This window comes from Sarcophilus harrisii, chromosome 1 (assembly GCF_902635505.1).
Source record: "Sarcophilus harrisii chromosome 1, mSarHar1.11, whole genome shotgun sequence".
Lineage (NCBI taxonomy): Eukaryota > Metazoa > Chordata > Mammalia > Dasyuromorphia > Dasyuridae > Sarcophilus > Sarcophilus harrisii.
This window is the reverse complement of record NC_045426.1, coordinates 289,718,874-290,653,873: the sequence shown is the minus strand read 5'-3', so window position 1 is coordinate 290,653,873 and position 935,000 is coordinate 289,718,874. Positions and strand designations below refer to the sequence as shown.

General features: G+C 34.5%; 1 protein-coding gene, 1 long non-coding RNA gene and 1 other non-coding gene across 8 annotated transcripts; 2 read left to right on the top strand and 1 right to left on the bottom strand.

Moving 5' to 3' along the window:
• The first annotated feature begins 240,301 nt into the window (after window positions 1-240,301).
• Window positions 240,302-857,366, top strand: TRPM3 (transient receptor potential cation channel subfamily M member 3). 5 transcript variants are annotated; one of them, XM_031943675.1, is made up of 27 exons: window positions 240,302-240,405; window positions 502,707-502,786; window positions 504,001-504,205; window positions 529,269-529,482; window positions 533,480-533,604; window positions 551,197-551,368; window positions 599,142-599,316; window positions 621,947-622,070; window positions 704,664-704,736; window positions 734,879-734,979; window positions 736,900-737,034; window positions 738,659-738,709; window positions 748,281-748,316; window positions 748,490-748,630; window positions 751,746-751,775; window positions 754,431-754,720; window positions 761,132-761,360; window positions 762,796-762,963; window positions 769,928-770,068; window positions 778,032-778,160; window positions 782,546-782,797; window positions 790,335-790,509; window positions 841,648-841,798; window positions 842,199-842,398; window positions 846,780-846,912; window positions 852,700-852,983; window positions 854,681-857,366. In XM_031943675.1, exons 1-27 carry the CDS (start codon window positions 240,316-240,318, stop codon window positions 854,701-854,703), a joined length of 3,927 nt encoding a protein of 1,308 aa, XP_031799535.1. In that variant the 5' UTR covers window positions 240,302-240,315; the 3' UTR covers window positions 854,704-857,366. The 5 variants fall into 5 exon arrangements, with proteins under 5 accessions (XP_031799535.1, XP_031799534.1, XP_031799527.1 ...); XM_031943674.1 differs by having other exon boundaries at window positions 852,700-854,066; XM_031943667.1 differs by having other exon boundaries at window positions 852,700-857,366.
• On the top strand, window positions 566,021-566,170 carry MIR204 (microRNA mir-204). The gene has a single exon (NR_105697.1). It is a non-coding gene; the product is annotated as a microRNA mir-204 (primary transcript).
• Window positions 857,367-863,686: 6,320 nt separating the features above from the next.
• LOC116420098 lies at window positions 863,687-899,833 on the bottom strand. 2 transcript variants are annotated; one of them, XR_004230374.1, is made up of 3 exons: window positions 899,502-899,833; window positions 877,508-877,634; window positions 863,687-863,805 (listed from the first exon to the last, which is right to left on the bottom strand). It is a non-coding gene; the product is annotated as an uncharacterized LOC116420098 (long non-coding RNA). The 2 variants fall into 2 exon arrangements; XR_004230373.1 differs by having other exon boundaries at window positions 877,519-877,634; window positions 899,502-899,829.
• Between the last annotated feature and the right edge of the window lie 35,167 nt (window positions 899,834-935,000).

Sequence of the window (935,000 nt, the reverse complement as noted above, 5' to 3'; positions counted from 1 at the left end):
TTGTCTGTTCATATCCTTTGACCATTTGTCAATTGGAGAATGGCTTGGTTTCTTATAAATTAGAGTCAGTTCTCTATATATTTTGGAAATGAGACCTTTATCAGAACGTTTAACTGTGAAGATGTTTTCCCAGTTTCCCAGTTTGCTTCCCTTCTAATCTTGTTTGTATTAGTTTTGTTTGTACAGAAGCTTTTTAATTTGATGTAATCAAAATTTTCTATTTTGTGATCAATAATGGTCTCTAGTTCATCTTTGGTCACAAATTTCTTCCTCCTCCACAAGTCTGAGAGATACACTATCTTATGTTTCTCCAATTTATTTATAATCTCGTTCTTTATGTCTAAATCATTGACCCATTTTGATCTTATCTTGGTATATGGTGTTAAGTGTGGGTCCATGCAAATGCTTTCTTTAAAGATCATGGTGCAATAAAAACTACATTCAACAAAAAGTTAGGTGTAAATAGACCAGAAAGTAATTGGAAACTAAATAATCCCTTCTTAAAGGATGATTGGATGAAATAGCAAATTATAGACACAATCAATAATTTCACTCAAGATAATGACGATGAGACATCATACCAAAATTTGTGGGATACAGCCAAAGCAGTAATAAGGGGAAATTTTATATCTTTAGAGGCTTACTTGAATAAAATAAAGAGAATATCAATGAACTGTGCTTGCAACTTAAAAAGCCAGAAAAAGACCAAATTAAAAATTCCCAATCAAATATTAAGCTTGAAATTCTAAAATTAAAAGGAGAAATTAATAATATTGAAAGTAAAAAAAAAACTAATTAAGAAATAAAACTAAGGGTTGGTTTTATGAAAAAAAATAAAATTGATAAACCTTTGGTAAATCTGATTAGAAAAAGGAAAGAGGAAAATCAAATTGTTAGTCTTAAAAATGAAAAGGCAGAATATTCTACCAATGAAGATGAAATTAGAGCAATAATAAGGAGTTACTTTGCCCAACTTTATGCCAATAAATTTGATAACCTAAGTTATCAAAGAATCAAAGTAATCAAAGAAATGGATGACTACCTCCAAAAATATAGGCTTCCCAGATTAACAGAGGAGGAAGTAAATTGCTTAAATAATCCCATTTCAGAAAAAGAAATAGAACAAGCTATTAATCAATATAGTATAGTTTATCTCTCAGACTTGTGGAAGAGGAAGAAATTTATGACCAAAGATGAACTAGAGATCATTATTGATCACAAAGTAGAAAATTTTGATTATATCTAATTAAAAAGACTATGTACAAACAAAACTAACGCAAACAAGATTGGAAGGGAAGCAACAAATTGGGAAAACATTTTCACAGTTAAAGGTTCTGATAAGGTCTCATTTCCAAAATATATAGAGAATTGACTCTAATTTATAAGAAATCAAGCCATTCTCCAATTGATAAATGGTCAAAGGATATGAACAGACAACTTTCAAATGGTGAAATTGAAACTATTTCCACTCATATGAAAGTGTTCCAAATCACTATTGATCAGAGAAATGCAAATTAAGACAACTCTGAGATACCACTACACACCTGTTAGATTGGCTAAGATGACAGGAAAAAATAATGAATGTTGGAGGGGATGCGGGAAAACTGGGACACTGATGCATTGTTGGTGGAGCTGTGAACGAATCCAACCATTCTGGAGAGCAATCTGAAATTATACCCAAAAAGTTATCAAACTGTGCATATCCTTTGATCCAGCAGTGCTACTACTGGGCTTATACCCCAAAGAAGGGAAAGGGCCCTGTATGTGCCAAAATGTTTGTGGCAACCCTGTTTGTAGTGGCTAGAAACTGGAAAATGAATGGATGCCCATCAATTGGAGAATGGTTGGACAAATTGTGGTGTATGAATGTTATGGAATATTATTTTCTGTAAGAAATGACCAGCAGGATGAATACAGAGAGGATTGGAGAGACTTACATAAACTGATGCTAAATGAAATGAGCAGAACCAGGAGATCATTATATACTTCAACAACAATACGGTATGAGGATCTGTTCTGATGGAAGTAGATTTCTTCGACAAAGAGAAGATCTAACTCAGTTTTAATTGATCAGTAATGGACAGAAGCAGCTGCATCTGAAGAAAGAACACTGGGAAATGAATGTAAACTGTTTGCGTTTTTGTTTTTCTTCCTAGGTTATTTTTACCTTCTGAATCCATTTCTTCCTGTCTAACAAGAGAACTGTTTGGTTCTGCACACATATATTGCATCTAGGATATGCTGTGACATATTTAACATGTATAGGATAGCTTGTCATCTGGGGGATAGGAGGGAGGGAAGGAGGAGAAAAGTCCAAATAGAAGTGAGTGCAAGGGATAATGTTGTAAAGAAAATTTTTTCAAAATAAAAAAAATGCAAATCAAAAAATAAAAGAAATAAAAAGAGAATCTTCTCTAGACACATCTAATTTTTTTTCCATCAATAGTATTTTATTTTTCCAAATACATATAAAGATAGTTCCCCCCAAAAAATAAAATAAAATCACAAGCAAATTTTCAAATAACTAATTCCCAAATTTCTTAATCATTGTTCTTAAAACTTAGCAGAGCTCTTAAATTAACAGAACAGATAGACAAATCACACAGAAAACATACAACTAGAAGAGTGCCCCATAAAGGCCCTCAGAATCAGATCAGACCAGATGTTTCCAGATTTAGATACCCATGGCCATCACACAGTGTCCTGTGGAGGTCAGCAAGGGGACTTAGCGCTGTGTCTAGCTTACCCCATTTGCTATAGATAAAGAAGTATTCACTAGAACAGGCAGGTGGCTGCAGGACAGTTAGGCAGCTGCAGGGGGCCCTCAAAATCTTATTAACCAGAACTGGCTTTTAGGATGCTCTGTGCCAATTTTGAACCAAATTCAAAAATTTGGGTCTCGCTCTCGTGGTCTGCAGAAAGAGATTTCTGGAAACTGGTACCGAGGAATATCTCTCCATGGCCACCATCTAGGATCCATAACCTCTTTCGCCCTCCAGGGAAAGGGACTGGCCATCAGACTGAGCCAAAGGCTTATCTCAGTGGGAACCTCCAAATGAAATGGACAGACATGAGATAGACAGCTCAAACCAGATTATTTAATTTAAAGCATCCAGCCAGTGACTGACCCCCAATAGGACAGGCTAGTAGAGATCAGCCCTGAACCTTTAGCGAGGTACACTTTTAAGCACGTTTGCCACATCCTGGTACAGACTTAGCAGTTACAAATTTTGGAAAGCACTGACACAGTTTCTTGTTTACAATGGGGATATGTCTGGATGTGAGTGAGCACACAACAGAACCTGTCGAAGTGTTTTGCAATATTGTCCTGACTCTTAAAGAGTCAGGCACACACTTCTCAGAAAGTCTGGGACTTCACTGCTTCTCAGAAAATCTAGGGTCTCATGAACTGGGGGGATGGGGCCCAGTCTGAACATAACACTTCCCTTACTTTAGTTTAAGCAACATTTTCCTATAAGCTGGCGGCCAGTCTTTTGTCCATTTCACTGCCAATTATTTGTACTTCTCTATACTGCAGAAGCATGCCAGTGAAAAGACTACCCTTCTCAAAGTTCCCACCCCCCATACTTATTATTGGCTTTTAACTTCATATTTCTTCCCCAATAAATTTTTTTGGATGTACTCTTTTGAAGGAAAATTCTAGTTGGAAATTGCTTTTATGTCTTATCCTGAGCTTCTAGCTACACATTTTTCTTTCCCCCTCTTTCTTAGCATTGTTAATATTTAATGTTTCTTTTATGTTTTGTATTAGCATTCAATTTGTGCCTAGAACAAGTAAGAATTAAATCAATAATAATATTTAAGAACATTAGATATTATTAGACTTTTAATAAACTATAGAAATCTTGAATAGCTAATATGCTATGGAATTATTTTTGTTCATTCACCTATCTCCTACTAGATATACATATTAAGAACAATAGAAATCTATGAGCAATTGTGCATATTTAGCCTAGATCCAGACTTAACATACTGCTCTCCAGCCATTTTTCTTTCATGCTATTTTTTGTATGCTTTTTTTTTGCACCATCTCAGATATAATCCTCCCTTTCATATCTAACTCTATAAACAATAATTAAATGAAGACTGAAGACTAATATTGCTTGAAATAAAAAGTGAGATTATCAGTGAACACCCTTCCCTGATCATATTTCCTTTTATTAAAATGTGGTTCCTTGAAGTCAGGTATGTTTTTGTTTGCTTTGGATTTATATTTCCAGACTTATGTATAATGCCTGAAATATCATAAATGCTTTGAAATAAATTTATTCTGGATTTGGACAGAGCTGTTGATTTGGAGTTCAAATCAAACTGAGTTCAAATCCTGGCTCTGTTATTTGAACAACCTTGGATGAATAATTTCTCCTCTCTTGACCTCAGCTTCTTTAACTATAAAATGAGGGGAGTCTAGATGAACTCCCCATTCTTTTTATATCTAAATCTATGCTTTTAATTCTGTCATGAACAAAGAGAAGAAGGTCTTTAATACCAAATAAAGAATTATGAATTTCATTCAATAGACAATAGAGATGTACTGAAGTTTTCTGAGCAGCAAATTGATCTTCTCAATATGGAAGATTAGTGTGACAGGTATATAAAGGATGGTTTATAGATGGTACAAAGAGCTAAGAAGATTCTCAAGGACACCGTTGAAATAGTTTGGCTGGGTATCAATGAGGTTCTGTAGCAAGATTTGTGGGAGGGGGTCCAACCTCAATACTGATCAATACTGAAGCTTTAACCTTTTCCATTTTTCTGATTTGGTCCACTTTGCTCCTTCTCAGACATCTTCGTTTCCCTTTGTTCCTGGAGGCTCACCATATCAATGCCAGATGTAGTGAAAATACATTATCAACTTTAGTTCTGTTACATCTCAGACCTTAACTCGGCCTACTAGCTTTAGCCTCCCTGGCAGCAGGGATTAGAAACATTCATTCCCTTGCCCAATGAACTTATATTCTGATGGGGAAAAAAATTGCTATAAAGAGAGGGATAGTGAAATCTTTTGGGGCCAAAGCTGTTGAGGAAGAAGTATAAAAATTGGGAGAATGTTGAGTGAAACTAGAAACAAAAAAAAAGGGATAGTCCAGAAATCCTATGAAATATTAGCTAATAGCAGAGTCATGATTTATATCTGGATTCTTTAGTTCCAAATCCAGTGCCCTTTCCATTTTGTCCTAATGTACTCCAAGGGAAAACTGAGAAAGCCCTAAGTTATTGTACTTTTGTGACTCTATGAGAGAAGATGATTTTTAATTTTTTACATGTTGAGTTGAGTTCCTTCTGGGACATACCAGTAGGGTTCTCAAGCATACATTTGAAAATGTAGGATTAGAGTCATGGGGAGGAGCTGCAGTTAAAAATATAGGTTTGGGAAGTAGATTTCTGAGAGTCAAGATGATGGAATAAGCAGTAAATCAATGTAATTTTTTATATTCATCCCCAAGCAACCATAAAAAGTACGCAAAGACAAATCCTGGAACAACAGAATCAGTAAAAGATGGGGTGAAATAATATTTTAGCCTAAGAAACTTGGAAAATTAGCAAGAAAAGTCAAAGATACTTGAGTCAAAAGGGGAATGCAGTCCAGGATAGGAAGCATCCTAGCAAGTCAGTTGCACATCTGACCAGTAGAAGATCTTGAGCCCCAAAGTGGTAAAGCAAGCAAACATCAGCACCAAGACCTCCCATGTGCCTCAGCATAACCAGGGAAATGGGCAGATTCCAGCTCTGAGAACTACTACATGTAGTAGTGCCAAGCAAACACAGAACATCCAATGATTAGTCAGCCATGTGCTTCAGTGTAACCGTAGGCAAACAGGCAACTTCCAGCAGCCAGAATATCTCTTGCTTCATGACATTATTTTACCCAGAAGATTGAAGTCATACAAAAAATGTGAACTTATTTGATTCCTTTGAATGATTCATTCTTTCCAGTATCTGATAAAGTTCACTTCCTTGCCAAACATTTTTGCATGACTTCAATCTTCTTGGTAAAACACTGTCATACTTAGGGTACTCCTTTTTGTACATTGACTCTTCTGTTTTCTTGTGTTTAATAGATTTCCCTCTCTCCCCTCTCATAACAAAACCTGTGAATATTTTGCATAAAGTGGATACATATTTGGAGATGTCACTGCCACTCTTATCAGGTTTATCATATGAGAGAAAGCAGCTAAAGTGCCTTGATAGGAATTCATTTAGCCATTTGGATAAATTTGAACCAATAATTATGAATCTTCTCTAAACCCACCACTTTCTAAGTTTTTTCTGAGAAACCAGAATTTGCTACCTGCCTTAATTGAACTCTTGTATTTGTTATTTTTTTGGTTCAGTATATTAAAACTTTATTTCTCCTTTATAATCAAAGTTATATTTTCATTGTGTTGTCCCTGTTTGGTCATATGGAAGAAATTATCCACTCTGTTCTCCTTTTGGAATTTGTATTGCCCCAGATGTCTTTCCTCCTCAGATATTGTTGTAATCTTTTAAAGTTGATTGACATTTGTCCTGCTTTGAATCCTTGTATTTCTTTGTATTCTAACTTTTATCTCCAGTAGCTGATTAAAGGGATCTAAAGTATAAAACTAAAGTATCTACACTTTTGTTTTCTGAATTCATGTCTATATATTTTTTTTATTGCTTTCAGTTGAGCAATTTGATAATCAAGTTTTCTACTGTATGCCATATAGATATATTGATGCACAAGACAACTAAGTGGCAATGTGCATAGAACACTGGGCCTGGAATCAGGAAGATATGAATTCAAATCCAGCCTCAGATAATTTCTAGCTTTGTGACCCTGAATAAGTCACACAACCTTGTTTTTCTCATTTGCCATATGTAAAATTAACGGGAGAAGGAAATGGCAAACCACTCCAGTATCTTTACCAAGAAAACACCAAATAGTGTCATGAAGAATTGAACATGATTGGAATGACTGAATCACAATACTACTGGGTTTGTTGTGGCCATCTTTTAAGAGCTCAAAGCATATGAGCTGTTTGATTTCAGAGGCAAAATGAATGAGGTGGAAGTCTCATAGACTGTGAAAAGAGGTCCAGTTTATTATGCAAGTATGATCAGCTCATGAACAGTAGGTAATCCCCAATCACCATTCAGGGAAGCAGTTTGTGGGCTTTATGTATGCATAGTATCTGCCAGTGGGAGGAGAGCCAATCCAGCAATTTAGCACCTCACTCACAGGTGAGAGGCCCTGTCAAGACATCTCTGCTCATGAGCAACTAGCTGTGACCCTCTGAACCAATAATCATTCCCATGATCACAAATCATTGCTTCTTGCTCAACAAGGACAGTTCTTCAATGTGGCAGAAAACTTATTGTGCATCAAAGGTTGAGGTGGCCTCAGTATTCCTTCTTGGCAGGGTCCTATAACTCAGAAAATATTATTTTAGTCAAATGAACTAGAAAATCATCATGTATCTTCCCCCAAAGGACTACTGAAATTTCATGCATGTTCCCTTGTTCTGGGATGCTATTATATTCAACTGAAACAAAGAAAGAGAGAAAGAATAGATTAAATATAATATCTCTGTCTAAAAGAGACAAGAATATATCTTCCCTCAACTGACTTCTCAGGTCTCTGAAGCAGGGATTTGTAAAAAAGATTTCAGAAGGCTATGAATTTGAATGGGGGGGCACTTTTATTTCAATATAATTGGTTTACGTTGTCATCCTCTGTATTTTAAAAGCATTGTTCTGAGAGAAGGTCCACTTCCAGACTGCCAACGGGGTTTGATGAGAAAAACATATTAAAAAGTCCTATCCCAGAGAAGTTTCCATGGAATCAATAATTTCACCCAAATCAATCAAGGGAAATGATGACTAATTGAAAGATTGTTTCCCTACTTTTTTTCTTCCCACAAACCCTTTTTATACTCTACTATTATTGAGCTGTTTCCTAAGATTAACTGATGTCCTTATTATAGGAGAAAAAATTACACTGATATAGGAATGTGAATTGTAAAATCAACACATTTTTGCAAAGTGAGATTAATTTGCAACACAGTATATTTGTGTGTTTATGTCATAAAACCAAACCAAAAGAACTTTGGAATCATTCATTTTCCTTGATAAAATCTTGATAGAAGTTCTAGAAAATAATTGTTTTACAGAATATTTTAATGTAATGATAAAATGAAGATGCATTTCTTTTGAGGGAACAGTGTTGAGTACTAGTTAGTCAGTTAATTGAAGACTGAGGGCATAGGTTGCATCCCAGGGAAGGTCCACAAACTGCACTCCTAAACTCAGCTAGCTAACATGTAAATGTGTTTGGTTGACAATAAGGAGATCAGAGCAAGAGTGCAATGGATCACTGCAAATTCATCCTCACTGCAGCATGATTTCTTGGAAAGAGTAATAGTTCTGGAGTTAGAGCCGTGAGTTCAAGTTCTGCTTCTGCCTACATGACCTCAGCTAGTCCTTTGAGGTCCTTTTCAACTTAATTTGTGATTCATGTTTTATTCATGATATATCATTATGGTTGTGTTTGGTACATTATTAACATGTTCATCTATAAATATTCAATCAGCAATTTTATTAATTTAATTAACAATTTCCCAATTACATGTAAATTTTTTTTTTTAACATGGATTTTTTAAAAGTTGAGTTCTTAATTTTCTCTCTCTCTCCATCCCTTCTTCACCTCTTGAGGTCAGCAATATATCATTTATAAATGTCAAGTCATGCAAAACTTATTTCTATATTAGCCATGTTACAAAGCAAATGAAAGGATCTCTATATGTATATGTTGTTTTTTCTCTTTTTAAGTGGCTCCTTTCAGTCATTGTTTCTTAGGGTTAGCACTGTGCCTTAGCATGTTGATGGGCAGCTAGGTAGCCCAATGGTTAGTGTGCTAGGCATGAAGTCAGGAAAATTCACCTTCCTGAGTTCAAATCTGATCTCATGTACTTACTAACTGTTTGTTCCTAGGGAAGTCACTTAATCCTGTTTGCTTCAGTTTCCTCTTGTGTAAAATAAGCTGAAAAAGAAAATGTCAAACCATTCTAATACCTTTGCCAAAAAAGCCAAAAAACAAAAATCTCTTGATGAGGTCATGAAGAATTGGACTTGATTAAAATAATAGACTAAAACCAACAGAATATGGACTTGACATGAATACACTATCCTTTTGTCTTCTAGTTCACTGAAACATTTATCTATCAGTGTTATGTCTTGCCAAAAGTTGCTCTGGAACAGATTTCCCTTTTTTATTATTTAAATCCATCATCTTGTTTATGATGCTGTTTCAACAAACTCTCTTCATTGTTTAGGGATGTGATAAGAAAATAATAAGGGGAAAAATGACACTGGATATGCAAAGTAAATAAAAGAGTCTGCAAATGAATATGTATAAACATATGTATGTATCTATGCATATAGATACAAACACTTCCATAAACATACATATAACTTTTGAACAAGCATTACATCTTTCTAAAGGGAAGACATGCTTATTGCTACTCCTTTTCCCCAGTTTTTCAGTGACTATTTACCTAATTACTCAGAGATTTTTACTTTTCAAAGTTATTTTTCAGGGACTTTTTTTTCTTTCAAATTGTCAAAGATTAGTAGTAACTAATTTTTATCTAGGTATCCCAAAATTATATCCCAAGTTAAATTATATACAGTACAAACACACATATGTACATATTTTACACACACACACACACACACACATACTCACTCTCTCTCTCTCTCTCTCTCTGTGTATATATATATATATATATATATATATATATATATATATATATATATATCTGAGTCTAAAGGTATGGGTTGCATCCCAAGTGGGTTTACTGTATTTGTGTGTATTTGTGTATGTGTGTATACATATTTTAATGATGGGGTGAGGGACAGGGGGACGATTGTGCTTTAAGTCCTAGGGCAGTGAAATCAAGTTAGTAATACAGCACTAGGAAGGAATGATAAAAATAAAAGCAAAATAGAAAGAAAGATAATCCCTGCCCTCAAGAATCTTATTTTCTAATGGAAAAACAATATATATAAAAGAGACTGAAAAAGGAGAAGAAAGTTATCCTTGTGGGAGCATGGTGATGAAATTTGGAAATTCAGAAGCAGTATCAGAAGGGAGATGAAGAATGGCCAGCTTGGCTACTTCTTCAAAATGGAGATCTGAGAATAATGAGAAAAGGGGACCAAAGAAAATGAGAAGGCAGCTAAGGCAAGATGACAAAGTCCAGTGAGAGACCCAGCAAGGAACGAGAGCAGGTCTGTTAGGACTGATGTAGGTTACAGTGAATTGTTTCTCTCTTTCCACTTGAGGACTAAATTAAATTGAAATAATTTTAAATTTTGGGACTCCTTTTTGAAGGAATGTTTTATCTTGTTACTACTTTCAGATAAAAATTATAATGTTGAATTGTGTACATGACCATTCTTTGTTTTATTCTTATAATTTGCACAAGGGTAGTCCAGTCTCTGAAGCTTGATGTGAGATCTGAGTGTGGCTTCATGTCACCTACATATCAAATGCTGTGAGAACTTGTTGAATTTCATGGTCTTATTTTTCATTTTCAGTAATGAGATATCTTAAAGCTTATGTTTCAGAGTTCTCTAAGTGGCATTTCATTGTATTTCTCTCTGAGAAAGATGAAATAAATTTACTCATTAATATCAGAAATGTTTTTTTGGTTTTAATAATTTTTTATTGACAGAACCCATGCCAGGGTAATTTTTTTTTTTACAACATTATCCCTTGCACTCACTTCTGAGAGGATTTTTCCCCTCCTTCCCTCCACCCCCTCCCCCAGATGGCAAGCAGTTCTATACATGTTAAATAGGTTACAGTATATCTTGGATACAATATATGTGTGCGGAACCAGACAGTTCTCTTGTTGCTCAGGGAGAATTGGATTTAGAAGGTATAAATAACCCGGGAAGAACAACAAAAATGCAAGCAGTTTACATTCATTTCCTAGTGTTCTTTCTTTGGGTGTAGCTGCTTCTGCCCATCCTTGATCAATTGAAACTAAGTTAGATCTTCTCTTTGTCGAAGAAATCCACTTCCATCAGAATACATCCTCATACAGTATTGTTGTTGAGGTATATAATGATCTCCTGGTTCTGCTCATTTCATTCAGCATCAGTTCATGTAAGTCTCTCCAAGCCTCTCTGTATTCATCCTGCTGGTTGTTTCTTACAGAACAATAATATTCCATAACATTCATATACCACAATTTACTCAACCATTCTCCAATTGATGGGCATTCATTCATTTTCCAGCTTCTAGCCACTATAAACAGGGCTGCCACAAACATTTTGGCACATACAGGGCTCTTTCCCTTCTTTAGTATCTCTTTGGGGTATAAGCCCAGTAGAAACACTGCTGTATCAAAGGGTATGCACAGTTTGATAACTTTTTGAGCATAGTTCCAAATTGCTCTTCAGAATGGCTGGATGTGTTCACAATTCCACCAACAATGTATCAGTGAGATCAGAAATATGTTATGTGATCTTTCAATGATTCTTTGAGATTTCATGGAAGATTTTTATATAAAAGTATTACTTATTTTTAACATAAAGTGCATTGTTACCCTGTTAGAATCCTAGTGATAACTCAATGGAGTTGACAGAAACAATGCTTATTGGTTCACACATTAGAGCAAAATCCTTACAAGGTGATAAGTCACTCGAATTGATAGAAACAATGCTTACACCTTTGAGAGTTCACACATTAGCTCACACATTAGTTCACACGTTTGGGAGATTTCAGGGTTTAGTATGAGATATCCAAATTCACACCTCCCATAATCCCACTCTCAGAGGAGGAGTCAACCTTTGAGTTGACACCTCTAAAAGAGCATAAAAACAGCTGAGCTCAGTCAGGAGAGTTCAGTTGAAAAGATTGAGAGGGGAGCATCAGTTGGAGGTTGAGAAGCCACAAGTCAGAGTTGAGCTAGAGGCAGAATCTGGAAGAGCTAAAAGACAAGCTGCAAGAGTTCTTGGAACCAAGGAGGGAGAGAGGCCTCTAAGAAAGCTAACCGGGCCCAAGAAAAAAGACTAGACTTGGAAGGAGAAAATAAACATTTGGATTTTATCAGCTGGCTGCATTTGAGGTGATTATTGATCTGAACTGATACTAAGGCTGCCTCCAGAAAACCTCCCCAAGAAACCTACTCCCAGAGAGAATCATCATAGATTATAAAAAAGAAGAGAACACCACATTACCCTTTTTCCTTTCTCTCCCCCTCATTTCTCCTGCTTTTGTGGCAGCTAAATACTCTGCTTCTATTTCAGTGAGAAAATTAGGGAAGAAAGTGAGAGAAAGTATAATAACAAGTAACTTGATTGTGTGAATCTAATTTAAGTTGGGCTGTATTGTTTACCTAGATGTAATACTTGAAATAATGGTGTTTTTCCAGGGGAAGAAAAACTGATTAACATTGTTTTTAATAAAGCCAAAGAATTGGTCATATTCCTGACAATTGAACCTTTCTCTCCCCCACCCCCAACACACACAGTCAGTCTATTAAAAGGCCTATTTTATCTGCAGGAAAATTTTCACATCTGCCTGCTCAGGACATCTAGGCAACTTCACCTTTGAAAGAATTACTTCATAAGAAAAGGTCACCTCATCGGCTCCTGCCATGCTAATAAGTTTTTAGCTTTTAGTTTGCTAATCAACAACCTGCCTTGTTTCTCTTTTTTTGTTGTTGTTCCTAGGAAATTTTAGAAATACTTTCAAAATGCAGTTGAGGCATCAGCATTTGGGTAGGTAAAATCAGTGACTACACACAGAATCATTGGAGTATAGCTTCACAGAAGATGCTGTGAGAATGGACCTCAAAGGTATTCTCATCTAAGCCTCGTCCATCATTTGACAGATGAGAAAACAGAATTAGTTTGATTAAATGACTTAGTCCAGCTCACATCATCAGTAAGTGAAAGAAATGGGATTTGAACTGGGATTCTTTATCTGTACACTGAGTGATATTTCTAGTGTATTTTGAAATATGATAGATGCATCTGGGAATTTATGATGTCATCATTGCCACCATTGTTATTGTCATTTTTATTCTAATTTTTGAATTTGTATAGCTCTATTTATATAACTACCAAAACATTTGATGTTGTCATGTTAGATGACTCTTTCTGACATTTATCTCAGTTATTTGTTTCTTAGGCCCTATTAGTACCAGTTACCTGCCCAGGTTTCTCTATGGAACATATTATTAAATATAGTAAGGTTCTGAATACTGAGGGCTCTATATGCTTCTTAGACTTTGGGAACACTTTGTACTTTGAATTGAAATAATCCCTGATGATTTCTCTCATTAGATACCTGATATCAGACTGAGATATTAATGAAAATTACTTTTATTCTTTCTCTGAAAAATGAACTTCTCTGAAATAATTTTTAATTTTTCTCTGCTTCATTTTGTTGAAGAAATGCATATTTTCAATGTACTTTGTTTTCCACATAGTCTTTGTCATATTTTGCTTTTTTATTTGGGGGAGGATGCTTGATTATTATGTTAGGTGTGAACTGGATAGCAAAGGATGTTGGTGACTTAAACAACATTTTACTGAAATAAAAGCCCCGATTTTCACACTTTTTCCAAAACCAGCTCATCCTAAGTTGTACTTATTAGCAGTATTATTAGGACCATGTCTAAGGCTAACAATTCCTACAATTACTACTAATGCCGGGATAACACAAAGCTTGTTTTGTGCCACACTGTGTTATTAAGATTGCTTTTCTGGTGATATTTATGGAAGTAAAAGGAGTGTTAGGGGTGTTGATATGTTTGAATAATGTTATGGTGAAAAAACAAATTGGATTTGGGGAGTAAAGCTTCTTAATATTTGTGTGACCTCAGGAAAATAATTTTAACTTTTTGGGGGCTTCAGTTTTATAATTTGTGAATTAAGGAAGATAAGTTATAGGATCACAAAGGTTCTTTACAGCATTAATTCCTATGATTGTATTATTTTGGTGCCTCTTGGTAGTTAGCAGAGTAAGAATAAGGTTTTTATTATCTAGGTATCCCAAGAAGTTTTCTCTTTGTGACCGGAACCAGTCCCTAATTTGTGGTGGGCCACAGCCAAACAGAGCAGACTTGAGACAGGAGAGTCAGGAATTAAATAAAAGTTTACTGTCAAAGTGAGAGAAATGACTTGCAAGCAAGGAACATGTGCTGGAGCTCTGTTTCTAGAGGGAGGGGATCCATTTTAGCATGGTGAGATCTCAATACTTAAACCAATGTTTATGCAATGAGCTGTAGCCTTGACAATGAGGGGTAACAGCAACAATATGTCATTTATAGCAATTTATAGCAATTCTGGTCATGAAGCCTAGAAATAATCCTGGAATTCTGCTGTGTCTGAAATCATTCAGAGGGTGAGTACAAAGGGTTGTTATCATGCCAAACTTAGGATACAGCTTGCTATAACTGGGAAATACAAGATGTCTTCTAATATTTTGACAGTACCAACTTGCAAAAAAGCAGACTGAGTAAGAATATGAAATGTAAACTTTCCTCACAAGAAATGTGATTGAGGTAGTTCTTGAGTCAGATTTCATATGACAAGAGCTTACTATTTTGCTTAGAGTCTATAATGAGAAAGCTCTTTAGAGACTATTTCATCCACATTTCTGATCCCATGCTTGTTCAGAAAATGCTTCATAATCATTAGGATATATTTCCAAACCCATATGTAACATTGCATTTTTTAGTTAATTTTTAAAAAGTTTTCTTTTTAATTATGAATTTAATAATTATAACTGTAAAGATGTACATGTATGTATGTATATACACATACACAAATGCACACAAGCATTGTTATCAATTATCATTATCATTAAAGTTGTCCATTTTGCCTTTCATAATGATCTCTAAGTTCTTTGGTCATGAATTCCTTCCTTCTCCAAAGATCTGATAGGTATATTATCCCTTCTTCTCTTAATTTGTTTATGGTATCATCCTTTATGCCTAAATCATATGTCCATTTTGACCTTATTTGGTATGGGGTGTGACATGTAGGTCTATGTTGAGTTTCTGACATATTATTTTCCAGTTTTCCCAGCAATTTTTGTCAAATACTGAATTCTTATTCCAGAAGCTGGAGTTTGGAGAATTATCAAATATTAGATTGCTATAGGCTTCATTTATTGTGTCATATGTATCTAATCTATTCCACTGATCCACCACTCTATTTCTCAGGCAGTATCAAATGATTTTGATGACTGCTGCTTTATAATATAGTTTTAGCTTTGATACTGCTAAGCCACCATCCTTTGTATTAATTCCCTTCTTCCGGATGAATTTTGTTATTATTTTTTTCTAGTTCTAGAAAATATTGTTTTAGCAGTGATTGATATGGCACTGAACAAGTTGACCAATTTAGGCAAATTTGTTGTTTTTATTAGCTCCGTCTAACTAAGAACAATTGATATTTTTTCAATTGTTTTTGATCTAACTTTATTTGTATAAGAAGTATTTTGTAATTTTATTCATATAGTTCTTGGGTTTGTCTTGGCAAGTAGACCCCCAAGTATTTTATTTTGTCTACAATAATTTTAAATGGAATTTCCCTTTCAATTTCTTACTACTGGGCTTTGTCAGTAATATATAGAAATGCTACTGATTTGTGTGTGTTTATTTTATGTTCTGCAACTTTGCTAAAGCTGTGAATTGTTTCTGATAGATTTTTGTATGATTTTCTAGGATTCTCTAAATATATCATCATATCATCTTCAAAGAGTGATATTGTTATTTCCTCATTATCCACTGTAAATCCTTTAATTTTTTTTTCTTTCTTATTGCTAATACAAACATTTCTATTACATGTTGAATAATAGTGGTGATAATGCACATCCTTGTTTCACCCCTGATTTTATTGGGAATGCATTCAGCTTCTCTCCATTACAAATAATGCTTGCTGTAGATAGATACTGCTTATTATTTTAAGGAAAGCTCTCTTTATCCCTATTACCTTTAATTTTTTTAAAATAAGAATGAGTGCTGTATTTTGTCAAAAGCATTTTTTTTGCATCTATTAAGATTATCATATGATTTTTGTTGGTTTCATTATTGATATGGTCGATTATAATAATAGTTTTCCTGATACTGAAACAACCCTGCATCCCTGATATAAATACCACTTGGTTATAGTGTATTATCCTGCTAATAAGTTGCTGTAATCTCTTTGGTAATATTATATTGAAAATTTTTACATCAATATTCATTAAGATTGGTCTGTGATTTTCTTTCTCTGTTTTGGTTCTTCCTAGTTTAGGTATCAGTGCCATTTTTATGTCATAGAAGGAATCTGACAGTACTCCCGTTCTCCTTCTTTACCTATTTTTCCAAATAATTTGCATAGTATTGGAATTAATTGTTCTTTAAATGTTTGATAGAATTCACTTATGAATGCATCTGGCCTTGGAAATTTTTTCTTAGGGAGTTCATTGATGACTTGTTCAACTTCTTTTTTCTAAAATGGGACTATTTAAGTATTTTATTTCCTCTTCTATTAACCTGGGCAATTTATATTTTTGTAATTGTTCATCTATTTTGGTTAGATTGTCAGACTTGCTGCCATAGAGTTAGGTAAAATTGCTCCTAATTATTACTTTAATTTCTTTTTCATTGGTGGTGCGTTCACCCCTTTTATTTTTGATGCTGGTGATTTGGTTTTTTCTTTCCTTTTCCTAATAAAAGCTAAACCAAAAGTTTATCTATTTTAATTTTTTCCCTTGAAATCAACTCTAGTTTTGTTTATTAGTTCAATAGTTTTCTTCATCTCTATTTTATTAATCTCTCCTTTGAGTTTCAAAATTTCTAATTTGGTATTTAATTGGGGGTTTATAACTTTTTCTTTTCCTAGCTTTTTTAGTTGCATATCTAATTCATTGATCTCTTTCTCTATTTTATTCTTAAAGGTATTTAGAAATTTAAAATTTCCTTAAGAACTGCTTTGATTGTATCCATAGATTTTGGTATTGTGTGGGATGTAGAAGATCCTTACCCAAAATGACAACTCAGAGATCACTCTGTAGACAGCAGAAAGGTTATTTATTAAAACCTCTGGAGGATGAGCCATCCCATCACGACATAAGAAAGAGAAAGCTCATGGTAGGAGGGCTAAAGAAGTAGTAAAGATACACACCTTTTATACAAGAGATTACATCACAAGTAAGAGAGCATTGAGGAGGAGAGAAAGAGGGAGCAGCAACCAATAGGTTGTTGCTATTTGGAGAGACTGGAATGGACATGATTTTGTTTTGTTTTACAAGTACATGTAATCTTATTTTATAAAACTAAAAGCAGTCTATATGTCATAAATAATAAATGGTCCCATAACTATGTAAAATTACCTCTAAGTTTTCTTCTTGTTTTTGTTCTAACTAAATTTGTTTATATTCTAATAAGAATAATGAGTCTAATCAAGGGAAGGAAGATCCTTTGTTATAAAAGCCTTGCATACAGAATCAATATAGAAAAAAAAACTGTGAGATGCCAAAAACCCATATGAATCTCCAGTGGCTTTAGTAATGATTTAAAATTGATGATTAAAAAAAAGAGAAAATAAATTATAAAGAATTTATTTAAAATTTGTTCATCCTGATTAACAGTCATGGAAACAAAAATTAAAATAGATTTTTAATACACCTAAAACAAAAAGTAACTCAAGTCAGTATCTTTGATATTGCAAGATAAATAAGTACACTGTTTCCTTTCTCATGGAATTGCAGATTAACTCAATATTTTAGAATCAATTTTTGTAACACATGATGAGTCATATTAGTGAAAAGATCCTTTGATTCCTTAAAGCCATTATAGTTATTCAATCTTGAGAAGATTATTGAATAGAAAAACTAAGTCTGCAGAGATATTTATAGTGATGTTATTTGTAATTTTAAAAAATGCACTTTGAAATGACTGAACACATGTATATTTTGGTAATAGTATAACATTAATTAAGTGGACTATGAAGAAATATGAAAAGGTATGAAATAATACAAAATGAAAAAATAGGATTGTGAAAACTGTGTCCATACTGTGTCATATTTAAAATTATAATTGCTTGCAAAAATTAATGCAATCTCATTTTACAGGTATCATAATTGTGCCTCAGAGAGATGCAATTAATTATTTAAGATCACAAAGGTAGCAAGTGCTACCTAATTAGAGTGAACTTTTATCTATTTGATATTGGAATAAGCATATTAATATTTATACTATGGTTTGTAGATTAGATAGTTATTTCTGTTATGTACAGATTCATCTGTTTCAAAGCTATTTGATCCTAGGTCTCTGTAACCAAATTGCTATTTTTTTGGATATGCTTCTTTAAAGTAACAGTCAGGATGTGGTTCTATATCCTATGTCCTCATTGATATTATTCTATTTAATTTGGTACTTTTCTTTTCTTTTCTTCCATATACATGACTTTTTTATATCATAGAAAAATCATAAAAATCCATCTGTCTTCAAGAGATGGAAGGAATATGTGATTTATTTAGGACAAGCAGTAATTTTGATAGTTTCTTTTTGTAAAAGCAGTGGATATGCATATGTGCTTCTTTGACACAAGATTTGATGCAGACTGAACAGGTAAAAGAAGAAGCTGATTTTTGCACATGTTGTTGTTAGTTACCTGTTAACATACATGCATACACACACTCATATCCACACACATACCTTATCCCACCCCTACAAATTTCTTATCTTTGCTGCCTCTTTAACTAAATTCTGCTCCATAACTTGTTTGTTTGTTTGTTTGTTTACTTAACCTCCCCTTACCCAAAGATCCCTCCCTTTTCTTTTTCCCTCATTCTTGCTTCCCCATTTGCCCATCCTTGCCCCCTTATTTCTTTATAGATTTTGGAAGGTATATGTGTAGTGTTGCCTATTGAACCCATTCCTGATGTGAGTAGGTTTTCAGAATTATAAGTCCTCCTCCCCCCTCTAATGCCTTGGTGTATTACTCCTCTGCACCTAATATATATATAACCTGATTACTATTTTTACATCGACTCTGCCAATCTTTATTTTGAGCTACCTATTGTTGATGCGATCTTAAACATATAGTATACATTTTCCTACGTAAAAAAAAACAAACAAACCAAAAAACACAAACAATTTTTCCATGTTTAAACAATTTGTCTATGTTAAGTTCCTTAAATTTTGATCATTTAAATTGACTCTTACTTATTAAATTTTGTTAAGTTTGGGTTTGGCTGATAGAAAGATCTGAAAATCTGCAAGTTCCTTGAATAAACACATTTTTTCTTATTCAAAATTATAATTTTGCTAGATATGATATTTTTGGCCAAACTTGGTTCTTTTGATTGTTGGTAGATATGATTGATTCCAGGATCTGAGGCCTTTTATTGTAGCTCTTGATAAATCTTGTACAATTCTAATTGTAGCTCCAGTGTATGTGAATTTTTTTCCTTATTCTTGCAAAAATTTCTCTTTGATCAAGGGGTTTCAAAATTTGACAATAATATACCTGTATGTTTTTCTGTAAAAGATCTCTTTGAGGTGGTGATTGGTGAATTTTTTCTACTTCTACTTTCCACTCATATTCTATTATGCCAGGACAATTTTCTAGGTTTATTTCCTGCATTATTGTATCAAAGTTCTCTTTTTGGTCACAACTTTCTGTCAGTCCAATTATTCTCATGTTTTTCTCTTCTTGATCTGTTTTCCAGATCTCTTGTTTTTCTTATAAGATCTTTCATATTCTGTTCTATTTATTCATTGTTTTGTTTTGTTATTTCTTGCTCTCTCCTAGCTTCACTGACTTTCTCTTGCCCCATTCTAATTTTAAAAGAATTATTTTCATCTTTGAGCGTCTGTACCTCCTTTTCTAATTGGTTAACTTTTTGAAAAATAAGCTTCTTGTTTTTATGGATTGTTTTTTTTATTTTTTAAATTTTAAATTTAAATTTTAAAAATTAGTTTGAATTATTTTTTGAGTTCTTCTATAAATTCCCCCTTGGGAAGAGAACCATTTCACTCTTTGGTGTAGAATTTTTTTTTTACTTAAGTGTCTTCTTCTGAAGATGAATCCTGGTCTTTGTTCCTATAATATGTTTCAATGGTGGGATTCTTTCTTCTTTGCCAATTCATTTTTTCTAATAAGAGATATTAGTATAGCACCTCCAATTGTGAGGTAGAAGGATGGTGCCTCAAGCTTTCCTTCAGCTCTCCACTCTGATGAGGAGCCCCAAACCAAGAGCTCACCCTTCTGTACATGCCCACAGCCAGCAGTCTCCCTACCCCATTGCCGCTATACTCACTGGGTGCTAGTTCTTATTAGCTTCAAGGCTCCCCTCTCCCCTCACCCTTCCCCCCTCCCCCATTTCAGCAGCACAGCTGGGCCTGATGTGCCCAATTAGCCAACGTTCACTCAGATTCTGATGAACAAACACTCTGGGAGGTACAAGTTTCTGTGGTTTCTGCCAGGTTCCAGCCATATCTAGCTAGCCTGAGGGATCTCCACTTGATGTTTCTATAGAGCTAGCTAGGAGATGTCGCAATTTAGATAGGTTAATTCCCAGCCCAGGATCTTTCTTCAGATTTTCTCTGGTTGTATTAGGAGGAGCCCTATTCTGCCTGAAGTTTTCTTGATTTTTTACCAGTCTAAGTTCACCTTGAGTTGCAAAATTGTTCCATTTGTGGGGGAAATCTGGAGACCTTGAAATTTACCAACTTAATCTGCTGTCTTCTCAGAATCTTCCCCCCAAGATGTTTTTTTAAAAGGATGTGTGTGTGTTGGGAGCTAACCATGGCTGGGAAGAAAAAAGTTCCTGTCCTAAATAAGATAATAATAATAATAATAACAAAAATTGGAAAGGGGTAATTTTTACTAATGGAACTTTGTTTTTTCATTAAAGCTATTTAAAAAAACTATTTTCAGAAGAAGTGTAGGTCAATCTATAGGATGTGGTAATCTTTATATAGTGTAAAATATCAAAAATATTTTGTAGGAACATATCTTTCAGGTCATCTGGAAGTCTTGTTTTCATCTAAGGAATTATGGATAATGGTAAATGCATTGTTATTCTGAAAAGTAAAACTGTTTTGGAATTAGCCAAATAGAAGTAGAAAAATGCAGTAGAAAAATGGTAGGAAATAGACTGTTAGAATTATGATTAATATCTATATGGTTTCATGATGAAGATTTAAGGAATACACATCATGATCTTATTAATTCAATGTTAAATTATATAAAACAAGGAATTGCAGCAAAAGGTAGACATTTACTTATCAAAATAATTTTAAAGGCAAAGTTTTACAATTTGTTGCACAAATTAATGAATTTAAGTATTTTATTTTATTATAATTGATTTAAATACAACTACATATCTTTGTGCTTTTGTTGTAGGATATTTGTATATCCTATATCTTCTCAAAATATATATTTAAAAATTGTTTTAGACAGATCCTTAAGATGGGAGAGTTGGGTAGAGTAATAAAGTGTTATGTAATCTGCATTTGTGGAGGTAATGTGCCAAAATATCACAGTTTACTCTAAACATTACTAAGATCATATCTATGCATAAATTTGCATTTATAAAACACTTTCTTCATAACAGACATATATAGTATGAGTGTAAGCATGACTTTATGGATAAAAAATAGGCTGCAAAGAATTAAAGTGAATTGCCCATGGTTACATAGCTGATAAGAAGCAAGGATTTATACCTAGGTTTCTTTGTTCATAGGTTCAGTGGGATCATTTTAAAAATTATTATTATTCTTTGCTACATCTGATATTTATGATAATATCTGTGTTGGTCTTAATTTAGCTGAGAGTAGGTTAGATTGAAATTTGATTAAGCCAAGGCTTTATTTATAAGCCAAATGATTAATGTAATAATGATTCAAGAATCTCTATTTAAATACTTGAGAACAGACTTTTAGGTACCCTAGAGTATTTTAGAAACAGCTGCTTGCACATAAATAATTGATAATTTAATTTTAAAATATTGTCTCTACTCACTTTTATAATTCTCATAGGAAGCTCTGTCCACTGTGCCACCTTACTTCTTTGAATTATTATATGTTCTTGGAAATAATTAAACTATATTTCATTACAATTACTCTCTAATTCAGATTTGTTTAGTAATTCAGACTAGGTTTCACTATCCCTTCACATTTGTCAAATTGGTGAGGTATTACAGCTTGGTGTGAGTACAATAATCACAAGGAATTCCCATTTCCTGCGAGTCCCAGCACTACAAGTGAGATATGAATGGTTAGGCTCTTTCTACTGTACTGTTCTATCATTTGTGAAAGAAGTGTGATGATCATAAGATCCTTTCCATTCTGGTGGTATATCACAATGATGAGTTTATATAACAAGTGGACATTGAGAACTTGGATGTTAGATATTAATGATTCTAGGAAAATCTATTTTTGCATTTGCTTGATTGGAGATCAGTATTGCTACCCCTGCTAGATTCTGGGGTATTCTGATTGTGGCTTCTCAATATTTGAATTGTTTCCTTCTGGTTGCTTGCAATATTTTCTCCTTGATTTGATAATTCTGAAATTTAGCTACAATGTTCCTTGGAGTTGTCATTTTGGAGTCTCTTTCAGGAGGTGATTAATCAATTTTTTCAATGATTATTTTACCCTCTGATTTTAGGATATCAGGGCAGTTTTCCTTGATGATTTCCTGAAAGATGATGTCTAAGCTTTTTCTTTCATCATGATTTTCAGGAAGTCCAATGATTCTTTTTTTTTTTTTTTTGTCTATTTAGTTTAGTTGTCTGGGTTTCAGTGACCCAATCTGTCAAATGAGTAGGAGAAGACAGAAATATAGACATAGATTGTTAGAGCTGGAAGGACTCTTAGTGATCTAGTAAAACATCGCCTCATCTTATGGAAGAGTAACTTGAGGCTCAGCAAGAAAAAGCAGTTTGCTTAAGGTCATTCCCCCTAAGTGGTGGAAGAGTGAAAATTAGAACTCAAATTTCTTGATGTCCAGTTCTATGCCTTTTCCACTACTATTAGTAGTAGATTCTTTCTAGCCCTAACTTTCTTTTTTAAAAAAATCTTTTTAGAGCTTTTTATTTTCAAAACATAAGCATGAAAAATTTGACAACATAGCCTTGTGTTTCAGATTTTCTCCTCCTTTCCCCCACCCCGTCCCCTAGATGTCAAGCAATCCAATATATGTTAAACATGTTAATATATCTATATATTAAATCTAAAATATCTAAACATATTTATACATTTCTCTTGCTGCAGAACAAAAATCAGATTAAAAAAAAAGTAAATGAGTAAGAAAATAAAATGCAAGCAAACAACAACAAAAAGAGTGAGAATGTTATGTTGTGATCCACATTTAGTTCTCACAGTCCTCTCTCCAGGTATAAATGGCTCTTTTCATCACAAGATCATTGGAACTGGCATCAATCATCTCTTTGTTGGAAAGAATCACATTCATCAGAATTGATCATTGTATAATATTGAAGTTGTCGTGTGCAATGTTTTCCTGGTTCTGCTCATTTCACTTAGCATAAATTCAGGTGAGTCTCTCTAAACCTCTCTAAAATCACCTCCTGATATTTCTTATAGAATAATAATATTTCATAACATTCATATAGCATAACTTATTCAGCCATTCTCTAACTGATGGGCATCCACTCAGTTTCTAGTTTCTTGCCATTATGAAAAGGGTTACCATAAACATTTTTGCACACGTGGGTCCCTTTCCTTTCTTTAAGATCTCTCTGGGATATAGGCCTAATAGAAACACTGCTGGATCAAAGGGTATACACAGTTTGATAACTTTTTGATCATAGCTCCAAATTGCTCTCCAGAATGGCTGGATCAGTTCACAGTTCCACCAATAATGTATTAGTGTGGTGTTCTTCTTCTTTAAAATAATAAAGGTTCTCTCTGGGAGCAGATTTCTTGGGGAGATTTTCTGGAGGCAGCCTTGGTTTCAGTTAAAAGTAATAATCACCCCAAAATGCAGCCAGCTGATTAAAATCCCAACGTTTATTTTCTCCTTCCAAAATACCCCAGTTAGTTTTCTTGGTGGCCTATCTTTCTGCTTGGTTCCAAGAGCTCTTGAAGTTGTCCTTTGCTTCTGACTCTGCTTTCTTCAGCCTCCAGCCAGCACCAAGGTGAATAATGGAATGAATCTCTCTTGCCTCCGAGAGAGGGCTTCTGGCTGAACTTACTTGACGCTCCCCTCTCAATCTTTTTAGCTGAACTCACCATTGAGTCTCTGTCCACTTCTTATATATGATCTCCCAAAAGTTGACTCCTCCCCTCTGAGGGAGGGATTAAGGGAGGTGTGAATTCACAAAGTTACAAAGTTAACTTTGTGAATCTCCCATACTTGTGAACTCCCAATGAGTACTTAAATACTTCTTGCTTATATGTGCTCTCTAAAGGTATGAACACAAACATTATTGTCTATCAGTTCTACTTAGTACCTTGTTTCTTCTGGCCCATAACATCTCCTTGTAAGATCAGATCAATCATACTGAACCATTAAATTAGATAATTATTATCTCTATTAACTCTAATGACTTAACAGTTTGTAAGGATTCCAATATCTCCTGCTTTCTTTTGTTTTAGAATATAAGGTGGTCATGACCTCCCTGACTTCTCAAGGCAGTGAGAACCCCAAAAAGATGGTGATCATGCCTTCCCTGACTGCTCAAAAAAGGAGTGAAAATACCATGAAAAGAAGGTGGTCACATCCTCCCTGACATCTCAGGAAGGGAGATGAAAACACCAAAGGAATTGGGAAATCAAATCAAATTAGCAGTTTTTTTTTTTTATTAACAGGTTTTCTAAAGGGGTTCACTTGAAACAGGTACACATAAATCCATCAATATGGGAGGCATTACACATAATTACATAAAATACATAAGCACATAGCAATATAACACAGTAGTAGTAATGTATCAAATAACATGAATCAACATAAGTCCTAGAAATAGTCCAAAAGGAATCTATTGTCCATTACTTTATGTGCCAGGAATCCAATGATTCCTACTGGTTTTGAAGTTCTGTATCAGTGTTATCATGTCTTAGGGAATCCAATGATTCCTGCTGCTTTTGAAGATCTGCAACAATCTTATCCAAATTTTTCATCTCAGTGAATCCAATGATTCCTGTGGGTTTTGAAGTTCTGCAACAGTCTTATCAACAATTTTTCATCTAAGGGAATCCAATGATTCCTGAGAGTTTTGAAGTTCTGTAACAGTCTAATTATCAGTCATGCTCTTTCAGTGTCAGACGTTTCTTTGGTCTTCTCCTTTGTTTTTAGGTTTTTCTATTTTTTTGTCTCTCTCCAGGTGCTCGTTGGCATCCATCTGATTCCTTCTCCATCTGTAGAGATACAAGCAAACCCTTTCTCCCAAGCAGTTAACCTATCTAGTCCCTTCTATTTACCACTTTCTAGATCTCTCCACATCACCTCATGATTATCTAAAGATAGTAGAGCTGCTTGCACTGGACACTGCCCTTCTGGTGTGTTATAAAGCCTATATTCTCCCCAATTGTAATTCCTTTCTCCCATCTTACTGCTTTTTGCCTAATTGATCATATCCTGAACTTCTAAAGACGTTCTGGGTGTAAAGTTGGCTGCCATCATGCCCCACCTGTTTTTTGTTTGAGGTTTTGGACCTGGGCACTGCTTCTCATTTCCTGGGGTCAATCTACATTCTGAGACCCAGTGGAAACCTCAGTTGCATTTTGGACATAGGGTTTTGGGTCTTATTCTCTCACCTTGTCCTCTCACTCTATCTCTATATGTACATTGGGCTTTCAGATGCCCAATTTTTCCACATTGAAAGCATTGGCAAGTCTCTCTAGAAGTTCCTTGCCAAGAGGGACCCTGTCTTCCCATGTCTGAGCACTTATGCCCACTGTGGCACAGTGTCTTATGATCTCCTCTAAAGGAACATCTTTGTGTAGTCCCCATATAATTATTCTGTAAACCTCATTAGCATTTTCCTTAGCCAGTTGTCTTATCATAATTCTTGTAGCTGCATTTTCTCCAATGGTTCTTGTGACAGCTGTTTGCAGACAACCTACAAAATCAGCAAAAGGTTTTTTGGAACCTTGCTCTATTTTTGTGAAGGCTTCCCCTCAATCTTTTTGTCCTGGGAGGGAGCCCCATGATTTGATTGCAGCAGCAGCAAATTGCTCATACACTGCTATGGGGTAATTAATCTGTGCTGAATTATCTGCATACTGACTTTCACCTGCTAGTTGGTCAAAGGTGATTTGTATATTAACTCCAGTTTGCCTATTTTGTTGGGCTTGTATTTTACAGAGTTCACTATACTCTGAAAGCCACAACAAGTTTTGTCCAGGTTCCAACATGTCCTTGCTATAGATTTCCAATCACTAGGAGTTAAGATTTCATAAGCCAAATCCTCTAGTAACATCTTAACATAACGATGTAGCCCCATAAAGAGTGCAATCCTTTTTCAAATCCTTAATTTTTCCAGATCAAAAAGAATGTATCTTCTCCTGTGTTGACCTGAAGAGTCAAGCTCTTTAATCACAGGGTATGCATTTATTAAATCAGATATATCCCGTCCTTCTTTTTTAACCTTAACCAGTGCCTTTTGTAAACTTGTCATAGGCTGCTTCATAGGTGTTGCTGATTGTGTTACTGCCTCTCCCCCTCTTCCTTCTCCCTCTACCCATGAAGGGTTAATTGAGGGGGGAGGGTCATGAGATGGCGAATGCTCTAATGGCTTCTGCTGTGAAGCACCACACTCAGAATTGTACTTAACTCCATTCTTATATGATTCTTCATCCTTTTCACCTAGTTTGTCTGGATCTTCCCTCTCCTGATCTTTCTTCTTTTTCCTTCTTCTATAACTTATATAATTTCCCAAATCCAATTGTATTAAATTATATGTATAAAGTGTTTCTTTGGAAATTGAGGCAGGTCCATTATCATTGTAGTATTCACATAGTTGCTCTCCTACTAATTGCCACTCATCTGGATCTAATTCTTTTTCCTTAGAGAAACAAGGAGATGTGTATTGTAATTTTTCTAAAAGTTCAATGATCTGCTCCCAAGTTACAATCAAACCTTGCCTTTTAAAGAGTTTAACCAAGCTTTCAACAAATGTTCCTTGCAGTGGAGAAATCTCCTTTCTAAACGTTTATCCCATTTTAACTGTAATACTACTTTAGCTCTTTATGAAGTCTCCTTGTTGTACTTACCCTAATTTCTGAATCAGGGAGACTTTTCCACTGAAATCAGGATTGGAGATTTTTTCACTGAAATCAGGATCAGAGACTTTTCCACTGAACTCAGGATCCTGTCAGCCCCGCATTTGCATGCCAAAATGTAATGTTCTCTTGTTTTGGTTTTCTTGGGGCCTGATTACCTTTATTAGAGGCCTATCTCTCTCCTTGGTTCTTAGAGCTTCAGCTCCTGCCAGCAGTCCTTTGTCTTCTCTGCCTCTGCCAGCTTCTCTTCTGTGGCTCTCAGTCCCTTCTTATATGCTCCACACTGAGTATAAACCAATCATTATATCACTAGAAAACCATTATTTGTTGTAGGATTAAATCAATGCTAAACTAGATTTAACCATTGTCTTCTCAATTCCACTTATTACCTTGTTTCAAGTTCTGGCCTATAACAGGAAGCTGTCCTTTTCCCCTTTTATTTTAGCAATAAAGTAAAATGATGATGAAGGTGATTTCAATTATGCCCCTGATTAGGATGCAAAAAATGAATGAATTGATAACATCAACTAGATTCTCTCCCCCACCTATTTATTGTGACATAAATTTGCATGGATAAAAAGTAGAAATGGGGAATAAAATAAAGGAATCCTCAATAAACAGAATTATATACAGCACTAGAGACCTTATGGATAAGCAACTATCAGCAATTTTCAAGTTGGCATTCAAAAGAGAAAAAAGAAAACTCATAATAGGAAAAAAGGGAGCAGGTTGTTATTGCTTTTTAGTTATCTATAACTATATTTTACATTTAAAGAAGCCTCTTGGAGCTAATTAATTGCTTTAAATGAACTAATTACCTTAAAAAGATCTTCCTGTCATCTCTTTCTCAGTCTGGATACCAGATGCAATGTCACAGTTTTGAAATGTGAAGTTCTGCAGAAAATCCATTTTAAAAAAAAGTAATTGACAAGTTAAAAAAGAATTATAAAAGGTTGTTGTTTTGAAACACTGAACATCTCATCATCTGTATTTCAGAAAAGTAGGGAACTAATGACAATATTTTTAAAGTGGGAAGCAGCCAAAAATGAGGAGCACAACTGTATTTTGAAGTGAAACAGTTCTATTCATTCTAAATGTAGATCATTTAGTAGTAATGTAAAAAAAAAAAAAAAAAAAAGAAAGAAAACAGTGCCTGTTTTCATATATTTTATTAAAGTAGTAATATGTAAAAACAAGAATTGGATAACAACTAGAGCAAAAATGATAGAAGAAAACAGGTGAAATAATTATGGGTTTGAGACAATTTGATAGCTATCAATAATTTATGTAGGATTTTGATGTTTGAAGAGCAATTTGCATATGCTATTGAATTTATTCTGCCATCAAATCAATAGGTAATTTGATGAAACACAAAGCTATCATTATTTATACTTCCTCTGTAATTTGTATTGTTTTGGGAAATATATTACCAGGAATTTACTATAGAGTTTCAATCTAGCATGTTAAAGGATTCAAGTAGTTTGTGAATACTAGAACAGCCCTTGGAATGTCCTTCTTATCCTTCACTGTTTCTGTACAGGCTCATCAAAAGTTGTGGATTTGTAACTAATAGGGATGTTAAAAGCAATCTAATAAATTATTTTCATTTTACAGATTAAGACACTAAGTTTAGAAATATGTAGCAAATTCCCCAAAGGTAGAAAGAATCAAAGGCAAGATTTGAATTGTTGATGTGACTCCAGGACAAGTGCTTTAACTACTGGACTCTCCCATATTTGCCCATTTTCTTTACAATCTTTTTAAAGTCAGTAACATTTTTTGTCAATTCTCACATGTCAGTTTTTACCTACCTTCTAAGTAGGTAAGCTGCATTCATTGTTTTCAGTATTTCCCCAGGATATTTACACTTGTAGACTAATGCAGTAGGTTGCTTATTCAAACTACATATGTGCTACATGGATTGTTTACCCATTTATGGTTCTTCTGGGTTGACTACAAGGACCATCTTTTTTATCTGACTTTGGATCTTATTGAGAAAGTCATGTTATTGTTGGTGGAGTTGTGAACGAATCCAACCATTCTGGAGAGTAGTTTGGAACTATGCTCAAAAAGTTATCAAACTGTGCATACCCTTTGATCCAGCAGTGTTACTACTGGGCTTATATCCCAAAGGGATTATAAAGAAGGGAAAGGGACCTGTATGTGCACGAATGTTTGTGGCAGCACTTTTTGTAGTGGCTAGAAACTGGAAACTGAATGGATGCCCATCAATTGGAGAATGGCTGAATAAATTGTGGTATATGAATATTATGGAATATTATTGTTCTGTAAGAAATGACCAACAGGATGATTTCAGAAAGGCCTGGAGAGACTTACACGAACTGATGCTGAGTGAAATGAGCAGGACCAGGAGATCATTATATACTTCAACAACAATACTATATAATGACCAGTTGTGATGGACCTGGCCATCCTCAGCAAGGAGATCAACCAAATCATTTCCAATGGAGCAGTAATGAACTGAACCAGCTACGCCCAGAGAAAGAACTCTGGGAGATGACTAAAAACCATTACATTGAATTCCCAATCCCTATATTTATGCCCACCTGCATTTTTGATTTCCCTCACAAGCTAATTGTACAATATTTCAGAGTCTGATTCTTTTTGTACAGCAAAATAATGGTTTGGTCATGTATACTTATTGTGTATCTAATTTATATTTTAATATATTTTAACATCTACTGGTCATCCTGCCATCTGGGGGAGGGGGTGGTGGGTAAGAGGCGAAAAATTGGAACAAGAGGTTTGGCAATTGTTAATGCTGTAAAGCTACCCATGCATATAAATATGTAAATAAAAGGCTATTAAATAATAAAAAAAAAGACTGTAAAAAAAAGAGAGTTATGTTATTGTTATAATAGTTTTACTTTTGTTTGCTTTCCATTTTTCAGATCCAATTACCCATTAAGGTTAAGATAGGTTGGTTTGGACTTGTGATGTACAGTCTTCCCATGTAATTGGTATCAATTTAAATTTTTGTTGTAACTACTCAATTATTTGATTGCACATAGACCAGTGATTATGACAAAATCTCCCCACTATTTTTTTCACACACATACACATCAAGTTACTTTCTGATGTCATTTAAAATCTAATTCTTATTGAATAAGTGAAAATTTATTAATCATTTATTATGTTATGTGCTGTGCTAGGTACTACAAAGACAGTTACAAAATAGATATTAATCTCAAGGAGTATATCTTTTTTTTTTTTTTAGGGAGACACAATATACTTTTGTAATTACAAATATAAATAAAAGGTAATTCAATGAAACAAGACATTAACATTTGAAGGGATCAGGGAAGGCTTTATTTAGTGAATCAAATGTGAGCTAATTTATTTTCCCTTTATTATAGCTTTTTATTTGCAAGATATATGCATGGGTAATTTTTCAGCACTGACAATTGCAAAACCTTTTGTTCCAATTTTTCCCCTCCTTTCCCCAGATGGCAGGCAGACCAGTACATGTTAAATATGTTAAAGTACATGTTAAATACAGTATATGTATACATATCCATACAGTTAATGTGAGCTGGTTTTTTAAGATTATAAAGATTACATGAGGCAGTGGTTAGGAGAAAAAACATTCTAAGCACGAAAGATATGAGCTTCCAAGAAAAGGAGACACAAAGTGGAGTGCCATGAGTAGAAGCCAGGAGGCCATTCGTCTCGACCAAAACTAATTGAACCCCCACATGGGGGTTATAACTGAATTTAGGGGTCATGAAATTATTATTTATTATCAGTAATGTTTGATTTGGCTAGCTATTTTATATACCCATGTATCTGGGGTTATGTAAAAATTTCTGAGACAAAAGGACATCAAAATAGAAAAAGTTTAATAAATCCTAGGCTAGACCATAGTGTTTGAGGGGTGAGTACTATATGAAAGAAGATATTTATGATATTTATATATGCATCTTTCATTTCTTGAGTTTTTCCTTGATATTTTTGACATTTTTAATACATTAATTATTTATATAGTTTGACATTCATTAATTTTTTTTGAGTTACAAATTTTCTTTTCTACCCATTTTTTGCCCACCCATTGAGGAGGTAAACATTGCATGAAATCACACAAAAACATATTTCCATATTAGTTATGCTACAAAAAGGAAAGTTAAGAAAAAAGAAAGTAAAAAGAAATATGCTTTAATCTGCACTCAGGCTTCATTAGTTCTTTCTCTGAAGGTGGATAGCATTTTTTTAAAGAAGACCTTCAGAATTGTTTTGGATCATTTTTTAAATCAGAATAGCTATGTGTTTCACAGTTAGTCATCCTTATAATATAGCTATTGTTATGTAGAATCTCCTAGTTCTGCTCACTTCACAGTCATATACAGTCATTTATCAGTAACATATACATCTTTCCAGGTTTTGCTGAATTTATCCCCTTATCATTTCTTGTCATACAATAGTATTCCATCACAATATTATATCATAATTTGTTGAACAATTCCCCAATTGATGGGCATCACTTCAATTTACATTCTTTGACACCAATATGTTTTTTGCACATAGGTCCTTTTCCTTTCCTTTTCATCTCTTTGGAGTAATGTCGAGTAGTGGTATTGTATTTGAGCATTGTTCCAAATTATCCTCTGGAATGACCAAGACAGTTTATAACTCCACCAACAGTGCATCAGTGTCCTATGTCCTAATTTTTTCACAATCACTCCAACATTTGTGATTTTTCTTTTCTGTCATGTTAACCAATGTGATATGATACCTCAGAATTGTTTTAATGTGCATTTCTTTAATCAATAGTGATTTAGAGTATTTTTATATGATTGGAAATAGCTTTTATTTCTTTTTGAAAAGAAAAACTTCTGGTTCTCTCCTCCTTTCTTTCTCCCCCCTCCCCTTCTTCTCCCTTTCTCTCCTCCTCTCTCCCTTTCCCTCTCCATCTCCACTTCTGTCTCTCTCTATTTGACTCAGCTGCCTATATATTTGAAAACTGAGGACTTTATCAGAGAAGTTTGCTTTTCCCCAACCCTATCTCTTATATTCCTTCTAATCTTGACTGTACTGTTTTTGTTTGTGCAAAACCTTTTTTAATATAATGTATTCAAAATTATCTACTTTGTATCCCATGATTCTCTCTATTTGCTCATAAATTATTTCTTTATCTATAGATTTGATGGGTAAAGTTTTTCATGCTCTCCTAACTTGCTTATGATATCACCCTTTATGTATAAATCATGTACCTATTTTGATCTTATCTTGTTATGTGGTGTTAGATGTTGGTTAATATCTAGTTTCTGTTAAACTGAAGAGTAGTTATTCTTTAAAAAAACATTTTATTGTTTCCCCAATTACATGTAAAAACAATTTTAACATCTTTTTGGCATAAGTTTTGGTTATCAAATTCTATCCCTCTGTGCCTCCCCTCCCCACTCCATGAGATGCTAAACAGTATGAAATAGGTTATACATGCATAGTCATGTAAAATACTTCCATATTTGCCATTTTGTGGAAGAAAACTCAAAGAAAGAAAGTTTGTTTTTTCTAGATACTTGTTGAAATAAACTTTATGAATCTCATTTGTCACTTATCTAAGAAAAAACAAGTATGAGCTATCTAATTTTACTAATTTTTTTGCCTATCATGTCAGTATGAATTTGATGCAGTTATTTCAATATTATGTTGATTTGGTTGTTGAGCAATGATTACATCATGAATACCAACTGATGTCGTCAAGTAACTCTGTTTTTTTTTTTTTTTTTAGCACCTTCTGTTCCATTTTTAGCCCTTAGTTAGCTTTTTTAAATGTGAAGATTCATTTTATGAATTCATAAATCTAATGGTTAATTTTCTGGAAATTGGTCTATTTTTTTCTCAGGTGGACCATCTTTAAGAAGTGAATAATTAGTTTTGGTACGGATTATTAAAAAAAAATCCAGGTTTCTAAAACCTATCAGAATTAGTGCTCCACTGGCATAGATTTTAAAAAGCCACATTAAAATAAAGCACTGAAGGACAACTTTCATCAATACAAATATATAATACTGAGGACTTCTTCCTAAACAAACAGGAAACCTTCTTCTTTGATAGTAAGGTGACTGAATGACAAAAATGTCCCAAGACTTGACCAAATTAATAAATCCTGAATACATATACACACAATTTTATTGACAGTTCCTCTCACTTTATATTACTGTAGTCACAATTATTATAGCTTAATACACTATATCTCAAGTAATTTCCTTATTATCATCATCACTATTATTATATGCCCTCTAATATTTAAGGTCTACTTGCTAAGTGTTGTTATATCAAACACCCTATCAGTTTTTGGAGAAATAGGATATGTGACTTGATAAAAGTCACAAAAATTAAAACTCTGCTAAGATGTTATCAGTTAAATAGTATTCTAAACAAAATATCCTTTTACTTATGGTAGCATTAAAAATAGATAGACAAAAAGGCATATTAAAGGGAAAATTAAGTTCAATTTCTCAAAAAAAATGATGTTTTAATTATCAAAGACTTTGGATGAAAAAACTCTAGTATCATGTAGCTCTGTTTTGTTAACGAAATGCTTTTCTTTTCTAACAGCATCTATTTCATCTTTGTTTTTCAATTATTTAGATTGAGTTTTAATTGAGTTGGGTGAAATAAATACAGTAGAACTAATGAAGATAAAATTGTAAATGTAACTGCCTTTAATGAACCTAATCAGTAATTGCACTTATGTGAACTTCTGTAACAAGTTGGTTGATGAAAATAACTGAGATAAGTATTGATGGATTTTGTGGAGAAAGTATATATATTAGCAAAGGCATTGCATTTTTTTGAATGTTCTAATACATTTTCTTATGGATTCCATAGAAGATGCACATGTTCTCAAAACCAACAAGAAAAATTTGAAATTCAGTAGTATTTCATTCATAGATCTGAATTATTTAATATGCATGTATAAACTGGAGAATATTTATTTTAGTAATTCTACCCTACTTCTCTTTTTTGTTATTGCTAAAGTGAGCTAGGAGTAAGGCTATGTGGGTAAATTGTTCTATATGAGTATTAATCAGAAGGTAAATACAGGAACTTCTGTGACTGGTAAACTACATACAAATTTTACATACATATTAATTATATAAATTGTAATATATATATACACATACACACAATTATAAATAATACAAATATGTACTCTAGTAATAATTATAACTAATATATAGATTATATAAGTTAGACTTTTTAATTATAAATTTAAAAAATAAGATGTAAATATTTGGCCTAGAATTAATCACAAGACTTACCTGTGCTTTATGGAATTTGCTTTGGCAGCTAAGTAGAAAATAAATTAGAAATGAGAGAAACTTGAAGTAGGGAGACTAACGATTATTTCAACAGTCTGAGAGATGATTATGGCCTGTATTAGAGTAGGAGTTGTTTGAGTAGAGATAAAGGTAATGGGTTCTGTTTTGGACATGATACATTTAGAATGCCTATAAAATATCAAGTTCAAATTTTCCAAAAGGCAGCTAATGATTTGGAACTCGAGGTTTGGAGAGAGAGAGATTAGTTATATATATATATATATATATATATATATATATATATATATATATATATATATATATATATATATATATATGGAAGTTCTGCAAAGAGATGATAATTCACAGGAGCTGATGTAATCAACAAGTGAAAGAAAGTGCAGAGGGAAGAGAAAATGGTGTAGGGCTGAGCTTTGGAGTATAGTATTTAGAAAATATGATATAGGTGATAATTTAGCAAAGGAAAGCAAGAAAGAATAAATTGAGATAGAAGGAAATCCAAGAGAGAATAATATCATGAAGAACCAAAGGGGAAAGAATAATATATGTGTATATAAAAGAGCCTCATCAACAGTGAAGTGCTGCAAAGTCAGGAAGGGCAAGGAAGGAAAAAAGGCCATCACATTTAAGTTAAGAAAATTGATAACTTTGAAGAGAACTGTTTCATTTGACTTAGTAGTTAAACATATTGAGAAAATCAAGGACTTCTTAGACTAGAGAAGATTAGTGGTTCAATCATTGCAAATGGAGAAATAAAGGTAGAGGAAAATAATGTAATTATAATTATCTCTGCTCAGTCATCTTGTACTCAGTTTCCCACTAATAAAAATACTATACATTTGTCCAAACATGTTTGTGAGGCTGGGAATGAGAGCATCTTAGTAACTAAATAAATTATTATAGAGTTAGATTTAGTGCCATAGGCAGCCACAAGATGGTAGGGATAGGAATAGCGGTAATAGAGTTATGTAGTGTGGGGAAGCTATGGATTGAGGAGGGAGGCAGGACATTTTTGTCACTGCACCCGTTTCAGATGCCTAGGTTAAGTTAGGATGTAATTTTCCTGAGAAACTATACTGTAAGCAGTTTTGGAAAGCTGATGGTAGGAGGGGACAGAATAAGTGTATGTTAAAGTGATTGGCATGTTTTATTTTAAAAATAAGTCCAGAATTGATTATGGAATGGTTTATTTGATAGACTCATGCCCTCTGATTGGGTGCTTCCCCCTGGAGAACATCCACTGGAGACATTTTGTGTCTCCCTACCTCCACCAGAGGACCATGGACCCTAGTTTAGAGTTCACTAGACCAGGACATAATTTGTAAGTCTTTTCTAGTTCTTACCTTTTATATAAAACAATTTGAATGAGTGAATAATGTCTGTTTTGATTATTTTACTTCCTACAGAGAAAATGGAATCTGGGATGATAGTAATATCATCAGCAGCACCATTTTATACATTTTAAATTCTTTCAAATATTTTATCTAAAATGTTCCTTAGAAGCGCTGTGGAACAATGCAAAATAACCATAGTTTAGATTTCTCTGATACTTGAATGTTTGAAAACCACTTTGATATTCACTTAATATCCCCACTAAATGTTAGAAGGAGGCATTATGTTTTATCCTTATTTTACAGGTGAGTAAACTCATATCCAGAGTTAAAGGAATTTATAGAGCTAAGAAGTAAGAAACCATAACTTCATCATTCTACTAAAACTGCTCTCCCCAAAGTAACCTATGATCTCTTAATTGCTAAATTCAAAGGTCTGTTGTTCTTGATGCTCTCTTCTCTCTAAGTTTTTGGATTACCACTCTCTCTTAGTTCTTCTACTTATCTGATCTCTCTTTTTTCTCCTTTGCTAGATCTTCATCCAGGTCATACCCATTAACCCTGGATATGCCACAGTTTTCTCTTCCTGGACTCTCTTTTCTTCCTCTATTCTATTTAATTTCAAGATCTTTTCAGCTGCTCTGGATTCAATTACCATCTCTGTGTTGATGATCCTCAAAAGTATTTGTCCAACCCTAATCTGCTGTCCTCCAGTTTCACATCTACAAATGCCTACTAGACAGAAATGTGCAATAAACCTCTTAAACTCATATGTTCAAAACTGCACTTATTTTTTCCCTAAAATTTCCCCTTTTATAAACTTCATTATTACTGCCTAAGATATTACCATCCTTGCAGTGTCTCAGACTCTCAATTTCAAGATTGAAACATTAAAATACTGTTAACACCCTCAACTCTATAGTGTCTCTCTCTTCCTCCATATCTAATCTATTGCCAAGGTTTGCTAATTTTGCCTTTGTAATATTTTCCAGTACATTCTCTTCTCCCTATGATATTGCTACCACCTTGATGATAGCACCTAGATCCTGATCTAATCTCTTTCCTCCTGGACTATTGCAATAGACTGCTGATTGATTTGCATTCCACAAGTCTTCCCATATGGTAGTCCGTACTTCATACAGTCACTAAGATGATTTTCCTAAAGTACAGGTTTTACCATGTTATCTCCACCCATTATTCAATAAACTTAAGATGATAGATAAACTTTCACCTCCAGTATCAAATATAATATCTATTTAGTATTCAAACTTGCCCCTTTCTGACTTTCCCCATCTTTCCAGTTTTCTTATGCCTTATATTCTTCCATACACAACTTGATCCAATGACACTGGCCTCCTTTCTATAACATTTCCAAATCCTGGGCATTTTCTCTGACTGTCCTTGATTCTTGCAATATCCTCCTTCTTAACCTCTGCTTTCTGGTTTCTGTATTTTCCATTAAGTCTCAGCTGAAGTTCCACCTTCTACAATCCCAAACCCAATTCTTATTAGATCCATACCTTGCTACTGTGGATTTTCCCCACTATTTATCCTGTGTACAGCTTTTTTTGTTTTTTGTTTTTGGTACATAATTGTTGGCATAGTGTTTACCCAATTAAATTGTGAGCAACTTGAGGATGGGAATTGTCTTATACTTTTTTTTTGGTAGCCCAACAGCTTAGCACAGCATGTAGAAATACACTTAAATATTGATTGATTGATTGACTAGACCTTGTATTCATTTAATGACAGTGTTTATGTGACAAGACTGGCATAAAAGGGCAGGAGAATTTAGTATGAAATAGACCAAAATATGGAAAAGATGTCATTTAGAAGCTGAGGTTTTTAAAAGAAAGAGCCTTAGTATTTTCCTTGATCTAAAAGAGATGCATTTTCCATCAATCTTGAGATTTAAAAAATACTGAAAATCATTATTTCATTTTATCTCTTTTGATTTAGTGGACAAGGGCTCTTGTGATAGTGGGGGTCTAGAAGTTGACAGTTTAGTCCTCAAATTTTCAGGTAACAAAACTTGATTTTTTTCAATATTCAGGAAAAGAAACATTAGAACTTTAACCATTCTGAACTTTTTTTTTTTGCTATACAACTTCTTTAGACAACATTACACCTGACATTATACCTGAGATCATCGTGATAGATGACTTTGATGCAAAGAGAAATAAACACTAAGGAACTGAAAGACAATAAAAACTCACATTTCATACAAGTTGCCCCAGCATTTATATATATGTTCATTAAAAAAAATACAGTTCTGGGAAAGGTTTCATTTTAAAAATTCATAAGAGACTGATTAATAAACCAAGAAGTCAATTAGTACTTTACCATGGAGAATATAGCTGCTCCCCAAGAACTGCACTTGATTATTCTCACAGGTGGCTTGCTCAAGATAGGTAGATAACTATACTTGATTATTCTCACAGGGATAAGAAGTGATAGGAAGATCTACTCAGGAGATGAAATTATGTAGTGGAAGATGTAGTGAATATGAAATTAGAGTTAGTTATTAAGGGTGGCAATTTATATCATACCATGCCTTTCTTTACTGTAAAATTATTTCAGCCTAAAGATTAAGGATATATAAAAATCAGGTCAATCATAAGGTCTTTGCTCTGGAAAAAGTGTAACTGACTCTTGTTATACATCTCTGTTGGAATCCTAGTGTCAACTCAACTTTCATGCCATAGTAGGAGAACCGTTCACAGAACTCATTCAACCACGATGAAGAATTCTATCAGATGTTGGAATCCTAGTGTCAACTCATCTCCCCTTTCACAATAATCCTTAGCTTTCTTTCCCCTTCTCCACTATTACTAGTTTAATCTTCTAATCTACTAAATTTGTGCTTTTATATGCAGATGACTGCCAAATCTGATCTCCATTTCCAATTTCTTTCCAATGCTCCAGGCTCATAACTCCAACTATAAAATAACTATCTCCACCTGGATTTCCCCATGGTGTCTTAAAATCAATGTGATAAACTGAACCCATTATTTCCTACTCCTAAGCCTGTGAAGCCTCTTCTCTTCTCCCCTTTGTCCTCCTAGTCACTTAGGTTTAAAACTTGGTTGTCATCTTTTATCCTTACTTCTTTCTCCCTCACAATTGGCATTCAACTCGTTGCTAAGTCATATTGATTACAGATTATTCCTAATTTATACACACTATTTTCACTATCTTCTCTAGGTCCTCATCTCTTTTTGCCTAGAGCACTATATTTTCTTGTAATTAATCTTTCAACTTCCAGTCTGTCTTTTCATTGATATGAGGGTCACCTTCCTAATGAACCACTTGGACCACACCAGTTTTTTGGGTGTATATAATTTTTACACACACAGACACTCTCATCCTCATACACACATATACACACACATGAGCTGGGTGGTATGATAAATAGAGCATCGGTCTGAGAATCAGGAAGCCTTATTTTCATCAGCTCAAATCTGGCCTCAGATAGCGTTGTGACCTTGGGAAAGTCACCTAACCCTGGTTTAGTTCAATTTCTTCATCTATAAAAGGCAATGGCAAACTCGGTATCTTTACTAAGAAAATCCTAAATAGGATCACAAGTGGACATGATTGAAAAATGACTGAATAACAAATATGTGCATGTGTGTATATGTGTGTATTTTTTTCTGCCTACACTGTACCTTTGCTATTATAAGCTTCATGAGGTTAAGGTCTTTTTTTTTTTTTTTTTTTTTTGGTGCCTATGTACTTATTTATTTATTTGTTTTTATCTCTGGCTCTTAACATAGAATATTTATTTGAATTTAACAGTCAACCAGAGTGGAACCAGCCTCTAACCTCTGGGTGACCAGAGTCAGAACAAATTAGAGACTGCAGAATCAGAACACAAACAAGTTTAATTAATTTCAGAATGAGGAAAATGACATCTGCAGGTAGAAGCACCCCTTCATAAGAAGAATGCTGGGGGGGGGCATTCACATACATGAAAGGAGTTGGTTTATAATACAATCATTCTTAGGTATTGAGATAGTTTTCAAGGTTGGGATTTCTTGGGATGATATAGGTGTTCTTGGATCCTGTGGGAACAATCATTTTACATCTTGGAAGTGGTAATTACTCTATGGGGTTCAGGGTTCTGTGATGGGAAGAAGAGTACAAAACAAGGAATAGGGATTATGATAGATGGCACTGGAAAACTGGGGAAGCTAAATGCCTTAGTGAACATCTAATGCTAGTCCAAACAATATACTTTGCCAGAAGGGGATAATCATCTAAAGGCAAAGCATTATTGTTATGCCAAATTCAGGATATAACCTGCTTGCTGGATCTTAGATCTGGGGAAATCTTCAAAAGTATCTTCAAAGTACTTTGCCATTTCTTCCTTTTGACCAAAGGGAATGGGTCTGAAAAAACCCCTATCTTCCTGATCAGTAAATGAAAGGCAGATATATGCCACAGGATATTGCCTAAAGTCTTAGTTCCAGTAGGGGACTTATTGAGGACGTGTGTCCTAGATGTAATTATTAGCTATTGTTTGGGGGGCAGGGCCAAGAATGCCAGAGTGAGAAAATACCAGCACATGTTTGAATCAGGGCCTTGGTGTTTGTGTACACAATCAAGGTGGGGGGTGGGCGTAGAAAAAAATAACAAAAAATAAAATGGGGTAGTAAACTTAGTCCTCATACAGAATCTCAGGATAGCTGATTTATGTGAATGTCAACTCTATCTTCGTCTGTCCACTCAAGAGCAGTGATTTATTCAGATGATCTAGTTTTCCAGTCACAAATGACTAGGTATAAACAATGCAATAAAGTTTTTCTCACAATTCCCACAATTGCATCAGGCTCACAGTGGACTAGTTCTGAAAAGGGAGGTTTACATGTAGCAATATGTTATATATATGTAATATATATTATATAAAAGTATATAATATACATATTTATGTATATGTATATAATTCTAAAGGAGGCTCTACTTCTTATAGCTTGTTCTTTTGCCTCTTAAAATTATCAGATAGATACTTAAAATGGGAAATAATTTCATTTTCTTTACTATTATCAATGCAATTTATCTGGAAAATCCAATTAATCCTTAATTAATAAAACCTTAGAGCTTATTACCAATACATACTCAAAGACTAAATTTCTATGATAGGTAAATTTTGGGAACCAATTATACATATCTTTATATAGTTCTTAGAGAAAACAATCTAATCTTATTGCTTTATCAAAATTTACTATTCTGTTTACATAAAAAAATTTACATTACATTTTGTCATTAATTTATCTATTATTTTTCATCTTTGGAGAATGCCATTCTCCACAAATACAACTTAAAATTTTAAGATATTCATACTTGCATCCTATTATAGCTCAGAAATGTTCCAATATCAATCTACTATTTAATAGATTTAGTATTATATTTATAACTTCTTGATTATAGAATTTTGATATGAAAGGAAGAAGGGCATAATTATATCACAATAAGGGGAAATTCCCTCAGCACTATTTTATTCCAGACATGAATCACATCTGACAGCCAGACATGTAGTCACAGATTGTAAAAGGCAAGATTTAAGATTAACCAGATAAGGAATTTTCCTTTTCATCGAGGAAATAGCACAATGAGGAAATTGAGTCAGGTGGGGACAACTTTCTTTACCAGGCAGAGGGAAGCAATCTCCAGATTGTTGCATGTGCCATTTTCTTCAATTGGCTCTATTTTTCTCCAAAATGTATTTTATTGAAAGAAACAGGATAAAGAAAAACAGAAAAGCAATACAAAACAAAATGAAGTGAAACAAAAGAGAACATTATATATATATATATATACACACACACACACACACACACATACACATACACACACACACATACACACACACACATACACCTATGCACACCACATACACACACTTTCCTGTCCCTGCTGACTCTTTCATTAAATTCTGCTCCATAGCTTGACTTACTATTACTTAACCTCCCCCTACCCATGGATCACTCCCTTATCTTCTTCCCTCATCTTTGCTTTCCCATCCATCTATCCCTCCTTCTTTATTTCTTTATAGATTTTGGAGAGTGCTATATCCTTTATGGTATATATGTAGTGTTGTCTATCGAACTCATTCCTGATGTGAGTAGGTTTTCAGAATTATGAGCCCTCCTTCCCCCTCTAATGCTTCTGTGTTTCTTCCTCTGCACCCCATTTGTATAACTTGATTATTATTTTTACATTTACTCTGCCAATCTTTTTTTTTTTTGCGCTTACCCTATCGTTCATGTAAATCTTAAACATAAAGTATACCTTTTTCCATATTAAAAAATATATAATTTGTCCATGTTTAAACAGTGTATTCATGTTGAGTTTCTTAAAATTACTATTTGATATTAGCTCTTTTCTGTTAAATTCAGGTTTGGTTGATAGACCTGAAAATCTGCAAATTCGTTGAATATCCAATTTTCTGATGAAATCTTATAGATCATTTTGCTGGATGACATTTTTTGGCTGTCGGTCTAGTTTTTTGTTTGTCTGTAGATATGATTCCAAGACTAGAAATAGAATGAGCATTTTATTGTAGCTGCTAATAAGTCTTGTACAATTCTAATTGTAGTTCCAGTGTATTTGAATTTTTTTTGTTCTTGGAAAATTTGATCTAGAGGTTTCAAAAGATAATAATAATATTCCTGTGTGTTTTCCCATAAAGGTTCCCTCTGAGGTGGTGATTGGTAATTTTTTTTTTTTATTTCTACTTTCCCCTCATGTTCTATCATGCCAAGACAATTTTCTAAGTTTATTTACTTCATTGTTTTATCAAGGGTCTTTTTTTGGTCACAACTTTCTAACAGTCCAATTATTATTATGTTTTCTCTTCTTGATCTGTTCTCTAGATCTGTTGGTTTTTTATAATATTTTACATTCTGTTTTATTTTTTCATTCTTTATAATGTTTTGTTATTTCTTGGTCTCTCATAGCTTCACTGCCTTCCCCTTGCCCGATTCTAATTTTTAAAGAATTATTTCCATCTTTGGAACTCTGCACCTCCTTTTCTAACTAGTTCACTTTTTTTCATACTCTTCTTGTTTTTCTTGGATGATTTTGGTTTTTTTCTTTAGTATTTTCTTGATGTCTCTCATTTAATTTTTTAATTTTTTTTGAGCTCTTCTATAAATTCTCTTTTCAGAGAGTCATTTCAGGTTATTCTTGGGGTAGAAGCATTTTTTTTTTTTTTAAAGTAACGTGTCCTTCTCTGAAGATGAATCCCAGTTTTCTCTGTTGCCATATGTTTCAATGATGGGATTCTTTCTTCTTTGCTGATTCTTTTTTTAAGAGGTATTAGTGTAAACACCTCTAATTGTGAAGTGGGGGGATGATGCCTTAAGCTTTCCTTTAAGTCTCCACTCTGATCAAGAAACCTAAAGCAAGAGCCCCACCTTACTGCGAGTGCCCACAGCCAGCAATGCCCTTGCCTTGCTGCTTCTGTACTCACTGGGGGCTGGTTCCTTTTCACCCAGGACTTGATGATCCCAATCAGCTGAGTTTCACTGTCTTCCCTGACTCAAATCCCCACCCCACAAACTGGGAGGTGAAAGTGTTTGTGGTTCCTACTGAGGATCTAGCCACACTCAGCTAGTCTGAGGAATCCCACTTGATGTTTTAGTGAAGCTAGCTCTGAGGTGTTTATATTTCAGAGAGATTAATCCCCAGCTCAGGGTCTTTCTTCAGATCTTGTCAAGTTATATCAGAAGGACCCTGGTTCTTCCCTTAGTCATATTGTTTGCCTTTAGGTACAAATTTGTTCCATTTGTGGGGGAAATTGGGAGAGCTTGATATTTACCAACTTCCTCTGCCTTCTTTCCAAAATTCTCCTATAATAACTTTTATTTATAACAATTTATAACAATTCAAATAACTATCCTAATTATCAAAGCTTAAAACAAATTACATTCTAAAGAATTTTTACCTTAAATAGCAAAATTTTATTGATCACAACTTAGGCCTTAAATATCTTTTCTGATATTTCCCTAATAGTTAACATTGCATTACTCTTTTACTTTTAAATTAAAACTGAAGTTATATCTTTAAACAATCTTATACACTTTCATAATAGCCATGATTTTCAAATAAATATATTCTATTATAGTAAATCTTATTAATAGTACAGTAGTATTAATATTCTTAATTGTTTTATAACTAAATATCTCATTAGTTTTATTTAATAGTTTTCAGATCTCTTTTTTATCACATACTTTTAAAAGCCCAATTCATGTGTAATAGTATTCAAATTAAAAGGGAAGTTTTATTAGCATTTCTCCTTTACATTGGTCTCACAAATTTCACAATATAAATTTAGAAATATAACACAATTTAGAAATATAATAATAGCACAAACAATAAATTTTAGATGACATCAATTACATTTCCAAATGATTTTATATGTAAAAGAATAATAATATGTTAAGAATAGAAGATAATTTAAGTTTTCCTACAATTATGCAGCATTCTTTTTTTTAATCTAATTTGAGATGAGAAGGGTTAACAGAGGGCCATAGGCTGCAATGATCTTGTTAGCAATCCCCACAAGTGAGATATACTTATTTCTCTAGGTAAGAAGAGTAGGGCATGTTTAGGGTTGTAGGGAGGATACTTCAATATTTTTTGGGCTACTTCTACCCTAGACTTTATTTAAAGGGAATATCTTTTCCTTTTCTAATGGTGCAGAAGGGATTCAGGAACAAATAGAATGGAACTTGAAAAGTTAAGGAAGGATTAATAGGAGGTTGCTATGCCATTTACCTATTCATTTTTTCTTCATTTTTTTTTTCAATCTAGGCTTTCTGCCAAAATTAACTTTCCTTCTATATGCCCTAGAACAATGACACTATTAACCTTGCCAATTGTTTTTAAAACTTTAAAAAACTTTTATAACATTTAATCTTTATTTTTTCTTAAAATAAATTCTACAGAGTGGCATTTCATAACTAAGATATTTTAGAAGAGGGGGTGAGTTCCTGGAATTTTCCAAGAGACTCAGGTATTCTCTTCTGCAATCTTAAAATGATTTATTTTCTAAACTCTTTAATGATTAATTTGAAAATCTCCAGAATTTGCTAAAAAAATTTTTTTAGCAGTTCTGTAACTTTAATTATCTAACTTTATTTCTATAGTTACAATTTGGTCAATCTTGTAACAGCAGAAAAAAAAATGCCTTACAGTCTTTTCTTCTCTTTTCTTATAATCTGATTTCCTGTGCAAAGCCTAAGGTGAGAATGTTGCTTACCAGGACAATTATTTCAGCTATGACAAAATAATAAAATTCATCAATCTTCCTAATGTTTTCAATCTCAGCCCTTAAAAGTTTTTTTCCCTTAGCTGAATTTTAATCTTTTAAGGTAAAAGAATCTAGCTCACAGCACAATGATGACACAAATGATTAGACAAATACAAAGATACAAAAATTACAACAAAGCATGCAGTATATACCCAGACATGCATTTACCAATTTAAAGCACATAGATCAAAGGCATAAGTAATTAAACAGACCAGATGCTTAGACAATATACACATCTAGCTGTGGCATGCAGTAAATAAAAAATTTAGACAAAACCAGAAAAATCCCCAGACACATTCAAGAAACACCAATTACCAGAGGAGTTCCAGGGAAAAAAATGCCTTACCTGAGTCATCCAAGATGAACCAAGTCAAGAAAGGGGGCCTGAAATTTTCCTCACAAAGATAGCTGAACCGAATTAAGGCTGAGCCAGGTTTGAAGTAAGAACAAAAGACTGAACTAGCAGATGAGGGAAGTCAGACTCAGAAGAAATAAATCTCCAGTGGCACCTACTCTATTCTTACTGGTATAGAAAAGACCATTTGATCTGTCCAATCCCAGTTTTCAAACCAATTAATATCAACTAGCCTGGAAGTGGCTTATGATCTGTGGGTGGCCAGAGCTGAAATAGAGCAGGTCAGAGACAGAGAAGAGTTAAACACAACCATAAGTTTAATTTAGGGGGAAGAAAATGAAAGCTCTATCCCCACTCCTTACTCCCTCTCCTCCCATCACTCCCATCTCCTTCACACATGAAGGAGAGTTTAATGCTGCTGATTCTGGGGCCATTTATATATGAAAGGGGTTGGTCCACAACACAATCATTCCTAGGTCTTGAGACAATTCTCATGATTGGCATTTCTTGAGACAATACAGGCATTCTTAGATCCTGTGGGAATAGTCATTGCCTCAAGTCTTGGAGGTCATAATTACTTGGTGTACACAGGACTGGAGTTCAGTGATGGTAATAGAAGTACAATACAATGGATGGGGATTGTAAACCTATGAGAGAAGGCCCTGGGAAACAGGGGGAACTAAATACCTTAGTGAACACCTAGTGCTGGACCAAACAATACACTTTGCCAGAGGATGATATTATCCAGAAGACAAAGGATTATTGTTATACCTAGTTCAACAGACTGCCTGTTTTCTGACTCTTAGGTCTGGGGAAACAGGATATCTCCAGAATATTTTGACACAGCATATCCTTACTAAATATTTATTGAATTGAATTAGCATGAGCATTTCTGTTATTAGAATATCACTTCACATTATTACCAGATACTAGTGTCTTTTTTCATTCATTTCATTTTAGTTAAAGTGTTTCTTCTTGAATTTTTAGGACAGAACCTTGTTTTTTTTTTTTTCCAGCAACATTGTGATGAAGTATATTCTCAAGTGGTTTATTTCTGAGAATTCTTCTTTAGATGAGAAGGGTTAACAACATGGATTCCTCTTCACTCCTGAATGTCTGAACTAGATTTAAATATAATTGGAAAATATTAATAAAAATACTTAAACATAGATTATGTTAATAGGTGAATTTCTTTTTTTTTTTTAAATCAGTGGAAATGACATTGCAGAAGAAGCATTATTGTCTCCTTTGCTGCTGAATTTTTTTAATAGCTTTTTATTTATAAGTTATATGCATGGGTAATTTTACAGCATTGACAATTGCCAAACCTTTTGTTCCAATTTTTCCCCTCCTTCCCCCCATCCCCTTCCCTAGATGGAAGGTTGACCAATATATGTTAAAGTATAAATTAAATACAATATAAGTATCCATGTCCAAACAGTTATTTTGCTGTACAAAAAGAATCAGACTTTGAAATAGTGTACTCTTACCCTGTGAAGCAAATCAAAAATGCAGGTGGGCAAAAATATGGGGATTGGGAATTCTATGTAATGGTTCATAGTCATTTCCCAGAGTTCTTTCGCTAGGTATAGCTGGTTCAATTCATTACTGCTCTATTGGAACTGATTTGGTTCATCTCATTGCTGGAGATAACCATGTCCATCAGAATTAATCATCATATTGTTGTTGAAGCATATAATGATCTTCTGGTCCTGCTTATTTCACTCATCATCAGTTTATGTAAGTCTCTCCAGGCCTTTTTGAAATCATCCTGCTGGTCATTTCTGACTGAACAATAATATTCCATAATATTCATATAATAGGTGAATTTCTAAGAGAATGTGTCTATAGGGTTCCTTATATATAGTTGAATGGTCCCCATTTGTATCTACAGTTTTAGATGATTAATATCACCTGATCTAGATGGGTGATTTCTGAACTGTACTCAGACAGTGATTGCCAGGCATTGTCTATTTTAAAAAATTTTCCTTAGCTCACATGCAAAGTATAATAATATGCTCATAATTTTGTTACATTGTGTGAAAGAGATATGAAAGAGAAATGTGCTTTTTGATCTGATCTTGTTTTCAGTTGGAAATGTATCTTTGTTCTAAAATGTTTATAGCAACTTTTTTTGTTGTGGCAAAGAATTGGAAATTGCAGGAATGTCCATCAGTTGGGGAATGGGTGAACAAGTTGTGGTATATGATTATCATGGAATACTACTATCCTATAAGAAATGATGAACTCAATTGTGAAGATCGTGTATTTTTAAATCAGCAGGAGTCAGGAATTCAGGTTAGGGGAAAACCGTCAGTCTTTATTCTCAGTGAAGAAGGATCGGAGGTGGAAGAGAATCAGTGATAGCAATGTGTGCAGCTGAGTCAAGAAGCTAGCTCGACCAGCAGCCACACAACCAGCAGCTCGGAGTCTCGAACCCAGCCCAATCTCTCCCAGCTTCTCTTCCTGTCTCTCTCTCTGCCTCCACCCACCAGAATCGTCATTTCCTATACAACACATCAGGACTTGCACGGAGAGTGGGCAGGGACCATTGTTTATCCAATCATGTATATTAATAGAGTATAGCCCAATTACTTTTAGCCTCACGTACTTGGGACCTCAGTGCATCAACTCAAACCTCAGCCCATTACACTCAATGATTTAAGAAAAACATGAAAAGAATTCCATGAAATAGTGAATAATGAAATGAGCATAACCAAGAGAACATTGTATACAGTAATAGCAATGTTCTATCATTAAACTATCATTAAACCGTATTCCAAATTGATTTATCCTGTCAGAGATATTAATTGGGAATTCATCAAATAATGTTTACATAAGGGTCAAGAAGATTCTTTCTTACTAAATGTTTAGTATGAAACTTTGAATTTGTATGTATCATTTGTATGAAATTTGACTTCTTATAAGTAAAATCTTATAATGCCTTACCTGATTATAGCTTTCTTCCTTTCCTTATGATACCTCTTCTCACTTTTTTATTATTTCATCAAAACTTTTGTTGTAGAAAAACAGTGTGTCAAGTAAAGCACAAGACAATGAATAACTGTTTAGGCTTTCAGTTCCCTTTCACATATTGCCTTCATCCATTAAAATTTAAACTCTTTGTGAGCCGGGATTGTACTTTTTTTGTTTATATTTTTGTAGTTAGCACTGATTATAATGTATAGCAAATAGCAAACTCTGGTAAATGCTTCTTGACCTGACTTTTTATTCAAGCCTTGCTCCCATTTTCTCTTCCTTGAGGAGCATCTGTAAGGATGCAAGATATCTCTGATTCACTTTACATGTTACACTAGCCTCCTACTACAGATTTGGGAATATTCTGAGCAACAGTCTTTGTGAGCATGAGAAGGCCTTCCTCTGCTGTTTTAAGCAGTTTGCTTTTGGGTTTTAGCCAAAAAAAAAAAAAAAATCAGTCTAACAGTAATGAAGCATTCATTTGAATTTAGGCTATGTATTATTCATGAGAAAATAGAACTAAATAACAGTAACTTATCATACTTGGGTTTTAAAGAAGTATAGTGGAAAGAACACCTGTGTTTAAGTCCAGCCTTACCATTTTTGGGAGACAAAATTGTGTAATGGAAAGAATGTTGCATATGGAGTTGAAGGACCTGAAGGACAACTCTTTTCCACTTATTCACTTTTGGGACTTGAACAAGTCATCTATCCTTTCTCTCTCTCTAGGCCTTCATTTCTATATTCTAAAAGCATTTTAAGATTTTTTTTCAGTGCTAGATTTATGATCCTATATTTTTTGATTTGAGCCTTAATTTCCTCATTAGTAAAATAAGTAAATAGGGCTGGATAATTTCTAACATCTCTTGGAGTTTGTTTTCCCCCCAACTGCCATGCAATTTATTATTACTATACGGGAAGTAGGTTCAGTTCTTTTTTAGTCATATCTCATTCTTCATGACCACATTTGTAGTTTTCTTGGAAAATATACTGGAATGTTTCCTATTTCCTTCTCCTCATGTTACAGATGAGAAAGCCAAAGCAAACAGGGCTAAGTGACTTGACCAGGGTTACATGCATCTGAGAGCAGATTTGAACTCAGGAAGATGAGTCTTTCTGACCCCAGACTTGATACTACTGTGTTACCCATTCACCCCCAAAGAAGGTATGTCTTATATTATCTGAAAAGTAAACATTTTTATAAGTATTGATATTCTTAACAGTATAGCGATTTATATAAAATGTGCTTTTGAGCTTTATAAAAAGTCTTTATAATAAAACCCTTAAGCTTTCCAAAAGATAGTGATATTAGGAAAAGTTGAAGTGAACATTACACAGTAATAAACATTACTAAAATTACTATGTTTTAGAGTCATAGGTTTTAGTAGTGAATTTATGCATGGTAATTTGTGTGTGTGTGTGTGTGTGTGTGGTTACATGCATATAGATACATATATACACATACACACACATATACCATCACACACTTTCATACACTTAAATTTTACTATAATTATATGACAGAAAATTTCACTAAACTAAGGTGAAGGAACCATTATTTACATCCCAGGTAGTCAGTATGAAAGATCTCTAGTAGGATTTGAATTTATTATTTTATTTTATTTTTTTTAATTATAACTTTTTATTGACAGAACATATGCATGGGTAATTTTTTACAACATTATCCCTTACACTCACTTCTGTTCTGACTTTTCCCTTCCCTCCCTCCATTCCCTCCCCTAGATGGCAGGCAGTCTTATACATGTTAAATATGGTATAGTTTTTCCTAGATACAATATATGTGTACCGAGCCGTACAGTTCTCATTACACAAAAAGAATTGGATTCAGAAGATAAAAATAACCTGGAAAGAAAAACAAAAATGTAAACAGTTCACACTCACTTCCCAGTGTTCTTTCTTTGGGTGTAGCTGATTCTGTCCATCATTAATCAGTTAGAACTGAATTAGATCTTCTCTTTGTCGAAGCTATTCACTTCCATCAGAATACATCCTCACACAGTATTGTTCTTGAAGTATATAATGATCTCCTGATTCTGCTCATTTCACTCAGCATCAGTTCATGTAAGTCTTTCCAAGCCTCTCTGTATTCATCCTGTTGGTCATTTCTTACAGAACAATAATATCCCATAACATTCATATACCACAATTTGCCCAAACATTCTCCAATTGATGGGTATCCATTCATTTTCTAGTTTCTGGCCACTACAAAAGGGGCTGCCACAAACATTTTGGCACATACAGGTCCCATTCCCTTCTTTAGAATCTCTTTGGGATATAAGTCCAGTAGCAACACTGCTGGATCAAAGGGTATGCACAGTTTGATAACTTTTTGGGTATAATTCCAGATTGCTCTCCAAAATGGTTAGATTCGTTCACAGCTCCACCAGCAATGAATCAGTGTCCTGGTTTTCCTGCATCCCCTCCAACATTCATCATTATTTTTTCCTTTCATCTTAGTCAATCTGACAGGTGTGTAGTGATATCTCAGAGTTGTGTTAATTTGCATTTCTCTGATCAATAGTGATTTGGAACACTCTTTCATATGAGTAGAAATAGTTTCAATTTCATCATCTGAAAATTGTCTGTTCGGATCTTTATCATTTGGAGAATGGCTTGATTTCTTTCTTTCTTTTTTTTTTTTTTGAAAGTACTGAAGTTTGGATTTTTATTTTTATTTTTTTAAATAACTTTTTATTGACAGAACCCATGCTAGGGTAATTTTTTACAACATTATCCCTTATACTCATTTCTGTTCCGATTTTTCCCCTCCCTCCCTCCACCCCCTGCCCCAGATGGCAAGCAGTCCTATACATGTTAAATAGGTTACAGTATATCCTAGATATACTATATGAGTGCAGAACCAAACAGCTCTCTTGTTGCACAGGGAGAATTGGATTCAGAAGGTATAAATAACCCGGGAAGAAAAACAAAAATGAAAGCTGTTTACATTCATTTCCCATTGTTCTTTCTTTGGGTGTAGCTGCTTCTGTCCATCCTTGATCAATTGAAACTTACTTAGATCTCTTTGTTGAAGAAATTCACTTCCAACAGAATACTATCGTGGTTGAGGTATCTAATGATCTCCTGGTTCTTCTCATTTCACTTAGCATCAGTTCATGTAAGTCTCACCAATCCTCTATGTATTCATCCTGCTGGTCATTTCTTATAGAACAATAATATTCCATAACATTCATATACCACAATTTACTCAACCATTCTCCAATTGATGGGCATCCATTCATTTTCCAGCTTCTAGCCACTACAAACAGGGCTGCCACAAACATTTTGGCACATGCAGGTCCCTTTCCCTTCTTTAGTATCTCTTGGGGTATAAGCCCAGTAGCAACACTGCTGGATCAAAGGGTATACACAGTTTGATTACTTTTTGGGTATAGTTCCAAATTGCTTTCCAGAATGGTTGGATGTGTTCACAATTCCACCAACAATGTATCAGTGTCCCTGTTTTCCCACATCCCCTCCAACATTCTGCATTATCTTTCCCTGTTATTCTAGACAATCTGACAGGTGTGTAATGGTATCTCAGAGTTGCGTTAATTTGCATTTCTCTGATTAATAATGATTTGGAGCATATTTTCATATGGCTAGAAATAGTTTTAATTTCTTCATCTGAGAATTGTCTGTTCATATTTTTTGACCATTTATCAATTGGAGAATGCCTTGATTTTTTTATAAATTAGAGTCAATTCTCTATGTATTTTGGAAATGAGGCCTTTATCAGAACCTTTAACTGTAAAAATGTTTTCCTAGTTTATTGATTTCCTTCTAATCTTGTTTGCATTAGTTTTGTTTGTACAAAGTTTTGTTTGTATTAATTCGATATAATCAAAATTTTCTATTTTTGTGATCCATAATGATCTCTAGTTAGTTCTTCTTTGGTCACAAATTCCTTCCTCTTCCACAAGTCTGAGAGGTAAACTATCCTATGTTCCTCTAATTTATTTATAATGTTGTCTTTATGTCTAAATCATGGATCCATTCTGATCTTATCTTGGTGTATGGTGTTAAGTGTGGTTCCATGCCTAATTGCTGCCATACTAATTTCCAGTTTTCCCATCAGTTTTTGTCAAATAATGAATTCTTATGCCAAAAGTTGGGATCTTTGGGCTTGTCAAATACTAGATTGCTAGTTATTGATTATTTTGTCCGGTGAGCCTAACCTACTCCACTGATCAACTAATCTATTTCTTAGCCAATACCAAATGGTTTTGGTGACTGCTGCTTTATAATATAGTTTTATATCAGGTACAGCTAGGCCACCTTCATTTGATTTTTATTTTCATTAATTCCCTTGAAATTCTTGACCTTTTGTTCTTCCATATGAATTTTGTTGTTATTTTTTCTAGGTCATTAAGATAGTTTCTTGGGAGTCTGATTGGTATAGCACTAAATAAATAGTTTAGTTTAGGGAATAATAAAGTATCTTTATTATATTCACTCAGACTATCCAAGAGCACTTAGTATTTTTCCAATTATTTAAATGTGACTTTAATTGTGTGGAAAGTGTTTTGTAATTTTGCTCATATAATTCCTGACTTTCCTTTGGTAGATAGATTCCCAAATAATTTATGCTATCAATAGTTATTTTCAATGGAATTTCTCTTTGTATCTCTTGCTGTTGGATTTTATTAGTGATGTACAAAAATGCTGAGAATTTATGTGGATTTATTTTGTATCCTGCAACTTTGCTAAAGTTGTGAATTATTTCTAGTAGCTTTGTAGTATCTCTGGAGTTCTCTAAGTATACCATATCATCAGCAAAGAGTGATAATTTGGTTTCCTCATTATGTTCTCTAAATCCTTTAATCTCTTTCTCAGCTCTTATTGTTGAGGCTAGCATTTCTAATACAATATTGAATAATAATGGTGATAGTGGGCATGGTTCCAGTTTATCCCTATTACATATGATGCTTATTGATGGTTTTAAAATATGTTTCTGACTATTTAAGGAAAAGTCCATTTATTCCTACACTCTCAAGTGTTTGTTTTTTTTTTTTAATTAGGAATAGATGTTGAATTATATCAAATGCTTTTTCTGCATCTATTGAGATGATCATAGGGTTTTTGTTAATTTGGTTATTGATAGAGTCAATTATGCTATTTAATATGCTAAACTATTAAGTTTTCCTAATATTGAACCAGCCCTGCATTCCTAGTATAAATCCTACTTGGTCATAGTGTATTACCCTGGGGATGATTTTCTGTAATCTTTTTGCTAATATGTTATTTAAGATTTTAGCATCAATATTCCTTAGAGAGATTGGCCTATAATTTTTTTTTTCTTTTCTTCTTTTCTTCTTTTCTTTTATTTTTTTTTCCTTTTTTTCGACCTATAATTTTCTTTGTCTGTTTTCAACCCACCTGGTTTAGGTATCAGTACCATGTCTGTGTCATAAAAGGAATTTGGTAGGACTCCTTCATTCCCTATTTTTTCCAAATAGTTTTTATAGCTTTGGAGTTGATTGTTCTTTAAACATTTGGTAGAATTCACATGTAAGTCCATCTGGTCCTGGGGATTTTTTCTTAGGGAGTTGATTAATAGCTTGTTCTATTTCTTTTTCTAAAATGGGACTGTTTAACCAATTTGCTTCTTCCTCTGTTAATCTGGGCAAGCTATAATTTTGAAGGTATTCTTCCATTTCATTTAAGTTATCAAATTTATTGGCATAAAGCTGGGCAAGGTAATTGCTAATTATTGCTCTGATATCCTCTTCATTAGTGGCGAGTTCTCCTTTTTCATTTTTAAGACTAACAATTTGATTTTCCTCTTTCCTTTTTTTAATCAGATTTACTAAGGGTTTATCTATTTTGTTGGGTTTTTTCATAGAACTAACTCTTAGTTTTATTAATTAACTCAATAGTTTTTTACTTTCAATTTTATTAATCTCTCTCTCTCTCTCTGTTTTTTTTTTTGAATTTCAAGTTTAGTGTTTGACTGGGGGTTATAATTTGTTCCTTTTCTGGCATTTTTAGTTGCAAGCCCAGTTGATTGACCTCTTTCTCTATTTTATGCAAGTAGATCTGTAGAGATATGAAATTTCCCCTTATTACCGCTCTGACTGCATCCCACACATTTTGGTATGATGTCTCATTATTGTCGTTTTCTTGGGTGAAGTTATTAATTATGTCTATAATTTGCTGTTTCACCCAATCATTATTTAGTATGAGATTATTTAGTTTCCAATTATTTTTTGGTCTGTTTTCCCCTGGCTTTTTATTCAATGTAATGTTCATTGCATCATGGTCTGAAAAGAACACATTTACAATTTCTGCCTTACTGCATTTGAATTTGAGGTTTTTATGCCCTAATATATGGTCAATTTTTGTATAGGTTCCATAAGCTGCTGAAAAGAAAGTGTACTCCTTTCTGTCTCCATTTAGTTTTCTCGAAAGATCTATCATACCTAACTTTTCTAGTATTCTGTTTAGCTTTTTGACTTCTTTCTTATTTATTTTGTAGTTTGATTTATCTAATTCTGAGAGTGCAAGGTGGAGATCTCCCACTATTATAGTTTTGCTGTCCATTTCTTCTTGCAGCTCTCTTAATTTCTCTTTTAAGAATTTAGATGGTACTGCACTTGGTGCATATATGTTTAATATTGATATTGATTCATTATCTGCTACCCTTTAGCAAGATATAGTTTCCTTCCTTATTTCTTTTGATTAGATCAATTTTTGCTTTTGCTTGATCTGAGATCAGGATGGCTACCCCTGCTTTTTTGACTTCACCTGAAGCATAGTAGATTCTGCTCCAACCTTTTACCTTTACTCTGTATGTATTGCCCTGCTTCAAGTGTGTTTCCTATAAACAACACATTGTAGGATTCTGGTTTTTAATCCAGTCTGCTAGCCACTTCTTCTTTATGAGGGAGTTTACCACATTCACATTTATGGTTAAAATTACTAATTCTGTATTACTTGCCATCTTGTTAACCCTCTGCTTATGCTTTTCTCTTTTCCTTCCCCCTTACTCCCCTCCCCAGTATTAAACTTGTGAGCACCCCTTGCTTCTTGCAGCCCTCCCTTTTCAGTATCCCTCCCCACATCTTAGAGTTCATACGCCTTTCTTACTCCTTTTCCTCACAATTTCTGTATTCCCTTTTGCTTAGCTTGCTCCTTCCCTTTTCACTTTTCCCCTCCCACTTTTCAATGAAGTGGGAGAAGTTTCACCATAAATAGAATATGTCTAATATTTTTCTCTTTAAGCCAATTATGATGAGAATTAGATACACACTATGTTCATCCTCGCCATTCTTTCTCTCAGACATAATAGCTTTCCTTTGCCTCTTCATGAGATATAGTACCCCCACTTTACCCTTTTTCTGGTACAATTTCCTTTCCACCTCTAGTTTCTAGAACAAATTATACATATGTTCTTTATATGTCTTTATAACAGAAATATATAATTCCCAAGTTTCTTTTTACCCTTTTAGTTTTCTCTTGAGTCCTATATTTGGAGAGCAAACTTTTTGTTTAGTTTTTATTTAGATGAAATTCACATATTTTGTTGAATGTCCATCTTCTTCCCTGGGAAAAAAATGCTCATTTTGGCTAGGTAAGGTATTTTTGCCTGCATACCCAGTTCCTTAGCCTTTCAGAATATCAGATTCCAGGCCCTTCGATCCTTTAATGTGGACCCTGCTAGATCCTGAGTAATCCTTATTGTGGCTCCTCTATATTTGAAAAAATAATTTTCTAATAGCTTGTAATATTTTTTTCTTTTGTGTGATAGTTCTGGAATTTGGCCACTATAATTCTTGGAGTTTTAATTTCAGGGTCCCTTTCAGTAGGTGATCTATGAATTCTTTCAATGTCTATTTTACCCTCTGTTTCTATAACATCTGGGAAGTTCTCTTTGATAATTTCCTGGAAAATAGTATCCAGGCTCTTTTTTTTTTTAAATCATATTTTTCAGGAAATCCAATAATTCTCATATTATCTCTCCTAGATCTATTTTCCAGGTCTGTTGTTTTCCCAAGAAGGTATTTGACTTTTTTTCCCCATTATTTCATTTTTTTTTAGTTTTGCTTGACTGATTCTTGGTGTCTCCTCAAGTCATTCAATTCCATTTGTTCAATTCTGATTTTTAATGAATTATTTTCTTCACTCACTTTTAAAATATCTTTTTCTAATTGTCCGATTGAGTTTTTAAGTGAGTTGTTTTGTTTTTTTAGAATTTTTTTCCATTTCGCCAATTTTATTTTTTAGAGAGCTATTTTCTTTTTCCATTTCACTAACTCTGTTTTTCAAGGATTTGATTTCTTTATCCATTTTATCTTTAAATGAGTGGATAACTTATCCAGACTGTCTTGCCAAACTTCACTTTCCTTTTCCCATTTTTCTTCTAGCTCTCTTGTGAGAGCCTTTTTAATTTCTTTTATGAGAGTCTTTTGTGTTGAGGACTAGATCATATCTCCTTTTGGGGATTCATCTAGAGACAATCTGTTTTTAGTCTCCTCAGGGTTTAAAGTCTGCTCTCTATCAGTATAGAAGCTATCAATAGAGTCCATTTTAAGTTTTTGCTCATTTTGTCAAAGAAGAATCAAAGAAAACAAACAAAAAATCAAATGTAGTGTGCTTTTTTGTTATGTTTTGTTTTTTGGGAGTCTGGATAGTATTACAGAGCTTCCTCTACAGACTGCAGGGGGCAGCAATGAGGCATTAGTAGGACAGCAATAGTTGTGCTGCATCTGTGCTCTTAAACTTTGACAGCGTGCTGATTTACTCTGGGTGCTGGGTGGGTGTGGCCAGGTCCCAAGAGACTTTAGCTTTTTTGGGTTATAGTCTTTGCCCTTTGTGGTTTATAGCTTCTCTGCTTGTCTACTGGCTTGCTGCCAGGGCAAAGTATGCACACTGTGGTAAAGTTCTTCCTGCAGAAATGGCTGAGATCACACCCCATCCCCCTCAGGTCTGCTCAGTGTAAGCTGCCTTCTGTACTTTCACTATCTACTGTTCTGCCTGCCTTCAGTCTGCACCCAATCTAACTATCTCCACCCCTGAGCAAAAACAGATCTTTTCTAGTGAATTTTGGGGATATCTTCTGTTGGTAATTATTTGTGTTGTTGTTTTTTTTTTTTTCTGTCAAGTCATGAATTAAAGTATTCTGAGGGCAAAGACAGAGCTTGAATAGGTGTATGTGTCCTCTCTGCCATCTTGCCCAGAAGTCGGATTTGAATTTTGTAAAAATGAAATTTACTAGCTTAATATATAGAAACTTAGTATATAACATATAGATTAATCTCATGATGAAATCAAATAAATGTTCATACTATCTCATGGAGTTTTAAATCCTGTTTAAACCATGAGCCTAAGATATTCTGTGACCCTATGCTTCTTATCACCAATACCTGTCTAGACATGACTTGCTAGTATTGTTTCATAGTTTTGTTTGCCATCCTCTAACTACTGCAACTTTGTCTGCTGGCAAGTTCTGTTTAATACACTAGAGAGGATAAAGACCTTTCCTTCCTCTCTTGTTCTTTTTCTGGAAAATCAATTGGAGAGAATGAGAGGGGGGGAGGAAGGAGGGAGGGAGGGATGGAAGGAAGAAGAAAGAGAGGAAAGGAAAGAGAGGAGGAGAGAGAGGTAGGGACAAAGAGAAAATGTGTTGGTGTGGCAGTGGCAACATTATCTATACTTTAGATATATAGAAGACATATAGAAGAATACTTCAATAAGTAAAAACAAAATTAGAATACTGTTTCCACAGCAATAAATGTAGGGTCATGACACTATCCCCTATTAATATGTATGCTTGTACTTGTAGCTTACTTCTCATTTATTATAGAGCAGCTTGTGTAACTTAAGTTGCTTAAACAATTTAAGTAACACTCTTTTTGCTCCTTGATTTCTCTAACAGTAAAGTCAAGTCTAAGGGGTTAGATTGTAATCAGGGATTCTTAACCTGAAATCTGTGAGCTTTTAAAAAATTAGGTAACAATTTCAATATACTTGGGTTTTTTTGGGGGGTAAGAGTATTTTGTTTTCATGTATTTAATGTTATTCTGAGGAAAGGTTCTTGGATTTTACCATTCTTCCAAAGGATTCTGTGACCCCAAAAAAGGAGAAGGGTGTCTGGGGTAGATAATCTGAAGCTCTCTTAGAGTTTCAAAAATCTGATTGAAAAAGGTAATAATTAAGAGCAGCTCACATTTAATGGATATAAATTCTTCTCTCTCTTCATAGAATTGTAACAGCAAAGTGATTACAAAGGAAAGTGTGATCATAGTTTTGTCCAAGAGTCCCAGATTTATGGGGTGGTAAATTTAGAAGGCTCTCATAGCACTTTCTACCTTTCAATAATGTAAAAAAGGAGAACCTAGTTGATTAAAACATGTGAACTTCTTCCAATTGTATGACTCTCCAAAGATGATTTCATACTGGTTACACAAAATCTCTCTCATTTCCCTATGGCACTGCATTGGTCTTGGGTTGGGTATGTTGTATTTGCCTGAGAAACTAAAAAATCCTGACTATGGCTCTGAGTATTTTTCTGGCTTTAATCACTAAATTTGGAATCATATTACCAAAGCTCATTGTGACTAGAGTCCTTTAATTATGGAAAGAGAGAGTGAGAGAGAGAGAGAGAGAGAGAGAGAGAGAAAGAAAGCAATTGAATTATATGTAGTCTTATTAGATGGCTAGCTAATTGGCTCATTAGATCAGGTCTGTCATTTCATGATAGTCTCTTCCTTTTGTGTTTCTGCCTTGACTTACTATCACTGGAAATCTGCAGAAAGACTTTATTATAATCATTAAGTACCAAACTTGGGGAGGTTTTACTGGAAAGGAATGGATGACAGTAAAGAGAGGTCATATGTTGCTCTGAATTAAAACTCAGGTACTAAACCACACCGACAAAGAGAAATATGAAATTCTCTGCATACTCTTGTTACTAAATATATTATTTTAGTGTCCTACATTGCTGGAGTAGGACTACTCTTAATATTATTATTATTATTATATACTGGGATGAATGGAGATTATTTCTGGAGGGGAAGGTATCAAGTGCACAGAATTTAAAAAGTACACCATTAATACTTTAAAAAATTATAGTATTTATGATATATATATGCATGCATATGTGTATGCTGTATAAAATCATATAAAAAGGAAAATAAAAGAAATAAAAACAAAATATTAAAAGAGAAGTATGTATACCAGAGAACAAACTCAGCCCTAGAAAGTAATTTCTTTTTTTTTTAATTAAGTATTTATTTGATTCTGAACTTATGGAATAAAACAAGCATTTGCATAGCATAGCAAAACAGGAAAAATAATTGAACATGAAAAGCTTATCTATTACATACAAAAGTTTGGGAGTTGGTGTTTCATTCTATTTTAGATCAGTGTTGTTTTTTTTAAATATTGTAGTAAAAAGAATACTTTGTCTGAAGTTAGAAAAGCTGGGTTCTGTTCCCAATTGTTCTTATTCTTCCTGTCATCTTGGACAAGTCATATAATTGCTTTGGATCTCAGTTTCCTCTTTTATAAAATTATGGGTTAAATTCATCTCTGTTTTCTTTTAGCTCCTGATTTTATAATCCTACTTTGTGAAACTAAACTAATCTATAGTATGATTGAGAAGATTATTCGCCAGATTATAATTAGAGAAAGCACTGGGCACAATTTTTAAGCTTCAGAAAGGTAATAAAATGAAACGAAGATTTAGGAAATTAAGTGTTGCTGTGGACAGAGCACTAGACCTAGAATCAGGAAAACTTAAATTCAAACCCAACCCAAGTTGAATATAAACTATGTAACTTTAAGCAACCCTATGTAATCTTCTCACTTAATTTCTTTTCCTCATCTATAAAATGTAAATAATAATAGCATATGCTTTTTGGGCAGCTAGATAGTACAGTAGATAAAAAGCTGGATCTGGAGTCAAGAAGACTCATATTCATGGATTCAAATTCAGCTTCAGATACTTGCTAGCTATGCAACCTTCTGCATATCATTTAATCCTGTTTTCCTCAGTTACTCATCTGTAAAAACAACTAGAGTAGGAAATGGTAAACTACTCTAGTATCTTTGCCAAGAGACTACAACAATTCACCAATAACAAAATACTTGTCAGGCTTGTTGTAAAGACAAACTGAAATAATGTTGGTAAAGTGTTTTATAAATTTCACAATGCTAAGATAAGGGCTAGCTTATATTGTTATTGTTAATCCTCCATAAATTATAAACCATTATTAATCATCTCTGAGAGTGCTTCTTCCCAAGGTTAATATGCCAATTTGAATTTTTTTCTCTTGAAACACTATTTTTTTGATCATTTAATATTCATAGCCCTTTTTTTATTCTCCCCCAGAAAAACATGGTAACTGTCATACATAATGTAGGAAGAGTCTGACCCTTAACTGGAGGGAATCAGGAAGATTTTATATAGAAGTACTACTTGGTGTTAGATTTGTCTATTTTCATTTCTTTGTAAATTGGTCCCCTACTCATTATCAACTTATTACTCATTAAATTTTGTTTTAAATCTCTTGTTGGCCTTCAGATAATGTGATAATTCATCCTCTTTTCTCTGTTGACGTCATTTAATGAGACTGTCTTACCATACAAGTTATTGCTGCACACAATTTTATTAGAGAACATTTTTCTGGGAGTAACAATAGTAACCACAAAATTATATTATATACTATATAATTATAATCTCCAAATCATGTATAATTACAAAATTAGTTATTTTTACAATTCCATAATAATCTAAATTAATTATAAAATATTAATATCAAATTAATTCTCAAATTGTCAATATAAAACATCATTAAATTATTAAATATTTATTAATCATCATTATTAGATATGATTATTTATTAATTAATATTAAATATCAAAGAATATAAAAGGAATAATAGCAGGATAGTGACCTGTCCCAAAATTATTTCTATCAAAGTTTCTTTAGGGATGAAAAAAAGAACAATGGGAATAATAAATAACAACAAAAATGACATGCATACTTTAAAATGTGGTAAATATTTTATATACATTACCTTGGTTTTAGTCATTTTCCAGTCCTGTCTGATTCTTTGTGACTCCATTTGGAATTTTCTTATCAAAGATAGTGAAGTGGTTTGCCATTTCCAGCTCATTTTACAAATGAGGAGTCTGTGCCTAGGGACATAGCTAATTAAGTGTCTGAGACTGGATTTAAATTAAAGAAGATGAGTCTTCCTGACTCTAAACTGACATTCTATCCATTGTGACATATTATCTTTAATTCTTGTTGCACTACACATATTATTCTCATTTATGAAGTTGAAGTTCTGGGACATTCAAGGTCTTGCAATAGTCACTCCTAGCAAGTGTCAAAGGTTGAATCTGAACTCAGTTCTCTCTGATGCCATCTCCAACACTACATCACAGTGCTTGATGTGAAAAGTAGAGAATTTACAAAACACAGCCTCTACACTTGCCCTTGAATCTTACAAAAACCCAACCGTCTAGGTATTTGTTGAAATTGTATTCTGTTATGACCTCTCTTCCTTTATCCCTCACCAGTAAGCTTAATAAGTATAAAAGTAGCTAATGTAAGCTAACAATAAATAGGGATTAAGAATGTAAAATGAAACATAGAAGGCACTTTAAAAAAATGCCTTATACTAATTCAGACCACTTCTAAAGATTACTTAGAAAAATCCACCTGTGCCTTTGGTCTGTAAGCTATAGAAAAGCACAGTAAAATAGGAGAATAATCATGCTAATTAAGGATCAAGATAATAATAACAGCATGTATTTGATAAAGTTGTGAGAGCCAATGAAATATAACATAACTAAAATGTCTTGCAAATCCAAAAGACCAATGGCAGTTATTTTAGCTAAATGTGAAAGATAGGACATTCCTTAATCTAATTCCAACACTACCTACTATAATTACTCAATACCGTGATATATTAAAATAACATTTTTTTGGCATCTGTTCATAAAATAAGACCATCTATTCTTCACATCATGTTCCTTAAATGAGTGTGTTTTCAAAGACTTTATCCTAGACCCTTTACTCTTTCCTTCATGCACATTCTTTCTCAGGGATTTTGTCAGTCAGTAAACTTTCATTTATTAAATATCTATGTTACAGGCAGCACAGCTAGATAGCACAATGGATAAAAGAACACTGGACTTGGAGTCAGGAAAACTCATCTTCCTGAGTTCAAATCTGACCTCAGATACTAACTAACTGTGTAACCTTGCATACCTGTTTGCACCAGTTCTACATCTATACAATGAGCTGGAGAAAGAAATAGCAAACCACTCTAATTTCTCTGCCAATAAAATCCCAAAATGGTGTTATTGAGAGTCAGACATGAACAATAACAATAACAAAATTGTGGTTTAATTATTATCTTTATGTCAGTCATACACAAGTCTGTCTGCCCTATTCTTTATCCTGAGTTCCAATCCTATATCATTAATTGCATACTAGTCATGTCAAACTAGAAAAGTTATTCCACAGTGGTTGTAGGAATTTTCTCTCCTCTTAACAGAATTACTTCTAGCTAATTAGCATCTTTTGAACTCTGGGACCCATATGGGGACTTAGCATTTAATTGTTTGCCTATACTTTTTCGGTTTGTTTTTTAAATCTGAAGTGAAAGGCAGAGAGAAAACTTATGTAGATCTTTCAAGTTATACTTCATTATAATGCAACTAGGGCCCTCTAGTGGCTTGATCTTCATGTTTCTTTTGTTACATCCAGATTTAAAAATAATTCTCACCCTTTCAAAATGAGAAAGACAGTTTCATTATGCGATTTGAGAATTCACACATCATTCCCAAAGTTCATCAGAAACTACTACATGACATGAATTTATGTTTAGAAAATAAAGAGACCTTAATAAATATCCTTTGGTATAACCAGGGACACAGCAAAAACCAGCTTGGCAATTTCTGTCCTTCATCTATGAAACCTACTATTAGAAGGAAATCCAACTGAACATGGTCATAAAAAAATTAGAATTCACATACAATAATTGGGGGTTTGTAAGAATTGTCTGATACTTTTTTTTTTTCATTTCTTGGTTTGAATATTATTCTTTGTCCTGTAGATTTCAATTATTTTCTAAGTAACATATAACATATTCATTATTTATTTGAAATAAATGATTTAACTGAGGTATCATAAAGTTCAAGATAATAAGGAGAGTATCTGTTAATAAAAGATCTTTGAACTCACTAATACTGAAATGTATTTAATATTATGTCAGAAATCATAGGATTTAATAATGGATGATAACCTAGAGACAATTTAATTTAAGGCCTATAATTTTACAAATGAAGAAATTGAGGTCAAGCAGAGATAAATGATTTGAGTGAGGTCATACAGGTTGTAAACAATATAATACTTTATAATTTCTTATTATAGGAAAACCATCCATTTACACAGATTTTAGTTTTCAAAATTCTTTGTTGAGTTAAAAGGGAGATTTTTATTGTTTTTTTTTTTATGTTCAATTATAATGTTAAATACTAAAAAAAATTTGCTAACTCCTGTTGCATCCCTCTCCCAGAATCACTCTCCCCTCCAATTTTGCTGCAGTTATTCCAGGCCCACTTTTTTCTTAGGAGCAAATTCTTTTACAAAAAAAGCAGTTTTCAGCTTATCAAGATCATTATCTAAATATGAGTCTTAAGACTAAGCTTCTCTTAAAACAGACTATACAGATAAAGAGTGACTATCACTTGTTTATATCCAGTCTTTCTTTGGCCTGAAAGAAATTCAAAGCTTCCTCTCTTCTTTCCTTCTTCATTTCACTCTCTGTCTTTCCTTTTCCTTCTAATACTAGAAATTTTGATTTTTAATCCAACTTCAATACAACTTCTAGGATCAAAAGTTCTTATCAATCCTTTGTTAAAACAGATAGTTATCAAATTATTAAAACAAAGTCATACACAGTATTTGGGCAGCTTTTAACTGCCAGTCTTTTTCTGAACAGTCTCATTTTAAATCTTAAAGTCATTTGTCCTAATTTTACAGATGAAAAAAATGAGGCCCAGAAGAAAAAAAGAAATTATTTCTCTAAATTCCCACAGGGCATAAGTAATAGATGAAGGATTTGAAATGATCCCTGGTTGTAAAAAAGAATTAAAATAAGGAATTTTAAATTTTACAAATCAAAAGAATCACAACCCAGTGTACTTAGTAAATTCATTTATATTAAGTAAGGTGTTATTATAGTATTTTCTCTATTTTTTAAAGAAGTCAATCACATGTATAATAACTGTGTATGTAGAAGATTAGAAACAGAATTTAAAACTCAAAATTTAAGAAGATATAAAATTAAAAATTATAAACTTAACAAGATATTTGTTATAATTTACTTTTAAATTACAAAACAAGTAACCAGTGAAAATTCCAGGAGTTGGCAAGAGAATATGACAAGTGAGGAAAAGTAAAAGGTCAGTGTCAGTGTATCATAAAGTATTAGGATTAAAATATGTTAACATTTTTGGAAAGAAAGGAACAGAGCAAAACCATTTCCCTTCTCAAAGAGTTTACAGTTTAATGGGGAAGAAAGCATGAAAACTACTATATGCAAAAAACCTGCATAAATTAGCAATTATCAACAGAGGGAAGACACTAGCTCATTTCAATAATTTCTCTGGGCTTTGAAAATTTTTACTTTGCTATAAAATATCAACTATGTGATCATATTTATATTTATATTTCCTTCCTTTCTTGTCATGAATTTTCTGCTGATATGTTCTTTTTTCCCTATCTAGTCCTATCATTTTCAGTCTTAGTGGTAGTTTCATTCAATGTTTCATGAGCTATTCAGTTTGTCCAATAGCTGACATTTATATAGTGTTTGACTGGTAGTGCTATAATAAATATATATTGTTTGTAAATTTAAAGATTAGCAGAGTGCTTTTTTCATTTTATCTCTTTTGATTCTTGAAATTATACTATGATTTGGTTTTACAATCCAGAACAGTAAACAGAGATTGAAATAAGTTAAATGACTTCCCCAGAGTTAAACAGCTAGCAATCACATAATTTTACCTTGGATCTTTTTGACTCCCAGTTAAGCATTCTATTCACTGTATCATATAACTGATGAGTTAAGAGTCTGTCCAATGTTCTACTTTTAGAAAAATTACTTGTAAGAACAATCTATCCTTTCTCATTTTGTTCTCAACCCTCACAGTTCAGCTTATGTTCCTACAACTCTTTACAAAGGTCACAAATGATTTTAGTTGTTAAATCCAGAGTCCTTTTTGATATTTATGTAGCATTTGATATTTGCTCATCCCCCTTTGTGTCCATCTGTGTCCAACTCATACCTGTGGTTTCAAGAATCTATAGCATGTGCAGCTGCTACACCCCACAAAACTATTTTGGCAGATGGACTAACCAGTTTGAAAATAATCAACAGATCTCAGACCTAATGAGTTAGAATGATGCAGTCTAATCATGTGTAGACTTCCTCTATGGACTGGGAAGATGAAAATAAATTCTTTCAATGACCATAAAGGCAGCTGAAGCAGGCACTGCATAATTCTTAGAGCTTGGTCAGACAAAACAGATAATATGGTTGTCCAGTGCATTCCAGGCCATTTTTTTTATATTTCATTTTTTTTTAAACTAAAGCTTTTTATTTACAAAACATATGCATGGATAATTTTTCAACATTACCCTTGCAAAACCTTTTGTTCCAAGTTTTCCCTTCCTTTCCCCCATCCCTTTCCCTAGCTGGCAGGTAGTCCAATACATGTTAAATATGTTAAAATATATGTTAAATCCAATATATGTATATATATTTATATAGTTATCATGCTGTACAAGAAGAATCAGATCAAGAAAGAAAAAAAACTAAAAAAGAAAACAAAATGCAAGCAAACAACAACAGAGAGAGTGAGAATGCTATGTTGTGGTGCACATTCAGTTCCCATAGTCTTCTCTCTGGACCTAGAGGGATCTCTTCATGACAGAACAAGTGGCACTGGTTTGAATCATCTCATTTATGAAGAAAGCCACATCCATCAGAATTAATCATTATATAGTCTTGTTGTTGTGTATAATGATTTCCAGGTTATGCTCATTTCATTTAGCATCAGTTCATGTAAGTGTCTCCAGGCCTCTCTGAAATCATCCTGCTGGTCGTTTCTTACAGAACAATAATATTCCGTAATATTCATATACCATAATTTATTCAGCTATTCTCCAATTGATGGGCACCCATTCAGTTTCCAATTTCTAGCCATTACAAAAAGGGCTGCCATAAATATTTTTGCACATGTGGATCCCTGTCCTTCCTTTAAGACCTCTTTGGGATATAATCCCAGTAAAAACACTGTTGGGTCAAAGGATATGCATAGTTTGATAACTTTTTGAGCATAGTTCCAAATTGCTCTCCAGAAAGGTTGAATTTGTTCACAATTCTACTAACAATTTATCAGTGTCCTAGTTTTCTAACATTGGTCATAATCATTTCCTGTCATCTTAGCCAATCTGGCAGGTGTGTAGGGATATCTCAGAGTTGTCTTAATTTGCATTTCTCTGATCAGTAGTGATTTGGAGCACCTCTTCATATGACTACAAATAGTTTCAATTTCTTCATCTGAAACTTGTCTGTTCATATCCTTTGACCATTTATCAATTGGAGAATGGCTTAATTTCTTATAAATTTGAGTCAATTCTCTATATATTTTGGAACTGAGGCCTTTATCAGAACCTTGGAATGTAAAAATGTTTTCCCAGTTTATTGCTTCCCTTCTAATCTTGTCTGTATTAGTTTTATTTGTACATAAACTTTTTAACTTATGATCAATAATTATCTCTAGTTCTTTAGTTGCAAATTCCTTCCTTCTTCACAGTTCTGAGAGGTAAACTATTCTATGTTCTTCTAATTGATTTCATTCTTTATGTCTAGATCATGAACCCATTTTGACCTTATCTTGGTATATGGTGTTAGGTGTGGGTCAATGCTTAGTTTCTTCTGTACTAGTTTCCGATTTCCCCAGAAGAATTGTTAAATAGTGAATTATTATCTCAAAAACTGGAGTCTTTGACTTTGTCAAACACTAGATTGCCATAGTCATTGGCTATTTTGTTCTGTGAACCTAACCTATTCTACTGATCAACTGCTCCATTTCTTAGCCTATACCAAATGGTTTTGATGACCACTGTTTTATAATATAGTTTTAGATCTGGTACAGCCAGGCCACCTTCATTTGCTTTTCTTTTCATTAATTCCCTTGAAATTCTTGACCTTTTGTTCTTCCAGATGAATTTTGTTGTTATTGTTTCAAGATGAGTAAAATAGTTTCATGGGAGTTTAATTAGTATAGCACTAAATGAATAGATTAGTTTAGGTAGTTATTGTCATAGTTAGGTAGTCATTGTTATTAGTTTAGGTAGTATAGGTAGGTAGGTATTATATTCCATCTGACCTATCCAAGAACACTTGATATTTTTCCAATTGTTTAGATCTGATTTTATTTGTATGGAAAGCTTTTTTTTTTAATTTTTTTTCTTTTAGTTTTTTTAGTTTTTTTTTTAGTTTTGCTCATATAGCTCCTTGCTTTCTCTTGGCAGATTTTTTTTATGCTATCACCAGTTATTTTAAATGGAGTTTCTCTTTGTATCTATTGTTATTGGATTTTGTTGGTGATGCGTAAAAATGTTTTATGATTTATGTGGATTTTTTTTGTATCCTGCAACTTTGCTAAAGTTGTGGATTACTTCTAATAGCTTTTTAGTTGATTCTCTAGAGTTCTCTAAGTTTACTGTCGTATCATCTGCAACAAGTGATAATTTGGTTTCGTCATTCCCTACTCTAATTTCTTTGATCTCTTTTTCTTTTCTTATTGCCAAAGCTAGCATTTCTAATACAATATTGAATAGTAATGGTGATAGTGGGCAATCTTGTTTCACCCCTGAGCTTATTGGGAATTGTTCCAGTTTATCCTCATTACATATGATGCTTGCTGATGTTTTTAAATAGATGCTATTGAGTGTTTTAAGGAAAAGTCTATTTACTCCATCTAAATTCCTAAAGGAGAAGTTGAGAGTTACAAGAAGAAATAGACAGCAAAGCTATAATAGTGGGAGATCAACCTTGCTTTCTCAGAACTAGATAAATCAAACCACAAAATAAATAAGAAAGAAGTTAAAGATGTAAATATAATACTAGAAAAGTTAGGGATGACAGATCTTTGGAGAAAATTGAATGGAGACAGAAAGAAGTGCACTTTCTTCTCTGCAGTTCATGGATACTATATCAAAATTGACTTTACATTAGGACATTAAAAACCTCAAAATCAAATGCAGAAAGGCAGAAATAGTAAAATTTTTTTCAGATCACAATACAATAAAAATTACATTCAATAAAAGGCTAGGGGAAAATAAACCAAAAAGTAATTGGAAACTAAATAATCTCATCCTAAAGAATGAATGGGTGAAACAGCAAATCATCGACACAATCAATAATTTCATCCAAGAGAATGATAATAATGAGACAACATAACAAAATTTGTGGGATGCACCAAAGCACTAATAAGGGGAAATTTTATATCTCTAGATGCATACTTGCATAAAATAGAGAAAGAGAAGATCAATGAATTGAGCTTGCAACTGGAAAAGCTAGAAAAAAAAAACCCAATCAAATACCAAACTTGAAATTCTAAAAATACAAGAGATTAATAAAATTGAAAGCAAAAATGATTGAATTAAGAAATAAAACTAAGAGTTGGTTTTATGAAAAAACCAACAAAATAGATAAATCTTTAGTTAATTTGATTAGAAAAAGGAAAGAGGAAAATCAAGTTGTTAGTCTCAAAAATGAAAAGGGAGAACTTTCTACAAATGAAGAGGAAATTAGGGCAATAATTTGGAGTTATTTGGCCCAACTTTATGCCAATAAATTCGTCAACCTAAGTAAAATGGAGGAATATCTCCAAAAATATAGATTGCCCAGATTAAAAGAAGAGGAAATAAATTACTTAAGTAGTTTTATTTTAGAAAAAGAAATAGAACAAGATATTAATCAACTCCCCAAGAAATAGAACAAGATATCAATTCCCCAAGAAAAATCCTTAGCAACAGATGGATTTACATGTCAATTATATCAAACATTTAAAGAAAAATTAACTGCATATGAAAAAATACTCTAAATCACTATTGAGTAAGAAAATGCAAATTAAAACAACTCTGGGGTACTAACTTACACCTCTTAGATTGGCTAAGATGGCAGGAAAAATAATAATAAATGTTGGAAGGGATGTGGGAAAGCTAGGACACTAACATATTGTTGGTGGTTATGAAATGATTCAACAGTTCTGGTTTAGACCTATATCCAAAGTGCTATAAAACTGTGTATTCCTGAGACATGAAGAGTCAGTCAAACAAAACCAAAAAGAAATGAAAAAAATACAGGAAAAAAGTAAAATACCTACTTGGGAAAAGAACTGACCTGGAAAATAGATCTAAGAGAAACAGTCTGAGGATTATTGGACTCCCCTGAAAACCATGATTGAAAAAAAGAACCTAGACACTATTTTCAGGAAATCATCAAAGAGAATTGCGCTGTTGTCATAGAATCAGAAGATAAAATAGTCATTGAAATAATTCACTGAATACCACATGAAAAAGACCTCAAAATTAAAATTCCACAGAATAGCATGGCTATTTCAGAACTATTGGACCAAGGAAAAAACATTACAAACAGTCAAAAAAAACAGGACGCCACAATGAGGATTACTCAGGATCTAACAGCTTCTATCTTAAAGGAAAGAAGGACCTGGAATGTGATATTCCAAAAGGCAAAGGAACTTGGAATGCAGCCAGGAATAAACCACCCAGCTAAACTGAGCATTTTCTTCCAGGGAAGAAGATGGGCATTCAATGAAACAGGTGAATTCGATTTATTTCTGATGGAAAGACCAGAGCTAAACAAAAAATTTCCTCCAAATATAGGACTCAAGAGCAGCATAAAAAGGTAAAAAGAACTCTTGAGAACTGTATTTCTGTTATGGATATACATAGAAAGTGCATATATAATTTGATTTTACTGTTATAAAAAAGGAACAAGAGGTGGAAAGGGGGATTGTACTGGAAAAAGGGGAAAGTGGAGGTAAAATGAGAGAAATTACATTTCAGCAAGAGGCAGAGGAAACCTATTCTAATTGAGGGAAAGAAGAGTGAAAGATGAACATTGTGTGAATCTTACTCTCATCAGATTTGGCTCAAAGAGAAAATATTAGACAAATTTGATTTACAGAGAAATTTCTCTTACCTTATAAAAAAGTGGAAGGGGAAAGGTGAAAAGAGAAAGGGTAAGCTAAAGAGAAGGGAATTCAGAAATAGTCAGGGAAAGGTATAAGAAAGGAGGAGGAACTCTAAAAGGGGAAGGATTCTACAGAGGAAGGGCTGCTTGAGGCAAGAGGTGCTCATGAATTAATACTTGGGAGGAGGGGAAGGGGAAAAGAAAAGAGAAAATCTGGGGATAATAAGGTGGCAGGAAATACAAAATTAGTTTTAACTGTAAATGTGAATGGGGTGAAGTCTCCCATAAAGCAGAAGTGGATAGCAGACTGGATTAAAACCAGAATCCTACAATATGTTGTTTACAAGAAACACATTTAAAGCAGAGTAATACAGAGTAAAGGTAAAAGGTTAGAATTTATTGTGCTTCAGGTAAAGTCAAAATATCAGGGGTAGCCATCCTGATCTTAGATCAAGCAAAAGCAAAACTTGATCTAATTAAAAGAGATAAAGAAGGAAACTACATCTTGCTAAAGGGTAACATAAATAATGAAACAATATCAATACCAAATATATATGCACCAAGTGGTATAACATAAAAATTTCTAAAGAAGAAGTTAAGAGAGAAGAGAATAAACAAGAAGAAATAGGCAAGAAGAAATAGATAGCAAAACTATAATAGTGGGAGATCTCAACCTTGCTCTCTTAGAACTAGATAAATCAAAACCACAAAATAAATAAGAAAGAAGGTAAAGAGGTAAATAGAATACTAGAAATACTGTATCATAGATCTTTGGAGCAAATTGAATAGAGACAGAAAGGAGTACACTTTCTTCTCGCCAGTCCATGGAACCTACACAAAAATTGACCATATATTAGGACATAAAGACCTCAAAATCAAATGCAGAAAGGCAGAAATATTAATGCATTTTTCCAGATTATGATGCAATAAAAATTACATTCAATAAAATACCAGGAGAAAATAGACCAAAAAGTAATTGGAAACTAAATAATCTCATCCTAAAGAATGAATGGGTTAAACAGCAATCATAGACACTATAAATAATTTCATCTAAGAGAATGACAATAAGGAGACAATATACCAAAATTTGTGGGATGCAGCCAAAGTGGTAATAAGAGGAAATTTTATATCTCTAGATGCCTATTTGCATAAAATAGAGAAAGAAAAGATCAATGAGTTGGGCCTGCAACTAAAAAAGCTAGAAAAAGAACAAATTTAAAACCCCCAATCAAATATCAAACTTGAAATACTAAAAATAAAAGGAGAAATTAATAAAATTGAAAGTAAAAAAAAACTATTGAATTAATAAATAAAACTAAGAATTGGTTTGATGGGAAAAAAAACAACAAAATATGTAAATCTTTAGTTTAATTAGAAAGAGGAAAGAGGAAAATCAAATTGTTAGTTTCAAAAATGAGAAGGGAGAAATTTCTACCAATAAAAAGGAAATTAGTGCAATAATTTGGAGTTATTTTGCCCAAATTTATGCCAATAAATTTGATAAACTAAGTGAATTGGAGGAATACCTACAAAAATATAGGTTGTCCAAATTAACAGAGGAGGAAGTAAATTGCTTAAATAGTCCCATTTTAGTAAAAGAAATAGAACAAGAATCAACTCCCTAAGAAAAAAAAATCCCCAGGACTACATGCATTTACATGTGAATTCTACCAAACATTTAAAGAGCAATTAACTGCAATACCAAATAAACCAGGGGTCCTCAAACTATGGCCTTAGGGCCAGATTCTGCAGCTGAGGACGTTTATTCCCCCTCACCCAGGGCAATAAAGTTTCTTTATTTAAAGGCCCACAAAACAAAGTTTTTGATTTTACTATAGTCTGGGCCTCCAACAGCCTGAGGGATAGTGAACTGGCCCCCTATTTAAAAAGTCTGAGGACCCCTGAAACTATTTGAAAAAAATAAAGAATGAAAGACTCCTACTAAATTTGTTTTATGACACAGACATGGTACTGTTACCTAAACCAGGTAGGATGAAAACAGAGAAATAAAATTATAGACCAATCTCCCCAATGAATATTAATGCAAAAATCTTAAAAAAAATTAGCAAAAAGATGACAGAAAATCATCTCTTGGATAATACACCATGACCGAGCAGAATTTATACCAGGAATGCAGGACTGGTTCAATATTAGGAAAACTATTAGCATAATTGACTATATTAATAATCAAATTAACAAAAACCATATGATCATCTCAATAGATGCAGAAAAAGCATTTGATAAAATCCAACAGCCATTCCTATTAAAAACACAAGAGAGTTTAGGAATAAATGGACTTTTCCTTAAAATAGCCAGTAGCATCTATTCAAAACCATCAGTAAGCATTATATATAATGGGGATAAACTGGAACTATTCCCAATAACATCAGGAGTGGAACAAGGTTGCCCACTATCACTATTACTATTTAATATTTTATTTGAAATGCTAGCTTTGGCAATAAGGAATGAAAAAGAGATTAAAGGAATTAGAGTAGGTAGATAGAGTAGAGTAGGTAGAGGAAACCAAATTATCACTCTTTGCAGATGATATGATGGTAGACTTAGAGAACCCCAGAGGATCTACTAAAAAGCTATTAGAAATAATCCACAATTTTAGGAGATTTGCAGAATATAAAATAAATCCACAGAAATCATCAGCATTTTTGTGCACAATGAACAAAATTCAACAGCAAGAGATACAAAGAGAAATTCCATTTAAAATAACTGTCAATAGTATAAAATATTTGGGAATCTATCTACCAAGAAACTATATGAGCAAACTTACAAAACACTTTCCACATAAATAAAGTCAAATCTAAACAATTGGAAAAAATACTAAGTGCTCTTGGATAGGTCGAGTAAATATAATAAAGATGACAATGCTACCTAAACTAATCTATTTATTTAGTGCTATACCAAATCATTCTCCCAAGAAAGTATTTTACTGACCTAGAAAAAAATAACAAAATTCACCTGGAGAACAAAAGGTCAAGAATTTCAAGGGGATTAATTAATGAAAAAAAAATCAAATGAAAGTGGCCCAGGTATACCAGATATAAAACTATATTATAAAACAGCAGTCATCAAAACTATTTGGTACTGTCTAAGAAATAGAGTAGTTGATCAGTGGAACAGGTTAGGTTCACAGGATAAAATAGTCAATAATTATAGCAATCTAGTGTTTGACAAAGCCAAAGGCCTCAGCTTTTGAAGTAAGAATTCACTGTTTGACAAAAACTGCTGAGAAAAATGGAAACTAGTATTGAAGAAACTAAGCATTGACCTGCACTTAAGACCATATACCAAGATAAGGTCAAATGGGTTCATGATCCAGACATAAAGAATAATATTATAAGTAAATTAGAAGAACATAGGATAGTTTACCTCTCAGACCTGTGGAGGAAGAAGGAATTTGTGACTAAAGAAGACCTAGAGATCATTATTGATCACAAAATAGATAAGTTTGATTATATTAAGTTAAAAAGTTTTTCTACAAATAAAACTAATGCAGACAAGATTAGAAGAGAACCAATAAACTGCAAAAACATTTTTACATTCCAAAGTTTTGATAAAGGCCTCATTTCCAAAATTGGAATTTTGAATTCACTCAATTGACTCAAACTTATAAGAAATCAAGCCATTCTCCAATTGATAAATGACCAAAGGATATGAACAGACAAGTTTCAGATAAAGAAACTGAAACTATTTGTAGTCATATGAAGAGGTGCTCCAAATCACTATTGATCAGAGAAGTGCAAATTAAGACAACTCTGAGATATCCCTACACACCTGCCAGATTGGCTAAGATGACAAGAAATGATTATGACCAATGTTAGAAAACTAAGACACTGATACATTGTTAGTAGAATTGTGAACAGATCCAACCTTTCTGGAGAGCAATTTGGAACTATGCTCAAAAAGTTATCAAACTGTGCATACCATTTGATTCAGCAGTGTTTCTACAGGGATTGTATTCCAAAGAAGTCTTAAAGGAAAGAAGGGATCCACATGTGCAAAAAATGTTTGTGGCATCCCTTTTTGTAGTGGCTAGAAACTTGAAACTGAATGGGTGCCCATCATTTGGAGAATGGCTGAATAAATTATGGTATATGAATGTTATGGATTTTTATTGTTATGTGAGAAACGACCAGGAGCATGATTTCAGAGAGGCCTGGAGAGACTTACATGAACTGATGCTAAGTGAAATAAGCAGAACCAGGAGATCATTATACATGGCAACCACAAGACTATATGATGATCAATTCTGATAGATATGGCTCTTTTCAACAATGATATGATTCAAACCTGTTCTAATTATTCAGTAATGGGGAGAGTTATCTACCCCCAGAGAGAGGACTATGGGAAATGAGTGCGGGCCACAACATAGCATTTTTACTCATTCTGTTGTTGTTTGCTTGCATTTTTTGTTTTACTTCTCAGGTTTTTTTCTTTCTTTCTAGATCCAATTTTTTCTTGTGTAGCAAGATAACCGTATAAATATGTATATATATATATATATATATATATATATATATATATATATATATATTAAATTTAACATATATTTTAACATATTTAATATGTATTGGACTAGCTGCCATTTAGGGGAGAGGGTCGGGGGGGAGGAGGGGAAGATTTGGAACAGAAGGTTTTGCAAGGGTCAATGTTGAAAAATTACCCATGCATATGTTTTATAAATAACAAGCTATAATAATAATAATAATAACAATAATAAACTTGTGTATTCCTTTTGATCCAGCAGTGCCATTGTTGAGTCTGTATCCCAAGGAGATCATAAAGGAATGAAAAGGACTCACATGTGAAAAAATGTTTGTAGCAGTTCTTTTCATGGTAGCAAAGAATTGGAAAATAAATAGATAGATGCCCATCAGTTGGTGAATAGCTAAATAAATTGTGATATATGAAAGTGAGGGAATATTATTTTTTCTATAAAAATTTTCTATAAAAATGGCAAACTGATTTTAGAAACAAGCTAGATTTAGAAGCTGAAAAGCAGACCCAAGAATGCATTGTACACAATAACGGCAAGAATGTGTGATTATCAACCATGAATGACTTGGTTCTTCTCAGTGGTTTGTGATCCAAAGCAATTCCAATAGACTTTGGACAGAAAATACTGTCTGCATCCAGGAAAAGAATTAAGGAGATTGAATGTAAATCTGAAGACATGCTATGTTCATTTGTTTTCTGCTTTTTTTCTCTCCAATGATTTTTCCCTTTTGTTCTGATTTTTCTCTCCCAACTTGATTCATAAAGCAATGTATATCAAAAATAAATTAATTTAAACATTTTTAAAAATGTATTTATCATTCTTTAAAACTTGCATATTTTTAAACCATTCTGTGATTTCACTGGTTCAGGAAACTTCCAGTGAGGAAAGCATTCAAACATTGGACATTGGTAAATGAAGCTTCCCTTTTCCTAGCTTCACTCACTATTGTGCACCAAAAGGTTTAAAGACTTGCTGAGCATCCCACAGCCAATATGTATCAGAGATGGGAATTAAATCCTTTTCTTGACTTGGAGGCCAATTGGAATTCTTTGACCGAGGCAACACGGTGTAATGAGAACAAGAGCAGACCTTATAACTCCTGCTTTTTACACACTATTTGTGTGTCCCTTCATTTTTTAGACAATTCTTTAAGACAGTACATTGCAGAGAAATTGTTGTTCTGCATTGGTAGGAGGAATTTCCTCCTATTATTGAAATCATAGGTCCTGTTCCTATCCCTATCCAGGTAAAAAGATTATCATTTATCTGATGTTTTTTGCCATGTATTTCTTATTCACTAAAAAGAGGCAAATGGCAAAATGAGAAATACCTGTATGAAATTTAATTAATAAAACAATCTCAAGGAAACCTGTATTAAGAAAATATTCAAATCAGGATCTTCTTTTCACCTTCAACTCTTGACATTTAGAATGGTGATGCCAACGTATTATCAATTAAACTGAATGATATGAGTGTTATTATCTCCATTTTATACTTGAAGAAACTGAAATAGACATCAGTTAAGTGACTTTTTCAATTACATTGCTAATAAATGTGAGAGAACTGAACTGAACTCAGGTTTTCCTGATTCTAGGTCCAGTATTGAATATAATCATTTGAACTTTGATACTAGAAGTATTAATGGAATGAAAAGAGCAAATGCTAGAAGCAGTGTAAAGGGAAATCCCATAGGAATTAATGACTGTATGTGGGAATGAAGTTGAGAGAGGTGTCAAAGCTTACTTAATGAGATAGAGGTTGGGTAAGTACAAGATCAGCAACATCTAAAAGAGAAATAGGGAAGATAAGAGAGAGAACTGACCTTTGGGGGAAATAGCTTCTGTTTTGGATGTGTTACATTTGAGGAGTTGATGAGAAATCCAGATGGAAATAGGCACTAGGAGACCTGGTGTTCATCTAAACAGCTGTATGAATAATTAAAGTGTTGGAGGTAGAAAGAAGAAGATAGAAGGAGTGGTAGGGAGAGAAGGAATTTATAAATGATTAGAAACAGAAGAAAGATAGATACACTCATCTTAAGGAGACAATAAGAAGAGGAAGAAAATAGAAAAGGAAAAAGAGAAGATACAGTAACCAAAAGAGTATGAGAAAAAAGCAGAACCATAGAGTCTGAGGGAAAAGAAAATTTTAGGAAGGGCATAGATACTCAGGTGCACAGCTAGCTACACTGTTCTTGTGAACAGAAGATTAGATGTTAAAAACTGAAATGATTTGGATAAATTAGATCCTATGAAAATATTACTACATGATTTTAAACAATGAGCTACTAAAACAAGAGGGCTGGATTAGATTTTCTCTAAGGTCTTTCCCAGATCTGATATTTTGTGACTGTCTGACTTAAATTTCTTTGTGTGCCTTAAGTAACAAATTGATGGTTTTAAGTTCATATGTAAGCCACAGATAAGAAGATGCATGTTGTTATTTTTTATTTTGTATTCCTGCATAGATGGTGATAACAGATGTATCCTGCCAACAGATCATGAAAATCACAATTTCTCTCTAAAGTTTAGAACATAAATATGTGCAGACTTTGTAGTTATGTGGTCCTGATTTATAAAAATAGGACCACAACCTCAATGCATTCATGCATTCCCCTGAGTAGGACTGGATTTTGTATTATGATATAGTTTACAAATTATTGGCAATATGGACTGATTCTGTCACTAATGGTTTTTGTTCTGTTTGCTGTGCTTTAGCAGTAAGTTGCATGAGATCTTAGGAGACAGCAAAATCTAAAATAATATGATATTTTATGTAGAAAGAGAGAATTCCCTCTCTTCCCTCCATCCTTCCTTCCTATCTCCCTTCCTCTCTTCCTCCCTCTCTCCCTCTCTCTCTCCTTCCCTCTCTTCTTCCCTCTCTCTCTCCCTTTCTCCCTTCATCCTTCCCTTCCTTCCCTTCCTTCCTTCCCTTCCTTCCTCCCTTCCTCCCTCCCTCTCTTCTTCCTCCCTTCTTCTTCCCTCCTTCCCTTCTTCCTTCCTTCCTTTCTTCAATTTTTCCCTTTATTTTTCTTTCTCTTTGTCCTTTCCTTCTTTTTTCTCATTCTTTTTTTGCTTTCTCTTTTTTCCTTCTCCCTCCCCCTTTCCTTCCTCTTTTATTTTCCTGTCCCTTCCTCCTTCCCTCCTTTTTTCTTTCCTTTCATCTCATTTCCTTCCTCTTATCATTTCTTTTTTTTCAGATTTGAAGTTTTGACTTAAATTCAAATTTAGTTCTTTACTTGTTTAAATATTTTACTTTCTCAAAGTTATCTTAACAGCTTATTAGACAAATATTTAGCTACATAGTGTACTGACTTTGACAACATCATTTATCCAACAGATCATTTAAAATCTGGTGTATAAATGTACATATTTTGAAGATGCTTTCTCTTTTTTTTTTAAAGTTTAATTTTGATCTAGAAGAAATCGCTCCAGCTTTTTACTGCTTTCACAATAAGGGGTTTCTTTCTTATTGATGTATGCCCATCTCCTACTTAAATAACAACCCAAAGAAAATATTTATAGGAGAAGCCAATCTGTTGAAGAAACATCATTATTTCCTACTTCTACACTGAAGTAATGGTTGGTAACTTTAAAGAAAGGAAATGTTTCCATAGTAGTAGGGGACTAGGTAGGCTAAATCAAGACTAGACTTGGGGTATGAGAAGGAATCTAGAAATTTTTATTAATTTTGTTCTTCTTCTTGTTGTTGCTATTCGTACACACACACACACACACACACACACACACACACACACAAACTTTTACTACCAGAAATGCCCACATATATATTTTTTGTCTTATTTGCCACAGTGGTCAATCCACATTTCAGAAACTTTTGGTTTAGGTCTGGACACATTTTAGTAATTAATGAATAAAGCATTTATGAGGCACTTACTTTATACTGGATATTCTTAGTATAGGGAAGGGTATAAATAACATACTATGATTGGGATAGAACTGAAGGAACTTCAGGGTAATCAGTCTGTTGTTGTTCAATTGTTTTTCAGTTGTGACAATTTCAATTTTCTTGTCTAAGATATTGGAGTAGTGCACCATTTCCTTCTTCAACTTATTTTATAGATGAAGAAATGGATGTAAATAGGATTAAGTGACTTGCCCAGAGTCACATAATTAGTAAGTGCCTGAGGCCAGATTTGAACTCTGGAAGTCTTCTTTATTCTAGGTCCAGTGTTCTGTACATTGTACCACTTAGCTCCCCAGATTATGAGTAGCATAGAGAAGATTTAAGAAAGCTATGATAGCAGTTTTTCAACTGCTTTTGAAAGTTTCCAGGTGGAAGCATTCTTGTTCTTAACTCCTAAGGTTAGAACATAAAAGTAGTGAGAGCTGGATTTTAGATTGATTTAATACCCTAACCCCCAATTTTAAAAATTAGGACTATTCTAAAGTGGAGTAAACTGTTGTAGGAAGTAATAGGACCCCTCTTCCCTAAAGGTCTTTAAACAAATTCAAATCAATAACTTTAACAACTCTCTTCCTTTCTGACCGCACTAAAGTACTAATTGTCTGTACATGAATGTTGGCTCTTGCTTATAATTAATCTAGCACTTTATCATCAAAATCATCCAATCAGTACATATTTATTAAGCATCAAACTTTGTGCAAAGCACTATGCTAAGTGGTAAGGATACAAAGAAAGGAAAAGAACATCAGTTTCTTCTTTCAAGGAACTCATATATCTTCCTTGTTTGCTCTATAGGAATGCATTCCAGTTTCACAAGTTAGACTGTAAGACTCATAAGGACATGGTTTCCATATGTAATTATGCAATTGTTTTCCCACAAAGAAAACTTATCTAACATTTTGATTTTCCAATTCATCAACGTCTTCAACTTCTCTGACTTTATTATCTTCTTTCTACCTCAGCTATACATTGTCATCAAGAAAATTTATTCTACTTCTAAGACATTATGTCCACAATATATAATCCTTTCCAATCTTCTACTTTACCACTTACATCCCATGTTTACTCAGCAACATTTTTGTTCTTATATCTTTTCTTCCTAAACATGATTTTTAAGAATAGACCTGAGATGTCATCAGTATAAAGAACTCCTGGTGAGAAATTTCATCTTTTATTATGGATGAACTCCTTTGCAAATCATAGTCACATACATACACATAGTCACATACACACACATAGTACAGGGGCTAAGGTTCCTATGGCAATACCTCTTATAGTCTTTCTGGATACAAGTGGGGCTGAGAACAAGTCTGGGGATATCAATAACTTCCTGTTTTTCTTTTCTCCTCAAAATTTAGAACATGACCACTCCTTTGTTCCCAAAATTTTGCAAGAACCAGTGTCAGCCTTCCCAGGGTCCATTTCAAAACTCCTCTTAAAGTATTTTAAGATTGTTATGCTAAGACCAGACTTTCTTTTATTACAGCTTTTTATTGACAGAACATATGCGTGGGTTATTTTTCAACATTAATCCCTTGCACTCACTTTTGTTCCAACTTTGCCTTTCCCTCCCTCCATCCCCTCCCCTAGATGACAGGCAGTCTCATACATGTTAAACATGTTAAAGTATATCTTAAATACAATATATGTGTACAGATCCATACAATTCTCTTGTTGCACAAGAAAAATCAGATTCAGAAGGTAAAAATAACCTGGGAAGAAAAACAAAAATGCAAGTAATCCACATTCATTTCCCAGTGTTCTTTCTCTGGATATAGCTGATTCTGACCATCATTGATCAATTGGAACTGAATTGGATCTTCTCCTTATTGAAGATATCCTCTTCCATCAGAATATATCCTCATATCATATTGTTGTTGAAGTGTATAATGATCTCCTGGTTCTGCTCACTTTACTTAGCATCAGTTCATGTAAGTCTCTCCAATTGTCTCTGTTTTCATCCTGCTCAAAACCAAACTTTCAAAACCAAGCTAATTTTATGACTCATTATATCTAACTACATTGGAATGTAAACTCTTTAAAACCAGTGCCAAATTGTTTTTGAATAATCTGTATTTTCCTTCCCTAGTTCTTAGTATTTTATGAAGAATGCAGTGCATGTCATAATTAATATGCATTTTCTTTGTGCCTTCCATTCAAGAAATTTTCAGATTTGTATTTGATACTTTTCTGTAGTTTTAATGATTAGTATTTTTTTTAATGTTCTCAATTGATATTCTTTTATTATCATGTGAGACATATTTTTAATTTTGGTAAGATGTCATAAGTCTGAATTCCCAAATGGCTTTGCCCTTTATTCATTTCATTTCCCAAGCTTCCTTCCTCTACCAGGGAATTATAAGTATTTTAACAACAACTCACAGGAAAGAGTATTGGATAATTTGTTTCCAAATGTCATGTTCTGTTGGCAGATTTACTGTTTTTATTCTGTGCTCCCCAAAGAGTTAAATTAACTTTGATCTATATTTTTCTTTTACATAGTAAAATTTTCAAGTTTTATTTGTAATTCACAAAGAAATGTACCTTTTACTTTAACAGTTAACCAACAAACTTTTATTGAGGAACAATATAATAGGGTTATAAGTTATATATGATAGAAAATAGAGTGAAATACTTTAAAAAACCTATTTCCTTTAGTTATTCTTAAAATTGGTACTTTCCTTTTGTAGAAGGTGTTAGTAATTGCAGAATTTCTTTACTGCAAGTCATTTGGGGACAAGGGCAAATGAAGAATAATGTGTTCTGAGAAATTGAAGATTAATTACATATTCTAATCTTGTTATTTCTATTGTCTGAAAGGGGAAATATAACAAATACAGCTACTTTGTGATTCCTCAATCTTTTCATTTATTTTTCAGAATATACAGAAAAGCTTTAACTTCTTCAATGGTCAAGTTATTGCCATTTTTAAATGTAAATGTACTCCTTTTCTTATTGTTTTAAAAATTATTTAAATGTGTAAAAAAGCAATTTGACTGTGGCAAGGACACTAAATTTGATGTGGATTGAATCTTTGTTCTATTGCAACTATGTGACCCTGGAAAAGTCATTTAATTCTGTAGATCATAGTCTATTTTAAGACAAGACACTAATGTTTAATGTATTGTCAAGCTGCTTGTTGGAGTGTTCAGTGAAATACACAATGAGGTGTTATAGTCAAAGGACCATATGTTTAAACTTAGGGAAACTTTTAAAATTATATATCATTTAATTTTCTCATTTTCAAGATGAAGAAACACAGAAATGAAACAAATTATTTAGAATCATGGAGATAATAATTATAAAAGCTGGAAGTTCTATCCAGTTCTGATTATTCTAAATCTAGTATTCTTTCCACTATATCACATTGCCTCATGAATTGCTACCTGATGGTTAAACAGGAAAGGTAGTAATTATTTAAAAACCAACTTCAAACTCTAAGATCCCTGATTTTTTTTAAAGGCCCCATATATTAAAAAATTATAGTAGCGTGTCTGTGTGTGTGTGTGTGTGTGTGTGTAATCAAGGAATAGACACAAAGTAGATGACCATCAATTGGGAGAATGGCTAAATAAATGGAGTTAGTACATATATTAATGGCTTACTGTTCTGAAAGAAACAGTGAATATAATGAATATAGAGATGCTTGGCAAGACTTTGATGAACTGATGCAGAACCAAGATAACACCATGCCTAAAATAATGTAAATGGAAATAATGATAATAAATGAATATTGCAAAATTTAAAAGAATCAGCCTGGCCCCAAAAAAGCATTATTAAAAGATACTTCCTCATACTTCTTTGCGAAGTGGAGGGTCTCTGGTTGTAAAAATTGTATATATTGTCTGATTGTGCTTTTTACATATGTATCATTTTCTGATTCTCCTTTCCTTTTTTATCATTTTCTTTCTTTTAAAAATATCCTTTGCTATATGAGATGTCACTGAAGGAGGAGGAAGAATGTAGGAATAATTTTAGGACAATCAAACACAAAAGATATAATATATATAATTTAAAGATAAATATCAAAAAGGTAAAGTATTTTTTCAATTTGATTTCTTTTCCAAATATTCCCTACCACAAGATTATATATTAAAAATATATAATCACTTGTAAAAAAAAAAAAAAAGAAAGAGGAAAAAAAAGTAGTTCAAAATAAAACAGCAGATTAACTGAGCTAAAAAATATTTGTGAATTTAGGAACCCTGAGTCTTCTACTTCTGCAAAGAAGGAAGGAAATTATATTCAAAAAAGCTTTACAAAAGTGCTTATGATATTCTAGACTTTGTACTAGTTTATTTCTTTAGAATAAAATCAGAAAGAGACAGAAGTTTGCTTAGAACTTGGACAGAACGTTTATTATTTTAAGATGACAGGACTTATTGATTGTAAGTTTCTGATGATGGTATTTTTTTGACAGACATTTTTTAAACACTTGTTTTCAAGGTACTATTCTAGGTACATAAGTGTGCCTTCTAGAAAGATTCTGTTTTCCTTAAAATCCACACAAAATCTATTTAATTGAACTACTTTAGAATTGATGACAACAATGATAATAATACATAAACTTTATGTAGTATTCATTATATGCCAAGCACAGTAATAAGCACTTCATAATTATTGTGTAAATTTATTCTCACAATAGTCTTGGAAGGTAGATGCCATTATGTAATTCCAGAGAAACTGAGACAAGACAGAAATTGTTTTTAATATTTTAATCTAACCAATTGAACAGAACTCATATTCAAAAATCATTCGGCACTGAGGAACTGAGGCAGGGAACTTTTATAGGGGTTGGGTTTTTTTTAAAGCTAATTAGGGTTTGCAACAGTATCTAGAGCTGAAAAGGCAATTAGTCTAACATTTTACAGCTGTTGTCTACTACAGAGAGAGACCCTGGAGAGAGGAGTTAACCTAATATTTACAGTCTTGGATTGTGGCTCAGTTCCTGTCAGAGAAGGAAGCAGGACCATTCTTGGATAGATAAGGACTTCTTTTTATTAAATAGCTTTTTATTTACAAGTTATATGCATGGGTAATTTTAAAGCATTGATAATTGCCAAACCTTTTGTTCCAATTTTTCCCCTCCTTCCCCTCACCCTCTCCCCTAGGTGGCAGGATGACCAGTAGATGTTAAATATATTAAAATATAAATTAAATACAAAATAAGTATACATGACCAAACCTTTATTTTGCTGTACAAAAAGAATCAGATTCTGAAATATTGTACAATTAGCCTGTGTAGGAAATCCAAAATGCCGGCAGGCAAAAATATAGGGATTGGGAATTCAATGTAATGGTTCTTAGTCATCTCTTAGAGTTCTTTCGCTGGGTGTAGCTGGTTCAGTTCATTACTGCTCTGTTGGAACTGATTTGGTTCATCTCATTGCTGAAGATGGCCAGGTCCATCAGAATTGATCATCATATAGTATTGTTGTTGAAGTATATAATGATCTCCTAGCCTGCTCATTTCACTCAGCATCAGTTTGTGTAAGTCTCTCCAGGCTTTTTCTTAAATCATCCTGTTGGTCATTTCTTACCAAACAATACTATTCCATAATATCCATATACCACAATTTATTCAGCCATTCTCCAATTCATGGGCATCTACTCAGTTTCCAGTTTCTGGCCACTATGAAGAGGGCTGCCACAAACATTTGTGCACATACAGGTCCCTTTCCCTTCTTTATGATCTGTTTGGGATATAAGCCCAGTAGTAACACTGCTGGATCAAAGATTATGCACAGTTTGATAAACTTTTGAGCATAGTTCCAAATTGCTCTCCAGAATGGTTGGATGTATTCACAATTCCACCAACAATGTATTAGTGTCCCTGTTTTCTCACATGCCCTCCAACATTCTGCGTTATCTTTCCCTGTCATTCTAGCTAGTCTGACAGGTGTGTAGTGGTATCTCAGAGTTGTCTTAATTAGCATTTCTCTGATTAATAATGACTTGGAGCATCTTTTCATATGGCTAGAAATAGTTCAATTTTTTTGTCTGAGAATTGTCTGTTCATATCCTTTGACCATTTATCAATTGGAGAATGGCTTAATTTCTTATAAATTAGAATCAATTCTCTATATATTTTGGAAATGAGTCCTTTATCAGAACCTTTGACTATAAAAATATTTTCCCAGTTTATTGCTTCCCTTCTAATCTTGTCTGCATTAGTTTTGTTTGAACAAAAACTTTTCAATTTGATGTAATCAAAATTTTCTATTTTGTGATCAGTAATGATCTCTAGTTCTTCTTTGGTCATAAATTCCTTCCTCTTCCACAGGTCTGAGAGGTAAACTATCCTGTGTTCCTCTAATTTATTTATAATCTCATTCTTTATGCCTAGGTCATGAACCCATTTTGACCTGATCTTGGTATATGGTGTTAAGTATGGGTCAATATCTGGTTTCTGCCATACTAGATTCCAATTTTCCCAACAATTTTTGTCAAACAGTAAGTTTTTATCCCAAAAGCTGGGTTCTCTGGATTTGTCAAACACTAGATTGCTATAGTTATTGACTGTTTTGTCCTTTGAACCTAACCTGTTCCACAGATCAACTAATCTATTTCTTAGCTAATACCAAATGGTTTTGGTAACTGCTGTTTTATAATATAATTTTAGATCTGGTACAGCTAGGCCATCTTCATTTGATTTTTTTTTTCATTAATTCCCTTGAAATTCTTGACCTTTTGTTTTTCCATATGAACTTCGTTGTTTTTTTTTCTAGGTCATTAAAATAGTTTTTTGGGAGTCTGATTGGTATAGAGCTAAACAAATAGATTAGTTTAGGTAGTCTTGTCATCTTTATTATATTTGTTTGCCCTTAGACAGGGACTTCTAACAAGGATATAGGCAGGGAATAAGAAAACATAATTCTACTCCAGATAAGTTTTTGACAAAGATGGAGTCAGAGTGGTGGCCACCTGGATATTGTTTTTCTTTTCTATTCTTCATTATGTCACAATGGTATGTGAAGGGTAGCTGGATCCTCAAGATTTTTCCTGGCTTAATTCTCCCAATCTTAATAGCAAGGAGTGGGGCTGGCCATAATGATTTTATTCAGGGCATAACAATTATTGTCCTCAATTTACATATCGGGAAAATAAGGCCCACAATTTAAATGACTTGTGTAGAGTCACACAGCTTACTTAATAAGCTTCTGAAATCAGATTTGAACTTGTGTTTTCATGACTTCAGACTCTGCACTCCATCTGCCACCTAGCTGCCTAAGATTATAGTGGAGTTTTCAACGCTTGAGTTTTTCAAGTTGGGTTGAAAGTCCACTTGCTGGAAATGTTATAGAAGCAGTAACTGTCCAAGTAAGGTTTGGATTGATGACTTTATATAATTCTATCTCACCAAAGGTAGAAAAACATAGTTAAGAGAATAGTCTCCTGATTCAGTTTCAATTGATCAATGATGGACAGAAGCAGCTACACCCAACGAAAAAACACTGGGAAATGAATGTAAACTGTTTGCATTTTTGTTTTTCTTCCCGGGTTATTTCTACCTTCTGAATCCAATTCTCCCTGTGCAACAAGAAAACTGTTTGGATCTGCACACATACATTGTATCTAGGATATACTAGGACATATTCAACATATATAGGACTGGTTGCCATCTAGGGGAGGGGGTGTAGGGTGGGAGGGAAAAATCGGAATAGAAGTGAGTGCAAAGGATAATGTTGTAAAAAAATTGCCCTGGCATGGATTCTGTCATTAAAAAGTTACTAGCATTATAAAAAGAAATTGTATGCTTTTCCACAAATGTCTTATTTGGTAACTAGGGAGAAACCCACTTTGATGGGAATAAATAAGACAACAGTACCATATAAATACAAAGAGATGCCTCATTTTAAAAGAAAAGCCTAAAAATCACCAAACATGGGAGAAAGCAAAACAAAACAGTAATGGAAAATAAGATTGTATTCAATCATCATTGCTCTTCATCACTGCCAAATTATTTGCCTTTCCCAATTCATATTTTAGGAAATCAAGCCACAAACATGATAAAATTCAGAGACACATTTAACTTCCCATAAACATAATAGCTGTGATGTTCTCCACTGCCACAGGGACATGAACCTGAGAGATGGACTGCAGAAAGGAGCTGAATTATTTAAAAAAGAGAAATGATTTATTCAAAGCTGTGTAGGAGGAGTAGATGAATTCTCCTTAAGTATATCATTTAGAAATTGGTAGGATATGAGAAAAAATGCTAAATAGAGAAATTTTACCCCTTAAAATGGCTAGAGTAGGAGGCCAAGTTTTTCTTTGATATTATCATGGAAAGTTTTGACAGATATAGAATGAATTAGAAGGAGAGTAGGGAATAATATAAAACATGGCTGGAAAATTGTCACAAAAATTGAGGAATTAGAATGTATTCGATTTCAATACACTGGTTGTACTAAAGATATTAATTAACATCCAAGGGTAAAGTAGAAGCAATTGGAAAGATTTGTTTAAAGGGAGCCTGAAAAAGATGAAATTTTGGTTTTGTATTGAATTCATTTCCCAGTATATTTGTATTTAGATTCATTTCCCAGTATATCAACAGTCAGATTGTAAATTTCTTAGTAACTTATAATCTTATTGACAGAGCTTTCTCTTTCGTCTATTTTTTTCCCTCTATAGTCCCCAGTTTGGTGCTAAAGCAGCAATAGATGCTAAATAAATATTTGACTATAATTAGTAATAACTAATAATTCCTTTCCCTGTTTTTTGATTGAATGTCCCTCTTTCTCGAGTTTAAAAAGTTGGGCTTTAGATTAACTTACCAGTTGGAGGAGAAGCTATTAAGATGAGGCCTTGCCATTGTGAGAAAGTTGTTGGGGCATCTGTGGAAAAGTTTTCTAGGGATTCATGGGCTGGGCTGACTTTGTAGTAAGAGATCTCTCTGGTAATACTTGCAAATAAATTTAAATTCTTAAAACTGAGTTAAGTAAATTAGTTGTAAACCCACTTGAAGATAAGAAAAGTAGTTCTGCTAATTATTCATTACTCTTCAGTTTCCTGTTATAAAGGAAATTTTGTACTTCCTCTTCAAATAATTTACTTAGTTTCTTTAATTTCCCTTTAGAACTTCAAAATTTTACCATCTTTTGATTCTTTCCCATTTTCATAATTTATGATTTTCCTATAACTCTTTAATTATTTTATTCTTCATTTTCCTTTTAGTATCAACAGTCTGTGATGAGAGCCTATTGATAATCTTTTCTTTACAAGATATATGCATGGGTAATTTTTCAGAGGTTTATGCAAAACCTCTTATTCCAACTTTTCCCCTCCTTCCTCCCACCCCCTCCTCCAGATGGCAGGTAGACCAATACATGTTAAAAATGTTAGAGTACATATTAAATACAATATATGTATATATATATATATATATATATATATCCATACAGTTACTTTGCTACACAAGAAGAATCAGACTTTGAAATAATGTACAATTAACCTGTGAAGGAAATCAAAAATGCAGGCAGACAAAAATAGAGGGATTGTGAATTCTATGTAGTAGTTCATAGTCATCTCCCAGAGTTATTTCGCTGGGTGTAGCTGGTTTAATTCATTACTGCTCTATTGGAAATGACTTGATTTATCTCATTGTTGAAGAGGGCCATGTCCATCAGAATTGATCATCATATAGTATTGTTGTTGAAGTATATAATGATCTCCTGGCCCTGCTCATTTCACTCAGCATCAGTTCATGTAAGTCACTCCAGGCCTTTCTGAAATCATCCTGATGATCATTTCTTACCAAACAATAATATTCCATAATATTCATATATCACAATTTATTCAGCCATTCTTCAATTGATGGGCATCCACTCAATTTCCAGTTTCTGGCCACTACAAAGAGGGTTGCCACAAACATTCTTGCACATACAGGTCCCTTTCCCTTCTTTAAGATCTCTTTGAGATATAAGCCCAGTAGTAACACTGTTGGATAAAAGGGTATGCACAGTTTGATAACTTTTTGAGCATAGTTCCAAATCGCTCTCCAGAATGGCTGGATGTATTCACAATTCCATCAACAATGTTTCAGTGTCCCAGTTTTCCCACATTCCCTCCAGCATTCTGCATTATCTTTCCCTGTCATTCTTGCCAATCTGACAGGTGTGTAGTGGTATCTCAGAGTTGTCTTAATTTGCATTTCTCTGATTAATAATGACTTGGAGCATCTTTTCATATGGCTAGAAATAGTTTCAATTTCTTCGTCTGAGAATTGTCTATTCATATCTTTTGACCATTTATCAATTGGAGAATGGCTTGATTTCTTATAAATTAGAGTCAATTCTCTATATATTTTGGAAATGAATCCTTTATCAGAACCTTTGACTGTAAAAATGTTTTCCCAGTTTACTGCTTCCCTTCTAATCTTGTCTGCATTAGTTTTGTTTGTACAAAAACTTTTCAATTTGATTTAATCAAAATTTTCTATTTTGTGATCAATAATGATCTCTAGTTCTTCTTTGGTCATAAATTCCTTCCTCTTCCACAGGTCTGAGAGGTAAATTATCCTATGTTCTTCTAATTAATTTATAATCTCATTCTTTTCTCTTTCCTTTTCCCCTTATCCCCCTCCCTAGTGGGTACCACTTATAGGTACCACTTGCCTCAAGCAGCCCTCCCCCTTTGGAATCCTTAGAGTCCCTCCCTCTTTCTTATACTTTTCTCCTACTATTTCTGTATTCCTTTCTATTTAGCCTACCCCTTCCCTTTTCAGTTTTCCCCTCTCACTTTTCAATTAGGTGAGAGAAGTTTCTCTGTAAATCAAATATGTCTAATATTTTCTCATTGAGCCAAATCTGATGAGAGAAAGATTCGCAGTATGTTCATCTCCCTCCCTTCTTTCCCTCAAATACAATAGGTTTCTTTGCCTCTTTATGAGATGTAATTTCCCTCTTAGTTGTGTCTTTCTTAACACAGCCTAAAATTACATTGATATGTATTGTACTACAGAGCCAGTTTTCTGTATCCTAAAATCCCTAACTTTTTTCCAGAGGAACTTTAACCTAGACAGATCTCACATGTCTTGTTTTTGTAGTGTTAATATTTTCAATTTATATATAAGACTTGATTTTATCCTCATTAAATTTCTTATTAGTTGCAGTGCAGTTTTTTTTTTTCAATTTGTGGAAATCTTTTTGTTTCCTGATTTTGTCTTTCTGTATTTAGATTCGTCTCTCACCTTGATGTCATCTGCAAAATTGTTGAGAATGTCTTCTGTGGCTTCAACTGATTCATTGATAACAAAAAGTAGTACAAAATATAACTAAACTGAGATCTCCAAAGCATTTCATTAGAATTCCTTACTAGTTGATATTAAGGACTACATTAGAGCCTGTGTTTTATAATAGAGCTGTGTTATTTTCATCCTGGTCTGAATTCATCTCATTGTATTATCCTTTTACTTCAATACCTCTCCCTCTTTTCCCCCACCAAAAATAAATAATTGAATTTCCTTATCATTGTTGTATCTTTTCTCCATGCCAAGTTTTTTATTTATTTACTGAACTCAACAGTTTATTCTTTCTATCCCCAAGTTCCATTTCTTTTGCTTCCCAGGATCTATACCCAAATGTTCTTCACTATTGCTTCCCTCTCATCCACTGGGTTCTTGAATTTTTTCACAAATGCATATCTTGTTTATATGCCCAGTTAATCACCTCCCCTCTTATCCATCCTGTTTTTTTTTTTATTAAGATATATGCTATTTTAACATATTTAACATTTATTGGACTACTTGCCATCTAGGAGAGGGGGTGGGCAAAGAAGGGGATAATTTGGAGCAGAAGACTTTGCAAAAATCAATGTCAAAAATTATCTATGCATATGTTTTGTAAATAAAAAGCTTTAATAAATTAAAAAAGGTATATGCAACCAGCTTCTCAGGAAGACAATGCATTCTAATTTATTTTTTTCTAGTAGGACTTGAAATTTTTTTGGTAAATTTCTAGTTGTCTCATGTTATTTTTCATTTCACATTGTAGCTATTCTACATAACATTTTTGTTATATATCCGTAATAATTTTATTCTCTTCATCATCCTTTTCAGTTTACAAATTTTTTTGATTAGATTTTCAAAAAGCAAATAAGCTCTTATTGAATATACTCCATATTTGTCCTTTGTGGATATTATGGTATCTTCTAGAAATTAGAATAATAGCATTGTGAAGAATGCAGTGAACATTGGATTGGGCTATAATGCCAAAACAACGACAATAGTAATAAAACCAAGGCATACTAAAATGAAAAATAAATTTCACTTCCTTGAAGGGTTTTGGTTAAAAAAAAAAAAAGGTATCTCTATATTGAGGTATTATATACATATAAGTTTATTTGTTGTAATATAATGACAGTAAGGATAAGGAAAATACCATTTCTAAAGAGGAAGTATGAAATAGTGAGAAGTGTGTCAGACTTAGAATCAGAAGTTCTTTGAATCTAATCTCCTATACTTCCTCATTATGTGACCATGCAGAAATAATCAAACTGAATCTCAGTTTCCTCATGTATAAAATGGAAGGACTGTGTCACAAAACAGTGCTATTGTCAGAATCAGGTAAAAATATATAAGTAAAACCCTGTGCAAACTTCAAAGTACTATACAAATGTTATTGTGTCCTTATTTCATATGTTGCATTTCTTGGATATGACAGAAACCTTAGTTCCAGGGGAATACTAGCCAGAATTACAACCTTGTACCTAAAAAGGTAGTTTCTTCTCAGTTTGTCTAAGCAGCTCAGCAAGTGCTCTGGCAAAGGTGAAGGAAGAAACCATGAATGCTAGATATTTGAAGGAATAGTGGTGAATCAAGGGAGGGGAAATCTGACATCTGTTTAACATATTTCTATTTCCTTTTACATCAAGAGTAAAACAACAACCAAAAAATCACCTCCAAACTTTTGTCTTTCAAGCATCATTATCAACGTTTAATGTCATGTTGACTGCAGAAATATTATCCTAAGGGATTAATAAAAATCCAACCAAGGGCTACAGATTCTCCAATCTAATTCTGTGATGTTATTAGACGAAATTAGCCAGAAAGTAGCAGAGGTTGATAGTTGAAAAACAGTGTTTGATAGGACATTCTTCAGGTAGCACCTGGATTATCCCATCTATTACTTGTTCTAGTTGGAGTCTGACAGGCTTTACTGGATCAGAGTTTATTTGTAAAATGTGAAAGACAGCTTGTTTGATTCTCTCACAGTAGGACATTAGTGAGGTATACAGAATGCCTGAATTCTCAGTAAAATAGAATAGATCATAAGTTTTCAGCAACAGGAAAAATTTTGGAAGTCAAGAGCCTAAATTGTGTGCAAAAAAGAAAAGAATAAAGAAACATGTGAAACAATGGCAGAGTAGTTATAGACATTGGAGTTGACAATCTGGCCTCAAGGTCAGGAATATAGCACTGTAATTAAGAAGACAAGTCATAAAGTATTTCATAAGATATTAGAACAGAAACGTGTTTATTAGAAAAGTACTGACTGGAGTTAGAGCCTCTGGATTCAAATTATATCTTCTTTGTGTAATTTTAGAGAAGTCAGTTAAACTCCTTGAATTTCTTCATTAGTAAAATGACTAGGAGATCTCTGAGATTCCTTCTAACTCTAAATTTATGATCCCATAATCTAACCCCTTTATTTTCTATATATAAAATTTTCAGTAGTATTTCCAAATACATGTAAAGATACACTTCAACATTTGACTCTGTAAGACCTTGTGTTCCAAAGCTTTCCCTTCTTCTCTCATCTCTCCACTCCCTGAGAAAGGAAACAATTCCATATAGGTCAAAAGTGTACAACTCTTCCAAATACATTTCCATATTTGTCATGCTATGCAAGAAAAATCAGACCAAAATTGTGAGAAAGAAAAGAAGAAACAAATAAGCAAGCAAAAGGTGAAAATCATTTTCTTCAATCCACATTGTTTCTGTAGTCCTCTGTGTGAATGGCATTTTCTATCCTAAGTAAACTGGAATTGTCCCATATCATCACATTGCCAAGAAGAATCAAGTTCATCATAGTCTATCATTACATAATCTTATTCTCTTGGTTCTGCTAATTTCACTCAGCATCAGTTCATCTAAGTCTTTCCAGGCTTTTTTTTAAATTAGTCTGCTCATCATTTCTTATAAAATGATAATATTCCATTATTGTTCTGTAAGAAATGACCAAAAGGATGATTTCAGAAAGGCCTGGAGAGACTTACACGAACTGATGCTGAGTGAAATGAGCAGGACCAGGAGATCATTATATACTTCAACAACAATACTATATGATGACCAGTTCTGATGGACCTGGCCATCCTCAGCAGTGAGATCAACCAAATCATTTCCAGTGGAGCAGTAATGAACTGAACCAGCTACGCCCAGAGAAAGAACTCTGGGTGATGACTAAAAACCATTACATTGAATTCCCAATCCCTATATTTATGCCCACCTGCATTTTTGATTTCCTTCACAAGCCAATTGTACAATATTTCAGAGTCTAATTCTTTTTGTACAGCAAAATAACGGTTTGGTCATGTATACTTATTGTGTATCTAATTTATATTTTAATATATTTAACATCTACTGGATATCCTGCCATCTGGGGGAGGGGGTGAGGGTAAGAGGTGAAAAATTGGAACAAGAGGTTTGGCAATTGTTAAAGCTGTAAAGCTACCCATACATATAACCTGTAAATAAAAGGCTATTAAAAAAATAAAATAAAATAAAATTGAAAAAAAAAAGATAATATTCCATTACCTTCATATATCATAATTTATTCAGTCATTCCCTAACTGATGATATCCACTCAATTTTCATTTCCTTGATACTACAAAAATAGTTGCTACAAAGATTTTTGTTCGTGTAATCCCTTTATATTGTGAAAATAAATATGTGTCAGATCTATACAAAAATGTCGTCCAACGTCTGGAGCTCCATAGAATAAATTTGTTTATGGAAAATTTGAAGATTGTTAAAATATGGATTTTAAAACGATTGAGGGGAAAGACCTTAAGAAGAAAGTCAGTAGCATCAAAGAATTGAAAATTTTCATGTACTTTCACCCAGAACTTTCATTTTACAGATGGCAAGATTAAGACTCAGAAAGTTAAATGATTTATCAAAATCATTTTGGGGACACACAGACTTGATAAGCAGCAATGTGGAAATGTAAATCTAACCCAAAATGCTTTAAAGAATCTGTGTTTGTGTGTTGAACTTATATTGGATTGCTTACTATCTTAGGGAGATGGGAGTGGGCAGAAGGGAGGAGAGGGAAAAAATTTGGAACTAAAGGTTTTGCAAGAGTGAATATTGAAAATTCTCTTTGCATATATTTGGGGAAATATAACACCATTAAAATAAAAAAAAGAATCTGTACTTATTTAGCTTACATATAATCAAAAATATATTCAGTGTAACAGTAAAGTAATGACTTGAAAAAATTAACAACCATAGGAATTCATATGTCCTAATGAGAGTTATTCACTTTAAAATAGTTGATTTGGGGTCAAGTTGTTTCCATCATTGTATTGTATTTTATACATTTGTAATCCCATCAAACTGGATACTCCTGCCAATAATGCGGATCACAAATCAAGTAAACTTCCTGTCTTATACAACTTTTATCCATTACTTCTTATAAATCTACCAAAGGGTATTTACCTAAGATGTTATGCTCTATTAACAAAGCAGAATTGAATTACCTCAGAAGAAATGTGAGATGAGCAAAGTTAGAAAAGCCACCCAAATGCTCATATTTTGTCCCACTTGTGGGAGCACATTCTGAGCTCATATTGGTCTGAGGAGCTACAGTTGGATATACTATATTTCAGTTCTAACATAGTGACACCATTTTGTTCCTCTTTGAGAACTAAAGACAACAACCAACTGCAAGTTTTTTCTCTCATTCTCTTTACTTTTCAGGAATGCCAATGGAGTATGTAAACCCATCATGCCAACTCATGCTGCTATTCCAGCTGATAAGAATAATGATGATTAGACATTCATTATTCTTTGGGATTTGCCTTAAAAGATGATATTATATTCTTACGAATATAGTTGATTTCTGGCAAAAAAGTCAAAAGACTTAAAAGTTTTTTGTATGCTAAGTATGGTATTGTATAATGGATTGAATACTGGTTCTAGAGTCAAAAACCTATGTTCAAATTCTACCTATGATTTTAAATACCTTTGTGATACTGGGAAAGGCACTTAACTTATCTAGCCTCCATTTTCCTTATTTATAAAATAAAAGGATTGGAATTGATGGTCTTTGACATCCCTTCCAGGGGAACTTCTATGTTATAGTTTGTTCATCCTTTGTTCCTACAAACAACAACAGAAAACATTTGTTTTGTAAAAAACAAGATAAAATAAGGTTAAAAGCTGGAGTGCAATAGTTTTGTAGTCATTAAAATAATAAAAAGATTAATTTCTTTTAGAGTTTCATTTATTTTTTCAATAAATACTTATTAATTTCCTAATATCATATGCCAGTTATGGTATTAGACAATGTATCGGAAGGGAGGCATGTATCTAGAAAATTAAAGACTATATCTACATATATATATATGTATGTATGTATATATACATATGTATGTATATAATATAAATAAATATATCTATATATTTGCACGTGTCTTTTTTATATATTGTCATTCATTTTGTAGTTACATCCCCTATCCTCCTTCTCGTACAGTGTATACTCCTGAAAGAGAGAGACAGATAGACAGACAGAGGTCAATAGTAATTTTAGAGGGGGAAGTAAAAGGAAGTTGGCATAAAATAAGCTTCCTATACAAGGTGGTACTTGAGCTGAGAGCTATGAAAGAAGCTAGAAATTCTTAAAGTAAAGATGAAAAGATTCAAGATGAAAAGAAAGAATATTTCAGACATGGTAATATTTGTGTTATTTGTGTAAGGCATAGAAATAGGAGATAAAATTTTGGGTGCAGGATACAGCAATTCTTATATTTTGTCTGGTACATATGTGTACGTTGGTGGGGGGACAAAGCATACATTTACCTTGGAAAAGTAGGCTAGGCTAAAAATACACATGACTGTCAAAGACAAACTGAGGATGTTTATTCTAGAGGGAAGAGGGAAGCATTTTGGAGGTTTTTGAGCTGGGAGGTAATATGCCAGACTGTCCTTCAGAAATATCGATTTCAGAATCATATGGAGGTTGGTTTATAGACTTGAGATTGGAATACTGCTTAGGAAGTTGTTACAATAGTTCAGGTTAAGAAATGATGGCTCACGTAGAGTGATGACTGTGTGAATGAAAAAGAAAGGAATGATTTTGACATATATTATCAATGTAGAATGAACTACCCTTGGTTAATTGAGCTAAGGAGTGATGGAGAGGGAAGAGACAAGGATGTGTATGAGATTTTGAACTTGGGCAACCAGAAGAATGATGGTACCTTCAACAGAAACAGAAAAGGGAGGAGTTGAGAGTTTTGTAAGTATTTCAAATCAGTATAAGAGGGCAAGTTTACTCACATGAGCATTCTACTTTCCTGCTTCAGGAGATTTTTAATTCATGCATTCTTTAATTCTTGTCAAAAAAGGTATCTGATACTTGAATTTCAAAGAAATCAGTGGTTTATCTTTTGCTCAAACATGAGTATAGTTTTTTCAATTTTTCTTCAATATGAGTGCTATTGTAATTGTATTTTTTTCAGTTGTAGTGGAAAAAAATGCAATTGTGATAGCATTCATATTTAACACAAAATTTGAAAAAAAGAGAAAAAACTTTGCATTTTTTTGCATTTGAAGTAAAGATGAAAAGATGAAAGATGAAAAGAAAGCATATTTCAGATATGGAAACATTTGTGTAATTTGTATAAGGCATAAAAATGGGAGATGAAATTTTGGGTGCAGAGTACAGCAATTCTGCTATTTTGTCTGGTACATATGTGTATCTTGGAAACAAAACTGTTTTAATTTTCATATCTCTAATCAATAATTATTTAAATCACTACTGCCCACTCATGCTCACTATGTCCTTCATTGTCCTCCACTCTCTCTCCTTCATTGTTCTTTCAGTGACTTATGATTTTAATTCTTTGAAGAGTGGCTATCCATATTTTACAAACATAAATATCCCAGAAAGATTGCCAAAAGGCTGAATCTATAAGAAAGAAATGCATTACATTAATGAAATCTTAGAAAGATAATGTAAGCTTCCTGAGGATAGGATCTGTCATTTTTATTTTTGTATTCATGTCATGCTATAGTAACTAGCAAGCAGTCAACAGGAACTTAATAAATCCTTGTAGATTGATTGATTACTAATAAATACTTTGGAATTTTAGGTAGAAAACCTGCTTAAAGCAACACAATTGTCAATAGCAGATAAAGTCAGAAAAGATATAAATGGATTTGAGAAGCACCAAAAAGAATGAATGGGCTTGGAACTGGGAAAATCTGGTTGTGGTGATGCTCAAATGAATGATAGTACTGTGTACAAAGCATTTTGTAAAATTGAGATTAGGTTAAATTGTTATCTTTCATCTTGATGAGAGCAAAATGATATAACTAGATACAACTAGAGTTGTGTTACAGTGTGTCTGATTCTGGCTAATCAGACCAATATTGGTGGGGTGGGAGATGGGGTGTGAGCATTGAGGGTTGAAACAAGATTATACGATGTTCAGTTCTGACAGATCTGTCAAACCAGTTCCATTTGATCAGTGATGAAGAAAGCTATCTACACCCAGAGAGAGAACCATGGGAACAGAGTGTGGAACACAAACATAGCATTCTCTCCCTCTCTGTTATTTGCTTGCATTTTGTTTTCTTTCTCTGTTTTTCTTTTTCTTCCTTCTTGATCTGATTTTTCTTGTGCAGCAAGGTAACTGTATAAATATGTATACATATTTTGGATTTAACATGTATTTCAACATATTTAACATGTCTTGTACTATCTGCCAGTTAGGGGAGGGGCTGGTGGGAAGGAGGGGAAAATTTGGAACAAAAGATTTTGCAAGGGTCAATGTTGGAAAAATTACCTATGCATATGCTTTATAAATAAATAAATTTTTTAAAAAGAGAATTGAGGGTTGAAAGATGCCCTGACAGCAATGGGATCCCCTTTGACCAGTCATAGGCTGTTATGGGCCAGAACTCTGTATTTAAAACAAGAATTCTTACAAGGTGCTAACTCAGTGGAATTGATAAAGACAATGGTTATTTTAGTTTAACATCGTGATTAATAGTTCTCTAGTTCAGTACGTGTGCTTAGTACTTAATATAGTTCCACAAGATTCACACCTATGATAATATAATTAGAATAGAGCATATAAACTGGAACAAACTCAGCCAGGGTCAGAGCCAGAGAAAACAAGAGGACTGGAAGTGGGAGCTCAAGCTCTTAGAGCTAAGGGGAGACATTCATTTCATCTCACACTACTGTGGTGGCTGGCCTCCTGCACTTCCCCCACAGAGACCAAGGCAGGTCTGAAAGGCTCTCCAGAAAGCTGCCCAGCCCCAGGTAAGGAGACAATAAAGAATTTGGACTTTATCCCTGGCTATTCTTGTGGTGATTACTCTACTGAAAAGAAGGATGCTCCAGAGACCTCCAGAAAACCAACAAGAACATTACAACAGGCTTTGCAAAAGAATGCACAGACTGAAATGAATACAGGCTCGAGGTTTGTGGCAAGAATGAGTTTATTTATGCTAAGAAAATAGCATTCTTAGTGAGCAAAATCCTGTTAGGATTTCTGCAAAGATTTTAGAAAAGATGGGTTTATTCTGAGAAGAAGCAACTTCCCAGTGAGCTTTCCTGATTAGGAATTAGCAGAGATGGATTAACAGGCTTGAGGTTTTATCAGGCTTATTCTGGCCCTGAGCTGGTAAACAGTTTGAGAGATTAATCTTCATTCCAATAGAGGATGGTGATTATGCCCCAAGCCAAGATCTCCACTGGAATGAGATTACTTATCTGGGAGTTTCCCTTATGAACAGAAGGGTGTGTTCCTCCCAGAGACCAGAAGGGTTTGGGGCCCCCAGATTACCCTTCCCCCAAAGATTCCTTTCCTACCCTTTCCCCCAAAGATTAAAAGGGACACAATTTACATCAATATGAGCTCAGAATGCTCTACCACAGGTCAAACCAAAATAATCCCTATAAACATTTAGTATGACTTTTCTAACTGAGCATTTTGTATTTATGCATTATATGTCAACTAATCTTATTAATTTTAAAAAGTCTCTCCAATTTGAATGAGAATTTGTAAATATGAGATTTTAATTTTTGTCATATCGATTTTTTGTGTTTATGGCACCATAACATGGTAAGTCATTGTAATATTTTTTGCCAAGAAAACCAAATGGGGTCACAGAATGTTGAGCAAATCTGAACAACAATTAAAAAAAAATACTACTAAGCAAAAGGGGAAAAAATTGCAGAATATTTTCAATAGAGGATGAAATCTTTATTGAAAATGTCACAGAATAACTTTTGGGAAAAGCTCAAAAGTGAATGAATGAATGAATAGAACTTCATTTTGATTTAACTGCTTATACTTCTTGGGCTATAGATAATTTATTTTAGAAAACAAAGCAATTGTAACATAAGGGGCTTACTTCACAATGTGTTTTGTCCTAGGAGTGAAATATCCAAGTGAGAGAAAATACAGGACAGCCAAAATAATGTAAATTAAAGAGCATTTATTGCTAGCTGGTGACTGAACCCCACCAGAACAGGAGAGTCAGCAGGGAGCAGTTTCAGAGATACATATTTAAAGGAAAAAAACACAAAAAAATGCTCAGAAACATTTATCACACTAAAAATTCCATTCCCAGACAGGTGGCAAGGGTTAACAAGGAGATAATATTTCTTTAAGTTTTATATTTGTCAAGTTGTCAAGGGCTTAAGGTGGCACATCTAGGGGCTGTGTGTGCCTGCAATTGGAAACAGAAAATATCACCTGCATTAGGGAGCTGGCGACATAGTTCTGACTGTAGACAGAGCTGAAACTGAAATAATGTTCTCACAATCTCAGGAGTGCATAAGAAGGTTAGGACAGTGTCCATTTCACTCCCCCCTTTTACTAGTGACTCTTTAGGAACTGGTCTCATCAAAGGCCAAGGGGGGATAAGTGGTTGTGGCAAGAAACAATTTAATGGCCTGAATTTTTTTCCTGATATATGAAGTTAAACTGTTAATCAGACAAGGGGCCATTAGTAGAGCTAGCAGAAATAGAGTAAGGGGGCCTATCAAGGAGATTATAAGGGAGGGCATCCAGGAGGATCAATTACAAAGTGACTGGTACCAGGACATCAATTGTTGTCAGGCTATCTCCCGCTCCTCAATGCATCTTCTGACTGTAGATAGAGACTCCCTTACCATCCCTGAGTTGTTAGTATAAAAACAGCAAGCTTCCCTGAGGACCATACATAGCCCTCCTTGTTTAAGAGAGAGCAAATCCAAGCCCTGAAAATTTTGTAGGACTACCTCTGCCAAGGAGTTTAAGGAGTTCTTCAGGAAGGATACTTGATTTTCTAGGTTCTTTAAATCTTGGTCCACCTGGAAACCCAGAGCTAACAACTGGCTGTCACCATGGATCAGGGCAACTGTTCCAACAGCCATGGAGCCTGTTATTCTTAGTCCTATTAGCAGGGGAACGAGAATAGGAGGAGCTCTCCTTGCCCAACCCAAAATGTTCTTCAGCCCCTTCCTCACAGTACAGATACACTTGAGGGAGCACATACACAAGTAAGCAAAGCTCGGGGGATTCTTCCAAAGCTAAAATGTATTCACTGATATAAGGAGTTAGTCTCATGGTACACGCAAAATAGGACCCTGTTGGGGGCTGCATTAGGGAGTTGGTGGTGTTTTTGTATGGAGGAACCTCGGTAACCACTATACAGTGCTTCTTACATGGAGAATGCTCCAGATTGTAACCTTCTGATTTGATGCACCAAGCCTCACCCTCCACCCCTTCCAAAGGTAATCTGGGAATGTAGGTGGTGTACTCAGGGGACAGGTTCTTGGCTGAGAGTGAAAGATTCTTAATGCAGTGGATCTCTGTCCCCCAGGTGGCATTTACACCTATGCCTATACAGTAAGGAAGGGCCAGTCCAGGCAGAGCCAACAGCTTGTGGCAAGGGTGGGGCTGGTTAGGTTTATCAGCCAGTATATTCCATAAAGTGTTGACATAAAAGTCTTATAGGGAGACAGCAATCCTCTGGGGAGTGGAGGCTGAGGGAGTGTTGTTGTGGTTTCCCCCCTCCAGACAAGACGTGGTCACGGCTGGTCTCAGGAGTAAACAAGGGGGATTAATAACTGCATTAGGGCCTAGGGATACTTTCTCTCCAGAGGATCCTTCTTTGGATTGTGAACAGGGCTCTCAAATCTCTTCCTGCCACATAAAATCTGATACCCCAGGTCGTTCCCAGTTCCCAGAGAATTATACCCTTTTTTTCACTGTGACTGCAATGGGATTGCATTTGCTTTCCTTCTGACATTGTTGTGGTTGTGTTAATCTATGTATCTTAATGTAAGAGTCCTTACCTCCCTCAGAGAGCCAAACTGCTATGATCTCCCAACCTTATGATCCACAGTGGAACTGGGCCATCCCTTGACATTTAGATGGTCCATCTGCTAGGCACATATAGCACTGGGTTTTCCCCAATCCTTTCTCTATGTTCAAGGACCCACATCTGTAAGAGGGGAGGACCATGTTCCCACACTATGTAAAAGGGGATAATATATGAAAACATCATCTTTCAGAGTCGGGTCCTGCAGACATGTGGGGGAAAGGACAAGGCTTCACATGCAAACGATGGATCCCTGCATGCCTTATAGTTGGCCATCTTCACTGCTGAGGCATTGGAAAGGATGACCTGGTGAGGGCCAGTTCAGTGGGGTTCTGATGCAGAGGAATGAGGAAATTTTCTGGTCAGGATCCAATCACCTGGTTGGAGGTCTGGTTTAGCAGGCTGGGGTGGGGGAGACTGGGCAGAGGCACAATATAGAGCTCAGATCACTGCCTGGATATCCTGAATAGCCTGTAGGGAATTGAAAAGGGAATCATTAGTAACATCATAAGAGCTGTCCTGCCCCATGTGGGGAAGGATAAGGGGTGGAGCAGCAAATAGGATTTCAAAGGGTGAAAAAGAGAGAGAACAGAAGGGTTTGGCATATATCTAGCCCTAAAAATGGTGAAGGGAAAGAGTCCTACCTAGATCTTGCCAGTTTCCAAAGCTTAGAAATGTGCTCCTTAACTGTCCTATTCATTCTTTCTACCTGACCCAAACTCCATGGTCTATAGGCACAATGAAGGCCCCACTTGAACTTGAGGGCTTTTGCCAGGGATTAAACAATATTGGAGACCAAGGTCGGGCCATTGTCAGACCCAGGGGAGAAAGGGAGTCTGAACCAGGGGATAATTTTAGTCACAAGTTTCTTGGCTACAACCAAAGTGGATTCAGATTTCACAGGAAAAGTTTCAGGCCAACCTGAGAAGGTATCAATAAAAACTAGAAGAAAATGATGTTCTTGAACCCAGATTTCCATGTCTGTGAAACTGACTTCCCAGTGTTTGCCAGGTGTGAGTCCTTTGGGTTGCAGAGCAGGCATAGTGGAAGGATGGGCAGGGTTTGCTTTGGCACAAGTCAAGCATTGGCAGGCAGCAGTCTCAGTGAGGAATTTCAGTCCAGGCAAAGAAAAGAAACGGGAAAGCAGATCATATAAACGAGTCCCCCCCCCAAATGAGTTAGAGAGTGCATTTTTGAAATAAAAGGATAGCGCAAAGCTTTTGGAAGAATCACACATCCTTCTGAAATGTGCCACCAGCCCTGGCCATCAGCTGGGCCAGGAAGATCTTGAAGTCTTAGGAAAGTTGGTTGCCCATAGATTTCGTTGAACACCCCTTATCTTGAGTTTACACATTTACAATTTATAACCTTAGAACAACTAGGTCTAAGTTATATCAGTCCTAATGAACAGGAGAGGGGGGTTGCAAACAAGGGAACTGAGGCAGAACAATTCAGGGAAACTGAGGCAGGACCATTTAGGGAAACTGAAGCAGAATAATTAAAGGGAACTGTGGCACAACATTCCACACTCTCTCTTCTAAATATTCAAGTAATTGACTACCTCTAGATACCTGGAAGGTCTCAGCATCATAATTTTGACCACCCCTATTTGAGGCAAATAAACCAAAAAAGAAGTAGGAAAATGCAAGGATTTATGACAAGGATAAGTTTCCCCCTGATAACCCTGGAGATAACAGCACTACAAAGGCTCCCTGTTGCAGCATGTCAAGTTCTCTGCAGTTGGAGCACCATCTCAGCGAGAGAATCCAGTTTGAGATGGACAGTTCACTGTATTAGGTGGTGTGCAGTCATTTGTGCATTACACTTAGCCTCTGCTTATACAGGGAATAGCAGGGATCAAGACAGTCCTGCTGCCTTGAGGGCAACCCACTCCAGGGGACAAGGGTGAGGCTTGGACTAGCTCCACCTGTCCTCACCCAGAGGAACAGACAGGGCTGCTCCTAGAATACAGGAAGGATCCAGATTTCTGAGCAGAGTTATCAGAATATGCACAGATCGACCATCAAAGCAGACAAACTCCAAACTTTTAGAGGCCTTATATCAAAATTGCAATGTCCTTTGAAAATGGTGAAATGCTAATTAAGAAAGTGGGGCTATACAGTACTAGAGACTGCCAAGTCCAAAGGTGCCTGATTTCTGGTTGTTTCTAAAAAAAAAGTTCCCCAAACTGAGTCTGCTGGGGCAATTCCAACAGAATAAGGGGTTTCAAAGTTAAAGCATAACCAGCAGTCACATCCCAGTAGGTTTAAACAAGGAGTAAAAATGCAAAAGGACTGCTTAAAAGACTTCCAATTCAATCTGAACTAGTGAGATGGGGGCAGGGCAGAAGTGCCCAAGGCAAAGTGAGTAGGAAAGTAGGGGTTCCCATTTTTTTAAGTATTTTTGAGAAAATACACCAGTTTCCCCAATTCCCTATCTCTTCCTTCCTCTTTTTTCTTTCAGGCAAATGGAATCATCCAAAAAAACAAATAAATTGTCAAATAACCATTCCACATATAAATCTCCAAAGTGAGTTCCTATACATATCACAGTAAGGTTTCCTAAACATCTCTCAAACATAACAGCAATAGTTATACAATTTTAATAATTTCCACCCCAATCTTAAACACACAGTAATAAATGACCCAGTTCAGGGTTTAACAGCCATTCATCAACCATTTTCCAATTCCCCATATCAATCTATCAAGGGTAGGGGGTGAAGCTTCTCATTCAAAAACTGCTTCATGCTGATAAGGGACAAAGACAGTCTAAGAAAGACTTGTCCACAAGGTGTACTACAAGATATGAGGAGACCAAAATAGATTGGCCAGCAGCTTCCCATGTAAGGAAACATACTTGTCTCACAGGACAGGTAAACAGCTGTCTGCTGGAGTCCCAATAAAAACAGCAGTTAGATTTTTAATTGTCCTCTCATCATTTAGAAATCTTTAAAAACCTGAATATCCAGTAATAGATAGATGACCAAGCTAAATACTCATTTGTCTAAGTATTTAGGATATAATGATTACATATAACCAGATTAGAAACAGCAAGGTATGACATAATTGAATTGCATTAACAGTTTCTTTTGACTATCCCTCTGATCATAGAAATCAGTCACAGGAGGAAAATTGCAGGGACATGACTTTAACATAATATAAAAATTGATTTTTTAAAATCTCTATACAATAGAGGCTATTTACAATCCTCTTCTCTCTGACTTCCCTTTCACAGATATAGAAACACAGAGAGGAGCAGTTAGGATCCATCTTTTCTAGCTGTCTGTGGTACTAAATAAGCCAAGAAGGAAATAACTTTACAGAACAGAAAGACTTTAGATTCAACATCATCTTATAAAGTGTGGAAAGGAAAAGAACCACTTTGCCTTCAGCATGAATGCTTAGAGCAAAGATTATTGGTCAGACATGTCTCATAATCAGGCATCTCCTCTCTGCCTTAATATTTAAAGGTATTCAATATTCAGAAGTATTCAGACCATAGTAGAGCCCAATCTTACTCAGTACCAGCCTCTTGTGGTCATTCCATTTTACTTTGATTCTCCAACAATCATTTTCCCCCTTCATTGTTTTTATTTCCACTTAATTTCCCCTGTAAGATTTCAATCAATCCATTTCTCTTCTATTTTCAAGGACACTAGAAAATAAACTCATGTTACCTATCTATGCAATTTAAACTTTCACTTCAAACTTGCTCGCCCAATCTTTTTCTAACTTGGTGTGTTTGTGCTCATATATTCTCTAGTCACATCCTTATACTCTCTCCAAGGTCAGGATGCATTCTTACTGAGATCTTAGGAGTTCCCAGAAACTCATGAACTTTCTTTGTTCACAGAGGAACCACTCTCTCAAAACCTTGCTACATTCAGATTTATCTTCTTATAAAATGAGAATTCTGATAGCCCTAGGAATACCAATTTCCTCAAAGATCTTTATTCCATTATTTGCCTCTGTGAAAGGTGGATTCAGTGAGGTTTTAGAACATCAAAATGTAAAACCTTGGGTGATGCATCTTTAGATTTTTAAAAAATCTTTTTAATACATCAATTTAGCACTAGTTATCACTGGATCTTATATTCCACAAGTCTATTTTTATATCAGTATGAAAGTATAAACAATTTTTTAACAATTTCAAATTTATTATTTCTATTTTTTTATTTAGAAATGCTACTTTTTAGCATATTTTCTTTCTTTTTTTTACTTTTAACTACTGTATTTTATTTTTTTTTCTATTCATTTTTTTTTTATTTAATAGCCTTTTATTTACAGGATATATGCATGGGTAACTTTACAGCATTAACAATTGCCAAACCTCTTGTTCCAATTTTTCACCTCTTACCCCCCACCCCCTCCCCCAGATGGCAGGATGACCAGTAGATGTTAAGTACATTAAAATATAAATTAGATATACAATAAGTATACATGACCAAAACGTTATTTTGCTGTACAAAAAGAATCAGACTCTGAAATATTGTACAATTAGCTTGTGAAGGAAATCAAAAATGCAGGTGGGCATAAATATAGGGATTGGGAATTCAATGTAATGGTTTTTAGTCATCTCCCAGAGTTCTTTCTCTGAGCATAGCTGATTCAGTTCATTACTGCTCCATTGGAAATGATTTGGTTGATCTCGTTGCTGAGGATGGCCTGGTCCATCAGAACTGGTCATCATATAGTATTGTTGTTGAAGTATATAATGATCTCCTGGTCCTGCTCATTTCACTCAGCATCAGTTCGTGTAAGTCTCTCCAGGCCTTTCTGAAATCATCCTGTTGGTCATTTCTTACAGAACAGTAATATTCCATAATATTCATATACCACAATTTATTCAGCCATTCTCCAATTGATGGACATCCATTCAGTTTCCAGTTTCTAGCCACTACAAAAAGGGCTGCCACAAACATTCGTGCACATACAGGTCCCTTTCCCTTCTTTATAATCTCTTTGGGATATAATCCCAGTAGTAACACTGCTGGATCAAAGGGTATGCACAGTTTGATAACTTTTTGAGCATAGTTCCAAACTACTCTCCAAAATGGTTGGATTCGTTCACAACTCCACCAACAATGAATCAATGTCCCAGTTTTCCCACATCCCCTCCAACAATCATCATTATTTTTTCCTGTCATCTTAGCCAATCTGACAGGTGTGTAGTGGTATCTTAGAGTTGTCTTAATTTGCATTTCTCTGATTAATAATGACTTGGAGCATCTTTTCATATGACTAGAAATAGTTTCAATTTCTTCATCTGAGAATTGTCTTGAACAGACAATATCCTTTGACCATTTTTCAATTGGAGAATGGCTTGATTTTTTATAAATTAGAGTTAATTCTCTATATATTTTGGAAATGAGGCCTTTATCAGAACCTTTGACTGTAAAAATATTTTCCCAGTTTATTGCTTCCCTTTTTTTAGCATATTTTCAAAGGTACAAGCTGCAAGCTATGTGAACAATCTTTAGCCAAATCACCATTGCAACAAAGGCCTATTATAATTCACATTCATGCAGGACAAAAAATACATTTTATCATTCAAAACAACTTAAATTGTCCAAAAAATTTGTTTGTAAATACATAAGATCCAATGGCCTGCTCAGATTCACTACTTTGTACATGAGGCTAGAAAATTCAGGGGTCCTCAAACTTTTTAAATAGGGGGCCAGTTCACTGTCCCTCAGAATGTTGGAGGGCTGGACTATAGTAAAAAGAAAAACTTTGTTTTGTGGGCCTTTAAATAAAGAAACTTCATAGCCCTGGGTGAGGGGGATGATCATCTTTAGCTGCCCCATCTGCCCCACCGGCCATTAGTTTGAGGACTAGATGATTAAATTAGTTTGGGGCTCTAAGTTTTCTTTAGGAAATTACTTATAATAAAAATGAAATGTGATCCAATTTCTTATGATCATACTGCAAAATTCTGAGGTAAAATTCAGTATATGATGATTTTTGATGTCCCTTTTTTTTTTTTTTAATTTAAGCTTTACAATTTTCAAAACATATGCGTGGATAATTCTTCAACATTAGCCCATGCAAAACCTTTTGCTCCAATTTTCTCTCCCTTTTTTCATGCTTTCCCCTAGATGGCAAGTAATCTAATACATATTAAACATGGTAGAACTATATGTTAAATCCAATATATGCATATGTATTTATACAATTATCATAACGCAAAGAAAAATCAAATCAAACTTGCAAAAAAAAAAAAGAGAGAGATGCAAAATAAAATGTAAGCAAACAAAAAAGAATGAAAATGTTATATTGTGAACTACACTCAGTTCCCACAGACCTTTCTTTGGGTGTAGATGATTCTCTTCATGTCTGAACAATTGGAATTGGTTGGAATTATCTCATTGTTGAAGAGAGCCATGTCCATCAGCATTGATCATTGCATAATTGTTCTTGTTGTATATAATGATCTCCTGGTTCTGCTTATTTCACTTAGCATCAGTTCAAGTAACTCCCTCCACTCCTCTCTGAAATCATGCTGCTGGTTGTTTCTTACAGAACAGAAATATTTCATAACATTCATATACCATAATTTATCTGGCTATTCTCCAGTTGACGGACATCCATTCAGTTTCCAGTTTCTTGCCATTACAAAAATAGCTGCCACAAACATTTTTGTACATGTGGATCCCTTTTCCTCCTTTAAGGTCTCTTTCGGATATAATCCCAGTGCTGGATAAAAGGGTATGCACAGTTTGATAACTGTTTGAGCATAGTTCCAAATTGCTCTCCAAAATGGTTAGATTTGTTCACAGTTCCACCAAAAATGTATTAGAGTCCCAGATCCACTCCAATATTCATCATTATCTTTTCCTGTCATTTTAGCCAGTCTGAGAGATATGTAGTGGTATCTCAGAGTTGTCTTAATTTGCATTTCTCTTATCAATAATGATTTGGTGTACCTTTTCATATGATTAGAAATGGTTTCAATTTTTTCATATGAAAATTGTCTGTTCATATCCTTTCACCATTTCTCAATTGGAGAATGCCCTGAGTTCCTATAAATTTGAGTCAATTCTCTATATATTTTAGAAATGAGGTCTTTATCAGAGCCTTTGAATGTAAAAATGTTTTCCCAGTTTATTGCTTCCCTTCTAATCTTCTCTGCATTAGTTTTGTTTGTACAAAAACTTTTTAACTTAATATAATCAAAATTATGTATTTTGTGATCAGTAATCAGCTCCAGTTCTTCTTTGATCTCAAATCCTTCCTCCTCCACAGATCAGAGAGGTAGAGTATCCTATGTTCTTCTAATTTGTTTATACTATCATTTTTTATATCTAGATTGTGAACTCATTTGACGTTATCTTGGTATATGGTGTTAGATTTGGGTCAATGCCTACTTTCTGCCATATCAGTTTCCAATTTTCCCAGAAGATTTTGTCAAATAGTGAATTCTTACCCCAAATGCTGGTTCCTTTGGGTTTGGCAGACACTAGATTATTATAGTAATTGACTATTTTGTCCTATGAATCTACCCTTTTTCACTGAATGAGTACTCTCTTCCTTAGGCAGTACTAAATGCTTTTGATGACTGCTGCTTTATAATATAGTTTTAGATCTGGTACAGCTAGGCCACCTTCATTTTAATTTTTTTCATTATTTCTTGAATAATTCTTGGCCTTTTGTTCTTCCAGGTGAATTTTGTTGTTATTTTTCCTAGGTCAGTAAAGTAGTTTCTCAGGAGTTTGATTGGTATAGCATTAAATAAATAGATTAGTTTAGGTAGTATTGTCATCTTTATTATATTCCCTCAACCTATCCAAGAGCACTTGTTTAGATCTGACTTTAATTGTGTCGAAAGTGTTTTGTAGTTTTACTCATATAGTTCCTTGCTTTCCTTTAGCAGATAAATTCCCAAATATTTTATACTATTAGCAGTTATTTTAAATGGAATTCCTCTTTGTAACTCTTGCTGTTGGATTTTCTTAGTGATATATAAAAATATTGATGATTTATGTGCATTTATTTTGTATCCTGCAACTTTGCTAAAGTTGTGGATAACTTCTAATAGATTTTTAAGTGATTCTCTGGGGTTCTCTAAATACCATCATATCATCTTCAAAGAGTGATAATTTGGTTTCCTCATTAACTACTCTAATTCCTTTAATCTCTTTTTTTTTCTCTTATTGCCAAAGTCAGCATTTCTAATACAATATTGAATGCTAATAGTGATAATGGACAACCTTAGTTTCACTTGTGATCTTATTGGGAATGGTTCCAGTTAATCCACATTACATATAATGCTTACTGATGATTTTGAATAGATGCTATTGGCTATTTTAAGGAAAAGTCCATTTATTCCTAAACTCTCTTATGTTTTTAATAGGAATGAATGTTGGGTTTTTTCAAATACTTTTTCTGCTTCTATTGAGATAATCATATGGCTTTTCTTAGTTTGGTTATTGATATATTCAATTACGCTAAGATTTGTCCTATTATTGAGCCAGCTCTGCATTTCTGTATAAAGCCTAGTTTGGGATGACTTTCTGTAATCTCTTTACTAATATTTTATTTAAGATTTTTGCATCAATGTTCATTAGGGAAATTGGTCTATAATTTTCTTTCTCTGTTTTTATCCCATCTGGTTTAAGTATTACTACCATGTCTGTGACATAAAAGGAATTTGGTAGGAGTCCTTCTTTCCCTATTTTTTCAACTCATTTGTATAGTATTACAGTTAAATCATTCTTTAAATGTTTGGTAGAATTCACATGTAAATCCACCTGGCCCTGAAGATATTTTTTTAGAGTGTTGATTAATAGCTTGTTCTATTTCTTTTTCTAAAATGGGACTATTTCTTAAGGGGGTGGAGCCAAGATGGTGGAGAAGGCATACACGACTGTCTAAGCTCCTCTCATTGCCCTCATAACCAACTATATTTTATCCAGCCTCAGAAATAGCTCTTCACTGCTTAAATTCATGAAGATCAAAAGCATACAACTTACCTGCTGAAGTCAATGTGGAAGATTGCCAGGGAAGGTTTGTCCTGAGGGGCCAGAAACAGACCAGCACAGGCAGGGAGAAGCTAGCATCCTGAGCAGACTAGGGGCGGGGGTGATCTCTGTGGCTAGAGAAGTTATAGAGACCACTCTGCTATAGGATAACTGCTCTCCCTTGATTACAAAGCAGTAAACTGGCAGAGAAATTAAAGCCTAAAACAGAGGATACTCTAAAAAATGCCAGAACCTAACACTGGCTGTAGCTACTCAAACCCGGAAGTGACTCAGGAGACTGAAACACAGCCCTGCAGCTACATCCTGCAGTTTGAGGCTTTTGCGGGGGCAGTTACAAACCCACACGGCAGGGGGGCACAGCCTGGGCAGCCTCTAATCAGCACAGTGCGGGGCTCAGCCTGGGGCAATAGAACTTCCCCAATGGTAATTCAGGCCTGCAGGGCAGAGCTGGACAAGTGCCCTGCAAAGTACCCTTGCTGTGTGAGATAATGACTGACCTGGGGCTAGACACTGAACAGTGAGAGTTTCATTATCCCAAGCCAAATCCTGCCCTGGGGCTGTGGGTATTAGCAGTTGAGCAGTGAATGGATTTTCAGGGACTGGAACCCTAACCCAGCAGATCGTGCTTCCTGGGGCAGAGACACTTCCAATCCCTGCAGGGCCATTCACTGCTCAGCTGCTAATACTCACAGCCCCAGGACGGGCTTTGGCTTGGAATAGTGAAACTCTCACTGCTCAGTGTCTAGCCCCAGGGCAGTCATTATCCCACACAGTGGGGTTCTTTGCAGGGCACTTTCCCAACTGCAGGCCTGAGTTACTTCCAGGTGGGGAACTCTTTCCAGAGCACTCCAGTACCTCACTGCTTTTTGCAGCTGGCTAGCAGGACAGCTACCCGTCCATACATCTATCACTGCTCTGCAGAGGAAGCTGGTAACCTCCTGGCCCTGAAGGCAGACCCTACAGGCTCTAACAAAATGAATAAGAAAATCAAAAGCAATTGAATTTCTACCGAAAGGAGTTTTTCCCCTGAAAGAGACAAAGAAGCCCAGGGAAATTTGGCCCAATAAAAGGCTCTCCTAGAAGAATTAAAAACCTTAAAAGGAACAAAGAAAAAATGGGGAAAAAAAAAGCTAAAAGAGTACAAAAAGCAATAACTCACTAAAAGAAAAATTTGACAAAGTGAAAAACCTCCCCAAATTGAACTGAAAAGGTAAAAAACACCCAAAGCGGGAAACAGAAAGGAATTGGGAAAGAAAATTCAGTTAAAAAAAAAAAAATTGTGTGGAAAATTCCTGGCAAAATGGATTTAAAAACCAATCGGGCTTGAAGTAAAAAAGCAATGAAGAAAATCGCTAAAAAACAGAACTGCTGAAAGCACTCATTAACGGAAGAATCAATTCAAAACCAAAAAAAGAAAGTTGGAAAAATGTCCTTGAAAACCGACCTGGAAAATAGAGTAAGGGAAAAACCTAAGGTCATGGACTCCCGAAAATATGTGAAAAAGACCCCAATACTATTTTACGGGAAATTTTAAAAACTGCCCAAGAAAGAACAAGGTAAAAAATGGAAAGAATCCATTGAACACCTTCGAAAAGACCCTAAAATAAACCCAGAAATTTATTAAACTTCAAAATTTTCAGAAAAAGAAAAACTAAAGACCAGGAAAAAAAGAAAACAATGCCAAATAAAAAAGACTTTTTTCAACTAAAGGAAATTTGGAATTTGAAAAAGGAAAAACTTGGAATGCAGCCAAAATAAACACCAAAAGCGGCATTTTTTTATGGAAGAAGATGAATTTAATGAAAAAAAATTCCATCTGTTTTAAAAAAAACAGACTTAAAAAAAAAAATTTGAAAAAAAGGCCCAAACAAATGAAAAAGGAAAGGAACTCTTGAACGATTTCTTTTGGGAAACAAAAAAATAATTAAAAAATTTGATTTCTGAAAAAAAAGGGAAGAAAATGGAAAGGGAAGGAGAAAAAAGGAAAGGGGAATAAAAAGGGAAACTTTGGCGTGGAAAAGGAAACCTAATATCTAGGGAACAGAGGGGGAAATTGAATTCATCTATGGGGCTAAAAAGAAAATAAATTGACATTTTTTTGAGAATTTCCATCATTTAAGGAAAAAGGGAAAAAAAAATAAAAGGGTAAAGAAAGGGGAAGGGATTCAAAAGGGAGGAGGAAGAAATGAGGGAGGCTGGGTGGAATTTGGGCCAATAAAGTTTAATAAAGGAAGTGGGAAGGAAGGGGAAAAAAAGAAACTGGGGTTAATGGGGAAATACAGAATTTTCAACAAAAATGTGTGGGCTCCCCGGGAGGAGGATGGACTGGATCAAAAGAACCCTAAATATTTGTTTACAAAACACATTTAAAAAGGAGATAAACCGAGAAAAGAAAGGCAAGAATCTATTATGGTAAAAAAGGGTAGTCATCCTTTCTCAGATCAAGTAAAGCAAAATTGATCTAATTAAAAGAAAAGAAAGGAAAACTATATTTGTTTTATAGAAGAACAATATCATATTAAAATATATGCAACAAGTGGTATGCATCTAACCCTAAAGGAAAGGTTAGAGTTACGAGAAAAATAGACACAAAACTTAAAAAGCGAAACTTAATCTGCACTTCAGATTTAGATAAACAAATCACAAAAAAATAAGAAAGAAAAAAGGGTAAATAGAATATTAGAAAGACTAGGTTGTAGATCTTGGAGAAAACTGAATGGTGATGAAAAGGGTATACTTTCTTCTCAGCAACTCATGGAACCTAAAAAATTGACCATATATTGGGACATAAAGACCTCAAAATTAAATGCGGAAGCGAAATATTCTTTTTTTCAGATACTCAATAAAACTAATTCAAAAATTGGGTTAAATAAATCAAAAGTAATTGGAAACTAAATAATCCATCTTAAAGAAGTTGGGTGAAACAGCAAATTATAGACACAATTAATAACACCAAGATAATGGATGGTGAGACATCATACCAAAATTTGTGGGATGCACCAAAGGTTTAAAGGGCTTCTTCCTTAGAGGCTTTTGAACAAAGTAAAAAGAAAGATCAATGAATTGGGCGCAACTTAAAACTAAAAAAGTCAAATTAAAACCCCAATCAATTACTAAACTTGAAATTCTAAAATTAAAGGAGAAATTAATAATATTGAAACTAAAAACTATTGAACTAATAAAAAAACTAAGAGTTGGTTTTATGAAAAAACCAATAAAATTGATAAACCTTTGGTAAATCTTTAAAAGGAGGGGAGGAAAATGAAATTAGTAGTCTTAAAAATGAAAGGAGAACTTTCCAAATGAAGAAAATTAGAAAATAATAAAGTTTTTTGCTCAACTTTATGCCAATAAATTTGTAACCAAGGAAATGGATGACACCTCCAAAAATATAGACTTCCCAGACTAACAGGGGAGGAAGTAAATTGTTGAATAGTATTCAGAAAAAAAATAGAACAACTTTAATCCCCCTAAAAAAAAATCCCAGGACCAGGTGAATTTACATGTGAATTCACCAAACATTTAAAGAACAATTGGCCCCATGCTATATAAATTTTTGATAAAATAGGGAATGAAGGTCACCAAATTCCTTCTATGACACAGAATGGCTGATACCAAACCAGGTGGTTGAAACAGAGAAAACTATAGACCAATCTCCCTAATGAATATTGTGCTAAAATCTTAAATAAAACATTAGAAAAGATAAGAAAATCATCCCAGGATAATTCACCATGATCAATAGGATTTATACCAGGGTGGGGCTGGTTAATATTAGGAAAACTATCAATAATTGGATATTAATCCAAACAAAAAAAACCATAAATTAATAGATGCAGAAAAGCATTTGATAAAATCGAACATCCATTCCTATTAAAAAACACTTGGAGTATAGGAAAAATGGACTTTTCCTTAAAATAATCATGCATCTTTTTAAAACCAGCAGTAAGCATCATATGTAATGGGGACAAACTGTCACCATTCCCTTTAAGATCAGGAGTGAAACAAGGTTGCCCACTATTACGGTTACTATTTAATATTGTATTAGAAATGCTCACTATGGCAATAAGAGCTGAGAAAGATATTAAAGGAATAAGAATCGGCAATGAGAAAACCAAATTATCACTCTTTGCTGATGATATGATGGTATTGAGAACCCCAGAATTCTACTAAAAAGTTATTAAAACAATCCACAAAGCAAAGTTGCTGGTTTAAAAATAAACCCCATAAGTCATCAATTCTTATATATCACTAACAAAATCCAACAGTCAGGTTACAAGAAATCATTTAAAGAACTACGATAGTATAAAATATTTGGAATCATCTGCCAAGGAAAATCAGAAACTTTTTGACAAAACCACAAAACACCCACAAATTAAGTCTGATCAATAATGAAAAAATAAAATGCTCTTGGTTGGGCGAGCAAATATAATAAAGATGACAATCTCCAAAAATCTAATCTAAACAATCATTTTTGGCATACCAATCAGACTTCCCAAAAAACTATTTTGATGACCTAGAAAAATAACAAAGTTATATGGAAAACAAAGATCAAAAATTTCAAGGGAATTAATGAAAAAAAAATCAAATGGGTGGCCTAGCACCAGATCTAAAATTATATTATAAAAGGCAGCGGACTAAACTATCTGGATTGCTAAAAAGACTAGTTGATAATGGAATAGGTTAGGTTCAAAGGACAAAACAAATAAATTTAATTATCTAGTGTTTGAAAACCCAAAGACCCATTTTGGATAAGAATGCATTACTTGACAAAAATTTGGGGAAAATTGGAAATTAGTATGGGAAACTAGGCTTAACACTTTAAAATACACCAAGATGGTCAAAAATGGGTTCATGATCTAGGCATAAATAATGAATCATAAGTAAATTGGAAGGAATAGGATAGTTTACCTCGACCTTGCAAAAGGAATTTTAAAAAGAAGAACTGGAAACTATTGACTACAAAATTGAAAATTTTGTTACAAATTAAAAGTTTTTTCAAACACAAAATAATGCAGGCAAGATTAGAGGAAACAATAAACTGGGCTTTTACGGTAAGTTCGATAAAGGACTCATTTTAAAATTAAGAATTGACTTAATTTATAAAAATCAAGCCATTCTCCAATTGTAAATGGTCAAAGGATATGAACGACAGTTTTGAAGTGAAATTAAAACTAATACTCCTATGAAAGATTTCCAAATCACTATTGATCAGAAATGCAAATTAGCAACTTGGGATACCACTAACACCTTCAGTTGGCCAGAATGATAGGGAAAGATAATGGAATGTTGGAAGGGATGTGGGAAAACGGGGACCTTAATTTTGGTGGTTGTGAATATTCCAGCCATTCTGGAACAATTTGGAACTATCCCAAAAGTTATCAAACGGCATACCCTTTGATGAGTGTCTCTACTGGGCTTATCCGAAAAGTACTAAAAAGGGAAAAGGACCTGTATTCCAAAATGTTTTGCAGCCCTGTTTTAGTGACCAAAGTGGAAAATTAATGGTGCCCATCAATTGGAGAATGGTTGATAAATTGTGGTATACGAATGTTATGGAATTTATTGTTTGTGAAATGACCAGCAGAAAAAAAAAAAAGAAATGACCACAGGATAATAAGATAGGATTTGGACCCGAACTGATGCGAAGGGTGACAGAACCAAAATTTTATATACCTAACAACGTACTTTGAGGTTATTCTGATGGAAGTGGTTCTTCCAAAGACAAGATCTAATTGTTTAATTGATAGGATGGACAAAGCCTCACCCAAAAGAAAGGATACTAGGAAATGAATTAAACTGCTTGCATTTTTGTTCTTCTTCCCAGGTTATTTATACCTTCCTAAATCCAATTTCCTGGGGAAAACTTTGGTTTCTGTATCCAAGATCTACTGTAATCCATTTAAATTATGGACTGCTTGCCATCTTGGGGAGAGGGTGGAGGAGGAGGGAAAAATCAAAGGTGAGGTGAGGATAAAATTTCCCCATGGGTTCTGTCAATAAAAGTTATTTAAAAAAAAAAAAAAAAAAAAAAAAAAAACTAAAATGGGATATTTATAATTTTTTTGGGTTTACAATCATTTTTTGTAGGTATTCCCTTTCACTGAGTTTAAATTTATTGGAAAAGTTAAAAAATTCTAATTTTGCCCTAATTTCCTCTTCATTGGTAGAAAGTTCTCCCTTCTCATTTTTGAGACTAACAATTTGATTTTCCTCTTTCCCTTTTCTAATAAAATTAACTAGAGGTTTGTCTATTTTGTTTTTTTTTCCCATAAAACCAACTCTTAGATTTATTAATTCAATAGTTTTTTTAACTCTTAATTTTATTAATCTCTCCTTTTAAGTATTTCAAGTTTGGTATTTGATTACTTTTTGGTCTATTTTCCCCTGGCCTTTTATTGAATAAGATTTTTACTGCAAATATGATCTAAAAAACAAAACAAAACACATTTACTATTTCTGCCTTTTTGCATTTGATTTTGAGATCTTTATGTCCTAATATAAGGTCAATTTTTGTATAGGTTCCATGGACTACTGAGAAGAAATTATACTTCTTTCCGTCTCCATTCAATTTTCTCCAAAGATCTATCATATCTAACTATTCTAATATTATATTTACCCTCTTAATTTCTTTCTTATTTATTTTGTGGTTTCATTTATCTAGTTCTGAGAGAGCAAAGTTGAGATCTCCCACTGTCATAGTTTTGCTATCTTTTTCTTCTTGAAGCTCTCTTAACTTCTCCTTTAGGAATTTAGATGCTTTATCACTTGGAGCATACATGTTTCGTATTACTATCACTTCATTATCTATAGTACTTTTCAGCAAGATATAGTTTCATTTCTTATATTCTAAAATTAGATCAATTTTAGCTTTTGCTTGATCTGAGATCAGGATGAGTACTATTGCTTTTTTTACTTCAACTGAAGCATAATAAATTCTGCTCCAGCCTCTTAACTTTACTCTGTATGTATCACTGCTTTAAATGTATTTCTTGTAAACAATATATTGTAGGGTTCTGGCTTTTTAGGTTCAATCTGCTATCCACCTCCATTTTAGAGGAGAGTACCCCCCATTTACATTTTCAGTTAAAACTACTAATTCAGTATTTCCCTCCATCTTATTAACCCCAAATTATACTTTTCTCTTTTCTTTTCCCCTTTCCCTCCTCCCAGTATTTTATTTATAAGCAACACTTGTCTCAAACAACTTTCCTCCTTTAGAGTCCTCCCCCTTTCTTATACCGTTCTCCTATTATTTCTGTTTTCCCTTCTATTAGCCTACTCCTTCCCTTTTCCCCCTTTCCCTCCCACTTTCCTATAAGTGAGAGAAGTTTCTCTGTGAAACTAAATATGTCTATTATTCTCTCTATGAGCCAAATCTGAGGAGAGTAATATTCACATAAATGTTCACCCCCTCCCTTCTTTCCCTCATTTATAATAGGTTTTCTTTACCTCTTCATGAGATGTCCTTTCCCTCATTTTATCTGCACTTTCTCTGTTTTCTAGTACAATCCCCTTTTCACCTTCAGTTTCTTTTTTATATTATAACAGTAAAATCAAATTATACATGCACTTTCTATGTATACCCTTAACAGAGATACTATTCTCAAGAGTTCCTTTCTTTTTACCTTTTTATGCTTCTCTTGAATTCTGTATTTGTAGGTCATTTTTTTTTGTTGTTGTTGTTCAGTTCTGGTCTTTTCATCAGAAATAAATGGAATTTAATTGTTTTGTTGAATGTCCATCTTCTTCCCGGAATGAAAATGCTCAGTTTAGTGAGGTAGTTTATTCTTATCTGCATTCCAAGTTCCTCTGCCTTTCAGAATATCATATTCCAGGCCCTTTAGTCCTTTAAGGTGGAAGCTGCTAAATCCTGAGTAATCCTTATTGTGGCTCCTCAGTATCTGAATTGTTTTTTTTTTTTTTTTTTCTGGCTGCTTGTAATATTTTTTTTCCTTCGTCCATTAGTTCTGAAATTTAGCCATGATATTCCTTGGAGTTTTAATTTTTAGGGTCTCTTTCAGATGGTGTTTGATGAATTCTTTCAGTGGCTATTTTAATCTTCTGATTCTATGATATCATGGCAGTTCCCTTTGATGATTTCCTGAAAAATAATGGCTAGGCTCTTTTTTTATTCATGGTTTTCAGGAAGTCTAATAATCCTTAGATTGTCTCTCCTAGATCCTTTTTTCCAGGTCAGTTGTTTTTCCACTTAGGTATTTTATATTTACTTCTTTTTTTTTTTTTTTTTGGTTTTGTTTGACTGATTCTTGATGTCTTATTGAGTTATTCATCTCCATTTGTTCAGTTCTGATTTTTAGTGAATTATTTTCTTCAATTACTATTTTAGGTCTTTTTGTACTTGTCCAGTTGAATTTTTAAATGAGTTGTTTGTTCTATGGATTATTTTTCCCATTTCACAAATTCTCTTTTTCAAAGAGTTTTTTTTTCCTTTTTCCATTTTGTCAAATCTGTTTTTAAGGAATTATATGCCTTTTACATTTCACTAAGTCTATTTTGTAATGAATTTTCTTCAGATAATTTCAGTGTTTCATTTTTCAACCCTCTTGCAAAGTTCTCATTTTGTTTTCCCATTTTTCTTCTAGCTCTCTTTTAAGATTCTTTTTCATTTCTTCTAGGAGAGCCTTGTGTGATGGAGATCAATTTATAGCCCCCTTTGGGGCTTCATCTGGAGATGATCTACTTTTAGTCTCCTCAGGGTTAAAATCTGTTCTTCTCTTTCACCATAAAAACTATCTATGGTCAGAGTTCTTTTTGCTTTTTTACTCATTTAAAAAAAAAATTGAGATCTCCTTTTAGGGCAAGGGAGATTGTTCAAGCTTCCTCTTGAAGTGACAGTGGCTGCATTGAGTCAGTGCTGACTGACTGCCAGTGCTGAGTAAATGTGGCCAGGCCCCATGAAATTCTGGCATTTTGAGGTTCACTGTTTACCTTTTGTGTTTGTGTTGTATGTTTTATAACTTCTCTGCTGATCTACTGGCTTGCAACCAGGGCAGACTAGCCAACACTGCTGTAGATTCCTTCCCAAAGACTCTCTGGCACGGAGTCCACATGGCCTTAGGACTGTATGCTGCCTGCACTGTGTGCTCAGCCTGCTTACGCTTGATCCATCTCCCTTTGTGTCTGATTGAAACAGAGCTTTTCTGGAGATCTTCAAAATTGTCTTCTGCTGCCAAATTGTTACACTCCCAATATTTGTGGGTTCTGCCAGTTCAGACCTAATTCAGAGGCTGTATTTGCTATTTAGTCTGACGGTTGTGGGAAGAGATCAGAAAGAAATATGTCCTCTCCACCATCTTGGCTGTACCATCCCTTCCTTTCTAGATTGAAATCTAGAACTAGATGATTTCTATGATTCCTTCTAATTGTTAATAACAAAAACAAAATAAACAAAACCTTTTTATCAGTAGGAGGGGTTAATGAAAACTTGTTAATTTTGTTTATTTAGAATAGGTATTTGATTGATATGGAATTCCTTAATAAAGGTAATCTCTTTACCAATATTGGTTGACATTTTCTTTTCAGCTCCCAGTCTTTGAGATTTCCCAGAGAATTAAGAAGTTAAATGATGTCCCAGAGTCATAAAAGTAATATATATCAGAGATGGAATTTGAATCAATGTCTTCCCTGCCTCCCCTGCCAGCTTTCTATTCAACACCCCACATAATATCTGTTATTTTTGTGGAAAATATTAAATGTTCTTAGATTTTAAGGTTTTATAAATGCAAATATAAAACTGTACAAAAGTGATAGTTGATTATAAAATTTTAAATATCCTGATAAATAGACTTGAATTAATTTCTTGCCTGTATTTTTTATCATGCTTTGAAGTATCATGTTTGAAGTATACATGATGCTCTCAAACTTGACCATACTTTCATATTCTATTCTGGTTTTCAGTTGCATTAGTTACAAGTTGTTTATAATGTTAATAAGGTGTTAAATGTAGTAATGGTTAAATCAATCGACAGGAGTAAAGTTACCATCTACTGGTCATCCTGCCATCTGGGGGAGGGGGGGAGGGGAAGGAGGGGAAAAATTAGAACAAGAGGTTTGGCAATTGTCAATGCTGTAAAGTTACCCATACATATAACCTGTAAATAAAAGGCTATTAAATAATAATTAAAAAAAAAACATGTAATTGGAGTAGAAACAAATATTATACTTAAAAACTTTTAAATTAATGTCATCTATAAAATTTTCTTTAAAAAAAAAAAAGAGTAGATTTATCAAGGACACAAACCTGAAAGTGAAGACGAAACACAGAGTTGATGGATAGTTTTTCCCTTTTCAGAATCTGAAATAATATCTGACTTTTAGCCCTACATGGTAGTCTCTTTGAACCATGTCTTCTTTGAGGTCACTTTCATAGTGCACACTTTCTTTAGCCACTTGATGGCATCTTTCTGTTGTTTTTCAGCCATTTTTTTTTTGACTTGCACAAAATAGATTCCTTAGTATTTCTCTGCCCATAGGGCATTTCAGAGAAAAGGAATTCTTTTCTTCTTTGTGAAGGCTGATATTGGTTGTATTTAAGTTTTTTTTTTTTCAGATAGTAGAAATTCCTCTGAAGTTCACTTATCTTTAATGTCTAAAGCAGAGAGGTATTTTAATGCTCTACTCTGCAATGGGAATGATACAAGATTGGGAATTGTTATTATTATTGTTATTTGTTTGTTTTTGCTGAGGCAATTGGGGTTAAGTGACTTACCCAAGGTCATACAGCTAGAAAGTATTAAGTGTTTGAGACCAAATTTAAATTCAGGTCCTTTTGAATTCAGGGCTAGTGGTCTATCCACTGTGTCACCTAGCTGCCCCTAAGATTAGGAATTATTAATCTTCCATAAATATAAATATATATATATATATATGTGTGTGTGTGTGTGTGTGTGTGTGTCTTCTATGAATAACACATACATTATATATTTGCTATGCTTCAGTGAAAATATTTACATGTGTAGAATAGTGTGTGTATTGTAGAGATATATGGTTAGAGCAGAATAATAATTCATAAATGCAATACACTGGTTCTTTCTTGTGGCTGAAAATCTGTAACATTACCTTCTTTATAGTAATTGACTTTATATTTGTCTTCATCTGCCACTACTGCTCCAATTGAAAATTAGGGTAAAATTCTCCAGTGACAATGCATCTGTATACAAAACATATAAAAATATAACATTTACATGTAACTCTCACAAATAATTTAAAAAATATTCTAGAAAATCATTGCCAATGTTACTTATAATAAAGGCTTAAAAAAAATTTAGTAGCATATTATACCACCAGGTAGACTTTTGCTTACATTTATGAAGAGGTGAATGAAATCTCCATAAATGTCATTGGGTTCAGTGCCAGGAGTAGAGCTACACACAAACCACAAACCTCTATCCCCCTTATTTTTATCCTTGGGTACTTCACACATCTTCCTTCTCCTTTCCTCCTTCCCTTCTCCCCTCCTTCCTCCTTCCTCCTTCCTCCTTCCTCCATTCTCCTTCCTCCTTCCTCTTTCCTCTTCTTCTTCTCCTTCTCCTTCTTCTCTCTTTCCCTCTCTCTCTAACTCTCTTTCTGTCTTCCTTCCTTCTTTTCTTTATCTCTCCCTTCCTTCCCTTCCTTTCTTCCCTCCCTCCCTCCCTCCCTCCTCCCTCCCTTCCTCCCTCCCTCCCTTCCTCCCTTCCTCCCTTCCTCCCTTCTTCCCTTCCTCCCTTCCTCCCTTCCTCCCTTCCTTCCTTCCTTCCTTCCTTCCTCCTTCCTCCCTTCCTCCCTTCCTTCCCTCCCTTCCTCCCTTCCTCCCTTCCTCCCTTCCTCCTTTCCTCCCTCCCTCTCTCCTTCCCTCCCTTCCTTCCTTCTTCCTTCCTTCCTTCCTTCCTTCCTTCCTTCCTTCCTTCCTTCCTTCCTCCCTTCCTCCCTTCCTCCCTTCCTCCCTTCCTCCCTTCCTTCTTCTTAAAAAATTGACACAGTTCTTTATATATTTTAGAAATGAGAACTTTATCAGAAACCCTGATTGTAAAGATGTTTTTCCAGCTTTATATTTCCAGTTTAAACTTGTTTCTGTTGGTTTTGTTTGTGCAAAACCTTTTAAATTTAATATGATCAAAGTGATCCATTTTGCCTTTTATAATGTTCTCTAGTTCTTTGGTCACAAATTCCTCCTTTCTCCAAAGATCTGATAGTCGAATTAACCTTTGTTCTCCTAACTTGTTTATGGTATCATCCTTTATGCCCAAATCAGGTGTGACATGTAGGTAGCTAAGTTTCTAAAATATTATTTTCCAGTTTTTCTAGCAAGTTTTGTCCAGTGGGGAGTTCTTATTCCAAAAGCTGGAGTTTGAGGGTTTATCAAATGCTAGATTACTATAGGTCTTGATTATTGTATTGTATATAACGTATCTATTCCACTGATCACCATTCTATTTTTTAGCCAGGCCCAAATAGTTTTGATTACTGCTGCTTTCAAATATAATGTCAAAGACTTAAAGTCATGTGTTTACTTAAGGTCATAAAGTGAGTTATTTATCCATAAGCTTAAAAAAAAAACACTTCCAATCCTCACCCCCAAGGTCCAGAAAAAAAAACAACAACAAAATATCATCATATAAGATAATATACACTTAAATATCTTGTTTTTCTACATCTGTCAGCTTTTGTAGAAACTGTTTAAATCTGTTGAGAGGCAATGATTTCCCAAGTGGACACATATGCAAATGTAAGTGATGCTTTTGTCTTAAAATCTCATTCTAAAATAATAAATTATATGAGACATTCAGCTCCTAGGTGCCCTGTTGGTTTAATGAACATACTCACTAGCTACCTTATGGAATTAATACACTGAATGTAGTATACATGGAAATGATTTTTCTGTGGTGAATCTTTTTAATCAATACCAATTTGTGCAAAATCTAAAATGCATCTCTTAATTAAATTTTTACATTTCAAAACTTTAATTCTAAGTGTAGCTGCAGAGAAAATGCATATCTGTGTGATCTCTTAATTCATGCTCCTTAATTGATAAACTCATTTAAAATCCACCATCAAATCATTTGAGTGGTATATGAAATATAACCACATTTATTCCTAGAAAGCATTGCTTTTAATAAAAAAGAGAAAGGCAAGAAATAGGAATAGGGAGGGACAGAATCCAAGAAGGTTATAGTTGGAGAGACTTGGTAGCTCAGCTAGTCCAACCTCTACTATTTACAAATAAGAAAAGTAACTCAAATTTAATAGCAGCACAAGAGCTAGAATTCTTTTCTTGGAAGCCAAGAAAAACAGAATATTTATTCCAAGTTTTTATTTTTGTAGATCCTGGTTTAAAGAATACAATATAACCCATAATATAGAAAACTTTTTCTATGTTTAGAAGCCAAAAATGTTCAATTAAGCATCTCCTCCTCCCCCTCCATCCCCCTCATGACCTAGATTTCATTAGAATTTTTTTTAGGCAGGTATAATTCCACAATGTATAGCTTTAAATCTTTTCTTTCTCAGGTGGCAATATTTTTCCATGTCATCTATTCCAAACTGATTTTATCATGATAGTAAGAGTGGCTATATAAATATTTCTAAAAGCATGAATAAAAATTGTAGTATATGTATATGTGTATTCCTCTACCCTATCCAAAAAAATTTCTCTGTTTTGCTTCCAAATCAGAATGCTAGACTAATTTTCAACATTACCCCTGGGAAAAAAATTTCCTAGGCTTTATTTATATCTTCACAGTGTAGTTACAGTAAATCAGAGTGAGAAGCAATAGTCTTGAATGAAAGATACTAAATCAATATATATGGTAAAATAATATAGCAATAATAGGTTCCATCATTTGGTAGTCTTGGTTAGTTTTGCAATATTCTGTATTCCTTTATCTGCTCTCTCTTCCTTGGATTGTTACCCTGAGAAAGCATTTATTAGAAAAATTTCAATACCCCACTCCAAATATGAAATAATTCCTCATTATTAATTATCAACTTTTTCCTTGCTTGACTCATAATCCACTACCCCTACCCCAAAGGAAAAAAAAACAAGATATAATGTTATTTCTAAAATTTGACAAAAAGTTATTTAAGTATAAATCCTAGTGCAGGTGTAACAGGAGTTATATAAATGTCTCATTCAAGTAGAGGGCAGGGGAAAGGAGAGAAACACATTCATATAATGAATTTCACAATTCACTAAATTATTTCTCCATGCTATATTTAGGTGCCACAAAGGCTTTTTAATAACTCCTTGACAAAGGAATGAAGCCTTTCAAGTGAATAATACTCTTATGTAGAAAATGTTATGAATAAATCTACAGAGTGCCCCAATTAATGTCATTTCTAAATCCTGCTTTTTATAGAGATTTAATAAGCAAAGACATTTTGAAAACTCAGATTCATTTAACTCCATTATGGTGCTATGAAGTAGTTCTAAGCATAAATTTAATTGTTTGGAAGAATTAAAGATCTGAATTTTGTAAAATATACAGTACATTGAAGGTCAGTGAAAGGTCAGCAAACCAACCAGTTATTAATTCCCAGAAGAATTTTAAAAAATAGAAGAAAATTTTCTATTTCCTGTTGAACTGTAATTTTCTTTCAAGAGAATATTTCTTCAATATCTAAAAAAAATTCCTACATAGTTATATGTATCTTATTCTAAGTTGAAAATATTCTAAAATTTTAGTAAATCTTCAGTCATTTACATTTGCAACACATTTGCAGATGAATCTTTTTGAATTACAAGTCTAGTGCTAGAATTTCTTTATTGTAGAATGGGAAATACATTAATTTTGCTGTTGTAAATAGCATGCATGATTTAAGTATGTAACTACTTTGACTAGTGCTGAAAAAAAACTACAAATCCATTGACATTTTAAAAATGGCTTGAAATTCTGTTTCCTGAGAACCTACCTAGTTAAACAATTTAACTAGATATATTCAAATTAGCTCTAATTTGACAATGTCATTCTATATGGTGATACTAATATTAATTTTTTGAGATAGCTAATAAGTGGGTAATGAGTGAATAATCATGGGAGCCATCAGTGCTCCAATACGACTCTCCTAGTTTGATTGATTTAGAAAAACAGTTTGTGTTTGCAGGTTTTTGATATTGATCGTTAAGTTGCTTGGTACTGTCTCCCTATCAGATAATTGAGTTAGTTTATTGCATTTTTAAGTATGTTTAATTTACATGACTTCTGAAGGCCTGAACTTGAAACTAATAGGAAAAACTGCCAACAACAACCCAAAAAAACTCTCTCTGGGATTTTCCATGCTTCTCTCTCTTGGAGAGATTTGGGGAATCTGTCCTAATGAGACTAGCTTCCCTCCATACCCTGAATTGTTCTGGGGTTTGCTCTAATGCCCCAACATCTTCAACATGGCCCTCCTTACTGGGCCACAGACTTGCAGCCAGACACTTGCGTCCAAATTTCTCTAACTCTCCCCCCCAGAGTCCTAAAGTCCACCAATTTCTTAAAACTCTATAGAAAAACTTGAAAGACAGTTTTCTGCCACCTTAAAATCTTGGGCTGTGTGTGTTTAAATTGGAATTCTGATTCTGAAATTGTAAGAGATAATTATTATTAACTAGTACATACTAAAATTGTGAACTTGTTCATAGTGGTATAAGATTTGAATATTGAAGTATTGCTACTTGATGTGTGAAAACTAATGATAATAAACAGGTAGTGAAGGAAATTGTCAAAGATATCAGAAAATTGGTCCATTTTCCATTTCAGACCTGGTCCTCACCATTTAATATTTCTTTGTGGTCTTGGTCTGGAGGCAGCTGGTATAAACAGTTTCTTTGGTTTCTGCTGATAGCTTTAAGTGGAGTCATATTACTCCCTGTTTGCCTCCCCTGTATGACTTAGCTTATCACAAGGGTAATACAGATATCAATGGACAGTATGGTAAAGGCTGAACAATATGGAGGGAGATGTCCAGTTAGACTTAAGAGTATTAAAAGGGTGAGAATGGACCCCAATAGAGAAAAAGGATAAACTGGGCCCTGAGGGAATGGAGACAAGATACTTCAGGAAACAGACACTCCACCTCCTGTCTCCATTATGCCTTTGCACTGGTTATTCCTCTTGTCTAGAATGCTTTAATCCTCCTTTAACACTTATTAAAATGCCCTTGGCTTTGTTTATTCAGCAATCATCTCTCAATTCTATTGCCTGCAGGATATCTTATCTAGTCATTCCAGATGGGAAAGCCTTCTCTAATATTGCCTTCCATTTAAGCTCTGTATGGTGTGGTGCATGCGCGCACACACACACACACACACACACACACCACACATAGGAATCAGAAGACATGGAATCAAATTCTACCTTTAATGTATACTATACATATGCTTCTAAGCAATTTCCTTAGCTTCCTTTGGCTTCATTTTCTTTATTTGCAAAATTCATTTTCAAAAGACTCTGAGATCTTGTGCAGCTGTAGATCTAAAATCCTATGAAATGTTTTCCAAAGTAGCTTTTACTGCATAATAGCATGGCCATAGAATTATTAATTAAAAGCTAGAAGACACTTTAGAAAGTATCGATTCCTTTTTAGAAAAGAGGACTGAGGGTAAGTCCCTTGCTCAATATCATAGTACTAGTAAGAATCATTGAAACTCAACCCTTCTTCACTTGAAGTCCAGTGTTTTTTCCTATACTATTCTACCTCTTTTCCTGGCTGCCATGCTACTTTTTGGAAGAAGATTGTATTTACTGGGTAAGGCATTATCTAGTGCATTCTTGCTTCATGTTCTGGTAATTGTTTTCTTTTGGATAAAATTCTCTAAGAATAGTTAATGGTTATTATATTTACTCTTTCAAAATCTTCAGTTGATAACTGATTTAAATAGACACCATTTGATATATTATAGTCATAAGACTTGTCTTCTTTTTATCCATTTTTTTTAATGGCATTTACTTATATACCCTAATAACATGGTAAACTGACTATATTCAAAGTTCCAAATTTGAAATTGTGAAATCACACTTTGGACGTATTCACCAAAAGGAGATTGCCAGAATGAACTGGAAATTGAGGAATACTCATCACTTCAGGAATGGCTGAATAAGTTATGATATAGAAATATGATGGAATATTATTGTTCTATAAGAAATGATGAGCAGGCTGATTTCAGAAAAGCCTGGAAAGATTTACATGAACTGATACTAAATAAAGTGAGTAGAACCAAGAGAACACTATACACAGAAACAAGATAATGAGATGATTAACTATGAAAAAAATTGGCTCTTTTCAACAATGAGAAGATTCAGGGCAAGTCCACAGACTTGGGATGCAAAGAACCATCTTCATCGAGAGAGGATGGAGACTGAATATGATTCAAAGCACAGTATTTTCGCCTTTTAGTTATTGTTATTTCCTGATATTTTTTTCTTTCACCTTTTGATCTGTTCTTTTCTTGTGCAACCTGAAAAATATGGAAATATGTTTAGAAGAATTGCACGTGTTTAACCTATATTGGACTACTTGCTGTCTATGGGATGTAGTGGGAAGTAGGAAGAGAAAAAAATTTGAAATCAAGGTTTTGCAAAAGTGAATGTTGAAAACTATCTTTGCATATATTTGAAAAACTAAAAAGCTCTTAAGAAAAAAAAAAGAAAAGCTTGCCAGGCACAGTTCCAGGACTAATCTTCAAAGTTGGGGTGACTATAGGGAGTGTATGTTGGTATAGACTTACTTTTTAAAAAAAAATTTAAAAAGGAGTTATAAAAACATCATGGAACTGCATTACTCAATTTGGAGCTTTAAAATTGTACAATTTTTTTTTCCCTCAGTTTTTCTTTTTCTTCCTTCTTGATCTGATTTTTTTCTGTATATATATATTGGATCTAATATGTATTTTAACATATTTGACATGTATTGGACTACTTGCCAGAGGGGGAAGTAATGAGGGGGAAAGGGGAAAATTTGCAATAAAAGGTTATGCAAGAGTCAATGTTGGGAAAATCACCCATACATATACTTTGTAAAGAAAAAGCTTTATAAAAAAAAAAAAAAAAAAAGAAAAAAACTAGTACAATAGAGATTAAGAAGTGCAACATGATTGATTGATGTTGGATAATATTTCCAAGATACTATGATTCATTGCAAGAAGATATTCATAAAATATGCTGTATAATTTTTATTGTATTTTTTTCAATAAATGAGTATTTATTTTCTGTCAATCTCACTTTTATACCTCCAAGTAAAAAAAAAAAATTATAATTTTTATTAAATACAAATCATTAATTAAAACAAGTTTTCACATTGACCATGTCTATCAGTTCTCTGTTAAAAAGTGAGAATCATGTTTTATCATGGATCATTTAATCATGGTTGAGCCAGTGATTGGTCATTATATTTATCAGAGAGTTCTTAAGTCTTCTATAATTGTGTGTCTTTACAATGTTGTTATTTAACAAATTAGTCTTTCTCTCATGCTTACTTCACTCTGTATATGTTCATAGAAATCTTTACTTTCTCTGAAAATATCCTATTTATTATTTTTTGGGATACTATAATACTATCTTACTTTCAAATACTGTCATTTCTTTAGTCATTCCCCAATTGATGAGTACCCACCTACTTTCTAGTTTTTCACTTCAAAATGATCTCCTATAAATATTCTTTCTATGTATGGGTCCTTCCTTTCATCTTTCTTTGATTTCTTTGGAATATATATTTAATAGGCCAAAGAGTATGTACAGTTTAGAGACTTTTTAGTTACTACAAGACATTCTGAATCTTTTGTAAGATTGTAGAATTAAAAAAATCTGATTTTTTTAAAAAAAGTAATCTAAGCCATTCTCCAATTGATAAATGGTCAGAGGATGTGAACAGACAATTCTCAGACGAAGAAATTGAAATTATTTCTAGCCATATGAAAAGATGCTCCAAGTCATTATTAATCAGAGAAATGCAAATTAAGACAACTCTGAGATACCACTACACACCTGTCAGATTGGCTAGAATGACAGGGAAAGATAATGTGGAATGTGGGAGGGGATGTGGGAAAACAGGGACACTAATACGTTGTTGGTGGAATTGTGAACATATCCAACCATTCTGGAGAGCAATTTGGAACTATGCTCAAAAATTTATCAAACTGTGCATGCCCTTTGATCCAGCAGTGTGTCTACTGGGCTTATATGCCAAAAAAAAATCTTAAAGAAGGGAAAGGAACCTGTATGTGTAAGAATGTTTGTGGCAGGTCTCTTCGTAGTGGCCAGAAACTGGAAACTGAGTGGATGCCTATCAATTGGAGAATGGCTAAATACATTTTGGTATATGAATATTATGGAATATTATTGTTTGGTAAGAAATGACCAGCAGAATGATTTCAGAAAGGCCTGGAGAGACTTACATGAACTGATATTGAGTGAGATGAGCAGGACCAGAAGATCATTATATACTTCAACAACAGTACTATATGATGATCAATTCTGATGGACATGGCTGTCTTCAGTAATGAGATGACCCAAATTAGTTCCAATAGAGCAGTAATGAACTGAACCAGCCACACCCAGCAAAAAAAACTCTGGGAGATGACTATGAACCATTACATGGAATTCCTAATCCCTCTATTTTTGTTTGCCATTCATTTTTGATTTCCTTCACAGGCTAATAGTACACTATTTCAAACTCCGATTCTTTTTGTACCACAAAATAACTGTTAGGACATATATGCTTTAACATACTTAACATGTATTGGTCAACCTGCCATGGGTGGGGGGGGAGGAAATGGCGGGGAAGGAGGGGGAAAACTGGAACAAAAGGTTTGGCAATTGTCGATGCTATAAAATTACCCAAGCATATAACTTGTAAATAAAAAGCTATTTAAAAAAAAAAGCAATCTACTTTCCCCCTCTAATTCCATTCCTTATAAAAACCAAATGCTTTGTTGCATTTCACTCCCACTCTGCTATTTTGTTTCAGCCTCTCCCTTCCTGGAAAAGTCAGGTAACTTTTTTTTTTCTTCTTCTTCATGGCATATTCCACAGGAAACCAGCATCTATTACAACATCAAATTGTTTCTATCTTTTGGTGGCATAATATTGGTATAAAACATGATAAAATACTGGAATGTTTAAATTTAGGTTCTGAAACCCATTTTTCAAAAGTGGGTTGTTTTACTGCTTACTTATTTTAGTTGTGTCTGAGTCTTCATGATCCCATTTTCTTGGGATTTTCTTGGCAGAGATACTGGAATGGTTTTCTATTTACTGTTCCAGCTCATTTTACAAATGAGGAAAGTGAGGCAAACAGGATAAAGTGTCAAGAGTCAATGTCTGAGGCTGAATTTGACCTCATCTATCTGACTCTAGACCTACTGCTCTAAACGTTGCTTCATCTAGATCCCTGCCTGCCTAATGAGGATTCAATGGTAATTTGAAATAATTAATAGCTATTTTCTATTTATTTGCTGCAACTGATTTCCTGGCAGGTAAGCACTTTTCAGTTTGTATCTTTTTTATTATTATTATTACAGAAGACTATACCAGTGTGCTCAGAACACTTGTGTCAAAGTTGATCTGGTATATAAATTTTCATCATTAACCATCCGTATTTGTTTTTAATTGCTAGAAATATTCATCTCAATTTAGTATTCCACATAATAGCTGTATGACCCTGGCCAACTCAATTTGACCTTGTTTGTTTCAGTTTCTTTATCAGTAAACTCCTCTGGAAAAGGGAATAACAAATCAGTGTAGTATCTTTGCCAAGAAAAACTCAAATGGTGTCACTTTTAGTTTGGCACAATCAAAATGATGGAATGACAACAATAACCATATGAGATAAATGTTACAAACCACTTACAGATATGGAAATTGAGAATGAGAAAACTTACATTTTCTTACATCAAGTATAGCACTTTGTGCACTGAAGTACCAAACAGGAAAAAGTAGGACAGAACACAAGCTTCACTTCAGTTTTGCCTAGAGTTGGCACATTTGAAATAAAAAGAGCATTGAATTCATAGCTAAAAAACCTGGATTTTGGATGTAATATTCTTATTCTTCATCATATATTATTTTAGAAATAGAAAATTCATAAAACTCAATTTCTTCATTTTTCCAAATGAGAAAAATCCAGAAAGACTGAATCCACCACTTTCCTGATATTTGCCCAGTGTTATTTATCTGATAAGAGGTGGATTCACATTTAGATCCTTGATCTTCCTTGTTGGTAAGATGTTGGTCCTTTGCTCTTTCTAGGAAACCATGATACTTTTATGTAAAGGGATGAAATTCTGAAAAAGGTGTGCTTGAATCAGACAAGTGAGCACTTAAGGTTAATTACCTATTAGATGTGACTCTATTAGCATATGTTTGGATAAATGGCTCTTCTCACTGTTTGGTGCTTACTGAATGTTTGATGTTAAGATAATCCTAGACAAGGATTGGAGGACTGGATGAGAGTCACTTTACAGCAAGATGGGGAGGAGAAAAGTTGGTGACTGGACTCAAGAGTACAGGATAAACCATTGGCAAGCCTCGTGGCAGTTTGTCTCGTTCACTTCTCCCCCAAAAGACCAAGAACTTTAATTTGTCCCTACTTTGGCTGACACCGAGGCCCTCCAAGGAACTAGCCTGTACTTTACATTTTTACCCATGACTATAGTAGAATATTTAAAAAGACATTCACAAAAGACTCAATTGTTAACTTTGAATAGGTGGTGGAATTTGGTGTCAGCCCTGAGGGTACTTTTCAAAATGTTCTATGGAGAAAGATGTTCAAATGAAAAGATCATTGAACCAACTACAATGAGATCCATTTTTCTAATTTTTTGTCCACTGATAAAAAGTTATGAAAGTCTCTCATGTCACTGTGAAATAGTTTAGAAAGTCTAGCCCCTCTAACTGTGAGAACTTGTGTCATCTACCATTGGTATTACCTGTTAGCCAGGCCTTAAATACCGAGTGGCCCTGGGCAAGTCACTTAATCCTTTCACCTTATCTGGAAAATGAGCTGAAAAAGGAAATTGCAAACCACTTTAGTATCTTTGCCAAGAAAACCTCACATAAGGTCACAAAATGTTGGACATGATTTAAATGACTAAACAATAACATTCAAGTATATAATTAGAATAAGAGTTCCATGTCAAATGGGAGGGGCGGGAAGGTAGGAATATCATTCCCTATTTTCATTTAGTTAACTCATGTATCTATTATTTCTAACTTAATGAGTTAAATAATATATTTTACAATATTTACAATATATAAATAATATATATTACAATATTATGATAAAAATTGAAATACCTAAGTACAATTAGATTTTAATTTATCCTTTTATTTAAAATGTTTTCTCAAGTAAAAGACTTACATTTGCTGGTATCTAATTTTTTTTTTTTATTTTTAAGACATAGTTTTGATCAATTTTTGCTTCTTGTGAGATCATTGAAAAATCTTAGATAATTTTAATTATTATTTTATGATCTATTATTTCTTTATTTTTTCTGGAACTTTACAAATATTTTATTCTTTGTGTTTGGAAGACATGGGAATTAAATATCTGTATACTCTAATTTTAATAATTATTTTCCTTTTGGTCAAATGACATCTGCTATTCTCTCTGAAACCTCTTTCTCAAGTAGTTCCTTTAATAGGCATTTTCCCCCCTTCCTGTTTCCCTTCTATGCCACTTTAGTTCTAAATTAATCTGTTTAAACTACTCAAATTTTATTGCATATCTATTAGTTTGTTCTGCAATGAATTTTTTTTTCTATTCTATCAAAGTCTGGGCTTATTCCTCAATTTCATTCTCATTGCCTACCAATCTTTGCTTAATTATAATTATTATTGTAACTTTTTCTATTGGTGTTTTACTCTTTTTCTACTGGTGTTTTGCTTTTTTATTATTTCAAATTTTGGTAATTTAAAATTTTTTTTTCCTTTTGTTCTTCAGAATTAGACTCCTTCAAGACTATGTATGTGTTTATTAACACATTTATGCTTCTTTTATCTGTTCTACTGGTTTATGATATCAGTTTTGCCACTTTTTAATATTATAACTTTTAAAAAATCCAGTTGGAGTCATTTGTTAAATCCTACATTTTCTTGCCAATGTATTTCTTTTCTATCTCAAGGATACAAATTTATCTTTGGTTTAAAATTAAATCACTTCCTTAACTCAGCAGAGATGATAATAATTTATAAATAATTTAATTAAATTGCATTTTTTATCCCATTCTTTTTGTGCTTTTAAAATATTATCCTTGGAGAAATGGGATTTAGATATTTGTATGATCTTGTCTTACCTATTATTATTACTAGTCATACACATCTCTGTGTCAATCTGTTTCCTGGATCCTCTGTGACAGTTAGATAAAAGATGAGCCCTATAGAAATGGGAGTATTAGTGCACAGGAGATGACTTGATAAGATGAAAGGGTTAAGTGACTTGCCCAGGGCCACTCAGTGTTTAAGGCCAGATTTGAACTCAGGAAGATGAGTCTTTCTGATTTTAAACCTTGCACTCTTTCTACTATGCAACCTAGTAGCCTATACTTGACTGTAGAGAAGTTCAAACTAATTGAATAGAAGTAATGGATCCTACATTTTTAAAAAGCTGCAACAAGAATGAATAACAAAAGTAAAAGATAAAAGAATACATTGAAACAATATCTTCTAAACCACTCTTGGATTAGAGAAGAAATAAGAAAAATGACAAAAAATTTAAAATTAGTAATTATAGTACTAATACCATGTATAAAAATGTATGAATGTAGCTAAAACAGTTACTAGGAGTCAAGTTACAGCATAATAATAAAAAAAATTAAAATAGCCCAAGACTATTAAAACATTCAGCAAAAATCTCAGAAGGTAGCAGAATAATGTGTTCTAAAAAGTAAAGGAGTCAAAGATGAAATTCAAGGTGATATGCTCTGTAAATCTAAGCTTAACTTTTAATAGGAGGGAAAAAAGGGATAGCTAGATGGTGCAGTGGATAGAGCATGGCCCTGAAGTCAGGATGATCTAAGGTCAAATGTGGCTCAAACACTTAACATCTCCTAACTGTGTGACCCTGGATAAGTCACTTAGCCCCAGTTGCTTCAAAGAGACACATAACAAAGAGGTTTTTGAAACATTCATATAAATAAAACCAAACCTAAACAAATTGTTTGCTTTGCAAATAGCCCTGGCAACAGAAACACAAGAAAGACAAATAGATACAAATAAAGAAGGCACAAATGACTAGTCTCTCTTCAATGATTCCTGCAATGATTTTTTTCTAAACTTTAGAAAGCTATAATAGTCTGAAGTTACTGTCATTAGAGACTATTTCTGGAGATTGGGTTCCTGGGCATTTCTTAAATGATGTCATGAAGATGGGCACCTGTTTATTAGGCCACCTGGTAAAGATAGGCCATACAATCAGAGATATATTTAATGACAATATTTAGAAAAGACCTCAACTGAGGCCCAATCAAGTTAAATGAGAAATGCAAGATATGGAATTAGTAAGTGAGAAAACTAATACTTGAACTCCTAAAGTCTGAGCCCATGTGCATTTGCAATAAAAAAATAGATCATAGACCTAAAAATGAATTTGCTTATTTAGAAGAAAGCTTTTGTTACTTATACTATAGGTATACTTTAGACTTGTATTTGATAAAGTAAATTAATAAGGTTCCAGGTTCATAATAAATCTGTTCTTAGAAGTACAATTATGAAACATATAAATGACTTAAGATTTGCTCCTAGTTAGAGGAAATCTAGTAGCAGTCTAGATTTGGGTCCCAGCCCTGTACTAAGAGAAATCACTGTTCCCTATGTCTGTCCCCAGAACTCTTCTAATAAGCATCTCTCATTTGAACAAAGGGATACAAGGAAATGAAAGGATAAGGTTAATGACACAAATTAAAAATTTGTGAAATGATATTTGAGAAATGAGGATTTGATCTGTCAGATGTAGTCTTTAATAAAGTAAAAGAATACTAATAGAAACTGCTACACATCTAGAAATGAGTGTCAGCTGCACCTATCTTAACTAAGGTCACAGAAGAGGAAAAGAATAGCTAGTTTCTACATATCTTTCATCTAGCTTTCAGCTCTCTATCCTTGAGTGCGAGCCCCTGAGATTTACAAACAAAAATCATTTTGACACTTTAGATGTGACGAACACACTAGCACCCAGAATACTTCAGAATCAGCCAGAATCAGGATTAGCAGAAGTCCTCAGTCTTTATTCTTGGTCTTAGATGCAGGATTGAACAGGATAAAAGCAGAATCTCCAGAACCACCTTCTCCCTCGTCTATCGCCAAGAGTGTCTCTGGCTAATCTTATTCCACCCCCTAGTCCCTCCTATAATCCTTTGTATACACCAATCATTGAGCCAGCATGGAAAGTGGAAAGGACCATTGTCCAAACATATGCCCATAAAGTATTGTCTAATCAGAAGCCTCAAGTGCTCAGAAGTCCTGACCTCAGTGCATCCACTCAATAGTTTCAGCCCTCTACATTTAGGTTTTGCCTTTCTGCTTTCCCAGGTGGAGGCATATCCTCAGGCTACTGTCTTAATCTTTCTTCTGTTTCATGTGTTGGAGAAGCCACAAAAGCTTTACACTCTTCCTATATTCTCTTGCCTCTTTCTCTCAAGAGATTCTTTAAAACTCCTACTGTAGGGGGAAAACTCTTCCTGCAAGGCCTGATATCCCTTAGTTTCCCCTTTTCCCATTCTGGAGTCTTCAGTAATTTAAGCCCCTTTTCAGGCAAATCATTCTAAGCTTTGCTTAAAGAACCTTTATATTAATCTCACAGATAATTAAAATGAATGAAATAGATTTTTTTTTTTTAAATTTGAAAATGGTATGCTTTGATCTGCATTCATACTCACAGTACTTTCTCTGGATATGGATGGTGTTCTCCATCTCAAGTCTTTTAAATAATCTAAAATAAAATTAATTAATATGACTGACATATGATATAGTTTCCTTATCTTTCCTTGACTTTTCAAGATATTCCTTATTTCAAGAAAAGAAGGTGTTCTTTAAGGAGTTTAATAAAAGGAACATATTGCCTACCTGTAACTGTTTTTGTTTTCTTTTAAGGGGAGAAGTAAGAAAGATAGTCTGGAAAAAATCTTGAAGATCATCTCATTTAAACTAGTCACTTTGTAGATGAGAAAATTAGATGATTAGATGTAGATGAGGTCATTGAGCCTAACCTACTCAGGTTTTAAGGATTTTTAAGGATAATATGACTGGAGGTCAATGAAGTTAAATTACTTTCTCATGGTCACAAAACCAGTACGTGTTTGTCATAGGATATGGACCCAGGTCCTTCTAACTTCCAATCTAAAGCTTTATTCATTTTGCCACATATATAGTAAACGACTACTAAAATTTGAACCTAGATGTCATGACTGACTAGTCCAAAGCTCTTTCCACTACATAAGTAGAATTCATTGCTTGATTCAATTGACTCTATCATAGCATAATCACAGGTCCTACATGCAGTTGAAGAAATAATTTTATTTTTGTGTTCATTTTCACTTTAAGTAAATCACTTTCTCATCTTCTGAGGTTTTCTGTCTCCTCTCCAACTATTTGTGGCCCATTGGGACCTAATCTACAACTTGACTAAAAAAAATGCAATTTATTTTAAAAAGATAAAACATACGTTTTCATTATTATATTTGTAAATCTGAGTTCAGCCTAAAACTTAAATATATATGTATTGAATACATTAAAAATAAGTCACTTTTTGTTTCACCAAGCATGTCTTCAAATTCAATCATCAATTATATTACTAAGTAGATTTTGTATATAGTTAATATATGGATTGCAAATTATTATAATATGTGCTTAATAAAGCTTCTGATTGCTGTTATAGAAAATACATGAAACTGTTATGCCTGATCTATATGTTTGATTGCATTGTATGATTATAATTGAGACAGTATCCTATAAATTTATAAAATGATTGAAAATCATCATGTAAAGCTCTGATATATATACACATACTTTATCTGCAATTACATAGGATGATGACTCTAGAATCAGAAAGACTCACCATCTTGAATTCACATCTGGCTTCAGACATTTACTAGTTGTATGACCCAGGACAAATCATTTAATCTTGTTTGCTTCAATTCCTCATGTGTAAAATGAACTGGAGAAGTAAATGGCAAACCACTCTGGCATTTTTTGCCAAGAATACCCTAAAAAGCATCATAAAGAGTTGAACAGTACAGAAAAACAACTAAATAATATGATCTTGGGCCATGTGAATAGAGGCAATAAATATAGAAGGATAATACAAGCGCAGAAGTATAATACCACATGTGAAATATTGTGTTTTCATTTTAGGACCTGATTTTAAGAATTTTTATTAATTACAATCCATTCAGAGGCATGTTACCAAGATGGTAAGAGAATTGGAAATAATGCAAGAAGACTGATAGAAGGAAATGGAAATATTTAGCTTGAAAAAGAGCATTTTTTTTTTCAGTGATCAAGCATTTATTTTTCTTTTTTTCTACATAGTCACAATTTAAGAGGCTCATTTGCCCCAGTGTCTGAAGCTCTTCTCCAGGTTTAGTTGCAAAGAAGAAATAATTTTGTTCTGTTTGCCACTAGATGGCATAACTCACATTAGAGAGTAGAAGCTATAGAAAGTTACATTTAGCTTTAATTTATTGAAAATTTTCCTGCAATTAACAGTCTATAAAAGTGGAATGGATTGCCTCAAGAGGTAATGTATTCCCATGTGCTGGTGTTGAGCAAGACACCTGATGTCAGGAATCATAAAAGATAAGTTTTCTGTCTAGACTTTAAATGAACATGTCTTCAAATGTCTGTTCAGCTATTAGATTCTGTGATTGTGTGAAGGATAGATACAATGAATCGGTTTCTTTCCTTAAAAAGTACTCTCTGGGAATAAGATTAATATATGAGGAAGAACATTAATGGAGCCCTGTTAAAATGTGTTTAACCTCTCTAATTATTTGAACTAGGGTGTCTTGTCTTCAATATGATCATAGTTGTTAGAGAATGACAAAATATTTTATTTTCCACAATCCTATTAGCTAAGAACCAAATCAAATAGAGCTTTCATGTTGTAGTTATTAAAATCAAATCATGAGTTTTACAAAAACCATCAAATGATAAATTGGGGGGGCGGAGTCAAAATGATGGAGAGGACACACATTTCTTTCTGACCTTTTCCCACGAACCTTAGACTAACTAGCAAATCCAGCCTCTGAATTAGTTCTGGACTGGCCACAAATATTGAGAATATAACAAATTACCAGCAGAAGACAATTTTGAAGATCTCAAGAAAAGGTCTGTTCCATTTGGGTATGGAGGGAGATGGGCTAAACGCAAGCAGGCCAAGCATAGAGTGCAGGCAGCACATAGCCCCAGAGCAGTGTGGGCTCCATGCACCAAAGAATCTAGAGAAAGGAATCTATAGCAGTATTGGCTACTCTATCCTGGTTACAAGCCAGTAGATCAGCAGAGAAATTATAAAACATCCGACACAAACACAAAAGGGAGACAATGAACCTCAAAATGCCAGAATCTCATAGGACCTGACCATACCCATTCAGCACTGGAAGTCAGTCAGCATTAACTCATTGCAGCTACTGCTACTTGTAAAGGAAGCTTGGACAATCTTCCTTACCCTAAAAGCAGATCTCATTTTTTTAAAAGGAGTAAAAAAGCAAAAAGAACTCTGACTATAGATAATTTTTATGGTGAAAGAGAATAGATTTCAAACACTGAGGAGATTAAAAGTAGATCATTTCCAGATGAAGCCCCAAAAGGGGATATAAATTGTTCCCCATCACACAATAAAAAAGTAAAAAGAATTCTTGAGAACTGTATTTCTGTTATGGGTACACATAGAGAATATGATTTGATTTTACTGTTATAAAACAGAGACTAGAGGTGGAAAGGGGATTTTCCCAGAAAATGAGGAAAATGGAGGTAAAATAAGGAAAATTACATCTCACAAACAGGCAAAGAAAACCTATTATAATTGAGGAAAAGAAGGGAGTGGGAAACATTGCATGAATCTTACTCTCATCAGATTTGACTCAAAGAGAGAATACTAGACATATTTGGTTTCACAGAAAAACTTCTCACCTTATAGGAAAATGGGAGGGAAAAGAGGAAAAGGGAAGAAGTAGGCTAATAGAAGGGAAAACAGAAATAGTAGGGTAAAGGTATAAGAAAGGTGGGGGGACTCTTAAGAGGAAGGGTTGCTTGAGGCAAGTGGTACTCACAAGTAAAATACTAAGTAGGAGAGAAAGGGAAAAAGGAAAGAGAAAAGTATAATTTGGGGAAAATAAGATGGAAGGAAATAGAGAATTAGTAGTTTTAACTGAAAATGTGAATGGGGTAAACTCTCCTATAAAGCAGAAGTAGATAGCAGCCTTGATTAAAAGCTAGAACCTTACAATATGTTGTTTACAAGAAATATATTTAAAGCAGAATGATACATACAGAGTAAAGGTAAAAGGCTGGAACAGACTCTATTATGCTTCAGGTAAAGTAAAAATAAACAAATACTGGTAGCCATCCTGATCTCAGATCAAGCAAAAGCAAAATTTGATATCTAATTAAAAGAGATAAGGGAAGAAACTATATCTTGCTAAAAGGTACCATAGATAATGAAGCAATATCAATACTACACATGTATGTATCAAATGGTATAGGATCTAAATTCCTAAAGGAGATGTTAAGAGAGCTGCAAGAAGAAATAGATAGCAAAACTATAATAGTGGGAGATCTCAACTTGTTCTCTCAGAACTAGATAAATTGTACTGAAAAATAAGTAAGAAAGAACTTAAGGAGGTAAATAGAATATTAGAAAAGTTAGGTATGAGAAATCTTTGGAGAAAATTGAATGGAGACAGAAAAGAGTACACTTTCTTCTCACCAATTCATGGAACCTATACAGAAATTGACCTTATATTAGGATATAAAGACCTCAAAATCAAATGCAGAAAGGCAGAATTAGTAAATGCATTTTTTTCAGATCATGATTTCAATAAAAATCACATTCAATAAAAGGCCAGGGGAAAATAGACCAAAAAGTAATTGGAAACTAAATAATCTCATCCTAAAGAATGAATGAGTAAAGCAGTAAATTATAGACACAATAATTTCATCCAAGAGAATGACAATAATGACACAACATACCAAAATTTGTGGGATGCAAGCAAAGCAGTAATAAGGGGAAACAGCAGGTATGTGTCAAAAGCAGAAGTTGAACCCAAGTATTTTTGTTAAATGTGTTGAAAATATGTTTGATAACTTTAATTTTTGATTATTCCATACAATTAGCAATCCAACCCAAGTGGTCCTTAATTCATACTGTAATTTAATATAGCAGAGCAAATGATTTTCCAAAAAACATTTTGTGAACAAAATTTTTATTATCTCTATCCACAATTACATTGTTCTAATTCTTTCCTCTTTCTATATGATATATTCCTCCCTCCCTTCCTTCCTTCCTCCCTCTCTTCCTCCCTCCCTCCCTTTCTCCCTCCCTTCTTCCCTCCCTTCCTCCCTCCTTCCTTCCTCTCTCCCTCCTTTCCTCCCTTCCTCCTTTCTTCTTTCCTCTCTCCCTCCTTTCCTCCCTTCCTCCTTTCTTCCCTTCCTCCCTTCCTCCCTCCCTCCCTCCCTTCTTTCCTTCCTTCCTTCCCTCCCTTCCCTCCTTCCTTCCTTCCTTTCTTGCACTTAATCGTGTTTTATTTTTTCCAATCACATGTAAAAGATAGTTTCAACATTTATTCTTCTAAGATTTTGAGTTCCAAATTTTTCTCCGTCCTTTCCTTCCCTCCCTTCTCCCTGAGAGAGCAAGCAATCTGATATGTCATACATGTACAGTCATGTTATACAGATTTCCACATTATCATGTTATGAAAGAAGAATCAAAACAAAAGGTAAAAACCACAAGAAAAAAGAGAAAACAAAACTAGTAAAAGTACTATGCAGCAGTATGCATAGTTCTTTCTCTGGATGTGGATAAGTATTTTCCATCATGAATCTTTTGGAATTGTAAACCTACTTTCTTTTAACTATTTCTTGTATCACTGTTAACACCTACCTTAAAATATCTAGTTTTCCATGAAAAGAAAAGTAAAAGAATAAGAACATTTTAAAATGGTTGGGATACACTGTCAATTTTATAGGTAGCTAGATGACTTGGTGATAGAGAGATGGATGAAAATTCAGAAAGGCACAAATTTTAATCTAGCTTCAGATTTTTAATGGCTGTGTGATCCTAGGCAAATCAATTAATCTTGGTCTGTCTCAGTTTCCTTAGTGGTAAAGTAGGGATAATAACACCACTTCTTAGGGTCATTATGATAAATAAATGAGTAAAGCACTTTATAACTTTTAAAGTGCTACATGAATACCTCCTATTGTTATATCATCATCATCATCAATATTGTCATCATGGCCTAGAGCAGTATAGCACTTATTCTCTAGGAAGTGATTGTTCCTTTTGCTCTCCACAGTCTGATTCCTGAAATTTCATATACTCATAACAATAATTTTCATTTTTATGTATTATATTTTGTAAAGAGCTTTCTTTGCTACAGTCTCTGAGTTCTTAGTGCAAGTAGTATGAGCACCATAAACTAAAGTTTGGGTATGTTGTATAAACCAACAGATTGCAGAGCAAAGATTCAAGTGTAGGACACCTGGTCCTTTCATTAGTTATTGCTTTTCCCAATGTAGTATTTAAGATGTTTGAAACAATTTATATACATTGTATCACTTAAGCTTTCTCAAAATCCTTTGAGATAGATATTACTGTATTACCCTCAGTTTTATAAATAAGCAAAGTGAAACTCACATAACTTGAATTATTTGTTGATAGTCACACAACTACCAATTATTCCAATATTAGAGACATGATTTGAATCTAGGTATTTGACAAACCAGCACAAGTATATTATCAGTTCTATTACCCTTTCTTATCATACTCCTGAAATTGTTACAATTACTATTGAGTTTAGTGTATGTCTGGAAGATGATAATAAAATTGATTTCTAGCATTGGCCTCATTATGAATGCTGAATGGCTAGAACATTTCTTGAACATTTTTTTTGCGTCTCAAATGGTGCTTAACCTGACTTTCAGTATTGTTGTTTAGTCATTTTCAGTCATGTCATCTTCCTTGCTTCAGGTCCAGCATTCTATCATGTCACCTAGCTACCCATCATCTGCTATAGTGGGGGCAATTCAAAATCTGTGGTAGGTGTGAATCAGTGTTGAAGGCAGGTTTGTATTGCCACAAGGTCTATAAATACCTTTCCTCCACATCAGAATAAATTCAACCCTAGTCTGTGTTTGAATTCAAGAAATGAACCTTCTTGACTCCAGGTCCAGCACTCTTTCCATTGCATTAATTATTAAAGCAAAATTCAGTAATTTGGGTCTGACAAAATCTGTAGAGGGCTGAAACTGAAAAAGTATGCTTGAATCAGATAGCAGAACACCTAAGGCTAATTACCTATTCTATGTGAGATAATGGCTCTATATACATATATTTAAATTATATGGTAGTATGATGGCTCTCCTTATGATTGGCCCTTGCTGAATGTTTGGTGATAAGGTAACTGTAGCCAAGGATTGGAGGGGTGGAGAGAGAGTGGTCAGTCTCACTTGGCTGCAGGACAAGGAGGAGAGAAGCTGGAGACTCCGGACTCCAGAATCCAGGATACAGCTTTGGAAAGCCACATGACAGCTTGCCTGCCTCCTTCATTTCTTCCCCTAAAGACCAAGAACTTTTAGTAATCCTGACTGACTGATCCTGAGGCCCTCCAGGAAGATAGTCCAGACAATTCAAAAATCCATACAAAATGTACAGTACAGTTTCCCTAAGAATCTAATGCCATTTGTGTGTGATATCTGTCAAGAAACATGCCATTGATTAAGAATCTCTGACTTGGACAGGATTTTAGAAGTTATTGAAACCTTTATCTGATGCATGAATCCATTCTTCTTGCAATATTTCTTACAAGTAGTAATCCAATTTCTATTTGAATACCTCTACTGACAAGGAATACCCTGCCTCCTGAAGTTTTAGATATTTCTCTTTTAAAGTTCTATCTTATATTGAGCTGAGATCTGTCTCTTGAAGTGAATCACTGATGCTAGTTTTGTCATCTGGAGCTAAAGGGAAAAAGTTAATTTCTTTTCTGCATCATGGTCTTTCAAATATTTGAACACAACTAGAATGTTTCTCTCAAGTCCTTTCTCTGGTCTCAGTATATGTAATGCTCTTGTTTAAAGCCTTGTAAGTAATTATAGTAGGAAAATATTGCTGATGTTATGTCAAATCTCGACTAATTTCCATGAAATGTGACTTGCTCTGCATTATCCTTGGTATTCAGGTGTTTCATTCAAAAGCTAAGGCACACAAAGACATCTTTAATATAATAAATAAGTCTTTTAGTCAAGAGTGGTATCTTCTCAAGGGAATTATTGGTGCTCTTATCATACAATAGTGCTAAAGGAAACCTATGATCCTATTATTACTTAGGCCTTCAGAACCAAACCCTGGAAACTTTCTCTGTAACTCTGATCATTGGATCCAAGAAGGTAAACAACTTAGAAATGAGACTGTCTAATTTAATTCAGCAAACATTAAGTGCCTACTATGAACACAAATCTGTGCTGGATAGCTACAAAGACAAAAAAAAAAAAATGGGAGTTTCTATTCTCATGGAACTTACTTTCTAATAATAAGGCCCTTTGAGTATTTCATGATGACTATAATCCCTTGAAAGAGATCCAATATAGGTCCAGTTATATTGACTTTTTCCATATCAAAGAGTTTTATCATTAGGTCGTTTCCACATGTATAAATGGTGTTTTTAGTGGGGCTTTTTGTTTGTTTTTAATAACTTAGCTCTCTTTTGGTTAAACTAGCAATCTAATACTTATTTGAAAATTCAGCATGTTATCAAAGTAATGTCTTTATAATATCTCCCCAGATGTTTTTAAATCCTTTGATCTATAGAGGTCTTCAAAAACATCCTTGTAAATGAGGAAATAGGCCCCAGTAACAAAAGATGAAGCAGTTAAGTAATATGGACAGAATTTGAACTGAGGACTTCTGACTAAAAAAATGAAATATTTCTTGTACCATGACACATTTTTTAGTCACCTCAAGTGGAAGATTAGAATGTGACTATTGGAGTTTTTGAAACAGTTGTCTTGTTGGAAAATCACATGCAACATGTATAAAAGAGAAGTCATTATGCCCTCAAATCTATATTTCTCCCAAACTTCCCTGTTCTTGTCAAGAACACCACCATCCTTCCAGTCTCTCAGGAAAGAAACATTTGTATCATCTTCAATACCTCATTGTAAATTACTCCCTTTTGTCTCCTTTGTTGCATAATCTTATATTTCTAGCTCTGCTCATGGCCTCTTATCCATGCTCACATATTTCTCTCCTAGTTCAAATCCTTGTCACCTCTCTGATATACCATTGTAATAACTTCCTGTGATTTGACCTATGTGCCTTAAATTTCTTTGGAAGGAGTCATCCAATCACAAAGGGGGACCTCAGGAATAAAGAGTTCCTCTTTGATCTGAATTACAGGACTGAGGTGGCATTCCAAGATTATGAGATTTCTAATGTATGATGGAGAATTCTGGAATACATCCTGGTGAGAACTTAAACAACAGATTTTAATAAATGTTAGCACATGAGTTGAAGGCAGCTAGATGGCAAAGTGGATAGAATGCTAGGCCTGGAGTCAGGACTCATCTTCTTGAGTTCAAATATGTGAAGGAGTGATAGTATTAACCACCCCTATTTTAGGAGACAAGGATAATAGGAACATACATTTAGAACTGGAAGGAACCTCAAACACTCTCATTTAACAGATGAGGAAGTCAATTCTCATAGAATTAAAGTGACCTGTTCTTGGACATTCAGTTAAGTTAATGTCAGAGGCAGGATTTGCATCTGTCTTTACTCCAATCTCAATGAATCTGAATTTGTAATAAAGCTGACTTTCCACTGACATAGCTTTGAGATCTAAGGATTAGTATTATCCCCCCCCCCCCCCCCCCCCCCCGCCCCGTCAGTATTATGCCATTATAAATGCAACACATTAGGTCTTTCATACAGATTCTTTTGCAATCTTATATGAGTTTTACTCTATGTTAGGTGTTTCAGTGGATAAAATACTGGGTCTAGAATCAGGAAAACCTGAGTTCAAATTCAGCCTCAGACATTTACTAGCTACATGGTTATGGCAAGTGATTTAAGCATTGTCTGCCTCAGTTTCCTCAACTATAACGTAAGGGTAATACCTGTCTTTTATGGTTATTATGAAAAGTAAGTGGAATAATATGTAAGTCACTTAGCACAATGTCCAACATATTGTAGGTACTAAATAAATCCTACCTGCTTGCTCAAGTGTTGAAGATTATGATGTGTGAGGTACAAATTTTAAAGCTGGAAAGGCAAATCAAAAATAATAAGTCTTCTAGAGTGTGAAAAAGCTGTGTGAGAGGCATTTCCATTTAAGGGACTAAAATTAGCAGTTGTTCCCAACAATCAAGGTCAAGGAGAAGGAATGACTCTTCTCTTCATAGATATTTACATAACATGCAGTGCAACAAAGACTTCCAGTGCCTGAAAATCACACTCTATATTTCTCATCTATGATGACATGAGCTTGGAAAGTCTCTGATCATGTACTTCATGTGAAAATGAATACAAACAGATTAAAGTCTCCTTTTTTCTCCTTATTTTTTTTTCCTTCTTATTCAAAAAGTGAGACTGATTTTTTACATTTCGAAAGAATTGTCCAAAGTTGTTAAGATAGCAGCAAATTAACATTCCATACACACACACACACTTTTTTTTTTAATGTCTTGGCACCATGTTCCAGTGGTGCAGAGTCAAATCAAAAATGAATCCTTTTCTTATAGCAATGGTTCAATAGACACAAATATGTGAGTTACTCTTATGGCCTTTGTAGCTACAAAGAAATATAACATATGGTTCTTGCCCATAATGTAGTTACATGCATGATGAGAAGATAAAATATACATGCAGGAAATTTAGGTAAAAATAAGCCTTTAGAAGATAGCATATAGAGGTTTTCTTGATCCTCTTAGTTATTAGTGTTTCTCTCTATTTTCCATACTGAAAATTTTCTTTTTTAGTTTGATGATATTTTGCATTTACATATTTATGTTCATGTTGCCCCTTTCTCATTTCTCTTCTTTCCCCATAGAATATAAGATTCTTGTGAGCAGCAATCCTACAGGATACAGTTTTATTGTATCCTTGGTTCCCAGGACAGTGTTTAATACAAGGTGCTTAATGGGATGACCTGGATTTTAAACCTAGGATTTAAGAATTCCTGAATTAAAATTCAATCTCATTTACTTATTAGCTGGATGATCTTTGGGGAGTCTCTTACTTTCTATTTTCATTAGTTTCATCATTGGTAAAATGAGAATAATAATAGTACTTACCTTCCAGATTTGTGGTAAGGAACAAATGACATAATTGTAAAGAGTTTAGCATGGTACTTGGAACATAGCTCAATATGTAATTGTTAACTTTTCCCCATTAGTTTGTAATCTCCTTGAAAGCAGGGACTAAATTTTGTCTATATTTACATCCTGATAGTTTTTAGTACAGCTTAGTACACACAATAGGTACTTAGTAAATGTTTATTATTTGATTTAAAAAAAAAGCAGTAATTATTAGGGGTGTTCTGAGGCTTTAGTGAGTCAAAGTATCATTGCCCTTCCTAATACATAAAACATTATTTAATATCAGCTAGAATTATTACCTCTGACTAAGAATCTGTGATGATCAAATTATATATTTCAATTGTTTTGTAGCCTTCATGTAAAAGCAATCATAATTATTTATTGAGAAAGAAGAAGGAACACTTGAATAGAGCCTTGAAGGATGGTTTAGCTTTGGATAGACTGGGAGGAATAGGTACAATGTGTCAGCCTAGGGACAAAATAAGCAAAGACAAAAGGCAGGAAAATATATTACAGAATATATTTTAAAAAACATAGGAATTTTGATTTAGGTGAGGCATGTGGTTCACATAGCAAGCAGGATGAAATAAGGATAGAAAAATATAGTAGAATCTGAATATTGAAAGGCTGTTAGTACCAGTCTAAGAATGTAGAATTTTATTCTTTAAGCAAATAGAGTTAGTGACCCAGTTTAAGCTGGGTCAGTGACAGGATCAAAGTCATGTTAATGGTGGCTAGAGCAGAAGATGACTTGACTTTTAGTTAATAACTAAACAAGATATGTGACTAAAAACTAGATAAATTATGTTGTTATAATAATCCAGAAAAGGGCCACCTATCAGAAGAAAATAAACTTTGGTAGAGCCTTATTTTGATGATGCTTCTCGATAACACAATTTTTAAATGAATGAAATCTTGTTTAGATATTCTCCTCAGGGTTTCAGGATACAATGTTGGTAAGAAGAAGGAAGTTTTATAAAGGAAGAAAAAGGAATTAGATAGCCTGATGTCAATTCTACTTTATGTATCATAACTAGTTTTTGTTGTAGTCTTTTAAAAATAATCACTATTAATAGCAAACTCCACTTTCAAGAATCAAAATATCTCCAAAGTACTATCTTTGTTTTTGGTAGCAATGCAAATAATAATAATAAAGTTATTACTATAGCAAATAATAATACCAAATTATATAATAAACAACATATCAAATAACAATAATATCATTATTATAGCAAACAAAATATATTCCTCTTAATGTGATTTATGATAACTATTCTGCTTATACAGGTTATTGTACAATTATATTTTTATGATGAATAATACTAGAATCACACAAGAGCTTAGGTCAGTACTTACTTAGCTTATAATAATAAGTAAAAAGAAAACATTCAAACAATATAGAAAAAAGGGGTGAGGGAGACAAATAATTTAAAGAGTGTTAGAGTTTTAATTTTATGAACTCACTTCAAATCTGACTCCATTAGTGAATAGTTAAAAACGGAATTGGGGAATTAGGGAAGGAAAAGTTATCTGGAGAGGAAGAAATTGGGATCACAGGCTTTTAGTATTTGCTGAAAAAAAGAAGAGATCAATAGATCCATAGTATGTTAGAGATGGAAAGATAATTGAAATCATCTGGATTAATGTTATTTAATTTAGAATAATCTGCAAATGATAAAATGAAGATCAAAAGAGGTGAAAGAATTTGCTCCTAGATAGTATGTAGCACATCTAGAACTAGAATCTAAGTTTCCAAAGTCCAAACTTACTTTACAATATTCTGCACTGTTTTCCTGAGGTGAAGAGGTAAGGTTTAGATAAGTTTAATTTATAGCAATTTAATTTAAGACATCAAAATGGAAATATCTAGCAGGCAAGCGTAACTTCATTTGTGCTCCAAGAAATTCCAGGTAGTGGCAATGCAAGTAAAGGACAAGATAATTGATTGATACTTGTACTTTTATCTTTTATCTGTGGGCACTCTGCCAACATTCACTAGTGGTTCTTTACTGGACATATTTGATGAAGATAATACCTGGCTACACTACTGAAGTTCTACATCACTGTCAAAGGGACCACAGGAACCTATAGTGTTGGAATACAATGAAGTTTATTCCAAGTGAACTGGAAAAAAAATCTTTTGGAATTTTAGGCTAGTCCAATTTAGCAGGGAAAAGAGGATATCAATGTGACTCTTCAAAGTAGCTGCTTTTGACCGTTCTAATTAAATTTCTCATTTAAAATGTTTCTAATATTTCTAATTAAAATGATGGTATCAGTTATTCCTTTAAATTCTTGAATTCTGTAATATTCTTGACTTGCACATTTAGATGGGTTAAAGAATTTTTTGAGAAATGAGTTGCCCTAGTATAAGAATTATGGTATATATTGCTTATAAGTCTATCATTAAGGGGTGAATATATAGGAATAGAGCGATTGAATTAGGTCAGCAGAAAAATACAAATTTTTTTGAAGTAGTGTAGTGTTCTGGTTAACTTTCTGGAGGTTTTGGGACCAGCCTTGGTCTCAACAGAATAATCACCATAAGAATAGTCAGGGATAAAGTCCAAAGTTTTTATTACCTCCTTCACACCCTGTCTCCTTTGCCTGGGCCCTGGCTAGTTTTCTGAAGGTTCTCTGGGATGGGTCTTGGTTTCAATGGAGGAATGCAAGAGGCAGGAAAGCCACTAGAGGCTCGTCAAGTCTTCTCTCTCAAAGTGCAGGAGACAAAAGAGCTACCACGAAGCTGATCAAAGATGGAATCCTCCTTGGCTGACTTTGTCCTCAGTTTAAATACTACAATTACATCATTGCAGTATACTGAGTATAAACCAATCATTATATCACTAGGGAACCATTATTTATTGTAAGATTAAATCAATCATACTGAACTAGAGAATAAGATAGAGTCTTATCAATCCCATTAAGTTAACACCTTGTTGTAGGATTAAATCAATCATACTGAGCCTTAAGTATATTTCTCCAGAGTTCCTGCCCTTTACAAAGTAGAGTTAAGTGACTTTCCCAGTCATACAGCTAGTAACCACCTGAGATTAGCAGGTCCTGCTAATTGCAAGGTTGGTGTTTTTTCCACTGTACCACTTATGTGCCCTAATACAATGAATTTTTCCCTCAATAATATTTTATTTTTTCCAAAAACATGTAAAGATACAATTAGGGAACAAACTGTGAGAAACAAAACAAACAGAAAAAAAAAAAAAAAAAAAAAAAAAAAAAAAAAAAAAAAAAAAAAAAAAAAAAAAAAAAAAAAAAAAAAAAAAAAAAAAAAAAAAGATGAAATTATGCTTACATGAGCCACATTCACTCTCCATATTTCTCTTTTTGGATGTGGATGGCATTTTTCATTCTGAATCTACAATAATTTTTTTTTAAAAAGGATTAATAAAACTGCCTTTTAACTTTTCTATTTCATCATAACTTGCTATGCTATTAAACTTTCACTTTTCCATCATTTTATTACCAGGACCAAAATCAAAGGATCACAGGACAAAACAGTCAATATCTATGGCAATCTTGTTTTTGACAAACCCAAAGACCCCAGCTTTTGGAATAAGAACTCACTATTTGACAAAAACTGCTGGGAAAACTGGAAACTAGTATGGAAGAAACTAGGCACTGACCCACACTTACATACCAAATAAGGTCAAAATGGGTTCATGATTTAGACATAAAGAGTGTTTTTATAAGCAAATTAGAAGAACATAGAATAGTTTACCTCTCAGATCTAGGCTAAGAAAGGAATTTGTGTCCAAAGATGAACTGGAACTCTTAATTGAACACCAAATAGATAAGTTTGATTATATTAAGTTAAAAAGATTTTGTACAGACAAAAGTAATGCAGACAAAATCAGAAGGAAAGCAATAAATTGGGAAAATGTTTTTACATTTAAGGGTTCTGATAAAGACCTTATTTCTAAAATACATAGAACTGACTCAAATCTATGAGAATCTAAGGTATTCTCTAATTGATAAATGCTCAAATGATATGAATAGACAATTTTCAGATGAAGAAATTGAAACTATTTCTAGCTATAGGAAAAGATGTTCTAAATCACTATTGATCAGAGAAATTATAGCATAATTATCCATCCATTCTCCAACTGATAAGGATCCGCTCAGCTTCTAGCTTCTTGCCAATATGAAAAGGGCTGCCATAAATATGTTTGCACATGTGGGTCTCTTCCCTTCCTTCAAGGTCTCTTTGGGATATAGCCCCCTCAAAAAAACACTACTGGATCAAAGGGTATGCACAGTTTGATAACTTTGTCATTATAGTTCCAAATTGCTCTCCAGAATGGCTGGATCTGTTCATAGTTCCACCAATAATGCATTAGTGTCCCAGTTTTCCCACATTCCCTCCACATTCATCATTATCTTTTCCTGACATCTTAGCCAGTTTGAAGGGTGTGTAGTGGTATCTCAGAGTTGTCTTAATTTGCATCCTTGTTTTACCCCTGATTTTATTGGGAATGTGTCTTACTTCTCTTCATTACAAATAATGCTTGCTGTTGGTTTGAGATAGAAACTGCTTATTATTTTAAGGAAAGTTCCCTTTATCCCTATACTTTCTAGTGTTTCTAATAGAAATGGGTACTCTAGTTTGTCAAAAGGCTTTTTCTGCATCTATTGAAATTATCATATGATTTCTGTTGGTTTTGTTATTAATATAGTCAATTATGATAATAGTTTTCCTGATAATGAACCAGTCCTACATTTGTGATATAAATCCCACATGGTCATAGTGTATTATCCTGCTGATAAACTGTTTATTAATAACAAATATTTTATTTAAATTTTGCATTAATATTTATTAGGAAGATTGGTCTGTAATTTTCTTTTTTTGTTTTGGCTCTTTCTGGTTTAGGTATCAGTACCATATTTGTGTCACAGAAGGAATTTGGCAGTACTCTTTCTTTATCTATTTTTCCAAATAATCTGCATAGTATTGGAATTAATTGGAATTAATTGCTCTTTAAATGTTTGGTAGAATTCACTTGTGAATCCATCTGGCCCTGAAGATTTTTTTCTTAGAATGTTCATTAGTGGTTTGTTCAATTACTTTTTCTAAAATGGAATCATTTAAGTAGTTAATTTCTTCTTCTATTAATCTGGGCAATTTATACTTTTGTAAATATTCATCCATTGTGATTAGACTATCAGACTTGCTGCCGTACAGCTGGGCAAAATAACTCCTAAATATTGCTTTAATTTCTTTGTCAGTGGTAAGTTCACCCTTTTTATTTTTGATGCTGGTCATTTTTTTTCCTTTACTTTTTCTAATCAAATTAACCAGAAGTTTATTTTGTTGTTGTTGTTGTTTTTCATAAAGCCAACTCTTAGTTTTATTTATTAGTTCAATAGTTTTCTTAGTTTCAATTTTATTGATCTCTCATTTTAGGTTCTGAATTTCTAATGTGGTTTTTAATGTGTTCTCTTTTCAACCTTTTTAATTGTATGCTCAATTCATTGATATCCTCTTTCTCTATTTTATTCATGTAGCTATTTTAGAGATATAAAACTTTCCCTAAGAACTAGTTTGGCTGCATCCCAGAGAGTTTGTTATGTTGTTTCATCATTGTTATTCGCTTGCATGCAGTTGTGGATTATTTGTATGTTTTCTTGTTTGTCCCACTCATTTGAGACTTTCAGGTGTGGAACAAGATGGCAGAGTAAAGCCAGGAAACTGTTTGAGCTCTCCCAGTTTTCTTTGAAAACCACATGAAACCAAGGCTTTGAACAGAGTCTGATGGAATGAAACCACTCTTGAGCTTAAGATATACTGGGAACAACTTCAAGAAAGGTCAGTCTCTCTGGAATGAAGAGGTTGTTCAGCCCAGCTCAGATGGACCCTGGGAAACACAGTGAGAGGGTCTTAATCATAGCAAATCAGCAAGTAATACTATCAATCCTAGCTCAGGAGAAAAGTTAGTCAGTAGGGCAACTTCCATGTCCAGCTCAAAAGATAAACTGGGAAACCAGGCTGTTTCCCAAAAAGCGTGGGCAAAACTACCCCATGAAAACACAAGGGGCTCCTGTGTTCATAGCCAAGTCTCAGAACTGCTCATGAAGCTTGACATACAACCTACTTTACCCCAGTAGCAGAGATCAACCATATAAAGTAAAAAAAAAAAAAAAAAAAAAGAAGAAATACCAAAAGAAAAGGAAAGAAAATTATCAAAGAACAGAAAAGAACGCTGATCATAGAAAGTGACTATGGTGACAAGGAAGATCAAAATAACAAGTCAGATGAGGACAAAATGTCCACAGAAGAAATCTGAAAGAGTCATATGAATTGGTCTCAAGCCCAGAAAGGCTTTTTGGAAGTTCTCATAAAAGACTTTAAAAAGCAAATAAAAGGTAGAAGAAAAAATGAGAAAGAATGAGAAATATGCATGACAGAGTCAACAGCTTGGAAAAGGAAGGGAAAAAATTGCCTGAAGAAAACAACTCCCTAAAAAGTAGAATTAACTGAATGGACAAAGAGATATAAAAGCTAATTGAAAACTATCATACATTAAAACTAGAACAGGCCAAATGGAAGCTAATAACTCAGTGAGAGAGAGAGAATCAGTCAAAAAAACAAAAAACCTAAAACTAGAAGGAATGAAAAAAATGGAAGAAAATGTGAAATACCTCATTGGAAAAACAGCCAACCTGCAAAATAGATCCAGAAGAAACAATTTTTAAAAATTCTTGGCCTATTGGAGAGACTTACATGAACTGATTCTAAGTGAAATGAGCAGAACCAGGAGATCATTATACACTTCAACAATGATACTGTATGAGGATGTATTCTGATGGAAGTGGATTTGTTTGATAAAGAGAAGATCTAACTCAGTTTCAATTGATTAATGATGGACAGAAGCAGCTACACTCAAAGAAAGAACAGTGGGAAATGAATGTAAACTGTTGGCTTTTTGGTTTTTTTCCTGGGTTATTTTTACCTTCTGAATCCAATTCTTCCTGTGCAACAAGAGAACTGTTCGGTTCTGCACACATATATTGTATCTAGGATATAATGTGACCTATTTAACATGTATAGGACTGCTTGCCATCTGGGGGAGGGGGTGGAGGGAGGGAGGGGAAAAGTCAGAACAGAAGTCAGTACAAGGGATAATGTTGTAAAAAATTACCCAGGCATGGGTTCTATCAATAAAAAGTTATTTAAAAAAAAATTATTGGTCTACCTGAATGCCATGACCAAAAAAGGAGCCTGGACAGCATTCTTCAAAAGATCAAATGAAATTGCCGCAATATTCTATAACAGAGGGGGAAATACTCATTGAAAGAATCCATGGATCTCCACAAGGAAAACTCAAGGGACATTGTTGCAAAATTTCAGAGCTACAATCTCAAAAAAATAATAATAATAATAATAATAACATATATATATATATATACTGCAAATTGCCAGACTAAAACAATTCAAATCTCAAGGAAGGACAGTCAGGATTATCCAGGATCTGGCAGCTTCTACAATAAAGGATAGGAGGGCCTGGAATATTATATTCTGGAAGGCATAAGACCTAAGGTTTCAATTAAGAATTAATTACCTAGACAGATTCAGTATCATCTTTCAGGGTGAGGTAATGGAGCTTCAATAAATGAAGAGACTTTAAATAATTTCTACTGAAAAAAAAAAGTACTAAAAATTTGGAGTATTTTAAAATTAAATCTAGAGAAATGTCTTTCCCTCCTTCCCTGCTCTCTCATTATATCTTGTAATATTCTTGTTGGTTTTCTGGAGGTCTTTGGACCAGCCTTTATTTCAGTTTAGTAATCACCACAAGAATAGCCAGGTGTCCAAACCCTTTATTATCTCCTTCACAATCTAGTTTCCTTGCTGGGCTAGCTTTCTTGAGGCCTTCCGAGGTCTTGGTTTCAGTGGAGAAGTGAAGGAGGAGAGTCTGCCACCACTGTGGTGTGAAATGGAGTGAATGAATCTGGCTCTGAGTCCCTGGACTTGTGTTTCAGCCCCCAGCCACCACAAAGGTGGACTATGGAATGAATCTGTCTCTGAGTCCCTGCTGGCTATTGTATACTCTATTATAATTACATCATTGTAGGTGTGAATCTTGTAGAACTATATTAAGTACTAAGTATGTGTACTGAACTAAAGAACCTATTAATCACCATGCTAAACTAAATAACCATTGTCTTATCAATTCCACTTAGCACCTGTAAGAATCCTTATTTCAAGTTCAGAGTTCTGGCCCATAACAATATCTGACTTCAAGTCAATGTGTTTAAAACTCCAAAAATAAGTGGTTTTTTTTTGCCTTTTAAGACACTTTGATTAGAGCTTTTATGTTATAACCTTAAATTCAATCTTTTAGGATTTCTATAATTTGTTTTAAATGTATATTAACATTTTTTTAAAAAAGTAATGTTGGTGAAAATTATGAGAGAAATATAGCTTTCTTGATTTTTAAATTATTAAATAGTAACTCTCTCCAGGTTCTGACAATGAATAGCAGCAAGAAAAAAAGAAGGGTGAGTATAATTTGAAATTTACAAAACGGTATACAGTCACGTTTTTTGTAAGTCAGTGTTAGTTGTGGGGAGTTAAGAGGAATCAAAATGGAGGATACCATATGTTCCAACTGTTCTTGAAATATACTGTCAATTTAAAAATCTTTTGCAGTAGTGAAATGCTTAGAATAAATGGGCTTTGTATAAAATATAATACTCATATATTGAGTATTATAAATACTCATAAATGAAATGTTTAGAATAAATAGGCTTTGTGTAAAATATAATACTAAGCAATTATAATTATAAATTGAATTGCTGCATGATAGCATTTGGAAAATTGATCCATATTTGATGGAATTTATTCTGGTCACATTTTAAGTGAAACTCATTACTTATTATTAATATACTTTATCATGGAAGTTGTTAGCTTTGGTTCTAAATCAAGTTACTTCTGTTTTGTGATTTGTGAATTGTTTAAAAGTATGTAACTTCAATTTAATAATTTACTGTACTATAAATATTGTTAGAAAAGTGAATTCATTTGGGTTATGGATTTAATTGTTAAAAGACTAATGTAAATAAAGTAACTGAGTTAGGGTGCCACTGTTTTAACATCTCAGAATCTAGCCCCAAGCTTAGGTACTTAAAATGCAATGACTTGACTTCAATTAAGAATTAGATATTGCAAAGGAAAAAAAAATAGGAAATAATTCTGTATCTATGGTCTGAGAATAAGGTTAGATCCTCTGGTTAAATTTCAGGATAAATCTATAGGAAGTCATTTGATTATTATCTATAAACATTAGTGTCCTTGTACTATTTATTATAATTCACCTGTTAAGTAACTCTGAAAGCTTTTATGTTTCTGCCTTAGGAAACTGGCCCCACCCTGACAACAGTAAATTAAATTCCTTAGAGCTTTTCTTTGCCTAGGTAAAGAACTTTAAACTTAGAATCTAATTAATAATAGTCTAGTTCAGCACACTTTCAACCAATATGATGATAACAGAATTTAAACTGTAAAATTTTATACGTATTCACTAGTATAAGAAGCTTGAAATTCCTAGAAGGTTAAGAATTGGAAACTGGAATGCTAAAGGCAGAATCTTATCTGATACCTCTCAAAGAAAAATAAAGGAGCAAAGTTCTTTTGCTCTTTGATATATAATATTCTAAGATCTGTGTTCTTTTAATGTGGCCAGTGTTAGGTCTTAGGTGATTCTGACTGTGCCTCCATCATATCTGCATTATTTTCTTCCTGTTACTTGTAGTAATTTCTATTTGACTTGGAGGTTTTGAAATTTGGCTTTCATACCTGAAGGTTTCCTCCTAGGATCTCTTTCAGATGGAGATTGGTGATTTTTTTTTTTCTGTTTCTATTTTCCCTTCTTGTTCTAACACTTAAGGACAAATTTCTTTAATTATTTCTTGTACTATTGAATCAAGATTCTTTTTTTTTTTTTAATTGTAGTCTCCAAGTAAACTGGTTGTTCTTAAATTTTCTTTTAATCTGTTCTCCAGATCAATTTTGATCTTATGAACTGTCTCACATTTTCTTTTATTTTTTCATACTTTATATTTTGTTTTATTCTTTCATAGTATCTTATAACTTCATTGGCTTCTCTGTGCCCCATTCTAGTTTTCAATGAGTCATTTTCTTCCTTAAGATTCTACATCTACATTTCTAGTTGATTGACTTTCTTTTCAAAATCTCTCTTGTTTTTCTTGGATTGTTCTATTTTTTAAAAATGTCCTCGATATCTCTCATTTGATTTTTTAAGTCTTTTTTTGAGTTTTATGAATTCTTTTGGTCAGATGACCATTTGACATTATCCTTTGGGGTAGGAGTGACTTTTATGTTTTACTATACTCTCTAAAGATGAATCCTGTCTTTCTCTATTCCTATAGTAACTTGTTCTTAGATACTTATTCTTCTGCCTGCTCATTCAAAAAAAAAAAAAAAAACAATTAAAGCAGATTGTTAATGTAATCACTTCTAATACTGGAGTGTAGGGTGTGGTGCCTTTGGTCTTTTGTTTGTTCTCCTTTTTGAATCAAGAAAGGATTCTTCCTTTCTCCCTTTTCCTCTCTGGCATAGAACTGAAACTAAAAATTCCACTTTACTGTCAATGCCTGCAGCCAGCAGCATCCTTCCCTACTGCTTCAGGTCTTAGTGGGTATGTGTTGTTTATTTCACACCCAGGGCTCATTCTTGGCAGCACAGCAGAACTCGGTGTCCCTTATCAGCAGAGGTTCTTTTAATCTTTCTTGGCTCAGACACTGGATTCTCCATATTGTCTGGGAGGTGAAAATTCCTTTGGTTAGGAGTGAGGCTACTTCTAAAGCCAAAAGACCTATTTGCACAAAAAATATTTATAGCAACTCTTGAAAAGTGAAATAAGAAACCAGGAGAACATTGTGTACAGTAATAACAATATTAACAGGATGATCACCAGTGAAGGAACCTTAACTATTCTGCTTAAAATAATTTCAAAAGATCCATGATGAAAAATGCTATCCACTTCCAGGGCAAGAACTGATGAACTCTGCCATAATTTCCTATATATTTTTTTCCATCATGGCTAATAATAAAATATGTTTGTATGATTTCACACTTATAATTTAAATAAAATTTCCTGCCTTCTCAAGGAGAAGGAAGGAAGGAGTAGGGAAATATTGATAAATTTTTTTTATCTGTAATTTAGAAATATATATTTTTAAAAATTGAAGTATATACTGGGCTTATATCCCAAAGAGATTATAAAGAAGAGAAAGGGACCTGTATGTGCACGAATGTTTGTGGCAGCCCTTTCTGTAGTGGCTAGAAACTGGAAACTGAATGGATGCCCATCAATTGGAGAATGGCTGAATAAATTGTGGTATATGAATATTATGGAATATTATTGTTCTGTAAGAAATGACCAACAGGATGATTTCAGAAAGGCCTGGAGAGACTTACACGAACTGATGCTGAGTGAAATGAGCAGGACCAGGAGATCATTATATACTTCAACAACAATACTATATGATGACCAGTTCTGATGGACCTGGCCATCCTCAGCAATGAATCAACCAAATCATTTCCAATGGAGCAGTAATGAACTGAACCAGCTACGCCCAGAGAAAGAACTCTGGGAGATGACTAAAAACCATTACATTGAATTCCCAATCCCTATATTTATGCCCACCTGCATTTTTGATTTCCTTCACAAACTAATTGTACAATATTTCAGAGTCTGATTCTTTTTGTACAGCAAAATAACGGTTTGGTCATGTATACTTATTGTGTATCTAATTTATATTTTAATATATTTAACATCTACTGGTCATCCTGCCATCTGGGGGGAGGGGGTGGGGGGTAAGAGGTGAAAAATTGGAACAAGAGGTTTGGCAATTGTTAATGCTGTAAAGTTACCCATGCATATAACCTGTAAATAAAAGGCTATTAAATTAAAAAAAAAATTGAAGTATGAGTGGGTAATTGTGAATCATGATTTAATAAAAGTTTACAGAATGAATATGGAAGTTTAGTGAATGGCCACACTGAAACAAAGAAAAAATGAGGAATGATATACAGCATAAGATACATATAAAGTTTATTCAGAAAATATATTTATCCAAGAATCTTTTGATTAGTCTATGCTATACTTTGTGTTTACATACACATTACCATATAGACAATGTTTTTGTGTGGGTTATATAGATTAAGAGAGATTGATTGTTGTCCTGTTGTTTTGTGGTTTGTAGTATCTGGGAAACATATTGGGATTTTGGAGGCTTATGCCATCCTTGAAGAATCATTTTCAGTGAAAAGGAGAAATAGATCTGTTAAGTAGAAATGTAAGCTCTGGAGCTGAAGGACTATCCTTTTTTCAGTATTTGTATATCTTAGTATTTTTCACATAGTAAGAATTTAATAAATTTTTGCTTATTGAGTTTGAATCTGTCCTTAAGCACTTACTACCTGTATGATCCTGGATAAATCACTTAATCACTTTTTTTTTATCAGTTCCCTCATGGGGATAATAATTGCACCTCACTTCCAAGGTTGTTGTGTAAGTCAAAGGAGATAACTGTAAGATGATTACCACAAGTCCTGGCACATAGGAAATACTACACACATACACACACACACACACACACACACGGATGTTAGCTCTTAATATTATTGTCATTACTATCTAATTGAATTGGACCAAGCTCTGTAGAGATCAGAATTTGGGGCATCATTAAGGATGCAACAATAATTAGGAATTTGTGATCATTTAACTGGAACCAGGCTACAGTTTACTTTTCCTCACTTTATGAAGAGAGAGTTTGTTAAATAAGTGTTATTAAGATGCCAATGGCATATCGAACATGTATAAGAGAATTGCTTTTAAATAATCTAATATATTAATTGTAGATATGCAAACATTGCTACTAATTACAAGTGAGTCTTAATAGATAATAGTTAATACTAAAAAGGCTTTAGAGGAAACCTACATTTGCAAATGCTATTGGCAGTTTCAGTTGCCATAAGTAATAGAAAATAATATTTTTTCTTTAAAATATTCTATGCCATATATTTTCTTCCATTACTTCACAATAGTTCCAATACTTTATTTGTCCAATTTAATGAGGTTTCACTATAATAGAAATTTGCATTGTATTTTCCATGTAATTGACATTTTGTTTTTATCAATCACATAATTCCTTGTAATTACTGAAATTACAATTACTAGTTTTGTACATTAAAGAAATTAATGTAAATGAGAATAGATTGCTTAATATCTCCTCCAACTTACAATACTGTCAGAGGCATTAACTTGTTCTTGAAGTTATTTTTGAGATGATTAACATTTTAAGATCATTTCATACACATAATCTGTAATGTAAAACAATTCTAGTAGTTCAATTTGAGGAAATAAGTTTTTCACTGAAAACCATGTGTGTGTTCATACATGTGAACACATACACATACATACATACAGGCCTACCTCCCCACATATATATGTATGTATGTATGTGTGTTTATATATATGCATATAATTTTAAATTCAGAGATTTCAAAGTGTCCTTTTATACAATCCAAGTCAGGATTTTTCTTTTAGAGAAGATGAAAACCCTACATTATACAAAATTACTACAAAGTCCCATGTCTTTCTCTATCTGATATTTAAAGTTATGATTAGGACAGGTTGTCCATATTCAAGTGAATAGAATTATTCTCTATGGCAGTTTTCTATCAGCCTAAATCTATGGTTTCTTACTCAGTCCCTTGGCTGACACTGCTAGAGTTTCTTTCTCATATCAAGGACCCACCTTTCCCTCAAAGATAAAAAATAAAAACAAAAAAGCCGGCCAATCAAGCTGGAAATGGTAGTACAGGTGACCCAGAGAACAATTCTGAAAGCACAGTCATTTCTCTATTGAGGCTTGAATTTTATCCCTTAGTGGATTCTCTAGCCCTATCACTGTAGTTGGTCCTTCTCCTTTTTGGTCAGATTCTCCTCTGTACTCCTTCCTCTCTGTCCAACCAAATCCCTCACCCCCTGATCATCAGGATGCCTTTGGTACTGTTACTCTTACAAGCACAATCTTTCCCCCATCTCAAATGTTTTGGGGCAAAAAATCCCAACTCTGATAATGTTGTTAAACTCAACAATTGGTCTGGCATTGTCATAACTTATGGTTTTTGTTGTTACTATGTTGATAAAATAATTTTAATTCTTCATTTCACTTAAGCCCTTATGCAACCTTGTGAATGAGATGGAGATTAAAAGGATCATTACCTGAATTTTGTTATGGGCCAGAACTTGAAACAAGGTACTAGGTCACTGGAATTAATAAAGACAATGCTTATGTACTTAGTTCACACCTTTAAGAGAGTTCACACATTAGTTTACACCTTTAAGAGAGTTCAAGCCAACTAGGGACTCTGGGAGATTCACAAGTCAGGATTCAGTTGGGAGATTCACAAGTCCAGGAGATTCACAAGTCAGAAGGACAAGCCCACTAGACGAGGAGCCAGTAGGGAACCCACAATTCCACTCTCAGAGGAGGAGTCAGATTCATTCCAACTTCTACTTTTGTGCTGGCTGGAGACATTTGGGAGAGGAGAGGTTGAAACTGGAAGAGACAAAGGACTAGCCACAGGAGCTCTTGGAATGAAAGAGAGAGATAGACCTCAAAGAAAGCTAACCGGCCCCAGGAAGGAGATTCAGAAGCCTGAGACAATAAAGGATCTGGACTTCAACAGCTGGCTGCATTTGAGGTGATTATTACTCTGAGGTTAAACTAAGGCTGCTCTCAGAAGCCCCCCAAGAAACCTGCTCCCAGAAAATGAATATATTTTAGAGAAGAGAACATTACAGAATTTCACAGATGAGGATTGTTGAAATATCATATTCACACAACTGGAAGTTATAAAAGGTGTACTTTAAACTTAATTTTTTACCATATACCAAGATAAAGTTGAAATGGGTTCTTGATATTATAAATAATGATATTATAGATAAATTAGAAGAACATAGGATAATTAACCTTTCAGATTTGTGGAAGAGGAACGAATTTGTGAACAAAGAAGAATTAGAGATTGTTATTGATCACAAAATAGATATTTTTGCTTTTATTAAGTTAATAAGTTTTTGTACACACAAAACTAATATAGACAAGATCAGAAGGGAAACAATAAACTGGGAAAACATTTTTACATTCAAAGGTTCTGATAAAGGCCTCATTTCCAAAATATGTAGGGAATTGACTCAAATTTATAAGAATTCAAACCATTCTCTAATTGACAAATGTTCAAAAAATGTGAACAGACAATTTTCAGATGAACAAATTGAAACTATTTGTAGTCATATGAAAAGGTGCTGCAAATCATTATTGATAGAGAAATGCAAATTAAGACAACTCTGAGATACCACTACACACCTGTCAGATTGGCTAAAATGACAGGAAAAGATAATAACGAATGTTGGAGGGGATATGGGAAAACTGGGACATTGATACATTATTGGTAGAACTGTGAACGAATCCAACCATTCTGGAGAGCAATTTGAAACTATGCTCAAAAAGTTACCAAACTGTGCATACCCTTTGATCTAGCAGTGTTTCTACTGGGATTATATCCCAAAGAGATCTTAAAGGAGGGAAATGGACCCACATGTGCACAAATGTTTGTGGCAGCCTTTTTTATAGTGGCAAGAAACTGGAAACTGAATGGATGCCCATCAATTGGAGAATGGTTGAATAAATTATGGTATATGAATATTATGGAATATTATTGTCCTGTAAGAAATGACCAGCAGGATGATTTCAGAGAGGCCGGGAGAAATTTATATAAACTGATGCTAAGTGAAATGAACAAAACCAGGAGATGGCAACAACAAGATTATATGATGATCAGTTCTGATGGATGTGGCTCTCTTCAATGATGAGATGATTCAAATCAGTTCCAATTGTTCAGTGGTAAAGAGAGCCATCTACATCCAGAGAGAGGACTGTGGGAACTGAATGTGGTTCACAACATAGCATTTTCATTCTTTTCGTTGTTGCTTGCTTGCATTTTATTCTGCTTTTTTTTTTTTAAACTGGTAATCAATTTTTTTTCTTGTACAGCACAATAATTATATAAATATATATGCATATATTGGATTTAACATATTTCTACCACTTTTGACATATATTGGATTACTTGCCATCTAGGGCAGGGTTTGGGGGAAGGGAAGAAAAAATGGAACACAAGGTTTTGCAAGGGCTAATGTTAAATTGCATATGTTTTGAAAAATAAAAAGCTTTAATAAAAAAACAACAACTAAGTTTTCTTGAGTCAATTCTTAAGTTCTGTTCATTCTATTCTAGGTCACAGGCATTTAAAAAAATATGATAATGCATATTTTGAATAATGTTTCTATATTTTCCTTACTTATAATTGGAGTCCCAAATGAGGATACTCTCTCTGCCAATGGACATATGCCTTTTGCAATTTATGTTTTCAGATTTTCCCAGAACATGAAGAAACTAAATAACTTGGCCAGTAACACATCCAGTATGAGTCAAAATGGGAACCTAGATCTTTCTGGCCCACAGACCAGCCCTTTATCAATATATCACATTTACTCTTATATCTTGAAAGTGTTTTAAATTTATTGTGGGAAAACTCTCAAAACATTTTTTTTATAAATTGTGAGAAAGATTGAATCCCATGTATCTCTCCCCCCTTACAGAAATATGTAGTCTTCTGCTTGTGAAAAATTTGTAATATATATGCCTTTATATTCTTATTACAGTTTGCTGAAGTAGTCAAGACAGATAATTTTATTTTATTTTACAAATGAGGGAATTAAAATTAGTACAGGAGGACTTTATGCAAGGTCATAGAACTAATAAATAGCAAAAATTTGCCTACTACTCAGGTCTTCTCATACCAAGACTATAATATTTCCCACTGGGTTCTCAGGACTAAAGAGAGCTTATCTTTGAAACATACATTTATCATTGTTGCTCTGTGTGATAGCATAGATTATCTTGTGGAATTTCCAAAGGTTAAAGTTTTTAGAGTGAATAAAAAAATGCTCTTGTGGAGGTTAGGTAGCTAGAACAAAAGAGTGATGGTTTTTCTGAGTATTGTTTCCCACATTATCTTTGAATTGATCTTTTTCATAATGTTATCATTCTCTCCTTTCTCATCTATCAGCTACTCTTTGGGTTTTTATTGCTCTATACTGTGTTGCTTCCCTATTCAATGCCTAAACTCTTATCACTGCAGATGGTAGTTTAAGAAATCTTTTCACTTGAATTATTGAGGGAATCTAAACCTCTCTCATTCATGCACTGTATTTTCCCCTATCCCTCCAATTTCATACATAAGGGAACAAAAAAGTGCAGATGCATGGATGCAAGTTATTTACTTCTGTACATCTACTATCCATTACATGTGTGTTTCTCTAAAGTGCTAGAAAGTCAAAGAATGAAGATTATAGTGATAAAATATATTGTGGAACAGAATTTTTACTCCAAATGGGGAGGCATCAGTTAATCCTCCACCACCTATATTTTCACAGTACTAGCCAGGACTATTGGCAGCAAAGAAGCTATGATACATATCTCAAGTAGTCCAGGTTAAAATTTCCTCACAGTGAAATTAACTGGGTGCCATCTGAGAGCTATTTGGAAAAGGATATAAAAGTCATTTTTAAGATTTTGTCAAGGACCTTTTTAGATCACCCAGAAACTTCCTCACTTTTAACTTATGTGTCTGTGGCTATTGTCTTCCTGAATGGTTTTGTAAACACCTTGCTAACTGTTTAAAGGACATTTGAATATATATATTTTATTAAGAAAAATGTTTTTATGAGTCCTTGGGCTCAAAGGGATCCATTATAGCAGATAGAACTGCCACCACATCATCACAGAATCTTAACTCTAAAGATATCACATTGTAATGGACCTCAGATGCCATCTAGTCTTCTAGAACTTCTTTTTTTCAAATTTTTAATCTGAGGGAAGGTAAATTATTTATATAAGGTCATAAAGGTAGTTTGAGGAAAGATTTAAATTCAGTTTTTTCTTACGTCAGAGCTAATGTTCTTTCTACTATAACAAACAGCCAGTTTTGCCCATTCATGAATGGAACATCATCAGGGAATCATAGACAAGGCATATTTTCTTCATGAATGCATGAGTTCAGCCTTACCCATCTCTGGGTTATCCATGCCAAAATGGCATGATGGTCTTTCCATCTCTAAGAATGCCTTACTTGCTTACTTCTTGGAATCTACAATTTATTTTGTCAGTGATAGGGTGGTGAAGAGGGAAAGAAGCCTTCATGTTACAATTAAACTTTAATTGTACTTTATCATCATATTTTAAAAAATTTTTCCACCAAGAGACATACATGAATATAAATTTATATTAAAATATCAATGAGTTATGTCCCCTATTTAAAAGCAGATTTGGGTATTTGAATAAAGAAGGAGGAATCAGAAGAACAAAAAGCATCTTTTTTTTTTTTTTTTTAATGTTATCACCTAGAGAAAGAAGTGGGCATGTAATACAGAGAATTGAGGCTACTAAAAAATAACCTTGATCACCATCAAAATTTTGCGCTGGGAAACCTTTAGATATAATGTGGCAAATAGGTAGAGCAATGGATAGAACTCTGGTCAGGATTACTGTAGTTCAAATCTGGTTGTAGCACTTACCCCGATCTTGTGACCATGGGCAAATAATTAAATCTCTGGCCCTGGCACAGCAATTCCTGACCTGTGAAATGAGGATCACAATAGCATCTATCTCCTCAGGTTGTTGTAAGAATGAAAATAGTTCTTTACAAACCTTAAAGCACTATATTATTACCATTATTTTTATTTTATCATTGTTATGTAGTAACATATTTTTGATGTGTGGTCACTGAAAGATGAGTATTCTTTGGTAGACTTTGGTAGACTAGTCTATTACAATCAGAAGGTTTTCCAAATGGAAATATTTAAAAGTGTAAGCTCTGAAGTATGTAATATTAAGGGTTAGTAAAGTCATATGGAGTACAAGTTTTGACTATGTGTTGAGTTGTCTTCATTTTTTCCATTTCAGACAAATAGATTTTTTTAATAGTAGATTTCCTTTAATGAAAATTTCACCTTAGTTCATCTCTTATATTCAGCATAGAAAAACATCACCAGGAATTTATAGAGATTTTTTTAAAAAAGAGATCACGCCTACCTCACCAGGAAAGTGTTCTAATTTTGTGTGTCTAAAATTAAAATAACATTTAAGAACTGATATTTGCTAACTCTTGCTGTTGTAGATAATAGGTTGGTAGTAAAATTTTAGGATCTTAAATATATTCCACCAAATCATTTATAATGTGTTCAGTGATCTGTATACTGATTAATTTAGAAAGTTTTGAGCTTATAGTCACTTATAATTCTAATACTTTCTGTTATGATAGTTCAGTTATTTTAGTAATGTCTGGCTGTCATACTATCTTTACCTTTAGTTTAAAAAAAACCTTAGTGACCTTTTTCAGATGTCTCTATAGTTGAATAAAATACTAGTTAAAAGAACAGTTTGCTGAATAAGAAGTCATATTAATACACATGAGTTAGATTTCTTAGATATAAATATTAATTAAAATATATGCTATAGTACTGAAAAAATACTGATTTTTCTTGTGATTCACTAGACTAGAGTCCATACAAATCTCCAAAATTTAGTGAATAAATTCTAAGCCCCCTTTTTGGCAGTATGTTAGCATGTCAACTTGTATTTCTGTATAAGAGATGGTGAAACACTTTAAACCTTTAGTTGAAGTTAAAGTTTAATTAATAATAGAGATGATTGGTTATTGAACATTACAGAATTTCCATAGGTATCTATTATTCTAATATCCAAAAGAAACTCAAAGATATGAGTACTCCATCCACTGCTGTGAATTCATTTATATGTGTCCATTCTGTATTATTATTGTCTATGTCCTAAAAGTTCTAGAGTGTACACCCAGTATGGAGAATGCTTTCCTGTCTTGCTCTTAGTTCCACAGGAATATCACTGGATTTAATATCAATTTGATACTTTTTTTTTCCCTAAAGAAGTTCTATAACATAATCAATCTATCATGCCAACAAATAGAATTCCAATTTAATGAAACTAGCCTAATCTTCATAGAGATTCTGTTACACTTCTTTGGAAGATCTGACCCCTATATGTATAATTGTAATATAAAATTATATATGGAAAGATTCAAGAATAATGACTTTTGTGGTGATAGGACTGGCTATATCAGAAATCCTTTAGATTGCTTATATTCAATAACCTCAACAGGACAGGGCAAAGAAGATATAAAACATCATTACAGGTGAACAGTTAACATTAAGAAAGTCTAACAACAAGGAAATATCACTATTTGATGGGAACATAGTTCAGCATGAGGAAAGATAGCTTCTGAAGTCACGTCTAACTCTAAGGTAAGAGCAAAGTCTGTTATAAGAATGAAAAGTGATTCAGAAAGCCAGTTGTCTGCCATTTAAATAGATCTAGTCATGGTGACCAGAGTTTAGGATCCTTCAGGGTCTTGAAAAGGAACAAGATTAGATTCCAGCCCTAGAAAAACTGAGTGCTGTATTTACACACAAAGGGGATAAAACAGGAATATGTTATTATTAAAATTGGATATATAAGAACAGTAATAAAAATACTTTGTCAGAACAAGAAGGTCTAGTTATTAAAATCAAGACTTATCAAACTGCCAAAATATTATTTTATGAACTAGAAAAGTAATTGTAGAGAGCTGAAACTCTGAAAAAGGTGTGCTTGAATCAGACAAGAGAGCACTTAAGGATAATTACCTATTAGATGTGAGATAATGGCTCTGTATACATACTTAGATAAGATGGTGATGTGATGGCCTCTCCTCACTATTGGTGCTTGCTGAATGTTTTGGTAGTGAGATAATTGTAGGCAAGGATTGGAGGGCTGGGGGAGAGAAGTCAGTCACTTGGCAGCAGGACGAGGAGAAGAGAGGATGGAGACTCCAGACTCCAGACTCCAGAATCCAGGATACATCTTTGGCAAACCATGTCACAGTTTGCCTGTCTCCTTCACTTCTCCCCCTAAAGACCAAAGACTTTGATTTATCCTGACTCTGGCTGATTCTGAGGCCCTCCAGGGAGCTAGACATTATAAATAATAACAAAATTCATCTGGAAGAACAAAAGGTCAAGAATATCAAGGAAATTAATGAAAAAAAAATCAAAGGATTTGACAAACCCCAAACTCCAACTTCTGGAATAAGAATTCACTATCTGACAAAAATTGCTGAAAAAAAATGGAAAATAATATGTTAAAAAATAGGCATAAACCTATGTCTCACACTCCATACCAAAACAAGGTCAGAATGGATATATAATTTGGGCATAAAGGATGATACCACAAACAAATTGGAAGAACAAGGGATAGTTTACCTATCATATCTTTGGAGAAGGAAGCAATTTATAACTAAAGAATAACTAGAGAATATTATGAAAGGCAAAATGGACAACTTTCATTACATTAAATTAAAACATTTTTTTGCACACACAAAACCAACACCAAAAAGATTAAAAGGGAAGTAAAAAGCTGAGAAAAAAATTTTATATCTAGTATTTCTGATAAAGGTCTCATTTCTAAAATATATAAAGAACAACGTCAAATTCATAATCCCCAAAGAATAAATGGTCAAAGGATATAAACAATTTTCAGATGACTAAATTAAAGCCATTTATAGTTATATGAAAAAATGTTCTAAATCACTATTGATTAGAGAAATGTAAATTTAAAAGACTCTGAGGTGCTACCTCACACTTCTCAGACTGGCTAAGATGACAGGAAAGAATAATGTTAAATGTTGGAGGGCATCTAAAAAACTAATGCATTGCTGGTGGAGTTGTGAAATGAACCAAACATTCTAGAGAGCAATCTGGAATTATGCTCAAAAAACTATAAAATTGTGCATGCTCTTTGACTCAGTAGTGTCATTAGTGGGTCTGTATCCCAAGGAAATCATTAAGGAGGGAAAAGGACCCCCATGTGCAAAAATGTTTGTAGCTGCCTTTTTTGTGATAACAAAGAATTGGAAAAAGAGTGGATAACCATCAATTGAGGAATGGTTGAATAACTTGTAGTACATGCATATAATGGAATATTATTGTTCTATAAAAAATGATGAACAAGCTTATTATAGAAAGGCCTGGAAAGATTCACATGAATTGATGTTGAGGGAAACAAGCAGAACCAGCAACACATTGTACACAATAGCAGCAAGAATGTGCATTGATCAACTATGCAAGCCTTTGTTCTCAGTAGTTCCGTGATCCAAAGCAACCCCAATAGACTTTGGATAGAAAATGTCATCTGCAATAAGAAAAAAGAACTAAGATGACAATGTAAATCAATACATGCTATGTTCACTTGTTTTTTCTGTTTTTATTTTTAAATCTCGCCCATGGATTTTCCCTTTTGCTCTTATTTTTCTCTCTCAACATGTTTCATAAAGCAGTGTGTATTAAAAAGAAAAAAAAGAGCTACAAAGACAAAAAAAAGTTTATTTTTATTTTTTTTACATGACCAAAACGACAAAAAAGTTTAATGTGAGCTATTTTTTTCCTCATAAAAATTGTTTTTATTAAAAAAAAATCAAAACCTATTTCAAACATAGAGATGATGGTAATAGAACTTATGGTGCTGAACTACATTAGGGTTAGAATTAAAGAACTGGTTGACCTTGTCTCATAGAATGGATTTAGGCTCATAAATATGAGTTACTCTTCTGAGTAAATAGCAAAATACAAGGTCAAGGAAGTTAGCTAAATCATTACATTATTAAATATAATTGGGATTCACAAAAATGAGTGGGACTATGAATTGTATTTTTTCCTCTCTTAATTTTCTTAAATCTTTAGAGAATGTCACTTTGAAATTTTTATTTTAGCATATCATATAGTCTTTGTTGGTTTTTATTAAATGTAGTCTTTCAGTTATAGTCTATTCTATTTTTTTTAAGTTTTAAAAATCAAGCACCATATACATAATGTAGTCTAACTAATGTTTCATTTTCTAAGTGTGACTATGAATACACATTCTTGAATGAACAGAATACATTTTTCTTCTCTTTGCAGCTGTGTATAGGCTAAGTCTTTCCAGGCTTTTCTGAAATTAGCTTATCATTTTTTATACAACAATAATATTTCATTACCTTCATATACCAAAATTTGTTCAGCCATTCCCCAAGTGATGAACATCTACTTATTTTCCAATTTTTTGCTACCACAAAAAGAACTATTATAAACAGTTTTGCACATGTGGGTCCTTTTCCCTCCTTTATGATTTCCTTGGGATACAGACCGACTAAGGACACTGCTAGTTTAAAGGATATGCACAGTTTTATAGCTCTTTAGGCATAGTTTCAGATTGCTCTCCAGAATGGTTGGATCATTTCACAACTCCAACAACAATAGATTAGTGTCCCAGTTTTCCCACATCCCCTCCAACATTTAGCATTATCCTTTCCTGTCATCTTAGCCAATCTGAGAGGTGTGAGGTATTACCTGAGTTGTTTTAATTTGCATTTCTCTAATCAATAGTTACTTAGAGCATTTTTTCTTATGACTATAGATGGCTTTAATTTAGTCATCTGAAAATTGTCTGTTCATATCCTTTGACCATTTATTCTTTGGGGGAATGACTTGTATTCTTATAAATTTGACACAGTTCTTTATATATTTCAGAAATAAGACCTTTATCAGAAATGCTGACTGTAAAGATTTTTTTTCCAGCTTTGTACTTCCCTTTTAATCTTGTTTCTGTTAGTTTTGTTTATGCAAAACCTTTTTAATTTAATGTAGTCAGAGTTGTCCATTTTGCCTTTTATAATGTTCTCTAGTTCTTTTTTGGTCATAAACTATTCCCTTCTCCAAAGACCTGATGGGTAAATTATCCACTGTTCTCCTAATTTGTTTATGATATCATTCTTTATGCCCAAATCATGTACCAATTTTGACCTTATTTTGGTATGGGGTGTGAAATGTAGGTGTATGCCAAGTTTCTAATATATTCTTTTCCCATTTTCTCAACAATTTTTGTTATCCCAGAAGCTAGTTACAGGGTTTATCAAATGCTAGATTACTATAAGTCTTGATTATTGTTTTATGTTTATCTAATCTATTCTACTCCTCCCCCACTTTATTTCTTAGTGAATATTAAGTGATTTTGATGACTGCTGCTTTATTTTAGAGTTTTTAAGTCTGGTACTGCTAAGCCTCAAACCTTTGCATTTTTTTCTCATTAGTTCCCTTGATATTCTTGACTTTTTATTCTTTCAGATGAATTTTTTTATTATTATTTTTTGTAGCTCTACAAAATATTTTTTAGCTGTTTCATTGGTATAGTACTGAAAAAGTAGATGAACTAAATTGGCATAATTGTCATTTTGATTATATTAGCTCAACCTACACATGAACAATCAATATTTTTCTACTTGTTCATATCTGACCTTATTTATGTGAAAATTGTTTTGTACTTGTTTTCATATTCTTTCTGGATTTGTCTTGGCAAGTAGATTTTATTTTGTCTACAGTAATTATTTTATTTTATTTTTTAATGAGGTAATTAGGGTTTAGTGACTTGCCCAGGGTCACATAGTTAGAAAGTGTGAAGTGTCTGAGACCAGATTTGAACTCAGCATTTCCTGACTTCAGGGCTGTGGCTCTATCCACTGCGCCTCCTAGCTGCCCCTTGTCTACAGTAATTTTAAATAGAATTTTTCTTTCTTTCTCTTGCCACTGGGCTTTGTCAGTAATATACAGAAATGCTGATGATTTTTTTGGGTTTACTTTATATCTTGCAACTGTACTAAAGCTGTTAATTGTTCAAGTAGGTTTTGGCAAGATTTTCTAGAATTCTCCAAGTACATCATAATATCATCTTAAAGTGATAGTTTCATTTCCTCATTACCTATTCTAATTCATTTAAATGTCTTTTTCGTATTGCTAAAGTCAACATTTCTAGTTTAATGTTAAATAATAGTGGCATCCTTATTTCACTCCTGATATTATTGGGAATGTCATGATTTTTTTTCCTAGTTTTTTAGTTGTATGCCCAATTTATTGATTTCCTCTTTTTCTGTTTTTTTCATGGAGCTATCTGAAAAATATAAAATTTCACCTAAGAACTGCTTTGTCTGCATCCCATAGGTTTTGGTATAGTGCCTCATTTTTGCCATTCTCTTGAATGAAATTATGGGACAATTTCTATGATTTGTTGTTTAACCCATTCATTTCTTTTAGAATTAAATTATTTAATTTCCAACTACTTTTTAGTCTATCTTTCCCTGGCTTTCTAATTGAATATAATTTTTATTGCATTGTGGTCTGAAAAGGAAGCATTTACTTTTTCTGCCTTTCTACATTTGGTTGTGAGATTTTTATGCCCTATATATGGTCAGTTTTTGTGAGGTTGTCATGTCCTGCTGGTGAAAAGATATATTCCTTTCTGACCCTATTCAGTTTCTCCAGAGGTCTATTATATCAAGGTTTTTTTGGATCCTACTAACCTCCCTAGTTTCTTTCTTGTTTATTTTGTGGTTGGATTTGTCTGATTCTGAGAGGGGAAGGTTGAAATTTCTCACTAGAATAGTCTTACTGTCTATTTCTTCCTGTAACTGACTTAAATCTTCTCTAGGAATTTGGCTACTCTACCACTTGATACATATACAGTATTATTAATACTTCATGTTTATGGTACCCTTTCTCAAGAAATACTTACCTTATTTCTTTTAATAAGATCTATTTTTACTTTTAATATATTTGAGATCAGAATTTCTAGCCATGTCCTTTTTTTTTTTTTTTTTTTTTGCTTCAGTTGAAGCATTATAAATTCTGTCCCAGCCTTTTACTTTTACTCTGTACGTGTCTCTCTGTGTCAGATGTGTTTCTTGTAAGCAACATATTGTAGGATTCTGTTTTTTTAAATACACTTTGTTATTTTCTTCCATTCTATGAACGTGTTCATCCCATTTTTTATGATTACCACCTCTGTATTTCCCTCCATCCTATTTTCCTCTCCTCTATATGCTTTTTTTCTTTCTTTCCACTGTCCTAGTTTTTTTTTTTCCCTACTCCACCAACTACCTTATCTGCTGTAGTTTCATCCAGAAATTACCATTATCAGTCATGCCTAATTCCCAGACCTTCAGACTATCTCTGGCAGTCTCACACAGTGGTTCTTTATCAATTGTACGTCAATCAGAGGTCTTCAGAGACATCTGGCCACCACTTCACCAAGCGGTGGTTCTCACATTTAACAGAGCACCCAAGGATAGCTGCATGCAAGTTCAAGATATTTATTCCACGTGTTCACACACTGCCCTAGCTGACCTGCTCACTTCTAGTGAACTCCTGATGAACTCCTAGTAAATTCCTAGTAAAATTCCACCTACTTCCTGGTTCCCACAGTTTATATAGGGTCTATGAGGTCACACACATAGCCAATTAGAGAAGGAGACATCTCCCGTTGAAGACGTGATCTCAATGTTACCAGAGCTTCCGCTCACAAAGCAGTCCCTGCTGGCCACAGAAAATCACATCTGAGGATCTCAGGCTTCAAGGCCTGTGTACTTCCTGATTGTGCTGTGTGTGGCTCTTCCCCTGACCCTTATAATTCCCTTCTCTTATAAAGCTGGGACTGCTCATCAGCAAAACTTTAGCATCAACAATAGCTCACTTGATCAATGAGATTACAGAGTGTATATAACAGAACAAAGGCAAACAAAAGTAAAACAGTAAGAACTAGGCCCAACAGGTGCCAAAACTAAGCAAGGATAACGTGGTGTTCAACCCACTCAAGAAAGTTATGTTCAATGAGGTAGGATGTCATAAGTCTGTGGTTTCTACTGCATACAACTTTTGTTATCTAATAAAGAAAGGCACAAAGGAGAGGTGTATACAAGAAAAGTCATTTCCTGTAGCACTGCCTCACTAACTTTGGCAAGTAGGTGTGTTGGGTTTTCACTCACTAATTTAGAGGCATTGTTTATAAGTGGAAAACAGGGCAAAGCCTCTTCCCAGGTCACCATATAAATAGTGGATAGCCATGGGAGAAGTGCACAAGCCCATTGTTCAGTTCTATCAGCTTCTAGGTATTGCATATCACCCAGGATAGTCCAATTAAGCTGCTAAACTGGTGCTGTGTCTGCCATTTCTGGTGTCACAGTCAGTAGAGACATGGCTGCCATTAGTGTCTGAAGGGCTGCTGACATCTGGCCAGTCTTTCTGGAGCATCGTCACTGACGACGCCTTCGCTGTCTGGTCCTTTTCTTTCTGATTCCCCAGGTCAAGGATTGTGGTGTTCTCTTCTTTTTCTAAAATATATGATGGTTCTCTGTGAGCAGGTTTCTTGGGGAGGTTCTCTGGAGGCAGCCTTAGTTTCAGTTCCAAGTAATAATCACCTCAAATACAGCCAGGGATTAAAGTACAGTCTTTTATTGTCTCTTCCAAAATAGCCTGGTTAGTTTTCTTAGAAGTCTATCTCCCTCCTTGGTTCTAAGAGCTCTTGCAGCTTGTCTTTTAGCTTTTCTAGCTTCTGCCTCTAGCTCAACTCCGACTTGTGGCTTCTCAATCTCTAACTGACGCTCCCCTCTCAATCTTTTCAACTGAACTCTCCTGACTGAACTTAGCTGTTTTTATGCTCTTTTAGAAGTGTAAACTCAAAGGTTTACTCCTCCTCTGAGAGTGGGATTATGGAAGATGTGAATTTGGATATCTCATACTGAATCCTGAAATCTCTCAAACGTGTGAACTACTGTGTGAGCTAATGTGTGAACTCTCAAAGGTGTTAACTTAAGCATTGTTTCTATCAATTCCATTGAATTATCACCTTGTTTCAAGTACTGGCTCCTAACAAAGGATGTTTCTGTTTGGGATCCACTCCTGTGCTATTGGGTTTGCATCTGGAATGATAAGAACATACCCAGGACCTCAAACCTTGACCCTTCCAGATGCCATCTAAGCCCTTCCACATCACTGTGAAGAAAAGGCTAACAGTTGGTTTTGTGAAAAAAAAACAACAACAAAATATATCAACTTTTAGTTAATTTGATTAGAAAAAGGAAAGAAGGTAATCAGATTGTTAGCTCAAAAATAAAAAGGGAGAACTTTCCACTAATGAAGAGGAAATTAGAACAATAATTAAGAATTACTTCACCCAACTTTATGCCGATAAATTTGACAACCTAAGTGAAATGGAACAATACCTACAAAAATATAGATTGCCCATATTAACAGAAAAGGAAATAAATTATTTAAATAGTCCCATTTTAGAAAACAAAATAGAATAAGATATTAATCAACTCTTTTTTATTATTATAGCTTTTTATTTACAAGATATATGCACAGGCAATTTTTTAGCATTGACAGTTGCAAACCCTTTTGTTCCAACTTTTTCCCTTCTTTCCCCCACCTCTTCCCCCAGATGGCAGGTTGACCAATACATAGGGGAATGTATAAGTCAAATACAATATATATATATACAGTTATTTTGCTATATAAAAAGAGTCGGATTTTGAAATAGTGGACAATTAGCCTGTGAAGGAAATCAAAAATGTAGGCAGACAAAAATAGAAGGATTGGGAATTCTATGTAGTGGTTCATAGCCATCTCCCAGAGTTCTTTCCCTGGGTGTAGATGGTTCAGTTCATTACTGCTCCATTGCAACTGATTTGGTTCATCTCATTGTTGAAGAGGGCCATGTCCATCAGAACTGATCATCATATAGTATTGTTGTTGAAGTATATAATGGTCTTCTGGTCCTGCTTATTTCACTCAGCATCAGTTCATGTAAATCTCTCCAGGCCTTTCTGAAATCATCCTGCTGGTCATTTCTTACAGAGCAATAATATTCCATAATATTTATATACCACAATTTATTCAGCTATTCTCCAATTGATGGGCATCCATTCAGTTTCCAGTTTCTGGCCAGCACAAAGATGGCTGCCACAAACATTCTTGCCCATAGAGGCCCCTTTCCCTTCTTTAAAATCTCTTTGGGATATAAGCCTAGTAGTAACACTGCTGGGTCAAAGAGTTTGCACAGTTTGATAGCTTTTTGAGCATAGTTACAAATTGCTCTCCAGAATGGCTGGATGTATTCACAACTCCACCAACAATGTATCAGTGTCCCAGTTTTCTCACATCCCCTCCAACATTCCACATTATTTTTCCCTGTCATTCTAGCCAATCTGACAGGTGTGTAGTGGTATCTCAAAATTGTCTTAATTTACATTTCTCTGTTTTAATCAGGTCTTTAAGAAAAAATCCCCAGGACGAAAAGGATTTACATGTGAATTCTACCAAACATTTAAAGAACAATTAACTCCAATGCTACATAAACTATTTGAAAAATTCCTTTTATGACACAGACATGATACTGATACCTAAACCAGGTAGGATGAAAACAGAGAAAGAAAATTATAGACCAATCTCTGTAATGAATATTAATGCAAAAATCTTAAATAAAATATTTGGAAAGATATTACAGAAAATCATTCCCAGGATAATACACCATGACCAAGTAGGATTTATACCAGGAATACATGGCTGGTTCAATATTAAAAAAAACTATTAGCATAATTGACTATATCAATAACCAAATTAACAAAAACCATATGATCATCTCAATAGATGCAGAAAAAGCATTTGATAAACTCCAACAGCAATTCCTATTTAGAAACACTAGCGAGTATAGGAATAAATGGACTTTTTCTTAAAATAGTCAGTAGCATCTATTTAAAAACATCAGCAAGCATCATATGTAATGAGGATAAACTGGAACCATTCCCAATAAGCTCAGGGGTGAAACAAGATTGCCCACTATCACCATTACTATTCAATATTGTATTAGAAATGCTAGCTTTGGCAATAAAAGAAGAAAAAGAAATTAAAGGGATTAGAGTAGGTAATGAGGAAACCAAATTATCACTTTTTGCAGATAATATATACCTAGAGAATCCTAGAGAATCAACTAAAAAGCTATTAGAAGTAATCCACAACTTTAGGAAAGTTACAGGATGCAAAAAAATCCACATAGATCATAAAGCATTTTTATACATCATTAACAAAATCCAATATCAAGAGATTAAAAAAAGAAATTCCATTTAAAATAACTGTCAATATAGGATAAAATATTTGGGAATCTATCTGCCAAGGGAAACTCAGGAAGTATATGAACAAAACTACAAAACACTTTCCACACAAATGAAGTCAGATCTAAAAATTAGAAAAGTATCAAGTGCTCTTGGATAGATTGAGTGAATATAATAAAGATGACAATACTGCCTAAACTAATCTATTTATTTAGTGCTATACCAATCATACACCCACAAAACTATTTTACTGACCTAGAAAAAATACTAAAAAAATTCATCTGGAAGAACAAAATGTCAAGAATTTCAAGGGAATTAATGAAAAAAAAAAGGAAATAAAGGTTGCCTAATTGTCCCAAATCTAAAACTATATTACAAAGTTACAATCTTCAAAAGTATTTGGCTAAGAAATAGAGTATTTGACCAGTGGAATAGGTTAGGTTCACAGAATAAAATAGTCTATAACTATAACAATCTAGTATTTGACAAACCTAAAGACCCCAACTTTTGGAATAAGAACTCACTATTTGAGAAAAATTGCTGGGAAAATTGGAAACTAGCATAAACTAGGCATTGCCCACATATAACACTGTATATATCAAGGTAAGATTGAAATGTGTTCATGATCTAGATATAAAGAACATTTTAAATGTTTAAGGTGCTGTTTTCCTTAACTTTTGTACTTTCTTTTCGATCTGGCCAATTATGCTCTTTAAGGAGTTGTTTTCTTCTTTTTTTAATTAAAGCTTTTTATTTTCAAAACTTATGCCTAGATAATTTTTTAACATTTATCGCTGCAAAACCTTGTGTTCCAAATTTTCCTGTCCTTCCCTCCACCCCCTTCCCTACATGGCAAGTAATTTGATATTTGTTAAACATGTTAAAATGTATGTTAAATCATATATATATACATATTTATACAATTATCTTGCTGCACAAAAATATCAGTTCAAAAAGGAAAAAAAATGAGAACAAAAACAAAATGCAAGCAAACAACAAGAAAAAGAATGAAAATACTATATTGTGATCCACAATCATTTCTCAATGATCATCATATAATTTTCTTGTTGCCGTGTATAAAGGTCTCCTTGTTCTGTTCATTTCTCTTAGCATCTGTTCATATAAGTCTCTCCAGGCTTCTCTAAAATCATCCTGCTGGTCATTTCTTATAGAACAATAATATTCTATAACATTCATATACCATAACTTATTCAGCCATTCTCCAACTGATGGGCATCCACTCAGTTTCCAGTTTCTTGCCACTAAAAAAGGGCCGCCATAAACATTTTTGCACATATGGATCTCTTTCCTTAAGGAGCTGTTTTCTTTGATGGATTTTTCTATCTCCTTTTCCGTTTGGACAATTCTTTTTTTAAAAGTAGTTTTCTAAGCTATTCACTCTTTTCTCATTATTCTCTTGCATCATTCTCATTTCTTTTCATTTTTTTTCTATCTCTCTTCTATGATTTTGTGCTCTTTCATGAGTTCTTTCTGGGCTTGAGAACACTTCTGATTTTTCTTTAGGGTTTTGCTTATACATGTTTTGACATAGGTCCTTTTCTTTGTGTCTTGATCTTGCCTGGCACTATAATAAGTTTCTATTTTCAGATTCTTTTGTTTGATACATACTTCCCCAGTCCCCTTGTTTTTTCTTTTAAATTTGAGCTTTGTTCCCAATATGTAAGAACTATATCAGACATCTTGTGCCAATAGATGTAGGCCCTAGCTCTTTCTTTTACTCTTTTACCTGACTCTTTACCTGACCTGAGGCAATCCTGATGTTGCCCTCAGGTCCATGGAGAATGTTCTTGTCTGATGCTGTACTGAGGAAGTGTGTTGCAGGAAGGCAGGCATTGCTGGATACTGTTGGGCTACTTACCTGGTGCTGATCTGGGATCTTGTAGTAGTGTCTGGCATGTGCTAAGGCCCACTGTGATATTTCTCTATTTGCCTAAAGTTATACTGAAGGACAGGACAGTCTGGCTTCTGAAGGCTGACTTTGCCTGGAACAATGCCAAAGCATGTAAAAGTCTGGTCTCTGAAGGATGCCTGCTTATCCAGGATTGTGATGAAACCCTTAGAAATCTGGCTAGTAGGGGTTGCCTGTTTCCCTGAGGTTCATATACATAGTGGTTCCTGGAACTAGAGTCTGCCAGCTCCCCTAGCTAGGCTAAGGCATGAAGAGAATTTTAGTGTTAGTGTTCCATTATATTGGGACTCAGGATATTTTGGTTTGCTATTGGAGACTTGCTGGGGAACTTTGTGTCCTAGACTGTTTCTCTTTTTCCCAACTGAGATGGATCCCCTTACAGATCTTTCTAGTTTCTTGGACTAAAAGATTTTTTCTTTTACCCCAACTTCTTTTATTTATTTATTTATTTTTATTTAATAGCCTTTTATTTACAGTTTATATGTATTGGTAACTTTACAGCATTGACAATTGCCAAACCTCTTGTTCTAATTTTTCCCCTCTTTCCCCTCACCCACTCCCCCAGATGGCAGGATGACCAGTAGATGTTAAATATGTTAAAATATAAATTAGATACACAATAAGTATACATGACCAAACCGTTATTTTGCTGTACAAAAAGAATCAGACTCTGAAATATTGTACAATTAGCCTGTGAAGGAAATCAAAAATGCAGGTGTGCATAAATATAGAGATTGGGAATTCAATGTAAGGTTTTTAGTCATCTCCCAGAGTTCTTTCTCTGGGCGTAGCTGGTTCAGTTCATTACTGCTCCATTGAAAATGATTTGGTTGATCTCATTGCTGAGGATGGCCAAGTCCATCAGAATTGGTCATCATATAGTATTGTTGTTGAAGTATATAATGATCTCTTGGCCCTGCTTGTTTCACTCAGCATCAATTTGTGTAAGTCTCTCCAGGTCTTTCTGAAACCATCCTGTTGGTCATTTCTAACAGAACAATAATATTCCATAATATTCACATACCACAATTTATTCAGCCATTCTCCAACTGATGGGCATCCACTCAGTTTCCAGTTTCTAGCCACTACAAAAAGGGCTGCCACAAACATTCGTGCACATAGGTCCCTTTCCCTTCTTTATGATCTCTTTGGGATATAAGCCCAGTAGTAACACTGCTGGATCAAAGGGTATGCACAGTTTGATAATTTTTTGAGCATAGTTCCAAACTGCTCTCCAGAATGGTTGGATGTATTCACAGCTCCACCAACAATATATTAGTGTCCCTGTTTTCCCACATCCCTTCCAACATTCTGCATTATCTTTCCCTGTCATTCTAGCCAATCTGACAGGTGTGTAGTGGTATCTCATACTTGTCTTAATTTGCATTTCTCTGATTAATAATGACTTGGAACATCTTTTCATATGGCTAGAAATAGTTTCAATTTCTTCATCTGAGAATTGTCTGTTCATATCCTTTGACCATCTATCAATTGGAGAATGGCTTGATTTTTTATAAATTAGAGTCAATTCTCTATATATTTTGGAAATGAGGCCTTTATCAGAACCTTTGACTGTAAAAATATTTTCCTACTTTATTGCTTCCCTTCTAATCTTGTCTGCATTAGTTTTGTTTCTACAAAAACTTTTCAGTTTTTACCCCAACTTCTTTAGTGATTTTGATGTTACAGGATTTGTCTTAAGGCACTGTTTTATGCTTGCACACAGGTAAACATGGAAGAGTTATAGCAATTCACTGCTTAATCTGCTATTTGGCTCCTGGAAATGAATAAAGTTGAATGGATTTTTTGATCACAATATGTAAGTTTTAAAAGAGAAAGAGAAGTTTGGAGGCAAGAGGAATAAAGTTTCTTCCTGGTTTCATAGGACTTCCGTCCCAATTCTGTTTTTGTTTTTTTTTTTAAATCCAACCTTGAATTTCATAATCCAGTCTTCTTCACATTTTCTATTTTCTCATCTCCTCATGGTCTATCATGTTTTATAATGAATAGAAAATTATTCAAATTAAGAAAATGAATTTGTTATGGTCTGATTCCAATTTTTTGTTTTTCACTCTTGCTCACTACCCCTTTTGTTTGTATATTGTTTATAACCATACTTCCTTCTCTCATTTTATCCTAACTCCTTCCTTATCCACACTGTCAGTGTGTGTGATCTACCATATTTATTTTTTAAAGACTGAGCTTTATTGTCACCTATCTTCTTGATCATCACTTCTGACTGTATCTTTCCTTTATTAATGTCACTCTCAGAGGAAGATATAATCTTTTTCCTGAAAATAAGACCAAAAGTTATTCTCTGATTTCATTATGATTTCATTATCTTTTTTTTTCCCGATGGAAAAAGTCAGTGTCAATAAATATTTATTAAGCATTTACTCTCTGCCTGGCTTTGTGCTAATTGCCTGGAGAACAAAAGAAGCAAAAGACATCCCGTGAGTTCTCTTAATATTTGACTATAATACTTAAAATAGGTCAAAAATGATTCTATTCTTTTAAGATGGGTGGCTTCCTAATCCCACAGTAAGGAAAACTTGGAAAAGAGGAAAAGATAGTGGGTAACATAACAAATATAATTGATATTCTTGTGGGACCTTCAGGAGGAAATGTGCGATAGCCCACCGACAGTGCAAAATCAGAGTTCAAGACAGAGATTAAAAGGAGATATCTAGATTTGAGAAACATCTGAATATTGGTTATACTTGCTCTCTTGAGAGCTAGTGAGATTTCCAAGAAAGTACATGTAAATACAAAAGAGAAGAAAGCCCAGGTCCTACTATTAGGAACATAGTAATGGAACAGGAGGAAGATGGTGATCCATTAAAAGACTCTGAGATCCAGAAAAAGGCAATATCATAGAAATGGTTTCATTATCTTTTATTATTTCATCTTGATCAACTTTGTCCTGACACTTGGATCTTTACTGCCTCTAGTGCCTTCATTTTCTCCCTCAAAATTGTTTATTTTGCTTTGGCCTTAAAATTCATGATCACCTTCCAGTTTTAAAAACCACAAAAAAAGAATGCCTTTCATGGAACTGATTAGCATTTTAGGTTCCTTCCTATTTCTCCACTTAATTTCATTACAACTCTTCTTGGACAAATGTTTTATATGTCTGCCTTTTCTATTTCTTTACTAAATTCTTCCTATGTATCTTTATTTTAATTCCTAGTAGCATTTTATTGAAACTTCAATTGTTTGGCATAGTACATTAATAATTCTTCTATATCATTGGGTAATAATTATTTCTTCTTTATTGTCAATAGTATTTTTGTGTTTTGAGATATGTGCAAAGTTTTCAACACTTTTTTTTACATTTTCTTTATTTTTCTTCTTGTCTTTGTTATTTTTCTTTTTTCTCATTAATAATAACTTTTTATTTTCAAAATACATGCAAAGATACTTTTCAACATTTACTCCTAGAAAACTCTCTGTTAAGGCCTGGAGAGACTTACACGAACTGATGCTGAGTGAAATGAGCAGGACTAGGAGATCATTATATACTTCAACAACAATACTATATGATGACCAGTTCTGATGGACCAGGCCATCCTCAGCAACGAGATCAACCAAATCATTTCCAATGGAGCAGTAATGAACTGAACCAGCTATGCCCAGAAAAAGAACTCTGGGAGATGACTAAAAACCATTACACTGAATTCCCAATCCCTATATTTATGCACACCTGCATTTTTGATTTCCTTCACAAGCTAATTGTACAATATTTCAGAGTCTGATTCTTTTTGTACAGCAAAATAACGTTTTGGTCATGTATACCTATTGTGTATCTAATTTATATTTTAATATATTTAACATCTACTGGTCATCCTGCCATCTAGGGGAGGGGGTGGGGGGGTAAGAGGTGAAAAATTGGAACAAGAGGTTTGGCAATTGTTAATGCTGTAAAGTTACCCATGCATATATCCTGTAAATAAAAGGCTATTAAATAAAAAAAAAAAAAAAAGAAAACTCTCTGTTCCAAATTTTTCTCCCTCCCTTCTCCCCACTTTCTTTTCTTTGATAGCAAGTAATCCAATATATGCTAAACATTTGCAATTTTTCTATACATTTTCCACATTTATAATGTTGCACAAGAAAAATCAGATCAAAAGGAAAAAAAGTGAGTGAAAAAAGCAAAAAAAAAAAAAGATATAAAAATGTGAAAATAATGTTATTATCCATATTCAATCCCCATAATCTTTTTTCTGTATGCAGATGTCTCTCTCCATCACAAATCTATTGGAATTGGCCTGAATCACCTCATTGTTGAAGAGCCACGTCCATCAGAAATGATCATCAAATAATCTTGTTATTACTATGTACAATGTTCTCTTGATTCTACTCATTTCACTTAGCCTCAGTTCATATAAGTCTCTTCAGGCTTTTGTGAAATCATTCCTCAGCATTTATTTTTGTAAGGCTTTGTGTTCTAAATTTTTATCCCTCCCTTCCTTAGCTCCCCCTTCCCATGACAGCACACAATCTGATAAAGACTAAATATTTGCAATCCTTTTAAGCATATTTTCATGAATTGTCCACCCCCCCATAATACTCCCAACAACTCCTGACTCCTCCACTAGAACCTTATATCATTTCCTTTTTTTTCTTCTTTAAGACAAGGAAAACATATAAGTAATATATTGTATGGTTATGGTTTATTTGTCAAATAATCATATGTACATTGTCAGCATATTTTGAAATATTATTCTTTATAAAGAGTAGCTTGCATGAGAGGTGATTATTATAACTTGATCTATTATGGAACAGAGACTGTAGAATATAGAATGAATTTGTTTTTAGCTATTTATGCTGCAAAGCAAAATCCAGCTTATATCAATTATTAGATAATCAAATTCATTGTCCTTTTGGAAGCAGCAGCTCAGAAGTGATTGAAATAGTGTTGTTGAAAAAACTACTCATTGAAAGAAATAATTTCACGAAACAAATTGATTATCCAAAGCAATAAGTTAAAAATAAATTAAAACTTGATTTCTATTCTGTTGTCCAGTAGTAGTCTCAAAATTGTAATCTACCCTATCATTTTTGATGGTTTCTGGTGTACCCATCTATCTTACTTAAAAGAAAGAAATATTTTTCATTTCACTCTCCTTTCACTTTTCCCTTCCCATTCCTCTTTCCCTCTCTCTCAGAAGCTCTCTTTCAGAAAATAATTGTTTATTAATGTCCCATGGATCACATAGAATTTATCCAGGAGTTGAAATGTTTCTTTAAGTAAAGTACTTGAAATATTTTTTCTTGTTTATTTCTAGAAAAATTAAGATTTAAAAAGAATCTTTCAATATTTTTCATATATACTCATAGCGACCATTTTGTTCTCTCTCTCTGTCTTCTCTCTTCTTCACATGCACATTTCAAGGACCCATGATTTTAATGGGAGTAGTACAGCTTCAAAGAACACCAATCACAAGCTCTCTTTGACCTGGCAAGGCTAATAGAAATATCCCAATCTGTATTTAGAGAGGCCATCATGGTGAGATGACACTAAAGGAACATTCAACTGCAAAGCAGATAGAATGAGTTTCCACATACCGACAGTTTCCATACCGACACGGTCATCTTTTACCTTGATTCTTACCTAGCCTTCAACTACCAAATGGGTATCGCCTCAGACAAACTGGGATCTGGAAAAGAATTTAGCTTAAAATGCTAAGGTATCCCATATATGCTGAGGCCATTACCAGGCCAACTGGACTCCAATAGTTCCAGAGGAGAGAATAAAGCTGTTTAGTTTGCACAGTTCTGCGTCACTTAAATCCTATTCACTTGCAAGTCAAGACATCACTTTCCTGATGTCATAGGTCCGATTCCAGAAAGGAGGAAGAATAACAAGATAGAATGGTTCCTCAGACGTTGAGGTTCAGAAAAGTGGTAGATAACATGATCTATTAATCCTTATTGCAAAGTGTCAGTAAAATGACAGGTCTGGGGGTGCATATTAAAGTCTGATAGTAAGGTCCTATTGACCATAGGGAATAATGGCAAGGCAGATGGCAACCATATAGCATTCTACTCTGTTATTAGAAGGATTAAAGTTGGTGATACTTTACTCATCCATGCAGTGTATGATGTCATCTCCCCTTCCTATAACTGTTAGGAAGTAGATAGTGGTCCCAAGACTTTGTATCATATTATCTTTAAGTTTACCTCTCAGGGATATGGTAATGGAGATCAATATCTCTACTTAGTGGATGATATTAGAAAGTGGGTGAAATTAGAAAGCAGAAAAATTCAGCAACCTGAAGTGAAGTCTCCCCAAACTTAGGTTGGTCTACTTAAAAACATATAGTAAAGATGATGACACACATTAAGTATTTCTAAAAACTATGTGAAAAAAAACTTATTGGGCTTCTATGAAATGCAAGATTCAAGGTTATATGCTGAAAATATAGAAATATGAACATTGTCTTTACTTTCAAGAACTTTATGGGATAGGACATTAACAGAAAAAGATAAAGGAAGGGCAATTAAAGGTAAAATGTGATATATGACACCTTAATTGTCATTTTATTTTTTAAGAATTTAGAGGAGAAAACGTCAAGTAAACCAGCATTGTTTAAGAACTAATTATATGCCAAACTAAATTATATTAGGAACTGAACATAAAAACATAAACCAAAAGAAGGACAGTATTTACCTTCAAGGAACTTATATTCTAATGGAAGAAGTTGGAAAGGAAATGTTTGTGGGTAGCAAAATTCAAAAAGTCACAACAGGATCTGGTGCAGGAATAAAAGAGGACAGGGTTTGGCTCTTAATTAAAATGAAAGTTCTGGGGAGTTAGGGACTTGCAATGTAGAAAGATATTCCAGGATAGTTGTAAAGGAAGAGGTACATTCTAATGTGAGGTGGCGACAGTCACTGAGGGAACTTCTAGAGTAAGAATTGTGGTGAAGTCTGAATAGTGGGCTAGAATGATAGGTGTTCAGTTGTTTCAGTGATTCCTCCCTCTTATTAAATCACTTGGAATTTTCTTGGCAAAAATAATTGAATAGTTTGCCATTTCTTCCTTCAGATTATTTTACAGATAAAGAACCTGGGTTAAGTGACTTGGCAAGAGGCACAGAGCTAGTACAATTCAGAAACCATTGAACTTATAAAGACAAAGATGAATCTTCCTGACTCTAGACCCAGCATTCTTGATAAGGTTTAGATTTGGGGTACCCAAATAAATTTAGGGTTACTGGTGGTCAGGGAATTAAATGAGGTCCAGTGGTGGTGCTAGAGTAAGGAGTTCTGAGGATTCCCTTTCTGGCGGCACAGAGATCCTCTGTAAAGGAATTTACAGACCTGAAAACCTAGATTGATAAAAGAGGTTTATTATGGGGATTGGAAGTAAGGTTAAAGTCTAGTTAAGGAAATAGGTAAGGGTAAAGAGAAGAAGGCATTGGAAATAGTATTCCAGTGGGCAGAGGGTCCTTCGGGTGCCAAGCATAGGGCTGGCATGTTTGGAACCTCTGAAAAGAGAGGATTTTAGTTTGGTTCTTTTTATAATGAGAGATTTAGCTAAAGGGGGCCCGTGGGTGGAGTCCCAAGGTGGCTCAGATCCAATGGGGGCTATGGGAGCTCAAATTGGCTCAGATCTGGTGGGGGCTGGGACAAACCCTGATCTCCTATTGGAATTAAAAGGGATTTGTGTCCAGGATTTGTGAAACAAAGGTGTAGGCTTCCTGAATTGATAATGAATCAGCCAGGAGGGTCTGGGAGTAATCTGAATCACAAATCAATCTGAAAGAATCTTAAAGGGACCACTACCTGCTTCATTCTTATTCATTGTGTCACTTAGCTGAAGTGTAATCTGGCCTCTACCTTATCATAATTTTAGTTTATCCCTTTTCTATATCAGTTAAATTTTATAAATTTTCACAATGAGCTCTATCCTAACTGGTGTATAGGATGATGGTGTCTTGTCAATTCTTGTGTCAGAAGCATCAATATCTCTCTATCTGCTGCTTAGGATTTTTTGGAAAAAATATTTTTGAGGGACTATGTATCTTTTTTGCCCAAATCTATCATTTGAGGACCTCAGGCCAACAGAGGGAATTAAAAATGATTTGAGGCTAGGGATAAATTTTGTGGTATTTCAAGTTAACACTAAAATAAATATTATTAAAAGTATTCAAACTGAAACTTTGGAACATTTCCAATAAATTTGAGGGAAAAAAGGAATTTTTAATATTTAATTAACATGAGCTAAGTGGATAATTGAAGAGTTTAGTCTTATGATTTCCTTCTTGACTCCAAGAATTGTTTGAAATGCCCATATATTTTTGTCTACAAGTATGAATCTAAACATAGGGGGTCCCAAATGCCCTTTTAATGAGGCCTGCCTAGGATTTTTATAATATTCCATAAAATCCATGGATTTTAACAATTTGGAAATCTTGGCCACATGAGGAAAATAAAAATGTCCACTTTTTTTTTCTTTAATTATTTTTCCTTTTCACTTGAAAAAGTAACCTGATGTTCCTTTTTTTGTGAAAATGAATCTTATTTGAATTTGAATCCCATCTGCTATTTACCTTAACTTTTCTGAAACAAGATGATAAAAATTGAAAAGGAATTTTTGTTGCCTAAACTATTTTCATTGTGAGTATTTTAGTAAAAGTATTTTCAACTTGTGATACAAAATTTCAATGCTTTTATTTAAGACTTTGTAAACTGGGCAGGTAGATGATACAGAGGATAGAGTACAGGGCCTGGAGTGAGGAAGGTTTATCTTTTTAAGTTCAAATCCAGACTCACTTACTAGCAAGTGAGCCCTAGATAAGTCACTTAATCCTGTTACCTTAGTTTCCTCACTTGTAAAAGATCTGGGGAATCACAAACATCCCTAGCATTTTTGCCAAGAAAGCTCCAAATGGGGTCACAAAGAATCGGATATAACTAAAATGATTCAACAACAGCAACAATGACAACAATTTTGAATCTGCATTATTTGAAATTTTGCTTTGTTAATGCTGTAGTCGATTTTTATGCATTTGTGTAATTAGATACATTGTTAATTGGAGTTCTCTATTATAAAAGAATCAGTTTGTTAATAGGTTTCACTTTGTTGAATCTGAATTAGTATTCCATTACCTCTATTTAAGCTTCTCATTTTTAGTTTGGGGGGGAACCCTGCTAATCCTAACTTTAAAAAAAAGGCATCTTCTCTAGAGGCTATTGTAAAACTAAAGTATTATTTAAAAATAGAACCGTTGAACTCTATGCTATTTCTTGCTAATTATTGCAGACATTTATAGAGTGTTTTGATGTTTGCAAAACACTTGACATATTATCTCATTTGCACCTCATAACTTCTGCGAATATTAAGGGCATTAATTCCTTTGCTGAGGAATCAATAATAACAGCTGACATAACACCTTATAATACTTCAAAGTCTGAATATTTTTTTGCACAAATTACCATATTCAAGCCTAAAAGTAAGATAGTGAGGTAGGTGTAATCTGAAGTACTCTCTCTCTTTTACAGATATTGAAACTGAGGCATAGAGGTGAGATAACTTTTTCATAGCTAATAAGTTTCAGAATCAAGATCTGAATCCAGTTTTGCCTAATGTAGCATTCAATCCGCAATTGTCAGTGTAATGTTCAGTCCACAATTATGTGATAATCAAAAGCAAAATAATTTTATTTCACAAGTCTTGAATATGACAAAGTAGACATTCAATTCCTGTTCAATGAGTGACAAAATAACATGAATATTGTTACATTATTACTTCAATATGAGTGTGTACAAACACATATGTATGTGGAGCCACTATAAACACATACATATACAACAAAAACATCACACATGTATATGTTCACCAATATATGCATATAAACATGAATACAATTAGAAATACATACATCTAGCTCCCAGAAAGCCTGAAATAATTATCTAACTTATTTTGAAATAATTCTTGATAGCTCTGTTTTCATTTTTCCCCCTTCAACTATCACTCAAGTCCAGAAACTTGTCGTATCATACATAGACTTTTTCTATCAATATAATTCCTCTTCCTTTTTGTCCCTCATTAAGTGTATTGATTTTATATATCATTGTTACAGTACTCTTCCCAAAACACACTTTTGCACAGGACTTCTGTTAAACAATCGTTATTGCATTTTCATTTCCTACAAATGGCATGTAAAATCTTTGAGAATAGAAATTGTTTCATTCTTTGTATTTATATCACTTACACCTAGACCAAAGTCTGGTACAACACAGGTTTTCAACAAATGCTTGGTAACTGATTGTTGTTTACCTAAAGAAGTCCAACTCAGTCATCATGGTCATAAGTCAAAGCTTTAGAACTTGAAGAGATTTGAATAAAAAGTTTATCCAACATCTTCATTTTGTAAATGAGAAAACTGAGAAGAAGAAATGGTAATTTTCTGAGAACTTAATCAACAGGACTTGGATTAACAATTTTGACTACTGGAATTTTCAAGCTCTTCTTGTCTCAACAAATTTCCCAGCTCCCATTATGTCCTTTTACAGAACTAAACAGTTTACTTATTATCCCTGAAATACAGTCTTTTGAATTTCTGAATGAGGTCATTTCACTTTCCAAGAATGTTTTCCTCTTTTTTATTTATCCACAACTTCTTCACCTTTAAGGTCCAGCTTGATGTTTTTCATAAAAATTTCTTAACCACTTTAGAATGATTTCCTTTCCTTTTAAATAATCAACTTCCTCTCTGATTATTGGTCCTTTTAGATAGAGTGAATTAGATATGAAATTTATACTGTCTTCTTATCTGAATTGTAAATTCTTTTTTTTTTATTATAGCTTTTTATTTACAAGTTATATGCATAGGTAATTTTACAGTATTGACAATTGCCAAACCTTTTGTTCCAATTTTTCCCCTCCTTCCCCTTATCCCCTCCCCACAATGGCAGGTTGACCAATACATGTATGTTAAATATATATGTCCTAACAGTTTTTTTTTGCTGTACAAAAAGAATCAGAGTTTGAAATAGAGTACTATTAGCCTGTGAAGGAAATCAAAAATGCAGATGAATAAAAATAGCGGGATTGGGAATTCTTTGTAATGGTTCATAGTCATCTCCCAAAGTTCTTTTGCTGGGTATAGCTGGTTCATGAATTGTAAATTTTTTTAGCATAAATATATGTTTTATGTAATTGTATTTTTATTCTTAGTGGTCTGTACATAGCAAACTTTCAAATATATGGTGGTTTGATGCAAAGTGATCACCTTCCTTTTCTTACAAATACAGCAAGCTTTTTGTCATTAGTGTTGAGAACAATGGAGCATTTTGGTCAATTAAATATGATTATTTATAAATTTATAAATAATCTTATCCCCACTGCCAACCCCAAGTATGTCTCTATTAATGAATACCCATTTATAGCATATATAACAGATTTTTCTGCTTCTATCCAAAACATTCTTAATACAATGGCCAGATACTTAGATGTTATTCTATCACTCTTCTTTTGAAAACCCTGTCCCATTTCCCGATTAGCTACCAAGTAAACTTATAATCTTTACCCTGTAATTAAATGTATTACAAAATGGGCACTTCTCTCCCTTTATCTGAAACTATGGTCAAACTATTTTCCTCTCTACACTCTCTTTTCCATCCAAATTAGACCCCTCACTTGCCCTTATAAAGCCAGCATTAGCCATTCAATTATATTATTTAGCTAGGCCTCAGAATTCTTTTTCCATAGAACATTTCATGGTAAATTCTAACCAACTTTTAAAGATCAAATTAAATGTTACATCTTCCAGGAATATTCCTTTATTTAACAATGATATTTAAAAGGTTTTTATTTTAATTATGCAAAAAAGTATTTACTTTTTCTTTCTTGGCCCCCTTTCCACTGAATGCAAAAAGGAAAAGAATAAATATGCATAACCAAGTAAACAAATTCCCTCAAAATGTGAAAATATGTATATCTCATGTTGTTTTCTGAGTCTATCACTTTTTTTCTGAGTCTATCCATTTCAGGAAATGGATAAAATGCTTCATCTTATATACTCTGGAATAATGTTTTGTTACTGCCTTGATCAGAATTCCTAAGATTTTCAGTGCTGTTGCTTATGATATTTCATTTTTTTCCCTAGTTCTACTTATTTCACTCTGTATCAGTTTACATTATCTTCCCACTTTCCTTATTCATTTTAATCATTTCTCATACACCAACAATATCCTATCATATTTCTATACCATAATTAGTTTAACCATTCCTTAAATGATGAATCTCCTCTTAATATATATATATATATATATATATATATATATATGTATACATATATTGCTTTAATAAAACATTGTTATAATACATTTATGTATGTACATATGCATGTACATGCATATATCATATTATCTCAAGCCATTTCTTCCTTCATAGATTTATTTAGGGCATAGAACTTTCATAACTACAATGGCATTTCAAAAGACTTGGGTTAAAATTTTGGTTCTGCTTAATATATGTATGACTACAGACCAGTTTCTTAATTATTTATTAACTGTTCTTTTCTTGCTTTAAAATATGAGGGAGTTTGACTAGATGAGCAGAATTTTTGATTTTACTATTCTAGCTTATTAAATGTCTTTTTAATTTATTTTGCTCTAGATATTGAATGCAACAAGATAAAATTAAAATTGTGGTTTGTATATTTAATTTTCTTTATTAGAACTGTGACAGGATTCATTGGGAACATAATTGCGAACACTAATTATTATTAGTGGTGATGTGCAAAGTTGCAGATTATTAAAGAGTTTAGGTTGATTGAATGATGAAAATATTTTGGTTTCATAATTCATCCCCTTTTCACTGATATTTACATATCTGCATAATGATATTGTTTCAAAATATACTCACCTCTTTGCATTCTGGCTTTTGTCTCCATCTCTTTCAGATCTTCAGTCATCCTTTGATCTTTTGAGGGTGTGATAAGCATAGAGTGACTGAGGAATTTACATCTTAACTCTGAACTATTTATATAAATCAGAATAAATCATTTATTTTATATGTATCTCAGCCAGTACCACAGACTTATAGATTTTGTCAAAGAAGGATAATAAATTGTTTTGTAAGACAGTTCCCACACATGGAAGTGTTCCAATTGAGAAAATCACAAATCCATATTGTACATAGATGACTGAAATACACAGAGAGAATAAAAGGAATTTTATTTAGATGTCGACACATCTAAATGATTTTTTCACAGTCTTCTTATGCTCTGAGTCCTCTGAAATGCTGGACACAGTTGATATCCCTCCTTCTAGATATTTTCCCCCTGCTGAGCTTTCATGACATTGACTCTATTGTATTTTATCTCCTACTAGTGTTACTGATCCTCAGGATCTTTATCCATGGCTTGTCTTCTGTGGCTTTGTGTCCCAAACTGTTTTGATTGTTCTTATGTTCTCTCTGTGTACTATCTCTTAGTGATCTTATTAGCTTTTGTAGGCTCATAATCTTTACGCATATGACTCTAATATCTACATATCCAACCCTTATCTCTTTTCTGAATTCCAGTTCTACATTTCTAGCTGCCTCTCATATATTTATTAGATGTTTCACACATATCTCAAAAAATTTTTTATTTGTCTATATAAACCTATCCCTTGTTTTTATTTTCTTGTTTCTGCAGAACCACCCTTCTTCCAGTAGCCCCGTTTCTCAGTGTCACAGTATACTTAACTTATTCATCTACTTCCTATAACATATTTAAATATACCTCAAATCTTGATGATTCTTTCTATATTATATCTCTTTCATCTTTTCATTGCTCTTTATTTATATGGCACTGTTTTAATCCAGATCCTCATGCCTCCCTTCCTTACTCATTTCAATAATATTCTGTGTAAGTTCTCTGAATCCATCGCATCTCTCCAATTCATCTGCATTATAGCTATTAAATTGAAATTCTCGAAGTTTGTAGCACTGTCATTCTGCTGTTAAAGAACTTGTAGTGCTTCTATATCAAGTACATATTCCTTTGGTGTTTAAAATCCTTCATGAGGGCAGTTAAATAGAGCACCATCCCTGAAGTTAGGAGGACCTGAATTTAAATCCTGCCTCAGACACTTAATATTTCCTAGCTGTGTGACCCTAGGCAAGGTCACTTAACCCCAATTGGCTCAGCAAAATAAATAAATAAAAAAATAAAATAAAATCCTTCATGATCTGGTTCTAACTGATATTTTCAGACATATTTCACTTATTCACCTTTATCAGGTCTTTTTTCGTAAGCACTTTGTGATCCCTCTATATGATATTCTATTTGTTGTTTTGATGTCTTAACATAAATTATCACTCATGTCTGGAATGCTTTGTGTTCTCACCACTGCTTAGGTGCCTTTAAATAATCTACCTTCTGTCAGAGGTCTTTCTTACTTCTCTCAATTTGCATTGGCGCCTACCTCTAAAATAATATCACATTTACTTCTCTTTGTGCTTACTACCTTACTTATCCTAGAGAAAACTTGTTGATTGACTTATTTAAATGAGGCAACCATGATTCATAACCCACCAGAGCTTGAGTTAGAATTCCATTGTTGACCCACATCTAAAATTCCTTTTATTCTCTCTGTGTATTTCAATCATCTATGTACAATATGGATTTGTGATTTTCTCAGTTGGAACACTTCCATGTGTGGGAACTGTCTTACCAAAACAATTTATTATCCTTCTTTGACAAAGTCTATAAGTCTGTGGTACTGGCTGAGATACATATAAAATAGATGATTTATTCTGATTTATATAAATAGTAAACTTCAGAGCTAAGATGTAAATTCCTCAGTCACTCTATGCTTATCACACCCTCAAATATGTTATATTACTTAAATATATACAAATATATTTGTAAATATTCTATATATCATTAAAAATACTGTAACTCCTCAGATTTTCAGACTATAAAATAATATATGACCAAATTAGAGATAAAAATCACAGAACATAATAGAGATAATTTTGAGTATCTAAAATCAAAAAGTATTTTCCTAAACAAAACAAATGTGGATAAAAATAGAAGAGAAACAAATGCCTTGGAAAAATGTTTGTCATACATTTCTGAATAAAGGTATACTATTTAAGAAATATTGTGACAAATTCAAATTCATAAGAATAAAAGTCAATTGTCTATTGATAAATGTTTCTAATAACTTTTTAGTAGAATCTCTGGGGTTCTCTAAGTATACCATCATATTAACAGCAAAGAGTAATAATTTGGTTTCCTCATTGCCTATTCTTATTCCTGTCTGTTGATAAATGGATAAAGGATATGAGCAGGCTATTTTCTTTTTTTTTTAAATTAATTTTAATAGTCTTTTATTTACAGGTTATATGTATGGGTAACTTTACAGCACTGACAATTGCCAAACCTCTTGTTCCAATTTTTACGCTTCTTCCCCCCCACCACTCCCCCAGATGGCAGGATGACCAGTAGATATTAAATATATTAAAATATAAATTAGATACACAATAAGTATACATGACTAAACCGTTATTTTGCTGTACAAAAAGAATTGGACTCTGAAATATTGTACAATTAGCCTGTGAAGGAAATCCAAAATGCAGGTGAGCAAAAATATAGGGATTGGGAATTCAATGTAAAGATTTTTAGTCATCTCCCAGAGTTCTTTCGCTGGGCATAGCTGGTTCAGTTCATTACTGCTCCATTGCAACTGATTTGGTTCATCTCATTGCTGAGGATGGCCAGGTCCATCAGAATTGGTCATCATATAGTATTGTTGTTGAAGTATATAATGATCTCCTGGCCCTGCTTGTTTCACTCAGCATCAGTTCGTGTAAGTCTCTCCAGGCTTTTCTGAAATCATCTTGTTGGTCATTTCTTACCAAACAATAATATTCCATAATATTCATATACCACAATTTATTTAGCCATTCTCCAATTGATGGGCATCCACTCAGTTTCCAGTTTCTGGCCACTACAAAGAGGGCTGCCACAAACATTCGTGTACATACAGGTCCCTTTCCCTTCTTTATGATCTCTTTGGGATATAAGCCCAATAGTAACACTGCTGGATCAAAGGGTATGCACAGTTTGATAACTTTTTGAGCATAGTTCCAAACTGCTCTCCAGAATGGTTGGATGTATTCATAATTCCACCAACAATGTCCCTCTTTTCCCACATCCCCTCCAACATTCTGCATTATCTTTTCCTATCATTCTAGCCAGTCTGACAGGTGTGTTGTGGTATCTCAGAGTTCTCTTAATTTGCATTTCTCTAATTAATAATGACTTGGAGCATCTTTTCATATGGCTAGAAATAGTTTCAATTTCTTCATCTGAGAATTGTCTGTTCATATCCTTTGACCATTTATCAATTGGAAAATGGCTTGATTTCTTATAAATTAGAATCAATTCTCTATATATTTTGGAAATGAGTCCTTTATCAGAACCTTTGACTATAAAAATATTTTCCCAGTTTATTGCTTCCCTTCTAATCTTGTCTGCATTAGTTTTGTTTGTACAAAAACTTTTCAGTTTGGTATAATCAAAATTTTCTATTTTGTGATAAGTAATGATCTCTAGTTCTTCTTTGATCACAAATTCCTTCCTCCTCCATAGGTCTGCGAGGTAAACTATCTTATGTTCTTCTAATTTATTTATAATCTCATTCTTTATACCTAGATAATGAACCTATTTTGACCTTATCTTTGTGTATGGTGTTAAATGTGGGTCAATGTTTAGTTTCTGCCATACTAATTTCCAATTTTTCTAGCAGTTTTTGGCAAATAGTGAAATCTTATCCACAAAGCTGAGGGTCTTTGGTTTTGTCAAACACTAGATTGCTATAGTTATTGATTATTTTGTCCTGTGAACCTACCTATTCCACTGATGAACTAGTCTATTTCTTAACCAATACCAAATGATCTATGTGAGTCTTGCTTTATAATATAGTCTTAGATCTGGTACAGTAGGCCACCTTCATTTGATTTTTTTTTTTCATTAATTCCCAGGAAATTCTTGACTTTTTATTCTTTCAGATGAATTTTGTTGTAGGTCATTAAAATAGTCTCTTGGGAGTCTGATTGGTATAGTACTAAACAAACAGATTAGTTTAAGTAGTATTGTCATCTTTATTATATTTGCTCAGCCTATCCAAGAGCACTTAATATTTTTTCGATTATTTAAATCTGACTTTATTTGTGTGGAAAGTTGTTAGAATCCTTACAAAGTGATGTCAGTTGCCTAATTTAGCATGGTACTTAACAAATTCTCTAGCTCACTAATGTATTTAAGTACTCATTGGAGTTCACACTTTTGGGAGATTCACAAATCACTGTTCAGTATGAGATTCACAAGTCAGAAACCCACAATCCCACTCTCTCAGAGGAGGAGTCAACCTTTGAGTTCACACCTCTAAAAGAGCATAAAAAGGAGCTGAGTTAGTGAAGTGAGTCAGTTCAGAAGAAGCTCACTCTTGGAGACAGAAGCAGATTCATTCATCCCATCTCATACCACCATGGTGGCAGGTTCTCCTCCTTTGCTTCTCCACTGAAAGATATGCCTTTAAGAAAGCTTCCCAGGCCCAAGGAAAGAGACAAGACTTGGAAGGAGAAAATAAACGTTTGGATTTTATCAGCTGGCTGCATTTGAAGTGATTATTACTTTGAACTGAAATTAAGGCTGCCTGCAGAAAGCCTCCCGAAGAAACCTGCCCACAGAGAACGATTACATATTATAGAAAACGAAGAAAAACATCACAGAAAGTGTTTTGTAGTTTTATTTATATAGTTCCCGACTTTACCCTTGGCAGATAGATTCCCAAGTATTTTATAATATCAGCAGTTATTTTAAATGGAATTTCTCTTTGTATCTCTTTTGTTCGTTTTGTTAGTGATTTATAAAAATGCTGATGATTTATATGAATTTATTTTGTATCCTGCAACCTTTGCTAAAGTTGCGAATTATTCCTAATAGCTTTTTAGTAGAATCTGTGGGGTTCTCTAAGTATACCATCATATCATCTGCAAAGAATGATAATTTGGTTTCTTCATTACCTACTCTAATTCCTTTCATCTCATTACCAAAGCTGGCTTTTCTAATACAATACTCAATAATAAATGCTTACTGATGTTTTTAAATATATGCTGCTGACTATTTTAAAGAAAAAGTCCATTTATTCCTATATTTTCTATTGTTTTTAATAGAAATTGGTGTTGGATTTTATTAAATGCTTTTTCTGCATCTATTGAGATGATCATATGATTTTTGTTAATTTGGTTATTGATACAGTCAGTTATGCTAATCATTTTCCTAATATTGAACCAGTCATGCATTATAAATCTTACTTGGTCATGGTATATTATCCTGGGAATGATTTTCTGTAATCTTTTTGGAAATATTTTATTTAAGATTTTTGCATAAATATTCATTAGACAGATTGGTCTAGAATTTTCCTTCTATGTTTTCATCCTACCTGATTTATGTATCAGTACCAGTCTGTGTCATAAAAGGAATTTGTTAGGACTCCTTCATTTCCTGTTTTTTCAAATAATTTATATAGTATTGGGGTTAATTGTTCTTTAAATCTTTGGTAGAATTCACATGTAAATCCTTTAGGTCCTGGGGATTTTTTCTTAGGGAGTTGATTAATAGCTTGTTCTATTTCTTTTTCTAAAATGAGATTGTTCACGAACTGATGCTGAGTGAAATGAGCAGGACCAGGAGATCATTATATACTTCAACAACAATACTAGATGATGACCAGTTCTGATGGATCAGGCCATCCTCAGCAACGAGATCAACCAAATCATTTCTAATGGAGCAGTAATGAACTGAACTAGCTATACCCAGAAAAAGAACTCTGGGAGATGACTAAAAACCATTACATTGAATTCCCAATCCCTATATTTATGCACACCTGCATTTTTGATTTCCTTCACAAGCTAATTGTACAATAATTCAGAGTCTGATTCTTTTTGTACAGCAAAATAATGTTTTGGTCATGTATACTTATTGTGTATCTAAGTTATATTTTAATATATTTAACATCTACTGGTCATCCTGCCATTTAGGGGAGGGGGGGGGTAAGAGGTGAAAAATTGGAACAAGAGGTTTGGCAATTGTTAATGCTGTAAAGTTACCCATATATATATCCTGTAAATAAAAGGCTATTAAAAAAAATAAAAAATAAAAATAAAATAAAATGAGATTGTTTAGGCAATTTACTTCTTCTGTTAATCTGAGAAACCTATATTTTTGAAGGTATTCATCCATTTCATTTAGGTTATCAAATTTATTGGCATAAAATTGGGCCAAGTAATTCCTAATTATTGGTCTAATTTCCTCTTCATTGGTGGAAAGTTCTCCTTTTTCATTTTTAAGACTAACAATTTGATTTTCCTCTGCTTTTTCTAATCAAATTTATGAATGGTTTATCTATTTTGTTGTGTTTTTTTCATAAAACCAATTCTTAATTTTATTTATTAATTCAATAGTTTTTTTTTTTACTTTCAATTTAATTAATCTCTCCTTTTATTTTTAGAATTTCAAATTTGGTATTTTATTATGGGGTTTTAAGTTGCTCTTTCTTTAGCTTTTTTAGTTGCAAGTCTAATTCATTGATCTTCTCTTTCTCTATTTCATGCAAGTAAGCATCTAGAGATATACAATTTCCCCTTATCATCACTTTGGCTGCATCCAACAAATTTTGGTATGTCATCTTATTATCATTGTCTCTAGTGAAATTATTAATTGTGTCTATGATTTTCTGTTTCACCGATTCATTTTTTAGGATGAGATTATTTAATTTCCATTTACTTTTTGATCTATTTTCCCCTGGCTTTTTATCGAATGTATTTTTTATTCCATCATGATCCAAAAAGGATGCATTTAATATTTCTCCCTTTCTGCATTTGAATTTGAGATTTTTATATCCTTATATATGGTCAGTTTTTGTATAGGTTCCATGAACTGCTGAGAAGAAAGTGTACTCCTTTCTGTTCCATTCAGATTTCTCCAAAGATTTATCATGCCTAACTTATTTATTTACCTCTTTAACTTCTTCCTTATTTATTTTGTGCTTTGATTTATCTAATTCTGAGAGTTTAAGGTTGAGATTTCCCACTATTATAGTTCTGTTGTCTATTTCTTCTTGCAGCTCTCTTACTTCTCCTTTAGGAATTTAGATGCTATACCACTTAGTGCATATATGTTTAGTACTGATATTATTTCATTATCTATGCTACCTTTTAAGAAGATATAGTTTCATTCCTTATCTCTTTTAATCAGATCAATTTTTGCTTTTCTTGATCTGAGATCAGGATGGCTACCAATGCTTTTTTTTACTTCACCTGAAGCATAATAGATTCTGCCCCAGCCTTTTACCTTTATTCTGTATGTATCACCCTGCTTCAAATGTGTTTCCTGTGAACAACATATTGTAGGATTCTGGCTTTTATTCTAGTCTGCTATCCGCTTCTGCTTTATGGGAAAGTTTATCCCATTCACATTTACAGTTAAAACTACTAATACGGTTTACTGTATTTACTGTATTCCCCATAATTATGCTTTTCTTTTTCCTTTTCCCCTTCCTTCCCTCCCCAGTATTAAACTTATAAGCACCACTTTCCTTATGCAGCCCTTCTGCTTTAGAATCCCTTCCTCTCCCTTTCTTAAACCTTTTCCCCACTATTTCTGTATTCCCTTTTTTTTTTAGCCTATTCCTTCCCTTTTCACTTTTGACATCCCTCTTTTCAATGAGATGGGAAACGTTTCTCTGTTAACCAAATATGTCTGACATTTTCTTTTGGGTCAATCTGATGAGAGTAAGATTTACACAGTGTTCATCTCCCTCCCTTCTTTCCTTCAGATATAATAGTTTTTTTTTTTTTTTTTTTTGTCTCTTCATGAGATGTAGTTTCCCTCTTTTTTCCTTCACTTTTCCCCTTTTTCTGGTACAATTTCTTTTCCACTTCTAGTTCCTTTTAAACATTATAACAGTAAAATCAAATTATACATGTACTCTTTATGTCTACCCATACCAGAAATACAATTTCTGATTTTTTTAAACTTTTCATTCTTCTCTTGAATCCTATATTTCAAGGTCAAATGTTTAGTTTAGTTTTTTCATCAGAAATAAATGGAATTCACCTATTTCTTTCTTTTTTTTTTATTTAATAGCCTTTTATTTACAGGTTATATGCATGGGTAACTTTACAGCATTAACAATTGCCAAACCTCTTGTTCCAATTTTTCACCTCTTACCCCCTACCCTCTCCCCCAGATGGCAGGATGACCAGTAGATGTTAAATATATTAAAATATAAATTAGATACACAATAAGTATACATGACCAAACCGTTATTTTGCTGTACAAAAAGAATCAGACTCTGAAATATTGTACAATTAGCTTGTGAAGGAAATCAAAAATGCAGGTGGGCATAAATATAGTCATTGGGAATTCAATGTAATGTTTTTAGTCATCTCCCAGAGTTCTTTCTCTGGGTGTAGCTGGTTCAGTTCATTACTGCTCCATTGGAAATGATTTGGTTGATCTCATTGCTGAGGATGGCCAGGTCCATCAGAACTGGTCATCATATAGTATTGTTGTTGAAGTATATAATGATCTTCTGGTCCTGCTCATTTCACTTAGCATCAGTTCGTGTAAGTCTCTCCAGGCCTTTCTGAAATCATCCTGTTGGTCAATTCTTAAAGAACAATAATGGAATTCACCTATTTCACTGAATGTCCATCTTCTTCCCTGCAAGAAAATGCTTAATTTAGCTGGGTAATTTATTCTTGACGGCATTCTTAAGTTTCTTTGCTTTTTGGAATATCAGATTCCAGACTCTTCAGTCTTTCAATGTGGATACTGCTAGAGCTTGAGTAATCCTTATTGTGGCTCCTTGGTATTTGAATTGTTTTTGTTTTTTCTGGCTGCTTGTAGTATTTTTTCCCTTGATCTGATAGTTCTGTAATTAATATTCCTTGGAGTTTTACTTTTGGGGTCTCTTTCAGTAGGTGATCAATGAATTCTTTCAATGTCTATTTTACCTTCTGATTCTATTATATCTGGACAGTTCTCTTTGATGATTTCCTAAGAAATAGTATCTAGGCTCTTTTTTTTCATCATGATTTTCAGGGATACTCCTTAGATTATCTCTCCTTGATCTATTTTCCAGGTCTGTTGTTTTTCCAAGTAGATATTTAACATTTTTTTTCTATTTTTCCATTTTTTTTTTTTTTTGGTTTTGCTTGACGGATTCTTGATGTCTCGTCAAGTCATTCATTTCCATTTATTCAGTTCTGAATTTTAATGAATTATTTTCTTCATTTACTTTTTTATTTCTTTTTGCATTTATCCAATTGAGTTTTTAAATGAGTTGTTTTATTCTATGGATTTTTTTTTCCATTTCACCAATTTTTTTAAAGGAGATATTTTCTTTTTCCAATTCACAAATTCTGTTTTCCTGGGAGTTGTTTACCTTTTCCAATTCACAAATTCTGTTTTTCAGGGAGTTATTTTCTTTTTCCATTCTATCTTTTAATGTGTTATATGCCTTATCCAGACCCTCTTGGAAAGTTTTCTTTTCCTTTCCTCATTTTTCTTCTAGCTCTTTATTAAGATCCTTTTTAATTTCTTCTATGAGAGCCTTGTGTGGTGGGGACCAGATCATATCCCCCTTTGGGGTTTCATCTAGAGACAATTTTAGTCTCCTAAAGGTTTGAAATCTTCTCTCTTTCATTATAGAAGCATCTATGGTTAGAGCCTGTTTTGCATTTTTACTTATTGTAACAAAATTAAGAAAGAAAAAAAAATCAGCAAGTAATTATGAAAATCTCCATAATTGTTTTTTTATTTTTCTATAGTTTATAAGAAATGTTAAGGGTCAAACTAAATTTTTTAAAATTCTTATTTGTAAAGAATATAAATTTAGTTATGCTGAACATATGCATTTGTCTTTATTTATAGTCTATGTATTAGTACTTATTCCATAAAATAATTTTCTGAAAAATATAACATTTCAAAATAATAAAGAATAATAATTCTTATGATTTTTTTCTAAGACAAGATAAAGCCATTATAGTTAGCCTTTTACGAGTTTATTTAATTGAGTCAGATGAATAGCACAAAATTAAAAGCCCAACATTGATAATTACTAAAACTACAAAATTCATAATGATAAATGCATTAATATGCATTTTGAGGTAATTGAATATAGAGTTGAATGGACATTTTTGAAAAGTTCAATGTACTAGAATGCTTTTTGTCATTTAATTAATATTCAAATTTTATCTTTGAAAAAGCACATAATGTGAGTATACATTTGCAAAGAGAAAAAAAGAGGAAAATCATGGTCTTTCAATACTTGTAATCATTCATTTATTCAACAAGTATTTGTTGAGGACCTATAATGTATATCACAATATACTAGGTACCTGAAAAGCAGCAGATTTGAGTTCAAATCCCAACTTTGTCTCTTAAATACTTGGAGGTCCTTGGGATAATGACTTAACCTCTTGGTACTTGTGTTTTCTTATCTTTAAACTGATGCTATTAGTGCAGTGCATAGAGCACCATCCCTGAAGTCAGGAGGACCTGAGTTCAAATCTGGCCTCAGACACTTAATACTTCCTAGCTGTGTGACCCTGAGCAAGTCACTTAACCCCAATTGACTCAGCAAAAAAAAAAAAATGCTATTGAAGTCCATTCCAGGCATAGATGAATAGTTCTTAATTTTGCCAAACCCAGGTATTCTGCCCATACACTAAAGGTTCCACAATCTATTTAGTCTAGTGATAATTGATTTTTTGTTTGTCTTTAAATTGGAAATTGAGTTAGTCTGTCAAGATAATTTATTCTTACTGAACTAGTGCTGACTTATAGTGATCACCATATATTCACTAATCATCCATTTATAAATGGAAAGTGATGTGAAACTCACAAGCCTGCACAATCTTTCCTTTTAAAAAGAAGGGCAGTATTTGCCTAACTATGTGGCACTTATCCTACTCTCCCCAATTTCTTAGTTTAGATTCGCAGTATCTAAATCTCATATAGAAGTTGATCCAATGCACTAGGATGTAATTGATCTAAGACTATTGTTAAAACAATTAGATCCTTTTAAAAAAACTACCTCCTTTCCTTGATTTTCCTTAAAATCCCACTTAGTCATTTTCATTCTGCCCTTTCCATTTTGAAAATTATTTTTTCTTAGAGAAAAATATAACCAGAATTAGAGATGAATAGTATGGGATGGGATGATGATTCATCCCATCCATTCTAAGATATAGGACTCTGCTATCCTTGCTGTTAATTACTTGTAACATACCAGTAAAAGATCTTCATATGTGTTGGAATCTTTACAAAGTGTTAAGCCATTGGAGTTGATTTAATCTTAGAAAGAGTTATTTTGGGCCAGAACTTGAACTAGGTACTAAGTACAATTGATGGAAACAATGCTTGTGTTCACACCTTTAGAGAGCTCATAAGTATCTAAGAACTCAATGGCGTTCACATGTTTGGGAGATTTCAGAGACCATGCTGGGAGATATCCCATAATCCCACTCTCAGAGAAATAGCATAAATACAGTTCCAGTGAGCGACTCAAGGGAGATCTGGGAAACTTTGAATGGGGTTGGAGACAGAGCACTCTGGGAGATACAGAAGCCGACTTGCCTCAGTTGGAGATTGAGAAGCCACGAGTCGGAGCTGGCTGGAGGCTGAAGAAAACAGAGGCAGAAGCCAAGGACAAAGCTGCAAGAGCTCTTGGAGCCAGGCAGAGAGATAGGCCTCAACCAACCGGGCTAATTTGTAAGGAGAAATAAACGTTTGCATTTTTACCAGCTGGCTGCGATTTTGGAGTAATTATTTATTTCAATAAGGCTGCCTCCAGGAAAACCTTCACACATATGATCTCATAAGCAATCTTCACACACTTCTGCTGCTGCTGGGCTTTAATCTTTCTTCCTTTGTTCTTCTAGTTACAGTTTTGTACTTGTCCTCAAATATATGATCTTCTATCCTTTTTATATAACCTTTAAAAAATTGTGATCTGTGGAAACTTTTGGATACTTTCTCTTTTCTTTTTCCTCAGAGTAATTAGCTATTGTATTATAAAGACTTTACTACTGAGAGCTTTTATTCTTTTAGTAAACTGTAATTAATTAGTTCAGTAATTATAAAATGATATGGCAGTGACTATGTATTTGAGGACATAAAGTCACAAGAATATCTATCTAGTTTTATTTTAAGTGACAAGATCCTCTATGTTTTGCCTTTCATTTTGTCCACCTGCACTGTGATTTATCCTAGGATAATTTCCACTTATCCCAGCTTATACCTCCATCCTCAAGATATCCTTATACAGCTCAGGTGTGACAGACGAGGAATAGGTGATATTGACTTGATTGAGGTTATATACTATTAAGTTCTCAATTTCCAAAGGAAAACCTAAAAATATATCCTCCATGCCATTTCTCTTGTACAATTTCCAAAGTGTATGGATTTACCCACAAACTGATTGAGATAGAGTTAACCAGGAGAAAACAAAATCTTGTTTCTCTAAGGTGACAGGAAATTTGAATTCAGAAATGGTTTTCCTCCATATCCCTTATTCTTTTTTTCTTCTTTGGGGAAGTCAACAAGTCAACTATGTTTTTCACCTGAATCTTTGTTCATGTGTAGCTTGACAGTAGTATATTAATTTTGTCCAGAAACTGGATGAGTGGCAGGAATGGCAGCTAAATGCAGCTAGATGTCCTAAACTTAGCTTAAACTTTTACTGCCATATTATACTTCATTGTTCTGTTTGTGGATTAAGTGGTTTATCCACTTTCTGTCAGGGACTCTGAAGTGCCTTAGACATCCTGGCACAATAGAAAATTAAACAGAACTGCTCAATCATATTTGTAGTGGTTTTGAAAATATGTTAATTGCCATATATAGGCAGCCTCAGAATTTCTATGAGAATCAAACTTAGATGTTACGAGCCAAGAGATTGATGAAACTTAGGGGAAATGAGTTAACTCCAATTTCATTCCTTCCACCTCCAAATATCCCCACACATCCCCATTATCCCAATCATATTGCAATCAAAGAAATCATAGAACAGACCTAAGACAGATGAAATCAACTATCCCAATTTGGACTAATCTGTAACCCTGTTATAGGTATTTTAGGCAGGAAAATACAAAATCAATTTTCAAATTTTGGCATTTTGGCAAATAGATCCAGAGATCCCAGGGAATCTTTTTGCCAACTACTTTTAACTTTCCTGCTAATGGTTTTTATTTGTTTTAGTTTTCCTTAACTTTTTCTGTCTTCAGAACTGTTTCTATCTTGGAGTTATTAGAATAGGTTTTTATTTTAAAAGTTCTTTATTTAAGTCATTGGATTTTGAAGAATCCATCATACTAGATGCAGAATAATGTCTCAACATCATGTGAACACAAAGAAACTCATTTGGGACAGGATATCATAGAGAGGCATTTATGGTGATCACCAACATAAGTAAATATTGTATACACTACTCTAAGTATTGCACACTTTTTGATACATCTTGCTTTCTCTTTTCAAATGGAGAAACTGGATTTATTCTCCCTGAGAGATTTAATGAAGGTTTTAAATGGGAAAGTTAGACTATTCCATAATTACTAATTCTGCTTATATAACCTCAGTGGTGTTTTTTTTTTCCTTTTCCTAGACCTTCAGAATGTTTCACCACTAAACAATACAGTTCAACTTAGTAAGAAGAATTAATTCTAACTTGACTTAATAGGGCTTCATTTTTTTACCTCTCACCTTTTTCTTTGTAAATATGTAAACACTATTGAAAAAGCTTAATCTGATATTTCCGATTTGTAAAGTATAAGAAATATAACTTCATTTCATATGCTTTTACTATTAAATACAATTCACTTCTTATACTCTTACATTTAGATATTACCATTAAATACAGTATATTTTGTATATAATAATATGGAGTTATTTTGAACAATATTCTTCCCATGGACTAACTTGTTATGTCTTTATTCTTCATTATGCCTAACTCCTTGAGAAAAATGTCTAAAATTAATACCTCCATCTCTTCTCCTTCTCTCTCCTTAATTCTTAGCAATAACTTCTAGCATAATCAGTCAACTAAGCCTTCACTTTCCAAAGTTATCAATGATATTTTAATTGTCAAATCCGATGGTCTTTTCTCAAACTTCACCTTTCTTAATCTCTCTGCAACCTTTGTCAATATTGCTTAGCTTTTCTTTCTGGATAATCTCTTATCTATAGGTTTTTGTGATATTATTCTTTCATTTCTACTTTTATCCTTAGCTTCTTTTGCTGGTTTTTTATTTATATATAAGCATTACTGTTCCTCAAGGTTCTGTAAGCAACTTTCTGTTTTTATTCTACACTCTTCTGCTTATCAATCTCATCAGTCTTCTCACTATTCTCACAGTGCTCTGTACAAGGAGCTCCAATGATTAACTATTATTTCACAAATTAAAAATAAAACTTTATCATTTGCCATTTAAAACTCTATAACCTGTTGTCTCATATCTTTTCCATCTTTTACACCTTACTCCTTTCTCTATATTCCATAACCTTTAATTAATCATCCTTAACATTCCATATCCTTCATCCTTGACCTAGAAAGTTCTTGTTCCTTATTTTTGCCATAGCTTCCTTCAAATTCTGACTCAAATTCTATCTGTTCTAGTTTTTCCTGTCCCCTTATCTGCTAATTACTTTTCTCTGAGATTACCCCTCATTTGTTTTCTCTATGTTTTGTAATCATGAAGTAATTTACAAGTTATCTTTATTAAGCAGTGGTCTCTTTGAAGACACACATTAGTTTTTTTGTTTTGTTTTGTTTTGTTTGCATTTCTTTGTATCCCCAGAGTTTAGCACTTACTATATTCTTAATAAATTGTTGACTGCCTGAACATATTTCTACTTTAGAACTGATCCATTTATTCCTGTAATGTTACTTTTATAGTAAAAGTTTTCTTGTTGGCCTTCTTCAAATGCCCATTAATTTCTTCCTTTTTATGTAACAAATGAATGATTTCATATTTTGTGGGTTTAGAGGTCCTAAATTTATTTTTTCCCCTCTCTTTGGTAACATTCCAGATTGATAGCTTTAGAAATGGAAGTCCCTTTTCCTGCTTAACTGTTTAGGGAGTTCAATTCAAGGTGTTGGCTCAAATCTCTGAAATCCCAAATGGTTTAGTTTTTATTTCAAAAATATGTGGTAAGCTGTAGTATTCTTTTCTCAAATATGATCATTCTCTGGGAGCAGGTTTCTTGGGGAGCTTCTGGAGGCAGCCTTAGTTTCAGTTCAAAGTAATTACCTCAAATACAGTCAAGTGTTAAAGTCCAGTCCTTTTGTCTCTTCCAAAATACCTCAATTAGTTTTCTTTGAAGCCTATCTCCCTCCTTGGTTCCAAGAGCTCTTGGTTTCAGTTCCAAGTAATAATCACCTCAAATGCAGCCAGCTGTTAAAAGTCCAGGTCCTTTATTGTCTTTTTCAAAATAGTTCAATAAGCTTTCCTTGGTTCTGAGAGCTCTTATTGCTTGCCCTTTGCCTCTGCCAGCTTCAGCTTCCAGCTCTCTCTGAATCTCCAGTTCTACTGACTCCTGAGGCTCATCCTTTTATATGCTCTTTTGGAGGTGTGAACTCGAAGGTTGACTCCTACTCTGAGAGAGTGGGATTGTGGGTTCCTGACTTGTGAATCTCTTCCACTGAATTTGTGAATCTCATACTGAATCCTGACTTGTGAATCTCCCAAAAGTGTGAACTCCAAGGAGTACTTAAATACATTAGTGAGCTACAGAACTTGCTAAGTACCATGCTAAATTAGATAAGTGACTTAACAATTTGTAAGGATTCTAACAGTAAGCTTTCTACCCAAGAACAATGCCTATGGGACCCTAATTAATTAGTGTCTTCTCCTTATGGGCTTTCATTCAGTCAGGAATTATTAGTACCCATAGGATGACATAATCATAAAATTTCAAGATGCAAAGAACTTCATTTTTCAGAGTAGAAACCTCTAGCACAGAAAGGTTAAGTGATTTCTTAAACTCTGCTTAATGATAAAGGAATAAACTTGGTTAGAGCTCATAATATAGACTTCATGTAACTTAGATTATTCTATATTACCAGTACTTAAGAACTGATTGCAAATCTCAAGAAAGTAGATTAATAATTGTTATTCTGATTATTATAGCTACATATGAGACTAAATTAGTAGAAACAGTTGCTTGCCCTTAAATTACTTTTAGCAACTTCTACTCTTATAAGTAAATGAGTGAATAAATGAAACATTTATTAAGCACTTAATATGTGCAAAGTACTGGTAAAAATGCTAATGACAAAATTAAATATTAATATGGTTCCTGTTGTCACAAAAATCATTCTAATGGAAAGACAACATAACTGTGAAGATTGTACCTGATAGACGGAAATTCACACAAACTTTAATTTACAGCAGGAGAGCAAATGTTAAAGTCTCTTCTTTAATTTCATTTCCACTAATAAAATCATATCAATTTCTGATATTGATGTTGATAGATATTGCCAAGGATTTTGGTAGCACAAACTTTCTTTTCTGAGTCTTCAGTAGATTGCAGCACATGCAGGAGTAGTTGTCAGGCTGCCTCTGGTGCTTGTGAGCATTAATGATGCACTATGATGATGAAAAGTGGTATGCTGGAATTTCTAGTCAGTCCTGCACACTCTGAGAGGAATTGTGGCCTAGTGGACAGAGAACTAGCTAAGAAGTGCAGAAAATCTGAGTTCAGATTTCTTACTTCTGTTACATATTGGCTATGTGACCCTGAAAAATTCATGTAACTTCTTACTGGCCCAGGCAGCTCTTTAAAATCTTAGTTGCAGGAGATAGAGCCAAGAAGGCACAGAGTAGAGAGGTCTTTATCTGAGTTCTCCATGACATCCCTCAGATCAACACCATATTAAGCCTCTGAACTGGATTTGGAGTGACAAAACCCAGAAATATTTGGAATGTACAAATTTCTAACAGAAAATATTTTGGAAGAATTTCAGAAAATGTCTGTTTCAATTGGGCAGAGGAGCTGGAGGGAGGGAGGTGGCCAAACATAGGTGATGTGCAGGGAGCCAGGGTGATCTAGCGCCTAGTGAATCTACTGGGAAGTTCTTTGCCAAAATACAGTAGTGGTAGGTATTTTGTCCTGGTTACAAGCCAATGGATTGTGAGACATCCAACACAAATACAAAAGGCAAATAGTGAGCCTCTGAACCTCAGAATAACGTGGGACCAGGCCACACCCACCCAGCATTGGAAGGGCCTTCAGCACCAGCACCAGCCCAGCCTAATGCTGCTGTTGCCTATAGAGGAAACTTGAAACAATCTCCCCTTTGCCCTAAAAGCAGATCTTGACCTTTAAAAGAATAAGCAAAAAAGCTAAAATAAATCTGGCCATAGATAGCTTTTATAGACAAAGAGAAGAACAGATCTCAAATGCTGAGGATTTTAAAAGCAAATCACCTCCAGAAGAAGCCACAAAGGGTGATATGATTTGGTCTCCATCTCACAAGGCTCTCTTGCAAGAAATCAAAAAAGAATCTTAAAAGAGAGTTGGAAGAATAAATGGGGAAAGGAAACAAGAACTTTGAAAGAGAGTTTGGAGAACAAAACACAGGGATCTTCCAAAGAAAACCCCTTAAAGTAGATTTAGTGAAATGGAAAAATCATATAACTCCTTTAAAATAGATTTGACAAAATGGAATGAGCAAATATCTCCTTACAAAATAGATTTGTAAAAGAAAATAATTTGTTGAAAACCAGAATTTGTGAAATTGGAAAAATGTCAATGAACAAAATACCTCATTTAAAAGTTCAATTGGCCAAATGTTAAAAAAAAATAAATTTAAAAAGATAGCTGAAGAAAACAATTCACTAAAAATTAGAATTGAACAAATGAAAGTGAAAGACTTAATAGGACTTCAGACAAAACTAAAAAAAAATTGAAAAAATAGAAGAAAGTGCAAAAAACATTGGAAAAGCAACTGGCCTAGAAAATAAATCTAGGAGAAACAATCTAACAATTCTTGGATTTCCTGAAAACCATGATAAAAGAGCCTAGACATCATTTTTCAGGAAAACTGCCCTGATGTCCTAAAACCAAAGAATAAAATAGCCTTTGAAAGAATTCACCAATCACCCTCTGAAAGAGACCCCAAGATGAAAACTCCAAGGAACATCATAGCTAAACTTCAGAATAATCAGGTCAAGAAGAAAATACTGCAAGCAGCCAGAAAGAAACAATTCAAATATTAAGGAACCACAATCTGGATTACCTAGGACCTAGGAGCTTCCACTTTAAATGATTAAAGGGCCTGGAATATGATATTCCAGAGGGCAAAGGAATATGGATTGCAGCCTAGAATTAAATACCCAGCAAAATTAACCATTATCTTTCAGGGGAAAAGATGGACATTTAATGAAATGGGTGATTTAATTCATTTCTGATGAAAAAACCAGAGTTGAACAGAAAATTTGATCTTCAAATACATAACTCAAGGGATGCATAAAAAAGTAAAAAGGAAAGGAAAAATACAAGTTTCCTTAAAAATTATAAAGCTTATATTCCTATATGGGAAGATGACATATTTGACTCTTAAGACCTGTATTTTTTCTTATGTATACTTAGAAATATATATATATATATTTGATTATACTTTGATATTTTGATTTTATTGTGATGATATAAAAAAGAAACTAGAGGAGAAAAGAGGAATTCTACTGGAAGAAGAAGAAAATGGAATCACAATGGAGTAAGTTACATCTCATGAAGAGGCAAAAATGACTGATTACAATTGAAGGAAATGAGGCAGGAGCATAAGTATGATGAGAATTTCTCATCAGATTTGGCTTAACGAGAGAATATCAGACATATTTAACTTCATAGACAAACTTGTCTCACTCTCTAGAGAAGTAGAAGAGGAAAGGGGAAAGGAATGGGGCAGATAAATAGAAGAGAGAACAGAAGTAGAAGGGGAAAAGCACAAGCAAGGGAGAAGGGCTATAAAAAGAGGACTGTTTTTGGGAGGTAGTAATCAGAAGCAAATTATAGGAGAAGAGGGAAAAAGGGAAAGGAAAGAGAAAAGTATAACTTGAGAAAAACAAGATGGCAGAAAATATAGAGTTAGTAATTTTAACTGTGAATGGAAATGGGATAAACTCTCCCATAAAATGGAAGCTGATAGCAGACTATATTATAAGACAAAATCCTACAATATGTCGTTTATAAGAAACAATGTAAAGCAGAGTGATACATTGAGAGCAAAGGTAAAAGGTTGTAGCAGGATCTATAAGGCTTCAGATGAAGCTAAAAAAAGCAGGGGTCACAATCCTGTTCTCAGATCAAGCAAAAGCAAAAATAGATCTAATTAAAAGAGAAAAGGAAAGAAACTGTATCTTGCTAAAGGATACCATAGATAAGGAAGTAATCAATACTAAACACATATGCACCAAATGCACATAGAATCCAAATGCCTGAGGAGAAGTTGAGAGCTACAAGAAGAATTATACAGCAAAACTATACTAGAAGGAGAACTCAACCTTGCTCTCAGAACTAGATAAATTGAACCACAAAATAAATAGGAAAAAAATCAAAGAGGAAAATAGAATACTAAAAAAGTTAGGTATGATAGAAAGAAAGAAAATTTGAAGAAAATTGAATGGAGACAGAAAGGAATACATTTTTTTTCCTCAGCATCAAAAATTGACCATGCATTAGGGCACGAAAACCTCAAAATCAAATGCAAAAAGACAGAAATAGTAAAGGCGTTTTTTTTCAGATCATGATGCAATAAAAATTACATGCAATAAAAAGCTAAAGGAAAATAAACCAAAAAATTCATTGGAAACTAAATAATCTAATTCTAAAGAATAAGTGGGTAAAGCAACAGATCATAGACACAATCAATAATTTCATCCAAGAAATTGGCAATAATGAGAAAGCATACCAAAATATATGGGATACAGTCAAAGCAGTTCTTAGGGGAAGTTTTATATCTCTAGATGCTTACTAGCATAAAGTAGAGAAACAGAAGATTAATGAACTGGGTATGCAACTAAAAAAGCTAGAAAAAAGAACAGATGATAACTCCCCAATTAAATATCAAATTTGAAGTTCTGAAAATAAAAGCAGAGATTAATAAAATTGAAAGTAAGAAAACTATTGAATTTATAAACAAAATAGGAGTTGGTTATATGAAAAAACCAACAAAATAGAAAAATCTTTTGCTAATTTGATTAAAAAATGAAAGAAGAAAATCAAATTGTTAGTATCAAAAATGAACAGTGGAAACTTTCCATCAATGAAAAGGAAGTCAGAGCAGTAATTATAGATTATTTTGCCCAACTATACATCAATAAGTTTGATAATCTAAGTGAAAATGGAGGAATACTTACAAAAATGTAGATACCCAAATTAACAGAAGAGGAAATAAATTACTTAAATAGTGCCATTTTATTTTTATTTTTTGCCTTTTAGAACTTTTTTGTTATTAAACCTTTTTATTTACAAAACATATTCATGGGTAATTTTTCAACATTGAGCAATAGTCCCCTTTTAGAAAAAAAACATGAATAAGCTATTAATCAACTTCTTAAGAAAATATCTCCAGGGCCAGATGGTTTTATATGTGAAATCTGCCAAACATTTATTTTTTTATTAAAGCTTTTTTATTTTCAAAACAAATGCATGGATAATTTTTCAACATTTAATCCTTGAAAAACTTTGTGTTCCAATTTTTTCCCTTTTCTCCCAACCCCCTCCCTTAGGTGACAAGTAATCCAATATATGTTAAACATGTTCAATTCTTCTAGACATATTTCTACAATTATCATGCTGCTCAAGAAAAATCAGATCAAAAAAGGAAAAAAAATGAGAAAGAAAAAAATGCAAACAAATAACAACAGAGTGAAAATGCTATGTTGTCATCCACTCTACCAAACACTTAAAGAAAAATTAATTTCAATACTATGCAAATATTTTTTAAAAATGTCTACCAAATTATTTTTATGATATAGATCTGGTGCTGATACCTAAACCGGGTAGGGTCAAAACAAAGAAAGAAAATTATAGATCAATTTCCCTAATGAATATTTATACAAAAACTTTAAATAGAATATTAGCAAAGAGATTTTAGCAAGTTATCTCCAGCATAATGCACCATGACCAAGTAGGATTTATTTCTGGCATGAATGGCTGGTTCAGTATTAGGAAAACTATTACCAAAATTGACTATATCAATAACCAAACTATCAAAAATCATGATTATCTCAATAGATGCAAAAAAAGGCATTTGAGAAAATCCAACACCCATTCCTATTAAAGACACTAGAAAGTATAGGAATAAATGGAGTTATCCTTAAAATGATCAGTAGTGTGTATTTAAAAACATCAGCAAGAATCCTATGTAATGGAGATAAACTGGAATCATTCCAAATAAGATCAGGGGTGAAACAACTTTGCCCATTATCACTATTATTATCCAATATTGTTTTATAAATATTAGCTTTGGCAATAAGAGAAGAAAAAGAGATTAAAAGAATTAGCATAGATAATGAGGAAACCAAATTGTCTCTGTTTGCAAATGATATGATGGTACAAGTAGAGAATTTGAGAGAATCAACTAAAATTTACTGGAAACAATTCACAACTTTAGCAAACTAGTAGGACACAAAATAAATCCACATAAACCATCAGCATTTATATTACCAACAAAGTCCAAAATAACAAGAGATATAAATATAAAGAGATATAAAGATGCAGCAGCTGAGGATGTTTATCCCCTTCACCCAGAGCTGTGAAGTTTGTTTGTTTGTTTCTTTCTTTCTTTCATTTTAATATAACTTTTTATTGGCAGAGCCCATGGCTGGGTAATTTTTTTTTTTTACATTAGCCCTTGCACTCACTTCTGTTTTGACTTTTCCCCTCCCTCCCTTCACTCCCTCCCCCAGATAGCAAGCAGTCCTATACAAGTTAAATATGTCACAGTGTATCCTAGATACAATATGTGTGTACAGAATTGAACAGTTTTCTTGTTGTACAGGAAGAATTGGATTCAGAAGGTAAAAATAACCTGGGAAGAAAGACAAAAATGCAAGCAGTGTACATTCATTTCCCAGTATTCTTTCTTTGGGTATAGTTGCTTCTGTCCATCCTTGATCAATTGATCAATTAGATCTCTTTGTTGAAGAAATTCACTTCCAACAGAATACTATCGTGGTTGAGGTATATAATGATCTCCTGGTTCTACTCATTTCACTTAGCATCAGTTCATGTAAATCTCGCCAATCCTCTCTGTATTCATCCTGCTGGTCATTTCTTATACAACAATAATATTCCATAACATTCATATACCACAATTTACTCAACCATTCTCCAATTGATGGGTATCCATTCATTTTCCAGCTTCTAGCCACTACAAACAGGGCTGCCACAAACATTTTGGCACATACAGGTCCCTTTCCCTTCTTTAGTATCTCTTTGGGATATAAGCCCAGTAGAAAAACTGCTGGAACAAAGGGTATGCACAGTTTGATAACTTTTTCAGCATAGTTCCAAATTGCTCTCCAGAATAGTTGGATGTATTCACAATTCCACCAATAATGTATCAGTGTCCCTGATTTCCCACATCCCCTCCAACATTCTTCATTATCTTTCCCTTTCAGTCTAGCCAATCTGACAGGTGTGTAATGGTATATCAGAGTTGTCTTAATTTGCATTTCTCTGATTAATAATGACTTGGAGTATCTTTTCATATGGCTAGAAATAGTTTCAATTTCTTCATCTGAGAATTGGCTTTTCTTATCCTTTGACCATTTATCAATTGGAGAATGGCTTGATTTCTTATAAATTAGAGTCAATTCTCTATATATTTTGGAAATGAGGCCTTTTTCAGAACCTTTGACTGTAAAAATGTTTTCCCAGTTTATTGTTTCTCTTCTAATCTTCTCTGCATTAGTTTTCTTTTGTACAAAAACTTTTCAATTTGATATAATCAAAATTTTCTATTTTGTAGTCAATAGTGATCTCTAGTTCTTCTTTGGTCATAAATTCCTTCCTTTTTCCACAGGTCTGAGAGGTAAACTATTCAAATGCTCTTCCAATTTATTTATAATCTCATTCTTTATGCCTAGGTCATGAACCCATTTTGACCTTACCTTGGTTTACGGTGTTAAGTGTGGGTCAATGTCTAGTTTCTGCCATACTAATTTCTAATTTTCCCAGCAATTTTTGTCAAATAATGCATTCTTATCCCAAAAGCTGGGGTTTTTGGGTTTGTCAAAAACTAGATTATTAAAGTTTTTGGCTGTTTTGTCCTTTGAACCTAACCTATTCCATTGATCAACTAGTCTCTTTCTTAGCCAATACCAGATGGTTTTGGTAACCATTGCTTTATAATATAATTTTAGATCTGGTATAGCTAGGGCACCTTCATTCGTTTTTTTTTTTTTTTTCATTAATTCCTTTGAAATTCTTGGCCTTTTGTTTTTCCATATGAATTTTGTTGTTATTTTTTCAAGGTCATTAAAATAGTTTTTTGGGAGTCTGATTGGTATAGCGCTAAATAAATAGATTAGTTTAGGTAGTATTGTCATCTTTATTATATTTGCTTGCCCATCCAAGAGCATTAAATAATTAAATATTTTTCCAGTTGGTTAGATCAGACTTAATTTGTGTGGAAAGTGTTTTATAGTTTTTCTCATAAAGTTTCTGATTTTCCCTTGGCAGATAGATTCCTCAATATTTTATACAATCATTAGTTACTTTAAATGAAATTTCTCTTTGTAACTCTAACTATTGGGTTTTTTAGTGATATATAAGAATACTGATGACTTATGTGGGTTTATTTTGTATCCTGCAATGTTGCTAAAGGTATGGATTGTTTCTAATAACTTTTTAGTAGAATCTTTGGGGTTCTCTAAGTATACCATCATATCATCAGCAGAGTGATAATTTGGTTTCCTCATTGCCTTATTCTTATTCTTTTAATCTCTTTCTCAACTCTTATTGCCAAAGCTAACATTTCTAATACAATATTAAATAGTAATGGTGATAGTGGGCAACCTTGTTTCACTCCTGATCTTAAAGGGAATGGTGACAGTTTGTCCCCATTACATATGATGCTTACTGATGATTTTAAGTAGATGCTACTGATTATTTTAAGGAAAAGTCCATTTATTCCTATACTCTCAAGTGTTTTTTAATAGGAATGGATGTTGGATTTTATCAAATGCTTTTTCTGCATCTATTAAGATGATCATATGGTTTTTGTTAATTTGGTTATTAATATGGTCAATTATACTGATAGTTTTCCTAATATTGAATCAGCCCTGCATTCCTGGTATAAATCCTACTTGATTGTGGTGTATTATCCTGGGGATGATTTTCTGTAGTCTTTTTGCTAATGTTTTATTTAAGATTTTAGCATCAATATTCATTAGGGAGATTGGTCTATAATTTTCTTTCTTTGTTTTCAACCTACCTAGTTTAGGTATCAGTACCATGTCTGTGTCATAAAAGGAATTTGGTAGGACTCCTTCATTCCCTATTTTTTCAAATAGTTTATAAAGCATTGGGACTAATTGTTCTTTGAATGTTTGGTAGAATTCACATGTAAATTCACCTGGTCCTGGGGATTTTTTTTTTAGGGAGTTGATTAATAGCTTGTTCTATTTCTTTTCCTGAAATGAGACTATTTAAGCAATTTACTTTCTCCTCTGTTTATCTGGGAAGCCTATATTTTTGGAGGTAGTCATCCATTTCGCTTAGGTTATCAAATTTATTGGCATAAAGTTGGGCAAAGTAACCCCTTATTAGTTCTTTACTTTCCTCGTCATTGGTGGAAAGTTATCCCTTTTCATTTTTAAGACTACTAATTTGATTTTCCTCTCTCCTTTTTCTAATCAGATTTACCAAATGTTTATCAGTTTTATTGTTTTTTTCATAAAACCAACTCTTTGTTTTATTTATTAATTCAATAGTTTTTTTACTTTCAATATTATTAATTTCTCCTTTTAATTTTAGAATTTCAAGTTTACTAATTGATTGGGGGTTTTTAATTTGGTCTTTTTCTAGCTTTCTAAGTTGCAAGCGCAATTTATTTATCTTCTCTTTCTCTATTTTATTCAAGGAAGCCTCTAAGGATATAAAATTTCCCCTTATTACAACTTTGGCTTCATCCCACAAATTTGGTATGATGTCTCATCGTTGTCATTATCTTGAGTGAAATTATTAATTGTGTCTATAATTTGCTGTTTCACCCAATCATTCTTTAAGATGAGATTATTTAGTTTTCAATTACTTTTTGGTGTATTTACACCTAACTTTTTGTTGAATGTAGTTTTTATTGCATTGTGATCTGAAAAGAAAGCATTTAGTATTTCTGCCTTCCTGCATTTAATTTTGAGGTCTTTATGTCCTAATATATAGTGAATTTTTGTGTAGGTTCCATGAACTGCTGAGAAGAAAGTATACTCCTTTCTGTCACCATTCAGTTTTCTCCAGAGATCTAGCACACCTAAGTTTCTAACATTTTATTTATCTCTTTAATTTCTTTCTTATTTGTTTTGTGATTTGATTTCTAATTCTGAGAGTGCAAGATTGAGATCTCCTGCTATTACAGTTTTGCTGTCTATTTCTTCTTGCAACTCTCTTAACTTCTCCTTTAGGAAGTTAGATGCTATACCACTTGGTGTATATATGTTTAATACTGATATTGCTTCATTGTCTATAGTACCCTTTAACAAGATATAGTTTCCTTCCTTATTTCTTTTAAGTAGATCAATTTTTACTTTTGCTTGATCTGAGATAAGGATGGCTACCCCTGCTTTTTTGACTTCACCTGAAGCATAATAGATTCTGCTCCAGCCTTTTACCTTTACTCTGTACGTATCTCCCTGTTTTAAATGTGTTTCCTGTAAACAACATATTGTAGGGTTCTGACTTTTGATCCAGTCTGCTATCTGCCTCCTTTTTATGGGAGAGTTCATCCCATTCACATTTATGGTTTAAATTACTAATTCTGTATTTCCTGCCATCCTAATATCCCCAGATTATGCTTTTCTTTTTCTTACCTCCTTCCCTAGTATTAAACTTATTGGTCCTGCTTGCATCACACAGCTCTACCTCTTTAGGATCCCTCCCTCTTCCCTTTGAATCCATTCCCCTTTCTTGTACCCTTTGCTTATTACTCTTTTTTCTTTTCCCTTTTCCTCTCCTACTTTTTAATGAGATGAGAGAAGATTCTCTGTAAAACTAATATGTCAATTATTTCCTCTTTGCGCCAACTCTAATGAGAGTAGGATTCACACAATGTTCCTCCCACTCTCTTAAGTTCCCTCAGATATGATAGGTTTCCTCTGCCTCATCATTGCATGTAGTTTCCCTTTTTTTATCTCCCCTTTTCCCTTTTTCTGACACTATCCCCTTTCCATTTCTACGTCCCTTTATGTTATTTCAGTAAAATCTAATTATACAAATGGTTTTTATGTACATCCACAACATAAATATAGTTGTTAAGAGTTCCTTTTATCTTTTTCCACTTCTCTTGAGTCCTGTTGTTGGAGATCAAATTTTTTGTTTAAGTATGGTTTTTTCCTTAGAAACAAATGGAATTCCTCTGTTTCGTTAAATGTCCATTTTTTTCCATGGGAAAAAATGCTCAGCTTAGCTGGGTAGTTTATTCTTGGCTGCATTCCAAGTTCTTTTATCTTTCGGAATATCAGATTCCAGGCCCTTCGACCCTTTAATGTTGAGGCAGCCAGATCTTGAGTGAACCTTATTGTGGCACCTCAGTATTTGAATTGGTTTTTCCTGGCTGCTTGTAATATTTTTTTCTTTAGTCTGAAAATTCTGAAATTTGTCCACAATATTCCTCGGAGTCTTTATTTTAGGGTCTTTTCCAGAAGGTGTTTGATGAATTCTTTCAATGCCTATTTTACCTTCCGGTTCTATTACTTCTGGGTAGTTCTCTTTGATGATTTCCTGTAAAATAGTATCTAGGTTCTTTTTTTCATCATAATTTTCGGGTAGTCCAATGCTCCTCAGGTTATTTCTCCTAGCTCTATTTTCTAGGTCTGTTGTTTTTCCAAGTAAATATTTGACATTTTTTCCCTATCTTTCATTATTTATGGTTTTGCTTGACTGATTCTTGATGTCTTAATGAATCAGTTATTTCTATTTGTTCAGTTCTGATTTTTAGTCAGTTATTTTCTTCATTAGCTTTTTTTACTTCTTTTTGTATATGTCTGATTGACTTTTTAAATGAGTTGTTTTGCTCTATGGAATTTTTTTCCATTCACTATTTTTTTTAGTGAGTTATTTTCTTTTTCCAATTCACAAATCCTACTTTCTTGGGAATTCTTAACATTTTTCAATTCGTAAATTCTGTTTTTCTGCACTTCTTGGGAGTTTCTTACTTTTTCCAATTCACATTTCAGGTAGTTGTTGCTCTCTTGCATAGCTTCTCTTTCCTTTCCCCATTTTTCTTCTAGTTCTCTTTTTGAGGTTTTTAATAGTCTCTTCTAGGAGAGCCTGTTGTATTGGGGACCAACAATTGTCTGGAGATTTTTCTGCTATTAGTCTCTTCAGTGTTGAAAAGCTGCTCTCTTTCTGTATAGAAACTATCAATCGTCCTTTTGATTGTTTTACTCATTTTGTTAGATCCTGTAGGGTCTGCCTTCAGAGCCAGGAGGTTGCCAGCTTCCTCTGCAGAGCAGTGACAGGTGTATGGATGGGTAGCTGTCCTGCCAGCCGCCTACAAAAAGCAGTGAGGTACTGGAGTGCTCTGGGAAAGAGTTCCCCACCGGGAAGTAACTCAGGCCTGCAGTTGGGAAAGTGCCCTGCAAAGAACCCCACTGTGTGGGATAATGACTGCCCTGGGGCTAGACACTGAGCAGTGAGAGTTTCACTATTCCAAGCCAAAGCCCGTCCTGGGGCTGTGGGTATTAGCAGCTGAGCAGTGAATGGCCCTGCAGGGACTGGAAGTGTCTCTGCCCCAGGAAGCACAATCTATTGGGGAAGTTCTATTGGCCCAGGCCGAGCCCCCCACTGTGCAGATTAGAGGCTGCCCAGGCTGTGACTCCATGCCTTGCAGATTTGTAACTGCACCCCTCCCCACAAAGGCCCTGAACTGCAGGATGTGGCTACAGAGCTGTGTTATAGGTCTGCCTAAGTCACTTCCAGGTTTGAGTGGTTATAGCCAGATTTTGTTAGGTTCTGGCATTTTTTAGAGTACCCTCTCTTTTAGGCTTTAATTTCTCTGCCAGTTTATTGCTTTGTAATCAAGGCAGAGCACTTAGCCTATAGCAGAGTCATCTCTATAACTTCTCTAGCCACAGAGATCACCCCAGCCCCTGGTCTGTTCAGGACGCTAGTCTCTTGCTGCCTGCACTAGTCTGTTCCTGGCCCCTCAGGATAAACCTTTCCTGGAGATCTGCCAGATTATCTTTGGCTGGTAAATTGTAGTGCTTCTAATATTCATGAATTTAAGCAGTGAAGAGCTATTTTTGAGGCTGAATTTAATAGTTGGTTGTGAGGGGAATGAAAAGAGCTTAGCAAGTCACGTCTGCCTTCTCTGCCATCTTGGCTCCCAAAGTTTCTTTATTTAAAGGTCCACAAAACAAAGTCTTTGTTTTTATTATAATGGCCTAAAACAGTCTGAGGGATATTGAACTGGCCTCCTATTTAAAAAGTTTGAGGACACCTCCTGTAGATAATATAAAAAATTTGGGAATCTACCTGTCACAGCACAGTCAAGAACTATATGAACATAACTACTGAATACTTTCCACAGAAATAAAGTTGGATCTAGTCAACTGAAAGAATATCAAGTGCTCATTGACAGGCTGAACTATGACAGTACTACATAAATTAATCTACTTATTTAGTGGCATACCAATCAAACTCCCAAGAATCACGAAGTTCTTTTGACTTGATAGGATTAATAAATCTCATGATCTTGTTAATATATAAACAGTGTATTTGCAAATGATGAATCCCCAAGTCAGATAAACTAAGTCAAAGTTGTAAAGTTATTTGATATTAAAACTCCATGTTAGTTCAAGCAAGCAATATCTTCCACACTTTAACATCATCAAAGCAATATATGGTATATATTGGTATATTAGCATTGCTGTAATTGTTATCATCATTTTGATTGTTTTTATCCCTCTTTTTGGAACAGACTTTCTGGTAAAAATTGGAGGCTCTGTTGAGTCAACTGGCTTTTCTTTGCCAATGCCCATAGTATTTGGGCTCCTGTGGATGTTTCTGGCAATGTTCAGAATTAAAGACATCAAAATCTAATTTATTAAATTTTGGGCAAATTATTGCTAATCAAACTCTGAATTTTTTTCCTACTGACTGGCTATATATTTTTTCTTTAATTCAAATAAAAGTTTTATTTATGAACTTAGCAGTCATCAACAAATATGAACATGTAAAGAAAATGGGAGGGGGATCCATATGAATCCATGAATCTGCCATGAACATGTTCTTTAATTTAACATATATGAACTTTAACAGTTAGTATTGACATAATTCTTGTCTATGTTTCCTTCTGAACTTCCTCTATTTTCCTTTGTGTATTTTTAGACATGTTTTAATCTTCTGAAATCTTTCTACACACATGAAATACCTTTAGTTGTAAATATGTTTTCCAGGTACTGGAGAATTATTTTTAAAGGAGTCTCTCCCAATAGAAGCTTATATTTTATTCTATGTATATTTGCATGCGTGAATATGTGTAAATTTAATACAGGACTCTTCAAAGGAATGCTAGTTGTCTGAATGATATCTCTATCACTGGAAAATCTGTCCCATTGGGGAAGTATAAAATTGATCATAGCACTAATTATAGCTAGTTTCATTTAGCAACTTAACACTTTGATTAATCACTGTTGTCAGGTTTCACTAATAATAAAAATATTAAGCTTTCTTTGTCATTAGATAGGATTTATTTTGATAATAGCAACATGGATGCTATTAAGTGAAAACAATTGATTTTAAATTAAGAAAGGAAAACCTCCTTGCAATTAACAAAATGCAACTTGTAAAAACCATCTATAAGTTAAATAGGCAAATCTCAACATCTTTAAGATCATCTAAGCTTCAATAATTGTAGTACACTTAATTTTGTCAAGATAGGTGCTCCCTGCGAGTGCAAATTTCAACTCTTCCTGTCTTTATTCTTCATAAGTTTCCATGATTTGACAACTCTTAGTCATCGTCATCATCATTATTGTTATCATTGTTGTCGTCATCATCATATAGCTAGATTCCCTGACCTGAGTTGTTCCTTGTGTAAGTACTTGCCAGTCCTTACACTCTTATTGTTTTTTCTCACTTTTTGCAGTCAGTCTTCCATTTCTGGAATCTACTCACTCTTATATCTCCATATCTTATTATTTATCTTCCTTCATGATTCAGATCAAACACCACTTTCTACAGGTTGCTTTCATAATCACCTCCCCTTACCCCACAGCTTTTACACTTTAGTCCTCTCATCCTTCCCAGTTGCCCCTCTCATTACTTCTCAAAGATATGCTGAAATTTCTATAAAATTCCTTTTCCAGAAAATTTGATATGTTTTACAAGTTCCATAGAGTATTGTAAAAGTTCTTAGCCTTTGGAATAAATTTGTTATTTAGTATATTTTACTTCATAAAATAATTTTCAGAAACTTTTTGCATGTCCTATTAAGATCTTTGATTATGTGTTCTCATTCGTGGCTAAAATAAAATAAGATGATTTCTACCCCAACCTTATACACTGACATTTATACATGCTCTCTGACCTTATAGATTGTAAAATTTGATGACAATAACTGTTTATTTTGTGAATTCTCAGCACCCAACACAGTCCATGGCATGTTATGGGTACTTTATGATCTCTAGTTCATTGAATTAGTCAATTTTCTAACTAGTAGGAAAGCAAACAACAAAAACTCTCTAGGCAATTCTCACCCACCAGAACTATACCAATTTCTTGTCATAAAATATCATGATAGTTATTAAATGAAATGGAAGCCAGTTTATGGTGTGAAATTTGACCCAATAATTAAATAATCAATGGGCAGTAATATGGAAGATAAATGTGGTCTAGGTGCAGCTTTAATTAGCTATCTTCATTAAAATTTTCTTTTGGGCAATATAATCCCACTCTGAGGGAGTTTCAGATAGCAGCATGACTGTTATATGACAAGAGCTTATGGTCTAAGTCGGTCAAGAGCAGTGTATCATGGGCAACTTAATGTCAAAAACAGGCATGAAACTGGGGGTGGGGAGATTATCTTTTTTCAATTTTGGCAGCCAATTGGGACTGGAGAAGGTTATTAATGGAGTCTAGCTTACATTTGTGACCATTGTATTACTGAAACATTTATTATCCCATAAATGTAACTTACGCAGGATTACTAGCTATACAGTGGTCATAATTCTTTTCAATTTGTGCAGTTTATTCAAGCAGTAATAAGAGATACATTTTCTAAATCCAAAAAATGCCATTATTCATGATTTCTACACCAAGTCCATTATGTTATAGTATTTTATAATGAACATTTCTCAAAAATATCTGTATGCCTTATATATGTCTTCACAGATACCTAAGACTATATTGCAAACTGACTTTGTGAATTAAGAATGATATTACAGATACTAGAAGACTGAGAATATTAAGTAGTTAGTAATGCTAATTTTAAGTTCATATATTTTTACATGCCTCCATGACTTCTTTAAAATTTCAGAATAGCAAGAAAAAACATTCATTTTCTGAATGAAATTTTAATTTCAAGGCCAAGTTGAGAATGCTTTTTTTTTCTTTCATTACATGTATTTGTTTATATCCTTCAGGTTTATGATTCTGTGTGTTTCGCATTTTTTGGCAAAGTAATGATGTTTACAAGCTAAAATGTTTTTAAAAATACAATATTTTATGTGTTCAAATATAATATTTTATGTGCTCATGCAAATTAACTTTGATACAAATTGTATTATCTACTCATAGCTGTGAAATATTTTATGATCAATGTTAAGGAGTTGATAAAAGAGGCATCAAAATTGAACTTTATGTCATGAAGATATACACCACTGTATAAGAGTATTTGAGAGTATAAAAACTAATGGAAATGTAAGTGATAGCCTTGTTGTAACATAATATAGATGGCCAATTTATGTTTAATATATTTATTTATATCTTTACTGAACTGTTATCCTGTATTACCAGTTAAGCTGTGGACTTTTAAAATAAGGACATCCCACAGGCATCTCAAAGTAATTTTCAAAATAGAGTCCATTTTCATTTCTCCAGAATACCCATCCTTTTCCCCAAATTCTCTATTAACTTAGAGAGTTGACTCATAAATCAAAATGCCATATTTTATCCAAATCTTATAATTTATAATAGTGCTTACTTTTATCCCCTCTTCTCTACTTTTTCACCACCATGGTTCAGGAATTTGACATCTCTCACCAGAACTTCTACAACAGCCTCCAATTTGGTCTTCCTGCTTCAAGCCTTTCCTTCATTTCAACCCATTTTCCAAACAACTACCAATGAGATTTTCCTAAACCCTACTGATGATATTATATCCCACTGATACATCATACTTCATACCAAAAAAAAAAAAAAAAAAAAAAAAAAAGAAAGAAAAAAGTTCAGTGGACCTCTTTTGCCTCAAGAATCAATGATAAGCTTCCTAGTTTGATATTTTAAGTTATTTACAACTTAGCCCCTCCCTATCTTTCCAGTTTTGTTTTACTTTTCTCTCCTTGTCTTACAGACTCAAAGTTCCTTTCATAAGATGTCCCCCTTCTATGAAATGACCTTCTTTCTTATTTTTTCCCTCTTGAAACCAGAATTTTCCTTCAAATTCAGTTCTGGTGCTATCTTTTTTTTTTTTTTTTTTTTATAAAATCTTTCTGTCCTTCCCAGTCCCCCTTTTACCATGTATTAATTTTGTATATTGTCACTACATATTATTTCCAAATAGAATATAAACTTCTTAAGATCACAGCATTTGGTATAGTGTAGCCTAAGATGAGTACTTAATAACTGCTTATTACTTGATTGATTATCAAACTAGAAAGAAGAGATGAATGATGAGTTCTTATAATAATCTTGCTGAGTCAAACTATGTAGGCACAGGAGATCTAAAATTCCGAAAAATCTGTTGGAAGTCTTATTTTCCTAAATGTCTAGAGGAGTGAAATGAAAAGAATATCTTCAAAGTTCTCTATCAGGTCAAATCATTCAGAGGAGTTATATCCCAGGTTAGTAACAGAAATTATTATAGATTTAATTATTTAGTCAATGTTAGTGCAATGTAAAAGGCAGGAAGATACTGCCTTTCAAAAAAGAAATAAAGGCAGATTACAGAAATTATAGGTTGACGATACTTAGATTGTTCTTCAGAAAAATATGTAAAATAGATTATTAAGTAGATTACTTTTGGGAAAACAAATTTTATGTGCTCATGCAAATTAAATTTGATACAAATTTTATCAGCCTAAGCGCAATAGAATACGGCAATGAGAGAACATCTTCATTGCTGTTATGACAGATTTACTATACTGGCTAATTAGGGGGAAAGTATTTTGATCATTTAATCTAAGTTTCAATAAGGGGCATTTGACAGTTTTTAGTGCTATTCATTTCATTCAACAAGCATTTATTAAGGGGTATAAGATGTGGGTGTCAGTGTAATTTGGCAGATTACTTAACTGATTTAATGATCATATAAAACAATTAGGTGGGACAGTGGATAGAGAACTGGGCCTGAAGTTAGATAGACTTGAGTTCAAATCCAACCTCAGAAACTTACTAGCTTTGTGACCCTGGGTAAATTAGTTAATCTCTAATTTCCTCTACAAAATGGGGGCTATAATAGTATCTACTTCCCAGGGGTTATTGTGAGGATCAAATAAGAAGATAATTGTAAAGCATTGCTACATTGTAACTACTATATAAACATTTATTCCCTTCCCATATCAAAAAAAAAAAAAAATTTTGATGTGAGATTTGTGTCATGTCACAGATTTAATTAATTTCCTTATCACAGAATTTCACAGGTAATTTCACTCTAATCCTAATTTTATGAATGAAAAAATTGGGATCTGTAGAGCCTTAGTTAAGAAGTATATTCTTCAAATCCTGGCTCTCCCACTTACTTAAAGTGTATAATTCTAAGCCTCAGTTTTTTCATTGCTCTAATAAAGTTAGACTAAAGTCTTAAGATTCCTTCTAATTTGTCTTTTTTATTTTAGATCCTCATACAGTATTTTTTTATTATAGCTTTTTATTGACAAAATATATGCATGGTAATTTTTCAACATAGACCTTTCCAAAAACTTCTGTTTCAACTTTTCCCCTCCTTCCCTCCACCCCCAACCCTATATGGCAGGTAGTCTCATACATGTTAAATATGTTAAAGTATATGTTAAATGCATTATATGTATACATGTTTATACAGTTATCTTTTGCATAAGAAAAATTGGATTTTAGAACAAAAATACAAGCAAACAATAATAGAAAGAGAGTAATGCTGTTTTGTGGTTCATACTCATTTCCCAGTGTTCTTTTGCTGGGTGTAGCTGGTGCTGTTCATTACTGAGCAATTGGAACTGATTTGGATCCTCTCATTGTAGAAGATAGCCACTTCCATCAGAATTAATCCTCATATAGTATTGTTGTTGAAGTATATAATGATCTCCTGGTTCTGTGCATTTCACTTAGTATCAGTTTGTGTAAATCTCTCCAGGCTTCTCTGAAATCATGCTGTTGGTCATTTCTTACAGAACAATAATATTCCATAACATTCATATGCTACAATTTTTTCAGCCATTCTCCAATTGATGGACATCCATTCATTTTCCAATTTCTAATCACTACAAAAAGGGCTGCCACAAACACTTTGGCACATACAGGTCCCTTTCCCTTCTTTAATATCTCTTTGGGATATAAGCACAGTAGTAACACTGCTGGATCAAAGGGTATGCACAATTTGATAACTTTTTGAGTATAGTTCCAAATTGCTTTCCAGAAATGTTGGATCTGTTCACAACTCCAACAGTGCATCAGTGTCCCAGTTTTCCCACATCCCCTCCAACATTCATCATTATCTTTTCCTGTCATCTTAGCCAATCTGACAGAGTTGTCTTAATTTGTATTTCTCTGATCAATAATGATTCAGAGCACCTTTTCATATGACTAGAAATAGTTTTAATTTCTTCATTTGAAAATTATTTTTTCATATCCTTTGATCATTTATCAATTGGGCAATGGCTTGATTTTTTATAAGTTACCGTCAGTTCTCTATAAATTTTGGAAATGAGACTTTTATCAGAACTTTTGATTGTAAAAATATTTTCCCAGTTTATTGCCTCCCTTCTTTCTAATCTTGTCTGCATCAGTTTTGTTTGTACAAAAAAAATTTAAATTGATAGAATCAAAATTTTCTATTTTGTGATAAATAATGATCTCTAGTTCTTCTTTGATCACAAATTCCTTCCTGCTCTACAGGTCAGAGAGGTAAACTATCCTTTGTTCTTCTAATTTATTTCTAATCTCATTCTTTATGCCTAAATCATAGCCCATAACCAATTATCTTGGTGTATAGTGTTAAGTGTGGGTCAGTGCCTAGTTTCTGACATACTAATTTCCAATTTTCCCAGCAGTTTTTGTCAAATACTGAATTCTTATCCCAAAAGTTGGGGTCCTTGGGTTTGTCAAACAATAGATTGCTATAGTCATTGACTATTTTGTTCTGTGAACCTAACCTAGTCCACTGATCAACTAGTTTTATTTTTTAGCCAATACCAAATGGTTTTGGTTACCACTTATTTTATAATATAGTTTTAGATCAAGTACAGCTAGGTCACCTTCAATTGATTATGTTTTTCATTAGATCTGTTGAAATTCTTGACCTTTTGTTCTTCCAGATGAATTTTGTTGTAATTTTTTCTAGGTCATTAAAATAGTTTTTTGGGAGTCTGATTGGTATAGCACTAAATAAATAGATTAGTTTAGTTAGTATTGTCATCTTTTTTATATTCTCTTGGCCTATCCAAGATCACATAATATTATTCCAATTGTTTAGATCTGACTTTATTTGTGTGGAAAGTGTTTTGGAGTTTTGCTCATATAGTTCCTAACTTTCCTTTGGCAGATAGATTCACAAATATTTTATACTATCAGCAGTTATTTTAAATGGAATTTCTCTTTATATCTCTTGCCTCTGGATTTTATTAGTGATATATAAAAATGCTAAGGATTTATGTGTATTTATTTTGAATCCTGCAACTTTGCTAAAGTTGTAGATTATTTCCAATAACTTTTTAGTAGAATCTCTGGGGTTCTCTAGGTATAGCTTAATTGTTTTTTAGAAGTTTCTTTCTATGGCATAGTTGGGAGATGTTGTGGATTCAGTTCTAAGATCACCACAATAAAGTTAATATTACAATTATTGAGTCATATGGATTTTTTTGTTTCCCAGTGCATTTGAAAGTTTTGGATATACTTTATGGTAGTCTGTTAAATATACAGTAATATTATGTGTAAAGAGACAATGTATATACCCAAATTAACGTATTTTATTATTAAAAATGCTATTATCTGAGCTTTCAATCTCTTTGTCTCAGTCATAATCTCTTTGTTGGTGGGCGTTTTGCCTCAATGTTATTTTTTTTAATAACTTTTTATTGACAGAACCCATGCCAGGGTAATTTTTTTTTTACAACATTATCCCTTGCACTCACTTCTGTTCCGATTTTTCCCCTCTCCCTCCATCCCCTCTCCCAGATGGCAAGCAGTCCTATACATGTTAAATATGTCAAGTATATCAGATAAAATTTGTGTGGGACGAAAAGTTCTTTTGTTCACGGAAGAATTGGATTCAGAAATAGAAGTAACCTGGGAAGAAAACAAAAACAAACATTTTTAATTCATTTCCCAGTGTTCTTTATTTGGGGATGCTTCTGTCCATCCTTGATCAATTGAAGCTGAATTAGATCTTCTTTTGTCAAAGAAACCATTTCCATCAGAATACATCCTCATACAGTATATTGTTGAAGTATATAATGATTCAAGTTCTTCATTTCCATACATCAGTTCATGTAAATCTTTCCAACCTCTTATTCATCCCTGTCATTTCTTACCGTACAATAATATTCCATAACATTTATATGCCACAATTTACCCAAACATTCTCCAATTGATGGGCATCCATTCATTTTCCAGTTTCTAGCCACTACAAACATTTTGGCACATAAAGGTCCCTTTCCCCTTCTTTAATATCTCTTTGGGATATAAGCCAGTAAACCTGCTGGATCAAAGGGTATAAGTTTGACAATTTTTTGGGCATAACTCCAGATTGCTCTCAGAATGATTGGATTATTCACAACCCACCAACAATGCATATGTCCCGTTTTTTCCGTCATCTTAGCCAATCTGACAGGTGTGGTGGGTATCTCAGAGTTGTCTTAATTTGCATTTCTTGATCAATAGTGATTTGGAAATCTTTATAGGAGAAATGGTTTCAATTTCATCATATGAAAATTGTCTTTCATTCCACCATTTATCAATTGGAGAATATTTGATTTCTTATAAATTGAGCAATTTTTATTTTAATGAGGCCTTTACGGAGCCTTTAACTGTGAAATGTTTTCCCAGTTTGTTTTCCTTCTAATTTGTTTGCATTATTTTGTTTGTAAAAAACTTTTAATTTGATGTAATCAAATTTTTATTTTTGATCAACAGTGGTCTCTAGTTCATCTTTGGTCACAAATTTCTTCCTCCTCCTCCACAGGTCTGAGGAAAATATCCTATGTTCCTCTAATTTATTTATAACTGTTTTTATGCCAAACATAGCCCATTTTCATCTTATTTGGTATGTTATTAAGTGGGGTCCATGCCTAATTTCCCATACTAATTTCCAGTTATCCCAGGTTTTTTAAAAAAGAATTTTATGCCCAAAGTTAGGGATTTTAATTTTGTCAAACACTAGTTGTAATAGTTGACTATTCTGTCTTGTGAAACTAGCCTATTTACTAATCAAATAATCTTTTCAGTTTACCAAATGGTTTGGTGCTCTTTATAATAAGTTTTAGATCAGAAAGGTAGGCCACCTTCTTTTTTTTTCATTAATTCCCTTAGATTCTCGACCTTTTGTTCTTCCATATGCATTTTTTGTTATGCTTTTTAATCCTAAAATATTTTCTTGGAAGTCTGATTTTATATTAAAAGATTGTTTAGGAATTGTCATCTTTATTATATTTGTCCCTTCCAAGGCACTTAATTTTTCAATTATTTAAGTCGATTTATTTGTGTGGAAAGTTTTTCGTAATTTTGCCTATAATTCCTGACTTTCCTTTGTAATAGATTCCCAAATATTTTATGTGTTGACAGTTATTCAATGGAATTTCTTTTGTATCTTTGCTGTTGGATTTTGTTGGGATGTATAAAATGCTGAGGATTTATGGGGTTTATTTTGATCCTGCAAATTTTCAAAGTTATAAAATATTTAATGCTTTTTAGTAGAATTTTTTTAATATACCATCATATCATCTGAAGGGAATAGTTTTTTTTCCCATTGCCTACCCTAATTCCTTTAACTTTTTCAACTTTATTGGTTGAGGCTAGCGTTTTTAAACAATATTGAATACTTATGGTGATAGTGGGACTTGTTACCCAGATCTTGGGGTCGTTTTCCATTATTATGATGAGACGGTTTTAAATATATGTTCTTGACTATTTTAAGGAAAAGTTCATTTATTTCTATCCTCTCAAATGTTTTTTAGAATGGATGTTGGATTTTTACTGCTTTTTTCTGATCTATTGAGATGATATATGATTTTTTGTTTTTGGTTATTGAATAGTCAATTATGCTATATTTTAATATTGAACCAGCCCCATTCCTGGTTAAACTTACTGGGTCATGTGTTTATCCTGGGATGATTTTCTGTAATCTTTTTGCAAATATTTTTTAAGATTTTAGCATCAATATTCATTAGGGAGATTGATCTATAATTTTCTTTCTCATCTGATTTAGGTATCAGTACCATGTCTGTGTTGTAAAAGGAGTTTGGTAGGACTCCTTCAATGCCTATTTTCTCAAATAGTTTATATAGCATTGGAGTTAATAGTTCTTTAAATGTTTGGTAGAATTCTATTAAATTTCCTGGGATTTTTCTTGGGTTGGTTATTTTTCTATTTCTTTTCTAAAATGGGACGTTTGGATATTTACTTTTCTCTGTTAACTGGGCAAGCTTATTTTTGAAGGTATTCTTCCATTTCATTTGTTGTCGAATTTATTCATAAAAGTTGGGCAAAGCAACTCCCAATTATTTCAATTTCCTCTTCATTAGTGGTAGTTTCCTTTCATTTTAAGCAAATTTGATTTTCCTCTTTCCTTTTTTTAAATCAGATTTACTAAGGGTTTGCTATTTTGTTGGTTTTTTCATAAAACCAACTCTTCGTTTTATTAATTAATTCAACAGTTTTTTTCCTTTCAATTTTATTGATCTCTCCTTTTATTTTTAGAATTTCAAGTTTAGTGTTTAACTGGGGGTTTTTAATTTGTTCATTTTCTAGCATTTTTTTAAGCCCAATTATTACCTTCTTCTATTTTATGCAAGTAGGCCTCTAGAGATATGAAATTTCCCCTTATTATCTTTGGCTCTCACACATTTTGGTATGATGTCTCATTATTGTTTTTTTTTTTTTTTTTTAATATTTTATTTAAAGGTTATATGTAGGGTAATTTACAGCATTAAAATTGCCAAACCTCTTGTTCCAATTTTTCACCCTTTTCCCCCCCCCCCCCCAGATGGCAGGATGACCAGTAGATTTAAATATATTAAAAAAATTAGTATTAATAAATGACAAACCATTTTTTGACAAAAAGAATCAGACTCTGAAATATTGTACAATTAGCTTGTGAAGGAAATCAAAAATGGGTGGGATAAATATAGTGGATTGGAATTAAGTAATGTTTTTTAGTCATCTCCCAGAGTTCTTTTCTGGGGTAGCTGGTTCAGTTCTTCGCTCCTGGAATGATTTGGTTGATCTATTGTGAGGTGGCCGGTCCATGAACTGGTCATCAATAGTATTTTGTTGAAGTATAAGATTCCCTGGTCCTCTCATTTACCATCATCAGTTGTGTAAGTCTCTCCAGGCCTTCTGAAATCATCCTGTTGGTCATTTCTTAAGAACAGTAATATTCCATAATATCATATACACAATTTATTCAATTTCAACTGATGGACATCCATTCAGTTTCCAGTTTCTAAGCCACTACAAAAAGAGCTGTATGGTCAACTTTTGTATAGGTTCCATGAACTGCTGAAAAGAAAGTGTACTCCTTTTCTGTCTCCATTTTGTTTTGTCCAGAGATCTATCATATCTAACTATTCCAGTATTTTATTTACCTCTTTGACTTCTTTCATATTTATTTTGTAGTTTGATTTATCTAATTCTGAGAGTGCAAGATTGAGATCTCCCACTATTATAGTTTTGCTCTCTATTTCTTCTTGCAGCTCTCTTAATTTCCCTTTTAAGAGTTTAGATGCTACAGCACTTGGTGCATATATATTTAATATTGATATTGCTTCATTATCTATGCTACTCTTTAGCAAGATATAGTGCCCTTCCTTATCTTTTTTAATTAGATCAATTTTTGCTTTTGGTTGATCTGAAATCAGGATGGCTACCCCTGCTTTTTTTACTTCACCTGAAGCATAGTAGATTCTGCTCCAACCTTTTACCTTTACTCTGTATGTGTCTCCCTGCTTCAGGTGTGTTTCCTGTAAGTTTTGCCTCAATGTTGATGGCTGTTGACTGATCAAGGTGATGAGACAGATGTGGAAATTTCTTCAAATAACCAACAATAAAGTTTGTAGCATAAATTGCCTTTTCCTTTCACTTGAACACTTATGGGCTTTATTACCAGATCTGATTTCAATATTGTTGTATCTCAGGACTTCAGGAAGCCTATGAAGAAGAAGAAACATTGGGGAAGGGCCTGTATGTGGTGCTGTCAGAACACACCAAATATTTATCAAATAAGTTCAATGTCTCATATAAAGCATGGTTTGTGTCACCTCAAAACAATTGCAACAGTAATATGAAATATTATTGATCACAGATCACCTGAAAGATAATGAAAGATTAATGAAGGTCTTTGAAATAAGAATTAACAAAATGTGACACAGAGACAAATTGTTAGCTCATACTGTTGGGAAAATGGTGCTGATAGACATGCTTTATGCAGGGTTTCCACAAGTCTACAATTTGTAAAAAATATATTGTTTTTGAAACACAATAAAGCAAAGCACAATAAAATGCAGCATATCTTTATACCACACTATCTCTATTCAACATATTTAGCAGTGATTCAAATAATATTACAGATGCTATTCTTATAAAATTCATGACTGAATAGGTAGGCATGTAGATGGTATAATACTACTGCCCTGGCTTTGGAGACAGAAAGTTCTGAGTTCAAATCCTTCTTTTAAAAGGTACAAGCTGTGTGCCCCTGGGTAAGACAATAATCTCCCTCAGCTTCTAGGAGAGTATATACCATCTATCTCCCAGAGTAGTTTTGAGAACCACATGAGGTAATAAATATAAAAACACAGTGCTGGGCACAAAATAAGCATTACAGAAAGTTTATATAATCACCATCATCAATTATTAATATTAATTGCAATTATTACCATTTAACTTCTTTCAGCTTCCATTTCCTCACCTATAAAATAGTGCCAATAATAGCATAGACATTAGAGTTGTTGAAATCAAATGAAAAAAATATATAAAAATACAAAAAAATTATATAAAGTGATTTGCAAACCTTTAAAGGCTATATACATGTTACATACTATTAGTAGTAATACAGGAAAGATGGGTCTTTCATTTATTGGATATATTCAAGAAAAGACTGTATGAGCACATTTGAGGAATACTGGGAGTGTGATTGGATGACTCTACAATCCCTTCAGCTTCTAAAATGTAATGGTTATATAATACTTGGTTAGAACAGTAAGGCTAGTAACTATGACTTGAACTGCTTTCTGTGGTATTGGAATTGGGTTGCAATTGTGGAAGGAGAGTGAAAAGTGAATATGTATATATGTGTGTATATGAATATATATATACACACATATATACATATTCACTTTTCACTCTCCTTCCACAATTGCATATATATATATATATATATATATATATATATATATATGTATATGTATATGTATTTCAATTGATGTCCATATAAACTTCAAAACAACCTGGTCCCTTCATCTGCCCTAAGTATCCATGAATGTGAATGAAATAAAAAAATCAATGGGTTCACAGTGGTGACATAAAATATTTAATATCTTGATATAGTTGAGAGTGCATTAAGAATGTATCATGTTCATGAAAGTTTTACAATTTTTTCACAATCCATAGTTATAAAGGGGTGGTTAAGTAAGACCAATAATTTCTGTCTGTATAGTAATGTAGTTATTGACCCCTATCTAAGAACTTAGGAGAAATGGCCTGTCTCTGACTTTTGATTATGTTACTTGGCTAATGCTAGAAGTGGGACAAACTGTGAGTTAAGGTTTAGAATAATAGCAAAAGAAGTGAAGAAAGGCTATTTAAATTATGGGGTGGCAGTAGGAAATTATTTTTGAAGACTATATGGACTATATTCCTTAAATAAATTTGTACAAGTGTCAAATACGTCATTAAATACTGAACTGACTAAATTTCTAACTTATATTATTTGCTTTGGACTGGACAAGGAAGGAAAGCATGAGGTATGAAAGAAAGCAGGCCAAAACTATGCTCAAAAAGTTATCAAACTGTGTATACCCTTTGATCCAGCAGTGTTACTACTGGGTTTATATCCCAAAGAGATCATAAAGAAGGGAAAGGGACCTGTATGTAAGAATGTTTGTGGCAGCCCCTTTGTAGTGGTTAGAAACTGAAACTGGGGATGCCCATCAGTTGGAGAATGGCTGAATAAATTGTGGTATATGAATATTATGGAATATTATTGTTCTATAAGAAATGACTAACAGGATGATTTCAGTAAGGCCTGGAGAGACTTACATGAGCTGATGCTGAGTGAAATGAGCAGGACCAGGAGATCATTATATACTTCAACAACAATACTATATGATGACCAGTTCTGATGGACCTGGCCATCCTCAGCAACGAGATCAACCAAATCATCTCCAATGGGAGCAGTAATGAACTGAACTAGCTACACCCAGAAAAAGAACTCTGGGAGATGACTAAAAACCATTACATTGAATTCTAACCCTTAATCCCCATGATTTTTTGATTTCCTTCACAAGCTAATTGTACAATATTTCAGAGTCTGATTCTTTTTGTACAGCAAAATAACGGTTTGGTCATGATATTTATTTTATTAATTTATATTTTAATATATTTAAATCTATTCATCCACATCTAGGAGGGGGGGGGAAGAAGGAAAATTGGAACAAGAGGTTTGGCAATTGTTAATGCTGTAAAGTTACCCATACATATAACCTGTAAATAAAAGGCTATTAAATAAAAAATAAAATAAAATAAAATAAAAAAAATAAAAAAAAGAAAGCAGGCCAAAGTGTTCTGAGAAAAGTGAAACAGGACAACCCATAAACCAGAGGAGAAGTAAATATGGAAGAATTGCTCCTTATGGGGAGTGGGTATACATCATAAATAAATATATTTTTATTCATATAAATATGCATATGCACACACAATATGAAGAAAAATTAAGAATCTTTGCTTTACAGGTTTCAAGTTTCCATCACTTATTCTTAGTGAATAAGGTTCCTGAACTTGCATATTCTAGGGAAAGCACCCATAAATGGAGAAATTAAAGGAACTTCAGAGAACACACAGATACAGATTTGGGTTGTCCTAATTTTAAATTATAAGCTAAATCTATTTCCAATCTTACATATCAATTCTGAAATATTAATGTAGAAAATCACATCCTGAGGTAAAAACAAATCAAATCAATAAACATTAAGTATTTTCTATATGCCAGAATTAGATTCTGAAGAGGTTTAAAAAACAAAACAATTCATTTTGATTGAAGCAATACATCAAGCATGATTTTAAATAGCAATCAGATAAAACAGAGAATGAATATAAAGTACACACCAAAAGGCATAGTTGCTGCAACCATCCTGCTTACACTGGACAGTCTAAAGAATTGACTGAATAGTATTATTGAGATTATGGTTTATTAAGAGGGACATGAAATCATTCATAAACTGTGCCACTGGGTAAATTCCTAGTATTTCACTCAAATTCTTATCATCTTCTTCCTCACTTTATGCTTTGTATACATATAGAAAGTGAGGAATAATCTGTTTAATGAATGTCCAGATATCTCTGAATTTAAAATTCACATTCTCATAAATTGGGAAGATTTATATAGGAATTCATGCATGCAGCAAACACATTTATTTCTTTAAGAGGCTTTTTGCATGTTCGCTGCCACCTGACCTCAATGTAATTTCCTTGCTAATTCCTGTGGTTTCCCTGCTTTAACTCTTTATACTTAAAGGATATCCTGTGGTACTTCCAAAGCAGAGCAATAATCCATTTGAAATTGTTGACCTAATGGGCCTGCAATTATTCAATGAAAGAACATTTTCAAAAGAAATGTGTCAACATGGAAGCCAAACTTGAATCTTTAAGTATTCTTAAAAAGTAACCCTCTCTAAGAATATTATTGCACAATGATTCTTCCAGGTCTTAGCATAACGCTTAGCCTATGATAGGTGCTTAAGAAATGCTTATTGATTAATTTTTTATAGTCATTGCACCCTACATATAAATCTTTCTTTTTCTTCATCCCTAATTATTTCTATGTGTTTTATTTGAATAAAAATAATCAGTTTAAAAAAGATGTGTGGGACAGGGTAGGATTTATAATATTTTTAGGGGAAAATAGGATCATAGTCAGTTCTAAGAATCTTATTTCAGAGTCTGATATATGGAGAATAGATAGGACATCTGCTTCATTCTCAAGATTAGAAGGTTAAAGAAAAGCAAGTATAGGATTTATGTAAGTAGGAACTTTCTAACAATTACAGATTGCCTGGAGGTTCAGGTTTGCTCTTTTTCATCCATTCAGTTCTCTGCTCCCAGACATGTAAACTAATTCAGCTCCACCCATGGTATCTTAGTTTCTGGGACTACTGTTCTTCAAAGCCCTGCTTCTTGTGGCTCTGTTCTCAGCTCCCCAGAAGCTCAACATTTGTTGGCTCCCATCCTTTGCTGGTGTGTACAGTTCTGCCATTGACCAAAGAATGTTGCCTCTCTTACCCATGCGATCAATGTTCTTGCCATTGTACTATATGGAAAGACCATTGGAGCTACCTTCCATCTTACACAATTGTGTTAAACACACCTCAAGCTCAATCATGCCTTCTTTGGGATTGCTGGGCCAATGAATTTCCCACTCACACTAGCATTCTTCTTAGCGTTAAGATCAAGTAATATCCTTGTTTTCTTCTCAGTTTTCCCTCTTTTCCTTATTCTTCCTCTGGAACATTTGGAATGGATAATTCAAATTATCTCCCAGTGCTTCATGGAAGACACGAAAATGGGGAGCCAACTGCTCCTGTTGAAGGCACCTTTTCAAGGAATGATATTTCTAGTCCTGGCTACACTAGAGTTGAAAAATACTGATGCATTCTATACATCATGGGAAAATCACAATTGTTCTTATGAAACCCTGGTGATTTTTTTTATGAACTTTATTCAGTTAATTATCACTCTTGGGAGGTTTTCAGGTTTCAGGTTACACTTAATTTCATTGCCATCTTAATAATGTGTGATAGTTGTTATGTATATTGCAGAAATTTGGAAATATAAAATAGCCTGATGTAAAGTAGTGGTCCAAAGTGTGATCCAGCAAATCCTGGAGGGAGGAGGTGGCTCTGAAATCCTTTCAGAGGGTCTACAAATTCAAAATTATTTTTTATTTCTAACATGATAATATTTATAACTATAACCTACATAAACAAAAACATAAAGATTTTTAATAATATACAGATCCTGAAAACAAAAGTTTGAGAACCACTGATCTAGACTGTTAGTGATCTTCTACTAAAATCTGGATTTCTGGATTCTGAACATAGACCTCAAGCATATGTCAGTTCTTGTATCTAGTGGGTACTTAAATGTTGGCTGAGTATATTAAAATACATCAAATAAAACTCACAAGTAGAAGCTCATAAGATCTATGGTGGTATGGTGGTAAATTCTCTCCATTCTGCTGACCTTAAGTCCATGTCACAGGACTTTAGTTTATGTGAAATGTTACTATAATAAGGACTCTAGCACTTCTGGAAATAAAGCTCAGATGGAAACTGAGATGAATATACTTTATAACCTATGCCTGATAGCACAGCTTTAGTATGATTTAATATTTGCTGATCCCCTTCCCAAAAGCATGGACAATAATGGAATAATCAATTAAGGTTTACTTCAAGTTAATTAGGAATAAAGGAGGATTTGGGGAGAGACATCATATTGGAAAAGCAAAAATGTTCTCAGGGTGTTAAATTCTCCTGATTTCTCCCTTTGAAACAGTCCCCCTAAATAAAAAGGAAACATGATCAGTATGGAGATCTTGGAAAACCATGAGCACAAACTTAAAATTCTTCTTACAACTATCAGCCTAAATAGTCATATGTAACTCCCTTATCATTGAAAGAAACTTTCTGGCTTTTAGACCAAACACTTTTATATTCTCCAGAAAACTGGAGGCTTGATGATTGCTTTAACTTCTCAAGCAATGAAACCTTCATTAGAAAATGAGGATGAGGTAGAAAGGGATGGGAGCAAAGCTTAAATGGAGCTCCATTCTTTATTGCCCATCTCTCACAAGAAATTCTAAGGTTTAAGTTTTGAAAAAGAACTGTGGTTTCTAATAGCATTCTAGAGGGCAGATTAGGAGCTCTAGGATAAATACCATTCTTTTTTTCCTTACTAAGAGAAATATAAATATGCCGTTATAGTTATTGTGAAAAGAGTAACTCGTTCATGTTTGAGTTTATCTACCAAAAATAATAAATAAAAATACATCATTATCAGGACAAAGAATGCTGATGGGTTTCAACGGACAATTCTGAGACAATTAAGGGGCAGTAGACAATTTTATTTTAGCTTGGTTTTCAATTTATGGTGTTAGCTAAATTCCAGGGAGAGAATTTATCGTCTTATCAGTGAGATCCATCCCTTCTGGATGGGTGTGTTAGCCCCTCCCCCTGTGCGGGGTTTATAGCTCCTCACTGATGCATTGTGAAAGAAAGTCGAAGTCACCCCCTGCTCTAGCTTTTATTTATGCTCTCTTTCTGAGGCTCCTGCATCCCTGACAAACCAAGAGAGCCAAGCAAATGGCTCATCTTTCTCCAGCATGTCTGACCTGCCTTTCTTTTGAAGAGACTGGAGGAGAGACAGTACAAACGCTAGCCGGTGAGCTGCCTTTACTGCAGGCTTTTCTTTGCTGGCTGTTCCTCTCCTTTAAAACCCTGCATCCCTCCCCTCCGTGGCAGCAGGAGCAGCAGGAGCAGCAGCAGCAGCAGCAGCAGCAGCAGCAGCAGCAGCAGCAGCAGCAGCAGCAGCAAGCTGGTTGCTTCCATTCAGCCCCATTTGGTATGCATGAGCACCACTGCTCCGAGCCAGGAGGTTGCTTCCTTAAGGAGAATCGGGAGCTAAGGCAGAAAGAACCCCTTCACTAGTCTTCCAAGTTCCGGAAACCCTCTGCCCTGACCGGACTTCAGGTGTACCGAAATGACCCTGGCATATCAGAATTGTAGGGCACTCGGGGTTTTCTAGGTATTTGCAGGTGGACAGCTCCTTTTTTTTTTTTTTTCCTGGTGAAATTGGGAGTCATGAATCAAACTGATGCTCATCGCCCACTAAACTGGACCATTAGGAAGCTGTGCCATGCCGCTTTTCTCCCTTCTGTCAGGCTTCTCAAGGTATTGTAATGTACTGACTTTACCTAGTCTTTTCTTCCTTTTCGAGTTGTTTCACTTTGGGCCATCGTGGTTCTTGGAAATATTCAACTTTCCTCAGGCACAGTCACACCTTTAGGAGAACATGAATGCATGCCAATCTGCTTTTACAACTCCTTGCTTTGGAGGGATCCCTCAGTACTACCTTTGGAGCTTTGAGGGACCCTTGATAATGACAATGTGGTCACTGAGAGTAGACTGTCTTGGTTCTTTCTTTCTGCCTCCCTCCCCCCAAGCTCTTTACTATAAAATGGAATTTAGAAGAACTTCTTTAGGAAGGGGAAAGAATTGATGTGGGAGTGAAATTTTTTTACTATGTTGTAAAAGGTGTAAGGTCTGTCCCAGTTATTTTCTCCCTTGTTTTAATCCCAGTTCCTTTTAAATTGGACCTAGATGAGAGAACAAAGGAGTATACAGATCTCTTTAATACTGTTGATAGTTCTTGATAAATCTCATTTAGGGCTAAAATAGAACAACTCTTATTAGATATTGATGTTGCTGGTATCCTCATTTTGAGCCAAGTGTTAACAATTTTCATCTCCAAAGTCAAAACAAGTTACTTCCCAAAATAACAAAGTAGAGTGAAAGTACCATAAAACAGATATGGTGAATGGTCCATGAACATGATTGGATCTCCTTATTTGCATTACATAAAAGAATATTGCAGTATCTGAACTAGTGTTGCTATACAACATTCCAAAATTTAGCTCATTTTGAGGATGGACAGCATCTCACAGAAAATCTCCCACTACTTCAAAATAGCCTATTTCAAATCATCTTGATTCAAAAGGGAGAAGAGAGAATTAAAATGAGAGATGTGTAAAATTAAAATAACCCACAAGAATAAGATTAACTGTGTGTAGTTGTTTCACTATTTCTTATACATTGTAAAACTAAATATATCACAATTCAGTATCGATTAATTCATGTTACATTTGTATTATTAGGTATAACATTTTAATTTACTTAACCCTGGCCACATAATCATAGGTGTAACATGAATATTCATGCTTTGTAAAATTAATCCAAAATCAATTTTCTTCCCAAAATATTTTTTTTTGCCCTGAGTATATAATCAAATTGAGTAAAATTTAATCTTGGCTATTGGTAGCAATATGAAATAATATTCATTCTTCAATCCATTATCTTGATATCTCACATTCTTATAGAGCAGTAACAGAGCACTGGAATTGCATGCCATTTTTCTCAGGACCAGCATACAACTGTCATGGAAGGTGCTCCCTGCCAAAAGCTTTATTTGGCAGAATGAGAGGATCCTTGGAGACAACTGCTTTTACTGCCCAGGAGTGTGTGTGGTAGGGAATGACAATGAGGCTAGGAAGAAGGGAGAAGGTAGAGAGTGTCCATTTCTCACCAGAGTAATGAGCATGTGTTTTAACCCAAGACAAATTAAAGGATTCTGATTTGGAGGGAAAAAATAGAAAATGAAGTTAATAGCAAATATACTTGCAATTGGCTAAATTCATGTTATTAATGTCCTTTTTTTCCTAGAAAAGGGTCTTTGTATAGGACCGTTTTTAAGCTTTACCAATAATAAACTTAATGATAATGTTTTTGAGGGCTAAGCTCTCTGTATATTTGCATTTATTTTTATCTACTTTTAAAAATTCTTATCTACATTTACTAGTTAAATATATAAACTGATCATTTGTGATTTCTGTTTTGTGATTCAAAAATCAATTAAGGTCATTTTGGTGCAACTCAATTTATTTGAGACAGATACATTGTTTCAAAATGATTTAATAGTATGAAGATTGAGATTCAAGTCTTGCTGTTGACTGACTAGGTGAATATCAATATACCCTTTACCTTTTCTGTATCTCATTTTCTGCATCTATAAAAGGAACATGATAATACAAATACAACTTGTCCCATAGTTTTGTTTTTGTTTTGTTTTGTTTTCATAAAAAAAGTATCTTAAAATGTAGAGGACTGAGTGATATGAGTGGTTAACAATGTTCGGGTAGTCAAGTGGATCTGTGACATCATTACTTATGGATATTCCCTCTAAATACACATATTATGTCTCACCTTTGGAAACTTATGTCTATGTTTTCCCAAAAAGTTCACCACCAAAATTCAATTAACAGCCTGGGTATCTACTATATAGTGATATACTTGGACTATCTTTCATTTTCCCCTTGTGTCTAATGTATCTTTTTTTAAAATAATTTTTTCTGATAGTATCTATTATTATAGTCCTATTACAGTTCAATTTTTTTTGTTGCTATAGCCCTTCATATTATAGGTGGAAAACATATTTTTGATCTAATGGGCTCTAATTTCTTAAATAATCTTGTTAAACAAGATTAGTTAGAGGTCAGTGTTTCTAGGCTTCATGTGCTTATATGATTTCAAAACCTTTAAGTTGTGTAGCATAAGCCAGTTAAATTTTAAACTATTCATTTGAGTATAGAAAGAAGCACTGAAATAACAAAATGAAAATGATGCATAATATTATAAATGGCAAACTTTTTACCATTTGCCAATAAGTCAAAAATAGAATTCATATACTAATGTTTTAAAATAGTCAAGCATTTATTAAGTATTTTCTATATGCTAGCTATAGGAGATACAACGGAATTATCTCTATTCTAATCTAGATATAGATACATACACACATACATACTTTTATATATATGAGTGTGTGTATATATTATATAACTTTATAAAACAAGTTATATATAAATAGATATATAATTTGAGAATATAAAGAAAATATATATATATACAATATATCTACATATTTATATGCATATATATGTATATGCTTTAATATATACATACATGTAGATAAACATAAAGACATTAAATACAACATTGTTTGAGAAGGGTATTAGAATTTGAGGGGATAAGGAAAGGTTTCATGAAAACTAATAATGACATTTATCATCTCATTTTATCTTTTTAGCAATGCTGTGAAATAGAGACTAATAATTATTCCTATCTTATTCATAAGGAAACTGAGAATTAAAGAAGTAAAATGACTTATTCAGGATCAAACAACTAGTAATGCTTGAGGTAGGATTCTAACCCGGATCTTTCACTTTCCAGGCAAAATGCTGTATTCATTATGCCATGCTGCTTCTCAAAATAAATTGATTTTTCATTTCCTTTCACACTTCCAATCTTTCTCCTTTCTCTTCATCTGAGATTTTGTCAAAATTTACATGGTGTGGGGATGGGGGAAAGGAGGAGAATGATGACATAGTAGACTATGTGATTTGATGACATAGTACAGAGCAAGCCTTGATGATGATATGATGACATGTACAGAATAAGCCTTGAAACCAGGACTTTTGAGTTCAAGTTCTACTCTTGGCAGACATTGACTGTATGCCTTTGGGCAAGACGCCTGACCTTTTATTTTTCTAGGCAACTCTCTAACATTATAAGTAGCATAGGTATTTGTCTAACCTGTTAAAGGAATTTTGCTCAATAAAATTGCAGTGTGTTTGCTTGAACTATTGCAGCTTTAAGATGTTATTCATTGCTGAATGAGCAAAAGAAAGAATGGAACAAAAATCTTCACTAGAATCTTATTGAAATGTGTCATCGTGATGTAGTAGTGATCCTGGTCCCCTTCAATGTTGCCAGTGGAGCATAAAAAGGTCTGGCATCTCATACTAAGTTGGAAATGCTTTGAAAAGGGTCCCAGCAACAGGCTGTCATCTGAGGATCAGTCTAGTAAAGTACAGAGTGGCTCAGCCCCACAGTCAAGCATTTGCTAAGCACTGCCAGAGCTTTCCTTTCTCTGTACTCCTAGAGAACCTTAGATTCACATTCACACCATGATGGAGAATCAAAAAAGGACTTTGGATCTGCTCATCCCCTATTCTATCCATTGGATCTATTAACTATCTGGACATCTAAAACTTTGTGGGAAATGGCTAAATGAACTTGAATGATTCCATGATTCAACAGGTAATATTTGTTTATTTTCCTTGTACTGCTTTTTACTTTTCAAGTATCTGGTTTGCTAGTAGGTACAAAACAGGACATGATCACTCACAGATACAAAAAGGTTATGCTTCATCTAACTTTATTTCTGATGTTTTTCTTCTAGACATGCCTGGTTTTTTCTGACTTTAACAATACTTTCATATTAAAAAATAGTTTTATAATTGTATGATAGAGAAAAGTGGTGCAATTGAAAAGTGGGAAGAATTTAATTTGAAGAACATTTTAAGCCTATTTACTTTAGGGCTATACTAAAATTTCTTGAATTTTGTATTTTGTACTTTGGAAGTATGGCACTCCTGGAAATACACATGCTCCTGGCAAAAGGTTAAAGCTGTTTTGTAATGAATGATTTTTAAGATAGAACCCTGTTGATATTTTTTTGTTCTTTTCTCTCTGCCTCTTACATATGTCTCATGAATTGCAGAGTTTATTTTGTTATTTATGTCAAACAATAGTGTTTATTTTTAATAAGAGACTATTCTTAGCATTTATCATATTAATGTCATTCACCTTTTATTCTAGAGTTGTTAACATATGCAAGATTATTGTTATTGTTTTTCAACCATGGACATTTAATATAGCTATTATTAAGAAAGAATAAATCCTTGCCCCCACAGAGCTTATATTCTATTGGGAATGACAATATGTGCATGAATATTATATATAAAATAAGTATTTGAAATCAATATACCCTCTTTTTTGGCAGGAATTAATCAACAAGTAATTATTAAGCATCATATATGTCAGTTACTGTGCTAAGTACTGGAGATATAAAAAAAAGCAAAAGATAATTTCTACTCTCAAGAAGTTTATAGTCTAATGGGGAAACATGAAAACAACTATGTCCAAACAAGTTTCATGAAGAATAAATTAGAAGTGATCAATAGAGGGAGAGATTAAAACTGAGGTGAGTCAGGAAGGGGTTTTGTAGTAGGTATGATTTTAACTAGGTCTTGAAGAAAATCAGAGAATCTAAGAACAGATATGAGGAGGGATAACATTTTGAGCATAGGGAAAAGTTAATTAAAATTCCCATAGTCAGAAAATAGAAAGGAACATGAAGGAGACCAGTGCAAAGGATTTCAAAGTATATGGAAGGAAGAAGAAAGAGGAATGTGTTGTAAGAAGTTTGGAAATATAGGAAAGGGCCAAGTTGTGAAAGATGTTGAATGTGAAATAAAAAATTTTCTAACCTAGCTGTCATAGGGATTCAATAAAATTTATTGGTTTGGAGGGGAGAGTAGGAGGAGTAATGTAGTTAATCCATATTTCAGAAAGATTTGACAGCTGAGCAAAGGATGGACTTGAGTGGGGAGAATTTTGATGAAGGGAAACCAACTGGAAGAATAGTATAGATATGAATTAATAAGAACCTGGACCTCAGTAGTGACAGTAACTAAGAAAAGAAGGACATATACCAGTGATGTAATGAAGGCCAAATTGAAAGGACTTGTGCCACCCTGAATGAAGGCAGAAATTAAAAATGAAGAGTTGAGGATGATATATAAGTGGTAGGCTTTGGTGAATGGGAGATAGAAGTGCCTGTGATAACAGTAGAAAAATTTCAAAAAGGATAGGGTTTGTGAAAAAAAAAGATAAGGCACTAGCAGTTGAGGGGATCAGAAATGCCTCATTTAAGGGGTGGCATTTGGACTTAGTTTTGAAGACAGTTAAATGGGGCAGCTGGATGACACAGTAGAGAACTGACTCTAAAGTCAGGAAGTCTTGAGTTCAAATTCAGGTCAATAGACACTTAACACTTCCTAGCTCTGCAATCCTGGACAAGTAACAGCGCCAGTTCCTCAAAAAATAAATAAATAAAATGTCTAGAGAATCTAAAAGGTGAAAGCAAGGAAGAAATGCTTTCCAACCATGGCATAAAGTCTAGAAAGGCATAGAGATGGGAGATACAATGAGGGATATACAAAATCTTGCACAAAGAATACTTTGGACAGACCACAAGATATATGAAATGGAATGTGTATAGTTCTAGTACAAGGTCTGTTGGTGATTTAACTCTGTAAGTTCTCTTAAGTAGGTTTTAGCTCAGCTTCTTCATTTACAAACATTGTAATAGTATGATACAACAGAAAGATTATTTCTGCTTCTGGAAGTCAGAAGATTTGATTTCAAATTTTACTCAGACATTTAAGATGTGACTGGTTTGGAGCAGGTTTATTCTTCTTCTTGAGACTCAGTTAAAGCTTAATTTTAAAAATTAAACCAGCAAATTATTTTAATTGCAAATTTCCTATGACATTGTTTTCTATTGTGAGAGAGACAAATGACAAGGAAATTATCTGAATATAGGGTTTTCAAAGAAAAAGAAAGTAATGTTTGCAACATATCACAGTAAAATAATTTACTGCAGTGTTTGGTAACTTCTACATCAAAAGTATAAAATGGTTATATGTTTTCTTCATAGTAACTTAGAATGGTATGATATAATATTAACTAGATTTCAGAAGACTTGTAGGTTCAGCAATACTGTGGCACTTTAAATTATCTGAGCTTCAGTTTCCTCTTCTGTAAAATGAAAAATTTAAGGTTTATTTTGTAGATAAAATAAGATGAAACATGGGAAAGCATATTTGAAATTATAAAGTGTAATTTTCATATGTAATAAACAATTGTTTTTATTATCATAATTATTATCTTGTTATATGATGATATATTCACATGATGTATGATCCTGAAGAATCATCTGAATCATGAAAGTTTGAATTGTGTTCAGAATATATTGTATTACATATATTTCTATTATATTCCAATTATTTGAAAACTGCTTATCTATTTGGGAACAAGAGTCACTTTAAGCTTTAAAAATAATCTAGAATTCTTTATCTAATAACCTTATTGGATTAGTAGTTTACAGTTTCATGAAGGTACTTATTAAAAATCTTGGTTCTTTGATGGCATGATAATATAGTTTGCCCCAGACCAATATCACTAATCACCTTAAAGTCAAACTATCTTGTGATTTTTTGCCTTTTAAACAGATTTAAAACGTTTTCATACCATTTTAACTTCCTACTGTATCCATACCAGAGAGTTATTAATAAAGAGTTTTTAATAAAAAAAAAGAAAAGGAGAAAAAAACTCAGCAAAACCACAATCCATCAGAAAATCTAACATATATCATTCTATAAGCCTATACCCATTTGCCCAACCTTATTTTCCCCAAAATACAACAAAGGAATTGAGGGAATTCTCTTTTCATATCTTTTCTTTGCAACCAAGCTTATTCTCTGTAATCAGGCAACACTGATTTCTTTATTATTTTGTGGTGGATTTTGTATGTTGCTATTTTATATGTTGCTTTTCTGGCTTTGCTTACTTGAATTTGTATCACTTCATCATTCTTTCCATGTTTCTCTGTATATCGTCACATTCAACATTTCTTACAGCAATTACATTTGATTACATTCATTTTATTTAGTCATTCCTAAACTGATAGACATATACTTTGTTTTCAAGTATTTGCTACCCAAGTGTGTCTATAAGTAATTTTGTGTATCAGCAATCCCCCCCTTTTTTTGCCTCATAACTTTTATGGTGTGTATCTTTAGCAGTATAATTGTGTGTGTTTGTTTGTTTGTTTGTGTGTGTGTGTGTGTGTGTGTGTGTGTGTGTGTGTGAAGATAAATAACATAGCCAGAGTAGGAAGAAGAAGATTAGGGAGGAGATATTCAGAAATGCCCTAAAGAACAATAAAATAAAACTCAGACAACACTAACTTCACAACCTCAAAGATCCATTGGCAAAAATATAGGAAAACAACATAGTAATAAATGTAAAAAACAAGGGTAAGAAGGGTAACAAGTGAGGTGAACTTGAGATCCTAATGAAGCCAGGTAAATTTGTCTTCATAGTATCACTGAGGTTTGACCAACTTTAAAGAGATACATAAATGCTAGTTATTAAATATTATCTGGTTTGAACCTGGAAAGTTGTAAGGGGGAGGACTGCTAAATGGAGTATTTCAAATATACAACTCAATTGTCTGACAGGTAGCTATTTGAGAAAGTGATATAAATAGCTTTATTGAAATTATGTGTCAACCTGAGTATCTCTGAAGTTTTTGTTTTGGTAATTGCAGTTGTGCAATGAATGAAAGCTTGTGGCTCTGTTGTGTCCTGCTTTCTAGAGCCCCCATGCTGGAGTGGTTAAAATATACCATCTTAGTGGAGGAGTGATGAGGTGAGACTCCTGAGGATGGCTAAAATATGGAGTTTCTTTATTCCAGATTCTTTCCCCCTTTTATACCCTTATATAACCAAAGCAATATTGCGTGGGATCACATAAGCAATTTGCTATTGTATGTAGATTGACACCTGGTATCACTCTTTGTCCCCTGATATCACTCTGCTTCAATAACAACACAGGTTATCACTGCCTCCTTACTTCTCAGGAAGCTGAGAGTCCTTAGGGGATATGGGGAGCTGAACCAAACATTGTTAGCAGGTTCCCTCTGGGCTGAAGGGAATTACATCTCGCCCAGAGTTCCCCCACTATCCGTGGTCCTCTACATGGCTCATCTAGGGCAGGGGGTAGAGGGGAAAGAGAAAAATCTGAAACACAAGGCTCTGTAAGGGTCAATGTTGTCAAATTATCCTTGCATACATTTTGAAAATAAAAAGCTTTATTTAAAAAAAGAAAGAAAGCTTGTGGCTCTTTGGGGATTAAATCTCTAAATCTTGGTTTTATTGGATTCTCAGAATACATCCTTCAGAGGAAAAGATCACTCTTATGGTTAAAGGATTTAGTTTTCTTTGCTAAATCCTCAAATTCATTTACCCTTTCCCTATCTGTTGGCATCAACTCACAATTCTTCAGATAGTTGTTAAACTGGTTGATTCCATCCTTTTTCTCCCTTATACATTTTTTTAATGGAAAAGATGTCTAAATACAACAGTAACCCTTGGGTTTTGTTTTATTTTCTTTTCAGATGGAGAAATATTATACTAACTATTTACTCCTATTTTGGTTGATTGACAAGAAGAATTTTTGGTTTAGTATCATTAAGCTTAAGGGGCAAATAAAGTGTTAATTGATATTTCAATGTTAATTCTATTAAGCACTTAGAAAAATTTGGAATACCATGCATATGTGAGTTATTGTTATCAAGTGAATAATATTCATACAAGATTAAGCTATATCCATATTGAAATAAGGAATTATTTTTATATAAGTTGTGATACATCTTATTCTGGAGAGTTAAAATAAAAATTCTTTTATCTGCTCATTTTCCTTTTTTCTCTTCATTTATATGAATTCCCAACCATATGTTAAACAGATTGTTATATATTTTTCCTTCTTTAAGTTTTATTTTTTATTCTAAAGCTAAACACAAAAGACCATTTTTAATATACTTAGCAGAATACACAAAAAAGGATTGCCCAATGGAACCATGAATCTCCATTTCATGCTGCTTGCTTATTTTTAAGGTTTGTAAAAATTCTGTTTCTTTCCAAGCTTTCCAGCTTGACTGTTCTTCTTTCCTTCAGAACATTTTTGATGACTCTTTTTTTTTTCTTGTATCATTCTTCTAACCATTTCTTTCCTATCCCTTTCATTCCCCAATTAAAAACAAGGTGGGTGGAAAGAAGGAAAGAAAACAAGATGTACTGAGTACTTACTATATGCCAGGAACTGTGCTTACCACTTTGCAAATATTATCTCATTTGATCCTCACAACAACTAATAGGTAGATGCTTTTATTATCCTCATTTGTCAATTATGGAAACTGAGACGAAATCATTGCTCAATGTCTCACCGCTAGTGAGTGTCACATTGGATGATGACAATTGTGTTTTACAAAATCTCGTAGAAACCTAGGATGTGATTTGTCCATGCCAAGAGACTCAAACTGATTTAGAGCAATTAGGTATGTTCACAATCTTTTTGCCTACCTTGAGATTCAGTTCTATTCTAGCCATTTTAGTTTCACTTTTCTAACCTGAAAAACACTCTTTGAGAATATATGTAAAGTAAGAGATAAATAGTTCTGATTTCTGTCTATAATCTGTAATCATTACACCATAAACTGAAAAAACAAGACTTTCCCCCCTCCTGAATATAATTAAAAGCCTTCTTGGAAATTTACAAAGAACTTTAATTTTACATAATTATGGTCTTTAAAACACTTCACTTTTTTCATCTTCCTCGAACCTCAAAGTGGTTTTTTTAAATTAAAATTTTAAAAATGCTTTCAAACTTAAAAAAAAAATTCACCCTTTTTTTTTTTGAAACTCTGGAATTTTTTACCCCAAAACTTCAACTTACTCTGGACTTCAGCTTTCCCAATGGTTTTTTGCCATTCTATTCCATTCTTTTGTACTCATTCTTGCTTACATTATTTCTCTTTTTGTCTTGTATGTAGCCCTTTAGAATACTTATTCATCTTGGGTGTTTTGAGGTGCTTTTGTCTTTTATGCCTCCTCTTTTTCTTCTTTTGCATCTATCCCTTTTCTCTAGTTACATGGCTACCATTCTAGTTTAGACTCTATACTCCTCTTGGGCAATTAGCTTCCTAATTGGAATCATAAATACATGGAATACATGGACTTGGAATCAGGAGTATTTGAGTTTAAATTCTGCTTTGCCTATTTACCAGTTTTATGACTCCAGACAAGTCAGTTAACCTCTGAGCTTCATTTTCTTCATCTGTAAAACACCACAAGATTGTTTTAAGAAACAAATGAGATAATATATATAAAGTGCTTTATAAATCTTAAAGAGCTATCAGAATTCTAACTAGTAATTTAATATCCCCACTTCAAGTTTCTCCACTCTCCAGTGCTTTCTCCACACAGATACCAAATTGATTTTCTGACACATATCAATTAGAAATTTTTTAACTAAAGTGACTCCCTATTACTTCTAGAAGCAAATATAAACTCAGATGTGTGGTGCTTAAGGCCTTTCCTAACCTGTGGTCTACTTTTCTGGGTGCTTTTCTCATGCCACTGGCTGCTATTGCTTCCTATGTCAATTATTCTATGGATATCGTGTATATTGTGTGTGTGTGTGTGTGTGTGTGAGAGAGAGAGAGAGAGAGAGAGAGCGAGCGCACAAGAAAAACAGAGAGAAATATTTGTCTCCGTAGGATAGACTTATAGGTTTTTTTGGGGTAAGCTTGTTTTATCTTTCTTTTTTATATCCTCAGTGTTATTTATGCATATTCTAGGTGATTAATAAAATCATGATTGAATGACTTCTTTCCAGATGATTTTTCTCCTCTGTATTACTTGACATTTCTTCCACTATTGTTAGGAAAATTTGTATGTTGTGTTTTAAGTAAATTTCATAAAAGTAGAGATTGTTTCGCTTAGTTTTTCATCTCTGGTATTTATTATAGTGCCTAAAACTTAATAAAATTAATAGACATTTATTGAATTGAATAAAAAATGATATGCAAATATCAAATGCTATTGAGTCAAGGTGATAAGATCACTATGAAACATTTAAAATCTCCTCTTTCATTTTTCTAAAAAAATATTAAGATATAACTCTTTTCCCTGAAGATTTTTTCAAGCTTCTAAGAAAAACTTACTAGAAGGGCAGCTAATAGATAATGATAAAATGGTAGAAAAGATCTTTCAACAGGTAAATGTTTTGAGAGTTGTAACTAAAAAAATTATCTCTAATAATCTAATCTTACCTAAAATAAGATTGCTTTCCCACCCAACATATAAATTCTCTTCTTTTAAAAAGGAAGCACCTGTTCAGCCAGCTTTATTTAAATGCTCAGTATACATCTATGATCAGTTAGACAATGTATGGCACTTGTATAAAGTGCTGGGTATATAAAGGCAAAAGACAGTCTTCAAGGAGAGCACAATATAAAGCAGATCACAATCTCCTGGGAGAGTTGTTTAAATCTATGGAAGGATTGATTCCTTTAATAGAAAGATCAAGGAGGAATGAGTTAAAATATTATCCAAGACTCAATATTTTTCTTGATCTTGAGTTCTATAAATGTTACCTATAAATAAATGTTGCTGTAAATGAAATCTTTGTGGAACAATGTGTCAATCATGTCAGAGAACTAGAGCAGAGGTTGGAGTGGGGGTTGTGAGGCCTTAATTTGCACATCAGCTTACACATCTTTTTTGCTATTGAAATTCTTAATATACATCAATAACAATTATATAAAAATGTTTCCAGCAGATTTGAGCCTAAATTTCAGATTATAGTATTAGTATTAATATTTTAGATCACTAATAAGATTTAAATAATATCTGGGACTATTTGGTTCATTTGGTTGATTAAGGAATCTTGAATTTGAGATAATTTTCCATGAGACATTTCAAGTAATTTAGTAAATTATTTTGTATCTGGATAAAGTAAGGCATAATCAATTGGTTTAAGCAATGATTTTATAGTGCCAGATATCTGCTTCCAAAATATTTACTCAAACAGAAAATGAGGAATAAAAATTGTACCTCATTCTTTAATTATATTAGAGAACTGATGCTTCCTAATTTAGTGGAAGCTCCTTGACAGATTTATTTTTACTCATTTAGTGGATTTATTTATATAATGAAATGTAGAAAACACTATTTAGCAACAATCTAAAAAATGTCCCAACACTGTTTCCCTGTCCTTTGAAAGAGGAACACTAGCTTTTAGCAAATGTCTAGTTATATGGGCAGACAAGTATGATGAGAATTTTTAAACTTATAACCTGGTAATCTTGGCAATAACTTGGTAATCTGGAATTTCTATTTTAAGGGGCAAAGGTGTCTTTGGACTTCTGTTTCACTATTTGATCATTTTACAGTAATATACTATAAATAACTTAGAGAAGTCAAATGTGAATTTCAATTTATTACATTCTTCCTGAAAAATAGTCTTCAATTTGAATAAATCTCATGTAAACAGATCACAATCATGGATTTTCATCTGTTTTATCCTGTACTGGGGAGGACCAGTTAATGTATGTGACTAGAAAGAAAGTTGGTAATTTCTTGTCTGGGTAAACTATATGATTGTTTAGCTGTTCACAATAAAAAAAATGATACTGAGAATGAGTCTGTCAGCCAGGCTTCTATCCAAAAGTTTGTGTTCTCTCATTATATCAAGGCAGCGGGAAAATACGACAGTTTCAACATTATTGCTTGACAATTTAATCTATAAAGGTATAAAAAGCTTTCTGCAAGCCTAATGATGGAAGACTTTAAAAACTTTCCCCTTGACACCAGCCAGTCATTGGATTGATATAGATAATGCTTTCACTAAAAAACAGAGAGGCAAGCTTACAAATGCAGGTGAGAGTGCTTTCATGTTAGTATTCTTTTCTATATTGGAAATTCTGCTCATTTTTGAAAAGCCAAATGATCAACCTCCACTGGACAATCAGAAAGTGAAATTGTTTTCTCATCATATTGTCATCTCTAAAACATTTGAATTGTATCCAATTAGACTGAAAATGTTTGAATGATACTGATTGCTTTGTGAACAAAATAGCAGCACGTATTTACTTTTTGACTGATAGTATTGGATGAAATATTTATTATTTGATTTATTGGGCTTTTCTCTAGGAACTATGTGTTTAAAAATAATGCAATGTGAAATTTACATGAATTAATAAACTAAAGAGAAAATATTACCTTAATGAATTCAATTCAATATATATTAAATGCCTATAAAGAAAATGGTATATTATTTCAAGATTATTTAGCTAATGTCGATAAGTATGTTATACTAAAAGGAGATTTGATAAATAACTTTTCTATTCCACCTCTCAGAGTGTTGAATCTCGTTGGACAATGGCAGTCATGCTGACTAGGTGCATTATGAATTTATGCTATCAAAGCTCACTCGGACTCTTATTACAAAGAAATCCTTTAATTTTTTACTAGCTTAATTTTGTTTTTATCACTTTCTATTTCACATAGAGACTGTTTATTCCATGCCTTTCTATCTCTCTTAGGTCTCCTAAATTACCTGCCCCCTTACCATCTGAGCAGTGAACTTTATTTCCTAATATGCTAAGAAAATAAAGTCCATCTAAACAATGTTTCTCTTTTCTCCTATTCTGTACCTCAAAAACCATTTAACACCATCTCTTATTCTCTCCTCTCTTGCTCTGATTTCTTTTTTCCCAAAATTTATTTAATTTAAAGAAACAGAATAAGAAAAAAAAACAGAAAAGGAATACAAAACAAAATGAAGCAAAATAAAAGAGAAAACTGTCATGTGCCAAGCAGCATCAGGGAGGATTCAAAATATATATAACAATGAATACCAATTCAAGAAACTATCTACATATACATATATTAGTAAAAGAAATTATATTTATGAGTGTTCATCCTTTATTTACTTCCTTATAAATTATTCTTTTGTTCTCTGTTGTGCACTTTATTTACTTTATTCTTTTTTCCCCTTTGATCTCCCTTCCACTCCTAAGCAGGCTATAGTTAAGAAAGGAAATATTTATATGTACATATGTAGATATATAAACATACATATACATATATACACATACCCTCACACATAGACATACACACATATCTTTCCTATCATTACTGACCCTTTGCTTTAATTCTGCTCCCAATTTGCCTTGCTATTAACCTCCATCTACCCATGGATCCCTTCCGTGTCTTCTTCCCTCATTCTTTGCTTTTCTGTCCATCTATCTATCCCTTCCCCCTTATTTTTTATAGGTTTTGAAGGGTGCTTTACCCTTTATAGTATATATGTAATGTTGCCTATTTAACTCATTCCCAATGTGAGTAGGTTTTCAGAACTATGAGCCCTCCTCCCCCACTAATGTCTCTGTGTCTGTTCTTCCTCTGCACCTCATTTGTATGACATAATTACTATTTTTTACCTTAACTCTGCCCCAATCTTTCTTTTGAGCTGTTATGTTGTTAATGTCAATTTTAAACATATGCTGTAAATTTCCCATGTAAAAAAGTAAACAATTTATTCATGTTAAATTCTTTGAAATTAATCGTTAAATTTTCTATTAAGTTTGAGTTTTGTTGATAGAAAGTCCTGAAAATCTATCTGCAAGTTCGTTGAGTGACCATTTTTTTCTCATTCAATATTATAGATAATTTTACTGGATATTGGATTAGCAAATGTCTAGTTATATGGGTAGACAAGTATGATAAGAATTTTTAAACTCATAACTTGGTAATATTGGCATATAACTTGGCAATCTGGAATTTCTATTTTAAGGGGCAAAGGTGTCTTTGGACTTCTGTTTTACTATTTGATCATTTTACAGTAATATACTATAAATAACTTAGAGAAGTCAAATGTGACCTACTTTTTTGGTTGTCAGTAGATATGATTCCAGGAATTTTTATTGTGGCTGCTGATAAGATTTGTAAAATTCTAATTGTACCTCCAGCATGTTTGAATTGTGTTTTTTTTTTTTCCTTGTTTCTTGCAAACTATATTCTCTGATCTTGGGCTTTCAAAATTTGGCAATAATATTCCTATGTGTTTCCCATAAAGCATTTCGGTGAAGTGGTCATCATGGATTTTTTTTTATTTCTACTTTCCCCTCATGTTCTATCACTCCAGGACAATTTTCTTGGATTATTTTATCCATTATTGTGTGAAGGTCCTTTTTTTGGTCACAACATTCAGGCAATCCAATTATTCCTATATTTTCTCTTCTTGATCTGTTCTCCAAATCTGTCACTTTTCTTATAAAATGTTTCACATTCTGTTCTTTTTTCTCATTCTTTATAATTGTCTGTTATTTCTTGGTCTCTCATTGCTTCACTGTCTTTCACCTTGCCCAATTCTAATTTTCAGAGTTATTTTCATTTTTGAGACTCTGCATCTCCTTGTCTAGTTGGTTAACTTTTTTTTTTCATAATCTTGTTTTTCTTGGAAGGTTTTTAGTTTTTAATTTTAGTTTTTCCTCAATGTCTCTCATTTGAATTTTAATTTTTTAAAAAATTCTTCTATACATTCTCTTTAGGCAGGAAGCCATTTCATGGTACTCTGTAGAGGGAGTGTTAGCCAGAACACTACAGTACTCTTTGGAGCAGAAGAATCTCTTTTCACTTGTGTCTTTCCCCTTCCCTGTTCCCATAGAATGCTTCTATGGTGGGATTCTTTCTTTTTTGCTAGCTCATTTTTTTTTTGGATGAAAGATATTACTATAAGCACCTCTAATCCTTGGTAGGGAGATAGTGTCTATGGCTTCACTTCAGCTCTCCCTTCTGACCAGGAACTCCAAAGCAAGAGCTCCATCCTCCAACAAGTGCCTGTATTCAGCAGTCATTCCTGCTCTACTGTCTCTGCACTCATACTGGTTCCTCCTCACCCAGGACTGTGTCTTATCAGTGCTGCTGTGCCTCATTAAGTACGGGCTAGCTCCCTGGAGAGGCTCAGGGTCAGCCAGAGTCAGTATAAATTAATGTCTTGATCTTTAGGGGGAGAAGTGAAGGAGGCAGGCAAACTGCCACGAGGCTTGCCAAAGATGTATCCTGGATCCTTGAGTCCAGAATCACCAGCCTCTCTCCTCCTTATCCTGCCACCAAATGACTCTGACCTCTCCCCCTCCACTCTCCAATCCTTGCCTATGATTATCTTAACACCAAACATTCAGCAAGCACCAACTGTGAGAAGAGCCATTTATCCAAATACATGCTAATAGTCATTATCTCACACTGAAGATGTAATTAGCCTTAAGTGCTCATTGTCTGATTCAAGCATACCTTTTTGGAGTTTCAACCCTCTGCAGCACCTGGCATTCCTAATCAGCCTCAGTTCCCTCAATCTTCTTGTTCTCTGGGACTCCACAAACAGTTCAGAAGGTGAAAGTTTCTGTAGTTTCTATTGAGGCTCCAGCTACATTCAGCTAGTCCCAGGGCACCCCACTTATTGTTTCTAAGGAGATAACCCAGAGATGTTTGCACTTCACATGAGTTAATTTCAGCTTGGGTTCTTTCTTTGGATCTTCTCCAGTCTTTCTTTAGATCGTCTCAGGTTATATCAGGAAGACTCTTATTCTACCCCAAGTCTGCTTAATTTTTCATGAATCTATGTTCACCCTCAGGCACAATTTTGTTCCATATATGGGGGAAATCTATAGATATTTAACAATCCACCTTCCCAGAATTCTCCCATCTCTGATTTCTTATTATGAGATTACTTTTCTGATTGCCAAAGGGAGAGGGGCCTCAATATTTTTCTTTGATCCTATATGATCTAACTTTTCTTGGTGCTTGCCTTTTTAAATTACATCTTTCTCTTATAAATAAATTGGAAGAGCATAGGATAGTTTACCTCTCAGACCTATGGAAGAGGAAGGAATTTATGACCAAAGAAGAACTAGAGATCACTATTGACTACAAAATAGAAAATTTTGATTATATCAATTGAAAATAACAAAACTAATGCAGGCAAGATTAGAAGGGAAACAATAAACTGGGAAAACATTTTTACAGTCAAGGGTTCTGATAAAGAACTCATTTCCAAAATATATAGAGAATTGACTCTAATTTATAAGAAATCAAGCCATTCTCCAATTGATAAATGGTCAAAGGATATGAACAGACAATTTTCATATGATGAAATTGAAACTATTTCCACTCATATGAAAGAGTGTTCCAAATCACTATTGATCAGAGAAATGCAAATTAAGACAACTTTGAGATACCACTACACACCTGTCAGATTGGCTAAGATGACAGGAAAAAATAATGACGAATGTTGGAGGGGATGTGGGAACACTGGGACACTGATGAATTGCTGGTGGAGTTGTGAACGAATCCAATCATTCTGGAGAGCAATCTGGAATTATGCTCAAAAAGTTATCAAACTGTGCATACCCTTTGATCCAGCAGTGTTTCTACTGGGCTTATACCCCAAAGAGATACTAAAGAAGGGAAAGGGACTTGTATGTGCCAAAATGTTTGTGGCAGCCCTGTTTATAATGGCTAGAAGCTGGAAAATGAATGGATGCCCATGCCCATCAATTGGAGAATGTTTTTTTTTTTTTTTTAATAGCCTTTTATTTACAGGATATATGCATGGGTAACTTTACAGCATTAACAATTGCCAAACCTCTTGTTAATTGGAGAATGGTTGAGTAAATTGTGGTATATGAATATTATGGAATATTATTGTTCTGTAAGAAACGACTAGCAGGATGAATACAGAGAGGATTGGCAAGACTTACATGAACTGATGCTGAGAGAAATGAGCAAAACCAGAAGATCATTATATACCTCAACAACGATACTGTATGAGGATGTATTCTGATGGAAGTGGTTTTCTTCAACAAAGAGAAGATCTAACTTAGTTTCAATTGATCAAGGATGGACAGAAGCAACTACAACCAAAGAAAGAACACCAGGAAATGAATGCAAACTGCTTGCATTTTTGTTCTTCTTCACGGGTTCTTTATACCTTTTAAATCCAATTCTCCCTGAGCAACAAGAGAACTGTTCAGTTCTGCACACATATATTGTATCCAAGATCTACTGTAACCTATTTAACATGTATAGGACTGCTTGCCATCTCGGGGAGGGGGTGGAGGGAGGGAGGGGAAAATCGGAACAGAAGTGAATGCAAGGGATAATGTTGTAAAAAATTACCCTGGCATGGGTTCTGTCAATAAAAAGTTATTTAAAAAAATAAAAAGAAAAAAATAAATTACATCTTTCTCTCATGCATATATATATATACATATATATATCCATAATTCATTGTTTTTTGCCTAGATTTTTATAATTCTATTCTCTAGTTTTTTCCTAATTATTTGTTATGTAGCTGTCAAAATAATTTTTCTAAATTACACGTATGTGATTTGTTGGTGAAGAATCTTCAGTGAATCTCTTTTGCTTTTAGGACAAAACAGAAACTCTTATTTGTCCTTTAAAGTTTTTCAGTTTCATTCCTGTCAACTTTTATCCATTTATTTCCCATTATTTCTCATTCAGAGGATTTTTCAATTCTCTGGTCTATGTTCTGAATCCTCTTATCCTTACAGAGGATACATTACATGTCTGTAATGTATTTTCTACTCACTTCCACTTCTAATAATCTTTAATTCATTCTTCATCTCCTTAGTAATCTCTTCTTTGATTTCTAGTTTTTTCCTCTCTTCTCGAATTCTTGTGTCTTAATGTATATCTTAACTTGGATTATCCCTACAATAGAATAAATGCTCCTTGATGGCAAGAATGTTAGGCATTTATCTTTGTGTCACTAGTTGCTTGCACAGTAGCTTGGACATAGTATGAATAAATGACTTATCTTTTATTATGCTTTTAATATGTGCAAAGCATTGGAGATACAAAAATAAAAGACATCCTCTGCTCTCAAAGGGCTCACATTTTAATGGGAATAGACAACATGTGTGGGAGGTTTCAGATGCAAATTTAATGGAAAGATTTCCTGGTCTATATGTGAAGCAGCTGATGATGTTTCTTTAGTGACATTTCTACTAACAACATCTTATCAAATTCTATTATTTAATCCTTTGATAGTACTCAAGACCAAGAGTTTTCTTTTCTGGACCTTTACTATAAAGATTTGTTTTTAGGCAATATTTCTATAAAAGTTTTTTCAATAAATTTTGGCTACATACATTGGGCTAGAAACAGGGTTTGTGTTCCAGGAGGGTCCTGGGGTTCTACTTTTCCTATTATTTTTGAAGTGCCACTTGGACAGAAGAGAGTATTGATTTATAGTGATGAAAGTGGATCCCTATTCTATGGTAATTTATCCATTATGGATAGCTGTGTTGACTGGGCGTAGGATCAGCAGCGTTGGGAGCAAGATCCAAGATTCAACTACTTCCAAGCATCTCTACATTCATGTCTTAGGGAAAGTTTCATTATTAGGGTTCAAGCAGATAATCTTTAGTGTTTTTCTTAAAAGAATTCAAGACTCAGGCTCTATCCAAATCAAGTAAAGGTATTTATTAAGATTGAGAATCCTGCACTCAAACTGGACTAATCTTTCTTTTTGGAGTTTAGCAGGAGTTAGTAGACCAACAATGCAAGATAAGTATATTTATGGAACCTTTTTACATCACAAGGTATTTATATTTTGAGGTTATAAGAAGTGTTTGATAACTTGGGAAGGTCCTAAAGCCTTGGTGGAACTGTGAATGTAATGAGCCAGGATACATATACAAAAGTCAGCTTAATATATGGCAGATATTATAATTAGCCTGACTTCATAAGTTCAAAAAAAAAGTTCATAAGTTCAAAAGTCAGCAAAGAAGAATAGTGTGCAGGTGCCATGTCAGGGGAAAGATCTATTAACTGTGGTCCAGTGTCCTCCTCCATATCTTGTTGATACTACTTTTTTTATTGGCTAACTTCTATGATGTATCTAGACTTCACAAATAGTGGAATTATAGACAATGCATTTCTGTACTTTTCAGCTAGTGATTGAGGATTTCTGTGGCATTTGGGCTGGTAGCAATAATCAGAATCCCATCAGCAAGGCTCGCCTGTCAAATCATCTCGCCTTCAGCTTCCCTTGCTATTATATCTGCGATGATTTGCCTGCTTGCACCTGAGAGTTGGTTGGCAGTCAACGGGAATGACTTGCTCACTTCTCCAAAGAAGTTACTTCCTCATATGCTAGGTGCAGATATTGGTTGGGGGGCGGGGGAGGACAATGATTGGGTAGTGATTGAACTTTCTTCTAGCTCCAGTTCTCTGATTCCTAAGAAAGAAAGACTTACTATTTGCTGTTTTTAAATACAAGGAACATCTCTCTAGAACCCAGTCAAGGTTTTCTTCTAAATGAACTTAGGAAATACTTGTGTTGTCATCAGTCTTGTTAAGTGAGCGACTGTCATTCACATATCTGTCGCTAACTACCCTGTGTTATTTTAAATAAGTGATTTTAATTATCTGATTCTCCCCACACACACCTTATATACAAAACAGGAGTGATTAGATTTCTGAGATAATTTTTGTCTCTAGGATTTTGTGATCTAAGCAGTAACAGTAGATAAATAAAAAATGTTTATTTTTTGTTGAATATATTTTGAGTCAACAGGAATCTGAGAGTTAGGAACAATTTCATCATAGTAGAATTTGAAAGAAATTAATTTAGATGCTATAGTCTCTGTTTAGAGGCTGATTTTATATATCGAGGAGTCTTGCAATGGAATAAGAATAATAGGTATTAGTAAGATAATAAAGTAGGGAATATTTCTAAAGTTTTTTTCCTTCTCTCATTCAAATATTAATACATTTACAAAATATGTTCTTGCAATGCTTATATTCACAAGCAATACGACAATTTATAATTAGACTTGAGCATGCTAAAAATGCTATTGTAATATTTCAACCACCATCTTAAAGGATCTGAATCCTTGTATGCAATGGAGAGAGCATATTGCACAAACTGAAATTTCAATAAATACCTTATGTCCCACCCAGGTCCTACTTTCAGTAACTGTGAAATCAATGTTTGGTGTCAAGTTGAAGATGAAATCCTCTGTGTTACTCACATCATCCCGTTACTACCTGGAACTTCTATTGACCATAGAGTTTTTAGGATAGTTTTCCAGCATCCAGAAGTGCTCTATTATGTTATACAAAACTAATGTTCCCTTAAGAAATGCAACTATACAACCCAAGAATAAAGAGGTGACAGTATTAATTTAAAGTCTGCTCTGCTCAGACCAGAGAAGTATTGTGTTTAGCTCTGAATGCCATATTTAACATAGAACATGGTTAAACTAGAGAGCATTCAGAAGAGAGTAATCAGGATGGTGAGAATCAGTTGAAGACTGCAGGAACTTTTCTTTGCTTTATTCATTATAATGCCATACTGAGGCCCATTAAAAACGGATCAGAAAGTACTAGAAATCAAATGCTAGCTTTACATTTATAGGAATTCCATGATTTGATAAATGAAAATAATGTTTAAGGGATATTTAAGAAAATGGAAGGGAACTTATTTATGAATGAAAGAAGGAACAAATGAATGAGTGAATGAATAACAGAAAAAATATTTATTAAACTCTTAGGATATGCCAAGTACTATGCTGACCATAGATGATAGAAATGCAAAAGCTAAGGCCATTTGTGCTGCAGGAGTTTTACTTCTAATACATCTAGAGGCATGATATCCATCTTGATGTGGACATTTCAATCCCCACCATAAGTCACAAAGATAGTGAATATAAGACTGTTGGCAACCTTGTGGCCTTTGAGTAGTATCAACTTACCAATTCAATTCAATAAACATGTATAAAGAAACTACTATGTGTTCAGCACTGTGCTAAGCACTGGGGACACTAAGAGAGTAAAGTTCACTATATGAATATTACCTTCTGGCCATCTCCATACTTGTTGCTCAGGCTCATGTCATCATCTTCATCACTCCCCCTTGGTTTCCCACTCCAGCCCCAACCCTGGATTCTAACAACCTCAGCTCTGAGAGATAAGTTTTTGCCATGTCTTGCCAAGAACTAGAGTTACCTTCAGACTACTCTTGGCTTTCTTTCATGTGTTATCTTCCTCATTAGAATATAAGTCCCTTGAAGAAAAGGTTATTTGTGCTCACTTGTGTTTGTATCCCCACATTTAACACAATACTGGAAAATTTTAAAATGACTATAGAGTTATAAGATCATTGGCCTAAACCTAGAAGGGAACTTAAAATCAAAATTCTTCATTTCATAAGTGAGGAAACTGATGTTCAGGAGGTTGAATGATGTGCCAGCATGGCAGTTGTCATAATAGTTGACTGGCTTGGAGGTATGTATTGTATTTTTATGAATGACTGAAAATCGTTAATTAATCACTATATGACAAACATTATGCTAGAAATGCAAATCCAAAAATATGAAAAAAATTAGCCTTCAAGAAGTTTAGAAAATGTGGAATGGTGAGCACAGCCCTGGTAACTTTGGGGAATAGATTGACACTGCCTTCCATTCAGTTGATTTGATCATGAACTTCCAGAATTTGGTGATTAGGATTGGGGCAGAGTTGAAGGCCAGTATTAGGATAGGGAAGGATGGAACTTTCTCATCCAGGTTTCTGATAAGTTTTCAAATTGATCAAAGATTAGGGAATGGAATGAAATATGGCTATGGATCATGTGAAACACACTAGTCAGGATACTGAGCCCTAGAGAATTTCTAGAGATGAATAGTAAATGATCTCTTATTCTAGTGGCAAGTTCATTGGGAAGACCATTGAAAAGGCAGCCAAGTAATAAATAAGAAGAGATATTGTTAAAAGATAATGTTAGGGTTCTACAGAAATCTGGAAAACAGATTTGGGGGGAAAAAACATGATTCTTATCTTATAATTCTAGATTTTTTTCCCATTATATAGGTTTCTACCAATATCTTTGGCAATATAAATAGAGTCCCATATAGTGGAACTGCATGATGGATTTTTTTAGGGGGAGGAAAAATCCTAGAACATTAAAATTGTAATTCTAAAATTTTCTGGCAATGAAAAAATGGAGTCAATGGAGATACTGCTTGAAACAAGTGGGACATTAGAATGAATATGTCAAAAAAATCTTACTACAGTAAATTTTGTTCTTTAAAAAAGTCTTTTGACCAAAATATTTCCATTTTGGAAAAAAATATCTTAAATGGGAAATACACACACACACACACACACACACACACACACATATATATATAGCATTCTTGAATTCAAGCCAATAAATACTAAAATTCTACAATTAATGCATATTCTTTAAAGTGTCAGCTATATGCTTAGTATCCTGAGTGAGTTTTAGGAGGAAGACTATACATATATATGTGTGCACATATATGTAATGGAGGGTGGAATTGAGAGTTTGATGTAGAAAGTAGCTTTTGATCTTTGAAGCAAATTGATAATTCTAAAAGGCAATGACGAAGGGAGAGGATACTTCAGTAATGGGGAACATCCAACAAAAAGGAACAGAGATAGGAGATGAAAAGACATATATAAAAATTAACAAAAAAGGCAATTTGCTTAATGCTGTAAAATGCAAAAAAAAAAAAAAAAAAAAAGAGTTACCTACAATCCTGGAAAGATGTGTTAGGGTCAAGTTTTGACAGCTTTTAAATCTCAAAAAGAGAAATTTTATTTGATCTAGGAATGATAGCAAAGCATGGGAATTTATTGATCAGGAGGATAATGTGATTAATTATGTACTTTAGGTAAATAACTTGTCATTGTATGGAGATTGAAAGATCAAGCGAAGATATTTGAGATGGATAGACAAATTAAGGGCAAGTAAAAGGTAATGAAGACTTGTACCAGGGCAGTAGGTATGAGAGCAGAATCTCTCAGAGAGGGAAGTAACTGTATTTGTGGGGTCAAAAAGAGAGTAAAGATGATGTTGAGGTTTCTTATCTGGTAGAGTGATGCTACTCTCAACAGAAATGGGGGACTTGGGAGAGAGAACAGATGTGTTTTGAGGAAATCAATGAGTTCGCTAGCTTGATTTTGTTGAGTTGTAGTTGCTTGCAAGATATCAAGTTTGAAAAGTCCAAGTGGTAGTTATTACTATGTATAGAGCCCCATATTAGATATTGTAGGAGACAAACTTTATATAACATACAACAACTCTTGCCTTTATTGACACCCTATTCTAACATGTGCTACAGTGTGCTAAATTAATACAAAGATAAAACTGCACTCCCTAATGTTAAAGAATTTACATTCCTTAGAACATCTATATAATAGTGGTATAGATATAAGGTAAAGAATGAAAATAAAAGTAAATAATGTTTTACAGCAGGGAGAAAGGAAGGAAAAGAGAAGGAAAGGAGGAGGGAAGAAGGTAGACAAGGAAAGAGAATGGTGGTATGTGAGGTAAATCCTGTAGGAAAAGAAGAAATATAAAGGGCACAGATGAAACAAAATAGTGCTTATCAGAATCAAAGTGGTGTGTTAAATTTGAGCTCCTTACAGGCCCTCTCCAAATGAGAGAATCAAGGAAAGCTTCTTGAAAGAGAAAGCATTTGAATTGAACTTTAAATGATAAATACAGATTCAAAATATAGGAGTAGGAAAAGGGTATTCCAATAATAGGAAATTCTGTGAGAGTAATTTCTGAGTCAGGGAATTGTAGGGCAGGTAGAAGGGGCTATATGTAATCCCATTTTGCTAGAATGTAGAATAATAGAAAAGGGAATAATATTGGTTAAACTAAGAGAGTTAAGATAGTACCACATTATAAAGTAGTTAGGATGCTAATCCAATGAATTTTAATTTCATTCCCTAGTAAGTTGGGATCCTAAGAACAACATGACCAAATCATTATAAGTATGATGAGTTTTGCTTATATTGGAAATTGCTTTCTGTCTTATATAAAGGAGAAGAAAACAGGGAGGGAATGAGGGAGGGAGGGAGGGAGGGAAGTGGGAAAGAGGGAAGGAGGGAGGGAGGGAAGGAGAGAGAGAGAGAGAGTGGTTTTATTATTCAAAAAAAATTTTAAGGTACTTTAAGGTGTTGCTGAAATATACATTTAAGCACAGCAATGATACATGAATTCAAATTATTTTATTACAAAGGAATTGAAAAATTAGCCTTTTCCCTTTAAAGTGGTAGGCAATAAACAAGTTTTAGTAGTTGTAGGGAACCCTATATTTACATGCTCTCATACACAGTAAATACTAATAAAGCAATCTACTTGGTTCCCCCAAGCTAAAGTTTAAGTTCAGAATTGCCATCTCCTTACCTTCTGCCATAAAACAGTTCTGTAAATACAACTATGGCCAATAGCTGTATAAGTGCAGAGGCAAAACAATTCCTAAGTCATTAAATTTAGGAATTGTTGAATGAATAGCCCTAATAAGGTCTATTAAGAGTGACATAGTGTAGGAGATTCCTTCACTTTTTATTCCCCAAGCAACTATAGTTTTGATTTGCAAACATCAGTCTCTGGAAACTGCTTCATCATGGAGTTACATTGTCCTTTCTGAAAATTGTGTTATGGGTACTTCTGGGGATGTAGCCAAGATGATGGAGAGGACACATGTTCCTTTCTGATTTTCTTCTACAACCCTCAGACTAAATAGCAAATTGAACCTCTGAATTAACTCTGGACTGGCAAAATCCACGAATATTGGGAGTGAAGAAGATAATTTTGAAGATTACCAAAAAAGATCTGTTTCAATCAGAAACAGAGGGAGGTGGGCCAAGTGCTGAGCACAGATGCCAGCACAAACAGTGCAGAGCAGGGCCACTGTGGACCTCCAGAGGTGGTGAGGACTCCACAGGGCAGTGCTTGGAAGCTAGTAGATCATCAGAGAAGTTACAAAACATCTGACACAAAACTACAAAAGGTAAATAGTGAATCTCACAGGACCTGACCACATCCACCCAGCACAGGTAGTCAGTAAACACTGACTCAGCATAGTAACAATTCACCCAGAACAGTCACAGCCTCTTGTAGAGGAAGTTTAAAAAACTTGCCCTGCCCTAAAAGCAGATCTTAATTTTTTTTAATGTAAAAAGAACTCTGTCTATAGACAGGTTTTATGGTGAAAGAGAAGAACAGATTTCAAACCCTGAGGAAACTAAAAGCAGATCATTTGCAGATGAAGCCCCCAAAGGTAATATAACCTGATCCCTATCACACAAGGATCTCTTAGAAGAAATTAAAAAGAATCTTAAAAGAGAGCTAATAGAAAAATGGGGAAAGGAAATGAAAATTTTGCAAGAGGATTTGGAAAAAGCATATAACTCATTAAAATATAGATTTGATAAAATGGGAAAAGAACACAACTCCCAGAAAAACAGAAGTTGTGAAACAGAAAAAAGAAAATTACTCCTTAAAAAACAGAATTTGTGAAATGAAAAAAAAATTCCCTAAAACAAAACAACTCATTTAAAATTCAATTGGACAAAAACAAAAAGAAATAAAAAAGTAAATGAAGAAAATAGTTCATTAAAATTCAGAATTGAAAAAATGGAAATTAATGACTCAATAAGACAATAAGAATCACTCAAGCAGAACCCCCCAAAAAATGAAAAAAAATACAAATACCTAATGGAGAAAACAACTGACTGGAAAATATATCTGGGAGAGACTCCCTGAAAACCATGATGAAAAAAGAGCCTAAACACTATTTTTCAGGAAACCATCAAAGAGAACTTCTCAGATTGTAATGTCCTCTAGATTGTAATGTTCTCTGGGAGCAGGTTCCTTGGGAGCGGGGAGCTTCTAGAGGCAGCCTTAGTTTCAGCTAATGCAGCCAGGAATTAAAGTCCAAATCCTTTATTTTCTCTTGCAAATATTGTCTCCTTCCTTGGGCCTGGTTAGCTTTTTTAGTGGCCTATTTCTCACCTTGGTTCTGAGAGCTCTTGCTGCTAGTCCTTTGCCTCTGCCAGCTTCAGCCTCTAGCTCCTCCAAATGTCTCCAACCAGCACAAAGGTGGAAAATGGAATGAATCTGTCTCCTCCTCCAAGAGTGGGCTTGTCCTTTCCGACTTCTGAAAGTCCCAGATTTAATCCTGGTTGAGGCTCCTAGCTTCAACAACTTCTTAAAAGTGTGAATCTTGTAGAACTCTAATAAGTACTAAGTACATTAGTGAACTAGAAAACTATTAAGCACCATGCTAAATTAGATAACTGACTTAGCATCTTGTAAGAATCCTAACATCTCCTGCTTTCTTTTGATTTTTGAACATAGGTGGTCATGACCTCCTTGATTTCTCAAGAAGATGAGAATCCAAAAAAAAAAGGATGATCATGCCTTCCCTGACTGCTCAAAAAAGGAGTGAAAACACCATAAAAAGAAGGTGATCACTCCCTCCCTGGGCGTCTCAGGAAGGGAGATGAAAACACCAAAGGAAAAGGGAAGTCAAATCAGATTAGTGGGTTTCTGAAGGGGCTCACTCTTAAAACAGGTATACATAAATCCATCAATATGGGAGATATTACACATAATTACATAAATTTCATAAGCACATAGTAACATAACACAAGCTAGTAGTGATGTAATAAATAACATGAATCAACAAGAGGATTTATACATGTCCATAAATCCTAGAAACAGTCCAAAAGGAATCTATTGTCCATTAGTTCCTGTGCCAGGAATCCAATAATTCCTGCAAGTTTTGAAGTCCTGCAATAGTCTCATCAACAATTTTTCAGCTCAAGGAATCCAGTGATCCCTGCTGGTTTTCAAGTCCTGCAACAGTCTTATCTTGTGTTAGAGAATCCAATGCTTCCTACAGATTTTGTTCTTAGGTCTTCTCCTTTGTTTCCAGATTTTTCTCTTTTTTGCCTCTCTCTGATGGACAAGGTGAATATAGCTTGTTGGCACCCATTTGATTCCTTCTCCATCTGTAGAAATACAAGCAAACTCTCTCTCCCAGGCAGTTAACCTATCTAGTCCCTTCCATTTACCACTTTGGGGATTTCTTCTCATCACCTGGCAATTATATTGAAGCTGTTTGCACTGGACACTGCCCTGTTGGTTTAAAAAGCCTGTATTCTCCCCAATTGCAATCCCTTTCTGCTATTTGATTGCTTTTCTGTTGGTTGATCATGTAAGCCCTTTCTGCCATGTGATTACTTTTTGATCACATCAGAGTTTTGAACTTCTAAACACTCTCTGGGTGTAAACTCAGCTGCCATCATCCCCCACCTGTCTTTTGTATGATGTCTTGGGGCTGGGCCCTGCCTCTCATTTCCCTGGGTCAATCTACATTCTGAGGCCCAATGGAAACCCTTGTGGCATTTTGGACATGGGGTTTTGAGTTTTATTCTCTCACCCTGTCCTCTCACTCTATCTCTATATCTACACTGAGCTCTCAGATGTCCAATTTTTCCACACTGAAAACATAAATGATTTTCTCTAGAAATCCCTTGCCAAGAGGGACCCTGTCTTTCCATGTTCATCATAGTCTGGGTATAATAAGCATTTGTGCCCACTGTGACACAGCATCTTATGATCTCCTCTAAAGGAGCATCTTTGTGTAGTCCCCATATAATTCTTTTGCAAATCTCATTAGTATTTTTCTTAGTCAGATATCTGGTCATTATTTCTTTAGCTGCATTGTCTCCAATGGTTCTTGTGACAGCTGTCTGCGAACACCCACAAAATCCACAAAGGGTTTATTAGGACCTTGCTCTATTTTTGTGAAGGCTTTACCTCCATCTTTCTCTGGGAAAGAATCCCAAGCTTTTGTTGCAGCAGCAGCAATCTGTTCATAAGTTGTTGTGGGATAATTAATCTGTGCTGAATTCCCTGCATATTGACCTTTACCTGCTAGTTGGTCAAAAGTGATTTGCATATTAACTCCTGTTTGCCTATTTCGTTGGACTTGAATCCTACATAATTCATGATCTTCCAAAAGTCACAAGTTTTATCCAGGTTCTAAATATGTCATTGTTATGGATTTCCAGTCACTAGGGGTTAGGATTTCATAAGATAAATTATCTAGTAACATCTTAACATAAGACTATGTAGCCCCATAAAGAGTGCAACACTTTTTTAAATCCTTAATTTTTTTCCAAATTAAAAGGAATATATCTTATCCTTTTTTGACTTGAAGAGTCTAGCTCTTCAATCACAGGGTATGCATGTATTAAATCAGATATATCCTGTCCTTTATTTTTTGCTTTAACCAGTGATTTTTGTAATCTTGTCATAGGCTGCTTCATAGGTGGTTATGTTACTGCCTCTCCCCCTCCTCCTTCTCCCTCCACCCATGAAGGGTTAATTGGGGGAGATAGGTCAGGGGATGTGGAATGACCTAATTTCTCCTTCTGTGAAATATCACACTCAAAATTGTATTTAAGTCCATTCTTATCTGATTCTTCATCTTTTTCACCTAGTTTAATTGACCACCTCCCCCTCCTGCTCTTTCTTCTTTTTCCTTATTCCAACACTTATATAATTTCTTAGACAGTTGTATTAAATTATATGTATTAAGTGTATCTTTGGAAATTGAGTCAGGCCCATTCTCATTGTAGAACTGACATAGTTGCTCTCCTACTAATTTCCACTCATTTGGATCCAATTCTTTTTCCTTGGAGTGTTGTGTTCTTTTTCCAAAACACAGCCAGGTGATAAAAGAGTTCAGATCTTTTATTGTGTCCTTCAATATAGCCCGGTTAGCCCAGAGGCCTACCTCTCTGCTTGGTTCTAAGAGCTCCGTCGCAATGTCTCCAAATCTAAAGGTTTGTCCTTTTGACTCCAGCCAGCACCAAGGTAGAAGATACGGTGAATCTCTCTTGCCTCAAAGATAGGGCATGTAGGCTTTCTTCCAGAGTGCTCCTCTACGATTCCTGGGAATGTTCTCAAGTAACTCTCTCCAGCTCTAAGAGCTTCCTGTATATATATATATGATCTCCCAAAGAGAAACTCCTCCTTCTGGAGAGTGGACGGAAAAGGAGTTCTGACTACTCTCTTTATAGTTGTCATGAGAGTATACAGCTCAAATGCTATGTTTGGATGCATCTGTAAAGATAGTTGGTCCTTTAAGAGGTACTTTAGAAACCTTTTCTTCAAGCGTCCATTGCCAATTATGTAATAGTCTGGTTATCTTTAAAGGAGGCCCGTGTGTAAAATTTGGAGCCATGGCCAATAAAATTTGCCACTCTGGGATGGTTTCACAGCATACATTAATTGTTTTTCATTCCCTGTGGCAAAACTGTGCATCCATATCTTTTATAAGGCTCAGTTAAGTTAAAGCTGGGTACTGAAAAGGCAAATCTTTTCATATCCTCCTTTTTTAGAAGGATAGAATAGAAACAATCCTTAATGTCTATAACCCAAAGAGGCCATTCTCTAGGCAATTGAGTAGGAGATGGAAGCCCAGGCTGAAGAGTTCCCATAGTTTCCATCTGTTCATATATCTTTCTTAAATCAGTCAACATCAGGGGTCCTCAAACTTTTTAAATAGGGGACCAGTTCACTGTCCCTCAGACTGCTGGAGGGCTGGACTATACTAAAAACAAAAACTTTGTTTTGTGGGCCTTTAAATAAAGAAACTTTATAGCCCTGGGTGAGGGGGAATAAACATCCTCAGCTGCTGCATCTGGCCCACAGGCCGTAGTTTGAGGACCCCTAGAACATGCCTCCACTTTCCAAATTTCTTTCTTATAACAAATACTGAGGAATTCCAAGAACTTAGAGAAGGTTGTAAGTGTCCTTGGTCAAGTTGCTCCTGTACTATATCTAATAAGGCCTGAATTTTATTGCTACCTAAGGGCCACTCTGTTCTATTCACACTGGTGTATCAGTTTTCCATTGGATAGGAACAGGTGAAAGTGCTGGCAGACATTCAACAGCAGCCCTGCCTAAAAAACCTAGGTACTCATTTTTAATCCTAATTGTTGTAAAATGTCTCTTCCCTACAGACTGATGGGGATATTTTCAAATATAAAAGGAGTAAAAACTCTTGTTTCATCTTCAAAAGTCCATCTCAATCTTTGGCCTTAATCTTTGGCCAGTGACTGGTCCAGTTGGCACCTCTAATGACTGTACAATCTGCACCTGTCTCTACCAGTCCTTCTAATAGTATGCCATTTATATAGATAGTGAGCATAGGTCGGTCAGCTGTCACAGCTGCTGTCCAATATATTCCTGGATTTTGTTGCTTGGCATCAGAATCTGGGTGACTATCACCAGATTGCTTATTAGGAGTCTGTATCAGTAAACCTGTTGCTACTACTTCTCCTGGGTGATAAGTCACACATTGTCTACCTGTATTAGTGACTTGGATATTATCTACACATTCCCCAGTTTTCCACATCAGTGTATAGATGGACACTTTTGTAAGTACTCACAGGAGGTGAAATACTGTCCCTAGAGGCAAGGGATCCATAGACTGGAGAGGAACAGATTTCACCTCTCTAGGGAGTATCTCAGTTGTCCCAGCTATATACAACTAACTCTATTGTAATCCCTTTCTCCCATCAGGTTGCTTCCTGGCTGGTTGATTGTGTAATCCCTTTCTCCCATCAGATGGCTTTCTGGCTGATTGGTCATGTCTGGGTACTGGACTTCTAGGCACTCTCTGGGTGTAGCATTGGCTGCCATTGTGCCCCAAGTATTTTTTTGTCTTGGGCCCTGGGGCTGAGCCCCTCATCCTGTTTCCTTTTATCAGTCTATATTCTGATGCCCAATGGAAGACTTTGTTGCATTTTGGACATGAGGTATTGGGTCTTGTTCTCCCACCCTGTTTTCTCACTCTGTCTCTATGCCAACATTGAGCTTTCAGATGCCCTACTTTACCATATTGAAAGCATCGACAAGTCTCTCTGGAAGTCCCTTGCCAAAAGGGACCCTGTCTTCCCATGTTCAGATCTTGGGGAGTCTGCATCATAGACTGGCTATAAAAAGTATTTGTACTTACTGTGGCACAGCATCTTATGATCTCCTCTAAAGGAGCATCCTTGCGTAGTCCTAGTATAATTCTTCTACAAATCTCATTAGCATTTTCTTTTAGCAAGTTGCCTTATCTGTTAACGGCATTTTCACCATTAGTTCATATGATAGCTGTCTACAAATATCCCACAAAATCAGCAAAGGGTTCATTTGGCCCTTGTGTTATTTTTGGGAAGGCTTCACCCTTGTCATTTTTATTGGGGAGAGAAGCCCATGCTTTGATGGCAGCAGCAGCAATTTGCTCATATGCTGCTGTAAGTGGTAATTGATCTGCACTGAAATTTCTGCATAAGAACCTACACTTGTTAGTTGGTCACAAGTGATTGGAGGATTAACTCCACTATGACTGTTTTGTTGGGCTTGTATCCTATAGAGCTCACTATATTCAGAAAGCCACAACAAGTTTTGTCCAGGTTCTAAGCATGTCCTTATTATAGATTTCCAGTCCCTAGGGGTTAAGACTTCATAAGCCAAATTCTGTAATAACATCTTAACATAAGCTGATGTAGCCCTATAAAGAGTGCAAGCCTTTTTCAGGTCTTTGAGAATTTCTATATCAAAAGGAGTGTATCTTCTACTTTCTTGACCAGAAGAGTTAAACTGTTGAATCACAGGATATATTTCCAGTTTCAAATCACCTAAGTAATTTAAGTGGCTTCTTCTTCTGTGGCTTTAAGTACTGCCTTTTGCAATTTTTGCAATAGGAGGGGGTGATTTCTGGGTGGGGAGGTGCTGATGGTGTCACTGCGCCTCCCACTACTCCTCTTCCCTCCATCCTGGAAGGTGAAGTTTATGTGGGCATGTTAAGAACCAGTTCTGGTTTAGGCGGGGTTGAACCTGCTTTATGAGAGTGAGAATCATCACACCCTTCACCATGCCCTTCACCATGCCCTTCATCCTCTTTTAACTCCCCATACCCTCTGGACATATCGCTTTTAATCCCTCCTTTGTGCTCCTCATTTTCCTCAGACTTCCTCATCTGACTGTTCTTAGAATTTTTTCTTTTTTCTATAACTTGCAGGATTCTTTAAGGCCAACCATATTAATGTTGTATGTATAGAATGTTCCCCTGGAAATTGAATGAGGACCTTTATCATTGTAGTATTCACATAGCTCTTGTCCTACTAGCTTCCAATTATCTAGCTCTATCTCCTTTTCCTTTAAGAACCTTTAAGAACCAACCAACCTTTAAGAACCTTCAAGAACCATCTAGTAAGATGAGCCACCCCTTTCCCCCCCTCCCTACAATTCTCTGCATACACCAATTATAGAGCCAGCACAGGATAATGGGAAGGGCCATTCCCCAAGCACATGCCCATACAGTATTGTCCAATAGGTAATTATCCTTAAGTGCTCAAACTGACCTCAGTGCATCGACTCAGGAGTTTCAGCCCTCTACAAAAAACAAATTACCCTGCTAAACTGAACATTTCCTTTCAGGGAAGAAGATGCACCTTCAGTGAAACAGGTGAAATCCATTTATTTCTGATGAAAAGACCAGAGCTAAACAAAAAATTTGACCTCCAAAAATAAAACTCAAAAGAAGCATAAAAAGTAAAAAGAAAAAAAGTCTTGAGAACTGTATACCTATTATGGGTATACACAGAGAGTACATGTATAATCTGATTTTACTGTTATAATATAAAAAAGAAAGTAGAGGTGGAAAAGAGATTGTGCAAGAAAAAGGGGGAAATGGAGGTAAAATGAGGGAAATTATCTCAGGAAGAGGCAAATAAAATCTATTATAATTGAGGAAAAGAAGGGAGGGTGATGAATATTGTGTAAATCTTACTATCATCAGTTTTGGTTCAAAGAAAGAATATTAGACATATTTGCTTTCACCGAGAAACTTCTCTCACCATATAGAAAATTGGGAGGGGAAAGGAGAAGGAGTAGGTTAAATAGAAGGAAAAATAGAAATGGTAAGGGAAAGGTATAAGAAAGGGGGAGGGTATCTCTAAAAGGGGAGGATTACTTGAGGCAAGTAGTGCTCATAAGTAAAATACTGGGGAGAAGGGAAAGGAGAAAAGGAAAGAGGAAAAATATGATTTGGGGTTAATGAGATGGCAGGAAATACAGAATTAGTAATTTTAACTGTAAATGTGAATGGAGGGAACTCTCCCAAAGAGCGTAAGTGGATAGCAGACTGGATTAAATAACAGAATGCTACAATATGTTGTTTACAAGAAAGAAATTTAAAGCAGAGCAATACATATAGAGTAAAGCTAAAAGGCAGGAGCAGAATCTATTATGCTTCAGGTGAAGTAAAAAAAAAAAAAAAAGCAGGCATAGTCATCCTGATCTCAGATCAAACAAAAGCAAAAATTGATCTAATTAAAAGAAATAAGGAAGGAAACTATATCTTGAGAAGGGTATCATAGATAATGAAGCAATATCAATATTAAACATATATGCACCAAGTGGTATAGCATCTAAATTCCTAAAGGAGAAGTTTAGAGTTGCAAAAAGAAATAGACTATAATGGTGGGAGATCCCAACTTTGCTCTCTCAGAACTAGATAAATCAAACCACAAAATAAATAAGAAAGAAGTTAAAGAGGTAAATAGAATACAAGAAACATTAAGTGTGATAAATCTTTGGAGAAAATTGAATGGAGACAGAAAGGAGTGCACTTTCTTCTCAACAGTTCATTGAACCTATACAAAAATTAACCATATAGGATATAAAGATCTCAAAATCAAATGCAGAAAGGCAGGAATAGTAAATATAATTTTTTTTTCAGATCACGATGCAATAAAAATTACATTCCATAAAAGGTCAGGGAAAAATAGACCACACATAATTGGAAACTAAATAATCTCATCCTAAAGAAAGAATGGGTGAAAATGTAAACCATAGATACATTCAATAATTTCATCCAAGAGAATGACAATAATGAGATAACATACCAAAATTTGTGGGATGCAGCCAAAGCAGTAATAAGGGGAAATTTTCTATCTCTAAATGCTTATTTGCATAAAATAGAGAGAGAAGATCAATGAATTGGGTTTGCATCTAGAAAAGCTAGAAAGAGAACAAATTAAAACTCCCAAATCCAAATATCAAAATTGACATTCTAAAAATAAAAGGAGATCAATAAAATTGAAAGTTAAAAAATGATTGAATTAATAAATAAAAGTAAGAGTTTTATGGAAAAAAATCAATACAATAGATAAACCTTTAGTTAATTTAATTAGAAAAAAGAAAGAGAGAAATCAAATTGTTAGTCTCAAAAATGAAAAGGGAGATCTTTCCAACAATGAAGAGGAAATTAGAACAATAATTAGGAGTTATTTTGCCCAACTTTATGCCAATAAATTTGATAACCTAAGTGAAATGGAGGAATGGCTACAAAAATATAGATTGCCCTGATTAACAGAAGCAGAAATAATTTACTTAAATAAATAAATAAAATACTTAAAAAGAAAAAGAAATAGAGCAAGCTATTAATCAACTCCAGAACATAAAATCCCTAGGACCAGATGGATTTACATGTAAATTCTATCAAACATTTAAAGAACAATTAACTCCAATACTATTCAAACTATTTGAAAAAATAGAGAATGAAGGACTACTAACAAATTCCTTTTATCACACAGACATGGTACTGATGCCTAAACCAGATAGGATAAAAACCAATTTTGTATAGTATAGACCAATCTCTCTAATGAATATTGATGCAAAAATCTTAAATAAAATATTAGCAAAGAAAATTCAGAAAATCATCCCCAGGATAATACACTATGACCAAGTAGGATTTATACCAGGAATGCAGAGTTGGTTCAATATTGGGAAAACTACAAGTATAATTGACTATATCAATAACCAAATTAACAGTAACTATATGATTATCTCAATAGATACAAAAAAAACCAATTTGATAAAATTCACCAGCCATTCCTATTACAACACTAGAGAGAATAGGAATAAATGGACTTTTCCTTAAAACAGTCAATTGCATCTATTTAAAACCATAAGCAAGCATCATATGTAATGGGAATAAACTGGAACCATTCCCAATAAGATCAGGAATGAAACATGGTTGCCCATTATCACCATTACTATTTAATATTGTAATAGAAATGCTAGTTTTGACAATAATTGAAGAAAAAAGATTAAAGAAATTAGAATAGGTACTGAGGAAACCAAGTTATCACTCTTTGCACATAATATGATGGTATACTTAAAGAAGCCCAGAGAATCAACTAAAATACCATTGGAAGTAGTCCACAACTTTAGCAAAGCTGCAGTTTACAAAATAAATCCACATAAATCATCAGCATTTTTATCCATCACTAACAAAATCCAACAGCATAAGAAACAAAGAGAAATTCCCTTTAAAATAATTGGCAATAGGATGAAATATTTGGGAATCTATTTGCCAAGGGAAAGTCAGGAGCTATATGAGCAAAACTGCAAAATACTTTCCATACAATGAAAGTCAGATCTAAGCAACTGGAAAAATATCAAACATTCTTGGATAGGGTGAGCAAATATAATAAAAATGGCAATACTACCCAAACTAATCCATTTATTTAATGCTATACCAATCAAACTCCCAAGAAACTATTTTACTGACCTAGAAAAAATAACAACAAAATTCATCTGGAAGAACAAATGGTCAAGATTTTCAAGGGAATTAATGAAAGGAAAACCAAATGAAGGTGATCTAGCTGTACCAGATCTAAAACTATATTATAAAGCAGCAGTCATCAAAACCATTTAGTTCTGGCTAAGAAATAGAGCAGTTGATCAGTGGAATAGCTTAGGTTTACAAAACAAAACAGTCTATAGCAGTCTAGTGTTTGACAAGCACAAAGATCCTAGCTTTTGGGAAAAGAATTCACTATTTGATAAAAAACTGCTGGGAAAATTGGAAACTATTATGCCATAAACTAGGCACTGACCCACACCTAACACCATATACCAAAATAATGTTGAAATGGGTTCATGATCTAGACATAAATAATTATATTATAAACAAATTAGAAGAGCAAAGATATAGTTTATCTCTCAGATCTATGGAGGAGGAAGGAATGTGCAAACAAAGAAGAAGTAGAGATCATTATTGATTACAAAATAAATAACTTTGATTATCTAAATTTAAAAAGTTTTTGTACAAACAAAACTAATGCAGACAAGATTAGAAGGGAAGCACCAAACTGGGAAAATATTTTTGCATTCAAAGAATCTGATAAAGGCCTCATTTCCAAAACATATAGAGAATTAATTCAAATTTATAATAGTTCAAACCGTCCTCCAATTGATAAATGGACAAAGGATATGAACAGACAATTTTCAGATGAAATTGAAACTATTTGTAGTCATATGAAGAGGTGCTCCAAATCACTATTGATCAGAGAAATGCAAATTAAGACAATTCTGAGATACCACTACACACCTGTCAGATTGGCTAAGATGACAGGAAATGATAATGATGAATATAGGAGGGGATGTGGGAAAACTGGGATCCTGATGCATTGTTGGTGGAACAATGAACAGATCCAACCATTCTGGAAAGCAATTTGGAACTATGCTCAGAAAATTATCAAAGTGTTCATACTCTTTGATCCAGCAGTGTTTCTACTGCATATATATCCCAAAGAAATCTTAAAGGAGAGAAAGGGACCCATGCCTGCAAAAATGTTTGTCGCAGCCTTTTTTTTGTAGTGGCAAGAAACTGGAAACTGAGTGGATGGCCCTCAGTTGGAGAATGGCTGAATAAATTATGGTTTGTGAATTTTATGGAATATTATTGTTCTATAAATAACGACCATCAGGATGACTTCAGAGAGGTCCGGAGAGACTTATAACTGACTCTAAGTGAAATGAGCAGAACCAGGAGATCCTTATACACAGCAACAAAATTATATGATGATCAATTCTGATGGATGTGACTCTCTTCAACAGTGAGATGATTCAAACCAGTGCCACTTGTTCAGTGATGAATAGAGCCATCTACACCCAGAGAGAGGACTGTGGGAACTGAGTGTGAACCATAGCATAGCATTCTCACTCTCTCTGTTGTTGTTTGCTTGCATTTTTTTTCTTTCCCAGTTTTTTTCTTCCTTTTTGATCTGATTTTTCTTGTGCAGCAAGACAACTGTGTGTGTGTGTGTGTGTGTGTGTGTGTGTGTGTGATTTTTTATGGACCAAAGGGACATTCTTAAAAGTCACCATGGGGCAGCTAGGTGGTGCAGTGGATCAGCCCTGAAGTCAGTATGAACTGAATTCAAATCTGGTCTCAGACACATAACACTTCTTAGTCACGCTGGGTAAGTCACTTAACTCCAGTTGCCTCAGGGAAAAAAAGTCACTACAACTTCTTATTCTAATGAAAACCATAAAGATTAGAGTTTTTGATTATATAGTTGAATGGGCTTCTATTAAGTATGTCTTTTGCTAAGTACTCAGCATAAAAAAAAAAAAAAAAAGGAAGCAGTACCTTTCCACCTTACATTTTCAGTTAGGAATGAATAGGAATGTGACTGAGGAACAACAGGAACCCAGATAAATTAACAGAAAATATATACAAATAAATACATTTTAAGTTATTGGAGAGGAAGTGTTGAGGCTTGGCAGAGAGGAAAGAAGAATTTGTTATTTTCAAAAATGAAGGAAACTTTTCAATTTAAAAATTATATTTGTTGGAGAAAAAGGACATAATTTTCAGAAATTTTTGTTACTACTACAACTAATAATGGCTAAATATGTAACAATTGGCATGCATAGGCACTGTACTAAGCAGTTTACAATTATTATCTCATTTGATCCTCACCTTGGGAATTGGGTGTTATGATGTGAAGGAATGAATATTAACTAGCCACAAAGATTTAGACAAGATTTTGAGCTCAGAATTAGAAGCACAAAAAGTAAATCTCATTGAGTTTTTCTCAAGGAAAGTATCTACAATAAATACTTATTAATTGACTAATTTTATTTTGGGCTTTTAAGATTTTTCAAAGTACTTTACATATGTTATGTCATTTGATCAATGCAACAACCTTATAAAATAGATGCTGTTTTATCTGCACTTTTCAGATGAGCAAATTGAGGTTCAGAAAAGCTAAATGGTTTGTCTAGGGTCACACAGCTAGTAAATATTTATTAAGGATTTGAACTCAGATTTTTTTTTTTCACTTTACACTATGCCCTGTACCACTTAATCTCCAAAAGAGGCTTATTTTCTGTTGTATGTAAAGCAATTCTCATTCAGAATTTATAAGGATTAAGGGATGAAACAAAGATTATATGAACAGGCAAATGAATGAATAAACAAATGAGTAAATCATAGGAAGAACACTTGAGATTTCCATTTTTGTTCCACTTAGTTTTAGAGAGAGAAAAATGAGGAAATATTTTTTAAAAGGGAAACCACTGAATGCTGAAAATCTGATTTCCTTGGAGTTATTCTTCAAAACACAGAACTCAGAAAGAATCTTTCTAAAAGTAGAGCAGTCTAAATCAACAATAGAGCTGATTTAATTGGTGCTCTTGACCTATCTTGGCAGCTAGAGAGGGGGGAGGGGTTGGATTCAATATGGTTATAGGCCAACTTTCAGCTTTATACTTTTTTATAAATTAAATGATTAATTTTTAAATACACATTGCTTTCAGAATCATGTTGGGACAAAAAAAAAAAACAGAACAAAAGGGTTAAACCATGGAAGAGGAAAAAAAAAAAAAAACAGAAAAAAGAAGTGAACATAACATGTAGATTCACATTCAATTTCTATATTTCTTTTACTGGATGCAGATGGCATTTTCTGTTTCAAGTCTATTGGGATTACCTTAGATCACTGAAAAGAGCCAAAACTTTCATAATTGATCTTTGCACATTCTTATTGTAATTGTGTGCAATTGATTCCTGATTCTGTTTTTTTCCTTCAGCATCAGTTAGTGTAAATCTTTACAGGCCTTTATAAAATCAACTTGTTCATTATTTTAATAGAAGAGTAATATTTCATTACCTATGTATACCACAACTTGTTCAATCATTCTCCAACTGATGGGCATCTACTAATTTTCCAATTCTTTGCTACCCCTAAAAGAGCTCCTACAAACATTTTTGCATATGTGGATCCTTTTCCCTCCTTTATGATTTTCTTAGGATACAGACTTATAGTGGCTTTTCTGGGTCAAATGGTATGCACAGTATTATAGCCCTTTGGGCATAGCTCCAAATTGATCTCCAGAATGGTTGGATCATTTCACAACTCTACTAAATAATGCAATAATGTCCCTGTTTTTCCACATGTCCTCCAACATTTATCATTATCTTTCCTACCATGTTAGCCAAACTGAGAAATATGAGGTGCTACCTCAGAGTTGTTTTAATTTGCATTTCTCTAATCAATAGTGATTTAGAGCATTTTTTTTATATGACTGAAGATGGCTTTAATTTCATTATCGAAAAATTATGTTTGTGTCCCTTGATAATTTATCAATTGGGGAATGGCTTGTATTCTTGGAAATTTGACACAGTTCTTTATATCTTTATCAGAAACAATGGATGTGAAAAAAAATTCTCAACTTTTTACTTCCATTTTAATCTTGTGTTGGTTTTATTTGTGCAAAAACTTTTTGATTTAATATAATCAAAGTTGTTCATTTTGCTTTTCATAATGTTCCTTAATTCTTCTTTGGTCACAAATTCCTCTCTTTTCCAAAGATCTTATAGGTAAATTATCCCTTGATCTCCTAATTTGTTTATGGTATCATTCTTTATGCCGAAAACATGTACCTATTTTGAAGGTGTGAGTTTCTGACATATTATTTTCTAGTTTTCCCAATAATTTTTGACAAATGGTGAGTTCTTTTCCTATAAGCTAGAGTTGGGGGTTTATCAAATACTACATTATGATTGGTATTGATTATTGTGTTGTGTGTATCTAACCTGTTCCATTGTATTCTATTTCTTAGTCAGTACCAGATGGTTTTGATGACTGCTGCTTTATAATATAGTTTTAGCTTTACTACTGCTAAGCTACCATCCTTTGTATTAATTCCCTTGATATTCTTGAATTTTTATTCTTCCAGATGAATTTTGTTATTATTTTTTCTAGTTGTATAAAATAATGTTTTAGTAGTTTCATTGGTATGGCACTGAACAAGTAGACCAATTTAGGCAGAATTGCCATTTTTATTACATTAGCTCACCCTACCCATGAACAATTGATATTTTTCCAATTGTTTAGATCTGACTTTGTTTTGTAATTGTGTTCATATAGTTCCTGGGTTTGAATTAGCAGGTAAACCTCCAAGTATTCTATTTTGTCTACAGTAATTTTAATAGAATTTCTCTTTTTATCAATTGCTGCTGGGCTTTGTCAGTAATATACAGAAATGCTATTGATTTGTGTCCTGCAACTTTGTCAATGGTGTGAATTGTTTCCAATAAGTTTGGGGATAATTTTCTAGGATTATCTACCTATATATATATCATCATATCATCACCAAAAAGTGATAGTTTTATTTCGCCATTGCCTATTCTAATTCCTCTAATTCGTTTTTCTTTTTCTTATTGCTAAAGTCAACATTTCTAGTGAAGTTTTGAATAATAGTGATGATAATGAGCATACTTGTTTCATCTATTGTTTCACATATTGGGAATATGTGTAGCTTCCGTCCATTACAAATAGTACTTGCCACTGGATTTAGATAAATAATGCTTATTATTTTAATGAAAACTTTATTATCTTTATGCTTTCTAGTGTTTTTAATAGGAATGGGTGCTGCATTTTGTCAAAAGATTTTTCTGCATCTGTTGAGAATATCATGTGATTTCTTTTGGTTTTGCTATTGATATGGTCGATTATGATAATAATTTTTCTGATACTGAACCATCCCTACATTCCTTCTATAAATCCCACTTGGTCATAGCCTATCATCCTGCTGATAAATTGCTGCAATCTCTTTACTAATATTTTATTTAAAATTTTTGCATCAATATTCATTAGGAAGATTGGTATGTGATTTACTTCCTCTGTTTTGGCTCTTCTTGGTTTAGGTATCTATAGCAAAGTTGAGTCATAGAAGGAATTTCACAGGACTTCTTCTTTGCCTGTGTTTCAAAATAGTTTATATAATGTTGGAATTAATTGTTCTCTAAATGTTTGGTAGAATTCACTTGTGAATCCATCTGGCCCTGAAGATTTTTTCTTAGGAAGTTCATTAGTGGTTTGTTCAATTACTTTTTCTAAAATGGGACCATCTAAGTAATTTGCTTTTTCTTTAGTTAATCTGGGCAATTTATATTTTTATAAATATTCATCCATTTTGGTTAGATTATCAGATTTGCTGCCATGCAGTTGGGCAAAATAGCTCCTAAATATTGCTTTAATTTCTTTATCATCAGTGGTATCATCACCCTTTTCATTTTTGATGCTGGTGATCTGGGTTTTTGCTTTCTTTTTTCTAATCAAAGTTTCATCTCTTTTGCTGGTTTTTTCATAAAACCAATTGTTAGTTCTATTTATTAGTTCAATAGTGTTCTTAGTTTCAATTTTACTAATCTCTCTGTTAGATTTTAGAATTTCTAATTTGGTATTTAGTTGACTTTTAAAAATTTGTTCTTTCTCTAGTTTTTTTTTTAATTGCATGCCCAATTCATTGATTTTCTCTTCTTTTTTATTTTATTCGTGCAGTTATTTAGAGATATAAAATTTCCCCTAAGAACTGCTTTGGCTGCATCTCATATATTTTGGTATGTTGTCTTGTTATTATTCTCTTGGATGAAATTATGAATTGTCTCTGTGATTTTTGTTTGACTCACTAATTTTTTAGAATTAGATTATTGAATTTCCTATTGATTTTTAGCTTATCTTTCCCTACTCCTTTATGGATATAATTTTTATTGCATTGTGGTTTGAAATGGAAGCATTTACTATTATGCCTTTCTGCATTTGATTGTGAGCTTTTTATGTCCTAATACATGGTCAATTTTTGTGAAGGTGCCATGTACTTCTGAGAAAAAAGTGTGTCCTTATTCAGTTTTCTGTAGAAGTCTATCATATATAGGTTTTCCAGGACTCTATCAACCTCTGCAGTTTTTTTCTTATTTATTTTGTGCTTAGATTTGTCTGATTCTGAGAGGAGAAAATTGAAGTCTCTCACTCGTGTAGTTTTGTTATCTTTTTCTTCCTGTAACTAGCTTAAAATCTTCTCTAAGAATTTTGCTGCTCCACTTACACATTTAATATTAATAATTAATATTAATAAATACATAGACATTTAGTATTGTTACTACTTCATTGTTTATGGTACACTTTATCAAGATGTATTCTCTTTTGCTTTATCTAAGATCAAAATTGCTACCTCTGCTTTTTTTTTTTTTACTTTAGCTAAAGCATAATAAATGGTGTTCCGACATATCTTTATTCTGTATGTGAATCTCTGTGACAAATGTGTTTCTTGTAAACAACATATTGTAGGATTCTGTTTTTTAATCCACTATGCTATTTGCTTCTGTTTTAAGGGAGAGTTCAACCCATTCTCATTCAGTTTTGATAACTTGTTCAGTATTTCCCTCTATCCTTTTTTCTTCCCCTTATATACTTTTGTTCTCTCTTTCCACCTCATTCTCTGTCTACTGATTCAGGATCAAGGCTCTCAATTGCTGATCTACGGTGATTAAGACACTCTCATTGAATTTCCCAAACTCTGTCTGAGCTAAGCTGAACACCCATTTCATCCCAGTGAGACTGACTTTTCTTGAAGTTCTGTCTTGAGTTGAATAGTGATTTCATTCCATCAGACTCTCTTTAGAGGCGTGGTTTCATGTGGTTTTCTAGAGATACTGGAAAAGTTCAAGTAGTTTTCTCACTTCACTCGGCAGTTTTGGCTCCATCCCCAGAAGTCTTTATTCTCAATAAGAAAAGAGCTTCACATTTAAATGGAATTTTTTCACAGAAGAAAAGTTGTCAAAAAAACTGGTGCCTTAATTTTATTCAAACATAAAATTTTTGAAAGACAATGAAATGCATTTGACTTTTGAATAATAAATTAGATCAGCGGGATTAGAAGGTGTACAAATATGCAGAGGGTCTTTTTCCTCCAAGGAAGTGATTTTAAAAAATGTGTACCACCTAAACATAATCAGCTGCTCACTTCTGTGAGAAATTGTATTATATGATCTTGACATTTTAATATATGTTCCCATATTAAATTTAGTATTGTTTGAATTAATTCTATAAGCTCACTAAGATGACTACATGCCTCCACTATACCCTATCCCAGTTTCACTTTTCCTTTGACTCCCTTTCTGTATGCATGATTTTACATACATACACACACACACACACACACACACACACACACACACTCTTACTATTAATGTACAAAAACAGACTGCAAAGCAGCCAATGTATTAGAGAGAAACTTTAATTCTATTTATAGGTCCACCATCTTCTATGTGTGTAGGATAAATTTTTTTCCTGAGAATTACAGGATTATTCATTTAGAGCCAGAAGGAATCTTAGAGACCATCTAGCCCAATGTACAATTTAGATAGAGCAACAAGTCTGAAATCAGGAAGAATCATCATGTTGAGTTAAAATCTGACCTCCAACAATTACTGGCTGTGTTACCCTAGACAAATCACTTAATCCTGTTTTTCTCAGATTCTTTTTTTACATTAATTTTTATTAAGTTCTCTTTTATTATTATAGCATTTATTTACTAGACATATGAATGGGTAATTTTTCATTATTGACCCTTGCAAAACCTTCTGTTCCAACTTTTCCCCTCCTTCCCCCTCCCCTCTCCCCTAGATGGCAGGTAGACTGATACATGATAAATATGTTAAAATATATGTTAAATGAAATATATATACACATATTTATACATATACACATACATTTATCTTGTTGAACAACAAAAATCAGATTTAGAAATAAGGTAAAAATAATCTGAGAAGGAAAACAAAAATGCAAGCAGACAAAAACAGAAGGAGTGGAAATGCTATGTTGTGGTCCACACTCATTTCCCATAGTTTTTTCACTGGATGTATCTGGTTCTCTTCATTATTGAACAATCGTAACTGATTTGGTTCATCTCATTGTTGAGGAGAGCCATGTCCATCAGAATTGATCCTTATATAGTACTGTTGTTGAAGTGTATACTGATCTACTGGTTCTGCTCATTTCACTCAGCATCAGTTCATATAAGTCTCTCCAGGCATTTCTGAAAACATCCTGCTGGTCATTTCATTCAGAACAATAATATTCCATACCATTCATATACCACAACTTATTCAGCTATTTTCTAACTGATGGGCATCTATTCAATTTCCATTTTCTAGTTGCTACAAAAAAGGCTGCCACAAACATTTTTGCACATACAAGTCCCTTTCCTTTCTTTAATATATCCTTGGGATATAATCCCAGTAGTAACACTGCTGAATCAAAGGGTATGCACAGTTTTTTTTTTCTTTTTTTTATTATAGCTTTTTATTAACAAGATATATGAATAGGCAATTTTTCAGCATGGACAGTTGCAAAATCTTTTGTTCCAATTTTCCCCCTCCTTCCTCCCACCCCCTTCCCCAGATGGCAGGTAGTCCAATGCATGTTAAATATGTTGAAGTATATACAATACAATATATGTATATAAATACAATATATTTGTACATGTCCATACAGTTATTTTGCTGCACATGAAGAATCAGACTTTAAAATAGTATACAATTAACCTGTGAAGGAAATCAAAAATGCAGATGGACAAAAATAGAGGACTTGGGAATTATATGTAGTGGTTCACACTCATTTCCTTGAATTCTTTTGCTGGGTGTAGCTGGTTCAATTCATTACTGTTCTATTGGAACTGATTTGTTTCATCTCATTGTTGAAGAGGACCATGTCCATCAGAATTGATCATCATATAGTATTGTTATTGAAGTGTATACTGATCTACTGGTTCTGCTCATTTCACTCAGCATCAGTTCATGTAAGTCTCTCCAGGCCTTTCTGAAATCATCCTACTGGTCATTTCTTACAGAATATATTATATATATAATATATAATATTACAGAATATTTTATAATATTCATATGCCACAATTTATTCAGCCATTCTCCAATTGAGGGGCATCCACTCAGTTTCCAGTTTCTGGCCACTACAAAGAGGACTGTGACAGATATTCTTGCACATACAGGTCTCTTTCCCTTCTTTAATATCTCTTTGGGATATAAGACCAGTAGTAACATTGCTGGATCAAAGGGTATGCACAGTTTGATAACTTTTTGAGCATAGTTCCAAATCATTCTCCAGAATGGCTGGATGTATTCACAATTCCACCAACAATGTATCAGTGTCCCAGTTTTCCCACATCCCCTCTAACATTCCACATTATCTTTCTCTGTCATTTTAGCCAATCTGACAGGTATACAGTAGTATCTCAGAGTTGTCTTAATTTGAATTTCTCTGATTAATAATGACTTGGAGAATCTTTTCATATGACTAGAAATAGTTTCAATTTCTTTGTCTGAGAATTTCTGTTCATATCCTTTGACCATTTATCACTTGGAGAATGGCTTGATTTCTTATAAATTAAAGTCAGTTCTCTATATATTTTGTAAATGAGGCCTTTATCAGAAACTTTGACTGTAAAAATGTTTTCCCAGTTTATTGCTTCCCTTCTTATCATGTCTGCATTAATTTTCTTTGTACAAAAACTTTTCAATTTGATGTAATCAAAATTTTCCATTTTGTGATCAATAATGATCTCGAGTTCTTCTTTGGTCATAAATTCCTTCCTCCTCCACAAATCTGAGAGGTAAACTGTCCTATGTTCTTCTAAATTATTTATAATCTCATTCTTTATGCCTAGGTCATGAACTCATTTTGACCTTATCTTGGTATACAGTGTTAAGTGTGGGTCAAGGCCTAGTTTCTGTCATACTAATTTCCAATTTTCCCAGAAGTTTTTGTCAACCAATGAGTTTTTATCCCAAAAGCTGGGGTCTTTGGGTTTGTCAAACACTAGATTTAGGGTTATTGACTGTTTTGTCCTTTGACCCTAACCTATTCCACGGATCAACTAGGCTATTTCTTAGGCAATACTAAATGATTTTGGTAACCGTTGCTTTATAATATAATTTTAGATCTGGTACAGTTAGGCCACCTTCATTTGATTTTTTTTCATTAGTTCCCTTGAAATTCTTGAGCTTTTGTTTTTCCATATTAACTTTGTTGTTATTTTTCTAACTCATTAAAATAGTTTTTTGGGGTCTAATTGGTATAGTGCTATATAAATAGATTAGTTTAGGTAGTATTGTCATCTTTATTATATTTGCTTGCCCTATCCAAGAGCATTTAATATTTTTCCAATTGGTGAGATCTGTCTTTATTTGTGCGGAAAGTGTTTTGTAGTTTTGCTCATATAATTCTTGATTTTCCCTTGGCAAATAGAGTCCCAAATATTTTATACTCTTGGTACTTGCTTTAAATGGAATTTCTCTTTGTAACTCTATCTGTTGGATTTTGTTAGTGATATTTAAGAATGCTGATGACTTATGTGGGTTTATTTTATATCCTTCAACTTTGCTAAAGGTGTGGATTATTTCTAATAGCTTTTTAGTTGAATCTCTGGGGTTCTCTAAGTATACCATCATATCATCAGCAAAGAGTGATAATTTTAGTTTCCTCACTACCTACTCTAATTCCTTTCATCTCTTTCTTGACTCTTATTTCCGAAGCTAGCATTTCTAACACAATATTGAATAGTAATGGTGATAGTGGGAAACCTTGTTTGACTCCTGATCTTATTGGGAATGGTTCCAGTTTATCCCCAATACATATGATGCTTACTCATGTTTTTTAAATAGATACTATTGATTATTTTAAGGAAAAGTCCATTTATTCCTAAACTCTCAAGTGTTTTTTTTAATAAGAATTGATGTTGGATTTTATCAAGTGCTTTATCTGCATCGATTGAGATGATCATATGGTTTTTGTTAATTTGGTTATTGATATAGTCAATTATACTAATAGTTTTCCTAATATTGAACCAGCCCTGCATTCCTGGTATAAATCCTCCTTGATCATAGTGTATTGTCCTGGAGATGTTTTTCATAGTCTTTTTGCTAACATCTTATTTAAGATTTTAGCATCAATATTCATTAGGGAGATTGGTCTATAATTTTCTTTCTCTGTTTTCCACCTACCTGGTTTTAGGTATCAGTACCATGTCTGTATCATAAAAGGAATTTTGGTAGGACTCCTTCATTCTCTATTTTTTTCAAATAGTTTATATAGCATTGGGGCTAATTGTTCTTTAAATATTTGGTAGAATTCACATGTAAATCCATCTGGCCCTGGAGATTTTTTTTTTAGGGAATTGATTAATAGCTTGTTCTATTTCTTTTTCTGAAATGGGACTATTTAAGCAATTTACTTCCTCCCCTGGTAATCTGGGAAGCCTATATTTTTGAAAGTAGTCATCCATTTCACTTAGGTTATCAAAGTTATTGGCATAAAGTTGAGCAAAGTAACCCTTATTATTTCTTTAATTTCCTCTTCATTGGTGGAAAGCTCTCCCTTTTCATTATTAAGACTAACAATTTGATTTTCCTCTCTCCTTTTTCTAATCAGATTTACCAAACAATTATCTATTTTATTGGTTTTTTTCATAAAACCATTTCTTAGTTTTATTTATTAATTCAATAGTTTTTTTTACTTTCAATATTATTTATTTCTCCTTTTAATTTTAGAATTTCAAATTTAGTATTTGAGTGAGCATTTTTAATTTGATCTTTTTCCAGCTTTTAAAGTTGCAAGCCCAATTTATTGATCTTCTCATTCTCTATTTTATTCCAATAAGCCTCTAAAGATATAAAACTTCCCCTTATTAAAGCTTTGGCTGCATCCCACAAATTTTGGGATTTTCTTGGGTGAAATTATTAATTGTGTCTTTAAATTGCTGTTTCACCCAATCACTATTTAAGATGAGATTATTTAGATTCCAATTACTTTTTGGTCGATTTACCCCTAGCTTTTTGTTGAATGAAGATTTTATTGCATTGTGATCTGAAAAGAATGCATTTCCTATTTCTGCCTTCCTGCATTTAATTTTGAGGTCTTTATGTCCTAATATATGGTCAGTTTTTGTATAGGTTCCATTAACTGCTGAGAAGAAAGTGCACTTCTTTCTGTCTCCATTCTCTCCAGAGGTCTATCATACCTAACTTTTCTAATATTTGATTTACTTCTTTAATTTCTTTCTTATTTGTTTTGTTATTTGATTTATCTAAATCTGAGAGTGCAAGATTGAAATCTCCAACTATTATAGCTTTGCTCTATGTTTCTTCTCACAACTCTCTTAATTTGTCCTTTAGGAAGTTGGATACTATACCACTTGGTGCATATATGTTTAGTATTGATATTGCTTCATTGTTCCACTTGGTGCATATATGTTTAGTATTGATATTGCTTCATTGTTCATGTTATCCTTTAGCAAGATATAGTTTCCTTCCTTATCTCATTTAATTAGATCAATTTTTGCTTTTGCTTGATCTGAGGTAAGGATGGCTATACCTGCTTTTTTGACTTCACCTGAAGCATAATAGTTTCTGCTTTAGCCTTTTATCTTTACTCTGTATATATCTCCCTGCTTTAAATGTGTTTCCTGTAAACAACATATTGTAAGGTTCTGACTTTTGATCCATTCTGCTATCTGCCTCTGCTTTATGGGAGAGTTCATCCCATTCACATTTATGGTTAAATTACTAATTCCTGTATTTCCTGCCATCATAATATCCCTAGATTATGCTTTTCTTTTTCTTGCCCCTCCTTACTGCCTTTCCCAGTATTAAACTTATAGACCCCACTCATGTCACACAGCTCTTTAGGATCCCTCTCTCCTCCCTTTGAATCCTTTCCCTTTTCTTGTACCCTTCCCTTATTACTCTTTTCCTTTTCCCTTTTTCTCTCCCATTTTAATGAGGTGAGAGAAGATTCTTTGTAAAACAAATATGTCAATTATTTTCTCTTTGAGCCAAATCTGATGAGAGTAAGATTCACACAATGTTCCTCCCCCTCTCTAAATTCCCTCAAATATGATAGATTTCCTTTTTCTCTTCATGGGATGTAGTTTCTTTTTATCTCCCCTTTTCCCTTTTTCTGATACTATCCCCTTTCCATGTCTATTTCCCTTTTTTATGTTATATCAGTAAAATCAAAGTGTACATGTACTCTTTATGTATGTCCATAAGAGAAATACAGTTCTCAAGAGTTCTTTTTACCTTTTTCTGGTTCTCTTGAGTCCTATAGTTGGAGGTCAAATTTTTTGTTTAGTTCTGGTTTTTTTCCTTAGATATATATGGAATTTCTCTATTTCATTGAATGTTCATCTTCCTCCCTGGAGGAAAATGCTCAGCTTAGCTAGGTAGTGTATTCTTGGCTTTATTCCCAGTTGTTTTGCCTTTTGGAATATCAGATTCCAGGCCCTTTGATCTTTTAATGTGGAAACAGCTAGATCTTGAGTGATCCTTATTGTGGCTCCTCGGTATTTGAATTTTTTTTTCTGGCTGCTTGTAATATTTTTTCCTTAGTCTGATAATTACAAAATTTAACCACAATATTCCTTGGAATTTTTATTTTAGGGTCTTTTTCAGAAGGTGTTTGGTGAATTTTTTCAATGTCTATTTTACCTTATGATTCTATTACATCCGTGCAGTTCTTTTTACGATTTCCTGTAAAATGGTAACTAGACTCTTTTTTTCATCATAATTTTCAGGACATCCAATAATCCTCAGATTATTAGTAGATCCTAGATCTATTTTCTAGGTCTGTTGTTTTTCCAAGTAGATATGTTACATTTTTTTCTACTTTTTAGTTTTTTTTTTTTTTTTCATTTTGCTTGACTGATTCTTGATGTCTCACCAAATCATTCATTTAGAATTGTTCAGTTCTGATTTTTAGTGAGTCATTTTCTTCATTAGCTTTTTTTAAACTTTTTTTTTTTTTTGGTATATGTCCAATTGAGTTTTTAAATGAGTTGTTTTGCTCTATGGAATTTTTTTCCATTTCACTATTTTTTTTCCTGAGTTATTTTCTTTTTCCAGTTCACAAATCCTATTTTCTTAAGAGTTCTTTATCTTTTCCAGTTCACAAATCCTACTTTCCTGGGAATTCTTTACCTTTTCCAATTCACATTTCAGGAAGTTGTTTTCTTTTTCCATTTTATCAAATTTTTCTTTAAGTGAGTTATAAGCCTTTGCTCTACTTTCTTGCATAGCTTCTCTTTCCTCTCTCCAATTTTCTTCTAGCTCTCTTTTAAGATTTAAAAAAAATAATTTCTTCTAGGAAAGCCTTGTGTGATGGGGACTAGATTACATCCCCCTTTAAGGTTTTATCTGAAGACTGTCTGCTATTAGTTCAACTCCTAGGAGTTGAAAACCTGCTCTCTTTCTGTATACAAGCTATCAATTGTCTGTTTGGCTTTTTTACTCATTTTTTTTGAAGCCCTAATGGTCAGCCTTCAGGGCAAGGAGGTTACCAACTTCCTCTACAGAGCAAGAACAGATATATGGATAGTAGCTATCCTGCATATGGGCTGCAAAGAGCAGCCGAACTGCAGAAGTGCTCTGGGAAAAACTCCTCACTAGAAATATCTCTGCCCTGCGTAGCATGGGCTGAGCTGGTGAGGTGTTTTGCTAATAGCCCCACAGTGCAGATTAGGAAGTGCCCTTGGGCTAGAGGGTGAGCAGCCAAAAGTCTCTGCCCCAGGCAGAACCCCTCCATTGGGATTAGCAGTTGCCCTGGGAAGATTCCCCAAACTGACCGAAACTGTCTCTGCCCTGTGGAGCTCAGTTGCACTGAAGAAGTTTTATTGTCCCATTTCAACTCTCCAATCCCTCCCCCTCATACAGATTAGAAGCTGCCCTGGGCTGAGTCCTTCTGCCGTGCAGATTTGTGACTGCCCAGGGCAAAAGCTCCATGCTACAGAATGTGGCTGCACAGCTGTGCTGTGCTCTGTTCTGAGTCACTCACATCCGGTGCTGTGTGGGTATAGCCAAATCCTGTTAGATTCTGGCATTTTTTGGAGTACATTCTACTTTTGGCTTTAATTTCTCTGCTGGCTTACTGCTTTGCAACCTAAGCAGAGTGTCCAACCTGTAGCAGAGTTCTCGCTGTAAATTTTCTAGCCATGGAGACCACCCCTGCCCTGTTCTACTCAGTATGCTAGCCTCTACTATCTCCCTGTTTGTGCTGGTCTGCTTCCATTGCTCAGGACAAACCTTTTCTGGTGATCTTCCAGATTATCTTCAGCTGGTAAGTTGTTGTACTTTCAATCTTCGTGAATTTTACTAGTCAAGCACTATTTTTGACACTGAATTTGGTAATTAGTAGTGAGGGTATGAGAGGAGTTTAGAATGTTGAGTGTGTTTTCTCTGCCATCTTGGCTGTACCTCTGGATATGCAAAGTTTGATAACCAAATTGCTTACCAGAATGTTTGTATGCATTCACAATTCTACTAACAATGCGTCAGTGTCCCAGTTTTCCCACATCCCTTCCAACGTTTATCATTATCTTTAACTGTCATCTTAGCCAATCTGACAGGTGTGCAGTGGAATCTCAGAGTTGTCTTAATTTGCATTTTTCTGATTAATAATAACTTGGAGCGTCTTTTCATATGGCTAGAAATAGTTTCAATTTCTTTGTCTGAGAATTGTCTGTTCATATCCTTTGACCATTTATCAATTGGAGAATGGCTTGATTTCTTATAAATTAGAGTCATTCTCTATATAATTTGGAAATGAGGCCTTTATCAAAAACTTTGACTGTAAAAATGTTTTCACAGTTTGGTGCTTCCCTTCTAATCTTGTCTGCATTAGTTTTGTTTCTACAATTTTTTTTCAATTTGATATAATCAAAATTTTCTGTTTTGTGATCAATAATGATCTCTAGGTCTTCTTTGGTCACAAATTACTTCCTCCTTCACAGATCTGAGAGGTAAACTATCCTATGTTCTTCTAATTTATTTATAATCTCATTCTTATGCCTAAATCATGAACCCATTTTGACCTTATCTTGATGTATGGTGTCAAATGTGGGTCAATGCCTAATTTTTGCCATATTAATTTCCAATTTTCCCAGCAATTTTTGTCAAACAGTGAATTCTTAACCCAAAAGCTGGGGTCTGCGTTTGTCAAACACTAGATTATTATAATTATTGACTATTTTGTCCTGTGAACCTAACCTATTGCACTGATCAACTACTCTATTTCTTAGCCAATAACAAATGATTTTGGTGACTACTGCTTTATAATATAATTTAAATCTGGTACAGCTAGGCTACCTTCATTTGATTTTTAAAAAAAAATTTTTTCATTAGTTCCCTTGAAAATCTTGACCTTTTGTTCTTCCAGATGAATTTTGTTGTTATTTTTTCTAGGTCATTAAAATAGTTTTTTGGGAGTCTGATTGGTATAGCATTAAATAAATAGATTAGTATAGATAGTATTGTCATCTTTATTGTATTCGCTCAACCTATCCAAGAGCATATAATATTTTTCCATTTAGTTAGATCTAACTTTATTTGTATGGAAAGTGCTTTGTAGTTTTGCTTATATAGTTCCTGACTTTCCCTTGGCAGATAGATTCTCAAATATTTTATATTATCTGCAATTATTTTAAATGGAATTTCTCTTTGTATCTCTAGCTGTTGGATTTTGTACTAACAAAATATATATAAGGATGCTGATGATTTATGTGGATTTGTTTTGTAGCCTGCAACTTTGCTAAAGTTTTGGATTATTTCTAATAGTTTTTTTGTAGAATCTCTGGGGCTCTCTTAGCATACCATGCTATCTTCTGCAAAATTCTGATAATTTGGTTTCCTCATTACATACTCTTTTAATTCCTTCCTCAACTCTTATTGCTGAAGCTAGCATTTCTAATACAATATTGAATAGTAATGGTGATAGTGGGCAATGTTATTTTACTCCTGGTCTTATTGGGAATGGTTCCAGTTTCTCCCCAGTACATATTATACTTACTGACAGCTTTAAATGGATGTTACTGACTGTTTTAAGGAAAAGTCCTTTATTTCTATACTCTCAAGTGTTGTTAATAGGAATGGATGTGGGATTTTATCAAATGCTTTTTCTGCATCTATTGAGATGATTATATGGTTTTTGTTAATTTGGTTATTGATATAATCAATTATGCTAATAGATTGAACCAGTTCTGTATTCCTAGTCTAAATCCTACTTGGTCATAGTATATTGTCCTGGGGATAATTTTCTGTAATCTTTTTGCTAATATTTTATTTAAGATTTTTGCATCAATATTCATTAGGGGGATTGGTCTATAATTTTCTTTCTCTTTTTTTCAGCCTACCTGGTTTAGGTGTTAGTACCATATCTGTGTCATAAAAGGAATTTGGTAGTAGTTCTTCATTCCCTATTTTTTCAGATATTTCATATAGTATTTAAGTTAATTGTTCTTTAAATGTTTGGTAGAATTCACATTTAAGTATATCTGGTCCTGAGGATTTTTGTTAGGGAGTTGGTTAATAGCTTATTCTATTTCTTTTTCTAAAATGGTACTATATAAACAATTTACTTCCTCCTCTGTTAATCTGAGCAGGCTATATTTTTGAAGGTAGTCTTCTATTTTACTTAGGTTATCAAATTTATTGGCATAAAATTGGGCAAAGTAATTCCTAATTATTGCTCTAATTTCCTCTTCATTAGTGGAGAGTTCTCCCTTTTCATTTTTAAGACTAACAAGTTGATTTTCCTCTTTTTTTCTAATCAAATTTACCAAATGTTATCTATTTTGTTGGTTTTTTCATAAAACCAATTTTTAGTTTTATTTATTAATTCAAGTTTTTTTTACTTTCAATTTTAATAATTTCTCCTTTTAATTTTAGAATTTCAAGTTTAATACTTGATTGGGGGGGGCTGTTTAATTTGCTCTTTTTTTAGCTTTTTAAGTTGCAAGCCCAATTCATTGATCTTCTTTTTCTCTATTTCATTCAAGTAAGCCTCTAGAGATATAAAATTTCCTCTTATTCCTGCTTTGGCTTGCGTCCCACAAATTTTGGTATGATGTCTCATCATTATCATTCTCTTGGGTGAAATTATTATCTGTGTCTATGATTTGCTGTTTCACCCATTCATTCTTTAGGATGAGATTATTTAGTTTCCAATTATTTTCGGTCTATTTTCCCCTGGCTTTTTGTTGAATGTTGTTTTTATTGCATCATGATCTGAAAAGAATGTATTTACTATTCCTGCCTTTCTGCATTTAATTTTGAGGTCTTTATGTCCTAACATATTGTCAATTTTTGTATAGGTTCCATGAACTACTGAGAAGAAAATGTACTCCTTTCTATCTCCATTCAGTTTTCTCTAAAGATCTATCCTACCTAACTTTTTTAATATTCTATTTACCTCTTTAAATTTCTTTTTTATTTGTTTTGTGGTTTGATTTATCTAATTCTGGGAGTGCAAGGTTGAAATCTCCCACTATTATAGTTTTGTTGTCTATTATTTCTTGCAACTCTCTTAACTTCTCCTTTAGGTCCTTAACTACCACTTGGTGCATATATGTTTAGTATTGATGTTGCTTCATTGTCTGTGCTACCCTTTAGCAAGATATAGTTTCTTTCCTTATCTCTTTTAATTAGATCAATTTTTGCTTTTACTTGATCTGAGATCATAATGGTTAGCCCTGATTTTTTATTTACTTCACCTGAAGCATAATAGTTTCTGCTTTAGCTTTTTATCTTTACTCTGTATATAACACCCTGTTTTAAATGTGTTTTCTGTAAATAATATATCGAAGATTCTGCCTTTTGATCTAGTCTGCTATCTGTCTCTGCTTTATGGAAGAGTTCATCCCACTCACAATTACGATTAAAACTATTAATTCTGTATTTCCTGCCATCTTATTATCCCCAGATTACACTTTTCTCTTTCTTTTCCCCCTTTACCCCTTCCCCAGTGTTCATCTTATGGGCACCACTTGCCTCATGCACCTCTCCCTCTTTAAAATCCCTCCTACCCACTTTGAGTCTCTCTGCCTTTCTTATACCTTTCACTTATTATTTCTGTAATCCCTTCTATTTAGTTTACTCTTTTCCTTTTCCCTTTTCCTCTCCCACTTTTTAATAAGGTGAGAGAAGTTTCTCAATAAATCAAATATGTCTAATATTTTCTCTTTGAGACAAATCTGATGAGATTAAGATTCACATAATGTTCCTCCCCTTCTCTTAATTCCCTCAGATATGATAGGTTTCCTTTGCCACTTTGTGAGATGTAATTTCCCTCTTTTTTACCTCCACTTTTCCTTTTTTTCTGATACATTTCCCTTTCCACTTCTAATTCCCTTTTTTATATTATAACAGTAAAATCAAATTTTTTTTATTATAATAACTTTTTATTGACATAACCCATGCCAGGGTAATTTTTTTTTACAACGTTATCCCTTGCACTCACTTCTGTTCCGATTTTTCCCTCCCACCCACCACTCCCTCCCCTAAATGGCAAGCAGTCCTATATGTGCTGAATATGTGGTAGTATATCCTAGATACAATATATGTGTGCAAAACCAAACAGTTTTCTTGTTGCACAGGAAGAATTGGATTCAGAAGGTAAAAATAATTTGGGAAGAAAAACAAAAATGCAAACAGTAGTAAAATCAAATTATACATTTACTCTTTCTGTATGACCTTAACAGAAATACAGTTCTCAAGAGTTCTTTTTATCTTTTTATGCTTCTCTTGATTTTTATATTTGGAGGTCAAATTTTTTCTTTAGCTCTGTTTTTTTTTATTTAGAATAAATGAAATTCACCTGTTTTGTTGAATGTCCATCATCTTCCCTGGGAGAAAATACTCAGCTTAGCTGGGTAGTTTATTCTTGGCTACATTCCAAGTTATTTTGCTTTTGAAATATTAGATTTCAGCCCCTCTGATCCTTTAATGTAGAAGCTGGTAGATCCTGAGCGATCTTTATTGTGGCTCCTTATTTGAATTTTTTTCTGACTGCTTGTTAGGGTTAATAGGGTTAATCTGATAGTTCTGAAATTTAGTCAGAATATTCCTTGGAGTTTTTATTTTTGGGTCTCTTTCAGAAGTTGTTCAATGAATTCCTTCAATGCCTATTTTACCTTCTGATTCTATTACATCTGGGCAATTCTCTTTGATTTCTTGAAAAATAGTGTCTAGGCTCTTTTTTTCATCATGGTTTTCAGGGAGCCCAATAATCCTTAGATTATCTCTCCTAGATCTATTTTCCAGGTCTGTTGTTTTTCCAAGTAGATATTTAACATTTTTACTATTTTTTTCATTTTTTTGGCTTTGTGTCACTGATTCTTGATGTCTCAATGAATCATTCACTTCCATTTGTTCAGTTCTGATTTTTAATAAGTTATTTTCTTCATTTTTTTACTTCTTTTTGTATATGTCCAATTGAGTTTTTAAATGAGTTGTTTTGTTCTATGGAATTTTTTTCCATTTCACAATTTTTTTAAATGAGTTATTTTCTTTTTCCAATTTACAAATCTTACTTTCTTGAGAGTTCTTTATCTTTTCCAATTCACGACTTCTGTTTCCCTGGGAGTTCTTTACCTTTTTCATTTTACATTTCAGGGATTGTTTTCTTTTTCCACTTTATCAAATCTTTCTTTTAATGAGTTATATACCTTTTCCATACTATCTTGCAGAACTTCCCTTTCCCCGCCCCCCCCCATTTTTCTTCTAGCTCTCTTTTAAGATTTATTAAAAATTTCTTCTAGGAGAGCCTAGTGTGGTGGGGACCAGGTTATATCCTCTTTTGGGTTTTTGTCTGGAGAGTGTCTGCTATTAATCTCCTCAGAGTTGGGAATCTGTTCTCATTCAGTATTAAAGCTATCTATAGTTCGATCTAACTTTGCTTTTTTACTCATTAAAAAAAAACCCTGGGGTCTGTCTTTACAGCAAGGAGGTTCCCAGCTTCCTGTGAAGAACAGGGATAAAAAGACAGTGGCTATCCGGCAAACAGGCTGCAAAGAGCAGGTGTGCTGCAGCAGTGCAACTGCCCTGGGAAGAGCTGTGCTGTGATCATGCTGAGTCAATCCCAGTGCTGAATGGGTATGGCCAGGTCCTGTGATACTCTGACATTTTGGGGTACACTCTATTTTATGTGTAACTTCTCTGTGAACTACTGCTTTGCTTCCAAAGCAGAGCAGCCAACCTGTGGTAGAGTCCTCCCTGCAAATTCTCCACCCAAGGAGATTGTACCCCACCCCTGGTCTATTCAGTGTGTACTGGCCTCTGTGTTTTTCCTCTCTGCCTGTGGTGGCCTCCTCCCGCCCGATTGAGACAGACCTTTTCTGGCAATTTTCCAGATTATCTTCTGCTGGTAATTTGTTATACTCCCAATATTCATGGATTCTACCAGTCAAGCACTATTTCAGAGGCTGAATTTTGTATTCAGTATTGAGGGTAGAAGGGGATCTCAGAATGAAGTGTGTGTCCTCTCTACCATCTTGGCTCCTCCCCTTTTCTCAGAGTCTTATTCATAAAATGAGTTGTAGAAGGAAATAGCAAACCATTCCAGTGTCTTTGCCTAGAAAATCCCAAATGGGGTCATGAAAACTTAGAACAGAACTGAAAAATGACTTAACAACAAGAGCTGAATGTTGTCATTTTACAAAAAAGTAAACTCAGACCCAGAGAAATTAAGTGCCCTACTCAAGTTCATACAGTTCACAAGTGATAGTGCAGCTATATGGGACTTAGAGCAGGAAGACTTAATTCTAATCTAGTCTCAAATATTTGCTAATTATATGATCCCAGGAACATAGATTCACTTCTAATTTGCCTCAGTTTCCTTTTCTATTAAATGGGTGTGATAATAGTACCTACCTTCCAAGGTTGTTGTTAAAATAAAAAGGGCTCTTGTTTGTAGAATGTTTTGCAAACCTTAAAGTTTTATATAAATGTTGTCATTATTGCGATATATTTCTTGTCTGAGAAGGAAATATTTGAACCCAGATTTCCATAGGACTTAACATCTATATTTTTTGAAGGAGGATGTTATATATTATCTGGTTTCTACAATTCTTTCCAGTTATAACTGAGATGATTTTATCAATAATTCTTTCTCCCTCCAGACTGTTGCTAGGGGAACCCCTTCCTATTTCAATTGAAAAGGAATCATTTTCCCCTCTCTGATGAAAAAAAAGCTATAGTAACAAACCTTTGTTTTCTCTCTTAAACATGCTACTTGATATATATATTTTTTTTTCAAAAATGAATTCCAAATGCCTTTCTTGTGATAATTAGCTAAAGTTAGAAAATAAATTGGAGATGGTTACCTCAGAGAAGAATGAAAGGTTGGACAGAGGGGCAAAGATTGACAGGTATAGATGCCTGTCTTCAAATATTTAAATAGTTGTCCTGTAGAATATTTAAAGGTTTTGTTTTGTTTTTATGATCCAAAGTGAGAAGTAGCAGGTGAAAATTATAGGGAAAAAAGATATTAGTTAATATCACTAACATCCCAAATGTAAACATATACAAATTAAGAATTGTCTCTGGTAGCTATACTTCAGGAAACTATGTCTCAGGGAATTATCTTTCCCTCTACTTCAAATATCAGGCCTTTGGAGGAAAAAGTTATCCATCAGATGGGTGAAAGAGCATTATAAAAAGACTCCTAAAACTATTTTAGAAACAAAACAGAAAAATGGTTGAATTTTGGCTCCTAAATTGTTTTTGTTAAAGAAATAAAACATAAGATGAAAAAGAGGGCAGTTGCAAAGTAAATCATGCAATCAAGGCTTCCTTCTAGATATGAGAATCCTACTTAACCCACAGAAAATCAGAAATGAGGTAGTTGAGAAGATATTGTCAAGTGGATTTCATCAAAGAACCTTTTATATAAAGAAATATAGTATTGCATTTCAAAGTTTCCAAAAGCTATATTGCCTCCCTGAGTCTCTTTTGCCAATTTTCTGTGTTTTGGGTTTTTTTTTTTTTACTTTTTTGATAGAACAAAAGTTTTAGTTGTAATGGCCCCTTCAGTGCCAGAGTTCTACAGAAGTTATCTCCAAAGCAGTAACCTAGCTGTAGAATAATTTTAAGGGAGGATGGCCTTCCCACAGGATATATGATTTGATTAACCACTTGGGGTGGGAGGAATGGTTACATCCCACTTTCCCCATAATACCCTATCATAGGATTTATCTTCATTATAACCATAGAAAGTTTATCCTCCAATATTCTTCTTCTTTAACCCCTTCCCCTCTACTGTGCAAGCTCTCTGTCTTTCTACTTCTGCCCTTATAGTCTCACTATAGAGTGCTTATAACCTAACTGAGACATGGGAACTTAAAGCAGCTACATTGATGCCCTTGGTTAAACACACACACACACACACACACACACACACACACACACACACACACACACACATCTTTCCTGTTCCTGATGACTCTTTACTTTAATTCTACTCTTAACTTGTCTTGCTATTATTTAACCTCTCTCCACTCAAAGATCCCTCTCTTGTCTTCTTCCTCCACCCTTTGCTTCCCCATCCACCCAAAACTACTCCCTTATTTCTTTATAGATTTTGAAGGATGCTTTTTTCTTCATGGTATATATGTATAATTGAACGCTTTCTTGATGTGAGTATAAACCCTCCTATGAACTATATCCTCCCCAATGTTTCTGTGTCTGTTGTTTCTCTGCATCTCATTTGTATAATATTATTATTATTATTACCTTAACTCTGTCAATTTTATTTTTAAGCTATTCTATTGTTGATGTGAATCTTAAACATACAGTATACATTTCCAACCTAGAAAAACAAAAACAAAACCAGTTTGTCCATGTTTAAAAAGTTTGTCCACATTGAGTCTCTTAAATTTGATCTTTGATATTGGCTCTTATATGTTAAATTTTTTTTGTTAAATTTGTGTTTACTTGATAGAAAGTCCTGAAAATCAGCAAGTTCATTGAAGGTCTATTTTTTCTCATTTGAAATTATAGATTGTTTTTTGTTGGATATGATATTTTTGGCCACAGGGCTAGTTCCTTTGATTGTCAGTAGATATGAAACAGCACATTTCTAAAGGAAAAATCTGACTTGGTCCTGTTGCTTTCTTGGAGAAATAAATATTATGTTATTGTAAGATTTCAAGAATAGTCTGAAAGCTTTCAATGCTTACAAAGGGAGTTTGATCTTGGGCAAAGTGTAATTGTAGCCCTCCCTAATCTTAATGCTACAACTTCCTGACTTTGGTTCTTTGCAAGAATAAACTGTTGATAACATCTAGCCAGAAAGGTCTTGATTCAAAGTGACAAAATTATAAACTTCCCTTTGCTTTTGATTTTTAAAGTACAGAGGTTTTATTAGATTGTTTTTAGTTCTCTTCTTCCATGTACTGAGAAATCTAGAAAAACAAAATGTAGCATATATGCCTACAGTTTAGTAATACAAAATTCCACATTAGCAGTGTTTTTTTTAAAGAGAAAAAAGAAAAAAAATGTGCTTCAGTCTCTAATTCTCTAGAGGTGTGTTGCATCTTTCATTATCAGAAATATGGAATTGAATTGAATCATTATATTGATCAGAGTTCAAAAGACTTCAAAAGTTGATTATCTTTACACTATTGACATAATTGTGTACATTATTCTCCTGGTTCAGTTTGCTTCACTTTACATCAGTTCATACAATTATTCCCAAGATTTTCCTGAACTTTTATAACCATTCGCCAATTGTTGGACATCTTTTTAGTTTCCAATCTTTGCCACCACAAAAAAAAGAAATTCTATAAACGTTTTGTGCAATAAGGTCTTTTTTTTTCGTTGATTGCTTTGGGCTAAAGTGGATTGACCTTTAATAGATTTTTTGAAAAAGTGGGGATGAAGGGCATAATTATAAATTGTTTTCCAGATTGGTTGGACTAGTTTTTAGTTCTACCAACAATGAATTACTGTACTTGTTTTACCATACCACCTTCAGCATTTGTCATTTTCTTTTTTCGTCATCTCAGACATTCCCAACATTGTTTTAACTTTAATTTATCTAGCTATTAGATTTAAGAGCATTTTCTACATATTGATACATGATGATCTATTGATGGTCTTCTCTGAAGACCACCCATTCAGATTCTATTACTATCACGGAGAATATGGAGAGAAGTTCTAATTGATATAAACTTGGCTCAGTTCTCTATATGTTTTAGAATTAAGACCCTTCTCAAAGAAATATGATACTTAGATTTTTCTAGTTTTCTGCTTTCCTTCTAATTTTTGGCTGTATTGGTTTTGTTAGTGTAAAACCTTTTTAATTTTCTACAAAAAAAAATTTCCTATTTTCCTTCCTGTTTACCTTTCTACCTCTTATTTGGTGACGAAGCCTTTCACCATTTATAGATATAATGGTTAATTTCTTGCCTGTTGCACTAGTTTGTTTAAGACATCACCCTTTAACATAAGTCAATTAAGAGAGCAAAGAATAATTTAGCTATCAGATTTTTGGAGAAGTGAGGAATTTATGACCAAAGAAGAACTGGAGAACATTATGAAATGCATAATGGACACCTTTGAATACCTTAAATTAAAAAGGTTTTACACAAACAAAACCAGAACAAACAAGATTAAAAAGGAAGTACAAAGCTGGTAAAAAAAAATTATAGCCAATGTTTCTGATCAAGGTCTCTTCTCTAAAATATATAAAGAACTGTGTAAAATTTATAAGAATTATAAATGTTATAATAATGACACAAAGAATATAAACAGTTTTTAGATGATGAAATTAAAGCCATCTACAGTCAGATAAAAATTCTCCAAACCATTTTTGATTAAAGAAATGCAAATTAAAACAATTCTGAGATACCGTCTCATGCCTCTCAGATTGGCTAAGATGGCAGGAAAAGATAATACTAAATATTCCAAACATTTGAAGAACAATTTGGACCTATGTCCAAACAGATATAAAACTGGGCATACCCTTTGACCCAGCACTGCCACTAGTGGGTTTGTATCACAAGGAAATCATAAAGGACAAAAAAAGTCTCACATGTGCAAAAATATTGGTAACAGCTCTTTTTGTGGTGACAAAGAATTGGAAAAGGAGTAGATGCCCATCAATTAGGGAATGACTGAATAAGTTGTGGTATATGAATTAATGAAATATTATTGTTCTATTAAAAATGATAAACAAGCTGATTTTAGAAAGGCCTGAAAAGATTTACATGAACTGTTGCTGAGTGAAATAAGCAGAACTAGGATTACATTGTGCAGAGTAACAGCGGGATTGTGCAATGATCATTTGTGAAAGACTTGGTTGTTCTAGGTAGTTCAGTAATCAAAGGCAATCCCAATAAACTTTGCATAAATGTTACCATCTCCATCCAGAAAAAGAACTATGGAGATTGCATGTAAATCAACACATGCTATGTTCACTTCTTTTTTTCTCTCTCATGCTTTTTCCTTTTTGTTTTGATTTTTCTCTCTCAGCATGATTTTGTAAAGAAATGTGTGGTTGAAAAGTGAACACATTTATAACAAGAAAAAAAAACAATTTTTAAAAAAAGTTATCACCCTTTATGCCTAAATTTGTAGACTCTCATTTTTTTCCCCTCCCTGTTAGTACTTCTATAGACAGGACTAAACATTAGAAGTAAGATTCTGTTTTTCACACAAGTTCTGAGATACATTCTTGTTGTTATTGTTACTGTTGCTGCTAGCTTCTGAACTGTCTTTTTTCCCCCTCCATATCCTATATAACCCCTTCCCCCAACTTCATACATCACATACTCTCTCTGCTATGTATCAGTGACACAAGACTGAGTCACAAAGTTATCATTGATATTCCATTTCATTAGCAGTGGCCCAGTGTTGTTCTAGGAGTAGTCTAATATCTCTCCCTCCCCCTTAGAGTTCCTCCTACTATTTCCCCTACTATTTCTCTATTTCCTTCTATTTAGCCTACCCCTTCCCTTTTCATTTTTCCCCTCACACTTTTCAATGAGGTGGGAAAAGTTTCTTTGTTAACCAAAAGTGTCTAATTATTTTCTCTTGGAGCCAAATGTGATAAAAATAAGATTCATACAATGTTCATCCCCCTCCCTTCTTTCCCTCAGATATATAGATTTCCTTTGCCTCTTTGTGAGGAGTAGTTTTCCTCTTTTTACCTCCACTTTTCCCTTTTTCTGGTACTATCTCCTTTCTACCTCTAGTTCTTTTTTTATATTATGACAGTAAAATCCAATAATTCATATACTTTTTATGTATCTCCATACCAGAAATACAATTCTCAGAAGTTCTTTTTACCTTTCTATGCTTCTCTTGAGTCCTATATTTGGAGGTCAATTTTTTATTTATTTATTTTTTTGTTTAGCTCTGGTTTTTTCATCAGAAATAAATAAATTACCTATTTCATTGAATGTCCATCTTCTTCCCTGGAAGAAAATGGTCACTTTAGCTGGGTAATTTACTCTTGGCTACATTCCAAGTTCCTTCACCTTTCAGAATATTAGATTCAAGGCCCTTCAGTCCTTTAATGTGGATACTGCTAGATCCTGAGTAATTTTTATTGTGGCTCCTTGGTATTTGAATTGATTTTTTTCTGGCTGTTTGCAGTATTTTTTTTTCCTTGATCTGATAGTTCTAGAATTTAGCCACAATATTGCTTGGAGTTTTAATTTTGGGATATCTTTCAGTAGGTGATCGATGAATTCTTTCAATGACTATTTTACCTTCTGATTCTATGACATCTGAGCAGTTCTCTTTGATGATTTCCTACAAAATAGTATCTAGGCTCTTTTTTTCATCATGATTTTCAGGGAGTCCAATAATCCTTAGATTATCTCTCCTCAATCTATTTTCCAGGTCTGTTGTTTTCCCAAGTAGGTATTTAACATTTTTTTCTATTTTTTTCATTTTTTTGGTTTTGCTTGATTGATTCTTGATATCTTCTTGAGTCATTCATTTCAATTTGTTCAGTTCTAATTTTTAATGAATTATTTTCTTCATTTACTTTTTTATTTCTTTTTATATTTGTCCAATTGAGTTTTTAAATGAGTTGTCTTGTTCTGTATAATTTTTTTTTTTCATTTCACCAATTTTATTTTTTAAGGAGTTATTTTCTTTTTCCTTTTCACAAATTATGTTTTCCTGGGAGTTTAGTTTTTCAATTCACAAATTCTGTTTTTCAGGGAGTTGTTTTCTTTTTCCAACCTATCTTTTAATGAGTTATATGCTTTATCCAGACCCTCTTATGAGGTTTTCCTTTTCTTTCCCCATTCTTCTTCTAGCTCTCTTTTAAGATCCCTTTCAATTTCTTCTATGAGAGCTTTGAGGTTTAATCTAGAGAGAATCTGTTTTTAGTATCCTCAGGGTTTGAAACCTGCTCTCTTTGACTATAGAAGCTATCTATAGTTAGAGCCCATTTTGCCTTTTTACTCATTTTAACAAAAACAAAAACAAAAAAACAAAAAAAAAAACACTGCTTTTAGGCAATGCTTCCAAGCTTCCTCAACAGACAACTGGAAGTGGCAGCAAAGCAGCAGCAGAAAGGCAGCAGCTGTACTGGGATCAGTGACTGTGCTGGGATCACGCTGAGTCACTCCCAGTATTGGGTGGGTGTGGTCAGGTCCTCTGAGAAATCTCACTATTTTACAAACTAAAGATAATAATCTAATTTTCTTTATCAGTGATTTTAAACCTGCCTCTGATGGAATATCTTATGACCTAAATCTCACTATTTCACAAGCTTTAGGTATTCTAATTTTCTTCATCCATAGAACATATACTTAAATATGTCTCTTAAATATTGAAAGAAAGAAGAGATCATAAAAAGAAATCCAATTTCATCTTCATTATAGCAAATAGCACAGGCTTTTGAAGTTGGAAAAGAATGTCAGTGGTCATCACTTATCTTAATACCCTACTGTCTGTAACATATTCAATATTAGCTACTTAGACTCTGCTCAAACCTTTTCAATGATGTGAGAATCTAATTTTACATACCTCTAATTGTTATCTTTATTGAGTTCAAATCTGCATATTTCTAACTTCTAGCTCTGTGCTCTAAAGTAAAATAGAATGAGTTTAATGCCTTTTTATTTATCTTTAAACTCATCTTGTTATTGGACTTCACTGACTCTGGAAGAAAATGAGGCTCACTGCTTTATGCAATTCTACCTCAGTTGAATCCAATTCATGTGCAAATCAAGATATTCCCCATGATATCACTGGTCTTCAAAAGTGATATATGAAAAACAGCAACATAGTTGAATACAAGTAGCATGTGCTTCTTGCTGGGAATATAAGGAGAAGCAAAAGACAGGATTGCTCTCAAGAAGTTTGCAATCAAGTGGGATAAAAAAATACAAATATGTATAAACAAGCTATAAATAGGATAAATAGGAAATAATTAAGAGATTTGAAGGCACTAAAAGTAAGAGGAGTTAGGAAAGGCTTCACATGAAATGTGGGATTTTTCTTGGAGCTTAAAGGAATCTGGGATATATTGTCAATATCTTGATTGCAACTATATATTTTTATTATCTATAGTGTACAATGTCTCTTTACTCCGTGACCAAGCATTAATCTCTCATTAACTTAATTTCTTTTTAAAAATATCTTTTGATAACAATATCACAACTGGAAATTCTTAGAGAATTATTTATGTCTAAAGACAATAATAAATTCACATCCTGTGACTGAAGAAAAATTACTATCATTATAATGTTTTCCTTTTTTAAAAATTTGAACTTCATTGATTTGATTTCTTGTGCCTCTTCTGTTAATTTAATAGAAAATGTCCAAACAAGATCCCGTGAATAAGCTCCTATAATACAGTTCTTCCATATGTATTATGTATATTTACATATTACATATGCATGTGTCACATATATGCTGCTTATATGTGCGTCACACACAATGTACATTGTGTCATGCACAAATAATATTTAGATAATATTGTAGTGGTTAGAGTATGAAGTTTAGAATTAGGAAGATCTGGAGTCAAATCCTGACTCTTATGCATACGTGCTATGTGACCCTAAACAAGTTATCTAAGCTCATTGTGCTAATATGCTTTAGTCAAAATTTTAAAAGGGTGATAATAGTAGCTACAACAAAAATATATAAAAAATCTGCCCTCAGACACTTAATACTTCCTAGTATGTGATCCTGATTACCTCAGAAAAGAAAAAGGAAGGAAGGAAGGAAGGAAGGAAGGAAGGAAGGAAGGAAGGAAGGAAGGAAGGAAGGAAGGAAGGAAGGAAGGAAGGAAGGAAAGAAAAAACAAATACCAAGTCATAGATGGTTTAGAGTCTGCATTGTTAGTTAGTGCCATACTATCAGTCTCTTTAATTGTTAATGAAATTACAATCTCTTCACTTATTTACCTAAAGTGAATTATTTTAGTAGGAACTATTTTAATGAAATGATAATACTAAGTTCACAGTGTTATCTTTAAGAATCAAAAGGACTAATCAAAAGGAGAAAGCATAAAGTCATTGTTCAAATCTCATTTCTTCCATGAAATCTTTATTAACTGCCCCCTTGTAATCTATCTGTCCTTCAAAATCCTTACTTCAAATTTCCCTGAAAAGATCTTTGATTTCATCAGTTCACCTTCATGAATTAGTATAGCAAATAAAATGCATCACTTGGTGATCATCTTTCTTGCTATAAGCCCTTCTGAAGTTGGTTGAAACATTGCATGACATCTATGGTTCTTCACAAGACCCAAATAAGAAAGCTTTTCTGTTGTATGACCTGCTACAATTTATGATTTATTGTCATGCCTTTGAAGAAAAAAAAAAAGGTTACTGCTCTGCTACAAATGAGGCAAAGAGACCCTCTTCTCATCACTTTTACTTGTCTCATCATTTATTATTTGAATACTACTTCAAATTATTAAATACTTATTTACATCAATGTTTACTAACAATTCTACTCATGAGAGGAAGAGACTGTGTCTTATACTACATTGTTTCCCCAACCCCAATTCATATAGTAGTAAGCATTTGTTAAATATTTGTTACCTAATATTTCTAAGACAATATGGTATAGTGAAACTGACATTGGCTCTGGATCTGCATTCAAATTTCATCTTTCATGTTTTCTGCCTTTTTGACTTTGGGCAAATCACTGAACCACTCACCAGCCTCAGTTTATTCAACTATAAATTGAAGAGTTTTCACTGAATAACTTATGAAATTCTTTTCAGTTCTTTAATCTATGTTATTATGTGTACTTATTAGATATAACTATGTATATGTTATATAATTATATATGTATGTATACATACATATACATATGCACATGCATATGTGGTATAGTCATACCTATGTTTTCTTTATATATACATATATATATAATATACATATAGAAATAAATACTTATCTATATAACTGGTCTACCATTTGACCTAAAAATTTGGCCTATGGTCAGGTTCTGCCATTAGCACAACAGGATTAATTAAACAAAAAAAATCTCCATTCCACCCAAGCAAAAAATTTTTGACACTGCCTGATCTTTGGTTTACCTAACTTTTCCACAATTCAGTAATATATATGTGGTATTTTATAGTCAAAAAAAGTGTTTGCGTGAAAATTCTTACTGTTTGGCAGTTTTAGACATGTCCAATACTTTGCCTCCCCATTTGGAATTTTCTTGGCAGAAATACTGAAGTCATGTGCTATTTTCTTCTCCATCTCATTTTACAGATGAGGAAACTGATATAAACTGGGTTAAGTGGTTTGCTCAAAGTCTAATGTACGTTTGGCTGAATTTTACCTCAGGAAACTGAATCTTCCTGGCTACAATTTCAGCCTTCTAATCTGTATCCCACTTAGCTGTCCACACAATAATGATGCAAGAAAGTAAGTCAGAGGAAACAACTTCAAATTTTACCTTTGAAATTCACTCTTTTTAAGAGCTTGAAAGGAATTGATCACTTAACCTCTCATTTGCCTCATCTGTTAAAAAGAAATATTTTGAACTAGATGGCTTCTTATGTCCCTTCTGGCTTTATATCTATGATCCTTCTATTATTTCTGCTCTCAACAACCCTTTCCAGTAGATAATAGTACAGTTATTTATGCCTCCATTTTGTAGGTGAATAGACAGGCTATATGAGGGAGTATTAAGCATGTGGAAAGGTCACTGAAGTTGGTTAAGCAATTTGTCCCAGATCAAATAAACAGTAAATCATGTAACAATAGCTTAAACACATAAGTCTTCTGTCTCTGCATCAGTTACTCTTTAGTGTAGGATGTTACTTCCTTCTACACATATATTTGGATTGTTTTTATTTTATGTTGTTGTTTTTCTGCTTAGATGATGATGTCCTTGAGAGTTAGAATTGCCTTCTATTTACTTTCTACTTTTCCCTAAAATGTACTTTAAAAATTTTGTGGTTGTTGTTAAACTATGTCACTATCAGTAAAAATGAGCCAAGTATAGGTGAAACCAGAAAGTCCACTTAAGAATTGGCAGTTCTTGTCACACTGAGAACACAAAATTCTGTCCTTTGTACAGAGTGGGCATTCAATAAATTGTGTTGACTTGCTGACAAATGTTGTTGACTACTAATCAAGCTGGAAAGAGCAGAAGGATGCATTTTGCATAGCTGAGTGATGCCTTCCATAGGGAAGGTGCATATTCATCATTATTGAGAAACTCATCTATATTCTAGCTTATTGAATTGCAATCCTTATGCATATTATAACATGTAGAATTTTACTCACGTGATAACTTTTTGTATTATTTGTTCATTTGTTGGATTGGGTCTCCCTTGCCATCCAATCTGGATATTTTTGGATCTGATGCCACCAAATGATTAGCTTTGCTAAGCTTTAACCTGCTCCATTTACAATCTAGGCCAATTCAACCCTATCAAACAACCTTGTACCCCATTTCTAATTCCAGGGGCTCACTCTATTTATGATGAACTTACTCCAAATAGCTTCTTGGCATAGACATAATAGCTCAGAACTCCCCAGATTAGGAAATCTACCTAAAGTCAAGTGTGAGATATAATACACAGAATTGCACTATTTTTTTTTTTAAGAATATAGCAGGGCAGCTAGGTGATGCAGTAGATCGAGCAGCAGCCCTGAAGTCAGGAGGACCTGAATTCAAATTTGGCTTCAGACACAACACTTCCTATTTGTGTGACCCCGGACAAGTCACTTAACCCCAATTGCCTCACCAAAAAAAATGAAGCAACATTTTTAAAAATAGGAAATTATTTTGCTTAATTTGACTGCATCATGATCCTATAGAATCAACTAGCATATATAAACACTATAAGGTTTTCAAATCTCTTTTCATGTATTCTTTTATGAAATTACCTAGAAATAAGTTTTTCTATTCTCTGGGCAGAAATTCAGTTTATGCAAGTCACTCCACATTTTTCTGAATTCATTATAGACCCTTTTATAGTCTTTGAACAGGTGATTTTCTTGTACTAGTTCTACATCTTCCACATGCTTACTGACATTTCACTCCTAACTTGAGTATTGGGTGCATTTTTCATCTTTCTTTTGAGGTTTCCCTACTTGGTTAAGCTAACCTTGCCCTTTATCTTGTAGAGTCAACTACTAGATCCCTGGCTTCAATTCTCAGACCTTGGAGCAGTGAGACTTAGAGAGTCTCCTAGGGTACCACTCTTACATAGTTTGCAGTCATAGTCATCTACCTCTATATACCTTCAGGCCCTGAACTCTGAAGAAGCCACCTCCATCCCCACCCCTTTCATGTACATTCAAGGTTTAGACTGAGCTCTTGGATTATCCCCAGATTCCATGTAGACTGTTTTGGGTCTTTTTTTTTTTTTTTTTATTACTCGGAAAACCTCAAACTCTGAAGTAACTGTTTCAGATTCTATCTTTTTATAGAAAGTGTTTTCTTTGGTTATATTCATTTAAGAGATGATTCTCATAGAATCCATGTCTGTCTACAACCTTTCATATTATCATTCTAACTACTCTCTGTCATGGCGTATTTATGTGTCAAAATATATACAAAATGAACTGAAGCATACTAAGAATACCAAAGTATGTGATTATACACATGATAAACTTTTCTTTTCAAAGTTTAATGTTTTTGACATTTCATATAAAGCATAGCATCTCTCAAGGACACAGACAGTTCATATAATTATTGTTCTGACTGCTTTAAACTTTTTATTACTCACTAATAGATCATGACCTCCAACTTAAAGGAAGTCACTTGATCTAAACATCTTAAAATATTTTATGTCCATGAATGACATAAAGTTATATGATTCTACTGAACAATAACAGTAAGCAGTCTTTGCATATTATATATTTTTCCACAGATATGAAAATGTGTTGTACCCATGAAGTGTAAAAGTCTTAATATATTCAAAGGAAAGATAGAATCTGAAGGCTTCATTCTCACATCTAGGCATCAAAATGAACTAGTGTACAAAAGCAATTCTTATAAATACTTGAATCTAAAATAACTAAATCTACAGTTGAAAGATCAACTATTTTATTTGATTATTTTACAAATGAGGAAATTGAGTTCCAGTGAGGATAAGTGATTTAACGAAGCTCATGACACACATAGGAATTAACTACAAATGCAATGTTCATTACACTGTTGCCCCCATACAAGATACATTAAATATGATACTATTGAGAAGAAAGCTGTATCTGAATAAATTAAAAAGTCAAAGTCAGAGAGAAGAGCACATTTAAATCAATTAACATCGATCTAGTTGTCTTATATACCTATGGAATTGTAAAATTAACCATCAAAGAGGATCTTAACAAAATCATGCAAAAGTTACAGAATATAGTATCAATTTTTCTAAGGCAGTTATAGAAAAATTGGCATTTCCTTATGAAAAAGTAATAAGAGAATTTACAAATATTCTTAGAACACATTAATGGATCAAAAACCTGCTCCAAATTTTTGGAGTAAGTAGATATGACTTTACCAACTCATATTAAAAATTTGACAAGACTTAATTGTCATTTGTTTTGGCAAATGTAACCAAAAGTGGTTTATTTTCTAATTCAGTCTGTAAAATGTCTAAGATTAAAAAATAGAATCAAAAAAGTTTTCTATAGGCCACATTCTCATCAACTGAGCCAACAATGTGTTTATCAATATCAAACAAGTGTCTTTCATGCAAATTTGTTTCTATAAGTGGCGTGTTTTCTGATTGCAATTCAGACCCATGTCACTGACACTAGAAAATATGGAAGGAATATCTTTTCAGAGTCTCAGTTTAGTGATTATTACAGATCAATGCTAAAAAATGATTTTATATCATTGTAAAAGACAAAAAATTATTACCTGTCAAATAAATATACAATAATAATTCTGGCAGCTAGAATTATACATAAGAACCTCACTATCTTTCATGGGCTCACAGATAGCAAATAGTCAAATACAAAGCACAAAATATCCTTAAATACTGAAATAAACTGGAACCTAGGAGATTATCACAGATTAAACTATTGTCTACAAATGTCTAATATCATAAATATTTAGAATGAAAAGCTTTCAAAATAGAGATGTAGCAGAGGAAATTAAAATCACATTAGATCAGGATGAAGCATATCCCTATCATTCTGACTGTTCTTAGTTCTCTCCAAGTCTGTGAGGAAGATACTATTATCATCCCCATACTGCAAATGTAGGAAATGAGGAAAAGGGAAGTTTATCCAGTGAGTGTCTGAAGCATTATTAAAAGTGATAGCTTCCTAATTTCAAATCACTTATATTGTACTGTTCAGAATAGCTCTCTGGAGGATCTCAGGACCAGCCTTAGTCTTAGTGGAAGAGTGAAGGAGGCAGGAGAGCCACTATGATGGATGGTCTAAGATGGAGTGTCTGTTTCCAATCTTCTCAGCCTTTAAATACCTCAGTATGATTATATTGTTACAGCACACTAAGTATGTGCCAACTAGAAAACCATTATCTCATCAATCACACTGAGTAAGTGCTAACTATAAGCACCCTGCTGTAAGTATCTCTTGCTTCAAGTAGAACACAGGTGGCCATGCCCTTCTTGATTTCTCAGGAAGGGAGGTGGACACCAGTGGGAATTGGGGAGCCAAACTAGATACTGTTAGCAGGTTTCCTCTGGCTGAAGGGTCTTATACCTTACCCAGAGTTCTCCCACTATCTGTGCCCCTCTCCATCTCCCATTTTCTTTTGTTTTACTTGAAACAGGTATACCTAAATCCATCAGCATGGGAAATATTACATAAGCACGTAGTAATATAACACAGGCTAGTGATGATGTAACAAACAGCATGAATCAACATGAGGAATTATATATGTCCATAAGTCCTAGAAGGGAGGTATATAAATAACAATCACAGATATACCTCCTCCTTCAGCAGCCATGAGATGGTCCAAAACCAATTTATTGTCCATTACTTCATGTGTCAGGGAATCCAATGATTCCTGCAAATTTTGAAGTGCTGCAATAGTCTCATTAACAATTTTTGATGTTCACTGTTATATTTTTTCAGTGGCATACATAGTCAAAGATGGAACCACCAGATATTTCTTGGGTCTTCTCCTTTGTTTTAAGGGTCTTCTCTTTTTCTGTCTTTCTTTGATGGACAAGGTGAATATGGCTCATTGGCACCCATCTGATTCCTTCTCCATCTGTAGAGATACAAGCAAACCCTCTCCTCCAAGCAGTTAACCTATCTGGCCCCTTCCATTCATCACTTTCTGGATCTTTCCACATCACCAGGCGATTATCTACAGATAGTGGAGCTGCTCACACTGAACAGTACCCTTCTGTTGGGTTAAAAAACCTGTCTGCTGGCACCAGTGCATCTTTATCAAAAATTAAAAAATCAATGGTATAAAGAGCTAAATTTAGAAGTTCTCTAAGGTTATCCGTGGCTCCTCTTACTTTTGTTTTTGGAGGAGTATCTTGATGTTTCTGTTTCTCCTCTCTACTATTGCCTGTCCTTGGGGATTAAAAGGTACGTCAGTACCTATGTAAAATCTGATGCTATGCACAAAAGTGTGCAAAATGTTTAAAAGTATATGCAGGTCCAGTAACTGTTTTTATTGCTTTTATTGCTGTATTTTACTGCTTTGTATTGCAAAAACTTGTATAAGGAATTTAGTGACTACTCGGGTTTTCTCTTTTGCTGCTGTTATGCAAAAGTAAATCCTGAAAAGGTGTCTACTACAACATGGATAAAAGACATATGACCAAAAGATTTATAATGGATCACATCAATTCACCAAATTTCATGGGGTCTCAAACCACGAGGGTTCTTCCTTGGAAGGAACATAGGAGAGTGAAAAGGAAAGCAAGCTGTACAACCTTTTACTATGCTCCTAGCTTCCTCTTTTGTTATTTCAAACTACAAACACAAAGCTCCAGCTTTATAGAATGAGATTCTTCAACTGCCTGAAATAAAGGAGTATTGGATAACATGGTTAGAAGATGACCTGCCTTTGAATTTCCATAAAAAATAAGACCTGGAAGTCCACTATGAGAGTACACATGCAAGATATAAATCTCACCTGGATGCTTTCTCACTTGCTCTTTAAGTTCCTTAAAGAGTTGATATATATCAGAAGCTACAAATTTTATTTGAGCTGTGGCAATTCTTTTTCCACTCCTACTGAGTAAGCTGAATCAGATATTATATTTACATTTCCTGGATAATAAGTAAGAGCTAGCATGATTGCATACAATTCATTCTGCTGAGTGGACTGAAAGGAAGTTCTGACTACTCTCTTTATAGTTAAGTCATGAGAGTATACAGGACAAATGTTATGTTTGGATGCATCTGTAAAGATAGTTGGTCCTTTAAGAGAAACCTTAGAAACCTTTTCTTTTAAAATCCATTGCCAATTATGTAATAGTCAGATTATCTTTAATGGAGACCTGTATGTAAAATTTGGAGCTGTGACAAATAAAATTTGCCATTCTGGGACGTTTTCACAGTATACATTAATTTGTGCATTAGTATAAAGGGTGTATATCTTGTCAGGTCTTATTGCAGATCATTATACTACTTGTTTAATGGCCTTTAATAAAATTCTAGCCACAAGCATTGGGTAAGGAGTAAGACTTTGATCTGTTGTGCTGGGAGGATCACCCACTCGATCATACTATCTCCTTGATGAAGGACTGCTGTGTGTGCCTTTTTTGTGGCAAAACTGATATTTCCAAGGGTTTCTGAGTAACTCTTTCAATTACACTGGATAAATACAGTTAAACTTCTCTCAAAGCCTCTTGAGCTTCTTTTGTAAGCTGGTGTGGTGAGTCTAAAGCATTGTCTCCCCTTAAAATATCATATAATGGTTGTAATTGATAGGTAGGTAAGCCTAACACTGGACACATCCATTGGATATCTCCTATCAATTTCTGAAAGTCATTTAAGGTGTTCAACTTCTCTGTTCTTAAAGAAAGTTTTTGTACTGTAAGTACCTTAGGCTATACTTCATATCCTAAATATTGAAAAGGAGCATGTCTTTGAATATTTTCTGGGCCTATATACAATTGGTAGTTCCTTAGTGTTTCTTTTGTAGACATGGTCTTTTGTAGACATGCTTCTAACATTTGCTCCTCAGGTGCACACCCCAAGATATTATCCATGTAATGTAATAATATAACTATCTAACTATGCACCATCTTTTTCTTTATTTTTAGCTCCATCCTAATAATTGGACAATCTTTTTTGTTGGAACTTCATTAGATTATATAATCTCTCTGGGTTTCTTTTCCTTATCTGCAAAATGATAGAATTGGACTAAGGACTTCTAAGATCCCTTTGCTTTGATTCTTTTATTCCTTCAAACTAGAAGATGTGAAAATCATGGGACTGGAAAGTTTTCAGACTAGCTCTCTGGAGGATCTCAGGATTAGCCTGAGTCCTTGATCTTAGTGGAGGAGTGAAGGAGGCAGGAGAGTTACCACATGGCAGGTCAAAAATGAAGTCTGGAATCTGAGATCTGGCATCTTCTCTTGTGTCTGTGGCTGAGAGGTGTTGCTAAGAGAGAGAGTTTTCTGAGTCTGAGACTCCCTTAAATACCTCAGTACAATTACATCACTATAGCACACTGAGCATTTGGCAACCATTATATCACCATTCTAAGTACTAAGTATATGCTTAACTATAAGTATCTTGTTGACCTAGATTTAAATATACCTTTTCAGAGTTCAGGCCCTCTACATTTAAAGAAATGGGATTTGATTCTTTAAGGATCATTGTTAACTCAATCTAACATTCTCCTCCCTTAATAGAGATTTCAAACTCTCTATGACCTAGCAAATGATTTTTAAGAGTTGTTACAGCCAAAAAAAATCGTCATTATTTTGACAACAAATGAACTGTCTTCTGCTAGTCATAATCAGTTGGATCCTGTTTGAATCAACCTAGCAAAGATATCAAAAATACAGAAAAAGTTATGCTTGAGATTTGCTTAAGGGTTCTGATGAAGGGAAAATTCCAAACACATAGTCTATTTCAATAAAATATATTCCCTTTCTATAATTCTTTTGTTTATTTTTAATACTTTAACAATCCTGCTGTTTTTGTTCAGTTGTTTTTTCAATTGTGTCTGACTCTCTATGACCTGTTTTGTGATTTTCTTGGCAAGGATAGTAAAGTGGTTTCCCACTTCCTTCTCCAGAACATTTTATAGATGAGAAAATTGAGGCACAGCGTTACTCAGGGTCACATAAGTTGTAAATGTCTGAGGCCGTATTTGAACTCAGGAAAATGAGCCTTCTGAATTCCAAGCCTAACAGATGTCAGTTAGCTAATTAAATATTCCTGGCTTGCTCTCAAAAATTGAAAACACTCAGGACTTCAGAATGAAACCACAGGAAATAAAATAATACCTTTCCTTCTCTTAAGAAAAAAAAATAAGAAAATGAGCATTAGAGAGACAAATATTGACTCCCATGCCAAGCAAAGGAAAATATTTCCCACATTGATGTTACAGTTGAATAGGTTGAATAGATTGACTTCCCACTGTTTCTTCATTGGTTTTCTTGCGCTGACAAAACCTGGAAATATTTAGGCAGTACCTCATCCACCTAAAAATGGATAAACAGACACACATTTAAATACTACTTATTCTGACTTTTACTGAAGTGTATTTTAATTGAAATGTTGAATAGTGAATCTTAATACTGATAATCATCATGAAGTCCCTTGTTAATCTATAGATTATGATTGTTTCAATTGTTTATTATGATTATCAATAAATTTTAGCAAATCAAAAGAGATTTACTCTTTATATGGAAAGAAAAAAGAAAAGATCCAATGCAGAGAATTTAAATTAGTATAATTTTTGTACAGTAGAAACATATTTTTCCTCTTAGAGTCCTGCTATGCCAGCTTTATAAAAGCTATCTAGGGAAATAAAATCAAGATAATCATAAATAGCCTTTAGACCACTTAATAAAATCAGCTAATAATGTACTTTGAGTTTTTTTCAATTACATTTCTTTTAAACTTTCCATCAAATAATATTTAATTCATATATCACTCATTCCTTAATTTATGCTGGTTATCAGATTTTTAGATCAAGACGGCTATATTTCAGAAATGTTGCTTAAATCTTGTTCTGCCTGAAAAGACAAGAAGAAACATTGGATCACTGAATGTTAAAGGCAGAAGTAACTCTTTAAGATCATCTGGTCTGCCCCTATTAATATAGATTTATATCTGATATAAATATAACTGATAACTGATGCCTTGGGAGGCAAAGTGACTTGCCTAGAGTATTAAAATTAATAAGAACAAGAAAGACTTCAACACACCAGTTAAGTAATTACTATGAACAAAGCATTCTGCCAGATATAAGAGACAAACAAATGTCTCTGCAATCAAGGAGCTTATGTTCTATCATATCCTACTGTCAGTCTTCTGATTTCCAGTTCAGGGTACTTTCCACCATGTCTCAACTGATTCTTTTTATTGATTCATTTATTGTACATTCATCAGTTTCCTGGAAGAACATTAGTGACTCCTCAAAAATGCATTTGAAAAATTATCAGATTTGGGCATTATTTGAAGTTACTGTCAGAGCCTGCTTTGGAAAAGCAGTTAAAGCCACATTAGGCCAATTTTTAAAAAATCTTTTTTTGGAATATAGCATCTGAGCATATAAAAATACAATGATGACTAAAAAAAAATATTGCTCAAATAATTGAGAGTGAGAAGTTTGATTTATCCAGGCTCACAAAGAACACAGAGGCAGATTGTGGGTAGCTAGAATGCTTGCTTTCAACCAAGGTTTACCTAGATTCAAGTTCTGGCTTCTGACATATATTGACTAGACACATAACCCTAAAATTATGACAGATTTTATAAACTCCAATATTTTCCTGATTACCCAGATAGCAAATTCTTTCCTAATTAGAGGAATTTTAATTAATGCCTCCTAAGTCCCTTTCAAAGGTAACCTTAAGCATAATAGTAAACCAATCTGAGTGCCAAATGAAATCTCACCAGAATTAAAAGAATTCTGGAATTTTAGATCAATAAATACTTTTGAAATTCCAGATTAAATGAATAAAGGTTTAGGTTTGTCTTTTAAAAAGGACCAGGTTATGTACATTTAGCTTCAATTTGATTAATAGAGTACTACATATGTATTTTAACAGATTTTATCTAGTAATCCCAATTCAAACTTCTCAATTTAAAGAATTTTCAAAATTTAGAGTTCTCTAATTGTTCAAATGTATCATATATAAATAGATTAAATGAAAACTCATTAATTACAAAACCCCAATTATGAATTTGTATCATAAATACTTGGATAGGTGGACATTTACCACTACATATTTATAAAGAAACATTTTATCAAATAATGTATTTAAGATTTCTTAATGCAGTATTAAGACAATGAATGAAATAATTCCAAATTTTTAAGAGGCATTTTTAAAATATATAAAACCAAATCTTGTGAATTATTTATTTAGAACATCTTATGATTGTGTTCCTCTCAAACATTTCCAGTACTAGAGCCTGAGTTTCACAACTATTGTCCACAAAAAAAAAAAAAGAAAACAAAACAAAACAAAATCCTTTTTATTATTCCCTTATCCCTCTTCTTTCCTCCCTTTGATATTTTAATCTAATCTTTCTTAAAATTTAAATGCTTTGGGTCAGAGCATGCATAGGAAAAGTTTTGATACTCTGTGTAGATAGAGGAAGGGAAGGGAAAAAAGAAGAGAAGAGATAAGACATGGAGCTGTGTGACTCAACTGGCATGTTCAACTTGAGTCTCCAGTGGGGTAGTTCTTACTCCTAGTCACAGAGGTTATTGTTTGTCCTTCAGTCTTCTTTGAGTCATTGAGTCATCAGGGAGATGATGACATGACATGAAAGTAAATTGGATTTAAGTGAGGGAGAACTATGTAAAATCACCATTCTCACTTTCTCCTCCAGAGCCATCTGGCTCCAGTGGAAAGATAGAGATCAGGAAGATTAGAGATAGCCCTGGATATCTAGAACCATGTGTTAAACCTGAATCCCTCTGATTCTCATTGATTGACCAATAATAGATCGCAGGGCAAGCTCCACTTTGTCATTGTTTTGGGTATGCATGTGTGGTTGTGTACATATACATTTATATGTATGTGTATATTAGTATAATATAATTAGTATATGTTAATACAATATAATATGATTAGTATACAATATACAATATAATTAGTATATATTAGTATTTACATTGTTTGGGTCTTGATTGACTCAGAGTGAATGTAAATAGCAGTTGTTTGTGTTTTGGCCAGAAAAACCATTAGGATCTTTCCCTTCCAGATTGATACACATACACACACACACACACACACACACACACAGAAGATGCCTTCTCTGCCTTATTTCTTACCTGACCTTAAACACTGGTTGGACATTGCCTCAGTCAAACTGAGATATAATAAAAATCTTAATTAGAAAGTCAATGTCTCCTACTGCATCCAGGGCCCAATGTAATCATACTGATCTATATCTTCCTACTGGATCCAGATGGCTTTGGAGTTGAAAATGACACTAATGACTTTGCATAACTCTCCCACACTTAAAATCAATCCACTTGCATGTTATCGCATCACCTTCCTAAGATCATGGTCCTTTTTGAGAATGAAGGACCAACAATAACAACAATGTAGTTTTCGTAAAACACTGCTTCCATGGTGTAATTTCCCTACATAAATCCCTGTATTCTCCACTGCATAACTAACAAGTCTAAATTTCCCAGGCAAACATACAGGATGGTCTAAAGATCACTAAATATGTTTGCCCACACAAGCATAGCATTTTCTTATCTCCATCAATCAGTTTTCATATATGTTAATGAGAACAAATTTTCTGTAAGGCTATGCTTTGACCTTCTTCAGTGTACATATGCTTCTAATATCACTAATATTGATAAAAATCACTAATAAAAATCACATAATAAAGTGTTTCATTTAGTCAGACAGATTTCTCTACCTCATTGAGTTTGGTTAAGTGAAATTTGCAAATTCTGATTTCATTGAAGCAGAGTTAATTAGCCATCTCTTTTATATAACTAGATTACAGAGAAACTATATTTTATCTAAATTTTAACAAAAAAACAGAGAGAATTTTCATTCATATTTTGAGATATAAATATGTATATATGTATATATGTGTGTGTGTGTGTGTATCTTTTAGATATCTGTATGGCTTTGTATATCTATATCTATATCTATCTATATCTATATATATATATATATATAGAAAGGAATAGAGAGAGAAGGAGAAAAGTAGAGGACGAGTGAGACAGAAAGACAGAGATACATACAGAGAAGAAGACAGAGAGACCAAGAGACAGGCAGAAAGACACAGAATGAGAGTGGGAGGGGAAACAGTGACAAAGTAGGAAAGAGATGCATTCATATAGGAAGCAAGGAAAGAGTTTTTACAATCATTCCTTTTAGTTACATACAGAAATTTGATTTGCCCTATAACTTATTCTTATCACAAAAATACTGACATAATTCTGAATATATGTGTACACAAATGTTATATAAGTATGTGTATATGGGTGCCCTACATACCCCTCATTTCTAGTCTTTCAGCTCAGTGCAGATACAGGACCTGGAGTCAAGAAGACTTTAATTCAAATCTTACCCCAGACGCCACTTAGCTGTATGCAAATCCCAGGTAAATCATTTAACCTCTACTTGTAATATTCTGGTTAGCTTTCTGGAGGTCTTGGGACCAGTCTTCATTTCAGCAGAGTAATCACTAAGAGAATAGCCAGGGATAAAGTTCAAAAGTCTTTATTGTCTTTTTCACAGTCTGTCTTCTTTCCTGGAGCCCAGGCTAGCTTTCTGGAGGCCTTTCAGATGGGCCTTGGTCTCAGTGGGGGAAGCAGGAGAGCTACCATGAGGCTGATGAAGATGAAATATCTCTCTCCTAGTCTTGAGAGCTTGAGCTCCAGTCTCCAGTCTTCTGTCTTCCCCAACTATTGCCCGAGTTTATATGCTCTATTACAATTATATCATTACAGCATACTGAGTATAAACCGATCATTATTACTAGGAAACCATTATTTGTTGTAAGATTAAATTAATCATACTGAATTAGAGAACTCACATGCTAAACTAGATAATCATTGTATTTTCAATTCCACTGAATTAACAACTTGTTGTAGGACTAGATCAACCATACTGAGCTTTAAGTATACTTCTCCAAGAGTTCTGCCCTTTACATCCACCTGCCTTGGCTTTATTAGCTATAAAATGGGGATAATAATAGCATTTTTCTCCTAAGAATGTTTTGAGGATCAAATGAAATAGTAATTGTAGATTGCTTATCACAGTAGGTGATACATAGCAATCCCTACATAAATGTCAGCTGTATAAATCCTACCAATGTATCCAACCAACCATCATTACCAGCCACACTTTATGATCTACTGACACCAACTTCTTCACTGTTTCTCAAACAAAACTTTCACTATCCTAATTCGGGGCATTTTCCCTCATATCTGGAATGTTCTTCTTCCTCATTTCCAAATTATGCCTTCCTTGGCTTCCTTCAAGTCTTAGCTAAACTCACCCTTTCTATAAGAAGTGTTTCCAATAATATTTAATGCTCATACTTCCCCTCTATAATTAACTCCATTCATCCTATAATATTTGTATATTCTTGTCTGAACATTATCTGCCCCAATAGATTGAGTGGTAGTTTTCTTTTATCCCTCATTATGGGGATGCAATCTCCAACTTTTAGCTGTTTGAAAAACACAGTAGACAATTAATATTAATTACCTTACTGGTTAAGTCTGAAGTTCAATAGCAATTGAATAACTGCCCTATTCAATTAGGCAGTGAATAGATTAAAAAGGTAGTGAAACTTCTATTGTCTTAATTTTCCATAAGAATAAAATATTCATTACTCTCATTTTCAAAGACAAAAAGTATCAATTTTGTTTCTTGAGAAGAGTGCTTGTTCCAATCTGTGAATGGATTTCCTTTCTACAAGGCAGTTTCTTTGAAGTTTTGTTTTTCTTTTCTATGAATTTTATAATATTTTGAATGGGACATGACTAATATTCCTCCCTGTATTTTATGTTTTGTGAGGAGTGGGGTGCATACATATACATACACAGATATGTATATTTTATATAAATATTTATATAATTATATAGATACTTGCATTGTACAATTTATGTAAATTAAACTCATCTTCCTGCATTCAAATTTAGCCTCAAACACTTAATAGCTATATGACCTTGGGCATTATGTAAATCATAAATTCTATAAATGTTATATAATTATATTTTATATATTTATATACATTTGATAGTAAGAGACTGAGATAATATTTGAACTCAGGTCCTCCTAACTCTTAAGAATTTATCTAACAAAACAACAAAGTCACCTTTAATTATATTTTTACCTTTATTTTGCTAGTTCTTTTGTTTTTAGAAATCTCTAAGCTAACAGTGAAGCAGTGCCATGCTTGTGAAGCTCTATTTTTCAATTCAATTCATTTCAACATTTACATTAAAAACCTATTTGTTTGACAATGAGAGATACATATACCATAAAAAAGTAATCCTTCTTTTACCTCAAGAATTTAATATTCTAATAGAATATAAAATAGAGGTAGAATTCTAAAAATAGAATCAAGAATAGTTTAAAAAGTCATCATCATTAACTCTGGATATAGCTCACTAGATTGTTGACTGGTCAGTTCAGTAAGTTAGAGTCAGTTCACTCATACAATCAAGTCACTGGTATAAATTTGAATTAAATACCTCCAACTATTTTTTTAAACTTTCACATCCTGTTAACAAATCAGGTGATTTTAAAAATAATTAACCTATTTTTTCATACCTTAGAACTAGGTGATTTGTTTTTGATTAAGTAGTTTTCAGTACCTCAGGGATGAATAATATCATTAAAATAGATGAGAATATCATTCATATGGAGAAAACTGCAAAAGTATACACAGAAATTTACCCATGCTGTATAGCTGACTCTTTTATGTTTACCCATGAATCTTCAATAAGGAATATGCCTCAATGTTCTGGGCATCTTCTTTTAGATTTCTTGATATTGTTTGAATGATAGAGCATATGATTTGTCCATTATTTCTGTTTTTATTCATCGTGTAGGGATAGCTAGGTGGCTTAGTAGAGCAATGGGCTTAAAATCAGGAGGACTCATCTTCCTGTGTTCAAATCTAACCTCAGACACTTAAGAGCTGTGTGACCCTGGGGTATATCACTTAACCCTATTTAGCTCAGTTTTCTCATCTGCAAAATCTGTAAAAATGAGCTAGAGAAAGAAATAGCAAACCCACTTTAATTCCATTGCTAAGAAAATCCCAAATGACATCATGAAGTGCCAGATACACAGTTATTTTGTAATAATGAGGGATAAGCCAACAGGGAGTAATGGATACTTGTATTGTAAGTTGAAAGAACTGAATTCTAGTCCTAAAACCACTAAGTATGCTAGAGACAGATCTTTTCAGTGTAATCATTTATATCTTGGGGACAGTTGATGGAGAATCAACAAAAAAGGCTTGTTTAGTTGATTATTAAGAACTGAAAATGTGATGAAGAAAATGTTAATAATGCAGATTAAACTTAAAAATGTATATGAGCATATTTGGGGTGGGGAAGAAGAGAACCTGTTCTTAAGCATTCTCTAGCTCATCTCTAATTGGAACTATTACTAATGAACTTTGTGATCATGGGATTCTCTAAGCCTCAATTATCCCAATGTTCAAGGAGGGAATTAGACCATATTTCTGTCCCCCTGTGATTTGACTCAAAGTATTTACAAAACTTTCAATAGCAGTTTCATAAGAGAAACAAGAACATTTTCTAGGAACAAAAGTTTTTTAAAAAGATCTGTGTTCTATAACATCAACAGTTAGGATTGAAAAATCTGCAACAACACAAAAGTATGGAGAATGTTTGAATTGTATAAGGTGATTGGAAATAAGGCAGAATGTTAGTTTCATTTCAAGTAGTTAAAGAGAAGAGGCAAAATGTCTCCTACAAATACATATGTTTTTTAGGTAACTGGATTTTTTCCTCTTGCCTAGTTGGCCCAATTTGAAGCAAGTTGCAGTGTTCTTCCCACCCACTTTTTAGTTCACTGTAACATACTTAGCACAATCAAGAACAGATAATCTGGTTTCTGTAGTTGTTAGCACCTCTTCTCTTTCATCTTCCTTACTGAAGGTTACGTATAAATGATTCAATAGGAATGTATATGCAATAAGCTGTTGATAGAATATTTTGAATATAGTTGTGCAGGTGTGTTCTTTTTTGAAACAATCTGCTGTATTCTAAAATTCATAGGGAAATTTTACCTATTAAGAACTGTATTCTCAAGAGAATTCTGAGGTATAATATGATATATCTATTCAGGAAGGTAGTGAAAAGTGAAAAAAACAAGCAAACAGTTGCATCTTTCTCCTTTAGATAATAGACCTAGCTATTTCAGGCAATAGTCCATAGCTCAATAGGTAACCTTATTATAGTACTATACTCAATAGGTAACCTTATTATGGTACCATGACCCAATAGAGTAGGCAAAGTACAGAACAATCAATGATAAAATCATGCTACATGACTAAGTTAGTAAGTAGGTTATAGTATTTCACTTTCTATTTATCTTGGACATATTCACTCTCACTATACAAACATTACTGATAAAGTCAAGAATCTTTGGGAGAAGAGTGACTAGGATTCTCTCATGTAACTAGTATGATTGAATATCAATTTTCATAAGCATTGCTAAAAGGGAAAGCCAAATTGATCAGTGTTGGAGTCCAGCTCCTGTAGTGATGAAAGATGTGACATATCAGGACCAGGTGGAGAAGTCCTGGTTATAGACTTTTCAAAGTTTATTCATCAGAGATACAAATATATACCTCAAACGCTCATAGGTTTGATACACAGTATACTCTTTTAAAATTCCTATAGCCTAACAAAATTCTACTATGATGTAAATGATTAAGCCCCAGATCTTGGTTACTTAGACAGATGTAAATAGTTGAGATATGCCTCAGAGTAAAGTTTATTATACCATTATCTCATGTATCTTTCTCCCAAATACCTTTAGTCTCCTTATGGACATTCTTTCCTGCCCTAAATTCAAAGGTTTAATTTTTAATCCAAAGAGTAGTGTTTGCATTTTGCTTCAGTCACTAGATTATTAATTTATTATTTTGACAAGCAGTCTCTGCTATTTCGATAAGGGAGTTTTGGTGAGCCAAGTTATAGTAAGACTCAAAACCTGTAATGGAGTCATATCTTGGCCCTCTACAGATCAGAATAATGTCTTCTTATAGTATTAAATTATAAATCTAGATGATTAATTTGGTTACCCCTTCACTGGAGTAATATTGTTATTATTCATCAGAGGTCTAGCTTCTGAATGAAGAAGCAACTATGTGATAGAAGTAACAGTACAATTCCTTAATAACTGGATTTTTAAAACTCACTACTACGCCCTCCTTACTATCCTGGGAACTCTTTTTTCAGCTCCATCTCTGTATCTGATCTTCCTTCCTATCTATAAATAGTCACTATTTGCTGAGTCCCTTGATAATTCTGTGTTGTATATAGTGCTTATCAACCCTTCTGTCATCATTATTTAGTCAAGTGTCAGGCCCTTCATTTACTTTTTGGGGTTTTTATATATTTAAAAAAGAAAGAAATTGTTACTATACTTCTTTTGATACCATCCACCTATTTAATAAAAGACTAAGTCTCCTTTGGGAGTGACCAGACAAGAGAGTAAAACCCTTTTTTTTTCCCTTTCAGGAGTGAGATTTGGGAAAGTACCTAGTAGCAAATTAGCATATAAGCAATTGTTATTGGATCACCACTAAAGCTGAATGCACCAGCAATTGAAAAGATGTCCGTGATTCACTAATAAGTCACTAATAAGAAGAATATGGTGAAATAAATCCTCAGCTAACTAATAGAAAGATGCCCAATCAACCAAAAAGAATTGTCCTTTGTAATATTCTCTCTAAAATGTAATATTCTCTGTTGAGGTTTTCTTGGGGTCTCTGTTGGCAGCCTTCATTTCAGTTCAGTAATCACCCCAAATGCAGCCAGGTGTTAAAGTCCAAATCCTTTATTGTCGCCTTCAAAATCTTGTCTCCTTCACTTGAGGCTTAGATAGTTTTTCTGAAGGCCTTCCAGATCTTGGTTTCTGTGGAGAAGCGAAGGAGGACACCCTGCCACCACTTTTCTGGTCTTCACTCATTCTCCTTCTGGCTGAATTTGTTCAAGCTTATATGGTCTCTTATCAAAGGCGTGAATCTTGTAGAACTATAGCAAGTACTAAGTACATGTACTGAACTAGAGAACTGTTAAGCACCATGCTAAATAACCATTGTCTCTATCAATTCCACTGACTTAACACCTTGTTTTAAGTTCTGACCCATAACAGTCCTTGCCCTCCCCAATGCTTTGAAAGATATGTGTCTTCCTTTTCCAACATTTTGCTCCTTTGAGGGGATAGTTTTCTTTCATAAGGAGGAGAGACATCTGAAAATCAAAACTTTAATGTACTAAATGGATTTACTGAGCCATGGAATATAAAAATTGGATGATTTCCAAGTTGCACTTCAATTCTTACATTTTTTGCATTTTGGAAGGGATCTTAAAAGACAGTCTAATCTAATTTTCTGTATGAGGAGATAGGGAAACAGAAAAGGGATGTGAATTGCCTATATTCACACAGCTGTCTCCTAACTCTCTTGTCCTCTTAAAAGTGATAATTAGAATATCAAAGTACTTTGAACATTGCTACAAAGAAGGTGAACTGACATTAGCCATTACTTTAATGAATAACAATATGATTAAAAGAACTATGAAGGAACCAAACTATATTACCTCCTCCTGGACAGATTAGTGATGAAGCACATATTTCCATATTTGGACATTGTGAAGGTCTGATTTGCCTCCCTTTCTTTACTGGTTAAAGGAAGCTCCTTGAGCAACAAGATGGCTCTGAAACTAGCATGTTAAGTTTTTTTATGGGCTTAAACAAAAGGAACACAAGATACTGACATTTTTAGTATGTTGAGAATATGATATTCCTTCAGTGTGAGTCTATACTGTGGGTCTGCATACACGCACGCACACACACACACACACACATACACACACAGATGTATCTGTATGCAAATGTATTACCCAATGGCTAATTACTCCAAACCTAGTAAGTGGATCTTTGGCCAGCAAATCTGGCAGGACTGACCAGAGTTTGTATGCCAATTGTATCATTTTGAATATCCAGGAATAAACTACACACTCTGATAAAGCATAGCATTTGAGTGGAGGATATAGCCAACAAATGAACAAACTAGAGCACATCACAGGTCTGGTGATCCTGCTTTTGTTACTTTTATGACTTTGGGCAAGAAAGTCATTTTATCATCTCTGGTCCTTAGTTTCATCATCAATGAAGTGGGAAAGGATATATTGGATTAGGTGACTTCTAATGTCTTATTACTTATTCTTCTCTATCATCTCCATTCTACAGATTAAGAAACTGAAACCCAGACAGATAAAGTGACTATTACACCTTCTGCAGCAAGTTGGCTCTGTGGCCCTGGGCAAGTCATTCTACTTCATAATGCCCAAGACATCTCTAAAAAAGGGAATTGCTAAACAGTTAAAGTTTTTGTTGATTAAACATTCATGAAATATTTCTTATACTGATGAAATGAGAGGTGGATCAAAAATGGTGTCACATTCAGAAGTCAAACTCAGATCCTCAAGGCATTGCATTTTTCTGAATCACATGCCTTGAAATTACATAGGCTTATTTTGTGTGCATTATAAAATAATTGGATTTAAAACTATGTGACTTGAAACCAAAACTTCTGAAAACAACCTCAGAATTTCTTCCAGTTAATGTTTTAACCTAAAAGACTGAAATAATTTTATTTATTAATAAAATGTTATCAGCAATAAAGAGACTGCTTTGGAATCAGTAAGACCAGGATTCCAGGTTTACCTATGTCATCTATGCCATCTAAATGAAAGGGGACAAATTCTTTAACTCTTCTGCAACTCTTTAAGATTCTATGTTTCAGTCAAGTTCTAAGAGTTTCTATACTGCGAAAGTTAAGAAATCAGGTCTAGATAAAATCAACAGTGTAATCTGGCAAACCATTCTATTCTTTTTCTAAAAATATTCCTGGTCAATTCTAAAACTTCCAGCAATGTTTAGAACCTCTATAAAATATTTGTCTATATTTGGAGTGTTTTTGTACATGTGAAAATAAAAAAAAATTCTTCAAAGTACTAGAATGGCCCTGGTTTTAATGGACAGATGTAACATATCTTATCCTAAAACCAGTAGTTTTAGGCTATATTTTCTTTGTAAAATAGTAATGCATAATTTGACATCATTGGAATTATTTTCTTTGTTTCTTAGGCCTATTCCTCTCCAGAAATATTTTTAAATTTTAATTTTGATTATTATATCTGAGAATTTATGCTCCCTAAAGTTTGATGATTCTGAATGTTTCCCTTCAGCAAGTCAGTTTTGAATTATAATTAATAGTTTTCTCAAATAATAGATAATAATCCCTCAATAAAATAAACCATCCTTCTAGAGCTCAAGGCAAAATCCAGCTAATTTGCAAAAGAAAACTATGATTAGTTTTTGTCATATTTTTGGAGAATCATCTTAAATTCATTCAATCTTTTGACCATTTCCTTTAAGGAGTTTCCTTTTCAAATAGTCAAGGGCAAACTCAAGGGGTACTTTCTTTAATTGAATAATCAAAGACTTCCCTCTTCTCTTAGATTGATCATTACCCTCATCCAGTTGAGGCTCAGTGAAATAGCTTGCTTTTAGGCAAATAAATCAAGGACCCCAATCCTTCATCCAATAATTAATTGCCCTAATTACTTCAGGGAGAAGTCCTTCTAGAGCAGAATTGGAGAGAGTAATGGTACTTTCTGAAAGACTGACAAGGTTTTTCTTTCAAATTAACTCAAAGGTTATAAACTAGGATAATTATTTTAATGTTCACTTAATTATTCCAAAAAGGATTACAGGGGAAAGGATGCATTAGCTATGTTTGACATGTCAAAGCACCTTGAGAATCTGATCCCCATACCTCCCTTTGTAACTTCATCTCCCATTACTTCCATCCACAAAATTTTTTCACTCTGGAAAAATGGCCTAAAATTATGAATCCTCAAATTAAATCTTGAACATTCTTGTCCTGAACAGAGTCCTATTATTTTTTCTGCCAAAGCTGACCTCCCCATTTTATTCTGATTATCCAAATCACATTTATCTGATGAAGCCTATTTAAAATCTCCCATCTTTGGAATGGAAGTTGAAATAGTACAATCTTAGTCTTGGATCTTTTACTGATTATTTGTGTAAACACAGGCCTCTCTTAAGCTCATATTCCCCATCTGGTAGTCCAAAGCTTTTAAATACCAATTAAGTCTGGTGTGTTCTCTTTTCCCCTTAAATTCATAATATTCACTGCATGAACCATTCATTTTGCAATTAATCATATACTGTCTTGTAACATTATATGTATTATTATAGATAATATTTAACATTTAATGTATTTATATCATATGTATCTGAACTTAAAGGACAGATCCAAGTTTAGCTTTTAACACTGACTAGTTGGAAGAGTAGGAGAAAGTCACTTAAATCTTCTGATTCTCATTTAGCTCATATGTAAATGGAGAGTGTAAAATCTCAGAGATCATGTAGTTCAATACACAATTTTATAGCAATCTTCTTTGGCAGGTTGTCATCCAACTTCTACTTGAAGATCTTCACTACCCATTCCACTCTTTGAAACCTCTAATCATGGCATAGAATTCTTTTATTTTTCCATTGAATGAAAAAATCAATTTTTCTAACAAATAAATAAATGAAAGAAAACACATTTATTAAGTATTTACAATGTACTCTTCTTTTAATTTAACTAGTTCCAGATGCTTTGCTAAGTGCTATTGTACAAAGACATAGATAATAAGGTTGATAAGGGACCATGAGGATTTATTGGTGTATAATAAGAATGTTAAACTTGGATAACCAAAAGACTTAGCAGGATATGATAGCTGTTTTCATGTTTTTGAAGAGCTGTAATTGGGTAAAAGCTATGTTAGCCCCTGGGGACAGAATTAGAAGCAATAGTATGAAGTTATTCCTTTGTGATTTCTGGATTTCTCATGGACAAATTTCCCTTTATTCCAAACATATTCCTCTTTCATCTTTCCATGTTCTGATATGAGATATCAGATCCAGTTCTACTTTCCTCCCCAGCTCTAACGATAAATAACATTGTTGGCTATCTTTTCAAGTAGGTTGTATCTTACCTCATGCTCCCTCTTCTCCCAACCAATAAACTAAACAAGGAAGGGGAGTAGACATACATATTTCTCCCCAGTGCCACTTCTAAACCCTTCTCTGACCCATTATGTAGTAACTTTCTTTTTTATGGTTCAGTTTGTCCAGATATATTACTTTTTGTGGAATTTTTTTTCTCAAGGAGTTCAGAATTTGGAGCATAATTTTCCTCTTTTCCCCTCACCCTTGTCATATTTGTTCTATCTTATCAATATTTATCAGTGTCCTTACTATACAATATCCCCAATTGAATTTAGAATACTCTAATAACTGAATTTATAATAAACTGAATTTAGTGTACTCTAATAAGATTGAATGCAACAGTACAATTATATCTCTTATTCTGAAGACTGGCCACTCTCAATACAGGCTAGTATCCAGAATGAGACTTGTGCTAAGAATCCTTCTCCTACCTATTTCTCAAGGCTGTTGTGAGGACAAATCTTTCTAAACTTTAAGGCTCTTTGTGAATATGAGTTATTTTATGGTGTTGGTTGTCTCCTAATCTATGTTGTGACCTTCTCCAGAATAGCAATCTTCCTACTTTTTTGTATTTATTTTATACCATAGTAAACATAAAAGTGGTCAACAAATATTGGAAATTTTGATTTAAATAAGGAATTTCACATGGTGAATCAAAGTTTTTTCTTTTCTTTTCTTTTCTTTTTTTTTTTTTGATCTGTATAAAAGTAACCCAATGAACAACTTGCTGAACCCTGTAGAGATACCAATTGAATTTACTTTGCACCCTTTTTGGAGGGCTTTGGAATCTTGCCAAGTAGCAGAGCTTCATGGAGTGAAGACAGTGACAACATTTTAGCTCCAACCTCTATTCAGTGACAGGAAACGCTAGATTCTAGAGACAAGATGTAGCATTGTGGTTTGTTCCATAACACTTTGTTACTTCTTAGAATAAAAAACTTCATCTATGCCAGATTCTACCTCATTAATATTTTATTGCTACCTTTCTCTTAGGGATAGCAGAGCAAACATATTGCATTTACTCCAATAAATGAGACTATTAAGGGGACAGAATCAACAATTTTAGGGCTGTTGTCTTGGCTGTGGTGGATTTGGCACAGATGATTTTTTGAAGAATTTGCTTTTGTGTGGTTTTCTAATGTGCTTGCATCAATAATACTTAAAAGTAGTAGGAAAAGTCAATAAGAATGACTAAGTTCTTTTGTCCTGCATACAGAATTAGAATACAAAATTGGTTAATCTATTAAAAAGGCTTAAACCTGAAGTCATTAGCTTTACATAACTTTCTTTATAGTCTACTGTGCAGCCTATAATTTAATTCAGGAAAACTTAAAATATACCTTTGTATTAAATACTCTTTTCTAAAGTGTTGAAGACAATTTAGGTTATGTTTGGGATTGAAGGTAGATGTGGTAGGAATTGCAGGTGGTTGTTTAATATTCATTGTGGATCTTGATCAAATGTTAGTGTGACTTTAAATTTTCATTGCACAGCTGCATGTCACTGCAAATAATTTCATTCTGTATAAATATATAGGGACTTCAGGGGCGAAATAGAATTGACTCCTCTTCCATCACTTAGGGGAGAATTCCTTCATCCTTTCTTCATACATATAAATGGGAGTAGGAGTGCAGAGGAAAGGGAAGTCTGTCTTTCCATGCATCCATATTCTAGAAGGGTTAAGAAAGGAGAGCTGGATTCTACCCCTTTCAAAACAGCAATCCAGCACTGCATGATTGAGGGACTCCTAGCCACAAGAGGTCCCTTAGCCAATGATTGAAAATGAAGGCCTTAGTATCATCAAATAACGGAGCAGTAGAGTTGGAAGTTAATGTTGTCTAAGCTACTCATTTTACAAAGTAAAACAGAAGCTTACACTGAAGTAATTTGCCTAAGGCCACAAAATTATTAAGTATGAGTGACAGAGCTATCAGTCAGATCTGCTTAGTCTAAGAATGTTGCTCTATCCACCAGATCATGTTGTCCTAGAGGTAAGGAATCCCCCATGCATAACATGGGAAATTAGAAATTTTGCTTCAGACCTTTTTGTAGATATTGAGCATAACACTTAGAAATAGTGTATACTTAAATAATTTGTAATTATGCTACTAATTTCTCTGGAGAGGAGAATATAAGTCTGAGTGATTTTAACTGTGGAAATTGCCAGTGTAGAAATTCTCAACACTAAAGAAGACCAACAAGTCTAGGACACTTTAGAAAGCTTCCTGGAGCGGCACTGTCAAGTTAGGTGACTTGTCTATGACCTCTTAACTAGGATCAGAGGCATCACTTCATCCTTTGTCTTCCTGACTTCAAAATCAGCATGCTATTCACTCTGCTGTTCTGGGTGTAACTATCCATGCCTCAAAAACAAACAACCAACACACACAAAAAAACATAAAAACTCTTCACTTTTTTTAGTAGACTATTGCATCAGTGTAGGTAATTTTCTATCCTAGTGCATAGGGACATTCTTTTCCACTTACAATCTTTGAGGTTACATTATTCACATAACCAGAAGAGGAACTTGAATCCAAGTCTTCCTGATCCTGCAGCATGTTCTCTAGCTATTATACCAGGCTGCCTCTTTCTCTTGTGAATTCATGTTTTTTACAACATTTCTTGACTTCCAAATAGTTTTCCTCATAATTACTATAACATAAAGGTACAAGTATTATTAACTTGACTTTAAAAAGAAGAAATTGCCTCTTAGATGAATGAAATGTAATATGGCATATGTGCATGTATAAATAATTTAAGTGGACCAGATAGTCTTTGTTTGACTTGTCATCTGTGTCATTACTTGGTGCCGGATGTTGATCTGTCCTATCTCTCTACTTCTCCATCTCCTTATTTTTTCCAAACCTCTTAAATCTAGTCTTCCCTTTCCCACCCTAACTTAGCTTTTGCCAAATTCACATAAAACTTTGTTCTTTCTGTAAATCAGCTAGTGTTCTTTGAGGAGTTAGATGTTAGCAATTTAAGGTATTATGCCTTCAGGTTATATTTTCTTCTTGAAAAGAAAATTTTGAAGGATGGGAACTTAAAAGCTAAAAAAACATGCCAAATACTATTATAGGAAAAAAATTACCATTATGGTTAGTAATAGGAACATATTTCTGGACAGGAAACCCAGCCTCGTGACCTGAAAATACCTTATGTGAACTTTCTCTATTCTGTCTATAAATAATATCATCCACCGTTTTATGTCTTTTCTCTTTCTACTTCCTTCTCTGTGATTTCCTCTTCTTAATTTTCCTCACTCTTTTCTTTCTCTTTTACTTTTGCCTTCCTTGTTCTTTTTTTTATCCTTTTTCTGTTTATTCTTCATGTTTCTTCCCCATCATCACAGTTTCATCCTTTTTCTCTATCCTGTCTTTTCTTTGTTTAGCAAGGGAAATATTTGTTTTGTGCACCACGGTCATTTTGTTTACCAAGTAGTGCCTCCACTTACCCAAATATAATTTTATTGTTCATTTCACCAGCCTATTTTACCTAATTTCCCCTTCATCAAGCTCTCAATATAGCCCTCCCCTTCCATCTATTTTCTTATGCAGGAATCCCCTGTCTTAAAAACAACCCAAGAATACCTGGTTCTTCATATTCACTCCTTCCAGTGCAAGATTCATTATATGTTTACCCATTGTTCTGCCTTGGTTTTACTATAACTGACCAATTTAAAATAGTTAATTTTTTCAAGAAGGGTATCCAGAGGTCTAGACTTTTTTACACCTGTACAGCTGTGCTGTTTCAGCCTCTCCTTCCATCTGTTATTTATTCTGCTAGTAACAGCAGACACTGAGCAGCTGAAAAATCAGCAGGAGAAAGAAACAAAGCTGACAATTTACTTTAGAAATAGCACAAGACCACAGTAACGATCAGAGCAATGCTGAATACAACTTGGAATCACTGTCAGGCGACTGCAAAATTTATCCATCATATGTAAACAAGCTGTTGCTTATCTTCTTAAGAGCTACATTAATTATCTGGGAAAAATTAACTGGACTTTCATTAGATTATATTCCACAGTGCTACTGCAGGAAGAAAATGGCATTCAGTTAAAAGATAGTAGAACAAAGAATATAGGACAACCTGGTAGGCAGTAAGGGAAAAAAACAGGAAATCTTCACTATTTAAAACCTGAAGATGTATATTAATACAAATAAATAGAATTTTCTGACCTAGTTTATAATATTTTAGTGGTTCACCATTTTAAAGCAGATAACAGGATTAGGAGAGAAAAATGACCCAGTTTCAAAAAGAAATATAAAAAGAAACTGAATCAATAGGATATAGAAATACTGTGAAATTATATCAGTGGAAAAGGGTTATGAAGAAAGCAACTTCTACTTACAGCAATTGTGTAAAAAGAACATTTGTTAAATGAGCTGAGGAGGCAAAGAAGGAGAGATAACTTAGTTGCTTTGACACTTTCATTCAATATTTTCAGTTAGTAGTATTTACTGTACTATCACTGTCCATCACTCCATACTTTTTCAAACATTCTCACATCTTTTCATTCTAGTAAATTTTTGTTCATATCATTCCATAAATCTTCCATAATCAATCCATGTTTTGTTTTTGTTTTTATTTTTGTTTTCTGAGTAACAGTCTAGCACTTTGGGTGTCCATCTATTTTCTCTTTCTAGAGTTATAACTAACAGGAATCTAAAAATTTTTTCATTATCAGGGGAACTAAAAAGAAAAAAAATAACCTTATAGAGTGGTTCTTTTCTGACTTTTTGTTTTGTTTTACATAATCATTTCTCCCTTTTTAGAAACATTTGCTCTTAATCTCTCAATCATCAAATCTAATAGCCTTCTTTTCTATTCTCTTCCTTTTTGACATCTCTACAACATGTAAAGCTAGTGATCACATCTTCTTGAATAGTTTTTCTTCTCTAGATTTTTGTGTCACTACTCTTTCATGGATTCTTCTACCTATCTGACTACTCCCTTTTGCTCTCCTTTGCTGGTTCTTCATTTCACATCTACTAACTATCAATATTTCCCAAGTCTTTGTGCTCAGCCCTCTTTTTTTTTCCTTCTCTACTGTCTTAAATTGATAATATCATTACCTTTCATAAATTCAATTATATCAAAGTAGTTGATTCACACACACACACACACACACACACACACACACACACACACACATCTAGCACCAAGCTCTAATTTGTCTTCTATGGAGCATAGGAGCATAGGAAAACTATCATGGAAGAACTTGAACTGGATTTCTAGAAGGCATCTCAAGTTCAATATGTCCAATAAAGATAACATCTTTTACTTCTTCCCAATCATTGAAATTGTTTTCTACTCCTCACTTTCACTGCCTCCATGTGTCTGATCCATTGCCAAATCTTGCCAGTCTCCCAACCATTCATTATGTATATCCTCTTCCCTTTACTCAACTACCAATGAATAAATCTAAGCTCTTATCATTTCTCATTTCAGCTACTTCAATAATCTCAAATCTCTTCCCATAAATTACTAAAATTTTAATCTATCCTCACTAAGCTGATAAGGAAAATTTACTGAAACATGGTTATACCCAAGTCACCATTTTAATAAATTTCATTAGCTCCCTATTACATCCAAGAACAAAATAAAGCTTTCTGTTTGGCACATAACACTCTCTACTATGACTGCTTTCTAACTCTCTGGTCCTCTTAAACTTGGCTCCTCCTTTATGACATAGTTACACTGGCCTACTTAGAGATCCTGAAACATAATTCTCCCACTTCCAAAATTTTACACTGGCTGTCTCCCCCCACAATCCTGGAATACTACCTTTCTTCCTCACCTTTTACTCATCTCTTACTTTTCCTAATTTTTTTCAAGACTCTCATCAAATCCTACTCTTTTTTCAGTCTCTCAAGTGGCCAATATATCTGAGATTACTTTCTATTGGCTCTGGATATTTTTTGTTACATATAGGTAATTTTACTTTTTTTATCTCTTTTGGTATTCATAGTGATGTGGTTAGGTCAAAGAAAATGCATGAATTCAAAGCTCTTTGGACACAGATCATATCATCTGATCATTTATCAACTGCATAATGGCTCATTTTTAAATATAAATTTAACTCAGTTTCCTCTATATTTAAGAAATGAGGCCTTATTAGAGAAACTTGCTTTGAAATTCTTTTTGCAATTATTATTGCTAATTGTATTTTCCCCTCATTTATTTTCTCTCTCCTTTCAGCTTGTCCCTCCTCAAAAATGTTTTAGTACTGATCACTTCCTCCCCCAGTATGCCCACTTTTTTATCACTCTCCCCACCTTTCCATATCTCATTCCCCCCTATTTTCCTGGAGGGTAAGATAGATTTCTATATCTCTATTGAATATGTATGTTATTTCCTCTTTGAGCCAGTTTTGATGAGAGTAAGGTTCATTCTCTTACCCTCTCTTACCTTTTCCCTCCACTGTAAAAACTTTTTCTTGGTTCTTTTGTTTTGGCAGATCATTTGCACCATTCTATTTCTCCCTTTTCCTTTCTTCCAGTCTATTCCTCTCTCATCCCTTAATTCTATCATTTTTTTAAAAAAAGATATTATCCCTTCATATTCATCAGAAATGAATAAAATTCACCTGTTTCACTGAATGTCCATCTTTTCCCCTGAAAGATAATGCTTAATTTTGTTGGGTAGTTGATTCTTGGCTACAATCCAAGTTCTTTTGCTGTAAGGTTTTAAAAGCCTCTAGGAGTAAGGAATGCAGTTCAAGGCATGCGGGAGGACCTGAGGGTTGAGATATACTGAGGTGCAGGCGAGTTCTATGTGGAGGTGGGGCATAGCTCCAAGATGCAGTGTCTGACCCCAGGTACCATGCCTCCCTCCTTAGTTTTCTCAAAGCCTAGCATGCCTCCCTCCTTCTTCTCAGGTCAATCCCTTATGACCTCCCCTTCCCCCAGATGCTCAGGGGTTATACCATACTTATACCATATGTGCTACCTAAGAATAAAGTTCTCTTTCACTTTACCCCTACCTCCTGGTTGGTCTTTCTCTGTGAAATCCTGGTTGGTGCCCAAAGTGGGTAAATGTGGCCTAGCTATGCCACTGATGGGTGGGCAGTTAGAGTAGTTCTAAGGAAATCTACAAAGTTAGAGTAGCATTAGGGAACACTACACTTTGCCTTTTAGAATATCAAATTCTAGGCCCTTAAATCCTTTAAAGAGGAAGCTGCTAAATCCTGGGTAATCCTGATTGTGGCTCCTCAATATTTGAATTATTTCTTTCTGGCTGCTTTGCAATATTTTTTCCTTGATCTGATAATTCTGAAATTTTGGTATGATGTTCCTTGGAGTTTTCTTTTTGGGGTCTCTTTCAGGAAGTGATTGGTGAATTCTTTAAATGGCTATTTTACTCTCTGATCCTAGGATATCAAGGCAGTTTTCTTTGATGACTTTCTCAAAGATGATGTCTAGGCTCTTTCTTTCATCATAGTTTTCAGGAAGTCTAATAATCCTTAGATTGTCTTTCCTAGATCTATTTTCCAGATCAGCTCTTTTTCCAATGAGATATTTTATATTTTCTTCTATTTTTTTTCATTTTGGGGGGTTTTGTTTGACTGATTCTTGAAGTCTCATTGAGTCATTCACTTCCATTTGTTTAATTCTAATTTTCCAGGAGGCAACAGCTTTAGGTTGCCCTGAACTGGTGCTAACTGACTTCCAGTGCTGGGTGGGAATGACCAGGTCCTTTGTTATTCTGGGGTTCAGAAACTCATTATTTGCCTTTTGTATTTGCATTGGATGTCTCACAGATAATCTGCTGATTCACTGGCTTGTAACCAGGATAGAGTAGTCTGCAGTGCTGTATTAGGCAAAATACCAATAGATCCACTGTATGTGGACACCACACCACCCTAGCTTTCTGCATTTCACCTATACTCAGCTATCTCCCTTCCTCCCTCTCCCCCCACCCAATTGAAACAGACCTTTTCTGAAGTTCTTCTGAAACATCTTCTGCTGGAAATTTGTTACACTCCAAATATTTGTGGGTTCTGCTACTCCAAAACCAGTTCAGAGTCTTTATCTGTTGTTGATCTGAGGGACTCCAGAAGAAGTTCAAATAAAAATCTGTCCACTCTCCAGCATCTTGGCTCTGCCACCTATTCCTTGATATTCAACTCATACCTCTGCTCTCTGTCTATATATACTCCTTCTAACTGCCATAGTAATGATGAAGTTCTAATAAGAAACAAGTATCATCCTCTCATGTAGGAATGCAAACAGATAAACTTTATTAAGTCCTTTATGATATCACTTTCCTGCTGATTACCTCCTTATGCTTCTGCAGAGTCCTATATTTGAAAATCAAATTTTCCAATCAGCTCTAGTCTTTTCATCACAAATGATTGAACATCTTGTATTGATTAATTGACCACCTTTTCCTCTGAAAGATTATTTTCAGTTTTGCTGGGTAGATGATTCTTGGTTGTAATTCTAGCTCTATTACTCTCCAGGATATCATATTCCAAGCCCTTTGATTCTTTTTTTATATAGTTTTTTTAATTGACAGAACATATGCTTAGGTAATTTTTACAACATTGTCCCTTGCACTCACTTCTGTTCCAACTTTTCCCTTCCCTCCCTCATATTATTAGAAATGGTTTCAGTTTTTTCATCTGAAAATGGTTTGTTCATATCCTTTGACCATTTATCACTTGGAGAATGGCTAGAATTCTTATACATTTGAATAAATTTTCTATATGTTTTAGAAATGAGGCCTTTATCAAAACTCTTGAATATAAAACTGTTTTTTCCCAGTTTATTGCTTCCCTTCTAATCTTGTCTGCATTAGCCTTGTTTGTACAAAAACTTTTTAACTTAATATAATCAAAATTATTTATTTTGTGATCGATAATGATCTCCAATTCATTCTTGGTCACAAATTCCATCCTCTTCCACAGATCTAAGAGTTAACTATGCTGTGCTTTTCTAATTTGCTTATAATCACTCTTTATGTCTAGATCATGAACCCATTTCAATCTTATCTTGGTATAGGGTATTAAATGTGGGCCAGTGCCTAGATACTACCATACTAGTTTCCAAATCCCCTAGCAGTTTTTGTCAGATAGTGAGTTTTTATCACAAAAGCTGGAGTCTTTGGATTTGTCAAACACTAGATTACTATAGTCATTGACTATTTTGTCTTGTGAGCTTAACCTATTCCACTCATCGACTACTCTATTTCTTAGTCAGTACCAAATGGTTTTGATGACCCCTGCTTTATAATATAGTTTTAAATCTAGCACGGGTAAATCATCTTCATTTGCATTTTTTTCATTAATTCCTTTGAAATTCTTGTTCTTCCAGATGGACATTGTTATTACTTTTTCTAGCTCTGTAAAATAATTTATTGGGAGGTTGATTGGTATAATACTATTAGTTCAATAGTTTTCTTACTTTTAATTTATTAATTTCTCCTTTGAGTTTCAGAATATCTAATTTGGTATTTAATTGGGGTTTTTTAATTTGTACTTTTTCTAGCTTTTAAAATTGTATATCTAATTCTTTGTTGTCTTCTTTCTCTATTTTATTCATGTAGCTCTGTAGAGATATATAATTTCCTCTAACAATTGCTTTGACTACATCCCATAGGTTTTGCTACATTGTCTCATTATTTTCATTCTCTTTAATGAAATTAAGGTTTTTTTCCTGTGATTTGCTGTTTGATCCAGTCATTGGTTTTCAGTCTATCTTTCTCTGGCCCTTTATTGAACATAATTTTTATTGCATTATACTCTGAAAAGGAAGCATTTACTATTTCTGCCTTTCTGCATTTAATTATAAAGTTTTTATGCCCTAATACATGGTCAGTTTTTGTGTAGGTGTCATGTACTGTCGAGAAAAAGTATCCTTTCTGTCCCAATCCAATTTTCTCCAGAAGTCTATTATATCTAGGTTTTTAGGATGCTATTAATCTCCCTATTTTCTTTCTTGTTTATTTTGTGGTTAGATTTGTCTGATTCTGAGAGGGAAATATTGAGGTCCTTCAATAGAATAGTTTTGTTGTCTATTTCTTCCTGTGTTGTCTTAAAATCTTTTGTAGGAATTTGCCTGCTCTTTCACTTGGTACATATACATTTAGTATTGTTACTGCTTCATTATTTACAGTACCTTTTTCTTTTCTTTTTTAAATAATTATAACTTTTTATTGACAGAGCCCATGCCTGGGTAATTTTTTACATTATCCCTTGCACTCACTTCTGTTCCAACTTTTCCCCTTCCTCCCTCCACCCTCTCTCCCAGATGGCAAGCAGTCCTATACATGTTAAATATATCACAGTATATCCTAGATACAATATATGTGTGCAGAACTGAACAGTTCTCTTATTGAACAGTAAGAATTGGATTCAGAAGGTAAAAAATAATCCAGGAAGAAAAACCAAAATGCAAACAGTTTACATTTATTTCTCAGTGTTCTTTCTTTGGGTGTAGCTTCTTCTGTCTATTGTTGATCAATTGAAATTGAGTTAGATCTTCTCTTTGCCAAAGAAATCCACTTCCATCAGAATACATCCTCATACAGTACCATTGTTGAAGTATATAATGATCTCCTAGTTCTGCTCATTTCACTTAGCATCAGATCATGTAAGTCTCTCCAAGCCTCTCTGTATTCATCCTGCTGGTCATTTCTTAACAGAACAATAATATTCCATAACATTCATTCATATACCACAATTTACCCAATCATTCTCCAATTAATGGGCATCCATTCATTTTCCAGTTTCTAGCCACTACAAACAGGGCTGCCACAAACATTTTGGCACATACAGGTCCCTTACCCTTCTTTAGTATCTCTTTGGGGTATAATCCCAGAAGTAACACTGCTGGATCAAAGGGTATGCATAGTTTGATAACTTTTGGGGCATAATTCCAGATTGCTCTCCAGAATGGTTGGATTCATTCACAACTCCACCAACAATTGATCAGTGTCCCAGTTTTCCCACATCCCCTCCAACATTCGTCATTATTTTTTCCTGTCATCTTAGCCAATCTGACAGGTGTGTAGTGGTATCTCAGAGTTGTCTTAATTTGCATTTCTCTAATCAATAGTGATTTGGAACACTCTTTCATATGAGTGGTAATAGTTTCAATTTCATCATCTGAAAATTGTCTGTTCATATCCTTTGTCCATTTATCAACTGGAGAATGACTTGATTTCTTATAAATTAGAGTCAATTCTCTATATATTTTGGAAATGAGGACTTTATCAAAACATTTAACTGTGAAAATGTTTTCCCAGTTTGTTGCTTCCCTTCTAATCTTGTTTGCATCAGTTTTGTTTTTACAAAGGCTTTTTAATTTGATGTAATCAAAATTTTCTATTTTGTCATCAATAATGATCTAGAGTTCATCTTTGGTCACAAATTTCTTCTTTCTCCACAAGTTTGAGAGATAAACTATCCTATGTTCCTCTAATTTATTTATAATCTCGTTCTTTATGCCTAAATCATTAACCCATTTTGATCTTATTTTGATATATGGTGTTGTGTTGGGACCATGCTGTACTCTTTTGCAAGACATAGTTTTCTTCCTTACTTCTTTTAGTAAGATTTTTTTTTCTTCACCTGAAGCATAATTTCAGTTCCAGCCTTTACTCAGTGTCAAATATGTTTATTATAAACAACATATTTTAAGATTCCATTTTTTGATTCACTTTGTTATTTGCTTCCAGTTTATGGGAGAGTTCATCCCATTCACATTCACAATTATGATTACTAGCTGAGTATTTCCCTCCATCCTATTTTTACCCCTATATATACACTTTTGTTCTCTCTATCTTTTTCTTAGTGGTGTGTGTGTGTGTGTGTGTGTGTGTGTGTGTGTGTGTGTGTGTGTTTATTCATTCCAACCACTACCTTATCTCCTATCACCCTCCCCTTGTTTTAGTAGTGTTTTTTTTTTGTTTTTTTTTTTACTTATCCCCCTCATTACCTTATCTCCTACCACACTTTTCCCCTTCTCTTAGTAGTGTGTGATGAGTGCGTATTTTAAAATCAGCCAGAGTCAGGAATTCAGGTTAGGGGAAAATATTCAATCTTTATTCTTAGTGGAGATGAAGAAAGATCGGAGGTAGAAGGGAATTGACAATAGCAATGTGTGCAGCTGAGTCAAGAAGCTAGCTAGACCAGAAGCCACAAGACCAGCAGCCACCAGAACAGAACCCAACTAGCCGTCCCTCTCTCCTTCCCTTCCTGCCTCTCTGCCTCCACCCACAAAAATTGTCATTTCCTGTACAATACATCAGGACTTGCACAGAGAATGGCGGGGGCCATTCTTTCTCCAAGCATATATATTAATATAGTCCAATTACTATTTAGCCTCACATGCTTGGGACCTCAGTGCATCAACTCAAGCCTCAACCCATTACAGTAGTGTTTTTTTTAACTCACTCCATTCACTACCTTGTCTTCTAGCAACACTTCCCCCATTCTTTCCTTTCTGCCTAGTGTTTCTTCCCTCTCTTTTATCCTGTCTCTCCCTCTTCTTTTCCTGTTTCTCCTCCTACTTCTTTATAGTGTTAGATTAATTTCTATACACATCCAAATGATTATTATTCCTGATCAGAGCCAAAACTGATGAGATTAAAGCTCAAGACAATGCTCATTCCACTCTATTCTTTCCATTGTAATAGGCCTTTTGCAGCTGTTCATGTGAATTAATCAGTCCCATTATACCTTCCCTTTATATATATATGTTTTCCTGCTGTTTACCTTTCTTTGCTTCTCTTGAGTCCTATGTTTGTAAATTAAATTTTCTATTTGGTTCTGTTTTTTTTTTCAATAGAAATGATTGAAAATTTCTTACTTCATTAAAGCTCCATCTCCTCCCCTTAATGATAATGCTGAGTCTTGCCGGATAGTTAATTCTTGGACCAGTAATTCTGGTCCTTTGTCCTCTTGAATATGTTATTCCAGGCCCTCTGATCCTTTGTTGTAGAAATTGCCAGATCCCAGATAATTCTAACGTGGCTTCTTGATATTTTAGTTATTGGTTTTTTTTTTTTTTTGGCAGTTTGCAGTAATTTTTCATTCCAATTGTAGTTTTGAAGTTTCACAACAATTTTTCTTGGGGTTTTCCTTGTGATATCTCTTTCCAAAGATTACCGATGGGGTCTTTCAATCAGTATTTCCTGCTCTTTTTCTAGAATATTGGGGCAATTTTTTTTTAATGATTTCTTATAGAATGCTGCCCAGGGTCTCTTTGTAATGGCCAGAAACTGGAAACTGAGTGGATGCCCTCAATTGGAGAATGGCTGAATAAATTGTGGTATATGAATATTTTGGAATATTATTGTTTGATAAGAAATGACCAACAGGATGATTTCAGAAAGGCCTGGAGAGACTTACATGAACTGATGTTGAGTGAAATGAGGAGGTCCAGGAGATCATTATACACTTCAAAAACAATACTATATGATGATCAATTTTGATGGACCTGGCTATCTTGAGTGAGATGAACTAAATCAGTTCCAATGGAGCAAGAATGAATTGAACCAGCTACACCCAGTGAAAGAACCCTGGGAGATGACTAAGAATCATTACATAAAATTCCCAATCCCTATATTTTTGTCTGCCTGCATTTTTGATTTCCTTCACAGGCTAATTATACATTATTTCAGTCTGATTCTTTTTGTACAGTAAAATAGCTGTTTGGACATGTATACTTATTTTGTATTTAATTTATACTTTAACATATTTAACATGTATTGGTCAACCTGCCACCTGGGGGAGGAGGTGAGAGGAAGGAGGGGAAAAATTGGAACCAAAGGTTTGGCAATTGTCAATGCTATAACATCACCCATGCATATAACTTCTAAATAAAAAGCTATTTAAAAAAGTTTTTACTAAACTAATAAAAGTCTATACAATGAAGGAAAAAAAAAAAGAATGCTGCCCAGACTCATTTTTTGGCCTTCAGATAGGCCAATAATTTTTAAATTGTCTCTTTTGGATCTATTTTCCAGGTTAACTGTTTTACCAGTGATGTATTTTACATTTTTCCCCATTTTTTCATTCTTTTTTTATTTTGTTTGACTGATTCTGTCTCACTATGTTATTAGCTTCCATTTGCTCTGCTCTAATTTTTAATGTGTGATTTTCTTCAGTTAGCTTTTGCATCTCTTTTTCCATTTGGTTAATTCTACTATTTAAAAAGATTTATTCAGACTTTTTTTGTTCTTTCCTTTTCTAAGCTGTTGACTCTCATGCATACCTCTCATTTCCTTTCTCATTTTTTTTCTTCTACCTTTCATCTTTGCCTTTTAAAGTCTACTGTGACCACTTCCAAGAAGTCTCTTTGAGCTTGAGACCAATTTATTTCATTCTTTGAGATTTTTTCTGTGGACTTTCTGTCCTCATATGAGTTTGTATTTTGGTCTGCCTTTTCACCATAGTAGCTTTCCATGGTCAAGATTCTTTTCTGTTTCTTGCTCCTTTTCTTTCCTTTTCTTTTGGTATTTCCTCTTTTTTTATTTTTAAGGTGGAACTCTGCTCCTGGGTTAAAGGTAGTGTTGTCCTAAGCTTCCTGTACAGCTCTTAAGCCTTGGCTTTGATCACTGGGGCCCTTTGTGTTTTCTTGTTCTTTTCAGGACAAATTCTGATTACCCAGAGTTTGCCTTCTGAGCTAGACTTAGAACTACCTCACTGATTTACTCCTCTACTGAGCCAGGACTGAAGGTCTTAATTGCTGCTTTGTTGTGATTAAGACACTCTCATTGACATTCTCAGACTATCTGAGCTGGACTGAACATCCTTTTCACCCCAGTGAGACTGACCTTTCTTGAAATTTTTCCAGTCTATCTTGAACTGGAGAATGGTTTCATTCCATCAGACTCTGTTCAGAGGCTTGGTCTTATGTGGTTTTTCAAGGGAAACTGGGAGAACTGGAGGAGCTTCCTAACTTTACTCTACCATCTTGCTTCCACTCCCAGAAATGTCTTTAGATAAATTTCTATGTTCCTAATGTAACTTTTTCAGGATGAATTCCATTTGCACAAGATCACACAAGTAGCAAGTCACAAGGCTCAATTTAAAATCCAGTTCCTGACTCCAAATTCCTGACTCTAAATCCAGCTACATATCATGACTGTCAATGAATAAGTGCTTTCAACCTTTTGAGTCTAAGTTTCCTTAGTGCAAAATCCAATCCAATCTTTTTTTGTTTGTTTGTTTGCTCAGTACAAGGCATGGTTTTAGGCCCTGTAATACAAAGATAAAATGAAACTGCTCCTCTCCTGTCTTGTATCTGAGGGTACAAGATGCTGTAGTGGCTAGAGAACCAGCCTCAATACCACATGATTATTCAAATTGTGCCTTTGATTTATACTGATTATGTGATCTTAAGTCTCTTATTTCTATTCTTCAATTACTAGATATTTGAAGTTGCACTCTAAGACTATAATTTGAGACAAGGCCCCAGCCTGCATTGAAAGAGAAAACTTCCTTTCTCAGAAGTTTCCTATACTAATGAAATCCAAGATCTCATATCTAGTTCTATCCATACCTTATCTTCCTTACATCAAGAAATTTTTATTAGATTGATCACAGATTTAAAGATTGAAGGGACTTTAGAGGTCATTTAGTTTCATTCTCTCATTTTACAGATTCTGTAATAGTCATAGTGTTTCTGTCATTTTCAAATGCCATATAGCTCATCTTTTAATAGAGGTTTAAGATTCACACAACACTTCACAAACATTATCTCATTTTATCTTCACAGCAACTGTCAGAAGTAGGTGATATTATTAACCTTATTTTATAGGTGAAAAAACTGAAACATAGCATGTCTCATAAGTCATGTTGGTGTCATTTATGTTAGTGTTAAATTTATGTCCATGATATTAGTGTGATTATTGATTCCACCAAGAAGGAGATAACAGCTAAGAAAATGAAAGTAAATTTGATTTTAAATAGAATAAAGTATTCCACATTATTTTATATAAAGAAGCAATTGGAATAATAATAGCTGTACTTCTCTTAATAAAGGATTGTAGAGTTTGCTATTTGCTTTCACTACAAATTTCTTGAAAAAGTACAAGTATTATCTACATTTTGCCACTAAGAAAGCTGAAATATTAGGAAGTAACATGCTTTGAGGACTAATTTACTTAGGTTTTTGACCCAAGTTTTCTGATTCTAAAACTATTATTCTGTTTGTACTTGGAAGAGATTTCTAACTCAACCATGTGTCAGAATCAACTGTCTCTTTGACATGAGGAATAAAGTTTTCTAGGCCATTTGATTACTGAAATAATCCACTTAAACCATTTGGACATTTTCATTTGAATATCAAAATAATTTTTTCCACTCTCTTTGGGATACTCGAAACCTGAGCAATCCTTTGTCACCTGCAGTTTCCAAGCATGACTAGAAATTTGCAATATTTCACTCCCTTTTAGTACAATCCTCAAATTCAACCTTTTTTTTTTCATTAAAATAGTAGATGAGAGCAGGATTTTTAAGGAAAGAGCTGTGCTCTGCCACTGGTTAAAGCAATAAATTAAGTGACTAAGGAGGGAGCATAAAGGAATGGAATTTTCTTGATTTATGCTTAGCACTCTGGTAAATTGGAGTTTCAGGAATGTTGCTGTAGTTATATACTGCTCCAGCATGCCTGTTTGGTGAAGGAAGATTTGTCATCCCAAGAATAGCCAGTAAATAAATTGGTTTCATGAATAGCCAGTTAATAAAAGAGTGTGGCTGGCCATTCAGTAAATAATATAGTGGCAAGAGTACTGTGTTTAAAATCCTGGTGCTGATTATTCTTATGTAACTTTGGATTAATAATACTATCATAGATTTAAACTTGGTAGGGATCTTAAAGTTCTATTTGGTCCCACCCTCTCATTTTGAAGATGAGGAAATGAACTTTAAAGAAGTTACACTATTTACCCATGATTATTATTGCTGGTCAGTTGTTTTCAGTTATGTCTGACTCTTAGTGAGCCTGCCTTGAGGATTTTCTTGGCAAAGCTACTAGAATGGCTTAGTATTTCTTTCTTCAGCTCATTTTATAGTTGAGAAATTTAGATAGACAGATTTAAGTGACTCTTTCAAGGTCACACAGCTAATAAGTATTTGAATCTAGATTTGAACTCAGGAAGATGAGTTTTCCTGATTTCAGGTCCCCACTCTATTTTACTACCTAGCTATTCATGGTTTCATAGCTAATAAATATTAGAGGGAGATTTTGAACCCAGGTTTCTTTGAGTCCAGTTCTAGTCCAGAACTCCATTCATCATTCCATTCAAATTCTCAGTACCTGTTTCCTTTTCTCTAAAATTATGGGTTTCAATTAGATAACCCCAAAGGTCTCTTCCAACTCTATATTCAATGATCCTAATCACCTTGGGTATATAAAAAAATCTTTAGTTTTGTGTGATTTGTGGTTATACTAATTATCTTACTATATTGAAATAAAGTGAGAATATAAGGGACTTAATTAAAGGAAACTCCTTCTACTAATACAGATCAGCATATGCTTTGAAATATATTGATCAATAATCATTTAAGTACTTTACTATATGCTCACTTTACTATATGCACAGTGGATAGACAGTAGAGACTTTAGCAGGAAGATTCATCTTTCTAAGTTCAAATCTTAGTTGTGTGATCCTGGGCAAGTCATTTAACCCTATTTGCTTCAGTTTCCTCATCACTAAAATGAGGTGGAGAAGGAAAGGGCAAATCACTCCAATATATTTGCCAAGAAAACCCCAAATAGGGTCACAAAGAGTGAGATACAAATGAAACAATGGAATGATAAGAATTTGGATATGCATACATATATATGCATACTTGGGATCACAGTAAGTCAGACATAACTGAAAATGTCTGACTAAATAAGTACTTCATATTCCTATATCTCAGAAAGCAGCAGAATGCAATTCAAACAATTTTTTTATAAGAATGCTTGAGGAAATAGTCAATGACTATAGCAATCTAGTATTTGACAAATCCAAAGGCCCCAGCTTTTGGGATAAGAATTTATTATTTGACAAAAACTGCTGGGAAAATTGGAAACTAGTGTGGCAGAAAGTAGGGATAGACCCATACTTAACACTATATACCAAGATAAGGTCAAAATGGGTTCATGATCTAGACATAAAGAGTGATATTATAAGTAAATTAGAAGAACATAGGATAGTTTATCTCTCAGATTTGTGGAGGAGAAAGGAATTTGTGACCAAAGAAGAACTAGAAATCATTCTTGATCACAAAATGGATAATTTTGATTATATTAAATTAAAAAGGTTTTATACAAACAAAATTAATGCAAACAAGATTAAAAGGGAAGCAATAAACTGGGCATCAAGCCATTCTCCAACTGATAAATGTTCAAAGGATATGAACAGACAATTTTCAGGTGAAGAAATTGAAACTGTTTATAGATCAGAGAAATGCAAATTAAGACAACTGAGATACCATTACACACCTGTCAGATTGACTAAGATAACAGGAAAAGGTAATGAAGAATGTTGGAGGGGACACTGGGAAAACTGGGACACTGATACATTGTTGGTGGAACTGTGAACGAATCCAACCATTCTGGAGAGCAGGTTGGAACTATGCTCAAAAAGTTATCAAACTGTGCATAACCTTTGATCCAGCAGTGTTTCTACTGGGATTATATCCCAAAGAGATCCTAAAGGAGGGAAAGGGACCCACATGTGCAAAAATGTTTGTGACAGCCCTCTTTGTAGTGACAAGAAACTGGAAACTGAGTGGATACCCATCAACTGGAGAATGGCTGAATAAATTATGGTATATGAATGCTATGGAATACTATTGTTCTGTAAGAAAAGACCAGCAGGATGATTTTAGAGAGGCTTGAAGAAATCTACATGAACTGATGCTAAGTGAAATGAATAAAACCAGGATATCACTATACGTGGCAATAAGAATACTATATCACTGTATATGATGAATTCTGATAGAAGTGGCTCTTTTCAATATTGAGATGATTCAAACCACTTCCACTTGTGCAGTGATGAAGAGAGCCATCTACACTCAGAGAGAGAACTCTGGGAACAGAGTGTGGAACACAACATAGCATTCTCACTCTCTCTGTTGTTATTTGCTTGCATTGTGTTTTCTTTTTCACTTTTTTCTTTTTCTTCCTTCTTGATCTGATTTTTCTTGTGCAACAAGATAACTATATAAATATGCATACATATATTGAATTTAATATGTATTTCAACATATTTAATATGCATTGAACTACCTGCCAGCTAGGGGAGGGAGTGGGGGGAAGTAGGGGAAAATTTGGAACAAAAGGTTTTCCAAGGATCAATGTTAGAAAAATTATCCATGCATAAACTTTGTAAATAAAAAGCTTTAATAAAAGGTTTTTTAAAAAGAATATTTGTGGGTTAGAATAAAAAATGAATTTTTAAAAGTGTCCTCAATTTTAAATTTGTCAACAAAGGTACTGAAATTATCAGCTCCTCGTGAATCAAGGTCATATTTATAACTCCATTCCCATTGAGGAATTTTTGAAAATCCTTTTTTAAAACTTTGTCATCTCTGTGCTGAGTAGTCCTGAAAATTTCAGTTTTGAAAAAAAAAATGGAGTTCTGTTCAGGTATTATTTTCCTTTGAATTAGTTTGGAAAATGATTCTAAGAACTACATGAAATTCTGTGTTTCTCTATGTGATTGAATACTTCTCTTGGGCAGACTGCTGAGAACTGTCTTAACTTTAAGTTAAGAGGACATGAATGATTGACCTTACTCAAGCAAAGTTAGTTAAAAAGAATAGATATGCCTAACTTGTAAAGGTACAATTATGAAACACAAAGCAGAAATGCATGTTAAGTTATGGTTCTGCCTTCCCTCACCACCTACCTCTATGGAGGTGACACAAAGGAGTTGGCTAATCAGTCCACATGGAATGAAGAATCTCTTAGTTCTTCTAGCCTTCTCTAAGGATAGAAGTTGCTTTGAGGAGAGATTTAAAACCTGGTTCCTCTTTTCTGATGTAATTAGACTCAATCATAGCTTAACATAGAGATATTTGGGATTTTAAGGGCTTATTGTGGGGAGACTAGGGAAAGAGTGAAGAGTAAAGAATTTGAGGAGGAAATGTCACAAATTCAAAATATCAAATATAAAAAAAATCTACTCTGATTTTTTTTTCAGCAGGAAAACATTCTATTTTTTATACTTGTGGATTTTGTTCTCAACTCATTTGAGTGCTATTTTCCTCAAGGAACACTTTAGGTTTCTTAAGGATAGGCTAGTTCTAAAAGGTCAAGAATTTCAAGGGAATTAATGAAAAAAAAAAAAAAAACAAATGAAAGTGGCCTAGCTGTACCAGATCTAAAATTATATTATAAAGCAACAGTTACCAAAACCATTTGGTATTGGCTAAGAAATATATTAGTTGATCAGTGAAATAGGTTAGGTTCAAAGGACAAAAGAGTCAATAACTAGAGCAATCTGGTGTTTGACAAACCCAGAGACCCCAGCTTTTGGGATAAGAACTTACTGTTTGACAAAGAGTACTGGGAAAATTGGAAACTAGTATGGCAGAAACTAGGCATCGACCCACACTTAACACCGTATACCAAGATAAGGTTAAAATGGGTTCATGACCTAGGCATAAAGAATGAGATTATAAATAAATTAGAGGAACACAGGATAGTTTACCTCTCAGACCTGTGGAAGAGGAAGGAATTTATGACTAGAAGATTATTACTGATCACAAAATAGAAATTTTTCATTACATCAAATTGAAAAGTTTTTATACAAATAAAACTAATACAAACAAGATTAGAAGGGAAGCAATAAACTGGGAAAATATTTTTACAGTCAAAGGTTCTGATAAAGGACTCATTTCCAAAACATATAGAGAATTGACTCTAATTTATAAAAAATCAAGCCATTCTCCAATTGATAAATGGTCAAAGGATATGAACAGACAATTCTCAGACAAAGAAATTGAAACTGTTTCTAGCCATATGAAAAGATACTCCAAGTCATTATTAATCAGAGAAATGCAAATTAAGAGAACTCTGAGGTACCACTACACACTGTCAGAGTGGCTAGAAAGACAGGGAAAGATAATGCTGAATGTTGGAAGGGATGTGGGAAAACAGGGACACTAATACATTGTTGGTAGAATTGTGGGTCATCCAACATTCTGGAGAAGTTTGGAACTATGCTCAAAAGTTATCAACTTGCATACCCTTTGATCCATCAGTGTTACTACTGGGCTTATATCCCAAAGAAATATTAAAGAAGGGAAAAGGACCTGTATGTGCCAAAATGTTTGTGGCAGCCCTCTTTGTAGTGGCCAGAAACTGGAAACTGAGTGGATGCCCATCAATTGGAGAATGGCTGAACAAATTGTGGTATATGAATATAATGGAATATTATTGTTCTGTAAGAAATGACCAACACGATGATTTCAGAAAGACCTGGAGAGACTTACACAAACTAATGCTGAGTAACAACCAGGGCCAGGAGATCATTATATACTTCAACAACAATATTATATAATGATCAATTCTGGTGGACCTGGCCATCTTCAGCAATGAGATGAACCAAATCAGTTCCAATGGAACAGTAATGAACTGAACCAGCTACACCCAGCAAAAGAACTCTGGGAGATGACTAAGAACCATTACATTGAATTCCCAATCCCCATATTTTTGCCTACTGGCATTTTGGATTTCCTACACAGGCTAATTGTACAATATTTCAGAGTCTGATTCTTTTTATACAGCAAAATAATGGTTTGGTCATGTATACTTATTTTGTATTTAATTTATGCTTTAATATATTTAACATCTACTGGTCATCCTGCCATCTATAGGAGGGGGTGGGGGGAAGGTGGAGAAAATCTGGAACAAAAGGTTTGGCAATTGTCAATGCTGTAAAATTATCTATGCATATAACTTGTAAATAAAAAGCTATTAAAAAAAAGGATAGGCTAGTTCTTTGTTGTGTACCTTGTATTATCAGCATATATTAAAAATAGCATTAGATTAAAGCCCTGACCTTGACACGTGTGATCTTATCCTCTTTGTCTCATTTTCCTAATCTGTGAAATAGAAATTATATAAAGATTATGATTCTTATTTTATAAATTTAGAAACTAAGAATCATATAGTTTAAGTGATTTCCATGTTAACTGAGTTAACTCATTTATTGCGTGGCTCAGGGATTTTGTGGAGGCAGGAGAAGTCATTTGACTTTTCTACCCATTTTCTTCACCATTTACTAACAAATGCTTTCTAACTCCACTGTTGAATGCACCAGAAAAATTAAAAAACACCCATACCCAAAACTAATTATCTAAAATCAAACTTATTGAAATTAGGGTTTAGAGTGAATCCATTGTATTCATAGCAAGATAAAACATAGCTGTTGATTGAAACCCTGGGTACTTACAACTGATGTAAGCATGTATTCCACTTTGGCAGCTTTGTCTTTGGATCTTTTGCTAATCTCAACTATGTTAGTATTAGCAACAGGGATTTGTGCTTACAAAGAAAACATCTCACACCACTCCTACTACTCTTAATATGAGAGAAACTTCATCCAATGCTAATATAAGTATATTTTTTGGTTAGGAAGTTCTCTTTAAGGGAAACTACATGTGACAATGATGTAAAGGAAACCTATCCTATCTGAGAGAACTTAGAGAGGGGGAGGAACATTGTGCGAATCTTACTCTCATCAGAGTTGGCTCAAAGAGGAAATAATTGACACATTTGTTTTACAGAGAATCTTCTCTCACCTCATTAAAAAGTGGGAGAGGAAAAGGGAAAAGGAAAAAGAGTAATAAGGGAAGAGTACAAGAAAGGGGAAGGGATACTAAAGAGAGAGAGCTGGGTGATGCAAGTGGGACCAATAAGTTTAATACTAAGGAAGGGGGGGAAGGAGGGCAAGAAAAAGAAAAGCATAATCTGGGGGTGTTAGGATGGCAGGAAATACAGAATTAGTGATTTTAACCATAAATGTGAATGGTATGAACCCCCCATAAAGAGGAGGCAGATAGCAGACTGGATCAAAAGTAAGAACCCTACAATATGTAGTTTACAGGAAACACATTTAAAACAAGGAGATACATACAGAGTAAAGGTAAAAGGCTGGAGCAGAATCTATTATGCTTCAGGTGAAGTCAAAAAAGCAGGGATAGCCATCCTTATCTCAGATCAAGCAAAAGCAAAAATTGATCTAATTAAAAGAGATAAGGAAGGAAACTATATCTTGCTAAAAGATACTATAGACAATGAAGCAATATCAATATTAACCATATATGCACCAAGGGATATAGCATCTAACTTCCTAAAGAAGAAGTTAAGAGAGTTGCAAGAAGAAATAGACAGCAAAACTATAATAGCAGGAGACTTCAATCTTGTACTCTCAGATTTAGAGAAATCAAATCACAAAAAAATAAGAAAGAAAATAAACAGGTAAATAGAATATTAGAAAAATTAGGTATGACAGATCTCTGGAGAAAACTGAATGGTGACAGAAACGAGTATACTTTCTTCTCAGCAGTTCATGGAACCGACACAAAAATTGACCATATATCAGGACATCAAGACCTCGAAATTAAATGCAGGAAGGTAGAAATGGTAAATGGTTTCTTTTCAGATCACAATGCAATAAAAACTACACTCAACAAAACGTTAGGTGTAAATAAATGAAAAAGTAATTGGAAACTAAATAATCTCATCTTAAAGAATGATTGGGTGAAACAGCAAATTATAGACACAATTAATAACTTCACTCAAGATAATGACAATGGTGAAACATCATACCAAAATTTGTGGGATGCATCCAAAGTAGTAATAAGGGGAAACTTTATATCCTTAGAGGCTTACTTGAACAAAATAGAGAAAGAGAAGGTCAATGAATTGGGCTTGCAACTTAAAAAGCTAGAAAAGACCAAATTAAAACCCCAATCAATTACTAAACTTGAAATTTAAAATTAAAAGGAGAAATTAATGATATTGAAAGTAAAAACTATTGAACTAATAAATAAAACTAAGAGATGGTTTTATGAAAAACCAATAAAATTAAAACCTTTGGTAAATGTGATTAGAAAAGGAGAGGGAAAACAAATTAGTAGTCTTAAAAATGAAAAGGGAGAACTTTCCACCAATGAAGAGGAAGTTAAAGAAATAATAAGGGGTTACTTTGCCCAACTTTACGCCAATAAATTTGATAACCTAAGCGAAATGGATGACTACCTCCAAAAATTTAGGCTTCCCAGATTAACATAGGAGGAAGTAAATTTTAAAGTCCCATTTCAGAAAAAGAAACAGAACGCTATTAATCAACCTAAAAAACCCCAGGACCAAATGGATTTCATGTGAATTTACTAAATATTCAAAGAACAATTAGTCCCAATGTTTATAAACATTTGAAAAAATATGGAATGAAGGAGGGGCTACCAAATTCCTTTATGACACAGGCATGGTACTGGTACCAAACCAGGTTTGAAAAACAGAGAAAGAAAATTAAGAAACTCCCTAATGAATATTGATGCTAAAATCTTAAATAAAATAAGAAAAAGACTACAGAAAATCATCCCCAGGATAATACACCACGATCAAGTAGGATTTATACCAGGAATACCAGTTCAATATTAGGAAAACTACGATAATTGGCCATATTAATAACCAAATTAATAAAAACCATATGATTTCCAATAGATGCAGAAAAAGATTTGATAAAATTAAATTCATTCTATTAAAACACTTGAGAGTATAGGAATAAATGGACTTTTCCTTAAAATAATCCAAGCACTATTTAAACCACCAGTAAGCATCATATGGGGGACAAAACCGCAAACCAAAAGATCCGGAGGAAACAAGGTTGCCCATATCACCGTTACTATTTAATATTGTATTAGAAATGCTATAAACAATAAGACCTGAGAAAGAGATTAAAGGAAAAGAATAGGCAATGGGAAACCAAATTATCACTCTTTGCCGATGACATGATGGTATACTTAAAACCCCAGAGATTCTACTAAAAAGTTATTAGAAATAATCCTAACTTTAGCAAAGTTGATGGTTATAAAAAACCCAATAAAGTCATCAACATTTTAAATCATAACAAAATCCGAGTCAGAGTTACAAAGAGAAATTCCATTTAAAGTAATTACTGATAGTATAAAATATTTAGGAATCTATCTGCCAAGGGAAAATCAGAAACTTTATGAGCCAAACTACCAAACACTTTCCACACAAATTAAGTCTGATCTAACCAACTGGAAAAATATTAAATGCTCTTGCATTGGGCGAGCAAATATAATAAAGATGACAATAGTCCCTAAACTAATCTATTTATTTAGCGCTATACCAATCAGACTTCCCAAAAACTATTTTGATGACCTAAATAAAATAACAACAAAATTCATATGGAAAAACAAAAGGTCAAGAATTTCAAGGGAATTAATGAAAAAAAAAAATCAAATGAAGGTGGCCTCGCTGTACCAGATCTAAAATTATATTATAAAGCAGCGGTTACTGAAACCATCTGGTATTGGCTAAGAAATAGACTAGTTGATCATTGGAATAGGTTAGGTTCAAAGGACAAAATAGCCAATAACTTTAATTATCTAATGTTTGACAAACCCAAAGACCCCAGTTTTGGGGATAAGAATGCATTATTTGACAAAAATTGCTGGGAAAATTGGAAATTAGTATGGCAGAAACTAGGCCTTGACCCATACTTAACACCGTACACCAAGATAAAGTCAAAATGGGTTCATGATCTAGGCATAAAGAATGAGATAATAAATATTAGAAGAACATAGGATAGTTTACCTCTCAGACCTGTGGAAAAGGAAGGAATTCATGAGCAAAGAATAACTAGAGATCACTATTGACTACAAAATAGAAAATTTTGATTATATCAAATTGAAAAGTTTTTGTACAAACAAAACTAATGCAGGCAAGATTAGAAGGGAAACAATAAACTGGCAAGATTAGAAGGGAAACAATAAACTGGGAAAACATTTTTACAGTCAATATATAGAGAATTGACTCTAATTTATAAGAAATCAAGCCATTCTCCAATTGATAAATGGTCAAAGGATATGAACAGATAATTTTCAGATGATGAAATTGAGACTATTACCACTCATATGAGTGTTCCAAATCCCTATTGATCAGAGAAATGCAAATTAAGACAACTCTGAGATACCACTACACACCTGTCAGATTGGCTAGAATGACAGGGAAGGATAACGCGGAATGTTGGAGGGGATGTGGGAAAACAGGGACACTGATACATTGTTGGTGGAATTGTGAACACATCCAACCATTCTGGAGAGCAATTTGGAACTATGCTCAAAAAGTTATCAAACTGTGCATACCCTTTGATCCAGCAGTGTTTCTACTGGGCTTATACCCCAAAGAGATACTAAAGAAGGGAAAGGGATCTGTATGTGCCAAAATGTTTGTGGCAGTCCTGTTTGTAGTGGCCAGAAACTGGAAAATGAATGGATCTCCATTAATTGGAGAATGGTTGAGTAAATTGTGGTATATGAATGTTATGGAATATTATTGTTCTGTAATAAATGAACAGCAGGATGAATACAGAGAGGATTGGAGAGACTTACATGAACTGATGCTGAGTGAAATGAGCAGAACCAGGAGATCATTATATACCTCAACAACGATACTGTATGAGCATGTATTCTGATGGAAGTAGATTTCTTCGACAAAGAGAAGATCTAACTTAGTTTCAATTGATCAAGGATGGACAGAAGCAGCTACACCCAAAGAAAAAACACTAGGAAATGAATGTAAACTGCTTGCATTTTTGTTCTTCCTGGCTTATTTATACCTTCTAAATCCAATTCTCCCTGAGCAACAAGAGAACAGTTCAGTTCTGCACACATATATTGTATCCAACATCTGCTGTAACCTATTTAACATATATAGGACTGCTTGCCATCTGGGGGAGGGGGTAGAGGGAGGGAGGGGAAATATCGGAACAAAAGTAAGTGCAAGAAATAATGTTGAAAAAAATTCCTGGCATGGGTTCTGTCAATAAAAAGTTATTTTTTTTAAAAAGGAAGTTCTCTTTATTCCAAATTGAAATTTGTTTTTTCTTTAAACAATGTTATTTATGAATACTCTGAACCTAGTAGGTATGCTGTCAACTAGTTATCCTAGTAATAATAATTGTTTCATTAGAAATCTGAGTGGAGGAAATCACAAAGAAAATCAGACATAGGTCAATTCAGAGAACTGTTATTTCCTAGTCTATAAGGCAGAAAGCAAAAATAAGAAAAAATCTAAAATCATTAGCTAGAAGCTATTTTATATTTTCCATGTATTTTATATTTTTATTAATCCGTTATTATCATGTTTTTGAAGCTGACAGGGGCAAGGTGGTTTAGGTTTGGAGGTTATTGTTGTTGTTCTTGATTCCCATGGATAAGTTTGTTTTGGCACAGCTGAATGGCACAGTGGATATAATGCTGTGCCTGGACTCACAAAGATTCATTTTCCTAAGTTCAAATATAGCTTCAAGCACTTACTAGTTGTGTGACCCTGAGCAAGTCACTTAACCTGGTTTGTCTCAGTTTCCTCATCTATAAAATCTACTGAAGAAGATAATAGCAAGCCATTTCGGTCTCTTTCCAAGAAAACCCCAAATGTGATCATAAAGAGTTGAATATGACTGAAAATGACTAATCAACAACAACTGAAAGTTTGTTTCAAAAAGAAATCCAGAAAAGAAGTCTAAAATAGATTGAACATTTTCTGTGACTTTTAAAAAATGAATTGCATTTTGGTGTTATCAGATCTATATGGAAACAAGAAAGTGGATAGAATGTAGGACTAGACACACATAGTTATATATAATTTGAAAATTAAAGTTGATTTTCCTAAGTGCTGTTTAGTTGTGAGTTCTGTGAAGGATGTTGATTTTTTGATAAAATACCATTAGAATCAATGTGTTCCCAGAAATATATTTGTAATCAAAAATAGAAATCAATCTCATTAATGTAAATTAAAATATCTCCTAGGAGTTACTACAAGGGAAAGAAATATAAGGTAAGGTGGTACCTTCCTATCAGGAAGAACATCAATGAAGTATGGTTAGAGCGAATTAATTAAATAAATAAATGATTAAATATGGTCATAGGAGAAAGAGAAACACACACACACACACACAGAGAGAGAGAGAGAGAGAGAGAGAGAGAGAGAGAGAGAGAGAGAGAGAGAGAGAGACATAAACAGAGAAAGACAAGGACAGAGACAGAGAGAGGTACAAAGAAAAAAGGAGAGGGGAAGACAGAAGCGAGGTGGACTAGGTAACAGTGAGGCTCAGGATAAGACAGAAACTTGTGAACTATTATTTTATTTTAAGGAAAAATGTTTTTCTTAGAAATTCCAACTTTAGACCTCTTGTGTGTGCCAGGAGCTTAAAAATGGGGAGAATAATATGTGCCCATGAACTCTTTAGCCAGAAAGCATCATAATCAAAATCAGATCTTCAAATAATCTCTGGCAATTACACTGTGGCCTTAGCAATGTCTTTCATTCTTATCAATTTTACACATTTACCTTATAAAATGTATTTGTAAAGCAAAATAATTTCATTTTACTCATCTTCATTTCTGTTCTCACCATGCAATCAGATTATCTCCCATTAAAATGTTAAATGTAAGTAGAACATACCCATGTCATGTTCCTTTAGCATTTGAGTTCTGTCATCAAGTAATTTTTAGTAGGTCACTCCATCTCTTAGCTCTGTACATTTTCACTGAATGTCCACCATGCTTAAACTTTTCTCCCTCTTCATTTCTGTCTTCTAACCTATTTGTTAGAAGTATTTCCTGGTTATCGTTTAATGCTTGTATTTTCCCTGTGTTGATAATTTCCAATTTGTCTTGTATCTATCTTGTTTGTACATATTTTTGAGTGTTCTCTTTCTGGTTTGTGATCTCCTTGAAACCAGGGACCTCTTTTTCCCCTTTCTTTTTATTTCTCCTAGGTTAGCATAGTGTCTGGAACAAAGTACCCACTTAATAAATGGCTCTTGATTTGATTTAAAGACACTCAATGTATTGTCAGACAAGCATTTCAAAACTCAAAGGAAACGACAGCTTGACTACACTTTATATATAGTGGAACTAATCTTTGAACATTTTAAAAAACTTTCTTCAATGTGTTGAAAGTTTGGTACAACTTTTAAAAGCAATTTATATGTTTGCTGCTTTCTTGTTTTTAGTAAGTACTGGGTAATCTTGACTCCCATCTCAACTTTCTGTCTGCCCTTCACAAAGAACAGGTGAAAAAAAAAAGTCTGAAGAAATAAAATCAGTAATTTTGCATGTAAAAATAATTGTCAAACTAAAGAATTGATGGTATGAGATATCTATTCCTTTATTAGACCTTTTCCCAATAGTTCCAATCCTAGGCAAGTTTTTATCTGCTAACGAATAGAAGAAGAATAGACAAGTATATTTAAGAAGAAACAGAAGGACCAGCTTCTGTTATGCAATACAGTTGTCCTTTAGTGACTAGAGGCTGCCTGATGTATTCCTTGGGAGAAGTTTCTGTGTAAACCTAGAGCCTTTCATTAAATGTATTCCTCGATGGCCCAACTTCCCTAAAGAAAAATGAGTGAAATGAAAGAAACATGCTACAAAAATAAATATTCAGTAAACAGAAACTATAGCTATTCACAGCCCATAGCATAGGTCTCTGGTATATAAAAAGTGCTTAATAAACTTTTTTCAATATATGCAGTCATAAAGAGAGTCTTGTCCTCTTGACTCAAAAATCTAATACTTTTCATTTCATTGAATGTAGTTGTATCCTCAGGGCCTAACAGGCCTTGGTTCATAGTAGATGCCTCCTAATAATTGTTGATTAGTTGGTTGATTGAATGAAGCATGTAATACTTGCTCTCTTTCCTCCCTTTTATCTATAATGTCTGGTACCCTGAATAGTTCCTAATTCATTTTGTGTAAAGGGACAGAATTCTGGAGAAGTATACTTGAAACAAGGTGTTAACTCAGTGAAACTGATGAGATAATGGTTCTCTAGTTCACATATATCTAATATGATATAATGATATAATCACTTTAGTTTGATATAATGATATAATCACTCTAGACTGGCTTATACTCAGTATACTGTAATGATGTAATTGTAATAGGGTAGTTAAATGGTGACAAAGACAGACTCAGATTGAGACTGGTTGAGACTGGCAAACTGAAAGACTGCTGACTCAGACTGAGGCTGTGTCAGACTATGACAGACATAGAATGTGAAGGAGACAATAAAGACTTTGGACTCTATTCTTGTCCGTTCTCATGGTGTCTATCCTGCTGAGACCAAGACCCTTCCAGAGGACCTCCAGAAAGCTAGCACAGACATTACAATGTTGGACATACAATATTTATTAGTGATACTGTTTAAGATGAATACTAATGTGTTAGATAATTATTTAATATCAATTTGTATCAGACTTGCATTACATATTTTGATTAGAGTTCTTATTTCAGAATGTATATATTTGATATTCTCAGAATTAATCCTAAGTAGTATGTTTTAGTAGCCTACAGCTACTAAAGCATTTTAAGCAAACCTCAAATCAAGTAATACCCTGATCAACTGCTTTCTCTGACATATATAAATGGCCTTACTTGGGCAAGTCACTTAACACTACACTCATTTCTCTGAAAAAAAAATGTCTATGACTAAAAGATGCAGAGAAGATGTAAACTTATAAATGATACCTGTAGTCTCCTCACCTGGGAGTGGTCTATGCCAATAAAATCATAGGTCCCATTCCCAATTCTGTCCATATAATTAAAGCAATTGGGAAATCCACAAAGAACTAGAAAGTTGAGCAGAAGTTAGAGAAAGGATTGTTGAAATAAAATTGACAATTCATCTTATAAAATTCAAATGAAGGTTGTGCTTTAAAATATTGGGAGTTAACAATTATTTTAATGTGTATTGAGGGCCCACCTATGTGTTAATAGCTGAATATTACAGAATATGACATATAAAAGTCAATGGGGAAGTTTCATTAAAGTCAGTTTAAAATGTAGATGAATCCCTGTCCTTCATAGTTCAGTTATTGGTTTATATAATAAAATTCAATCTCTTGTGTATTTAGTCAAAAACAAATCAAAGATTGTAGCCTTGTATTGTGTAAGAAAAATACGAAAAGCTAATAATAAGAATCACAAAAAGGTTTTTCTTTTCTTCTTCCCTCTCTTTCTGTTTCCATTCCTTCCTTTTTTTCTTCCCTCCCTCTATTTCTTCTTGATTTCCTTCCTTCATTCTTTTCTTCCTTCTAGTGACAGATGATGGGAGTACTGGTAATTACAGGCTCAGGGATTTTTGTCCACTGGAACGCATCTTGTCAACCTGCAAGGCATACATCTTTATCATATGTTTAAATAAATGAAAAATGTTTTCATCATTTCATTGATATGTTTCTTAATATGCCAATAGCTTATTTTTCATACTATCTCTGTAGACTTAGAAGTCATTTTCTTCACTTCAGCATTACTTTTTCTTTTTCTCTTTCTAACCATATTGCTTGACTCTTCTTAGATTTTTCCTATTAATTACAGTAATATTTCAGTAGCTACTGAATGGACAATACATTTTTAGAAAGTTTTCTCTAAAATTTTTCTCCCAGGAAAATGATTGTGAAGTAACATGGTCATTGTTATCTCACAAACCAGGAATTTTCTCAGAACCCCAGATAAAGGGAAAAGAGCATGAGTCAGAGAAGCATACTTATCTATATCTTACCATTGGACTTAGGTATCTCCAAAGGAGAGAGTAAAGCTGGTAACTTTGCTTTACTTAAATTCAATTCATTTACAAGTCATGATGTCATCTTCCTGATATTCTCGTGTCCTAAAATGAAGAAAAAAAATGATTCTGGGTTCTAGTATTAGTTCTGTTACTTATTAGTTGTGTGACCCTAAATAAATTAAAAAGCCTTATTGAGGATCATTTTCTTCCCTTATAAAACTGCATAATAATATTTATATTAACATATAGAATTATTATGAAGATATTAGATTACAAGTCTTAAAATATAATATAAATGTTTCTTATATTTCACTAACTAGATCTCTTAACTATAAGATGTAATATTAAATATTATCTACTAATATCCATAATAAGTTTATGTACTTGATTCTGAAAATACTAAGAAAGGTGAAATACAATTCCTGTTCTCAAAGAACTCAGTCTATTGTCAAATATCTTGACCTCTCAGATTCCTCATCTGTGTGTGTGTGTGTATGTGTGTAAAGTAGATGGAGAGTTTAGAAGGAGCATTAAAAGTTCTGATTAGCCAAACTTCTGATATTTAGTTAATATTTTTATGTTCTTTATGTAAAGTGTGCCTGTGCCAATCATTTTCAAGCACCCCTTCTAGGGCATTAGAAGTGGTATGACAGGGTGTGGAGAAAAATATAACCCTGTTTCCTTATGTCTGACAGTTTATACATAATTCATTTTCAGAATGCTCCTTGGCTTAGAAAATAGGAAACATTGGTGAACTTGAAAGGGAGCCTCGTGATGAACTAATCCAAAGTTCTCATTTTTGGAAAATTTGTAAAATTCTTTGTAAAGAAAGTGAGGCCATTAAGTGACTTACCCAAATTCATACAATAATTGGCATCTGTGATTTCAGTCCACATCTCTGAATTTATATCCAGTACCTCAAATTGCAATTAAAAGTCAGATTATTATTATTTACTTCTATTATATCACTCTGATTATGATACTAAATCAATATTGCTGCTTTTTTTTTTACTTTTTATGAAAGAGGAAATGAAATAAACAATAGTAAAGACTTTAAAGGGCAAAGAACATACATTCAAACTTTTTTATGAGTTACTCAGCATTTGACAGGATTCCTTTTTTTTTGACAGTTTACTCAAACATTTGGTAATTAACCAGAATTATAATACAAAAATATTGGTTTCAGTGAGGAAATAATATTGAGTATCTTTGTGGATTCCTTTCAGATTTCTCATATGAATAAGAACTTAAAGAACTATCAAAAATGATTAGTCAAGTTAAAGCCTCAAAGACAAATAGCATTTTGAATGCATATGATTTTTCTACATGAATAAAAAATTCTGCCAGATTAAATTATTTATTACCAATAAACATGTTTATTCTAATATACATAATAATTGCTGTGACTTTAAATTTTGATATGTAAAATCTTCTTTAGCCAAAAAAAGAATGGTTTTTTTTTTATATTCTTAAAATGTCATTTACCATCACAAATATAATAATGTTACAAATGTAAGGTGGCATATTAACCATGAATGCATTGATAGCCTCCCTCCCATTTCTACAGCAATATCTGGTCTTATTGATAGTAGTATTAGTAATTGACAATGAATTCTGACTTCTATACCCCGACTTCAAAGAAAGGGAGATGTTGAATGGATAATCTGCTGAACCAGGAATTAGGAAGATTTAAGTTCAAACCTGGCCTCAAAAACTTACTAATTCTGTGTTCTCTACATGTCACTTAACTTCTATCTGCTTCATCTGTTAAATGGAGATAATAATAGTACCTATCTCCTAAGATTGTTGTGAACTTTATGAGGTAAGTGAGATATCATTTATAAAGCATTTTGAAAACCTTAGAGTGTTACATAAATATGAGCTGTTTCTATCATTTTTTCTTTTGGTTTAGGTACTACTTGATTCCTTTATTTAAATGCAGTGAACACATTAAATAATGTAATTTTCTTCATCTTTTAGTATTCCATTGGATTCATGTTCTCATTAATATGGATATTCTCTCTAGGAATGTGAATCACAGTTCATTCAATGTCTACTCATCTTCTGGGAATCTTATCCATGTCCATTCATAAATTCCCCATAGATCAATGATTTTTCACGTTTTTCTGTGTCGTGGACCTGTCTGACAATATACTGAATTCTGTAATAGAAGAAAGTCATAAAGAATCTTGATGACATGCTAATAAGACAAACCAGGAACATAAGTATATTCCTAATATTCAGAAGTTCACTTATGTAGTGTAATGGTCCCCTTTCATTTAAAATCATTGTAAGAGGAGAATATATACTAAGATAGTAATTTTATTATTATATTTTAAAGTTTTTACTATATTATAAAACCCTGCTTTTCAACAAATATTATCATTAAAATGACCTTAAGTCATTTATAGTTAAGTCTCAAAGATTTTGCTTGGAACTCATTCTCTTAGTCACTGTTTTTTTTTTAGTATTACTTTAAATCCTCCTTTTTTCCTCTGGTTTCTTCTTCTCCTTCATTTCCTTCATATATCTTGTAAATTCATCTCTCAAAGCCTTCACAAATATGTCAATTCCATCATGGATTTTCTAAGAACATTTGGTTTTATATCTCATTGATATTTCGCATCTTTGCTATCTTTTGTAACATTTTTAACCTCCCCATAATCACATCTGGAAATTGTTAAAGTTCATGTATGGTGATTCTACTATCTTTAATAGAGAAAACTTTATTATTTTTTTTAATTTAATAGCCTTTTATTTACAGGATATATGCATGGGTAACTTTACAGCATTAACAATTGCCAAACCTCTTGTTCCAATTTTTTATCTCTTACCCTCCCACCCCCTCCCCCAGATGACAGGATGACCAGTAGATGTTAAATACATTAAAATATAAATTAGATACACAATAAGTATACATGACCAAAACGTTATTTTGCTGTACAAAAAGAATCAGACTCTGAAATATTGTACAATTAGCTTGTGAAGGAAATCAAAAATGCAGGTGGGCATAAATATAGGGATTGGGAATTCAATGTAATGGTTTTTAGTCATCTCCCAGAGTTCTTTTTCTGGGCATAGCTGGTTCAGTTCATTACTGTTCCATTGGAAATGATTTGGTTGATCTCGTTGCTGAGGATGGCCTGGTCCATCAGAAGTGGTCATCATATAGTATTGTTGTTGAAGTATATAATGATCTCCTGGTCCTGCTCATTTCACTCATCATCAGTTCGTGTAAGTCTCTCCAGGCCTTTCTGAAATCATCCTGTTGGTCATTTCTTACAGAACAGTAATATTCCATAATATTCATATACCACAATTTATTCAGCCATTCTCCAACCGATGGACATCCATTCACTTTCCAGTGAGAAAACTTTATTATTAAAAATTTAACTAAGATCATTTCCATTTTTCTTCAGTTTGTTAAACTTCCATTTTCTTCCTTGAATGCCCTCATTGTGACTTTGTGACTTTGCATATCCACTCATTATTGTTTATTCTTTTCAACTTCTATTAAAATTGGATTTATGGTTTACTCTTTATCATGTTTATGAAATGAGATTGCTCATCATCATTTTTTCTATGATTTAAAAAAGTTCCTTTATATTTTAAATAGATATTTCCTTTTGCCACTATCTCTCTCTCCCTGGAAAGGAATTCAAACTAAATAAGGTACTTCAGATCATAATTCATCCAAATTCTAGTTAGGAAGCTAAATTCTAATTATGAAGCATGCATTTCAGCTATGAATTTAATAAGGAGATTTTTCTTTATGAATTGTTCCTTTGTTTGTGAATTGTTCATCCAAACTAGATGAACTAATTGTTCATCAAAACTAATCCCATATGGGACATATATCTTCAGTACTTTGGGAGGCAGCCAGGGAGCACAGCAGGTAGAGCACTTGCCCTGGAATCAAATAAGTTAAAATTTGACCTCAGGCACTAACCATGTGAATGTGGTCAAGTCACTCAATTTAGTCAAGGATAAGTGAGGATAAAAATAAGATATTTGTAAATCATCTAGTAGAGTGCCTAAAACATAGTAGGAGTTTAATAAATGCCTGTTTTATCCTATCCCATTCTTGACATTCTCTTGTTGGTTTCAGGATTGCATTCCATGGCTTCATCTCTCCTTTAATTGCAAATTCTAAATCACATCAACAAGTTGAATGGATTTATCTATTAGGAAAGAGCTAGTATTCTTTAATAAGTGAGGTTTTCAAAGAGAAAAGAAAAATTAATCAACTGAACTGGAAAATTTTTAATTTCTGTTTGGGGAATAAATGTTGAATTTCCTATGATGTGCTGTACTTTGAGAATAAATGGATTGGTTCTTACATAGAGGATGGAGGGATCATAAAATTGTCCAATGCTTTCATTGAATCTATATAACTGAAAAACTCTTTGGAAATCAAAGCAAGGAAATGAAACCAGTTTAAATTAATAAAGTGTTCTTCTCTGCACTATATTGCATTCCAGAATATTTTTCTAGTCTAATTGCAAATGACATTTAAAATAAAAGATGTGGCTCTGTCAGGTCTGTGCAGACTAAAGAAAATCTCAGGAAGACCTGTATTTTAATCCTTTCTTAGACACTCAATAGTTGTATGACCCTGGAAGGGTATCTTATCCTTTCTTAACCTCAGTTCCAGCATCTATAAAATAATAGCACCTACTTCTCAGAATTATTGCAAGAATTAAATAAAATGATGTACATAAAACACTTTTATGATCTTAAAGTGTTAATCACATCATTATTATTGTTTTGAGTATTAATATTATCAGTTAGACTTAGATATTTACTAGCTGTATGATCTGAGACAAATCACTTAAGCTCTATCTGCTTCAATTTCCTCAACTATTATGGAATAATAAAAGCCCTTACCTCTCAGAGTTCTTGTGAGGATTAAAAGAGATAATATTCATAAAGTATTTAGCACAACACTTAGTATACAATAAGTATATAATAAATGTGTCTTTGTTTACTTCCTTCTTTCCTTGTGGTATTATCAGTATTATTCTTCTGTCATCTTTTCTTTTCCTTTGCTATTCTCCATGCTCAAGTACTTATAATCTCATGTATAGATTATTAAAATACTTTAAAACTACATACTCTGCCCCCAAGTTTTCCATCAAACTCATTTTACTTCTCTGTGTCTTCTAAAGTGGCATAGATTCACTCAAGAAACTTAAAATGGTGTAGTCAAGGAGAACTATGGCTGAACTTTTTATATAATTTTTTTTGTGTCCAATATCTTAAGCACCTTGGCAGCACAACACAAAATGCAAAACTTCTCTAGGGATATATTTAACACAGGGAAGTATATAGGTTGACAGAACTATGTGGATTCTCAAATTTCTGGACATGCCCAGCTTTAGGGTGAAGTTTCCTATCTTTCTATTTTTTCTTCCTTTTAAGATGACTAAGTCCTAAATAGGCCAGCCTCATGACCTCTATCCCAGGATTTTTGGGGTATTTTCCCCTGATTTTATCTGCTATCCTCAGGCAGCCTCAACCTGAGCAGGGGGAGTGGAGGAAGGGCTAGTTTAAGCCTTAGGACAATTGCCTGAAGTTGTTGCTTAGCTCCCCAATCTTAGCTACTTTGGCTTCCTTGGTGTAATAAGAAACACATTAAATATTGCCTAATGTTAATCTATGTCAAAATAATATTTTAATTATGTTACTCATTATATTATATTCCATGATACATTATATTCCATGATACATTATATCCATAATACATGGATATTAAATAAATAGCCTATTCACGTTTGCCCATCTTTTGGAGATATTAGCCATAAATTTACCATAGATTTTAGGTTTTTCATAATTTGTTGTGTCATGGACCCCTTTGACAATTTATTGAAATCTGTGGACACATCTCAGAAAAATGATTTTATATAAAAGAAGAAAATCTTTTTTTTTAATTATAGCTTTTTATTGACAGAATATATGCATGGTTAATTTTTACAATATTGTCCCTTGCACTCACTTTTGTTCCAACTTTTCCCTTCCCTTTATCCATCCCCTCCCCTAGATGGCAGGCAGTCATATATGTTAAACATGTTAAAGCATATGCTAGATACAATATATGTGTGCCGATCCATATAGTTCTCTTCTTGCACAAGAAAAATTGGATTCAGAAGGTAAAAAATAACCTGGGGACAAAAACAAAAATGCAAGTAGTCCACATTCATTTCCCAGTATTGCTTCTCTGGATGTAACTGTTTCTGTCCATCATTGATCAATTTGAAGTAAAGATATCCACTTCCATCAGAATACATCGTCATACACTATTGTTGTTGACGTGTATAATGATCTCTTGATTTTGCACATTTCACTCAGCATCAGTTCATGTAAGTCTCTCCAAGCCTCTCTGTATTCATCCTGCTGGTCATTTCTTACAGAACAATAACATTCCATAACATTCATATATCAAAATTTAGCCAACAATTCTCCAATTGATGGGCATCCATTCATTTTCCAGTTTCTAGCCACTATAAAAAGGGCTGCCACAAACATTTTGGCACATACAGGTCCTTTTCCCTTCTTTGATATTTCTTTGGGATATAAGCCCAGTAGTAACACTGATGGATCAAAGGGTATGCACAGTTTGTTAACTTTTGGGGTATAATTCCAAATTGCTCTCCAGAACAGCTGGATCTATTCACAACTCCACCAACAATGCATCAGTGTCCCAGTTTACCCACATTCCCTCCAACATTCGGCACTATATTTTCCTGTCATCTTACCCAATCTGACAGGTGTGTAGTGGTATCACAGAGTTGTAATAATTTGTATTTCTCTGATCAGTAATGATTTGGAACTCCTTTTATTTGAGTAGAAATAGTTTCAATTTCATCATCTGAAAATCATCTGTTCATATCCTTTGACCATTTATCAATTGGAGAATGACTTTATTTCTTATAAATTAGTCAATTCTCTATATATTTTGGAAATGAGGCCTTTATGAGAACCTTTAACTATAAAAATGTTTTTACCAGTTTGTTGCTTTCCTTCTAACCTTGTTTGCATTAGTTTTGTTTGTACAAAGGCTTTTTAATTTGATATAATCAAAATTTTCTATTTTATGATCAATAATGATCTCTAGTTCTTATTTGATCACCAATTCCTTCCTCTTCCACAAGTCTGAGAGGTAAACTATCCTATGTTCCTCTAATTTATTTATAATTTTGTTCTTTATTCCTACATCATAAACCCATTTTGATCTTATCTTGGTGTACGGTGTTAAGTATAGGTCTGTGCCTACATTGTGCTATACTAATTTCCAGTTTTCCCAGCAGTTTTTATCAAATAGTTAATTCTTATCCCAAAAGTTGGGATCTTTGGGATTGTCAAACACTAGATTGCTATAGTTATTGACTATTTTGTCCTGTGAACCTAACCCATTCCACTAATCAACTAGTCTATTTTTTAGCCAATACCAAATGGTGTTGGTGACTGCTGTTTAATAATATAGTATTAGATCAGGTACACTTAGGCCACCTTCATTTGATTTTTTTTCATTAGTTCCCTTGAAATTCTTGATGTTTTGTTGTTCCATATAAATTTTGTTATTTTTTCTAGGTCACTAAAATAGTTTCTTGGGCGTCTGATTGGTATAGCACTTGGTATAGTATTTATATATAAATAAATAGATTAGTTTAGGTAGTATTGTCATCTTTATTATGTTTGCTTGGCCTATCCAAAAGCACTTAATATTTTTCAAATTATTTAAATGTAACTTTATTTATGTGGGAAATGTTTTGTAATTTTGCTCATATAATTCTTGATTTTCCTTTGGTAGATAGATTCCCAGATATGTTATGCTAGCAACAGGTATTTTGAAAGGAATTTCTCTTTGTTATCTCTTGCTGGATTTTGTTGGTGATGTATAAAAATGCTGAGGATTTATGTGGATTTATTTTGTATCCTGAAACTTTGCTAAAATTGTGAATTATTTCTAATAGCTTTTTAGTAGAATCTCTGGGGTTCTCTAAGTATACCATCATATCATCTGCAAAGAGTGATAATTTGGTTTCTTCATAACCAACTCTAATTCCTTTAATCTCTTTCTCGACTCTTATTGCTGAAGCTAGCATTTCTAATACAATATTGAATACTGATAGTGATAGTGGGCAACCTTGTTTCACTCCTGATCTTACTGGGAATGGTTCTAGTTTATCCCCATTACATATGATGCTTACTGACAGTTTTAAATATATGCTCCTGACTATTTTAAGGAAAAGTCCATTTATTCTTATACTCGTAAATGTTTTTATTAGGAATGGATGTTGGATTTATCAAATGCTTTTTCTGCATCTATTGAGATGATCATATGGTTTTTGTTAATTTGGTTATTGCTAATACTTTTTCCTAATATTGAACCAGCTCAACATTCCTGGTATAAATCCTACTTGGTCATGGTGTATTATCCTGGGGAGGATTTTCTATAATCTTTTTGCTAAGATTTTATTTAAGATTTTTGCATCAATATTCATTAGGGAGACTGGTCTAGTTTTCTTTCTCTATTTTCAACCTACTGATTTAGGTATCAGTACTATATCTGTGTCATAAAAGGAATTTGGTAGGACTCCTTCAATCCCTATTTTGTCAAATAGTTTATATAGCATTGGAGTTAATTGTTCTTTAAATGTTTGGTAGAATTCACATGTAAATCCATTTGGTCCTGGGGATGTTTTCTTAGGGAGTTGATTAATAGCTTGTTCTATTTCTTTTTTTTTAAATGGAACTGTTTGACCAATTTACTTCTTCCTCTGTTTATCTGGGCAAGCTATAATTTTGAATATATTCTTCCATTTCATTTAAGATATCAAATGTATTGGCATAAAGCTGGGCAAAGTAACTCCTAATTATTGCTCTAATTTAGTCTTCATTAGTGGCGAATTCTCCCTTTTCATTTTTTAAGACTAACAATTTGATTTTCCTCTTTCCTTTTTTTAATCAAATTTACTAAGGGTTGACTTACCCACTTTGTTAATTTTTTCATAAAACCAACTCTTAGTTTTATTTATTAATTTCATTTTTTTTACTTTCAATTTTATTAATCTCTCCTTTTATTTTTAGAATTTCAAGTTTAGTATTTGACTGGGATTTTTAATTTGAAACTACAAGAAACTTCCCAATAGATATTTTACATTTTTTCTATTTTTTCATTTTCTTGGTTTTGCTTACTGATTCTTGTTATCTCATGGAGTCATTCATTTCCATTTGTTCAGTTCTGAATTTTATGAAATCATTTTCTTCATTTACTTTTTTAAAATTCTTTTTATATTTGTCCAATTGAATTTTTAAATGAGTTGTTTTGTTCTATGGAATTTTTTTCCATTTCGTAAATTCTGTTTTTTAATGTATTTTCTTTTCCACTTCACAAATTCTGGTTTCCTGGGAATTATTTCCATTTTCCAATTCACAAATTCTGTTTTTTAATGAGTCATTTTCTTTTTCTGTTTCACAAATTCTGTTTTTCTGGGAGTTGCCTTCTTTTTTCCATTTTATCAAATCTATCCTTTAATGAGTTATATGTCTTTTCTAAACCCTCTTCCAAAATTTTCATTTCTTTTCCCCATTTTCCTTCTAGTTCTCTTTTAAAGTCTTTTTTAATTTTTTTTCTAGGAGACCCTTGTGTGATGGAGAACTTTTGGGGCTTTATCTGGAGACAATCTGCCTTTAGTCTCCTCAGGTTTTGAAATCTGTTCTTCTCTTTCACCATTGAAGCTGTCTATCAATAGAGTCCTCTTTACATTTTTACTCATTTTTTTTAAAAAAGATAAGTCTGCATTTAGGGTGGAAGGATGTTTTTCAAGTGGCTAAGGATGTGCTGGGTCAGTACTGATTCACTCCCAGTGCTGGGTGGGCATGGCCAGATCCCGTGAGATTCTGGTGTTTCATGGTTCAGTATTGGTGTTTTGTTTTTGTGTTGGACGTTTTATAATTTCTCTGCTGATCTAGGATTGCAACCAAGGCAGAGTGGCCAACACTGCTATAGATTCCAACAAATTCCTCCCCATAGATTCTCCATCATGTGGAGTCTGCACCACCGGAGATTGCACTGCCCTGGGACTCTGCATGTTTGTACTCAGCAGCTTATGCTTAGCTGCCTCCTTCCCTTTTCTGATTGAAATTGAACTTTTCTGCTCTGTTTCCTCCCTGTAGATTCTCTGCCACTGGGAGACTGTACCACCCTGGGACTCTGTGCTGTCTGTGCTGGTGTTTGTGCTCAATCTTGTACTTGGCTGCCTGCCTCCCATTTCCAATTGAAACAAACCTTTTCAAACAATCTTTGAAATTACCTTCTACTGATATTTGTTGCCCTCCCTATTGATTTTATTGTGGGTTCTGTCAGTACAGAGCTAATTCAAAGGCTGGATTTGTTAATTAGTCTGAAGGTTGTAGAGAAGGTCAGAGAGAAATGTGTGTCATCTCTGCCATCTTGGCTCCCTCAAAAGCCATCATCTCATTTTATTTTCACAACAACCCTGCAAGGTAGATAGATGCTGTTGTTTTCCCCTCTTCATAGGTGAGGAAACTGGTGAGATCAAGTGACTTCTTAGGATCATATAGTTGCTACTTAGCAACTGAGGCCATAATGAATTCATCTCCCTGACCCTACAGTAAATAATATGGTTCTTGTGCTTTGTGTTACTGAATATCCCTGATGGAATTTGTGGATCCATATTGTACTGATATTCTGGATCACATTTGTAAAAATAACAAAGAAAAAACAGGCACTAAGAAGAAATATTGGTAATCTGAAAAAGAGTTTGCCACTCCACTTTGGAATTCATAATTTGAGTTAAAAGGAAAAGTGAGTATAAGCTGTCATACATCCTAGGGTTTGGGAAAATGGATTGAAAGATCTTGAGAGAAAGAATTCATAGATTTTCCATAACAAAAATTTCTCTTCCCACTTAGGACTATTTTTTTCCATTTCAGTAGTATTTTATTTTTCCAATAGCTAGTCTTAATATCTTTTTCAAAGATAGTTTTCAACATTCACCTTTGAAAATCTTGTGTTCCAAATTTTTCTCCCTGTCTCACTCTTTCCCCCATCCTCAAGACAGCAAGCAATCCAATATAGGTTCTAAACATATTTTTATATTCATCATGATGGGCAAGAAAAATCACATCGAAAGGATACCTAAAATTCTAATCAAGCCAAGTCAGCAAACTTTTAAGTACTTACTCTGTACTAAGCACTGAACTAAATGCTGAGGATACAAAGATAAAAACAGTCCTTGCCTCCAAAAAAATTCATGTCTTAGATAGAAAGGCAATATGCAAGCAACTATGTACAAATATGTACAGGACAAGTTGGAGATAATCAAAAAGGGATTGATCAAATTAATGATTAAGTTATGCCTTGATTTTAGTAAAGTTTTTAACCAAGTTTCCTTGTGGACAAGATAAAATGATATATACTTTAGGCAATAGTACAGTTAGATGAATTCAGAACTGATTGAATTATGGAATCAAAGGAGTTGTCTTTAATGAGTGGAGACCAGTGGAAGATGCCTTTAGCATAGAACCCCAGAACTGTATCTTTTACTCTTTATTGTTTAGCATTATTAGTAATGACTTGAAACAAAGATACAAATGGGATATTTCAGCTGAACAAAGTCTGGATGGGATAGCTAAAATATTAGCTGACACTCAGTATGAAAAAAACATTTTCATAGGATAAAACAAGAGGTTGTTTTTCATAAAATTATAAGGTAAATGTAAAATTCTACTTGGGTTTTAAATTTTAATTTCACTTGTATAAGAAAGAAAAGTCATGACTTAAAAACAGTTTTTATGGAAAGTTCTATGAATTTTTTAAGTTACAAGTTCCATATGAATCAACTATGTGATATAATGAAAGGGAGGAAAGGATGTGATTTTAGACAGCAGTAAGTTATGACTTCTATACAGAATTGTATCCAGGAAGCACATTTTCAAAAGGTTATTGATGATATAGAAAGAATAAAGAAAAAATACCTAGGATGGTCAAGAGACTGAAGGTCATGTTTTAGGAGAAGATGAAAGAACTATGTATATTTGACCTGGCAAATACTTAATGATTTGATAGCAGTTTTCACATTTTTGAAGGATTATCATGTGGGAAACAATTGGAGTTATTCTGCTTTCTTCTAGAGGGCAATGGATTCAATCTACAGAAATTAGAATTGGGCTCAGTAAAAGGAGCAATTTCTTCTACAATCTCTTATAAATGAGATTCTGTTTAGGTATAGGTTGAACTACTTATCATCTAAAGTCCCTTCCAAATCTGAGACTTCTTGATTTCTCTCTGCTATATAATCACTGTAATGTGACATAGTAACAAACTGGGGAATTTTAGCAATCAAATAGCTAATTTAATAAATAGTGACCATCTATATAAAGGTTTACCAATTTTCAAAGAATTAGACTATATTCAGCATAGTTTATATTTGGAAAACATGATAGAATCTTGTAGTTTATCCAATCATTATTATTACTTTCAATTATATTTGTAGATGAATCCTGAACTCAAAATTAATAAGGTATTTCAATTGATACAATAGCAAACACATTTGTAGAAATATGTAGAATGCTCACAATAATGATGTAATCACTGATTAGATCAGAATTCAAAATGTTCTTTGGCTTTTTTCTAAACTAATTTTACTACTCATAAATATAACCCATAATATAGTTATTGTATTTTACACCCAAATATAATTGCAATGGTGTGAACATATATTCTGACTCATTTGTAACAGTTATTATATCACATTACTATACTAGTCTTAGTTTCTATCCTTCAAGTTAAAAAAAAATACTACTACTCATTTAAACACAAATTCTATGGCAATAAAATTACTATCTCACATCCACAAATATATTTACTAATGGAAAATATGGGGAAAACACCAGAATTCAGGAAATCTCAAATGATAAGAATTGAGAAAGTCAAACACTGGGGTGAAATTCCCCAGTTTTCAAGTATCATCTAAATAAAACTGAAATAAGTTTTTTTCAGGAACCTCTTCTGTGTGTGTGTGTGTGTGTGTGTGTGCATGCACATGCACATATAAACACACATATATATACATATATGTGGGGGTATAGGTGTATATACCTACTTTAAACTATGCAAAAAAAACTAGAATGGGACTTTTGGGGCATATCATATTTTGAAATACCACAGATCATTGGAAAGCAAAGATAGATGGATGGAAAGATAGATATAGATAATATAAAGTCTATGTGTATAAATATGTATATACACACATATATGGGGTGTAGGTGTATCAACCTACTTTAAGCTATGCAAAAACTACAGTAGGACTTTTGGGAAATGTAATATTTTGAAATACCAAAGATCATTGGCAAGCAAAGGTAGATGAATGAATAAATAGATAGGTAGATAGATATGATATGATATGATATAAAGTGTGTGTGAATGTGGATGTGGGTGTGCCTCTATGTGTGTGTGTGTGAAAAGAAAAGTTCTCTCCTCCTTTTCCTTTAAAAGAGAAAAAAAGAGAATGTGTCAAATGAAATATATATTTTTAAGTACTCTGTGATAGTCATGTTGATTTAGTGAATGACCAATAAGCTAGTTCAATAATAACTATAATAAGTCAGTATTGACTTTATATGAGACTTTATGGAGGATTTTAAGGTTAAAAAGAAGTGCTTCCTTTAATTTTAATAACAGTTTTGTGAGGTAAGTTTTGCACATGAATCTCAAGGAGGTTGTAATTTGCTTATACTCATACAGTTAATGCCAGAGGAAGACCCTGTTTGGACCTCTTTTCATCCTATCGTCTGTTGGTATTATTCACCAGTCAAATGACATGACTGGTGGTCATGCTCCATTAGAAGTAAGAACCATCAGATTCTATCTAAGGCAAGAGAGGTACATGCAAATAATGAAAGAAATTAGTAGGTTAGATAGGACCTGCAAAGGGATGAGAGACTCAACAACAACATTGCACTCCTTTGTAAGGGAGATTAGTTTTATTCTAATAATCTTGGTGAACAATGGAAAGTTTGAAGTCAGGAAGATCTGAGTTCAAATGTAACCTCAAGCATTTAGTGTTGTTTGGCCCTAACAAATCAGTTGACTTCTGTTTACCTCAATTTCCACAACTGTAAAATAGGTATCATAATAGCATCTACTTCTCAAAGTTGTTGTCAATATCAAATAAGATAATGTTTTGAATAATTAACATAATTCTTGGGATGTGACAGGTGCTTAATAGATACATGGTTTCTTCTGCTGAAGTTATAGCCAGCCAGACCTAGCTTGTTCCTTTGCTTTATGAAAACTACAAAAAAGCAGATTGTCACTAAATAATTAACTAACCAGATAGAGAGTGTGGTATCAATTTTGTCCAATTTTGGCAGAACACAGAGAGTATTCCAAGAAAATACATGAATTATCCTAATGGCCACATATCTTCACTGCTCAGTGGAGAAGACACCTTCAAATTCTTTGTCTAATACCTACTCTTAATGTAATTCCAGAGAAACTGAGGCAAGATAGAAATTAGAGAGTTTTTAATATTTTATTTGAGATTGTATCCAGCTAGAGACAATTTAGGGAAACTGAGGCAGGATAATTAGGGAAACTGAGGCAAGATAATAAAAGGGAACTGTGGCAAAACATTAAGACCTGAGATTTCTTAAATTAAAGGGAAGGCATAACTAAACCTAGATTACATATAGATCTATCATTATGACCAGGAAAATTCTGGAAAAATTACTAAAATAAAAAAAATTTTCTTGGATGAAGTTATTAATTATGTCTATGATTTGCTGGTTCACCCAATCATTCCTTAGTATGAGATTATTTAGTTTCCAATTATTTTTGGTCTATTTTCCCCTGGCTTTTTATTGAATGTAATTTTCATTGCATTGTGGTCTGAAAAGGATGCATTTACTATTTCTGCCTTACTTCATTTGAATTTGAGATTTTTATGTCCTAATGTATGGCCAATTTTTGTACAGATTCCATGAACTGCTGAGAAGAAAATGTACTCCTTTCTATCTCCATTTAGTGTTCTCCAAAGATCTATCATATCTAACTTTTCTAGTATTCTATTTACCTCTTTGACTTCTTTCTTATTTATTTTGTGGTTTGATTTATCTAATTCTGAGAGTTCAAGGTTGAGATCTCCCACTATTATAGTTTTGTTGTCTATTTCTTCTTGTAGCTCTCTTAATTTCTCTTTAAAGAATTTAGATGCTACACCACTTGGTGCACATATTTTAATATTGATATTGCTTCATTATCTATGCTACCCTTTAGCGAGATATAGTGCCCTTCCTTATCTCTTTTAATTAAATCAACTTTTGCTTTTGCTTGATCTGAGATCAGGATGACTACCCCTGATTTTTTGACTGCACCTGAAGCATAGTAGATTCTACTACAACCTTTTACCTTCACTCTGGCTCAAGTGTGTTTCCTGTAAACAACATATTATAGGATTCTGGCTTTTAATCCAGTCTGCTAACTGTTTCCTCTTTATGAGGGAGTTTACCCCATTAATATTTATGATTAAAATTACCAAATGTGTATTACTTGCCATCTTATTAACCCCTGCTGATGCTTTTGTCCTTTCCTTCCTCCTTACCTCCCTCCCCAGTATTAAACTTGTGAGCACCACTTGTTTCTCACAGCCCTACCTTTTTAGTATCCCTACCTGTACCTTAGAGTTCCTCCCCCTATCTTACTCCTTTTCCTCACAATTTCTGTGATGAGGAAAATGAACAGATAATAAATAGCTGAGCTGGCCCTCGATTTGAATTCAATTATTTGATATGGACTGCTTTGTATAGTCTCCTCCAATCCCCTTGTTTTTGTACTAGACAGCTGTTCCTATGCTCCCATAATTGTAGTGGGTATCTTACAGTAGATGGAGTACTTGGGATTGGAGTCAGGAAAACTTGATTCTATTTCTATCTACCTCTTACACTAGTTATGTGTATTTAATCTCTCTGACTCACAGACTCTTCATCTACAAAATGCAAATAAAAATATATTTAGTGTCCACATCATATATTTAATTAAGAACAGATGAAAAAATGGATTTAAAATACATTGCAAATTGTAAGATGTCATATAAATGCCCTTTGTTATTACAAAGTAGCAAAATTTACAGGAATGTCCAAGCATGCTAAACATGTGCTATAAACAAGTGAATATTTATGTAGTAGAATTTTCATAACTCTTTAAGATTTGCTAAGTCCTTTATAAATAATATTTAATCTGATTCTTAGAACAGTTCAGTAAATTGAATGCTTTTATGATCCCCATTTTGCACATGAGAAAACTAAGGCAAATGAGTTGTTAGGTGATTTGCCCATAGTTACACAGCTAGTAAGCATCTGATACTGCATTTGAATTCAACACTTCTTCATTTTAGATCTAGTGGTCTAATCACTGCCCCAATTAGCTGATCATATATAACTACATAAAAAGTAAAGTACATTCAGGTTTACAAATATGAGTACATCTAAGAGTACTAGGAACAGCAGCACTTCCCCCACTGTATATGTATAAAATTTATATACAAAATTGTAGACATACATATAAACATACATATATTCACACATGAAAAATATTTGCCTGACTATTAAATATATTTCTTGCATCTCCTGCAATTTTATCAATGTGCTTACTTCCTTCCTCCCCTGATACAAATAACAAAACTTTTAGTTGTTGACAAATTGCATTTTCTTATCATTAGCCTTCTTAATTTGGTCCTCAAATTGCCTCATAGCCATCTCTAAGCCATTATTGGAAGATTTACTACTTTGAGAGAAATTATCAGTTGGTTACTTACTGGCATAACCTTTTAGAATTTAAGATCACCTCAATGAGAACATTAAAAATAAGACTTCAATGGCAGAACATTCATCAACATGTCTAGTAATAATGCCTTATAAAGAATTATGTAGATTAGTATGAAAAATGAATCCCATGAGACGGTTGCATTTCTTCTCATTTGCACTATTCAAAATTATAATTATATAAAATATGGTTGTTTTCAGCCCAATGGAAATATATAGTGTTCCTATATTACCCTCAGATTACCCTCCTAATGACCTTCAGAAATAGATGGGAATCAGTATTTTTTGTCTCTTTGTTAAAAAAAAAAAAAATAGACAATTAGCTCAGTGAAACTGACCTAGGCTAAAGTCATCCAGTCCTTTGCATGACTCTTCTGATTTATTAGGATAGTACTCTACAAGAGTTCCATGCATGCCTTGGCCACGTTCTTCTAGATCTTTTGATCCTGCATGGGGATCAGTAAAGCATGTATGATATTTACCATTTAATATCTACTCTTACTGGTATGCTTCCATTCTGATTGTACATTTCTGATAATATTTTTTTTCTACTTTCATGCATAAATTTTAGTTGACAATATTTTGCATTGTGCTTATGCTTACTGTGTGCTCTATTGATATTGCTCTATAACTAATTCTAGAATTCACACTGACATATATATATATATACACACACTCACATATATGTATGTATGTATGTATGTATATCTCTTTTTTGTAGTCTTATATCATTACTAGAGGGATGTTGCTATTGAAAAGGTAAACTTTTTTAAAGGGAGGAATTTGAGGTCACCAAAGAAAATCCAGTTTGCTATTGAATTCTGTATCCAGTTTATGATCCTTCCAAAGTATCTGCCCTTCCAAAGTCTAGTAATATAAGCTTTTTTAGTGAGATATTCAATAAAATCTATATTCTGATCTGGATAATATGCATCTTTTGAATAAAAGTTTTCTTTCTGTTTGCTTTGTTTTTTGCTATGTTGATAAAGGGGATAACCCCTCTAGTACTAGTAATCAGTTGGGTGATCAATAGAAGATTATGGAACAAAGTTATCTCTCACTGAAATTTTTCAGAGATTTTATAAGAATATAATATATGCATAGGAGACAACCTTGGTGAAGGAAGAACTTTCAAGGGTGTTTATCTCTACAAAACCATTTGTAAAGAGTCAACAAAAAATTAGCAGAGGGGGAATTTTTATTCTAATCATTTTAATCAGTGGTGTCACTCTTATATTGATAAGAAAGTTGTTTTCAAAAAATAATTTTAGCAAGAATGCCCATACTATGCATATAGACTATTCTCATAGAGATATTGCAGATACATAGGTCAGTAGTTATTAATGTTTGAGGGATCTATGTGGTTCAGTGTGTGCAGTACACCTGCAATGAGGAAGAGGAGTTCAAATCTAGTCTCAGACACTTACTGTGTGATCTTGGGCATGATATTTAAGTTTTGCTTGTCTCAGTTTATTCATTTATAAAATGGAGTAATAACAGCTCCTGGGGGTGTTTTGAGGTTCAAATGATTTAATGTTTACAAAGCAGTTAGCATCATGCCTAACTCATAATAAGCACCATAGAAATGTTAGTTATTGGTGGTTATTGTTGTTGTTTTCCTGAATTGACTTGTTTTGGTAGTAATAATAGTTGTGATATTTTTCCCCTATTCATTTTCAATCATCCTCTCTTTTAGATATATTGTTATATCCTTCAGTATCCTAGAAATTGTATCATCTCCACAAATGGACCTCCAGCATTTTTGTACATCTTTTGTTTTCTTTGGTTCTATTCCTACTTCTTCATTCCATTCACTGGAGACTGTGATGTTAGAGTACAAATGTAGTGGCTTCACTATGCTTGATTTGAATAATAGTTTGTTAGAGTAATAGTGACAGATTTTGGTTTTGTCCTCCAGCTACATATTTAAGTAATTTTATGATAATATTAAATATTAATAAAACATAAAATATTAAATATTTATATGATACGGTTTAATCAAATCACTTGCCAGGATTTCTTTAACCTTATTCCCCTTACTACTTTTCCCTATTTTTCTTTATTTTTTTTAATGTGTTTGTTAAATTAATATATCTATTCATATAAATATAAAATATATTTATAGAAATTATTATTTTATACTACCTATGTTTTCCAAGGTCTCTATCCCAGTCCTATACCCTTTCATAAAGCCATCCTTCTAACAAAACTCCATCCTTTTTCAATAGTGTTTAAAAAGTTTAAAAAGCTCAGCAAAATTAAACAAAGCATCAAAAGAGTCTGGCATATGTAATGTTCCATATCTATAATCTCTCACTACTGCAAAGAAGCAGGTGTTCTCATATCTCTTTGGAATGATTGATTCTAATTTCACAGCACTTGGTTTTGCTTATTTTGTTGCTGTATTTTACATATATGTTGTTGTAATCACATATAAGTTTTTCCTGGTTTTGCTTACTTTATTTTGTATCAATTCAAGTAATTCTTCTCATGTTTTTCTGTATTCATGTTTATTATTTCTAATACTCACTCTTTCATAGTCTACCATCCTATAACATTTCAGAAATATATTTGCTAAGCAAGGATTTCCATTGGCAAACATATCTATCTACTTGGCAAAGCTATCACATATTTTCTGGCTAAGATGATTTCTAGGCCCCTTTGGTCTCCTTATTTAAGTTTCCTTATAAAACAATGATAGTTTTTGCCATCTAAGGGAGGGAATGGGAGGAAGAAAAAGAAAAAAATTGGAACACAGTCTTTTGCAAGGATACATTGCTGAAAATTATCCATGCATACATTTTGAAAATAAAAAGCTTTAATAACAAAAAAAGAAACAATGATAGTTTATGTCGATAATTGTTCTTTCATCCATTTACCTTTTTTGAATAATTTGTTTAAATTGGACAGGTTGAAGTGCATAGCATATCTTTTCATTTTTATTCTTTTAATTTAGTGTTGATTTTTATTTTTGTGCCTACTATATAATTAGAGATGAAAGGATTCAGCTTAGGCTTGTAGGCAGACTCAGAAGAAATGAATTCTAAGCTGATGCATGTGTTTTAGAAAACCTGGTATTCATAAAACTAAGCTGATTCTTATTCTAAGTTCAGATCCGTCATCTGTTATCTATTAGTTAGTTGTTTGCCATGAGCTATGTGAATGAGTGCAAATCACTTAGACACAGTACTGTTTTATAAACTGAAGATAAAAATAACTGACCTACTTACCCTGTAGCATGGATAATATCTAGTATCACACTTGGGGACTTACTTTGAAAAGTATAAAGCATAGGATATTGACACACAAGGTAGAGAATTTTTTTTCTAATTATATAAGCCCATAACCATCCCCCCAATAATTTAGAATCTTAAAGACTTGACTCAGACATTAAGAGGTTAAGTAATTTTCTCAGCGTTAAACTATTAAGACATGTTAGAGGAAAGTCTTAAACTCAGATTTTCTAAACTCTGAAACTAGCTACTTATCTCTCATTCTGTTTTGTCTTTCCTTATGCCTCTCCTATCACATATCTGGACATATATAAAGCTTTACATATATACATATACCATCCCCTCCCCTACACACACACACACACACACACACACACACACATACACATATGTGCATGCACACACATACTTTAATATGAATTAAGCTGTCAGATTACTAACTGTCTAAAAGCATTTTTCTAAAGAATGAACCATTAAATGGAAATGTTTTGTTCCCAGAAAGAGAAAAATGAAATTTGAAATCAAGACACTACTAAGGAAGACAGACCTTGGTAGTTGCTGCATAGGTGAGCTTAGATGGTAGTAAAACCAGACAGAATTATTTGAAACTATAGTACCTCCTCCCCTTACAATAGCAAGGATCTGTCCATGAGGGTAGTAAGTTCACAGCTATGAAGAGCAGAGAGACTAGTCATCTAAAGTCAGCTGTCTTAACATATAAAAGGCCAAGCCAGATTTCCAACAGTTATGTTTATTGTTCAGCGAAACCAATTGTTTCAGAAGAGCTAAGCATGGTACAATGTCAGTAGTGTTAATTTCCTGAACTACAATTGGAAAGAGTCAGTGAATCGGGGTAACTGACATCCATGATGTAATATCTCGGTGTGTTCTTTCTTTTTTCTCATAATTGAGTCTGGAGCTGGTTATATCTAAATTAGTACCTTGAAGAGAGGAAAATTCAAGAGAAGAAAGCAAGGAATTCTTATTGGGGTCAGCTAGATCAGAGAGATTCACTAATACAGCCTAAATTAGATTAATGTGTAATTGGCAAATACCTAACAAAACAAAAATATAATATAACAAGATAAAATTACATTTTATCTTTTGTGTGGTTTAGTGCCCTTGTTTCTGTGTGTTTGACACCACTTAGGTAGGTCATGATGTGATTTGCCTGCCAAAATAATTGACCAAAGAGGATTCTGTTGTGAGAAATAATTCCACTGGACTTGGGAGGGATGAAGTTAAAAGTTACACAACTGCAGAGGTGGGTATACTATAGAATAGAAACACTTGGAATCAACACTTGTCTTTTTTTATACCTGAAATGCAAATCTCTCCCTTGATGTGTCACTGACCTATCAGAAGTGTGTAATGCCCAATCCACACAAATGACTGTGAATCTCCATCCCTGATTACATCATTACTTCCCCCTTGGCTTTCAATTTATTTGGACATAATTCAGTACTACCCTCTGATTTCTTATTGGTTGAATATTCTCCTATCTGAATATTTTCCTATCTGAGTTGAGTCTAAGTCTCTTCCTCTAATCACATCACCTTTCCTTCCTTCCAAATCCCCACCTCTAATTATATTTTACAATGGGATTCTAATTCTTCAATACTCTGAATCCCCCATCCCTGATTACATTTTCCTTTTTTTTTAGTTTTGTTTCCTTATTCAGCTTCCTAGTTAAGTTTCTATTTTTTTTTCTAATTTAAGTTTTACTTCTTTGCATTTCTCTAATCTATTTTTTTTAACTATTGGAAACTAAATACCTATTCATTTCTTACACTGTGAAATATTCTGGTTAGTCTAAAGTAGTCTAAATATTAATAGTCTAAATATTCTGGTTAGTCTAAAGCTCTACCCCAGGAGTTTTTAAGTATATATTTTTTTCATAGGCTAGTTTTATATTAAGAGAAAGTTACACAAATCCAACCATTCTGGAGAGTAGTTTGGAACTATGCTCAAAAAGTTATCAAACTGTGCATACCCTTTGATCCAGCAGTGTTACTACTGGGATTATATCCCAAAGAGATTATAAAGAAGGAAAAGGGACCTGTATGTGCACCAATGTTTGTGGCAGCCCTTTTTGTAGTGGCTAGAAACTGGAAACTGAATGGATGTCCATCAGTTGGAGAATGGCTGAATAAATTGTGGTATATGAATATTATGGAATATTATTGTTCTGTAAGAAATGACCAACAGGATGATTTCAGAAAGGCCTGGAGAGACTTACACGAACTGATGATGAGTGAAATGAGCAGGACCAGGAGATCATTATATACTTCAATAACAATACTATATGATGACCAGTTCTGATGGACCTGGCCATCCTCAACAACGAGATCAACCAAATCATTTCCAATGGAGCAGTAATGAACTGAACCAGCCTATACCCAGAAAAAGAACTCTGGGAGATGACTAAAAACCATTACATTGAATTCCCAATCCCTATATTTATGCACACCTGCATTTTTGATTTCCTTCACAAGCTAATTGTACAATATTTCAGAGTCTGATTCTTTTTGTACAGCAAAATAACGTTTTGGTCATGTATACTTATTGTGTATCTAATTTATATTTTAATATATTTAACATCTACTGGTCATCCTGCCATCTAGGGGAGGGGGTGGGGTGGTAAGAGGTGAAAAATTGGAACAAGAGGTTTGGCAATTGTTAATGCTGTAAAGTTACCCATGCATATATCCTGTAAATAAAAGGCTATTAAATTAAAAAAAGAGAGAGAGAAAGTTACAGCCAAAACTATTTGTCTATCAGTAGCCATTTCAAATCAGGATACTTCCCCAGACATATAGAAAGAGTTGGGGAGTAAAGGAAGAGCAGGAAGAGTCAATAGGAATGTTTCCACAAGCTGTGTCCATACACTTGTATATGCACTATCTATATTAACAACTAGACTTTTTTTGTCCACAGCCATAACCTGGCGTATATTGCCCCAGATTTGTTGATACAAAAATCCCTTCACCTAAATATTATCCCCCTTAAGATTGAATTATTAGAAACTTTCACCTTCTGGTAGCCTTTCCCCCAAACTCACATTTGTGGGTCTCTCTCTTCCCAGTTCTTTTATGGAGAAGTATTGTGTGATATGGCAAACCCAATTCAAAAATACTCAAGGATATCTCATGGGAAGAATAGAAGTGTTTATTAGAATCTCATGAGAAGCAGATGGTTCACTAAGTATAATCACAAGAGAGAGGAGGTCAATTTTCATAGAAGTTGAAGGGGATTATATAGTCACAAACACAAAAATCCATGATACACTTCCCCTCATCGATCAATTCTCACTTTCTTGGTTAGGGGCATGAATTTACCAATTTCCAGTCAGGCCCATATGGTCAGTTTTACTATTTACAGGTGTGTTTTCCTAACCTTATGGATTTATGGTGATTAGTTTCACAAGGTTTACAACTGTTTACTTGAGCCAGTATGAGCATCCTATTTCATTTTCCCAAACCCCTCAGATAAACTGAATTCAAGTTATAGGTTCAATTTACCTTGGTTAATAATTTTATAAGAAACCATTTAATCCCCCCCAATGAGGAGATTTGTTTAAAGGTAAGTAATCCATTAAACTAGAATAACCAAGGAGACTTACTTTATGTCAGGCTTCCTCAATTCACAAATAGAGATTAGATTTATAGACCTCTCAGAATATCTCCAGGCCATTAAATAGTTAGATTCTTCTCTAAGCAATTAAGCAAAGGTCCAGGAGATCACCCCAGATATTTCTACTAGAAGAACAAGTCTTTTGTTCTTCTTCTCAGAGCCTTAATGATTAACAAACTTTTGAATTTAGGTCTGGAATTATCAAGTGACGTTGTGAGAAATCCTCAATTTCCCATTACACTCAGCATTAATAGCCATACTAAGAAAGATCTCATTCCCTAACATGGGACAATTGGAATATCTCATTAGGGCTGAAGATGTGTTTGGGAGAGAGACTAAAAGAAGGGGAAGACCCTAAATGAGACATTCCTAGCCTCTTTTGTGTCATATAACCCTTGGCTGTCTGATAAAGTCTATGTATTCCTTCTCAGAATTATGTTGTTATGTATTCCTTCTCAGAATTGTGTTGTTAATTGTATAAAAAGTTGGGGGTTTTTTTTAATATAAAAGGAATTCAAAGGAAACAAATTATGCTGAAATTGAGTTATCAAAATATATCTTTTAAAAAGCTCATGAAGCGTTTATAAATCTCTGCTCTAAAAGAATGAAAGGGACATCTAAGAAAAATGTTTACTGGTTCCAAATTTTAAAAAGGGTCAATCAGCCTTGCCCCAACTGGAATCAAATAGGGATAGGAAGGAGCTAATCATTTAAGGAACTTAGTTAAGAGCTTGTATTGTGGAAGGTACTAGCCAAAGCACCAAGCATACAAAGGCAAAAACCAAATAGTCTCTGCTTTCAAGTAGCTGGCATTAGGCTGGGGAAAAAAATAATAAATGCAAAGTATTTCAAAGAGGGAGAAAACACCAACAAATAAAGAGGTCAAGGAAGGTTTTATAGGCAAAAAAGGCATTTTTGCTAACCCTGCTGATATACCTTCTAAGAGGTACAGCCAGGAAGAACATGCATTCCAGCCGTAGAATGCAGTTTGAATAAAGTTAGGTAGCTATCAAGGCAATATAACGGGGAATAACATGAGAGAACAATGAAAGACAGGTTGAGGAACTATAACTGTTAGGATGAGAAAGTGTATATTCTGTATATATTCTTTTGAACAACTAATATGTACTGGGCATTATGCTAAGCATTGGGGATACAAAAGAAGACAAAACACAACCCCTGTCCTCCAAGAGTTTACTATCTAATGAGGGAGCCAACAAATCTTTTTTGTGAATATTTCAATAATAGTTTGTATCATTTTAAGAAATCCTATAGTTAGATTATAGGAGGGTCAGATTTGCTATGATATGCAGTTTGGGGCAATTGCACCTACTCAAACGGACTACTTAGGAGTCGCTCCAAATGATATACAGAAAGAATTTATTAGAATCTTGGGAAGTGGACCATCCTGACCTGTAGGCCCGAAAGGACAGCAAGGATACCCACAGGAAGAGAGTCATTCACTTGAAGATGCTTACAACTTTTATACATTTCAGACAAAGAACCCCCAAAATCCCACCCTCTATAGGTTGTGATTGGTTACATAAACCTTTATCCCCCTATTTAGTGAGTGGAATACAGTGAAAAAGGTGATATACAGCTTTGGCCACTTAATTCCTTCTTGGGACAATGGAATGAAGTCCAGGTCTCATCTAAAATCATGTGTCTGGGGCCTATAGGTCTGATGTACTTTAGTTAACAGTCTCTGATCAATATGTGCTTAATCAGTAAATTCTTCACCTTTCTACACAAGGTGTGGAATCCTGCTGCTTCCCTTCCAGTCATGTATTTTATTATCTGCAACTACTTTTCCTGGCTGGAGTGTCCCAGAGCACCATTCAGTTCCCAAATAAGAAGTAATGTTCTGAAATTAGGGAGCACTATAATGTTGCTAAAACAATAAGAAAATATCCTCTCCCCTTTTTTAAAGTAACTTTTAAACAATCTTCTCCTTTGGGTGCATCATCATGATACTAACTCTTTTAGATATAAAAATAATTAGGGAAGATCGGAATGCATTCTTTTTCCTGCTCTAGGTTTGTATTCTAAGATCTGCAAAATAATTCCAATCTAAATGAAGTAGAATAATCCCAACAAAACAAAAACATACAGCATGGAATTATGACTTGTAATACTTAAGCTTTTTAAAATACACCCTATTCACTTGTCTTATCCCACAATGACATGCTGATTTTTCAACTTCATATTCTGAGTTGATTTGAAATATTTTAAGTGATCCTAAGTTGAAATCCTACATAGCACACATTTGCATTATTGATTTGTTTTCATGAATCATGAAGCTAAAATTGAGTAAGAGAAATGTTAACTAATTATCTAACTTAAAGAAAATATATTTGATTTCCAGTGGACTTTTCTTATGCATCATTATTTAGTGAGAATATCACTTTGAAATTCTTCAAGTCAGATTACTTCTGCTTGTTTGTGGTTTAGCATACTGACAATTCATTTTTTCAGATTTTTTTTTCTTGCTGAGGCAATTGGGGTTAAGTGTGTTGCCCAGGATCACACAGCTTTTTTCAATTTTTAAACATTATTTTTTAAATTCTGAGTTCCAAATTTTATTTCTTCAATCCCTTCCTTACCTATTAAGAAGACAATCAATATGATACCCATAAAACACACGAAATCACTCAAAACATGGATTCCATATTACTTGTTGTCACCCCTCCCTCCAAAAAGCAAGAAAAACAAATTGGAAAAATGCCTCAATCTCTATTCTGAGTTCATCAATTTTCTCTCTCTATGAAGGTGGGATAATATTTTTTCATCATGAATCCTTTGAAATTGTTGTGTGTCATTGTATTGATCAGAGGAGCTAAGAAGTGTGTACTATGTCAGTTAATGCTTATTTGTGTAGTAATGATATTTCATCTTCGATGGTGCTTTTTTTTTAGCAAGATGTAGTTTCTTTGCTTATTTTTTTGTCTATTTTTGTTTTTGTACTGAGATCTTGTCTTTTTTGTCTTCACTAAAGCATAAAAGATTCTGCTTTAACTCCTTATTTTAATTTTGTATATATCCCTCTGTTTTAAGTGTGTTTCTTGTAAATAACACAGGGCATTCATAATTTTAAGGAGCTTTGGGCATAGGCCCAAATTTTTCTACAGAATAATTGGATCAGTTCACATCTTCACCAATAGTATATTTGTATATTTCTTTTTCCACGTCTCCTTCAGCATTTCCTCTTTTTCTATCATGTAAATCAATCTAATAAGTATGAGGTGGTATCTTTGAGTTGTTTCAACTTGTATTTCTCTAATTTTTAATGATTTAGAACATTTTTAATATAACTATTGATAGCTTTGATTTCTTCCAAAAACTGCCCATTCATGTACTTTGACTATCAGTTGGAAAATTATTTTTTTAATGACTCTTGGCTCAGTTTCTTATATTTTAGAAAAGAGACCTTTATCAAAGAAACTTAATGTAAAAAAAATCCCACTCTTTTTTGGCTGCATTGATTTTATTTATGAAAAAAGTTTTAATTTAATGTAATCAAAATTCCCCAGTTTACCTCCCAAGATCCTCCCTATCTCTTGGTTAGTCATAAATACTTTCCATATGCAAGTAAGTTTTTTCCACAGATTTATACTATCACCCTTTCTCTCTAAATCATATATTCATTTTGACTCTATCTTGATAGATGGTATAAAACATTGGTCAATGCCTAATTTCTGTGAGATTGCGTTCCAGTTTTCTCAGCAGTTTTTATGTAATAGTTTATTCTTGCACCAAAATCTTTGATCTTTGTGTTTATCAAATAGTAACTTATTATGGCCATTTTCTTCTGTATAGTATATACCTAACCTATTCCAGTGATTAGTCACTCTATTTCTTAAACAATACCATTTTTTTTTTGGTGGTTACTGCTTTGTAATATGTTTAGGAATCTTTAGTACTTGGTCACCTTTCTGCAGGTTTTTTAAATCATTCTCCTGACATGTTTGTGCTTTTGCTCTTCCAGATGAATTTTGTTACCATTTTCTCTAGTTCTATAAAATAATTCTTATGCAGTTTTGTAGGATATTGAGTAATTCATTTAGGTAGAATTTTTATATTAATTGGCTGAGCTTACCTATGAACAATTAATATATCTTTTATTTTTATATCTATATATGAAAATGTATTATAATTGTGTTCATACCCTTCTTGGATATGTCTTGACTGATAAACTCCTAAGTATTTTATATCACCTATAGTTATTTTAAATGAAATTTCTCTTTCTATCTCATCCTTCTGAATTTTGTTGGTATTATATAGATATTCTGATAACTTATTTGGTTTTATTTTGCATCCTGATCTAGTAAGTTATGCAGTATATAGAGTGTTAGACCTGAAGTGAGAAAGACTTCATCTTCCTGAGTTCAACTCTGGACTAGCTCTGTTACCTTGGTCAAGTCTCTTAAGTCTGATTGCCTTAGTTTCCTTCACTGTAAAGTAAGTAGGAAAATGAAATGGCAAACCACTCTAGTATTTTTGCCAAGAAAATCCTACATAGGTCACTGAAAATTGGACATGACTGAAATGATTCAACAGCAACAACAAACTTTATATCTTACAACTTTGCTAAAGTCATTCATTGTTTAAAGTAGATTTTTTAATTTGTTCTCTGGAGTTCTCTAAGTATACCATCATTATCTGCATAGAATGATAGTTTTGTTTCCTTGTTGATTATTTTTAAATGCTTCGATTTTTTCTTATTACTGCAACTAGCATTTCTAGTACAGTATTGAATAATAATAATAACATTGGACTTTCTTCCTTTATCCCTGATCACATTGAGAAGGTTTGTATTTTAACATTATTATAGATAATGCTAGCTCTTGGTTTTAGATAGCTACTATTTATTTTAAGAAAACCTCTAATTTCTTGTTTTATATTTTTAGTAGGAATAGGAGATATATTTTACAAAAAAAATCTGGGGTTTTTTGCTTTTTTAATCAATTTGGTTGTTTTATAATTGATATAAAGAATTATATTTCTTCTGTGACTAATATTAAATGAGCCCTGCATTCCTGGTATAAATTTCACTGGGTCATTGGACAGTATCTTTGTGATATATTATTGTAGTCTTCTTGACAATATTTTATGTAAATTTTTTGCATCAGTATTCATTAGTCTCCTTTTTTATTTTTTTTCAGTTTTTGCTCTCTCTGATTTAGGTATCAAAACCATATTTTGTCATAGAAAGAATTTGGTAGGACTCCTCCTTTACCTATTTTTTCAAATAGTTTATATATTATTAGAATTAATTTTCCTTTAAATTTTTGATAGAATTCACAGATCTAACTAGTTCTGAGTTTGTTTTTTTCCCACTTAGGGAGTTCATTATAGATCTAACTAGTTTTTTTTTCCCCCCTTAGGGAGTTCATTTATAGCTTGTTCAATTTCTTTTTATATTGCAGGGTTATATAAATATTCTATTTCCTCTTCTGTGGATCTAGAAATTTTATATTTTTTTACAAATATTCATTTCTTTTATTTTGTCAGTTTTATTTGTACATATGATTGGGAAAAATAATTCCTAAAATATTTTAATGTCATATTCATGGGTAGTACATTCCCTGTTTTCATTTATTGATGCTGGTAGTTTGATTTCTCTCTTTTTTAAAATCATACTTTGTTTGTTTATCTGTCTCTATGGTTTCAAGAGCATGCCTATTTAAGTGTTTTTTTTTGTTGTTGTTGTTTTTTTTTTTTTTACCACATATGATTATTAGTTTAACATCCTGGAAGGGAGAAAGAAAATGGAAGTCACCTCACTTGAGGCTGTCACTGTCACTCACCAAACGTGTGTATAAATGTGTCTGTCTGTCTATGTAAACACAGATAGTTCTATGAAAATTTATTTGGCAAATTAAATTTGGCAGATAAAATCAGAGTTCAGGGCTTCTATGGCCTAGAATATTTCTTCACAGACTTTTAAATACAATTCAACACATATTCATTTAAAAGGCTACTATGTGCAAAGCAACATACTAACCCTCTGCTAATTAGTATCAGTCCTTATCTTCACAGGGTTCACAATCTAGTACAGAAGCCTAAAATATGAACACAGTATGCAAAGGGGATATACAAAATGCTATGAGAAATATAAGTAAGAAGGATTCATTTCTAATGCAGGAATAAAGAGAAGGTTTCGCTTAACAAATGACATATGAGCTGATCTAGGAAGGAAAGGGAAATTTTCTCTTTTTTTTTTTTTGTTGTTTTGGTATTTTTTTAAATAATGTTTTATTGACAGAACATATGCCTGGGTAATTTTTTACATTATCCCTTGCACTCACTTCTGTTCTGACTTTTCCCTTCCCTTCCTCCACCTCCTCCCTTAGACGGCAAGCAGTCTTATACATGTTAAATATGTTACAGTACATCCTAGATACAATATATGTGTGCAAAACCGAACAGTTCTCTTGTTGCACAGGGAGAATTGGATTCAGAAGGTAAAAATAACCTTGGAAGAAAAACAAAAAATGCAAACAGTTTACACTCATTTCCCAGTGTTCCTTCTCTGGGTGTAGCTGTTCTGTCCATCATTGATCAATTGGAGCCGAGTTAGATCTTCTCTTTGTCGAAGAAATCCACTTCCATCAGAATACATCTGCATATAGTATCGTTGTTGAAGTATATAATGATCTCCTGGTTCTGCTCATTTCACTTATTATCAGTTCATGTAAGTCTCTCCAAGCCTCATTCTGTATTCATCCTGCTGGTCATTTCTTACAGAACAATAATATTCCATAACATTCATATACCACAATTTACCCAACCATTCTCCAATTGATGAGTATCCATTCATTTTCCAGTTTCTAGCCATTACAAAAAGGGCTGCCACAAACATTTTGGCACATACAAGTCCGGAAAAGGAAATTTTCAAGAGACAAAATGGAAATCATGGGGGTGAAATGTCAAAAGGATCTTGGAGCTGATCTACTTTTAGGGCTTTTTACCTGAATTTCATGGATAGGTTCAGGGCAGTCTATGAACTTTTATGGGAGAGGGATAGAATTATATGTTTAATTAATTGCCTATTTCCTTCAGTTATGAATTTTGGCAACAAACCACAGTAGCATTGACTTCAGATTGTTAAAACAGCCTATGATATGGGGGGAAAAAAGTAAAAATGCCTCAATCTAATTCCTTTTCAATTTGAAAAGAAAAAACAAAAACCTAAAGAAGAGGCATAGTTTACCCAAGTTTTTAGAGATAAGAAAAGGCAACTGTCAGGATTCTGCATAACAGACAGGAAAGGAGGAAAGAGCAGGGCATGGCATAAACAGAGGTATAAAGATAGAGGTCAGAATGAAGGTAGCTTTGAATCATTAGGAAATTGTTCTGGACTGTATTTTGCCACTTTACCTACCATCAAATAAATGTTTGTTGTGTTACTTAATAAAAAGGAGGAGAGAGAAATGTCCAAGTAGCTGTGGTCAATGCTAGAAGTTTTTATCATCTCTTTAATGCTTCAAGGAAGCAATTACTTTGTGTTATTTCAGCTTTCCAATTCCAGAATACATAGGACAAAAAGTCAAACTATGTTTAGATCTAAGAAAGTCTTTTACATTAAAAAATATCAATCAGTAAGCATTGAATAAGAATTTCCTCTGTTCTAGGAACAATGTTAAGTATTGAAGTTAGAAAAAGAAAGGCAAAAGACAATCCTTAACTTCAGTGAGCTCACAATGTTATGGAGGAGGTAACTTGAAAATCTCTATATAAAAAAACAAGATAAATAGAGGAGGGGTAAGAGTCTTTAAAGGAAAGGAGCTATACTTAAGAGGAATCAGCAAAGGCTTCTCATAAAAAATGGTATTTTAACTGATACTTGAAGAAAACTAGGGAATCCAGGAGATGGAGGTGAGGATGGAGAGTGTTCCAGGAATATGGAACAACCAGTGAAAATGCCCAGAGTCTGGGAATGTGTCTTGTGTGAGGAGCCACAATAATAATAATAATCAAATGAACATGTTTGTTAACTAAGTGAAAGCTGCAAGATGATATTATTTGGTTAATAATCAGGATAATATTCACTGATTTTCCTCTGTCACTTTTTTATTCCAATTTTGTTCGTCCTTTGAAATAAGCTTTTTGATGAGAGGGATTCTTTTGATAAATTAGCTTATTGAAATAAACTGTGTTTTCAAATGTATTTTGTGATACTAAATCCAAATGATTGTACATCTATTGGACATTGGCTAAACACACTGTAGAATATATGTGGAATATTATCATAAATAGAAACAGCATTTGTGAAGAAGTCTGAGAAATCTGAGAAGATTTGTATGAACTGATGGAGAATGAAGCAAATAGTACTAATAAAATAATATACAGGATAACTGCAATAATGAAAATGAAAGAATATTCAAGTAAAAACAAATATTCTTTAATTATAATAAATCATCTTGGTACTAGTAAAAAAGTGAAAATAGTCTCGTGCCTTTCCTTGGAAGACTAAGGGACTGTGGGTTCAGGCTATTGTATATATGTTAGAGGTAATCAAAAAGATCCTAGATCCAAAGCTAGAAAGACCCCATAAAACAATTAAAATCAATCCCTTCATTTTATAGATAAGGAACCTGAGGCTTGGACAGGTTACATGACTTTTTCAAGGTCATAAATATAGGAAATATAAGAGTTAGAATCTGATCTTTCTGAATCTACTTTTGATTGAAATATTCTCATTAATGGTTGACATTGTTTTTTCCTCATTAATGAAGGCTCATTGGGTGTGACTAAAAGAATAAATCTATAATGAGTGTAATATAAAAAATAAATAAAATTTTAACTAAAAAATAAATAGGTTGCAAGTAGGATGCCCAAATAAGTACAGAGCACTTCAAATTATGTTTCAAGCAAGTAATATGACAGATTTGCAAAGGAGGAAGGAAGCTAAAATGAGATAAAGGATAAAAGCTTTTATGGGCAAAGAAAATGTTTCTGTAGCCAATATATGGTTTAGAGTCCTAACATGTTCAGGAGATTCAGAAGAAAGCAAATACTTTTTTTTGGATGCCTTAGGATGATTCCTATTTTGGTGGCTAACCTGACTACCATATATAGCTCTGCCCAATTATGAAACCAGTCTAGTATAGAATGTTAGGACAATGAACACACACCTTCTCTTGGAACATAATGAAAAAGTGAGAGAAGTGTGTTAACTATGGAGAATTACACTGACTAGCTGGAAGTGATGGATTCTATGAAAAGAAAGGACTTCTGGCCAACATGGAAGGGTGGAGTACAGTTATTCCACTTTGTGATAACATCTGTAATATTCACCAACATAGAGAGAACTTTAAAAATAAGCCCAGAATTCTTATGCAGAAAGCATAAATATTCAGATGTGTATTAAAGAAACTCACTCTTTCCTTATTTGTGCTTAGTTTCCTTAAAAAAAAAAAATGTTATTTTCAGGGCAGCTAGGTGGTGCAGTAGAGAGAGCACCAGCTCTGAAGTAAGGAGAACCTGAGTTCAAATTTGATCTCAGACATTTAACACTTACTAGCTGTGGGACCCTGGACAAGTCACTTAATCCCAATTGCCTCAAGGGGGAAAACTGTTATTTTCCTTTTGGCAAAGAGTAACTTTTAAGGACAATAGAAACCTCAATTCCCAAATGAACACATTTTGTTTCTTTCTTTTGTTCCTTGGCTCTGTTCTCCTGTCCCTTCCCATTTAAGGTAGTTGCCTCTTGTTTTTATCATCTAAGAGAGTCACTCAGCTTCCCATCAGTCCATTTCATGAACTGATGACAAAAATGTCAAATTAAAAACTATCTTCTATACTTTCTCTTCCTTTCTTTCTCCTCCATTTCTTCTCCAAAAGTCAAGTGAGATCATTTATAAAAATGCTTTACACACCTTAGTAGGCATTTAAGTGTTCAATTATTTCAGGTAAGAGGGCATACTCATTACTACTCCATGATTAGTATTAAAATTAGAATGTGAGCTCCTCGTTCTTCTTTGTATCCTCAGCATTCATAACAAGGTCTAACACAGAGTACATATTTTAAAATAATATCACAAATCAGGGCTTCTTTGATCCAGCAGTGTTACTACTGGGCTTATATCCCAAAGAGATCATAAAGAAGGGAAAGGGACCTGTATGTGCACGAATGTTTGTGGCAGCCCTCTTTGTAGTGGCTAGAAACTGGAAACTGAATGGATGCCCATCAGTTGGAGAATGGCTGAATAAATTGTGGTATATGAATATTATGGAATATTATTGTTCTGTAAGAAATGACCAACAGGATGATTTCAGAAAGGCCTGGAGAGACTTACACGAACTGATGATGAGTGAAATGAGCAGGACCAGGAGATCATTATATACTTCAACAACATTACTATATGATGACCAGTTCTGATGGACCTGGCCATCCTCAGCAACGAGATCAACCAAATCATTTCCAATGGAGCAGTAATGAACTGAACCAGCTACGCCCAGAGAAAGAACTCTGGGTGATGACTAAAAACCATTACATTGAATTCCCAATCCCTATATTTATGCCCACTTGCATTTTTGATTTCCTTCACAAGCTAATTGTACAATATTTCAGAGTCTGATTTTTTGTACAGCAAAATAACGTTTTGGTCATGTATACTTACTGTGTATCTAATTTATATTTTAATGTACTTAACATCTACTGGTCATCCTGCCATCTGGGGGAGGGGGTGGGGGGTAAGAGGTGAAAAATTGAAACAAGAGGTTTGACAATTGTTAATGCTGTAAAGTTACCCATGCATATAACCTGTAAATAAAAGGCTATTAAATAAACAAACAAACAAACAAACAAACAAATAAATAAATAAAAAGAAAAAGAAAAAAAAAACAAAAACAAAAAACAAATCAGGGCTTAATTTATTGTTTAGGTGATTGTCTAAATTTTGAGAAAGTTATATAGAAAATGTTAATGAATCAGATTAAACTTAAAAGTATATCATGAAAAATATGTGTGTATATGTATGTGTGTTGTGTATACATACATGACATACACACATGTATTCATACTTTTTTTCCTTGAGAGTTTTTTATTAATCATTTACCTAGAAACTCTGGCCTGTAGCCTGATATCTCACCTGCTACATTACAATTTGAACTGCTGTCTTCCTGCCTCTGGGAAGATATCAGTGACTTGAATGGTTGAAGGAGAGTCCAATGACCATCAGATATTTCATCTGTCCCATAGATGGCTCAGGAATTCCACTAGCTAGAGAAGCTCTTCTTCCTTTTACAATGTTTCCAGAGTATCCATCATTTTCACCTCCATTTAGTGACCTGATTTTGATTTGGATATGAAGAAGCAGTATGCAATGATAAACTGTCTTTTTATCCACTTTTGTTTTTTTCTGTCTGAGAAAGAAAAAAGTTTATCAGTCCCCTCTATATGAGCACTGTCTTTCCAGTCCAAAGTAAATTTGTAAAGTACTGTTATAAATGCTTGCTGACATGTAAATAATCTATTTACTGTTCTGCAAGAGAGAAAACATTATGCCAATGACTGCTAAACTTTGGAAATGCTATTCCATATTGTGGTTTAACATATATTGATTTTTTAGAAATATGGAGGTGAATTTAATTTTACTTTGAAAAGTTTGTACCTCCTTTAATATTCTTTTGGGTCAGTCTTTTGTACTTTCAATCTAGGACTGGGGATAGCAGTACTTTGAGACATCTCTCCATTACTTTATATTCTTCAAGACACTCAAAAGGAAGAATAGTTTTAGCTTTTCTCCATCTGTGCTTGGGACTGTGATTGAAAACAAACAGACTGTGAATTGGAAATGACTGAGAAGCTGTCTGATGTATATAGAAGTGTGACTATCAAAGAACATTACCTTGTCTTACTTTCCATCCAAATAAGACCCTGATAAAGGGGAGAGTAGGTTATTTTGGCAGGGGGAAAAACTGTTTTCTTCCATGTTTTGGAAGAGAAAAAAACAATTTTCTTCCATGTTTTTGGAATGTAGATACCCAGGATTCATATAATTAAGTTCCTTTCATTTTAATTAATTCACTTTGTGTTCAGATCCTGGATCTAGATAAGCCAGATATAGCTTGGGAGACAACTTGGTGGTAATTGGTTGTCTTTCATCTCCAAGAGAACATTACTATATTGTGTCCAATTTTGACTAATAAGTTTAATGTAAGTTCAGAATGTCACAGGGCAGGCATAAAAAATCCATATGAACATTTGAAGTGGAGATTTCTCTAAGTTTGTACATATTATTTTTTTTAACTATTTGCAATTCTGCTTTGCAAATGGAGCATAACGTCTTCTTTGAGGTGGACATTCCATGCCAAGTAGTTCTTTGCTAGTGTCTCCCATATGCCACAGTTCTTCAGCAAGGCCTTGAGAATAACCTTTCATTGCTTCTTCTGACCTTCATGTGAGTGCTTACATTGTGAGAGTTCTCTGTAAAATAGTCTTTTAGTTTAAAGGTATGATTGATATTGTAACAACATACTTAGGGTTGTGCTGTCTATAGTAGAGTTTGAATGCTTTGCAATTCAACACCAGAAAGGATGTCAGAGTCTAGTATAGCAAGTTAGTATAGTGGGTGGACAGATGTTCAGGTAGTCAAGAATACCTGAATTCAAATTTCAGCTCTGACAAAGGACTGACTACAAGAACATAAGCAAATCACTTACCTTCTCACCACTACAGGGAAATCTCTTCAACAATAGTTGTATAGTGGAGGAAAAGATTCTCTTCTTTTTAACTACCAAAAATCTACATAACTCTGTCCTTTATCTTTCATCCAGTTAGGGACTTGGAATGGGACTTAGAAATGGAATTCTCTTAGTTGCATCTTCTTTTCAAAAGTTGTCTTTCACATCAAAATCCTGTGTTATTACTAAGCTTTTTTTTTTTCAAAAATACTGCTCTGGGATGACTTGTTTTTTTACAGTTTGGGAAACTTCTCCAAGAAATTTATTCATATAGTCCACTAATGATATTTATGTTAAGATTAATTAATATCGATATACATAAAGACAGGATCATAAGATCATATATTTAAAACTAGAAGAGAATAAATCCAGTGGCCTCCCTAATTTTGCAGATGAGAAAAATGAGGCCGAGAGAGATTAAGTGATCAACTCAGAGTTATGTAGGATCTTCTCACTCCAGTTCCACTGCCTTATCCACTAGGAAATGGACCAGTCATAAAAAACAGATGAATAGTCACTGTTGTATGGGCATTCATGAAATGTGAAAAAAAAAAACAAAAAAACAAAGGAAACTCCCACTCTCCATACTTTGGTTGGACATTCAATTGAGGCTTTAGCACCAGCCCTGGAATTAGGAGAACTTTGAGTTCAAATGTGGCCTCAGACACTTAACATTTACTAACTGTGACGCTGAGTAAGTCGCTTAACTCCAATTGTCTTACAACATCTCCCATTTTTAAAAAATGAATAAGGATCATTTAGAAGAAGAAGTCACAATGGATCTGTGATCTAAACCAACAAAAGATGTATCTACACTGATAATACAGATCCACTAATATATTAAGTGTTCAAGTGGGATAATATATTAATATGACATGAACTTTTTTATTATTATGAATTATTTCCTTCTCTATAGAAAATTGTTTTGTTTGGTCATTTCAGTCTTACTCATGACTCTCTGAGATTTTCTTGGCAAACGAGCAGGGCCAAGAGATCATTATATTCTTCAACAACAATACTATATGATGACCAATTCTGATGGACCTGGCCATCCTCAGCAATGAGATGAACCAAATCAGTTCCAATGGAGTAGTAATGAACTGAACCAGCTACGCCCAGAGAAAGAATTCTGGGAGATGACTAAACCATTACATTGAATTCCCAATCCCTATATTTTTGCCCATCTGCATTTTTTATTTCCTTCACAGGCTAATTGTACAGTATTTCAGAGTCTGATTCTTTTTGTACAGCAAAATAACTGTTTGGTCAAGTATACTTATTGTGTATCTAATTTATATTTTAATATATTTAACATCTACTGGTCATCCTGCCATTTGAGGGAGGGGGTAGGGGGAAAGGAGGGGAAAAATTGGAACAAGAGGTTTAGCAATTGTCAGTGCTGTAAAGTTACCCATACATATTAAATAAAAGGCTATTAAAAATATAAAGAAATAAAGAAGAGAGATTTTCTTGGCAAAAATATTGGAGCAATTTGTCATTTCCTTCTCCAGCTAATTTAAAGATGAAAAAAATGATGCAGACAGGGTTGTGACTTGCCAGGGGTCACAGAGCTAGAAGTGTCTGAGGCAGAATTTGAACTTAGGAAGATGAATTTTCTTGATTCTCAACATGACACTCTATCCACTATCATCTAGTTGCTGCAATAAAGATAATCTATAATAATATCTATAACCTATAGTCAATAGGTTTAGAGCTGGGAGAGATCAAAGAAGTTTAAACTCTCCATTTCACAGATTAATATATGGATTCAGAAGCTGGATAATTTGTTGAGACTCTATAAATGGTAAAATTAGATATCTGCAATTTTTTATTGGTTTCTGAGACTCCAAAAGCAGTGTTACCACCTCTCTCCTTCAGCTGTACAATTTTGTTTCACTGACCTTTTTAGATTATGTGTTTGACTTTTTTCAACTTTAGATTTATAGCTATTACACAAAAATCTAGAATTTTTGTTCTGAAAGTCACACATTCTGGAAATGATGTGATTGATCTTTATAGATCTATCTAATTATTTTATAGCCTTTTTTAAAAATCACAAGTCACATATATTGATATATTGACAAAAATACTACATTAATCACTAAGACAATCCCATTTTTTCATGTGGCCACTTACTTAGCACAGTCTATGTGCTGTTTTCCCCCACACTACCTACCTATTTTTTTTTTTTTGTATACTGAAAAACTAGTCTCTGAATGCCTGAAAAGCTTAATGACCTTGACTGTTATTTGAAGCCACCTAATTGACATTGTCAGAGGTGTAAATTTTAGTAGTTATGCTGGTTTCTCTTATGCAAAAATTCATTCAGTTAAAATTATACCAAGTAATTTTGTACTGGGTCCGAATGGTTGTCAGAAGATAATGATATCTAATCATTCCCATTAATTTATACTCAAATGATACTAAAACCCTTAGGTGCCACCTGCAGATCATAGAGCTATACTGATTTTGCAATTGTCTATCAAGCCTGAAATCTTAATTTAACAAAAAAGATTCAAAGCTTTGGGAGAAAATAGATTATACATTTTGGAGAAAGATTATTTGTAGAATTGAGTCCATGATGATCAAAATGATAGATAGAAAATATATAAACAAAATATATATATACATATATGTGTGTGTGTCCATTGATGTTCAAGCAAAATAGGCCAGGGATGTTCAATTGTTTTCAATCATGTCTGATTCTTTGTGACCTCATTTTGGGTTTTCTTGGCAAAAATTTTAGAGTGGTTTGCCATTTCCTTTACAGTTTATTTTACAGATGAGGAATTAAGGCAGTCAGAATTACGTGACTTGCCAGGGTCACAGAGCTAATAAATGTCTGAGGTCAGATTTGAACTCAGGAAAATGAATGACTTCAGGCCTGGCAGTCTATCCACTATACCATTTAGCTTCATTGAGTGGTGTGTGCGTATGTGTGTGTATTTGTATGTGTATATGCATGCATACATTCGTGTGTGTATGTTTATATATATTACATAGATATAACTAGTTTCATTACTAAGCAATATACAACTATGAGAAAAAAGTCTTGGACTCTGTTCTTAGCTTTACCAGTGATTGTGTGATCTGGAGCAAACCTCTTATCTTAGTATCTGTATCTATTAAGAGAAACTAGTAACATAAGTGCTACTTATTTTTTAAAGCATTGGTATGAGGATCAAAAAAGAATATCTAGATGAAAATGCTTTTATAAAGTATAAATTGCTCTAAAATTAATATACTATTTGTAGATATGAGACAGCAAGGGGCAATATGGAAAAGAAGTATAAAGGGTAGGGTTTGGAGTAAGAAAAACTTTTTTTTTCCAAATCTAACACTTATACTTACTAGCTGTATGATCCTGGGCAAGTCACCTAACAAATTTCTGCCTCAAGGATTTCCCAGGATTGGCAGTTACTATTTACACTGCTCATTGGCCTGAAACAAGGAGAAATCTCTAAGGAGCATAATGTTGAAAGGTCCCAGAAAGTGGACTTCATTGCTGGAAGAAACTCTCAGGTAATGAAATCCCCTTTGACTTTGTGGATGGGTCAGCTCCTGTCAATGTAATTCAGCACCTTCTCTGTGATTTCTGGTATGAGTTACCTAAGATATTTAAAAGTAAATTGTCAAAGTCAGATAGCTAGTATATAGAAGAAGAGTTGATTGAACCCATTTTCTGAATCTGAAGTTGGCTTTCTATCTATTGTTTCACACTGCCCCTCTAAAGTAAGTCAGGGGAAATTTTGTAAACTCTATAATATGAAAAGGAAAAAGAGAAGAACAATAAGTATCCTTGTATCCAAACAAAAAAATAGGAAGGGGGAAAAAAGTGGAAAGAAATAAATGGAAAACTTTCAGGCACAAACAGATTTGGGGAATGTAAGCATAAAACTTAGTAGAGGAAGCTTTATACCTGTGTTTAAATTAGAGCTTGACATATATTTTATGTGCTATAATTAATACCCCTGAAAGCTAATCTGAAATCTGTTAATATTTAATCAGGATACACTAAGACATATTTACTTAATTCTGAGCCTGTGATTCTGTATGCCTATGATAAAAATGTCTTAACCATAACCATAACCATAAGAATCCAGAGGTTTAGATACAAAAGAGATCATACCTGTCCAATAAACTGCCTGAATGCCTAGGGTATTCCAGCAGTGAGCACATTATGAATCATCACAGTTATTGTTGCTTGTTGAAAAAATGTCCATGAAACTGAGTGGATGCCCATCAATTGGAGAATGGCTGAATAAATAAGTTGTAGTATATGAATATTATGAAATATTATTGTCCTGTAAGAAATGACCAGGAGGATGATTTCAGGAAGGCCTAGAGAGACTTAAATGAACTGATGCTGAGTGAAATGAATAGGACCAGGAGATCATTATATACTTCAACAACAATACTATATGAAGATAAATTCTGATGGACGTGGCCCTCTTCAACAATGAGATGAATCAAATCAATTCCAAGAGAGCAGTAAAAAACTGAACCAGCTACACCCAGGGAAAGAACTCTGGGAGATGATTATGAACCTCTACATAGAATTCCATACCCCTCTATTTTTGTCTGCCTGCATTTTTGATTTCCTTCACAGGCTAATTGAACACAATTTCAAAGTCCGACTCTTTTTATACAGCAAAATAACTGTTTGGATATGTATACATATATTGTATTTAAATTATACTTTAACATATTTAACACATATTGGTCAACCTGCCATCTGGGGTAAGGGGTGGGGGGAAGGAGGGAAAAAGTTGGAACAAAAGGATTTGCAATTGTTAATGCTGAAAAATTATCTATACATATATCTTGTAAATAAAAAGGTATAATAAAAAAAAGAAAAATTGTCCATATAAGGCTGTTGTTCAAGCAACAGTGTCAGTGTGCCAGTATGTGAGGAAAGTTTGTTATTAGAACAGAAAAGGGAAAGTAAATGAAGGTTTCAGGGTAAAGATAGGATGGAAGGTATGTTTTAAAGGATATATTAAAATTAAATAGGTAAAAAGAAAAGGTGAGTGAAGAATTCCACACATCTGTAAACTATGTGAGCAAAAGATTATGGGCACAAGAATTCGTTTCTTTTTTTGTTTGTTTGTTTTTGGGTTTTTTTGGACTTTCTTTTTTTTTATTATTATAACTTTTTATTGACAGAGCCCATGCCTGGGTAGCTTTTTTTTACAACATTGTCTCTTGCCCTCACTGCTGTTCCGACTTTTCCCCTCCCTCCTTTCACCCCCTCCCCCAGATGGCAAGCAGTCCTATACAAGTTAAATATGTCACAGTGTATCCTAGATACAATATATGTGTGCAGAACTGAACATTTCTCTTGTTGCACAAGAAGAATTGGATTCAGAAGATAAAAATAACCTGGGAAGAAAAACAAAAATGCAAACAGTTTACATTCATTTCCCAGTGTTCTTTCTTTGGGTGTAGCTGCTTCTATCCATCCTTGATCAATTGAAACTGAATTAGATCTCTTTGTTGAAGAAATCCACTTCCATCAGAATACATCCTCATGCAGTATCGTTGTTGAAGTATATAATGATCTCCTGGTTCTGCTCATTTCACTTAGCATCAGTTCATTTTAAGTCTTGCCAATCCTCCCTGTATTCATCCTGCTGGTCATTTCTTACAAAACAATAATATTACAAAACATTCATATACCACAATATACTCAACTATTCTCCAATTGAAGGGCATCCATTCATCCATCCAGTTTCTAGCCACTACAAACAGGACTGCCACAAACATTTTGACACATATAGGTCCCTTTCCCTTCTTTAGTATCTCTTTGGGGTATAAGCCCAGTAGAAACGCTGCTAGATCAAAGGGTATGCACAGTTTAATAACTTTCTGAGCATAGTTCCAAATTGCTCTCCAGAATGGCTGGATGTATTCACAATTCCACCAACAATGTATCAGTGTCCCAGTTTTCCCACATCCCCTACAACATTCCGCATTATCTTTCCCTGTCATTCTAGCCAACCTGACAAGTAAGGAGTGGTATCTCAGAGTTGTCTTAATTTGCATTTCTCTGATTAATAATGACTTGGAGCATATTTTCATATGGCTAGAAATAATTTTAATTTCTTCATCTGATAATTGTCTGTTCATATCCTTTGACCATTTATCAATTGGAGAATGGCTTGATTTCTTATAAATTAGAGTCAATTCTCTATATATTTTGAAAATGAAGCCTTTATCAGAACTTTGACTGTAAAAATGTTTTCCCAGTTTATTGTTTCCCTTCTAATCTTGTCTGCATTAGTTTTGTTTGTACAAAAGCTTTTCAATTTGATATAATCAAAATTTTCTATTTTGTAGTCAATAGTGATCTCTAGTTCTTCTTTGGTCATAAATTCCTTCCTCTTCCACAGGACTGAGAGGTAAACTATCCTATGCTCTTCCAATTTTTTATAATCTCATTCTTTATGGCTAGGTCATGAACCCATTTTGACCTTATCTTGGTGTACAGTGTTAAGTGTGGGTCAAGGCCTAGTTTCTGCCATACTAATTTCCAATTTTCCCAGCAATTTTTGTCAAATAATGCATTCTTATCCCCAAAACTGGGGTCTTTGGGTTTGTCAAACACTAGATTATTAAAGTTATTGGCTATTTTGTTCTTTGAACCTAACTTATTCCATGATCAACTAGTCGATTTCTTAGCCAATTCCAGATGGGTTTTATTATATATAATTTTATATAATATATAATAATATAATTTAGATCTAGTACTGCTAGTTCACCTTCATTTGATTTTTTTTCATTAATCCCCTTGAAATATTTGACCTTTTGTTTTTCCATATGAACTTTGTTATTATTTTTTCTAGGTGATTAAAATAGTTTTTTGGGAGTCTGATTGATATAGCGGTAAATAAATAGATTAGTTTAGGTAGTATTCTCATCTTTATTATATTTACTCGCCCAATCCAAGAGCATTTAATATTTTTCCAGTTGGTTAGATCAGACTTAATTTGTGTGGAAAGTGTTTTGTAGTTTTGCTCATAAAGTTTCTGATTTTCCCTTGGCAGATAGATTCCTAAATATTTTATATAATCAGTAGTAACTTCAAATGGAATTTCTCTTTGTAGCTCTAACTGTTGGGTTTTGTTAGTGATATATAAGAATGCTGATGACTTATGTGGGTTTATTTTGTATCCTGCAACTTTGCTAAAGGTGTGGATTGCTTTTAATAACTTTTTAGTAGAATCTCTGGGGTTCTCTAAGTATACGATCATATCATCACCAAAGAGTGATAATTTGGTTTCCTCATTGCTTATTCTTATTTCTTTAATCTCTTTCTCAACTCTTATTGCCAAAGCTAGCATTTCTAATACAATATTAAATAATAACACTGATAGTGGACAACCTTGTTTCACTCCTGATCTTACTGGGAATGGTGTCCCCATTACATATGATCCTCACTGATGGTTTTAAATAGATGCTACTGATTATTTTAAGGAAAAGTCCCATTTATTCCTATACTCTCAAGTGTTTTCAATAGGAATGGATGTTGGATTTTATCAAATGCTTTTTCTGCATCTATTGAGATGATCATATGGGTTTTTTTTTTAATTTGGTTATTAATATGGCCAATTATACTGATAGTTTTCCTAATATTGAACTAGTCCTTCATTCCTGGTATAAATCTTACTTGATCATGGTGTATTATCCTGGGGATGATTTTCTGTAGTCTTTTTCCTAATATCTTATTTAAGATTTTAGCATCAATATTCATTAGGGAGATTGGTCTGTAATTTTCTTTCTCTGTTTTCAACCTGCCTGGTTTAGGTACCAGTACCATGTCTGTGTCATAAAAGGAATTTGGTAGGACTCCTTCATTCCCTATTTTTTCAAATAGTTTATAAAACATTGGGGCTAATTGTTCTTTGAATGTTTGGTAGAATTCACATGTAAATCCATCTGGTCCTGAGGATTTTTTTTTAGGGAGTTGATTAATAGCTTATTCTATTTCTTTTTCTGAAATGGAACTATTTAAGCAATTTACTTCCTCCTCTGTTAATCTGGGAAGCCCATATTTTTGGAGGTAGTCATCCATTTCACTTAGGTTATCAAATTTATTGGCATAAAGTGGGGCAAATTAATCCCTTATTATTTCTTTACTTTTCTCTTCATTGGTGGAAAGTTCTCCCTTTTCATTTGTAAGACTAGTAATTTGATTTTCCTTTCTCCTTTTTCTAATCAGATTTACCAAAGGTTTATCAATTTTATTGGTTTTTTCATAAAACAAACTCTTAGTTTTATTTATTAGTTCAATAGTTTTTTTCACTTTCAATATTATTAATTTCTCCTTTAAATTTTAGAATTTCAAGTTTAATAATTGATTGGAGGGTTTTAATTTGGTCTTTTTCTAGCTTTTTAAGTTGCAAGTCCAATTCATTGATCTTCTCTTTCTCTATTTTATTCAAAGAAGCCTCTAAGGATATAATATTTCCCCCTTATTACCACTTTGGCTGCATCCCACAAATTTTGGTATGATGTCTCATCGTTGTCATTATCTTGAGTGAAATTATTAATTGTGTCTATAATTTGCTGTTTCACCCAATCATTCTTTAAGATGAGATTATTTAGTTTCCAATTACTTTTTGGTCTATTTACACCTAACTTTTTGTTGAATGTAGTTTTTATTGCATTGTGATCTGAAAAGAAAGCATTTACTATTTCTGCCTTCCTGCGTTTAATTTTGAGGTCTTTATGTCCTAATATATGGTCAATTTTTGTGTAGGTTCCATGAACTGCTAAGAAGAAACTCCTTTCTGTCACCATTCAGTTTTCTCCAAAGATCTATCATGACTAATTTTCTAATATTCTATTTACCTCTTTAATTTCTTTCTTATTTGTTATTTGATTTATCTAAATCTGAGAGTGCAATATTAAGATCTCCCACTACTATAGTTTTGCTGTCTTTTTTTTCTCGCAACTCTATTAACATCTCCTTTAGGAAGTTAGATGCTATACCACTTGGTGCATAAATGTTTAATATTGATATTGCTTCATTGTCTATAGTACTCTTTAGCAAGATATAGTTTCCTTCCTTATCTCTTTTAATTAGATTAGTTTTTGTTTTTGCTTGATTTGAGATAAGGAGACTACCCCTGCTTTTTTGACTTCACCTAAAGCATAATAGATTCTGCTCTAGCCTTTTACCTTTACTCTGTATGTATCTTCCTGTTTTAAATGTGTTTCCTGTAAACAACATATTGTAGGATTCTGACTTTTGATCTAGTCTGCTATCCGCCTCCACTTTATGTTATTTTTAACATTTACAGTTAAAATTACACATTCAGTATTTCCTGCCATCCTAGTATCCCCAGATTATGCTTTTGTTTTTCTTGCCCTCCTTCTCCTATTCCGTAGTATTAAACTTATTGGTCCCCCTTGCATCACGCAGCTCTCCCTGTTTAGGATCCCTCCCTCCTCCCTTTGAATCCATTCCCCTTTCTTGTACCCTTCCCTTATTACTCTTTTTCCTTTTCCCTTTTCCTCTCCCATATTTTAATGAGGTGAGAGAAGATTCTCTGTTAAACAAATATGTTAATTATTTCCTCTTTGAGCCAACTTTGATGAGAGTAGGATTCACACAATGTTCCTCCGCCTCTCTAAGTTCCCTCAGATATGATAGGTTTCCTTTGCCTCATCATTGCATGTAGTTTCCCTCTTTTTATCTCCCCTTTTCCCTTTTTCTGACACTATTCCCTTTCCATTTCTACTTCCCTTTTTTATGTTATATCAATAAAATCAAATTATACATGTGGTTTTTATATATATCCACAACAGAAATACAGTTCTCAAGAGTTCCTTTTACCTTTTTCTACTTCTCTGTAGTCCTGTGGTTGCACATCAAATTTTTTGTTTAAGTCTGGTTTTTTCCTTAGAAACAAATGGAATTCCTCTTTTTCATTAAATGTTCATCTTCTTCCATGGGAAAAAATGCTCAGCTTAGCTGGGTAGTTTGTTCTTGGCTTCATTCCAAGTTCTTTTGCCTTTCAGAATATCAGATTCCATGCCCTTCGATCTTTTAATGTTGAGGCAGCCATATCTTGAGTGACCCTTATTGTTTTTTCCTGAATGCTTATAATATTTTTCCTTTAGTCTGAAAATTCTGAAATTTGGCCACAATAGTCCCTGGAGTCTTTATTTTAGGGTCTTTTTCAGAAGGGTTTCGATGAATTCTTTCAATGCGTATTTGACCTTCTGGTTCTATTACTTCTGGGCAGTTCTCTTTGATGATTTCCTGTAAAATAGTATCTAGGCTCTTTTTTTTTCATCATAATTTTTGGGTACTCCAAAGATCCTCAGGTTATCTCTCCTAGATCTATTTTCCAGGTCTGTTGTTTTTCCAAGTACGTATTTGACACTTTTTTTCAATCTTTCATTTTTTTGGTTTTGCTTGACTAATTCTTGATGTCTTAATGAATCAGTTATTTCTATTTGTTCACTTCTGATTTTTAGTGAGTTATTTTCTTCATTAGCTTTTTAAAATTTCTTTTTGTATATGTTTAATTGAGTTTTTAAATGAGTTGTTTTGCTCTATGGAATTTTTTTCCATTTCACTATTTTTTTTTAGTGAGTTATTTTCTTTTTCCAATTCACAAATTCTGTGTCCCTCCACTTCTTGGAAGTTTTTTAACTTTTCCAATTTATATTTCAGGAAGTTGTTGTTCTCTTGCATAGCTTCTCTTTCCTTTCCCCATTTTTCTTCTTGTTCTCTTTTAAGGTTTTTAATAGTCCCTTCTAGGAGAACCTTTTTTATTGGGGACCAACAATTGTCTGGAAACTGTCTGCTATTAGTCTCTTCAAGGTTGAAAAGTTGCTCTCTTTTTGTATAGAATCTATCAATTGTCCTTTTGATTTTTTTACTCATTTTTAAAATCCTGTAGAGTCTGCCTTCTGGGCCAGAGCAGTGATAAGTAAGTGTATGGTCAGGTAGCTTTCCTGCCAGCCAGTTATAAAAAGCATTGAGATACTGGAGTACTCTGGGAAAGAGTTCCCTACCTGAAAGTAACTCAGGCCTGCAGGGCAGAGCTGGGAAAATACCCTGCAAAGAACCCCGGCTGTGTGGGATAACGACTGCCCTGAGGCTAGAAGCTGAGCAGTGAGAGTTTCACTACCCTAAGCCAAATCCTGGCCAGGGCCTGTGGGTATTAGCGGCTGAGCAGTGAATGGCCCTGCAGGCACCAGAAGTGTCTCTGCCCTGGCAAGCATGGTCTTCTGGGGAAGTTCTATTGCCCCAGGCTGAGCCCCCCACTGTGCAGATTAGAGGCTTCTCTGGGCTGTGCCCCATTGCCATGCAGATTTGTACCTGTACCCACAAAAGCCCCAAACTGCAGGATGTGGCTGCAGGGCTGTGTTACAGTCTGCCTGAGTCACTTCCGGGTTTGGGTGGTTAAAGCCAGATCTTGTTAGAGTCTGGTGTTTTTTAGAGTACCCTCTGTTTTAGGCTTTAATTTCTCTGCCAGTTTACTGCTTTGTAATCAAGGCAGAGCAGTTAGCCTATAGCAGAGTTGTCTCTATAACTTCTGTAGCCACAGAGATCACCCCCACCCTGTCTGCCCAGGATGCTAGCCTCTTGCTGCATGCGCTAGTCTGTTCCTGGCCCCTCAGGACAAACCTTTCCTGGTGATCTTCCAGATTATCTTCTGCTAATAAGTTGTGTGTTTCTAATCTTCATAAATTTTAGCAGTGAAGCGCTATTTTTGAGGCTTAATTTAATAGTTGGTTCAGGGGATAAGAGGAGTTTAGAAAGTCGCATGTGCCTTCTCCGCCATTTTGGCTCCACCCATCCCAAAGAAATCTTAAAGAAGGGAAAGGGACCTGTATGTGCATGAATGTTTGTGGCAGGTCTCTTTGTAGTGGCCAGAAACTGGAAACTGAGTGGATGCTCATCAATTGGAGAATGGCTGAATAAATTCTGGTATATGAATATCATGGAATATTATTGTTCAGTAAGAAATGACCAGCAGGAGGATTTCAGAAATACCTGGAGAGACTTACACGAACTGATGCTGAGTGAAATGAGCAGGACCTGAAGATCATTATATACTTCAACAACAATACTATATGATGATCAATTCTAATGGACCTGGCCATCTTCAGTAATGAGATGAACCAAATCAGTTCCAATAGAGCAGTAATGCACTGAACCAGCTATACCCAGCGAAAGAACTCTGAGAGATGACTATGAACCATTACATAGAATTCCCAATTCCTCTATTTTTGTCCATCTGCATTTTTGATTTCCTTCACAGGCTAATAGTACACTATTTCAAACTCTAATTCTTTTTGTACAGCAAAATAACTGTTAGGACAGATATGCTTTAACATACTTAACATGTATTGGTCAACCTGCCATAGAGGGGAGGGGATGGAGAAAAGAGGGGGAAAATTGGAACAAAAGGTTTGGCAATTGTCAGTGATGTAAAATTCTTTTTTTTTTTTTTTTTTTTTTTTAATTTAATAGCCTTTTATTTATAGGATATATACATGGGTAACTTTACACCATTAACAATTGCCAAACCTCTTGTTCCAATTTTTCACCTCTTACCTCCCCCACCCCCTCCCCTAAATGGCAGGATGACCAGTAGATGTTAAATATATTAAAATATAACTTAGATACACAATAAGTATACATGACCAAAACATTATTTTGCTGTACAAAAAGAATCAGACTCTGAATTATTGTACAATTAGCCACAAACATTCGTGCACATACAGGTCCCTTTCCCTTCTTTATAATCTCTTTGGGATATAATCCCAGTAGTAACACTGCTGGATCAAAGGGTATGCACAGTTTGATAACTTTTTGAGCATAGTTCCAAACTACTCTCCAAAATGGTTGGATTCGTTCACAACTCCACCAACAATGAATCAATGTCCCAGTTTTACCACATCCCCTCCAACAATCATCATTATTTTTTCCTGTCATCTTAGCCAATCTGACAGGTGTGTAGTGGTATCTTAGAGTTGTCTTAATTTGCATTTCTCTGATTAATAATGACTTGGAGCATCTTTTCATATGACTAGAAATAGTTTCAATTTCTTCATCTGAGAATTGTCTGTTCATATCCTTTGACCATTTTTCAATTAGAGAATGGCTTGATTTTTTATAAATTAGAGTTAATTCTCTATATATTTTGGAAATGAGGCCTTTATCAGAACCTTTGACTGTAAAAATATTTTCCCAGTTTATTGCTTCCCTTCTAATCTTGTCTGCATTAGTTTTGTTTGTACAAAAACTTTTCAGTTTGGTATAATCAAAATTTTCTATTTTGTGATCAGTAATGATCTCTAGTTCTGCTTTGGTCATAAAGACCTTCCCCTTCCACAGGTCTGAGAGGTAAACTATCCTATGTTCCTCTAATTTATTAATAATTTCATTCTTTATGCCTAGGTCATGAACCCATTTTGACCTTATCTTGGTGTACGGCGTTAAGTATGGATCAATGCCTAGTTTCTGCCATATTAGTTTCCAATTTTCCCAGCAATTTTTATCAAACAGTAAGTTCTTATCCCAAAAGCTGGGATCTTTGGGTTTGTCAAAGACTAGGTTGCTATATTTGTTGACTGTTTTATCCCTTGAACCTAATCTATTCCACTGATCAACTAATCTATTCCTTAGCCAATACCAAATAGTTTTGGTAACTGCTGCTCTATAATATAATTTTAGATCTGGTACAGCTAAGCCACCATCATTTGATTTTTTTTTCATTAATTCCCTTGAAATTCTTGACCTTTTGTTTTTCCATATGAACTTTGTTGTTATTTTTTCTAGGTCATTAAAATAGTTTTTTGGGAGTCTGATTGGTATAGCGCTAAATAAATAGATTAGTTTAGGTAATATTGTCATCTTTATTATATTTGCTCGCCCTATCCAAGAGCATTTAATATTTTTCCAATTGGTTAGATCAGACTTAATTTGTGTGAAAAGTGGTCTGTAATTTTGCTCATAAAGTTTCTGATTTTCCCTTGGCAGATGTAAAATTACCTATGCATATAACTTGTAAATAAAAAGATATAATAAAAACATGTAGGTATGGGCTTAAAAAGATTTTTATCAACACTGTTGATATACATGTGCAAATGTATCCATTCATAAGTTGACAAGGATAAGAACAAGAGACACAATTCAGGAAGATTATTTAAGGGAAATGAGAACTATGTCTAATTATTGATGGCCCATCTTCTCTACCATGCTAAATAAAAAGTTTTTACTATAGTAGTATAAATATAAATTTGGATAGATGAATTATGTATGCAGGGTTGTCTATAGTTTTCTTTGGGAGAAAATTTAAGAGAAAAGAATCCAGTTGTCATGAATGATCTATCTATATCTATATAGAGAGAGAGGGGAGGGAGTGGGGAGGAGGGAGAGAGAGAAGGAAAAGGAGGGGAAGAGGGAGAGGGAAGAAGGGACAGAGGGAAAAGGAGAGGGGGAGGGAAGGAGGGAGGGAGAAAGAGAGGCTGTTGTGGTAAACAGCCTAAATGAAGACTTGGATAGAAGAGGAATGTAAGATGGTTATGTAAATGAATGTATTAATATTACCCTCTGTTTTGTTAGGCCTATTTTGATAACAGTATGACATAAAATTTTCTCATTATTCCTCACATTTTCAAATCCTTTCAGATTTAAAGTAAAGCAGTTATTTTTAGGAAAGATATTTATCTTAAAAATGAGAGGGACCTAATTTAAAAGTTTGTTCAAGTGCCACATTGCACTTGGCCCTCCTTGAAGAAGTTGAGGAATATTGTCATGGATTGTTGCATATACTATCAATTGTAGCTGCTATCAGAAGTGATCTCTGTGCCAATATCACTTCATTTTTCTTCAAATGTTTTTCTTTCTTCCCAAAAAAAGGTTTACTAAGAATGGGAAGGAGATATATTTTTAAACATTTAAATTGTAGAAACCAAAGACATCAATAAATATTTTAAAATACTCAGCAGAACAGATATTTATGGAGAAATGGGAAGGCATTATTATTCCCAGAAAAAGGAAAGAAATTAACATCAATGAATTAATGAAGCCAAATCCTATACTAAGTGTTAAGAGTACAAAGACCAAAAGGGGAAAAAGAGGCCTAGGAACTTAACTTGTTCAGCCACTACATGAAAGCTCATAGTATCCAGATTTGAAATCAAACTATAAGAAAAAAAGGAAAAAAGGAAAAGATGATAAAGAAATGTATATATGTCTTTTTAACTTTTTTCTTATAGTTGTAATAAAATGCATATAGCTATCATAAATTCAATGTATTCAGATCAAACATCATTATCTTCCCTCTCCACCTACATTTTTTCCTAAATTTCCTTGTTAATATACAGAGTCCCATAACTGCCATCATCCCTGTCATAGAATTATATTCAATCATATCAGATTCTTTAGCAAAGCTACTTATCATCATTTCAGATAATTTGCTCAGTTCTGTCTCTTCAATTTCCTTGTATCTTCCATATTCATCCCCTTACCCTTTACTCTGCAATTAATACTTCTTATTTATTTCTTCTACATCTCTTGCTGGAGCTATTAGGATAGCATTCAAATTCACTAAATTATGTCCATATGAGCAGAGCTTATCACTGATTTAGAAGTGGAAGTATTTTTATAAGTTCTCTTTTTGAAATTCTTTTTTTTTTTAGAAGTAGGGATTACTTTCTCTGACTCCAGATCCAATGCTTTCTCTAATTATTTTAGAAATATTTCTTGTTTGATATTGTTAAACATGGAAGTGGTGAAGGAATGCTGACATGAATTTTTGAGTGACTAAAGTGCAAAAGAACATTTATTTTACTTAAGGTGAGAAAAAATCCAGAAAAATGACCATTTCCAAAAATATCTCAAAAACATATCTAAAATAATCTTCAGAGTCATCATCCTAAAATCAGAATTTTGTCAATTTTATTTATTTAAAATCAGCATTCCTATCTGAGAGGAATAGTTAAATTTCAATATGTCTCATAAATTAGACTGGGTTTCATAACTGCCTCTGCCAGCCAGGAGAGGGCCTACTTAAGCAAATCATGTTGCTGGTTATTGCAACACGAACAAAACTTATGACTATACTACAATATACTTTTGGGTTTCTGTTTTTCCTTGTCAACATCACTACACCCAGAACTGGTTTTCAGGATTTTTAAAATATAATTTCATTGAAGAAATATGTATTTTACAGGTATGTCCTCATATCTGATATATTTTTTTAATCATAAATGAGTATGGCATAGTAGAAAGAACATTGAATTATAAATCAGAGGACCAGGGTTCTAATTCCACTTCTATAACTAGATATATATGACCTTAGTCAAATCTCATGACCTATCTGAATCTCAGTTTACTCTTTTGTAAAATTAGGAGTTTGTACTCCATTGGAGGTTTTTAAGCAAGGTCTATGTGGCATTATGGACAGATTATTGAATCAGATTAGAATGATGAAATCCTGCATTCAAATTTGACTTAACTAGTTATGTGACTCCAAGCGACTTGCTTAACTTTTCTGTGTCTCAGTTTGCTGGTGTATAAAATAGGGATAATAATAGTATCTATTTCTCAGGGGTGTTACAATATTTGTGAAGTACTTTTGTAAACTTTAAAATGCCAGTTATCATTGCCTTTATTTACTTTTACTAGATTTTTATTTTTAATAACTTTTTACTTTTAATAACTGTTTCAATATTTACCAATACATTTCATTTCTTTCATCATCCTATATATTCAATCTCATGTTCTTAAATACATTGTTCTGAGAAGAAGTTCATAGGTTTCACCAGTTTGTCAAAAAGGTTTATGATACAAAAATGTTAAAGACTACTGGAAAGCTCTGAAATCTATTATAATCAATAAAAATTAAGATTATTTACCAAAATAATTTAAACATATTCATAAATGCTGGATATGAGGTAAAGATATTTTGCTAGTTCAGTAGTTTTATTGTTAGTTTTCTTAATTCTTTATTATTACCTTTAGATTATATATGGTATTAATGTCTATAAAATTGTTTGGAAATTCGTAACAATTGACTGATTTTAAAGTTTCTAAATTAATACATGTCTATCACACTGAATTTTACATAGAATGGTGAAATTTTAAAGCTAGAGGAGACTTCAGACATCACCTAGTTCCCTTCCTACATTTTGTGTGTGATAAAGTTGAGGTCCTAAAAGAAAAGACATCCTCAAGGTTACTGGACTAGTTAATGAAAGAATCAGGAATGCTGTTCATATTTTTAAATTTCCCCTTTAATGCTCTCCCCTTGACATTACGTAGCTCTCTTCTCTCAACTCTGAGCATATATACACATGGTCTGACTTCTCACAATGATGATTTCTTTTGAATGGTGTACCTAATTTATATTTTTTGAAAGCAGGTAATTTTATCAGCTTTTACCAGGTTATGAAGAAGTGTTCAAATTTTAAAAACAAGTCAATGAACGAACTCCTGTAAGAGGAACTTCCCAGTTTCTGACAATTGCTTCTTGATTGTAACAGCACTGAACACAAGCATAAATGTAATTTATACAGAATATGGCAATGAATTGTGAAGCATTTTTGTGGTGGGTTATTTATGATACAGATTGAAATTTGAGGATAAGCTATGCAACATCTGTGTGAGTTGGAAAGTTCAGAGTGGGGCTAATTTTGAATTTTTTCTTCAGTGGCAAAGCCTGAAGTCAGTCAAAATGCTATCAGTTCAGTATAATGTGAGTTCATCTTATTTTCAAGGGCAGCTCTTCATGTGAACAGATTCCTCCCATATCACCATTCTTAAACAATTTACAGAAAATCTCTTCTTTTCATGGAAAAGAGTGTGGGCAAAGGAAATATGTATGAAACTGAATAATAGGACCATTAGAGAGAGCAGGAATGAAAAGACCTTATTTTTTTCACCTAAATAATGGCTGTTTATACAGTTAAGTAACAAATTTGCAGTTTTGAGCATTAATAGATTAAAGGGCTATTAGAAAGCCATTATATCTTGCTCTGGTGATTTTGCTGATGGGAAGGCATTTGATATTAATTGAACTTATAAAAATGCTTCCTCAAATAATCTGTGACACATTGTATTGAATGATGTTTGCGTTTTGAACTGTAATATAGTAACAAGGGTATTGCATTTTAATTCAGAGAACCAAGGTTTTAATCCTATTATTGAATACTCCTGCCTATGAGGACTTGGGGAAATCACTTAGCTAGCCTCTCTGTGCCTCAGTTTCTTTATCTGTAAAATAGCTGGTCATGACTAAGTTTCTCAAGTTCCTTTTAACTCTGACACTTTGAATCTCTTAATATTTTGAGGCTCTTAAAGTAAAAAGACCAAGAATTATAGCTATTGCAGTGTAAGATTTGTTATCTTCAGATAGATTTCTTTATTTACTTATTTTGATTTATATTATATTCATACCAGAGCCAATTGTCTTTTAGTGCTGATTCTGTATTTTAAAAAAATAGTTTTTGGAAACAAGCAATTTATCTAAATCCTAGTAATTATAACACCATCACTAAGGTGGCACCAGTTGTCTTTAAAATGATCAGTATAATTCTGAGAAGAATATGAAGAGATTCACCTATAGATATTATAATCTTCCTAGTAAATTAATTCAACCACAATGACATGTCTGATCCACATTCCCTGCTAATTGAAGCAGTGGTTGTTATTTTTGTTTGTTGTTTGTTTTTCTTTTTATTTTAGGGTTTGAGGATTTTTTTTTGAGAACTAATTCACAGTAATCTCAAAAATAATGAGAGAGTTGTGAACTAATTTTGAACATGAAAATACCAGTAATGTCATTCCTCCAGAGTTAAAATTTATCAAAATGCCATTGCTTAGGGCAGGAAATAAAAATCTACTACAATTCTTTCAGCAATGAAGTAGTGAACTGTGGTAGCAGACTATCTCATATGTTGTCATACTGGTCACAGTATTAATTGCTATTACTGATTAACTGCTTTTCTTTGTTAAAAAATAGGACTCATTTCTCTTGGTGCCAGGAGAAATCTGCATCTAGAAATAGTTATGATGTAAAGACAAATAACAACAATAAAACCTTAACTTTGAAATTTTTTCATGAGTTACATTTCTCACAGTATGTTTCAAAAATGCCTATAAACAAAACAAAACAAAAAAAAACAGAATATCATCAGAGCATCAGATCTAGTGCTCAAAGAGATTCCAAAGATTAGCTAATCCATTAATCTAATTTTGCAAAAGAGGAAACTGAGGCCAGAATAAGTTAAGTGCAAAATTGCACAGGTAGCAGAACCATGAATTGAACCAGAATTTCTACATTTATAATTAATGCTTTTTCTACTAAGTAGAATCACTTCTCTAATTATCATAAAAACAAAATATGAAGTACCTCTTTAGGAGTAGCATTACATATTTTGTTAAGTATTTAATGTGGAGAAAATTTAAGCATTAAAATATCAGGAATTTATTGCCTAGTAAAAAGTAGCATCATGGAGCAATATACATGAGTAAGCATAGGAACTTAAAGAAATTTATTCAGGCTATTCATTGGAAGGTCAAACACTGAAGAGGAAGCTTAAATATCTTGGCTACATAGCAAGAAGACAGCACTTATTGTAAAAGCCCTGATCTTAAAAAATAGTGAAGGCAATAAAATAAGAAAAAGGTAGAGGACTTTTGGAGATAGTGAAAGAGAGAAGAGTCTGGCATGCTATTTTCTATGGGGTCATGAAGAGTCAGGCATGACTGAACAAAAACAAAGCATAGGATGGCAATATCTACATCTGTGCATCATGGATATATGTCTAGAGTTCAGTATGTTTGTGATGTAGTAGAGCAATCTGATATAGATTAAATATGTGTGATCCTTTTAAACATATTTCAGTATTACTCATTTTGTACAAGAAAAATCATAACAAAAAGGGAAAAGGCCATGAGAAACAAACAAAAGGTGAAAATACTATTCTTAAATTCACATGTATTCCCCATAGTTTTCTCTCTGGAGGCAATTGGCATATTCCATTCCAAGTCTATTAGAATTGTCCTGAATAACTTAGGATAGAAGAATGTTCTAACCATAGGGTTCACTGGGTGCAAAAGCAAGGAGACAACAGGTGGAGTGTTTAAAGAACACCAAAGGGTCAGTTTGGCTTGATAAAAGAGTATCAGAAAGAATAATGTTTAGTAGTGTTGGAAATGAAGCCTGGAACCAGGTTTTGAAAGCTTATAAAAATCAATTAAAGAACTTATATGTACATGCTTCTAGATATAGAAGACACCCATTAGAATTTACTGAATAAGGAAATGATATGGTCATGCTTAATTAATTAGGTAAATCACTTTGATAGTAGTTGGAGCATGGATTAGACAGGGTTCTGAAACAAGAAGATCAGGAAGAGTTTACTTCACTATTTCAATCAAAAGATGATGAAAGCCTGAACTAAGGTGATTACCATTTGAGTAGAGAAAAGGGAATATATGAAAGAAATGTTGTGAGGGGATACATGGAAATGTGGGGTGAAAGAGAGTGAGTGGTTGAGTATGACACTAATGTTGTAAACATGGATGACTAGAAAGATGTTGATAGCTTTGACAAGAATAGGAAAGTTAGGGTTTGGAGGGAAGATAATAAATTTTGTCTTGGATGTGTTGAGTTTTGTTATACCTACCTCTGTATACCTATATAGCTATATCTAAGTAAAGTGTCATATGGATAGTTATAAATGCCTGAGTGGAACTTGGGGAAAAATATCTTTTTGGTGATTATTATGTATCTAGCACATAAAAATTGATTCATATGCTTGTTGGATAATTATTAGCTAAGGTTATAATTAATCCCAAGGAGAAAAGGTTAACAAATGAAAAAGTGAAGAGAGAAATTTTAAAGGGTAGAGTGATGGGAATGGCAGAACAGAATCTTATGAAATATCAATACTAGAATGACATGATATGAAAAATGAACCTGAAAAGGAGGCAAAGACAAAAAATCAGACATTTAGAAAAAACTAAAATATAACACTGTCCCCAAAAATCAGAGAGTTTCTAGAAGAAAAATATAGTCATCAAAGTCAAATCCTGCTGGGTTATAAAAATTGAGAAAAGGTCATTGGTTTTAGCAGCTAACAGGTCATTGGTAACTTTGGAGGGAACAGCTTCAATTGAGTGATGAAGATGGAAGTCATATTATAAATATTTGAGAGATAAATTAGAAATTAGAAGCAATGGGTATAGATTTTTCTTCTAGGCATTTCACTGTGAAATAGAGGAGAGAAATAAAAATATATTTTAAAGTTCTGGTAAAATCTAGTGAAGTTACTACCACCAGGTCCACCAAAAAAAAAAAAAAAATGTGAAAGACAAGTCTATTTGTTGGGAGCAGGAAAGAACTCAGTAGCTAGAGTTTAAGGATTTATAGAAAGAGCAGGAATGATTGTCAAGGCAATTCCATGGAGAAGATGGAAGAAAATGGGATTGAATTATACAGAAAATGCCTTGGAGAATAGAAGAATTCTCTTATCATCAAGATATGAAGTTAAAAGAATTTGAAGAAATCTATCATAGGATTTTAAGATGTAGAGAAGGGGAGATGAATGAGCTTAATGGATAAAGTAATCTCTTCATTCAAGAAAATATGAAGTAAGGTCCTCAACTGAGAAACTGGAAATAAGTCAAGGTGGTAATTTATGGAGATTTTGGAGCATCATCCATGGAGAATGGGTTATAGAATCAATTAAAGAAGAGAGAGAAGATCATCTCCATACAGTGAGGAATCACTTGAAATTAGATAACAGAAAATTAGTGTACTCTGTTGTCCCAATTGTGTAATACTCTCCATGTTCAGCAGCACATGAATTAGGAACAAAGAAGGCAGAAAGTAAAAATAATCTCACATTGGAATTTGGCAAGGAATGAATATTTCTAGAATAAAGAAGTCTGAATTAAAAAAGAAAGGAACTGAACTGGTTAACTATAAGGTGGAGTTTGGAAAAGGAGGAAAGTAATATTAGAATGAGGTAGAATACTAGGGGATAGAGAGAAGATTAAGATATTCTGAAGATGATGTAGACTAGGTTTAGGAAAGCTAAGATATGGAATGTTTAAAAAAAAGGTTATTATTTGTTGTTTTTTGTGTATATATTAAGGGTTTTATTTTTTTATATATTTGTTTATTTTTAAAGCTTTTTATTTACAAAGCCTATGCATGGATAATTTTTCCAACATTGACCCTTGAATAATCTTTTATTCCAAATTTTCCCTTCCTTTCCCCCCCATTCCCCTAGCTGGCAGGTAGTCCAATACATGTTAAATATGTTGAAATATATGTTAGATTCAACATATATATATATATATATATATTTATATTTATACAATTATCTTGTTGCACAAGAAAAAGAAAGAAGACAAAATGTAAGCAAATAACAAGAGAGAGTAAGAATGCTGTTCCACTCTGTTCCCATGGTTCTCTCTCTGAGTATAGATGGTTCTCTTCATCACTGCAGAAGCAGAACTGTTTTGAGCCATCTCAATGTTGAAGAGAGCCATGTCCATCAGAATTGATTGTCTTATAGTCTTGTTGTTGCCTGGTTCTGCTTATTTCACTTAGCCTCAGTTCATGTAGGTCTCTCCAAGCCTCTCTGAAATCATCCTGTGGGTCACTTTTTACAGAACAATAGTATTCCATAGCATCAATACCATAATTTATTCAGCCATTCTGCAATGATGGGCATCCACTCAGTTTCCAGTTTCTTGCCACTACAAAGGGGACTGCCACAAACATTTTTGCACATGTGGGTTCCTTTCCCTCCTTTAAGATCTCTTTGGGATATAAGCCCAGAAACACTGCTGGATCAAAGGGTATGCACAGTTTGATAACTTTTTGAGCATAGTTCCAAACCGCTCTCCAGAATGGTTGGATCTGTTCACAGTTCTACCAACAATGTATCAGTGTCCCAATTTTCCCATATTCCCTTCAACATTGGTTATTGTCTTTTCCTGTCATCTTAGCCAATGTGATAGATTTGCATTTCTTTGATCAATAGTGATTTGGAGCACCTTTTCATGTGGCTACAAATATTTTCAATTTCTTCATCTGAAAATTGACTGTTTATATCAAAAGATTATTATTTGAAAAAAAAAGATTTCAGAAATTTTCACCACAGAAAGTGGTGACAATGAAGTCAAGAGTGGGACTGTTTGTTCATGAGGCAGAGGGAAGGTATATACCATAGGATCTTGAAGGTATTTTTAAAATCTGAAGTATTGTGAGGCAAAAGATCAGGAATAATAGTAAAAAAAAAATAATATCTTCTTAATAGTATAATGAAGGCTTGAGTGTTGGTGGAGCAGGAGGCTGTCTAGAAATTATATTTTGGGGGAAAAAAAGCCACCACTTTTTTATTTAAGACATTAAGAACCCTTTAAAAAAAACAAATGGGGAGAAGTTAATAATAATTATAGCTATAATTTCTATAGTTGTTTTGTACAATCATTTTTCAGTCATGTCTTACTCTCTGTCATCCCTTGGGGGTGGGGGTTTCTTGGCAAAAGATATTGGAGCAGTTTACCATTTTTTTCTCCAGTTCATTTTACAGAAGAGGAAACTGAGGTAAATAAAGTTAGGCAACTTGCCCAGATCACACAGCTAGTATCTGAATATAAATTTGAACTCCAGTCTTTTTTACTCTAAACCCAGCGTTCTATCCTACAGGTCCATACCTGTTAACTTCTAATTGAGGACTTGTGGAATTCTATGTAATCTGCCTGTTGAATTTACACATTAGGCCATTGTCCTGGTCTTTGATGCTGCATAATATGAGGAAAATTGGTTCATCAGATTGATCTAAAGAAGGAAAGAGAAAAGCAAGATAGGTCTTGAGCACTGACTATTTTAGTAGCCCAGGCCAGGTGAAGAGTCCTGAACATTCAGAATTCAGTATGAGAATTCCAAAGTTCTGATGGAGATAGTAAGGGAAGAATTAAAGAGAAAGAGGTGGGGTTGAGGGAGAAATATGATCAAGCATGAAAACAGAAGAAAAAACTAGACTTTTAACTATGTCACAATTTTGCTGAAGGCCAGTCCTAGGCAACACTAATTACTTTTTCTTCCAACTTCATCCCATGCCCTCTCTGTCACATATTCTTACCTTTTCTATCCTTCTTTATTGTTCCAGAGTTGTAATGTTCCTGCTAGCTTTCTGGAGGTCCTCGAGAAGGGTCTTGGTCTCAGCAGGATAGACACAAGGAGAATGGACAAGAATAGAGTCCAAAGTCTTTATTGTCTCTTTCGCAGTCTGTGCTCTCTACACAGAATCCCCTAGGATTTAGGATACATTAATAGTATCCCCCTTTTCCCCTCAATGCTGAAATTTGTCCAAAAAGATTATGACAAATAAGTACTTGGAACCAAGAGAACATTCTTCAGCAATTACTGAGCAAATAAAGATATTAGGGATCAGGAAGAACAATTATGCACCTTCCTTAACTTCAGGAATTGAATTTAAGAAGTTTATACATTGATTAGATTCTTTTTTTTTTCCCCTGAGGTAATTGGGGTTAAATGGCTTGCTCAAGGAATTGATTAGAATTTTAAATCATATAAATGTTGTCTAAGAAGCAGACATATTACACAGTAAGCAAAGATTCCAAATTTATTATTTAACCTTAATTTTTGAATTGTTCTTTTTTTTTTGAAAGCCTAATATGAACAATTGAATTTGCTGTATTTACAACTTAATTACATGTTATTGAAACTCTCTATCCCCTTCAAGGATGAGGTCATATTTGTAGAGAATGGGAGTTTGGCCAATGAAGAACACCAGTAAAGAGTAAAATATTGTTAGGGGCTAAGAGGACTCTGATGGTTATGGGGAATGTAAAATGTGACATACCTACTCATTCTCTTACTGGTTGATCACACACTCCCTTGGCCCACACTTTAGAGACTGCTTCTATAGAACACAGTTGTATGAGTTGTAACAAATAAATAAAGAAATGTGTGTGATATCATTTATATTATATTTAACATGGTATCAAATATAATATATAGTATTTATGTATTATATTTAATATAATGATACAATATGAGATATTTTAATATATTTATGCATTCATTTCTATAACTATATTTATATACTTATTTCATACCTATTTATATTTTATATCATATATCATATAACAAATAATAACATAAATTATATCTAATCAAAATACATAAACACACAATATGTATGTATACATGTGTATGCATATATCTATGTAACCACCTGTCTTTCAACTCTTTAGAAATAAGATTCCCTAAATTAATCTATGCTGACCCTTAGATGATGAACATACAGACATTAATTGGGTTCACAATGCACACATTTCTAGCATAAAATTTGTTCCGTGCCTTGGAAAACTCAGGAGTCAATTTCATATTACAATGAAAAATTAGAATAGGAATGTAGTCCAGGATTCCTAAGCTAGTTTTCTAAAAATAACTTTGAAACCAAAATTAAGTATATAATCTTTTAGTGTAATGACATTTTTTCATAGAACTTTATATGAACTTTTAATGTCTAAATTGATATAAATGGATTCACTTATGATGCTTACAAATTAAATCATAAAATTACTTGTCCATCTTTTCCCCAGCTATAAGTAATTAACCACCAGAACTATTATTGTTCTTTCTTAAAGCCTAGTCTTCTTACTCTTTTTTTTCAGTTTTGAATTATTTGCTTGAAATATATAATTCTCCTTCCTGACTCTCTCAAAATCATTTGCATATGATTATTTTTTGGATAGGGTCCTGGATCTGTGATTTCATTGATATGGGAAATTCCAAGACAGGAAAATTCCTGCTAGTAATGTAGGTCAGAACTTTCTCTGCAATTTGTCATCTTAGAAAGTTGCATATAACAACATGACTGATATGGAAGTGTGTTTCTTATATAACTTATATAAAATTGCTTACCATCTTAGGGAGGGAAGAGGTGAAAAGAAGGAAAAAAGAAAATTTGGAACTCAAAAAAATTAAAAAGTCAATGTTAAAATTATTTTTATATGCAATTGGGAAGAAATAAAATATTGGTTAGAAAAAGAAAGAATAAAGAGTGCCTAGAGCATTAAGTGACTTATCAAGGTCATATACATTATATGACAGAGATCTTAAATCCAGGTCTTCTGGCTTCAAGGCTACTCTCTCTGCCATGGTGCCTCATATAGCCTGGTTCTGGTATTCAAGTTAATTACTAATTCATTTTTTGTTGCCTGACCATCTGTGAAATCATCTGCCCAGGGAACTGTCTGTCTTTGAAAAGAACACATATCACAGTACTATATAATTTAATAAAACATCTATAAAGATTTACTATTTTGTTATATATTTAATTTTGTAAGTCACAAAGTATCATGTGGATTATACTCCTTAGATATGAAAATGGATGAAGAATAGCTACAGTAATACGAAGGTGGCCCCATTAAGAATAGTTGAAAATTGTTACCCTTCAGTAATATTGAAGGAAATAGAGAGACATTTAAGGATTTTGTTGTTGGTATATTATACAATGTTTTTATAGGTACAATCTTAATTATTTGAGTCCAATATTTTAGTATTCTTTTTTTTCTCAAAAGCCTTGGGTCATTTCCACAATTTTTTGTGTGTGACATTGAATTGTACCAGAATGATAAATCCTTTGAAAATGAAGAGAATTTTTTCAGAATGCTTCTTAACTTGTAATAAACCACATCACTGCAAATTTGAGTTTCATTTTATCTATTTGAGGAAAGATTGGGCAGCTAGAAGGAAGATATATATTAATATCTTATTTTATTGATAAAGCTTTTTTCTTTTAAAATACAATTTTTTGTGAGAGATTTAAGAAGGGAAATTATTATTAATCATATTTCTATTTCATTAATAGACAAGTAGCACCTTAAGAGCCATTTAAAAATAATGCTAACTTTAGAGGCAGCTAAATGTTTACAAAAATCCTCACACCCTTAATTCTGTGTACCTCTAAACAAACTGCATATCCTCCCTTAACCTTAATTTCTTCATTTCTAAAATGGTAATGATAATAATAACATTTATCTTATAAGTTAATTATTGTTAATTTCTAAAAATGGGATATCTTTAGTATATATAGCTCAAGATTCTTGTTAATGACATGCAATCATTCCAACTTTTCAATATAGTTTCTTATCTATATAGTTACAGAAATCACAGTTACTGTCTGGTCTATGAGAAAACCAAGTAGCCAACTGTGATTTTGCTGTACCAATAAAGAGATAAGGTGACTTCATATGAGAGTTGTCAAAAATCCTGACAGCTCTCCTGACAATTCTCAAGACTCACTTAAACTGCTTCTGATTCATCTTAGATAAATTATGCCATCAGGAGGAACCAAGAAAATATTGGAGATTAGAAAGTCCTGGGGAAAAACCTCATATTCTTTGAGTAACAGGAAGTTTCTATCACTACTACCAACTGAGTGTGGGGGCTTCTAAAATGAAAGGCAGGTTTAGGGGTGAATGACTGGATAAGAAAGAATATGGTATCTGAGAGATTGGTTTGTATTTCTGTACTATAGATAAAAATACAAGAATGGTAAGCCTATCTAGAAGTCAAAAGTAGGTTCAGCAGAGTAAGAAAGATGGAAATATAAGAGTGTATAGTTGAAGAGTAGGATGTGTAAAGTTTCAAATCTTTAAGAATGTACATTTCTAAGAATGGTGAAGTAAAAGAATTGTAAAGGGGAAAATGACATATGTCAGTGGGCTCCAAACTTTTCTTATTGTACACACCTATCAAATATAAACACACTAAATGTACACATTTTCCAAACCAATAATTATATAGTCTTTAAGAATTCATAAGAATAAGATAAAAATAATAATGGATTTAATAATAATATCAACAGGGAACTTTTTGTATAGTAGGAAAGTGATATGGTCATATTTAGTCTTTAGGAAAGTTAATTTGGCAGCCATGACAAAGATAAAATAGAAGGGAGGGTCTTAAGATGGGACTATTATAACAATCTAGGCAAGGAGTAATGAATACCTAAAAAGGCAGTGTTTATATGAGTCAAGAGAAGCAGAAAGATTGGGAGATATGGTGGTGTCAGAAATGGTAGAATTTGGCAACTAGTTGTGGGGTAAAAAGAGTATGAACAGGAAGATGACTCAGGAATTGAAAGGATGATGACTTCCTCATCAGTAATATGAAATTATTGAAGGATGATTTGGGGTAGGAAAATAATGTAATGGTATCTGTGATAAAGATTACAACTAACCCATACATCTTTATCTGATGTGACTCACCACCCAAAATGAGAAGTGAAAGGCACTAACTAAAAACATGTACCCATCCTGTAAGAACCACAAGGTGATCTAGGGAATAGGAGGTCAGCATATAGGGGAAGGAAAATTCAAATAATGTCAACCTTCTGATATAAATGCCCCTTCACTAGTTATTAAATTACCCTGAGCTTAGAAGGAAAATGGTTAGAAGTTTGTACATCAGAGAAAGAGAATAGAGGGGAAGACAGTATTGAAGGGAAATAAGTGAAACATAAGGGTGTTTTTGTTGGAAATAAGTCCCATAATTTTTTTTTAATCCCAGAGAGGATGGGATGTCATAAACCTTACCACCTTCCACTTGTTTGATCATATATCCCTGAGAAGTTAGGCTAAGGCTTCCATTTCGAAGATCACTTGACAGAAATTTTGTTGATAAGGAAAATGAAGAATATAATCAGATTTTTGAAATATAATCAATATAATTTTAAATGCTGAAGGATGACAGCAGGAATGGGGAAGTAGAAAATTGAGCACAAAAAAACTAAGGGTAGGGAGAAAAGAATGAAGGCCATGACTTCATGAGGTAACTATAAAGTCTTTTTTTGAGAGCTTGAATGAGTGGCTTAAATGTTGGGAAAATTAGAGCAACAAGAATCAGAATGTGGGATAAAAATGGAAAATAAAAAGTAACTAACATTTTTATTCTTCTTTAAGTATTATTAAGCCCCATAACAATATTTTTGTGAGAAAAATATCACATTAATTATTATCCCCATTTTAAAAGAGGAAAGTGAGGTTCAAAAACTGACTAGCCCAGTATCAGTAAGCAAGCAAACATCCTAGGTGGGAAATAAATGGAGGTATCTCCTATCTCCAAATGTGGCATTCTTTCTACTACTTCATCTTTCTCTAAACAGGCTATATGGACTTTGGAAGAAAACAAATTCTTAAATGAGGGAGTTAGAGAAATAGTTGGGAAATGGGAAAAGGTAGGAAGGAGCAACCAGAAATAAACAAAGTCCTCTTCCTGATCCTGTGAGTCAGGAGAAATTGGAAGATTTAGCCTTCAAAAGAGAGAGTTACAAGAGATATGGTGTCCAGAATAGATACAATTTTCATTTTTGGAGAACAGGTAAGAGTTCCATTTGAAAAATTTAATGATATATGTCATGACATTATTGAGAATAGAAATTGGGTTGTAAAGAATACAGTAGGATGAGTTAAGCAATAGGAAAACCAGGTTAGAGTATTCTTGGGAAAGAGGATAGGTTAAAAGTAAGAGTGCAGTTTCTTGAGGAGAAAATCTGATCACATTGCTTGCATCTAAGGCCATAAATCTGGATAACCAGAATTGGGGAACCAATATAATGGAAGATGGCTGTGACAGCAAGAGACTCCCAAAGTGAATTTTCTGCTATTTGCATTGAATAGAATTATTCATAAAATTTCCTATTGTGCCTTACCCTTTTACTCCCCTCTTATATCTTACATGCTGAATGTGCAAATGTAAATTACTTTGCATTTTTATGAAAATATAACAGAAATTATTATTGGCTTCCATAAAACATTAAAAAAAAAATAAGAAAACCAAAGTGCAGAGAATTCGAATTTAACTTAAATAAAAGCAAGAAATGTGATGACCACGCTAGCACCCAGGACACCCCAGAATCAGCCAGAGTCAAGATAAGCAAAAGTTCTTAGTCTTTTATCTTGGTCTTTAGACGCAGGATTGAACAGGATGGAAGCAGAGTTTCCACAACTGCCTTCTCCCTCGTCTATGGCCAGAGTGACTCTGGCTAGTCTTACTCCATCCCCTAGTCCCTCCTACAATCCTCTGTCTACACCAATCATTGAGCCAGCACAGGATCATGGGAAGGACCATTTTCCAAGCATATGCCCATAGAGTATTGTCCAATCAGTAATTAGCTCCAAGTGCTTGAACCAACCTCAGTGCAACGACTCAGGAGTATCAGCCCTCTACAAAGAAACATTTAAATGAATTGCTCCTAATGTACTATCCAAACCACATCAGCAATATTGAATATTTCAACCAGCAGGGATGCATAAATTCTAAAATGTATTTTCATGGTACTTGAAATAGAATTTACTGAATTATAGCAGGGTGAGCTATAAACTGGTGAACTGGGAATTTTATGATTACATACAAATTCTTTCCATTGTGAGACCTATCAAGAAAGTCTAAGATGATTGAAAGATTTTATGGATGTAGTCTATTGTTCTGTTAGTTGTATCACAATTCAAGAAGAAAAGTCAGACTTTAAAATGGCTTCCCCAAACAAACCAAGCACCAGCAATGTTTGTAAGTTACTTGTTTTCTTTTTTTTTTCTCATTTTTATTTATTTATTTTATTTGGAACATATATGTTTAATATTTTTCTTATAGCTTTTTATTTACAATATATATGCATGGGTAATTTTTCAGCATTGACAATTGCAAAACCTTTTGCTCCAATTTTCCCCCTTTCCTCCTAACCCCTCCCTCAGATGTCAGGTAGACCAATACATGTTAAATATGTTAAAGTATATATTAAATACAATATATGTATACATGTCCATACAGTTGTTTTGCTGCACAAGAAGAATCAGACTTTGAAATAATAGTTACTTGTTTCCTTAGGCAAAAACTTAAAAGTAGTTTCTAAGATGAGCCAACTATTTATTCTAAATTTTGAGGAACTCAGATACAAAATGTTACTCATTTTTATTTGCCTTGAAAATTTTCATCATATTGGGATTTGGGTTGGGGAGTTTTTCTCTGGGGAATTTTACTGAGAGAAAAAGAGGTGAGGTCTTTTATTTCCCCTGACATGTTTTCATGCCTGTATGGTTCCTTTTCCCCTTTACTCTCCTCCCTAGTATTAGACTTATGAGCACCACTTGCCTCATGCAGCCCTCCCTCTTTAGAATCCTTCCCTCCCCCTTGAAGTCCCTCCTCTTTTCTTAAATTTTTTCCTTACTATTTCTGTATTCCCTTCTATTACCCTAATCCTTCCCTTTTCACTTTTCCCCTCGCACTTTTCCTTGAGGTGGGAAAAGTTTCTATGAAAACCAAATATGTCTAATATTTTCTTTGAGCCAAATCTGATGAGAGTAAGATTCACAACAAGTTCATCCCCCTCCCTTCATTATCTCAGATATAATAGGTTTCCTTTGCCTCTTTGTGAGATGTATTTTTCCTCTTTTTACCTCTACTTTTCCCTTTTTCTGGTACAATTTCCTTTTCAACTCTAGTTCCTTTTTTATATTATAACAATAAAACTAAATTATACATGTATTCTTTATGTATGCCCATAACAGAAATACGGTTTTTAAGAGTTCTTTATGCTTCTCTTGAGTCCTGTATTTGGAGGTCAAACTTTTTGTTTAGCTCTGGCTTTTTCTTCAGGAATATATGGAATTCACCTATTTCACTGAATGTCCATCTTCTTCCCTGGAAGAAAATGCTCAGTTTGGCTGGGTAAGTTATTCTTGGCTGTATACCAAGTTCTTTTGCTTTTCAGAATATCAAATTCCAGGCTTTTTGATCCTTTAATGTGGGTGCTGCTAAATCCTGAGTGAGCCTTATTGTGGCTCCTTGGTATTTGAATTGTGTTTTTTCTGGCTGCTTGTAATATTTTGTAGTATTTTTTCCTTGGTCTGATAGTTCTGGAATTTAGCCATAATATTTCTTGGAGTTTTGATTTTGGGATCTCTTTCAGTAGGTGATTGATGAATTCTTTTAGTGTCTATTTTGCCTTCTGTTTCTGCAACATCTGGGCAGTTCTCTTTGATGATTTCCTGAAAAATAGTGTCTAGACTCTTTTATTCATCATGATTTTCAGGAAGTCCAATAATCCTTAGATTATCTCTCCTAGATCCATTTTCGAAGTCTGTTGTTTTCCCAAGTAGTTATTTAACATTTTTTTCTACTTTTATTTTTTGGTTTTGCTTGACTGATTCTTGGTGTCTCCTCAAGTCATTCATTTCCATTTGTTAAAGTCTGTTTTTTAATGAATCATTTTCTTCATTTGCTTTTTTAATTTCTTTTTGTATTTGTCCAATTGAATTTTTAAATGAGTTGTTTTGTTCTATCGAATTTTTTTCTATTTTTCCATTTTTTTATTTAAAGAATTATTTTCTTTTTCCAATTCACAAATTCTGCTTTCCTTGGAATTCCTTTTCTAATTCACAAATTCTGTTTTCCTGATGTTGTTTATCTTTTCCAATTCGCAAATTCTGTTTTTCAGGAGTTGATTTCTTTATCTTTATCCTGACCCTCTTGCAAAGCTTTCCTTTCCTTTCCCCATTTTTCTTCTAGCTCTCTTTTGAGATCCTTTTTAATTTTTTCTATGAGAGTCTTGTGTGATGGGGATCAGATCATATCACCTTTGGATCTAGAGACAAACTGGTTTTAGTCTCCTCAGGGTTTGAAGTCTGCTCTCTTTCTGTATAGAAGCTATCAATAGTTAGAGCTCGCTTTGCTTTTTTGCTCATTTTGGGAAAAAAAAAAACCGAATCTACAATCTGCTTATCGGGAGCAATAGGGTATTTCCAAGCTGCCTCTACAGACCACAGGAAGTAGCAGTGAAGGGGCAGTGGGACAGCAGTCACTAGCTGTGCTGGGACATGAAATCAAGTCCTGAAATCATCAGCAGCAGAAAGGCAGCTACTACCTATGCTGGGACCAACTACTGCGGCTGATCCTGGATCACGCTGAGTCACTTCAGGTGCTGTGTGGGTGTGGCCAGGTCCATAGAGAGTCTAGCATTTCTGGGTTATCATTTTTACCCCCTGTGTTTATAGCTTCTCTGATGATCTACTGGCTTGCTGTCAGGACAATTGTGTCAGGACAATGTCAGGACATTGTGGTAAAATTCTCCCCGCAAATTTTCCTCAGGCTGAGAACACACCCCATACCCCTCCAGTCTGTTCAGCATGAACTGTTTGCTGTGCTCTCACTCCTAATTTGCCTGATGGCTGCACCTGGCATATCCCTGTTCCATGCATGAGCAAAACAGATATTTTCTGGTGAATTTTGAGATTGTCTTCAGTTGGTAATGTGTTGTACTTCCAATATTTGTGGTTTCTTACAGTCAAACACTAATTCCAAGGCTGAATATAGTTAAAATAGATTGAGGGAAAAGGAGAGTTTAGGAAGATGTGTGTGTCCTCTTCGACATCTTGGCTCCACCCTCCATGTTTATTTTTCTTGATTGGTCTGATTGCACTTGTAAATTAAATGATTTTCAATTAAGATATAATCTCCTTATAAATAGGGATTGTTTCATTTTGGGCATTTGTATTCCTATCACCTAACATTGTGTCTAGCACATAATAGTTACTTGTCAAATGAGTATTTTTTTTAAAATATCCTACATGTTTATAAAGCACTATTGGGACAACTTCAATAAAGACTTAGAATTTAGAAGGCATATAGGAGATCTCCAATTCTCTAATTTTGCCAGTGGGGTCTAGAGTACATATAGATCAAGTTAACTAGCATATTTTAAATGATTATTCTGTGCCACTTGGGCTACAAAGAAAGAATACCTGACCTCAAGGAGATCCAGTTTAATCTCCAGTTTGAGGAGAGATAAATGCAAACAACTTTTCACCCAAAGGATGTAGATAGGATAATCTGGACATAATCAAAAGAGATGGAAACTGTTGTGGTTAAGGAGTACTAGAAGTGCTTAAGCTGTAGTGACAAGTAGCAAAACAAAATTTTGAATCAAATTTCTCTGAATCCAGATTTACATTTCACTCTTTCCATTTAATCTTGTGCCAAGATGATCTCTAAAGTTGTTGGTTAATTGTTTCAGTCATATCTGATTCTTTGTAAGCCCATATGGGGTTTTCTTGGCAAAGGTGCTGAAGTGGTTTTTCATATCATTTTCTAGTTCACTTTACATATGAGAAAAATGAGGAAAACAGGATCAAGTTATTTGTCTAGGGTCATATGGCTAATATGCTTCTGAAGCAGCATTTGAACTCAGTTCTTCCTGAGTCCAGGCCTGGCATTCTATCCACTATGCCACTGAGTTACTCAGATATCTAAAGACCTAGTTCTAAAATTCAAAAATCTTATTGTTTCATTTTACCCTTTCATACAATGAAGGCAACTATCACATCCATTTTTTGAAGTTGAAGTTTAGTTGAGACATTAGATAACTAAATGATATGTCCAGAGATACTCAACTATCTTAGGAGTAAAAATAAACCTCTGCTTCTCCTAGTTGCTGACCTAGGGCTACATGTAAATCCCAAGAGAAACCACAGAGTGCTTCACAAGACAAATGCAGTCAGTGTAATATCTTTGTATAATAATGCAATGTATAATAATAATATTATAATAATCTTTATGACACAACAGATTCTTTGCTCCCCTAAAATATTAACTAACTTTTGTGACATCAAGAGTAGAAGAAATAGAGAAATGCTCTAATAACTTGTATTCCTGCCCTGACATTTACTTCTGTATGTCTAGACCAATGTTAGTAAATTTTTGCTGAAGAGCAATTAGTCATTCAATTGACATTAATATTCTCAAAAACACACAGGATTCTATGTCTGAATTTAAACCTTTCTCAAGGATTAATTTCTTAGTATTTGTTAATAGCACTAAAATATAATTTTGTGTTTTAGGTGTGTTGTCTCATTTAGTTTCATTTTTGGACCTTGAAGCAATTTCAATAACATTCATGACCATAACAGCTTTCACTGAACACCTTTTTGAAATCAATTATAAAGTTTAAATAAAAAACAAGGGAAGGGGAAGTTTTACTTATTTACAGTTTTTCCTACCAATCTTTTTTTTTTTTTTTACTGACTTTAAGCCACCGCCTAACCAATTAAAATCCTGGGAATATAACGCCATCTGCTGGTCAGGGGCATGTAGAAATGTTTGAACACTAAATCTCAGGGTAGCCACTTAATTTTTAAGAGAAACTGAAACATGATTCATCAAGGATATCTGTCAGATTGATATAATTCAGTTTCTTCACTTGTCATGTAATGATCTAATTTAAAATAGATGGCATTTTGACATAATAGAAAAAGCATTCAATTAGGAAAGAAGAGACCAGGGTGCTCTAATCTCACAACTAAAATAGAATGAACTATGCATCCTTAGGCAAATCACTGAACATCTTTGTGCCTCTATTTCCTCATAAGTAAAAAGAAGTCTAAACTTGTTTCTCCTACTAGTTGGACAAAGACATTGGAAGACAGAAATGAGAATTCTTTGAAAATATAAATTCTTCCATTAAATATGTTTGTCGCTATTTATTATTGTTTCATTATTTATTATTTATTTATTCCTTCCCTTTCCTGTACTAAAATTATTCTCTCTTCCTCCATTGTGTAGATGTGATTTAGATATTTGGAAAGCTTTGCCAGTAGAGTGAAAGCTCTGGCAGGTCCTTTAAATCAATAAAAGTTTCAAGACAGAGCCATGATTAGGGTAGGATAATCAAGGCTTTCACCAAAGATGTGGAAATATAAATGGGCACTAATAGTACTGATATTTCTTTAGTACTTAAGTAGGAAGAATAATTAGCTTGAATAAGAACCCAACCAATTATCCACTTCCAGCTTCACCTACCTCCAAACAAGACCATGACAAGTCCTACCCTACCTTCAGCCTCCCTAGCATAATTGTATCCTTTGTTCTCCTAGGTCAATTCTTGACATATTTCTCCCAATTTATGTTCCACTCTGTCGAACCTTGTATTTTAATGTCTGAGATCTTTTTTTCTATATTCAAGGGTGTTTCCCTTGTATTATTCCAATTCATTGCTACCCTCTGCTCCTCCTGCCTGAAGTATGGAACCATATCTGCTAAAACTTTTATTTCTCATCTGATTGTACTACTCTGGACAATTCTTCAACATTGCTCTTACAAAACCTTGTGTTCCAATTTCCCATCCTTGTCCCACACCCTTCCCTAGATGGAAAGTATGTTAAACATGGTAAAAATATATGTTAAATCCAATATATGCATACATATTTATAAAATTATAGTGCGGCACAAGAAAAATTAAATCAAATCAGCAAAAAATGAGAGAGAGAGAGAAGCAAAATAAAATCCAAGCAAACAACAGCAAAAAAAGTGAAAATGCTATGTTGTGGTCCACACCCAGTTCACAAAGTCCTCTTTCTGGGTGCAAATCTTAATCATTGAATGATTGGAACTTTGAATCATCTCATTGTTGAATCAGAATCAATCATCTTATAATCTTGTTGTTGCTGTGTATAATGATCTGAATCTGCTCATTTCACTTAGCATCAGTTCATGTAAGTCTCTCCAGACCACTATGTAATCATCCTGCTGGTCGTTTCTTTCAGAACAATAATATTCCATAACATTTATATACCATAATTTATTCAGCTATTCTCCAATTGATGGACATCCACTCAGTTTCCAGTTTCTTGCCAGTCCAAAAAGGGCTACCACAAACAATTATGCACATGAGTGTCCCTTTCCCTCCTTTAAGATCTCTGTGGGATATAAGCCCAGTAGAAACACTGCTGGATCAAAGGGTATGCAAAGTTTGATAACTTTTTAAGCACAGTTCCAAATTGTTCTCCAGAATGGTTGGATCTGTTCACAGTTCCATCAACAATGTATTAGTGTCCCAGTTTTCTTACATCCTCTCCTCTTTTCCTCTCATCCTAGCCAATCTGAGAGGTGTGTAATGGTATTTCAGAGTTATCTTAATTTGCATTTCTCTGATCAATAGTGCTCTACTTTAGAGCACCTTTTCATATGACTAGAAATAGTTTCAATTTTTTCATCTGAAAATTGTCTATTCATAGCCTTTGACTATTTATCAATTGGAGAATGCCTTGAATTCTTATATATGTGAGTCAATTCTCTATGTATTTTACAAATGAGGCCTTTATCAGAACCTTTGAATGTAAAAATGTTTTCCCAGTTTATTGCTTCCCTTCTAATATTGTCTGTATTCTCTAGTTCTTCTTTGGTCACAAATTCCTTCCTCCTCCACAGATCTGAGAGGTAAACTATCCTAAACTCTTCTAATTTGTTTATAATATTATTCTTTATGTCTAGATCATGAACCCATTCTGACTTCATCTTGGTATATGGTGTTATGTTCATCAATTCCTAGTTTCTGCCATACTAAGTTTTCAGTTTTGCCAGCAGTTTTTACCAAATAGTAAATTCTTATCTGTAAAGTATGGGCTAGCTCCCTTGAGGGCCTCAGGGTCAGCCAGAGTCAGGATAAATTAAAATCTTTGGTCTTTAGGGGGAGAAGTGAAGGAGGCAGGCAAGCTGCCACACGGCTTGGCAAAATGTATACTGGATTCTGGAGTCCAGAGTCTCCAGCCTCTCTCCAACTTGTCCTGCTGCCAGGTATCTCTGACTTCTCTCCCCCAGCCCTCCAATCCTTGCCTATGATTATCTCAATACCAAACATTCAGGAAGCACCAATGGTGAGGAGAACCATCATCCAAATATATGCTAATAGAGCCATTGTCTCACATTGAATAGATAGCCTTAAGTGCTCTCATGTCTAATTCACAGTTTCAGCCCTCTACACTTATCCCAAAACCTGGGGTCTTTGGGTTTGTCAAACATTAGATTACTATAGTCATTGACTATTTTATCCTATGAATCTAACCTATGCCAGTGATCAACTACTCTATTTCTTAGCCAGTACCAAGTGGTTTTGATGACTGCCACTTTATAATATAGTTTTAGGGCTAGTACAGGTAGGCCACATTCATTTGCATTTTTTTATTAATCCCCTTGAAATTTTTTATCTTTTGTTCTTCCAGATGAATTTTATTGTTATTTGTTCTAGGTCAGTAAAATAATTTATTGGGAGTTTGATTGTTATAGCACTAAATAAATAGATTAGTTTAGGTAGTATTGTCATCTTTATTATATTCACTCAACTTATGTTAGGATTTTTACAAGGTGCTAAGTAAGTGGAATTGAGGAGACAGTGGTTAAATCTAGTTTAGCATTGATTTAATCCTACAACAAATAAATGGGTTCTTAATGATATAATGATTGGAGTATACTCAGTGTGGAACATATAAGGAGGAGCTGTCAGGGCCAAAAAGGACAAGCACACTAGAAGCTTTCTGAAGCTGAGACAGATTCATTCCATCATCCATCTTTGTTGTGACTAGAGGCTCAAGCACAAACCTTTGGAATTTGAAGAGATTCAGAAGCCAGAGAAAGCAGTCGGGGAGAACTAAGGAAGACAGAGAAGAGGTGGCAGGCTGTCCTGTGGAGAACACTGAAACCAAGATCTGCAAGGCCTCCAGAAAACTAGCCAAGCCCCAAGTGAAGGACATGGAGACAATAAAGGATTTGGACTTTTAATACCTGGTTGCATTTGGGGTGATTATATTGAACTGAAATGAAGGCTCCCTCAGAGATCCCAAGGAAACCTCAACAGAGAATATTACATTTTAGAGAAGAATATTACATTTTGGTGCCAGAATGTGGGACTAAGAACCTTTATCTGTGACCCAGAAATTAGGGTGAGTGTAAGAAAGAAACTTTGTTAAGGGCTAAAGTAATATTTCAGCTGAAATGGGACAGATGTTTAGAAAACAGCCTTCTTTTCCAATTTAAGGAAAATGTGTAGAGAGCATTGTCAGACTTATGAGAAGCCAAGGTTTGATTATAATTTGGGAACAGATCACTGAACTTTTAGAAACTGTACAGCACACATCTCCTTGATTCTCTAAGGAAAAAGAATTGGATCTAGAGGAGAGGAAATTAGTAGGAGAGCAAATATGGCAATTCTACAATGAAAATGGACCTGACTCAATTTCCAAAGACACACTTAATACACATAATTTAATACAACTGGCTTTAGGAAATCATATAAGTTATAGAATAAGGAAAAAGACAAAAGGGCAAGAGGGGGAGGATCTGAATAAACTAGGTGAAAAGGATGAAGAATCAGATAAGAATGGAGTTAAGTACAATTTTGAGTGTGCTACTTCAGAGCAGGAGAAATTAGGGCATTCCCCATCCCCTGACCTACTTCCCTCAATTAATCCTTCATGGGTGGAGCAAGAAGGAGAGGGAGAGGCAGTAACACAATCAGCACCTCCTATGAAGCAGCCTATGACAAGATTACAAAAAGGTTAAGGTTAAGGCAAAAAATGAAGGCCAGGATGTATCTGATTTAACACATGCACACCCTGTGATTGAAGAGCTTGACTCTTCAGGTCAAAAAAGGAGAAGATAAATGCCTTTTGAGTTAGAAAAAAATTAAGGATTTGAAAAAAGGTTATACTCTTTATGAGGCTATATCACCTTATGTTAAGATGTTACTAGGTAATTTGGCTTATGAAATCTTAACCCCCAGTGATTGGAAATCCATAGCAAGGACATTTTTAGACCCTGGACAAAATTTGTGGCTTTGGGTGTATCATGAATTAGGTAGCATTGAAGCCCAACGCAATAAGCAAACTGGAGTAAATGTACAAATCACCTTTGACTAACTAGCAGGTAAAGTCAGTATACAGAGAATTCAGCACAGATTAATTACCCCATAGGAGCATATGAATAAATTGCTACTGCTGCTATAAAAGCTTGGGGTACACTTCCAGAGAAAGATCGAGGGGAAGCCTTCACAAAAATAGAGCAAGGTCCCAATGAAACCTTTGAGGATTTTGTGGAACGTTTGCAGACAGTTGTCACAAGAACCATTGGAGAAAATGCAGCTACAGAAATAATGATCAGACAACTGCTTAAGTAAAATGCTAATGAGGTTTGCAGAAGAATTAAAGATGCTCCTTTAGAGGAGATCATAAGATGCTGTGCCACAGTGAGCACAAATGCTTATTATACCCAGACTATGATGAACATGGGAAGACAGGGTCCCTCTTGGCAAGGGACTTTTAAAGAAACTCATTGATGTTTTCAGTCTGGGAAAAATAGGACATCTGAGAGCCCAGTGTAGGTACAGAGATAGAGTGAGAAGACAGGCTGAGAGAAGACTGAAAACCCTATGTCCAAAACGCCCCCAAGAGCTTCCACTGGGCCTCAGAATGTAGATTGATTCAGGGAAATGAGAGGTGGGGCTCAACTCCAAGACTTCACTCAAAAGACAGGGGGCCTGATGGCAGCTGAGCTTACACCCAGAGAGTCTTTAGAAGTTCAGGCCTCTGATGTGCAGAAGAGCAATCAGATAGCAGAAAGGGATTACAATTGGGGAGAATACAGGCTTGGGCAGCGTCCAGTGCAAACAGCTCCAATATAATTGCCAGATGATGAGGAGAGATTTAGGAAGTGGTAAATAGAAGGGACTAGATAGGTGAACTACTTGGAAGAAAGGGTTTGCTTATATTCCTACAAATGAAGAAGGAAACAGATGGGTGGCAACGAGCACCTGGAGAGAGACAGAAAAAGCGAAAAATCTCAAAACAAAAGAGAACAAAATCTAAGAACAAAAATCAGCAGGACTTCAAAACTTGCAGGAATTATTGGATTCCTGGCACATGAAGTAATGGACAATAAATTTCTTTTGGACTATTTCTAGGACTTATGGACACGTATAATTCCTCATATTGATTCATGTTATTTGTTACATCACTACTAGCCTGTGTTATATTGCTATGTGTTTATGTAATTTATGGAATTATGTGTAATACCTCCCATAATGATGGATTTATGTATACCTGTTTTAAGAGTGAGCCCCTTCAGAAACCCACTAATCTGATTTGATTTCCCATTTCCTTTGGTGTTTTCATCTCCCTTCCTGAGATGTCAAAGAGGGCATGATCACCTCCTTTTTATGGTGTTTTCACCCCTTTTTTGAGCAGTCAGGGAAGTCGTGATCACCTCCTTTTTTGGAGTTCTCACCTCCTTGAGAAGTCAGGGAGGTCATGACCACGTAGGTTCTAAAAACAAAAGAAAGCGGGAGATGTTAGGATTCTTACGAGGGGCTAATTAAGTGGAATTAAGGAGACACTGGTTAAATCTAGTTTAGCATTGATTTAATCCTGCAACAAATAATGTTTTCCTAGTGATATAACAATTGGTGTATACTCAGTGTAGAACATATAAGGAGGAGCTTTCAGGGCCAGAAAGGACAAGTGCACTAGAAGCTTTCTGAGGCTGAGACAGATTCATTCCATCACCCACCTTTGTTGTGACTAGAGGCTCAAGCACAAACCTATGGAAGTTGAAGAGATTTGGAAGCCAGAGAAGGCAGTCAGGGAGAACTAAAGAAGACAGAGAAGTGGTGGCAGGCTATCCTGTGGAGAACAATGAAACCAAGACCCAAAAGGCCTTCAGAAAACTAGCAGAGTCCCAAGTGAAGGAGATAAGACTTTGAAGGAGACAATAAAGGATTTGGACTTTAATACCTGCCTGCATTTGGGATGATTATATTGAACTGAAACGAAGGCTGCCTCCAAAGACCCCAAGGAAACCTCAACACAGAGAATATTACATTTTAGAGAAGAATATTACAAACCTATCCAAGAGCACTTAATATTTTTCCAATTGTTTAGATCTGATTTTATTTGTATAGAAAGTGTTTTGTAGTTTTGCTCATATAGTTCCTGACTTTCCCTTGACAGATAGATTCCCAAACATTTTATATTATCGACAGTTATTTTAAATGGAATGTCTTTTGGTATCCCTTGGTGTTGGATTTTGTTAGTGATGTATAAAAATGCTGATAATTTATGTGAATTTATTTTGTATTCTGCAACTTTGCTAAAGTTGTGATTATTTCTAATAGCTTTTTGGTTGATTCTATGAGGTTCTCTAAGTATACCATCATATCATCTGCAAAGAGTGATCATTTGGTTTTACATTACCTACTCTAATTCTTTTAATACTTTTCTTATTGCCAAAGTTAGCATTCCTAATACAATACTGAATAGTGATAGTGATAGTGGGCAACCTTCTTTCACCCCTGATCTTATTGGAAATGGTTCCAGTTTATTTCCATTACATATGATACTTGCTGATGGTTTTATGTTCCTGTACTCTCTAGTGTTTTTAATAGGAACAAATGTTGGATTTTATCAAATGCTTTTTCTGCATCTCTTGAGTTAATCATATGGTGTTTATTAGTTTGGTTATTGACATAGTTAATTATTATAATAGTTTTCCTAATATTTAACCATTATTAAATTTCTGCTTTAATTTAAGCATTCCTGCTTATATTCCTATAATATAGGAATTCCTGCTATAAATCTTACTTGGTCATGGTGTATTTTCCTGGGAATGACTTTCTGTAATCTCCTTTTAATGTTTTATTTAAGATTTTTGCATCAATATTAATTAGGGAAATTAGTCTATTTTTTTTTCTGTTTTCATCCTACCTGGTTTAGGTATCAGTAAGTACCATGTCTGTGTCATAAAAGCAATTTGGTAGGAGTCCTTCTTTTCCTATTTTTTCAAATAGTTGTAGTATTGGGGTTGTTTTTTCTTTAAATGTTTGGTAGAATTCACATGTAAATCCATTTATCCTTGGAGATTTTTTCTGAGGGAGTTGACTAATAGCTTGTTGTATTTCTTTTTCTAAAATGGGACTATTTAATTTATTTCATCTTCTGTTAATCTGGGCAATTTATATTTTTCTAGGTATTCCTCCATTTTATTTAGTTTATCAAATTTATTGGCATAAAGTTGGGCAGAATAACTCCTAATTATTGCTCTGATTTCTTCTTCATTGGTGGAAAGTTCTCCCTTTTCATTTTTCAGACTAACATTTTGATTTTCCTCTTTCCTTTTTCTAATAAAATTAACTAAAGATTTGCCTATTTTTTCATTAAAACAACTCTTAGTTTTATTTATTAATTTAATAGTTTTTTTTTTTTTTACTTTCTCTTTTTATTTTTAGAATTTCAAGGTTGGTATTTGATTCAGGGGGGAGGGGTAATTTGCTTTATTTATAGCTTTTTAAGTTGCAAACTCAATTCACTGATTTTCTCTTTCTCTATTTTATGCAAGTAAGTATCTAGAAAGATAAAATTTCCCCTTATTACTGCTTTGGTTGCATCCCACAAATTTTGGTATGTTGTTTCATTACTGTCATTTTCTTCAATGAAATTATTAATTGTAACTATATTTTGCTGTTTCACCCATTCATTCTTTAGTATGAGATTATTTAGTTTTCAATTACTTTTTGATCTATTTTCCCCTGGCCTTTTACTGAATATAATTTTTATTGCATCATGGTCTGAAAAAAAATGCATCTACTATTTTTGTTTTTCTGCATTTGATTGTGAGGTCTTTATGCCCTAATATATGGTCAGTCTTTGTATAGGTTCCATGCACTGCTGAAAAGAAAATGTACTCCTTTCTGTCTCCATTCAATTTTCTCCAAAGGTCTATTGTACCTAACTTTTCTAGAATTCTATTTACCTTCTTAACTTCTTTCTTATTTATTTTGTGGTTTAATGTCTCTAGTTCTGAGAGAGCAAGGTTGAGATCTCCCACTATTATAGTTTTGCTATCTATTTCTTCACGCAGTTCTCTTAACTTCTCCTTTAGGAATTTAGATGTTATATCACTTGGTGCATATATGTTTAGTATTGATAGTGCTTCATTTTCTATGCTACCCTTTAGCAAGATATAGTGCCCTTCCTTATCTCTTTTAATTAGATCAATTTTTGCTTTTGCTTGATCTGAGATCAGGATGGCTACCCCTGCTTTTTTGACTTCACCTGAAGCATAATAGGTTCTGTTCTAGTCTTTTACCTTTATTCTGTATGTATCACACTGCTTTAAATGTGTTTCTTGTAAACAACCTATTGCAGGATTCTGGCTTTTGATCCAGTCTGTTATCCACTTGTGTTTCATGGGAGAGTTCATACCATTCACATTTATGGTTAAAATTAGTAATTCTCTATTTCCTGCCATCTTATTTACCCCAAATTATACTTTTCTCTTACCTTTTCCCCTTTCCCTCCTCCCCAGTATTTTATTTATGAGCACTACTTGCCTTAATCAGCCCTCCCCCTTTCTTATACCTTTTCCCTACTATTTCTGTTTCCCTTTTATTATCCTAACCCTTTCCTTTTTTTCCTTTCCCCTTCCCTCCACTTTTTTTCTGAGGCAATTGGGGTTAAGTTTCCCAGGGTCACACAGATAGGAAGTGTTAAGTGTCTGAGACAAGATTTGAACTCAGATCCTCCTGCCTTCAAGGCTGGTGCTCTAGCCACTGTGCCACTTATTTGCCCCCCCCCCCTCCCACTTTCCTATCAAGTGAGAGAAGTTTCTCTGGGAAACCAAGTGTCTAGTATTCTCTCTTTGAGCCAAATTTTATGTAAGATCCAGTCAATGTTTATCCCACTCTCTTCTTTTCTTCAGTTATAATAGGTTTTACTTGCTTGTTCGTGAGATGTAATTTCCCTCACTTTCCCCTTTTTTTCAGTATACTCCCCTTTCCACCTCTAGTTTCTTTTTTTTTAATATTATAACAGTAAAAACAAATTTTACATGTACTCTCTGTGTATACCCATACTAGAAATGCAGTTCTGAAGAGTTCTTTTCTTTTTACCTTTTTATTCTTCTCTTGGGTTCTATTATTTGGAGGTCAAATTTTTCATTCAGGTCTGGTCTTTTCATCAGAAATAAATGAAATTTGCCTGTTTTGTTGAATGTCCATTTTCTTCCCTGAAAGAAAATGTTCATTTTAGTGGGGTAGTTTATTCTTGGCTGCATTCCAAGCTCCTTTGCCTTTTCAATTATCAGATTCTGGGCCTTTCAATCACTGAAGGTGGAAGCTGCTAGGTCCTGGATAATTCTTATTGTGACTCCTCATTATTTGAATTATTTCTTTCTAGCCGCTTCCAATATTTTTTCCTTGGTCAGATAATTCTGAAATTTAGCTACAATGTTCCTTGAAGTTTTAATATTGGGGTGTTTTTCAAGAGGTGTTTGGTGAATTCTTTCAATGATTATTTTACCTTTGATTCTAGGACATCAGGGCAGTTCTCTTTGATGTTTTTCTGAAAAATAATGTATAGGCTCTTTTTATCATCATGGTTTTCAGGATGTACAATAATCCTTAGATTGTCCCTCCTAGATCTAATTTCCAGATTGGTTGTCTTCCCAAATAGGTATTTCTTGTATTTTTTTTTTTCATTTGGGGGGATTTTGCTTGACTGATTCTTGATGTCTCATTGAGTCGTTCTTTTTCATTTGTTCAGTTTTGATTTTTAGCTAATTATTTTTGTCATTTACTTTTTTTTAGTTCTTTTTGTATTTGCCCAATTGAATTTTTAAATGAACTGTTTTATTCTATGGATTTTTTTTTCCATTTCACAAATTCTGTTTTTTAAGAAGTTATTTTCTTTTCCAATTTCACAAATTCTGCTTTTAAGGTAGTTGTTTTCTTTTTCTGTTTTGTCAAATCTATTTTTTCTATTTCACTAAGTCTATTTTGTAATGAATTTTTTTCATATAATTTCTATTTCCTTTCCCAAATCCTCTTGCAAAGTTTTCATTTCCTTTCCCCATTTTTCTTCTAGCTCTTTTTAAAGATCCTTTTTAATTTTTTCTAGGAGAGACTTGTGTGATGGGGACCAATTTACATCACCCTTTGGGGCTTCATCTGGAGATGATCTGCTTTTAGTCTTCTCAGGGTTTGAAATCTGTTCTTCTTCACCATAAAAACTATCTGTAATTAGAGTTTGGTTTTTTTTTGTTTTGTTTTGTTTTGTTTTGTTTTGTTTTTGCTTTTTTACTCATTAAAAAAATAAAATTTGAAATCTGTTTTTAGTGCAAGGGATATTGTCCAAGCTTTCTCTACAAGTGGCAATAGCTATGCTAAGTCAGTGTTGACTGACTTCTGGTGCTGGGTGAGTGTGGCCAGGTCTTCTGAAATTTTGGCATTTCCAGGTTCACTATTTATCTTTTGTGTTTATGTTAGATGTTTTATAACTTATCTGCTGATCTACTGGCCAGCAACCAGGGCAGAGTAGCCAACACCACTGTAGATTCCTTCCCACAGATTCTCCAGCTCCTGGAGCCCACATTGCCCCGGGACTGTGCACTGTCTGCACTGGGGTCTATTCTCAGCCTACTTGCACTTAGCCCACCTCCCTCCATGCCCAATTGAAACAGATCTTTTCTGTAAATATTTGAAATTATCTTCTGCTGGTAATTTGTTACAATCCCAATATTTGTGGTTTCTTCCAGTCCAGAACTAATTCAGAAGCTGGATTTGCTAGTTAGTCTGAAGGTTGTGGGACAAGGTCAGAAAAAAAATATGTCCTTTCCTCCATATTGGCACTGCACCCCCATTTTGATTTCTAAAGCCCTTTAAAGTCTTGTTCCAGCCTATCTTTCCAAAATTATTTCACATTCTTCTCTTTTATGCTCACTGGTTCAACCAACCTACCCTTCTTGCTCTTCTCTACACTCAGATTTGCATACTTTTCAGTTCCTTTGGTCAGAAATGTACACTTTCTTCATGTCTCTAAGAATCCCAAGGTTCCTAAGGGAATCATGAATCACTTCCTATGAATCCTTTCTTGATTCCCCTTAAGATGTTAGTATTCTCTTCCTCATTAAATTTTCACATTTTTCTCAGTTTTTTTTTCTATTTGAATGCAAGCTCCTTGAGACTAGAATTTTTTGTTTCTTTTGCCTTTATATTCCTAGCACCTATATGCATGTCTTGTATGTAGTAAACACATAATAATGTTTGTTGGATTGAATTGAAGACTGCTTCTAAACTTAAAAAAAATCTTTTTTCTCTTTTTTTTTTTCTTGGTAAGATAGAAACACTTTCCACAATCTAAATTTAGGAACCTAAAAGCAAGACTTTTATTTTCTTCCAGTTAAGCTAATGAAGTTTTTGTTATTCTCTTTTTCACATAAGCACATCTACTCTAAATGACCTCTTCCAAGAATATGTGAATAAGTAATGTAACTTACTTTGGCCTGCACAAAATATTTATGAAAAGTGTGAAGGCAATTTGTTGCTGGATTAGTAAGAGAAAGAACAGATGTCTTGAAGATTCATAGATTTCCTTGGACTTAAATTTGTAAAACATTTTAAGTGATCATACCCCTCATTTTACAAATTCCCACTAATTTTTTCATGATATGACCTTTTATATTTTGATCATATATACATTTAGAGAATGTATATAGCAAGCATTAACTTGCTATAATGTGTGAAGTTTTGGTCTACATCTAATTTCTTCTGTCCTGCTGTCCAATTTTCTCAGAAGTTTTTGTCAAATAGTCACAAATCCCTGTTGCTGGAGTCTTTGTGTTTAAATACTAGAGTATAAAATGTTTATTTCCATATGTTACATACTTAAATTGTCCCACTGATTGGGCTCTCATTTTTAAATTTTTGGAATTTGAAATTTTATCAAATCAATTGTTTTTATAATTAACACTTTATACTATAGTTTGAGATCTGACATTGCTAGTCCATCTTGGTTGTGCCTTGGAATTCTTGACCTTTTTATTGCTTTTGTGAATTTCATTATTATTTTTTCTACTTTTATAAAGTTATACTCTGGTAGTTTGATTAGCACAGCAATTAATGAGTAAATTAATTTATATTATATTGTCATTTTATTACATTGTCTAACCTACCCTTAAGAAATTAGTACTTTTTAATTATTTAAATCTATTTCTATAAATGTTATTCAATATAATTTTATTGAATTATAATCAGTAAAATATATATGTGTATAATATTTCTGTTTTCTGTCTTTGTGAGGTTGTATTACTAAGACATGATAAATTTTTGTGAAAATGTATATTTCTTTTTATTTCCATGCAGTAATCATCAGTTTACTTTTTTTTGTTTTTGTTTTGGTTTTTTTGCTGAGGCAATTGGGGTTAAGTGACTTGCCCAGGGTCACCACAGTTTACTTTTTAAGGCAGACTTTTTACAATAAAATCATGACCCAGTGAATTGAGAGAAAATCCACTAGGCCTAAAAGATATTTTTTACTTCACTTTAGAACTGGAGCATCATAAAATTATGAATGTGGAATAATGTTTACTGATTAATTTATCTATGATTTTTTCTTGCCAATAGAAATGTTTTATGTAGAATTAGACATGTTTTAAATTTTAGATTATCCTATAAAATTATCTTATAAACTGTATGAAAAGCATGCATTCCACTGTATGTGGTAGATAGATTTGCCATAGTAAATTGAACCACTTTAATATTTTTTGTCCTCTCTGACTGGTTTAAATTCATAGATATAGCCTTTATCATAATACCCATTGGTCCTGACATGACATCTAAGCATTGACTCAGACTTTGAAATGATGATGATTATTGTTAAAGTGTTATTAATAAGGAATTTCCATGTGTTTCTGAAGTTAAAATCATCCAAGCCTGATGTTTATAATATGACCATGCCTTTGCTTTTGGTTTTTATGTTAATTAATCATATCATTCCTTCCTCACAAATTGTCAACAAGTATTCTATGGTGATTTTGTATTGAATTTTTAAGAGAATGTAGTAACATGAATCAGTTTCATAGACTTAGAATTCTCTATTGAAGTGTCATCATGCTCTTACTTGTGTCTTGTTTACTTAAACCTGTTTATCAGAGAATCAGATAAAGATACTGACAGTATACTTACATTTGTGGATGATGTAAAATTGAGAAGGATAAATAATATATTAAACTAAAGTTTCATAACATTGCAGACCATTCACTCCAACCAGTTCTTTAACTTGTCTAGAGAGAAAACTGGAGTACAGAGTTTAAATAATTGACCAGTATTACATGGATTATGTGATTATCAGTTATAAATATATATTGTTTAATAATTGTATATAATTATAATAATAAATTGCTTAATGTATATATATAAATGTGATAATCAGTTATAAAACTGAAAACTTAAAAGAATATACTTTCATTGAAACAGGGAAAAATATAAAGATTTTAATTTATTTCATCACAATACCATTCATGTCCAGAAATATTTCAGAATGATTGCATTGGAAAGATTCCTTATCAGAATCCAGATCCTAGTTTTGAAATTTTATTTCATATCATTTTATCTATCAGCCATTAATTCTGGAAATGAGTAATTAGTTGTTTTGAATTTCACAAATATGTTCATCTTTTTAAAGATACTAAAGTTCCATTGCATCAGTAGGCTTTTGCCTATTTAGTGTTATGTTATATTTCGAATCAGATTGACCTGTAATTCAGCCAATACAATTATCACTTAAGGAAGTAAATTCATTCTGATTGTAAACAGGAAATTTGAGACTTATAGCTGGAATTAGGGAGGCAAAATTTACCTTAACTTATAAAAGACACAAACATTACCTCAGAGGCAGGAAGAACTGATATATCATATATGTCATATATGTTTATCTTAAGTTATCCTTCTGCTACATTAGAAAAATGTGGATAATTACTAATAATGGCTTGTTAATATGGGAGGGATTCCTAATATAAAACCTAAAAAAATCAGGATCCAAAAAAACTCGCAAAATTTGGAATGTTGAGCCAGTCTATTAACATAAAATATTTGAGAAGAAGAAAGTATTACATTTGGATTTACAAAATCATCTGGATCAAGCCTAAAATAAGTAAGGTTTTAGTTCACTGTGGGCTCAGGTGATTCAATAATGTAGCACAATAACCCCCCAAAAACTATTATAGTCTTACTATACTGTATTAAGGATCATATATTTTCATGAGGGAGAGAAGTATTCATTATGTTGAACTCTGTTCAGCAAATCACAAGAATTGTATTGAATCCTGGGTACCACATTTTGGAAGGGACATTGGCACCAATATAAAATAAAAATCCCCCGAAAAAAATCTTCAGGGGTAGAAAGTTTTGGAAGTCAGTATGAGAATGAGAAAGGACAGATTGAGGAAATGGGGATCCTTTTTGACTTTTTCTCCTTAAAAGCCAAGGCAAATCATAAAAGTATGATTAGGATTCTGAGGAGCAGAGAAAATATATGAGGATCATTTGAAGCAATTAAGGATATTTGTCATAGAAAAGATAAAACTTGAAAACAAGACAGCTCAATAGCCATCTTAGTGTAATTAAAGGAAAGAAGAGTGTATTATTTTAATTATCTTTAACCCCAAAGGGAAGAACAAGAATTAGTAGATGCAGAGAAAGATTCAGGCTAAATGGAAGGGTAAACTTTTAACGATTAGTGCTAGCCAAAATTGTACACAAGAGAAGTTTTCAAACAGAGCATTTGGTATAGTTTGGACAGTATGTACCCTTCTACCTTCCATGTGAGTTTTCTCATTGTCAGATTTAAAAGCATCTCATAAACAATTCCAGAAAATGTGTAGCATGGGAAAGATGGTACTTTGACAGCTCATTCAGTAGCTTTCATTCAGGCTTCCTGAATGCTTCCTGAATGCCCTTTGATTTTATAATGGTGCTGACTCTTCATGATCATGCTGATGTAATCCCTACAACCAAACTTGTCAGTCATCCTTACTATTACAATGTTTTAGGTTTGGTATAGACAGTAAGAAAAGCTTGCGTCGTCATTGTTTTAAAAGATAGGCCTGCTGATGTGCCAGCACTGTTGATGCCTGAGATTCTTTGTCTCTGCCTGGTGACCCACAGAGACATGATTTGAAAATGTTAACATTTCAATGTAGGAAAACGCTCTAAATAACAAACCAATGTAACGGCTTCTTTTCTTTGTACTGGGTTTGATTTTCTAATTCTTCCCTGGGAAAATGTATTATATTCCTTTACTAATGAAGAATTGATAATGAATGTATTACTCTCTTCACACTTATTGCCTACCCACTTTTTTCAAATTATAGCATAAAATCAATATGGTAGGAAGCATAAAGGTAAAAGAATCAGTATGCTAGCCCTGATCATTTGAATGGAAACCAGGAATTTGTGTATTATGTGTGAGTTCCAAATGCTGTAGTAATACCATTCTTTGCACTGGAAAAATATGCAGATGTTAGTTACCACATCATGATTTAACCTGCCTTAAAAAAAATTCCATGACTTCCCTATCTTCTAGAGTGAAACAAAAAGACATCAGTTTACTATTTAAAGCATTCTAAAATCTGGCTTCTTCTTACCTTCCCAGTTCCATTTCATATTACTTTGGGACCTTTGAGGTTTTTATAACTCTAAGTCTCCAATCTACTTTCTCTGAAATAGGATAATCAATATGAAATGCTTTGTAAATATTAAGCACTATATAAATGTCAGGTTTTTTTCCTTTTATATTCCTCCCAAAATACATTTTATTAATATCTTTTGTTTCTATGTCATCTACATTCATGAAAGTATCGCTCCCTATGTCAAAAGAGTAATTTCTCATAACAAAGAATAATGGGATTTCAACAAAAATAACCAAGATATCAAAAAGTTCTGATGTTCCATATGCAATATTTTCACAATGAACTACAAATGAACTAGGAGAATTACATTCTCACATGCTTTTCTTTGGGGAAAAGCTTATTATTATAACTTCTCAGCATTCCATTTTTACTATTATGACTTTTCACTATTCATTATTTTGTTGTTAATATTTTTCCCATTTACATTGTTGAAGTCACTGTGTATATTGCTTTGTTTTGTTCTGCTAACTTCAAATTATATCTTTTTATTTGTCTTCCCATACTTCTCTATCTTCATCATTTCATCATATTCACATGTTAAAGAAAGCCAGACTTAGGCCAATATTTTGTAATTTAAGTTGCACATTGAAATGAAATGAGAAATCCACTGATCATTCAATAGTTAACAAAAGGTTTGTTTAGACATACTGTAGAAAGGCAAACTAGAGCACTTGGCTTAGGGTAGAACCTTTTTGCTTCCTTCCAGATAGCAATGCAGAATGTGGTAATTCATGAGACTTTGAACTGTCCCCCCAAATGAAAGTGCAAACTTCATATGGGTGGACCTTTTCATACTTTTGGTGACTAAAAAGAGACATCTATAAATTAGGGAAAACTAGGAAGCTATGTTGAGGGAGACACAGCTTGGAATTCAATTATCACTGTGTCAGTCACATCCCAAGTACAATCATTTGGGCTTTCATTGAAAAACTAACCTAGTTTGCATGAGGGAAAGAGTCAGGATGTTGTTCACACTCCAGCATATTACAATTTATTTAGTCAAACTCTATTCAATGAGAACCTACTTTGTTTACAATTCTTTACTGACATAAAAATTGCTATGGTATTTTGTTGTACATGGTATCTTGCTTTTTAGGCACTGTTCCCTTTAGGTTTATGCCTCGTCAAAGAATTTCTTCGTCAGATAATATGAACAATTTAACCATTTTCCTCCTATAATTCCAGGTTGCTGTCCAGAATGCTTGAAGTGATTCTTAGCTTTACCAGTAAATTAATATGTGTTTGTCTTTTCATAATATCTCCAGCATTGAAAATATCCATTCTTTTCATCTTTAGTAATTTGTTGGGTATGAGGTCAAACCTCAATGTTTATTTGATTGCAATTTGTGGTTTAGAACATTTTTTCATATGCTTGTAGTTTGTAATTCTTTTGAAGAACTGGTTGTTCTTATCTTTTGACCATTTATCTCAAATGTCATAATTCATGTAAATGGAAAGAACACAAAAATTATGAAATTAAAATTACCACACTTAATTTTAGATATAGTTGAGAAAATGTGCTCCTCTACTTTGTAAAAATGAGTGAATATATACTGTCAGAGTATGTTGTTGTGTTGCTGAATTTTATTGAATTGTGTGTTTTTTTAATTCTTTTTAATGAAGGAAGGTTGAATAAGGAAGTCTCAAATGTTATGTCTGGAAATTGAAGTAATATAATAACCTATGATAACTAAAGTTTTTCAATGTTAGATGATGGTGTCTATTACTTTATTCTGTAATATTTCAATATAAACGTTTTCTTAAAGATTCCATCTTTGCCATCTCTCTTCTGTCCTCTAGTAACTTTGTCTCCTCTAATTCCCCTTGGTAATAGCATAATAAAAGCTCTCATTTTGCCTCTTTACAATAGTGAGTTTATAATGTAATAGCATTCTTATAGACTTAAAATTAAAACAAATGTCTCTACTTCCAATGCTAATTTTCATGGTAGTCCTGTTACAAATTAAGAATCCTCCTTATTTTTTTTTTGCCTTTGGTATGTACTTTGCTGGCAAAAAAAAAAATGCCTATCATGTTTAGCTCAATTTCAGAAAAAGATATTTACTAGGACTCAATCCATCCCACCCTCAAGATGTGAAAAAGGCACAATGAAAAGGTTCTTCCTATTCAGGTGACATATATGCAAAACTAAATTAATCACTTAAATTCATTGAGAGATGAATCTAAAAAGGGTGGACAGTACTAAATTGTGGGAAGTCTCACATGTCAAGAAAACAACTTTGGATTTTATTTTATAAGTGTTAGGGAACCCTTGAAGGTTTTTGAAAAGAGGAACAAGACAGCTAGATATAAGCATTGGGATAATCATTTGGTCAATGATATCAAAGATGTATTAGAATGCACAGTGGCAATGTGACCTGTTAATAGGCTCTTGCAATAGTCTTGGGAGGAGATGATGATGATTTACATTCATGTAGCATTAGTGAGAATAAAGAGGAAAGGACAAATGCGAGATTGCAAACTAATTGGATATGAGGAGTGAGAAAAAGGAAAGAGTCGATGATAACACCAAAATACTGAACACTGAAGAATGAATAAATGGCAATGCTACTAAAATAATTAAATTAGAAAGAGGAGGCAAATTTAGAAACCTTTAGTTGGTCAGTAAACATTTATTAAATACTTACTATGTTCCAGGTACTAATAGCTTCAGCTCATCTACAAAGGATCCAGTAGTCCTATAAACTTGTAAAGATACAATTCTGGATCCTAAGGGCTAAGGTTTGAATAAGAAAGGTAGTTATCTAATGAAGCAGAGGAAAAACAGTGACAGAGGTATGTGATTTTTCCTAAACAAAGTTAGGGGAGAATATATAGAAGGCATCAGCATATTTAGAAGTATCACATATTTCAAAGGGGCTAAAAAGAACAAGGACTGAAAAATGCCATTTTTTTTTATATTTAGTGTATTGATAGTGGCATTTGAAAGAAAAATTTCATCAAAGTAGACGGGAACCAGATTACTTGTTTGTACATCAATTTTTATATAATAACATGATCCTTATTTCTAACAAAGGAACTCTTCCACAAAAGTTTGTTAACAGTTTCTCTAATTCATGCTAAAAACACTCATTTCTATTTATTTCTTTTGTTTGAGAAACCCAATGTGAAAACTTCCTCATATGGTACATATTAGTACATCATCTATAACTTACAGTTTAAGTGACATGCCTGAGATAATATGGTTAATGTGTCCGTGGAAGGAGTTAGGCTGACCCTCTGTTCTCAATACCATGTGGTCTCTTCTTGTGGAATTAGCCCTCCTTGATCCATTTGATGGAAAGCTGATCACTCTGTCCTGCAAAGGGAAGCAATTTCATTTGTGGAAAGACTTATAAGCATCAATTGTAGGGAAGACCCCATTCCAATCTCCATCAAGTTACATGCACAAAAGCATGGGGATGGGAGAAGGCAGGGAAAGAATGTGGAATGGAAACTTGTCATCTTTGGCTAGAAAGCAGATTAGATAAGATCAGGTTAAACAGAGAGGTTGGAGACAATTATAAAAAGTCTTCATTGTGAATGTAATAGGCTTTGAAACAGAAATCTGTAGGCAGCAAGAAGTAGTAAAGGCCTATCTGCATGACTTTGTGGGAAATAATCTTGAAGAGCACAAAATTGTCTTCCTTCAACCTTAAAAGAAATTAGTGATTCTTGGGAATGATGCTTGAAGACAAGGTGAAAATTTTAAGCTGAACTTAAGGAGATATCCTGTAGATGGCAATAGATGGCTGGAACTATATACATGCCATGAAAAAAGAGGTGCTCTGGGAGATTCTGATGACAGAGGATACAAGTAGTGAACAAGCACAGATTACAACAATGAATTCATCCATCAGGGAAATTGGAATGGGATATTTATTATTTGTGAAGAGGATATTTATTATTATTTGACCACTTTTCTACGGTCAAAAATTCAAATGGCAAGCTGTGCTGAATTTTCCCTTCTTTTTTCTCTCTGCTTTCTGTCTAAAAAGAGGGATACTTAAACCTTGGGTTTTGAAATTTTTTCTTAAAGTTGTTTACTTTTTACTCAATATCAAAGTGGAAACCATTTGATATAAATAATAACACTAATTGCTTTTGAACTATATATTTCCTTTTTTAAAACAGAGTCTATAACAGAGAAGAACAGGTTTTAGTACTGGTATACAGAGAGGTTCAAAGTCAGAGCCTGTTCAAAAATGCCAAGCTCTTTCCTTGTTATACGTTGAGCTAAATTCAGAATATTAAAGAACATATTCTTTAAGATAAATGTTTTTAATTAGCCTCTTGAAAGAAAGAATTAAATTATGAAATTTTTCTTTTGCCCTTAGACTAAAAGTTTGTCTGAGTTATATTCTACTATTGAATTAGATTTCTTCATCCTGATCATCACCTTTCTCTTCACCAATCCCTTACTTCATTTAAGTACCAATGAAGTTCTCTATAGTGGTAAGATTACAAAGAAATAGAAACCATCTTTGTGGGAGGACAGGGTAGCCTACTTCTAGCACTTACAGGATATGTGACTTTATTTCCTGTAAAGTATGGGTAATGATATTTGTACTACCTACCTAATAGGGCTGTCATGCGATGAGTATATTATAAGCCTTTAGAGTTATAGAAATGTGATATTTTTCATTGTGATAGCATAGAGAAAAGGAAGAATTTAATTATTGTTGCAATCATCAAATCAGCCTTTGAGTTACTTCTTACTTCTCTCAAACATTAAGAAATAGGCTTCTTGAGGACAGAAAGTAAAAAGAAGTATTTTTACCTTTCTTTGTATCCCCAGTTAAGATGGTTCCTTGCATATTTTTGTTAAGTTATCTTGAATATACTAACTGTGTGATCCTAGTCAAGTCATTTAAACTCCAAGGACTTCCCCTATCTTTCCCAGCCAAAAACATCGTTAAGATTTAAAATTACAATGTGCCAACCTGCATTGGTAAAGAGGGCTTTCACACTGGGAATTCCATGCGTTGCTGTTCAGCCAGTCAATCTTGTCCAATTTTTTGTGGACATACCCACAGACTATAGCATGCCAGGCCTTTCTGTCCTCTAGTATCTCTCAAACTCTGTTCAGGTTTGTGTTCTTTCTCATCTTCTTTTCCTTTTTGAATTCAAATTTTACCAGTATTAGAATCGTTCCTGTCTTCCCATAGTGGAGCTGAAAGGATTGAAGCCTCAGCTTCAGTATTTAATCTTCCAGTAAATAGCCTGAATTAATTGCTTTAAGTATTGACTGATTTGATCATCTTGCTATTCAATGGACTTTCAAAAGTCATCTTTAGCATCACAATTCAAAAACATTAATTCTGTAGTGCTCAATTTTCTTTATAGTCCAAATTTTACAGTCATACATTGCTACTCCATAACACTGACTGTAGTACAAATCTTTATTGGTAAGGTGATGTCTTCTTTTTAGTATGTTATCCAAACTTCCCATAACTTTTCCTGCTAACATAATAAACACTTAATAAATGCTTGTTGATTGATTGCTTAAGATGAATCATTTATAGTCTTCACAATATAGCACTTTTCAGACACTGTTAGGAATGTGACAATCCCAAGAGCCTTTGAGAGTTGAGTCCATTTATCTTATCTTGTAATTTCAACGCATTCAAAACACTCACATCCATTTAAGTGATGATCTAGTGGCATAATGTCATAAGTTTCAGATCTTCCAGACTCAGGAGCATCAAATCAAATTGCTTTTAAGAGTTACCACCTATCTGTGCAATTAACATTTTAATCCACATGAAGTAAATTTTAGGAAATATTCCCATTGGCTAAATCAAAGAAAAGATGTCCAGGGGTTGCGTTCCAATCTGTCTTTCTTCAAAGATAATATTTAATGCATTGCTTTCCCTATTTTGCAGAGGTCAGGAGATTTGGTTGTGAAGCATTGCACATACAATCTAATTCAATATCTTGATTAGTTTTGCCACTTTCCAGCTATATGATCTTGTGGAATTTTTTGATCACTTTTTTCATTCTCTGATAAAAGAGATGGCTAAATGGGCAAAGGGAAATTTGGAAATGAAGATGATATTAAAACTAAGATTTCAAGTAGTTTAAAGACAGTGTAAAGTAAAGATATTTTACAGTAAAAAGTTTAAGTCACAGAATCTTGGTTTGAATACTAGTTTTGGTGGCCTTTTATGGCCTTGGGGGAATTTCTTAGCCTCACTATTCCTCAATTTCCTCATCTGAAAAAATGATGCACTAGTTGTTTCAAAAATGTTTGAATTTAGGGAAATCAAGCATATCTTTCATGAATGTTTTGCTCTTTCATCTTATTGTGAGCAATTCGAATATTTAGTTTTAATGTCACAAGATATCAAAGAGAGATTTTCTGTGTACTATTATCTCAAGATATCATTCAAACTGGGGCATCCTCAGAGCTTATGAAATGCTAGCAATCTCTATTAGTGCTTTTTTTTTTCCTCTTTAATTTCTGTTAGAAATAGTCTTTGTAATGACCACTGTTTGGGCAAGTTTAACCTTGCCATCTTGCTATTAATTTAATTACTTTCTTTTTTCAGCTTAAGACCTCTCGGCCACAAATGAGATGTTGGTGTTATGCTATGCTGTTATAACCATTTAAAACATATAATTCATTTGTTCTCATAATCTTATGTTTGATGAATTTTATCAAATGCCTCTGACTGAATAAGCATGTTATTAAATTATTTACTTTATCCTGTTAGAAATTTGAGTGGACACCATTTTTTTAAAATAAAAATCACGCTAGCTATTAGAATTCTAGTACCATTGTTCTTCATTCTTCATTGTCAAATATGGAATCTATCTTCTAAACTAGAGGAGTTGATTTCTTTACCATATATCCTGATTTGCAAACCAGTCTCTCACGCCACTTCATTGTTTTTCTTTTGTTTAATTAAAATTGTTCCTTTCCCAAAAATATGTAAGGAATTTTTATTAATAAGAATTAAAATTTTTTATTATACCATGAGTATCTGATCACTTCCAATCCCAGTGGACACATCAATTGTTTTTCTTTGTACCTTTCTGATTTAAACTATTCACTGTCTCTGTATATTCCCAATTGATTGAGTACTGTTGTGAAATCTTAATACAAGTATCATGGATAAAATTAGTTCTCTTGCTTTTACTATCTCTCCTTTTGTTTGAAAAATATGAAGTAAATGACAACCATGACATCTATCTAGCTAATTATAATCAGTGAGTATGGACAAAATGGATAATTTATAACATTATAGTATTATATGTTTAGATTTGAAAGATACCTTTGAGTTCATTTGGTTCTACTCCCTTTATTTTATGGATGAAGAAGCTAAGAGACAAAGAAAAATGACTTGCTTAAAATCATATCAGTGAAAAGGGACTGAACTGGAATTTAAATTGAATATTTATTCTAGATCCCAAATCCAAAGAAGTCATTTTGAATATGTACAGTGGGGAAAAAAGCAGCTAATTGGTATACTGGATAAATTGCTGGACCTGGCGTCAAGAAGGCCTGAGTTTTACAATCAGCCTCTCTTCGTAGGTCACTTAATTTCTTATGCCTCAGTTTTTCTGTCTGTATGATAGGGATAATAATAACATTTATTCTCCTGGGTTGTTTCAAGGACCAAAAAGAAGAGAAAATATTTTAAAGCATCTCACAAACCTGCAAAGTTTGTAAAATCCTAGTTACTATGAGTATTACTATAATAATAATTATTAAATTGACCTAATAATTTTCAAATCCCCACTTAAGTATTTACAGAATCAATATACAACAACCAGATACAATAAATCATTGAAGAGTGAAAAACTCAAGAAAATATTCAAAATTGTTTGGGCTATATGGCCTCAAATGCTACTTTGACTTTTTTCCCTCCTGGGAAATTGATTATTTTGATATCATGAATTCTGCTGATATGCTATTTTTGTTAACAACTACTTATGTACAATTTGCAACGTGAAGGCATTTTATAACTTGTCACAAATGTGCCACTTAACTTATTTTTTTCTATCTTGTATTCTCTGGATCATCCTTCCACTTAACTTTCTTTTTTAAAAACCTTTGAAGGATTCCTATTAATCCCTGATTATCTTCTTTGTGATCTGTGCCCTTTTGTTGGATGAGATTCCATTCTGATTCACTGGACTGTGCTCTGTAATTTGGAACTATGCCCAAAAAGTTATCAAACTTTGCATACCCTTTGGTCCAGCAGTGTTACTACTGGCTTTGTATCCCAAAGAATATTAAAGAAGGGAAAAGATCCCACATGTGCAAAAATGTTTGTGGCAGCCTTTTCTGTATAGGCTAGAAACTGGAAATCAAGTGGATACCCACCAATTGGAGAATGGGTGAATAAATTGCGGTATATGAATGTCATGGAATGTTATTGTTCTATAAGAAATGACCAGCAGGATGAGTTCAGGGAGTCCTGGAAAGACTTACATGAATTGATGCTAAGTGAAATAAGCAGAACCAGAAGATCATTATACATGGTAACAACAAGATTATAAGATGATCAACTCTACTGGATGTGGCTCTCTTCAACAATGAGATGATTCAAACCAGTTCCATTTGTTCAGTATAGAAGAGAATGAGTTATATCCAGAGAGAGAACTATGGGAAATGAGTATTTACCACAACATAGCATTTCCACTCTTTCTGTTACTGTTTCCTTGCATTTTTGTTTTCCTCCTCAGGTTTTTCTCTTTCTTTCTAGATCATATTTTCCTTATGTAGCAAGATAACTGTATAAATATGTATACATATATTGGATTTAATATGTACTTTAACATATTTAACATGTATTGACTACCTGTCATCTAGGGGTTTGTAGATGCCTATAAATAAGGGAGGGTCATCCAAGTTAGGAGAAATCAGTTACTAGATTTGCCAGTATGAATAAAGCAGAGAAGTCAGAGACAAGAAGCTTGTCTTTATAAAAGAATGAAGTCATCCATGATGAGTGAGCTGAGTACAAGGGAACAAATGAAATCTGTAGTTTAAAGCTTTCTAAAGGGCAACCCAATATCTCTAGATCGTGATAAAGGACACAGTTTCTCACATTTTGTCATTCTCGGTGAGCTAAGAACCCCTGGTGACTTTTAAGCTGGGTTATAAAGGACTAGCAAAATGGCTGTTCATTTTCTTAATGAGCTATAGCCAATGAGCTTCCACACAAATATGGAAAGTTCCCAGTACCTTGCACTGCCTCCTGAATGAGAGAGAGAGAGCTGTGTTAAGATGGAAACAAACATGATTCCTTAAAGTCAACAAGCACTTATTATATATTTACTGTGTGCAAAGTGAATACTTCAGTCTATCTACATTTCTTCAAAATTATTATCTCCAGTTGCAATTCATAAATTTTAGAAGTAAAACTCATTTTGCCAAATTGATCCCTTAGGAGTTAGTTCTTCTTCCCTTTCCTCTGCCCTACCAAGGTCTTCAAACATTTTCCCAAAGAAATACTTAACATATGCCTCTAAGTTATTATTATCTATTAACAGATGTAATAATGATTATTTCAAAGGGGCAGGTAAATGGCAACTGTTGGTTTGACTCAAAAATAAAATAATGAAGCTGGGGAGGAACAGGAAAACTGATTTCTCCAATCTTCCCTCTTCAAGGAAATTATTTTCCTTTAAGGAAATAGATAGACTCACTTTTCAGATTGAAGCAAGCTAGCAATCCAAGTGAACCCAACTTTTCTCTCTAATTCAATGTCTTCTTAACTCCCATCCACCCTAAGTGAGTTGAGGAGATCATATCATCCAGGAAAGTTAATTAAATCTCTTTGATATAATTTTATAGCATGTAACATATATAAACTATTTATTGGTAAGGTATTAGGGTAGTTTTCCAGTTCCTTCCCCACTCATTTTATAGAGGAGGAAACTAAGGCAAGCAGGATTGACTTAGCACAGGGTCACACAGATAATAACTATCTGAAGTCAGATTTGTACACAAGAAGATAATTTCCTTACTTCAGGACTGGCACTCTATCCATTATGCCACTTATATCATGTAAATATTTTTTTTAATTAAATTCCCTAAGGAATAGGACTGTTACAATCATTAAGCTCAAAATGTAGATATGATATTCTGATGACTGCAGTGGTACAAAGATGATTAATATTTTAAATTAACAAAAAAGTAAGAAATTACACAAAAGTTGAAGGTAAAATGTGACTGATACTTCAAAAACCTATATCAAACCCTTATTATACAAACACAAAAATTCCAAGAAGAACGGTTTTATAATATGTTCTAATTAGACAGTACTTTTTTAGTTTCAGTGACATTAGTAGTGGTTGTAGACCTCTAATAATCTTCTTTGTAACTAATTCAGTAAAAAGTAAATGAAAATTCTTCATACTTACATGGAATGCTGTGGCAGAAATAACACATGGCTTAATAAAGTAACCCTTCACATATATAGAGCTTCATATTGGTAATGACTTGATAATGTTAACATCTAGTTAATGTTCCCTTCTTCTTTTGGTTCTTTGGAGCCTGTGAAAGCCTGTGCCAGAGGTAATTAAAGAATGGTTCAAGTGGCATTCTGGAGGGCTTTGAATAGATCCATGGGAAATAGATTGCTCATTTCTTCATTACTTTAGTAATATATTAGAAGTGACATTAGACTTTTTTTTTTTTTTAAAAGCTCATCTTTCTAGTCCACTAGACAAATTAAAGCATTCACACTTGTCAACTCATGGTTGCACAATTGTTAGGAGTATTTTTCTTGATATAATGGCTTCAGGGAAACATGCACAGCACTTGGGAAATTTTTCACAAACCAAATTTTTACCCAAATGAAAGGTTGAGTGCATGTCTGTATGTCATGTGAAGAAGGAAAGAAGGAAGGAAACCAATCTTTTATGGTAAAATATGAGACAGATTCAAAGAATGGAAATGTTTTAAAAACGGGAGCCAAAAGACTAGTTTTTGGTTTTTTTGTTTTATTTTGTTTTGTTTTGTTTTTAAGTGTGATTTGCATGGGCTGAACCATTTCTCAAAGTGAAACTTCAATAGGAATCACATCTACTGGGCCAAAAACTATAGTTACCTACCAGAGGTAGGTTTGTTTTGTTGCGCATTTTTTATTGTTACCAATTCAGATCTTCAACCACTGGTCTGTAATAATTTAGAAAAAGAAGGCATTATTTATGTTAGCATAAATATCACTATATGAAAATCTTACTTTTTAAATTCATTTTCAAATTAAATCCCGTCAAATGATACTATAAAAATGGAAAATAAAATTCTTGATATTCATTTTTCCTTACAGTTTAGGGAGAGATAATTGTCTAAGGTTTGTTTGCTAATTGTCCTTTTTAAGTAATTTGAATGACTAGTAGAGATTTGAATTTATTGTTTTTCAGAGAAACAATTGACTCATGTAAGACATATTTTCAAAAGTTCAACATTTATCTTGATGAAAGGCCCATGTAGTTCCAAGATACAAAATATCATTAAGAACTGAAATAAAGATGATCAAGTTTTTTTAATAATTAAAAATAAGCAATCATATTTGTTATGTTATCTATGTATAATAAATGTGTATGATAATTATAATATTATTATAGTGAAATAATATCGCATAGCAAATAGAGAAATGGCCTTGGGAAAGGCTTTGTTTCAGGTATTATTCTTAAATTCTGACATGTATTGGCAGAGTGACCTTGATCAAATTACATAATCTCTTAATGTTCTAGGCATCTTTATAGGACTATAAAAAGATGCTAGGCTGCATGGCATAGGGAGTCTCCTCAGAATAGTTCCCTCTACCATTGAAGTCTTGGGTTTAGTTACTATGATTATTTTATCATTATTCTAAATAATAAAAATAGTATGTGTGTATGTATATAGATAGATAGATAGATATGTCTATATCTATCTAAAATAGATAGATATAGACATATCTATCTATCTATATACATAGAGAGAGAGATATATATATCCATGAGATTTGGCAGGTATTTTCTCATTTGAAATAAAAATGAATGGGTACAATGATCTAAGTTTGGTCTTTAGAAATAATAGAAGCTCAGCTCAGACCAGCATAGGACTTAGAAGCTTAGATGTTATTATATCTACATTCTTTCATTGTAGTTATGAGGAAATCATGGCCCATAGAGGCCCAGCAATTTTGTAATAAATAATGTATAGCAAAGTTATGTGCAAAGAGAGGACTGACTTGTATGTTTGTGTATTTACATTAAAGTTTTGTTTTCATGTTTTAGGTAATAGACATAATGCATAACATTTAGGATTTTTTTTTGGTGAGGTAATTGGGGTTAAGTGACTCGGCCACACTTACTAGCTGTGTTAATCGTCTGAGGTTACATTTAAACTTAAGGCCTCCTGACTTCAGGGTCCCTGCTCAACCCACTTTGCTATCTAGCTGCCCCAACATTGGGCCTCATGATACCATGCTTCCTCCTTCCAGTAAGACTATCATAGAATTCCCTCAAAAAGCAAACAGAAGACAACTTCAAACAAGGGGTAGGTGAAGGAGGAAGAATGATCCTATCTTTTTTTTCTGTATAATATCTATCCTATCCTTTTTAGGGTAGGCAATTATCAATTCTCTGTTCCTCTGCAAAAAGGAGTCTTGTCAGATTGTTTTCAATATTTGGCTAACATGAGCTAGTTAAGATAAATAGGCACTTGGTATTATATAACATGTAATAAGGTTATGAGGTACGGATGGTACAATGAAGACAATCTAATTTTAACAAACTGCTGGGATTGTGAAGCACCTAACAAACACTAATCACTAAAAGCTCCTTTTTATAGGCGTTTCCTTTGTTCGGGTTTCATTCCCTTTTATCTCTGATATATACATAGTTTAATTTTAACTTGATTATTCTCTTTGGTAAGTTCATTCAATTTCATGTGCCTTAAACATTATTGCCATACTATGAATGTATGGACAGTACCAAGAACATAAAGTAAGAGTAGATGTCAATAACAATATTAACTAATAATTACAACTAACAGTTATGTCTTTCATTAAGGGTTGCAGAATGACATTTAAAGAGAGCTATAGATAGGTAGCCAGATGGATGGATAGATGATTAGATGGATAGATGGATGCAACAACACTATGCCATTATTATCCCCACTCTGTAAAACCTGTGAGAGGTTCAGTGACTTTCCTAGTGTTTTACAAAAAGTAAGCATCTGGGTTAATATTTGAACTTGTCTTTCTGTTTTGAAATCTAGCGCTCTTTCCATTCTGCCATCAAGCTGCCCTAGTGGAATGTCATCATCAAAATGGCCAAGATTGCTTTGATTTTGAATTTATATCATCTAGACCTAATATAGAGTATTATTTATTTGCTGGGAATGGATTGTACCAGACCTATGATTTAATTGGTATGGCAGCTTCCAATGACGTAGCTTCCACCAGTGTAGATCACTGACTACAATGTGACTCACAGGCTTAAGAAGTATCCTAGAGCAAAGAACTCCAACATGCCGAGGTCTCCTTGCTTCTGAGATTTGGTATCATATCCATTAAGCCATACTTCCTCTCTAAATATATGTTAAATTGAATTGACATGATGAATTCATCTGAATCTTACTTAAATTCATTTCTCAACTATTGAGGAAAATAAGCTGAGGATCTTAGGTAAGGGAATTCCAAACCCAGTTCTACTTCTATTTGAAGAGTTGACATAAAATGATCCAAAGTACTTTTTTTTAATGTTTATTATTTAGCACCTAACAGAAGAGGTTAAAAAAAAGAGAGAGAGATTATGATAGAAATATTTGAAATCTATAGATGTTTTAAACTCTGAGTCACTGTCCTTCTGTCAAAAGATGATTTTATTTACATAAAATGCACACCCCCTTCACTAGTCTGTCAGAAAAAAAGAAGCAGCTGCCCCACAGGGCATGGTGTGAACCTTTGCACAGTTTATGCTGATGTGACTTTTATTGCTACTCTTGCTGCTTTCTCAAACTGCACACTCAACACTTTCTCAGATGAATTGTTAATGCTATTGGGCATATTTTCAGCATGGGTAGATTACCCTTTAAAGAAATTAGGCCTTTGTCTAGTTAGCAAACCAACCTGCTCTATACTGGATGATCAAGCAGCTTCAGAAATCCAACTCCATGGCCTGGCAGCATGGGAACTTGCCTAACGTATTCCTGATTTTTCAGCAGACAAATCAAAGCGATCATTGCAAACTACACTGAAAGGTAGAAAATCCTTAGGTATCCTTTTATTGTTAATATTTTTACTGTTAGTAATTTGAAAGTAGTCTCTTAATAAAGATATGATCATATAAGTGTATACATGTATATACATATGTAAAATTTTAATAGAATGCACATATGTAAAATTTTAATACAGTTGTTTTCTGTGAGGTGGGCATTAAGAAAAAAAGATAGGAAGGGGAAGTGTAGAGCAGAACATGAGGCTTACTTTAAAGAGATTAGAGCTGGGGAAGAGAGTAGGATGACTTTGGCTGGGGACAGGATAGAGATTAGTATCAAGAGAGGCAGTAATGCTTCCTTCCAGGATCAGTGATCCCTGGTAAATACAATGAAATCAAAGTTTGTAAGAAGGGAAGAAAAAAAACAACATGTATATATAATGCTTATATCTCCAAACTCATATATAATACATATGTATCACCGGGTAGTCCCTATGTCATTGACTGTCATGGCACAAAGCACCCAATAAATTTGAGGATAGGAGGGACTATCTCACTTATCTAGATTCATTATACTGTGGGTCATTAATTGCAAACATGTTCTATACAATTTTATGAAGAAAAATTTTATTGAAAGTATGAGAATAAGATAATTCTTCAGTTTAGCATCCTGAACCTTGGTTATATCTATTAATTCCTAGAATCTCCCAATGTACATGCTAAGTGTAATTTATAATTCAAAATATGAGGATTACTCCTCATACTTCAAAAATCTTGGTTTCATCTATTGATTTCTGCTGGTTGACGGAGAAGGGTAGGAAAAAGAAAAGGGAAGGGGACGATTTTTTTTTTTTTAACAATTTCTTACTGTTTGTGCTCCAGGATAGCTGGAATTATAATGTCTAGAGCAAATTAATTTGGATGGGGGGAGAACAATGGGCACATATTCTACCCATAGTGGATAGTACTATGCAATTAATTATCACCTTCTACAATTTGGCATATTCCTCCCCCCTCCCACTTCTCAATTTTTGAGAGTTGATAGAAAAAGTTGATAGCTAAATTCTCACTTACAGGGCAGGACCTCTTGAGTGGCCAGGAGCCATAAGAAGTAGCAAAATGGATAAGAAACATATTATCTATATTGACACCTTACAATGCTTTGGTCATCCTATCTTATTTACAAATTTTCTCTTTGGATTATTAACAGGCCATCCATTAGTCTTCCCTTCCTCTCCCCCCTTCAACCAGCAGCAATCAACAGATGAAGATATATTCTCTGTGTGAGTGTATATGTGTGTGTTATAAGAATTCTTGAGATTAATGGGATGTGACAAAGATAGTTTTTATTTTGATTTCTTTAGTCTTTCAATAAATATTCTATAGTTTGAATTGTGTGTTTGCTACTCAGGAATCAAGCTTAATGTACAGAACAGTAACACACATAAATTGAGACATGGTGATTATGGAAAAATTGAATCTTTTTTTTTTTTTGTCTGGTCAACTATCACTCATTGTGCAGTACAATACAACCGTGTATGTGCTGGAATCAACTCATACCAGCTAACTAAGGCTGCTTATTTTCCTTTCAGCACAATCATTTGTCTTAGAAATTGGGAAACACTGCAAATGAGAACTTGATTTATTATTTTGTGGATTGTCTAGGATTAAGATGGTAAAGGTGAAAATGTTAACATGAAGATTAAATTTAAAAGTGTATCTTGTACATTTTTTCCCCTGAAAAAGTGGTTTTTAACATTTATAGCATACCCATTCACACATTGGCATCCCTATTTCCTTTACCACCATTCTCACATTTCTATCTAATGATGAACCCTTCTTCATGGCAGCCTATCTTTAGCAAGCAGGCTTAGCACACACACTTCCAGGCCACTACTATTGTCTAATAACAACTCAGAAAGGGAAAAGGACAATAGGGACAGAGTTGATCTGAATGCCTAGAATAAGTTTTTTTGAATAAATAATACTGAATAAAAAGTACATGTGTAAAATATACTTAGCATCGGCATGAATTATATAATTTTCAGTATTATAACTCTTTATCATCATCAATATCATTATCATTATCAACAACAACAAAACAAAGCATTCATCAGATGCTTAATATGTACCAGATGTTATTCAATAGTTATCAATTGTGTCCAACTCTTTGTGAAGCTATTTGAGGTTTTCTTTCCCTTGCACTTCACATTCTTTAGACTTAAAGCAACATACCAGTTTGCAGGAGAGGCTATAGGCTTTTTATCATAATCTGAGTTTGCTGTTACCTTAGATAATCCCATCTTTTTTTGCTTTATGCTTCTTGTTCTTATTATTGATTAACACCTGTGAACCACATACATGCTGTGTACCTTAGGGCACAGAGGGAAAAAATATATGGTTAGAGATATAAACCTGAAAAATTAAGCTACTTTGTGATCAGATGATTTCCTGTGTGAAACAGAATTTGACTTGCTCTCAAAATTTAATCAAGTCAATAATAGCTAATATGTATATAGTGCTTACTGTGTGCCAGACACCAATAATACACAGATATTCTCTGTCTTCAGGCTATTCTTAGCCTTTAGGGTGGGGGGAGGGAGAGAAGTAGAAAAATCCTACACAAAATCATAGGATTCTAGATCTCACAACTACAAGGATCCCATCGAAATGTAATCCATAGCTAAATAAGAAATTCCTCTACATTGGTAAAAATAAATAAATAAATAAATTTAGCCAGCCACACTTAAAGATCTCAAATCATGAGAAAAGCATTCTCTTATGATATTATTCATTACACTTTTGGACAGCTCTAATAGTTAGGTAGTTTTTCACCACATCAAAGCTAGATCTCCCTCTCTGAGATTTCTATCCCTTGATCCTAATTATTCCCTTTGATTTCCAGTCAGAATCAGTCAGTGACTGAATAAACATACAGTAATTATAGAGGGAAGGCATTAGGACCTAGTGAACTAGATATGAAAGCTGAAGGAAGTTGGGGAAATTAAGACATTAACAGGTACAAATGATGAAAGAAAGCATCATGTGCATACAGTATGTCTAGTGCAATGGGACACAGATGAAAGATGGATTGTCATGTGAAAGAAAGAACAAGTGGTTCAATATACCTAAACTGTAACTGTATGAAGGAGAGGAATGTAAGAAGACTAAAAAGGAACATTTGATGAAGAGCTCTGAATGTCAAACACTAAAATTTATTGATTAGAGGGACATATTAAAACTTTTACATTTTAGGAAAATTCCTCTAGCAGTTGAGTTTTGTTGATTGAAGTAAGAAGAAACTTAAGGTAGAGAGACTAATTTGAAGGCTATTGCAATAGTGTAAGAAAGGTGAAAAAGGCTATGAATTATGATTCTATTTGGGTAAAGAATATATACATATAGGAATTTTTTTATTTAGTTAGTTTTTTGCTCAGGCAATTAGGGTTAAGTGACTTGCCCAGGGTCACACAGCTAGGAAGTGTTAATTATCTGAGGTCAGATCTGAACTCAGGTCCTCCTGACTTTAGGCATGGTGCTCTATCCACTGTGCCACCTAGCTGCCCGTATAGAAATATTTTTTAGAATAGCAGCTAATCAAAAAAGTGGAGTTTGAGTGGAGTCAAAAATCAAACCAAATTTGCAAACTTGTGTTACTTGTAAAATAGTGCTACTCTTGATGATAGGAGGAAAGTTCAGAAAACAGGTGGATTTAGGTAATGCAAGAGGAAATGTAATGACTTGTTTCTTAAACACATTTGGTTTTAGGTGTACGTGGAACATACAATTTAAGATGTTCCAAAGGCAGTTAGTGATGTAATAGTGGAGTTCAAGGAAAAGACTAGAGCTTTATATGTAGATCTGGTAATTATTTGCATACACATGAGGCAGCTGCATCCATTGAATCTAATGAGATCACTAATTAAAATATTATACTATGAAAAGAGAAGAGTCATCTTTAGTGGGCATGACATAGATGAAGAACCAAAAGAAACTGAGAAGTCATCAGACATTAGCAGGAGACCCAGGAAAGAGAAGTCTCATGAAAAGTTGGACCAGAGGGAATTTGAGAACAAACACATATACCTATACATCTATGCACACAAAGCATATATACATATATATTAGTAATAATATGTGATGTGTTTGGGGTTCAGCAACAAATGATGAGATTTAGGAGAGCAATTGACATCAAATGTTGGGATTTGGTCATGTGAAGAATTCACAATGGTCATTCTTTTTGGCAAAAGGTAGTTTTACTTTGGAGAAAAAGTTACAGAAAAAGAAGAGATACAATAAGATACTAAGAGTAGTAAATATGAAGTAGACTTAGAAGAGCATTAGGGTTACCAAGGAAAGAAACTTGGACAAATCCATTAAAGAATATGCCATGAGGTGGGAGTACTCCACTAATTGGGAGACTAAATCCCTAAAGGGATTTAGCTCTCTAAAACTTAATTAGGAGAAAGATACCACACTGAGGTATGGTAAAAGTAGCCGGGGCAGGAATAAGAGGTTGAGAGTGAGGAGAAAGACATCACAAGACAGAATGCCAAGGTGGGTTAATCCCAAAAGGGATTCAGCAAAGATGGTGTGGGCCATAGGCAGATTTATAGGGGAAATTTAACCTCAGGTGGTTGACATATTTTGGATTTTTGACTGGACACAGTAAATTGGGTATACTTAAGGCTTCCACAAAGGGTGGAGCTATAAGGTTGAATTGATCTCTATCAGTTCCCTTCCTTGTTTGCCTCTGGGAATAATCTTATCAGTATTTTAGGCTTTCTCTCCTAACCCCACCTGGTTATCCAGGACCTCACCAATAAGTATAGCTAACATGTTTTTATTTCTTTTTACCCTCAAAACCATAGAAAATAGGTACTTTTATTATCTCTATTTTATAAATGAAGAAACTGAGGTATATAGAAATTATATGGTTTGCCTAGGATCCTACAACTAGTAAGTATCTAATGCTAAATTTACACTCAAGTCTCCCTGACTCCAGGCCCACACTCTTCACTGCATAATATATAGCTATATTTCTGTTATTTCCCTCATTAAAATTTGAATAGCTTTATGATAGGAACTGTTTTTGTCTTTCTTTGTATCCCTAGAATTTTGCACATTGCCCAGCATGTATTGTGTTTAATCAGTGTCTCATAATTGACTGATCTCTCCTTTGGAGACACCACAACCTGACTCACAAGTGAAAAAAAATGTTTGGATGTCACAAAAAATAACTCAATTCTAAATTATAGAAATCCAAGTTCTCTGCACCTTATGGGGAACCATCTGTAGAGGTGATGATCTAGAGGAATCGTATCTATATGAGGTTGCTTATTAATATAGAGAAGAAAAATATTTGCTTTGCTTAGCCTTCCTTTACTGTTAGAGATCAGGAAATTAAACTAACTAATCTACTTCTCTGGGTTTTACTTAACTGAATCTAAGTGCCTTCAATTATCAAAACTTAATAAAGTCACTTAATCTTCATTAAATGAATTCTTTCATGAAATCACATTGAAGCAAGAGTTACATAATGATCTCCTGGACTTGGTGCCATGACCTGCTGTGACTGGTGAATGGAATGTACTGTACAATCAAATTCCATGGTATTTAACACGTAGAAAGGGCTGAATCTTGCAAGTCATAAGTTATGTGTTCTGTTGTGAGACATATTCATATGGTTTCTTTTTAAATCCAAATCAAATTGGTATTATAAGCATTTGCCATAACAAGAATGTAATTTAAAACTTCTTAAATGTTGCCCCAACTTTGAGTAACTAACTCCTACTGTCTATACCCTGAGAATATAAATTCTGCTTTTTTATGGACTCTATGCATTCTAGTGCCATAAGACACTACAACAGAAACAAAGCATCTTCTGAGTTTCAAATTAAATAGAGAAGTAAGACTTGGAGTATCCTAGAAGTAACCTAGTCTCAAAACTTTATATTACTAAATATAAAAATTAGTCCCAGAGTGGTGAAACCGCTTACTCAGAGGCACTCAGAGGCATTTGGGACATATGAAGTGGCAGAGCTAGTATGCAAATCCAAATCCTTGTCCACATCCAGCATTTCTTGTAACCATACCTCTTATTGGTTTGTCTAAAGTAGGCCACTGCATCCCGATGATAATGATTACTTTTTGTTGTTCAGTCTTTCTCAGTTATGTCTGACTCTTCATGCCCCAATTCAGGTTTATCTTAGCAAAAATACTAGAATGGTTAGCCATTTTCTTCTCCAATTCATTTTACAGGTGAGGAAAATGAGGCAAACAGGGCTAAGTGACTTACCCAAGGTCACACAGCAAGTAAGTGTCTGAAGCTGAATTTGAACTCAAAATGAGTCTTCCTGACAGCAGGCCCAGTATTCTATCCTCTGTGCCATCTTATTACTTATAATTATGCAAATAGTTGTCTTAAGAAATTGTCTATCCTAACCACATATTTGGGATAGAGAGAGAAAACAATTCTTTGCCCAATTTGCACATTGGAAAACTGAGTTTTTCTCAAATACATGTGGTCAGTAAATTCTTATTGATAATCTCATTGTCTTAGCCTACACAAACAATATAAATCAGATGTGACATATAATTCAAGACTTGTAATGTTCTTATTTTGTTTTCTGGAGGTCTCTGAGCAGCCTTCCTTTCATTTGAGTAATCACCACAAGAACAGCCAGATGTTAAAGTCCAATTCCTTTATTATCTTCTTCACAATCTAGTTTCCAAGCCTGGGGGGAAGTGCAAGAAGCCAGGCCAGCCACCAGGAGGCTGATGAAGATGGAATGAATCTGGCTCTGAGTCCCTGGGCTTGTGTTTCAGCCTCCAGCCACCACAAAGATGGATGATGGAATAAATCTGTCTCATCTTGGCCCCCAGAGCTTGAGCTCCCGTCTCCAGTCCGCTTGTCTTCTCTGGCTCTGACTCTGGCTGAGGCTCCCAGTTTATATGCTCTCTTATAATTGCATTATCATAGGTGTGATTCTTGTAGAACTATATTAAGTACTAAGTACATGTATTGAACTGGAGAACTATTAAGCACCATGCTAAACTAGATAACTATTGTCTTTATCAATTCCACTGACAACACCTTGTAAGAATCCTTGTTTCAGAATTCTGGCCCATAACAAAGACTAGATTTTGAAAATAAGCATATTAAATATTCTGTGTGTTTTACTTGGCAGTAACTTGTTCAACCAGGAATTCCTTCTGCCACCTTCTTTACTTGGTCTTTGCCAATAATCAAATGCTATAATTTAGTTGTTATCAAATGTAGCATTACAGATAAGTGCGAGACTTTTTTGCAAGTAAATTGGGCTATGCAATGAACTAATTTCTTCTCTCTTCTGCATAGAACATAATTATTTTATTTTTTCAAAGTTACATAAATATCCCCTCAACATGAAGTACTTCCCCACACTGACTTGCATTTGGAGAATTTACTTTACTTATATGTCATAAAGAGGCAGCTAGATGGTGAAGTGGATAGAGCACCAGCCCTGAATTTAGGAGGACCTGAGTTCAGATCTGGACTTAACACTTTCTAGCTGTGTGACCCTGGGCAAGTACTTAACCACAATTGCCTCAGCAAAATAAATAAATAAGTAGATAGATAGATAACAAATAAAAATAAAATGAAATATGTCAAATACAGAAAATATAAAGTTTTGTCAGAATAAAATAACTTCTAGAAGAAAAGTTCTAGAAGAACTGTTCTAGAAGAAAAACATCATTTAAAATCAGCTTAAGGAAAAATAAATTCTAGTTTTTAAATGTTATTTTGGATTATGCTGAATAAAAGTATTTTTCAAATAATGAAATCTTTTGTATCAGCTTATTTCCTCTAAAAAGCTCAGAGAAAATGGATAAAGAGGAAATGTAAGGTGAAATTTCAATTAAGTGGAAAAGACTAATTGACCTATAATTATAATGTTTAACAAATGAGTGGATTTAAATGAAGGCATCAACTGACAATAATAATAGCTGCTGCTTGACTCCTCCAAAAGAGTATTTGTTTTTTGGGGGGTTTTTTTGTGGGTTTTTTTTTAATAGCCTTTTATTTACAGGATATATGCATGGGTAACTTTACAGCATTAACAATTGCCAAACCTCTTGTTCCAATTTTTCACCTCTTACCCCCCCCACCCCCTCCCCTAGATGGCAGGATGACCAGTAGATGTTAAATATATTAAAATATAAATTAGATACACAATAAGTATACATGACCAAAACGTTATTTTGCTGTACAAAAAGAATCAGACTCTGAAATATTGTACAATTAGCTTGTGAAGGAAATCAAAAATGCAGGTGTGCATAAATATAGGGATTGGGAATTCAATGTAATGGTTTTTAGTCATCTCCCAGAGTTCCAAAAGAGTATTTGTTGAGCAAGAGGATTTTTCCCCTGAGACTTTTCCCCTGTATCATTGAATATTCAAAATAATTGTCATTCAAGAAATGCCACAACTCTGCAGAGTTTCAAATGCAAAAAACCTATTAATAGATGACAGATGAAAGGAATTTTTTTTATATATCTGTCCTTTACAAACATGTGACATGTAAAGACAAACTTGTTTGTGTGAACTGGGAATTAAGAATATATCATAGTTAGAAATTCATAGACTATGTTTATGACATGTGAAAATGCTTATTCACGTCAATCAAAAACAAAGTTATCTAAAGAATTATTCTGGCATCATCATGGCCCAAGAAGATAAAAAGAAAAGACATATTTCTTTTTCTTTTCATCTAGCAGTGTTGGCTTTATGTGACTGAGACAAAAGAGAACTAAGATTGATCAGAATATGATTTAAATAAACTATCTTGAAATAACCTACAATATGTTGTGATTTAAATCCAAGGTTAATAGTGTTTGTATATGAAAACCAGGAAAGTATCTCAGATTTAGAGACAGATATGGCCCCCAAAAGTCACATAGTTGAATTCTCTCCCCTCCCTCCCCCCATTTTATAGATAAAGAACCTGAGACTTAAGTAGGCTGAGTGATTTATTTAAGACTAAATGAACTTGGAATTTAAATCCCAACTCTGACACTTTTAATGGCTTTAAGACCTTAGGAAGTCATTTTATGCCCTCTAAGCATTAGTTTCCTTTTCTATAAAATGGGAATGATGATATTTATATTATAACATAGAATTATTACCCTAGATTTGGCCTCAGTGTTATCTAGGTAAGATCCAGGGTATTGGGAAATCAAATTCAGTCAGTTAAGAGAAACACGTAAAAGCCAGACTGATCTTTACAGTTTTGCCCTGACTAATTCTGAATAGCTGTCATTTGTTTTTGAGTCTAGCAAAGTTTCTGATTCTATTTTGCATAATTTATATTCATTCATAAGCTGGGTAAATGTGATCTAGAAAAGAAGTCAACAATGTGTTACAGAATCATACTAGCATTATGAGTGATCTTTCCCATCCTCTGTTACTGTTGCACAGTAACAGGTAATCATAATTTCCACAGTTCTGTTACCACTTTGCTTATAATAGCCTAATAAGGTAGAGCATTATTATTATCATTCCCATTTTGCAGACTCAGAACAATATAGCAATTTGCTCAAGATCAAAAAACTAAGAAGTCTCAAAGCTGTGATCCACACCCAATTTTTTTGCCTCCAAATTTGGCACTTAGCTATCTTTCCATTGCACTGAATTTTGCAAGAAATACTAGTGCTCTTTTCACTGTTTTCACTCTATTTCTGCTTATTTTAAATGATTATGACATAATTTGTTCTGAATGCCAACCTTCCATAATTTATCCATCTATATCACTGGATCTCTTAAGCTGGAAGAAATCTTTTTTTTTTTTTAAATCTTTTTTTTATTATTATAACTTTTTATTGACAGAGCCCATGCCTGGGTAATTTTTTTTTTTTACAACATTATCCCTTGTATTCACTTCTGTTCTGACTTTTCCCCTCCCTCCCCCAGATGGCAAGCAGTCCTATACAAGTTAAATATGTCACAGTGTCTCCTAGATACAATATATGTGTGCAGAACCTAATAGTTCTCTTGTTGCACAGGAAGAATTGGATTCAGAAGGTAAAAATAACCTGGGAAGAAAAACAAAAATGCAAGCAGTTTACATTCATTGCCCAGTGTTCTTTCTTTGGGTGTAGCTGCTCTGTCCATCCTTGATCAATTGAAACTGAGTTAGATCTCTTTGTCAAAGAAATCCACTAGCTGGAAGAAATCTTAAGGAGAATCAGGTATATTTTAAACTGTGACAGTTATCAGGGTAATAAATAAAATAGATTATATATTGGACTTCAAGTCATCAAAATCAATGTTTTGAATCCTGTATCAGGCATTTAAGTAGTTGTGTGACAAGTCAGTCTCTGGGGATCTGTTTCTTCATCTCTAAAATGAGAAAATTGAATTGGATGGTCTTTAAAGTCCCTTGTGGTATGTAAATCTGTGGTGTCTGTTGAGGTACATATATGTAGCAAATCTGTCCCCAAAAAAATAGGAAGGAAAAAAGATACAAGGGGCTTAGTGTATACAAATTACATTTGTTTCATATTTATCTGACAGTCCTGAGGTAGAGCTGTGAAGTGGTAGAAATTTGACTTGGCAAGCTCAGATGCTTTAATTATGCCAATTCTTTTCACTTTGTCCTCTTTCTAAAGTTGTCCATTCCTCTTCCTTTCTCTCTCAAAAACTTAGCATAATGGAGTAGTGGGAAAAAATACCAGACATGAAATCAGAATGCCTGAGTTTATGCCTTGTCTTTCATACTTAATTACTGCATGAGGCTGAGGGAAATCTTGTCTGCCTCAGACAAATAAGAAAGTTGAAAAGGAAAATGATCAGAAGTCCAATGCAAATCAAGGGCTTCTAACTCTAAGTCTGGTATTCTTTCCACTGGATAAAATTATTCCCTATACTAAACTCATAATATGAATGATCAAAATGCTATTTTGTGGCTTTGAACAAATGTTAAATGTGAAAGCAAATTAATTGGGGCTGTAAAATATAATTCTTCCTGAATATTTAAACTCAGGAAACAATTCTATTTGTAATTGTTTAGAAATGGTCTTTTCTAAAAGAGGAAGAAGATTGGGGGGGGGAGGGTAGCATAATTGACCTATCAAGTTGCTTTCTATAATAAGTCTATTGTATAACTTCTTTAATTCTCTGTTAATTTTATCCTAATACTGTCTGTTAAGCTGTCATATAACACTTACTTTTGTATATGGCAAGGTGACTTTCTTATATATTTTAATGCTAAAAAGCTTGGAGTTTGTAATATTGTCAGAAGTTTTGAGAGGGGAATATAATGTATAGCACCAATCTGGCAATTTAAGGACATATTTGTTGTTGTTGTTGTTGTTTTGGTTTGGTTTTTGTTTTTTGTTGAGGCAATTGGGGTTAAGTGACTTGCCCAATGTCACACAGCTAAGAAATGTTAAGTGTCTGAGGCCAAATTTGAACTCAGGTCCTCCTGACTTCAAAGCTGGTGCTCTATTCACTTCACCACCTAACTACCCCCAAGGACATATGTTTTTGAGCATTTCCTCTATCTAGTTCATGTTTTCAAGAAAGTTACAATCAAAGAATCATGAAATGTTTGGGCTGGAATGGCTGTTAAGGATTATCCAGTATCCTTAATTTGATGGATGGGAAATATTAATGTTTAAGGAACATTTATTCTTTAATAAAGAATAAAAAAGGAGTAAGTGTTTATCAGAGTTGAATTATTGAGGTGGATAACATAAAAGTGTGGTTGGTATATTTGCATTCTATCACATTCTTACCTATTTTTTAAACTTCTATAGCCATTGAGAGGTAAAAATGATGATCAATCTAAACATATTTTAAAACTTTTACTGATAAATTATTTTTTACAACATAGGCTTTTTGTAAGGTTCTGGTTAGTTTTCTGGAGGTCTTTGGACCAGCTTTTGTTTCAGCAGAGTAATCACCACGAGAATAGCCAGGGATACAATCCAAATTCTTTATTATCTCCTTTAAAGTTTGTCTCCTTCACTTGGGGCCTAGCTAGCTTTCTGGAGGTCCTTCAGACGGGATTTGGTTTCAGTAGAGGAATAAAGGAGAGCCACCAGGAGCCTAATCAAAGATGGAATGTCTCTCTGAGTCTGAGGGCTTGTGCTCCAGCCTTCAGCCATCACAAAGATGGGAGATGGAATGAATGTCTCTGGCTGAGTTTGTCCCAGCTTATATACTCTATTATAATTATATCATTGTAGGTGTGAATCTTATAGATTAGGTGTCAATCTTGTAGAACTATATTAAGTACTAAGTACATGCATTGAGCTAGAGAACTATTAATCATCATGCTAAACTAGATAACCATTGTCTTATCAATTCCACTGAGTTAACACGTTGTAAGAATTTCTCCAGAATTCTGACTCATTACAGCTTTTCAATTACACTTTCTCTACCATAGATCCTTTGTAACAAAGAAAATCGGCAAAATTAATTGTTATGGTTGTCCTCCCAAGCACTTGTGCGTGTGTATAAACATACACACACACACAACTACCAAAAGAAGAGATATGTTTTATCAATGTCCTCCAGAACCAACATTGAGTTCATCTGTCAAGCTCAAATTTGAAAATAAAAAGAGAGAAAGAAGGAGAAGAATATTGGTTTTTGGTATAGATAAATAATAGATGGTGGTAATACATAGTAAGAAGTAATGATATATAGTAAGAGATTGAGATACAAAGTTATTGGTAGAGATAAACTGTTGATGGTAGAAATATATTTTAGGTGTTTGAGATTTTAGAAGAGATACATAATAACTGTAAAATACATAGTTGGTAGACATAAGATAGAGCTACTAAGAGAGGGTGTGTGGGTGTGTATAATATTTTGATTAAACATTATGAAGAGGAATGATAAAGTGGGAAAAGCACTCAATTTGGCATCAGAAAACCTAAGGTTAGCAATGGGCTCAGATCCTTATTCTCTTTGTGACATGGGTCAACTCATTCATTGAACCTCAATAACAACATATCTAATTAAAATGAGTATAATAATAATTGTATTATCTACCTTCACAGGAAAGTGCTTTATAAATTATAAAATGTTATTTATTATCATTACTTCAGTTTATCCTTTGACCCCCAAAATTATCATCTCTAGTAGTCATTTATGTTACATTAACATGTATATGCATATATACATATATGTCTGTATCATACCCATATAAATATACATAATACACACACATCTTTTTTACAGCTTTCAAATTCACTATTTTGATATTAGGATCAGCTAAGGTAGTTGTCATTTCTCTTTAACATATGGTACAACTTTAGGTCTACTGTTCTTCATAATTCAATATTATTGTTTATTGCATTGTATGATAGAATTTTAATGTTGGGAAGGATTGTTGTGGTTTTTTTAATTGAAACCCTTTCATTTTACAAATGATAAAACTAAGATTAAGAGTTGAAGAGATGGAGACCAAAGTCACAGAACTGGGGCTAAATTTTTTGTCTCCTGAGTCAGAGTCCATTTTTTTTTCTGCTTCTATATAGTAGAGGTATCATACATATAACCTCCATGCCACATAAATGTGCAATTTTATAACACAATATGTGGCCCATGCAGACCTTTATGTATGGTTTAGTGGCTCTATTTCCATTTGAATTTGACAATATTGCTGTATAGTATAATCAAGACTGACAGCCAAATCAATCTAGGTAAAAAAAAATTTGAAAGTATTTATTTTATTTTTGATGATAATGATATTATAAATATCCAAATAGTCCTTTTCTGCCCAGGACTATTTGGATATTTATAATATCATTCATAGGCCATACAAAATTATCAACTTTTAGAACTTTGATAGTGGGAAATTATTGTACCTATCTCATCATTGCCTATGTCTGCTTTAGCAAATGATTTTACAGGCCTTATATAGCCTGAGGGCCAGATGTTCCTCACACCTGCCATATGAGAACATGTAACTAAATGTGGGAATTACAAAATTATGATTTATTATCAATAAATGTTTGATTTGTATATATGTATGTGTATATACACACACACACATACATACATACATACATATAACAGGATCATGCAAACATTTCTCAGGTGAAAAGGGATCATGAGTAAAAAAGTTTAAGATATCCTCATACAGAATAAAAAGGGACTTCAGAACCCATCTAATCCATCCTTAATAAGGAAACTGAAGACAGAGAAGCCAAGTATAAGGTATCATATGTACTAAGTAAGTAATACAGATGGGAATTTATCATTCTGTGTCACCACATTATTCTGATTTGAAATTTAAATGACAAAAAAAAATTGCAAAGTTATTTTCGTCAGAGATACTGAATCCTATATATTAGGCACTGTGCTAAGTCCTTTACAAATATTATCACATTTGATCTTCATAACTGTGGTCTTCTTCTTTAATATATAATGGTACTCTCTGAGAGCAGATTTCTTGGGGAGGTTTTCTGGAGGCAGTCTTAGTTTCAGTTAAAAGTAATAATCACCCAAATGCAGCCAGGTGCTAAAAGTTCTGATCTTTTATTGTCTCCAATATAGCCCGGTTAGTTTTCTTGGAGGCCTCTCTCTCTCTCCTTGGTTCTAAGTGCTCTTGCAGCTTTGTCCCTTCAGCCTCCAGCCAGCACCAAGGTGAATCTGTCTTGCCTCCGAGAGAGGGCTTCTGGCTCTCAATCTCCCAGAGTACTTTGTGTCTGTCCCAGAGTGCTCCTCTCTGACCCCTGGGAATGTTCCAAAGTAACTCATTTGACTTGCTCTCTGAAACTCTATTTCTGCTTCTTCTCCAAGAGTGGGTTTGTGGAATATGGGAGAGTGGGATTATGGGTTTCCTCCCAGAGTGCTCTCTGGCCCTAAGAGCTTCAAGGGAGGTGTGAATTCACAAAGTTACAAAGTTAACTTTGTGACTCTCCCATACTTGTGAATTCCAATGAGTACTTAAATACTTTTTGCTTTTATGAGTTCTCTAAAAGTGTGAACACAAGCATTATTGTCTATCAGTTCTACTAGTACCTTGTTTCTTCTGGCCCATAACATTTCCCTCTAAGATCAGATCAATCATACTGAGCCATGCTAAATTAGATAATTATTGTCTCTATCAAACCTAATGACTTAACAGTTTGTAAAGATTCCAACAATAACAATTCTGAAAGGTAGATACTATTATTGTCCCCATTTTATAGTTGATGAAACAAGTAGAGTGACTTGCCTAGGACCACAGAGTTGCAAATATCTGAAACTAGATTTTAACTCAGATCTTCTTGACTTCAGATCTAGCATTCCAATGCACTGTCCTACCAAACTGCCCTAATTGATCTCACTCTTCCTGTCACATCTAGGTTCCTTAAACCGTGCTTCTTTTTTAGTTTTCCTACTGATTTCTAAACTCACAGTTATGTTTAAACAGATCTTTGGTCTCACTGACCCAGTGATACAGAGTAGAACCTATTCATGACTGCCTATTCTGTACTTTTCTTGTCCATGTCTTTCCATAAATCTTTCACTGGGGATGCACACAACATTCTGAGGATCCTCCCAATAAATTTCTTTACATTGAAGATACCAATCAAACACATTAGTCATCTCCCACTCTGTATCTCCAATCACCCCAAGGTTTCTCATAATTACATTTTGACCCAGAATGTCTGAATCCTAAAAGTGACTATCTTTTCTCCCAGGAAAGGGAGCCACTTTGTGTCAGTTCCTGATGAACATAAACATTAGTTTATCTATAATCCAATTACAAATTCATTACTCCAATGCCAATTCAACCCATATCATTCTCTGTGATGACCGTGTATTTTAAAATCAGCCAGATTCAGGAATTCAGGTTAAGGGGAAATCTTCGATCTTTATTCTTTGTGGAGGTAAAGGGGGATGGCGATAGGAATGTGAGCAACTGCAACACAAATCTGGCCAGCAGTCTCTCTGCCTCTCTCTCTGCCCCTCTCTTTCCACCCACCAAAATCATTCCTACATCATTTCCTATACAATACATCACAACTTGCACAAAGAGTAGGCAGGGCCATTCTTTCTCCAAGCACATATTAATAGAGTATGGTCCAATTACTATTTACCCTCATGTGCTTGGGACCTTAGTGCATCAATTCGAGCTTCAGCCCATTACATCTCCCGCTTTCTTTTGTTTTACAACACAGGTGGTCATACCATCCCTAACTTCTCAGGGAAGTCAGAGCACCCAAGGGGAGGTGATCACACCCTCCCTGACTTCTCAGGAAAGGAGGTGAAACCACTGAAAAGGAGGTGATCATGCCCCCCCCTGACATCTCAGGAAGGGAGATGAAAAGCACCGAAGGGAAGTGGGGGTTGTTAGCAGGTTTTATATCAGCGGTATAATAAACAATATAAATCAATATGGTGTTATAAAAGATTTCCAGAAATCTTAGAAGGAGGGTATGTAAACAACAGTCACACATATGCCTTCTTCAGCAGCCAAGAGATAGTTCAAAACCAATCTATTGTCCATTGCTTCATATGTCAGGGAATCTAATGATTCCCCCAAGTTTTTGAAATCCTGCAACAGTCATTTTATGTGGTAGGGAATCCAATGATTCCAGCAGATTCTGAAGTCCTGCAACAGTCTTATCATTTCTCAAAAAATCCAATGATTTCTGAGGGCTTTCAAGTCCTACAACAGTCTTATGTTTCACAGAATCCAATGATTTTGGAGGATTTTCAAGTCCTACAACAATCTTATCATGTCTCAGAGAATCCAGTGATTCCTGAGGGTTTTCAAGTCCTACAACAATCTTATGTCTCAGAGAATCCAATGATTCCTGAGGGTTTTCAAGTCCTATAACAATCTTATGTTTCACAGAATCAATCCAATGATTCCTGAAGGAAAATCCAATAATTTTCGATGTCCATGAGTCAAATGCCATGACTGCCATGCTCTTTCAGTGGTGAGCACAATCAGCAACAGAACCACCCCTTATTTCTTGGGTCTTCTCCTTCATTTCAAGGGTCTGCTCCATCTCTCTGTGATGGACAAGGCAAATACAGATCATTGGCACCCATCTGATTCCTTCTCCATTTGTAGAGATACAAGCAAACCCTCTCCCCCAACAAGTTAGCCTATCTGGTCCTTTCCATTTACCACTTTCTGGGTCTCTCCACATCACCTGGCGATTATCTAGATATAGTGGAGCCGCTCGCACTGAACTCTGCCCTTCTAGTGGGTTATAAAACCTGTCTGCCAGAGCCAATGCATCGTTGTCAAAAATCAAGAAGTTAATAGTATAAAGGGTTAGATTTAGAAGTTCTCTAGGGTTACCTGTGGCTCCCCCTTTCTTTTCTTTTTGGAGGAGTATCTTAATGTTTCTGTTTCTCCTCTCTATTATTGCCTGACCTTGAGAATTAAAAGGTATGCCAGTGGTGTATAAAATCTTATATTGTGCACAAAAGTGTACAAAATGTTTAGAAATATATGCAGGACCATTGTTTTTATTGCTTGTGGCACACCTATAATGGCAAATGCTTGTATAAGGAATTCAGTGACCACTCGGACTGTCTCTTTTGCTGCTGGTATTGCAAAAGTGAATCCTGAAAAGGTGTCTACCACAATGTGGATAAAAGACAGGTGACCAAAAGATTTATAATGGATCACATCCATTTGCCAACTTTCATTGGGTCTCAAACCACAAGGGTTCTTCCCTGGAGGCAGTGTAGGAGCATGGAAAGGAAGGCAAGCTGTACAGACTTTTACGATGCTCCTAGCTTCCTCTCTTGTTATTCCAAATTACAAACGTAAAGTTCGAGCAGCCTGATGCTATTTAGAATGAGATTCCTGGGCTTCTTGAATAAAGGAGTATTGACCAACATAGTGGGAAGGCTATCTGCCTTTGAATTACCATCATCCCACCAGTGGGAAGTCCACTATGAGAGTGGACATGCAAAATATAAATCTTACCTGGATGTTTTCTCACTTGCTCTTGAAGTTTCTTAAAGAGCTGATATATATTAGAGGCTGCAAATTTTATTTGGGCTGTGGCAATTCTTTGTACCACACCTACTGAATAGGCTGAATCAGATATTATATTTATATCTCCTGGATAATAAGTAAGAGCTAGAATGATTGCATACAATTCATTCTGCTGAGTAGACTGAAAAGGAATTCTGAGTACTCTCTTTATAGTTAAGTCATGAGAGTATACAGCACAAATATTATGTTTGGATGCATCTGTAAAGATAGTTGTTTCTTCAAGAGGAACTTTAGAAACTTTTTCTTCAAGAATCCATTGCCAATTATGTAATAGTCTGGTTATCTTTAATGGAGACACATATGTAAAATTTGGAGCCATGGCTGATAAAATTTGCCACTCTGGGATGGTCTCACAGCACACATTAATTTGTGTATTAGAATAAAAGGTGTATATCTTGTCAGGTCTTGTCCCAGATAATTTTTGAGTGACTCTTTCAACCACATTGGATAAAGCCAGTTCAACTTCTCTCAAAGCCTCTTGAGCTTCTTTTGTAAGCTAGTGTGATGAATTTAAAGCACTGTCTCCCCTCAAAATATCATATAACAGTTGCAATTGATAGGTACTCAAGCCTAACACTGGTCACACCACTGGATATCTCCTATTATTCTGAAAATCATTTAAGGTGTTTAGCTTCTCTGTTCTTAAGGACAGTTTTTGTCCTGTAAGCACCTTAGGGTATACTTCATATCCTAAATATTGAAAAGGAGCATGTGTTTGAATTTTTTCTGGAGCTATGTACAATTTGTAATTCCTTAGTGTTTCTATGGTCTTTTGTAGACATGCTTCTAACACTTGTTCCTCAGATGCACATCCCAATATATCATCCATATAATGTAATAGCATAACTTTTGGAAATGCTTTCCTTACTGGAGCAAGAGCAGCAGCAACATACATTTGACACATGGTAGGGCTGTTTTTCATTTCCTGTGGCAAAACTATCCATTCATATCTTTTATATGACTCAGCTAAGTTAACACTGGGCATTGAAAAGGCAAATCTTTTTATATACTTCTTATCCAGAGGGATAGAATAGAAACAATCCTTAATGTCTATAACCCAAAGAGGCCATTCTCTAGGCAATTGAGTAGGAGATGGAAGTCCAGGTTGAAGAGTTCCCATAGTTTCCATCTGTTCATTCACCTTTCTTAAATCAGTCAACATCCTCCATTTTCCAGATTTCTTTTTTACAACAAATACTGAGGAATTCCAAGGACTTAAAGAAAGTTTTAAGTGTTCTTGGTCAAGTTGCTCTTGTATTATATCTAATAAGGCCTGAATTTTATCGCTGCCTGAGGGCTACTGTTCTATCCACACTGGTGTATCAGTTTTCCATTGGATAGGAACAGGTGAAAGTGTTGGCAGGGCTTCAACAGCAGCCCTGCCTAAAAAATTGAAGTACTCATTTTTAACCCTAATTGCTGTAAAACGTCTCTTCCCCACAGATTGATGGGGATATTTTCAACTATAAAAGGAGTAAAAACTCCTGTTTTGCCTTCAAAAGTCCATCTCATAGGGGCAGCACTAACTTCAGCTGCTATTGATCCTCCTACGCCAGACATGTAGGTGTCTGCTTTAATCTTTGGCCAGTGACTGGGCCAGTTGACACCTCTAATGACTGTAAGATCTGCACCTTTGTCGACCAATCCTTCTAATGGTAGGCCATTTATATAGATCATGAGCATAGGTCGGTCAGCTATTACAGTTGCAATCCAGTATATTCCTGGATTTTGTAGCTTGGAGTCAGAATCTGGGTGACTATCACCAGATTGCTTATTAGGATTCTGTATGAGTAAACCTGATGCAACTACTTCTCCTGAGTGATAAGTCACACATTGTCTACTTGTATTAGTGACTGGGATATTATCTACACATTCCCCAGTTTCCCACATCAATGTGTGGATGGACACTGTTTTGTACGTACTCTCAGGAGGGTGAAATGGTCAAGCCTACTCTTCCTGGAGGCAAGGGATCCACAGGCTGGGAAAGAACAGATTTCACTTCTCCAGGGGGTATCTCAGTTGTCCCAGCTGCATACAACTCTATTCTCCCCAGTTGTAATCCCTTTCTCCCATCAGGTTGCTTCCTGGCTGATTGGTCATGTCTGGGTACTGGACTTCTAGGTACTCTCTGGGTGTAGCAGTGGCTGCCATCATGCCCCAAGTGTTTTTTGTCTTGGGCCCTGGGGCTGGGCCCCTCATCCCATTTCCCTGAATCAGTCTACATTCTGAGGCCCAACAGAAGCCTCTGTTGCATTTTGGACATGGGGTCTTATTCTCCCACCCTGTTTTCTCATTCTGTCTCTGTACCAAAATTGAGTTTTCAAATGCCCTATTTTATCACATTGAAAGCATTGGCGAGTCTCTCTGGAAGTCCCTTGCCAGAAGGGACCCTGTCTTCCCATGTTGGGATCTTGAGAAGTCTGCATCATAGCCTGGCTATAAAAGGCATTTGTGCCCATTGTGGCACAGCATCTTATGATCTCCTCTAAAGGAGCATCCTTGTGTAGTCCTAGTATAATTCTTCTGCAAACCTCATTAGCATTTTCCTTAGCAAGTTTGCCTTATCAAAATGTCTGTTACTGCATTTTCACCATTAGTTCGTGTGATACTGTTTGCAAACATCCCACAAAGTTAGCAAAGGGTTCATTTGGCCCTTGTGTTATTTTTGTGAAGGCCTCACTTTTGTTGTCTTTATTGTGGAGAAAAGCCACGCTTTGATAGCAGCAGCAGCAATTTTCTCATAGGCTGCTATGGAGTAATTAATCTGTACTGCGATGTCTGCATAGGAACCTAAACCTGTTAGTAGGTCACAGGTGATTGCAGTATGAACTCCACTTTGACTATTTTGTTGGGCTTATATCCTACAGAGCTTAGTATATTCAGAAAGCCACAACAAGTTTTGTCCAGGTTCTAGGCATACTCTTGCTATAGATTCCCAGTCATTAGGGGTTAAGATTTCAAAAGCCAAATTCTGTAATAACATCTTAATATAAGCTGATATAGCCCCATAAAGAGTGCAAGCCTTTTTCAGGTCTTTGAGGATTTCTGTATCAAAAGGAGTATATTTTCTACTTTCTTGACCTGAAGAGTTAAACTGTTGAATCATAGGAAAAATGTGAGACTGGAGCTCATTTACATCTCTCCCTTCTGCCTTGGCTTTAATTAAGTCCCTTTTGCAATCTAGTCATAGGAGTGGTTGGATGCTGGGGGGGAGGTGCTGGTGCTGTCACTGCTCCTCCCCCCCATTACCTCTCCTCCCTCCACCCCGGAAGGTGGAGTTGATGGAGGAGAGCCAATTAACTGCTCCTTAAGTGGGGCTGAAGGTGCCTCTTGGAGTGGAAAGTCACCACACCCTTGAGCCTCTCTTAAATCTCCATGCTCTGTGGGGATATGGTCATTAATCTGTTCATTGTCTTCCTCCATTATCTCAGGCTTCCTCACCTGGCTATTCCTAGAATCTTTTCCTTTCTTTTATAACTCATAGGATTTTTTAAGGCCAACTGTATTATATTGTATACATAGAATGCCTCAATGGAAATTAAACTTGGACCTTTTTTGTTGTAATATTCAGAGAACTGGTGCCCTATTAATGTCCAGTTATCTGGAGAGATTTGCTCTTCCTCTAACAACCAAGGGGAGTTGCGTTTTAATGTGCCCAAAAGTCTAGCTATCTGTTCCCAAGTTATAAGTAGCCCTTGTCTTTCTATCAGTTTAAGCAAGCTTTCTATAGCGCCACTCCTGAGTGGGTGTGGGGGTGGGGAGGAGGTGGGGATGGAGGCTTTCCTAACATCTGTCCCATTTGTCTATTAAAATACTCACCTAAGTTCCTGGTCACTGGAGACTTCTTCAGTGAAAGTAGGGTCCTTGGTTCCCATGCTTAGGTGCCAAGTGTGATGACTGCATGTTTTAAAATCAGCTGGAGTCAGGAATTCAGGTTAAGGGAAAATCTTCGAGCTTTATTCTTTGTGGAGATGAAGGAGGATGGCTATAGGAATGTGAGTATCCACAACATGAACCCGGCCAGCAGTCTCTCTGCCTCTCTCTCTGCCCCTCTCTCTCCACCCACCAAAATCATTCCTATGTCATTTCCTGTACAATACATCAGAACTTGCACACAGAGTGAGCGGGGGCCATTCTTTCTCCAAGCATATATTAATAAAGTATGGTTCAATTACTATTTAGCCTCACATGCTTGGGACCTCAGTGCATCAACTCGAGCTTCAGCGCATTACATTCTCTATATGATTTAGAGAAAGGTAATTTTTGTTTTCCAAATTATATTTTTTCAGTAGACAAATAAACATATTTTTGACTTCCTGGCTTAGAAATCATTAGTGTGTTTGTTTGTTTTTTGGGGGGTGGGAATTTTTTTTGTGTGTGGTCTTCCATATCTGCTTAATTTTTCTTAATCAATGATTCAATTAAACATTAAAGAGAAGAGGAAATGTTCACTCCACTGGAATCATAGATTTTTGACTTGGTAGCAAAATTCAAAAATGGATTTGTTGAACTACTTTATTGTGCAGACAAGGCAAATGAAGTCAACAAGCTTTAAGTGAATTGCCCAAGATTACATAGCAGGACCAGGTCCCGGTCTGTTGCTCTTTTCCTTGTAATATGTTGCTTCCCCTATGGTGCCACATATAGAAATGAGGGAAAATTTTTAGTTTACCATATGTGGTAATGTGGGGAAACTATTTTTAAATATATTTATTGATGCAAAGTTATTTCATACTAAAACTAATTTCCTTGTTTCAAAACTGATTTCACTAATGAACTTCAAGTTTTATTTGAACTGTGATTTCTTGATGTTTCAGAATTTTTATCTAATAGTAGCATGAAGTAGGAATCAGAAGAGATCTGGGTTCAGATCTCTAAAAAGAAATCGGGTCCTTCCAACAAAGAAAAAAAGTCTTACCTCTGATACATATTTCTTTCTTTCTTTTTTTTTTTTATAAATATATCTATATACTTTGACCTAACAATGCTAGTAATAGACATGAATACCAAAAGAGATTTTATTTTTTTGTTTTTATTTTTATTTTTTATTATTTTTTTTATTTAATAGCCTTTTATTTACAGGTTATATACATGGGTAACTTTACAGCATTAAAAATTGCCAAACCTCTTGTTCCAATTTTTCACCTCTTACCCCTCACCCCTCCCCCAGATGGCAGGATGACCAGTAGATGTTAAATATATTAAAATATAAATTAGATACACAATAAGTATACATGACCAAACCGTTATTTTGCTGTGCAAAAAGAATCAGACTCTGAAATATTGTACAATTAGCTTGTGAAGGAAATAAAAAATGCAGGTGGGCATAAATATAGGGATTGGGAATTCAATGTAATGGTTTTTAGTCATCACCCAGAGTTCTTTTTCTGGGTATAGCTAGTTCAGTTCATTACTGCTCCATTAGAAATGATTTGGTTGATCTCGTTGCTGAGGATGGCCTGATCCATCAGAACTGGTCATCATCTAGTATTGTTGTTGAAGTATATAATGATCTCCTGGTCCTGCTCATTTCACTCAGCATCAGTTCGTGTAAGTCTCTCCAGGCCTTTCTGAAATCATCCTGTTGGTCATTTCTAACAGAACAATAATATTCCATAATATTCATATACCACAATTTATTCAGCCATTCTCCAACTGATGGGCATCCATTCAGTTTCCAGTTTCTAGCCACTACAAAAAAGGGCTGCCACAAACATTCGTGCACATACAGGTCCCTTTCCCTTCTTTATAATCTCTTTGGGATATAAGCCCAGTAGTAACACTGCTGGATCAAAGGGTATGCAGTTTGATAATTTTCTGGGCATAATTCCAGATTGCTCTCCAGAATGGTTGGATTCGTTCACAACTCCACCAACAATGCATCAATGTCCCAGTTTTCCTGCATCCCCTCCAACAATCATCATTATTTTTTCCTGTCATTTTAGCCAATCTGACAGGTGTGTAGTGGTATCTTAGAGCTGTCTTAATTTGCATTTCTCTGATTAATAATGACTTGGAGCATCTTTTCATGTGACTAGAAATAGTTTCAATTTCTTCACCTGAGAATTGTCTGTTCATATCCTTTGACCATTTTTCAATTGGAGAATGGCTTGATTTTTTTATAAATTAGAGTTAATTCTCTATATATTTTGGAAGTGAGGCCTTTATCTGATACATATTTCAATAAAGTGACTATAAACAATAGTCTCTAAACTTCAGTCTTCCTCTCTGAATATGAAAATATTATTTAAATAACTAACCATTTAGGGATATATTATCAAATGGTACAGTAATGTACATAAATCACTGTCAATGTAATATGTAAATGTCTGCTATCATCACTTTACCATTGCACAAAAATATAAATGAAAAAAATCATTCCATCTTCTTCAAATTGTTTATCTTTTGTAGTCTCTTTGTACAAATAAGATTATCATCTTGCTTTCAAATTGTTCTAGATAACTGGCAAGTAGCCTTGCTTGGCAGCTTTTTTATTGGTTAATTCACACAGAATTAAACAAGGTGGACATAGTATGGCCAGGAGCTGAAAGACTTCTCTGAAATTAATTACTCATATCCTAACACGAAATAACTTCAAATGTTTCACATGCGGTTAAGTGAAATGGATCACATATTAACTTTAACTTTGAACTGTTTCCCTTGAATAAACAGCTAAGGGTCTTTGTCCTCAATATTTTTTTCTCACAGTATAAAGTGAATTACATGTTCTTCGAGATCTATTTCTTGCTGAATGTTTCTTTGTGGTAGAAAAAAAAAAGTTGAATTGAGAGGATAGAGCGACAGACTTGTTATCCAAATTATATCCAAATGCCTCAATTTTCTTTAACTACAATTTTTAAAAAGGGTAGATTAATTAATAAAGGAGGAGACAGAGGAAGATTGATTTAGAGTTGGCACTCTGAAACTTATCTGAAACCCATCTTTCTCCATATTCCTGATTTCTATCTCCCTTCTTTTTGTCTCTTTCTAGACATGATAAATTCTTTTGCACTTTTTCCTTAGCCTTTGACACTTTTCTTCCCAAAGATTTCTTTTGAGCCCAGAATTCTCTTAACTGCCCATTTCTCTTTAAAAGCATCATACTATCCATTCCTGCGTCATATTTAATCCAGCATTGTTAATAAAGCTGATTTTGAGGATATTCAGAGAGGGAGTATACAATCTAAAAAATAGAAATATCTAAAGCTTGAATGCTAAAATACCTCTTCAAAGTCACTATATAATGTATTATTCTTCAGCTTATAAGGAAATATTATAACTAGAAAGACTGGAAAACTTCAGGAAATTGTAAGGCAAATCCACTTAGACTTGAAATCAATCCTGGAAAGTCAAAGAAAAGGCTAAGTCTATCTGAGAGTTTGAAACAACTTTGAAACTATTAATTGTATTACCCTAATAGTGTCCATAAAAGGTACCCAGAAAGCAGAGACAGAGTAGATAGAAATTGCAGCGACAATTTTCCAAATATAAAATTCAGTAAGAAATAGTTCAAGCACCTGTTAATAACTTTATTCTGTAGACAAAAATTTAAGTTTAGTTTAAAGAAAAACTTAAGGAAAAAAATAACTAGCAATCCCAAAATAAAATAGACTTACTTAAAAGGTAGTACTCCCTCACTGGAAGTTTTTAGACCTCTTGATGACCATGTTTCAAATATATTGTAAAGATACATATAATCATTACTGATCACAAAATAGAAAATTTCGACTACATCAAACTGAAAAGTTTTTGTACAAACAAAACTAATGCAGACAAGATTAGAAAGGAAGCAATAAACTGGGAAAACATTTTTACAGTCAAAAGTTCTGATAAAGACCTCATTTCCAAAATATATACAGAATTGACTCTAATTTATAAAAAATCAAGCCATTCTCCAATTGATAAATGGTCAAAGGATATGAACAGACAATTCTCAGATGAAGAAATTGAAACTATTTCTAACTTATGAAAAGATGCTCCAAGTCATTATTAATTAGAGAAATGCAAATTAAGACAACTCTGAGATATCACTACACACCTGTCAGATTGGCTAGAATGACAGGGAAAGATAATGTGGAATGTTAGAGGGGATGTGGGAAAACAGGGACACTAACACATTGTTGGTGGAACTGTGAATACATCCAACCATTCTGGAGAGCAATTTGGAACTATGCTCAAAAAGTTATCAAACTGTGCATACCCTTTGATCCAGCAGTGTTACTACTGGGCTTCTATCCCAAAGAGATCATAAAGAAGGGAAAGGGACCTGTATGTGCATGAATGTTTGTGGCAGCCCTTTTTGTAGTGGCTAGAAACTGGAAACTGAGTGGATGCCCATCAGTTGGAGAATGGCTGAATAAATTGTGGTATATGAATATTATGGAATATTATTGTTCTGTTAGAAATGACCAACAGGATGATTTCAGAAAGGCCTGGAGAGACTTACACGAACTGATGCTGAGTGAAACAAGCAGGGCCAAGAGATCATTATATACTTCAACAATAATACTAGATGATGACCAGTTCTGATAGACCTGGCCATCCTCAGCAATGAGATCAACCAAATCATTTCCAATGGAGCAGTAATGAACTGAACCAGCTACGCCCAACAAAAGAATTCTGGGAGATGACTAAAAACCATTACATTGAATTCCCAATCCCTATATTTTTGCCCACCTGCATTTTTGATTTCCTTCACAAGCTAATTGTACAATATTTCAGAGTCTGATTCTATTTGTACAACAAAATAACGGTTTGGTCATGAATACTTATTGTGTATCTAATTTATATTTTAATATATTTAACATGTACTGGTCATCCTGCCATCTGGGGGAAAGGGTGGGGGGTAAGAGGGGAAAAATTGGAACAAGAGGTTTGGCAATTGTCAATACTGTAAAGTTACCCATACATATATCCTGTAAATAAAAGGCTATTAAATGAAAAATTAAAAAAAAGGGAAAAAAAAGATACATAGAAGTTGGCTAACATCAGGCACAATAGAAATTGTAAATACCTTCTTAATTGGATTAAATTATCTAGATGCCAAATCAATCCCTTCCAAATTCTGAAATTCTCTGATTCTGAGTCTGTGATTTCATAAACAAAGAAATGGAAATATAAAAGAAAGAAATAGAAAGTCTTTTCTGCTCATAAGTAGGTTATACTTAACTCTAAGAGGGACAAAGTACTGTGCTACAAACAAAAATCTTTTATATCCAAATTCCAACACTCTAAGTTTATTTCAAATATATGTTTAGGTAAGACTCAAATTTTCCTATAGTGGCAACCAGGTAGCAAGCAGGTAGGCCAATAGGTTTTGGAATCATGGAAACCTAAATTTGAATCCTCTCTCAAATACTTACTATGTGATCCTGCGCAAAGCATTTAATTGATCTTGGATTAGTTTTTTCAGCTGTAAAATGAGCATAGTAATAACACCTACATCTGAGGCTAATTGTGAGTGAAGAGGGAACCCCAAAACTCTGAAAATGCTTAAAGGAGAAAATCTCCTTCAACTCTGCCTCAGTGAGGGACCTCATCCCAAAGGACAGTTTCATCTTTGTTATCTGGATGGGGTCAGCTCAGTGCTGAAACTCAATTAATTCAATTCAAATTCTAGCCCTATCTGAACCCAGCAAGGAGCCAATTTAGGACTCCACCCACAGGTCCCCTTTAGCTAAATCTCTCATTATAAAAAGAGCCAAACTAAAATCCTCTCTTTCCAAAGGTTCCAAACATGCCAGCTATAACCATGTTTGGCACCCCAAGAAGTCTCTGTTCACTGGAATACTCTTTCTGGTGCTATCCTCTCTTTACCCTCACCTATTTCCCTAACCAGACTTTAACCTTACTTCCAATCCCCATAATAAACCTCTTTTATCAATCTAGGTTTATGGGTCTGTAAATTCCTTTACAGAGAGTCTCTGCACTGACAGAAGGGAGTCCCCAAAACCCTCTACCCTTGTGCTGAATCCTAAGGACTTGCAGGGGAGACAAACCCCTCCATTTGGTTTCCTGAACCCCGAACCTGCCACTAGACCTCATTTAAACTCTCTGACCACCAGAAACCCTAATTTCATTTTGGTTCCCCAAATCCAAGCCTCATCATGAGTATCAACCCAGTTCACATATGGTGGCTCTTTGCCAATCTTAGCCATAAAAGGACTACTATCAATTTTAAGAAAGTTTCATAGATTACTTAGTAACATTAAGTCTTTAGAAATTATGGATGTCTACCCATACAATTTAAAATAGTACTCTGAATTTGATGATATTTGGTGGGAACAGGATTAGTGAGTTAATCCTTGATATAAAGATCTCCCAAGAAAACTCCCTCTACCAATGCAGTCAGCATATTTTCAGAAATTAATAACCCTAGAATAGAGACTAAGCCTCAGGACCACAAATAAAATCCAATGGAATTTCAGCATGGGTGGGTGAATTTGAATGGAAAAATATTACTTCCTTATTCATTTCCTTTGTAATCCTATGTGCTTTATTTTATGAAATTAAAAATCTTATTTGTAGAAGTGGCCCCTAGGCTTCATTAACTGCCAAAGATATCCATGACATTAAAAAAAAAAAAAGGAAAAAAGTTAACTAACTAAAGCACATAGAAGCTAAATGACTTCATTAGGGTGACACAATGAATATCAGAAGCAAGGCTTTAAAAGAAAAAGAAAAAGGCTTTAAAAGGGCTTCTTATCTGGGGGAGGGGGTGGGAGGAAGGAGGGGAAAAACTGGAACAAAAGGCTTGGCAGTTGTCAATGCTGTTTTCCCCCCATTTCCAAATGCCTTCAGTTAATTGGATTATTGAATAAAGCTGGTTATTACTGAAAAATCTATACTTGAGTAATGATTTTAAGATTTACTTCTATAGAAGTGACAACTTCCTGTAACTTGAAGAAATAGATAAATAGCAAAAGGGGGGAAGACAATCACTTTTATCCCTTTTGTGAGAAAACTGAGAAACAAGATGTATTTTGTCCGCATCTGAGATTCTTGGATGATAGGGATGAAAGAAGGCTATGATTATAAAGAAGCTGCCAAAATAACTTGGTTCTTCCTGTATTTGAGCACTTTTAGTAGTTTCTCTTTAAGGACACCCTCAATTCATTCCTTGGAGATTTACAATGCTTTATTCTATGTTCAGGGCCCCTCCAACATTAATACACTGTTTCTTTTGAAGAATTTGCTTTCCAGAGTTGAACTTTCAGAACTCAGAATACCTTATCACACTTTAACAAGCCTTCTTTCTGAAAATGGGGGTGTCAGGAGAAGGGACAGCCTGACAGGGTTTGTGCCAGTTAAATCCCAACTCTCAAGGGATTTTTTTTGTTGTTGTTTTTTGTTGAGATTTTTTTGTTTTTGTTTTTCTTTGGTGTCAGATTAGATGTTCAAATAAAGCAGTGTTTGGGGATTTCAAGAGCTGTCTGCAGACCACTTAATGAGGCTAATCCCAGAGCAGCACATTCCAAGTAGCTATTGGGTGCAAGTTCATTGCTTAATTGGTTGAAAAGTAATGCTGGGGCTGGAATGAGTGACTTTTTTTAGTGGGCGATCATGAGTACATTATTAACAGAATGAACAGCCTTAGCAAAAATATGGACAGCATAAACTGCTGGGACCGTCCTTAACATCATCACGCAAATTTGATGCTCAGGTAAAAATATTTATTTTTTCTCCAACTTTTCCCCTCATCTTTCATCAGCTTCTTCAGTGTTTTTCTCATTAGGAAAGGAGATTGAAAATGGGACAATCAAGTACTTTCTTTCTAATCTGTTGATTATAAAGATTTTTTTTTCTATTTATTATCTATAAATGGATCTTTTATGAGATTTCTTTTCTAAGGAGCTTCAGAATCTGATTTTTTACTTTAGAGGTTGTCTAGAGAGCTGTTTTGCTAAAGTAGATTATATTTCTTATTTCTTTGAAATGATTTTTTACATCCTGCACTGCATTTTGAGGCAAATAATATATAGCTCCGTGAGTTCCTGATTCTGGTCTGTACTATAAATAAGAGATATCTAAGATTTTTTTTAAAAGCTATTTAGAAATTATATATATGGTATCCATAATATAAAATATCCTTATGAAAGCCATAAGCAATTTTATATGAAACATTTAAAATATTTAAAAAGTTATATTTGCTACTTTCTAGTTTGCTTAACTCAGTTTGCTGTTTCCTCCTTTAGACTGCAATTCAAACTTTTAAATTACCTTATAATTTGCTCTTCCAGATTGGGATTGCAGTTGGGTGTTTTTTGTTTTTTTTTGGGGGGGGGGCTTATTTGAAAAAGCAAATCTTTGTTTTATCTTGCATAAATTTTCTTTAAATATTAAACCCTTTAAAAAGAGGTCCCTACAGCATATACTTATATCTACTACTAATATAAGGAGACATGGAATCAATTAATACTTTAATTTCTGATGGAGTCAGACAATTATAGATTTAGAGATGGAAGGAACTGAGTCATCATGTAAAACTTCTTTTTGTAGAGAAGGAAACTAAAACACAGAGAAGTTAAATGACTTAGCCAGGTTCTTCTGACCCAGCTTTTATTCAGAAAAAAAAAAATTTGATTTTCTAAGGAAAGTTGTAGATCATTTATCTAGGTAGCCATAAAATTTTTCAAAACTACTTTAAAAAACAGTGTTTAAGGAGATACTATAATCCAAAGATGAATAGAATCATCCTGATATATGTCCTGTCAAAGCAATTTTATGCTTTTTAGCTGAAGAGACAGATATCCTCAACATTTCCTTGGATGTCAAATTTTTGTATAGAACTTGAAATAAAGTGGTTTAAAGCATCTGAAAGGAAATTTGATTTAGAGGTTAGAGTAAACCAAAAACATAATTTATTAGGCCCTTTCTAGGAAATAATTTGGAAGATACAGTTTCTATTTGGAGCTACTGAACAAAGGCAATGGAAGCATTTCTGCAGTGTGTTAAGTATGTTTGGTGAAACAAATTATACATTAGCAGTAATGCTCTAATATCTGTAGTATATCTTATTTTTCTGCTATATGCTGCATGATTTTTAAAATAAACATCAAAATTGAATTTGAATGACAATAAATTTCCCCCATCATTTTTTTTTCTTCTTTGATCCTGAAACATGAATGGATAGTGTTCTAATAATTGTTAATCAAATTAATTATGATTAATTATAATTTATTAATTATAATTATAATTAATTATAAACCTTATTGCAAATATAGTTGGTTAACAACCAAATGGCTTTTTATTTGTGAGATACTGTCTTGGAAGTGTCGGTACAATAAATGTAAATTTATAGTCATGAGCCCCAGATTCACATTCAGATTTTGTGGCACCCCACTGGACTTTAATTACACTAGCTGTAAAAGTAGAGATGAATTACTAACTTCTAAAGTCCTACCTGACTCCATATCTATGGAACTGCTAAATGAAAAATTAATCTATTTTTAACTCACATATTAAAAGATATAGCTCTTAAATAGTGATTATTCTACAAATTAATTTATGAAAACGAGAGTTTTCCATGTGGCCATAAGGTTTAATAAAAAATTCTAAAAGTATATTTTGAAAAATATAAGTCAATGTTCATAGTACTACAGAGTCCTTACAGATCTCAAATCATATCTATTTTAATAGTTTTTCAAATGTCTTCATGATTTTTTTAAAAGCTTCACTATCTCCTTTGTCATAGATCCCTTTTTTTTCTTCTTTCCTCTTTATAAAAATATCTGGAATTCTGCCCCAATCTCATACTGTAATTATAAAGAGAAAGGAGGGGGATACTTTAATAGTAATATAGGTTTCAGAAAAAAGGAAGATGATATTATCATGCCAAGGACCAAATTGAATGCAGATGTGCTTTTCATTCCAGTCACACTGTTGCAAGACATTGTGTTTTACCTTAGTCATTGCAAATAAGGAATATTGAATTCATTTCTGGCCACTATATTTCATTGACTAGATAAAGGACATCCAAAGGAAGATGATTAGGCTTGAGGGTGGGAAGAAGTTGTGGGGGAGACTAGAGTTGGTGCTGTGTAAACACTTTTTAAAGGAATTGGGAATATTTGGCTTAGAGAAGAGAAAAAGGATAGGGAGAAATGCTTAGATTTCTTTTGGTATTCAAAGAGCTAACATGTCAAGAAGAAATTAGACTTGATTCCCTTTCACCTGAAAGGGAGGATATAGAATCATTGATTGAAAAATATAGGAGGATCTCTTACTTAAGGAAAAACTTGGTAATAATCAGAGCTGTTCAGCAATAGAATGAGATAATTCAAAAGGTTCTGAGTTCTATTTTGCTAGAGGTCTTCAGATAATCATAGTGGTAGTAGTTGAAATAGAAGGAGAAGAGATCACAGGATGAGGAGGGAAAAAAAATTAAAGGAGAAAGTTTGCAGAGCTTACCAAATATCTCATTTTATCTTTGTAACAATCTTAGGAGGTACTATTATTTTCTCCATATTACAGATGAGTAAATTGAATAAAGTAGAAGTTATATGACTTGCCCTGGATCACACAGGTAGTAAGTAGATGATGCAGGATTTGAATTCACGTATTCCTTACTCCAGGTAAGGAATTTGATCCATTGTGTAACCTAAGGGCCATAGATGTAGTTTGAATGTAAAAGATTTGTATGGAGGGAATTTTTATTTAAATGTAGTTTGGATGTCAGTAGTTCTGTAAAGCAGGTTTACCTCCTCAAAACTATTTTTGTTTTGTGACTGTTCATTTAAGGAATTGAATTAAATGAAGAGTAAGGGAAGGTGAATCACACTAATTCAATTTTGAATTATATTCTTTTTAGAATTGAAGGTCACTATGAGACAGGCTTGTATGGCATTACTCTTATTAATATCCCTACTAGGCATACTCCAGATTTGGGATTAAAATAGAACTAATGAAGCCTTTTCTCCACTGTGAAATACCCCCCAATGGAATCACAATTTAGCTTAATCTAAGATGATACCATTTGAGCCACACCAGAATTGAGGTTTCCTTGAAAGTTAAGAGAGTGAAGCATTATTAATCTGACAGTTTTCCATCTTCTTTTTATTATTTGCCCACACCTCCATTTATCACTCAATACATAGTTTCCCCCAGAGCCAACCTTTGCTGATGAAAGCCAGATTTTTTAAAAGAAAAATATACATTCCCTCTCCTTTTCCCTGAGGTACAGAAAGAAAAGTATTTCAAGTGACCAAGAAGGGAAGTTTTACATTATTTCTGCCAGTAGATATTATCAGTAAAAGATTTCAATGTCTGGAGGAAATCATGGTCTATTAATAGTTTAATTTAAAAAACCTGTTATCAAGATAGACTTCATCTGTTTTCTATTGAGTTGTTTCTTGGTTCCAAAGATGTAGGGCTTCCCTTTGTCCTCTGAATCAATAACAAGATTAAAATATTCAGCTTACAAATAGAACAATGAATATTTACTTTTCTATGTGAATGGATGATTAATTTTGTCATAAAAGTTAGGTAGATAAATGGTGACTCTCTTCTTTATATGTGTCATCACTAAATTCTGATAGTGTGGTGCAATGGTTAAAACTACTTCTGTGCTCCTTAAAGTTCCTTAAAATCAATGACACACAAAAACACACAATAAGTGTGTTTTGCTATAGCTTTAAGATGAATGCAGCCTTCAGCTTTATAAGCCCTAAGAATAATCTCAGTCAGTCAAGGGGAGATTTAAATATAGACGCACGTGTATGTATGTGTGTATGTATGGCATACATATATGTGTGTGTTTCTTGTATATGATCAAATAAAATCATTGTTCAGCTAATTTGGCCATTTTGACCATCCTCACAATGGATTCCCCTAAAATACCAAAGCTACAGCAATGATCAAGATTGTGAAGAGAACATTTCAGCTTTCTTTTGAACCTATTTACTCCAGTATAGAAATAATCTTAGTCATTTGTACTAGGTTATGATGAACTGATAACAGTTAACATTTCATAATACTTTAAGGTTTCTATCTCCAGATTAAAAAAAAAAAAAACATTACTTGATGACTGTCTGTGGCAAAGAATCTAAAGTAAGGGTTTATAAGGGATTTCTAATTTAGTATTTTTCAATGTCAAGTTAAGGATATACTCATCTATATAGATTGTATAATTGGCCTGTGTTTCCCATGTTATGTTATCTCTCAGGAAGGTTTATATAAGACACATAAAAAGTGAATAATCCCATTGATAATCACTTAAGAAATACAATTCTTAGTAATGTGGAAGGTTAGACCTTGCCCCATCAGATGATATTAAAATCATTGTACAAGTACTGATTGGCTTTAAATATTAAATTTATGCTTTTGGGTGGGAAAAACCAGTCCTCCTTCATAGGTCTACAAAATGAAACCTGCTTTGTTTTTTCCTCTCAGTTCAAGTACTATTTACTTAGCTGTCAGAGAAATTGTTATGGTCAGTTAGATTTGGCTGATGGAGCATTCCCTAGTCATTCTTTTCTCTACCTATCAGAAAGACCCAAGATGAGAAGTTATCCATTTGAATCCTGAATTTTCCATTTTGTATTTGCTGCTGCTTCTGGATATTCCATGTTTTCTACTATGCTTATTTCTCTTTGTACCCAAATTCTGTCGCTGGGTAAGTACAGTGAACTAATTTTCTGATCTCAAAGAAATAATAAGAAATGTCAAATAATGTGAGTAGTAAGAAAACTTGGGTTATTTTCTCAGTTCTAACATTAATCATGTGACTCTAAATGAGTCACTAAGCTTACCTTAATCTCAGGAAAATGTAGATGATGATATTTATTCAAAACTTGCTTGTTAATTGGGTTTGTTTTTAGACTCTCAGGTTTTAGAATTCTTATGGGAGTTGCATTAGCATTTGCTAATCCTAACATATTCCTACCCATATAACAATTTTTATTTACTCTTTTACCATTGGAGGAAGGGGAAGGAAAAAATATATATTTCTAACTTCTTTGTCACAAGATATCCCATTCTTGCACCCAAGAAGATTTATGACTATCCTCTTCTTAGCACAAGCCATTCTGAATATCCCATCTTTCTTATTGGCAGCACTGCAAATGTTATGAACTTTAGATAATTAGCTAATCTTAATGCCATTTGAAACCTTTCTCAAATAAGATTAATACATTAGGCATGTTCTAGGTTACTAAAGAGACTGGTCAGATTTCTTTTTATAAATTGTTGATTCATTCAAATCTCCTTATGAGCCTGGTGCCATATCATCAGGGTAGTTGGTGATTAACCTCCTTTTATGTCTGTCTAGACATAATCTCATCTTCATAGAACTTCTCAGTTTTCAATGAGTTTTCTTATGTATTTTCCCATTTGATACTTAGAACACTTCTGTGAGGAAAATATAATAGATTTTGTCATCATAGGTTTTAGAAATGGAAGAGAACTTGGAAGCCATTCAGTCCAGCAGCCTCATTTTATAGTGGAGAAAACAGGCCCAGGGTGGCAAAGTACAAATGTCTTTTCTTGTGAACCTATTTGTTCAAACTATATAGAAATCTTATTTGTTTTATGTCATAATGGGTTGATAACAGATAACATTTTGTACTGCTTTAAAGTTCCTAACTCCAAATAATAAAGTATTACTTGATGATTATGGCAAAAATATTTGAAGTAGTTTATGAAAGACTTCTAATTTAGTATTGTTCAAGGTAAAGTTGAGAGGGATATATTGTTCAGGAATATATTGTTGGCTTTTACTTTCCATGTTGTGTTATCTCTCAGGAATCTTTATATGATCTAAAGGGCACATATAAAATAAGTAATCCCAATAATGGTCACTTAAGAAATGAAATTCTTATTTATGTGGGAATCTCATGGGGTGGTATTAAAAGCATTGCATAACCATTGATTAGCTTTACATTTTTAATCTAAACCTTTGGGTAGGAAAAACCAGTTCTCCTCCACAGGTCTATAAAATGAAATCTTTCATGGATTGCCTTACTTCATTTTATCTCTCTCAGTTCAAGTACTACTTACTTAGCTATCAAAAAAATTGTTATGGTCAATTAGACTTGGCTGATGGAGCATTCCCCAGCCACTCTGTTCTCTACTTACCAAAAGGACCTGAGATGGAATGTTATCCATTTGAGCCCTGGGTATTTCATTTTGTATTTGCTGCTTCAGGCTATTCCACATTTTCTATGACATATTAAGCCTATTTTTCTTTGTACCCAAACTCTGTCCCTAAGTACAGTGAACTAATTTTCAACATTTCAAAGAAATATGAATTTGTCATAATTTAATGATGTGAGTAATAAGAAAATGGGTTATTGTTTCACCTCTACTAATTTTTTTGTGATTCTGAGTCACTAAATTTTCCTTGCTGTAGAAGGAAATGACAAACCACCCAACAACAACAGAACTTTCCTTAATCTCAGGAAATGATAATATTTGTCCAACTAAAGGTTTTTCTGAGGATAGATGAGATCAATAGCATGTGAACAATAGCTATATGGGTGCATTTGTTTTCTCAGCAATAGTTGACTGAATATATTATTTTATAGGCACCATTCCAGGTAATTAAAATTAAACTTCCCTTGTCTTCCAAAAGTTGATATTTTATTGGGGGTGGAGGGAATTACACACACACACATAAATATAAAATACAAAGAAAATAGAAAGTATTTTCAGACAGCATTAGCAAAGAAGAATATCAATATGTTCCTCACTCACGTACATATCATATATATGTAACTCATGGCAGTTGAGTTGAACCTTGGAGAAAGCAAGAAAATTTTTGAGGCAAAATTTAGGAGAGACTGCATTTAAATTGCGTGGTACTACCTGTACAAAACTAAGAAGATTGGCTCTTCCAAGAGGCCTTCCAATCTATCCCATAGTTGAACCTTTCTTCCCCAATTAGCATGTGAACTCCTTGGAGAACAAGGACTGTCTCGTCTTTTTTCTGTTTTTATACCCAGTATTTAGCACAAGTTTGACACAAAGTTAGCATGTATCAAATGCTTTTTCATCCTTAATTTTTCTGTATGTCAGTTATAATTTGTTTTCAGTGACATTCAGAAGGAAAAGAAAAAACAGTTAACTAAAAATTATGATTATTATTTGTGATCAACTAAAATCAAACAAAAAAATTCCTCACCCAGATATAAGTGTTATTGACTCAGATTATTTGGACACTTTCTATTGCATACTAAATTACAAAAAAAAAAAAAGTTTGACATTTTATGTCAGGGAAAATATGCTAAAACATTTCTAACAATACTAATAGTATTTGGGTTTTGTTTATTGAAGGTTTTTTTTTTTTATTTGAGTGTTTATATTTAAAGTAATTGATATTTCCTTTCTATTTTTGAAGTACTTGCCTTTTATTTAAGAAAATTGCCGAATTTGATAAATTGTGTTTTTTCCATCTTTTCTTTTCAGGCTCAGAAATCCTGGATAGAAAGAGCATTTTATAAGCGAGAATGTGTTCATATAATACCCAGCACCAAAGACCCCCATAGGTAATCTTACTTTTCTCTATTCCTGTCCAGAAAATGAAATTATAATTAGGGAAGTCTGACTACAAAGATAATGACTGCAGTTTATAAGGGAACCACTATCAAATTAAAGATAGTGTTATAGTTGAACCTGTCTGAGTGGATTTCATCTAACCTTTTAACATGTCAGCTCTACCCTGAAAGCATATTCAGAAGAGCATGTATATTTTCTTCCAGAAAGTAATTAACAAGCATATATAAATGTAGAAGATATTTTTGTTATTTTGAGGCCTATTTCTTCTATCTTTTAACAATTTTGAATCAGTAATCTGCTATGTTGAAGGGTGAGTTGTTAAGAAATATACCAATCAGGATTTCATTCCTAATTTAGTTTATTTTGAATATCATCTCTAATTTCATATAGATCAACAGTAGGAAATGAAGTCAGAAGATCTTTTTAGACCTAGAACCATATCACTTTTCCTAGATATAACAGTTTGTAACATTCCCATGGTGACAGGATTGTGTTGTGTTGTTGTTTTCTTTTTAATATCTCATGAATGATTCTCTCATTATCTCTGCAAGATGTAAATTTTTATTCTCGGTATTAGATATTTGGCAATAAATGTCAGTTTGGAAAAGACAAGATAGCCTGTCAGTCACATATGAGTAACATATCTTATTTTAAATGTGCATGTTAAAATATTTCATTTATTACTATGCAACATTAAGAGGAATTAGATCAGGGAAATTGGGGATTAGGAGAGTGGAGAGATAAATGTTTTTCCCTGAAGAGCAAAGCCATAGCTAAAAGTGAAAAATGATGAGTCATACAATAGGTTATTCAAGGCTAATGTGGGAAAGGTATTTAATTTCTTTGTCTTAATTTCGTCAGCTGAGAAGTTCAGAATAATAGGACCTGAATTTTGTGTTTATGAAAGGTTTTGTTAGCCATAAGACTTATAAATTCAAAATAAAGAAAAATGGGAAGTGATTAATTGATAGCTAGCTCATTGAATCTCTTTATCCTTCCCAATGTTTCTCTATGACTAAGCCATGGTGTGCATCATTTAAAAAAAAATCTTTAAATTGAGCTTTGCTTTTCAGCAAAGTTTTCAGGTTTTCAAAAGACAGCAACCTGACAACCTCTCCTACATATTTGAATTATTCCAGCAAGTTTTGTAACATGCACATCCCAAGAAGGTCACATTATTTGGATTTTTTTTTATGTGTCATAGATGTTGCTGTGGGCGTCTAATAGGCCAGCATGTTGGACTCACACCAAGTATCTCCGTTATTCAGAATGAGAAAAATGAAAGCCGACTCTCTCGAAATGACATCCAGTCTGAGAAATGGTCCATCAGCAAGCATACACAGCTCAGCCCAACAGATGCTTTTGGGACAATTGAGTTCCAAGGAGGAGGTCACTCCAATAAAGCCATGGTAATCTCTAAGTAGCCATGCTACTAAATAATGTTTCTATAACTATCAAGTATCTGCCTTTGAATTCTCCCTTACTCCTCTCACCTTTGGTCTTTACTGATATTTTACTTTCAGTCTCAAGAAGCAAGACAACTGCAGACTTTTTATTAAAACCGTTTAGATTTACAAAGCGATTTTCTCGTAACAATCTTGTAGGACAAATAGAGCAACATTGTGGTTCACATTTTACATATGGGAAAACTGAGGATCAAAGATGCCTAGTGACTTAGAATCGTAGATTTAGAGCTGGAAGGAACCTTAATGACCATCATAACCAATGTTTTCATTTTATAGATGTGTCACCTTAAAATCCCATTCAAGTACCATCTTCTACATGAAACCTTTTCTGTCTTTCCTAGCTACTATTTAGAATATATTTGAGCAATAGAGCAGGCCCATATAGAGAAGGAGATTAGAGAGCTTGTGTAATTTTGAGCAAATTATTTCATATCTATTTCACACATATTCTGTATAGTTATATGTGTACATATTTCCCCTATTTGACTATAAACTTCATGAAGGCAGATTTTTTTCCCCCATTCTTGTCTTTATATCTCCTACTCTTTGTATAGGGCTTGGAACATGGTAAGTGCTTACTAAGTATTTGTTGATAATTTGACACGACATAAGACTGAGCTCCTATCTGTCACAAGAAACATCACCATAGTTACAATTAACTCTAGTTCATCTTTGCCAAATCCTGCAAAGCAGAAGAGTAGGTTAATTAGGTTTTGTACATGCAGCACGACATGAATGAATATTTATCAGTTATCTAGTCCAATTTAAGCATATAGTGTTGATATTCTCCCCTAAAAAAAAAAAAAGTAGGCCAACAGACACCCAGTCCTTCGCCTTTATTCATAAGATTTTTAGCTGAGTAGTTAAAGAGAGTTGTGTAACTCTCCTAGAATAGTGCATTAAAAGGGAGTGTTAGAATAATTTTTCATAAACAAACTCCCAAGGGAGCTAACACAGAAATTTTTGAATATGCTTAGTGCAAGATGACTCACACATCTACTTCACAGGGACAGTGTTAAATTCTATTATCTTTCATCTCCCAAAATAAATGTCTGATTAGTGTCAAGTACAGTACCATGAGCATAGGAGACTAATAATAAGTATTTCTGATGAATGATGTTGCCAACAGTTAAGGTCTTTCCTTTATGAGCTTTGACTCGAAAATAATGATTTCTCTTAAACAAATATTCCAGAATCAATGTGCTCATGTACATGTCTCAAAGTGCTCTTGCTTTGGAATGCTTTAAATCTTGCATTTCTTAACTTGGAGCTGTGAATTTTTTTAATGTTTTGATAACTATTTCTGTACAATTGGTTTCCTTTGTAATTCTGTACATTTTATTTTAATGTGTCTAAAAACTTTTTTTCTGAGAAAGGATTCATGTGGTTCACTAGGTTGCCAAGATGGATCCATGCTACAACAAAAGTTAAGCACCCCCTTCTATAAACTTGCTTCAATAATGCATCAATTATTCACAAAATATTTTTGAAACCAAGAATTTTCTTTAGATTCAATTTACAAGCCACATGAAAAATTATCTCAGGACTTTTTAGCTTGTTTTTTATTTATGCCATTAAATTATTAGATCTCCCTCTTTCCCCCCCTTTCTCCTTTCTTCCTTTCCTCTCTTCTTCCCTTCCCCCTCCTCACTCCTTCCATGTCTGTCTTTGTCTCTGTCTATCTGTCTCTCTCTCTCTCTCTTTTTCTCCCTTCTTCCCCCCTCCCTCCTTCCTTCTCTCTCTTTCTAAAGGAAATTTTTTTTTTTTATCATGGGTCCTTTGGAATTGTTTTGGATCAGAGTACCTACATATTCCACAGTTGATCACCATAACAATATTGCTTTTTAGTATGTATACTTTTTTCTTGGTTCTACTCACTTAATATTTTTTTCATCAGTTCATATAAGTCTTCCCAAGTTTTTCTGAAACCATGCTGTTCATCATTTCATAATAGTATTCTATCACATTTATATTCCACAATTTGTTTAGCTTTTCCTCGATTGCTCAGCATTCAGGATTTTTTAAAACAATTTTTTGAACAGGTCCTGTGATTTCATTGGTTTAGGGAACCCCCAAGGAAGAAACTCCCTCTACTAATGCTGATGGACAATTGTTCTGCCTTACAGAGTTGTCTGAGGCATTGAGATATTAAAGGGTCACCTAGCCAGCATATGGCAAAAGTAGGATGTGAGGATGTGAACCTAGCTCTTCCTGATCACAAGCAATATTTATAACATTGTCTCTGAATACACACGCATGCACACACAATGTGTAGATGTATGCATCATGTATCCAAAAGATATACTTTTCCAGTGTGATCAGTGATCCAATTCACCAGAATTACTTTCAAATATTTTTAGTTGCTTCCATCACTTAAATTTACCCTTCACAGATAAAATCTGCCATCATCAAGTATATGCAAAAGGATAGTTTAAGAAATTCCAAAAGAGGGCTTGTACAAAATATATTGAAGAATAGCAATTTAATCCAAATACATATGTATATAGGTTCTCTCTTTCCCCACAATGGAGAGATCTATTAAGCTTCAGAAGAATCTCTACTTGCCACATATTTTTCTTGTACTTGGGACTCTCAAAAATGATGAAGTAATAGAAGAGACTCTGAGAACCCTGGAAATAGGAGCTCTTTGGTTAGAAACATTATGCATTATAACTATAGGAAAATAACCATCAATAAGAATGATCATTGAATAAGCACTTCTATTTTCTGAAAGGCAGAAAAGCCATTTGATTGTATGACTGTTTAGTGCTTCAAGACCCTACAAAGGTATCTTATGGTACCAATATTTTTCTAAGAGTTTGAAGGAAGTTGACATTAAGGAGTACAGTCAGATTCTTCCTGTACAGGTCATCAAAATGGGGTGAGATCCCAAAAGTGTATTGTGATTACAGGCCAGCTTCCTGAGTGCTCTCAAAAGAATTTTTAGTCTTATACATCCTCCTTTTTGCCAAGGGGCAAAAGTTTCATTAAGCTGCTAAATGCAGCCTAAATTTATAACAGTCTTTGGCAAGAAAAAGGCTTTTTAGCAATTAACAAGGGGAAAGACAAGGTCCCTAGAATAAACCTGGAAGAAGATGCCATTAAGGTGTAGCAAGCAGTGGATTATAGGGTTAACCCTAAATCAGTAAGGGGGAGGTATTATGCTATTGACAGGAGGATTAATCCTACAATCACTCAGAGTTAATCTGGGCCCAAATAATAACCAAATGGGGTTTAGACTAGGACACAGTATTGGTCAGACAAATAAGAATCTTGAGTGATTTAGGTTTTAAGGCTTGATTGTAGTTTATGAGCCCCAAAATATTTAGTTAGATTTCTAAGATCAAATTTACATTTCTTTGGTCAGCATACAGAGGGAAAGTTCCATTGGGGTGGCTCCTTTTTTATCTCAGAGGTTGTTTTTCCTTCCTTCTATAAGAGGACCATGATATCAAGGCAGTGATGCAAGTGAGTTGGATTTAAGTGAGAGATGCTACCCCTCAATTTCTCTGCTAAAGCCATCTGGATTCAATGGCAAAATATAGGTCTGGAGGAATGGAGATGGCTGGAAGATAGAAAGACAAAAACAAAATAGCAACTTTATTTTTCTTTAAAATAATTTTGGTTTTAAAATAAAACGGTATTCTCTAGATCAGATATAACTATTAAAAAAATTATAGCTGAAAGGATGGACAACTAATTATCAGTGTCAAATGGTTCTGAGGGGAAAAGTTTAAAATGAACCAAAGAAAAATAACATGTATTTACATCTATTATGACACCTACTTCATAATGTTGTGGGATCAGATAAGAGTATTTAGTGTAAAAAAAAAATCTCAAAGTCCTGTAATGGAGAGTTTGGTGACTCAGGTGATAAGATGCTGGGCCTGGATACAAGAAGAACCAAGATCAAATCCTCACTCCTGTGCTTAACTAGATATGTGACTAGGGAAGTCACTCTCTGCCTGTCTCAGTTTTCTCATCTGTAAGATGAAGATAATAACACTTACTTCCAAGGCTTGCTATAAAGCTCAAATGAGATGATATATTTAAAGTGCTCTACAAATTAGCTACTATTATGTTATATAAATGTGACCTTATTAACATTCATGTTTTATATGTAGTGATCATTGCATCTCACATATAATGGGAGGGAGCAGAGCATTGTGTGGCTCACGGTGAAGTAAAATACATTTCTTCTATTTCTTTTCTCTTCAACTTTCTCTAAAGAGACTTTGATTTTTTCCAGGAAAAGAAGCAGGAACATGGGAGCTAAAGCTTGGCTATTCTGTTCTCCTTATAGAGGAAATAATGGACTAGAATTATATCGGTCTATTCTCTTAAATATTATTAGTCTAGGAGTATGGTTTTCCTCCTTATGAAGGAAAGAAGCATCCAAGCTTTATATTCTAGCTCCACCAAAGACCAGTTCAAGGTTGAACACATCAGCTAGCAAAGAAACTCATTTATCCAAGTTAATAGCAAAGCAGAAATCAAAGAAAACCCACACAAAAGAATATAGATCAGGTAACAAAGAATGGAGGATTTAGGTAACTCAACTCAATTGAGAAAGTTTCAGATCTTTCCCAAGAAGAAATTCCTCAAATTATCTGATGAAGCAAACAATGGCTAGACACATGATAGAGACTGCCAGCACCCCTCTTGTTGACGTCTTCCCAAAGCCTTATTCTCCTTTCAGCAACTTGAAATGGGATTTGGCATCATCTGGCTTCTTTTTTTGAAACAAAATGCCTAAGGATACTTGAAGAAACTCCAAGGGAGCAGAGTTCTCTTTTTTCTCATTCTTCCCAATTCTGTATATTCCTCCACAAGGAGAATTGCTCTTTATCTGTGAGGATTCCCATATCAATGAGTTTTGGGACTCAGCTTACATATACATGAGGAAAATTCAGCTTATTGGGGTTAAGTGATTTGTCCATATTCAATCAACTAGTAAAAACCTGAACTAAGACTGAAAAATCAAAGATAGAGGCTTTGTATATGTAGGGGGGGAAAAAAGTGGTGGACATTTTACATAACAAAAGCCTGTATAGTATTTTTTTCAAGAGCTGGTAATAATGGGTTGTTTGGGGTTTTTTAAGGATATAAGTAAAAAAAAAATAATAAACCAAGTAAGATGCATTTGTTACCTTGACAAAAACTACAATATATGGAAACATATACTATGTAAAGTGGAAAATAGGCTTTCAGATAGACTATAAATTCTCTGAAGCATAGACTATTTCTTTTACATATAATCCCTATCCCCAGAGTCTAGCAAGTGCTTAATGAACAATTAATATTCATTTATTGAATGATTGAATGATTTAACTTGAAGGATACCAGAATTCTTCACTTTTCATATGCCAGATATCTTTGATACTAAAACAACAGATCCATCAACAGTCTATAATATTTTAAAAACTCCTGTTGGTATAAGCCATTTGACCAGTGTCCACTGTGTTCACATGCATAAAGATGAAGTACTAGCCCACTGAACACTCTTTAGAATGTACTATAATGCAGTCATCAGGGTCACAATATTTCTATAACATTTTAATGTTTCCAACACATTTTGCCACCAAAATGCCATGTGGTAGGTAATATGTAATTGGGATTAAGCATTTATTAATCACCAGGCACTGTGCTAAGTATTTTAGTTATTATTTCATTTGATCCGTTTTTTTAAAAGTATTAACTTTATTTTATGAACAAGAAATATTGAGCATATTAAATTGAGTAGTAGGTTGCTAAATATGTACCAGCATATCAGTGATATATGCCCTTAGTAAGTCATAAAATCAGAATTAAAGCTGAAAAAGAACCCTAGATACCTCTTATGCTAAACTCTTCATCCTGCAGGTTAAAAATAAATCAGATATAAAATCAGAAAAAATTACTCACTAGATTGCAAACCTATTAAGTAACAGAATCAAGATTCAAATTCAAGCTTCTTAATTCCAAAATCAATATTCTTTCCACTATTTATTGCTGATTTGGGGGTGAGAGGGAGTTCAGGTAATAAAAAGGGCAGGTAAGTAGTACAGTAGATAGAACCTGCAGTCACAAAGAGTTATCTTTCTATATTCAAATCTTTTTTCATAATAAATATTCTTAATAAGAATAATTTATGTATAAAAAGAATTCCTGGATTTTGTTATTAATCTGATATAGTACAGAATATATAGATTTTATTTCTATAGCCTTTAAAAATGAGGCACATAAATATAATTTAATGAATCCATACACAGTGCAAAACAGGAGAAACAAATGATTTAAGAATTCCATTTCTTTTCGATTTTTTTTTTTGGTGATAACTTTTTGTTAGGAGCTGTATGTTAAGCTGGATCTTAAAGAGTGGATAGAAAAAATGAGGGCAGAGATTTTTTTTAAATGCTTTTATTGGATAGGTTGGTTTATTTGTTTCTTGAGTACCTAGCATGGATTGAATTGAGAAGGAAATGTCTTTCACGTTGGACAGCAACAAAAAAGGTAGAAAATGTGAATTGTTTGTGCATAGGACACTTAGTAAGAAGATATGTTTGACAAGAGAAAAGAATGGAGGAGTATTGTACATGTGTAAAGACAAGAGTACAGAAACAGAGAATGAAAATGAGATTTATCCTGGAAAATGATGACTGTCTTCAAGTCTATGGAATTGTCATGGGAAAGATGGATTTGATTGTTCAGTCTATGTCCAAAGGGAGAAAAATGGACTGAAAGTTGCAGAAAGAAAGTTTAGGTTTAATGTGAAAAACAAATTCCTAAGAATTAGAGCTATCTTGCAAATGAAATGAGCTACTTAAGAAAGTAATAGATTCTAGTGGATTCTAGGAACATGGCAGAATTGATCAGAAAACTTTGAGCTCTCTAAATTTCCTCCACAGAAAAACATTGATCATTGCTTCAGAGGGAATGTAGAGGAGCAGAAATAAACCAAAATCAAAGTAAAGCAGTCTGTCCTCCTAAAATAACCTAAGAAGACCCCAAGAAAAACCTTGAAGAGGCTGGGCCTGATTGAAGTGCATATACCTTCAGGCCAACTCTGTGGAAATCAACAAACAACAAACCAAATCCTTGGGGACAGCTGGGACTAGTAGGCAGTCTTCAAATTTAGAAACTTACATCTCATTGAGACTGCATGGGATCTTCCAGCTGAGTAAAAGACTGAAGGAGCTTCTACCACTGATGGGCACCAAGAACACCCTTCCTGACAAAATGTGTCCCAGCCTGAACTGCTGCTACATAAAGTGGAGGGTAGGAAGGATTTAAGGTCAGAAGAACTAGCACAAATTTGTTGAGTGCCATAGCAGAGGGGCAGGGTTCTTACTGGCTGTCAACTCTTGAAGTAGAGCAGAGTTTCTGGTTTCAGTTCTAGAGCAAAATGAATAGGTATGGTTTATAGCCGCCAGAGGGACCACAGGAAGCAAGATCATTTGTGGGACAGTATTATCTGGGGTTCTAGCTATGCTTTAGGAGTAGAGAGGAGAGTCCAAAATTGAGCCCCAGGACAGACTTCAGAAAATAATAGTAAAAAGGACCTGAGGCTTGGAGTATCATTCCTCCTATCTGAAGACTAAAATTTGATTACATAAGTAGCTGTTAAAAAACCAAAATGAAACAAAAACAAATGAAAATGAGTAAGCAAAAGGGAAAGAATTCAACTATATATAACTACTATGGGATTAAAGAAGATCTAGATTCATATTCATAAGAAGATAATGGAGCTTTTAAAAAAAAACACTTCTTTTTCAATGAGAAATGTCAAATGGTCCCAAGAACAAAAAGAGTTCTTGAAAAAAAAAAAAACTTAAAAAATAAAATAAGAGAGATTAGGGCAAAATTAAAAGTAAAAAAGCAATTAAAGAAAATTATGAAAAGGAAGTTAACTAATGTGAGAGAATCAAAAATTCAAGAAAATAATTCCTTGAAAATCAGAATTGGGCAAAGGGAAGCTAATGGTGTTTTAAGACATCAAGAAATAATAAACAAAATCAAAAGAAAAAAACAGAATATGAAATATTCCATCAGCAAAACAATTAATGTAAAAAATGGACATTTAACAAATTGAAAGATTTTCAGGTATTTGTGACAAAAAGAGAAGAATTTAAAGGAAAATTTGACATATAATATTCAGGAGAAAAATATAAGATAAACTTTAAGGATCAAATGTAGGAGACTCTGTAAGGTCAAATTGCTTACCTCTTATATGTGAAAAGATTATCAATTCTTTTATACTATCATTTTTATTTGGGTGGTTTGAAAGTAAGGTTTGGGTTGTGCTGAGTATGATGGGGTAATTCTTTTAAAAAATAAAATAAAATTGTGTAAGGAAAAATAAAAGGAGCAATTATCTCAGACAAAACAAGCATAGGAGGAAAAATTGAAATAGAAGAAGTTAATGGGAGGAAGAAAGGTAATGTTGAAATCTTATTCTCATGAGGAATGGCTTTAAGGGAACAACCTATATGTCTAGAATGGTATAAAAATCTTCTACATTCAGGTTTGGGGGAAAGGAAGCCAAGATAGTGAGCAGAAGTTAAGCAAGGAAATGAGAAGGAATAGGAATAGGAATAGAGTAAGAAGGAAAATAAAATAAATAAATAGGAAGGAAGAATGTTATAAAAAATGTACATAAACATAAAACAAAGATGAAGAGTAAAATTATTACATTAAAAAGTAGGGGTAGTAATTATAATCTCAAAATTAAAGCTAAAATAGATTTAATCGAAAAAGAAAAATAGGGAAACTACACTATGTTTTAGCTACATTATTCAATATTCTTTTATACTTAAAATAATAGATAGTATAAAATACTTGAGTATACTTGCCAAAACAGACACGGGAATTATATGAACATAAACATAAAATTATTTTTAAACAAATTAAGTCAACTCTAAATTATTGAGATAATATTTATTGTTCATGGCTAGATAAAGCCAACATCATTTAAATCACAATTAAATTATTAAGAAATTTTCTTATTAAATAATAACAAAATTTATTTGGAAGAACAAAAGTTTAGGAAATTGTATTATCAGCATTTAATTTTTGAGAGTATTTTATATATTTCTTTAATTCTTCATTTTATTTAATTTTTTAATCATGAGATTGTAATGCTGGAGAAATTGAGGCAAGACAAAGATTAGGATTCTTAATATTTTAATAGTGGAGAATTTGGACCAGCGAAGCCATACTAGCCATAGCCAGCTGCCTGGATGGGACTTTTGTCTCAAAGCATCCAGCCATGAGCAAGTAATTCCAGAAAATTTTATACGGCTCCAGTGATCAGGGAAAACAAGGCAAGGTGGAGCAGAGCACTGGGTGAGTGGAAATTCCAGAAAGGACCATAACTTCTTAATTCTGACAGGTTGGGGGTCAAGAAGATGGTAGAGACAGGAAGTCTGAGCTCAGGAGATACCCAAGTAGTTGAGATAAGCCTTCTGGAGTTTTATGACTCTTTGGAATGCCAGAGTGGCCAAAGTTCCACAACCCTAATTATCTCAGTCCTTATAGCCAGGAAGGGGTAGGTTACCACCAGGAAAATTGAGGCATAACAAGATCATACCTCTCTGGATTTTCTAAGACCTATTTTCCTAATGTCTAAAGTACCCATCTGACTTTAGTTACTGTCGTTTAGTTAGTTAGCTTCTTGGCTATTCTAAGCTCTAAGATGACATGATTAATTTCTCCCCAAGTTTCTAGGACTTTTAATTTATCAGTGAATTCTTTCTTATTAATCAGAATTTGATCCAAAATTAGTTTCCTCATCACTTCCTCTTCCTTCTGGAGTGACTTTGTTTGTAGAACTCGTCAAGGTTTTATCCCATCAGCTTTTGCTTGAGTAAAACTTCCAGGAAGTATCTGGACAACTGAGGTCCTCCCACATATTCTTTTTTTCTACTACCAATTTTGTGATCCATTTTAAGAAAGTATCATTTATATCTTCCTTCTGATACAACAGCCACCACAGCAGTATTACTTCTGTTTTTCTCCTTTTATTCTCGCTCTAATTTCCTGAATAAATTTGTGAGGTCTCTGAAATGCAGTCCTACTTTGCTTTTCTACCTATTAGATATTTCTTTTAAATTATGCAGTGAAAGATATTCATCTTGGCTGATGAGTTGCTTACCATAGTTAATGAATAACTCCCTTTGGTTCCTTTGAGAGCTAAACTAATTAAATTAACTTCAGAGGCTTTGTGAATTTTTTTTTTTTTTTAACCAATTAAGACAACCCAAGGCTAAGACTCTCTACTTTGTCCAACAGTTTCTTTTAAAATATTAATCAGTTCTGGATAATTTGTATTGATGAAGGAGAACAATTAGCAAGAGTTACTGAAATGTGTGGGGGGAGGTATGTATTCCACATTTAGAGTATTTAAAAGTATGTAACATTTTGTGGAAAAGTAAGGAAAAATTTTTAATAGTTCCAATGTCTACAGTGATTTATTTTAAATTAAAATCTCCTTTGATACTACTTGATCTTATTATACTAGTACCTGAATTGATGTTCCAAGAAACTAACCATAAGTTAAGAAACACAAATTATTTGCAAAGTTAAATCAAATGAGCTATTAAAAAGGTTATGCCACATTTTTAGAGTCTAATAGCCTTAAACAACTGGTTTTTATTATGCTTCAGTATTATTGTCTTGTTCTTGTGTAAAATGTCTATTTTTAAATAAATGCATTAAACATTATTAGAATATTTTGAAATGTTTGACTTGTCTGTTAAAAAAAAAAAAAAAAAAAAAAAACTTCCTTGGAGGAAGATTTCTTAACCTTGAATTATTTTAACTACTTCAAAAATTAAATAATCTGGAGCTCATCAAAGGACTTGCTTTGGTTTTTGATGAGATAGAAGAATGAAGTGACAAATTAGAGAGGGGAAATCAAAGATCAATAATTCAGCTTACCATTTTTAAGGCCTAGTGATTTAAGTGCCAAATTGGCCTCTCTCAGTTTCTTCATCTGTAAGAAATTAAGGGAATTGACTGCATAACCCCCATAGATCTTTCTAGTTCTGAATTTATGGTGCTATTTCATTAAAAAAAAAAAAAAAAAAAAACTTCTTTGTAGAGTTAATGAAAAGAAAACTATGAGGCAACACTTTAGAACATAAACAATAGAGCCTCTTTGCTATGACTTTTTTAAATACTGTCTTTTTGTTAATAAAATGGGCATAGGAAACATGTATAGCATTTGTCACCTAAATTGTTTTGTCTGTTATTAGTCAATGAACATGATTTATTATTATTTTTTTAATAATAATAACTTTTTATTGACAAAACCCATACTAAGGTAATTTTTTGCAACATTATCCCTTGCACTCATTTCTGTTCTGATTTTTTCCCTCCCTCCCTCCCTCCACCCCTTCTCCCAGATGGCAAGCAGTCCTATACATGTTAAATATGTCACATTATATCCTAGATACAATATATGTGTGCAGGAACAAACAGTTCTCTTGTTGCACAGAAAGAATTGGATTCAGAAGGTAAAAATAACCCAGGAAGAAAAACAAAACTGCAAACAGTTCATTTCCCAGTGTTCTTTCTTTGGGTGGAGCTGCCTCTGTCCATCCTTGATCATTTGAAACTGAGTTAGATCTTCTCTTTGTCAAAGAAATCCACTTCCATCAGAATACATCCTCATACAGTATTGTTGTTGAAGTATATAATGATCTCCAGGTTCTGCTCATTTCACTTGGCATCAGTTCATGTCAGTCTCTCCAAGCCTCTCTGTATTCATCCTGCTGGTCATTTCTTACAGAACAATAATATTCCATAACATTCATATACCACAATTTACCCAACCATTCTCCAATTGATGGGCATCCATTCATTTTCCAGTTTCTAGCCAGTACAAAAAGGGCTGCCACATACATTTTTCCTTCTTTAATATCTCTTTGGGATATAAGCGCAGTAGTAGCACTGCTGGACCAAAGGGTATGCACAGTTTGATAATTTTCTGGGCATAATTCCAGATTTCTCTCCAGAATGGTTGGATTCATTCACAACTCCACCAACAATGCATCAGTGTCCCAGTTTTCCTGCATCCCCTCCAACATTCATCATTATTTTTTCCTGTCATCTTAGCCAATCTGACAGGTTTGTAGTGGTATCTCAGAGCTGTCTTAATTTGCATTTCTCTGATCAACAGTGATTTGGAACACTGTTTCATATGAGTGGTAATAGTTTCAATTTCATCATCTGAGAATTATCTGTTCATATCCTTTGACCATTTATCAATTAGAGAATGGCTTGATTTCTTATAAATTAGAGTCAAATTCTCTATATATTTTGGAAATGAGGCTTTATCAGAACCTTTAAATGTGAAGATGTTTTCCCAGTTTGTTGCTTCCCTTCTAATCTTGTTTGCATTAGTTTGTTTATAATTTGATGTAATCAAAATTTTCTATTTTGTGATCAATAATGGTCTCTAGTTCATCTTTGGTTACAAAATTCTTCCTCCTTCACAAGTCTGAAAGATAAACTATCCTATATTCCTCTAATTTATTTATTATCTCGTTCTTTATGCCTAAATCATGGACCCATTTTGATCTTATCTTGGTATATGGTGGTAAATGTGGGTCCATGCCTAATTTCTGCCATACTAATTTCTAGTTATCCCAGCAGTTTTTGTCAAATAATGAATTCTTATCCCAAAAGTTAGGACCTTTGGGTTTATCAAACACTAGATTACTATAGTTGACTATTTTGTCTTGTGAACCTAACCTATTCCACTGATCAACTAATCTATTTCTAAGCCAATACCAAATGGTTTTGGTGACTGTTGCCTTATAATATAATTTTAGATCAGGTACAGTTAGGCCACCTTTATTTGATTTTTTTTTCATTAATTCCCTTGAGATTCTTGACCTTTTGTTCTTTGTTATGAATTTTGTTGTTGTTTTTTCTAGATCATTAAAATATTTTCTTGTAAGTCTGATTGGCATAGCACTAAATACATAGATTAGGTTAGGGAGTATTTTCATCTTTATTATATTTGCTCGGCCTATCTAAGAGCACAATACTTTTCCAATTATTTAAATCTGGCTTTATTTGTGTGGAAAGTTTTTTGTAATTTTGTTCATATAATTTCTGACTTTCCTTTGGTAGATAGATTCCCAAATATTGTACGCTATTGACAGTTATTTTGAATGGAATTTCTCTTTGTATCTCTTGCTGTTGGATTTTGTTGGTGATGTATAAAAATGCTGAGGATTTATGGGGATTTATTTTGTGTCCTGAAACTTTGCTAAAGTTATGAATTATTTCTAATAGCTTTTTAGTAGAATTTCTGGGGTTCTCTAAGTATACCATCATATCATCTGCAAAGAGTGATAGTTTGGTTTCCTCATTGCCTACTCTAATTCCTTTAATTTCTTTCTCAACTCTTATTGCCAAGGCTAGCATTTCTAATACAATATTGAATAATAATGGTGATAGTGGGCAACCTTGCTTCACTCCTGATCTTACTGGGAAAGGTTCCAGTTTTTCCCCATTGCATATGATGCTTACTTACGGTTTTAAATATATGTTCTTGACTATTTTAAGGAAAAGTCCATTTATTCCTGTCCTCTCAAGTGTTTTTATTAGGAATGGAGGTTGGATTTTATCAAATGCTTTTTCTGCATCTATTGAGATGATCATATGGTTTTTGGTTATTGATATAGTCAATTATGCTAATAGTTTTCCTAATATTGAACCAGGCCTGCATTCCTGGTATAAATCCTACTTGGTCATAGTGTATTATCCTGGGGATGATTTTCTGTAATCTTTTTGCTAATATTTTATTTAAGATTTTAGCATCAATATTCACTAGGGAGATTGGTCTATAATTTTCTTTCTCTGTTTTCAGCCTACCTGGTTTAGGTATCAGTACCATGTCTGTGTCGTAAAAGGAGTTTGGTAGGACTCCTTCAATCCCTATTTTTTCAAATAGTTTATATAGCATTGGAGTTAATTGTTCTTTAAATGTTTGGTAGAATTCATATGTAAATTCATCTGGTCCTGGGGATTTTTTCTTAGGGAGTTAATTAATAGCTTGTTCTATTTCTTTTTCTAAAATGGGACTGTTTAGTCTATTTACTTCTTCCTTTGTTAATCTGGGCAAGCTATATTTTTGAAGGTATTCTTCCATTTCATTTAAGTTATCGAATTCATTGGCATAAAGTTGGGCAAAGTAACTCCTTATTATTGCTCTAATTTCCTCTTCATTAGTGGTAACTTCTCCCTTTTCATTTTTAAGACTAACAATTTGATTTTCCTCTTTCCTTTTCTTAATCAGATTTACTAAGGGTTTGTCTATTCTGTTGGTTTTTTCATAGAACCAATTCTTAGTTTTATTAATTAATTCAATAGTTTTTTTTTTTTACTTTCAATTTTATTTATCTCTCCTTTTATGTTTAGAATTTCAAGTTTAGTGTTTGACTGGGGGGGTTTTAATTTGTTCCTTTTCTAGCATTTTCAGTTGCAAGCCCAATTCACTGACCTTCTCTTTCTCTATTTTATGCAAGTAGGCCTCTAGAGATATGAAATTTCCCCTTATTACTGCTTTGGCTGCATCCCACACATTTTGATATGACGTCTCATTATTGTCATTTTCTTAGGTGAAATTATTAATTATGTCTATGATTTGCTGTTTCACCCAATCATTCTTTAGTATGAGATTATTTAGTTTCCAATTATTTTTTGGTCTATTTTCCCCTGGCTTTTTGTTGAATGTAATTTTCATTGCATCGTGGTCTGAAAAGGATGCATTTACTCTTTCTGCCTTACTACATTTGAGATTTTTATGTCCTAATATATGGTCAATTTTTGTATAGGTTCCATGAACTGCTGAAAAGAAAGTGTACTCCTTTCTGTCTCTCTGGTGTTTTCTTCTTTTTTAAAATATATGATGGTTCTCTGATAGCAGGTTTTGGGGGAGGTTTTCTGGAGGCAGCCTTAGTTTCAGTTCCAAGTAATAATCACCCCAAATGCAGCCAGTTGGTAAAATCCAAACATTTATTTTCTCCTTCCAAGTCTTTCTTTTTCCTTGGGCCTGGTTTGCTTCCTTAGAGGCCTCTCTCCCTCCTTTGTTTCAAGAGCTCTTGCAGCTTGTCTTTTAGCTCTTTCAGCTTCTGCCTCTAGCTCAACTCCGACTTGTGGCTTCTCAATCCCCAACTAACTCTCTCCTCTCAATCTTTTCAACTGAACTAACTGACTGAAACTCTAAGAGCTTCTTATGTATGATCTCTTAAAGGTGTGAACCCAAAGGTTGACTCCTCCTCTGAGAGTGGGATTATGGGTTTCTGACTTGTGAATCTTTCAAACTTGTGAACTCCAATGTGTGAACTCTCAAAGGTGTTAAGCATTGTTTCTACCAATACTAGTGACTTAACACCTTGTAAGTATTTGCTCTAATGTGTGAACCAATAAGCATTGTAATCAATTCCACTGAGTTAATACTAGGATTCTAAAATGTCTCCATTTAGTTTTCTCCAGAGATCTATCACATCTAACTTTTCTAGTATTCTATTTACCTCTTTGACTTCTTTCTTATTTATTTTGTAGTTTGATTTATCTAATTCTGAGAGTACAAGGTTGAGATCTCTCACTATTATAGTTTTGCTGTCTATTTCTTCTTGCAGCTCTCTTAATTTCTCTTTTAAGAATTTAGATGCTACACCACTTGGTGCATATATGTTTAATATTGATATTGCTTCATTATCTATGCTACCCTTTAGCAAGATATAGTGCCCTTCCTTATCTCTTTTAATTAGTTCAATTTTTGCTTTTGCTTGATCTGAGATCAGGATGACTACCCCTGCTTTTTTGACTTCACCTGAAGCTTAGTAGATTCTGTTCCAACCTTTTACCTTTACTGCATATGTCTCTCCCTGCTTCAGGTGTGTTTCCTGTAAACAACATATTGTAGGATTCTGGCTTTTAATCCATTCTGCTAACCACTTCCTCTTTATGGGGGAGTTTACCCTGTTCACATTTATGGTTAAAATTACCAATTCTGTATTACTTGCCATCTTATTAACCCCTGTTTATGCTTTTTTCCTTTCCTTCCCCCTTACCCCCTCCCCAGTATTAAACTTGTGAGTACCACTTGCTTCTCACAGCCCTCCCTTTTTAGTACCCCTCCCCCACCTTAAAGTTCCTCCCCCTATCTTACTCCTTTTCTTCACAGTTTCCATATTCCCTTGTGCTTAGCTTATTCCTTCCCTTTTCACTTTTTCCTTCCTACTTTTCAATGTGGTGGGAGAAGTTTCACCATAAATTGAATATGTCTAAAATTTTTCTCTTTAAGCCAATTCTGATGGCAGTAAGATACCCATTATATTCATCCCTCTCCATTCTTTCTCTCAGATATAATGGGTTTTCTTTGCCTCTTTGTGAGATGTAGTACCCCCACTTTACCCTTTTTCTGGTACAATGTCCTTTCTACCTCTAGTTTTGAGAACAAGGTATACATGTATTCTTTATACATCTTTATAGCATAAATATAATTCCCAATATTTCTTTATACCTTTTTAGGTTTCTCTTGAGTTCTATATTTGTAGATCAAACTTTTTGTTAAGTTCTGGTTTTTTCATCAAAAATAGGTGAAATTCACTTATTTTGTTGAATGTCCATTTTCTTCCCTGGAAAAACATGCTCATTCTGGCTGGGTAAGTTATTTTTGGTTGCATCCTGAGTTCCTTAGCCTTTCGGAATATCATATTCCAGGCCCTTCGATCTTTTAATGTGGACGCTGCTAGATCCTGGGTAATCCTTATTGTGGCTCCTCTATATTTGAATTGGTTTTTCCTAGCCTACTTGCAGTAATTTTTCCTTCATCCTTCATTCTGGCATTTGGCCACTATATTTCTTGGTGTTTTGATTTTTGGATCCCTTTCAGTAGGTGATCGATGAATTCTTTCAATGTCTATTTCACCCTCTGTTTCTATGACTTCTGGGCAGTTCTCTTTGATAATTTCCTGGAAAATAGTGTCCAGGCTCTTTTTTTCATCATATTTTTCTGGGAGTCCAATAATTCTCAGATTACCTCTCCTAGATCTATTTTCCAGGTCTGTTGTTTTCCCAAGAATTTATTTGACATTTTTTTCCATTGTTAGATTTTTTTGGTTTTGCTCGACTGATTCTTTTCTCCTCGAGTCATTCAATTCCATTTGTTCAATTCTGATTTTCAATGAAATATTTTCTTCACTCACTTTTTTTTAAATATCTTTTTCTAATTGTCCAATTGAGTTTTTAAGTTTTTAAGTGAGTTGTTTTGTTCTATGGAATTTTTTTTCCATTTTGCCAATTTTATTTTTTAGAGAGCTTTTTTTCTGTTTCCAGTTCACTAATTCTATTTTTCAACGACTTGATTTCTTTATCCACTCTGTCATGAGTGGGATGACTTCTCCAGACTCTCTTCCCAAGCCTCCCTTTCCTTTTCCCATTTTTCTTCTAGCTCTCTTGTGAGAGCCTTTTTAACTTCTATGAGATTCATCTGTGCTGAGGAACAGATGATATCCTCCTTTGGGGATTCACCTGGAGACAGTCTGTTTTTAGTCTCCTCAGGGTTTAGAATCTGCTCTCTGTCCATGTAGAAGCTGTCAGTGGTTAAGGTCCGTTTAAATTTTTTGCTCATTTTGTCAGAGAAGAATCAAAGACAAACTAGCAAAGAAAAAAAGAAAAAAACCCCAAAAGGAATCTGCTTTCTTTTTTGGGCTGGGTGGTGTTACCAAGCTTCCTCTAAGACTGGGGGGTGGGGGGAGGGGAAGATGCAGCAGAGAGGCCCTAACAGGACAGCGATGGCTGTGTTGCGCTTTGGCTCTGAGACTCTGAGAGTGTGTTGAAACACTGTGGGGGAGGGGTGGCCCACTCCTGAGAGACTCCAGTTGTTCTGGGTTGTATTCTTCATCCCCTGGGTTTTTAGCTTCTCTGCTTGTCTAATGACTTGCTGCCAGGGCAAAGTATCCAGTCCTGTAGCAAAGGTCTCCCCCAGAGACGGCTGAGATCACACCCCAACCCCCACTCCAGTCTGCTTGACTGTGAGGTGCCTGCTGCACTCTTGCTGCCACTGCCTGCCCTCAGCCTGCGCCCAATCTAAAATGTCCCCACCCTCAAGCAAAAACAGACCTTTCCTGGTGAATTTCAAGGATGTCTTCTCTTGGTAACTATTTGTGTTTTGTTTTTTTCAGTCAAGCATTAATTCAGAGGCTTATCATGAAATGAATTCTGTGAGAAAACGCAGAGCTTATGTAGCTGTGTGCCTCCTCTCCACCATCTTGGCTGGAAGTCCTGCTTTCAACTTTAAAAACTTTGTTTTACATTTTTCCTATGAAGACAGAATAGAACATAAAACAGCACACCATTTTTGAGAATGTCAAATAATAGTAGCTTAAAGTTCTTTGATGTCTAAAATGCAACTTTGCTTAAATGAACTTTACACTGTTCTCTTTTCCCTGGTGCTTTTCTCTCTTTATCTTACAAACACCCTACTAAAACCTAACTCTGGGTTAATCCCATTTTCTACTCTTTCTCCTGTTTAGAGTCCCACAGTCATTCTGTCTTCCATGAATTTATGCCATCTCCATTGGGCTTTTACTGTCAAAACAATCCTTTAATTCCTTCCTAATTGATTCTCTATCCTGTTCCCTCTAGAGGTTGTTTCAAATCTTCTCTTTTTTTCTCAAGGCTCTCATAATTTCCTAAAGCCAATTATATTAAGTTATATGTATAAAGTGTTTCTTTAGGAATTGAATCCAGACCATTATCATTGTAATATTCACTTACTAATTTCCACTTGTCTGAATCTAATTCTTCTTCCTTAGAGAACCAAGGAAACGAGTATTGTAATGTTTTTAAAAGTCCATTGATTTGCTCCCAAGTTACAATTAAACTTTAATTAATTACTAATTAATCACTACAAGAATAGCCAGATGTTAAAGTCCAAATTTTTTATTGTCTCCTTCAGTCTGTCTCCTTGCCTAGGGTCCAGGCTAGCTTGGTCTCAGTGGAGTAAATGCAGAAGGATAGCCACCATGGCGGTGTGAGATAGAGTGATCTGTCTCTCCTTGGTTCCAAGAGCCTGAGCTCCCACCTCCAGTCCTCTGTCATCTTCAAGTCTGACCCTAGCTGAGTTTGTCCCAGTTTATATGCTCTGTTTTAATTACATCATCGTAGCTGTGAATCTTGTATATAAAGTACTAAGTACATGTACTGAACTAGAGAACTATTTATCACCATGCTAAACTAGATAACCATTGTCTTTATCAATTCCACTGAGTTAGCACAGCACCTTGTAAAAATCCTTGTTTCAAGTACAGAGTTCTGGCCCATAACATTGACCATCCTTTCCTTCTGAATACTCTAGATTTTCATGACAGCAGCTATAGAATCAGAAGATTTAAATGCAAATTTCACCACTTACACTTACTACATATTTGACCTTGGCTAAATTAATTTACTTGACCTCAGTTTCCTTATCTGTAAAATGAAGGGAATTAAGACTTTCAGGGCTTCTTAAACTTCTCCCACTCACAACTTCTTTTTGCTTGAAATATCTTGACATAACTCTGGGAATATAGATATATTAATTAGGTATACAAATAAAATATTTACTGATAATAAATCATAATTTTGTGACTTCCACATTCAATTACAGGACTCCATATGGAGTTGGAACCACAGTTTAAGAAGTTGGAGATGACCTGAATTCCATTCCAGCTCTATGTTATATAATTATATGATTCTCTGAACTCTAGTCATTCCTTCTAGCCATTCTTATTGTTATATCATTACTGCTGCATTTTGCCTTAACAATGCATATACACACCCTAAGTCTTTTCTGTGCTCTCCCTCTCCATAGGAAGCTTGGGATAGCTCCCTCTTTTACCCTAGAAGCAGATCTCTACCTTAAAAATTATTTTTTTTAAAAAGAGGAAATACTAAAAGAAAAGAAAATTATCCTCTCAATGAATCCTTTCTCAACTCAATAATTTCATCTCCCATGGTTTCAAATGCCATCTCTGTGCATATGACTCTCAAGTCTACATAGCTTTTATGGTTCTGGTCTCTTCTGAACTCTACTCCTATATCACCCACTGCATTTTGGACATTTTGAATTAGATATCCTGTGGACATCTCAAATTCAACATAAACAAACTCAATTATCTTCTCACCTTCCAGTCTTCCCCTTTTATAATTTCTCAATTTTGGAGAAGGCTGCCAACAACCTTCTAGATTCATCAGAAGTCTTTATCCTAGAATTTATGAAAAAATTTTAAAATTTTGATAATTTTATTTAAAAATAGTTGATTTGCTTTGTAATCCTTTGTATTTTAATGTATTCATTTAAAAACATTCTGAAAAGGGCTTTACCAAACTGCCAAAGGAATCTCCGCACAATTAGTGTAAAAACTACTCTGCTAGGCTTTTCATTCTCCCTAATTTCTTGTTTTTGATCAGTTGCCAGCTGTTATTGTTTCTACTTTAACATTATTCCTCTCACTTTTCTCAATTCATAAAATCACCACCTTAATTCAAGTATTCATTTCTTCTTACCTAGACTTTTAAAATAGCCTTTTAATTGGTCTCCCAACCTCAAGTCCTTTCTATATATATAATCCATCCTTCACATAGCTACCAGAGTGACAGTCCTAAAGCTCAGGTGTGACCATACCACTCCTATTCAAAATGCAAAAGTGGTTCCTATTATCTATATGTTCAACCACAGATTTCTCTAGCTTTTAAAGTCTTTAATTTCTGTTTCAGCCTACTCTTTCAGAACTTCATGCATTCAATGTTTAAGCCAAATTAGCATATTTGGTAATAATCCTCATGCACATTCCCATTGCCCATCTCTGTGACTTTATCCACACAGTCCTCCTATCCCAGACTGTTCTGCTCCCTATTCACTTTTGCCTAAGAATGCCTCTCTCAGATCAAATATTTACTCCTCCTGGATGCAAACTTTTCTGTATCTTTTAGTAACTAGTTATCCCTTGTTTCCCTGAAATTGTATTATGTTTACTTTGTATATATTTATCTAGCTACATGTTATTTCCCTCAAAAGAATGCAAGCATGTAGGACAGGTACTTTTTCTTTTTAATAATAGCTTTTTATTGTCAAAATATATACAAAGATAGTTTTCAACATTCACTTTTGCAAAACCTTGTAGTCCAAACTGTCTCCCTCCCTTCCCTTGACAGCAAGTAATCCAATATATGTTAAATATGTACAATTCTTCCATGCATATTTTCTTTCTTTTTAATAGCTTTTTATTTACACGTTATATATATGGGTAATTTTACAGCATTGACAATTGCCAAACCTTTTGTTCCAATTTTTCCCCTCCTTCCCCCAACCCCCTCCCCCAGATGGCAGGATGACCAGTAGATGTTAAATATATTAAAATATAAATTAGATACACATTAAGTATACATGACCAAGCAAAAAGAATTGGACTGTGAAATATTGTACGATTAGCCTGTGAAGGAAATCCAAAATGCAGTCAGGCAAAAATATAGGGATTGGGAATTCAATATAATGGTTCTTAGTCATCTCCCAGAGTTCTTTAGCTGGGTGTAGCTGGTCCAGTTCATTACTGCTCCATTGGAATTGATTTGGTTCATCTCATTGCTGAGGATGCCCAGGTCCATCAGAATTGATCATCATATAGTATTGTTGTTGAAGTATATAATGATCTCCTGGCCCTGCTCATTTCACTCAGCATCAGTTCATGTAAGTCTCTCCAGGCCTTTCTGAAATCATCCTGTTGGTCATTTCTTACCAAATAATAATATACCATAATATTCATATACCACAATTTATTCACCCATTCTCCAATTAATGGGCATCTACTCAGTTTCCAGTTTCTAGCAACTACAAGAGAGCTGCCACAAACATTCGTGCACATACAGATCCCTTTCCCTTCTTTATGATCTCTTTGGGATATAAGCCCAGTAGTAACACTGCTAGATCAAAGGGTATACACAGTTTGATAACTTTTTGAGCATAGTTCCAAACTGTTCTCCAGAATGGTTGATTGTATTTACAATTCCACCAACAATGTATTAGTGTCAGGGACTTTTTTTTGTTTGTTTTTGATTACTCACTTTGATTACCTACAGCAATTCTTGGTGTTTAATAGGTGAATTACAAATTTTGGACACAAAGTATCTTCTTTATTGCATCAAAAACATGGAGGAAATTTAATAAATAAAATTTGTTTAACTAAAAGAGATTCTTCTTTACTCTTCTATCTTGAAACCTTTTTTCTTTGAAGAACAAACTAAAGGAGAATTTTTTTATCAAATGAATTGACAAATTTTGGAGAATCTTAATTATATAAAAGGGAAATTAAAGATTACAGAAGAATTCTAGGGGGTGAAGCCAAGATAACAGAATAAATTCAGGAAGCTGTTTCAGCTTAAAAACCACATAAAACCAAGCCTGAATAGAATCTGATGGAATGAAACCACTCTTTAGCTCAAGATACATTGGAAAAACTTCAAGAAATATCAGTCTCACTGGGTTGGAAAAGGTTTTCAGCCCAGCTCAGATAGATTCTGGGAAAGTCTGTGAGAGGATCTTAATCACAGAAAAGCAGCAATTAAGACCCTCAGTCCTGGCTCAGTACAGGAATAAATCAGTGGGGCAGCTTTAAGTCCTAGCTCAGAAGGAAACTGGGAAAGCAGACTGTTTCCAGAAAAGAGAAAGCAAAATTACCTCCTTCAAACACAAGGGGACCTTGTGCTTGAAGTCAAGGCTCAGAATTACATAGGAAGCTTGGGATAGCTCCCTCTTTTACCCTAGGAGCAGATCTATACCTTAAAAATTATTTTTTAAAAAAGAGGAAATACTAAAAGAAAAGGAAAGAAAATTATCAAGAAACAGAAAAGAATCTTGACCATAGAAAGCTACTATGGTGACAGGCCAGACTAAAACACAAACTTAGATAAGGATAGAATGTCTACAGAAGAAATCTCAAAGAGGAGGCTTCTTGGAAATGCTCAAAAAAAAAAAAAAAAGACTTCATAAGACAGATAAGAGAGGTAGAAGAAAAACTGAGAAAAGAAATGAGAAGTATGCATGAGAGAGCCAACAGTTTGGACAAGGAAGGAAAAAAATTGTCTGAAGAAAACAACTACTTAAACAGAAGAATAAAGCAAATGGAAAAAGAGATACAAAAGATAACTGAAGAAAATCACACATTGAAAACTAGAACAGGGCAAATAGAAGCTAATGACTTTGTGAGACAGCAAGAATCAGTCAAACTAAAACAAATGAAAAAAATGGAAGAAATGTGAAATATCTCATTGACAAGACAGCCAAGCTGGAAAATAGATCCAGAAGAGATAATTTAAAAATTATTGGTGTACCTGAAGGCCATAAGATAACTTGGTTGTGTTTGAAAAATCCCCAAACTCCAGCTTCTGGAAGAACTCACTATTTGACAAAAATTGCTGGGAAAATTAGAAAATAATGTCTCATAAAGTTGTCATAGACCTACATTTCATAACCCATACCAAAAGAAGGTCAAAATGGATACATGATTTGGACATAAAGGATGATACCATAAACAACTTAGGAGAACAAGGGATAATTTACCTATCAGATCTTTGGTGAAGGGAAGAATTTATGACCAAAGAAGGACTATAGAATATTATGAAAGGCAAAATGGACAACTTTGATTACTTTAAATTAAAAAAATTTTTGCACAAACAAAACCAGCAGAAACACGATTAAAAGGGAAATACAAAATTGGAAAAAAATCTTTACAGCCAATGTTTCTGATAAATACCTCATTCCCAAAATGTGTCAAATTTATAAGAATATAAGTCATTTCCCAATTGATAATGGTCACAGGACAATTTGCAGATGACGAAATTAAAGTCATTTATAGTAATATGAAAAAATGCTCTAACTCACTATTGATTGGAGAAATGCAGATTAAAACAACTCTGAGGTACCACCTCATACCTCTCAGATTGGTTAAAACAACAGGAAAATATAATGACAAATATTGGAAGGGATATGGGAAAACTGGGACATTAATGCATTGTTGGTAGAGTTTTGAAATGACCCAATCATTCTGGAGAGCAATCTGAAACTTTGCCCAAAGAGCTATAAAATTGTGCATCCCCTTTGACCCAGCAGTGTCATTACTGGTCTGTATCCTAAGAAAATCATAAAGGAGGGAAAAGGACCTATATCTGCAAATATGTTTGTAGCAGCTCTTTTTTGTGATAGCAAAAACTTGGAAAAGAAGTGGATACCCGTCAATTGGTGAATGGCTGAACAAGTTGCAGTATATGAAAGTAATGGAATATTATTGTTCTATAAAAATTGATGAACAAGCTGATTATAGGAAGGCCTGGAAAGATTTACATGAAATGATGCTGAGTGAAACAACCAGAATCAGGAATACACTGTACACAACAACAGCAAGAATTTATTAGGATCAACTGTGAAGGGCTTGCTTCTTCTCAGAGGTTCAATGATCTAAAGCAATCCTAATAAGACTAGACAGAAATCCATGCCATCTGCATGCAGATAAAGATCTAAGGAGACTGAATGTAAATCAATACATGCTATGTTCACTTTTTTTTTCTGCTTTTTTCTATCTCTCTTATGATTTTCCCCTTTTGCTCTGATTCTTCTCTCCCAACATAATTCATAAAGCAATGTGTATTAAAAATAAACCTGCTACAATTAAAAAAAAAGTCAAAGGTTACAAGTTGTGGTCAGGCCCCCTTTAATCAAATTTAATTGCCATTGTATTTCTGTAAAAGATGTATTCCTAAAAAAAAAAAAAATGTGACTACTCTGAATTTTAAAATATCAATTTAACTTTAATGGGCCCTAATTTAAAAACTAATAATTTTAAATTTGATAAATGTATAAAATGAAAGTTTTCTCTTTAATTCTCTAAAGTATATGTATTTTTATCAATAATCCATATTTACAAGATGCCTCAGTCAGAATTCTCTTTTTTGACTATGCTTCCTTTTACAGTATGTACGGGTATCCTTTGACACAAAACCTGATCTCCTTCTACACCTAATGACCAAGGAATGGCAACTTGAGCTCCCCAAACTCCTTATCTCTGTTCATGGAGGCCTCCAGAACTTTGAACTCCAACCAAAACTCAAGCAAGTCTTTGGAAAAGGCCTTATCAAGGCAGCCATGACCACAGGAGCATGGATTTTCACAGGAGGAGTTAACACAGGTAAATAAAAGTCATGCACAGTCTCATAATTACTGACCATGACACTGTTCTCATTTTTATTTAAAAATTATGTCCAATTTTAGCTTCTCCTAAAGTCAAATCTTGTTAAAGATTTATATACTATCTATCATACATTTGTACATACATGAACACATACACACACATCTTCACCTTGATTTTATTTTCTTATTCCATTAAAAGGAAATTAAAATGCTAACTGAAAATCATCTCCCCAACAAAAAAGGATAATTTTAAATATGAATGACAGATTGGAAAGCTGTATAATAAAAAAAAAATTCACTGCAAAAGAGTTGATTTACAAGAAAGATTTTAAGAATATTTTAAATGAACACAAACTACCATGTAACTTCACATTTTATCAGTGATCTTTTTTTTTTAATTTTGAAGAACAATTTGTTTTAAATGAGGATGCTTGATTTTTTTTTAGAAAGTAGCCCTCTATTTTGAAAATAACTCAATTTGCATTTATGATATTCCTCTCATTCCTCAACCCAAAATACTTTAGTTTTTTGTTTGATTGATTGATTATTTTAATTTTTCCACAGTCACACTTAAAACAAGTTTTACATTTATTTTTAAAATTTTGAGCTTTAGACTCTGTCCCTTATTTCTACTCCCAGCCCCTAATAAGAAAACACATGTGAAGTTATGCAAAACATTTCCATAAAAATCATGTTGTGAAAGAAAACATAGATTTCCTCCTGCCCCTAAAAAAAAAAAAAAAAAGAGAGAGAGAGAAAGAGAATTCTTCAATCTGTCTTCAGATACAATCAGTTCTTTCTCTGCATATTGATAGGATTTTTCATCAAAAGTCTTTCAAAGTAGTCATGGATCATTGTATTGCTTCAAAAAGCAAAATCATTCACAGCTGATCATCCCAGAACATTGCTATTACTTTATACATAGTATATTTCACTTTGCTTGAGTTCAAGGAGGATTTTACAAGTTTTTCTGAGAGTACCCTGCTTATCATTTCCTATAGAACAATAATATTCTATCATAATCACATAGCACAGTTTTATTCAGCCATTCCCCAATTGAAGGTAATCCCCTCAGTTTACAATTTTTTTTGCCCCAAAAAAAGTTGTTTTAGTCTTTGTGAGACTAAACATTTGTAAACAATTATTTTTTAAAAAATTTTGCTCTATTTTTAGATTTAGTGGAAAGTTTTCCCTTTCCTCCCCATGCAAATAATAAATGTAGCAAAAGAAATATATTACATTCACTTGTTTGTGAGTTCATAGGTTATTTTCAATCTATCAAAATTTGTTTTTATTGTAATGCAGAAAGACAGTTAAGTCACTTCCTTCCCACTCTGCTCCACTTCACAGATACATACACAGAGTGCTAAGTATTTATCTCTGGTGCATTACTAATATATAAAAGGTCAAATTTGAACTCAAGACTTTGACTCCAGGTCCACTACTCTATCTACTATGCCACTTAGCTGCTTCTTGAATAACATTGGTAAAATAATTTTAGAACTTTCTAGACTACCCTGAATATGTGACATGTATATATAACACATGTTCACACTGTTCTTTCTAAGCAAACTTTTAAATGAGTCAAATAAGCTGTCAGAATTATCTGAATATAAGCTCTTTGAAGTTAGAATTGTTCCTCTTTTCTTTATATCACTTTTAAGCATTAATGTGAGTAGCTTGGTGGTGAAGTGGAACACTGGCCCCAGAAGTAGCAGTTTGAATCCAGTCTCAGACACTTACTTACCATGTGAATCTGAGCAATTCATTTTTAATCCTGTCTGCCTTAATTCCTCATCTATAAAATAAGCTGAAGAAGGAAATAGCAAGCCACTCCAGTAATTTTGCCAAGAAAATACCAAATGGAGTCACGGAAAGTCAGACACAATTTAGATGACTCCACAACAACAAACACAGTATATATACTTGAATGCTGAACTAAATAATCAAAATCAACCCATCAAAATTGTATTTGTGTCACTGAAAATCAAGCATTGAGTAACTTAAATTGGTTTATTCTTTATTAGTTCAATAGTTTTTTTACTTTTAATATTATTAATTTCTTTTAATTTTAGAATTATAAATTTAGTATTTGATTGGGGATTTTTAATTTGGTCTTTTTCTAGCTTTTTTAGTTGCAGGCCCAATTCATTGATCTTCTCTTTCTCTATTTTATTCTAGTAAGCCTCTAAGGATATAAAATTTCCTTTTATTACTGCTTTGGCTGTATCTCACAAATTTTGTTATGATGTCTCATCATTGTCATTATCTTGAGTGAAATTATTAATTGTGTCTATAATTTGCTGTTTCACCCAATCATTCTTTAAGATGAAATTATTTAGTTTCCAATTACTTTTTGGTCTATTTATCCCTAAATTTTTGTTGAATGTAATTTTTAATCGCATCATGATCTGAAAAGAAAGCATTTACTAGTTCTGTCTGCCTGTATTTAATTTTGAGGTCTTAATATGTGGTCAATTTTTGTATAGGTTCCATGAACTGCTGAGAAGAAAGTATATTCCTTTCTATCTCCATTCAGTTTTCTCCAAAAATCTATCATACCTAATTTTTCTAATATTCTATTTGCCTCTTTAATTTCTTTCTTATTTGTTTTGTAGTTTGATTTGTCTAATTCTGAGAGTGCAAGTTTGAGATCTCCCATTATTACAGTTTTGCTGTCTATTTCTTCTTGCAACTCTCTTAACTTCTCCTTTAGGAAGTTAGATGCTATACTACTTGGTGCATATATGTTTAATATTGATATTGCTTCATTGTCTATGCTACCTTTTAGCAAGATATACTTCCTAGTGTAGTGATACTCAATTCTGTTTGTCCCCAAAAATCACTTTATTGTTAAGCTGCAGGATAACTTAATACACTACTCACAATTATTTGCTAATTAACATTTTGTTAAAGGATTTTGAGCACTACTCATTACTAGTGCTCATTTTTGAGCACTACTATTGAAAAACTATTCAGATCAAGTTATCTACTGACTAATATTTGTAATAAAATAAATCCTTTTTAATTTTTTAAATAAAATTTTACTTTGAACAAAAATTTATTTTTCTCCTCTCAACTCCTTTCCCCTAATCTCCCCCTACACACACACACACACACACACACACACACACTCACACACACAACCTTTGTAAGAAACATGTAGTTAAGCAAAACAAATTCTCACATTAGCCATGTATAAAAATTATGTTGTTCCACATCATGTGGAAATCACCTCAATTTCAAGAAGTAAGATTTCCTTTTCTATAAAAGTTTGAAACTCCAATTAGTTTTGAACTTAGTGGATTCTCTGTCCTTATGCAGTTTTTTCTATGGTCCAGTTTAGCAGATTTATTAAATAGGGCATATTTGCACTACTATTTTCACATCTCAAATTTCACATAATAATTAGAATCTTTTCCCTTCCCCATAAGTATATTTGAATTTTACATGTTCTAATTTTTCATTACTGGAGTACAAATTTAAGTTATTACTTTCTTATGATGACATCTGGAGAAGTCAAAATGTTTTATTTAATGTAATTAATAATAACCTTTTATAGTATAAACAGAAGCAGAATACTAATGAAGTTTCTCATTGATTTTCCCTATTGTGAACACACACACACACACACACACACACACACTAGCTTAGCTGGCTTTTTTATATTTTATGTACCTACTTAGTAATTCAGATATTTTCCCCTAAACCCTTTGCACTCAATGCTTTGTTCATTTGAAATAAGGTAGATATAGGTGATGGAAATGCTAATAAATGTACTTAATGTTACACCAAAAATTTTATATTTTCTACCTTTGATATATGTCATTGTAATAAAAAATATTAAAATAAAAATAAATAAAAATTATTTGTCAGAATGTTATATAACATATATTCTTGATTTCTCAAAGAAATAAATAAAATGTACCATTGAATGATGGAAACAAACCATTTAAAACATAATTTTATTAAAGTTCTTTCCTCTTATTTTTTAGGAGTTATTCGACATGTTGGGGATGCTTTAAAAGATCATGCATCAAAATCTCGAGGAAAGATATGTACCATAGGTATTACACCCTGGGGAATTGTAGAAAACCAGGAAGACCTGATTGGTAAAGATGTAAGTCTTGTTATATTTCCCTTGTTATAAGTAACTTTAAAAATGGGTGGAGGTAAGTGTTGAGTCTTTGCTCATATTGTTTCTGTTGTTGTTGTTTTGTGGGGATTTTTTAGTAGTGGATGCTAATTTTACAAGATTTTTTTCTATATCCTATAATGAAATTATGGCAAAAATCAGTGTTCCTAGATAAATTCATGTTTTCTTAAACTAAACAGTTATTTATAATTTACTTCTTTTCCATTGTATTAATCATTAATGAACTTTTTGTCATTTCTTCTTTGTTTTGGATGAGGTCTTTCATCTAAACATTTGTCAATGCATTTTACTTCTAGTACAAGCTCCTAAGAATCAGAAGTGTAATGGTCAGGATAGATTAAGATCTTTTCCAGTGAAAAAAATTTGCTTATATGGTATTAGCTTGAACAAATAAATTATATTGTCCAAGGCAAACACTTGCCAAAAACTTTTGTTTATCTATGTTAAGATGAGGAATGGGGAGGCTGATTTTGCTAATGGAATATTCTAGTTAACCAAACTATTATATACTTTATGCCATATTTGAAATGTCCACCAGCACATAATAAACACAAAAAAATAGAGATGATTTATCAATTTTTAAAGACATATCACTAAAATTACAATCAAGCACTGCTTATAGATAATAGACATTCCATATATATATATATATATATATATATATATTAAGTTAATGCATATAGTCATTTTTTAATATTCAGAAGTTATTTCAAGATTTTTTAGCACTGCAAGGTCATCATTATGAGCATTTTACACATTATGAAGTAATATGTTTATTTGACTTTCCTTGTTTACTTGTTTTCCTTATTGAAATACAAAAGAATTATCTGAATCACATAAACAAGCATACAAAATAACAGTTTGATTTCTTCTATGTAGCTGTGAGAGAAAAAAAAAGCAGAAAGAAAGGACAAAAGAGAGGATATTTCTATAATATTTAAGGTTTTCTTAATCTCTGCCTTAAAGGTTCAAATTCATCCAAAACTTCACTGACTTTGAATAGTTACTCCTTATAAATTTTGAGATTTTTGTAAGAATCTTTGAAATTCACTTATTTAGATTAAAAAATCCATTCCCTGCCCTAATGCACTTTTGTCACACACTGCTGTTAACTTTATTGGAATTTTAACAGCAAAATAAATATTATAGAACCAAATTTTTCTTTCTATATCACCTTAAACTTACATTCCTTTACTACATTTAAATGCAATTTTAGATTACATATATAGTCCAATATGAAGCTGAAGATAAAATTAGAATTCAAAGTTTAAAAATTTATAAATAAGTGATAAAGAGATGGAAGCCATATCAGTGAAGTACCTAACATCTCTATCTTTGAAAATATCTGTATAATTAACTATTTTTTCGAATTTATCTGGATGCTTGGCTACCATGTAGCCTATGTTTCTATATAAAAATGTATTTCTATATAGAAGTGTTATTTGAGTTTGATTCCCATATTAGAGAGACTTGCTTATTAAATGCAACTAGTTTCTTTAATACTAACTAGGTTATTACTTTCTTATGATGACATCTGGGGAAGTCAAAATGTCTTCTTTAATGTAATTAATAATATTCTTTACAGTATAAACAGAAGCAGAATGCTGACAAAATTTTTCATTGATTTTTTTCCATATTGGGAACACACACACATATACATAAACACACACTAGCTTAGCTGGCTTTTTTTATATTTTATGTACCTACTTAGAAATTCAAATATTTTCCCCTAAACTCTTTGCACTCAGTGCTTTGTTCGTTTGTAATAAAGTAGATATAGGCGATGGAAATGCTAGTAAATTTAATTAATGTTACACCAAAAATGTTACACCTGTTAAGCCTATTCTGCTCCATAAAGAAATTGCTTTACTTTGTATGAAGTTCAAACAAAAGATAATTTCTGAATTCGCCAATTATTCTTCTTTGACTTGACTACTACTATGAATTCAATCATTCAGTGAATATTTATTATATGCCCACTAAATGTTACACATACAATAAATTCTGCTAAGACAAAGACAAAAAGGAAACCACTCCGGCCCTCAAGGACCTTACATTTAGTTGTGTAAAAACTGAAAAATACATAAAAAATAATAACAAACTATATACACGTTTCTGGAGTGGGCTTGTGGGAGCACTAATGAAAGTGATAATAGGCACCATGTGAAGTGGTAATATGAAATAAAAAATATGAAGTAGATTTGATTAGTGACAAAATAATCAAATCAGACATCTATCGCAGATTACACAGGTTTGCCACTTATTATGTAAAATAGCTAACAGACTTAACCAAACATGACTAAACAAGGTAGAGAAAGGACAAAAGAGAGGACATTTCTATAATAATTAAGGTTTTCTTAATCTCTGCCTTAAAGGTTCAGATTCCAAAACTTCACTGACTTTGAATAGTTTACTCCTTATAAATTTTGAGATTTTTGTAAGAATCATAGTGGTTGAGCAATGTGCTTTTGCAGAGTGAGGGAATGGAGGGGACTTTAAAAGTCTCAGGAGAGGAGAAAAGTGGAGGGCAGGATCTAGGAAGTAAGAGTTGCTGTCTAAAGATACGCTATTCAAGACAGACTCAGAGGTTAGAGATAGGATGGGCTCATTTCATCAGTTCCTGGGAATAAACTGGGTTAGAGTTCACAAGCTTGTTTAGTGTTCCCTTCACTAGTTACTGAAAGGAATAGTAGGTTTCCCAATAGTGGAATTTCATTTGGGAGCATAGAGAGGCATTTCATGGTACACCTGAAGCCCGAGTTCCATCAATTCATGACAATAAATAAAGCAATCTTTAATAATATTTTTAATAACATTTTAATTATATTTTTAAGATTTGAAAAGCATTTTAACATACATTTCATTTGATTTTCACAACAATTCTGGAAGGTAAATGCAATTTTTATCTCTATCTTACAAATGAGAAAACCTGAGTCAGACAGAAGTTCTGGGACTTGCTTCATGTCATACAGCTAGGCTCAATTTGAACCGAGTTGCTTCTCACGTCTTTCATCTTCCATTCTCCATTTCAAATTGGTGCTTCTTTTCTTAGTTTTACTATCTTCTCTTTTCTATCTCTTTTTTTTCTTTCTCACTTCTTTAATTTTCTCAATAGAATTTAAGTTTCATGAGAGCAATTTCATTTTTTTCTTTATATATATATATATATATCTTCAGAACTGGCATATCCTAGGTATTTAAGGAATAATTATTTGTTGATTGGTTTGCAAGTCCCCAGATTCTTATATAATAGCATCCAAAGATATTGATGAAGCACAGTGATGAGATCTTCAGTAACTAGCTGTGGTTGGCACAAAGGGACTGGAGCATGAATGGAATTGTTTCTTGGGGCAGGCAGGGAAAAAGGATTGTTGATAGGGATCAGTTTAGCCATGGTGGGTTGACTGAAAGGGACCCAGCAAAGATAGCATGAGACATAAGCAGATTTACAGAGGTAATTTAACCTCATGGGCAAGAATGGAATTTCTGACAGGACATAGCAGGGTAAGGCTGCCCACAACCATCACAGAGGGTGGGACCATGAGGCTAAACAGATTCCTGTTAGAGCCCTTTTCCCTAACTACCCCAGGGCACTATTCTCTTTATATGCCATTCCCTTTCCCTTAACTGCACTCAGTTACCTTAGTAAATTATTAGCAATCTCATCAACAATACTGACTCTCATCACTGATCCTCAAACAGATGGTACCAATTTTTTATGATCATTAAATAACACAAATAAACATTTTAATGGTGATGAAGACTTATGAAAAAGGAACTTGCCATATCAAGTTATTTATAACACTGAAGTTTTGTGTGATTCTCTCACGGAACAATCAATTTGAAAGACATGGGGAAATGCACTGAATTTTAAGTCTGAGATTCTGGATTTGAATCTGGGTTCTATTATTTAACACCTGTGTGACCTAGAGGGGGCCACTGTCACTGTCTGGATGGCATTTTCCTTCTGTGCAAAATGAAATTTGACTTTGGTTTACATTAAGTAGTTTACAAACCCTGTAGGAATTCATGACACTGTTCCGAGTGAATAATTTGAAATTATTAAATGATATCTTAAGGAGCATATAATTATAAAATATTATGATTAGTACAGTAAATTATGCTACAAGTTCAAAACACATTGTTGTTATTGTTGTTGCTTCAAAAATATTGGAAATATCTAGTCTTAGTGATAGTTTAAGTGTATGAATGAGTCTTTCCCTCTAAATTCTATAAGATATTGAAGAACTTAAAGAGAAAAGGATAAATTATGAATTTTCCTTAAAGACACAAATGATACAGAACAATTTTAATTTTTCTTTGAACAAGAGCTCTATATAATCAACCAATATTGTATATAATCTCGGGGGAGTAAATATATACCTATAAATCATTTGATATATAGTAACAGGAAGCAAAACTTTAAAACAAAGAAAGCAGAACTGAAAATTACAATATTCCACTTATTTCCTGTAGAAAAAAATGAGACAACTAAGTGGTACAAAAGCAATCATAAGATATAGTTGATAAAGCATTGGGCCAGTTGTTAAGGTGACAAGTTCAAAATCAGTTCAGACACTTGTCTGTTACTTAATTTTTTTCCTTAATTTCCCAACTATAAAATGGGAATAGTAATAACAGTACCTATCTCCCAAGGTTCTCATGGAATCAAATGAGATAATATTCATAAAATACTACATGCCTGACATGTAGTAGGCACTTAATAAACATCTCTTCTTTTTCCTTGTTCATTCTCCACTTTGAGATATTTGTCAATATTAAGGGAAGATTTCTATTTTGTTCATTATTTTAGACAACATCTTAAAAATAATGACACATGCTATATTTTACCTAAAAAAACTAACACTCAGAAAATTCCTGTTGATACTTTGGATTGTCCTTTAGAATCATAAAATTATACAGTAAAAAGACTGTCATACCTAAGAGTTGCAGGCCCTGAGTTTAAATCCAAGATCTGCTTCTTTATTACCTGTGTTACTTGGGACAAGACAAATATCTATTCTAGCCAACAGTTTCTTTATCTATAAAATGAGCAAGCTGGCATAGATGACCAGTCATCCATATATGATTCTAGTAATACATCTAGAATTTGAGGGAATCTTGGACATTATTTAGTCATCTTACTGAAAATGAAACACACATGGCTGGGTGATGCTAAGTATGTCACCTACTCTTTCAGTATCCCCAGGAACTCTCCATGACTATTAGTTGCAGAGTAACTTGTTGATCTGTATTGGTGGAAGGAGTTTCCTTCCTGGGAATAAAATGACAGGTCCAGAGTGGGAGAAAAAAGAAGGAAAGAAAATCATTTTTTACCTTAAGTGGTTATAATTATAACTAGATTAATGTTTCAAGATGTTTTCCATATTTATTCATAGAATACAGATGGCATATAATAAAAAAGAACCTTCCCACCTCCCTTAAAAGAAAAGATTGCTTAAATACCACCTTCAGAATTCAAATTTAAATCAGAATAATCCAATCCCCTTATTTTCTAAATGAGAAAAATAAGACCCAGAGATTTTAATAATTTGCCCAAAGTAATATAAGTAGGATTAGTGAGACAATTCAAATTGAACCTGGGTCTTCTAATGACACTATAACTCACTACCTCATGCTTAAAGAAAAAGAGAAAATTATGTATTATCAAAGCTCTTAAAATTTTACCCATTCTTTCAAAATGTAATTATTTAAAGATTTAAAATTGTATTGCTTTTAGTCAGAGAAAAAGTCAATGGGCACTATCAGTATCCTGGGGATGAAGTATTTTTAAATAAGTTTCAGACAGGAAAGTTGAGGATCTCATTTTAAATAATTATAAGGAAGAAAAAATATGATTCCTAATGATATTTTATGTGGCTCTATTACCACACATAGAAAATAATGTTTGTTTTGTTTTTTTCAGTGTTGACTTATTGTTGAGATATTTCAAGTCCTATTCACCATTGTATACGTAGGCCATTTTAGAAACCAATTTTTTCATGAGTAGAAGTAGGACTTGGTATTAATCTTTGAACATAATCATCCCTGTTAGAATTCTTCTTGCAGCCTACCAATTAACCTTCCACTTTAAGACTTCCAATGAGACAATCCATTTCACTTTAGGAAGTTCTTTTTTTTATACTATGCCCAAATCTGCCATTCTATAACTTCTTCTCTTCACCCTAATTCTACTGTCTATTGTTCAATTGTTTTACTGTCATGTCTGCCTCTGTGTGAGCCCATTTGGGGTTTTCTTGGCAAAGGTACTGGAGTGGTGTGCTGTATCCTTCTGTAGCTGATGTACAGCTGAGGAAACTGAGGCAAAAAGTGATTTTTTTTTTTTTTTTACTCAGGGTCACATAACTATTAAGTGTCTGTGGCCATATTTGAACCACAAAGAAGAGTCTTGCTGACTTCAGAACCAGTACTCTATCCTTTGTACCACTTTGTTGCTCTGCCCTCTGAGGCTAAGCAAAAACAAGTCTCACACATGCAACTCTTCAGATATATGAACAGTGCTAAAATATCCTATTTAAATCTTCTCTTATCCAGGAGAAACATTTCCACTTCTTTCAATTTATCTTCAGACAATGTACTTTCTAATCTTCTAATCAGTCTTACTATAATGGTCACTCTCTTCTGGACAAATTCAAGTTTTTCTCCATGTCTAGGATAAATGCTACTTAACCATCATCTCATCACATACACACACTATATTTATATGAATGCCATATATGTATACATATATATACGCACATGTGCATATAGTACATATATAAAACCTCTCAACAGATATATATGTATGTATACACACAGAGATATAGATGTTTGTAGATATATGTGCCTATGTATACATGTGTATATACATATATATGTGTGTGTGTATGTATATACACATGTGTGTTACTGATGAGGGAAATTAATGGGTGAATTAAATAGTCTCTCATAAAATTCCCAGACTAAGAGTTGGGTACAACAATAACAAATAACTATAATAAAAAGTAATAAACAAAGAACATCATGCCCTATTAGAAAGAGCCTTGAAGCATCGCCATCTTCATCTTCAACATCTCCTTGTAAGATCAGATCAATCATACTGAACCATGCTAAATTAGATAATTATTGTCTCTATCAATTCTAATGACTTAACAGTTTGTAAGGATTCTAACACATCTCACTAAAATCATAGATCCTACGCCATCCCAAGAATATAAAATGATACTTTTGAGTATATTATTCATAATCCATAGGCTATTTTGGAGGAATTTCCTTCATGGAAGAGCAAGAGTAATGACATTAAAGTATGAATTATTCTTTCATTGTTTTACCTATATATCTATAGCTAATCTGATCAAATAAAATATAAAAGCTCAAGTATAGGGATTAGAAATTCATTTTCTATCATTTGTCCCTTAGTACCTATTACCTATGTATGAAGTAATCATTTTCAAATTGAGCTTGTAAGCATCATTTTTTTGTCTATAAATTAAAATTGCAATTTGTAATGTCTGGAGTAGCTTTCTGGAGGTCCTCCAGATGGGCCCTGGTCTCAGCAGGATAGTCACCATGAGGATTGTCTCCTTCACAGTCTGTCTTCTTCACAGTCTGTTCACTGACTCACCGTGCCCCCAGTTCTCTCAGCCCTTAAATACCCTATTATAATTACATCATTACAGAATACTGAGTATATGCCAACTAAAGTGATTATATCATTATACATTATTAGATATATGTGAACTAGAGAACCATTATCTCATCAATTCCACTGAGTTTACACTTTGTTGTAAGTGTCTTTGTTTCAAGTATATTTTTCCAGAGTTCTGACCCTCTACAGCAATTAGTCTCAGTGATTCAAAATTTTGATTGGCTTTTATCCCCTCCTTTTTTCTTTTTATCTTCAACACAATTATTATGATTGTATTGTATTTCTATTCTTATGCAAACTCCAATCTCTAATTATAACTTTTCATAATGTTATATTTGCAGTCAAAATTTTAGTATCTAAGAACAAATCAAAATCAACATCAGATTGTCTAATCTAAGCTGAATAAAAAAGAGGTGAGATAATGATATTTCTGTACATTTTCACAATTTGTTCCAGTAGTTGACCATCTCTATGCTGCCAAATTCAAGTACAATATCACACATTTAATCTAATCCACATAAGAGTCAGGCAATCCACCAATATTAGCCTTAAGTAACTGCCAAACAAGGGTTAGGACCACAATGGTAGAAAATGTACCTCAGTGGCCCTTTGATCCTTTGAATTAATGCCTCATGTGGTTCCTTATACTCAATAGATATTTATAAATTTAATGAATTATATTAATCTTTCACTTAGAAAACTACTCAGCCTTCTCCATTAGAATTCCCTTGAGGAGGGAATTTTTTTTGCCTTACTTTGTATCCCCAACATTTAGCACAGTCCCTGACATGTCACAGATGATTAATGAATAATAGTTGACCAACAGTATGCTATTTGGACAGAACTAACCAATTTCCAACCATAACATTAATATTTAGCAAAATTAGAACAATTATATGTGAATCATAATAACTTGCATTTATATAGCACTTTAAACTTGACAGAGTACTTTCTTCACAATTGTCTTGGGACCTAACTACTTCTGGATTCATTATTATACTCATTTTTGACAGAATAAACTAAGTCTCAAAGAGGTTATGATTTGTCCAATTAATACAGAGTCTGAATTTGAATTCAGATCTTCCCTGAATCCATATCTAGGGCCCTGCCATCTATGCCATGTTTTCTCTTGTTGTAGGTGGAATATTCCAAATACCAACTACATAGTTTAAAAATTAATTCTGTCTACAGAATATCCTCTAACTTTTACCAAAGAAATAGCTGAGAAGAATATGGTTCAATATTTATTAAGTTTAATCAGCTACCATACCATATTTCTTTTTCTATATTCTCCTCAGTAATTAATATTTCTGGCACATGGTAGGTTCTCCAACACTAATTGAATCAAATGTCTTCAGAGGACAAGAGTTCCTCACCATAATACTTCACTTACTCAAAGACTCCAGATTCTTATCTGTTTCTTTCATGTTTTCCCATTCTAGAAATGGAGAGCAACATAATACCATAGAAAACAGAAGACATAATAAGTCTTCTTCAAGTATTTGGATGGCTTTAAACATGAAGGAGAGTTATTATTATTTTTTTTTTATCATAGAAGATAGGGAAAGAAGCAATAGGTAGAAATTGCAGAGAGGAAGATTCTAGCTCAAAATAAAGAAAAACTTTCTAATTATTATATGATAGTTATGTAATAATGATTTGCATAAGTGGGATCAGAGAATGTTTTAGAATTGAATGAACCTCAAAGGACTTCTAGTCACCTTTATTTCTGAGAAGAAACTGAGAGCTTAAGTGAATTGTTCTAATGAGAGATAATGGACTCCCCATCATTTGGAGTTCTTCAAGCTGGGGATAGATTGACCATTTGTTAGATAATGAGGTCTTTTTATCAGGTATGGGTTGAATGAAATGGACTTTGAAGTTCTATCCAACTCTACAGTTTAGTGGGTTTGTGAAAGAACATTGAATTTGATTGCAAATGACTTGCACTTGGAATCTTATCTCCACCTACTATTATGATCTCAGACAAGTCAGCTAATCTCTCTGAGTTGCTTCATCAGTAAAACACTTATGGGTGACTTATAAGACTCGTCTCATTTTAAATCTGTGATTCTCTACAATTTTTTAATTTTAAGGCAAAAAAATACTTGACTCTTGATTAACATTTTCCATTGTAAACTGAAGATACAAATTATATGTCGGTAAGAGGAACTCTAAAACTACCTTCATTTTAAGTGTGATTTACATGACATTTTCCATTTTCCATAAATCATGTGATTTTTAAAAGTTATGCACAAAGCTTTTACACCTTTTTGTGTTGTTTCCTGTTAACAAGTTGAAAATGTTTTCACTATATCATCTTTGCATTTCAGGCCAAGAAAAATCAGACTTAAAAATATAGTTGATACCCAGTTTGAATGTAGATAGCAATAACACATCTCTCATTCTCTGAGGGCTACCAATTGTGACTTCATTTTGCAAAAGCTCAGAAAATTATCCAGGAATCCCCTTCCCACTATTTATTGGATACCTATGATTATTCTCATTAAGTCTAAACCCAATGGCAGTACCACTGGGAACTAGAAGTCACAAAACAGCATGGCAGAGACAGAAAATGTTTTGAGATCTATCTCTGCTCTTTCAGTTGAATCTTCATGTTCAGGTTGCTTCAGACACCTAATTTGGGAGTCTATAGGTAGAAATGCCATCCAAGCAGCACCTGCATTACAGAGAGCTCCATAAAAGGGAAGGGAATCTATTGCCACAGAAATTTCACAACCAAAAGAAATGTAGAAGATGACAAAACAGGATAATATTAGAATTATACTAAATTGGATATACCTATTTCCCCAAAACATATAGATGGCCAATTATCACATTCCTCTCTTTTTATTTTTCTTTGTATTTTGGGATATACATAAAAACCATTTTTGAAAGCTTTTTTATGAAAATGCTATGGGATTCTGTGCTAGCTCATCTACAAGGAGAAACTATGTTTTAACATTGGTAATACAGAATAAAAGAAAGAAATTTTACCTATTAATACTCAAAAGGAAGATAGAATGATAGCCTAATGAAAGGATTCTTAACCTGGGGTCTATGAACTTGGGTTGCTTTTTAAAATATATTTTGATAACTGTATTTTAATATAATTCATTAATTGAATAATCTTTAACATTTTATGCATTTTGAAATATTTTTCTGGAAAAGAGGGCTATGGCTTAACCAGTATGCTAAAGAGATCCATGAAACAAAAGAAAGATTGAGAACCTCTGAATTAGTAGTATCTTTTAGAGAAAATAATTGCTCCCAGAACTAAAAAAAAACTTTTTATTCTCTCTATCAACCACCTTACTTCTATCTGTAAAAAATGTTTGGGTTAGGTTTAGGGTACAGAGAGGTAGATTTATTAGAGTGAAAAGCACAAAAGGATACAGCATTAATATCTCCAGGATATGGATTAAGTAATCCATTTTCAGAATACTGCAGAGAAGAGTAATTGTGCCTTCTGTTACCTTTAATGGGACTCACACTGCTCCATCCAGTATCTGTGCACTGTTTGGAAAAGGAATTCCTTGGTCTGCAAGTTTCTTGTTTGGATTACTCAGCTGAGAGACAGCCTGTGGGTTTCAGTGAGATCTTACCTTCTATCTAGAATATAATGCCAGAGAAATTGAGGCAAGACAAATATTGTTTTTCTATTTTTTAGTGTGGAGAGTTTTAGGCTAGCCAACCAAATAGAATCATTCAAAAATCATTCAGCCCTGAGGAACTGAGGCAGGGAACTTTTATAAAATTTTAGCTAAACAGGATATGTAACCTGAGTATATAATCAGATAGGGGAAATGAAGGCAGATGGGGGAGGGGGGTGGGGGAGAAGGCAAGGACACTGGGTGGGCAGATAAGCCATAATTCCAGGAAAGGATCATTACTTAATTCTGATAGGATAAGGGTTAAGATAAGAAGGTCCAGAGCAGGAGACAGTGAGGAGGACAATACTCAAAAGGAGGGGGAATTATCCCAGCAAGGATTGAGATAAGGCACCTGGAGTTTTATGACTCAATGGCATGTCAAGGTTTTTCCTGATTCAATTCTCCCAATCCTAATGGCAAGGAAGTAAGGGGAAAAGGGGTTGGCCATAATAATTTTATTCAGAGCATAACAAGAATTGTTACAGCTGGTTCAACAGAGAGTAACACTTAGCCAGAATCTTGATTGGTTCAGACCTCTGTATGATTACTAAGACATACAGAGCCATTCTTCGTTGTATTCACTTAGTTCATGAACAAAGGGTTCCTTCCCACTCCTTTCCTTTTGCTCATTGATACTACATTGATACTACAGCCATTGATACTACATTCCAAGCCTATCTTCTTCTATTGCTAATGCTGTACCAAAAGGTAACCTATCTCCTTTCATCATTATACTTTGTGCGTGTGTTTGCATGTGTGCGCACATGTGATTATATTTCACACTTAATCTCCAACATATAAACCCACAATTTTGTCTGCTGGTCCTTTTTTTTTTTTTTTTTTTTTGGGGGGGGGAAGGAACGGGGACAGGGAAGGGTGTCTATTACTATACTACAACATGCATGATCCCATTTGGAAAATTTCTTTTGTTCCAACATTTCCATAGCATTAACAGACATTCTAAATGAATGCACTGACTCCTGCAAGAACCTTTGTGTATTGAATTAGAGTAAGGAAGGGAGATAAAGGAGGAAGAGGAGAAGGGGGAGATTAATAAAGAAGAAATAAAGGAAAAGCTCATCATCTTTGGTATCCTTGCTTCCTCAGTCCATCCATTCATCCATCAACCAGAATTATGTGTCAAGTCTGTGTGTCACCCTTGCTGTGGCCTTTTCCTACAAAAGACCCAGCCTCAGGCAGACTGGGTCAGATCTGAGGGTCTGCTCAAAGAGCAGTAATTCATCTTTTTTCTTATACTTTTTCATTCATTACTCTCTCCACAGAGTTCTAGGGAAAATCTTTTAAACAAAACTCAAGTATGTATGACATGTCTAGGATCTCTCCTAGGAAGATTAAGAGGGTTATTTCTAGAAAAATTACTGAATTTATGCAAATTGTATCAGATAGAGGAGAGGCACAAAAGAAATGCTTAAAGCATATTGACCAAAACACACATTGACCAAAACTTAAAACGGTACTTTGGTTCTATTGCATGGATTCAGTCATCAACACTTTCTCTCACTTCATATATAAGATGGTATCTTAAGGTATCTAAGTACCTTAAGAGAATTAGACATTCAAATTTTGATGAGTTATATATAAAAAAAAAAATCATCATTTTTTTCTCACTGTTGACACCTGGAGTAAGTAACTTTGCATCCACAGTAAGTAAGAGAGCAACATTAGAATTGAAAATATATGTGTCACATTGAAATTATAAAATTCAGCTTATTGACTATATAAATTATTTCAAAACCTTTCAGAAATACATATCAGCATCATCATTAATGTTAAGGTCCTTCAAACTCTCTCACTGCCAGAATTTCATGACTTCTGACACAGAGAAAATTAAGACCCAATAAATATGGTAAAACATTTAACTGTTTTTCTTTTGCTAAGGCAATTGGGATTAAGTGACTTGCCCAGGTCACACAGCTAGAAAGTGTTAATGAAGGGCGAGGGTAACTGTTCCCTTTTACTGAAACTGTTCCCTTTAAGATTATCACTCTGAAACTGTGTTCCCTTTTGATCTGTGACCTCTTTTGGAGTCTCCCCCCACATAAGTTCTCTTTCGGGGGTGCCAGACCCTTTGATTCAATTAGAAATCTTGGTCAAAAAGCACCCCTTTGAAGTGTTGTTAATTCCAATAGGAGATCTGGGACGGATACTGATAAGTATCTAGGTCTGGAAACTTGGTTTCCTTTTCAACCTGAAGCCTCAAGAGTCCTTTTAAAGGGCAGTTTCTAAACCCACTCCTGGCAGAAGGTTTAAAGCAGCTTGCTAGGACCCTGCCCGCTGAGAAGGCACTCTCTTCTCAGTGCCAGACTCCATTTCCCTAATAAGACCTTGCCACTATAGAAGTCAATCTCTTAGCAAGACTGGCTTCCTTCCTGTCCAACAATAAACTTTTATTTTTGTCATTTAATAATTCGAGTTTCATGCGCCCACCATAAGGGGATTTTTTAACAACTCTCTGACTGCTACTAACCTCATCATTAAGTGTCTGAGGCCAGATTTGAAGTCAGGTACTCATGATTTCAGGTCTGGTGCTCTATCCACTGCACCACCTAGTTGCCCCACATTTAACTGTTCTTGATCTTGATCTTGTCAAACAGTTTCATTATCAGAAGAACTTTGTTGTTATTTTAGCATTTAAGACCTCAGACATTTTACAACATGGCACAGCTCACAGTGACATTTACATAACAAGGAAAATAAACATATAGGGAAAACAAAAAATCCATACTTGATTTCACCACAATAAAGATTTCTCACCTGGTTTCTGCTTCTTCAAAGATAAATACTTCTATAGCTAAACTAGCATAGACTAATCTATAAACTAATGGTTAGTAAGTTTTGCTTCTCCTTTTTATTTTTAATCTTCTGAACGTAGGTAGTCTAAGACTGCATTTGGTAAAGATATTAGCATTAGCTACATTTTTTTTTTTTCTGTAGCCACAACTCAACTGTCGTGCCTTCTTTATTTTGATCAAGCATCTGGTATTTCCTGTATTTTGTATAATTTTTAGAATAGACAAAGGCATGTTTGGGGAAAAAAAGACTTTTTCAGGCATACTATACGTATATTAGGAAAACATTCTCAAGTAAGGAACAGCTCAGTGAGTAACTGAATAAAGTTAAGCAACAACAAAAACAACAGCAACAACAACAATAACAAATATCAGAACCTGCTAAAACCAGGTTTTCTTACCTTCAACAGCTAGTGGGAAAGGGAGGAAGTAGAGTGTTATTTAATTATTTTTTTTTGCTGTGAACTTGTTTAAATTAAAATAAAGTAGTTATGAGAATGTATTCTTCCCTATAATCAAAAAGGCAAGCTGTAATAGTCTATGTGTGGAAAATAGATGCAAGTGATCAAATATATTCTCTATTACCATAACAATAAAGAAAGAGGATTCAAGGTTTGTTTCTGACAAACTTGTTGTGACTCTAGTTAAGTCATTTAATTTCTCAGTAGCTTTAAACAATTCTCCAAGAGTAATGTAAGATAAATATGAGTTGTCTATATGCTTTGGTGAAACAGAATTTCTACATACATTTCCCTACCTTAATTAAATCACAGGTCTAGCCCCCCTCCAAAACAAAAAAGATAAAGAGTGCATATTGTTTTAAACATAGGTTTCTTGTGGGATCATGGCTCTTCGATCTTTATACTTTCTTATTATGACACGTTATTGGCACATATGGTGTCTAAATTTTTATTTGCACCAAATTTGAAGAGATATGCAAAAAACTGTGGCGGGTAGCCCTGGTACCTGATTAAAAATTATTGAAAATGTGATGTCCAGAGTCATAGTCCCCTCTAGATTTTCAATTATTGTGTATGACTATAACTGTCTTCCTTAACACCAGGCAATAAAAATAGTTAATACCTTTCTTAAAAAAGAAAAAAAGTGGGAACTTTATATTCACTCCCCTATTAATGCAAAATGCTACCTACTTTTTCTTTACAAACATCCCCCTCCATTTTACTAACACTGACATTATCATTAGTATGCAGGTCAATAGAGTGTGAAACTTCTAAGACTACCATGCAAAGAGTCTGGTTTTCCTTATTCTTTCTTTGATGTAAAAGAAATCCCAAGTAACGCTATACCTAGCTCCTTTAAAAGATTTTAAAAATCATTTTAAAGTTTAATGAGACTCAAGTCAAACTATATAAATCTGAAATGAAAAAGAATATCACCAAAAAAGAAAATTTTGGATTATGGTACAGTAGGGAAAACACTGGCTTTATAGTCAAGGTATCTGCTTTCGAATCCTGGCCCTACTTAGTAGAATTGATGTCACCTTTGGCTAGTCCTTTAATATACCTGTCTTCTGTTTCTTTATCCCTAAAATATGGGAATTGGACTAAGTGAATTTCCTTTCTAGCTCTAATCTATAATCCTATGACCCTAACATTCCATCTTGCCATATCTTCATTCACTGACATCATCTTCCTGATATATATGCCTTCCTAAAAATTTAGAAGACAAAACAGTATATCATTAAGATTTCTACTTATGGATGATGATGATGAAGAAGAACAAGGACAAATCACCCAAAAGTCCTTCTACACAATAAAGTCCTTCTATACAATAAAGAATATATTCATTTTGGAAAGTGCATCTTTGAGAAATCCATTGAAATCTCCACCAACTTTCTTTATTATGAAGAATAAATGTAATCTATCACTGGCTGACCAGCAAAGAATCATATACTGCTAGTCCTGTAAATGAATTTATAGAATATTGAGTCCAGGCTTATTTGGGGGAATTTTTAATGATCCTAAAAATCTAGATTTTTAATGATCTAGAATGAAAGTTTAGATCCTTTCATCTAAACTGTGGCTTCTTCCATCTTACTAAACTCAAAAAAATTAAAATTTTTCCTTCTTTGACATATTCCTACCTGTGGTAAACATGTAATTGGTACCCAGTTAGTTCTCATTTATATTTTTCCCCAGCCCCTTCAATTCAAAAACGTTTGAACAAACATCAGATTTGTTTTTCTATTAGTGCTTGATAAAAGTTTCAAAAAGGAAAACTCGTTGGTGTTCATTAAAGGAAAATATAATTTTTCTATTTGGAAAATATAATAGGACGTGTGAATATGTGAAGGCAAATTTTATCTTAATGTCCTGTTACAGATAATAGCACAGTTTGTCAATTTGTTCATGGAAATTTGAGAGAAATACATCTTTCTTTTTAAATAACTAAAAGACAAAATGTAAGTAAGTTTTTCAACACTTAAGATTGTTTCTATGTCTGCATCCTCAATAGTTATCACAGTGACTATCACAGAAAAAGGTGTCTAATGAATATTTGCACATTAATTGGTTGGTTGAAGTCCTACAGATTAGTTGCCTTTTTTTTATACTCTTGTTGCATTCATTCAAATTTCTCATAGAGAATACAAGTTCCTTTCTCATTATTTCTATCTCCTAATTATTTTATAGTTGATCAGGTTTTGAGGATAAATTAAGAATATTTTACTTAATTTTTTCAGATGTTTTACCCTTATAGTAGTTCAGGAATCACAAACTCCAAACTAAAATATAATCATTCATTATTTATCTGATGCCTAAGATCCAAAGAAGTGAGGGTCAGTAAGAAGACATTGAAATTGTTTTTTGTTATCTTAGTTTCCAATCTTGATTCAGAATAGAACAGAACTGTAGGACTATAGGGGTATAAAATAATATTTAAAAAAAAAAGAAAGCCTCAAAACTTGAAAGTATGAAATTTCTCTTTCCTTAAAGGTCAAAGTAACACAAATATGGTATTTGTTTGATTTAGTTCTATCTTAGATTGTTGAGAATTCTTTTATTTAATTAGTTATTCACTTATTCCTTTTTAAACAAATTATCTGTTAATTTATAAAACTGATTGAGAAAAGAAAGGAGAAAGCAGCAAACACTGTTTAAATAGTCATTTCTGATTTATTTATAAGTTTAATGATAAACTCCAAGACTAAAAACCCAGCAAAGTGCTCAGTATTGTTTTACTTTAAACATGAATTTAATTACTTTTATTAAGAATGTTAAAACTTTTGTTAAGCATGCCTCATGAACCTTTGGATTCATTACTTTAATATCAATTTGATGCTATTCATCTCTTGCTTTTCAAAAGCAGTGTCAGAAAAATGATGTGTTATATTTTAACTGTACTAAAGTATTAATCCATCTATCTTTCTTTCTCCTTCTGTCCCACTCTGTCTTCCTTTCCCTTTTCTTTCTTCTAAATCATACAGGTAGTCCGACCATACCAAACCATGTCCAATCCCATGAGTAAACTCACAGTACTTAATAGTATGCATTCCCATTTCATTCTGGCTGATAACGGGACTACAGGAAAATATGGAGCAGAGGTGAAATTGCGGAGACAGCTGGAAAAGCATATTTCACTTCAGAAGATAAACACAAGTAAGTAGCAATTTGTTATTTTTGCTCCAGTTTTTTTATATGAAATATGCTGAAAATGATTCCCATAAACAGTTGAGTAAGTATCAGAGGTCATGATTTCTAATAGTACTGTCTAGAAGTAGAGAAAGTTATCTTTCTAGAGGATGATTGGAGGAAAGAGAGCTGACTATACAATTAAAATTTAGTGTGTTTATCCTACTTGATAATTCTACTCTATCCAAGGGTTCTGCATGAAAACAAACTTCTTTTTCAAAAACTATTTCTGTGTCCCATATCCAGAAGAAATGCACTTTAGGGAAATGATTTTTATTTATAGGAATTTTAGTTGCCTTAAAAAAAGAAAAAGGACTTTTGATCTTAGAATAGATCTGAAGTGCTAAGATTTCTCAAAGCTTTAGAATGCCCTGGAGCATTACTTAGCACCTGTTTTTATAAAATCTTTGCTTTCTTGAATCTCTTAATTAGTGAGTATATGTATAAGCATTAGGCTCTCTGTGAATATATATATATATATATATGCATATGCATATATATGTTAGTGTTCATTAATTATTTGTGTTTAGTATAAACACTAAATTTAGTATGTTTAGTAATAAAAATTACTGCTTTTATTATTAGAGAGAAATCTATATTCTATCTTATTGATATTATATAAATTATTTTTTCAATGAAAAAAATGGGAGAAGGCACAACAAAGCTAGGATTGTATCAGAGAGCATAGCAGTACATTTCAGCATCTTCTTTCCCAGGAAAAAAAGATATTTTATAAATTTATGAAACCAGAATGACATGTTGAAGGTTAATAATAGAATAAAATATTCTCATGGAGAAAGTGGCAGAGGAATAGGGAGAAGAAAAAAGAAGTATCTGATTATGTGGTTATATATATATATATATATATATATATATATATATATATATATATTTTTTTTTTTTTAAATTCAGGTAGCCTTTCCTATATGAAATTGATGAGGGCAGGATACCGAAAGAGAGATGTGGCAGAAATGGGCGAGGGTTTACTTGTTCTCCAAGGCCCAAGTTCACAGCAAAGGAAATTCACTAAATTCAAAGGCTGTGGTAAAAAGCTTTTATTGGTAAAGAGGCACCAAGAGAAAGACTTCCTTGGCAGGCAATATCATTCTCAAGGGAGAAGTGATTTGCAAAGAGACATTTTCTGAAGACTCATTTTATACATGAGTCTAAGAATTGACATTTTGTATGCAAGACCATTTGAGTTTATATATGAAAGGAAACATTTTCTGAAGACTCATCTTCCTGTCTCCAGAGAATGTAAGACCATTTGAGTTTGTATAATTTTTGTTGGTGATTTTATATAACTACAGGGCTGTCTCAAGTCAAACAGAGTTATACTCTCATCAAAATCACAGAATTTGATGAGTTGGATATAAAAATATATGGACTATAATTTATTCCTTTCATATGTTATTTTTTTTGTATATATGTATTTTTTGACAAATAAACCAGTCAATCAGTAAGCATCTATTAAATGCCAAATAAAAATAATATTTGGTATTTAAGTAGTGCTTTAAGATTTGCAAGGTATTTTACAAATATTTTTATTTCATCCTCATGACAACTTTGAGAGAAGGATGCTTTTACTATTCCAGTTTTGTAGATGAAGAAACTCAGGCTTATAGAAATTGTGGCTTGAACAGAGTCATTTATCTAGTTAAGTGACTAAGGTACAATTTGAACTCAGGTCTTCCTAATACCAGGTACACATCACTAACAATCCCCACTCAATAGTTTATTGGAATGAGGAGACAGTTTACTGATTAATTAGATTTCTAAAACTTAAATTTCTAGATTGTACTTGTTAGATAAGTTTTCAGATGTTCCAGTAGCTTGGTGTGGTAAGAGATTTGGAGTTGGAAGACCTATCTAAACTCCAACTCTAGAGATTTTTTTAGGCATGGTACAGGGATACCCAGCACATAAGATATTTAGAAAGTCTGCTTTAAATTCATTTGATTTGCTTTTGCTTTGCCCTATAACTACTTAGCCTATTGTTCTTGCTTTCTACTTGATGTTTCAAATTTCAATAGGCCACTTATTAGTCTATGATTTCTGTTCTTTCATTCTCTTACTCATGGTTCTACCTAACAAAGACAAATGCTTTTAAAGCTTCTCTGTTAACACTGTAAGATTTCACATCGAACAATAATAATAATAGCTAGCATTTATAGAAAACCAACATTGTTAAGATTTCATGTAGAATAATAATAACACTAATAGCTAGCACTTATAGAATACCATCATATAGAATAAGAATAGAAACAATAACAATAACTAGCACTTAGAATGCCAACACTGAAAGACTTCATGTAAAATAACAAATAATAATAACACTAATAGCTAGCATGTATAGACTATCAGCATGTATAATAATAATAGAAACAATAACAGTACTTATAGAATATCAATATTATGACTTTATATAGAATAACAAATAATAAAAATAATAATAGCTAGCACTTATAGAATACCAAAATGTTTAATAATAATAGTGATAAGATAGCTATATAATATAATATAATAGCTATAAAATATCAACTATGTCAGTCACTGTACTACAGGCTTTAAAACTATTGTTTCATTTGATTCTCACAACACCCCTATGAGATAGATGCTGTTATTACTCACACTTTAGATTGGGAAAATAGAAACAAACAGTTAAGTGACTAATTTAAATTCATACAATTAGCAAGTTCCTAAGGTCAAATCTGAACTCAGGTCTTCCTAATTCAAATCACAATCTTGTATCTAGTAAGCCATGAAATTATTATTCACTATTTCTACAGAGCATACTGGGATGGCAACCCTAGTATAAATGTAAAAGTCTAATATTTCATTAGGAAAATCTCTAGCATTCACAAACTACCTTATCATTTTTTTAAGGAGCAGGGATTATATAATCTGAGAAGAACTTTAGGAAAACAGAGAATTGTACAAGATTAAAAGCTAGAAGATTTTCAGTGTTCAGCTTCACCCTAGAAAGGAACCAAAATGTATCCCAAAGTGCTAAAGTAATGTTTGCCTCTCCCAAAAAATGTATGGCAATTTACCTGGATTTCAATTTTACCAATTATTATCACACTGAGCAGCCTACCAAAATAAAAATGTAAATTAAGATATTTGTTTTCTGCAAAACTATTATGGACCAGAACTCTGAACTTGAAGGAGCTAAGTCAGTGGAATTGATGAGACAATGGTTATCTAGTTTAGCATGGTTCAGTATGAGTGATTTAATCTTACAACAAATAATGGTTTCCTAGTGATATGATTGGTTTATACTCAGTGTAAAGGATATAAGCTAGGTGTCTCAGCCAGAATTCATTCAGAGAGATTCACAGAGCCAGAGAAGACAACTGGACAGAAGGCTAGAGGATGGAGCACAAGCCCTTCGACCCAGATTCATCCCATCTCACACCAGTTGGTAGCAGGCTCTCCTCCTTAGCTTTTCCACTGAAAGCAAGACTCCAGAAGGCCTCTAAGAAAGCTAACCAGGCCCCAAGCCAGGAAACAAGACTTTGAAAGAGATAATAAAGAATTTGGACTTTGGACTTTAACCCCCCGGTTGTTCTTGTGGTAATTACTCACATGAAATGAAGTCTGCTCCCAGAGACTCCAGGAAAACCGAACCAGAGAACATTACATTTTGGCACCTGAATGTGGGACCAAGAACCTACATCTGTGAAATTAGGGTGAGTACAAGAAGGAAACTTTGTAAAGGGCTAAAGTAGTATTCCAGTTAAAATGGCACAAATGTTTAGAAAGAAGATTTCTCCACTGCAAGGAAAATTTGTTGAAAGCTTGGTTAAACTTATAATAAACCAAGGTTTGATTGTAACTTGGGAGCAGATCATTGAACTTTTAGAAACAGTACAGTACACATCTCCTTGGTTTTCAAAAGAAAAAGAATTAGTAGTAGGAGAGCAACTATGTGAATACTACAATGATAATGGTCCTGATTCAATTTCTAAAGAAACACTTTATACATATAATTTAATACAACTGGCTTTAGGAAATTATATAAGTTATAAAAGAAGGAAAAAGAAGAAAGAGCAGGAGAGGTAGGATCCAAGCAAACTAGGTGAAAAGGATGAAGAATCAGATAAGAATGGAGTTAAGTATGAAGCTGATGAAATTAAGGAGTGTGGTGCTTCACAGCAGGAGGCATTAGGGTATTTCCCATCCCCTAACCTACCTCCCTCAATTAACCCTTTATGGGTGGAGGAAGAAGGAGAAGGGGAAGAAGCAATGACACAATCAGCACCACTTATGAAGCAGCCTATGACAAGATTACAAAATGCATTAGTTAAAGCAAAAAAAGAAGGACAGGATATATCTGATTTGATAAATGCATACCCTGTGATTGAAGAATTTGACTCTTCAGGTCAACAAAGGAGAAAATACACTCCTTTTGATCTGGAAAAAATCAAGGATTTGAAAAAGGGGTGCACTCTTTATGGGGCTACATCGTCTTATGTTAAGATGTTACTAAGAGAATTTGGCTTATGAAATCTTAATGCCTAGTGATTGGAAATCTATAGCAAGGACATGTTTGGAACCTGGACAAAACTTGTTGTGGCTTCTGGAGTATAGTGAACTATTCAGGATACGAGCCCAACGCAATAGGTAAACCAGAGTTAATATACAAATCACCTTTGACCAACTAGCAGGTGAAGGTCAGTATGTACACAATTTAGCACAGATTAATTACTACATAGCAACATATGAGCAAGTTGCTGCTGCTGCAATCAAAGCATAGGGCTCCCTCCCAGAAAAAGATGGAGGTGAAGTCTTCACTAAAATAGAGCAAGGTCCCAATGAACCCTTTGTGGATTTTGTGGGTCGTTTGTAAACAGCTGTCACAAGAACCAATAGAGAAAACGCAGCTACAAGAATTATGATAAGACAAGTGGCTAATAAGGTTTGTAGAAGAATTATATGGGATCTACACAAAGATGCTCCTTTAGAGGAGACCCTAAGACACTGTGCCACAGTGAGCACAAATGCTTATTATACCCAGACTATGATGAACATGGGAAGACAAGGTCCCTCTTGGCAATGGACTTCTAGAGAGACTCACCACTGCAAAACCCCATGTCCAAAATGCAACCGAGGTTTCCACTGGGCCTCAGAATGTAGATTGACCCAGAGAAATGAGAGGCAGGGCCCAGCTCCAAAACCTCAAACAAAAAACAGGTGGGGCATGACAGCAGCTGAGGTTACACCCAGAGAGCCTTTAGAAATTCAGGACTCTGATGTCATCAATCAGCCAAAAAAGTAATCAGATGGAAAAAAGGGATTACATGATCAATCAGCCAAAAAGCAAACAGATGGGAGAAAGGGATTACAATTGGGGAGAATACAGGCTTTTTAATCTGACAGGGGCAATGTCCAGTGCAAGCACTTCCAATGTAATTGCCAGGTGATGAGGAGAGATTTAGAAAGTGTTAAATAGAAGGGTCTAGATAGGTTAACTGCTTGGGAGAAAGGGTTTGCTTGTGTCTCTACAGATGGAGAAGGAATCAGATGGGTGGCAACAAGCCATATTCACTTTGTCCATCAGAAAGAGACAGAAAACAGTGCAAAACCTCAAAATAAAGGATAAGACCTAAGAAACATCTGACACTGAAAAAACATGGCTGATAATGAAACTGTTACAGAACTTCAAAACTAGCAGGAATTCTCTGAGACATAAGACTGATACAGGACTTCAAAATCTGCAAGAATCATTGTATTCATTGAGATGAAAAATTGTTGTTAAAAATGTTGCAGAACTTCAAAAGCAGCAGAAATCATTGGATTCCAACACACATGAAGTAATGAACAATGGATTTCTTTTGGACTATTTCTAGGACTTATGAACATGTATAAATTCCTCATGTTGATTCATGTTATTTGTCATATCACTTCTAGCCTGTGTTACTATGTGCTTATGTAATTATGTGTAGTACCTTCCATGTTGATATTATGTATGCCTTTTTCAAGTGAGACCCTTCAGAAACCCACTAATCTGATTTGATTCCCCATTTCCTTTGGTGTTTTCATCTCCCTTCCTGAGATGTCAGGGAGGATGCGATCATCTCCTTTTATGACATTTTCACCCCTTTTTGAGGAATCAGGGAAGGTGTGATCACCTTTTTGAGGTTCTCACCCTCCTTTTTGGGGGTTCTCACCTCCTTTTGAAGTCAGGGAGAGTGACCACCAATGTTCTAAAAATAAAAGGAAGCAGGAGATGTTATGGGCTAGAACTCTGAACTTGAAACAAGGAGCTAAGTCAGTGGAATTGATGAGACAATGGTTATCTAGTTTAGCATGGTTCAGTATGAGTGATTTAATCTTACAACAAATAATGGTTTCCTAGTGATATAATGATTGGTTTATACTCAGTGTAGAGCATACGAGCTAGGAGTCTCAGCCAAGATTCATTCAGAGAATTTCGCAGAACCAGAGAAGACAAGTGGACAGTAGGCTAGAGGATGGAGCACAAGCCTTTCAAGCTAAATTCATCCCTTCTCACACCACCTCAGTGGCAGGCTCTCCTCCTTAGCTTCTCCACTGAAAGCAAGACTCCAGAAGGCCTCTAAGAAAGCTAACCAGGCCCAGGACAGAAGACAAGACTTTGAAAGAGATAATAAAGAATTTGGACTTTGGACTTTAACCCCCGGTTGTTCTTGTGGTGATTACTCACCTGAAATGAAGGCTGCTCCCAGAGACCCCAGGAAAACTGAACCAGAGAACATTACACAAAATTTCAAATAGGATTTTAAAAAGAGCAGTCTTGGAACTTTACAAACGATCTGAGTATAAATTAATTTAAAGAATTAAAGTTGTTGAGATGACTTTGCTACTGTGTGATCCCTAAGGTAAGTCATTTTAAACTCTTTAGGTGTCATTTTTTCTCAGAATAAAAAATAAAAAAAACTTGAGTGAAGATTTTTTAAGCTTCCTTCTAGTTCAAAAACTCATAAATGATGCTATGGTTCTAATGCTAGACATCACATTTTTGATATTGTATAACTTTGCATTTCCTGTATTTTTATTAATGAAGTTGTTGTTCAGTCATTTTTTCAGTCATGTCTGACTCTTGGTGACCCCATTTGGGGTTTTATTGGCAAAAATACTGGAGTGGTTTGTCATTTCCTTCTCCAGCTCATTTTACAAATCAGGAAACTCAAGCCAACAGGATTAAGAGATTTACCCAGAATCACACAGCTAATAAGTATCTGAGGCTGGTTTTGAACTTAGGAAGATGAGTCTTCCTTATTCTAGACTGAGTCTGCTTCCCAATGAGCCAACTAGCTGCTTCTCATTAATGAAGGGAGCCAACAAAATCTTGAGACTAAGTATGATTTCAAGAAAAAAGACCAGTACTCCCTTCTAAGACCTTTTTCCTTTGCCTCAAGCGTAATATATATATCCATGTCTATGTGAAGATATATATAAATATACATACATACATATATACATGTATATACATCTACACACATATATAAGCTTAATGACATAGTGGATAGAATTCTAATCCTGGAGTATGGAAGACTTAAGTTCAAATATGGTCTCGGGTACTTAGCTGTGTGACTGTGAGCAAATCACTTAATGTCTATTTATCGTAGTTTCTACTATTGTAAAATAAAGTCTGTCTCCTCATGGTAATATGAGGAACAAATGAGATAATAGTTGTAAAGTACTTAGGATAGTGCTGGGCAGAAACTATGTAAATGCTACTATCATTGTTGCTGCTGCTACTGCTGCTGTTGTTATATCATCCTCATTATATCCTTCAAGTAAATTGGATTAAACTAGAGATGATCTCATGGATCCCCTTCACTTTGAACTTACTGTAATTTTCTGATAGCTTGGTGCACATCAGCATAATTCTATCAGTATTTATTTCTTATCTAAAGGGAATGATCTATAAAGATTTGTTTCTCCATAACTAATGATTTTATTACATTTGATGTTTATTCAAAAGTGAAGTATGCTTTTCTCTCTTTAGACACTAGATAAACACCTGACTTTAATAAGCTTCATCTTCTGAGTCAATCTCAAGTCTCTTACTCTATGGAATATTTTTCTAAGTAAATAGGTATCAAGAAAGATTTGTAAAATGTGACCAAATTTGGTATTTGAGGATAATATTCAGTCCTCAGATATAATGCCTAAAACTTGTTTTTGAAATCTTATTCTGACCGAGCACAAGAGCTAATAAATTAATTAATTCAGGTACTACTTCAAGTGTCATTAGAGGCAGCTAGGCAACATAGTGGTTAAAGTGCTGGGGTTGGAATCAGGAAGACTCATTTTCCTGGGTTCTAATCTGGTCTCAGACACTTACTAGCTATGCCACCCTGAGCAAGTCACTTAACCGTTTGTCTCAGTTTCTTCATGTGTAAAATGAAATAGAAAAAGGAAAGGCAAAGCACTCCAATATTTTAGCTAAGAAAATCCCCAAATGGGTTTTCTCAGGGAAAATCCCTGAGAGTTGAGCACAAGTGAAAGAACTGAACAAGAAGTGTTGTTAGAAAGATAACCTTGGCATAACATATAGTGAGCTATCCTGGAATTAAGGAAATTGTGTCCTTTAACAAGCCATGTAGATTGACTTTACAGGCAGAACTAACTTATTAAAGAAATCAAATCAAAATTCGAATTCAATATTGTGATCTCTTAGCATGCCTCTTTATAGTCATTTCTGCTTTAATTACCCTAGAAATGATACTAGTATTAGGTTTCATATCATCACAGACAATAAATAGTCTTTGAGAATTATAAACATAATGAATTTGGAATGAGTCAGGAAGAAGGAAGTTTTGCTTTGCTTCGGAACAAATGGAAGATTTAGAAACCAATGTTGATAATCAGTATCAGGGGACTAATGGAAAAACAATTGAATACTGCAAAAAACTTGAATCTATAAACCATCTCACTTTCTTTTAGATCTTCAATAGATGTATGTCTGTATATATCACATGAATTAATAAATATCTTGAAGAGTTGAGGGTTTTTAAGTTGCTGTATTCTATGTCTAATGTTTTATCTCACTATCCTAAATGACTGTCACATATATAAAACATTTTCTAAATTTATTTGATATAATTCAACTTAACAAGCATTTATTAAGCAAGACGCTTAACTATATGCCAGCAATACATATCTAATTCAATGGAAACATAAAGATAATAATAAAATAATCTTTGTTGTAGATTATAATAATATAATAAGGATGATAATAGTAATTTACATTTATATGGCACTTTCCAATTTATAAAACACCTTTCTCCTCTACAAGACTCTACAATCAGAGATCTGAACTTTAAGGAAAAATTGGAACAAGAGGTTTGGCAATTGTCAATGTTGTAAAGTACCCATACATATAACCTGTAAATAAAAGGCTATTAAATTTAAAAAAAAAAAAGAAAGAAAGAAAGAAAGAAATGATCAGCAGGATGATTTCAGAGAGGCCTATGGAGACTTACATGAACTGATACTAAGTGAAATGAGCAGAACCAAAAGAATATTATACACAGTAATAGTAAGATTATATGATGATTGATTCTGAGGGATGTGACTTTTTTCAACAACCAAGTTGTTGGCAAATTCCAATGGTCTTGTGATGAAGAGAGTCATCTTCATCCTCAAAGAGGACTGTGGGAACTGAGTATGGATCACAATATAGTATTTTCATTTTTTTATTGTTGTTTGCTTCCATTTTGTTTTCTTTCTCATTTTTCCCCTTTTGATCTGATTTTTCTTGTGCAGGATGGTAATTGTGGAAATATGTATAGAAGAATTGCACATTAAACATATATTGGATTACTTGCTATCTAAGGCAGGAATGGGATAATGGGGGGAGAAAAAAATTTGAAACACAAGGTTTTGTCAGGGCAAATGTTGAAAATCATCTATGTGTATGTTTTGAAAATAAAAAGCTTAAAAATAAAGCAGGATTAGATTAAGCTGAAAAAAAGAAAATTATTTGATCTGATGAAAATGGCACGATTTTGCTGGATTATAAATTAGAGCTGGGAAGTCTGCCTACATTCAGGCATCCATCTTAGCCCTAGAGTAGCTTCTCTAGTTTTTAAAAAGCTAATAATTTGGATAGTAAGATACTTAAGTGTATCTGTGATTTCATCAGTGGGGACAGTCTCTTTTTTAGGGCAGATCATAACATGTGGATCCCATGTGCATCCTTATCTTTTTACCATTTCTTCATAAGAGATCAGCACACTTCAGGTTTTCCTTTGGTCCTTTGATTAGTTTGGTGGTGTCAATATTGTGCTAGGATTATCCAGATTTTTTTTTTGTCTCATTCTTGCTACATAATAAACTTACCTCCTTTTCCCATCTCACCTTTCCTTAATGCTGTATGCTATGGCTTGTCTTGTCCCCAAGTCATTTGGGGGAATGCAGAGGACATGGGCTTTTATCCTATCTCTGAAACATAGTCTCTGTGTGACCTTGGAAAAAATCCTTTAGCCTCACAAAATCTCCATTTCCTCTTCTATCAAATGATGGCATTGTATAGCTCTAGACCTATGGTCTTCTAACCTACAAATTTTTCCACTTATAGCAAGCTGCTACCATCACCTCAATGATTTATTTTGGATGACTCCTTCCTTAAATGTACCCTTTTTCTTCCAAGAGTGATTATAATAGAAGAATGATTTCCATGTAAAATTAAGAAACCTTTCGAGGAGTGGAAAATAATTTTGTGACATAAGACAATTCTGAAAGATGTCTTCTAGTGAGGATAGCAAGATAATTAGAATAAATATTTAGTTTTCCAAAACAATACTTAGAATGATAATGTGTGTGTGTGTGTGTGTGTGTGTGTGTGTGTGTCTTTGGATAGGAATAAGGACTGCCCATGCAAAATCAGTGCTCTTATTATCCCCATTTATATAGATGAGGAAACTGAGGTTTAGAGAATTTAAATGACTTTTCTGTGATCACAAAGAAATATCTGAGGGATGATATGAACTAGGTTTTCTAGCCTCCATGTTTCAAGTATATGTATGTATATATATAGATATATGTATTTATATATCTATATATACATATATGTTATATATACATGTGTGTATAGATAGATATCACATATAGATATATGCAAACATATACATATATATAAAAGTATACACATATAGACACAGATCTGAGTACATATCTTGTAGATATCTCCTATGTGATCCTGGGCAAAGATGGATGGAAGGGCAGATAGTTAAACAGACATGGGGTTTTTTTGCTTCTAAAATCTTAAGCAAGTCATTTCATCTCTCTAAGTCTCATTTTCAAATGAGAGTCTTGGATCAGATGATTGTTCAGGTCCTTTGAAGTTACTATAATTCTATTGCTAACTGTCATTTCTACATCTAAACACTAGAATTCATTTTTTAATGCCAATTATTGTACTTGACAGACTAATTACCACAAACATTAAAGTGTATATTTTTAATGTCAAGTAATTGGGTTTTGCTAAGTAAAAAAGGAAGTGTACAAAACAATGAACATAATGTAACGTTATCTTCAGAAAAGCAGCTGCTAAGATGGTTTTATACTCACATTTATCAACAAGTACTTGAATGAAAATTTCTTCATTTGAAACTGTTGCATAGTTTTGTGTTTTGACTTTAAAGTTTAGGAAAAAGTCCTAATTGACTCATAAAATGGCACAGAATAGGATACAGGAAACATGGTTTAAGACCAATTTAGCATCCAAAGAAAAATTTAGTAATAATTTTAATATTTAAATATATTTATGTATATAGATAGATAGATAGATATAGATATATGTTGATTATTCTAAAAATCAGAAAAGTAGTTGGAACCAATGAATATAATTTGTCTTCCTTTTGACATTATTTGATGATCTACTCTATCATTCTCTATAAACCAGCTTTACCAAATTTTCATCATTATAGCAACATATCTAACAATATTTTATTTATTTAAGATAATATGGAGATACAGGCACACCTGTCGTCCACCAGTAGCAATCAAAATGTTCACCTTTTCTTTAGAAATTTAGAAAATGGGGCTGGAAATTAGGATGCTCCCCAAACAAAGATGCAAAGAACCCAATCAAAAAATTTAAGTGGGACTGTCTTTTAAGATAATAGATTACATTCATTGTACCTAGGCTTTTGACTGTAAAGAAAAAGGGATGATAGTTTTAGATTGCTTTGATTGTTATGCTATCCAGATGTTATAATTAAATTGCTCTTCAGGTTTAGAGTAGAACTCCTAAATCCATGCAAAGTTTGTTGTGTGGAAATAATTTCAAAACACAGCCTTTATAGAAATGAATTTTCAAAGTACAAATACACTGAGTTCAATTTATTATTTATGTCTTTTTATTTAAGGTAGCAAAGAAGGAAATTTTATTAAACTGAATTTCTAGAATATATTGTTAGTTGATCAATTCCCTCCTTCAGGGAAACTAATTCAGTTTGGAATCAGTCTTAAAATCAGTTATAAAACAACTCAGAGATCATTTAGTCCAACTAGAACCTGACCTGGAATAACCAGTCACCCAATCACCAATAGAAAGCCTCTATTAATAAGGGAACTCACTAACAATCATGAGTCCATTACATTTTGAGATAGCTCTAATGATTAAAATTTTTTTTCTTATGTTGAGTGAGGACATACTTTCTTGTACTTTTGAAGCATTGCTCTTATCTCTCCCTTCAGGAAGACTTGAGCAAAGATATGATTTTGAACTTTTTCTTGATTTTTCAAAGTAGTCAAAGCACCATGGGCGCATAGGATGGAAGAAATTGAATTAGTCCCAAGTTCTAATCCCAATTATTGCTATCTAGGGGGAAAACTGTGGGAAAATCACCTTATTTTTCCAGGTTTTCACATCTTTGTCTGTAAAATGAGAAGAGCAAAATAGATGTTGCCCAAAGTCCCTTTAATTTCTTAATTTTTTGTTCTTTGACAATTATCTGGAAAAAGGAATATTTGTTTTTCCATAAATCTAAAATATTAATAATAATAAGATCCTTTTTCCTACCAACAAAAGACAATTCAAGTAGTTATTCTGCTAAAAGATAGAACTGAAATAGTGTCAAGATACTTTAAGCAAAGGTACAAAATTATGTAAATATTTTTCTCTTATTGCTTGCATTAGATAGTGTTATGTTAACATTTGATTAATGCATTTACATAGGTAGCTAAGGTTTCCTGATACTCTGAAAGATGTAACAAAGATTAAATTTCAGAAGTCTTCTTGGGGGCTTTTCTACCAAGGCCTCATGTTTGGTACCTTCTTCTATCCATTCCCTACTCTATTCTTTAGTTTCCTTTTATGTGTTGTCTTACACCATTATAATATTAATTAGGTTAGGTGCTGTCTTTCTGCTTCTGTTTATATTTCCAGCACTTAGCACAGTGTCTAACACAGAATAAGTACTTAATAAATGCTTGTTGACTGACATACTGTTAAGATGTATGTTGTTATTTTTTTTAAAATGTACCTGCCATAGTTTTCTTGACTTCAGCTTGTTTTATTTCAGTCTGATTGACAAGTGGACTCCGTATAGAGGTAGATGTAATTCATGCACAGTACAGATTCTCTTCACACTCTAAAATCATGTCATTAATGTTGATAATATTAGCTTGCATTTATAGAGAAATATAAGGCTTAAAAGTCCCACCTGGCCAAAAGAAAATAAAGAAAAAACAGAAGAAGAAAGAAGGGAGAGGAAGAGAAAGAGGAAGAAGAAGAAGAGGAGGAGGAGGAGGAGCAGAAGGAGGAGGAAAAGGAGAAGGAGAAAGAGGAGAAGGAAGAAGAGGAAGAAGAGAGAAGCAGCAGCCCCCACATTCCTTTGACTTACAGATTCTTGACAATATACATCACAGAGACTTCTGATACTTTCTCCATCATTGAAAGTTACCACAGTTCTCATGTAACCATAAAATAAGCTAATCAAATCACATTAACATAAAAACAAAAAGTGAAGGATTAGCCTTTACCTGGTGAAAATAGCAAAATAATTCAAATATAAGGCTTGTGATTGATTTCTGGTTTCATTCACTTAGGGAACTAATTCTCTGATGAAGAGCCTCCTTGGTATTAATACAAATTGATACTGTTTTACAAATTATCACGATAGAGAGTTGTCCAAAAGTAATGAGAAGTTTAATGACTAGGGTCATAAAATCTGTATATTTCAGAGAGTTGTTGAACCCAGGTCTACCTGGCTCCAAGGTCATATCTCTGTGTACTTCATCATATAATCCTGTGAATTCAGATATGACGTGCCACATTGCTTATCTAAATTCAAGCATATCAGATGCTTAACATTTAAAATTTCATTGTGTTTACCCATTTGACAGTAAGGGTTGAATGTAGAGCTTTGTGTTGAAAGGGATCAGCGTACATCAGCAACATCACTTCATTCAGAAGTAGCTCTTCATAATTTTTTAATGATTGAAAGACTTTCACTTAACAGTCAACATGTTTAGAGTTGAGGAAACAATACTCTATATTCAATTATCACTTCAACTTCTACATTGAGCAACACATGGTGGCATCAACTGCTATTAGTAAAGGGTTTTCCAGTGACATTGTGCAAGTGAAAGGTGGAGATGATAGGGTGAAGGGATTAAGGGAAAGGAGCTTCTGACCATATAACCATGGCTACCGTCTCTCTCCATGTGACTCGTGGACTTCCCTTTGTCATCCTATGCCTGAGAATATATGAAGGGGGCTGGGAAGGCAAAGGGACGTTCAGTTGTCATCATTGGCATCTCTTTTGATCATTGAACTATCATCAATTGCATCTGGATGCTCATTGACGTCAGACTTTTCTTTTCACATTCTGTTTACTATCACTGAATTTTTCATATTTGTGGAGAGAGAACTGCTATCCTCTCCATGTGAAAGAATCAACAGAATGGTAGAAATTTATGGCTGAATGGATGCCACCTCTGCTTTTTAGATAATGATAACAGGTCATATGACAGGAAGAGATTTGCCTAAGGTCACATGGCACAGGTGGTAGTGGAACTCAAGTCTGTTGACTCAAGTTATAGCATTTTTCCCCTTCCCATCATATACCCTTTTACAACATCTGAAATTCAGTATGGTTTGTCTTGGAACCCTAGAGTGGGAAAAGCTAAGATATCCCACAGTGGGCTAATATTACAACACTGAAATCAAAAGATTTGATAATCAAGTTGACCATTCTTTGAGAAGACCTTGAATGTAGGGATGAAAGCTGAATATCTTTGGGCAAAATTCTTATCTTTGTTTTCAATGCATCATGACAACCTGCTAAGTGTACAAGACCAGTTTTCTGTTTTTTGGCTGAAATTTAAAAAAAAAAAATTAAAAAGACCTCATAGAGCATGACTAATGATCCTACAAATAAAGAAGAATTACACATTTCACAATTTACTGATAGAACTGTCAATGTCTTTCTTTTGTAATGATCCAAGATGATAGTTTTCATATGGAAAAGTAGCTTTTATTTTATTTTCCACTAAGACTATCTCAGTTCATTATGTAATGGACAGTACATTGCTATCTCTTCCTTTATGGATGGGTTTGATGTGATTTGTCATCATTAATTAATTATGGGTTTTTTCTCTCACTTTTGTTAAGAAAACACTTAAATAGCAAAAATAATAGATGAGGTTATTGATCAAATTCTAAGAATGAGAAATTAATTCTAATATTGCCACCTCATTTTTAATCTCTGTCTAGTTTTCCTGACTAACTAGCCATGCAAATAGCTTGTGCAAAAGGACAAAATCACAAAATGTTAGCACTGGAAAGAATTTTGGAAATCATCTAGAATAATTTTACAAATGGCGAAACTGATGTCTACATAGGAAATTACTTTCCCAAGGTCATATGGATGTTAAGTAGCTTGGCCAGGACAGATACCAGGAAACCAAAGTACTTCAGAGACTTCTCCATTTACAAATAGATGGATTGAAATGACTCACTGAAGGAGAGGATTCAGGCTCTGTGACACAAAATTAAAAGATATATATATATAGATATATATATATAACTATCCTTTTGGGATTAATCATTTATGAACTGAATAGTTAAAACTGTGTTACCTTTTTCCAGTAGACTCTTTGCCCACTTTATCATATCTCTCTAGCTTTTCTTTTTCTGTATGGAAGTGAGGCCTTTCTCACAGTTCTTGGATGTAAAATTTTTTTCCCAGTTTTCTGCTTTTCTTCTAATTCTTTCTGAACTGGTTTTGTTTGTACAAAACCTTTTTAATTTAATATAATCAGAATTATTCATTTTTGCATTTTACAATGCTCTCCAGTTCTTTTTTGGCCATAAAATCTTTCCTACTCCACAGATCTGCTTTTTTTAATTTGCTTATAGTATCAGCCTTTATGTCAAAATTATGAACCTGTTTCAATTTTATGTTGGTATAGAGTATTGTGTTGGTCAATGCCTAGTTTCTGCCACACTACTTTCCCGGCCAGATCATTTTAGTCATTGACTATTGTGTCTTGTGAACATATTTCATTAATTAACTACTCTTATTTCTAAGCCAGTATCAAATGGCTTTGGTGACTGCTATATTATAATATAATGTTAGGTCGGGTACTAGGCTAGGGTGCCTTCATTTGCATTTATTTTCATTAATTCCCCTGAAATTCTTGACCCTTTGTTTTTCCAGATGGACTTTGTTATTATTTTTTCCAGCTCTGTAAAGTAATTTCTTGATAGTTTGATTGGTATTCCACTGTATAAGTGGATTAATTTAGGTAGAATTATTATTTTAATATATTAGTTCTTCTCACCCAAGAGCACTTGAAATTCTTCCAATTGTTTAGATCTCCTTTCATTTGTGTGGAAAGTGTTTTATAATTGTGTTCATAAAGTTCTTGACTTTGTCTTGGAATGTAGACTCCAAAATATTTTATATTATCTACTGTTTTTTTTTTTTAATGGAATTTCTCTTTGTATCTCTTGCTACTGTATTTTGTTAGTAACTTGTAGAAATGCTGATTATTTCTGTGGATTTATTTTATATCCTGAAACTTTGCTGAAGTTGTGAATCATTTCTAGCATTTTTTTGGCTGGTTTTCTAGGATTCTTTAAGTATACCATCTGCAAAGAGTGATAATTTGATTTCCTCATTGCCTATTCCTTTAATTTATTTTTTCTTCTCATAGCTAAAATTAACATTTCTAATAATATATTGAGTAGTAATGGTGATAGTGGGAAACCTTTCACCCCTAATCTTATCAGGAATGTTTCTAGTTTATCCCCATTTTAGATAGATCCTATTGATCAGTTCAAGCAAAATTCCATTTATTCCTCTGTTCTCTAGCATTTTTAATAGAAATTGGTGTTGGATTTTGTCAAATGCTCTTTCTTCCATCTATTGAGATAATCATTATTTTTATTAGTTTGGTTATTGATTTTAGATTAAATTATGCTAATAGCTTTTCTATATTGAACCAGCCTCTTGCATTACTGGCATAAATCCTATTTGGTCATAGTGTATTACCATAGAAATAACTTGCCATATTTTATTTGAGATTTTTGCATCAATATTCATTAGGAAAATTGATCTGTAATTTTCTTTCTCTGTTTTAACTCTATCTGGTTTAGGTCTCAGCACTATATCTATGACATAAAAGGAATTTCATAGGATTCTTTCTTTTCCTATTTTTCCAAATAGTTTACATAGTAAACTAAATGTTTGGTAAAAAAAAAAATTAATGTGTAAATCCATCTGGCCCTGGAGATTTTTTTCTTAGGGAGTTGTTTAATAGCTTGTTCAATTTCTTTTTCTGAATAGGACTATTTAAGTAACTTTTTTCCTCCTCTGTAAATCTAGGCAATCTATATTTTTCTAAGCATTCATCCATTTCACTTAGATTATTACATTAACTAGCATACAGTTAGACAAAATAGCTCCTAATTATTGTTCTAATTTCCTCTTCATTAGTGAAAAGTTCACCTTTTTCATTTTTGATACTAGCAATTTAATTTTCTTCTTTTCTTTTTTAATCAAATTAGCTAAATGTTTATCTATTTTGCTGCTTTTTCATAAAAGCACCTCTTAGTTTTGTTTATTAGTTCAAAAGTGTTCTTATAATGTTGGAGGGGATGTGGGAAAACTGGGACACTGATACATTGTTGAGTTGTGAATTGATCCAACCATTCTGAAGAACAATTTAGGATACCCAAAAGGCTATCAAAATGTGCATATCCTTTAATACAGCAGTGTTTCTTACTGGGCTTATATCCCAAAGAGATGTTAAAGGAGGGAAATGGATCCACATGTGCAAAAATGTTTGTGGCAGCCCTCTTTATATTTTATTGTAGAGGGCTGAAACTATTGGGTTGATGCACTGAGGTCGGAACTGCTGAGAGCTTGAGGCTAACTACTGATTGGACAATACTCTATGGGCATATGCTTGGAAAATGGTCCTTTCCATTATCCATACTGGCTCAATGATTGGTTTATAGAGGATTGTAGGAGGGACTAGGGGGTGGAGCAAAACTAGCCAGGACACACTCTCTGCGGTAGAAGAGGGGAAAGGTGGGTCGAGGAGATTCTGTATCCATCCTGTTCAATCCTGCATCTAAGACCAAGAATAAAGATGGACTTTTGCTTATCCTGACTCCAGCTGATTCTGGGGTGTCCTGGGTGCTAGCACGGTCGTTACATTTTGTAGTTTGATTTATATAGTAGTGATAGAGGGAAGTTGAGATCCCCCACTAATATTGTTTTGCTGTCTATTTCTTCTTGTAGCTCTCTTAATTTCTTCTCTATAAATATGGATGTTATACTACATGGTGCATATATCATCTATGGTACCTTTAGCAAAATATAGTTTTATTCCTTATCTCTTTTAATTAGACCTACTTTTGCTTTTACTTGATCTAGGAATCATTACTCCTACTTTTTTTTTTTTTTTTTTTTACTATAGCTGAAGCATAATAGATTCTACTCCAGCCATTTACCTTTACTCTGTATCTATTACTCTGTTTTAAATATGTTTCCTGTAGACAACATATTGTAGGATTCTAATTTTTAATCTAGTCTGCTATCTGCTTCCATTTTATGGGAGAATTCATCCCATTCACATTCACAGTTAAAATTCTAACTGTATTTCCTGCCATTTTATTTTCTCCAAGGTGTAGTTTTTCCTTTCCCTCTCCACCTCCCTCAATCTACCCTCCCCTTTTAAAGCCCCACTCCCCCTTTCTTATCCCTTTCCCCTTCTAACTTCTGTCCTTCCTTTTATTACCTCTTCCTTTCTTTTCCTTTTTTCCCTCCTTCTTCCCTATAAGGTGAGACAAGTTTCTATATCAAATTAAATATGTCCAATATTTTCTCTTTGAACCAAATCTGGTGATCAAATGATGCTCATCCCCTTCCTTTCTTTCCATCAACTGTAATAGGTCTTTTTTGTCTCTTTAAGTGATGTAATTTATCCCATTTTACCTTTCCTTTCCTCTTCTTCCAGTACAATTCCTTTTCTACTCCCAATTTTTTTATATCATCACAATAAAGAAGTTATAGCTACAACTTCTAAGTATACCCCTGACAAATATGCAGTTCTTTGGAACGATCAGTATGGAACGATCCAGCCGTTAGTTCTAAAATACCCAAATTGGAAAGTCATAGCAATTCCCCTGCCTGGAGTTTGTATGGGCAGGAAGAGAGTGACACTCTGAGCCCTTCCTGCTTTGATGATTACAAAATATCCAAAGACTGGGCAGCCAGCACCACTTTTGGTAATGTGTGCAATCAGCAGCCTCTGGATTTATCTAGTGGTGTAAAGCAGAATCTGAGTTTACAGGAAAGGCCCAGGTCCCTTGGGAATCTGTATTGGATCTTAGTGTGAATAAGAAATCCTGTGGTGACGTGGATATCAGGGAATACAAAGAGAACAATTCAGCATAGCCTACTTGCAGTGGCATAAAGAAGAAACTAACAACCTGCATGTTACAGAAAGTTCTTCTCAATGAATACAGTGGCGTAGATTTAGCTGTGGAAAAGGCTCCAGATGAAAATAGGAGCCCGAGCCCATGTAAATAATTAGTTAAATACATCATCTCCCTATATAGATAGGAATATAAACTTTATAACCTTTAAAAAACATAATTTTTTCTTCCCTTTTACTTTTTTATGCTTCTCTTGAGTTCTATATTTGAAGATCAAATTTTCTATTCAGCTCTAGTCTTTTCATCAAAAATAAATGAAAGAGCCCTATTTCACTGAATGCCCATCTTTTTCCCTGAAAGATAATGCTTAATTTTGCTGGATAGTTGATTCTTAGCTGCAGTCCAAGTTCCTTTCCCCTCCAGAATACCACATCCTAAGCCCTTTCAATCCTTTAATGTGGAATCTACTAGGTTTTGGGTAATCCGGATTATGGCTCCTAGATATTTGAACTGCTTCTTTCTAACTGCTTGCATATTTTCTCCATATGATAATTTTGGAATTTAACTATAGGATTCCTTGGAGTTTTCATTTTGAGCTGTCTTTCAGAAGGTGATCAATGGCTATTTTACTCTCTGGTTCCAGGATATCAAGGCAGTTTCCTTGATGATTTCTTGAAATATGTTGTCTAGACTCTTTTTTCATTGTGATTTTCAGTGAGTCTAATAATTCTTAGACTGTCTCTCCTGGATTTATCCAGGTCAGTTGTTTTTCCGATGAGATATTTTAATTTTTTTCTTTTTTGTTTTGTTTTGTTTGACCAGTTCTTGATGTCTCATTAAGCCATTCGCTTCTGTTTGTTCAATTCTAATTTTTAGTGAATTATTTTCTTCAGTTAGCTTTTTTACTTTCTTTTGAATTTGGCTTATTGAACTTTTAAATAAGTTGTTTTGTTCATTAGATGTTTTTCCATTTCACCAATTCTAATTTTTAAAGTGTTGTTCCTTTTTTCCCTTTCACCAATACTGTTTTTCTTTTCTTTTCTTTTCTTTTATAAATTTAATAGCCTTTTATTCACAGGTTGTATGTATGGGTAACTTTACAGCATTGACAATTGCTAAACCTCTTGTTCCAATTTTCCCCCTCCTTCTCCCCACCCCCTCCCCCAGATGGCAGGATGACCAGTAGATGTTAAATATATTAAAATATAAATTAGATACACAATAAGTATACATGACCAAACCGTTATTTTGCTGTACAAAAAGAATCAGACTCTGAAATATTGTACAATTAGCTTGTGAAGGAAATCCAAAATGCAGGTGGGCAAAAATACAGGGATTGGGAATTCAATGTAATGGTTTTTAGTCATCTCCCAGAGTTCTTTCGCTGGGCATAGCTGGTTCAGTTCATTACTGCTCCATTGGAAATGATTTGGTTGATCTCATTGCTGAGGGGATGGCCAAGTCCATCAGAATTGGTCATCATATAGTATTGTTGTTGAAGTATATAATGATCTCTTGGCCCTGCTCGTTTCACTCAGCATCAGTTTGTGTAAGTCTCTCCAGGCCTTTCTGAAATCATCCTGTTGGTCATTTCTTACAGAACAATAATATTCCATAATATTCATATACCACAATTTATTCAGCCATTCTCCAATTGATGGGCATCCACTCATTTTCCAGTTTCTAGCCACTACAAAGAGGGCTGCCTCAAACATTTGTGCATATACAGGTCCTTTTCCCTTCTTTATGATCTCTACCAATACTGTTTTTCTAGGAATTGTTTTCTTTTTCTATTTCATCAAATCTATTTTTTAAGGAGTGGTTTTCTTCAGACAATTTTTCTGTTTCCTTTTCCAAAACTCTCTTCTTCTTTCTCCATTTTTTCTAACATATTTAAATGGATTTTTATAGGTCTTGGTCACTGAATGGGCATTTTGCCTGAGATAAACTGAAAAATGAGAAAGACTTTAATTTTAAAAGGTTACCCAGCACATCCCAGGCCATTGCCCATCCTTTTAACTTTTGTCTTGATACTGCACTCTGATGACTCTGAAGGAGAGTGCGGATGATGACTCTGTCCAGCTCTGCCCTGAATTGGATTTAAATCCAATTCATGTACAATTCAAGATGTTACCACATGATATCATTGGTCCTCTTTGAGAAGGATGAAAACAACAAACAGAAAACAAAGTGAATGTGAGAAGACAAGGTCTAAAGATATAAGAGAATTTGTTATCATTTAATAAGGGTTTCAAAAAATATAATGGAAGTGGAGGAGAAAGAGAACAGGGGTAAGTGAGGGCTAGGGTTGAATTTATTCTGAATTGGAGAAAAGTGTTTGTGAGCTTTATAATAGAATAGCCCTGCCTTCACCACTTGCCCTCCATCTGCCATAGATTCTGAATTGGCCCCAACAATGGCAGATAATAAATAAATAGGTGCATAGTGGATAGAGTGCTAGGCCTGAAGTCAGAAGACTTATCTTCCCAAGTTCAAATCTATTCTCAGATATTTACTAGCTAAGTGAACCTAGAACCATTATTTAACTCTCTTTGCCTCAGTTTTTCATCTGTAAAATGAGAAGGGGAAAAAAAGGAGAAGGAAATGGCAACTCCAGTATCTCTGTCAAGAAAACCCCAAAAGGGATCATGAAGAGTCAAGCACTACTGAACAAATGGCAGATGGTTTGAGTTGGAGCTGGTGCAAAAGAGTCTTCCTATCTTAGTTTGGGGAGAAGGTGAAATTTTCACCCTACACAGGTTCTTGAGACCCTTCTTCTCTACTCATTTAAACCAAGTGTCAAGTTAGTCCTCATTGTTTGGGTTTTGATGTCTTAGAATGAGTTTAAATGGAAAATATTTTCTGTTCTGATCAGAAACTCTGAAAGTCTTCCACTTCTAGATTGATAATTTTTGTTATATTACTAATTTTTCTAAGTTACTAGACTATCAATTCTTACCTAGCTCTTAGTTACTGAATGGTTATTTTGTCTGAATCAAACAGAGAACCGGGAAAAACCTCAATTTTAAAAGGCAAATTAATTAGACTTTGCATATGAAACCGATGCTTATTTTAGAGGAATATGAGATTTCTTTCCAGAATCATTTAGGGATACTCTAAATCATACAAAAGACTTTGAAATTGATATTTAACAAAACTTCAAGGCACTTACCATGTAATCACTGAAATCAAATGAGATGTTTTATAAGTCACTTTGCAAATTAGGATTTGCCATATATAATAATATATATACTTTAGTATAAAATATTATATAATATTTTAGTATATTAATACTAGCTATTCTTAATTAGAACAGCTAGGTAGCACAGTAGATAAAGCACCAAGCTTGGACTCAGGAAGACTCATCCAAGTTCAAATCTAGCCTCAAATATTTCCTAGCTATATGACTTCAAGTTTCTTAATCTTGCTTACTCAGTTTCCTCATCTATAAAATAAACTGAAGAAAGAAAAGGTAAATCATTCCAGTATCTTTCCCAAGAAACCCCCAAATAGGGTCACAAAGAGCCAGACATGACTGAAACAACTCAGTGACAATAGGAACAATTATTATTGTTGTTTGCTGCTGCTGCTGATATTGTTATATATACATAGCATTATCTATACTGGCATTTCATCACCATTCTATAGTCTTAGTTCCCTAAAGATAGGAAATGTCTTAGGCAAGATTTTCCTTTTCCAGCTGCCTTTCACTATGTTTTCTGCATTTAAGTACTTAGTAAATATTTATGATTGCACTAATGATACTTTATTTACTAATATTTATCCAAATTCCATTTTTTCCCTTTATTTTGGCCTCATTGTTGTTCTTTAACTGCTTGACTTTGTTTCCTTATTTCTCTGAATATCTTGGATATAAGATGAGATGATGTAAATGGAGAAAAAATACTAATTTATATGCAAAAAAAAAGAAAAATAAGCAAACGATATTTTCCATTTTAAGCAAAGAAGTTAATGTTATGATAGCTAAGGGATAGCTTGCAAATTCATATTACTGGCTGAACTTTGTAATTGATTATGTCATGTAACAGTTGGGAAGATTAAGGAAACAAAAAGTTTTCAGTCTAAAATGAAATATTCTTAATATGGAGATTTCAAAGAAAGCATGGGGAAAAAAGGAAGAGACAATTTATTGGACTATGAAAAACTAGGCCTAATGTTGAAATTTTTTTTTCTTAAATAGGAATATTGGTTACAAATTTAATGTGGTTGTGGGTTTTTTGTTTTTTGTTTTTTGCTTAGAGGGGTGCTTTGGGATGGAAAGAGGGACAAAAAAAGGGTTCCTTCAATAAAATGAGAAAAGAGCAAATCTCAAACAAATAGGGAAGTTTTAAAAGATACTTATTCAATTTAGTATCAGTTTTAAAAGAAAAGCCCTGCCTGCAAGATTTGCAAGTAAATATGATCATTTTGTTTGGTGGTTTTTAAATTCAGAATTGTGGGGGAGAAGACTAGTCCTAGAAAAAAAAAAAAAAAGACAGATATTTCCCCTGATTCTCAACGATAGCCTGGAATGAGTGACCACAGAGATGTAAATGTTCCCTTAGGCTATTATTTCATTTCACATGTTATTTTAGTTAACTATAGCATTGATGAGACTGTAGTAGGATTTAGAGATCTTCATAAAGTTGAGCAATAATATGCTAATACCAATAAGGACTTATAATTTTTCTGCTGCTTTTCCCCAGCTGTCTTAGATCTGTGGGGCTAAATAATCCACTAGACTGATAAGTAAGGACTTGATTACAGTGAAGTGAGTGAGTGGTCAAATTTCACTTGAAATTTTATCCTCTGTCAAGAATACACAGGCAATAGCTATATCAGATCTAAAATTATATTATAAAGCAGCAGTCATCAAAACCATTTGGTACTGGCTAAGAAATAGACATTGATCAGTGGAATAGGTTAGGTTCACAGAGCAAAATAGCCAATGACTATAACAATCTAGTATTTGACAAGCCCAAAGGCCCCACCTTTTGGGATAAGAATTCACTATTTGATAAAAACTGCTGGGAAAATTGGAATCTAGTATGGCAGAAAGTAGACATAGACCCACACTTAACACCCCTAACACCAAGAAAATGTCAAAATGGGTTCACGATCTAGACATAAAGAATGAGACTATAAACAAATTAGAAGAACATAGACTAGTTTATCTCTTAGATTTGTGGAGAAGGAAGGAATTTGTGATCAAAGAATTAGAGAACATTATTAATCATAAAATAGACAATTTTGATTATATTAAGTTAAAAAGTTTTTGTACAATTAATGCATACAAGATTAGAAGGGAAGCAATAAAGTAGGAAAACATTTTTACATCCAAAGGATCTGATAAAGGCCTCATTTATAAAATATTTAGAGAATTAACTCAAATTTATAATAGTTCAAATCATTCTCCAATTGATAAATGGTCAAAGCATTTGAACAGACAATTTTCAAATGAAGAAATTGAAATTATTTCTAGCCACATGAAAAGGTGCTCCAAATCACTATTAATCAGAGAAATGCAAATTAAAACAACTCTGAGATACCACTACATACCTGTCAGATTGGCTAAGATGACAGGCAAAAGACAATAACCAATGTTGGAGGGCATGTGGGAAAACTGAGACACTAATACATTGTTGGTGGAACTGTGAATAGATCCAACCATTCTGGAAAGCAATTTAGAACTATGCTCAAAAAGTTATCAAATTGTGCATACCCTTTGATCCAACAGTGTATCTACTAGGATTATATCCCATAGAGATCCTAAAGGAGGGAAAGGAACCCACATGTGCAAAAATATTTGTGGCAGTCCTCTTTGTAGTGACAAGAAACTGGAAACTGAGTGGATGCCCATCAATTGGAGAGTGGCTGAATAAATTATGGTATATGAATGCTACGGAATACTATTCTTCTGAAGGAAATGACCAGCAAGATGTTTTTAAAGAGGCTTGGAGAGACCTACATCAACTGATGCTAAGTGAAATGAGCAGAACCAGGAGATCATTATACATGGCAACAACAAAATCAATGATCAATTCTGATAGAAGTGGATCGCTTCAATATTGAGATGATTCAAACCAATTCCACTTGTGCAGTGACAAAGAGAGCCAACTACACTCAGAGATAGAACCATGGGAACAGATTGTGGAACACAACATAGCATTCTCACTCTCTCTGTCCTTTTTTGCTTGCATCATGTTTTCTTTCTCAGTTTTTCTTTTTCTTCCTTCTTGATCTGGTTTTTCTTGTGGAATAAGATAATTGCATAAATATGTATACATATATTGGATCTAACATGTATTTCAACATATTTGACATGTAGTGGACTACCTGCCATCTAGGGGGTGAAAGGAAGGAGGGGAAATTTTGCAACAAAAGATTATGCAAGGGTCTATGTTGGAAAAATTACCCATGTATATGCTTTGTAAATAAAAAGTTTCAATAGGAAAAAAAAATACACAGATAATCAGAGGAAAGTAGAGTTCTCTTTTACATCACAACTTTCGCATTGCAGTTTTAATATGTCATGGGTCAGCATAAGAAATCAAGTGGGAATTTTCAGGTAGTTTTGTGGAAGTGACAGACAATGCACAAGAGTCAGTTGATGACACAGGAAAAGTCTGGAAATTCAGAAATACATAAAATATATGCATAGTATTGAATAATATCAATATATTTTATACATTATTATCATAAATATATACAATTTCTTTTTTAAAGTTAAAATAAGTAGAAAGTTAAAGTTTACAAAAAGAATGCAAAATCTAGCAGACAACAGAGGCCAGAAATATAGAGATATCTTTAAAAGTTTAATAACTTACAAATTAATAATTTAATACTGTTATATATAGTATTACCTGTATAGTATGTATTTTATTGTTTCATAACAAAAATGAACAACTACATGACTTTTTTATTAAAGTTTTTTATTTTCAAACCATATGCATGGATAATTTTTCAACATTGATCCTTGCAAAACCTTGTGTTCCAAATTTCTTTCTTCCACCCCCTCCTCTGGATGGCAAGTAATCCAATATATGTTAAACATGTGTAATTCTTCTATATATATTTCTACAATTATCATGCTACATAAGAAAAATCAGATCAAAAAGGAAAAACATGAGAAAGAAAAAAAATGCAAGCAAACAACAAAAAGAGTGAAAATAATATTGTTGTGATCCCTCACTCACTCAGTTCCCATAGTTTTCTCTCTGGGTATAGATGGCTCTCTTCATCAGAAGACCATTGATGTTGGTCTGAATCATCTCATTGTTGAAAAGAACCATGTCCATTTTTTTTAGAATTGTTCATCCTATAATCTTGTTGTTGCCATACACATACATTACTCTTTAAAAAAATAATAAATTTGCTGTAGAAGAATTGCAATTCTATGTTTACAGAAGCCAACTGTAAATGGAAGTCTCTTATAAAACATGACAATGTTAATTTCACCGGGATCTTTGCAGCTCAAATTTCTCCTTTCTTTTGCTATTTAAATTGCAAGAAAAAATTTATGTGGATTTTCCAGATCACTAGGGAACTCTCTAACCTCTGCTATATGAAAGGGATTACTGTAATCCATTAAATATCTCTAGTGGAAACACCAGCTTAAATCGCCATGCTATACTCTATTTCATTTTATTTTAGCAAATAGTATTTTATTTTTCCAAATAAACATAAAGATTGTTTTCAACATTCACCTTTGCAAAATCTTGTATTCCAAATTTTTCTCCCTCTTCCTCCCACTCCAAGACAGCAAGCAATCTTAAACATGTGCAGTTCGTCTAAACATTCCCATAATTGTCATGCTATGCAAGAAAAATCAGATCAAAGGAGGAAAAAAAAGAAAGAAAAAAAAAAAGCAAACTAACAACAAACCTAAGAAAAGTCTCTCTATTGATGCAGATAGCTTTTTCCATCACAAGTCCACCGGAATTGCCCCAAATCACCATACTACCGATACGAACCAAGTCCATCATTGTCGATAATCACATAATTTTGTTGTTACTATGTATAGTGTTCTCTTGGTTCTACTCCCTTCACTAAGCATTAGTTCATGTGAATCTTTCCAGGCTTTTCTAAAACTAGCCTGCTCATCATTTCTTATAGAACAATAATATTCCATTACATTTAGATATCATAACTTATTCAATTATTCCCCTAGTGATGGGCATTCACTCAATTTCTAGTTCCTTGCCACTACAAAAAGGGCTGCTACTAACATTTTTGCATATGGCTACATTCTATATCTTTTAAAAATGTAATTAAATAGTTTAAATCAGGATTAGAAAATATGGATAGTTTACAATCTGCTTTGTTGAAGGGAGTACTCACTTCCTGAATAAAATACCAGGTTCACTGAAATATCAGTATTAGCAAAGGCTCACTTGTACATATGGTTAGCAATAAAAAGTATAATTAAGCCTATGGGGAATCTTAATAATTAAAAGATTTAAATTACCTTATTGGATATAGAATATATTTTCATTGTTTGGGGGCAGTGTAGCATAATTGAATGATCTGAGTTTGAATTTTGGCTCCATGTCTTCCTACCTATGTGACTTTTGGTTAATCAATTAAATTATCTGAGCTTCCATTTCTTCTTTTGCAAGATGAAGGGATTAAGCCAAATGATTTTTATATAGTTCCTTCCATCTCTCATTCCTATGTGAGAAATTATTCCGAGAATAATTCAACTGAAAAAAACATTACTTTATATGGATATATTTCCAGAAAACAGAAAGGGGATAATATCACAGGATTTAATCATCAACCTTTGTTTAGCTCTTTCTCCAAAGTTGTAGGTTAGGAACTGTTTTTTCCTTCTGTTCTTCATTATCAGAAATGTTGAACCTGCAGTTTGAGAACACCATATATCAAAGTCTGCTCTGGATATTATTTTCATCAAGGCTTTTAGCCACAGTTTTTAATTTACATGGTTAAAAACAAGGCATGCACAAGAATGAATCTTCCTTCTTGAGTTTCCAAATTCTTGTGAGGAAAGAACTAGGAGTAATACTGTGTGTTTCCTTTCTACATACATCTGTCATACCCATTTCTAGCTTCAAAGCCAATGAAAAAAAGGCTAATTTGGATATGCTGTTCTTTTCTTTTGAAACCAAAGGTATTTGTAAACCAGTCAATCATTGAGCACTAATCAAGCATATACTGTGTGCTAGGCAATCAGTCAATAAGCATTTATTAAGTATTTACCATACTAAGCATCAAAGATACAAAGAAAAAACAAACAAAAGGGAACAAAACAGAAATAATTCATGTCCTTGAGGACCTTTCTTTCAAATGAGAAAGAAACAGGTACACAAGTAAATGCAAAGATAATTTAGGAACACTGGGTAATAGGAAATGGAATAAACAAGGTCTTATACAGGAGGGAGCACTTGATATGAGTTTGAAGGAAGCTAGGGATTTTAAGAGGTAATGGTGAGGAATGGAGAACAACATAAGCATAGAAATGAGAGGTAGAATGTTGTGTGTGAGGAGTAAGTGGCTAAAAAGTCTCCCGTGGGCACCTGCTCTCTTTCTTTAAGGTATTTCACATGTTAAAATCCCATGGTGATATTGAAGCAAATTAATTGGATTTAAGATTCTGTGTAAATATACCTGAGTTCAAATACTAACCAAACTAGGTATCATACCAATCAAAGTAGAACTTTCCTCTCCTTCCCATTCAAGCTAGGATGATGCCCAATTAATTTGGATCATCACATTTGCAGGAGAGGAGAAGGGGGCATTATTAATTCTTTTGGGAGGGAAGGAATTTTAGTGAAGATAACCAGAATGGTGAAGGTCCTTGATTTTATACCATCAAATGGATCATTTGATGGAACTAAGAATGTTTAGTCTGAGGAATACAGGGGAGAAGGCAAAAGAATGAGACACACAAGTCTTAAAATATTTTAAGGATTGATTGTCTTTTGGAAGAGGAATTAGACTTCCTATTAGCACTAGAATGTGGAAATAATTTAACTTAATGAAAATTGCTTAATCAAATTTTGATTGAATTAATATAAGCAAAAACTTTCTAACAATTAAAACTAGCATAATGGGCGGCCTCATTACTAATTACTAGTTAATCAATGCTAATTACTGGCATGGTATGCTCTTTAAGGTTTGTATAATATATTTGACATGTTATCTCATTTGATTGCCATAACAATCCAGTGATGTAGATGCTATTATTGTCCCCATTTCACAGATTAGGAAATTTCATGTGAGAGTATTTTAATAACTTGTCTTGAGATACAACTGTGTGGAAAAAATGATATAGAGGTCATTTGGATTAACTCCCTCACCTTATAGAAGAGGGAATGGAAGCTCAGAGGGATTAAATGATTTGCTAAGGGTCATATAAGAAGAAATGGAACCCCAAAATTGAACACAGGTCTATGACTCCAAATGTAGTTCTCTTTTTCATAAAAGTGTGAGGTAATGTTCAAACTTAGGTCTCTCTGATTCGAGGCCTTGCACTCTATCCACCTTATCATCAAGCTGACTCATTCAATGGTGATCTTCCAGTGATCATTTACTTGTTGACTGTTTTGTAAACAAGATTCTTATTTGTATATGGGTTGGACTAGATGGCTACTGGACTCCCTTTCTACCTCTGGATTCTGTGATTACACACCCCTAAGGAACAGAACCTGTGTTACTAAAACAAATTATACAGCCATCAATTCTATTAAGAATGAAGAAGTATTTGCTGAGGAAGACTCAGTATTTTTCTCCTTGAATGTGTTACTACATCTTGACTATATTTTATTTTTATGTTTTATATTTTATTTTTTTATTTTGACTGTATCTATACTATATTTTGACAAATTGCAAATAGAAGAATCACTAGATCCTTCTAGTGTTACTGAAGTATCTAGTGAAGATACTGAAGTATCTATTGGCAAGAGCAAAAATGTGACTTAGGTTTTTTTTAATGTGCTATATTTTTTCTACTAGCTTGTGTAACATATTTTATCTATTTAGCCATAGAACTATTGTGGTACATGAAATGTACATGGTACATATCAAAGTTAAAATACTTGGGTTCACATTTTACCTGTGAGATTTGCTTCCAATACAGGCAAGCACTTAGCCTCTCCCCTGGGTATGTGCTCATTCTCTGAATAGGCTTCAGGAGAGGGGGAGATTTAAACTAGCCAGAAGGAAAAAGGGAGCTGGGAGATTAAAGGTGCCATAGTCAGGGGTGAATGAGCAGCAGCTTTAGCTGCAAACCCATTCCCCTTGGCTTGAAGTGAATCTCCCTTCTGGTGTCCTTTACAAAATATGACTGAAACTTCTCTGGGTTTATGAACAGCCAGTAGCTGTAGAATTTCTCCTGCATATTTAATATTTAATAGAAGAGTTCTTTGCTATCAAAAGTCACCTTTCTTTCCATTCCCTGTGAGCATGCAAAATATGAAAAGCATATCTGGAGTGAGTATAAATGTTCACTCTCATTTCCTTCCCCAATTCCAAAGCTCTGATTAGAACAATGAGTTCAGCTTTCTGGGTAGAAGTCCCAGGGGGCAGTGATTTAGCTTCCAGGGTGCTATTGAGGGTAAGCCTCCCATTAGTAAGCACTGATGCCCTTTGACTTCTAAAATGCTCTGGTGTCCTAGGGTAAATTTTGAGGCTTCTTCTCTAAGGCACAAGAGCCATTCTAGGGAAACTGAGTCCAGTTCCTTTGAGAAATAGGCAATGGGTCTGGGATCCCCCAGGGTCTGACCCTGCTTTTCGGAACTGCAGATCAAGATAAGATTGCAGTTAAATGGCTCCAAATCTCTTAACTCTTTAGCTAAAAGTTTGTGCTTAAGAAATTTCTCAAATCTGACTAGGGCTGGAGTGGCCCAAATAGAGAAATCTATTTTTTCCAAGATTTCAGAGGGAATATGGGAGGGCTTTGAGAGCAGCACAAAAAGACGATCTGAAGGTCTGAGAAGAGAAAATTGGGTCCCCAGTTTCATCATTAAATCACACCTCAATAAAGGATCAAAATAGGAGGGAATAAGGAACCAGTGTTTAAATAACAGTTCACCAAATTGGCAAGGCAAAGGGAAAATCTCCAAACAATTCTTAAATTCCCCTTCTAATCCCATTCTATGGAGGGAGGGGCAAATGAGACCAGAGTGCCCGAGCAAAAAGGAAGAAGTCCCCATGGGAAAAAGAAATTCAATGGTCTTACCGGTCACATCTGGGAAAAACCAGGGTTCCGCTGCTGTGGTGGAGCGAGGGGGAATTTGACCAAGCTCCAAACTCCTGATGGAGAGCAGGGCATTAGGAGGACAGCTTGTCCCCTGTAGACCGTCCCTTCTCCAATACCCCTCCTGATTGCACTTAGGGCAAGGATTGGGGAGTTTCCTCGGTGGACAATTTCAGGTGTGTCCTGTCCATAACACCTAAAGCATGAACTCCTAGGTTTCCCAGAAATGTTAGTAGCCAAAATATGGGACTGTTCTCCATTTCTCGCTTTAACTCTGTGGTTTTTTTCATTATTAAAGACTCTTAACAGCTGAGTGGGAGAAGTATGAGGGGCCCAAAGCTGGCTTCTGCACCTTTCTCCCTTTATCTGGGGCAGATTGTTTAACATTAATATCTCCCCAGGAGAAATCAAGGATGGCATTGGCCTTGGACCCCTCAAAAGACTGAGTGGGGTTCTCAGAGTAATGGCCAGGTTTTTCCTTAGTCTGGGAGAGATTTGACATTGAAAGAGGCACCTCTGCTCTGAGTTTCTCTTTCTAGAGTCTGCTGCTTTGCCCAGGGAGCAGAGATATCAATATCCTGAGGAGGAGAAAAAGGGATCCCACTCTTTGTATCAGTGGGATTGAGGAGTGGAGGCTGGGAAGTCTCAGGATCTGGTTAAGGTGAAGGGGATGGAGTTAAAAAAAAATATTGTTGGACATAAGATCCTGTTCTAGAAGAGATTCAAAAGCCTCCTGATAAGGGGTGCAGAGGATGGATCCTGTGTCCCTAGAGGAGCAGGAAGGAGGGAGTTGTTTAAAAGGTTTGATTTCCCTCCAGCAAATTTAAGCAGTATCCTGCAGTGCTGTTTTAATTTAAGCTTTTACATTTTGAGATCTTTTAAGCTGAATTTGTCTCTGTTTTAAAAAAAACTGCCTAAGGAAGAATCCTTAGGGATAGAGACAGAGGTACATTGTCCCATTTTGCCACGAGCCTTAGATTTCCTACAGTCTATAGCACCTTGTCCTCTCTTAGGCATCCCCACAGAGGGAGAGATGACAGAAGTTCTCTGAGTAAGGGGACTTTTATCAGAAACATAAGAATTCCCAGTCCAGGTGTCCCCAGCCAGGGAATTCTGCTTGAGTGTGTAGCTCCCAAGTCTTCCTGGGTATTTGAGTGCCCTAGCTATAGAATAGCTAATCAGTAAGAGAAGGTTTACCTCCTTAGCTAGACTTTCGGAGATCCCTGTTAACAGGCCATCAAATCATGAGGTGTGAGAATTGAGGATTGAGAGATCCCCTAACAGCAATAGGATCCTCCTTAGCTAGTGGCAGACTTTGAGAAACTCTAAATTCTATATGAATATCAGTCATTATTTTTATCGGTATGTCATGTGCATATTGACTTAAACACCAAATCCCTATGAATACAGGCTCAAGGTTTATGGCAAGAATGGGTTTATTTATGCTAAAATGTTTTCCTAGTGGACAAATTCCTGATAGGAATTAGCAAAGATGGATTGACAGGCCTTTGGTTTTATTGGATTTGTCCTGGCTGGGAGCTGGGGAGCAGTTTGGCAGAGATTTCCAACTGAAGGAGATTATTTATCTGGGAGTTGCCCTTATGGACAGAAGGATGGGCCCCTCCCAGAGACCAGGAGGATTTGAGACTCAGGGCCACCCTTCCTCCACAGTTTATATCAGGGCCTTTCTAACCCTTCCCCCACAGATTAAACTGGACACAATTTACTATTCATTTTATAGATCAGGAAATTGAGGCAAACAGAATTAAGTTACTTGACCAAGTGACCCTAGTAAGATTCTGAGACCAGATTTGAACTTAGGGAAGATGAGTCTTTCTGGGTCCAAGCTCAGTATTCTATCCACTTCACCATCTAGTTGCCCACTTTTAACAAAAGAGGGCTCTTATCAGGGATCATAGAGAGAAAGAACAAAAAGAAAAGAGTGGTAAAGAAACATTTTTAAATGTCCAGAAGGAAGTTCAGAAGAGATACAGACAATCAAGGAAGTAGTGGGACTTTCCTATTAATTGTAACTTTCACATTAACTGTAATACACATTAAAAATTAAACATTAAATATTAGAGATCCTGGGTTTCATGTGCAGTCCATTTCTGTTCTTTATATATAAAAATATTTATATCTGTTAATGTTACTTAAGTTCATCATATAAAGAAAAAGGTAGTTAAAAATGTTTTGTATAAAAAAGAAGAAAATAATGCTGATGCTTTTAAAAGGAAAATAACATTTATATTTTTAACCAAAATATTGGCCTATGACTTTCTAATGAAAGAATACATGGTGAATACTATGTATTGTGTTAGAGGCAGAGTAGTTAAAGCAGTGCACTCTTGGCCTTAAAGAAAGAAATGCTTCCCAATGACAAAGTCAAAGAAAGAAACAATTTTTTTAGGGATAGAATTTTTTATTTATATTGAGTTCTAAATTTTGACATTTCTGTCTTTGTGCAAGTATAAAGAATTCAAAAACTTGCATCACATGATTATAAATCTAGGCTTGAAGAGACTTCTGCAAACCTAGTCCAAACTTTCATTTTACAAATAACAAAACTGAGACTTAGGGAGTTGTATTTTGTCTAAGTTCAAATATATAGTAAATATAATAATTTGAATTTGAACTCAGACCCTCTGACTCAAGTATCAGTACCTTTTACCTTCAATGACTCTTGGATGGAAATGGGAATGGAACTCAGTGGCAGCTGAGAAGCAATTTAAACCAAAATGGTATCCAAAAGGTACCCTGTTTATGTAAATAAGAACAGTTTTGGAGGTATTGTAGAAATGGTAAAAGTATTTGAGTGCCAGATAAATAAGCCTGGTTTTAAAAGACACATATATATGACATATATATATATATATATATATATATACCTATATATGTCATAAATTTTGAATTTTCACTTTCACTTTCACACTATTTTCTTGTCAAAATTTTCCTTTGGCTTTATGAACACATAGTGCTTTCACTTTTCCTCCACTTATACCCAGACTTATTCATCCATTGAAAAAAAATTTTTCTTTTATTTTAGTGTTATTTTTATTTCAATAAAATATTCATCAATATTTTAAAATGTACACCACAATAGTGTGCAAATTAAATGATACAAAGTAAAATATTTAAAAGCATTGAATTGTATGGTAAAACTGGAATTTTATCTTTACTTTTGATAGCAATATATCCATATCTTGCTACTGTCACTTGTTTTACACAATTTTTTATTGGATTCATGATATTTTGACACATATTTGATTCTCAGTCATTAAACCACATTAAACCACATATTAAGTATACCTTTCGAAAATATTACATTTTCCCAAAGCTTATACCCCATAGATTTTCCTAAAACATAAAAAAACTTTTATTTCAATTAACAAGCATTTATTTTCTTGCTCCTCTCTTATATTTTTAAATGGGATTTAAATCAAACAAGTTGTCAAGCCAATAACACACTTTATCTCCATCTCTTAAATAAGTTACTTACTTACCATGGCATAAGGAATGGTGCTAAGTCATGTGGCAGAATTCCATCTCCATTTGGGAATTTCTATAATTTTGGAATAAGTATGTCAGTATATTTATTAGAGCTTATAATTCCCTCAATGGTTCAGAAACTTCTGGACTCACTGGAAATAAAATATCCCACCCCCATCCTATGCCCTATTTTTTCTGAATATGAATTTTTTTGCAGTCTGATGAAGATTCCCAGATTTTACATGCTCATACAGATTTCTTTAGACAATAGTTTTGACATAGTTTTATCTTGAATAAAAAAATGTTTCATTAGTTAAAATTATCTTTCATCAGTCTCAATATTCCAGTCTTTACATTGGCTTTTTCAAGGCAGACCTTTTCTTTCTATTTTTCCAAATTCAAGAAAACCATTCTTCCTGATAGAGGAATCAGTATTGATTATTTCAGTTGAAGGCTGGGCCTTTCTAAGATAAAGATACTAGTTATACTTCAGAATTTGTAAGAAGAAAGCTCACTTAGTGGAAACAAGTCTGGATTAAGAGTCTAAATTCAAGTTCTGAATCACCCACCTAGTAGCTTACATGATTAATTTAACTTATATAAACCCCATGAACTTTCGTCATCTTAAGTAGACCCAATCTGCATTATTTATTGAAGCCCAGTTTTCAGTTTCCACTCCATTAAAAAAAAAAAAATGTAAATCATCCTCTTTCCTGTGTTAGACTTTCTGTAACTTTAATATTTCATATAATATTCTTAGACTTTTTGAAATATGATTTTATGGTCAATTAACAGAAATAAACAGAAAACTGTATGCAGATCATAACCCAGAAATAATTTGCATCATTACAACATTTACCAGTTTTATTCCAGTGAGCTCAGAATTTTCATTCTTCTCAAACTAAGTATAGGGATGTTGCAATAGAACAATACTGCTATGAAAATAGAATAACATGCCTTCCTTCCAAAACTATGAGGCAGATTGTATACATATGGATCCTCTATCTAAGCTGCATGTTTCAATTGAAAGATGAAAATATTTGTGAAAAAACTAAATAGATTTGTTTATTATCATTTTAACATTAGAAATGTTCTGAGATTTAATTTCTTTCTTGCAGCTCAGAGTATATTTTCACTCTATTCCTAAGAAGGAACATCCTGTACTTCTTTTTGCAAAAGAAAAGAACCATTAAAATATTTGACTACTAACATTCTTGTATTCATTTCTGAATATTTTTTAAGTAAAAAAATTTATTATATGCCAAGAATATTTGTCAGGAATATACTTCTGTATTCTAAGTGGAAATCTTTAACTTTATAGATTAGATCATTTGAGGGGGGAGGGAAGCGCAAGAGAGAGGAATAGACCCATAATTAGTTTGCAGCCATCTCCAGTGACACTGGTTTCCATGCTGTTTTTGACATAAATATACCCCTACTCCCAACTCCAGCATTTTCACTGCTGTCCTGATGCTTCAATTATCTTTCTTATATCTCTGCCTATGGTCTTCCCTTGCTTCCTTTGACTTTCAACTAAAGCCTACTTTCTGCCACTTTCCTGATTCCCTGTGATATTAATATCTTCCCACTAAAATTACCTTTAATTTTTTTTGTCTATAAGTTGTCTGTCCATATTTCTTTTCATGTCATCTCTCCTACAAGTCTATGAGCTCCTTGAAAGCAGTCTCTTTTTTTTACATTATTTTATATCTACAGCTCTTAGTTCAGTACTTTGCACACAGGAGGTATTTACCAATATTTGTTGACTTGATGACTCACAAAACTACATATTTTCCAGGATTCTGCATAATATATCCAGTGCATCAAGAGTCAGATCCTAAGACCATCATTTATATTTCTTCATTTTTATACATATTTCTCATATAAGACATGTTATTGGTCAGTTTAATGACTCCAATAGAGCTTAGAACTTAAAAAGAGCTTTTTTCAGAACAATTCTGTCAGTTTTGGTGTACACATGTTATTCTCATTTTGTAGCCAATCAAATAACTTTTATTTAAATTCCTACTATGTGCTAGGCACTGTGCTAAGCACTGGCAAAAGACAAAAAAGATCAATTTCTGTTCTCCAGGAGCTCACAGTCTAATTTGGGAAGAGGGAGATGATACACAAATGATTATCTAGTATCTATTGAAGCATAGAGAGCGTCCTAGGAAGATTAGCACTTCCATTGTGAGGGATTGATGAACATTTCTCAAAACTACTCATCACACTTTGGTAGCCAGCTTCTCTTAACTCTCATCTGTGGCTCTCAGAAGTTTTGATATATACAGCAGTACACCTGGGTAAATTATCTTGGCAGACAGGCTAAACCAGATTGAGAATAACAAACAGACCTCAAATCCATCAGTGAGTTGAAATGTCTATCTCAAGCAAGTGAACATTTCTTCTAATAAAATGGGTGGATGAGAACAATTTGTCCCAACTGCTATGAAGGCAGTTTTGAAGTTGCCAGCATCATCCACTGCATTCTGGCCCATCACCAGTTGTAAAGTCTGGGCTAATTTTCTAGAGGGCCTCAGGTTCAGTCAGAGTCTGGATCAGTCAAAGTCCTTGGTCTTTAGGGAGAGAAGTGAAGAGGCAGACAAGCTACCACACAGCTTGCAAAGATGTATCCTGGATTCTGGAGTCTGGAGTCTCCAGCCTCTCTCCTCCTCGTCCTGCAGCCAAGAGACCCTGACCTCTCCCTCAGCCCTCCAGTCCTTGCCTATGATTACCTCACCACCACACATTCAGCAAGTGTCAATCCTGAGGAGAGCCATCACATCACCATCTTATCTAAATATATGCTTATAGAACCATTATCTCATGTCAAATAGGTAATTAGCCTTAAGTGCTCTGCTGTCTGATTCAAGTACACCTTTTCAGAGTTTCAGCCCTCTACAACCAGTTATCCTGACTTTTGTCTTGCCACTATATTTCTATGACCAAAAGAAATAGTGAGATTGATAGTGAGACTGATAACTTTGTCACTCTGCCTCACTTAAATACAATTTACTTTAAGTCAGGACATTAGTCCTATGATATTAGCCCTCTTTGAAAACAAAGGACAAATAACAACATGTACAAACAAGATACAGTCAGAATAAATTGAAGATAATCAACAGAGGAAAGGAGGACTGAGAAAGACTTCTTGTAAATATGTGAACTTTAATTATGACTTGAAGACGGTAGGCAAAGTTGGAGGTGGAGGTATGAATGAAGATGGAGTGTCCTGATCAAAGAACACCAAGGGAGCCAGCATCCCCTGATCTCAGTTTGTAAAGGACTTAAGAAGACTAAGAAGGTAGGAAGGGGTCAGGTTAGAGTGGGCTTTAAAAGTCAAGCAGAGAACTTCATATATGGATTCTGGGTATAATAGGGAGCCACTGGACTTTATTCAATGTGGTCAGACAGACCAATGCTTTAAGAAAAATTTTAGACAGTGAGAATAGAGGGAGTAGAGAGAGGCATGAGGCAAGAAAACCAACCAGTAAACTTTTGAAATAGGACAGGGGTGAGGTGATAGGGCCCTGTTCCAGTGTGTATCAGAGAAGAGAAAGGAACATATAGAGAGATGTCATAGAAACAACAGAACTTGACAATACATTAGAAATTTGGGAGAGGACGGGGTTGAAAATTGAGGAAACAGCCTAGAGAGGTTAAGTGGTGTGTCTACTGTTAGAATCTTTACAAAGTGTTAAGCCATTGGAGTTGATAGAGACAATAATTATCTAATTTAGCATGGTTCAATATGATTGATTTGATCTTAGAAGGAGATATTTTGAGCCAGAACTTGAAACAAGGTGTTAAGTACAACTGATAGAAGCATGCTTGTATTCACACCTTTAGAGAGCTCACAAGTATCTAAGTACTCAATGGAGTTCACACATTTGGGAGATTTCAGGGCTTAGATATCCGAATTCACACCTCTCTTGAAGTTCTTAGGGCCAGAGAGCATGCTGGGAGATATCCCACAATTCCACTCTCAGAGAAGTAGCATAAATACAGCTCCAGTGAGCCACTCCAAAGAGTTTCTTGGGAACATTGACTGGGGTCGGAGAGGAGTACTCTGGGAGGAAGCCCACAAGCCATCTATCTTCGAGGCAAAAGAGATTCATTGCATCTTCCAACTTGGTGCTGGCTGAAGGCTGAAGAAAGCAGAGGCAGAAGCCAAGGACAAAGCTGCAAGATCTCTTGGAACCAAGCAGAGAGACAGGCCTGAGCTAACAGGCTATATTGAGGGACACAATAAAAGATCTGAACTTTTATCAACTGGCTGCGATTTTGGACTAATTTTTTTTTTTAATTTAATAGCCTTTTATTTACAGGTTATATGCATGGGTAACTTTACAGCATTAACAATTGCCAAACCTCTTGTTCCAGTTTTTCACCTCTTACTCCCTCCCCCCTCCCCCAGATGGCAGGATAACCAGTAGATGTTAAATATATTAAAATATAAATTAGATACACAATAAGTATACATGACCAAACCGTTATTTTGCTGTACAAAAAGAATCAGACTTGGAGTAATTTTTTACTTGTAACTGAAACTAAGGCTGCCTCCAGAAAACCTCCCTGAGAAACCTGCTTTCTCCCAGAGAGAACCATCTTTATTATTATTTTAAAGAAGAGAAAAACACCAACAGTCTACATTTTTTGTTATTGAATCATCTCAATCTTTGTAACCTCATCTGGTGTTTTATTGGCAAAGACACTAGAGTAATTTGCCATTTCCTTCTCTAGCTCATTTTGAATTCAGGTCCTCCTAACTGCAAAGGGTTGGTGATCTAGCCACTGCCCCATCTAGCCACCCTGTCTATATTTATAGACTTATAAATGGCAGGACTAGGACTTGAACACAAATCTCCGGGCTCCAGTTTCAGTGTGTGTGTGTGTTTTAACCACAATTTTATGGTTTGGCTATTTTGGCTATTTACTAAGGATGCAATGGATCCAATGCTGGGCTCGGAGTCAGGGAGACCAAATGTAGCCTCAGATACTTGTGGTATGACTCTGGACAAAGTACTTATTTGCTTGCCTCACCTTCTTTATAAAATGGGGATAATAACAGCACCTACCTCCCAAGTTTGTTGTGAGGATCAAATAAGATAATAATTATAAAACATTTGGTATATAGTAAGTATTGTATAAATGTTAACTATGATTATTATTATCATTTGGGGTTCAGATGAGACAACATATATAAATTCTTCAGCAAACTCAATTCTATATAAATGTCAGTCATTATTATTATGAGTATATCATGTACATATTGACTTAGACACCAAACCTATGATATTATTGGTATAGGGAATTTCCAGGTGAGGAAACTCCTTCTACTACAAGTAGAATACAAGTAAAAGTTAGCACCTCCTCTGTATTCTTAAAGTTCCCTGAAGTACTGAGGGGTAAGTGATTTTCCAAGGATCACATATGTTTCAGAAGAAGGATTTGAACCCACGACCTGCTGCCTTTAAGGCTAGCTCTCAACTATCCCACATTGCCTCTAATTGTAAATGTTATTATATGTTACATATATTATATATAATATATAAGTTGATGTAAGTCTGAATATCTCTATTATTAACCGAGCTGAGAGTAAGATGCAATCTTTCTTAAATTAATTCTTTTATGCCAAAATAAAAATCATTGCTGAAAAACTGATTTTGGTTCTTGAAAACATTTTCTTACCCTGAATCCTCAATGTCCAACCAGTCTTATTTCAAGACAACAAAGATATACCCCTATTTTTAGGTAGTCTAGTCTCAGTGAAAATTAACTTTCAGCAGTATTTTACAATATCCAAAGAGAAGCATTCTTTAGAGACTACTTTCCCTAAACAACTATATCAATGGATGCTTAATCCATACTTAGAGGCCATTCCTAAATCTAGAATCCTTTAAGGGAGCTGTTGAATTTACAAGTGAAGCCCAGATGTGTTTATAGCTAAAATGATTTCCAGAGTTTCTTCCAATTATATAATCTTGAATTAATTCATTCAGCAGAGATTTGGCTTTTCTTAAAAATAAACCAAACTCATCATAACTCTGAAATGAAATTCAAGTGAAAAAATTTCTGAAAATAACAAGGTTCCATAATTCAGTAGTTATGATAGAAAATGACAAATTTTGATCAGTCAATGAAATTAACATTTTTCCTCCCACACCCAAAATATATATTTACAGAGGACCCCAGAGAAATTTAGATTGTGTTGCTAATCTTTCCTGATTGTTCAATAATAAGTTTGTATTCTGAGACACATCTATTTTGAACAGCACTTTCAGAAACACCTAATGATGTTTTCACAAAGTTAAGCGTTGTTTACCTTAGTTTTTCAAATGTACTGTATTCTTTGTTTTTATCAACCCCAAGTCAAAAATATGCATGCTATGAATGGCATTCCATATACAATAGGTCTTCATGAACTCTTATTTATGATCCTCTTAAATATAAGACAAACAAAGAACATAGAACATGGAACCAGTGGGAAAAGTATGAAATTTGAAATTAGGAAACCAGGGTTCAAATCCCAAGTGACTTTGAGCATATCTCTTAAACTCTCTAGGATTCAAGTTCTTATCAGTAAAATTAGGGAGTCATACAAGATTATCTCTGATTTTTTTCTGTTCAAAATATTTGGTCCTGTGATCTTTATTTCAAATTAGTGAATACCCACAAAACATTTTTATTCCCATTCCTTTGGGAGAAATTTCTGAAATCTCAAGAAACAAAAGGTAACTTTCCACCTTAAGTAATTAAATTGTACCACCTTGGGAAAACTTAACTTAGCCACAACACTGAACATTTTCTAAAAAGCCAAAAAAACCTAACTCAGCATTAGTTTTACATATAAAAAACTCTTATAAATTCAGAAGGTACAATGGTACCAACATTAGATGTTTGAGGGAACTAATTCAAATACTTCTAATCAAGGGCTATAGATCAAATCATTCATTCTCTCTGTGCCTCAATATTTTTTTCAAATTTAAAATGAGTAATGTTGTAAGAGATAACTGCTGAAGTATCTTCCAGATCAAAATCTAGAATTCTAAGAATGCATAATGATTCTTTCATCATATTCCATAAAATGACAGTTACCTTTCTCATAGATCTACCTACAATTTTGTTGGATTGTTATATAATCTCTAAATATCCTAAGTAAGTAAATCTCTTAGAATATAATTTTTAGGTTTGCCCATCTACATTGATAGAAGACATTTCCACATCAGTATTCCCTACACACAAATAAAACCACAGAAACAAAGTATTGCTGATTATGAAATAATTTGTCTCTGAACATAATTAAAATGTTTTGTATGATATAATAATTTGGGTATAAATATATGCATAATGTGTATATAATATTTGACACTGCCTAAGATAGAAGGAACTAATGATATTTCATCTTAAAGTGTTCATTAAGATAGTATAATTATAATTATGACATAATTATAACTTTATAATTATCGTATAAATATTAACATAACATTAATACCATATAACAATTGCATAATTGTAATTTTTAGCAATAACCTGGTATTGGCTTGCAATAACAGATATGGAAGCAAACATTCTATCTCACAATTATGCTAATTTTAAATCATGAAAGCTTTATTCCTTATGTGCAAGAAAATATCTCAGAGGTTATCTAATCTGTCCCTTAGCAAGATTCCCCTTTCCAATAGCTTAAGTGGTCATGAAATCTCCATTTGAATATCTACAATGATAGAAAAAAATCACTATTTCCTACCCTCCACTCTCTTGACAGTATATTCTATCTTTTTATAGCTCTCATTTTGGGGAAGGTTTTCCTCTCATCAAGTGTAAATCTATCTTACTTCAGCTTCCTTCATTTATCCTCTACTCTATATTTTTAGGACAAAGAAAATAAATCAGAATTATTTTTTGTGTTAAAGCTCTATAAGTACTTGAATCCAGGTCTCATATTCCCCCTACTTATCTATTCTCCAGTCTAAGTTTACCCAGTTTCTTCACCTCCTCTTTATATATTGGTATCTTTGCAGTGAGGAATACCTCACAGAAAACTCTGAATCTTTAGACATGCCTAGAACACTCCTTATTTCCATCTTTTGACTTCCCTGGATTGCTTCAAGTACCAGCTAAAATGTCCCTTCTACATGATATCCTTCCTGACCCACCTTAACACTAGTCTCTTCTCTCTGTGTGATCACTCTAATTTATCCTGAATATAGTGTGTTTGTGTATAGTTATTTTCCAATAGATATGGGGAAGCAGAGATTATCTTTGGCCTTTTTTTGAATCTCTACCTCTTATCACAGTGCCTGGCACATAAATGCTTATTGACTGACAATCTGAATTCAAGGACCCTCAACAAACCTCATTCATCTTCTAAGAGAATACTCCAGTTTGTCAGTGATGATTATTGCTTAACATAATTTTCATGTTACAAATAAAAAAATAGTAAGGAATAAAAAGTACAGAAAAGAAAAATCCAGATACTAAGGTGGGGAAAAGGAGAGGTAATCTGATCCTTAGCTTTCCTTCTTGTTCATATAAAAGACACTGCAGATTGGTTGAGGGTATGTTTATGTGATGAAAAACATTAGATTCAAAAAAGAATGATTGATTGGGTTGTCTTGCACATATTAACCAGTTCCAACTACAGCATAAGCAAGCTGTTCAATCAAGACAATTTTCTATATATCAAAAAATCATTGTGACAAATAGAATGCAGAAGATCAGCTAGAATTTCTTGATGTCTATACTGGCTCTCATCCCAAGAAAAATATTTAATTAAAATATGCCATTCAAATGAGTGCATTCTATCACAAGTAAGGAAGTTATCCTGACCAAAAAAAGTAGAACTAGGAAAACTTTTTGGAGTCTTTTTTGCCTTCTACTAATTCAGATAATTCAGAAAGAAGATGGAAATTCTTATCCCAGAATCACCCAACTTTTCAAAAGTTGAGCTATTCCCAGATGTGACCATATATGTATTTTCCAAATAAATTCTTGTTTTTTATTTTTCTTTTTTGTCTTTAGAAACAACTATAAATATCTCAACAAAATTATAAACTCCTGGATGACAGAGACCATGTCTTGTTTATCTTTCTATCTTCTTCTGGGCCTAATAAAATGTTTTATATATAATTTACATATAATATATAATAATAAACATAAATATGTTTATTAATATTCTCCAACACACAATGATTATATGAGATAGTACAGTTGGGAAACGCCTTATAGTGACGTAACTTTAAGCACTGAAAAAGAGAAGATTTTACCATTTTTTATTGCAACTTTGTGTGATATATCAAATCTTTCCATAGAAGAAGTAAATTGTTATAACAATATTTAGATGATTAATCATCAAGGTGCTTTTTTTATAATAATTGGTTCAATTCTTGCAGCTACATAGTGCAGTGCATAGAGTACCTAGAGTAGGAAGATTTATCTAAGAAGATAATCTGGCTTTAGACACTTGGTTGTGTGACCCTGGGTAAGTCATTTAATCCTCTTTGCCTTATTTCTTCATTTGTAAAATGAGCTGGAGATGGAAATGGCAAATCACTCTAGTATCTTTACCAAGAAAACCCTAATGGGTCACAAAAAGTCCCACATAGCTGAAAATGACGCAACAACAATGGGTCCTTACAATAACTTAAAGAGGAAGAAATATCTCTCTCTTTGTCAAAGATATTATCAAAGCAAAGGATCACCTTTCCTCCCAGTACTAAAAGAAAAAAAAAAAATTAAGAACTTTTCTCCTGGTAACCATTATAACTTCTATTTAAAATGCCACTAGGAAATTTGTTTTTGTTAATGTAGACTGAAAGCTACACAATATATTTACAATTCCACCCCAACAATGTTTATTTAAGCATCTACTATGATAAGGTATTTATACTAGTAACTATACTATACTAGTGTAATAATGACTAGTTATTGGAGCCAAGATGAAAAACAGCACAATCCCTGGCTTATAGGAGCATAAAGTCTGCTAGAAGTATAAAATGTGAATGAAAATAGAGCAAGATTAAAGGTAGAAAGTGACTGGAAAAGACATCTAATCTAGGTGTGCCCTTTTATATACCATTCAATTGAAATTATCTTTTTCAAAGTTATTACTCTTACTACTTTTCCTCTTACTACTCCTTTTCAAGCTCCTTCATTGAAACTTCATCCATGTCCTGCGTCCAACTGCAAGTATCCCCAGAACTCTATCATTGGGCCACTTTTCTTCTTCCAGTATACTTTATCACTTGTTGTTCTCAGCATTCCCATTTGTTCATTTATTACCTTCATGCAATTGATTCCCACCTATTTCTTCAGTCCTAATCTTTCTCCTGAATTCCATTTCAATCTCAACATATTCATAACAGAAATCATTAACTTTCCCCCTTCCTAAACCCTCCTCTTTGCAACTTTCTTGTTGATCTCCAAGGTTCCCAATCTTAGTGTCATTGTTTACTCCTGACTCTCAATCATCTTACATCCAATATGTTGCTTAATTTTGCTTTTTTCTATCATCTTTCACATATATGTCATTTTCTCTTTTCTTCCACAGTCACCACCCCAATACAATCTCTGATCGACTTCGACTGTATTGAGCACCTTTCTAATGAGCCAACTTGTATCAAATGTCTTTACAATCCATCCATCCTTTTGTTGCCAAAGTAATTTTTCTCATTATTCAACAAGTTGTAGTAGCTCTTCATTACAATCAGGATAAAAGATAAAATCCTTTTTTGCCATTTAAAGCTCTTTATAACCTGGGTCTTCCTAACTTTATATCCTTCTTATACCATATTCCCCTCCATGTTCTCTACAATCTAGCTTTAGTGAGTCACACAAAACTTCTTCACATACATCTCTCAGATCTACATATTGACTCTTTCTTTCAATGTCTGAAATGCTTTCTTTTCATCTAAGGTTTTTAGTCTTCTTGAACACTATTTCTGACTTTTGCAGGAGGCCTTTTCTGGTCCCCTTTGTTGCTAAGGTTTTCTCTCTGAAATTTTTTCCTACTATTTTCTATTTATTTCATAATTAATTACACTTACATGTTGTCTCTCTAATTAGAGTGTGAGCTTTTTTTAGGTCAAGGATAATGTCTTCATATTACCTTATATCCCCAGTATTTAGCAGATTGTCTGATATTTAATTTCTAATGTAATTTTTTTTTTACTTACTAGTTAGGATAACCACTGAAACTTATGTTATTTTTTTAAATAGCTATTCCTAATTATCTCATCTTGATATATTAGATACAGGATAGGAATTAATATCCTTATTTTAAAATAAGGAAATCTGAAATGTAGAAGAAACAGCTAAAATGATTTTGCTCAGGATTGTACTAGTAATGTGACATGGAAAGAACATGGGATTTAAAATTTTATAACCTGGGTTCAAAGGCATACTCTATTGATTACTATTTATTATGACTCTAGGCAAGTATCTTTATTGAATAATAGTAATAGTACTACTAATAATAATAATAGTACTATATGCCAGACACTGTGCTAAATGCTTTATGATTATATCATTTGCACCTCTGGGAGATAGACATTATTATTCCCAATTTTACAGTTGAGGAAACTAAGGCAACAGAAATTAAGCTGTACACAGTTAGTAAGTGTCTGAGGCCAAACCTGAATTCTTGTCTTCTTGACTCCAGGTCCAGTGTTTATCACTGAACTATCTTACTACCCCATCATCTCTCAGGGCTTTAGTTTTCTCATCTGTAAAGTAAAAGTGTTAATAGTTGATCTCAAGAGTTGAAACTGAAACTTTTCATGTTTTAAGCACTATCTCCTAAGTTGTGACTTTTTTTTTTTCTCTTTATCACTACTTTGCGAAAGGGCTATAGTCCCTTTTTCCTGATAGTTATCCACAGCTATTAAGTAGGAAAACATGTTCTCTTTACTTAGCTGACACTGAGGGTAAGCCTACTGATCTTTCTGGTATGGAAATTCTGGTGCCAGCTAAAGAGCTAGCTTTACACATGTTTCCTTAATAGTTTGTCTCTTCACATGCTGTACTTGTGTAAATGCAGTTTATATTTTTATTTGTTTTCTCTTTGTTTCTTTTGGTGTGCTGGGCTTGCGTTCTTTTTTTTTTTTTTCTCCTCTTCTTTTCCTTTTTTAATACAGGAATTGGCCAAGGAGTTCCAGTCGTGGCCCTCATTGTAGAAGGAGGACCAAATGTAATCTCCATTGTTTTGGAGTATCTTCGAGACACTCCTCCAGTTCCTGTTGTTGTCTGTGATGGGAGTGGTCGGGCATCTGACATCCTGGCATTTGGGCATAAATATTCAGAAGAAGGCGGGTAGGTAATTTATTAGGAATGCATAGTTCTTTCCATGCATAGATTGCTTTTGAAACCTGAGACTTAGTATGGTTTGTTAATTTTTTTTCTATCTCTGCCTAACCTCAACTAATCCTGATTATTAAAAAAATAGAGGCTTAGGGATATATCCAATATGTGCATTGGAAAAGAAAATCTCATACAAACTATGCTGTATTATAATGAAAATAGAGAGGGAAATTGAAGTGGAGTTTATATGCAAATAGAACCTCCTTTTCTTCGTTTTTTTCTTTCTTTGCTTTTTCTAGAATGGGAAGATAGAAATAAGAATACAAGTAGACAGAGGCAACTAGGTGGCACAGTGGATAGAGCACCAGCCCTGAAGTCAGGAGGACCTGAGTTCAAATCTGGTCTCAGGCACTTAACACTTCTTAGCTGTGTCACCTTGGGCAAGTCACTTAACCCCAATTGCCTCAGCAAAAAAAAAAAAAAAAAAAAGAATACAAGTAGGCAAGATCAACTAAGCCGTTACAACATTCCTGGAAAGACAGTAAGTAAAGGTCACAAATTCATATTACTTCTTACAAACATAAAAGGATATCCTAAAAGTCTTTAATCTAAGACTTTGAGGACAGTCTTTACTTATTGTCATACCAGAGGATTCCATTTTCCATGAGACATAACTTTATTTTGTGATAAATAGGGTTGTATATGTTAAAACAGAACTTCAAAGGCCATGGGAGTTGTTATTTTTCGAAACTTAACAAGAATGAAAACCTTCTTTGTCCCAGTTCTAGGACAGGAATTAGATAGGAAGACATGGAGCTGAATGTCTACCATCTCTCTCCTTTTGCTAGCCTCAGATACTTGATGCTCCTTCATTTTCCTCTGAATGTCCAAAACTTCTTCCTCCCATTCTAACCTCAGTATTCTATCAAAGAACAGGTTAAGATGAATTTCAAATGATGTGCAATCAAACTCCAGTATAATGCAAGGAACCTTCAATCCCTTTTTCTCCTCACTGTGGGGTTCTTTAATCAATTTACCTTAAATCAAATTTACAATCAATCTAAGGTTGTCCATCAGTCAGCTAACAAACATTCTTTAAATGACTACAATATCCTAAGCACTATGCTAAGGGTTAAGAATAAAAAGAAAAGGGGAAAATCAGTCCCTGTCTGTAGGGAGCTGACAATCTAATGGGAAAGACAACAGTCAAATAACTATATACAAATGAGATGTAGAAAGAATAAATTAGGAGTAGTGTTAGAGGGAAGGTACTAGAAAATTAAGGAGGACTGGGAAAAGCATCTTGCAGAAACAAGGTCCTTAGCTGAGACTTGAAGGAATCTCCAAAGCATTCCAATTATATTAACCAAATAGAAACCTCTATTTGATATGGTATCTTCAAAGATATTTATCTTTGTGGAATCCTATTTACCTCTGTTTCCCTTGTTTTATAGGCAATAATATCATCTGACTTCTGTAAAGCAGTGAAGAGATCATATGAAATGTACTGTAGATATATCCCATAGGCCATACTTCTTGTTGTTATACTGTTGAAATGAATTGTCTTTGAGAAACTTTAGTTCCTTAGTGAACATTCAGTAAAATTGTCGTAGGACATTTCCTAATATCAAAGAATTAGACAAAAATTTAAAACCGGGTGCAAATTGCCCTGTTCTGGATTTCAAAAGACTGCTTATAATATATTAGATTTTGTATATTTTGAATTGAAAATTTTCTAGTAATAGAATTTTCCCATGGATTCTTCGAGCTGAAAGGAGTCTTGGAAGTTAACTGCTCTCTGAGTAGCATAACAAATAACGTCTGTCTTGAAGAAAGTTGTACAAAAATATGACATATTGGGAAAGTGCTTCTTCTCTTGAACCCCAAAAGTCACTGCCTCAAGGAAGCTCCTTTTTTATTCTTGCTGCCCCCAATCATAAAGAAATAGCACCAGATTGATCTGGGATTCAGCTGTGAATGCTCATCCCTCTTCTGCTTTGGATTTGTTACTTTACAAAGCTAATTACAAATGGATTATAATAAAAATGAAGTTTATGGGCCACCTGGAGAATTGCCAGTTTTGATCTTATGCTTTTAATCAGATAGGAACAAACAGCCTCATAAACACAATGCATTTAAAAAGTGATTTCAATAGAAGATTATTGTACAATACTATCAGATTCTTCCAAACTGAAAAAGTTTTCAGATCAGAATTTGTTTGCTGGATAGAATTGCTCCTTAGATTTCCATATTTGGGAAAGAGATAATTAAGGAACCTTTCAAAAACATCATCATCATCATTATTAACATGTGTATACATATATTTAAAGAGAAGAGTAAGGTTATTATATCTATCTTCATCACCAAACAAACAAACAAAAAAAAAACTAAGTCCATAATTTTAAAAAATCAGGAAGTAGCTTTAGTACTTTGTAAAGCAACCACAATCATTTATTTAATTGTAATTTTCCCTTTTTACTCAATAATTTAGACTTTATAAGTACTCTATGTCTAATCAACTCTGATAGAAATGGTTATACCTTATTTCTTGAATGAATTTTTCTAAATCAAAAGAAAATTTATTGGTATATATTAGCAATATTTTGACATGCCAAAGTAGTTAAATCAGAGTAAAAGGATTATTATATTAGTCTATTAGTGCATTTTAATTCATTTTTTTTAATTAAGAGAAATCTATTTTTTCTCTCTCCTACTACCAGGGAGAAAAAAAAAAATCTTTGTAACAAATACATCTGGTCAAAGAAAACAAATTCCTTCATCATCCATGTTGGATGTACAAATACAGATAATATGGATACAGATCTAGAGATGAAGATATCATTGTGAACCCTAAATCTATCACCTCTCTATTAGGAATCCTGAATCTGAAATCATTGCATTGACAACTTTCAGGATTATTTATTTTCACAGTGCTGTTTTGACTTTTAAAATTGTTCTCCTGATTTTGCTCATTTCATTCTTCATCAGTTTATTCAAGTCTATACAATTATTCATTTTAATAATACTTTGACTAAATAATAATTTAATAATAATAATAATCCTTTTTCTATCTCTGCCACCTCACTCTGTATTGATTCATATAATTCTTTCCATGTTTATTTGAAATAATCTATTTTCTCATTTCTTGTAGCATGTTTTATACATATAAGAACATTCATAACATCATATATTTTACATATAATATATAGTATTATTTATTATATTTAATATACATTACTCTAAATTCTTATACTAAACTGATGTACATATCCATTTATTACAGCTATTTTTTTATTATTATATTCATTATCATGCATTATTCATTTCATTAATATGTCATGATTTGTGATTAATTAAAAAACAAAAAAAAAAAAAAAAAAAAAAAAAAACCCAGGACTTTCCCAAAGACCTTACTCATCAAAATTTGCCTTTCTGGTCTGAATCACAATTTTAAGTTGAATTTGAATCTAGCATTCTCAAGTGTAATCACTATGCACAATCAATCTGGACTGCAATTCATTGCTTGCACGATATTAGATTTTGTACATTTTTAAGTGAAAAACCTGTAATAAGAGAATTCTCCCAAATTTCCTCTGTAGCATAATACATGAAATCTTTGAGCTGAAAGGAGCTGGGGAGGATAACTAAAATCAATGGACAAATAATTATTTAGTATTTATTAGATGACGAGTACCTGATCTTGGAGATAGGGAGAATAGGCTAGCTATTTATTTGTCTATCTATCTATCTCCATATGTGTGTATATATATATATATATGTATATATATATATATATATACATATATATATGTGTATATATATATATATACACATATATATGTAGTTATATGATAATTTTGAGAGCAAGACATTAAAATGTCAGGATTTCAGGAAAGCCTTCATGTAAACTAAATCAAGCTGGAAATTTAGGGATCTAAGGAATGTTAGTTTGTTCCTTTGGCATTTTAATATATACTAGATGTATTTATACTAAAACTATATTTATATCATGTGAATTTTTTTGCTTCTTTTAGCATTTATGATTATTCACTTTTGGCTTTGAATATCCTGAGACTATTACCAAGAATATAAATATAACAACAAATTTACTTTGGAAATAAATTACAGTGAGCAGAATTAAAAATCTTTTAGGGACAAGATTGTTTGCAGCTGAGAAAGACAAACTTTCACAATGCAAAAACAGCCTTTCACAAGACAAAGTGATCTAAAGTTTATAAGGTTCAAATGAAATTAGTGGTTAATTTTTTCTTCTTTTTTAACTTATTCACTTTTATCTCTGCTCTTTATTGTAACTTCAGAGAAATTGACAAACATCTTTCCTTGATTGATTTCCATCATGAAACTGAATTGTATGATGCTCCAGCTTCAGAATTTTCAATAAGTCACAAAATAACCACAAGTCATTCAACATAGCTATAATATTTCAATGTTTGATTAAGATTGTCAAACTGTTCTTTTAGAATCTTAAATCAACACAATGCTTAGCAGATTTATTAATGTAATCCAACTATGATTGTGTATGATAGCACTTTTTTCCTTTGGTAATGATTGGGTTTAGGACTTGATTTCTTACCCTTTGAACATAAGGGATTCCATTATTTTGCTTTCAAAGGGCAGACTGATGAGCAAGAATATTGTGCATGTTATGGCCCTTTGAAATGAAGACTCACTTTAAGCAATTCTTTTCAGCTCTATCCCCTACAGAAAAAAGATTGTGAGTACAGAAAAAAATTAAGCTGGTCCCTAATTCTCCCTTCAGTAAGCAAACACATGCTACACACACACACATACACACACACACACACACACATACACACACACACACACACAAAATACTACAATGTTTAAAAAGCTATGTGAAATAAAATATCTAATCTTTGAGAATCTGCAGAAAGTTTCCAGATTTTAGGTAAATTTTATTTCATCCATTTTTATACAACATTTATTTAAATATTATATGTGTGTGTGTGTCTCTCTATATGTGTTTTATCCATTAATGGTCATTCTGAGTCTGTACCCATTACTATTTACCTGGATTTCTACTTAATTTTCTCAATATATAGGGTCTTAGGATCAAGATTCAGACCCAAAAGGGACCTCATTGTTGTTCGGTCACTTCAGTCATGTCTGTCTCTTTGTAACTCCTTTTGTAATCAAAATATGATTATATTTTGAAATTTTGAAATTAATGTATAACAAATCACTATAGTTCCTTTTATTCAATTGGTTTAAATATCCTTGTTCACGCAGTGTGTATGCATGTAAACACACACACATACACACACACACAATGGCAAAGATTCTGGAGTTGTCTTTCTTTCTCCATCGCATTTTACAGATGAGGAAACTAAGGCCAATAGGGTTATTATCTTGCTCAGTTTCTGAGGCTAGATTTGAACTCGGCTCCTTCTAATAAAGTCTGGCACTCTCTCTAATGCAACACCTAGATATCCCAGAAGGAACCTTAGCTATCATCTTGTCTAGTACAGGTGTCTCAGATTACAAATTATTTAAGTGATATATCCAAGACTACACAAGTTAATATGTGAAATTTCTTCTAAAAGATACAATAAGTTCCCTTTGAAATTCCCAACTTAAATATGATCAGAGAGGCAGTATGGTTTATTGTCAATCAACCCTGGAGTTATGAATATCTTGGTTCAAGTATTGCCTCCCAATCATACTCTAGGCAAACCAAATAAACTCTGTGTCCCTGGGGAAATCTACAATGCTGTAAGTTGTAACGCTTCACTGGGTTTTTTGATCTTTTTTATGTTTCCATCACTTAGCATAGTGCATGGCATATAGACACATAATAAATACTAGTTCTCTAACTGGAATTTCCCAATTCCAATATAACCACATGCATACCCAGCTAAAAAAAATAAACATAATCATAAGATAATCACTGATATTTCTGATGATATGATAAGGGGAAAATATTTCCAAATAAACCTTAATACAACCAGAGAACAAACTAATAAGACATTCTAGAAAACCAGCCTTAGTAGATCTAATCCAGAATCTCATCATCTTTGGGCACTGAAACAAAGCCATGAGATATTGCCATGCATTTCGGAGTCACAAAAATTTTTTCCTCCCCTCAAAAGACATTTCCATCTGAAGCAGGAACATGTCAGAGTCCCATTTGTCTCTATCAAATCTGCTAGAACAAAGTAATTGATCCAGTGCTTTGCTTGCCAGCTTGGTTTAGACATGCCAGGAAAGTAAAGGAAGAAATAAATATCACACATGTTTACATTAGGTGCCTATTCTTGATTTATTAATTTCCTGGTTCTTTTCTTTGGGAATTTTCTCTCAGAAACTATGGCAAACTTTAATGCAGTCCCACAGTGTTTACTGGCTGTCAAAATGAAAAAAAATTAATTGAGCTAAAGTAATGTAGAGTAAGAACCAACAGGATGAGATGCCTTAAAGAGAGAAATTCCATAAGTGGCATTATTTAAAGCTGTTAATATAACATCAGACTTAGAAAGATTAGAAGCAGTAATAATAACATTTATATAGCTCTTTAAGGTCTGAAATACACTTTCCATACATTCTCTCTTTTGATCTTCACAACAATCTGATAAAATAGGTGGTTTTTTACTATCATTTGAAAGATGAAAAAACTGAAGCTGGGGGAGGTTAAATAACTAACTCACTATGTTAACACAACTAGTAAATATCTGAGTTACCATTCCAGCTCAGATCTTACTAACTTCAAGTCTAATATATCTTTCCATTGTCACCTTGCATACCTTCCTACACTTAACTATCCACTAAATTAACTGCCCCATAACTTATGTAGGGAACATATATTTAAAACAAGTTAATAAAATTTCATATGAGGTTTCAAGTTATACTAAATTTTGGATTGGATACTAAACTATGGATGAATTGCTGAAAATTCATCTATCACCTGCCTACCACAGTATTTATTCTTACAAAAAGAACATTGTGAAGAAAAAAAAAAAAAAAAAAAAAGAACAAAATACACAATGCACTCAGATTTCAATTTTATAATATAATAAGTGCTTCCCATTTTTTCATGTGATGAGGCAACATCACCACAGAGGTGATAACTTACCTCAAATTTTTGCAGAATACTGCATAATGATTCACTAACAGGTTGTAATTTGCATTAGTGTGGAAATATATATTAATATAGAAGTCCCATTTGAAATTATTATAGCCCATTCTTTGCCACACACTATTATGACAATTAAATAATTTCAAGAGACATAATTTCTGGGTAATTTAATCATCGTATTAATAAGGCAAGTAAGTAATTAATAAAAGACTGGTCCTTTGACCATCTCTCTTAGACCAAAGGCAATCATGACAGCAGGTTCACAATTCATATATTTTTCAAAGAGTAGATATTCCTGAGAGGTGGCACCCAACTTCCTTGAATAATACAAGGGGAGATGTGTGAAGACCGAGCTAGCACCCTGGATACTTTGAAATCAGCCGGACTCAGGATAAGCAAAAGTTGATCTTTATTCTTTGTTGAAGTCAGAAGTCACAGGAATCTCCACACCTCTCCTCTTGCTCTCTCAGCCAGGAGTCACCTGACTTGTCTTACTCCACCCTCTAATCCCTTCTCCAAATCTCTCTATATACCAAAATATAGAGCCAGCACAGAGTGGTGGGGTAGGTCATTTTCCAAGCAAATGCTAATAGAGTATTGTCAAATTGGTAATTAGCCTTAAGTGTTCGGACCTCAGTGCATCAACTCAGTTTCAGCCCATTACAGAGGTGAACATATTAAAATGAAGTTGTGAGTGGCATCATGTTGCCTTTGAACAGAAATATTATGTCTTTCCCTGAGCACTCAGAGCTTTGGGATATCTATTCAAAGAATGTATATGTCTCTTATGCCAGAACAGAACACGATACCTTCCACCAGAGTAGGATCTTGAACAAGAAAGTCAATCCAATCACATTATCAGCAATGTCCTTCAAGGGCCTGAGCTTAAAATCAGAACTTTGGAAAAAAGGGAGAGCTCTGTCTCTCTCCAAGATATTAGTTATTAATAATCATTTCTCTCACTATCCTCTTTCTTTCACACTTTTTTTTTAACTAATTATTTTTGTTATAGGATTTAAAGCTGTTTAAGAAATCATCTTATCTAACACACACATCTTTCCTTTTTTATGAATAGGGAAGGTGAGGCCATAAAGGGAAAACACCTTTCCTAAAATCACAGGATTGATATCTATCTATGCCAGGATTCCAGCATAGATTAGATAAACAGAATCTATATATGTTTTGGGCCTCTACAGCATTTTTATCTTGATCTTTTCATCTTTAACAAAGGGCAAAAAGCTTTTTTCATAGCCTTGAATACTTCTAAAAATATTAGTCTTCACTGTACTTAATTTCTCTGCCTTAGAAAGAATGTTACCTGAGTCGATTTGACTGACATTTAATCCTGTGGTTGCTGCAAAGTTAGTGAAATAACTAAGCCTGCAGTTTCATTAATAATAGAGAATTCTTTGGCCTTCCCTAATGCCTTTCACCCTAAGATGCCAAAGCAGCCCATGAATATTAATGAACTACTCCTCTTCTTTGGTTCATGTGCATCCAGCTATAGCTTCTGACTGAGTAACCACTTCTTTCCCACCAAAGAAACCTCTGCATCAAAGTAGTTGTAGCAATGTAAACTTCAAATTGCATGCCTGTTCTTTGGTAAGACCTCTGAGCTTTTCATTTATTTATTTTCATAATACTCATTCATTTATGAGTTGCTTTACTGGCTTTATGGATTTTTTATTCGTGAAGTAAAAAGTCAACAGAGCAGCCTGTGATTGGGAAAGAAGCTGAATCTGAAGCCAGAATACCTAGATTAGAATCCTGGCTTTGCTGATGACTACCTACATGATTCTTGGAAAAGTCATATCACCATGAAATTACTTTTCAGTAAAATGAGGACATTAGATTATATAATATCCAACAGTTCTTCTAGTTCTAAATCCTGTGTTCTTTAAATTAATTAATGATAAATTCCATATAACAATAACAAGAAGTTGCTTTTATATAGTTCTTCAAGGTATTGCAAGTTGTTGTACATATCTGTATATAACCTATCTGATTGTCACAACAATTATATGATAAGTGTTTTTATTATCCAAATTTTGCAAATGAAGAAACTAAGGCTGAGACAGGTTAAAGGTTTTGCCCAAAGTCACACAGCTAGTACTTGTCTGAGGGAGGATTCAAATTCAATGTCTTTCTGACTCCCAACCCCATATTCTATTCATTGGCCACCTGACACATATATTTAAAACAAGTGAGAAAGAACTGGATCACCAAAACCCATGTAAGGTTACAACTCCACAAAGACTCCCCATGCAATGATATGTGTAAAAGGAGACTTTCTAGAGCCCACAAAGGGATTGCATAGGATTAATGGTCTGTCCTCTGTTACCTGTACCAATGAGCCAACCACTTTTGTGTGGCAAAAAAAATGAGACTAAATAAGCCAAACTAAAGTATTGGGTTGAATCTAATAAGATCAAATTCAATAAAAATAAATGTATAACCTTGTACTAGAGTACAAAAATCATCTTCACATGTATAAAATGGGAGAGGCGAATAGAAAAAGCAGCTCTGAAAAAGAACTTGCAACTTAGTGGAATGCAAATGTAATAGAACTGAGTAAAATAATATGGCAGCCAAAAATGCTAATGTGATTTTGGAGCTTAGCTTTCAGAGATGAGTATCTAGAACTAGGATAGTATCAGAGGAGGATATCCAGAATGTGAGAGGTTTTGGGTCACTGATAAGAAGATTGGTTGAAAAAAACATGGGTAGAAGCAATAAAGACAAATTAAAACTTGATTCAGGAAACACTTTCTAATAATTGTGTTCAATCATTTCAGTCATGTTTGACTCTCTATGACCCCATTTGAAGTGGTCTGCTATTTTCTTATCAAGTGGAGCCCATGGGTCCAATTTTGACAGGCAATTAGAAGTTAAGTGATTTATCACAAGCTAAGAAGTGTTTGAGGTTGGATTCGAACTCAAAGTCTTCCTGATTTCCTTAGCCATCAGCTGCCTCTTCTAATAATTAGAACTATTGGGGCAGCTAGATGGATATAGCTGGATATAGCACCAACCCTGAAGTCAGGGGAACCTGAATTCAAATCTGGCCTCAGACACTTAACATTTCCTAGCCAAACAGACCATGGACAAATCACTTTACCCCAATTACCTCAGCAAAATAATAATAATAATTAGAACTATCCAAAAAAAGTGGAATGAGTTGCCTCAAGAGGTTTCCCCTCCTTAGAAAATGTCAAGCAGAATCTGGACAACCACTTGTCATTTATGTTATAGCCTTTGGTGTGTGGATTAGAATAGATGGTTCCTTCTATTCTTCAAATTCTTTGATTCTATTCATATTACAAGCTTGAGACTACTCCCAATTTAGCCTGCATATACTTGTTTTCATGGAGTCTCCCCATCTGACTGTGAACTCCTTGATAGCAGAATTTTGTATTCTCAGGATTTACCACAGTGCCCTGTACCAGTAAATACTTAATTGTTCATTGACTAACTAAATGACTGCAGTGGTGGGAAGAGACTATTTTGGTTTTTGACTTTGTTTTCCCAGTAATTACTTAGTAGGTCCCTAAAAGTATGGATTGAATTGAAGGCAGCTGGAATTCAGAAAAAAATGGACTTGGGTATATTTTGTGGGTCTTTTCTTCAGGGAATTCCCTTATTTTTGACATTTGACTTTAAGCAACATTAAGCAACTCTGTCTGTCTTCTCCACTGTTTTTTTCTTGAATAAAATGACTCTGATTATGAATTACTTCTTTCTTTCTCCTTGATCTAGTTTCACCTACCCCTCCTCCTCCATTCATCTCAATACTCTTCTCTACTTTCTGAAAAATTCTCTTGATTTCTGCCTGAGGAAGTAGCTGTCCAAAGTACTTAAACTATGGAAAGAAACTGTGTTCTTTGTTAAAGTATTTTTAAATGTTTGGAAACAGCTTGGGAAAGTATTTGTAAGGTAAAACATTTCTAGTGCCCTTGAAGTAAATAGTATAGAGTTAATTCTTGAAGTCACAGCATGGAGGCATTTCCATACTCTACCCAAGCACCAAGCTGGCCCAAATAGTATATCTTGGAAAAGAAATTGGGACAGGGCTAGTTTTATAATTTATAGAATAAAGAAGGCAAGTTTATATGAATCCAATTCTGTGTCCAAGAATCAAGAATTAGTTGTATTTATATACATACACACACCACACCACACACACACACACACACACACAAAATGTGTGTTGTCTTGTTTATTTTTTAAATTTTCTGTTTTCCCTTTCAGAATAAGTCTATCTTAGATATACATTAGTTCAGTTCACTGTTAAGCAGATAATCTGCTCCTAGTCTTTTAACACTTCCTTAAGCACAACCAAGCCCCACTGCAGCTGCTAGCGACCTTCCCCAAAAATTATCTTCATTTATTTTGTCTAATTGAAATTTTATATGTCTGACCATCTCACCTCCAGCACAGTCCTCTGTACATTAATTCGTAATTATCAAAATAGTTACTAGTTTTTGAACAATGGATTAAGCAAATTTTAATAGCTTAAACTGTAAGACTGAATAAAATCCATTTTTTCTCTGAAAAGAAGCAAAATACTCAGAGCCTAAAATCCCTTATTGTTTGTTGAATTAGAGTGGAAAGAGTTCTAGATTTGTAATGAATAGAGGCTAGACCTTAGACACTGTGTATATGTGGCAAATCACTTTCCTCATCTGTAAAATCATAGTATTTTCCTTAAAAAGTTTTTGTGAAGAACAATTGACCTAATATATATATATGATATATATACATATATATATGTAAAAAAAAAGTCCTTTGTAAACCTTAAAGCTCTATCTAAATATCAGTTATTATTATAACAGCCATAGGAAAACCTGTTCACAAACAATGACTGAAGTAATTTTTATGAAACTTTCTTTAGCTTTGTTTAAGGGGTGATTGCTGAAGACAAAGAGGTTTTTCTCCTTTATTCTTGAGATAAATAGTTTGGGAATAATCTTTTTAATTTTACAACCAACTGAGGCAACATATTGCAGTGGAAAAGGGACTGAATTTGGAATTAAAGAACCTGAATTCAAATTCTTTCCCTATTACTAATACATGTATGATCTTAGGCAAGTCACATAAATTCTCCAAGTCTTATTTTCCTGTAAAATTTTTTTCTGTAAAATGAGGAAGATAGAATAAATGGCCCCATCTTAGGGCCATTCTCAGTTCTAAATCCATCTTCTCTTTTAGCTGAGAATACATGATTCCCAGAAATACTGATTTTCACATCTATCATGTATAATTATTCCATTACATTTAAAAACTCTGCTGAAGCTTAGAGTTAGACTTTGCTAAGATGCTTTTCCTAGCCATGATGACCAATAGCATTTGCTGTCAGGAGGAAGGGTTAAAAAGTCATAGAGGTAAAGAGTCTGAGCGTCAATTCAATCCTCAGGTGTGGATTTGTGATTTGATTCACATGGAGAGCTCCCGGAAAGGAATTTGCACATATTCTATAATTTAAAGAGTTCACTAGATGGATAAGAATTTGTCACTTGCCTGATGTGTACAGCAATAAATATCAGAGGCTAAGCTTTAAGCCAGGCCTTCCTGAAGCTGGTATGTGGGTAGCTTTGTGTAGATGTGTGTGTGTGTGTGTGTGTGTGTGTATGTGTGTGTGTGTGTGAGAGAGAGAGAGAGAGAGAGAGAGAGAGAGGAGAGAGAGAGAGAGAGAGAGAGAGAGAGAGAGAGAGAGAGAAGTGGGAGGGCAGGTACAAAGACAGAAAGACAAAAACAGAGATAGACAGAAATGGAGACATAGATGAAGACAAAAGAGAGACAGATAGTCAGGGAGAGGTAGAGAATGCAGATGTATGCAAAGTTTTGTATTGAGTGGAGAGTTATATTTGATTTTCATTTTTGGTGAACTTTTTACATTTTACATCTAGGTATCTTAGTTACAGAGAAAAAAATGAATGGTTTAATTTTTTAAAGGACTTTCTCAAAAATCAAAGTGATAGACAAAAAGCAAATAAGGAAAAAAAAATGAATAATTTCTAAAAATCTTGGCTATTCCTTCCAGCTCCAAAACTGAGTAAAAACCAATTGTTCCTTAAGTAGTAAAAAGGATGAGCAAATTAGAAGAAATTGAGCAACTTCTACAAAGCAGTTCAAGTAAAATTTGTTGATCTCTTGACCCCATCATTTCCAGAATCCACAGCCTACTACTGTTCTCTCTTTTCAAAAATATGGGACTCAGATTACTTCATAGGTGTTATTTATTTTATCAATTAGCATGAGCAAATTGAGACAGCTAAGGGAATAAAAAAGGATTACATTCATAAATATATTTAAGTGAAGACTTCACTGACTAAAAAGAATTTAGTCACGATAATAATTTTCATTTATAAGGCTGACTGGTTAAATTCTTATTTGGAGGAAATATATTGGATAGACTCACTGTTTTATTAATTAATTGTATAAAACAGTAATAAATGGCTGATTTTGGAGTCAGGACCTTAGTTCAAATCCTAGGTGTACTATTTACTGTTTGTATGACCTTACAAAAGTCATTTAAACTTTTTCCAAGAGTCTCAATTTCCTCATCAACAAAATAAAAAGTTCAATTAGATGACCCTCCTTGTTCTAGTATAAGTGACTCTAAACCTTTTTTCTGTACCTTACACTCCTTTGTCAGTCTGGTGAAGCTTATGTGTCTCTTTCAAAATAATGTTTTAAATGCATAAAATAAAATGTAGTATAAAGGAAAGAAATTATAACGAAATTACTAACAAAAGTTCACAGATGCCAGGTTAACCTTTTACTATAAATCAGTATAAGACTTGCAGCCACATCCAGAGAAGTCACTTATCAGGCACATGAAAGACGTCTTCTTCACATTATTTCACTATAACAGAGTTCCTGAATCTCCTCTGCCTGTTTAATAACAAAGACTCTAGCATAATTTTCAAATCATTAATGACTTTTAAGTTCTAGTCAGTGATCCATTTAGCAGGCAGTGATGGTGATATTTAGCCCTAGTCAGGTAGCAAAAACCATTTAGGATTCTCAAATCAGCTCAAAGCAGCTAGATAGCATTGTAGATAGAGCACTGGTCTTAGAATCAATAAGACTATCTTCATGAGTTCAAATCCAGCCTCAGACACTAGATGAGTGACCCTGGCCAAGTCATTTAACCTTGTTTGTCTCAGTTTCCTCTTCTGTAAAATGAGCTAGACAAGAAAATGGTAAATGGAAAAAAAGAAATCAAAAAATGTAAAAGTAAATCTTCATCAAGAAAACCCCAGATGGGGTCCTAAAGAGTCAGATATGATTACAACTGCTGAACAATTAACAATAAAAAAGTCTGTGTCATAGGCCAGATCTGAACACAGGTCATTATGATCCTAAGTGATCCTAAGTAAGATCCTAACTCTATAGAATGAGTCATTCTACCTTAAACAGTACCATTAAACATTATTCCTTCACAACAAGCAAATACATTGTGTCTTAGGTTACTGCCTTGGATGTCATTGATTTTCAGTTCCAAGCATTCTTCATTTCTTCTCCAAAGGAGTCATATGACTTACTATTATATTCATTTATATGTTATTCTGTTTTTGTCTCATATCTAACTGACACATTTTCTAAGGAGGAAAGTGAGAATTACTATTTAAATGATGAATGGATGTGGGTAAGTTCAACAACCTTTTTGAGTCTTCCTTTTCTACTTAGTGATCATACAGACAAGATGATTTAATGGGTAAAAGACTGCACCAAAGGAATACCTGGATTCAAAACTTGCCTCTGTAACACACTGACTTTATGTCCCTGACCAATCACTTAATGTTTATATATACTCAGGGCAATTTTATTAAAACTGTAAGTTGCAATATAATAGGTATCATATTTCTTCACTTCCCAGTGAATAGAGGAGAAAGTGAAGGAGTGAAAGAATGTGAAACTGAAAATACAAATAAGATCAAAATAAATGAATGAATAGTTTAGGTTCTTTTAAGACTATCATATGCAAAGCAAGTAATTAATGGAAAAACCAAAACTTTCCATTGTCCTCAATCAAATGTCTAATTTAATTTGAAGAAAGGACTACATCGATGATTTCATTGGCACAGAGAACTCCCCATGCCAATGAAGGCAAGGTTTAATTACTTTTCTTTAAAGCACTTTGATACTCTCCAGAGGAAGATGGCCTATTCATACCAAAGTGAGTTGTTATTAATGAATCTCAATGCTTAAAGACAGTCCACAGGTTTCCCTGATGATAACTGTATAAGATAAAAGAGAGTTGACTCTTTTTTTCCCTTCTTGGCTCCAAAGCCATTATCCTCAGCCTGGTTTTTTATTTGCTCACCAGTAAGAGAACCCAATAGGTTCTCTCTAAATTGTAAACACATTTATCTATTTTTTTCACTTGAGAGGGGGAGAGAAATCATTCCACTGGCATTCAAAACCCTTCTTGTAGGTATATAAGTTAGGATGATGCTGCTGATGTTGTCTATTCTAGAGCAGAACACAAATTTCAAACACATTCAATGCTGTTGGTTATACTTAATATTTGATGAATATTTACCTATTTTTTTTAGAATAGCATTATGACTCATCTAATAAATTCCAGACCCATTCCAATAAAAAAACAAATGTGGTAATATGCAACTTTTCATACTCCAAAGGTTACATTTCCTAAATTACCAAACTCTCTAATTAGAGGTATGGTAGGAATAACAATACAACATACAGAACAACAAATTAATAGTTACAGTCATTAGACATGATTTTATCAACCCCCCAATCCTTCCCTTCAAGGGCTGAAACTATAAATAATATGATTATTGGTTTCTGGTGTCAAGCAACTTTTAAGTGCTAATCTAAGTGACTCCAAAAGGGAAGCTAGAATGGATGTTTCAATATCTACTGATTTCTAATTATCTCAGTCCGAATGAGAAAAATAATAAACAGTAGAAGTGGAAAGAAGAAATGAATTTCCCTAGATCTTAGGAAATTTCCCAATTCCAGAGTAAAGAATAATATGTTTTCCTCTTCTTCATCATTTTTTTCTATAAAAACAAGTTCTTTGTTATATGAGACAATATTTGTAAGCTCCTAGTGGAGTGCCTTGTAGGCAGTAGGAAATATACAAATGCTTAACCTCTTTTTCTATATAGAATGACTTTCTTAATGGAAGACAAATACAGGGGAAATTAAAGAGATGTAAAAATAAAGGCTATGAATAAAAATGTATTTATTACAAAGAGTGAATATACAGTGAATTAAAAATATGATGTATTACCAAATAAGTTAAAGAGTAGGTAGAATAGGGAATAATGATGCATGGTGCATAGAGTAGTACCTGTATTACCCTGAATGATCATTCAAGTAGTAAGCACATATTAAGTACCTACTGTGTGCCAACTTCTTACGTAGATATTTCCTGGGGATGCAAATACAAAGAATGAAATAATGTATACTCTCAAGAAGCATTCTATCAGGAGAAATGATGTACAAATATTTGAAGATATTCAGAATAAATATAAATAAACTCAAAAGTCAATAAATATAAGTTAAGGAAAGGAACACTGAAAGTGATAATTAAAGGGATTCAATGAACTGGAAATAATGGAGTAGATTGTAGGCATGGGGACAGCTAAGGCAAAGATACAGAGATGAGAGATGGAATGTCTATCATACATAAGAAAGAGCATGAAGGGTAGTTTAACTAGACCTTAAGATGAATGAAAGAGAATAATGTACAGAAAAGTTGGAAACATAGGTTGTAGCCCCATAGAAAGGACTTTAAAAACCAAACAGGAGTTTAAATTTATCCTAGAGCCAAAAGAGAGTCACTGGAGTTTATTGAATAAGGAAATTCCATAATGGAATTTAGCCAACTATGCCCATTTTACAGAAGAAGATTCTGATACTATCAAGGCTTAAGTGATTTACTTAGGGTCACACAATAAAAAGTGTCTAAAAATGTCTGGATTTGACCTTGTCTTCCTGACTCCAGGACCAGCACTCTGCACACTGTGCCAGCCTTCTGACTCCTAAGTATTTGCTACTTTGGTCAAATACATGAAGGACATAATGGAATAGGGAGGAATTTGAACTGGGAGGCCATTGCAACAGTTAAGTGAAAAATGGAAATAGTTGTGTGAATAAAAAAGAAAATATCAAATGTGAGAGATGTGGTAGAGGTGGAAATGGCAAGATGGCAACTGATTGCTTACATGAAGGTGAGACTGATTTGTAGAAGACAAATCCCTTGCTTCATTAGTTCAGTTTCCTCACTGATAGAGTGAGGGGGCTGAACTATTTAATTTCTGTAGTCCCTTGTAGTCTTACTTGACCTTGCAAATAGTTCTGAAATATCAACAACAAAAATGATCTTCATCTCACAAAAGTTTGCATTGTCCCTGTTTCCTTTGCCTCTCACTTCATTTCTTCCTCAATCGTGTGAATTTGGAACTGAGGTCTTGAGTTTTAGGACTGTGGAACATTAAAAACATAAAACTTAGTCTTGGTTTTATCATCTGTAAAAGGAAATACTGGGGCTACAATGTCCTCATCCCACTCAATACATAAGGACATACAAATTCAGTCTCAATTTCTTCATCTATAGACATTTATATATAATCTGAGGAGAGAGATACATATAGATATAGATAAATAGATATGTATAGATATAGATATATAGATAGAGAGAGACACTATAAATAGATTTTATGGGCTCTGAGGTTACCTGCAGCTCCAAATTCCTGATCCTATCAGTCTAAAAGACTCTACTTTCTCCTTATTCATCTTAGTAAAAGCATCTTTCTGTAGCACATACATTTAGGTTGGTACAGGAGTTATAGATTCTCATTTTTTAAAAAGACATTGAGAGAATCAAGGCAAATGTGCTGTCTCATTCTCATTAGGTCTGTCTTTGTTTTATGTCATTTTGGACATGTGAACTTCTTTCTATGATCTGACTAGTAACAACATTCAGAGACTGTGTGATAATGCTCTGGTTCAATCCCTTCTCCCAAAGTCAGGGGATATAACTAGTAGGAGCAATCTGTTGGTTCTTGCTCTCTTACTACACAGTGCTTTTTGGAGCACCATCATTCATGTGGCCTTGGCAGTCCTGTTAAGACTCTTCACTCTGCTTTTATCATTTGTTACTCATTGATGTAACCCAATGCCCTCCTGTTTCACAGATATTTTAAATGACAAATATGAAAAAAAAAAATGGATAGCACAGACAATTTTCCCAAAGAAGCACACAAATTTAAAACATTTTGAGATTCCATGCTTTAATAGGTGTCTCTCCTCCAATCCCAAATGCTTAAGCCATTTCAATAAAAATATGATATGCTTTTCACATGGGACCTTTCATAGTATCAGTCTATCAATAGGCATGATGTTAAATGCTAGACATTTGGGGAGACAATTACAATGAATGAAATCACCTTTCCTATCAAAAAGTTTACATGCTAATGGAGAAATGTAACATGATATGGTAAAATTATATCAAGGGGCAAAATGATGTAGTGAAGAAAGAGAATTCAATTTCCAGCTCTGATACAAAGTAGCCTATGATGATCCCTAAGCAAATCTTTTAATCTTTCAATTATCTAAACAGGTCTCCAAGAATTGAAGGGGAGATTCCATTAAGTAAGGAGTTCCTTCATCTGGGAATTCCTTATATTACCCGGGTGAAATCACAGAGATATTCCCTACCATGATCCCCTGCTAAAATGATAATATAGTGTAGAGGATTACCGATAGTTGAGAACCCTGGATGAGGTATAAGACTCTTTAGTCCAGTAAAAGGAACCCTGCTGACAGTGTCTAGTTTGGCTCCCCATCCCCTGCTAAGGGCTCTCAGCCTTCCTGAAAAGTCAGGGGGCAGTGACAGCCTGTGTGATAATTAAAGCAGAGTAATACTAAGTGGCAAAGAGACATTTACACACAATAGCAAATTGTTTATGTGGTCTCACATGCACAGTGTTCTATAGTTATGTAAGGGTACATAAGGGTGAAAGAATTTGGAATAAAAGAACTCCATGTTTGATCATCCATGTGAGTCCTGCCTCTTCACTTCTTTTCTAAGATCAAAGACTCGGGCTGGTACCAAGATCCTCCAGTGAGCTAGTCTGAACATTACAATATTGTTGTTGTTCAGTAATTCTGCTCATGTCCTGTTCTTCATGATTCTATTCGACATTTTCTTGGCCAAAGTACTAAAGAGATTTGCTATTTCCTTCTCTAACTCATTTTGTACATGAGGAAACTGAAACAAATAAGGTTAAGTGATTTGCCCTAGATAATAGAACTAGAAAGTGGCTCACACCAAATTTGAACTGTGGATTTTCTGACTCCAGACTCTATCCACCCTACTACCTAGTTTCCCGAAATAATATAATGCAATAGAATATTAAAAAATTTAGTATTATTTGAAAATATAGTTATATAGTATATGTATGTATGTGTGTGCATGCATGTATGTATGTATATGTTTATGTATATATAAACATATAAGTATATCTGTATAAATAGATATTAGAGAAGCATGTGTGATATACATGTATATGTTGAAGACAAGTCACTTGCTCACTAGTTTTCAGTTTCTTCTTCTTAAAATAAGGATATTGGTTTCTACAATCCCTTCTAATTCTGCTTAGACTCATAAATAGTTTTGAAGAATCAACAAGGAAAAAGAGCTTCAGTGCATAAAAGTTTGTACTCTCCTTACCCTGTGAGCTAAATAGACATTATCTAGATATTCACTTGGGTTAAACATAGATAGTGCTCCATACAAGGAAAGGGAAGTAAATACATAGAAAATTACTATTAACTAGTGTCCATCTTTGAATATAATCTTTGATAGATTTGACAAAAACAAGGGCCTGGTTGAATTGAATAAGTACCTGACTACAGAACATCCTAGTCTCTGGACCTTTTGTAATGCCTTTACTCAGCAAGTTCGAACTGATTGAGAGAGAGATTAAGTAATTTGCCTAGGGTCACACAAACAGTTATTGTCTGAAGCCAGGATGAACTCAGCTCTTTCTCCTCCAGACCCTTCTCTATTGAACCACCTTTGGGAGCTTCGTTTTGATCTTCACAATCTTTCGTTTTACAAAGAAAGAATGGGCAATCGATAACAATTGTGAAGAAGAAAGAGCATGCTTAACTTTTTAAAAATCTGGGTTTCAGATTCCTCATCTGCAACATTTGGAGGTGGTATTAGATTTTCTCTAAGGTCTCTGGGGACACCTACCATTCTATCATTCTCATGGTTAAGCAGGATGACAAAGGAAAAGAAATTTTGAGACAGTAAAAATTTTAAAGTGTGCATGCAGAAATAGCTATCCTAAGATAATCAGAAATATTTCATAAAAAATATGACAGTATGAGTACAAAGTTCTCCAGAGTCATTTGCATTCAAGATTTGTAAAATATTACAATCATAAATGTATAAAGTTGGAAGCCTTGGTATAAGGTTCATAAGATAATAAATCCTAACTGAATGGAATGCCAGAGACCAATCTCCTAATCTCATTTTAGTGATGAGGAAGCCAAGATCCAGGGATTTGCGCAGGGTCACTAGTCAATATGTGTCATAGATAGGACTTGGATTTACTTCTTTATGTACTCTAAAGCGAAATCTTTATATACTATGATGCATTACTAATCCCCATTTTATAGATGAGAGAACTGAGGCCAAGTCAGGTTAAGTGATTTTCCAGTTAGTCAACAGGCATTTATTAATATGCAACTACATAGTGTCAGTTATTGTGCTAAGTACTAGAGGTAAGAAGAAATGAACTGAAAATAGTCCAAGATCTCAAGGAACTCACAATCTGAAGTAAGATTCAAAGTCTGGCTTTCCCAATTCCTAGTCCAAGGCTTTGCCTCTACGTTTATGCTCCTTTTTTTTTTTTTAATAGTTTTTTATTTACAAGTTATATGCATGGGTAATTTTACAGCATTGACAATTGCCAAACCTTTTGTTCCAATTTTTCCCCTCCTTTCCCCCAACACCTCCCCTAGATGGTAGGATGACCAGTAGATGTTAAATATATTAAAGTATAAATTAGATACACAATAAATATACATGACCAAATAGTTATTTTGCTGTACAAAAAGAATCAGACTCTGAAATATTGTACAATTAGCTTGTGAAGGAAATCCAAAATGCAGGCAGGCAAAAATATAGGGATTGGGAATTCAATGTCATCTTAGTCATCTTCCAGAGTTCTTTAGCTGGGTGTAGCTGGTTCAGTTCATTACTGCTCCATTGGAACTGATTTAGTTCATCTCATTGCTGAAGATGGCCACGCCCATCAGAATTGGTCATCATATAGTATTGTTGTTGAAGTATACAGTGATCTCCTGGCCCTGCTCGTTTCACTCAGCATCAGTTCATGTAAGTCTCTCCAGGCCTTTCTGAAATCATCCTGTTAGTCATTTCTTGCCGAACAATAATATTCCATAATATTCATATACCACAATTTATTTAGCCATTCTCCAATTGATGGGCATCTACTCAGTTTCCAGTTTCTGGCCACTACAAAGAGGCATGCTCTTTCTTGGTAGCCATCTGATAGGTAGATGTAAGCAAGCTACCAGGATACTGTAGAAGGGGATTTATAGTATTTAACTTGTTTTATGTGAATAATGTATTTACATCTTCTTGTGCTTCTGCCCTTACCAAAAAAAAGCAAAGAAACTTAAAAGTGACTTAAGTCATTTAAACATTTAAAAAAACCAAATAACAAGAAACCTCCTCATGGACCAGATTCTTATTTCTAGAAATTTAGTGAAAGTTCATTACAAGCCATCATTTAATGATTCCAGTTTTGTTGGCAAGTTGGACATATGTTTTCTTCTCCCCATCATAGTGATGACTGGCCACATCTCTATCATGCTGATGACCTCTTTACAAAATAATTTTGCTAATGCACAAAATAAAATACACAGGATTACAAAGAAAATTAATTCAATGTAATAGTTATAATTTTTTTAAAAAACAAACATAGATCCCATATTAAAAATTTTCTATAAACAATTTTGCCAATGGCCTGCCTGAGAAACACCTTTGTTCTTCATTTAAATAACTTTAGGCACTATCCTATCACCAAAAGATTCTTATTAGACATAAGCATTATGAGTTTAAAAAACAAAAACAGAAACAAAACGAGTTTTCCTAACCCAGCTGACACACTGATGTGTTCCACTCAAGCAAAGATTCCAGCTAAAATCAAAATCTAAATGGAAAATCCCTATGTATATTTTAGTTGAGAAATCTTCATAACTGAAAACCAGAAACAGTTTTCTGTCAACCCATGGACAGTCTGGATTTGAAATCAAATCTCAAAGGTTACTTCAAAGACAGTACATTGTTTTCCACTGAACAAATTTGGTTTTCCCATCACTGTCCTCCAAATTTATATTTTTCCCCTTCCTTGAAAAAAGTAGCTGATCTTTTAGTTCTTTATGTATAGTCATGAATTTGATGTTAAGCCTATGTTATATGTACATTTTTATATTTCTTTTGCTTTTCAGCCTCATTAATGAGTCTTTGAGGGATCAATTGCTAGTTACCATCCAGAAAACATTCACCTATACTCGAACTCAAGCTCAGCATCTTTTCATAATACTCATGGAATGCATGAAAAAGAAGGAATTGGTAAGTGAATAGGACCCTGGACCAAATTCTAATTAGGATGGGACAAGTCCACATAATATAACTTATTATCCATGTTCAACTGTTCAACTATGTTTAACACCAACCAACCTTATCAGTGAATTTGTCTCAGGGGAAAGAATCCCTACTTATGACTCTAGTTCTAGATATGTAGAGGCTTTCTCTCTCATTCTGCCTTATGTGGTGACTTATTTTGTTCAATCATTGAAACATTCATTAAGGCTTATTTTGTGCCAAGCATTTTTCTAAGCAATAGGATACAGATAAAAAGCAATAACAATCTATCATCAAGAAATTTGCATTCTAAGTAAGGTAAAAGATAGTGAGTAGTGATGTTGGGAGATATAAGATGGAGAAAAGAGAAGAAAGTCTTGATTGAATGGCTTTAATTTTTTTTGATGAACTTAAAAGTGAAATCCTCACCTAGGAGAGGCAACTGAAAGGGCCCCATGGGAGGTTTAAAAACAAAAAGGAAGGTCTGGGAGAGCCATTATAGTGAGTTAGATAGATAACCGATTAGGCAGAAGTAAATGATTGCCTTGAAGTAAGGGTCCAGTTGAGATTAGATAGAGATGTCTATTTAGTAGCTTCATGATTTTCTCTAACACCATTCAGTATCATAAGAGCAAAGAGTAATATTGGATTGAGGGTTGGAAAAATGTAATAACCAAAGGGGCAAGACATTTGAGAATAGAGGATATTGTAAAGTAAAAGGGGATTGCCAAAGGGTCAAGATTGAGAAGGCCAGAACAAGGATAATAGCCTAGGAATCTACTGAGAGATGTATTTATTGGTGTTCACAATAAAGATGAAGAAAAGAATCAGAGGGGCAGCTAGGTAGAGCAGTGGATAGATCGCAAATCCTGAAGTCAAGAGGACCTGAGTTCAAATCTGATCTCAGACACTTAACACTTCCTGGCTATGTGACTCTGGGAAAGTCACTTAACCCCAATTGCCTCAGCAAAAAATAAATAAATAAATGAGTAAATCAGGAATCATAAAGAGTATGGAATAATGGGATGATCACATAAAGGGATTTGGGGGTCAATATACATGGAAGTGAAACATGTATTGTAATGTCAAGATTATAGTTATTACCATCCTTGTACGTAGCTGAGGTTGAACAGAAAAGTAAATAATGAAAACTAAGGTGTTTGGGGAAATAAATAATTAGGGTATTAAGGGTATCAGATATATTTTGAAAGTTTCTAGTATGAGGACAGGAGTTGGAATCAAATAGATGATTGTGAACTAGGCACTAATGCAGTGAGGAGGGGAAAAGAATTCCATGTTAATAGTTAATAGTTCCATAGTTATAGTTAACAGCCACCACTCAATCTAGATTGAGTAATAAAATTTAGATGGTGTGAACTTCAAAAGAGATGTTGCTGAGTGACATGGTAGAGAGAAAGTCTGGAAGTAGTGATGGGGATCATCTATTTTCCCTCAGTGACCAAAAAGTAGAGATATATGAGGGGGAAGATTATATTAGAAGACTGGCCAGAGAGTCAGAGTTATCAGAAGAGAACAGTGTCTCAGTGAGTGCTTACAGATAGAAGATCTAAAAGAGAAATTTAAAATGAGGGGAGCTTTGGTAATTATGGATCAGGCACTCTAGAGGACACAAAGGAAAGGAGCAAGAATATCTTAAATGGGATGTTGAGGATTTAGGATTAAGATGGATGGAATTGAGAGAGGTCAGAACTGGGACAGAACAAGAGGTTTGCTCTTTGACAAATGGAGGCTCAGTGTTACAGGAACAAGGAGAGTGATAGGAGTGAAACTATGTTAACTTTTGAGGAATGAGTCCAAACAAGTGATAAGTGGATGGGGACAGGTCTACTATGGAAGGCAAGTGATTAGAAGATTCTTAGTCCTTCAAAATCCTGGAAGGCAGTGTTGTATTCTGTGAGTCACCAGAATGCTTGCCTCATGATAGGCATGAACAGCAGGATATGTCCAGGAGTCTAGGATATATGTCCAGGAGAGACTGTCTGACCAGTTTTCCAATATAACTCCTTTCCCCATATATCTCTACTACTTGGTCACTGAGGAAAAGTAGATGATCCCCATTGCTACTTCCAGATTTTCTCTCTACCATTATCACTCAGCAACATCTCTTTTGAAGTTCACACCGTCCAAATTTTATTACTCAGTCCAGATTCTGGTGGCTGTCAACTATTAAGAATTCCATAATTCCATAATTCTTTTTCCTTCCTCACTGAAATTAATGCCTAGTTCAATCTTCTTTTTGATTCCAACTCCTATCTTCATCCTTACCAGAAGGCAAGAAATAGCATGATCCAGGGCAATTTGTTTGTGACAAGCATGAGAGGTATCATTTTGGTACTGTTAAGAGAGAAAGAGAGCCTCTGGAAATAACCAAAAATCAGGGGTAGCTTTCTTGGCCCCACCTCTTGGTAGGCACAAAGTCAAGCTTAGCACTATTGTAAATGTTGCCACATCTACATGTTTTGCCAGTTGAGCTCATAATCTCCCTGGTACAAGCTGGTTCCTTCCATTTTCCTTTGAACTTACTGTGTTATTTCTTGTTCAGTCTTTTTCATCAAATATTTGTAGTAGTGCTTAAAGAGTTATGACAAATACAATAAACAAATAAACTTCAAATAACAAATTCAAGCAGCAAAATGGGTATTCTTTTTTTCTAGTAAACCATGCTTCTGTTAACTTGATTTTAGCTTTGAGATTGCATTTTCTTTCCCAATGGTGAATCATTTACGTCCAGTGTAAAAGGAATGATTCCTTTCTCCCTCAGTGGGGCTCTTAAGACCAAACTAGTTTAGAAACAAATTCAGGGATTTGGTTTAATTCAGTAAACATTTTCTAAGTACTTAAAGTGTTTAGAATAATTGTTATAGGTGTTGGGGAAAGCTATATCATCTGAATATGACACAGTTTCTGTTGTGGAGTTCACTGTCTATTAAGATAAAGCCATGCTGATGGAGGAAATATAATTAATTTAGTTATTTGTTCTGTAATACCAGAGAAACGACACAAGCAAGAGATTGATTATTTTAATCTCTACTGTGAAGAGTTTAAGCTTGCTGACCTCATGGGACTCATTCCAAAGCATTCAGTGCAAATAAACCAAGGCAGGGAACTTATATAGAGTTTTAGCTAACTAGGGTTTGCAAACAGAATACATAATCTGAGTATACAATCTTATAGGGAAAACAAAGGCAGATAATGGGGGCAAGAACACTGGGAAGATTGACAAGCCATAATTCCAAGAAAGAATCATAACTTAATCCTGACAGGATAGAATCAAGATAAGAAGGCCAAGGGCAGGAGACAGAGAGGTGAGGGGCATTATTTAAAAGGAGGGGGAATTATCCTAGCAAAGATCAAGATAATGCACTTGGAATTTATGACAGGATGGTATGTAGAAGTGGTCAGAGCTTCAGGGTTTTTCCTGTGTTCTTTTTTAAATTCAATTTCCAGTCCTAATGGCAAGAAAGAAGGGGTGGCTATGATTTTTTTATTCCAGGTTCAACAATTCCATTCATATTTGACTAATTCAGAAAGATCAAATTAAGAGTGCAGAAACATCAGGATACCTCAAACATATATGAAAATGACTTCTATCATGTAAGCTTGTTATGCGCCAGAACTCTGAACTTGAAACAAGGATTCTTGCAAGGTGTTAAATCAGTGAAATTGATTAAGACAATGGTTATCTAGTTTAGCATGGTGCTTAATAGTTCTTTAGTTCAGTACATGTACTTAGTACTTAATATAGTTCCACAAGATTCACACCTATGATTATGGAGCCAGCAAGGACTGGACAAGATTCATTCCACCTACAGTCAGGCTCCTGGTGGCTCTCCTGGGGGACTGAGAGGCTCTGAGAGAGAATCAGAGAAGAGAAGACAAGCAGACTGGAGGTAGGAGCTCAAGTTCTCAGAGCTAAGGAGAGAGAGATTCATTTCCATCTTCATCAGCACTGTGGTGGCAGATCTGTCCTCCTTAGCTTCTCCACTGAAACCAAAACTCCAGAAGGCTTTTAAGAAAGCCAGCCAAGCCCCAAACAAAGGAAACAATAAAGGATTTGGACTTTAACACCTGGATATTCTTGTGGTGATTACTGAACTGAAACAAAGGCTGCTCCCAAGACCTACAGAAAACCACCGAGAACATTATACAAGTTTCCCTCTCAAATCACAAAAAGCCTTAGTAATATTTGTACTTTTATGCCTTATTTCTTTTGAGCCTCACAATTCTGTGAAGCAGGTAAATATTAGTAGGACTGTTTTACAGATGAGAAAACTTAAATTTCAAAATTATAAATAAATAAAATTTCAAAATATAAATAAATTATCCATGGTCACACAGTTTCTAAGTATCACAGGCAAAATCTGAACCCAAGTTTTCCTTACTCCAAATCATGCACTTTATCTTCTCCTTAATACTGACCTAATAAAACATCTCATTAGTTTTCCATTTAAGCATGAAAAGGTTGGGAGAAAGAATGGAAATGAAGAAATACCAGCCTTGAGTACTTTTTAAAATAGAATTTTATTTTTTCAAATACATGCAAGGATAGTTTTCAACATTCATCTTTGCAAAACCTCATGTTCCATTTTTTTCTTCCTCCCCAAGATAGCAAGCAATCCAATATAGGTTAAATGTGTGCAATTCTTCTAAACATATTTCTACATGTTGAGGTTGGGAAGGGACCTCAAAAGATTGGGGGTCAAAGATCAGTGTGTCTTGAAGTATCTCAGAAGAATTTGCAGGCTTAAACAGATATCCAAATCAAGGGGAACAGTGTATTGTAATTGTAATGCCAATTGAAGCAGTCTAAATTAAACCAAGAGAATTTAGCAAAGAAACAGAAGCAAAGAGACAAATTTATCCAGTTTGTGTCATTGATATGCTAATTTTATGGCCTAGAGATAGAACCAAGGAGTGGTCTCAAGAATTTGGTTATCATTGACCAATAGACAGTAATGTTTGTAGGACTATTCTAAGGACAAAAGACTTGAAATCATTGAGACAGATTGTTAGAACAATAGTCTCAGGATCACTAATGTATCTACCTAAAATCTAAGGTAAAAATTCTGAAATCTTGAATAAAGGTTAATTATGTTATCTTGCATGTAATCAGTGTATCAGTGAGATATTCTGGGGTCATTTAGGTGTTTCATTATCATGATTTCTTTTTTTTTTAATTATTATAACTTTTTATTACCAGAACATATGCCTAAATAATTTTTTACAACATTATCCCTTGCACTCACTTCTGTTCTGACTTTTTCCTTCCCTCCCTCCACCCTTTACCCTAGATAGCAGGCAGTTTTATATATGTTAAATATGTTATAGTACATCCTAGATACAATATATGTGTGCAGAACCATACAGTTCTCTTGTTGCACAAGAATTGGATTCAGAAGGTAAAAATAACCTGGGAAGAAAAACAAAAACGCAAGTAGTCCACATTCATTTCCCAGTGTTAACTTCTCTGGGTGTAGCTGATTCTGTCCATCATTGATCAATTGGAACTGAATTAGATCTCTTTGTCGAAGACATCCACTTCCATCAGAATTGATCCTCATACAATATTATTGTTGAAGTATATAGTGATCTCCTAGTTCTGCTCATTTCACTCAGCATTAGTTCATGTAAGTCTTTTCAGTCTCTCTGTATTCATCCTGCTGGTCATTTCTTACAGAATAATAATATTTCATACCATTCATATACCACAATTTACCCAACCATTCTCCAAGTGATGGGCATCCATTCATTTTCCAATTTCTAGCCACTACAAAAAGGACTTCCACAAACATTGTGGCACAAGCAGGTCCCTTTCCCTTCTTTAGTATCTCTTTGAGATATAAGCCCAGTATAAGCCCAGTAGTAACACTGCTGGATCAAAGGGTATGCACAGTTTGATAACTTTTTGGGCATAATTCCAGATTGCTCTCCAGAATGGTTGGATTTGTTTACAACACCACCAGCAATGCATCAGTGTCCCAGTTTTCCCGCATTCCTTCCCACATTCATCATTATTTTTTCCTGTCATCTTAGCCAATCTGACAGGCTAAGATACTACAGTATCTTAGTGGTATCTGAGTGGTATCTCAGAGTTGTCTTAATTTACATTTCTCTGATCAATAGTGATTTGGAACATCCTTTCATATGAATAGAAATAGTTTAAATTTCATCATCTGAAAATTGTCTGTTCATATCTTTTGACCATTTATCAATTGGAGAATGGCTTGATTTCTTATAAATTAGAGTCAATTCTCTATATATTTTGGAAATAAGGCTTTTATCAGAACCTTTAACTGTAAAAATGTTTTCCTAGTTTATTGTTTCCCTTCTAATCTTGTTTCCATTAGTTTTGTTTGTACAAAGGCTTTTTAATTTTATATAATAAAAATTTTATATTTTGTGATCAGTACTGATCTCTAGTTCTTCTTTGGTCACAAATTCCTTCCTCCTCCAAAGTCTGAGAGGTAAACTATCCTTATGTTCCTCTAATTTATTTATAATCTCGTTCTTCATGCCTAAATCATGGACCCATTTTAATCTTGGTGTACAGTGTTAAATGTGGGTCCATGGCTAATTTCTGCCATACTAATTTCCAATTTTCCCAGCAGTTTTTGTCAAATAGTGAGTTCTTATTGGAAACGTTGGTATCTTTGGGTTTGTCAAACACTAGATTGCTATAGTTGTTAATTATTTTTTCCTGTGAACCTAACCTATTCCATTGATCAACTAATCTATTTCTTAGCCAATACCAAATGGTTTTGGTGACTGCTGCTTTAAAATATAGTTTTAGATCAGGTACAGCTAGGCCCCCTTCATTTGATTTTTTTTTTCATTTATTCCCTTGAAATTCTTGAACTTTTGTTCTTTGTTATGAATTTTGTTGTTATTTTTTCTAGGTCATTAAAATATTTTCTTGGGAGTCTGATTGGTATAGCACTAAATAAATTAGTTTAGGTAATATTGTCATCTTTATTATATTTGCTCAGTCTATCCAAGAGCACTTAATATTTTTCCAATTATTTAAATATGACTTTGTGTGGAAAGTGTTAGTTTAATTTTGCTCATATAATTCCTGACTTTCCTTTGGTAGATAGATTCCCAAATATTTTATGCTCATCAACAGTTATTTTGAATGGAATTTTTCTTTGTATCTCTTGCTGTTGGATTTTGTTGTGATGTATAAAAATGCTAAGGATTTATGTGGATTTATTTTGTATCCTGCAACTTTGCTAAAGTTGTGAATTATTTCTAATAGCTTTTTAGTAGAATCTCTGGAGTTCTCTAAGTATACCATCATATCATCTGCAAAGGGTGATAATTTGGTTTCCTCATTACCTACTTTAATTCTTTTAATCTCTCTCTCAATTCTTATTGCCAAGGCTAGCATTTCTAATGCAATATTGAATAACAATAGTGATAGTAGGCAACCTTGTTTCACTCCTGATCTTACTGGGAATGGTTCCAGTTTATCCCCATTACATTTGATGCTTACTGATAGTTTTAAATATATGCTCCTGACTATTTTAAGGAAAATCCATTTATTCCTATACTCTCAAATGTTTTTATTAGGAATGGATGTTGGATTTATCAAATGCTTTTTCTGCATCTATTGAGATGATCATATGGTTTTTGTTAATTTGGTTATTGCTAATACTTTTCCTAACATTGAACCAGCTCTGCATTCCTGGTATAAATCCTTCTTGGTCATGGTGTATTATCCTGGGGATGATTTTCTATAATCGTTTTGCTAAGATTTTATTTAAGATTTTTGCATCAATATTCATTAGGGAGATTGGTCTATACTTTTCTTTCTCTATTTTCAACCTACTGGTTTAGGTATCAGTACCATGTCTGTGTCATAAAAGAAATTTGGTAGTACTCCTTCAATCCCTATTTTTTCAAATAGTTTACATAGCACTGGAGTCAATTGTTCTTTTAAAGTCTGGTAGAATTCATATGTAAATCCATCTGGTCCTGGGAATTTTTTCTTAGGGAGTTGATTAATAGCTTGTTCTATTTCTTTTTCTAAGATGGTACTGTTTAAACAATTTACGTCTTCCTCTGTTAATTTGGGCAAGCTATATTTTTGAAGGTATTCTTCCATTTCAATTAAGTTATCAAATTTGTTGGCATAAAGTTGGGCAAAGTAACTTCTAATTATTGCCCTTATTTCCTCTTCATTAGTGGTGAGTTCTCCCTTTTCATTTTTAAGACTAGCAATTTGATTTTCTTCTTTCAGTTTTAAAATCAGATTTTACTAAGGATTTATCTGTTTTGTTGTTTTTTTCATAGAACCAAATCTTAGTTTTATTAATTAATTTAATAGTTTTTTTACTTTCAGTTTTATTAATCTCTCCTTTTATTTTTAGAATTTCAAGTTTAATGTTCGACTGGGTATTTTTAATTTGTTCCTTTTCTAGCATTTTTAGTTGCAAGCCCAATTCATTGATCTTCTCTTTTTTCTATTTTATGCAAATAGGCCTCTAGAGATATGAAATTTCCCCTTATTACTGCTTTGGCTGCATCCCACATATTTTGATATGACATCTCATTATTGTCATCTTCTTGGTGAAGTTATTAATTATGTCTATGATTTGCTGTTTCACCCAATTATTCTTTAGTATGAGATTATTAGTTTTCAATTATTTTTTGGTCTTTTTTTGCCGGGGTTTTTATTGAATGTAATTTTCACTGCATCATGATCTGATAAAGATGCATTTGCTATTTCTGCCTTACTGCATTTGAATTTGAGGTTTTTATGTCCTAATATATGGTCAGTTTTTGTATAGGTTCAATGAACTGCTGAGAAGAAAGTGTACTCCTTTCTGTCTCCATTTAGTTTTCTCCAAAGATCTATCATATCTAACTTTTCTAGTATTCAATTTACCTCTCTGCCTTCTTTCTTACTTATTTTGTGGTTGGATTTATCTAATTATGAGAGTGCAAGGTTGAGATCTCCCACTATTATAGTTTTGCTGTTTATTTCTTCTTGCAGATCTCTTAATTTCTCTTTTAAGAATCTAACTGCTATAGCACTTGGTGCATATATGTTTAATATTGATACTGCTTCATTATCTATGCTACCCTTTAGCAAGATATAGTGCCCTTCCTTATCTCTTTTAATTAGATCAATTTTTGCTTTTGCTTGATGAGATCAGGATGGCTACCCCTGCTTTTTTGACTTCACCTGAAGCATAGTAGATTCTGCTCCAGCCTTTTACCTTTACTCTGTATGTATCTCCCTGCTTCAGGTGTATTTCCTGTAAACAACATATTGTAGGAATCTGGCTTTTAATCCAGTCTTGCTAACCACTTCCTCTTTATGGGGGAGTTTATTCCATTCACATTTATGGTTAAAATGACCAATTCTGTATTATTTGCCATCTTGTTAACCCCTCCTTATGCTTTTTTCTTTTCCTTCCCTCTTATCCCCCTTCCCAGTATTAAATTTGTGAGCACCTCTTGCTTCTCACAGTCCTCCTTTTTTATTATCCCTATCCCCACCTTAGAGTTCCTCTTCCTATCTTACCCCCTTTCCTCACAATTTCTCTATTCCCTTCTGCTTAGCTTACTCCTTCCCTTTTCACGTTTCCCCTTTCACTTTTCAATGAGGTGGGAGAAGTTTCACTGTAAATTAAATATATCTAAAATTTTTCTCTTTAAGCCAGTTCTGATGAGAGTAAGATACACACTATGTTCATGCCCCTCCATTCTTTCTCTCAGATATAATAGGTTTCTTTTGCCTCTTTGTGAGATGTAGTACCCCCACTTTAGTTCCGGTTTTTTCATCAGAAATAGATGAAATTCAATTTCATTGAATGTCCATCTTCTTCCCTGGAAACAAAATGCTCATTTTGGCTGGGTAATTCTTGGCTGCACACCAAGTTCCTTAGCCTTTTGGAATATCAGATTCCAGGCCCTTTGATCCTTTAATGTGTATGCTGCTAGATCCTGAGTAATCCTTATTGCGGCTCCTCTACATTTTAATTGATTTTTTCTAGCAGCTTGTAATATTTTTTCCTTGGTCTGATAGCTTTGGAATTTAGCCACAATATTTCTTGGAGTTTTGATTTTAGGGTCCCTTTTGATAGGTGATGGATGAATTCTTTTTTTTTTTTTAATTTAATAGCCTTTTATTTACAGGTTATATACATGGGTAACTTTACAGCATTAACAATTGCCAAACCTCTTGTTCCAATTTTTCACCTCTTACCCCCCCAACCCCTCCCCCAGATGGCAGAATGACCAGTAGATGTTAAATATATTAAAATATAAATTAGATACACAATAAGTATACATGACCAAACCGTTATTTTGCTGTACAAAAAGAATCAGACTCTGAAATATTGTACAATTAGCTTGTGAAGGAAATCCAAAATGCAGGTGGGCATAAATATAGGGATTGGGAATTCAATATAATGGTTTTTAGTCATCACCCAGAGTTCTTTCTCTGGGCATAGCTGGTTCAGTTCATTACTGCTCCATTGGAAATGATTTGGTTGATCTCATTGCTGAGGATGGCCAGGTCCATCAGAACTGGTCATCATATAGTATTGTTGTTGAAGTCTATAATGATCTCCTGGTTCTGCTCATTTCACTCAGCATCAGTTCGTGTAAGTCTCTCCAGGCCTTTCTGAAATCATCCTGTTGGTCATTTCTTACAGAACAATAATATTCCATAATATTCATATACCACAATTTATTCAGCCATTCTCCAACTGATGGGCATCCATTCAGTTTCCAGTTTCTAGCCACTACAAAAAGAGCTGCCACAAACATTCATGCACATACAGGTCCCTTTCCCTTCTTTATAATCTCTTTGGGATATAAGCCCAGTAGTAACACTGCTGGATCAAAGTGTATGCACAGTTTGATAACTTTTTGAGCATAGTTCCAAACTACTCTCCAGAATGGTTGGATTCGTTCACAACTCCACCAACAATGCATCAATGTCCCAGTTTTCCCACATCCCCTCCAACAATCATCATTATTTTTTCCTGTCATCTTAGCCAATCTGACAGGTGTGTAGTGGTATCTTAGAAATGTCTTAATTTGCATTTATCTGATTAACAATGACCTCGAGCATGTTTTCATATGACTAGAAATAGTTTCAATTTCTTCACCTGAGAATTGTCTGTTCATATCCTTTGACCATTTTTCAATTGGAGAATGGCTTGATTTTTTATAAATTAGAGTTAATTCTCTATATATTTTGGAAATGAGGCCTCTATCAGAACCTTTGACTGTAAAAATATTTTCCCAGTTTATTGCTTCCCTTCTAATCTTGTCTGCATTAGTTTTGTTTATACGAAAACTTTTAAATTTGATATAGTCGAAATTTTCTGTTTTGTGATCAGTTCTTCTTTGTGATCTAGTTCTTGTTTGGTCATAAATTCCTTCCCCTTCCACAGGTCTGAGAGGTAAACTATCCTGTGTTCCTCTAATTTATTAATAATTTCATGATGAATTCTTTCAATGTCTAATTTACCCTCTGTTTCTATAACATCTGGGCAGTTCTCTTTGATAATTTCCTGAAAAATTGTATCCAGGCTCTTTTTTTCATCATATTTTTCAGGGAGTCCAATAATTCTCAGCTTATCTCTCCTAGATCTATTTTCCAGGTCTGTTGTTTTCCAAGAAGGTATTTGACATTTTTTTCATTGTTTCATTTTTTTTGGTTTTGCTTAACTGATTCTTGGTGTTTCTTCAAGTCATTCAATTCCATTTGTTCAATTCTGATTTTTAATGAATTATTTTCTTCAGTCATTTTTTTATATCTTTTTCTAATTGTCCAATTGAGTTTTTAAGTGAGTTGTTTTGTTCTATGGAATTTTTTTCCATTTCACCAATTTTTTTTTAGAGAGCTATTTTCTTTTTCCAATTCACTAATTCTGTTTTCCTTGGAATTGTTTACCTCTTCCAATTCACTAATTCTGTTTTTCAAGGATTTGATTTCTTTATCCACTCTATGTTTAAATGAGTGGGATGACTTATCCAGACTCTCTTGACAAGCTTCCCTTTCCTTTTCCCATTTTTCTTCTAGCTCTCTTGTGAGAGCCTTTTTAATTTCTTCTATAAGTCTTGTGTGTTGAGGATCAGATCATATCCCCCTTTAGGGAATTCATCTGGAGACAGTCTGTTTTTAGTTTCCTCAGGGTTTAAAGTAGGGGTCCTCAAACTATGGCCCATGGGCCAGATGCGGCAGCAGAGGACGGTTATTCCCCTCACCCAGGGACTATGAAGTTTCTTTATTTAAAGACCCACAAAGCAAAGTTTTTGTTTTTACTATAGTCCAGCCCTCTAACAGTCTGAGGGACAGTGAACTGGCCCCCTCTTTAAAAAGTTTGCAGACCCCTGATTTAAAGTCTGCTCTCTATCCTTTTGGAAGTTATCAATAGTTAGAGCCCGTTTTAATTTTTTACTCATTTTGTCAAAGAAGAATCAAAGAAAACAAACAAACAAAAAAAAAAACATATGCAGTCTGCTTTTTGGGGGGGTTGGGGAGGGGCGCCTGGTTGGTATTATCGTGCTTCCTCTACAGACTGCAGGGGGCTGCAGTGAGGCACTAGCAGGACAGCAATAACTGCACTGCATCTTCACTCTGAGAGTGTGCTGTGTCATTCCAGGTGGGTATAGCCAGGTCCTGAGAGACCCTAGCTTTTTGGGATTATGGTTTTTACCCTCTGTGTTTATAGCTTCTCTGCTGATCTACTGGCTTGCTGCCAGGGCAAAGTAGCCACACTGTGGTAAAATTCTCCCCGCAGAAATGGCTGAGATAACACCCCACCCCCCCTCAGGTCTGCTCAGTGTGAGCTGCCTTCTGTATTCTCACTGCCTGCCTTCAGTCTGCCTGATCTAACTGTCCCCGCCCGTGAGTAAAAACAGACCTTTTCTAGAGAATTTCGAGGATCTTCTTTTGGTGCTTATTTGTGGGTTTTTTCAGTCAAGCACTAATTCCAAGGCCTTGTCATGAAAAAAATATTCTGAGAGCAAGATGGTGCTTAAATAGGTGTATGTGTCCTCTCCACCATCTTGGCTGGAAATTCCTTATTTTCATCATGGTTTCTTTCTCCAAGCATTTTATCAAATACCTATTATACCTATTAAACACTATGCTGGGCACTAGAGGTATAAGGTCTTGTTGTTTTTGAATCATTTTAGTTATATTACACTTTTTGGACCCCACTTGGGGTTTACTTGACAAAGATATTGGAGTAGTTTGCCATTTCCTTCTCCAGCCCATTTTACAAATGAAGAAACTGATGCAAACAAGTTTAACTGACTTTCCCAGGGTCACACACCTGTAATACCAGATCTAAAGATATGAAAACGAGTCTTCCTGATTCCCAGTTAAGTGCTCAAACTACCTCCTCACCCAGCTGCTTTTACCATTATATTCCCTGTCCTCAAAATAATCTATTCCACAGAAAAAGAACACCCAAAAAGGCACCACAAGATCTCAATATGGCCCCAACTATGCTCAAATGTATATAAACTAAGCTAAGTCACTTGATTTCTTTTATAGCTGGAGGATGGGCTTAATAATATCTTCCTTAACCTTCATTGAGCTGTGATGAGAAGCAAATGAGATCATGAACAGAATAGCCCTTTTGAGGAAAATTGGAAACCTCTGCCCAGTGTAGAGTATTGTTTCTCTTAATACTCCATGACTTGTTTTCCATCCTTATGTATTAGCACTGTTTTGATTGACTCTATTCTCTGCTGTAGCAGAGAGATTAGCACACAAGTGTAATTAGAGTAAACAGAGTAACAGAATAAGATTGTTACATGGGTTTTTATAGATATCCAAAATTCACTTGGCAGTTTCCTGAAAAGTCCAGAGGAAAAAAAAATACAATGCTACTGTATGTGAAAGCAGGAAAATAGAAAATATACTTTTAAAAACTCTTTTGTTGTACCTATGTGATACATTCTTTCCAAGGTGCATGAGCTTGCTATTCATTTGCTTTATGCTGCCTTAGGGAGTGCTCATCTTCTCTGTTGAAGCTTATTTAATCTTCACTGGTGTGAAAATCAACATTTAGAAGAATGGACCAAGATGGTGAGAATCCCCAGAAAACACTGCTACCCCAACTTTCATTGGGTTTACTTTATATAGTATAGATAAAGTGATGTCAATGTGGGTATTTTCTTTGCCAAGACCCCAGTGGCATCACAAGGAATCAAATATCACTGAAAAAATTGAGTAACATTCCTATTAAATCCTAAAACAAACTTGTAAAGTAGGTACCACTTCTTTTTTCCTCTTTTCAAAGATAAAGAAATTGAGACAGAGAATTCAAGTGATATGCCTAGGATCAGACCATTCAAAAGTGTCTAAGGCTATATTTCAATTCATAGGTCCTTGATTCCAAGTCCAGGGAATTCCAAGTCCTATTCTGCCACTAATCTCCTTATTGATCTTTTTGTTAAATTGGTAAATTGCCAATCCCTTGTAAAAGAAAGTTACAAATCAACAGTGCACATTTCTTCATTGCCAAATTTTTTTGAGGCAACCAAAGTTAATTGACTTGCCCAAGGTCACATAACTAGTAAATATCTGAGGCCACATTTAAAGTAAAGTCCTCTTGACTCCAGGGCAGGTGCTCTCTCCACTTTGTCATTTAGCTGCCACTATTATTTCTAATCTTCTTATGACCTGATTTTGTATTGCAGAAAAAATTCTGAGTCTTCCTCCCTGATATGTAATTTTCCTACTCTTTGCTTATTTGTAAAGTGCTTTGATAATTTTCATATACAAGTACCTTTCTCATTATTATTTTAAACTCTCATGCAGCTTCCAGAGTGGTGTGGTGCCTGATGATGAGTGACTTGGTGCCATGCATGTAATTTGTAGTCCATTCTCAGAAATCTTGTGGCCTAATGTTGAAAAAAAGAGAAATGAGATGGAGCTCCCTTTCTCAGAATTCATGTCAAAAGACTGATATGAAGAAAATTACCTTTGAATCCTGCCCAAATGACTTTAAAATATATTTTGCTGCCTTTACAACATTATAGTCTTTCTCCCTATCTCCACTTTCATTAGCTTAGCTACTGTTGCTGTTTCTCATTCATAGAAGATGATTACACAGGCAAGAAACAAATGTAACACACAAAGTATTAAATATTATTATCCAGCCTAAGAGTTCAGGGAGCATGAGAATGAGCTAAAGTTAAACAATTTGTTGAAGTAAAATAGTGAGAGTTTCACAGGAATTAAAGGAAAAAAGTATTTATAGATAGGATTGCAGTAAATGTCTATCATATGAAAGTCCCACCCTCAAGGAGCTTACATTCTATCAGAAGAGACAACATGTACACAACTATATACACTCTTTCTTTTATATCAAGAAGTATTGAGATATAGGAGATAATACAGACAATTTTGGACTCAGAAATCAATCAATCAATATGGTGTTCTCTCTATTTCTGCCATATGGGGGGAAAAAAGCAAAAGAGAGAAAACTGGCAGAGAACTACATGTGAAATAATTTGTAAACAAATAAATAAAAATAGAATAGCCAACTAATTTTGCCCCTTTTGATTAATTCTAGTATCATGGATGTGTATTCATGTATGTGCATGTATGCATGTGTGTTTGTGTGTGTGTTTATCATCTCTGTGACTGAAAAAAATCTTCTAGCAGTCAAAAAGAAATATTTTGCAATTCCAAGCTATTGAAATTCGAAAAAGAAATTTTTAGAATTTCAATAGCTTGGAATTGCAAAATATTAAAATTTATATATACCTTAATATTTTATATCATCAAGTATAATAGATGTGACATTCATGATAATGTAGGTTATTTTATGATTCTAAGCTGAGGTATGTAAAATTAAATTACTGTTTTCTTCCTTACAGGTCATAAATATTTTTTTGTTAAAACAGCTGAATTTCAATCACATAACCAAACACTATATTTAAAAATAATATATATGAATAAAGCTTTTTTAAAAGTCTAAGGTGCAATATGACATTTTTTCACTTAATCATAGACACTAACCAGAAACAGTTTAATTCTATGATAGTATTCAGAGAGAGTTAGGAAGGAACAGGGTTTGTTTTTTGTTTTGTTTTGTTTTTTAATCTTTTGTTTTTATATCAGCCTTTCTATTTCATTATATCATTCTTTCTCTTCCATTATAACAAGGAATAAAGGAGGAAGGAGAGAGGAAAGACATCAGTCCAGCAGAATTAAGCAACCACTGACCCAGCCAGAGATTATAAACAGGGCTCTGCACCCAGAGTTCCCTAGTTTGGCACAAAAGAGAGAGACTTGCATTCTTATATCTCTTCTTTGAAGCCAAATTTGATTATTATAAATTTCAAAATACTGAGTTTCAATTACTTTCTTTTTGTAACCTTTTTCATTTTCTCATAGTCATTGTGCATATTGTTTTCTACTTTCTTCACTTTATATCAATCTATCTTATCCTTCTTACACTTCTTTTGATTCATCATTTCTTATAGAATACCACTATTCAATCACATGCATACCTCAAAGTGTTTTCTTTTTCTAATCAATGGGCATCTTTGTTTTCTATTCTTTCTTGTTATAAAAAGTGTTGTTATAAACATTTTTACATGTATGAGACCTCTCTTTTTATTGCTGAATTCCTTGGAGTATCTATATATCTAGCAATGGATCTCTGGGTCAAAAAATATGAATATGTTAATCACCAGAAAACAATACTTTATCAGACATTTGAGGATAAATGTAGGTTTAAATTAAATTTTGATTAGTGTCGATTATTAGTGTAAAAAATATCAAATTGCACCTTAGACTTTTTTAAAAGCTTTATTCATATGCATTATTTTTAAATGTAGTATTTGGTTATGTGATTTAAATTCAGCTATTTTAACAAAAAAATTTTATGATCTGAAAGGAAGAAAACATGATTTGATTTTATATACCTAAGCTTAGAATCATAAAATAACCTACATCATTTTGGTGAATGTTACATCTATTATATTTATTTAATATAAAATGTTAAATCATATATAAAGTCAGTCTTAATGCTTAGTATTGGAATTGGTCCTAAATGTATGCAGAGCAGAATTTGACCTATGTAGTTTTGCCAAACCTCTACCTATCCAAAATTTTATTATTATGCATTTATTCCTCACATCACAGTAATGGCCAACATTTTCCTAGCACTTTTAGATTTATAAAATGCTTTACATATATTATCTCATTTGAACCTCACAACAACTCTATGCTGTGAAGTTATGATGAGAAAACTGAGATTCAGAGATTTGAAGAGATTTGCCAGCAAATACATAACTATTAAAACTCCCAAAGTAGGACTGAAGGTCAGATACCTATTGAGTGCCTGTATAGTGTTATTCTAATAATTTACATAATTTTGTTTCTATAACAAATATTTATTGAGTGCAATAAAGTAAAATGTAAGCCTTTGGGGGGCAAGGACTATTTTATTTCTCTCATCATAGCCTAAATGCCTAACACTAACACAGTGCTCTTTACATAAAAAGTGCTTAAATATTTGTCGAATTAAAATTTTAAATTATCAAATGCCTAGTCTATGGAAGCCACTATGTTAAGATATAAAGATTAGTAAAAGATAGTCCATGAACTCAAGAAACTTATATTTTAACAAAAGGGATAACATATACAATCAATAAAAGAAAATATGAAGGCCTATTTAAAAAAAAAAACACAAGATCAGAAAAATAAGAGACTTCAGAAAGAGGAGTCATTTTTATCTGGAACAATCAGAGACACTCAAATACAAGTACCTGAGAGGGTTAACTCATTAATTTATTAGTACATTTTAAGCTTGTACCTTTTAGTTGGTGACATAATAAGGAATAAAGAATGGAACATGAATGAACATGAACATGAATAAAAAATATGATTAAAACATGAATAAAAAAAATCTAGAATGGGTATCTCACTGAAATCTCTCACATACACACATTCAATATCAGGATTGAAGAGGACAGAGGGATAACTATAAAGCATGGACACAAGAAAGCTGTTCCAGATGAGTCATTGGGAATTTTGAGAGTGAAGAGATATGAATGGCAAAAGAAAAATTTTCTATCTAGCTATTTTGGCCTTAGCCAGTTCAATCTAGTATTTTGCTTAATATATATGGAATATTCAATGAATGTTAATTATTTATTGGTTTTAAAACAGGAAGTAATAGAATTTGATCAATTCCAACTCACTAAACTGCTGACATGATAATTATTATCCCTCCAGGTCATTGACCAATTTACTTCTTTGTTCTTAAAAGAGCAAATTTTTCTAAGAACAAGTGTTTATAAAATATATGAATTCCAAGGAAATATAAAGGAGTACATACATGATGCCTCAACTTCCCTAGAATGTTGCTGACCCTAATGTTCCATCTACTTTAGTCTTACATACAGATTATTCAAATTCCATCATCTTTCTGCAAAGTAGTTAGGATATATTTCTCTAATAAAATTCAGACTAATTGGTAGTTCAAATATTGGAGAATGACACCTTGGCATAGAACATGCAATGAAAGTTAAGATTTCTTATGCACAATTTCTTGCCAAACCAGCTAATCAGAGCCAAATAACAAAGAATTCTACATGTGGGCAGAGGAAAGGCATTTTAAATCTTAATGTCTCTAGTTGTCAGATTCCCTGAATAATAATATCTACTCTTATAGAAACTTAATACTTAATACAATAACTTTTGACTACATTTTAAGAAATTCAAAGTATTAACTTTAAAATTGTTGGATTTTAAAATGTCAAAGGATTTGACAGGCAATAGTGAAACCTGATGGTTTCCTCTTCTGTCTAAAGAATAAAAGTGACACTTAAAGATTAATGTTTTATTTTGTTCTTTGAGGGAAGGGGAGAAGCTGATTTACTAAATAAGTAGTCAGTGTGTGCCCAAATAGATTTACTAAATCCTAGAATGATCCCTTCATTATATTCTAAGTTTCTTACAAGCAAGGTGCATTTCTCAAATGTGAGGGGTACCATATCTGAAGGTATCTCCCAATTCACATAATGAGTTCCCTAGATGAAGTGCTTTGTAGATCTGTTTCCACTCAAAGCCGTAGTTCACATGTATTTAGTTTTTCAACTCAGTCAAAGAAAAGAATTAAAAGGAAAGGAATTTCATGAAATAGTATAATAAAAAGTATCAAAAAAAACATTTCCCCTGTAAACCTAGGGTTTATTCTCCAAGAATACATAGGGAGAAGGAACATGCCTGAGGAACATGCATGTAAGAGTTGCACACAAAGAATATTTAGCTGGATGACATTTAAGTAGGAGGATCCTTCTGGGAAGAATTATCAAGTCACATACAAAGAGAGGAATAAATAGGGCCAGGACATAAGGATGGATTGGCACAAAAGGAGCATCTATAACTAAGGCCCCTGTGTAGAGGTATGTTCTTCTGTCAACGGAAGCCTTGTTCCTTCAGATCTTGTGTAGTGATAGTCTCCCCATTATATTGGAGACTGATTGCATGGGAATCTCACATAGACAACTACTTAATATTGCTCTGATAATCCTGTGGTCACTATTAGTCACTGCAAAGTATGATACTATAGTACATAAGTTGTGGCTTCCTCTCCAGAATATTGTTCACATAGTTCAGAAAGTTCTTTGGAACATAATATCACCAGAACTAATTTGTGTACTCCAGTTTAAATCTATTTTCAGCTTGATTTCCTGGTCATGAAGGGCAATTTCTCTATTGGTGACCTAACTCTGATTTAGGTTTAGAAATTCCCTTTCATTGTCTATTTTATTCCTTAGGGTATTTTCTGTTTTCAAACCCATTTCAGATCATCTCAATTTTTTGGATTTATTCAGCCAATAAATTTAAGTAAGAACAAATGCTAAAGGGTAAGATTATTACTTGTCTTCTCCTAGGTTACATTTCTGCAACCAGAATTATATGGATAATTCCAGCATCTAATGGGATATATTGGAACAGAGTAGGTGCTTCCTCAGTATTGATTTTAGGAATAAGATTTCAGAGAGATAACCGTCCTTCTTACACTGCTGTGAACCCATTATAAATTCCTGTGTGCATAAGACAGAGCCTAGATTAGCCACTATTTTTAAATTTTTAGCCTCTAAGAAATTTGTAAGCCTTTCAAAACTTTCTCCACTATGAAGAATATACCATTCTGATAGCTACTAGAAACTTTACTAAAGTTGCACAGTAAAAAGAACTGCTAGAAACATGAATAGACCATAATTTTTCATAGACTTCTAGAGGCACTGCCTCCTGCCCCCCCCCCCCAATCTCATGTGTTCTGACTTGATATCACACTACACAGATGGGACCAATACCAGGAAAGATGGTTGTATGCCAAAATGAATGTCTGATCTTCTCCAAGTTAGTACAGAAATAAAAACTTGGATTGACATATTTTCCAACAGCATTTCAAGTTATAAAATAGGATCTTAAAGATTTAAATTTGAAACACTTAGGGGTCATTTACTATAATTCTCTTTTTTTATTAAAGGTTTTTAATTTTCAAAAGATATGCAAGGATAATTTTTCAACATTAATCCTTGCAAAACCTTTCTAATTTCCCTGTTCCTTCCCCCCACTTCTCCCCAAGATAGCAAGTAATCCAATATATGTTAAACATGGTAAAAATGCATGTTAAATATGCATACATATTTATACAATTATCTTGCTGCATTAGAAAAATCAGATCAAAAAGGGAAAAAATGAGAAAAAATAAAATGAAAGCAAAAAACAACAAAAAGTAAAAATGTTATGTTGTGATCCACACTCAGTTCCCACAGTCCTCTCTCTGGATGTAGATAGCTCTCTTCATCACAAGACCATTGGCACTAGCCTGAATCATCTCATTGTTTAAAAAAGCCATATTCATCAGAACTAATCATCTTATAATCTTGTTGTTGCCATATACAATATTCTGCTCATATTCTGCTCATATCACTTAGCATCAGTTCATATAGATCTCTCCAGGCCTCTCTGAAATCATCCTGCTAATCATTTCTTTTATAGAACAATAATATTCCATAACGTTCATATACCATAACTTGATGGGCATCCACTCAGTTTCCAGTTTCTTGCCACTACAAAAAAGGCTACCACAAACACCTATGCACATATGGGTCCCTTTCCCTCCTTTAAGATCTCTTTGGGATACAAGCCCAGTAGAAACACTACTGAATCAAAAGGTATGCACAGTTCGATAAGACCTTAGGCATAGTTCCAAACTGCTCTCCAGAATGGCTGGACCACTCACAACTTCACCAACAATGCAACAGTGTCCTAGTTTTCTTGTAACCCCTCCAATATTCGTCATTGTCTTTTCCTGTCATCTTAGCCAATCTGAGGGGTGTATAGTGGTCCCTCAGAGTTGTCTTAATTTGCATTTCTCTGATCAGTGGTGATTTAGAGTACGTCTTCATATGACCAGAAAATATAATTTTCATTTTTTTAAATGAAGAAACTGAAGCCCAGATATTTTAAGTGACTCATCTAGGGTTATCCAAATAGCACATGGTAAAGCCAAAATTTGAAATGCTATTTTGTTTTGTTTTATTTCAATACTTTTTGTCTCCAGCATAATGCTTTCCAGTCTTTTCTCCTAAGTTATCAAGTATTACAAGTACTCATCAATTTAGGTATGGGATGTTTGGGATACAGAATGCAGCTACAGCTATAATACCAATAATACTGATCTGAGTTCTTAGTTCTGTTAGTTAGGATTTACACTCAGTCCTACTTGCAATCACCAATAAAAATTCTCATTTCTTCATTTAGCTATAGAGTTCCCAGACTCAAGAAAATTATATGAGATAACCTCATGAAAGTTAAATGAGAAGTTTATCAAGAGGGTATGGTAATATTTGAAAGATACTTATAATATCTAATTGAATTTCATTAATTCATTTTATTTTTATATGTATGGGAAAACTCCAGAATCTGTTTCTTTTCAGATTGGATAGAAGATATAAGGAAGTTTACTGAAAGTCAAAGTCAGGGATAAGAAAAAAGCAACTGGAAACCCCTGAATGAGTTTAGCATTTGCTTTCCTGTTGGGACAAAAACAATTTGATTGAAGTATTTCACATTAATGTATAAAGCACTGGGAGATAAAACATTTCCATAGATATTTAAATTTTAAAAAGAAAAAAGATTATCCCTGGTGAATCTCTAATTGATAAAATTTCTCACAAGGAAAGAGAGAGAAATGAAAATATTCAAGCAGCTTAGGGGGAAAAATATTTCAGCTAGGGAATCAAGAAGAAGGAAGACCAGCCTTGTCTAAATGTCTACCTGGAGTAAAGCCCTTTAACCCATTCATGCTGAATTCCACATTTTCTTCTTTTCCTTCCTTTTTGAGTTAGCAAACCTGCTAACTCCTTTCTATTCATATGGTTTGTTTGTGAATTAGTTGCTCACATGTTCACATTCGACAACAAAATCCTATATCTTTTAAATGTCTTCATTTATCTACATCTCTTCTTATATTGGTACTTATGGTCTATCTTGTTAGATATGCCAGCCTCATGAATGAATATATTCATCAAACATGTAAAGGCCCTTCTATTATTTCCCCTCCTTTTCATCTATTATCTGCCTTCACTAAACCTAAACTTTGATTTGGAAAAATTACTCATGATTATTAAAGATATACATATTAAAAATGGCTTATTACCGATAGCCTCTGCTTCCAGTCATTTATCTTAAGTGTCTATCTTTCTTATTTATCTATAACAAAGAAGAGACTTCTTTGTTCCTTTTAGGGGAGTTATGAAGGCAATTAAATCCCTTTGGGAAATTTTTCTATCTCACAAAAATCTTTCCCCCCTTTTTTCTCATCATCTCTTCCCCACATTCTCCTTAAGTTTTCATATTAAACATTTCCCTTAGTTTCTCATGTTTTATTTGACATTTAAAGTATTCCTTTTTTAGTTTTTTTTTAATAAACTCCTAAGATTTATGGTTGAAAGATGATTTTGTGACTCAGTTGTAGCTGCGTAGTCCTCCCTATTCTTCTCATTAGGACTCCCAATAGCCAAAAGAATATTTAGAGGTCACTTTAGCTTCCCTTTTATAAATGAGAAACTGAGTTTTAGAGAGGATAATTCAACTCAATTCAATTCCACAAGCATTTATTAAGTGACTAATATGTTTCAGGCACTGATAATGTAATAATAAAGACCAAAACAGTTTCTGCTATCTATGTGCTTATATTTTATTGAAGGCAAATAGACAGAAAAAGACTTGCCTCAGGTAACATAGGTAAGATATAAATTGCAAAAACCACTTTCAAATCCAAACCTTCTACTCCAGATTTAGTGATCTTTCCATTCTGCCCTCTTCCTTCCCTCATAGATGCTTCTTCCTTCAGAATATTTTCTTTGCTCCAGGCTTGGATCTGTCACTGATCACTATGTTGATAGCCAGTCAGTTAGCAACCCCCACCCTACTGGTGAGCTACTTTATGGTAATTTTTAAAATTCCTCCTTCATTCAAACCTGCTCCATTCATAATCCTCACAGCAGTCATTACCCTTAGTTTTTCACTAACCAACATTCATTTGCCCTTCTTATTGTCTGGGCTCTGGCAATTTGCAAAGCAGCATGTGTTTGTTTGGTTTTTAATTCAAACAACTGGCTTTGCATTATGTGGTTGTTTATGGTATTCAAATATCCTAACTATTTAGAATCACACTCTGAACTGCAATCAAAATGGTGACATAAAACCCTCTACAAAGGAAATAAAGTTATACCCTTAATCAAGAAGATGGTGTTGCAAACACAGCCTGAACTCAAAGCTAACACCAAGTTCCCAACCAAACTTCACTAAATCGCGATACTGCCTTACCGCTCTGCTCCTTCCCCATTCTTTCTCTTATTAGATAACTTATTGGATCTTATTTAACATACATTTTATATTAACATTTATCTTTTTTTTTTTTTAAGCTGGTCAAAAGCAGCAAAAGAGAAGCAGGATAGGATAGTGATGATTGTTAAAGGCAAACATCTCTCTTTACATCTCTCGTTTTTTTACAGCTTTTTATGTACAAAACATATGCATGGGTAATTTTTCATCAATGAACCTTCCAAAACCTTCTGTTCCAACTTTTCCCCTTCTTCCCCCCACCTCCTCCCCTCGATGGCAGGCAGTCCAATACAAGTTAAATATGTTAAAGTATATGTTAAACACAATATATGTATACATATTTATACAGAATCTTGCTTCACAAGAAAAATCAGATTTAGAAAGAATGTAAAAATAACCTGAGAAGGAAAATAAAATTGCAAGCAAACAAAAACAGATAGAATGGAAATGCTATGTTGTGGTCCATACTCATTTCCCATAGTTCTTTCACTGGGTGTAGCTGGTTCTCTTCATTATTTAACAATTGGAACTGATTTGGATCATCTCATTATTGAAGAGAGCCACTTTCACATCAGATTTGATCATCATATAGTAGTGTTGTTGAAGTATATAATAATCTCCTAGTCCTGCTCATTTCATTTAGCCTCAGTTCATGTAAGTCTCTCCAGGTCTCTTTGAAATCATCCTGCTGGTCATTTCCTACCAAACAATAATATTCCATAACATTCATATACCACAATTTATTCAGCCATTCTCCAATTGATGGGCATCCATTTGATTTCCAGTTTCTAGTCACTACAAAAAAGGCTTCCACAAACATTGGCAAACATCTCTTGATAATCAGAGATATGACTGTTGTGAAAGGACCCAGAAATTCAGAAAGGCAGAGAACAGAGTTCAGTCTAGGATGTTCATAGTTGATGAGGCGCAAGAATTGAGGGCAAAAGATCCCCTCTGGTCAATGTCACAGATCCCTTGGGAAAAAATTCTAAATCCCAAAGGACAATAGCTCCTGATAAGGAAATAGCAAAGATTTGGGGTTCAGCTATCTTTTATTAGCCTTCAAGGCTTTTTTGGAATTTGCCCAGGCCACAAACTGGGAACAGTTCAAGGGACTAATCTCCAATTCAATAGAGGGTAGTGATTATGCCCCAGCTCAAGATCTCCAGTTGAATAACATTACTTAACTGGGAGTTGTCCCGGAAAGATGTGCCCCTCCAAGGATTTGAGACTCAGGAACACTCCTCCCCCAAAGATTCCTTTCCAACCCTTCTCCTCCAAAGATTAAAGGAGACACAGTTTACATAAATTTCTCCCATTTGGGGGGGAAATTTGGGGGAAAATTAGAAAAGATTAATATGTTATAATAATCTACTGTTTTGCAAGGAGAGAGAATTTACTTTATTTCAGTAAAATGTCTTTCTTTAAACTTTTTTAAATGTTAGGGTTTAGGTTAATAAGGTTAATTATCTGAAAATTCAGTTACATAGAATGCTCAGAAGAATTCAATTTTGGGGAATTTTCCATGAATGCAGTTAGAGAGAGAGCATATGAGAAATGGTGATCTATAGTCTCACATTTTGACACTGACATCCCTTCAGCTCTTTGCAGCAAACCTCAGCAGTTTTGTGAAATCCCTGCTCAGAGAGAGTCTATGTCATTCCTGGCACAGTTGAGTGCACCAAGAAAGAGGGCACCAGTAAGGAGATGACAAACCATTTTGCATTCAAAGATTTCTTTTCTTTTTTTCTTTTTTTTTTTTTTTGCATTCAAAGATTTCAAAGCTCACAAGAACAAATTCATGAGATGAACTCTCAGCAAGAGAAACAGAGAGAGATGTAATATTTGAAAAGTCCAAGAGATATGATTTTTGGATAATTAATCATTTTATTAATTGTGTCAGTAGGTAATTAATAAAGGGAACAGTGGCAGCAAGTCTTGAATGCCAAAGACCCTTCATGGAACCCAGTCAGTGTTTATATATCCTTACAAGAGTGGGTATTCCCGAGGGTGGCAATCAACTCTAATTTGTTAATAGTTAACGAGAAGAATAACTATTGTAATGAAAGCTTGCCTTTTTATAATAAGGGGTTGGGGGACATTGATGAGGTACAAATGATGAGATCAATGGTAGTTGTGATGAGGTATGAAAATCGGGGTGGGAATTCTCCTCTGGTCAGTGCAGGTCTAATGCAAAAGAATTTGCAAACCTGAAATCTGGGTAGCAAAAAGGATTTATTGGCACTGAGAAGATAATATCTTCACCAGTGGACAAATGTCCTAGCAGGGTAGCTTTGCCAAGGCAGCTTGCTTGGCAAGCATAATCCTGTTTAGGAATTCCGTGAAGATAGTTTGGCCAACCCCTGGTTATATGCATAAATCTTGGTCTGGGGGCTGGGAAGCAGGTTGAGCTGATCAGGCCAAGATCTTCAATTGAATAAGCTACTGGGAATGGTTCTGGACTAATCTTCAACTCAGTAGAGGGTGGGACCAGTCCCTGGCCAAGATTTCCAACTGAATGAGACCACTGATTCCCTGAGGGTGGGCCTCTCCCAGAGGAGAGTTTTTCAGGGTTCACCCCCATCATTTTCCTTATTTCTCTCAGATAAATAGATAGACAAGACAAACAACTAGATTGGTAGATGGATTAGATGGATAGAAACACAGAGACATTGAGGGATATATAGATTGAAAAATGAAAAGAAAACTTACTAAGCCTGGACAGAAGAGATAAGATATATGGTTGCTAGCATTTGTCACCCGTCTGTGAGTTATCTATTCTCTATCTATTGTCACTTCTGAGATAGATTTCTGTGCATAGCTGAGCTAAGTCAAAATATTTCCAAATAATCTTATTTCTATCCAAATCTCAACTGTTTACTAGCAGGCAAACTCTTCTCCTCTACCATGGATTCTCAGCACCTATATCATTCTATTCCAACTGTTTCCTCCTCTCCCTCAGAAAGATTTTTTTTCTACCATTGCAGGAATGGCTTGGTAGCCTTTTCAGTTTGTACAAAGTAAGCTGAAAACTGGGAGAGGATAATTTTCTGACACTCTCTTGCAGTGTGCAGACAAGCTCACAGATGCTCAGTAGGTACAGGTTTAAAAAGAATTAGAGAAGAGGCAAAAAGTGACAGAGCAGATGTCAGGCCTAGCTTATGCAGTAAACAAATAAACATGGGCATATGCAGCAAAAATCTCAGGTAAAACTCAGAAAAGCAGAAAAACTTCCTCCTGATAGTAAGCCTGATGAGTAAGACTCCTTGGGCCATCCCCAAGAAAAGATACAAAGATCTGAGTTTACTCATCAGCCCTTTTGGGCATGCCTAGTAGGAAGATATTCATACTCTCACCAAGCTATTGGTATCCTAGTATAAGTGCAATAACTCACAATTAACATAGCTGATTCTTACCTATGGCAATATATTTTGTTTTTTATGATGTAAGGAATTCATTCATCCTTAAACTGAATGAACATAGCATCAGATCCTTTTCACAATGGTGATTAGAAGAAAGAAACCTTCATATGTATGCTCTCTAAGTTATGCCTGAAACAAAATGATTACAAATCCTCTAGGAATAGCAAACTGAGAAAAATTAATAGATGAAATAAGTTAAAACAAAACCACCAAAATACTACCATCAGAAAGCACCAGAATTAATGCTAAACAATGTAACCTTAATGAATGGGCTTTTAGTGATACATAACTGATGTTATGTATATATAACTGATATATAACTGATGATCTTTCATAAGCAATGATTTTTTTTTAATTTAAAAGTAGGCAGTATACTGGAACAGCATTGGTCTGAGAGTCAGGATATAGGTGTTTGTCACTGATTTAGTGTGTGAACTTGGGCAAACCACATAGCCCTCTGTGATCCTGTTTCCTCATCTATAACTGACAATTGACTTGATACTAGGCCCTCACTTCTTTTCTGCACTCTGTCACAATTCCTCATTTACCTCTTCCTTCCATCCTCAAAGGTCTCTTCTCCCATTTGATGAGATTAGATTCAGGGAACCAAAATGATGAGATTAAGGTTCTTGGTGGTCAGGGAGTTAAATGAAGAAATTAGTGGCAAGTTCAGGGTTCAGGCAACCAAATGAAGAGGTGTGGCTCCCCTAAATCCCCTTTAGGATTTGGGCAAGGTAGGGAATTGTGAGAACTCCCCTTCTGGTGGCTCACAGATGTTCTTTACGAACCGGAAAAGTTAGACTGATAAAAAGAAGTTTATTATACACATTGGGAAGTCAACTTTTGCTATGCATGAATAGAAAGACTGAATTCCTTAGTGGCAAGGTCCCAGCTGGGAAGCATAGTAGTGGAGGAGTCCTGGCAGAGAGATAGAGAATTTCTAGCAGAAAAATCCCGAGAGGTATAAAATCTTAGGTGAGGGTAAAGAGAGGGTAACACTGAAAGAGAATATTCCAGTGGGCAGAGTTTGCTAATATGCCATGCATGGAATATTAGGAGAGTATTTAAAATTGGTTCTTTTGTAAAAGAAGCCTTTGGCTACAAGCCAAGGCCTGCTCCCAATGGGGCTAGTGGGTAGAGTTTGAGCTGGAATTGAATAGAATCGAATAAGTCTCTTTAATTCAATAGGGTTGGCATTTTGGAGAGTAGTTTGGAACTATGCTCAAAAAGTTATCAAACTGTGCATACCCTTTGATCCAGCAGTGTTACTACTGGGATTATATCCCAAAGAGATTATAAAGAAGGGAAAGGGACCTGTATGTGCACGAATGTTTGTGGCAGCCCTTTTTGTAGTGGCTAAAAACTGGAAACTGAATGGATGTCCATCAGTTGGAGAATGGTTGAATAAATTGTGGTATATGAAAATTATGGAATATTACTGTTCTGTAAGAAATGACCAACAGGATAATTTCAGAAAGGCCTGGAGAGACTTACACGAACTGATGCTGAGTGAAATGAGCAGGACCAGGAGATCATTATATACTTCAACAACAATACTATATGATGACCAGTTCTGATGGATCAGGCCATCCTCAGCAACGAGATCAACCAAATCATTTCTAATGGAGCAGTAATGAACTGAACTAGCTATGCCCAGAAAAAGAACTCTGGGAGATGACTAAAAACCATTACATTGAATTCCCAATCCCTATATTTATGCACACCTGCATTTTTGATTTCCTTCACAAGCTAATTGTACAATATTTCAGAGTCTGATTCTTTTTCTACAGCAAAATAACGTTTTGGTCCGGTATACTTATTGTGTATCTAATTTATATTTTAATATATTTAACATCTACTGGTCATCCTGCCATCTAGGGGAGGGGGTGGGGGGGGTAAGAGGTGAAAAATTGGAACAAGAAGTTTGGCAATTGTTAATGCTGTAAAGTTACCCATGTTTATATCCTGTAAATAAAAGGCTATTAAATAAATTTAAAAAGAAAAATTCAATAGGGTTGGAATTCTCCAGCTCTGGACACAATTAGCCCCATCTAGATAACAGAATGAAGCTGTCGATCTTGTTTCCCTTGAGTGGGGTCCCACAGAGGCAGGGTTCAAGGAGAATCTCTCCTTAAAGGAGTTTTAAAGAGTTTCATGGGCCCCTCATCACATTGATGAGTTCTTCCTAGAACTCCATTCTGATTAAGTCCTGCCTTCTGCTTTTCAGATCCCTTTTTAATCCACTTGCCCCTTAAGAATGGAGGACTCTCAAGCTCCTCTTCTTTTTTACTTATATTTTTATCATCAGCTCTCATCTCACCGACATGTAAATGTTTTTTTTTTTTTTTAAATGCTTCTTGATTGATTGACTAATATACTAAAAACAGTGGAAGGTACTTTCTTTTTGAAAATGCTTTATTCTCTTGCTTTTATGAAAAAACCAATAAAATTGATAAACCTTTGGTAAATCTAATTAGATAAAGGAGAGAGGAAAATCAAATTAGTAGTCTTAAAAATGAAAAGGGAGAACTTTCTACCAATGAAGAGGAAATTAAAGAAATAATAAGGGGTTACTTTGCCCAACTTTATACCAATAAATTTGATAACATAAGTGAAATGGATGACTACCTCCAAAAATATAGGCTTTCCAGATTATCAGAGGAGGAAGTAAATTGCTTAAATGGTCCCATTTCAGAAAAAGAAATAGAACAAGCTATTAATCAATTCCCTTAAAAAAAAAATTCCCAGGACCAGATAGATTTACATGTGAATTCTACCAAACATTCAAAGAACAATTAGCCCCAATGCTTATAAATTATTGGAAAAAATAGGGAATGAAGGAGTCCTACCAAATTCCTTTTATGACACAGCCATGGTACTGATACCTAAACCAGGTAGATTGAAAACAGAGAAAGAAAATTATAGACCAATCTCCCTAATGAATATTGATGCTAAAATCTTAAGTAAGATATTAGCAAAAAGACTACATAAAATCATCCCCAGGATAATACACCACGATCAAGTAGGATTTATACCAGGAATGCAAGGCTGGTTCAATATTAGGAAAACTATCAGTATAATTGGCCATATTAATAATCAAATTAACAAAAACCATATGATTATCTCAATAGATGCAGAAAAAGCATTTGATAAAATCCAACATCCATTCCTATTAAAAACACTTGAGAGTATAGGAATAAATGGACTTTTCCTTAAAATAATCAGTAGCATCTATTTAAAACCAGCAGTAAGCATCATATGTAATGGGGACAAACTGCAACCATTCCCAATAAGATAAGGAGTGAAACAGGGTTGCCCACTATCAGTATTATTATTTAATATTGTATTAGAAATGCTAGCCTTGGCAATAAGAGTTGAGAAAGAGATTAAAGGAATAAGAATAAGCAATGAGGAAACCAAATTATCACTCTTTGCTGATGATATGATCTTTGCTGATCATATGATGGTATACTTAGAGAACCCCAGAGATTTTACTAAAAAGTTATTAGAAACAATCCACACTTTTAGCAAAGTTGCAGGCTACAAAATAAACCCACAAAAGTCATCAGCATCCTTATATATCACTAACAAAACCCAACAGTTAGACTTACAAAGAGAAATTCCATTTAAAGTAACTACTGATTATATAAAATATTTAGGAATCTATCTACCAAGGGAAAATCAGAAACTTTATGAGCAAAACTACAAAACACTTTCCACACAAATTAAGTCTGATCTAACCAACTGGAAAAATATTAAATGCTCTTGGATTAAATTTGCTCTTCGAGCAAATATAATAAAGATGAGAATACTACCTAAAATAATCTATTTATTTACCGCTATATCAATCAGACTCCCAAAAAACTATTTTAATGACCTAGAAAAAATAACAACAAAGTTCATATGGGGTCTTTTTGCTAAAATCTTATTTAAGATTTTAGCTCCAATATTCATTAGGGAGATTGGTCTATAATTTTCTTTCTCTGTTTTCAACCTACCTGGTTTAGGTATCAGTACCATGTCTGTGTCATAAAGGGAATTTGGTAGGACTCCTTCATTCCCTAGTTTTTCAAATAGTTTATATAGCATTGGGGCTAATTGCTCTTTAAATGTTTGGTAGAATTCACATGTAAATCCATTTGATCCTGGGGATTTTTTCTTAGGGAGTTGATTAATAGTTTGTTCTATTTCTTTTTCTGCAATGGGACTATTTAAGCAATTTACTTCCTCCTTTCTTAATCTGGGAAGCCTATATTTTTGGAGGTAGTCATCCATTTCACTTAAGTTATCAACTATTGGCATAAAGTTGGGCAAAGTAACTCCTTATTGCTCTAATTTCCTCTTCATTGGTGGAAAGTTCTCCCTTTTCATTTTTAAGACTAACAATTTGATTTTCCTCTTTCCTTTTTCTAATGAGATTTGCCAAAGGTTTATCTATTTTATTGGTTTTTTCATAAAACCAACTCTTAGTTTTATTTATTAATTCAATAGTTTTTTTTTACTTTCAATATTATTAATTTCTCCTTTTAATTTTAGAATTTCAAGTTTAATATTTGATTGGGGGATTTTAATTTGGTCTTTTTTTTAGCCTTTTAAATTGCAAGCCCAATTCATTAATCTTCTCTTTCCCTATATTTTTCAAGTAAGCTTCTAAAGATATGAAATTTCCCCTTATTACCACTTTGGCTGCATCCCACAAATTTTGGTATGATGTCTCATTGTTGCCATTATCTTGAGTGAAATTATTAATTGTGTCTATAATTTGCTGTTTCATCCAGTCATTCTTTAAGAGAGATTATTTAGTTTCCAATTACTTTTTGATCTATTTACCCCTAACTTTTTGTTGAATGTAGTTTTTATTGCATCGTGATCTGAAAAGAAAGCATTTACTATTTCTGCCTTCCTGCATTTAATTTTGAGGTCAATTTTTGTATAGAATCCATGAACTGCTGAGAAGAAAGTATACTCATTTCTGTCACCATTCAGTTTTCTCCAAAGATCTATCATACCTATTCTATTTACCTCCTTAATTTCTTTCTTATTTTTTTTTGTGGTTTGATTTATCTAATTCTGAGAGTACAAGGTTGAGATCTTCCACTATTATAGTTTTGCTATCTATTTCTTCTTGCAACTCTCTTAACTTCTCCTTTAGGAAGTTAGATGCTATAGCACTTGGTGCATATATGTTTAGCATTGATATTGCTTCATTATCTATGCTACCCTTTAGCAAGATATAATTTCCTTCCTTATCTCTTTTAATTCGATCAGTTTTTGCTTTTGCTTGATCTGAGATAAACATGGCTACCCCTGCTTTTTTTTACTTCACCTGAAGCATAATAGATTCTGCTCCAACTTTTTACCTTTACTCTGTATGTATTTCCCTGCTTTAAATGTGTTTCCTGAAAATAGCATATTGTAGGATTCCGACTTTTGACCCAGTCTGCTATCTGCCTCTGCTTTATGGGAGAATTCATCCCATTCACATTTACAGTTAAAATTACTAATTCTGTATTTCTTGCCATCTTAATATCCCCAGATTATGCTTTTCTTTTTCTTGCCCCCCTTTCTCCTTTTCTCAGTATTAAACTTATGGGCACCACTTGCATCACACAGCTCTCCCTCTTTAGGATCCCTCCCACCCCCTTCAAATCCCTTCTCCTTTCTTGTACCCTTCCCTTATTACTCTTCCCCTTTCCCCTTTTCCTCTCCCACTTTTTAATGAGGTGAGAGAAGTTTCTCTGTAAACTAAATATGTCAATTATTTTCTCTTTGAGCCAATTCTGATGAGAGTAAGATTCATACAATATTCCTCCCCCTCTCTAAATTCCCTCAGATATGATAGGTTTCCTTTGCCTCTCCATGGGATGTAGTTTCCCTCTTTTTATCTCCCCTTTTCCCTTTTCCTAACACTATCCCCTTTCCATTTCTACTTCCCTTTTTTATGTTATATCAGTGAAATCAAATTATACATGAACTCTTTATGTATATCCACAACAGAAATACAATTCTCAAGAGTTCTTTTTACCTTTTTCTGCTTCTCTTGAGTCCTATGGTTGGAAATCAAATTTTTTGTTTAGATCTGGTTTTTTCCTTAGAAACAAATGGAATTCATCTGTTTCATTAAATGTCCATCTTCTTCCCTGGAAGAAAATGCTCAGCTTAGCTGGGTTGTTTATTCTTGGCTGCATTCCAAGTTCTCTTGCCTTTTGGAATATCAGATTCCAGGCCCTTCAATCCTTTAATGTGGAGGCAGCCAGATCTTGAGTGATCCTTATTGTGGCACCTTGGTATTTGAATTGTTTTTTCTGGCCGTTTGTATTATTTTTTCTTCAGTCTGAAATTTAGCTACAATATTCATTGGAGTTTTTATTTTAGGGTCTTTTTCAGAAGGTATTCGATGTATTCTTCCAATGCCTATTTTACCTTCTGATTCTATTACATTTGGGCAGTTCTCTTTGATGATTTCCTGTAAAATAGTATCTAGGCTCTTTTTTTCATCATAATTTTCTGGAAGTCCAATAATCCTCAGATTGTTTCTCCTAGTTCTATTTTCCAGGTCTATTGTTTTTCCAAGTAAATATTTAACATTTTATTCTCATTTTTCTTTTTTTCTTTCTTTTTTTCTTTTTTTTTTGGTTTTGCTTGACTAATTCTTGATGTCTCAATGAATCATTCATTTCTGTTTGTTCAGTTCTGATTTTTGAGTTATTTTCTTCATTAGCTTTTTTTAGTTCTTTTTGCATATGTCCAATTGAGTTTTTAAATGAGTTGTCTTGCTGTATCGAATTTTTTTCCATTTCACTATTTTTTTTTAACTGAGTTATTTTCGGTTTCCAATTCACAAATCCTACTTTCTTGGAAGTTCTTTATCTTTTCTAATTCACAAACTCTACTTTCCTGGGAGTTCTTTACCTTTTCCAATTCACAAATTCTGTTTCCCTGCACTTCCTGGGGGTTCTTTACCTTTTCCAATTCACATTTCAGGAAGTCGTTACTCTCTTGCATAGCTTCTCTTTTCTTACCCCATTTTTCTTCTAGCTCTCTTTTAAGATTTTTTATAGTTTCTGCTAAGAGAGTCTTGTGTGATGGAGACCATGTTACATCCCCCTTTGGGGTATTGTCTGGAGACTGTCTGCTATTTGTCTCCTCGGGGTTAAAAACCTGTTCTCTTTCTGTATAGAAGCTATCGTTCATCCTTTTTATTTATTTATTTTTTTTTTTTACTCTTTTTTTTTTTTAAAGCTTTTAGGGTCTGCCTTCAGGGCAAGGAGGTTACCAGCTTCCTCTGCAGAGCAGGAGTAGGTATATAGATAGTAGATAGCCTGACAAAGGGCTGCAAAGAGCAGCGAGGTATGGAAGTACTCTGGGAAAAGTTTCCCACTGGAAGTGACTCAGGTCTGGGTATCACAGCAGAGATGTGGAAGTGCCCAGTGAAGAACCCCGCTGTGCAGATTAGCGACTGTCCTGGGGCTAGATGCTGAGCAGCAAAAGTGTCACTACCCCAGGCCAAAGCCCACTATGGGGCTGTGGGTATTAGTTGCTCAGCAAATAATTCTGCATGGCACCGGAAATTTCTCTGCCCAAGGGAGCACAGTCATGCTGCAGAAGTTCTATTGCCCCAGGCCAAGCCCCACACTGTACAAATTAGAGACTGCCCCAGCCTGCACCCCCCTGCCATGCAGATTTGTGACTGCCCCCGGCCCAAGCTGCAGAATACAGCTTCACAGCTGTGCTGTGGTCTCTATGCTCAGTCACTCACTTCCAGTTTTGGGTGGATATAGCCAGATCCTGTAAGGTTCTGGTGTTTTTTAGAGTACTCGTTACCTTTGGCTTTAATTTCTCTTCTGGTCTACTGCTTTGCAACCAAAGCAGAGCAGTCAGCCTATGGCAGAGTTGTCTCTGGAAATTTTCTAACCATGGAGGCCATCCCCGCCCAGTCTGCTCAATATGCTAGCCTCTGGTTCTATCCCTGTTTGCACTGGTCTGTTCCCGCTGCTCAGGACAAACCTTTCCTAGCAATCTTCCAGATTATCTTCAGCTGGTAAGTTGTTGCACTTCCAATCTTTGTGAATTTTACCTGTCAAATGCTATTTTTGAGGCTGAATTTAATAATTGGTAATGAGGGTATGAGAAAAGCTCATAAAGTCCCATGTGCCTTTTCTGCCATCTTGGCTCCACCCCTCCCCCCCAGGTTTTTTTTAGAGCTCTCCAATTATTAATGTAAGTCTTTGGCATATGGCTTAGATTTCCATGTATAGAATATAAACACTTTTGCCCTTATTGAGTCCCTTTAAATTAGTTGTTAATGTTGGCTCTTATGTGTTAAATTTTCTATTGAATTCAGGTTTATTTGAGACAAAATCCTGAAAAATTTGACAGTTCATTGAATGTGCCTTTTTTTCATTCTATATTACATTTAATTTTGCTGGATATAATGTTTCTGGCCACAACCTTAATTCTTTTGATTATCAATATTTAGTATTCTAGAATCTTCACTCTTTTCTAGTAGCTACTGATAAATCCTATGCAAGTCCTATGTAATTCCAGCATATCTGAATTGTTGTTGTTGTTGTTGTTGTTGCTTGTAAAATTTTCTCTTTGATCTGGAAGTTTTAAAATTCAGCGATAATGTTCCTACATATTTTCCTTATAGGCAGGATATGTTCGAGTATAATGACAGACATTGATATTCTTAAACTCTTAAATGCCATGTCCATCTACATCCTCTTTCAACTCATCTGAATTATAGTACCAACTAAGTGAATGCCTGGTTCCAAGAACAGTAATGTAATCAACAACAGTAATGTATTCAACAACAGCAGTGCTGTTGTTGAATTACCTTTGCTGAAAAAAATACTACTGGTACTCTACCTGGTAAAGACCAAGTCTGGCAGAAGCCAACTTATGGCTTCATTGGAACTCTTTTAAAAAGCCATATTATGGCAGAAATTAGGCATGGACCCACACTTAACACCAAGATAAGGTCCATGATTTAGGCATAAATAAATTAGCGGCACATAGGATAGTTTACCTCTCAGACTTGTGGAGGAGGAAGGAATTTATGACCAAAGAAGAACTAGAGATCATTATTGATCACAAAATAGAAAATTTTGATTACATCAAATTAAAAAGCCTTTGTACAAACAAAACTAATGCAAACAAAATTAGAAGAGAAGCAACAAACTGGGAAAACATTTTTACAGTTAAAGGTTCTGATAAAGGCCTCATTTCAAAGATATATAGAGAATTGACTCTAATTTGTAAGAAATCAAGCCATTCTCCAATTGATAAATGGTTAGAGGATATGAACAATTTTCAGATGATGAAATTGAAACTATTTCCACTCATATGAAACAGTGTTCCAAATCACTATTGATCAGAGAAATGCAAATTAAGACAACTCTGAGATACCACTACACACCTGTCAGATTGGCTGAGATGACAGGAAAAAAATAATGATGAATGTGGGAGGGGATGCGGGAGAACTGGGACATTGATGCATTGTTGGTGGAGTTGTGAACAAATCCAACCATTCTGAGGAACAATCTGGAATTATGCCCCCAAAGTTATCAGACTGTGCATATCCTTTGATCCAGCAGTGCTACTATTGGACTTACATCCAAAAGAAATACTAAAGAAGGGAAAGGGACCTGTATGTTCCAAAATGTTTGTGGCAGCCCTGTTTGTAGTGGCTAGAAACTGGAAAATGAATGGATGCCCATCAATTGGAGAATGGTTGGGTAAATTGTGTTATACGAAATGACCAGCAGGATGAATACAGAGAGGCTTGGAGAGACTTACATGAACTGATGCTAAGTGAAATGAGTAGAACCAGGAGATCATTATATACTTCAACAACGATACTGTATCCTCATGCAGTATTTGATGTATTCTGATGGAAGTGGATATCTTTGACAAAAAGAAGATCTAATTCAGTTCCAGTTGATCAATTATTGACAGAAGCAACTACACCCAAAGAAAGAACACTGGGAAATGAGTGTGAACTGTTTGCATTTTTGTTTTTCTTCTCAGGTTATTTTTACCTTCTGAATCCCATTCTTCCTGTGCAACAAGAGAACTGTTCGGTTCTGCACACATATATTATATCTAGGATATACTATAACATATTTAATATGTATAAGACTGCTTGCCATCTAAGGGAGGGGATGGAGGGAGGGAAGGGAAAAGTTGGAACAGAAGTGAATGCAAGGGATAATGTTGTAAAAAATTACCCAGGCATATGTTCTGTCAATAAAAAGTTGCAATTAAAAAAAAAGCCATATTAGTGGTTCAAGAGAGTACCAGTCCTATTATGACTGACAACATGGGGAGCCTCTTCACAATTCTTTAGCATATACATTTTCTTACAACAAAGGATCTAAAACCAGTATTTGTGCATGGTTCTGTTTCTTATTTCAATTCATCTGAAGTACAATACTTTTTCCAGTAGGTCTTTTGAGTTTACAAGTTCAAGCCTTCTATTCTTATAGATGTGAAAATTAATAAATAACTGTTTATTAATCACTTTATGCCAGACAGCATACTAAACATTTGGAATGTAAATACTAAGGTAAAATAATCCCTATTTTCCACAAATTTGTATCTAATATTGTTCAGTCATTTTCAGTCATGTCCAACTCTTCATGATCCCATTTAGGGTTTCTTTGGCAAAGATGCTACAGTGATTTGCCATTTCTTTCTCCAGCTCATTTTACAGTTGAGGAATTAGACAACCAGGATTAAGTGAGTTAGCCAGGGTCACAAAATTAATAAATATTTGAGACCAGTTTTGAATTTAGGAAAATATGTTTTCCTCACTTCAGCCTCTGTAATATATCTACTGTGCCTTATGTGACCAGCACTGCCTATCCACTTGAATGGCAAAGACTGTAAATAATGAGGGGTGAGAGCCAAGGTGGTATGAGACTCCATTTATTACAAAGACTGCAATTCCTTTTATCATCTCAGTACCTGTTTCTACTCCCTACATCATACTTAAGCACATTCTAACCTATAGTAGATATATAATTCTTTACAGGAATCTATGTTGTGTGCATTCCTTTCTTAATAAGGATATTCTAAGTACTCCCTCCAAGGTCTGGCATGCCTCCTCTCCAAGGTCCAGAATGCCTCTCCTGGGAATTGCCACATTGCTTCTTAGGGTGAGACCCCTTCCTCCCAACACCATCTTGTTTACCTTTACAAGGCTACTCTCAGTTTACCTGAGCCACGCCCTATGTGATGTCCAAGGCTGGCAGGGGGTTGGGAAGTCCTCTTACACTTCTCCCTTTTTGTTTTTATGTGACAATTCTGCTAGCTTGAATTTTTGAACATTGATAGTATACTGGATGGAGGTTAATACATATTTTAAAATCCTTAGTAATAAGCATAGGGTTATTACAACTATTAATATAATTGCTCCTATAGTGATTTCAAGTTGTTTCCAGTGACCCCATGGGTCAGCTTGCTGAAAGAATGGGATGATTTTGTCTGCAACATCACTGGGTTGAATTCTTTGGACCACAGCATGATCAATACTATCTGCAATCTGAAACAATCTACTTAACTCATAAGTCACATTTTCCAAACTTAATCCATGTAATTGAGCCCTAATTATCTTCGTATTTGGGTTTCATTATAAACTGCATCAGTTAGACAATACTGGTTGTATCTATAATCACATTGTAACTTTTGCTATAATTCTAAATATTGTACCTCTTCTCCTAAAAACTGAACTGCTTTTTGTAACCTGCTTCATAAAATTCCTCATCAACCTTTAGTTGTCTTTTAAATCCAGCTAACACATTTCTCATTAAATCCTGTAAGTCCTATGCTTCTGTTATATGGTTTTGAGTATTGGAAATAGATAAAGCCCATGCTGTGGGGGCTACAATAGCCTCAACCAATATGGTTATACCTAATATGACATATGCTATACATTTTTTAGTCTTAGTACCTAGTTCATACACTGCTTTCTTGTAAGACCTCAAAAATATTATCACTACAAGTACGGTACCAAGAATCTGCTTTCACAAGAGTAAAAGCGTAATAGGGACGAGTGATTATGTACATTTTTCCTTTGAAATTTGATCCAATATCTTTGACAAAGAGAAGATCTAATTCAGTTCCAACTAATCGATGATGGACAGAATCAGCTACACCCAGAAAAGGAACACTGGGAAATGAGTGTGAACTGTTTGCATTCTTGTTTTTCTTCCCAGGTTATGTTTACCTTCTGAATCCAATTCTTCCTGTGCAACAAGAGAAATGTTCAGTTCTACACACACATATTGTATCTAAGATATACTATAACATATTTAACATATATAAGACTACCTGCCATCTAGGGGAGGGAGTGGAGGGAGGGAAGGGATAAGTCGGAACAGAAGTGAGTGCAAGGCATAATGTTGTTAATAATTACCCATGCATATGTACTATCAATAAAAAGAGAAGGAGGAGGGGGAGGAGGAGGAGGAGGAGGAGGAGGAGGAGGAGGAGGAGGAGGAGGAGGAGAAGTAGTGTGGGATAGTGATTAAAGCTTTGGACTGAAGTCAGGAGCATCTGATTTTAATTCTCACCAAAGATATATCTCACCCCACATAGTAATCATGAAATTTCAATGAGATAATGTCTGAAAAATATGTTGAAACCTATATAAATGTCCACTGTATAATAAACTACTATAAATCTGTATAAATGCTCACTATAATTAAGTGTTCTCCATTAAGGTATACTTGGTTAAGTTATACTCTGTTAAGCCCTATAAAACTATGTGTCAAGAGTAACTTGGGCAAGTTGATTTCCCTTCTGGCATCCCTTGTACTGGCTCCTCCTTTAGCAGCAACTGCTTTCTCTATACCTTTCATTTTTAGCCCTCAATTATGAATGCATTTCAGTTTTGAATATTCTACTGCTCCTCTGTCTTGTATGTACAAGATGGTGGTACAAGGTGGTGTTGTGACAAGAGACTAAAGACTCAGTATAACTGTCCTGCCTTAAGGTGGTCTGTGCACACTGATGTGTGACACACTCTTTAAAAAGCATAAAACTGTGATAATGGTACATCATTGATAGATTATGGGGCAGAATGCTATCACAGAATTCACTATGGCTGTTGTTCAACCAATTATTGGATTTGTTGAGAGGAATGTCTTGACCTTCCAGTCTCCATGTGTACAAGTAATATTGGCGCCTACTGTTACAGATGTGTCCCCTAGATACATGACCCTGTCCCTTAATGGAGCGTACCAACTCACCTAGCCTGTATTGATTCCATAGTACTCCCACCTATCCCCTATCCCAACTCCCCCTATTACCTTTTGGATGCATAATGGTAGCCCCTTGGTTAGTCCTGTGAAATTAAATGTCTTGTTGAACATCATTGTTTGTGTGTCATCTCCCATTCAAACCCTCCCTCTTTATACATGTGTGACAGGTTACCATGCAGAATAAATTCTGGCATAGTCTCTGTCCATGTGAGTGCTTTCAGTCAAGGGGGGGGATGGGATGAAAGCCCATCTATGTGTCTGCTTGACATTTCCAGATGTCAAGGTGGGAGCTCTTGTTGTTATTATCAGGATGCTGCTGAGTATTCTGATGAGAGTTTTCATTTTGTGTGGTGAGAGTTTTGATCAGTTCTGATAGGTGCTTTTTTTTCTTCTTCACATGCTGCCTCTTTCCCTGTCTTCCTGTCCTGCAGCATGCGAATTCTCCTCACTGGAACCCATTTTTTTCCTTCTCCTTTTTCCCCAGGTTATATATATATATATATATATACACACAAATATACCTTTTTCCCCAGGTTATCACTATATGTGGCCCATGCCATTGTTTTGCATGATCTCTCCATGTGACTCTCACTCCTATAGTAGAGTTCTCTTTTCTTTTATCTTTATTTTTCACTTTCAAATTTAGTAATTAATATTTCATGGCTGGAGATAGGCCTTTGTCATCAAATTTCAAGTAATTTATCGTATAAATTGCTGTTTGCAATTTGTTATGAATGGATCCATGAACTTCCTCTTTTTGCTTTTCAAATAGGCCTTGAGAGTTCTATTATTTCATTCAACAATGGCCTGCCCTGTTGGATTATGGAGGATCCCTGTTATATGTTTAATTTGGTATTCGAAACAGAATTATTGAAAAGATTTGGAAATATAGGCAGGGCCATTATCTGGTTTTAATATCCAAGGAATGCCATGATTTGCAAAACAACCCATCAAGTGAGTAGTGATATGTTTAAATAATTCTCCAGTTTGTGCTGAGGCCATCAAAAATCCAGAGAAGGTATCTACACATAAATGAATATATTTGTTCTTACCAAATGAATTGTAATGAGTAACATCCATTTGCCAAATGTCATTAGGAGCGTCTCCTTTTGGGTTACTGACTGTAACTTTCAGTGGTGGTAGAAAAGGGACACAATTTGTGCATTGTTTTACTATCTGTCTGGCCTGTTCTTCTGAGATTCCATATAACCGCCTCAGTGATTTAGCAGAAAAGTGGTATCTATTATGGACTTGTGCAGCCAGAGTATTTTCTTTACTTAGGATTGGTGTGTCTAGTTGATATGTTTGTAATGCCTGCTCTGCTGTATTGTTTCCTTTCACTATTGGACCAGGAAGGCGAGTATGAGAACTGACAGGGCAAATATAAAAAGGAGACCATCTTTCCCTTATAGAACTTTGTGCTTGTTGTAACAGTTGTGTTATATTGTCTTGTTTATCTGCAATATATGCTGTCTCTAATCGAGGGATGAGAGCTGCCACATAAGTACTGTCAGTAATAATGTTAGAAGGCTCATTAATTTCTAAAGCCTTGATAACTGCCCACAATTCATTCTGTTGGGTTGATGTGAAGCAGGTTTGAAATTTGTATAATTGTGACCTGCTGGGAATATACATTGTGGCCCTATTATCTTTAGTGGCATCAGTAAAGATGTTTATCCTTGTGACTGGCACTTCTACATATTTAGTGGCCCAAATCCAGGGCCATTTGGTCCATTATTGTTCAAACCTCAAAATGTTTCCCTGTTGTAAGTTCAAATTTGCAATAATTTGCCATTCAGTTGATGTTTGTATATATTCCTGAATTTGATCATTAGTATATGGAAGGTATATGACCTCAGGATCCTGTCCTGTTAATTGAACTGTCCTTTCCCATAATTTTCTTATGGTCATGGCTATTAAAGTGTGATAACTAGTGCATGACCTATTTTTAATTTTCGCTAAATGGACCCATTCTAAAATTCCTTCCTCTTGGTGAATAATCCCTGTGGCTTCGAAGATTCTTTGATTTTGGTTTTAAATTTGAACATAAGTTTCTGCCTTCACACTAGCCATGAATACTGTACTTCCTACATTCTCATATCTTTGCATCATTTCATCTAAGCCTGCATCTTTTCTAAGCCCTAACATTGCTCTCTTACAATCACCATTACAACTATTTCTGAGTATGTCTCTCATGGCTATATGTGTTCCTTCCACATCTCCCATCATACAGGATATAGCTTCCTGCACTCTAGCACAGAAGTCCGCATGGTTCATCATTTTTCTGTTTTAAAGTGGTTAAAGAAACCTTTCCAGTTCCCTTTTCCAGGATCTTTCCATAAACTGCTTCTACGTAGATGGCTAATCTTTCATAAATTTCTATTGGAAAATGCATTTGCTGTCTATCTGTGGCAAAATCCCTTGATCCAAATAATTGGTCATAATATTGGGTGGCATTCTGGGCATTGTTAGGTTTGTGCTTAATTGCCATCTTCCTACATTCCTTAGATAACAGGCTTAGAAATGTAATATACTCTCCAGGTTTAATGATAGCTTGAAAAACTAACTTCCAATCTTTAGCAGTGAGTACAAAGGTCGCCAGATTGTTTAGGCGTAGTTTAACATAGGGTGAATTAAGGTCTCATTCTGTAATTGCCTTTTTTCAATTCTTTAATAGCATTAAGTGATACTGAAGCATGACTATGCTGTGGAGGTTCCCCATTGACAGGAGTTTCTAAAACTGGGAAATAATTTAATCCAATTTCTGCCAGCATTTTGTGATCTCCTTTGCTTTCTAGATTCCTTATCATTCTTTATAGTGGGGACAACGTTTCATCTCTAGGTATCCCTCTCTCCCTATTTCTAGAGTACTGGTTTATTCAGCCTTTTTTACAATCCTTGACTCCTCATCTCCAGAGCTTTTACCACGGCTAGGTGGCGATCTCTCCTCACTTTTCAAATCCTGATTTACAATCCTTTGTTCCTGACTTGGCAAGCAATGCAGGTTTTTGTCTCCTAGCAACCTTATCTGTAACCCTAGCTTCTCCATGCTTATCTAATGAAACTCCTTCTCCCCCTTCATCTTTGTTAGTGTCCTTGAGTTTCTGCACTGCTGCTTTTCTCTCTTTAAACTCCTCACATCCTTTTTCTGCAGACTCTCCGGCCAATATGCTATATGGAAGTATTTTTCTTTTGATCATAACTATCTCTGATTCAATCTCCATTTGTTTTTCGTTGGCTCTCCATTTCTCTAGTTCCTTTGGGGTAAAGTGTGTCTGTCTCTAACTCCTCTGTATTTTCCTCAAATTTCTCTGTAGTTTGTGTATCTTCTGGCTACATTCTAGGCTGATTTACTGTCTTCTTTTCTTCAGCCTGGAATGCACTCTTAATGATGTTGTATAGAAAGAAAGTGCTGTCTCTCAGTATTCCCGGATTAGTTGATTAATATTCAATTAATTGCTCCCTTACTAAAATCTGTGAAGATCGTGTATTTTTAAATTAGCAGAAGTCAGGAATTCAGGTTAGGGGAAAACCGTCAGTCTTTATTCTCAGTGAAGAAGGATTGGAGGTGGAAGAGAATCGGCGATAGCAATGTGTGCAGCTGAGTCAAGAAGCTAGCTCGACCAGCAGCCACACAACCAGCAGCTCGGAGTCTAGACCCCAGACCCAATCTCTCCCAGCTTCTCTTCCTGTCTCTCTCTCTGCCTCCACCCACCAAAATCGTCATTTCCTATACAACACATCAGGACTTGCACGGAGAGTGGGTAGGGACCATTCTTTATCCAATCATGTATATTAATAGAGTATAGCCCAATTACTATCTAGCCTCACGTACTTGGGACCTCAGTGCATCAGCTCAAACCTCAGCCCATTACAAAAATCCAGGATTGTATTGAGACTGGAGGTCTCTCTAGGGTCCATGGGCACACTTTCTGAATTATGTCAATAAACTCCTTAATATTCTTGATGTGCATTATTACTCCTAGATCCTTTGCTTTTGTATATATTATTCTGGTGTAATCCTTCTGTTCTAATTTTTCTGATGAGATTTTTTTGCCCCATGATAGAAAGTTTTCTATCTCTGCCATAGTGATTTGTTGGTGTTTCTTTTCCCAAAACCGCAGCCAGCTGATACAAGAGTTCAGATCTTTTATTGTGTCCTTCAATATAGCCCGGTTAGCTCAGAGGCCTATCTCTCTGCTTGATTCCAAGAGATCTTGCAGCTTTGTCCTTTATTGCCTCCAGCTCAACTGCGACTGTGGCTTCTCAATCTCCAAGTGAGGCAAGTAGGCTTCTGTATCTCCCAGAGTGCTCTGTCTCCGACCCCAGTTGATATTCCCCAGAAACTTTCAAGTGGCTCACTGGAGCTATATTTATGCTACTTCTCCAAGAGTGGGATTGTGGGATATCTCCCAGCATGCTCTCTGGCCCTAAGGGAGGTGTGAACTCAGATATCTCTTTCTAAACCTGAAATCTCCCAAACATGTGAACTCCATTGAGTACTTAGATACTTATGAGCTCTCTAAAGGTGTGAACACAAGCATTATTGTCTATCAGTATTAGCAACTTATCACCTTGTAAGGATTCGCTCTAAGGTGTGAACCAATAAGCACTGTTATCAATTCTATTGAGTTAACACCAGTATTCTGACATCACCCTTGAGTTTTCACCTTGTTTCAAGTTGAGTTGACACTAGGATTCCAACAGTGATTTATACAAGTTTACTTACAGCACATAAATCTTCTCTTATCTCTCAGAAGTTGAGCGTTTTCCTCTTACCCACTTTGGAAAGGATCCTCTGTGGAAACATGGGCTTGTCTCTCGCTTTCGCAACAAGCTTCACCTGTGCCTCCCATGCACAGGATGATTGTAGTGGCCCTCTGATTTGGGCATAGATTTGGGGAGGGCCTAGTCACATTTGGCGCCAGACTGTTGAAGGTCATGGCCCCAACTCCCGAGTGGAACAGGCCTTATGTGACCAGTACTACCTGTCCACTTGAATGGTGAAGACTTTAAGTAATGATGGGTGAGAGCCAAGGTGGTGTGAGATTCCATTTATTACAAAGACTGCAAGTCCTTTTATCACCTTGGTACCTGCTTCTACTTCTTACATCATACATAAGCATATTCTAACCTATAGTAAATACATGATTCTCTACAGGAAGCTACATGTAGATATGTTGTGTGCATTCCTTTCCTAATAGGATATTCAAGGTACTCCCTCCAAGGTCCAGCACACCTCTTCTGGGAATTGCCATGTTGCTTCTTAGGGTGGGACCCCTTCCTCCCAACACCATCTTGTTTATTCTTACAAGGCTACCCTCAGTTTACTTGAACTGTGTCCCATATGATGTCCAAGACTGGCAGGGGGTTGGCAAGTCCTCTTACACAATGTAGAGAGAGAAATGATGGCCAAAGAGGGCATATTCTAGTCTATACACAATTACAAGTCTATAACTTTAATTTTATAAAGTTACCTGAAACTCAAAAGAAATCAAATAACTTGCCTAAGGTCACACAGATGATACATGTTAGAAGAGGGATTTTAACCTGGCTTCTTGACCCCAAGACCAGAAATCTATCCCCTATATCACACTCCATACTGCCATTAAATACCAAATCATGAGAGTTGTGATTACTCAAATAAGTGTAAGGATAATTAAGGTCAACCTTTGTTTAACTCTGACATCTTTAGGGTACATAGTCATATAAAGGAACTATGAGATCAAAAGCTATCTATCACTGAATAATAGGAAGATCCTATCTGTACTTGAAATTCATGATGGATGGAATCTTTTACTTTCTTGCTCCTTCTCATCTGCTTTTAACTGGTTTATCAGGACCCGTTAGTACTATTTTAATATAGCTAGAGTCTTAATACGCATTATGATTTTCCTCTTTTCAGAGTATATACTAGGAGTATCAAGTCTAATTACATTCTATCTGTTGGCCAACCTAACAGTGATCTGTTGATTAAGGGTCCTTAGATCACCACCTTATATAGTATATATACACTTTATATGTTGAGCTATATGTTAAAAATACTTCCATATAGCATATTTAGAAATCTTTTAGAAGTAGAGAAGCCTGACTCTGTCTCCTTTTCATCTAGTTGCTTATTTGCTTCCAGCCTTCTTCCTTGCTGGTGGATCCGTTATCTTTCTAAACTTTAAGATACTCTGTCTAGACAAAATCTTTTCCCTGTTTAAATAGTAGTCAAAATAACACCTTCAAAAAAGATCATGAATGAAAAATTTGTTTTTCAGCCATATTTGATTTGTCATGACCCCTTTTGGGGTTTCCTTGGGAAAGATACTGGAATGTTTAGCTATTTCTTTCCCTGGTTCACTTTACAGATGAGGAACTGAGGCAAATAGGGTTAAGTGACTTGCCAAGGGTCACAAGCTACTAAGTGTCTGAGTTCAGATTTGAACTCCAGGCCTGGCACTACAACCTTTGTGCTGTGGAGGTATCCCAAGGAAACATAAATTTTTCTTTCCACTCAGGGTCTTTGTTGTTAAAGAGTATACATTGCATCTCACTTATTACTTTGTTTCTGACCACTAATTAAAAATAACAATGAATAAATGATAAACCATCTAATTGTTCACTATGCATTAGAAACTGAGCTAAATCCTTGGGATATAAATACAAAAAGCAAGTCAGTCCTTGTCCTCAAGGAATTTACATTCTCAAGAAGAAAAACATGAATAGAGAGGCATGTTTTTGTTCTTGGAAAGCATAGAGTTAGTAAGTGGAGTTATAGGAAATCGATTGACACTATTTCCAGGAATGGGAGTGCTAATTTAATTGGTGTTCCTATAGTTAGAGGTAGAATGAAGTGCAAAGAGAAAGGTACACACATGGTTTCAAAATGGCTAGAGAGGAGCATGTTGGGTGATTGATTTGCATTGTAGCTATACATCCATATATTTCAACAAACTGAGATCAGATTAATAGGATGAAAAATTAAAGAGAAAAAAAAGCATGATGCTACAGAAAATTAATTTGAAGTTACAGGACCTCAGATCAAATCTCAGTTCTGTGGCTTTCTGTGTGACCTTGGGCAAATCACTCAAAATGTCTCAGTAGCGTCATCTATACAATAAAAGTAATAGACTAGATGACCCCTAAGGTTTCTCCCAATTCTACCATTTATAACCCTCTGACCTATGTTGCTTTCAATCAACTTTGTAAAACCCAACAGTTATTCTGATGATCTCAAATTATTTTCCTGAACCAAAAACCATTTTAACATCAGAATCCTTCTGGAGATTATTTAATGGCTAAAAATTATAGAATGCCACAGTCTTCAAAGCATTTAAATTTGAGTTTTATCCAATGGGCATGAAAAAGCCTACTTTGTACTACAAATAAGTATTACCTCAAGAGAAATGACTTAAAAGATATCTGTCAGATAAATATATAGCCAGGAAAAAAAGATGGGCTGGTCATGTAGTGAAAACAAGAGAAATAACCCATAGACAGCTTCCATATTATGTTTGTATATACACAATGTAAAGAGCACTAAACTGAGACTTTCAGAATGTTGAGTGGCCCCCTTGTGACTGATGTATGAGAAAACATGGATGGAAGTTACAGAGGTTGGATAGATTGGATTGGTCATAATATGCATCATAGGAAGTCGTACTTGCTTTGACTAGATCATAGTTCTCTGCGAGCAAGAGACTAATCGATTTTTTTTTAATTCAAAATATTTCAGTCAAAAGTGGTGAGAAAGAACCATTTAGATGTACAGATTCATTGAACTCAAATCCTGGGAAAGAGACATTGCTAATTTACATGAAAAAACGCATTCACTAGAAGTAATTTCTTATTTTTATCCTATGACTGTCATATACTTTGTTGATAAACATTTTGAATTTTTGAGGAGGTAGCCAATTCTTTGAGAAAGTAGAGATTTATACTAGTAGTTATAAAAACAGCAGGCCTCCCAGTCCATTCAAATATTTGACTACATTGGTAACATGAAATTAGCTGATTCAGAATAAGCTTCGAGAAGCTAACATAATGAGTTATAAAGCTGTTGCTTCCTGCTGAGTCTAAGCAGATCCTTCTCCTTCAGTACCCCAAAGTACTCATGATATTGACCAAATTTCAACCATCATTTTGATCACTTTGTCATAATTTCAAAAAATAAAATAAAAATAGTCACTGCTTTGGGAAAAAATTCACATGGAAATAAATGAGCAATAATTTGTGTGTGCCCTATGACTATTATTATTATTATTATGGATTCTTCTCTTTAAAAAGCAATGTTAAACAGCAGTCAGTGGAAAATACATCCATAACATCCATATACTAGAAAATATTTCTTTGTTGCCTCAAAATAACTTCAAAAGAAGGTGAATCAGCTTTTATATAGCTATGCAAACCTCTTGTTACAAATGTGCTTTTAGGAGCATCAGATGAAGAGAAGACTATAAACTTTTCTCTTTGATTTAGAAACTCATTTTATTTTGTCTTGATAGCTAAAACAAAACTTATGGTCAGATTCGGGGAAAGTGTTTTATAAGGAGAAAGAACACTCACTAAAATAAATGTGTAGTTACAGCAAAAAGCTAGAATTTATTCATTTTTTCTTAGGTAAGCCAGTTACTTTAAGTTTTCCTGGGGTAATCAATTTCCTATGATTAGGTCAACTCTAAGGTCCCATCCCTGAACTGTTCCAGAAATACTTCTTTCTGTCCATCCTCATTTGAAATGCACCTGCCAGTACAAAGGTACTTGGTCTTTTGTTGCTTACAAGTTTTAACTACTGACATTAGAAAAAAATCATCAAGGCTTTCTTGTTGGATGCCTACTTTCTTCTACAGATTGTCACATTAAGCTGAATAATTTTTTGATTACAACATGTGTTCACTGAAACTATGCTTGAAAACCAGGAATAGCCAATCAAGTTGAAATTGCAGGCTCAACTACTTGAAATGGAACTTGTCAAAGCTATTGATTTCTTATCACCTCTGAGAGTTCTTGAAGGGATTGAAGGAGACTGGTAGGTAGGTTCAAAAAGTCCCTAAGCCTACAAAATGTTCTTAAGTCTTTCCCATACTTTATTAGATTCAGCGGACTGATGCAGCAGATAACAGAGGTGTCTCCTCTTCTCCCCTCCCTTCACACTCCCATTTGGAAATGAAGATCCAGTGACCCTATTATTATGGTTAGTAATTCAATACTAAATTGTTTAATTTCCTTTCTGTAGATCCAAAGAGGGAAATATTTTTAAAATGAGATTCTCCTTAATGTTTGTAGTCTTAAAGCATCATCAATAAGTATGTTTTCTATTTGTGGTAAAGAATGATCTCCTTTCAGATGATGAGAAGACACTGCCAAATGAATAGGTTTCCCATGATCCAGAAAAGCACTATTAGTTTACAGAATCAAATCCATGTTTGTTTGGTTGTTTTCAGTCATGTCCAACATTTCACAGCCCCATTTGGAGTTTTCTTGGCAAAGATACTGGAGTGGTTTGCCATTTCGTTCTCGAGCTCATTTTATGCATGGGAAAACAGAGACAAACAGGGTTAAGTGACTTGCTCAGGACTACACAGCCAGTAAATATCTGAGGTCAGATTTAACTCAAGCAGATGAGTCTTCCTGACTCCAGGCCTGGCATTCTATTCTATCACATCACTTAACTGCCCATATATTAATGTTGGGGAAAGAATATTTTCTGGTAAGTATATCTCCCATGATCCCCCCATATTCCAGTTTGAAACTGGGGGTCTCTAAAGCTAATTTGCATCTAGTCAGTAATTTTTTTTTGCTAGCTGAAACCTCAGGAAACAATACGAGAGATTCACGGGGAAATATGTAATTGGAAAGAAAAGCAAATGAAAAAAATTAAGAACATTCTCAACAACTATTTATAAAATGAATGTATTTTTCTTCCTAAGCATACTCTGAGAAAAAAGCTTACATGCACACACACACGTGAGCTGGCACACATACACAATTACCACTTGCAAACTGTGGAAAAACTCTACAGCACTTAAACCCTTGAGTAGCCACCCAGTCCTTGTAGCTCTAATCAACAGCTCTATGAAATTGTTATTTATCATTGGAAGGTTAGGAGTTTCTAAAATTCGGCTCACTTACTTTCTCAATGTTTGGCTCATAACCTTCTTAACCAGTCAATTTTGGTCCTATTTCTGATCTGTTTTATGACTCTTGCCATTTTCCCTCATGGCTCAGAATTCACTTTTCCTATGTCTTCACTAGGATGACATTCTATCATAGTCAACCCAGTGTCCGATGGAAATTTTAAGTCCCTTCTTGCTTTCTTTTCCTATTCCTGGAATCTGGGGCCTCAGTTGGATTGTTTTGTGTTTTTTGAACAGCACAAAAGAAAATTTAAGTTTCTTTTCTTCTGATCCATGAAGCAAAAAATATTACTTGATTAATAAGGAGGAGGAGAAGACTGATAGTTAAGTGGGAAACAAATGTAATGATGAGATGAAATCCATAATAACACACACACACACACAGAGATATCTATATTGATATAGAGATATAGATATAGTCATAGTCTTTATCTGATCAAACCACAATATTAATTGCTGGAGTTATTTTGTAAAAAAACAAAACAAAAAAAAAACCTTCCTTTTGAAATCTAATTTATTTTAGGGTGTTATTTATTTCCATGTCCTAATTCTGGGGGGTTATGCTGATTGTCATGTTTGAGGTAAATCACAACTGATCTGCATGCATAATTGAGTTGACCATGACTGCCCATTTCAGAAATAGCCTCTCCCTCAACAAACCCTCACCACAACACATGCAGACAGATAGCAGATTCCTTTCCTAAAACTGACTTCATTTTTCTGTGATATCTTATAAAGTGATTAGATTTTTATATTTATTATAGTTATTTATTAATATTTTTTATTTTTTTCTCTTTTTATATTCTTTTAGATTTTTCTCTTATTTCTCTTATTTCTTCATATATTCATGAGAAAGTATTAATCCAGCATGCCTGATATAATTCCATCATACATGGTATAGTAGATAGAATGCTGAACTTGAAGTAAAGACAGAGATTCAAGACACCCCATTGGATATTTAATAGCAATGTGACTCTAGAAGAGTAATTTTAAATCTTTTAAGGCTTCCTTTCCTTATCAGGAAAATGAAGTTTACGCTTAGAAATCCACTGAGTTTAATTTCAGCTCTAAATCTGTGACCCTATAATTTATTCTTGCCCCACTCCAACCTCACTTTTCCTTTCTTTCAAAATTTCCATAGGCTTATAATCACTATATAGATTAGTAGTTCATTCTATCTGTTGTTTTCCATTTTATTCCTAATCTATTCCATTGCTTCTTGTTTTAAACAACTACAGAAAAATATACCAGAACATCTTTCTATTGCCTAAAAATGGGTCTTTTGTTTAACCACCAGTAGAAAAAACATACTCTAATGACACTGTTGGAGATGGTAATACTTAAATGAATCCTCATCCATCTAACTGTTTCTTATCTAAGCATTTTATTTTTTCTTTATCTTTTAATTTTATCTTTATCTTATTAATTATCTGGATATATTTATATTATCTGGGGATAAATCACAATTTAGAAAAAAAATATTTGTTCTCTGTCTCAAGATAAATGTGTTACTGTAGAGTAGTTTCAGTCATTTCCAATTCTTTGTGACCCCATTTAGGATTTTCTTGGCAAAGATACAGCAATAGTTTACCATTTCCTTCTCTGGCTCATTTTACAGATGAAGAAACTAAGGCAAACAGGCTTAAGTTTACCCAGAGTCACACATGTGGTATGTATCTGAGAACAGATTTGAACTCAGGTCTTGAATAAGAACATACCTATCAGAAAATCAGAAGCCTCAGATTGGAAAAGAAAGTGATATTTGGGTTTCACAAATTAGAATTTTTATTTTCCTTGCTCTGGAATATGTATGTGAAATCTTATGAACTGATGAGAGCTAAATGGTATGGTGGGCTTGTTTGTGAGAGAAAACTGTCTTGTCAGTTTAATGGTGCAGTGCATAAAGCCCAGAACGAACCTGATGTCAGGAAAACCTGGTTTCAAATCTACTACTATAGAAAATGAAATTGGGCCCCAGTCAGTCTTTTAAAATGTATTTAATTTAGAAATAGTAATCTATAATTTTATATGCAAATAATTTTGATCCTGGCATGGCTGGCAACCAAGAATCAGGAAATGAGTGGCAATTAAAATCTAGCATAGTGCCCTTTTTAAAGTCTTACTGTGATTCTTCCTTGTGACTTGAGTTCTTGGAAGTTCTGCCAGAGGAGCCCAGGCTCTGACAGATAAGGCAAGCATTAAAGGCTTTGCATATACAGGTTCAGTGTCAGAATTCTTATATGTCATCTGAGGACCAGTCTCATGAAATTCCTATAATATAATGGCCTTTTTCCTCACCATGTTATCATTATCTCTCTGCAATATTTGACATTATTGACTCTCCTTTCCTCCTGGATATTTTCTACCCTCCAGGTTTGTATCATACTGTTCTCCCCTGGTGTTCTTCCTTACTGGATGTTTCTTAATTTCCTTTCCTGAATCATCATCCATGTCCCTTCTGCTAACTGTAGCTATCTTCTAAGGTTCTCTCTAGAGCCCATTTCTCTTTTACCCATATTCTCTCATGTGTTAACTTCATTAGGTCCCATGGGTTCAATTATTATCTCTATGATGTTAATCTATATACCAAGGCCTTGTTGTTCTGGATCTTTATTCCTATAAAATAAAGTCCCTCTTGGACATTTTGAATTGAATGTCTTAAGATTCTTATGAACCTTAAACTTAACATATTCAAAACTAAACTCATCATCTTTCAAAAACAAACCACAACAACAACAAAAAAAATGCTCTTCAGAATTATTTCTATTGAGTTCACCACTGTCCTTCCTGTAACCCAAATTCACCTCTTTGATGTTATTATTGACTTCTTACTTTCATCTCATGTATTTAATCACTTACTAAATCTTCAATCAAAAGCATTATTAATAGCTTATCACGTACCCGTCAGTGTGCTAAGCACTAACGTTATAAAAACAAAAATTCCAGACCCTCAAGGATTTTACTTTCTAATGATAGAGAAAATATGTATATATATAAAAATTAACACAAAGTTGTTTGGGAAGGATGTATTGGTGGCTACAGGTTGTCAAGGAAGGCTTGATGAAGAAAGTGGCACTCCAACTAAATCTGGAAGCAAAATAGAGATTCCAGCAAGTAGCAAAGGTGAAAAAAGGAGTATTTACAGGGGTGGAGGTAAATGGATCATTGAGTGTGTACAACAACTAGCAGGTCAATATAGACATATCAAAGAATTTGGAGGTGAGAAGAACATGTAGGAAGGTTGAAATGAAAGAAAAGGGTGAGAGCTGAGGAGAGGTTTAAATAGAAGACTTTTTATTTGATTCTAAGGGTAATAAAGAACCAGTAGAGGTAGGGGTGAAAAGGGGAACTAGAGGAAGATATAGAAATAATAGTATGTATGGTCAGACCTGGACTTTAAGAAAATCACTTTGTTAGCTACATAGAGTATGGTTTGGAGTGGGGATAGCCTTGATACAGTAATTCCAAATCAGAAGTTATTTCAATTCTCCAAGAGAGAGTTGATGGTTGAGTGAGTAATGAAGAGGAGCGACTTGTTTAAGAGATGTTATTGAGACAGAGATGATAAGATTTTGCAATTGATTAAACATGAAGGTATAAAGGATGGTGAAGAGGCAAGGTTTTGAATCTGAATCTTTGGAAGAATGGTTATGCCCTTAACAGTAATGGACAAGTTCAGAAGTTGGTGGGTTTAAGAAGAAAGATAATGAGATTTATTTTGGACATGTGAAACGTAGGACATTCAGTTCAAGTTTTGTCATTTCTACTTTTACAATATCTTTCACATATCTGTTTAATAACTTGGAATAGCATTCTCATCTCTTCACCCACATCAGTACAGGACTTTATCACTTCTTACCTGCACTCTTGCAATGGCCTTTTAATTTGTTTGCCTCAGTCTCAACCCACTCCACAAAGCTGTCAAAGTGATTTTCCTCAAGTGCAGGTGTGATTATATCACTGCCATACATACACACTTAATTAATAGATCTGGTAGCTCCCTAGACAGGTTGGACCATCTCTCTCTACCTTTGTGCCTTGAAATCTCTAATCTCCTTTAAAATTCAACTTAAGCCCCACTTCTTCCTGAAAGAAAGTGCTTTCTTGCTTCCCCCCAGCCCTAGCCACTAAAGCGCCCTCCAAAAGATAACTCTGGGTGTGTGTGTGTGTGTGTAGAAGCTAGGAGGGAATATGAGAAACAGAGAAAGACAGAGGGACAGACAGAAAGAGAGACAGGGAGAGAAACTGAAAGACAGAGACAGAGAGAGTCAGAGAGATCTTATTGCATCCCTGTTAGAATATAAACTCCTTCAGAACAATCCCTGAATCATTTTTATTTTTGTACTCTTCAGGGACTACCAAAGTGTATGAAATATAGTAGATGTTTAATAGATATTGAATGATTGATTAAGAGACACTTGCCACCAGAAAACTAACTTTTGGGTAATGATCTTTTAATTTATTTATTTATTCACTTTGCCAATTCAACTCACAAAAAAATTTTTTTATTCTAACTTGAAGAGGCTACAATTTTTACAGATTTAAGGCAATTAATTCATAATCCTCTAAAATGAGGAATTTGAAATAAATTAAATTAAGAGCAGCTAGGTGGCACACTAAATAGACCACTGAGCTTAGAATCAGGAAGACCTGAATTGAAATATGACCTTAGACTCTTATTAGCTGGGTGATCCTGAACAACATCCTCAAATATAAAATAGAAATCATATAAGTGCCAATCTTGCAGGATTGTTGAGAGGATCAAATGAAATAATATTTTTAAAGTGCTTACCACAGTACCCAGCATATAATATGTGATTAATAAATGGTGGTTTCTTTCCTAGATTTATTGTTATGAATGCATTTCTTCTCTCCCCCCCCCGCCAATTTTCAATAGTATTTTATTTTCCAAATGCATTCAAAGATAATTTTTAACATTCATTTTTGTAAGACTCTATATTCCAAATTCTTCTCCTTCCCTGCACTACCTACTCTCTCCCCAAGACAGCAAGTAGTCTGATATAGATTAAATATGTATAATTGTTTTAAACATATTTTAGAAATGTATTTTCTTATTCCAAATTAGGAAGGACAAGAATTTTTCAGCTCAAAAAGAAATAATAGAAGAGATTAAACTGTATTATTTGATTTCTGACATAATTCCATTCAAACTTCAAAAAAGCAGAATTTTGAAAAACAAAGTTCATGGTGGGTCCAAATAACGTAATATTTTTCAAGACGTTAGATTTATAATTCCCATTTCCATTTAACAAATGTCATACCCTTCTATTGTCAGATTAGAAAATGCAGTTTCATGGATTATTTTTTATTCTTTGACAACTTTATTTAAAAATGTTTTTGTCAGTTTAAAGGGGAAGCTCTGCAGCAGCTTGCTTTTGTTCTCTTTTATATTGCTATTCAGTTCTATGACAATGGAGACTACTTGTTCCCTGTTCTTTTCATATATTCCAAAAATACTGTGTGAAATAAAAGCTGAAAGCAGTTTAAAAAAAAAAACTTTTCCCCAGTCAGACTGGAAAATGTATTTGTAAATAAGGATGACTGATACAAGGAATATAAGAGAAAGATGAAACGAGAATTGATCCTTAGGACAAAGGTTCTACAAAATGAGCAAAGGCCAAAAAATTTGGATGAAGGAATTACATCACTTTACATAGTGTTTCATGACTCTTCTCTTATTTAGAATTCAGTTCATTTAAAATATATTACATGTCTACTATGTGCAAGGCAATAATGATAAGTACTGGAACTACAAAGGTAAAGTAATATCTAATCCCCCTCCCCAAGGAATATAACAGAAGAGACAAGACATACATACATATATATATATATAATAAACGCAAAATAGCATCCTAAAAAGATGCTAAACCATCCCAAATTTCTTTTCAAATTGATTGCAGACAAGACTTTCAATTATCTCTGAGGCAGTCCCACAGAAAAAGGCAATATATACAGAGAGACAGACAGAAAGAGAGAGAGAGAGAGAGAGAGAGAGAGAGAGAGAGAGAGAGAGAGAGAACACAAAAGAAGACACAATTACAGTTCTAAAATTTCCTGGAATCCCAGATTCCAAGAGTTTGAGTTGTTGGATGATAGGAGCAGTCCTTAGAGAAGTCCAGGCCTTCCATTGTGCAGACAGGTTATGGTAACTGAGGCAGCCTAGAGAATGAGAAAAAAAAAAATCATGCCAACCAAAGTAAACATTCTGAGAACAAAATCTCATTCAGAGGGTGTCATTCAAGCTTGGATTTGAAAAAAGAAAAATAGATCAACAGGCAAGAACTGGAAGGTTAAAAGGATGTACACTTAAGCTATAAGTGAGAGCATGAACAAGACATAGACAGATAATCACAGGATTAGGATGGGAGTTAGTAAGAAAAACAGTTTGGCTGGAATGTAGAAAAACATGATGGAAAACAGCATAGGAAAAGGAATTGGGGGGGAGCAAAGATAGTAGAGAGGACACATGCTTCTTTCTGATTTCCTCCTAGGACCTTCAACTAATTACCAAATTCAGCTTCTGAATTAGTTCTAGACTGGCAGGATTCATGAATATTATAAGTGGAGCAAATTACTAACAGAAGATAATTTAAAAGATCACCAAAAAAGATCTGTTTCAGTTCGGCACAGGGAGGTAGCCAGGCCCAAGACACCAGCACACAACTGTGTAGCCCTGGCAGGGTGGTCTCCGTGGGGAGGTATGGAATCCATGGTGGAGAATTTATGGGGAGGACTTTACCAGTGTTGGCTATTCTGCCCTGGGTGCAAGCCAGTAGATAAGCCCAGAAGTTATAAAACATCCTACATAAACACAAAAGGTAAAGAGTGAACCCCAAAGCACCAGAGTCTCAGGGATGCTTAGTGCAACCAGTGCAGCTTGGTACTGCCACTGAGGCTTGGCGCTGTCTGTAGAGGAAGCTTGGAAAATTCCTTTCCTAAAAGCAGATCCCAACTTTTTTTTAAAAATGAGTAAAAAGGCAAAAAGGACACTAACTATAGATAGTTTCTATATTGAATAAGAACAGATTTCAAACCCTTAGGAGACTAAAAGCAGAGCTTCTCCAGATGAAGCCCCAAAGGGTGACATAAACTGATCCCTACCACCCAAGGCTCTCCTAGAAGAAATTAAAAAGGTCTCAAAAGAGAGCTAAAAGAAAAATGGGGAAAGGAAAGGAAAATTCTGCAAGAGGGTTTGGAAAAGGCATATAACTCATTAAGAGATATATTTGTTAAAGTGGAAAAAGAAAACAACTCCCTGAAAAAGAGAATCAGTCAAGCAAAACCAAAAAAAGGAAAAAAATAGAAAAAAATGTAAAATACCTACTTAGGAAAACAACTGACCTGGAAAATAGATGTAGGAGAAACAATCAAAGGATTATTGGACTCCCTGAAAACAATGGGAAAAAAGAGCCTACACACTATTTTTCAGGAAATCATCAGAGAACTGCCCTGACGTCATAGAATCAGAAGGTAAAATAGCAATTAAAAGAATTTAGCAAACACCTCCTAAAAGAGACCCCAAAATTAAAACTCTAAGGAATATCATGGCTAAATTTCAGAACATGATACCAATGAAAAAATATTACAAGCAGTCAGAAAAAAAAAAAAATTTTAATACCGAGGAGCCACAACAAGAATCAGCCAGGACTTAGTAGCTTCCACCTTAAAGGATCTAAGGGCCTAAAATCTAATAGTCTGAAAAACAAAGGAACTTGGAATGCAGTCAAGAATAAACTACCCTACTAAACTAAAGAATGAATGGGTAAAACAGCAAATCATACTCACAATTAATAATTTCATTCAAGAGAATGACAATAATGAGACAACATACCAAAATTTGTGGAATGCAGCCAAAGCAGTGATAAGGAGAAATTTTATATCTCTTGACATTTACTTGCATAAAATAGAGAAAGAGAAGATCAATGAATTGGGCTTGCAACTAAAAAAGCTAGAAAAAGGGCAAATTAAAAACTCCCAATCAAATACCAAACTTGAAATTCTAAAAATAAAAGGAGAGATTAATAAATTTGAAAGTTAAAAAAAAACTATTGAATTAATAAATAAAACTAAGACTTGGTTTTATGAAAAAACCAACAAAATAGATAAATCTTTAGTAAATTTGATAAGAAAAAGGAAGGAGGAAAATCAAATTGTTAGTCTTAAAAATGAAAAGGGAGAACTTTTCACCAATGAAGAGGAAATTAGAACAATAATTGGAAGTTATTTTGCTCAACTTTCTGCCAGTAAATTTGATAATCTAAGTGAAATGGAATACCTACAAAAATATAGATTGCACAAATTAACAGAGGAGGAAGTAAGTTACTTAAACAGACCTATTTCAGACAAAGAAATAAAACAAGCTATTAATTAATTTTCTAAGAAAAAATCCCCAGGATCAAATGGATTTACATGTTAATTCTAACAAACATTTAAAGAACAATTAACTCTAATATTATATAAACTATTTGAAAAAATAGGAAATGACTTCTACCAAATTTCTTTTATGACACAGATATTAGTGATACCTAAACCAGGTAGGTTGAAAACAGAGAAAGAAAATTATAGACCAATCTCCCTAATGAATATTGATGCAAAAATCTTAAGTAAAATATTAACAAAGAGATTACAGAAAATAATCCCCCAGGATAATACTCCATGATCAAATAGGATTTATGCTAGGAATGCAGGGCTGGTTCAATATTAGGAAAACTATTAGCAGAATTAACTATATTAATAATCAAATTAACCCCAACCATATGATCATCTCAATAAATGCAGAAAAAGCATTAGATAAAATCCAGCACCCCTTCCTATTAAAAAACACTAGAGAGCATAGGAAAGAATGAACTTTTCCTTAAAATACTCAGTACCATATATTTAAAACCATCCATAAGCATCATATGTAATGGAGATAAACTGAAACCATTCGCAATAAGATCAGGAGTGAAACAAGGCTGCCCACTATCACCATTACTATTCCATATTGTATTATAAATGCTGGCTTTGGCAGTAAGAGATGAAAAAGTGATTAGAGGAATTAGAGTAGGTAATGAGGAAACCAATTGATCACTCTTTGCAGATGATAGGATAGTATACTTAGAGAACCCCAGAGAATCTACTAAAAAGCTATTAGAAATAATTGATAAATTTAGCAAAGTTGCAGGATACAAAATAAATCCACACAAATCATTAGCATTTTTATACATCTCTAACAAAATCCAACAGCGAGAGATAAAGAGAAATTCCATTTAAAATAACTGCTGATTTAAAACTGTCAATAAGCATCATATGTGATGGGGAAGAACTGGAATCTTTCCCAGTAAGATCAGGGGTAAAACAAGGATGCCCACTATTACCATTACTATTCCATATTGTATTAGAAACTCTAGCCTTGGCAATACGAGTTGAGAAAGAGATAAAAAGAATTAGAGCAGGTAATGAGGAAACGCAAACTATCACTCTATTCAGATGATATGATGGTATACTTAAAGAACCCCAGAGATTCTACTGAAAAACTATTAGAAATAATTCATAACTTTAGCAAAGTTGCAGAATATAAAATAAATCCACATAAATCCTCAGCATTTTTATACATCAACAAAATCCAACAGCAAGAGGCACAAAGAGAAATTCCATTCAAAATAACCATCAATAGCATAAAATATTTGGGAATCTATCTACCAAAGGAAAGTCAGGAATTATATGAGCAAAATTACAAAACACTTTCCACACAAATAAAGTCAGATTTAAATAATTGGGAAAATATTATGTGCTCTTGGATAGGCCAAGCAAATATAATAAAGATGACAATACTCCCTAAACTAATCTATTTATTTAGTGCCATACCAAACAGACTCCAAAGAAACTATTTTAATGATCTAGAAAAAATAACAACAAAATTCATATGGAAGAACAAAAGGTCGAGAATCTCAAGGGAATTAATGGGAAAAAAATCAAATGAAGGTGGCCTAGCTGTACCTGATCTAAAATTATATTATAAAGAAAAAGTCACCAAAACCATTTGGTATTGGCCAAGAAATAGATTAGTTGATCGGTGGAATAGGGTAAGTTTACAAGACAAAATAGACAATAACTATACCAATCTATTGTTTGACAAACCCAAAGATCCCAACTTTTGGGATAAGAATTCACTATTTGACAAAAACTGCTGGGAAAACTGGAAAGTATGGCAGAAATTAGGCATGGACCCACACTTAACACCGTACACCAAGATAAGATCAAAATGGGTCCATGATTTAGGCATAAAGAATGAGATTATAAATAAATTAGAGGAACATAGGATAGTTTACCTCTCAGACTTGTGGAGGAAGAGGGAATTTGTGACCAAAGATGAGCTAGAGATCATTATTGATCACAAAATAGAAAATTTTGATTATATCAAATTAAAAAACCTTTGTACAAACAAAATTAATGCAAACAAGATTAGAAGGGAATCAACAAACTGGGAAAACATCTTCACAGTTAAAGGTTCTGATAAAGGCCTCATTTCCAAAACATATAGAGAATTGACTCTAATTTATAAGAAATCAAGCCATTCTCCAATTCATAAATGGTCAAAGGATATGAACAGACAATTTTCAGATGATGAAACTGAAACTATCTCCACTCATATGAAAGAGTGTTCCAAATCACGAATGATCAGAGAAATGTAGATTAAGACAACTCTGAGATACCACTACACACCTGTCACATTGGCTAAGATGACAGGAAAAAATAATGATGAATGTTGGAGGGAATGCGGGAAAACTGAGATACTGATGCATTGTTGGTGGAGTTGTGAACGAATCCAACCATTCTGGAGAGCAATCTGGAATTATGCCCCAAAAGTTATCAAACTGTGCATACCCTTTGATCCAGCAGTGCTACTACTGGGTTTATACCCCAAAGAGGTACTAAAGAAGGGAAAGGGACCTGTATGTGCCAAAATGTTTGTGGTGGCCCTGTTTGTAGTGGCTAGAAACTGGAAAATGAATGGACACCTATCAATTGGGGAATGGTTGGGTAAATTGTGGCATATGAATGTTATGGCATATTATTGTTCTGTAAGAAATGACCAGCAGGATGAATACAGAGAGGCTTGGAGAGACTTACATGAACTGATGCTAAGTGAAATGAGCAGAACCAGGAGATCATTATAAACTTCAACAACAATATTATATGAGGATGTATTCTGATGGAAGTGGCTATCTTCTACAAAGAGAAGATCTAATTCAGTTCCAATTAATCAATGATGAACAGAAGCAGCTACACCCAAAGAAAGAATACTGGGAAATGAGTGTGAACTGTTTGCATTTTTGTTTTTTCTTCCCAGGTTATTTTTACCTTCTGAATCCAATTCTTCTTGTGTAGTAAGAGAACTATTCGGTTCTGCACACATATATTGTATCTAGAATATACTATAATATATTTAACATGTATAGGACTGCTTGTCATCTAGGGGAGGGGGTGTAAGGAAGGAAGGGAAAAGTCAAAACACAAGTGAATGCAAGGGAAAATGTAAAAAATTACCCAGGCATATGTTCTGTCAATAAAAAGTTATAGTAAAAAAGTAAATACATTAATGATAATATTTAAGACATTTCCCTTTGAAGAATGGGGATAATTATGCTTTGACACTCTCGGAAAGAAACAATATGTTGGCATTAAAGGAGAGCTGTCCAGAAGAGGTCAGAGGAAGAAAGGGAGCAAACATTAAATGCCTCATGTGTACCCAGAACTGTGTTAAATGCTTTACAAATATCTCATTTAACCTCTCCAACAACACTGTGAGGTAGATGTCTCATTTTACAGTTGAGAAAACTGAGGTAAATAAAAGTAAAGTGTTTTGCCCAGGATTACATAGCTAGTGTCTGAATCTAGATTTGAGCTCAGGCCTTCCTGACTCCAAGCCCAGTGATTTACCCACTGTACAACTTGGCAACCTAGCACAATCCCTAACACATTATATACATTTTATAAAAGCTTGTTGATTAAGAGGTGGCTCAGTGGTCAGAGCACCAGCCCTAGAATCAAGAAAAGTCAGTTTAAATTTTGTTTCAGACAATTACTAGCTATGTGAAGCTGGGTAAAACAGATGATCAGGAAAGACACAAAGGCAAGCTGAAGGATTTCTGCTTCAACCTGGAAGCAATAAAGAATCATTGAATATTTTTGAGTAAGGGAGTGACATGGTTATTCTTGGGCTTTAGAAAAATCAGTCTGATAGTTGTTTGGGACTGGGAGTTAGGAGACTACTACAGTCATCTAAGAAAGGGAGAATTAGGGTTTCAGCTACATGAGAGAGAGGACAGAAAGATGAGGGGAAGAGAGGCAGGGAAGAGGAGAAAATTGAGAGAATAATTCCTATGTCACTAACTTCATAGGATTATTGTGAAGATATAAGTCACATTTCTATAATACTTTAAGAGGCACAAGATGCTTTGCATAGATTATCTCATTTGGTCTTCACAACAATGCTGGGATGCGGCTGCCTTTGGTTTATCAATATGACTGAGCTCTTTTTATAGTAAGGATGCTGACATTCAAAGAGGTTCTGTGAATCACACAGACACAGCTATGAAGTATCTCAGAAGGAATTTGGACTGCAAGTCCAGTCCCTTAACTTTCATGCCACAATGACATAATATATTATCTACAAAAGTTTTGTAGCTATAAAGTATTTTGTCAACTTTGCTATTCAGTCTAATCAATAGTCATGTCTGATTCTTTGTGACCCCATTTGGAATTTGCTAAGCAAACATACTAGAGTGGTTTTTCATTTCTTTCTCCAGTTTGTGTTACAGAAGAAGAAATTTAGGCAAACAGGGCTAAGTGACTTGCCCAGGGTCACATAGCAAGGGAGTATATGAAGCTAGATTTGAACTCAGGAAGCACTGAGCCACCTAAAGTATTGAGGCTTAAAATATCATTAGCTCAGGCTTAAATATTATTTTTAAAGCATTCCGATTTGTGAATCTGGCAGCAAATAATGAATCAATCAACGAAGAAATTAACACAGATCACATTTATCTCTATGAAATTTACAGACTACTTTCCTAATGAATTTCTGCCTTCAACCCATATATAACTTTGGTGGTAGAGGGATGGAGGTTTTGTTTTGTTTTGTTTTTTTCCCTTGCTTTCCTGAGATTTCCTTGGGTAGATATTCAGCAGAAGAAATGTGGAATGAGTTTTTTGCTAGCATGAGGAAAGGTTTTAGAGATGTTCATTTATCTGACCTTCACAAGAAAACTAGGACTTTCCCAGTTCTCTGTGGATTTGCTTGATTTGTTGGCATTAATCTTGTGGAGTAGATTAGATACAACCATGTCTATGTACTCTTAGAAATTCTGCCTATTAACCTGGCATCTAATGAATTGGTTTTGCCTGCTTTCTAAAGGGAGTTCAACCTTGTCCATATCCCATTAATTTATAAAACTTGACACTCTCTTAGTAGCAGTTTCTCAAAAACAAAAATTAGTTACCCGAGATATCAGATATTTTCATTAAAAACTGACAGTGTAGGAAAAAATATTACAACCCTAGTCTTGATGAAAAAGGCCAAGGGTGGGGGAAGAGAGAGAATCCATCCAAAAATTATTGCATCCTAAAGTAGGTCACACATGACAGTGATATGGAAGAAGAACCATCTGTGTCCTGGGAATTCTCCACAGAATACTAATCTATGTGTTTTAAAAACAAATTTCAACTACTATTGTACCCAACATCCTCCTTCCTGAGGCAGAATGATATTTCCATGAGTAAAATTGAATTTTTGCCCATTTGGTTAGCTGACAAGCTGACTGTGATAAATATTCTGGATTCTATTAACAAAGACCATGAGGTATAGAAAGAAGGTTTTGGAAATAACATTGTTTATCCCCAGGGCATCTGTCATATCAGCCTTCCAAGATGGCATGTCACAAGATGTTAAACTAAATGAAAAAGGTAATAAATCAACAATCAAAGAATTCAAAACTGAATGACAGCAAATAATAGGTTATTTCCCAAACACTTGCTTTCTAAAGATTCACACTGATTTTTTTTTCCTGAAGAATTAAAGTGTTTCAAGTGTGGCCTGTTTCCTGTTTCTAGCACTCTATATAAAGCTTAGTAGTTATTCTATCCTGAAGAAAGCAAGTGTCCTCCTCACCTGTGGAATCAGAAACACAGTAATCAGTAGTAGAAATGAAAAGTCAATTCTGGGAAGTCTAGCTAAGTCACTCACTATTCAGTATCTACTTTTTTAAATGTTCTGAAATGATTTCCATTACAACAGAGCCAAGATGTCTAAGGATCTCATTCCTCTGTATAATTCCATTTCTACTGCTTTCCCACATAATTTTTAAAAATACATTTTTGTCTGTTACACATTTTTGTGATTATGTTACCATGCATTGTGAGTCCTAATTCTCTTTATTGCCTCCTTTTTTTCTACCTTGGATGATACCTTATTTTGCATTTCATACATTATCCTGTTTCACATTCTCATAGGATCCTCAATTATATCACAAACACACACATTCTCACAAACTATCCATAGTAGAGGAGAAAAGTCCTAGAGACCTATCTAAAATGCAGAGTGATTGTGATTTGCCTGGGGTAACAACAAGTAATGAATGTCAGAAGTAGTGCTTCTCTTTGTTGTTGTTTTGTTATTTTTAATAATAGCTTTTTATTTTCAAAATATAGTTTTGAAGTATATAGTATCTTTCAAAAGATAATTTTCAACATTCATCCTTGCAAAATCTTGTGTTGCAAATTTTTCTCCCTCCCATCCCCCCACTCCTTCCCCTAGACAGCAAATAATCTAATATATGTTAAACATGTGCAATTCTTCTATACATATTTCCACAATTATCATGCTCCACAAGAAAAATCAGATCAAAGAGGAAAAAATAAGAAAACTAAAAGCAAGCAAACAATAACAAAAAAGTAAAAATACTAAGTGGTAGTCCTCTTTCTAGATGCAGATTCCTTCTCTTCATCACAAGTTTATTGGAACTGATCTGAATCACTTCATTGTTGAAGAGAGCCAAATCCATCAGAATTGATTATCATATAATCTTGTTGCTGCTGTGTACAATATTCTCTTGGTTCTACTCTCTTCACTTAGCATCAGTTTTTATAAGTTTCTCCAGGATTTTCTAAAATCATTCTGTTGATTGTTTCTTATAGAAAAATAATATTCTATAACATTCATATACCATAATTTATTCAGCCATTCCCCAACTGACAGGAATCTATTCAGTTTCCAGATCCTTGCTACTACAAAAAGTTGCCACTGCTACAAACATTTTTGGACATATGGGTCCTATTCCCTCCTTTAAGATTTCTGAGATATAAGCCCAGTAGAAACACTACTGGATCAAAGGATATGCACAGTTTTATAGCCCTTTGGGCATAGTTCCAAATTGCTCTCCAGAATGGTTGGATCAGTTCACAACCCCACTATCAATGTATTTAGTGTCCCAGTTTTCCCACATCCCCTCTAACATTTATCATTATCTTTACCTGTCATCTTAGTCAGTCTGAGAGATATGTAGTGGTAACTCAGAGTTGTCTAAGCAGTAGTGATTTAGAGCATTTTTTTCATATGACTAGAAATGGTTTTAATTTCTTAATCTGAAAATTGTTCATATCCTTGGGCCATTTATCAACTGGAGAATGACATATTCTTATAAATTTGAGTTAATTCTCTATATATTTTAGAAATGAGGCCTTTATTAGAAATCTTGGATATAAAAATTTCTTCCCCAATTTTCTGCTTCCCTTCTAATCTTGGTTAATTAGTTTTGTTTGTACAAAAACTTAAATTTAAGACAGTAAAAATATCCATTTTGCATTTCATAATATTCTCTAGTTCTTCTTTGGCCATTTTCCTTCCAATCCACAGATCTGAGAGGTAGACTAACCCTTGTTCTAATTTGCTTATAGAATCACCCTTTATGTCTAAATCATGAACCAATTTCAACCTTATCTTGGTATAGGATATTATGTCGGTTAATGTCCTAGACTTTTCTTATTTCAATAATTTCTTATTTATTTTTTATTATCTAATAACCCTGATGGCTCTACTTGGTGTAATATGTAACTATTTATTATGAAATTCATTGTGAAGTTTTAGTTGGTTATAGAAAAAAAAATTAACTTTGTAGGCAATAGTTCAATCATGCTTCTGTTCCAAACAGTAAAACTCAGTAATACAACTATATAATTTACATCAACAGCCATAATCTTTAGCCCTTCTTTGACTAACTGTATTATTTATAGAGTTCTATGTATGGCTTCATCTATATGGAGATTCCTTCTCTTTGAGCAGGTAGTGATTGATCTGAGCCTTTTTGTCTTATATAATTTGTGTGTCTTTCTCTTTTAAGTTGTTTCTAAGAAATCAGTCTGAAGACTTTTCCTGTTGTTATTGTATTTTATAATACTTTGAAGGTACCAATATACTTGGGTTGCCTATATATTTATTATTTCTTACTAGCCTTCTTCCTTTTTGGCCATTCATGACCCCAAGGATAATCTTTTTTATGTCACTTCTTCCACAAATGTTGTCATTGGTAAAATGCTGCTAATATTCCATAATGTTACCAACAGTCTGGCTAGATCTACACTATGGTTCTAGCTACATTGAGTCAATAATTCAGATGTTTAGTCAACATGACTTTTTGTCTCATTTGCATTTGTACATAACTTTAAAATATTGTAATCTTATCGGTAATTGTAGGTTAATAGTTGCTGGCAAATTAAAAAAAAATAGCATGGAATGGTGTATGGAACAGTATGGAAAGGTGTGAGTTCAAATTATAACCCTGAAACATACTAGCTGAGTAACCTTAGACAAATTATTTAAGCTCCTAAATCCTTCCCACACCACAAACTACCATCAAGAAAATCTCTCTAAGATAAATTTAAAAATAGCTGATAATCTGCATTGATAAAGAATGTTTTCTCACTGGAAATTCCATGTTGTTGCTATTAAGTCTTGCCTGATTCTTTATAATCCCATATACTACAACATACCAGGCCTTTCTATCTTCTATTTTCTCTCAAAGTCTGTCAAAGTTTTCTGTGCTTTCAGCACTCTATCTCATTCTCTTCTGTTCCCTTTTCCTTTTGCCTTCAATCTTTCCCAACATCATTGTCTTTTCCATTCAGTTCTTATGGAGAAAGAATTTAAGCTTCAGCTTCAATATTTTACCTTCCTGTGGACTCCTTGCTATCTAAAGGCCTCTCACCTGGAAAGTATTGATTCTAAAGTATTTTGCTATACAGACTTTGTTGGCAAGATGATGTCTCTACTTTTTAGTATGCTGTGCAGATTTGTCATAGCTTTCCTTCCAAAGGAACAAGCTTCTTTTAATTTCAGGGATGCAATCACTCTCAGCAGGGATCTTTGAACCCAAAAATATAAAATCCAATACTGCTTCTATTTTTTCTCCTTCTATTTTCCAGGAAGTGATGGGACCACTTGCCAAGATCTTAGGGGTTTTTTTTAATGTTAAGTTTCAAGCCAGCTTTTACACTCTCCTCTTTCACCCTCATCAGAGGCTTCTTTCTTCTTCTTTACATTCTGCCATCAGAGTGGTATCACCTACGTATCTGAGAGTGTTTGATATTTCTCCTGGCAACCTTAATTCCAGTTTTTGATTCATTCAGCCTTATATTTTTCATGACGTACTCTGCATATAAGTTAAATAAGGTGAGTGTACACACCCTTGTATTCTTTTTCCAGTCTTAAACCAATCAATTGTTTCATGTTCAGGAAGTTCATATGCCAATGAAATACTAGGCTTGATCTAAAATCTATTATTCCCATTTTCTTTTTAAATTAAAATATTTTTACTGATGTCATTTGTTTTTATATCATATTCCTTCCCATTTATACCCTTCCCCATTGAGTATAGTGCCTGACACACAATAACTACTTAAAACATGCATTTTTCAATCATTATTAATCCCAATTGATATCCAATATATCAACTCTCCAGAATCCCAAGTTCAGATGACTTCTTGGTTCTCCTTTGTTCTGGTTCTAACAAGTACAATTTCACACATGTCAAATAGATACTGAGGTTGTAATAAACATGGGGATTTTCCCAATCTTTTGTTTCTTCCCCAGTGATCTTTTTCCACCAGAGTAATTCAACTTGTCTCAGAGGATTTTTCTTCAGATTGCAAGACAAAGATAAAATTTCTTTCATATACCCCTCCACCCCAGATTCTGCAGAGTACTAATAGCTACCTAAAGAATCCCCAAGTCACCACTTCTAGACAGTTTCTAGCTATGTGATAACAGATTGTGCTGAACTATTAAAGTTTACTGGGAAAATATACTAAAAAACAAAATATAAGGTAACACTGTCAATGAGGTCTAAGATACACTTAAATAAAACAAGACCATGTAGTTTCACAGCTTTATGTACATAAGATGATGAGGTCTAGATTTGGGGTACCTAAATGAAATTAGGGTTTAGTTGAGGTCTAGTGGCAGGTTTGAGGTACAGGGAGACAAATGGAGCTCCCCTGCAACCCCCTTGGATTCGGAGCAAGGATACAGCAGTAAATGAGATCTAATAGCAGTGCAAGTCCCCAATAAAGGCATTTATCGGCCCGAGAGTTAGATTGATAAAAAGAGATTTATTATTGGATTTGGAAGCAAGGTTAAAGTATAGTTAAGAAAATAGGCCAAGGCAGAGATAAGGAGGGCACCAGACAGAGGGTCCAGTGGACAGAAAGTCCTGACATGGCTAGCATGTTTGGGACCTCTGAAAAGAGGGTGTCCCAGCATGTCCCTTTTATAATGGTAGATTTAGCCAGAGGGGCCTGTAGGTGTAGCCCAAAGTTGGCTCAGATCCAGATGGGGGCTGGGACAGGTCTGTATCTTCTATTGGAATTCAAAGGGACCAGGATTTGTGAGTCAAAGGGTAATTACATTAACTGGGGGGGGGGGGGGGAAGGGAGGTTGGGAGTCACAAAGAAAGGAATCTTTCCCCCATCATTCCCCCCTCAAGCAGTTGGAACTTAAATTCATTTAAGAAAAAAAGGACATGGGGCAAAGTCTCTTATTGAGGCAGAATTGAAGATTTTCTCCTTCCAGGATTTTCCAAGTTCAGGGGTCCCCTCTTTATCCCCCCCTCAAGCAATCACCTCCAAAGGCAAGGGGGGAAAAGGGGCAACGGTCTCCTCTTAACTGCTTCGAGCTGGCAAGGGTGGTAGAGATTTGGGGATTCATGCCAGGAGGTGAGGCATGAGGTGTGGGGTTTAGGGATGGCAGCAGGCATCTAAGGGTGTTTGTCCTGGTCAGTTGTTCCCAGTCAGTTGCCCCATATTCTCCAGGCTGAAGGGCAGTTGAAACTGGGGTGTCATCCAGGGTGGAGATGGCAACAGCAGGAAATGCATCGGGTCCCTTCTGGGGGCTGCCTATAAAAATGCTGAAGGCCCATCTAACTATCAAAGAGAAGTAGGAGAAAATGCTGGGAGCAAAAGATTATTTGTCTATAGAAAAAGTGTTAAGTAGCCTAGAGTTTAGCCCTTTTACTCTTAATTTCCAGGAAAGCTAATTTCTCCTGGGGTCAGGATTAAAGAGTGTGGACTAAGAAGTCAGGGGAAACAGGAGGCCTTGATATCTAGTCAAGATAAGAATGCAGTTTAAACCCTTAGAAATCTTTTAACTATGCTGCATTTCTTTAAAAAGAGAGTTGGTTCCTCAATAAGCAAAGACCCTGAGCCTTCTCCCACTTTCCCCACTCTTATGGGGAAGGGGTGAAAGGGGTCAGAGGGAGTGCAAAGTATCTCAGCACTGCCAACCCAGTTTACCGGCCCCTGAGGTATTGGGACTGTTCTAGGATAAAAGGGGAAACAGGGCCAGACTCCAATTGCCTACCGGGGAGCAGGACACCAGGGGCCAATTCAGCCCCTGTGGTGTGACATAGTTTCTCCAATGTTCCTCCTGCTTGAACTCGGGGCAGAGACTCGGACAATTTCCGGGGCACTTACAGGCCTAAGTCTGAGAGAGATTTGTATTAAAAAGGCGCCTCCGCTCCAAGTGTTTTTTCAGGAGGCAGAAGTTGCCCTGAGAAGAAAAGAGCTGAGAGTCTCAGGTTAGAGAGTTAAAGGGAAACTAACAGGTGTTAGCAGCAGAGTGGAAGAAACATTGAGTTTTGGACTTCGGAAACAAATTGAGGAGGTGGGTGGGTCCTAGGTTGACTTTTTCTGCTTTAAAAGAGACAAGTATGCTGGGTGTGTTTTGGCTCACTGCTTTTGCCTGAGGGCCTAAGTGTTAATCAGTCCCAGGATTTGAAAGAAAAAAAGCACTTTAAAGAATGGGCTTGTCCAGAGAGTTGGTGGGTGGAGAGAGACTGGAATTCAACTAATCTAGTCGGAGTTCAGGTTTGAGATTGAAGCATTTTTCTCAAGCCCAGTGTTTGTCTCTGCATTAAGAGACAGTTTAAAAGAGAATCTCTAGGGATGGGGAAGGAAGCTAATTTGTTGCAAAATCCAAAAAGTTTCCCATTCTATAACATAATCTTCCATAGACATTTCTAGGAAGAAAACCCACAAAGGCCCTCCCAGAGGGCCATTGCCAAAAACAGGACTTCATCTGCACAGCCTCCTATGACAGACTAATTTCCCCCAAAGGCTCTCAGAGCTTACCAGCCGCTCAAATTAGCCCGGGAATTTGAACTGCCCCTTGTTATAGAAGAGTGATGTGGTGGGTTTTCCTCAGTGGAAACCTCCTGGGAGGGCCACCAACATTGAGGGCAAGGTAGTGAAGGAGGGGTATGGTAGGAGTGGGTGTGGTGAGGTAAGAGTGGGTGTGTTCTCCGTTCAATAGCTTCTAGCTTAACTCTAGACAGTATGTGTATTCTATAGCCTCCAGGCTCCTTGAACCATAGTGCCAGAGAAACCCAGGTAGAAAACCTGACAGAGCAAGGGAGAATTTGTGAGGGACCAAGTATAGAACAGAGAATAAGTCTAGTGAGCTTGAGAAGATGACAACAGGAAAGACTTTCTTTCCTTAAAGGTGTACACCGAATTGAAGCTATGTTTTAAATGGCTTCAGTTTTTACCATTAACTCATTTCTTGCTGCAGTCAAGGAATGAGGGAAAAGAGAGAAGCCAAAGAATCCAATTGGCCTTGATTTGGAATTTTATTCCCCAGCCATCATTCCAAAGGTCTTTCTTGAAGCTGCAATCTGGCCAGGGTTGGAGCCCAGAAAAGAAACCTTTAATTGTTGGAAGGGACATAGAACACCAATCCAGAAAAGAATAGAACAGAGTGTGCTAGGAGCAAAAGGTCTTGGGACTGAGAGAATTAGGAGCAAGAGTTCCCACCGGTAGGGTTAGGTAGGAAAGTGAGAGAGAGAGAGAGAGAGAGAGAGAGAGACAGACACACACCAAGACCTAGCCTGGTTTAGCTAGGTTATCTCTCCACAAGCAGCTGAGAAAAGGTTTTAAGTAGTGCCCTGAGGCACTAAAGAAAAAAAAAACTGGTGAGCAGTTTAAAATGCCCTGTGTTTGTAGACAGCCTCCATGCAAAAGCATAATTCTGAGGCTTCTACAGTTAAAAGGCTGTGATTGGGAGGGGCATTGCTCTAACACAGGATGACCAAATCAGGGAAACCCAAGTCCCGTTTTAAAATGTATGGGACAAGCATGCTTCCTGAGGGCTGAAACTGCAGCTTTTAAGAGCCAGATAAAGGTCTAGCCGGAGTGTGGCCCATTTGTCCAAATTGCTAGCAAAGTTCCATTTTAAAAGTTGGTGAAAACCTTTCCAGAGATTTGAGAAGATTAAGATTGAGTCCCCAATCTCCCCACTCTACAGTAACCCCAAGAAGGGTTCAGGATTCCTATTTAATTATTTAAATGGCAAGTTGCCAAGCCACATGGGAGAGGTCTGAAACAGGCCTTGAGTTCTACACTCCCCACTCCATGGAAGAAGGGGGAGGAAAGGCCAGAGGGGGGAGGGGGGGGAGGAAGAGATGCATCACGCAATGCGTCCCAAATGGCGAGGGCTCTTCTGGCGATTTCACATAGGAATTTGAGGGTGGGGCAGCTCATCTAAGCCCCCAAATCTTGCTGGGAGAACAAGACCTGAAGGAGAGACCGCTTACCCCTGTCCAGGGAGTAGCAACCGTGGGCAGAGACATATCTCCTGCAATTCAGTGACCTTTTTCCTTGTGGCTACAGCTTGACCATTAACAGTGGAGTGGGAAAAGGGCTCAAACACAGCTCCTCTTAGGTTTCTCTGGTTATCTCCCCAGAACAGATCAAAGAGAGCACTGGCCTGGGACCCCCGAGAACGGCCATGTGTCTCCTTGGTCTGGGGGAGGGGGGTGTTAAAGAGAAACTTCCTCTCGGGTCTCAGAGTTCCTGCCTGAGAGCAGGGCTTTCTCCTGACAGAGAAAAAAGATTAGAAATGCAATGAGATGCAAATGAAGGTCCTTTGTCTCTGGAAAAGGATTGGGATAGAGGGAGTTTCCTCAAGCAAAGCATCTGCTCTAGGAAAAATTTTAGAGGCAGAGGAGTGTCTAGATTGTGGACAGGTAAAATCTTTTAGTTTTCCAAATCCTTGCAGCCTCTCTCGTATCTCTTAGAGACAGAGGGTGAGACAAAAGAAGGCCTTTTGTCAATCCACAGCAATTGGTAAAGAATTGTGCACAAGCTTAGAGCTCCAACAACGACCCAAGTCCAGCCTGAGCGGCTTGTGTGTCCACTGCAAGATAACGAAAGAAAAAAAGTCTTGTTTTTGTTTTTGTTTTCTTTATTAAAACTTTTTATTTTTCAAAACATATGCATGGGCAATTCTTCAACATTGTGTTGCAAAAACTTGTATTCCAATTTTCCCTCCCTTCCCCCAGCCGCACCCCTAGATGGCAAGTAGTCCAGTATATATTAAACATGGTAGAAATATATGTTAAATCCAATATATGAATACATATTTATACAATTGTGTTACTGCACAAGAAAAATCAAGTCAAATCAGAAAAAAAAAAAAGATGAGAAGCAAAATAAAATGCAAGCAAACAACAACAAAAAGAGTGAAAATGCTATGTTGTGAACCAAACTCAGTTCCCCTAGTCCTCTCTCTGGGTATAGATGGCTCTTCATCACTAAACAATTGGAACCAGGAGATCATTATATACTTCAACAACGATACCGTATGAAGATGTATCCTGATGGAAGTGGATTTCTTTGACAAAGAGAAGATCTAACTTAGTTCCAATTGATCAGTGATGGACAGAAGCAGCCACACTCAGAGAAGGAACACTGGGAAATGAATGTAAACTGTTTGCATTTTTGTTTTTCTTCCCAGGTTATTTTTACCTCCTGAATCCAATTCTCCCTGTGCAACAAGAAAACTGTTTGGCTCTGCACTCATATATTGTATCTAGAATATACTGCGACGTATTCAACCTGTATAAGACTACTTGCCATCTAAGGGAGGGAGTGAAGGGAGGGAAGGAAAAATTCTGAACAGAAGTGAGTGCAAGGGATAGTGTAAAAAATTACCCAGGCATGGGCTCTGTCAATAAAAAAGTTATAAAAAAATATTTTTTAAAAAAAGACTTATTAAAAAAATAAAAAGTTTTAGATTATATATATAAAAAAATTGGAATTTGTCTAAATCATCTCATTGTTGAAGAGAGCTACATCTGTCACAATTGATCATTGTATAATCTTGTTATTGCTGTGTATAATGATCTCTGGTTCACTCATTTCATTTGTAAGGTGTCTCTGAAATCATCTTGTCTCAAGCTGAATCTTAAAGGAAATTAAGCATTCTAACAGAATGAAGAGAGAAGAGGAAACATTCTAGGAATGGGGGACAGCCAGTAAACATTCAGCAAGACAGATGGCATGTCATATTTGGGGGATTCTATTTATTTTTTAGAGACAGTGTTTTTTTAAATACAGCACATTCTAGAAAAAAAGTCTTTTACCTTGTCCAGAGTTCCGGATTTCCTGGTAAAAACAGAGGCCTTTTCACCTGAAATGCAAGTAGGGTGAGATAGAACACAGATATTCAACCCACTACCTTTAGAGATAGAGTGAGATGAAAGAAGGAACGCAGATTTTTCCTGGAAGAATACTGCCCGAACAGCTCAAAACACAGATCGGGTCTAAGTGCCCTAAAAAGGTTGGGGTTCGGTTTGGTCACCAAGTTATCTAACTTCAGAGTTCATTTTGTCAGGAAACCAAATGATGAGGTCTAGATTTGGGGTACCTAAATGAAATTAGGGTTTAGTTGAGGTCTAGTGGCAGGTTTGGTGTATAGGGAGTCAAATGGAGCTCCCCTGCAACCCCTTGGATTCGGAGCAAGGATACAGAGGTAAATGAGGTTTAGTAGCAGTGCGAGTCCCCAATAAAGACATTTATTTGCCTGAATAGCTATATTGATAAAAAGAGGTTTATTATTGGGTTTGGAAGCAAGGTTAAAGTATAGTTAAGGAAATAGGCGAAGGCAGAGATAAGGAGGGCACTGGACAGAGGGTCCAGTGGACAGAGGGTCCTCACATGACTAGCATGTTTAGGAGTTCTGCAAAGAGGGGATCCCAGCATGTCCCTTTTATAATGGGAGATTTACCTAGAAGGGCCCAAAGTTGGCTCAGATCCAGATGGGGGTTGGGACAGGTCTGGATCTTCTATTGGAATACAAAAGGACCAAGATTTGTGAGTCAAAGGGTAATTACATTAACTAGGGGGGGTTGGGGGTCACAAAGAAAGGAATCTTTCCCACATCAAAGTGACTTTCTCCATTTCATAAAGATATGATCTTCCCTAATTTCAAACAGTTAGAAGGCATAGTAGAGAGAGAGAGAGAGAGCAAAGGCTAGAATCAGGAAGACCTGAGTTCAAATCCATCATCAGACTTGGGCAAATTATTTCACCTCTGTTTACCTCAGTTTTCTCTTCTATAAAATGGGGATAACAGTACCTGCCCTGCCCCAGACTTGGTGTAAGGATCAAATGAAATAATATTTGTAAAGAACTTAGCACAGTGCCTGGCATATAGGAGCTATTAAATAAATGTTTTTTTTTTTCTTTTCTCCCTTTCCTTTCCTCTTGTACTTCCCACTGATAAATGATGTTCTGAGATTCTTTCCTTGTTAATTTTTGTGCTTAATCAGTGACTCAAGGTACTTTTAAAAACAATCTGGTTTAAGTGAAAAAAACTTGAATTTTATCTCTGACATTTGTAAACTGTTTGACCATGAACAAGTGATTTAATCTCTCTGAACTACATTCCTCCAGATTCAGAATAGTGGTAATAAATATAACTCTAGCAGCTATTTCTTCATGTTGTCCTTGAGATTAAAAAAGATAACGCCTAATGAGTATTTTATCTGTCTTAAAGTATAAACGTCAGATACCATCATTAAGGTAATTGTCTGAACTAATGTGAACATAACTAATCTAGTTTCATTACCTGTTCTGTCTTTATCTCATCTAAGATTCAATAACCAGTGGATGTTATTAATAAAGTGTTAAAATGTAATTACATTATAATAGTCAATTAGTCCTCAATTCATAATAACAAATTAGTTTGGATATATTCAGAATGTAATATTAAGAAGAGAGATCAGAAGTGTTTTATTAACCTTTAGCTATTAGATTTGGAATAATCAAGATAATTAATGTACTAAATATGTTTATTTTATTCTTTCACTCTGGACCTGGGATAATATCCTTAATTTTGTGCCTTACCTCAAGTACCCCCTATTCTGTGAAATCTTCCCTGAGTTCCTTACCTCCTGGAACTCCAGCTATCAGCGCTCTCATCTCTCTCAAATACTCTTTGATCTCTTAGCCTGATCTTTCACTCAACTTCTTCTGCACTCTCTTCCCTGTTTTATGCTCATTTGTATTTATGTTGTATCCTCTTTCCCCTGTCCAGTACGCTACTTGAGGGCAGAAACTGTTTTATCCCCAATAACTTGCATATGGTAAATACTTAATAGACATCTACTTAATTGAATTTAAACCATATAACACCACCAAAGCAGAGGTATTCATAAGATGCTGATCAGCTATTTGATAGCAGAAGCATCCCCGATAGAAAAAACTACTCCCTCCAGTAGAGACATTCCTTGATCTTTTCTGTTCTGTCAACAATTGAATTAGCAAAATTTAATGGTTTCTACAGAGCATGCCACTTATTACATTCCCCATTAATAGACCGTATTTATATATCACCTTAAGATTTACCAAGTGCTTTCCTCAAAAAAAAAAAAAAAGAAAAAAAATCTCATGAGATACATAGTGCCAAGTATTAGAATACTCATTTTACACAAAGAAGAATTAAGGTTGAGTGGTTAAGTGACTTTTTAATATCATTACTCAACTAAAAAGTAGTTACTCAGGCAATATTTATTAAATGTCTATTATGTGCCAGAGACTAGGTTAAGTACTACAGATATAAAGAAAGGCAAAAGACAGACTACTTTTAAGGAATGTATTGTCTAATGGGAGAGACAACATGCATAAAACAATGTATAAATAAGCCTTATTACAGAATAAATTGTAAATAATCAATTGAGGAAAGGCAATGAAATTAAGAGGATTTGGGAAAGGTTTAGAAGGTAGGATTTTAGCTAGGATCTGAAGGAAGCCAGAAGGTGGAGATAAGAAAGAACATTCCAGATAGGAGACAGCCAGTGCCAAGAGTTGGGAGTTGGAGGGTCTTTTTGAGGAACAACAAGGAAGCTGGTTTACTGGATCACATGGTACATTGGGGAGGGCAAGAGGTACCAGGTATAAGAAGCCTGGGAAAGTAAGAGTGGGTTCCTAAACAGAGAGGGCTTTGAACCTGACTGGATTTGAGGTTCTTTCCACAATACTCTCATTCTCACCTTCTTCCTTTGTACATCAATTCAACAGCATAATTATATAATATGTAAGGATATTTATTATCATATAATATTTATTGTATAATAAATTGTATATTTAATATATAATGTAATAGATAAATTAAATATTTAATATATGCCCATTCAAGGACCAGCCCTGAAGTCAGGAGAACCTGAGTTCAAATCTGGCCTCAGACACTTAACACTTCCAAGCTTTGTGACCCTGGGCAAGTCATTTAATCCCAATTGACTCAGGAAAAGAAAATGTATATATATACCCACTCAGAATATAATAGCACACTGTATCAGGGAAAATTCAGTACATCCATAGGTATAATGACACTTGAATGATTGATTGAGAAGGAGGGATTCATCACACTGGGAAAGGATACCTGTCCCTAAAATGAGAATACTGCCCTCAGCGTTACAGGAATTTGGATGGAAGAAAGAGAGATCCTAGAAAAGGGAATAGTCCTGGGAGTAGCTGTCAGAAGCTATTGCATTAACCCCAAGGAAGAAGATCATCCTCAAAATTATAGCAAAAACATTCCCTCCTTACAAATGTTGGCATCCTTCAGCCAAGATCAGCTCTCAATATTAGTTACAATTCTTTACATTCTACAGAGATATTGGACAGCTAGGGTGGTGCAGAGGATTAAAGTGCCAGCCCTAGAATTTGGAACTCATCTTCCTGAGTTCAAATCTGGCCTTAGAGACTTATTATTTGTGTGACCCTGAGCAAGTCACTTCACCCTGTTTGCCCCACTTTCCTCATCTGTAAAATAAGCTGGAGAAAGAAATGACAAACCATTCTAATAGCTTTGCCAAGAAAACCCCAAATGGGATCATGAAGAATTGGAAATGACTGAAAAAATGACTAAACAACAACAAAAAAATAAAGGCATTCAATTACCAGCCCAGAGTCACAAAGCTTAGTGTCTGAGACAGAGTTCAAATTTGCATCTTCCTGATTCAAAGTCCAGCTTTATTTTTTTAAATAATCATTTGTGCGTGTGTGTTTTAATTTATAATAGCTTTTTATCTTTCTAAATACATGCAAAGATAGTTTTTAACATTCACCCTTGAAAAATCTTATTCCAAAATTTTCCCTCCCTCTCCTAGACATCAAGCAATCCAGTATGGATTAAACATGTACAATTTTTCTAAACATATTTTCATGGTCAAAAACTGACCATATATTAAGACATAAAGACATCAAAATCAAATGCAGAAAGGCCAAAATAGTAAATGCATTTTTTCAGCTCACAATGCAAAAAAAATTACATTCAATAAAAAGTCAGGGGAAAATATCCCAAAAAGTAATTGAAAACTAAATAATCTCATCCTAAAGAATGAATAAGTGAAACAGCAAATCATACAATTAATAATTTCATCCAAGAGAATGACAATAATGAGACAACATACCAAAAATTGTGGAATGCAGCCAAAGCAGTAATAAGGGGAAATTTTATATCTCTTGACATTTACTTGCATAAAATAGAGAAAGAGAAAATCAATGAATTAGTCTTGCATCTAAAAAAGCTAGAAAAAGAGCAAATTAAAAATCCCTAATCAAATACCAAACTTGGAATTCTAAAAATAAAAGGAGAGATTAATAAAATTGAAAGTAAAAAAACTATTGAATTAATAAATAAAACTAAGAGTTGATTATTATGAAAAAACTAACATAATAGATAAACCTTTAGTTAATTTGATTAGAAAAAGGAAAGAGGAAAATCAAATTGTTAGTCTCAAAACTGAAAAAGTAGAACTTTCTACCAATGAAGAGAAAATTAGGGCAATAATTAGGAGTTACTTTGCCCAACTTTATGCCAATAAATTTTATAACCTAAGTGAAATGGAACACCTACAAAAATATAGATTGCCCAGAATAACGGAGGAGGAAGTAAATTGCTTAAATGGTCCTATTTCAGAAAAAAAAAAAAATAGATCAAGCTATTAATCATCTTCATAAGAAAAAAACCCCCAGGACCAGATGGATTTACATGTGAATTCTACCAAACATTTAAGGAACAATTAACTCTAACACAATATAAACTATTTGAAAAGATAGGAAATGAGAGACTCCTACCAAATTCCTTTTCTGATACAGACATGGTACTGATACCTAAATCAAGTAGGATGAAAACAGAGAAAGAAAATTATAGACCAATCTCCCTAATGAATATTGATGCAAAAAATTTTTTTGGTTTTGGTTTTTTTTTTGGTTTGTTTGTTTGTTTGCTGAGGCAATTGGAGTCAAATGACTTGCCCAGAGTCACACAGCTAAGAAGTGTTAAATGTCTGAGCCAGATTTGAACTCAGATCCTCCTGACATCAGGGATGGTGCTCTATCCATTGCACCACCTAGATGTCCCTGATGCAAAAATCTTGAATAAAATATTAGCAAAGAGATTACAGAAAATCATCCCTAGGATAATACTCCATGACCAAGGAGGATTTATACCAGGAACGCAGGGCTAGTTCAATATTAAGAAAGCTATAAGCATAGCTGACTATATCAGTAACCAAATTAACAAAAACCATATGATCATCTCAATAGATGCAGAAAAATCATTTGATAAAATCCAACACCCATTCCTATTAAAAACACTAGATAGTATAGGCATTAATGGACTTTTCCTTAAAATAGTCACTAGCATCTATTTAAAACCATCAATAAGCATCATATGAATGGATATAAACTGGAACCATTCCCAATAAGATCAGGGGTGAAACAAAGTTGCCCACTATCACCATTACTATTCAATATTGTATTTAAAATGCTAGCTTTGGCATTAAGAGTTGAAAAAGAGATTAAAGGAATTAGAATAGGTAATGAGGAAACCCAATTATCACTCTTTGCAGATGATATGGTAATATAATATAGTATACTTAGAGAACCCTAGAGAATCAACTAAAAAGCTATTAAAAATAATCCACAACTTTAGCAAAGTTGCAGGATACAAAATAAACCCACATAAATCATCAGCATTTTTATATATCACTAACAAAATCCAACAGCAAGAGATACAAAGAGAAATTCCATTTAAAATAACAGTCAATAATATAAAATATTTGGGAATCTATCTGCCAAGGGAAAGTCAGGAACTATATGAGCAAAACTACAAAACACTTTCCACACAAATAAAGTCAGATCTAAGCAATTGGAAAAATATCAAATGCTCTTGGATGGGTCGAGCGAATATAATAGAGATGACAATACTATCCAAACTAATCTATTTATTTAGTGCTATGCCAATCAAACTCCCCTCCCAATTTTACTGGCCTAGAAAAAATAACAAAAAATTCATCTGGAAGAACAACAGTTCAAGAATTTCAAGGGAACTAATGAAAAAAAAAATCAAATGAAGGTGACCTATCTGTACCAAATCTAAAACTAGATTATAAAGCAGTGGTCATCAAAACCATTTGGTACTGGTTGAGAAATAGACTAGTTGATTAATGGAAATAGGTTAGGTTCACAGGACAAAATAGTTGATAACTATAACAATCTATTGTTTGACAAACCCAAAGACCCCAACTTTGGGGATAAGAATTCACTTTTTGACAAAAACTGCTGGAAAAATTAGAAACTGGTATGGCAGAAACTAGGCATTGACCCACACTTAACACACCATATACCAAGATAAGTTCAAAATGGGTTCATGATCTAGGTATAAAGAACGATATTATAAATAAATTAGGAGAACATAGAATAATTAACCTCTCAGACTTGTGAAGGAGTAAGGAATTTGTGACCAAAGAAGAACTAGGGATCATTATTGATCACAAAATACATAATTTTGATTATATTAAGTTAAAAAGTTCATCTGCAAACAAAACTAATACAGACAAGATTAGAAGGGAAGCAATAAACTGGGAAAACATTTTTACAGTTTAAGGTTCTGATAAAGGTCTCATTTCCAAAATATATGGAGAATTGACTCTAATTTATAAGAAATCAAGCCATTCTCCAACTGATAAATGGTCAAAGGATATGAACAGACAATTTTTAGACAAAGAAATTGAAACTATTTCTAGTCTTATGAAAAGGTGCTCCAAATCACTATTGGTCAGAGAAATGCAAATTAAGATAACTCTGAGATACCACTATCCACCTCTCAGATTAACTAAAATGACAGGAAAAGATAATGACAAATGTTGGAGGGGTTGTGGGAAAACTGGGACACTGATACATTCTTGATGGAACTGTGAATGAATCCAACCATTCTAGAAAGCAGTTTGGAATGATGCTCAAAAAGTTATCAAACTCTGCATACCCTTTGACCTGGCAGTGTTACTATTAGGCTTACATCCCAAAGAGATCTTAAAGGAGGGAAAGGACCCCACATGTGCAAAAATGTTTGTGGCAGCCCTTTTGTAGATGGCTAGAAACTGGAAACTGAATAGATGCCATCAATTGGAGAATGGCTGAATAAATTATGGTATATGAATATTATAGAATATTATAGTTCTATAAGAAATGACCAACAGGATGATTTCAGAGAGGCTTGCAGAGACTTACATGAAATGATGCAAATAAAATGAACAGAAACAGGAGCTCATTATATGTGGCAACAAGACTATGTGATGAGCAATTCTGATGGACATGGTTCTCTTCAATAATATAATTATACATTGTGAAATCAGTGATTTGAAAAATGAATTTTTCAAAGGGGGGGGCAGTATTTTCCTTGGACTTTGACCTTTCCCTCATTTAACCGAATCCAAAGTAATGATTCCATTTAAAATCCCTTTTAAATGTGGGCCTGGGCAACCAGAAAGTCATTATCTGGCTTCCACAGCTGCACCTTCAATTAATGAATTGATAAAGCAATCTTGTCATGTGTGTGCCATCTAGCACTCTTATTGTGTGCTATTGATATGTCGTGAGAATTATAGATATCAAGGTTATCTGAATTTAGATGTGGTTGCAATTATTTGATGTTTTGGATGGTGGTAAAAATAGATTGCTAATAGCCACCTTGTTTTAAATTGCAGATTACTGTATTTCGAATGGGATCAGAAGGTCACCAGGACATTGATTTAGCAATCCTGACAGCTTTACTCAAAGGTAAAAGAGCTCCTGGATTCAAAAAGTAAATTTAAAATTAAAAAAAAAAAAAAAAAAGCAGCAAATTATCTCTATAACCTCTGGATTCTTACATTAGAAATGGAGCCTAAGAAATAAATTATGAAACAATCCACACAATGATAACTGTGATGACTTCTACCTTAAGCTATTGTCCCTATTATAAAATTTTGCTAAGGCAGAGGCATTATTATAATTACTACACACATTTAGATATGCCGTAGAATAAATAATGCTATCCTTTAAACATAGTAACTATGTTGGATGAAGGTCTAATTCAATAGATTTCACCTATAAAGTGGATATAACCTAGTTTCCCAAAAGAAGTGCTTATACTTGATTATCCATGGAATTCGATTTGTTCAAATTTAGGCATGGCAGGAGATATAGGGTCTCCAGTTTCTGAAACTTCATCACATGCTATCACCTTTAATAAATGTTTCAAATTACATTGACATTTCTATTCAAAAAGCATTTATTAAGCATCAATGGATCAGTCAAGATGCATTTATTAAGCTTTTGTTTTACCATGCTAAGACACTATGCTGAGTTCTGAAGATAGAAAGACAAAAAGAGTTTTTTGCCTCAAGTAGTTTACATTCTAAAGTTCTAGACAGTGAGTCATAGTAGATAAAGAGTTAGACAATTGAAGTACTGGCTTCAAATACCTACCCTGACATATATTAGTATGTGACTCTGGACAAATTATTTCATCTCTCAAAGCTTCCCCAAAGACCATAAATTACACAGAAGATACTGATTTTCAATGGGAGATGGCATTTCCTCACTGGAAGTTCTTATATCAGTGAAGTTGCAAAGCTAAACCCACCCAACATTTAAGATAGTACATGACAGGGAAGGGAATAATATTTATATACCACCTTTGATGCTAGACACTGTGCTTAGCACTTTACAAATATCTTATCACAACAATCCTATTAAATATGTGCTATTACCCCCATTTTACAGTTGAGAAAACTGAGGTAAACAGAAGTTAAGTAACTTATCCAGACTCACACATCTAGGAAGTATCAAAGACAGGATTTGAACTCAGGTCCTGAGAAACTGCCTAGATCTGGGTGGTATAGTGGATAGAGTGTTAGACTTGTAGTCAAAAAAACACTTCAATTTATATCATCCCTTAGATACTTCTATTTGTGATTCTAGGGGAATCACTTAACCTGTCTCAGCCTTAGTTTCCTCATCTATAAAATAGGGATATTAAAACTACTTATCTCTTGGAGTTGTGAGGATCAAATTGGATAATACATGTTAAGCACTTTCTGTACCAGATGGTCTGTGTACACTATTCTAGACTGCCAGGGCAATACATACCAGTCTTTGGGATACCCCCAAATATACACGAAAATGAGCTGATCTTAAGGTGCCAAACAATCTTTCTTTATTAGTAATCTCAGCAGGGGTTAGCAGGAAGCAAGAACAAGTGTATGTGTGTATGCCTGCATCTCTCTCTGTATGGACTTAAAGATAGTTATTTATATTTACTCTCCTCTGGGATTACCCCATGCCTAGCCCACTGCATAGGTGTATCTGCAGAAGAGAGATACCTAGAGTTAGTGCTGCCTCCTAAGAAAAGATCTAGCAAGAGGACACACCCCTCACCTTCTCAAGGAAACACCTGTAAGACACAACCTCCTGTCTCAGAGGCCAAGCCCCTTTTTACCTCCTGGGCCCACCCTACTAATTGATATGGCATACATGGCAATTTTCAGAGGAGAAATGTCCCTAACAACTTTCAAGCTTTAAAGTGTTATATAAATTAATATTATCATTCCTAAGTAAAATCTGGGTATGCAAAGACAAGAGGAAAGTCAGTTCCTGCCCTCAAGAAGTCTATACACTATTGGATAAGGGATACATTATAGATATAGATATAATGTGTATTATAGATATGTATATTTATATATACATATACATGTTTGTATGTTATTTTTCCCAGTTACATATAAAACCATTTTTACATTTGCTTTTAAAACTTTGAATTCCAGATTCTCTTCTTCCTCCTTCCCCACTCTTCCATTGAGAAGGCACATGTAAAGTTATACAAAACATTTCTATAAAAGCTATATTGCAAATATATATTTATATAGATTTCTCCCCAAAAAAATCTCAAGAAAAATAAAGTTTAAAAAATATGCTTCAATCTTTATTCATACACAATTAATTCTTTCTCTGGGTATGCATAACATGTTTTTATTATTAAGTCCTTTAGTGTAGTCTTAGATCATCAGCAAAGTAATAGCAAAGTAATTCACAGCTGATCATCCCATAATATTGCTATTACTTTGGATACAGTACATTTCATTTTGCAGGAATTCAGAAGTTTTTCTGAGAGTATACTGCTCATTACTTATTATAGAACAATAGTATTCCATCATAGTCCCATACCATAATTTAATCAGCTATTCCCCAATTGATGGGCATTCCCTCAATTTCCAGTTCGTTGACTTGAGAAAAAGAGCTGCTGTAATTATTTTTGTACATATAGATCCTTTTCCTTTTTTGTTTAATCTCTTAGCATACGTGCCTAGGAGTGGTATTGTTAGATTCAAGGATATGCGTGATTTTATAGTCCTTTGGGCATAGATCATATTTTGTGATCATTTATCAGTTGGTGAATGGCTCTTTTTATAAATTTGATTCAGTTCCCTATACACTTAAGAAATGAGAAACTTGATTCAAAATTCTTTTCATATTTACTGTTGCTAGAGAAACTTGATTCAAAATTCTTTTCACAATTACTATTGCTAACTGTATTTCTGCCCATTTAATTTTATTTTTTCTCTTCATTCGCCCTTTCTCTTCTCAAAAGTGTATTGTTTCTGACCACACCCTTCCCATTATGCTCTCCCTTCTATCACTCTCCCACCTTCCTATTCCCCTTCCTTTCCTACTTTCCTTCAGGGTAAAATAGATTTTTATGCCCACATTGAATATGTGTGTTATTTCTTCTAGGAGCCAATTATTATGAGAGTTTTTCTCACTCCCCCCTTATCATGAGTCTTTTAGAATAGCCTTGCATCTTCCCCTCTACTGTACAAGCTTTCTTGCCTCTTTTGTGGCAGATAATTTATGCCATTCCATTTGTCCCTTCCCCTTTCTCTTAATACATTCCTCTCTCGTCCTTTAATTTTATTTTTTTAGATATTGGTATATATAATTTATAAAGGAGGTAAATATAAAACAAATGAAGAAAGGGGAGTACCATAACATTGAGGGTGATGAGATGAAGTACTGTATAGGAAGTAGCATCTGGGTAGAACTACAAAAAACAGAAATGAGACCTCAATTAAGGTTGGCAATAAGCAAGGTTCCAAACAAATCCAGCTCCCTCTAAAATGGATTTTTTACCTTTTATCTTGAATGAACCCATTTATCAGTTTGATAAGTCTGTGGAGCCCTTCTTAACATAATGTTTTTAAATGCATAAAATAAAATACATACTATTACAAAAGAAACTACTTATATTGAAATGGTTATGAAAATTATATTAAAGAGTTCACAACCTCCAGGATAAGATACCCCTGCTCTGAAACTCCCTCAAGAACAATCTAAAATCATAATATATAATAAATGCTAGTTGACTAATGCACATGTCAACTTCTTTTTAGATATCCCACCAGTTCAGAGACATTTCTGACAGTAACACCAATAGCTTTCAGGGCTTTTGGTGTCTCAGCATAAGTAACCAGTATGGAACCAATAAAAAAGCAAAGAAGATTTCAGTTCTTGTTTATTTGGCCTTTATTGTATAACTAAATTAACTGACACTTTTGCATTCCACATTATTAAATAATGTCATGGAGAGATCTGTAGTAAAGAGTTATTGGCTAAACAGCTTAGTAACTCAGTGGTAGAACTAAAATCTCCAAATTAGCATTCAAAAGAGAGATCCGATGTTCTAACCCCCTTCTTCTAACTTTGCTCAATTGCCCTACTTCTGAACAACATGGGAGCTGAAACAAATGATTTGGAGACCATGGAATGAACTATGAATATATAAAGTGTCATTCATCCTTTTAGTAAAAAACTGCAATGATGGGTGATAAGAATTCTTGATGCAAATGCTTGTCTATAGTTTTATCTATCTTTATAGAATGTCAAGAATACCCCTAAACAAGTGAAAAACCAGACCAGAATAGCACATTCATACTTTAATCCAAATCTAATGACAGCAAAAAATTACCATCCTATCTAAAACCAGGAAGTTTTTCTTGTCTCAAGTTACCACTGACCAATCACTAGTTGTATGGTTTTGCTACTATTACAACCCATGGGGCTTCCAGGCTTAATGATCCACAAAATTTATTTAATGGAAAATACTATGGGGGATTAAGGAAAATTATGATTGCTCTAATAAATTAACAATTCTAATTACCATGGTGAATATTATGCAGAAGTTAATGCTAATAGAGTTTAGCATTAAAAGATTTGTCATTTCTATTTTCTGATGGCTTTGAAATTTCTCAAATACTAATCTACTAGATTTGTGAAGGACTTCCAAATATGCTCTTTAGTTGACTTAAAATCATGGGTGGTGTACGGTACATTATTCAATATGTACATAATCTAGTCATACTCACAGACATTTCTAGATAAATCAATATTATTCTCCTTATCTTTCATCTGAGAAAAACTATAAGAGAAAGTTTACCTTAGGAAGATATGGTGTTGACAACTATGAAAGTCGTACAAGAATACTTGGCAAGTGACTGAAATAAATTAGAATGGGCAGAAAATCTAAACAGCTGAGACAGAATTGAGAGTCTTAAAGGAGGTCATTGGGATAAAAGAAAGGATAAAGGTTGATTAGGAAAAGGAAATAAGCATTTATTAAGCATCTACTATATGCTGAATACTTTATAAATACTATTTCATTTGGGGAAACTAGGACAGGGAATGTATTTCCTAACTCTCCTTCAAATACAAAATAATGAAAACAAACCATAATTTTGTGACCCCCACATGCATATATGGGGTCACAAATCACAGTTTAAGAGGACATAGTCTAGAGTCCTCATAAGATAAGAGACTTATCCAGGATCTCAAAATCACAATGCGTATGAGACATAAGCCCGAGGTCTTCCTAGCCTGAGGTCAGCTTGGTTGTGTGTGGCTCAGAATGGTGAGGGAGTCACCATTTAACAAAAAATTGGAGAGATTCTAGGAACAAAGCAAAAGTTTATTGTACATTCTCCAGAGAATCGAGAATTGGGAGTCCCTCTCATAGAGCAAGCAGTAGAAAGGAAGAGGCATCTTTTAGGCCAGGTTTGACATTTTAAATAGTCCCTAATGGTGAATACCCCTCCCACCACTGATCATCATCCTCATTGGCTAAGGGTCTTACATTGTAAATGCTGGAACTACCCAAGAAATTGAACTTGACCAATAAGTACATAGTTGCCCATATTTGATCAAAATAGGGAGAAAATTATGTCATGGAAGTATAGCAGGAAGGAGATTTAAGTATGCCCTTGAGTCAATGCTCAAAGACCTTCAGACCTACTCGAACTCTGAAGTAGATGAAGCCTTACTCGATTTTCACAACTGTCTTGAAATATCTCACTTCATCTCCTTCACTTGGTTCATTGGTTGGTTGTGGTCATCCTCCATACTCAAACAGGACCAAAATGGCATCACTATGTACAGCATGTCGAACTGTGGCTGATCAGACCAATATGAGCTCAGAATGCTCTGTCACATGCCTGATATAGGTAGTCCCTTTGAATATTTGGGGTGCCTTTTCTAATTTTGGGCATATTATATTTCTTTTGAGCTAATTCAATTCTGCTGTGTTCATAGAGCACAGCACCTTCTCTAACGAAAGGACACCAATGCTGGGTGTAAGGTGTGTTCAGGGAAGATTAGTACCTCTGATATTGATGAGGTTAGTGGCAGTCACTAACTAAAAAGTTACTAAAGAGTTGTTAAAATCCCTTTTTGGTTGTGCACATGAACCCGAAATTTTAATTGGCAAATTAAATGGCAATTTGGCAAAAATGCCAAAAAAAAAATTTGGCAAAAATGAAAGTTTATTAATGGATAGGAAGCCAGTTTTGCTAAGAGACTGACTTCTTTAGTAGCAAAGTCCTATTAGGAAAATGGAGACTGGTCCTAGCAGCTGCTTTGGACCTTCTGTAAAGAGTGAGTTCAGAAATTGCCCTTTAAAAAGGAGTCTTGAGGCTTCAGGTATCAGGTTGAAAGGAAAGCCAAAGTTCCCAGGCCTAGAGACTTATAGGTATCTGGGCCAGATCTCCAGTTGGAATTCAAAGGGTCTGGCAGCCTCAAAAGATAAAAAGGGTGCTTTTTGATCGAGATTTTTAATTGAATAACAACACTTAATTTATCTGGGGGGATATGCCTTCCCCAGGAGGGCCTGGGATTCCAAAAGGGATCACAGATCAAAAGGGAACACAGTTTCAGAGTGATCATTTTAAAGGGAACAGTTTCCCTCCCCCTTCAGTATGAAGGCTGCTGGGCGAATTCTGTATCCCCTAATACAGACACAGTGCATTTGAAAGGAAGTCCTGATTGACTCAGATTGAATATACATGTAGCCATTTATATTCTTTTTTGGCAAGAAACCCTGAGGGTCTTCCCCTCCCAGAGTGATTTATTCATTTGTTCAGATTTTTTTTTTTTAAACTAGATGAAAGAAGAGATTATTTGCCTCTCTTGCTACCTAGCCTTAATCACTGAAAGGTGTGGCCTCAGTCAAACTGAGACCTGTTGAAGACCTTAGCTTAAAAAGGCTCAGGTCTCTCATTGTATGTAGGGCCATCTCCACTGGTGCTGATCTATATCTTATTCTACACCCAGATGGCTCTGGAGGGGAAAGTGAGGCAAGTAACCTTGCACAGCCTCCTTCACTCAAATCCAATTCACTTCTCATGTCATGTCATTACTTCCCTGATGTCATGGTCCTCTTCCAAAATGAGGACAAACAACAACAGCCTTGGGCAACACCCACAGTAAACTGGCCAGGATATCTACTCATCCAGTAAAGAAGACTGAGAAGGAATAGTCAATAGGTATTGAGAGAACTAGGCGACAGCAGTATTATGAAAGCCTAGGAAAGAAATGAAATTTATCTAAAAGCCCAACCCTCTGAGTCACTAGTGTAATGCTGTAGAAACAAGACAGAGGTGAGAGACCAATTCAATAGTAAATGGAGAGATTTACTGGGACCAAATGGATCTTGGTCCCAAGGCTAGAAGAGACTATTGTCTCAAAAAATCCAGCACTATCAGAGAGCAAGCTTTTTTATAGGAAAACAAGAACAATGACATAATGGGGCAGGTACCTGGATGGGGATAACCTAATGGAGGAGAGGAGAAGGCCCTAGGATGACACAATGGAGGGAGGTTACTGATATTCTAATGACATCTAAAATGGATAAACCTTTATCCTGTCAAACATTAAGAAGGAATGATTATAACCTAAAGATATAAAACTTTATCTCATCAACCACTTAAGAGGGGAATGATTATAGCCTGGGGTTTTGGGGCAGAGCAATTGAGGTAGACCTTTATCTCATCAAACATTAAGAGGGAAAGGTTATAAGCTGAGGCAGAGTAAATAGGGCAATGGGGAAACTAGGTCAGGACATCAAAAGGAAATTGTGGCACAACATTCCACACTCTTGTAACTATTCAAATCTTTGAATTGCCTTCCTCTAGAAGGTTTTAGCACCATAATTTTGAACAACCCTATGTGAAGTAAATAGACCAAATAAAAATCAAAATAAAGCTAGAATAATGCAAGGATTTATGGCAAGGTCAAGTCTCTCCCTGATAACCCCAGAGTTAATCAGCAATACACAAAGTTCCTTATTTCAATCATGTCAGATCCTCTGCAGTTGGGGAGTATAAGGACAGTTAAGTCTGTGTCATTTGTGCATGATTCAGCCTCTGCTTACAGAGCAGCAGGGCTCAAGACAGTTGTGCTGCCCATTCAGAGGGGCCACCTGCTCCGGGGGGGGGGGGGGGGGAAGGGTGAGGCTTAGAGTAGCTCCACCTGTCCCTGCCCAGAGGAACAGACAGGGCTGCAGAAAGGATCAGATTTCTGAGCAGATTATGCACAGTTAGACCAAGGCATTACAAACCTCAAACTTTTAGAGGTCTGATATCAACTACAAGGTCCTTTTAAGAATGCTGAAATACTAATTAAGGACTTGGGGTAACAGGAGTGGAGAAACAGATCAGGGAGACTGACAGTCCTGATTTCTGGTTGTTTCTAAAAAATAATCCCAAAAACTGAGTCTGGCAGGGCAATTCCAAGAGAATAAAGGATTTCAAAGTTAAAGCACAACCAGCAAATCATAGTCTAGTACATTTAAGCAAGGAATAAAAAATGAAAAGGACTTTTAAAGGACTTCCAATTAAATATGAACTAGTAAGATAGGGGGTAGGGCAGAAGTGCCTAAGAAAATACACCAGTTTCCCCAATTTCCTATTTCTTCCTCCCCTTTTTTTTGGAAAGGAATTATCAAATAACCATCCCACATATAAATCATATACATGTGCATATACATAACAGACTAAAAGTCTCAAACATAACAGCAATAGTTAACCAAGTTTAATAATTTCTATCCCAAGTCTTAAACATAGTAATACAGTTAAAATTCTAACAAGTCAACCACTTTCCCACTCCCCCATATCAGTCCAAATTACATCAGGAAAAGGGGCGATGGTTCTCAAAAGCTGCTTCCTGCTGAAAATGGGCAAAGATGCTCAGTCCAGGGAGGGGGATGGGTGTATGTAGTGACTGACAATCAAACCTCGATCTAGGTTCCAGAAGCAAGTCAGTATATCTGTAATTTGACCAAATCTAGAAACAAAAACAAATCTAACAAAGAAAAATTAGAACAGTCTGAGGTAGAAAGACTAGTACACAAGGACTGCCACAAAATGTGGCCTCTCATTAGTTATAAACCTTAAAAAGAAACTTGAATATCCAGACACAATATCTAGATGACCAGACTAAATACTTAATTGCTCAAGTATTTAGGATATAATGATTACAGATAGTCATATTGGAAACAGCAAGGTATGACATAATTGAATTGCACTAACAATTTCTTATTGGCCATTGCTCTGATTATAGAAATCAGTTACAGGAGGGAAAAAAAATGCAGTAAGATATTAAATACAAACCCAAGAAATTTTATCTCCAATAACAAATCCTAAACAGATATTTACCATTACCTTATATTTATACAAATCAGTTTGCTGCTTTTAGCCAAGAACCAGGTAGCTACAACTTGATAAAAAAAAATGTCTGGAACAGTTTAGAGGGAGTCGAATTAAACTTCACTCCAGGCTAACTAAATGCTCCAATAGCTGAAGTAACAGCAGTGGGGGGCGAGTTTAAATCTTTACAAAAGATCCCTACCCCACCCAACATTTAAAGTAGCAGAAATCAGTGGGTGGGTGGGGGAATTTCATAAAACTCACATATCCAGCAGAGCTGGATTTAAAATATAATTTACAATGTTATAATACAGGTAACAAACAGCTTTAAATTCCCAATAATACAAAACTGCTTTTCCTATATCACTTCAGGTAATGAAACAGCATAGTTTCTTTCTCTCCTTCTGGCCCCATGTGGCCATTATTCCCAATGGACTCCTCCTAAGCTCCAACTTGGCCAGAGTTGAAGCTTTCAGAAAAGTCAGATCCTTTTTGTTACATACTTTACCTAATTAGAGACACATGACCCCTTTCAGGCAAGTTAACAGAACTTCTTTAACAAGCTATTGTTCTTTTAAGATCTTATACTTAAAGATAACTAATTCTAGTCTGCATCTAATTCTAGTCTGCATAGGCAACAGTAAAATTTCTCAAATTTAGAATCATCTTTAAATTCCTCATCAAATGTTTTCTCCAGCTGGAGTATTGAATATTGAATTAACCAATTCCCAAACTTGATCATTGTTCTTAAATTTAACAGGGCTCTTAAGTTAACAAAACAGACTGTAATGGGCTGAAGCTCGAGTTGATGCACTGAGGTCCCAAGCATGTGAAGCTAAATAGTAATTGGACCATACGCTATTAATATATATGCTTGAAGAAAGAATGGTCCCTGTCCACTCTTTGTGCAAGTCCTGATGTGTTGTATAGAAAATGACGATTTTGGTGGGTGGAGGCAGAGGGGCAGGAAGAGAGACTGGGAGAGACTGCTGACTGGCTTCCTGTTACTGCTGCACACATTGCATGATCTCCCCTTCACCTCCTATCCTTCTTCACCTCTACTGAGAATAAAGATTGAAGATTTTCCCTTAACCTGAATTCCTGACTCCGGCTGATTTTAAAATATACGGTCATCACAACAGACAAACAAATTACACAGAACACAGTGCACAACTAGACTGTCCAGCAGCTATTTAACAAACAATAGAGTGTCCAGCAGCCATTTAACACAGACAATAGACTGTTCAGCAGCCATTTAACACAGACAATAGACTGTCCAGCAGCCATTTAACATTTAACACAGACCAGGTGCTATCTGGAAAGAATAGCCCTAAGGGAAGTTGTCTGCTCTAGTCTTCCCTCCCATAATCCAAACTGAGCAATAACATACAAGACATACAGAACACTGATCACACTTAGACTGCACAATTACAACATTCAGTAGGACACTAACATTAAAACCAAACCAAATGGCGTCTTCAAATGACACCCCAGTAGTGACAACTGCATCTGGTTAGACACTAATCAAGAATCAAGCCAAATGGTGCCTTAAAAAGGACACTCCAATAGTGACAACCATGTCTGGTTAGACACTAATCAAGAATCAAGCTAAATGGTGCCTTAAAAAGGACACCCCAATAGTGACAACCATGTCTGGTTAGACACTAATCAAGAATCAAGCCAAATGGTGTCTCAAGGACACCCCAATAGTGACAACCATGTCCGGTTAGACACACACAAGGCTAAGCCAATTGGTGTCTTTAAAAGACACCCAGATTTATACTCTGGAATGCCCAGAGTTGTCCGAACCGGCACACAGAACCAGATGTGTCTTAGGAGACACTCAGGTAATGCCAACTGCATGCAGTTTGAGACTATTTCTCACAATTTATTCTGAGAACCCAGGTGTTAGTACAAGCTAGTATATTCTAATATTCTGAGAATGCAGGTGCTAACACAGACAGACAAAAACAAATCAGATTGGACTTACTCTTTCCTGGCCAAATCGAAAGTATCCACTCTCGGGTGTGGCCCCAGCTGGTGAACTGCTCTCTTCCTGGAGCCTCTGGAGGAATCCAGAGAGCTAGCCTTTTCCAAGAAAGAGAAAAATACAGATCCCCAACTGTTTCCAGGCCCAAAGTGGAGACTTGAAATGTCTTTAACCCCTACTCCCATTCTCAGTTCCCGATATCTCCCTGGGGCCTCCAAAATGTAATGCTGGAGAAACTGAGCAAGACAGAGATTAGAGACCAATTCAATAGTTTATTAAATGGAGAGCTATACTGGGACCAAATGGATCTTGGTCCCAGGGCTGGATGAGACTATCATCTCAAAGAGTCCAGCACTTAAATATCAGAGGGCAAGATTTTTTATAGGATAACAAGAACAATGGCATAATGGGGGAGGTACATGGATGGGGATAACCTAATTGGGGGGAGGGGGAGGCCCTAGGATGAGACAATGGAGGGAGGTTACTGATATTCTAATGACATCTAAAATGGATAAACCTTTATCCTGTCAAACATTAAGAAGGAATGATTATAACCTAAAGATATAAAGTTATAAAACCTTTATCTCATCAACCACTTAAAAAGGGAATGATTATAGCCTGGGGTTTTGGGGCAGAGCAACTGAGGTAGACCTTTATCTCATCAAAGATTAAGAGGCAGAGTAAATAGGACAATGGGGAAACTAGGTCAGGACATCAAAAGGGAATTGTGGTACAACAACTAGCATTTAATATTTAACCACAAAATGTTGGGTACAAGCCATCCTCATTGTCCTGTCCAACAACAGTATGGTAATAAACTCACATTAGTGGGTTTTGTTCTATCCACTTCCTCTAGCCATCTATGGTTATATTCAGAGGTATAAGAATAAACATATCCTAGAGCAGAAAGGATAATAATTACTATGCATTTATCCATTTATGTCAAAGAGAAGAGGGTGATAGGGTGATAGTATCAAAGACTGCAGAGGACAAGAAAGATGAGGTTCAAGAAAAGGCCATTAGATTTGACAATTAAGATATCATTGGTAATTTTGGAGAGAGCAATTTCAGTTGAATGAAGTTGAAAGCCAGATTGCAGAAAGTTTGATGAAAAAATTGGAGATACCAAATTGGAGAAATGGTTTTCTTAGAGTGTTTAGTTACAACAGTTAGGGATTTACTTTGCTCTCAAGAAGGAGTTTGGCTTGGGAATCCTGTGGCAGGCTGACTTAAAATGACTCTTTAAGCAAGTTTCTCACCCACCCATCTCCCCTTAGATAAAAATATCTATGCATGAGTGGTATTGTGAAAGAAGAAACTGGACCAAGGGGGTAGCACACGCAAAATTCTGTTTATTACTTACAAGACCAAAACTTATATACTGATTTAGAACAAAGAAGGTTTCTTCTAGAAGTTATTTTTCATAAGACTTGTTTTTCTTATTTCTTCTTTAATATCATAGTTCATGTTTAATATCAAAGTTATTCTTCAAGTGTTTAATGTACCCAAGAATAAGATTGAGATCATGTTCCCAATTCCTGGGACAGGGCAGCATAACCCTGGATCCTGAATCAAGTTATGACTCTATCACATCTGAAGCTGGAGCAGGTCTGCTTTTACTCAGATCAATATGATGTTAACTCTAAAGAATCCCAACACATGGTCTCAGCAACAAAAGGGACTGAAGCATCCCTAGCTACTGTTTGTCTCTAGCAGGAAATATGAAGCAAGGAAACAGAAAACCATAAAATCAGTGGTTCTGATGGTAGTACTCCATTATGCTAATCTCACTCTGTGGAAATGCAGCAAGCTCAAGGAAGAGGTGTAGATTTAAGAGCTGATTCTGACTGGATAAATCCAGAGTAATTAATACCCTTTGGGGAGAATTGAGGATATGTTGTTCATCCTTTGAAAATCAAAGATAGTTAGGTATTTCCCAGAGAAATTGAATAGAAAAAAGCCATCAAGGTAAGTGTGGCACTTTGCAGTTGTAAATCCATCTTGTTGGATAGGATGATGAGGGTGACTTATATTAACATGTTGTAGTTAAATGATTAAATGCTAGTGACTCGGAGGGTTGGCATTTAGGTAAACTGATCATTTTCTTCTGAAGTCCCAAAATTGTTTCCATACTATAACATTATAGATTTGCTTTATTCTATGCTGGAAAAGAAAGTAAATCATCTAGTTTAATGCTTTTGCTTTCAAGATGAGGAAAGCAATAGAAACTAAATTAATCTTAGCTAATTTAATGAAGTTAGAGTCCCCAAATTCTACAACTCATTTCCTTTCCTTTACAACTTGTCTCCCCTCTTATATGTCATCATTCTTTGATCTCTAATATACCAAAGGCTAAATTATTGTATGTTTCTGGCTATCTCATGCTTTGGAAGTAGCATTATATATAGACTATTATTTGTTCATTGTCCTTGCATCTAAGCTAATGCACACTTCTTGATTCTATGCCGATTGCAGCTTCTGAATAAGTCATGAATCCAAATTTCATAGTATTCACTGCAGAATGTTATTTTCTTCTTAGAAATGCTCAAACAAAATGAATTTCACCACTGAAATCAACAGGCACATGATCCAAAATATATAGTCATGAGAGATATATAGTCACTTCAGAGATAGGCAATTTTTAGTTGTTCACCTAGGGGCATCCTAGCTAGCAGCAAATATAGGGAAGTGGGCCCATTATCTCCCATTTTCTAGATTAGCAAAGCTTGACCAGCTCTTGAACTTCCCTTAGTGCATATTAAAACACTGGCTTCTCAGAATGTCCACGGTTGGTCCTCCCTGAATGCACAGTCTCCTCATCTAACATTCAAGAGAAAAAAGATCATTCAGGCTTCAGCTAGGATAAAAACCTATCCAAAGACTGTGAAAACACTGGTAGTAGAATTAGTAGTTTCCCTAATTTATAGATGGGTTTGTCAAAGCTGAATCAGAAAATTTTTAATTCTGAATTCAATTGTTATACTTGCTGGGCATTGACATTGACATGATCCTTGGCAAATCATTTAACCTCTCATTGCCTCAGTACACTATAACTATATGATGTGCAGATTTCCATAGTAGAGGGAGTTTCCACTTTAAAAGTTCCCCATTCTAATGAAAACATATATCTAGGACATTCTTCTCCCCTCAAAAAAAAAATTAAAGAGCAACTGAGATTAGTGACACTTACCTATTTTAATCTACTCCTCCCTTATAAGAAATGTCCAAGTAAAAGGAATATGGGATTCAATATGTCTGAATTCTGTTTTTCTAGGCATCATTTCCCTACTAAAGATATCAATTTATTTCTGACCTAGTCTCAGGGATGTGACTAAGGATTGTAATGCCAAAAAAAACTAAGGCAAGACAGAGATTAGGGTTTTTAATATTTTAATAGTGGAGAATTTGGAATAGCAAAGCCATACTAGCCATAGCCAACTGGCTGGATGGGACTCTTGTTTCAAAACACCCAGGAACCAGCAAGTAATTCCTTATAATAATAAAAGAGACTTTTATAGGGTTTCATCGATCAGAGAAACAAAGGCAAGGGGGGTGGGGGAGGGCAGAGCACTGGATGAGTGAAAATTCCAGGAAGGACCACATCTTTTTAATTCTGACAGGTTGGGGAACAAGAAGATGGTCTAGCAGGAGACAGGAAGTCTTGGCCCAGGAGATACCCAAATATTTTAGATAAGCCATCTGGAGTTTTATGACTCTTTGGAATGCCAGAGTGGTCAAAGCTCCGCAGCCCTAATTATCTCAGTCCTAATAGTCAGGAAGGGGATGATTGCCATTAGGGAAATTCTAGCAAAACAATTCAGAGAAACTGAGGCAGGGAAACTGAGGCATAACAAGTTAAGATTAAGCCCATGCAGCTCCATTAAGAATGCCTCTAGAAGGACTAAACAGTCATAGTTAAGTATTCTATACTAAGAAAGGGTACTCACTGATTTAGTAACCATTGATCTGCTATAGAATTAGACAATCTGAGTCAGCCTGGAAATAACTAGGCATCTAATTCCTTAAATTAGCCAAGAACAGGGATCAAGAGAAAGCAGGCTTTTTCTGAGGGGAAAGGCTGAAGTACCTGCCACAGAACACAATTAGTTCAAAGCAAAGGCATTTAATGAAATATTATAATAAGTTAAAGTAAATTGCCCATGGCCACTCAGCTAGTAAATGTCCAACGTGGGATTTAAACTATGACTTTTCTGATTTAAAATGTCAGTTCCCTCTCTGATATTCATCTCCCACCATCCATCTGCTTATTGCTTAAACAAAAGATTAAATCCCTACCATCACCAACAGAACAAAGATATCTTCCCCAAGAACAGGAATTCCTAACCTGGAGTTCACCGATAGATTTTCAGCAGTCTATGAAACGGCCTGGGGGAAAAGTACATTTTTTATTTTTACTATCCTCCAACTAAAATTTGGTATTTCCTCTAATTATGAATTTTTAAAAATTCCAGGAAGAGATTCATAAGTTTTACCAGACTGCCAAAGGGATCCATGATAAAAAAAAACAAAACAAAAAAAAAACATTAAGAATCTTTTCCCAAGTGGAATTTTCTCACATAACCCCATATGCTTTTTAAGTCAATCAAACAAGTATTTCTGTGCCAGACACTGTATTAAACATCAGAGTTACAAAGAAAGGTGAAGAGAAGGTCCCTGCCCTCAAGAAGCTTGTATTCCAAGGAAAAAAGAAAGACATGAAAAGAATTTTGTATACAAAATTTATACAGAATAAATGAGGTAAACTCAAAAGAAAGGACTTTCTTTGTTCATCAGAAATTTAAAATGAGCATCTTTAGCCCCAGAAAAATGATTTTTGCCACATATTTTGAAAGAAATCAGTCTTGGAAATATAATTCAACTGTCTTTTACATAGAGGAAACAGTCATCATTTGAAACAACAAAAAAAAATAGGGCAAGGAATAAATTATACACAGATTTGATCTACTTTTTGTAGTGGGAGACATTTCATTTGCTTTTCTGAGTTATAGCAGCAAACATTTCTGAAAATGAGCCAGGCTCAGACCCCATCTTAGTCTAGTTTCCTTCTACTCTAATAGTTTTCAGATAATCGAGGAATGAAATGCTTTTCCCAAATAAATAGACTGACTTTCATTAGCTGTCACCAATAAGAGATAAAAACCTTTTTTATGTCATGGGACATAAGGCAGTCTGGGGAAACCTATGTATCCTTCTCAGAAGAATGTTCTTAAATGCATAAAATAAAAATACATAGGGTTCCCCCAAAAAAAACCCAATTATACTGAAATATCATTTTTAATTTTTTTTAACTAGTTCACAGAAACCTTATTAAGAATCTTTGCACCAGGCTCCTGGATATTCTATAGCTCTATATCACTAGAATTATTTATATATGAGGTAAACTGATGGAGATCAGAACAAATAACTTAAGAATAATATAGAATACAATCAATAGACTCTAAGTAAAGGTTGAAGAATTATCATCAGCAAAGTGCATGAGATTTTTTTGGCTGTTCTGAGACTTGTTGTGGTTGCTATGTATTCCCTAGTTCTTGGATGTGCTCTATGTGTGGCAGCTGAATAACCAAGTTCTATAGTGATGTGACACTTTATTAAAAGACTATTGTCTCTCTTCTCATCCTATTAGGGAAGACCCCATTTAAGTCTTTCAAATCAGGAATACCTTTTCTTTGTTCAAAAAAAAAAAAAGCTCCCACAACCCCCCTTTTTAGTTCATTTCATTGTTTCAGAATCAAATCATCCTTGCTTTCAAAATTCTATAAATCATGCTATAAATTATACATATGCCATCTCATTCTGTCTTTATTAGAAATGGACAGCTGACCACTACATTTGCATAAAGCATCCTTCAAGAGTGAGAGAGTGCCCTTGGTCTTTTCTCTTTAGGAAAAATAATCTTCGTTTTTTTAAAATTTTATTTAAAATTCCTCTTTTCCAAGGCTTACGCTATATTTGTGACTCGCCTCTTAACTCTTAGCATTTTAACCAGATCTGTTTTAAAATGTGGAGTCCAAATATGGCCTCAGGCTGATAGAAAGAGTCAGACCAAGGTTATCATTTTTTTAAGGAATTTCCATCCATAGTTCATTCCTCTATGTCCTTTTCATTCTTTTTCCTCCATAACGTCCCAGATGTATCAGCAAATTTGTTTAAAATACCAAGCCATTATGCACACTATTTTTACTTCCATGAAATCCTTAGCCCTAAAGATGAGATTTAAATAACTTCACATTCTCTCCACAAGATGACCAGAGAGTCACAATCTATTGACAAGGCTCTGATATCAACCAAGAGAGATTCTCTAATGCCTGTTCAGCTCCTTTTTAGTGAACAAGACCCAGAATTAACAATGGGAAATAACACCAGGGAACAGGGCCAGCTTTCCTTCAGATGGCAGAATACAGTTTTAAATCCATGAAGGGTACAATGCAAATATCTAAAACCAAGCATACCATATATATCTCATTCACTAATTACTTTATGTGAACATAACAAATTTTGCTATTTATGGATATAAACTTCTTTATCTCATTTAGTATTCACCAAAGCTGAGAGAGGTAGATTATGCAACTTTTATAAATGGGAAAGCTGAAGTTAAATTACTTTAGCTTCTAAGTGGTAGAGGTTCTATCCCCAACTCATATTTTCTGATACTCAAGTCCTATATTCTGGAAGACTATCCCATATATCTTAGATTTCTTTTTTTATAATCTATAATTCCTAACATATATCTATCAATGTAAAAGATATCCAATTAATATTTGTTAATTAAGTGGTTTTTTTAAATAAATGTTTAGTAGCTATCATAGTGCAGGGTCATTTATTTGGCTGACAAATGTAACTAGATTTTTTGCTAATCTCATTACCATGGTTCAAGGCTATTACTAGCCTCTTTATCTGAAAGAGTTACCTTTGATTGACCTGCTTCAGAACAACAATGGAGAATTGAAACTGATTTCAATAGTGAAGTCCCTGAGTAGAGTAAAAAGAAGATATTGCTATTGTCTATACTTCTCCTATCTGATGGGACACTGGTACACTGGTGTTAGATTAAGGTTTATGAATTTGCTCCTACACAATGGATCGTTCCCATAACAAGACCTAAGATGCCAGGTTGTATGAAAATGTTTAATAACAACGAATTATAAAAAAGGAAAACAAGAACTGACAATGCAGTTCTTACAACAAAAGCACTTAATGCATACTATGATTAATATAACTAGTACAATACAAAGAGATAAATAGACCTTTTTGTATTGTTTTACTTCATTAGATTGTAAACTCCTTGAAGTCAGGGATTAACTTTTGCCTTTTAATGTATTCCCAGAGCATAGCATAGTGTTTGTGACCTATATAGTAAATATTTAGAAAATGATTATAGATTTACTGACAATATAAAGAAACTTAAAAGACAGAAAACAAATTTGAGCAAAGTATTTAGAAAAAAATCTCAGGAAGGGAGAAATCGATTTTAGTTGAAGGAATGGAAGAATGTTTCAGAAAGGCATGTCATCTAAGATGTTCCTTGAAGAAATAAAAAGGTTTCAAAAGGTGATAATGTATATGGAATGCATTCTTGGCATAAGTGATGCCCTACAAATATGGAGGTGGGAGAGGGCAATTTAAAATTGATTGACCTGTTTGGCTACAACATGAGTTATGGATAGAATGAAAAAGTCTGGAATGGTAGCTTGGAATCTGGTTTTAAAGGCTTTAAATGTCAGGCTCATAGTGCATCCTAGAATATTAGAGTGAAAAGACATTTTAAGAAAACATAGTCACAGGATCATAGGTTGTGAGAACTTAAAGAGCCCTTAGAGGCTATCTCTGTAGAAAGAGAAGCCATCCCTCTCTTTCTACAGAGAAAGAAAAGAGAGTTCAGAGATGGGAAAGAGCTTGTCCACATTCTCTAATTATTTAAAACTCAAAATATTGTAATTTTTCTCTTTGGTTTGATTTTCTGGGGGGTCTCTGAGGCAGCCTTAGTTTCAGTTCAGTAATCCCCACAAGAGTTGCTAGGAGTTAAAGTACAAATCCTTTATTGTCTCTTTCTAAATCTTGTCTCCTTTCCTGGGGCCTGGTTAACTTTCTTAAAGGCTTTCTGGAGTCTTGGTTTCAGGGGAGAAACTAAGGAAGACAGGACTACCACCACAGTGCTAATGAAGATGGAAATGAATCTCTTTCCTTGACTCCCAAGAGCTTAAGCTCCTGCCCCAGTTCTCTTGTCTTCTCTGCCTCTCCATGAACCTAGCTGAGGCTCCTAGCTTATATTCTCTACACTGAGTATAACCAATCATTATATCACTAGGAGATCATATTTGTTGTAAGATTAAATCAATCATACTGAACTTAGAGAACTATTAAGCACTATGCTAAACTAGATAATCATTGTCTCATCAATTCCACTTAGTACTTTGTAAGCATCCTTGTTTCAAGTTCAGAATTCTGGCCCATAACATCTCCCGTTTTCTTTTGTTTTTAGAACATAGGTGGTCACTCTCCCTGACTTCTCAAGGAGGTGAGAACCCAAAAAGAAAGTGATCACGCTTTCCCTGATTCCTCAAAAAAGGGGTGAAAATACCATAAAAGAAGGTGATCACGCCCTCCTGACATCTCAGGAAGGGAGATGAAAACACCAAAGGAAATTGGGGAATCAAATCAGATTAGTGGGTTTCTGAAGAGTCTCACTTGAAAAAGGTATACATAAATCCATCAACATGAGAATTATTACATAAGCACATAGCAATATAGCACAGGCTAGTAGTAATTTAACAAATAATATAAATCAATATGAGGAATTATACATGTCCATAAATCCTAGAAATAATCCAAAAGGAATCTATTGTCCATTGCTTCATGTATGTAGGAAATCCAATGATTCCTGCAGATTTTGAAGTCCTGCATCAGTCTTATCATGTCTCAGAAAATCCAACGATTCCTGCTGGTTTTGAAGTTCTGTAACAGTCTTATCATGTCTCAGGGAATCCAATGATTCCTGCAGGTTTTGAAGTTTTGTAACAGTCTCATTATCAGCCATGCTCTTTCAGTGGCAGATGTTTCTTAGGTCTTCTCCTTTGTTTGAAGGTTTTTCTCTTTTTCTGTCTCTCTCCAGGTGCTCCATCCATCTGTAGAAATATAAGCAAACCCTTTCTCTCAAGCAGTTAACCTTTCTAGTCCCTTCCATTTACTCCTTTTTAAATCTCTCTTCATCACCTGGCAATTACATTGGAGCTGCTTGCACTGAACCCTGCCCAGTTATGTACTTATGACGTTGGATTAAAAAGCCTGTATTCTCCCCAATTGTAATCCCTTTCTCCCATATGATTGCTTTTTGGCTGATTGATCATGTAATCCCTTTCTGCCATCTGATTACTTTTTGATTAATAGATCATGTAATCCCTTTCTTCCATCAGATTGCTTCTCTGCTAGTTGATCATATCAGAGTCCTGAACTTTTAAAGACTCTCTGGGTGTAACCTTGGCTGCCATCATGTCGCACCTGTTTTTTGTTTGAGATCCTGGAGCTGGGCTTCATTTTTCATTTTCCTGGGTCAATCTACATTCTGAGGCCCAGTGGAAACCTTGGTTGCATTTTGGACATAGGGTTTTAGGTCTTATTCTCTCACCCTATCTTCTCACTCTATCTCTTTGCCTACATCGAGCTTTCAGATGCCCTATTTTTCCACATTGAAAGCATTGGCAAGTCTCTCTAGAAGTTCCTTGCCAAGAGCGACCCTGTCTTCCCATGTTTTGCATCATAGCCTGGGTATAATAAGCATTTGTGCCCACCGTGCATCTTATGATCTCCTCTAAAATAACATCTTTGTGTAGTCCCCATATAATTCTTCTACAAACCTCATTAGCATTTTCCTTAGCCAGTTGTCTTATCATAATTATTGTAGCTGCATTTTCTCCAATGGTTCTTGTTCCAGATGTCTGCAGACATCCCACAAAATCAGCAAAGGGTTCACTGGGACCTTGCTCTATTTTTGTGAATGCTTCCCCTCCATCTTTTCCTGGGAGGGAGTTCCATGCTTTGATAGCAGCAGCAGCAATTTGCTCATATGCTGCTATAGGGTAATTAATCTGTGCTAAAGTGCCTGCACACTGACCTTTACCTTCTAGTTGGTCAAAGGTGATATTTGTATATTAACTGCAGTTTGCTTATTAGGTTGGACTTGCATCTTGCATAGTTCACTATATTCAGAAAGCCACAACAAGTTTTGTCCAGGTTCTAAACATGTCCTTGCTAAGCATTTCCAATCACTAGGGGTTAAGATTTCATAAGCCAAATTCTCTAGTAACATTTTAACATAAGACAATGTAGCTCCATAAAGAATGCAACCCTTTTTCAAATCCTTAATTTTTTCTAGATCAAAAGAGTGTATCTTCTTCTTTGTTGACCTGAAGTCATTTATGCATTTATTTTTAAATCAGATGTATCCTGTCCTTTTTTAGCCTTAACCAGTACCTTTTGTAATTTTGTCATAGGCTGCTCTTCATAGGTGGTGCTGATTGTAACACTGCCCCTTCCCCTCCACCTTCTTTTTTTTTTTTTTTTTTTTGAAACAAAGACCATCATTTATTAGCATTGGGAAACCACATTAATGCTGTGCCACAAGAATTGGATTTTACAAGTAAGGGAGGATAATCGGTAAGAAGAGGATTAAATCTATAGTGTTGTTACTATGAAAGGTCTGTACTCAGAGGGGTCAATTTTCATTTTTTTTTTAAGATGACAGCTACACTTAGATAGCTTAAAAAAAAAGACTAGACAAACTAAAGAGCACCTGAAATCAACTTAATTTACTTTTAGTATTAGAATTAAAATCTCATCACAATTATAAGAAGTTATTAGAAAAATAGTATATTGAACAAGAACAAGCAAAAAATACAATATATATAATTAAAATTCAACAACTCTTTCATAGCTCCTCTCAGTAAAAATGAAAGTTTACTGAAGAGACCATATATATTTACTATAGGTTTGATAATAAACCAATCCACACTGTTATCATCCACACTGTTATCATCCTTTATGCTCCTTAAAATCTTCAAGCTGAAAGACACAACTTAGGCAGGAAACTTTTTAACTTTGAATGCAGATTATTAATTTTTCATCTGGAAATAAAGAAGTCTCAACTTAGAACTCTATATATAGTCATCAAGGAAGCAAAATCAGATTAAGTCTGAAAGCTTCTCACTTTTGATCCACTCTTCGTCCTAAAATACTTCTTTACAGTAGCCATGTTTCCATATCAGCACACAAAAACCTATTTAACCTAACCTATGAAAACAAGCTTCTGATTTCAAGAAAATGAAATGTATTTCAAACAAAAGATATCCTTTTCTCAGCTCATACATTTCAATTTGGGGGTTGGAAAATGTACTCAGCGCATTAAATAGATAACCCTCTCTTTAATAAGCCAGGTAAGATCAAGGTCTCATGACAGTGGTGGGGAAAGAAGAGAAAGGGAACAGTGTTTCAACAATTCTAGAGATGGTACTGGATGCTAGGTGAATATTCTGGCCTCAGTGTGGTGCCAAGAGTTCAGCCCAAGAGTCAAAGCACCAAGTAGTCCCTGCATGTTCATGGGTTGACACTGTCAAAAGCTTCATATATATATATATATATATATATATATATATATATATATATATATACATACATATATACTGACTATAGCATGACTAATGATTAACAATAACTCCTGAGACATCCAACACATCTTCATAACAAACATCAATATCCTAGCACTACTAGGACTTATCATTGCTGCAACCAGAAAGTCAGCTCAATTTGGCCTGCATCCATGACTACCTTCAGCCATAGAAGGCCCCACCCCTGTATCAGCATTACTTCACTCTAGCACCATAGTTCTTGAAGGTATCTTCCTCCTGATCCGATTCAACTCTGTTATACAAAACAACCAAACAGCCTTAACCATCATACTCTGCTTATCACAACCTTATTCAACACTATCTGTGCCATCGCACAAAATGATATCAAAAAAATCATAGCCTTTTCCACATCCAGCCAACTTGGTCTAATAATGGTGACACTAGGCCTAAATCAACCACATCTAGCATTTCTACACATCTGTACACACACTTTCTTCAAAGCAATGCTCTTCCTATGCGCCAGCTCTATCATTCACAGGATTATTCATATCATTAACATCTTCTGCTTATTCCAACTCCAACTCATCGGTATGGAAATAATTTATATTTATCCACCAGAAGAAATCCTCAAACTCCCAGAAATTCCATTCCCCTGAGAGAAAAAATGAACGAAAATCTATTTTCCCCTTTCATCTGCCCTACTGTAGGCATATCTACTTTACCTATTATACTATTCCCCTGTCTAGTTTTTACAATACCCAAGCGTTGACTACCTAATTGAATCCAAATTCTACAAATCTGACTTATCTGACTCATCACCAAGCAAATAATAATACATAACAATCTTGGTCGAACATGAGCCCTCATGCTTATAACCCTCAATCCTATTTATTGCAACCACAAACTTTCTTGGACTCCTCCCTTACTCATTCACCCCTACAACACAACTCTCAATAAATATCAGCATAGCCATCCCCCTTTGAATGGGAACAGTGGTACTAGGTTTTAGCAATAAGCAAAAGCTTCACTTGCCCACGTCCTACTACAAGGAACTCCAACACCTCTAATCCCCATACTAATTATCATCGAAACAATTAACCTGCTCATTCAACCACTAGCTCTAGCAGTGCGACTAACAGCTAATATCACTGCCCGCCACCTATTAATTTACCTAATTGGCTCAACTGCCCTAGCACTCATAGCCATTAACATAGTACTATCATCAATCACACTCATTAGCCTTTTCCTCCTCACAATACTAGAACTGGCCGTAGCTATAATCCAGGCCTACATCTTTACCCTACTAGTAAGTACAGGCTTACATTTGGCAGAAAAGATAATGAGTTCTGTCATGGGCATGTTGAGTTTGAAATGTCTTTGGGATTTAGAGCTGAAAGAGATCTTGGGGGTCATTTGCTCATTTTACAGATGAGGAAAATGAAGTCCAAATAGGTTATCTTTTATGCAAGGAACAAGTGGCTGGACCAGGATTTGGATCTAGGTCACCCGACTCCAAACTGAGCACTCAACTAGAAGTTAATGATGTGAAACTGGAATTCAGGAGAGAAATATAAAAATCTAGGAGAAATCTGCATAGAGATGATAAGTGAACCCACGGGAGTTTATTTCCCTCCATCTCCCCTATTCCCGACCTTAGGAAGAGAAATGTAAACAAAGAAGAAAGGAAAGCCCAAAAAAGAACCTTTGGCATACATTGAGGGTGGGACATGGATAATGACCCAAAAGAATCTTAAATGAATTAGTTTCCAGGCCAGGAAAAGCCAGTGAAATTTTCTGAACGACCAAGTGACAAAATTATATTCTCTGAACTACTCCCACACAATCTGACCTTCAGGTAGAATCTATGCAAAGGATGGGTTGACTAGTGTCAGCAATGTGCAGAGTAAATACTCTCCTGTCTCAGGAATAAAAAAGAATAGATAATTCCAAAGAACATGAAAATGGAGCATTTGGAGCTTCATAATCTGATGTTAGCTGAAAAAGACCAGAAGCAGAAAATATAGTGTGAGAAACAGAATCAAGATCAAAACCAGAGATTTCATAAGATCTGAGAGGAGCTTGGAGAGTGGGCAACATCCTAGTTATCATACTAGAAAGATTTGATACCAGGGGACAAAGAGAGGTTGAGCTGGAAAAGTAAACTGCAAAGCAAACATGCTAAACTGCATGGCCTTCTGCACATTAAAAGCCTAGTCATAGGTTAACTAAGGCCCATTTGCCCCAACCCCTATAAGTCAGGCAGTAATTGGAGCTGAAGGCAAATTCTTATCTAGGGAAAGAACACTTAAAAGGGTCCAAATTGGATTCCAAGAAAGCAAAAGTAAAAGGCCAGGCCAGATAGAATTTCCAGAGAGAAGCAAGATCCAAAAGAGTTAAGAGAAAAATGAGAAGTCAGAATCTGAAGCAAAAAGCTTCCTAGAACATTCAGTGAAATGTCTCTGATGCAATTTGCCTCTCCAAAGCATTATAGCTGTGGCCTGGGTTCTCCACCTATTTCCTACTCCAACATCTTGGCATGTTCACTTTATACCTCCTTATGATTCAGTCATGTTGAGATTGTGGGCTCACTGGCTAAGGCATGTGCATTTGGAAAATGAATTTAGTGTCTGAAAAATGTATTGAAAACAAGCAAAGTAAGGAAGATCAATTGATAATTGTCATATTCAAATCAAAGTTTTATTTCTGGAAAGGATCTGAAAGGTCATCTAGTCCAGCACTCATTTTTCAGATGAGGACATTGATGCCCAGAAGGGGTAAGGTATCTGGATGAAGCTTATTTGGTCATTAAGTGGCAAAAGTAGAATTTGAACACAAACCCTCTTCTCACTATGCCAATCTGGAGAACTAAAAAGAGAATGCACTTTAAGATAGCAGCAATATCCATGGAAAGAAGAGAATAGAAACAAAAGATAGTTTAGAAAAAGAACTGTTGGGGTAGCTAGGTGGTGCAGTGGGCAGAGCACAAGCCCTGAAATCAGGATGACCTGGGTTCAAATCTGGCCTCAGACACTTAACACTTCCTACCTGTGTAATCTTGGACAAGTCACTTAACCCCAATTGCCACAGCCCAAAAAAAACCTGTGAGGAGATTGTGGACAATAGCACTCAAGGATCACAAGTCAATCATTTTGTTATTCTCAGACATGCAAGCATGAAGCCTGTTACTACCTGCAATCACAAGCAGTGGATCTGGCACAAGGAGTAGTATATACTCAGGTTGAGAACCCAGAAATGTAGGTCTCTGTCCTTACATTTGATTGCTGTTGTTGGGCAGATTTATAGGAACCAAGTGGGAGTAGGAACCATAGAAACAATCAATAATCTAGTGGTGGGACACACACACACACACACACACACACACACACACACACACACCCTTATCGAGTACAAAGGCTTTGTGATCAGTTTGTAAAATTGATTTTGATCAAGAGAACCTTGAATGCCCTGCATATCTGGTTTAGATGAAGCCAGCTTAAAAATTACATTCAATAAAAGGACAGGGGGAAATAGACCAAAAAGTAATTGGAAACTAAATAATCTTATCCTAAAGAATGAATGGGTGAAACAGCAAATATAGATACAATTAATCATTTCATCCAAGAAAATTACATAATGAGACAACATACCAAAATTTGTGGGATGCAGCTAAAGTGGTAATAAGGGAAATTTTATTTCTCTAGAGGCTTACTTACATAAAATAGAGAAAGAGAAGATCAATGAATTAGACTTGCTACTAAAAAGGCTAGAAAAAGAGCAAATTAAAAATCTCCCCAAAAATACCAGATTTGAAATTCTAAAAATAAAAGGAGAGATTAATAAAATTGAAAGTAAAAAAACTATTGAATTAATAAATAAAACTAAGAATTGGTTTAATGAAAAAACTCACATAATAGATAAACCTTTAGTTAATTTGATTAGAAAAAGGAAAGAGGAAAATCAAATTTTTAGTCTCAAAAGTGAAAAGGGAGAACTTTCTACCAATGAAGAGGAAAATTAGAGCAGTAATTGGGAGTTACTTTGCCCAACTTTATGCCAATAAATTTGATAACCTAAGTGAAATGGAACATCAACAAAAAATATGGATTGACCAGAATAACAGAAGAGGAAATAAATTACTTAAACAGTCCCATTTTAGAAAAAGAAATAGAACAAGCTATTAATCAACTCTCTAAAAAAAAATATCCAGGGCCAAATGGATTTACATGTGAATTTTACCAAACATTTAAAGAACAATTAATTCTAATATTACATAAACTATTTGAAAAATTAGGGAACGAAGGACTCCTACCAAATTTCTTTTATGACACAGACTGGTACTGATACCTAAATCAGGTAGGATGAAAACAGAGAAAGAAAATTATAGACCAATATCCCTAATGAATATTGATGCAAAAACTTAAATAAAATGTTAGCAAAGAGATTACAGAAAATCCCCAGGATAATATTCCCTGACCAAGTAGGATTTATATCAGGAATGCAGGGCTGGTTCAATATTAGGAAAACTATTAGCATAATTTACTATATCAATAACCAAATTCACAAAAAACATATGATTATCTCAATAGATGCAGAGAGAGAGAGAAAGAGAAAGGGAGAAGGAGAGGAAGAGGTTGAGGGAGAGGAAGAGGGAGAGAACTGGGCTAGGAATCAGGAAGACTACTAAACCCCATCTGCCTTAGTTTCCTCATCTGTAAAAATAAGCTGAAGAAGGAAATAACAAGCTACTCCAGTATCTTTGAGAAGAAAATCCCAAAAGGATGATGAAGAGATGGACATAATGAATATGAATATTCTTCTTGGAACATCAGAAGGAAACATGAAGAATTGAACATGATTGAATAATGACAACAACATAAAAATCCAAAACAATTGGGTGAAAAACGAAAGCTGTAATCAATTTGTTGCTCACCACACATAACCAATCATTCTAACAGTTTGTTCAGACAGAATTAACTTGAATCAATCAGGGATTTTAGCACCAATGAGGCACAATTTCTTATAGGCAAAAAATAAAAATTTAAAAATGTACACAGCAACATGTTCACTGGCCCTCATCAAAGTTATTATAGTTGAAGTAACTGTCTGAGCAATAAATGATTTGACTGAGCGTCTAAAAATTATAGGGCCATCCTAGGTGGTCTACTTTCAATCAATATTAAATAAAGCCAGCACTCAAAGTCAGAGAGGGCTGGCCTTGGAGTCAGAAATACCTGAGCTCATCTTATTTCTGGTATTTAATAGCTTTATGAACCTCTCAGTTTCTTTAACCTTAAGAGATTCTCTAAAATGAGAAGTTCCAGATGAGTTAGAAACCCAGCATCATAGAGTTCCTCATACCCACAGAATCACAAGTTGGAACCAAAATAAAATAATAGTTAACTATTTATGAGCCTCCTGAGTTTGCCTAAGCTTTGCCTAATTTCCTACAGGACTGTGGGTTGTAGTAATTGATTTTCTGTCTTACACTCTGATTATTCTCTTTGGTGACTATAAACTAAATAATAGCATGGGGAGTACTAAGCAGATTATAGCATGTCAACACTAGACTAATTAAAGGAACAAAAGAAAATAAGCCTGTCCTTTAAGTCAGTGATATACATTTTGACACAGTCCCCATTCATTTCTTATTTATTTCATATGAGTCTGACTGTCAATCTCTGTTAATGTCTAGGGAATTAAAGTAATGGTTTTCTTGATGGAAGGAGAAATCAGTGTATTATCTGAATGCTCACTTCTCATCCATTGGTTTTTCTGACAATGTGACTAGAACTTAAATTTACAAGTATTACAGAGGATAAAATGAGATATTTGTAAAATACTTTATTTTGCAAACAAAAGCTCTCTAAAAATGCTAATCATTATTATTATTGCAAAATATGAAAATTATTATGAAGTATTTTGCAAGTCTTGAAAATATGATACAAACATCACTTTCTTTTCTTTTCTTTTCTTTTTTCTTTTTCTTTTTTTTTTTTTTTTTTTTTTTTTGCTAAGGGAACTGGGTTTAAGTGATTTGCCCAGCATCACACAGCCAGGAAGTGTGAAGTGTTAAGTGCCTGAGGCCAGACTTAAATTCAGGTCCTCCTCACTTCAGGGCTAGTGCTCTATTCACTGCACTACCTAGCTGCCCCTAAAAATCACTTCTAAATATTGTCCTAGTATGTGAGGATTTGGTTATGATGACTCCATGCTGAAATTCTTAACTTTTTTTTGTGTTGTGACTCCTCTGGCTGGCTGATGAAGCTTACAAATTCTTTCTGAGAATAATGTTCTTAAACACAAAAAAATAAAATAAATAGAATTAAGGAAACAAATTAATTGAAATAAAGAAGTCATTTTTTCCCATCCAGGTTCATAGGCCCCCTGAAATTAATCCACAAACACACCTAAAAATAGCCATTCATCTCTCTTAAATCAAAATTTTGCAAAATATACATTTGATTGTAAAGTCATAGATATGGAAGGAACTTTAGAGTTTATCTAGCCAAACCCTCCCCTCCACACACACACATTTTATAGATGAAAAACTAAGACTTATAGAAATTAAATACAGTGTACATAAGCAGAATGTGACAGAGCAAGGATTTGATATAGGTCCTCTGAATCCAAACCCAACATTGTTTCACTCACAGAAAGTAGCTTTTTTTCCTCCACAAAATCAGTGCATCACAAAATAGAAAATCTATTACAAATAATATCTTATTACTATTGGCAGGGGAGGGAATGAATGGGGTGGAATAGTCAATACAGTCTTGGATACCATTGTCAGGAAAACAAAGAACTAGATACCTTTGTCAGCAAAACTGGCTATGTGATGGGGTCATTATTTAATCTATCACGTGAGAAAGCCTGCACCAGGTATTTACCAGATTCTATTGGAATAATAGGGCAGCTACATGACCCTGAAAGAGCACTGGATTTGATGTCAAGAAGATTCATCTTCCTGAGTTCAAATCCTGCCTCAGAAACTTACTAACTGTGTGATCCTGAGCAAGTAACTTAACCCTGTTACACTCAGTTTCTTCCTCTGTAACTTGAGTTAGAGAAGGAAATGGCAAACCATTCCAGTTGCATTACCAAGAAAACCCAAATGAAGTAAAGAGTCAGACACAATTGAACAACAATGAGATAATGGGATATTGAATAGAAAGTGTTTTACAAACCTTAATTCATTATGTAAATGCTAGTTATTATTATAGTTGTTATTATTATTGGTGTGTGTAACTGAATCTTCTCCTTTTCCATCTTTCCAAATACAGGAGCTAACGCCTCAGCCCCAGACCAACTGAGTTTAGCATTAGCCTGGAACAGAGTAGACATCGCTCGAAGCCAGATCTTTATTTATGGGCAACAGTGGCCGGTATAGTGTATACATCTTCATCATCTCATAGAAATGCCCCCTAGGTGGGCTTGAGGACTAATTTAAGTAGCCTCTGGAGGGGCTCAAGAAAACACTGCACGCTGATTTGAGGACATGAGTTCTTGGCTGCAAGGGAATCTGTTGATAAGTTGCTTTGACTAACACAGGGTTCCTTCTTTGTCTTTAGGGAAAGATCCCCATCTAGTGGAAGCCTTGAGCTTGAGTAAAACTCCTTCTTTTGTGCTAATTAATATCTGTGCCTGCCAGTTTTCAGTTTTCAGCTCTCTGATTTAAAAAAAAAAAAAAAAAAATTCTATCAGTGAAAATGAAGATTTGGAGAGGAATTAATCACTTGTCTTTGAGGGTGGGAGTGAGAAAGAGGTTGGCAAATTCTAGACCCCCCAGGCACTCCTGTCCTACTTTATGCCTGGGTCACACAGAGGAGACAAAGAACACATACCAAGATGGCAAGTGCCATCTGGCACTACACAGCACAGCACATGGTCTTCCGTGTTTCCCAAAAGAACAGCATGAAAGGAAACTGAGTTTTATATAACTGTTCTTGGGTTGTGTCCCTTTTTGTAACTGGGGTTGGGGGAGAGCATAGGAAAACTGGGCACTCAGTATGACCATTGCAGCCTTGGGGAAGGGCAGAGAGGAAAGGAAATGGGGAGTAGACAGATGATCTGAAATAAACCTGTGCCTAGAAACAAGCACCATTTCAGGGGTTTTTTTTGTTTTGTTTTGTTTTTTAATACTCACTTTATCAGAAAGACAGTGCTTAGGTTGATATTAACAACCTGTTCTCATCAATCAAACTAAGTGAATGATACCATTATTTGAGAATACAAAAGAATTTATTTTAAAAAAAACTTGAGTGGCTTGGAAGGGAAGGGAGTTTAATAAACTATTCCCAAAAACAGGTTATTTTTTGTTTTGTCAGATAGGGTCACACCACAATCTGCCTCATCTCCTTCCAACAGGGCCAACTTGTGGTCGCTTGGATTTGGTATGTTAAAACTAATATACTTCTGGGCTATTATTAGGCACTATTTTGATCCCTGAAAAAAAAGTGACATACAGTAGATACTAGCCTAGGAATCAGGAAAGCCTAAGTTCAGATCCTTTCTATGACACATATTAACTATGATCACGGACAAGTCATTTAACTTTTTATATCGACTCCCCGATAAGATTTCATAAGATTATGAGGGAAACAATGTGTCACAATGAAAAGAACAATGAATTTTAGTCAGAGAGATCAGGTTCAAATCCCAGTTTTACCATTCCCTACTTTTGTGACTTTAGTCAAATTTCTGGTCTCAAGTTTTCTTATCAGTACAATAAGCAAGTTGGGTTAGATAATCTCTAAAGTTCCTTGGAAATACAAATTTATGGTCCTATAAATTATAGCAAAGTTGCTGATCTGCATGAGGGAAGGAATTTCCATACCAGGAGTCCCCCGCATTTGTGAAATCATAAGTCTGGGAAAAAATAAAAAGGAGCCCTGGTTGAGGTGAAAGGAAGCATTTAAAATGTTAAGTACTTCCTTTGAAGTTACAAAGAATGAAGGGAAAGTAGAAAGAGAAGCTTCTCTAATTCCTCTGCTTCTTTCAACCCATAGCTCACCCAGGAATGAGGCAGCAAAAAAGATGGAAGTGGGGCAGGCAAACCACTATATTCATAAAGTTTCAGAAGATTATGGGAAATTAAAGTGACTCTTTCAGGGTAACACACCTAGTAAGTATCTGAGGCAGGATATGAGCACATGTTTTTCTGACTCTAGTCCTTGATTCATCAGTCAGATATTATTTTTTAGGTGGATAAGTGGCTTCCCAAGAATTGGCTACCTTATGCCAGTACAGAGCAGGTTATCAATATCAAGAATTGACTCCTGTCAATCTGTGACTTGATTTGCAGGTGGGGTCCCTGGAGCAAGCAATGCTGGATGCCCTAGTGTTGGACAGAGTGGATTTTGTGAAATTGCTCATTGAGAATGGAGTAAGCATGCATCGTTTTCTCACCATCTCCAGACTAGAGGAATTGTACAATACGGTAGGACCAAGCTAAGGCAAATTTTTTCTCTTAAGTTTCTTGTTCTGCCTTCTCTACATTTCTATACTGATAAGATGCATGGCCCTTTACACTCACCCTCTCCACTTTTAATCTTTTCTTTCTCTTTCTCACCCACTATGAACATAACCTGGGTATATAATAATAACAAAACCTGAAATTTTAGAGATTTTTGCACAGAATTACCCACAAAACCCTGCAAGGTAAGTAGTATGAATATTATTAGACTCATTTGACAGATGAGGAATCAGAGGCTGAGAGAGCCTGAATAACTTCATTTAAGTTATACATTGGTATAACTTAATGGCCAATTAATTTAGCCATGGCCAAGCTTCTCTCTAACTGGATATCCCACTAACTGGATATCCAGTTGTATATCACAACTGGATTATAACCCAGGCTTTTTAACTCCAGTGTTCTTCCTACTAAAGTCACTGAACTGAATTAAGGAGGCCATACAACAAGACCATACAACTTCTGAGTGTTATAGTAAATCTGATCATATTTCCATCATATACAAACTTGAAATGTATTGAAACCAGAATCTTAAGGAAAATTTTGTTATTGAAAATGTAAAACTATACTAAGGTTTTGGGACTCCCCATATGCTGCTTTAAGCTTTGAAAAAAATCATTTTTACACCTATTATCTCATTTGATCCTCACAATAATCCATGTATTCCCATTTTACTGGTGAAAAAACTAAGGCAAAATAACTGAAGGAAGCCAAGATGGCCTATCCAGGATCAAACAGCCATAAAGGGTTTGAAGCAGGATTTGAACTGAATTATTCTGGGGGAGGGAGGAGCAGTATAAGTGACTTACCTAGGGTCATACAGCTAGTAAGTATTAAGTGTCTAAGACTGGTTTTGAATTCAAATCCTTCCTGATTTCAGGGCTTGCTCTATCCACTGTGGCATCTAGTTGTCCCAAACTGAATTATACTTTACTCCAAAGTCTATTTTCCTGTTTATTTGCAAGTAGAAGGGAGAACTTCAAAACTAGAATACAGTTTATCTTCTTTAAAAACTGAACCAGCATCAATTGAGATCTTAACAATTCCTCAGGCAGTTGGAATTTTATAGCATCTGGACATATGCTATCCCATTTGGTTGTACAACAAATCATGGGAGGTAAAAATAGGGTAGATACTATTGTCTTAGTGACTTTGCTGAGGTCATTCAGCTTAGTGGCAGGATCAAGATGTGAGCCCGGATCTCTGGCAGCATGGTGCTTTGAAAAGAGCACAAGGTTTGAATTCAGAGGAGTGGGGTCCAAATCTCAACTATGGTTCTATAATATGATCCATGTGTGGCTTCAGAGAAATTATTTAAAATCTTTGGGTCTTAGTTTCTTTGCCATTCTTTGTAACTCTAAAGCTTATCTTTGATATATAGCAGATGCTTAGTAAATGTTTGTTGTCTTGACTTGTAAGATCAGTGGCTTGGACTCATTGACCTCTGAATTCCTTTCCACCCCTAAATCTATTCTTCTGGTAGTCTAAATCTACCGTTATTTCTTTTCAACTCTACATTGTCTCTCCATCTTGCCTTCCTGATGAATATCACTGCTAGATAAAAACTAGTGGATTCTTTTGTCATTTTCAGAGACATGGACCATCCAATACTTTGTACCACTTGGTCAGGGATGTCAAAAAGGTAAGACACCTCTCGACAGCAGGTCGGAGGCTCTGTCCTGACTGCTTCATGTCATTAGAAGTGGATGAACTCTGTTTGCATGGGCTGCCAAGTCAGAATGTATTCATACTGCCCATAACTCCTTTCCCTCACTTCATTTCAGATTGTAATTGTGTCCGTGTCAACTGACTCCTTTGCCCCACATTGCAGCAGCGGCCAAGCTTCTCTCTAAATGGTTTTAGATGCTTTTCTGAATATAATGCTTTGGCTAATAGAATTATAGGCTGTCTTGTATCATGTGGATTTATGCTGTTAATAGTATTTTTCCATTTATCAGAATGCTAGTCTCCATGTTGTTGATCTATTCATAGTATTTATCTTGATTTGCTGAGCCTTAAGAAATTATTGTAGTTTCATTTCTGCTATATTAAATATAATGTATTGTACTCACATCTAGAAAGATCTAGGAAAAGTGGGTAGTGGAAAACTATCAATGCTTCAAAATAATTCATATTTCTGTTGGATTTAAGGTTTAAGGAGTGCTTTTATCCCAATGATATCCCATGATCTAGATAAGACTATCATTATTATTCTTATTTTGTGCATTAGGAAACAAGTTAAATGACTTGACCACAGTAATGCAACTAGGAAATATCTTAGCATGAGACTCTAGCCTTCTGACTTTACATTGTGCCATGCTTGTAACTCAGAATCACAATTTTTTTAAATGAAAGAGTCTCATGCAGCAATCTAGTTCAACTATTACCTGAAAAGAATTATTATTATAAATAATAAATTATAATCATATATATAAATAATATGTATTAATTAATATGAATAATAAATATATTATTATTATAAAGTATTACAACATACCCAACTGGTCTTCTGGGTTGAATCATTATAGTGTTTTGCATTCTTCAAAACACTTTCACATTTGAGCCTTGTCTTGTTTTGTGTAATCCACACAACAGAAGCTTAACTGTTATTGTCCCCATTTTACAGAAAAGAAACTGAGAAAGTAAGGGTTGGATTGACTTGATCAACCCCCAGTCACAGAATCATTCATTTACACTTGAAAGAGATGTTAGAGATCATTTGTTAAAGTTCAATCACCTCATTTTATGGATGACAAAACTGAGTTCACAAGAGGTTGTGACTTGTCCAAAATCACATAGATAATAAAGAAGAGCCAATCTAGGACTCTTTCCTTTAGCAATGGAGGTAGGACTCCTATCTCTTAATTTAGTGCTTTTTCTACTACATCATATCTATACAAAGTCATTAGCTTCAGTCTTCCAGAATTATTGGAATCCAGTGGCAAGACTTTATTGTGGCATAATGGATAAAAACCTGGCCTCAGAGACTCAAAGACATGGATTCAAGTCCCATATCCAATGTACTGGCTGTGATGCTAGGCAAGTGGCCTAACTTCTCAATAGTCTAGGTAGCTCCCTAAAAATAAGTTGCAGGGGAAATGCAGAATTGTATAACGGGGACCCTTATACCAATGAAATCACAAGTTCAAATTCTGTCTCTGTTCCTAGAAGAAACTCATAGACAGTTTGAAAGCTGATGTGGTCCAGTGGTAGATGCCTTGGCCCTTATATAAATTTACCAAAACAGAATCTCAATAAGATGATACTGATTGAAGTCTGTATAGTCATAGTGTTCCCAATATTGAGAATCCATACTGGTCCATATTCCAGTCAAACTGAGAGATTTTCTGGGGTTTTATTTTTTCCCCTATTAGAATACAAGCTCCTTAGAGAAGGAAGGTTTTTTTAACTTTTATTCTTCAGTACATAGCATGTGCTTAATAAATTCTTGTTGATTGATCAGTTGAAAGACCTGGCCTTTCTCTCCCAAGTAAAAGAAATGGGAGGTCTTGTGATACCCCAAAAATGAGTTGGCATTTTAGTGAGATTAGCACTAGAGTAACAACCCTGAGAAAGTTCACTTTCTCTTGATCAGTGCTTTACTCTAAGGCCATCTTTAAATAAAGACAGAGGCTAAGTCCGTGTCCCTTTAGAATCATTGGATGTCACATATAAACTAAAAGCCATGGAAAGATCTATGCTAAAGCCAAGATGATAGTGAAGCCTTATGCTCCATAACCTTATTTCTGATGTTACTCTAAGAAATAAGAGAGAACAAAACCCAAAAATTTCTAAAGCAAAACCTTTATTATTTTCCTATACATCAAGCAAACTCATGGTGGTCTAAATGATTATAGTGAAGTTATATCAGTCATCACTCTTTCCTTTTCCCATATCCCACTCTTTATAGTAGAGCTTAACTGTTCCCTAGTGGTATGCATGTCCCAAGTTGGGAACCCAACTGCTTTAAGCAATCCTGCAGGAATTAAAGTTAACATCAAAGGCAAAAGGATTATTATCTTTTACTATCTATCATTATCTTTGCTTTTTTTTTGGGGGGGGGGTCTGACATCTGCTGGTCTTGTAACATTCGAGAGCATAAAGTCTATCTGGGTTTAAATTTCTCCTTTTCTGATAAAACAATCTCTCCTAAGAATGATGCAACTTCCTATGGGGTATCCAGAATGGGGGTGTAACATTGACCTCAGAGATGGCTTGGGACCACATTTTTGGTGATGTGACTTTGTGTGGAATTGGAGTACTCTCCCACATTTATAGTTTAGTCGTGTCTCATATATTTCTCTCTTCCTTCTCTAGGAAGGAGGGTGATCTGTAAGAATTTAGTTTTCAAGCTAGGGATTTTGATGATCACATTCCATGTGCCATTCCACACCCATACCCAGTACAACTCAGAAATTTGGAAGACTCCACTGCCTCATTAAAACCCCTCCAGTATATTTAAATTTTTTTTTCAGTATATTTAAATTAAATAGTTCTCCTCTTGACTCTTGACCCAGTATTCTATACATGCACGCCTCTGCTCACAAGAAGACTGCAATGTCTTTTCACTAGTGCCCTCATCATATTTCACTGTTGTTCCCAAAATCAAAAGGACATTATGTAGTTTGCTTTTCTTCTTAAGCAACATTCCTCCAAGTGTTACAAAGTAACAAAGTATTTGTGCTAACTACTATTGTCTACAATAGTGTTAGTTGGGGAATCAAGCCACTATTCATTATTGTTATAAAGAGACAACAGCCTGCATGACACATGCATATGTAATAACCTTTTTCTTAAAGAAAGCCATGATATAAAGGATCAAGGCAATTTTTGGATAATTTATTCATTTTGGAAAGAAAAATGTAAAAATTTCAATTTGGTATCACCAATATACTGAGCATAATATACCAAAGCTAATACATCATTTGTGAGCTTATTGTTTACAGTTTATAAAATGAGAATTTTATATGATGAAAGAAGGAAAACAATGCAGAAAACCTTGAATAGGTGCACTTTGGTCTCAATATGGCTCCCAAACATAAGATTTCCTCTCCTCCATATGTTTTTTCCTCCACTGTTCTGGCAGAGAGCATTGAGCCAGATGTAGAAGAGCATCTCTTTTCTCTCCTACTTCCCATTATTACCATGACATTGTTCTTTTTTTAACTCCACAATACAGTCATCTTTTCTGTATGTTTTCTCTCTATAATAATAAAGGGGGAGGGGGGAACTAGGGTTCTCACTCTTGGTATCATTGCAACTCTAACAAGGCAGGCAAAATCCACTGTTGACTTTTCATCTGGAAAAAAAGTTACTATTCCTCTTCGGAGCATCACAACTTTCAAGTTGGATTTCTCTCAACTTGTGTGGGATGGGAATGAGCGGGGTTGTTCATTAGCCCACTCTCCCCTTGTTACCACCTAATAGTTCCTAAAGCATGCTTGGATCATTGCTGTTCTTCAGTCAGTGAAGTAGCAAGCAAGAAGAAAGGGAGAGAAATGGGAAGAAATTGCTATTTATAAGAATGGGATGGAAGAGAAAATAGAAGAGATTTCCTTTAAAAAAAAAAAAAAAAGCTGAAAGGCCAAGAGAGGGGACTTTAAACACATTGATAGGTCATCACAAATCACCAGGAAAATTCTCTCTGAAACTGATCTGAATCAAATATAAAGAGTTGTTTTCATATAATTAGTTTCAAATTTTAAACTAATTTCTATCAGTGGAATCTATGAAACAACAAAAATGATATAGCAAAGAAAATATAATAATTTATATAATATAAAGCACCTATTGAGAATTTAAAGCAGTGGAAACTAGTTATATTCCCAAAGTTGTTTTCATGCATAAATCCATTGGATGCTCTGATGCACTCACATTAAAACCAGAGTGGCCCTAATCCATCTTCTTTCCTAAATTTTTTTTCTGTGATATATAATAATCTGGTACCTTAGTAATTACATGTGCTCATGTGGCTCTGTATCTCTGAAATACTCTTCTGTGTCTTAAATTAAATGTGCTAACATCTCCAATCCCCTAAACCCCCATCACAATGTCAATTTTTTCCCCAAAAAAAGAGTAGTTTAAGAGTATTGTATGAAGAGTAACCCTCTTCTATCAGCCTTATGGAGGCTTAGAATCAGGGAGGTATTGAACTTTCAAATCCTAACTCTGACACTTCCTAGCTGTGAGACATGGAGCAAGTCCTCTAAACTCTATGTCTCAAACAACCAACTAGGACTTGACCTCGATGTCCTTTCAACTGTAAATAAAATCCCATGATCCTAATCATAGGTGAACTGCAATATGGATTGGTTGCACTATAAGCTCTCATAAATCCTTCTTTTATTTGCAAATAAGAGGTAGTTTTAAAACAAAATTCAAAATTCATTATATATATATATGTATATGGAAACTGAGTCACAGAACTTTGCAAAAGGACATTCAAAGGGTCACTTTAAGCTGGTCTTTTAGTTAAAGACAGATAGTGGTACAATAAACAGAGCTTTGGGCTTTAAGTCAGGAAGATATGAATTCAAATATGGCCTCAGACCTTTATTAGCTATGTGATCCTGAGCAAGTCACTTAACCTTAATTTTCTCTTCTGTAAAATACTAGAACCTACTTCCCAGAGTTGTTGTGAGTATCAAAAGAGATAATATTTGTAAAAATTCTTATCACAATGCCTGATACATAGAAGGTGCTTTATAAATGTTTCTTCCCTTCCCACTTAAAAGATCATTCCTAAAATGGCACCCAGATTTTCTCTTTTAAAATCTAACTGCAGAGCGATCTCTCAAGCTATGTTGAAATGGCCTAAATTGATCTAGGTGCCCAAATGACAGCTAGAAAATGCAACATTTATAAAGAGATAATACCATCTGTTTTATGTCATAAAAATCCAGAAATAGGAAACAGTAGTGACCAGAAAATAGCATTGAATTATTCCCTCCAAAGTGTTTATAAGAGTCAGGCAGAATCTGTTGAGACCAGGCCCATTATTAAATATACAGTTCTAGAATTTAATTGAACACCTAACTTGTACAAGTATCAGTCTTTTCCCTCAAGGAGTTTATAATCTAAAAGATAAGACCAGAGGAGCAATATAAACAATGTTGTAAAAGCAGGATTGATCAAGGTACCTTGGGGAGCTGATATGGAAACTAGTCTGCCAAATGCCTCATAAAGCTCATAGTCTAAATATTTAATAAAGGCCTTGATTGAATTGAATAAAATTAATTGTATTGTATTGAATTGGATGTTTATTTTTTAAATAGTACATCCTGAGATTCTGTATATTCTGAGTATATCTCAGTATCTTCTGAGATAAGAATGGATAAATTCTGATATAACTCAAAAGAATGTAGACTTTCTTGTTTAGGGAGCCACATTATAAATTATATTTTTAAAAAATTTCTAACTTAAAAAATATCCCGTTAGAATAAATTGACTACCAAAAGTCTTGAGGGTATTATTATATCTTATTAATACCCTAGTTGATATAATGAGGTAAATTATAATTTTTGCACTTTTACAGACAAGATGGAAGAGACTTATAGTACCTGACAAAGAGTTCCATTATATCCTTTCTCTCCTACTCCCTCCACATACAGTGAGATTAAATGGGACTCCATCAGTTTCTTCAAATTTATTCCTTTGAATTCTAACCCAGTGGCCCTTTTAGTAGAGTTCAGCAAACCCTGATCCCAGGAAATCTAAAGTTGTTTCCTGTAGCTAGAAAATCACTTAGCAGGTGAGGAAAAGATATTGAGAAAACATAAGTTGTAACTTTTTTTTATTAGTTTTATGGAAAATACTTCTTTCTGACTTTCAGGAAAGATCCCATTGCTTCCACTGACAAATATTTCACATATCTCATTCTTTGCTAAATATATGCATATTTGCATATGCAAATGTATATATGCATGTATGTGGATATACACATATCCACCTATAAATATAAACATTATATAAGGAGATGTGTGTATGTATTCATGTATATACATATATACATGTATATATGTTTGGTAAACAGTGAGATGTGTGCCAATGGAAACAATGAAACTTTTCCTGGTAGTCATTAAATTAAGATTTTTTTGTTAGTCCCTCATGGTTTGGTATGGCTTGAAGCAGGAAGAATAGATATCTCTTTATATGTACATCTTCTGTAGTCTAATGGTGAATATCCATGCATATGTACATAAGTACATACATGTACATGCATATATGTATATGTATGTATATATGCATTAACATATGTGTGCATGTAAAGAGTATTATAGATTAAACCTCTTTTTTTTCATTTATTATTCTTCCACTCAACATTCCACCACATATTATCACACCTCTAACAACTTTCATTCTTCAGGGTATTCCACCAACATAAATATTACCACTAAGTCTTTTTCTTCAAGCAAAGAACTGATCTTACCAGTGAGCACTGTAGATAATCTTAGCAATATCCTAAAATAGAAAAGTACTATTACTATTCCACAAATATAAATTCCCCTAAATTTCTTGTCATTACTATACATTTTCTCATTTGAGCCTCACAACCATGTGATTTATAAAACAAAAATTATTATACCTATTTTTACAGATGAGAAACTTAAGATTAGAAAGTGTAAAAAGGTAAGTTGCAGAATCAAAAAACTGGAATCCAGGCAGATGTTCTAGATGCAATACTCTAGGAGGATTAGTCCAAATTCTTTCTATTATACTACCTTTAAAATTGAATAATCTGTCCTTTGAATATTTTAATTTAATTTAATATTCAATTTTAATATAAATATAAATGTAAAATTTGCAAAAAATGAAGCACCTTTAAAAGATGAACAAATTAGGGACCAAAAAGGCAATAATTTTAGAAAAAGTTTTCTGAGCATTCCCCCCCCAAAAAAATTACATTTTATAAGCAATATTCAAAGCTTAATCACAGAAATCTAGGTTAATGTAGACTACTCATTTCCCTAATCTAAAAAATGAATCTGAAAAATTGAGAAAAGCAGACAGACCTAAGGGCATAATGGCACAATAATAACTAATTTTTATACTTTTTAAGCTACATAGAGCACTAGCTTTAAAATAACTCTATAAGGTAGGCAATGCAAATATTGTTTATAGATGAAGTAATGAAGCTCACAGAGATGAAAGACATGTGCCTTTAAGTCATATAACAACACGACACAGTGGACAAGAGTGCTGGGTTTAAAGTTAGCAAGACCTAGGTTTTCATCTTTCTTCTGTATGACCATTGACAAACCACTTAACTGCTTAATGGCTAAGTTTCCTCTTCTGCAAAATGAGGATATCCTTTGGTAACTACCTCATACCAACCCTTGTCCACCCCTAGAGAGAATATGAGTGAGGATAACAACCAGACAAGTCACAGAGTAAATAGAGAAAACAGTAGAGAGTAATGAAATGATAGCCATCTCTTTGGCTACATCACTTTATTTTTGTCCACCTGACTCTTGCCATTGGAACCCAGAAGTAGAAGCAAGGATATATGGAGACAAAATTGCCAGATTCAGTCTGGACTGTTAATATGTACATAGTACTTCATGTCATTGGCTTAGAACACAGTAGTCCTGAGGTCAAAGGCTCGATCCTAGTCCATTCTAATTAAGTTTACCTTATTCCAGATCCAGAAATAGAATCTTTAACCCTGATGAGCCACTCCTTAAATTTGTGTTTTTGGTTACCAAAGAACTGGGTAAGAGTGTGATTGATTCATTGAAAGTATACCACCACTACTTCTTAATTCAAAGCATATTCCATACAAATAGAGAATATCTTTTATACCATTTACAATCCAGAGTAGTCAAAGATCCCCTTGGGTTTCTTTAACTTAATTTTGAAATAAAGTAAAAAGATCAGTATCAAGTTGATTAAGTTCCTAACTACGCTTTCTACCTAACTCTTAGGTAAAATGATTCATTAAAAGACAAATGTAGGATTGGCTGCAGCCTTGTTTTATTGGAAGATACAAGTTGTCTTATTGTTCCAAAGTTTGTTTAGAAACTATGCCATGTAAATATTATTTAGTCATTTTGTACACTGCGACACCATAGCCATTCCTCAGTGAGGAATCCTGGAATGATAATCTCATTCTATTCAATTAAGAAAAGGCCTGAGGAGTTCATCTGGGCCCCTTTGAAATTCACCATTGTATCAGGGTTTCTGACAGATGGAATAAAGCCAGCAGCTGACAACAAATCCTAATGGCTAAACCAACAAATCCTAATCTAGGAGAGGTGGAAATTTCCTTTGGTTTTATGAATCTCCCTTTTGAAGGAGAAATAAAGAAAAGCAGAAAAAAATAAATAAATGAAAAAAAAAAGAAGAAGAAGAAGAAGAAGGCACGTAAGCCTTATCTAAATATTTTCCACTTTGGCATTCATTGAAGTTAAATAGCTAAATGAGACTTCCCAGTCACCAATCACTTATAAATATTATCCTTTATAGGATTTAAAGATGAGAAATCTCCCCTATGATAAGAAAAATAAAGATTCCACAGAAAAGTATCCCTCTCATTCTCTTCTCTTTTTTGGTAACCCCTACTTACTCTCTATACTTCTTTTAGTGTATGTAATTATTTTTAAAATACCATTTGCCATTTCTTTTATGTCATCTGAGGATATATTTTTCTGACTTTCTCATATTCTCTCCCTTCTTTCTTGAAAAAGTTACCACTTTTGTTGATTTTCTTTAAGTAATTTCCAAAGTTAGTCATATGCAGCCACCACCCCAATTCTGATTTAAGCTTTAGTTTAAACTAAATCATCTTTAAACATAAGTCTTCATGTAATATGTGAAGGAATAGCTAAATGATCTCTGAGTATTATTGACAAACAGCTATCCATAGAAAAAGGATAATGAAACTGACAGAATATCTAAAACCTTTCATCTTAATGAATGGGTAAATGAGAGAAGTAGAAGCACTGATTCCACTAGGTAAAGAGATAACATAGAGGGTGGATTGCTATACCAGGCAAATGAAAGAGTCCCAGGAGACCAAATTGTACTGACAGGAAGGGTTGGGAGAGGAGGAATGAAAGTGACCTCTAAATCATGTCTTCTCCTCATGCTTCTTGTGCTGCAGTGGTGTGTTTTTCTCCTCAGTTGAAGACATTGAATTCTGCATTTTGATGTTAATTCCTGTTACTGCCAACAATTACTGCATCTTCTTATTTAACTTATGTCTTCTTTCCAAGAGAGAATATCCAGGTTTCGGTTGGATCTATTTTAAGGTGAATTAATTAACCAGCCTAATAATACATTCAAATGTTTCTTTTTTTGTTATTATTAATTTTACTGTAAAAATAGTTATAGAGAATGTGGTGCAGGATCCCTAATAAACCAATTTGTCTTTTGGATTTGTTTGTTTCCACTTTTTTTTTTTTTTAATTCATTCCTGCCCTAGGGGAACCTGCCTCCAGATTACAGGATAAGTTTAATCGACATTGGTCTTGTGATTGAATACCTGATGGGAGGAGCTTATCGTTGCAACTATACTCGAAAACGCTTCCGGACTCTCTATCACAATCTTTTTGGACCCAAGAGGGTGAGGAGATTAACTCTTTTCTGTTTTGTATGTAATGTGATTAGGATCTTGTCCCTATCCACCAAGATGTAGATGATTTTTCTTCCCTTACTTTCAAAGATGACCAGGTTAAAAGGGAGCAATTACCTCTCTCCTGAACTTCTTGGCCACTAACCCAAGGGAAACAGCTAATACTTCCAAATCAGGCTGAGAACAAACAGATTTTTTAATTGTGGGACAAATTACCATCCAATTACAAGCCTATAGGGAATGGGCTAAAGAACTGTAGCCATCTATATCCCAAAGAGATATTAAGAAAGGAAAGGGATCTACATGTGCACAAGTATTTGTTGCAGCCCTTTTCAGTGGCAAGAAACTGAAAACTGAGTGGATGCCCATCAGTTGGAGAATGGCTGAATAAGTTATAGTATATGAATATTATGGATTACTGTTCTATTTAGAGAGACCTGGAGAGACTTACATGAATTGATGCTAAATGAAATGAGCAGAACCAGGAGGTCATTGTACACAGCAATATCAATATTATGTGATGATCAATTCTGACGAACGTGACTCTTTCCAACAATGAGATGACTGATGTCAGTTCTTGTGATGAAGGGAGCCATCTGCACCCAGAGAGAGGACTGTGGAAACTGAATGTGGATCACAACATAACATTCTCACTCTTTTTGTTGTTGTTTGCTTGCATTTTGTTTTCTTATTCATTTACTTTCTTTTTTTGATCTGATTTTTCTTATGCAGCAAGAGAATTGTATAAAAATGTTTATATATGTTGGATTTAATATATATTTAAATATGTTCAACATATCCTGGATTGCTTGCCATCTAGGGGAGGGGGTGGGGGAGAAAGTAGGAAAAAATCTGAAACACAAGGCTATTCAAGGTCAATATTGTCAAATTATCTGTGCATGTATTTTGAAAATAAAAAGCTTTATATAAATATATATAAATTATATAAATATACATTTATATATAAATATATTATTTATATTATTTATAAAATATAAATATATATAAATAAATTAAATATAAAATTTAAATTAAATTTTAAAAATTTTAAAAGAATTGTAGCCATGCATACTAGTCACAAATTTTGAAATCAACTTACCTATCTTGCTGCTACTTGAAGAAAGGTAATTGTTATAGTAGCTGAGCATGTGTGCATGAATGAGTGTGTATGCCCATACCTCTGAGAATAAATGTGAGCCAGTCAGTTTATTGATATGAAGAGAGCATATCTATATTCATTAAATAAGAAAAATGTGGAGGTTGGTATGGATGTTGAGGATTACCATGTATTAAAATTCTATTCAAAAAATACACTAAATAATTTTAGAATACTTAGAGCACGTGATAAATACTCATGGAAACTGGCTTTAAATTTTGTTTCTCCTACTGTCAAATTCTTTTCAAAATATGTGACTCCCATTACTTTAACCAGAAATATATCTGTTTAACTACACATACTCAAACTCTTCCTGTAAAAATACTATAAAGGATATTAGATTTGATGCCAGAAGGTCAATATGAATTTGAACTCCAAACACTACCACTAATGAATGGATTGTGTGACTTTGGGCAATTTATCTATCTGGGCCCCAGTTTTCTCATCTACAAAATAGGGAAAAGGATAAAGTCCTTTCCAACTCCAAAATTCTATGATTTTAGTCAATTGCTTCAGTTTCTCTGTGATCCCATTTGGGATTTTTTTGGCAAAGATCCTAGAATGTTTTGCCATTTCCTTCTCCAGCTCATTTTATAGATGAGGAAACTGAGGTAAACAGGGTTAAATGATTTGCCCAAAGTTATACAGTCTTCCTGACTCCATGTCTACTACTCTATTCACTATACCATATAACTGCCCCAATCCTATGATGTCCAAATACAAGAATGTCATGTGATTAGGTAAGTTTATGTACCTCCTTCCCTCTATCGTGAAGTAGTAACTTTCTCTGACAGTGCTTTCTGACAGAAAAAGAATATCTATCTATATCTACTTGGCATGCAAATATTCCAGTGAAAAATGAAAAGTGTGATCAAGTATCTGGATTTCAGTGTAAATAAAACAACATTTGAGGAAAGCAGGAATGTTATTGATATTCCTGATGCAGATAAAAATTGGGAAACTACTTATTTCAACTAGTTTTTATCTGGCTCTCATTTCATTTACATGCACTACAGAGGATCTTAGACTGAAGTCAGCTTCATCATGCCAGCCTTCCATATGTTTACTATGTTTTTATTTTTATACTGGAGTACCAAAAGTAGATTTTAGAAACATACCTCATAATTATGTTGTGGAACTTACAAGTAATCTTTTAACCCAAAATCAGATAATCAGCAAAGGAGCAAAGGTAAACAAAAGAATTAACAATCTTAGTCTGAAAAGTTTTGCTGGCTTTTTTTTTTTTTAAGTTTTCTGGTCATGTGTGATCCTAATTCAAGATCTAAGATCCCAAATAACTAACTTGAGTCACATTATTTGTGACTCATTGATTGTGAACCTTCCTTCCCAAAACCCATTTCTATGCCTCTGCTCAAATAAAATAGCACACAGGATCTACAGGAGCAATATAGAAAACTATCAAGATAAGGCTAACAATATTCCCAAAATATGCAAATGAGCTAAAGACCAGAACAAAAGCTAGAGGAATATTCCATATTTCTGTCTTTATTTTGCCTATCTGTTCTTCTTTACCTTTGTCAAACTGGATTTTATCAGATTATAGAAATACTTGAAGAGTTGGTTCACTATTTTACTGCTTAAGTAAATATTTGATGTTTATTAATACTGTAAAAAATTGAGTTGGAATAATGAAAGTTATGACAGAAATTATAAATCTTTAGACTATCTGTGGAGAAGAAATGAAGTAACTTGCAGGACCCATCATCACCAATCTTCTGAGCTTCATAAAATAATTTCAGCAGCTTTATTTCACTTAGAATCTTTACAAATATATCATTACATTCTCCAATAATTTTTTAGTTAGTGAATAGGACTATGATATTTGGTACCATATAATTTTTTCATGTATATATTTTAGTTATTATAAGATTTTTTCATTATTTCTACAAAAATAATATACAAAATATTTTTCAACTCTTCTTTTGACAGCCTAAAGCCTTGAAACTTCTAGGAATGGAGGTAAGTGTTTATTTAAAACATTAACAACTTGAATGGTGATGAGGATAAATTGTATTTTGATAAGGCTTTAAGGTTTCCAAACTACTTTATATTATATATTAACTCACTTGGTCCTCACAACAACCCTAAAAGGCAAGTATGATTATTTCCCCCATTTTACAGATGGGGAAACTGAGATACATACATACTAAGTCTAGAATCTCAGCAAGTAACTGTTTAAGGTGAGATTTGAGCTATATTCTATCCACTTAGCTGCCTAACAACAATAATAATTGGAGCAAAAACATTTAAATAGTTTGAGCAACTAGATGGTATGGTAGTATGTATGCTGGGATTGAAGTCAGAAAGACTCTTCTTCCTAAATTCTAATCCAGCCTCAGACACCAGCTGTGTGACTCTGGTCAAATCAATTAATTCTATTTGTTTCAGTTTCCTCAATTATAAAATAAAAATCCTCAAATGTAAAATGAAAATAATTATTTTTTTAAAAAAGAAAATAGCAAACCATATCATTTCCAAGAAAACATCCATTAAATGAGATCACAAAATCAGACATCTCCAAATAATAACAATTTATATAGTCTAAAGTTTAAGGTCTGCAAAGTGCTTTACATATATTATCTCATTTGATCCTCAAAACAATTGTGAGTTCATACTATTTTCCTTTTTTATATTAACTTGATTATAATAGATTACAGTGATCATTGGGTGGAGAAACAGAAGCAATGCTTTCATGAAGGTATCCTGTAGACTATCTAGCCAGAAGGAAAAAACATGAAAAGTTCCAGAAATATCACAAACCTAGCAGAGAGACACACTATCTATCAATCACCCAGCAAGCATTTATTAAACACTTACTTGAGGAATGTCAACTATCTAGACATTTGCTAGGGTCCTTTCTATGTGCAAAACTGAACAATTGCTAGGGAGGAAGAAGGGGGGCAGAAAGAGAGAAATGGATATAGAATATAGATACATGCATTTATGTATTTTCAACTCTAGCCTTGATCTGCTAAAGCCTTGAAATTTCTAGCCAGTGATTATAATCAACTTAATATAAAAAAGGAAAATAATATGAATTCATAAAATTGATTTGAGGATCAAATGAGATAATATATGTAAAGTACTTTATAAACCTTAAAACACAATATAAATGCAAGCTATTATTATTGTTATATCAGAACCAGAGTAGGAAGTAACAGAAGGAACTGAATGTGACAAGGAACAACTTGTTGTTAGCCCTTAGGTAGCACAGTGGACAGAAAGTGCTGAATTAGGAAGAGTTGAGTTCAAATTCTGTCTCAGATGCTAACAGCTAACATACCACACAGAATGAAACTCACTGGGCATAGGGGGATAATAATGCTCTCTTGCTTCCTTTAGGAGCAATGGATGACATTTGTAGAGGTAGATTGAAGGTTTATATAAGGAACAACTTTCTCATCGTTATTGCTGACTAAAAATATTAGGGAGTACCTTGGGAGAGTGTGAGTTCATATCACTAGAGGTATTCAAGTATTCAGGTTTTCAGGTATGGAAAACCCGTAGTCAAAGATGCTGCAGAGCAAAAATAACAAACTTAGACCAGCAGAACTCCCAAATGAGGACCAACCAGATTGAAATGTAATTGGGAAATGTTGAACAGAACAAAAAAGTAATGTAACATAGGTAAAGTTAATTTGTGGTTTTTTAAGTCAATATGATACCTTCAAGATATTTGAGTTTGACACCACAATTGTAGAGGACATTATTATGGCAGTCATCATTGGGCCAAATGACTTTTGTGGTTTCTTCTAATTTTTGGATCTTGTAACATATAAACTCCACTGAGTGAAATAGCTTTACACTCAAAAAAAGTACAATATACAAAACCAAATATATTTCATATAGGCATCTAGCAGTTTCTTTTATTTGTTTATATGGACATTTGAATATGAACTAAATAAAGAAAAGTTTGTACTTATTTCTATTAATAGATTATAGTTATCCATATACATTATAAATAACTTATCACTGGAAAAACAACAGAAGAAAAACAGGATAAAAAAAAGAAAAATCTTATTGTAATTTAGTTTTAGATAAATTATATATAATAAAAATTTAAGACAATAGTTAATGTCAATACAAATACTTGGAAAGAATCTTGGAATTCAGAATAGTGCAGTTTGGGATTTTTCTATTTGGTGAGAATACAGTTTATTTATTTCATATTCAATAAAGCATATAACATGGGGGTATTAATTTGTTAATTAAAATACACTTAAATAGAATGTTCATATTGGTGATACTCTGTAAATAGAAGAAAGAATTAGTTAAGATTAAAAAGTAACAAAATATAGTCAGAGTAGAAAACAAAATGGAATGAAAAAACTAATAGAAGATTTAGTTAGTTAAATCCACTAGAATCATAACAACAGGAAATTAAGATTTAAAAAGGAAGAGAGAGAATGTTCCTTTTGATACACATGAAGAAAAACAGAAGAGAGGATTTTCAAAATAGGATTTTCAGAATTAATAGGAAGTTAAAGCAGGAAAAAAAAAAAAACATTCTTAAATTGTATTTTTCCTCCCCACCCAACCTCCCCCACAAAAAATCCAGAATGAAATTCAGCTCACTATTATCCCAAACTCTGTTCTATTTCTCTTGATTTATAGGATGATGTTCCCTTGAGAAGAGGAAGAAAGACCACCAAAAAGCGAGAAGAAGAAATTGACATTGATTTAGATGACCCTGAGATCAACCACTTCCCTTTCCCTTTCCATGAACTCATGGTATGGGCTGTCCTGATGAAGCGGCAAAAGATGGCCTTATTCTTCTGGCAGCATGGGGAAGAGGCCATGGCTAAAGCACTGGTAGCCTGCAAACTGTGCAAAGCTATGGCTCATGAGGCATCAGAAAATGACATGGTGGATGACATCTCCCAGGAGCTGAACCACAATTCTAGGTAGGGTCATATAAATATGAGAAGGGAGGAAAGGATAATTCTAAAACAGTAGAACTACTCAGGTTGCCCAACATAAGCTTGACTTGAGTTGATTTCAACTACTAAATCTTTGTGCAAAAGAAGTATAATTATGGAAGGTGGATTCTTAGGAGCCAGTCACACCAACAAAGCCCAGAGAATATTTGAGGAAATAGAAAACAAAGAAGAACCTCTGGATAAAAAAGTATTCTTTGTTTATGTACCTTGCTAATTACTAGGAATGCAAATGACAAACACAAATGGATTCTTTAGGAGGATATTTACTTTTTTTTATTTTAATAACTTTTTATTGACAGAACCCATGCTAGGGTAATTTTTTACAACATTATCCCTTGCACTCACTTCTGTTCCGATTTTTCCCCTCCCTCCCTCCACCCCCTCCCCAAGATGGCAAGCAGTTTTATACATGCTAAATAGGTTACAGTATATCTTAGATACAATATATGTGTGCAGAACCAAATAGTTCTCTTGTTGCACAGGGAGAATTGGATTCAGAAGGTATAAATAACCCGGGAAGAAAAACAAAAATGAAAGCAGTTTACATTCAATTCCCAGTGTTCTTTCTTTGAGTGTAGCTGCTTCTGTCCATCCTTGATCAATTGAAACTGAGTTAGATCTTCTCTTTGTCGAAGAAATCCACTTCCATCAGAATACATCTTCATACAGTATCGTTGTTGAGGTATATAATGATCTCCTGGTTCTGTTCATTTCACTTAGCAGAGAATATTTACTTTTTACCTTATATTAAGTTTTCCATTGTGGCCCAAATTAGATGGCTGAGCTATCTATCTGTTGGCCTCCAAAATTCAGTTCATTTCAACCAGCTTTTAGTAAGCACTTACCCATGCAAGGTATCATGCTAAGCACTGGAGATACAAAGACAAAACAAAAAGCAGAGACTGCTTACCTTACCTTCTACTAAGGGGTTTTACACTGTGAAAGTATTGTGCCACAGTTCTCTTTTATTGTCCTGACTTAGTTTCCCTAATTGTCCTGACTCAGTTTCCCTAAATTATCCTGCCTTTGTTTCTCTGAATTGTTCTGCCTCAATTCCTAATTGTTCTGGTCAATCCTGCAAAACCACTCCTGCCCCCAATCATGTTGATCCAGATAAGGAGAAAGACTTTCTATCTTAAACATCATCAGACTGTCCAATACCTCTCCCTATTCTGTAATCCCAATTTATCAGAATGCCTCCCCCCACCCTGTCAGAACTGGATTGATAGTCCCATGTCTGACTCTGCCCCTGCCTTGGTCTACCCCTGTAATTGAGACACATACACACACACACGCACACACACACACACACACACACACACACACCCCTCTCCCTTTCAAATAAAATATTAAAAACTCTCTAATCTCTATCTTGCCTCAGTTTCTCTGGCATTATAAAAGCAGATAAATAAATATAAGATAATTTGAGGAAGGAGCCTGGATGAATCAAAAGGCCTCCCATAGAAAGTAACACTTGAGATGAGCCTTGAAGAGGGTTAAGGATCTTGAGAAGCAGAGAGTTAAGAAAGGAATCTATTCTAAACATTCAGGATATGGAAGCAGGAGAAGTAATATCAAATCCAAGGAAAAGAAAGCAAGGCATTTTTGCTAGAACTGATAATATGTAAAGAAATATGGATAGGGAGGCTGGATCTAGAAGGTAAAAAGCTTTGAATGCCAAGCTCAGAGCTTGGCTCTGGGCTCAGGGAACATTGAAAATTTTGAATAGGGGATCATTTCCCTATGATCAGACACCTGTGCTTTAGAAAAAATTATTTGGCAGTTGTGTAAAGCAGAGCACTACTGAACTAGATTAAAATATATTTGTAAAATATTAATAAAAGTAAATTAAAAATAAAATAAAAAATAAATAGAAGTTTTTAAAATTATAAAAAATATAACAGAATGTTAATATGTTGTTTTCTAAGTCAATATATGTCTCACAGGGAGCCTTAGATATGGGTTAGTAGGTCCTGTTTCTGTTTCAGTGTGATGCCAATGATGTGAAGGACAGATTAAACATGGAAGACATTAGAAGCATTAGAAGCAGAATCTATTTAGGAAACTATTATGGTTGCTTAGTCAATATGTGATAAGGACCTTAATTAGGGTAATAACCTCTGTGAATGCAGAGAAGACAGATGTAAAATGTCACAGTGGAAGAATTGATAAAGCCTGGCAACTATTTGGATACAGGGGATAAAGAAAAATCAAGAATCATTCCAAGACTATACACCACAATGACTGTAAAGATATTGGTGCCTTTTAAAAATGGTGAAGTCTAGAGGAAGAAAAGTTTTAGGGGAGAAGATATATGAATATATTTAAAGTACAAAAGAGAATTAAGCAGCATTTAGACCCTATTTGCTAAAAATTAATAAGGTGAAAAAAAGAAACTATGGCTTGGTTCACACATTTGGCAGTAGAACAATCTCTTGTGTTGTTCTAAGCATAATCTTCTTTTTTAAAAAAAATAAATTTTTATTGTTTTTATGTCTCCTAGATTTCCTTTCCCTTTATAATAATTTTTAAAAAGAAAAACATGAGGAGACAAAAAACTGATCAACACTTTATAATGCTCTAATTTGGAGCATTTCACACTGAGTTCTGCAAAGTGAGGAAGGAGAGTCTTCTCATTCCTATTATTTAGAGCCTAGCTTGTTCTATAATTTAATAACATTTTATTTCAATTCTTTGTGGTTGTTGATCTTATTTATATTATTGCAATCATTCTATCTGTGATTTTCTTGACTGCTTATTTCATTTGTATTAGTTCATGTAAGTTTCCCATGCTTCTCTGTACTTATTGTTAAAAATACACTCTTGACAATGAAAATAGATATTGAGGAAAATTTATTAAAAAAGAATCTTCTGGCCAGAAGTGGTTCTGCTCCACTTAGGGCACTCTGAGCACAGAAGCAGAAGCAACTTTATAATTTGGCATAGTTTTTCTGATATATCCACTATATGTTTCCCCTAAATATGTATAAACATGTTCCCCCTCCCTCATCATTCATCCCATGTTCAAAATGGCAGAAAACTCCTCTTGCAGGGTGTGTTGTTTAATATTCAATTAGCCTATTAAGCTGGCTCAATAGGGATTTGTTCAAGTCAGACCCTGACTAGGTTTGGGCTGGAAGGGATATTATCTTAAGTTTGTGGTTTTCTCAAAACCACAAGACTCTGATTGGCTGAATCCAATTGTGCCTTTCTGGTTCCCCAGTTCCTTGCTCAAGACTTCTATTGATAACTTAATTGTTCTCTGGAATCTTAATCTTCTTTAATCTCTCTCATTCTGAAAACTTCTTGGTCGGTAGTACCCCCCCATCCCACACTACCACTACCTCAAAGGTTGCAACGCTCTGGGGAAACCCAACTTTTCAGCATTTTTCACATTGTCATGTTTATTTTTTTGTAGAACAATAATATATTCTGTTACATTTGTATACAATCTAGTCAGCCATTCTTCAGTACCTGAGAATCTACTTAATTGTTGCTAACAATATTCTGCTATAGATGGAATTTTTATTTTTGTCAAAGACCTCCTTAAAATGTATGCCTATTAATGGAAACTCTGGGTCAAGGGATAGGAATGTTTTTTGGCATTTTTCTTTACATAATTCCAAATTGGTTTCCAGAATTGTTATACCAATTTAAAATTTAACCAACACTATCTTTTAACCTAGTGATCCAATTAGAGCTGTTAATACTCTCATTCTCTGCCATTCATGTAGAGACAATGTAATAGAGTGTATAGAGTGCTGGGCTCAGAGATAGGAAGATCTGAGCTAAATTCCAGCTATAGCATTTACTAACTATAACCTTGAATAAGTCACATAACTTCTCCAAGTCTTGTCAATAAAATAAGAAGATTGAACTAGAAGTCCTTTAAAGCCTCTTCTAGCTCATTCTGATACCTTATCTGATGTGAGGGCAAAATGGAGGTTTCAATAAAAGTTAGAATTGGAAGGAATCTGGAATAATTCTACTACCAAATTCTAAACTAGTTTTTAAATATCCTTTAATGACTTCTAACTGCAAATAAATGGCAATTATTTGGAGATTAGAGAAACTTCAATTCTGCCATTGTAGGAAAAAACTAAACATGGTTCATGGTAAGATAGCTGAAAAAGTTTTGAGAAACTAGGAGAAAAAAGATACTAAAATTAAAGGTAAAGCTAGATAAGTTTCCTGGGTGGTTGCCATTAACCACTTTTTTTTTAATAAACTGTTGTTCTTTTCTTTTTAATACATCATTCCACTTCCCCCCTCAGTCAATAAATAAATATTTATTAAGCATCTATTATGTGCCAAGAAAAAATAAGATATATATATATATATATATATATATATATATAATAAATTGGAAGTGATCAACAGAGGAAAGGTATTAGAATTGAGGAAGAATATGACAGGTACGAGGGATAATCAGTGAAAATTCTTTCTGGGAAACTATAATCCAACTGTCAATACACAAGAGCTTCAATCAGTAGATTGTACCAATAGATGCAGTATCAATACAGAAATAATAATTAATAACAGCTGGGATATATCTGGTGATTTCCTGACTTGAGATGATTGGGCATTACCCCTCCCTCTAGTTTGTGGTAACTGAGCAATTCACCAGCTCACTAGGCCTTATGATTTTCAGCCACACTTGGATGGATGGTCTCTACTTCCACAATAACCTAATAATACAATAACAAATGTTGGGGGACATGAACCTGTCAAAGTGAGTGTATACCCAACAATGCCACATGTGAGGTGTCAGCCCATTAGCACTAACACTGGAAATCTAACCAAGTTTCTGAACAGTTGATGCAGAAATTATTTTTAAAGTCAAAGTAATAGCTTAGCTAGGAGACACTGAAGCAGAGCTAATGAAATATAGAGTAGGGAAAAGGTCAGCTACCTGATTTGGAGCCAAAAAACCTGTGTTCAAATATTAGCTCTGCCATTTAGTACCTGTTTGTCCTTGGGCAAGTAGTCTGACCTCTCTCACCCTTAATTCTTTCAACTGTAAAATTAAAGGGTCTTTAATGTGATTTTTTTTTAGCTCCAACACCCTACAGGATACTCTGGAGGAAAAAAAAATTTTTCAACTAAAAGGAAAAAGGATCAAATAGTTTTTTCTTGAACTATTCTCTTTCTGCCTCAATACATAATTTATATTTTTGTTTCCCCATTATATGTTTTTATATGTTGTTTCCCCATTATACTATGAGGTTCTTGAGAGCAAGGACTGTCCTGTCTTCCTTTGTAAGCCCAAGTGCTTAGCACAGTGCTTGACATATAGTAGACAACTAATAAATGTTTTCTGACATGTGGCTCACAATTATATAGCACTTTTAAAGCATATGAGGTTCTGATAATACAAAGAAAAGCAAATACTGTTTTTGCCTTGAACACAAAGAGTTCATATTCTAATGGGAAAGACCACATGTAAACAGTTATGTGTGTATATAGGATAAACTGGAGGTCATCTCAGTGTGGGGAGTCACTAAGAGGAGAGGGACGACTGGAGAAGATGTCCTACAGAAAGTAGAATTTGAGCAGAGTTTGCCAGAAATCCAGTAGGATAAGGAGGGAAAACATTTCAAGCATTTAAGCATCAAATAAAAACCACAGTCAAAAGATGGGAGTATAAGTTGTGAAGGGCTTTAAAAGACAGTGGATTTTTTTTTAATTTGATACTATAGAAAATGGAGACAATGGAGTCTAAATAGAGGACTGACATGGTTAGACTTCCCCAATAGAAAGATCATTCTGACTGCTGGGTGGAAGATGGGACGGAGTCAGAAAAGCAGTTGGAAAGCTATAGTAACAGTTCAGATATGAAGTAAGAACCTTCACCAAGGTGATGATGGTATCAGAAGAGAGGACATATACTAGAAATACTGTGAAGGGAGAAAGAATAGAACTTGGCAAACACCTCTCATCTGATCCTCAAAATACAGTGAGATAAATGCTTTTTTATTTCATTTTATAGAGAGGGAAACTAAGACTGAGAGATGCCAAGGATCACACAGCTAGCAAGTATTCTGAGTAGAGATTTCAACTCTAAGTCCAAGGCTCTATCTGCTTCACTCTGGATGTCTTTCCCATGCTGGCCCAGCACCAAAAGAATCTTCCTCATTACCTTATTAACACTTCTATTGCAATGAGTAGAAATGCCAAGAAATTAAACAAATATAGCTGAACTGAGACTTGAACCCCAAGTCTCCTGCTTTCCAATTCAGTGATTTTCCCACAATGCCACTGCAGTTTAGCAGCCATTTTTGAGGTGTAGCCCTAGCTTCCATTTATCACCTCTCCCCATCTCCTCTTAGACCCTCCTATTACCTATGAGATTCCTAAGCACCTCCTGTGTTACAGGGACTTTGGACAGTTGGCTGTGGAGCTGTTGGACCAGTCCTACAAACAGGATGAACAGCTGGCAATGAAACTGCTGACCTACGAGCTGAAGAACTGGAGTAATGCCACATGCCTGCAGCTTGCAGTGGCTGCCAAACACCGAGACTTCATTGCTCACACCTGCAGCCAGATGCTGCTCACAGATATGTGGATGGGCCGGCTCCGAATGAGAAAGAATTCAGGTCTCAAGGTCAGCACAGCCTAAAATGACCTGTAGATGAAGTGGGATTAGAGAATGATTTTAGATTTTATGAGCCTAGTCTAACATAGGATTCCTTGCTAACAAAAGGCATATATGCTTGAGGGAAAGCCATTCTCTAGATTCAGTGGCAAAGAGAGTCTCTTTCCTTGGAATGATGTCATTCTGTACTCATCTAACCTCTCATTGCTCATGACAAGGCCTAATGCCTAATTTCTTTGGCAGAAAGAAAACCTGAAATTAGCTAAATTGTACTGAAAGCAAGGGAAAAGTAGGAAGGGAAGGAAGGGGAAAAAAATGTCAGGAAAAGGGCAAAGAAATAAAAGACAACAAAGCATAATAACCCTTACAACTTTAGAATCTGGGATTATTCCAGCATGGCTACACTGAAGCTTATCTCTCTGTTATCTATGAAACTGGATTTGCTAAGCAAAGTCAATTTTTAAACATATATTTAACCCTAATTACATAAGAAAAAACCCTAGATTTTAGTTCAAATCCCAGTTTTTCAATTTACTATAAAAATCAATTCAAGCAAATTACTTCCTTTTCCTGTGCCTCAGTTTCTTCCCCTGTAAAATAAAGGGATCAGATAAAGTTAATCCCAGCTTTAAGATTCTTTGTATACATTCCCTATGTATAATACATAAAGCTAGCTACACTTGTAGCAAAAACCAGTTTCTTCTAGCATGTTTAAGTGCAAACTTGTTTATTGTTTTCAACAACTGTCACCCCAAATCACCTAAGGGAAATGGACTTGCATAGTCAAAAATTGGTAATCAGATATGTGTCTTTCATCTTTTTCAGCAGTGTTAGAATGCTCTTTGATAACAATACTATTAGCTATTATAATTACTTCATTTACTCCACCTTAGAGTTGAAAAGGACTTTAGAAATCATGGAATCCAATTTTTTTGTTGTTGTTGTTTTTACAAATAACAAACACTGAGGCCCAGAGAATTGAAGTGAACTTTTCTATGAAATTTGTGTGATGACTGCAACAATGCTCTCCTTTGAGAGCAGGAACCGTTTGACTTTTGTCTTTATATCTTCTATGCCTAACCTATAACATAGTACACATTTAATAAATATTTGCTGACTTGATTGAATGATGGTTAGAATGGGGTTGTTCTCAGCTTCACTTCTGTCCAGGCCAAGCATATGTTTATTTTTACTTTTCTACCCAAAAAGAATGATTCACATTTGCTTATTGGTGAAATTGTTTTCAGTTTTCCCACCAAAATGAAAAGTTTTATCCTCACTTGCATGACACTCCCCTACAGAGAATGCAAATGATTCCCTTAGTACCAGCATCTATATACACACAACAGGAAGCATTATTTCCTCTGACTTCTGACACTAAGTAGCCAGCATCATCTTAATCTGTTAAATGTGATTATTATTATTATCATTATCATTGCTTTAGGTAATTCTAGGAATTCTACTTCCTCCTTCAATTCTCAGCTTGGAGTTCAAGAACAAAGATGATATGCCTTACATGTCTCAAGCCCATGAGATCCACCTCCAAGAGAAGGAGCCCGAGGAACCAGAGAAGACTGTGAAGGAAAAAGATGAAGAGGACATGGAATTAACAGTAAGAAAAGGAGCATAAGTTTGGTCTATTGTGGTATGAAATGACTGTTCTTTGTGACTACAGAGGAGAATCTTCAAGTCTGGGGAAAGGGCTGTTGCCTAAACTTCTTCTAAGGTCTGATGCTTGTAATTAGACATTAAAATTAGAAGTTTGGAACACTTTCCTTCTCAACATCAAAAGAAAACCTGATACTCTAGTATATTAAGGGGCCACCTAAACAGGAAGGAGTAGACAAAAATGATAGATTTGTTCAAATCCTGATTTTTTCACTTTTTCACTTATTTAGCTGAGTGACTTGGATAAGAAATTCTCTCATCTTTCCCCATTTCTTCATTTATAAAATGAGGGAGTCAAATTAAATAACCTCTAATGTCCTTCCTGGTCAGAAACTTTTCAATGAGGACACACAGCACAAGAAAAACAATGAAATTCAAGAACATAGCACTCCTAAGTTTTCTAAATATACCACACTGGGGAATGATGAGGTAAAGAAATAACTTCAATGCAGAAACAGAGAAATATTGTAAGTTTGGTGAGCTCCTAACATCATTTAACTTCATTCAGTAGATACTCCTTTACCAATATGAGCTTTAGTCTTCATCTTTTAGGGGGATTCAGGTTCTCAAATACAAAACTAATAGAATTTTGTGGTTTCTGTGTTAGCTTTTATTACCTTTTCTCTAAGTATAATTATCCTTGCACAAATGTTTGATGCTTCAGGGTAGATCAGGTAGCTGGGGAAGGGACAGCCTCTTACAATACTCGTTCTGACAGGGTGACATTCCCTGGATTTTATCCAAGGGTTAAAAATATTATCCTGAAGGCTCTCTTTGTATCTTTGGAGACACTGAGCAAGAACCATAAAAACTCCTATAATTCCCTATTCCCATCAAGTGAAGTGGTGTAATTGCCCAAAAGGTATTTCTCATATATGGGAGGAGGTGAAAGACAACAGGTACTATTCTCTGTAAAATGGAATAATAATAGTACCCATTTCACAGAGCTGTCTTGAAGATCAAATGATATGCCTCTCCACTCAATGGCTGAAAGGGAGTTGAGAGGCCATTTATTTCAACCTCATTATACATATGGGAAAATTGAGAGAGTTGGTTAAGTAACTTGCCTAAGATCACACAGGTAGCATGCATCACAGGCATGAATGAACTTCATTCTGCTGACTCCAGAGCTTTTCTACTACGGCACACTGATTTCTGCTGGAAGTCCACTGACTTGGTAACTTCTCTCTGTTGATTAACCACTGATAACTTCTGACACATTGGTAGAGATTTTATTAAGTCCAATAAATTCATAGAAAAGTAGTATGGAAAAATGGATTGAGAGCTGACCTTAGAAAGAATTAGATCAGTCATCCATCAGTCAGTCCATCAATTATGTTTCAATCTGCTAAGCACCAGGGATAAAAAAGAGGTAAAAGATATTTGCTGCCTCCATTACATTCTAATTACAATCTAATGAGGGAAATAATATGTAAACAAATAAATACAAATAAGCTATATACAGAATAAATGGAAAATAAGTAACAGAAGTGTTCTAGAAGTAAAGGCTTCCAATAAAATATAGGATTTTAGTAGGGACTTAAAGATGGTCATGTAAACCAGTAAGTGGAACTGAGTAAAAACATTCCAGACATGGGGGGAGGACAGCAGGAAAAAATGACCAGAGCTGAGAGGTGGAACAGCTAAGATACCAATGTTACTGGATCAAGGATTATATGCGGAGGAGTAAGATAGGAAGGGACTAGGTTATGAAGAGCTTTGAATTCCTGGAAGCAATAGGGAGCCTGGAATTTACTGAGCAAGGCAGTGACATGAGTGCCCCTGTGCTTTAGGAAAATCACTTTAGTAACTGAATGAAGGAAGAAGTGGAGGGGGGAAAGACTTGAGGCAGGCTATTGCAGGTGAAGTGATATGAGCCTACATTAAAGTGGTAACAGTATCAGAAGAGAGAAAAGGACATATCAAAGAAAGACCTTAACTACAGACTGGATAAAGAGAAAGGAGAGGGGGAGGTGAAAGTTAGTGAGGAATCTAGAATGACTCTCAGACCAGAGGAACTATGAGGATAGTGTTGTCCTCAACAATAATAGGGAAGGGGAGTGGTATAAGGGGAAAGATAATATGTTCTGTTTTAGACGTGTTTAGCTTAAGATGTCTGTTGGACATCTAGTTCCAAGATATATGAAAGGCTATTATCCTGTCTTTGACTTACTAGCTGCATGACTCTAGGCAAGTTAATTAACTTCCCAGTGACACCCCTTCCCCTCCAACTCTCTAAGTCAAGTTACCTTGTCAAGTAGTAAGTAGTAGAGGAAGTTTTCATATTTCTGTCTTGGAAATTTCCGCCAGTGAAGTAATGGACCAAAAGAGGGGGAAAAGTACATTTGAAAGACAATGTAGCAAAGAGAATAGAATACAGGCCTCAGAAAAACTTAGGAATAAATTCTGTCTCATGATGTACCTGACTTGTATGGCCTTGAACAAGAGTTTCAGTAATCCTCAGGTCAAAAATTATAGATGAGTTTCTGATCTTCACTGGTAAAGGCAGGTTCCCTAGACCAATGAAATACATACACACACACACACACACACACACACACACACACACGTATGCTATACGTGTATATATCTATATATGCCATTTTCATTTATATAATGCTTACTATGTGCCAGAAACTTGCATTAAATGCTTTATAAGATTTATTTCCTCAGCATCTGAGAGGTAGGTGCTCTTGCCATCCCATCTTGCAAATGAGAAAACAGTTAAGTGACTTTCCTAGGGCTAGTAAGTATCTAAGGCTGGATTTGAACTTGAATATTCCTGACTTCAGGCCCATAACTCTATGCACCATACCACCTAGCTATCTTAAGTTCCAAATTAAAACTCAAAAGTACTTCATAATCTATTGATAAAAACCCTGCATTGAGGCCTAGTATAGATTTTGTTTATATATCTATCATTTCACATTCTTTAAGCTTCAAGAAATCTTAAAAGAATTTTGCCTTCAGGAAAATATAGAGTTATTTCTGTGTAAGTTAACTAAAGTCCAGAGAAATTAAATTGCCGAAGTAACAAGATGTGTTTGACACAGGATCAACAATCTCCTTCTATTTTTCTCACTATATCCTGCATATAGCTTTTTTATACAGGTTTACTGGCTTGTTATCTTACCATGAGATTGCCACCTCCTTGAGAGCAAGGAGTCTTTCTTCTTTGTGTATCTCTAATGCCTGGAACATAGCAAGTACTTAATAAATGTTTATTGATTGACTCACTAGTAGTACAAAGGGAAACACAAGTACTCATCTTTATGAGGTGAAGATTTCTTTTGAGATCTCATTAAAGGTGTTAGATTCAGGATACAAGGATCAGAAATGCTACTTGACTTGTCAGTTGGGCCCTCCAAATCTTGGGGTCAGCTACTAAAGTCCAACAGAATTATCTGCACTCTAGCTCTTTATTTTGGACCTTATACCATTAAGCATTTTTATCAATGATGTAGATGAAAGCATAGATAATTTGTTTTTGAAATCTCTATATAACAGGAGCCTAACTTGAATAGGTAACGTAAGAATAGGAAATACTAGGTCTTCTAGGACTGGATTAACACAAATTTTGATAGACCCATATAAATCAAATGAAATTTAATGGGTATAAATGTAAAGTCCTAAATTGGATTCAGAACCTCGACTGTTCATGTACAAAGTGTGGGGTAGAGACAGAGTTAAACAATAGTTCAAATGAAAATTTGAAAAGGACTTAAAAGAGTACTTGTTCATCAAATAAATTAACAAATTATTATTTTTGTAATGTACTGTTGAAATGTAATTACATATGTACCTGGGCTATTAAACATTTTCAAAGTAAATTTTCAAAGGTATGAAAGGAAGACCTCCAACCAAATACTATCCTAAAGTAGGATGAACTGCCTTGAGAGGTAGTGAGTTTATTACTTCTGTCAGCTCAGGCTCCTGCTGTGATTCAAACTGTACCAAAGGGCCTAAAAGGTTTTATCAAACTTTTGAGATTTTATACTTTTAAGCAAAAAGGTTTCCACTAAACCACTGCCTGATGATAGGAACTCTCTGTGTTGAGTATGATGTAGAATTTAGTAGCTATATGACCCTGGATAAGTTCCTAAATTTTGTTTGCTTCAGTCTCCTCATCTCTGAAATGACTGAGACAACAAAGCAAACAACTCTAGTATTTTTACCAAGAAAACCCCCAAGTGGGGTCAACAAAAAGCTGCATGTTGTTTTAGTTACACTAAACTAAAAAGTTTAGTAAACTAAAACAACTAAACAACAATATGTATGAATACTAACACATTGAGACTAATGTTCTTTTTACTATACCACAGTGCCTCTATCCAGCCTATGTATTTTAAGATACATAATAGCTGTGTGACCCAGCATATATGCACCTTGCATTGGCAGAGGATGTTATTTGAAGGGCTCTCTGCACTGATGAAATCATTCAAACATAAAACAGAATAAAAATTTCAAAGACTGGATTGACATCTTTAAGCTTAAGCATAAGAAAATAACTCAAGAAATATAATAGTAGAAGCTATTGTTTTCTTATAATTGAGAACCTATACGATGATCTAGTTACCACTCATTGCAGTACCTTTGAGGATCTGATTCTGTAGACAATTGTAGAATATAAGCAGTGAACTCCTAGAAAAATAAGTTCTTCTTGCACAGGGAGACCACATTATTCCCCAAAGTTCTATCTCAGGGGGGAAAAAAACACCTGAACTATCTCAGCCAAACAAAAGACATACCAATGTCTAAATGAACCTTGAAAACAAGTTTTTCCTGGACAGAAATGCAAAAGTAAAATGAAACAAATTTGTAGGTTAGTAAAATCCACATTGAATAACAGTTACCACCTAAATTTTAGACAGCTGAGTGGCACAGTGCATAGAGTGCCTCAGTCAGAGTCAAGAAGACCCAAGTTCAAGTCCAGCTTTAGACACTTACTAGTTGTGTGACCCTAGACAAGTAATTTAATCCCTGTTATCTGTAGTTTGCTCATCTGCAGTAATGGAAAGAGTATCAACCTCCCTGTGTTGTAGTTAAATAATATTTGCAAAACTCTTAACTCAATGCCTGGCACACAATATACCACTGTATTTTTGCTGTTTGGTCATTTCAATTATATGATCCCATTTGGGGTTATTTTAGCAAAGATACCAGAGTGGTTTGTCATATCCTTCTTCAAATTATTTTATAGATAAGAAAACTGAAGCAAACCAAGTTAAGTGACTTGCCTAGGGCCACATATCTAGGAAGTATCTGAGACTGGTTTGGAACTCAGGAAAATGAGTCTTCCTGATTCTAGACTCAACAATAAATCTACTGTGCCACTATCTACTAAAACATATATAAATATTAGTTATTAGAATTATCATCATCATTTCAAATCTTGCTTCCAGGTACCATCTAGATGACAAGTAACCTATCTTTTCTCTGCCTCCATATCTTCATCTATAAAATGAGGGTGATAGCTCAAATACCTCACAGAGCTGTTTTGAGAATCAAATAGAACAAGACAGAGAAAGTGTTTTGTAAACCTGAGATTGCTATATAAATATTAGCTATTATTGTTTCACTTAAATTCTGTTGCTTCCACAGTACTGATTTATATTTATATTGAGATAAACTTTCACACTAAAAGATGTGAATAGAAAAAATTAGATCATGTCCCGAAGTGACAGGAAATATATAGCTAGCTTATCAATAACAACTTCCTTCTAGTCCCATATTACAAAGGATTTATTTATATTTAGGTTTTCAACTAAAATATCTTAGTCAAGGATTTTCCCCTCCTTTCTTCTAAAATTACATTAGTACATGAAGGACATGAAACTTCTTCCAGTGTTGCAGATTATAATTAATAACTAGCACTTAAACAAAGCTTTGGGCAGTTAGGTGTCACTGGTCTAGAGTCAGGCCTAGAGACAGGTCGATTCATCTTCCCAAGTTTATATATATATATATATATGGCAAACCAATCTAGTATCTACCAAGAAAATCCCAAATAGGATCAAGAAGAGTTAGAAATAACTGAAAAATAACTGAACAACACATAAACCTTTAGGGTTTGTGAAGCAAGACTGCTTCACATATATGTATGTGAACATATACATATATGTTTTGATCCTCACAACTACCCTGTGAGCTAGGTATTGCTATCCTTACTTCATAGATGAGGATACTAAAGCTGAGCATGGTAACTGACTTGTCCTAGTCAGAGAGCTATTAAGTGTCTGAAATAGGATTTAATGTTAAGGTCTCCTTAACTTCCAATACTATCCTCATATGTTGACCTAACTCCTAGTAATGAACCTGTCTGAACCTATCTAGGTTAATATTTAATTGGAAAAAGAATTCATTACCAGGCCAGTATTTGATGACTTTCCAACCTGTAGAGCATGCCTGTGTGTATATATATTCCAGACTTATGCACACATATATACATGCATATATTTACATTTCCTGAGAGATGCTAACTAACATTTATAAAGTGTTTTAAAGTTTGCAAAGTACATTACATAAATATTCTCATCTGAACCTCAGAACAGCCCTATAAGGCATGTACTGTAAGTATTTTTATCCCCACTTTACAGAAAGAGAAAACAGATTCAAAGAAGTAGAGGGTTCCTTCTTGTTCAGAATCTCACAAACAGAAAATATCAGAGGACAAAATTGATCAGTGGGCTTCCCAATTTCAAGGTCAACATTTAGTAATGATAAAAGAAAGCTTCTATTGACTCTATAGTAACAACCCAAGCATTGAGGCGGACTGGCATATGATGTCATCATCTTTAAATGTGGCCTTTTATTATAACTAAGAAATATTAACACCTAGTGAGGAGGGTGGAGAAGGGTTCTCTTTAATGAATAATCAGAAATCTATAGCAGTATCACTTTCATTGTAGGCAATGCTGGGTCGAAGCAATGGAGAGTCATCAAGGAAGAAGGATGAAGAAGAAGTTCAGAGCAGGCACAGATTAATCCCCCTTGGAAGAAAAATATATGAATTCTACAATGCACCTATTGTGAAGTTTTGGTTCTACACTGTAAGCATCTTTCTAATTTTTTTTAATTATGAAAGGCCCAAAAAGAGTCACTGCCCCTTTAAAGGAATACATGTCTCACTAATAATACAAAGACCAGAAATATAGCAATGAAAAACCAAGATTGAAATTTTTTAACTCCTTTCCAAGGGTTGAATTCAATTAAGAGAGATTCATATGACTAGTTTCTTTGGTTTACATTTCTGCTGGCTTATTAAAAATGAGAACTATTACAGAAATTCAACCAGTAACTATTAGAACTTTAGATTGGAACCCCAGTTTCCCATGATTCCAAATTTAGTATTCTTTCAACTAAAACACATTGCCTGCCATAGAATGCTCTCTCTTGTCAACATCTGCCTCCAGGAACTCATAGTTCCTTTACAAGTTTGATTCAATGAAGCTTTCCCAGTTTCCTTAGTCATAAATGCTCTCTCCTCTTCCCCATAACACGAAATTCCCTGATTTTTATTTTATATTTGTCTTACCTTTAGTTCTCTCTTCATATTGTCATTTCCTCCCCTCTAAACTCCTTGAGAAGAGATGTTTTCACTTTTGTTTTTGTATCAACATCATTACTGTCCATGCAGATCAGACTTCCTTCTGGACTTTTAAGGATGGACTATACTCTAATTGTGACAGTATAAAAGAAAAAAGGGGAAAAGAATGAGACCACAAGGAATGACCTGAAAAATTATGAAAATGATTGATGGAGTGAAATGAATGGATTTATATATAAAGTTACTAAGCAAATTAATTTGGTTATAGTTATTTTCAATATTAAGTATTTAAAAACATTGGGGTTTTGTTTTGTTTTTTAAAGATAGATGGAAAGGATAGAATTTCAATAGGTAAAGAGGAAAAAGGGGGAAACTGCAGAGATAGGAAAGAAAATCATGGAGCCATCTATCCACTTTGGCTAAAACACAGAGTAAATAGAGTGATAGAAGAAAAAAACAGCAAGATAAGTTGGCACTAGATCATGGAAGGCCTTGAATGCCAAGTATCTGGAAATCTGCTGTATAATCCATCAGAAACCATTGAATATTTTTAATCATAACCACATTCAGGAGGAAGATTAGTCTTGTAGCAATGTGAGAAAGGAGATTGAATAATGATAGAGAACCAGAGAAAGAATCCAAAAAGTTTGTGGGTCATTAAAGCAAATATAATTCTGAAGTTTTCAAAACTAAATCCAAAACAGTCTATTTGTGATTATTTGGCATATATTTAGTAACTTCTTAGATATAGCCCTAATATTAATGATAAAAGCAACACCAATACCAACACTCAAAACAACCTGAAATGTGGATAGTGCATACAAAGACTCAAATTTAATCTGGTTCATCAAACAATATTTCTTTTGCTTTATAACCATTAGACATTCTATAAGTTGATCCATCTCAAGATTGCTCACTGACAACTCATGATCATGACAAAAAGGGTTGTACAACATGCATACCCAGAAAATATTTTCTGTCAGGCAATCAACTGTCACTTAAAATGGGAGGAACAAAAGACTTTTTTGTTGCTTTTCTGCTTATATCTTTCATTGCTACTTAAGTACATATTAACAATAAGAATAAAAAAATAGATCATATTTAGATACTATTTTAAAAATTAGAAAGCACTTTCTTCAAGAAAACTGGCTGTTTTGAATTGGACAGTGCCAGTATCAGTAAACCAGTATTCATTACACAATGAATCAAAGAGGTCAAATGATGATCTGATCTTGATCACACAGCTAGTAAACATCAGTGCTAGCACTCAACTCTAGGTCTCCTAATTCCAACTAGTATCAAGAATCTATCTACCTCCCAGACAGAGAGATAATAGGCTTTCAGAAGAAACCCTAATCCCAGATTGGCTATTCCCTTTCTTTTCATCTCAGCCTCTTCTCTTTCTCATGTTTTTACTTTTTTTTAATCTGCTTTCTAAAGATCACAGTTCTGTCCAACCAAGGCCCTTCTCTCACTACCAAGACACTCAAATATTCTCCATCTCAACTGGACAGTTCCTTTCTTCCTTTTAACTTACTCAAGGAAAAAAGATGTGTTTTTTCAGGTTATATTGGTAGCTAAAAGAAAGTAGATAAATTAAAGCAGATTTACAAAACATTGAATTATTAATTTTCAGAATTTGAGAATCTAGCTGAAAGATATTACTTATCTGACTAGAGAAAGTCATTCTAGTTTCCTGGGCTACATCAGAAGCTATCTAACTAGTTTCTAGGCCTGGCCCTGACATGTGGTCAACTGCCATGTTGCTTCAACACGGCCCATGCCTCCAAACCAATTCTCCTAGCTTGTCCAAATTTGTTTTTGCTTCAAAACTGGAATCCTTTCTCCTTACCTCCCATCAACTTCTAGAGGCCCTGCTTCCAGCTACCATTAGTTCTCCACATTTTTTTTTAAAGTTGGATAAAATACTATATGGGTCCAATTAAGATTTTAAGTTCTGATGCTGGCATGTGCCACTTCCTCAGGATCACACAAATGTTTCACAGCTCCTCTTCCTTCCCTGACAATGTGTCAAATGACAATGTGTACTACCTTTGTGACAATGGGTCAAAATTTACTTCATTTTTCATCTATCAAATGGGAATAGTGATAATTGAATTACCTATTTTTTCAGGGTTATTGGGTTGAAAGCACTTTTCAAACCTAAAAACACTATATAGATATTAGTTGTTGTTATTATTATTATTAATCATTTTCCCTTTAATCCTTTTAAGATCCATAAGAAAGCTTTTTGGTTATTCCTTACTCTTATTACAAGATTGGTGAATCTCCTTTTTAAGACATATCTCCCTGATGACATTCTCTTTTTAAAAAACTCTTTAGTGAACACTATTTATTTTTTTCCAATTAAAGATACTAAAAGCTAAAGAATGTTTTCAACATTCATTTTAATAAGATTTTGAATTCCAACTTTTTCTCCCACCCTCCTATCTTTCTTCCCTATAATGATAAGCAATCTGATACAGATTGTACATCTATAACCATAATAAACCTATTTCCACATTAATCATGTTATGAAAGAAGAAACAGAACAAAAGGGAAAAGCCATGAAAAATAAGAAGTTAAAAATAGGGTTTTTTTCTATGGATATAGATAGCATCTTCCTTCATAAGTCCTTTGAAATTGTCTTAAATTATTGTATTTCTGAGAAAAGCAAAGTTAATCATAAGTGAGCATGCTTCTTGTTGTTATTGCATATAATGTTCTGGTTCTGCTTATTTCAAACAGCATCAGTTCAAGTAAGCTTTTTCAGGTTTTTCTGAAATCACCTACTCTTCATTTCTTATAGCACAATAGTATTTCATTATATTCATACACCACAACTTGTCTTTGATGATAATCTTTAAAAATAATTAATAATATCAATGTTTTGCTTATATTCTTTTACCATTATCATTGCCCCAAAACTCCCTAACCTCTACTCCCAATATAGCCCCCTATTCAACAGAAAGGTTAAATGAAGTAGATCCACATAGTAACCAAGCCTGACTCTTTGTATATGGCCTATCTAATGACATTTTTTTGTACCACTTCTTTGTAATTCCTAATTGGTAATATGTTCCAGTCACAATTCACACACCCACTGTTCTTCTCTCCATTTTACGTTGGCTAAATTTATAGTTTAATTCTTTGGGAATTATTGTATTTCAAGAATATACAAGAAAATTCACTTAAATGAATAATGACTATATATAATGCATCAATCAATCAATTATTGTACAAACATTTATTAAGTATTTATTATGTGTCAAAGCCATACTAAAAACCTCTCTCTCCCTAATAAGCTAATATTCTAATGGGAGAGATCACACTGAGAGAAAGACAAAAAAAAAAAAAAAATAGAGAGACAGAGGGAGAGAGGAAAAGAGAGAGGGGACTAAGAGAGAGATGGAGAGAGGGAAATGAAAAGAGAGAGACATACAAGATACCTTCTGAGTAGAAGAAAAGCATTCTTGGAGAGGAACACACTAGTGTTTAGGGACATTGCGAAAGGCCTTGTAAAGAAGGTAAGTCAGTAGAATTGGATTGTAGAGTTCATGGAAGAAGAGTCCATGTAAAAAATAAGAGAGAAATGGCTACAAAATAACCCAAAAGAAATGATCCCCTTTTGTTAATCTAGTATATATTTATAAAAGACATGTTCTTGAAATGCTTTAATAAACAGTTTCTGTCCATTTTTCCTGGATTAAATACATTGTAGAATAATGCAATGGTATCGTGTTATTTTTAGATTCCTTTGTTTATACAGTATTCAGAACATAAGGGAAATTTGGAACCATAAAAAAAAAAAAAATTGGAAGCAGTACCAAGAATGAGATACAGACTTTTAAAAATAGCATGTTCACTTAGCTTTGGGAATGATAAGATACATTTTTTTCCCTTTATCTGGACAATCCATGGATTTCCTTCAGATTGCTGATAAGTACATCAAATTAAGAACCAAAAACAGGACAGTGGTTTTCTGATCGATAAAAATGTCCTAATTAGATAACCTCTTCATTTACAAACTCTTCATCTTCAACCACTTATATTTATAATGTGAAGGCAGGCCTTGTAGTGGTGAGATCAGCAATCCTAGAGTGCCTGCCTACATGACAGACTAGGTGGTCTATAAAACATTATAGAGACAAAATGTTTCTTTTCATCTCATTCAAGTGAGGTGCAATGAGATACATACTCTGCGTATTAAGGTGTCAGAGGATAGGTTGTAGTGAAAATTATTTCATCCCAAGTGAACTGTACCTAAATTAGGGAAAAGATGAAAGAATAGCTTATTTTATTGCCCTGTTCTTCTCTTTGTCAGTCTCTCAGAAATGTGCCTGCTACTTTTTTCAAGACTCTGGAAAGTACAATGTGACTTGTTTTTCTGGTAGGAAGGGACAGACTCACTCAAAAGAAATCTTTAATCTCTCTTCTTCTTGTTACCAAGTTGGATGTAGGAGCCAGTTGGTCCCTTTTTGGTTTCAAGAGGAAAAGGGCACAAATCCAATTGGCTCCTCTATTTTCCTGTACTGAGCCAATTTGCCTGTATTTAGCTGGGAAGAGTCCAGATTCAAAGCTGGAAATGACACCAGGATGCAGAGCCACACATTTGTATTTTCATTTCTATGACAAAATGATTTCCTTTCACTGACAAACAAAATTTACATCTTTCCTCCAACTAGTGGAAAAGATAGCCAGAGTAGCATCAGTAGGCAGCAAAAACCTTGGCCTGAAGAAACCCAAATTCTAGGTAGTTCGTTATGACCTTGATGTTACATATTGAATAATTTCAAAATTATACATGTGGCAGGCGAAAGAAAAACCAAAATGAAAGGAAACCTCTACATGACTCCTGCTGATTTTAGAGAAAGTCATTTGGTCACATTGCTGCTTACAACTTTTATAAGACCTACAGATACAGAAGAGAGAGAATTAACAGTTAAAACACATAAGGTCAGATTAAACCTCCATGAAGCCCCCACAAAGCTATTTCTGAAACAGGATTTTTTCAAGACAGTGATAACTGAAATTGGATACACTGGGAAGAATCCTAGCTCTCTAATTACAAGTTAGGTACAAATTATGCTTCAGAAAGTTAGGTATTGAGAAACTTAGATGTGACTCTGGCTAACTCACTTAAACTACTTGAGAATCAATAGCCTCATTTATAAAAATAAGGGGTTGGACTAGATGGCCTCTTTGTTTTCTTCTAGACCAAAAATTATGATAATGAAAGCAGGTCCAAAACTGAAATAAGTGAAGTTGAGGATAGAAAATTTGTCAAAAGAATGGGAGTAAAGGGAGTTGGGGAATGTGACTTGTGAAATCTGATGATTGATAGGCTGTATTAATGTATATGAGGAGCCAGAGAAGTCAAATGAAGTCTTGAGAAAAGAAACAGTCTCAAGAAGATGAATTGAAGCTACAGATAAAGAGAGGTGACTTAAGATTGAGAAGGAAAATAATGGGTTGGAAAACAACATCTACACTGACATTTTGAAGTAAGATGGTGAAATGATAAAAGAATTGAAATAAGACGAGATTGGCATGAAAATAAGGGAAGTTAGCATAACAAAGAGAAAGAAATCAATGATTTAGAACTAAATGTCTCATCAGGCATGATGAGGGTTGATTTTTAATTTAGGCATTTATTCCTACTCAATTACATATGCATTTATTTAGCATATATATATATATATAGATAGATATATATATAAATACAGAGAGAGAGAGAGAGAGAGAGAGAGAGAGAGAGAGAAAGAGAGAGAGAGAGAGAGAAAGAGAGAGAGAGAGAGCGCACTATACTAGGCATCATTGGGGATACAAAGGCAAAAGTGAAACAGTCCCTGACCTCAAGTATCTTACGTTCTTTAAAAAAATTTTGAGACTCTATTTGATCCTGGCCAAAAGGGAGAATGGCTCTATCATTCTATAATCACAGATTGTAGAGCTAGAAGGAACCTCAGAGGACATCTAGTCCAATTCTCTCATTTTTTAAATGAACAAACTGGGGTTTAAGTGACTTACCAAAGATAATAGAGATGATAGGAGGGACAGGATTTGATTCCAGGTCCTCTGCCCCCCATCCAAATTCACTTCTCTTATATCATGATGCTTCCTAACAAAATAAATACAAAGTAACTGAAATAAGGACTCAAGGAAGAAATTTATTTAGTGCTTACTATATGTGAGTGATAGTACTAGTTGTCGGGCATGTAAAGACCAAAAGTACCTCTAAATAATCTGTTAGAGGCAAGGTTAAATACATACTCACAAACCAAAGAAATTCATAATCCAATTATTCATACTGGTAAATAGAGAAGTATATTAGCCCTTCCCCAAAAAAAATTGGAGACAATTTCTAAATAATATCATATGGATATGTTTAAATAATAAAATAAACACCACCAAGTCCCTCAAAGGCCTCAACAGTTTCAGTGGAAAGTCTTTATCTTCCTTTGCTAGCATCACATTAGGAGTAAACTGTAAGCCTAGACATACATCTCTTCTTCTGGAAGTACTCCAGAATAATGTCCTCATATGGAACATCATTATTGGAATGTTGGAGGCAGCTCTAAAACCAGAATTCTAAGGACCTAGTTCTGTCATTTATTCAGGCTTGATATTGGGATGAAATAAGGTATTGAATACATATCAAAGGGAGGTTTATTTTACCCTAAAAGAGCATGGATATACAACAAATATACTAAGCTTCTCTGGACAGAGCCCTGAAAATGTGTCTAGTTGATGAGAGGACAAAATAAAATAAAGAACATGAGGACTCCTGCAGTCTCACACCCAACAGGTCTAAGAGGCCACGATTCCACCTGGTTGGGATTTTCATGTATTTGATAACCAGGAAGCTACATCAGGGGAGCCAGGCCAATTAAATTCTGGGGCATCTTTGTCTCTTTTTAGGGAAAACTAATACTTTAGCATTAGAGGAGGAGGAATAGCCTGGGCCCTCCATTTTGGGGATAGGGAAGGTAGTTTAATCAGTAGAGAAAAAGTAAACTCATCTAAGAACACTCAGGGGAAAAACCAACCAATTAGGAGGTGAAACTATTTCAGAGTGGAGCTGTTTCATTTTCAGCTTTTAGAACTTATTTAGGATAGCTATCCAGCTGGGCATTTTAGAATTTTGAAGAAGACTTTCTTGTTAATTTTTCATAGTATGGTTGGTTCACAATAAAAATAATACAAATTTAAATCAGGGGATTATTTATAGTTTATTCATCTTCTAGACTAATCACTTAGCAGTTTTTCAGTTCATCCAGTCAATATCACTGGAATCCTTTCCTCTTAAAAAAAATACCTTGATTCAATAATTCTGATTCTATGTCATCCATTCTACTCACATACTTTTCTGGAGTCTGATTGCCCTATATCAGAAGGCTGCACAAAAATGAGGTAATGTTCCTTTTTGTTAACGGACAGAGAAATTGTCTTTTCTTCCTTTACAGCTGGCATACATTGGCTACCTGATGCTCTTCAACTACATTGTTTTAGTGAAGATGGAGCGCTGGCCTTCCACCCAAGAATGGATAGTTATTTCCTATATATTCACTTTGGGGATAGAGAAGATGAGAGAGGTAACTGCCTCCCTACAGGAAAACCTGAGATAAAGGAAATGGAAGGGGAAGCTTTAAATTTGGGATTCAAATTTAACAAGAAATCACTTTTCCAAATGCTGCCCTAGGAATACCTGAATTTCTACCAGAGCTCTCATTTTCTTTTTCTCATTGACAACTCTATGGATACTTTGCTCATTCAGATGTTTAACACATTGACATCAGTAGAGAGCCAGAACTCTGGATAACTATTCTTGAAACAAGGTGTTAACTCAGTGGAATTGATAAGGTTCTCTAGTTCACTTGTACTTAGTATGGTGACATAATGATTCTCTAAGTTCACACATAATCAGTATGCTGTAATGATGTAATTAGAATAAGGTATATAAGGGCTAAGACGGACTGGAAGATAGACATTTTATCTTTGACCAGCCTCGTGATGGCTCTCATGCTTCCTGCACTAAGATCAAGACTGGGCCAGAATAAAGTATCTAGACTCTATTCTTGACCATTGATCAAGGCCCGTCCAAAGGATCTCCAGAAAGCTAGCCTGGACATTACCAATATCCCATGATACATACCCTGAGTCTTTGTGGTTTATTTTCAACTAACAAGTCCATTTTCCCCAAAAAGTCCTGCAGACAATTATCTCTTTTCTTGTTAGAGCATTTACCTTTTATCATCTGTTAGATTATTTTTTATACAATTGTTTACACTATGTCCCTACCCTCAAAGTGGGGTTCTTTGGCCACTTCTTAGAAGCAACTACTGTTATGTAAACATATTTCAGCATCCCATTTTCAATCTTATCTTCAGCACCATGTGACTTTGAGCAAGCCATTTAACATTCCTAAGCCTGAATTTCCTATCTATAAAAATGAGGTGAATGAACTACATAGCTTCTGGGGTTCCTTCCTATTCTGGGATCCTGTGCTTTCTAAAGTCTACTGCACCTTCATCTTCCTTCTAGGTTTTTAGTGAGTATTTCCCCATCCCCTTGCCTCTTTCTTTGAGAACTATAATCATATCAGCATTGCCATAGAAAGGGTATTTCAAGTGTCCACCTTACAATTCCATTCACCAACTTTGTAACTTCTCAGGACCAGAATTCCCTTCCCTGACTACTACTATATGTTTTGTTTCAGTCATTAGATTGTAAACTCCATGAGGGCAGTCACTGTACTTCTTCCCTAGCACCTAGCACAGTGCTTGAGACTATAATAAATTCTTAATACTTTTTATTCATGTGTCTTCACCCTTACTCCCCTCCCCTTAAAAAAAGACAATATAACATCTATAAATTTATTCTATAATTTACTCATCTATAAACTGAGGGAGTTGGATTAGATGACCACAAAGATCCCTTCCATCTCTAAAGCTATAATGTTATTATATTCAGATCATTCACTTCAAGCCAATTTCCCTAGAAATAAAGAGGTCTTATCAATTGCAAAAGGTACCAGAAGTCAATGTTGTAGACATACAAGGCCACAAGAGGCTATGCAGGCTGCTTCCCAATGCTAGCAGTCCAGTTTCAGAAATTCATACATTCCAAAGAGAAGAAAAAAAAGCATAAGGGAAGCTGAGAACAGAGCTTGTCCTGAACCTGTCACACCTTCCCTGATACAGTGATGTAGCAGTCACAGTGAGCAGTTTTCTAGAAAGATGTCAGGTTCACTTAGCTTCTAAAAGCTCCTCTCAGGTGTCACTATCCCAGGGATATAATAAATGGTCTAATGGATGAGAAAGCTCATTGAGCTCTTTGGAAGAAAGGTTCTCTATAAATCTAAAAATATTATCACCATGATCACTACTGCCATCACCATTCATCATTATTGCTAAAATTGGCCCAGGGGTTCTTGTACCTGCTTTTCAACTGAAAACCATAAATTCTGCCATTTCTTCTCCCAGAGAGAAGAGACAAAATCCATCTGTACAAATGTACAAACTACATTACTGTTATTTCATTGAACATTTTTACCTATGTTATTTCCTTTGAACCCTGTTAGGTGCGTGCTCCCCCATTTTATGAATTGAAGTTCCCAAAGATTTAGTGACTTGTTCATGGTCACACAATTAATAAGTATTTAAGGTGAGATATGAGCCTAAGTTTTCTGGTTGTAAGTCCAGTACCTCACCAGCCATGTCATCTTCTTTAAGAGAACAACAACATCCTTTGCAAGTTGGCCCTCAGAGGCATGGCAAGTCACTAACTGTAAAATGGGAATAAGGGTATCTAATTCCTATGACCTTCTCTATTTGATGTAGTTACTCTGAATAAAAACATCCTTAGAACAATTTAAGTAACTCAGAAATAGGGCATTGTAATCATCAAATACTTAAATCCAGATTTCCATCTATGGCTCACTAAGATAATAGTAGCTTTATGGATTTCCTATCCACAAACTATACACATATGGTATTTGCCACATAGAGAGTTTGGAATTTTATAGTACTCTAAGAACCAAAGTATGATGACTGTCAAAATTTCTTTCAGCATATGCAATTTTATTATCAAACATTACTTCCTCCCAACAGGAAGAAATTAAGGGAAAAATCCAGTACAATGTAGATGATATTGCTCCAACTGGAATGAGAGAGAAAAAGGAAGCAAGATATGGCTTACTATGTTTCCTTCCAATAGGAAGAAATTAAGGCAAGACTCCAATGCAATGTAGATGGCATTGTTTCAATTACTAAAAGGAAGAAGAAAAAAGGAAGTAGCACTGACCTATATGCTTACTCTACTTCCTCCCAATAGGAAGAAATTAAGGCAAGATTCCCAAGCAATGCCGATGAAATGTTCCAGTTACAACAATAGGGGAGATAAAGAACAAGCAAGATAGATCTATACCTCCTCTCAACAGGAAGAAATTAAGTCAAAATTCTAATGCAATTAAATGGAATGGTTCCAATTACTAGGATAGGGGAGAAAAATGAAGCAGTATAGACCCTATATTTGGAAAGGATGTAATTGACAAAATACCAAGGATTTTAAGACCCATGTATATGTTTCACCACAAATTACACAAGATACATTGTCAGTCAATAAGCATTTATTAAACATTCTGTGCCAGACATGGTACTAAGCACTGGGGTTACAAAGAAAAATAAAATTACAGTACCTGACCTCAAGGAGCTCATATTCTAAAGAGGAATATAATAGGGAGGAAATATAAAGTGAAAAAAAAAGTTAATCCACAAAAAAGATTCAAGAACCTAATACTTAAATTTTTAATGTGAAAAAATGAGAAAGGAAAAGAAATATTGCTTAATAATTCTAAAAGTATTTTCCTTACAATCACAAGATAAAGCAAATTGGAAGTGAGGAATAATGTTGTCCTTATTTTATAAACGGGGAAACAAATTCATAGAAGCTTAGTGACTTGCCCATTGTCATCCAATAAATACAAGGCAGCACCTACGTTCAAATTCGAATCTTTTGACTCCAAATACAGAGATCTTTCCTCTACCCTCAAGTGTTTTTCATAAGCATCCAAGTGCAGCATTCAAATGCAGCATCAATGAGAGGCTGTGTCTACCAACAATTTTCAGAGAAAGGCTCCAACCTTTTCCTCTAAGGTCTAGGACTTCTGTTGGTATAATCACCATTTCAAGTCCTGAGTTTCTGACACTTAATCATGAAGACAATTATCATGAGACTGAGAGTCACAATTCACAGTGTTCTCAGCACACACATACACATCTTTGTTCAAAACTCAGATCACAAAGACAAAAAAATCTTTCAATTGTTTCATTCAGGTGATTATGACTAAAGATTCTCTGATTTAATATGCTTTTCTCCCCATTCTCTGTATTGATGCTTCTGTGAAGAGTTGCCCAAGCAAAAAATATTGAGTGAATTTTACATGCTTTGCTCTTGAGAGTATCAAGAATACTGAGAGTATTGGGCATAACAACAAGGTAAGGTTGAACTTAAGCCAGCCCCCCAGTTTTTTCACAGCACAGATGTCCCTAGTGGAAGCATAACAAGGATGGTAGTCTGGCTAATTACTTTTTATAAAAGGAAGAAACCCTAATGAGATCAATCTGGTGCTTCATGTAACCAAACCACTTCAAAATTCTCATCCAAGGTAATAATAAAAGCAGATCTAAAGCACTTTAAAGTTTTCAAGCAGTCTACATATGTCAACTCATGGACCTCAGTAGATTAATTCAGAAAGTATTTATTTACACTTAATATGTTTCAGTTAACTATACTAGGCATTGGTGATACAAAGACAAAGAAAGAAATGATCACTACTTACAATGAGTTTATATTCTAATGGGGCTTAGATGTATGGTACGTCTATTTATCATGTAGGTAGAAGATTACTTCAAAAATAAACTTTCAAAAGTAGAGGAAAATTGAAACTTAATGTCTCTCCTCTCTCCTCTTTCATCAGATTTTGATGTCAGAGCCTGGGAAGCTGTTTCAAAAAGTGAAAGTATGGCTTCAGGAATACTGGAATGTCACAGACCTAATAGCCATCCTCCTATTTTCTGTTGGAATGATTCTTCGTCTGCAAGATCAACCATTCCGAAGTGATGGGAGGGTCATATACTGTGTTAACATCATTTATTGGTATATCCGCTTGTTAGACATTTTTGGCGTGAACAAATACTTGGGCCCTTACGTTATGATGATTGGGAAAATGGTAAGCAAGAGTTCTAGTTTTTTCTTGGGTATTCTAAGGAGAGGAGTGATAGTAGAAAAAAGAATGAGGATTAGTTAAATCTGTTGTAATATACAGGTCCAATGGCAGATATTTAATTTTTCATCCAAGGACCAATCTAGCTAAATGCAGAGAGGTTCATCACCAGAAGGCTGACCACCAGGTGATGATTATTTTCGGCCACAGCTTATGATATCATCTACAAAGGATGCCATCTGTATCAGTGAAGGGAGTACCAACACCAATGAAATCATGGATCCTTGAAGTCCTAAGGTAAGTTGGCAGAGTATAAAATAGACTTGGCCATGATTTTTCTTATTTCCATCCTTCAAGGTCACAGAATCAGAATTTTAGAGCTCAAACATAGACAATCTAATCTAACTCCTCCTCCTTTAAATTGCTTCAGAATTTAAACTTAGTCACATAAATAACTAAAGAATGATTCTCCAGTGGGGAAAGAAGTCTTTGCTCCAAAAACTTTTATTGAACTTAATTCTCTCTTCTACATTCTAGAGGCCAAAATATCTTCCCCATGTACTGATGGGAGAAAGACTTTCTCAATATCCTATTGTATTGACTAAAAAGGAAAAAAGAAAATAGCCAGAGCTATAATCAAAGATCTTGAAGAAACCTCATAAACTGGTCATTTACAACCCCTTCATTTTACAAATTAGGAAACCAAGGCTCAAACTGGTTAAGTAACTCCAGAGTCACTAGCCATACTACTTTCGGAAGAAAACTGAAATACTGTTACTCTCTCATTTCTATGGCCTCTGGAGGGGGGATTTTGGAAATCCAGGAAAGGTACTAAGATCACTCTCTGATAGAGACATGGTCACAGCTTTTGTTTTTATCTTTGGCCCACACCAGTCACCCATCAGGGCGGTGCAGTCAGGATATCACCCTAGAAGAACAGCATCACTCTATTTATACAAAATTCCTGCCTGCTTCCTCCCACAGCCACTGTGGGGAGCATCAGAGCTGCTTTTAAAGCAACTTTTCTCTTCTGAATATGTCATTTAGTATAATGAATCATCTCTGCTACATTGCTGAAGCTATATTCCCTTGAAAAATCTGTGAAAAAAAAAGTTTGCTAACAGGTCCTATGAACTCTGCTCCCTTTGTGGGGATACCTTTTTGTGGGCAATTAGCCAAGATGTTTTTAAAGTCACTCTTCACTTAAGTTCCATCAGAATTGATCCTCATATAATATTGTTATTGAACTGTATAATGATCTCCTGGTTCTAGTCATTTCACTTAGCATCAATTCATGTAAGTCTCTCCAAGCCTCCCTGTATTCATTTCTTACAGAACAATAATATTCCATAACATTAACATACCATAATTTACTCAGCCATTCTCCAATTGATGGGCATCCATTCAATTTCCAGTTTCTAGCCACTACAAAAAGGGCTGCCACAAACATTTTTCCTTCTTTAATATCTCTTTGGGATATAAGCCCAGTAGTAACACTGCTGGATCAAAGAGTATGCACAGTTTGATAAGTTTTTTACCATAGTTCCAAATTGTTCTCCTGAATGATTGGATTCATTTACAACTCCACCAACAATGCATCAATGTCCCAGTTTTCCCTCATCTCCTCCAATAATCATCATTGTCTTTTCCTGTCATCTTAGACAATCTGACAAGTGTATAGTGGTATCTCAGAGTTGTCTTAATTTGCATTTCTCTGATCAATAATGATTTGGAACACCTTTTCATATGAGTAGAAATAGTTTCAATTTCATCATCTGAAAATTGTCTGTTCATATTCTTTGACCATTTATCAATTGGAGAATGGCTTGATTTCTTACAAATTAGAGTCAGTTCTCTATATATTTTGGAAATGAGGCCTTTATCAGAACCTTTAACTGTAAAAATGTTTTCCCAGTTTATGAGCTTTTTATTTTCAAAACATATGCAAGGATAATTTTTTACCATTGACCCTTGCAAAATCTTGTGTTCCAATTTCCCCACCTTCCCCCCCAACCCCTCTCCTAGATGGCAAGTAATCCAATAAATATTAAACATGGTAGAAAATATATGTAAATCCAATATAGGCATACATATTTATACAATTATCTTGAGCAGCTATATTATTTTTCAGTTGTACCTTTTCCATTTTTACAATGACATAACTCTCACTTTGGTGAGGAACATGAAATGGTACCAATATGTTGCCCAGGCAGCAGTCCCAGGTAATATTAGCAGGGATTTACTACATTTTCTCTCTACAACCTAACTTTCTGATTCCTCTGTCATTCCAAAATAAAAAGAGCAAAGTAAATTGAACATGTAGTATTGGTTGCAGTGGAAATTGTTGCTTTACATGTGGTTTCTAACATGATGGTTGACTCATTGACCCAAGACAAGAAAAAAAAATTGTCAGAAGACTGAATATACAGTTTATAGACCCTAATCAAAGATTAACAAAAGAAAGCAAAACACCAATTTGAACAGTCAAAGTAATATTGAGAATCTCTGAAACAATGGGGAATGTTCCTTTTAGGACTAGATAAGCAATTATTAAGTACCTACTACCACCATGTGAGCTGGTGGCTCAATAGATAAGAGCAATAGGCCTAGAGTCAGAAACACCTGAATCAAATTTACCCTTAGATATTTCCCAGTTGTGTGATTCAGGAGTATTAAAACCTTCTTCCCCAATTTCACTACTCAGAGGAGTCTCTAGGTACAACAGAAAGTTGGAATTCAGTTCTTACAAGAAGAGGGCCATCATACTACCTGGGCAGTTCAGAATAGAATGGAGCATGGTAAGGGCAGAAAATTACTTATATAGCATCAAGATGGAAGTACACTCCCCATTCCTGTTGATTTTTAAATCCATTAGATGAAAAGAAAGTAACTATTGACCAATGGTTAGCAATGCTGTCTACTTCCTATGGGTCATATGACTTCCTGAGATTCAGGGCTAGGGTTTGACCTTTTCTGCTCTAGAGTCCTCTGAGAGTGAACTTCAGGCCTAAAGTATGTCTTACATTTGAGAAATATTCATTTATTTCATCCAAGCAAGTCACTTAACCTCTGATTGACTGATTGACAAAAAAATCCATTGGAGAAGGAAATAGCAAACCATTCCAGTACCATTCGCCAAAATATAACCCCATGAACACTTTGTCCACAGGGTCAGTATCAAAGATGTTACACTGGGAATACACATACACAAATAAAATGGCTCTTGACTTCAAAAAGCTTATATTCTATTGAGAGAAAATATCATGTACTCAGGAAAATTGTGTGTGTGTGTGTGTGTTTGTGTGTGTATTATGAAATTTCCTATGGGTAAAAGAGGGTGAAGTACTAGCAATATGAACAGGTAGGATGTGGTATATGAGAAAACTAAGACTTCTACTAGGCTGAAATAAGGAATAGATATGTGAAAGGTACTTAAAAGATGAAAAGTCATATATAGGTAACAACAAGTAAAACCAGTTTGAATGGAATACCAATGACAAAAGTGTGTGGAAGGATAATATTTAATATGCTTAGAAATATAGAATCACACTATGAAGTGTTTTAAACACAAAGCATGAGGTGTTTTGTGGGTTTTTTTGTTTTTTTTTTTGTTTGTTTGCTTGTTTTGCTTTTGTAGGGCTAAGAGGAACCAACGGAGCTTCTGAAATAAGGAAGAAACATGGTTATGTATTTGTGTACAGGGAATATCAATTTGGTTTTTGTGTAGAGGAAATTGTGGAGAGAAGATAATGCATTTAGGAGGCTACTGAAAAAAAATTCAGAGAGGAGTGATGAAGGCATGATTGTGATATAAGTAGAGAATAAGCAAAAGAGGGAGATATGTTAAAGATGTAAAATCAACAAAAAGTAACTGATACGATGTGAGTGGATAAGGAAAAGGTCAGAATCAAGGCTTATTTAAAGGTTGCAAACAATGATGCTTAAAAGAATGATGGTCCTATCAACAGTAACAAGGTAATTAGAAGAGATAAAAGGTTAGAGGAGAAAAATAGTAAATTAAGTTTTGGACAAGTTGAATTTTAGAAGCCTACAGTTGGTGATATAGGACTGGAATTTAATAAACAATGGCTAGCTATAGAGATGATATAAAGATTTCTGAATAGAAATTATAATTAAACCCACAAAAGTTAATGGGATCACCAAGAAAGTATAAAATGAGAAGAAAGCTCAGGACAGAGTCACAGAACACCATCAGTTAGGGAGCTAAAAAATAGATCATGACCCAATAAAAAAGGTTTTGGAAGAGCAAATGATAAGAGAATGAAGAAAACAGTGTCAAAAAAATCAAGAGAGCGTATCTAGGAAGGTGGTCAGCAGTGTTAAATGCAACACAGAGTACAGAAAAAATAATGATAACAGGAAATCACATTTAGCAATTGTGAGATCATTGAAATCTTCAGAGAGAAAAGTTTCAGCTGAATTATGGTTTCCATATATTTGCTGGAATTATGTATGCTTGTATATATATATATGTATTTATATAAACACTGAAAAAAATATATGAAGAATCTGTAATTTTGAACCAGTAGAAAACTCTCTCCACCAAGATAGATCACAATTCATTAATAACTTAGTTGGTAAGTTCTAAGGAATTGCATGAGGCAGCTTGCCCAGAATTATATAGCAAACTAGTATTAGGAGGCAATATTTAAACCTAGACCTATAAGTTTGCTATTCTATATGTATGTCACTGCTGCCTCTCTCTCTCCCCTCTTTTCTCTCCTCCCCAGTTGAACTAAAAACCATAGAAAATGCAAATCAAAATGCATGTCCTCTTTTGTCCACCCATCTTTAATCAATCTATACAATTATAACAAGGAGGACCAGTTACAACTTTTCTAGCCAGTTGAACTCTTCATAAATAAAGGATGAAAGACTGGTACTCAAAAGAAAAGAGAAAATATGGGAGTGGGGAGGGGGGAATAGCAATGAACTATCTCTGCATACTTGGTAGCCAAACTAGAGGGATTTGAAACCATTATGCAAAGAAAAAAAAATATTTAACTGATATATTGCACCAAAAGCAATGGTGCAATATAGAGGAAATGTCAAAGTTTCCAGAGACTTAGATTCAAATTCTCTCTGTCTGTCTGTCTGTCTGTCTCTCTCTCTCTCTCTCTCTCTCTCTCACACACACACACACACACACACAGTCAACAGTACTATGACTACTGCGTCAAATTAATTTCGAAGTTGCCTTGAGAATTGATTTATTTAAAACTTATTGAATATCAATGGACATCCTCAGGCCTAATGAAGGACATAGGAAAATTGCAGTTACTGAATGCTAATGAAACAAATTAGACAATGAAGAATTTCTTAATTCTAATTCTAAGACAGAATTTGTTGGTAGAACTGTAATTAGGATTTCTTTGAATATGTAAACTGAAGGCAAGGATTTACACATAGTAGGCACTTAATAAATGCTTGCTGGATTAGAGTTGATTGGATAGGTGTCATTGCCCTGCTTCACTGAAGTTTGCTTCCCATGTTGAGCTATTTGATAGTAAATTTCCAAAAAAGGGTAATGGTTGATTTAAGATACACAAAATAAGTAACTATCTAAAGATAAAGTCAGACATAGGTATAAATCTAAGAGACTGAGGTAAGGTTGGAAAAAAAAAGTTTAGAAATTGAGTCAAAACCAGGATATATAGAATCTTATAGCAATAAGCATAATTATATTGCTATTGATACTATAGCTAGTATTTATAAAGTTCTTTAAAGTTTGCAAAATAGTCTATATATGATATCTCTTTCGATTCTGAGAACAACCATGTGAAGTCAGTGCTATTATTATTATTATTATTGCCTTTTTCATAAATAAAGAAACTGAGACTGGGAGAGGTTAAGTAGCTTGCCCAAGGTCATACAATTAATACATACATGTGACAGAAATTGATCCCAGATATCTCTAACTCCAAGCCCAGCACTCTCTCCATTCAATTACCTAGATAAATGCATATAACTCTTCACCAGACACAGTTTCACTGCTCCAGGAATTTCCTTCCCTTAATTCCAGAGCAGGAAAATTACCCTAGGAATATGAAAAGTATGGACCACTATATGCAACTGGTTTATATTAGAGTGAAGTGAGATGCAGCCAGAGAAAGGTGATCTACCATGGACATTTAAGTGCATTGTCCCAACCCCATTCACCCACAGAAAATTCAGCTTCTCATAGCTTAGAGCGAATTAAAAATCTTTCCTTCTAAAATAGACATTCAGATTTAAGCCTGAGACTTTCCAGGTCTAGATCAGCATCATAAATATCCCAACTACATCTGGGCCATTGTTCCACACCAGTTTGTTTCACAGGAAGAGAAATAATAGGATTCCTATTTTGCTCATAAATGAGAAACACATTGACAACACTCGCCTTTTCCAAGGCCACAAGCACAGCTGCCAACGACCCCAAATAAGAACCTGAGATCTTGACTCTCATCTGTGTGGGTCATTGGGGTCAGGCTACATGGTACTGAAGAAAGATCAAAGGTTCAAATCCTGGCTCTACAAATTCTACCTCTGTAACCTTGGCCTGGTCCTTGGCCTTCAGTTTCTTCATCTGTAATGTGAAAGAAGTTGCACCAACCCTAACCTAGATCTCTGATCCTAGATCTGATTAGGATACTAAGTGACAAATAGAAAAATTAAATAGGGGGAAGAGAAGGAGTCACTATATAATGCTTTTGGTTTTTCTTCATTTTTAAACTATTGTTAAGAGCCTTCATATATCTCTTTCACTTGCTCGTCTATGGTTATAATAACTAGCATGTATATAGTGTTTTAAGGTTTGCAGAGTTCTCTACAAATATTATCTCATTTGATCCTTAGAACCACCTTGGGAGATAGGCGCTATCAATATTCCCATCTTACATATGAGAAAACTGAGGCAGATGGAAGTTAAATGACATATATAACTAGCAAAGTGTCCAAGGAAAAATGTAACCTCAGATTTTCCTGACCAGAATGTCAAAGCATTTTAGTGATGCCCAATTCTTCATAACCCCATCTGGAATTTTCTTGGCAAAAGGTACTTGAGTATTCTGCCATTACCTTTTCCAGCTCATTTTTAGTTGAGGGAATTGAAGCAAACAGGGTTAAGTAACCAGGGCCACATGTCTAAAGTATCTGAGGCCAGATTTGAATTCAGTAAATTTCCAACCCAGTGTTTTATCCACCTCTCCTGACCAATAAAAGCTAATATTATTACACATAGTACTTTTAAGGTTTGAAAAGTACTTTACAAATATTATCTCATTTTACACATGAAGGAACTGAAGTGACTTGCCCAGGGTCACAAAGCTAATAAGTATCTGAGGCTGATATGAATTCAGGTCTTCTTGATTTTAGGCCCTGCATTCTACTGCTTAGGCCAATCTAGCTGCCTGTGGCTAGAAACCTATCCAGACTTTCCTTGTCAGAGAATTGACATATTTTCAATGTTTTCATTGACATCAGCATTTTATGCTAATTATGTGGGTTTTCTCTTGTCCTTTTCCCCCATCCCTGTCTCTTCTAGATGATAGACATGATGTACTTTGTCATCATTATGCTGGTGGTGCTGATGAGCTTTGGGGTGGCTAGGCAAGCCATTCTCTTCCCCAATGAAGAACCTTCATGGAAATTGGCCAAGAACATTTTCTACATGCCCTACTGGATGATTTATGGGGAAGTGTTTGCAGACCAGATAGACCGTAAGCAAGTTTATGATTCTCATACACCAAAGTCAGGTATTTAACTTCAATCCAGTGATGTCTTTTCCAAGATCATTTATTTGTTCTCAATAAATGGCTCAAGAGAGAGGACTATATTGGAACTTTAATTCTTGGAGGAAAATCAATCCCAGAAGGTACACAGATAGGAGTAGTGAAACCTTCCTTGGGTATTTGTTTCTGATGGTGTCCTCTGTGACTCATGTCTGCCAAATTTTCTAATTTCAAAGAGATGAATTACTTTTTTAAAAAATTGATTCCCTTTTTGGATTTTAAATCCTAAGACCATGTGTTGAGTGTGTGGATATCAGGAATGTGTTATGCTACTCCCAATCATTCTTCCCCTTTAAAAAAAATAAATAAATCCATGGATTTTATTTCAGAATAAATTCAATATGACCATGAATATTCCACTATGGTAAAAGGAATCTATAGGATGTTTTCCATATACTGAAATCAGTTCCCCAATTTCTCTCCCCAAATTTCTTAAATGATATGCTACTACAAACTCCCTGGAATCAGCAAATCCTGAGGTTTCATTTGGCTGGGAATGTGGAAAATGCCTTAAGTTATAAATTTAAGTTGCACACCAAGTGTAAAAAGCAGCTTTAGCCAGAAATGATGCTATGTGAGAAGCTAAACACAGGAGGATCTAGCCATAGAAGGCTCTAATATATGCTGATTTCCAAGGGGCCCCATCCCTTTTTAATGGTACTTGAAAATGCATGTGTCTTAGAAGTCTTTTCAAGGTTTCAAAATGCAGGGAAAGTCAGGGAACACCAAGTATGGAGTTCTATGGGAAGAAAGCATCAAGAATAAAGGCACTGCTGAGAGCAGAAGAGGAGGAATCAAATCCTTGGAGCAAGTTTTTCCACCTTATCCCTGAGGATCATAGCTCTAGAAATAACATCCTTCCTACATTATTGGATTAACTTTTTTTTAAACATTGCTGCTGATAGGCCAGCCAAATGATCACTAGACTATATGCATGCATTAAGGTTGCATAACTAGGTGGTGATACTTATTAAAATTAGGAAAAAGAGAAATAATTTGTGTTCTGCCCCGTAAGAGGCCCAGACCAGGAAATCAAGTTCAAGGCATTGAATGGTATAATCCTGCCATCATTGAAAGCATTGAATACAGGCTTGGCCTCAGACCCTATTTTTAAATCCTTTTCCTTTTATCTCCAATCCACTTAGGGTTTGGATAAATTCCTCTCTTGGACCAAAAAGGGTGAAGCCAATATGATTTGGAACATGTGACTGTAACATTGTTCATCTCATCAGAATGAGCTGACTTTCTAGAGAATAATGTGAACTCTCATTCTCAGAGAGAGTCTCACTCAGGTCAGCAGTCAATCAACAAACATTTATTAAGTGCTTATTATGTGCCAGATGCCCTGGGAATAAAAAGAAAGGCAAAATGCAGCCCCTACTCTCAAGAAGATCACATTCTAATGAGGAAGGTAACCCATATTAACTACAAATATTTAAGATGTATATAAGGTAAATCAGAGCTAATCTCAGGAGGCATCCCTCCCAGAGACACACAAAAAAAAGCCCTTCTGAAAGTCTCTTTCCACATAGCTCCTTAAAAAGCAGTTTAATAATTTAAAATTCATCTGTTGTCTTATTTTTTCCTTGGGAGGAAAAAAATTAAGATTATCTCCAAGAGATTGTCTTTTTCCCACTTGGTTCTATCATTTATCTTTCTGGGTTTCTGTTCTTCCAAAATCTTTCCTTAATTCTTAAAGACATTAGAATATCTTTAGCCATTGGAGGCAAGGGACATGGGGAAGTCCATTGGAATGTAGGTTTCTTTGTGAATGGGAGTTTCTATGTCCCTCTACAAGTGGCCATTTATTGATGTTGTACTAAGGACCCAGCCTAGTGCAACAAATGCCGCATCTGGCTGAACAACAGGATATATATATATCTATATCTATATATATTTAATTTTTATGTTTTAATGAAAGGCTGATTATAGTTTAGAACCCCAAAACCTGTCAAGATGGAAGAATTGTTTTGTTTTGTTTGTTTTGTTTGTTTGTTTGTTTGTTGAGTGAAATCTGGCAAGGCATTTCCTAAACCATTAATTTTATCTATAATACCATACATGTGTGAGAATAAATTATTTCCCCTATTACTGGCATTTTGAAGAATAGAGTGAACAATATTTTGATGAAGTGACCCTCTACTAGAAACATCTTCTGACATACAACCCCACCTTTACGTCTACTTATGTCCTGTCCAAAGTTCAGAAATTTATTTCAATGTATTCTTTATACTTGTTCTAAGCTAAATCAGCCACTATTTTTCTGTCTAAAATATTCTAGAGCATTTGTCCTTTCTCAAATGTGTGTAGTACTGTATCCCTAACCTGCTGCTCAACTTCTTTGAAAATATCTGTCTCTTTAATGAATTGATTTGGGAGGCAGTGGGGTATAGTGAAAACAGTTCTAGTTGTGGATTTTGTTTTAAAGCCCAGCTCAGCCATTTACTCACTCTCTTTATGATCATGGGCAAGTTCCTTTATTTCTCTGGACCTCAGTTTCCTCACGTGTAAAATGAGGGTGTTGGTCTGGATTATCTTTAAGTTTCCTTCCAGTTCTAAAGCTATGATCCTATGATTTCCACATGACTACACTGTAGTAGGAAGAATATTCAGAGAGCCCCAAGTAGAGAGATATTTGAGAAAGGTACAAATCAAGTTGCTCCTATAAAGTGTGTTGCCTCTTTTCTGTGCCAAATCCAGGTTGGTTTGTGAAGCATGCATTCAGACTGATGGAATCTCGAATCAACCCAGAGCTACTACCCAGCAGAGGGTCTGCTCTTAATGTGAATTTGCTCTTGGGGGTGTGGGGTGGGGGTTTCCTTTCCCTCTTAAAATGCAGTATCTCTAATACACATCCTCCAAAGCAATACATTTTTAACCCAATGCACATGCTCTGTGTCTAACTTTTGTTTTTACTCCAAAATGGCTGCATCCATTTCATCTTTATTTAAAAGAAAAAAAAAAAAAAAAAAACAGCTCTTAATTGGAATGTATTATGGATGTATGACAATGCACTGAGACTTGTTACCTTCAGTCTGATACCTCAGAAATGAGGCCAACTTTGATACCTTCACTTCTGAGAACTAAGGTTACCTATATACCTATGTATCATTTTTCTAGCAGTTTGTATTAAATGTTGTGGCCATAGATGAAGAAACTAGAAAACAAGATTTACTTAATAACGCTTTCTAAATGTACTTAAAAGAATTTTTTTTTAATGGGGGTGGGGGTACAGAGTGAAAGCACTCAGAATAACATGATAGTGAAAAAAGAATTTTTTACCCCTAAGTAGTTTTTGAAGATTCATTCAAAAGACAAAAGAAAATTTTCCTAATAGCCTGTGGGGTTGCTCAGGCTTTTTACTCTTCCTCATGATGGAGATTAAGGAGGGGGAAGGGTAGAAAGGAATATGTATGAGTTCATTACCCTGAAAATTCTACATAACTGGCCAGTTTTGAGCAAATTGCCTTTAAATGTTCAGGTCAAATTAAGAGTTTTTTTTTTTTTTCAAAAACCAAAATAACATCTATGTATGAAATTATTTGGTGTTCAGCTTATTGAAGGCATCACATCCTGCCAATATCATTTAACAAGCTCTGACATAAAGATAGGTGATATGAAAAAAATACATATTAATTTTTCATGTCTGGATATGAAAGGAACAAATGGGGAATAGTTAAGCCTGAAGCCAAGGGGCAATGTTATAAACAGCCAGTCAATGATGTGTATAAAACCAACATTAGGTAGGATCTCATCATATCTAAAATCCTGTATTCCTCTGGTTGGTGATATGGGAGGAAACCTGGTAAATATCTTTGTATTTAACAACAGAATGAGAGTAGAGAGTAGACAACTGATGTCATCTTTTCTCTGAAAGAAAAGGACTTCCATTTATAGGTGACAATCTTCCACACCTTATTTCACTGTCTAAAGCAGAGTTTGGGAAGGAATGAATCATGCACTTAGATGTATTAAGTGTATAAAATAAAGCCTAGAGGTAGACTTCTTTTCTGACATACTGAATATTTTTATAAGTTTACACAGTCATTTGAAAACAAGATACTGAGAAGTAATTCTACCTCGAAATCTTTGTACTACCTCTCAATCATTTTGTGTTCCAATTTAGCCATTAAGACTACTTGGTGTACAGGTCAAATCTGTTTTTGCTTATTGACTGTAATCTCAATAGTATGTCAGATATTCTCTAATGAGATCTGGAGTCAGCTAACCACACCATTTCATTACTTTTATAAAAGGTTTCCTAGAAAACAGTCTAGTTTAATTGTTTTGTTGTTGTTGTTTTTAATAACCCTGTTAAGTCACCAGATCTGAAAAAACAACAACAAAAAATGCATATTACTTTTTAGTTAGTAAACTAGGGATCAGGAATGCATTGGTTTTCTGATCCATATTGTATTTTGAAATATTTTTTCTAACCTGAGTTCAAAACAGGCCTCAGACACACTTAGCATTTCTTAACTGTGTGATCCTGAATAAGTCACTTAACTCCAATTGCCTCACCAAAAACAAAAACAAATTCTACACTTTGGCTGATACATTTGAATAGGTGAGATGCCTAATTACTCAAATATGTTTGCCTTTTTCTTTTCTCTCTCTCTCCTTTTTTTTTTTTTTTTTTTTTTTTTTTTTTTTTTTTTTTTTTTTTGGCTTTGATTTCAGTTATATAGGGAACTTCTACTGTGAAGACTTCTTTACAGACTGCCCATCATTCATGTGCAATTTATAGGCCCAAAGAGTTGCTAAGAGCATTGAGAAGTTCCATATGATTTGCCCACAAATACACAGCTGGTGTTTTTTTTTTGTTTTTGTTTTTGTTTTTGTAGTCAGGTCTTCCTGACTGTAAAGCTGGCCTTCTCTTCACTATGCCACTTGTCTTCATTCTGTATTAGTTGATTTTTATTAAACTGAAGAATGTTATTTTAAATTTGGAATTCAACTTAGGGCAATATGTGAACCTTTGTTACTCACTGCTGATAATCTAACGGATTCAAAGAAAGTAGGACAAAGTCTAGGAAAATAAACCTGAAGAAAATTCAGGATGAAATATAATCAAAATCCATCCAAGTCAAATCATCCCTAAAACATTTATAGGTTAAAGTAGGACAATACATGTAAAACAGATTTGCCAGAGTTTCTATAGCAATCTATTCTCATCATCAATGACAATAGGTGTATACTATAGTGCCCACTGTGCAATATGAAGGAGTAGAAATGCAACTTAAAATAGCAAAGTTAAAAAAAAAACAGAGAGACTCTACTAAATATATATTGAGGAAATGTATCCTAGAAACAACATTGTTTTAAGGTTACCAGGCAGGGAGTGATTTTCTAAATATCTTAAAGAGGAAAGGTGCTGAAAGGTAAGAGATCAGAGATCATAGTTTAAACCTAAAATGGTGACTTAGGAGACTTAAGCAACAACTAACTCATAAGTCTACTTTTCTGTCCCAATAAATTCTTTATGGGAATGACCTGCCTACATTACATATATGTATATGTATATGCATGTATGTGTATGTATATATATCCACAAGGCACATATAAGAAGGCAACAAGTAGACACTGACAGATGATTTTCTATAGCAAACTGGTTATTTATATGTTCATAGTTTACTGAAAGGGCTAGAAAATAAAAAACACACTGTTCTTACAGATAGTTGATTTTTTTTAAGGCATTTGACTTGATAGAGAAAAACGCTATCATAAAGACTCTCTCAAAAAGAAGTTTTCCACAGGATGATGTTAAGATTGACAAATGTCTATCCCCTTCCCCTCTTATGTCCTTATTAAAATAGATTGCATTGCTTACCACTACTTCTTCATGCACTATAAAAATTCTTCCTTGCATATCTCTTTTATGTGAGGAAAATTTCCCCATGCTACATCTTCGTTCCATCCTCTCCCAGTGCATCCCTGTTTCTCATTCCTTTGTTTTGTTTTGTTTTTTTATAGAGATCATCCTAACAAAGTCAATTCAGACTCTTGCCTTCTATCTATATAGACTCCTCACTGTCATAATAATGATAAAATTTTTTAGAGTTTCATGTATATCCCCATATAAGAATAAAAATAGTTTAACTTTATTGAGTCCTTTATGATGATTTCATGTTTACTTTTTTATTCTTCTCTTAGGTCTTATGTTTGAATGCCAGATTTTCTGTTCAGCTCTGGTCTTTTCATCAGGAATGCTTGAAAGTCCTCTATTTCATATTGTTTTTTTTCTGGATTCATGTTTGTCATTCTAGCTCCTTGGCCTTCCAGAAAATCACTCCCAAGCCCTCTGCTATTTTAAAATGGAAGCTACTAAACCTTTAAGCTCCTAACTGTGGCTTCATGATATTTTAAATTGTTTCTTTCTGGCTACGTGAAATATTTTCTCCTAAACCTGGGAACCCTGGAATTTGACTATGAAATTCCTAGAAGTTTTCATTTTGGGATCCCTTTAAGGAGGTGATCAGTGGATTCTTTCAATTTCTAATTTATCCTCTGGATTTAGAATGTCAGGGTATTTTTCCTTTATTATTTCTTGAAATATGACAGTATTTTAAGGCTCTTGAAATTGGCTCTTTTTTCATCATAGCTTTTAGATAATCCAATAATTCTTAAATGATCTCTCCTGAATGTTTTCTATTTCACTTTTTTCTCTTTTCATTCTTTTGACTTTGTTTCATTGTTTCTTAATATCTCATAGAATTATCAGTTTCCACTTAACTAGTTCTAATTTCTAAGGAATTATTTTCTTCAGTGTGCTTTTGTACTTCCTTTTTCATTTGATCAATTCTGTTTTTTAAAGATTTGTTTTTCTTCAGTATGTTTTTGTGCTTCTTTTTATCATGCCATTAATTCATAGTAAGACACCAAAACATAATCCCCAATCAGCTTCCTATGTATATCTATATCTATCTACCAATATAAATATGGATATTTTAGATAAATTTAGATAAATAGTATAGATAAATTTTATATATCTATATTTATCTTTATATCTATATAAATAGATGAACTGTTATATATAAATTTTAGTACCATCATGAAAGGTTCTATTTCCATCTTAACTTGCTTTTTTATGTTAGCAAATATACTTGTAGCATTTATTTCTCTGCTCTGTTGGACAAACAAATAAAGTAACTATAGTAGTCCAAAGTCAAAAGATCATGTGTTATAAATTTTCATTTTATTATTTAAAACGATAATCTGATTGAATATTGGCATGGATAATCTAATCATCTCAAAAAATAAAACCATTACATAATATATAAAAATACAATAGGCAATAGTTATTTTAAATGCAGAGTAAAATAGATGTTGCTATAATAACCCCTAACTAAAAAAATAATGCATGAGATAGCATGATGTCATGGACTTTAGCTTCAGAGTCAGGAAAACCTGGGTTCAAGTCCTGACTCTGATACATACTGTCCATGTAACCCCACAGCAAGGCTCAGTGCTCTAGGCAATATTCCAAGACTATAAAATTCAAGGCAACTGTCAACCTGTCAAGGCAACTGTCAACCTGTGTTAACAGAACTCCCTCCCTCCCTGCCTAGGAAACACTGATGAAATTATTGATCCAATATGAACAAGACCAGCAAAAATGAACATGCTCTTAATTGGTGTCTCTGCTTCCAGGATCTTCTCTCTATCATATATGTAAATGTTCCCAAAAATCATACTCACAAGCCATAATGTTAACCATATCAGTTTCTTGACAAAGAATCTTCATCATTACCTCTACTATACAATAGGACCTTTTTTCACATTTAATCCCCTTAACAATGCTCTAACCTACCTTTCTAGAGTCTTACTTTTTCATTGTTCCTCTTAGTACACATTATGATCCTTTCAAACTGGCATATTTGTTCCTAGCATTGGATCTCCCACTTTTTGCATAGTCTTTGTTTTAGGTTTCCTGCATGCCTAGAATATATTCCCTCCTTACTTCTAGAATTCCTGGCCTCTTTTAAAGTTTAGTTTACGTGTAGGAAACTATACTTGACTTCCCCTAAGTATTAATAAACTTTCCTTCAAATTACCTTATATTTACTTATCAGTATACATCATATTCAAATAGAAACAGACCATTAAATATTCAAGAGATGCAAAATGACATTAAAAAACCACATATTTAAATGATTTTTATTTTTTTGTTTGTTTTATTACATTTCCCAACCATATCTTAATCTTGTTTGGCCCTTTGGGAAGAGTGTTGTACTGTGCATTTTATATTTCTGGTGTACATATTATATCCCACTATCCTACCTTCAGTAGAAACTAAACTCTTTTCAATTTTTCAGACCATTTTTCAATTTGTTGCTGTGGCATAGGAGAGGCTTAATGTATTTTATTAAATTGGGGGAGGGAGGGAAGTAAACATCCTCAATTACTGTGATTCCACTACTGTGACTTCTTTGACTTCCTCCTTTCTCCATTTTCTCCAGATGTCTCAATTTCTTTGAAGCTTAGAGGCAGAGACTAAAAAGGAGAATGAGAATAATTCTCAAACATTTGACTTCTTTTAGAAAAAGGATGTGAAGAAGTAATATATCCAAAACTAGCAGAAAATCAATAAGAGAGATGCCAAGAAGTTCAAGTTTGCTTTGAAAAAGCAAAAAGTTTACTATATTACTGTCCAAAGGCAAGTTAAGCTCACTATGGCATTATTTAAATATAGTAGTGTATTTTTACAAAACGCTTTACATTTACAAGGTCCTTTCCTCACAAATGTTCTATGAGGTATAGAAAAAAGAATAATTATACCCATTTTAATGATGAAGAAACTGAGGCTCAGAAAAATTAAATAACTTTCACATGGGCACACAGTCATTGAACTCAGGTCTCCTGATTCTTTTGCACAGGATCTTTCCATACGCCATGTTATTTTCACACACACACACACAGAAACTGTATGCTATGATTATTAAGCTAATATGAAAATGAAATAAAACAATTTATTCAAGAAGATTATAGCCAGCATTGGAATTGGGAGAGTACATATATGTCTGGATCTTTCTGACAGGCTCAAGAGAAATCTATTGAGCAAATAATAGCTCTAGTCTTCTCTCTGTGATCAGTCATTTCACAACTATAAAAAATTTTAAAAAATGTTCAATTATTAGCAAGAGCAGCCTGAGGGATCAAGAAAGGGAAGCTATATCTAAGATTTAGGAGTTACTTATATCCCAAGAGGAGTCTGTATCTGTATTTGATTATCAGTATGGAAGTGTGATAGAAAACACATAAAGAATCCTGCCAGTGGTGAAATTTTCCACCCAAAGTTGGCTAGTGTATAACATATAGTGATGGGTCAAAGGCCCAAACATAGCCAGATCTCTGACTGTCCCATCAAAAAACAGAGTATTCAATTCAATTCAACTCAAGCATTTATTACCATAAAGGCAAAGGACAACGTCTCTAACCTAGAGTTACATTCTACTGGAGGGAAATAACTTATAAACATATAAATAAATACATTGCAAACAATATGAAAGTAGAGGGGGGGAGAACAAACAATAAAAAGGAACAGAGTATCAGTAATAGCCTGGTTAAAGAGCCAGAATTTGAACTAACAAGAGCTAAGGTTTGGAATTGATGCCCCTAGATTTGTAGGGAAATTTGCTTCAAATAATGAACCAGAGGACATGGCACTATGAATTTTGAGCAGGACAGGACTTCAATGTTTATCTAGTTAAACTCCCTCAATTCACAGATAAAGAAACTGAGGCGTAGAGAGGCTGAATGACTCATGATGTTAAGCTAAATTTTTGGGAATGGTGAAGGTAGAATAGAATCAAAGAATAAAAGAAAAACATATAATCCTTATTAGAATCAATGAATGAAAGAAAAACACATAATCCCTTATTATTAGATTGTTATTTTCTCTCTCTCTCTCTCTTTTTGACTGAGACAAATTAGGGTTAAGTGACTTGCCCAGGATCACTGAGACAATTGGGGTTAAGTGACTTGCCCAGGATCACCCAGCCAGGAAGTGTTAAGTGGCTCAGGTCAGATTTGAACTCAGGTCCTCCTGACTTCAGGATTGGTGCTCTATCCACTGTGCCACCTACTTGCCCTGATTGTTGTTTACTCTCAGAGGACCTATGGATATTTACTGGGCATAAAAATACAAAGCACTCCCTAACCTCAAGAAATTTATATTCTAATAATAATTAAGATGATAGATGTTGGAGAATGGTGACTGAGAAAAAGGGTTATGACAGAGAAGTCACACAAATTTTTAATGTCAACTGACATATTCTTTCCAGAAGCAACAATAGTACTGATTTGATCACAGTTTTCAAAACAAGAAGTAGGAAGCAATTGGAGGTGGGAGCTGTGTCGTAGTAAGACCAAAAATGGCTAAAGGTAAGATAAGATTTCATGGTCCAGAGAGTGATACTTGGAAAAGAAAGAAGAAAAAAAGAAAATGATCTGATCGTTTCTTATAGAACAATAATATTCCATAACATTCATATACTATAGTATAGTATATATACTCATTCAGCCATTCTCCAACTGATGGGCATCCACTTAGTTTCCAGTTTCTTTCCACTATAAAAAGACTGACACAAACATTTTGCCCATGTGGGTCCCTTTTCCTCCTTTAAAATCTCTTTGGATTATAAGCCCAGTAGAAACACTGATGGAGCAAAGGATATGAACAGTTTGATAGCCCTTTGAGCATAGTTCCAAATTGCTCTCCAGAATGATTGGATCAGTTCACAACTCCACCAACAATGTATGTATCCCAGTTTTCCTACATCCACTCCAACATTCATCATTATCTTTTCTGGTCAGAAGATTAAGGTTTGAAAACAAGAACTGGCATGGAACCATTTGAGTAATTGTAGGGTTACAGGAGGGAAAGGAGGAGAGGCAGGAAAAGCATCCAAGCCTCTCAATTCCATAATAAAGATAAATGTAAGAAGGGCATTTGAGTGCAAATCCTTTTCAGGAGCATAGAATTTGGGTCCTATGACCAGGCTGGGACAGGGGAGGGGAACAGAGATGGGGAAAGGTGGCTGACAAACTGGCCCCATCTGTGTAATGTGAATGGAGAGATTGTGAGTCCTGTTCCTATACTGCAACATCAGAATTTTGGGAACTATGCTGACAAAATCTGTACACATATAAATATCTAACTGGCATATTTTTGAGCCTCCACTGGTCTACATGTAGGAAAATGAGAACACTCAGGAAGAAGTGAAAAAACCCAAAATCTGATGTAAAAATATGACTTCTTACACAGAGGTTGCCTATTGGTCATTCACTCCTAGTATAAATGATTTGATTTAAATAATTTTCCTCCTCTGTGGTAGCTTCAACTATCATCTCTATTTCAAAGCTTTCTAAATCTATATAGATATAAATATATAAATATATTTATAGCTAATTATGTCTAGATCTCTAGATATAGATATATAGATCCAACCTCAATCTCTTCCCAAAACTCCAGTATTTCCTGTTCCTTCTTAGATATGTTTTATATTCTACCAATACTTAAAATTCTTTATATCCAAAACTGATCTCATTGTCTTTTGTTCCTAATTTCCCTATTTTTATTGCAAAGGGGAAAGGAGAAAAAAGATCAGATATGTTCCTTTGTCATCCCCATATATCCTTCCTCTTCTTTTTCATTGTTAGCACAGTATTCACAGATTTTCTCCATTTTCATAAATCTTATACCCATCACCCAGGAATGCCAAAGTCCTGCTACAAAAGATCCAAGTACAATATTACTAAGTATTCTGGTATTTTCCAAGAAATTAGGTTATTTTCTACAAGGTTCCATTTTCCATCTACCAAAACTTCCCTTTTTATGAATGGTTTCAAATACACAATCCATGGTTGATTTAAACAACTGGAAAGATCCTAAGAATTATACATGAAAATGCTCTTAATCCTCATATTTTTAAGGGAAAAGTAAAATTTGCATTACCGAAGTACCAATCTTTAAAGTGGTGTTTCCTAATTCTCAAGTCCCAACGTAAATTTTTACTAATCTACAAACTCTTATTACCAAAACTCCTGATTCCTTAAAATCTATTAACTTAAAAGACTTACTCTTTCACATTGTTTGTGTCCCAGCATCTTGTTTCTACCTCTATTTCCTATCTACTAACTTCAAAGCAAGAGTGTCTCTTGGGATACATCTCTTTGGAGATGTCCAAAAGACATGGAAACAGGAGGTAGAGGGGCAAAGATTACAGAGAAACGAGCAATAATAGTCTAGAATTTAGAAGAATTTAAAAATTATGAAGAATCCAAACACTGAAAAACACTACTTTGAAGTATTTCATATTAGTCCATTGTTGTTATTTCATTGCTCCAGAGTCAGAGTCAGAAGAGCATGCAATTAGATTGCTTAACTGATCAGTACAACAAACCATTTTTTGGCAAGTGCAAATTCCTCCCTTTTCTCTTTGGCAGCAGTTAGGTACAGGATAAAATCTAATGGAGGAAGGATGAACCAAAAAAACTTCAATGGAGTTAAAATATTGCTCGGTATAATCCAATATTTAGCCAACTTAGTTTGATGTGAAATTTTTCCATTTTTATTTTCAAGATTATATTTGAGAAAATGGAGCAGTATAGAAAAGTGAATAAGGAGTTGTCCTTAGAGTCAGAAACAGGTTCAGATCTTTGCTATTTACTAGCTGTATGAAACTGAATAAAGCAGTTATTTAACCATTCTGTTCTTCCAAGCAACTATCTAAAACTATGAATTCAGAGAAGTTGCCAATGGAGAGACATTCTGTATTAGAAGTTCCTCATACCAATAGAATCGTACTAAATAGAAAGGAAGGATGGAAAGGAGCGAAAGTGGGAGGGAAGAAGGAAGGGAGGGAGAAAAGAAAATAGGGAGGGAGGGAGGGAAGAAGGAAAGGAGAAAAGAAAAAAAAGAAGGAAGGAAAGAAGGAAGAAGGAAAGGAAAGGGAAAGGAAGGAGGGAAGGAGGAAGGAAGGGAGGGAGGAAGGAAGGAAGGGAAGGAGGAAGGAAGGTAGGGAGGAAGGAAGGAAGGAGGGAAGGGGGAAGAGAGACAGACTAGCTATTTTGAAGAGGTGAAAAATTATAGTATATTCTGAAAGCAAATTGGTGTTGATCTTTCTGAAGAGCTGGTAAAACTCTGACTTTTATTTAATACAGTATTTCATTCTAGTAGGAAGAGCTATAGTACAAAAGAAAGAGCAGAAGTTTGTAGTCAGATAACCTAGGTATGAACTCTAGGGGTGAAGTAGGTATGAGCTCTGTCACTTGCTATCTTCCTGTGTATTAAATGCAAGTCATTTAAGTCTCTCCTAGTTTTGATTTCCTCACTATAAAATGAGAACATTTAACTAGATATCTTAAGTAACTCCCAGTTTTAGAGCTATGTTCAATAAACAAGCATTTAGTAAATACCTGCTATGTGTCACACATTGTGCTAGGGACAAGGAATACAGAGACAGAAATCATCCCTGAATCCATTTCAAAGAATCATCTTAATATGTTGCAAAAGTCAGCGAGTCTACCTAGGAAAACCACAGGACATTGCTCAACAGACTATCAAAGACTGAAACTAAGTCTGTTGCTGGTCTTTTTTTAATGATGCCCATGTACAAGATATTTGAAAAGTTAAATGTAATTGAGAACAAGCTGTGCTACGGTAGGAAGGCTAAAGTTGTTACTCACACAAAGTTCAAAGTTATTTATGCCACCTAAGAACCACTGAGTTTGACTACAGAAGAAGCTACAGTATATGTAATTCCATTATATAGCAAATATTGAATTTAAAATAAAATCTATCTAGGAGAGTATCATATGTAGTGAGAGAGAGAGGAGATGAAAATGACTCCTAGCTTTTGAGCCTGAAGAAAGGACTAAGAAAGGTATCTCTAAAAGAGATAGAAAAAAGAGAAAGAGAGAAAGATAGATATATAGATAGATAGGATAGATAGATATAGATAAATGGAGAGGAAGAAGAAGAAAGGAGAGGGAGGGAGAGAACTGGCCTAGGAACAAAATGCATGTGTATTATGTTGTACATGCATGTGTGTTCATGTGTGCACATGTGTGTGTGTATCACACCTACATTTTAAAAGGCTGATTTTTCACAGAATGGATTTAAAAATCATAAATTCTTTCATAAACCTATATTAGAAGGCCATCTGTGAAAATCATCACTTTTATGTGAAATGATTCAAAGCCTCCTCAAACTCCACTAATTTTGACTAGAATGTTACTGCCCCTCCTTTTTACTAATTTCATCTAGATGGGGTATTATCCTTCAGATGGTCATACTACAAGAGCATGTTACAGGCAAGACCTTCTGGTACTTTTTATACCCAACGTCCTTGAGCAGGATCCATGGAGACATTCATCAAACCAAAATCCACCATTAGATTCCAATTCCAAAGTATCAATACTTAATTTAATACTTTAATAAACCAATTTCAAGAGAATCTGATACAATGAATAGTGTCAGTTGTGGCCAGGAAGAGCTAGATTCAGATTGATTTTTGCCACTGAATTAAGTGTGTAGCCCTGAGCAAGTCATTCAACCTTAATTTCCTTATCACTAAAATAAGGAAAATGGACTAGAAGAGCTTTTGAGTCCCTTCCAGCTCAAAATCTATGATCCTATTACTGATACAAATCCTAACCTCTCTTCATTTTAAGGCATGATATTTGTAACTTATATCTTGGCTTGGAAATCTCCTCTAAACCTTAGAGCACTGAGCCTCTCTGAACTAAGTTAAGTTGATCTTCATATGATAGATGCACAATCTGGGCTAATAGTAGTACTCATAGCATAATTACTACTAATAATAATAGTATATTAATGGTATATTAATAGTAATATAAATAATAGAATTATTATTTTAAATACATATATACATTAATTATATTATAATTAATTATAACTAGATTTATATAGCATGTTATACAGCATGTTATCTAGCATATATATAGCATGTTAACGTTTTCAAAATGTTATCTTTTTCAAAATATGTTATCTCATTGGATCTTCACAACAAGTCTCTGAGATCAGGGCTATTACTATCTTCATTTTATAGATGAGGAAACTGAAACAGAGAGATTCGGGGGCAGAACTAAGATCAACACAATTAATAAGTATATGAAATGATATTCAGAATCAGTTCTTCCTTATTCCAAGTCCAGCACCACTCTTATTCCTTGTGTCACCTAGATACTCTCAAAATAAAGCCTTTCTCAGGTTTATAGTTCTGCTAGAAAATGATTGATTAGAAGTTATTGATGCAGAGAGCAATCAATCAACATTCATAAAGTAACTACTACTTGTTACTTAGGCACTGGGCTAAGTGCTGAGATTATAAAAATAGACAAAAAGACAGTCTCTGCCCTCTAAGAGTTTACAATCTAATGGGGAAGAAAATAGGCAAACAATAAGTACAAACAAGCTATGTATAAAAACAAGTGGGAAATAATTAACATAGGAAGGCACTAGGATTAAGAGGGGTTGGGAAAGATTTGCTGAAAAAGATGGAATTTTATTTGGAATTTAAAGGAAGTCTCTTCAATTGAAGAGGAAGATTATCTCAGGTATGGGGGACAGAAAGAGTTAGTTCCTGGAGTATCTTTTTCATGGAACATCAAGAAGGCCTGTGTCACTGGATGGTGGAGAGTTAAGGTATAAAAAACTAGAAAGATAGGAGGGAGATTAATGATGAAGGGCTTTGGATGCCTAACAGAATTTCATATTTTATCCTGGAGGCAATAGGAAGCCACTAGAGTAAATTGAGTATATTGGGTAAGGGATGGGAGGATAACATGGTTGGACCTGCAATTTAGAAAAATTGCTTTAGTGGACAAATGGAGGACATCATGGTGTGAAAAGAGACTTTAAGGAAGGAGATCCTTTTCTGGCTAATTTCGAGGATATCTTCTGTTGGTAATTATTTGTGGGTTTTTTCAGTTAAGCACTAATTCTGAGGCCTTGTCATGAAATAAAGTATTCTGAGAGAAAAAAGGAGCTTAGATAGATGTGTGTGTCCTCTCCACCGTCGTGGCCAGAAGTCGAAGGAGATCCACCAACAGGCTATTGCAATAAGTCCAAGTGTGAGGTGATTAGGGCCTGCATTAAAGAGACAGCAATGTCAGAGGAGATAAGAAACATATTTTAGAGATGTTGTAAAGGTAAAATCAATAGGCCAGAGATTGAATATGGATGGAAGAAGGTGGAGTGAGAGAGAGAGGAGATGAAAATGACTACTAGATTTTGAGCCTAAAGGAAGGACTAAGAAAACAGAGTTTCCCTCTATAGTTACAGGGAAGAGAGAAGGGGGAAGGGATTAGAAAAAAGATAATGAATTTCATTTTGAATGAGTTTAAGATGGACATCCAATTTGTCCATCCAAAGTGTAAAAAGCAGTTGATGATGTAAAATTGGAGGTCAGCAAGGAGGTTAGGGTAGGCTTAAGAGTCATCACCATAGAGATGGTAATTAAATCCATGGGAGTTGATGAGATCACCAAATGAAGTAGTAGAAAGGGAAAAGAGGGCAAAGGACAGAGTTCTATGGGACACCTATGATTAGATTTTGTGATCTAAATGAGGATACAACAACTGATTGGATAGTTAGTGGAGAATCAGGAGAGAGTGATATTCTGAAAATCTAGAGAGAAAAGAATATCAAGGAAAAGATGGTGATCAACAATGTCAAAGACTGAGGAGTATAAGGATTGAGAAAAGGCTAATGGATTTTCAGAAGCCAGGTTGAAAGAAGTTGAGAGGAGATAAAGTAAAGATATCTATTGTAGATGGCCTTTTCAGAAAGTTTAGTAGCAATGGAAGGAGCAAGTAAGAATTTTTCAAGATGGAGAAGATATGAGCATATTTATAAACAGCAGGAAATAAGTCAATAGATAAAGATTTAAAATATGTGAGTGGAGCAACTAAACGACACAGTAGTCCTGGAGTCAGGAGGATTTGAGTTCAAATACAGTCTCATACTTATTAACTCTATGCTCCTGGACACTTAACCCAGATTAACTTCAAAAAGAAAAGAAAAAAAAAAGTGATTTAATGAGGATGGGAGGCCAGCACTGCTTTCCATTAGAGGAAGTGGGATGGAATAGAATTACTTGAATAAATGGAATGGTTAGCCTGGGTAAGGATAGAGGTCACAACCTTGTGTGAGATAGCCATGAAAAAGAAGATAGAGGTAGAAAGCATATAAGTAATATGAGATTGAGGAAAGGGTAGCTATAGGGATGTACAACTGAAAGGGATGTGTAGGGATGAACAACTGAAAAAGACATGTTGAATTAATCCTGAAGAGCTAGATTGGTGACAGTATGACACATTGCAGGGAATATTACCAGATTAAGCATGACAAAAACTGAATCAGAAAAGTAGCCATCTATAGCAGCTTCCAGAAATCACTGGCTTTAAGGAGTAAAAATGAAATTATCAGGAAATCCCAGAATTCCAAGTATAGCACTACTACCTTGGACTATGGGCCTGATCAGCCCATGGCTTCTAGAAAAGCACCTTATACCATTAACTTCCACTGCCCAACTAATTATTGTATAATCCTGTGATCTCAGTCATTCTCATTCAGTCACACAAGCATCCACATTTACCCCAAGTAAGCTTCCAAATGGATATTTCAGCATCACAAATATTCATTCTCTGAGAAAAAGATTCACTTGTCTCTAACATTATGTCAAAATGACATCTATCATTGAGACTGTGATAACACTGTGATAAAACCAAATATGCAGGTGAATGAGGCATCTGTGAATAAGGGCTTAGTAGCAGAGGAATCAAAAAAGAAAATCTGACAAGAATTTAAGAGGTAGTTAAGAAGCATAAGCACTGGTTGACATCAGCAATTCTGAGGGGGAATTAAACAGAACATCCTGCAGCTAGAGACATTGTCTCTGAAAACCATGGGTTCTTGAGAAGCCACAAATAGAAATTCTAGTAGATAGAGCAAATTCAGTTGAGCAAGTAAAAGAGGAAAGGAAGAGAGGAGATACATAGAGACCACAAGACACTCTCATAGCTTTCCTATGCCATTATTGTAAGATCATAGGATCAGATTAAAAGCTAGGAGAAACCTTAGAAATCCATCTCCCTCATTTTACAGTTAAGGAAACTGAGGCAGGGAGAGTTAAGTGAAAAAGTTAAGTGAATTGCCCAAGGTCACACAGATAGCAAGTGGCAAAGCTGAAATTTAAATTCTCTGACTTCAAACCCCTTGTTCTTTCTACTATAGCCAATGGTGTCTCTCAAAAATTAACCTCTAGGGGGCAGCAAGGTGGCACAGTGGATAGAGCACTAGCCCTGAAGTCAGGAGTACTTGAGTTCAAATCTGGCCTCAGACACTTAACACTTCCTAGCTGTGTGACCCTGGGCAAGCCACTTAACCCCAATTGCCTCAGCAAAATAAATAAATAAATAACCTCTAAAATCCAATATAGGCATCTAGATGCTGTATTGGAGAGAATGTCAAGTCTAGAGTCAGGAAGACGCATATTCGTGATTTCAAAACTGGCCTCAGATACTTCCTGACTAAGTGAGTCACTTTTCCCTGTTTGCCAAAGTTTCCTCATCTGTGAAATAAAACACAGAAGGAAATGGCTAAGCCTGCTTCCCTCCAATATCTGGAAATATTGGACATGACTGAAAAACAAATGAATGAAGGGAAGTTAGATGGTGCAATGGATAGAGCACTGACCCAGAAGTCAGGAGGACCTGAGTTAAAATGCAGCCTCAGATATTTAACACTTCCTAGCTGTGTGACCCTGGACAAGTCACTTAATCCCAATTGCAAGGAAGGAAGAGAGAAAAGAAAGAAGGGAAGAAGGAAGGAAGGGAGGAAGAAAGGAAGGAAGAAATGAAAGAAGGAAGGAAGGGAGAGAGGGAAGGAGGAAAGGAGGGAGGGAGGGAGGAAGAAAGGAAGGGAGGAAGGAAGGAAGGAAGCAATAAACCATAGTTCCCCACAATGCACTAACCAATCAACACAATATGAGCCAGTCCTATAGACACCTTTTATTTGGTAGACTTCAACCAGTTCTCTAAAGTATCTTAGTCTACCTAAGCTTGTCTACCCCAATATTTTTTTTCATTGAACCAATTCACAGAAGAAGAAGAAAATAGAGGATGTCACAAGGGAGCTTGAAATACAGCAAGGATTCTAAATCTGGGGTCTGCAGACTCCTAAGGGGCCTGCAGATAGATTCCAGAGGACCTATGAAATAGGATGGGGCAGGGAGGGAATCACATCTTTATTTTTGCTAAGCCTTGTATTTTATTTTTTTAATGTTAAAAAACATTAGCAGGGGTCCACAAAATTCACCAGAATGCCAAAGGGGTCCATGCTACAAAAACAAACAAACAAACAAACAAACAAAACAGCATGCCTATTTCAAGAGGCATCCCCAGGATGGGACTGTGTTACAAAGGGTTTAGTTTGTAACTGACTGGATTTGTGGCTGGTTTCTGAAATTCAATGCACTAATTTTACAAATGTGAGCTATTATTATTATTTTGTAGATCATGAAATGAGGTCCATAGAGGGGAGGTCAGTTGTCTGATGTCACATAGAAAATAATCTTAAATTATTCTGGAGCTAAAGAAAATACCTAGACTATCCAGAAAAAGAATAACTGTCATTTATATAATGAAAGGCAACTTGATACTGGACAGAGCACCAGCTTTGGAATCAGAAAGACTGGGTTTCAAGTCTCACCTCTGGAAACATGCTGATTGTATGAATCTAGGTGATTTGATTCCCTTTCAGTGTTCCCAGAGAAGGTAGGCCTTGGAAATGAAGCTTCTTATATCAAGATCTCCCTTTAAAAATAAAAGCACTGGCCTGATAAAGTATATATATGTAAAATGCTTTCATTTTATATATTCACTACCACTGCCTTGGTTCTGATCATGGCCCAAATTGCTAGGTACCCAATAGGTTTTTTCTACATAATTATGCTTTTAAAAAATGCTTAAAAATAAAAGTTGATTAAAACCAAATGTGCATAAATATTAACTAGTATTGGCAAAATATCATGCAATGTACAGTTTAGAACAAGATCTTATAAACCAAAAAATAATCAACAGCCTTTGCATGAATAGCCTTTGTAGGCAACTTCCCTGGACCTTCTGACCTTTATGCCCTAACAGGCTGTTGGCTAACAAGCATGGTCTGTTTAAGCATCCTTAATACACATGATCAGTTAGGAAGTCTCTCCCATACACCCTCACATAATTTCTTGGCTCCTGACAACTCTATCAATCACCAGTCTTTTACTAAATGCTTATTACTATCAAGGATTGGAAGATACCAATGCAAAAGTGAGATCATCTTTTTCATTGAAAAGTTTGAATTCAAACAGCAGAGAGAGGAGAAAGAGAAATAAAAATTAAGTGGCAGTATTATGCTGCTGGTCCTCTTAAAAAACTTTGCAGAACACTCAGACTTAGGTTTGAGTCCTAGATTACCTATGGAATTTGAGACAAATCATTTAACTTGATATGTTTCCTCTCTGTGAAATGAGACTGAATGGCCTTTGAAGGCCTTTCCAAATCAAAATCTGTGATTCTATATCAGCAACCTGGGAGGAACAGGATAAGGATAAGAGCAAAAGAGAAAGATAGAAAAAAAATATGGAAAAATCTAACTTTCAGTAGATTTGTTTATAATAATATTTAATAACTTATTTTTGAGAAAATGAATTATTTAAAATCTGAATTTCAGAGTGTTTTTAAAAAGTGAGGTATTTATCTTATTCAAAATACTTTTATCAACTATTACTTAAGAAAACTCCTTATGATAATAATATAGATGATGAATGAAAAGATGGGATAGGGTATAAAAGACTCTGATATTGGGGAAAATTGAAGGCAGAAAAAAGGAGAGGGATGGCAGAGGATAAGATGGAGAGATAGTAGCATGGAAACAACAGTTATGAACTTGAGCAGACTTCAAGAAATAATAGAGGACAAAAGGGCCTGGCATGCTACAAAAGGTCCATGGAGTCACAAAGAGTCAGAAAAGGACTGAACAATTGAACAACACAATTCAGAAAGTCCTTAGCTGCAAAATGGGCCCTGTGATTGAAATATTCCAGAGGCTACCAAATTACCAGCTAAGAGACAACCTTAATTGAGGCTGCTTGAGTTTCAGACTCATAGCAATGCATGAAGCCTATGGTCAGCTGTTCAAGAATCAACAATTTCTGGACCAGGTCCGCCCCCCGCCAGAGAAATAGCTGTAACATGAGATAGTTTTTTAAAAAGGCAAAGGTGGGAAAAACTAGGAGGACAATGCTGCTGTCCAACAGATTATCCTTGCCACACTCCCACTGTTCACCTAATACATGTGAGAAAGTCTAAAGACAAATGAACAAATGAATACCTGACATAGGTGTTAGAAACCAGATCCATATATACTGGATAAAAAGAAATATAATTGAGAATGTTTTCTAACTTTCTTGACATAACACTCCTAAGAAAGTCACATATTGGTTAAAAATGTTGATTCACAAAGATGCTACCAACTCAAATCTAATTGCTAAATGGATTTGATGAGCTACAATATGCCAGATTTATTTCTTAAGGGCAGTTGCTAGGTTCTTTTCCATCTCTGTGTCCTTTGAACATAATAAAAAGCCTTGTAATCAACTGACCAACATATATTTGTTATGTGTTATTATTTATTATTATTAATATTTAATGTGTCAGATGCTGTGTTAAGCACTAGGAGTGCAAAGAAAAAATTTAAACAGTCCCTCCCTCAAAAAGCTTATATTCTAATAAGGAAGGTAACATATATATAACTAGGCATATATAAAAGATATACATGGAATAGCTAAATAACCTTAGAGAGGAGAGCAGAAGCACCTGACAGGATAAAGAAAGCCTTCTTTTAGGTGGCATTTGAACAGATTCAGAGCTGGGTATCTCTAGACACAAGAGACTACCACTACAGTCATGTGCCATGCTGGGAGATGGAGTCAAGTAGGCCAGTATGGCTGAACCTTAAAGTTCAGTGTTTAACAAGACTAGAAACAAAAAAAGAGATCAAGCTATAAAAAGCTTTTAATGTCAAACACAGATGTTTGATTAATTCTATAATTCTGTGACCATTTGAATAATATGAGGGAAACAGTCTATTATAATGGATAGTTCTAGATCTGAACACCAAATATGGAAGTGACTCCCTCACCAAAACCCAAGCATGACATTTGGTCTTGATGCGGGAAAGATTCCAATCTTTGATTCCCAACCCCCCTAGCTAATGTAAATTACCCTTTGACTCACAAATCCTGGTCCCTTTGAATTCCAATAGAAGGTCTGGACCTGTCCCAGCCCCACCCGGATCTGAGCTAACTTTGGGGCTACACCCCAAAGCCCCTCGAGCTAAGTCTCCGACTTAAAAGGACCACACTGGGAACCCCTCTTTGCAGAGATTCCAAACATGGTCGCCATGTGAGGACTCTCTGTCCACTGGACCCTCTGTCCAGTGCCCTCTTTATCTCTACCTTCACCTATCTCCTACTTCTAAACTCAGTAATAAACCTCTTTTATTAATCTAGCTCTCTGGGCCAATAAATGCTTTTTATTGGGAATTCCGCGCCGCTACTAGACCTCATATACCGCCGTATCCTTGCGCCGAATCCAAGGGGGTTACAGGGGAACTCTGTTTGACTCCCTGTACCCCAAACCTGCCATTAGACCTTAACTAAACCCTAATTTCATTTAGGTACCCCAAATGTAGACCTCAACATGTGGTCTACACCTCAACATTTGGTTCCAGACCTCAACAGTCTAATGGCAATTGCCTAGTCAAGTGATTTCCTTGCAGTAACAGAGATAATATGTCAGAGGCAATACTTAAATCTAGGTCATCCTATAAGACCATCACTCTATCCATTATGCCAAACTACCTCAATGTGTGCTGTGATTTTTCTTTTCTTTTTCTTTTTTTTTTTTTTTTTTTTGCACAGAGAGGAAAAGATTCATGATTTTGATAACTTAGAGAACTCCTAAAAACAAACTCTTGCCAATGGATATCATTGAGAGTTGTCTAGAACTACATGGCTTATCCAAGATAACAGAGCCAGTATGTATCAAAAGCAAAATTAAAACCTAAATTTTCCTGATTTGGAATTCTCCCTCCCTCCTTCCCTCCTCCCCTTCCCTCTCCCCCTCCTCCTCCCTCTCCCTCTCCCCCTTTTCCTCCTTCCCTTCCCCTTCCCTCCCTTCCCTTCTTTTCCCCTTCCCTTCCTTCCCTTCCTCTCCCTTCCCTTCTTCTCCCTTCTCCCCTCTTCCCCTCCCCCCTCCCACTCGCTCTCTCCCTCTCACCCTCTTTTTCCAATGCTTTTTTCCCCTTTCCCCTCCTCCCCGCTTCCCACATGTTAGCTGTATTGCTAGCTGACCTAGATAACTCAAATGCTAAAGAAATCGAGATATGGGCATTCTCTCAGGTCATATGGGGCAATCATAAAGTCCAGCACACACAAATGGATCCCCAATACCCAAAATCATTCCTGCCCTCTTCAAGGCAGAAGCAATTTGCTTTCTTCCCTAAAGAACAATCAGACCTTGAATATATGTGCTACACAGTATACTCTGTAGTAAAAGTAAAATTGCTTTTGTTAAGTATGTGACTCATGAAATACATGACAATATGCTCCACCATTTGCACTGAAAATATCATCTTCATTGATTTCATTATATTATTAGTCAGTTTAAAAGCCAAAAAGGATTCCTCCTGTAGAGTTCTCGGTTAAAGAGACAAGCATGCAAAAAGACAGAGATCCAGAAAGCCTTCTCTGGATCAAGGGAAGGGAAGGAAGAGAGGGGAAAGAAAGAAGAGGGTGAGTAGAGAAGAGAAGTTCTTTGAGAGAGTAGTACAAAGCCTACAAGCTAATTGTCCCTTTTTTGCTCATCAACTGTGTGATGTTAAATAGTACAAGTGGGGAAAGCCAAACAATAAGTTTAGACACAAATCCCTAAATTTCTGTCCCACAAGGATTCCATCTCTGCAGAGCTCCAAAGAAACATCTTTGTTCCATAATTAGACAAGGAATATAGCTGGAAAGGACTCAGCCTGTTCCCTTTCTATGTGAGACCCAGAAATTAGCCAATTTTCATAACTGCTTGTCGTTTCATTTTAAAACTTTCTCACAGGTCTGCTATTGAAACCAACTTGGCCACTCTGGTAATCATTTAGAACCAGAGTTGCATGAAATCATCAATTTATGGTCAATTATAACTGACTGAAAAAACAGACTTCAGTCCAAGCCATACCAATCACTAAATTTTTTCTATGACACTATTTCTATCCAGGTAATGAAGCACATAATTTACAAGTGCAAGCACACATACCACATACCCACACACACATATACACACACACACACCATCCAGTGAACTGGTGCTTTCTCCACATGAAACTGTGGTTCCTGTCAGCCTGAGGAAAAAAGCCTAATGTTCTTGTAAATTAGTTACTACAGCTTGGTAGAACAGGAAGAAAGAGGGAAAGTAAAACTGAAATGCCCTCAAATCTTTCATTCCTTGTGCTTTGTGTACCCCATGTGTACCCCCAAAAAATCTAAAAAATTTCCATGCAAGCTATTGACTGCCCATAATAGTTGGATTTTCTGTCTCAGAAAGAGTTAATGTACCTGTGGAATATGAGAGTTCAGCCTCCTATCTGAGTTCAAAGAAATGTTATTTCTGTGTGTGATAAGTAGCCACAGCTTAGTAGTTTAGCTGAAATGAGAGCAACCCAGGATGTGTTCCCAATTCATTGAGAAGAACCTTTTTCCATTTGAGATATCTTTCCACTCTCACTCAAAGTGGACTTTCCTAAGAGTTGAAGAAGAAATCAGCTTTATATGAAAAGTGCAAAATGGAAAGCTTCTCTAGAGAAGCAAGCCGAGTTCTGTGGGAAAGGGTTATTCAATACTTCTATTAAGGCCACTGGAGAATTAGAGGGAAAAAAAACAAAAAGAAAAAAATGCATAGGGAAAAATAGGATAAGAATGAATGAGAATTAAAATTCAACAAACATTAAATACCTACTGTGTGCAAGGCACTGTGCTGGAAGCTTGCAAAGATGATTAAGGCCCAGGGCCTGGCTTCAAGAAGTTTACAACTAATAGTGGAGACTAAATACCTAGAGCTAAAAGAATCACCTGTGCTATGCTCAAGTCTGCCCTTTTACACTGCTTTTATCTTGCTAAGATCTTGATTCTTGGCCTCTTATCTGACTTTCCTCTCTTGTCTATGTTCTTTCAACTTATCCTTAGTCTTCTACTTAACAAACTTGCAAAGAAACCATGAGGATCTAAAATGATAAAGTTCTGTTCAAAACCCATAATGCCTTGGTTGCCACAAAAATCAACTAGAGAAAAGACCCAAAGAGTCAGGTGGAATTAGTAGAATTACCAGTTTCTTCCCTACTTTCTTTATTCAACATTATTGACTTTGTTTTATATTCTTACTAGCAAAAAAATTCTCCCTATACATGCAAATTATCATAAAACAAAAAAAGAGCAAGTATATCTATAAAGAAGAAGACAAACAGATTGAAAAAGTTTAACTCTCAGTTGGGAGGATGAAAACAATTAATAGATTGTAAATGCTTGCTCTTGGCATTCACTACATTTGGGGAATACCCTTGTACCCACTCTGCATTCACTATTGCCAGTCTCTCCTAATTCCCAAGCCTTCAGAGAAATCTCTGGTCACTGTCTTTTGCAGTGCTTAAGCCAGTTTTACCAAGCTTACTTCTGTCTGAGGTCTTTGGCCAACTGTTTCATAAGAACATTGGTTTAGATACATGGTAGCACACTAAGGAACAGTCATGTGCAAGCTCAAGGTGTTTTATTCATGTGTTCACATCCTGCCCCTGACTTCCTGCTGACTCCCAAATGAACAACAGGTCAAAGAGGACCTACTTCCTCATCCCACTGCTTAAATAGGGTCTATGAGGTCACACGCACAGCCAATCAGAGAAGGAGATACTTCCCATGAACGATGCAATCTCCATGTGGCCAGAGTTCCCACTCACTAGGTAGTCTCTGTTTACTCATAGCAAATCACATCCAGCTTCTCAGGGCTTCAAAGCCACTGTTTACTTCCTGACTTTGGAGTGCCGTGATTCCTCCTCTTCCTGTGATCCTTACATTAGAGAAAATATAATTGATCCTAAGCCTTAAAAGGTAAGATTTCAACAAGTAGAAATTCATGATGAGGGAGTTCATTCCAGAAATTTCAGGAATAGAATAAGAAAAATATGAAAGTAGGAAAATATAGGATGATTTAGTAAAACCTTAAGTAGTCTAATTTAGTGGTATCTTAAAGTAGAAGAGAGCAGCTCTACAGTGGACAGAATACTAGTCTAGGAATCAGGAAGACCCGAGTTCAAATCTACTCTTAATAGTTAGTGTTGGGGTTTTCCTGGAGGCAGCCTTAGTCTCAGTTGAAATAAATAATTACTCCAAAATAGCAGCCAGCTGGTAAAAATGCAAATGTTTATTTCTCCTTCCAAATTAGCCCGGTTAGTTGAGGCCTAACTCTCTGCCTGGCTCCAAGAGATCTTGCAGCTTTGTCCTTGGCTTCTGCCTCTGCTTTCTTCAGCCTCCAGCCAGCACCAACTCGTGGCTTCTCAATCTCCAACTGAGGCGAGTACCCTCCTGTATCTCCCAGAGTGCTCTATTTATGCTACTTCTCTGAGAGTAGGATTGTGGGATATCTCCCAGCATGCTCTCTGGCCCTAAGGAAGGTGTGAATTCAGGTATCTCTTTCTAGACCCTGAATCTCCCAAACTGTGAACTCCATTGAGTACTTAGATACTTATGAGCTCTCTAGAGGTGTGAACACAAGCATTGTTTCCATCAGTTGTACTTAGTACGTAGTTCAAGTTCTGGCCCAAAATATCTTCTTCTAAGATCAAATCAACTCCAATGGCTTAACACTTTGTAAAGATTCCAACATCTCCCCTTTTCTTTTTATTTAGAACATAGGCGATCATAACTTCCTTGACTTCTTAAGGAGGTGAGAACTCCAAAAAGGTGAACATGCCTTCCCTGACATCTCAGGAAGGGAGATGAAAATACCAAAGAAAATAGAAAATCAAATCAGATTAGGGGGTTTCTCGAGGGGCTCACTTGAAACAAGGTGTACATAAATGCATCAATTATGGGAGGCATTACACACAGTTACATAAGCACGTAGTAATATAACACAGGCTAGTAGTGATGTAACAAACAACATGAATTAACATGAGAATTTACACATTTACACATTGTCCATTAGTTCATGTGCCAGGAATCCAATGATTCCTGTAAGCTTTGAGGTGAACAATTTTTCATAACATGAATCAACATACAGAATTATACATCTCCATAAATCCTAAAAATAGTCCCAAAGAAATCCATTGTCCATTAATGTGCCAAGAATCCAATAATAGATTTTAAAGTTATTTTAACATTCTCATTATCAGCCATGCTCTTTCAGTATCAAATGTTTCTTAAATCTTCTTTGTTTTGAAGAACTTGAAACAGTCTCTTCTTGGGTTAGAAATCCAATGATTCCTGAAGATTTTAAAGTTCTTTTAACAGTCTCATTGTCAGCCAATGCTCCTTCATTGTCAAATGTTTCTTGAATCTTCTCCTTTGTTTTGAGGTCTTTCTTTTTATCATCTAGTAATTATATTGGAGCTGTTTGCACTGGACACTGCCCTGTCTGGTAAAAAGGCCTGTATTCTCCCCAACTGTAATCCTGATTGCTTTTCTGTTGGTTGATGACATCAGAGTCCTGAATTTTTTAAAGACTCTCTGGGTGTAACCTCAGCTGCTATCATGCCCCACTTGTCCTTTGATTGATACTTAGGAGCTGAGCCCTGCCTCTTACTTCTCTGGGTCAGTCTACATTCAGAGGCCCAGTGAAAGCCTCGGTTGCATTTTGGGCATGGGGTCTGGGGTCTTCTTCTCTCATCCTGTCCTCTCACTTTATCTCTGTATCTGCATTGAGCCCTCAAATGTCCAACTTTTCCACACTGAAAACATCGACGAATTTCTCTAGAAGTTCCTTGCCAAGAGGGACCCTGTCTTTCCATGTTCATCATAGTTTGGGTATAATAAGTATTTGTGCCCACTGTGGCACAACGTCTTATGATCTCCTCTAAAGGAGCATCTTTGTCTAGTCCCCATATAATTCTTTTGCAAATCTCATTGGCATTTTCCTTAGCCAGATGTCTGGTCATTATTTCTGTGGCAGCATTATCTCCGATGGTTCTGATTACAGCTGTTTGTAACAGATAGACTCTGTCTGATTCTTTTTGTACAGCAAAATAATGTTTTGGTCATGTATACTTATTGTGTATCTAAGTTATATTTTAATATATTTAACATCTACTGGTCATCCTGCCATTTAGGGGAGGGGGGGGGGGGTAAGAGGTGAAAAATTGGAACAAGAGGTTTGGCAATTGTTAATGCTGTAAAGTTACCCATGTATATATCCTGTAAATAAAAGGCTATTAAATAAAAAAAAAAAAAAAAAACAGATAGACTCTGGGCAAGTCACTTAATGAGGTGTGCTTCAGTTTTTATCTATCAAATGAGCTGCAGAAGGAAATGGCAAATCACTCCAATATCCATACCAAGAAAATTGCACATAGAGTCACAGACAATTGGACACAACTGAAATTATTTCAACAATAATAACAACAAACTTCTATTAAAAAGCAGGGAAAGAGGAGCAAAATGTAAAGTTAGCAGGCATTTTAGAATCAAGTTATAAGAGCCCTTGCATATTACCCTAAGTGGTATGCAATGCCACTTTGCATTTATGCAATGAGTAATGGGAAGCCACTGAAAATTTTTGAGCAGAAATTTAACACGATAATAAAATTGTGTTAGGAAGATGACTTTGATGATTGTATGTAAGATGCTTGGGAAAGGTAAAGATTGAAGCAAGGGAAACTAGATAAAATAGCATATAGATTAAAATAGTCTTGACTAGATGTACTAATGGCCCAAATTAGGCTGGGTCACTGGGAACTGAAATCAAATGGTTGAAATAAGAGATTACAAAGATAGAATTAACAGGATTTGCCACATTACTGGTTATGGGATGAAGGATAAAGTTGTTCAGTAAATATATCAGTCTCAACAAGAGATGATTGTCAAAGAGAAGATCTAACTCAGTTCCAATTGATCAATGATGGACAGAAGCAGCTACACCCAGAGAAGGAACATTGGGAAATGAGTGTGAACTGTTTGCATTTGTTTTTCTTCCTGGGTTATTTATACCTTCTGAATCCAATTCTCCCTGTGCAACAAAAGAACTGTTTGGTTCTGCACACATATATTGTATCTAGGATATACTGTGACATATTTAACATGTATAGGACTGCTTGCCATCTAGGGGAGGGGGTAGAGGGAGGAAAGAAAAGTCAGAACACAAGTGAGTGCAAGGAATAATGTTGTAAAAAATTACCCAGGCATATGTTCTGTCAACAAAAAGTTATAATAAAAAAAAATTTAAAGATATGATTGTCATTAAAATGATACCAATGTGGATCAGTTGTAGTAACATTACGAAGACCTGGAAAATCCAGCACAAACTGAAGCTGTAGCATTTATGTGCTGGAAATATGCTAGGAAGTAGCCAATCTAGATCATTCAGATCTAGAGGGACCAAAATCAAAACTTTTTACCAAAAAAAGGGGAAGGAAGAGTCCACAAAAGAACACATCAATAAGAACACTCCCACTTCTGTGCTAAATTATAGCCAGGATGATAAATTGCCCATTGTTTGGCCCCCCTATTCAGGCTCCAAATGTGGTCAGGAGTTGTCATATCCAGTTTATTAGGCTTATCTTGTATTGAGTAGCATGCTTACTGGTCATCCTGCTGTGTGAATCCATATCTACATATAGAACATACAAAAATAGAGTAGCAAAAAATTTTCATTGAAACCCAAACCCCACCAATATCCTTTCAATTTGCAAATGAAATATGATTGAATCCTATTTCCGTTCTTGCTATATGGAGTAAAACCACTGAAATGTGAAAGGCAATAACAGCTTTAGTGCTATCTATCCCAGCGACTACACAAAGAATAGGCAGACTGGGCTTGAAAGAAAGAGGCATAGAACTTTCGAGGACTATGAGAAAAGAAAAAGCACAGAAGCAAAAATAAGCTCAAAAGGTCATCCTTTAATTCTCCCCAAAGTCCTTGCCCAGCCTCTCCTCCTGTTTTTTTAGCTTCAGAAGAGGTGGCCCTCCTCCTTGTTAAATCTAACCTTGGCCACCTGAACCTTTTCAAGATGTTCTATTTATATAAGTATTTGTATGTATTTGGGGCCATATTGATTTTTTAAAATAGATGTAATATAACCTCCAGGAACAATAATCCAGTGGCAATGATGTAGTCAGATGGAGCCACAGACTGCTTCTGTAATGCTGAACTCAGTCTCACACCCCTAGAGTATATAGTTCACAGACAGTGACAGATGAGAGATCATATATGCTAGATTTTCACTCTGGAAGGAATGTTGGTAATATTTACTTCAAGTTCTTAGTTTTGAGATGAAGAAACTTGCTTTTCCTTTTAAATAAACAATAAAATCATGTAACTTTCCCCCTTCCCCCATCCTAGAAATGGCAATATCATTAGACATAAATATGCACATATCTGTCTATCCATCTATTTATCAGTTCTTTCTTTGGATACAGATAGCATCCTCCTTGCCCTAGGTCCTTTGAAGTTAATTTGTTGATGGCTCTCTTTAAATTCAATGAGAAGTCATCCCACTTACCAGGAGAGGTGGCTTCTAGCGTGTGAATTCCAGGGCTAGAATGAGCTTCCAGGATGAAGAGGTTTCCTAAGCATGATAAAGTAAGGCAAGAACTCAGCTGGTGTACAGCCTGAAGAAAAAAGAAAACATGGATATCCTGAAGGTTCTGGGAATGAAGGTTCTAGGAATCATCATCAGTCATAGGGAAAGAGGAATTTCAGGGCTAGAATGAACTTCCAGAATGAAGGGGTTTCTGGGGCATGGTGGAAAATGCCTAGAATACAGCATAAATAGGAATAAGAAGTCGGATTTTGACTACTAAAATAATTTTTTTAAAAAAGAAACCTTTCCTTAACCCTAGCTCAACCCATGCAAGCTATCATCCTCTTTCTTTCCCTCTTCTAGAAAATGTAATCTATACTCTTTACTACCCAAATATTTTTGGGTATCCAAATATTACACTGAAATCTGCCTTCCATCCCAATCACTACATTGAAGTGGTTGTCTCTATAATCATAATAATCCCTTTACCATTAAAGTCAACAGCTTTTTTTTCCTATTCTGATCCTCATTAGCGTTTCTCTACATATCTTCTGCCTTTGGTTTCTAAGACATTATATTATCATGATTTTCCTCTTGCCTTCTCTGACCAGTAACTACTCTGTTCTTTTTGCTGATTCCAAATCTAACATTTATATAGAGCTTACTATATGTAAGCACTATGTTAAATGCTTTACAAATATCATTTCATTTGATCCTCATGACAATATGGGTAGATAGATAGATATTAATATTATCCCCATTTTACAAATGAGAAAACTGAGGCAAATGAAGGTTAAGTGGCTTACCCCAAGTTGCACAATTAGGATTTGAACTCAAATGTCTCTAATTCCAAGCAAAGTGTTCTATTCACTGTGCTCCCTACTATTCTTCATCCTTTTCTTTTTCCTAAGTAATTACTTAGGCTGGAATTTTAACTAATTACATATCTCTGGATCTGCAATGTTTCCAGTTTTTATACAATCCAAACAATGTCATCCTTAAATGAATGCATCCACCTATAGGGAATTTCTCTTCCATTTATATTCTATGGCCCTCATGACTTCTCATTCTAACTACTGGAATAACTTTCTAATTCATCTCCCTACTTTCAGTACATTCTCTATAGAGCTACCAAATAATCTTCTTTTCACATTGTTTTAAACATATCTTCCCTATTCAAACATTTTCAGGCACTCCTTAGTGACCCATGATAATATACAAATCAAGGATTCTCAATCTGGCATATATATCACAAGACTTCCTTTCATCTTTCCAGTCATGTTTCCAGTCTTGTGTTTAACACAATCAGAACTTAACAAATAAATTGAATCAAATAAAGTAATAGCAGTAAACACATTTGGCAAGTGTATGTTTCCTAAGCTAATAAAGCTTTATGCTTTATTAATAACCAGAAGGTTGTTAAACAAGATAATCTCTATTGTTGCATATCTCAAGGAGTCTTGTACAATATTGGTGTATGTATGGTAAACTTTTTATTGGGAGCAAGACTTTAATGTTAAACTTTACTGTCAATTGTTTTTTGGATAACCAGTAAACAAGAAACACATCATGATCTTGTATTCTCTAGATTTGCTGATCTGCAATGTGATTTGCTGATCTGCAAAAGCTTTCCTTTACTTTTCTCATATTTTCAAAAACATTCTTATAAAATAGTAATTTGAATTATTTGTTGTTAATGTCTTCTGAGGCACGTCTTTGGAGGACAATGATATTAGAATTCTTTTATTTTTCTTTTAGAATACCTTAGCATGTATTCAGATCTAACTGCTCTTACTTCATCTTCATAAGGGACTTTTTTACTTTTTTATATAAAATAAAATTCTCAGATTTTTGAGACCAAATGATGAGAAAAGATTGCTATAGAGACACAAATCTGTCCATTTCACACCTTTGTCATTCACCTTCCATTTTTGTCTATAAATGCTCTCAGGGGCTACTCTACAATGTTTTTTTAAATGAGTTCTAAACGAGATTTAGAGTGAAGGTTTACTGGTGTTTTAAGAATGAAATTTATTGATTTAATGAATATTTAATTCCTACAATCAAAATCTTTGCATTTTATCAAAGGGTTTCCAGAATAAAATTTCAGAAAAAAATAAAAGAATGACTCTAAATATTAATGGCAGGATTTCATACACTCATAACACACATCCAATCAGATACAAAGATTGAACTAGGATAGTTCCAATATGGTGATCCAATTGGTGATGAAAATAAATGAGTATAGAAATTTTGATTTTATTTCTGCTTGTTTCCTCCTTCTAGGTTAATTTATAAGTGTTTTCAGAATGATTTGGTTTATGTCTCAAATCAAACTTTCTGAAAAATCAATGTATTTTCCCATAATAACAACTCACAAATTTTGTTCCTATGCATTAGCTTATTTTATTTTCATAATAAGCCTGCAAGTATAGTTATTCTCATTTTAGAGAAAAGGAAGTTGAATCTCAGAGTTGTTAAGTATATTTTTCATGGTCACATGGATAAGAGGTTGTAGTAAGATTCTAATCTAGGTCTTCTAATTCCCAAATCAATGTTGTTTCCACAATACCAAATCACTTCTCACTAAAGTAGGTATAATTTGTCTGTGAAGTCACACCCAAGAATAATACAACAATGATTATTATTCATCTCTTAATAGATGATCAGACAATTTCCTATGTTCAAGAAATAAAATGCTATGGAGATCATCATAATTATTGACTTTTAGCCTAGAGATTATAACCTAATAGGAGAGGTGAGATGTGGAGGCAACCTGAATTTGGATAACTGGAGAGATATTGTAATAAAAGGCAGTTTTCAGGATCAGCTACCTCCTGTACTTCTCATTGGTAGCAGAGACTGACCTGCTACCTTGCATTTTTTTTTCAATATGTGAATGCTCTCTCTAGCAATAGATTTAAAAAAAAAATTCCTCCATATCTTCAGTAGATGATCATGAGTTGCTATAACTGAAAAAACATCATCTGGGAATGAAACTTCTTGTGGAACATCTCCATACTTGAGAAGGACTCTTGAATCACTCAGGACAGACCTTAAAGTTGGGACTTGGTTAAAGCTTGTATCCTACCTTTCACAGCCAACAGGGCCATAAAATAACACTGAGGAATCAGAGAAGAACATTAGGAGGAGTGCTCTCCATTCCTAGTGAAAATTGAGGGCTGCCTAGAGAAAAAATAGCAAGTGTCCAATAACTACTCTAAAACAGCTTGCCACTAATTCTTCCCCAATCCAAGACTTGTGGGCAAGGAACTCTGGAGAAGCTACATCAGTATAAAGAAAAGATTTAACATTTGCATTGATTTGCTTGAAAAGATTTGTCAGAAAACAAGTGAAAAGAGTTATCTAAATCTGATTCATCCATAGTTTAAGCCTCAGGAACCATTAAGGACATTCCTAAATCCTCAGTGACAGATTGTATAGCTTTCCAAAGGGAGTTTGACTCATTATCATTTCAAACTGGAATTTAGCAGAAAATTTTTTCTTCAAAAAAAAAAAAAAAAAAAAAAAAAAAAAAGGGATAAATGCTTGATGCTAAGCACAGCTTTTGATTCCTTTACCTGTAATATGGAATAGGCATTTGAGATATTTTCTCAGGCAGGATAGAAAAAAGATCTTCAAGATTGCCATTTTTCACTCTAAATTTTAAAGATGGGAGTTACTGGGCACTAATTGGGCAATATTTAATTTTTAATATCCCTTTTTCTCATTTTTAAAGTTGTCAGAGTACAATTATTTAAACCCACTGGACATGAGTCTACATTATGTGTTTATTAATATGAATCCAATTTTACTTCTATAGCCAGAATTTTGGTCTTAACAAGCTGTCTAACATTATTCCAAAATAAGTCCAAAGTTATTTTTGTCAGTGGGAACAGAAAAGCAAAATAAGAATCTAAGAGTCTGCCCAATTTTTCTGTGCATTTTTTTGCACTCAAAAATATTCTTTATATAATATATATAGGGTCCACAAGAATTCTCAACTCTCATGGAATGGCCCAACACCAAGTCATTTTCTGTCTTTGGCTCTGATCTGGAGATACTCCCAGAAAAATCTTCTGTTACCTTCATTATCATATACATCTCATATGGATCCCATATGAATGACAAAAATTCCTAGCTCCTATAAAGCACTAAAGATAGTATGTGCAAAGCAAGTATGGGACAGCCAGATATAAGAAATCCACAGGAGTACATAATGCATTACCATATCATACATGCAGATACCCTATTATCTCCCCAGCAGTGAAATGTATTTGAGATTGCTCTCAGGGAAACCTTTTGATATGCTGGTAAGTCCATCTTTTCTCACAGAGATATGCACAGTTTTTTTTTTCAAAACCCACAATACTATCCCTTGGTTGCTACTCTCCCCAGAAGGTTAGCATATTAAGGCTATTAAACAAGGAATAAATAACATCCCCATTGTATTAGCACTGGATGAATGGAACTCACTAGCTTTGCTATCCAGTAGTGCATAGGAATTATATGGATGATCTTATATTCTTTCTCTCAAAAGTACTCCATATAAAGAAATCCTCTCTTTCACTAGGGGGTTTGAATCCTGAATTTTTGAACTTAGGACATCCTAAACTTGAAAATTATATTGCAGTTATATATGGGGCAATCTCCCAAAGTTATAATTCCCCAAGAAATATCCTTGACTAGGAAATTTTTTTTAACAATTTTTCCCTCACAAAGAAGTTTGGGAACTACTTTATCACAACAACTGGATACATACACTGGTTTTTACTATGTGCCTTTCTAGTCAAGTCAATAAGTATTTATTAAGCATCTTCTAGATGCTAGACAGGCACTATACTAAATGCTGAAAATACAGAGAAAGGCAAAAGACAGTCCCTTGCCCTAAAAAAATTCACAATCTAATGGGGGAGACAAATGAAAACAACTATAAATAAACAAAATCTGTAAAGAATAAATTGGAGATAATGCATAGAAGGCAATGAAGAGTAACAAGAAAAAGCTTCTTGTAGAAGGTAAAATTTTAGCTGGGATTTGAAGACAGTCAGAGATGTCAAGAGATGAATTCCAGGCATTAGAGTCAATCAGTAAAAAAAAAAAATGCCTAGAGTTGGGAGATATTAAAAAAAAAAGAAAATGTCCTTGTACAAGGAAAAGCAAAGATCCCAGAATACATAGAAAGGAAGAAGTTATAAGAACATTGGAAAGGTAGGAAGATGTAAGATTGTTAGGAGCTGTAAAAGACAAACAGATTGGAGATAACAGAGAGTGACTAGAATTTATTGAATAGATGTGTAAAAAGGATGCAGCTATACTTTTGGAAGATCAGTTTAAGTAAGAAGTCAAGGACAACACAAAGGTTCAAGCTAGGTGTCTAGGAGGATATCGATATCCTTGATAGTAATAGGAAAGTTAGGAACAGAAGAGATGTTGAAGGAAAGGAAGAATTTGATTTTCAATATGTTGAATTTTAAATATCTATAGGATATCCAATTCAAGATGTCCAAGAAACAGTTAGAGATGGACAACTATCTGTCAGAAGAAAGTTTAGGGCTAACATTGGAAATCATTATCATAGAGACAATAATTGAATTCATGGTTGCTAATGAAATTACCAAGTGAAACTAGTATAGAGAAAACAGAGAAGAGGGTTATAGACAGAACCCTGGGGGTTTAGTTTGTGGCTATAGTCTGATTAAAGATACAGCAAAGGAGATTGAGGATAGGACAAACAGGATGACCAGGAAAGATCAGTGACACAAAAAAACAAAACAAAACAAAACAAAAAACCTTAAGAGAAAAGAGTATCAAGAGAATTATCAATTTTGCCAAAAGATACAGAGAAGTAAAGAAGGTAAGTACTGAGTAAAGACCATCATATCCAGTTATTAAGAAATCACTAGAATCTTTAGAAAGAGCAATTTTAGTTGAATAATGAGATCAGAAGCCAGACTGGAGAGAGTTAAGAAGGGAAGGAAATGCGAAAGCATTGATTGTAACCAGCCTCAATGAGAATTAAATGACTCTAAGCTCCCTTCCACCTGTAAATCTGTGATCCTATGATTAGAAATGCTAGAAAAAACATTTAGCTTCATTGATGTTCTTTATTAGCTTCATTCATAGCTGATGTTAGCATCATTCAATGTTCTCATTTATAAAATTCAAGAAGCAGCAGACTTTTAACTTGGGATCCATGAAGTGAATAGATATAGAAAGATAGATAGATGAAGGGATAGAGGGATGGATGCCTAGATATATAGATAAACAGATACGTTCATAAATACATACATATACATAGACATACACATAGACAAATAAACTATTTCAGAATAATTGAGTTCCTTTGTAATTCTATTGATTTTATTTTATGCCTTTATGAACTTTATTCTGAGAAATATTCACAGGCTACATTGGACTGCCAAAGGGATCCATGACCCAAAAAAAGGTTCAGAATTCCTGAATAGATAAATCCTAAGGTTCATTTCAACTCTAACATTGTCCAATTCTATGTTAACATGCTCACATGCTGAAGTTTTCACTGTTAAGGTGAGTTGTCTAGTCATAAGATCAAACCATTATCAGTCCCCCTTTTCAGTTTCTTAAGAGACCTCACAAATCTGTGAGACTGAATGACAAGGTTGCAAGGCAAATAGTAGGTAGAACATAATATTTAGATAGTGAAGGTTGGAGAACCCCATAGGATTTCCATGATAAAGACTGCTATGATTTGAAATGAAGCTGACCTTTAAACCTCTGGGTAGCAGGCAAAGGTGTGAGTCAAATACCTTATAGACCAAATAGAATAAAAATCATGGTAAAAATTGGACCAAGTGAGGGGCAATGAATATCTTAGAGAAATAAAGATTTAAGAAAAATCAGAGAGCATTTATATTACAAAGAGAGGATTGGAGCATCTAGGTGGTACAGTAGATAGAGCACCAGCCCTGAAGTCAAAAGGACCTGTTCAAATCTGGTCTCTGACACTTAACACTTCCTACCCATGTGATCAAGTCACTTAACCCCAAATGCCTCAGAAAAAAAAAATCATAATAAAAATAAAAATAAAAAGAGGATTGGCTAATTCTCATTTGGTGAGGATAAGAGAAAAATATAGAAGCCTAAATTAGAATAGGGGAGGGTATGTCAATACCTTTGTTGAAGATCAAACACAATTATCTTCTCTGGCAAAAATCAGTGTCTTTTTCTCTCTTTCTCTCTCTTATTCTTAAAGAACTCTTCAGATATGAGTGATGAAATATCATGTACAGGAGAGAACTAGCAGTTCAGTTTGACCAGAACAGAGCATATGAGGAAGAATAAAGAACCTATGTAATAAAACTGGAAAGCCAGGGAGGAGCCACATTGTGAAGTTTTAAATGACAAAATGAAAACTAAATATTTTATCTTAGAGTCATTTAGGAGCCACAGAAGATATTTTAATAGGTGAGTGATAGGATCAGCTCTGTGGTTTATGAAGACCAATTACATAAAGGATGGATTGGAGGAGGGAAGAATTAGAAGCAGAGAGACCAATTAGAAAGTCCATTAGAAGTAATGACTGTCACAACTAGAACAGAAAGATAACAGGATGGATGTAAGACATATTGCAAATCAACAAGACTTGGGAAGCTCTTGAGAATAAATTCTCAAGACACAAAAAGAAGTTATAAAAAGAGGGAAGAGAAGAGTTATCTAAATAAATTAATGTGAATGCACAGAAAGCTCAACAAGGAATTTTTTATTTTAAATTATATTGACAAAATAAGGAAACAAAGTCAGGTGTTAGCAGATGGATACAAGAGCATGATATAATTCTGTGAAACTAACATCAGGAGTACTTAAGTCCAGAATTAACTTACAGATGTTGTTATAAGAACAAGAAGAGGGAACTGTTTATCCAAAAGATATAGAAGTTCTGATGGACTGCAAGATACATCAGCAATGTGATATGATTGCCAAAAAGGTCAACACCATATTAAGCTGAATTAAGAGAAGCACAATGCCCAGAACCAGGAGGTGATGTTTTGGTTTGGTTTGGTTTGGTTTTTTAGGGGGAGACATTTCAGACATATGATTTCATTGATGTAGGGAGCTTCTAGTAAGGAAAATTCGAGATCACCTCAATAATCATTAACTGAGCACTCCCAATGAACTAGATCTTCCACAGCAACAACTTGGTATTGCTCTATTTAGTATATCCAACACGGTGCTTCACATAGATTATAATCACAGCATATTTCCTATCACAGAGACATCCCAAGAATAAGAAACTTGAGTATCTGTAGGTGTAACTTGTTTTTGCTCAGATGGGTATTTTCCCAGCTTCTGTTTAATATTTCCTGCTTTAAGTATGATACTTTCTGTACCCTAATGGAGCCAGTATTTCTAAAGATTGTGCCAGTTTTTAATGATTAATTTGTACTGCCAGGACAGTTATCATTCGCTTCATTTATGGATAACACCTATACCTTGCAAAAACTAAGTAAGCAATTTGACATGTGTGCTTTGGGTCATGAAACAAGGCAAAGAACATGAAAACTGCTCTAACCATTCTTAAATTCCATTCTGCTCTCTGACCAAGCCCAGAGATCACCTCAATGATCATTAACTGAGCACTCCCAATGAACTAGAGCTTCCACAGCAATCATGGGACTCCACATTGCCTATGGCTAATGAGCTCACCCAATCCAACCACTTTCCAGAATCACAACTGGACAATACAAGGTACATGTTCATTGAGGGAAAGATTCATATCACCCATAACATTTCTCAGTAATTGTAAAAGGCTGAAACTCTTGAGTTAATGCACTGAGGGCAGACAACCGAGCACTTAAGTCTAATTAACTGATTGGACAATACTATATAAGTACATGCTTGGAAAATGGCTGCTCCCCCTATTCTGTGCTGGCTCCATAATTGGTGTATAGAGAGAAATGTAGGAGGGACTAGGGGGTGGAGTAAGACTAGCCAGGGTCACTTTTGGGCGAGAGACGAAGGGGAGATATTGTGGCAATTCAGCATCCATCCAATTCACTCCTACCCCTAAAGACCAAGAATAAAGACCAAGGACTTTTGCTTATCCTGACTCCGGCTGATTCTAAGGTTTCCAGGGTGCTAACTTGGTCTTCACAAGTAATGAACACTGCCAATGATTGTAGGTCTCATGCATTACTGGCTTTTCATTTTGAACATAAGCTTCTCTTACTCTGGACACTGCCTGTCAATGCAACCTAAGATAAAAGTAGTTTTTTTTCATTGCCAGGTTATGGTTAACTAACATCAAGTCCACTAAAACTTCCAGATTGTTCTCACATGAACTGCTGCTCAATTCTTGTGGTGGTTTTCCTGGAAGTGCAAATGTTTATTTCTCCTTCCAAAATTAGCCCGGTTAGTTGAGGCCTATCTCTCTGCCTGGCTCCAAGAGATCTTGCAGCTTTGTCCTTGGCTTCTGCCTCTGCTTTCTTCAGCCTCCAGCCAGCACCAAGTTGGAAGATGCAATGAATCTCTCTGTACCTCCAGTCAGTTCCACCAGAAGAAGTACTAAAGCCAAGCTTCAAAAGCTCCCTATATTTATGTGATCTCCCAAAGGTTAACTCCACCTTCTGGAGGGAGAAGGATTCTGGGTTATCTCCCAGAGTGCTCTCTGGTCCTGAGAGAGGTGTGAATTCAGATATCTCTTTCTAGACCCTGAATCTCCCAAACTGTGAACTCCATTGAGTACTTAGATACTTATGAGCTTTCTAAAGGTGTGAACACAAGCATTGTTCAATCAGTTCCACTTAGTACTTTGTTTCAAGTTCTGGTCCAAAATATCTTCTTCTAAGATCAAATCAACTCCAATGGCTTAACACTTTGTAAAGATTCCAACAAATTCTGTTCTTGATCTCATATTCTTTACAAGAGTCAGGATAGTAGAATAAGAAAAGTACTCAAAAACAGAAGGCTTGACTTTCAATCCCAGCTCTAAACATACTACCTGTGTAATGCTAAATAAATCACTTAACCTCTCTGAGACTTTTTCATCTATAAAATGGGGAATATACCTCAAAGAATTGTTGAATTAAAGGCACTTTGTAAACTTTGTTAAAAACAACAACTGTGTAGTATTAGTGTGTAGTGTAGTAGTAGCAGTAACTGTGTGGTAGTGTGTTGTAGTAGCAGTAGTAATAACAGTGGTGGCAGTGGTAGTAATAGTAAGCATTTATAAAATGCCTTAAAGTTTGCAAAATGCTTTAAATTTTTTTTTTCACTTTATCCTCACAACTTTAAGAGAGAGGTACTATTATTATTCCCTTGTTAAGATGATGGAGATTTAAATGACTTAAAAAGCCTCCACAGCTTGCAAATATCTGAGACCAAATCTGAACTTACTTTTCTGTGAAATAATTATTAGTGATCAACAAAAGGAGCCAATCACATTCCAAAGCACACCTGAAGAGATATCCTATGGAAACCCAGAATTCATTTAGCAACTCTTCATCCCTTTCTTCGTCAACTAACACCAGACATCTCGAAGTACTGAAGCCCAATTACCTTAATCAATGAAGCTGGAGCAAATGAGTAGAAAAATGTTATTGAGGCTTACTGAAATGCTAAAATTCCAAATTCTATCTCAAACTCTAGATCCAAGTGATCACAAATTCTTTTACTTGAGTACTGCTAAGCAGGCATACTTCACCAATCTACCTCCCATTTTACTGGCTTTCCATACCAAGTCTTTCTGCCTTAGGTGGCCTATCCATTCATCCTATCACTTCCAAATCCTCATACCTATTATTCCCCAAATTCCAATCCAACCTGGTATACTCACCATCTCATCCATTCCACAATATGCTTTTGACCTGTCCTGTTGTCAGCAAACTCCCCTAAATCCTTAAATTTTTCAAACATTCTTTTCTCCTCACAAAACCTGGTTCTTTCCTGAGATCACCATATTTCTTATAACTTCCTTGAGACATAAGTGGCCCTTCCTTTTCCATTACAATTGTGCCTGGTGTTCAGCAAAGGTAATAGCACATCTTCCTTCTGTTCTTGTTTAAACTTTTACAACTTTTCCTTGTCCTCTCCAAATCATATGGAAAAAAGGAAGGGAAAAGATACCCTTCACTCCATACAGCATCCACATCATTCCTCTATAACTATCTTTTAATGAACTTTCTATTTCTGAAGTTAATTTATTCCACTTGCACCCCCATTCTTGTTTCTGCTATTTATTGATCTCCAAGTTATTCTGCCTATTTTTTTTCAAAGACTTTATCCCATCACCTTCTATCAAGTTCAAGGATTGTACTCAATACTAAAAACTCCTCTAACAATTCAATCATGTGATTCTTCAACCAGCTCAACTACAACAAACACATTCCCTACTCCATATATCCATAGACTGACATGATCTGAAACCTCATCTTTCAAAACTGTACCACTTCCAGGATCAATAACTTAAAAATTTCCCTCAAGAACCACCACCCAGTATTCCTTTACTGATCCTTCTCTCTCATTCACCTAGAACCTAGATCATCATCATTCTTAAGATCTTTAGACCTTTGACCTATCCCAACTGCCCCAGGACATCTCCCTTAAATTGATTCTACTTGCCTGTACATATTTTGGCATTTCACTAATTACTACTTAGAATCCCTTATTTTCCTGACATTTCCCCATTCTGAAAATGTAAATCCATGCTCTACAAAATTCATCATCCTGCTAGATCTGATTGGAGGGTGGAGCCATGAACTTTAAAAGCTCCATTTAAGGAGAGAGTTCAGCTCAGAATATCTCATTTCTCATTAGGCTACTTTCTGGGACTTCTACTTCTCTCATATGCTCCAGGAAGTTCATCATTGAGAAAACTCCATCAATTTATAAGATCTCATCAGCCACTGGACTCCACCCCATGGTCTGATGAAAATGGGAACATGAATTCTAAAACTTCCACATAACAAGGGGAAACTCTTCATTTCTCCTCTCATTAATTTGGAACTTCTGACGTTTTTACCTTCCCTTCACCATTTTAGGTGACCTTATCAAGTGCTTCTTTTTGTATGTAGTCTGACTCCTCTCCCAATTAGATTATAAACTCCTTTAGGGCAAGGAGTTTCTTTTTTTTTAATTTGAATCCCCAACTCTTAGCACTTGCTTGACAAAGTAGTAGGTGCTTAATAAATGTTTAAAGACTGACACTCTGACTAAATCCTCGCTCTGAGTATCCCCACTTCTTACTTCTCCCCTTTTACAAAGTATTATTATAGAAAATCATGAAATCAAGCTTATTTACACAATATAATTTAATGTTATAGAATCTTACTTGGACTCTTGTGCTCTCAACAAGCATTTGCATTGGTAGATGATGTAATATAGCATTTGAGGTCCCCTGATTTTAGGGAGCCTTCTGTTCTAACAATAAATCAGTAATCCTTATTTCCGACACTTCCAATCTAAGAACAACAGTCTGTCTGATTCTGAATAGACCACTCCTCAATTGATTGCTGACCTCTGGTCAGTGAGAGCCAAATTCCAGAAACCACTCCCTGGGCCTTACCCTGGGCCATAGAATTAGCATGTCAATCATAGAAATAAACGTGTCTCTTTGCTTCTGTTCCCTAGCTAAATTTTCTTGTAATTTAACCTGCTTGCAATGGCATTATAATAAAACTTTGCCCTTTGACCAGGAAATGGGTTCAAGACTGAAAATTCTTTTTTTTTTTCTTCCTTTCTATAACTTTTAAAAAATTATTATTATAGCTTTTTATTGACAGAACATATGCCTGGGTAATTTTTTACAACATTATCCCTTGTACGCACTTGTGTTCCGACTTTTCCCTTCCCTCCTTCCACCCCCTCCCCTAAATGGCAAGCAGTCTTATACATGTTAAATATGTTATACTATATCCTACATACAATATATGTGTGCAGAACAGAACAGTTCTCTTGTTGCACAGGGAGAATTGGATTCAGAAGGTAAAAATAGCCTGGGAAGAAAAATAAAATGCAAACAGTTAACATTCCTTTCCCAGTGTTCCTTCTCTATGTGTAGCTGCTTCTGTCCATCAATGATCAATTGGAACTGAGATAGATTTTCTCTTTGTCGAAGAAATCCACTTCCATCAGAATACATCCTCATACAGTATCGTTGTTGAAGTATATAATGATCTCCTGGTTCTGCTCATTTCACTTAGCATCAGTTCATGTAAGTCTCGCCAATCCTCTCTGTATTCATCCTGCTGGTCATTTCTTACAGAGCAATAATATTCCATAACATTCATATACCACAATTTACCCAACCATTCTCCAACTGATGGACATTCATTCATTTTCCAGTTTCAAGTCACTACAAATAGGGCTGCCACAAACATTTTGGCACATACAGGTCCCTTTCCCTTCTTTAGTATTTCTTTGGGATCCAGGGTATGCACAGTTTGATAATTTTGGGGGCATAATTCCATATTGCTCTCCAGAATGGTTGGATTCATTCACAACTCCACCAACAATGCATCAATGTCCCCGTTTTATCCCCTCCAACATTCATCATTATTTTTCTTGTCATCTTAGCCAATCTGACAGGTGTGTAGTGGTATCTCAGAGTTGTCTTAATTTGCATTTCTCTGATCAATAGTGATTTGGAACAGTCTCATATGAGTGGAAATAGTTTCAATTTCATCATCTGAAAATTGTCTGTTCATATTCTTTGATCATTTATCAATTGGATAATAAGCCTGAAAATTCTTTTGAGATATCTCAGGACACCAGTATATAATCCCAAACTTTTGGAGTCCTCTTCCCAACCTCAACAGTAGAGAGAGTTTTCTCATCTGAAAGTTCTCTATGCCAATGAAATCACAGCTTTAGTCCTCATCTTGTAATGCTGGAGAAACTGAGGCAAGATAGAGATTAGAGAGTTTTTTAATATTTTATTTGAAAGGAAGAGATTTACTGGGACCAAATGGACCAATAGTTTGGTCCCAGGGCTGAATGAGACTATCATCTCCAAGAATCCAGCATCCAGCATCCAGCAGCCAATTCAAATTCTCAATGACATATTTATACACAGTAGCTAAACAAAGGCAGGGGGGTGGAGTCCAAACTCTGGTGAGCAGGAATCTCCAGGCAGAAACCATTAATTTGGTTCTGACAGGTTGGGGGGGTAGGACCATAAATTCTTACTAACTAGGAAATAATAAAGTGTCTGGCTAGAGACAGAATGTCTGGATTCCCCCTTTCTGAGTTTACACATTGACAATTTATAACCTCTGAGTTATACCAGTCTTAATGAGCCTTGCAACTAAGGGGATTGAGGCAGAAAAATTAAGGAAACTGAGACAGGACCAATTAGGGAAACTGAGTCAGGACAATTAAAAAAAACTGTGGCACAACATTCTACACACTCTCTCTTCTGAATATTCAAATCATTGAATTACCTTCCTCTAGATACCTAGATGGTTTTAGCACCATAATTTTGACCAACCCTATATAAAGCAAATAAACCAAAATAAAACTAGAAAAATGCAAGGACTCATATGGCAAGAGCAAGTCTCTCCCTGATAATCGCAGAGTTAATCAGCAATACAAAGGCTCTCCCTGTTGCAAGCATGTCAGGTCCTCTACAGTTGGAAAGCATCTCAGCCAGAGAATCCAGTTTGAGATGGACAGTTCACTGTGAGTTAGGTGGGTCTGCAGTCATTTGTGCATTTAACTCAGCCTCTGCTTATGGAGCAGCAGCGCTCAAGGGCTCAAGGCCCATTAAGAGGGGCAACCCTCTCCAGGGAAGAAGGGTGAGGCTTGGAGTAGCTCCATCTGTCCCCACCCAGAGGAACAGATAGGGCTGCTATTAGGAAACAGAAAGGATCCAGATTTCTGAGCAGATTATGCACAGTTAGACCATCAAGTCAGGCAACCCCGAACTTTTAGAGGCATAATATCAAAACTGCAATGTCCTTTGAGAATGCTGAAATACTAATTAAGAAACTCGGTTTACAGGACAGGAGACTGCCAAGTCCCAAGACAGGTGTCTGATTTCTGATTGTTTCTAAAAAATAATTCCAAAAACTGAGTCAGCTAGGGCAATTCCAACAGAATACAGGATTTCAAAGCTAAAGCAAAATAAAAATGGAAAAAAAAAGGACTGTTTAAAGGATTTCCAAATTCAATCTAAACTAGTGAAATGGAGGGGGGGCAGAAGTGCCTAAGGCAAAGTGAATAGGAAACTAGTGGTTTCCCCATTCAGGTATTTTGAGAAAAATATACCAGTTTTCCCAATTACTCATCTCTTCCTCCCTTTTTTTCTCATGGAAAGAAATTATCAAATAACCATCCCACATATATAAACCCCAAGAGTGAATCAAAATTCCTATACATAACAGACTAGTATAGTAAGTTTCCTAAAAATCCCTCAGACCTAACAGTAATAGTTACACAGTTTTAACAAACTCCATCCCAAATCTTAAACACACAGTAATAGATGACCCAGTCAGGGTTTAACAGTCATTCATCAACCATTCCCAAATTCCCCCATATCAGTTCATCAGGGATACGAGCGAAGCTTTTCATTCAAGCTTCATGTTGATAATGGGCAGAGGCTCTCAGTTCATGCAGGGGGTGGATGTGGTGTGTCATGCTGACAAAGCTGATCTAAGTCCCAGAAGCAAGTCAATATCTGTAATTTGACCAAAATCTAGAACAAAAAACCCCGCACAAATCTAACAAATAGAGGTTAGAACAGCCTGAAATAGAAAGACTTGGTTCACAAGACTATTGCAAAATGTGAAGAGCCAGCAGCTTCCTATGTGAAGAGATGATTTTGCTTTTACAGGACAGGCAAACAGCTGTAGTCTTAAGTCTCAATAGCAGTTAAGTTTCATAGACCACTGTAAATTGTCTTCTTACTATTTAAAAACCTTTAAAAAACAAAACACAAATATCCAGTAACAGACAGATGACCAGGCTAAATACTCATTTGCCCAAGTATTTAGAATATAATGATTACATATAACCAGATTGGAAACAGCAAGGTATGACATAATTGAATTACATTAACAGTTTCTATTGACCTAAATTATCTCTGATCAGTCACAGGAGGAAAAAAAATGCAAGGACATAACTATAACATAACATAAGTAGTTAAAACTCAACCATCAGCACATACAGGATAAAATATCTTTAAACCAGGTTTATTCCAATCAATTGTCCCACTAACTGTCAGAGGGTGGAGCTTTAAAACTCCCAAATAGTCTTAACTACAAGCCCAAGAAATTTGACCTCCAATAACAAATTCCATTAATCTATTTTTCAGATAAATCCTAGTTCACAACTTAGAGAAATTATCATATCCAAGTAGATATAAGTTGAACATTATACAAATCATTTTGCTTTAAAATACCCAATACATAGAAAAAAATCCCAAATTGCATATTGTCCATAACAGAAACATTTTCAAAAGGACAAAGGAAAAAAAAAACTATTATGTTCAGAAGCCCTTTAAATGATAGGCTTATGCCTCAGGATATAATCAATTAAAACTTATATATAATATCCTATATAGACTATCCTAATACCACATAAAAGAATCTGAAAGATTCTTAAAAATATTAATTAAACTTTTAGAAATAATCCTACCAAATTATAGATCACATTTTTGACTGTATTCCTTAACCAAGGATACCTTTATGTATCAAAGAAATAAATATTCAATTAATTAACACCCTGTGAGAGCAGCCTGTCCCTTTCAGCAGAGGGACAAGCAGAAGCAACTTGATAAAAAGAAGGGCTAGAACACACTTGGAGGATGGGGGAGAGGAGGATTCCATGTGGCCCCCCTTCTCCCACTCCTGCACTCCTGGACAAAAGATTCCCTCAGGTTCCCCACTCAATTTTCCCACACAGAAATCCTTCCATTGAAAATTTCGTCTTTCTTTTCCTACTTAACTCTTCTCTTTCCCTCAGCTACATGCCTTAAACAATCTCCAACAATTTTCCTAACTAGATGCTCCATTACTAAATAAAGTAGCAGAAAGCAAGGGGGGGAGGGAGGGAGGGAGTTGAAACCTCTCTCCCCAACTTTTTCCCTCTCCTCCCAATACCTTTCTCTTCCTAAAATCATGCAAACCTTTAATTTCTCCTACAAATCAATTCTTCATAAATCACCTGCATTCTCCTCTCCTTTTCCCTTCAAAACCTGTAAGATTCACACTATAGAGAATAACTAAATAACTCCACAAAACCCACATGTCCAGTAGAGCTGGATTTAAAATATAACTTATGTTAACAAATAAACTGAATCAAACCAAATACAGGTTTGTTTGGGTTTTTTTAACACAAGTTTTTTTTGTTGTTTTTTTTGTTTTTGTTTTTTTCCCTTCTGCCTGCATGTTCCTCTGAGAGCAATTAGCATCTCTCTTATCTGTCTAGGCAGAGCTTTTATAGCCCAGCCCAGGTTAAGTTTGAATTTTATTGCTCTTTCCCTTTAATCCTACTAGCAGGCTGCTTTTTTCCCCTTTACTTACAAATTAGTACATCAGGTTAAAAAGTTTAAAATCACAAGCAAATTGTATACTAAGCACAGTTGCAACATTGAAATAACAAATCCCCAAATTTCTTAATCATTGTTCTTAAAACTTAACAGAGCTTTTAAATAAACAAAACAGACAGACAAATCACACAGACAGTTATCTGAATAGTTACAACATTAAATAAAAGATTTAACATATATAGACTAGGGGCTTTTCCCTAGCCACAAGAGAAGTTTGTTTCAGCTTCAGATTCTTTCCTCCCAGAATCAAAACGGAACTTTTTTAGGTTTTCAAGTCCCATTGCTGCATCTCTGCCTTAACCAGAACCAAGATTTTGCCCAGAGGCAACCAGAATCAGAAAAAAACCCAGATAGTGTCAGAACACCAGCCAGATTTATATTCTAGAATACCCAGAGTTGTGCTACTGGCACACAGAACTAGATATGTGTCTTAAAAGACACTCAGAACAGAAGATATCTTCCAGCATTCTGGAATGATATCCTTCTCAGAATTTAATGCCCATTGGCATTTTATTATTCGGAGAATCCAGATGCTAGCACAAACAGGCAGAACAGATAAACATATCAAATGTCCTAAAACAGATATTCAGACTTATTCTCCCATAGCCTAAATGAAGGTGTCCACCATCAGGGGTGGCTGCAACTGAAAACTGCTCTCTTCCCCATAGACTCTGGGAACAAATCCAGAGGGCCAGCCTCTCCAGGCCAAGAACTCAGATCTCTAGCCACTCCAAGGTCCAAGGTAGAGACCTAACGGTCTCTAATCTTTACTCCCATTCTCAGCTTCTAATATCTCGGTGGAACCTCCAAATGTAATGCTGGAGAAACTGAAGCAAGATAAGAGATTAGAGAGGTTTTTTTTTATATATTTTATTTGAAAGGGAGAGATTTACTGGGACCACATGGATCCATGGTTTGGTCCCAGGGCTGAATGAGACTATCATCTCCAAGAATCCAGCATCCAGCATCCAGCAGCCAATTCAAGTTCTCAATGACATATTTATACACAGTAGCTAAACAAAGGCAGGGGGGTGAAGTCCAAACTCTGGTGAGCGGGAATCTCTAGGGAGGAACTATTAATTTGGTTCTGACAGGTTGGGGGGGGTAGGACCATAAATTCTTACTAACTGGGAGGTAAGAAAGTGTCTGCTAGAGACAGAATGTCTGGATTCCCCCTTTCTGAGTTTACACATTGACAATTTATAACCTCTGAGTTATACCAGTCTTAATGAACCTTGCAACTAAGGGGATTGAGGCAGAAAAATTAAGGAAATAGAGGCAGGACCAATTTAGGGAAATAAAAGAGAACTGTGGCACAACAATCTCTTATCATATTATGTACTAAGTTATGGTAAGACATTGAAAAACTGAAAACAGTTCATGCCCTCAAAGAGCTTACTTAATGAATAAATAAACTGGTACATATAAGATAAGTGAAGAGTGAGTAGAAATTAGCACTATCTTTTCAGTTTCCTCATCTATAAAATGGAGATTAAAAATATCAATTGAACCTCAGGATTGCTGTGAGAATCAATGAGATGAGTCTATATATTTCTTCTTAAATCTAATAAATTTTATATATCTTATATATATATATATATATATATATATATTTCACTTATCCAACAAGATTAGATTTTGTTCATGATTCCTAGAAAAGCATATATGCTCTCTCTACTTCAATTCTTCCTACTAATGAAAATCTCATCCCTCAATCAACTAGCCCTCCAAGTATCTCCCAGGGTATGGCATTCCTTCTCCCATGCTTCCTACAAATACAAAAATTGCAAATCATTTCCTACTAACACAACAATTAACAATAACTGATTCATTAATTCGTGATCAATGGGTGATTAGCTCCTTGCCAATAGCTGGCCTATTTTCATCTTTGGGGTTTTGTTTGTTTGTTTGTTTGTTTTGTTTTGTTTTTTGCAAACAAGAGTCGCAATTAAGTGATTTGCCCAAAGTCACACAACTAGTAAATGTCAAATGTTTAAGGCCCCATTTGAACTTAGGTCCTTCTGAATCCAAGACTAATGTTCTATCCATGGCACCACCTAGCTGCCCCTCTACTGGTCTGTTTTTTTGTTTTTTTTTTTTTTTAACTTTTACCTCATATTTATTTATTTATTTATTTTTTATTTAATAGCCTTTTATTTACAGGATATATATATGGGTAACTTTACAGCATTAACAATTGCCAAACCTCTTGTTCCAATTTTTCACCTCTTACCCCCCCCACCCCCTCCCCTAGATGGCAGGATGACCTCTACTGGTCTATTTGTAAAGCAACTTGACAAACCAAAAAGATACAAGATTAAATTCAATCTTCCATTAATTAAATTAAATTAAGAGAGTAACTCCATGATTCCTTCCAACGCAAAGGTTCCATGCATCCCTGATAAGTCAACTAAAAAGGTACTCCAGAAACTCTCAATGAGCCTTTGTAAAGAAAGCTTTATTTCAAAAACTAACAGGAAAAGTTGGTCTTTGAAAATATAAGCCTTCTGGAACTTGCCAATAAAATAATAACTGAATTTCCTACAGAGAGGCAACTAAAAGATTTACGTAGAATTTTCTTGTTCTTGTTGGTTGGGGAATTTTTATTGTTATTTTCATAAAATGATGATTAGTTAAGCTAACTAAATATCATACTCTTTCATTTCTTGCTTTTTTTTTTTTTAACTTCCTCCAGCTCCCTGTGGACAAAATGAAACCCGAGAAGATGGCAAAATAGTCCAGCTGCCTCCCTGCAAGACAGGAGCTTGGATTGTACCAGCCATCATGGCCTGTTATCTCTTAGTGGCAAATATCCTGCTAGTCAACCTCCTTATTGCTGTCTTTAAGTAAGTAACGAGTTGACATTTGTGAATTTTAATTCAGGGAAGGGTAGGAGAAAGAAACCATAGCAAAAAATTACTATACCTGTGAGAACAGAGATTAATTAGACTGTGTGAAAGTGAAGATCACTTGGGCTAGTGCCACTAAGGAAAAAAAAACAAGCCCTAAAATGCCTAGTGGTTGCTACACTAGGACTGGCTGTTGCTGAAAAGCCAAAAGCCAGGAATATAGTTACAAGAAGGAAGAAGTTCACTCTAAGTTGGTATTGTAGTAGCCATTTAAATTTTGTCACCATAGGGCAAAGCCACAATCATCTTGTCCTAGGTACACAAAAAATAGGTAAAAAGAAAAATGGTTTTTAATAGAATAGTGGATGTCATTGCTTTCCATTTGCTCCTTTTTCAGCAATACATTTTTCGAAGTTAAATCTATATCCAATCAAGTGTGGAAGTTTCAGAGGTATCAGCTGATCATGACATTTCATGAAAGACCCGTCCTGCCACCACCCCTAATTATTTTCAGCCACATGACCATGATATTCCAGCACCTCTGCTGTCGTTGGCGAAAACATGAAAGTGATCCAGATGAACGAGACTACGGCCTAAGTAAGTTTTAAGTATCTGACCCAGGACATTCCAAATTAGAATTTTCTACATATTTCTAGCTAATTAGTTATACAAGAAAACATACTCATCTTGCTTTTTCCCTTGGCTTGCCAAAGGCTTCACATGGGCCTGGAGTACCTTAGGGGGGTTGACAGGAGCTAAACACTTAAAAAGTGGGAGTAATGAAGCCATAAAAGGATTGAATTACATGCCCTTGACCTCTCCTACTGGCAGAAAACAACCAACAGGTCTAGGTAATGATCCTCAAAATCTTCCACTCTCATTCTGGTCGTAGATTTTCTCTCTATTAGTCTCTAAAACCTTAAGGCACTGGGGTACAATGGTGAGAATGCTGGACTTATAGTCAGAAAGATATGAATTCAAATTCTGTGCCAGACAATTATTGTATGATTGTTGGCAAATCAATTAAACTCTTTGGGCTTCAATTACTTACCTATAAAATGAGAGGATTAGATTATAACTTCTAAGGTATCTTCTAACTATAAATCTACGACTCCATAATTTACACCAAACCAACTAGCCTTTTAAATCTGTCATTTTCAATCAGTTTTCTGCCCCAGGTAATCCCAGTTTCATTAACCATTAAATATTGGAAGTTTTAGAAAGTGATAAAGAAATTGATACAAAATTTCTCTGATAAGGCCTCATTTCTCAAACAAAGGGAACTGAATCAAATTTATAAAAAATAAGAGCCATACCCCAATTGATAAATGATCAAGAGATATCTCTTGATCATATGATCCTTACCTAACGGGCTATAAATTCATATATATATATATATATATATCCTTTGACCTAACAATATCACTGTTAGGCATAACTACCAAAAGAGATTTTTTTTAAAAAAGGAAAATGACTTATATGTACAAAAAAATATTCATAGCAGCTCTCTTCTCAGAGCAAAAATATTGGAAATTGAGGAGGATGCCCATCAGTTGGGGAAGGGCTCAACCAACTGTGTGATATGTGTTTCTGATGGGACATTATTGTTCTATGGGAAATGATGGCAGCATGCTCTCAGGGGAAAAACAACAACAAACAACCTGGAAAATCCTCCATGAATTCAAGCAGAGTGAAAATACCTTGCTGTATACAAAGTAATAGCAATGTTCTGGGATGGCAGCTATAAATAACTTTGCTATTCTCAGTAGTACAACCATCCACAACTACTCTGAAGACTTAGGAAAAATCCTATCCATACCCAGAGAAGGAACTGATTGTGTCTGAATATAGAATGAAGCATTCTCTCTTTCTCTTTCTATCTCTCTCTTTTTTTAAGAACTTAATTTTTCTTGAGGATTTTTAATTTTATTAAGGTTGGAGATCTATGTTTTCTTTCACAAACTGACTTTTATGGAAATATTTTGCATAACTTCACATGTGGTTTCTTAATTGTGGGTGGGGATAAAGGAGACCTAGAATTCAAAAATTTTAAAAACAAATGTAAAAAAAAAGTTTTGAATGTAACTGGGGAAAAATATTAAATAAAATTTTAAAAACATCAATAACTTTAAAAAATTGCTGCAAGATTCCCAATTTCCATATAAAATTCTAATTTTAACAAATGAAAACTGATTTTTAAAATATAATTTTGAGAGCTTCTTGCTGTGTGACCTTAGGCAAGTCACTTATCCCCAATTGCCTCAGTTAAAAAAATTATTCTGAGAGACAAGTCCTTCTTCCTCGAGATATGAACTTATGCTGTCAAAATCAAGGACAGAGTGAATACTTATTAATGGATTAATGGATCAGACCCTGCACCAGGAAATGCCTGGAGCATTTCAAGATTCTACAACAATTCAACTTGATTCAATAGATTTAGTATTTACTTTTTAAGCACCAGGCATTGCTCTAGATACTAACAGCAAAAAGAAAAGGCTCTTCAACAAACTTACATTTTATTGGAGGGAAAGTCATATACAGTTACAATTGAGTCCCACATGTGCAATTACTCAGGAACTGAATCAATTTCCAAGTCTGGGCCATTTTACCTCCATACTATCTCTCATATTCACCATTCACATTCTCCAGTCTCACCATACTCATGCTACTTCAAATCCACATCAAGTCTTGCCTGTTAACATCCTCCTAATTTGCCTCCATTGTCAACACCTGCCTGACAAATTGATATTCTTAAAACTCAGACCTGACCATGTTACTTCCTTGCTCAAAAGGTTATATGTCTGCTACTTGCATCTAAGAGAAAATAAAAACACTGATGTTTAGCATTTAAAGTTCTTCACAATATTGCTCCAAACTACCTTTCCAGGCTAATTATACATAATGTGTTTTCTATTTGAGTCAAATTGGTCAACTTTTTTTTTCTCTTCCAGACATAATGAGTATAGGCTGCTCCCTATTCCCCCCTCCATCTCTTAGAACCCCTTGCTCCTCTCAAGGCTCAGCTAGACCTTTCCTGATTCCCTCCCCCTACTCTGCATTTACAAATCTTTTATCTGTGCACATGCTTCTCCCAAGTATAAAACAAGTTTTATAGTGCCTAATATGTAGTAAGGCAATAAATAAATTGATTATCAGATAAATTAGATAAACTACATTATTACCTTTTAAGTTGAATTGATACAACATACAGAAATCTACAAAGTTCATATTTGCATTTCAGATTATATCTCTACCCAAATGGTCCAAGAAAAACCAAATAACTAGGTGGGTGAAGTCTTTTATCCAAGCTTGTCTGAATATTGTTACTACACAAATGGATCCCAGACATCAATAGCAGATAAAGAATGGGAAGAATTGGCATATGTTGATAGCAGAAATTCAGAGCCATGGACAAATCAGGAAAATACAAAAGAACCTTTGATCATTTCAATATGCTATAAAAAGGGCTAAAAGGACCTTCTAAGAATTAATCTCACTTAAAAGGTTGATATGGGGCAGCTGGGTGGCACACTGGATAGAGTGGTGGGCCTGAAGTCAGAAGACTCATCTTCCTGAGTTCAAATCTGGCCTCAAAAACATTACTTGTGTGACCCTGGGAAAATCACTTAATCCTGTTTGCCTTAATTTCCTCATTTGTAAAATGAGCCAGAGAAAGAAATGGCAAATACCTCAATATCTTTGCCAAGAAAATTACAAATGCAGTTGATCACAAAGACTCAGACAAAAGTAACTTAGCAACAGCAAGGAGATGCTTGCTGCTGGTTCCTTCAAATGCCAAGTCCTTGTAGCTTCTCAATGAAAAGCAAACAATACAAAAATTATTTACATTGTAAAGTCTGGTTTGTGCCTTTTTGTTTTGGTTTGAAGGTGGGTTTTTTTTTTTTGGGGGGGGGGGAGGTTAGAAAATAACGCAAAGCAAAACCAAGAAAGGAAAGAGTTATTGTCTACTAACCTTTGTTTTCTTTATGTGGTTAAGTTTTCAGTAAAGTAAGCTCATTTTCTTTGGAGTGTGCTATCTTTAGCATGAAATCATACAACTCACTCATGATAAGAGAAATTATTCTGAATTGAGGTGGAGGGAGGGGATGTCCCCCTGTCCCATTTCATTTTCTTCTTTATCTAACACTCTATCCAGTTCCTTCAACACAATCTTTCTTTTCTTTTAAAAACTCTTCTCCTACAAAGAGTCTTCTTCAGTAGAGGGACCCTGGCTATGGATTTGGTTTTCCCATATCCTGAACAAGTTTTATATTAGCTACTCAGGGAAAGCCTGGCAAAGGTCATAACTCCACACCATAATGTCCAAACAGTATGAACAGATGGATATGAAATAGAAACTAAAGGAAGCATGACAGATGGCTTTAGAACTTGCAAGAACTAGATCATAGAGTCCTGTGTTAAATTTCACTGTTCAAGGCTCTCAGTAAGATTGCAGAAAAGATTTTTCTTATGGAAAATTATTTTATATCAGTGAAATCACAAGCTCACTATCCCTGAAAGTAACACTTAAACACTGTACCACCACCATTCCACTCTACCAAGTCCAACCCCTTAACCACCCATAATTTATTCTTCCTCTTATTCCAAAGACAAGAAATTTACTCAAGATTACCCTGGGCTACTGTGGTAGGTCAAAAGGGCCTAAAACAAATCACCTCGTTCTATTTTGCAGTCTCTCCCTTTTTTGAGGCTGGTATAATTCTTAGGTATTAGTAGGTTAAGAATTATAGACGGTCAAATGCTAAGGTCAGATATCCTTAGATGAATTTCAGATCTAAAAGTAAGCAAATGGTTAAAGAAACCACCCTGAAATAGTCTGTTTGAAAGGATGAAATTTGGTTGAAGTTCAGTCAAAGAATCCAGACCAATCTACATAGTCCAATTAATATTTAGTGAATGAGACAATGTTTCTAAAAGAGAAGCAAATTTTCTATTCTGTCGTTTGTTGCTTTCACAGAACTTTTTATAACAGATGATGAGCTCAAGAAAGTCCATGACTTTGAGGAACAGTGCATAGAGGAATATTTTAGAGAAAAGGATGATAGATTCAATTCTTCTAATGATGAAAGGATACGAGTGACATCAGAAAGGTATTTATTTACTACATACTGTCTTTTACATCATGAAATACTTGTTTGAGTAATGACCTGTATTCTCAACAGTAACAAAGACAATCTGGAAGAATCAGTATTTGGTTGTTCCCTGATATCACTGGTGTTTACTACCTAGGAAATGAGCAAATGTATGCAATAAATTATTGTTCTTAAGAATTAACAGTTGTCTTTATATTAATTGTTATTAATTATGAATTGTGCTAAGATTGATTATTAATTGTTGGTCTTGATAATTATTATTCATCTTTAGACTTCTAAATAAAATCACAGGATTATTGAATCTGTACAAGGGATCTCAGAGGCCATCTATTCTCAGGAAGTCTAGTAATTATCTTAGAGTTGTCCAAGTCATAAGAAACAAATGTCATTCCAATGTCCAGTCCTATATTCCCTTAAGTAGTGTGTCCTGTATGAATAAAGTTATAAACATGTATCATTCACTGTTTTTATCTGCAATGCATACAGCTAATACTTGTAAAATTAAAAGTGGCACTCAGACTTTACAAGCATCCTGAGTAATTTCTTTAGGGCTAATTCTCTTCATATGTAAAATGATCGGAGTAGACAGGGTGATATCTAAGCTCCCTTTCAGTGCTAAATCTATGCAAAAGGGGGGAAAGGAAATAAGCATTTATTAAGCACTTACTATATACCAGGCATCATATTAAGTATTTTACAAATAATTCTCATTTTTTCCTCACAACAAACCAATGTCACACAGTTAATAAACATTTAAGGACATATTTGAACTCAGGTCTTCCTGGGTAACTACATAGTACGACAGATATAGTGTTAGGACTAGAGCCTGGACAATCTAAGCTCAAATCCAGCCTCAGACTAATTATATGACCCTGGGCAAATCATTTAACTTTTGTCCACCTCAATTTCCTCATCTATAAAATGGAGATAATTATAATGCCTACTTCCCAGAGTTGTTGTGAAGATCAAATAAAAGTCACTGGCACATAGGAAGTGCTATATAAATGTTAGCTATTATTACTAGCTATTATTTCTGACTCCAGTCCAGAGCTCTATCAGCTATATCATCTAGATATCTAGGCAGACAGAACAGATAAATAGTTAAAACATTTATTAAGCACTTAATATGTGCCAGACACTGTGCTAAATGTTAAAGATAAGAATATAAGCAAGAAAGAAAGTCCCTGCTTTCAAGGAGTTCACATTCAAACGGAGTAAAACAATATATAAAAGAAAAGTTTAAAAGGGAATCAGAGATAGGTTTAGGGCATGGGATAACCAGAAAAGCAGGAAGGAGACCTGGATCTAGAGAAGATAAAGTGAAAGTTCACCTATCAGAATCCAAATTCTAAGGACACTATCCAGGTCTGGTGGGAAGGGTACAAGGATAATTGCCAGAACATGGTTTGTTAATAATTTAGAAGAATCCTAGCTTAATAATTAGGAGACTTGGGTTTGAATCTCAGCCCTACCATTTGCTACTAATAATATAATCTTGATTATACATAACTTACTAGGCCTTAGTTTCTTCATCCATAAAGGGAAGACATTGGACAAAATCATCTCTAAGATTTATTCTGGATATAAATACTATGATTCCACCTTGATGAATAATCAAAATTTGAAAATAATGACAATAAATGTAATCAGTGTATCATCTATCAAACTGGACCAGATATTCTGGCTGGATATTCTTTCTTTGCTTGGCTTCCATAATACTAACTATTCCTCTTGTCCTTTAAAAATAGGCATTCTAGGCCAGCTAGGTGGTGCAGTGGATAGAGCACCAATCTGGTCTCAGACACTTAATAATTCCTAGCTCTGTGACCCAGGGCAAGTCACTTAACCCCAAGTGCCTCAACAAAACAACAACAACAACAAAAATAGGCATTCTGACAAAATTTTTTCCTCTTTTCTCCTCTCTCCTTTAGTAAGTGCATCTATTCCCATGACTTCAATCACCACCTCTGTGTAATGATTCACAAATCTATATTTCTACTCCCAGAGTTCTAATTCTTTATTTCCAATTCCTCCCTCAGTCCCACCCCCAAGAATCTCTACTTTGTTGTTCCACCAATACTTCAAACCCAACATGTCTAAAACCAAACTCATCTATGCATGATAAATAGAGCATTTAACTTGGAGGTAGAAAGACAGAAATTTGAATCTTCTAACACTCACCAGTTATGTGACTCTAAGCAAATAACTTACCATCCTTTGGAATTACTTTCCTCATTTGTAAAAGGAATAATGATAACTTTTAAAGTCCCTTACAGTTCTCACTCCATCAATTGTTTCTCACTTACTGTGACTTACACTGCACCACCCTGAAATTCTGAAGGCAGACAACCTGGGTTCAAGTAATGTTCCTGCCACTAAGAGCCATCATCATTTATTGTTTGAAGGCGGTCATCCAAATTTCTTTCAAATTTTTCAGTATATTTTCTAAGCTAATCCATTTTCAGAATGTGGTCAGTTCTTTGAGTAGCTAGTACATATCATCCTGATTCCCAAGTCTGTATTGATATTTCCTACTTCACAACAATTATGTAGAAATGGCTTATCTTCATCTACTTCTTTCTAGGATATGAAGACTCTTGGCTAAACAAATCCAATTTATCTCTTCTACATCACACCATCCTAGGCCCATCTGCTTAGTAACTCATTGTGTAATGCTGGAGAAACTGAGGCAAGACAGAAATTAGGGTTTTTAATATTTTAATAGTGGAGAATTTGGACTAGGAAATCCATACTAGCTATAACAACTGGCTGGATGGGGACTCTTGTCTCAAAGCATCCAGCATCTAGCAAGTAGTTTCAGAGACTTTCCAGCTATCAGGGAAACAAAGGCAAGGGGGAAGAGGGGCAGAGCACCAGGTGAGTGGAAATACCAGGAAGTACTATATCTTTTCAATTCTTACAGATTGGTGGTCAAGAACATGGTTCTAGCAAGAGACAGGAAGTCTGAGACCAGGAGATACCCAAGTATTTGAGATAAGCCATCTGGAGTTTTATGATTCTTTGCAATGCTTGAGTGGCTAGAGCTCCCGCAGCCCTAATTATTTCAGTCCTAATGGCCAGGAAGGGGAGGGGGGTCAGGCATAGCATACTAACTCAGGAAAACTGAGATATTATAATTCAGGGAAACTAATGCAGAGAAACTGAGGTATTACAATTCAGGGAAACTGAGACATAACAATTATATTTTGCTAATTGAGTTCAAGCCACTACAGGGCAGCCACACAAAGCAGAGATGTCTAGGCACCATGACTGATTCAAACTAAAACAAACTATATGATACAATCTGTTTTGTGTTTGGAGAGCAGAATAGCATCCTGTGTAGCTTTTAAAATTACAGAATCTTAGAATTGTAAGGGTCCTTAAAGATCATTGAGTCCACCCTCCCATTCAATATGAGAATCTCTACCACAACATTCTGGACATATGCATAACCATCCTCTGCTTGAATAATAGTAAATGAAAAGCATTTTCTTATTAAATTACTATAGTTAGAAAGTTGTTCCTTTGTAGTCAGCCAGGATTTGCCTTTCTATAATTTTAGGTCAATAACCAGTGATTAAGTACCTATTGTATACCAGGTACTATGCTAGGCATGAGGGATATAAGCGATATATAAAAATGGTCTCTGTCCTCAATGAGTTTATATTCTAATTTCCAACATGTTCTTGGTTCTTCCCTGAAGCAACACAGTATCCTGTGTACATTCCCTACTCTACCTGACAGCCATTTTAAAAGTTATCATATATCTTTGTTTTCTCTTTACCAGTTAAAACGTCTATAGTTCCTTCAAATATGTCTTATGTTATTTCACTTGCTAAAAGTGTGTGACATTCTGGTTGCTCCATGCTGGAAGTATGCTGGAATGTGGCACCTATTGTCCGAATATAAACATTTTTCACTTTTTTTTTCATATTTTTGTTCAAATCTTCTTATACAAAATGACTATTATGGAAATGTTTTACACCATTGCACATATATAACTTATATTATTGGATTGCTTATTGTCTCAGGAAGGGTAGAGAAAAGGAAGGGAAGGAGGAATAAAAGTTAGAATTCAAAACTTAAAAAAAAAAGGTTTAAATTGGTTTTAATATATAATTATGGGAAAATATTATTTAAAAATAAAATTGAAGAATATAGCTGAATAGATTAGAAAGCAAAAAATTAAAACTAGAACTGAACACATGGCCTAATCAGTGCAAAATACAATGGGACTATTTATTTCCTTGCTAAGTATACTTTTTATGCAGCTGAGACATAGAGAATAGGAAGGTACCTTTGGAAACTGGAAGAAATATATAGACTGTGAGATTCTGGATAACTCACCTAACTCTTCAGTGCTTCAGCCAATTCTCTACAACTCCAAGATCACTGATCCCTCAGGGTACCTTCCCATATGAATGTTAACTCTTTCCTCAGATTATCCCAGAGCACATTATCTGATTTTCTCTGAAACATCTAATAGGAATAATGCTCATTGGCATAATATTTCTTATATCCAGGCAACTAAGTGATTCACAATCAGCAAATCCAAGTTCAAATCCTGCCTCAGACACTAGCTGTGTGATTTTGGACAAATCAATTTCTTCTTTCCTTAGTTTCTTCACCTATCCAATCAAGTCAATACATATTAGATGGGACAAAGACCACCAGCTCAAATAAATCAAGATTCTCAAAGTAAAAGCAGAAAGGAATTTTATTATGATCTCACAAGAAAGGGTGTCTCCCTCCCAACAAGCAGTTAGACAAAGAGAGACAAGGCCAAGTTAAGAAACAAGAATTATATATGTATCTGAGGTAATACTCCCTATAGGCTGGATCTTTGCCCTAATTGGTTAGGACAATGACCTCACATTCTAAGTCATAAATAAGGAAAACCTTCTGACCCAACCACATCTTTAGGATTACTAAATTATCTTATATGGAAGTTTTAATGCCAAGATGGCCCCAACTTAGTCTCATAAAGAAAAGGGCAATATGGTCCCACTCCTTGTAAACCATGTGATCTCTGGAGGAAAAAACCTGGCCCTGGGGCACAATGGACCTTCACTCAACTTTTAGAATACTGTCTCCATCTTGTGAGATAGCTTTCACAGTTCACTTCATTCAATATTAAGTGCCAGGCATTATAGTAAGAGCTGAGAATTACTAAGAAAGAAAAAGGGCAGTTCTACTCTTAGGAAACTCAAAATCTAAGGATGAGACAGTATGAAAATAACTAAATTATATACAGGATAAATTGGAAAGGAGTGAGGAAGGACTTCCTGTAGAAGAAAGGAAATAAAGATCAACAAGCATTTAGGTGTCTATAATATTTGCCAGTCACTGAGAATACAAAGAACATTTTTAAAAATCCAGGGTCTTCTCTCAATGAACTCATAGTCAAATGGGGGAATAATCTGTAAGCAATTATAAACAAATAAGATATTTATAGGACAAACTGAAGATAATCTAGCTGGGGCTAGAGGACAGAGAATTTTTCAGGCATGTGGGACAAATAGTGAAACTGATCAGAGTAGGGAGGTGGAGTAGGGAGGAATAGCAAGAAGGCTCACATCACATGACAGAAAAAAATGTAGAGTAGGGGCTAGAAGAGTAAGGCATAAGACTAGAAAGGTACAAGGGGGTCGGATTGTGGCTTCAAAGGGCAAACAGAGGCTTTTGTATTTTATCCTGGAGGCAATAGGAACTCACTGGAGTTAACCTACTAACATTTAGCTTTGTCCAAGTGCAAATGACCCATGTGTTCCTCTCTTCCTGAAGGGTGGAGAATATGTCTATGCGCCTGGAGGAAGTGAATGAGCGAGAACACTGCATGAAGGCTTCACTCCAAACCGTAGATATTAGGCTCGCTCAGCTGGAGGACATGATAGGACGCATGGCCACGGCACTGGAACGGCTTACTGGTTTGGAAAGGGCAGAGTCCAATAAAATTCGTTCCCGAACCTCCTCCGATTGTACAGACGCTGCCTACATTGTTCGCCAGAGCAGCTTCAATAGCCAGGAAGGAAACACCTACAAGGTCCAAGAAAGTCTCGACCCTACAGGTGAGGGGTCAATGTCCCCAACCTCTCCAACCTTAATGCCCCGTATGCGAAGTCATTCTTTCTATTCCATGAATATAAAAGACAAAAGTGATATAGAAAAATTGGAAAGTATTTTTAAAGAAAGGTCCCTCAGTCTACACCGAGCCACTAGCTCCCATTCAGTATCAAAAGAAACCAAGGCTGTTCCCATCCCCATAAGTACTTTGGCAATTATCCCTGATTCCAGAAGACCATCATCTTGTATTGATATCTATGTCTCAGCCATGGATGAACTCCAGGGTGACATAGATCCTCTGGACAATTCCATGAATATCTTGGGGCTAGAAGAGCCCATCTTTCCAGCTCCAACAACATCTACTGCCCCTTCAAGTAGTGCTTATGCAACCCTCGCACCTACAGACAGACTTCCAAGCCGTAGCATGGATTTTGAGGATATCACTTCAATGGACACAAGGTCTTTTTCTTCAGACTACACCCACCTCCTCCCAGAGTGCCCAAATCCTTGGGATGTTGACCCACCCTTGTATCATGCAATAGAGAGGTCAAAAAGTAGCCGCTACCTGGCTACCACTCCTTTTCTTCTTGAGGAGGCCCCAATTGTGAAATCCCATAGCTTTATGTTCTCTCCTCCTCGAAACTATTATACCAACTTTGGGGTATCTGTCAAAACAGCAGAATACACAAGCATTACAGACTGCATAGACACCAGGTGTGTGAATGCTCCTCAGGCAATAGCTGACAGGATGATCTTCCCTGGAGCCCTAGGAGACAAAGTGGAGGACTTGGCCAGCAACCATCCAGAGAGAGAAGCAGAACTGAGTCATCCCAGCTCAGACAATGAAGAAAATGAAGCCAAAGACCGGAAGACACTCACATTACCCACCCAGGGGGGCAGTATCTCAGACAGAATCCTGTCCAACAACATAGCCCTCCCCAAAATCGAAAGAGCAAACAGCTGTTATGCAGAAGAGCCTAGCACACTCTACCCACACACCAGGAAAAGTTTCTCCATCAGTGATAAACTCGACAGACAACGCAACACAGCCGGTAACACAGCCAGTCTCCGGCACCCCTTCCAGAGGAGTAAGTCCTCCAGGCCAGAAAGTAAAGGGGACAGCCTGTACATGAGGAGACTGTCTAGAACTGCTGCTTTCCACAGCTTTGAAAGCAAGCACAGCTAAATTTTAGACCTATCTTCCTTCCTACACAGTGCAGGAAAAATAAGACATTATCCCCAAGTCCATCTATCTCCTTACACCTTTATCTATTTTCATTAGCTAAGCAAAACTAACATCATTGTGGGAGGGATCTGATTTAAAGCTCACTTTTGGGACATTGGTTGGGAAAACTCTTGTGTCCCAGGGTGTCAAACACCCTGACCTCAAATCTGGCCTTGATTTCCACCATTCATATTTGAGGGAAGAGGGAGGAAAAGGGAGAAAATAAGAGCTTAATATTAAGGTTTGGATAAAGTCCTCCATCTTACATAGCAGTGAGCTGTGGATAATGAATAGGCAACAAGCTCAATTACTGCTAGAAAGTGTTATTTTGATTTTTGACCATGATCAAGCTTTTTAGGACACAGGGCTAATTTTTTAAAATAATAAAATAAAATAATCAGCATACAAATGAGCTATTCTAAACTTCAATTCTGTTTTCTTTTTACATTGGTTCCATCATTGTGGTGATTGATGAAGAGCATCCTTTTTGTTCTGTATAAGCCGACAACAAGCAACCCTAACGTCCCACATCCTTCACATGTCAACATCTTTGTAATTGATCATTATAAAGAAACAAGGTAACACTCCTAGTTCACCTATCTCTTTTATGTTCACTTCTGGTGCCACAATTATTGATTTTGTTTGAAGAAGGGGGAAAAGAAGAACAAGAAATGCCTTTGTATTTAGATTGTAATCTAAATAAAAGAAGAATTTATGTATGTAAAGAAAATTTTCCAGCAATTTGTTGTATAAGTGGGCATTCTAGTACAATTTGAGCAAACTCAAGATAAATGTAATTAAGTAATTTAATATTATATATTTATTTTTTTAATCACACTTGCCATCAATGAGTTTATTCACAGAATGGTACCATGCTGAACAGTGGACAGAAAGAGTTGAAATGATACCATAAGAGGGTTATCTTCTCACTGTTTGATGCAATTAAACATGTTTGGTTTGCTGGTGTACTTCATCCTTCACATGTCACCACCATATTTTCTTGTTTTTTGCATAGCTCCAAAATCACACTGCCAATTTTTCACACCATCCATCATAACTGTTTTCTATAGCTAAATATTACCATACCCAAAGTTTTGCCATCTGATATCATCTCCATCATAGAATTTTCTCAAAGGCTGTTATAATATTTTTTGACAATGGATCAAAATACAGATACCTTTTGGGGAGTGGGTTCAAAACATTAAATTGAAGGTTGAATAACAACCAAATGTCATCAGCTACTGTTCTGTTATACTCAGTCCTGCAAACACTTATAGAAAGCTACAGAAAGATGCCAAAGTGTAATGAACCATTCAGATAGTTATATGATTAATATATATAGTGATAAAGTATATATATATACAGAGAGAGAGAATATATAAACATTGAATATATAGAACAATCCTTGAAGGTTAGAAATTTCTCTATGGCTTGGACTTTGCTCTTACTTTGGGTGTCTAAGAAAGATAACCAAAGATGGAGAGTTTCATTTATCTTTTGAAATCAAATATTCTAATTTAAAACATTTTTTAAAATAAAAACTAGCTATTGTCAATGAGAATATAGAACCACATGGTGGAGATTCAATTTTCATTACTCAGTGTTTCAGTCACATCACACACACACACACACACACACACACACACACACAGAGTTACACAGAACAGACATGATCTTAACCCTAGGTGATTATCTCAACCATGGTCAAATGCCTACTAATGCCTACTGGACATACCTTGGTTTAGTCTCCTGCACAGTCAATAAACTTTTTTTTTTCAGACTAATAAATGTTGTAGGTAAGGCAAAGATTTAACAATTTTCATCAATCTTTTGTTTTCAACATTGTTCCTACTAATTAAGTGGAGTTTGATCCCCTTAACTAACTACATACTTAACTAACCCTCCTTTAACTTGCTTTCTAGTTCTCAGTTGATAACAATGAGAAAGAAGGAATGTTGGGAGACATCCAATCCTACCAAACAGGCATTTAATTGTTTTACAATGATATATTTATGATAGTGAGTTGGACTATGATTCATTGCTTTGGGGAAATCACTGAAAAGAAAGTTACCTCCACCATTGCAGGTCAACACCTTCTCAAAAACTTAAGTCTCAGAAAACGTTAAGTAATTTGTCCAAGGTTTCACAGCCAGTATGTATCAAAGGCAGGACTTGAGCCCAAGTCTTTCTAGTTCCAAAGCCAATTCTCTAATCACTACACCATAATGCCTCTTATGTATGTAACAGAGTTTGGAAATACTTGACTTAGTGATAGATCCCTTTTATTTTCAGTGACCAGTGTTGAAAACTCACTCTGCATAGGCCAAACTAGATTTAAGTCACAGAATAAAGCTTGAACCAGAGGTGTTCTAGAGTTTATTTTTTACATCTCATAGCTTACCTTTTTTGCTGGTTTGATTTCATGATCCTTGTGCCTGAAAGCTTTGAAAGTTTCAAACACTGGGTGGTTTCTCTTGAGGGAACCAAGGAATGATGAGAAAGTCATTCTCTTCTGACAAAATATAATACAAGCTATTAAAAGAGCATTCTAGATCAGAACTGACATTTAAAGTAAGGGGTAAAAAAATCATAAACAGAAACAGCATTTCATAACTGTGATTATTTATGGGAGGAGGAGGGAAATTGGAAGAAAAGAATAAAGAGGCCCCTAAAATTAAATGCATCATCATGACCAAAATTCTACTTGCTTCATTGATTTAGTTGTACATTGAAGTCAAATCCAAATTCATGTAGTCAAGTCTTTGGAACAAAATAGACTTAATGTATTTAAATACAATATGCAACATTCTTGACTCATTTTTTTTTCATGTGCATGTATCACTCCAGATACACAAACTTTTTTTTAATCTTATTTTTTCCATCCCTGTTCTCTATATACCAATGTTGCAGTGATCCCATTGCCTTGTCTAGTCTGTGACCAGTTTATTTATAATACAATGACACTGATTCAGGAAATGTTTGTTGAATATCTCTGTGAGTGAAGATGAAGAAATAGCTATCTATAGCTACTGTCATAGGACTTATTATACAATGCTGTATTCCAAATATCTATGTAAGCATGTATAACCCAGTAGTGCTGTGGTATGTGGTTGTATTAATGAATGTTACAGAACAGTTTCAATGTTGCATTATCTCATCTATTTGCAAATCTGTAACATTCAATAAAGCAGCACATGTTTCAAGGAATACTCCCAGTCCAAAATCCATCTTCTTCACATATGCATGGAAGTTGTTTTTTTTGTTCCCATCTGTAACTACTATATGATTCCCACATTCTCCTATATGGCTCCACTATAAATGTCTGTATAAGCTGCTGTATATTCATCCTCTAATGAGCCACTGTTCAGTAAGTTGTGACTAGATGAAAGATGATCTGGTATATTATGAAACAGGACTGTCTGAAACAAATGAACTTATGATACTCTTTTTGAAATTGAGTTGACAGCTGCTTGTTTACATCTGCTGGTCAATTCAGGAAGCAGTGTGCAATATTTTATAAATTTTTTCACCTAATAAGGTTTTATTTGTAATTTAAGTGATGCTATTTTGTAGGTGGTTAGACAAATGTCCTAGATGGTGTACTGTAGCACTCAACGCTTTTGCAATGACAATGTCACCTAATTGCAGCAGTTTCTCTCTGTGTCCGGTCTTAATTTGTGTTGATAAAAATGCATGCATCACTTCATGAGTTTCTTTGGATTTCTCCAAGGCACTTATCATGTTATTGTTGCTTGCCTGTGATGCTGAAATTCATTAGGAATTCATTCAACTTTCTGGGTTTCTTATACTGTTTTTTAATCTATTCAATTTTTAAAAATTAAATATATATAATCAAACTTTTTATTATCCTTTATTAAAGTGATGAACAAATGAAAGGAAATGAAGTATTAATCCCAAGGTAAATTGCTCTATGATACCCAAGACAACCAAAAGCCAACAGGGCTCAGGTTTGCAAAAGCTAAGGGATTTTCCTAATGTTCAAAACACAAACATCTTATACCTTGGAACAATCACATTGAAACTGCTAAACAATGAGGGACAGTGAGGGAAAATATGCTAAGTCACAGTAGATCAAAATCACAGCACATTAACCATCCAAAATCAATGTCATGTGAATGTGCTTTTCTAACTGGTTCTTCAATAAACACATACTTGACTTCTTTTAGACAGGTGAGAATGTGTCTGAGTGATCTCCAAGTAACTGAGTTTGCTTTTGTTCTCACCAAAAAAAAAAAAGAAAAAGAAAAAAAATCACCTTTCATTTTTGGGGAACTATCTAAAATAAGGAAAACTTAGGAGTTGATTCATGTAGCCTTGAATCAATAGTTCCAAAAACGAAGAAAAAAAGCTTTTTTAGTTTAGCAACCATAGCTGGAGGTTGCAAGTAAAAGAGACACAAGATGACTTTTATCTCCCTTTTAATAAGCCAATCACTCCGACCAGCTTGGAATCAGGCATCGAATCTGTTGGTTCTCATTCAAGAATAACAGGATATTTTGTTTTCTTTTTTAAGTCTAAAAAAAAAAAGTGGTGTTGCCTATTCTCAGGTGATTTCCTTCCATTAATCATTATTCATGGAATAGGAATATGTAGATTCCAACATTTCCACAGGCAAGGAGGGACTTGGTGTGTTTTCTTTTATCCTAACAACTAGATATTTATAATGATAATGAGTATAATGATAATGATAATGAGTTATAATGATGATAATGGATGTGTTCTCCTTTCTTGATACTGACCACCTGCTGCCCACTTTAGATTAGTAGTATTTTGTATGTTTGCATAACTATTTATGTTCAACAAAACCATAAGTATATTTACAGAATAATATGATTAATAGAAGAGCATACAAATCAATGATGACTATGTCCTCAGAACTATCCTACTTTTGGATTATTAGGATTATGAATAAATGAGTAAAGAGGAAAGGTTGTGAATATATCTTTTCTAGAGTTTCTGTTGTGTTGTATTGTATTTTTGTTACCTAGATTCAAAAGATTTAGAGGGACAGGATTTTAGTAGTCATCTCCTACCATCCCTTCAGTTTACAAGGAAACAGGTCCAGAAAATTAATGTGACTTAGCAACTTGCCCAAGATCACACAGGTAATTGAGTCAGAACAAGGATTTGCACTATGTACCTGAGGCCAAATCCAAAACTCTTTCCACTATATTTCCTACAGCAGTAATTTTCTACAGCAATCTAATTAAAAACCTTTTAGCTCTTTTATCAGAATCTCTTGTACAATTTTAATAGAATGAAAGACATAGAGTCTAGAAGACTTAGTTTCAAATCCCACTTATCCATTTACTAGCTTGTAACTGTGGGCAAGTCTCTTCTAGATTTCAGGTTCTCTTGTCTTTAAAATGTGATAAATAAAATCTGCACTTCCTACTTGGTTCAGATGATATAATATATCTACAATGTTTTACACATATTTGTAAATTGAAACATTATATAAATGTCAGCTACTATTATTGTTGCTTACATATATAATAAGCAGTAACAGTAGCTCACTGGAAAGTCCATTCAAATTTCTTTTTAGTCTCTAAATTCCTTTCCTTTTCTAATTCCTATGATCCTCTGAACCACTCCCGGCCCAACCCATTCTTTTACTTTCACTCCAGCCAGGTCTGGTGTAAAGGCTACACAGGTTCTCATCTCATTGACTCCAGTTTTCAAAGAATCCATGTCACTCTCCACCCAAGTTTCCCTGAATACCTGTATGTGGCACAGGCAGATGGAGCATCTGAGTCTGGCAGTTAGCTCATTTAAAATTGACTACAGATTCTCATGTAGGCAACTCCCAAGTCAGAAAGCATTTACACTAAGTTTCCACTCTTTGAGAGAGAACTGAGAAGGGGAAAGAAGGTTTGAGGCTGTTCCTGATGCTACTGGGCAGTTTTTAAATATTTTGAAGTAAAAAACATGCATGCATATATTTGTGTAGATGGCTATTTTGACTGTTAATTACATGGCTGGTAGATTAAGAGAATATCTGCAAAGGACATTAAGTGACAGGGGAGGCACCAGCACTGCTCTCAACATCTGTCTGCCTCCTATCCTCACAGTTGATTTACTTACCTAGGAAGTCGGTATTGTTGCTGCCACTGTATGGACAAGTGTATGCAATATACTGTACTCATAATAATTTCATCATATAGAATTTGGATTCTCATTTGTAAATGTTCTAACTGTGGTTTATAAGTTGGAAAGGGTGGGATGAGGGTGATAAAACAAATGACATTTTTAAACAGATTCTTATAAACATGAAGATTTTTAAGTTGGCTATGTCAAATAAATATATCCATCTCTTTCTTTTTTGTGTATGAATAGATATGGGTTTACATATCTATGTATATATAAGTATATATAAGCCTTAGGAAAATAGTTCTTTTTTAAAGGCCTATTGTACTCACAATTCACTTTTAGCTGTGTGTTTAGATATGTAATTCCAAGCAGAAGTTGGCAGTTACCACAATTTTAAAAAAAATTCTTTCTGAAATTTCTGTAACAAATGTTTTGCAATAAAAGAAATAATGTAGCTCAAAACACATCTCAAGTTTTGTTGCATTTCTTTACAGTGTTCTATTCCCCTTCATCTAGAACTTCAGTGTAACTGTCCATTCTATTAAACAAAGGACTTCAGGTTTGGTTCATAATTTGTGTTTGTGTGGACTATATTGAAGAGCTAGAGTGTGGAGCATGGTTCCTACTTTTGAGTATCCTGAAACAGGCAATAAGAATTATTGAAGTTCAAAATGGGGAGAGACTTCTAAACCTAGGAATAGTCAGAAAAGACTTCATGAAGGGAGTGAAAACTAAGCTAGGCCTTGAAAGACAGATATGATTTGGTAAGCAGATGAAGAAAATGAGTCCAGCCTGTGACTCATTGAGAACTGAATGCAGACACCCCCGTAAGAACATTAAAATAAGCAGACTTCTATCTCAACAATCCACTCTTCAAGAAAGAACTGGGAAGGAAAAACAGTGCAGTTTGGGGTTGTTTCTGCTATTATAATTTTTAAAAAGATTTGACAGTTAAAATTTAAAGAAAGATTTGACAGTTAAAAATATATACATATAGGTATATAAAATATGTGTGCACATCCATGTATATTATAGATATGCATATGTGTATATTGTGCTAAACTTCATCTGAGCCAGAGAAGGAAATGGCAAAAAAGAAAATCCTAAATCATGAAGAGTCAGACATGACTGGAAAATTATTTGATAACAATAAACTACATACATAGTTGGTGGATTGTGAGAATATCTACAAAGGATGGAGTGAAAAGAAAGGACATTTATAGGGAGAAAGATTCTGATAATGAAACGTACCATATAAATTAGGACTGTAGACTATTTGAGAGATAGTCTTTGCTATGCATCATCCATCTTTGAGTATTCCTACTAAACTAAAGTCAGTTTTTAAGAATAATGTAGGAAAGATAAAATCTCACCTCACAGACATCTCATCCCCAGGGTCACAAATCCAATCTCTTGCAGTTGACTTCTTCCTCTATCTTTGGACCAGACCTGTGATTTCATTGAGGCTCTCTTTACCAACATAAATGCCTACCAGCTCACCAACTTCAGAGAAGTCAAGTATACCATACAGCCAATATGTGTCAGAAGCTGGAAAGGAACTCAGGACTTCCTGACTCCAGGACCAGCTCTCTATACACTTTACCACATTGCCTTGTGCCCAAACACTGAACTTCAAATTCCTGTGAAGTCATGTTGATTATTCAATGGAAGACCTTTAAAATGTAATATGATATCTGAGCTCTAGAGAATGTCTTTTTCATGCATCAGTGTTTCCTAAGTATTCCCATACACTGAGTTGGTGTTCAGTAGAAAAGTTAGAGCTAAATATGTTTTCCTCATGGGAGCAGAGGGGAAGGAGAAATATTTCAACAACCAGAAAAGGACTTGATTTTCCAAGAAAATCTAAGGTGCATATTTGAATGCTATTTTACACAAATGTGCCCACCAGATTTCCTGGAAAATCAGACTTTTTTTCTGTTGCCAAAATTCTTCATTTTTCACAATATCATATTTTGCCTTCCTCTATTTATGGAAAAGCCAACTCAGAGCTGACAATAGGGCCAGAGGAGACACTGATATACAAAGACATTCCCTCCATATCTTGAATACTCTCATTCTTGTATTGGTGTTTCATTTAAAAGCAGCAGAAATGCTTACATCTGACATTATCATACCATTATCATACCATACCATGTAGAAAGTTGTTCATAATCATTTCATTATTTGCCCTTCCCTGCTGGGGCTTTATGCTATATACCTATCATCACCCTTCCATTCATGGAAAAAATTTTGAACTCAAACTCCTTGCCTTCAAATGCAGTAAGTACTCTGTTGGAATCTTTACAAAAGTATTAAGACATTACTTTACAAAGTGTAAGACATTACTTTACAAAGTGTTAAGACATTGGAGTTAATTTACTCTTAGAAAAAATTATTTTGGGCCAGAACCTGAAACAAGATACTAAGTGGAACTGATTGAACAATGCTTGTGAGATACCTTTAGAGAGCTCATAAGTATCTAAGTACTCAATGGAGTTCACATGAGAATTCAGGGCTGGCTTAGTCTGAATTCACACTTCTCTCAGGACCAGAGAATCCCTCTCCCTCCAGAAGGCGGAGTTAACCTTTGGGAGATCACATAAATGAAGGAAGCTCTTTTTTTTTTTTTTTTTTTTTTTTAAAGTTGAAGAGTTTTAATAGAACAGGTAAACAAAACAAAACAAAAAGATTAGCAGAGTGGTTCCTCAATATAGTAGATGAGCAAGCTGAGTTTGAAGTATTCTCCTTATAATCTGTATATCCATAACACACATTAAATTTCTATTTATTCTGTTAGTTAATACAGTTCTATATGTTTTTTTTTTTTGAAATGTAACAATTCTATTTTTTTTTTTTATTTAATAGCCTTTTATTTACAGGATATATACATGGGTAACTTTACAGCATTAACAATTGCCAAACCTCTTGTTCCAATTTTTCACCTCTTACCCCCACCCCTCCCTAGATGGCAGGATGACCAGTAGATGTTAAATATATTAAAATATAACTTAGATACACAATAAGTATACATGACCAAAACATTATTTTGCTGTACAAAAAGAATCAGGCTCTGAATTATTGTACAATTAGCTTGTGAAGGAAATCAAAAATGCATGTGTGCATAAATATAGGGATTGGGAATTTAATGTAATGGTTTTTAGTCATCTCCCAGAGTTATTTTTCTGGGCATAGCTAGTTCAGTTCATTACTGCTCCATTAGAAATGATTTGGTTGATATCGTTGCTGAGGATGGCCTGATCCATCAGAACTGGTCATCATCTAGTATTGTTGTTGAAGTATATAATGATCTCCTGGTCCTGCTCATTTCACTCAGCATCAGTTCGTGTAAGTCTCTCCAGGCCTTAATGAAGGAAGCTCTTGGAGCAAAAAAGAAATTTCTCCAGAACATCAACAGGGCTCTGAGACAGAACACTCTGGAAGAAAAGACTCCTCGCAACAGACTGGAGCCACGAGTTGGAGCTGGCTGGAGGCTGAAGAAAACAGAGGCAGTTAGTATCAGTTGAATCAATATTAATCAAAGATTAGCCAGTGTAATAGCAAACTGTTTATTTTCTCCTTATAGCAGTTAGTTGAGGCCTATCTCTCTGCCTGGCTCCAAGAGATCTTGTAGCTTTGTCCTTGGCTTCTGCCTCTGTTTTTTTCAAGGACAAAGGGACAAAGCCAAGGGCAAAGCTACAAGATCTCTTGGAGCCAGGCAGAGAGATAGGCCTCAACTAACCGGACTAATTTGTAAGGAGAAATAAACAGTTTGCATTTTTAGCAGCTGGCTGCAATTTTGGATTAATTATTGATTGCAACTGATACTAAGACTGCCCTCCAAGGAAAACCCCAACAGTACTCTTTCAATTACATGAGACTTTTCTGTTAAGTAAAAATCAAGCTTTAATCAATCCTATTGGGTCCAAATAGAAGTCACTTCAGTCCACCAAACATTTATTAAGCGTATACTATGTACACAGCCCTATGGATACAAAAGATAGAAGTGTAACAGAATCATCCCTCAAGAAACTTACAGTCTAAAATGAGAGAAATGACATGCCCACAAATAACTATGGTAAAAGGAAAGTGAGATCAGTAAAAAGACAAAGTACAATGAGAAATCTGAAGAGAGCACTTTTATCTGGAAAATTCAGCACCTAAATTAGACTTTTTTTTCCTATGAAATCTGTAATTTCAATGGCAGATTAAACCCCTTATATCAAAAATTCTAACCAATGCAGTGAATTCTTGTTATTATTGTTCTATCATTTTCAATCATGTCTGATATGAAGACATTGGTCTTCTTGGCAAAGATACTGGAATGGTTTGCCATTTCCTTCTCCAGCTCATTTTACAGATGATAAACTGAAGCAAACAGGTAAGTGATTGCCCACAGTTAAATGACTTGTCACACAATTAGTAACTGAGGACAGATATGAATTCACAAAGATGAATTTTCCTGACTCCAATTCTGACATTCTATTCCCTGTGGCACATAGCTGCCTATGCAGATCCTTACCAGTTCAGTAACATAGTCTTAAGACAGTTTTTTGAGCCACTAAGTTAAGGAATTCTAGCAAGTATGTTTTACAGGCAAGATCCAGGCTTCCTCAGTGAAGCCAATTCTCTTTCTACTCTTAAATTTCAAGTTGGACCAGACTAATAATAGCATGCACACATACTGCGTGTGCAAGCATTTGCAAAGCAGTTTTCTATTTTTTTTTATCTCATTTGATTTTTATAACAATCCTATAAGGTAATCACTCAATAAATGTTTATTAAACAATACATTCCATGAACTGTGCTAAATTGAGGATTAAGACAAAATCTTTGTCCTCAAGGGTTTTGAATTCTAGAGGAATGAAAAATATATAAACAAGCATGTGCATACAAGATGCTTCCAGAGAAGATGGACAATATGATCCAATTGATAAGCATTTATTAAATACCTACAATATGCCAGCTACTGTGGCAAATTGTGTGCCAGCACTGGGAAAACAAAAATAGTAGAAAGACAGTCCCTGACCTCAAGGACCTTACAGTTTAATGGGGAAAAGAATATGCAGATAAATATATTCATATCAAAAAAGGAAATAACCTTCCTGTAGAAGGTAGAAAGTTGGACTTAAAGGAGCCAGGAAATTCAGTAGTGAGAGTAGAGAAGGGAAAGCATTCCAGCTATAGGGAACAACATAAGAAAATGGCCAGTTGCAAAAGATAAGAGTGTTCCCGGAACAGGAGGAGCCAGTGCTCCTGGACTAAAGAGCAAGTGTCAAGGAATAAGATCTAAGAAGACTGGAAAGGTAGAAATTAGCTAGGTTATAAGGAACATTGAAAGCCAAAAAAAAAATCATTTTGTGTTTGAACCTGGAGACAATAGAAATCCACTGGAGTTTATTGAGGGAGGGAATAAATGTAACATGATCAGACCTGCTTTTTTAGGAAAATCATTTTAGTGATTGAATGGAGAAGAGTTTAGAGTGTGGAGAGACTTGAAACAAACAAACCCACCTATTTACAATATACAATTTATAATATGGGCCCACACTATAATGGTGGCAATGTGAGAGTTTCTCCTCTGAGAGAGGTAGATCAAAGAAATGTTGCAAAATTGAAATCAATAAGCCTTGGTAACAGATTGGATATGGAGTGTATGAGATAGTAAGAAGTCTAAGATGACATCTAGGTTGCAAACCTAAAAGACTGGGAAGTTAATGTTGCTCTTAATAGTCATAAAAAGATGGAGTGGAAAGAAATATTTTGGACATATGAAGTTAAGATGTCTGAAAGGCAAATGAAGATTCAAGATTGGCAGTAAGTGGCAGAAACTGAAGTAAAAAAGGTAGATTTGAGAATCATGTGGTAATTAAATCCATGGGAGCTAATGAGATTGAAGAAGGGACCCCAAAACTCTAAAACTCCTCGAAAGAGAGATTCTCCTTGAACCCTGTGTCTGGGGGACCCCGCCTAAGGACAAACAGCTAAAGAATTCCAACTCTATTGAATTAAAGAGACTCATTCAATTCTATTCAAATTCCAGCTCAAGCTGAAATCCAGCTTGTAAATAAAAAGAGCCAACTTGAACTCCACTCACTAGCCCAGTCCTCATGGAGCAGGCTTGGAATGTAGCCAAAGACTTCCTTATAAAAATAGCAATTAAAAACTCATTTCTTTGCAGAGGTTCTAACATGCCATGCTATGCCATGCTATGCAATGCCATGCTAGGAAACCTCCACCCACTGGAATAATATTCTCTTGCAGTGCTACTCTCTCTTTATCTTTTACCTATTTCCCTAATGAGACTTTATGCCTCTCTGTCAGGATTTCTCTAAATTTTACTTCTCTGCCAGAACTCCTCCACTGAAGAATTCAGCCTTTCTATTCTTGCATAGTAAAGGCTAGCTTCCCAATGCCAATAATAAACCTCTTTTATCAGTCTAACCTTTTCGGGTTTGTAAATTCCTTTACAGAGAATCTCTGTGCCTCCAGAAAGGAGGTTCCCCAAAACTTCCTACCTTGTGCTGAATCCCAAGGAGGTATAGAGGAGCCATACCTCTCCATTTGGTTCCCTGAACCCCAAACCTACCACTAGACCTTATCATTTAACTCCCTAACCACCAGAAATCCTAATCTCATTTTGGTTCCCTAAATCTAGACTTCATCATTGTCATGGTTCCCTGACAAAAGGGAACCCCAAAACCTAAACCTCATCAAGATCACCAAGTGAATTAGCATAGAAAAAGAAGAGATCCAGGACATAAGCCTAAGAACCAATTAGGGCTAGAAGGTTCATACCTTCTATAGAAAAGAATCCAGCAAGAGACAGAAAGGCTGGTCAGATAGGAAAAAAAAAAAAAAAAACTAGGAGAATGATGTCCCAAAACCTTAAACAGAAGTAAATCCATAGCAAAGGTGAAGGAGGATTCAGACTGAGAAAAGGCCATTGGACTTGGCAATTAAAAGATGATTGATAACTTTAAAGAAAGCAATTTCCATGAAATGATAAAGCTAGAAGCCAGAGAGATGGAGATGTTTGTAGGCAGTGGGAAATGAGCCAGTAAAGAAAAATTGAAAATAAATAAAAGAGTGGGCATGGCAGCGGGGGCATTATGTTGGAGGAAACTACAGGGAATGGGATCTCTTGAATAAGTAGAGAGGTTAGCTTTGTAACAAGCCACTTTGTCATGTAAAATAGGAGTAAAGGATAAAGATGAGAAAGAGGGGAGAAAAGGTAGTTCACAGCAAAGGGCCCTCAATTTTTTCTGTAAAATATGAGGCAAAGATGTCAGTTGAGGTTTGATGAGGGAAGAAAAGGTTTAGAATAGTCATTATGGAGAGTAGGATACTATTATGGGCCAGAACTCTTGTACTTGAAAGAAGTACTTCTTACAAGGTGCTAAGTGGAATTGATAAAACAATGGTTATCTAGTTTAGCATGGTGATTAATAGTTCTCTACTTCAGTACATGTACTTAGTACTTAATATTGTTCCACAAGATTCACACCTAGATAATGTAATTAGAATAGAGCATATAAGCTGGGACAAACTCAACCAGGGTGGGACTCAGATTCATTTCATCTCACACCACCTATCCTCCTGCTGGCCTATCCTCCTGCACTGCATTTCCTCCACTGAGACTAAGTCCTGTCTGAAGGCCACCAGAAAGCTAATAAAGAATTTGGACTTTTAACACCTGGCTATTCTTGTGGTGATTAATAATTACAAACCCAAAAAGAAGGCTGCCCCAGAGACCTCCAGAAAACCAACCAGAACACTACATTATGGCACCTGAATATGGTGCAGAAGATAAGAAGAATTACAAGAAGAACCAGAGCTGTTCTTGAGAAGGATCCTTCCAGAGTTAAAGAAGAAGAGCCCAGTAAGACTTTTTTAGTCAGGGTCATTAAATGAGCCAACACATTAAAGGACCCAGACAGGAGACTTATGAGAGCCTGTTTTGACTACAATCCTCTGATCCATTTGAAAGTTTGCCTTGATCAACACCTGCTACAACCATCCAGAAGTGATAGTGCTGCTTGCATTCTTCAGTGTGCGGACCAAGCTGTAGGGGGAAAATAACAGCAAAAAAACAAAAACAAAAACAAAACAAAAAAAACAAGGAATTGTTAAGGGGCAGGTCAATTCTCCAAGAGCCTCCACAGCTGTGGGTCAGAACATCTGAAGGAGTTGCAAGGCAGCCTTTGGTGATACAGGTGTTGCAGACTGGAAATGAGATAAATTGAAGGCAGAGGGAAGAGAAGAGAAGTCAGACAATGCAACAATCTCTCAGTCAGGGAACAGCAATTGCTTCCCAGTCTCCTTGTATCATCCTCTCACAAGAAAAGATCCATTTTGGATTGGATCTCCAAGCAGCCAGTCAGATAGCTCCTGTGTACTCCAACAGCTCTACCGTGTATTCTAACAGGATAGTGAGTTAATCAAGGAGTTAACTGCTTAAGATCCGTGAGGGCCCAGTAATTTGAGGTGGACCCATTCAGAACAATTGCATGATTTTTTCCAACTCCATTCAGCAGCATGTGGACAGAAGTAAAGTTGACAATGGCAGGAATGAGACAATGGCACGTGTAATTGGCTATATGATAAGAAGGTTAGAGATTCAGGAAAGAATTGGTTCACCAACAGATCAAGATGAGGAGAAAAGGTGAAGGTGGCTAGTGCAGAGGAGATGGACTGGGAGAGAATTTAGGAAAAAGGGGATTAGAGGTCATAGTGTAGACCAAAAGTAGGGTTTTTGTAAAGAAAATAGGAGAAGTGAAAAGGTTGGATAAGGAGATTTCAGAATTTTTGAACATAGAAGTGCTACATGTAAGGAGTAAGGTACCCTTTTACAAAAAAAAGAGAGAGAGAGAAAGAAGAGGTTTAAAGAAATTAAATGATTTGTATGTGTCTAAACCCCATAATTAATGACACCTGGGTTCAGGGCTCTATCCAGTATGATATGCCATCTCAAGAAAGGAAATTCAGCAGACAGATTGATTGGGTTGAAGAGGCAGATAATAAGAAGGAATGTCTATTTCACATAAAGCAAAATCATATATGTGAGCAATGGCAAATTGAGAATGGGCAATAAAGTTTACAGTGAATATATGAATGAGTAGTAGTGTAAAAGAAGGCTAATGAAGTTTAAGTTGCAATCAGATGTGGACAGTTTTATGTGAGACAATAAGTTTATATTTTATTCAGTAGCCAATGAGGAAATTTTTAAGGAAGGGAATGATTCAATCAGAACAATACATTTAGAGTTATTCATATGGCAGAAAGAAGGATGGTTCCAGTTCTGGAAGTCATAGCAATAAGGTAAAAGAAAGAAATATAGGTAAAGAGGAGATAATTGTTCTTTGCTGATATCATGCTTTACTTAGAAAATCCTAATGAATTAGAAAAGCTGTTAATTAGGGCAATTAATAGCTTCTGCAAAGTTGCAGGCTATAAAATAAACTGTTTTTAAAAAGTATTTTTATATAATTACAAAATCCAACAGGCAATAGTAGAAAAGAAAATCCTATTCAAAATAATTGCAAAATACACAAAATATCTGAGGATCAGTATAATCAAAGCACATAAGATACGTGTATAGGTTCTATTATAATGTGTTCCTTAAGGAAATAAAGGGCAACTTAAATAACTAGAGGAATATCCAGTATCATGACTATACCATGTCAATATAATTAAAATGGCAATATTATCAAAGCTAATTTACAATTTTAATGCTGTATCAAATTATCAAAGGGATACTTTGGAAAAATTAAAAAATCTAGAATACCAAAGGAAATAATGAAAAGGTATAGAGATGAAATAACTCTTGCAGACCTCAAACTACAATATAAAGCAAGAATCATCAAAACTATTTATTATTGGTTTAAAAGAGAGAGAGAGAGAGAGAGAGAGAGAGAGAGAGAGAGAGAGAGAGAGAGAGGATCAGTGGAACAGATTAAACATGGGAGAATCAGAAACAAAAAGATTCAGTAATACATTGATAAATTGGAAAAGATGAATTAGGAAAGAATTTCCTATCTAATAAAAATTGCTAGAAAAACTAGAAATCATTCTGAAAGAAATTAAGTTTAGATGAACTCCTTACACCATATTCTACAATATATTCTAAATGGTGTATAACCTTAATTCAGGGTTTCTCAAACTTTTTTCTAATTGTGACCCTAAAACAAATTAAAAATGAATGTCACAAAATTACAAAGAACATACATGACTGCAAAGAATATATATGGGAAAGCAGCTCTATCCTACTCTTTTGTAGAAATGAGAGATCTATTGTGATATGCTACATATGTCTTTCCAGATTTTTCAAAGTATTTGATCAAAGTATTGATCAGTTTTGCCAATTTAAAAATAATTACTTATTATGGCAGTTGGCTCTTTAGGGAAGGAAAGGAAGGGTACTAGGAAAAATTTTGTAAATGCAAAAAAAAAAAAAAAAGCAGTAAAAATTTATCAATATCCATATATGATGATATGTGGCCTTATATTATTGAATTAGAGCTGTCCAAAAATGAAATAGACTGCTTTGTATGGTAATAATAATACCCAAAGAAGGCAGTACACATAGTGACTAGGCCTCCTGGAGTCAGGAAAACTTGAGTTTAATTTCCATCCTCACCACCCCCTGTTTGACCATAGATAAATCAATTATTTAAAGGCTCTGAATTTCACTTTTCATCTGTAAAATTAAAGAGAGCAATACCAATCCCATAAAATTGTTGTAAAATTCCAATGAAATCACATATTCCAAAATAATTTGCAAATTTTAATGTGTCCTATAAAATTTCTGTCATTATTCCAGAGATTTCATCAAAGTGCAAAGGATTGTTAAATGATGTATGATAGATAGGTTGTGCACTAAATGGAGGTTCAAATAGACCGATAAATGGCTTCAGAAATCTTTTTCAATAATATTTCATCATTAAAAATGCTAAATGAATGGTAAGGGTGGGTGATCCAGGAGGAAGGGAAATATTATTGCAGGCTCCTGTTGTCAAAGAAGACTTCATGGGGAAAATGGGACCTGAGCAAATGTTATAGGCCAGAACTTTGTACTTAAAACAAGGATTCTTACAAGGTGTTAAGTCAGTGGAATTGATGAGACAATGGTTATCTACTTTAGCATGGTGATTAATAGTTCTCTAGTTTAGTACATGTACTTAGTACTTAACATAGTTCTACAAGATTCATACTTACAATGATGTAATTATAATAGAATATATAACAGCCAGCAGGGATTGAGAGACAGATTCATTCCATCATCTACCATTGTGGTAGCTGGAGGCTGAAGCACAAGCCCTCAGACTCAGAGAGCCAGATTCATTCACTTCATCTCATACCACCATGATGGCTGTCCTCCTGCACTTGCCCCACTGAGACCAACGCCAGTCTGAAAGGCTCTCCAGAAAGCTTCCCAGCCCCAGGCAAGGAGACAATAAAGAATTTGGACTTTAACACCTGGCTATTCTTGTGGTGATTATTCTAGTGAAACGAGGATGCTCTGAGACCTCCAGAAAACCAACAAGAACACTAAAAACATAGTATTTAAAAAAAAAAAAAAGTATTGTATAATTCCTATACAAGAGTATATTATCTAGGGAAAGGGGATTAAAAGCAAAGATAATAAATAAATAAATAGATAGATAAATAAATAAATGTGAGCAAGTCCTGATTGGAAAAAAAGGCAATTTAAAAGCATATTATAGTGAACAAAGCAATCTGAGTAGAAAGTACAAAGTGAGGCGTAATGGTTGATAAAATAGCATTAGAAATTGAGGGAGGAGGAAAACTGTAGAAGGTTTTGAATGTCAAGGCAAAGAGGTTGGATCTTATCTTTCAGGCAATGAGAAAGTACTAAAAAAATAGTTGGGTGGCATAATGGATTGAGTGCTAGAATTGAAGTCAGAAAAAGCATCTAGGTGCAAGGCACTGTGAAGTCATGGATATATTGTATAGGATACAGCTGACAAGCTTAGAGTCCAACCAGGAGAGGAATAAGAAGTGATTGGTGTGAGTGTTCTTCTTAACTGGAGGTTGTGCTGGGAGGAGCCATCCAATTAGAGAGGGAGAGCCCAGCTTCAGTAACAGGAGTGTGCTGGGTTGTGTTCTTAACTGGCCAGGGAGAGTCTATTGTTAAAATTTCCAGTTAGGCACTTACACCTTTGATAATAGATAGAGTGTGGAGTCTGGAGTCTGGAAGACTCATCTTCCTGAGTTCAAATGTGGCTTCCAATACTTACTATGTCCTGGGCAAGTCACTTAACTTGGTTTCCTCATCTGTAAAATGGGCTGGAGAAGGAAATGGCAAATCATTCCAGTGTCTTTGCCAAGAAAACCCCAAATGGGATCTTGAAGACATTTCATGACTGAAATGATTCAACAACAATTTACACTTCAGAAATTGTCAAATGTTACAAATCAGGACTTTATTTGCTTTTGCTAACTTTATAAGCTTAATAAAGATATAAAGAAAATGTTAATAACGCAGATTAAATTTGAGGGTGTCCCTGTACTTTTTTTTCAGAGAGCAGATTAAACACTTATCAGCACACCTCTGAGAAATGAGTTTCCTCAGTACTAAAAAGGGAGAAATATTAGCACCTACCGCAAATGTAGAAAGCTGCAGATAGTGGACGAACACTGGGTAAGGTATAAGACCCTTCAGCCTAGAGGGAACCTGCTAACAAAATCTGATTTGATTCCCCACCTCCCTTTGGAACTCTCACCCTTCCTGAGAAGCCAGGGAGGGTGTGACCACTTCCCTTTGGTGTTCTCACTCTTCCTAAGAAATCAAGGCAGGCATAACCACTTGTGCTCTACTTGAAGTAAGACATACTTACAGAGATGCATTTACATATCAATAACAGGGTTCTTATAGTTAGCACTTGCTCAATGTGATGTGATTATGTAATGATCTAATGGTTCTCTAGTTGGCACATGCTTAGTGTGCTGTAATGCTGTAATCATACTGAGATATTTAAGGGCTAAGAGGACTGGAAATAAAGACTCTCCATCTTTGACCATCCTGGTGGCTCTCCTGCCTCCTTCACTCCTCCACTAAGACCAAGGCTGGTCCCGAGATCCTCCAGAGAGCTAGTCTAGGCAGTATATTTTTGGCACCCCAATTTGGGGGTTCCAGAGAGCAGGTTAAACACTTATCAGCACACCTCTGAAAGATGAGTTTCCTCAGTGCTAAAAAGGGAGAAATATTAGCACACATTTTGGCACCCAAACAGGGACATCCAGAAGAACACTACATTTTGGTGCCCAACATGGAGCACTAGAAAGGACACTACACTCTAAGGATTGCTTAAGATAACAATTGTGAAATATTGTGCAAAAGTGAAAACTCTATATAAGACTAGCTTTTAAACTGAAAATACAAGCCACAATTAGTCACCTCAAAAAAAAAAAAAAAAAAAGCCATCATTTATTAACACGCATCCATTAAGTACTTACTATATTGTGGAAATAAGGATAAAATTTTTAAAAGTATAAACTGAAACAATCCCTAACAAAGAATTTGCATTCTATTTGGATACAAATTATGAACTTACTTGAATTTATACATAATGTATGCAGAGTGAATCCAAAGTAGTTTGAGGATCAAGAAAGGCTTCCTGATTGAAAGTATCACTTGAGTCTAATCTAAGAGGGAGCCCAAGATTTCTAGCAACCATGGTCATGAAGGTGCAAGAGTTCTGAGGATTTTTGACCTCCAAAGGTAGTCTTATAAGGAAAAGCCTTAGAAGCATGGCCCTAAATGTTACAATAACCAAGGAAGGCACTCCCACCCTTAGGTCCCTCTCAGCTCAAAACTTTCCAAGGGTGAGAAGTTTTATAGAAACTTTAACAGGTACTAAAGAATCCCAAAAGAATATTTTGCACAATGTGAGAGGATTGTTGCAGTCACAGGCTAATGTTGTTGCCATGTGAGCTGAGCTTGATTAAAGTTTGCTGAGCTGGAGGGTAGAAATCCGAAGCAGCTAGAGAAGCGAAAACAGTAAAGAACATCTCAGGCTGTCTTTGGCTTGTTTGGAAATAAGTCCAGAGACTGATTCAGAGTCTATCCCATACTTAGTCTTCTCTGAAATAAAGATCTTTAAAACTTTTACTTTTTTAAGTCATTTAAAGAATACCATTAATCTTTGTTATCAATTATCTGCACCCTCTCAAAACTCCCAATATGTATTTGGAAGATTAGTGTTTCTCTATGAAATTTACTAAAGTAGGTACTGAGCTGACACCCTCAAGATACAGTCAGGATCAAAAACTCTTGCCTGTTTTTCTTAGCTAGCACACAGTGACCACTTAATAAATGTTTCTTTATTGACTAGCTGTTTAGTATAGATCCTGTCATGGGTGTTCTTAAACAATAAAAAAAAACAAATATAAAAATATAGGGCTGAATGTCCAAAGCTAGGAGGAACCTCAGAGACCATCTAGTTGATTCCTGAGATGAGGAAAATCCAATTCATTAAACATCCATTAGGTACCTGTTTTGTGTCAGGCACTGTGCCAAGAGATATATATATATATATATAAAAAAGGGAGGGGGGGGCAAAGGACAATCTTCAAAGAGCTTACAATTTAACAGAGGCCTGAAAAGTAGTAAGCAAGCATTGAAAGGCAAGATTTGAATCTAAGTCTTCTGTACGTGTTCTATCCAGGGCTTTTTAGATGTTGAAGATTTTCCTTCTCAGAGCAACAGACCAATGCAGTGGGCCTTGCAAAAGGAAATCTGTCAGTTTAGCTCAAGGAGCCTGGAGGTCAATGTTTCTGTACCATGTTTGTCTCTCCTTTGAAGAAAGGCACATCAAAGATCTACTCTGGTTTTGCCTTTTTATCCTTTGTCATTTATATCTGACTTTGCTTTGCAACTGACACAATTTACACAATGATGTTCACCAGTCTAGGAATATTTTGTTCTATATTGTGTGGGGCAAACAATGTGGTTTCTCAGAAACTGTCTGCTAAAGTAAGAGAAGCCTTAGGCCTCAGTTTTGCTTTATTAGAAATCATGTGACCTTGAAGAAAAGAAACTTTTTATGTAGTTATCTCATCCATTATCTCCCCACCCTCCATATAAGAGAATAGTAACCACAAGAACCAATCTAGACTAAAAGCTTTCCATAGGGGAATTTCTTGGGAGGGGTTGGGCAGTGCTCATTTTTTTAATCATGCTCTCCTTTCTGTAATTCGGCTCTCCTCATTCTGAACTTCCAGGAGTTTCTCAGGAGATTCTAATAAAAACTTTCTACCTTCATTTTGAAAGGTCTCTGCGTAGTCAATTTGAGTTAGGGCCTCTGTACCTCACATATATATCATAGTAGAAAGAGAGAAAGCATCTCATAGTGGTTAGAGAGATAGTTTCAAATATAGGAAATCCTGGGTATTTTGTTTTTGACACTTAACAAGTGTGTAGCCCTTGTAGGGTCATTTGAACTTTTGGAAAACCCAGGAAACTCTCTAACCCTACGAAATGCAGAAGAGGTACCCATCTGCATTGTTGAAGGGCAGTTCCATCATTAGGGGTTCCCTATACCAAGGGTATCTTAGAACTGGTCCCATCCCCTTTCTTCTTTACTCCCTTCCCTACACAGAAGAAAACCATTCCTATGTTGTTTATTTTTTATTTAATTCCAATGACTGATACTGCCTGTCCAGATCATCCTCATGAAACAGAAATAGCCCTGAATTTAGAATTAAAGAAGCTAGTTTCAAATCTTCCTCACCATATGACTTCAAACAAACCATTCACTTTTCTGGACCCTTGCTTCTTCTTTTGTAAAATGAAATTACCCTCCAAAATGGCTTTAACCTCTAATTACATGATTTTATAATTCTCCTACTCACTCCAATTTATAACCAGAGTCATCACTGACTCTACATTCTTCTTTATCAGTTAGTAGTGTAATAGCTAGAGATCTAGGCCTAAAATAAGGAAGAGCTAAATTCCAATCCAATCTCAGATACTCTGTCTGCTTTAATTTCCTCAAATGTAAAATGGGAATAATAATAGCAAATAATAGCACCTACTTTCCAGGGTTGTGGTGAGGACTAAATGAGATAATATTTGTAAAACACTTAGCTCAGTGCTTGGTATATATTAGGTATTTAATAAATGCTTTCTTGTTTCTCATTCTTAATCAATTACCAAGTCTTGTTGATTTTATAATATAACATCTCTCACATTCTTTTCTTTTCTCTACTAAGATGGTCACCATTCTAGTTCAGGTCTTTATTACCCTCCCTGAATTATTTTAGTAACATTTTAATTGACATAGAATCCTATGTCCTCCCCCAATGCATCTGCCACAGTAATCTTACTTTTTTTTTCTTTTAGGCAATTGGGATTAAATGACTTATCCAGGGTCACACAGCTAGGAAGTGTTAAAATGTCTGAGTATGGATTTGAATTCAGGATCTCCTCACTCTGGGGCTATTGCTCTATCCACTATACTATTTTTCTTAAACATAGGTTTGACCTCCTCTACAAGAACTTTCAGTATTTCCCTGTTGACTATAGAACAAAGTACAAAGTATAAAGTCATTCGTTTAGCATTTAAGAACCCTGGAAATTTTGGTTCTTGGCTATCTATTTAAGGATAGTGGTGATAGAGTACCAGGCCTGATCTCTGACTCTTTTTTCATATGTTCAAATCCAACCTCTGATCCTGACTTACTATGTGACTCTAAGCAAATCACTTAATCCCATTTGCTTCAGTTTCCTCATTCATAAAATTATCATAAAATCAAAAGAAAATGGCAAAACATTTTAGTATCTCTGCCAAGAAAATTTGATTCCATGTGCCTAGATTCAAACTCTTTACCGGTTACATGTTGCTGGGCAAATCACTTAGTCTATCAGTTCCCCAGTCAGCTCTCAAAGACTGAAGATTGCATAGTAGATCCTAATCTGTATTCACATATGGAGTTTTCTCATGCTTAGGCCTATATTCTCTACATCTATGAAATCTTGGGTCTGGAAAAAAATAATAAATAGAGCTTTAGTGTTCATTAATCTGTATACAGCTTCTATTTCCTCAATGAGTCACAGAACCAGAGCTGGAAGGCACTTTAAAGTCTATCTACTACAACCCCTTCATTATATAGATGAGAAAACTGAGGCCTTGAGTGTTTATTATACAGAGAGTAATAATAACTGACATTTACATAGTGCTTACTAAGATTCAGGAACTTTGCATCAGAGCTGGGATCTGAAGGCAGGTCTTTGGATTTCAGAACTCGTGTTCTTCTCGCTATGCCATTAGTAAGTTGCTTCATTTTTGCCTTTATATCCCTAAAATCAAACATAGTATCAATATAAAAACAGCATAGTAAGTGTTTAATAAATGTTTGTTGATAACCTTTTAAAATATCCAAAATTTTTTGTTTCAGTAAAAGCAGGTGGGTCAAATACATTATCTTGAAAGACTCTTCCAAGCCTATCATTCTAGGATTCTCTGAATACTGGCAGATCATTCATTTTCAAACTTTTGTCTGTAAAATAAATGTCACTGACAGCTGGATGAGCTGCTTATCTGTGAACAACCAGAGCTCTTCTCTCCACCCCCACAGCTACTATACAAATGCTCTGGTGCAGAAATGTTCAGATCCTGAATTAAAGGATGAGTCAAGCTGTTCCTGATGGAGATGATGACAACAATTTGTTACACTATCCAGGTTTCTCCAAAACTGAGGATCAGCAAAGCCATAAAACTCCAGGCAGAACTTGGCTTATAACCTAAATAAAGGAACAGAGGCTTATCAGTTATCTCAGTCTTGCCTGACATCAGTGGCCAGTGACATAATCAAAGGCCTGCTAATGAGACTTTATCATTCACATACAAAGTATTTCTCTTCTTGGACTTATATGGATGACACAGAAAGTTCTTTGCCCATCGCTGGAATCCTCCATCTGCCCCGTGGGAAGTCCTAAGTGAGAACTGTTCTCTATTCTCTGCCATCTCCTATTATCCATCCTGTTCCTGTTTGAGTATGTCCATTTAATACAGTTGTCAGCAACTCATTATAATAATTATGACAGCTAACATTTGTATGGCATTATCTTTTTCTGTTCGTCACTGTAATTTGGAACAGATTTATTATTTTCCTGACTCCAGGCTGGTACTCTCCCCATTGCACCACCTAACCCAGGGAGCTGCTATTATTATACCCATTCTATGGATGAGGAACTGAGGATCAGAGATTTTAGGTGAGTATTAGAGAAAGGATTATAACCCAGGTCCTCCTGACCCCAAATCCAACACTCTTTATGCTAGTGAAATGAATTCTGTATATGAGTTTTATATTATGGAGTATACATGCATATCAATTTTTTAAAATAATTATAACTTTTTATTGACAGAAATCATGCCTGGGTAATTTTTTATATTATCTCTTGCACTCACTTCTGTTCCAACTTTTCCCCTTCCTCCCTCCACCCCTTCCCCCCAGATAGCAAGCAGTCCTATACATGTTAAATGTCACAGTATATCCTAAATACAATATATGTGTGCAGAGCCGAACAGTTCTCTTGTTGCATAGAAAGAATTGGATTCAGAAGGTAAAAAAACCCAGGAAGAAAAACAAAAATGCAAACAGTTTACATTCATTTCCCAGTGTTCTTTCTTTGGATGTAGCTACTCTGTCCATCATTGATCAGTTGAAACCGAGTTAGATATTCTCTTTGTCGAAGAAATCCACTTCCATCAGAATACATCCTCATATAGTATTGTTGTTGAAGTATATAATGATCTCCTGGTTCTGCTCATTTCACTTAGCATCAGTTCATGTAAGTCTTTCCAAGCCTCTCTGTATTCATCCTGCTGGTCATGTCTTACAGAACAATAATATTCCATAACATTCCATAACATTCCATAACATTCATATATCACATTTTACCCAACCATTCTCCAATTGATGGACATCCATTCATTTTCCAGTTTTTAGCCACTATAAACAGGGCTGCCACAAACATTTTGGCACATACAGGTCCCCTTCCCTTCTTTAGTATCTCTTTGGGATATAAGCCCAGTAGTAGCACTTATGCATATCAATTTTGATAGAAATGCTAGGTCAGTCGATTCTGCCTGATAATCACTTAACCAGTAATCACAGAATTTCAGAGTGGGAAGAATCCTCAAAGGTCATCTCTAGAGCAATCCATTGAAACAGAGATCTTCCCTATAACATCTCTAACAAGTAGCAACTGGAAGGCTTTCAGTTGGATTCTCAAAACTTCACTTAAAGAGTTAATTATCTTCAAGGTTAGAAGATTCAAAGGAAATAGGTGATACATATACACGCATATATGCACAATACACATTTGTATATATACACATATATAACAGATATATATATATATATATACATATATATATATACACACACACACAGAGAAATAGAGAGAGAATGTATAATAAATGTAGTGTTTCTTGGAAACCTGTGTTGGTTTATCCTATAGCCATCCCTGGTTCAATAAGTCACACTTAAAATAATCATTAGAGACTATGATTTCTGGATTATCAGTTATCTCAGTCTTGCCTGACATCAGTGGCCAGTGACATAATCAAAGGCCTGCTAATGAGACTTTATCATTCACATACAAAGTATTTCTGGATTGCTGCCCCTTCTACCTCTGAACCCCTCCCACTTCTCTCTTGAAAAAGGCTGACCAGACAGTAATAATAATAAAATAAGTTAATTGTGCCTCAGTTTGTTTTTTAGTTATTTAGTGTCTACTATGTGCATGAAGGGACAATGAGTCATATTAGATTAAAAGCTGGTCTCAAAGTCAGGAAGATCTGGATTCAAAACCTCCTTCTAACACATAGTAACTGTGTGACCTTCAACAAGTCTCTTAACTTCTTAATGTTGTAACTAGCCACCTAAAACTAAAAACTTCAGAGAAAGCATCTCATTATATTAATAGAAGAAGTTTATTCACCCAAGAATTCTCTATACCAGTGAAATCATAGGGTTACTAACAGTCCTATTCCTATGAGAAAAGCATTATTCTAGACCCCCAAGGATACAAAGGGGAAAAAAAATGAAACAGTTATTGCTTATCAGATGCTTACATTCGCCTGTACAGAATATACAGAGCATATATGTTTATGGGGTGGAATATAGCAACAAGAACAATCAGAAAAAGTTTCACAGAAAAGATGGTACTGAGGTGAACCCTAAAAGAAGCCAGGAATGCTAAAAGTCAGAGTTGAAAAAAAAAGTACTTAAATAATATCTCTATGGTGATGATTCTCAAATCAACCTGTCCTCCCCCAGTCTCTCTGTTAACCACCATTCTCACATCTTTAACTACATTTAAACATTCAAACAAAACTCTGCAAGAAGAAATAATAAGAGATATTGATTTTAAATAACTAGGCAATATAAAATACCTGGGAATAAACCTATCAAAACAATCCCCAAAATTATATAAACAAAAGTATAAAAAAACTATGCAAATAAAATAAGTTGTAAGTTATTGGAGAAAATATTAACTGTTCATGGATAGGCAGGGTCAATATAATAAAAATGACAACTTTACCTAAATTAATTTATATGTCCAGGAGATATCTTAAACTTAATATGTCTAAAATGGAACTTATTATCTTTCCACCAGACTCTTTCTCCCCTCCTACCTTTCCTGTTATTTTAGAGGACAATACCATTCTTCCAATCCCTCAGGCTCACAACCTAAGAGTCATCCTGGACTCCTTACTTTTTCATCCTCCATATCCAAGTTGTTGATTTTGAAATATTTCTCAATATTTCCCATTTATCCTATAAATAGCCTGCTTTGTATATATTTGTTTGTATGTTGTATCCTCCATTAGACTGTAAGCTTTGTGAGAACAAAAAATGTCTTTTGCATTTTTTCTTTATCCCCAGTACTTAATACAGTTCTCAGAACATTGTAGGCTGAGAGTGGAGGTAGTGTTAGGAGGGAGAACAAATGAACTTCATTTTGGACATATATAAAATTTGAAAGCAAGGAGTCTCAACTTCCTGAGTTCAAATCTGGCCTCAGATATTATATAAGCAAGCCACTTAATTCTGTTTGCCTCAGTTATCTCAACTATAAAATGAGCTAGAGAAAGAAATGGCAAACTGCTCCAGTATCTTTGAAAAGGAAACCCCAAATGGAGTCACAAAGAGTCAGGTACAACTGAAAGGACTGAATAACAACAGCAAAGCTTGAGATTCTGATGGGACACCTTGAAGGAGACACCCAGCAGAGAAATGGCAACATGAGAATGGATTTCAAAAGAATCTATGAATTTGAGATGAATTCCTATGCTAAATATGTTAGCATGGGTCTATAATCTCTGCTACCAAAGAAGCTAAGGTTGGTGAAATGATGTGTTTCAGTAGAGTCAAAGTGTGTCTGTACTATGGTAAATCCCCAGAATTAAAGAGTAAAGCAGGGGTCCTTAAATTTTTAAAATAAAGGGCCAGTTCACTGTCCCTCAGACTGTTGGAGGGTCAGACTATAGTAAAAGCAAAAACTTTGGGTTCTTTTTAGCCCTGGGTGAGGGAGATAATCGCCCTCAGCTGCCGCATCTGGCCCATGGGCTGTAGTTTGAGGACCCCTGAACTAGACTAAGTTAGAACAAACTAATCTAGGTCAGAAAAAAAAAGAGGACATCAAAACTTCTGGGATCCAGCCTATAAATAGTCACTTCATTTCAAGACATGGTGAGATAGGGAGATCTATTTACCAAAAAACTAAAAATTAAAAAATTAAAACCATAGGAACTGAAAAGAAAACCAAGAGAGAGGATGTAGTAGAAAGTAAGGAGGAAAGAAAAGAAAGAAAAAAGAAAAGAAATAAGCCTTTATTGAGTGCTTATATGTGACAGATATTGTGGTAAGTACTTTACAAATATTTTCTCACTTCATTCTTACAACAATCCTATAGTATAGGTGCTATTATTAGTACCATTTTACAGTTGAGGAAAACTAAATTAAACACAGATAAAATTACTTGGTGAGAGTCACACCTAGTAAGTGTCATAGACTACATTTGAATGCAGGTCTTCCTAAATCATCTCCCTACTGTGTCACTGTGGAAAAGAGACAAAAGCCCAAAACAAAACTTTAGGGAGTACTCACTCTTAATGCATGGGAGATGAATTATAATCTAGAAATGGATATCATGAAGTAACAGTAACTCTGGTAGGAGGAAATGAGAGAGCAGGATCATGGTAGGTAAGAAATAAGAGACTGTCCAGAAGGAAGGAGGTGATCAGAAGTATTTAGAGCTATACAGATGCCAAGAAGAAAGACTGAGAAAGGATCATTGGATTTAACAGTTAAGTGATCATCAGTAAATTTGGAGAGAGTACTTTTAGTGAAGTGGTTAGGATATTCATAGTCTGAGAAGTAAATTGCGAAGGGATCAGAAAAGGAGAATGGAGGAAATGGAGGCAATAAATATAGTTCAGTGATTTGACTGAACAAATTAATCAATTCAAAATGGTCAAACTAGTTGTGCATATAACCTCCAATAGTCTCTCACCTTCTTGCCCCAGTATTTGTATAAATTTCTTCCTGAAGTGGAGGAGACAGCTTCATTCTATGTTTCCTTCTACACAATCTTCCCCAGACCTGTCATACCTTCACCAAAAAGTACATGTGTTTTTTCTAGAATATAAGAATAAATAAAACTGAAGGGGCAGGATCAAATCCATAAATTTCAATTTACTGAACTTGCTATTAAACTAAATTCAATGTTGCTCCCACCTTTGTGTCACAAATAAATGACCATGACATCCCATCACTTATCACTTGGACAAAATGTAATCCATCTATGTCAATTCAACTCTTCAAAAAGAAAATGGTAGTGTAATGCCAGAGAAACTGAGGCAAGATAGAGATTAGAGAATTTTTAATATTTTATTAAATGGAGAGGACTCTTGTCTCAAAGTATCCAGGGATGAATGGGAGAATCCCAAGTCTTTATATATCTTTTTCAAACAAAGAAAGGAAAAGAAGTGACAAACTTCCTTACAAAACCATTTGGTTCTGTCAGGATGGGGGGACGCTATAATTCTTACTAAAAGGCAGAGTCAGGATGTTTGAATAAACAGAAGTAAAGATGTCAATGAGGTATCCGGAATAGTCTTATCTTTTGGAATATTTTGGAGGGGATAGTGTCATAAATTCTTGAGGGCAGAAGGAGTTAGGAGCCAAGAAGTCTGATCTCCTCCTCTTCTCGAGTCTCACATTGACAATTTATAATCTTAGAGCAAATGGTCCTCAGTCTTAATGGACCAGAGCGAGGGAGGAGGGGGGGTTACAACTAAGGAGATTGAGGCAGAACAGTTAAGGAAACTGAGGTAGAACAATTCAGGGGAACTCAGTCAGGACAATAAAGGAAACCAGTGCAGGGAAACTGAGGTAGAAAAGTTCAAAGAGACTGTGGCATAACTGTAGGACCGAGGACACCAGAAGATAACAAATAGAAAGCCACATAACTGCTAGCAACTGTCCATATATCATGACTCTACTGGAGGGGGTAATACAGATTTACAAAGTATGCTCATTACCCATCCAAGAAAAGGTAATTCCTATGGCTCTCCCAGAACTGATTTGACTCAGGTAGTTTCTGGAATAGTTCTCTAGAGAGCAAAAACACAATTAGGCTTACTGTATCTTTGTATAATGGCACTCCTCTCCCAGAAATACCTCCTCTCTACCTTTTCCAAAGGAGATAAACTTCCTAGGTATTCTTTCTTAGATTCCTTCTTGAATCTTACTTAGATTCAGTTCAATTCAATAAGGATTCATTAAATACCTACTGTATGCATAACATTATGCTAAGCACTGGAGATCAAAGAAAAAACTAAAATATTCCCTGCCTTCAAGAAGCTTAAATTCTAAGGAAGGGGATAGAAAAGGGAATTAACAACTGGGCAATCTGGAAAAGAGTCATACAGGAAATAATGCCTAAGCTCTAGAAAACTAGGGATTTTAATAGATAAAGGTAAAAAAGAATTTTATTTCAAATATGAGAGTGGAGAGAGGAAAAGGAGTACTAATAAGGTACAAAAGAAAGAATTAGAATGCCATGTACAGGAAACAACTAGCAGCCCAGTTTGATTGGAAAGGAGAACATATAATATTAAATAAGGCTAAAAAGGAAAGTGTATGCCTTACTGTGGGTGGTTTTAAATGCCAGGTGGAAGATTCTGTACTTTATCCTCAAGCCAAAGGAGCCACTGAAGTTATAGAGAAATGATATGATCAAATCTGTTTTTAAAATATCAATTTGGCAGCTATTGGTTGCATTGGAAAGTATAGAAGTCAGAAGAAGGGAAAGCAGTTAGGAAACTATTACAAAAGTACAGATAGAGAAGGCAATGAGAGTATGAACTAAGGTAGAAGCTGTATGAATGAATGGAAGAGGAAAGATGCTAGAGATGTGATATACATACACAACACTTGACAACTATTTGACTGTGCAGGTTAAAGGAAAGTAAAAGTTGGGAAGAGACAGAAGTTGAGAGCATGAGTGACTTTGATTGTCCTTAAAAGTCATCTAGGGGAAAATGACTAGCAAATAATTGGTAATGTAAGACTGGAATACAGAAGAAAGATTAAGCTTGCATGTATTGCTTGTCAGCCAAATATCCCACATATATCTTGTTTGTACGCAATTACTTACATGTTGTCTCCTCCATTTGACTGTGAGTTGCTTAAAAATAGGAACTGTCTTGTCTTTTTTCCCCAGTATTTAGCATACTGCCTGGTATGTGGTAGATGCTTAATACATGTTTATTGACTAACTGAACATTTAAGGACTAAATATGCAGATTTAAGAATCAGCTGAATAAAATTGCAACTGAACTCATAAGATTGCCAAGGGAAAGAATGAGGAAATAGAAGAAAAGTGGGTTCAAGTCAGAGCCTGAGGCTTCCCATAATTGACAGGGTCTTGGTGGGTGGGAAGGGGATGATGATTCAGCAAAAATTGGCAAAGAATAGTTACACAAGACAAAGCAGTGCCACAGAAGCTGAGGGGAGAATGTTCAGGAGGAAGAGTAGTTGATGGGACTTCTGGCCAAGATGGCGGCCAGGAGGCACACAGCTGTGTAAGCTCCGCGTTTTCTCTCAGAATTCATCTCATTATAAGCCTCTGAATTAATGCCTGACTGAAAAAAAAAAAACCCACAATCAGTTACCAAGAGAAGACATCCTTGAGATTCGCCAGCAAAGGTCTGTTTTTGCTCGAGGGCAGGACGGTTTCAGATCGGGCACAGGCTGAGGGCAGACAGCGGCAGCAGGAGCTCGGCAGGCAGCTCACAGCTGAGCAGACTGGAGGGGGTTGGGGTGTGATCTCAGCGTCTCTGCGGGGAGAGCTTTGCTACAGGATTGGATACTTTGCTCTGGCAGTAAGTCAGTAGCCCAGCAGAGAAGCTAAAAACACCAGGGGTGAAGAATACAACCCCAAACAGCTGGAGTTCCTTGAGACCGGCCACCCCTCCCCCACAGCGTCTCAGCACGCTCTCAGAGTCTCAGAGCACAGGCGCAGAGTCTCAGAGCACGGTCCTGCTAGTGCCTCGCTGCTGCTCCCTCAGTCTGTAGAGGAAGCTCGGTAACGCCACCCAGCCCCTCCCCGAAAAAAGCAGATTCCATCTGTGGTTTTTTTTTTCCTTTTTTTTCTTTGCTAGTTTGTCTCTGATTCTTCTCTGACAAAATGAGCAAAAAGTTAAAAAGGACTTTAACGATTGACAGCTTTTATACAGAGAACAGACTCTAAACCCTGAGGAGACTAAAAACAGATTATCTCCAGCTGAACCTTCATTAGGAGGAGATCATCTGTTCCTCAGCACAGATGAATCTCATAGAAGAAATTAAAAAGGCTCTCACAAGAGAGCTACAAGAAAAATGGGAAAAGGAGAGGGAGGCTTGGCAAGAGAGTCTGTAGAAGTCATCCCACTCACTTAAAGACAGAGTGGATAAAGAAATAAAATCCTTGAAAAATAGGATTAGTGAACTGGAAACAGAAAATAGCTCACTAAAGAATAAATGGGCGAAATGGAAAACATTCCATAGAACAAATTGGAGAATTAGAAAAAGATATAAAAAAAAGTGAGTGAAGAAAACACTTCACTGAAAATAAGAATAGAACAAATGGAATTGAATGACTCAAGGAGACAAGAAGAATCACTCAAGCAAGACCAAAAAAACCAAACAATGGAGAAAAATGTGAAATACCTTCTGGGGAAAACAACAGACCTGGAAAACAGGTCTAGGAGAGACAATCTGAGAATCATTGGACTCCCAGAAAAATACAATGAAAAAAAGAGCCTGGACACTATTTTCCAGGAAATTATCAAAGAGAACTGCCCAGAAGTCATAGAAACAGAGGGTAAAATAGACATTGAAAGGATTCACCGATCACCCACTGAAAGGGATCCTAAAATCAAAACACCAAGAAATATAGTGGCCAAATGCCAGAACCCTCAAACAAAGGAAAAAATACTCCAAGTGGCTAGAAAAACCCAATTCAAATATAGAGGAGCCACAATAAGGATCACCCAAGATCTAGCAGCATCCACATTAAAAGATCGAAGGGCCTGGAATATGATATTCCAAAAGGCTAAGGAACTCGGTATGCAACCAAAAATAACTTACCCAGCCAGAATGAGCATCTTTTTCCAGGGAAGAAGATGGTCATTCAACGAAATAAGTGAATTTCACCTATTTTTGGTGAAAAAACCAGAACTTAACAAGAAGTTTGATCTGCAAATATAGAACTCAAGAAAAACCTAAAAAGGTAAAAAGAAATCTTGGGAACTATATTTCTGCTGTAAAGATGTATAAAAAATACATGTATACCTTGTTCTAGAAATTAGAGGTGGAAAGGACATTGTATCAGAAAAAGGGTAAAGTGGGGGTACTATATCTCACAAAGAGGCAAAGGAAACCTATTATATCTGAGAGAAAGAATGGAGGGGGATGAATATAGTGGGTATTTTACTGCCATAAGAATTGACTTTAAGAGAAAAAATTTTAGACATATTCAATATATGGTGAAACTTCTCCCATCTCATTGAAAAGTGAGAAGGGAAAAGTGAAAAGGGAAGGAATAAGCTAAGCAGAAGGGAATACAGAAACTGAGAGGGAAAGGAGTAAGATAGGGGGAGGAACTCTAAGGTGGGGAGGAGGGATACTAAAAAGGGAGGGCTGTGAGAAGCAAGTGGTGCTCACAAGTTTAATACTGGGAAGGGGGTAAGGGGAAAGAAGGGAGAAAAGCATAAATAGGGGTTAACAAGATGGCAAGTAATACAGAATTGGTAATTTTAACCATAAATGTGAATGGGGTAAACTCCCCCATAAAGAGGAAGCGATTAGCAGAATGGATTAAAAGCCAGAATCCTACAATATGTTGTTTACAGGAAACACACCTGAAGCAGGGAGATACATGCAGAATAAAGGTAAAAGGATGGAGCAAAATCTACTATGCTTCAGGTGAAGTCAAAAAAGCAGGGGTAGCCATCCTGATCTCAGATCAAGCAAAAACAAAAATTGATCTAATTAAAAGAGATAAGGAAGGGCACTATATCTTGCTAAAGGGTAGCATAAATAATGAAGCAATATCAATATTAAACATATATGCACCAAGTGGTGTAGCATCTAAATTCTTAAAAGAGAAATTAAGAGAGCTGCAAGAAGAAATAGATAGCAAAACTATAATAGTGGGAGATCTCAACCTTGCACTCTCAGAATTAGATAAATCAAATCACAAAATAAATAAGAAAGAAGTCAAAGAGGTAAATAGAATACTAGAAAAGTTAGATATGATAGACCTCTGGAGAAAACGAAATGGAGACAGAAAGGAGTACACTTTCTTTTCAGCAGTTCATGGAACCTATACAAAAATAGACCATATATTAGGACATAAAAACCTCAAACTCAAATGCAGTAAGGCAGAAATAGTAAATGCATCCTTTTCAGACCACGATGCAATAAAAATTACATCAACAAAAAGCCAGGGGAAAGTAGACCAAAAAATAATTGGAAACTAAATAATCTCATACTAAAGAATGATTGGGTGAAACAGCAAATCATAGACATAATTAATAACTTCACCCAAGAAAATGACAATAATGAGACATCATACCAAAATGTGTGGGATGCAGCCAAAGCGGTAATAAGGGGAAATTTCATATCTCTAGAGGCCTACTTGCATAAAATAGAGAAAGAGAAGGTCAACGAATTGGGCTTGCAACTAAAAATGCTAGAAAAGGAACAAATTAAAAACCCCCAGTCAAACACTAAACTTGAAATTCTAAAAATAAAAGGAGAGATCAATAAAATTGAAAGTAAAAAAACTATTGAATTAATTAATAAAACTAAGAGTTGGTTCTATGAAAAAACCAACAAAATAGACAAACCCTTAGTAAATCTGATTAAAAAAGGAAAGAGGAAAATCAAATTGTTAGTCTTAAAAATGAAAAGGGAGAACTCGCCACTAATGAAGAGGAAATTAGAGCAATAATTAGGAATTACTTTGCCCAACTTTATGGCAATAAATTCAACAACTTAAATGAAATGGAAGAATACCTTCAAAAATATAGCTTGCCCAGATTAACAGAGGAAGAAGTAAATATCCTAAACAGTCCCATTTTAGAAAAAGAAATAGAACAAGCTATTAACCAACTCCCTAAGAAAAAATCCCCAGGACCAGATGGATTTACATGTGAATTCTACCAAACATTTAAAGAACAATTAACTCCAATGCTATATAAACTATTTGAAAAATAGGGATTGAAGGAGTCCTACCAAACCCTTTTACTGACACAGACATGGTACTGATACCTAAACCAGGTAGGCTGAAAACAGAGAAAGAAAATTATAGACCAATCTCTCTAATGAACATCGATGCTAAAATCTTAAATAAAATATTAGCAAAAAGATTACAGAAAATCATCCACAGGATAATACACTATGATCAAGTAGGATTTATACCAGTAATGCAGGGCTGGTTCAATATTAGAAAACTATTAGCATAATTGACTATATCAATAAGCAAACTAACAAAACCATATGATCATCTCAATAGATGCAGAAAAGCATTTGATAAAATCCAACATCCATTACTAATAAAAAACACTTGAGAGTATAGGAATAAATGGACTTTTCTTAAAATAGAGCATATATTTAAAACCATCAGTAAGCATCATATGCAATGGCGAAAACTGGAATCTTTCCTAGTAAGATCTGGAGGAAGCAAGGTTGCCCACTATCACCATTACTATTCAATATTGTATTAGAAACACTAGCCTCGGCAATAAGAGTCGAGAAAGAGATTAAAGGAATCAGAATAGGCAGTGAGGAAACCAAACTATCACTCTTTGAAGATGATATGATGGTATACTTAGAGAACCCTAGAGATTCTACAAAAAAGCTATTAGAAATAATCCATAACTTTAGCAAAATTGCAGGTTATAAAATAAATCCCCATAAATCCTCAGCATTTTTATACATCACCAACAAAATCCAACAGCAAGAGATACAAAGAGAAATTCCATTCAGAATAACTGTCGACAGCATAAAATATTTGGGAATCTATTTACCAAAGGAAAGTCAGGAATTATATGAGCTAAATTACAAAAAACTTTCCACACAAATAAAGTCAGACTTAAACAATTGGAAAAATATCAAGTGCTCCTGGATAGGTCGAGCAAATATAATAAAGATGACAATACTCCCTAAATTAATCTATTTATTTAGTGCTATACCAATCAGACTTCCAAGAAAATATTTTAATGATCTAGAAAAAATAGCAACAAAATTCATATGGAATAATAAAAGGTCAAGAATCTCAAAAGAATTAATGAAAAAAAAATCAAATGAAGGTGCCCTAGCTGTACCTGATCTAAAACTATATTATAAAGCAGCAGTCACCAAAACCATTTGGTATTGGCTAAGAAATAGATTAGTTGATCAGTGGAACAGGTTAGGTTCACAAGACAGAATAGTCAACTATAGCAATTTAGTGTTTGACAAACCCAAAGATCCTCACTTTGGGATAAGAATTCATTATTTGACAAAACTGCTGGATAACTGGAAATTAGTATGGCAGAAATTAGGCATGGACCCACACTTAACACCATATACCAAGATAAGATCAAAATGGGTCCATGATTTAGACATAAAGAATGAGATTATAAACAAATTGGAGGAACATAGGATAGTTTATCCTTGTGGAATAGGAAGAAATTTGTGACTAAAGATGAACTAGAGACCATTATTGATCACAAAATAGAAAATTTTGAATACATCAAATTAAAAAGCTTCTGTACAAACAAAACTAATGTAAACAAGATTAGAAGGGAAGCAACAAACTGGGAAAACATCTTCACAGTTAAAGGTTCTGATAAAGGCCTCATTTCCAAAATATATAGAGAGTTGACTCTAATTTATAAGAAACCAAGCCATTCTCCAATTGATAAATGGTCAAAGGATATGAACAGACAATTTTCAGATGATGAAATTAAAATCATTACCACTCATATGAAAGAGTGTTCCAAATAATTATTAATCAGAGAAATGCAAATTAAGACAACTCTGAGATACCACTACACACCTGTCAGATTGGCTAAGATGACAGGAAAAATAATGATGAGTGTTGGAGGGGATGGGAAAACTGGGACACTGATACATTGTTGGTGGAGCTGTGAACGAATCCAACCATTCTGAGAGCAATATGGAATTATGCCCAAAAGTTATCAAACTGTGCATACCCTTTGACCCAGCAGTGTTTCTACTGGGCTTATACCCCAAGGAGATACTAAAGAAGGAAAGGGACCTGTATGTGCCAAATGTTTGTGGCAGCCCTGTTTGTAGTGGCTAGAAGCTGGAAACTGAGTGGCTGCCCATCAATTAGAGAATGGTTGGGTAAATTGTGGTATATGAATGTTATGGAATATTATTGTTCTGTAAGAAATGACCAGCAAGATGAATACAGAGAAGCTTGGAGAGAATTACATGAACTGATGCTAAGTGAAATGAGCAGAACCAAGAGATCATTATATACGTCAACAACGATACTGTATGAAGATGTAATTTGATGGAAGCGGATGGAAGAGACCTAATTCAGTTTCAATTGATCAATGATGGACAGAAGCAGCTACACCCAAAGGAAAAAAAAAAACACTGGGAAATGAATGTAAACTGTTTGCATTTTTGTTTTTCTTCCCGGGTTACTTCTACCTTCTGAATCCAATTCTCCCTGTACAACAAGAAAACTGTTTGGATCTGCACACATACATTGTATCTAGGATATACTAGGACATATTCAACATATATAGGACTGCTTGCCATCTAGGGGAGGGGGTGGAGGGTGGGAGAGAAAAATCGGAACAGAAGTGAGTGCAAGGGATAATGTTGTAAAAAAAAGTTACCCATGCATGGATTCTGTCAATAAAAAGTTACTATAATAATAATAAAAAAAAAAGAAAAAAAAAGAAGAGTAGTTGATGCTCAAGAAAAAAATAACTGCTTCAAAATTTGCAGACTGCAAAACAGTGGTTCTGATCCATTTCCACATCTGAAAGCAGAGAGAAAGTCATTTTGGTTTCAAATTAACTGGCTTTCTGGCTCTTTCTCACTCAGATTCAGTGTGTTCTTCAGATTTTCATTTGAATTTGCCATAAATAATAATAATCCATAATCCCATAGTACTCTAAGGATTTCAAAATACTTTACTCACAATCCCATGAAGTAGATAGTCTGAGTATTATATATTTTATAGATGAAAACTCTGAGATTCTGAAATGTCTAGTGACTTATCTACAATCACACACTATTAATTGCCAAAGCTATCACTCAAATTCAGACCAATTGAATCCAAGACTTCATCATTCTGTAACTCTGTTACATTTTTCCCATTTTTTATGTATCCCCATTGCTTAGCACAGAGCCAATATGTAATAAGCATTTAATAAATGTTTATTAATTGACTGATATCCCAGATTCTGTGCAACAACAACAACAAAGTATCAATCAACAAGCATTTCTTAAAGTCTTTGAAAATATAATAAACTAATTAAAAAAGAAAAATGTCATTTATATCAATACTTTTTTTGGCAGGAAATAAAGTAGATGTCCACTAGTGGGAGAATAACTAAATAAATGTAGTACCTAACTGTATTGAAAGATACTATGCTGGAAGAAATAATGAGCATAATGAATATACAAGAAGCATATGAACCAATGCAGAATGAAGAAAGTAGAACCAGAAAAACAACATGTATAGAGGCTACAACAATGTAAATAAAAAGAACAACCATCCAGAACAATCCCATATGATATGTATAATTGATATCAAATTGCTTGCCTTCTCATTAGGCAGGGGAGTAATGAGAGGGAGGAAAAGAATTTGGAACACAAAATTTGAAAAAAAAAAAAAGTGAAAAAATAAATAAATTTAAGGAATAAAAAAAAAAGGGAAGGAAAATTGGTTGATGCTTCCTTCTTCCCTTGCACAAAATGCTGATTTTTAGTACCATTAGAAATTACCTTTTCTCCCTCTTCATGCACTTCAATTCTCATTTGTATAAAAGATAAGATTGAAACTCTTAGAAGTGCCATTCCAAAGTTCAAACTAGGTTCCTGGAAGGTCTGAAGTATTTATCTCATTTACCTCATATACCTTTGGAGTATATGATGTGTTCTTTAGTGTCATTAATTGATGGAGCCTGAGGACCATTGGCTACAAGGCTGTTGAAGAGTTCTGAAGGCTCCATTTCCTGCCAACCCCAAGCATAACTGAAGTCAGCAAATTCTGTCTTTTGGTGAGGCTCACCATCCCACTACACTAAACTTCCTTTCAGGAAATTCTCCTCTCCATTCTTCTCTCCAAAACTTTCTCAGTTTTCTCATTTCTCATTTCTCAACTGAGGCTGAACACAGTGACTTCTAAGGAACCCAACAGCTCTAAATCTATGCTACAATAGAATGGATCCTCAGGTCTTGATTTCAGATAGTCTATGATTTCCTATGTCTCTCCAGTGGCCCATCTTCTGTGCTTTACAAGTATGTCTACTGTCTCATGATGAAAAAATGCCAGAAAGAAAATTGATGTATTCTGATTGCAGATTGAAGCATTTTTTCACTTATTTTTCTTGCTTTTTTATCTTGACTACTCTGGAAACATTTTGCATGACCTGATACATATAATAGGTACCATTTTTCTTGCCTTTTCAATGGGTGAGAGTGGGGGTGGAAGGCAGGAGAGAATTTGGAACTGAAAATAAAAATTTAAGGGAAAAAATCCATGTCTGTCCCCTCCACTCTAAACATCCATTTTCTTAAATGAGTAATACTCATTTTAAGTCTCTTTTGTGGCCTATGACCATATTCTCTAGGTTTACTTCAATTGAGTTCAATCTTGGGAGTTTCTCAAAAAAAATCATCTTAATTTGCTTCCATAGAAAGTTTCATCTGGGACCCTCAATATATGATTCATGGTTAAATTTGTGGTTTAAAAAAATTCTCAATTCTGAGAATTACCATGGTTCAGTGGAAAATATTTGAGATTAAGTGTTAGAACACTTAGGTTCCAGTTTCAGGGATCTGATCAGCAGAATGATTTCAGAAAAGCCTGGAAAAACTTACATGAACTGATGCTAAGTGAAGTGAGTAGAAGCAAGAAAACATTGTACACAACATTACAACAAGATTATGCAATGATCAATTCAGATGGACATGGCTCTTTTCAACAAGGAGTTGATTCAGGTCAATTCCAATAGACTTGTGATGAAGAAAACCATCTGCATTCAGAGAGAGGATTATGGAAACTGAATGTAGACATAGTATTTTCACCTTTTTTGTTATTGTTTGCTTTTTTTATTTTCTTTCTCATTTTTTTCCTTTTCTGATTTTTCTTGTGCAGCAAGAAACTGTGTAAATACGTATAGAAGAATTGCATGTGTTTAACATATATTGGATTATTTGCTATCTGGGGGGTGGGAGATAGGGAGGGAGAAAAAAATTCTAACACAAGATTTTGCAAGGATAATTGTTGAAAACTATCTTTGCATAGATTGTGACCACCCATGTCACTGGTTGCCAAGTCTTACCTTATCCTGGGTCTAAAGATGTCTCTGGCCACTGCCTCATTGAGCGGTAGTTCTTTGTTCAACAGAGCACCCAGACAGAGGAGCTTGCAAGAACAAGTCTTTATTGTGCACAATCACATCCTGCACTACTCTACTTCCTGGCCCCTACTACTTATATTGAGTCCATGAAGTCACAAGCATAGCCAATAAGAGGAGACATGTCCTATTAATGATGTCCCTCAATGCAGCCAGAGTTTCTGCACTCATGACAGTTCCTGCTAGCTACAGAAGTCACATCCAGTTGCCTCAGGCACTAAGGCTTTTTTATTTCCTTGTTCACCATGCTAGGTTCCTCTTCGGACCCTTACAACTTTTTTTCCCTTTGCTTAGCAGGGACCACTCATAGCATCAAACTGTCTAACATCAACAATGGCTTACTTAATTAGTGAGATTACAAGGTGTATAAAAATAGGACAAAGGCAAACAAAAAGTAAAATAGTAAGAGCTGGACCCAACCGGGACCAAAACCAAGAAAAGGTAAAGTTCTGTGGTTTCAATTGCCTACACTCATCAACATCCAGCAAAGTAAGACATAAAAGGTGGGGAGAGGGGGGTTGTACACAATAAAGGTCATGTTCTTCAGCACTGTCTCACTAATTTTGGCAGGTGAGTCTATTGGTTTTTTGCCCACTAGTTTGGAGGTGCTGCCAACAAGTGGAAAGAGGGGCAAAGCTTCCCCCAGTCCACCATATGAATAGTGGGAGGCCACAGGAGAAGTGCCCAAGTCCATTGTCAAGTTTTGTCAGCCTCTAGGCATTGTGCCTCATCCAGGGCAGTCCAATTCAGTTCAACACTGGTGCTGTATTTGCTGTTTTTGGTGTCATGGTCAGGAGGGACATGGCTGTCATCAGCATGTGAAGGGCTGCTGACAGCCAATTCTTCTGGGCCATCATTGGGGTCCTTCTCTTTTTGATTCCCCAGGTCACAGATGTTTCTGGTTGGAATTCATTCCTCAGCTGCTGGGACTGCATTTGGAATGACAAGAATATACCCCGAGTCCCCAAACCCTGACCCAACCCAGGCCCTTCCAGATGCTGTCTAAGCCCTTCCACATCACTGAGGAGAGAGGACTCTCATTCTTGTTGGCCAGTCTGTTGTTTAATTGTGCCTTTTGCATGTGCCAAAAACACATTGCTGGGGTAAGATTCACAGAATATGAAAACTGCATGTAATTGTATATATATATATTGCTACACATAAGTGAGCCTGTATGAGTTGGGTAGAAAGTCATGTGAACCCCAACACTCCCTTTTCTTGTTTAGACAGGAACAGAGTACAATTAGCCCGTTCAACAATGGCTTGGCCAATAGGGTTATATGGGATGGCAGAGGAATGGGCAATGCCCAATTCAAAGCAGAAGGACCAAAAGGCAGAACATGAATAAGCCAGCCCATTATCCGTCTTAAGTGGCACGGGACTCCTGCAATGGAAAAACAATGATAACGATGACTGATCACAGAATGGAGTGAAGTCATGAGGAATGGAGAGTGTGTATCCAGAGTTACATGGATGCACTGCTTCTTTACATGAGTAACGTCCATTTGCCTTAGAGCATTGGGCAACTCACCGCGAGGATTTGTCACAGTATTGTGTGGAGGAGGACAAAAAACAGCACAAGTAGTACAGTAGCAAACAATAGCCCCTGCTTCTGCTTTAGAGATGCCATACAGCCACTGCAAAAAGCCGGCAGATAAATGAAACAAAGCATGCACTTTTTGCGCAGAGGAAACAAAGTAGAGGCTATACAAAGGATAGAGAAGGGCATCAGCTGCTCTATTGCCCTCAAATATAGGACTGACACCATCAGTATGAGACCTAACATGCATGACTAAAAGGGTTGCAGCTAGACAAGATTAGAAGGGAAGCAATAAACTGGGAAAATATTTTTACAGTCAAAGGTTCTGATAAAGGCCTCATTTCCAAAATATATAGAGAATTAACTCTAATTTATAAAAAATCAAGCCATTCTCCAATTGAAAAATGGTCAAAGGATATGAACAGACAATTCTCAGATGAAGAAATTGAAACTATTTCTAGTCATATGAAAAGATGCTCCAAGTCATTATTAATCAGAGAAATGCAAATTAAGACAACTCTAAGATACCACTACACACCTGTCAGATTGGCTAAGATGACAGGAAAAAATAATGATGATTGTTGGAGGGGATGCGGGAAAACTGGGACATTGATACATTGTTGGTGGAGTTGTGAACAAATCCAACCATTCTGGAGAGCAGTTTGGAACTATGCTCAAAAAGTTACCAAACTGTGCATACCCTTTGATCCAGCAGTTTATGATCCCAAAGAGATCATAAAGAAGGGAAAGGGACCTGTATGTGCACGGATGTTTGTGGCAGCCCTCTTTGTAGTGTCTAGAACTGGAAACTGAATGGATGCCCATCAGTTGGAGAATGGCTGAATAAATTGTGGTGTATGAATATTATGGAATATTATTGTTCTGTAAGAAATGACCAACAGGATGATTTCAGAAAGGCCTGGAGAGACTTACACGAACTGATGCTGAGTGAAACGAGCAGGACCAGGAGATCATTATATACTTCAACAACAATACTATATGATGACCAGTTCTGATGGACCAGGCCATCCTCAGCAACGAGATCAACCAAATCATTTCTAATGGAGCAGTAATGAACTGAACTAGCTATGCCCAGAAAAAGAACTCTGGGAGATGACTAAAAACCATTACATTGAATTCCCAATCCCTATATTTATGCACACCTGCATTTTTGATTTCCTTCACAAGCTAATTGTACAATATTTCAGAGTCTGATTCTTTTTGTACAGCAAAATAACGTTTTGGTCATGTATACTTATTGTGTATCTAATTTATATTTTAATATATTTAACATCTACTGGTCATCCTGCCATCTGGGGGAGGGGGGAGGGGTAAGAGGTGAAAAATTGGAACAAGAGGTTTGGCAATTGTTAATGCTGTAAAGTTACCCATACATATAACCTGTAAATAAAAGGCTATTAAATAAAAATAAATAAATAAAAGGGTTGCAGCTCTACTGTTCAATGCATCTTGTGCCTGATGAAGGAAGGAGATCAGTGATAGTAGAATGCCTGTCATCTATGTGGTAGCTGTTGGATGGCTTGACAGGCATAAAGACTGTCTGTGATGATATTACTAGCCTCTTGATATCGTTGCATGGCATATATGATAGCATATAATTCATTCTTTTGTGTGGAGCTATAAGGGGTGTCAAGAACGTGTGTCTCCTGAGTGTCTTTCCTGTATACTGCGGCCCTATGATCTTTAGTAGCATCAGTTAAAACATTAGGGCCTTGCACTGGCTCTGATGAAAGAGATCCAGCAGCAATGCTCACTTTTAACCTTTGATACAACTGCCCAAGTGGCTGGGCAAAGGCACTAAGGGACAAAGCTGTAATAGAGTGGCCAGCATCAAGTTATCCTGGGCAATAGCAAGCACCTGTTGCAATGGTATATGGAGAGCCAATTGAGGGGGCCACCCCAAGATAAGTATGGCCCACTGGCAACATTGCCACAAAAAGGAACCAAGTTCCCTCAAATTTTTATCCAACAGAATGCCTGATAGTCTAGTAGGATACAATCATTCTATGGGGTGCTCACCTTGGTGAAGCACAGCAAAAAGGGGCTTATCAACAAATGCTGAAAACATCAAGAGTTGTGAAGGATCAATTCTAGAGGCAGGAGAAGCTCACAGCAAAAGAATAAATTTCAATATTGTTCAGGCCTCCGTAGAGCACCCATCGTGGTGATGTCAGGGCTTCCTATAAGGCTGTATGGGGGAGGGGGAGGCTGGGGGGGGGGTCTTTTCTCTGTTCTATTGGGAAAGAAACAGATCCCTGTAAAATAACTTTTTGTTTCTTCTCTGACTCAGCCTGTAGATGGAGCTCTTGCACTTTTGTTCTAACTGCTAGAGTAACTTTTTGTTTCTTCTCAGACTCAGCCAGTAAGAGGAGTTCTTGTTCTTTTTGTTCTAACTGCTATAAAGTAACTTTTTGTTTCTTCTCTGACTCAGCCTATAGGCCTCTTGTTCTTTTTGTCCTAACTACCTAAGTACCTCCTGCACATCCTCCCGCCTTTTTTCTTGTTGAATTGTACTCAATGGGTGTGGAAGCTAAATTTCCTGTTGTTCAACTCTTAATTCATTCTTTCCACTTCCACTATCTTGGTCAGAAAAGGGCATATACCCTGGTAAAGAAGGGTATAAATGATTTGGAATTCAAGAGCAAATCCCTTGCTCCTCATCAGACATGTTTTCTGCTAAAGAATCACTTGCCTGATTCTCTAACTTATTTAAGCTATGTGCATGGCTGTGTCCTTGGGCTTGATCCCAGGTAAACTTGTACTCTGACCCATTATGCTTCCCTGCCTTTCCGCTGTTGAACGTTCCCTTATGGGGTCTGATGACCCTGAAAGCCCTGCCCCCACGTTAGGCTGCCACTTATGACCACCCAGGTCACTGTGAAGAACGGACCCCAAAACTAAAAATCCTTGAAGGAGAAAATCTCCTTCAACTCTGCCTCAATGAGGAACCCCGCCAGAGGAAAACAAGACAGTTTCCTTCTGTTATCTAGGTGGGGTTGGTTCTAGTCCTTAGCAACAGAATTCCAACCCTATTCAATTCTATTCAAATTCCAGTTCAAGCTGAAACCCAGTTTGTAGATGAGCCAGCTTGGGCTGTCCCAACCCCCACTAAGTCCCAATATAATAGCTTCCTTCAATGAAGGTCTATTGCAAATGGACCTTGGTAGCTCCCTTTGCTCCTAAGACCTTCTGTCCACTGAGAACTGCATTCTCAATGCAAAACTATTTTCCATAATCTGCCACGATAGAAGTCAGTCTCTTGGTAAACTGATTTCTAACAAGAAACTTTCATTTTGCAACTAATAATTCGGGAATGAGTGAATTCTTTCACTCCTAAAACCTGTGGCCAATTTAAAGGGAATTCTTAACAACTCTCTTAAAGCCACTAATCTAGACCACTCAAACAGCACCAACTGGTCGCCAGTCTTACCTTATCCCAGGTCTTCAGACGTCTCTGGCCACTGCCTCATTGAGCAGTAGTTCTTTGTTCAACAGAACACCCGGGACACAGGAACTTGGGAGCACAAGTCTTTATTGTATGCAATCACATCCTGCACTACTCAACTTCCTGGCCCCACTTATATTGAGTCTATGAGGTCACAAGCATAGACAATAAGAAAAGGAGACATGTCCTGTTAATGCAGCCCTCAATGCAGCCAAAGTTTCTGCACTCATGGCGGTTCCTGCTAGCTACAGAAGTCACATCCAGTTGCCTCAGGCACTAAGGCCTTTTTACTTCCTTGTTGCACCATGCTAGGTGGTTCAGACCCTTACCATAGATTCTGAAAACAAAAAGCTATTTAAAAAAAAAAAATACTGAGGAATATTTCAACAAAAACCAAAGTTTTACGATAATTTCACCTATATTTCTTTTTTGTCTGAGGAGGAGGAGGGGATCTCCCAAAATCTCCAAACAGGAGATTTGTCTTTGGGATTGCATCAACCACAGTAAAAGCTTCTTAAATTGTAGGGTGGAGTAGAGTGTTTGTAGAAGCAATTGTTTATAGGACTCCCAATGAATGGGTGTTCATCAGGAGTTATGTAAGTGAATTATCCAATTCCTGTTTGACTCACAAAAGTGACTTACAAAAAGCCAAAAAACTCACCAATTAGAATGACTAGTCATAGTATAACTTCTTCCACAGGTATTTGTTTTTGTTTTTGTTTTTTTAAAGAAATCTGAAAATTTAGGCTATCTAGAAACCCAAAGGAATAATTCTCATGGTAACACTTTATACAACTGACTAAGCAAACAAAAAGATATTTTTCCGTAGAGATAGGGAGACTTTCCCAGTAACCCTCATGTTATATCAGATGGCTAGATAGCTACACACAACACCAGATTTGGCAATATTTACTTTGGCCTCATTCCTTCTCACTGTGAAACTGAATTCCTCACATGTTGATTCTCCTAACCATAGGATGTGATATATTTCAATAGAAAATAAGCTCCTTGAGAGCTGGGACCCTTTCATTGCCTTTGTGGTCCCAGTTCTTAATCTAGTGTAATAGGAACTTTAATAAATGAAGAATTAATGTTAATTTGGTGAGTAGAAAAAATTATGGATTTGAATCAAGTACTAAGTTCAAGTTCTAGAATTAACTCTTAACTATTAATTGACTTTAACTAGTTTTATGACTCACTTCACCTAAATGAGCATCAGTTTCCCTTCTTAGATAAAATCCAAAATAACTATTTCATGGAATTGTTGTGAGAATTGTACCTTTCAAAGTCTTATGCCATTGAAATATGAGGTTGAAGTATTGCATATTAATTTTTTTAAATTGTCAATTGCTCTTAAGATTATGTTGCTGTTCAGTCATGTGACCCCATTTTAGGGTTTTCTTGGCAAAGATACTATAATGGCTTGCTGTTTCCTTCTCCAATTTTACAGATGAGGAACTGAGGCAAACAGAATCAGTTAGCTAATTTTTCCAGGATCACACAGTTAGTAAATGTCTGAAGCTAAATTTCAACTCAGAACGCCAAATCCAGTGCTCTACTCACTGAGTCACTAGCTGCCCCTTCAAGATTATAGTTGAATTCATTTTACATAACCTTGTCCTAGATTATAACACAACTTTATTCACAGGGTCCATGAACTTAATTTACTATGGATTTTTTTTTGACAACTATATTTCAATATATTTGCTTTCCAATTAATTTGGAAAAGGGAAGGAAAAAACCATTTACCAAGTGCCTACTATGTGTCTGGCACTATATTAACCAAGCAATTTACAAACATCATCTCATTTAATCCTGACAATCATATTGGGAGATAAGTGTTATTATGATCCTCATTTTATAATGAGGCAGACAGAGGTAAAATGGGTTGCTCAGAGTCACACAGTAAGTATCTAAGGCTGAGTTTTAAATCAGGTCTTCCTAACTCTAGACCTAGCAGTCTATCCACTGTGCCACCCAGCTGTCTTTATAAATGCCTTTTTATATAAAATATAATATAATATTTTAAAATGAATGCATAACATGTTTAACATATATTGGATTACTTGCTAGGAAAGGGGGTGGGGAGAAGGTAGGGAAAAAATTTGGAACATAAGGTTTTGCAAGGGTGAATGTTGAAAATTATGCATATGTTTAGAAAATAAAAAGCTTTAATAATAAAAAAGAAAGGCACCTTAAAAAGTGTGTACCCCCATCCCCTCATTTTACAGATGAGGACACTGAAAATTAAGAGCCTTGCTAAGAGAGCCTTCAAACCCAGGGCCTTTGAATCCAAATGCAGTTCTCTATTGTTTGAATGTGTTTTCTTTCCCCTCAGCATTCCAAGCTCCCCCTGGTGAGATGCCCTACCTAGAAATCATTAGGTATGGGTCTCCTTTCTAATTCATCCCAGTTTGTTTTATCACTGGATAATGTGCTGGATTTCTTAATTAAATTTAGTTCTTTGGGAACTGTTTATGTAGGTATTATAAATAATAGAATGGAGTCTGCATCCGGAATTGTAAAAATTAATTTCCTCTGCCAGGAATGCTGTGCTGTTATTATTTGGAAATAATACAGCATAAAAAATATCATTTTTTGTGGCCAGTATAGTTCTTAAAGAGGGACCCAGAGCAAGGGAACTGGGGCTGTGTCTTTGCTACAACAACAGAAGGATTCTGAGAATAATAATAATATTCACTGACATTTATATGGAAGTTTGCAAAGTGCTCTGAATACAGCCACTTTTGATTTTCACAACTGCATCTTTGAGATAAGTACTTTAAAAAATATATGAATTCTGATTTCACTAGCACAGGTAGTCCCAGTGAGGAAATTCTCTCTACCAATACAAGTTGGTGATTTTTCTTCAGCTTTTTCTTAAAGAATTGTCTAGGGGGCAGTTAGGTGGTGCAGTGGATAGGGTACCAGTCCTGAAGTCAGGACAACCTGAGTTCAAATCTGGTCTCAAACACTTAACATTTCCTAACTGTGTGATCTTGGGCAAGTCACTTAAACCCAATTGCCACAGCAAAAAAAAAAAAAAAAAAAAAAATTGTCCAGACTACTGAAACTTACCCATCATACAACTAGCATGTCTGCCCCCAGAATATTGGGACTTGAACTTAATTCATTCTAACTCTGATGTCACTTCTCTATCCATAACACTACACTATCATTTAGTTAAGTATTGCAAGGATTATTATTTCAATTTTATAGCTGAAGCAACTGAAGCTGAGAAAGATTAAAGGTCAGATTCACAGACAAACAGGATTTGGGGCTAGGTCTTTCTGGCTTTGCTTACACTGTAAACACTCAGCCATGCATGCTTCCTTTCATTGCTATATTTTCTTTTCTGTTGTCATTAATTTATTCCTTAAATTAATTTTTTCAATTAAAAATTTGGTTCTCTACCTCCCACCTCATTTTCCCTTAGCCTCTCCCACACACAATGGAAAACAAACTAACTTCATATGAATAATAAAGCAAACCAAATACCTGCATTGTCCAGGTTCAAAAATATAGTTCTCTTTCTGCCCCCTGGGTCCAGTACTTCTCTGTCGGGAAGTAGGTAGCAGCAGCATCCTATCCTAACTTTCAAGAGTGAGCAAGACTGTTCTTTCTCCTTTATTAATTAGCAAAACACTTCCATAGTCTTAGATTCATACAGTTAAGAGATCGGAGGAATCTTCAATATCATCTAACATAATCATCTTATTTTAAAACTGAGTAAACTGTAAGACCCAGAGAAATTAAATGATTTATTCAAGATCTCAGAGGTAGTAAAAGGCAAAGCTGGAATCCAAGCCAAGATTCTATGATACCTAACTCAGCAGTCATTCCTCTATACTGTAGTTTCCCTATGAGCTGTTCCAGAGCATATTGAGATTTAAATAAGATATCAATTAGGTTTCTCTCTAAATACAAGAGGGAATATGCTGTTGTCAAGTGAAGCACTACTTGCTTGTAAGGAAGTATAAGACTTGTTTCTAATGACTTTCAAATGGTTTATTATCTTGCCACATTTGGCAAGGGACAATACAATATTACTGACTAAGTTCCATGCAGTCCTATTAGTGTTTTAATGACTTGGCCTTTGTATACATGTAGCTCTCTCGTGGCTCACTAGATCAGCAAGAGAATGATGCAAACACCTGCAACAATCTACAGGCAGTGAGTATACATAATGTCTTTATGACAGATTATAATACAATTTGATACCTACAACAAGTGGAATCAGGTATGAGGATACTTGGCTCCTCTGTGATGCATATAAGATGTGAGGTTATACCGTGGGATATAATAAAGTTCCTGTCCTTCTACAAGACTATATTCATGCGGCTTCCACTGTTTTTTGCTACTAGAGAGAATAAAACTTGTTGTCCTTCATTTTTGAAGAGAACCAATGACATCATAAGGATGTTGTCTTGACTTTCTCATGAATTGGAATTGTGAGGTAGAACTGCACAGAGTTCTCAGCCTCTCTCTCTCTTTCAAAGTCATTTAAGTCCAGTGACAAAACAGTCAAAACAACTGGCAATAGCCTAGAATTCAGTGCAGCCTGAGATAATGAATACAATTAGTTCCCCCTAAATTTCCTGTTCTGGCAATGAGGAAACCAAACTATCACTCTTTGCAGATGATATAATGGAATACTTAGAGAACCCCAGAGATTCTACTCAAAAGCTATTAGAAATAATTCATAACTTTAGCAAAGTTGCAGGATACAAAATAAATCCCCATAAATCCTCAGCATTTGTATACATCACCAACAAAATCCAAAAGCAAGAGATACAAAGAGAAATCCTATTCACAATAACTGTCGACACCATAAAATATTTGGGAATCTATCTACCAAAAGAAAGTCAGGAATTATATGAGCAAAATTACAAAAAAACTTTCCACACAAATAAAGTTAGACTTAAATAATTGGAAAAATATTAAGTGTTCTTGGATAGGCCGAGCGAATATAATAAAGATGACAATACTCCCTAAACTAATCTATTTATTTAGTGCTATACCAATCAGACTTCCAAGAAAATATTTTAATGATCTAGAAAAAATAACAACAAAATTCATATGGAATAATAAAAGGTCAAGAATCTCAAGGGAATTAATGAAAAAAATGAAATGAAGGTGGCCTAATTGTACCTGATCTAAAACTATATTATAAAGCAACAGTCACCAAAACCATTTGGTATTGGCTAAGAAATAGATTAGTTGATCAGTGGAATAGGGTAGGTTCACAAAACAGAATAGTCAACTATAGCAATCTAGTGTTTGACAAAGATCCTAACTTTTGGAATAAGAATTCATTATTTGACAAAAACTGCTGGCATAACTGGAAATTAGTATGGCAGAAATTAGGCATGGACATACACTTAACACCGTACAACAAGATAAGATCAAAATGGGTCCACGATTTAGGCATAAAGAACGAGATTATAAATAAATTAGAAGAACATAGGATTGTTTATCTCTCAGACTTGTGGAGGAGGAAGAAATTTTAGAGACCATTACTGATCACAAAATAGAAAATTTTGATTACATCAAATTAAAAAGCCTTTGTACAAACAAAACTAATGCAAACAAGATTAGAAGAGAAGCAACAAACTGGGAAAATATCTTTACAGTTAAAGGTTCTGATAAAGGCCTCATTTCCAAAATATATAGAAAATTGACTCTAATTTATAAGAAATCAAGCCATTCTCCAATTGATAAATGGTCAAAGGATATGAACAGACAATTTTCAGATGATGAAATTGAAATTATTACCACTCATATAAAAGAGTGTTCCAAATCACTATTGATCAGAGAAATGCAAATTAAGACAACTCAGATACCACTACACCCCTGTCAGATTGGCTAAGATGACAAGAAAAAATAATGATGAATGTTGGCGGGAAAACTGGGACACTGATGCATTGTTGGTGGAGTTGTGAACGAATCCAACCATTCTGGAGAGCAATCTGGAATTATGCCCAAAAAGTTATCAAACTGTGCATACCCTTTGATCCAGCAGTGCTACTACTGGGTTTATACCCTAAAGAGATACTAAAGAAAGGAAAGGGACCTGTATGTGCCAAAATGTTTGTGGCAGCCCTGTTTGTAGTGGCTAGAAACTGGAAAATGAATGGATGCCCATCAATTGGAGAATGGTTGGGTAAATGGTGTATATGAATGTTATGGAATATTATTGTTCTGTAAGAAATGACCAGCAGGATGAATACAGAGAGGCTTGGAGAGACTTACATGAACTGATGTTAAGTGAAATGAGCAGAACCAGGAGATCATAATATACTTCAACAACGATACTATATGAAGATGTATTCTGATGGAAGTGGATTTCTTTGACAAAGAGACCTAACTCAGTTTCAATTGATCAATGATGGACAGAAGCTTCCAGACCCAAAGAAAGAACACTGGGAAATGAATGTAAACTGTTTGCATTTTTGTTTTTCTTCCCGGGTTATTTTTGCCTTCTGAATCCAATTCTCCCTGTGCACAAGAGAACAGTTCGGTTCTGCACACATATATTGTATCTAGAATATACTGTGACATATTTAACATATATAGAACGGCTTGCTATCTGGGGGTGTGGGGTGGAGGGATAGAGGGGAAAAATCGGAACAGAAGTGAGTACATGGGATAATGTTGTAAAGAATTACCCTGGCATGGGTTCTATCAATAAAAAGTTATTATAATAAAAAAAAATTCCTGTCCTGGGACAAAGTCCTTATTCCCCTGCCTTAGTTATGGCTTTGCTAAATATCTGTGATGAACAAGAATTAGATGGATTAAAACGACTTTGGATCTTTTAAAGAGAAAGAAAGGTCTTATGAAATTCCAATAGATTATTGTTGTTGTTTGTCTTTCATTCTCAAAGAGGACCATGACATCAGGGAGGTGATGCCATGACATACAAGTAAAATAGACTTAAGTGAGGAAGGCTGTGCAAGGTCACCTGCCTCACTTTCTCCTCCAGAGCCATCTGGATCCTGTAGCAAGATATAGGTCAAGATGATTGGAGATGGCCCTGGAGACATTGGACTTTTTAAGCTAAGTCTTCAACAGGTCTCAGTTTGACTGAAGTCATACTTATTCAGTGATTAAGGTTAGGTAGCAATTGAGACAAAGCATCTCCTCTTCCAGTTCAAAAAAAAATCTAAATATCTATGAATCTGGGAGTGGAAGACCCTTCCTTCAGGTTTCCTTGAGATGGAAAATGCTATTTGATCCAGAAAGAAAAATATAGAATATATATATGTGTGTGTGTGTGTGTGTGTGTATAATATATATAACATGAAAACATTATGCTTATATTTACATTCAGTCTCATATATATAAAACATAATGTTTTATGGGGGAGGGTTGTTTATTTGTTTTTTCTTTCTCATGGTTTTATTTTTTCCTTTTGGTCTGATTTTTCTTATATAGCATGACAAATATGGAAATATATTTTAAATGATTGTACATGTATAACTTATAGTAGATTTATTACTTTCTTGGAAAAGGGAAGAAAAAAGGAGGAAGGAGAAAAAATTTGGGACACAAAAAATGAATGTTGATATATTGGATCACTTGACAACTGGGGGAGGGGTGGGGAAAGGGAGGAAAAAATTAGAACACAGGGTTTTATAGGGGTGAATATCAAAAATTATCCATGTATGTATTTTGAAAATAAAAAATTTTAATTTAAAAAATAAAATAAGTTAAAAGAAATTTTAAAATGAATGTTGACAACTATTTTTATATGTATTTGGAAAAAATAAATACTATTTTTAAAAAAAGGTCTTATGAAATGACTATTTCTTTCATTCTACATTAGATGCTATCTCCTTCCTCCAAATATACTTTACTTATTTATCTGTTTAACTAACTGGTTACCAGATTCTTGAGTGTAGGATTTTGTTTAGTAGTAGTGTAGGATTTTGTTTTGTCTTTAAATCCTCAGCACTATACACAGTGATTTCTTTGCACATAAAAGGCACTTAATAAATGCTTTTAAATTAAATTTAATTAGCCAATCTGCAAACCTCAGAAAATTCAAGTTTTGATTGAATATGGTCCTGCCCTTTATTTTCTATAAGTCCAGAAAACTATTAGTCTGAGTTTTCCCCTGCATCTCAAGCTGAGAAGTATGGTATGAATGTTTGGTGGCTCTCATACTATTTAAATGTCTGTGACTTTTCATTGGGAAAGAAGGACTTCAAGACCACTATATTAAAAGAAGAAAACCAATTTTTTTTCAGGCTAAAAAAAGCAGACAAATTTTACTGTTCTCCTCAGTCCCTCCATCTTGTCCATATTTAGTGAGCAAAAAGATTCAAAAATATCAAAACTCTTGGGAAATTCTCAGGAAAAGAATTTATTTTGGTTCAGCATAATGAAGTCCCACTTGGGGCTTTTTTATGCTAAGATTAAGGATCTGCTTTCCTTTTGGAAATTTTTCCTTCTCTTAAAAGCATAGTGGGCAGCAAATATGATGGGGTCAAAGGTCAAATAATCATATTTTTTTCTCTTATGAATTCTAATGAAAGTAAGCAAAAAAAAAAAAAGTGGGGATGGTGGTAAAAAGAATGCTGATAAGACCCTGGAAAACAAATGGGTTCTGTTTATAGAGCTCCTTATCTCAGTATAATGATGATAGAGGATGATCCTGTGTAAGTTACAGCAAGTAAATGCAAAACACTAAGGGAGTAAATTTACAGAAAAAAAATCATCCAAAAAACAAACCACTGATAATGCTCTTCTTCTTTCCTTTTCTAATTATAAATTTTAGAGCAGGGACTGATTTACATTGGTAGAAATTTTCTTCCTAAGAATTCATTGTATGTCTATCTCAAAAAATAATGGGTAATGTACTATGCCAAGTGCTGGGGATAAAAAAGATGGCTGCAAATTGTCCCTACTTTCAAAGAGCTTATGATTTCAATGGCAAATGAACACAAATGTATATCACAAAAGTCATAGTAAGATAATTACAAAGGAAAAGACCAGGTAAAATATTATCAGAATGCTATATTTCACGTGAAACTACTTGTATCATGTAAGACTTCACGAAAGAAGCAGTATCTAAGTTGGACCTTGGAGGCAAGAAGGAATTTCTGTAGAAAAACTTTTCCAAAAATTGTGAGAAAATTATCAGATAAAGAGAGAAAACAAAATGAAAGAAGGGAACAGCATGTAGTCCAATTCAGGTGAAAAATAATAAATATGACTTGGGTATATGATAACAAAATTATCACTATTATAACTACCTCTTTGGGCTACCCCTTCAAACTCATATTCATAGATTAAATACATCAATTAAGATGACTCTGCCCAGAGTCTCAGGGTAGACTGTAGCTCAGAAGTTGTAGCAAGAGCAGCGGACACACCCTGGTAAAACCATCTTGGCAGACAGGGTAAACTAGGGTAACTGACAGGTTCATTGATTATTCATCGATAAGTTAAGAATATGTCTACCCCAAGTATGTGCAAATTTCCCCCTATGGAAGGGGAAAATGAGAATTTGTTCTAACAGCCATCAAGTAGATGCTATAAGCACTTAGTTATACACCAAAGACATCAAGGTTATCCACAGCATCTTGTAGCCATTATCAGTTGTTTAGATTGTTGTCCTTCACTTTTTTGTCCTTCAGTGACTCACAAAGAGGAGTGAAGCTAACAATTTTGCACAACTCTGTCTCACTTAAATCTAATTCCCACACAAATCAAGACATCACCCTGTGATGTCATGGATCCTCTTAGAACATGAAGAATGAACAGCAATAGCTCAGGAGTCCTGGCAGTGAGCTTAACTTAATCAACTAATAGACAACTCAAAGCAAAGATAATAATTAAAATGAAATAGTAAAAATCATAGCTACAAAACATTCCCTCCATAAATCTAGGACATTCTTTCTCACTAATTCACCACACCTTTGAAAATAATGAACGCAAAAATAAAAGTAAATGGTGGTGATATATGCATTGAGGAAACACATAATCAAGGTAACTCACACTTCTGGTACTGTCAATTCTTGATGTCCTTTCTATTCCTGTTGAGATTTCACATTGCTTTTCTGAGTATACATCTCTGCTAAATGATTTCATCAGATAGGTTCCATGAATTTGCACTTCTTCATTTCTGTACTTTAATGTGCCAGAACTATTTCTCCCTTGAATCCATAGTCAACTTTCTTCTCTTTTCCAAAACATGTTTCCTGAAGCTACTTTCTACCCTGACTCCCTATCTCTATCTTTCTTTGTTTCTTGATAAAAATTGTACTTCCTTCTGGGAGAATAGCTCTACAACAAAATCCATGGCTCATAGGAGAGGAGAGAAGAGAAAAATCATCTCTCCCTTCCTCTCTCTCTCTCTCTCTCTCTCTCTCTCTCTCTCTCTTCTCTGTCACTCAAAAAAAAAAAAAAAAAAGCACAACAATCACTCTCCACAGAAACTAATCTCTGTTTGCCTAGATATGCCTATGTGTTATCAAAGTTAAGAAGTTAAAATTTTAAGAGTCATCTAGAGCTAGACATGTTTTTGTACTTTGTTAGTATAGTGGGAGCTCCTTAACTCCATCTTTATGTCTCTTATTTTTTATAATTATAGGAATTAGCTGGGGTTTGGTGGAGTTGACTTGGTAAACCAAATCTACATTATCACTCTTAGTGGAAAGGACATGATTATCTACTCTCCTCTGGCTTCACTTATAATCCCTGTAGCTATGAAGATGATGGAAGCTCCCTTTCTTGGCCATCATTACCCAATATGACATGTTTTCCAACAAGTAGGTGGCTCCTCAGGTAGGATACTGGGTCTGGAATCAAGAATACCTACCATTCAAATTTACTTTTAGACAGTTACTAGCTGTATTATCCCAGAGAGGTCATTCAACTAATAATTAAGCATTTATCAAGTGCCTGCTATGTGCCAGTCATTTTTTTCTAGTGCAATTCATTCTTCAAGGAGAACAAACAGGGTTTTGGCCAAGTATTCTATTAAGCTAAAATAAAATAAAATCACACAATTAAAAGGGACCTTAGTGGCCATCCATTTCAACATATACCTGAATAATAATTCTCTCTACTTAGGATACAAAGAGGCAAAAAATACAAGGAACAAAGAAGGATGGCTATAACAGGATAAATAAGAAATAATTGATAGAAAGAAAGCACTAGAATTAAGAGGGATTAGAGAAGGTTTCCTCTAATAAGATAGGATTTTAGTTGGGACTTAAAGGAAACCAGGTCAAAAATTTGAGCAGAGGAGAGAAAGTACAGGCATAGAGGACAGCTAGAAAAAATGACCAAAAACCAAAAGAGGGAGTATTTTATTCATGAACAACCAGGAGACCAGTGTTACTGGATCACTTAAAATCTACCTCAGTTTCCTCATTTGTAAAGATCATAATAACATTTACAACCCAAGATTGTTGTGAGAATCAAATAAAATAATATTTGTGAAGTGCTATGCAAATCTTTAAGAGCTATATCATACTAAATATTATCCACCTAATAGAATATAGATTTCTTGAGGTCAGAAACTCTCTCACTTTTATTTTTTGTATCCCCAGGGCTGAAAAATTCTATCTTGTAAGGAACATTTGAAGAATTTTGAAACACTTGCCCTCCATCAAACTTTCAAGGGCATTAATATTAATCTCATATAGAAATAGATGCCTATTAGTTGCATATTGACTTAGAAAACCACAAACAGACATTATCTATGTTGTATCATTAATTTAATTTATTTTTGTTTAACATTTTCCAATGACTTTTTAACCTGATTTGGTCTACCTTCAGGGATATTCACAAGCAGGGGCTATGAGTTTAACATTTCTGCCCTAGGGCAATGTGCAGATTGCAAGTGAAATTCAGTGAGGATAAATGTAAAAATCTTACACTTGAGCACAAAATTTCACAAGGATAAGATGGGGTACTTGTAGTTAAAAAGTAGTTTTTCCTAAAATAATAATAATAATTTTAAGGGACTGCAAGTTTCTTTTTTTTTTTTTTTTTTTACATGACCAAACCGTTATTTTGCTGTACAAAAAGAATTGACTCTGAAATATTGTACAATTAGCTTGTGAAGGAAATCTCAAAAATGCAGGCAGGCAAAAATATAGAGATTGGGAATTCAATGTAATAGTTCTTAGTCATCTCCCAGAGTTCTTTCGCTGGGTGTAGCTGATTCAGTCCACTACTGCTCCATTGGAACTGATTTGGTTCATCTCATTGCTGAAGATGGCCAGGTCCATCAGAATTGATCATCATATAGTATTGTTGTTGAAGTATATAATGATCTCCTGGACCTACTTGTTTCACTCAGCATCAGTTCGTGTAAGTCTCTCCAGGCCTTTCTGAAATCATCCTGTTGGTCATTCCTTACTGAACAATAATATAAAGGACTGCAAGTTTCATAGTGTGATTGTTGATAGCCTCCAAAACTCATTCAATCTTTGGTTGAATTAAGAGAAGCATTGTTTAAAGAAGAAACAATAATACCTCCATACTCTACCTTGGTCAGAACTCCATCTGGAGTATTGTGCTTTGTTCTGGGTTACCAGTTTATGAAAAACATTGATAAACAAAAGTGAACAGAGTAAGGAAGCCAGGATAGTAAAGAACCTTGAGGCGATTTTATGTGAGAAATTGGATGTGCCTGGAAAAGAGAAGACTAAGGAAGGACAAAGTAGTTATCCATGAAGTTTACTCACTCTGACCCCAAAGGGAAGAACCAGGAACACTTGGAAGGGGTTACAAAGAAACCAATTTAGGCTTGATATCAGGAAAAACTTCCTTACAATTAGAAATGTATAAAAGGAGACCTTCAAAGACAAGCTTGTGAACAAAGTGTGTAAAGAGTGTTTAGACACACCCTAAAGTATTCTCAAAAAATGGTCTAGAAAATGGTATTGAGTGGTCAAAGAGCATGCAATGTTTTTTAACTTTTTGTATGTAATTCAAAATTTAATGTACACATTCACAGTTCCACCATTCATGCACCAGTATGCACTGTTTTCCCATAAACCCTCCAGCATTTTGTGTTATCTCCTACTGTAGCTACTGATTGCCAGAGCCATACAAACCAATCTTCCCCAGATAAACATGAAGACAAGCCGATGTTAAGATGCCAAACAGCCTTTCTTTATTAGTAATCTCAGCAGGGGTTAGCAAGAAGCAAGAGCAAGTGAATGTATGTCTCTCTGTGTGTGTCTCTCTCTGCATCCCTGAATCTCTCTGCATCCCTGAATCTCATCTCTCTATTTCTCTCTGTATTCTTCTTAGCCTATGGACTCAAAGCTGGTTATTTATATTTACTCTCCTCTGGGATTACCCCATGCCTAACCCACTCAGCAATGAGTAGGTGGATCCACAGAAGGGAGACACCTGGAGTTAGTGCTGTGTCCTAAGAAAAGATCTAGCAAGAGGACACACCCCTCGCCTTCTCAAGCAAACACCTGTAAGACACAACCTCCTGCCTCAGAGGCCAAGCCCCTTTTTACCTTCTGGATCCGCTCTACTACCTGACATGGCATACATGGCAATTCTCAGAGAAGGAGAAACGTCCCTAGCAGTTTTGGTTCTAATTTTTCTTTTTTTTTTTAATTAAAGGGTTTATTTTTTAAATCTATATATTCTTCCTCCCAAACCTCATCCCCCCCACACACAGACACACAAAAAGATATACTTTTTTTTTTTTTCCACAGAGGGAGATTTGGGGAATCAAATCCTTTGTAATAAATATACATAGTTCAGCAAAACAAATTCTTTTGTTGACCATATATAAAAAATATAGAGGGTGTGTGTGTGTGTGTGTGTGTGTGTATCACAAGCACACTCATGTGTACATCATTCTGTGATTTCAATCCATCACCTCTCAGTTAGGATGTGAAAAACATGATTCATTATTGGTCCTTTAGAACAGTGGTGTTAAACTCAAATAGAAACAGGAATGCTAAACTGTACATAAGACTCTCTGTGTGATATGGATTGATTTAGTTTCAAAATGTAATATTATCTACACTTTGTTATATACTTGCTTATTTTTAAAAAATATTTCCCAGTTACATTTTTATCTGGATCAGGCCACATTTCAAAATATTGTGTCATATATTTGAATATCCTCTAGAATCATGGATGTCATTAAGCATGGTAGTAGTTCTCAGTTTACAAAGATGTTTATCTTTACAATGTTATTATTGCTATATAAAATGTCATTCTAATTCTGATTCTATCATCCTGATTTATAAAAGTTTATAAAAGTCTCCAAAATTTTTTTATAATATTGATTTTATAGTATAAATTTTTCTTCTGTTTTTTCTTTCTTTACTCCACATCAGTTCATATAAGTCTTTCTATGATTTTTTTGAAAGCATTTATTTCTTCATTTCAATCAGCATATTACTATTTTGTCATATTCATATACCCAATTTATTTATTCAGGCCCCAAATTTTGGACATCCCCTTAGTTTCTGGGATTTTTTGTCATCATATGAAGAAGAGGTATAAATATTTTTATATACACAGTATCTTTTCTCTCTTCTTGATCTCTTTACAATGTAGGCCTAGAAAATGGTATTGCTCAGTCAAAGGGCATGCAATGTTTATTCACTTTTTGTATGTAATTCAAAATTGAATGTATACATTCACAGTTCCATCAACTGTAGAATCAGTTCTCATTGTTTTCCAATAAACCCTCCAATATTGTAATTTTCTTTTTTCTGTTTTGGAGGGGAGCAAGATTGCCAATCTAATGGGCATAAGGTAGTAGCTCAGTATTGTTTTAATTTGCTTTTCTCCAATTAGTAGTGATTTTTTATGGTTATAAGACAACCTGGGTTGCTTCTTTTGAAAACATCCCATTTATTTTCTTAGACCATTAATCCATTGAGAGATGTAAATTATTCTTGAAAATTTGAATCAATTCTTTATATATCTTAAAAATTAAATCTTTGTCAGAGAATCTTGATACAAAGTTTTTTTTTCTCAGTTGCTTCCTTTTTAATCTTTGTTTTATTATGTTTCTTTGTGCAAAAAGTTTTTTTTGTTTTTTTTTTTTTTACCTAGTGTGTTCTGTGGATTCATCTATTTATTTTAACCACTACCAAATTATTTTGAAAATTACTGCTTTGTGTAACCTTTGTGTAACCCTGCTATGTGCAGCTAGATGGCAGAGTGGATAGAGTGCCACCCCTGGAGTCAGGAGGACCTGAATTCAAATCTGGCTTCAGACACTTAAGATTTCCTAACTGTGTGACCCTAGGCAAGTCACTTAATGCCAATTGTCTCAGGGGGAAAAAAAGAAAAAAAGAAAGAAAGAAAGAAAGAGAAGAAAATTACTGCTTTGTAGTATAATTTCAGATCTGGGACTTCTAGATCCCTTTCATTCCTACTTTTAAATATTATTTACCTTGATATTCTTGACTTTTTTTGCCTTTACATGAGTATGTTTTTTTCTATCTATAAAGCAATCCTTTGATGGTTTAATATGACACTGAATTATTTTTTTTAATTTCATACGCTTATTATATCCATGAACAATTAAATTTTTCCAGTCACTTAGGTGTGCCTTTAAATCACTAAATAGTGACTTATAACTGTATTTAAATAGTTCTTGAATGTATCTAGTATAGTTAGTTTAGTATGTAGTTATAATGTAGTTAAGCCTGTCAAGTATTTGATACATTCTGTAGTTGTTTTAAATGGAATTTCTCTTTCTTTTTCTTCTTCCTCAGTTTTATTAATATTATATGGAAATGCTAATGATTTGTGTGATTTTATTTTATATTATGCAATTTGACTGAAGTTATTTGAATCATTTTTATTTAATTCTCTAGGATTCTTTAAGTATATCATCATATCATATGCAAAAAGTGATAATGTTTCTTCTTTACTTATACTTTGTTAAGACAGGTCAATTCTTCTAAAGGCTCCACAGCTATGAATCATAACATCTGAAGGGGTTCCAAGGCAGCCTTTGCTGATACAGGTATTACGGACTGGGAATGAGATAAATTGGAGGCAGAGGGAAGAGGAGAGAGATCAGACAATGCTACAGCCTCTCAGAGAGGTCAGAGAATAGCAACTACCTATCAGTCTCCTTTTATCATTAAGAGCAGATCCATTCTGCAGATCTGGGTTGCATCTCCAGCAGCCACTGTCAGGTGACAGTGTGTATTCCAACAGCTCTCAGTAGTAAAACAATGCTTATTCCTTCAATTTCTTTTTTTTATCTTATTGGACCCAGCATTTATGGTACTTCAAATGAAAGTGATAACTCATCCTTATTTTAGCCTTAATTTTACTAGAAAAGGTTCTTTATCACATTTACATGTAATTCTAGCTTTTGGTTTCAGATGTATTCAATTTATCTTTTTTTGTTGTTTTTTTCTGAGGCAATTAGACTTGCCCAGGGTCACATAGCTCAGAAGTAGTAAGTGTCTGAGGCCAGATTTGAACTCGGGTCCTCCTAACTTCAGGGCTGGTGCTCTATCCACTGCACTACCTAGCTATCCTTGCTATTTATCATTTTAAGGACAAATACATTATTCCTATGTTTTCTAGTATTTTTAACAAAAAATGTTACATTTTATCAAAAACTTTCTCTGACTCTTGAAATTTTGTTGCTTTTATTAGTAATATTACTTAAGCTTATAGTTGTCCTAATATTAAAACAATCCTGCATTCTGGGTATGTATCCAATCTAGTCATATACCATACTATGGTATATATATAATCTTTGTGATGTGTTGTTTTAGCTTCTTGGAATTTTATTTTGAAATTCTACATCAGTGTTTCATTAAAGATGCGTTCTATAGTTCTCTTTTTTCAGTTTTGACTCTCCTTAGTTTACATATCAAAATTATATTTATGTCATAGAAGGATTTCTGTAGGATCGCTTCTGGTGTTTTGTTTGTTTGTTTGTTTGTTTTTTCAAACAGTTTACAATATTGGAATTAATTGTTCTTTGAATGTTTGATAGAATTTCCTTGTGAATCCCTCTGGTTCTGGGTTTTTGAAAGTTTCCTTATGGCTTTCTTAGGCTTTCTGCCTCTCAGCTTGAGTTATTTAAATTCTCTATTTTATTTTATTGTCTACAAAGGGGAGAAGCTCTATATGATTGTTTTAATTCTACAACAAGGTGCTAATTCAGTGGAATTGATAATACAATGGTTATCTAGTTTAGCATGATGATTAATAGTTCTCTAATTTAGTATATGTACTTTGTACTTAATATAGTTCTACAAGATCAACACCTATTCTACAAGATCAACACCATGATGATGTACTTATAGAGTATATAAGAGCCAACAAGGACTGGGAGAGAGACATTCCATCTCCCACCCTCGTGGTGGCTGGCATGTCCTCCTTCATTTTTCCACTGAGACCAAGTCCCATTTGAAGACCTTCCAGAAAGCTAGTCAGGTGCCAGGTGAAGGAGACAGACTGTGAAAGAGATAATAAAGAATTTGGACTTTATCCCTGGCTATTCTCATGGTGATTATTCTGCTGAAAACAAGGCTGGTTCCAAGCCTTCCAAAAAAATAAACCAGAACATTACAATTGTCCTATTAATTAGGTATTTTAAAATCCTGAAAATATTCTTTTATTTTATTTAAGTAGTTGATTTTGTTGGCAAACAAAATAGTTTCCACTAAAACTTTTTATTTCTTTTTAATTCATTGTGAATACTCCTTTTCATTTTTGACAATTTCTTCTTTTTAATCAAATTAGCTAATACTTTATCCATTTAAAAATTTTTTCCTAGTATTAATTATTCATTCAATATTTCATTTTCAATTTTGTTAATCTCTTCATTGATTTTTAGAATTTCTATTTTAGAGTTTAATTGGAGAGTCTTAATTTGTTAATCTTGTAAATTTTTTTACTTGAATTCTCAATTTATTGATTTATTCTTTCTCCATTTTTTTTCTTTTTTTTTTTTTTTTTTTACGAAAAGTGTTTAGTGAAATAAATTTTCCTTGAAGGACTGTTTTGGCTATATCTCTCCAATCTGGTATGTTGTCATTTTTTTATGCAGGTTCTATGACTTGTTCTTTGACCCACTAATTCTTTAATACAAATTATTTAGTCTGCAGTATATTTTAATACTTTTTAAGTATTATTTTATTTAATACAATTTTATTGCATTATGGTTAGTAAAGGATACTTATAATAGTTCTGCTTTTTTGCACTTTTAAAAAGTTTTAATTTATTAATATGTGATCAATTTTTGCTGCAATAATTGCAATTGCAAAGCTGCAATAATAGCTTAGAAATATATGTATATATTGTCTCAGGGGTAAAGCTGCAATAATAGCTTAGAAATATATGTGTATATATATATATATATATATATATATATATATATATATATATATATGCTTCTTTTATTTCCATTTAATAATTGCCATATCTAATTTTTCTAAAATTCTATTCAGATACTTAATTTCTTGTTTATTGTTTGGTTAGATTTAGTTAGAGCTAAAAAGGGCCATGGAGGTTATCCACTATTATAGTTCTACTGTTTATTTTTTTCTTATAATTTATTTAGTTTTCACTTTTTTGTTAGATGCTATGCTATTTCTCTCTCTTTCTCTCTTTCTCTCTCTCTCTCTCTCTTTCTTTCTCTCTCTTTTATTGCTGAGGCAATTGGGGCTAAGTGACTTGCCCATGGTCACACAGCTAGGAAGTGTTAAATGTCTGAGACCAGATTTGAACTTGGGTCCTTTTGACTTCAGGGCTGGTGCTCTATCTGGTGTGTCACCTAGCTGCCCCTGCTATGCTATTTTTCAAGGAAAGTTTAGTTTTTCTTTTTTTTTTTTTAATTAAATTTAGTTAAGGTTTAGTACTATAGCTTGATTTAAGAAATGTCTTTCATGATTGAATTTTAGTACCTATATGCCATAAAATATGTATATATATATATATATATATATATATATATATAAATTGTCTTAGCTGTACATGCTAATGAAATGTGCTACACATGCCTCTGGTGACCTTTTATCATGTAGATTATAATGGGAGGAATTCCTTTCAATTGTGAGCTGAACTAAGTGTCCTCTTTGGACAGCTGGATGGCAAAAGGGACAGATAGAGTACCAGATCTGGAGATAGGAAGACTTAACTTCCTGAGTTCAAATCTGGCATTAGACTGTGTGACCTTTGGCAAGTCATTTAACCTTGTTTGCCTCCATTTTTCATCTGTAAAATGAGCTGCAGAAGGAAATAGCAAACCACTCCAGTATCTTTGCCAAGAAAATTCCAAATAAGTTCACAAAGAATCAAACATGACTAAAAACTAAATAACAGATGTCCTCTGAGGTCCATTTCTGTTGGAATCTTTACAAACTGTTAAGCCATTGGAGTTGATAGAGACAATAATTATCTAATTTAGCATGGTTCAATATGATTGATTTGATCTTAGAAGGAGATATTTTGGGCCAGAACTTGAAACAAGGTACTAAGTACAACTGATAGAAACGATGCTTGTGTTCACACCTTTAGAGAGCTCATAAGTATCTAAGTACTCAATGGAATTCACGCATTTGGGAGATTTCAGGGCTTAGTATGGCTTAGTATGAGATATCTGAATTCACACCTCCCTTAGGGCCAGAGAGCACTCTGGGAGATAACTCAAAATCCCTCTCTCTCCAGAAGGAGGAGTTAACCTTTGGGAGATCATATATTTACAGGAAACTCTTAGAGCTTGGGAGAGTTTTTCTTGGGAACATTGACTGGGGTCGGAGAGGAGCACTCTGGGAGGAAGCCCACAAGCCCTATCTTCGAGGCAAGAGATTCATTACATTTTCCAACTTGGTGCTGGCTGGAGCTGAAGAAAGCAGAGGCAGAAGCCAAGGACAAAACTTTAAGAGCTCTTGGAACCAAGCAGAGAGATAGGTCTCTGAGCTAATCGGGCTATATTGAAGGACACCATAAAAGATCTGAACTCTTTTATCACCTGGCTGTGTTTTGGAAAAAGAACACCAACACATTTCAACTTACAAATTCTATTAACTCTCCCCAGTTTACCAATGTCCTTTACAAAATGTGCGACTTATAACTGAATATAATACTTCAGATATCGTATTGTATTCAGGCATTGTACTATATATCTTTATTCTTGAAAGCTATGGCTCTCTTAATACAGCCCAAGATCTTGGCTTGTTAACATGCTGCTGTTGTGTAGACTTAAGATTTACTAAAATCTACAGATCTTTTTCAGTCAAAATGCCCCCTCACCTTGTACATGTAAAACTGACTTTTTAAACCCAAGAACTTTAATTCTTTGTTATAAAACAATTCTCTGCAAATCATTTCTCAGTGTTCTAAGAAAATTCTATATGACAGAAGTTGTACAGCCAGCAGGCTACATCCACCTGTTTTCATATGGCTTTTGGGCTAAAAATAATGGCCATTTTTGATCCACTGTCCATTGTTTTGCAGATCTTATTCTAAGACTTAGTTTTCAGGAAAAATGCCAACCTGCATTGGGAGTTTCCTCACTTGGGAGGCAATATATTATACAGACAGAATTCACAGATTCCATTTTTATTTCTAACACAGTAGTATGGGCCCATTAGAAAAATTGTCCCCCAAGGAAGATTTACATTAGCTACCTCTCCAAAACATTGTAATGAAATAGATTATTTGTATGACATAGATGCTTCCATTTGATTAACTGAATTGTGCCATGCAGATATTTTCAGTGTGCTCATTTCAGTATTCCTTATAATAGTTCATCATCTGAACTAGGCTTAAACTTAGTTAACTAAGATTTCCCAAAAATGCATGTTGATAAAAGCCTTTATCCTAATGTTCATCCACATAGAGAAATCAAGATAGAAAAATTGAGACCTAACATTCATCTAAAACATACAGAGAGCCGAGTCCAAATGATTTTACTTTTTTTGGCTTGAATACTTGAGATAATTGTCTCATCTATCTACTTTACAACTTTATTTTGTCATTGTAGATCCTGTCTGGATACAGCAATAGGACATAATAATAATAGCTGGCATTTATGTAGCTTTTGCGATTCAGAAAGGGCTTTGATTCTATTATCTCGTTTTCATCCTCCCAAGAATTCCATGAAGTATATGGGGCAGGTTTTATTAGTGTAGCATGTAGAATAGCCCTCTTTAATATGTAGGACCCATGTAAAAATGATTATTCCTGGTTCAAAATACCATGAGTTTGTGAATCTGCATCCATTCCAAATGAGAGTTCAAAAGTCCCTTACTAATTAATGTATGACAATGTTTCTAGTCAATTTTTGTTACTGTTGTTCATTTGTTTCAGTTGTGTCCAACTCTTTATAACTCCATTTGGGGTTTACCTGGCAAAGATATTGGAATAGTTTGCCATTTCCTTCTCTTGCTCATTTTACAGTAGAGAATACTGAGGCAAAATGGATTGAGACTTGCCCTTGACATACCAGTTTCAGAAGATGAGTCTTCCTAAATCCAAGCCCAGCATTGGTATACATTGTACCACCTAATGGCCCCTTTAGTGAGTAAGTACATAGTGGTTGTACCATTCTTCTAACCTCTGCTAGTCTTATTGAATAGTTGTCTGGTAATTGCTGAGGGGTGGTATTTTAAAATGGGTTTATTGTCTGCTATTGTATTCTGGCCTCAGAAGCCATTTTAGCCATTTTAGCTATTTTAGCTTTAATCTGTTAGGGTATATTGGTTTGAATCTCTCCCTGATAAGTCAAACTGACAGCTTCTCACTTACAACTGCTATATCTAACCAAATAACAAAAATCAAGCCAAGAATCCCCAGATTAATTCTTATTTTTTTAATCCCTATGTCAGAGATCAAAGCTTTCTATTAATCATCTATTCAACTATCGATTATATATTCCTAACATACATTGGCACAGACACAAATTAATAAGAACTAGAATAAAAACTAAGCTAAGAAAGCAAGATCATTATTCTCTACTTGTTGTTTAGTCATGTCTGACTATTTACCACTGAATGGGAATTTCTTGGCAAATATACTGGAGTGGTTGGCCATTTCTTTCTTTGGTGGGTTAAGGCAAACAGAGGTGTCCAGGGTCACAGAACTAATAAGTATTTGAATTCAGATTTGAACTTAAGTCTTTTGGACTTGAGGTCCGGAACTCTATCTACTGAACTACCTTCCTTCTGCCTCTACCAGAATTCCTGCCATCATTGTGCATCTTTGTCAGTAGCAAAGTCTGATTGCTTTGGCACCATTTTGATCATTAGTAAAATTTCAGTCTCTCTACATTACATTTTATAGATGAAGAAAATGAGAAAAGGCTAGTAGGTGGCAAGACTAGAATTCAAACTTAGGTCTTCTGATGATTGCATGAGGACTCATTTCATTGCATCGATCCCATGATTAGTTCCAAGCTGCTTTTTTCTGCCATACCAGATCTTCTTGATTCAATTGCTTATTATTGAATCTAGAGATAAACAAGCAGATCTCATATTGCAGACTTAACAAAACAAGTTCTTTTCTTCTACAATTCTCTTTATTTTGCTTTTACCAAGGATGAAGAAATCTTTCTGAGATTTATTTTTTCCATAATTTAGAATGTAAACAGACTCATATACAAAGTCAAACACAGTTGTGTTTGATATGCAATTTGTTGTCTATTAAAAAACATCTAAATTTTGCTCAATAGTAACTTGCACAATTCTGATGCCCCCAGAAAAAATAAGTTTCTTTTGCCTGTCCCTTTGGAAGAATTTCATTTCTGGCTTACTGAGACAGCCCTATCCAAGGTCAGTAGCAATGTTTTCATTTTTTCCCCTGATTTCATTGTCATTTGAGTAAATTTAGTATTAGCACATTAGTTAAGCAGTTGATTACAACCCATGCCATTGTTTTATTCCAACTCATTCTCTCATATAGTCTATCTCTTTTCTGAACTAATTTAGCCTTCAAAACTTACCTTTTCATTCATCACCTGTTTATTCATTTAAGAAAACTTTATCATATGCAAGAGTCTGTGCTTATCTTTGAAGATACAAAAATTTTAAAATTTCAGTTTCTGACCTCAAAGAATATATTTTCCACTGTGAGGACAATGACAAATTCGCAGATAAATATAATAAAATGTAAAATGAGAAGAAGACATAAGAATCTGTGAATAGTACAGAAATAGGGGAACCTTTATACTTGCTCGTGTGACACAGCTTCTCTCTTCAGAGAGCAGATTGGTCCATTTTATCCGAGTCAGTCTTTCTGATACACCCACTACATGTTTCCACTTAATATGTATAAAATATGCCCCCCTCATCATACATCCCATGTTTAAAAATGGTGGAAAACTCTTCCTCTGGGGTATGTTGTTTAATATTCAATTAGCCTATTAAGCAGGTGCACTAATGATTTGATCAAGTCCTATGATTGATCCCAACTAGTTTGGATTGGATGGGCTATTATCTTGTTTGTGATTTTCTCAAAACCACAAGACTCTTTCTGATTAGTTGAATCCACCTGTGCTTTCCTAACCCCCCCCCCCCCAATTCCTTGTTTGCTTAAGGCTTCTGTTGATCACTTAATTGTTCTGTGAATTCTAATCTTCCTTAACCCTCTCACATTCTGAAAATTTTTTGGTCAGTGGTACCCACTATCCCACCCTACTTCAAAGCTTGCAATACTGTGGAAACACAACTTTTCAGCATTTCTCACAATTTCTAAATGCAACATTGCCAGTGGATGAATTGATGCTATTGAACTTGGTTGCTTTTGAACTATGCTAGGTCAACCAAATCACTTGGGACTTTGTGCTTCCTGCAAAATTTAGCATAGACTCTAGTTCCTAGATCTTTGTTGGCTTGCTCTTCTGACCTTTCAAAGTTTACAAGGTCACATTTTTTCACCTAAGAGTAATGAAGAAGAAACACAACAGAGTCAGAAAAAACATCCGGGGTCATCTGATTCAGGGGACACTTAGAGCTGGTCCAGGAAGGGTCATAAACATCTCCTTTCCTACCTGGAGACTTGCAGCAATCCTTAAAATCCTCTCAGATACAATTGTTGAGGTTCAGAAAGAGACCCCAAATGGTTGAGGTCACAGACAAGTATCTCAAAAGAATGTGCAAGCTTGAACCTGCAAGCAAAGTTTATTGTAATTGTAAAGACAATTGAAGCAGGCTAAATTCCAAAAGAATTTAGCAAAGAACCAAGAGAAAGGAGACAAATTTATCCAACTCTTCATGTCACTGATATGCTAATTTTATGTCCTAGAGGTAGAACTGAGGAATGGTCTATTCACTATTTTCTCAGAATATGGTTATCACTGACTATCAGCAATGTTTGTAAGACTATTCTTGTTATGCAATAGAAACTGAGACAAGACAGATTAGGTTTTCAATATTTTAATAGTGACTAGCAAAGCCAACTGGCTGAATGGGCCTCTTGTCTCAAAGCATCCAGCCACCAGCAAGTAATTCCTGAAACTTTAATAGGGCTCCAGCTATCAGGAAAACAAAGGCAAAGGAGAGGAGGGCAGAGCTCTGGGTAAGTGGAAATTCCAGGAAAGGACCATAACTTAGTCCTGACAGATTAGGGGTCAAGAAAGTGGTGAAGCAGCAGACAGGAAGTCTTAGACCAGGAAATAACCAAGCATTTGAGATAAGCCATCTGAAGTTTTATGACTCTTTGGAATATGAGAGTGGCCAGAGCTTTGAGTTCCCAATTCTCTCAGTCCTAATGGCCAAGAAGCAGGGTGGCCATTTAGGACATAATAATTCAGGGAAACTGAGGTATTACAATTCAGGGAAACTGAGATATTTCATTCTAAGGCCAGAAGACTTTAGAATTAGACAGATTGTTAGAATAAAAACACCCTCAATTCAGGGGACCCTATCACTGCTGTTTCCCCTAGGAGATGTACCCCATCCCAATCAATCAGGAAAGAGAAAAAATTAATATGATCAATTAGTGCCTTTTGAATGCATTCTCAAGCAGCCCCCTTTCCTCATGTGGTAAGGAGACCAGAAACTGTCAAAATACTGTGCATCAGGGAATATGTGTAAATCAGGGAATGCCTTTTAGGAAACAAACTTTCCAGATTCTTCCACATCAGCCAGCAACAGGCAAAGGTGGGGCTCTGAGGAAGGAGCTTCCTATCAACTAGGCTCCAAATTCATGTTCATATTGTCTCTCTCTTTAGAATTGAGGGACTATTTAACCTTTGTGTTTGTATTTTAGCTCAACCTTTCCCAATTCCCTTTAATTTTAGTGCCTTCTCTCTGTTGATTATCTATAATTTATCCTGTATATATTTTGTTTGTGTATATTTATTTGCATATAGTCTCCCTCATTTGACTATGTGTTCTCTTTGAGGGCAGGGACTGTTTTTTTTTTTTTGCCTTTTTTGTGGAAAAGAAAATCATATTACTCTGGCAATAGTAGGTGCTTAATAAATGCTTATTGACTGCACATAGCAGGTGCTTGATAAGTCCTTATTCATTGTTTGATTCAAATGATGTTTAAAAAAAATGTCTTCTCCACTGATACATTGTTGGTAGAATTGTGAACACATCCAGCCATTCTGGAGAGCAATTTGGAACTATGCTCAAAAAGTTATCAAAGTGTGCATACCCTTTGATCCTAGCAATGCTACTACTGGGCTTATACCCCAAAGAGATACAAAAGAAGGGAAAGGAACCTGTATGTGCCAAAATGTTTGTGGTGGCCCTCTTTGTAGTGGTTAGAAACTGGAAAATGAATGGATGCCCACCAATTGGAGAATGGTTGGGTAAATTGTGGTATATGAATGTTATGGAATATTATTGTTCTGTAACAAATGACCAGCAGGATGAATACAGAGAGGCTTGGAGAGACTTACATGAACTGATGCTGAGTGAAATGGGCAGAACCAGGAGATCATTATATACCTCAACAACAATACTGTATGAGGACGTATTCTGATGGAAGTGGATTTGTTTGACAAAGAGAAGATCTAACTCTGTTTCAATTGATCAAGGATGAACAGAAGCAGCTACACCCAAAGAAAGAACACTGGGAAGTGAATGTAAACTGCTTGCATTTTTGTTTTACTTCCTGGGTTATTTATACCTTCTGAATCCAATTCTCCCTGTGCAACAAGAGAACTGTTTAGTTCTGCACACATATATTGTATCTAAGATATACTGTGACATACTTAACACATATAGGACTGCTTGCTATCTGGGGGAGGGGGTGGAGGGAGGAAAGGGAAAAGTCAGAATACAAGTGAGTGCAAGGAATAATGTTGCAAAAAATTACTCTGGCATGGGTTCTGTCAATAAAAAGTTATTAAAATAAAAAAACAATGTCTTCTCTAAAGCAGAGGGTCTCTGCCTCACTGTCTGAGGTATTGTATGTTCTCTGCTCCTCTGAATTGTGGATAAGTTGCTGGGTGTGCTTCCTATTTTTTTTTTTTTTTTTTTGCTTTTCCAGAAGAAAAAAACTAAGGAGACTTTTAAAAGAGCCTCTACCAGAATGAGAAAACAAAATAAAACTAAGCCGTCCACAGTTCAACAAAAATCACTTTAACATCCTGTACTTTTTATAGCTTTCCTTATCATCTCTGCTCTTTACCAGGGATATTTGTGTTAAAACAATAGCTTTCTACTTTATGCTTTCATATTTGTTTGCTCTCTCCTAGTAGCTTGTGCTAAAGTTATCATAACAATGAACAAGCACCATTGCAATCATTTCCATAAAAGCCCTAGGAACTAAATGGGAAGGATTTGACCTCAAAGCATCTAGCAGGCAGAGAATTGGAAACTGCCAAAGAAAAAGAGGGTAGACTCACCTAGGACTATCTCAGCAAGTCTTCTTTCCACCCTTCCCCTTTCTGCTGCTCCTTTCAAGTCAGCCTCCTGCTTTCTCCCTTAAATATTCTTTGTTATGTATCTTCCTTGGTACCAGAAATGCTTTTCTCTTCTTCTGTGCCAAGGTCAGACAGAGACTAGAGCTAAACAAGACAGGCAGCCCCCCAAGGCACAATTATCACAAAGTAGAAGACAGACCCAAAGAGAGACACTTTTTGTAAGTGAATATATATATTTTTAAATAACTTTTTATTGACAGAACCCATGTCAGGGTAATTTTTTACAACATTATCCCTTGCACTCACTTCTGTTCTGATTTTTCCCCTCCTTCCCTCTACCCCCTCCCCGAGATGGCAAGCAGTTCTATACATGTTAAATGGGTTACAGTATATCCTAGATACAATATATGTGTGCAGAACCGAACAGTTCTCTTGTTGCACAGGGAGAATTGGATTCAGAAGGTAAAAATAACCCAGGAAGAAAAACAAAAATGCAAACAGTTTACATTCATTTCCCAGTGTTCTTTATTTGGGTGTAGCTACTTCTGTCCATCATTGATCAATTAAAACTGAGTTAGATCGTCTCTTTGTCGAAGAAATCCACTTCCATCAGAATACATCCTCATACAGTATCGTTGTTGAAGTGTATAATGATCTCCTGGTTCTGTTCATTTCACTTAGCATCAGTTCATGTAAGTCTCCCCAAGCCACTCTGTATTCATCCTGCTGGTCATTTGTTACAGAACAATAATATTCCATAACATTCATATACCACAATTTACCCAACCATTCTCCAATTGATGGGCATCCATTCATTTTCCAGTTTCTAGCCACTACAAACAGGGGCTGCCACAAACATTTTGGCACATAGAGGTCCCTTTCCCTTCTTTAGTACCTCTTTGGGGTATAAACCCAGTAGTAGCACTGCTGGATCAAAGGGTATGCACAGTTTGATAACTTTTGAGGCATAATTCCAGATTGTTCTCCAAAATTGTTGGAATCAGTGAACATATTTTCATTGGAAAAAAAAACCCACCATGAGAGCTAAGCATTTATTTAGGGATGTCAAGTCAAATGTGTTCTAGTGAAACCTCAAAGTCTCTAAAATAGTTGCACATAGGGAATCCAGTTTTCAAAGCTTGTCTAGGATAACAAATACTTCACCCTAATTCTGAGAAAAACTCTACTTGATTCACAGTAAAATTCACAGAATCACAAAATGTTAGAGATTGAAGAGATACATTGGAGATCATCTAATCCAATACTCTCATTTAGAGCTGAAGAAACTGAGATTCAGAGAGGACAAGAAAATTGTCCAGCAGGCCCTTGACATTGATGGAATTTGAATATAGGCATCTGACTCCAAATGCAATATCCTTCCCATGTAATTAAAATTCTACACCATCCCAATTAAAAGAAATGAATAAACAAGAGAGAACTTATTAAATTCTTATCATGAGCCAACCACTGAGCTAAATCCTGGGGAGATCAAAATCAAATCTTTGCTCTCAAGGAACTTATATTTCAAGAAAGGATTCAACTCATATGGTGGTGTGCAGAAAGTAATGGCAGTCAAAGAGGGACACTATTGTTAGAATTACTGAAATAATGAATGGAACAATAGGCTGATATATCCTCACTCATGAACAATGGCAAATTTTTTTTATTCATGATTCTAGAACTAAAGTGTCAGAGAAAGGAAAGAACATTTGCTAGGAAGGTGTAAAGAAAGTGACCAGAAGAGAGGGTGTCAGATGTAATCAGAATTTTTCAGAAAGTGGTGGAATGGTCTCCAATTGATAAATGGTCAAAGGATATGAAAAGACAATTTTCAGAGGGAAAAAAGTAAAGCCATTTCTACTCATAAGGAAAAAAAAATGCTCTAAATCATTACTGATTAAAGAAATGCAAATTAAGATAACTCTGAGGTACCACTTCACACCTCTCAGATGGACTAAGATAACAGGAAAAGATAATGATGAATGTTGAGGGCATGTAAGAAAACTGGGGCACTAATGCATTGTTAGTGAACTGGGGAGAGGGGATGAAATGTTTTCAATTGTGAGAAATCAAACTCAGCATAAAAATTTGCCTGTGAATAGTATCTCATATGTGCCACTAGTGTTGGTGAGAAGTCTGAAAAGGAGGACAGAGAAAAGAAAATGAAGTGAAGGATAGTTGGGGTTAAAATCTTGCCTCTACCACTCCACTGTGAGACCTTAGGCAAATCACTTCCTTGTCTGTAAAATGGGGGTGGGTCTGGACTTCTGAGGTTCCTTCTAGCTCTTGCTCTATAATCCTGTGATTCTACTCACTACTGAAAACTATGCCCAGGTATATTTTTTTTTCTATAGAAACCCAATAGTAACTTTTTACCAGTAGTAGCTGTATCTCTCTATAACTTAGATAGATTTGCCCAACATAGATGTTGACTCTTTAGGAGGACTCATGATGCTCTTTTAAAAAAATCAACTAATTTTATCCATCCATTTATCTGATACAACTACATGTTAGAATGACAGAAGAATGGAGGTTCTTCCTCCAGCAGTCAAATTTTGTATGGAAGATTCAAACTAAAGAAGGCTTAGGCCATCAAATTATTAAATTTGTTTTTATTATTATTATTATATTAAGTAGAGAAATGAGACAAAGTCATAGAATTTCAGTATTAGAAAAGTCTTCTTGACTCTTACTTGAGCAGAAGTGTTTTCAAGGCTCTACTTATTAATTTTCAGGAAGGTCTTCAGGGAGAGTAGTATGGTTTAGTGGCAGGAGTGTTGGACTTGGAGAGGGGAAATGCTGCCTTCAAATGCTGTCTCTGAAAAAGACTAGATATGTGACAATGGATGAGTCATTTGGGAATCTTGGTAGGCTGATTTCCTGTTCCCCATGGATGGCAATCTAACATCCCTGTTCTTCCCCTTACTAAGACACATTTTAGCATCTCCTTAATTCAGGACTCATCTTCTACTTTTATGTAACCTTTCATCATCTCTCCAACTGCTGGATGCTCCTTTTTATTCAACCTTATACTTTATTTACTATATATTTATTCGCTTCCTAATAACTAGATAGTACAGTGGATAGAGCAGCAGGCCTGGAGCCAGGAAGACTCATCTTCCTGAGTTCAAATATGGCTTCAGATATTTCTAGCTGTGTGACCTTGGGAAAGTCACTTAATCCTGTTTGTCTCAGTTTCCTCACCTGGAAACTCAAATGAGATAGAGAAGGAAATGGCAAACCACTCCAGTATCTTTGCCAAGAAAATCAAAATGGGGTCATGAAGAGGCAGACACCGCTGAAAAAAAACTGAACAAAAAACTATAGTGTATATATTTAGATAGATAGGTATTTGTCATCTCCCCCATTATAATGTAAAACTTCTTGCAAGCACAAAACTATCTAATCTATAATCTAATATAGTCCTAGAAAAATAATAAGCACTTTTTGATCAACTGATTTCCTGCCTCCCATTCGTGAAACTATTTTTCATTAACTTTGTATTGATTTATCTCTGCAGAAATTATCACTTTCCAGTAAGATGTAAACTCCTTAAGGGCAGGGATTCTTGTCATTTTTGTCTTAGCTTCAGCAACCAGCTTAATATGTTATACATTTTGAGGTTGGGGTGTAGGGCTTCAGATCTAGAATTTCATCTTTATGAAACTTTCCAAGGAGAAACTCAAATCTGTAGCTAGTTCTGCTACTGATAGTTTTAGTGAGCTGCCTGGCCACTGCAAGGGTAAATGACTTGCAAGTGACGTGCTTACCCAGAGTCAGAAATAGATCTGGAACTCAAATCATCTTGACTTCACGATTATTAGCTCTCCATCACAAAAAGCTGACTTTCTGCAATAAACATAACAGGTGCTTATTAAATGCTTATTGAATTGAGTTCAACAACTTCTTAATTCCTTTCTCTGTCAATTAAGGGTAATAATACCTATAGAACCTACTTCACAGGATCATGAGCTTCCAGTGAGATGACCTGTACAAAATGCCTTGTCTACCTTAAAGAATTTTAATTAAAATGTCAGTTATTATTTTCAAGATTTATTGATAGTTTTTAAAATCACAGTTACTTTCAAATGATTTCTTCCCACAATGAACTTTGAAACAATAAGAAAAGAAAGTTGAACAAAGACCATGATCCATTGATGAATATCATTTGTTATCATTAATGAAACCTCACTTCCTACCAAGTAGCCCATTTCATCCTGCACAGCTCTAATTAGTAGTTCTAATGAGTCAAAATTTATCTCCCTGAAAATCCTCTAAAATAGAAAATCTTATTTTCTGATTTTCTGAAAACAAGATATTGTGCTAAAATATCCACTGTTAATATTCCAGGCATAAAAACATCTCCATAGGTTGACTCTAGGCATTGATGTCAGGTTTCTAGTCTAATATTGTCTTTGTACCAGCATAATTTTTTCTGGTCATTTTTCTGGAAATATTCAACTCATTGCTACAACAAGACTTCATGTCCTGGGAACTGGGATACACAGAGTTGAAGGAGCCAGGTGGATTTTTGATTTCCAATTGACTGAGCCTGAACCTTCCAGGAAAGATGGGACTCAAACTACACTTTAAGTCTAATAACTACTATGACATGGAGTTGGAGGCAAGGAAATCTCTACCTCAGAAAATGCTCTGAAATTTGTTGATAGGAACAAGCCAAAATGGGAAGGAATTCTAACAGATTCCAATTAAATCAGAATGCTTTATAAAAATCTGATTACTTGGCCATCTCACAAACGTAGAAAAGGGAATATTTTTACCCATTAAACTATATCTTATAGCAAATTGTTTATAAACCTTTTTTTCAGTAGGTCACTTAGTTGTTACATTATGATTTTACTTTACCCAAATTAAAATAAAGAAGGAAAACAGAAGACCTATTCAGCAGAAATAATTTCTTAAGTTTTTTTAAGTCCTTTTATGTAATGGGCCAGAACTCGGGAGAAATATACTTGAGATAAGGATTCTTACAACAAAGTATTAACTCAATGAAATTGATAAGACAATGGTTATCTAGTTTAGCATGGTGATTAATAGTTCTCTAGTTCAGTATGATTGATTTAATTTTACAACAAATAATGATTCCCTAGTGATATAATGATCGGCTTATACTCAGTATGATGAATTGATTTAATTGTAATAGAGTATATAAACTGGGGACAAACTCAGTCACAGAGGGAAGACTTGACCAGCCTCATGGTGGATCTCCTGCCTTCATCACTTCTTCTCTAAGATCAAGGACTCAGGCTGGTCCTGAGATCCTCCAGAGAGCTAGTCTGGACACTATATTTTAATCTACCCTGGTGTGGGGGCTCTAAAAAGCAATGGTATGTTTTGTCATCCCAACTTGGGAGCTCTAGAAAGCAGGAGATTACATTGAAATGTGCAGACTACTGACTAGCTGAGACTGCTGTTGCAGACTGGGAGACTGAAGGAGACAATATAAAGACTTTCAATTTTATCCCTGACTATTCTTGTGGTTATTAGTCTACTGAGACCAAAGCTGGTGAGAAGGCCCTCCAGAAAGCTAGACAGAAAATTATACTTTTAAAAGGAAGAAGAATATGTTCTTAATTTTTTTTCAATTACATGTAGAAACAATTTTTAAAATTCATTTTTACAAAAAAAATTTGAGTACTAAGTTCTTTCTCTTTCTCTGTCCTATTTCCCCTCATTGAGAGGGCAAGCAATTTGTGATAGTTTATATATATACAGTCATGTAAAACCTATTTCTGTGTTAGCCATGTAGTAAAAGAAAAGAGATTCCTTCCAAAACGAGGGAAAAATAGTTTTAAAATGTATGTTTTGATTTGCATTTAGACTTTATGAGGTCTTTCTGTGAAAGTGGATAGCATTTTTTCATCATAAGTTCTTTGGGGTTGTCTTAAGTCATTGAATTGCTATAGCAATCATAGTTGATCAACATTTGTATGTTGTTGTTGCTGTTATTGTGTACAATGTTCTTCTGGTTCTGCTCACTTCACTTTTAAAAAGTTCATATACATTTTTCTGAAAGCATCTAACTTATTATTTTTATAACACAATAAAACAATTGTGTTTTATAACACAATATTCCATCACAATCATATATCACAACTTGTTCAGCCATTTCCTAATTAATGGTAAATCTCAATTTCTAACTCTTAGCCACCACAAAAGAACTACTATAAATGTTTTTGTACAAATACGTTCTCTTTTTTAAAAAAATTCCTTTAAGATATAGAAGTTTTAGATATATATAGCTTTATAGCCCTTTGGGCATAGTTCCAAATGCTTTCAGGATGCTTAAATCAATTCACAACTCTACCAATAGTACACATTGGTATCACAATTTTCCCATATTCCATTTAACATTTGTCATTTTATGGCTAACTGCTATATTAGCCAATCTGATAGGTATGAGATAGTATCTCAGAATTGTTTTAATTTGCATTTCTTCAATCAATAGTGATTTGGAAATTTTTTTCATAGGAACATAGCTTTGATTTCTTCAAAATGTGTCTATTCAGATCCTTTGATCATTTATCAACTGGGAACTTGAATTGTATTCTTATAAAATTGACTCATTTCCATACATATTTAGCAATTAGGCAGAGAAACTTGTAAAAATTTCCTCCCAGTTTTTTTCTTTCCTTTTAATCTTGGCTACATTAGTTTTGTTTTTGCAAAAACTTTTTAATGTAATCAAAACTATCCATTTTGTATCCTGTCATCCCCTCTTTTTTGTTCAAAAATTCTTTCCCTTATCCAAAGATCCGATAAGTAAACTATTTGCCAATGGAATCACCTTTTATGTTTGAATAAATAATGCAGCCATTTGGTCTTATCTTGGTATACAATGTGAGATATTGGTCTATATCTAATTTCTACCAAACTGCTTTCAAGTTTTCCTAGCAATTTTTGTCAAAAAATTTTAGATATTTAAATTTATCAAATACTAGATTATTATGGTCATTTACAACTATGTATTGTAATCTATTACACTGATCTACCATTCTATTTCTTAGCTGGTATAGTTTTTATAGTTACTGCTTTGAAATACCATTTGAGATCTAGTATTCATATTTTAGTTTGGTATGGAGTAAATTAATTTAGATAGAATTCTTATTTTTATTACATTGGCTTAGCCTACCCATTAGAAATTAATATTTCTCCACTTGTTTAGATATGACTTTGTGTGACAAGTAGAGAATGTGTGACAGGTAGAGAATGTGTGACAATGACCTTTTCTCCTTTTGTGAATCCTTATAAAGTTTCTCTCAGATGTAGCTCCCTGCTGAGTTCCAAAGGTCAGTGCTTCTTTAAGAGTACACAAGGTTGTTTGGAGACTTCCATCTTGGATGGCTCATGGCTCGTTCAGCTAAGATCAGGAGAGAATTGTTTCAAAATGAGATATGCATGTTCTCACTGCTTCTATATCTAAATGGGAGAAGGGCAACAGATCTTTGAGTAGGCTTGCCTTCACAAAGGAGTCAGGTTGCCTGACTTTGTATATTCATTGAATTCTCATTCATTAACTTTTGAATCATTGATTCTTCTGACTCAACAACCAATCAGATAATTCTTCAACATTACACAGTACAAATCCCTCAGTTATAAATGGGCAGAACTGGTTCACTCAAGCTGCCATGTGATTTTCTAGCCTGAAATCAGGTAGAAAATATCTTTACATATTCTAATGACTGGTTCCTATAGGTCAGTCCATACCCATTATACTTTTACTTACTTCTACATATATGTAGAATCATATATCCCACAATCATGATCCTTTCTGAGCTGAGGGAGAGACAAAACTATGATATGAAAAGCAGAAAAAGACTTTCTGAGACCTGGGCATTTTTAATGGCTAAGAAGCTATGGCAACATTTTTAAATAGAACTCAGCCTTTGATTTAGAAGCTAAAATCTGAAGGCTATAGATAAGGAAAGTTTGATAAAGGGTACTTCCTGATTAATTTTATGAGTTCCCCCAAATGAAATTGATGAGACAGTCCTAAGGGAACACAGAGAACCTTTTTGATTGGTTCCCAGTGACTAAAGCTGTCTCCAGAATAATTAACCATTGAAAATCAAACAGTGGACACTTGTCTAAGTTGCTACATCTTTCTGTGAGTCAAGAAACCGAAATGGCTTCACTTTTGAGACCCTTATCTCCTATTTTCTCTCCCTGTAAATTTTTAGACTAGGGTATACAAGGGTATGTGGGAGATTTATCTATTGTCCTCTCCTTTCAATCTCTATTTCTCCCTGTAAGAACAGAAACAGACATGTTTGAGATATGTGTTTGCTTAGGTGTCCTAAAGGTTCTTGAACCGCATGGCTTCTAGCTGCCCCTCTATTTCCTTTTCTGGAGTCATCAGAAACTGGAATTTGCAGAAGGGACTTTCCATGTCCAAGAAAAAGTGTTGGCCAGGTCATTGGTGGGATTCTTTTAGTGATTCATGGCAGTGGCATGTGAGGCAACTAGGTAGATATTATGTTGGGATTTGGAGGCAGAAAACCTAAGTCTGAATTCTGCTTCAAATACTCCCTAATTAAATAACACTAGCCAAATCAAATTCTTCATCTATAAAATGGGGATTATAATAGCACTTCAGAATCCCTAAGCCTTGAATATTATCTTGAAGATTACCTGAGAACAAGGTTTCCCCAAGAGACCAA

Coding starts and splice junctions, on each gene's coding strand:
- TRPM3 (XM_031943667.1), top strand. CDS start 240,316: ATGAATCAAACTGATGCTCATCGCCCACTAAACTGGACCATTAGGAAG. Junction 841,799..842,198: donor CTCCTTATTGCTGTCTTTAA/GTAAGTAACGAG, acceptor CTCCTTTTTCAG/CAATACATTTTTCGAAGTTA. Junction 846,913..852,699: donor ATACGAGTGACATCAGAAAG/GTATTTATTTAC, acceptor CTCTTCCTGAAG/GGTGGAGAATATGTCTATGC.